The sequence below is a fragment of the Amphiura filiformis genome, chromosome 15, assembly GCF_039555335.1.
Source record: "Amphiura filiformis chromosome 15, Afil_fr2py, whole genome shotgun sequence".
In the NCBI taxonomy this organism is placed as follows: Eukaryota; Metazoa; Echinodermata; class Ophiuroidea; order Amphilepidida; family Amphiuridae; genus Amphiura; species Amphiura filiformis.
In genome coordinates, this window is record NC_092642.1 from 5,920,944 (window position 1) to 6,945,478 (window position 1,024,535).

General features: G+C 36.7%; 10 protein-coding genes, 2 long non-coding RNA genes and 9 other non-coding genes across 24 annotated transcripts; 12 read left to right on the top strand and 9 right to left on the bottom strand.

The window, feature by feature from the left end:
- The first annotated feature begins 21,411 nt into the window (after positions 1 to 21,411).
- On the top strand, positions 21,412 to 74,964 carry LOC140171179 (stress-activated protein kinase JNK-like). 4 transcript variants are annotated; one of them, XM_072194377.1, is made up of 12 exons: positions 21,412 to 21,809; positions 47,572 to 47,617; positions 50,339 to 50,532; positions 53,644 to 53,773; positions 55,108 to 55,305; positions 58,975 to 59,138; positions 60,145 to 60,218; positions 61,153 to 61,344; positions 62,337 to 62,467; positions 63,587 to 63,650; positions 64,531 to 64,617; positions 65,921 to 74,964. In XM_072194377.1, exons 2-12 carry the CDS (start codon positions 47,603 to 47,605, stop codon positions 66,019 to 66,021), a joined length of 1,350 nt encoding a protein of 449 aa, XP_072050478.1. In that variant the 5' UTR covers positions 21,412 to 21,809; positions 47,572 to 47,602; the 3' UTR covers positions 66,022 to 74,964. The 4 variants fall into 4 exon arrangements, with proteins under 4 accessions (XP_072050478.1, XP_072050479.1, XP_072050480.1 ...); XM_072194378.1 differs by having other exon boundaries at positions 62,337 to 62,461; XM_072194379.1 differs by lacking the exon at positions 47,572 to 47,617 and having other exon boundaries at positions 21,412 to 21,810.
- A 15,387-nt stretch (positions 74,965 to 90,351) lies between these two features.
- On the bottom strand, positions 90,352 to 544,458 carry LOC140171181 (zinc finger MIZ domain-containing protein 1-like). Its single transcript, XM_072194381.1, is given in 25 exon segments — positions 90,352 to 97,737; positions 98,487 to 98,842; positions 98,961 to 99,291; positions 100,206 to 100,420; positions 100,829 to 100,972; positions 101,428 to 101,585; positions 102,406 to 102,631; positions 104,136 to 104,241; positions 104,577 to 104,787; positions 105,490 to 105,643; positions 106,243 to 106,341; positions 106,344 to 106,395; positions 109,031 to 109,121; positions 109,123 to 109,298; positions 110,774 to 110,998; positions 111,716 to 111,944; positions 113,665 to 113,815; positions 116,064 to 116,197; positions 119,416 to 119,557; positions 239,782 to 239,887; positions 242,680 to 242,793; positions 261,470 to 261,562; positions 436,452 to 436,677; positions 501,066 to 501,121; positions 544,315 to 544,458. Coding segments are annotated over 22 exon segments (3,603 nt in total). The 5' UTR covers positions 261,542 to 261,562; positions 436,452 to 436,677; positions 501,066 to 501,121; positions 544,315 to 544,458; the 3' UTR covers positions 90,352 to 97,626.
- On the top strand, positions 229,031 to 233,234 carry LOC140172112 (uncharacterized). Its single transcript, XR_011861669.1, has 4 exons — positions 229,031 to 229,093; positions 230,982 to 231,076; positions 232,099 to 232,173; positions 233,058 to 233,234. It is a non-coding gene; the product is annotated as an uncharacterized lncRNA (long non-coding RNA).
- A 4,452-nt stretch (positions 544,459 to 548,910) lies between the features above and the next one.
- Positions 548,911 to 561,680, bottom strand: LOC140172086 (uncharacterized). Its single transcript, XM_072195433.1, has 10 exons — positions 561,441 to 561,680; positions 560,458 to 560,622; positions 559,910 to 560,124; positions 558,288 to 558,428; positions 557,667 to 557,673; positions 556,548 to 556,682; positions 555,948 to 556,124; positions 551,268 to 551,538; positions 550,438 to 550,707; positions 548,911 to 550,092 (listed from the first exon to the last, which is right to left on the bottom strand). Exons 1-10 carry the CDS (start codon positions 561,669 to 561,671, stop codon positions 549,677 to 549,679), a joined length of 2,028 nt encoding a protein of 675 aa, XP_072051534.1. The 5' UTR covers positions 561,672 to 561,680; the 3' UTR covers positions 548,911 to 549,676.
- On the top strand, positions 553,707 to 553,777 carry Trnag-gcc (transfer RNA glycine (anticodon GCC)). Its single transcript has one exon. It is a non-coding gene; the product is annotated as a tRNA-Gly (tRNA).
- Positions 561,681 to 583,064: 21,384 nt separating the features above from the next.
- LOC140171183 (uncharacterized) lies at positions 583,065 to 611,591 on the bottom strand. The gene is made up of 11 exons (XM_072194382.1): positions 611,485 to 611,591; positions 608,670 to 608,778; positions 607,841 to 608,024; positions 607,143 to 607,220; positions 603,289 to 603,959; positions 602,747 to 602,885; positions 601,326 to 601,431; positions 600,586 to 600,664; positions 587,131 to 587,240; positions 584,876 to 585,020; positions 583,065 to 583,704 (listed from the first exon to the last, which is right to left on the bottom strand). The coding sequence occupies exons 1-11, from the start codon at positions 611,556 to 611,558 to the stop codon at positions 583,582 to 583,584; spliced, it is 1,818 nt and encodes a 605-aa protein (XP_072050483.1). The 5' UTR covers positions 611,559 to 611,591; the 3' UTR covers positions 583,065 to 583,581.
- LOC140171182 (uncharacterized) lies at positions 588,435 to 595,058 on the top strand. Its single transcript, XR_011861575.1, has 3 exons — positions 588,435 to 588,579; positions 591,455 to 591,614; positions 593,010 to 595,058. It is a non-coding gene; the product is annotated as an uncharacterized lncRNA (long non-coding RNA).
- A 20,415-nt stretch (positions 611,592 to 632,006) lies between the features above and the next one.
- Trnas-aga (transfer RNA serine (anticodon AGA)) lies at positions 632,007 to 632,088 on the top strand. The gene has a single exon. It is a non-coding gene; the product is annotated as a tRNA-Ser (tRNA).
- A 12,308-nt stretch (positions 632,089 to 644,396) lies between these two features.
- Positions 644,397 to 644,478, top strand: Trnas-aga (transfer RNA serine (anticodon AGA)). The gene has a single exon. It is a non-coding gene; the product is annotated as a tRNA-Ser (tRNA).
- Positions 644,479 to 645,800: 1,322 nt separating this feature from the next.
- Positions 645,801 to 645,882, top strand: Trnas-aga (transfer RNA serine (anticodon AGA)). Its single transcript has one exon. It is a non-coding gene; the product is annotated as a tRNA-Ser (tRNA).
- Positions 645,883 to 712,709: 66,827 nt separating this feature from the next.
- On the top strand, positions 712,710 to 716,924 carry LOC140171184 (zinc finger protein 703-B-like). The gene is made up of 2 exons (XM_072194384.1): positions 712,710 to 713,021; positions 714,080 to 716,924. Exons 1-2 carry the CDS (start codon positions 712,929 to 712,931, stop codon positions 715,424 to 715,426), a joined length of 1,440 nt encoding a protein of 479 aa, XP_072050485.1. The 5' UTR covers positions 712,710 to 712,928; the 3' UTR covers positions 715,427 to 716,924.
- Positions 716,925 to 751,243: 34,319 nt separating this feature from the next.
- LOC140172087 (uncharacterized) lies at positions 751,244 to 752,572 on the top strand. Its single transcript, XM_072195434.1, has one exon. The coding sequence runs from the start codon at positions 751,244 to 751,246 to the stop codon at positions 752,570 to 752,572; it is 1,329 nt and encodes a 442-aa protein (XP_072051535.1).
- A 61,465-nt stretch (positions 752,573 to 814,037) lies between these two features.
- Trnas-aga (transfer RNA serine (anticodon AGA)) lies at positions 814,038 to 814,119 on the top strand. The gene has a single exon. It is a non-coding gene; the product is annotated as a tRNA-Ser (tRNA).
- A 1,718-nt stretch (positions 814,120 to 815,837) lies between these two features.
- On the top strand, positions 815,838 to 815,919 carry Trnas-aga (transfer RNA serine (anticodon AGA)). The gene has a single exon. It is a non-coding gene; the product is annotated as a tRNA-Ser (tRNA).
- A 1,231-nt stretch (positions 815,920 to 817,150) lies between these two features.
- Positions 817,151 to 817,232, bottom strand: Trnas-aga (transfer RNA serine (anticodon AGA)). The gene has a single exon. It is a non-coding gene; the product is annotated as a tRNA-Ser (tRNA).
- A 418-nt stretch (positions 817,233 to 817,650) lies between these two features.
- Positions 817,651 to 817,732, bottom strand: Trnas-aga (transfer RNA serine (anticodon AGA)). The gene has a single exon. It is a non-coding gene; the product is annotated as a tRNA-Ser (tRNA).
- A 1,301-nt stretch (positions 817,733 to 819,033) lies between these two features.
- On the bottom strand, positions 819,034 to 819,115 carry Trnas-aga (transfer RNA serine (anticodon AGA)). The gene has a single exon. It is a non-coding gene; the product is annotated as a tRNA-Ser (tRNA).
- A 90,661-nt stretch (positions 819,116 to 909,776) lies between these two features.
- On the bottom strand, positions 909,777 to 917,729 carry LOC140171185 (uncharacterized). The gene is made up of 3 exons (XM_072194385.1): positions 917,582 to 917,729; positions 914,212 to 914,277; positions 909,777 to 913,503 (listed from the first exon to the last, which is right to left on the bottom strand). Exons 1-3 carry the CDS (start codon positions 917,706 to 917,708, stop codon positions 913,400 to 913,402), a joined length of 297 nt encoding a protein of 98 aa, XP_072050486.1. The 5' UTR covers positions 917,709 to 917,729; the 3' UTR covers positions 909,777 to 913,399.
- A 1,953-nt stretch (positions 917,730 to 919,682) lies between these two features.
- LOC140171191 (uncharacterized) lies at positions 919,683 to 954,702 on the top strand. Its single transcript, XM_072194401.1, has 5 exons — positions 919,683 to 920,312; positions 943,333 to 943,494; positions 944,275 to 944,471; positions 947,121 to 947,202; positions 953,467 to 954,702. The coding sequence occupies exons 1-5, from the start codon at positions 919,937 to 919,939 to the stop codon at positions 954,348 to 954,350; spliced, it is 1,701 nt and encodes a 566-aa protein (XP_072050502.1). The 5' UTR covers positions 919,683 to 919,936; the 3' UTR covers positions 954,351 to 954,702.
- Positions 954,703 to 981,808: 27,106 nt separating this feature from the next.
- On the bottom strand, positions 981,809 to 991,349 carry LOC140171186 (uncharacterized). Its single transcript, XM_072194386.1, is given in 6 exon segments — positions 981,809 to 983,129; positions 984,529 to 984,711; positions 985,997 to 986,123; positions 987,059 to 987,467; positions 987,469 to 987,649; positions 991,128 to 991,349. Coding segments are annotated over 5 exon segments (2,043 nt in total). The 5' UTR covers positions 987,636 to 987,649; positions 991,128 to 991,349; the 3' UTR covers positions 981,809 to 981,972.
- Positions 991,350 to 1,006,392: 15,043 nt separating this feature from the next.
- On the bottom strand, positions 1,006,393 to 1,022,722 carry LOC140171187 (adhesion G-protein coupled receptor G7-like). Its single transcript, XM_072194387.1, has 12 exons — positions 1,022,394 to 1,022,722; positions 1,020,852 to 1,021,550; positions 1,019,640 to 1,019,685; positions 1,018,102 to 1,018,162; positions 1,017,132 to 1,017,278; positions 1,015,119 to 1,015,491; positions 1,014,125 to 1,014,327; positions 1,013,802 to 1,013,972; positions 1,013,009 to 1,013,118; positions 1,011,926 to 1,012,191; positions 1,011,446 to 1,011,512; positions 1,006,393 to 1,008,999 (listed from the first exon to the last, which is right to left on the bottom strand). Exons 1-12 carry the CDS (start codon positions 1,022,536 to 1,022,538, stop codon positions 1,008,492 to 1,008,494), a joined length of 2,796 nt encoding a protein of 931 aa, XP_072050488.1. The 5' UTR covers positions 1,022,539 to 1,022,722; the 3' UTR covers positions 1,006,393 to 1,008,491.
- Between the last annotated feature and the right edge of the window lie 1,813 nt (positions 1,022,723 to 1,024,535).

Sequence of the window (1,024,535 nt, forward strand, 5' to 3'; positions counted from 1 at the left end):
AAAAAAGTTGACGTCATGAAATGAGATGTGCCTACTTTGAGAGAAGGGACTGTAAACGCTCTCAATGCACAGAACGTATACTGTTGCTGTTCTCAGAAAAAATACTCTGAATTCAGTATTACAAATTTAATGGTTTTTAAACATATGGATAAAATCAGCCGCTTCTTTTTTATATATTAGAAAATTGTGATATTACAATTCATAATATCTATATTATGAGAAATATTTGGACTAAACAATAAAAAAATATTTTGAATTTTAGAATTTCAGCGTGATTAATCTATCAGACTAGTATATTCAGGTATACTAGTCTCAGTGATCAATATTGTATTTATTATGCAAATAAATAATTTCAATGAGCTGGCAGCTAACCTTTGTTAACCAATGAAGGCCGCGCATTTATACATGAATCATAGATCATCTAGATGACCTATGCGTGAATGAACATGAAAAGAGCTCTACGCTCATTGTGTTATCGTGAACATAGACATGATAGAGGAACGGCGGGTAATCCCACTCTTGATATTGGTATGGTTTATTCTATCTTACGTTGTTTTAATGTGTAGTAATGGGCTTAAATAAAAAGATGTTGGGGATTACCCCACTCTCCCCTATTAGTGTCCGCTTCATTTACTTACGTCATCAACCTGCTGCCTTGAAAATTAATTTCGCTTCGAACGGGGGAAGGACACGTACGAGCCCGTTTTTCAGGAGAAATACGCATAAAAAAAATTGCAACGAGTGTCAACTTGTAATGTAATTATTATTCTGTTCGAATGGAGATAAACTTGTTTTTGCAATAGATATGCCCTTGACTGCTTGTTGCCATGGAAGCGGAATAGAACTCGCGGGTTGCAAATTTGACAACATAACTAGAGATTTTCTGCTCTCTTCTGAACATTTTGATAGGCAATAAAAAAACGATAACCCTATTCTACCGGCCCGGTTGGTATTTATCCAAATTGCAAAATATTTACAGATTTTGGTGATTTTAGGGGGTTGTTTGCAAAAAATAAAGAATAAAAAAAAGCACGACCGACCGACCGATCGACCGACCGACCCTACTTGAAATGTCCGTCCGCCCGCAGAACAGGGTTTTTTTTCATTGCCTTAAGATAAACATTTTATGGGACTGGCCTCTCTACTGAAAGGGAATCACTCATCTAATCTAAATTGTCTAAACTCAATATTACTTCGAAAGTTTAGCGCAGATTTACACGCCCGCGTCATTGACTTACGTAATCACGGCTACAAACAGAAGGATATTGGTGCCGTTTTAGGAATTACAAAAGGTGCAGTTTCTAAAATTTTGAAGCGACGTCGAGAGATCGGGACTACTACACCTAGGCCAAGGTCAGTTCGGCCCCGAAAGACAACCGCCAGGGAAGACTGATCTCTCCAATGGCCGCACGAAGCCTGCATCTCGACTACGAACTGAATGGCTCGAGGTCCATAAACGCGCCTGTTACCAGGAAACTGGTGAACAATATACTGGTTAGTGCAGATTTTCGCGCAAGACGACCAATAAGAAAGCCGGTACTTCTGCAAAGACATCGGTATGCGCGCTTGCTTTGGTCACAGAGACATAGGAATTTGACAGTAGGCCACTGGCGTAATGTGATCTTCAGTGACGAGGCCCGGTTCTTCCTCTACAGACAAGATGGCCGATTCAATGTCCGAAGACAGGTTGGTCAAGCTCTGCTTGAGGATTGTATCCTGCCTAGAGTGCAGGAAGATGGTTGCGGAATCACAGTATATGGAGCATTTCACAGTAGGTCGAAGTCACACCTCTACATGCTAGAAGGACACATGAACCAGGACCAATACCTACATGTTCTTAATACAGTTATGCTTCCGTTTGCAAGCAGAGACTTCGGGAACATTTTCGTGATGCAAGATGGCAACACCACGGCGCACACCCGGGGGCGCACAGAGCCCTACGCGTAAGGGAACTCCTTGAACACATGGAAAATGAGAATGTAGAACACCTAGACTGGCAGGCTTTGAGCCCGCATAGAGAACTTATGGCAGAAGTATCCCGCGGGTTAGGTAACATTGACAACCAACCAATCACCTGCAGGAACTTACACACGCCCTCATTTCTTGCTGGCAAGATATTCACAAGGAACCTTGGTAAACATAGGTCGTAGGAATGTCACATCACGTACACGTACATGACCTTGAGCTGGCAAGGGGTGGACACACCAAATATTGAATTGTGTTTTTTCAAGCAAAAGATTTATCTGTACATGTCACAGAGTTTTAAGTTTTTCTTTAAACAATAAAATTTACTAGTGTCTTTAATATCATTTCGTGATACAAAGAGACATTTTTATGCGCTTTACAAATGTATTCTACTACATGCCTCGGCCCGGTCCTCTGTTGGACTTACCGATACTTGAGCTCAACATCTTCAGGGCTAGGGTTGTATTTATCGAAAATACTACGAAAAAATGGGATTCAAATCATTATTGCAAGAGACATGAAACGTCACTGCGTGTTGTACTGTTGTATCAATTCCACAAAAAAGAACATCAATTGTGATATTATCACATTATGTTATAATCAGCACTCTTTGACCCAAATAATATTTTTAAATTACAAAGTGTATGGTTTTCAAATGTCGCGCCATTTTGTAATTAAGGCTTGAAATCAAGGTAAACTCTGCTGAAGACCTTGAAATACTAGAAAAAAACAATGGTATTGGTGGGAAAATATTCCTTGCTCCAAAAAGAGTTATGATCGTCTCAAGGTTATGCAAGGGTCAAATTTCAAAATTGAACAGATGATGTTAAAAAGCACCAACTCAAAGTATTCTTCTGATCAAAACGATTCAGAAAAAGTTTAGTTTAACCTACCTGTGACGTATAGTTCTCGAAAAATGTCAAAGGTCATATCCTTCATCTGGTTACCTATGTAACAACAAGACACCCCAGATGATGCGAATTATTTTTTTATTTACATTTGTATAAAATATCATACAATGTTAGGTTTCTGTTTATTACAGTACAGCTAGTTGAAAGAGCAGTTTTGCGCCACCAAGGACCCACTAGTTTATTTTGCTAGACCACTAGATGCGCCACTTGTTGTCACCTGGTGGGGGCGACAGCCATCAGACCACAGGAAACAGCAGCTAGTAGTTGACATGCGAATGTGGCGACATTTTGAGGCCCTACCTTATGTGTACAACAGTGTGACGAAAGATGCGCACATCAGTGTTGTTGGCTTGCAGATACAGACATCTGGTAGCATAATGATCATCGGATTGCACTGTGAATGAACACATGAAGTGATGGACATCTAGATGTAGTTTAATACCACCATATTATTTGTCTCTGGGCATTTTGCAAATACAGACATCTATATTTGGCACTGGGCTTTTTAAGTGACGAAGGAGAACAAGACGGCTGGGACCGAGACTAATTGCGAATAATGTCCTCAATGTGACAACTAATATTTTGCCACACTCAAAATTTGGAATCGTTCAAGTAGATCACAGATCGTATATAATCATATTGAATTTATAAAGAAAGGACATCTGTCTGAAACAAGAGTGAGATACAATGGCTTGCCGATCTCATGGTATAGGCCTACATCTATGGTGGTACATGTACTGCTACGTTTTTGTTTTAACTATACAAGTAGTGTTTGTTCTGAAAGAGGCACCTCGTGTACATCCCACAACCACACCTGTGATTACCTGTTACACTGGAGGTGTAACACACTGGTTTCCTTATGAAAAAGAATTGGTTGCTCTGGATAATGCCACTACTTGCGATATTGCGTGCTTTTTACATTGCGTCTGTATGCTTGGTAATATCTCAGTGATAAATCAATGTAAGGAAGGACTTGTAGAAGAAACGAAGGTACGTTTTCCTCCAGGTGTGACTACTTTGTTCTTAGCGAACCACTCCCTGAATGGCATAAACCACTTTGCGTTTACTAAGTTGGGTGATCGTATGCGTGAGCTGTATTTGAATAACAACAGTATAGTTGATCTTCAACCAGGTGCGTTTGGAGGTCTGAGAAAGTTAGAGTACCTATATTTATACAACAATGAGATCAGATATCTTCTACCAGGAACATTCATAGGACTGGATGCCTTGATGGAGCTTCACCTTGCATCGAATGTATTACAAGAACTTCAGCCTGGTTCATTTCATGGACTACTGCAATTGGAACTTTTAGATTTAAGGTCCAATGATATACAAACCATACCGCTAGGAGTGTTCAAAGAAATGGCGCAAATGGAAAGCTTGAACTTAGACAGGAATAATTTGACAGAACTTCAACCTGGGGTATTTGACGGATTGAAAAGGCTGAAGAGTATTGAGGTGGATCATAATGAACTGACGTTTATACCATCCGAGTTATTCCAAGGATTAGTCAATCTTGAGGTGGTTGATTTAGATCGTAACACAATTCGGAGCTTTCCATTGGACGTTTTCTCCGGATTATCTAAGTTAATTGAATTGGACTTAGATTTTAATGTGATTGAAGACCTGCAAACTGGAATATTTCACGGACTGATTAACCTTGTAGAAATTGAACTAGACCACAACTTACTAAGGTCAATCCCTGTACGTTTATTCGAAGGACTCGTAAACATTCAAAGATTGGCTATTTCGCACAACATATTGTCGGACCTGGACTCGGATATATTCAATGGTTTAGGCAACTTACGTGAACTACATCTCTCACATAATGTTTTTAGCGAGCTGCACCCTTCTCTATTTCGTAGAGTATCTAATATGGTACTTCTTTTCTTAGATCATAATAACCTAATTAATTTAGATGATAACATATTTGATGATTTTTATCATCTTAAAGTGCTACATCTTGCTCAAAATCAACTTAAACATCTACCCCCTACAATTTTTCATGATATGTATGACCTAAAAATTCTAAATATCTCAAGAAACAAATTAAACAGCCTGTCTTTTGAAATCTTTCAAAGTATTAGATTTCTTGTCATCCTTGATTTGACACAAAATCAACTTCTGCAGATACACAGTAAGGTTTTTAACAAATTTTCCATACTTACGACAGTTTACGTTGACCAATTTGCGACCTGTTGTTTCATAGATTCAGCGCGTTGTACCTTCGAGTCCCCACCGTCACCTTTTATTTCATGTAATCGATTATTGCCATATTCGATTCTAAGAGCAGTAACTTGGGTAATAGGTATTTCTACAATAGCAGGAAACCTGTTTGTCCTATTTTCACGGTGTAGACAAAGTCACCGTAATAATTACGTGCAACTTTTGTTGATAACCAACCTATCTATGTCAGACTTGCTTATGGGTGTTTACATGATAATATTAGGTGCTTCTGATCTGAAGTACGCAGATTATTTTCCATCTTATTCCGAATCTTGGCGCCAAAGTATTCTTTGCAAATTGGCTGGGGCTTTGTCTGTATTATCAAGCGAAGCTTCCGTATTCTTTATTACCCTCATCAGCATTGATCGGTTCATGCATATCAAATTCCCATTCTCTGTAATTGAGCTGCGTAAAACCTCATCCAAGGTAGTTGTCAATCTCATGTGGCTGATTGCAGCGTTCATAAGTATCGCTTCAGTTTTAATACCAGGGATTAAGCCTAAACTTTATGACGTGTCAGAAATATGCGTAGGGTTACCAATTTCAAGATTTAATTCTTACGTAATCGAAACAAAGACATTTAATCTTAACCTTAGTTCATTTGAATCAGGTCTTGACATTGGTCGGGCTGTAGAAGCTAATGTAATCGACAGCAAATCCTCCATGTTCTTTTCAATTGCTATATTCACTGTTCTCAACCTTATTTGCTTCATTATCGTTATGTTTTGCTACATGACTATTTTTATCACCGCGAAGAATACGGCGCGCGATGCCGGTCGGACCGAAGCAGTAGATGATGAAATCAGAATGGCAATTAAAATGGCGGGCATCGTTTTCTCTGATTTCGTCTGCTGGAATGTTGTGGTTGTTTTATCTATCTTTGTACAGAGTGGGGCAGTCACAATTGAACCTGTTGTTTATGCCTGGATTGCAACATTTATTTTGCCGATAAATTCCTGTCTCAATCCGTTTCTTTATACTCTGATTACTCTAATTTTAGATAATCTGCCATTATCTGCGAAGCGGCAAAGTGTTACAAATTATGAAGAAAGGACTATACCACTCAATCAAATGTTCAAACATTCCGTGAAATCAGGCTCAGAGCGGTATCAAAAAAGTCGTGAAATAATCATTTAAATAATGTTGATTGAATAATTTGTATTTGTTTTCCGAACCAGTCATAGAATAGTTTCCTAGGATATAAAGACAATATGCACAATATGTCATGAATACATGTATTATGGTAATACACTGGTATATTAGTATGGGCGTTGATATTGTAGCGGAAATGGATTCAGAAGAGAGATGGCGCCCTTCAGTTATTTTGGGTCACGTGATATCAGGGTATATAAACCGGTGCGCCGATCATTCTTGGCGCTCCACGTGGTGTCGGATGGATAACGCTAACTTGGGCTCTGGGGAACAGGCTTGGATGCGGGGAAGTCAAGCTAGCGTAGGATCATGCAAAGTAATTTGACCACGTTTTAGCCCTTCCTCGGCTGACTCAGCCTGGTGTGGCTCTGAAGAGACACCGTTTGGTTTTTACCACGCAGACAGAGGAACAGTCTAGATTTTATTGTACGAGCAGATACAGCAGGAGATATCAACGAGCTAGGCATGAAGAGGATAGAAATGAATAAGATGCAGTGAAGCAGAAAATTACGTATTGTGACTGAATGGAGTTATACAGGTGCAACTTGACAAAGGAGTGAGTACTGGCGCAAATAACCTCAGTAGTTGAAAGCGCCATACAAATCAACCAAAAACAAAAAAACAAAATTCTTGGCGCTTCCGTACCCTGCGACCGTCGAGGCAGGTTGGTCAAGACATACCTCTCTCTCTCTCTCTCTCTCTCCCCCCTCTCTCTCTCTCTCTCTCTCTCTCTCTCTCTCCCTCTCTCTCTCTCTCTCTCTCTCTCTCTCTCTCGCTCTCTCTCTCGCTCTCTCTCTCTCTCCCTCTCTCTCTCTCTCTCTCTCTCATTAGGGGCTGTGCAATAATTATGAGCCCTGGGGAGGGTAAAATTGGGGGGGGCAAGAAATTTTTGGCGAGCCGAAAGGGGGGGCAAGCAATTTTGGCAAGCCGAGAGGGGGGGGCAAGCGATTTTGGCACGCATTCACGGGGCGCCTTTTTAATAAAACCCTCTAAACAAGGCTTAGGAAAACGGTACGGAAACGCTTTATTTGGGATCCCAAAAATTTGGCTTGTTCAAGGGGGGGCAAAGAATTTTGGCGGGCCGAGAGGGGGCAAGCGATTTTGGCAGGCCGAGAGGGGGGGGCAAGCGATTTTTGGCGAGCCGTTCGAAATTTTACCCCGGGGTCTCATAATTATTGTACAGCCCCTTAGTATGACTAGTATTCATAAGACTGTGCGGATTGGCCGCACACCCACGCCACGCCACAAATTGCCTAACACGCTCGTATACCAGATAGTTTCCGCCACATTGGTGATTGATTTGTCATGATGAACTCGGAAGCTCCGGAAATCCGGCGCACAGTAACCGGTTCCGCCACATTGGTGAGCAGCGGTGGGATATAAGTAAGTCTTAACGGAGCAGAACAAGCAGAATAACAAGAAGAAATAATGAGAGCCGAATTAGGAGCCGAGATAGCTTTGCTGGATACTGGACACTGAAGAACTCAAAAAGATCATGTAGTAACCAGTTTGAGAGAAGCGTCGTTCGCCTGCAGGCTACGGAAGTGATCTTGACACAGCATCGGATCAATAATTGATTACATTCGATACGCTACGAGAAACGTAATTTAAAATCACGAGAAATCACCGGACTAATGATAATGAGAACTGTAGCAGAATGAACTTTGTCGCCGGATATGTGCATGTTGATCAGGAAATAGTCCTCCTTCACAAGTAGCCGTTGCCGAGTTAATTAACTTGAAATGAAGAGACTCCCACGGGGAATTTGAGGTGCCGTGGTTGGAAATGATGCAGCAGACTCCCACGAGGAAATTGAGTTGCCGTGGTCGGAGCAGTGATGTAGCAGACTCCCACGAGGAATTTGAGATGCCGTGGTTGGAGCAGAATCCGGAAAAGGAAACCGGACCAGGGATAATTAATTTTGTAGTAGTAGTATTTCGACAGTGGATAAAACGCGAGGAGCGAGGACAGCAGAAACCCGAACGTAGCAGCAATTCGAATTCGACGTAACGTACAGCTATCTGAATCTTGTAGAGCAGACTTGGGAAGTGACAGCGTGTAGACGAATCCCGTGATTATAATGCAGACCTGGAGGTGACAAGGTGCATGCCGGAGTAGGCTTCGGTATTCTTAAGTAGATGAGTACATATACATGATACGATGTACATATATAGCTCTGCACTTTGAGGGTGAGCCGACAACTGCTTTTAATCTGATGATTCTACACACTGAAGGTGAGCTTCCAACACGTGCGAATTATGTGTAGTGTGTAGTGTGAAAAAACAGGAGTGTTATTCAGTTGCTCCGGCGGCAATGATCATTACATCGTGCTCCGGTGGGAATGACTATCGATGATCCGGAGAAGTTGCTCCGGCGTAGAAGTTGAAACAAGCAAGAACTGCGGGGAATTACTGTGGACTAATGTGTGATTGGTAATTTGCATGATCAAAGTAATGATGTGATTCCAGTTGTAAAATGATCTAAATTTCAGATAATTGTCCATTTTCATTTATCCATTACATTTTTCATCTCATTCCATCATCCGTCCATCACAACACATCCCGGTCATAATTCATCCCATCTTCACCTTCCAAACCATAACATTAGTTAATACAATGTTATAATAATTCTTGATTATTGAAACAATTTAATTTAACAATGTCTATTGCTCCAACAAAACTTGGCTCTTTTAAACCTCCGGAATGTCGGTGCAAGTTTAAATATAATTATGTGATTGGTAAAGATCTTGCTGCATAATCTCATGATCTCGTGTACAAAGTGAAATCCTATGAACTTGTACAATTGTTGTGTGAGTTTACACAAGTATTGGTGTTTGGAAGATCAGATTGTTTAGTTTAAACAATACAAATGCATTGATGGTGGTAAATCATTTATTCCGGATTCCGGGAATTGTTTGGATCATCGGTTGTGATCCCTGGTGTCATGTATGGGCATTGGTTGAGGATTGTCAGTCTTCCCATGTCGTTGCATTTCGCTGTATGTGCCCTTCCGCTGCTACGGTGATTCCTGAAAGCATCTAGGAATGGATGGAATGCTACCGTAAGTGAGATGTTGATGTTGCACAATAATTCATATTGATGGATCAATCATTCCGAAATTTTGAATAATCAGTCAAATTACTAAGTAAAATCTGGATAAAGACGTTAAAGACAACATTATATTGTGTAAATTCTGACGAAGAGCAGTTGCAGCGTGTACAGATTTGTTTATGTTGTACTATTTTGTAAAGTACTTATAGGAGCATGGCCATGCATTTTGTCAAAACAATTCATTGCTTTTAAATGATAATAGGAGACATTGCTTGCTCCGGATGGGGATTCGTCGGATCGGATAGGGAGTCTACCGGTGAAGGGTATGTTCACTAACGAGGATCGGTTGCCTCTCATAGATGTTCGATCTATGAAGGTTGTCACAAAGCATGACAACAAGTAATTTTAAAGTTGATGATAATATGTTTTTGATATTATCAAATTGCTTGTTGGAGACATTTTGGAAAATTCAGATAATTCTCCCACATTTTGATAATTATGTTATAAGTGTTGAAGCGTTAATATGGGGAAGATGATTGTTTTTAAGGAACATCATTTACTCCGGATTTTGGACCCGGCGGAGCACCGATTGAATCCGAGAGCAATGTGTATGAGCACCGGTGAGGGTAATGCACGACCATGGCCGATATCGTTCCATGTTCGTATCCTCCCGCATGCTCTTGCGTGTCGTTGTCTGGCTCTTTTGGTGATCCCCGCTCCGAGTAGGCGTAAGTGATCGATCCTTACTGAATCAGACAGATTCAGTTGCGTGTGATTTGATCAGTTCTGAAATACAATCACCGCACACTTTCCCGCCCGGGCTTGACTCTGTACGATCCGGGACGGATCGGTGTGGGGAGTGGGGTGTGTAGCGGAAATGGATTCAGAAGAGAGATGGCGCCCTTCAGTTATTTTGGGTCACGTGATATCAGGGTATATAAACCGGTGCGCCGATCATTCTTGGCTCTTCCGCACCCTGCGACCGTCGAGGCAGGTTGGTCAAGACTTACCTCTCTCTCTCTCTCTCTCTGTCTGCATCAATAACCGCTACTACCGCTCCCAGCCGATCACTTGGATCAGCCCAGAACCCTAATAAATGACGAGAACAATGACATTATATCCGACTCCTTCGTCTGACTCATTAGTGTGACTAGTATTCATAAGACTGTGCGGATTAGCCGCACGCCCACGCCAGGCTACAAATTGCCTAAGACGCTCGTATACGGTCCTGTGTCACAACCTGGGGTACCTTTGTGTTACATAGTAAAAAAATGAAATGGTTCAAACATTTAACCTACACATCTCATTTGAAGTGGTTCATCCTCCTGAGCATTTTGACACCTTTTTTATGAAAATCGGTTAAAAAATAAGAGAGTGCAAGCAAAAAAAATCACAAAGTAGGGAGGATGTAACCCCACCTCTTTTTTTCCATATTTACTATCATTCTGAGCAAGTATTGGTCTTTTAAATGAACTTCTGTATTTATTTACTTGGTTTAGATGTCTGGGAGTCCATTTAGACATTTTTTACTAGATTCAAATTTTTAATGGGGTTTTAAATCAAATTTACGATATGAATCCCTCCCCCTAATCCTCCTCCCCCTAATCCTCAGCCACCCTTGGCACATTTCATGCCAAACGTCATAAGAAAATAATTTAAAAATATTTTAAAACAGGATTAAAACATGAGTAATCTAGAATAAAATAGCCTCAATTTAAGACCTAATTGAATCTTCTAATTGAAGGAATACTCAAGAGACAGTGTTTGGAAATCCAAACTGCACATCAAAATGTAACAAAACCACCTTTTTGGGTATATGACACAGGATCATACCTGATAGATTTCCGCCACAATATATTTAAGCTTCGCTCAAAATATTATTTATTGAACTTAAGGGGCTGTTATTTACTTCGGAATGGGGGGGTCATGAATATAAATGGGTCATAGAATTTGTTGACCAAACATAGGGGGGTTATAATTTTTAATACCCAAATAGGGGGTTGTAGAATTATTAAGGGTTGGTGACTCAAAATTTTCGCACGCTGCGCGCACTTTCTTCCCTCTAAAGTTTTGGCGTGCTCCCGCCTTAGTTCCGGCAATAAATAATTTGTCTTGAGCCTGTGTAGAGAGTAATTGGTGAAAGCAGCAACATTTTAGAAAATGTCATCTGCGCAAGGATTTTATACGCAAAGGATATATAAATTAAAGAGCATAGTGAACTTCGCTGAATAGTGATTTTCGCAGGACAAGTGAATCAGGATTATACATCAGTAACCCGGAACATTGAGTGCAACCGAACTTTGTAATCAACAAGAACACTGCCGGATAAGAAATATTCCTAATCTATGTATTTTGATTGATTATAAAGTGCATGCATTTATGAATCAGCAATCATAATTATATTTTTCATTAAAGATTGAGATTTCGTTAACTTATAGAAACAGTGAGTATTGTTGTGCATACTGAATGAATTTGGGTAAAAGGTGCTTCTGGCCTTGAATCATTAACGACTCGTAACAATATCATGAATATTAAGTGTGAAATTAAGTAAGGGGCTGTGCAATAATTATGAGCCGGGGGACATTTCCAAACGGCCTGCCAAAATTCGCTTGCCCCCACCCTCTCGGGCCACCAAAAATCACCCCTCCTCCCCCCTTGGCCTGCCAAATAAAATCTTTACCCCCCCTTCCTCATGCCAAATTTTTGTGATCTCAATTTGCAAACCTGAAAAATTGGCATATTTATGTGTTTCAGTACAGTTTTTCTAGAGCGTTTCATTTGAAGGCGCTCAATGAATGTGTGCCAAATATTGCTTGCCTCCCCCCCATCTCGGCTTGCCAAAATTGCTTCACCCTCACTTTTTGGCTGTCCAAAAATTTCTTGCCCTCCCCATTTTACCCTCCCCATGGCTCATAACTATTGCACAGCCCCTAAGTACATGAAGTAAGTAATTTGGACAGAATACTCAACTCCTTTGTTCATGTTGTTATTGGTGCATATTTGAGTATTCTGTCCAAATTACTTACTTAGGGGCTGTGCGATAATTATTAGCTCTGGGGAGGGTAAAATGGGGGGGGGGGGGCAAGACATTTTTGGCCAGCCAAATAAAACGCTCTAAAAAGGCTTAGGAAAACAGTACCAAAACACATAAAATGGCCATTTTCAAGGTCGCTGCGCTCGCAATATATCTAGACCATTTAAGCTTAATTATATATGATAACATGAATACAAAACCCACCCAAGTCCATGGGAAGTGATTTTGAGAAAAAAACCTGTGTATCATTTTTATTCCTTCAGTTAGATTTACCTGGTCAATATGGTAAGTTTTACGTGCAAATGAGTGGGTCAAACTGTATTAGGTATGACGATTAGCATTTCAGGGACTTCGTGGGGATCATTTTAAATGCTGGACTTGGGTGGTTTTTTGAATCATATACAAAGACAACAATGTTGGAATGAGATTAGCACTAGTAAGATAATACAAAATAAAGCACACAGGTATGTAATATGTTGATAAGCATACTGCCATGTAATATAAACCACACACTTTCCTTGATCAAACCCATTTTATTTTTCAAAAGTCACTCTCCAGCAATGAATGTGTTACAAGTGGACTTTTATACATACTGGATTTCAATCAATGTGTTACAAGACTCAAATCCTGGATTTTGTGTTTCTTTCATACATGCTATTTTTCACATGCTCAATAGACACAGAGGATGAATTTGAGTTGTTCTTTCATATATATGACAGGCCTATGTATAGCAACAATTTCCCATGCTTAACTCAATTTGGCCAAAGTATGGACTTGGGTGGGTTTTGTATTAATATATTCATATAATAGAATTGAAGAAATCAAAGAGCCCATGGAGTGAAAATTGTAGTGTTATGATTGACAGATATAATTTCAATCAATGACAAATATTAATTTTTGTAATTAAGATCTAAACACAAACGTTTTATATAAATTTTATCGCCCCTTTTTAGGTCAAGACTGTTTTTGCTATTTTCCAGCGAACCCTTGTTGAAGCTATTTCACACACATGTTCAAAAATATCCAGGGAAAGGATTAAAGTTGAAATATCTTATGTTGATTTCGTAAATTTTAATAGACAAATTACAAAAACCCAAAAACAAAACATCAGTGTCTTCATTATTAGAAACCAAACGCTAGTGCTATTTATACGTAAAACGACCATTCCATCTTTACAAAATGTGTTATTTTCATGTAAACAAAAGAAGGCTTATGAGATTTATGTTTCATTATTATACTTCTCCGTTCAACTGCCTCCGTACCCTAGCGGTAAAGACCTGGATTCTTAAACAACAGGTCGCTGGTTCGAGTCCCGTCGAAGCCATGGAAACAATTTTCTTTTCATAATACATGATTGCATTCCGAAATGAGTAAATCATGTATCGGTACACTTATGTAATGTTAGAAGGTTTCATTTAGTAAGTTTTAGCGGGATTGCCATGGGACAAGTTTAAAACTGGCTAGTTTTCGTCAGGAGTAGCTCTGACTTCTTCTACTGGTGGCTCTGAAAAGAGCCGTTTACTGAAGACTTCCCTTGTCAACAGAGAACAAAGTAAGAAAGTAAGAAACATAATAAAACAAAAAGCCATTAATAACCAAGAAAAAATAAGTAATTGCAAGTAAAGCAAAAGAAGTCCCATTCGGCATCCATTTTACCCACAAATTAATGACACTATTAACAAAATCCATTGCCCATAAACCCACCGGTAAAGCCCATTCCATAAATAAAGTTATTTGATAAAGTTATCATCGAGGAATGTTTGATATTCATGCATGGTATGTGTATTCCTTTTCAATCTTTGAATTAGCAAACCTTTTCCGTGAACAGAGTGAAAAACGGGTACGTTTCTTTAAAAGATCATATCTTCAACAGTTGTGAGGCGATTGATATAATTGTTTTGGTTTATTATAGCTAACGAATCAAGGTTTCATTACATACCAAAATAGTTTTGATCAACTTTTCAGAAATGGGAGAAAAAGAGGGCGCAATGAGGGGCCTCTTTTTTTTAGGACACCCTGTAGTTATACTATATCCATATACTAGCGTCATTAGTTATAACTATATAATTGATTTTTAAAAACCCCAATATTTTCGAAAGAAGAAACCCAAAAAATTGTCTTGTCGTGGTATCTGCCATCTGCGGAAATATCCGTGAAGAACTTAACCTAGAAATAAGAAACCTAGTCAATGCATGCAAAAAAACAAAAACAAAAATACAACGGCACTTTTCAGAGCCACTTTAAACTTTAATAATAACAATAACTTGAAAAGAGGGTAGCTCATTAAAGTTGCAATATATCATAATCCCAAACACTTATGGTCTGTACAAGTCGAATATCCCATAATTAAAATAAACAATTATCAAATGACTTGAAGTGGCTTATGGAAATATACAACGGGTCTTTTCAGAGCCACTTAAAACTTTAAAATGGCCAAAACTTGACAGAGGGTAGCAACGTTATACATTAGCGTTGCAATATCATGATATATCATAATTCCAAACACCAAGTATTTTTGTGGGACCTGAGAGCACATCAGACACACCAAATCGCATTCTGAATACGAGGAATGTCCTTCTGATATCAAATATTTTTGATATAATATACACATTGGCAAATTTAAAATTTAAAATTTTTATATTTCACAGTCCTCGAAGTAATGATTTTATATCTTCTAATTCTGTACACATTACTTTCATCCGTACAAGCTGTATAGAATACTATAGATCCCATCTCATTAACCACTGCATTCAGACTTCCATTAGCCATCGCCTACTACATCTACTCTTTCATATACGCAACATTTCTCATATTAGGTGACATATTTCCGGTTTAACAATAGAAAACAATTGTAAAGCATCTAATTTCTCCTATACTCGTGACTATGGTAACACGTTTCTTATTTTTCATATAAGTTTTCCTTCTTTTAAAGGGGCATTTCTTGATCCTCAGCCTCATGCCACTCTTTTCTAAAACAAAGTTGAGATTTTTATACCACTGGAAACCTCTGGCTGACATCAAATTGCATTCTGAATACGAGGAATGTCCCCGGGAATGTCCTTCTTGATATCATATAATTTTGATTTTTTTTGTTTAATTCGCGATATAATACAACATTTATTTCAATATTATTAAAAATTTATATTTTTGATAATTAACAGTCTTCGAAGTAAACTTTATAATATAGTGGTTATGTGCTTAACTTAAAGTGTAAAAAATTGTATGTCTTTTTGGGGGAAAAAATGTATATCTTCAATACAAAAGGTCAAATTTTCAAATGGTGGAGGGCTTTTCCTCCCTGCTACATACACTTTAAATATATATCATTATATTTGAATATAAGTTAACTTCGAGGACTGTTAAATGGCAAAAATGGCAAAAATATAAAATGTTAATAATTTGCCATACAATTTGAATCATATCGCGAATATCAAAGCCAAGGCATTCCTAATGCAATTTGGTGTGTCTGGCGTGCTCTCAGGTTCCACAAAAAAAGGGCTATTCCCACTTGGTCCAATCCCATTTAGTCCAATCCCACTTAGTCCAATCCCATTAAGTCCAATCCCACTTGGTCCATTCCCACTTGGTCCAGTTCCCACTTGGTCCAATCCCATTTGGTCCAATCCCACTTGGTCCAATCCCACTAGGGCCATGTCCCACTTAGGCCATGTCCCACTTAGGCCATGTCCCACTAGGGCCATGTCCCACTTAGGCCATGTCCCACTAGGGCCATGTTCCACTAGGCCATGTCCCACTAGGGCCATGTCCCACTTAGGCCATGTCCCACTAGGGCCCTGTCCCACTTAGGCCATGTCCCACTTAGGCCATGTCCCACTTAGGCCATGTCCCACTTAGGCCATGTCCCACTAGGGCCATGTCCCACTTAGGCCATGTCCCACTAGGGCCATGTCCCACTAGGGCCATGTCCCACTTAGGCCATGTCCCACTTAGGTCATGTCCCACTAGGGCCATGTCCCACTTAGGCCATGTCCCACTAGGGCCATGTCCCACTAGGGCCATGTCCCACTTAGGCCATGTCCCACTAGGGCCAACAAGGCATGGTACTATAGGGAAAGATAAATCTTGATATGGTACCTTTCAGATACAATTCCGTACTAAAATTGGTTGTGCAATTGGTTGACAATTCCTTTTCTTTTTTTTCACTTTGCTCATAAGGCATGCCCAGCTCTCAGACACCTGATGTGTTAATGTTGACTCTGAAATTGAATTTCATTATTGATTTAACATTGATGCAATGTTGGAATCTCTGTCCCATTAGGCCATGTCCCGGCCCACCTAGACCATGTTCCACTAGGAACATGTCTTGGGCCATGTCACATTTGGACCCATAATATATATAGGCCTTATAAATGTACATGAACATGAAAAGATTTAGGTCTGTACAAATGTATGCACAAAAGAGTTAAACAGGGTCTAAATTGAATTCAGTTCCATCAGGACCTATTCCTTTATATTTGCTCAAGATTTGTTGTGTTTTTTAAACATTGCATTAAAATCTTAAGCAATTGCTCGAAAAGAGTAAAGGACCATTCCTGATGGAACTAACTTTAGACCCGGTCTAAACCGACGCTTTTGTGCATACGGACATTAGAATGGATGGACGAAGGGCATCCGGATGAAGACAGAGGAAGGAAGAGAGAAAGAAACAGAGGACAAACAAGACAAAGGTAAGGAGATGGTGATTGAAATAGAAGTGACTGTAGGCCAACATGATGACGGAGAATAAGAATTGAAATGACCCATAAAGGATGATCTTTGTTCCTAATTATGTGTATTATTATTTTGGCCTGTAATTAATTTATTTTAGTTGATTACTTAAAGGAGTATTTTTGTGATGCTAGCATCCTCTTTTTATGACATTTTTTCAGTACAATGCAGATGTCCACGAAAAAAAAACTTAGGCCTATTCCCAAAATTTCAGTTGATTCCGATTTTGCGTTTGCGAGTTATGCATGATTAAGATTTATCTTTCCCTATAGTACTATGCCTTGTTGGCCCTAGTGGGACATGGCCTAACTGGGACATGGCTTAAATGGGACATGGCCTAACTGGGACATGGCCCTAGTGGGTCATGGCCTAAGTGGGACATGGCCTAAGTGGGACATGGCCCTAGTGGGACATGGCCTAAGTGGGACATGGCCCTAGTGGGACATGGCCCTAGTGGGACATGGCCTAAGTGGGACATGGCCTAAGTGGGACATGGCCCTAGTGGGACATGGCCTAAGTGGGACCTGGCCCTAGTGGGACATGGCCCTAGTGGGACATGGCCTAAGTAGGACATGGCCCTAGTGGGACATGGCCTAAGTGGGACATGGCCCTAAGTGGGACATGGCCTAAGTGGGACATGGCCCTAGTGGGACATGGCCTAAGTGGGACATGGCCCTAGTGGGAATGACCTAAGTGGGACATGGCTAAGTGGGACATGGACTAACTGGGACATGGCCTAAGCGGGACATGGACTAAGTGAGACTGGACTTAGTGGGACTGGACCAAGTGGGATTTGGTCCAAATGGGATTGGACTAAGTGGGATTGGACCAAATGGGATTGGACCAAGTGGGAATAATCCCAAAAAAATACTGTGCAAAATCAAAATCACCTGAAATTTTGGGAATAAGCTTTTTCGTGGATATCTACTGACAGATGTCATAAAAGAGGATGCTAGAATCACTCCTTTAAATATCATAATTTTTACTATAACCTCGTCACTCCTGTCTTTATCTTAGTTTTCTTTCTCAGTTTCTTTGTTTCTTGGATCATCTTTTCTTATGTTTATTTCACACTCTGTGTCTCTCCCGGATGTCTCTGTTGTAAATATGACTGATGATAATGCTTCTTTGTTTCAATATGTTTACATCCATTTTATTTCTTCAAACTCCTGTACTAAAAACAATAACCCAGAAAACAACAACAAACAGAAAAAGAAAAAAGAATAACTGCTGGACCAATTTTCTTGTTATGTAAGGTTAATAAGATGCCATTTTGTTAGAAATGTGTGCGGCAATATTTCTTTCAAATTTCCTTCTTTGAACTACCAGAACAGAATTTTTGATTCTCACCAGAAGGCGACGAAAAAAAAACCCTGTTCTACGGGCGGACAGACCTTTCAAGTAGGGTCGTTCGGTCGGGCTTTTTTTTATTTATTTTTTTTTATTTAATTTAATTTTTTTGGAAATGACCCAAACAAATGACCAAAATCTGTAAATATTTGCAATTTGGGGAAATACAAAAAAAATGATGTTCCTGAAATTGTCGAAACTTGGGTCGGTATTCATTTGTAGGCCTACAGGAATTTTTTTCCAATTTGTTCAAAATCTGGGTCGGTCGCCTAAGGGTAATAGTTAGGCATGTTCGATTTAACCACCGTGCCCCCCCCCCCAGTACACCAACTTTTTAGATGCCTTTTAGGGTCCTTAAAACATTCCGGATGTTAACAGTAAGAAAAAAACATGCTGTCGATATATTCATGATGGCCGCCAAGATGGCCGCCAAAAATGGCCAAATTTCAAAAAAGTCACATATGAGCCCAAATATATGATGAAACTTCTTGAAAGACATCAATAAAGTGACTAGATATAGGTTTATGGCCATCAGAAACTCATTTCTGACATTCTTAATTTGCTGATGTACATCAAATTCAAGACTTGGTGTGAACTTTATGTGAACTACTGATGCTTTTAATCATCAGCTAATCTACACCTTTTTGGTGGTGCGCCTGAAATAAAAGGCGGGAATTCCTAAACTGAACTGAACTGAACTGAACTGATGGCGGACAAGGAGGTCAAATTTGACAAATTTCTATATTGTCTTACGTATTTGATAAACGTTCAGGAAGTTACAGACACCTTAATTACAAGGTATATTTTCTTTACTTTTTTACGGGGTAACGCACCCCCTTAAGTGAGTGTTCAGAAATACTTTGGTGTGGGGGGCTGGTAAAAGGGAGGGGGGGGGCCAAAAAGTTTTGGATCTTAAAAGAGGGGGGACCAAAAAGTTTTAGGTGGTAGGAAAGGGGGGCCAAAAAGTTTTCCTCTTCAAAACCCAAAATTTCCGCGCGCTTCGCGCGCATTGAGACCCTCTATATCACTTTTAAAATGGGCAAGTTTTGGTTTTCAGTACTTTTGTTTGAAAAAATGATGGCACTTAGTGTACACATATCTATTAATTAATATAACATTAAAGATGATCAGCAAGATGCAACATCTGGGTTGTTCTAAGAAATACGGACACTTTTTATCATAGAAATTTATATCTCAGACTCTTTAAAGTAGGCTACAAATATGATTATGTACCAATCTGATCAAAATACAACTAAATCAAGAAAATATTGCAAATAAATTGGATTTCTTTGCACGTAAACTGCAGACTTCAGTTTACGATTTCTCATTTACCATACGGCAGAGTGGGCACAGGCCCAGGTACCACGGTCTTTGGGAGCCAAAACTGATACCTGTGTACATTTGCGTGACCAAATTAATCTCATATTTGACCATTTTAGCTTTTTACATATTAAATTTGTTCCAATTTTAACAATATTTGACCATTCAAGTCTCAATATGGCCAATTTTTTTGTGCGGTTCGTGCGCATTTGTACTATCATAATAGCCACGGAACCAATTATGCTGATGTGCCTATATGAACCTCCAAATAAATCCTCTATTTCATTTATCCCTGTAAACTCAGATAAACACCCTGATTTGGGACAAATCTAAATTAAGTATGAAATGAAAATTTCCTTGTGCTTGTATTTCATGCACAATTTTTGTCCCACCGAGAATGTTTCAAACATTTGCCTCCCTCAATGACATGTGACCCAGATAACACACCACTGGAAACAACACTATTAAGTAATAAGTATGTTTGTTATACGATAAGGGGGGGGTCCAAAAGTTTTGTCTGTCAAAGAGGGGGTCAAAAAGTTTAGCGGTCCATCGAGGGGGGGGGGGTCAAAAAAGTTTTCGAGCAAAAAATTTGAGGAAGACCAGCCCCCTACCAAAGTATTAATGAACACTCCCTAACCACCCTTGTCGGTGGCACTGTTAATGTTATAATGTTGTCAGTTTTGTCCACTGAACGAGATAGAGTGATATTTAAGAATAGCCTACTGGGTGCTATCTACTGAAAATTAAGTGCTTTAACTTTATGCAACTAAATTCTACCGGAGTATCCCTTTAAACTTTGATTTAAAAAATAGCATGAACTGACATATGATAAAATTATTCCAAATTTATTTCAACTATGACACCTGTCTCAATTCTAGAATAATTTCACCATTAGGGGCCTACTCCTATAGGTAGAGAAAAAACAGTCCAATGTGTAACTTTTACTTCTGCTTCTGCTTCTGCTTTAGTACTGTACTCATCACCCTGTAGGGTTATCTCGGTACTTCTCACAGGCACACAACACTCACAGATTAATTTAATTATATACTGTTTAGATGAGTGACATTTTCTCACTACGTGTTGAAATTATTTGATAAGAATTATGAAAATCTGTTTAAAACACGAACAAAGCTATAGCTATATAAAATAATGCCAAACAAGTATATTTTGACCGACCAGGTATTTACTAATAATTTCATAATTTCAATAGTTACAACTGTTAATTTCCAGTATCACAGATGTTACCTTTCCTTTTTTTTTTGAATTCCTTCTTCTATAAAGTTAAAATGTCTGCACTTTTAATTATCTTCATCCCATTTTGGGACTTTTGATCCAAATTTACACATTATTTCAGGGTTTGTCCATATAGGCTCAGGCTTTTTGAGTGTCCCGAAGCATGCTAAGTGGATCTCTGCGGAATATGTTAGTAAAGCCGGTAAAATGAATTTACTAGAATTTGGCAATAAATGGCCAACCCTGAATTATATTGATCTATTCATCTCCTTCAATTCTTTTTCTCTGGCTGAATTATATTATTAACCATAAAAATCATCCTGCCACCCCTGATGGGTAAATTTTCGTTTTTTCTGGTATTATAGCGCCCCTTTTGGTAGCTTCTGGTCATTTCTTCCCACTTTTGCTGACGTTTCACACATAATTAACCTATGCGCCGATTGCTTGTAGGGGAATTCCTGTGATATTTTATTCGCAAAAGAAGTTAAAATTTGGCCAGTTTACGCTTCGAAAATTAAATTTAATGAAGAATCTGATATTTGGAATGTATAACTAACCCAAATCGATCGTAAAACTGAGAGAATTGAGACCAGATTAGTTGGAATCCTGTGTAATCTGGTGCCATTCTGCGGGTGAAAAAAACTTGGCAAGTAGCTGCAGCAGCAGTCAACAACACGGGCAAAGTGAGACACTGTTTATCACTCTCTGTGTATGTTTAGTCATCATTCATTCAACGACATATTTTTGACCATTTTGACACATTACGTCATATACTATTCATAGATCGCCATGTCCTCAATTTGACTCTGAAAACTGTCAGTATATTTTTCCAGTTCAGGTAAGTACAATGCGTTTTTAGTCCAATAATTTTACCCTTATTTTTCTAGGTCTGGTTTTTACTGCAGCAGTGATTGTGTGCATGATGTGGCCATGCCCATGTCATGAACAGCCATGGACATGATGATGATGAATTTTGATGATGATGATTGGAATGGTTTATATTATGTAATGGTAAAATAATATGCTGTGTAATAATTTCTTTTAACATGTTTAACTAGGCAAATTTCCCGTAGTAAAGAGCAAAAGCATTTAATGATTTTGTTTAAGTACCGGTACTACACCCCTGCAATGCCTGTGCTGTGGTCCCGGTCCCCGCACTCCGTGCATCCACGGGTATTCATGCTTGTCGGTGAACTTTAAAAACACCCCCTTTTGCATCTCATTTCGCGAAGTTTTTAGGGGAAAAACACCCCTTTTTTTAGCGATTTCGCAAATTATTTGCCCTTCGACAATACCCCTCTTTTCGCTAAAACGTGAACGATAATTCTAATATACTCTTTTCTGGCAGAAACGCGTAGGCTGCGTGATGAAAATACCCTTTTAATTTCGCGAACACATGGTTTGAAAAAACACCCTTTTTTTGTGTGTTTTCCCGAATTGTGTTTCTTCATATATATCTAAAAACACCCCTTATTTCGCGAAATTTTCGACGAGCATGAATACCCGCGGATGCACGGCTGTGGTAAATTTGTGTTTTCGACTATTTTTGCATTTTTCTCAAAAAATAATAACACACTGGTAATCGGGGTAGCGTTAACCCCCGACCGGGGGTGAATGGCCCGGCCCCTAAATTTAAAAAATACTAATTTTTCACCCTCTATATTGGGAATATGTGCAAGCTCGGGGGTGAACTCTGACCCTCTACTTTTGGACCTTACTCCTACCCCTGCCTACACTGCCAAATATTTTTCACCCCCGAGATTTAATTTTCACCCCATGTATTTGGATTTTCTGCAAGCTCAGGAGTGAAAAACACAGGAAAACAACCCCCGACTTTCGGGCCTTAAGGGGGCACTACACCCCTGCCCAATTTTGTGCCTATTTTTGCATTTTTCTCAAAAATTATGGCGCATTGGGGACAAGTAAGATATGTATATTATTGGGGCAAGGACTACAACTACTGCACTGGAAATTTTATTTCAGCACAGCCAACAGTTGTGGAGTTACAGTCAAAAATGAGGGAAAACCAATATTTGATCAATAAATCAATAACTACTTGCTGCCTTTGTGTTGCTGTATTTTCAGTACAGTAGTTGTAGTCCTTGCCCCTATATTATACATATCTTACTTGTCACCAATGTGCTATAATTTTTGAGAAAATTGCAAAAATAGGCGCAAAATTGGACAGGGGTGTAGTACCCCCTTAATGCTACCCCTGCTGGTAATAAAAATTATGTATATTATTGGGGCAAGGAATCCAATTAATTACTACACTGAAATTTCAGTGACTCAAGACAAGCGGTTCAGTTATGATAGGAAACGAGGTACATGTACATGCTAGTGGTACCTTATTTCTTATCATAAATAACAAACCACTTGTCTTGGGTCACTGAAATTCCAGTGTAGTAATTGGATTCCTTGCCCCTATACATAACTTTTGTTACCACTGTGTTATTAGTTTTTGAGAAAAATGCAAAAATAGACACAAATTTATTGAGGGGTGTAGTACCCCCTTAACTTCAGTCTTTTTGGCAATGCAATCCTCGGTTTTTATGTTTTAAACTGTTGCAAGCCAGCAAGGTTCCTTTTATGTGTTAACCATGCATTGCATACAGGAGCGATGTCAAGCATGTGCAATGTGCAATTAATTGTGCATTGGACCATGTGGAAAATAATACGCGCTTGACTGGACGGCTAAAAAATAGCAGTAGCCTATGCTTATGAATTTGTAAAAGGAATTCTGCAAAAAATAATATTTAATTGTGAGTGAATAGAGGCCGTCAGCCTTTTCCGCGGGATCCGCCATCTTGTGGGTACTGCCATTCTGCATGTCATGCGTTAGAAATTACGCCCCCGATTACGCGGAAGTCGCAGTATGTGACGCACCTCTTTAGTCAAGCGTCAACGCGGTACCCTAATTTAGCAATAAGGCACTCCGTACCCACAAGATTGTGGCGTTGACGTCACAATGTCAATGATTACCGTACCTCTATTGCAGCCTGACTTAAGTACATGTTACACATTATGTGTGACATCAGGCTTTGCTGTTTGAAATTTACATGGAGCTTTTAATCGCTCTCCTATGGTGCTCTAGGAGATCACAAGGAACCCTGGAACAAATTACTTGCAGTACACATTAATTTCTCTCTCTATTGTAGTCAAGTAATGATGAAATTGGATGGGCGTTATAAGGCTTTTATAGCCTTCCAAAAGAGTGCCAGCAGAGACGACAGGTAAACAGGTAAATGTAAAAGCTACAATCTGCTGATGATAACAAGCCAAGTTTCCTGTGTGTGCATTATATTTAAAATAATTTGATAAAGCTTACCTGTCCCCCAAAATGGAGGAGAGCGTGGCCTAGCGGTTAAGGCATAGGACTGTGAACCCAAGGGTCAAGGGTTCGAATCCCAGGTCCGGCTCTTTGTGTCCTTGAGCAAGACACTTCACTCTACTTGCTTAGTGCTTCGGAGGGCACTTTAAGCTGTCGGTCCCGTGTACATGCATATTTTCTCACATTAATGTAGTGTGCACGTTAAAGAACGTCACAGGCTATTCGAAAAGAGCAGGGGATCATCCCGGTCATGTTGACTGTACTTCAAAATACACTCATCTACTCTAGGTTCCAGAGTAAAAAATAAGTACAGCTTGTTTGTACGCAGTGCGACAATACTCATAATATGAGGGAGGCACTTAAGGAAGAAGAAGAAGAAATGTCGAGAAACATTGTGCGAAAAACCTCACTTCAATAATGTGGACAACTCCCGATCCAGAGACAACTTGACTCAGTTTGATACAAATTTTTTTGACTATTTCCTTCCATTTTTCTGATGAGATTTTAAAAGGTTTATGTAAATATTTATATTCTCTATAACAAATTATGTGAATGCAAGCTTGCTACTGTACCGTACTATCGTTAAGAAATTTGTGTTTTGAGCTTTAAGTTTTATGTGATTCACACATGAGAATTTGTGAGAATTTCCATTTACAGTCTTGAACCGGAAGTTGTTCGCAAAATTAAGTAGTCTCCACAGCAGCAGTGTTGTAGTCGAGGACCTCATGTCCGAGGCCAAGGCCAAGGACTTGGTGTCCGAGGCCAAGGACATGGTGTCCGAGGCCAAGGACAACCCTCCGAGGCCAAGGACTTTTGTCTCCGAGGCCAAGGACCAAGGACTTTCATAATAATGAACCATACTAAACCACGCCCGATCGGAAGTCATATTGTCGTCAACATAAGGCAATTTTATATGCACTTTAAATAACGCTGCACAGTAAGCCTAAACTTTATAAAATAAACATGCCTCAAATGGACTCTTTATCCTAGTTTCAACCAACAAAACCCAACTTGTTCATTATATCGATTTGTTTCTTAGTCTTAGGGAACAACCCAAACTGGCTGCGTAGAAGACTACAAAGTAAGGTCAATAATGCCAACTTGTTACTGAGTGGTCTATTGCTAATTATGCACAATGAGATTTAGAAATTTTATTTCATTTTCATGGGAAGTATATTGAGTAAGCTTTTAAACTAGCTTGATTGTAGCAGCATGGATTGTGTTTTGAAAAATTTCACTTTTCAACTGCCGATTTTACAACATAAAATGACTATCACGCTTCCACAGATGGATTAAGGTGCGCAATCACGCTTGTGCGCCTCAAACGGTCTGTGACATCCTGACATTCCCGTGCATATTCTGATCATAGTATTTTGTGATTGATACTTTACAAGTACAGTTTGCATCAGTTGGCTTCTGCATTTTTTGTAAGTTTTAGGCCTTTTTGTTTAGTTTTAAAGTACCGGTAATTAATATAGTCGGCACATTACTTCAGCGTTGTCCGTCTGCTCTGTCTGATTAATTATCGCGTACTAGGTCACGCAATGACACCTGGGGCATAATACATACAACCAGTAATGAGTATCGCATTGCATTTTGCTACACAATCTTTTATCTAGCCAAATTGCTATAACATAGTATGTCATTGCAGATGCATTACATCATGACCAATTTTAGTTAGGCCAGAAATTGGCCTACATTGTAACTCTCCATAGAGTCCCGTGTTAAAAATGTTAATTGCAATCCAAAGTCAGTAGTCCACTTGGGAAGCTAACAAACAGAGGGCGTCACGGTGACTGAAAAGATCAGTTGTGAAAATCTATCAATTGTGCACACATTAATTAAATCAGAGTTTTAAGCTTTAAAATGTAATAGCCAGAGTATGCACAATTGGCAAGTGGACTACGGAGAAGTCTCGGCCAAGGCAAGTTTAGTGTGTCGGCCTTCAGTCTTGGGAAAGTTATGACATTGCAGTGCAAGTGCATGCAATGCAATGCATTGATTTGCTGGCTTGCAATTGCATTGTCCTACTACCTCCATGCTCAGATGCACTCAGAACATTACTGACCATCTATATTGTTGTACATAGTTGTGAGCTGGGAAGTCAAAATCAAAAATCTTACTCTAGAAGACTAAATTTCACGCCTAAGTTTAACACCAGGATTTTAAAAAAGATACCGTATAATATTACCGAACTGGGTTCTGGTACGACTTGCTCGACTTGAGTCCAGTCTTTATTTATGGAGTTTAGGGTTGGGGGGTTATGGTTTGGGTAAGGCAGTCTTGTAGAGGTCTCCTAAAACAAATTTATACACCGTTATCAGTTTTCACAAAATCATTCTGGGTAGGGCACTTATTTTTTACCTGGTTTACCTAATTTTTTGTAAGAGCTGTTTAGTTTTTATTAGTGACAAATTTACCTAAGTTGAAGTAGGTAATGGTACCACTTTTATGAATAGCCTGTCGCAACTTCTAATCGGCATCAAACGAACAAAGCATTATATAATCTATTGCGACTCTATTTCTATTAAAAGCTCTTTGATATTAACCCTTACACCCATAAATACCACAGAATACCACAATGAAAAATTCTGCGCATGCATGCATCCCAGGGTCTGCGATAACGCAATCACCCTAAGTGTCAAATGCTCACGGAATTGCTGGCCGGGCAGCAATAACCCATAGCTCCCGGTTCAATCCGGGGATGCCAAGTCAAAATTCTTCTTCTTCTTCACTTTTTCGGATCTTCTGTGACTTCCGATAGCAAAAACCTGGGTCAGTGTTAGGGTTAACAGTAGAGCTGAACCGATGTGGGGGTTTCCCTGCCGATCTAATAGCTGATGTATTCTGGCATCGGTCCGATACAATAGCCAATACGATGTTGAAGAGTGTTTTATGAGCCCATAATATTAAGGAAATATTGGATCACATTACATTGTTAAGTTGTCTGTTGAACGCTTAAAAAATGGTAATGACAAAACAAAAAAAACAAACAAACTAAACTGATACATGGTATAAATCATACTTGCTCCCATTCATAATTTGGTAGCATCGGCGATCATTTACACCAAATAGCAACCAAGAACGAAGGTCATCGTACTAAATCACCACAGCGTAATGATTGACAGTTCATTCAGGAAGCGATCACCACTAAGTAAAAAAAGTAAAAGTAAAGTTACTATTGATATGTTTCATTATATGTGACGTGTCATGTCAAAAGCAGACACTTTTGGGCAGGATCGTAAATGAAGAAATAGCCAAAAATCTGCCCGCGGGTGATTTTTTTCACAATGTGGGTTTGTTGCGAATTTGTGATGTTATTAATGTTAAAAATATTGTCTGATAGTTTCAGACCCGAATTTAACTAGCATCATGTAATTTTTTGGAGACATTTTTCAAGGTAATTCCTACTCTCAACATTGTCAATAATATTTTTAAAGGCCGATATCTCAATTTCCAATTTTATAGTACCATAACTTACAAACTTAATATCTTCGCTTAGGAATGTCCGATTAAATTGGGGAAAATGGCATTGTGGAGCAAAATATCTCTATATTTCAGATGTAAAAACCTCCAAATTGATAACCTGCCCAAAAGTGTCTGTTTTTGACATGACACATCACATATTTGACGTTATTATCAAGCACAATTTATTAAAAGCTGGTCAATTTAATTAACATCAGTAGCTGACATCGACAAAAGTTGTTTTACCGATACGATTTTTGCTGTCAGGGGTACTATCGGCACCGTTACGAATCCATACGATGGCTGATACCGATCATCAGTTCAGCTGTAATTAACAGACATGCCAACTGGTACGGTTTCACTGTATTTAGTACGGTAAAACATGAAAAATATGGTGGTACAGTCAACTCAAAAAAAATATGGTATTCAATAATCATGCCTCAACAAGATAAACAGCTGCAGATCTGATTCTGAACTGACATCGTTTTACCTGTTAAATTGCATGGTAACGTAGCTTTCAATGTCATTTGATTTGTTGTTATCAGTGGCGTAGATTTCTTTTTGGTATATGGGGTTGGGAAAAAATTCTTAAAGTATAGTAAATCCATCACCTTTTTGCGTCAAAGTAAGATCATGGTACAAATGTGTGCAAAAAAATTTTGCCATATTGAAGCTAAACTGATCAAATATGGTGCAAAACTGGAATTAATTTGCGCGAAGCAGAAAAAAATTGCACTTTTGATGCTAAAATGGCTAAATATGAGGTTAATTTGGTCAGAAACCCACATATCTATATAGGCATCAATATTGGGGGGATGATTGTATTGACCATCCCCCCTAGTAAAATATTTTTATCCCCCCATCCCCCCGGATAACACCTATGGTTGTTATTTTGTACACAATGTATCAATTTGGTCTTGTCTTCAAAGTACATCGGCATTGTAGATGTGAACGCTATGCGGGTCTATGCAATGAAGCATAAATTTGTAGTGTTTGTTTAATTGTGTTTGACTTTTTGTTCGTTTGTGACACCAAAAAACGTAAATAATGGCATCCAAAGATGGGAAGAGAGTTAACAAGAATTATTTTAAGTTTTAATTATTGTGACAGCTGCTCCATGTATTCACTAGTTGCCATACTTTGGCCACTTATTTAAGCGCATTACCTAGTGCAGCAAACATTCGTCTTTCCTTGGATCTCGTCCAGATATCTGAGTGATGATGAGCACACATACCATCATGTAGCAATACATATCATCAACATTTATATAGCATGAATTATTTATAGCTACATACATTATGCATCAAGCAATATCATCCATGGTTGATCATGCAAATTATTTTCCTTTATGACCTATAACAGCAAAACCAGGGGGGGCCGGCCAAGATTGACTGAATTTTGACGTCGTCATTGGTTTTACACGTAAACACGAAAATGTCTCAAATAATTCCAAAAGTGTATGCATGTTATCAAGCACTATTTTATCAGTCTAAATCCGTTGAGGTTGAACCTCATTGTAAGTACGGTTTTTTGAATTTTTTGTATGAATAACACACGATATGTTATGATATTTTTATATACTAAAAATTTCACCCCATGTGTATCAATGCCTACGTGGTGTAACGGTTAATGCGTTCGCCTCCCACGCAGAGGGTCCCGAGATCGATTCCCACTCCCGCCCATAAATTTTTTTTTTTCTTCATATATATATTCATTTTGAATCAAAAATTATTTATTTTCATGTGAAAATGTATACATTGCACTGGGAAATATATTTTGTGCATTTTTTTTCTGTAACGGGGCCAATAGAGCTAAAATCTTCGGCATGGGGCGTCCAACGTCCAGGCAGTGTTGCCGTCATATTGTCTGTTTTGTTTACGCTATTGGCTGTTGCCGCATATAAATGACTGTCGGCCACCATCGTCTGATCAAAACATGACAGTTTTGGGAAACCAAAGATTTAAAGCTAGATATGTATGCAAAATTACAGAAAATGATAAGGAATTTTACCCTCTATTTGTCTTCTTCTTTAAGGGGCGCACCATTTGATTTCCAGGGGGGCATGGGAGTTTTTTGAAGAAAAAAAACCTTCGCCCACTAGTGAGACAAAAAAAATTTTTTTGCCTCACTGATGAGTAAAAAAAAAATTTCCTCCACCCAACTCTGTATAAAGGTATACATTAAAATTGAAAAAAAATTAAAGGCGAAAAAAAAATCTGCCTTACCCAAACTCCCATGTCCCCCCTGAGAATCTAATGGTGCGTCCCTAAAGCAAAGTAATTCTTTGTGTTTAGAAGACAGACCATGTTTTGTTGTGAAGGGTTCATATCCACCACACACACATACTTCATATTTGTAACGACTAGGAAACAGGGACCTAGTGGAGAAGACTTTAGACTTTTCCTTAACAACTTTTTACACCTGAAACTCAAACGGAGGACCAGATTGAAGCTTTGCTATCCAACCGTGACCTGACCTAAAAATGTCAAATGAGATATGGTCAATGCATTTTTACGTTGTTTGTACTGTAATGTTGTGGGGGAAAACAAGGACATCCATGAGTCCATGGTTTAATACTGGTGTCAGTGTATCCAGGTGTGTCCTCATTTGATAGTGTTTACAAATGCATATCCACCCACCCACAAGTGTCACAACTCCTCCCCATACTCAGCTTGAATACTCATCCACAGTTTGGGATCTACACACAGATGAACTCAAACAGCAGCTTGAGTCCATTTAAAGAGGGGCTGCAAGCTTTGTAATGAGAGTCTATGTGAGAACCAGTTGTTCCACAAGTATGATGGCAGAATTTGGGTGGGATAGACTCACAAATGCTGCAACATTTACCTGTCAAATGTCACTCCAGAAATCTTCATACAAAAGTCTTCCAAAAACCAGTAGGGAAGAAGGACTGTTGGATGTACTCTTTCCAAACGCTACCAAAGATTGGAACCAGCTTCCACTGAAACCAAAGCATTCAAGAAAGAAGTCCTAAGATGCTACCAGAACACAGCTCAAATAACTCTTCTGATGTACTGCACACAAATACATGTACCTTCTCACCTCATTTCGTATGAAGCGTTGGGAAGTATTTAGCCAGAACCAGAACCACACACACACAACAGTGTTCAACTGCATGTACATGGCAGGGTTCCTGCAGTCCTTGAAAGTCCTTGAATTTGAAAACACCATTTCAAGGCCTTGAAAGTCCTGGAAATTTGCACAAGGTCCTTGCAAAGTCCTTGAAAATTGGAATTTTACCTGTGAAGTATAATTTTGACAAAATTTGGGGAGTGGAGAAGAGCTGTCACTTTCATTAATACGCAGCTTTTTGTGTTTTGGTACGTCCTAAAAAATCATACTTTTGGACCCAGAAAGTCCTTGAAAAGTCTGTAAATTTTTAAGGTTTCAAGGTGCAGGAACCCTGACATGGACATTAATATTACCTGTACATATATCCAATGTTATCCATTGACTTAAAATTTGGCTAGCACAGAACACATCATAATAAATAAATAAATTGTTAAATAAATGTAAAATTCATTTCATGGGATATTTTCTTATTAGGTAAATAACATAAATAAGCGTATTAACTTTGTTTTGCAGCAAGTTATACAAATTTACATGTACCATGTAGTAATGTGTACCATGCATATCTCAATTTTGATTAAAAAACAGTGCGCATCCTATGCATTTAATGATTTAAAAAAAATATTGACAGCTAAAACGCTATCAACGTCAAGCGATGCGATATGGATACAATGTCTTTTCATACGGAAACATGGTAAGCCTCATTTGACCATTTCCAAAATCAAGTAAATTTCACTCCCTTGGTTTGATACAAGAGCCCCATCCCAGCATCTGCAATGAACAGAGTGTCAGACTTTTGACTGTGGGGCAGACACCAGCACTTCTAATATGTGCTAATAATTAAATGAAATCCAATTTTACTTAGATGTTCAACTATGGAGAGTTGGTCTAACACTTTGCACCATTTGACCCCCATTTTCCTGTACTTCTCACCTGGAGTTCAGTTGCCTCGGTGCACAACATGCAGGTGCAAAATAAATTTCATTATAATATCATTTTACAAGCAGAAAAACTAAATTATACAATATCATTTATGGAATACTAACCAATAGAATTCAAATATACTGCGCCAATAAAGTATCCTTACACGTGGAAAAATAATCACCATTTCCAAACTGAACAATATTGAGGTAAATTTGTTTTTTTAATAGATATGCACTATCTAATCCTGCACATTTTGACACCACATTGAATCCAATGTGACTTCAAAAACAAAGTTACAAGCATTTGATTAGACGAAGGTCCAGTTTTAAAAGTGACAAACTGGCCTATTCAAAACTCCACAGACTAACCATCTGGTTTGAGAGTGGTGAATGGCTAATTTATGCGTTTACACATACATACATACATACATAAAGGTGATTTAAGGCGCTTATGCAAAAAATTGATCTAAACGCACAAAACTACATTACCAACAACAAACAATAACCAGCCAGTGGAAAACAAGAAAAGTCAATGTAAAGACAAAATGAAAAATACTAAAAATTGTACAAGTGAGTTTTCAGCAGCTTTTTGAATTGTGTGAGAGAAGAAGCTTCCCGTGCGTTCCGTGGCAGGCTGTTCCAGATGGACGGTCCAGCAGCTGTAAATGACTTATCACCACAGGTTAACTTGCACATGGGAATGTTTAGGAGAGTTCTGTCCAGGGCAGATCTTGTAACAGGGCCACTGGACAGTGTTGGCTTAAGACTAATTGAATCGATGAGGTATCGCGGAGCAGAGTCAGTCAGGCACTTATAAATCAGAAGACAGAGTTTGAATTGGATGCGGTTGCTAATCGGAAGCCAATGAAGATTGTTCATGAGAGGTTTTGGATCAGTACGTCTAGGGACGGAGAAAATTAGCTTGGATGCTTTGTGTTGAAGGGATTGAAGGCGGCGAAGATCTTGAGACTTGAGTCCATAGAGAAGGCTGTTACCATAGTCCAAACGCGAAAGTATAAGGGCCCGGACAACATGATGTTTAGTGTCCGTATCCAAATGATGCTGTATTCTTCTGATGTTGCGAAGCTGGAGGTTGACAGAGGAAACGATGGAGTTCACCTGTTTTGTCATAGACATATGACTGTCAAAAATCACCCCGAGGTTACGCACATTTGGAGATGGTTTTATAATGCTTTGGCCAACTTTGAGTTCAAGATTCGGAAGCTTTTGAAGGCGATAATGGGATCCAGCAATGAAAAATTCTGTTTTGTCACTGTTCAGTTTGAGTTTATTTATATTCATCCAGTTTTGCAGTTCGTGGATACAGGCTTCAAGAGTTTGTAACGCCTTCTCAGCAGCGCCGGGATGTTAGGACAAAAGGAAACATACAATTGAGTATCGTCTGCATATATATGAAATGAGACATTATGTTTACGAATTATGTCCCCCACTGGCAAGGTATAAATAACAAACATCATTGGCCCAATCACAGAACCCTGTGGAACACCAAATACAAGAGGGCTTGAATTGGAAACACAACCATCAATAAATACACGACTACTTCTACAATTAAGATATGTACGAACCCATTGCAATACATTACCAGACAAACCAATTCTATCCTGTAAACATTTGAGCATGATACCATGGTCGATGGTATCGAATGCCGCAGACAGATCTAAAAGTGCAAGAAGGACAACTTCCCTCTGTTCACGGCATTCAACACATCACTTTTCACCTTTAAGAGAGCGGTTTCAGTACTTGTGTTGGCTTTGTAAGTCGATTGATAGATTTCACCTAAATTACAGTCATTGATATGATTTGTTATTTGCTGAGTTACAACCTTTTCAATGAGTTTGGATATAAAAGACACATTTGATACCGGCCTGTAATTTTAAGTTCATCATGATCAAGAGAAGATTTCTTAATGATAGGAGATATAACAGCTTTGCCAAGAGGTTCGGGAAAATACCAGATGAGAGAGACACATTAATGATATGAGTAATTGATGGAATAAAACGCTCAATGTGGTCTTTCATCAACCAAGTAGGGATTGGATCAAGGATACAATTACTGGTGGAGGAAGCATTGACAAGTTTGCAAACATCTTCCTCAGAGACCAACATGAAATCACTGAACACATGTTCAGTGCGGTAGTCAACAAATTGAGATTGGGTACCAGGATGCAAATCAAGACATTCTCTGATCGTGGTGACCTTATCATTGAAGAAAGTGGCAAACTGGTTGCACAAACTCACAGTGGAGTCTGAGGAAGGGAGGATACGCAGTATTTTGGTTCAGAAGGGTTTTTACATTCTGAAACATACCCTTGACATCGCTATTGGCAAATTTGTTTTGATAGAATTTAGCTTTCTCAGAATCAATAAGATTATTAACAGCATTCTTTTGATCAAGATAAGCTCGCTTATCCTCATCAGATCCGGTCTTGCGCCATTTACGTTCTAACTTTCTACGCACTTGCCTTTCTTCTTTGATAGTACTATTATACCATGGAAAGCGGGTTCTTACCGCGCGCATTTTAACAACCTCTGGGGCGTGGTGATCAAGAATATCCCGGACCTTGCTATCAAATAAGATAACCAAGTTGTCAATAGGATCATTAAGTTCAGTAAAGTATTCCAGTTCAGTACTAAGATCACTTCTAAATTTCTCGTTATCAATGAGTTTATAATTCCTTACTCTACTGGGTTTCTTGGTTTGAGATGGCCTTTTCCGATTCAGGTAACAATGAACCATGCTATGGTCCGGCAGGAAAATGCCTTGAGAAAGACAATTGTGAACAAGATTATCTTCAGGTCTTGAAATAATCCAAATCTAAAATGTTACCAGACCTGTGAGTGGGTTGGTTAACGTGTTGGTGAAACCCAGAGACCTCAAGGCATGTCAAAAATCGTCTGACATCAGATTTCCATGGTTTATTAACATGCACATTGAAATCCCGAGTAACACAACCTTATTAGGGAACAAGGCTATCTCACCCATGAAATCCTCAAACTCATTAAGAAAGGTAGATGTTAATAATCCATTCTTTTTTGGAATGAGGGGTCTGTAGATGACAATATATTGAATGCCATAAGCGGGTCAATTACAGAAGCAGATTCAAAGGTGGTAACACTATGTTGAAGCTGAACAGTGTGCAGTTTTAAAGAACTTTTTGAGATAATTGCAATGCCACCATGATCACTTGTACCTCTGGGTACATTAACAAACGAATACCCTGGAGGGCTACATTCACCAATTACAACATTATCATTCTGATTTAACCACGTTTCTGTTATAAACATAATGTCAACATTATCACCAATAAGGCAGTCAGATACAGATGTAGTTTTATGTCTAACTGATGTGGGGTTCCATAAACGAATATTAAGACAGTCTCTTGTGTTGATGGATGTTGTGGGTCTACTTATTCTGGAATCAATATGTTCTGATGTAGGCCTTGATTTGAGTTTTTGCCACCTCTATTTCCACGGTGACGCCATCGTTTTCTCTTGTTAGTCTTTCGGGGTGGTGTAGATTCATGATGATGAGTTAAATATGGCTGCTTTAAGAGATTAAGTGAGTCCAGTTTTTGACAGGTTTCAGTTGTTAGCGGGCAGTTGGTATAATTGGTAGTAGACAATCCACATAAGAAGAAAGCTGTGTATTGAAAACTTAATGTCATATTTGACTGAGATGATTTGGATGAGGGCTGATCACACTCCATATTGAAAATACATTGATTGGTCACTGGTAGTGGAGGATAATCACTTCCACTCGGTACGATGATAAGTGGGTGATCAAGATGATAATAATGATCACCCACTGGTAGTAAGTTGTAGTCAATAAGTTGTTTCCAGGCTGACTTGGTTGAGTAGGCAGATCAATCAACAGGTAACTGCATGATACTCTGTATACTGTCCATGTAGGCTCATAATAATACAGAAATGTTACCCAAAACAGGCACAAAATACAGAAAAATAGCCATCTATTTCTGTCTGTCTTGCCCATAGTGATGTTCTAGAGGTAAAACACTTCCATCAGTAAAAAGTTGATAACATATCATGGCCTGAATCAGCAGTAATGACTATGGTATTAGAGAGATCTGTGAAAGCAGCCTCTCGGCGCTGCAGCAGTATCTCCTCACTTTTGGCTTTAATTTAAAACAAAAGGAACAAAAGAAAACTGAAACAAAAGAACTGACAAATAAAATGAAAGTTATGAAAAGTACAGAGAAGTAAAACTGAAATAAAACTGCTTTAAATAACGCTTCATTGAAGAAACTGTGTTGTCTCTTTGTTTCGCTTGTTGGAATCTTTTTGCGCCTTGTATAGGCCAGTTTGTCACTTTCAAAACGGGACCTTCGTCTATTCAATTGCTCGTAACTTTACTTCTTGAGGTCACATTGGATTCAATGCGGTGTCATAATGTGCAGGATTAGATAGTGCATCTATTAAAAACAACAAATTTACCTCAATATTGTTCAGTTTTGAAATTGTGAATATGTTTCCAAGTGTAAGGATACTTTATTGGCGCAGTATATAAAAATTATAAATATAAATTGTAAGTAGAAGTGCAAAAAATACATGACCAAAATAAGGTTTGTCTCTCAAATATTTTGCAAAAAAAGCTAGTGCTAGCTACATGTATGTTTTTGTCCCGGTGCCATATAGCAGTAATGCAATCTGGTAGAACGTTCCTAGACGAAAATAACTCAAAAAGACAACATTTCAGTGTATGTTTACTATAATAAAGCACTTCTGTTTTAATCCTCAACAATTTTGTGTCCCGTCATAAATGTCCTTAAAGACCTCTAGTCTTCCAGCATTTTTTTTTTAATCTTCAAATGTTGATATCACATCCAGTAATTTGGGTAAAGAATTTGCACACAGTAATGATGGCTGTAGGATATAAACATGTAAACTGTCCGCCCCAGTCTTGAGGTTGTCAAATTTTAAAAAAAATTAAACATGGCTGTATTTATAGGTCTATTTATGCAAATTGTTGATGATACCTAGAGTGTTTGATTATTTTGCACATCTCCCATCAAAACTAAGACTGTCGTTTGTATTCGAGGCAGTAATTTAGTATATGGTCATTTTCACAGTAAAGGGTGTAACTTTTGATTTTTAGGGTCAAAATTTCAAACCACTTAAATATGTTTCTGTTTACTGAAATCATGCATAGAAGCAACTTAAATTCCAGTAAAATAATGTTTCAAGGCTTAAACCTTTTGATTTCTAATAAAAAATTTGACATTTTCATAACATTTTGCTTAAAATCTAAGAAAAATGTATTTTACATAAGCTCAGAAAATTATGACATGAAAGCTGGAATACATGTGAAATTCCATTCCAAAGTAAGTCAACAGATATAAGTTACATTTTATACCATGTTTTGCTATGTTTATAATTGCAGTTTTGAAAAATTTTTACATAAAGTGTCATTTACAATGGAAATTTCCCAACCTTAAACATATTTTTTAAGTTTTAATTGGGTTCCTAAAATAATTTGAATGTCTAACTTCATGTACAAATACTACTTGATAAAAGGAACCTCCCAGCCAAGTTTCACAGAAATTGGAGTTATTTTTTAGAATTGGCAATTCAAGCGATTTGTGTTTCGGAGGCTTCAGTTAACAACACAGGTGATCATAAAAGTAAAATATTTGGCTAACTACTGCAAGTTGACATGAAAAATAGGTAAAGAAAATCATATTTACCAATTTTAATGCTTTGCTTCTAAGTATTGAATTTCAGTTGTGACAAAATTAAATTATCACAGCAAGCCATTTTTTTTTTTTTTTTTTCTTCATGTTAACAATGGTTAAACATTGCAGAAGTAGTTTTTTTTGAAAACAACACTGTTGGGATCATCTAAGCTGTTATTTTCTTGTGTGTATTGAATCAATGATTCTATGCGGCAGATATTGTAGATTTATAACATGTTAACTTTTTACCCATTTGTTAAGTATGGTGTTTTTTGCATGTGAAGCCTCCGAAACAGGCTTTTTGGGTATCAGTATATTTTTCAAACATTAACCATAATATCAACATTGTTTTAAATTTATGACATTCTGCACATATCAAGTAACAATTACAATGCAGATATCAGTATGAAACACCAATTTAGATATGCATATATGATAATTAATCTTATTGTTGTTTCGGAGGCTTCATTTGTTTCGGAGGCTTCAATTGTTAACGGAAAGTTTGTATTGGGTCCCATTTTCAAACGGCGATATATATCTCCACGATTTAAAAACATGTGACTTGAGGATCTACTTTGCTACATTTTGATCAAGCCCTTGGATGAGCTCTTTTATTTATATTTGCACAAGCTTGCTGAACAGTTTGTTTGGAGGCTTCAAAAGTTAACGGAAAAACGGCTCTTTGAAGTCAAGATTTTATAAAAATTTTAAAAGCTTGCAAATCGACTAATTTTTGTTACCAATTTCAAGTTAAGATAACAACTGCTATGAATCAAGAAGAAGTGAAGAAATAACCAAGAATTATGAACCAAAGCTACACCCACAAAGTTTGTTAACAATTGTTAACGGAAAATGAAGCCTCCGAAACGACAAATATCGAAGTCCGGTTCTCAAAAATACAGGGCTGTTCACAATTAAATCTAATGTGGCAGTGTTTACTGAACATATGACTGTACTTTCAGGATAAGAAACATTATCCATGAACTAACTGAAAAACACAGGGTTTTACAAAAATGTTACTGTTTTTATAGTTTTTCAAAATGGCAATATTAGGTACATTTAAGCCTGCTAAAACTGAACGCAGTAACTCCCAAAGCTGATTATGCTACCCAAGGTAGCTGCTAACTAGATGACTTATGTGGCCAAAATCATGTAATTCTGTGGCTTTATTAGAATACTACGGATTAAAATGTTAAAAATTCAAAGTTACACCCTTTACCGTGAAAATGACCATATATAATTTTTTGTTGTATTTCTATTTTATGATGATATACATTTCCAGAAAGGAAATGACACCAGGAACTAGCAGTAGCATAACACTAACAGATATCTGCAAAAATGAGCTGTGTTTGAGAATAATCACAAAATTTGATTTGACTTCACTTCCTAGAGGATCTAGGATATACGGACTATAGTAACAATATAATTTCTAAATATAATGCTTTAACTGCAACACAGTTTGATTTCCCTTTTACTGTTTTTATCTGTCACTTTTATTATTATTTTTTATTACTTTTAATTTTACACTATCAACACTATCATTTCATGTCATTATGCAGTGTGACCTAAATATAAAAGCATCAATGACAAAATACATCTACCCTATACACCTGTGACCTATTTACATGTACATACATGTATGAACAAATTCACCAAAATTCATCTCGGAATACTACACTGCATGCAGTACACATGTATAGGTATGCCTAGATGTGACATGTACGAGCTCGCTGTGCCCTCGTGATGGGCAATAACGTAATGAAGACTTTATTAATCTGCAGCAGCTCCACCAATAGACAGGACAAATACAATGTAACACCCTTTGGCAAAACTGTTTTTAAGGTCAATTATGTTTGGAGATTGATTTTGCCAATTTAATATTGGCAGTGTGATACGTGGGATGAGACGGATTTACTTTGAGTTCATTTGCCAAGATTACACTAAGAATATGGTCTCATTGTTAGGGGCATACATGTAGTTTAATAATAATCTCCATTCACTCATAAATTGACCTCAATTGTTGGGGATGAGTTTTTGTACCCAAACATGGGAAGGTCATTATATTTACATACAAACATATGAGGGTTATAGAACTGTGTGTTTGTAGATGAGCATGTTTGAGTGATAAAATGATGGGTTTGTTAATGAGGCATGTGGATAATCACATAGCACAACCCCAGGGGACATAATTTGTTATTTCCACCTATCTACACACCTGTGAATATTAATGCTTAAATTTAACCTTGGGTATCCATACTCATGTTGCAAAATTATTTTAGGTACTGTAATAGATCATGAATAACAACCATGAACTTTGCTGTAAGGGTTGAGATTGTGATGCACGCAGCATCTTTCTATATTGGGAGGATGGACATCAGGTGGAGTGAAAAACATATGACACACGCACTGACTAAGTACATAGTCATTTTAACGTCATGCAATTCTTTATAGCTCTCTCAGTGTTATCATGCTAAAGCTGCCTTTTATGTATTGCTTTATGTATCTAAGAGTAAAATAGTAGAGGGATTATAAGATGTCATTTTGAGCACCTGTATCAGTTCCTGCTCTTTTTTACCATATTGTGCTCTGTTAATATACTTGTGAGGCATTGGGGTATTACAGTCAGAAATGGGAGTAATCTACACATACTCTATGTGAATATTGAGTGCACAGTGTGTGTGCAGCAGTAGCGAGGGCTGGAGCATGCATGCAAGCGTTTTTAGCTGCAGGCTAAAAATATCTCTAAAAATCAAACATCTTGTGGGTGAAATATTTGCTATTTGAAGCACAAACTGGGTTGTTTTGGTGTGAGATTTGGTATTAGTGTGTCTTTTGTTTTTAGTTCATAGCGGTATTGTGCATCATGATAATATTGGACATTTTTGTTTTGACATTTATTGAATCGTATATTTGACTAGACTAGAAAGACGGGCCTTAGCAGTGCATACATAATGGGCTTCTACATATTAGCCGTGTTCAGACGTAGGGTATTTAACTCGAGTAAAGGGGTATTTACCTCGAGTAAAGTGCCCAGTCGGGGTAAGCTCGTGATAAAGGTCGAGTTTGTGCCCGTCTGGACAGGAGTCGGGGCAGCTTATCCCGACCTTAACCCGACTGATTTACCTCTGAAAAAAGTCAGAGGTAAATCCTTAACCCGACTGGAGCAGTCGAGTTAGATGCACGTGTGGATTGCACTAGAGGTAACAGTCGAGGTAAACATGACCTTTTTGCCAGATTGGACCTTACTACAAATTAACCATCGGCGTTCAATCAGTTCTTGCTCTAAAACTACTAGATGAAGCAATGCATAAAATGCGTTTTTTTCTTCGCTGATATGAGTGTAGGACAGTAAACCCAGCAAACACAAAAATGTTCTTAAAACGTTTATACAAAACTTTTTAATAGCAAAAACATCATGAATACGTTTTTAAAACGTTATATTTGGGCAAACAATTTTGACAAAATATTTTGTCAACTGTTAAATAAAATTCTTTTAGAATGTTTTGCCTCACGTTTTCAAAAGAGCTTCAATTTTACATCCATTTTCCGTTGCGATTTTTACTCAAATGAAATTGGGTTACAATCGGACTGCATATTTTATACTTTTAGAAACTGCACGCAACTTCCGGAAATTATCCCTGGGTACAAAATGGTGGTGGTAAATTCACGTCAGCGAAGTCGTGCTAAAGGTCGGGGTAAGCTACGTATGGACAATCAGTCGAGTTAACGAAAATATTTGTGGTATCTTATCACGGGTTGTAAAAAATTTAACTCGAGTAATAATTCAGGTCTGAACGTGCCTATTGAAGGTCACACACACTCTAGCAAATACTGCTACTTTTTATTCAAGATTAATTATTTTCATGACAATGATAGAAATGATGATATTTATTATGTTTTTGATTTGTTTGAATTACTAAATGTAAGATTTTGCATACAATACACACTGGCACTGTGAGCATATTGTTCACAAGCACAATAACAGCACAAGTATAATTTAATACAATTGTCAAATTTTGAATAGCACTTTAGCAGCATTGTTATTAACTTTTAAATTGTGTGCTGGCCAACTGGTGACATTAAATGGAGTTAATTGTATTTATTATTGCCAAATGAAATCAATATGTAATGAGATTTTGTTTTTGCAACCTGAGAGAAAGATGATGCTAAAGTGTGAAAGCTAATTATGACTATTTGGTCCAGCTATTAATTAATCAATTTCATGTGAGGACTATTTTTTTAGGACCTGCAAAATGAATTAATTTCATGTGAGTACTATTTATAGGACCTCTTTAAATGATAACAACATGAAGGTAATAGACTCGCTGTGGAGGAGGGTTGGCCCTCCAAAAGCAACATTCCACGGTGGAGTCTGGGCCAGTCGTGAATGAAAGCGAGATGGACACTTCGTAAAAAAAAGAAAGGTTCTACTCCTCTCTTTACCTCTTTTTACCTTTAAAATAGGCCTATTATATATACTTTTATTTAATTATTTTAAATACATGAAATGTAATGCACTTTTAGATTTTTATCTGAAACAGGTACCGTAACAAGGAAGTATTGCATACGGTCATTTTCACAGTAAAGGGTGTAACTTTTGATTTTTAGGGTCAAAATTTCAAACCACTTAAATATGTTTCTGTTTACTGTAATCATGCATAGAAGCAACTTAAATTCCAGTAAAATAGTGTTTCAAGGCTTAAACCTTTTGATTTCTGATAAAAAAATTTGACATTTCCATAACATTTTGGTTAAAATCTAAGAAAAAATGTATTTTACATAAGCTCAGAAAATTATGACATGAAAGCTGGAATACATGTGAAATCCCATTCAAAAGTAAGTCAACAGATATAAGTTAAATTTTATACCATGTTTTGCTATGTTTGTAATTGCAATTTTGAAAATTTTTAACATCAAGGGTCATTTGCAATGGAAATTTCCCAACCTTAAACATATTTTTAAAGTTTTAATTGGGTTCCTAAAATAATTTAAATGTCTAACTTCATGTACAAATACTACTTGATGAAAGGAACCTCCCAGCCAAGTTTCACAGAAATTGGAGTTATTTTTTAGAATTGGCAATTCAAGCGATTTGTGTTTCGGAGGCTTCAGTTAACAACACAGGTGATCATAAAAGTAAAATATTTGGCTAACTACTACAAGTTGACATGAAAAATAGGTAAAAATATCACAATTACCAATTTTCATGCTTTGCTTCTAAGTATTGAATTTCAGTTGTGACAAAATTAAATTATCACAGCAAGTCATTTTTTTTGTTTCGTAGGCTTCATGTTTACAATGGTTAAACATGTCAGAAGTAGTTTTTTTGAAAACATCACTGTTGGGATCATCTAAGCTGTTATTTTCTTGTGTGTATTGAATCAATGATTCTATGCGGCAGATATTGCAGATTTATAACATGATAATTTTTCACCCATTTGTTAAGTATGGTGTTATTTGCATGTGAAGCCTCCGAAGCGGGCTTTCTTGGATATCAGTATATTTTTCAAGCATTAACCATAATATCAATTTTTTTTTTAATTTATGACATTCTGCACATATCATGCAACAATTACAATGCAGATATCAATATGGAACATACCAATTTAGATATGCATAGATGATAATTAAGTTTACTGTTGTTTCGGAGGCTTCATTTGTTTCGGAGGCTTCAATTGTTAACGGAAAGTTTGTATTGGGTCCCATTTTCAAACGGTGATATATATCTCTATGATTTAAAAACAAGTGACTTGAGGATCTACTTTGCTACATTTTGATAAATAGATTGGATGAGCTCTTTTATTTATATTTGCCCAAGCTTGCTGAACAGTTTGTTTCGGAGGAATAAAAAAAGTTAACGGAAAATCGGCTCTTTGAAGTCAAGATTTTATAAAAATTTTAAAAGCTTGCAAATCAACTAATTTTTGTTACCCATTTCAAGTTAAGATATCAACTGTTATGAATCAACAAGAAGTGAAGAAATAACCAAGAATTATGAACCAAAGCTATACCCACAAAGTTTGTTAACAATTGTTAACGGAAAATGAAGCCTCGAAACGACAAATATCAAGTCCGGTTCTCAAAAATACAGGGCTGTTCACAATTAAATCTAATGTGGCAGTGTTTACTGAACATATGACCGTACTTTCAGGATAAGAAAAATTATCCATGAACTAACTGAAGAAAACACAGGGTTTTACAAAATGTTACTGTTTTTACAGTTTTTCAAAATGGCAATATTAGGTACATTTAAGCCTGCTAAAACTGAACGCAGTAACTCCCGAAGATGATTATGCTACCCAAGGTAGCTGCTAACTAGATGACTTATGTGGCCAAAAATCATGGAATTCTGTGGCTTTATTAGAAAACTACGGATCAAAATGTTAAAAATCCAAAGTTACACCCTTTACCGTGAAAATGACCATACATGTACATAAAGGCTGGCCCAGTGATATTGGAACCCTTTGAAAGAAGACATGGGATTTTCCAGGTGCTCTTTCATGGGGTTTTCCCAATGTTTATATTTAAGTTAGGTACCAGGGTCAGAATTTTGGCAAGAATCCAAGAATCGATTCGCACAAAGAATCAATGATTCCTGCAAATTTATTTTTGAAAGAATCAAGATTGATCCTCACACTGCAAAACAAAATTCTGACCCTGAGGTACATACATGTATTTAATATAAATTATCTTTGTTAGCTAAATAGGAATTCTCATTTAGAACAAAATGAAATATAGGTTTAATTAAACTTGGAAAATTAGATTTTATGCATAAGATTTTTCCTCTAATTCCAATTTGTTTTGTTTTTTCTTTCTGAAAATTAAAAATAAATAATAATCAGCATGCCCTGGATATTTTGGGTTCAATTTTGTTCCATGAATTCTTGAATAATTTCTAAAAATGGTTTGAGCCTGAAAATTTTCAAAATGCTGCAAATTCTTCATTTTAATAATTTTTTGTACTACAGTTACAACATATCAAAATTAGATTGTTTTTATTGTTATTTTTTGCCTCGCCTACTTATAATACTTGGAAAACCGGACACGGGCACAGAAGCTATATCTAGATGATCAAATACAAACAAATCATTTTATTTTTATCTGTCTGCTGTATTGATTTTGAAGATGAACTCACAGTGCTGAATATTATGCATGTTATAACTTGTGATGCACATATATGTCCTCCTGACTGAGGGATAAACAAGCCTTTCCGTTTTAGCCAGTTTAACCTGCTACTAAGTGTAAGTGCCGTGTTACTGCTATAAATAGTACTCTATTAGTACTGTGAGGTACAAATTCCCTGTTCCAAAAACAAGGCTGTTTTCCACAAAAATGATTAGTAAATTTATTTAGAAGAAAATTTACTTTAAACAAAAAAAAACAAGCTTCTTCTAAAAGCCTGACTGACCCAGATTTTATGTTTCCAGTTCCACCCACCCCACCCCCCCACCCCCCACCCCCGTCTTAAGATCTGCTGTATTCATGTAAATCTAGCATTTGTTTTGGTCAAAAGTAGATAAGTTTGATGAAAATTATATGCTGATATTAAATGTATGTAAAATGTTCTGCACTATAAGTAGATCTATTTGACTAAAAATAATACGAGTGAAACGGGAGGGGGACGAAAAAAAATTACAGTTATTTATTTACAGATTGTAAAAAAAAAGACTGACTGACCAAACCTACTTGAAAAGCCCCTCCGCCTGTTGAACAGGGTTTGTGTTTAAAGACAAATGTGTAATTTAAATATGAGTTAATCTTAGTATTGCTTGCTCATTTTCTAGAGAGTGGTTTGGTGCAAGGATCAAGGTGTATGTGGGGTGTGTGTGTGTGGGGGTATATACAATGAAATGAATGGAAGAACCCAACTTTGATGAGAAAATAGGACTATATCACAATTAGATGAAAATAAGCAATTAATCTACCATTAGTCTACCATATGGCATGATAGAAGTAGTTTGCTATTACTGTATTCATTCCATTAACTGCCTATACCCCTATAAGCACCCACCCAGTGACGTGACTTAACAAGCAAACTGATTATCAACTGTTCATGCAAATTTGGATCATAGTATAAAACATGGCACACTGATGATGATGAATGAATATTTTGGGCCATATACAATACATGCAATAATGTAAACAATATGAAAAATAAGCGCCCATCCAAAATGACTTTGTAAGCGTCCTGGGCGGTTAATGGAAAGAATACAATATATGCAAAAGTAGCAAAGAAACATACAGTTATATTTGAAAGTAGAGGCAGTGACCCCAAATGGCCTATTGCTGTCAGGATGCAAGGGGCCATGCAGCGCAAAATGTAGCACAAAAATTCCCACTTTTACAATAAGAAATTCACTTACATTTATTCATAACACTAGTGCAGGCACACATACAAGTTCAAGCATGGAGGATTATTTATCTTTGCCCTCAAACCGATACATGTATATCACACAGCTGATAGTGAGGCACGTAATATTGCCATGTATAAATATAGAGTGTCGCTATATTCAGTTTTTAGCTAGGATGAGGCTCCCTCTAATACTGTGTCTTAAAAGGTCAGGTTGTCCCGACCGACTCCCGATGGTGCACGGTAAATAGACTAGACGTTTAAAGTACCTGTTTATTAGTAAGAAAACATGAATGTTTCATGGGTTGTATTGACTTTTCTACCTTTGTTGGTCCTTGACAGTGTCAATTTGGTTCTGTATCATATGTACATTTTTTGTACAAGGCTACAAGCTCTTGTCTTGCATCCCTTTGTCTAGCTATTAACAAGGGTTTGCATGACTTGGTCACCTACAGTTGTAGTCGCAAGAATTAGCGTCAGTTGTGATTTAGATAATGACCAGCACCTGGCGGTAGTTGACTATCTAGTCACCAAAAATGGAAAATATATACTAATTTACAGTCATTACTTAACTTTGACATAAATACTTACTACTTAGGAGCCAAATTTTAAAGTGTTTTGTGCTGTAACTGAAAAAGAAAGTTACAATACAATATAGATATTATTTATTGGTTCAGTAAGATTGAACATTTCCTTTGGATTTTTTTACTATAAATGTCATGCTAGTCACAGGGTAGACTGCTGCCCATCATTTGTCAACCGTCTGGATTGACAACTGAGAAAACTATGGAGGAAAAAAAGTGGCGGGCTTTTGCAACCAGATTCTGGTTGCACTTGAACTTTGAACTTGCACTGAGACTGCGCAGTTGTATCCAAATTGACAAGTTTGTTGTTTTTAGAACTTCAGAGCGTGATCTTGTCACAACGGCGCAGTACAGACGGCGCTGCTATAATCAAATTAAGTAATTCTTGGCCAAACTGGAACACTGAATGCTAGTGGCTCCGCGATAAACACACGCGAATATAGCGCGGTACAGAAGAAAGTATACACTTTATTTATTTATTTATTTATTTATAACATTCGGCCGAAGCCAGGCTAAACCCAATAGTGCTCAGAGGCTACTAAATTCAAGGATGCCTCCAGATATGACGGACAGGGATATGGGAAGAGGTCCGATTTTAGAAGCAGGAGGAAAACCGAGCACCGGAGAAAAACCTGCGAGGACGAGCATGGATCGGCAACCAAACTCACATGTGGCACCGCGGGGAATTGAACCCGGGCCACAGTGGTGAGAAGCGAGTGAGAAGACCACTACACTAACCCGCCCTCCGCGCCTTACACTGCGTACACGCTTAGTACACTACATGGACGCAACTCGCATGTTCCAGTTTGGCCAAGAATTACTTAATTTGATTATAGTCAGTCGCGCTATGGCACATAACCAAAGGCGCAATGAAATGTTTTCTCGAGTCTGTCACAATATGAACTGTAAGTTATTCAGTCGTCACTGCGAAACAAATACATGCGCAGTGTAGATGAGTGATGGAGTAGTTTGAGATGTAGCAATGACTATTTTGAGATGTAACAATTTACTACTGAAAGTCTTAGGTTCAAATCCTCAATGGACAGTGAATTGTTCACTGGCTTTCATTTTATTTTTGTGGGGACATGTGTTGAATTCGCAATTTTAAGACTTTTTTGTTTAACATTTTCCTTTTTTTTTTTTTTTGAATTTCATACCATTCACAGGGTAGTTTGAGATGTATCCATCACATGTGAGTTGCGAACTAATCATCTAATCATGCTTGTGATGCAGATCAGTTGTTGAATTTTGTTTCTAGCATCAGATCCGTAGGCTTGTTCTAAATCTGTAGACTTCTTAGTACAGTGTTATTGAAGATGGCATGAGGAATGATCATTGAAAACAGGCTCAGTCTAGCATGGGCATGTGGGATAGGGATAGCTTAGCATGATGTGAGATTCAGGGTATGAATTTGGCATGAATTAGGCAGGCCAATATATATTTTTAAAACATCCAACTTAGCCCTGAACATACACAAAATAGAACAACAGGGTGCACCAAATATCCAGTTGTAGTTTTACTAGTCTAGTTTATGTCTGTGCTTGATTAGTATGGCTTGATGAATGCGTAACATTAATATTCACATAATTTACTTGTACAATGTATTAGTTAACACTGTTATGCAAAGGTTCACAGGCAACCTCTGCTGGCACAGTAAGTTGCAGGAAAATCAATAACATTTGGCATATTTGACATTAAAAAGGGTGATATCTATAGATTATCCCTGCCAGACCTACGCTCGCATCTTAATATTTGTCCCTCTCTAGATTGAAGAATATTGGGAGATGTCACAAAACTATTGAAAAAATTAGCAAAATCATACATGTGTACGTACATTTTATATATTCCAACATCATGATCAGTAGAAGTTATTTTTCATACATTGGTGTTTGTATTCAAGTACATGTAGTAAACTTTCTGCACTAAACTGTCTCTCTTTTCTAAATGTTTGTGACTTTGACATTATTTTGTATTCCATCTAGATGTTATATTTTTAAACAGAAAAAAATGTTATGTTTAATTTTGTACTATGTGTTCTCACCACTTTATGGGTCAGAAAATCATATACCTCACACAAATGTGCATATGATGTCAGGGTTTAACAGGAGTTCTCATTTTTGAATGGTGTTTGAGAGGCTGGGGAAGCAAATTAAAGTGTGGGAACAGGTGACACCAGTGGTGTCACCAAACTGCCCAAAATTTTGGTTGTTAAGGAAATTTAAGCAAAACAAAAGCCAAAAATGTACCATTTTCTTGTAATTTTTGTGGTATTAAATTAATTTCATATCAAGGTGCAAGTTCTGGTCCAAAAATGTGGAGGTTCGGAGGGTAGATCAAAATTGTGTTGAATGGGGAAACCTATCATATAAAACTAGGCTTGCTAATGTGACCGGATCCAATGTTACACACACGCCAGACCGGTGACCAGATCCAAAGTTACACATGTATACACGTCGCCAGACCGGTGTTACATAATGAAACTTAAATACACGTATATGATTGACTGTACATGTATATTTTTTGATACTTGGATAAAATTGCTGTAATGGGCAGTGGCATTACTCACTTATTCCTTTTTTGGAGGTGCACCAACAGCATCTCAGACAAAGTTGGGCTTGCGGTAACTAAGACCTGACATTGTACCCACAGTGTTCAGGGAGTCATTTCATGATAAAATACACAGGTTAATCCTACAAGTAAATCCCCGCAGATCCAGCTTCTTGTCCAGGGCAATATCTTAAGTGGCTCAGTTTTACCACAACCCACATGAACAGAAATATGACATTGTGGGTAGTCAAGTAATACCATCACACACCAGAGTCTAGTGCCTTCTAGTGATTTGAGCTAATTGGACTGCTCATATACTTTTGTATGATGCCCAGTATTTTAGGTCTTATACACCTGAAGTCCTGGGTTGGATCATAGATCCTGGAGCCAAGGTCTATGGTTGGAAGTTGTTAAACTTGTGCAGGATATCAGTACCAAAGTTGTACCTGTACTAAAGGTATTATGATATATCAGCCTAAATGTGATCTTTCAAATGTTTCACCATATGGACCTATTCCTGTGCACATTCCTGAAATGAACTTCCTGCCTTTTCTTCTTGTTTAGGTTATGAAGATAAACTTCACCTCAGAGTTGAAATACAGAGTTAGTCTACTGCATGGAGGAATTGGATGCATTGTGGATACTGTAACAAAATAATGTGATATATAATAATTATGTGTACCCTGGGGAATATGGGGTGTAGGATGAAAGTCATAAAAGGTTCCCCTCATGCACATGACAATTTTGAAGGAATGCAAATTTCAAACTCTAAATTGTCTAGTGATGTGGTGTCAGTGAATGAGCCTGAAATTTTGCATATTTTGGACATTGTTTTTGTTGTAATGATTTGTATGCTTTTTGTAGCTTAATTTTGACAAGGTTGCCCCAAATAGTGTTTCAAAATTGTTTGCTGCCACACTTGTTTAGCTTTACCCAGAGGGTGTACATGATTATTGCATCTAGTGCTTAAAGAAGAACTGATACGTTTATCGTGACTTCTCTCTAGTCCAAAGGGTCGCCAGTCCGAAAATCAAATTAAGTTCGCTGATCCGAAGGTTCTCTATTCCAAATATAGAATTTAATAAGGGTTAGGGTTTGCGAGCCTTTTTCTATATTCGGACTAGAGAACCTTATTTATTATTCGGAATAGCGAAACCTCGGACTAGAGAACCCGATATTCGGGCTAGTGAACCTGTTTCAGAATTCGGACTAGCGAATGGTAAATTTTGTGTTCGGACTAGCAAACCTTCAGACTAAGGAACCTTCGGACTAGGGAACCGTCGGACTAGAGAGTTGTCCCCATCTTTATTTTGAAGTTCCTTGAGGCCCATCTCTTATACCATATGTTTAATTTGTATCTTTACAGAAGTACTCCTCCCAGGGGATGGCTCATCCCAAGCATCCAATGACGAATACTGGAGCTAACAACAACCCCAGCACTATCAACACTAAGTTTGCTAACCAGTTCTACCATGTGGACGTTGGCGACACACAGTTCTACATACTCAGACGCTATCAGAATCTGAGGAGTATCGGAGCTGGGGCACAGGGACATGTTGTGTGAGTGTTTACAGCAAATTATTAGATTTGCATATCAAAGAGTTCAAGAAGCACATGAAGGTTCATGTCAAAAAGTCATTATTTGCAATGGCTGTCTCTTGTTGTTACTTGTATCACTCGTGGCTAGTGGCTCTTGGTATAATGGTAAGGTGAAGAAGGTGCTGACTTGCCTTGTTCAGACCAACCCTAATTTTGAAAAACTGGTATCAGTTTTTAGTGTCCTTAATGCTCAAAATTTGTATTTTCTTCCTTTCAGCATCTCGCTGCTAAACTGGATCAAAAAATAAATGAAGTGGTACAGTAATGAAATGTGGCAATTAGCTTCTTTAATGAAAGGCATTTTTGTTTTGCTAAATATAGAGATTTAAAAAGGTTTTCTGACCGACCGAGCCTAAACTGAGAAAAGGTTGTTTTGGACAAGCTAGCGATTTCTTTCCTTGCCTAATATCCTGGAATATTTCAGTTTACCCTGAGAAACCATCTCAGCACTGAAGTACTTGCCAACAAAAAAGGAAAAACAAGAAACGAAATAAGTAAAAACTTTGTTGCTTTATTCTACCTCCTCAAACAAAACCGAACAGTGAGTCTGTGACTGTGTAAAATTTGTCACACTTCTGGATTCAATTTATGATAATGACAGCCACAGAAATTCAACTTTGATGAACTCCTCTGACAATAAATGTTTGTTACCAGCTATCTGCAAAACACTGTGATTTATATTTGTTGCTTGTGACTGAATAGAGAGCATATAGATGCAAATTGGGAATCAATACATGTAACAAATGGTACACTTCGCAGAATATGCTAACAATTATGCGGGTGTTGATGACTTGTTTCGATATTTCTTTGATGATTCCTGAATGTTGAATCATTAGTATTTTACAATAATTGTTCCTGACAACATGAACTAAAATTTCTCATTTCAATCCAAAGCAATCATAGCTAACGCTGAGAAGAACAATCTTGCATTTATAGCTAGTGATTTTACTACTAGCTGGTGTAATATTACACAAGATATTCAATATGCTGCTACATCTTAGGCCCTTCACAATTAATGCTTAGTTTCCTGTTTCATGGTTGAAAACCAGGGATGAGGCGACTTTTAATTATTAATTATTAATTATCTTTTATTTTCTTTATTTTAAAATAAGTGGTCGCAACCTACATCAAGCCATTTTGACAAGGAGCATGCATTTAATTATTTTACTAATATGTTTGATTTTATACATAAGTAATGGTACAATTAGGTTCTATGTTTATTCAGCATTATAGATGATATGATCAAAGTCAGGCAGTAGCAAATGGTAGTCATTAAAAGTTATTTTTAAAGAGAAAATCCAAAATATAAATAAAATAATTAAATATTTTGCAATTCTCTACTTTGGACGCGGGCGGGAAACAGGAAACTAAGAATCAATTGTAATTGGCCTTATAGTAAATATCTCTAATGCAGATTTAGCAAGCTAGCTGACTGAAATAATACTTTGTGGTTTTCAGTGTTGCCATATAAGTTGACCTAATTATGTGGATACAAGGGTTTCTATCATATCAATTGCCCAGGGGCATAATTGTTCATTCTACCTGAATTTAAGTGCTGCAAAATAATATTGACAATATAATTCTCAGTTTTAAAGTGCATCAACAACAAGACATTTCAATGTAAAAATAGGTTTTGAAATTGCGGGTGAAAATGTTAAGTATCAGGTGTTTATTTTACCTGCACTAGTTAAGAGTTTCATGGAAAATCAGGATTTCTGCGCAGGAGGCTTGCAAATGACAGTCTACAGGGGATCCAGGTTTCCTGCAGGCATCCAAGACTTATTTTTTCTCAAAGTAATATTTTAGGTGTTATAAAATCCTGCATTTCTGGTCTGATCTTAAAATGACTGGCATCCTTGTGCTCCGATGAAATTTTATTTTAAAAATATGAGGTTGTATAGTGAGGATTGATTCTTCAAAAGCTTTGATATACAGCAGATATACCCTTGTGTTTGATAAAGATGCACACAAGTAAGATGTACAGTTCTGTCATTTTCCAAAGCATGTGCACATGAGAGTGGCAGGACCAGGGCAAGTTCGCTGAAGAACCTTGCTGAAAACTATAGATATGCTTGACATTAAATTGGGAAAAAAATTCCACGGAAGGTAGGCATGTTACCCATGGGGGTCAACGATAAGTGGGGGTGTTTTAGCAAACTCGCAAATCCCACCAACATACGCAAAATGAAGTTTTGGCGTAGGAACTGACAAGTCAAGCGCTCTGTGTATGAGCGATGTCGCCAAGTCTGGACACGCTACTGGCGTCAACCAATTTCAAGCACGCTCAGAAGGCTCAGACAGAGAACCTTCCAATCTGGAGTTGAATAATTCTAAGGTTCTATCAGTTTCACTTTCATGCCCTTTGGTTTGTATCAATTGGTAGAATAAAAGGAAGAGGTCCTACAATTTGAGCTCAGGGTTTGGTATAGCATTTGATTTCCACAAGGACGTATTATGTATACCCCACGTATAATAATAATAAATAATAATAACGAACATTTATATAGCGCAATATATCTGCGATCCCAGAGCGCTTTACAATACAAAGCAATGTAACAAAAACTAATATCTACACCCTAAAAATACCTTAAATCTACACAACAATATAAAGCAAAACATGAGTAAAATAGGTGGAACGCGGCAATTTACATGCAACACCTATATAATATCTACACCCTAAAAATACTTTAAATCTACACAACAATATAATGCAAAACATGAGTAAAATAGGTGGAATCGAGGCAATTTACATGCAGCACATTTACATGTATAGTATCATGGCACTAGAAATATATAAGCTAGCTACTATTTTGGGCTCTAACAATACTAGTGTAGCAACACTTTGTGGTTTTGACTATACCAGGGGCTCACAAACAGACATGGACATTACCCCTTTCTGGACTTCTAGGAAAATGCCTGTAGGCATCTCTTACACAGTCCCATAGATTTACCCTTGCCATTGTATTGTATAATTCATATGATGTAGAATATAATCGGGACTTATTTATTAGCGTCTCTTCCCAGTACCTTAGCTGTACATTAACATTTCATGTTGATATTTTCCCTTTGCAGTGCGGCATACGATACAGAGATAAACCAAAAGGTGGCTATCAAGAAATTAAGTCGGCCCTTCCAGAATGTGACACACGCAAAGAGGGCGTACAGAGAATTTCTCCTGATGAAAATGTGCAATCATAAGAATGTAAGTGTAATCGGGCTATTCCAGTTTAAATCCATACACCCCGTATGGAACACATGACCTTATTCTTCCACACAGGGAGTGTGAATTTTAAATGGGGTTACCTGAATGGGTAATTCCATTTGAAATCTACACCGCCTGTGCGAGAGATTATTAAGGTCATGTCAGACATAGGGGGTTTATGGGTTTCAACTGATATAGGTCATTGTTGACCTCATACGGTCCCGCTTCCAAGAAATTGTGCAAATAAGTTTTTCCAAATTAGCTTACAAAGAGTTCAACAAATTGGGAGTCTTGGGTCAAATTAAGGGCCAAATATGTATTTTTACACTTGATTTTCCTATTGTACGAACAATAATAATATAGACTGTATAGTGTGCTTGTATAAGTCAAAAGATTTCAATTTTTCGTAAGAGCAAACTTACATGATGGATAGGATGTGGTGGGGCTCATACAAACCATAAACCAAATCACAGGAGTCAAGGGTGTTACAGATTTCAGCTAAGATGACTGCTGTATTGAGTTAATTTGAGTGCAAATGCAAGTATTGATGTCCTTGTCATTGCAAAATGGTGATGTAGAATCAAGGTTGAAATTTGTTCCGTTGAAGTACACATTATTATAAAGGTCCATTCTGTGATCCCAGCGAAATTGTAAATAAATATTAAAATTGTGGTTTAAAGGAGTATTTCGTGATCCTAGCATCCTCTATTTATGTCATTTTTCATTAGATATCCACGAAAAAAACCTATCCCCAAAATTTCAGTTGATTCCGATTTTATGCGTCATGAGTTATGCATGATTATGTGTATTACACTGCTCCATAGACAATGCGTTGTAATTTCGTTCTGGTGCACCAGAACGAAATTCAAATTTCACGATATCTTTGCTAAACGAATTAATCTGCAAGAAATATTTTGTACATAAACATTATGTAGCCAGAGGTTTCCAGTGATATAAAAATCTCAACTTTTTTGAGAAACGTGGGGGATGAGGCTGTGGATCACGAAATGCCCTTTAATTGCTTAGAATTAAAAGATAATTCATTAAAATTGTCATTAGGTATTTTAGAAATGAAATATTTGGCAAAAAAAAAAGGAAAACAGCAGTATTGACAAAGGTGAAGCCCATTCAAATACATGTAGCTAATTTCTTTACTTAAGTAAAGATATTACAGTTTCATGTGAAATGTCCTTTTTTGTTTTTATTTCACAACTTTTGGCTTTACCACTAGCAGGCTAACAAAGGTGCAACAAAATGAATTTTAATGATTTTCCGAATGAGCAAATCACTGAATAGGCAAGTTGCTAACATTAATTAAATTTTGTCCCCTGTAGATTATTGGACTGTTGAATGTGTTCACTCCACATCGTACATTTGACGAGTTCTGTGATGTGTACCTGGTAATGGAGCTAATGGATGCGAGTTTAATTAATGTGATTAGTATGGACTTAGATCATGAGAGGCTATCCTATTTACTCTATCAGATGTTGTGTGGAATAAAGCATCTTCACTCTGCTGGCATTATTCATAGGGTAAGTATCTACGCACAAGATCCGGTAAGATTTAGTATTGTTCCCTATCAAGTTGTCAGACTTTTTTTTTTATTTTATCATCTTTTCAAATATGAACATGAACTTTAAATGTGAAAGGTATTGAAACCCATTTAAAATCACTCTACTGTGACTGATTATCAATCAATTTTTATGTAACTGGCAGTTGCTTACAATTTAATATTTAATAATCTGTTTAATACTTCCTGCTGTTCTTTATTCAGAAAAATATAGCAGCAAAAGTGACATTTAGGGTCAGAAATTTGGTGAGAATCCATCCTCACAAATATTTTATATACTAGATTGTTAAGGGGGTACTACACCCCTGGCCAATTGTTTGCCTATTTTTTGCATTTTTCTCAAAAATTATAGCACATTGGTGACAAATAAGATATGTATATTATAGGGCAAGGACTACAACTACTGTACTGAAAATTCAGCAATTCAAAGCAAGTAGTTATTGATTTATTGATCAAATATTGGTTTTCCCTCATTTTTGACTGTAACTCCACAACTGTTGTCTGTGCGCTGAAATAAAATTTACAGTGCAGTAGTTGTAGTCCTTGCCCCTATAATATACATATCTTACTTGTCCCCATTGCGCTATAATTTTTGAGAAAAATGCAAAAATAGGCACAAAATTGGGTAGGGTGTAGTACCCCTTAAAGGGGGGTAACCCTATTGGTTTTGGATATGGATTGTCTTTAAAATTACATAATAATATCAAATATCGCCTCCTTTATGCTGCTTTGTGAAAAACGAGAGCATTTTCAGCGTAAATGTGAATAAATAGCCAAATTTGCAATCCAATACCTTGGTATACGTGAATTGCATTCTGGGCAGGCAATGACGAATGCTGACATGCTGTACAATGCCCGCCCGTATTGAACGGAAATTTTTTTTTCGTACCGCTTTCAGAAAAAAAAGGAAACAAAATATATTTCCCTTGCAATATGTACATTTCAAATGAATATAAAAAAGTTTGGGTAAAATGGAGAGGAAAAAAACCCTTCCGAGACCGGGCTTTGAACCGAGGTACCCCTCGGGTAAAAAACAAACGCGCTAGTCAATTGAGCTATTTAGCACACCACGCTTACCGTTGCCGCTTTCATAACTATATACGGCGCACCGCCTTGCGGTGACTGATATTTCGCTCATAATTCCTCCCAGAATTCCAAAGTATTTACCATTGTTTACACACTGGTATACCTGTAAAAACCGCTGTGATTCATGATTTCTCCGAAATACATCGACTTGGAGCGTCAAATTTCAGGATAGTAATGAGAAAAATAGTATCTATTATGTGATACCAAAACCTCATCAACAATGAAAAAAATCGGGGATGATGCTGTCGATCGGGTTACGGACCTTTAAGATCGAAGTAAATTCTTGTAAATATGTTATTGGTATAGGCTAGTATACTTTGTTTCACCCTATCAGTGCTTTTACAAGTATGACTATGTACATTTAGGGTCAGGCACTTGGTAAGAATCCATTCTCCCAAAGATTTTCCCATGTATAGTTTGTCTTGTCTCAAGTTCAGAGTAATGCCATGTTGGATTCAGTAGCAAGTGATTAGAAACTGCTACTGTAAAATCCAACATGGCCTTCTCTCATCTTGAGACAAGACACATAGTATATTGATTTGTAAGAATTTAAGTAGATTCTCATCAAGACGTCAATATATTAGTATAGGCTTTATATATTAGTCACATGGAGAGAATTCAAAGATTCTCATAAAATTCTTTTGCCAGAATGCACATACTGTACCTAAAAAAAAAAAATCACCTTGACATTGACTACAATGTACCTCAAGTTATAAAGTTAGTGGCAAATCTTGCAAGTGCTGTTAATATTAAAGTCACTTAAAAATTGCAGAAAACTACAAGCAATGTCTGGTCTGTATCATTGCAAGTTACTGTGTACAGGATATAATTTACAAGATTAATTAGGTGCAACTATAGTATAGACAAGTCTGACAATTTATTTTTAAAAACCCATATTTAGAATGGTGGATCTAATTGTGTATACCATGGTTGCTACTGAAATAGACAAAGCATTTCACACTGCATGATAATAATACATGCGGCATAAACAAAATAACATCCTTAATCTAAGCACCGGGAAAATGCACAATTTTTTAGACCAAATTTTGCGCATCAGTTTTAGAAAATTCGCGATTTGTCCATAATATTCCCAAAATATGCGCATTTCCCTTCTTTTGTTTTACCCGGCGCAGAGATGAATTCATTAATAATTTAAGGCCTACAGTCTATTTTCTTTACTTTTATTCTGCATGGATTGTATTGCAGATTGCCATGGATTCTTTCAATTTTAGTGAAAACTTGCGTTTTTTGGAAAATGAATACTTTAAAAATTGATAGATCTCGGAAAAATCTTAAAATTTGTGTCCGAACCTAAAATTCGCGATTATACCCAGAATTCGTGAATTTTGTCATTTTTTGCGCATCACAAATTCTCCCGGTGCTTACCTAAATCTTTTAGAGTTTGATTCTCACAACTACTACCTCCTAGCCCCATTTAATGTTTGCCTCAACTGTAAGTATACTACTAATGCCTGTTCCTATCAAATATTTTAGATCATCCAAATTATTTTGATCTGTTTTGTGTTCAAAATTAAGCTAAAGCAGTGTCTGTACAATATGTCTGTCTCTATGAATTATTTTAGATCATCCAAATTATGTTAGCTGTTTTGTATATTAAGCTTAACCGGCTACCGCACTTCGGAAACATATGAGGCCCCCATTCAGAAAATTTTGAGAAATTGTTCCTGTAGGTCACGACCAATTGATGAAATTTCCTTATCAGTTTATTCCACATCCAATTTATCCGCAGCAGGACCGCAAGAACAACACATGACCACAGGGACAACATTCTCTAAGTCTGTCCTTCCCATAGGAGAGTTGTCAACAAGGAAAGATAAACAACTTGGCACCACAACTAATAACAACAACAAATACAAATTATGCATGTGACCAAAACGTCCAAAAGTGTAAATGCAGTAGAGAATATTAAGTGTTGAACCCAAGTGCATTAGATTAACAGGGAAGTCATTTATTAGAGATATAGGAAATTAAACCCCCTCTTCAAGGAAGACTATACTTAGTGGGAAATTTGTGTCTTTATTTTTGATCGTAGCCTAACTCAAATGTATAATGCGATATGTTGTTTACAATTAAGCATTGCATGGATGAGAGATTTGATTTGTAAGAAATAAGAAATTGGTGGTTAGATGCTCAAAATACTCAACCAAGTTAAATAGTTTATTGCTGAAATTATTGCTAAAAGTTTTATTTGAACAGCTAAAGACATTTTAACCTAAATATGGACAGTTTTTTTAGTAGAACTAGAAATTATGTGTTTTTAGATAGCAAATCATGGACTTTCGTTTGAAATGAGGTTAAGAGCTGTAAAATGCTCTTCTGGTCTCCTTAAGTTGAGCTTTAGAAGAGCTGTTTGCACCTGTGGCCATTAAAGTGTAACCTGTTAGCAAGTCATCACTCTTGCAAATGCAGCTTAAGAAGAGCTATTGAGGAGCATCGCTCTCACTCATCTTAAAATACAGTTCCTGGCAAATATTTCTTGTATAATAACTATGAAAATAATTTCTCTATGATATCTTCTTTGCAGGATTTGAAACCAAGCAACATAGTAGTAAAATCAGATTGCTCGTTGAAGATATTAGATTTTGGTCTTGCACGTACAGCCGGTACTAGCTTTATGATGACACCGTATGTGGTGACAAGGTACTACAGAGCACCAGAGGTGATTCTAGGGATGGGATACAAAGAAAATGGTAAGAACAATCAATATTGAATGCTTTTTGTTGATCACGGCGAAGTAGGGTTGGGGTGTTGTTTCTTGTCAGTAAAGTGCCTAAAATCGTCCATTAGATTGTATTACAGTAATTTGTCCAATAGGGTTTGCTCATTCCTTGAAGTCCTCAAATTCAAAATGATCCAAAGTGTGTGTTGGGTAACCCTCTTGCTTTTAAAATATAGTATACATTGGATAAGATAAATGAGGGTTGACTGGTCCTTGAAAATGGGGTTTACACAGTGAGCATAGAGGTGTAACAACCCTTGGTCATGCTTTGTACCTACATATCATCCATTTTGCAAAATGCAAACTTGGGTATTGATTAGTGGAAAAAATTTGAATTTAGCTGGTAGCAGCTATTCATATTTGTTGTTCATATGGATTTGAGCTAATGAACCATGAGAGCAGTGTTCGAAATATGCCTCAAAAAGTTACAGGCCAGCCGGGCTTGACCCTCAAAAGTTACCGGCAGATGCCAGTCAGAAAAGTTACAGGCCAGCCGGGCTTGACCCTCAAAAGTTACCGGCAGATGCCAGTCAGAAAAGTTACAGGCCAGCCGGGCTTGACCCTCAAAAGTTACCGGCAGATGCCAGTCAGAAAAGTTACCGGCCAGGCCAAAAAGTTACAGGCCAATGGCCGGCTGACCGGCCCTATTTCGAACGCTGCATGAGAGAGCTTTGTCCTTTGGTGGGGCATTAGCTATCTGTCCTATGTATAAAGGGTTGCACATAAGTACATTTATCAGAGGGAGTTTCAGAAAAACTTCCAATTCATCTCAGTTGCATCCAAGAAGGCCCATATGGAAAGTAGTGCTCATCATAAATTCATAAGGATGTCCAAAAAACAAACAAACTGTGGAAGGTTTATATAATGTTCAGTACCTTATGTTATATGTTAATTATTTTTGAATGCTATTGATGTTGACATCATTCAACATTGCATGTTGTGATGAACTAAACATCATCTCTTGTGTTTATTTTTTGTTGATATCTGGTCTATTGGTTGCATATTTAGTGAGATGATCAGAGGACACGCCATGTTTCCCGGTACAGATCGTATCCTTTTACTATAGTATTGACTTATGTTGTGTTTGCCACTCTCAAAAGTGTTGTGCAAACACATTGAATTGGGCAAATATGATTACTCTACTTAAAAGCAAGTTGGCAGTGTTGGTAAATTTGGAGGTATGTATTGTAGCCATATTTGAAGGTATGTAGGCCTATAATAAAGCAGGTAATTACCATGATGAAAGTTTATACGCTGGGATCAAAATAAGTCAGGCCCTCAAAACAAATGCACTTAGGGCCCAACTTACCCATGATCATATGGCTTTTTTTTCTGAGCCATGTTACTTTTGTAGTGAGTTAGCGGAGGGGTAGTTCCCTCGCTTTGCACCACTGAGGTCCCCGGTTCAAGCCCCGGCGCGGCCCAAGGACTCGTGTGCACTTGGTTTATCCCGATTCCATGCTCGCTCTCGCAGGTTTTCTCCGGGATCTCTGGTTTCCTCCTGTATCGCAAAAAATCGGTGATTAGTTGTTTGGTTATCAAAAACTTCTTTCACCCAATGGAATTTGGGGAGCTGCACAGATAATTGGTGGATGTTATAATCTAAATGCAGATAGGTGTGCGCCGTTCGGCAGCAACCTAGTTGATGCGATCTGATTGTGATGATTCACCATTGCAGCGAAATTACAGCGCTTTGAGTCCTCTAAGATCTGGATAAAGGCGCTTTATAAATCCAAAATTTATATTATATTATTATTATTGTAGATCCTTAGAAACCCACCCATACCTTCATGTTGTTTGGTTGCAGGTGCCCTGTATGTATCCCACTTATGCCCCACTGAAGGAGAGGCACCCTAGGTGGTATATTTTGTAGTATGCATTGGGTGAGGGTTAGCACAATACTTAACCTACATAGTATGATAGATCTAAACAAAAATGCTAAAAGACTTGCGTGTTGTAGCCTTAACACACCTCATAATTCAGATATTGATCAGTGGAATAAAATTGTAGAGTTACTAGGTACCCCAAGCAGGGAGTTTACGCAACGATTACAACCAATGGTACGCAACTACGTGGAGAGTCGTCCGCGTCACCAACCTCACACGTGGGTAGAGCTCTTCCCAGATGAACTATTCCAAGAAGCCAGAAGCAGTACAGAACCAAACAAATTAAATGGTGAGTACTCTTGCACTGGTCTGTACCCCCCCCCCATATTTTGAGCATATTTTGAGAACCTTACAGCAAATAGGATGGTAGGCACCATATTTTTCCAGTTTTAGCCATTTAACCCAAAAAACTACAGTGTACTTCTTAATATTAATACATTGATCATGAAGGAAATAAGTTGAGGAAGCTAACTTCAATAGCATACATTAAAGAGGCATGGTCCGATTTTTCATGTTCTCTTTTGTATCTAATATTGAAGCCTACCATTAAAACAATATGTTTCCAAATTTTGAGATGTATTGCTCCAATGGTTTCGGTATAAGAAGCAAAACGTGTATAACAATGCCCCATAGGATAGTTCGCACACTTCCGGTGTGGTTGCCACAAATCACTCGGACGATAAATTTCACTTTTAAAATAAAATAATGAGAAAAATGTGAGCTTTCTTCTGACATGAAAATCTCAATTTTGATGAAGAAAAATAAGGGATGAGGCTGTCAATTGAGTCAGTTTTGGTATGAAAGTGATTGTATGAATGAGAAGATTCAGGGACTGCCAGGATTGCTCTCGCTCTCTACTGCTCTCCTTAAATCTGTTATAGGAGTCATTTTAGCTCTCCTTAGTTGACCATTCTCTTCTTGCATTCTATTGTGAATTGCTCTAAACAGCTCTCCTTGAAGGTACCAGTAGAGCTATTTGATGCTCTCTTGCAAATTCCAAAAGACAGTCCCTGAAGATTTCCATTTGTGTATTACCAGTTGACTTACTTGAATGGTACATCAGGTTTAAAATTGTACACAAATACCAAGTACACATCTGACAATCTTATTCCTCCCTCCATCAGCTGAAGAGCTCAACAGTAAGCGCTGAAGAGTTTGGCAGTAAGCGCTCAAGTATACTGGACATCCAACTCTATACACATCTTCAAGCACTTATAGGTTGGTTAGCTCCAGTCATTACAGTAGTTTGTGATTATTATGTTGTTATTTTCTCCTGTCTAGTTTTGCAAGCCAGAGATCTCATATCTAAGATGTTAGTCGTGGATCCAGAGGAGAGGATATCAGTAGATGATGCATTAAGGCATCCATATATAAATGTCTGGTATGATCCGAGTGAAGTGGAAGGGGTAGGTGTGAGTAACTTTCTAGTTTTTCCGTCTCGTTTTGAGTCTGTGTTATTGTTATTTAAAAAAACCAGTGAGGTAAACTTATGGTCCCCTTTCCGCATTCATTGTTGAGACAGAATTGTTGACATTGGGTCCCCGAATGGGTTCTGAGCTCTCTCCATTCTCCTTCCACCAGTCTTTGTTGGGTAATCAATATAACTATAGTATACCCTCTAGCCCTGTGTTTAGGGTTAGGTTTAGGGTTGAAGTTAGAGGTTGAGTTGGGTTAGGGTAAACATTAGGTTAAGGAAAGTATTCATAACTTTATTCCCTTTTACATGGATTGAAAGAAAGGTGTGACAGGAAGAAATAAGGACAACAAGTTGGGTAACTACCAGGATGGGTAGGAAAAAAATCTGCAGGTCTGTAACTGTTGCACTTCAATTTAATGAAAGGGGTGGAAGGAAGGTGGTTAGGGACGATTCTGATTCTTAACAAACAAAGTTATGTGTAGGAGTCACATGTAATAAGTAGCAATGAGGTACATTATATCATGACTGTCAACTAGTTTCTCTTAATTGCAATTTGTTTGCATACTTTTTGATAGTGAATTCAGCTATAAGTTGTAATCTAGGCTGGGGCATATAATTTGAACAATGTGAGACTAAGCAATTGGGATTTGTAAGATTGTCTGAAAAATCAGATGTCATCAGGTGATTATAATCTTATAGAGCAAAAAATATATACAGACAGCTAAAACCCTGCAAAAGGCATTACTTGAAAAGTCTCATTTCCCATGGATATGCTAGTAACTACAACAGATGTAAGCATGCTCCATATCCAAATTATAGTATCAGCAACCTCAATTATTACATCTGGTGTTTCAAGGTTTGGCTTTAATGATGTAGGTGTCATTCGTATTTACAGTGTTTGTCAATAATCTTCTGAGTTATGTGTAGTGCGCTGATTATAATGTGTCACATATCAGTGCTCATTGGCTGATATCAATCACAGCAGCAAGAACAGCCGTGTTCACTGCATTCTGGCAATGCACCACATTAATGATTTCTGGAAGGATTGTGGCAATACCTGTGGATACATGTTACATGTGATTCTAATTGTTGTTAATATTTGTTTTTGTTACAGCCGGCACCTATCCCATATGACCACACATTGGATGAAAGAGAACATACAGTGGAACAGTGGAAAGGTAAGCAACAACACAATAGTTAAAAGATGACTTACTGCATTCCAAAGCCTAATGTTACTACATCTGTAGCAGCTTCAATGATACCTCTCAAGAGGACAGTGAATGGAATTTGTCCACCATGACAGTACAAAGTGTCACCTTAGACAATGTGTGTGCCCTTCATGAATCAAGTTTTGGATGAGCCATCTGAATCACATCAACATCATTATTTCATGATGATACTAAAAGAATTTTGATCAAGTCCTGGACCTGTTTCACTATTGTGTTGGATCATAGACAGTGAAGACATGGACAGTCATATGCAGCATATCCTTTGAAGCTATGCTATGCTAGTCTCATCATAACAAAAAGACAAGATAAGTCTTCAGACATGCCACAGAATTAATTTATTGTACAACAGTGCGAAAACTTAACTCTTGTCCACTCAAGTGCTTCATCAGTTGCAAACCAATGGAATGTTGTGCTCTGAACCTCCATGCAAGCATGATGTTGAGATCAGGGCTTAATGCAGGTTAAACTCATTCATTGTCAGTGTTACAGATATTGCTATCATAACAGTACTTATATTGTATGCCGCTCCCTTCAAACATGCTAATCCAGCAGGTGCGAGCAAGACGTACAAGGTCTCACCATAATGTGAAATTCCTATCGAGTATGATCCAGATGACCGTCCATGTCTTCACAGTCTATGGTTGGCATTTGTGAAAGAGTTCGATCATTTGAGATCCATTAATTTTATAATTAATTAGTAATTCGGCGAAAAAAACAACTCAGTTCTACGGGTGGATGGAACCTCTCAAGAAGGGGCAGCGATTTGCAATTTTTGTTCACACATTTCACTCATGTTTCTCTTTGTATCATATTTGTATCTTTTCAACAGGCCACATCTTCACCGAAGTGATGGCCTTCATGAATCAAAACGGATTGGACCCATCACCAGTTCACAAATCAGTAGAAAACAATCATAGTAAGTGATACACCTTGGGAAACAAACCAAAAGGTTAACGAGCCTCTGTTAACAGTCTGTCTCAGTATTTGTAGCAGCAGTCCACATTTGTATTGCACATGAGTTCTGATCTTGCCCAAGCCCTTCAAATGAGGTCATTTATTTATCAAGTGTTTTTTTTGAGGGGGTGGAGTGTTCCATAAGGGTACTTGCCACAAAATAGCTTTCCATAGACTTTACGTGCAAAATAGGGGTCACGCTTTTAGGCTATAAGTCGAAGTTACGCCTTACTTTGAAATATATATTTGATATCATCTTAATCAGAACAAAATTCTGCATAACATATCTGAAAATGACACCATATTTTAGGTCTACTTTTGAGAAAAATAGCGCTATATAAAAGGCCCGATTTTCCCGTGTTTACATCCGACTGCTAACTGCGTTTTGACCTTGTGTGTTCATGCGCTCATCATCGTAAACATCACTCAAATTTTCGCGTTTTCTGTTCATATTAGTAGAGATCACATTCACAAGTTCTAGCAAAACACGATTCGCAACACTGAAATGGTTAATATTGTACCGATTTTGCACAATTTTTATGCAAAGTTGGGACTATAGTCGTGATAAACTTTTACCGGAAACCGCTTCACAGGCGGATTTAGTGGTATGCACCCATAACCTAGAGCTAAAATGCTAGGATCATTCTTGGTTGACATACAAAAAAGAAAAGTAGGCCCTAGTGTTTTTTATATGCAAAGTTATATGTGTTCATACCATACTCTATTAATGATTTCAAAATGTGCATCCATTTTGTGTGCACATTCATTCTACTACAAGTCAATTATAAACCTTTCAGACTTTTTAAAAAACCTCCAATCTCATCCTACATGCTGTACAAGGTTGCTGTCACTGGTGGAAGTAATCCGATTCTGATATCCATGAATTTGCGAAGGATCGCATGGAAATAAGCCAAGGCTTTCTTGGGTTATCCACTATCCAGGGTTGTATAGTATTCTGCTGTAACCTTTGACAAGATCGTACCTCCGCAATGTTGAGAAGGTGCCTCTGAAGCGTAGTATGTGTGCTTTACTCGTCGTATGTGTTGTAAATTCTGCCGTCATATGTGTTGTGTCATACACGTTGTAAATTCTGCCACCACATGTGTCGTGTCATACATGTTGTGATTTGCGCTTTGTCAACATTGCAAAAGTACGCTCTCATCAAAGGTTTACAGCAATTTACTATAGTACAGCAATCCAAACCAACTAAACAAAAAAGTAGCTTAATTGTAATTGCATTCACACCTGTTTCACCATCCACTTAGGTATGGATCATTCTGGGGCAATGAGTGATGGAGCATCAGCAGCAGCAAACACAAATGCAGCATCAGCAGCGGCCGCAGCAGTGGGCACTGGTAGAAGATAACAAAGACTGAGCAGCAGTCGCCTCATTTCGACTGCCCCACCCCTTCAACAAATAAGTAGTACAGGTACCTGCAAGCCATGGGCAGCAAAGCCAATCGTCTTATTTAAACAAAATGAGAGGGAGGGTGAAAACTCACCGACAAAACCTAGCAGCAGAGTTGGTTTTATCAAAGTACTAATATTGAATCATTTCGGTTGTCAATTCATAAGGTATTTGTACAATATCTGTATAGCATTTTTAAAAGGACCAGAAGTGTCAGGTGAAAAATGTTGAGAAAGACAACCTGCGTGGGATGTGCATGAATACTGCATAACAAAAGTTGTGAATCTTGTGCTATTTATCATGCTGAAAGGGAATTTAAACCACACACAACAATTTCTCGCTGCAAAATCATGCTTATTTTGATGTTGCGTGATATAGCAGGCTGTATTTATGGCAATATTTTGCAAGTTGTTCTCCCTAAAACTGATATATGTCTAATTAACCTGCAGGTTTACATGCAAAAGTCTGAAATTATGTCACAACAATGTACAGCTCACATAATTATGTCCTATTTTGTGTATCACTGCATAAATAATGAAGCAAATTCATGATTGGTCATAAGTCCTGATGTAGTGTAAGCTCTTGAAACAGTATCACATCATGTGATTGTCTGTTTTTATAAGCACACACATTAACAACAATTTTATGATCATTTTTGCAAGTATGAAAAGCACAATATTGTTGGGAATCTTAAGCAAAATTTCACAAAAGTATAAAGTGTTTGCATTAAGTATCCTGAGATATTAAATGACAAAGAATTGTCAAGGACTATTTGTGGCTAAGTGTTGTAGAAAGATGTCAGTGAGTTTTCACTCTCAGTAAAATGAAATAATGACCCGATTCTTCAATGATTAAGATGTAATTTTATTGTTATAGCTATGCTTAAAAAAGTATTTTGGAGATTGAATGTAAATGGTCAAAGGGTGTATAAATTCATTTTTTGCGGCCATGGAGTGTGAATTTAATCAACCTATTACAATGCAATGGCCTTTCAACCTAAGTGTCATAAGTCATTCTTGTTTTAATCCATGATCTGTTTCAATTGGTATTTATTGCAGAGTTGAAAGAGGTCAAAGGTTAGGTTAGATCATTATAAAATACCAAGTTCATAAACATACATGTCTGTTACAGTGGTAATTTTGAAGTTGACCTTTAAGGAGTTTAGTACCCAGGATAGATAACATCAATTCAAGTGTTGATAGCAATTACACAAGTTGATATTTGTCATTGGCATGTGGGGCTATCTAATGTGTATACATCACACATTAAGAATTCTACACGAATACATTGATATACAGTAGACAGAAGTCATTCCCACACAAGTTGAACAAAACATTTCAATTCTGTGAACGACAGCTGCCTCGTTGATTGATCTGTATATCTATGTTGCCATTTGATACAACACATCAGTTTGAATTGACTTAAATGCAATTATGTACAGGGATGCAATTTTGTTGAACTTTGTGTGAATCAAAATGAATTCTCACAAAGTTATCAATCAAGAATCAATTCTCTGATTTTTGCCAAATTTACAGCACTGGTGTTTTATATCAATGGAAGGGATTGATTTCAATTGTTTGGTCTTAAATCATCAATTGGGCTATTCCGCCTGAAATCCACATACACTCTATGAAAAACATGCCCTTAATCTTGCACACAGGGGGTGTGCATGTCAAATGGAGTAGCCCATTCAGGTAACCCCATTTGAAATTCACACTCCCTGTGTGGACGATTAAGGGCATGTATTCGGTGTGTGGATTTCAACTGAATAGTCCATTGATTACAAGAAGGTTGTAAACGTACAAAATAATATTTCATTGAAAAGTACTTCAGAAAGGTTATGAGTTTATAAACTTCCCACAGCACATCTAGGATGTTTGTTAATGTCCAGCATAGAATTGAAGAGAACATTTTGAGTTTATTGTAGCCTTAGATCATTGAAACCTCAATGCCTGTATGTGTCAAAATTATGTGAAACTATGTTGGGTTTCTTTATGTAACTCATTTCTGTTGGATTCAAAGCCATAATATCATGTAAAATCAATATTTAGTCACATGTGTGCATTTGACAATGACTGTATGACCTGCTGTAAACAAGTTACAACTATAATATTGTATCTATTCATAGCAGTAAACGTAAATAGAGAGCAAAATTAAACTTCTACACTTCTCAAATTTGGTACACTCACCGGAGCATTTTCACTGGGTCAACCGGTGTCTTCAGCGGATATTATTACTTGGAAGATTTGTGTTGCTAGTCATGTTGAGATACTCCGATGACGTCGCGTGTGTAGATGACGTATAACAAGTTGTGACATCACTAGCAAAAGATGCCGGTTGACCCGGTGAAAGCGCTCAGGTGAGTCTACCAAATTTGAGTAGCGTAGAAGTATCATTTTGGTTTCTATTCAATGGTTACAAGTGTTTGATTCTCTCCATGTGTTTATGGCAGTTTGAGAACAATTGCAGGGTGTATCTTCCAGTTTTCTCCTCCGCTGAGATGATACCAATGCAAGAATGGTCACTGATTAGGGAATTATGGAATGACAAACCTGTATCTTTGAAACATACTGTGCAAATTTTATTCAATAATAAAGGTGAGTTTTTTTAAATGGCTTTTCTTTCTTTTTGCAGAAAAGTGTTTTATGTATGTTTATGGAGATAGTGGCAGTTGAGGGTGCTATATAACATCAGTTTTAGGCTTCTAGACAAAAAATGCACTTTTTGTTTTCGAATATTTGCACAGCATGTTGGTAGAGTGTTCTGGTATTCAATTCTATTTTTCCTAATCAGTGCTTGTCCTCAAAATATAAAATGTCCTATACCTCAATGGGTAAGGTCCACTGGTTAATAACCAACATGAACATGGTAATGGATTTCTATGTACAGGTGAAAGTATAAAGGAACGGTTGTTCATACGTGTAGTAAAAGGAATAATACACTACATGGAATGGTCTGTGTAAAGCAAATTGCATAAGATTTCTTTTTGGGTACCAGATTGTATGAATGGTACAGCTCATATAATTTTATAAACATTTTGAAGTGGCACGCTGCTTTCGTTGCCTGATGATGTACATGTATTGTATAAAAATCTTTGTATGTATGTAATGTATGTATGTATTGTATGTATGTAATGTTTGTCTTCAAGTAAACAAAACAAAAGTTCAGCATGCAAGAAAAAATGCGAACTTTGTAAATGTGATACTGGTACACAGTTAGGTGGCCATTGGGCTCTCTGAGAGATAATGGACTGTTCTAGGTAGTAACCATACTCCCTCCTGGTCATTCTAGGTAGTAACCATACTCCCTCCTGACCTTTCAAGGTATAGTAATGAATTAATTTCCAAGTAACATTCATAAGACAGGTCATTGGTTACCTAATGGTAAATGTTCAGAATAGCAACTTTGAAAATTTGATTTAACTACAATAGAAATTTCAATTGAATGAACACAGCCTGACATAGTGGTACGATTTTTCCCGTACACTGCGCGATGTACGCCTGCATGTGCATAATCCAGTGAATCCAACCATGCCAACTCACTCATGATTGGTCTAGTATTTCAATTATTGTATCCAAGGTTGTGCGTTCGCGTTGTAGTTTAAAATACGCTATATACTATCACGGTTGGATTGCATACAGCTGTTGAAAGCCGTTTTCATTCAATTGAAATTTCTAGTATATTGAGAAGCCATCATCATCAAATCTGTGAAGAGTAACTACATTGGGATGATGATGAGAGCAACTGCTAAACAAAATGTGCAACTTGTATGACTTAAGTGTCACTTATCATTTCTTATGATACATCAAAAGGTAAAATACACGGAAGTAATCAGATTTGGTTTGCAAACGTAATGTAACTATAAGGAGTGGACTGAGTGTCATAAAGAACTGTACAACTTGCATGTTGTTTTTATTATGTAGACCTTCTGTAGTTTTTTTCTAGTTGCAATCAACCATGGATGAAAGCATTATAGGTCTTGCACACACGATGGTAGGCCTAAAAGTGTTTAGAAAAAAAATACTATTCTGAATATTAGGAATGTTAGCCATGAGGAGTGACCTTTATATTGCCATTATGTTTAGTTTGATTTGGAAAAAAATACAAATTTACCCATATTTGTTTATTAATAATTGTATAATTTTGTTTTGATCCAAAGCAAGATTTTTGTAGCTGAGGGGGAGTGTATATAGTTGGTTAGCTTAGCTTAATTAGTTTCAAACCTCCTTATTTAAGGTGTGTGAATCATGGTGGTCACAGCCACATTATTGTATATGTTTTGTATTTAAGAAGTAACCTTACATGTAGGTTGAATTATTATTACAAATTGTGTTCTTATTCTTATGCTTCCCATTGTTTCTAATTTGTTTTTGTATCTAACACAAAAACAAAGTTGTTGTTTTTTTGTCCAAAGAGACCGTCAAGACTTGGTAAAGCCCTATTATGAAATAATGTAGGATAGTCAACATATTGGATTGTCAGTGTGGGGACCAAAATCGTTTAACCTATCACATTTTTCGAGAGAAGTCTTAAAACGCACGAGAGACAGTGTTTCCGTGCATGAGTACTGCAAAGACTTACGTGTATCACGGATAACTCTAGTATATTTTTGAAATCGACCCAGCTCTTCGGAAGACTCAAAATTATTCCCAATAGATTCCTTGGCAAGAATCTTATTCTTGTACTGTGAGAGAAAATTTACTTCAAGATGTGTTCATGTTTGAATTTGGCTAACTCTATTGGTCCCTGTTATTAGTGTATTAGTTGAGGGACATAATTGATTCACAATGAACATTTGACAGTACATGTATTGAGTTAATACTGTATGCATTAGCTCTTATAATCTATACTGCACCAAAGAAGTATCTGAACACTTAAACAAAAGCCATTTCTTAAAGACACTAAAACTAAATTACAAAATAAAGTAGTCTAGACTTTTTACTCAAAGGATATTGATCACAGCAGAGGGAGCTGTCATCCGATAGGCTTTATTGAACCCATAACAATAGGCAGCAGAAATGACCATTCGTCAGTCAAATGAGTATAGGCTTTGTGGAATAAAATGGCATCATCCCGAAGAAGGTATCAATGTATGCAGAACAAAATTCTCTATCCACCAGTTTATATTGCAATTTAGATTTAGTGTCTTAAAGATATGGCTTTTGTTTTAAGTGTGCCGATACTTTTTTGGTGCAATATATAAGAATCTTTACAAGTGTGAAATAAGATATACATTGTAATCATAGAAAGCTGTATTTTGAATTGTACATGTATTGGCACAGGATAGGCTAAACAACAACTCTGTTATTAAGTGAAAAGGTAAATTTTAAGCAAAATTGGTAAATGAAATGGCACCTTGTAGCTGAGCACTGCTTGTAAACATGTGCCAATTATTGCTGTATTTATTTATAAACCAGCCTAGCATATTGACATAAACAAGGAAGAATACAACTCACTGTTTCAAATGTTTCAAATTTATATTAAACTGTTGTTGATTGTATTAACTGGCAAGGTCCTTTTGCACTCTGCCAATTAGGCGCTGTGTACAAGTGGGGTTCTGATTGGCTAATTGAATCATGCCATTATCACATTGGCACCTCATTTGCCAAACAAGCTGCATAGCATTGTGTGATCCAAGTGTGACCTAGTTCTTTTTATGTGATAATCACGAAAATCTGTCAGGCAGTGCAAAATAACCTTGCCGAATAGTAGGGTATCAGGATAACACAGTTGTTTTAAGATATTAAAACTTGTTTTACTATTTTGCTTCACTATCACTACCTACTTTACAGGTCCATTTTTTGGTGGAAATTGTTGTGGATATACAAAGTTTGAACTTCTGGGAACATATTTGATAGTTAAAGAATGACAAAAATGTTGTATTCATAATTATAGTCATGTGCCTCCATCTTTCATCTGTATCCATACATATTGTGTTATATGTCATTTACATGACATATGTGTACATCATGTGGCTATCACATGAAGTGAATGTGGATATCACATACACACCATGTAGTGATCAAGAGGAGTGTGTTTTTGAGATCATGTTCCATGCATACATGCCATAAATGCAGTATGAGTATCACATTGTATCACCATGTTTGTTCCACATAACTAAACACCAAGTCATGTGGTGTGCATGTGACGATATCATGATGTGCATGTGAGGATGCACATACCTAATATTTAATGCATAATCTTGATTGTTGGGTGTGTATGAATTGACAGCTGTGAGACATCATAATACATATGGATATGTTTATATACATCAATACTACACAATATAGTATTTTTATGCACAAAACGTATTGTTTTTGCTGAATTGACCTTGTCTCTTGACCAGGCCCTTCAATGTAATGTAGTAGAAGGGTCATCACCTATCACACAACAAGCCTGTGTATATCATGCTCTATTGCTCTAAGTATAATGCCACAACATGATGCAGAGATGAAACACTGTACTGCTAGTCATATCATACCAACCAGTCCCTAGTTGCCAAGATATTTTTGATGTCTGCATATGCTTTGTCATGTCAGCATAAGCCTTCAGCATTTTATTATTCTCTCAATCGCCCTGACTTCAGTATGCTAGAATCAAAAGTATGCAACTAGGGCTAGGATCACAAGCTGCACTGCAATATTGCAATCTATTGTTTACCTGTACACTACCATGTCTACTAAATGTTGAACCTCCTATCATTCAGTTTGAAAATTGTCAACCCGTGTAACGTTGGGTTAAGTATATAAACAAGTTGAAGTCCCTAAAAGTGTATTTTATATGTCTTTTAAAAAAGCAAGTCAAAATTTGGAAATGAGCAAAAATGACCATTATTAGGTCGGTGAAATGTGTTGTGATATTTAAAAAAGATAAGAATTTTGCTTCCTTGAGCAGTGCTCATTGAGCATGCTGAAATATAACTGGCTGTATGCAAAAGCTTAAAAACCTATCGTAAATTGTGACTTATGTATCTATAAGCTTATTACTCTTTCTTGTGTGTGTGTGAAGATCATGAGAGATTGATTGATTTATACCTATAAGCACTCTGAAAGTTGATACTATTAAATTGTATATTGGGACAAAAGTAGTGACCATATTTTACAAAAATGTATTTGATGGTTTATTATACGTGCACATTTATCAAGATCTTCATCACAATTACAGGGTGTTCCAAAAATGAGCACTTGGATTTTTTTTTAATTTGAGACACCCTGTATAATCACAACTTTGCCTTTTGTAACATTGCACAATGGAACAAGGAGAATCCCTTTGTTCAAATATGCAAATCATATTATGTAACATTTGTATGTTCCAGAATAAAACTGGGTGATGTCCAGCGTTTAATCTGTGGCGGTGACTCAAGTGAGTCATTGAGTCACTTGCGAGTCGTTGAGTCACAGTGTATTACGCTGGAGGAAGTACTGTATTGCAAGTATGTTTTCCTTGCAGTAATCGACAAAAGTAAAACCTCTCCAATACTCTCTGTACAGTCCATTTCCTATATATGATACTAGTCCAGTTAATTATACTGTTATCGTCTTAAGATTCTATAGTGGTGTGTCAAAATCACAAGTAGTGTTGTTCTTATAATAAATATTACTAAAGTGGTTAAATAATGTTGAATTATAAACTATAAATAATGGTTTGAACATAAAATTGTAAAGGACTCTCCATATCAACGCAGCTATGTATTGTATATGTACAATCATCTTTTTTTATCATTATTTTTGTTAATTTTAAAAAGGATACAGATGTAATTTACAGAGTCTAATGTATCCAAAGTAATATATTATCTCTTTACACATACTTATTTTGTTTTCGACAAAATGGTTCAAATGTCATATGTGTAAAACTAAATAAGTAAATTAACATTCAGCATTTGAGTGTGAATATGCTTTATATTGGATCAGTGGTTATTGAGTTAAACTCTTCTCTTCTGTGGGTATGGTGATGTCAAATACTGAAATCTGTTTATCCCTGTAGTGTACCATGTTTATGATGGTGGTACTATTTGGTTTACCTAACCAAGTTGACATTACCAGGGAGACATACAGAAATCAACAACCCTTCATTATGATCATGTCATCCCAGTCACTCAGTATTTTCTGATAATAAGTGTGTGTCTATTTCCTGTAGCTCTATCAGGAAAGTGACATTGATTATAATTCACTTCTTGCATGGTCATTAAGTTTGAAGGTAGGATCTGGCAGCATGAATGAATGGGAATTGAACAAGTCATTTAACATTGTGTAAAATGACATCATTCTTTCTTTCATGTCTATTACCAGTTTGAGGCTCTACCCAAGTAACCATGCAAGAGGTGAATACTACACCTCATGTTTGGTAGTGATGTAAGTGCTTTTTAGACAGTTGTGCCATAACTGTGCTGACAAACTAAACGCTCTAAGGTAGAATCAATATTAGCATGTCTGATTTGATACTGGAAACAGTGAAATACGCATTTATGTCATTACCAATCTGGAAATAACATTCCCATGCATGGTTTTGTAACTTCATTAATTCTACTACATCACTACCAAACACGAGGTCACTTTCCTGATAGAGCTACTGAAAGAGGTGACTACAGTATTTTGCAAAGACCACTCACACTTCCTGATTTGGTGCAGATTATGATGAAGCAGGAAGTGGGGTTCACTTGAATCACATCATCATCACATTGGCACCTCATTTGCCGAACAAGCTGTATAGCATTGTGTGATGCATGTGTGGCCAGTTTTTTTTAACCCAATTATCAGGACAAGCAGTCAGCCAGTGTGCAAGGTCTTTGTTTAATAGCATAGAGAGTTGATGGTTAATAAGCTACACTGTGGTTCAATAGTAATTTAACTTAACGGTTATGTGCGCTGTTTGATGCTGCGCAGAGAGAGAGAGAAATACACACCTACATCACTGCCAAACTTGAGGCGAACCAAAGTATACTGCGTTATGGATGGTGTAGCAAAAAATATTTGTGCAAGGTACCACATAGGCACTATGTTCTTAGATTAGGTGTCTATTGTAAATCATAATTTAAAGGTAAGAACGTGACTGTGATGTAACCTTATAAAAGAGGTAGGATGTGTAATCTCATTAACCACTGATCTATTATGTTGATATCTATGTATGTTGATGATATCTATATCAAAGCGCAAAAAGTATTATTTAATGAGGTTCAACATGTTGACCTTATTTATCTAGGGTGTTATCTTGTATGTGGTTACCATGGTTACCCATAGAAAGAAAATAAACAAGTCTGTTGAAAAAATGTTCTGTGTATTTGTTTTTCCTTCATATTTAATTGGTATATTGATATATTCATATTATTTCCATACAGGGGCTGACTTTGAATGTAGTTGAGAATGAATATACCTTACTCCAGACATTTCTAATCAACTGATGCTATTCCATCATACATGAACATTGAACAAAAAACAATGATCTGTTGCATGATGTGTTTTGACCTTGATCCTATTTTAGGCAAGGGGTTAACTCGCCATTAATTGCAACAGAATCCTGTTCATTTCTGAAAAAGCATATTAAATAACTTTGGTTTGTTGAATTTTTTCTTTCTCAAAATCCCCCATAATTTCTTGGGCCTATCTGTTATGATAAATTCAACACTGCTTTGATGAGATGGTGTCCGCTGACATCCCAGCAGTGATTTCAGTATTCAGTGTTAATCACTGGCAATTGCAAGAAACTTGACACCAAAAACATTCTAAAAAGTCGCACCTTTTGCTTTGATATGGGTTGAATTGCAGAATGAGCCCAAACGGGTGGAAAATCACGACCTACCTGTTGCTATTCCACATAGGATCAATTTTTGATACAGGAAAAAATGGCTTTAACAAGACTAATGGTGGCGTATGTCATCCACACGGTGATGCAGGGCGGAAAGTATGCCTGCACACAAAAAAGGGCTGTGAATATTAAAACAGCCCTAAATAGTGTTAGGAATTTGGCAGACGGCCGAATTCGGATTCGGCTTTTGGTAAATTCATTTTAACGCATGCATTATTTTTTAATTAACAAGGGATCAATGCTTTACCTATAGGAGACTGCATATCAATCTTTTAACAATCATCGCTGTAGACCATACTCGGGACCATACTGCAATGAACTGTTAACTTACCTTGTATGCCGCCCTCTTTTGATTACTTAATATGATGTTATCATCTGATATTCATCAGGCAAAAATTGATAGGCTGCCCTCTATTATGTAAAGCATTGATCCCTTGTTCTTTATTTAAAAAATAATGCTTGCGTAACATGAATTGACCAAAAGCCGAATCCGGATTTGGCTGTCTGCCGAATTCATAACAATATGTACCTTGCCATCTTCTGAAGATAGCTTATATACAGATATGTTGCTATCTATAGCTAATACAGCTACCATCTTGATATCTCCTGAAGGTAGCTTATAAAATAAAGCTTATAGGCCTATTTGACAACTTGCTATCTTCTGAAGATAGCTTATACAGCTGCCCACCTTGTTATCTATTGAAGATAGCTTATGCTGGCACCTTGTTATCTTCTGAAGATAGCTTATGCATGCACCTTGCTATCAACTGAAGATAGCTTATGCATTAGGGTGGGGCAAAAAACACCTTTTTTTCTCGGATCGACTTGGAACTGTCGGAGAATTTTACTAGGGTACATGCTAGTATTGTGCTGAAATATCAGTAAGATGGACGCATGTTTCACCCAGGCAGTAGATTTTCACAAAATACCTACTTTTTTGCTATTTCTTACAGTATATTTCTTACTTCTATATAGAGAAATGAGTAGAAACAATCTGGGAAAAGTAGGTATTCAGATGCAATCCTAACTTTGGGTAGAACATCACCATTATTTTGGCTAAAGACACATATTTAAGTTAAATATTTAATGATATTTGAGTTGCTATATTAAGGGGTAGGGGTAGCATTATGGAGTATTTCCCCAGTTCTACTCAAATTTACCAAATGTGGTATTATTGCATAGATATGAACTGCAGCATTGCCAAAAATAAATGATATATGATTTTTGGCTATCCATGTTTTGACCAGAGGTCAAAAGGTCACACAGCCTTAAAAATTACTGCAAATCAGGTATCACATGACTCTTTAAGCCCATGTCAAGTCAGAGCTGTTCTAAAATCATATCTCATGTATTGTTTGTACTTTTGAAGTTCATATCTACCCAACAAGACCAAGATTGTGAAATTTGACTCAGTAGAACTGGGGAAATGCTCAATACACACTGTACAGTGCATAACATGTAATCAGGAATAGATAGCAACACACACTATACCAAAGACCTACATACTTTGCTATCAAGTGTAGATACCAATAGAGGTTATCCACTTCACTCATGTGTGACTTCTAAAAAAGGCACTGGTTCCTGTAGTATTCCTCATTCAAGCCAATTCAATGAACGACCTCAGAGTTACCTGTATGACTTTGGCGGGCTATTTTGAAACATTCATGGTTGCACATGCAGGTGCTTCTTTTGAAAGTCCTAAACAAGGTATAGTAGTCGCTGATATGCAGCTTATAGAACACGGATAACCTCTATACACACTGTACAGTGTATACTGTGTTATCAGGGGTAGATAACAACACACACTATAACATACATACATACTGTGCTATCAGGTGTAGATACCAATACACACTGTACAGTGCATACCGTGTTATCAGGGGTAGATAGCAATACACACTATACCATACATAATGTGCTATCAGATGTTGATTCCAATACACATTGTACAGTACTGTGTTATCAGGGGTAGATAACAACACACACTATACCGTACATACTGTGCTATCAGGTGTAGATACCAATACACACTGTACAGTGCATACCGTGTTATCAGGGGTAGATAGCAATACACACTATACCATACATAATGTGCTATGAGGTGTATATACCAATAGGCCTATACACTATACAGTGCATACCATGTTATCAGGGGTAGATAGCAATACACACTATACCATACATACTGTGCTATCAGGTGTAAATGAAGAGCTTATTTCCAAACCGTGTTAAGTCCACAAGGTTCACTTTGAAGAAAATCAGGAATTTTCTTTATGGCAATGAAAAAATGTTTGATTTCTATAAAATTACATTGAAGTGAAGGTGACATATATAGGACCATAAAAATATGTGAAGTTAAAATCTAGAGACTTTTTATTTTTTTTAATGAATTAATTTTTTTTAAAAAAAGCATGTATTTAACACTTTTTGACACAAAACACAATTTCTGGCATGGACTTAACACATTTTGGCACAAAACATAGTATCTGTAACACAGAACTACCCATATTTTTCTCAAACTAGTCTTTATTAAAAAGCTTTAAAAGATAACAAATTTATTAAAAACATACAAAATGTTATTCTCTCTACTATAAAACACAATTTTGCCACAAAAACACCTTGCATCTCGAACCCCCTCCTCCCGCCCATTTTTACCAAAATTCCACGTTTAAAATAGTTCAAAATTCAAAACTTGGTTGTATTTCATTTCTCAGAATTGAATAAACGTCATTTTCACTGACAATAAGTGATGACCTGAAATATCCACTTGTTTTACCACATTATCGAAATTTCCCCCTCCCCCATGCTGCCACCCTAATCTCATATTGACAGTCTTTAAGTCCTAAGTTTTTGTATACCTTTAACTTTTAAATAATACCTTGAATTTTGATAATCATACAAAATAATAATATCAAAAACTAACTCTACCACCATCCTCTAACACTAATTCTACCATCACAACCTCTCCCTCTCCCCATTCCCACCCTGTTCATGTTTTTCTGGAGGTATCTATCAAATATTTAAGAAATCCCATACAAACTAGGCCTACTAATATAAAAAAATAATAAAATAAACAACAACAACATCAACTTTTTATGCAGACCAAATTCAGGTATACTAGTCTCAGGGCCAAACAAGAATGAAGACGCAAAGCAAGGCAGTGTTATCAATCACGCAGAACTTGGGCGATTAACTATTGGAAGCCCTATGCCATGTTACCTGCCTACAAGCTGCCCACAAGGGCAGTGTTCGTGGACTTAACACAGTTTGCTAACAAACTGGATTGGACTTAACACGTTTTGGAAAAAAATCGATACTTTGTGTGTCAATATTTCGAACTTGACTAATTTTGTAAAAAACACAAACATTGCTGGATAGCCCTAGTTACTCACTACCCATTTTCATCAAAATTTCAATTTTGAAGGTGGGTGGACTTAACACGGTTTGGAAATAAGCTCTTCAAATACCAATACACACTGTACAGTGCATACCGTGTTATCAGGGGTAGATAGCAATACACACTATACCATACATACTGTGCTATCAGGTGTAGATACCAATACACACTGTACAGTGCATACCGTGTTATCAGGGGTAGATAGCAACACACACTATACCATACATAATGTGCTATCAGGTGTAGATACCAATGCACACTGTACAGTGCATACTGTGTTATCAGGGGTAGATAGCAATACACACTATACCATACATAATGTGCTATCAGATGTTGATTCCAATACAAACTGTACAGTGTATACTGTGTTATCAGGGTAGATAGCAATACACACTGTACCATACACACTGTGCTATCAGGTGTATATACCAATAGGCCTATACACTATACAGTGCATACCGTATTATCAGGGGTAGATAGCAATACACACTATACCATATATACTGTGCTATCAGGTGTAGATACCAATACACACTGTACAGTGCATACCGTGTTATCAGGGGTAGATAGCAATACACACTATACCATACATACTGTGCTATCAGGTGTAGATACCAATACACACTGTACAGTGCATACCATGTTATCAGGGGTAGATAGCAATACACACTATACCATACATAATGTGCTATCAGATGTTGATTCCAATACAAACTGTACAGTGTATACTGTGTTATCAGGGGTAGATAGCAATACACACTGTACCATACACACTGTGCTATCAGGTGTATATACCAATAGGCCTATACACTATACAGTGCATACCGTATTATCAGGGGTAGATAGCAATACACACTATACCATATACTGTGCTCTCAGGTGTAGATACCAATACACACTATACAGTGCATACCATGTTATCAGGGGTGGGTAGATAGCAATACACACTATACCATACATACTGTGCTATCAGATGTTGATTCCAATACACACTGTACAGTGTATACTGTGTTATCAGGGGTAGATAGCAACACACACTGTACCATACACACTGTGCTATCAGGTGTAGATACCAATAGGCCTATACACTATACAGTGCATACCGTGTTATCAGGGGTAGATAGCAATACACACTATACCATATATACTGTGCTAATCAGATGTTGATTCCAATACGCACTGTACAGTGTATACTGTGTTATCAGGGGTAGATAGCAACACACACTGTACCATACATACTGTGCTATCAGGTGTAGATACCAATACACATTGTACACTGTAGGGTGGGGCGAAAAACACTTTTTTTCTCGGATCGAAGCATGTTTCACCCAGGCAGTAGATTTTCACAAAATCCCTACTTCTTTACTATTTTGTATAACTCTATATAGAGAAATCACATGACCCTTTAAGCCCATGTCAAGTCAGAGCTGCTCTAAAATCATATCTCATGTATTGTTTGTACTTTTGAAGTTCATATCGTTATGAACACGGCAGAGTGCCGAATACGCAAAATTGCTGTTCTGAGAAAACGACGTTTGAAAATCTTGGTACCATTCCATTGGTCCTTCTAAAAATTTAGAACATTCGTGAGCACTCATTTGAAATGTATATGTGACGTGTCATGTCAAAAGGAGACACTTTTGGGCAGGTTATCAGTTTTGAGGTTTTTACATATCTTAAATATAGTGATATTTTGCTCCACAACGCCGTTTTCCCCAATGAAGTCGGACATTCCTAAGCGAAGATGTTGAGTTCGTAAGTTATGGTATTATAAAATTGGAAATTGAGATATCGGCCCTAAAAAATATTACTGACAATGTTGAGAGAAGAAATTACCTTGAAAAATGTCTCAAAATATACAAGATGCCAGTTATATTCCGGTCTGAATCTATCAGACAGTATTTGAAACATTAATAACATCACAAATTCACAACAAACCCAAATTGTGAAAAAATCAACCCCGGTCAGATTTTTGGCTATTTCTCCATTTACGATCCTGCCCAAAAGTGTCTCCTTTTGACATGACACGTCACATATTATAGAAGTGAATGTACACGAATTATAGGCAATACTTGCATGTTCTGAAATAATCGATATATCCCTCAAAACGCGTTTTAACAGCTATTCGGCTTTATGCTGTATCCAAAATGTCTCTACCACTGCGCAGAGAGAGGTCGAATACGCTTTCAACTATGTGTAAACCATAGCACGCATTCTTGATTTGGGGCTTTTGTGTAGAAATTACTGGTTGTCCTGAGGCTATGTAGACTTAACTTGGTATATAAGTTATAAATAGTCATCCATGTAATATTTAGCAAAAACTCGAGGATTTTAAAGCAAAAATAACAATATTGGCCTATATTTTGCGTATGATTTTCCGGGATTTTCCAATTTCACGGGCGCGCACTCACATTATTAAACCACAGCAATATCATGTGGGGAATGTTTGTACTTATTTTGGTATCGCTAGATAGAAGATACCTACAGCTATACGATGGTATCAAATATATTAGTATAGGACATGTAATATAGAAAATTCGGGGTTTCCCGCTATACAATACTATAGATCAACATGGTTTGTACAGCTAAGTATACGATTCGTCTCTCTGCCGAATTCATTAATCGCACTAGGCGTGATTCGTCCAAATCAAAATTTCAATAACTACGTCGGTGAGTAAGATTTACCATTAATTTTTGGTGGAAATAAAAGATAACCTGAAACATAATCATAAGCATATAAAAACTCAATTTGCTCAAAATTCTCGATTCGTCACTCTGCTGAATTCATAACGATATCTACCCAACAAGACCAAGATCGTGAAATTTGACTCAGTAGAACTGGGGAAATGCTCCATAATGCTACCCCTAACTCAAATATCACCAATATTGAACTAAATACATGTCTTTAGCAAAACATAATGGTTATCAATCTGAGACTGCTTGCTACTTGGTGATGTTCTGGAGGGTCTAAACAAACTACCCAAATTGGTTTAATATGGCTATGATGTAATTTCAATACCTGCTTTTCCCAGGTTGTTTCTACTGATTTCATATAGAGTTATACAGTAAGATAGAGTTATACAGTATACAAATATGAACTGTCTATGAGTGATGGTCGAAATATAATCACGAGGTGAAAGATGGATTGTTCCATTCCACGAGCCGGAACGGCGAGTGGAATGGAACAATACATCTTTCACCGAGTGATTATATTTCGACCATTACACAAATTTAAGACAGTTAATATTTGTTTTATATCACTCATGCATAAATTCTAAAGTCTGCACAAAAAGTAACTCAGCTGTTAGAAATATGCCTATAGATTCAGAACAAATAATTGTTTTCACAATATTTCAAAATAGAGAGAAGGATGATTTATTTACACGCATTATGATACCACATTCGTCAAATGTCGTTCAATATTAACAACACAGTAGTGCTTTTACAGAAAAATACCCGAATTTAAAAGTTGCAGTTTACAGCGATCAATGGTTATAATGCCAGCACCGTAAACACGTAAAGCCCGCCATTATCTTCGCGCTTACTTCAAATCAATACAACTTTTAAATTGGGGTATTTTTCTTTCAAAACACTGCTGTATCGTCAATATTGAACAAAAGTGGACAAATGGGGTATCAACATGCATGTAAATAAATCATCCTTCTCTCTATTTTGAAATATTGTGAAAACAATTATTTGTTCTGAATCTATAGGCATATTTCTAACAGCTGAGTTACTTTTTGTGCAGACTTTATTACTAAAATACTATTTACGGTAGGAAATACATTTTTTCATCAACATAACACCATGTTTTGCCGTGATATACTTCACATTTTGGGGTCCACCCCATAACTAAATCGGCGAGTCCAAGAGTCAGCGCACAGCCTGGCGCAGGCGCACTACGGCAGAGCACTATGATGGTAAAGACTATCACACGGAGAGGGTGATGGTAAAAATGATAAATGGCAATCAACCAATGAACTGTCTAGAATTTATGTATGAGTGATATAATAAGAAATAGCAAATAAGTAAAGATTTTGTGAAAATCTACTGCCTGGGCGGAACATGCTCCGATCTTACTGATATTTTAGCACAATAGTAGTATGTACCCTAGTAAAATTCTCTGAGAGTTCCAAGTCGATCCAAGAAAAAAAGTGTTTTTCGCCCCACCCTATTATGCATGCACCTTGCTATCTACTGAAGATAGCTTATGCTGGCACCTTGCTAACTACTGAAGATAGCTTATACAGCTGACTACCTTGTTATCTACTGAAGATAGTTTATGCTGGCACCTTGTTATCTACTGAAGATAGCTTATGCAGCTGACTACCTTGTTATCTACTGAAGATAGTTTATGCAGGCACCTTGTTATCTACTGAAGATAGCTTATGCAGGCACCTTGCTATCTACTGAAGATAGCTTATGCTGGCACCTTGCTAACTACTGAAGATAGCTTATACAGCTGACTACCTTGTTATCTACTGAAGATAGTTTATGCTGGCACCTTGCTATCTACTGAAGATAGCTTATGCTGGCACTTTGCTATCAGGCTACTGAAGGTAGTTTATACAGCTGGCATCTTGATACCTCCTGAAGATATCTTATATACAGCTGGAACCTTGCTATCTCTTGAAGATAGCTTATACATGCAACCTGCTACAGTTTGTTCAGCTTATAATGGGCATAAAAAAATTAGCCTCATAACATTGTGTATTGATATAGAAATTCTATATCAATACACATAGCATGCACGCAGTTGGGCGCAGCACTTACGCTAGTTGTGCGTTTGTAATGCGTTACTGCCGCACGCTTACCTAACTTGGGACTTTATTGACGTGTGCAGTAACAAAAACATCTTCTTTCCTTCCACTTAAGCAAAAAGCAGCGAGGGATTTAGGGTTAAAGATCATTAAATCATACAAAAAGACAAATAACAACCAATATTCAAAGACATTCTGTTCATTTCTTGTACTTTTTATTAGATAAATATTGAATGACACCTTGGTACAAGATGGGCATAACAACCCATATCCCTAGCTACACATGGGCATAATAACCCATATCCCTAGCTACACATTTTGTTATGTACAGGTTACACTGTAGGTAGGTTGGTTGGTTGCTTGGTACATATACAGTGGCGGCACCATGGGGGCCTCTACACTTGGGCTTTTCCACCAGTTGCTCACCTTGAAAACAAGAAAAAATTAAATAGTATTTTTGGCAAAAATTACCAAATTTTAAAACAAATTTTCAGATTTTTGTCCCCCTCCATTCCCCATGGTGCTGCTACTGTATGTATTACACACAAAAAGGATTTGGGTTGGACTGAGCAGAAGGAATACAAATAATTTGCGCTCACAGAGCGCAGACAATCGCAAGGCATGTATTAAACCCTTTAATGACCTTTTGACCTGACCTTTGACCTTAATGTTTCCCGAGGTTTGTTGTCACTGAAATTGAGCCCATACCCCTTACAGAAAGTGAAATTACGGTATAAGATTTGACCTCAGATAACATTTGACCTGACCCCTGCAAAGTGTTCCAACATATTCCCCCTGATCATTAAGTTTGTTGTCACCGAGTTTGGGCCTCGTACCCCTAACAGATGTCCAGAAAATGCATTTCTAGAATTTGACCTCTGCATGACCTTTGACCTGACCCCTAAAAAAATGTTCCCCTGGTCATTAGATTTGTTGTCACTGAGTTTGAGCCCCATACCCCTTACAGATGTCCAGAAAAGGAAATTATAAGATTTGACCTTAGATAACCTTTGACCTGACCCCTGCAAAGTGTTCCAAAATATTCCCCTGGTCATTAAGTTTGTTGTCACAGAGTTTGAGTCCCGCACCCCTTACAGATGTACAGAAAATGCATTTCTAAAATTTGACCTCTGCATGACCTTTGACCTGACCCCTGTAAAATGTTCCTCTGGTCATGAGATTTGTTGTCACCGAGTTTGAGACCCATACCCCTTACGGATGTTAAGATATTGCAATTGTAAGATTTTACCCCCTTAATGACCTTTGACCCCAATTCTTTGTACAACTTTTAGACACTGGCTAAAGGCAATACAGGTATGCAAGTGACGACATTGTGTTATGTAATTTGTGGAAGAAGAAGCATTTTTAGTGAAAATCTCATTTTGGCCATAATGACCTTTGGATGACCTTTGACCCCGAGTTGGTCATGTAACATTTGTGCCCCCACCCAATGGTCCTTGTGACCAAATATGGTCACATTGGCCTAAAGCATATGGCTACGATGGCTCGTTAAAAGTTTGACAGAAGAAAGAAAGAAAGAACTAGAGCAACTGTGCCCTTTGCAAGGGCACGAGGTAAGTTAGGCGGACGATTGTGACGATCTGATCAAGCAGCAATACTGTGCTGGATAGTATTAATTTTAATAAGACTGTTTCATTAATTACCGTTTTAATATACCTTGATCGTGGAAAGCTGGCATTTAAAAACTTGACCTTTGACCTCTGTATGACCCCCTTAATGACCTTAAATGAATTTTGAAAAATATTTAAAACATGTAAAGAATGTCATAAGGACCATTGCATTTAAATTTCAGCTCAATTGAAGCATTTTGAAAACTTGACCTTTGACCCCTTTATTGCCCCTTAATGACCTTAAATGAATTTTAGAATATCTTAAACATGTTTAGAATGTCATAAGAATCATTGGATTTAAATTTCAGCTCAATTAGAGCATTTTGGAACACTTGACCTTTGACCCCTTTATGACCCCTTAATGGCCTTAAATGAATTTTAAAATATTTTTAAAATGTTTAAAATGTCATAAGGATCATTGCATTCAAATTTCAGCTCAATTGGAGCATTTTGAAAAACTTGACCTTTGACCCCTTTATGACCCTTAATGACCTTAAATAAATTTTAAAATGTTTTAAACATCTTTAGAATGTCATAAGGATCATTGCATTTAAATTTCAGCTCAATTGGAGCATTTTCGGTTGTAATTACCTTTTTTGACCCTGTGACCCCTTGGATGACCTCTGACGTTAAACAACCCATAACTTTTGTAGCCAGCTACCCAATACTGCTTGTGACTGAGTTTGGTTGAAATCCGATCAAGGATGTGGAAGTAGTAACAAATTGTGAGAAGAAAGAAGAAAGAAAGAAAGAAATGGCAAGAAAGAAATAAGTTAGGCTGCCCGCCTAACTTAAAGAAAGAAAGAAAGAACTGACCAAAAACAGAACACTCGCAAATTGGAAATTTGCGATTGTAATAAAGGTGATTTCAGGGGATTGGTAGGATGTACTAGGGTAGAAGACAGTATTGCCAACATGTTAGCATTGCTACAAATGATTTTTGTACAACATTGCACCTACTATATCCTTGTGAGTAATTTAAGAGGAACACACACATTAGTATGTGATCATAAGTTGTATGGACGTTACACAATTTGTAACCTTAGATATAATGAGCTTGTGAATTGTGATTTTACATGAGTAACAGGGCTGTAGCGAGCGGGCGGCCTCCCCAACTTGACCATATTTCTTAATAACATAATACCTGATCTTTGGTAGACCTAAGTTAGTATTATACTTGATGGCCACACCAATATTTTACTACAGACCTAATGAGTATGGATACCCGCATGTTTCAGGCTGCGATCACAAAGAAGTATACGGTATTCGCTATACGCTATACGAAATACGCTCATTCGATCAGGCTGAGTTCACATAGGAGTATACTATGTGAACTTAGCCTGATCGAATGAGCGTATTTCGTATAGCGAATACCGTATACTTCTATGTGATCGCAGCCTAATGACTGGCATACACAAAAGGAAGGCAGTATTTCAAGTGGCTAAAACCCAGCACTTTACCCGGCACTTTGCATAGTGCTATCCTTCTGTGTCTGCCATGCCTCATGTCTGTCCAAGCTGTTGGTGTCATCTTGTGTATATTTCAAACAGCGGCGTAGCCCCAGTCGATATGAATATTTAGAAAATCCCTTAAGGAAATTGCCAAAAAATGGCTTGTCCCCCTAATCAGGCCGAGTGGACTCCCCCCAATCAGGCCGAGTGACCCCCAATCATGGTCAGTGCCCCCTATGGGATAACTCACGCTACGCCAATAATTTAAAGTTAATTGCAATGTCTGCAGAAATTCTGCAGCTTATTTCAGTAATATCAAATCCTCTTATAAAGCAAGTGAGTTAAACTGCAGAAATACTGCTACATATGACACATTTTGGTTCAAACTAAGTAATCAAAAACCACTACCATTTTTAAGAGTGCATGCACCCTCAGATTTTCATTTAGTTCAACACAAACTGCTTTCAAATCTGCAGGTGCACCTGTAAACCCAGGGCTGAACAAAGCATTAGCCTTTTCGAAGTATGGCGTACACAAAAGGAGGAGTCTTCCAAGTTGGGTAAAACCAGGCAAATTTAAAAGACTTTACCCACTTTGTGCAGCGCCATCCTATTGTGTCCACCATATCTCAAAAATTGTGATGATGGTATTATAAAAGGCCCTTTATAAATCGCATTGTTTAGGTTTATGTTTATTAAATTTGTGGCATTTCCTTGTCTTGTGAAATCTAGTGATTAATGCTATAACGTATCACTGTGTTAACCTGCATTTTGAAAAAAAAAACACCTTCCTCAGAAGATTTTTTGATACATAATAACTATTATCAAATTGGTATAAAAAGTGTTTTGCAACACAAAAACACAAATTCTGCATATTTGTTAGTATTCCTGAAGTTGTTCGCAGTAATTTTTGTATTAATAAATGTTCATTATGCCCGATGCACATACACAATAGTTCTCAAAATGGTGTCAACTTCTGCACACAATCTTATTCACTGTTTCTTCATTATACTAGAACAATGGTCAACAAAATGTGTTTTTTAACCTCACAGAATATATCAGCTCTTACTGAACAGCAGTAAAAAATGAAAGTGACAAATTTTTTTCCATACATCTAACTAATATCACTGATTTCATAATTATTCTTCTGAAGGCTACCATCTGGTGAAACTTGGAAATTGGACTTGCAGATCCTAAGATACTGGGAACCTTTATTATGCATTATGGGAAAGAAATATGAAATCATGGGTGCAATTTCAATTGCTGGTCTACAATCTCTTTTGACTTTATGCATATAGGTTAGCAGGCATGATGGGATAGGCTCTTAAAGAATAGTTTTGATTTTCACTCATTTTCAATAGTTGTTGCGATCTATGCGAGGTACAACTATACAGCATTATAAATCATATTTGTGAACTTCTGTGACTTCTTTTTGTATTGTGTTGAATATAAAAATATGTCTAAAGCAAAATATGGTATACTTAATGGGGGTATTTCATCTTGTGACCTCATGTTTCATCACGTCTTATGAACTCTCATCCTCCTGACTAATTTCTTATTATCATGCTCTATAACCCTCCAAAATTTATTTATTTATTTATCCTAATTTTTGCTCAATCTCACGTTTACTTGCAGACACTGTTGTGAAAGACTCTTACAGTATAGGAAATGTGACCTCATTTATCTGGATAACATTTCTGAGTGGGAAGGATTTCTAAAAGGAATATGGAGAGATTATACTGTTCAAAACTCTTTGTATTGCCTAACAAATAACTACAAATTGATCAATTGGCATTAATAGGACACACTGATAGCCAGGGACAGGCGATTTTTTCCCGCGCAATTGGCTATTTTTTTCCTATGGGCAGGGATACATGATTTGCACTGAAAAAAAAGTTCCGCGCAATTTGCTATTTTTTTCCGCGCAAATCGCCTGTCCCTGCTGATAGCTCATGCTTGTTCACACAAGCAGTGTGGTAATTCATTCTGTAAGTGTCCTCGTATACCTGTGTTCAGCATGGTTTCTGAATTCTACCGCTTTGCTTGCTCAAATTTGTTTAATATTTAATCAGACATTTTGAGATTTGTCTCTTTTGATACAAAATTGCATTTTCCAACTTAACAGAGGGGAATTTTTTGTAAATGTGTCAAAAATGGTAGGGTGGGAAAAAGTGTTTCCCAAAAATCTCAACAGATCAACATGTTCCTCTTGCCAGTGTCCAAAAGGGTGTGTGGGCATATGCTTTTGTGTGCAAGGTAGGCGGGTGTGTGGGGGTGTGTGTGTTTATTGGAACAGCTATCTGTGAAAATTTATTTATGATCATTTATGCCAAGATGGAAAGAAAAATCTTAACCAACCCAGATTTTGCTTTTAGGATTTTTTTAGTTATTTCAGATATTTGAAAAAAAAAACCACCACTTAACCAACTGACTCAATTTAAAAGGTTTGCCCGCCCAAAGTCTAGAACAGGGTTTTTGCTTTTTTCGTCAGATTCATAATTATGAAAAACAGAGGCAATTGTTTTTAATAGAAAACATTCACTTTCAACTTTTATGGTAAGATTGCTTTCTTTGCAGGAATGTACATGAATGGTCAGTTGAATTCTTTCTATGAGAAATACAAGCATCTCTAATGGGCTAGTCCTGTTGAAATCCATACACCCCATATTGAAGACATGACCTTATTCTTCCACACAGGGAGTGCGAATTTTAAATGGGGTTACCTGAATGGGCAACTCCATTTGATATCTACATCCCCTGTGTGGGAGATTAAGGTAATTAATATCTTCCATAGGGGAATATAGGATATCAACTGCAATGGGATAACAAAATTGTGTGGTATAGATGAGATGACCGCAATGTTTATAAAGATAAGCCAACTGGTCTATCATAAGGGACTGGTCTATCGATATGCTTGAGGGAACAGTATCACTTCACTGTAATACTGTGTGCATACTGGTCAAAAAACATGTCAACTATCTGGTATAATCATCACATCATATCACCTCATCTATAAGTGAGAGGACTGCTGCTAACAAATTGATTAGCTACCACTTATAACTGAATAACAAATGCTTTTTGTTCAGATCTTCACCATCAGCTTTTAGTTTTTGGCAATTATACTGGATGTTGCAAACAATTTCATAGACACCACTAACCACTCATGTAGCACTCAAAAGACCAATAACTTGCTTCAAAGATTTTATTGCTACATTAATTAAAAAAGAATGATACTGTCATATATAAATATTCAATTTAGGATTCATCATTGACATCCTCAATAACATAATTTATTCCAACAAATACAAGAAAATGCCACAACATAATTGCAAAAAAGAAAAAAATAATAACAGACTGAAAGAATAATTAGAATATTCAAGATGTATATACACATGTTACAAAAAAAAACAACTTAGGGTAGGGACTAGGAAAAAGGTGGGGGCGCTATAACGGTTACCATAGTCATGGTCTATCAACACATGACCTATAAACAGCACCCTCTAGAGGTATGACAGGGTGGCACCTAGAAAGACTCAATCGTTACCATGGTGACGGTCTGAAAGGGTCCATGTACTGCATCCTGTACATGTATTATACACATAAAATGACAGTGACATAAGTTACAAGTTTCATAAAATGAAACTTTGTTTTGTATACTTTGTACAATCGGACACTAAGGTCCATCTCATTTTTGCAAACACAACATAATTTATACGCAATTAGGCAATTGTACATTTTTGGCGAAGAATATCCATGTTAGCACATGTGTTACATAATTATTATTTTCAATTGTAAAATGACAATATTAAAAAATAGCTGATCATTATGTAACACAAAGGTGTCACACATTACTGCTGCACAATTAAAAATTGCAAATATTGAAAGTAAAATTTTCCAGTAAAGTTACAGCTATTTAGAAAACAAAAACTGATATAAATCAAAATAGGTGCTTCTTCAAAAATTGCAGCGTGCCTGCCATTTTGGGTTTTTTTCCCATGATTAGCCCTATAACAGGTCTAAATTCCCATAAAAACATGATTCATAATTGCTTATGCAATTTGGGGCAATATCTTGATCAAAAGCTTTGCTGCTGGGCCGACATTTCTATGCAATTGTGGGCAATATCTCGAAAAGGTTAGCCACTGGATTGACATTCCTATGATAAGATACCACATACTCAGTCACTAGTATAATAACCTGTGTAGAGATATTGCCCAAGTTTCTCAATTTAGAATGTCCTTTTATTATAATGGTAACACAGCAAACATGGTGACATTGCTAAAAGTTACGACATAGTTTACCAAATCAAGTGACTTTCATCAGCCAACACTTTGATTTATCACAATTATTATGGATAGAACCTCAAATTTAGAATCATAAAGGCATTGCAAATTGAGTCTTGAAGCATTGAGCTACGTTATGTTTGTTATCATAAGGATTTTCCATCATTAGAGAAAACTGCTCCCTCACTTCATACCCCTATGGTGCACCAGCGGACCTTGCAGAACAAATTGGCATGATCATGATAGTGTCCGTATGTGGTCCGCATCAAAAAGAGACGCAAGTGCACAAATAACTACAGCTGGAACCAAATATTATTATCTTTCAAGCAAATATGTTAACGTTTTTAGGTAAATTAATATTTTCCTTACAATTATGTTTACACTGTATTTCAAATAACTTCTGAATTGTAATAAATATGGCTAATTCAAGACTTGATAAAATTAAATGTTGGTCTAAAATTGACAATTGTTCAATGTGTAACATGATTGATAACTACATCAAATTTTGTACAACAATAACCTATTTTATTGTCAGAATATTATTGTAGTCTTCACAAAGTTCAAAACTATTTTTGCTTTGTATAAATCCTGTGGAATAGTTTTCTGATGATGGAGAATCCTAAAGCTTATGGTCCCATGTTTCACTGTCACAACAAAATGTGAATCCTAAGAAGCGGCTGAAACCTTATCAGAATATAGCCTGTACAACAATATCAGTTTTGTTGCACACAAAATTGTGCCAAAAACAATCAACATGAAATATTCTGACAGTGGATGTTATTAAGAGTTATAACCAATGAATTATAGTGAACCTCTGGAATATTTTCAGCATACACCAAGCAAACATGATTGTAGCATGTGCTTGTTTAATTTGTACTTAACGTAAGTAATCACATTATGCAGAGGTGCAAAAAAACCATGGTAACTTAGAATGTCAATCATCTTTTGATTAAATTGGTTATTGCGGATATGCCAGAGATACTCTATTTTGGTTCCCATGGTTGCCAATCCAATACAATGGGTGCAGCTACATACAGTTTCCCCTATAATGTTTTGGTTTTATTTGACAGGTGCTAATTGATGCAATAAAATTAAAACATCAATTAGCACCTGTCAAATTCTGAGATAACCTTGTCACTGATTAATTTGATAACCAGGCAGGTTTGGTTCACCTCAGAAGAACTGCTCTGACAGGGCTTCCTCTTTAAACTTAAAATTTGGTGTGATTGTCTTTATTTACTTCAGCTTCAGTAATGTGCATAAATAATAATCCAAATAGCAGCTCAGCTTGAGACCCAACTTGTCCACATACGCTCTGCAATTTACGATGACAGGAAAAAAATACCTTTAATGGTATAACATAAAACAATTACATATAACCAAGGCAAACTCTTAGTCAAAGCAACCATTTTGAAATCAATAAAATTATACATAACATATAAAATTCACCCACATAATGGGGTTGAATTGAAATAAAGGCATAGTTCAAAAGGCATTGAATTTGTTTGTGTTTTGATGTACAGGTTGAATTTCATATTGATACATAACTCCATCCATATTGCTAGCGTCCAGAAACACATTAAAATACAAGACTCATTTCATCCAATCATATCAGTTGTTGGAAAATACAAGAACCATTACATCCAATCAGGACAGTTGTTGGAAAATCACATTTTATAAATAAGAAAGAAAATAACTATAAAATATTGAAAAAAATAGTTAGGAATTTGTACATTTGTCACATAAAATCAATATTTTACATCCGACATCAATGTGTGAGGTGTCATTTTAAAGCAAAAACAACCTTAACTTCGTTAAACGCAAAGTAAATGTAGACTTTGGCAGACAACTGTCATGTTTTTATCACATTCAAGATGGAAATTGTAGCCATGGCCAATGGTATCTGAGATGACATGGGTTGGGCTCTTACATTTCAAGTTTTTACCCCCTGTGGAATATTCACCCAAAATAGGCTGCTGGCAAACTAAACTTCAATATGCCTTTTTCCCCTTTTTGTGATAATTCAAACATCAAATGTACCTGGTTGTGAAACTTAATTTTTTTCAAATACAGCAAAATATCAAAATATTTGTGAAATTTAAACTTTGAAATCCTCATTAAAGGAAATATCGCAATGACTAGAATCAAAAGCCTAAAATTAAAATCCCACCTACCAGAGACAGGTGCACTTCCTGCCAGAGCCTGGTAATTTAATACAAGGAGAATACAACTTTAATAGATCGCTGTTCCTCATTGCAAGTATTAGTTTAATAAAGCAGTAGATTTGGTTTTTTATCTACAAAGGGGTTTTATATTCAAGATGTCTAACTTCAATGTATATTGAGAGCATTCTTCATACACTCCATACATGGTGGATTAAAATTAACAGATATCAAATTTGTATACTTAAAAACCTAACCCATGTCATTCTCAAATGCATTTACATAGATACCAGTGGGTTCAAAGGTCAGTAATTACCAAATTGTGTTAAAATTAATTGCATATACTTTCCAACATCTGAAGTTGAATGTAAATAAATTTCCAAACGACACAACTAATTTGACCTTGCATGCCCAAACCAAAGGTATGACCTTCCTTGGTGTATTAGTAAATGCATGTCATACAACTTTGCCATGAAGGTGGAGGCTATATGGATGGAGTATGTTGACCTGAACTAAACTCAGTAGGAAACCCAAGTCATTAGAAGCTTTATAAAAAAAAGAAAAAGCATTTGATATAGCATTAAAAATGTAGCTGGTATTTCTAAAAAATTAAAATAACCAACATTTCCCAAACAGTTTGACGGTAGTATAATACTGAGAATATGGTTGAATTGGATCGATATTGTTTGTGTTTTTTGCAAACGCATGAACAAAAAACTATGTGTTTTGGTCGCAGCACTTATGGTAAATCAGGGACACTAATAGTAAAACTGAAATATACAGAACAGTCTAAAAATATCATTCAAGTATTTCTATGTCTTGGCATTGTCTGCCAGTGTCCAATAGTGATAAAATATATATATTCATATAAACACCATAGCTAGCATTTTATGTGTGTGTGCTCTAAACTAGCAAGCTAGGTATAGGGTCACAGAGTCATCATTGTCAACAGGTTTTTTTTTCTCAAATTTTTTATCTCACAATTTTTTAAGAAAAAAATCTCAAGTTTGCAAGTTTCTATCTAAAACATGTGTTTAATCGTACTCTTGACAAACTTTGGGTTAAAAATATGTACATGCGATACGCACGCTGAGGTAACGATATAAAATTTCACATTAAGATTATCATTGCTACAAGCTGAAAAGCCTTAAATACACGGTGCAGCACTGAAATAGTTTTGCTTTTTATACAATTAATTTGTTTGACAAAAAAACAACAAATTATTCAATTTCTTTTTTGCACAAGTAAAATTCTTGTCAAGAAGATGCATAAATGCTGTTACAATTCATTGAAATTATTTGTACACAACAAATCACAGAATTAGATTCTGCTTCTTGCCAGATGATTATTAAAAACATTCTGGTATACAGCACAGGGTATTCTTACCACATAAATAATCGACAACAAAATTGCCATGAGTGAATATCAACACCCTGGTACCTGTACCAATCAATTCTCATACTTATTGCAGACAATATTCAACAGTGCCTGATTTCTGCGGAAACATCAAAATGGCCGCCATTTCAGCGAAAAAATCAAAATGGCCGCCATTTCTATGGAAACATCAAAATGGCTGCCATGGTTTTGTTTAGTAGCCAACCTATAACAGTGGAAGAACAGATCTGTCCTTGTATTAGGTGACAGGGCATACTCAAGAGTATCAGCATTTGAAGCTTTTTACAGTGCAAATACTTGGTATTGAGGATTTTAATACCAAGAAATTATTTGACTTGCAATCATTTAACCTGCCATACGAAACAAAAATGGGTTGTCAAGTTTGTTGTACCACTGCAATGCAGATTTAAGCTTATGGCAGTCAGCATTGCACAAAGATCCTTATAAAAGTAGTTGCACTTTTCCTGAAATTGTTCATTTTAATAGGACAAATTAGAAAATTTGCTAAAAACTGACATCTGCGTGTGATCTGCACTTTGTTTTAGTAAACAGTAAACAATAGGCTATCCCAGCTGAAATCCATACACCCCTATGAAAGACATGACCTCAATCTCCCACACAGAGTGATTTTCAAATGGAGTCATCCATTCAGATAACCCCATTTGAAATTCACACTCCTTGAGTGGAAGATCAAAGCCATGTCTCCAATAGGAGGTATATGGATTTCAACTGGAATAGTCCAATGCCTTAACACCCCATTATTTCAATGGCTGCTGACAGCGCTATATTATAAATGTATATAACAATAAGCCTTGATCTCCTGTAACTAAATGACTGCAATTAGTTTTGTAAGCCTATATCCTGCCAATAGATGATTTCCAGACACTTGATTATCTCTTACTGTTTAATGGACCCTGGCATAAGTTACTGTAATCAAGGTAAGCAACACACATTACTATGGTTACTGTTAAGAGGAACACCTTGATCCATATAGCAAATATGATTGCAGTAGGAAAATTATCTATTGGCATCAAGCATCACTAGGCAGGTAGCCAGTCGCACATTTGCAGGAAAAACATGTACCAGTCAGAAGGGATTTGGTCAACAACAACATTGTTTTACTTGAATTGTCATCTTTTTTTGCCCAATTTTGCCTGGAAATGTTTTTCCTCAAATACACTATCGCTCCTGCCCAATCCGGCAGCACCCCTTATCATCACACTATATATTCACTCACCAAAATGACATTACTTTTGTAGCAGTGGTTTCTCACAGACAAGGAATGTGGGTTTTAACCCCATGAAAACTACCTGCCGATTGGCCAAAAAGAAGTTTTCATTATCGACTGGACCAATCAGCAACATTGTTAGAATAATTTCACCACACAAAAAAATGGGGTGAATTATTTGCAAAGCTCGATTCTGATTGGTGATATAAGTGAAGATATCAAATAATTGACCAATCAGAGGCAATGTTAGATCGGCAGGTAGTGCATCAGGACAGTACTGGTTTTAGATCTATGTAATCTGAAAATGGTATTACAGATGGGCACTATGATGCTGTGCTGGGCACAATGAACAGAGTGGGCTTGCACAATCAATTGTGCTATCACATTCCAGCTAAGAAAAAGCTCAAGATCACACTTCTTAACTGGCCGTTTTAATTTGTTTCGAGTACGTGCTAATCATGCCCAGTACTGCCCCAATGGGGTCCCAATTTTTCCTTGCGTTTGCTACATTCATTTGTCCGAACACTTAAAAAATTGCAAATAAAAGTCAAAGCATCATTATCAAATACTGATCAGCATTACATTGCTGTGATATACCTATGCCTTGTCATATGGTGGTAAAAATCAATATCTGAAATGTCATGAGCTAGAACTGTGAGCTAACAAGCAAGGTCTTGCACATGTTTCAAATCAGAATGGCAATTTCACACTTATATTATTTTGCTGTTGTATCAACAATCTTATACAGAGCTTTGATTTGCAATCGTTTTGAGGTATATCATTTTCCACAGTATGATATCTAAATTGTGTCAGCAAAGTTGACGATGCACACAAATCATTCTGAAAATATTAGCAACAATAAACTTAAAACAAGAAATTCCAATTGGTTGTTATGCAACAACCTCCATGGCAACCATGTTTGATTTCAACACGGCTCTTGAAGAAGCAAGTTACATGAGCTGTGCAGGGAAGGATTTCAGCAGTCCCGCTGCTAACCAGTCAGTTTTTGTGACAAAGTTGTCTTCATAAAATAAAAATGTTGCTTCCAGAGCACCAACGTCAAAAAAAGAAAAAACAGTGTTTTTCTTCTCGGCACCATTTTGTGCATCCCTCCTCTTCTTATCACTCGCAGGGCGCTGATATGTGCAGCTAAAGACAGCATTGCAATCTGGGTAGACTCGCACCACTAACTATGCACTTTTAAACACACCATAGATTACAAAATAACAGAATTTCCACTCCAACTCCCAACAAACAATAATGGCTCTTCCACAACAAAAAGTCCACATGTCAGTTATAAAAGTCTGCATAAATTCCTTGGCTTTCAAAATGGACCAAGAAAATGCACAGAGTTTGGATCATAGTGGTTCAAAATTCATTTCTTTACAGTGTGTATTCTGGCAATAATAAATATCCAGTGGAGTGATTCTATAAAGACTTCCCAGAATGCTGTTCTCTATGTGTCAAATAGTGAGAGTAATTCATCACTTTCATTATTGTTTGATGTACCATCTGATTGGCCAAGTATTGAGAGGAGATCCACATCTACCATGTCCCCTGGAAGTAACTGTCAAAGGAAAAGATAACATACAAAATGAGAATTAAAAAATGGCTATAATAATTTGCGAAAGCGAACTTCAGTTGTATCATTGCTTAGAGGAAATGCGGAAGATGATATGCTGGGATTAAAAACATTATGAAGAGAACACATATCCAAAAAAAGGAGCCTGAGCAATTACAGTTTAATACAGGCTGTACCAAAATGATTGGTACCCATCAGATGTTTTGCCTAATAAAACACCTGCATCTTCCACATCTAATGTTAGATCCTCTTGAAATGACTACAATTGATTGTTTAATGACCTTTTATGACATAAATCTACAAATAAGGTGGTAGCTGTTCTACTGCATTTTGATGGGGCAGTGGCCATGTTCACTGGATATGGATGGGTATCAATCATTTTGACACACCCTGTACACTACTCATAATATGTAAAGGATCAGAAAATAACTATCCTGATTGTCATTCTTTCCTTTCTGTTCTCATGGTGCTGACAAACATGTTTTTCTGTGTCACGGGACTTCAGTACATTGTAACGCAAGTGTTCTGTTGCCTAAATATTATTGAATGAAATCATACTCATCTAATTAACCACGTTACTGCTGTTTTTGAGAAATGCTAATAATTAGGTCTGATAATTAAATTTTTTGAGCAGTGTATTTCAAGAAAGGAAGGCGACTTGTTTTTTTTTAAATTGCTAGCAATACTAATAGAAGAAAGACGTAGTCCATAATATAAGTTGATTTACTACTTACATCTAATCCTTCTTGTCCCTCACCACCACCTTCTATGACTGCTGCTGGGTCAAAGTTCAAGTCGCTGTGTACGCTTGACGGGTTTTGTGCTACAGTACTGCTGCTATTGTTACTCGGTGAATTACTGTGGTTCAACATTTGCTGCTGTGATGTCGACGATGACGTTTGCGTTGTTGGATGCGATGTCCCTTGCGTCGTTGATGGCATTGATGAGGTTGGTGGCATGTTTGAGTTTGAATTAGTTGGCGTCATGTTCGGAGTAAGGGGCATATTTGGAGTGTGGGGCATACCTGGGGTGCCTGGCATTCCAGGCGTATGGGGTCCCATACCCCCGCCCGGAGTATGAGGTCCCATACCTCCGCCAGGCGTGTGAGGTCCCATTCCCCCCTCCCGGAGTATGGGGTCCCATTCCACCTCCCGGAGTATGAGGTCCCATTCCTCCCCCAGGCGTATGGGGTCCCATTCCACCACCACCGGGCGTATGGGGCATACTTGGTGTGTGTGGCATACCCGGCGTATGCGGCATTCCTCCTCCTGGAGTTGGAGGGTTATTATTACTTGGATGCATTGGTCTTGATGGGGCATTGTTTGGAACAGGTGTAGGAGGGCCATGGTGAGGAGTACTGGGATGTGGGGTGTTCGGATGAGGGATGCCTGGATGTTGTGTACTGGATAGAGGTGTTGAAGGGTGCGGTGTACCAGGATGAGGACTTGAACCAGGATGTGCGCCTGGATGTGAGCCTGGCGGACGAGGACCCATGTGTCTCATGTTGGGGTGCCCTTGTGGATTGCCTGGCACATTCATCTGAAAGAACACAAGAACAAATGATAGATAAGAACAAAATGATATAAGAGTAAAGCTTAATGATTGTTACATATAGAACAGCACTGCAGTAGAAAAGTTAAGGAAGTGTGTTAGTTGTAAGCTCCAAGGTTGATGATTGCTATTTAAGTATCAAATGTCGCACTTCACATCACTGATTTTCTTTAGAATTTTTCTATTCACAAGAATTTACTATAAATTAAGATATTTGGTCAAAAATGTTTGCAACTTGCTTCTACCGCATTGTTAATATTCAAGAATTTACCAAGTGTGCTGATCAGTGTTCGAAATTTTGGTTGTCCGTTCACCCGGGACAACCAAAACATGCACCGGACAACCAAAAATAATGCTCTAGTTGTCCGGCGGACAACCAAAGATCTACAGCCAAAAGTCACTTTTTCAGCATGTTTAGTTTAATTGCTCAAACCTGACACAACTGATGAATTGTTAAATATTTAAGAGTAATTGTTCATAAATTGACTACACTCACTCCACTTTTTTGGTCACATGTAGTTGTTTCAAATTGTGGCAGCTTACGGACAACCAAAAACTTTGACGGACAACCAGAAATTACAATCTGGTTGTCCGTGGGACAACCCCTTTTATTTTCTTAATTCGGACACTGGTGCTGATCATTTGTACCTATGATTAGCCCGTAATAGGTGGGACTCATAACATCATGGATTGATATAGAATGGCGTAGACACAGCTGAGTGCAGCACCTACGCCAACGGTGCATTGCGTATTGCTTGACTGACACATTGTGAACTACATGGGCGTAAGTTTGGACTATATTGACTTGCGCAGAAACAAAAACCCTATTATAATATTATGCACTGGTCATAGTATTCTTTTTACTTTAATTTAAACTTGTGATTCAAGGCACTTGTACTTACATGATGTGCATGGTTGAACTGTTTCTCTACCGGCACCATATCAGACTGGGCAATATTATCTTCCATATGCCTCATTGGGGGCCCTGTATAGCTAGTTGGGGGCATGTTACCCTGGTTGAAATTATTGAAGTTGCCATAGTTTGGTGTGCCTGGACCATTGGGACCTCCTGGCCCCATGCCACCTGGCCCAGGACCGGGACCTGGACCTGGAGGACCTAAGGAAACAGAACAAAAATTATAAATTATAAAAATCAATACTGGAAAGAACTTACAGACTATTTACCTATTTGTTTGATCTATTCTGAATTATTTATATTTGTGAAAGGTGAAACAACAGAAATTGAACACCAAATTTCATGGAGATATACTGCTTAATATGAAATATATCAATCGTATTTGCATCACTTTGTTGTCTGGTGTTGGGAAGTTCAACCACCTCATGTTTAACCACTTAATATTAGTGTAGGCTAAAATGGTACAGACAGCTAGTCACCCAAATCAAGTGACGTCAATTGCTTGCTAGAGAGCTCTGTCATTTAAACAAAACACCAGTCACTAAAGAGGTGTCCGTGCTTCAGTTTAATTGCCAGTTTGTGATGCATCCTAATAAACCGATTACTCACCGTTAAATTCAGGCCCTGAAAGTGGTGGTCCTACCCCTGGATAGGGTGATTGTGGCGGGTTCATATTATCATACGTCTGCATGCCAGGCATTGTCATACTACCCGGTGACATTGCCTTAAATCTCTTGTTGGCGATGCAACCATCTGAAATATCAAAGGGTCAGAGGTTAAATTGGTGATGCAATCATAATTATTCTTATGTTGGTTTCAAAATATATCTGCTGGTAGTTTAAAAAACAAAATGTTGCTCCAATTGCATCTTTCATCAGTCATTTACAGTGCATGCCAATATACAGACCTTATAACAGGAAATTCAACAAGTAGTTACTAAGCAACCACCTTTGAAGTAGCCATATTGAACTTTCAGTTTTGAAGTTTGCTGCAGCACAAATTCCGCTATTGCATTCAAGCTTTACAACACGTATATTAATAAACTACAGTTATTAAAATCATAAAGGGGAAGCCCCACTGTTATACCAAAGTCTAGTGAGATCATTTGAAGATCTAATTTGCTCATAATGGGTAAGGCACGTACAAATTTTATAACTACCATTTTTCCAAGAGGCATATTTTATTTGTAAAATCCTTACAACACTTACCATGCTCATTTTCTTCTTTAATATCACATTTGACAGGTACAGGTTTCCAACTCGCTGTGGCGTCGATGGTCACCTCCTCAAACTCCGCCGACTGCACCGCCGTTAGAATACCCCACATGAACTGGTCCACCTCCAGTCCTTCCAACATAGCCGTTTTGCTGAAAATGGTACAGTGGGCGAAAAAGTGGTATAGAGTACAATGATGATGATCAAACACTACGAGACATAACTGGGTGGTGCAACATGCGAATATCTATAATCGATCCAGTTTTTTAAAGTAATCAATCAAGTGCATCAACATGGTAGGATTACTAAATACTGGACAGAGTATAAGAATCAGGTAATACTCAAAAAGTGACTTTGTGCCTTCTTACATAAAATCAAACATTTATTTACAATTAAAATATTGCAGAAACATTACATGCAATGTGTGATCAATATTTATATATGCTACACAGTCAGAACTTGCCATCTATGGGGCTGTATATCCAAAGGGGTGCTTTATAATTCCATCAACAACAATGCTCATTTATGGAGTTGGGTTGAACCAACCTAAAAATGTGTGACCATTTGGTCATGGGAATAATACTAGCATGGGTACCATGCTACCATGAACGCAAATTTTATGGTAGACCACGAGTACCTCAAGGGTGCACTATGGGTGACTATGTGGTTGTGGTATAGCAAGAACAGAAAAAGAATCTGACTGTGTATTTGCCCTTCCCTATACTTCGTTTGGCTATATTATAACTGTCAAAAATTATTTGGTTTTTGATACTGCGCGAGTCAATAAATCCCAACTTATGCTTGTGTAAAGTCATATCAAGCATACGCCAGTTATGCATTACACAAAGCGTAACAAACATAGGGGCTGCATCCAGCTGCGTGCACACCATTGTAATAATAAGTATCAATCCATGATAAGTCTTCACCAATTATAGGCCAAACAAAGTATACAACAAACCCACTACAACTTACTTGCAAACAGGACACCTCCATGACCCCCTTTCACAGTTGAGCTGTAAGTAGGATTCCAAATCAAAACACTGAATATGCTTGCAGTCGTGACCTCTCGCTGGTAACGTTATCCGCCTAAATGTGATTGGACACTTGAGAGATACCTTGATCGCTGTTTGTTCAACCCCATCCTCACCATTGAGGGCGCCACCGCTTGATGCTGCAACGCTTGTGAAATTTCTCTTAACTGCAAAAGGGGACAAATAGTTAGAAAATATGAGTTCAAAAGTTTTCATTGCATACAGTAATAGGGTTGGAGCAAATAACAATGCCACTGTCATGAAAACCTACTGGACACCATGTTATATATAGCAGTTTCTGTACACAAATGTTGACAAGATGACATTATCTTTTAAAAAAATTATTTTCTTTTTAAATTAAAGCATTAAAACTCCAAAAATAGCAGATTTCCTAAACTTGTTCTTTTTTATCATTTTTTTTAAAGTAAACAAAACATCCCTACCAAAGACACTTATGGGTCCAATGCTTTACTGTTGCTAGGCTTCATGGGAACTAAGTGCCACATATCTTTAATTGAAGACCGATTTTGTATTGACAGGGATAAAGTTTTTGAAATGGGCAAATAACATCAAACACACAAAGTGGAATGGTAATATGTAGCACAGATCAAAACATAACTGAAATAGACCAGACAGATACTAGACAGACATCATTATTCACTCATATCTGAACATCAAATGTAAAAACCAAACATATCTATCATTGAGATATTATACAATGTGCTAGGAAGTGATTGCCAACACTTGTTTTTGTGTATGATTGATGACTTAGAGACAATATCCTTACTTGAATCAAAGATACCACCTGCCCATTGTGTACAGCTAATGCATACACCTCCTTAAATATTTATCAATGTACAATGCAATCAAAAGGACAAACAATTGCAACATGAATTGTCATTATTCATTGTCAGAGTGACGCACTCATGAAATTTAATAGCATTACTGTTATTCTTGCAGCTTGTATGATGTATTCATTGAATTAATAATGTATTCACCTATACAGGGTGACCAAGAAGCGCACACTGTCTGCACACCAGATTGTCACAGTTTTCCTCACTTACTAGCACCCAGTAGGCTACCTTGGTACCACCCATGCAAGCATTCACCAAGTATATTTTTTCCCTACTGGAATATGACGTCACACTATTTCTATGTACTAACAGGTGCAGATTGCCATTTATTCCGTGAAGATCATATTGGATTATAAATAATCACAACCCTGGAAGCTCCTCCCTCACTGGTGTAGTTTTAAGAGATTTTGGAATACAAAGGTCCCAGGTTCGATTCCCAGTCAAGTCCTATCTTAGATTTTGTAAGAATGTAAGTGTGCAGGTTCCTTATACTAACATGCTATAAAGCGCTGTTGATTTACACCTGATGATAGTGTAGAGTGGTATGCCAATCGGCTGGTCTGCAGGTCAGTGGTGTGCCTCTGGATAACTTTGCCAAATGTTTGATATATTCATGTTATTTCAAAGCCAATCAAAGACGGGGTTGTATGTTAACATTGGCAGACGGTTTATGTGCAGTGATTGGAATCAAACTGATTGTGGAGGAGACTAGTTCCATTTCTGCTTTTCATCCGAAAAGTTACATTGTGTTAGTTCCCAAAGCAGATTTCAGAAAGTGTTACTTGTAGGGCAGTGTTATTCCTTTGTTATTACTTACTTTTAGTGATACAATGCTCTGCCGGTAATAATCTCTTTCTGAGTAAACCCTGTAACACAGACCTGACTGTCGGCCGATGGACGAGTTGTAATACGAAGAGATGTGACTGCAAACAACAAGGAGAAACAATACAATGACTTACAACAGGCAATACAGATTGCTGAATTTGCTTTGCTATCTTTTTGTAAGGAGATGCAACAGAGGTTACTGAGACATCTATTTGCTGCTATTAAAAATAAGGCTATTAAACTATGATGTTCGTCATTTTTGGTAATGTCAGCCATTTTGTTGACCTTTATCATTTAACAAACTATACCTCAGCCATAAATTTAAGATATTAGAGCATCAATACTGTAGGAGATTATTAATGTTGACCCTTCTACCACTTTTAAAGCATTCAGTTGAAAAATTAAAGAGTACAGGAAATCTGAGAAAACTTACACAACAGCAAGCTGTGACTGTGATCTGTATTGTATTCCTGCCCGGTTGGCAGACCTCTTTTAAGTATAAAGGTTTATGTGAGGTTTTGTTGTCTCCCCTTTCTATTGATAATGGTGTTGCGTTGACGCTGACTTGTACCGATGCTGGCCAATTCGTATGCATCTGCCTGTCTTCATGGTGATAACATTTGAACTGTAACTCTAAATCAGACCTGAAAAGAACAAAAATTGATAAAAAAAACTTTGTTAGTTATTCAGCTTGGCATCATTTCAACCACATATAGTTTTTAAGCTTAATTATTCAAACATCAATTTTTTTTTGATGAGGCAAAGAATATGCCCAAAAAGAATGATTTGATACAATTTTTCAATTCCTCAGAACTCTCAGAAGGGCAGTTTGCTAAACATGCAACTTGTTGGCCACCCTACTCACTGATAAGTAGTGAAACTGCCAGTCCAAATTTTGAATAAAAGTCCATCATTGCTCGACATATGTGACCTGCTACCACAAAATGAGTGTATAGTTGCAAGATGGTAGATTCGAGATGTCCTGTCTGCAGCTTTGGTGTTCTTTGTTACATAGACACCTGTTCAAGCCAATAGTATGTCTGTATGTCCTTTGTGAATGGGGGCATAAGGGGTCATTCAACAAAGGATATACTACTGGCTTGTACAAGGGTATGCAGCAATCAAAGAACATCAACTCATCAGCCAGGATGTCTCAAAACCATTAACTTACGCTAATTTCACAGTAACAGGTCACATATCAGGATTTCCAAAACTAAGGAAGTGTGAGTTATGTAATATTTATTCCTTTGCTTCATTTTCTATTACTCTCTGACGTTCATGACACATTACATCATCATCATGGTTGGTGTGGTGGAAATGTTCAGATTTCAATGTTCAATTCTTACCTCCACATTAAGGTCTGATGTACTGACTGTCGCAGATGGAAGACATGGTTACTAACAGCCAGGTTATGTTCTAATCTGAACGGTTCTAAGACGACGCCATCTCGCACCGGGAACGTCATGCGCATCTCGTCGCTAATTGCACTAGGTGGCATACCTATAAACACAAAACGTGAGTCAGAAAGTCAGACATTGTTCTTTGTTATCGTTTGTGAGTCTACAATTGCATGAACTAAAATCTTCATAATGTTAATATACATGCATGAATGAAGCAATGGGCAATGCAATTAAATGTACACTGATATCACCAAAAATATGCACAACACTAATTAATTATCACCATTTCTTTGTTGAGCTGAGGTTGACTTGCGTAAAAACACAAGATGGTTAAGATCTAATTGATGTGTATATTTGAGCTATACAGAAATGGTTCAAGATACACTTGGTGAAACTTTATTGCTTATTATGGTAGGAGAAGCAGGACATTATGTGGTCCAAGTAAAACTATCAAAACTGTGTTCAAATTGTCTATCACAACTTTGCACCAAGCTATCAAATCAAGTTTATAATTATAAATGATCACAATAACTATTCTTTTTCTGTAATATTGACTTTTAATTATAAGATCCCATTGTCTAAGCTTAAGCTTAACATTATTGAAGTAAGTGTTTTTAAGTATATAAAAAGCAATACAAGGTGGATGCAGGCAAATAATATCATAATTAATAATTCTAACAAAGAAAGGTTGTCTCATACCAGGCTTCATATCTGGCGGGCCACCGGGGAACGGCTTCATGTCACCACTGGGGGACATGGGCATGTATGGTGGGATGCTTGGTGTAGGTGTCAATGGCGTGTAGGGTTACCGGGTATCCCAGGTGAATGCTGGTAGCTCATCCCCCTGTTAGCCTGTGGGTAGGTGGAAAAAATAGAAATCCCAAAATATATATCAATTTTAAACAAGTATTAAACATAACTTAAAATAAATTTGATTTTGTAAGCGTATCATTTATCTAATTAATATATTTAAGCTTTATATAGCTTTATATATTATCTTAAGCTTTATTGTGAATGCCTGACATAATGACGGAGACACAAACAAAATTTATTGTATTTATCCATAGCAGTCTGCATGAATTAAGATTTGCAAGTATTTAAACATTGCTCTTGCCTATAGGTTGTATAAATTATATCGTTATGAATTCGGCAGAGAGACGAATCGAGAATTTTGAGCAAATTGAGTTTTTGCATGCTTATGATTATGTTTCAGGTTATCTTTTATTTCCACCAAAAATTAATGGTAAATCTTACTCACCGACGTAGTTATTGAAATATTGATTTGGGCGAATCGCGCCTAAGTGCGATAAATGAATTCGGCAGAGAGACGAATCGTACACTTATGTGTACAAATCATGTTGATCTATAGTATTGTATAGCGGGAAACCCCGAAATTTCTATATTACATGTCCTATACTAATTTATATATAGCTGTAGGTATCTTCTATCCAGTGATACCAAAATAAGAACAAACATCCCCCACATGATATTGCTGTGATTTAATAATGTGAGTGCGCGCCCGTGAAATTGGAAAATCCCGGAAAATCATACGCAAAATATAGGCCAATATTGTTATGTTTGCTTTAAAATCCTCGGGTTTTTGCTCAATATTACAGGGATGACTATTTATAACTTATATAGCAAGTTAAGTCTACATAGCCTTAGGACAACCAGTAATTTCTACACAAAAGCCCCAAATCAAGAAGCGTGCTATGGTTTACACGTAGTTGAATGCGTATTCGACCTCTCTCTGCACAGTGTTAGAGACATTTTGGATACAGCATAAAGCCGAATAGCTGTTAAAACGCGTTTTGAGGGATATATCGATTATTTCAGAACATGCAGGTATTGCCAATAATTCGTGTACATTCACTTCTATAATATACATTTCAAATGAGTGCTCACGAATGTTCTAAATTTTTAGAAGGACCAATGGAATGGTACCAAGATTTTCAAACGCCGTTTACTCAGAACAACAATTTTGCGTATTCGGCACTCTGCCGTGTTCATAACGATATGAATCAAACTAAATAATAGCTGTACACTGATGTAAAATTTCCAAACGTGTTCTAGAATATGCTGATAAATAATGTAAAAACTTATTAGTAAACTAAGCAACTAAATAAGAGACACCGTCCCCATTCTAGTTCCACTATAAGTTAATGTATTTATGCATACACATGTGTCTGCAGCCTTGTTTAGGTCAACACATGGAGATGTTGATGAGCAAAGCATGATATGCAACACAAAAATTCCTCATAATTGTAAGGCATCTGAAACTGAAGCAACTACACTAGCAGGCTACGCCCGAGACTACCTAAAACCCTATGAGTGAGCCCAAGACTACCTAAAAACCCTATGAGTGAGCCCATGTTAATGGGTTGAGCATGCAATGGACATAACAAACATAGGGTGCATGTGAACAACCAAAACAGGTCTAAGAGTAGTAGGTCATGCCAATCAAACTTTGTTCATGTGTCGTGAGTGGACAACATGTGTGTGCGGGCGGAGCATCCCAATCGCTGTACGCACTTTAAAGCTTGATATCCCAAAGATTTGCATTAAGTCCCAAGTACGTCATCAATGTTGACTTGCAGCGTCAGAGTTACTCTGGATATTCACAATGTGTTTGGGTGCTTGAGGTGTGGTGCAAATTTTTGCGAAATCAGGCCCAAGTTTGACTGTCATTAGACTGATTTATTAAAATAATTAAAAAAAAAAAAATAATGATGAATGAATAAATATGATCTTATTACATTTAATGATTTAGACATTTAAAAAGCCTGCATTTATTTCATTGAACAACTAATAATCAACTTGTTTAAAATATACAATACAAAGTACTTGGAAAATGAAAAACCTCACTCCAAAAACAAAACATATTTTCTTCAAATTTTAACGTCAACACAGCAACAATTCCGATGTGGCATAAGAGACTTGAACAAAAAGCTTGGCTCACAAAAACAGTCTACAATTATATTGTTAATATATAAAACATAAAAACATTAAAAATACAGGGTTTGGAGGGTAGTATAAAGTATAAGCGCTAGAATAGGCACAACAAATGCGCAATGATCTCAGCTGAATACCAAACCACATGAGATGCATAATTCAACATTTGAAGTGTTAAGGATTGAATAAACTACAAGCCTAGAGTTGTTTTGTTTATAAATATCGGACATGAATGAATGGGGGTGTTGGATGTATGTAAATGAACGAAATGGATAATTTTGCTGCAATTTTTCTGAAGCAGTATGCCTGCAAGCAAGGGCTACATTCTTCCCAACATACATAACCTCTCCTTTTTAGTGCATTATTTTTGTAAACTAAGCTTTTTGCACCAAAACCAGCATCATGTTGCATTGTCAACTACTTCACACCAACTATTTTTCCACTGATCAGTTTCATATTTTTACTTTTAACTCATAAATTTGGTCAATTTCTAAACTTAAAATTGGTGCTACATAATAATAAGTGCAATAAGTACCATCGGCTGTTGCCCATATGGTGTGTTCTGTGGTCCCGAGTTGGGAGGAAAGCTGCCTCGTGCCCCAAGAACTGGTTGCCCTGGGTGGAAAATTGCCTGGCCCTGCAGGCCCTGGTCCCATTGGACCCTTCTGCCTTATATTCACCCCATAGTTAGGTGGTGATGGCATAGGTTGTTGGTTGGGGAATGGCGGTTGTGTCTTCATACCAGGATTTGGACCGGGACTCTGCGGGGGCATGCCTGGCCCATACTGGTTGTTTGGGCCACCCTACAGAAGTGAGGTGAAAAAAAAAGAAAAAAGAAATGAGATGTAGATAGAGGAAAAAATGGAAATATAGTGCAATGTCATGGTAATGGTTCCTTCTGGCTTCACTACATTAGGCCACTATTATTTGCAGTGTTTTTTAAATTGAAGCATCTATTCATTCCAAGGTGCACTGCATTGAAATCGTTTTCGATATGAAATAAACTTGTTGTGGATTGTCTTGATTTCAGGGCCATGTTTAGTGAGGATGGTAAAGGCATGCATGTTAGAGAACGAACTTGAAATGCTAAAAGTATATACATACACATAATACACAAACACATACCAACCTCCACCTAACTCGACTTTCAATAAACCCTATATACAACATTTACTTCTTAAATATGATATAAATTCTTCCAAAATGTCTCATGATATGTACACTGAATTATGTGGTATATTTGCTTGATTCAAGTGAGAGTGAGGGTTTCAAATATCAACAGCCAGATCATGGGAAGATGTCAGTATTGATTCCATATTTATTGATCACACTAATCATTGCATGATATTATACCATAAAATCAATATTTTCCATTCATCTTATTTAGAGCATAAAATCGTATCAAAATACACCTGATATTTGTTGGCACACACATTAGCGCCAATCCTGCTTGAAATGTGGCGGGGGGACAACCCCTGTCCCCCCAGGATTGATGCCCATGGGGACACACTATCATATCTCTGCAAGTTAGTGTGAACGATTCAGTAGCCTAGCTTCATATGAGAGTGAAAATACAGACAAAACTGAAAATTGTTGAAATAATAGTATCTCTTCAATCAGTTAAGAGGATTGTTATATAACTTTTCGGTTACAAAGATTGATTCAACCATCCTCTTGATGTAAGTCATCTTCCCAAAGATAACTGGTGAGATGATATTGAAGCTAATGAGATGATAAAAGCCTGAACATATGAAACCCACAATGGTTGCAATTCATGACATCTAAGTTATAATGACGTAATCACTTTCCCAAAATCAACTAAAAAAAGACAATATCCACATACAATCTATCTGAATACCGCGCTGTAACTACTAAATAAATTGATGTCATCACGTGATGTGACACGCCAGGATAAGTTAGCATCATTAATAGCGCATAGAAGAGGTAAACTGTGCATCCTATATGAGCTGTTCATTAGTGTTTATGACTTGGCATTATTAGACTAGCTCTGTCTAAATTTATTAGTCTCAAGTTAATTATGCGTTGACAGGTTTACTAACACATGATGCAAAACAAAATGCTTAATTATTCTACCTTTACCGTCATTTTACATAAAATAAACAAGATGATGAATAATTTAACACATCAACCACACATCAACCACAATCAATTGTTTCCAAATTGAACCAATATAAGAAAATAACAACCCAAAATGCATGCAATAATTAATCAAAAAGGGGTAATAAAACTGTATAAACCAAGACTGTTATAGACATACCTGCACAGGAAAATTTTGAGGCGGCCCCGGATGACCCGGATACGGTCTCTTCATACCCGGATACTGTTGAGGATGATATTGGCCCGGCGGATTTCTTTGAGGTGGCATTTGGTTGCCGTACATGCCCTGTTTTCCCGGAGGTGGACCTCCCATCATGTTATTCATGAAGGGACCTCCTTGGTTTGGTGGGTATTGGTTGTTGAAACCGGGGTGTTGCGGTCTCATCTGTTTGGAGCAAAGAATATTGTAGTAACATAAATATGAGGAAAATGTTGTCAATTTACAGATGGGGTGCAAGAATGATACAGAAACAAACGATGAATTAGAGGTTAATAACTGCGCATCGGTTATTTGGAGGGCATTGTGAAAAATCTAAAAATTTTGCCTTTGGAACCGAGGAATATTCCGAGGTCCAAAGCAAAATGTTTAGATTTTTCACAATGCCCGACATATAACCGATGCAAAGTTATTAACCTCATTCATAACCGTCCCTTTGATCTTTAAAATTAACAAAATAACACAAAATTTTCCTCAAAAGTTTGTAAAATAAACAATTCTTACATCTTCCCTTTCCCAAAATCGATCAGGCTAAAACAAAACGACCAATAACAAAAGTGCGTATCAGAATCTGTGCAAATATGGTAGCGCGCAATCCAAATACGGCAGCCAGCGCAGCCAAGAGTTCGTTGGACGCACAATCGGCGCACGCAGAAGTCAATTGTGTGCGACATTGGAACAATTACGCATTTTGCGGTCAATTGTGAGATATTAATGACCTCGATTTGCGTTCGCGTTTTCACAAATAATAAAATATGATTGGATCGCACGCATCGCGTTTATTAATGAGGTTATGAATCATCAGTAATCCCTGGACGGAATACAGAAGTTTTGCTTTCATCCCTAGTAGATACTGTGTATTACTTGAGTGACTTGACTACTAACCTGTCCGTAATCATTCATTTGTTGTTGCTGTTGATGTTGTTGCTCTTTTAATGCTGTTACTGTCGCTGTGGCTGTGGCCGTCGCTGTTGCTGCTGCTGCTGCTACAACTGCCGCTGCGGCTGCTGCTGCTGGTTGTGGGAACTCTCCTCCTTGCATGGATACTGCCGGCTGACCAGGACCGCCCGGACCCATATGTTGTGCGTTAGGCCCCGAGTTTGGATAACTGCCACTGAAATGTTGTGGAAATCTACCAGTGTATATATATGGTATAAAACATTGTGAAGAGAGACAAAGAGTAGGAAGAAGACAAAAGAGAAACCACAATGAGGATCCACTGGGTATAACAACATCATATAACCATTGCCATTCCTGCATACTGACCAACGCCAACCGACTATAAACTGTCCCATTCCCATTTTATTATTTTGACTGCAGCAGGCGATGTTACAACATTTTAACAAGTGCAGCCATTTTGCCTCGATTGCTAATCCCATTTGGTAAATCGCATGAAGTACTCCACACGTCAGATGGGGATGATTTATAGTAATATGGGACCTGTTTTCACTAAATGAGCGGAAAGGAAAGTCGCCAGGGAAGAAAATGAAATAGGTCAAGGTTCATTGTATATGAAGAGCTTTGTTGCAAAACCCCTTACATCCACTTGAGCAATTTTGAGAAAACATCAAAAAAGTACTGATATATGGGGTTTGAAACAAAAGCAGTTTTTGGCGGGATGCTTGGGTAGGATATCAGTGATTTGTTTGATGTTTTCTCAAAATTACTCTGGATGCAAGGGGTTTTGCAACAAAGCTCTTCATATGTCAGAAAACAACAGAAAACAAAAGAATACTTCATTGAAATACTGACTTTTGAAGACCAAGTGAGGGAGCAAACGAGTTATATATCATTTTAAAAAGCGAATGATCCTGAGAATAAGAATCTGGACATAGCTCAAAACAATAATTTGCATCTTTCCTCTCATTTGATGGGAACAGGTCTCATATGTTATTTGGCACTATGCAGGAATCCCAATGATATGCATGCAATCTGTACTATTTACAATATATATAGTATTTACAATATTTACAAAGGGTTTTGTTAAAATGATGTGTCCGGTTGAAATATGAAAGTAACAAAATTATATGGGTGCTGTTCTGTAGTGAAACTTGAATTTCTATTTTGGAACAGCATACCAGGGCTTCACTTTTTGATCCACATACAAGTAGAGCACATTCTATTGTTTGTTGTTTTTTCTTTCTTTCATACTTCAACCAAATAAACACTCTCCCAAAACCCTGATTTAAGGGAACATCAAGTCCTTGTATTTTATCCCAAATTACTCCATTTTTCAAGTTTCTTCTCACACATGTTTTGCATTATAGCTTAAATTTGGTAATATGCATTGGGCATTTTATGCAGAGCAATACAATAAAATGCTCTTGACAAATTGATCCCATTTATCTTCAAAAACCATCACTTAACATGTGTGATAACTGTTTCTGACCAAAAGGTGATTAGACATGGAGTGTTGATGCCATCCCTTAATCATTTAGTGCTTTAACAATCAGTATCGTGAGGTGTATCAATGTCACAATCCTGCCACAGTTTTATAAATTCAGCTTTTGAGTGGGTTACCATGACGGTTAGATTTTGATTGGCTGATTAATTTGAACAGTACCCACACCCCAAAGCCCTTAGAATTGACCTTTTCGGTAAATCCCATAACTCCTTGCAGTTTGACCCGAGATGTCGTCATTTGACATCACATCGATGTGCAAATCATTTAGCTAACATCATTACTGTGCATTGCAAGTTGGTGTAACGTCAAATGACGACATCTCGGGTCTAACCGCAAGGAATTATGGGATTTAACGAAAAGGTCAATCATGATGAAAGTGTCAGGAAGTGCTAAAGGATTGTGCAGAGATTTTGCAAGATGTCCTCCCTACCCATTAGGAGGTCCCCTGTAAGGGCCTGGTTCTCTTCTGTATGGCATCCCTTGCATTGGCATAGTATACTTGTTCTGGCTTGCTGCAGCTGCTGTAAATGGATGTTGTTGTTGCCCAAACTGCCCAGAGTTCATGTTCTGAGGCATTGGACCTGGAGGAAACAAACACAAACAAACATTGATTAGAATTCAGTTTCAAATCCAACTGCTTATATAATTGTTTTACTGGATGAGCCTAATAAGCTAACAGAATTGTCACATTTTTGTCACAAGTATATAAAATTAAATACGGTTAGCCAAAAAGCTGCAGCCAAGTCAGAAATTGAAATAGGTTAGCAAAATATTTTGAATTCAACAAATTATTCATATTTGGTAGTCCAGTATGAAAAAATACAAAATATAAACACATAATATTATTCCAACAGCCTTTTCAAAATTAATGACCTTTAAAACCAACATAATTATTCAAATCAACAATGAATGACCTCCACGCCTACATGACAACCAGCTCTCATTGTTGTTATCAAGTGGCTGCCGTTTCAAATCAACATTAATTTAAATTTGATTTGAATTAATTAAAACACCTGCCTATTTCCTCAAATCATACCAACACCATTTAATTGTCACACAAAATCCCTAAATAAACAACTCGATCAAAAGTCACTTGTACCAAACACATTTTTTATCTATAAATGCAATACAATCAAAGCTACGTGTCAACAAACTGCTTTATAATGTGTGAGCATCATTCATTCTCAATTCTACCAAAAGAGGGATTGGTTTGACTAGTCATTACAAATTCTCTCTCTAAATTTCTTTTCTTTGGCAATCCCAGCTGTTGTGATTTTATTGTGTATTTGATGCTCATACTCTGTGGATGTCAAGCGTAAGCTTACTGCTTACAATTATGCACCTATTCTTTCGTTAGTGCCCTCGGGGGAGTTACTAAGGTCACTTGCGTCGAGCTTCGTTCATCATTATCATTACTTTTGGGGTCATTATATATACAATGTATAGTCATATTTTTTACCGCTACAGAAAATTTTCAAACATTCATCAGAAAATTGATATCATATGACCGGAATGGAATTTTTCCAAATAAATATGATTTACTGACTGCTTTCATTCCTATCATGACCCACAAAAGATAGCATGTGCATATGCCACATTGATCAATAACAGTACACAAGCTTATGACAAATTATCAGAGGTTTCTTTATTTATGAAATTTGTCATGCATAATACAATATATTCAATATTTAGCAATGAGTATTCAAGGTGACAGTTGTACATGTATAGGTAAATTAATAGTTTGCTTTCTGATAGAGCAATGTAATTATAATATACAAAGCAAGCTACTATAAGTGTTTTATTACGTTAATAATGGATGTGTAGGCTGAATTAAAGCACTCATTTTCATCACGCTGCATAATTTACACACTGCCTTTTGTTATATTGACAAACTGTTGTTATTGCTGTCATTATTGATACAAAAAAGGATTTGGTTTTTGTTGGGAAAATCATTCTTTTTAAAAAGCTGGCAATTCAGATTTAATGTGTGTTTGTATGTGATTATTTGCTTCTGTAAACTATCAAACAAGGAAACACACTTCTAAAAATTTCAGTGTAAATGCACACAAACAGGAACTGCAGAGTCCATGGTTCCCAGGCATGAGACTGCACTTTCCTAGAAAAAACTAAAAATGTGTGTGAAATTAGGCAAAAATTACAAAAACAGGCTGAAATTAAATAAATCTGTGGAAATTTTGACTAAAAAAATGAATTCAGTTTTAAAACTGAAAATTCTCATGCCTGGGTTCCTGGACAGTGTTTTCAAATTGTAAAATAAGCAATGATTATGGCCACGGTAAGGTGCAAGAAACTCAAATGTGTGTGTCCGCAGTTAGATAATGAACACTCAATAGGATGGGCCAACGTCCATGGTTGCTGGTATCGATACGTTTGTTTGCCAACAGCAGCAAATGAGGACACAAACATGAGAACTCTCTGTGCAACAGTGGACAGTCAGGAATGGTATAACAATTGAAATGGCAGTTTGATTCCACAACCATTCATACCTATCACATATTTTATTGTATTATCATGCAAATTGCCATGTGGAGTGCCATCTATAGATCTAGTCTATACTCAAATAGTAAAAACTTAACCTCATCCACGGTTCAGCCGATAAAAACCCTCAAATATGTGTGTGTTTGTCCATGGTTGGAACTCTTTTTCACATCTTGTTTTTCCTTGGTTACACATAGGGTTGGGGGTGTATGCGCTCATGCAAAAGTAATGCCACCGGTTGATGGGTCATCATGGTCACAAGAATCGGAGCTTTAGAGGGACAGACAGACAGACAGACAGACAGACAGACAGACAGACGCGTATCCTTACCTCCACTGAACTGAGAGTTATGTGTGAGACTGTTGGTATCGCTCGTTTGTGAAACGCCCCATACAGTGGTCACTACACTCAGGGATTGTTGGGTTCCCTGCTGCCCTCCCTGTTGCCAGGCCACTGTGGAATCACTATGGAAACAACAAACAAGCAAAATGCAAGGTAAATAACAAAATATCATTCACCTTTGTAGAGACTTTTTTCCATCCCATCATCATGTTTCTAAATAATTTCAATTATTACATCAGTCGAATTAACTTCATGAGAGCAGCCATTGAATCTAACAAATAAACCCATAAACAAAAACAAACACACAAACAAATTCTTTGGCTGAAAGTCACCTGGGTTCAGACAAAACATTTGATGTACGTTTTACAATTTAATGATCTAGACTGTTTCACAAAATGCTGTTCACGGCACAAGAAGAGTCTTGCATTCCAAAGCACAAATGTACACTTTTCTTGGAAAAAATTCCTTACATAAGAAAATACTGTTTCTGCCAACTTCTTTGGCTTCTTTAAACTCCATTTCATAACTACTGACATTATATGGCGAGATTAGGTTACAAAACAAAATCACAATCAATGCTTATTTATAAACACATGTTGTGTAACTTTTCTGGTCGCAAAAACAGAACAAGCGTGAGCTCCCTCCACCCTCCCCATATACCATTGAGCTAAAATTAAATGAGATTTAGGGTGCGAAAACATGTTTGAAGCCAAGAAATTCAATAATATTTCAACTTTCTGCAAAATTTGCCAACTTCAATGACATCATAATAACAAGAAGGGTAAGCACTAACATGAGCCATGGGGTAAAAAATATGCTGCATTAGAGGTTGTCAAAGGGTCATTTGAACCACCTATTTCCATTGTTTTGGATCCATAATTTCAACAAATTTGACATTTTTGACCACTTGTTTGAAAACCTAACACTACCCTATAATTAGCAGCATCATTGGACTGGGCTCCAGTACAGGTCAGTGCCCAGTCAGTAATATACAAATATTGCACCATTTGGCCAACTTCCTGAAATCGGCTCAAAAATTTCTGACGCACACCGAGAATGATCTGAAGTCACAGTCCTGAGGAAGTCACTAGGCCTATGTCAGCACTACATGTGATCATTACATCAGCTGGGCTATTTTAATGCTAATATTATAGTATAGAGATAGCTCATAAGCTCAATTATCTCAATATTCATCTTTTGATACATTGGATTGCTACATGCACTAAAGATCACAATGGCCTCATCCTAATGGCATAGTTCAATAACCTCAATTAAACAGTCACAGAGCAAAATTTCATCTCAAGTTACAGAGTGTGAGTTTTTGTACCGAAATTTTCAAAGGTCATTCAATGAATGTACAAATGTACTCTGGTTAAAGAACTGTGCCATGATAGATGCACATGTTGTGGATCCTAGATGACATTTTGATTCAGGTGAATGTGCAAAACATAAATCGTTTTAGTTTAAGGGTTTAGGTTAAGCACATCTATATACAAGTTTGCTTATCAAGCCATTGCCTGGTCATCTTCAGAGCATAACATTACATAAGCATATGTAGATCATTATTTATTTACATGTTTGTTGCATTCTTGTAATTATTGGAGGTCACACAAATACACCTGACATTCAAGCTGAATTTATACTCCATCGCCGATAGCAATTGGTTTTTAGCCAATGATGTAGCATGCTTTTTGTTGCATTGGGAAAAGCATGCCGATTGATCAATTTATCATTGCTTGTCGCACAGCGAAGGAGTATAAATTAAGCTTCACATTTCTCTCTCTTTCTATTCCCTTGTCCATCTCTCTTCCAGTAGTGTATCTGGTGGACGGGGGACTGGACAGCCCCACCTACCATGACTAAATCCACCACAATTGCCCTGTGAATCTACCCCCCCCTCCATCGCACCCGATAACCGACCGGGATACGACACTGCTCTCTTTCATCTCTCCCTCTCTGGAACATATTCTTTGGAATAATAGCAAAGTAGTCAAATGAACCCACATAGAAATACACACCCACACACTTCAAACAGATGCCTCATCACACACACCACCCTCCCTTGTACCCAGACAAACACCCCCACACACTATTTATAGACAAAATAGAGAGAATATGCACTCAGATACACACACATGTGCTATAATGAAGTGTAAATTACAACCATTGAGTGAAGTATATACACATGTACACTATACACTGCACCTGTATCCAATACTGTACACTGGATTAAACAAAAGATTAAAGGCCTAGTCAATTTATTTACACACATAAACACACTCACAGTCAGATAATTCAGTCATAGTACAGTTCATAACATGACACTGATCAAACGGCCATTCGAATCATACTCACTTGTATGGTATTTCAAACCCCGTTTCAAACATTATTTCCAGTTAGATAATATACACAACAACATCTGTCCGCTGATCGAGTTCTAAATCACACACTACAATGATAATTTGTTGCCTCTCTGCATAACCATTATGTACACAACACAACAAGTCTGGTATTAATAATCAGTGCGCATAGTCGCTGTGCATGTCCACACAGTGTGACTACTCGGTGTCAATTGACTCAATGATTAGTCTACTGTATCCAAACTCAATGGGATCAAGGCAAGGTCTCTTTAAAAGCCAGCCAATACTAGTCTGACCGATAGCCTTGGCAGTGTTTCTAGATTCTAAACCAGCCTGCAAACAGAAACACTCACCCTGTATATCAATAAATCTGGTATTGCTAATCAATACCAATAGTTACATTGAATTATACACTCACATATTTCTGAGAAGGGATTTGTGAGTCACAAATGAATGGACCTAAAACAAAGGTAACAATGTAAATATGGCTGCTAAATGTTTGATTTTTTTCCTCTGATCCCTAACCGACTCTTGGAATGACATTGCCTGAAGAAGTAGGCTATGTGAAGGTGATCTAGTAATTTCTTCTTAACTCAGTGGTCTGGATATCCTTGGCACAATCCCAAATTCAGCCCAGCTCTCAAGCAAGCAAGCAACCAGTCCATGACACACATTATAAGATGAGTGGGCGATAAGGCATACTGATTTCGACTCTCTACTAGATTCTGGAGATTAGCTGCATAATGATTAAGCAATTATAGAGGAGATACGCGATATAGTTGCAAGTTTGTTTTCTCTTCAAGTTTTGAAAACAAGAGGCTTGAAGGACAAGAAATTACTTTTCATAAGTGGGACACAGAAGACTATTGACATATCATTTCTATTTTGCAATTGAAAACGTTCCAAAATGAAACCTTTTATATAAAAAAAACATTAATTACACAGAACAACAAACATGTTGCCATGGTAACAACCCTCACCTTGGAGGCACAGGTGGGAGGTTCTTCTGCATTTGCTGATGCATTGATCCAGATTTCCCGCCCGCGGATTCTCCGTTGCGATTCTTTTGGTGGCGTAAGAGGAGCAGACGACCAAGATCTTCACACCACAGTGACAGGAGAGCTGTTAACGACAAAAGAGAGAAATAAGAAACAAATCCGAGTTAATCATAATGGATTCACACAAAATTTTGATACACAAATGTCAGTTATCCATTCTTTGGTTCACCTCAAGTTCCGTAGTGACATCAATGCTTTTTCGCGACAAAATGCCATTGTATGCATGTGCGTACACTCTGCATGATTAATTTTATATGCACAATTCGACGGTGTGATCAGTGAAATACGCATTTACAATGTACATCATTACCAATGAATAAAAAAGAAAATATTGATAATAATATTAGTCACAAAATTGCAATTTTTGCTTCTTTTCATATCCGTCACAAACTCGCATTCAAGACTGATTTACATATTGGCCAAAATGTTGTAAGCTTATTTTCACAGCATATGGCCAATTTTCTTCCTTCACATTTTAAATGATCTGTCATTAAAAAGAGTAAATAGGTTTCCTTACGATTAATAAAATCAGATAAAACTGTTTTCAGATTTTCTGTCAGAATCCGTTGACTCTATTGCACTGATAAACACCACTTACAGATTGTATCATCCAGGTCATCATTTAAAATTCATACAAAAATGATATTATTGCATAATAAAGATGACTAAATCCATCTCGACCACATTCCTTTCTTACTCATCCAAATTACTACAGGCAAACTCTATTTCACTAAAACCAAAAACCCTGAAGATGAATCAGAAAGCATGTGTAATTTTACACTATGATAGAATCAATTGATCATTTTGTCCCAGGCGGGCCAGGTAAAAGAAGTTACATGACAGAGGGATGCTATACCCCTGTAGTTGAGTGTCTACTCCTACAGCATCTTGAACAGCCTGGGGAGATTCTCTGCTTAGATATCGGTGACCACTCGGTTGTTGGCCGTTATGCAGTACCAAATACTATTCCTTAACTCCTCCATCATTTTACCTCACATGGGGCCCCAGTTCGCCATTATTAGCCATTTTGAAGTACTACATATATTTAAATATTTTGTTTCACATAGCTAGTAGAGCATCTATCTTCAAGAATTTGTAGATGTTTGTGGCTTAGAGTCAATGCTCTGTGAGCCATTTTGTATTATTTTGGGCATAGAATTTCTTGTTCCATTTTTCATATGGTAGCATCTGCCTGTGTTTGCTGCCTTGCTTGTCATTCCTGTATTATGAAACGTGACCATTTCTTACCTTGAGTTAAAGCTTCTTTGACCTGTTTTAAATATTGCTGGTTATCTCCTCTATTTTGTTCTTGGAAAATGTTCTGTTATTGATAAAGTTGTTTACTGCTTGATATTGGAAACCTTTGTGTCCTAGATTTGATTTCAAATACAGTTATTTTAAAATCAGACTGCTCCCAAATTAAAAATGCAAAATAAAAAGGCAAAAAACTGTGTCTTGATTTGGGAGGGAGATTTAAAAGCAAACAAGTGCAAGAAATTGGTATGTAAATTGCTGTTTAATATGATGGATTTCCAAATACAACAGATTCCGACAAAGGTTTTCGAAAAAGTCAGTGGATGTTACGAGGCATATACCAGGATGTCAAAAAAATAATTAGGACTCCAGACAGTATTGAAAACTCCAACTCCGAGACTTGATAATAGTGATTATAACATGAGCCAATGTCATCACTAAGAGTAATAAGTTTCTTGCATGAAATGTCAGTGTGTATCATGGGGAATTGAAAGACACAATGAGTGATTTGTCATCAAAATTACTCCAAGATAACAATACCTGTGACGCAATGTGGGTAGTGTAATAATAATAGATTTGTTAAGAAGTCAACAGCAATCAATTGATGGGGAGGATAAAAATAAAATACACACCAGCAAAAACATCTTGCTCAAAAACATTTTAAGGGGGTACTACACCCCTGTGGTAAATTTGTTACTATTTTTGCATTTTTCTCAAAAAATAATAACACACTGGTAACAAAGGTTATGTATATTATTGGGGCAAGGAATCCAATTACTACACTGAAATTTCAGTGACACAAGACAAGCGGTTCAGTATATATGATAGGAAATGAGGTACATCCTAGCGGTACCGTATTTCTTATCATAAATAACAAACCGCTTGTCTTGGGTCACTGAAATTCCAGTGTAGTAATTGATTCCTTGCCCCTATAATATACATAACTTTTGTTACCACTGTAATATTAGTTTTTGAGAAAAATGCAAAAATATACTCAAATTTATCGAGGGGTGTAATACTTCTTAAAACATCATAAGCTTTATTTTTTATTTTTACTGTTGAGATAGCTGGCGATTACCGAAGCTGCTCCTTGATAGCTTATATAGGCCTACAGGGATACCTCTCCAAGACGTTTTAGGAGAGGTATTCGTATTAATTACCCATCTGGCTTTTAAAATTTCAACTTACTGATGTGATTAAATTCTATACTGTCCAAACTGCCCATATCAAAAGGATGGTTTTGTGAGAAGCAGTATACTATTGATCACAATTTCTCCAAATAATTACCTCAAGGAAACTAACACAAGCTATGCTCACCTCCCAAGGGCAAAGTTCAGTGACCTAGGCATGGACGAGTGTAAACTTATGACCTGACCTTGCTGTGCTGGGTATCAATATTTTATCAATATTTTTTTTTAAATTGAAACAATTGTCATATTTCTAACATTTTCAAACAATTCACATAGTATACATGATTTTGTTAATTTGTTCTGAAATTCACACTTAATCATTTAGATGCTATTATTTTCAGCAACAAGAAGGCCCAGCTTCAAATTTCATGTCTCAAAATACTTTTCAAATCACGCAAAAACACATCTACTCCAGACTTTCAACTCAATCAGATCATGCATTTGATTTTTTTCTCATTGACCACAAGCTTTTAAACAATTATCGATTGCTTTTCAGAAACATTTATCAACTCACTTATCAATTTATGTTGCCGTCTGGAGTGCTTCTTGTGAGTGCTTCCTTACTTTATCAAAATCATTGAAGAAAAAAAAAAAAACATGGTCAAATAAATGACAAATCAAAATGTATTGGAAACTACATGTATGCCTGCACGGACAAAGCATACAAAATGTATTCATGCCCATATTTGACAGAGAATGCATTTGTTTGAAAGATATATGTATAGTTGTACGCTCTACCTAGTTTACAGTTGACCATCTCTCAAATATAAACAATGTCGGAAGAAATATTATGTTCTCATCTTTCAACTGTTCCATGATTATTGATATCATATTTTGTCACATATTTCATCCACCTGTCTTAAATTGAATCCATTTCTCTCCTCTATAAATCCAGTTCTCTTACTACCCCACTCATTTCTCAATGATCCTCACATTAACTCAAGTGCAGCTTGAATCCACAACATTGACTTTTAAATCACCGCCACACTGTTCACATCAAGCCTAGCTGCTAGCATCAAAATTGACTTGATGAGCTTTGACTTTGTCCTGAACGGATTTCACCATAACTCCCACTGAACTGCCCATACGGCTGGCTTCCACAGATGCCTCAATCAATTCCCATTCTCCGTTTTTAATTGCGTTTGTGTGGAACAGAATGGCAATGATTTGTCCCATGATGAGGGCAGACTAACAATCAAATAAACTCCGGACCGACCCGATTGTGCGACATCAGGAGTGAGCGATTGTTAATTGTAAGAGGGCCTCAGATGTTGTGCATGACTAATGAAGTAAAGCTTGAGTGAGCTTGCTTCTCCAAGTATACTCAGAGGAATAAGGGTTGTGATGCGATCGAGTCAGTCCGGGGGCCAATTCACCAACTACTACGAGTTTCCATGCCTTCTCCGCTATATCAAATTTACACAACTATCAGCTACAATGATTTCTCATCCGTTATGGGGGCAATGAGGAGTTTTTTTCTTACACTGCAATTTGATTGTGAGAGTAATGTCAGAGAATGCTTAAAGCGATGTCATACCAGATTGTTAGCTTTTTGTGGTTACTTTTTAATGCATTTTCCCCCAAAAAAACCCATTTCCACAAATTTGGTTGGTGGTGGAATGATAAACACACATAAAAAGTTGTTTGCATAAGAGTCATGATAGAAGTTGAAAACATGGTGTATCAATTTTGTAAATGGGATGGCGAGCTGGCAGGCAAATGCATTTGATATGTCACAGCATCTTCAGTAGACAGTAACAACATTGGCAGAGGATGATGAGGAGATAGAGAGAGAGAGAGGAATAGAGAGAGAGAGTCTGTCATACAAAGGGTTGATCATCTCAAGAAACTTGGTGTCACATTGCTCCCTCCAAGACAACTCATCTTGTATCCATAGCATCATCATTATGAGGTAGCCAAGCACATCTCCATCTGAAACCAACACATTTTTTTCTGCATCCTTTCCAAGTTGAACAAATCTAATTACACATGCAGAATTTTGAATTTGAAAAAGCATGGGAGTAATCTCCCAAGGGGTCTTGCCAAGGAAGCAAGATGAATACAACACTGACTTGAAAAGTGTGAGTATATGGATACAGTGTTGCCAGTGTCAGTATTTAGCAGCACAATTGGGCTACAAAATGTACCTCAGAATTGTAACTTTCCCATAGACATATCCGGTCATCTGAGCAGCTTTCTTGGTAGGGTCCTTTCGCACTGGCAATTTTAACTGGCCAATGTACTAGTCCTGATTATCATGTTAAAAAGAACCAGTTCGCACCTTGGAGCTAAGCAGATTATCCAGCGAATGAGGTGCGGATATTCGTGACACGATTCAATTAGCCAATCAAATCCTTATATGATAGATACCATTTCTTTTTCATCAAAAACAACATTTCTTTTTATGAGTATCTCTTAACCTGGGCAATATTTGTAAAGTGAGCTATGCTGCCCAATCACTGCCTAGGCTACAAGCCTTGCAATTTATTTGTACCAGCAGTATTTACTATTTTGCGAATTTATTTACTATTCTCAATCATGAAAGTTTACAAAGGTGAATTAAATTTTAGCAGTAAAAATTAACAATGAATATCATAAAAAGTTATGGGAGATTGTAATTATTTTATTCAAATTTGCAAATTACTTTTGATTACAAATTACTTTTCAACAGTGACAAATTCAGCTTAATTTGTTTGACAGCTTCATCCCCCACTTGACTCCATCAAGTGCTTGGAATCTGAATCAAGTTCATATTTTTCTCAAAACCAAAATGTTAAGCCTGAGAACTGTTTCCTTTAGATGTTACGAAGCAAAAAGTAATACCCTTGTCCCCAGGGTGTAAAATGTAGGCCCCCTGTACAGTTGTATGGACCACCCCCTTATCAAAATATTGGGGGATTCACACCCTCCAATCTACGCTATTGTGATCATACCTGTAGTGAGTTTGCTTCTAATATCTAGACCACTGAAGCAACTTGAAGTCAGATTGTTCCTTGATAGGCCTCAATGTAGGAAACACCATATCAGATGAGCAACCTTTAAACAAGGCTTAGTTTAGTCTGATTTGCTGCGCCCTAAGAATATGTGGCAACACTGGATGAGACAGAGAGAGCAAGTAAGCAATTGAGTGAGCCAAGCTAAGGAGGGAAATATTGTATCACTGGGTACAATCAAGTGTTCATTACCTGTGTGTGTTGAGCAATGCAGTACGGTGCTAGCTAGGTATATAATTGAGTTTTGACAACCGCACAGATTAAAATAACGCAATTGGATTATTTCCTGAACAAGGGAATAGGCATTTATTTAACTCGGTGGTAGTCTTTATTTGTTTCTTCCACTGACGAATCAAAACAAACAATTTATGAAGCATAAATTGTTTGAGAGTGAACAAATTAATATTTCAGAGAATTCATACAAATTACTCTTTAGTGATTAATAATAGACAGCAGTTCATCCCGGAGGAAAATGGGTTTGACAGAAATCAATTTGGATGTCTACTCAAAGTACATACAGTACATTGGTTTGAATTACTAAAATCCTATGAAAAACATGCATTTACCCAAATCAAGATCAAATCCCCTGTAATGAAATGAATCGTTAATACATTTTGGGATAATCCACAGCACAAGAGCCTACAAATAAGCAACTCCAATGGAATATTTGTTGAGACAACTGTAAAGCGCCCTCTATAATACAATGCACGTACCTGTTCAACTAAATTCCCTCAAATTCTTAACCTTTCTCTTTATCATGATTTTGACTGTATTTTGAATGTTATGCACATAATTACCAATGTTTTACTTTAATATCATCATTTTAATATATGCCTCTCGATAGTGATCGACGATTTAAATGTAGGTTGGAAATGGCAGATCATAATCGACCAGTCATCTTTCCATGGCTTTCAAAATAGTTCAATACACTAAGTACATCAATTTAGGAGGCAAAATGGAATGTTTTGCTTTCAAATAATGTTCAATTAGCTAACAGGCAGTTACCTACCTATGTTATCCTCACATTATGGAGGTATAAAACACTTACAACATTATTCATTTGTGAAATATGAAAAGGTTTAACAACATCTACAACAATAGGCAGTCTTAAAATGAAAAGCAGGAAAAAAATACATGCCAACATATTTATTTGAGCTGCAATCTCTTGCGATTTAGTAATCCAGTGAAATGAAGTTGTTATTACACAAAGGGAAATGTAGTAGTAGGTGTGACAGTCATTCAATGCAGTAGCAGACTACACTAGTTGATCTGTGACCCTACTCAAGTTCAATTGTACCTCCCTACAGTATATTCAGTATGCAGACATGTCTGACCTTGTAAATTACCCTTCCCAATCTGTTGACAGGGTTGCCAAAAATGTCAGCCAGGAAAGTCAAACATTTAGGAATTTGAATTTTTTATTTATTTCAAAAACCTTTTGACATACAGACATACAGTTTCATCTAAGGAATTGTATATAAAATGCTAGCATGAACCAGGAGTGTGAAAATAGAGTAGCACAAAAATTGATAGTAAAGTTCATGGTTACACACACTAGGGCACCATGCCAACATGACCTTATGAGGTTAACCTCTAGCACCCAAACATGACCTTCCCCTAATTCCTCCCTAGATGTATTTCCCTCATGATGCACTCATACCAGGCACTATCATCCTCCAGGCCACTTGGGCAACATGTTTTGTATCTTGTATATTTTATGTTGAGTTGAACTTCAAACATCTGGAATATCACTTATGGCACACTTATTATGGCATAATAAAATACCATCAAAGTTACATTTGACCACTAGTTCAAAGTTAAGCCCAGTGTATAATTTTACTTTTCTCTGCTGTGATTGGGGTTCATCACTGTCATTTCTCATCAAAAAGATTAGCCAATTGTTTGGTAATTTTTCTTACATACAATATTTCCTGTTCAAGTAGACAGTGGTCATTTTGCTGTATAGCATTGCACGCAAAATCGCCACTATGTACATTAATTTTGTCAAACAAAATGCATACAAAAATGTTGGAGTAGGCCTACATGCTAGAGCTAAGGTAAGGCATACAGTATGAAGCATATTATTAAGGTAATACACTATTTTAAAGTGTTGCGATTTGGTAGTTCACAACATCTTGCGAATGGTAGTGAGCTTTGGCAAAAATTGATTACTCATTTCCTTGCGAGAGTGTAGAAGAATTCAAATTTCACAGAAATACTTTTGTAGGTCCTGTGGTTCTTGAGTTATGTTGTAATGAGGGCTGAAACAACAACACTTTTGTAAAATGTACATAACTCATTTACAACAATAAATTAAGCAAGTTTTCAAAGTATATGATTTGTAGAATAAACTTTTGCAAAACATGAAAGTGTTATTTTTCAATAATATATTGATTTAGACAATAAAAATTGATTTTCGGCTGCTTCGACCAACAATACCGCATCTACCCTTAAGCAGGCCTACATGCTGGATATGAAGCATAATTAAAGCGTATTCTTTGAGCAGATATTTCACAAATAGCATCGACATTTCAATTGGCTGTTTAATCACTGATCAAATGCTGATGATAGTAAATAGTTAGCCATGATAAATGACAACAACAACAGTTGTTTTATGCAAAATGCATGACAGACAGGACAGACCACCTAATACAGGAATTCTCACCACATCAACAAACTATCCTTGAACTTGGACTGTACACACCCATGACTGAGCCAAATTATATCATCTCCAGTGCCATAGTTCATAACCTCCATTCAATAACGATAGTTCCTAAATTGACCCCAACCTTGATGGTTATCAGTTTCTGTGTCCAATGCTGAAGTTCAATATTTGACTGGAGTGAACCAGCATTGAAAATAAAGACCTATTTAAAGAACTGTATTGACGTAGGGAGATAGGGCATGCACATCATATGACTGTATCTCTGTACCAACAAGCACTTCTTTTTCAACTATCTTGAGTCAAGAATTCAAAACATGCAACATACAAACAGCCAGCAAAATATTTGACTTTCCACAATTTATGTAAGGCAGTTGTGAAGTACTATGGTATGTGTTTGATATTCTTCAGCCATACAGTATGATATGATAGCTCAATCATTTGCTTTTAAAATTGATCACTTGCAAATTTAAACTTATGAAATTTTTTAACTTGAACAAATAGTAGGCCTAAGCCTTTTATTATTACTAATACCAGCTATGTGACCTTACATCTTTTTAAATAAGATTTTTTCTCCATTCTTCTGCAAATAACATTCCAATTCAGCATCGAAGTGGTTACGTAATTCTCTTGGTTACCGGATCACGCTTACTTTGGTATGCCTTCGAGTGCCATATACTTTATGTGGTGATCATTTCGATCGTGGTTCATTACTCTAGCGCGTGATCCCGTTGACATAGTAACATTACGTAACCCGATACTGAATAGATACTAATCATATGTTCAGATAATCAAACAATTCTGGAGGATTGGCGTGCTTGAGAATTGTGATTCCTACATGTGTAAGTCCATCCCCGAGTGTGTGTCCACACGACTCAAAAGAGCCTTGCATCCTTTTGCAATACCTAATGATGTCAGCTCTGGATTACAACCGGATGCTTACAGTGATCCATCTAATGTGGCATGCTGAAATCCCCAAATTTTCTTGGGGATAAATTTGGGGGCTAACTTTGCGATTGGTGTCCTTGAGGCAGTTCACATGGCAGATTTTGCTCCAGAACCAAACGCCCTCTGTCTGTGTGGACGTGCCTGCCTATTGTCATTTAGTAACATTATATTTAAATAATACTGAAATGACCATATTACATTCCTTGAATGACTCAATTTTCACTTAGGCCTATGTGTAAAATTAAATACCCAAAACTTCAGAAAAAAATCATCAAAAACTCTGCCACACAAACAAATGACTTGATGAATAAGGACCTACAGACAGGGTAGTAGTAGTACCATGATAGTACATTAGTAGCAAAGACTTCTTCGCCAGTGTGCAAAAATGTTTTCTTCTGATGCTATTTATAAATTTATATTTCCAGAATTATGCCAATTATTTCTGATACATTTTTTCTGTTCAAATTCTTCTTGATTGAGAATAGAGATGTACATGTACATATTTTGTATGTAATAGCAACAAATTAGGCTTGGGCATAGTATAACTTAGGCCTATACACCTGACACATAAAAGAATCAAGAAAATCATAGACCATCTAATGGTCTGTGAGAAAATACTCCCAATGATTTGGAGTAGTAATTTTCAAATTGAATGGAAATAAACTATCAACAATTTTGAGCATAAACAAATCATACTTGTAATTTGGCCCTAACCATCAGGTTAATATTTACACCACCATTCAGATCCACTAGATCAAACATCAACACACAACAAACACACATTCAATACACACAAAACTTAAACTGCATTCAGGCCAACTTGAAAATATGACCTTTGATATTTCCTGTATTTTTTATCAGCCTACTTTACTGGTGATAAGTATATCACAACTTCTAGCAAGACATAATTATTCAAACTCTTGCTTTGCTTTGAATCTGATCTACAAGAGAACAACATAATGTACAATACATGAAACCATCATACAATTGCTGCCTTTTGTCAAATAAGTCACAACTATGCAAGCGCTTTGGGGTTTCATTCCTCATTTTTTAAAAAGCTGCTTTTCAATGACAAGTAATCAAATATTATTAAATCTTCTTTATTACTAACTAAAAACTGAAGCAATGTTTTTCATATTTTAAACATTTACCCTCAAATGTAAATATTTATTTCCACAAAGCAGCTATACATTTTACATCCTGCACTACCTCTATGCCAGAATGGAATGTTAAAGATGCCATGCAGACACGCTAGGGTCACGACCTTAAAGTTCTTTAGCCTCTGACGCCCTATACTTGACACTGACACACAAGCATGCCAGGTCGCCCAGCCTCTGTGTGATGAGAGACCAGATGGAAATCTTCTCAAACTTTCAGCTTGGCACAAGTTTGGTATTTTGGAGGAAGTTTAGAAAATCATGTTATTGATTTTTTATAGGCTGTAGTAGCCAGGGTTGCCAAAAGATTTCAGCCCGAATCGCGGGTCAAATAATCGAAAAGTCGCCCAATTTTTCTCTTAACCATTGGTTTCAATGGGGCAGGAAACTAGCGAAGTCATGGGAGCCAATGTTGAAAAGTCGCCCAATTTTTTGCTTAACCATTGGTTTCTATGGGACAGGAAATTGTCAAAAGCCGCGGAGAAAATCTTCAAAAGTCGCCCAATTGGGCTACCAAATCGCGGGTTTGGCAACCCTGGTAGTAGCTACATGTATATCAAGTCATACACCAAGAGTTCACAAGTATTAACTTTAGATTATGTTACATATTTCCATTGTAGGCCAAACATAAATGGCCTAAAATATTTCTGAAGTTGTTTGTTATAATCATAGAAGATGATATTTTCTCATCTTCTCATCAGGTAGGCCTATAATTTAAAGATACATTTTAAAGCACAAGTATAGCATCATTGTTGAGAATCTATGATTTTATCTACATTACCATACTATGACCTCTTGATTTGAGAAATATTATTCATCACTGCCACCACAATGAAGATGTTCAAACAATAAAAATATTATCTACTTAAAAGTTGAACCTACTTACAACATTTTCTTTGAAAAGTTTTCCAACTGGTCTTCACCTCTCTGGTCTAGCTGTAGCCTTGTGTCTGAAAATCTCTCTTGGAATGGAAGACCTTCAAGCTTGCTTCAGTTCAACATGTAACTCAAATATTGAGTACATGTAGCCAGCTAGCTGACCTGCCTGGCTGCCCACTTGCTTGCTTGCCAAGCCACTTGTGCTAATCTGATAAACTAACAAATTACTACCACCTTACAATGATGGCTTTACAAGTTGATTCCAATGGTAGGATGATCGCTTCTCAAAGTTGAAACAATTCCTGCGCAGAAGTACATCAACAGCAACATCTACAGCAGCATCATCATTTATGAGGTGTCTCATTTACAGCAGCAGTCAAGAAGCTGAGAACTGTTTAACTGCACACTAACTGGACTACAAATGAAAATATGGATTATCTCACCAAAACCAGACACTAACCATTTCAATGATATTGTTACCAGAATCAACACTCTCTCCTCCCCCTACATAACAATAGGATACCGTGGATTACAATAGACCTAACCAACCAAACCTAAGATAGTACTTCCACAATGCCTGCAAATCCCTCACCTCTTGCCCTAGCTTGCATACTAATGCATACACCACATAATGCACAGAGACAAGACATCTTCAAGTATCAGTAACTGAGGCAAAACACAAAATCAATACTACACAAAATATTGGAATGCTGTATGCATAATCAGTGTATAGGCAGCAGTTTAAGTACCTTTCTATACAATTACATTGAATCCATTTGTTTGACTTACCAGGGCTTATTGGTGACATTTATTTACTAGTAATTATTTCGCTTGGTCAGTTTCAGTATAAGTTTCGTATTACCAATATTCAATATGGCCCTTATTTAACAGCAATGACATGGATATTGCAGGATCCTTCTAGCATAATTTTGCCAGGCATCATCTTGTTTTAAGTTAGTCGATTAAATTGAAATCTTATTACTTCACACACACAATTTATTACATTAACTGTCCATTGAGTGTATGTATAGGGCTATTGTGAAAAATCAATACAGTTCAGGGCTTCAAAAGGATAAAGCAATGTTATCAACATAATTATTGATTAGATTGGTCAATTTAGTCCAGCAGTCACAGCATGCTGATGAGGGGGCTATACAAGACAATTCAAATTCATTGCAATATTTTATTTTACTAATTAATTGGCAAAATTGATCATAATTGCAGTTTAGAAAATAATTGAGATATTACTCGCAATCAAATTCAGATTTGATTGTAAACACAATGGTCCCAGAAGAGGTAACAATTTAACATCTTAATAATTCTTGTCAAAAGCATCGCTAAAACATGCAACAGCTTCTTTCATATTAAACCTGTCTACCAATGGATCCTTCACTACATTTCTCATCTATCTCCAGTCTGGACCTCTGCATATTTATTTGGACGGAATCTTTTTGGAAGAAATCCAAACCAATAACATTGTCATATGTTGCACAACAAAGTCCAGAATATCATCAGTGTTGAAATGTTGTTGAAAGGTTTCACAGGAAAACCACAGCCCACTGAAATTTCTTCTCCCTATCACCATCACTGAATCACCTCATATTATCAAATTTTCAAGAAACCAAATTTTGCAAAAATTGAACCATTTTGATGTGGTAACATTTAAAATTGTCAGAGAAAGTGAGCAAGGAAATAATTGCAGCAAATGAGCCAGCCACCCAGGTTAAGGCCATCTGCCCTGACCTTCTGCTTCTGATGTCACACATACTCCCACCATCACCCACACACATTCACATTTCCTTTTATCCCATTCTCTTATTTAAGCTTACATTGCCATGGTAACTAGAAAAGGTCATTTGAGGCCAGCAGCCAGCTATCAAGTACAAATGTAGACCTAGCCTTGTACCTTGAGATCACTGTACTTGGCTGTGTTGCCAAATATTATCCAGGTCAATGAGAGTATTTTGATGGGATAAACATACCTAAAGATCACCGTATAAATTTATTTATTAATATCTACATCCAAATAAAATATTCTAAAAATCATGTTTGATGATGGTAAGATAAATAGTCCCAACTTTTTACATCAACCAATTAAATGACTACAAATCGTACGACACTAAAGTAGTGAAGTTCTTTAAAAGTAGCCCAATTGGCATAACAACTTGACATTCTGGCAACTGTGTAACTAGTTGTCAATGCCAATGTTAACCCTGGAATCACCTCTAGGGTGTTCTCAAAGGAAGTACTTGTTTAACATATTTGACACATGAAGTATGCCATTATTTTCTTGATATTTTTTACACAAATTGGGAAAGGTTAAAAACATTCCAGTCAATGGCTTCACCATCATCATGGCTATTGTTGTTTGCCATTGCCAAGTATTGAGAAAAAAAACCAAGCACAGCAACACTATGTCATGTTCATTGTATCATGATTTATACAACTAGAATGTGATTCCTAGAAAAGAATAAAACAAGCAAAATTGAAATCTATTTTAGGCAACATTACTTGAAATGGAAACTTGGCTACGTGGTCAGAACAGCAAGATAGCAACAGGTTGCTATCATTTGAACAAAACCATGTTCCATAAATTTAGACTTCCAACTTTTAACCTTTTTCAGTAATTTTCCATATAGCTTTATTATAGATGGCACCTATCATCTCCAATTTTGTTTTCCCTGTTCTTAGTTTTTATTTAGCCATACTATTTTATTTACCTATGTTTACTGAATATTGACTAGAACCCATTCTAGGGCAACCAGAACCCCTTGGTGGTGGTTAGGGGGAGGAACCCCTTGAAAGATGTTGTGCCTATGAAACATGCTGATTGAAACTCCTAAAATGTGTGATATTTCCTTCTTCAGGGAAAGACAGCAATTTTGTTATACAAAACTTACGGACCAAAATATATGAAATATTAAAGTATTTGACCCCCCCTCTTTTATTTTATAAAAATCATGAGGGATTTCCCCTCAAATGGGCTGATTTGCATAAATAGCACAAAATAGAACAAGTTCATCCATTGCACCACACCAGTTTGACAATAATATGCAATAAACACATACATTTAATTTAAATCTTCAAATGTTGAATCTTGAATCTTTTACATTGCAACGGCAGAGAGAAAACTTTCAATAGATCTACAGAGGTCCTTTAAAATCCCTTGCTATGGTCTAAAGAAGCCGGCAATAGTTCAATGCTACACAACAAGTGTCATCCGTTATTACAGCAAGGCTATGAGCTTTGAACTATTACTGACTGGAATACCTTCAACTGACCTGTATAAAGTTCTCACACAAAAAAGGCAAATTATTAACAATTGAGTGAGATTAACCTTAAATCTGGTCACTTATATATTTCATCATATGATAATTTGGTACTGGCATTCTTGCAATAATTCTCTTCTGTTCTGATCTTGATCATATCAACAAGGATTTACAAGGGTGTAAAGCAGGGCTCCATAGAATAGCGGCGCATGGCCACTTGTGGCGCGCCGTGGAGCCTCCAGTGGCGCCAGCGCCGCTTAGATTTGTGAAAAAACATTTAAATTATTTAAAAATATTTAAAAAAATAAAATATGTCTCGACCGGCGGCTAAAATGGTACAAAATGTTGCACCAAATGGCGTCATTTGCACCTCAAATTTTAAAAAAATCGATAGCTTCACAGGGGGGACACCCCCCTGACTCCCACCGGCGGTGCTAAAGCATTGAGTGGCGCTTTGCATTTTTCTTTTATTTCATGTGGCGCTTCAACAAATCTATTTGAGGAAGCCTGGTGTAAAGTTTCAACCTAGTTCCTTGTCAATTTGTAAATATTGAAAGTTATTGCTATAGAAGATTTTTATTTTACTATAAACAAGATAAAATATCTAACAATACTATTTCCACATGTAAAATTGATTATTCAATTTGTCACCAATGATTTCTATGATGACAAATTGCCAATTGAATGGTATTCTATTATATCGACTAATTAGGTCTACTACAGTATACCACGTTATTTTCATGGGGTTATTTGTTTGCAATTGTAACTATTGTGCAGAGTTTTGTGGTTTCTAAGTTTTATTCCCAGTTTGAAACAGTTACATATATTGAAGCCTATGAGGTAAAAATATTTTGACAGTATACCCCCCCCCCTCCCAAAAATAACTAAACCCCTAGAAAACCGTTATACAGTATCCTTCCTATTTCAAGATGTATATTTATGGCAAAATGTGCAATTTGGAACAGGTTCAAATTTGTACACAACCAATCAGGTTTTACTCATGAATGCAAATTTTCTATGGAAGTTGGGACTGATTTATTTTGTCCACTCTGTATCAATGCACTCCTTTTACCAAGACCCTGGGAAGGTGAAAACCGGGGGTACTCAGTACAAATGACCATACGGGACGTGCCGCAAATATGGGTAGCATTTTCAGCCTTTTGGTCTATCAATGACCCCTTTTTCAAAGCCTATTTTGGTATATGAATGGGTCCTTTTTTCAAAATTTTCTCAATTTTTTCGAAAATATCCTAATTTTTCCTTGATCTAGCCAAAATTGTTGTAAAAACTAAGACAAATTGGGTCAAATTCGTCCGAAAATTTTGACTTTTGGTATATCAATGGGTCCAAAAATTGGTATATTTATGGGTCCACTTTCAAATTCTCAGCGGCACGTCCCTACCAAAACCAAACTTGAGTACCCCCCCCCCCCCGGTGAAAATCACCAGTTGACAATTTCCTGCAAATGATGTTGTGTTTTCACTACTATGTTTGAATTTATTCACTTGAAATTCATTGATCGATCAATCAAATGGTAGATATTAATGTATCAGCACTGCACTGTCTTTAACATGTGTAAGTCAATCCTATGTAGACCATATGGGCCCATGTGAATGCCACCTGTGTAGAATGATGACACAAGCTACATTACTTTATGTGGACTTTGGAACCATTGGACAAATGTCAATGGAAGAAACACATCCTTCATCTTCTTATACACACTTGCCTATATAATGAGAACTAACAGATTATCAATTGTACCACAACTACATTAACATTGTCATATTAAATACACTGTACAGGTCACTTCTCCATATTTCTAAAGCACTGTTTACATTTCTAAGTTCCAACATACTATCTATGCAAATTGTATATCATCAAATTTAAGTCATTTTAGTTTTCTCAGCAATACCTTACAACTTATAATTAAAACAATTCAACAAGACAGATGGTTTAAAACATTTATGACCCAGTACACTAAAACGAGGACAATGTTGCCAAAGTTGTTTTTGACTTTTATGCTAATTTAGCATTCAAATATTAATGTTTTTCATTATAAATTCAAACTAGCAACCTTTTGAGATAGAACTGGGCCATTTGGGCCAAAAAATTTAAAAAAAATTTGTATGTTAGTAAAAAAAGTCTACACAAAATGCAGGATTTCTTTTTTTTTTAAATTTATTTATTGTGTTTGCAGATCAGTTTTGCAGTAAATTTTCTTAAGGCCCAAAATGGGTTCATTGCATAGGGTTACTTGGCAAGTATAATGTACAAAAGTTAGAGAGACCAACCTTTAACTTGTCTTGGTCTTGTATGTTACAATTTTGGTGTGGAAGTTAGATCAAATTCTTTTTCTCACTAATTTCCAAGTTAAAAATGTATTTAACTTAATTGTGATACCGCAATTTAAGGTATTTTCCAGTATGATGCAGTGTGGCAATGCAACGCAAAGCAATTGTGGCGTAGTACGAATGGACCTTAAGACTTGCTGAAACAATACTTGGAATGTTAGCACTCTTATAGAGAGTTCCCGTGTTTTCAAGCGGAACGGACTACAATAGTGTTTATAACGTGATTCGCACCGCCGTATTCCTCATTCCTTTGATTTGGTCAATGACCCTATTGGTGCTACATTCTACAAAATAACATTTGCTAATTATTGCGCCGAGTGTTGGTATTCTGAAAATTGTAAACGGAGTTTAGGTTTCCCTCCAAGATGGCGGGTAACCCAAAACACGGGAACTCTCTATTGTTCATCTCTAAATTCATTCTGTATGTAGCTTCCAAGCAGAATATGTAATTTCCATCCAACTTGTAAAACAGTTTGTATTGTTTGATATTATTCGGACTTGTTTGTTAATTATTCTTCATTTGTTTTATCTTATAATTAATGATTTTTATTTGACTTGTCAAGTGGACAAAACAAAACACAGGAGATGAAGGGGTTAACAATCGTCCTCATCATTTTCTTATAAATTCAATAGCCTGTATCAAAGTCTGCAAAGCATCTCTATAAACTAGTAATAAGCCTCTCAATATGGCAACACAGAGTTAGTTGGTAAGGACAGAGCTGAATTAATTGGTTTGCCTCCAGGCCTGGTAAGCAATGCCAATCATATATGACCTCATATACCCCTTTATTGCTATTAAGCTTTGCACAAATTATGTTATGCTGATATATCTAACAATTAATCATTCATATTTTATGGTGTTTGACAAATATGAACTGTCCACACTGTTTAGAAAACAGGCTTTCATTTTGAACACCTCATCAAAACAAAAATCTGTTATTTGTAAATTGTCAATTTTCTTAAAATTTGTTTTTAAATTTATTGTTATTTATGTTGTCTCTTCCTCCAATCTTGTTGTCTGAATCGTACTAGGTTTCATGACGCAAATTATTTTGCAAAATAAGCGATAAATACTCTTTTGCAAGATACATCTGTCCTTTGGTTTAATACGGGAACAATATCTTACTTGCGTCTTGCGATAAATGCCTGGATAAATGTTTTAATCTGGCTGCTTGGCCGGTAATATCAAGGGACTGACCACTTCGCAGAATACTTGAATTTTAGGTGAAATGCCATACAAAAAACCTACGATAAATGATTTAATGTGTAGACCTATATTATTCAGAATGTAATATTATGAATCAGTTTATCACTGCGATGAGACCTTGTCAAATATTTTAACAACAAAATCGGGCCGATTAATCTGTGCATATATTTACTGGAGTCATTGTTATTAAGGTTTTTATTAAGGTTTTGTAATTTTACAGCATAAAACAAAAGTAGGCAAATTACAACTCAAGTCTCTTATTATACAATGGCAGTTGTCAATTCCTAACAAGCAAAAAAGTGTAATATTAAATCAGTGACAAATTAAATTAAAATCCTCCAGTGGTAAATTAGTGAAATTAAAATATCTGAAATTAATTTCACAACAATGGCCTATAGATTAACCACCAGTGTCATTACATGCACCACCAACTGAGATCCATGTGGTCCAACACCATGGTAATTAATTATTAATTTGTTAATTGATTATTACTTCTAATTGAATTAATTTACTCTCATTTCATAAGTCTATTAACACTGTTGTTCATGAAGCACTATAGCCTGTATACTATAAAGCAGGTTGTGACATATGGATTGTTAACAATTAAACCTAATTGAAAACAATACATCTGAAATATGATTTTCAGACCAAGTGACGCTTATTCATGTATCAAATTAGAACAAAAATACAATAGACCATAACAAACAATAGATCTAATTTTGCAGAGTATGCAAATACCACAGGTGCTGGTGATACTAACAAATCTAGAAAGAATTTTACAACATTCGAACAGAAATGGCTAAATTCTGAAAAAAAAACCTGATTAATAAATTCATCAGTTTATATTAACCACTGCTTTATTATATGCCATGTTAACAAGCTAAAACAGAAAAAGAAACCACAGCTGAACATCAAATTAACATGAACACAGGAAATGAATAAATCTCCCAGCCTCTTTGATAGAACTCAACAGTTTTGTCAATAATCTAATATTACCAAAATAATATTTATTTTCATTCACCTCACTGCAAATTTAGCTCCTCGTTCACTCTGCACACCTACTGAAAATTTAATCAAAAGAACAGCTCAACCTCATATTTTGAGCATCACTGGTTAATCATCAACGCCTGAGCGATGTGAACAAACGAACAAGTTATCATGGTTATAGCAGACTGTAGGACTAGCAGACGACGATGACATAATTTGTGAATGGTTGATTTTGGGTTGCTTGATAACTTGGCGTTTTATTTGAGTTGATTTCAGAGATGATCACACAGCTGATGAATCATCCTCAATGGTGTAAATTGGTAGCCATGCAACATCATCATCATCTTCATCAACACAGAGAGCACAGGCTCATAACTGGTCTTGGCCTATGAACACAAAGCGTTATTAAATTGGAAATTACATTTGCAGGTAGCTATTACCACATAGCACCACTATTTGTTATGTTTTCACTACAGGATCTGTCATCTGAGTTTTTACGATTGTGTGATAACATGATTATAATGTTGACGCCAATTTGTCAACTTTGATATTATGTTATTTATTTGTCAATAAACGCAGCGTGAAGGACAGATAATTGGATTATGAATATTCTTTCCATTAAAACATAAAGACCTATGTCACATCAACATTAAATAGCATGGGATTATTTTTGTTTAACTACCATGCTGAAGTTCAGGTGTTTTTCATTTCCTTCATTTACTGCACCTTCAATGTAAGGATACAAACTGTAATTCAGTGTCATACTCATTGCACAGAATGACTTGACTGCTCTTAGATTTGAACAAGGGACCACGAGGGGAGGGGGGGGGCAGTACAATTGACCATACATTTGTGTATGCAGATGTACTGCAAACATAATTATGATGCATTCTTGACCATTTGGTATCAATAACCATTTTTTTATGGGTCATTTTTCAAAATGTCCCAATTTTTGCCTTACTGTTGCCAAAATTTTCAAAATTTGCCAAAAATGTTGGGAAAAGTTGATAAAACGCAATCTGCATTCAATTTGGTAGCAAATTTTGCCTTTTGGTATAGCGATGGGTCCAAATTTCTAGGAAAATTGTCATGGATGGCTTCATTTTCAAATTCTCACATCCCTTACCGAAACCAAACTTGAATACCCCCGGCCAGGGACCTCTTTCTTCAAGTTTAATGCTCTTGATTTCAAAGATTTCAGAGATGAGTAAGAAATGCAGAAATTAACAAAAATATCCTTGGGGCATGAACTCAAACCCTAAATCTAACACTTCTGTGGATAAGTTCATGAGCACATAATGTCCCAGGGTCAAATCAGAAGTTAAAAATCGCTAAAAAATGCTAGAAAAGTTCACATACCTGAACTACTTAGTTCCCCTGTTCATAGCAAAATATTTTTCCTAAATTCACTTCAACATGGTACTTAGCAAACCAAAACAAGTTTGGTAAAATTTCATTCAAACAAACCCATGAACCTGCTACTTAAGAATTCATACAATATCTATCTACATTGTAACTATGTTTGCATATCATTGGACCAATCTGTTGAATAATTCATCTCTTTTTCCATAAATCTGAATAACAAAATTGTTTTAAACATCGATACCAATCTCTGAACTCAGACATGGATAACAAGGTCCCAGGTCTCAGGAAGAAGGTCAGACCCTACCCTAGGATCGCAAACATGCTCTTTCATAAAGACACAGTTTTTTAAACCCAATATGCTTGTATATTAAATAATGACCGTTGAACTGTGGTGAGTACAAAACTCATGCCCTGCAACTTTAGGTCAAATTTTGAGCCATAATTGTTAAATGCAGGTCATGCACTATGGCATTTGCTATGAGAGCATTTTAGCTGATGATAGTGATAGCCAAACCAAGTGATCATGTTCTCTACAAATAATGAACTAAATTTCCCTGAAAAAAAGGCACTTCTGGTACTTTCTAAGAATGACAAATATTCTCTTGCACCATAATTATGACTTATGGCCTCAACAGTCACCGGTCGCTGTTTATAAGCAAGAAAAAAAGAAAAGAAATATAGTCCAGCAATAAATAAATTAAAATGAAATAAAAAAAGACAAAGGCCCTTAAATGCATAATTACATTGTCACAAAAAGACAGCTAGTTAAACAAATTCTAATATCTTTCAAGTCTTCACATGTTTAACAAAGTTTGACAAAAAAAATTGAGAGAATATCTAATAAGCTAATTATAAAATATGGGTCAAATGCTACATGTACTTATACCCCTACTTTCCATCCAGCTTTTTGTCACACCATCTGCCACTGAACCAATGGAAAAAAATCTCAACTAGTCCAACTGTACGACCCATGTTTCTCTTCAATCACCCATCAATTACACCTGGTATATACAGGCTGTATCAAAATGATTGTTTTTCACCATTTCTCCATCCATTTTTGGTGGTATTACACTAGGATCCACAACATACTCATCTATCAAGGCACAGGTCTTTAACCCTAATACATTTGCACATTCAATGGATGACCTTTGAAAATTTGGGTACAAAAACTCATACTTTGCAACTTGAGGTCAAATTTTGCACTATGATTGTTGAATTGAGGTTATTGAACTATGCCATTGGGATGAGGCCATTGTGGTCCATGGATTGATTTGAAATGACCAGACTTGGAACAATGAACTATATAAACTCAAGTAGTGATTTCCAATAGTGCGAATTGGAAGAGGCCGCCTTTTTCAGAAACACCAAAAATGGATTAAGAACAATCATTTTGATATGGCCTGTATTACACCACTGCACATCATCACAGAAGGAAAATGGCCAAATCTTGAAACTGCAATATTTGTTATAACAATTCTTCTTCCTTAACTCTGAACAAATCTAAATTAATCCAGAATGTGTCCGATGTGTTCAAAATTTAAATAAGGAAATGAGCTCAGACAAACTGGTGTTCAAAATTTGTTACATTTGAACACAGATGCATTCTGGTGTTTTTATTGTCTTTTTTAAACATTTATCCAGTCATCCGTAGTATTTTCTTTCAAAAAGATGATCTTCAACTCACAAAGACTTAGACAAAGTCAAATAAGATGATATTATTCCTGGGCTTAATCGTGCAATCGCCATCAGAAGATTGACCCCAGGCTTCAGACGAATCCAGAACACATTCGAGGTATTCTGATAAATTTGCAGTATGTGAACAAACCCTAGAGCTGTATTTCAAAATTTCAAAACGTTTTATCTGTTTTTATTAATCAAATCAGGAGAATGTGAGATTTCGGATTGCTGATACTTAGTATTCCGTTCAGTTCTGGCTATGCAAATCATCATTATTTAACCATGAATGGTAATGCTTTTTTGTATGATAATCAATTGTTTCAGCTGCTTGGTGATTTCTAGATATAGACAAATGCAAAGGGGAAATGTAAGCTTACAATCTGGATTGGTCTCATCAAGTACTGTAAAATAAATATTATGGAAATTTTCGTGCTGCGTTTATTTTTGCGCTTTTTGCATTCCAAGCTTCTACCATGAAAATAACAATGCGCGAATATATTCCTTTTGTATATAGGTCAATGTAAGCAAACTTAGAATCGCAAATTTAAAAACAAGAGAACCAGTTCAAAATTGGCAAAGCATGAAAAATAAATCACACAAAAATTTCTGCTTTTACAGCATTACAACTCTATTTTCAACAAAATGTATGCCGATTCTAAGAATGCATAGTTTTTTGATAAGCTTAAAAAATTTATAAGCTTAAAAATATTAACATTAACTGAAAGTATTTGTTATGGAGTCAAAAATATGATTTTTATGGAAAGATGGGTACTGGGATGTACGGCAGGTGTGGGGTATATTTTCATGCCTTTTGGTGAAACTTAAGATCGCAATGTTCAGGAAACTGGTTTGGAGATGGAATAAAAAAAATTTCAAATGGTCTCCAAAAATTTGGAAAAAGGCGCTTCATTGTTTTTTAGCAATAATTTTCAACAATTTTTTCAGAATTTACCATAATGTTGAACAGAAAATAATTGATAAATTAGTATACTTTGGGGTCTTTTATTATCAAATTTGGTGTATTTCTGGGATGTTTTCGGAATCCCACCCCCACACCCTCACCCAATCCAAAATCAAGACCCTGATAGGTTATTATGAATTTATTAATCCACATAATTATATCTGCTTTCAACTCCCAAACAATGAATGACTTAATTAGACTATAAGTATTAGTTCAATATTAATTATAAGCTGATTTGTGATTATCCATGTACTTCCACACCACAAACATACCAAAATACATCCATGTGATATTTACACAGAAATCGTCTGATAAAATTTGCCATTTAAAATCAGTGGAGAATTTCAGCCGTTGAAAAGGTAACTCAATTCAATTAGTGACAAATTATTTATTTCCCTACTACAACTACTTGCTACGCAAACTGTCAAATACAACACACAAAGAAAAGTCAACCATTTCCGTTTGAAAAATAACACAAGAGACATTATTTGAAACCGGGTGCGCGATTATGACTCTGTGTATGCATGTACTACCTTGTGTTTGTTCCCTAATCCATAATGCTTTAATAAATATCCATAACAAGCAAAGAGCTTGAGTCTTTTGTGTGTGACCCACCCTAGTCCAAGAAGCAATAGTCGAGCTCAGCCAAGCATCAAATTTGATGACGACAGATCGTGGGTCTGCGAGCAACGACTGCATATATACGCAGCTAGAGTGGCAATCTTTGTTGCTTAGGGGCCGTGCAAAGCTCACGATTGGCTTACAAAACCACTATATTACACATCTGATTAGGAGCACATCATGCCTCCACTTAACTAAGCCAAATAATAACGATAAAAAAAGGGCTGGCTCAGATTGATGACAATACCACTTTTCAAGATGATAACGCATATTGTCAATAACAACACGCTACTACTTGATTTTGTAATCCATAGATGCATTATTATGATTAAATAGCAGGGGATATCATCATTGCACAGATATGTGCGCACCATTGGGTTAAGTATTAATTCTACCCGATAATTATCTTCCTGCCTTTGATCAAGATAAATGTTTACACCGGAATGTAACAACACACACGGCAATGAGGAGGATAAAGGCGTGCACTGTGGTGGTTGATTTTCAAGGCTCGCTTATTGTCAAAGATTCCAGACAGACTATTCAATAATTGCATGATAGCATAACCTCTAGCGACCATACAACACTTTGTAAATTTGGTTATGGACATGTTTCATTTGCTCAAATCATCATTCATTGACATAAAATCATTTGACTCACCAACCAATTAATATATCAACATTTATTGCAATTTCTATTATAGTAGTGCCAAGTTCACGAGCTGTGCGCGTATTTGTGTAGAAATTCTTTCAAGTGTTATAACTTACAATTCTAATAATGGTCAACATGTACATTACAACTAATACAACCAGTCAAGGACAAGGCTGTGCAGAGACAGTCAAACGAGTTGTTATCGCAAAGTGCACTACGCTTTCACAGATCACCAAACAGGCTTCATAGCTGCGTAACTAGCAATAGCTCGTTGTCGCATTGAACGCAGCTATTATATAGCAAGGTCATGGCCAAGCTGGCATCTGTTTTAATCACAGACTAACGCACCACTACAAAAATGTAAATCGCAGAAACAAGTTTGTCTATAATCTTTAAAGATGTAATCTTTGAATGCAGCAGGTAAAGCTGCGCATTTTGTGAAGGAATTTCAGATTCCGCGAGTCAGATCATGGCCAGATTTATTTCGAAATAGTGTAATTTAATTTCAAACACATGCATAAAATTTGACTGCTTGTGATCAGTTCTTAAATTAATTACAAACACTTTTATTTACCATATTAATAATAATTGTTTACGACTTCTCTCAATTGATTTATTATTAAATAGAAAAATATATTCAGAATCAGTACTATATGTAGATTTTTTTCAATCCAAGAATAACATTGACCAACTTATTAATTTATTAATTATACTAATTTTATTAAATTTATTAAAAATTGCCATTCATATTGTTGTAAAATTTGTGCTATTTTCCCTTACTCTTTTCCATGATATTTACCCAGCATAATTTGTAACCAATTTATAAAAGAGATATTATTATAAATAGCCTTTTCAATATCTCAATGAGATCATTTGAAATTGACCTTGTTCTTCCCTGCGCAAGTTAATTTCATTGATGATAATTAATTTAATGATGATGAGTGTGAATTATGAAGATGAGATATTGATGCTGCTGTTACATTCTAGTCCATTTCAAAAATGCCGCAAGTGTTGGTCACAACGGCTATCTAGCGCCAGCACCTAAATCATAACCATACAATGAACAAAATAAAACTTGAGATTCCGCTTCCCCCTTACCATATATTTTACAGCATTTGTAGAAAGGCAGATTTTGTTTCATTTGTTATTACTCATGTGGGCCTAGAGTAGAGCTCTTCTGGCACTGGTTCAGTACTGGAGGGGTTGACCCCATGAGAACTACCTGCCGATTGGCTCAAAAGAAGTTTTCGTTATCAATTGGACCAATCAGCAACATTGTAGAATAATTTCACTACACAAAAAAATTGGGGTGAATTATTTGCAAAGCTCCAATCTGATTGGTGATTAAAGTGAAGATATCATGTAATTGACCAATCAGAGGCAATGTTAGATCGGCAGGTAGTACTCAGGGGGTTAAGCCAGGGCCCTATTTCACAAATTTTTAAGATCGATCTTGCGATTCATTTACCACACATAAGCCCTCATTAAAGGGGCATTTCGTGATCCACAGCCTCATCCCCCACTTTTCTCAAAAAAGTTGAGATTTTTATATCACTGGAAACCTCTGGCTACATAATGTTTATGTACAAAATATTTCTTGCAGATTAATTCGTTTAGCAAAGATATCGTGAAATTTGAATTTTGTTCTGGTGCACCAGAACGAAATTACAACATATTGTCAATGGAGCAGTGTAATACACATAATCATGCATAACTCGCAAAACGCAATATCGGAATCAACTGAAATTTTGGGAATATGCTTTTTCGTGGATATGTACTGAAAATGTCATAAAAGAGGATGCTAGGATCACGAAATACTCCTTTAAATCAATGGTAAGATCGATTATTCTTCTTTGTGAAATGGGCCCAAAATGGAATAAAACCATCCCTGCTGTCAGACAAACTGAGCTAGCTACAGGCTTCTCAATTCGCCAGCGAAGTTACGTAATGTTACTATGTGAACAGGATCACACGCTTGAGTTATGAACCACGATCGAAACAATCACCACACAAAGTATATGGCACTCGAAGGCATACCAAAATAGCGTGATCCGGTAACAAGAGAATTATGTAACCACTTCGAAGCTGAATTCTTGCTCACAAGCCATGGAGGGCCAAAATCATTTCAAAGACTTGTGTTTGAGGGCCACCTTGGTTTGCTATGTTTACTGTACATTTCACAGCTGTTCAAGGGCCAGCCACAATCTGGCCCACGAGCTGCCTATTGAGAGCCCCTGGCCTAAAGACTTCCAACCCTATTCACTCGGTCGGACATCTGGGAACATTGTCCCCTTCGTCCCCTTTGCACAAGCGCACGCATAGCAACCAGCTCGAGAAAGGGGAACTGCACATGCGCACACTGGTTTTACAAGGCTATTTCCCCTTTGTGACGTCAGCCCGACCAAGAGAATGATTGGAGTTATAAAATATGGTAAGGGGAGGGGAACTTGCAACACATACCTACATGTAGCTTTTGTTAAATACCTATACTATTAATAATGCAAACTTTTGGCTAGAAATCAAGAAAGCGAATATTCACCTTTTCTCATTTCGTCTAGTGCAATAACTTTATGCAAAACTTCATTCATGTAGGCCTATAATAAAAGTCTCACAACCATGAGTTTGGAGTTCAGGGAGTGGGCGCTGCAAAAGCATACCTAACTTTTATTCAATACCAATCCAATTTGTTCAACATTTTGGCTGGCAAATTAATCAGTCTTCATTTTTCTCAGTTCTTCTGATGCAGTAACTATTCACCAGTGAAGTGGTTACATAACTCCTTGGTAACTGGATCATGCATCTTTTTGAATTGGTAGCACATGCCATAGACTTTGTGTTGCGATTATTTCGATCGAGGTGCAGAACTCAAAAGCATGATCCAGTTGACATAGTGATAATCGGATTACACCTCACTGGCGAATAGGTCCCAGGCATATTGAACACTTTGACATCAATCAAAGCATTCTAGGCCATGCACATCATTTTAGCTACAAAACAAAAATAGGTCTACAATCTTGTGGCTACAGTGTCCTTTTGTCATCACTATCATCATCATTTATATTATGCCCATTACCACAGAAAATATTTCATTACAAAGGAAATATCTACATACACATAATAGATAACCAAATGCAGCAAAATATGCAGATTTGTAAACAAATTTGAGAGGTGAATACCGTGAATAGGGTTTTCTATAAATGAAGTCTTATTGTCAAGTTATGTTTACTTCCCTACATCATTTCAAAGTGGGTGGTCTGTTTGTATGGATGCCAATAAATTGTTTTTCTCACTAAAGTCACTCCCTGGGCCTACAGACTCACCTTACTGCTCTAAAATTAACTTGAGTTTGTGGTATTTCCATGTAGGCCTATAAAATATACAGGTAGGCTAGGCTTGCATGTGATTGTCTTCTTTTGTTTCAACTCATCCAGTTCTACGTGCATCTCTATTATTAAAATAAATACTGCCCTCTCTTGATAATTTGAATGGGATGGTCAATGGAGCCAAATGACCCTACTCTTTTTGATATGATCTAGCATTTGCTCTTTGATGTTTTATTGCTTTCAACTTGTTTTGTTATATCGACTGATAATGATATTGGTATCCATAACAAATAGCTTTTATAGAATTTTAATATATTTTGGGTTCTTCTACAAAACATCATGGAGATATCACATGGTATCACAGATAGGTATTGCAGGTATTTGGGTTCTGCTGACAAAACAAATCCCATAAAGGGCAAAACATTTTGTATTCAAGTTGAACATTTCTACAAAGCAGATTGAATGTGCTTACTATGAGTAGTAATTTCTATGAAATTAATTCTTCAAAACTTCTGGTTTTGAAACATTTTCACCTATTTTAAAATTCATTTCAATCAACATAAGCACACACACAATATGTTTCAATGTTCATAAGGTTAAGGGGGTACTACACCCCTGTCCAATTTTGTGCCTATTTTTGCATTTTTCTCAATAATTATAGTGCATTGGTGACAAGTAAGATTTGTATATTATAGGGGCAAGGACTACAACTACTGCATTGGAAATTCAGCAACTCAAGGCAAGTAATTATTGATTTATTGATCAAATACTGGTTTTCCCTCATTTTTGACTGTAACTCCACAACTGTTGTCTGTACTTTAAAATAAAAATTTCCAGTGCAGTAGTTGTAGTCCTTGGCCCTATAATATACATATCTTACTTGTCACCAATGCGCTATGATTTTTGAGAAAAATGCAAAAATAGGCACAAAATTGGACAGGGGTGTAGTATAGTGATGTGGTCGGCACCGTTTTTTATTGTCGACATGTCGATATAATTCAGATACCGGCGTCGACAGTGTGTCGACATAAAAAAATTCTTAAAAAAAATTAAAAAATTGTTTTTTTTTTTTAATTTTCAAAAATATTTTTGGCCAGAAAATCAAGTTATAGGCCCAAACTGACTTGTTATTCAAGGTTGGAAACCAGAGAAATACTGCTACTCAAAAACAAACAAAATGCCAATTTTTTTTTTACAAAGTTGGAAAAAGTTGTACATTTTAATTACTTTTGTTTCTATTGAACAGCTAGCAATGCATACTAATTCAATGTGTCCCTGACTGTTCAATAGAAGCAAAGGTAATCAAAATGTACAAGTTCATCCAACTTTGTAAAAAAAAATGGCATTTTTTTTTTTACCGGGTAGCAGTATTTCTCTGGTTTCCAACCTTGAATAACAAGTCAGTTTGGGCCTATAACTTGCTTTTCTGGCCAAAAATATTTTTTGAAAACTAAAAAAAAAAAAAAAAAAAATTTTTTGTCGACATGATTTTTTGATGTCGACATGTGAGCATACGTACCGACGTCGACATTATGTCGACATAAGGCATGTCGACCACATCACCAGTGTAGTACCCCCTTAAGAAGTGGGCCAATGTGTGAACTTATAAGCTGCATAAAATATCCACTTATTGTGATCTGCATAATTCTATATACTAGTAATAATGAATCATGCTTACCTGTTGGGTTCAGTAACCAAGAGGTGAAATCATCATCATCATCATAGCAACACAACAGGTTGAATACCCAGCACAAATGAGCAGGCAGATGACACCATGCAAGAGAAAAAGAGAGAAGGAAAAACAAGATATTGTTAATTGTCTGTGACAGTGTATAATTCTACTACATGTTTATCGGCATTCACTACAGGAAATCTATGACAATAGCCAATGTGTGTAGGTGGGCAATTACTGCATACATCATTGAGGGAAGGAATACACAAAACAGGATTTTATTTATACATTGCATTGAATTGATGGTGTTATATTTAGTTGATTTCAGAACTGAAAGTGACAAATTAGTATGAAGAGGGACTTCCTGTGGTATTCATATACAAATATATAAAAGCAAGGCAGTGTGATAGATTGACATTTGTATAGAAGTAGATTGGGGCACAAACAAAATTGTTTATTATAAAGTTCTGTGGATAAAAATGTTAGCACAATAGAAATCATGTTTCTATTTTTAATTGCTCCACCACCAGATACACATTTATATAGGCCTATAGTGTGTCTTGTCTCAAGTTGAGAGTAACGCCATGTTGGATTTCGCAGTGGCATATTCAAATCAGTGCATTTATGCGACTGCATCGCCAGCATATTGACAAATTGCCCTTCTACATATATGTATACGCCCGCTGGAATTAGGGTAGTGCACGAGATTTGAATCTGTAACGGCAAAATCCAACCTGGTGTTACTCTCAACTAGAGACGAGACAAACTATAAAACACATTAATTGACTTTTGATAGTTCATTTAAATTGCAAATAAAGTTGAGAAACGTATCCATTTCCCTTTTTTATTATGCAAGCTTATTCTACTTCAAGTTCCTTCAACACCATTTATCAAACTTTCAAAGCATATTAAATTATTGCAAATCACAGTGAACTCCATACAATTCAACACCATTACACCCTAATGTATTTTTTATGTATAATATATTTGTTACGGAGATCAATAAAGTTCAAGTTCATATCTCTTGCTCTAGTGATTGTTCACAAATTTGTTTACATATTCTATCTATCAATCATGATACTGCACCTTTTGAAATACTATCATGTCACACTGCCAAGTTGTCAATCCTGCACTCCTTAGTACCGGTATCAGCTTTGTTAATAACTTGTAGATACTCTTTTTTACTTTGAAAACAGACCGAATCAAATATTTTATACATTTGCCTACATACATTCATAGCCCTTTTTACCTATTCTCAAAGCACTGCTGTTTATAGATTGAGTTCACTACATTAGACATGTCTGTAGTAAGATTGTGGATATTCAAATAGCACTGGGATGGATTGGAACAGTCAAGGGTTATCACCCTACTCTTTTTGAAATAGACTGCAAGATATGAGGATATGGCTCTCTGACCTATGGCTTAAGGTGGTATTGGATGCATTTTCTAGAAATAAGGAAATGCTTTGAGCATGTTTTAAACAGATTAATTGAGTAGGGTAAAAGTACACTGATCAATATGCCTTTTGTTTGAAGCAAATCGGACATACGGTTTCTATACTACATCAAATTATATTTTCTTTGTATCTTATTGTTTTTATCAATAATCAATATAGTTAATGAGCTAAAAGGACTGTAAAGGCTCATTAATATGTAATTTTTGCCAATATTTTGCTAAAAATCAATGCATAAATGTGCATGGTACTTTTATTTTGCATACTTTTGCCATGAAACTTGGTCAAAGTGTTTCTAATATATGTTCTAATGTATTATATAGTGAAGCCGCCCCCCCATTTGCATATTTGCATAATTAATGAGCTAATTTGCATAAATGCTAATTAATTATGCAAATTAGGGCGGCTAGCTCATTAATTATGCATAAATTATCTGGAAGTCATTAGGAACACTTTGACCAAGTTTGAAACCAATATTCTGTTAAATAAAAATGTTATGAACATTTATGCATTGGATTTAGCAAAATATTGGCAAAAATTACATATTAATGAGCACTTTCAAGTCATATTAGCTCATTAACTGTATTGATTATTGATAAAAACAATACAATACAAAGACATTTAAAATGTATGTATTATGAAAACCGTATGTCCGATTAGCTTCAAACAAAAGGCATATGGATCAGTGTTCTTTGCCCTACTCAATTAATATGTTTAAAACATAAAAAGAGCACCCCCCCTCTGCAGGACAGAGTATTCTCAAGGTTCATTCACTCAATTCCAAATGCTTGAAGTGTCTATGTTATTAGTACTTGTAGATACTTCTAATGCTTCAAAACCACCTGACAGTATCTACTTACCTGTTCACTGTTAATTTAGTGAATATACCCAACATTATGGGCACTTTTCGTTACTATGCCCATTTCCTTTTTAAAGGAATTTTTATTTACTTGTGGAGTAAAATTGTACCATATAGTTTATGGTACGCTGCACAAAATTTCACCACCATTTTATGACTTGACAATTCTTTACATTATTCTGTCAATCTACAAAAATAGAAATGTCACAATTTGACTTGGTATACTTTAAACACAGATTTATCAGTGTCAAATTATAGATTTTGTTGTGCATAAAATGATTCTTCTTTCTCCAATAATTTTGCAATTGGATTCACAGATGACTCAGCAGACCTGCTATATTCAATGTTTACCAATCTATGGGTCAAAAGGAATGAATGTGGGCTTGAACATGTAGAATACAATTCAAATGTGGTCAACAAAATACCAAAGGCACAGTTAAGGTGCCAAATTTTGCAGTTAAGGTTATTTCACCCAATAATAATTATATCAGTTGCAAATTCCATGGACTGTCTGGCAAACAAGAAATAAATAAATAAATATATGAATGTTTTTATGAAAATTTGACTGAAAAATGTAAATGATACAGTGATTTTAATATACAAATTACTTTTATAAGTGTTTTTGCTTCTAAGGTCACCAAAAATCTGTGACAGAAAACTTTTGTATTGTATGGAAAATTGATCACATATTAAAACTACAAATTATACCCTTAAAGTTTATGAACTGTTAGATTCTTTACATAAATAGAGTAAACAAGACCTTTTGAACTCTTTGAAAAAGTTTCAGACTGGTGGCATAGCTATTGCATACAAATGTAGAAACTGTGTGGGTGTTTGCAACAAATTTACAAACTAAATACTTTGCATTATGTGACTAAAACAGCCTCATCATATCAACTAAGTTCAATTTACTGCAAACAGTTTGAATTTATCCATCTCTACACACTAAAAACTACGGGGTTATATTTTCCGTGGTCATTTTGAATTGACCACGTTTGGGGTTGTTTTGACCCTTCAAGGGGGTTGTACTGTTTTAATTTGACCACATTCACGAGGTCATTTTAGCCTTGATGAACGTGGTCAAAAACTTAGTGGTCATTTTGCCGATACCGTCGCGCATTGATATCAGTTTCAATCTTCCGCTTTGAAAATCTCAATTCATAAATGAGTTTAAACATGAGCTGCAATTAATGTTTGTTGATTAATAAATAAAACTAATTTTTTGACCGAAGTTACCCAATTTGTCAACTTTATAATGACTTGCATTTGAACTATTTGCACACACGGTGTGCATCGGCTCACGTGGTCACATCAGCGCCATATTTGTTCTGATTGTGCAGCTCAGCGGATTGTCGTGTGTGCTTGTCTGCATGATGGAATATGAAAAGTTAGTTGTAAAGTGAGACTGCAAGGATGTATAGACCCTTGTCTATGCACGCAGATTCATTCCAATTTCATGCTGTCGTGGCTGGTGTCTTGGCTGCAGTTGTTATAAGCTTATATCATGTAAGCTTATAATACGTGAACTGTCATAGGCGATGACTGACTGTGTGTGAGTGTGATACACAGATGCATTTTGCAGTTTGCTGTTTATGTAATGCTTTCTCTGTGCAGAAACACACTTATGTCCTGGTGGGACCAGCATGACCATAGGCCTACTAAAAAATCCAAACAACCCCTAAATGTGGTTATTGAGTAACCCTATAAAACAACCCTTTCAAATGGGTCATTTCATTTGACCCCGAAATGAGGTCATTAAGTAACCCAATAAGGTAACCCTTTTGAAGGGGTCATTTCATTTGACCCGAAATGTGGTAATATTTTGACCCCAATGGGGTTACTATTTGACCCAAATACGTAGTCATTGCAATGACCCGACCAATGGGGTCAAAATGACCCGTTAGTGGTATGGTGTTTAGTTGATAACTATGCTGGGGTCAAAAATGACCCCGTTTGGGTCATTTTTTGACCCCGTAGTTTTAAGTGTGTACCCCATATTGTTGGGTATCGATTTGATACCTATATCTCACAGGATTATAATAAGGAGTGTGTAATACACTTGGAGGGTTAAAGGTTAAAAGAATTGTGTCTGTGGGATAGGGCTATAATGGACTCGAGTAGGCTATATTTAGAAAGCACCATATTGAGTTGGTTTAGTTGTATTCATTCTAAATTTCTATGACAATATACTATACCTTTAATAGTAAATTGTCTTCTTTCTTTGAAACTCTGTAAAAAGTTTATAGTTTATAAACATTGTTACATTGTTAAAAGAAAGTAGCAATTCATTATACTTTATTGGTTGGCAGTACCTTGAGTACCATTTCCCCCAAAAACATTTACCTTTAAATCCCATTTCTCAATAAAATACTACCAGTGGTGACTGAAAACACCAACGATCAACAAAATGGAACAACTTGGTACCCTATTATTCTATATAGTATAAAGCGGGAAAACACACTTCCTCTGTTATTATTATTATGTATATACACTCAAGTGAAATATGTTTTCTAACAAAACAATTAATGTTTTCTTGTTAATTGAGTGTAGTATCTTTGTAGAGAGGCTGATTATACCAAGCACATTAAAGGTTGAGGTTATGTTGAGCGGTACCATTGACCAGGTAAGTCAAGAATGATACTGATATTTAACCATTTCCAAAAATCTTTAAAGAGAATTGCTTAAACTGCCAATCAACTTTATTTTTCTACTATTTATTCACTTAACTGTCAATTAACTTGATTTTTCTACTATTTATTCGCTTAAAACTGTCAATCAACTTTATTTTTCAATCAATTTAGCGAAATAAATCATGTCAGTTATAGAATCGAACTAAAATCCTACAAAACAGTGACACTTCCCTCTCTTTCCTTTACCCATCTCTTCAAATTCTCCTCCATTATTCCTACTCAAGAAATCAGATATGCAGATGTCAGTTAATAATACCTTGCATCAAAAGGAACATGTGCAAGCAAGGCTCACCTACATTATAACGACCTGCTACTATACCCCAACACAATGGTGGCGTTGTTAGACGCTTCCCCTAGCTCGCGACTCCTTCAATTGCCTTGTTCACGCTACTGCTCTTTTACAATGCAAGTGAAAAATGGGTTTTGTGGCGAGCGAACAAAGACGCAAAAGACTAACTGGGGATATTCGTTTAACTCTTGGTGTTGATAGTGATTTGAGTAAACCAAAAAATCACAGTGCACTGGGTTGGATACATTAAGTTCGTTCCGATACTTGAGTTTTTGTATAAAATTTCAACATGTGATCTCACTAAGCAATATTCAAGTTGACACTCACTGTATAAAAGTTGACACACTTCCCAATAAGAAAGGAGCATTTTTCCTACTAATATTACTCTTATCAAAACTCTGCCTTTGTAAAAAAATGTGCTATTGTTTTCTTGATTTGTTTATTTGGTTTGGTACCTGTTTGTAAACCTCACCACCAGTATCCATCACATCTCATTACACAATAGCTCAAAATTGAATTCTATTCATAATCACCCCTGCCAAAATATGATCAAAATCTTGATCCTTGACACAAACTAGCCCCAATTCCCACAACAAGAGAAATATAGACACACAAAATGTAGCCTACAAAGTTTGAAGTTGAATGACCCACAAAACATACCAAATATGATCAATATTACTTTTATTTCACTTATTGTACTTATGTATGTGTGTGTCCTCCAGTTTATTCCCACGCACATTCTTTTCTCCGTTTCTCTCCCCCATTTTTCATGCTTTACTTCAAGTTCTCTTAATTTAAATGAAGCTACAGGAACATTTTCATGTGTGCAGACAAGCATAGCTGCCACTTGCATAATTTCAATTAATCTGCTTTCTTGTGTCCTAAGTAAAAGGTTCATAACAACACCAATATGCAATTTACTTGAAGCAGCAATTGATCTTTACTTGACACAAGTTCTTCTTGTAGTCACACAACTATAAGTTGATGTTCACAGCAAACGGCTACCCTTAGGATATATAGTGGCCTGTAGTAGGCGTGGGTCTTGATATCAAAATGCGCTATTCTGTTGAGAAGCGAACAAAGAAGATATTATTTGAGACTTGTACACTTCATCACAATCAGTTCAATCAGACAGAATTATTATAGCGGTTCAACCATAAACTAGATCTGAAACAGTGTATGCTTCCTACCCAAATAGCAATGTCTTTACATCTCAACTTGACAAACAAGTTGAAGATCGCCAACATCATCATCCACACACAGAACAGGTGGTATAAGATATACTGGTGGATCTACTTATATTGTGGTATAAGGGTTCTTGTCACCCAGATGGAACTCTAGTCTTACCCTTGCACCCTCATAAAGGTTCTTGAAAATAAAAATAAAAATAAAAACATTGGTCAACCATGAAATGTTCTGTAGCTTTTTTCAGAGAACCAATGGTTCTTCAGAGTGTCCAAAGACCCTTCCATGATTCCAGTGAAGAACTAGTGGGTGTATCATCTGACTGAAGGACAAACCCTGGTAGCATTGCATGTATTGAGCATCAATTATTTCTTGAAGAAAAATTAATGTTATATTTTTGCAGCAATGTTTACAATGTTAAATCTGAGGCAGTGATTCTTGTGATGTTTCTCTTTTTTCTGTTAAATATCTGCAAAGATGTATGGTATCTACTCATATTGTGACCGACAAGCAAGAGATGAAAACACTCAAGTTAGTTGTCTAATTCTTGAAATCAAGAGAAAAAAAGAAGATTTTTTTCTCATTGAAATTTATGATTGATTGATTGATTTTATTTGGTACTATAAGAATAACATACAAATTACACTACATATACAGTATTATTATAACAAAATAAAATATATTGCACATCAAAATTGTATAACGAAATTACAAATCAACACAAGTACCAAGGATAGCCCAAAAGCCTTGGGAAAAGCTTATTTCCATTGGGGTCCTTTACAAGCAAAAAGAAATATAGGAACAAACTGCCATACAAAAACAAGAACAGAGACAACGTGCAAAAAGGACGGAAAAAGCAGAAATGTGAGACCAGCTCAAACTCTAAAAATCAAATGGACCCTTGATCAGCTAAAAACTGTTTGACAGATTGTTTGTACAATTTAAAATCATTGATGTTCTTGGTTTCATTTGGCAGTGAGTTCCAATGATGAATTGCACTATTAAAGAAAGTGAGGCTATTTTGGCCCTTGGAGTGAGGAACCTTAAAGTTGAATGGACTACCCCTGGTACTGTAATTATGAAGAGATGATACTCTAGTAAAATGCATTTTCATATATTCAGGACAACAGTTATGGAAAATTTTAAAAACATGACTAAGTTTTAATTGAACTACTCTGTCTTGACTGGATAGCATACCCACCAAATCCAATTCTTTCTGCCCAATATGAGTACGTGGCCCCACATCCAAAATAAAACGAACGATCTTGTTTTGCATAATTTGTAATTTGTTTTTGTAGTTTTAGATAACCCTGTATACCATGAAGAACATGCATAATCGAAATGACAAAGAATTAAAGCTGAACACAGTGTCTTGCGTGTTTTCATGCATAAAAAGTCTGCATGTCTGTACAAGAATTTGAGTCTCCGTTTGCTTTTTTGATAATATTAGAAGCAATTGATTCACGGAAAGAGTGTTATCGAGGGTGACCCTAAATATTTCACAGACAGAGAGGTATTAATTAGCTCTCCATTGCAAGCAACAGTAAAACTATCAACTGAATTTAGCTTCCTTTTGGTACCAAATAAGATGGCCTCAGTTTTACCAAGATGAAGGGAGAGCTTATTATCTATCATCCATTGCCTGCAAGAGTCTAATTCGAGACTCAGTTTATCAGCGATATTTTGGGGATCTTTATCAGAAACAAGCAAGACACTGTCATCAGCGTATAAAAGTGATTTGCAGTCGACACTGGTGGGCATGTCATTCACATAGCAGAGAAAGAGGAGTGGACCAAGGATACTGCCTTGCGGAACTCCACATGAAATATCAAGTGGGGCAGAATCAACCTGGTTGACATTGACGATTTGCCTCCTACCAGTTAAATAAGATTTAAACCACTCAACCGAGGACACTCCCAAGGCCTCTAATTTTTTCAAAAGAATGACATGGTCAACAGTGTCGAAAGCCTTTTGCAGATCAATCAAAACCATACCAGTAAAATTGCCAGAAGCGGTCTGACTATGAATATAGTCAGTAAGGTGAGTCAAACATGTGTCCGTCGAGAAAAGCCCCCTAAATCCAGACTGGAAGCTGTAAAGGATGTTATTCTTTGTTAAGTAGTTCTCAAGCTGGACATAGACGGCCCTCTCAAGGATCTTGGAAGTGACACTAAGAATGCTCACAGGACGATAGTTACCAACTTCTGTTCTTACATTTTTCTTAAAAAGTGGTTTAACACGAGCCATTTTAAATTCGGTTGGAACTGAACTTGAACTGATAGATAAATTGATAATGTGCGTTAAATGATCTTTGATGACCAAGGCTCCATCCCTAAGAAATCTTGCTGGGATACCATCGAGCCCAGTACTTTTAGATGTGTTTAATGAACAGAGTTCTTTAAAAACAAAATCAGAAGTGATGGATGAGAGTCTAAAACTGTTTGGTTTCACATCCTTTTCTTTATAATAATTTTTAAAAACTTCAGACTCAGTCGAAAAAAGACCTTTCGATGGTGGGAGATCTTTCACTAGGTTGCCAGCAACAGTAGTGTAAAAATCATTAAAACAATTGGCAACTTTTTTAGAATTAAAACACTTCTCACCATTCACAGTTAAAACAATTTGAGAATGATCTTTACCTTTGGAGCTGTAGCCAAGAGATTTAAACTGTTTCCAAAGACCTTTAGGATTGTTTTTGTTTTCTTCAATTTTGTTAGAAAAATATGAAGCTTTTGCCTTCTTTATATCCCGTTGAATTTGATTTCTGATTTTACAGAACTTTGTGTAAACCTCAGGATTGTTATCATGTTTAAAATTGTGCAAAAGCTTATCTCTTGTAATGGATGTTATCCAAGATGTCATTATTCATCCATGGTTCGGTTTTATTTTTTATTCGAACCTCTTTGACAGGAGCTATTTTGTCAATGACACTCAACAAGTTCATTTTAAATACATTCCAAGCAGAATCCACATCACTGCAATAAACATGTGACCAGTCAGTATCAGCCAGTGCAACCAGCAGATCATCTTTGCTGTAATTCTTAAGAGAACGCACGTTGACCACGTTGTGTTTATTGAACTTCACCTTCTTTGTCTTTCTAGTGCAATAAATAAGAAACTGATGATCGCTAATGCCTACACCGACTGTACCTGATTGGGTGATATTGTCAAGGTTATTTATCTGTTGAACTATCTGAATTTTAAATGTCAAATGAACTTAAGAAGCCAGTGCAGCAATGAATTTGGCAAATACAATTGCGCACTTGTGGTACGTCACTCGCTGACCTAAATCACGCCATGGCATCTGTTTATGTACAGATACACGTATGCGACATAAGCAATGCGACTTCGTCAAGGTCTTGTTTAAGAGATCTATTATGCGTGCGGTCATTAGCACATACTCGTTGGCTATTACACTGCTGACCAGCCACACTCCATAGTGTACTACTAATTGCGTGTTGAAAATATTGATGACAGATTTGTGACAATTAAATAGCCAATATAAACAGGGAGTCTTAATTGTATGAGGTATCATCATAATGTGCCAATGTTATACCATTGGTATCAAGTGAACATTTACCTAGAGTTTTCTTCGGGACTCAAAATACGTAAGGTTCATTGTAATTTATTAATTAAATTTTTTCAAATTCACGTACCAAATGCCAGAGGCAGCCATATTGGTCAGAAGTCATCAAATTTTCATTTATGTGTCAATTACTGTTTTGACATGTAATATCCGTAATGCTGAAAAGATCACTCAAATTCAAAATACTTGAAGACTCCAAGTGCTCTGTTTAGATAATTAATAAATGCGCGCTATCTGTTTTGAGGTCATTGCAGGAAATCGGATTGGTTTGTTTTGGGCCGAGGTAATTTTTGGAGGTAGTGTGAGCTTCCGAGAAAAAGTACTGAGGCCCAACACAAATCCAGACGATTTCACACAATTACCGTAAAACAAATGGTGCAAGTTATTGTTATTGATTACCGCCATTTTACTAATTTGTGCCGTGAAATAACACAATTTTTGGTCTGAAAATTGCAGCAAGATTCTTGACTTCATATCAGAGTATTGTGGGATATGCCTGTACAGTTGAGTTAAAGCCCCAAAGGTGAGTAAGTAACATACACATGTATAGGCTGGAGCTCTGGCACCAGCAAAGATTTGGCTTGAAATTGCATTCCCATGATTGTTCTGAGAGACTTCACCAAATACCGTAAAATTCCGTCTACAAGCATAACGAGGTTTTTTTGACACAAGAGACAAGAGGCAGACACTCTCAACAAAAATGTTATTTGGAGTTTGAACAACTATATTATTACTGATAAAGGCGGCTGTACAAACATGTATATTTGTAAGACCAATCTATTGCAATGTTTTTGAGAAGGGTATTGGCCTTTCATATCTTTCGTTTAAAAAACCCTCGTTTAGAGGCATATATGCTTCTAGACGGAATTCTACGGTATTTGATGGATCCAAACTCAATGTTGCAACAAGATCAGTATAATAGCAGGTACAACAATGTACTGGTAGGATCAGTTTCTAAAAGATTTCATGAGAGTTTGGAAGGTATGGGAATGTCAAACTTCCATAAACATATGAATTGGCCACAAGGATGGTATTGCAGCAGAACCAGAAAGATCTTCACCATCAACCCACAGATCATCAACCTGACTTGAAGCTCTGTTTACACTATGGACCACAAGAGCCTCATCCCAATGGCATAGTCCAATAACCTCAATTACATAATAATAGTGCAAAATTTGACCTCAAGTTGCAGAGTATGAGTTTTTGTACCCAAATCTTCAAAGGTCATTCAATGAATGTACAAATGTACTGGGGTGTAAGAACTGTTCCCCTGATAGATGAGCATGTTGTGGATCCTAGTGTTAGGACAACAATATTATAGAAAACGCAACAATGACTTATTTAATGTGAAAGGTAGGCGGACAGACAGATAGACAGACACACCTAAAGCACCTGATATACAAGTACATACAAACTACACAACCACAAACAAGTATGTGTAACAGGTTTATCTTCATCAGTAACATGTTCTGGCGATGACCTCTACGACCTCCGGAACTCTGATTGAAGTGTCTTTCAATAGTCCGACATAATCCCTCTAAAATGGGGTGAAAAGGGGAAACAAGATTTCCTGAAAGTAGACATAAGAGTGGCCAGTGATTCATACTTCGAATCCAGGGCTGACTGACTAGGGCAGTTTATAGTTTAGCCAATACTCCTCTCATCATACCTAGTTTTCTAACAAACACACAACTTTCACAGATTGTCATAGTCTTGCCAGAAAGCAAGCACAAATGTTCTAACTTTGCCTAGCATTAATGATTGGATTTTGGAAGGTTCAAATGATGTGAATGTTTTGCAGCAAGAATAAAAACTTGCACATCTTTTCTGTGTCTGCACTTGTACTATTAAACATTGTCTCAAACTTTCACCTGGAAATTCACTAATCAAAATTTACAGAATGGTCAACTGCAGATCCGTCGGATAACGCTTTTTCAATGGGAAATGAACTTTGCTGCTTGGATGATGTCACAATGAGGTTAACATTTATTCCGTATTGTTCCGACGGATCTACACTTGACCGGCCAGCTTCAGGTGGATGTAATGTTACTTATTAACAGGGGCATTCACTCATTGCACAGATCTGCCATATCGGTCAACATTGAACATTGAATGGGAATTGAACTAGTCATATAACATTGTATAAGTTACATAATTCTTCCTTTCATGTCTATTGCCAGTTTGAAGCTCTCCTTGCATATAGTGGAACCATGCAATGGACGAATACCTCAACTAAATGGTATAAAACACCCAACTGTCTTTGGGTGCTTTCGGATTGGGAAGCCAGCCAATGATCTATTAACATGTGGGCTGGCGTGCCTGCCTACCCATGGCCCAACCCCTGCACAAACCAAACCCTAATCTACTTCCTATCTCTACTATTCCTCAGAAGAGTGAAAAGGACAAGGTTCTGTCGTCATGGTAAATCATCATCAGGCAATCATCATCCATGAATCAGTGTCCCCAGTCAGACAAGAACCACCTGTATACCTCTTAGCTCACAGACAATACAGAGTTTCCAGCAATTTGCAGCCCAAATTGCAAGTCAAATCAGCAAAAAGTCGCACAATATTTCTTGTAACTGTTCAGTGCTGGTTTCTGAATGACAGAAAATACCGAAAGTTGCAGGGGTCAATTTTGAAAAGTCTCCCAATTACTTTCATAATCATCAGTAAACATGAAACACAGGAAACTGTCAAAAGTCTCACGAAATATCTTTAAATATCACCCAATTGGGCCCCAACTTTGTCAGTTTGGTAACTCTGCAGACAGACATTACATACAAGTATGTTGAATTCTGACCTACTTCAATGAGCTACCATCAACCATTGCAATGAAATATAAGTCCTCCTTTTCTTTCTTTCCTATCTCAAATTCTTGGGGCAAAAAGAATTGGTTTTCATAAATTGACATATTTAATATGAGCTTGTCTCTCAGTTGTCTGTATTTATGTGCATTACTTTTAAGTGGTAAGTACCGTTTTGGGCCAAGTAATATTTCAGGTAATATTGAAGCTGGAATCTTGTGAATATCATATGCCAAAAGGAGCGAGTGAATATAGTCTTACACTGTAAACCATTCACATCATTTCTGCTCTATTTTTAAGGGCCTGCTTTTAAGGGCATATTTTTTAATCCACCCAGATACTGAAAAGATTCCAATTTCTCTTAACTAACTAATAGGACAAAATAATCTGCAATTTTGTTTGTTATCGTTTGGTAGGAGACCTATAAACATATTGAATTGTGCTGAAGATTACCATCTGGTTCAGGTAAACTTACTTTATCATTCTATAAATTGAATCAATCCCAAACACGACTTTCATCCCATCTGATTAAACACCAGAAATTTCACATCTACATTTTCACACACTGCAGAAATGCTACTTTTAAATTTAAATGAAAACAGGAATATTATTAATACTAATTGCAAACAACATTTTTGATAAAATTTTTATCACACTTTTATGACCAGTAAGCATTTTTACAGATCTGAAAGTAATTTTCTTTCAAGCCTAGAAAATATGTTTATTTTCCTGGAGGAAATCAAATTTCCCACAAAAACAGCAATATTTCCAACATTCCATATAATTCATTACTAGTATTTGTGGAAGCAAGTTTCCCTCTTATGCAAATTTTCCCTGGAAAGAGCTTCCTGCATTCTACATATTTTCCAGGTTATGCTTAAATCCATGACTACATTTTTGCCCCTTCATAATCCATATCTAACCCTCTTTTGAGCCAACTTGCTCAAAATGTGTACATCAAAATACATGTAGTCATAAGTAACGCTCTTGAAAGGCAAATATTCTGGTATCACATAAACTGCTCTAAACTCTTCCTTGGGAATCTTTTTCTTGGACACTTTACTTATCTTACAAGAAACCTTGATGCTTTATTGACCAATTTATAACTTGAACTTAATGATGAATAAAGCTTGTGATTATAAGCCCCAGAAAATCACTTGACTTTTTGTTTGTTTCCTTGCTTCCTCCTCAAATGCTGAAGGGAAAAATCTAGTGATAAATGTCATATAAGTTTCACCCTGAAGATGACAAAGGAGGAAGAACCTGCTTCATCTAGTCTACTGATGAAATCATGCCACAACCTTGAACAGTACCATGACATTTTCACTGAAATCACTGAAACCATATTCAACCATTAACTTAAACCTTTTAAACATGACATTTAAAAAAAAATAAGATAGTGTTCTACATTTAAAAAATATTAAATGTATGAGAATATATCTTGCTGGTGGGCTCTTATCTCTCTCTACTAATGATGATAATAATGTCCATTGAGAGCCATAGAAAGCCTGTTATTCTGTGTTGATTGTTATCATGTCAAAGTGTGACTTAGCTCAACATCAAAAAACACGGTCAAACGTCCTCAAATTAATATCACTACTTCGTGAAAAATATCCCCAAATGAGCTCCAGCATCACACAAGTTGGACAAAAAACTCGTAATCCACAGTGGAACAAAGACTCTTAACAGATTTCCAAAATTCTGTTGTGTTTACCCACGGCGCAGTGGTTACGACGCAGGCAGCAACCTCGCGAGGGGATATCGCGTGGCTCCAAATCAAATTAACTGCTGTATATGGGTCAGGAGATGTGATGAGAGGATGCACAACTTAATGGGGAGACACGCCAATGGATAAATAAGAAATTGACGTAGTAGAGTGCAAGGGAAAGAAAGATACAGCAATATAAAAAGCCTTGTAATATGGGACTATAGCTTTACAACATTGTTACAAAAAGGTTCAAATGTATTATATTTTAACTTTTTTTCCTTTCTAACTGACTTTTCCTTTTAAATTTTATATTTTTGAACAAAAAATGTGCAAGCAGACGATATTTGTGGATTTTCATATTTGAAATTAAACCAGTTTGAACTGAAGTCAACTCCTTCACAACATCTTTGGATTTCTCCTGATGAGGATGTGTGATACATGTCGAAATGTTGAGGTTAGTTCTCAATTAATTTAGTGTTGAATAATGTTTAACCTTTCTTGCAGTTTGGTAATGAATGCAGATTCAAAATTTAGATGAAGATGAAATCAGTTTTTCTGATTCTTTTTTATAGGAAAATTCTAAAATTCCCAAACAACAGTGAGCATGAATGATACAAAAAATTATCATCATACCATATTTACAATGTCAAATTAGATACTGTAACCATTTTAATGCATAATAAAACATCTTCCATATAATATGTCTTGATATGAACTAATAACCTCATAGCCAATCATTAAAATGTCATCATAATCAAACCCTCTCATCCATCCAGTCACAGTCCCAATTTCCTACACACATCAATACATATCACTCTGTAAACAAAACTGCAAATGAGGCTAGCCCCCTCAACCAATGAATGATCACTTGTCAACACCTGGTCTTCTGCCAAATCTTTTCGATCACTGCCATTGATCAATAATAACAAATTGTAATACTGGGAACTCCACAAAAGACTACTTCATACCTGGAAGTCAAACCATGACTGTAAATATTGCAATAAGAATTTCCTCGAAAAATATCTTCCTCCTCCATGTTGAAAACAAAACGTATGTATAAAGACACAGTGTGTGTGGTGTGACAATCATGCTTGATTCTCGTACAAACAAGATGCCACATAAGTAGGTACCGTCAATTGGCGCGGTTATTAATAGCACGATGAGCCATGTTATAAAGGTTGCTCTGGAGTCACTCACGCACATGCACTATGTAACGCTCATTATGCCACCAACCGCCATAACATCAATATTTTAAAACATCGCGACAGTCTGCCATTTTTTTTTTTTTTCAAAGTTGCATATTGAGCAGCTCATAAGAAAACAATTTTGATCTTACTCGAGTGAATTCTAATGAAATGTATGCGTGTTGAATTGGAAATTTGGAAAATTAACAACCATGTGGCGTAGTGTATAAATTGAAGGCCGCTCTGTGCTCAAATTATTAAACGCTCTGATTTTCATCAAAAATACATGATTTGGCCATAATTTCATCATGATTTTTATGGAATTAGAATCAAGGCAATTTGTTTTATTCATGAAGCTGTCACTGTCAGTGAGGATGCGTGTATGTGTCTAGGGCTGTGTCAGGGGTGTGGAGGCATGTTTGTAAAGACCTGCAAAGAGGATATACCTCTGAAAAATTGCTTGATAACCGAGGACACCTAGCAACCGAGGATATCTACGATTCCAAGTCCCTAGCAGTATATTGCAAATAATGTAAAAGTGCATTCATTAAGACCATTTTGTTTGCTAACGTAAATGGTTGGATAGTAAAGAGAGGCTTCTGGTGTGTAAGGTCCTCAGTTAAAGGTCCTCATTTGCAGGTATTACAGTGTATGGGTGGGTGTGAGGTGTGTGTAAGGTTGCCTGTCATATTTAAATAAATCGCACAAATTACCATTAGGGAGCCTCAGCACGGTGGTCAAACTATGTAAGACAGCACGGTGGCCGAGCAGAACGGGTTCCGACTCCTAATCGGAAGGTTGTGGGTTTGAGCCCCGGCGACGCCATCGTGTTGTGCCCTTGAGTAAGGTACTTTAACTCGATTACTCCTCTCCACCCAGGTGTATAAATGGGTACCGGCATTTTTAAATGCTGGGAAGGTAACAGACTCACTATGGAGGAGGTGTAGCGAATCCCCTATAGCAATATTAATTGGAGGAGTCGGGCCCAATCATCAATGAAAGAGAGATGGGGACTCCGATCACTGTTTATTTGCAGGATCTCCTCCTTTACCTTTACTTTACCATGAATGGTCCATGCATCTCATCTTGACATTTTGTCATTCATTAGGCAAAAAAAAAATATTGTTGTGTTGCCCTCAAGTGGGAAAATGGGAAATTTGGGTCGGACGGTCGGATTTTTTTTTTTTTTTTTTTTAACCTTCAGTTTTAAAATTCCCTCAAATATTAAATAATGCTTCTTCAATTAGGGACATTTGTCAATTTTGACTTCTGGATTCCTGTTAGACATCAATTAAAGACTAGTCTTTCAATAAAATATTAATTTTAAGTGAAAAACATTGAGTTTTTGAACAAATCTGTAAAAATCATCATTCAAAAAAAAAAGTTACGACCCTGATTTTTTCAGGATTTAGGGTCGGACGGTTGAGGGCAACACAACAACTTTTTTTTTTTGCCTTATACTGAAGACTTACAGATTCAAGAAATCATTATAGTCTCTAATAGCAATCAACTCTACACGACTATATTATTATGTGAATACATGCAGCTTTAAGGGTGGTCTGAACCCTGGAATTATGAAAACTTTCGGCCCTCATAACTGCTAAATTATTAGTCTAAAGAATATAAAAGTATACATTTTTAGAATGGAAATGACTTGATGAATTCATCTGTGAGGTCCAATTTGGGCCAAAATGCTCATTTTTGGAGAAAATCCAAAAAAACAGGTTTTTGGCCCAAATTTTTTCAGTAACGTAACAAAAAAATTGTTTGGCCAAAAAATTTCTTTTATTAATTTTTAAAAACTAGATAAAAACATCTAGGGACCGTTTTTTCATTTTTTTGAATTTTGACCAACTTCACCAAAAATATTTGAAATTTGGGCGAAAATCAGGCTTTTTTATGATTTTTTGAAAATTTTGCATTTTTTACCATTTTTGGTGCAAATTTCTCAAAGTTGGTCAAAATTCCAAAAAATAAAAAAACGCTCCCTAGATATTTTTATCTAGTTTTTAAAAATAATAAAAAAAATTTTTTTGGCCAAACAATTTTTTGTTACGTTATACAAAAAATTTGGGCCAAAAACCTGCTTTTGGGGGATTTTCTCCAAAAATGAGCATTTTGGCCCAAATTGGACCTCACAGATGAATTCGGCAAGTCATTTCCAGTCTATAAATGTATGCTTTTATATTCTTTAGACTAATAATTTAGCAGTTATGAAGCCCGAAAGTTTCCATAATTCCAGGGTTAAGACCACCCTTAAACTGGTCTATGTTGGTGATTTAATTTCATTGACTCCTCAATTTAAAACAATAATTGAACTCACTTATTGGGTACAACAAGGTTTTTTCAAGCAAACAAGTTTGAAATAACCATTTACATCCAACATCATAATCTTAATGAACATACCTGGCAATCCTGCCATAACACCAAGCCACAATTTTTGAATTTCCCACTTTGGAAAAGTTCCACACCAATGTCAGGATTACCCAATGCACTAGTTCTTTAACATGTTCAAACTAGGTTTACAAGTGTATTACTCATGCAAACTTGGTCAAATTTGGCAGCAAAACGGAATCATAAAAAAGTTGAGTGGAAGTCCCGTAACTATTTCATGACGAGAGTTTTGTGAATGTTTAATGTTGGCCTACCTGTTTTCAGACACCTGCAACTTGAAATGAAACCTCCCAAGTAAAATTTACAACGCAATATTTACCAATATTTGCGAGTCCAAAGTCTTAGAAAGTGTCACGAATGTGGACCAAATTAACATTCAAATTTCAAACCGTTAAATGTGTCAATTTTACATTTTGAGTTTGTGTCTGTAAAAATTGAAGTGAGCCCGTTGATTTTATAAACCCTATAGAATAAACTCAAGCGGGACAGTATAACGATTGAAATGGCAGACATGTTGGTTCTAAGTGACAGAGACAGGTCTCTAGTTGTATTCCACAACCATTCATACGAATCACCTGTTTTATTGTATTATCCTGCGAATTGCCCCATGGTACCTTACGGAGGTCAGAATTTTATTTAAATGAGGACAGATGACGAAGCATTCAATAGGGTCTAATGCCCGGATAGCTCTTGAAAATGTGGATTTGTTTCTAAAAACTGCACACATACTGAACAGTGAGCACACATTTTCCCTGATTTCATTATCATACCAGCATTCCAGTCACCGCGGTTACTGTATCAGGTACATGTGTAAGCTTATATTTAAACACAGCAATCGTATCATCAGAACACCTTGACACACTCCAAACTGTTTCCAGGATGCCCTAAAACAAACATTCAAACTTATAAATACTACATTTTCATTCACAGAGTTGAAAAAGTGACAAAAATAGCCGATCTGATATAGAAGTAGAGGACATTAGGTACACAGCTACTGCTGCATACTGAATTGGCGACCACACCATCAAATTATTACTAATCCCAAAATACATTGCATTATCTTCACATACCTGTACATAATCACATAGCCTATGTTTGAATATCCAAGTGTTTCCTGGGATAGCACAGGTGTATTATGGGATATGCATTTCCCATCTTCTGGTACTGAATCATAACACAGGAAGGTAAAGGCTAAGCTTGACACATCCTGTTTCCACATGTAATGCCCATTGGCTACTACATTATTATAAGCTTACCAACTTACTCCCTCTCCTGATCATCAAAACCTGATATTATTCCCGAGTACTCAAACCGCAATGTGCAAAAGAATGCATGGCTGTAAGATAATTTTCAAATACTGCCGAGGAAGTTAAGACAGTGACTTGGGAAATTAACTTGTGCTAAGTAAAACAATTTTTTTCTTGAATTGTGCTGTAGGGTTGCTATGGTTCCACACATAAATCCTTTCTGTCTTGGATCTGTGTTGTTCACCTCCAATATGTCCTCTTCTTAAAACAAGAGCTCAATAAGCGTCAGAATTTTGTTTTTAATAAAGTGAGTCGTGTACATGCCTACACTCTCCACCTGAAATTGTAACATTTTATAGCTCAGAACAGTCCTGTTTATAGACCACTTGACATCATTATTTATCAACAAAGGCGAGGGACTGGTCTATCGATATGCTTGAACGAACCGCTACACTGTTCAATGGCTTTCTTGTACTATATGAAATGTGGTGGGCGATTTAAAATACACGTGCCCTGAGCAACCTACGAAGCATACGCACACTGCAGAGCAAAGAACAATGGAAATGTGTGCGCATAATGCCAGGCAATGACGTCACATGTCAAGTGGACTATAGAAATTTGTTCTTACAAATTTGTACCACTTCACAAGTCTGTTCCTCATCTTACCTGATAAAGCGCTTGTTCATCTCCAAGATGCCAAAACTATAATGACCTATAATAACAAAGACTGGCTGCTTATAATTTAATAATTTGAGTCCTAGGCCTAATCCACAACTATAAGGACCTGTCCTTACACCCCAAACATACAATCAAAAATCAATCAAGTTATGATATTTGTCCTTCAAAATATGATATTTATGAATGAACCATGACTATTGACTAGGTCACAATGGTAAATTTAGGTGGAGGTCATGACCTTCTGACATAGTGACCTTGTGACATCACAGGATGCATGTACAATAGAGACAAGTACATGATGGGACCGCCCTGTTCAGAATGTTGAATAATATATATTTCTTTGTTTTTGTGAAATTGTACTCTTTTGAAACACAATGGCTTGTCAAAGTTGCTAATTTGTTTAATTGTAATTCAATTTCTGCTTTGAGATATTTATGAATGGTCTTGTCAGTGGTCATGCCATATGGCAGATTCCTTCATAAAATCAGCCTTTATATCCCTCTTTAGTATCCATTAGGCCAAGGAAAGTGGATTTTGAGTTTCCCGTCACCCGCCCTCACTTCATTTTCTGACCCTCACTTGAATTCATTATTGTGATTTTCCAAAAAATACCAATAAAAACTGGTTATATTTGCAAAAAAAATTATGAATATCCCTTTATTTTTTGTGGAAAAATCAAAATCAAAACATACATTTTGCTGTCAACCTTGCAGACTCTTTTTAATATACTAGTACTTTTGAATCTCATTTGGGCTAAACATCCATCTTTCATGTGAGTGAGCGGCAAATAACAACACATTTTACATGCGTGTTGGTCATATAATGAAAGGCAGAAAAATAATGAATAATGAATAATGAAAAAGTTACCTCACTTGTTTTCAGAAATTATATGACGGGAAACTCAAAATTGACTGTTAGTGGCCTTACAAGTACATTATGTAAGATGTAAATGGCATTGCAAGTGTAAGCATATACTGAACAAATAAAGGATCACTTCATTATACAACTCGTCAATGCTACAGTATAGGTTCGGATGTATACAAAAAAGTCAGTTTTTCAAATGATTAGTTATTGGGCCTGTAATGTGACAGGACCTGGAATCACTTCCGATGCATTTAAACTACTCCTGTGATGTATGGCTCATCATATTGGAGTAGATGGTCAGTGCATTACTATGCTACTGCTATTTGTCATAATTACAATAAATATTGACAATATTGTTATGGCTCTGTTAGGAATTGGTGTTAACATGTTGAACCTGCTATTTACTTGCGTACTAGACTGACTGGTAAAATGTCAAATGTACAGCCAGTTTTGTCTCTTTATGTCTGCTTCTTCTGCTTGTTGTCAAAAGAGGCATGGCATTTTGGATATTATAGAGATGATACGTGAATACATGTATCATGCTTGATCAAAACATAAAAATTACATTATTAAGTGATGATCTATTTTGATTTCCTTCATTTTGTTATGCCTTACATCTTTTTATGACCTTGGTGATTTAGAATGATATATGGGCAGGTCTAATTTTTGATATTTGACAAAACTATAATGTATACTATTGTGTTTATAGTGATGTTCAATTGTTTTCAATCATTTGCTAACCTTTTCATTGTTTTGGTGACCTTGGCGATTTTTTAATACCAACATCCAAATTTTACTGTAATAGATCAATAACAACAAACAATTTAGGCGATGTTACAAATAATTTTTTTAAGTGATGTTCTGTTTTCCACGTTTGCAACCCATTACAGTAAAATACTTGCACAATAATCAATATGAGTATATTAATACTGTGATTTATTGCTATATTTAGCATTTAAAATCATTTCAATAATTTTGTTAATTTATGTTAATTTGAACATCTGCTGCCTTGATATTAAACAAACATATTAACCAGTTTGTATTTGAACTGAAACTAAAAATCCTTCACATAGGGCCTATACCCCACACCACCAACCCCACTTACAAAGACCTGCAACCGTCCGTGCACCTTTTTATACCAGAAACACCTGACCAACCATGGATCCCCATGAGCCGAAATTTACCGTCCAACAGAGGACAGCCACCACATACACAAGTTACACCAGACTTATCAAGTGTACATCCCCATCCAAAGAAATGTGGACATTAATTTATAAAAGGCGAATAACACAATGCTTTGCATCATGACTGATTCCAGCAACCGTGGGCATCCTCGGTTGTAGGTGCAATTAGGCAGTAAAATACCATCAAGGTCCACATTTGCTGGTATTTTACAAATGCCAACCACGTACACCCCACACAATATACACACACCTCACACCAAGCTTTTGTTTGACTTGTTACATTCAAACCAACACATAAAATGGCATCATGTAACAAATACCACCAACATTGCGCTCCAATATAATGTAAATATCAGCGTGTTTATACTGAGCGTACGGCTTTTTGACCCGCTATTTTCCGGGCACAAAATACCGATCACAATCCGCCACCGTTACTCCAGCTTGTTTCTACTGAGACCAGAAAGCCGTGTCTCGCATTTATGCACGGCATTTTTTCATGTAAACCGAAGTACGGAAAACAGATTTGACGGTTGTATCTTAAATTTAAATGTCTTCGCATGGCAGCTCATGGCATGACCTACAATCACAATTTAGTGTTTTCGTAAAATACAAATTGCATCAATTTACCAGTGGATCTAGTAATTGGCTATTATGATAATTAATTTACAGCCAAAATATAACCAACTCATTAACTATAAAGAAGTAGGCCTAGACTAAGTAAAGTCATATCCATTTTACTTCATCAAGTTCACGCGAGTCACACATCATGCCAGTGTATATAATATCATAAGAAGGAACCTACTACATTATAGGCCTAGGCTAGACTATGCAAGTAGAATATAAATCGCGTTATTTTTGCAACACGAATGACCTCGACCCGGCAACCGATCACACGGCTCGTTTCTACTGCGCGGATTACACGCTTTGATTCGGCATGATCCACCTCAAGAGGTGGATCACGAAAGGCGAGCACATGGGCCGGCATGACACGGCAACCGATTACCCAGATCGTTTCTACTGGGCTTGTTACCCGGTATGACCCGGCACGGCACGGCATGGCACGGAATTTGGCCCTCAGTAGAAACACGCAGTATGTGTTATAAAGCATTCTCAACATGGATCTGCATTATTATTACATACCTGATTAAACTCACAACCATATAATATTTCCAAATATTTCCTATATTCAATGGCAACATAAGAGCCTATTCACCATGGTCAATATGTGGTCAATAAGCAGAGAGGTCATTATCCAGTATATCTACCAATGGCTGAGGTGTCCATTGCTAGAGTGACCTTTTATTAGGTCCTGATCAATGATCTTTATTCATTGACTGCAAGGTTGTCATGAATGAGGTGCAATCAATCCACGGTCAGTCTTTAAATATTTCGTCCGCAGGCTTTCCATACATCCTCTATTCCCCTTTCCTGGGAGTGTTGTGATTTTTCCAATTATGCCACACAATTATAATACCTTTACAGTAACACTTTCTGACAATATTGTCCACAAAATGCGAACAAAATTGTAACATTATTAACAAAAGTCTTGTTCATGTATGGGCAATTCAGCAATGGGTTTTATTTCCTTGCGGCAAAAAGCTTAAAAGTAACTCAATCTATTGTTTTCAAGAAATGGTATCCAGAGGTCACAGGGAGTTGACCTACATCTAAAACCTCATGCCATGGATTCTTCAAACCATACCATCTTCACATAGCCTAACATTTACATTCACTTCAAAGAACTTCCTTCTACAAAAAGATGCATCTTTGCTTTCAAGAGGAGTGACGACTAGAACTACTTTGTGATGAGAAATTTTCTTCATCTATAGAATCCTGATGAACAAATTTTGCTGTAACTTATATCTCTTTGACATAAAATGGGGTTTAAAACCTTTCTTGGTAAAAGCAATACTAGAAGTTCACATTATTTACAGTGGGAGTTTCATTACTACTGAACTGCACAACTTGTGGTTTCAAGTTTGCAGAATTCAAATTTTCCAGCTCAGTACACTCTTAAAACACTGTGTAATTTTTACCCAACCTTAAGCTTGGGGCAACTGTGAACAACTCAAGTGTCGGGTAGATAAAATACACGCTATTGAAAAATTATACAAAATATTTACTCAACAATTATTGAATTGATCATACATGTTGTTGGACTAAATGTTGTGCACTTAAGATTTACCTAAAATTGTATTGTGTAATAAATTATGTAGCATTTCAGATTTATTTCCTCTTTAACATTATATATTGCAACATAAAGCCTCAAAATGTTCACATCTGCTAACGATCATTTCATCTACTTTAATTAAACCCACCTTATTGTGAAATAAATAACACCTACCTAGGTTGTAGTATTGACATAACCTTCCACTTTAATAATAACTAATAATATTACTCACTGTGAATATTACTCCATCCTATATGTACTCTGCAACTTCTCGTCAAATTAAAATGAATTGATAAAAGAGACTAGCGTGGAGAGAAGGAATTCCCTAACTAACAACTAATTGTTTTGTTTTTAAATCAATTTGACTTTCATATAATCTATATAACGATCTCATTCCCAATGACATAGCACAATTTAACAAGCAAAGCTCAAATATTGACCTCTGGTTATGGAGTATGAGCTTTTGTACCCAAGTCATCCAAAGGTCATTCTTTGAGTGTAGAGTTGTATTGGGGTTAAGGAACTGTGTCCTAGATATTGTAATGTATGCTATTCTATTTCCTGTATACTTCCTGGATGGTGTGAGTTTTTACTATGAGCCAAAATGGTTTCATTCCCAAACTATACATAGCTCAAAACAATTCTAACCTCCAAATTTGACTTGAAATTCACAGTTTTTGAATTTTGAACCAAAAACATTAAAAAGGTTTTTGGGATGATGATGTATTAACATTTGGGGGTTACGTAACAAATTCTGAGTGGATGTATGAACTTGTTCGAGATCCTGTATACAAAAAGAAGCATTTTTAGCCACATATCATGATCTTTCCAGGATCGGTTTCCTGGCCTATACATTTACATTCCTAGCTCTTCACATTTTATTATATAGGGCCTAAATACCAAACATAAATAAGGAATCAATAAATTAAAACGATATTTGATTTATTTAATGGTCTCCCATACACAGAATTTTGAAAAAGAATGGTCAAACATTTTGTATGTGCTGCAGACAAGTGAGCTGATATTGATTTGGTGCCTTCTTTCCATGGTACTTTCTAAGAAAGCTAGCCATACATCTATCTGTACCTGGGGTGGGTAGGATGATGCTATTTGCGTCAATAGTGCCCCACCACCAAAATGTGGATGTAATAGAATTTAAAAGCCAAATTGGTGAGAGATACAGAATTCTAAGAAACCAAATCTATTCATACATTTGTCTCATTTTGTGTAGGTGGGATGGGATATGATGCTGATGAGGATTTTGAGGGGAAAAAGGATCTCAAACCTTTTAGTATTAAAGATGTGATGCAACTAAACAAACACAGAATTGAACTTGAAACTTGTGGTGTAATGTTTAGTGTAAATTATGATTGAAATTTATGGGAATACTGTAGTTTTGAAAATCTTTTACAATTTTTTATCATAATACTGTAAATACAGGTTAAGAAATTGCATATTTAATGTGATTATGCTTAAGTATCTTTTAATCTTTGTCTGCAAATTATTGCGCTGCAATATTTGATTTGAAGTCTTCACTCATGCTCAAAGAACTCTAAACAAGCCCCACAATGTCAATGTGTGACGGCAGGTGAACCCCTCCCTCAGATTGTTCCCCACACATTTACCCCAAAAACGCACACACCCCCTCATGTTACAGTTTTTCATGATAGGCGTACCTTTCAAATCGCACCTGGATACAAAAATAATGAAAATTAACCATTTACAAATTCTAGACCCTCACGCATAGTACATTAATACTATTTTTTAATCCAAAACATTTCTGTCATAAGGTACAGCGAGATTTTATCAATATTAGTTAGTCTCTTCCTTGTTGTGTTTCCTGTTCCCTCAAAACTTCCTCTTTTACCAAACACACTCAAACGTCCCAGATTATTATAGGAAAACATTTTCCACATAAAAGCATGTAGGAGGGATTGAATCATAATTAATAACAAGAGGCCTACCTATATGTTTTTTCTTTCAAAAACCTCAATGGAATTACCGACGCTATAAATAGCGTTCCACGACTGCCTACCTAAAATGAAATAATCCGGTGATAGGCGGGAGTACTTGTCCCGAGCCTAATATGTCAACGATTTCCTTTACACGATAACGTGGTTATTTCAAGCCCAATACAGGGTCCTGTCTATGTAATAATTAGAGTGATCAATGACTGGAGACACCCTTACTTCCCTTTGTTTATCAATTATACCTTTACTATCTCATACATGCTCATCTATCAAGGCAAAGTTCTTTACAACTGATATGTTTGTACATTCATTGAATGACCTTTGAATGTATTAGGTACCAAAACTCATACTCTGCAACTTGAGGTCAACTCATGAGTTATGAGTTTTGAATGAAAATAAAACTAAGTCATTAGGAAGGAGACATTACCTCATAGTGCTAAGCCAAACTTTTTCTTGACTGCACGTGACAATTTGCTGGTTCTTCGGATGCTTTTAGATGTAATTATTCAACTTGAATAAATACCTTTATTCACTGAGTTCTAGAGGGGCATGGTGGCACAGCGGACCAAAAGACTAAAAAATTGTGAGGTTATGAGGTAGCAAATTTGTGCATGGGTTCGAGTCCCCGCAGCATCAACGTGCTGTGCACTAAGGCAAGGCTCTTCAACCCTATTTTCTTTCCCCACCCAGGTGTACAAATGGGTACCGGCTTTATTCAATGCCAGAAAGGTACCGGCATTCTCCGGCCTATGAACACAGGTTTGTCCACTTTTTCTATAAAAGCTGTTAATAAATTATTTTTCACCTAAAGACCCATCAATTAGATCATTATAGGTGTGCTAAAGAGAATCAACCACATTTAGTCTGTTTGATTTTCAGCATCCATGACTACAAAAACTTTCCAGCATTGAAATATATTTATATTTTCATTTTCTACTTTTGTTATTTATATTTTGTAGGTTTTTAAAACTATTCATTACCTGCTCTATGGCCACGTTTTGATCAAGTCTTGAATGACATACACTCTAGATAGGTAACTTTGTTACGGCTGTTACATTTACTTAGCGCAGTGTTCATGGGCATCTACATGTACCACATTGCATTAGACAATCGCTTCATCACATGGAAGGATCTAAAATAATGATTATCTCAGTTCTGAAATAATCTAATCAAATATGTGTGGAATTCCTATTCCACAAGTTTCTAAATAATGCACACACAGAGGCTTATTATATTACAGTCATACCTGTACACTTGACACAGTCAACGAGCACTGTTTTTATGCTGTCCTACAGCTAGGATAGGTGTGAGAGTGTGTATTAGCCAATTTAGGTTAGATCAATTAAGGAAAACTAGGCCAATTGGGGAAGGCATACTGCAAGTAGTATCCTAATACTATTACTAACACCATATTCGACCTAATTAATAGTATGCAGGCGTTTTAACAGAGTGCTTAAATTATATACTATGTTGTGATTTAATTTTCAAAGTGGACATTTTCCATGCAACATAGTGCTTAAATTCAAAATTTTCAGAAAACAATGAAGAATAAATGCTGCTGCTAATGACACTTAATGAATTCAGAGTTCAGACCATATTTCTTGCGAAAATTTAAAGTAAATGGAGATGCTTAAAAAATACTGGTATATAAGTTCTCAAAGGCAAGGGAGTAGCCAGCTTTCTTGGTCAGGTGGGGCAAAATTAAAATTTTGGGGGCAAAGACGAACAAAATTTCTGGTTGCACCATTTTGACCCACTATTATCTGTGGAATCGGGGAAGTGTGGTTGCACTTCCTGGATAAACAGAGACTGATACATAAAACGAAAGTATTTATTGAAATTTGAAATTCCTTTACCACACCACCAAATGAATAGGAGTTGAAAAATATAGCAATTAATTCTAACAAATCCATTAAAAAGCATAAAAGTAGTGCTAAGTACTTATTTACCAAAAGCAGGTATCTACATGTAAAACATATAGATCACCCAGTGCTTGTTTTCAACATTGAAACATTTCACATGAATCATAGAACCTCAACTTGTGGTATCTTTCTGTACTAACTCATTTGGGTGGGGGGGCTTCAAACTCAGGAAACTAAAACTAGGCCCATGTTACATGTATTTTCTTACTTTAATTATGACATACAACCCACAATGTTGTTAGTGTTTTGAGAGCAAAATGATTGGTTTTACATAAAGCGTGGGTACCACAACTATTTGTTTTCATTTTACAACAACCCAGTCATCATCAAGGGGTGAACGAAAATGCACCTACGCAAACTATTCAAATAATTTCCTGTAAACTATTTAAGAATGGTATATTTTTAATAATGAATGTAGCATAGCAGATCAACGCAGTACTGACCGGACCGGTATAGTAAATATGAGCTCACGACACAGCATGGCTGGGAAAACTATTGTGAAGTTTGATGCTCGCTAAGCAAATCCACTGAGGGGTGGAGTACGGCTTTGTTACTCTACACCGTAGTCAGCCATCATTGAGACAAGCAGGGTCAAGTTAAGGCCTTCCTAAATGACATAAAGGGCATACACTAGCTAGTGAAGCCTTCACTGAGTACATCTATAGAGGGATCACTACTAGTGTTGTTGTTGATATGGTAGTGTCATGTCCGATGTATCACTTGGATTGTATCAAGTAGGGTATTCAGTAGGCCTATTACTTTTTAATGACATGTAAAAGGCTGACTTACTACATTGCTTGCCTGTCTGATTGTATCAAAGACATACCCAATGACTGACAACTTATTCCTGCTACTCAAAGCATAAACAGGGACTGCTCCTAGCTGTGGTGTTGTCATAGTTGTTTAACCCACAAATCTAAATGCTACAAAATACTACAAGCTGGATGCTTACTGCTTCAGCGAATGGGTGGGGGCGGCCAACACATAGGGCACCTCCGACCAATCCCCTTTGGTGTGTTAATGGTCTCCATGCGTAGAACTGCGCTCCGCGCTGTCACTAACCTTGATTGTGTGTATCCTAGGCCAACATTTTAGGCCTATAAAGTTTGAATTCTTGGCCCGGGATTCTTGGGTGCTCTTTGAATGATGATATAAAGAGCTCAGATGCATTTTGTTCAATTTGAGATAAAGAAAATAATAACAAAATGTGTGCCACTTTCGATCATAGTTTCAACTTGAGAATTTACTCTGGTAGTTTTAAGGGATCTAAAATGAGCGTTTATTATGCGTTTTGACAGTATTTTTTGTGGGACATGAGAGCACCTCAGACCTATCGAATTGCATTCTGAATCTGAAGCATGTCTTTCTGATATCAAATAATTTACATTTTTTGAAAATCACAATATAATACAAATTTTATGACAAATTATAAAAATTTGATATTTTTCAAATTTTTGATATATAACAGTCCTCCAAGTAAATTATATAAATCTAATGATATATTCTTAAAGCATATGTAGAGAGAGAGAAAAGTCGACGGTCAATTGAAAATTTTGACCTTTCATATTGAAGATATGGATTTTTTTCCCAAAAGACCTAATTTTTTTGGTGTTTTGGGAAAAAATCCATATCTTCAATACGAAAGGTCAAAATTTTCAATTGATCGTCGGCTTTTCATCCCACCTACATACACTTTAAGTATAAATCATCAGATTTATAAAGTTTACTTCAAGTACTGTTAAATATCAAAAATATCAATTTTAATGATTTGCCATAAAATGTGTATTAAATTGCTAATTTCAAAAATCAAAATTATTTGATATCAGAATGACATTCTTCGATTCAGAATGCAATTCGATATGTCTGATGTGCTCTAATGTCCCAAAATAAATACTGTCCGAACGTTCATACCCCAGCCCTTAAAGTAGGGTGTCAATTTAAAGCTTAGAGCTTGTGCAGATACTGCTGGCCTTAACACAAAATGTTAGCAAATGGGTGTTAATGGGCTTTTGCATCTGAACACTTCAATTATATATTTTGTGTCAGTTTACAAAATAGAGTTACCAGCCTGGGTGTTGGCACCAGCCTGTTAGGTAGTTACCAACCTGGGTGTTGGCACTAGCCAGTTTATATGAAGGTAACCATTAGAGTTACCAGCCTGGGTGTTGGCACCACCAGCCAGTTAGGTAGGTAACCATTAGAGTTACTGGAGGTGTTGGCACCAGCCAGTTAGGTAGGTACAACCATTAGAGTTACCAGCCTGGGTGTTGGCACCAGCCTGTTAGGTAGTTACCAGCCTGGGTGTTGGCACTAGCCAGTTTATATGAAGGTAACCATTAGAGTTACCAGCCTGGGTGTTGGCACCACCAGCCAGTTAGGTAGGTAACCATTAGAGTTACTGGAGGTGTTGGCACCAGCCAGTTAGGTAGGTATAACCATTAGAGTTACCAGCCTGGGTGTTGGCACCAGCCTGTTAGGTAGTTACCAGCCTGGGTGTTGGCACCAGCTAGTTAGGTAGGTAACCACTAGAGTTACCAGCCTGGGTGTTGGCACCAGCCTGTTAGGTAGGTAACCATTAGAGTTACCAGCCTGGGTGTTTGACACCAGCTAGTTATGTAGGTAACCATTAGAGTTACCAGCCTGGGTGTTTGGCACCAGCCAGTTAGGTAGGTAACCATTAGAGTTACCAGCCTGGATGTTGGCACCAGTAAGTTAGGTAGGTAACCAATAAGAGTTACCAGCCTGGATGTTGGCACCAGCCAGTTAGGTAGGTAACCATTAGAGTTACCAGCCTGGATGTTGGCACCAGCCAGTTAGGTAGGTAACCATTAGAGTTACCAGCCTGGATGTTGGCACCAGCTAGTTATGTAGGTAACCATTAGAGTTACCAGCCTGGGTGTTGGCACCAGCCAGTTAGGTAGGTAACCATTAGAGTTACCAGCCTGGATGTTGGCACCAGCCAGTTAGGTAGGTAACCATTAGAGTTACCAGCCTGGATGTTGGCACCAGCTAATTATGTAGGTAACCATTAGAGTTACCAGCCTGGGTGTTGGCACCAGCCAGTTAGGTAGGTAACCATTAGAGTTACCAGCCTGGGTGTTTGGCACCAGCCAGTTAGGTAGGTAACCATTAGAGTTACCAGCCTGGATGTTGGCACCAGCTAGTTATGTAGGTAACCATTAGAGTTACCAGCCTGGGTGTTGGCACCAGCCAGTTAGGTAGGTATAACCATTAGAGTTACCAGCCTGGGTGTTGGCACCAGCCTGTTAGGTAGTTACCAGCCTGGGTGTTGACACCAGCTAGTTATGTAGGTAACCATTAGAGTTACCAGCCTGGGTGTTGGGACTAGCCAGTTAGGTAGGTAACCATTAGAGTTACCAGCCTGGGTGTTGGCACCACCAGCCAGTTAGGTAGTTACCAGCCTGGGTGTTGGCACCAGCTAGTTAGGTAGGTAACCATTAGAGTTACCAGCCTGGGTGTTGGGACTAGCCAGTTAGGTAGGTAACCACTAGAGTTACCAGCCTGGGTGTTGGGATAGCCTACCCATTTTATACCGATGTACAAATACCTGAAGTAACCTTGACACACTTTAAGTCTTAAAATTGCAGCAAGGAATGTAACAATGATCATTGCATTCATACCTGGACTGATTGTACATATTACCTCTACATATCAGCAAGTACCTTATGATCTTTAGGAGGGTTGTCTGGTGCTGAATGGTAACTTAGACTGAATGGGTGCAGATTGCCCTGCCAATTGCAGACCTTCTGGAGAAATCTTCATTCTTGCCAAAGTAGACCTACATGTATACCCCTCTGCAATTGATTTTTGGATCCTATTTTTTTATTTTTTTTAAACAAATTTCACAGAAAGTTCATGATTTGGAATATGTTTATCAAAACTTTTGACATTTTTGGCCCTAAATGTTGCTATATTTGACAGACAAAGTAGAGAGTTTGGAGATTTATGTGGTGCATCACCTCCACTACACCCCCTTTGCTTCAGACATGCGCATATCACAAATAATATTTAAGCATATGAATCCACGTTTGCCAGTCAATGGAAGAAATAGTCCTGAATGTCAAAATTCAGCAACTGCGACAATTCCCTCTTTCTGACTTCGCACAGCTTCCACTAGTCTTTGACAAAGACTACTCACGATTGAGGGGGGACGCGGTGAGTTAGCAACCGCGACATCCCCCGAATAGCGAGCAAAGCGAGCAGCGAGTGTAGCTATACTCATACTGTGATAATTATATTGTCAAATATTTACACCAAAAATTATTGAATATTTGACAACATAATTATCACAGCCATACATCACCAAATAGCAGTGGGTGCATGTATGTTTTTGCCTTATTGGAAGATGACATACTCAATCCAGAAGATATAAATTATAATACCAGTATGTATCAATATATTATTGATCAATTATTTGATGATCTGGTGCATGATTACCAGTACTTAATTCATAATATTGACAAGTACATTGATACATGCTATAGTATACTCAGCTCTATAGGAGAAGCTTATCTATTGTAATGTACAATATATCACTTGTGTACCCACAGTGAGTGTGTTGACTGCTCATGAGCTACACATGTATTCACTGTATTATAAAGAGGCCTATGTATAATACATACTACCAACAGACAATCATAAATCCTATAGCATAATATTACAACATAGGCCACCGAGTGACTACCTGAACTGTACCAGACATCATACTAGTATTCCTTAGTGTTTTCACATTACTGCCTATCACACTATGCAATGTGATGTCCCGGCAGGCAGGCTATCAAAGTATCCATGTACTTACCGTGTTTAGCGACGTTCACTCACTACTCTGGACATCATGAGCTGCCAGATTCACTACAGCAGATTCAACGGTGAAAAAAAATTATTTAGGTCACTAGCCGCTATGGTAATCGAAAAAAGAACACTTATTCACTAACACTGTGTATATCAGTATGCATGTGATATGTCAGAGGAATTTATTATCATCAATCAATTCAAGAAGATTGATAATGACGATGGATCCATGGTTGTAGTAGTAGCACGCTGTGTGACTTGTGAATGTGTCAATGTGTATGTGTATATAAGCTCAATAGAGATAGGCTCAATTCAGACCTGAATAATCAACTCTTACAAATCATAGCCTGGCAGTATGACACTTTGTTACTGAGGGAATACACCATTATCACAAATGGGGGTGTGCATTGTTGATGCTTCTATGGCACGTGCATGATGGGCTAAAATTAGTATCATAATAATTGCTTGCACAGGAGTATGTGTACTGCTATCCACACCATTCATGGCTCACAAAATGTGCTATCCTGCAAATTATTTCATTAGTGGGATTTCCTTAAAAGTATAAACAATAAAATATTACATTTGTATTTTTGTAGTGCTGATATAAAATGAAGACAGTGGTAAATATTTTGGTATCAACTGTAAGCTATAGTGCATGCCTTTGACCTCACACAGGCCAAGCTGAAGATTGAATTACCCCAGCTAGCACAGTGTGAACAAAGACACTCATGAATATTAATATAATGAGCGTACTTGTTGTAGCTTTCCAGCAAACCTGACTAGCCAAGCTTGTTGGTGTACGATCTCGTTCACGATCAATGAATGGGATCTTTTTTTTAAAGGCATGAACTGGGAAGTCAAGGGAATCACACCGATTTAACTCCCCACTGTTGTGACAATGTTAAAGTATCGCACGGACAAGCTATGACTCTTATGCCCATCCAGGCTTATGGCGTGCAATTGTCAAAGGGTCAGTCAGCTGAGCCGGCCGCATTCTTGAACACCAACTCTCACCTAGCTTGGTATTTACTAACAATAATTACGGCTAGGAGGTGATGGTGTGAATATATCAACATCAATTCCGTTTCGTAATTAGATTCCAGATTAATCATCTGATTCCGATTTCCATATTTTTTCTCCCAACAAAATCTGCTCTGAGCTACTTACTAGTTGTAGTATGTGTCACTATATAAAACGGTAGAATATCAGGTAATTTATTGATTTATTATTTCATTAAATTTGATCATGGTACTATGCTGGTGGAGTAATATCAAAATAATATATTATTAGCGATTGAAAATTAATATACTACAAGTACGATACTTATTTCAGTTACCATGGTAATTTCTGGTCACTTCTAATTTTTAAATCCAAAAAAAAATTGCACAAGTTTTGTCAAATCAACTTACAAGGAGACACATATTTTATTGATGTCAATTTTATGCACATTCCAAGACAATTATGTTATAAAAAAATAAAAAATAAAATACTTTTACATCAAAGTACACTGAAGCACACTTCCTTTCTTGTGAAATTAAATTGTTGGTAAAAATTATGCAAATATTTGTTCCAACCTGCACTAAAACAGTGAGCAAAGTAAATAAGGTGATTCCGATCTGACCTGGAAAATAAAATCGGATCTGTAAACCACGCACATCAGTAAAGATTTAGTGACGCATTTGATTTTCATTTTCCTAGGCAAGTATTTATTGTTGTATTGTACATATTATTCAATCATGGTTCACTACACTCATCGTGTGATGTGATACCGGCTCTCGTTTATTTTATTCTTCGGTTTAAACATTTTTTTATTCAATAGTCTAACCTACACAATTCTCCTTTACAATCCTTCTCAATTATGACAAAACTAAAGAAGTTTAGGTCAACAATGGAGAAGGTTGTATTGCAATGCAAGTACCCTGAGCTATAATGCCCTTCTAGTGTTTCATGGGTCAGGGTTGTAGCAGTGATTGAATACTTTATAGGAGGTATTTGTACTGAATTATTCAACAAGTTTATTCACCAGGCTATTACTAGTAAATTTACAAGCAAGTATTTTATGTAACTTTTTGATTGAATGTTTCCTTAATTTTTGGTTACAGGAGTTTACTTCACAAATTGTATCAAGAAACAATTGTTTAATTGATGGATTTATGAGACATTTCTGAGACATATTATATTTAGAAAAATTGTTTAAATTCTTAAAATAAATGGAATATTTTAGAATCTTAAGTGGATTTGCAACAAAAGGCAATTGTTTTTACTATTAGTTTTTGTTTGTATTTTGTTTAATTCACTTCAATGAAATAAACTACAAAAAGGGGAAAGTTAGTAAGTGAAATTGAAATAAATAATTTAAAAAAATCAAAAACAAACAAACAAACAATAATAAATAAATAAATAAATAAATAAATAAATAAATAAATAAACAAATAAATAAATAAATAAATAAATAAATAAATAAATTCATTCATTCATTCATCAGAGGTCTCAACAACAAATCTTCAGAGCAATAACATCCAGTGAATAGTCGATTGAGCCTGTGAAAGCGCTCCTGTATTAAGTGTGCCAAATTTGAGTAGCGTAGAAAGTCTAATTTGGCTTTCTATTTACATTTACTGTTACGTATGAATATAATAAATAAATAAATAAATAAAATATCATTATGGCACTGGTCTCATTTCCAATGTCATAAGTGTTATAACCTCCACTCAAAAATCATAGCTTACACCCAACAAAGTATTGGTTACAGGTCAATAGTCCGAAGAATTATTAGTCCGAAAACTTAATTATAACCTTAAACTTAAATAAACATAAGGCAAAAAAAAAAAGGTTTGTCTCAAAGCTCACGTGCGAATTTGTAAAATCGTGAGATTTGGATAAAACAAATGCAGAAATTTTTTTTATTTAAAAAAAAAATTCGCGAAAATCAGATTTTTTCTCCAAATACCATGAAAAAGTCAGGAATAAAAAAAAAAAAAAATCGCATTTCGCATTTGTTTTCAAATCACTCGTGAGCTTTGAGACAAACCATTATTTTTTTTTTGCCTAACCAATAACCTAAGCCCTAATCCTAACCCTACACATAACGCTGTCTCTAAAATTAACTTGGACCCTACCTCTAACACTAATTTACTAATACTAACCTAATCTAAAATGCCCTGAACTCTAACTTTACTCGACTCCCCCTTTTGGACAAATGAATCAACACCAAATAGTCACGACTATGTTGACTACTATTTGAAGGTATCTTAGTGCCCAAAAATGCACAAATAAACAAAAAATGCACTAAAATGGGTGACAGGGATGTGCGCCACATTGACCCCCATTTTCAACTCCCTCTCACCCAATGACCCCTTTTTTGTTTTACTGAACTCCTTCTCATCTAATGACCCCCTTTTTTGTTTTCCTGTCACCAAAAGACTCACTTTTTTCAAAAATTTTGGGAAATTTTTGATAATCTCTCACTGAATGACCCTGTTTTTTCATTATTTTTCTTGAAATTTTTCAAAAATTTTCAAAATTGTTAACAATTTTTTATCAACTTTTATATTTTGACCCAAAATATTTCCCAATCTCACTGAATGACCCCCTTTTTATGGTAAGATTTTCCCCAGTCTCACAGAAAGACCCCTTTTTTTGGCCTTCTCACTGAAAGACCCCCCTTTTTGGTGTCTAGGCTCTCACCGAAAGACCCCTAGTAAACATTCCCCTTATGCTTTCTTGAGGACATAGGACCTTTAGATACAGTTGACTATCACCACCCAGTAATGGTAAAAAGTTGAGACCACAGCTTTAATAATTGCCACTGGTAGATATGCCACCATAATTCATACCATCTTCCTCCCTCCCAGATCACAAAATATGGGTCAGTCATTCATGCAACACACAAGTGTCTTTTACATTCCAATTCTACCAACAACAAAAACTTGATACATAATTATCATAATAATTGAAGAACACGCTGCAACATTGACAAACAATGAAAAAGCAATATTATTGGCACCAACATTTTCATTATTATCATTGTGATGACGATATACAAGCAATCTAACAAATGACAATTCACTCCTAGCAATTGTTTTGTTCTGGGTTGGAGTACGTTATAAAGAGCAAGCAATTTTCACATGATAAATTTTTACAAATAAATAATAAATTTCAACTGTATTAATTTTTAATTGTACAATTATTACAAATGTCCTTCACACATTTTAATACACACAAAAATAAAATATTGTGCTTGTTCATTTTTACACTCGAATGAAACTATAAAAGTGTGCAAAATCGTGAACATTTATGTACCATGAAAATAGACGACTTTTGGCAGTACACAAAAGCTTATAGTAGATATGATTTTTCCCATGGAGCAGAAGTCTCACAACCATGGACAGATGGATAGACATGCGACCCCTTCTGGCTCAGTTCAGCCAGCGAAAAGTAGTCAACTTAGCTAAGCAGTACGTGGCCATAAACAAATCATGCTTTGTTGCATGTATTATACTGAACAATTGTGTGTTGAAAGAGCTTTTAATTGTCAAGTTGATTACATCATCATGGTTGCGATTATAGTGTTCATTCAACGTAAGTTGTGATATGGCTGTCCTACTTCTAAAAAAAGAAGAAAAAAAGCACAGTGATTATAGGGCACTATGCACAGGCACAACGCCTAGACGTTCTTCCACAAGCCTCAGCACACTTTACACTTCTCATTGGCTGTTCACAGAAATCAAGTCCAATTTAGAGTAAGAATAATTGCGTAAAATACTTAAAAGTACAAAACAGAATCACAGAGTATGCCGCACATCTTGCTTGTTGCTAATAGCAGAAATCAAAACAACACTGATATTTTTACGCTAAAATCAAACCTGTCTGGCTGGCTATGTTTGATGACAACAACATAAAAAAATATTTTCCAAAGAAATAAAATCATATGATATTAATAATTATAAGGAATTTGAGTTGTAGTTAAATATGAAAGAAAAGTAATTAAAATAAACAAGCAACAACAACAAAAACAAATAGACACTGAATTATTGCACATTTTGTGTTTTATGATTCTTATTTCTTGCTTGACGAGAGAGGAAGCCTTCACAGAGTACAAAACTTTCATAAATTTTAAATTGATAAGTTATCAAACAAAATGCTTCATCATCAACAAATTATTTCAGATTTTTCCAAAGAGAGAAACCAAGAGTAGTTTTCTACCACTGCAAAGTCAGTAACACAGCTCAGACGTGTCTGGAGGCTGATCCATCATTTGCATGACAAAACAATGACCATGTTAAAGTGACCCAACTGATTGTCAAATTTGCGGGTGAAAATCGGACGGATATTATGGATAGATTAAGTAGAGGAACAGAGTGAGAAATTAAAGAGTTTACACCAGGGAAATGCCCTCATTATTGTAACCATAATAACCGATAAACTAAAGATTCAAAATGACATGATTGACCACTTTAAAATTGGCAAAGCAAACAGGGATTAAAGTAAGGGATATTTAGAGTCAAATTTACCAATACTAAATAGTGATTAAGTTGAATAAATAGATACGTAAACAAACAAACAAACTAATAAATAAATAAATACCTAAATAAATTAATGAATAAATGGTTGAATGAATGAAGGAAGGATGAAAATAATAAATTATAGATTAAACAAAACAATAAATCAAACAATTTGACAAAAGAGGGACATGCCCACTCGGCCAATTACATCAAAGTTTCTCATTTTGGGCAAAAACTGTATTTAAAAGAACGCTTTTATAAATAAAAGTTGATAATAACTAAATTCCTTACAGAGTGTATTGACCATGTTGACAGTGATTGCATTTCATTTATTGAAATTTATACATGAAGTAGTGTCATTAGATTTAGCAAGGAGTACTAACAACTGCCTTGTTCTCTATTGAAATACAGTGACTTTTGGATAATGCCATATTATCAATATTACAAATCAATTCTATACCAAGCTAAATCTCAACCCAAGGTTCTCTGGCAAGGACATGTTACAGTCTAGCGAATAGGAGAAGGACCCTTCACTCATAGCTGCTGGATGCGAGAATTGTTATCTATAAATGCCTATATTTGCCGTCATAAAGTGTGTTTTAGTATTCTCTCGGTCGGTCCGGTTGTTCCATCCATTGCAGAATACACATTTCTCACGTCTGTCAAAGAGGGCAACCTCACAAAATCCGTATTGGTTTGTACAGGGCCTTTCTGTTCCAGTAAATTTTCTCAGCATAGAAAACACTCATTTGCTTTTCCTTTTGTAATTATTCTGAGTTTATTCCCCTGATAAGAAATCAAACTTTTTGAATTATTTCACCAAATTTCGCTTAATATGACATGTTTCTAAATGGTATGTTGGTTTGTTTTGAATTGCGCCCAGTGGTCATGAACAGACCGTATACCTTTCTATTTGCAGCATGTCACTAATGCTTAACTTTCGGCAGGCCCGTACGCAGGATTTGGGGGTGCTGATTTTGAAAAAGTGGACCTTTTTGCAGGGGGGGGCAATTTTGTGAAGAGTGAACTTTCTTCCCCCAAAATCCTGATTTTTTTTTTATCGCTACACTCGCAAATTGTGGTATTTTGGGACTTTTTGTATATTTTTGTAAATTTGGGGGCACACCCCCGCAACCATTACATAAATGTAGCATTAAAATAATGTTCATTCATCAGATCATTCTGGTAGCAGGACAACTTTGCAAGTTGCTTTTAAGGTCCCGGTATAAATCTCATCATTAGTCAAATATAAAAATATTTTTATTTTTTTTACAAAAGTGCTTTTTATAATCTGACAGAATATTATAAGGCAGCTTTCAAAGATTACCAGTCTTGCAATCACATCATGGTATATGCCCTTCATAGGAAGCTACCATAACAAAAGGGAAGATCCTTGTTGTCATCCCACATACAATAAGCTAGGTCAGTGTGCAAGTCTTGTTGTATGGCAACAGAAGCTAATAGAGATTTTCTTTACTGATGAGATTGGTGTCAATGAAATGTACATTGAGATAAACTAACAGAACAATTGACTTTAATTTGTTCCCAAGTGTGGCCATATTGTTTCCCTGAATGGGTGTAAATTGTTGATAGGCTTATGAATAAATGAATGAATGTATGAAACAGTTACGATAATTAAGTGATATGATACATAAATGAAGTACAGCCTATATTGAACCACAGACAAGTCTATCATTGAACACAACAATTGAATTTGTAAACACAATTGTTTTGTTCAACATAAAATACATTCACACATATTGGTTGGAAATTAAAACTATTATTCATATCCTATTTTTGAGAAAATTCAGAAGTTGTTAATCTCCAAGTTGAAGTGGGTGGCCTGAAACTTTCATTCAAAAAAACGATTGAAAGGTTGAAAGTTTGAACCGAAAATTGTGAGTTTTTTCCTTCAACAAAAAGGGCAGATTTTCATCCTTTTTAAAGAAAAAAGTGGGCCTTTTTATTCAGATTGACTCCCCAGCACCCACTGGCAATGGCTTTGAAAGTATTCTAGCCACGCCTTATACCTTAGACCAATTCACATTTGGGCAAAATTGCCCTTAGAAGCACACAATTTGGGCAAATGTGGGTGCTTTTCATGAAATATTTGGTATACTTGATGGGTTGCAAAAACAGTGCCAGAAAGTAGGCATAGAGAAAGTCAGCATCCGAAAGTCTGCATTTCAGAACTGCATTATAACCGAGTTCATTTCTGCAGTGTTGTTTAATTGATGCATTTTTTAGCCATATGGTCACATGTTATGCATGTTTAATAAATCACCAGATCTATTACTATATTTGAATATACATTCATTTTGTTCAACTTTTTGAAACCATGTCAACAAAAAATCAAAATGGGCTGCCAGATTGGGTGTGAATATTAGCTTACTTGTTCTCCTGAAATTACAATCTGCATTTTTGAACTGGGTAGACACTAGTAGCGTTCACATTGTCTAACGTACGCCCGGTGAAACTTGGTTGCCGCAAGTTGCTAGGAGTAGTGGTAAGCTCAGGTGCGCGCAGCCAGGAGTAGTAGCAGTATGAAATGTGAATGATGGTCAGTTTAAGTTCTGCCAGGGGATAAATGCAATGATTTACTCCTGACAAAAGTTAGAGTAGCAAGCTAGGTGTAATTTTTGGTCGGAAGCTACAAAATTACATTTCGTGTGGTTGAAAAAGCTCACAGCGACCCTGGAAATGGTAGCCAATGTTTACGCCGACCAGAAGTAAATGTTTGGTGGAACTGATCAGCGTAGTGCTTGGGCTAAGTGTGGACACATGGTTGGGGTAGGGAAAATATTTGTGGCATTTTTATCGCTTTTAGCCTAATTTTACGCAGGGTGTAACTCAAAATGTGAATATGATGGATCGGAGTCCAGACCACGAGGAAGATAACCCAATCCATCATACTCATCCGGCGCACTCAAGCATTCAGACTATGGCAGGCAGCTGTGTGTTTATTTGTTCCACACCGATTCACTTGTAATTGACCAGCAGATATATTATGATGCTCTTGGTTTTTTCTCCACAAGCACTATAATATCATTCTGTAGTGTATATTACTAGCATCAATTATTCAACATAGTGTAATTGACAAAATGAAAAGCACTTTTTATACTTTTAAAATGTCACCTTTTTGTGCAGGGATGTAATTTTTCCCAATTTTTAAAATCCCTGCCCCCCCCCAATGTTTTAATGCTAAAAAAAAAAAAGAAGTTGCTTTAAAAACATTTAATGGGCAATTTGGTGCTAAAACCCTCACCCTGCCCCCACCGTGAGTTCCGACACTCCAGTTATGTCTCTCCCTGCACTCAAGATTTTTCCATGTTTTCAGGAATTTTTGAAATCCTCATTGACATCCCTGATAGTGTGTTATCAAAATTTCTGAAGACAAAACTACCTCACAATTCTACAGACTAATCCTTCAATTTTAAAATGTTGTTTTTCATCCATACCAGGTTGAGTCAGTCTTTTACACTTGCACAGGTTGTCAGCGCACCTATAGTAACTACCTTTCAGGATCATAACCATTTAATACATAACTACCATAAATACTTTTCAACCATTGTTAACATCATTTAACCATGGTTGTAACAGCATTTAACCACAGTTAACACCATTAAAACATGGTTAATGCTTTTCAAGCAGGCGGGACAATATTGGCTGTAACAGCATTTAACCATGGTTAATACCATTTAACCACGGTTAATGCCTTTCAAGCAGGCGGGACAATATTTCATGATTGCATCAACAGTTAACAAGTAGTTGGATACTTTTGAGTTCCGTCGTCAACAGATTACGGCAGCGTTGCACGCTGGTTTCAAGCTAAAGCGCATTTTGTGGCGATCAAGTTTCATGAAAGAGCCAGTAAAGACATGAGGCATGACAGTTTGGAGTGGTGCTGCTGGATGCCCTGGGTGAGGCAAGGAGAGATGGCACAGAGAGAGAGAGGGAAAAGAGAGAGAATATTGTACATCCTATGTAAAATCAAGATTTGGTGGCAACAAGGAGCATGCGTGACTCACACACAACATAGCTCATCTTACTCAAGCAAACATCTTGGCATGGGTTGCCATATCCGAGGTCCTCTTTAAGTAGGGGGCTTCAAACAGGTTATTAGTGCCACTTGATGCAACAGAAACATTGCCTTCCGATGAAGGTATTACTGGTTAAAAAAAAAAAAACTATACAAGCGTGAGAATGTTACGTCGAGGTAGCGTGGTTTTGATTACAGCAATAGAGAAAAAATGAAGGAAAAGAGAGAGACAGGTAGAAAGACAGAAAAGGCTTGAGAGGAAGATTTCTCAGATCAAAGTAAGAAATGTGATCGGTGTGTTTGCAGGCAGAAGGAAGGTTGACTGAACATTTTATTACGCTAGGAAAGCACAAAGCTGCTAGGCAAATTGAATAATGAATAATGGAGAGCTAGCTCACAACTCACACGTACATACTTATCTATCTACATCCCTATACGCGTGCATACACAGACAGACATGGTTTAATCCTTATGCCTCACTATCAGTGCAAATGTTACATATTGGGATACATAATTAAGCTACAACAATATGTAGTTAATTTTGAAAACATTCAAAGACAATAGGAAGTCTGGAAATACAATAGGAGGAATATGTTGCAGTATGAGAGTAACTTTTCCTTAACTACAAACTAAAATCATTATGTGCAAAGTAATTTGGTACGTTTAACCCTCTATCAGCTGATCTCAAGTGCAGTCAAGAGATTATTAATTTAACAATACTTTTTCAATTTTAGAACATGTCAATGTATGGAAAAGGCTTGAACCAAGTGCAAACATGCCTAGTATTTCCAGATTATAACATTGGCCATGATATGAAATATTAAAATCCTTTGTGTACGACTATATTGAAAATTTATCTGAATGAGTACAAATGTGCCTAGTATTGGTTCAGTGGTTCTTGAACTAGGCATGCGTTAGTGCAGTCAAGTACAAATGCCTAGTATAAGAACGTGCTGATGTATTGAAATGAGTGCAAAATATAGTATTGGTTAAATAGTCTTTGGGATATAGTCAATGTAATATGAGTACAAAGCAAACAGGCTAGTGGTTCTTGAGATAGGTTAGTGTCAATGCATTCAAATGTGTACAAATATACATAGTGGTTCAGTGGTTCTTGAACAACATTTAATTTTCTAAACACCAGTCTGTCCCCAATTTCTAAACATGCACTGTTAGTGTAGTGTTGGTTCAGTGGTTCTTGAGGTAGATGTGTCAATGCATTGAAGCGAGTCCGAAATAGGCCTATACAATTATCCAGAGGTTTCTGAGTAAAGCAACATTAAGACTGATCTTCAGATTTTTGTAAATCTAATGACACTAATTTTGTAATTTTGCTGTTAAAGGTAAAGCCTTTTTTTTTTTTTACTTAACCAGTTTTTTCTGTGTGGAAACACACATTGGTCTTGGTAGGACACTGTACATTGGCACAAGCAAATGAAAGAACGATGACACAGAACATATAGATACAAAGAGCCAAAGAAAAGATGCTAAAATTGCTGCTCTCTCTCAATGATTCAAGTGAACAAGTAACTATCATCCTTTTGAGACAAGAGAAAGGTGAAATACATAATGCAACATGAACCAGCACTGAGGCCTTTGTTAATCATCTTCATTAGTTGGATGGTCTTGCATGTATCCAGCCCACGCAAGCACTTTCCTAAATATGTTTTTAACACTTAAGCCAAGCTTATATACACACAATAAATGTTACCAACTCAGGAAGAAGAAATGTTATCGACGTGACATTTTAGTGTGGTACAACATAGGAGAATGTGAGCTGAATCAAGTCATAATGATGACGATGATGTTGCTGCTATCCGTATCCCATCTATCTTTCAGTTAGTACAATTCCCCTGTGTGAACCAACCCACTCCCTGATCTAGACTATAGTTAACAAGGACCGTCAGTGTTGCTACCATATGTTATATATAGCCACACCGGAGCATATGACTTTTATGTGAAATGCTTTTAGTGTCTCAGTTTTAGTTTTCTTTTATCTGTCATTTTTACCATTCTTGTTTTTCAATTTTTTCTGTTTGTTGGATTTTGATCATATGCATTACTGCTATAGACTATCAGTTTGAAGTCCTTCTTATTTCCTGTTTTGAATCCAAAACCAGTGGCGTGTCCAGGGGGGGAGCTTTGGGTGCTGAAGCCCCCCGCACTTTGTTAAAAATCATGTAAAATCAGCCGTTTTTTGGCGATTTTAGCCATCAAGCCCCCCACATAAATCTGAAAGAGGGGCTGAGCCCCCCGCAGGAAAAGATCCTGGACACGCCGGTGAAAACACATTAAATGTAAACTTTTCAATAGTTCAAACTTTTTCAGCACAAACAGATAGATGTTGAGGGGTGTAGCAAGCTTTCTTGGTAGGGGGGACAAAATCAAAATTTCAGGGGCACAGACAAAAAAAATTACAGTTGCATCATATTGGTGTGGTTTTTAAAGAGACTGTATGTGTCTTTGAGGTTCCCCAAAATGGCTTTGTTGGGAGGATGTGCACGCTACATATTTGACACTATTTTTGCCCATGATTGGGATGAAAATGGTATTATTGTGACAATGTGCACGTAGAGCGCAAATTTTTTTGTATTTTAAACACCATTTTAGCCCATGATCGGGTAAATTTTGGTGGAATAGGGCTCCTTGCCCTTTTCTTTTCCTTTGCCATCCATATTTTCTCTTTCATTTATTGTCAGAAGGGCACTTTTTTCTTTCATTTTTGTCAGAGGGCACTCTACCCCCTTTGGCTACACTACTGCCTATATTGCCTAATACTAAATATTAACATTCATGCAATATCAACTCATCCATAGCCACCTATAGCCACACACCACACCCAAATATAACTATTATGTGGAGCTATGCTATCTACTGTAGATAGCACATTATCATTTACTCACACAGTTCTCAACTTATTGTTCATAATGCTGTGTATCCTCATTGTTCAAAGGTTTATCGCTTCTCAAATCATTATTCAAAGCATAAACATTCCTGTCAACACCACTTCACATTTCAAAAACACAGGAGAAAACATCTTAACTAGCAACATTCCTTCCCCGCCCAACAAATGATGACCCAGCCACCTATGTGGGAGAACAAGACCCACTCTCTAGCTGAAGTAACACCCTTCACGATTATTTAATTGAACAATTGTGATTTCTTACGCTTCCTGTAAGGGGGCACGCCATATGATTTCCAACTGGGGCATGTAAACTTAGTCCATAAGTGGGATGGAAAGAAATGGAAATAAAAAACAATCCGCCAAACCCAAACTTCCAGTGAGCCCCCTAGAAATCTAATGGTGCATCCCTTACTAGCTAATGCTGCGTGGTATATGTCAAAATATCTCACTGTGCCTGATTTTAATCATTTAAACTGGTGTATTCATATAGATTTTAGTCTTGAGGTAAAAAATTGCAACCTCTAATTAGTGGGCTTTGTTATATACAATCTTTCCAAAATAAGCCCATACAACCTATATGTAAGCATGGAAGTAACCGTTTTGTATCAACCTTTACAACCACTCCATCCCATACCCATGCTATTATACCTAGTCAAAAACAAAACATTCCCAGTTATGTTATTGAACCATACTCCCAGCTGGACAAAAACATTCACTTGTGAGGAACACAGATTGGCTTATATCATCACCTCCTCTCTCTCCAGAGGAAGAATGGAAGTAACCCCATTTTTGTATCAACCTCTAGTCCTCTATTATTCACTCCCATACCCATGCTATTATACCTAGTCAAAAACAAAACATTCCCAGTAATGTTATTGAACCTTATTCCCAGCTGGACAAAAACATGCACTTGTGTGGAGCCCAGCTATATCATCTCTCTCTATCAAAGCTTATCAACCGGGTCATCCATCTATGCTACCGGTCAGTCAGCCGGTCATCCAGCCAGCAATCTCTGTATGTTTCCACTCATTCTTCTGTCCATCCAACCCACCTCCAGGCTAGACATTGACCAATTGATTTCATAATAATATGACCGGTCTGTCTGTCTGTGTGCTTTTACAGGCCTCTTGTAAGATGAGCAGCATTATAGTCATTTGGAATAATGCACAAATTATTGATAACAAAATATCAAGTAGTTAATGATTTATGTATTTTTTTGAAAATGTGAAGTACCTATATTATTGCCTTACAGAAAAACGAACTAAAACTGAACTAAACTGAATGTTGTAAAACATCATACTCAGTGTTTTATTTGATTTTAGTTAAAGTTTCAGTTAATATTTTAATATTAATCTTTTTTTATTTGCCCTGACCAGGATTAGTTTCTGATATCCCACTTTTATTAACAACAACATTGCACAGACTTATTTCCTCAAAGGGGAGTGGGATTATATTAATTAGAGGAAAATAAGTGAAATCTAATCGTACCAAACATCAAAAAACCTATTCACAAAGTATCTGCAAGCGTTGGTGTCACATATGATGCGATTGCATCATCATGTGAAAAGTTTTCTCTTCTTTCCTTCCCCCTCGCCAAAATAGGCCTGGGGCATTAGGGACACCTAATTCACATATACATTTATATAAGAAGAAATTATTGCACCATCTGGACATCTCAAAGGCCTTAAATACCAATTCCAAAATGCCCTTACACTAAAAGATGTGTTTGACACCGTTTTGATATTAAACCATATCGAAGAATCACAATAATGATAAATGTTCTGGACCTGCATTATAGAATTTTTCATATTCAATAAAATAGACAACATTCCCTAAATAATAACTTGAACATGTATCTTTCTTCCAACTGAACAAAGTTTCATGTGCATGAAGATTACTATATACATTTGGTTCGCCAAACATAATATTGTTGATCATCAGTGCTATAACAGCGATCTCCAACCATCAATCATACCAGCCTCATCCCCAGGGCTACATCCCACCAAACTGTCATATCATATCATTGTGATATTTGATCACACCTCTGCCGTCTGTGTTATTCCAACATTCAGGAAATATACACATCCTTTGTGTTGTTATTCATTAATTTATTATTTGTTTATTTCATATGAGGATAGAGAATATTTTGTAGGGAGAAAATATAAAAAATTGTAATTTGTTACCTGAACCATAGGCCTTGGCATAAATGCCTGAAATAAAATAAATATGTGGGAGCAGCATATTAACTAACTCTCACAATTAATTGATATTTTCATTGAAAGGCAGCCCACATCCTTTCCCTCTTATAGTCAAATACAAATTAGTTTCATTTTTATAGCTCATGTAATGTGGAATTAGTCATTTCCTTTAAACCTATTTTTTCCTTTTCATAATTAATATTTGTTTTCAATTATGTATTATTTCCTGATTGAGCCAACTGTCTAAAACTACATTCTTTTAAATTACAATCCTGGGTAAAACCCTGAAACATTGCAAATTATTTTAGGAAAAGAAGTTAATATGCTACAAATAGCACACTATAATTTCAATTGCTTGGAATAGAGTCAACCAAGCAAAGAGTCAATACAAATTGTCCCACTTTCTAATAAATCTTCCATATATGACAGTTTATCAAGCAGGGTCGGCAACAAATGACATTGTACGGCAGCAGCGACGACATTTGACATTCAACGGCGCACACGTCTTACTTTATTTTCTCAATATGCATCTATCTATTGCACCATCCATCCATCCATCGTCTTGGTTAAATGGTAATATTTCACCATATTAGTGCAAGGATGGCATGTATCCATAGCTGCCGTTTGTTTAGTCTTATTATATTAATTTTAAATCCGGGGTAGTGGTTCTGAAGATACTTCTTGGTGCAACTAAAGTACCTTACAAATTATCTTAAGAGCCACTGACCCATCAGGACACTTAGAAATATGTAGCATATAAACATATGAGATTAGAAAACAATTCAAATAAAGAGACTGCCAGGCAAATAACACACCAGATATTGAGTTGAAAAATGATCACTTATTGTTTTTTCTTAAATTCCTTATTAAGTCAAACTTGTTAATTGTTCATTATTTTGTCTTCATAATTAGAGCTGAACCAAAATGACCCGACGTTTGTCTAAAGATCCGATATCCGATATGGACGTTCCTAAATGATTGGCCAATATCCGATCTGATAAAAAAACGTTATAGGACCAAAACTACTTTTATTCAAAGTTGGAAAGTGGAGAAATACTGCTACTACCAAAAAATGTTATTTTGAGAGTATTAATGTCAAAGCAGGGTAAAGTTGAAAATTATTATACTTAGTTCTCTGGGTTAATAGGAGGGTAAAGTTGTACATATTATTATTAATTACTTTTGCTTCTATTGAACAGCTAGCAATGCATACTAATTCCCCGACTAATTCAATGTGTTCCCAGCTGGTGAATAGAAGCAACATCAATTTAAATGTACACCTTGATCCAGTTTTGGAAAAAATTACTTTCAAAATAACATTTCTACCAATCCTGTCCGATTATTTACTGATTACACACATATCAGTACCGACACGATAACCGATTATTGGCCAAAAAGTGTGCATATTTTGCTTTTTTTACAATATTAATTTTGTTAAGGGATAATTTTAAAGGGGTGTTTTGAAAATATTTGGTCACATAATGTTACTTGAGTAACAGTACCCCCACCAGTGGATCAAGGACTGCCCCCCCCCCCCCGGTGCTGTAAAGATAGTGACCTAAAGTGGGTGTCCAGGGGGCTGGCCCCTTGTGTGTCCAGGGGGCAGTGCTGGCTTAGGGGAATTTTGCAATTCTAAACTCAATTTGGTGCATACTTTTTCTTTCTTTCTTTCTTTTCTCTCCTTTTTACCCCAGGGTGCTGCAGCCACCAATGCACCCCCTGGATCTGTGCATGGTACCCCCATCTACCATTTTTGAATTCTATGTCATAAATACATTGTACAATAATATCACAATTCAGCACAAGGCAGCTATTCACACACAACCTAGTTATTCAGGCACTTCACTATTTATGGCATACTAGAACTACGTGCTAACCAAGTACTGTTACCAAACTCACGACTTGGTAGCCCAATTGGATAACTTTAACAAATTTTCTCTGCGACTTTCCATCGTTTCATTCTCATAGTAACATTACAAGTAAAATTAGGCGACTTTTCACATTTTTCGACAATACCACCACAATTTTTGGAAAGTATGCTATCCCATAGAAACCAATGGTTCAGAGAGAAATTAGTGAGTTTTCAACATTGATTCCTGTGATTTTCAGTAGTTTTCTGTCCCATAGAAACCAATGGTTAGGCCCCTAACAGTCAATTTTGAGTTTCCCATCACATAATTTCTGAAAACAAGTGAGGTAACTTTTTCATTATTCATTATTTTTCTGCCTTTCATTATATGACCAACACGCATGTAAAATGTGTTGTTATTTGCCGCTCACTCACTTGAAGATGGATGTTTAGCCCAAATGAGATTCAAAAGTATATTAAAAAGAGTCTGCAAGGTTGACAGCAAAATGCATGTTTTGATTTTGATTTTTCCACAAAAATAAAAAGGGATATTCAGATTTTCTTTTGCAAATATACGGTAACCAGTTTTTGTCAGAATTTTTTTGGAAAATCACAATAATGAATTCAAGTGAGGGTCAGAAAATGAAGTGAGGGCGGGTGACGGGAAACTCAAAATCGACTTTCCTTGGCCTAAATAAGAGAAAAATTGGATTTTACCTTCTATTTGGGCTAAAAGTGTTGTCAACCTTGTAAACCCAATTGCTAGCCAGAGATATGCATCATTATCCAAGCCTTATTTAGTGGTTATTTGAAACATGACATTTCAAATCAGGAGCAAAATTTACAAAAGCTCGGGGCTCCCAGGGTCGGATCCAGGAATTTTCAATAGGGGGCTGTAAGCTCGGCGCCCACACAAAGTCAGGCGCCGCTTTGCAAAAAATAGGGGGGGGGCACGCGCCGGGGGACCCCCCCCCCTTAAATACGCCCCTGGCTTAGTCTTTGTCAAAGACCTCGCGATCCTAGGGGGGGCGAGCGGCTCGCCGCGACAGCGAGCAGCGAAGCAAGGCTTCAAAGCTTACCAAGTAGAAATGTTGACTAACATTGAACAAATTATATAGAGCTATTGTTTCGGATTAAGCCTGGGGGTACTCAATACTAATGACCATATGAGGATGCATGGCAACCTTGGGTCATATTTACTGCCTTTTGGTATATCAATGACCCCTTAATTCTTGGCCAATTTTGGTACATGGATGGGTAATTTTTTCAAAACTTTTATTTCTCAATTTTTCAAAAATAACCAAATTTTGGCTTACTATAGCCAAAATTTTCGGAAAATGTCCGAAAATTTTGGAAAAGTTGTTCTATTTGGCTGAAAATGTTGGACTTTTCGGTATATTGATGGGTCCACTTTCAAGTTCTCTGTGGCACACCCCTACCTAAAAGAATTTTTCATATGTTCGGCTTTTCATCCTGGCTAATGTCCATTTTTAATAATTTGCAATAAAATTTGGATTATATCGCAAATTTCAAAAAATCTTAATTATTTGATATCAGAAGGACATCCTCATATTCAATGCAATTTAGTGTATCCGATGTGGTCTCATGTCCCACTAAAATACTGTGCAAAAGCGCTTAAAACAACATGCATAGTAAATATTTGGCAATTAGAATTCACTTAAAGAATTTGTACAAACTTTGTAAATTTCACAATATTTTAAAAATTCAGCTGTTTAATAATTACAAAATGCTGTCTATTACAGCATACTAGTATTGAGTTGCTTTTAGCTTTGCCAATAATATGTATTTTTTGTACATAAATCTTGCTCTCATCAGTTTAATGACTTCACATCCCACCTGGTGAATAGTGGATATTTTAACAAATAAAATAAAATGAAATAAAATTGAAAAGATAATAAAATTAATGGATCATGACATATAACATGGTGGGCTGAAAATATTTTAAAGTAACAAAATTGTTTTCAAATGTACAAATCACAATCATCCAATATAAGATGTCATTCTTTAAATGATTATAATTAATAAACTCTCACAGTGGCCTAAGACATATTGGAATTTTCAGGAGAGCATTACATAGCTCTTCCGTGGAGCCTTCTATGAGAGCTGTTTAGAGCATTTACCATATAATGTAAGGAGAGGATGGTCAACTAAGGAGAGCTAAAATCACTCTTCTTATATTAGATTTAAGGAGAGCAGTAGAGAACAATTGCTCTCGCACTCCTCAAAAGGCAGTCCCTGCATTCAGGGGCTCATCGTCTGTACTCTGTAGTATGTGCTCTGTACCCTAACTTGCCTACATCAACAATAACCTTCACAGCCAGGATGATTTCCCAAGTTCAGATCTGTACAGGTAAACCAAAACAAGTAACAGTATATTCTACATCAGAACTCGCGTTGGCTCAATACATTTCATGAGAGCGTTGTAACGTATGCCAGGAGGGCCTTTGAACATGCATCATTACATAGGTAAGTACTAGAGTCAAGTGTCTTTACAATTAATCCCACTTGAGTGCTAATTAATCAATGGCTACACAACTTTAATTCGGCTTACTTTACGTAACCATGACACAGCACCAACCAGGCATGTTGAATGCTCTTGGTGATTTTGTGTAAGTTGCATCTTTTATCACTTTAAGGCTACACGATCTATTTGTGTAAGTTGCATCTTTTATCACTTTAAGGCTACGCGATCTATTGTTGGTCGAAGCAGACTAAAAATCTATTTTTCATTATCTAAATCAATATGTTATTGAAAAATATCACTTTGATGTTTTGCAAAAGTTCATTCTACAAATCATATATAAACAGGCTTGATTTATCATTGTGGATGAGTTACCGTATGTATGTTTTACAAAAGTGTTGTTGTTTCAGCCCTCTTTACAACATAACTCAAGAACCACAGGATCTACAAAAGTATATCTGTGATATTTTAATTCTTCTACACGCTCGCTATGAATTGAGCAATGCAGTTTTTGCCAAATCTCACTGCCATTCGCAGGATGCTGTGAACTACCAAATCGCAACAGTTTAAAATAGCTTTTCACTACAATATTTTACGACCTACATTTTTCTCTGTAACCAAAATTAATATCACCAACTTAGTTCAGGAACATTATTGCACGCAAAGTGTTCCATTTCATTCGGTCAAATTCTATTTCCGTTTCAGTTTAAGTCTCATCTTTCACAGTTCACAATGGGGCAATTATACAATACACCCACTCAGGCCCTACAGATATCTCAATCCCGGGATCTCAAAGTTGCAAATGAAAACATAACATAAACACTTTTTTCACCCAGATTTTGAATATTAATGAAACAGAATTATGAGAATGAACCATCGTGAAAAAAACCATCCAAAAACATGATGAAACATGTGTGAAAATTGGTATAAAAAAGGGGAAAACCGGCTGAAATAAACAGAAAGTATACATGTAGTCCGTACAAAATCTCATCCAACAGAATGTGAAGTCCATTTCTGGGTTGCCACTATTGAATGGAGATTCTTAAACTGTGTCCTGAAAAGGGGTGTTATTTTGCATCTCATAGTGCTAGATAGCACCCATGGTAGTCAGCAATGACGACACACTTTGATGACCTACATTAAATAGTACATCATAAGCATTTACCAGTTGCGGCACAGTTTAAAGCCTTCTCAATTACTTGCCGCAATGAAATTAATTGGAAGTAAGAGAATTAAACACTATCAATTCAATTGCTTTAAATGGTGGTAAAAAGCCCCCAAGAAATTGGAGACACCTACCATTAGCCTGACACTCAACACTTAAAACAATTTCAAACCAGCTCATTTATACCGCTCACAAATTCGCTAATTTGCAATGTTTTTTAACCATGCGGCAGTGATAAAATGAATGCCAACTGTACTAAAAATTTATTGAGCTGTTCCAGTTCAAATCCATACACCCCATGGAAGACATGACCTTAATCTCCCACACAGGGGGTGTAGATTTCAAATGGAATCACTCCATTTAGGTAACTCCATTTAAAATTCCCACTCCCTGTGTGGAAGATTAAAGTCAAGTCTTCCATAGGGGTGTATGGATTTCAACTGCAATAGCACATTGTGTAGAATCAAATCCGACAGTTTCCGGATAAGTTGTTATTTTCACACAATCAATTTTTCATGATGCGACAATTTCAAATATTTTCCTCTGTATTTTAATGATTATAATATCTTTACAAACCTCAATACCATGAATACTATCAAAATATGTTTCACAAATACCAAATATTGGATTAGATTACAAGGGAGAAAAAACATAAAATTTGTGCATAAAAAAATAACAAATCTCAATTTCTAATTCTAAAGAGTTTGATATATACAAAACTGCTTGATGTTACCCTGTTGTCAGTTGTTGTTGAATATTATTCACAAGGTTGCCAAGAATTTTTGGCATGAATTGCGGGTCAAATCATCGAAAAAGTCTCCCAATGTTTCTCATAACCCTTAGTTTCTATGCGACAAGAAACCCCCGGAAGTTGTGGGCACCAATGTTAAAAGTCACCCAATTTTTTTCTTAACCATTGATTTCTATAGGACAGAAAATTATCATAAGGCCCTTCATAATTGATGTTTAGTTCCCCTCCCACGTCCAAAATTGAAAATTGCAAAATATTTAATAATGATTTTTATTTGACATTTTTAAATGACATTTTAATTACATTAATTTGCTACTTTCTTACGTTGATCATCTTACCTATCATGTTGAACAAACAAATAACAACTCTGCATTAGTATCAATGTATAAAATCAACCATAATCTGCTGGGCCAAAATGTACTGTTGATATTAGGCTGTGACCACTCGTTTGAAAATAAATAAAATAATAAGTAATTAATAATTATTTGCCTTCTTCGAAAGTCACCCAATTGGGCTGCCAAATTGGGGGTTTGGCAACCTTGATTATTCATAAATTTCTGTGATAGTGCAATATGGGATGTATAATTTGACATGGTTCAGTGATGTTGATATATTTTGTCAAAGTGGTGGGTGTCATAAATATCATATAATATTGATGGGTTGGTTGATATATGATAAACTCTTGTATGTTTGTGAATCACAATGAATTTTATTTAAAAAAATTAAAGGTGTGGTTTGGAAAAAATGGGTGGGTGTGAAAGTACATGGGCCTATAGGTTGCTGGTAAGTATTGATCCTACACAGTTAAAATGCTGTGCAGAAAAGAAGCTTTACCAAAGTGCATCAGGTCCACAAACTCACCCATTTTTTTAAAGGCTGCTGATACACTTGGCGATGTTGTCCTAGTCATAGTTGGCAACATTTCATTTGATTTAAAATGAAATATCTCCTCCTAATGCCCCAGCCCTTAATTACCTTACCGGTTCTTTTTTCAGTCATTTCAGGATTGTTCACAAAGTTAAAGACAACAAACGCACAAACAAACAAGCAAATAACAAATAAGCAAACAAACAAACAAACAAACAAAATGACTTCTTTCTCATTTCCCCACTTCTTCTCCCCTCTTCTTCTCCCCTCTTCTTTCCCCTTTTCTACTTCCAGTTTTCATTTTAGATGCTGTTTGTGCTGTTTGATACAGGTCCCTTAGTTGCTAGGTCCTGTCAATTTCCAAACTATTGGATAAACATAAACATGCTCAAACAGCACAAAAAGGTGATTAAAATCATAGATATTATCAATTATCTTTTTCATCAAATATCAAGAAAAGGGGTATTTTTTTCGATTGAAAAATTCTTGAAATCCTGAAAAGGAATATTTTTGTCCTGGTCTATTCATCAGAAAGCATCATAATTAAACCATCTTTGTTTGGAGTAAGGATGGTATATCATTTTCCACCTTGTATTTCCTTTAAAATACAGAGTGAATTTATTGTATGTTTTGTTTAAAATGGGGTACATCAGAAATAAAAGTGAAAGGGGGATAAATTTAGGTCCCCAAAATGTGTGATTACGTGATAAAAACGGGTGACTTTTACACACACAAAATGCGATATGGGGTGTTTTTAATTACTTTGCAAAAGCAAACGTATGCAATAGTTTGCAGAGTGATGGGACCTGGTAGTTGTTCCACCATTACATCCACAAACAGGCACACAAGAAATGCCTTGCTTCCATCATAAGACTCTGGCTGGCTCACAGGCTGGCATTTACAGACTGGCAGACAAATCAGGTATCCAATTTTAATAGCATTAATAGCATCAGGTTCACACAACCAGACAGATAGCAAGTTCATACGCTTTATCAATAGCTTGAAATCTTGGGCATCTCAAGATATAATTTAGATGGTGAACACACTACAAGTTACTTTGTTTCACCTTAAGTCCCACATCTTAAACAATCAAACATACAAAAGAGGGATAATAATAATGGTGACTGAATGGAGACAGTGATATATTTTCAATAACAGTTCATTTCTCAAAATCTTTGCATCCCATAAAATCCAGAAAAACAAAGATTTAGATATCTTAACCCTAACAGGACGGTATACTACAAAATACTACTTGATATATGCGCTGTTCGTGCATGCATCCCACGTGGTGTGATGATGCAATCACCCTTAGTGACATATAGGCACGGTTTCGCTGGCCAGCGAAGCCCAAGACCCGTGGCAAAGTGTCGCCGACCCAGTGCCTGGCATGCGAGGGCCAGGGGTCTCGGGTTCGAATCCCACCCAGAGCAAACAACTTCTTTCCTTCTTTTCTCTCTTTATTCCTTCCTTCTTTCCCTTCCCGTCGCCAAAAAGCCCTTAGGCGGTTAGGGTTAGGTTACCACTATCGAAACTCAATATAGGCTTCCTTAACCCTAACAGGACGGTACTACAAAATACTACTTGATATATGCGCTGTTCGTGCATGCATCCCAAAAAAAAGGCTGTTAGGGTTAACCAAGTTAAAGTTTTTTGCTTCTTAAAAAATAACATCTCACACATTGATGTCAAATATAGAAGATTGCTTCAAGTCACAATTGACAAATATACAACAAAATACTTATTAAATTCTTTATTTCTCATACACATTTCTTTAATATATGTGACCGTCCCACGGCGAATGAGCCGTAAATTCCTCCCCGGTCAATTTTGTTTTATTTCGTGTTTAAAAATAAACATCATAAACTTAAAAATGGTATATCATTTGACTTCAAACGATATTCAGAAGCGGGGTTATGGTTTGATAAACTTTGCTCCTTCAACAAAATTATAGCTTTTAACGTTTTTACATGTGTCTCTTTTTCCACATTGCTGGCAATAAATATCAAACAGTCATAATTGGCGATCATTTCAAATCATCCCCAAGTCAACGAGGTTTAAGAAAGTTCTCTCATTGTTAATTGTTGGTTATGCATACCTGTACAAAATACAATGCCTGGTAACCCACCACTTGAACAGGATTTAGCAAAAGCAAACAAAGACCAGAGCTATTAAAAGTTCTATAGCCATCTAAGGTAGAAGCTTATTATCCACTTCAACAATAGGATTATTGATTAGTTTTTGACTATCAAAATAAGACGGATGTCGGGCCAGCTTAAGTTACCGATGAATATGACCTTCGTACACATTTTACACCATAACTCAGAATACAATTTAGGGAATTTACGGCTCATTTGTGCTGCCGGGTCACATATTACTATGTGTTCCACAACTGGCAACAATATGTTTCAATGTAACGGGTCACAGTTTGATGATGTTAGCTGAAGCTTGGATGTAATCTTTGTGAGTAGTCAGAACAAAACTTGGTGTTTTAATGGATTAAAATCATTTCTCAAAGTCAGTGAAATCTTTAGAGGGTAAGTGCTTGTGTGGATAAGACTAATGCTGAACATGATTAATACCGGGATACAACATTAATTATTAACAAACACTGCAAGAATATGAAAAATGAATTTCCTGTTTGGTCAAGTCTATATGCGGGAGTCTATTATGAGGAGTATACTAGTATACTAATCCATCTGAGAACTTTGTTGAGTCTAAGTTATTTGCTGTGCGGAATTATGAGGCTGTGGTGAAGCGATTTCAACAAGTGGAAAATAGTTAAAGGAATTGATCTTGAAACATGTTTATACTTTTCATCTTCTATCTCCACACTTTTATTTCCTAGTATTTTCAATATGGAACTTTGGTAGATAAGCACTATGGGCTTTGACTCAATATTGTGAAGTTGTGGGTTCGAACCCAAGTAGCATGTATGGCTCTAAAGAATACCTTTCACAAATGTGAAATTTTGAATACTGCGTAACATGTGGCATTGGGACTTGCAGGCTAGCGCTAAGGGCCAGGGTCTGCAAACGGCAACACATCCTATAGCAGAGCAATCACATTCAAATTCAATTTAAATAATGGCCCTATTGCAGATATTTCAAAGAACAACAAATATCTGGACACAGAAAAGACATCTTACCCTTCCCAGAATCCTTTGCAACATTCTGCCGTACCTCATTATAGTACAGGTTTACTTTGTTTTCATCTTGAGAATAGACTGGCTAAACATGGGTCAATAGTCAAGAAATAAACATATTTTGCAAGATCTGGATGTGCTCTGTTCACTGAGGTACTTTTTGTCACTACCGACCATAGCAAATCAGTACAGAAAATTGAAATGGAAGAAATGCATTGTGGGAAGTGTAAGCTATCTTCTCTGATTTGGACACACACTTTACAGGATCTTTTTGAAATCATTCTGACAAAAATGTTTATTACAAAATCTCCTCTAAGTATTTTTTTTTTTCGATTAGAAAAAAATCTTCATATCACTTAACATGGCAATTGCAGCATAAACTAGGTCATGAAGAAGGTATCAATGTAATTCCCATCAATCATCAGGCAGGTTGGATTATAATGCATATTACCATGGCAAATAGAAGCATTTATAAAAACATGTTTGGTCAAATTGAACCATATATATATGCGATGAAAGGTCGAACCACCTTACCAATATTATATTGTAAAATCATTAGTCTCTGGTTTAAAAGGCAGTCAATTACATGTTGAAAATTTAGCTGAAGGCAGAGACAACAAAGCCTTTTATAGATGATATTCAGATGCGTGTAATCATTGGTTCATTTTATATCAATCTTGTTGTTAGCATAGCAAGTAACACAAAACAATGCTCATTATGTCAAAATTCATATTTCCATGGTGACCAAATAGCTTAAGAGTTCCAAAATAATCAAATTTGTTTTGGTTTATAGGACAGTGTTAGATGTAAATTTACATGAAATAAATTCAAAGCTCTTAAAACTACACCAAATGAAAAATTTAAATAAAATGCTAAACAAATTATTTTGGAATAATTCTACTTGACAGCCTCTCAAACTTCTCAAAATGAAATTTTAATTAGTTTCACTTATAATCTTATGAATTAACAGTTTATACACACAAATAACATTTATCTTATATTTTGTATCACTGCCAAATGCCGTCTAGACTATTCTGATATAAAAAAAAAAGAGTAAAATATCACTACATGAAGGCATTTCATGCTTGCATAGTCTTCCCATATTGAACTGAAGCATGGCAAAGAGATGTCAATATCTGCTATCTACTGAAGATAGCAGACACACTAAGATAACAATCTCTCAGACACAGTTCCTTGACTCCAATATGTTATACACTCAAAGAATGACATTTTTGGATGTATTGGGTACAAAAAATCATACTCCACAACTTGAGGTCAGAATATAAGCTTTGCTTGTTTAATGAGGGTCATGTACTATGCCATTGGGGTTGAGGTCATTCTAGCTCATAGTAAGATTTATGTTTAATTGCAGTCATTCAAGGCTATGTTTGGAACACTCACACTTGTATACATACAAAATGTTGAGAGTTAGATGCAAAATGCAATATCACCAAAGGCTGCCATATGTAAATGTTAATGATATTGTTATTTTATAAAATGAGAAACATTCTTGCAATCACTGATTAGGGAAGGCCACTAATTACGATGATTACCACTTAAAAAATTTATGTCCTCTCAAAAGAGAAATATCATGTAAACCAAAATAAGTATCGTAATAATATCGACGGTCACAACATATAGTGGCGTATGTGAAGGACAAAATATGCTTCCGAGAAAAGCATGTTTACTCATAACGTAGTCAATACTCCTCCACTGTTATCTCTCAGTGGCCCGATTCCATTTGAAATTGAAGTTTAAGGTTTAAACTATTAAACTGCATCTTTAGAAGTTAAAAGGAACAACTATCATAGCATACAGCTAGCTCTAATCCTTTATGCCACTAGGCCTAGGTGAAATGGAAAATTTGGAAAAATCACTCTATGCCACTATATGTTGCGACCAACAACATATTATATTAAAAACAAAACACCCAAGGGAGCTATGACGCATATCATGTTTTGTGCCTAAACTCGTCATTAATAAATTGAGATTTGGATTTACCCATCAAGTTTACCTCAAGAGTTTCAAATGTGAAGATTCACCTAGTGTAATCATGGTGATGTCAATAACTAAGAGTCGCTATCAATTTCTATAAACTGGCACTGAGTACATTCAGTTGGTGTAAACTTGGTGTAATCTTTCATGCCGGACTAGCTCTCCTTGGTGTTTGATGGGATTATTACCATATAACACTGAGTTAGTTTAATCTTGAGATGTGATGCTCGTGAGAACACAGCTTAAATTACAAATCAGTTCCACTTGGCTCCACATTATAGCTTTTGAATCAAGACTGCTCTTATTGCAATTTTTGCTCTCTCATATATAACGTGATAATGTCATTCTTGGTTGTCATGGCAACATATTTCTAGTACATTAACTTGAATACAATAGATAACACTGCAATGAATATCGCCGCAGTGGAGCGAGCAATGCGGTTTTAATGTTCATCTTATCTTTGATATAGCCACAAAAATTTTTTTTTTTAAGTTAAATTAGTGCCTTAATTAGGACATGAAGATAAGAATCTGAGCAATTGAAAGCTATTGGCTATGAAAAATTTTAAAATACTGGAAACAGAATTAACAGATCATGTGCTGAACTTTTGTGCTACACACAATACATCTATAATATTTATATCCCCCCCCCCCCATTCTACAGGCGGACATACTTTCAATGTAGGGCCGGTCACACTAAATAACCCTAAAAAACCTTAAAAAATCATAAGAAAAAAACCTGAACAAGTTTTGCAAACATATTTTGAATATATGTTTTGAATATTCAAAATCATCTACTTGGGCCAAAAAATAGCTGTTTTTATTTGCATACAGCTATACAAAAAAAAATCCCCAAAATGCAAAATCTGGGTCAGTCTGCTCAGTAGAACGGTATTTTTTGCCTTATCCTCTAAAATCAAAAGTCTTGTTGTTGGTTGTGAATTAAATCAAATCAACTCTTATCAGTCACTAATTTGGTGATATTAACATAGTATTCTCTGATTTACTCATAACTAAACCTAACAGGTAAAATGTCTATTTGGCTAAATAAAAAAAGCATCCAGGTTTTTGAAAAATAAGGAAGGAGGAGGGCTTTTTTTATTGGAAAAAAATCATTTTGTTTTTCTGGTAGGTTAGGCCCCTCTATGATCACAAAACTTTCCTGAAGTGCTTCTTATACATTTATAAGGCTATAGAAGGCTGTAAAACTTCTCAAACATCTTCAATAAAAAGTTATAACTGAAAGTTTAGATAATAAAAAGAAAATTTAGAATCTTCAAAAAAAAGAAAGCGGGATGTAACGCTAAATATGTTTTTGGTTTTTTACTTGGCCTTAAGGGAAGGGGTATGAGCGTTTGGACAGTATTTATTGTTGTGGGACATTAGAGCACAGCAGACATATCAAATTGCATTCTGAATACAGAGAATGTCCTTCTGATATCAGATAATTTTGAATTTTTGAAATTCGCAATTTGAAATACACATTTTATGGCAAATCATTAAAAATTGATATTTTGATATTTAACAGTACTCGAAGTAAACTTTATAAATCTGATGATTTCTACCTGAAGTATATTTAGGTGGGATGAAAAGCCGACGATCAATTGAAAATTTTGACCTTTCGTATTGAAGATATGGATTTTTTTCCCCAAAACACCCAAAAAATAGGTCTTTTTGGGAAAAAATCCATATCTTCAATATGAAAGGTCAAAATTTTCAATTGATCGTCGGCTTTTCCTCCCAGCTACATACACTTTAAGACTATATCATTAAATTTATAAAATTTACTTCGAGGACTGTTATATCTCCAAAATGTGAAAAATATCAAATTTTAATAATTTGTCATAAAATTTGTATTATATCGTGAATTTCATAAAATGAAAATTATTTGATATCAGAAAGACATTCTTCGTATTCAGAATGCAATTCGATAGGTCTGATGTGCTCTCATGTCCCACAAAAATGCTGTCGGCGCCATAAACGCTCATTCCAGTTCCCTTAATCAGTTCATATTAATACAACCAACAGCCCTCAAATTAAGGATCTGATGGGGCACGGCAACTATTTTAGGGCAAGTTGATAATTGCCTTGGATTTTCACTGAAAAGGCAAGGCAGCACAGCAGTTTGTAATATTTCAAGAGGGCATCATGGCAACTGTTGAAAATTTGAGAAGGGCACCAAGGCAATTTCTTAAAAGTGAAGAAAATACACACAAACATAGATAGATGATTTTATAATGGAAGGGCAGGGCTGGGGCACCAACGGCAACTTCATTAGAGGGCACGGCAGTGACTGCCTTGGGTAAAGGACATATTTTGAGGGCATTACGGCAATGGGGATGGGCACCCACGGCAAAATGCCATGGGTGCCGTGGGTTAATTGAGGGCTGACAACCAAGTTACTGTAAAATGGAGTAACTTCGGTCAGCGGGTAACTTTGGTAGTCAAATATATTTTTGAAATGGTCATATTTTAAGTAAGTCATATTTGGTGTTAATTTGTTAAGAAATGTGTTTGGAAGAAATAATAGTTGCTCATGTCCAATTTCCTTGAAATTTACGAAAAAATCTGGAATTTTGACCAAAAATTAGCATTTTTTTACATTTTTTTCAGAAAACATAAAAATCGATATTTGTGAGCAAGGATGTGTGCTTGATTAATTTTGCAAGGGGTCAAATGTCACAAAAAACAACGACTTGCCCATACAGCGAAGATCAATTTTTTGATTTTTTTTTCCCTTCATGGAATGTAATACTCATGACCAAAGTTGCCCCAAATACGAGGTAACTTTGGTCAGGCTATTTTTAACCCCTAGGGCACCCTTACAAAATTATTAAAAAATCTTTCTCAACTTCAAGGTGTAGAAAGGAACCCTAATGTCATAAAAACGATTTAATTAGAAATATAATTGGTTTTGTTTGGAAGCAGTGGTTTAAAAACTCTGAAAAGTGCCCAAAGTTACCCCATTTTACGGTACCATTTGTAGTAACTTATGATACAAAGAAAATGTCTCTGCAGAATATGTGCACCCAAATAAATTTCATTTCATCTCACATTCAACAACTCTTCCTATACCTTTATACAGGAGCCAACCGTTGTTAATCCGTGATGAACCCACACTTTTATTATAGCGTATCTGCGAACGCGAGCGAGAATACGCGTTCTGCGAGAGCGCGTAAATTCGTCATGTCTGGAACCTCTGTGCGTATGCAAGCTTACAAGTTGAATTCAGTATTTGTCAGGTAGCGGCTAAACATTGTAGTTTTATTCTGTAGTTTTATCCCAGTTTTGTTGCTAATTTTAACAGAGCAATCGTCGACGTTTTTGTAAGGCTGAGTGGCAATGATTAATTGACATTCCTCGTGAAATAATCCGTGAATTATACGATCTTTAGCTTCTTTTCGTTGTTGAAAGGGATTCAATCATATTTCACCGTTGTTCATCACCGTTTAACAACTTCGCGTCCGGTAGCGTCTGCGTGGTTTACTTAACTCGGGCAGCTAAAGCTGCCCTCGCGAAAACCACGCAGACGACGCTCACATCGTTGTTAAACGGTGATGAACAACGATGAAATATGATTGAATCTAATTCATTTTATCATTAATAAAACATTCAATTTTGATATTTATACAAATTTCTAACACGAACACACTAATAATCTAACACGAACACGCTAATAATTTCATAAAGAAGATAAAGAGCCCAATTTCATATCCACACCAAACTCCCTTCCTTTCAACTAATCTCTTTAATTTATATGCAATAACTTGAACTTCACAAAAGAAACATTATGAAACTGCCAGCTAGCTCATTGCCTCTCAAATCTCCTGTATAACAGTTCATGAACTGTTTCAATACTGTCATTCTGCTCCCAATCAATTGCTTCTTTGTGTTGGCTTCATTTTATTTCCCAGGCAATGCAATTTACCCATACCTAACCCTCTGTCAACTTCCATTCCAAACCCTGCAGACAATACAAAATATTTCCCAAAAAATGTCAAAAATTTCACCGCTTTACATTTTCACAACTATATTTAAAATCGCCATCAAACGTACATCTAAATGAGTACAAACATGCCTTGTCTTTGTTAAGTAATTCTTGTGATAGGTATCCAAAGTTGATGATGAAACATAAGATTTAGTGAATTTTGAAACAGTTATAACCCGAATGTAAGGCGTAATAAGCTGATAGAAGCGAGGAGGAGACATTATAAAGTCAGGAATCTATTCACACCAGATTATGTGTTTTCTAAAATGCCTTCAAGCTCTCACCAAAGAAAAAAAAACTGCCACGATGGGCACTGCTGAAATGATGTTGTTTTACAACAGCTTTGGTTGGTTAAAAAGGCCACTGCACTGGACTACATGATCTCTACCATGCTGTAGGGAATTTGCTTGCATTACATATGCATATATGGAGTGTTATTATCAGTCTGTGTAAGAGATGGGGCCTATGGCTGGTCACCAGCTCATCTCCTATCTTGCAGAACAGATTGTCGTTTATTAAATTTGCGACAAAAAGGTTGCCAGTTTGCTGCTAAACACTCGGGTAACACAATTAATTGATAGACGATAATTATTCTTTCAAACGCAAGCATTTAAAATATCATCTCATTTATATTTAAATAAGATGGGTAGATATTTGAGGCATAAACGTTGCACACACGAATGCTTGCACAGAGAAAAGATTACATGATTACTGAAGACTATATTGATCTTTATGACATAATTAGCTAGAAACACTACCACTAATTGACTATAAACTAATTGACTTCACACTGCATACACATACACTGAAAGTCGCAAGCTAAATGCTTCAAATCGGTAGCAGATAAATTTCATGCCACTTTAAAAGCATTTTATATTCACAAATTCAAATCCCGTTACTTAATAAATGCCTCTGATTTCTAACCGCGATCTGGCTCAATATGATGTGTATATTTGACAAATTCATTAACTTTCCTTTTCTTTCCTTGATTCAGTCAACATGGCAACGAGCAGCAAGCCATAGCAACGATGAGATGATGAAGAAGAGAGTAGCAAGTGGTGAGAAAAAGAGCCGAGAGAATAATCGGGCTACCAAGCACTAGCGAGAGAGAGAGCCAGCGTTCATTGCTCTCTCTTTCTTTCTTTCTCTTTCTTCTGCTTGCTATCTAGCTCAACAACAATCAGGGCCTGGGAAAATGCATGATGGTTTCATGAATATTTATGAATTTGTTGGGGTGGGTGGCATGGTAAGAATCCATAAGGACAAGTAGTTGAATATTAGGACAAGATATATGATGGCTGCTATGAGTCATGTGAATTACAAATGGTACTAATATGCCTAGTATTATAAAGGGTCATGAATAAAGGTCATAAATATTCATGAATTTGTTGAGGTGGTGGAATGGTATGCGGATAAGTTGCATAAAAGGACATGATATATGATGATGGCTGCTATACGGGTTAGGTGGATTCAAAAAGGTACTTATATGCCTAGTATCCATTATGAACATATGAATATTCATGAATTTGTTTAGAATCTAGGCATTCTTCGTTTGAACATGAATTCTGTCATTTCATGTTTTATCAAAACATCAAACTTTTATAGCCATTTGGCTGCTTTATGTTAATCATTTGCATCCTGAGATCATTTGTTTGTCAATAACTAAAAAAACACACCAAAACATGCTAATACAACTTCCATTTAAAAATGGTCACTATCCGTATAGTCCTCTAATCTATATCATAACAAAATCAGGCGGTCAGTCGGCCGAGTTGTTCTCGTAATATTTATTTCAAACGGTATATAGTTAAGTGTCCCTCATGGGATTGGACAGCCAGAGACTACGGGCAGGAGGATGGATTTCTTGCTTTGTTTACACTAAGGGAATTCAAATTCAACTGCTGACATTATTGCAGATAAAATTGCACAGTATAACACAAATTGGCGCTAGATCAAATTTTCATCGTCTAATCAATCTGTGCGGTTAGTTTGCATCAAAAGTTTTCTAAGATTCTGAATTTTTTTGAGTGTGAAATTCAGTTCAGTGCAAATGTTTTCTTAAATAATTTGGTTATACAGCTGACAGTCATTACCTCAATAAATACCGAAGTATCAAATTCCTTGAAAATACTATTTTAGAGCAAATTTTGAAGCAAATATTTTCACTTTTTCATCATATTTCAACGATCTTTCAGATTCAAAGATGTTCCTAAAACATTGTGACTTGAAAATAGTGTTTTAGAGCAAGCGTTAATCCTAATTTGAAGCAAATATTTTCACTTTTTCACTGTATTTCAACGATCTTTCAGATTCAAAGATGTTCCTAAAACATCATGACTTGAAAATAGTGTTTTAGAGCAAGCGTTAATCCTAATTTGAAGCAAATATTTTCACTTTTTCACTGTATTTCAACGATCTTTCAGATTCAAAGATGTTCCTAAAACATCATGACTTGAAAATAGTGTTTTAGAGCAAGCATCAATCCTAATTTGAAGCAATTATTTTCACTTTTTCATCATATTTCAAAGATATTTCACATTCAAAGATCTATGAAGATATTCCTAAAACATCGTCACTTGAAAATAGTGTTTTTAGACCAAGTGTCAATCCTAATTTGAAGCAAATATGTTCCCTTTTTCATCATATTTTAAAGTTCTTTCAGATTCAAAGACCTATGAAGATATTCCTGAAACATCTTGACTTGAAAATCATGTTTTTGAGCATAATTTAAAGCCTAATTTTTATCTTTAACATCATTCTGATTTGAAGATGAAGACAGTGCTGAACAATGTGAGAATCTTCAATTTTTAATCTATTGAAACCCTTCATTTTCAAGATGAATTTTATATTTTTGTTTACCTCAGCTACTTTCCCTGAAACCATAAGTGCTATTTTGGTGTTTCTGTTTATTGAAAAAGGCTGTGTGCTACATAGGATTTATTTATATAGCAATTTTGACCCACTGTTGTTTTTAAAACAACAAAATTTCCATGCCTTTTTTCCTGGCAATTATATATTTTTTAATATATTTGTTAAATCACACAAGAGGTCAAAATTAGGCATTAAATAAAACATTAAAAGGCTACTTCAAACACTATGTTCACTAGACATTGAACCCTTTTTCCCCTTGGTCTAATTCACCATTCACAAACACTTGCAATGGGGGGGGGGGCCTGATTTTTTGCGTAGAACATGAGTTTACACTATTTTCTATGGGGTTGATGTACATTTTTCATGGCCAAAGGGAGGGGGGCTTGAAAATAATTTTAAGTCCGAGTAACAAGTATTTGTGAACAGTCGGAAGTTATCATCGGCTGGTAAGATCATATCGTTGTGTGAGTGCAAAAAAGGCATATGTGACTGCCTGCCTCATGTAAGATATTGAAATTGCATTTTGCAGAGGAATCCAAAAACTTGAATGTTTACCTCATGAGGTATTGGGTTATATCATTGTTCATCAGGTGACTATGAAGTTGGTCTTACCTCAAGTCCCATTACTCTAAACCTTAGCACCATAATGCGGCATATTTTAAACTACAGAAGGCAACTATTCAGTGCACATACGACAACTTTCCTGCCCTCACAAGATGATATTTAATCACTTTATATTTTGTCTCAGATGTTAATATTATACTACAGATCAGGTCAGTGTACAGTATGTTATGCTGCCAACAGTTTGTTGACAACTTAATGTAGCAAAGAAAATCTTCTTTTCTTGAGAACACCAAATCAAAAGTTGTAAAGAATCACTCTACCTGTCAAAAATATCTTTTATAGTCTATAGAGAACATAAAACCATAAGTTATACAACAATGACATATCACCATAGAGATCAAGAGCAATGGAGCAGATACAATAGGTATTGGATCTGTCATTGTGTTCCCTACTCAGGTGGATCTCAAATCTAGTAAGCCTGGACTTCGGCTTGGCTGACCATGCCTACCAGATGGTCATTATGCTTACATTGAAAACATGCCAAATGACATATGCACACAGACAGGTATCTGCTCTGTTTTGCATTGTGGTACTCATGTGGATCTCAAATTTTATTCTCTAGACTTTTGCTTGGTTGACCATGCCTTCCAGATGATCATTATGCTCAATAGGGTCATTGACTGATTTGCCTACATGCCTGACACCGATTTGTGTCTTCAGTGTGGTGATATCTTTGCAGCTAGATGAAGCTATACTGGCAGTGTTGTAGTCGAGTCCTCGTCATCCGAGTCCGAGTCCGAGTCCGAGTCCTTGGTGTCCGAGTCCAAGTCCGAGTCCGAGTCCCTGCCAATTTCTGATGTCCGAGTCCGAGTCCGAGTCCGAGTCCTCAATGTTCGAGTCCGAGTCCGAGTCCGAGTCCTTATGTATCAAATTCAAGCCCGGGTTTTCACCAATACTTTATCAACGTGGCCTATACTTAACCAGAATTTTAGTTCTATAATTTTTTCTTGTAAATACATAATTTGCTAGTCCCCCCTAGCATGCCTAGTATTGTTTTGGGACTGTGCAATAATTATGCGGAGCCCGGGGAGGGGTCAAATTGCAAAAAATGCTTATCCCCTCTCGGCCTGCCAAAATCGCCCCCCCCCTCCCGGCCTGCCAAAATCTTTGCACCCCCTCTGCACATGCCATTTTTGGGATCCCAATTTAAATACAAGCGCAGCGAGCAGGGTAATTTGCATATGTAAGCGTTTCCGTACTGTTTTCTATAAGCCTTTTAGAGCATTTTATTTGAAAGGTGCTCCATATGTGCCAAAAATTGTTTGTTCCCCCTCTCGGTTTGCCAAAATTGCTTCCACCCTCCCTTCGATCGGCCAAAAATTCCTTCCCCACCCCAATGCTCATAATTCTTGCTTCTAACGCCCTTAGGTAGCATACCTTGAAACCGGGGGGGGGATTTCAATTTTGAGGACTAATTGTTCAAAAAAGGGGTCATTCAGTGTAGGCTACTGAAAAAAACGGTGTCATTGGGTGTAGGGTTTGCCAAAAATAATGGGGTCATTTCATGGGCACATGACGTTTGTCAATATATGGGAGTGCTCCTCCCCCCGGGCCTTGAAACAGAGTATAATCACAGACTCACAGTAACTTAGGCTTATGTTTTAAAGAGGCAAAAGATGCATATATGACAATCAAAATATGACGTCACTCACCAAACTGCAGGTGCCAAACGAAGGGGTGTTGGATCTGTAGGCCTATGCAGTATTATTCCGGGGTGGGGAGGGTCACTCACATGTAAAGGTGGTAATGGGTATGTGCGGCGGTCAAGGGTCCCTTTTTCAGGCTCTCCGACTGTTCCTTAAGACCCACATTTGCATCATGCTCCAGTTCATTAAGCTGAACCCTCTGAAAATTGTAGCTCTTTAGCTCAAATTTGGAAACATTTTAAATTTGTTAGCTCCAAAGCCTATAATTCGCCCAATTTTTAGTTCACAGACCTCCACAAAAATGTTGAAATTTCAGTTCATTAAGCCCCTATTTTGCTCCCAAATCAGTTCTTAGTTCCCAAAGTTCGGCACCGCACACCCCTACCAAAATTTAACTTTAATGCCCCAGAGTATTATTATTCGTATACATTCTAGACTTGTGTCTAACAAATCAGTCATGTCAAAACAAACGATGATGATTAAAATCCATTTAACCAATTAGAGATGTACTGAAAGCAATCTTGCTTTTTGGTTGTACTTTTATTTACAAACTAAATTTATTTGCATGCAAATCATGTGTTGTGATCATTGATCATCAAGCATAAGAGGAAGTTTTCAATGAACGAAAATAAAAGACCTAAAAGACCCTATTTTGCGGACTTCGAGGAGGACTCGGGCCGAGTCCCGAGTCCTTGGGGTCCGAGTCCAAGTCCGAGTCCGAGTCCTTAGCTCCCGAGTCCAAGTCCGAGTCCGAGTCCTTGAAAAAAGGACTCGAGTCCGGACTCGAGTCCGAGTCCGAGTCCCGAGTCCTCCAACACTGTATACTGGGAGATGAAGTTATACTGGAATAAGGTCCTTCCTTGGGACATAACTTTTGTTGGGGTGTGTGGCAGTTTTGCCAGTATGCTTCATAAAAATTCAGATTCCAAAAGAATTCTTGGCTTGTTTTATATGTTAGTTCAGAGAAGATGAGAATTTTCATCTTTTCTGGTTAGTTCTCCAATGAACTGTTACTTTACTGTTCTTGCAAGATCAGAAAGGGCTTTCTTGATTCTATGCTGTACAACAACAGGTGCTTAGCTTGGTTCTGTGTCCACATTAATATTGAGAAAGTACAGAACCATTCTTCTAGCACCTTTGTCTTTGTTTTAGTCTTGCATGAATACAAAAAGTTTGACAAATAATGGGTAAACATGCAAATAACATCACAGGAACCAAAAGAAAATCAAAGGATGTAGAACAGGAGTGTGGATCTGGAATGTCTACTCTTCCCTAAATGTTGACAACTGTATTTGTTTCTATATGACAATTGTTATTCCCATCCCTTCACAAAAAGCAACAACAATATTTTATAGTCTGCTTGATGGTTGATGTTGATGGTGCTGCTCATGATCAGCCCATTGATACACAGTACAGCATATTTGATGCCAAGCTACTAATGGCACATTACAATGAAATATGTATGATGTGTGCATATGAGAGTTTTATCAAGACCTAATGATGCTAAAATTGCACTGAACCATAACAAAATGGGGGAAATTAGTAAGAACAGTACATTTATTTTTGGTTACATTTCTTGTCATGATTTGTTGCTAAGTGAGTGCAATTGGCATCCAGGGAAGTCTGAAATCCAACCTATGTATACCTGGCTACTCCTGAAAACCATTCACCATTTTCCTACACAAACCACAGGTGGGTTAATGCCACTGAATGTGTTATGTGTTGGGGTGGGGGTTCTTAGTGTGGGGGTGTGTTTGTAAAAACCTGCAACCATGGATCTTGATCTGACTTTTTACTACCTAAATGGGGACACACCTACAACTGAGGATGTCCTCGGTTGCCGGAATCAGATAAAATACAAAAGAGTGTGTAATTTACTGTTTAAATCAATGTCCCTGTTCATTCAGGTAGAGGGTCTACTTTAAAAAGTCTGGTGTGTCTGGCGGTGGGTATCCTCGGTTGAGCGGTTAATTTCGGTCTATGGGAGTCCACGGTAGGTTGGGTATTTTCCCTATTTTCTGGTATAAAATAAAGGTCCACAGTTGTAGATTTTGTGAGTTTCAATGGAGGTAAAATGGTATGTCTAGCAGAACATCTGAAGAATAACTGCCCTTGTGAGAGGAGACACCTCCTGTACTATCATTATATTGCAAAGGCACCACACATACACACCCCTACACACCCCAATGCGTGAAATCTACTCCAAACTTAGACACCGTTTAGGAATATGCAAACGTGGTCATCTGAATCCGTACTCAATTGACATACCGAGGACGTTTTCCGCCAATTTTTTTGTGTATTTTTGTGTGTATTGGAATTTTACCTAGCAACTGTGGACGATATATCTCACATAATTATGATAGAGGACATATTTCGCAAATACACTACTGCAGTCGTATGCAGACCTCCTTGTACCGAGGATGGTCCCCCATTGCACAAAGGTCCACGGTTTGAATGTGAAAAACATGTGTCCTTGTTTACTGGCAAACACCTACGCACCCCAACTAATAAAATGAACATTTTAAGCGCATGCAGAATTAGTATCAGGCATGCAACTACTTTTACAATATCTCTAAGATTATTTTACTTTACATATTAAGGCGTCCAAAGAAGAGAGATTGCAAAATATTTAATTATTTTATTTATATTTTGGATTTTCTCTTTTAAAATAACTTTTAATGACTCCCATTTGCTACTTTCTGACTTTGATCATATCAACTATAATGATGAATAAACAAAGAACATAACTGTACCATTACTTATGTATAAAATCAAACATAGTTGTAAAATAATTAAATGCTTGTTCCTTGTCAAAACGGGTTGATGTAGGTTGCGACCACTTGTTTTAAAATAAAGAAAATAATAGATAATTAATAATTAAAAGTCGCCTCATCCCTTGTTTTCAACCATGAAACAGGAAACTACGAATCAATTGTGAAGGGCCTAAGCAATAAATTCTAAATGTATCCACTATTGGTATCTCAACATTTCAACTTTACATAACCTGTTTAATACCATTATCTTTTTAATTCCATATTGCAACATATAACAATGTAATATAATTATATCCAATATAATATTTATTGTTACATTGAATCAGGTTTATGACCATTGCACATAATCATTTTATTGCTTATTTAAAACTCGGTACAATATCTTCCACTCATAACATTAATTCAATCAGATCAATTAATTTCTTTTTTCTGTAATTTCATTGAATTCAATCAAACGCAAAGAGAATCGGAGAAGTTAAAACGCTGGTAATTAATCCCCTTGCGATCAACTGCAGTCATTTTGGTACAACAGTGGTGTTGTGATAATCCCGTCTCGCAGACTCTCACGTAAGGAATGCAAGCGAATCAACTCCGCCATAAATTATTCATCATACGACCTTTAATTGAAGCTTCTAATAGTCTTTCCGCATAAATAATTCCTACAGTCGAATCCAACAGTTTATGATGAGAAAACCCTTTGTCTTTCATTTGTGTTAATCATGTGTTTTTATTTTGGTGTATGTTGGTACAGGTGTATGCACGCTGGGGTATGTGTCGGGTGTGTATATGTATACAGAGACTAAAATCTCAACCAAAATAATTTATTCTAAATCTTTGAAAAAAATGTCATAAGGCCAAAAAAAAAAAAAAAGTTTGTCTCAAAGCTCACGAGAAATTTAAAAACAAATGCGAAATGCGATTTTGTATTTTTTATTCCAGACTTTTTTCATGGTATTTTGAGAAAAAAGTCTGATTTTCGCCGATTTTTTCTGGAAAAACTTAAAATTTTTTTTTTTTTTTTAAATAAAAATATTTCCGCATTTGTTTTTGTCAAATCGTGGATTTTACAAGCTGCAGCAAGCTTTGAGACTTAACCTTTTTTTTTTGGCCTAACCAACTCATCTTTTTCTTTTCTTTTCCCTTATCAATAATATCATTTCACAGCACATATAAAATTATGTTTTCTGAATACAAACAAACACTTCAAAAAAAAGTGCTGCATTTTTGTCGGCATACCTTTAATGTCTGCTCATCAGACATAATGGGAAATCATTTTCAAGTTGATCATAAAAATTGCCAATATTTTGTTATTATTCCTCGTCTCAAAGCTGCATTGATTTCCTAGTCTTGAGTGAGACACGCGCTTGTCGTGCTTCGATAAATCGCTCGACGAGAACTCAACAATGTTTAATTGATATTACTGCATCGCTTCAATATGCCACCAGCAATTATCTCCACTATCTTACACAATAAGAGCCAGACATTATTCCTATACTGACATTTGTACGTTAGATTTTTACGTCATCTCTGGTCAGAATTACCGTTCAACGATTGCCTTTTTTTTAAATACCGTTGGTTAAGATTATGCTTACAAGTACAGTCATTTATTTCTTGTGTTATATTCAAAGCCTATCACTATTTAAACCCAGTTATCTAATCATTGCGGATAGAAGTCAATATGTTCCAAAAATGCATCTAGGTTACAAAATGGATTGAGCCCCAAAGCTCGTTTCAGCCGACCAGCTAGAGTACCGTTAAAAATCGCATCATAACGTCCTAACGGGATGCCCTAACAGTGAACCGTCCACTTATCCATTAACGCAATCTTCATAGCTCCTTTCTCGGAAGAAAAATAGTGTTTATCTCGATCTACTCCGGTGATGATTCTTCAAAAGGGCAAGAAATATAGGATGCTGGCTTGAATGTCCAATAAATCCATTGGTGAATTGAGCCCGTGATAAGTTACATTTGTCTAAATGACTGTTTTCTTTATGTATTGTGTTGTGCCTTCCAGCCTTTCTACTTGGGTTAGATGAGTGACATCAATTTGTATCATTTGGGTATTTTGGATGTACTAATAAACTGGAAATAGTTCCTGGAATTATAGTTTCTTTAGACAAAATCATAAATATTTGTATGTACTAAAGTACAGCTATAATTTTATGAAATAAGGTGTTTAGTTCAAAATTATTTTTAAAAACTAGCGAAAAGTTCCTGGAATTTCTTTCACTAAATTACAGCTATTATTTTATGAATTATACGGTGTTTAGTTCAAAATTATTCCAAAAATAGTGCAGAGTTCAGATGCAAAAAGAGATATCTATTTTTCTCGATTTGAGATAGGCCCTACATGCAAAATGCTTGTCAAATATGAGAACCAAATAAAAAATCATGTGCCGTTTTTGATCACTTGATTTGATTTGATTTGAAAGTTTAATACACATATTTGGATTTCTAAAAAGTAGGGTGTCAATTTAAAGCTAGCATTATAGGCCAGATGTTGGTGGCCTTAATGCAAAATGTTTTTTCAATAATGTACATTGCATTTTGCATTGAAACTCTTGAATTTAAGTGTGAGGATATATGAAAACTATAACTTAAAAGTCTTAATGTTATGGTTCATAAGGTAAATTTGGAAACAAAAAATAAACAAAACTCCAAGAACCACATGACCTACCCAGTGTAAGGGCAGTAGGCATATTTGAATTCCCTAAAATACTATTAATAATTACAAACATGGAAAACAACAACCGCAACAAAATAACAACACCCAAAGTACAAACAAAATACATTCATCAGGCCAGGTTGGTTGGTTTACTTTGATAACTACCTCCCCCTGATTTTCCCCACAAGGGCAAGGTCATATTAATCAGGGTAATATAATTGCCAAGTAGCTTTCTCTTATGATAAACAAATCTTTGTTTTGAGTGTGTGACAAATGTTTGGATCTATTGACACTACAATGTATACGCCATGTGGATTCCTTGTTCCCAATACACCAAATCATTTGTGTATCATTTATTTTTGCTGATATAATAGCACCCAAGAATCCCGATTCATCAACATGTTCATAAATGTACTTAAATTAGTGACTTGCATTTTTATTCTGCTAAATAATCAATTATCTATGGTGTACAAATTCTGCTTTGAATGAAGCAATTGTGAAATTAATGAGTTGTACGATTACTAAAGTAGCAGATTCGCCGCGGTATGGCGGCGAGGGAGCTAGGGTATGACATATGTACACTCAACACTCCACTGAGCTTAGCACACATGCCACCGTAGACTCGATTCCAGTCTTACTCGTTGCTGTATGTCCAACCAAAGTACCGGACAGATCAATTCAATATTTACACTTGTGCATTAAAATTTCATCCATTTCTCAATCAACTGATGGATTGCTTCAAAGATTGTGTGAACAAAATAATAGCAATCCTACACAATATCACTGCTCTGTGAGCATGTGGCGAGATGTGGAATATTTACGGTATTTGGCGACACAAAAGACTTGTATCAAATCTAGTGTAGTGTTCTCACATCTTTGTCTAAGCAATAAGTATGCCCAGGGACTTGTGTCAGGTCAACCACAGGGAATGAAAAAGCCACCGTTTAGTAAAGGCCTAATTAAATCATGTCACCAATGACAAGAACACACCAATATAGACTATAAAACTTGATAATTAATGCTCTTTAGTTATTGACTGATCATGTCAGTAATTAATGTGCTTTGATAATGATGATACTATATAATACCGGTTTGTGATGATAATGATACGTTAAATCAAATTGTTCCTGGAGTACATCTGAGAGGTAATTTGGTTGACTGGTATGTGAATCCAGGATGTGAATATTGAATGAATTCCAAATATTTTAATATATAAGATTTCTAGTCAAATGGTATTAAGTATGCTTCAGGAATATTTTAAAATATATTCCGATGACATAAGTGTACTGATAAAATATAAAAAGTATCGCATAACCATTTACAACTGACAAAACAAATCATAAAATAATATAGAGTTGCTCAATTGAATTTTTTGCCTCTAATTACACTTGGTATTACATTACCACACACAACCTCAAGCTTCCTTTTACAAATGAATGACTCGGGCTCTGAACCCATGCACCCAAGTTAGTTCTAATTACCATCCAGTCAATCAGAAAAATTTACAGGACTTATAATATTAACATGCATGGTTCCTAGCCAGCGAGCACAAGAGCAATCCGGTTGGCATCATGAGCGCGCATGAGAGAGCTGAGGAGCAATTAGATTCCATCAGCCATTAATCATAGGCCAGCTTCTCTCTCTCTTGCCAAACATTTACAGCCCAAAATCTTCCGTTGTATCAACGAATATATAATTTTTCTCTTAACCAGTAGTTTCTATGGAACAGAAAACTACTGAACAATCATGGAGCTTAATGAATACCAAAAGGTCACCCAATTTATTTTGTAACCATTGGTTTCTATAGGACAGGAAATGGTCGAAAGTTGCGGGTAACATTGTCAAAAGTCACCCAATTGGGCTATCAAATCATGCATTTGGCAACACTGGCTTCTCTCTCTTTCCTCTTTACCTTGTTGCTGCACTGTCTGTAACCAATATTGCATGGATAGATTGAGTTTATAGAGGGCAGCAAACATGAACTCTATGTGGACCTTTTAGTGGCTAGCAAAAGATTAATGTGTACCCGGGAATGTATATAGTTACGCATGTTACTTTGGCTGCCTGGTGGTGTATTTAAATTAACTCTTTAACATGCATGCTTGAAAGCGTAGACCAATTTTAACAATTTATTGGTAAATTTTAAATCTCTGAATACATTTCAATGTAAATACATATGACAAACTGCATTTTATGCAAGAAACGAACACAATGATGGAAGTTGAGAATGATTCCGAGATAAATTGTGTGACTTTTGTTGTGATGAAATCGCAGTCACCTCTGCTGCATGTTTAATACATCAAGCTGTGTAACTAGTGATGTAGCAGTAAATTAGCAAGCTATCGGGAGGCCATAGTGGCAGCTTAATAGTCTGAATAATTTACACTGAATTGAATAGGCAAGGCTAATAGGCGGTATGTATGGAAATGATCCAGACTCTCTGTTATGGAAATAATATTTATAGTGTATCAAGTTTTTCCGGAATCATCTTTTTAGTAAAGATAATCTGGATAAATCCAAATTGCTCATCTTAAATACCATCTGGATGAGTGCAATTTATCGAGTTGTACTTAATATAAAATTCATCAGCAAAATTTTAAATAAATCCTAACCCTAAATTAGCCACCTAAACAAATCTTACCACATTAGTTATTACCTGGCACTTGTTAAACCTTGCGCTGGAGTGTTTTAGGAGTGCTTTCAAAGCTCCATCCAGCAAGACTTTCGTACAAGTAGCTTTTGCACAAGGGTTTGAATCTTATACATCAAAGTCTTCCGATAACTCGAACTATATTGGGTTTTAAGCAACTATAATATACAATTGCAGCTTAAATAAAACTACAACAGCCAGTATCCTTACTTTTGAAACCAAAGAACACCAGCTTAAAAAGAACCCATTCAACATATTAAAATTTTCCCACTAGAAGCTCAACAAAAGTGCAGTTTTCACTGTGAATTACACTACAAGAAATTAAGGAGACTCTTGGTTTCCCTTGACATCTTGCAAAAACAGAATACAGAGGTTCTCTGTGAAATCACACAATTTGCTGCACTTAAATTGGGTCAATTTACAGCCTTATCCTGAAAATCACTCTCAAAACCTTTGAGTATCAGAACTGAATTGCTTCTATCAGTTAGCCTTTAGGAGACACAAAAAAACCTATGTTCACCACTGATATATTCTGGGTTCTATGGGCCTGACCGACTTTTCAGGATGCATGTGAAATCAGCTGTTTTTCTTGGCAAAAAGTGGACTAATTTTGATTAAAATGCATGAGTTAAGTTGGTGAAAAATATAGGCACATTTTTGGCGATTTGTTTTTAGCTTACTTGAGACATTTAAAAAAAACAAATAAAAAAATGCTTTACAGTCCAATCCTACTTCCAGTCAGAACAGGATTTGAATTTCTGTTGCCTTAGTGAAAGTTCAGAAGGTGGTCAATTTGTGAGCAAATTTAGAGAACACACTGGGATGGCAAACATCCTCATCTATCAGGACAAGGTTACTTTAATACTCATGTGTTTGTACACTAATAGGGTGACATTTGAAACTGTAGGGTACAAAATTAATATTCAACATCATAAGGACATCATTATGGCTGATTTTAGAACATATTTTTAATTAAACTGAGTCATTTAAAATATGTTCAGCTTGAGGATGCGTTAAGGCTACTTGAGCTAAAACTCGATTGAAATGTTCTTAAAAATACAAATGCTTTAATTCACAGATACTAAGCGGACAATGACGATTTTATGCGGACATTCTTCAACATCTTCATGTACTCATGATTACACACTTGACCATGAAACAAGATAAAACAAGACAGTACATGTTTTAAGACTCCTCAAACACATGATTATATATCAAGACTTTCCTTTATAAACAAGATTACTGGCTGATGATCATCTGTCGCATTGATTTACTTAACTTTTGTCGTTTAGTTCTTTACACTCTGCCTATATAATGCAAGATTCTATTAAATTACAGGAGATTTCAATGAAACAATTGTAATCAAAGTAACAGATAACACACTTTTTCCATAACTATTAGAAAATATCAATGTAACTCAGCCTTGTGAGTTCCTGGAGGGGGTAACTTTGGGCAGGGTGAATTTGAACAGCGGACCCCTCAATATTTCAAGAAATTACACTGCAAAAACAAGTGTTTTTATTTAAACACCATATTGTGTTTATTAGAGCAACACTTAATAAACACATAATTCATGTTAATGGTCTAACACTAATGTTCATAAATTAACACTTGGTGTTATATTACAAACATTAGTGTTCGTAATATAACACCAAGTGTTAATTTATGAACATTAGTGTTAGAACCATTAACATTAGTGTTAGACCATTAACATGAATTATGTGTTTATTAAGTGTTGCTCTAATAAACACAATATGGTGTTTAAATAAAAACACTTGTTTTTGCAGTGTAGGATATATACCAAAAGTCAACAATTTCAGCCAAATTTATCACAATCATGTCATAAATTTTAACACAAGTTATCTAAGTTTTTAAAACTTTTCTCCCAAATTTTACAGAAATTACCCAAATTTTACAGTGAGGCAAAATTGGGCTATGAAAAACGGACCCATCCATGTACCAAAATTGGCCTAGAAGAGAGGGACACAGAGGGTCATTGATATACCAGAAGGCTGAAAATGCTACCTATGTTTGTGGTACGTCCTGTATGGTCATCTGTAATACCCACCCCCCCACCCCAGGATGAGATCAGGCTAATTGTTGTACTCAATTCTATATAAGTCGCATATCTCTAGATAGAGTTGATTAGCAATAATCTGGCATGGATATACATCTGAAATTACACCCCCTTTGTCTTTATTCAATTAAATGGACTTTGTGTCAATGTATAAACCAGATGGTCAATTAGGGATAGATCATATAGAAGTATAATGGCAATATATGCAATTCTATCTAGACTTAACATACCTATGTTTGTCATCATACACAGAGATTGTTCACTTGTTTGTTTGTGTTATGAAAAAGGTTAAAAACATGTTATTTTCATGCAATTCAAGATAAATACTGCTATGGTTACAAATGTCAGGGACATGTGCTTCATTTATCTGCATCTTAAATAAATAATAAATATGTATTATGTAGAGATTCATCAGGTTTGTTACTGTTCAACTATTACACTAAGATCATTTTTATGAAACCAATAGAAGTGGTAAAATGATGGTAATCTCACCAGCTGACGTTTCATCCATCCAGACCAGTCTGATTTCATAGGCCGGTATTCACAAAAGGAGACTAACTTTAGTCCTGGACTAAATCAGAGGTTTAGTCCAGGACTAAAGTTATTTGGTATTCACAAAAGTGGACTAGGCTTAGTCCTGGACTAAAATGATGCAAAACGGCACCAAATTTAGTCCACTGAGAGGGCAGGTTTAACTTGTGGACTAAGCGGTGACCGGTGGCTGTGAAATAGCAGTTTTGGGCACTTTTTTAAGCATTTTGTTGAATAAAAATACTGTCAGGGGCAAACAAAGTGATCAGAACTTTCAAACTTACTGCGGCTTTGTAAATGTTATGAAAGGTCACCTTGGAACCTACGTAAATAAGTTTATAGGCCGAGTTTCGTTCACCAAACCGGGAATCGGGCCGCGACACTACAAGTAAGGCTGAAATTTCCGGTGAGTATTGTGATTATTTGTTCATTTTTATTTAAAAACGAATTAAAACATTAAAGGACATCATCTGTGACGAAACATCATTAACATGTAAATTAGTAACGCCTACCCATCAACAGTTCCCGGAAGTGCTTTATTAATGCCCGTAATTAATTGGAATTTTGACATGTAGCCATACCTACCGCCACATTACTCGGGTAAAATGCCCAATTTTTCCATCTAAAATGCATTTTGTATATTTTCGTTAGTAAGATGTAACGGAGACTGTGGTCTGCAAAGTAATGAAGCATAGACGTGAATTAGTAGCCAGGTATGCCGTAACCAGAGCTATTTTCAACCTTAAATTTTCATGCCACGTAAGCTTACGCATACATGTACGTATGCCTATGTCACTGTATGTCCTGATGTATTTGCCATACATCATGAAATGCTAGCATACATAATACATGTATAAACAAGTCATGGTGTAAAGGTAAACACTGGATCACGGCGATCAGAAGGACATCATGGTTAGGTTGACATTTTATCTCATCGTGTGATGCCGCAATGTTTTAAAAGCATTCATAGCATCATGCTGCAATGTGTGGTGGAGTCTGAATCGGACTTTAGGGATGTCCTTCTGATCGCCGCGATCCAATGCTTAAAGCCCGATCCTGACTCCACTTCGCGCGCGATGCGATGCTTTTCAAACATCGCAGCATCGCCCGATGAAATTAAAATGTACATTTTATTTTCATTGCGCGATGTTGCGATGTTTTAAAAGCATGTGGGATCTGCATCTTCTTTTAAGGTCATTCTACCGACCTTGATTTTGACCTGCGATATCGCAGCGCGATGCAAAAAGTTGAACATTATTCAACTCCATCAGCGGACCAAAATTTCCACAGCGATAAGAATTTTCACCGCTGAGCTCGTAAACACCTGACTCAGATTACAGTTTTTATAGCATCGCGAGCATCGCATCGCGCCATGCGATGTGGAGTCAGGACGGGCTTAACTGGTATAAAGCCATTAAAGCAGTGCTGGTACAGTAGTGATCACACAGGCTTTAAAGCATTATCCACTGAAGATTCCGCTGGATTTCGTGAGTGGCATATTCAAATTTCTTTAAGTATAGTGAATCTAGCATATTTGGTGGAATAAATTAGCACGAAGCGCGCACAAATTTGCACTTTTGAGGGTTAAAATGGCCAAATATGAGGTTCGTGTGTAATTACGCTCACACACGCTTGTACATACTCGCACCCCGGCGTGCGCACACGAGTGCGTACCCACCATAACTTTGCGCACGCAAGTGTATGCCCACAATAACTTCGAGTGCATACCCACAAGAAATGCATACTGGTGGTACCCCCAAAATAACTTGCACACACATGTGAGTTCACAAACACTTTCACCCGGGATAGCACAACAAGAATGATATGTAACCTAGTGGCTGGCATGCTGGGCCGGGGGCATACCTCATGCAGGGGACTTGTAACATAATGCCCATGGCATTGGTATGCAGGGGATGGGGTGTATATATAAGTGGGTGTACTAAATACATTTAGCAGGGACATGGTTAAAAATTCGTGAATTTAATGTGTTTTCATTTAAGATCCACATGACCCCTGTGGATGTTACAAATATTTTCCACAAGGAGCAGTGGCGGCGCCAGGAATTTTTTTTTCAGGGGAGCATTGGGGGGCAAAGTGAATTTCAGGGGGGCAAAATTGGCCAATTTTGCGCAAAATTGCCGCAAAAAAGTGGGAATTTACGTGATTTTGGTGGTTTTGCCTCAAAAGTGGGGGGCAAGAAAAATATTGGGGGAATTCCCCTTGCCACCTCCCTCCTGTAGCGCCGCCACTGACAAGGAGAGTATGAATTTTAAATAGAATGAACGCATTAGGCAGCTTCATTGAATTCCATACACCATCTGATAAAGATTCAGCATCTGAGGGAGTGTGAGTTTCAATCTTTCAAAATCTTTTTTACAGGGGGAGTGTGGACTTTAAATGGCTTAGCCCAATTACTAATAATTTGGTTTATTTCAACTTTTACAATAACAAAATGTCTCAATTACAAGTTCAATTTCATGAAAAAACAGTATAAAACTTGCTAGTGCTACTAAGTAGGTTTTCATGATAGGACAAATGTTCAAATATTTGAAGATGGTATCTATTTCTGAAATGTTGCCATTTTGTTTTCTGTTGTTTCAGAGGTGTGAGACATTGGTTGTACTGAAAGCTACATTGGTTTGGTTGCACTGAAAACTGGAAATTACGGCCTGAGCCTTAACCTAAATCTACAAATGGTGAGTTTTTTTTAAATGTTTAATACAATGTAAGAACAATGGAAACATGATAAAAGGATCCAATTCTTTAAATTGTGAGAAATCTGGAAATTTGCATGATTTGAAACCAACATAGACTCATGCACAGTCCACTGCTGTCACACTAAGACACACCCCACTCCAAATGCCCACCCCATACCAGCACCGGGGGTACTCAAGTTTGGTTTTGGTAGGGATGTGCATGAGATTTTGGAAGTGGACCCATAAATATACCAATTTTTCAAGAAATTTGGACCCATTGATATACCAAAAGTCAAAATTTTCGCCAAATTTAACCAAAATTGTCTTAGTTTTTAAAATTTTCCCAAAATTTTGGGAAAATCTTAGCTAGATTATGGAAAAATTGGGCTGTTTTCAGAAAAAATTGAGAAAATTTTGAAAAAAGGACCCATTCATACACCAAAATAGGCTTTGAAAAAGGGGTCATTGATATACCAGAAGGCCGAAAATGCTACCCATGTTTATGCACGCCCCCGTATGGTCATTTGTATTGAGTCCCCCCCCCCCCGGGTACCAGCATAGCCACCTTTTCAACATCACCTGTGAGCATGCACACATACACACCCCACCCACAGTAATATTGGGCTATTCCATTTAAAATCCACATTGCCCCTGTGGAAGATGTTACAAATTTTCAAATGGAATGAACACACAATAGGAGAGTGAGTGTCAAATAGTGTTGGTTAATGTGCTAATTCCATTTGAAATTCATACTCCCCCTGTGGAAGATATTTCTAAATCTTCAACAGGTGGTGTGTGGACTTTGCCTAATGGCTTAGCCCAATATTTAAAATTGGGCTTGGTAATACCATGATGATATACTGGTTATTTGGTTAACATTTATAATAACATACGTCTGAATTCCAAGTTAAATTTCATGACAAACTGTTTGAAACTTGGTTTACATCACAGGAAAAATGTTAATTTTGTGTTCAAAATGTTAGATGATATCTATTTCTAAAATGTTGCTATTTTGTTTTCAGTTGTTTCAGATGTGCCGTGAGACATTGGTTGAACAGAAAGCAAGAAATGACAGCCTTAGCCTAAATCTATAAATGGTGAGTTTCTTTTAACATGTTTAATATCAATGTTACTTGTAAGAACCATAAAATCCATAAAATTTTGATATTTTAATGAGATGTAAATTCTTTCAATTTCATAGTAAGTTTTGAGAAAACTGGAATTTTACATGAATTGAAACCTACAATCACATTGTAACATATTGTAATTCCCCAAGACTTGTAACGACTCAACTCGGACTCGACTCATCATTTTGGGATTTGTCACTTACTCAAGTTTTAAATCCCAAATGACTCCAACTTCAGGTTTATTCTCAAAATCCCAAGTGATGACTCACTTTATTTAAAGGGGTGTACATAGCCAGATTGACAGCCTCATTTCCTCTCCCACTTAATCCTATCAAAATAGAGATTTGGTACCAGAAGAAAACTCATATATTTATCATAATGTCAGTGAAATTTTGGGCCTGAAATTTGTCCTGTTTAGATGTTTGAACAAAATAGTAATAGCCTCATCCCCATGGTTAACCATCCTGCACTGTTAACATTATTTTCACCATTGTGAAACAGCTGTTTATATCAAAACCACTAGTATAATCAGTGACGGCGCCCACAGGGGCATGGTGGGAATTGCCATCTCAGTCAGAACTCTTGCCCCCCCCAAAAAAAAAAAAAAAAATTCCACTTTTTGCGGTAATTTTGTGCAAATTTGTTGATTTTGCTCCCCCTGAAATTCACTTTGCCCCCACCCCCCTAAAAAAATTCCTGGCGCCGTCACTGAGTATAATAAATATAAAACATGGTAATCAGATTATTTTGGTACGAAATGAAAACCAAAAAAATCTGACCACCCACAGGAGAAAAAGAAAGAGCCCCAATATTATGAGTTTTTAACTACTCTATTTCTTTCTTTCCTGTTACAGGTATCTTCAAGCATGATGAGTAGTAACATTTGACACCACCAATTGGATGACTAAAGATGTTTGTGCAAGATCTCTTCTGTGAATGTTTTAAAGGAAATCAATGTACAAATGATACATAAAATGTTAAAGAACCACTAGATTTGATATAGATTGCAAAGTTGCAGTGAACAGTTTTCTGGACCATGCCAGTAAATCAGCATAATCATGCCTCTTCATTTCAAGTGCGTGAAAATGTTTGTTATTTAATTATTAATACAATTTGAATTTTTATATTTTAATGCAACTTTCTATGGTGGCAGATTAAAGTTTGAAGTTGTTATTATTGATCTTGTTATTTATTAAGCCAAAGCAGATAACCGTAACCTCTTTTCTTGTTGACATTTGTTTATTATTCTTTAGCTGCCCAAAATGCAGTGTAGTTACTCAGTGAACATTTTGTCTGTTTTCGCCATGGTAGTACAGGGCGCTATTGGGTAATATTTGGGATCTAGTTTTGCTACATTATGATTAGTGGAACCAATGTTTTTTGCATCCTTATGCCTCAACTGATAAGACTAGAATTGGTTCTCCATTTTTTATGCCCCTGTGCTTCCCATGAGGGGTCGAAGGGTCATGGGGCCAAAATTTCAAATTTGTTATATCATGTTGCAATCCATCCCTCAAATTGTTTGTTCCTCTCATTGCTTGGAATAAAAAAAAGTCAACTGTCATTCTGAACTAATGGTTAGTTCAGGAGTTATAGAGTAAAATAGGTCAAAGGTCAAATATCACATGCACAGTCGCCAAATTTTCAAAGTGCACCGATTTAATCACAACTTGTCTCAAAATACTCCTCTGGCAAACAAAATAGTATAGGAAAACAATTCGTTTGAGAAATGTATAACTGCATAAACTCTGAACGGGGACATGACTATGAAAATTTGTACAAAAATTGTGAATTAATGTTTGAGATTTCCTATAATAAGGGTCCGTTCACAAACACTTGTAAGGGGGGGCCTGATGCAAAAAAAAATTATCGCTAAAATTTTTCGGGTCTCCCCTTTACAGACCTCGAAAATTTCAGGGCCCCCCTTTTTTGACATGAAAATTATGGGTCAATCCCATAGAAAAGCATATAACTCAATTTTTCCAGGAAAATTTGTGGTCATTTTTTTCAGGGCCCCCCCTTAGGAGGGTCAAAAAATTTCAGGGCCCCCCTTTTTGCATCAGCCCCCCCCCCCCCTTACAAGTGTTTGTGAACGGTCCCTAAGGGAGTAATTTGTCCTATCTGACCTTATAACTCCTGAACTAAGAAGAATATGACCATTGACTTTTTTATACCCTGTGATGAGTGGAACAATTTGAGATACATAACAACATGATGGGGCTATTTTTTAAGTTTTGGCCCCACAGTGACCTTATATTGATACATTAGGGAACAACCCAAAAGTTCGATGAAGCCCTATAAACGAAAGTCCTTTCGTTAGAAGGCTAACCCCCTCCCCCTCCCCTCTAACGTAAGTTTTCAAATATCGAAAATTCCAACCCCGGATTCCAACCCGGATTCATAGGATACAGGGCCGTCGCTATGGTGGATGGGGATGTGGAGGAGTGCGACAGTGCAATGATATTGATCACGTATATGGAAAAAACCAATATTCTATTTTATTTTAAAATATTTTTCTTCATACCTTTTTGGTCAAAAAAAAAAAAAGTATGACTTGCTGGATTTTCAAATAAAAAAAATGAACTTACAAATTGCAGGTTGCAAGTACTGCACTCTATATCGATTTGAAATTATTTTGAAGCAACCACTGTAAAATGTCAATATCGTATTCAAAAATACTAAAATTTTAAAATTATATTTTAAATGCTTAAAAAAAGATCAACTTTGACCGATGTTTTTAACTACTTTTTTACAAACGTAATCTGACTTTTTGACCCCCTCCCTCCCTAACGAAAGGACTTTCGTTTATAGGGCTTCATCGAACTTTTGGGTTGTTCCCTTATTATCATCAGCAAAATCGATACTTAGAGACATTCCTGTAAAATGTAAGATATTGATGTTCCTGGTAAACATGTTAAAAACAGAGAGAAAAATAATAATAAAAAAATTAAGAGAAAAAATGAAAACCATAATAACTTATGTGTGGGTGTGTGTTTATGGTCATGTGACTTTTGGTAAGTTGGGTAACATAATATTAATTTAATATATTTCACGTTTATGAATATTACCGAGGGTACTAACCAGAAGTCGTTATTTGATGTATGACAAAATTGACAGAAGTGTTCTGTCCCTATATTTCAAAACAACTTTTTTTTGCTGAAATTCTATTTATCAGAAAGTTTTTGAACTCATCATTGCAAAACAAAACATTTATTTTGGACATACGCAGTTATGGTTCTAAGCCGTTGTTTATCATGTATATATGCAATGGTATTATATTACGGGCAATAACCAGGAGCGAATCCACGCCAGTTCCCACGGTCCCTGTACTCCCGTGTATGATTATCTGCCGTTATTAATGCTCGTCGGAAATTTGGTAAAATATGGGATGATTTCTGGGACGCACAAAAAAGTTTCATGTTTCAAAACAAATTCGCAGAATGGTGCAAAAAGGTGTTCTTCGTCTAAATCAAGTAAAATAAATGTGCATAATGTATCCAATTATTTATCATGCACGCAATATTGCTCGAAATGCTTATTTTAACTCGGTTTCGGGACAAGTTGTAGGCCCTACGTGTTCCAGTCCAAAAAAGCATGCGAGGGTTTCGCGAAATCGATTTAAAAAGGTGTTTTGCTCTGAAATGTTCACAAAATAAAAAAAAAGGTGAATGTTTTCACTTTGACCAGGCGATTTTGATAAAACTGTTGCAAAATTGTACAACTCCGATCGATCATATCCCTCGAGCTCATCTCAGAATTGCCAATATAGTCGAATTTGCCGTGAAAATTGGGATGAGGTAAAATTTGTCAAACCTGGATCCGCTCTTTCTGGCAATAACTCCCCTGTTACTGCCCCTCCGCCCTTCACTTTTATATACGCTATATAAAGCCTACTATTACTATCCATGCTACTAAATAGGCACTAGGCCTCACGGTATAAACGCAGGGGCCTACCTTTACTTGTTTAATGTAACTATTTGTTTTGCCAGCCGTTCTTTCAAAATCCCGTTGGCCTACTTTAAATTAAAAAGAAAATAGCATATAAAGAAAGAAAACACATAAATAAATATAAACACATAAATAAATATGTATTAATGTATAACAGTAAACAGGGTGTTTCAAGATTGATTTCTTGTTACATCCTTATCGAGCTACGATAAAAAAAAACCGCGATCGATGATGTGCGGCCTCTGACGACGCTGTTGCGCATGTGCAGTTCAATTAGTCCGTGGATTGACCTTTAGATCTCGCGTTAGTCCAGGTTTAACGCGCAATCTGAAAAGTTAGTCCGCGGATTAACTTTCAGATCGCGAAGTTAGGCCTGGACTTGTTAGTCCAGCTTTTGTGAATACCAATTAGCCCTGGTCCGTGGATCATCCTTAGACCAGGACTAACTAGTCCCGGACTAGCGATAATCCAGGACTAAAGTTAGTCTTCTTTTGTGAATACCGGCCATAGTTCTCACTGTAGCAGAGCTCTGAAGAAATCGGACTGGTCTAGATGGATGCAACATCAGTTGGTGAGTTTTTCAATAATTTCAGAACTATTCTATTGGTTTTGTAAAAAAAATCTTTAATAGTTTCATATTTGGTTAGGTTGACGAGGTGTATATCATGAAAAATATCAATCAGCTAGATAGATAAATCAGATTATATTTCAATGTATATGAAATGGTGATCTTGAGTAAGAGATTTTAAGGTTGCATCTTCAGTTAGGACTCCAAAAGATCAATGGAGTCATATATCTCAACATTTTGTCTATCAGTACATTTTTTTTGCAGCAGAAAAATGCTTGACAGGTAGCGGTAACCGTGGACATCCATGGTTGTGAGGTATTCTTGTTTTTCAGATTATTTTAGGGGTTGAGGGGTCTTGTTTGCTGGTCTTTACAAATGCACACACACAACCCCCACACACATGCAACAGGAATCTACAGTAGTCCTAATCCAATGTACAAATGGTTGATATAGCGAGCTCAAATCAAGAGCCATTGTGAAGAAAAATGCTGCAACACCCTACAAGAAGCAAGTAAATAAGCATTATTCATGCAAGATTGTAGGAAGATAGAGAACAAGTAGATACAATTCAATTATTCATGAACAGCAGATCTTTGTCAACAACAATCCTTGGCATCATGTTTGCCTCTCCAATGCAAGGATGCAATATAGCTTATTATAGGCAGCATTTGCATCCCATATCCATTAGGCCCTTCACAATTGATTCTGTGTTTACTGTTGGAGACTGTAAAAAAATGACAAGGTAACTTAATTATTTTCTTTATTTTGAAATGAGTGGTCACAGTCCAATATCAACAGTACATTCTGGCACTGCGGATTTAATTATATTGCAATTATGGTTGATTTTATACATTGATAATAATGCAGGGTGTTCTTTGTTTGTTCAGCATTATAGTTAAGGTGATCAAAGTAAGAAAGTAGCATATTAATGTAATTAAAATGACAGGTAACCGAAAAAGCACAAATAAAAATCAAATAATTAAATATATTGCAATTCTGGATGCGGGAAGGAAACAGTTAACTCAAAATCAATTGTGAAGGGCCTTATTACACATTGCCTGTTTAGAAATATTGTCAATTTTTAAAGGTTTACGATAACTGTCCATACTACACTTGTGGTTGCCAAAATTTCAGCGACTGATTTTGCTTGATCATATGACATTCAACATGTACTGAACCCCTCGTTTCATATTCCCCTACATTTTTAATCGTTTCACAGACATCTGGGTGATTTCTACTGTCCTGCAAATGCGGACTCACTTCCCACATATTTAGTGGTGAGAGCGGAAGTGCAGAAAAAACTTTTTGTGAACTTCAAGCTGCTTAGTTAAGAAACTCGCTGAATGTCACTCTGACCGTGTGCACATTAGAAAATACTTATGTTCGACAAAGATTCGAGTCGCTGGCAGAGATAAACTTGGAATGTTGCATCTGATGTCACCTGACTTACCTGTCTTGTCGATTTACCCAATATGTCCATTGAGTGCTGAGTGCAGAAACTTGCTATATGCCCCCCAAGGATGATGTCAGAGGCAACATTCTGAGTTTAACTCTGCCGGCGAATATAGTTAGTCTTAATTAATTAAGCTTATGAGTATTCATATTCTTTACTCCGATTAAATGAAGATACAATCTCGTTAACTAAGATCAAAACAAGCGTATGTGCAATCAAGTACTTCAACTGCAAACACACAGCATTTCGCTTCATCAAGTATGCGTTCACATTATAAACTTGCATCGTCTGTTGACGCAATCATAAAATCTCTGTCGAACTAAGAGAACAGTGTTCACATTAGGAAAATGTACCTAAAATCTTTGAGCGTGTTTATACTGAGCACATCGCATTACCGCGCTGTTACCTTCACCCGCATTTGAATCCTCTCACCATTCAACAGGTTGTTTCTACTGCGCTGTACATGCAGGGTAATGATTCACTACTAATGTGTTAGGGAAGGCAGAAGTCCAGAAAATATTTTTCATGACCTTCAAGGTCAGATTTTGAATATTTGCACTGTATTGTAGTAGATTCCTGCATCACCCACCAAATCTTCACCCAAACTGTTTCTACTGAGAATGGTACCGTTTGACCTGTGAGGTTCACTTGCAGCAACTCGCATCTAATGGAGCTATTACTGCATATTCTGTATCACCCTGAATTCACTTTTAATTCAATGGCAACCGTTTGCTCAGTAAAAACATGCCGTTTGTTGATTCTTCATTAAATGAAGCAATTTCCCAACTGTGAACAGGGTCTTCTTCAACCTTTTGAGGAGTTGTTTCTTGCCAAAACTCAATTTTGAGATTAAAATGGCCAAAAGAAATGTTGAACCTATTTTCTCTATCACTGTCGTCTGCAACATGGCAAATATTCATATCTAAGGAGCCGTTAGTCCAATTTTGATGATGTTATGAACTTATCAGCATATTGTAACACATTACATTAAGAAGCGTACTACCATTGAAAATTGAAATGACATGGTAAAACAACCTGTGTAGCTTCATTGCATCACACATTGCACCAAACTTGATTTGATTTGTAACATTTAGGTATCACTGCACTCTGTCAATGCCATTGGGGAATGCAAGAGCATCTTAATCATACTCATACTTGCTATGTTCCCAGGTGAAGATGTACATCTGAATAAGTGGATTATGCCACTGGGATTGAGGTTGACTTTACCTGCAGATAAAGGCATCATCATACCCAAATCTAGCAAATTGGTGTGCTCCCAAGTGTAGATGTATCTGAATAAGTGGATTATGCCATTGGGATTGAGGTTGATTTACCAGCTGATTTGGGTGAAAACTTAGCTGTGAGCAGCACATAGAGCCATTGGGCATCATCACACCCAAAAACAGCGAATTGGTATGTTCCCAGGTGTAGATGAATCTGTATAAGTGGATTATGCCATTGGGATTGAGGTTGACTTACCTGATTTCACTGGTTGTCCCTGTGCGATAAAGGCATCATCATCATACCCAAAAACAGCAAATTTGTATTTTCTTAAGTATAAGTATATCTGAATAAGTGGATTATGCCATTGGGACTGAGGCTGACTTACCTGCTGATTTGGGTGTAAACTTGTCCCTGTGTGCAGCACATACAGCCAGCAAACGGTATCCTAGGTCCAAATCAAATCCAGCTTCCGCTGCTACTTGGCTAACGATCTAGAAAATAAAATCAATTTATAAATTAATCAATCAATCAACCAATCAATTAATCAGTCAATCAATTAATTTATCATTTGATCAACCATGTAAATATGAAAGGTAGAATTTGGCTTTACTTGTTTTAGACCATTAATATTATTCAATCAATCGTCAAATAATTGATCGATCGACTGACATGACACATCAACTAATCAATTGACCCACCAATCAATCAATTGATCAACCAACCAATCAATCAGTACATTAATCAATTTGTCAATTCTTATCCAGCATCAGCAAACAGGTGTTATTCAGCAAAATACTATTAGTATGCATACTTCCATTTAGATTTATTATAAAATGTTACAGGAAAAAAACCCTTAACCAGCAACAAATATTTCACACTTTCAAATAAAACTGTGTCACAGGTCTCCACTCATGTTATATAAAAGACACATGAAATCAAAGTAACCAAGACACATATTAGCAAAGGATGTTAACAAATATTGTATGTATAGCATGGGTAAGCTCAATAGCAGAATATGAACGCCAAGCGCTGAAATTTAATACATTTATACAAATAACGGGTGGGTGGAGGGAGTAGGATTCACTGTAGTATTAACAATATACGGGGGAAATATTGCAAAATATTGCTAAAGAAATAGGAATAACAAGGATTTTTCAAGACAGATTTTCCATTGCATTATGTTATATGCAAAGGTGAGATGATACTTTTGTCAAACAAAATTATTATTCCACATTTAATATTAATGTCCATTTAAAGGAAGGTGACCTGATATATTTGGAAAATCAAATTCTTTCAAACTTATGTATAACATAAACTGTTGTTCCTTTCAAGCATTCATGCAAAAAGATCATGTAAATGTTCATTGTAAATGCGACTAATTCTTCATCAAATTACTGACATTTAATACAGCGTAAAACAGTGTTTTTATTAATGATAATCATCATGATCATGTAATAAATTGATATCAAATGAAAGATCTTATTTTTCTCATTAACATACTGATATTAGGAGTTCCAAATCTGTATATTTCCGAAGATATCATCAAAAAACTGCTGAATTAGTCAAAAATGTGGTATACCACAATTGAGACTAATTCGGCAGTTTTTTGACGATTTCTTCGTTAATATACCGATTTGGAACGCCTAATTTCAATATGTTAATGAGAAAAATATGAGCTTTCACCTGATACCAAAATCTGCATTTTGATAGGGTAAAGTTGGGGATGAGGCTGTCAATCAGGTCACCCACCTTTAACATGGTATACTGAAAGCCATGAATTTGGATTTCCTGATAAGTGGTACAGTCGGGGGTACAAGTAGTCAGGTAATTTTGCTAAAAATGATAAAATACAAATTTGGCCATATGTCATGATCAACTGATTTATTTTAAATTTGATTGTGTAGGTTAGTGTTGGGGTGTGTGCACACAAACACACATTTACATTGGTTTTACTACATGTATACCTCAAAAGCATTTTCATTTTAAAATGTCATCTAAGGATCCAACACATTACCTCAGAAATTATATGTACCTTTAGTGTAAAATTGTGTACAGTGGTGGTCCAGAGAAGATGTAAACTTCCCACAATGCATTTCACCCATTTCAATTATCTGTACTGATTTGCAATCTAGTTCCACATGGGTCAATCGTGAAAAATGGTCCCTCAATGAACAAAGCACATCCAGATCTTGCAAATTATGTTAATTTCATGACTATCGACCCACATTTACAAATAAATAAATACATTTTGAATTTATATAGCGCATTTTCCCATAGGATTCAAAGCGCTGTAATTTTGCTGCAATCATCACAATCAGATTGCATTAACTAGGCCGATTGCAGCACTTAGATTGTAAAATCCACCAATTATCTGTGCAGCTCCCCAAATTCCATTGGGTGAAGGAAGTTTTTTTTTACCAATTTTGAAAGCTGGAGGACACCTAGTACCTGAGATCCTGGAGAAAACCTGCAAGAGCCAGCATGTATCGGGATAAACCAAGTGCACATACAGTCCTTGGGCACAGCTGGGGCTTGTACCCGGGAAGTGTGTAGTGCAAGCCTAGGGAACAACCACTGCACCTGATGATGATAGCTCCCTCTCCCAAGCCGGCCTATTCTTAACTTGGAGTGTCATTTGATGAAATAAGGTTATGTATCATGTTGCAAAGGATTCTGGGAAGTGCAAGATATCTTCTCTTGAGGTGGCCCACCTTTTTGGATCTCAGGGCCATCTGGTAAACTTAGTACGCCTTTTGCTGGCCACACGAGTAAACTAGCCTTACAGTCCGGAATTGAGAACAAGTTTTGATGTAAGTATTATTGGGGATGTGTCCTCCCCTCACACTCACAAGGGTTGACCATCTACAGGCTCACAAGATGAGTTTACAATGCGGAAAAAAAAATGTATATCAGCTATCAAAATGAACCCTCAATAAAATACTGCTATAAACAAAATGTACACACACAATCAACAGGCAAGTTTCTATTCAAATCAAAAATGTTTCCCATTTAGTAAACGTTTGCTCTTCACATTTGGGCCTCATTGATCTCCTTGGCTACTCACGTAACCTTAGGAACCTGTGAGTGTAACACTGCCATAGTTTGTAAACACTCCGCTAACCTGTAAAACCCTTACTTGTCAAGTCGAAACCTAATCATTTACATGCTGGCTAATTTTCTTTATTTTCCTCTTAGTGTCCAGTCAGCCTAGCCAAGCTATCGTTAAACATGTCCTAAGGCTCGGTGCGAGAGCACACCGCTGCTGACCAGGCAGCACACTTACCGTGAGACAAGCAATGAGGCCTTGTTCAAAAGGTCGTTGAAACGCCCTCGGGTCTGCGCACCACTCCAGAAGTTCCCTGGCTGCTGTCTGGAATGTGTTGGGATGTGATAGTTGCTGCGGAAAAACAATAAGACAGGGTTGGAATTAGTGCACCTTAGGCCAAATGGGCTGGCTAATGTCGCAAGTTGAAGTGTTAGTTTTTACACACAATCTGGCGTTTATTACACTTTGGTCAGGTGACTATGGATAAATGTTGACTGGAAATACATACATAAGTAAACCAACTCATCATAGTCTCTTACATTAAATATCAATTAAAAACCATCCATTGGCATTTAATTTAGGATGGCTTTCTATTACCTTTGTGCAACAGGTACTTTTTAGAAAAGAATGCCAACTGAATCATCTTGTTGTCCTTGTTAAAATCTATGCAGACATGTCTCGCATTCATCAAACGTTACGTTAATATTATAACTATCTGCAGATTGATGTCCTTTACTCTCCCCAAAAAAAACTCTACAACTCTGTTTGTACTAAATTGGACAAATACACTTTGTGGTGTCAGGTTCAAATCCAAGTAGTTTAGACAAATTGGTTTGGAAACTTTTGTAAAAGGATTCCACTTTTGGAAGTTAAATAATTCCAGTTTTTGCACACTACTTTTCCCCATTGGCCCATAATTTTGGAAATCTCACCCTGCTAACAAATAAAATCAAATAAATCACATAAATCCTGGCTATGGGGCTGATAGCTACCGATATTTGAGCAGATATGTAACCTAATACATCACTTACCAAACAAATTCCCTGAAAGAAACCCATCATTTAAATCATTCTACATGTTCTATCTGGCATCTCAGCATACTATCCATTTGTAAGCTTAATAGATCACACTGTCAATATCCTAATGGTGTTCTTTAGACTTATAATATAACACCTATCAAGACTGAAAGATAACTTGATTGTTTCATGACTACATAAATTGTAGATTTTACAAGTATTTATTGGCAGAGCTTAAACAAACATGACTGGACGTTTGCTTGCTCAGTTGCTTGATGACCTGCTAAATACTTGCGAGATTGCGCTTGGTTAGCGTTAGCGGTGAGCAGGGTCCAAGGATTTTTGCAGGTCAAATTCCGCAATATCTTCATCTCTCCGCTCAATATTTATTTTAGTCTGTAAAATTGCTTCACAAATTAGGAAATAATTTACCTTCACTTCTTGTCTTTTAAAGAGAATTTTTTTTCCTGAATCCCAAATACTGTCCTCTTTAATATTGCTTGGAAGTATCCTCATTTTAGTATGAGTCTAAATATTGCTTCCCCTTAATCACTGTTTCTTTTTACTAGAAATCAACAGCAGTTTCATGATTTATTTATATTTTCATATAAAATTACATCATGTGCCATATATTCTTATACTAAGAACAAAATTCTTTAGCTTATTCATGAACTGCTTTTAAGGAAGATTCAAATTTTGTTACAAATTAATTTAATTATATCCTCCAATATTTGATTGGATATCTGATCAATGCAATCATGTTCATTTTTGATACCAAACTGATATTAACAATTATACAAAAATAATTTATCAATTTGCAGTATTTGTATAGATTTATTTCATTTTAAAAACACATCCTCATTACTAGCTAAGCCACTACCTTCAAGTATTTGATCAGTTTTGCTGTACAAATTACCATACACATTGGCAATCACTATGAACCATGAACTCATTCCCACTGGTTAAGTTCAATAACCCCCTTTTATCGTACATTCAACAAAATGATTGAAGAGAAAACACACAAGGCACTAGGCAGACTGTTATAGAATGGAGTATGTAAGATGCCATGTCCATAGCTTCGCAGGAGTTTCCGACTAGCAATCAACATGATCAGCACATTCAGAAAAACACAGTTTAAGAGTGAAGATTGTAGTGAGTAACCAGTCCTTTATAAATGTGCTGTCCACTATCTATTATAATATAGTAGGCTGAAACTATACATTGCGAATTAATTAAGTTATTTTAAAATAAAATGTACATGTAAGTTAACTCAAACCGGCAGTGTATATATCGAAAGCAGTGAAATCGGACATTCCTAAGCGAAGATATTGAGTTCGTAAGTTCTGGTATTACAAAATTGGAAATTGAGATATCGTGGGTAAAAAGCTGAAAAGACAAAAAACCCAACGACAACAACAACAACAACAAAACAAACAGACCAGAACAATTTGGAGTACATGTAATGAATTAAAAGAGTTGACATGAGATTAGGAATTAATGTTTTCTGCTGTTTCAGTGTGCATGTTCTCATCGTTGATGGTTTGGTGGACTGTCATGTAGATGTAAGCGTGATCCTAAAAATGCCTTTCACATTGACCAAAACTAATTTCAAGACCTCTTCTACATTGAGGCTGGCTTTCCCTTTTAAAGGGAATTTTTATCTATTATTGTTCAAATCTGACCTCATGTTTTGGAGTATGAGTTTTTGTACCCATCACACTCCCCAGTTATTAATGACTAGTACAAGTATTAACTGCGATTAGATAACTGTGCCATGATAGATGAGAGTGTGTGAGATGCTGGTAAATGGCTGTGAGCATACACTGAAGACATGAGATACTCGGACACAGATCACAAGCTTCATTCTGTAAATATTATGCTACCAAAGGAGAACCTTGTTGAACATCAGACACAAGACAACAAACAGAGGACAGGCCTCTCGGTTAAATCAGAATAACTTAACCTCTACAACTATTTGTTTTCAAACTGGATCTGTATTGGAGAGGTTTAGTGGAGGTGTTTCTAGAAATAATAATCAAAGTGTTCAAATTAACTTGGGATGGAATTTTTATTAGGACATTATGTGCTTTAGGTATAAGGAACCATTCAATATTCACCAGGGGGAGAGTTTAAAGGGGAATTATGCAATTTTGTTTTTTTGAGAGTCTTGATGGAAGAATCTGATTTTTTATTTTAACCATGAGGAGGGGGAATGTTAAGTTTTAAATGGAGAAAAAAAGGGGGAAACAAGCGGGGAATCCAAAATTTTGAGTGTATACGAGGGGGGAACACAATATTTGTTGTCAATTGTTTGGTCACAATTCCCACTCCTCCCTGGTGTAAATATTGAATGGCCCTATAAATGGATCACTATGTCCTAGGAATCTCTGGGTAGTGAACCTGGGAGGGTGAGTTCTTAGTGGAGATATGGGTCAGTCTGGAGTTGGCCAGTAAATTCAGGCAGCATTTTCGGGCTCTTAGGTTTAGATAGAGAAAATTTCAGTTAACTGGTTTAAAGCAGGGATGCTTTTTCAAAATGTTCTAAAAAAATTTGTGGAAAAAAATCCAGAAAAATGTTTGTATGTAAAGGTATCAATATTAAACGTGCTGTCTGCGAAAGTGTGGACAATCCCAGAGTCAATGTTTTATCATCTTTTGCCCTGCAATTGAAATGTTTTAACCTGTATTTGTTTTACAAAGAGTCATTATAAATAGATATCTCGCCTCTACAATGTATACTGCTTACACTTTGTTTCACTACAAATCCATAAATACATACTCCTACTTAGAAACAATAGGAGCAGTTAGTCATTTATCTTGAATCTAATTAATTTGCATGAAAGTCATATACCTCCTACATGATCCCACGTATGATTTAATAATAAATAAAACATCTCTGAATCAATGGAATTATTTCCATGTCTTAATATTGACAAATAACTGCTATTGACAATCAAATAGAATAATTCATCAATTCACAGCTCAGTGCTTTTAAATAATTTCTATTTATTTCATTTTCAAAACACATCGTCATTCCTAGCCCACTAGTCCGTATTTGATCACGCTTGCTTCAAGCGCTGCAAGTTTACCCAATTTGTGCCCTATTCCATGCGGATACTCGGCACAATTCAATATCTTTAAATATTCAAACTATAACTTGAATTGGTTGAATTTCAATATTATTATATTCTCACTAAAATCACAATGATATGTAGGTTCTACAGAGGACTAAACCTATCTAGCATTGTAGTACATCCCTGGAATTCATGGATAATTTTTCAGTTGGGCAACTTGAGTGACTTTTGATAAGGTTAAGTTGTGTCAGTATGCATAGTGTAAAGTCAATAGACACTTTGGACTCATTTCAGGAGGAAGCAACATCACAAGTGTATATTTATTAAAGGCATAATATCCACTGCATAGTTTGATGTTTCTCTGATAATCCGATAAGAGTCAGACAGGTTTCCATGATGGTGCTTTCTATCAAGTCTATCAGCTCAGTTTGAGTTTGGTTATCAAATGTTACTTTTCTGGGTTTTTTGAGGGGAAAATATTGTTTGAGATTTCAAAAGTACTGAAGAGGTTACAAAGTTTTTCATGACTAGGCTATTCCTATGTTCATGCCCCCCCAAATGAAATTCACTTTCCTACAATGAAAAAAAAAAAAAAAAATGCCTGGCACCGCCACTGCTACCATGAAGTACAGCAAGTTTCAATCCTGACTGATATTTATCGACTGCCCAATACAAGCATAATTTGTTTCCTTCCCAGTTAAGCTGTAATCAGCCATTTATCTTTACACATCTTTGCTACAGTATTTATTCACCTCATACTTTCTGATTCAGTGTAATGATATCACTATATAGCACAAGCAGGTATACAGATATGCCAGATTCACTTTCAGATTGCTTTCACTTCCGAACCCTGACCCAGTTCAGATTGCTTCAGTTGCATTTAGAACCAAATTACACTAGCTTCAATAGACTATGCCATAGTCTATTTTTGATGTTAATCATGATGAAAGCATTCAGTTGAACTCGAAATTATACTGATATTAATTACATCAAAATACTAGTATAAAATTGTTATGAAAAAGTTTATATAATTATATAATTGAATATATTATTGAATGCAACATATCATAATGTCATAATTGTATTGGCACTTCAATACTGAACAATTCTGATTTTAGAATCTGCCAGTTTATTAATCGCGAAATTCGGGTTAAAATAGACTATGGACTTTCAATTTTAAACGGGATTTTGAACGGGCAAAGTCCCTAGCACTCACACTGTCAATCATACTTGTTTATCAATCAAATTTAACAGCTAGCAAATACAATACGTGTTCATGCACTTACTGACGCGTTCATGCAATTACACAACACAAAGGCGGGGTCCCGGGGGGGCCACTATAGTGTCAAGAGGGGGTATCAGGCGCGTCCGAGGACTCTCAAAAAGCACCCTAAACAAGTATTTCCGAGACTGAAATTTTCCCCCCTAAACAAGTATAAATTGCACGATTTGCTACCCTAAACAAGTAGTTGTCTTTTCCCCAACCCTAAACAAGTAATTGATGCAATTATTACCCCTAAACAAGTAAACACACAGAACCCAGGCGGCGAGTGGCATGATAGGGCTAGCAATTTGTGGCGAGCCGTCAGAATTTTGAGCCATACAAGTTTACGTGGTGCTAAAGCTTACCTCAAAGTTCATGCAGTACAATGTATGTCCAATATTTTCAAGATTTTTGGGCCAATAATTTCCCCTTTTTGGATCACATGTCCAACCCTTTTTATTGAAATATTGTAGAATTTATTCTTTGTGATTGGGATGTACCCATTTCTCCACATATCCAAGAGAATTTTGAATGCAAGTCCAACGCAAATTACGACCATGGCGATTGCAAACCACACATTGAAGTTGGAAGAAAATGGCAAACACGGCCAGTTTAGCTTGGTTTATTTCCTAATTTCGTCTCGATTTAAAACATCCTAGAGCATTAATTATCATACTGGATTTAGTGGTAAACCCAACCAAAATCTAGTATAGGGATCTGTCATCTCTGACAGCTAAAAGATGGCTTTTAACTGCTTTTGGGGTGTAGGAAGAACGACACTTTCCTTTCATTTTTCATGAATGAAGGAGAAAGCACAAAACCCCAAACTTGGTGAAACTACCCTAAGTACGTAAGAGCTCCAAAAACATACCCTTTTACACCAATTTTACATGAATTTGATACCCTATTCACGTTACGCACGTAACATACCCTAGTCTGAAAAAATACCCTTTTTACGTGAATTTACGGACGCGCCTGATACCCCCCTTCACCATTACAGTGGTCCCCCCGGGGGCGGGGTAGGCCACATACTTGTGTACCATGTAGTTATTAATGGTAATGACAGGTACCCGGAGGATTTAAACCATAACGTGACCGAAGCGACCAATCACAAGCCAGATCCATTTAAAGATGCATTACATCATGGCCAATTTTAGTAGGCCAGATTTCCGACAATCTCATCCATAGAAGCTCATAGAGAGCCGTGTTAAGCATCTCTGACCGCAATCCAAAGTCAGTAGTCCACTTGGGAAGCTAACAAACAGAGGGAGTAGGGTGACTGAAAAGAACAGATGTGAAAATCTATCAATTGTGCACACATTAATTAAATCAGAGTTTTAAGCTTAAATACAATATCCAGAGTATGCACAATGGGCAAGTGGACTACGGGTAGTCTATAGCTTCAAGAGAAGTATGGCAGTCTTTTGCTCTGATTAACGCGAACGCCCTGCTAATGAGCGACATATGTGAGCTTTGTGTTCTCTTCAAGAGCGCTGCAATGCACTGACCAATGTTTTGGCGCATTATCGGCCAATTAGATTATCGATTTGTTGTTATGATTGTTAGACGATTGAATCAGCCAATCAGAACCCACTTCCGCTCTCAAAATGTAAACAAGTGTTGTTCTTCACTGCCAGAAACTGTAGTTATCTTTTGATATCGATGCTTGGTCAATCCTTAATTATTTATGAAATCAATTAATTGACGATTGTTAATTGTGATTAAATAATAAATATTTGCATGTAATGATATTGACTATACAAATTTATCATTAACTTCTGATTAATTAGTGGATAAATGTGCTCAAAATTTGGCCATTTCAAAGTTGAAATGGGCAAATTTGCCTTTAGATTGGAACAAATGTGTGCAAAGCCAATAAAAATTCAGAATTTGTAAGCTACAGTGAGGTTAACTTGTATAAAGTAGGTAATGGGGCTACGCATCCTGCACAAGAACAAATAAACACAATGGGGAATGATTGCTTGCTACAAGAGGAAACTGAATATAATTAAGAAAGAAAGAACAGTTTACCAACCCAAAGTGTTACAATTAAACAAGACAACAAATAAACACAAATCCTGACCGGTACACCTCCAACTTAAAAAAAGTAAGGGAATGTGCCAGCATGGTATTCGAATCCACAACCTTCCGATCTCTAGACGGACGCTCTATCCATTAGGCTACCAGCTCCCACTGATAAACGGTGGTTTAAACTGGGTTAACTTGGTCAAAAACACATTGCACTTGATTAAAGGGAGGGGGAGTGATTGAATGGACCATCCACTTCGCAGAATATTGGTGGGATATATCCCCCTCCCCCACATCCACCCGGGATCTACACCTATTATTAATACCTTGACTAAGTAACTATTGCAGTCAAATGAATTCACCCCATTGAATTAGAATGGAAGCTAGCCTGTCACATTTGTTACATAAATATTCATTTATGCCTTAGCCATCAATTAATATTTGTTTAGTCTACAAGAAGTAGTTCTCTCACACACATTCAGGTTGCTACATACTACATATGGCAAAAAGATGGGATACTCCACTTAAAGCTACAAAATCAGAGTCAGATGGGGTTTTTTTTTTGTTAATTTTTTTATATTTTGCCACAAATATTAAAAATGTAACTTTGTACTCACAAACCAAAATTTCCCGAAAATATGATGGTAAACAATGGTTTATTCAGTTTGTGAGGCTCATTTTCACAATATATCAAACATGTGCAGTATGAATTACAAACAGGAAAAACATTTTGCAAATTTTATACTCAAAATATGAAAATTCATATGAGAAAAAAATGTGACTCTATAGATTTTCATATTTTTGGGTGGTAAGTCACAAATGGGCAATATAACCAAAATCAAGCTTGACCTTTTAAAAGCCAGTTCTTGTTTTGCTCTGATTAAGTGAAACTTCAAAAATTCTTGTCCTATTCTGTGTAAGAATTGCACACACCTAAGTTCCACAAAATTTACCCTCAATAAAAACATGACTAATCATTATAAATCACCCCTAGCGGTGCCCCTAAATGTTGTCTTCCTTTTTTTACTCGCCCAGATGGGAGACAATGCCAGAAATCGGAACCATCTTTCACTTCCACTAGATTGCAGTATGTGACAGGAGAATGCCTCCATGTCATTTACTCTATTCCTGTTCATTCTCATATTTACACTTTCCTTCCCACAAAATATCATTCAAGAAGGTCAAAAGTGTACCTACATTTTGTTGTCTTATTACTTTTCTGGTTATCCAAGAATCACAACACCTGATGAACTGTGTGCAGGGACTCTCTTTCAAAAAAGTGGAAGACGGTACAAGCGCCAACTCATGATCACAAAGTTGCCGGTTCAAATCCCAGAGCCAATGTGTTGTGCACTTTGGTAAGGCTCTTTAATTTTACTGCCTCTCTCCACCCATGTATATATGGGTAATTGCATTTGCTGGGAGGGTAAAACTGACTTGCGCGGGAGGAGTGGTGCATTTTTGTCGTGTTTGGACCAGACACTCAATCTAGTGTCTGGTCCAAACACAACAAAAAGAGATGGTCTGTGAGCATGGCCCTCTCTGACACACCATTTACATCTTACCGTAACTACAAAATTACCCACAAACTGCACAACCTGGGTGTATCTAAGGTAAGGGTACAGTGGGTAACTTGCGGGTAACCTGTACCCAAACCATCCCAGCAGAGTTAGGGTTTATAAAACTTAGTTCTTGAATGTAAAAGCACTGGATATCTTCACTATCCCTCTTTCCCTTCAAATGTCAATACTAAAGATGCTATACTAAATTGCGAGGAAACAATAAGAATAATCATATTCCTTGTCCCTTTTTGACCTTATAGTCAACCATTCAGGAAAATCCTATTTTATATAGGCCACTGATAAGCAACAACCTAGATACTTTATACAGAATTTGTCTGAAAATGTTTCAGCCAGTGATACAGGAAATTAGTCAAGTCAATGCTTTGAGTTAGAAATTTGCCAGTTCCCTGTCTGCCATCTTCCTCTCCTGTGTGTATACACTCACATGCGACCTAAAGGACCTAAAGGATACTTGGTTGCATCCACAGGGTAAGTTCAGTGCCAGTTTATTTTGATTTTTTTTTTATCCAAAAACATTACGGAGAAAAAAAGCACAGTGATTTATACAGTAAAAACCCACAATTCTTTGATATTTTGGTTGATATCTGCCTAGCTATTACGTGATATAACCCACAAGCCTTAGCACACTTTACAAGGATTTGTTGACCAGTGGCGTGTCCAGAAGGTGTTTTGGGGCTGACCCGCACTTTGTTAAAAATCATGTAAAATCAGCCAATTTTTGGCTATTTTAGCGATTTTAATCGCTTAAAAGCCCCCCGCAGGAACAGATCCTGGACACGCCGGTGACTGTGGTTCAACACACACCTTATAAGCCATTTATTCAAGAACAGAATCCTAATTAGCCTACATATACCCATCACAACCGGGATCAGGTTCATTGAGTACAGGTAGATTAATTGGGATAATTAGTTCCTTGACTGGGGGAATTTCCAGCTACCTCAATTATCCACAAGAATAGAAATTACACTGTAGGGGATCAAACTTGTCCCACCAAGCACTCACATCAGAGTCTTGCACCTTACCATGTGTGCTAACTGGACTGCTATAAACTTGCATGCCAGGGGGGTTGTACACATGCATGTATATAAGGTATGTGGGATGTGCTGCTCTAAATTAATGGGCCACTTTTTTGCAAGAAATCCCAAAATATAGGTCCTGAGTTGAAAAAAAATCCCTAAACATGGGTCCTAATTTGAGAAAAAATTTTATCAAAAAACTCCTTAAATATGGTAGGGCTTTCAGAGCCCCCCCCAACTTGCATGAGTATTTTCAAAAGCAATTTAAGTATTTGTACCCATTTTGGCCCGTGATTTTGGTGTTGAACAAATAAGCATTTCAGTATCACCTTAATGTCTATTATAGAAACTCAGTCTAATAAGAATCGAATCTTACTTATTAAACACATATTCCAATTTCCATATTGCAGATAAGCAAGCACTAATCCAACCATAAGTATCATCATTCTGTAAGGAAATATCTGTCCTAACGAATGATTAATTAGTTTATGAGCACTTATGCATACAGAGTTGAATTTTGTTCCACAAGCAGAGCTGATTTATAAGCATGGTTGGTTATGGTCGTCACAGATGAATCCCTGTGACCTATATAAGATAACCTTGTTACCTGGAAAATTTCACACATATTCTGAACTTATGTCAGTTTGTCATATCCATAATTTCATAATCATGCATAATGTTTTACATCCACAATCACAAATAATTATGTATCGAGAAATACATAACAGATATGGAGGAAGCACAATGAAGTTTCGAGTCTGAGAGTTGTTGCACATCTTTCAGATACTAAAGAGTTGGCACACACAAAAGGAAGCACACATTTCAGCAACACAAAACACAGATGATATTGGTGCAACAAGCTTTAGGACAAAATCATTTCAAGTTGAGCTTTATATACCAGGTGTTTAGATCTAGAAGTCTTTTCTTACACATTTTATCACAAGCCTAAAGCCCGATCCTGACTCCACTTCGCAGCGCGATGCGATGCTTTTCAAACATCGCAGCATCGCACGATGTTGCGATGTTTTAAAAGCATGTGGGGTCTGCATCTCCTTTTAAGGTCATTCTACCGACCTTGATTTTCCAGCAGCCAATCAGAAGTGTGTACGGCTGCGATATCGCAGCGCGATGCGAAAATTTTTCGCGGACCAAAATTTTCACCGCTGAGCTCGTAAAAACCTGGCTCAGATTACAGTTTTTATAGCATCGCATCTCGCTGCGATGTGGAGTCAGGATCGGGCTTAGGCCTAAAGCCAGGAGCTCTTGCACAAAATGCCAAATAAAAAACAATGTGTGGGTGGCTAAAATACAAATATGCACCAAAATTGGACTGAAGCTGTAAACATAATAAATTTCTCAAAAACTGGGGCGGCCATGGCCTCCTGCTTGCTTATGGCCCTGTTTTATACACTCCAAAAGTTTGTATGTTCCAAAACAACTTTGACAGTGTGTCTATATATAGCACTACTACAGTGTCATTTTGAACCACCTTTGGTGTCACTTTTAAAGCTGTCACTAAGAGCCAACATTGTCTCATTCTCAATGGCCAAGTTCAATAACTTCCATTTGAAAGCATGGTGCAACATCTTGACCTCAAATTGTTCAGTATGAGTTTTTGTACCCACAACATTCAAAGGTCATTCTATGAATGTACAAAATTATTGTGATAATGAACTGTGTCCTGATAGATGAGAATGTTTGCGATGAGTGCAAGACAACTTCCGATTGTGTGACGTAAATTTGGCAAGACAACAACATGGATATTTGAAGTACTGCCCCAGTTGCTCTATGAAGATGAAAAGATCACTTAAGTATGTGAGAAACCTGTTGCTTTATAATAAAATCATGCCTAACCATACAATAATATTATCACCAACAAAAACTGTCTGAATTATTAAGTAGCACATATGATTGTATGCAATGCATGCTATAACCACCTCTTGTACAGTCTTCACACTTCGCTTTGCACATACATATAAACACTATACACCGAGTGGGGACTCGGTTCGCTTTTGGCGATCACGGTAACACTAGCCACGGTGGCACCATGCTCCACCTGACACGAATACATAATTGCTGTTGCACCTCTTCGTTTTCGTCTTTTTTTAACCTGTTGTGGAATCTTACAAGGCACTTTTAATACTTTTACATACCTGAACATGATAATGTATAGCTCATGCAAACAATTCCGCTACATGCATAAAACATCCCAAAAGCTACCGACCCAATACTAAGCATGTTTGTACTCATTTTAATGCGTTTTCACATAGATGTCAAATATGTTAACAAAAACAAGAAATTCTTAATTTTTTGATAAAGTTTAAAAAAATTTAATATCAAGAGTAGTAAGTATCTTAGCAGAGAGTGTTCAAGCATATATAAAAGCTTGCAGCTATCCCCCAGTGAGGCACTACAAAAAATCATCTGTGGATTGCTAACTAAAACCCATGTTAGCTAGTTCATTTTTAGCAGCAGTTGTGTACCTTCCGAGAATGCCGAAAGACATCACACATTTTGCGTCGACCGTTCGCACCTATTCGTTGGGTGTGTGGCAAAGTTATGACAATTGGAAACAAAATTTGGTTCATAATTCATGAATTCGGATGAAAAGCAAGAAAAAAGTGTATGAAATCTTTGGGGACAAGATCCTGATAAAGTTTTCTTAGTTTAGTATGGGTGCCAACGAACTAGGTAGACCAGAAATGCCTGTCACATGCATTAATTAATAAGCTTTTTTTTTTTGGCAACTATACACACATGTATGAAAATTAGATGTCAACAGACTATAATACATGACACACAGAGATATAAGACAAATTTCAGAGAATTAATGCAATAAACTGAAAAAAAATTTCTGGGAATTAATGTAGTAAACTAAAACTTTATCCATGGCTTTACAAACAAAAATTATCTATCTGTGAAAACTTTCACAAAAAATTGTACCATATGAACAAAACATTAACTTTAAAAAAAAAAGTATCAAACGAAACTGGTATGTGTGATTTGGCTTTAAATGAAACTGTTCGTCTGTGTGTTTTGTCCCACATGATAAAGATTAAAACATAATCATCCCACTTATATACCTCTCACTCTAAAGCAGTATTCAGACTTTTTATTGTACGTAAAATATTGTATGCAACATATCTACGTTGTTTAATCTATTACCATTCTATTTCAGTAATGTTTAAGTTCTGACGAATGTTTGATGATGTAAAATCGATAATATATTTCTACTATAGATATTACATGTAACATATTATCGATTTTTCGTCATCAAACATTCGTTAGAACTTAAACATTACTGGAAATAGAATGGCAATAGATTAAATAACGTAGATATGTTGCATACAATATTGTACGTCTAATACTCGGAGTCTGTGGAGCGCTTTACAACACTAATAACTATCATATATTGTATTATCATATATTGTATGTCATTATTCAATTAGCCAATCAGGACCAATGACCATTATCATCACCCAGCATGTGTGACCATTAAAACATTTTCTGGCAATTTAAACATGTATTGGACCATTCAGTGGACCTGCATTCAACAAGCTTTTAAGAAAGAGCAATTATGCTGTACATGATTGGTGTGAACAATCATACCATACAACACCATCAATATCTTAATCTGACTGGGGGATCCCAAGGTCTGAGGTACCACTGTCTCTCCATGCTCCCTCATACTACCATTGTAGCAGAAACCTGGATAGCATTTATCACACAAGGCAGCCATATGGTCGGACTCAGTTCAAATAGCCTATCAACCGCATTATAGGCTTGATCAACCCGGTGATCATGTCCGCTGTGTATAATACACATTATTGTAGATAATAGTAGGTGATAACAATGCCACTTTGGGAGAGATAGAAAGATGCGGAGTCTGTACAAATATATCCTTACTCCCCTCCAGGGCTGAGATGAGTAGACAACAGCTAAATCCACAGTCAAGTTCACCCATAATGCTGCTTTATGGCTCAAACTATAGGCACGTCCACACTCAAGCAAAAACTTGGGGAAATCCTGCCTTGAGGGTTCCAATCCCTAAGTTTGACCCCAAATTTAGTCCCGAGAATTGTCCCCGAGTGATCATCGAGTGGTCATCGAGCGCTGCTGCCATGTGAACGATACATTATGCGATTCAAAAGTGTTGAGCTTAACCTGTGACCTTGGTTTAATTATATTTACTATACATTCCAGTTACGGTGCATTGGCGTACGGGGAACGGGGAAATGTGCCCCCCATTGATCTGAAATTTTAGAAAAAATCCCATAGGAAAGTTTAAGAGAAATGGCTTGTGCCCCCCTGCAATCAGACCCGGTGCCCCCAAATCATAGTTGGTCCCCCCCCCCCAATGATGAACCATGCTATGCCACTGCTACGGTGACACCTTATGATGCACACTGGACAAATTCCATTCACTGTCAGAGGAGGTTTGTGTGTGTGAATGCATGGAGCAAATAGATCTGCAATCCATACAGCCTTGATTTGCTCTGAAGTAAACAGGGCACCACATATCTCATCAAACCACTTCACCTCTTCAAAAGTGACAAAGGTGTCATCAAAGCTGGAACAGATAATATGGCTAGATTCGGTGCACCAGATGGGTCACAGTAAGCTTCTGGTCGTAACTCATGAGCTGACTTCATCGAACATTTTGAAATTCAAGGATTCCGAACTTCAATAGAGTCTTGTGGACAGACACTCAGGATGGACGTAGGAATCGCAATTCTCGAGTATGCCGATCCTTAAGAATTCTATGGCTTTCTGAACATGACCATGACTACTAAAAAGGCTTTGTGCACAACTTGAGATAGCTTCAGCAATAAATAATCACTCCTTAATATTTTCTTTTTTTAAGAAAAAAAGATACCTACCGGTATATGACTTTCCTGTTTGTCCTCATCTGAATTCATACACTTGATAATTATAATTAACTTGGGTCATAAAATGTGACATTTTGTTATTGATTTGTAGCATTTTAACAACCTGTCGTCTGCGATACGAATTTGCGCATAGTGGGTTAAATGAAAAGGTGGCTCACTTAGGTTGACATTTACTTAAGGGTATGATGAATTTGTTTGAAGAAAATTTATCATTTGATCAACAATTAACTGCAGTAGAGCTATCATAGTCATGTTCATATGTAAGCATGTATCTTCGGCTATTCTCAAGATTCTTTGTTGTATCACTTACACTACTCTTGGGGTTTTAAAACCCTGAGATAACACCTACACAAAACCCATCTACGGCGACAAGAGGGTGACAGGTGGGTGGACTTGCCATGTAGGGTCAGTCGGTCGGGACTTTTTTTTTCTGGAATAGGCTAAACCACCCAATAAAATCACAGAAAGCTTGAAAAATGTCAACAACAAAAAATTATCTGATTCTTTTTCAACAAATTTCAATCAAAATCAACCCACTTTGGCCAAAAAAATCTATTTTTAAATTACATACAGCAAAAATCCCCCAAACACAAAATCTGGGTCAGTCTGGCCCTATATAGAATAGGTGATTTTTTTTTGTTGCCCAAGTGAGAAAACCAACAAGTTAATGATATCTGATGACAAATAGTCACAATGTTTATGAAATGAATTATCATAACACCGTAATTATTTCCAATGGATTAATTATGACCAATAGGTCTACATCCAGTCGAGTAATACTTGAGATTTTGTGCCCAAAGTGAGCATGACATATATCACAGACAAGCATGATCACGTAAGATGCAGAATAATGAACCAGTAACCTTTGATGCTGTCATATTAATTGTTGGCACCACATTTGATAAGCTTTATTGCAGATGGAATAAAACAAAACTTACTTAAAGGTGGGTAACCTGATTGACAATCTCATCCCCCACTTCACCTCATCAAAATGCTGATTTTGGTATCAGATGAAAGCTCATATTCTTCTCATAAACATATTGAAATTTGGCGTTCCAAATCGGTATATTTCGAAGAAATCATCAAAAAACTGCGAATTAGTCTCAAATATGGTATACCATATTTGAGACTAATTCGCAGGTTTTGATGATATCTTCGAAATACACTGAGTTGGAACTTCTAATTTCAATATGCTTATGAGAAAAATATGAGCTTTCACTTGAAATCAATATATTACATGATCATGGTGATTATCATTAGTAAAAACACTGTAGACTACCAATATCACGCTGTATAAATGTTGGTAATTCCATTGGGAATTACTACTTTCCGAATTAGTCACATTTACAAAAAACATTTACATGTTCTTTTTGCACGAGTGCTTGAAAGGAATGACATTTCATGTTATACGTAAGTTTTAAAGAATTTGATTTTCCGAATATATCAGGTCACCTTCCTTTAAGGTGGCAGAAAAACCGGACTTCACATGTCTTTTCGCTGATTTAATCCGTGTAAGAAAATAAACAGGGGTCAATATTACCAAATATGGATTGGCGATGTCATGTTTTCCGCTTCAGACACGTTCGAATAAAACTTGGTTCCTATTCAACTCTGACCTTGTTACTTTGTCCTTTGGTTACCATGGAATGATGAGAAGTGATAGCATACAAAATGCATAGGCGTCAGAAGATCGGGGGCAAATTAACCTCATATGTAGCCATTTTAGGAAAAAAGTGCCCATTTTTGCATTCCTCACAAAAATTTGTTCCACTTTTGCACCATATTTCACCATTATATCTTCAATATGGCTAAATTTTCAACATAGCAAAATTTTTCAAGCGTTTTGTGTGCATTTGTACTATAAACCTCTTCTCTTGCCAAAATGTGCTGATTCACTCTACTTCAAGAAATTTTTTCAACCCCATCCCTACATGTCAAAAAGAAATCTACGCCACTGAGTGTTAGGCCAAAAAAAAAAAAAAAAAATGTTGTGTTGCCCTCAACCGTCCGGTCCTAAATCCTGAAAAATCAGGGTCGCAATTTTTTTTTTTTTTTTTTTTTTTTTGAATGATGATTTGTACAGATTTGTTCAAAAAATCAATGTTTTTCACTTAAAATTAATATTATATTGAAAGACTAGTCTTTAATTGATGTCTAACAGGTATCCAGAAGTCAAAATTGACAAATGTCCCTAATTGAAGAAGCATTATTTAATATTTGAGGGGATTTTTTTAAATCTGAAGGTTTATAAAAAAAAAAAAAAAAAAAAAAAAAAAAATCCGACCGCCTCGACCCAACTTTCCCATTTTTCCACTTGAGGGCAACACAGCAATTTTTTTTTTTTTGGCCTTATAAATGAACACTGATTTTCTCTTACCATTTACAAAGAGGGCAGTAATAGAATCATAATTGTAATGTTATGTTACATAAAGATAATCAAAAATCCATCAAACTATTAATTAATCCCTTGTTAGTTCCTAGTAATACCAATCAATTTATTAAAATAACCATTTTGTCCTAGAAAACCTCTCGCCAATATATTTTACATATCAAAATCATTAGAATGCTGCTACACATCAACTCTGTGCAGCTGTAACCAAAGTACTATATATTTTTATAATATCATAAAACACAGCTGACAAAATGCAGAGCCATTAGAATAAATTGGTTTACAAAATGACATTGGCCTCCTATACCTAATCTGTGAATATTAAAATATATCATAATTTCATAAAACGATAACGATAAAATATTATGCAATCAACCGAAACAAGCATTTTATTGGCATAACCAATATGCTGTGGTTTTTGCAAAATTTTTATATCAATCCCAATTTTAAAAGCCAAAATATTATAATGATTGTCACAGTAAAAGAATAAGCAATGGTGATGTTGCATTGCATTGTGGGAAACAAGCTGTAAAAGTTGCTGCTGTCCATTGCAAACATACCCACAAAAATTACCCATTTTATGATTAAATTTTGTTCAATTTCCCACTCTTTCTTCATAATAAGTGACTAGATGTTTGTACAAAAAGGTAATATGGGATGGGCGTCAACGAAATTGCTTTTAAGATAAAGCCAATAGAAGAGTCCAATATTATGTTGTCCATATTATACCATTCTTCACCCTCATGTGGCAGTGACGTCAGTGCGCATTTCATTGGGCGCAGCTTCAAATCGCTAGTGTTCGCTCAAAGCAATGGCGTACACACACACACACTTAATGACACCACACAGATGTGTGTGTGAAACAGCTGCCTTGGCATGTTGACGTCACTGCCACATCAGGGTGGAAAATGGTATAATTGTTTCCAGATTAGGCCATAGGTCAACTATACCAAAATAAGCTGTTGCACAAGATTTTGTATTCATTTGTACACCAAAATAGGCTTCAAAAAACGATAAGGCATAAAGACAACACTTATTGTTTGTTGGGCCTTTGCCAACAAATGCCAGAGGTACACTTTTTTGGTTCCATGAGTGACAAGCCAATATGGCTGATTTACCTCTTTGGATCTAATATCTTTGCCATATTAAAACTTTTTGCAATCTTGGTGATGGTTTCCTCACAATAATATATAGTTTATTTCCAATGTCCCCCCCCCCCTAAGATATTCTGTCCTTATTGTGAGGTTTCTTAGTTCTTCTTTGACTTGTCACTCAAAATCATATATACTAGAGTTTATTATGCTGAAATTATACTCCAATTGGTATAGGTTGGAACAAGATACTGTCTTTCCTCGAATAGTCACCCCCCCCCTCCAATAAAAGCCCCCACCACTTTTTTTAACCAAGATGTTTCAAAAATGCCGATATTTCCACCATGCTATCTTGTGTAGTAAGCTTACCAAGTTGCACACATGGTCGATAATAGCGTTGATAATCGGCGAAAATCTGGTCGGAAACCGGAAGTGAACTAGAAGTCAGTGTTTCTAGTTCGTCATTTCAGTGTGAGTTTTAAGCTTACCCAATGATTTTAACGGGAATTATCGTTCTAAAAATGATCTCTAATAAATTCCCCCGTTTGGAAAATGCAATGCCCCCGGGGGCGTTTAGTCAAGGAAATACAGTATTCACTTTCAACCAATGAACAGTGTTGTTCCTTCTCAAACTAAAAGTGACCATCCCTCTGATTGGTTAATTCTCATTGTCTTACCTGTTTTATACAGATCAACCTTTCAGTGGTCTGTTGGATATGTCTGTCCATGGACGTTTCTGTCGTCAGCATTTTGGACACACCATGGGGCTACTGCAATAAACAATACAAAGAAAACATAATCAATGTACAAATTAATAATTTTGGGGTCAATATATATGCAAATACCGGGGTAATAGTGTATGCTTCTACCAGCCTATAAGGCAAAAACAGGTTTGTCTCAAAGCTCACGAGTGGTTTGAAAACAAATGTGAAATACGATTTTTTTTTAATGGTATTTTGAGGAAAAAAGTCTGATTTTCGCTGAATTTTTCTGGAAAAAACTAAAAAATCAAATCTTTTATCAAATCGCGCGATTTTACAAATGCGCACACAAGTTTTGAGACAAACCTCTTTTTTTTGCCTAACCAGCCTCTTCTGACCAAAGGAACAAGCAAAATGTAAACCAACAGCTGAAGTGTATGGCTCCACCAGCCTATAACCAGCCCCTTCTGACCAAAGGAACAAGCAAAATGAAAACCTACAGCTGAAGTGTATGGCTCCATCAGCCTATAACCAGCCCCTTCTGACCAAAGGAACAAGCAAAATGAAAACCTACAGCTGAAGTGTATGGCTCCACCAACCTATAACCAGCCCCTTCTGACCAAAGGAACGAGCAAAATGTAAACCAACAGCTGAAGTGTATGGCTCCACCAGCCTATAACCAGCCCCTTCTGACCAAAGGAACAAGCAAAATGAAAACCTACAGCTGAAGTGTATGGCTCCACCAGCCTATAACCAGCCCCTTCTGACCAAAGGAACGAGCAAAATGAAAACCTACAGCTGAATTGTATGGCTCCACCAGCATATAACCAGCCCCTTCTGACCAAAGGAACAAGCAAAATGAAAACCTACAGCTGAAGTGTATGGCTCCACCAGCCTATAACCAGCCCCTTCTGACCAAAGGAACAAACAAAATGAAAACCAACAACTGAAGTGTATGGCTCCACCAGCCTATAACCAGCCCCTTCTGACCAAAGGAACAAGCAAAATGAAAACCTACAGCTGAAGTGTATGGCTCCACCAGCCTATAACCAGCCCCTTCTGACCAAAGGAACAAGCTAAATGAAAACCTACAGCTGAAGTGTATGGCTCCACCAGCCTATAACCAGCCCCTTCTGACCAAAGGAACAAGCTAAATGAAAACCTACAGCTGAAGTGTATGGCTCCATCAGCCTATAACCAGCCCCTTCTGACCAAAGGAACAAGCAAAATGAAAACCTACAGCTGAAGTGTATGGCTCCACCAGCCTATAACCAGCCCCTTCTGACCAAAGGAACGAGCAAAATGAAAACCTACAGCTGAAGTGTATGGCTCCACCAGCCTATAACCAGCCCCTTCTGACCAAAGGAACAAGCTAAATGAAAACCTACAGCTGAAGTGTATGGCTCCATCAGCCTATAACCAGCCCCTTCTGACCAAAGGAACAAGCAAAATGAAAACCTACAGCTGAAGTGTATGGCTCCACCAGCCTATAACCAGCCCCTTCTGACCAAAGGAACAAGCAAAATGAAAACCTACAGCTGAAGTGTATGGCTCCATCAGCCTATAACCAGCCCCTTCTGACCAAAGGAACAAGCAAAATGAAAACCTACAGCTGAAGTGTATGGCTCCATCAGCCTATAACCAGCCCCTTCTGACCAAAGGAACGAGCAAAATGAAAACCTACAGCTGAAGTGTATGGCTCCACCAGCCTATAACCAGCCCCTTCTGACCAAAGGAACGAGCAAAATGAGAACCTACAGCTGAAGTGTATGGCTCCACCAGCCTATAACCAGCCTCTTCTGACCAAAGGAACAAGCAAAATGGAAACCAATTTAACAGCTGAATGGCCAGTGCACTTTCACAGTATGAACAAATTAGTGTGACTTCCCGGTTTTGTGAATTGCTGGTGCATTACAATTCTGCTGAACGCCATGACAGCACACCTGATTGGCATCAAGCACTTGGTTGTTGGCAGCAGGTCTTGTAAGTTGAATTTATCCCTTCTCAATCAAAGTATACCGGAGCAAGATACTTCCATGCAGGAGAGCACTAGAAAGCTCAATGTTTGGTCAAAGAATAATTTAGTTTAACATTTTTGTAACAGTTCTCTTTCATTGCAAGTGTTCACATTTTGTTAGTTGTTCATATACAGGCCCCAAATCCAACTAAACACAAAACACTACTCTCTTCTATGGGTACAATAAGGCAGAGTAAAAAATAAAACATGTTTCTTGTCCCCTCCCGTTTCCTTTTTTGAGGCTGTTTCAAATTTATTCATATTTGAAAAAAATTCAATTGTAACTTTTGAAGACATACATCTAGGATAGGAAGTTGACATGATTTATAAAGCCTTTCTAATATACAAAAAAAACATTTCTGGAAGGTTCTGTAATCATTAAAGGGAGCTTACCTGCCAGAACAATAACATAAAAAAGGCTTCCTCTTTTTATAGGCATTATTCTATATGCTGAATACAGGGCCAAATATGGATATTTAAACCTCGATAAAAAATAAAAAATAAAAAGCCCCTTCTCCTCCTTTTTTTTAAAACCCTAACGAGACACATGTTTTTATTACTCGGCCTAATCACTAAAATCACACTATGAGCAGAGATGACAACTAGTTTAAATGTCACTATTTGTATAATTTTTTAGCACAATTAGTCAATAATAACAATGACATTTTTAACACTACAGTTTTCATTGTTTGATGAGAAGTAACATGTGTTGTACACTTGGCAGAGATTTGTTGTCTGAACTGAGAACATTTTGTGTCTGGTATCAAACAATGAGAAAAATTGAGCGAGAATAAATTATATCAAAAGCCAGGTTGCACACATGACATCAAGAGTTTCAACGCAAAACGCAATATATTCATTTTTACCAATTTGAGATATAATGCAAATTAAGCTAAAATATAAAGAAAAATAATAAGAAAATATGTGAGACTTATGACCATATCTCAAAAAGTACACTTTGGGAGTTTAATAAAAATGAGGTGTCATTTTAAAAGCACCATTTTGTACTGTATGATAGTGATCTTAACTCAAAAATTTCAATAGTTTTTATAGCATTTTGCGATGAAACTCTTCACTTTATTCTGTATTGTCTTTAATATGATTCCCAATGTTTAAACACCACTGAAAATTGGAAGAGAGACAGACAGACAAACATGCAGACACACATACTCGGTATACTTGTGTGTCTTGTGTGACTTTTCTTGTGTGTCTTTTTGACCTGACGGACACGTGACGGACCTCTTATGTGTCTATATCTGTTTTTCCATCTTGTGTGTCTTTTTTGTTGCTCAGACTGGTTGTTGCTTGTGTGCCTTTTTCAATACCTTTAAAAATGACATCTACACCCCCTCTATACCCCCCTGCAAGATCTTTCTTGTGTGCCTAGACACACAAGAAAAAAATTGACACACAAGCTAGTTTTGTACTCAAAAAAGGCACACAAGCATAGCCTCGTGAGAACCCACCCACAGACAGACAATGACAGATAGAGACATGCATACAGAGTGAGACAGAGAGATGGTGAGAACAGAAAAGAAATCAAGATAGTCATGATTGAAATATTACACACATAACAAGTATTTAGTTAAGTACTTCTAGAAATAAGCCTTGAAACAATACAGCCTTTAAATGCAGAATCTTATAGCTGAACTCAATCTGTTCAAATTGGATTTCATACTTGGCCTGATTTTATTATCGGTTAATATCGCACACAAGGTGTCAAAGCTAGGGATGAACACTCCAGTTGCTCCAGTAAGTCTGCTTGATCACATCTCCCCATAGATGTTTGTTTAATTGCATGTGTGATATAATTAGAGCTCATTTTCACCATCAATTCAATTGATCAATGTTTGGGATATGTAAGTCCAAAGGTCAATTGTTATTTTTAACAACCTCCCTTAGATCTGCGGTTGATAGCTGTAGCTGACAGCCGAGTTAATGCGGGCGGAAAACTTGCATGTGTTATCATTTCAGTACCCTTGGGTGAGTACAGAGCAAGTCCAGGAAACGATGGAAACCGGCATCACTGAGTTATATATCTACAATTAATGGGGTCATGGTTCTATGCATGGCTTGGGCTCCTTTTGTATTGCATTAAAGAAAATGGGAACCACCATGACTGATTTATAAAATCACTTCTTATTTCTACATCGGGTCATGGTTCTATGCGCAGCTTGGGCTCCTTTTGTATTGCATCAAAGAAAATGGGAACCACCATGACTAATTTATAATTATTACATGTTAAATCACTTGGTTCTTTGTTGCTTCAATGGCTCATTTCTTTCTTGCACTAATGTTATATATTTATGTGGGTCATAAAAATTAATATTATCTGTTTAGTTTGTAAAATGATTGGAATATAATAACAAAAATATTGACGCTGATAGTAGCAGGGGAAGGGGTTCTTGGAATTGACTTGTTCGCCCTGAAAAGAAATTTTCATATCCTAAGAAATATACCCTTAATGCATTTATATAATATATTGTTGTCATTTGTAACTCATAGACTTCATCAATATCTTTCTATGAGACTGGCCATTATTCGGTTTTGCTCATCAGGAGGGTCGTAATAATCATCAAAATTCAGGTTTTGGTAGGCCATGCCATAGATGTGCTAACATAGCTTGCTAGTGGTTAAGCTGAAAGCCACGTATTGAAGACAATAGTTAAGTAGAGAAATCAGCTACTTGTATTTGAATGGGGCTTCACCTAATGACAATTTCAATATCTTATCCTTCACTTTTAGACAATTTGTAAACAATTTTAATTTTGATACATTTAGGATGGGATCACTGAATGGGCCTAAACAACATCATCTATGATGGGCAAGCTAAACTTGGTGTTTTATATAAAGGTGAGGAAACAAGAATAAAATGATCTGAAATATGGAACAACAGCTATCAAGGAATTTACATGGAATTAGGGAAGTCCCAATGCAAATGAAATTTGTCATATTAGTCACTTTACGCAATATCATTATGTATAAAGCTGTCAAACTCCCTCCATATGACCTTATATATTTGTCATATTAGTCACTTTACGCAATATCATTATGTATAAAGCTGTCAAACACTCTCCGTATGACCTTAAACACTATTGATGCAATTGAGAAACCCTTGACGTCTATAAACTAAATGATTACAAAAATGTTTGAGTGTCAATCCTATACAGACTGTATCTAGCTGCTATTCATTACACAAGCACGCCAGTAGGAGATGCACTTTAACAAGGGTTCATACGGAGAGGAGAAAGTAAAGAAGGCATCTCATTAATATGAGATAACTGACAATCACATCAGTGGCATACCGCGTGAAACCTCAGACAAATATTTCATCCCTCCCATTTGTGTTGCATTACTCAAATCACCTCACAAATATTTACATACGTTATCAACAAGCAAACCTCCTATTTTCATATTTTAGTTGAATATTTAGTTTGATATGAAGAATATATTTGAGCTTCCCATGAAATTACAATATTTGTAAATAAATATGCAAAATTTTGAGTTGAATGCGGCAAGATTTGTTGATTGGTGATCAGTAAAAATAATTGGATGGCAAATTTATAACTCAAGTGTCTAAATATCAAGCGTGTGCGCTGCATGCCCCCTACAATGTGCCCTCCATAGTTTAACACCACCCGTGACCATGCTTCCAAAAAAATTCCACTACATGTAGTGACCACGCACTACAATCTCAAATAACACATCTTCCAGTACTCAGTTCATGAACCCAAATATATTTGTATACTCAAAAAGTCACCTCTGTATGTATTGGGTACACAAACTCATACCTCACACCGTCTGATCAACTTTTAACCTATGATAGTGGAATAGAGGTGATTGAACTCTGCCATTGGCTATTAGTCTATTTTGTTGCATAGTGACGTGTTGGACATGTCTCGCATAGCAGAACCCATCCGACAAAACTCAGAGGAATCTAAAACATGTTGACCAGTCAACATCGCTCCAATCTAAAGTCTATCTCTAATACACAACTTTTTGTTGAACTCACTTATTGGCACAAATTTGCTACAAATAATCAAGTCAAGATAGATTATAAGGGGCAACAAGCCAATCAATGTTTGTTTGTTTATTTGAACATTATTGTCAAATTAAGTATGTTTAGACGACCACAAATTTTTTCTACAAGCGTGACCAGCCCAATAATTGTCAAATTTAAGTATGTTTATAGAAAGCAATTTAATCATGTAAACTATATCAACTAAATGATTTGAATGTTGTAACAAGCTTCTACTTCCCCAACTGTAAGTAACACAGGAAATAATCTATCTATGATATTCAGTTTGATGACCTGCATTTGAAACTGAAAGGTAAAATAATATTGTAGACATTTATAAAAAAAATATGGACGAGTATAAATTGGCATAATTCCAGCAACTATATTGATACATATTTCATATTGTATTTTCTTATCTACCCCACATTGAGGCCCATCACCTGAACATCCTTAATTGAAAGTGTAAGCTACATTGTGTTTTGGATTCTAGATGCAAATAATATTTATGTGTATCCTAGTGGCCCATAGAACAGTACACAACTTCCTGGGTATAATCATCAAACTACCGTGATTTTGCTTATCCTGCCGTAACAGAACATATTGTAGGACTAAAATTTAACAGCGGTTATCAAAAATGGGGGATGAGACTGTCAGTCTGGTCAAGCACCTTTTATATTGGTAGGGAAACAAAATAAGTGATATTTCGCCAGATATGTTTAGAATAAAAATGATCAATGCTATTAAATAAAATCACAACAAATGCATTTGAATTATCACTGGTACTAACATGCCCAGTAATGCTTCAATGATTATTGGTGATACAATTCACAAAGTATCTAAACACCATACACCTGTGCATATGTACAGTATTGGTTAAAATTCAAATAGTCATTTAGTACCAAAATATTTTGAGTAAGTTTAACTTAGTGCCCAAATGTGATGGCATTTGCTAGAATCAAAACTCCACATGAACTCTGCAGAATTTTAATGTCCGCAAACCGATGATGTTTGAAATGATGCTCTCTTGGTGTGTAAAACAGTACATGCATAACATTCCGGCAGTGACGTTTACGAGGTAATATAACAAAAGAAAACAGAGAAATAATCAGCGCATAAAACGCTGACATCCCGCTGTCACCTACTTACCAGGTTGGTGAGCGCTTAAAGAGCACAGTTCATGAAAACCAGTAACTATATTGCATGAGATTAACATGGACATATTGGATATGACTCTATCATTTTCCCAAATGACTTTTTTGTTATTTACAGAGAGCAAGGACTCTTCAAGTTTTGCACAATTCTTTGTCCAATTCAATTTTTTCCCACCATCTTTTTATATAAAAATAACGGTAAAAATATATTTAAATTTGTTGGAAGAATTGTTGACAGTTTTGAGCATCTCGAACTTAATATGACTGAATTTGAGATGGGGAAAGGGGGGAATGCAATCCACAGTGGATTTTGAAACCTTCCCAAAGTTTAAATAGTTATTCAACACAAATATATTGAGATGTTTTCCAATGTATTTCTAAGTGTACATATGTATCCTGATCAGGAGGACTCCCATGATGGAGTTAGATGTCCTTCTGTTAACTTTTGAATTTTTGATGTCCTCTCGGATTTAGGGTATTAAATAATGAAATGTTCATGCTCTAAGCATTTGCATCCCTAAACAGTTTGATACCTTGTTCATGTTATTCTAAGGCTGCGATTACATAGTTATAAGTATATATGTATACAGTATATGGTATTATCAGGCTGAGTTCAATAGTAAACTCATTGATCTCAGGCTGAGTTCAAATGAGTAATATCCTATGTGAACTCAGCCTGATCACCATATACTGTATACAGTATACTTCTATGTAATCGCAGCCTAATGACTTAAAATGACATCTTGATGATTTGAGTGATAATTATTACCCTGCTATCAATTATAGATAGTATCTTAAGGACTAAAGTATTATTATCCTGCCATCTACTGTAAATAGCATGTTGATGATGAAAGTTTTACTACACTGCTATCTACTGTAGATAGCATCTTAACAACTGAAGTATTATTAGCATGTTGATGAGTTAAGTGTCATTATACTGCTATCTACAGTAGATAGCATGTTGGATGATGAAAGTATTATTACAATGTTGTCTACTGTAGATAGCATGTTGGTGACTAAAGTGTTATTACACTTTTATCTACTGTAGATAGCATGTTGATAGCACATCATATTTAAGTGTTATTACACTGAGTCATCTACTGTAGCATGTTGATGATTAAAATGTTATTACACTGCTATCTACTGTAGATAGCATGTTGATGATTAAAGTTTTTTACACTCCTATCTACTGTAGATAGCATATTGATGATGACAGTATTATTACACTGCTGTCTACTGTAGATAGCATATTGATGATTAATGTTTTTTACACTGCTATGTACTGTAGATAGCATGTTGATGAGTAAAGTGTTATTACATTGAGCTATTTACTATAGATAGCATGTTGATGATTAAAGTGTTATTACACTGCTATCTACTGTAGATAGCATGTTGATGACTTAAGTGTTATTACACTGCTATCTACAGTAGATAGCATGTTAATGACTAAAGTGTTATTACACAGCTATCTACTGTAGATAGCATGTTGATGATTAAAGTGTTATTACACTGCTATTATCTACAGTAGATAGCATGTTAATGACGAAAGTGTTATTACCCTGCTATCTACTGTAGATAGCATGTTGATGATTAAAGTGTTATTATACTGCTATCTACTGTAGATAGCATGTTGATGAGTAAAGTGTTATTACACTGCTATCTACTGTAGATAGCATGTTGATGAGTAAAGTGTTATTACACTGCTATCTACTGTAGATAGCATGTTGATGATTAAAGTGTTATTACACTGATATCTACTGTAGAGAGCAAGTTGACGGTTAAAGTGTTATTACACTGCTATCTACTGTAGATAGCATGTTGATGATTAAAGTGTTATTACACTGCTGTCAACTGTAGATAGCAAGTTGACGGTTTAAGTGTTATTACACTGCTATCTACTGTAGATAGCATGTTGATGGTGAAAGTATTATTACACTGCTGTCTACTGTAGATAGCATATTGGTGATTAATGTTTTTACACTGCTATCTACTGTAGATAGCATGTTGATGATTAAAGTGCTATTACATTGAGCTATCTACTGTAGATAGCATATTGATGATTAATGTTTTTTACACTGCTATCTACTGCAGATAGCATGTTGATGAGTAAAGTGTTATTACATTGAGCTATCTACTGTTGATAGCATGTTGATGACTGAAGTGTTATTACCCTATCTAATGTAGATAGCATGTTGATGATTCAAGTGTTATTACACTGCTATCTACTGTAAATAGCATGTTGATGATTAAAGTGCTATTACATTGAGCTATCTACTGTAGATAGCATATTGATGATTAATGTTTTTTACACTGCTATCTACTGTAGATAGCATGTTGATGATTAAAGTGCTATTACATTGAGATATCTACTGTAGATAGCATATTGGTGATTAATGTTTTTTACACTGCTATCTACTGTAAATAGCATGTTGATGATTAAAGTGTTATTACATTGAGCTATCTACTGTAGATAGCATGTAGATGACTGAAGTGTTATTACACTGCTATCTACTGTAGATACCATATTGATGATGGAAGTGTTATTACACTGAGCTATCTACTATAGATAGTATGTTGATGACTCAAGTGTTATTACACTGAACAATCTACTGTAGATAACATGTTGATGATTAAAGTGTTATTACACTGCTATCTACTGTAGATAGCATGTTGATGACTAAAGCGTTATTACACTGCTATCTACTGTAGATAACATATTGATGATGGAATTGTTATTACACTGAGCTATCTACTGTAGATAGTATGTTGATGACTCAAGTGTTATTACACTGAGTTATCTACTGTAGATCACATGTTGATGACTCAAGTATTATGACCACTGCTATCTACTGTAGATAGCATGTTGATGACTAAAGTATTATTACACTGCTATCTACTGTAGATAGCATGTTGATGAGTTAAGTGTTATTACACTGTGCTATCTACTGTAGATAGCATATTGATGACTAAAGTGTTATTACCCTGCTATCTACTGTAGATAGCATGTTGATGATTAAAGTGTTATTACCCTGCTATCTACTGTAGATAGCATGTTGATGAGTAAAGTGTTATTGCACTGCTATCTACTGTAGATAGCATGTTGATGACTAAAGTATTATTGCACTGTTATCTACTGTAGATATCATGTAGATGACTAAAGTGTTATTACACTGCTATCTACTGTAGATAGCATGTTGATGACTGAAGTGTTATTACACTGCTATCTACTGTAGATAACATGTTGATGAGTTAAGTGTTATTACATTGCTATCTACTGTAGATAGCATGTTGATGATTAAAGTGTTATTACACTGCTATCTACTGTGGATAGCATGTTGATGACTAGTGTTATTACACTGCTATCTACTGTAGACAACATGTTGATGACTAAAGTGTTATTACACTGCTATCTACTGTAGATAGCATGTTGATGACTAAAGTGTTATTACCCTGCTATCTACTGTAGATAGCATGTTGATGATTAAAGTGTTATTACCCTGCTATCTACAGTAGATAGCATGTTGATGACTAAAGTGTTATTACACTGCTATCTACTGTAGATAGCATGTTGATGATTAAAGTGTTATTACACTGCTATCTACTATAGATAACATGTTGATGACTAAAGTGTTATTACCCTGCTATCTACTGTAGATAGCATGTTGATTATTAAAGTGTTATTACCCTGCTATCTACAGTAGCTAGTATGTTGATGACTAAGTGTTATTACCCTGCTATCTACTATAGATAGCATGTTGATGACTAAAGTGTTATTACACTGCTATCTACTGTAGATAGCATGTTGATGATTAAAGTGTTATTACACTGCTATCTACTATAGATAACATGTTGATGACTAAAGTGTTATTACACTGCTATCTACTGTAGATAGCATGTTGATGAATAAAGTGTTATTACACTGCTATCTACTGTAGATAGCATGTTGATGACTCAAGTGTTATTGACCTGCTATCTATTGTAGATAGCATGTTGATGTTGAAAGTGTTATTACACTGCTATCTACTGTAGATAGCATTTTGATGGATAAAATGATTTCTTCAGTATATAGCTTGAGGATTTATGTGTCATTATACTGTTTTCTTCTGCAGATAACTCAAGTGTATGATGTGACTATAATAGATTATGCAATACAACTGGTTTTTAGACTCCATAATACAAATATCATTATGCTTCATAAAACCACTTTCAAACTCTAGAATGATACCATTTAACTCTGCAAACAATCCCCACATTACATTAGTGATCCACATGTCTAAGTAAAAAGCTTGCAATCTTGCCGGCCAGATTTAATAAACTGAGACATAGGCTATCCGTCTCACACTAATACATCAGTATTAGTTTCACTATCTCCCACACAAAAGGTAATGTGATAGGGCACTGCATATTAGATGGGGTAATCAGCCACCATACAGGATCAAAACAATGACCTTAACTGGAAATGAATTTGTACATAATTAGTAATCAGGTGGGTCTACCTATCGGCAGCTGTTGAGTGGCTTTCTATTCTCTTTATTTGTTTCTTTGTGGGTTTTTTTTTTTTTTTTTGGTATTATCTTGGAGAATTTCAGGTGTTTTTTTTAAATTTTGAATCTGAATTCTGTCTGAGTGTATAGTAAGACTTTGCATAGCACAAACCAGTTATGTTACGGTATTTTATTTAACTGTCTCAAAAATCAAAATATTAGGTTGAAATGGTATCTTTTATTGTTTTCTGGAAACTACAATATACATTTATCATAATATTTTGTTTATCAATTTACAGTGGTATTATTTTGACAGAAGGGTTTATTTATTCCTTCTTTAATTTTCAAAAGATGTTTACTTTTCCATGAGATTGCATGTTTTCACTTGGGTGAAAAGGTTTTTATTTCTTCTATAACTTAACCCCCCCCAATACAAATTTTGCAAGTAGGCCATACATACTGATTGATAGAAAATGTAAAGTTTCAAAGTTTTGGGAAATATAGATCAGGTTTTGAAGTTTTTGGAAACCTACGATTTAGTTTCATTGCTTCCAAACTACATTAAAGCAAATGATTTGTTGATACATATTTCTCATGTATTTATTTGCACAAAAATATCAATTTCTTTCTTATTCTCTTGAATAAAAATACAACATGATCTACAACTACTCAAGACACAAAATGCACACAGGCTGCAGGACACATATATTATCTAACAATATTATTATGACTAGTAGTAGTAACACACACATCTTGTATTACATATTTCTAGGAACACACATACATTGCACTCAGATTTCAATGTTTCCTGTAGGGTTCAGTATATATGTGGGTTAAATATGGAAATATTTGATTCCAGTGCCATATTGTTTTTCTTTTTTCTTTTTTTTTCTATTTTTTAGAGTAAATGACCGACAAATTTCAAAATTAAAAACTAACTGTTACTAAATCATAACTGAAAAGGCTCGTTAACACACGGATAAATTTATAGCATATAACTTAACATTTTCTAAAAATATATATGCTTTTAACTCTAAAAATGTTTCTATTTTCCAACTAAATCAATGTAGAAGCTACTGGCAAAGTTAGGCAATTTTGTTTTCATACAATTTATGATGATAAATTGACTTTAAACTGCCAGTGAATGGCATACTTGTTATACCATGTCATATTGCACTGTTTGTGCTGTAAGAAAAATATGTGAACAAATGAGACTATAAGTGAACAATGTTGTGAAAGTTGTTTTTGAATTAAAGGTCAATCCTTACAACTTTCACTGTTATTATTATATATGTGTATATTTGGCAGAGTAACTTGCCAATCATAGGTAACATACATTTTGCTGGGTTTTAGACCAAGCTGCTGTCACATAAGATGTTTTACCCTATCAGGACAAAATCGTGATTTCCATCATAATTGTGGGCTTGATTGGGTCATTTTTAGTTGCGCTAAACCTTTTGAGCACATGTTGACCTCTTTTTAAAGGCTTTAAGAAGGAATGTAAACATATTTTTGAAGATGTCATGCTTGCATGAAGGAGAAAGTGCTAAAATGACCCCACACCCCTACACCAATTTTCAAGGATGTGACATCGGAAGTCCAAATGTCCTCTGTTTAACAATGTGTTGTCATATACCAAGGCCTCACAAAGTTTGTCATACCGAACAAGTCCTCACAAGGTGAATAGGACCCTGTTAATGTTGTTTTCAGAGGACTTATGTTTCGAGGACCTGTGTCTAGGTCCTCGTCATACACACGGTCCTTGTTGTTTCAGTGTCTTGTCATGCTAAAGGCCTCAAAAGTAATAGCAATGCACCACAAATGTTCAAAGAATAAACATGTTGAACTGAAAGCACAATTTCATGGTTCAATATATAATATCCATGTCTTGCTTCTTACTTTGACTTAATATAAACATGATATTGATAACGATTTTAATCCCAGCTGTTTGCTGAACATCCCAAATTATTTTTCCTGCAGTGAAACATTAAAGCAAAAGACAGTTGAACAATAAGTGAAAACTACCTACTACTTTAGTATTTTTGACTAACCCAAATATTTAATATTACAGTTAATTTACATGATTTAAAAATGAATCAATAAAAGAGCTTTTCTCATTTTATATCCGCATTCAAATACAAGTTGTGAAAAAGTACTTTCGAGTACCACAGCAAGGGATAAGAGAAAGAAGACCCTGCCTGTATAGCTGCCCTGTGCACATTTAACAATATCAGCATTCTATTTTGTACGTATCTAGCACACTATGACACTTGGCAGCTATTTTAGATGGGGCATTCTTGCACTCAACCCTCAACAGCATTATCTTTTCCAGAAAAAACATCTTGAAATAAATTATACAGCAAAATTATTTGAAATCAAGAATCATCTATCCACAAAACATTATAACATCTAGACTCTTCCTCCAGCTAAGTACCTAATCCTTTAAGGTGATTATTTTTACGCTGGTAATTTTCACACTTCCGATGTTCAATTTCAAATGTTTGTCTGTTCTTAATTTTGATAATTCAAGGTTACATAAACACACTATAATAATATTGTAACCATTTTGTTTTTAATTTCACACTAATAAGAACAAATGTGCACAAACTTGTGAAAATTAAATGTAGCGAAATAAATTTCCACTTACACAGTCATTGTGTCTGATCAAGATATCTCTGAAATGATCAACACAGATTTCTTTCAAACCATCAACTGATCAAGAAATTGATTTGATGCTATCAATGCAGCTACTAAATCATTCAAAACCAAAATTTATAATACGTCCTCTCCAAGATATTCCTAAATATCTCAAGAACCACGGTCCCAATACATGTGTGTTAATCAATTAGTACAATGAAGAATGTATTGGCATGAATTGATCGAACACATCTCAGCAGATGGTGTTATATGATAAAGACTAGCATTATCTTTAGTTCTGAACCATTTAGATGTTGTAACTGATTATTGAGAAAAAGGCACAGAATATTATACACACCGTGTGCTGCCCTGGATAACATCCCAGGTACTGAATTTGTTTGGAAAAAACATTGTTTACCACAAATTTGCACCAGGCGCGTTGCAAGGTGACAAAAAGTGGGGCGCCCAAAGTTACGTGAAGCTGCAAAAAAGTTCAAAACAGTGCAAAAAAGTGCAAAAATTGCACAAAGTGCAAAAAAGTGGGGTGCCCATGGGTGCACCCATGTTTATCTCAATATTATTGGAAAATATTTTATTTGATTAAATAGACAGCCTATTAATGCTTCGCCATAACATACTATATACAATACACATAATTAATAAAGGATGCAATCCCAAGACTCCGTCCAAATTCTGGTTATTCTTTATGTAATTATACACAAAATTATGGTTAGGGTTAGTGTTAAGTTTTCGATTAGGGTTTGAGTTAGGAGGTGAAGGGGTGTAGAGTCATTTTAGCACCTTGTCTTTCATGCGAGAAGCTCCATTGAAGAATAGGAAGCATGGTGGCTGAGCAGATGGGCTCCGGCTCATAATCGGTTGCAGGTTCAAGCCCCTACGACGCCATCATGTTGTGCCCTTCAGTAAGGCACTTTATCTCAATTACTCCTCTCCACCCAGGTGTATCGTACCGGCATTCTTTAATGCTGGGAAGGTAACATACTCGCTGGAGGAGGTGTGGTGATCCCCCCCCCCCACAGTAACACTTCACGGTGGAGTCTGGCCAAATCACTAACAGAAGAGAGATGGGCACTCCTTCCTGTAAAAAAAGGCAGGTTTGACTCCTTTACGTTTAAGGCAGTATTTTAGTCCATCTATTCCTTCATTTTGACCCCTACTATCCATTGGATTCACCATTGCTAAAGGGAAGGTTAAGTAATTCAAGTATCACCAATGGCAGCTTTTGCCCATCTTTTTGCACACACTATTGAAATGACTTGCTGATCAAAATCTGCTTGCTAATGATGCAGTATGTAATACAGCGGTTGTAAATTGACACCAATGACGGTCCCTGCCAATATCTGCCTGCCACAGTATCTTATTATTGTTGAATCGAGATGAAAAAGTGGCTCCGTTTTGTGTGTGGTATTTATTAGTATTGTGTAATAAATGCCTGCATTACACAGCCCTCTGTGTTAGGGATGTAAATATGCTTATACATTTACTAAAATTCAAAAAGTATCTGATAGCTGATTTATTCCTCAACCAAATCATTTACTTAGTTTTTTTATAAGAAAGGTTTTTAACACAAGTCTCCACATACATAAATGACAGCCAGTGAAAAAATTTCACTGTCCATCCAGGATTTGAACCCGGGACCTTCGAATCACCGGACCGATGCTCTACCAACTGAGCTAATAAGTCAGATGGAGAAGAGCAGTGATGCTATTATCTATAGGCCTTCAGTTCAATACCCACCCTCTATCATCTTCTCATCCAAGAAGCTTTAAGAAAGAGGTTTGAAAATCATTCCGAAATCATATTTGAGACGGAGAAATAAAGTTAAACTATGTGGGAAATTAAATATGAGAAAGGTTACTTAGATATTTTTGGTTTGGGCATTAAAATACAAAAAATAAATTATGTTTCCAATGATACAGTTCTTTTACTGGTTCAGTTACCCCACACCGTTTAAGCAACTTTTCTCATTTTCATATTGTTGAAAACAATAAAATGTGACACGATCTGGTCCATGGGGGCCAAAGGAGGCATTTTTGAAAATTGTGTTACTGTAATTATTACATTATACATACAATAGTTTAATCACTCACTGAAAGCACCAAAGGTCTAGCATACTTGGTTCTAAAGTTATGAAGTTTTTTGATGTCTATTTTCTTATGTATTTTATTGTTTTTTTACTGCATATTTTTACCTTTATCTAAGTTTCAAAATTGCCGCCTTTGGCCCCCATGGACCAGATCGTGTCACAAATAAGGTGTTGAACCCTTCTTTAGACTGTATCTGAAAATTGCAGACAACTTCACTTATAACTTGATCACTATGCATTAGTGTTGAGTTTACTGATCACAAAATAGGATTTGTTTGGATGATATTTCTTTTACGTGGGAGTGTGATAACTCACTTTGTTTTGAGAAAACTACACTTCAAAGTATCAAAGTCTTCCAATGACATCATAAGCTATGCTTGTATGTTTAAGGTAAACATGACAGTGGTATAAAAGTTGAGTTAAGCGTGATTATAGTCACTTCCAAGAGTTCAATTCACACAGTTGAAAGACAAATATTTTGTTTACGTACAAAAATACTGCAAAACCAGAAGATCTAAATAACATCACAAAAACAATTTTAAAAGGAAACTGGACTATGACATCACACTCTGCCGATGACATCATTGTATCTTGTAAATGTAAACTTGTCGGCAGAATAAGTGTGAAAATAGGCACACTCAGTTCAGCGCCATCCATTTTAAGGGCTAGTTTGAGTTCAACAAACAGCTGAATAAAAATATTTTGTTTACACTTACAAAGCTTATAAAAGTATCAGAACCAAAGACAACACAAAGAATACTTTTAATTTTACAATACCTGATCAAACTCGGGATCAAACTCTACCAATAATGGCATAGATGTTATGGTAAACTTGATGGGGGTGTAAAATTAAAATCACAGGAAAGTGTGATTACTAGTGACCTGCATTAGTTCACTACAAACAGGTGAAGAAAGAAATTGTTTACTACAAAGCTTACCAGGAGAACCAATGACATCACAAAATAATAATTTTGTTTTAGGAAAACAGGTCTATGACATCAAAGTAACTGCACGAATGACATCATACTGTAACAGTGGAAATTTTCACACAACTTTTATTTTTGTTCCAAGCAGCTGTAATCACAAAAATAACATGTTACCCCTATGAGAACTACCTGCTGATTGGCCGAAATGAATATTGTGTCCAATTTTGAATCAATCAAGGAAGGTATTACTAAGATCATCTGCAAATGCAAGTTTGACCATAATTGGCAATTGAAATGAGCATTTCAAGTTATCAACCAATCAGAAATGATGTTAGATGACCAGTAGTGTCCAGGAGGTTAGTTAATTATATTTCCTTAAGTGTGCAAGATCTATGTAAGGAAGTTTAAAATTGCAATCAGTGAAGCGTAGCAGATAATTTATGCCAAAATTCCACTTTTATGCAGCAAAAAATGAAATTGCAGGAGAATGTGATGACAGTCACTCACCTAAAATCTTTGTGCAGCTGAAAAAGACAAAAATACCTTTATGCTGTTAACCAAACTTGGATATCAAACAGAATTGATGACCTCAGAATGAACAAGTTTGTTATTGAATAAAACAGGATTGATTATGACATGAACTGAACCAATGACATCATAGTGGGGTACTCCACATGGGAGAGGAGATGCGCATTAACATGCATCTATGTGTACTTTTGTATCCTGCATTGCATAATTCCAATTTTATGATTTTTTTTTAAATTAATTAATCTGCAAGAACTTTTTTGTACATAAACATTATGTAGCCAGAGCTTTCCTGTGGTATAAAAATCTCACTTTTTTTGAGAAAAGTGGGGGATGAGGCTGTGGATCACAAAATGCCCCTTTAAAGCAATAATGTGTGATTTGCATAAAGAATAGATTCCTATTTAAATGTTTGTTTTCACTGATCACATTATCGCCTTTTAATTTCGAGTCAAACAAATGAGGTATAACGAAGAAAATTGCGATTTCATTCCAGTGCCTACAATGCGTGTACTACGCTCGCCGATTGTAACATGTAATACTACACGGAGCATCGTGCTCGACGTGTGTACACATGAGCTGACATCCACGGGAGATGCTAGCAAGCAGTCGATCGATGAACTCTGAATAAAACCGGGTCGACCCGGTTTTAATATAAAAAGTTAAATTTTACTGTTATTAAAGCACTTCAGGCTTAGTCTTTTATGTGGTATTTTAGTACACCACTGGGCATTATAATTATGCAAAAAGTAGAAATCCGAGTAAAATTGAGGGCGTTGCTGTGAAGCAAATCACACATTATGGCTTTAAGTTGTATGGCATCAAAGTGAATGAAACAAGTACTATTGAAGAAGTGCGTCCTTGATAATAAAGTGGATAATGACATCACATTGAACCTTGATGATGACATCAAGAAGATAGGTTTTTGACTATTGTCATGTCTATAGCTATGTGTCAAAACAATATTTTATCACAACGACATACTTCTAAATATGATGTCAAAATTAACAATATATATGCCTATACTATTGTAACAAATATTTTGGTTTCTTTCTGTTTGTCCCTATTATTTTATTTTTTAGATCTTTGAAGTGTACATCTGTTTTTAAGGGGTTAGGGCAAGAAGGTTTTAACTGAAATAGCTGCCCTATAGATATTTTCTGCATGCTACACATATGACTCCTGGCAGCTATTGCAGGTGGAGTTTTCTTGCATTTAATCCAAAGATGTGTACCAATAATGTAATCTGTTTCAACAGAGACTGAACTTGAACAAACATTTGTTATCTAACTGTCAAGTAGAGCAGATAGCTAGTTTGAGTGATATCCAATAGAGGAGCTTAAGGTCAACAAAGATATAGAAGACCATTTGGACATTTTGGAAAACTGATAATGAAACTTGGGGAGGGGGGTAGTGAATAATGAATAATGAATTTTTCTTTGAAAATATTACCAAGTTTGTTTTCTGAAAATATGTGGCGGGAAACTTGGAATCCAGTGTGAAGAGCCTAAAGGATGAAATCAAAACTTGACCAACGGTTGACCACAGATTCCATCCAGTTACTATTGTTCTAATGGAACCTGGACAGAACCGTGCGGACCGGTCAACAGCTGGTCGAGTTTTGATTTCATCCCTAACAGTATTTTACAGTCTAAATGTGTAACTTGGCTACAACATTGCATCCATGCCGGTCACATGACAAGGGAAACATGAACGCATGGTTGGCATTATACTACATATCCTGACCACAATAAAACATATCTGTCATGCTCTCAAGTTCACAATTGAGTGATTGATCGATGAAGACGGGACTATCTTAGACGGTGATTTCTCAAAATGATAAAACATGATGTTGTTAATAGAGCTAGCGAATTCCTTCTGACAATATATCTGCTATCGGGTTGATATCTTAAACACTGTGACATACATCATGTACATTACAAATGAGATTTTACACATCGCTAAATGCTTTAGAGTAGCAAATATTTCAAATGTCGGTCACAGTTAAATAATTAACATTCCAAACTGCTCTATGTACATATAATGGCTAATGTGGTAATATTGTTTGAAAATTGTCATAAATTTGAACTACTATAAGCTATCAGCTGTATGACAATAGTGCATGGCAGTAAGAAATAAATAATTATGCTGTGGCACAATGAGTCAGATTTAGGGCGGTGTTGCCAACGCCACGCTTTGGCTGCCCGTATATCGGGCTATTTTGAACCCGGGCTTTGAACTTCTCTGTCTCGGTTCAAAAAATCCTGCCATGACTTGCTCCCGGGACATGTCTAAAATTGAGCTATTTGGGCTAAAAAATCCTGTCATGACTTGCTTTGTCCACAGGATTTGTCTAAAATTGGGCTATTTGGCTGACCATCTGGCAACAGCAGCATTTATACTACATGTATATGTGACCATCCACCACAACTGAGCCCGGATGTCGCCAGTGCCACTATTGAGATATGCTCCATTGAACTTAACAATAAACAATAGGAAACAAAGGATTTATTGACTGTTTTATTGATTTTTCACTACTTAAATGTCAAGTACTATAGACATGATATACATCATTTTAAAGCTAATTTCAAGCAGAATATTTTGGTTGAATATCTCAAAAATGATGATTGGCGACTTCAGGGCTCAGTTGTGCTGGATGGTCACATATGTATAATACTTCATTTAACTGTTGGCCATTCAGCCAGAATATATAGAGGGGTTAGCACAAGAAAGCCCTCTGCAGAAATTGACAAATGTCTGTAGGGCAGCTACTACTGTATATGACTTCCTTATACACTAAAACCTTGAAAGGAATTTTGCACTGATTTCAGAGAAGACAATGATGATTTTATTTGATTATCTACTGCTAAATTTGCTATACTTTGATCAGCTCGTAATCGACAGGAATTATTAGGCTTTTACGACTACGCCGAAAAGTAGACCCACATTAAGAGTGATGTAGTGATCTGCCTGGTCTATATTTTGTGTGCTACAGAAAGTAGACAAAGTATAGGACTTCAATTAATGATTTGTAAAACTTCTGGCAAGATATCACGAGACAATTCTCCAAGTGAAATATATTGATATACCGGTAGCCTAAATCTGGCCCGCCAATTACGAGTTGATCAAACTATAGCTAACTGCTTTTCTGTCAAACTGGGTGATTTCCAAGCAGTTTGCTGCTAAAATGCACCCAGATGTTGATGTTGGCGCACTATAACTGTATCATGAACTTTTAGGCAAATTCTTATGATTCGGCATTGAGAACTGGCAACACTGATATGGGGAAAATGTTATTTTGAGATTGATGGCCGTATCAAGTATATCGTTCTTTGTGTTCCATTGTTCAAAAAACACTCTATAGGTCTCGGCAACACACCATTCATTTGATAATTTTTCAGCTATAAATAACCGAACATTTAGATTTTTACATTATACAGGAAAATAGGTCAATTGAATATGGTTGAAAATCCCACTCATTCTCATCAGAAGCATAAAAAAGCATGTAAACCAACAATAAGATATGAATAATATATGGTATGACGTTCTTGCGATGATTTGTCTTCACCGTATCACAATTAACATTCCAAGCTACATTACATCCATAATGTAGCTTAGGTTATTTTTGCACTAATGCATTTAAATGAAGTGGGTGGAAGAAGACACAATCATATCTAGCATGAGAATGCCGAGCATTTATATCATCTGCATACATACTCCTTATAGATTCTCCGATAACACAAATCTGCTGATACTGACATCCTTATCAAAATTAACATCTAGAAGTGTCAATTTCAAGAACCAATTAAGCAATAGTGGGTATGTTTGTACTTATTCAAAACCATTCATCAAATATATTTCAGATATGTTCATAAAATTTCAAAATTTTGAATTTGAAAGAATTTTGTGACAAGTTTGCCACTACTGTCGTCTGCACACAATGTTTGCAGTATAAGGGTTATTATTTCCCCAACAAGCGATATATGTATACGCTATATGGTAGAGTTAACATCTAAATGGCATTCTTAGTAGCTCTTAGTCGCATATGTTCCTTCATTATTACAGCACGTAAAGCGATAAGACCAGTTCATGGTCGACTGGAATGGTCAGGGAAAGCATCCGACTACAAATAGATTCGGAAGGAATTTAGTGTAAAAATATTGAAGCATAACAATAGTGAATCTGTTACAGTCCATACATAACAATAGTAGTTTTATTGGAGAGGAAATGGATTTATATACACACCACACAAAAAGGAAGTCCACACATGTTTGAGTAGTCATAATTCTTATCAAGATTGATTAAAAACATTGAAATTGATTTGGACGTGCTAAGAACTTTGTTAGTTTGAGTTTGATATCTTACTCAGGTAAAGAGAGTTCCAAATCATCCTGATTTTGACGATTCTGTAAAGTGAGATTTGAAAAGTTGCAAAATAAATCAGATCCTGCAGAGTGAAATTGCATAGCATGAAATGATTTACTCACATGAAGTGAGTTGCCATCAACAAAGCATTAGCCGGTGGGGGTTTGGGGTGGGAGTTGGCGGGAGGGTGCAACAAAGCCTCCGCCCCTCCCCCTATGCCAATCTGAATAAAATGGTCCGCTTTTTACTTTAAAAACACTGAAAATCAGCATATCCCTCGATTCCCAAGGCAAAATGTTTAGATTTTTTCGCCCAATGCCCAACATATTAGCGATATTTACGCTGACGGCGCAGAGGTCCACTGTTGAATATTAGTAACTGCATTCCGCGTTTGCATTTTGTCAAAGAAATAAAAATGATTGGATTGCATTTATCACTTTTAGGTAATGGCCCTACATTTACTGAGGAAAGTAAAGCATGAAACTTTTCAAATCGCACTCATTTTCATAATCTGGACGATCTGGATTTTTTTAAACAAGTGAAACATCAAACTGCAGCCAATAAAAACTTCTTCGCATATTTCCATCAATTTCAATCTTCTTAATCAAGATCCATGTTCTAAATCAATTATAACTACTTCAACTAGTGGGAACTTTCTTTTTGTGTGGTGGTGTTTATGTTGAATACATATGTAACACAAGAAGACTTGTAATATCAGTTGCTCTCAAGAACAAGGGAGAAAAAGAAAATACCAGAGGTCATCAAAAATGAAGAACACAGGAAATACAGCAGACCATCTTGTATAGGTTCAATGCTTGGATCATAGAGAACATTTTATCACTGTATTCAAAGAGTTGAATATTACTAAAGGACATGTTAGTATTTGTAAGAAAGAATTTTATTCTGTTTTTTTGTATGTTTTTTTTTTGGTTGTTTATTTGTTGTTTTTGTTTTTTAGGTCTGGAGTGAAATCCTAACTTCTATCAGCTGCCATCTACAGTCATTACTACCATATGTGGACAATTACATAAATTACTATCATCAACAAATATGATTTACAAAATAAAAATCAATAATATATCCGCAGTTCCTGTTTTTCAAAAGAATATATTAGCTAATGAAGATATTTATACGTGTTGGGAATAGATATCAAAGGTAGATTTAAAACTGGTCAACAGCACTCACTTTTTGAACCAAATGTTAACTTTATAAACAGCAGTACACCACTGATGACGGAGAATAGTTTCTCTAAAACATTCAGTTCAAAAAGTGAGTGTTGTTGACCAGTATTAAATCTACCTTTGAAATGGGCTATTCCATTTAAAATCCATACTACCACTGTGGAAGATTTTGGAAATATCTTCCACATGGGGAGTATGAATTTAAAATGGAATGAACACATTAAGTAGCTCCATTAGAAACTCACCCTCCCTCAGTGGAAGCTTCAAGTTGAATCTTTCTCAGAGGGTATATGGAATTCAAATGGAGCTGCCTAAATATGTCCATTCCATTTGAAATTCATACTCCCCTTGTGGAAGATACATATCAAAACCTTTAGTAACATTTCAGAATCAGTGAATTCACGGCAGACTTGGCCATTCAAAACGCAACAGAAAACTGGCTAAAAATGACCAAATTTTTCTTTAAATCGCCATCAATTTCAACTAGTGAACTCAGAATTCTATACCCACGCTTTATATTACCTTGAGATATTCTTTAACCCTAAAATTATTTTTTTTTTTTTTTTTTTGCTTCCATAAACCCGCCTGAATTTTTATTTATTCCATCTTTTCACTCATTTTGTTCCTTTCCCTCATGAGATCAAGTTTTCTGGGTTTTCCTGTCAAACCTGCCCTGTTCCAACAGTCACTCTACTGAAATAGCGCCACGTTATTAAAAAATGTTCTCGGGTTAATCGACTGTATAGACATTTTCCCTAATGGTCATCTAAAAATGGTTATGATAGACCTGAATTTAGTCTCGCCGCATACAAAAAACTATGGGTACCCCCTAATCAGAAGTCAATTCTAGTCCCTTCGATAACTCGCTGGGTCTGCCAGTCTTAATCACAGCCTATATGGCACAGCATAATTCAGCATTACGTGAAATACGACCAAGCGTGAGACTTTATGTGAGACTATACGATCTATTTTTAGCATGACTCCACACAGCTCGCGTTCATCAAGGTCACTATTGCTTTTCATTGTGTAGTGAATATTATTTTGGGTAAAAAACATGTTACTTTTCACATATGTTTCCAAAATCTTCCACAGGGGTAGTGTGGATTTTAAATGGAATAACCCAGGAATATATACCCACTCACTCTAGGCAGGTCCAAAAACAGGTCCAAAAATACAGATATAGGCCCTGTAGGCATACATGCCAGTAAACAAAATAAGTTTTCTAGACCATTTAAAAATAAATGACTAAAATCTCATCCCCATAATAATCAAAATAATTGTTTACACAATTTTTCAAAGCCAATTTGGGTATAAAAATTAAATTACATTTGCAGCATAAAATATGCTAATTCCCAGTATTATACATAAAAACTGCACATTGACCTAATGATACATGTGCAAACATCTTTGCAATGGTGTTACATTGCCAATGGCTGCTTTGGGTTCATCTGTTGCTCATTGCATAAAATCGGATCATGAAAGTTGTGTCTCAGATACGTCCATCATAATGGGTTTTCCCAAAGATGGCACCATGGGCTTCTGAACTGAAAGTTTCAAAATGTTTCAAGGGATCGAGTGAACTAACATTGGGCCAAGTTATAGGCTGTGGAGCTAAGAAATTCAACATTTTTACAAATTTCAGATAAAGAGCTACAATTGTGGGAATTTTACTCCAGGTGAGGCTAAACTGGAGCATGATCTCTAAGTGATATTCCAGAGTACCTGAAAATGCCACCCTTCCGCACTATACATCCCCATCCCCATCTTCCCACTAGGCCCTCCCTCCTCCACCCTAGCCCACTCCCTGTATTCACTGTCGAAGCGACGTAATAAATAAATCAACTACCATAGCAATGGATGAATACAATTTTGACTATATTACCCTGCACTACAAGCAGGTTGCACTCTCACCTGTGTATGTCTGCAATCATAGATTGAAAATACAATACCGCTCTTTTCACAGATACTTATCTTACAGGTGCGAGTGATCAGAATGATATGGTTCAAGGCACAGGTACCGCGTAAACATTGTAGTGCAAGGCGATATAGTCAAAAATTGTATTCATCTATTGCTATAGTATTTAATTTTATTTTATTACGTCACTTCAACAGCGAATTAGAGTGCACAACTATGCATAGCAAAAAACACAATGCAGCAGCCACTGCACTTGTTCCTCCTACAGGGATGTAATTGTTAATCACCTGATATGATTTTCATATTCCTACCATGCCCTTTCAATACCAAATGGCAACACCTGCTGGAATATGGTGCATTATACATTAGTAAGACTAGTCAAAAATGAATAATAGTAATAACTTATTATCCTGTAAAAACACTTTATTGTATGACATGATACATGTAGTATGTTTTAAAATGTCTACTATAAAGGTAGCAAGTGATTTAGTGACATAAGCTTATAGCTTACAATGTAATAGTATGTTACGGCGATAGTGCAACTTGGTCATGCTTGTTACAACTCTTGAAACAAAAGGTCAGAGACCTTCTTGGAGAAGGAGATTGTAACTAAATATACAAAATAATATGAAAATAATAATATAAATTGCTTTGTTGTCCTCCAGTGGAATTTCTGGGATAGGTAAACAGTCAGTCAGCATTTTTATAGTCAAATATATCTGAATTTTGACCAAATCTGTTCTAGTAAATCAACGAGTGTCCCTTTAAGGTAATTTTACAATATTTCCAATTTTCTCTGGCATTTCAATCACACTAGGCAAACAAAACAATGGCTAGGTGGGCAACAAAATTCAAATCTCTCCCTGTTATTGTTCTTTCATTTCTTCCGGAGATTTCTTCACACTGACCATATCAAATTATGAAATAATAATTCATCATCAAACATATATTTAGCTAATGGCAGACAATAGCCACATCAGTATAATAGCCTTATACCCCCACACTTATATATGACCATTGTTGTCATAATTGTTGAAGACTAAGAATAATTTGCTAAAGGTCAGTTATAAAAGCTGCAGAATTTGGATGGATTGCACATCCCACAATGCATTGCAATCAGAGGTTTGTAAAATCACATTTAACCCTTTGCATAGTTTGCTCAAAATGATGGCCTACCTGCAAACTATGGGGTGTATGTGTGTACACCTCTTATACACATTCTTTAGTTAGCACATATGCTTTGCTGATTCTGGTGTCATTCTGGTGTGTTGCTAGAAAAGTGCGAAAAATAAAAAATGTGCTTTTTGGAAGCAACATGATGGATCTAGTGTGCAAAGGATAAGGGTCAAATTAGCTCTGCCACATATATAATTTTAAATGACTTTCCATTTTTTTGGGGACATCACTTGATTTTAATATCAATATGGATGAAGTAGCTAACTACTGCTGATATAAGTATGGATGAAGTAGCTATCTACTGCTGATATAGGTATGGATGAAGTAGCTTTCTACTGCTGATATAGGTATGGATGAAGTAGCTATCTACTGCTGATATAAGTATGGATGAAGTAGCTACCTACTGATGATATAAGTTAAGTATGGATGAAGTAGCTACCTACTGCTGATATAAGTATGGATGAAGTAGCTACCTACTGCTGATATAAGTATGGATGAAGTAGCTATCTACTGCTGATATAAGTATGGATGAAGTAGCTACCTACTGCTGATATAAGTATGGATGAAGTATAGTAGCTACCTACTGCTGATATAAGTATGGATGAAGTAGCTATCTACTGCTGATATAAGTATGGATGAAGTAGCTACCTACTGCTGATATAAAAATGGATGACGTAGCTATCTACTGCTGATATAAGTATGGATGAAGTAGCTATCTACTGCTGATATATTAATGGATGAAGAAGCTATCTACTGCTGATATAAGTATGGATGAAGTAGCTATCTACTGCTGATATACGTATGGATGAAGTAGCTATCTACTGCTGATATCAGTATGGATGAAGTAGCTATCTACTGCTGATATAAGTATGGATGAAGCAGTTATCTACTGCTGATATAAGTATGGATGAAGTAGCTATCTACTGCTGATATAACTATGGATGAAGTAGCTATCTACTGCTGATATAAGTATGGATGAAGTAGCTACCTACTGCTGATATAAGTATGGATGAAATTGAAATAGCTATCTACTACTGATATAAGTATGGATGAAGTAGCTATCTACTGCTGATATAAGTATGGATGAAGAAGCTATCTACTGCTGATATAAGTATGGATGAAGTAGCTATCTACTGCTTATATAAGTATGGATGAAGTAGCTATCTACTGCTGATATAAGTATGGATGAAGTAGCTATCTACTGCTGATATAAGTATGGATGAAGAAGCTATCTACTGCTGATATAAGTATGGATGAAGTAGCTATCTACTGCTGATATAAGTATGGATGAAGTAGCTATCTACTGCTGATATAAGTATGGATGAAGTAGCTATCTACTGCTTATATAAGTATGGATGAAGTAGCTATCTACTGCTGATATAAGTATGGATGAAGTAGCTATCTACTGCTGATATAAGTATGGATGAAGTAGCTATCTACTGCTGATATAAGTATGGATGAAGTAGCTATCTACTGCTGATATAAGTATGGATGAAGTAGCTATCTACTGCTGATATATTAATGGATGAAGAAGCTATCTACTGCTGATATAAGTATGGATGAAGTAGCTACCTACTGCTGATAAGTATGGATGAAGTAGCTATCTACTGCTGATATAAGTATGGATAAAGTAGCTATCTACTGCTGATAGCGGTGTGGATAAAGCTATCAACACTCTCACAAACCTACATCAAACTGATCTAGATATGGATTAGTAGGTTCATCTGTAGAATCTCAGTTAATGAAAACTTTGTGTGGAACACTAAATTATGTACACACATTTTCAGGCTTTTTGCACTATTCCAGAATTGCACAAAAATGTTCCTTTTGTATGTAAGTCTACAACAAGCATTAAACATTTGAAATTGATTAGCATGAACAAATTATTCGAGTACAAAAGTAATTTTCATGTGGAAAAGGTTCCCCTTTTTAAAAAGATAAAAATGTGTAGATTTGGCACCTTTAGTAAATATTTGCACTGCATTATAGGAAGGAATAATAATTATCAAGTTCTGTTTATCTGTATAATATAAGTGGCTATCCAGGATATCCACATTATGGTACTTAGAGGAACCAGGTTAATCCAGACTAGTCTAATCTGGATTGGACACATTGTGTGATGTATAACTGGACCATTCTGATTTGACACGTAGAACACATTCACATAGCAGCCAGAATCCACTTTGATCCAATCCAATCCGGTCCTGCATGTAGTACATGTGAATCCCTTACCGAGCACATAAATATGCATCAATTTAAATTAGTCTGGATTCACTGTCACTATGTAGAAAGCCTCATTGAATTTATTCTCTCTATATACCACAAAACAACGCTTTTAACTGACACATAACAAAAGGCAATAGCTAGTCATACAGATTCATAATCAATTTCATATACCAAGAGTAATGAAAAATAATACAAAAGCTTTCTTCAATTTGCGCATTTTTTTCTTTAAATTGGACATTTCAATAGTCATTTTGAAGACCTTGGCTGGGTATTATTAATATTTCGTTATATTATTTTGAAACTGGAAGCAGTAGTGACAGTCAATTTAAAAATATTGCAATTAGTTGAAAGTATATTACGCTCATCGTTTTTAACGAGTGTTGATTAATTAGGGATAGAGCCATGAGTGTAATCAGCTGGCATTCTCATACAGGTGTACAATCATTTTTATACACTTTATGATTTCCGCGAATATATACCTTGATGCATTATAGTTCATTCAAACAAATTTGTACACTCCAAGAAATAAAGCTTCTAAAAAGGTTCTAAAGTTGTCCTCTCAGGAGAACCCTTAGAGGTTCTCAACCTCTATCCAAGAACCAAAAATGGTTCCAAAACCATCGCAAAAAGGCCCCCAAAATGTGATACAGAACCGTTTTCGGTTCTTTAAAGGTTTTTCGAAAAAATTAAAGAACCTTTATGAGAGGTTCAAGAGGGAGGGGTCTCCTGAGAGGACAAAAAGGTTCTATTTAGAACCTTTGTTTCTTAGAGTGATATGTACTCTGTTTGAACACAAATATTGACATGAAACCCTCAAGCAGGGGAAAAACTCTCACTCAACACAATGTTGGCCTGTACTGGACTATTCCAAATAATAGGTGCACATACAACCCTAAAGATGAGTAGTAAATTACCAAGGAAAGAAATAACCTTCAGTCACAGGTCTTCCTGAAGATTGTTAACACTGATGCAAACTGCCAATTTCACATACACATTGTTTAGGCAATAGAAACAAATTAGTTCGATCTTTTGATCGACCATCAATGCTTGGTCGATCCTTATCATTTATGAAATCAAATAATTGACTATTGTTAATTGTGATAACATATGAAGCTTTGCATGTATTGATATTGACCAATATAAGTTTAGCATTAATATTGATTAATTAGTTGTTAATTCATTAATGCCAAGCATCGAAGCAACATCGACGGTCAATCCACAGATCGAACAAATTTATTTCAGGTGCCTTATCGTTTTTATTTGCATTTTACATTTTGTTCCTTCTCCTTTCATATTGAAGCGCATTCTGACCTACTTTTGTTTGATTAATTTTTCACTTTGCAAATTTTATACTCTTTCACATTTTTTTTAAAATTCACCATTTTAAGCTTCCTTATATAGGCCTATAAACAAACAAATATATTCACACATTACTATTTTTGTGGTAGCTAGCTGCTGTGTGGAGAGCAGTGGGGAAGTGAATTTCAGGGGGGCAAAAGCAACAGGGGAGGCAAGAGTTCTGACTGGGGGCATTAACCCACCTCCTGTGGCACCACCACTGATGGAGAGCAAAATATCCTACAAATAAATGAAGACCAAAAATGTGCACTTTTCCCGTACATCTTGTGCAAGAATTCAGTTAGTACATGAATTAGCTAGGTCTTTTACATACATGTATTAACACCCGACTCCTATAGCTCTTTAATAACACTGTTAGTGGCGCACTTGACTTTACCCACATTATTATTCACAACAGCATTTAAACTTACTATGTTTCATTGAAATTAGACTTTGTATGTGGGCGGTATGTCACTTTATTTCCTCCTCTTAGCTCCCTCTTTCTCTCTCACTCATTTTTTTCTGATCCAAAATGATAGTTGAAGCTTCTGCCTAGGGAATGTTGAAATAAAATAACTACAGCATTTTTTTTGTCAATGATTCACAAACAAAATGTATATATTTGATTTAAATTTGAATCATGCTTAATTACCAGGTATTGCAATTAAAATCACACTTTTTTTCTATTTATCAATAGAATCTTTCTCTCTCACTTATTTTTTCTGATCCAAAATGACAGTTAAAGCTTCTGCCTAGGGAATGTTGAAATAAAATTACAGCAATTTTTTTTGTCAATGATTCACAAACAAATGTATATATGTGACCGTCCAGGTCGAAACGCTCGTAAAGTTGGCCCCTGGTCAAATTTGTTTTCTTCCGTGTTTAGAAAATAAATATCATAAGCTTTACAATGATATATCATTTGACTTCAAACGATATCCAGAAGCGGAGTTATAACTTGTTAAACTTTGCTCCTTCAGTAAAAGGGTACATTATTATGGCATTACATTATTTCTTTTTTCCACATTGCTGGTATTAAATATCAAATGGTCATAATTGGCGGTCACTTCAAATCATCCCCAACTGAACGAGGTTCAGGAATGTCCTCTCATTGTTAATTGTTGGTTAACCCACCACTTGAACAGGATTTAGCCAAAGCAAACAAAGACTTAAGCTTTTTACTAATGCTATACATAAGTATAAGCTTATTATCCTCTTCAACAATATGATTAAAGATTGATGTTTGACTGGACTAAAATGAGAAACATGTCGTACAAATATTAGGGTCATATGAATACAACCTCTATGCATATTTTGCACTGTAACTCGAAATACAATTTGCCGACTTTTACGAAATGCGGTTTGAGATGGATGGTCACATATTTGATTTAAATTTGAATCATGCTTTTTTCTATTTATCAATAGAATCTTTCTCTCTCACTTATTTTTTTCTGATCCAAAATGATAGTTGAAGCTTCTGCCTAGGGAATGTTGAAATGAAATAGCTACAGCAATTTCTTTTTGTCATGTGATTCACAAACAAATGAATAATTGTTTTTCATGCTTAATTACCAGGTATTGCAATTAAAATCAGACTATTTTCTTCTAATTATTAAGACAATTTTTCTCTCTCACTCAATCTTTTAAAAATTTAAAATGATAGCTGAAGTTTCTGCCTAGGGAATGTTGAAATAAAATAGCCAACTGCACAATTTTAGTCAAATGATTCATAAACAACTGATATATATATTTTGAATTTAAATTTAATTCCTACTTAATCACCGGGTATTGGCATTAGAATCAGGATAATGGTTCCAATTATTTAGCCAATATTTATCTCTCACTCACCTTTTTCTGATCCAATTTGGTAATTGAAGCTTCAGCTTAAGGAACATTGCCACAAAATAGCTAGTCAAATGGTTCACGAACAAACAAATATATTTGATCTAAATATTGTTCATTCTTAATTACCGGGTATTGCAGTTAAAATCAGAAATATGTTTCTTATTTACCCAGAAAATCCCATACATTAAACATATTTGCAGTCAAATTAACTTTCCCTGTCACATCCCGACCACATCTAATCAATCACATATATCATTGTATATTGTAAACTTAGCATTACAAACAAACAGGTCTCTTCCCCATTCTTGCCTATTGTGGAAGCATTATACAGCATCAGCATGTCATTAGTGTTGTGTCACACAACAACTGCGTTAATCATCAGGCATGGAAAAGAACTTGAAAGATAATCACCACAGATTGTGTCACGTGACACTTACTCGTTTCTACTTAAACTAAAAAAAACGAGAGCAAGAAAAGGATGGAGGAGGTAACGGCCAACAACTACTCTAAAACGTCAGCGGTTTGATAATTTCTTTGAGTTGAGACTTACAACACAAGATGAACCTACAGGGTATGACGTCATCATATTCTCCACATATCTCAGGTCTAACCCGAGAACCCCCACCCATCCATCACCTGTGTAGCATCCTGTTACACCTGAATAATATTCATTAATAAAGACTGAAGATTCTCGACCCATGTTTCTTTACCTCCACTGTGGATTCCCTCGATTCACCTATCTCAAAATGACTGGAAGCATTTTGAAATTCACACAAAATATATTAATTCCAACTCTTACTTCATTTTTACACTCTGCTATTAAGCACTGAGGGGGAAGAAAGACATGCATTGCATACGCAATTACCTGCTTTATCTACAGGGCAACTGACAGATGCGACTGATAAACTACTTTATTAAGCTTAAAAATATGTACAAATAAGCGCAATAATATTTTGGCAAAATCTAGATGGAATTGATATCTGGATCAATTTTGAATAAACCATGATAGTTTGTGGGAATTAAATCTTTGCCACTCTCTCGTAACTGTCTTGTTAATTAACTGATCAAACTTTAACAACCTATTTCAAAGATTTCACTTTTAATGTAGGTATTTTAATCAGAATGCTATTTTGCTCCTGTCTATCTCTCGCACATTGTTGTAACATTTGTGTGATAAATGAAGATGCTATTGAACACCAACAGGTAAGGCTGCCATGTTTAACTTGGGGAGGTCAGTGGCGGTGCTACTGAGGGGGGGTGGGGTGGCAAGGCCCCCAAATCACATAAATTTTCACTTTTTATGCAATTTTGCCCCCCCTGAAATTCACTTTTCCCCACCATGCCCCCCCCGGCTATTCCATTTAAAGCCATATTATAACATTGATTTGCTGAGGAGGACACCCTCAATATTTTATTTTTACACAATTATATTGTACTTTATTAAACCAACATACCCTGCAAAAATCAAGACTCTAGGTGCTGTAGTTTTGAATAAAATGCAGGAACCGTTGTTTTATCATTACGATGGAATTATTAGTCGAACGCATACACAATGTTCATAACACACTACATACATGGCGTTCGAGATGGTGATCTACATAACAAAAGATCGTACCATAGCACGGCCGACGGAGTGATACGTATTGGTGACATCGACGCTGATAGTAAATTCCAATTTCCTTTGCTTTGCCTTAGTTGTTTGGCTCAAAAATAAAAGAGGATATATCTGACAGTAAAAGCTAACATATTATTATGGCAAAGAAATGATAATCTATTTTGTATGACAATGTTATAATATGGCTTTAAAATCCACCCACAGAAGATTTTGGAAATATTATCTTCCACAGGGAAGTATGTTTTTCAAATGTAACTGGTCAGGGTTAATCATTTTCAAACCCAAAATCCCCCTGCTTTACCTATATCTTCCACAAATGGAGTAAGTATTTCAAATAGAAGTTACCCAATTGTCTATTCTATTCAAAACTCATACTCCCTCTGTGGAAGATATTTCCAAAATCTTCCACAGGGGTAGTGTGGATTTAAAATGGAATAGACCAAATTTCATTTAGTGGAGCACGTGTGGCCGAGTGGATAAGGCGCCAGACTCATAATACATAGGTTGCGAGTTCGAGCCCCGCTCGTGCCAATGTGTTGTGTCCTTGGGCAAGGCACTTTATCCTCATTGCCTACTGGGGGATTGGGTGGGGTTGGATTGGATGTTTGTATAGTTGTTTGTTTCAATGTTGCAATATTGGCGCTGATTAAGCTGCTGCCTGCAAATTGCATTGTGTCTGTTTAGGTGTGTTTAATGTACAATTCTAGCAATTTGACCTGCGGGTCACCATAATAGAGTTTGAAATAAAAACCTTCCTTTAATTTAATAAAACCAGGGAACATTAAGGTGAACATTTTTTAAATTGAGGTTTTCATATTACACTCTTCAAGATTATTTTGATAAAAGTTGCAGTTGTTTCATGCAGAAAAAGTGATGGGCAACAGATTGATAAATTGATTGATTGATTCATGCAGGTAATAACAATTATATACTTCATTAATATATTCTTGTTCATTGATTGGTTAAAAGTGGATCACATGACCAAAAATATTTCTACCATCAGTACTCCTATCCGTAAATAGTACCTCTAAGCCGTAAATAGTATTTTCAATGTCCCGGATGAGCCGTAAATAGTACCTCCAAGCCGTAAATAGTACTTTTGACCATGCTATCTGTGTTCGCGCGCACTCCATGCGACAGCACACTTCACGCACGCCAAACTGCCATAGCGTGATTTCGGCGCTGCTGTAATTGGTTAGCCTGATTTTAGCCTATTCGATTTTTTTTTTTTTTTTTAAAACACAGCTTAAATTGGTCGTGCTGTTCACCCAGGATAGAAGCTGGAGATTCAAAACGTCAAATAATTTTCTTTTAACCAATCAATGAACAAAGAACATATTAATGAAGTATATAAAACAAATATATACTGCCTTTATTCGAAGTTCTGGTTAAAACTATGGCCCTCGTTGAGATAAATTAATACTATTTTCCTTCGGGGCTGCGCCTCAGGAAAATAGTACTACTGATCTCACCTCGGGCCCATAGTTTTAACCAGAACCTCTCATGGCAGTATATATTTGTATACTATGAACTTGAGATTATAATCAGATCTACTGGAGTACTGGATCTATCTCAAGTTCATAGCAACACCTTATTGCTCAGTTCGAGGACACTGTACAAATTGGCTTTTCTCAGAAACTATTTAATTTCAATGTAATTTTTAGCAAATGTAGGTTTACATAACTATGAAATAAATTGAAATATGGTTGAATTTTGACTAATTTTGCTTGATGATACTTGATTGTTTAAGATATTTAAAAAGCATTTTAACCAACCAGCTTAGATGATTATCGTGGATATTGTTACAAACACACATGTTAAAAATACATCACTAAAATTTCATAGTCAAGAGTTAATAAGCAGCTTTGAAACAAGACAGCTCTCTGAGTCAAGTAGCTTAGGTACTTGTTAGACTAAGTCAGCATTGCAAGCCCTGTGTGTGGTCTAGACTTCATCAAAGACCTGCTCTGGTTGGCCCGCAGAAGTGAGCATGAATTGTTCAAGGCATGTGGAATCCACAAGACCCAAAGCACCCTAGCATGATAAATGTTTACGGAACATCCCTCCTCCTACTAAACCTGCAGGAATCTCGAGTGTTTCTCTGTTAACGTATACACACTTAAAAGGTCTGTAACAAAGACTAGCCTGGTTGGGGTTTATTGTGATCTTCTCAACAGGATTCACCTGTGTTCTACCCAGCTCCGTTTGTTTACTTGTCCCTCATACAGAGAAATTGTCCTTTCTCATCATCATTATCAAATATCATCCAGAGAATTCCACCACCACATCGCTTCGCTGCGTGGCTGTGACGGTATTGCCACTGTGCCGATCCAAAGAAATCAATTTCTCTATCTCTACGAGATTTTCCTATCATAATATTATCATGATCACAGATAGATAATCAGTATACTGTTTAAATAATAAATTAATACCATAAAATAAGCATGTTATAGAAATGAAAAGGTGAAATCCTACCCACACAAGAAAATCATCACAAAAATCTTTCTATTAGAGTTTACGGTTTGCTTGGATGAATGCCAAGAACGAATATAATGGCATTGATAAGATGCAATATTTGCCTCGCCCAAGTGCATAAAAGGCTAACTTTATTCCTTCTCAGTTTAATCAATAATTTACAATTACCCCGTTGTCAATAACTGAAGCAAGCGATGACGACCAATCAGTACGGCTTTGACAGATTCAATCATTTTATAAATCAGTCAAGCAAACGATAAAAGGAGACATTTAGTTACATTTCGGTAAACAAACTGCAGGCTTTAAAGGCTCTAGGAAATCTTGGAATTTTGCACTTGAAAATCAATGATTTTATTGCTTTTTTCATGTTTAGGGTGAGACACCTTTTATTTTTATGAGAAAAGTGCTTTAAGAATGCTGTTACTTGTTTCAGGTTATATCTAGGAGTTAGTGCAATGAGGCTGATTGCTGCCCTATAGACATTTGACAATTTCTGAATTCTATATTGTACACATCTACTGAAATGTTACACTAGGCAGCTATTTGCTTATGGGGGCATTCTTGCATTGAACCCTTGATATGTTACTTGTTTACATATGCTCTTGAAGGATATATTTTCAGCTTTTCGCCAGCCCATTCGGGGCTGGTACCTGTTTCAGGTTTGGGGTCAGTTTACTCAAGAGATTATATTTTAGTGGTATTGGAATGATTTTTTTCTTTTACTTTTTGTGGTTAAATTTTTTTAAATATTTTAATTCGATTTGTTAGGAAGTAAGTATGTTTTGCCGTTTCAACGAACGAAAACGAGTGAGTATTACCAAAGTTATGTTTGAACTAATTAATTATGACTTTAAAAGTTTAAAAGCCTAAATGTAACAATAATAGTTAATATATATAGCATCATATGGTCAGCAGAAGAAAATCTGACATCACCTATGATGTCATATCAGTGTCCTTGACCGGGGGTTCTTACTCCTTGACCACTGAACAGCGTGATATCATGTTGATAACAGATCTATAGAATCAAAATCTTCATCATATCCTCGGATCATATCACAGATTCTCAACAATCTGTGATCATATGGACCATATTGATGTGAAAGTAGTTATCTATCATATCCTGTGTCGTTTTATGGATAAAATGACTCAAAATGTTATTGATGAAATGGTTGCTATCATAAACATCAGTTTTGTCTTTTCAACGGGAAAAATCCGATGCAAAATAAAGTTTTTAGGGCCTAGCTATAATATGGGCATAATTTATGCATATAGTATTGAACAATGTACCCCATTTGACATGCACTTATAGATAAATAAATTGTCTTACTTTATTAATTTAATAACTTCTTTATTATAAATAAAATGACACATAACTATTTGATTCATAAAATTACATTCAACAAAATGATTGAAGAGAAAACACACAAGGCACTAGGCAGACTGTTATAGAATGGAGTATGTAAGATGCCATGTCCATAGCTTCATGAGGAGTTTCCGACTAGCAATCAACATGATCAGCACATTCAGAAAAACACAGTTTAAGAGTGAAGATTGTAGTGAGTAACCAGTCCTTTATAAATGTGCTGGCCACTATCTATTATAATATAGTAGGCTTAAACTATACATTGCAATTAATTAAGTTATTTTAAAATAAAATGTACATGTAAGTTAACTCAAACCGGCAGTGTATATATCGAAAGCAGTGAAATCAGACATTCCTAAGCGAAGATATTGAGTTCGTAAGTTCTGGTATTACAAAATTGGAAATTGAGATATCGTGGGTAAAAAGCTGAAAAGACAAAAAAACCAACGACAACAACAACAACAACAAAACAAACAGACCAGAACAATTTGGAGTACATGTAATGAATTAAAAGAGTTGACATGAGATTAGGAATTAATGTTTTCTGCTGTTTCAGTGTGCATGTTCTCATCGTTGATGGTTTGGTGGACTGTCATGTAGATGTAAGCGTGATCCTAAAAATGCCTTTCACATTGACCAAAACTAATTACAAGACCTCTTCTACATTGAGGCTGGCTTTCCCTTTTAAAGGGAATTTTATCATGCCTGTTTCATGTTTTCTAAGAGAAATAAAAGTGATAAAAAAATGCTGTTTCATTTGAAGCTGAAACACCGCTACAATGTGTCTTGAGTCACCACAACAGCAATGTAACTTATGTTAGAATGGCTAAGCAAAAATAAAAACATGTTCAAACAAACAACAAACAAACAAACTAACACAAATCAGTTAACTTTAAACAAATTGGCCTTGGGTAACTTACACTTCTCAAAACAGACTTTTGGTATTTGTTTACTTAACATTTTCTGTCTTTTTGGTCTTTTAACAAATTATATATTTTTGGGCACATTTAAACAGATGTGCATGAAATCACCATCCCCTGACACAGGCTTGCAGCCAAATCCCATACAATTGTCCTTTACAGTCATGTGCACATGGTGGCAAATTACTTGGTGTAAGTGAAACTACACAAAGGTCCACTCAAGATTTCAAAATACAGAGATTACACCAAATGATGCTATTCAGTATAGTACATGTAGATAAAATTCATAATGAGACTTTGATGATTATCTCCATCACACCAAATCATTTCCACCTGTACGTTAACATGGCTACTTGGTGTAAACTTGGTGTAATCTCTTGTGTGAATATACACCTTTCAATAATCATCATTGCACCAATTCAGTGAAAACCTCACGATATTGTACTATGTGTGAACACAACGTTATGAATGAAAATCAATATCACACCCACCAAGTTATTTACATCTAAAAAGACATCATGCTCGTGTGAACATACTTAAATGTGTGAACACAAAGTTATGAGTGAATATCAATATCACACCAAGTCAGTTACATCTTAAATGATAGTATGCTTGTGTGAACATACTTTAATGTGTGAACACAAAGTTATGAGTAAATATCAATATCACACCAAGTCAGTTACATCTTAAAAGATACCATGCTCGTGTGAACATACTTTAATGTGTGAACACAAAGTTATGAGTGAATATCAATATCATACCCAGTCAGTTACATCTTAAAAGATACCATGCTTGTGTGAACATGCTTTAAGTTGCTTACCTATTAGGTTCAATAACCCAGAGGAGAAGTAGATGTGTCACCACAAATGAGTTGAAAATCCACAAATGAGCACCGTGATGGAGGAGAGAGAACATGAAAGCAAAACAGGAAACAGATAATATTAATTGTCTGTGACGGCGTGAAGTAAAACATTTACGCAAGTATACGTAGCTGTGAAAATTTGAACTTGAGTATAAAGTATTTAATGTGATGCCACATTGCATACTGAGTTTCTTCTTGGGCAAGTTATGTTCACATTTTCTTAATTTAATTATGGCATATTATACAAGCTACACTTTGCAGAAAGCCAAACCAAAATACAATGAAGATTTGTGAAGATTTTATCTGTGACGATTTGAACTTGAGTAGTGTATAGTGTCAGCATTTGAAATTATGCTATGCAACTTTGCATACTGAGCCTCTTTTCTTGGGAAACATTAATATTCACTTGTTCTTATATTTAATTATGGCATATTATACAAGTTACACTGTGCTGAAAACTCAACCAAAATAATTATTCTATTGACAGTCACAGATTTTGTGGGGGTGGTAGAGACTATTTATAACATGTCTTTATTCTGACTTTGGTACATCCCTAAATCAACATGAAATATCAAATGAAAGTTGCAATAATATGTTTATCTTGACTAATCGTATGGTTTGTGACAATTGTCACGTACGATCCCTTTTATTTTAAATTTAAGGTATGTTGGTCTGTGATAGGGATTGGGCTATAAATATGTGAATCAGTGAAGTGGCCAGGACCTTTTCAGGGGGGAGGGGACAAGGGGAGAACGGCAACTTTCAAGGGGACAAAATTTGACACAAATGGTCAAAAATGGGCTAAAAAGTACAAAACAGGCATAAAATATCAGGGCGTTCAGCATTCAGAGGGGGGGCAATAGGGGAAAGACACAGTGATTTATAGTGTGCTACGCACAGGCACAACGCCTAGACATTGATCAACAAGCCTCAGCACACTTGACAGGTTGTCGCTGACCACTACGGCCCCACATCATTCCATAAACCATTAAACAACAACTCGGGATCAACTCCCGAGTTTCGTACGGGTTACAAAGAGACAAATTAGCAGTGAGTTCCTTATCTAGGGGAATTTCAAGCTAACTCGAACCCGCAACCTCTCGCACCATAGTCAAACGCCTTATCGATTGAGCTAACTTGACTGCTGACCCCTTTGCCACCCCATTACTATGCTACTGATGTGAATTGTCTTTCTGATACTACAGAAAAAAATGTAAATTATGTGTGCAATGATCTAATCCAACCAGGCCAAAGATGGCAATTTTGACAATTGAGTCATCATCATCTACCAAGATCACTACTGCTCATATCCCTGTAAACATACTGTAAAAGTCGACATTTTCACAGGATCTTTTTTTGCGATTTACCAAATATGAACTTTCCCCACACATTGTTATTTTTGCATATGCGATCAACAAGTACGCGAGCTTACTCATGGTGATTACACATGCTAAGAAACGATATGCAAACACAGTTATTTATTGGAACAATTACACACTTTGCGGTAAATTGCGAATGACCTACATTTGCATTCGCATGTTTACAAATAATAAAATAAGATTGCATCGTGTATATTCATGAGGTTATGAATTAAGCATTATGCACAATGTGTAAATAAGCAACAAATTTGATGGTGAATTTGTAATTACGAACTAAACAAATCAAATAATCAAGCAAATGTTTTCAAAATTAATTAAGTTTATTATAAATTGTGTTTTTAACAAACATAATTGATCAGGCTATCCTTTGTTAGTAAGCTTATCAATCAAGAAAACAAACAAACAAAGAATATAAATGCTTAAGGGTATACGATGTATTGTTGGTCGAAGCAGCAAAAAAAAAGTAGTTCACAGCATCTTGCAAATGGTAGTGAGCTTTAGCAAAAATTGCATTGCTCAATTCATAGTGAGCGTGTAGAAGAATTCAAATATCACAGATATACTTTTGTAGGTCCTGTGGTTCTTGAGTTATGTAGTAAAGAGGGATGAAACAACAACACTTTTGTAAAACATACATAACTCATTAACAACAATAAATTAAGCAAGTTTTCAAAGTATATGATTTGTAGAATGAACTTTTGCAAAACACCAAAGTGTTATTTTTCAATAATATATTGATTCAGATAATGAAAATCAATTTTTTTTGGCTGCTTCGACCAACAATTATACCTTGTATACCCTTAACATAGTATTTCTCCTTAAACTACTCCTCACAATTAATTGTCACATTATATATTGCTGCCAGGCTTCCAAGGTTGTACCCTTAATACGCACTTAACAGGAAATAGTTAAACAGATAACAAGCATAAAAATAACCCGAAAATTGTCAACATTAGCACAAAAATAGCTCCAAATGTAATCCTTGTTAGTTTATTTCCAAAGTTGTTGTAACACGGGTACTAACTGTGGGCAAGATTTTAAAAATAGTTTTTTGATTTCAACAAATATTTTCTACTATTGGCCTTTTTACAAGTATGCCTTGCACGTCATGTGCGGAGTGTCTTACGTCAGCTGTGTTGTCTGACTGCACAGCGTTCCGCTTTAGCCGAGGATATGCCTCCACACTATCAGGAAATTAAAACTTGTATCACTGCTTACTATGTATCTCTAAAAGCATCCCACTGAACAAACTAGACTCCTAAGATTTTAATACATAATGCAAAGATCTGAAGAACCGCTAGATTGATTTAACAACAATTGTGATTGTTATTATTTCCTGAACTAGTAGTGTAAATTAATTCCATTGTAGTGGATTTTGATTGTATAGAAACTTGAATTTGATAGATTGGATTAAATTCCTCACTGAGTGGTGTGTTAATTCAAGGGTTAATACTAGCTCATCCTCGTTAGCACTGACATTCCCTTGCAACAAGCTATAACACACCAGCTGAGTATAATATCAGCCAGGTAGGGATGGTCATCAATCATTATAGAAACACTCAAATTTGCTTTTTTATTAAAGGAAAATTATTTGATATGCTTGCAATATTTATTCTGGGAATAACGGTCTTCATAGTTATATAACTTAAAGTGAAATAGATCATATAGGGTGTTCAAATAAAAAACGTACTTGCAGAGAATTTGCAAAAATCAATAAATGCAAGGTCCCTTTCTAGAATTTTTAGGTCGATCTTTCTTAATAACAAATTCTACCAATATCATACATAATTTATTTTAGGGTAAATAAAGAAATCATTGTCAAAATTGTGATTCAGGAAAATAAGTTCAAACGATATAATTGAACAGTATATTAATTATCCATTTCATTTTGGTTCACTGACTCACCCTGAACATGTTAAGTTACACCTCTTTATATTATCTTTTGTAATTCAATAGTACGTTTTAGCAGGCAAGTGGGCGATGCGTGCCGAAAAAAATGTCCAAGGTTTTCTGGCCTGCTAGACTATAAAAGTATTTGATTCTCCCACTGATAGATGCAAACAATGCCATTAGCTGTTGTCATGGCAACAGAGCTGACTGATGCACTGTTAACGATGTATAAAAAAGCTTGCTCTAATGCCGTCTTCATTCAATTATTAATTGTCGAGCATCCATCAAGTAACTTTACATCACAAGTATCTTAATTTCTTAGGAACGTGTAGACCGTATCTTTGTAAAGTGTTCGGCTATGCTGGAAGTCACAGAATTCCTATCTATCAATCACGATTAACTATTAACTACCAACTAGATGATGCATAAAATGCATAAAAACTACCTCAAGGAAATCGCATTACACACAGATATGGTTTGCTTCAAAATGGAGCCTATTATGCTAATTCCGCAAAATAAAGCATCAGTGATTTGATATTGCACAATCTTATAGTCACATCAAAATACACAAGATATATGGAAGTGTGCAATTTTTTCAAAAGATGGGTATTTTTATATGCAAATTTTCAATGAAAAAAGCTTACAATCACTAAAGTACAATGCATTCTGGTTCGTTGCCAGGTTCAAATCCAAGAAACGCAAATAGCATATTATCAGCTGTCTTATTCACCAGAATTTCAAATCAAACAATTCTGCTGTCAACCGAATGTCAGCTCCTTAGATTCTTTTTCAGGGAAAAAAACCTCACCCATTTAGCCTTGTCAGGATCGAACCTGTGACACACATAAATATACACGAAACCTTGAATCTACCCTTACATAACAATAGCCGTGTTCACATTATCACACATACGCACAGCGGAACTTGGTCGGCACAGGTTGCCAGGAGTAGCAGTAGGCGCTGCCAGGACTCCATAGTGGCAGTGTGAACGATATCATCAGTGTAAGTTCCGCTAGGTTTGTTTTTCATTTCATGTGATTGAAATAGGTCACAGAAAAACTGGAAGCGGTAGCTGATCTTTACCCCGACCAGAAGTGAATTGTTTGGTGAGAACTGGTGGGCATTGTGCTAGGAGTAGGCTATGTACACAGAACCTAGAGTCTTTTTTCTAGGGTCTGTGGCTAGGTGTGGACACGCAGTAGGAGTAGGGCAAATATTAATGGAATTTTTATCAATGTTAGCGTAAGTTTACGCCGGGTGTAACTCAAAATGTGAACACGACTTCAGTACCCCCCCCACACTCCCTCCTTCAGATTTAATATCACTCACTCACTTAACAGTCTTGACAAAATTGATTGTAATTATGAATTCATAATAAACAACTATTCTATACCTAATATTTTTACGTAAGAAGTGACAATTCAAGATTCAAAAAGCCACAGGATTTCTTAAGTGTAAGTTTATAAATAGCTATTGTTACACTGTCGCCATCGTCATTGTCGTCATCAAGCATGTGACATTTTAATACCTTTGGTGGTTTTAACCACAGATCAGTCCCATATTACTGATAAGCGATTTTATGCTTGGCCTAATCACTTCTGGTGTTAATTAACATCCATCATTAGTAACAGGATCTTCATCCTGTTGTCATAGTCAGTATCTTCACCTTGAAGAATTCTCAAGTTAAAAACTAGTTAAAACAATAAAGACCATTCAATACAATATATTGCAATGAATAGATACTTAATGTTTAAGTGAGACCTTCCCACTCAATCGCTGCACTAGTCTTGATCCAAGCCGACTTGTGATCTTTCATCAATACACAAATCGTCTGATGACATACTCAAAATAGCAATCACTGATTGGATAATGGTTTTCTAATGTGACAAAGCTTTCTGTTAACTCAAAAGTGGAAATAAGAACCCAAAAGTGGAAAATGTACCAAAAAAGGTGGAAAATATACCAAAAAACATAAAGAATCATTTTAGTTTCCAATGAACATAAATATGTATAGTTGGGAACTGGTGATGGAGATGCATTATACAAGTTGGCTGGGACTAAGACTACCATTCTTGCTTCTTGCTATTTTTACATGTTTGTACCTCTACAAGGAGCAAATGTTTTCATGTTTTCGAAACTTTGAAACGGTTCAATTACATCTCAGGAGACGATATTTCTGCATCATACAGTTCCACTTATCCCAATCATACTTATTCATTGATTGGCGGAGCTGTTGAGGAAAAATGGGCTATTCCACTTGAAATCCACACTACCCCTGGGGAAGATTTTGGAAATATCTAGGGGGGGGGTATTTTTTTCAAATGTAATTGGTCAGGGTTCATAATTTTTAAAACCCTTATTCCCCCTGTATTATGGCTTTACCTATATCTTCCACAACTGGAATGAGTATTTCAAATGGAAGCTACCCAATCTATTCTATTCCAAACTTATACTCCCTCTGTGGAAGGGTTTAGCTAAATCTTCCACAAGGGTAGTGTGGATTTTAAATGGAATAGCCCAATATTTGATTTCGTATTGAGCAAATCTGTCCATGATATGTAAAGAAAGCTTTACCATGATCACATTTTTATGAATATTGTTCTAGGAATGTTTGTTTCAGTAGCTTTCCAAGACATGTAGACTGTTGCAAATAGGTAGCAAATGGAAAGAAAACAGCCCTAAAGATTTGTTGCCGGCGGATCTGTTGAGATGGATCATAATTCTATAGCATCAAACATTTTGGCTATATGTGATGAGGGATGTGATGCTTTTAAGTAATACCAAGCAACCATTATACAACTTTGACATCGTCTGCCTATACATTATGATCAAAACAACAATTTTCTGAAAACAACATCAAAATTGAGTTAGCCCTTTATGTGATATGCATATCAAATATATATAAAAAAATATATGTTTATGAAAACAAATATAGCAAATATCCCGCAAATAATCAAATTTCTGAATACCGTATTAAAGCGCCCAGTCTCCATTAAACATCCACCCCAAAAAATGTCTAATATGCAAAGTGATAATTTGTGTTCGTGTCATACTTTATTAATGATTTCAATCTGCGTGTTTCTACTGGGAACGGTTGGCGGGTAATGTGGTTTAGCTTAGAGTGTTACCGGTTAATGTGTTCGGTGGAAACAGATCGGTGCAGAGTGATGCGGTGTGGACACCCGGCACCTCATGAGGTAGACCATGTGGTGTGACACCCGGTATTTCTGTCAGTGAAAACACAACGGTTAACGGTTGCTGGGAGTTGAACTTCTTTTATGTACATTTTATGTATCACATTAAATAAATAAATAAATAAATTTCGGAATTTATATAGCGCTTTTTCCAGAGGATTCAAAGCGCTGTAATTTCGCTGCGTGGTGAATCATCACAATCAGATCGCATCAAGTAGGCTAGTTGCAGCCGAACCCGGCGCAAACCTATCCGCACTTAGATTGTAACATCCACCCATTTTCTGCAGCTCCCCAAATTCCATTGGGTGAAGGAAGTTTTTGATAACGAAACAACTAATCACCGATTTTGAAAGCAGGAGGAAACCGCAGATCCCGGAGAAAACCTGCGAGAAGCGAGCATGGATCGGGATAAACCAAATGCACATGAATCCTTGGGCGGCGCCGGGCTTGAACCCGGACCTCAGTGGTGCAAAGCGAGGGAATTACCGCTGCGCTAACTCGCCCTCCCAAATTGTGACCTTAAAAGCAGCTTGGGGATCAGGAAAATATTTTCAGTACTTCCGGTACACACCACGACCCTTATTTTAAGCATCAGTAGAAACGTGCTGGTTGTTGTCTGAATCTGATTGAGGGTTACCAGGTAATACCGGGTAAAAATACAGAGTGCTCAGTGTAAACATGCAGAATATGAATACAAATTCAATGCTATTGTATATCACCAAGACAGTACTGTACAGTACATTATAAATTAGTCCCCAATAAATGCCTGTGCCCTTCATAAAATGTCACTGTCCATGGGTGCTTATTAGGAACAATATGGTAAAACCTTCTGCTGATCACAGAATTGATGGCTGGTATTGTGGAAACAAATGTTGACCTGGTACACAATGGCCTAGAACTAAGAACTACGATATATCCTGCTCATCAATCTAAGCCAATCACTAAATAAGGTGGTGCTAGATACTGACTTTTTTAAAAATATTTCAGATCTTTTTTCAATATTCACAATAGGCATGTGAAAGGTAAAACATGGTTGTCAATGTACAGGCTTTCAGAAATTCAAAAATCCATTGCAGCAACAGGTCTTGTGGTGTTTTTTTCTGTGAATTTTGTTCATCTTGTCGTTCTTGAGGTGTCAAAATACGGAAACTAATTTCTGCATGTTTTTGGGACTTGGCACATACTATATAGAATACTTTGATAAGAGTAACAGTTTTCTAGGTCTTATCATAAGACCTAGAAAACTGTTATGGAGATGGCAAAGGGAGTCTTGAACCTACCCTTCTCAAGCCCTTCACATTGATTCACTCTTCAAAAATTATTTTTAGCCAAAGATTCACCTTCTGTTTTAAAAAATTAGTTCAAGATTCAGCACAAGAAAAAATTATGAGGTCAAGATTCACCTAATCTGCGAGTGCTGGTTCTATGTAAAAACATGTAACAATCTACAAGAGGGCAAAGATTAGTCAAAGATTCACTTTTGCGATTATTTGTTTGGTTGAAGATTCACTGCATCTGAGAACGCTTTGGGTCAAGGAGATTCATCCCATGGTTTTGTCCAGCAAGGCAAAGATTAGATGCATGTTCACCAATGAAATGTCAAAGTCTTGAGGAGGGCTAAGGGTCAAGATTCCCTTTGACTCCTGCATTAGTGTAATAGGCTATTCCATCTGAAATCTCACCATATACCCCCTGTGGAAGATTTTAAGGAAAGTATCATAGAGGGAGGAGAGACCATTAGGCTATTCCAGTTGAAATCCATACATCCCTGTGGAAGACATGGAACTGGAATAGCCTAATGGTCTCTCCCTCTATGATACTTTCCTTAAAATCTTCCACAGGGGGTATATGGTGAGATTTCAAATGGAAATTTTGTCTCAAAGTGTTCACAGAAATGCAGGTATACCTTTCCCTGTCAAATAATGCTTTCAAATAAAAGATAGATCTTGACAAACATACATTTGCATATTGTTTTATTTGCTCAATTGGATCAAGGTTAGCAACTATTTTAAACTGTTGTGACACAGCATCTTGCGATTGCGAATGTTAGTGAGATTTGGCAAACATTGTATTGATCATTTCATAGGGAGTGCATAGAAGAATTCAAATACCACAGATATACTTTTGTAGCTCCTGTGGTTCTTGAGTTATGTTATAAAGAGTGCTGAAACAACAACACTTTTGTAAAGGGTACATAACTCATTCACAACAATAAAACAAGCAAGTTTTCTAAGTATATGATTGGTAAAATTAAAGGAGTATTTCGTTATCCTAGCATCCTCTATTCATGTCATTTTTCAGTAGATATCCACGAAAAAAACCTATTCCCAAAATTTCAGTTGATTCCGATCTTGCGTTCGCGAGTTATGCATGATTATGTGTATTACACTGCTCCAAAGACAATGCGTTGTAATTTCGCTCTGGTGCACCAGAACGAAATTCAAATTTCACGATATCTTTGCTAAACGAATTAATCTGCAAGAAATATTTTGTACATAAACATTATGTAGCCAGAGGTTTCCAGTGATATAAAAATCTCAACTGTTTTTGAGAAAAGTGGGGGGATGAGGCTGTGGATCAGGAAATGCCCTTTTAACTTTTGCAAAACATCGAAGTATTATTTTTCAATAATATATTGATTTAGATAATGAAAATGTTGTTGTGATATTTGAAGCTGTTTCCAAGAACTGGCTTGGTTTGCAGATTGTGATAGCTTTGAATGCTTAGCTGGGTCTGTTTTACTGATTCTTAAGAACTAGTCATGTCCTTCAATTTCAATCCAGGATTCCTTGAATTTGTCAATTTATCATTTCTTGACAAACAAATACTTCAGCCAAACTGGTCTCTTTCTAACGACACAAAACATCTTCCCCTTTATTATGGCTTTACCTATATCTTCCACAACTGGAGTGAGTATTTCAAATGGAAGTTACCCAATTGGCTAGTCTATTCCAAACTCATACTCCCCCTGTGGAAGACTTTGGCTAAATCTTCCACCGGGGTAGTGTGGATTTTAAATGGAATTGCCCATTGTATTTTCACAAGCATCCACATACACTTCCCAAGTATACATCCTATTCCATTGTATTTGCTTTCATCTGGTTTATCACAGTCAATCAATAATAATTATTTATATTCTCTAATGCCGTTTATCAGGCACATTGTTTTTAATGACTCTACACATTCAGCTTTACCTAGTCTACTTTATAGCCCCTTTTGAAATTCATACTTCAATATCAACTCATCTCGTCATGATTACAAGTTTTGAATGAGCTGTTCCCTTCAGAAAACTGTGATGCCCCAAGAAAAAAGAGTGGTCACTGGGATGTATTGCATTTTATGGAAGGGCATAGCTGGGTGAATTGTTTATCAAAAAGGACTGCAAAGCAGTCTAAGCTTAACGTAGAATAGCACCAACATGTAGTAGCGAACTATATTGGAATGATGCCGACAAGTTTTACATAATCACTCAAAATATCACAACACACACTGGTTAACAGATAACACAGTTATCAACAAAATAATAAATTGTCAATTACTCTTCTATAGGTCATGACCCCATGGTTGCTACGGCGATCATCGGGTGACATTCTAATTCAAATATTGTTTCAGGAAACTTGCGTAAGGCAAACTTTGCAACATGCCAATGTTCATTTAACCAATTTAAACTGTAGGCTTAAGCTTCTCAAACCACAAGCAGGTGCCAGGATTGGTTGGGCTATTCCAGTTGAAATCCATACACCCCCCTATGGAAGACATGCATGACCTCATTTGTAATACATACTCCCTGTGTAGAAGATTAAGGCCATGTCTCCTATATGGGGTGTGCAGATTTCAAATGGAATCGCCCAATAGACATTATCTGATGGGCATCCCTCGTCAGGGTGAAAAAAATGAGTGGTCCTCAACAGGGACAGACTGGGGTCCATGTACAGCCCCAAGTAATATCTGCAAGAAGGGGAATTTCAGAGCTAGTACATCACTTCATGTTTGGTATCAGCCCCGGGCCCCTGTCCCATCTCCAAATTATATAATCCTGTGCACATATCCGCCATTGGGTGGGTAAGATCCTACTAAGGTCCATCCTAAGTGACCCCTCACTCCAAATGGGCACCTGCCATCATTTTTCCTTTTATTTCCCCAATTTGGTTTTCATTTCTTTCATTCTGCCTGGCCCACTTCTTTCCAGTTTCCTTCTTCTTCTTGTGGTATTTTTGAAGCAGCACCAAAAGGTAGGTCTGATAGACCCAATCAAATACTATGTCACTCATCCTCATTTAAATAATATTCTGCCCTTTGTAAGGTACCACAGGGCAATTCGCATGATAACATAATTAATACAATAAAACATGTGACAGGTATGCATGGTCAAGGAATCGAACTAGAGACCATTCCTCTGTCACTTAGAACCAACATGTCTGCCATAAAATTGTTATACCGTTCCGGTTAAGTTTATTCAATAGGGTCTATTGTGCAGATTTTAAGAATTCAAATAGCGGCTCAATAAGGCTCATCTTTTGAGCTCAACAGCTCAAAAAAATCAACTGAAAAGAATTCAAATTCTTTGTTACTTTCACACTTTCTCACAACCCCATGAATGCAAAATTAATCAAAATTGTTAATCAGTATATTATTATCATAGCATTTTTAGAATGTTTTATGACACAAGACATGCACTTTCCCTATGTATAACGGTGCACTCTATATGGAAGCAAAATATTGTATAACGTTATGCCTTTTGCCATACAATCCCAATATAACACAGAATGGAACATGACACAATTCAATTTCCTTCACTCAAAACATCTCACAAAATTAAAATATTTTGGAAAATTAACTACCTTTGTAGTACTAGGAAAAAGATTTGTCTATGTATAGTGACAAAGAAACATCATATAACGTAATCCTCAAAATTGAGAGAAACCACCATTGTCAAACGTGATGTGAACGACCATGATGTCGATGCGCGAGCTATTCCACTGGGACGATACGGATGAAACCCTACATCTAATGTTGAATACAAAATACAAAAATATAAGATGTCGTCAAATTTCAAAAATCTCGTAATTTTAAGTTGCAGTTTTAAAATGGCTAGAAATTACAATTAACCAGATACACATAAATCTTAATTCATTGAAGTGTTTTGAGCAACTAGTGAGCATAGTTTTTGATTGTCACATTTATTGGAACTAAATAATACAATTGATTTTGAGATGCTTTTTGTATAAATTGGAGTACACCTCAAGTTGTATTCATTCAAATAGGTTCACACAAATCTGCCGTTTTAGTTGATGATGGAAATTTTAAATATACTCAGCATAGCCTATCTTTCAGCGTTCAAATTGGAATAAAAAACATAATATTCTGGCTTGCAAATTGAAACATATGTATCCCTAAAGCATAATTCTTTATTTGGCAAAACTGGGAATGAAGGTTAAAATTCAAGTATGTTTTAAGAACCAACAACCTACATTTTGAGTGTTTTTCATGTTCCCCCACACACTCCAATATTAATGCTCAAAGAATTAAAAGGCTTGTAAAATGTACATATTAATTAATTATATTATGGTTTCTGGTAAATGTATTTCATTTATCATTAACTGCATCCCAATTACGATCCACCAAAAAAACGTTGACAACGTAAAGAAAGCAGCAAGTTTAAAAAGCCCCCACCTTGGCTCACTTTTTGAAACTTGGTCCCATTTGTAAAAGATACTGATTTAATCTTTGTCATAATTATCAACTTAAAACATTTCCAGAAGTGTTATGTATCTTTAATGTGCCGATGCGATATTAAGTTGTTAGCATTCTGGAACGATCAGAAAGGTTATTATGTTGTTCTTGGCCAATATCCTATATATGTTTTGTTTTATAATAATTATTAAGTTCATGACCAATGATTGAATTAAACGAATAACAAGTAGGCATGTTAATGGCAATGATGCTATTGTTTAAACGTTAAAAAACACCGATTTGCTGTTGATATTCAAAATGGGACCAAGTTTCAAAAAGTGAGCCGAGGTGGGGGCTTTTTAAACTTGCTGCTTTCTTTACGTTGTCAACGGTTTTTTTTGGTGGATTTTCTTTCTTTTTATGAATGTAGCCAAGCAGCTCTAAGCTTGGAAAGTCATCGGTTTACGAAGTACATAAAACGAATAAAACGAAAAATAGATGTTTGAAATTATGTTATCCTTGATTTATGACAGTAAATAATTTAATAAAACTTTATCAACCGTTTATTTTGAAAACTTACTGGTCGCTGCTACAGCGTGACTGTAATGTTAATAGGATGCATATACATTTTAATATACTTTAATTATTCAAGGCAACTAAGAAAATGTAAATATGAGCAACACATACCCAATGTTGACGATGCCAGCGAGACACAGAGTCAGTCCGATTTACTTCAAATTGAAACTATGTAGCAAGGCTTATACGGAAGCGTCCTAAGTGCCACGACTTAGCAAGATAATTATGTTTTAATGATTGTGTTTTTTAGTAGCCCTCATGGGAATCTAGTTGGATATCCAAATTTCGCGGTTGATAGTTCTTTGTAGCCCTGCGGGGCAATCTAGTTGGATTTCCTTATTAAGCAGCGGTTGTTGGCGGTCTTTCGCGGTTTGTAGTTTTAATTTATCCTCATTCTTCATGCCCTACCCTCTATCAGGAGTTAATTTATAGTTTAAGCTCGTTGGATAACTATACTTACGTGGTGTGTGGTTCTTTGTAGATTGTAGCCCTCTTGGGCAATCTAGTTGGCTATCCAAATTTCACGGTTGATAGTTCTTTGTAGCCCTGCGGGGCAATCTAGTTGGATTTCCTTATTAAGCGGCGGTTGTTGGCGGTCTTTCGCGGTTTGTAGTTTTAATTTATCCTCATTCTTCATGCCCTACCCTCTATCGGGAGTTAATTTATAGTTTAAGCTCGTTGGATAACTATACTTCGCGGTGTGTGGTTCGTTGTAGCCCTGCTGGGCAATCTAGTTGGCTATCCAAATTTCGCGGTTGATAGTTCTTTGTAGCCCTCATGGGCAATCTAGTTGATTTCCTATTAAGCGGCGGTTGTTGGCGGTCTTTCGCGGTTTGTAGTTTTAATTTCTCATTCTTCATGCCCTACCCTCAATCGGGGTTAATTTATAGTTGATATCCCTAGTGAGCGGCGGTTTTTGGCGTTCCTTCAGCGGTTTGTGGTTTTAATTTCTCTACTTGTTCAGGCCCTGGCCTCTATCGGTGGCTAATTTGTCTTTTAAACTGGTTGGATATCCATATTTCGCTGTTTGCGGTTCTTTGTAGCCCTCTTGGGCAATATAGATTGACATCCCTATTGAGCGGCGGTTGTTGGCGGTCTTTCGCGATTTGTGTTTTTAATTTCCCTCATTCTTCAAGCCCTGCTCTCTATCGAGGGTTAATTAAATAGCTTAAGCTTGTTGGCTATCAAAATTTCGCGGCTTGTGGTTCTTCGCAGCCCTGTGGAAAATCTTGTTGCACATTCCTATAAGCTGTGCCAAGTTGTTCTGTGTGTCTGTGGTGGGGACAGTCCTCCTTTCAATAGGCCTTTGTGTATTTTTGCCGCTTTGCTAATTTGTCTTTACGTATGACTTTAATGGCCTTCCATATTTGGTTGTCTCTTTTTGGATACGTTTTTGTCCCTGCTGGCCTTCCATATTAGTGGAACAATTTTTCACACCTATAGAGTGTATGCAACAAACCAACCGGAACGGTATAAAAATTGAAATGAGTCATGTAGGAATACAGTTCTACGATAGCTGAAGACAGGTCTCTAGATCGATTCAACAACCATTCATACATATTACATGTTTTATTGTGCTATTATCATGCGAATCGCCCCGTGGTAGGACAGAACTTTATTTAAATGAGAAAATATTGGTAACCTGATCTAGTTTCTTGTGTTATTCAGATTGTTGTGTTGTTCAGATTTAAATAAATAAAGAAAGTAATAAAGAGATTTCTTTTATTATTTGTTCTGCGATAGCGGCTGCACTATAGGTTTTTTTTTTTAAATAGGCCCTTAATATAATAAATAATAAACCTGAGAATCAAACATCTTGCTTTGATAAAAAAAAATAATATCACAATAGCACTGGATAATTAAAATTGTGTTATCCTTGATTAATGACAATAAAATTATTGTTTACCCCCAAATGAAATAAGGCACATTTTACTCAAAAGTTTTTGCTGGCATATCCGTCAGGAGTATCTCCATTTATTTGTAAACCAGACTTGGATTTAACATCCAATAAAATACGGACCCAAAGGGTACCGCTCCAATACATCAAACTTGGCTTAACTTTTCAAGAGAAAATTTCTCAAGAGAAGTTTACATACATTTATTGAGTCAATCCTTTAATATAAATTCCTTAGAAAAGTGCATATACATTAATCCTACTTTCCTGAAGCCGGAAACATTCAGGAAAGTAATCTGATATTTGACATATTTCGTTCAACTTCTCATGCACTATTTCTCAAATTTATTAGTTACTTAATTATTACTATTTGTAAACACTTATGCAATTATTATGGTGATCCAATTATTTTCATATAATTGGATTCAAGATAAAATTTGTGGCCCTGTCCCTTTTTTACCGCCACAATTTTTGAACTGGATAGTCTTACTTTCCCCGTAAATACAGAGTCTGTTCCCATCTACACACAGTGTCCGCTCACCCGTAAGATACGGGACCCTCCCGGGAATTTCCCGAGCCAATTCCTAAATTACTCACCCGTAAGATACGGGCCTTCCCGTAATTTCGAGCCCATGCCTACATTACTTATCCGTAAAGTACGGAGCCTCTCCGGAACAAAGTGTGGCCCAACTTCTCACAGAGAAGTTAACCCAACTTAATTCCTTGTATAAGATACGGGCCCTCCAGGGAATTTCCCCGGGCCCTTTTGCACACACACCCCGGGCCCTAAATTACTCACCCGTAAGATACGGGGCCTTCCCGGTAATTTCACGAGCCCCTGCCTACATTACTTATCCGTAAAGTACGGAGCCTCTCCGAACAAAGTGTGGCCCAACTTCTCACAGAGCAGTTAACCCAACATAATTCCTTGTATTAGATACCGGCCCCCCCGGGAAATTCCCGGGCCCTTTTGCACACACACACAAGTGTGGCCCAATCTTCTCTTATCATAGAGAAGTTAACCAAAATTAATTCCTTGAAAGTTACATAAATGAATGCAATGAAGAAATGAATGAATGAATGAAAATGAATGAGTTGAATATGAGTTAATTCCTTGTACAATACATAAATGCATGAAAGAAATGAATGAATGAAAATGAATTACTGAATGAATATGGGGCCCTCCAGGGTATTACCCCGAGCCCTTTTGCACACACGCAAGTGTGGCCCCACTCTTGTGTCGCAAAGAAGTTAACACAAATTCCTCGTGAAGATACGGGGCCCTCCCGGAATTTCCTTGGCCCTTTTGCCCACATGCAAGTGTAGCCCAACTTCTCTTTTGCAGAAGTTAACCCAAATTAATTCCTCGTGAAGATACGGGCCCTCCAGGAATTTCCTTGGCCCTTTTGCACACACACACAAGTGTGGCCCAACTCTTCTTCTTGCAGAGAAGTTAACCCAAATTAATTTCTTGTAAGATACAGGGCCCTCCAGGGTATTCTCGAGCCCTCCCAACTTCTTAAAAAGAAGTTAACAGCAATGTATTAACCGGCTAGCTACAGAGCCCTTTTTAAAGGGATTTCCTGAACGCCTAGATCTGTATACCCAAATGCGCCTAACCTCTCCAAGAGAAGTTAAAATGTGCACTTCTTGAATCCTCTCCCTTGGTCAGCTACCGCCCTCTTCCTGGTAATTTGCCCATGCCCAGTAGCTACCATTAAAATGCAGACTGCAATACCCCTTAGGTCTATGTACCTCTATATCCCGTACGATATGGAAGCCTTCCTAGCCAACTACTGCTCCTAAGTAACTGTCCACAAAGGTATTGAATACTGGGATATGACCTAATTTTTTGGGTGTGGTGGGTGGGAAAATTTTCTTCGCATTGGAGACCAAACCTACTCCTTTCCATGACAGATAGCAAATGTGCCTAATCCCTGACCAACTGGGCAGTATCACAAGGCTATTGACCACTTCCCATTGGCTACTTCAAACAATAGTCACTAAACCCATTGGCTCTTGCATAAAGCCATTACTATGCAACCAATCAATAAATCAATCATATTGATTTGTCCAAGCACAAGCTTGGACCAGGGTTAGTCTATTTCACAGGGGGTAAATTTGTTTATTGTATAGATACAATAAACTTTATTACCCCCAAATGAAATAAGGCACATTTTACTCAAAAGTTTTTGCTGGCATATCCGTCAGAGTATCTCCATTTATTTGTAAACCAGACTTGGATTTAACATCCAATAAAATACGGACCCAAAGGGTACCGCCCAATACATCAAACTTGGCTTAACTTTTCAAGAGAAAATTTCTCAAGAGAAGTTTACATACATTTATTGAGTCAATCCTTTAATATAAATTCCTTAGAAAAGTGCATATACATTAATCCTACTTTCCTGAAGCCGAAACATTCAGGAAAGTAATCTGATATTTGACATATTTCGCTCAACTTCTCATGCACTATTTCTCAAATTTATTAGTTACTTAATTATTACTATTTGTAAACACTTATGCAATTACCTATGGTGATCCAATTATTTTCATATAATTGGATTCAAGATAAAATTTGTGGCCCTGTCCCTTTTTTACCGCCAAACAAATTTATGGCACAGAAATTTGCCCAACCCCCCCCCCCCTTTTTTTTTTTTTTTTTTTCAATTGTGATTTATGTACCCTAGCTATCCCTTTTGACAGCTTAATTCCCCAGGCTTATTAACCCCGGTAAAAACCCTTACAGAAATCACTTGAAAATGTGCACCCTTGATGTCATTGACAAACACAAGGATATTTGAGATTTAATGTATCTCAAATTTTACAAGACACCTTTAAACAAGACACCTTTTGTGTATAAGGAAGAGGTACAAGCTGCACACAGTATATATATTGCCGAATAATAGCCAAACCTGTGCCTATTTTTGTTTGTGCCCGAGTTTATCCTCCCCCTATGTACAACATGTACTATACTTGTACATAGGCTTACTTATTAAGGCCTTGGGCCTAAGAAAAACAATCTTGGTAGCAGCGGGCTACGAAAACTCGAAAACTCCTCTATTTAATAGTATTTTGGGAGAAAATTGAGAACGAGGATGACCCCTGGCTTACTACCCCATGGCACCCTGGTGATTGAATTCCTCCTATTATGAAACAACACCCATGCAATTTCCCACCCTTGAACATTGAAACATGCTGGTGACTTAAAGGCTTTACAGCAACAGCTTATCCTAAGCTTCCACTGACGCCTTGACCTGAGCCAGTGCGATCCACTCCTGATGACATAACAAGCAAAATGCTGTTTTGTCAATTCATGAGAAGGCACTCAAATGGATGTATTTTATTCACTAATTAATTAGCTGGGCAAATATTTCCAAATGTGCCCAGTACTACTACTGCCCAGGAAGTGCAGTGAAGTAAATTAACTCCATAACAGAGTGATCGTTGTAAGGGCGTGCTCAATGTATATAATAAACGATAGAAACGGCAAGAACATACTAGCGAGATTGCTACTTGCAGTGCCTAACTCAATAATTAAAAACCAATATGGCAACTTTGCTTTGGCTGCCAACTTCGCCAAGCCAACCCATTTTGCATACCAGTATCTATGCCCAGTACTACTGCCCAGGAAATGAAGTAAAGTAAATTGACTCCATAACAGTGATCGTTGTAAGGGCGTAGAAGCTCAGTAGAGCACTCAATGTATAATAGTCATATAATAAACGATAGAAATGACATGAACATACTAGCGAGTTAGGCTACCTGCGGTGCCTAACTCAATAATTACACACAATATGGCAACTTTGCTTTGGCTGCCAAGCCAATGCATTTTGCATGTACCAGTATCTATATTATTATCTATCATTTGTTCCCAGAGAATGAGATTATCGGCCATTGTAACGATATAATTAATGGCATTCAATGGTCATATATATTGCTCAGACAACATCATATCATTGGCAAGCTAATATTTTGAGAATGAAAATAAGACTTAAAATTTATATTCTGCAAAAAACCCAACTTAAGTGATGAGTTCATTCGAACGAGACAGATTTGACCTAGAAAGAGGTTGACGTCATGAAATGACTGTGCCTGCTTTGCCAAAAGGGACTATAAACATTCTCAATGCACATAATGTATACTGTTGTTCACAGACAAAACCTAGCATATAAATCGTGTTAAGTCCACAAACTCGTGTACCTGATTTCCCTGTGCAATATTGCAATGCTATAGTTATTATAGTTTCAGTTGGATGAAATATTACAAAGCAAACGCATAGTAACAATACTGTGTGAGGCTTTGTTTCCAAAATGAGAACAAAATAGTCTGCATATTATTATGCAGCATTGTTATGGTAAATATTAGTACAACTCATTGTTGCAGCAACCATGTTGCTAATGTCAAACTTAATGTCAAAGTGATTGTGATTGTGTTACACAAGTATTAAATGAGAGCATGATATAGTGTCCGCTTCATTTACTTACGTCGTCAGCCCGGCTACCTTGAAAATTAATTTCGCTTCAAACGGGGGACGAACACGTCGAACTTCACCCCACACAATTTCTCTTTTTCAGGATCGAGAAACATGCATAAAAAGTTGCAACAAGTGTCAACTTGTAATTTAATAATTATTCTCCTCGAATAGAGATGAACTTGTTTTTGCAATAGTCGTGCCCTTAAAATACATAATGTCCGCATTGTACACTGAAAGTGTTCCCGTCCCACTTCGTCTTGTCCTGCCAGAATCTTGCTTCGGATATATCATTAGATGTGGTATAAATGGTCCAAATAATGTCCAGAACGTATTATATCATTCTTTATATCATCCATGTCACATAGCCTCCATTATTAACTCACGAGCATCAATATGTTGATTCAACCTGAAATAAATCAGAAAAAGAAAACAGAAACTGGCAAGCAACTTGCCGGTCAACCTTACCGCTATGCAAAATTCCTATTTCATTTCACTGTTGCTACACAAAATTCCTTATCCTACTAACGAGAGGGACAGGAATTTCCTGATGAAATGCTGATATGCTTCCAACTTCCGAAATCTTGTGAATTCCCGGTGAATTGTTAAGTTTCAATGGGATCATTCTCCAAGCCTCATGAATACCAACACTGAATGACCTCCCATTGATCCCCCAAATGACTACTTCACTTGATGTTACTACCCAAATCCTGTCGCTTTCCCCATTTCCCCTGTCTTACGTTCTGGACTCCGGATGACCATGAGTAAAGCCAACATCTTGAACATTTTTAACCTCCTATGCTACGTGCCTCTTTTTACCAAGCTCCGTAAACACCTGATACTATTATCTATTGCCTGAATCTGCTGGAACCCCTTTTATCGAGTTGCATGACCATCTGACCTTTATACAATGTCTTCAGGTGACCCTGATAAGCCTGACCCAAGAAATTATGACTTTGACTGCTCCTCTATTTCCCCAAGTTCCATGCAAACTCCTTGAGCCTTATATCTTATTTGCTCTCCAATTACCTCAAATTCCAATCCCATATTTTCCAACAATCTGTACCTTCTAACCTACATTATGACCTTGAACTTATGAACCATGAATGCTGAGAAAAGAAATTAGGCTCATCATGCTTCACCCTGACTGAACATAATCATTAGGGAGGAGTGACGCACCACAAGCTTCAAAAGTCATAAAATGAAATACCATGCAATTGTTATCCAGTATTGCACAACTGAAATCCAACAGTTGGATTACCAATATAATCTATTTCATGATCCTGCGACAACCTATGGCGATCTGACCCCGAATAATCCAAAACTAACCCTAACCAAATTTCATGAACCTACAAAATCTATAGGCCCTACCAGTTTGAACCCTGATGAACCCGGATTTACCATGACGCTTTTTGTCCAGTTTCCGTGGTCACCCCCAAATTTCATGAACCACCGACCCTCTACCTCTGACCTCTTTTTGCCCTGTTGGGTGATCGCTCTGCAAATTTATTTTGAATTCATTCAACAAAGGAAAAATATTTCTCCCCTTGAAAAAGGATATTTATATGATCACATGCACCCTGTCAATCTTATAAATGCATATAATTACCTATATATTCACCATAGATTTTAAATACCGGTGCATTAACTAATCTGGTAATGTGGCAGTGGCACCCCTTTTAAATTTTTCCTTGCCCAGTTCTCCAAAACCCTGGCTCCAAGGCACCCCTTTTATTGAAGGCACAAACCTCACCCTAGCCAAAATGTTTGATTACCAAACCAATATAAAATTTTTATTTACTATATATGGTCTGGGTGCCCTCACTTCTTACCTAGTCAAGTACTTCATTGTCTGATATATTCTTTCTACCTGACAGTATGAATTATTCATGGCACAAATAATTTGCCCAATATTTATTTGTACGTTATCCGACTCACATGAGCCCATCCCGGGTTGATTGTCTGACCAATTCTCCCTACCTGACACACACCATGACTTATTCATGCCCCCAATAATTTGTCCATTATTTTATTTGAGATCTCATTCAATTTTTTTGATCCAGTGGATCACATGAGCAACTAATTAATTATTCCTGAATTCTGACAAAACAATTACCGCATCAGCGGTGGCACCTGCACCTTTTTTATTTTTGCCACGCCCATGTTTTCCAAGGCCCCTCCCTAGCCAGTTCGTTTACCCAACCAATTTCCCTACCTAAACCGTCCAATTATACAGGATACTTATCTTCCAATTTTATTTTATTTATTTGTTTATTTTTATTTATTTATTTATTTTTTCCATTCATGATAATTTTTATCTCTCGTACACAAAGTAAAAAGATGTTATGATCACATGACCGCAACTAAATTAATCACTCATGAATTTGAAATTGATCAAGAGTAGAGCCTATTTACTCCAGCAACTTCGCAAGTAGTGGAGTTTCAGAACTCGATAGAGTCCATGTTTATAATTAATTTTAACTTTACTTAAAATTTGCTCACCCGCTTTTGACGTCCATGTCCAAGCAAGTATCCATGTACATAATCACAGTTGTAACCGGTGTTTGCCCAGCTGGCCTTCCCAAATTGCAATACTTGATCCCAACACGCAGATTTCGCCATCATCCGACAGTGATCAACAAATCGATCCCACTCATTGCTGTGACTCGCTGCTAGCTGCTGCATGGATGCTCGACTGGGGTTTCATTTACACCTCCATATAATTCCATTTCTGCTGAAAGATTCAGCATTCGGTAATTAACAGCCTTGATTGCTGCAGATTTTGCTGGATGAGCGATGTCTTGCCTTCCCGATCGGTTCAAAATTCTGCACCCCTAAATTTCAAAAATCCATCAAGGTGCTAAATATTTTGTGTTCCCATGATGGCTGCCATATTCCTATCATCAGTGTTTCTAGATACTAGTTGCTGACATATTTTGCGATTATGCTTCCTTCGTTCAGAATAATTTATAGCTATTTCTAACCACCTCTGATTATATCATTATAAAAGCAAATACTATTTCCTTGAAAAGAATAAGTTTTCCCTTCCATGGAAATAATTCTGTGTTAGAAAAATTTTCTTCGCATTGGAGACCAAACCTACTCCTTTCCATGACAGATAGCAATGTGCCTAATCCCTGACCAACTGGGCAGTATCACAAGGCTATTGACCACTTCCCATTGGCTACTTCAAACAATAGTCACTAAACCCATTGGCTCTTGCATAAAGCCATTACTATGCAACCAATCAATAAATCAATCATATTGATTTGTCCAAGCACAAGCTTGGACCAGGGTTAGTCTATTTCACAGGGGGTAAATTTGTTTATTGTATAGATACAATAAACTTTATTAATACAATATTGAAAAAAACAGTTGGTCATCGGGTTTCGAACTCGGATCCCCGGATGCGGAGTCGAACGCCGAAACCATTGAGCTAACGGGACTCTGCTATAAATTGCTGTGTCGAAATACATTATTTATTATATGAATGGGTGCATCGTCCGGAAAGAACAAAAGAATTGTGAAAAACTTGATTTTTTTGGCGAATGGGGCTCAGAATTTTTATGTAGGGTATCTCAGAAATTGCTAGGGTATAATTGGAAGTAAATCTGAAAAAGTAGTGTGTAGGTGATTGCCCGCTAGTGCTGTAGCCTTGTCCAAAAATTCTGGATCAGCATTATTTTCCACTAATTTTCGCTATGAAATACCGGGTGAAATGAAGCAAAAGTGTTTGTTTATTATTAAACAATGGTTGACTGTAGGATTGATGTCCCTTTTTTAAATAATGAGTTGTCAAGATATTACATTTGGGACTCTAAATAACATTAAACATGGTTTTAGATACACTTTGTACCCAGCGCAAAATATCATAGAACAATAGAAATCAAGTGTTTTAATGTTAGCTGTAAATATAGTCTCGCGGGAGCATCTTATTAGTCTTCTTTAACAGTCTTTTTTTTTTAAAATCTTGCTGGTCACGGCTACCGCGTGACTCTAATGAAGGAGTGAAATCAAGGTGTCTAATGAATGCTTAGACTTAAACAAGTCTTTGAAGTTTAAGTCTTAATCAAGGGTTTGACCCTTTTTTCTCAATACAAAAATTAAACATTCATCCCATGCAACAATTCAACAACATCATTAAGATTTTGCTATTTTATCTGGTGAAACAGAATAATTTTGCTCAGAAATTATCAGGATATCAGTGCTGTATATTTCTTACATCTAAGGGTAGATCACACATCATCACAATACTACAAATGATAGATTCCTCAAAACACTGGATTAAACTTTCTTGGTGTTTATAAATTATTTATTTAATTCTCAAAAAAAAATTGAATAGTGAATAGTAGAGACAATGCCCTTTGGCAAAACGTTTTAATTCAAAACTGTTACTTTTGTTTTTAGAATACTACCGAAGTTTATGATACCAAAAAGCCACATTACGTTTCTATGATTCCTCATACTAGCGCTGGGAAGAAGCATCCAGTATAAATTATCATGATTCTACAAATAATTGAGAGATTGTTAATTTAAAATTCACATTTCATTGTATCATGTTTGCACAGAATCTTGAGATTATGAACAAGTGAAAAATTAAGTATTCATTGTTTTATAATACCGGAATTATGATACTCACTGTTTATAATGATATCAATAATGACAATAGTAATTATTTCCAAAGCAATTTATCTGTTGACTTAGTGCTAATGTACACCTAGGCAGTTTTGAGTTTAAGGAGGTGCAGACCTAGAAAATAAAAATCCAAGAATATTATGCCAGATTTCCTACAAAGAAAGCATCATTTATATACCAACTATTTCTTATGTATTTCTTATATGGAGAAATACAATTTCCCATAAAGGAGGTGCATGCCTGGAAAAAATGCTCCATGTCTCTGGAAGATAAGCATTTTCACACAAAGATGGCATAATTTCCTGCAATTTCTTATCTATTTTTGTTTGGGAAAACGAAGGCCCCCCGAGGAAGAGGTTTTCTGGGTTCCCCACTTTCTCCAAACCCAAGGAAGTGTTCCTGTTTATCCATTCAAAAACAGTGGCATTTTCAAACTGTGTGTTTACACTGAGCACTCTGTATTTTTACCCGCTATTACCTGGTAACCAACAATCCGATTCAAGCAACAACCACCAGGTTTCTACAGGTGCTTAAAATAAGGGTTGTGGTGTGTACCGGAAGTACTGAAAGTATTTTCCTGACCCCAAGCTGCTTTTAAGGTGATGATGTGATACAGAAAATCAACATAAAAGAAGTTCAACACCCAGCAACCATTAACCGCTTGTGTTTCCACTGGTAGAAATACCGGTGTCACACCACATGGTCTACTTCATGAGGTGGATCACGGTTCCCGGGGTCCACACCGCATCACTCTAAACCGATCTGTTTCCACTGGGCACATTAACCGGTAACACTCTACACTAAACCGCATTTATACCCGCCAACCGTTCCCCAGTAGAAACACACAGAATATCTTGCAGTGAATCAACAAAATTGCCGAGGAAACCCATCTACCTGCAATTTTAGTAGGTCTTGTGGTTAGCGCCGCCAGGGGGAGGGGCATGGGGGCATGGGGCGGAAATGCCCCCAGTCAGAACTCTTGCCCCCCTGTTGCCCCCCAGTAAATACCCAAAATCACTTTTTGCAGCAATTTTGTGCAAAATTTTTTGATTTTGCCCCACCCCCTTGAAATTCACTTTGCCCCCTCAATGCCCCCCAGAATAAAATTCCTGGTGCCACTGCTTGTGGTTCTTGTGTTAAGGTCAATGTATATGTTCAAAAAATAAGGTTTAAAATAGTTTAATCCACATTAAGCAATTTATCAAGGGAAATGAATTGAGATTTTTTCCTCAATATAATATTAACTGTAAAGGAAACAAACATCAAAATCCTCAATCCCATGCATGGTTTTCTGAGATACAAATTTTCTGATTCAACAAGAAACAATGTACTTTGGAGATGAGAATAAGAGAATCACTAGCAACTGACTTCAAATGCAAATGCATTGCTGACACAGAAGACAATTAAGTAAAATTGAGTACAAATACTACAATCTTTTGCAATATAATTCGGTACTTTAAAAATAGAATAAAATATAAATAGATTTCATTTGATATCAATATATTACATGATCATGATTATTATCATTAATATAAACACTGTCGACTACCAGTATCACACTGTATAAATGTCAGTAATTCCCATAAGGAATTAGTCAAATTTACAAGAAATATTTTTAAATATGTTCTTTATTTATCAAATTGTTAATACCCTTATTTATTAAAGTGTTCTTTTTGAACGAATGCTTAAAAGGGACAACATTTTATATTACGGTATACGTAAGTTTTAAAGAATTTAATTTTCCAAATATATTGGGTCACCTTCCTTTAAAGGGTCAATCAGAGATCCATTAATCCCAAATTATACTTTTCCTCACTCGAAAAAATTATTAACTAACCCTGATAATGAATAAGCTAAACACAGTGTTTTCATGTCAAGAGGGACAAATCTTAACCCCCTGAGCACTACCTGCCAATCTAACATTGCCTCTGATTGGTCAATTACATGATATCTTCATTTTAATCACCAATCAGAATGGAGCTTTGCAAATAATTCACTCCAGTTGTTTTGTGTGGTGAAATTATTTTAACAACATTGCTGATTGGTCCAATTGATAATGAAAACTTCTTTTTACCCAATAGGCCAGTGGTTCTCATGGGGTTAAGTTCTCTATGCCCAGCATTGCCCGGGGCCCCGGGCATAAGGAATTCTGTGCAAATCGAAAGACGGACATAACCTTTCAGATTTCCTCAAATGTTGTCGACATTTCTGAAAGAAACAAACTGGTTTAAGGGTATTTCCATGATTTATCAACCACTTTAAAAACAACCGCAGAAATTGTTACAGATTTTTGTTGTCATCACCGGATCTTTCTAAGTCCCTTTAACTACAAAGTGCAATTTTTATTGGCCTCCCATCCATAACTTTAGGCTACACACTTATCACAATAATAATACAAATTCAGACAAAATACTTATGACAAAACCAACAAATATGTGCATGAGAATCACCCTAATGTACGTAGCCAAACACCAAGCATTTGAAGTGTTGTTCTTGTTTACATTGGATTGATTAATACAGTATAAACCTTTGAACCCAGCCTTTATTAATATTCCACCAAATGCAAACAATGCGTTCTATCAATCTAGCAGTGCTTTTGCTTCAATAGATATTTATAGATAGAAGCAGATTTCAATTTCAAGATATGGCAATTCTTGTTATAAAATATTGAAACATTATTTGCTTTATTTCAAAATTAGACGAAAACACATACACAAACAAATTATCAACATAACAATATACAATGACTTCCAGAGCTATAGCATGATCAAAGTGTCAACAAGTTGTTGCCTTCAGAAAAGTGTGACTCCTCTAAACTAACCTACTGAAATAAACCACTGTGATAGTGCATACTATTATGCATTAAATTAACACAGTAAAGAACTATACACATTAAAGCACTCTACAACATACCCCAGTAACTACCCTAAACCTCAACCTCCCCGAACACCCCTCCTCCACAACCTCTGCCAGAAACTTGTCATGTTTCTAATACCAGTAATATGCTTACTTACTGGTAGCATATTAGATCTACTTTCTGTATATAAATGTTTGAGACTGCATTATATAACAGAGTAAACTCTTAAAATACTAAGCAAACTGCACACAAAGCACCCTTACAGAGAAAATACACAACTAGGGTGGAAAGTAAGCATTTAATTATACAATAGAAACAATTGGATTTGCTGATGGTTGGTCGTTAAGTTTGTTACTGTTTATAGGAATTCTATTACAATCTGTTTGAAATTGTCATGGTTTAAATCTGTGTTTGTGATCTGATGTAGACTGACCATATTGATTCTACAGTTTATGGCTGACTTGCTGGTACTTGATGGTCAAGTCCATTGGATACAGAATTGGTCCGACATTTTACAACATTCAATCTTGGTGTGCTTTCTCAAGTATATATTCATTCTCCTTGGTATGAATACTACAACTGACCAGTGGCAGTGGCAGTGGCAAAAGGGCATGGGGACTGGGGCAAATCAGAACTCCCCCCCCCCCCAGTAAAACCAAAAAATTATGAAAATCTCCACTTTTTGCTGCAATTTGGAGCAAATTTTGTTGATTTTGACCCCCTGAAATTCACTGTGCCAGACCCCAAAAAACAATTTCCTGCAAATGACTCTCCTTACCACTACGATTATGCAGTGGCATAGGGCCAGGGCAGGGGGGTGACTGCCCCTTGCAAAAAATTTGACATTTGGGCATCCCACTCCTTGCAGTTGTAGAGCTGTTTTTGTGACATTTGCATCTAAAAACTAGGTGTGACTTTTGAGTGTTGGTTCTGATGACTAAGTTGCCAACCCCCCCTTGGACTTGCCCTCCCCTCCACCATATTAATTCAATTATAACAAGTAGTGTGATGATAGTGACCTAGTTAGTTAAGATATGAACTTGATTTAACCACTAAGTTTGGCCTGTAAGCAGGCATTGTGGAAATTACAGGAGATGCTAATTAGATCTGGGGTATATGGTATTTATAGTAAATTGTAAAATGCTCAGCTAGCCAAAATGAAGTACGTAAAGTTAAAAACTATTTCTAGATACAAAATTTAATAATCCTCTACTTTGTCTCACAAAATGGGATTTTTACGGATACATGTATACTGGAAATATTATATTACATCGAGTTTAATTTTATAACTAAATTGGGCACTATGCACAATTTTAGAATTCTTGTGAGCTCAAGAAACTTTTCATCTTCCATAGCTCTCTACAGAAGGGCAATCAAGCAAATCCTAGTTTCGCACAATGTTAAATTATTGTTACTAAAATTACAATTTTAACAATAGGAGTATTATACTCCTATTATAATAATAGGTGTAACTATTAAATTAGGCCGTATAAAATTAATGTTTTGGTTCTCGTCCAGAGGATTTTCATGAATTGATGAGGGAGGGAGGTGTTTTTTTTTGTTTTTGTTTTTTTTTTCAATGTAAAATTAGCATTGTCAGTAGTTTTCGGTCTTCTCCAACAGTGCTCGAGGAAACGATGAGGCCCTTTTTTTTTTTTTTTTTCAAATGTGAGATTCTGAGGATAAACCCCTAGAGTACCACAAAAAGACTTGGAAGTGATGCTTGTTCTCTAATAAACTTATTTATATGTATGAAGATTTCATAAGTCATTCCAAAGTCTAAAAAATTGAAAATCTAAAAAAAAAAAAAAAATCTGACAAATCCCAGAAATTGAGGAGGGAGGAGACGAGAACCAAAATATTAATTTTACACGGCCTTATATTCTTTTTTTCACATGAGGTGTTTTACACATCTCAAGTCTGGAAACTTACAATAGGAATAACAAAATCTGTTAGAAAAACTTCTGAAATGCAATTTTGAAAGATTTGAACCAAGTCAGTACCTTTTGAATCATATTTTTACAAAATGTCCAGATTTAAGGAAAATATAAGAGATCAAATCCAAAAGCACATAAATACCATTTTCAAAATTGTCGAGTTATCACCATAAACATCTGCCCTATAATACTTGAAATCTGAAACTGATATTTCAGTTTTTACATCTAAACTTTTTATATATCAAAAGTTATCTTCTATTATCTTTTGGCACTTTTGCAAAATTCCTTCGCAGTTTATATTTTGGCGCAGTTTATGGCATAAACATGACATCAAGTTCTGATTGGCTAGTTGAAACATGTTATCAAGTCAACACATCAGCACCTCATTCGTCGATCAATCGCGTGACGCAGGCGTGAATTTACGCAAGCGTACCAGGTGGGATAAAAACTTGCAAAATATCTTTGCAAAAGGCTGTAGATACAAGCTAAGACTACTTCCGTTATCTGTTGTTCTCCAAGCCTGCCACAAAGCATTAATTCCCTTATACTTATAATTAATAATTCACAATATGGTATATATATAGTTGCATGCAACACTCAATGCCAACGACAACAACCAAAAAAAATATCAAAAAATGAAAAATGACTTTGTACTTTAGCTAAATCTTCACCTTCTATTGTTCCGATTCTCTGTTTAGGCACTCGTTTTGTTTCCTAACAATGGTTTGATTGAGCTGCGAAATGTCTGAGGCATTACTGGCTGAGTGCACCACAATGTATAGTCGCTACAGGTGGCCATTGTGTCTACCATGTCAAATTTGGATCTCAAAATGATACTACCCCTATTCATTACCAAGCAACAAAAACCTAAACAAAACAGACCAGGCAGGTAAGGTACACAAAACTTTTGCAAGCTAATTGTTTGCTGGTCTGTAATAAATTGTAAAGAATGGAGCATTGTGATCGTTAACATAAACCATTTTTCAAAAAAGAACTGAATGAATGAGGTGATCGGAAAGCTGACAATTATATAGCATTCTATAGGATTCACTTTTCACCTGGAAAGGGGTGCTGTACTTTATGTGGCCCCTGGCATTTTGATGTAGGGCACGTTGAGTGTCATTTGTTGTGTAAGCTTATTTTGCAGGATTCTCAAAAGTCATACAAATATTGGAAAATATTACAGCTAATATATTGTCTGTTTAAAATTCATATTACCGTATTTACTCTATTATACACCCCATCAATTTTCAGCAAAAATAGATCAATTTTGGCTATACAATGCTGACACTTCCATGCTTTCTTGTGTAAGTAAGCTTACCATGGTCCACATATGGACAGTATTTGCCGCCGCAATATGCAGTAAATAACATTGCAAAACCTAGAAGTGAACCAGAACCATGCCGACCCTACTGTCTTGAGATAGCCAAATGAACTATAGGAGTTATACATATGTAGAATGCCCCATGTCTACACAGTATCCGCCCCTTGCCCAAATATAGGTGAGTAGATTGCCACTTCTCTACTTAAGTGATGTGGCTCTGAAAAGAGATTTATAGTAGGTGCTCCTTTCCAATTCAAAATTTGGTGGCTCTGAAAAGAGCTGTTCAAGCAGACCACAGTAGCAGACTGTCCCTTCTCCACTGAAATGAAAATAGTCATTTATAGCAGGTGCCCCTTTCCTATTGAAGAATATCAGGTACCAATCATAAAAGCATGTCAAACAATTTGAATAACCAATCAAATAATTTGAACTTCCTCTGCATCTTTTATTTCCATAAAAAAATTCGATAATCACATTGTTATGTCAATTACATCATTCAAGATTCAAGATATTACATAGACAGAACTATCAAATTAAGACATATGAAACTAGACCATTCCTTTATAACAAGATATCAAAATCAGAATATTGTGACATTAAAACCCACAATTACTATGTTTGAATATCTCCCACAGAAACTTAGTTATGTACAATGCATTAGTCCCACTGTTAGACAACCTTAAACTTGGCAAATAACTGTAGCATAGATTGCACTCATTATTCATATGTAGAAATGTTAATAATATATGATTATCCACTTGATTTTGACTGCCTAGACTAAGATACAATATTGACACTAATACTTCAATTGGTTAACAAAATGTTCTGTCATATTTGTGTCTGTTGAGTGTTGACTAGAAAACATACAGGCGGTATCAAAATCATTGTTACCCATCGGTTTTTGAATGTATTTTCAACAACTCTTCCTATGGCTTTGTACAGGAACCAAGCGTTGTTAATCGGTGGTGAATCCACAGTCCAGTAGCGTATACGAGAACGCAAGGGTAAGCGTACGCGTTACGCGTGATCGCGTAGAATTCATCATGCCTGGAACGTAAACACTCTCTTATGTTGGAGGTAGCAGCTAAACATTACAGCTTTATTCTTTTATTGCTGATATCAACAAAAAAATCACTGATCTTCTTGTAAGGTTGAGTGGCAATGACAAACAGACACATTCCGAATGAAAGAATCATGTGAATTATAGACAGTTTGTTTTCAATGGAAAGCTGCCCTTGCGAAGTAAACCACGCAGACGACGCGGACGCATCATTGTTAGTCGGTGATGAACAACGGTGAAACATGATTGAATCCCTAAGCAAAGCCTGCTCCTTCCAAATTCAATCTTCAATCGTCTAGAAATTAGTCCAGGATTTGTAGCTTTATAATATATTGAAACATTAAATAAACTAGTAGTATCTGGTGTTGCATTTTGATGCCGCAATCTTGCCCATAATCACTATAAACCAATGAGTAACAAACTTTTTGATGCAACCTGTATGGAACAGGAGATTTAAATATGCAACTCTTTTTAAATATACGCCTCCTCAGAGTACAAAATGTTCTCTCTTATTTCCATATATTTAATTTTTGTTCATAAAAAACCACACTGCTTCAACTGAAGGTTGCTGAATTTGGAAACCACATTTGGGAAACAAAAGTATAACAGAGAGACATTATATAAATGCCATGGAATAAATGTGAGCGATTTATAATTGTAAGGGATAATTCATATATTAATTCTTAAATAAGAATGTTAAAAAAGAATGTGAAGAGTTGTTTAAAAATTTTTTTAATAAGAAACACCCAACTGCAAGTGGATTTAGTGCGAATAAAACAAATAATTTTGTTATTTTGAGCCAAATGTTTTTTTAAAAGAAACAAACAACATGATCATGACCATGTTATTGGTCATCCCTATTCCATCAGCATGGCCCCACCCTGCCACTCCCTGACCCCACCCCTGGAACTGCAAACAGTAAAAAAACTGAATGATATGACACATCTGATAACGCTAGATCGATATTAGTAGATAGTCAAATAAAATCAAAATCTAGAACTTTTACAAAAGATATATGGGATCAGAACTCCTAGAATATGCAAACGATGTGCTACAGTACAACTTTCTGATTTTCATGTTTTCGTAATTATGAGCCACTTAATACCATGGCATTTCACATGGCTGAGTGTTTGGTCACATAAGGATTAAAGTTAACCTCCATACAACCCACATATTGCAGCAAGCATAAATAACATACCACCTTTGACAGTACCCATGAATACCCTTCACTGCATGTTTAAGCTTCAACAGCTTTTTAAGTAAGCTTAAAGTATAGGCATTTACCATGTGACAAAATCTGCAAGAATGCTTTATAATAGTTACCCAAGCGACTGTATAAATTGGTTGAAGTGCGCACTGTGCATGCACTAACAGCAACAAGCAAGCAAGCAGTCTATTTAGTAGCGGATCCATTACGCAAACAAGCTTGATCCTAATTCTAATACCTAACACACTTCACTGCATGCTTAGCTAAACCTTATTCACTAACTGCTTCACTTGACTATACAACAATCACACACAGCATTATACTATAAAGACTTAAGTAATATCAATAAATTAGTAATTGATAATTCATGCTTCAACCTGCGTGTCACTTAAATACAATTGGATTCTCGTCATCTGCTTTCAAAACATTTAAAAAATGCACACTCGGTACCTTACCTGTCTACATTCGTGTCTTCTTTGCCGTGTGCTGCTGCAGCCGCGGACGGCAAGGATTCTCACACTAATTGGTCATAGACACTCCAATTGTTTCAACTCGTATAAGCGACCTGAGTGACATGAGGCATGCTAGTAACACAACATCAACACCGTCAACGTTGGAGTCTGTCTACCAATCATGACAGCAATAGTATAAAGGTACTTGTACACACAGCACACTGACTGACATGACACTACTATGCATAACTCGAGTCCTGCTGGCCTCTTTTGTTGACTAAAAGGCAAATAGCTGAGATATGAAAGAGTTAGACTCCTGAGTATGAGACACACGGAGAGAGCAGAAAATCTAGCTCACACTGGGCTAGCGAGCTGCTAGTCATCTTTACATACATACAACCAGCCCTGGAAGGTATGCTAATATTGACTTATCCAGCTCACACATAACTCAACACACAATTATGTCTTAGTTTAACCAATCTACATGCACTGATCAGACCACAGAACTAAAGCCACCATAATATACACAGTTTCCTTATTTTTGTAATATTGCAAGAAAGTAATTGTATAAATGAGTCGTCATGCATTCCTTATATTTTCTTGAAACACTAGTACTAGCGAGCACAACTCATGCCTAGCCAGTCATAAAATTACCGATGAAAATGCCAATGCCCCGGAGGCATTCACAAACACTCTCTACCTTTTTCATCATTTTCAACTCACTATATCTCTGCCTCATTTTGTGATGCATTTGACGTGATCGCCTTTGTTACGTAGTCAGCAGCATCGACACAGCGCTTATGCACAACAAAAGCCGGGAGTTTGATTACCACAACTCATTCAGGTAGGGAAGGACACTCCCAGATTGCGCCAGAGCCTGCATGAAATGTACTAATTCACTCTCAGATTTTCATAATATTGACACACAATGCTAAAATCAAAAAATATGACATTTTGCAAAAATTCTAAATCCTGTTTTTAAGAACCGCTAGTACAGCAACAGATTTGTAAAGTTTGTCATCAAAATGTACAAGAAATGTATTTCAATAAATTTGTTTTTCTTAATGCAAGAAAAGAGGTTACTACTACTAGTAATATTTGACACACAATCCTAAAAGCAGCAAATTTGATGTTTTTCCCAAAAATTCCAAATCCCAACTTAATTTTCCAAATCTCATCTCTAAAATTTGTCTTGTGCGGTTAATTGTCAAAATGAATGTACCAGAAGTGCACGTCACTGTTTGTTTTCAATACAATTACAAGAAATTGATATTTGATACACAATGCTAAAATCAGAAGACCAAGATTTTTCCCAAGAATTCAAAATCCTATCTAAAGAACCTCTTGACCAGCATCAGATATGTACAGCTATCTTAATTCTTAAAGGAGGATTTTGTAATCCTAGCATCCTCTTTTTATGACATTTTTCAGTAGATATCCACGAAAAAAGCTTATTTCCAAAATTTCAGTTGATTCCGATTTTGCGTTTGCGAGTTATGCATGATATGTGTATTACACTGCTCCATAGACAATGTGTTGTAATTTCGCTCTGGGGCACCAGAACGAAATTCAAATTTGCGATATTTTTGCTAAACGAATTAATCTGCAAGAAATATTTGGTACATAAACATTATGTAGCCAGAGGTATCCAGTGGTGTAAAAATCTCAACTTTTTTTCGGAAAAGTGGGGGATGAGGCTGTGGATCACGAAATGCCCCTTTAAAGAAAAAGGTTAATATGTGACACCCAAAGCAAAAATTCCAAATAATAATAATAATAATAATAATAATAATAATAATAATAATAAATAAGCATTTATAATAATAATAATAATAATAATAATAATAATAATAAATAATAATAAATAAGCATTTATAATGCGCCATTTATCTAGAAAATTAAATCTAATCCAAGGCGCAGAAAACAAGATACACGTACAAGTAACATGAAAACAGAGTTTACAAAAAAGTATAGCTGATTAAAACAAATCAGCTATCCAAATTGTTAGCTCAATACAATTTCATACAAAATACATGTACAATCAACATGAAACCAAAGAATCCATAAATACATGTAAAACAAAAATACAGAGCAGTATAAAAGCATGATAAATCAAACACTGACATTATACGCAGCATTGAATAAGAAAGTCTTGAGTCCAGATTTGAACTGATCAACAGAAATTGATTGTCTCAGATTATAGGGAAGCGAGTTCCAAAGTTTTGGTGCAACGGTAGAAAAAGCACGGTCTCCCAGAGAATAATAATGTCTTAAGAAGCACTATACCATCACAAAATTTGTGTTGACTCATTTTAATACAATTTTCATCAAAATGTATTTGATGTTAAATTTCAAACATCATTGAAATTGAAAAGCAAATGCAAAATAGCATCCACAAAATTTAATCTCAACTTGGATTCCAAATCCTGTCACAGTAAGCCACAGGGCCGTAGCAAGCGGGGCGGCCGGGGATGCCATGGCCGCCCCACTTTTTGAGAAATTTATTATGTTTTTCTTTGTATCTTTATTTCAATATGGGCATAGATTTGTAATTTGGCCGCCCCATATTTGTGATGGCCGCCCCACATTTTTCGACCTTGCTACGGCCTTGGTAAGCCACACAACCAAGACCAGAGATGTTTCTACAACAATTTCATACAAGGTGCGTGAATATTCAAGTACCAAAAATCAAAAGTTGGGCAGACTCAAATTTCTATATCAGTGCAATAAGGGAGTGAAATTCCCTACCTGATCAGCTTAAACGCACAAGCAATATTTCAGGATTTAAAAGTGCAATTTGTGGGCCTTGGCTACTCCAAAGAGATCCAAAAGAGTGGGTTTTTTTTGTTGTTAAAATTTGTTTGTTTTTTCCATTTGATTCATTTATTTGTATTTCTTTCCAATATTTGCCTTCAAAAATTCTTTTTGCAAATATTTAAACCTCACTGGAAATAATAAGCCTGTAAGTAACATGACTTTCATGAGTTATCCTGGTTTTTATCAACTTACTTGATAAATGCCCTTTAATAGAAGTGTAAAATGAAGCTTTAAAAGTGTAAAATGTCAATTAAATTGTAAAATGAAGCTTTAAAAGTGTAAAATGTTAATTAAATAACTAATATTGTATATTGACAAGAATTGAATAAAATCAAGCAATCAACATGATCAATCATCAATCAAATTTAAAATCACAACATTGGTGTTTTATAAATTTTGAAGTAGTCAGATATTGTCATTCATCACAAATCCAAGCATCCCATCTTAAAAAATTAGAATAAGCAACTATTTTCAAGGGCCATCCATACCCTTCAGAGTAGACTAGTTATTGTTGGTCGAAGCAGAAAAAAAAATTACCTAAATCAATACATTATTGAAGAACAATACTTTGATGTTTTGCAAAAGCTCATTCTACAAATCACATACTTTGAAAACTTGCTTGAATTATTGCTCTTAATGAGTTATGTACATTTTACAAAAGTGTTGTTGTTTCGGCCTTCTTTACAAATCAGCCTTCTTTACATGTGATTTGTGCTTGATAATTATTCTTCTATCATATAAGGCATAATGTTGTGATTGCCGGAGTCATCTTTAAAGGTCTGAAAATCAATTTCTAAGAGAGCCATTTGGGCTTTTTAGGTCTGAAATCTACTGTACTGGTCTTGTCAATTGTTACAGACTTATGGTCCTTTGCTAACATAGCCTCTAAATTAAACTTTTCCCTATATTGCCTTTTTTAAGTATTTACTTCAAAGGGCATTTCATGATCCACAGCCTCATCCCCCCACTTTTGTCAAAAAAAGTTGAGATTTTGATATCACTGGAAACTTCTGGCTACATAATGTTTATGTACAAAATATTTCTTGCAGATTAATTCGTTTAGCAAAGATATCGTGAAATTTGAATTTCATTCTGGCACATATTGTCTATGGAGCAGTGTAATACACATAATCATGCATAACTCGCAAACGCAATATCGGAATCAACTGAAATTTTGGGAATATGCTTTTTTCGTGGATATGTACTGAAAAATGTCATAAAAAGAGGATGCTAGGATCACGAAATACTCCTAAGAACCACATTGTACAAGTCTTCACATTTTTTTTCATTGAAAAGTTAACCTCACTAAGTTAGCTTCTGAGCCCAGATGAGCCCTCAATAAACGTTATCTTAAACCATGACTTATCCTCTCTGACGTGTTCTGAATCTCAGCTGGATGGCTGTGTTCCTCACTGAACTCTTCTGACTAGACAACATGCACCATGATCAAGAGGCAAGTGATCAGAGGGTTTGTGTCCCATGTCACCCCCCTTTAAGACTTTAGTAATCACTGGACTTGTGTCATCTCATGAGGGCCCTCATAAACCTGACCATCTTCACCTGTCTCATGTACAGATTACATCAATCTATTCATTATGCTCCAGTGGACACTTATAGGGAAATGATTCAATCCCATCATCTTCTTCCTCTTCATCCTAACCTTCCTACCATGATCTGTGACCTTTTAGGACCTGTATGAATTCAAATTGTTTCCCCACCAACCTGACTGTCTTTACCTATATCATTTACAGACAATTAGCATGTTTCTATTGGGGCCATTATCCGGAAAAAAAACCGGCTAAGAGATTAACTGTGCCCAATAGAAACTGACCTTCTCCGCTATTCTCCGGATAATAGCGGCGAGAGTTTTCCGGGGAAATTATCCTACTTTTAGTAGGATAATGGCGGAGAAATTATCCGTATAACGTCAATGTAAACTGACATCGTTCCGACAGACTGCGCTTACAGGAGAGAAACCAGAAATTGACACGGTCACGTGATCGCAACGTGTGTTCTGTTTTGTTTACCATTTCATCAGCTGTGTGTGTTTGGAGCTGAGCTAACGAATACGACGTACAACTTTCGTTCAGAGTAAAAAATATTTTAAACATTGTTAAAAGAGGCATAAATTAAGGTATAGATTATTATTTAATAAATCAGAAATCATGGCTGAATCCTCTTTTCATGTGGCCATAACTGGAGGAATAGGCCTAAGGGCCCGAGAAGGAACAGCATGTTCAGTGATAGCAGCGCGGAGTAGAGTGTGTAGGCCGATAGTATATACAACTTCAATAATACAACGTGTTTTGTAATTTGTAGGCTAGGCTAATCTTTTCTGTGTAGCATGGACGGATTTATCTTCCAAGATTCATTTGAAGGTACCTAGAATCAACATGTTAAAATTCCCATTAAAAGTGAACAAGTTATGATTGCCATCGTCAACCAACAAGACTTGCAATGACCTCAGATATGACCTTTCTCCGGCAAAGTCACGAAGTGTGACGATCGGGCCACGGCTGCTTGCATTTTCCGGATAACAGTCCCCAATAGAAATTAACCGTTAGCCGTCATTCTCCGCTATTACCCGGTTAACAATTTCACTGGAAAAATTCCGGATGATCAATAGAAACACGCTAATTGCAAATCTATTCAGTATGCTCCAGTGGACACTCAGTAGGGAAATGATTCTATCCCCTCATCTTCTTCCTCTTCATCCCAACCTTCCTACCATGATCTGTGACCTGAATTCAAATTGTTTCCCCACCAACCTGATTGTCTTCACCTGTATCATTTACAGACAATGTAAATCTATTCATTATGCTCCAGTGGACACTCAGTAGGGAAATGATTCAATCCCTCATCTTCTTCCTCTTCATCCCAACCTTCCTACCATGATCTGTGACCTTTTAGGACTTGTATGAATTCAAATTGTTTCCCACCAACCTGACTGTCTTCACCTATATCATTTACAGACAATGTAAATCTATTCATTATGCTCCAGTGGACACTTAGTAGGGAAATGATTCCATCCTCTCATCTTCTTCCTCCTCATCCCAACCTTCCTACCATGATCTGTGACCTGTTAGGACCTGTATGAATTCAAATTGTTTCCCCACCAACCTGGTTGCCTTCACCTATATCATGTACAGACAAAGTAAATCTATTCATTATGCTCCAGTAAACATTCAGTAAAGAAATGATTCCATCCCCCTATCTTCTTCCTCTTCATCCCAACCTTCCTACCATGATCTGTGACCTTTTAGGACCTGTATGAATGCAAATTGTTTCCCCACCAACCTGATTGTCTTCACCTATATCATTTACAGACAATGTAAATCTATTCATTATGCTCCAGTGGACACTTAGTAGGGAAATGATTCCATCCCCTCATCTTCTTCCTCTTCATCCTAACCTTCCTACCATGATCTGTGACCCTTTTAGGACCTGTATGAATGCAAATTGTTTCCCCACCAACCTGATTGTCTTCACCTATATCATTTACAGACAATGTAAATCTATTCATTATGCTCCAGTGGACACTTAGTAGGGAAATGATTCCATCCTCTCATCTTCTTCCTCCTCATCCCAACCTTCCTACCATGATCTGTGACCTTTTAGGACCTGTATGAATGCAAATTGTTTCCCCACCAACCTGATTGTCTTCACCTATATCATTTACAGACAATGTAAATCTATTCATTATGCTCCAGTGGACACTCAGTAGGGAAATGATTCCATCCTCTCATCTTTTTCCTCTTCATCCCAACCTTCCTACCATGATCTGCGACCTTTTAGGACCTGTATGAATTCAAATTGTTTCCGTTGGTGGATTTGTAATTGGCACTCTCAAGGCGCAATTACCCAACACTGGATGAAGCTCTGACAGTATAACTTAAATACTTCAAATCAAATATCCAACACCAGAAGTGTTTCTATTCTGAAAACAAGTTATGCAAATAAAGTAAGAAAACACTAGGAAGCAGCTAGCATTTACTAATCTGATATTGTAATTACAAGTGCTCTTAATCTGGATGCCAAGGTTAGCTTGATTGAGCAAGCATTGCAAGTACCGGTAATAATGTTCTTCACACATAAATATGATTAAAATTGCACACAGCTTTTTCCCCCTCAATCAAACAAACCACCACTCAGACATGTGATATTTGCTATCCATGCACCCACGATCATCTTCAGCCAGCTCAGAGCTGTATATTCATGAATATTTAATTAGAACTCATTGCGACGGTTTGTGAGTATTGATTGAAATGCAAGTAAACCCCGGACGGCTAGCCTGCCACAACGGTATGCGCTCACTACGCCATCATCGCACCGCACATCTATTTCCCAACCTTGATGATTTATGGCATATGTCATAATCACCGTGGTAACTAGCCGGGAATTAGCTCGTCGGTGCGACACACAATGGAAAAATTACAGATAATACTAGTGTATAAATCAAACACTAAATTTGCCTGGCTACTAATTAGCATTGCAACCAATTTTGACTTGGACTAATTTTACTCTTCTGGTTAGCCTCCAGAGGGACTATTATATATTTAATATATGCTCTACTAGACAAATTGCAATACATTAGAATAGAATCAGTCTATATGAAATAAATCAGGCTGATCATTTAAAGGGACATTAATAGATCTGTCGACAAATAAAATCTGTAACATTTCTGATGCCGCTATGTTTGAAATCAGAAAAATATTCTTAAGGCGGTACTACACCCCCCTGATCAATTTTGTGACTAATTTTGCATTTTTCTCAAAAAATAACTACACACTGGTAACAAAAGTTATGTATATTTATAGGGGCAAGGAATCCAATTACTTCACCAAAATTTCAGTGATTCAAGACAAGTGGTTCATTATAAGCCTATACATTCTAGCGATACCTCTTTTCTTATCATAAATAATGTACCACTTGTCTTGAATCACTGAAATTTTGGTGAAGTAATTGGATTTGTTGCCCCTATAATATACATAACTTTTGTTACCAGTGTGTAGTTATTTTGTGAGCAAAATGCAAAATTAGTCACAAAATTTATCAGGGGGTGTAGTACCACCTTTACAGAAATAAGAACAAATATGTCTCAGAAAACTGACAGGATACTTGCATTGTTGAGATTGCATTCCCTATTGGATTTGCATGGATATTCCTTATCCTGCATGCTTTTATCAGTTGGCTCCAAACAAGGGATTTGAAGCAGTGTCCTTCTCCGTAATCATGGTGCAGTGCAGTCCATTCAATCAAATGTTGTCATCAACCTATTTGATCGTAATGCATTTGTTATGTGTGTGCGACAAACTGTCGCGGTAGATTGCAATCATGCTTTTGTTGAATGCATTTGAGTAGTCCGCCATGCATATTTACGGTATGATACGTCATATGCACAACCTCTATGCATCAAGATTTGTCTTCCTTGATATAAAATAATGCATTGTCGTGCTTTATTCGTTGTCGAGATATTTTCCTCCATAAGTATATATTCAAAAGTAATTGACAGATTTCTTTAAAAGAGATTTAGGTCACATCAAAAAATTATCTCATAACTGATTCAAAGTTTTACAAATAATTACACATTATCGAGATCTACTCTGACATCTGAATGATAAGATTACTGTATGTCCTCCAATAAATACCCCCAGGGTGTGAAATATTTCAAAGGGGCAAATTTTAATTCAAAAATCGTTAAAATTGCCACAAAAATCGGAAGCATCACTCACTTCCGGTTTGTTTCCGGGTTGAAATCCAAAATGGCGGCACCCTTGACCCATAGAATACTATTATCATGGCAAATACTACGAAATTACATCAGTAAGTGCATAGCAAGAATATGATTACTAACGGAAATTTTACTATAAGTTGGCAATTAACTTGATGAAAGCTTAAGTTAGAATGGGTTTTGTTAATGCAATTTAGCGATTGATCGTAACAGCCAACACTGACATAACTGATACAAGTTTTAAGCTTACTCACAAAATATGCCACAGACATTTTTCCATTTCAGTCACTTTTTGTTGACAAATCTGAGAGGGGCATTTATTAGAGGAGGGGCATTTATTAGAGGAGTACGGTATGTCAGATTCATCTATTCTGATTGAATCATTTGGCTTCTCAAAAACTTGATTACTTGAGTAAATTGAGTTGGATTCTCAATTATGTATTTGTAACAGTTTTGTCTTATATTATTCGCTATGTCACAATTCCCATAGCATAAATGCCATCACGCACGTACATCACTTCCTATCGCCATTATCAACATATTAAGTCTATTCACAAAACGCTTCCATCATAGACAGAAAAAAAAGGGCATGAAAATGATAAACAGCACCGGATTCATTATAGCTCCGAGCTACAATGTAAAGTAACAAATGAACAAATTGTAAAGTAGCTTAGTTAAAGAAAAACACCATCCTTGTCCTCCGGTTTCCTCGTTGACAACGATGTCGCCGCACGCCACCACCAACGCATCTTTCCAATGGCTTGCCCATCTGTGATCGAGGCAAAAGCACCAGTTTCATCATCTTCCTATATTATCAGGGGAAAATATCTATAGATTGAAATTAGAGAGTTTTTTGCAGAGTAGAAGGGAAAATAGGTCATGTATGCACACCACATAGACCAGCTCAGTATTTCCAATTACACACTCTGTATTCTACATGTCCTACATACTGACATATGATGTAGAGCTCATGAGTCCTATTCGCTGGCTCATTCTTTAGCTTCCTAGATAGTCAAGCTCCGCTGAGCTGAGCGAGGAGAAAAAAGCATTGTTGAAATCTGACTCAACTTGATCTTCTTGAAGTCTTGCCATTCTGAATACAATAAGTAGCAAATACGTGTGCAACCTCGTTGTAGAGAAGTAACTATGCTTTAGATTATCACGTAATAGGCCAAAAGTATTTGATTTTGTTTATGTTGGCGGTTAAAGAAGTCTGTGCAACCTGTGCAGTAATAGTACACTCTCAGAACATTGGATAAAAAATTAATGGGCAGAAAACAGTTGGTTAAAAAATGCCCAACAATGGTTAAGATTCTTGAAGTTGGGCAAAATACAGTTTAATACATGGTTGGTCAAACCTGTCAATATGGTATTTACACAATGTTGGTTAAAAGTTAACCAACCTTGGTAAAAAACATCCTTTTCCCGCCAATAAAGTTGGGCAAAGTATGGTTTTGCCCAACCATGGTCACATGGTGTTCCTTTGCGAACTGTGATTGGTCATTGTGTTGGGCAAAATGCATTTCAGAAAACAAGATGGCCGATATAAGTGGCTTGCTGCAAAGCGGTGGATCGGGTCTTCAAGATTGTTGGAGACATTTGAAGGTATGAAATTATATTATAATGTATATCATTTCATCGAATAACATTTGTTTAAGTGTGTATGCGAGGTCGAGACTGTGAGCAAGACTTACGATGCTTTATCGACGACGACTACCACCACAACCGGTGAAGCTTAAGCTTAAGCTTACCGGGTGTGTGGTAGCTGTAGTCGATAAAGCATCGTAAGTCTTGCTCACACTCTGGCCTCGTACACACTTAAACTAAGTGTTATACCCGATAACATGTTTGTAATATAATTTCCTGCCTTCAAATGTCTCCAATTGGTTAAAATATGAACAACGAAATGAACTTCCCATTCATAGTGTTTAACCAACTATTGGTTATATGTTGCCCAACATGCCTTGCCCAACTGGTTGGTTACCGTAATGTTAACCAGTAGTTGGTCAATGTTTTAACCAACCTGTGGTTATATTGTTACTTTCCAACCCAGGTTGGTTAACAATATAACCAACTGTTGGGCTGTTCACCTGTAAATACATGGTTGGTTAAAATTTTAACCAAGTTGGTTAAAATTTTTAACCAATGTTCTGAGAGTGTATGCAGGTCAAAAGAATGTTTCATACTTAGCATTTTTGGACTAGATGCATTTTTTGGATGAAGATGATGTACTTCACTTTTGTCCAAAAATGGATAATGTATTTCTGTATTGCTGCACAATGTGCCACTCTGGTATAAAATTGGATATAACAACTTAAAACAAAAACAAGACTAATTTAAAATTATACTTCAACACTACTTGCTCATTTCTCTTACCGGGAGCGCATTTGAGGAGCATCCTCATCATCAGCCGATGTTGTTTAAACTCAGACGCTTTCTTGGAAACGGCTACCTCAGTTGATCTAATGACAACACACTAGGCGATGTCATCGAAGTTGGTGAATTCTTGCCCTTGGTCTTGCTGGGTTTAGTCTCTAGTCGTTTCCAAGAAAACATCAGAGCTAACAACATCAGAGCTAACATCATCGGTTAGTGACAAGGAAGTTCTTCTAAAGCGCTCTTGGTAAGCGAAATAAACAAGTATATAGTATTGTATTTTACATTATTCTCATTTTACTACTACTATGTAATGTATGAATCTGCAATTCAATGTAAAACAAAAACACTTTTGGGATAATATTTTGATATTTTAAGTTATGATCATTAACTTGATATCAAAACTTATATGCAACTGCAAAAACTTTTATAGAACTGCAAATTAATGTTTTGAACTCCTTGGTTAAAAACCTGATTTTGACCCCTGCAGAAATAATGGTTCGGTCCCAATAGAATATCGATATTGGTTGCTATGCATGTTTTGTTCTGATTATTTACCAGGACACCCATTTGGTGGGCCAATCAGCAATTGCGTTTTGGCAAGGCTCGATCCTGTTGTGCCACCATTACTTTGTCAGAATCCATCCAGACAAGTCATTTTAAAATCAAAGTTTGCTAACATCATTGGTTAAGGTTTTATTGCTCAGTGTTCTAAATCAGTTTGAAGTAAAATAAACCTCTGGTATTTTATCGGGTAATTTTCAGTAAAATACCGTAATTTACCGTAAAATTCGGTAAAATAAAAGACACCAAAGGAAAAGATATTTTTGAGATGTCTTAAAACAAGGTTTCCTTCAGAAAATTCTGTTTTACTTGGAATACATATATGAGATTGATCCCTACTATGATGCATGGTTAATAGTTTGCGATGTGGGAATCGAAATGGTTCAAACCGGTCTCAAAAAGAGAAAGGTCTCAAAAACATGATGCATGATTAAACTAGAGCGATAACCGCACCATAGCTGAACCATGTGGCTTCGGCAGTATATTGTGGTAAATGAATCTTAAAATGTTTTTAAAATGTTTAGAATGTCATAAGGATCATTGCATATAAATTTCAGCTCAATTGGAGCATTTTGAAAAACTTGACATTTGACCCCTTTATGACCCCCTTAATGACCTTAAATGAATTTAAAAATATTTTTAAATGTTTAGAATGTCATAAAGGATCATTGCATTTAAATTTCAGCTCAATTGGAGCATTTTGAGAACCTTGACCTTTGACCCCTTTATGACCCCTTAATGACCTTAAATTAATTTTTAAATGTTTTAAACATGTTTAGAATGTCATAAGGATCATTGCATTTACATTTAAGCTCAATCTGAGCATTTTCGGTTAAAATGACCTTTTTTGACCCCTGTGACCCCTGGATGACCTCTGACGTTTGGAAATATTTTTATTATATTCTTTATATTTTCCTCTTTCATATGACACCACTCATGGGGTCATACCTTCGTGGCATTTAGAGATATGTCCATTTCAGATCAAATGGTCATTCACTCATATAGGCTGATACCATTTCATGGTTCAGCAAAAATCAAAAGGTTTCCTTCAAGGAAAAGGTCTTAACATGTAGCACTTTATTCATCAAGTTTTTACAACAAAAGTATGTAAGTGCATTTTTACATTTAAGGGTGGAATTTGTTTTTAGATAAATTAGAATAGCAATGACTTGACGAATTCATCTGTGAGGTCAAATTTGGGCCAAAATTCCCAGATAATTAGGCAACAGAAACAAATTAGTTTGATCTTTCGATCGACCATCGATGCTTGGTCGATCCTTATTATTTATGAAATCAATTAATTGATTAGTGTTTATTTGTGATAAGATATAAATCTTTATCTGTATTGATATTGACCAATATAAATTTAGCGTTAATTCTGATTAACTAGTTGTTAGTTCATTAATTACAAGTATCGAAGCAGCATCAGCGGTCGATCCAAAGATTGAACAAATTTGTTTCTGGTGCCTTTACCAATGTAAAATACCGGTAATTTATCAATTTAGAACATAGCTGTCATCACTTGCAAAGGTAATATGCTTTGTCAACATAATTATTCAAATCAATATTTTAAAAAAAAAGTGAATCCACCACCCTAACATTATTTGTGAATATTCTTTTAAGAATTAAACAAAATAGGTTTCACACGTAGAAATAGGTTTAACATATCCTCTATATTATGAATTCCACATTCCCAATGGCTCAACAAAGGTTCATTGAGCTCAAAAGAACTTTTAATGTTTGGTTCTTTAATGAACGATTTCAAGGTTTTACGTAACTCTTTTAGATCCTTTAAATGAACCTATTAAATAAGTATGAAACCCTCTCAGAATAGTTTAGAACATACTAAGCTGTTCTATGAGTATGCCGTTGGTCATCACAGCACCAGTGCCCGGGGGGATCACTCGCATACCAAAGTGGTATGCATGCTCGTCCCAGCACCTCAAAAATGGACCCTAAATGGCGTAATCAGTGTGGAAAATTTCACCCCTTATTGGCGTAAGGCTCTGTAAATCTTCCCCCTAAAATATGACGTAATTCGGCGTAAGAAAGGTGGAAAAATCAGCTTCTTGTTGTAGTGTTTAAGTGCCTTCAAGGTTCAGCACCATCTTATTTGAGTTCTCAATTTATTTTTACTGAATGTATGCATACAAAAGGTACTGTAGTCAATCTTCAAAAACTTTAGTTGTTCCACTTTGGAAGAACACTCTGGGTAAACGTACCTTTCACTATAGAGGAACTAAGTTGTGGAATAACCTTCCAGTTGGTGTGCGTTTAGATTATGACTCTTTGAGTCTACACATGTTTAAAAATGCTATTGTTTAAGTAAGATTCATAATCTCATGATTGTTTTTTCAATATGTTGTATGTATTATTTGTAATTTTGTATACTTATTTTGTTAACATTTTGTATGTAACAGTTATCTGGACCTCTTGGGAGACCAGTACATATGTATTGAAAGAGCTATCCAGAATAAAGAAAGATTAAATAAATAAGAAACTAAAATGGACCCCTAAATGGCGTGAATTCTAAAAACAACCCCAATCGAAGTTGAAAAATATACCCTAAACGTCAAACTTTACCTAAAAGCACCCTTTTTTCTAAAAACGCCGACGCCGCCACAAGGCCAAAAATCAACCCTTTTTCGACTTTTTTGGGGACAAGCATGCGTCCCCCTATGGCCCCCCCCCCCCCGGGCACCAGTGCAGGTGGTCCCTGTGTGAGTGGTCCAGCTTTCCTACGATGTGTCTCTGACTTCATCAGGACTGAAGAAAAGATGAAAAGCAGAGAGCCTGTTCTGTTCTTCCATGCATTTTTTTAAAGAGCAGAGAGCATGCTCTCCAACTTTTCTTCAGTCCTGTTGAAGTCAGAGACACATCTGATGAAAGCTCGACTACTCACACAGAGACCAGCAGCACCAGCTACTGCTGTGCTTAATGACAGCGTAATCATAGAAATACAATTACTTAGTCAGTCCAAGAACTCATTGTAGCCAAAAATTTTGATATTTCCCGAAAATTTGTAAAAATATAGACAATTTGTGTTAAATTTGAATTTAGGTATATCGATGGGTCCAAATTTCTTGAAAATTTGGTATGGGTCCACTTTCAAATTCTCAGCAAACTCTTTGCAAACTGTGAAATGAAATAGAGATAAAAGCCCTATAACTGACACAATGTTGCCAATATACACCCAATGTGTCTACAGCTACCTAGCTCTACAACTCCGACAACTCGCTTACAAAAACGCCCGAGACCTGCAAGCCGGAAACTGATTGTTTACTGGTCAGCTCTAAAGTCCACATGGAGCATTGAAAAATCAATGTTAATGGCCCCAAATTTGACTTGTGCGGATAACTTGACTTGACTTCTTTTTTTTTCATACCAGTGTTAGTATTTATGTTTGTTTGTGTGTATTTCCAGTCATTTCTGAGAAAAAAATATGTAAAATGTCAAGTACAATTAGATACCACATGAGAAACAGGACTAACATAAAAAGACACAATGAAAGAAAAAGCAAGCTATCATGAAAATGTCAACATTGTAAAAAAATTATTCTATGAAAATGAAGACATTTGATTTGAGGTGTGGTGCTGGAAATCTAGAATATTTTGACCTTAGAATAGAAAGTGTTTCAAATGTTTAATAGATGTAACTGCTGTATATATCATAGACACCTTAGTTCATTTATTTTATTATTGATAATTTAGGCAGGGGCAGGGATGTAGCCAGGTAGCTGGCGGGGGCCCTCCCCTAATCATCAAAGAACAAAAAGATCCACTTTGCGAGCGTAGTGAGGTCCAAATTTACCTTTAACGAGCGTAACGAGCGTAAAAATTAGGTTCTTTATGCTTTCAGGGTTAAAAAAAAAGTTCTAAAAGTTGGAAAAGGTCTACCCATCCGCTGCGCTCCTGCATTTAGGTATATAGCCTCCTGACATGCTCCTGAAATATCTTTATGTATTATGAGCTATACAAACTTATATTTTTAGCCAAGGAGGGCAGTTGACTCTCCTATATTCACTACACATGTAGTTCAGATTAGAAAGAGAGAGGGCTCAGTGCAACAAAGCCTCATCTCCAATAGCTCCATGGGTAACGTCAATGTCAATGACGGCAGAAGCATTCAAATATGGGGGTGGGGACAGAGTATATTTTTGTCCGTTTTTACTGGGACCAGGCCTGGAAAAAACAGGCAATTTGGCAATCTCCTTGCCGGGAAATTTCAGGGTATTTTGGAGGGAAATTTTGTTTTTCAGGATAAAGAAATGGTGGGAAATCCCAAGTTGGAGAGAAATTGATCTCTCTTGCTGGGAAATAAACATATTTTCTAGGCCTGACTGGGACTTTTTTTGCGCTTGTGAAAAATGTCAATTTCAGACAATTTTAGCCCCAAATGAAGATGCGTGAAAAGTGCGCAAAATTCCGCCTATGAGTAACATTATTCATGAGCACAATTGAATACCTAAATGGAGGAAGGGCCCACCATTTTACAAAAATGAGTTAGACCCAGCATTTCATTGCTAGCAGACAGTTCTTCCTTGTGTGTGAAAGAAGGGTTCAAATCCACACTATCATGGAGTTGGGCCTATAAATGGAGATTGTGTTGGGCCCTTCTTCCATTTAGGTAGGGCCTATTCAATTGTATTTATACACAACATTACCAACTTGTGAGCTAATGAAGATGACTTTTAGATGTGACTTTGTTGCACTGAGCACTCAATATGGGATTTCAATGTAATTAAGCTCCTCCTCTTGTTCTCAAGTGATATGAAGATCTGGATATGTAATAATCAAATGAATATTAAAATGTGTTTACAACATGCAATTCTAAAGTCACAGATTCTTCACTATTTTCTGCCAGTTTGTGCATGTATGTATATTGCTTGTATTTTTTTCAAATTCTCTCTTTATCACCTTCCCTCTTGTCTCGTCTGCTTCTTACTCCAGTTTTGTAGATAAAATTCAAGACAAAATGTTACAAAAAGTAATACTTGATCCACCCCATCCCCTTTGACCTTTGCTATTTAGTGAGTTTCCTGGCTTTCTTTATCCAACCACATCCACCAGGGTAAGCAAGGAGGTAGGCAGCTAGCTAAGCAGGCCTCCCTACCCTGGACCATTTACTAGAAGGGAAGATGTCAAAATGAAAAAGGGAAATCCAAAGTTTTCAAGAAGGAAGTTCACAAGTTTTGACAACAGAGTCATGGAAAGTACAACAAAATGCCAAAGAACTGGCAGATTGGATTGAGACTGACCGATAAGATTTGCTGGTCTGAAAATAAGATTCACTACATGTAGTCCTAAAAATAAGGGATTTGCTAGTAATAAGTTATGGTTAGGGTTAGGGTTAGGTACTTTTGGACTAGCAACAACTAGCAACGTTACACTCTTAGAAAACATGGTTCTAAGTCAAACCTAAAATGGTTCTTGAGCTGTCCTGTATGTGGAACCTTAAATGGCTCTACAAAGAACTGAAAAGAGTTCTGGAGATGCTAGAAAGAACCATTTTAGAGATGAAAAGGGTCTGGAAAGGTCAGGAAGAACCATTTTGGGGTTCTTCCAATTTTTAAGAACACTTTTCTCTTGAGTATTCTACATACAGGACAGCCATGAACCCTTTTTTCTAAGGGTGTTGGACTGGCGAACTTTAATTATGTAGCTGACTTGGACGGATAGGACTGACCAGGGTGTGTGTGATATGTCTCATATCCCTGATATTCCAGAGTACTTGATGCAGGTGAATTGAATGGAGTATCTACATTCAGTGCTCTTTTTTTTTTAAATTTGTTATTTTGTTTGTTAGTCTGTTCATTGATTCATTCACATATTTATCTAAATATATATTTTTCAAAATGTACTATGCCCATCTTTTTATCTACCACACAAGAGAACATTAACAAGAATTCTTGGCAAATTGCAGTTTAATTCTTAAGTGTTTATGTTAAGGGTAGACAGGATATTGTTGGTTAAAGCAACCCAAAAAAAAAAAACATAAATCAATATATTATTGAAAAATAACACTTTGATGTTTTAAGAAAGTTCATTCTACAAATCATATACTTTGAAAACTTACTTGATTTATTGTTGTAAATGAGTTATGTACATTTTACAAAAGTGTTGTTGTTTCAGCCCTCTTTACAACATAACTCAAGAACCACATGACCTACAAAAGTATTATTTGAATTCTTCTACACACTCATTATGAAATGATCAATGCAATTCAAGTTTGCCAAAGCTCACTACAATTTGCAAGATGCTGTGAACTACCAAATCGCAACAGTTTAAAATAGTTGCTAACCTTAAGATCAAAAGCAGAATTGTCTGGTTTTTGATCTATAATTACAGAAATGCTGCAATTAATTATGCCTAAATCATCATCATTCATATTTGTACAAGTTTTACATTTTCCAACACAAGTGCACTGTATGTTGCAGTAATACCTTACTGTTATATGGCCTTCACTTTACTTATACAATCATTAATACTTTCTAAGTGTTATTTTTAAATCAAAAATATCTAGAAGTGCAAAAACGCTAAATGTTAACACACTCTGATATCTTTAGTTCTTGAGCACAATCTGTATGCAGGCAGCTCAAGTGTGATAATCGTGGCTTAAAATCTTATCAATTTTGAGGGCAGTATAATCTTGTATCAACCATGCAGTAAAACAAATTTTGTAAGGTGACACTGACTGGCAACTCAGTTTGTAAAGGTTTTCCCAATGTCGCAATGAGCCAAAATCAGGCCCGTAACCAGGATGGGGGTGAGGCAGGCTCAAAAGTGAACCTTCCATGAATTTTCTCTTCAAAATAGGGCAGATTTTAATGTATTTAAAGAAAAAAAATGGGATCTTTTTATTTTGTGTTTTTGTTTTTAGCTGTATGCAAATAAACCAACCATTTTTTGGACTGAATTTAAAAATCAGATTTCAATGCTTTCTGTGATTTTTTTAGAGTCATTTAACTTCATCCAGGACAAGAGCCTAACTCAAGCCTGGGAAAAGGTGTTCAGCTACTTGGAGAACAAAAAGTTTGAGTGCTTTTTCAAAATCGCTTGTATTCTGGTCTATAACCACTGTAGCGTGTACATGATAAAGCCAAGATCATTGGACATTTCAGAGATTTATATAGTGCTGTCACTTATAAAATTGTGATTGCAGTACAATGTCTGCTCGAAAATATCAGAAATATGCAACTTGGTACATTACGAATTACGATGCTCACAGTCCCGTATTTATGTGACAGCTTTGGAAAAACACTTAACCTTTTTGTGTTCCAAGCAGTCAAATATACTTATCATAAAAGATGCCAGGTTTATTACTGTGTTTTATTTCACAGTTAGCCAAAAAGCTTAACTAGGTCCAGGACAGTATCACTTTAAACTGTACAGCGTTAAATCTAGAACACCCTCACTCACTCATTTCACAAGACATGCGGCTCCCTCGCAAGCCTCCGTGTCCAGTAAGCTCACTCAAATCCAGACCGAGTAATAATTGTTATTCTTGACCAGTCTGCCGCTGCCCTCATCACAGCACGATGATGCGAGAAGAAACCATCACCAATGATTGCTAAGTAAGTCATTGATTTGACTGTGTCAGGTGAATTATTCATGGATGTTATCTAACACAATGCAGGCTGCATGGGTAGCTAGTATTGCTACAACATAAGCAACAACATCAAAATAACGTTGCTAAACCTACATTTCAGCGCAATCAACTTGAGCATTAATTTATAGCAACAAATCCTGGCTGGCTACAATGCATAGAAGATTACATTTACCTACAATGTATTATAGAAAGGAGGATTGCATTTGTCAAAATGACCAGAATTGGGTCACCGGTGATCTTTAACATCAAGCCGGGAGAAACCACCTCTCAGAAACAATTACCCAAACCTAATTTGCCATGCATTTATTGGAGAAGAAGAAGGGAGCTGAGCGATGCAGCGACCCATGCAAATCTTTCTTAACAGTTATGCAGGTTAAGTTTTTCTGCACAATATTAGACACTCCATCAAGAAGTAGGACAGTAATGATGGCTTGCACATTACCATGGTGCTGACTGCAGAGCCAGTGTTGCTAACATTTGCAGCCCAAATTGGGGAGAAATCATTGAAAAGTTGCCCAATGTGTTGCATAAAAATGGATTCATATGGGATAGGAAATTGCTGAAAGTCGCAGAAAATGCACCCAATTTGTTTTAAATAACCATTGGTTTCTATGGGATAGGAAATGGTCAAATATCCTGCGGAAGATATTAGTAGCAATAGAAAATAGCCCATTTGGGCTCCAAATCGCAGGATTGGCAACCCTATGTGCTGCTAGAAATATCACTATTCAAGTCAACGATGAGTTTGGCTCATGGTCTGAATTATTTATTCTTTCAATATTGATACTACACAGCACAGATGAACATCTTTCCTTTTTTTACATCGCACGGTGTACCTGATGTGAATTTACTGTATGTTTGGGAAAAGAAAAGGGAAAAACTCGGACGACAGACAGAGAAAATACATGGACAGCTTGTTTAATCCTCCAGGAGAAATATATTATTAATGACAAAATGCCATAGTTGTCTCCATGCTCAATGATGGGTGCTATTTAGTATTTTAGGCTTCTAAACAGGCACTAATTTCTGTCTAGGGAGAATATTATGGTGATTAATTATTCCTTATTATAAACCTGGATACATTTCATTTACACATTAAAACTTTAGAATAAGAAGTGTCCCCACCCAAGAGAATTATGATAAAGGTTAAGTTTTAGGGTTTGGATTAGAGTAAGGTTTGGATTCAAGTTTGGGGTGGAGGTCATTATACAGTAACCCCGCCCCCACTCACTGCATCCGTGGGTATCCATGCTTGTTGAAAATTTCGCGAAATAAGAGGTGTTTTGAAACAAAGAAACATGATTCACAAAACACAAAAAAGAGGTGTTTTTTCAAACCATGTGTTCACAAAATTGAAAAAAAAGGGTATTTTCATCAAAATATCACTTCTTGCTAATTACCAGAGAAGAGGTAGTAATATTTTATTATATCTTCTGTGGTTTTATGAAAATATCGCAGTTTCAAAATTTTCCGTTCGGCGCATCCGGTGTGCACTCGGCCATGTGATTGAAGTTCATACATTTAGCCATGGGGCCTGTGAGCCAACCCTACGCATTTCTGCCAAAAAGAGGTATATTAAAAATATAGGGGAAAATAGCGAAAATAGGGGTATTGTCGAAGGGCAAATAATTCACAAAATCGCTAAAAAAAGGGTGTTTTTCCCTGAAAACTTCGCAAATGAGATGCAAAAGGGGTGTTTTTAAAGTTCGCATGAATACCCGCGGATGTACGGAGTGCGGGGGCCGGGACTATACCAGAGATGCAAATAATTTGTAGATAAAATATTATAACCCATTGTGATTAGGCCCTATATTAAAACCAGTTATGGAAAATGTTTGGATATTGAACTGGAACTACTCCCACAAGATCTCTAAGACTTTAAAATATCCTATTGAGCAGGCCTGTATGCAGGATTTTTTTGGGGTGAATGGATTTTAAAAAGGTGGACTTTTTTCCAGTGGGGGCAAGTTTGTGAACAGTGGACCTTCTTCCCAAAATTTGAACCTTTTTGACTCAAAAACCAGAATTTTTTTTTTTTTTTGCTACTCGTGCAAATTATGATTTGTGGGGATTTTTTCAATACTTTTGCAAACTGGAGGAGGGGGGGGGGGTTGCAGCTACACCCTGTGTATGAGAACCAGGGAATGGTCTGTGGCATTCAATGGTTATTGTACAGTGCACGATCTTAGAGAAAAATGGGTCCAAGTGGTCGGACTACAATGAACTCTTAATAAGTAAGGCCAGGATCACAAGAGATGTGTTATGATTGTGTCATAATTTGATTATGATATGATTGTAATGAATGACTGACAGATTGACTGACTGACAGTACAAGCATCATAGTCATGTAATAATCATTTCTGGTCACACAAAGGAGCAAGAGTCTCTTCAGAGGCGCCATGCATAACATTGTCATTCAGGACAAATGCCAATCATTGAACCAATGGTAAAATACTAAATGTAAACTTGTGAAGAAATAAGATGAGAATTAAGGTAAATATTTAAGGGTTTTACAAATTTCTAAAGAGGTTTTTCTAAAAGTTTCTACCAGTTGATGATTTTTGAAGAAAAACAAAAATGAAAACAATTTGACACATTTCATTCTAAGAAGCATGTTATTCTGACAATGTGGTTTAGGCCAGGGGTTTAAAATTTTATACGACCATTCAAAGTTATTCCGTTAGAGTATGAGCTCTCACAAACAACATGGCGTCAAAGGCCCTGTGCAAGCACCCCTGTGATTGGTCTACCCAGCCCATTAGTTCAGCCAATGGTAACTAATGACAACATCACACCCATTTCAGTCGCTGGGATAATTTTTTGTTTTCATTTGACCAGCAAATTAAATAATACAAAAAACATTTATATAGCGCAATATATCACAAGAATGATCCCAAAGCGCTTTACAAAGAAACAAACTGCATTCCAGGAAGTTTAAGCTTCAGATTTGAGCCAGAGTAGATCAAAATGAAGGATATTCATAATTTGCCCAATATCTCAAGAAGCCTTAGATGCATAAATTTCATATGTGCAATATTGTGGCAATCCATATCAATGCGGCTTTCGGACAGGGTCGGATTTGCCACAGGACTGTGGGAAACAATCTGGGGGGGGCATAATAACAATAATAATATGAAGAAAAAAAAGGAAATGCAAGTTGAATAAGTAATATGTATCTTCCTTTGTCCCGGTTTTAGGCCACAATTGGATGAATTTCCCCCATTATAGCATTAAAATTGCACATTTCTGTGTGCTTTTGTGCACATTTTTGTCCCAATTAATTAATTTGCGGATACTCAAGCAACTTGAAGCAAGAATTCTTGAAAAAACTCATTACAGTGGTGGGGGAGGGTGTGGAGGGTGTAACACGTCGATCTGAAGAGCCGGGGAGGGGGATAATCATATTGCTATGTCCAGGGGTCAGCAAAAGGTAAATCCATCTATATGGTGCAAATATCACGTAATTGTGCTATCGAGTGCTGTGACATTTCAAAGCAACCGTATTACATAAATGCACATCATGTAATGCATAACAAAAAGATGAATTGCGAGAAGTTGCGCTACGAAAACATTACTTGTCATGCTGCTTCAAGAAATTTTCTGAGGTAAAAGTTAAGAAGGTAAATATGATATCCCTATTATCACCTTAATTGCAATTTATAAAGATAAATTTCTTTTGAAGATGAAACAAATGCAGCTAGGTTTTTATCCCTCTCAATTTTCATCCTGAATGGCTAGTTTTTTTGTTTCTCCTAATAAGCCTGGGTCAAGGATATTAATTTCACTGTAAATTCATATTATTGGTTTTCTGTTGTCTGTAGAGTCAATGTCCTGTATTGTACACTTGTATTGTTAGTGATTAGTAAGTACACCGTGCAATGTAAATTATTACCATATTCATTCCATTTACTGCCCATGCCCCTATAAGCGCTTTTTAACGTTACTACACACCGGGACTACACATGAACCAACATCAGTGTTGGATCCAACTACACAAGTATTGGACTGGTGGATTTTGTAATGTCAGAGAGGGGTTGTTACAAATTGCACACCTTAAAATTTTAGGGGAGCTATCAGGTGTGCTATAAATTGCACTTATGAAGAAGCTAAGGCTCTGGCAGATTTGTAAGGTGAGCTATAAATCGCACTCGGGTAGGGGATTTAAGGTGTGCCCTCAAGGCCCGAAACATGTAACCATCAACACATAAAAATCCATACTTTGGGTCATTTTTACATGCAATTATGTAAACAAGATAATAAATAAGCGCCCACCAAAATTACTGTTAAGCACCCTGGGCATTTAATGCAATGAATTCGGTACATACTTTGATCAGCTCGTAATCGGCGGGAATTATTATTAGGCTTTTATCACTACACCGAAAAGTAGACCCACGTTAAGAAGGACATAATTGATCTGCCTGGTCTATATTTTGCGTGTTAAAGAAATTCAAATAATAATTTGTAATACTTCTGGCGAGATGTCACAATATGAGATTCTGAGGGATAAATCCTCTTGAGTACCACAAAAGACTGGAAAGTGATCCTTGTTCTGTAATAAACTTATTTATAAGCCTGTGTATAAAGTTTTCATAAAGCAGTCCAAAGTCTTAAATATTAGTTTAAAAATCTATTTAAAAAAAAGAAAAATTACAGATATTGAGACAGGAGGGGACAAGAACCAAAACATTCATTTTTTTTGGCCTTAATTGCCCTGACTTTGTCAGACTTGTTTCAATTGCTCAAATCACATCTCTTTAAATTTGTGCAAAGCTCACTTAAATATAGGGTCATAGCAAGTATAACCTCACCAAAATGACACATATCTAAGGATATTAGTGTCAAGCCTGATGTATACTCCACTTCACAACAACGATATCGCATCCGTCATGAAATTATAGCGCCAGATGTTATGACCCCGCTGTGAAAATTCTCATCGCGTGATGGATTTCTGGTCATTGCCATGAGTTAAATTTTGTTCAACTTTGTTGCGATCTCGCACACACTAAAAACAACGGGGTTATATTTTCCGTGGTCATTTTGAATTGACCACGTTTGGGGTTGTTTTGACCCTTCAAGGGGGTTGTACTGTTTTAATTTGACCACATTCACGAGGTCATTTTAGCCACGCATTTAACGTGGTCAAAAACTTAGTGGTCATTTTGCCGATACCGTCGGCGCATTGATATCAGTTTCAATCTTCCGCTTTGAAAATCTCAATTCATAAATGAGTTTAAACATGAGCTGCAATTAATGTTTGTTGATTAATAAATAAAACTAATTTTTTGACCGAAGTTACACAATTTGTCAACTTTATAATGACTTGCATTTCGGAACTATTTGTCGGCTCACGTGGTCACATCAGCGCCATATTTGTTCTGATTGTGCAGCTCAGCGGATTGTCGTGTGTGCTTGTCTGCATGATGGAATATGAAAAGTTAGTTGAAAAGTGAGACTGCAAGGATGCATAGACCCTTGTCTATGCACGCAGATTCATTCCAATTTCATGCTGTCGTGGCTGGTGTCTTGGCTGCAGTTGTTATAAGCTTATATCATGTAAGCTTATAATACGTGAACTGTCATAGGCGATGACTGACTGTGTGTGAGTGTGATACACAGATGCATTTTGCAGTTTAGGCTGTTTATGTAATGCTTTCTCTGTGCAGAAACACACTTATGTCCTGGTGGGACCAGCATGACCATAGGCCTACTAAAAAAATCCAAACAACCCCTAAATGTGGTTATTGAGTAACCCTATAAAACAACCCTTTCAAATGGGTCATTTCATTTGACCCCAAATGAGGTCATTAAGTAACCCAATAAGGCAACCCTTTTGAAGGGGTCATTTCATTTGACCCCGAAATGTGGTAATATTTTGACCCCAATGGGGTTACTATTTGACCCAAATACGTAGTCATTGCAATGACCCGACCAATGGGGTCAAAATGACCCGTTAGTGGTATGGTGTTTAGTTGATAACTATGCTGGGGTCAAAAATGACCCCGTTTGGGTCATTTTTTGACCCCGTAGTTTTAAGTGTGCAGCACTGTGCGCTTCTGATTGGCTGCCAAGAAATCGCGGTCAGTAAAACACCAAAGAAGAATTGCAACAGTAGTTACATCTTCCTGGCAATCGCAATATTGCATGCATGGATGGAGCATTTTGCAATAACATTGCACCATGTTACGTTGGATTTAAGCATCACAGCATCACAAGATACTGCGATAATGGAGTATACATCAGCCTTAACTCAGTCTCAGGACTTTATTTTGAACCCTGTCTGCCTTGATGGCTATTCTGTTTACATAAACTACAAATTGTCGTTTTCATTGTAAGAAGATCTTGTGTATTTCAACTAGTGCATTTAGCATGCAAATGTAGGACACAAATGCATTATGGTGAATTTGCAGCAGTAGGAAGCACCCCCTTTTAAAATATAAATATTGAAATATTATTTTTGGGAAATCGTGTAAATCTAAAGTATGATAATTGTTACTAAAGTGGGGTTTCGTTAAGGATGTGTGGTAGCGGGCGTGTGGGAAAGACCCTGGGGCCATCAGACTCAATAGACAGCTAGCTAGACCTAGCCAAAAATATTGACTGGCATGGCATTTAAAGCTGGTGTGCATGGTAACAACATTTTGTAGTTCAAACAGGGGTTTAAAAACTCATCACTATCCACAAATTAATTGTAATTCTTCCTACCCCAAACTGGTGTGTTGTACCTGTTAAATTGAAGACTTGACATGTTTGTACTCATTTTGAGCCATTGTTGGGCTAAGTTGGTTGTCATCATGGGTATCATCACCGTGATGAGAATTTTTGAGACATTTTTGTAATTCTTCTACCTGAGTGGGGGACATTCGCAAGAGAAGGGTTGTTATGTGTAGGAGCATACTTAAGAGAACACACACACAACATAAGGTGAGACAAGGGCAGCATTCTCTCAGGAGGAATTTAACCTTTGATGGTCTTCCCTTGTCAAATCTTATGTCTGAGTTAAGGAGAATTAGGCTTATAGCTGGTAGGCCAACTTATGGATGACTCTACACTCTATACATTCAATACCTATTCATTTCTTTATTTTACTAGCTTTTTGTTGATTAATTTGTCCAACCTGCTGCATAGAGAATACATACCGTATTGTCTGTAATAAACGCCCTGGGCATTGCATTTTTCCAAAGTGAATTTTCAGTGAAAAAAACTTAAAAATCCGGTTCCATTTCCCGATGGTGCTCCTGTAGAAAGGAAGGATTTACAACTATACTAATACTGATGGCGGCACCCCGAATGGAATCGAGTGGAAAATGACATTTTCGTGGTAAATACAACAAAATTACACCTGTAAGCGCATCATCAAGCAAGAGTCTGATGAAATGAGTGAAATTCTACTATAATTAGGCAATGAAATAGATGTTAGTTCAAGTCATAATAGATTTTGTCCATGCAATTTAGCAATCGTCACTGACATGACTGGTGCAAGTTTTAAGCTTACTCACATAATATGCCATAGAGATGTTTGTATTTCTGTAAATTTTTCATTGAAAAATTGGAGAGGGGGTTATTAGAGGGGGAGCTTTACTTTACATTCTTATCAATGGCAATACCCGGCAATATTTCTGAATGGAGCAAATATGCCAAATCGTTCCTCTTATCTAACCTGCTACCATTACTTGAATGGACACAATTTGTGCACAAACTGTGCACAAATTTGCACTTATAATGCTAAATTGATCCAAAATGAGGATATTTGAGGCCTAACAATGGACATCACAACTTTTGGAGCCAGGACAACCTTCCCCACTGCACTCCATGCACCATTGATGCTTTCACGTGTTGATCAACTTGCTCATTACCCAAGACTGGGACTATATACTGCTGTGTTTCACTTGCCTGCAACATAGTACTTTTTGGGTGGTTTTGAAAGACTTCCAAAATGCAAAAGATCCCTTTGTTGAACAATTTCACTCAAAGAAGTGTACCCAAAAATATTTATCAAATTAAGACCTTTTTGAGCAAATTTCAATACAGGTTCATTGAAAATAATATTGGACCTTTTATTTTGGTAGATGGGGCGCATCTCATCCCTGAGCTATGAGCGTGGCATGATCATTCAAGTTTTGTCTCACTATGATGTCTTTTGATTTTAATGGCTGTGTCCCTCCCCCACTATTATAATGTTTTTGAGGGTTTTTTACCTTATTAATTATTCCCCTTTTCTCAATTTCCCTTTATTACTTTTAGAAAGTAGGGAAATTTAGATTGGAATATTAGGGCTACAATTTGATGCTGTATGCTCTACTTGACAGCAAAGTTAGTAAGAGACGTGGGCTAAAGATTCATGGGTCACATGTTCAAATCCTGTTCACTGAGGACCATCAAGGGAAAGACTGAATATGTTTTGATCACAGATGCTCCATAAAAATAATTTCATGTTTATACTTTCCACTGTAGCTGGCAGCATGCAAGAGACAGACTTATGCTAACATTATATTGTGACATATTGTTCCCTTTAGAAGAAGTACTCAACATTGATTGGTGGGGAAAGGAACTAGATTGAGGATGACATGAATATTAAAACTTCCTTTTATAAGCAAATTATTATGTGGTCGATGGATTCTTGAAAAGAAAACGGAAAGCAAAACTGGAATAAAGCAAGGGTGTTCCGAAATTTGACCGAAATTTCAGATCCGCAATTTTCCTCTCAATTTTAAACTTGATTTTGATGTGACAACACCCATCCCGCTTGATCAAACGCCTCTTATTAAGCCCTTAACTCATAATAACAACACTAAAGTACTTACTCTCCCTAGGGACAGCCATTTGACCCCATGACCTTAACCAATTGATAAAAACTTGTCCTCTGTTATGTCAAATTGTAACATTTCTCATCTGTATAAATCCTAGTCATAATTGAAGGGATCCCATTGAGTTCAAGTAGTCAATTTAAACCATTTATACAGCATCCTGTCTTTGACAGAGCTAGAGCCATCCTAATCCTCCTTCCCTCCCTCCTCTGTTATACTTTGACCGGAAACAAATCATCACAAATTGATCTATTTTGTGTTGATTTTTTAGTTGATGATCTACGTATTGGGAATAAAATTTGAAATTACCTCTTAATCATCTTCCAAACCTCCTTCATTTCTGATTGCACTTTTTTTAAGAAAAATAAAGCTCAGATGATAGGAGAGCAAAATAGTGCACCTCTGCTCTGGATCATTTCACCAGGCCACACTCCAAACTTGGATTCTCTAGTGTGTCCCACCATACTCCAGCATGGCAGATTTCCATGCATTACACAAAGAGTTACACAGAGTATGTACTCTGTTGGTCTAACCTCCTTGGTTTAAGTCTGTGGCCCCATGAGGGAAAATCCCATATGGCAGATTTCCATAAGCATTACACACAGGGGTACATGGACTCTCCTGGTTTAGCCTTTTTGGCTTAAGTCTGTGGCCTCATCAGTGACAATCCAATATGTCAGATTTCCATAAGCATTACACAAAGAGTTACACAGAGTATGTACTCTGCTGGTCTAACCTCCTTGGTGTAAGTCTGTGGCCCCATGAGGGAAAATCCCATACGGCAGATTTCCATAAGCATTACATACAGGGGTACATGGACTCTCCTGGTCTAACCTCTTTGGTTTAAGTCTGTGGCTCCATGAGTTACAATCCAATGTCAGATTTCCATGCATTACACAAAGAGTTACACATATGGCATATTTCCATAAGCATTACACACAGCGGTACAATGGACTCTCCTGGTCTAACCTCTTTGGTTTAAGTCTGTGGCTCCATGAGTGACACTCCAATATGGTTACATGGCGTATGTACTCTGCTGGTCTAACCTCTTTGGTTTGTCAGTCATGGGACAACAGACTTAAGTCTTTGACCCCATGACTGACAATCCAATATGTCAGATTTCCATATTTATACACATAGAGTTACACATTGTATGTACTCTGCTCCTCTAACCTCCTTGGTTTAATTAAGTCTGTGGCCCCATGACTGACAATTCAATATGGCAGATTTCCATAAGCATTACACACACAGCAGCGTTTATAGAGTATGGACTTACGGTCTTAGATTTTGACTCATAATCGTGATGTAGCTTGAAGTTGTGCATTCAATCCCCTCGGTATCAAGGTGTTGTGCACTTGGGCAAGGCTCTTCATTACCCCTATTGCCTCTCCCGAAGTACTTCAAAAGAGAGATGGGCATTCTATACTCTGAACATATCTGTTATAGAAATTGTTCCTTGAACAAACTATATAGCTACTCATTTTAGCGCTTGATGTAGGCCTAACAATCCACAGGCAAATTATATCCTAGTTGTTCCTATAGTTTTCAGCAAGGTTCTTCAGTGGTCGGCTAATCTGGCTCCGTCACAGAAGTGGGGTTCTGATTGGCTACTGATTCTGATCGGCACCTCATTTGCCAATCAAGCTGCATAGCAACGTGTGACCTAGTTTTTTACATGATAATCAGGAAGAGTAGTTAGACACCGCTGAAGGACCTTGACGAATACTATAGAAAAGAGCAATGCGCTTACCTTATCACTGACTCGGTTGAGTTCTTCGGATTCTGATGCCCTCCAAATAAGTCCAATAGGGTAAATCAAGCACATATCAATCGTCATTGGAGTCAGTCCGAGGGTAAAATCACTAACTACCATGACTACCAAAACATTGAGGTGAAATGCAACCTAGCCAAATCTTAAAATGCTATGTTGTGTTAATATTTGCCAATAAAAAGCAAGAAATAAAATATGAGGAAATGTGATTCACTGTTAGTGTAACATTGATATTAATTTGAAGTCAAAAGTTGCCAATTAAACATCAGGGCCATTAGGGGCGGGAGGGAAGACATGATTCAGTGTTTTCTTTACTCAGCCTATCTGACCAAACAAGTTAATTTGTGTGATCCCTTAAGCCCAGTGGCATGTTACAAAGTCAGATTAATTTGTCAATTATAGAAACACTGACTGTTACTTAATGGAAACATCTCTATAGCTACAATGTGACAGGGAGCCAATTGAGATTACAGAGTGTCTTAAATTAAAATCTTGTAGTATCAGACATGCACCATTCCTCTGGATAGATACAATTTTAGAAAGCTTGAGTCATTGCTGCACCTACATATTATACATTGGTACTATATGGTTCAGTTCAAGTCTTTGGTAATTTGCTCCTTTTTTGGTGTTTGTAATATATTGCGTTTTTTGCATTAGCGGATTTGAACCTAATACCTATAGATTTCAATCTTATGCTCTTCTACAGCCTGTCTCAAAAAAAATTGTGCAAGGGAAAAGCGCCCTCTATGGCAATTAGAAAATACTGTTGTGACATGATGCTTACATCAACGCCAGGAGCGCAGTCTTAGCTCTCAAATGCCGTTTGTTTTGTTCAATTTGCTTTTTTAAATCTCGAGATATGTTTAGTTAATGACGAAAGGGTAAAATCACAATTGTGCCACTTTTACTAAGGAAGCGGGCTGCACATGTAAATCAACGATAGCTGATGTTGATGCATCTAATGCACTCCCCTTCGGAGATCGTGCATAAGACGCATCATTTTGATGATAAGATGCATTATTTTGTCTAATTTCTCTCCCAACAAATAATATGTGTTCAATAACCTAGTTTGCGATATTTGTTTGTCTTTTAACATGTCTTGAGTGACAAAGAAAACAGTATTTACCATGATAAAATCATTGACATGCACATGTATTTAATTTTACAGCAGAATGTGAAATATCAATTTCTCTTTTATTCTGTTTTTAGTGGAAAAAGAGAATAATAATAATACCTGTATCATGATAAAACAGTAAAACAGTAAAAACTATTTTTATTGTCGTATAATTGATGCATTCTTTTGATTTCACGAAGGAACTCTTGATACACTTGATGCTATCATTGATTTACATGTACCATCATCTTGATCTTCCTTAGTAAAAGTGGCACAATTGTGATTTTACCCTTTCGTCGTTAACTAAACATATCTCGAGATTAAAACAAGCAAATTGAACAGAACAAATGGCATTTGAGAGCTACGACTACGCTCCTGGCGTTGATGTAAGCATCATGTCACAACGGTATTTTCTAACTGCCATAGAGGGCGCTTTTCACTTGCACAATTATTTTTGAGACAGGCTGTACAGCGTGCATTTGTTGCTCAGTTGGTTAGAATATGCTAGTATAACGATGGTTGCCAGTTCGAATCCGGCCAGATGCACTGTTTTTTGTTTGTTTTTCCAATGTTAATGTGCGCTAACTGCTCTGGGTAAAGATTCAAATGTTTTCATCTGGTGGATGTCTACAGCATGGACCAGATTCTACCATGTATTATACTTGACCAGTGCTGCCCTTCTTCTCTGACTTTGCAGAAGTGTGGCTAGCCTTTGCAATCTGGGGGTGGCAAACACCGTGATGTCAAGTTGGATCACATTTGTTAAAAATAAGATTTTTAGGAGATATTTGCCCAAAAAGTATGAATTTCAATAAATATAAAACATACTTTGTTTGATTTGAAGGATTTATATATCATAACTTGTCAAATGAATATGATATCAATTGCAATGCAGATCAGGTGCATACAAATGAATGAAATCACAGTAATGAAAACGTTATGGAACTGAAATGTGTAAATAAAGTAAAACACTGCTATTTTAAAGGAGTGTTTCGTGATCCTAGCATCATCTTTTTATGACATTTTTCAGTAAATATCTACGAAAAAAGCCTATTCCCAAAATTTCAGTTGATTCCGATTTTATGCGTTATGAGTTATGCATGATTATGTGTATTACACTGCTCCATAGACAATGCGTTGTAATTTCGTTCTGGTGCACCAGAACGAAATTCAAATTTCACGATATCTTTGCAAAACGAATTAATCTGCAAGAAATATTTTGTACATAAACATTATGTAGCCAGAGGTTTCCAGTGATGTAAAAATCTCAACTTTTTTTGAGAAAAGTGGGGGGATGAGGCTGTGGATCACGAAATGCCCCTTTAATGCACAGCACATATCTGATAATCCATTTATAAATTCACCATTGACATTTAGACACAAATTTGATTATCTTCATCTCGCGTTTTTTTGTTATCTTAAAGAAACGTGTTTATTTTAATGTAAACTCCTACATAACGTCAATAATTTCACCACGCCTTTGGATACTTGACATTTCACAGGGAATGAATATCGGCGTTCATGTGCCAGGATGTTGTATCTGTGAGGAATACATACATAGCTGCTATGTGTATCATTAATATCAACTATAGGGTCGACGACTACTTTAGGGTTGATGACTTAGCTATTTATAGTTGAAGTCACAATTGCTGGTGATAGTGAAATATCTATAGTGTCCAGGCGCGCTGTAAGTGGGGGCGACAATGGCCGCCCCACTTTTGAGCAAATTAACCTCTAAATTATCAGCTTAAGGGAAGGGGTATGAACGTTTGGACAGTATTTATTGTGGGACATTAGAGCACATCAGACATATCGAATTGCATTCTGAATACGAAGAATGGCCTTCTGATATCAAATAATTTTGATTTTTGAAATTAGCAATGTAATACACATTTTATGGCAAATCATTAAAATTGATATTTTTGATATTTAACAGTACTCAAGTAAACTTTATAAATCTGATGATTTCTACCTAAAGTGTATGTGTAGGTGGGATGAAAAACCGACGATCAATTGAAAATTTTGACCTTTTCGTATTGAAGATATGGATTTTTTCCCAAAACACCAAAAAAAGTTAGGTCTTTTTGGGAAAAAATCCATATCTTCAATATGAAAGGTCAAAATTTTCAATTGATCGTCGGCTTTTCCTCCCAGCTACATACACTTTAAGACTATATCATTAAATTTATAAAATTTACTTTGAGGACTGATATATCTCCAAAATGTGAAAAATATCAAATTTTAATAATTTGTCATAAAATTTATATTATATCGTGAATTTAATAAAATGAAAATTATTTGATATCAGAAAGACATTCTTCGTATTCAGAATACAATTCGATATGTCTGATGTGCTCTCATGTCCCACAAAAAAATGCTGTCAAACGCTCAAAACGCTCATTCCAGTTCCCTAAAACTTGCCAATTATTGTGTTTTGCTCCTTTGTCGGCCCTATTTTTTTGTTACCTTGCTACGTGTCTGATTGCTGCCCAATAAACAATGTTAAATGAAAAGAAATGTGAAGAAGATTTCATGCAGTTCTCTAAATGCAATTTTGACATTTGTCAAACAACACTTATTACAACTATTAAACTCCTGATCAAGACCCAATGAAAAAATTGGGTGGAAAAAACAAACAAATTGATAATAATACAATTAAGCAGGCAGTTGTGCAGAAAGTGGAATATTTTGGTGGAAATTCCAGTGGAAAATGACTAATTTCGCAGGGATTTACATCAAGTTTAGTTGACAGAAATAGGCCCCCAGATGGTCTACCACAGTTTCAGAACTTAACTAAATTCTACCACTTGGTGTGAGATTTAACAATTGATATAATTCCCCCTTTGTTTCTTTACTACACCTAAAAGCATAGATGGTCAAGAATACAACAACATCTTGCGGAGAAGCTCCTCGGGCCTTGTTTCTTGCTCACTTTTCATCTCATATCTTTTGTGGTTGTTTCTAGGGAGATAAGCAATGTTGTCAGCGTGGTTCACTATCTGTGTACGATGTTCACTAGTTCAAAGGTCTGACGTTTGTCATCATAGGCAACATGATTCGAATACCGTACACCTTAGTAAGCAGCCCACAATGGAACCTTACATACACAAACATGAATTTATTCAAAGCAATGTTGTTATGTGTCTGGTACTTTTGCTGTAAAACATGAAGCAATTTGACACACTGATCGTCTCCCAACAACCTATACAATCATTGACATCTAAACTACAAAGGGGTCAAAATCACCGACCATCAATGATCTCCTCCGATATTCATAGCTTTCAACATTTTGATGAGATCAAGAATATGGTGGAAATATCGATAAATAGTTAAATACAGATCCTATTTTTTCTCTCAAAACTTTATCAAACAAAAATCTTTTTAATCAAAATTTCATTGAGAAAGAGACCAGCCTTACCCTTAAATGGGATGGGGGCAGAGAACTATCCAAAATCTGTGACACTTTGCTTCTAGAAACTCTGACAAAAAGGACACTGCTAATGTCAAGAAGAAGTAAAGTTTACTGTGATTTATAAACAAAGTAATAATGACATAAATGTATAAACGGACTTGAACTACATTCATTTTCTCATCTTGTTGCCTAAAATGCAAGAATAGCTGTGAGAATTGTGATTTAAATAACCTGACGTACAAGCAAGGATCGACTGTAAGCAGGGTGTCTGTTAAACAATCAGTACCTGATTTATACACACCTAGTATCCAGGTATACTTAACAATCTGTTATTCACAAGCTCAATCACATTTTGTTTCCGCTAAATACATGAAAAACTCAAAAAGGTCTATGTTATGAAGAAGAAGCCAAACATTCATCGTTTTATTACCAAGCGCTGCGAATTGCAGGCGAATAAGCCGCCAACCACAAGCCAAGTAGCTCATTAAACAGTCTGACTTTGTGAGTCAACATGGATATGTTGACATATGCAACATTAACTGATTCATATTCATCTTCCTTTTTTCCAAATTGATCTTAATTTACTGCTAGTGTAGTTTTCATGTCAGAGATTAACCCATTTCTTGACTAACTGTTGCACATCAACTGTCCCAATTCACAGAGCAAAACGATTGCCAACCCTCTATTAAAACGCTACAATCACGCCAAATACATAGCAGTGTGTTCAACCCCTAAGGCTCTATGTCCTATTTACGACAACTCACAATCCCTGAACAACTTGTCTTGGAACTGCATGATGACATCATCAAAACTTTGCACCAATCACAGATCATAATCACAGCATGTTGCTAAGGCAACCAGTAGTGATTATAACAAGTGTTAGTTTGAGAGTGTGTAGCAGCAGGAACAAGTGTGGTAAGCTACAGGTGTAGTTCGAGTGCAAACAGCTCCTTCTAAATCACCACCTGGGTAGGGTGCTTGCCCAGGTTGGTTAATACTCTGCGTACGTGCTGGCCATAGGCTTCAACATAAAAAGTCCAAGTTTTGAGATATTTTCTCAAAATATCAAGAGCTATCTTAAGAACCACTCAACTAATACTAGGCTTGTTTATACTCATTTTAATGCATTTTTGATGCTATTTCCAAATATGGTCATGACAATTTACATTTCTGAAATTGTTGAATTTTTAAAACAAAATTTGAAACTTGTCGTCTGCAGTTGACACCCACACGGAGAGGGTTAAGGTGGAAATCTAATTTGTTTATCTGACATAACGAACTTGATGCTTGCTTCTAAATGTGAATACTGTGTAGTAGTTAAGTTAGGAACATCAGATTTGCTTCTGACACTTTCATTTACGAAGTCTTACATTTAAATTATTGCAGGTCAACAACACTTCTTAATCATTTTATATTGTCCACTTCTTTGCAATCTTTAAAACGAAATCCTGGCTGATCACAATAAAATTGGGGGCTTATTGACTTTTCTCTCAAGTTCAGTTGAACAAGAGGGAATGAATATTATTGAAGACTTACTATTATATAAATCTGGCCTTTTTCCCCTTTTCCTGCAATTTTTGAAATAAACTTTACAATTGCAAATTTAAAAACACAATATTTTTTAATCATAAGATGTACTGCATTGTTGTTTGAAATAATGAATTGAACTTAAAGCTATTAAAAACATCAAAATTATGAATATTATGTCACAACTAATACTCCACTCCAGTTGCACTATTCACATATAATTTTCTATAAAATGCCAATTAAAATTATCATTTGAAGTAGTTACAATAAACTTAAATTACTGTTTCTTCTACTTCTAAGAATGTCAAGTACGTCTTGGACAAGCAACTGAAGTGAAGAAATTGTCATGGCGATGAATACATAATTGATACATATAAGTAGGCCTATATTTGAACTAAAATCTGAAGGCCCATTGCCAGGTATTTTATTATTCAATTTTGATAACGTTTCAAATGGATGTAATTCTAATTATATAGAAATAATTAATGAACATTCCAAGGATGGTGGTTTGTAAATTCAGTAAGCATTGCTAACATACAAATGCTTCAAAAGTGGACTTTTTTTCCAAGGAGGGGGCAATTTTGTGAAAAGTGGACTTTCTTCCGCAAAAATTGGTCAAAAAGCTTTAAAAATCTTTTCTTGAACTTTTCTTAAATTTGGGGACTTTTTGTATACTTTTGCAAATTTGGGGTGTGCGTCGCACCCCCACACCCCCTGGCTACGGCTCTGAATAGACATGATCTATAAATGATCCATATGACCTATTTAGGCTTGACGTTGCTCATTGATCATAATTGGCACTAGCAGAGCATTTAATAAGAAAGTATTTCATACAGGAAATCTAGATTTGTAACTTTAATTAGCAGCAAGTGACTTGTGCATGGTTTTATTATGCTATTTCATTTTTTTCAATGTCCTATATATGGCAATGTTATTCACATGTTATTTCATGATATATATCAATATATATGACAACACATCGTTGTAGTTACTGGTATCCATAATTACCAATACACTGCATCATAATATGTATGGCCCTATTTGTCAAATGCGGTCATATTCTCTTTATATTTTGGCAAATGTGGTGTCCTATATGACCTATTTTCAATTTCACATAGACAATTGTAAAATTACACTATGACATCAAATTATACATGTTCAAATCAGTAAATGTGAGGTAATCCCCTCATCAAAATGCCCATACCAAATACCCCCCTCCCGGACCGTATCAAGTGGGTGGCTGGGAAGGCAATGGTCACACACCTTTTGAGATTTTTTTCTTCTTTATAGCTGTATTCCAATTTCAGCATAATTATATTGTATTTTGGATGCCCTGCATTTGGATACCCCACATTTTGATGGCCCCCCTCCCCTCCCCTCCACCCACCCAAAAAAAACCTGTTACCGAGCACCATGGGGCAAGAAAGGCATGTGCCCCAATTGAAGTGAAAATTTGAAAATGGTTGCACTATGGACCACACACCGTTGTTTCCAATGGACATTTTATTGTGAAATGTCATTGTACAAGGAATACATAAAAAAAAATCCACATAGCCCCCGAATGAAAATTATTTAATTATCTTTATAATCACTCAAAAAGCATTTGGTGTGAATTTTACATCCGAACTAGAGGCTATTAAATTTTTACGAGCCTTTTTATTTTACATGTAAAGCCTATGGGGGTGACGATTAGAAATGGACGGCAATATTGAAAAACCCTCATTTTGGGCCATTTTAGACACTAAAATGCCCATAAAAAAGAATAGCCTCTAGTTTGGATGTAAAATTCACACACAATGCTACCTGAGTGAGTACAAACATAATTAAATACATTTCATTCGGGGGCTAAAAAAAAAAAAAAAAATGTCCTATACCCTAATGGTTATGGAACAAAGGTGCACAATGGCCTAATCCCGATGCCATAGTTCAATAACACCAATTTAACACTTGTAGTGCAAAATTTGACCTCAAGTTGCAGAGTATTGGTACCCACATTTTCAAAGGTCATTCAATGAATGTGCAAATGTATTAGGGTTAAAGAACTGTGCCTTAATAGATGAGCATGTTGTGGATCCTAGTGTTGGTGCCCCCTTAACAAACAGCCCTGGTGAGTAACCTCTTCTAGATTTGCCCTATGCCTCTGATAAATTTTCAGCACTTTTCAATCAGAATTTGCTCCAAAAGTAGTGTGTATTGTAAGACAAAATAATACTAGATGTCAAGTTCTGCCTCCTCCAACACTATTGGCCTATTGACATCACAATTTCTACTTTATAAGTAGATATTTTCACACTATATTAATTTTGTACTTTTCATGCAATTCTAAGCTTTCATGTAACTAAAGATGCACAAATAAAATTGTAAAATGTGCAAATAAATCTATCCAGAAAACAAGAAATAAATGATATTAAAAACAATCTCAAATACTGGAATTCTCTGAAGAACGAACACACAGAAAAACTTACATAAAAATGATCACTTTCATAGTATAATACAATCAACAATGGACGAAAAATTCTCCTAGCTCTACGGAAATTTCCAACAGTGTCCCACCTCGGTCACCTCCTACTGACACGCCATAGCTTGTGTGTACCTTCTTTTGTTGCATTGGAGAAATAGACTTCTACAAAACTATTTTGTGAAAGGCCAAATGTTTTCAACTCCCATGAATTACTGTATATTTTTGCATAAAGATACATGTTTGCTATAGTAAAAAGGAGAATTTAGCACTTCCCCAGTTACTCAATCCTGCCACATGATATGTGCAATGCATTATTATACATTTTGTGCATCTTCCCAGCAATGTTTTAAAAACATTTTAAACAGGATATATTTTGGGTTTGGTAAACATTAAATATCAAGTTTGATCAAGGCCAGGAAAACGTTTTAAAACATTTTGTATGAAAACACATATTGTTTATTGTAAATAATTTTTTGCAAACAAATTTTACCAAATATTTTGTCAATTTTAAGATTACACCTAGCTCACTACTGGACTTGTTAGTAGTAAAATCATTGGATTTACACCTGGTAGAACTTACGCTGACGATAGTTCACACTGCCACTACTCCTGGCTGCCCCTACCACTACTCCTAGCAACTTGTTCTAACCAAAGTTCGCTGGGCGTACATCTGACAATATGAACGCACTAATTGTGTGGTAAAGCAGAGGACCTTTACTATACAATAAAGGCCACGTTATAGTCCGACGTCTTGAATATAGATAATCGTATGTTCATAATTTTATTGCTTCTGTTTTATTCTTATCAAGCAAGGAAGGCAGTCAAATTCGGCAAGGTACGACGCCACCAGTAGACACCGAGGGATAGCAATTCATGTTCAGAGCGGGTTTGCAAAAGATATATGTTGTGATAAAATCTGCCTTTATATCATTGCTGATAGTGCAGTTAGACAAATTATTTTCTGCAGAAATTTTTTGCTAAATCCTGTTAAAATGGAGCACCTATCTTCTAGCCCAAATACCTCCTAACTCGTAAAGCACATAAACAACGTATCATTCATGTTCACTCCTCTCCTAGCCTTGGACCAAGGCTAAGAGATCAACTGGAGTACCTGATCGCAATTCTGTTCCCCCTTGGGCATTGAAACGCTCTATTTTGTGCCAAGTTTTCCAAGTATGCAAACAAAGTTTTCTTCTAGTATCACATGATTGGTCGTGACAGATATTTAACACCCCTGGGGGAGTGTCTCGTTGAGGAAGGGAAAAAATGCGAGCAATACCTTACTTTTTGGTACTTGGGTAAAAACCAATGTTTATTCAACCAATGCTATGTTTGAGCTTCTTTTCACTGCTACTTTCAAATAAAATACCACTTAATTCCAATCAATATCATAAGACAAAAACATATCAGGCAACCTCTATTCAGATAGATCAAAACAAGTAAAAATAGATTACAGGAGGGGAAAATGAGCGATGCAAGGTATACAATAAAAGAAACAAGCCAAAACTGGCTTTTCTCGGTTATTTGAGTACTCAAACGGAAGTGAGCACACATGACACAGTGGGCGCTGTATCAACATGACATAGTCAAGGATGTAAGAGGCAGATTCTGTGTCGGTATTATATCCCCGCGGTGTGTATGCACGCACAGGTATGCGATGTAACATCCGAGGTACGTGCATCACGATCATCACGTTAAACATGCAATTCCAAGGATAAGCTGTTGTTAGCTTTTACATTATCTTACATTTTGTTTATTTTGATTTAAGCACCTAGCCTGCCCAATAAGAAGCTTATGTTACAATAGCATCTCATCATCTTCAAATACCGAGTTCAGTGCTCTGTAATGAAACGTGATATTATACTGAACTCATGTTTGGGAGTGTGGGATGTTGAAACTTACACCCTATTTGCAGACAGTACAGACAGTATGAAATACCATTACCAAAAGACTAGAGGCTGTTTTGATCTGAAGGTGTTCAAATCCTAGGTTAGGTTAAAACGACACAAACAATATGGCACTTCGTAGCAACATTTCTAAAGATATATTTTGATAAACAAACTTACAATTGTATTATTTGTTTATTTGTATAATTTGCTTCAATTTATTTACTTTCCACCAATTCATCTAATAATATTATAATTTTGACATCTTTATTTGTTCATACTATTTCTATTTAACTTTGACACAGCACAAACCTGAAAGCCTACTTACAAAACTATTTACATGGGCTCTGTTATCTTTCAAATCTTGCAAAGAGGGCTTACTTCATATAAAATACTAGAACTTCAAATAAAATATTTGGCAAAAGGAAGACATTCTTGTTGAAACCACTACCACCCTTCAGGAGTCTCCCATAAGGTCAAACCAATTGTCAAAGTGTCAAGATTTAGCATTGATCTTGGCCCAGTGTATACAAACAATTGAAACCTGACAATAGGGGCTAGTCACATGGTGCACAAAAACTCAGATTGATGCAGATTCAACTGGACCAATAATTTGTACAATGCATTCACGCATGTGATACAGACACCTGATTTGGGATCTGATGATTATCATGCAGGGTATAAACCACTTGACATGTGATGTCATTGCCCGGCAATATGCATGCAAATTATGGGAATTTCCATTGTTCTTTTCCATGCAATGTGCATACGCATCATAATTTGCTCAGAGCACATGCATTTTAAATCGCCCACCACATTTCCATATAGTACAAGAAAGCCATTGAACAGTGTAGCGGTTCGTTCAAACATATCGATAGACCAGTCCCTGGCTTTTGTTGATAAACAATGATGTTGAGTAGCCTATACTAAACTATGCATGTACACTTGCTTTTCATTCACAGATAGCATAATCTGCCATAGAGTACCTGATCTGATCAAGATTGGTCCTGATTTCAATGTAACACATAGCATAAGTTGGCCCAAACCCTTAAAATGCTGCACTTTGTACCTGGCAAAATGCCAGTTGTTCCCATGTTCGCACATACCCCTTGTTAAATATCACATTCCACACATAAGAGGTTTTTTTGTACAATTAATGTACTAGTTCATAGTCATGTTACTTTACCTTAAAGCCATATTATAACATTTGCTGAGGAAGACGCCCTCACTGAATTTTTAAAATTCCTTTTTTTACACGATTAAATTGTACTTTATTAAACCAATATACCCTGCAAAAATCAAGACTCTAGGTGCTGTAGTTTTGTCAAAATCCGAGATTTTGAATAAAACGCCGGATTCGGCGCTTTATTATTACGATGGAATTATTAGTCGAACGCATACACGATGTTCATAACACACAGTACGTACACTGCGTGCGGGACGGTGATATACACAACAAAGGGTCGTACCACAACATGACTGAAGGAGTGGTACGTATTATGCGACATATGTGCGCTGGTAGTAAATTCCAATTTTCTTTGCTTTGCCGTATTTGTTCGTCCCAAAAATAAAAGGGGTATATCTGACAGTAAATGCTAACATTTTATGGCAAAAAATGCTAATCTATTTTGTTTGAAAATGTTATAATATGGCTTTAAGTTGCAGAACCAAATGGTTCTTGACTTGCTGTTGATGTTGTTAATATTACAGGTGTGTTTTTCACATCAAAACCAAGTTAAATAACATATTTTCAGCTCTTTGCAAATGTACTAACAGTGAAAAAATGTCAACAAGTATTTGGAGAAAAACGTCAACCTGTATGGGGAAAAACTGGCATGATAAAAGGCATTTAAATTGTTTTACATCAGAATTACTTTCTTTTTGAAGAATTTACAATAATTTCAGGAAATTCTAACAATTATGTCTTTTTCATGTGACATATGACACCTGGGCCTTAAATTATTAATCCAAATATTGGGACAGCCACCAAAAACTGGAGCAGCTAAAATATCAATTTTAGACTATGGGCCATGCATCTCCATATTTTTGTGCTATTTTGGCAATTTTTGAGCTAAAAATGTAATTTTTGCATGGGGAAAAAAATAAATATATATTTTATTGATTTCAAAAATATGTCATTATGTCAACCTAGTTATTCTGAACAAAAAAGTTAATGATTGTGAATGTCTGTGACCTATATTTTTTGAGCTATGGCCCTTTCAAATTCACATATGGACTAAAATAGCATGTTTTTGTTCAATTTTTCCAATATTACCCCAAAAATGGTCCTTTATGGCCATTTTAACCAACTCGTTAGTTTTTGGAAAGTGGGAACTTCATTTAATAATATGAACATGTAATTGTACTTTAATGTTAAGCTATTTCAAGATCCACTAGTATGCCCGCTACCAGGTAGCAGCAATTTATCTACTTTCAATGCAGTAAAATGATGACTAAAATGATTTTGCTGCATTGAAAGTAGTAAAATTGACGATATAATTGCTTCTGCCATGGAAACCGAGCTAAAAGTGGATCTACAACTAGCTTAAAATGAAAGTACTATAATATATCCATAATATATGTTATATGTGAAGTTCCCACTTTCCAAACACTGAAAATGTTGTTAAAATTACAAAAAAGTACCATTTTCAGCCTAATATTGGAAAAATTGACAAAAACATGCTATTTTAGTCCATATGTGAATTTGAAAGGGCCATAGATCAAAAACTATAGGTCACAGACATTCAACATCATTAACTTTTTTGTTCAGAATAACTAGGTTGATATGACATATTTTTTAAATCAATAAAATATATATTTATTTTTTTTTCCCATGCAAAATTACATTTTAGGTCAAAATGGCCAAAATAGCACAAAAAATATGGTTTTTGCCATTTTTTATATTTTAGAGTTGTGCTGTGACATTTTTTTTTTTTTTGTTGGAAATCCATATGACATGTAACATCTACAATAGAAATGAAATTTCTACTCAATTTATTTTTAAAGTTACAGCTATTTTAATATTTGACATTTTTGGGCAAAAATGGAAAAAAATCACTTAAAAACTCATTTTTAACCCCAAATAACTCCTAAATGAGTAAAGTAAAAGCGTGGGAACTTTTTGGATATTAATTCAGACATATATTTACTCTTGATTTGTTATGTTTTTATGTTCTGCCCAAGAGTGGACTACGGAAGTGAAAGATAAATGCCCATGTCTCATAGTCTATTTGTGTGGCAAAATTGATTTGATATTTAAGGAAATATAACAAATTACTTCAAAAACACTTGTTATGAGCACTGTGTGCGCCATTAAATTCCTTTGGCTAAATGTCACTAGAACAAGACTAACAATTGTTATTCTTTGTTTTACAGCAAAGCAATACATCCAATCTAGGTTGGTGGTTTATTTAGACAACTAGGCCAGTACTATCCATCTAAGGAAACCATTCATCATGGGAGACTTGGACATGGCACATGGAATAGCTGCTCCAAAGCAAGATTGAAGATGCCTCACTAATTTCTCACTGTCTACACATATGTGTTAAGGGGGTAAGGGGTGGTAGACAGCTCTCTCAGCAAATTATTTTGGGAAAAGAATGTAAAGTAATATTCGATGAGCCCTTTTTGGATCGTGATACCTTCCAACCCAAACAAATTTCTCATTGACCAAGCTATTGCATTCTTAGATTGGTGAGGCTGCCGATGTGCATATCCATGTACTCATCGCAGAAAAGGAGAACAAACCAAAATGGTGATGAAGCCATTAAAAGTAACTAGGTCCCATTTTCACTTTTCAAATTGATTTGTGTAATTTCATATCTAATTTTAGTGATAAATAGGCTTAAATCAGAACATGGCAACCTCACGAAGAACAGAAGAACACGGTTCCTAAGGACACCACATTGTGTCCAGTAGCCATACACTCAGAACTCACTGTGATTGCACTTTTTTGCGTAGTGATTTGGTGTACTGCGCCCTGAAACAAATCACAAGCATTGAAATGCCCAGGCAACGTTTGAAAACTCTGGACACATAGAGCAGCCATTTATTTTCAACCTTGTGGCAGTGACAAGACAAATTGATCTTGTTTCTTGGTCAATAGCCATCAACAAGGCATTGCCCTATGACATTTCATGGGAAAGATAACCAATGGCCAGGGTTGCCAGATGGCTCCCTAACCTGAACCAATTGGGTGACAAAGATATCGTCCTCATTACCAGAGCCGTAGGCAGGGGAATGCAGGGGGTGTGACACACCCCCCAAAATTTGCAAAGTATAAGTCCCAAAATTTTAGAATTTGCAAGCGTAGCGAGCCAAAAAAATCGGATTTCTAAAGTTTTTTTGGTCAAAAAGGTCCAAATTTGGGGAAGAAAGTCCACTTTTCACAAAATTGCACCCCCTCTTTTTCAAAATCAGCACCCCCACAAAAAATCCTGGCTATGGGCCTGCTCATTACTCAATCTTGTTATTACAATGTTCTGCCTGTACAGTAGCGGCACCAGGAATTTATTTTGGGGGGGGCATGGGGGAGGGCAAAGTGAATTTCAGAGGGGTAAAATCCACAAATTTTGTGCAAAATTGCAGCAAAAATTGAAATTTTGGTAATTTGGGGTTTTTACTGGGAGCTGAGAGTTCTGACAAGGTGGCATTTTCCCCCCATGAACCCCACCCCCACCCAACTGCCACTGATCCTGTATGTTTGGGCTACTTTTCAATGCAATCTGTATTCAACAGATAAGTTATACAGGGTTGCCATATTGAGCTCCGTATATTTGGGAAACTTTTTTGATTGTCTGTATGCTACACATATGTGACTAGTTAAGGGCTCGGATAGCAACGTTTGCACAGTATTTTTTGTGGGACATGAGAGCACATCAGACATATCGAATTGCATTCTAAATACAAAGAATGTCCTTCTGATATCAAATACTTTTGTCTGTTAGTAACTGATTGTCTCACAGAAAATAACTTGCCCTGTCCTGAATCCTCTCACCTCAACATAAGAAACAAACAACAACATTACAAACTATGGCCAACTGCCTGCCCACTGATGCACTTTTTCACCTCATAAATTATTCTCATAATTTCATGATTCTGAATACGAAGAATGTCCTTCTGATATCAAATAATTTTGTCTGTTAGTAAAGATTAACTGATTGTCTCAAAGAAAATTTCATGCCCTGTCCTGAATCCTCTCACCTCAACATAAGAAACAAACAACAACATTACAAACCATGGCCAACTGCCTGCCCACTGATGTACTTTTTCACCTCATAAATTATTCTCATAATTTCATGATTTTAGTTAACGTTGATTGATCAGTGCAGTGTTCGTCTGCTGTGTATCCTACTAGCCATATCCTTATTCATTAAATTCACTGAAAACGTAATTAAGATGTTGAACATAATCAAGTTTGTGTAAGTAGGGCAATGTATCATCACTTCTTATGCAGGAAACCATTCACAAAATATTCAATCTCATAAACACATTGATAACTGTATTACAGTGATCTTCAATATCTATGAGCTCTTGTTTTTGTTGAACACCTGATGCATCTTGGGCCTGAACACTTGTGTTCATTTTTTTTTCTCGCACTACGTAGTTTGAAAAATATTTTCATAATCTAAATAATTGGAAAACCAAACAAAAAGTGGCATTTTTTTAAACAAAATATGGGATAAATAACAATTTAGAAATTGTTCCATATGAATACCGGTCACAATATGGGATGCGTTCAAGTGTTTAAAAGTGCACACAGAAAAGGTGTTATTGGATAGAACACTAAAAGTGTTACAGAACACATTTTAGATGCTATTGATCAATGTGAGATTTATTGAACACAAATGATGTTCAAATTGAACAAGAGCACCAATGGCGCTGTGGCTCTGTGCTTTATGGTGACATTGAAAGTCGAATGTGCAACAGGTGAAATCATTTGAGTATATATGACATATTACATTCAATGGGTACATCTGGTCGGTTGGTAGCTATCTCATTTGCAGAGCAGGGGAGAGCGGGAGTGTTCGCCTATTTTTTCTGACCAGCCTAGCGATGTCAATTTTAAGGTTAGGGATGACCTGATTAGCCCATGTGACAGCCCTATGTCTTAGCTATATCGGCCACAATCCCAGAACTATAGGCCTTACAATAGCATCAGGATAGAGCAAACAAAAAAGTTTTGCAAAGTGGCGAACTTGCCCCATATTGGGGCAGGTTCGACCATATGGTGGGGTAAGTTAACCCTAATCACAAAAAAAGGTTTAAACATTGCATAACAATAACATATTCAATGCAAGCATTTAGCAAGAGTATACAGGGCATTCATTCTCTTCTGGGGAGTCACTAAATTTGTTGCAGGGGTCGGGTCAGGGTAAAATGTAGGGGTCCAAAGTGAGCTTAAACGTATCATGTTTACAACTTCGGGGAGAAATGGATTAGGACATAAACAGTGGTATGAGTAATACCGATATCACATAACTTTAAAAAAACATGTTTTCAGTAGTTTTACCTTGTTTAATGGTTTAATTATCAATATTTTGCATTATACGCTGATGGGGCAGGTCCGCCCTCCAGTTTGGGGGTAAGTCCGCCTGGGAAGATATAGGGCGAACATGCCCCATCCTCAAAAGGGCTTAACGAGCCCCTTGTGCACATTTTTTGTATTTTCTTGGGGTATGCAAAACACAAATCGAATAAGGAGTTTATAACTGCATTAAATCTTTGACAAATCCCATATGTTCCCAATACAGATTTCCATTAAAACCATCTATATTTATGTATCAATGATAATACAACATTATTAATGCAAGAAAAAATTATGTTTTGATGTAATTTTTTTGTTTTGGCTGCAGTTCGATGAACACGTCCCTATATGTCGCGTAGCTAATATGAGAAGTTTATAATAACCTATGTCACCTAATTTTGCCATCACCAAATTCCCTGATAGCCGTAGTGCTGAGAAACAAGGGGTGGGCGAACCTGCCCCTAGGGCGAACACTCTCGCTCTCCCCCATACAAAGGTACATCAATCAATTTTGGGAATTACTATTTAGCCACATGGATCGAACGGGTGGAATTGGATGTTAAAGGGTCCAAATGGGTCTAAACTAATCAAAATGTATCAAAATAGGCCTATGTCAAGAATAGTGTTAGTCTGAATAAGAATTTGGCTCTAATTGGTGACTACCCACCAAGTTTCAGACTAAATACAACAGTCAGAGATGTCACAAGCTGACCCAAAAAAATCCTGAACTTGCTAAGCATAGCGAGCGGACCTCTTGCAAAGCACGGCCGGGTGGTCCCCTTAAGGGTCCCCGGTGGGGTCCAGGTGGTTTTTTCACATTTAGCACCACAGGAAAGGCCATTTCAGAGGGTAACAAGGCGGTTCTCGAACCACGAGTCTCGCCTGCTTTTGTGACCCCCTGCTTTTGCGATAACTTTTGGTAGAGAGGTAAATGAATTTGGCGGTAATTGGCTGGGCACAATTATCTGGCTGATGGTAACTGTACCCACCAAGTTTTTTGCCCATGCAACAGTTTTTACTAATATGACCTCAGATGACCCCTGGTGGCCCTGAAATGACCTTCTAAAAATTTGGCTCTAAATGTTGACTGTACCCCCGTGCTAAGTTTCATGCCCATATGACAGTTTTACTAATTTGACCTCAGATGACCCTGGTGGCCCTGAAATGACCTAAAAAATTTGGCTCTAAATGTTGACTGTACCCAGCGTGCTAAGTTTCATGCCCATATGACAGTTTTTACTAATTTGACCTCAGATGACCCCTGGTGGCCTCAAAAATGACCTTCCAAAAATTTGGCTTTAAATGTTGATTGTACCCACCAAGTTTCATGCCCATACGACAGTTTTTACTAATTTGACCTCAGATGACCCCTGGTGACTCCAAAATGACCTTCCAAATATTTGGTTTTAAATGTTGACCGTACCCACCAAGTTTCATGCATATCGACAGTTTTACTAATTTGACCTCAGATGACCCTGGTGACCCCGAAATGACCTTCCAAAATTTGGCTTTAAATGTTGACTATACCCACCAAGTTTCATGCCCATCCGACAGTTTTTACTAATTTGACCTCAGATGACCCCGAAATGACCTTCCAAAAATTTGGCTTGAAATGTTGACTGTACCCACCAAGTTTCATGCCCATACGACAGTTTTTACTAATTTGACCTCAGATGACCCCTGGTGACCCCAAAATGACCTTCCAAAAATTTGGCTTTAAATGGCCGGGGTTCAGGGGCCCACCTTACAAATTTGCAATCAAATTTGGCAATACCAAAGAACTATTTCATCAAAGTAATAAATCAAAACAGAAAGATGCTTCCTTTACGAAAGTTATCACTCATTGAAAGTGCTACTTTGCTATACTTTACATGGAAAGCGACTATCTTAAAGTCGTCATATTTCCTTAATTACATGACCGATCAAGCTGTTATTTGGATAAATTTAATTAATTAATTATTAAAAGATTTAGTGACCTCAGTTGACCTTTGACCTTTTATGTGACCTTTGACCTCACGAAATTGGATAAAATATGTTGCGCTGAAAATCTAATCAGGTCGAGAACCTCTGGCCACGCAACTCCCCACCAAGTTACGTCACTGTACCCCATACGGATCTCCAGATAATCTGTTCACAAGGTATTTTGCTTATTACGCATATATTATGCAAATTAGGCACTTAATTACCATATTTTACGCTCAAAATCTAATCAGGTCGAGAACCTCTGGCCCCGCTACTCCTCACTGTACCCCATACGGATCTCCAGATAAGGTGTTCACAAGGGTTTTTTGCTTGATATTCATCAAATATGCATTTAAAATTATGCAAATTAGGTACTTAATTAGCATATTTTGCGCTGAAAATCTAATCAGGTCGAGAACATCTGGCCACGCTTACTCCCCACCAAGTTACGTCACTGTACCCCATACGGATCTCCAGATAAGCTGTTACGCAAGGTTTTTTTGCTTGATACGCATCAAATACGCATAAATTATGCAAATTAGGTACTTAATTAGCATATTTTGCGCTGATAATCTAATCAGGTCGAGAACATCTGGCCACGCTACTCCCCACCAAGTTACGTCACTGTACCCCATACGGATCTCCAGATAATCTGTTCACAAGGTATTTTGCTTATTACGCATAAATTATGCCAATTAGGTACTTAATTACCATATTTTGCGCTGACTGAACCTACCAAGTTTCATGCCCATATGACAGTTTTTACTAATTTGACCTCAGATGACCCCGAAATGACCTTCCAAAATTTGACTCAATGTCGACTGTATCCACCAAGTTACACGCCCATCCAGTAGTTTTTACTAATTTGACCTCAGATGACCTCTGGTGACCCCGAATTGACCTTCCGAAAATTTGGCTATAAATGTTGACTGTACCTACCAAATTTCATGCCCATAGGCCTACTAGTTGTTATTAGTTTCCGAAAGCAGCCATCGGTTCAAATAATTGATCTTTGTAACTTTTTTCTGATCAGGGAATACAAAAAAAAAAAAAGTGATTTTTCTCCACCCCCTGCTGTCATTGATTGCTTGCCATTCCTTTTGATTTCTCTCAAAATTTAGCTCATGATTAATATTGCACAGCCTATAGTAAAAAATGAAACTTTGCAACTTGCAATCAATGATTTCTGAAACCACTAATTTCAGTCACATTTGAATTCAATTATTATTATTATTATTATTATGTACATTATTATGTTCATTATCCAACATTATTTTGACCTTTTCTATTACTGCCACCCCCCCCTATTGACCTTGTGAATTATTCATTCATAACTGTGACGACCTTGAGACCATCCAATCAGAACAGATCAGAATCGATCAATACGCCATAGGTCATGACCTCCTGATTGTAAACATAAAACAAGCCAAAATCATGGCGAGATCGGGGACCATCGACGTAACATCGATCAAATAAACCTTGGTCTTGAATTTCTTAAGAAGTCCTGGCCTAAAAACCATGTTGTTTTTCAAGAGAAAACATATCAATCTTTGATATTCTGAAGTATCAAATTGTTGTGCAAAGTGGAACATCATTTATTTAGACTGTTTTGGCTTGTGTTTTACAATAGCCGCTTGTGTTTTAGCTATGGAAAAATACGGAAATTGTTCAATATTGCGAAGTGGGGTAAAGTAAAATCTCATTGAAAATATAATTTTCCTCAGAATCATGTCCACAATATGATTAAATTGACTTTTAAAAACTATATTCTAACAAAACTACAATGAGTGTGATGAAATACTTAACATTTTCATGACTTTCGGTCCGTGTTTTGCACAAAAATTGAGGTCACAAAAATATGTGCACTTGCGCAAGGAAAAATAGTCCACTAGGAAATTCATTTACCCGATTCATTAGTTCAGATTTATTCAAGATTCAGACATGTTCTTGACCATTTTTTGACATTCCTCAACTATTTCTTTATTTAAATTGTAAAGAAATAGTTAAGAAAAGTTATGAAATAGTAAATAACTTCTGAATCTGAACTGAATCTTAAGAAATTACCCTCCGTTGGTTTCCGTCACTTTTACGCAACTTAAATTATACAGACCAAAATAATCTCTAGCACACACGGGGTACCACAAAACAACTTGTTCATCGTGGCTTTTTTACCAAAAAATCATATTTTATCGACAGTATTTGAAATCTACCTGGAGTGCAATCGATTAAATAATAAATAAGCAAAATTTAGAAACAAATTTCAAGACCAAATATCAAACAGACAAACATCCTTAGCATAAAAACCAACGCCCGAATTGGCTCTCTAATTGTTGCGATCAGTTAGGCCCTTTTAGCTTCGCTCAGAGCCAAAAATTGAACACAAGAAGTGTTAAAATGGTGTTTCAAACATGAATAGTGGTGTTGAAAGTGGCATTCCAAAAGTGTTACAAAAAGGTTTTTAAAATGTGTGTTCATTCTTTGAACATTAGGTGTCCAAACCTTTTTGAGTGCAGTAAGATAATGCCCTGAACAATCCACTGAATGGCTACATGGGCAATCAATCCTGAGCAGACTGGGGACATGCCCACCCCCACACTTTTTGACAAAATGAGCAATTTTTTGGTCTTTTCAGTAAATTTTTAAAATTTAGGCTAAATGTCCCCAGCCCCTATTTTCCAAGATGAATTGATGCAACTGAATGGCGATTGCAAAGCATTTGAAACTTGAGTCAAACAATTCATTGACAAAACGGGCTGATTTAGAGTTGATTCCGTGAAAGAACTGTGAGAATTTGATAGTTGTCCTTGAATGATAGTCAATGCTTGCATTAGTTTGCTTTTATACTTCTTGGTAAGAAAGAGGTTTTTATAAGAAGTTAAAATCAATCCTGAATAAGGATGTTTGTATAAGGTCAACCTTGTCCCTGATGCGCTGTGTTTTTCAAGAATCATTCTAGAAAGTTAGTTAATGGTGTATATAATAGAAATACGATTTTCAGAAATCGGATAGCAACATTTGCACAATATTTTGTGAGACTTGAGAACAGATCAAATTGCATTCTGAATACAAGGAATGTCCTTCTATCAAGTCATTTTGATTTTTTGAAATTCGCAATATAATACAAATTTTTTACAGTTTTATTTTATTTATTTATTTAACAGTCCTCAAAATAAACTTTATAAATCAAATAATATGTACTTGAAGTGTATGTAGCTGGGAGGAAAAGCCGACCTTGAATTGGAAATTTTGACCTTTCATATTGAAGATATACATTTTTTCCACAAAAAGACCTACATTTTTTGGTGTTTGAGGGAAAAATCTATATTTTCAATACGAAAGGTCAAAATTTTTATCTGATGGACGGCTTTTCATCCCAGCTACATACACTTTAAGTACATATCATTCGATTTATTTACTATGCAGACTGTTAAAATTTCTAGCCATTTGCCATAAAATTTGCATTATATTGCAAATTCCAAAAAATCAAGTTATCTGACATCAGAAGGACATTCCTCGTATTCAAAATACAATTTGATATGTCTGGTGTGCTCTCAGGTCCCACAAAAAATACGTGAAAATATCACTATCCAAGTCCTTTAAAACAAGGTTGAAAACAGTATGAAATTGCCTAAAACAACACAAATTAGTTCAAAAATAAATAAAAACGCATAAATTCAGCTGATCAGCTGCACATCTCATACCTGGAATTAAGGGTTGTTTTCCGAATTCCAAAGGAATTATAAATCCTTACTTAAGTCAGTTTTTAAGGCATATTTATGCACATCCTTCCACGTTTTATATATGAATGAACGCTGGGTTATGAAGCGATATAACTAGATATCAATGTTGGACACAATAAGTGTATCACTATAACACTTGTCTATTCACCTACAGAATCCTGAATGAACAAATCCATAGAGCTATAATATTTTGCAGCAAAACTTTGAAGAGCGTGACTACCGTGATTTTGTAAATTCAGAGCTAACAATGTGTACAACGCACAGTTCATTCATAAATTTCCACTCAGCAACAGCAGATCGCCTCAGCAGCCAATCAGATACAAGTGCGTCCAACGCAGTAAATACGCGACGTATGCTTAAATATGCACTCGTCAAAGGTTTACTGCAATTGATTATAGTATGAAAGAAAACATTGATTAGATCCCACTTTGTATTTAATACTTTTCAAAACAACAAATATTGATTGTCCTTATTAACCTGATCATATGGAAACTCCCTCTCCATGGGGGAAACCCCTCATCACTAATACTAGCCAGCTGCACTTCAAAATCAAAATGGGAAATTCCCTAAAACATGATGAAGCTATTTATGTGTATTTGCAACACTGTATTCTGACAGGTCTATCACACTAGAATATTACCTTGATACGGCCAAGTATCTTCAGCCAAATCTTCCCTGTTCCATCTATGTATCACAGGATATTGAAGTAGAATCATGAGGATATTATTGCAATTTCTGTACCTATGTATCTATCATAATTATTGCTGCTGGTTGCTATGGGAGAAGTTGGGAAATTAGGTTCTACACACTACCTAAAGACTAGGGCCAAAATTGGTAGATGCAGCAAGGGTCATACACATTTACATCAACATACACGTATAATAATCACAATAATCATTAAGACAATGCTAAAGTATTGGTCCATTTTGAAAGTAAGCAATTCTATCACAAAGACACCTCAATGTTCCTCTCACCAATACTATACCACCGAGATGCACTACAATCCATCAAAATAGGGAAATTCCCTTAAACATGATGCACGATGAAGCTATTTACAACACTGAATTCTGACAGGTCTATCACACTAGAATATTACCTTGACCAGACCAAGTATCTTCAGCCAATCTTCCCTGTTCTATCTATGTATCACTCCCATCACAGGATATTGAAGTAGAATCATGAGGATATTATTGGCAAACTCTGCACCCTTGCATCATGTTATGTCTATCATAATTATTGCTACTTTTTCAGTCTATATAGGCTGTTGTCAAATTGGGCCCTACACATCACCTAAAGACTAGAAAACACTTTCGGAGTTAATTTTAAAATTCTTCACATTTGAATCAACATATTATGAAAGAGGAAACCCCACCAGAACAGTTCTTCTGGGGTATACCAAACCTGCCTGTTTATCAAATTAATCAGTGACAAGGTTATCTCTGAATATGACAGGTGCAATAACATTAAAACATCAATTAGCACCTTTCAAATTCAGAGAAAACTTTGTCACTGAGTAATTTGATAACCATGCAGGTTTGGTTCACCCCACAAGAACTGCTCTGGCAAGGTTGCCTCTTTAAGACAATGCTAAAGTGTTGGTATGTTTTAAAATAAGCAATTCTGTCTGGTAGAAATTTAGACAACTCAACTTACCTCATGATGCTGGTATGTATCAAAGAGCAGAGATTGAACAAATGCTTTGATACAGTGTCTATAGGACAAAATCAAATTGTATAGTATGTTGCTATGGGAGATGACCCCATTTGACCTTTGCTGACATATTAATTGACCTACGATTGAGATTGAGTTTACACTTACCTGATTTGCAAGAAGATGTGTTTATAGAAGATGCAAGAAGAGCAGCATGGATCCAAACATGAAAAGAAAATAAGAAATACAATCATTAATTCAAATTCAATTTGAAGTTGTTAAAGAAAATACTAATTAATTTTGTGACATTTCCTGGGTCCTTGAAGTGCTTTTGCAAATAGGTAATTTTTCAAACATTTTGACACTTGTGTAAGCCTGCAACTCAATCGGAACATAATGATTCAAATACTTTGGCACACCTAGTGACAAATCACATGCATACATCATTGACAACATGAACACATTTTAAATAACTACAAAGGAAAACACAGCCTACAGAGATGATCACTTTAAGATGTGGCAAGAATTGTCCAGCCAGTTGTCTCAGTAATTCTAGTAACAAACCCCAACATCCACAACTGGACGGAACTCACCTCATATGCACAGTTTGTAAGATACACCAAGACTCGAACCAAGCACTGTTGCTATGAATACAATCCATTGACTCTCTAGTTACAAACTATTTGCATCGATAACTGCCAAGGAACTCACCTAACACACAGCCAACAAGTAAATTGGAAAGGAAACCGTGGCTCTGATTTGAGATAATCAAAAAGATACAGCTACTGATGATGAAGAAGTAGGGGGTTGAGGAGGAACTTGGGGTCACGGCCCCTCCTCCATTCCCAGGGACGATATGTGTGAGTGAGTGAGGGAACAAGGAAGGCTTCTGATAGTTACTGATTGTATGTGCAAAGTCATGTTGTGACTGCAAGAGATCTGTATCAGATCAATTGGGGTTTTTGTCCCTTGGGGGAGATGCTAAGATGTACCTGGTACCCTTGCATAGTGATCAGGATGTGTTATGGCGGCTTCAGATTTGACTAAGCTGCTGGCATACACTTTGACAGATGTGCTTGTATTGTGGCTTCTGTTCAAAGTTGCCATGATAGTGATGTATCAGCACAATTGGGTGACTTTTTGGAAGTCTAAGTTCTCCGGGAATATAATATATTCATCTGCAATCCTGTGAATTAACTTTGTCTTACTTATAGCACTAATGGGTATAAATATTTTGACTAGACTGCTGCAAGTTTCTGATAACTAATAACATTTTGTCACTAGATTCCACAGAAAATGGGTTCAGGAACGTTAAGGTCTAGATCAGAGGGAAGAAAATCTTCCACTTCTTGGTGTGTGGCTCTCATGATTTCAGCATGCAGAACCTATCACCAGAACTGCACAAATCTGCAAAACTGAGTCTGGAAAATTCAGTTCCTTCAATTTTCTATAGAGAATGTAAAGTTAACATTTATGCTATAGACCATAAAAAACAGTACAGCACAAAGCGACAGCAAGACCAAACATCCCACGTCATCCGATTGTGTAATCATACCATTTTGGCACCAAACCGCTGGCTGGGCCATGGTCACACACATGGCTTACTATGCATGTTCTACTGGTTGGCATCCGATGGGTCGGTGGTTCAATTCCTGAGCGGGAAAACAACTTTTCTCTTTCTTCCTTCCTTCCACTTAGGAAAAGCATATTGGGATTTGGGGTTACAGCAAGAGAAGATACTGATATGAAAGACAGTATATTCATATAACAATTGGGCTGAGGCTGTGCACACCAAGCCTTTGTACAATAAAATGGCAACCCTGTTGCAGTTCTGCTTCGAAAGAACAAATTTCTTTTCCCTCAGAAGTCAAGAACTTGACAAATAAACATCTACTTACAGAGAAATAGTGATGTACATCAGAGGGATTGCTGCTAAGGAGGCAGGCTAATAAACCTGGCAAACTTGATGTGAGTGATGTCGTCAAGTGAGGGGTCCATTGCTGGTGGTTTATTATACTGTAGGCTGTGTCTATACCTGCAGTGCAAATTGTTTAATAGGTGTCTGAATCACAGGTAACAAGTTACAATTATTACCTACTTAACAATAGCTTCAAGACAACTGCAACATAAGTTTGCCAATTTTCGTTGCTGTCTTTTTAAATTGAGTTTTAAAAGGTTCCCTTAATGCTCTGTGTGCTATCCATAGGCTTCAACATAAAAGTCCAAAGTTTAGAGATATTTTCTTCAATTATCAAAAGTTATCTAAGAACCACTGAACCAATACTAGGCTTGTTTGTACTCATTTTAATGTAATTTTCATCTAATTCTAAATATGGTCATGAAAAGAATTCTGAATTTTTTTGAATTCTTAAACAAATTTGAAACTTGTCATCTGCATTCGACACCCAAGTGGAGAGACTAAAGGTTCAATTTTGAAGCCCTTAAAGACAGATGCCTAATCAGGTTAGACAATCTTTTCAAATATATTTTGTTGGTGTATTGTGCATATGGTGTCAAACGAGGACACAAAGGGGCACCTATAATGGGGGACCTTGTTGTTTCAAAGCTACACTGGATTAGATATTGTAAAATGTGTTTGATGCCATGCCTCAACTTGCATGAGATACTGTAAAAGGTCCACAGGTCCGAAGTTTGAACAGCTACTGTGTCCACAGTCACAGTTTGATGAAGTTTGAACAACTGATGTGTCCACAGTTGAGTCCTCACATAGCAGGTGTATTCTGAACATCCAATGTGGTAAGAAAGCACATGTACTGGTGGGGTGTAGAAAAACCTAATGAGGATGTACCCCTGAAAGAAAGATAACTGAGGACACCCAACAACCAAGAACATCCATAGTTTCCTGTCCCTATCAGTATATTAAACATCATAAAAAGTCATAAAAGACCATGTTGCGTTTGTTGATGTAAAGAGCTTTCACTCAGCTTCGGGTGTGCAAGGTCCCCCGGTAGATTGGACCAATTTGGAGGTTCTGGTTTGCAGTAGGGGGTGCATGTGGTATGGGCGTATAAAATATATGCACCCTCACTTGTACACATATATGTTTGATAAAACCTTGATGCAAAGCAACAGTTTGTAAAGCAAAAGCCAAACCCATGTTTGTGAGCAAGAATCAGTCAATATTGCAGTCACAAAAACACCAGCCCACGAAATAGTAGAAAAAATGTTTACCACCACCAGCGTAGGGCATAAAACGGCTATGATACATAATTGGTTACCAAGGCAATGGTAAACAAATACAGGCAGTTACTCATCAGACAAAATAGGCAAGTATTCCTTTCCTGCCAAACATCATTTCTTTTCTCAAGTCACTTGAAGACATATTTTTCATGATCTAGGTTGACTTCATACTACTCTTGGGAGTTGAGACCATGCTTTCACATTTAACAAGTGACTTCTCCTATGACTTAACTTCAGATCATGTTGGCTACTAAGCTAATAAAATGTATTGCTCACCTAGCTAACTACGTGTAGTACTACACAATTGACAAGATGAGTGTTCAACTTCACCCTGTATGGTGTGTGAACTGTTGAACCAATCAAATCAAAGCTACTTTAAACCAATCAAATATTCAGAGAGTGTTGTTCACATTTTTTAACCAATCGGATAAAGGAGTGTTTTTGCCCCCTTTTTTAATCAATCAAAATTATACAAGAAGTGTTTTTACACAATTAAATACACTGAAAGCCTTTCTATATCCAATCGAGAACGGTTTAGTGTAGTGGTCTTCTCGCTTTTCACCACTGTGGCCCGGGTTCAATTCTCTGTGTTACCACATGTGAGTTTGGTTGCCAATCCATGACTGTCCTTGCAGGTTTTTCTCCAGGTGCTCTGGTTTTCCTCTAGCACTACTTTCGGGCTCTATTGCTTTTATGTACTATCCAGAGAGGTTGCGCCAAAGCGCTTCGGTTGAACTGCTGCTAATTTTCCTCCTGCTTCTAAAATTTGACCTCTTCCCATATCCCTGTCCTATCATATTTGGTTGGAATCCCTTTAATTTAGAAGCCTCTACCGACACACTATTGGCTTTGCCTGGCTTCGGTCGAATGTTATAAATAAATAAATAAACAATCAAATTCAAGTACTGTCTTTTTTTAACCAATTAAATTCAAGGACTGTTTTATAACCAATCATAATCAATGAGCATCTTTTTAGAGAATAAAAGATAGGATATCGTAGTGGATACCGGCTGCGCCGGCATCAACTACTCAAAATATTGGCCAGCCCATCCATAATGACACGATATTGGATAGGCAAAAGACAAAATCCTATCTTTTATTCTCATTCTTATTCAGTTTTAATGTAATTTTTGCGAGAAAAACCACCTTTTTTCAGAAAAAAAAGTTACTTTTGTGAGGACATCCCCATTGTTTTAAATGAACGAAACCATCACGAACATCTAAGCCGCCGAATCGTGTTTTAGTTCTCATACGTGTATTACGTGAACGTATTATCGCGATCATTGAGGAGCAACAAAGCAACGGCAGCGCCCCTGACTAATATCACTATCAACTATTGTGAGATATTATACACCAGAAAACCAATCAAATTACGTGAATTCTTTACAAGACGCACCCATTGAATAAGAATAACCAATCCAATTCAAGGAGTGTCTCTTACAAATTTCAGGAGTATATTTTAACCAACCATATTCAAGGAGAGCCTTTCTACCCAATCATATTCAAGGAGTGTCTTTTAACCAATCAAATTCAAAAGAATGCCTTTCATGCAACTGTCAATGCAATTTTTCCCCCAGGACCCTGGCAATAGCGGTGTTGTGTAGCTGGTTGGCCGGTGATGCAACAGCTCAAAGTATCCCCACACTGCTGGGGCATAGCAGGCACTTCAATATACAGTGATGTAAGGCATCTCACCTGGGACAGGATTTACCTGAGAAGTTAGTCAAGTTAGCTCAATCCATTAGGTGCTTCATTATGGTACAAGAGGTTATGAGTTCGAGCCCATGCAGTGTTATAGTGGCTTTCATTTTTTTTTATTCCATCACCTAACTTTTGTTTATTCTTGTAACAACGATGCATCCCTGACTGATGGCAAATGGATTATTCAGTGTATTGGGCCACAATTGTGCCATAAGCTGTGTTCACATTGTTGGACATACGCCCGGCGGAACTTGGTCGGCACAAGTTGCTAGGAGTAGCAATAAGCCCTGCCAGTGCCAGGAGTAGTGGCAGTGTGAATGATGGTCAGCGTAAGTTCCGCCAGGCGTACATCTGACAAATTACTCCTGGCAAAAGGTAGTAGATGTTTACGCCGACCAGAAGTGAATGCTTGGTCAGCGTAGTGCAGACGTAGGCTAGGTGTGGACACCTGGTAGGAGTAGGGAAAATATTTGTTGCATTTTTATCAGTGTTAGCATAAGTTTATGCCAGGTGTAACTCAAAATGTGAACACAACTAAATAAATGTGTGTATTTTCATAATGGTTCTCCAAAGGCATTGCACCCTGGATGTATATCTTACCTGTTTCTTTTACCCAATTTAACAAAACATAAGATGCAAATAATCTATTTGGAAGTCAGTATTACCACCAGATTTAAAAATGATAACAAGTAATTCTCACTAGATTTATAACTGATATTTTAAGACATGGAAATCTTTAGCACACTCTGTCAATTGACTTATCAGGTAAGTATTATATACAAGCTAAATGTCTCTTAAATGTCACAGGTGAACTATTAATATCAACGCATTGTTAGATGAAAGCTTATCATTCCTGTTTTACTCATAAAAACACTTTCATTACATGTATTGAAATCTATTCACTTTTAATATTATTGTCTTGATGTGTTTATTTTCTTAGAAATGGACCGATAAACAAACTACACACATATATTTTCGCTTCTGCACAAATGTTTTGTGTTCTGCCTTCTCTACTACCTTCAAGCTCCAACATAGACAGAAAGAAGCTGTTTACAGCTCAACTGTAAAACGATAGTGATGTGATCAACATGTTGCTTTTTTTGTGTTTTTTTTTTAATTTTGGCCGCAGTATTTTTGGCAGTTAGTAGTAATATAGCTTGTAGAGACGTCGCCACTTCCGGTTTAGGGGTCAAAGGTCAACCGGAAGTGGTCAAAGGTCAACCGGAAATACCGCCATTTTGAAAGGTCAACCGGAAGTGCCGCCATTTTGAAAGGTCAGCGAAATGCCGCCATTTTGACAGGTCAACGAAATACCGCCATTTTGAAATTTTTTTAAAAATTAAAAAAAAAAAATTCCCAAAAATTTTGAAAAAAAAAAAAAAATAAAAAAAAATTTCAACCAAAAAAAAATTCAAAAAATTTTCAAAAAAAAAAAAAAAAAAAAAATCCCAAAATTTTGAAGAAAAAATTTCAAAAAAATTCAAAACAATTTTGAAAAAAAAAATCATGAGGACGCCGCTAATTGCCACAGATGAATATGAATGAGCGAATGTAAATAAAATACCGCCATTTTGAACCGTGAAGTTGATTTTTTTACCAGCGTTCATATTTAGGGACGTATTTAGGGGTGTTAATATTTAGGGACGGTGATATGAGTCAATGAGCATTGAAATGAGCGAATGAGCATTGCAATGAGCGAATGAGCATTGAAATGAGCAAATGAGCAGGAAAATGAGCAAATGAGCATGGAAATGAACAAATGAGCATCGAAATGAGCAGGGAAATGAGCAAATGAGCATCGAAATGAGCAGGGAAATGAGCAAATGAGCATCGAAATGAGCAGGGAAATGAGCAAATGAGCATGGAAATGAGCAAATGAGCGGGAAAATGAGCAAATGAGCAGCGAAATGAGTCAATGAGGAGTGAAATGCGTCAATGAGCATGTCATTGAGTAAATGAGCAAAATGAGCAAATGAGCATCGAAATGAGCATTGAAATGAGCAAATGAGCAGGAAAATGAGCAAATGAGCATGGAAATGAACAAATGAGCATCGAAATGAGCAGGGAAATGAGCAAATGAGCATCGAAATGAGCAGGGAAATGAGCAAATGAGCATGGAAATGAGCAAATGAGCGGGAAAATGAGCAAATGAGCAGCGAAATGAGTCAATGAGGAGTGAAATGCGTCAATGAGCATGTCATTGAGTAAATGAGCATCTAAATGAGTAAATGATCAGGGAAATTAGTCAATGAGCGGTGAAATGAGCGGGGCAATGCTATACATAGAACCGGATATAACCGGTTGGAACCGGTTCTTCTCTCATTTTCCATCACTACCAAATATACAACAAAATGCACAAATGCGTCAAAGCGTAACGAATCGCGTAAAAAAAGCGTCATTTACGCAATGAAATGCGTCAAAGGGTTATAGATTGCGTCAAAATGCGTAAATTGCGTCAAAGCGTTACTAATTGCGTCGATTACGCAACGAAATGCGTCAAAGCGTAATAGATTGCGTCAAAATGCGTAACGCAAAAGCTTATATAAGTCGGTTATTTTGAACCTCTCGGTCATTTTGATCCAAACCTTCAAAGAGTCAGCATGAATATCTTTAAATCTTACCCTTGCTCCCTATGCGGGAAGACGTTCTCGCGCAAGTACGATCTCGAGAGACACGAGCGACACTTGCACCCCGAAGAACGAAAAGAAGAAGAGGAGGAGGAGGGATTCCGGCGATAACGACTCGGAGGTCGAAGAGCGCAAGGTGTCGGACGAAGATAACGACGAACTGGAAGACAACGAGGCTTATCGGGAATGGTACGAGGGAGCTAAAGAAGCTACGGAAGACATGAGGAGGGACAAATACGAAAAGTACATCAAAGACGGCATGGACCCGGAGATGGCTAGGGAAAAGGCCTACCTGAAAACCGTATGGGCCGTCAAACGTGACTTTTTCGACCAGTACAGCACGCTTTCTCTGAAGTCACGCGCGTCTCAAAGACGAAGACGTTTATACGGAGATCACGGTCGATCTTGAGGAGAAAATGGAGAAAGGTGTCGAGGTAGACAAAGCTGTGAAGAGAACGATGGCCAAACATCGGTCTAAATTTGACGGGTTGTTCCAGTACGACGAAGATGATGACGTTGATGTGTCTGCCACGGACGAAGGCGGCGATGATTAACCTGCAAATACTCGCGTACTTTTAAAGCTAATAAAGTAGAGAAACAAAATACAATCGACTCTTTTACTCGTTATTACTCAAATTTTAAACCTCGTCAGCGATCGGCGCAATTTGATACGCATAATTTCGCATTTTGGCGCAATCTATTACGCTTTGGCGCATTTCGTTGCGTAATCGGCGCAATTAGTAACGCTTTGACGCAATTTACGCATTTTGGCGCAATCTATAACCCTTTGGCGCATTTCATTGCGTAAATGACGCATTTTTTCGCGATTCGTTACGCTTTGACGCATTTGTGCATTTTGTTGTATATTTGGTAGTGATGGAAAATGAGAAAGAACCGGTTCCAACCGGTTATATCCGATTCTATGTATAGCATTGCCCGCTCATTTCACCGCTCATTGACTCATTTACTCATTTAGATGCTCATTTACTCAATGACATGCTCATTGACGCATTTCACTCCTCATTGACTCATTTCGCTGCTCATTTGCTCATTTTCCCGCTCATTTGCTCATTTCCATGCTCATTTGCTCATTTCCCTGCTCATTTCGATGCTCATTTGCTCATTTCCCTGTAGTCTCCACAGCAGCCAGTTTGGTTCCGCTCCCTCCACACAAACAGTCTGCCAATGATCACGAACTGGTCCTTTTGATTCGCTAACGGTTTTCTGCCGGCGTCATCCAGCTTGGCGTCAAACAAAGCTTTCAATTGGTCGATCGGCTAGACGGCTACTTTATTATTCATGAGCAATTTTGACCTGCCATCTCGCCAGCTGAGTGAGGTCAATCAAGTTCCCGTATGTACAGCTCGACGGCTACAATCGTGTAGCCAATCAGAAACGGCGTTATAAGTGGCAATTGGCAGACTGTTTGTGTGGAGGGAGCGTAACCAAACTGGCTGCGGAGGAGACTAATTTCCCTGCTCATTTCGATGCTCATTTGTTCATTTCCATGCTCATTTGCTCATTTTCCTGCTCATTTGCTCATTTCAATGCTCATTTCGATGCTCATTTGCTCATTTTGCTCATTTACTCAATGACATGCTCATTGACGCATTTCACTCCTCATTGACTCATTTCGCTGCTCATTTGCTCATTTTCCGCTCATTTCCATGCTCATTTGCTCATTTCCCTGCTCATTTCGATGCTCATTTGCTCATTTCCCTGCTCATTTCGATGCTCATTTGCTCATTTCCCTGCTCATTTCGATGCTCATTTGTTCATTTCCATGCTCATTTGCTCATTTTCCTGCTCATTTGCTCATTTCAATGCTCATTCGCTCATTGCAATGCTCATTCGCTCATTTCAATGCTCATTGACTCATATCACCGTCCCTAAATATTAACACCCCTAAATCGTCCCTAAATATGAGCGCTGGTAAAAAATCAACTTCACGGTTCAAAATGGCGGTATTTTATTTACATTCGCTCATTCATATTCATCTGTGGCAATTAGCGGCGTCCTCATGATTTTTTTTTTCAAAATTGTTTTGAATTTTTTTTGAAATTTTTTCTATTTTTTTTTTTTTTTTTTTTTTTTTTTTTTTTTTTTGTTATTTTTTTTTTTTTTTTTTCTTTTTTTTTATTTCTTTTTTTTTCAAAATTTTTGGGAATTTTTTTTTTTAATTTTAAAAAAATTTCAAAATGGCGGTATTTCCGGTTGACCTGTCAAAATGGCGGCATTTCCGGCTGACCTTTCAAAATGGCGGCACTTCCGGTTGACCTTTCAAAATGGCGGTATTTCCGGTTGACCTTTGACCACTTCCGGTTGACCTTTGACCCCTAAACCGGAAGTGGCGACGTCTCTACAAGCTATATTACTACTGCAGTTTAACATGTTATACAGAATGTTGAAAGTCCAACAAAATTCTACATGTACATACTGTTCCAAAAATATGAAAAATATTTGTTGACACTAACTTTGCAATAACTCAGATGCAAATATTTGATTGCATCACAACGTGTATCCATGGGAAGGCTTGCATGTGTGGGCTATAAAAAGAGGGGGAAACAGAACAAGACTACTAGTTCAGTAGTTGTGTTCAAATTTTGAGTTACTGACCCTGGCGTAAACTTACGCTCACAGTGATAAAAATTCCTCAAGTATTTTCCCTACTCCTACCATGTGTTCACACCTAGCCTACTCCTAGCACTACGCCGACCAGTTGCACCAAGCGTTCACTTCTGGTCAGCGTAAACATCGGTTACCTCTTCAGGTGTTTCCAAGACCTTTTTTAAATGTAATTTTTTAGCTTCCAACTAAAAAGGCCAAACTTACACGGGTGCCAGGTGTAGCTGCGTTCATATTAGTCGTGTTCACATTTTGAGTTACACCCGGTGCAAACTTACGCTAACATTAATTGATCAAAATTCCACAAATATTTTCCCTACTCCTACCGCGTGTCCACACCTAGCCTACTCCTAGCACTACACCGACCAGTTCCACCAAGCATTCACTTCTGGTCGGCGTAAACATTGGCTACCATTTCCTGTGTTTCTGTGACTTTTATCAACCACGCCATATGTAATTTCTTAGTTCCGACCAACTAAAGGTCAAACTTACTCTGGGTGCCAGGCGTAATCTGCGTTTACATTGTAACTTACGCCTGGCGGAGGTTACACCCAGCTCGCTACTCCTGACTTTTGTCAGGAGTAAATCGTCGGACGTATGCCTGGCGGAACTTACGCTGACCATCGTTCACACTGCACCTACTCCTGGCAGCGCCTACCGCTACTCCAAGCAACTTGCGCCGACCAAGTTCCGCCTGGCGTACGTCCGACAATGTGAACACGACTATTGCAAAATACATCTAGCAGAGATTACACCGGGGATTACACCTAGCTCGCTATAATACTCCTGGCTTTTGTCAGGAGTAAATGGTCTGGCGAAACTTACGCTGACGTCTACTGGTATTCCTGCCAACTTGAGCCAACCAAGTTTCGCCATGTGTATGTCCAACAATGTGAACGCAAATATTGACCCCCTATTGGTCCCCCTTATTCAAAAATTTGTTTTTACCCATATATGCCAAGCTTTCCCAGACCCCCTGAAGACTGACCCTCTCCTTCTAGACACAAAATTGTACTTAAGTCTGCTGTGAGCAAGCCCATGTCACTATAAAACAAGTCCCTTCAAAACACTTCCATATATAAACCAAACTAAACAAATTTGTCAACTTTTTCAAACTTTCCTTGCAGGTTCCCATCCAATGCAACTCTATTAACAATACCATGACATTTCCCTGCAGAAACAACAAAGTACATGAAAAATGAAGAAGTTTAATTTTTAAGTTAACTTGCAACCTTAAGGCGTGCAAAGAATGAGCACTGAGCAGTAAGTACTTGAGTAAGTTGTTGAATTTACCCCCATGCAGAAGAGTCTTGCCTTATTAATTAGACCTTGTACATGGGTCTAAATCCTGCCTATCTAATCTAATGAGACTGAGTATGCAAACCAACCATGAAGAGAATGGAGTCCCTGAGTCTACAAGACTTACACTAAATGATCACTTGCAGGAAACTAGCATTTATCGCAGTCCTAGAGGAATTCTCTGAGTTTCCTTCGGGGAATAGTGTGAATTTTCCCCCTTATGAAGGTCAGGTTCAGGGTAGTGAGCCAAGTTGCTGAAGGAGGGGGGATTGGAGAAGGGGGAAGGACAGGTTAGTATAGACGAGATATTATTGGCTCCTTATTGGCAGTGTTAAGGGAAGCTATTTCCTTAGCTCAACTGGGGTGAGTTATTTCTGGCAATGTCCTAAGTGTGAGTAAAACACTGATCTTGATATAACTATATACCCAAGAACTTTATACAAATGTATTATATTTTGACACTTACAGCATCAACTCCTAAGGCATAGGTTCATGACATAGTCATGCTAGTAGTACAGGACAGTGGTGACATTGACTTTTGATTCTGGGGTGTGAAGTACACTTCAATTACAATTTAACATTCATGCAGATCAGTGAATTGTGTCCTCGGAGAGTGTGATACTGTTGTAGAATTTGGTACTGCTGTAGGATTTGGGTGCAGGTGTTAGCCTGGGTGTTAGCAAAGTGTTAAGGGTAATGTATAAGCCATCCCCCATGGTATAACCAGAGGGGGGTAGGGTCATTTCCCCCTCCTCAGTCAGCACCTTTGCCTGCTTCCCCAAATGAGCTGGTAATCTAAGGTGTCTATTAAAGTAAAGTGTAAAGTGTGCTGAGGCTTGTGGATCAACGTCTAGGCGTTGTGCCTGTGCGTACCACACTATAAATCACTGCGCTTTTTTTATTACAAATGTTCCAATGTTACCCCTGACATGGTGTCTGCCTCTTGATGCCCCCTTAATGCTTCCTCCATTGCCCAAGTCTGGGTACACCAATGTAACCTATAGTTCAATACTTCCATAATATTCTGATTGATTCTTTCTTTAAGTCTCCCCAAAACTTGTGACCCATATCCTATTATAGCTCATAGTTCTTACACTTAACTACGATCACTTTCGTATCCCTGTGCAAGCATCCTTTCTGCAAATCTATAAACTTCTTTCTTCCCCTTGGGACACAAAAGAATCTAAAGATGACACACGGGTGACACTTTCTTGCTAAGGCATGCTATGTACGCATACCCATACTGAATTTGGTCGGTGAAGAAATAAAATGGTTATTTTTAGCGTTTGTAAAAAAGAGTAACCCATGTGGATCTGATGCGAAGCCATGTATGACACTAGTGGAGTCCAGTAGCCGCTATGTTTGGGCTCTGCTGTTGTGCAATCGTGATTTTATGTGATGTGGCTGCATACCAACTGCACTGCACACTCCCATCATGTCAATGGGAGTGTCTATCTCCCTCACAAACTATTGCAATGGGATCTGGATACCTTATTATAGAAAAAGTTGAACTGAAACATAATTATTTTGTCTGGAATTGAGCTCTCATCAGACAAAAAAAATGTAGTTAATAAATTGCGGGTCCAACGCCCCATGAAATATCTTAAGGGAACATAGCAAAAGATTAATGAAGTCCTAGAAATGGAATGGATTGGAATTTATTATATTACTAATCTGATCCTTTCCTCTTCCCATTTGTAACTAACCATAAAGGGCTAATCCATTTAAAGATCACACTCCCCCTGTAGAAGATTTTGGAAAGGGAAGGGGAAGGGGGTATGATTTCAAATGGAATGAACACATTAGGCAGCTCCATTTAAATTTCATACACCCTCTGAGAAAGATTCAACCTAAATCTTCCCAGAGGGAGGGTTAGTTACAAATAGAGTTTGCTAAAGCACTAATTCCATTTGAAATTCATATTCCCCCTGTAGAAGATGTTTCGGTAATCTTCCACAGAGGGAGTGTGGACTTACAAATGGATTAGCCAAATAGGCCTAATACCACAAATGGGTAAAAATAGTCCCGGGGGGGGGCACTTCAATATGAAATGGATATAGGTGTAGGGCTGGCACTTTCGCACTAAGGGGCATTCGGTGAGAGCAAACTGTAAAAAATATGGGGTCATTGGGTGAGAGCATGATTTTTGGCATTCGGTGAGAGCAAAATGTAAAAAATATGGGGTCATTGGGTGAGAACATAACCTTTTAAAAATGGAATCTTCGGGTGAGAGCCGAAACAGTGCAACAGAAACCTCGAAAATCAAATTTCTAGTTCTAAATGGCTTCAAATTTCTTTGTTTTTTCCAAATAAGTGACAAAATCAGTAAATGAAAGTTGCTGTTAAAATTGAACAAGTAAGGGTCTTTGGGTGACAGATCAAATGAAAAAATAAGGGGACTTCGGGTGATAGAACATGTGTTCGTAAAAAATATGGGGTCTTTGGGTGACAGCGATGCTGAAAAAGGGGGTCTTAACAGCCCTACATACGCGTCACCTCCAAAGTTGGAGTGCCCCCCCCCCCCAGGAAAATAGCATCAATGTTTTGTAAGAATATAAGACAAATATAATTGACATATCCACCTCTCTCTATTGAACAAAACTAGTTCATTCATAGGGCTTCAATGATCTTTTGGGTTTTCCCCTTAAATGTCAAGAGAACCCATTGCATTCAATGCTGCACTTTTCTGAAACAGGTCGCAATACATTCCTCATGCACAAACTATTAGAATGTGATCAAGACACCTCTAGTTTATTAACACATTTCACAGAGAGTGCGATTTTATCAGTGAAATGTGCCTTCCATAAGACAACAAGTTTCTATGACTTGCTTCGCAAATGGCTCTCACATAAATACTATCAAGGGTGCATTCTAGTGTAGAAATACCTCCAAAACTTTTGCTATGTGATTAAGACACCTTGCACATCAGTTGCATTATGAACGGTTATTCTTGGTTCCACACAAACATCTGTATAATAATTTGATTTCACAATTGCTATGCCAAAGTCACCTGACATCAACAGTATCTTTAAATCTCAAGACAATGCCAAAGCCTTCACAGTGAGCGACATCAAGGGAACAACAGTCTGGAGCAGGCAGCAAAAATATTTACCTCGTGAACTAAAATGGAATGTGATCATGACACCATTTTTAAAGAAACACTATTTATTTGTGTCAGACTTGGCTCATTTGTGGCAAAAGCAAACCTTTAATAATTGATACATTTGCATTTCTTTTCAGCACAAGTTCATGGGATTGAATTTTCGAACCGTGTAGCACTGTCTTATGTGATGACATCACCAATGTGCTTGAAGAGAACACAACCAAGGGTGAATGGAATTATGAAACAGATGGAAACATACCTTGTTACTGCATATGTGCTCAAAAGTATTGAGAGTGAACTTTGGCAAGAAACTTTGCTGTTTATCAAGGACAGGCAAAAGTGAGCTTCTTTACCTTCTCAGCCACGAGAGCACCAGTCCGATACTTTTTAAAGGTCAAGACACTTTATTCAACTGGACTTCAGTGGGAACGCCACCAGGAAAGCATTCTCACAGTTAACAAACTTGTGCATCTCATAAGTTGTTTGAATACAGTGATCAATGCATCCCAATTTTTTCCAAGTCAAAATGTGACTAATAAAAAGTGGCAAGTTCCCCTTGGTTTAAAACACCAAATTCCGTGATTTTCCATAGGTGGTTTTAAATACTAAATTCTGTGATTTTCTGTGATGTAATTTCAATGCCCTTGTGCTAGGTAGGCCTACAGAAGATGTGCACCGCTAAAATCGGGGTAAAAAGAAATTACTTGCATTATATTTTTAGTTGTTTTAAGGTTGATATCTAAGAAGACACAACTTCATTTTCATTATTTTTACCTCACATTCTCATTGTTTTTTATTTTTATCAAGGAAAAACAAGTTTTCCGCGAATCCCGCTGCGAATTTCCATGTTTTCCGTGGATTTTTCTGTTTTTCTGTGCACAGAGAACTTGCCACTTTAGACTATCTAGTGAAAGTTTGGCTTTCATGACAAAAATGTGCTCTATTTTTCTCCTTTCACAATATCTTGTCCAAAGTCAGGGTCATAAAAGGTTCTTTAATATGACACTTCATATACCAAGGTATAGTTTGCATTCAAATTCACAAGAATGTGTATAAACATTTCGTTGGCAAAGTGCAACTATCGTAAGTGCAGTAGAATGTAATAGCTGCCTTTTGTAAAACACCTATTGTTTGCAGCAAAATACCCTCATCATGCTCCTTGTAAAAGTGTTGATGTTCTGCATACTTTCCTGATGGCCACTAAGCTAACCCCAAGATATCACCTTTACATCATGTAGTTGAGTGTTTTTGCTAATGTTATTGGTTAAACGTAAGTACATTTATTGAAGTGTTGCCAGTGGCAGCTATTGCATTCTACTGCACTTACGATAGTGTTGCACTCTGCCGATGATTATAACCTACCTGTTCACCATGACAATAAAATAGGAACTTCACAAAAAATATCAGTTAATATCTCAATATCATGCTCAAATGAGCTCACTCTATGCTAGTTAAAATCAAATTGAAATTCATAACTTCGTGGGCAGTATGCCGTATGTATTATTAATATTATGCACAACTAAGCGCAACTGCAAATATCCATTGTAACGGAAGACTATTTACCTGATCCATTCTGTTAACGACATCTAAATCATATTTATACGGGCTCAATCAATGACCTAGTTATTTCATAATTTAAAGGTACATTCAGGAATATTCTGTAACTTCTATATCTTTTCAATATGATATGTATGTGTGTATGCCCAAATGAGCTTTGCATCTCGTTATGAATGATTCCAATATTCTTACATCCTCTTTGATGGTGATGATTGCCCGGGTAATTGCCACAGAGATCTCAGCACAAAAGGAATTTGGGGGATGTGTCACAAAGTCAATTTGCATATTTTGCATTATTTCAGCTGACGAAAAAGAAGTAGCAAACAATAGTCTTTTGTGTTATAAATTATGACATTGTTTTCTTCAAATCAGATGATAAATCTAGCTTTACTTCTCTGCAGATATAAGAAAGATTAAATGTGACAGCTTCTTAACCCCATGAGAACTACCTGCCGATTGGCCAAAAATGAAGTTTTTGTTATCAATTGGACCAATCTTTAGAATACTTTCACCACACAAAAAAATTGGGGTGAATTATTTTCAAAACTCCATTCTGATTGGTGATTAAAATGAAGATATCATGTAATTGACCAATCAGAGGCAATGTTAGATCGGCAGGTAGTGTTCCGGGGGTTAAGAAAGATAAAATGTGACAGCATCTTAATGCTGCTATCTCCAGTTTGGAATCATTTTCCAAACTGCTTTAACCAGATTGGTTTCATCTTAAGACATGCACAATCACACATACACACAAGTGCTGATTGGCTACTTTGCAACTTCCCTATTATTGTTGTGTTCAGGGTGTAAACCTGGTCTTGCTGGCTTGCATTTACGGCACATATATACCTCATATTATAACAATTTGGATTTTGACTGCATCTTGTATGGCATCTACTTTAACATTGAATTTGGAATTGTTCCTATCCTAGAATCAATCATGTTGAATCCGGAACTGATTGAATTCATCACCATCTGGAATATGCCACTTTCAGGTAATATCTAGATCAGCATCAAGTCCACAAAATTTCCTCTCTGGGAACATTTAGTTCTGGGTATTTCAGTGGAAAATTTCTTTAACCCTAACGCATAGGCCTATATGAAAAATCAAAGGAAAAACCATGTTTTGAGCCTAACACAAAAATGCTTTTGTGAATGGAGGTGTTTGGGAGAAGAAAATAAGATAAAGCGCAAAGTTCTTGTTGTCCTTCCTGCCCAGTTTGAACCACCGACCCCTCAAGTTTGGTGCACCCTGCCCATGATAATGAACCAAGGGGTGGTGACCTGGCCAGCCAACCAATATGTAAAATGTTGTTATCTTCGCATTAGCTGTTAGTAGAGTACAAAGCACAAAATTAAAATAGTGCAACAATTTCCACTTCTACAATACTGCAACATGTTTCAATTCTTCATTGCTCTCAAATCCCACAAAGAAAAATTATTTTAGTACATTTAGCCTGACTCAAGAACCACAACACCTACATATTCAACTTCCTCCCACACTCCCAATAAGATGAAAGATAATTTCAATATTTTTATTTAAAATCTTTCAATTTCTTTAAAATGCTATTCAAATACAGATTGCGCTGTGCACTGCTTTCCAAATTTAATATTTTCCCCAGACTATCGCATCAAATTATCTCCCGTCACAAGCATGTGTAACTATATCTTTACCGATGAAAGGAAAAAATGCTGCAGAACTGAGTAATACTACTTGCAGCTTTTATGCAGCTAAGCGTAGTCACATCCATGTTTAAGACTCCTTAGAAATAGACTGGAAACATAAAAAAGTCTGTATTAATCTGTTGACTCATTTACAACATCTCTGGTCCATAAGTGCTTTCACACAAGCCTTTTACGATAATTAACATTCGCCTGCATACGATTTATTTCGACTGGGGGATTCGTTTTGTCGATAACAAGTAACAAAAGTGAACATTAGATGGCACATTAATATAATCAAAGTGTGCACTCGCTTGAATAATGTTAAATAAAGAATGCGATTTGTACAATAAATCGGGAAATGGGTAATTCATAGGTTAGAGCGCTTTCTGAATAGAACAATAAGGTTTGTATTATTGCATATCTAATTATTTGTTCTATAGTGTATATATGTATTGTTCTCAAGCATACAAATGACTCTTAACGATATGTTGCGATTAAACTGTTTCTGTCAATTTGTCAGTGTCAATTTTTTTAAATGATCTGAATTTTCCACAAAAATTTCAAATGCCCTGCTAATGGTATAAGTTGTATCTTAATATCTTTTATCATTATCATTTTTTGCTTTTAAATTAAGTCACATCATAAGGCTTTATTTGTTTTGTGACACAAAAGGTCAAAATAATAACAAACAAAATATTCCAGGGAAGCACTTTAGTCCCAAGACCTGTTAGAATGTAATATAAATTTAGCCTTTCTTTGTGACATTTTGCTGCAAAGTGCATCTACATCAATTTTCATTAACAAATTCCTTTGTTTCAGAAACACTGACCTATCAAGTGCTAGAGTATGCCAAATAAGGAATAAAATGAGTGCTGCAGATAATGAATGATTTGTTTTAGATAACTAAGTGACCAAGCCACAAAGGTGAGTGAACTCTGGGCTATCCCCCTGCCTCCCCTATTGCTCTGCCTGTTAGCCATAGGCTTCAACATAAAACGGCCCAAGTTTTGGTTTATCCTTAGTGTAAGAGAGCACGAAATACTAATAGGATTAGAGTTAGGGTTAGGGTTAGGGTTAGGATTTAGGGTAAGGGTAAAGGTAGGATTAGGGTTAGGATTAGAGTTGGGATTTGTTTGGTATTCTCTTCAACAAAGAATACACCCAAATTTTGAGATATTTTCTCAAAATTTCAACAGCTATCTTAAAGGGGCATTTTGTGATCCACAGCCTCATCCCCTTTTCTTAAAAAAAATTGAGATTTTTATACCACTGGAAACCTCTCGCTACATAATGTTTATGTACAAAAATATTTCTTGCAGATTAATTAGTTTAGCAAAAATATCGCAACATTTGAATTACATGCCTTAGTAGTTAGAGACTGGAATCAGTTAAACCTTTCTCGTTACCCATAAGGCTAGAGCAAATATTGTACCGTCCAAAAAGGATTGTCAAGATGCAAGTTTTACGAAATGACATTTCCTGAAAGACGTAAAAGTTGGTCGAAATTGGCCTACTTGGGCCAGCTTGGCGTAGACCAGGGGTAGTTTGAGCCGTTAACCCTCTCCTATTATGGGTCGTTGTCGAGTTCCTACGGGAAGATCATTTAAAACAAAACAATCTGTCACATCTGAACATAGTGGCATATGGAGCAGTGTAATACACATAATAATGCACAACTCAACTTGCAAGCACAAAATCGGAATCAACTGAAATTTTGGGAATAAGCTTTTTTCATGGACAGTACTGAAAAAATACTCCTTTAAGAACCACTGAACCAATACTAGGCTTGTTTGTACTCATTTTAATGCATTTTTCATGCCGATTCCAAATATGGTCATGAAAATTTAACATGCTGAAATATCTGGATTAAAAAACAAATTGAAACTTGTCGTCTGCAATCGACACCCACGTGGAGAGTTAACATTTTGTTACCTCACTGCAAATCAACTCAGCCACAGCAAGCAGCTCAATTTCAAATGGAATATCAATATTGATGAGTACAAAGCAACCACAAAATCAGCCTAAAATTGTAAAATGACATTGGAATAATTTGCAGCCACTTCTCCAACAACTCGTCAATGAATAGTTGTGATGAGTACACTGATGACAATATTAATCATGTTGATAGCCCAATTGGGTTTGATGGATAAAACATTGGCAACAGGTAAGCTCAAATGATGCTATGATGGATCCATTTCTTCATTGTATTAATAGTCAAAAATTAACATCAGTGCCAGTGGCCATCACATTAGGTATCAGCATTACATGAGCATGTATGTGATCAGATCTGATTCAGTCAGGCTGAAATCGGCAATAATGATACTGAGATATAGGCAAAAGGTTAGGAGAAAAAAACAATTAAAAAAACCTTAACAAAATTGACATATTTACATTAATTTGCTACTTTCTTACTTTGATCATTTTAACTATAGATGATGAACAAACAATTATCAATGTATACAATCAACCATAATTGCAATATAATTAAATTCACAGTGCCAAAATGTACTGTTGATATTGGGCTGTGACCACTCATTTCAAAATAAAGAAAATAATAAGTAAAAATAATGAGTCAAAGTTACCTCAACCTTTTTTTATAATCTCCAACAGTAAACTCAGGATCAATTGTGCAGGGCCTGAGCAATCCACTTTGCAACAAACAAAACATTGCTATCTAATTGTATTCATCTGACTGCTTTTTTGTTGCATAATTCAAAAATACATCAGAACTTTAAAAAGTACTCCTAAAACTTGAACTGTGAGAAAACCAATTGAAAGCACTGCATGTAATCATGTTTCTTGCGCAGAGGGATGGCGTTATGCTTTGTTATGATCAGGTTAGTACATGAGTGTCAACCTATAAATTATGTGGGAGGAAAAAATCTTGATAACAATCATGCAAAGCTTATCAAAGTTGTAGCAACTTAACACACTATCAGTGATCCCAGAAAAATGAAATTAAACTTGGTACGACTTACTCAAAAGTGATGGATAAGTCAATGCAATTATCATTGGGAATTGGGAAAAAATTAAGAAAATAGAAGTGTTGATACATGTAGTTCCAGCTTGTAGAGCCAAGTGTCTGCTCACCCTTCCCCCTCTAGTGTAACATCTTGCCTCTCTCTCTTGCCCCTCCCGTGGGATACTGTCAGCCATGATCTGTTACATTTTTAGGCCTTTCTAACCATTTTTGACTGTTTTTGACAAATTTTTCTCTCTGAAAGTCTCCTTGACCCCCACTACGCCACTGCAACAGAGCGTTACATTGCCAGGACTAACGATATCGTGACTGATTAATTGCAGGTTGGCATCAAGTTAACCCTCATTTCAGTAGCATAACCTTAATAATCCCACTGGCACTACTGCATTTCTTACAGATCCACTGATTGGTTAATCGCATCATTTAATCATCTGAGTAACCAATCAAAATAGAGCTTTCAGATCTCTTCACAATATTATCCCTTTCAGCCCTATTGTCTATTCTTACCACATATGTGATTGGCTCAATACATGATATAGCCCTCTATGTAACCAATCAAAATAGTCCTTAGAGGCTGATAATTTAGCCGGTAGTGCCCATAGGGTTAACAAAAGGAGATATTCCTATTATTAATCCTACCAAAATATCAACAGACACTGCATTCTCGGATTACTTTATAAAACAAAGTTTACAACGAGTTGGACGGGATAGATAGCGAAGGTGCGAGAGAAATGCGGCAGCTCCTCGAGTTCGCCAACTTACGCCCCAAGTCACTACGAGCTATAAATACTGCAGCCGCGCCAAGTATCAGTTAATGCAGATTGTTTGTGTAGTCTTGCCTATCTTCATATAACTTGCCTGCAGGCAACTGAGGGGGTTGTATGGGATATATGTTAGTGATGATTTGAATGAAAGAAGTGGATACAACATAGAGTTTATTTTCTTCTTTCTAATCATAATTAGCTTTAGGCAATACACGTACATCTTCTGTATCGAGTGTGTTTAGACGATGAATGTCCTCATGAACACACTTTATGATAGTCAATATTTGCACGTTATGATTCTCATCATTACATTGCAAGCAGGGTATGAAAGAATGAAGATGAACTGACGGTAACCCTTGCTGTAGCTGTGATGATTAAAAAATGTTGAGTCATTTACATTACATAGATATCAAGGACGTTTGGTGATGGCTTTGAAGTAGTAATAAAGATTCAAATATATCAAGTAATGGCAAAAAAACATTACTGCAAATGGTTTTTCTTTGACAATTTGCAGTGAACAATCATTGACTGTAATAGTAGAAATTCTCTCAGAACGTTATTTGATGTGCTTTTGGTACTTAACACGGCTAGCGTGAAAATAAAACTGTGAATGTTCTTTTATGTTTTGGTTATGTAAGAAAACTCAAAATGCAAACCCCAAACAATTACATACACAAATGAAAATTTTTCCTTTTACAGAGATGTCACTCAGTTTCACTTGAAAAAATTGAAAATTGAGAAAACCCTGAAAAAGCATGTGAATGCAGGCCAAAAAGCCCCAAAACAGGCTGAAAATATATAAAGCCGCAGGAATTTGGACTGGGAAAAACCTGAATTCAGGTCAAAACCTGCAAAGTGGTATCTCTGCTTTTACAGCAATTAGATGCATCATAGACCTGCTTTGTCAGGCTCTATGGATGTAAGTACCAGATCAAAAGACAAAGAAAACTCACCACAAGGGTCAACAGGGTTTTGAACCACATACGTTCTCATTTAGTATTCTTCAAAAGGAGCGTAAAGAATTGGCTTGTTCTCAGTATGAAATTTTATACAGTGGTGGATCCAGGGGAGCAAAAATGGAACCCCCACAAATCAGCAAAATCATGCAAACTCAACTAAACCTATTTCAACCAATTTTAGCTCAAATTCCAGTGGGGGTTCCTAGTGGCAAGTGGATACAGGGGTGTGTGATAGATTCTGGTACATTTTCCTTGTTTTCAGTCAAATGTGCGAATATTTTTAAGAATTTGGCAAATTTACCTTAATTTTGCATACAAATAATTTAAATGTCCAGAAAATCAGTATACTTTTTGGCCTGGATTTTGGCCTCTTTTTTTGTCAAATTTGTTATATTTTCACGGTAATCCAAGCAACCTTACCTTAGAAAGTTCATCAGGATCCAGTACCTGAATCTAACAGCTCTTCTTGTCAGCAAAATATGCAAAAAAATTTCACAAATAATCATAATTTAATATAAGTTTGGGTCTCATTTTTGTCAAACTTTGCTATAATTTTGAAAATCCCAGCCCTACCAAATAATATGGGGCCTCAGGCCTAATGCCTTAAAGTATAAAAATATGTGAGGGTCTCTAGATTTCTTAAGAGGACCCTCCACTCTTTGCACACAGCACATCTATCAACTTTATAAGAAAGAACTGGATGGCCCTCACAGGGGAGGTGGCCGGAGGTAAGGAGGCAGTCAGAGCCCTCTCCAAATGTGAACTATTTCTTAGGCCGGTGAGTGGATGGGTCAGTCAGAGAGTGAGTACTTCACTCACTCCATCGACTTAAAAGGTTCTATGACCACTGCGATACTTTTAATGTCACTATTTTTAGAGGCTCTCTAAACAAAACAATTTTTAAAATTACATTTTATTTATTTATTCAATTTTCAATCACCACCATAGAGGAACCATAACTCAAACTGCTACCCCCCCCCCAATCAAGTATTTATCTGAGAAACATGATCAACAAGCAATTTGAAACAACAGACAAACAGACAAACACATCACAGCATCAGCAACAATTAATCTATAGCGTATGCCACAACAAAGTAGCCATTTGAGGCAACCAACCACTCAGCCATCCAATGACTTGTAATTTGCCATATCACTCATCCAGACCCTTAACACTTCACTCTCATGATATCCCAATCTCATCTCATCTCATCTCATTGCCTCCCTCCAAGCAATTTGAAACAACAGACAAACAAACAAACACCTCCCAGCATCAACAACAATTAATCTATAGCCTACCACAACCATAGATTATCAAATAATCTATGCCACAACACAGTATCCATTTGAGGCAACCAACCACTCAGATATCCAATGACTTGTAATTTGCCATATCACTCATCCAGACCCTTAACACTTCACTCTCATGATATCCCAATCTCATCTCATCTCATCTTATTCCCTCCCTCCTCCCAGCATCGCATTCCCTCCCTCCTCCCAGCATCAGCAACAATAACTATGCCACAACATAGTAGCCATTTGAGGCAACCAACCACTCAGCCATCCAATGACTTGTAATTTGCCATATCACTCATCCAGACCCTTAACACTTCACTCTCATGATATCCCAATCTCATCTCATCTCATTCCCTCCCTCCTTCCTGCATCTCATTCCCTCCCTCCTCCTAGCATCTCATTCCCTCCCTCCTCCCAGCATCAGCAACAATTAATCTATACCACAACACAGTAGCCATTTGAGGCAACCAACCACTCAGACATCCAATGACTTGTAATTTGCCATATCACTCATCCAGACCCTTAACACTTCACTCTCATGATATCCCAATCTCATCTCATCTCATCTCATTCCCTCCCTCCTCCCTCCTTCTGTCCATACATCTATCTCCTACTGTCCCTCACAATTTACAATCCACATCCTCCCAGTCACGACCCTTGAACATATCATCTCCGATCGACCCACCTATCAATATTATTAACAGCTCTCACATGGAATGCAATTCTAGCGCAGTTTAGCATGGTGTGCCTATACACATACATGTAATGATGTATACAGCGACAGATTGTTAGTATGAGCCATGTCAGGCTGAGCCAACAATACAGCCTATAGGCCTGTAACGCAGCAGACATAACTATAAATATTGCACCATGCCAGGTATCGGCTTGACACACAGTGTTTGTGTAGTTTTGGTTCTTCGCATATTTCGCCACGGGGGAAGGGGGCACAGGAAAGGATGAGCTAATAGCAGTACATCATCAGCGGGCGAGAGGGGCTGGATCTACTAGTACTACACCACGTTTTACCGATCAGATGTCTGGCGTATTTCTAGTCTCTGATTGCTTCAATAGAGTTCGACTTGGGTTCATACTGCTTGTCAACTGCTACTATAAGTTAATTGATTTGATACCATGAGCAGGGGATCCAGTAAGCTCTGATATAACTTTATTGACCACACTTCCAGTGTTGGCAAACTTGAGCCCTGTTGAAAAGTATGTTTTTCCCTTCCCTCTCTGTTTTTCCTTTACATTCAATGTCTATTCAATATCCAGCTAGTTATAATCTATTTATAATATGATGTTTAGGTTGAAACATCAAAACATATTTTTGAGATAATCTTATAATGAATGTTTAATACATTGGCAACTTATGTTTAAAAGTTATACATATATATATACAGGGTGTCCCAGAAAAAAATACCGGGTGAATGAATTTGGACACAACAACTGCTCAGTGCCAGAAGTGCAATAGCTACCATCTGTAGTTGCCATGTGTAGTTGAATACAATATACTATGTGTAAATTGCCAAATGTTCACAAGGGTAGCTAAGCTATTGCACTTACCCACAGTTGGTAAGTCAAGAAATAGGCATCAGAATAAAAAAATTAAAAAAGCAGCACATAGCTCATTTTATTGCGCATCATATACACAAGTTTGTTTCTGATTACATAATGCATGCATCTATGCAATTCATTGCAATGCAAGTTGGATCAACAGGCACTTTTTTCATACTCGCTCACCCCTTCTTAAAGTTTGTGTATCGCATTAAGGCAGCTGTGTACTCTCAGACATGCTTGTAGTAAAAGTGCAATAACTTTGTAATTATTAGCGCAAGACATATAAAAGTATACATTTTTATAAGGGCAAGACATCAATAAATCTTAATATACATACAGATTTGGGGTAAAAACAACAATTATGAAGAAAATCACAAAAAGTGAGTTTTTGGCAATATTTGTTAGGTACATCATAACAAAAAACACTCTTTCCAAAATATTTTATTTTGTTTTTAGCTCAATCTTGAGGTTCCATTCCAAAAACGTTTTTTTATTTTTTTGATATCGGCCTTAGTTTTTGAGATATTGACCATATAAGGCATCAAATTGAACTTTATGAAATTCACAAACGCCTATTTGCACAAAATGATGCCTAAAATCGGAAATAGACCAAAATATAAAAAAAAATGAGAAAACCGTTTCTTGAGTCGATCATGCTTTTTACGATGATCATGTTTGCTTACCTATAGATGCTGTATTTATTGAGTTATCGTGTACCTAAATCATCATTTTACCGAGAAAATGAACATTGAAATAATGGCCGTTGAAGTTTAAAGTGGTCACATTTTGCACTTTCATCGAATCTCGCAGGAGAATGCGGCAGTTTTTGTTTTTCTACCTTATATTACGGGAACATCGGGTTAATCCACAGCCCCTTGAGAAGTTTGAGCGAAATCCATTCATAACTTGATATTTTAATCGGGGGAGAGAACTTGAAAAAACCCACATTTTAACAGCTAAAAGGAGCCATTTGACCACTAGGTTTTTGTGAAATCAGTGCTTCCGTGGTGTTTCCATAAGATGCGCCACAGATGCAGATAAGCGTCGCGTATGCGTAGCGTATTTGTGCGTTAACAAATTTTGCGATACGCAACGTGATGCGTTTTGCACGCGTGTACCCTGCTGGTACAACAAAGATTTTCTTTCCTTTTCAATTTCAAACACGAGTGGAATAGGGAAATAAAATCCTTAAAATATTGCAGTTGGAGTTTACAAATCTGGATTTTTATTCCTTATATTTATAAAAAAACATAACAAAGTACAAACATATCAAAAAAACTCAATTTTGCGAAAGAAACAATGTCTAGAGTACACAGGCGCGTTAAATTTAGTCCTCTTATCTATTTTGTAATCCTACAGTGTTATGCTATTCATTCTTTCACTGAAGGTGAACAACCTGAATATAACTTTTGATTTGCCTTCACTTTATATTGATACACAGTGGTTGAATTATAAGAAACTTAACTCGGATTCCTGAAATTGGCTACCTATAACATATAACACTAACAGTTTCATTCTTTATGCAAAATGTTAAACTTTTCAAAAAAACAAAAAAGACACAATTAAGTGATGAGCTTGTAGCTTTGAAATTTTTGATACTGTTCAATATGTTTAATACTTAGTTTCTTTTTAAGTTAAAACTTTTGTATTCATTATTCATGGCAATATTTGAAGCAACATTTTGTCCGAGAAAACTTTGATTACTTTAATTGGAAGCTTCCCAGCTTTGATCCTTTATGTTGTGCAATATGTTATATTTTATCTTTGCAAAGAACATTTGAGCCAAAAATGACAATGATCAAGTGCTTACAGCTTTATGTGTGATTTTTGATATCATGCAACATTATTCCAAAAACATTAATGTTTGAGGAATCAAAATAAGTACCAACATCTCCAATTTGATGTCTACATTGCAATGTCGTACAAAAAAAATGGAGAATTCTTTCAAAAATATCATTAAAATCAAGCCAACCTTTTAAGTTTTTAAGTTAAATAATTAACATGATATCACCCATTATTCTTCAAATTCTTGCAACAGGTGTAATAATTGCCTGATTCCTCACAAGGTGGTGTGCAAGATTTTATTAAGTCATAAATAAGAGGGAGCGCTATTATTACAACAGATGACCTGCTCCCACAAAATGAGCGTTAAGTCACAAGTTGGGAGACAGTTTCAAAATGTTATTGTTGAGTAGCTGTTTGAAGACACTTGTATCCCGACTTGCATGATCATTTATATTGCTCCCAAGAAATAAGCGTAAAGTCGCAAGTTGGAAGATTCAGATGTTCCAATTGTTGAGTTGCTGTACTTTGTTTGAAGACACCTGTGTCCTTTGTGAATGGGGACAGAATTGAATACTGCCCCCATTTACAAATGACATATCACTGACTATACAGGTGTCTTCAAACAAAGTACAGCAACTCAACAGTTGGAAGTTACATCTTGAATCTTCCAACTTATGCATTTTACGCCATTTCTTGGGAGCAATGTAAGTGGTCATCTTCAGGAACCGGTCAAGGAATCAATAATCCTGTACACACCTTGCTATTGACCCATTGGATGGTCATCTCAAAACGAGGTTCTACCCACAAAGTGCCTGTTGCGAGTGCCTACGCCTGTCAAACATGTGCTTTAATTAACGTGTACGCTTTGCAAAAGCCTTCTGGCCTGTTGCTAGAAAAGCGCAAGAAATAAAAATGCACTTTTTGCGCATGTGCTTGCAGGGAGAACCTAGTTATGGTAGCAAGACGGCGGGTCCGTGCAAATGGCGAATAGTCTCAGGTTCTACAAGTTCATGCCAATGAAGTACACCTGTGTCCTTTGTGAATGGGGACAGAATTGAATACTGCCCCCATTTACAAATGACATATCACTGACTATACAGGTGTCTTCAAACAAAGTACAGCAACTCAACAGTTGGAAGTTACATCTTGAATCTTCCAACTTGCGACTTTACGCTCATTTCTTGGGAGCAATGTAAGTGGTCATCTTCAGGAACCGGTCAAGGAATCAATAATCCTGTACACACCTTGCTATTGACCCATTGGATGGTCATCTCAAAACGAGGTTCTACCCACAAAGTGCCTGTTGCGAGTGCCTACGCCTGTCAAACATGTGCTTTAATTAACGTGTACGCTTTGCAAAAGCCTTCTGGCCTGTTGCTAGAAAAGCGCAAGAAATAAAAATGCACTTTTTGCGTATGCGCTTGCAGGGAGAACCTAGTTATGGTAGCAAGACGGCGGGTCCGTGCAAATGGCGAATAGTCTCAGGTTCTACAAGTTCATGCCAATGAAGTACCCAAATTATTTTTCTATCCATTTCATCATACATGTATAAGAATGACCGTATGACCTGTTCAGCTGAAGTGTGCAATACTTGAATTCTTTAGAGCCCCTATAAAATGCATTTCTTTTTCCAATGCTATTATGGATTTCAGTAAAAGGTCCTATCAACTACTGCCTACACCTTGGCGTCACCTAAATAGGCCATTACTTTCAACGTCATCATCATCAGCCATAAACATGGTATGCAGTTCAAAGGTCGCTATGTTTACAAGATGCTATTAGCCCAAATGAAAAGCAATATGTCTACATGTAGGCCTACCAGTGGTTAGAAAAACACACCTTTTCTACGAATGTCAAGTATTACAACACTTCCACATGTTACTTTTGACATGTAGGCCCCAGGTTGTAGATATTATTCATAGAAAGTCATTACCTATGACTTTGCACCATTGTTTTAGTGAAAGTTTGCTGTGGGCTCAGCTCATTTTTTCCCAAAAATGTCACCACAATGCTAAAGTTAACAATATTTTTTATTGACAAATTTGCAAATCTGTAATATTATGTGAAACATTGCTTTTCAGGGCTGGCTCAGAGCAAAGAAGGTGTATACAATGGCTTGCCAAGCTCAGGCAAGTATCGGTGATCAAAAGATAGTATACAAATAAACACCGCTCTTTATTCAAAAGATGGTGAGAACTGTTTCCCCGAAGTGATCTTCAGACCATGGGTCTACTATTTCCCCTCCACCGTAAATAGTAGACCCATGGTCTCAAGATCACCTCATATACACAAAATTTTATTGCAAGAATCAAGATTGATTCTTAAGTTGAATTCAAACTCGACTTCAAACACAACTTTTGCAGTGTAAAGGAAAATGCAATTAGAAGTCAAGTTCATAATGGTTATTTGAAGCATGCGCAAGTGATGACATCAAATTTGAATTCACAATTTGTTTTAAAGCCGACTACCATGTAAACACCCCGTCAACAAATAATTTATGCTAATCCTTAGTCATAATCTGAATTTGATGTCGCAATCGAAGTCAACTTCTCTTGAAGTCAACCCTCGCTATAATGGATAAATATTTAACTTTCAATCTTAATTTTAAATTATTTATCTATTTATTTCGAGGGCTGTACATGTCTTAGAGATTTAGCCTGAAATTTACCTCCCCATCCCTAAATCACATCATCCCTACCCCCACATCATTCAATCCCCACCCCACATCACTCCATCCCCACCCCCACATCACTCAATCCCCACCCCACATCACCCCATCCCCACCCACATATCCATATTATCTGTTCAATACCTCATTTACTTAGTAACAATTTGCCTTCAGATGCTACAACTCGTGTCAAAATGGATAAAGCAATAAGTGATGCTGGGCATCAATTTGTTGTATTGTACCTGTCTTTGTTGTCGTATGATTAAACTGCACTGATGTACATAATCATGTAAATTGATTGCTCCATGCTTTTAAGTCCGGAACGACGACATACGACAGTATGAAAATTGGGTCTTTGTTACAAAGAGTGACTAGCATTATTACCATCACCGATGCATCTAAAAACTGGTAATTTATTGTTGGCTTCTCTTAGAATGTGAAGTGAACTGAATGATGAATCTTACCAAAAATTGATTTGTCGGGGTTTTTATTGAATGTTGCAAATGTTTTCACGTCAAGACAAAACATGATTGGTGTCTCGTGAATGAACGCTTGGGTTAATTTTTACAAATGTGATTTGTTTGCTCAATAGCACACCAGATTAACACACAGATCATGATCAAGGCCAACATAGTTACCAGATATAATTGTTCAGTGTGTTTTCATTATTATCATCATTCTATATATTTTTGACAATGAAGTACTAAAGTATTCAATTGAATTTTAAACATTCACTGTTGTCTTTTTTGTAACCCATAATCCCTTTTATTTGTAATACTGGCTCCTCAATGCTACAGTGGGTACTATGGAGGGTCGTAGCAACGGGGCGGCCGGGGATACAATGGCCGTTGCACTTTTTGAGAAATTTGTTATGTTTTTCTTTATATCTATATTTTAATTAGGGCAACTATTTGTAATTTAGCCACCCCACATTTGCGATTGCTGCCCCACATTTTTCAACCTTGCTACGGCCCTGGTACTATGATCTTTTTAAATTCTCCTTTGTTGTTTTGCCTTTGGTCTTCTCTATGCAAATGCCCTTAATTAAATCATTTCAAATGATCCTATTGCTTGCAATATATATAGCAATGATGATCCGAGTTCAAGATTCACTTGTTTCAAAAGTTTGTCGATTCAAAGCCAAATTATTTCAGTTTTTAAATGGATGTAAAATGGCTCAAGGATGTCAATACATGAAGGAAAAAATACCGATGTGAAATGATGGATTCACTTTTCACTTTTCCCCATTTTCAGGATGGAACACTGTTTGGGTTGAGTCCGCTATACCTCTGCACATTAAGTCTCAATATCTGAAATGCAGAATAAGCACACATACAGCAAAACAAATTGTAATTGGATAAGGTATCAACCAAAACCAGAGCCAGGGGGTGCAATACACCACCTACGTAATCCAAAAATAAGTTCAATTTTTTCCTGTAAAAAATGTTGAAAATTAGCCCTTTTTTAGCTCCCACAGCCCCGCCTAATAAATCCTGGCTATATACGGGCCTGATCTCAACAAGAAGAATATTCTTCATTCAGGTATACCAACATAATATTAGGAACAATGACATGATGGACAAACAAAGATGCAAAACAGTCATCATCTACTCTCTAAATGTAAAAGAGTGAAAAACTCACTCCCGAAAAGAGTGATTCACTTATAAGACCACTCAAAAAGGAGTTAAATGTGTTTTTTTAAACTTTAAAATCACTCAAAAAGAGTGAAAACCACTCTTTAAGAGTGAATTTTAACTCTTTCAAGGAGTTAAATGAAGGACAACTCTAAAAATGTGTTGTCCTTCATTTAACTCCTTGAACTTCACTCTTTTTTGAGTGGTTTTAAAGTTTAAAAACACATTTCACTCATTTTTGAGTGGTTTTATAAGTGAATCACTCTTTTGGGGAGTGAGTTTTTCACTCTTTTACATTTAGAGAGTACTACTCCTAAGGGCTGCTAGAACTAAGGTTCCAAATTCCTAAGAGTCGCTTGTGTGAAAGTTTGGTAGTACTCCAACCCTAACCCTTAACCTAACTTTCAGACTCAAGTGAATCCTTTATATTTTTCAGACCAGCAAACCTTACTTTTGGACTAACAGTAACAAACCTTAGGACTAGCAGTCACTCCCAGTATAGTCAGCACACCATAGAAAAAATACTGTAAAATATTGTGTAACAAATATGGGATAAAACAAATGAAAGCTAAGATGGTTGGATACACCATAAGGCAATGGGGAAAAATTTCTATGGGCTAGACTGAACCAGATTTTCAGGCTTTTGTTTTGGTAATATGCAAGTAAAAAGCCACAATTTTTGCCAAAAGTGGATTGATTTTGACCCAATTATTGTTTTAAGTTTTACAGTTTTGTTCATTTTAACCCCGCTAAAAACATGATTGACTGACACTAATTTACATCTGTTGGTTTCAACTTTTTGGTTTAATAGCGATTGAAATAAAAGGTGCGTGTTAAACTTAGTAACATGCATGTTATTGTTTGTTATATAACCATAATATTTGTGATTCATTCATTTATAAATGTCTGCAAAATATAGAAACAAAATCATTTTAATGAATTACCAGGAAAATGAAAGACGGAAATCATGCAGTCACATATCCTAATAAATGCCAAACCATGAGTTTTGATCAGGACAGGATATAATTCATTGAAACAAGGCCCAATGGCTTACAACACTTTGTATTACTGTCAAATGCTTTAGTTTCAGCACAATTTTGCTTTGTACTTTTGCAAATTTTGCAAGGATGATTTCAATGGCATAACCAGGGGGTGCACAGGGTGCAAAGTGCAATGGGCTAGGGATTTTAAAAGTCAATTTGGCCTGGAAAGGCAGCGGACAAGGCTGGGCAGCTTGATATATCACTATCAGGCACAAATTGGACCAAAGTGTACATCTCTTTTTGGACTGTTAGGCGACAAAAAAAGAGAACCCTGTTCTACGGGCCCGACCGAGCCAAATTTTACAAAAATTGGGAAACAAATTTTTCCTGTACAAATTAATGCCGACTCAAATTTTGAAAATATCAGGAACAAATTTTCTTTTTTTGTATTTCCCCAAATTGCAAAATATTTACAGATTCGGGATGATTTTTTGGGTCATTTGCAAAAAAAAAACCCGACCGACCCTACTTGAAAGGTCCGCCTGCCCGTAGAACAGCGTTTCTTTTTTTGTCACCTTATAAACCAAAATTAAACTTGATTGTGGGCTAAGAATGCCTAAGTGTAACATTGCCATTTTTTTGCGTCCCTGTAAAATCATTTCTGGAGCAAGTCAGCATTAAGACCTGACCATGTTTGTAGTCTTTCTAAAATCTTGAAAATCAAAATTCAAGATAACCACAAGCTGCCGGAGTGCCGGTCCCATCAGATTCTGAAAATTGGGACACTTCTAAAAAATTGCCAGCCAGAAATAGTATTGATTCAGTCAATGAACAAAAGTAGCTCAATCATCATGTTTCATGGGTCCTTTCGGGTAATCTTCTATTTTTTTACAATTTTCTCTCTGTATTTGGGTCAAGCCAAGGAAACCCTGATGATGTTAAGTTGTTTAACAGCTATCATCTAAAAAACACATGTATCATTACTTTCTCTCGCATAAAAGAGGACACTGAAATAGTCACCATTTTTGGCCCTTGACAAAGACCCTTAGTATGAACACACTGACTGCATAAGATACCTGACCATTTCTAATTAAATTAAATCAAATTCATATGATTTAATTATTTACAGATTTATATCAAAATAGCAAATCTGCAAAAAGACTAAATTGTGAAATTTTGCCAGTTGTATGAAAAGAAAATAACAGAAATAGAGTAATGATTGCACAGCAACATGTTGAGTAAGACCCATGGAATCTGGCAAAAAAACAACAATAACATTTATTGTAGAAAATCTATGCCAAAACAAAGTCATCTAAAAGTTTCAGATGTAAAAGCCAGTACATAAAAAACATGTTTCATGGTCAGCAGAATGATTTTGAAAGTAGGGAGCCATTTGGAGTCCATTCGATTGAGCCAAACAGGGTGCGTCTGTGTTGGCAGGCAATCGTGGACACACACAAGATTTTTCACCCTAAACTGTGGACCTACTTCCAACCGAGGACTGTCCTCGGTCTCAAACTGCTGCAAAAGACCTCAAATGCATGCTAGATGCTTTAAACGCTATTTGCCTGAAACCGAGGACCACACGTGTAAAAAAAAACTACCGTCCAGAGGGTGATGGCTAAAATTCCGCTTTTGTATTATACACACAAAAAATCCGCCATTTTAGTCCACGGTTAGGCGATGAAAACATCATACACACGTCCTCGGTTAGATAGCAAAACACAATGTCCACGTTTGGAGGCAAACACAGACAGGGGTGTGTGTGGGGATGTGTGTGTTACATGTTGCTTGTCACGCTTGTGCAATCATATCAGAGGGTATATGAGGGGGGATACATGCCCTTTCAGAATTTTGATTTTGTTTTTTCTAAATGAAGCCTCAATTTAAGCCACGTGTTGCACCATTTTTACTCTATTATTGGTTACATTATTTAATAGACTAAGGCCTATTTTTACACAGTTATAAGCCATGCATTACGTGAGTTCCAAATAATAACTTCAAATTGTGCACTGCCTAGTTATGTTCATACAAGTATGGGGCAAATAATTTTTGGCCACTCGGCTCAAGAACCACAGAACTTGACTGCGCTGTTTGAATTCCTTAACATAATCTCTCTCATGTGTGCATCATTGCTGTTCTGCCAAAACCACCTAGCAGCTATATTGGAGTTACGAGATTTACATAACAGAAACGATACGCGGCGCAGTGACAAAACTAGGCAAATGCTTTATAGAGAAACACAGCTCGTCCCCCCTTCGGTCCTACAAACTATAACACCTGCAGTGCAGAAAGTGATTTAAACAGTTGAATTGCATGTTTATGACATGTTGACTATATCTCAGCCATTATATAGAACACTGATTTACCAACCTAATAATAGATATAGTATGAATTGCCCCCTTCCCGTATGGAGACAGGTTGGAGACCTTATTTGGTTTTATGAACTAAACATGGCCAGCCATTACTCAGAGAGGAAAAGCCACTTGTATGAGACCTGGTTTAGCTGTCCTGTAGCGAATCTATCTGACATGATAAGGAAATGCCCAAAAATAACGGGGATATGCATAACAAAAGCATATTTGATCTGTTTTTATGTTTGTGTGTGTGTAAGAGAGGAGTGGTTGGGGTTGGGGTGTATGGGTGTGGGCTTGTAACACCGCCCAATGAATGGTGAAATTTTCCGGTCTAAAACCAAAAGGGAACATCTGGGGCTGGGGGGGAGGGTCTAAAACCAAAAGGGAACATCTGGGGCTGGGGGAGGGGCAGGGGCGGATGCCCACCACATCCCAAAATGTCCCATTTTTTTTTACCCAAAAAGTCCCATTTGCAACCGTGCAATTGGGGTTTTGGTCAAAAAAGGTCAACATTTTGGGGAAAAAAATCCACTTTTTCAAAATCCACCCCTAGTCCAAAAAGGTCCAAATTTTGAAAAAAAATCCACTTTTTCAAAATCCACCCCCTAGTCCAAAAATGTCCAAATTTTGAAAAAAATTCCACTTTTTCAAAATCAGCCTCCCCAAAATAAATCCTGGTTATGGGCCTGTTGGATTCTCTTGGTCGGGCTGACGTCAGAAAGGGGAAATAGCCAGTGTTCGAATCAAGGAAAAATAAATGGTTGTCCCACGGACAACCAGGTTACAATTTCTGGTTGTCCGTACTTGGAATATTACCATATCGGCTAAAAGATACACATACAAGGTGAGTTTTGGCTACAGATTTCTGGTTGTCCGGTGGACAACCGAATCAGTATTTTTGGTTGTCGGGTGACATTTTTAGTTGTCCCGGGCGAACGGACAACCAAAATTTCGAACGCTGGAAATAGCCTTGTAAAACCAGTGTGCGCATGTGCAGTTCCCCTTTCTCGAGCTGGTTGCTATGCGCGCGCTTGTGCAAAGGGGACGAAGGGGACAATGTTCCCGGATGTCCGACCGAGTGAATCCTGCATGTATTCCATTGCATTTTGATCAACTAGTCTTGTACATATACAAAATCACTGGAAACTGTTGGATAACACTCATATTGATACGGTCTGTAATTGTTTGAGATCATGAAAAATAAGTAGGAAAATCATATTTTTTATTATCTATATTTTCAATTAATATCAAAATCACAAAATGTTTTGGTATATTTGAACATAGTTCATAGATTTGCAAACATGATCTGTCAATTCTTTTTCTGCACCCCTAATTGACATCAGCAATTTAAAAATGAGCATGAAGTATCATCACAATGATTTTAAGAATAACAAATCAGTTGTTAAAACAAAGTGTTTCAAGATACTAAGTGACAAAATTGAACTGCATGTAATAACATCATCAGCATCTGCAATACTCCGCCATATTATAATTGCCTTTATTATCTATAACCCCTCAGCAGTAAAATCACACCTCAAGTTAACAACAGGTTCTAGCCTACCCAGAAACGCAATACGCTCTCTGCCTCCTACGTAATGCCAAAAACACTGTGCATGATTATGCGCAAAACCACAACACCCAATACTCCCCGAGTTAGGTCGGAGACAAGAGACTAAACAAGAAAAGGTAAAATGCAGAGTTATCTGAATTGATCACCAGCTAGTATTGACACTACCAATGGCGCACTATAGCTACTGAACACTAAATTGCTTCGACTTGCTTCGTAAAATCACAGGCAACCACAAAAATCAATGATGGAGATGTGCATCTGTTAATATACAATATTACTTTTGCTTGAGCGGAAAAAAGCAAGGTAGTGAGACGATGGTTGGACTAACAGCCAATAAAGTTATGATAATTTTAGTGCAACTAAGGGCATAGCCAGGGGGTACAGAGGGATATGATGCACCCCCTTGACATAAAAAGCCCACTTTGCAAGTACAAAATGTAATAAAATTCCCTTTAAAAGGAAAGCCAGCCTCAATGTAGAAGAGGTCTTGTAATTAGTTTTGGTCAATGTGAAAGGCATTTTTAGGATCACGCTTACATCTACATGACAGTCCACCAAACCATCAACGATGAGAACATGCACACTGAAACAGCAGAAAACATTAATTCCTAATCTCATGTCAACTCTTTTAATTCATTACATGTACTCCAAATTGTTCTGGTCTGTTTGTTTTGTTGTTGTTGTTGTTTTTGTTGGTTTTTTTTTGTCTTTTCAGCTTTTTACCCACGATATCTCAATTTCCAATTTTGTAATTCCAGAACTTACGAACTCAATATCTTCGCTTAGGAATGTCCGATTTCACTGCTTTCGATATATACACTGCCGGTTTGAGTTAACTTACATGTACATTTTATTTTAAAATAACTTAATTTATTCGCAATGTATAGTTTAAGCCTACTATATTATAATAGATAGTGGCCAGCACATTTATAAAGGACTGGTTACTCACTACAATCTTCACTCTTAAACTGTGTTTTTCTGAATGTGCTGATCATGTTGATTGCTAGTCGGAAACTCCTGCGAAGCTATGGACATGGCATCTTACATACTCCATTCTATAACAGTCTGCCTAGTGCCTTGTGTGTTTTCTCTTCAATCATTTTGTTGAATGTAATTTTATGAATCAAATAGTTATGTGTCATTTTATTTATAATAAAGAAGTTATTAAATTAATAAAGTAAGACAATTTATTTATCTATAAGTGCATGTCAAATGGGGTACATTGTTCAATACTATATGCATAAATTATGCCCATATTATAGCTAGGCCCTAAAAACTTTATTTTGCATCGGATTTTTCCGTTGAAAAGACAAAACTGATGTTTATGATAGCAACCATTTCATCAATAACATTTTGAGTCATTTTTATCCATAAAACGACACAGGATATGATAGATAACTACTTTCACATCAATATGGTCCATATGATCACAGATTGTTGAGAATCTGTGATATGATCCGGGGCTATCATGAAGATTTTGATTCTATAGATCTGTTATCAACATGATATCACGCTGTTCAGTGGTCAAGGAGTAAGGACCCCGGTCAAGGACACTGATATGACATCATAGGTGATGTCAGATTTTCTTCTGCTGACCATATGATGCTATATATATTAACTATTATTGTTACATTTAGGCCTTTAAACTTTAAAGTCATAATTAATTAGTTCAAACATAACTTTGGTAATACTCACTGTTTTCGCTCGTTGAAACGGCAAAACATACTTACTTTTCCTAACAAATCGAATTAAAATATTTTTAAAAAAAAATTTAACCACAAAAAGTAAAAAAAAAAAAAATCATTCCAATACCACTAAAATATAATCTCTTGAGTAAACTGACCCCAAACCTGAAACAGGTACCAGCCCCGAATGGGCTGGCGAAAATGTACGTCCAAATTATTTTAAAAAATAACAAAGAGCCCACTTTTTCATGTTAGACTGGTCGAATTCACACAGTAAACTCCATTTTGAAGGGGTTCAGTCCATTTTTACCATGCAAGCAACTTTAATATAGAAAAAGGTCCAAAAAGATCCAAAAATCCTGGTTACGCCCCTGGATGCAACAAAGTATACATTTGGATATTACACTGATTGCTTCTTTTGAGGAAAAAAAGGATTTATGTATCTTTCAAGCTGTGGTAAGTGGATGTAAACACTTGAGATTGTTAGGTTTGAATATATAGACATTGGGGTTGAGGCAGCGATGTATTTAAATTGTAGATTTTAACTGCACAAAGTGATCAAACACACACAAATATAACAATGAAAATTATACCATGACAAGACAATATTAACCCCATGAGCATTATCTGCAGATCTAACATTGCCTCTGATTGGTCAATTACATAATATTTTCACTTTAATCACCAATCAGAATGGAGCTTTTTTGTGTGGTGAAATTATTCTTATATGTTGCTGATTGGGCCAACTGATAATGAAAACGTCTTTTTAGCCAATCGGCAGGTATTTCTCATGGGGTTAAAACTTCTCCCTCCTTCTCCCACAAAATGTACTATAATATAAAAAAAACTTATACAACTGTACTTTTTTTAACTCGTAATAAATTATTTGGGTGTTTTTTTATGTTGCGTGTGTCAACAAATTCCAAACTTTCATAAATCAATCACACAATACGCAAATCACACATTTAATTTTAATCTAGGTGCTACGACATTCCTCCCAGCAAAGATACGTGGATTTCTAAAATTTAGTTTGAGGACTGCTAAATATCAAAAATATGAAAAATATCAATTTTAAATATAATTTAAATATGTATTATATCACGAATTTCAAAAAATCAAACTTATTTGATATCAGACGGACATTCCTCATATTCAGAATGCAATTTGGTGTGTCTGATGTGCTAATAGGTCCCACAAAAAATACTGTGCAAACGTTGCTATCCGATTCCTTAAAGTGATGGATAAAATGACGATACTATACAGTATCCATTTAAGTAACTACAAAGTGGGCCATTTTTCTTTCAAGACACGATTTACCCAAGCCAATGTCTTGGGAATACTCTCTGATGTCCTAATTCCAACGTTGACTTCACATCAGCGAAACTTGAGAATAAAAAACAACAATGCTATATAGAAAGAAGGCAAACAAATTAAGGGGACCACATAATGGAAATGCTATTATGTTTCCAATTTAAGACATTTTGGCTCTTGAAAAACAACGGCAGGTAAGCATGGTTTAAGAAACGGTGCACAGAGCTTGAAGTAATGCTAATTTAGGAATCTGAAAGCCACAAATCACTTATTCTGATAAGTCTAAATGTTGTTCCTAGATCAATTGCATGTTTAAGGTTAATCATACAAAAACAAAGTGATAAACATTGGAGACATTTTGGGGGTTTTATAGCATTCGATAAATCTGTCAAAACATGTCTGACTTTGGCAAAACAAAAATTTCTTTAAAATGACTCTCATCTATCATGTCAATACATATGGAAGGGAAGGATGTGAAAATGTGTCTAGATGTTACTCTATACCCACCGTATATCCTTAAACATGGATTCATCATGCAAACCTGAAGTGTCTCATCTATCATACTACAGCTAGTCCAGCCTTCCTATCAAGACTTTTTTATACAATCTCTCTATTATCCAGTCAAAATAGCTTGTAAATATAAATATTATTGTTTTCATTGATTAATACTTAAGTACCATCTTAACACCTCCACACAACCCCCCCACCCCCACCCCCACCCCACCCATATGAAGCGTAATATCTTGTTGACCCCAGTTCAACACTTTGGTCATTCAATGCAGAATTACATTAATTCACTTATCTAGATTTTTCACTTATTTGGCCAGTGCTTGTTTCCATCCTAACTGGATATAGAAAACATTGGTGTTAGACATAAGGTGGGCCCTCAGGTCAAAAGCCTATAAGAATCACTACTGGTGGGTCCTCGGGCCAGAAGCCCATAAGAATCACTACCCTATTATCCCTATTCTGTGGGCTTGCATGAACTCCCTCCTATAACGCATTACCTGTTGTTGATTTGTAAGGACGTCTTGGAAAGTCTCACAAAAGTGGACCAATTTGACATTAACATCTTCAAATTGGTGTTAATAATAGCAATTGAGTTCAGGCCCTTGGGCCTGCAAATATTTTAAGGCCCATTGAAAATGTGGGCCTTTTTCAGGAAAGACTGGCTTGCATGTAAAAAGTGGACTTGAACCCCTCAAAAGTCGTTTGTGTCAGGTGATTTTCCCAAACCACAACAGCTTTCCTGATGCATATCCTCCTGTCATGCATCGCTGTTCCCAGGTCAGATGCTTCAAGTGCAGTGTCCTGTTTGAGTACATCTACTGATAGGGTGTTACACCAGGGTTACTTGTTCCATGTTTGGGGCCTTTGTTGGTACATTTAAGCATATCTGCAAAAGAGTGTCCAATTTAGTTGATTTAGGGGGTTCACATCCCTTGCACCACCTGGCTATTAAAAGGCCTGCCTGATGCGCACTTTGTCAACCCACAATGGTCGCTGATATTTTACCACCTATTGTAGATACCACCTTGTATCCTTAAACTAGGTTTTGCACCATGCTAACCTGAATGGAGTTTGAGAATCACATCAATATAAAGCTGTACAATGAATAACATGTAGATGCCCTAAATAGCCACCAGGTACCCCTTGATTCACCCTGTGACAACTTGAGGATCTCATAGGTGCAGAGGTGGGTAGAGGAAGAAATGAGTCCATAGCTGTGTTCACATTGGTCGGCAGAAGCGGTAAGCACTGTCTGGAGTAGTTTCAGTGTGAATGATGGTCAGAGTAGGTTCCGCCAGGCGTACATCCAATGATTTACTCCTGAAAAAAGTCAGGAACAGCGAACTAGATGAAATCTCTGCCAGGCGTATGTTGCATTGTGAATGCTGCTACGCCCAGCACCCGGTGTAAGTTTGATCATTTTTGGTCAGAACTAAGAAATTACACTTTCGTGTAGTTGAAAAAGATCACAGAAACATCAGAAGTGGTAGCCGGACGTTTAAGCCACGGCGACCAGAAGTGAATGCTTGGTGGAACTGGTTGGCGTAGTGATAGGAGTAAGCTAGGTGTGGTAGGAGTATAGGGAAAATATTTGTGGAATATTAATCAATTTTAGTGCAAGTTTACACCAGGTGTAATTCTTAAATGTGAACACAACTTATAACCACAATCTACCCTTAACCCAGGATTCACCCTATGTCAACCTGAAGGGGTCTTGCCTATCACATCACAATTAGGTTGTACAATGTATACTCATGGTCAAAAATCCTCTTGGAGTAAAATCAACTGCATGGGTGTTTATGTAACTGATGAGCTGTAGTTCAAAATCAGGTGCTTGCCATTTGCAAACATAGTGATGCAAGGGGCATAGCAACTGAACCAGTTCTCTCATAGTACCAAGGTATTTTTTGCACCTCAAACCAAGAACAAAAGATCGCAATAGATTTAGATAGATCTCTAAATGATATTGACAATGTTAATCACAGAAAGATGAGAGAGAGGATGACATGCGCAAATCACTCTTGAGTGAGCTGGGCACAGGGATGGGGATTTTTTTACCATGAGTATATTTGAGCTGAAATGCCATTCTTGATTGTGGGTATCCAGGAGGATGTAACAGTGGAAGGCATATGAGTTGCACATGACTCCGACATGGCTATCATGGGGGATCATGGGTAATAGGCCCTACAAACTCCCCAGCTCCCATAGTTCATCATAATGTTATCTCTATACATCTTATGGAAATCTGAAAACATTTGTCTTCAAACCCTTGCTCTATTTAAAACTAGGAAAATGTCATAGGATAAGGATGGAATGGGAATAATTTTCAGGCCTGTATTACCACACCCAACATGGGAGATGAAGAGGGATGCGGTTTTAGCTACTGTTGATGTTGGTAGATGAAAGGCTAGACATTGTTAACTTTGTTAGTTAGAAAAGCCCAGAAGTCCCTGCCTCATTGCATGGGTGTGTTAGGTTTTGTTCAATCTGACCAAAGCAGATTTCTTTTGGCCTCTTCACCTCCTTATTGTGTTCAGGAAAAAGAAAATAAACCTCCCTTTAGACAAGACTCTGGTATTTCAAAGTTTGTCCGGGTGAAGCAGCTATCCTTTCAATGTTTTGATGATGGTAAGTAAGTTTGACTGTAATATGCTCGAAGGCAGGCCTGAAACCACAGCACATTGAGGTCATGATGAGGTCAGAAATAACTCAGACACCAACAACGAACTATAGACTCAGTCATCCAGATGGCAGCCACACGCTCTAGTCTGTTGCACATCACTTGACATCAAACAGTAAGATATTGTAAGGACATGTTTTTCATAGGGTAGGGTTTCTGTGTATGTTTCAGTACCTGAATTGGAAATGGGAAAGTAGAACACAGGATTTGGTTGCGACCTCACATACTTCTTGCTTGTTTCCTCACTCACCCTAACACCCCCACAATCACCCACACATCCCCCACACAACCAACTACCCACCCGGGGTTCTTCAAAAAACCTACTTTTTGCTGTTTTTGCTACCATCAGTATACCAATTGTCAACAAAAAGCACCCTAAAACCAGGCCCGTACGCAGGATTTTGTTTGGGGGGGTGCTGAATTTGAAAAAGTGGACCTTTTTCCAAAGGGGGGGGACAATTTTGTGAAAAGTGGACTTTCTTTCCAAAATTTGGACATTTTTTGACGAAAAACCCGTAAAAAACCTGATTTTCTTGCTCGCTACGCTCGCAAATTCTAAAATTTTGGGACTTTTTGTACACTTTGGCAAATTTGGCCACCCCCCTGCGTCGGGCCTGCCTAAAACCATGGCACCCCGAATACCTTCAACCAGGAGAGACCCTCCCCGGCTACCCACCCGCCCTTCTGCTGAGGTTTGTTGATTAGCCTGTCCTCCTTTCACAATAAATTTTCTCATCATAATCCTAACTTGGACTAGTATAAAGTAAGTGTTTGATATCTCATTTGGCCAAGTTTTCTCCTTTCATGTAATATCATATACATCAGTCTAAATTTTACATCCTCCAAAATTGGTCCAGTATATTGAAAAATTACCTCAGAAGAATTGAAGATAAAAAAGAGACAAATTAAAGATAAGGGTACGTTTTTAATTTCTCGCTGTGCCATTTTGCTTATGAAACAAATAGAATTTATCAACATTTTTGATATCTTTGTAACTGATCACATTTAGTATCACCAGAACCTCCACCAAATCATGTAACCTCTCCTTCCAGGTCAAAACAAAAATCTCTGTCATGGGAAATCCCACTTTGGGGCAACCATTGCCAAACAAATTGGGTCAAATTTTCTACACCCAAATGTCCCCAAAACAAAATTCTTATGTTGCCACTTAAGGGCTGGGGTATGAACGTTTGGACAGTATTTATTGTGGGACATTAGAGCGCATCAGACACATCGAATTGCATTCTGAATACTGAAGAATGTCCTTCTGATATCAAATAATTTTGATTTTTGAAATTGCAATTTAATACACATTTTATGGCAAATCATTAAAATTGATATTTTTGATATTTAACAGTACTTGAAGTAAACTTTATAAATCTGATGATTTATACTTAAAGTGTATGTAGGTGGGATGAAAAGCCGACGATCAATTGAAAATTTTGACCTTTTCGTATTGAAGATATTGATTTTTTTCCCAAAACACCAAAACAAATTAGGTCTTTTTGGGAAAAAAATCCATATCTTCAATATGAAAGGTCAAAATTTTCAATTGACCGTCGGGCTTTTCCTCCCTGCTACATACACTTTAAGAATATATCATTAGATTTATATAATTTACTTCGAGGACTGCTATATATCAAAATTTGATAAATATCAAATTTTTATAATTTGTCATAAAATTTGTATTATATTGTGATTTTAAAAAAATGAAAATTATTTGATATCAGAAAGACATGCTTCGTGTTCAGAATGCAATTCGATAGGTCTGAGGTGCTCTCATGTCCCACAAAAATACTGTCGAAACGCAATAAACGCCATCATTTTGGATCCCTTAAGCAAATTTCTAGATTTTATGCACCTGAATATCTCCAGGACAAATCTGCTCACACTAATTGTAATTTTATGGTAGATATGTTTTTTGGAATGTGGGAGTAACCAAATACAAATTGTCTAATTCTAATGTCATTCTCGCATTCATGCACTGATTGGTAAATAACTGTCGCATGTGAATCATTCACTTTACTAAAACATCCATGTTATCTTCTAAATCAGTACAAATAGGTACCACTTTGTCTGTTTTATGATCCATGGACTACGTGCAGTATTTTGTGACAAATACCGCGTAACGCTGAACTCTGAATAACCAGGTATGGTAACGCATGGCCTGGAGACAACACCAATGTTCCATGAAGGTGAGCCCGGAACACAATAACGCTATCTTGCTCTGCTACTATTAAGTAATCCTAAATGCACTATAAAATGTCTGTAAACTTGTGGTAATTTCTTTTGTCAATTTGTTTGCCAATTGACATTGGTGTCAAATGACAAATTTTTTTGATGTTTCTGTTGGTGCAGTTTCATACATCATTTACAAAATGTGCAAGGTTTTAGGTTACAAACATAATAGAAAATTGTGCCGAAATTGTGAAATATTGGTAGAATTTAGAACAGAAATTATAATCATTGGTTACCATGACATCTGATGATGAATTCAATGTGCACATTATTCAAGAACAAATAATTCTCATTTTTGGGCCATTCAATATAAATGTCCATTGATATGTTTAATGAGCTGCAGGTACAGTACACTTGGTGATGTACTTGGGTGTACAAAATGCAGTGTACAGCCTGCCCATCTATACACCTGAGTGAACAGAGCCAATAAGGGAGTGTTCATTAATACTAAGCTCGAAACTTTTTTGACCCCCCTCGATGGACCACTAAATTGATTTGATCCCCCTTATTTGACAGACAAAACTTTTTGACCCCCCCATTATTGTAAAATAAACATTATACTAATTAGTGTTGTTTCCATTATTGCCGTATCGAGGGAGGAAAATGTTTCAAACATTCCCGGTGGGACAATTGCACATGGAAATTTGAATTTTATACTATTAATTTAGATATGTCCCGAATCAAGGTGTTTATCTGATTTAAGGTTGGTCTGAACCCTGGAAATATGGAAACTTTCGGGCCTCATAACTTCTAAATTGTTGGTCCAAAGTATATAAAGTATACATATTTAGAATGGCAAAGACTTGATAAGTTCATCTGTGAGGTCAAATTTGGGCCAAAATGGCACTTTGGCTTTCAAATCCCAAAAATAACGGTTTTTGGCCCACTTCTTTTTTGTGCATCATAACAAAAAATTCTTTGGCCAAATCTTTTTTTAATAATTTTTAAAAGTAGATCAAAATATCTAGGACCCGTTTTTCATTTTTTTGAATTTCGACCAACTTTGAGAAATTTGCCAAAAATGGTCAAAAATGCTGATTTTTCAAAAAATCATAAAAAAGCCCGATTTTGGCCCAAATTTCAAATATTTTTGGTGAAATTGGTCGAAATTCAAAAAAATGAAAAAACGTGTCCTAGATATTTTGATCTAGTTTTTAAAAATTAATAAAAAAATAATTTTGGCCCAAGAATTTTTTTGTTATGATGCACAAAAAAGAAGTGGGCCAAAAACCGTTATTTTTAGATTTTAAATAAAAGTGCCATTTTGGCCCAAATTTGACCTCACAGATGAATTTATCAAGTCTTTGCCATTCTAAATATGTATACTTTTATATACTTTAGACCAACAATTTAGAAGTTATGAGGCCCGAAAGTTTCCATAATTCCAGGGTTCAGACCAACCTTAACAGGGATATTCCTGCTATTATGATACTCGTATGGTCATTTGTGTGAAGTGCCTCTCCAACCACCCCTCACCCCCAACCACCACCCCGGATCTTAACATCCAATCTCACCATTATAAAGTTACATCTTCACTAACCTTCATTTAAATTTAAAAGAATGTAATAAAATCAAATCAACTGGCCAAAAGAATGCCATTGACATTATACTGACACAAAATACATACAAAACATTCATTCACCCACAAGTATGTAAGTCAGAGAGAAAACAAAGTGATCATACTGAAATTAATATGATTATCTTTCTGATAATCTTCAACAGAAAGTGAAATATGAAATATATCTGATAATTGAGAATGTTCACCTTCCTCCGTGTATTCAGGCAACAGGATATCCGGAAATATAGCCGACATTTCCACAACATCACATTTACTACTTAATATTCACACATTACTCCCAATATTAATACTCAAAATATTTGTGCTGACACGCTATCCTCTATCGATACAGCTAGTATCAACTGGCAGCTCCTGCATCTATCAGCTCGTTAAGTACACAATTAAATTTTGAACGAGTAATTATGATCACAAGCAACAGTTAATAGTATCTACAGCTGAAATGAGATACAATTGCTCATAGTTAATTAGTAGTTTAATTAATTAATCAGGCAAGCGATAGGCTGCTGCTACTATGTGTCGGTTTACAAATTAAACACTTGTCTTAGTGCTTGTTGTGGTAATCTTTGGTATTAAAGGTCTATTCATCCGGATGATCGTAAAAATCATCAACATTTTGGCACCTTTGTTAGTGTCTTAGATGTGCTAACATAACCTGCTAGTGGTTAAGCTGAAAGCCTTGTATTTCAAGACAAGCCAAATGAATATGTCATTTCTCTACTTTTATTTTAAAACTACAAGTACTCGAATGGGGCTTCAACTTGTCAATACTGCTATTTTTCTTGTTTTTTGCCACATTAAAAAAAAATTGTACACCATTATATTGCTGGAGTCACTGAATATGCCTTTGAATGGTATATTTGTCTGACTTGGCCATACTTAGTTAGAATTTAGGTGCACATGAGAGGTAAAGAGATTCATCTGCTGTTTAAAAAGTTTTGGAATTTCTTTTTTCATATAGAAAAGTGTAAAATGTAGCATATTTGACCTAAAGCCAAGAGAAAATTTATTTTATTGTACAGCCTGGTTTACTCTAATTTTGGGGGAGGAAAACAAATATTTCTAAGAGTAAGGAATAGCTTACAGTTCTGGGTCCATTTTGAGAAATGATCAGCAAATAATCATACATTTTTGGTAGGTCTTTTTAAAAGACCAAATGCACTCTTTTCTGTATAATGTGCAACCTGATGACTTTTATAGAACATTTGTGACCTGCTCTGACGAAACCCGCCATAAGTCGCACTCAGCCATTTCGAGATATGGCCAGTTAAAGTTAGGAAAGGGGTGAAAAACCTTGAAGATTTTGTTTTTCAGTTTTCTTTTTTTTTTGATTCCTTAATATGTTTACTTTAACCTACTATTGAAAACAAAATATTCTTTTACGTCTAAAGCACCCACATGTAGCATTTTCTTAGCCAAGACCAGGGCTTTAACATGTCATTTAACAACTTTAAAGCCACATTTCTTGCATTTGCCATTTCTTTCTGTGTCGCTTCCCCCCTTCCCGTTGAAAGACCGTAGAATGAGGACCAAATATACAAGAAACATCATTTTGGTATCAAAAGAAAGACCTATACTAAATGATGACATTAAAAACTCTATTTTCAAAATTAGTGACTTATGTCTGGTTTTGTGGGAGCGGGTCACATTTGTTTAGCACCCCTTTTAGTATGTTTATTGTAAACTATTTACACCAAAGCTCATATTACGTACTCTTCTTCACTCTCACAAAAATGTGATAGGTTCTTCATCTATCCTGCATGTGGTATAAAGAACTAACAAGGGTTCTGCAAAGCCAAAGGACCATTTTTAGCCTGAAAAAATTGTGTAAAGGCCAGAAAGAACCATTGTCTTATTTGTTAGGAAAATAATTATCAAGCACGAATCACATGGTTTTATTTAAAACAAACTCATATTAAGCATAAAAATGAATAAAAACAGCAATCTCTCAACACGCGATATTCTAAATTCCCGCGCCGAAATTTTGTAGAGCAGTGACGGCATGGTTATTTGTGCTCAAATGTCGCCAGGCTTCATTAAATTATCAGGACGTCATTGCTCTAGACAATTTCAGCGCGGGAATTTTGAATATCAAACTACCAAACTTGAGGTGGACCAAAGAATAGCTGTAGTCTGTGGCCACATACTACTACAGACCAATCGCAACCAGTCAAGGTCCCTGTATTTTGTATGCTGTGAATTCTTGCATTTTCATGAGGGCCGATTGTTCCATCGTGCCGTGTCTAACAATCACGCCAGCATTGCGTGCCTTCGCGTATATGCGGTGCGTGTCTTCGCGGTTACGCGAAAGACCGTAAAACTACACGGTACATGCGTAGCAGTTTCGCCTGTCATATTTCATGGAACAAGCGGCCCTCATTAAAGGGTGATACTGAGACTTGACTGGTTGTGATTGGTCTGTTATCTTTTTCCGGGACCGGGGAGGGGTATTGGACTGAGTGACACATGACCTCTCTGGATATTATACAAAAGCAAACACATTCCAAAAGTAGTGCTATACTTCATACCATGATAGTTTGGGTGACAGGCTGTGTTTAAGACATTCAAGAGCATAAATCACTCCCACAAAATTGATTGACAAAGCAAAATGACTGCAAATTCATCTTCGCAATAATACATAGTCTAGAGAAAATTGATTCAAATTGTCGCAATCATTACTATGCAGCTGAAATGTCATAATTTATTGCCACAATTTTATTCATTTTTTCCCAATTGTACACATGTCACTTACAGTTCATCTATACAAACATAGACACCTCTTGAGACATCTCTTGACATATTGCTATCATAAATGATCATAAAATCAGACAAACGAAAGTAATCGGCAATAAATTATCACAACACCGATACAACAAACAAACAGAGCAATCAGCGTGGCCCATCTGTATACACACACAATACATCATGTGTAATTTAGCTGACAACATTATGTTTATAACACTATAACAAGTTAATATAAGCTCACCTTTGATTGAACACTATCATCACAGGTAGATCACATGGCACAAGCGGAGAATCAATCGAAAATCACAAAACAGAAGGGGGTGCCGATATGGCCTCCAAAAAAGCCTCCCCTGGTTGGTCTTCAAAAATATCTTGACAATCACCGAAGGGTATCCGCTACGGGTCACATTAAGGAGTCATTCTCCGCATGCTTATAGTGCAATGTTTGCTAGCAATGCTCAGTGAATCTGTGTAGGAGATATAAGCACAGAGTTGTTGAGTTGTAGACATGAGAAATTAAATACAAACCAGGGAATCGGATTGCACCATTTGTCAAGGAGGGGTGTTATATGTATGCATGTGTTCGTGTGTATTCCGCCACAAATTGTTTAATCCTTTCCACTTGTCTATAACTATTATGTTTCACACCCAGTTTCACAATGCACTACAATAATTCAACTTGAACTTTTATGAATGCAATTAAGAACCGCTGCTCCATTTACTGCACATGTCTGTGCTTATTTGACCACACGATAAATATGGATTTAAAGTAAAACACAAACAGCTAGAATTTTGATCAATTTTACAGGAAATTTGAGACTATTGAACATCCATGGTAGGGTTAAACATACAGCTATAGCTACAGATATGATGGAATAGTTTTGTATGATGTTCTGGCTGGCAAGCAAGCAAAGGATGAGTGCAAGTGACAATCCAGGCCAGGCAAGCGAGGGCTAGGCTGTAGCCAGCGAGTGAGTTACCGATTATCCCAGTCTGTAACTATTTGTTCTGTTGAAAGAACTGTGTGTGATCAAATTGTAATTGTACATATTACATGATTTATTATTAGGTCATCATTAAGGGAAGGGGTATGAACGTTTGGACAGTATTTATTGTGGGACATTAGAACACATCAGACATATCGAATTGCATTCTGAATATGAAGAATGTCATTCTGATATCAAATAATTTTGATTTTTTGAAATTTGCAATGTAATACACATTTTATGGCAAATCATTAAAATTGATATTTTTGATATTTAACAGTACTCGGTAAACTTTATAAATCTGATGATTTATATTAGCGTGTATGTAGGTGGGATGAAAAGCCGACGATCAATTGAAAATTTTGACCTTTCGTATTGAAGATATGGATTTTTTCCCAAAACACCAAAAAAATTAGGTCTTTTGGGGAAAAAATTCACATCTTCAATATGAAAGGTCAAAATTTTCAATTGATCGTCGGCTTTTCCTCCCAGCTACATACACTTTAAGAATATATCATTAGATTTATAAAATTTACTTCGAGGACTGTTATATATCAAAATTTTAAAATATCAAATTTTTATAATTTGTCATAAAATTTGTATTATATCGTGATTTTCAAAAATGAAAATTATTTGATATCAGAAAGACATGCTTCCTATTCAGAATGCAATTCGATACGTCTGAGGTGCTCTCATGTTCCATAAAAAATACTGTCAAAACGCTCAAAACGCTCATTCCAGATCCCTTAATGTGACTTCAAATTATTACTAGAGTTCATAATAGGACTATGTATTTATATGTGAATAGTTACAGAATGAGGCGGAGTGGTACACTATTTAATTATATTGTCAAGCAGTTTAATTCAATACAGTTTTGTTCAAGTTTTATTTGTTTGTTTATTGTTTGCTATTTTCTATAGTTTAATAAATATGTATCACTTGTTCATAAGGGGGAGTGCACTGGATGCATCAACATTCTGCACAACAAAAGGTCCACTATTTTGTGAACGCCTGCTATGTACTAGTATGCCAAAACTTGCACGTTTCTAGAAATCACAGAGGCCAGTTTTTAATACTTGAAATTCCATTTTGAAGGGTAAAAGTTTACCCCTTTTAATGCAATTTTTTAATGAAAAAAAGGTTAATTAGAAGTCTTGCACTTTCCCAATAAATATCCTTGTTATGTGCCTGCTGAAAACAAAGGAATCGGACCATAATAATCTCAAAATCAACTGTCTCATATGTGACATGATCTGGTCCATGGCGGCCAAAGGAGACATTTTTGAAAATGTAGTTAAAAATTGAGTTACTATAATTATTATCTTAAACAAACATTGGGCTTTCATTTTCTGAAAACACCAAAGGTCTAGCATACTTGATTCTAAAGTTACAAAGTTTTGAGATGTCTGTTTTCTTATGTATTTTATTGTCTTTTACTCCATATTTTTGCCTTTATCTCCATTTCAAGTTTGCCACCTTTGGCCCCAATGGACCAGATCATGTCTCATATATACTTTGTCTGACCTGCAGTTTGTTACTATTAATGCTACATTTTCCTAACACTTTTGAATAACACTATTGTTCTACTTAAAATTTAATTCCTTTTATAATAAAAGTTCCCCCCGGTAACACATTAGGTTTCAGCAGCCACTCTCAAGCAAAATATCTTACAGTTTTAAATAGTATCTGTATAAACCATGACAAAACTTTCTTGGTTACTCCCCCCAAACCATGTGGACCTTCCCTCTGAAACCATGTGGTCCCTCCCGTTGGAACCATGCGAACCTCCCTCTGAAACAATGAATAATTATAGGTTAATGAACGCGTATTACTTGTTGGAAGAGAAATGAGACAAAATAATGCATGCGCGCTGATGTTGATGCGTTTAATGCACGAGCCCCGAAATTTCTCGAGCAACAAGTAATGCAAGTTCATTAACCTATTTCATACACGAGAAGAAAAAACATGTGATATTTGCTGTTTTTATAACAAAATTATCACTAAAAATATTGGAAAATAGAACCAAATATAAATGCGTCAACCCGCCCGAAAAATGAATCATGCCTCACGAGACGCAAACCCTCATGAAAGCACTGCGCGTAATACGCTGGAGTGCAATTAGACACAATCAATGCATGGTTTGGATTTTTCTAACGCTTGCTCTGATTGGTTCTCGCTATCTAAGAGTGTATGAACACTTTTTAAAACTTTTTCCCTCTTTGAATAAGTTCATCAAGACCGATATAATTAAATTAAATATCAGATTCTAATAAAAGAGTTTCTACTTTCTGTCCGTTTTCTTAGAAACAAATTTTTCACTGCTCATCACACTTTTATACTTAAATTACATTATGTCTATGAGCAATTGATTTTTGACCAATTAGAAAACTTAAAAGTACACTTTCACCTTTCTGTACTGAGTATTTGAAAAGCACTCTACTTCATTGGTCAAAAGTCAGTCACTCATCGCTAGCTTGGTGACTGAGTACAAATTCAGGTTTGCTTGCTAGATAAGAGTGGTGCTGTAGCCAGCCAGGGGATGTCATGAAGAAGTGTTGGTGATATTATCACTAAATGGCAGTACCTTATTGTCTTACAACACATACATTATTTATTCTTTCTTTCTATTTATGTGAATTTGACTGGCGTAAGCACATTCTTAGTTTACAATTCCCAAATCCTGTTAGCGCAGTTAGTGCAGTCCTTACATTCATAATCAGTGTTAAACAAGACGATGGTTAGCTTACATCATTTCAATGCAGCAACAGCCATTGTCATAAGCAAAACAGAATGAAATGGCAATACTGCCCAGACGTTGAATGCAATATTTTTCCCAGGTGCGTTTTTGGCTCTTATTCGCACCCTTGCAGTACCGTTTCAGAAAAAGGGCACAAAATATATTTCCCAATCAGGCCACAAATTTTAATTTTGAAGGGAACAAATTTTTCAAGGCCACTGTGCAAAGACAAAGAAGGGCACCAAGGCCAACAAGTGATGAAGAATGCCTTGAAGTTGACAAATGATCAGGGGCACCAAAGACAAAACTGAAAAAAGGGCAGGCGATAGCCTTGGCAGCCTCCCTGAAATTTGAGCCCTGTTCCCACTGCAATTTGTAAATTGTCACATGAAAATAAAACCATTTTGGATTAAAAATGGATTTTTAAAAATCCCCCTACCGGATTCCTGCATGGCAGGCGAAGACCTTACTGCTGGACTATTTGCCCAACGTTGCATGCTATTGAAATTTTAAGTACCGTATTCATCCGAGTATAGTCCCATGCTCGAGTATAATCCCACCCCCATTTTTCAAAAAATTTCAGAAATTGTAAAAAAAAAAAAAAAAATTTTAAGTTTTTTTTTTTTTGGTTTTGGAGTGTCCTGGACCTAACCTAGACCTAGATGCTAGGATCATTCATGGTTGACCTAAAAATAAAAATTAAAAAATTTTTCAAGATATTTTGTATTTTTAATATGAAAATTGATACTTTGTTTTCATGTCATTCTCTATTAATGATTTCAAAATGCATTCAAATTCAATGCATTTTGAAATCATTAATAGAGTATGACATGAAAATAAAGTATCAATTTTCATATTAAAAATACAAAATATCTTGAAATTTTTTTTTTTTGTTTTTTTTTTTAGGTCATCTATGAATGATCCTAGCATCTAGGTCTAAGTCCAGGGACACTCCAAAATTCGAGTATAATCCCACCCCCCAATTGTGAAAAATGTTCACATAAAAAACGGGTGGGACTATACTCGGACCAATACGGTATATATCGTAAAATATTGTAGCCGCACCAGTAAAGAATGAAAAAACATACTAGCAATATAATTGCATCAACTCATCTATATTATAAACATATCAAAAAATGATAGTTTACCCATAGATCCTGGTTCTATGGTTTACCACTAGTTTGAGTGATCGTAACTCTCCCCCACTTAGAACCCTTGCCCCACCTGCCCCCAGTAAAAACACAAAGTTATGAAAATTTCCACTTTTTGCGGTAATTTTGCCAAATTATTTTTGCCCCTGTTGAAATTCACTTTGCCCCCCCCCCCGAAAAAAAAAATTACCGCCACTGTCTGAATCACAACAAACATTATTAAAGAAAAATGTTAATGCCACAAATATTGACACAAAATCCCAAAGTTACACAGTTGCGCATCACCCGTAATCTTAGATTTCCGCATTCCAGATAGATTCAAATAAAAAATCATATAGACATCTCAAAGAAAGAAAAAAGATTCTACTTTGTATTATTCATAACCGACAATGATAAAGCTTCAAGTGGCTGGTTTATAATTTTAACATGGCTATGCGACCGATCGACCCAGTTTATAGTTTCAGGTTACTCCATGAAAACAACAGCACAAGATACTAACACGCACCTTGTTGCTCCACATACTAGTTGCCAAATTACACCTTATGCACCCAATTGGGCCAATTTTACCAGCACAAGATACTATTTACCTTGTTGCTCCACATACTAGTTGCCAAATTACACCTTATGCACCCAATTGGGCCACTTTCAACAGCACAATGCCCCTTGTTGCATCATATACTAGTTGCCAAATTATACCTACAGTCCACCTAATTGGGCCACTTTCAACAGCACAATACACTAACATGCACAAGGGGGGCCCTCAAATTAATTGAAGGCATCATTATTGCCTTGGTGCCCTACATTTTTGTATGTTTTCAAGCCATTGAGAAGCATGTAAATTGCCTTGGTGCCTTTTTCAAGTTTTTTCTAATTGCCTTGGATTGGCTGCCCTTTTAAATTCATAATTTGAGGGCTGGGGCACTCACTAAAAATAGGTGATGGGGGATGTGTGGCCACACTGACCCTCATTTTTCAACTCCCTATCACCCAATAACCCCCGTTTTTGTTTTACTTAATTCCCTCTCACCCAATGACCCCCTTTTTTGTTTTTCTGTCACCAAAAGACCTCTCTTTTCAAGAATTTGAGACAAATTTCTCACCGTTTTTTCATTACCTTTTTCACATTTTCAGCCAGAAGCTTATTTCTTGGTGTTCTTTCATACTGGTTGGCGATTTCTATGCTTGACGGAAAAAATGGCTATATAAGATTTTGGGAGTATTTGACCTGAAAATTGGGCTACTTTTACAGCTGTTTGCCCCGCCTAAATGTAGTCTCACCTTAACCCTCCCCACTACTTTTAGCCTTTATAATTGTGGCAACCTGAGGTATATTATAGATGATACTCACACCTTAGAAATGAACCTGTATTCATCAAGAATAAGGCCATCTATTTTAAACTAAGACAAGAAATAAATGCAGAGACAATTCCAATGGGAAGACTTTAGATCAAATTGTATTTTCATCTTCCAGTTTAGGTCAAATTTTGCCTGTTGCACAACAACATCTTATATTGAGCATATTCTCCAGGTAACACCACATTGATTATCCTCCAAAGGTATTATTCATTTCAACAAGATTTGTTGAAACTCTTCCTCTAAATAAAAAGCAAAATCAATTCTTATTTTTACCCAATTTTCATTGTCATTTTTGACTGTCTGAATTAGCTTTGGTTATCTCTTACTAGGATCCACAACATGCTCATCTATCAGGGGCACAGTTCTTTAACCCCAATACATTTATACATTCATTGAATGACCTTTGAAAATTTGGGTACAAAAACTCATACACTGCAACTTGAGGTCAAATTTTGCACTATGATTGTTTAATTGAGGTTATTGGAGTATGCCATTGGAATGAGGCTATTGTGGTCCACAGTGTCTTGCCAAAATGTTGCATACAACCAAGCAGTTCAGACACCCTGTCCTACATTGTAGGCTAAATGCAACAAATGCCAAGTTATTCTGTTTACGTCAATCCTGGATTGGCACCCAAACTTGTAGCATTAACTAAACACGTTCATTCCATGTAGCAAAGCATTAACTAAACAAGTTCATTCCATGTAGCAAGTACAGATTTGTCGGATTAACTTAACTCGTTGTTTACCAGCAACCCGAACTACTACTGTATATCACGAGATGTCTAACTACTACAATCAAACATGCAACTTGTCTGTCTGACCGCCCAAGTTTGCCCAAGTTCATCTTATATAGCAAGGTAGGCCCTATCATTGAATAAACTTGCAACATGAACTACTACCTCCCAACTAAGTTTGCTACATACATCTGTATGGAAGGAGGCAGGGAGGATCTGTGTCTGAGTTACAACTGTTTCAAGTTGCAGAGTGACAGGATAATCCCGCCTTCTTCATGTGACTTCACAGGAAAAACACAATTGCAACTTGTAGAGACAGGAAGCACACATTTCTAACATAGTAGAAGACCTAGATTGTAATGTCACACACCACCATGCAAGTTTTATCTCAGAATTTTAACCCCCAAAGTTTTGTCACGTTTCTAAAACTTGAAGCCCCACATTGAGAATCATTGTTTCCCAGGAAACAGTAGACAGTACAGACCATATAGAGTATAGACAGTAACATGAGTTGGTTTATTTCACCTTGAAGGCACGGATAAATCTCGCAAACTGGCTACTGGTCAGTTAGTACTCTCATTTCCACATCAGCTTTTCAAAGTGTGCCATGACATGCCCACTGAAAAGAAGGAAAAGTTACAATGCTTGATGACACTTTCCTATGGGAAAAATCAAAACTGGGATTCAGACAGACCTCAGTGCGACCTTGACCACCACCATTAAGTTGAAGTTCCCATAGTGCAGCTATAGCCAACATTTGATATAAAATTGGATCGATTGAGCCCATATTTATTGATCGAGCTATGAGTTTTTAAATATTGGACAAGACGTAGTTGACACCAATATTTTAAAACTCATAGCGAGACCAATAAATATTGGGCGTAAAGCATATTTTGTCATTATTATGTTTTGGATCCAATATTTTCACACATTTGAATTCAGCAGAACATAATAATGTTTGCAACTGGGTTTGAACTGGTCATGTGAGACCAGAATTTTCTTCAGCCCAATTACAGGTTGACCTCTAACGACCTCTGACCTCAGTATGTGACCTTGGCTATAAGCACTACATGAGGGTACCCATAATGCAGCTATGACCCAAATTCGATTGCAATAGGATTTATACTGTGCATATGAGACCAAATTTTAACCAAAAGCCTTACATAATTGACCGACACACGGACACTGACTCCCCGACACACAGACACACGACTCGTGATGTCATAAGGTATTTTCCTTCGGACGACGTAACTGCTCTTTTTGGAGAGAATTTCTAAAATATACAGTCAATAAAATAGGTACTAATGAATTTGGTACCATATTCATTGCCCGGTGGGGTCACTCCCTGGCAGGGGGGACACATAGGACCGTTACCACAAGTACAAATTACCCCCTTTTGCAGTCGATTTCAAGGACAAATCATGAAATTTTACCCCCTTTTTTACTCTAAAACAAGGACAAAATGGTACTCTGAAACACCCCTATTTTTTAGATTCCGAGGATTTTATGAATAGTTTTTTCATCACAAAATTCAAGTACATGTAGTACCCTTCGCATATAAATTGGCTATTGCAAAATTTGGGGTGAGTATGAAGTAGGAAACCAAATTTATTCCTTATTTATCTGGCCAGCTATCCACGTGATCGGGAGAAAACAATAAGAACCCCCTTTTTTTTCAATTTCGTGGACATTTGTGCGATAAAACACCCCTATTTTCCAATTTCACAGACAATTTTGTCCGCGGACAAGTCCTAAAAATGACCCCGTTTTCCGCGATTTTGGTAACGATCGTGCGGTCAGTATTGCAAGTTGAGTGACCCCACCGGGATTCATTGCCCTAGAAGCCCCCATCAAGTGACTTTTTCATCTTGCAAACTTCTTTACTTTCAATCCAATTTTGGGGAATTCTTTCACTCAACATTCAATGGTGGTGTGATATCATAACCTGAACAACAACATTGTTGGAACATACACAAATTTGTCTTTAACTGTCTGGGCAGTTGACTTCCTAGGGTGCACACAAGTGACAAACATTCTTTGCATAACACAACATTTTATAAACAAAGACACTTTTCACCCTGTTCAAATTTCATACATTTTAAATTATTAACCCAGCAATGTGGTTGGAAAACCTTTCTTTTAATTGTAACAATAAATTTAGATTAAAACAAATTTTTTAAAGCGAGCTGTTAATAGAAACTGCTTATCACAACCACTTAATCATAAAATTCTGACGAGAGAATTTAGATATTAGGCTTATTAACCACCCCTCAAACTATGGAAACCATATCACATTCCCTCTCCCCTAGCAATAATTATTTGTAGAAAAATTTTTCACAAAATACAGAAAAACATAAGAAATGTTTCAATTTGCATGAAACATTAGAAATAAGTGGAGTAAAGACTTATCTTAAATTGGTTATATATTTGATATGGATACATCATAATTCTGACTGATATAGTGGCTATTTTCCTGCATGAGCCTAATATCCGATGCTCCTACCTTATATGAGTATAATTTAACTATAATATTGCTGGTTATCTCCAGGTATGAATGCTGGTCGGCCTACTGGAGTACGGTCTGAGTAAAGATGTATGGACACACTTCAGAGGCTGGAAAAACATTTTGCTCCAAGGCATAAGATAGGAGTAAATATCATGACTAATGACGTGTTTACCAAAGACACAGGACTTACTAGTAAACACACACATTGTTTAAGGGTATGTCCTAGTTGTAATATGACTAATGCTATACAGCACAGAGCTATCCTGTTAGACTCCTGCGGGCATCCATACTTGAAAGACATTTGAAATATATGATACGACAATTGCTCCATTGTTGTGATGGATCAAGTTGGCCATGGCCACACCGTTTGTATGGGTAAAGCGGAACTGCAACCGTCATATACATCTTTACACAAAAATTATTATATTAAGTAGGATTTTCTGATTTTAAGATTTTAAATAACCCTTTGTTACACCTGTCATCTTGAAGTGAAGAATCCCTAATTGTCACCAAAACACCATCTCATATTTTAAATAGTTATCTGTCATTGGACCAAAAAAACACTTCTGATCCAACAACCCAGGTAGTTTATGTTCATATGTGATACGATAAAGCAAATTCAGTCTGAAGTCAGATGAAATCAAATTTTACATTCTTATATTTCTTAAAGTAAAATTTTGTTACCCTGCTTTCACTTAAAATCTCATGTTTTTATTATCTATTGTTAGAAAGTTATTCACAGTTATAGTCATCACAAAAACAAAGGAATTACATAAGAAATACTGACATATTTTCCCCTTATCTTTAAACTAGAATTTCCAACTTGCAACTGATTTTGCTTGATCCCATCACAAATGAAAACCACTTTGCCAAGCAAATTGTATAATTTTTTCTTGTGTTTAGAAAGTAGAATGTGACTCTTTCAACTTACGTCATTTTCATTTTCCATTCGACATCAATTTCAATTAGTAATGTTTAGTGGTATAGAAGATAGATGTAAACCATTAAATGCCAACAAATCTAATTAATAGGTTTGGATATGAAACATAATTAGCTTTATTGGGTTATCAATCAACATAAAAAGAGATTCATTTGCATTTACAAGGATACAAATGGCTTGTTCAGACTGATGTTTGTTACTTCTTAAGTAGATATGAAACTGTGGCATCCATTTCAATCTTGGCCCAGATGTGCAATGTTACCAAGACAATGAAGAATTGAAGTGTTCAGATGTAAAAATCAATATCTCAATTTCAGATACAGGCAAATAAAATTATAAAGAAAATATGCAGGCCCGTAACCAGGATTTATTTTGGGGGGCTGATTTTGAAAAACTTTTTTCAAAATTTTGAACTTTTTGGACTAGGGGATGGATTTTGAAAAAAGGACTTTTTAAACAAAATATGGACCTTTTTTGACCAAAAATGCATTAAAAAACCCTATTTCTTCATTCTCTAGGCTCACAAATGGGATTTTTAATGGGATAATTAATTAATATGTCAATAATTTAAAGCTACCATTATACTATATCATGTTTATACAGCATTATGTTGGTGAAGTTTGAAAATGGCGAGCGTTTATCGGCTTATACTTCTGAACTCTTAAATTTTCCTTTGATCTGCACATCATTACACATTTGACAAAAGGATGTATGAAATTAAAAGCATGATGTTTCACATGTGTTTGATGTAGAAATAAAATGAAAAGAAACAGTTTGTAATAAGGCGACGAAAAAAAGAAACTGTTCTACGGGCGGACAGACCTTTCAAGTAGGGTTGGTCGGTCAGCCTGTTTTTGTTTTTGGAAATGACCCAAAAAATCACCAAAATCTGTGAATAATTTGCAATTCGAGAAAATGCAAAAAAATAAATTGTTCCTGAAATTTATGAAGTTTGGGTCGGCATTCATTTGCACAGGAAATTTTTTTTCCCAATTTGTTCAAAATCTGGGTCGGTTGGGCCCGTAGAACATGGTTTTCTTTTTTCGTCGCCTAATAGGTCCTAAGCCACTTACTGAATATTCCTTGAGCCTAGCTTTGGAGAAAACAACCCATAGGTTTGTATAGGCCTAGAGAGGCTTAAATTTTGGCCTTACCAATTTTGGCAACATGGCCTAAATTACAAAAGCATAGGACTCTCTCATTGGATTCAAAATGAGATTTGCCTTGCTAAAGATTTTGATGTTGAATAATGATCGCTTATTTCTGTTTTCACCACAGCCGGCCGTAGTTATGTCATGAATATCCTAATAAAAAGGTCCACTTTTTTCTGTAAAAAACATTGAAAATCAGTCCTTTTTTTGAAAGATAAATTCACAAAAGGTCAACTGTTTTGGTAAAAACATCGAAATTTGCCCTGTTTTGAAGGAAAAAATCACAAAAGGTCCACTTTTGTGAATTAAACTCAAAATAAATGCTGTCTATGGGCTTGGTTTACACTATATGCACTCATTACACTATACACTCACTAATTGTCCTGTAAGGAGCCAAGGAAGCTTAAAATTGGTAATTGATCCTACCCGCCCTTCTTTCTCACCTGCGAAAAAACAACCAAACTGCTTTTTACATTCCATGTATTCTATTCTAAGTCCAAAAAATCAGTGCAAGTACTTATTATAAAATAAAACAATATTAAATCCTCTTATTCATACGTACTTACCAAATGCAAGAATTACACAAAGCTTGTATCTGATATGAAAGGACAGAATGATATAGCTGTAATAATGACCGTGGTAATATCCACAGACAATACAAGTCTATTCTTCTTGTTCATCTTCCTATAATAATACAACAAAAACATACCAACTCCCTGGTGAGTTGCTACATGCAATAGATTTAACCACATGTAGATGGCGCACCTCAGCTGATGCCAGCAACATGATTTTGTTCTCCGTTTTTCCTCGTTTATTTTCGTTTGTCTTGTTTACCAGCCTTGTTTACATCAATCAAGTTGATCTGTATAATAAACTATGTGAGTACCTGACTGTGCAATATATCAAAAATCTTCCAGCTTTTGAAGCTGAAACTCGACATGATACTCATCAATTACGGTGCAAAATTCTGCAGCCTTGCAACAGATTACATGTAGGCTCACATCAGTTAAGCTTACACAATGACATCGGTGAACACTGGCATCAGAATGATATAGGTAGCCTTCACAACACTCAGCTTAAGAATAATACTGATTCAAACTATGATATTATAGCCCCTGTTAACAGTTCTGACTTTGTAATTTCTTACACCCGTGAGGAGTTACTTGCACTTAGAAAGAAAAGCAGACTTCCAAAACAAACTGTTGATAACATTACATCCCTTGGTATTTTACAACGCCAGCGTGGACACCAAGGAGGTAGAAACAGAAGGAGAAAAATTCCCGTTGTGGTAACCAACCGTAGTGATAATGATAACCATGATATTAATGCCGATTCTTGCGACTTCCGCCCAAGAACTCTCACCAACATTTCTCTTGATCCTTGCAATACCACCCACCATAATAATTCATGTGGTACCATGTTGCCAACTTTATTCATGACAAATGCCCGGTCTCTCGTTAACAAACTTGATGAGGCATCAGTGATTTTTGAACTTAATAATGTTGACATTGCAGTAGTTAGTGAATCATGGTTTAAGAGTACCATCCCTGATCATCAAGTGGACTTGGGAGGTTACACCCTATTTTCCAAGAGTCGCGAACACAAACGCGGGGTGGGGTGTAGCTATCTCACGCCAGACAAGACATTCCAACTTCTTATATTGCTGACATTGTGGTCCCTGTCCAACTGGAATGTACATGGGTACTGATGCGTCCTAAACGACTGCCTCGTGGTATTTCTGCCATCGCTGTGTGTGCTGTGTATATTACAACTGACTCGCCGCATCAAGAACTACTGTCTGATCACCTACTACAAAGTGTGGACTTTTTACGCTCAAAATATCCTGAGATTGGTATTATAATAACAGGTGACTTTAATCGCATGAAAGTTTACCCCATCATGAGGGGAAATGATTTGTTTCAAATTGTAAACTTCAATACTCGTGAAAATGCAATTTTAGATCTTGTGATTACGAACAGTAAACTCATTGAACAGTACAGTGATCCTTTTGCTATTTCTCCAATAGGGAGCAGTGATCACAAGGGTGTCTTATGGAATCCGAAAGTGATTTCAAATAGAAATAACTCTGTTAAAATACATGTTGGTCGTCCCATCACTGAGGATGGAATTAATCGCTTTGGTACATGGATTCAGAAACAAGACTGGCATGAAATCCTTGAATGCGAGGGTTCTCAGAGCAAAGTTGATCAGTTTTATGCCATGCTTGATTCTGCTTCTGAAGAGTGTTTCCCAATTAAAAAGAAAAAGATTCACAATAATGATAAACCATGGATCACGCCATATGTTAAGAAGTTGATAAAGAAACGGCAAATGGCTTTTGAGGTTAACCCTGTTGAGTGGCGTAAATTACGTAACAAGGTTCAAAGAGAGATTACTAAAGCTAAGTTAACTTATCATGCTCAGAGAATTAGATCTCTTCAAAAACCGAGCCCGTAAGTGGCACCAGCAGATAAAAATTGTCACAAATAACAACAAATCTGAGCTCAGAGTGAGTGTCCCAGGAGTAGATGATGATGACTCTACAGGTAAGGCTAACACTATTAACAACATGTTCGCTAGTGTGTCAGCCCACATTGAGCCTCTTGTCCTGGCTAAGCTTCCTGCTTATTTACCTGCAAAAAATCCAGTCCCTCATCTCTACCCATGGGATGTTTACTCTGAACTGAAGAAAGTGAATCCATCTAAAGCTGGTGGCCCCGATGGTTTTAAACCTCAATTGGTGCGTGAATTTGCTTATGAACTCAGTATTCCACTTACAGATATTTTAAATTCCTCCTATAAGGAGGGAATTGTGCCCACCCAATGGAAAAAAGCAATAATTGTGCCAGTTCCAAAGACCAGCCCTCCTAATGTTGAAAAACTTAGGCCTGTGTCTCTCACTTCAATTTTCTCCAAAATTGCTGAGGGGTTTATCTGTAAATGGATTTTGGAAGACATTGAGAATTTTATTGACATCAAACAGTTTGGCAATGTTTCTGGAGTTTCTACCAGCCATTATTTAGTTAATCTCATGCATTTTCTCCACCAGGGTGCGGAAAAAAATCACAACGTTGGCACAGTGGTTCTGACAGATTTCTCAAAAGCGTTCGATCTTATCAATCACACCTTGTTAATTGAGAAATGATCGAAGTTGGTGTGAGAAGAACCATTGTGCCATGGATTTGTGATTTTTTGCACAACAGGCAGCAGTGTGTGAAATTCAATGATTCTTTATCTGAGTATGTTACGGTCAAAGGGGGTTCCTCAAGGCACAAAACTGGGTCCTATTGGATTCCAAATTGTTATTAATGATGCTGCCACAGATGCCAAATCACAATACTGGAAATACGTTGATGACATGACCTTTGGTGAGAACCGTCATCGTAATGTTAAAGGCTGTCTTCAAGATGATTTGAATGATTTTACTGAGTGGGCCAAAAACAATTGCCTTAAATTAAACCCATCCAAATGCCAGGCTCTACTTGTTAATTTTGGTAGATCAGAGCCACTACACACAGATTTGAGAATTGGTAATGAGCCTCTTCCTTATGTTGACAAAGCGAAAGTGCTCGGTCTCTGGTTACAAAATGACCTAAAATGGGACGCCCAGGTTAATGACATGCTAACCAGAGCCAATAGGCGTCTTTTTATGCTTCGCACTTTAAAAAAATTTGGCTTCTCTCAAGATGAGCTCACCATTGTTCTTAAAAGTTACCTTAGACCAGTTCTCGAATATGCTGCTGTGGTTTGGCACTCAAGTATTACATCAAAACAATCTGCTGATATTGAAAGAATCCAAAAACGGGCATGTAGGACAATACTTGGTTGGAACTATACATCTTATGATGATGCAATTACTTTGTGCAATCTTTATTTTTTTTAACTAACAGAAGAGAATTACTCTGTCATTCATTTGCTGAAGGGCTATCAACCAATGCTCGTATTAGTCATCTCATTCCCCCACTAGGTTTGAAGCCCATGGTAGAAATCTCCGCAATTCAAGTGCAATATCAAAAATTCCAGTCAGAACATCCAGGTTTGCTAATAGTCCAGTACCATATTTTATTAATTTATTGAATCAGTAGTTATCCTTTTGCACTTGCCATTTTTAGTGATTTTAAACAGTTTTGATGTATTACATGTATGCAGGTGTCATTATTTATATAATTTATATATGATCTCTTTAGTTGTATGTGTGAGTGGGAGCACGAGGGAGTACCAGGTGTTTTTTGGAGTTTGTTTGAGTCCAGTGATATGTGTGGTGTGGCTGTGGTGTGAATTAGGGTTGTGGGGGTGTGTGTGTGAGTAGGGGTGTGCAGGTGTGAGTGGCTGTTTTTCTGTGGTGGTTGGGTGTTGTATGTGTTCAGAGATGAAGGGACCATGAGTGCTGGCATGCCACTGTTCGTGCATCTGCATGCGTGCACTCATGCACCCTTCACCTGTGTACCCTTTTTCCACCCACACCGACTCCCAGAACCGACTCACACCTGCATGCTGATGTTTTAATATGTAGCAATATCCATTTATATACTGTGCAATATTTTTCATCTCTTATCTTGCATTATTTGAATTTAAATTTGTTGTTTATATATTTTGTATTTGTAATTTTGTAATATTTTGATGTCTTTTAATGATTGTAAAAATTGCTCAATTTGGCCTTAGGGCCACGATGCTTTTTCTAATAAAATGAAATGAAATGAAATGTCACTGAAATTCTTAGATTTCAGAAAAATTACAAGATTTTTTTGCAACAAGCATAAAATCTATACTAAGCATGTTTGTGCTCATATTAATTCAATTTTTATGTAACTTTCAAATTAAAGATGCAAATTATTAACTTTTTTTTTCAATTTTCATAATTTTTTTGGTCATGGTATCCACTTACACAAGGTTAAGTGATCTTTTAATACTTTATTGTCTGTGTTCAAATTGTTTCGTTTGTATGTTTGCGTACTCATGCATGTAAATACAGTTTACCTGTGTCAAACCTTAGCCCTGTGAAAGCTGCCTGTTGGTGCGTTTCACTTGTTAAATACTACACTGCAAGTTGGTAGTTGTATCTAAGATTGAACGGATCTAAGTAGACTAGAGTACAACACAAAATGCCTGGGACAAAACACACGCCATTCATGATCAATGAGCCAAACTAATTGTATCTTACTGTTCTTTTGTGTCGCAAACCAGGCACTCCTGACTCTGTGTATTTTTTGTCCTTTTCGTTCTTTTCACCACGCTTGCTAGTTTTCACCACAGACATCGCTATTCAATTTTCAAGAAAGAAAATCACTGTGGTGGGGAAATAGTTCTGTTACACAGTGTTAAACAGATACATTATCTATGTACCTAATGAATGAATCTTAAACATGGCATTAATTTACATAACCGCAAAACGAGTGATACTGAGTTTCCTGTTCAGCATACACATGACGACTTCAGATGCAAAATGTGATAAGGCATGTGCTGCCAAGTGATATTTTTAACAAAATAGTTCTTGATATTTCATAATTTAGTGTACATATGTCTCAGGAATGGAAATGCAGGGTCTGAATTTTAAGGTGTGCGAGTGCGATCGTACACCATCGGAAGCCTAAAATGATTCTGAGAAGTGTGATTAATCGCTAGTATAAATTTTGGTTCAATAAATGTTTCAAATCACATCAACAATCAGGCTAAAAAATAGTCTTACATCGTAAGATTTGCAGTAAGTACTGCTCCTATGACTGCTCCTATCCCGGGGGCTGAAGAAAATTAAATTTTGGCGCCCCTTCCTCAACAGCCCGAAAAGGTTGACCCAATTTTGGTGGTTTGAAAAAGTGAAGAGCAAAAAAAAAAAAAAAGGATTTTAGGCGCTAGCGCCCTAAAAGCAATGTATAGTACCATTTTTCTACTTTTTCAAAATTTTCCGCCTTTTTCTCATTTTTCCCCTGCTTTGACCTGGGGGGCTGGCACCCCCAAAGCCCCCCAAAATATGCGCATGATTTGGATACACAAAGTGCGGGGTGCGGAATTCACCATGTCTGTATTTACTGCCCTAACTTAATACACAAATAATACAAAGGTATCTGTTTACATAAAATAACAATAAAAACACAAAATATACTGTACACACAGCAACCTTTGGATACAATGTATATAAATGTATTATGTTGCATACTATGAACTCCTCAACTGAATATTTCAATGTCACATCAGTATACCTGAATCATGTATCAATGACAAATTCATTCTTAATATTTGATATCCCATTGTGAAATGTTTCAAACTTAATCACAGCATTAGTAAAAGTCAAATATTCATTTGATATTCAATAAACATAGTTTAGGCCAAAAAAATTGTTGTGTTGCCCTCAGCGACCAACCCTAAATCCTAAAATTTCCCCTTGAATAATGATTTTTACAGATATGTTATCCGATGCTTGGATTGCTATCCGAGCCCTTCACTAACAAGTATTCAGTAGTCAAAATTTACAAATGTTCCTAATGGAAGAAGCATTATTTAATATTTGTAGGGAATTTTTTAAACTGAATTAAAAAAAAAAAGAAAGAATCAACCGACCAACCCAACTTTCCCATTTTTCACACTTGAGGGCAACACAACAATTTATATTTTGGGCTTTAATATGCCAGTCCTCTGTGAAGAAAATGCACCTTGCTTTCAATGGTATGGTATGGTATGGTATATACAACCCCTTTTTCATTAATAAGTAAATTTGAAGTGCAGGTTTAAAATCATGAATCCTAGTATAAAACAGGTTTAACACTTACTACTTCACAAACCAGGTTGTTCTCCAGAGAGGATTTTGAAAAGTTTATCCCAAACCTGAAATGAAAGCTGTCTTTGTACCGATTACCAATCAAGAAATGACATGATAAGGTTCCACAGTCACTTACACTAAACTATAGTAACCTAAGGAAAAGTCTCTCACTGGAGAATTTTAAAAATCTAGGTTAAAAACCACTTTTGAATCTTTTTCTAGTCAGAAAAATATACTGCTAAAATCATCACCATGATCTCACACTTGAAAAAAGTGAATTTTGGAAATCCCAGCAGTCAAGTTAGCTCAATCAATAAGGCGTTTGACTATGGTGCTAGTGGTTGCAGGTGCAGGTTCGGACCCTGGCGGTGGTTAGTATATTAGTACGATATTGTGCAAAAATCAAATTAGCTTGAAATTCCCCTGGACAAGAACTTACTGCTAATTGTTTCATTCTAATTCATACAAAACTCGGGGAGCTGATCCTGGCTGTGGCAATCTATAAAGTGTGCTGAGGCTTGTGGATCAACATCTAGGCATTGTGCTTGTGCGTAGCGCACTATAAATCACTGCGCTTTCTTCATTCTTTCTAATCAAAAAGGGCAACAATAGGCCTCATTTTCTGGCACAACTCCAGAACAGTTTACAGATATGAACAATTGACTTATCGTAACACTTGCACTGTACGCTAAGTCACACCTGTATAATACTCTTTTGACTCTGTTAAGAACTAAACTTAAAATCAATACACAATATAAAACACACCTACATGAATTATCTATTATATATATTAAAGGTCCTTGACAGTCTTGACCCCATATTTTTCCATCAAAACTCAGATTTTAGTTTTAGTATCAGAAGAAAGCTCATATTTTTCTGAATACCCTAAGTGAAATTTAACGCCCGAGATATTTTTCGTTTAAATGTTGTGAATGAAAACATAGTGATTTGTGATAACCACACCGGATGTATGTACTATTGTTATACATGTTTTTGCTTCTCATATCAAAACCACTGCAGCAATACAACTCAACATTTGGAAACATGTTTTAAATGTAGGCCTCAAACGAAGACAGAAAACAGACCATGAAAATCTGATCATGCCTCTTTAAATCAAACTCAAGTCAATCCTTGAGTCAAGTCAATCCTCTTGATAAAGTTCATACAATAATTTCTTGATTTCTTTACTTCCATTTGACTCTTTTCCTCAAGTGACTTATTATTCTATCAAAATATCATTAATGTTTTAAATTATTTATTTTACCATTTATCTCAGCATATATTAATATTAGAATACTTTTATAAGTAGTGCACAAGTGATAAGTCATTAAAATTTGCTCAGATTAACTATTTTGCTCTCTTAATCGCATCCTTATAACTAAATATGCCACTTGCATCCTCCCATACCTATACACTTACCTTGTACCTATCACTATTGCTTAGCAGCACAACCTAATTCCCAGGTTAGCTCCTGACTTACTACCCTGGCTAGTCTTTACCACAGCCTCAAAATTGTCTACCTTTATTTTCTCTTACTATTAAACTTAAAGGTGTGTGACCAGATTGAAAGCTTCACCCCCCATTTTCCTCATCAAAACCGATATTTTGCTATCAGAAAGCTCATTTGTCTCCATTCTGAAGTAAAATTTAATGCCCTAGATGTTTCTTTCATGGCGTAAACAAAAACATGGTAAAATGTGGTAACCACAACCGGAAGTAGGCCTATGGGGCATTCTTATATATGTTTTTGCTTCTCTTAGCAAAACTGCTGGAGCATATAAGTCTAAATTTGGAAACGGATTGTTTAACGGCCTCAATTACGATAGAAAATAAAATATGACAAAAATCTAACCACCTACCTTTAAGATCAAAATACTGATGATTTTACATCTCTACAGATCTTACACTTTCATCATCAACTGAGGTAATTCTTAACAAGTATTCTTAATTAATAAGGATGAAGTGATAGAAATTGAAGGATTTTATGGAACAAGTCTTGGAATGAGGCTAGCACTTTTTGAGATTCAATATACCTTAATCATATGGAGGACCTGTGGTACCTGCCGTAAGTGAAATAAGCTGCTTCAAGTTGAACTGTTACAGTTGTGTTTATTCCATTGTGATGGTTGGTTATGTAACACTAACAGTTAATGCTATTCCAAAAGTAAACTGTTCTCAAGGTCTATTAGCATATTTAGCATCCCCTCATCCTCGGTCTATAATGAAACCGGAGGTGGGTCAAAAAATGAACACCGATGTTTTTTATGAGCATAGGAGAAAAGTAATCAGAAAATTTTTAAAATCCCTTATTCCCTCATCAATCTTTTGGATTGTTCCCATAGGTCTGCTATTCAGACATACATAAATGTACAATTCCCCATACCTAAGGGACCACTATTCCGAAATTGAAATAAGTTTTGCTGTTCTGAGTATTCATTTTATAACCAGCGCTTCCGGTATAGAAATTGTGTGTTCAGAATACCAGACCTCTTGGAACAACAGACCTTTGGAATGGTGGACAATCCAAATAGCGGATTTACCCCACTATAACTACTACAAAATAGTATTCTTCCACCACTGACTTATTAGCTTTGGTAGAGCATTGGTCTAGAGACCTGCAGGTCCTGGGTTCAATTCCTGGTTGGGGTGAAAGACACAAATAATTGAATGCACAGGTAGTGATTAAATCTCAAAATAGGGTCAAGAAACGTAAAAAGAGAAAACAAGTTTTTACACTGAAAGACCAAACCATTAAACCCATCAAGCACTAGATGCTACATGGAATTTTCTGCCCACCTTGGCCTGTATGTTGTCAGACCTAAGGGCTAGAATGAACTTGAAATGCTAGCTTATTTCTAACACTGATGCAGCATAATTATACAGTGTTTCATTATTTCACTTAGGCTAGCCAAATTAAACCATACTAACCCCCATTTTGAAACTTCCAAATAGAATGTTTAATATACTAACATACTTTGCAGCAATCACAATCACATCATCTAATGTCATTGACCAAGTTTAATTCCTATATTCAACTTATCCCACACGCGCTCCACTAACTCATTAGAAAAGTTCAATCAGGACATCTCTCTCATTTTTCGTTCCTGATATTACATAATAATTATCAACAGCTTTAAAACAAAGCACTTAGCAGCTGTCATGGTTACAGCTTTCTTCCGCTCATCCCACAATGATCTAACTTCATTTTACTTACAGTACCTTAGCCCCTCTGGTGTATACTCCTCAAATAATACCTGCATGTTAGTGTTGCCACATTTGTCATAATTCCACTCGCTTGATTATCTCTTATTCTATAATTAGTGTAATTGCACTGCAAATGTTGACAGTAGAATTATCAGATCTATAGATGCGTATAATTGATTGAATGATACCGGCTGTTTAATGACTGGGAATGACTTGTTGATTACATCATTCATACAATCTATTGGATGGGAATAATTGATATTCAACTACACTTTCTGCTTCAATATCAGGCTTACAATCAGATAATCAGTGAGTAATAAATATTTATCAATTCCGATCGTAAAATAAATAATCGCTCATTTTTACTGGTATAATTATAAACATTTTAATACCTTTACCCTATCTAAATCAAAAGCAAACATTTTTGACATGTGTATTATGACTTCATTACAATTGACATCAATTGAGCCTCTCTGAGATTTCATTAATCTTTATCTGGGGACATTGATGTCCTGTTCAAAATGGCAACAGTGACTTGTCTTCGTTTTGTAATGCTCATCACATCATCAAAATTGCCCTTTGGCAGACTAGCAAGCTACGCAGCCAGGTAGCTATCTCAACCTCCACCAAGTTTCTCTCTCTCTCTCGTTCTTTATATACATTAAATACGTCTTCCTTTTACACTGTGTGCTATACACGTCAAGCAAATTTAATAAGTAATCATAAATCAATGGTGTCAAGTCTGAGATGATGCTCTCTCGCGCGCAGAGAATGGACTACTCCGCATTTATTAAATTTCCACGGCTAGGATTGTGTGAGCCTGAGTGAGTCGAGACACTAGAAGCCAAAATGGTATCATTGGCAATGGAAAGGTTCAGTGAACTCCATTCTACAATCATAGCATATAATTTGACCTCAACTTATTGGGTATGAGTTTTAATACCCACCATATTCAAAGGTCATTCTGTGAGTGTATAAACATATTGGGTTTAAGGAACTGTGTCTTGATAGATGAGGATGTTTGAGATCCTAGTGAGAGTTTATAGAGTGAGCATGAGAGCAATATTGAGAGCAAGAGAGAGGGAGATGCAGAGCAAGACAGGGGGAGAGACAGACAAAGACAGGAAGACAGACAAATCAAGAGGGAGAAGTGGGAGGGGGAAAGACATAGAGAGAGACAAAGCAAGAGAGGGGAAGAGACAGAGGGAGAGAAGAGCAGTGAGAATGAGCAAGGGAGAGGGGGGAGAGAGATAGACTTAAAGAGCAAGAGTAAAGGATGAGAGAGCGGAGTAAAAGAGAGAGACTGAAAGATAATTTGAGTGTGAAATGAAATGGAGTGAGAAAGAGAGAGGGGGAGATAAAGAGAAAGAGACAGAGTGTGTGTGAGATATTTTATTCAAAATTTCAAGTAATCATACATTTAAGATGATTGCTCACACCTGATCTTTATGATACAGTCATTGATCAGTTTTGGTCAAGAACACAATTACCATCTTCAACACGGAATTGAAAAATAATCGACACGTGTCAACTTGCCCGTTATCGTTTCATCATCGGATATTATTTGATCGTAACAAAACAAGTTGACGCGCAAATAGAATACAAGTGTCATTACAAGTATACAATGCAATTCTCAGGTGACGCTTTCTCATCATATTAAGGCAAATAGTAATGCACTGCCACACATAGTATCACAATGTTAATCAAACCACCGGTAGCAGCCATTTTGTTAACTCCTCCACCGCCCGCCGCTGTTGTCGTTGGCGACCCAAGTTTTGTGAACATGGTTGAGCATTAATAACATGTCATGATGATATGGAGTGGCATTTCAGAGATCAAAATGAAACACAATATTGATAGCCTTACCAGTTACTCACAGAAGATATCTAATCCTTCCCAGAATCCTTTGCAAAATGATACATCACTCAATTAGCGTGTTTCTATTGAGTCCCCTGCATTTTACCGGTAAAACTGTTCGCCGTCAAATAGCGGCGAAAGGCGGATAACGGTCAGTTTCCATTGCACGTTGCTTACCGGTAAACACTCGATGAACCGCGTCAATTGACACACCTTAAAAGTTTGCCGGCGAAAGGTCGTGCACTGTGGTCAATCCCCGGGTCAATCGCAAAGCATTGTGGATTTTAATATTGTAGTATTTTCTTAATTGTTTGGCTAAAAATGAGGTAGCAAACACGAGAAAAGAAGACTGAAGAATAATGTTTTTTATTAGCGTTTTCATTCTTCTCGTACATCAAAGTACGCCATTGGGAAATCCCCCTCAGTGATATCGACGTGAGTACTCAGTATTGTTTCGCGCAAAAAAATAGGTCTTAGAATTTAATCTTTCACAGTTTAATTTCAGTTAATATTCTTTTTAGTGAATAGTAATTTAACATCAACAACATAATATTAAATTCATGAAATCTTTCTAATCTTCTGAAGCACACACCGCCCCGGATCCGAGTTGATTTCTTTCACATGCACAGCTGGATTCATCCGCTGTTGTTGTTGTTGTTTTATTTCATGGCTTTTACTAGGGTCATAAATCATAACTCATGTTAAATATTTAGCATAATATGTATAATGCAGGGATAATGCATTATGAATATTTCTTCCATTTACTTTATTTATAGCAAGTGAATCAAATATTTGTATGTGATTAGGCCTAAGAATTTTTGCGAACGGAATGGTATAATACATAAACAAGCTAGCTCAGCACCTGGCTAACTCATTGATGATGCAGAGGTCAATTTTGCGATTCAACTTCCGCTTTTCTTCCCTGTATGCGCATTCAATCGAACGGAGTGAGTTTCTATTGACGCTATCGGTAAGCGTCCCGCTATTTTCCTTCCTCAAGAAGGAAAACGTTACCGGTAAAAACTCGCCTCTGTTTACCGGTAAATAGCAGGGAAGGTAAGTTTATATTGAGCAGAATTAATCCCTTTACCGGCTTTTTACCGGTAAATGGTCCCAATAGAAACACGCTAAATGATACTTCCATTACTTTGCACAGGTTCCATTGTTTTCAAGCTGAGAATAGACTGCCTAAACATGGGTCGATAGTCAAGAAATAAGCATATTTTGCAAGATTTGGATGTGCTCTGTTCATTGAGGTACTTTTCTTCACTGTCGACCAATGTCACACTAGATAGCAAACCAGTACAGGAAATGGAAGAAATGCATTGTGGGAAATGAAAGATATCTTCTTTGCCAGTTACTGATGGGGAATAAAAAGGGCAATGCCCATTGAGAATCAGGCATCAGACTCACATGATAATTCATCCCTACAAATTATTTTTAATATCCATAGTTGATTATTTAGCCTTAAATGTTTTTACATCATTGTATAATGAAATAAAAATGTATTTTGTAAAAGTTTTCGTAATGGAAATTCACTTTCATTTATAGAATCTAAACATGACATTCTGTGTAATAAAATTGTGCACCAGCAATATGTACACATTCCTTGTTGCTATGACTACTGAATTGTGATGTCAATCAATGACAGTTTCAGTGTATGAATTCTGCAACCATGTTCACATATTCATTTTAATTAGTAAAGAGAAACTGACAACATATAGAAATCAAATCAATTAAAGCTTAAAGTAAAGCTTAATTGCTTTATACTGGTCACAGATGTGACATAAATCTGATGGGGAGGTGGTACTCATGTTTGATTTAGGTAGGGGTATGCACTGAGAATTTGAAAGTAGAATTACCAATATACCACTTGGACCCCTTGCATTTTCATATCTGACCCGATCTCATTCCCATATTGGGGGTTGATATCAATGACCCCTTTTTCTAGGCCAATTTTGGCACATGGATTTGTCCATTTGTTTTTGGAAAATAGACCAATTTTTTCTCAATGTAGCCAAAATTGTTTACATTTTCTCAAAATTTGGGGGACAAGTTGTTAAAACTAAGACAATTTGTGTGGATTTGGCCGAAAATGTGAACTTTTGGTATATTGATGATACGAGGGAGGGAAGGAGGGAGGGAGTGAGGGAGGGGAGATCAAGATCAAGGAGATCAAGATCAAGGAGATCAAGAGCAGTGGTAGCTCCCCGGTGGTTAAGGCAACATGGAGTATGTGCACCTATCATTCTAAATTTTGCGAACAAAGGAGTATTTTTTAGAGCAGATCGCGAACATTTAATGTTTACGATATTGTAAAAAACGGGTATTTTACTCGAAATAAAAAATAGGGTATTCTAGGAATACATCTGGTCAGTAAAATGTAACTATCATGGTTCCCTTTTCACAATTTCCCCAGGTTTGGGGTTTTTCCCGACAGTTTTCATAGGGTTTTCATTAAAGTAATAATGTGTGATTTGCATAAAGAATAGATTCCTTGAACTACGCTCACCGATCGTAACATGTAGTACTGCACTGAGCATCGCGCTTGACGTGTGTACACATAAGCTGACATCCATGGGAGATGTTAGCAAGCAGTCGATCGATGAACTCTGAATCAAACTGGGTCGACCCAGTTTTAATATAAAAAGTTAAATTTTACTTTTATTGAAGCACTTCAGGCTTAGTCTTTTACGTGGTATTTTAGTACACCACTGGGCATTATAATTATGCAAAAAGTAGAAATCCCGAGTAAAATTGAGGGCGTAGCTGTGAAGCAAATCACACATTATGGCTTTAAGTAGCCCGTCAAATTTTACCTGGTACACCCCGTCTGGTGCGAAGCTACGATATGAGAGTGCAGAATATGAAGCACTTACTCAATTAGTCTGTATCCAGTATGCATTTGTATGCAATACACTTGATGTGCTTGTTTTTACTCGGGACTCATGCATTAAAGCAATATTCACCACAGGAAAATTAAGATGTCTACCTGCCAAATGTCATTTTTAATAGTGCTCTTGAAATGCCAAAATTAAGGTTTTGACCCCTGCAGAAATAATGGTTTGGTCCCGATTTGGTTGTTAGTTAGGGGAAAAAGTTCACTTTGGTGACCACTCTCTGGCTAGTAAGGTTTGACGATTGATTCGACTTCTATGGACCATTTAGAAAAAAAAATAGCCACCATGTCCCTCGCGAAAATCCCGGCATTTTTCGCTAGAGGCCAAAATCCAAAATGGCCGCCACCACCATTTTGAAAATTTAAGTTTTGAACCAGAGCACCTATAATCATGCACAAAGACACTTTTTCGGATATGTCGAGTACAAGGATTCCGATTCTGGCATTAGTTTGACATTACGGCATCATTTTCACCCAGAAATCCAAGATGGTGGCCGGCACCATCTTGAAAAATTTAGTTTTGAACAAGAGGACCTTAAATCGTACAAAGACACTTTTTGGATAAGTCGACCACAAGGATTTCAAATTTGACATTACTTTGACATTACGAACTCATATTTACCCAGAAATCCAAGATGGTGGCATGCCCATCTTGAAAAAAAAAAATAAGTTTTGAACCAGATTACCTAAAATCGTGTACAAAGACACTTTTTCCGTAAGTCGACCCCAAGAAATCCGAATCTGACATTAATTTGACGTTACAAAATAATTTTTGCCCAGAAATCCAAGATGGCCCCATTTGGTAGAGCGTAAATGTGATTTTTGAATGAGAGCAGAAGCATAAGTGTGTCATTTCCGCCTTATCTGGGGTTCATGTCTCTTATATGGGGTTTCAACTGCCTTATCATGGGTTTACATCCCTTATCTAGGGATAATGCGCCTTATCTGTGGTTTAGACGGCCTTATCCTGGGTTTACGTTCCTTACCTGTGGCTAAGATGCCTTAACCTTAGCATATCGCAGTCTAAACCCAGATAAGGCATATAAACCCCAGATGATGCGCCAGTAACCCCAGATAAGCGACGAGACCCCAGATAAAGCAGTCTAAACCCCAAATAAGGCGCCTTAACCCTAAATAAGGAACATAAACCCCAGAAAAGGCATCTAAACCCCACATAAGGTGCCTTAACTCTAGATAAGGGTTGTTAACCCCAGATAAAGGTCGTAAACCTCAGATAAGGCATCTAAACCCAAGATAAGGCGCCTTAACCCCAGATAAGAGACGTAAACTCAGATATGGCAGTCTAAACCCCAGATAAGGCGCCGCCTGGGGTTTATATTAGGTTTATGTTCCTTATTTATGGTTAAGGCGCCTTATTTGGGGTTGGGACTGGTTTATCTGAGGTGCACGTCCCTTATCTGGGTTTAAACTGTCATATCTGAGTTTACGACTGTTATCTGGGGTTAAGGCGCCTTATCTTGGGTTTAGATGTCTTATCTGAGGTTTACGACCCTTATCTGGGGTTAACGACCCGTATCTAGAGTTTGGGCACCTTATGTGGGGTTTAGATGCCTTATTACCTAGCTGGGGGGTTTACACCCCCCAGCTAGGTACTGTAATGCTCTCCGATTCTTCTTTCTTTCTTTCTTTACCTAGCCGGGGCTCTCCCGGCTAGGGTTTGTTTTCCTAATCGGTCAACAAATTCTGGCAACAAAATACACATTTTTGGCTCCAGCTCAGACATGCTTCGACCGATTTTGACCTAACTTGGTCACAACCATCATTGACCACGACCATACATGTCATGTGACTTTGAATGGGTTAAAGGTTACAGAGGGGTCAAATAGGCCATAAATGTGATTTGAGCTAAAAGTGCTTTTCCTCCTACATGCAATATCCTATAATGACGTCACTTGCACATAAGCATCTGCTATGTCCACTGTTTATAGGGTGCACACAAAATTGGGGTCAAAGGTCATTAAAGGGGCATTACCGGTATAAAACCAAATACCTGTAAAATGCTTCTTGTGCCACAAATTACATAGTACAATATATTACTTCCACATATAGCATCGGCTATACCCAGTGTCTAAAGGTTTCACACAGAATTGGGGTTAAAGTTCATTAAGGGGTCATTTCCGGTACAAGTCTAAAAAAGCTTCAAAAATTATATCTGCTAATGCAGCATAGTACGTTGATGCCATTTGCACTGATGCGTGGCCCATTGACCAGTGTTTGGGGAGAAATGTTAATTTTTTTAATAGCCACTCGTTAAAGTGCATATTTTAAGTAATTAAGCCATTTTTGCTAACATTTAGACACCTCAGGACACCTTGTAGATATGATGCACAGCTGGCTATTGCTGGAGATCATCCCTGACACCTGTATACTTGGGTAATCACAGCCACAAAGTGCAATTTAAGGTGTGTTCAGACATGGGGTATAGTATTCAACTCCAGCAAATGGGCAGGTCTATTTACCTTGAGTAAAGTGCCCAGTCGGGGTAAGCTTGTGATGAATGTTGAGTTTGTGCATGTCTGGACATATTTAGCGTCCCTTTGCAATTCCAAAGCTGAGTGGGGCAAAATTTGAGGATTTCTTCATGTAGTAGTGTGGACATAGGAATAAGGAATCACAATTCTCAAGGATTCTATCCTGTCTGAACATGATTGGATTGGGTGTCGGGGAGTGGGTAATAATTCATTTCTGGATACACAAGTTTTACATTTTTTGGCCACATTGATATATTTATATGTTTCTTTGGCCAAAAAGATATAATGATCTGTTTCCCATTATAATATGACTACGCGGAAAAATAAAGTCCTTATTCCTGGTGGTGGTGGTGGTGGTGGTGTGGTGCCTGTGGTGGTGGTGGTGGTGGTGGAGGGGGGTGATGATCCCGTTGGGTAGTATGAAGCCATGAAGGTCATCTGAGGTAAAAGGTCAGGTCAAATTCAAGGTTGCTCCAATGGGGCTGTAACTCGGGGGGGGGGGGGAATGAAACATGACACTTCACATGCCCCCTCCATTAGAATGGAACAGTGTTTCCATAAGGCATGTCTATAGTATAGATCTCAATTCTTAGAACATGTAGGCCTATAGTATAATATAATCAATGTTTAATAATACAATATTGATGAACATATCAATAGGCCTGTATTATCAGTGGAAGCAGTCCATAGAGTTAGAGTTCTCAATGTGAGATAGATGTAAATGATCCCTGAAAGGTGTAGTTTGCCATTGAGAGTATTTTTTATTACAAACAGTTAAATATATCTGGAAAGTTAAAGTTCAGCTGTGTTGCCATAGCAACAAGAAATGATCATAACAAACATTTTGTAATATTAATCTTAATAGAGTTCAATAGATCAGGTGGTGCATGTATATAGCTTTGAATTTTGGTCATTGTATACAGGATACAATGCATGGTCACTAGGATCCACAACATGCTCATCTATCAAGGGAACAGTTCTTAAACCCCAATACATTTGTACATTCATTGAATGACCTTTGAAGATTTTGGTCCAAAAACTCATATTCTGCAAACTTGAGGTCAAATTTTGCACTATGATTATGTAATTGAGGTTATTGGAATATGCCATTGGGATGAGGCTCTTGTGACCATAGTGTGTAAAAGAGTTTTGTTAGCAGCATCTTCCACTTGGAGTGAAGGATAATATTATTATGGAATATCACTGGAATATAGTTCATGTGTTGTAATCTCGGATCAACATGTTGCAGAAATTCTTGGACATAAGTAGGCATTGGCAGCTTGTCATTTTTAACAGTGCTCAGCATTATATAGTTCAGGTAAAAGCAGCATAGTTCCTAAACTGGAACGTATAGTAATTTCATCCAAATCTGAGTAAATACACATTATTCAAATGCAATTGCTATTTTAATAGTGGGTCAGTTAACATAAGGAGTTGTGCATAATTATGTGTAGGCATACCCCCGGGGTGGTGAATTCTCAAAGAGGTCTGCCAAAAATTGCTTGCCCCCACCCTTTAGCCGCTCCAAAAATCTTTGCTCCCCTTTTAACATGTCAAAAATCTTTACCCTCCCCTTTCGACGTACCAAATAATCTTTGTCCCCCCTTTACAGTTACACACTAAGATTTAGGGGAACACAAATTTAAAACCTTAAATTGTCTTATAATATAATGCGAGTGCAGCGAGCAGGAAATTTTGCATATTTGAACGTGTTCCTAATGTTTTCCTACGCCTTTTTAGGGCGTAATATAGAAATGGTGCCCAAAACATCTGTGCCAAAAATCGACCTGCCAAAAATCGCTTGACCCCCCTTTTCGACCTGCCAAAATGCTTCCACCCTTTTGGCCTGCCAAAAAATCTCTGCCCCCCATATAATTCACCACCCGGGGGTATACAAAATTGTTGCACCACCCCTAAGTAAAGCCCGATTTACCCTTAGAAAAATTATCAGACTATAATTATAATATTTTATAATTGATCAAGGGAAAATTACATAACTGTATATTTAGTTTACCTAGGCTCAACATACATCATGGCAACCAGTTTTTGGACATGAACTTACATGTATATTAGTAGGGCGTACTGAAGTGGAAGGAATGTGCTCACTGCTGTTAAGGGGTGGGACGGTTATAATTATATGTACTACCGGGGTGGTGAATTATAGGGGGCAAAGATTTTTTGACGATTTTGGCATTTCAAAAAGGGGGAGCAAGCAATTTTGGGCACAGATGTTTTGGGCATCGTTTCTATATTACGCCCTAATAGTAAATAAGGTGCAGGCAAACGTTAGGAACACATTTAGATGAGAAAAAATTTCTGCGCTCCTTGCATTCACATTATATAAATTAAAGGTTTTACATTTGGGTTCCCCAAATTCTTGCATGTGTAAAAGGTGGGGGGGGGGGGGCAAAGTTTTTTTGGCACAAAGGGGTGGGAGGGGCTGCAAATTTTTGGCAGACAATTTTGACAATTCACCACCAGGCCTACACAAAATGATTGCACATTCATGTTACAATCTTCAACATGAACTCCTCAACAAAAGTTTGGAAAGTTTTTAAAAAGTGTCATGTATGGGCATGAAACTTAGTGAACCTCCAAAACACATACGGCCCGGCTAGGTTTGTGGTCTATGACCACCATTTGCCACTAGTTCTTTCTTTCTTCTGGCAACAAAAATTTCAAAATGCTTCTGCTCCTACATGTTACACCCTACAATTACGTAACTTGCACATATGTATCGGCTATATCCAGTGCCCATAGGGTGCAAACAGAATTGGGGTCAAAGGTCATTAAGGGGAATTACCGTATATAACCAAATATCTTCAAAATGCTTCTTCTGCCACATATTACATAGCACAATGATGTCACTTACACATGTGCATCGGCTTTACCCAGTGTTCATACCTTGCACACAGAATTGGGGTCAAAGGTCATTAAGGGGTAAAATCTTACAATTGCCTTATCTCGACATCTGTAAGGGGTGTGGGGCTCAAACTCAGTGACAACAAAACTCATGACCAGGGGAACATTTAACAGGGGTCAGGTCAAAGGTCATGCAGAGGTCAAATTTTAGAAATGCCTTTTCTGGACATCTGTAAGGGGTACAGGGCTCAAACTCCGGGACAACAAACTTAATGACCAGTGGAAAATTTTGGAACACTTTCCAGGGTCATGTCAAAGGTTAACTGGGGTCAAATCTTATAATTTAATTTTCGGGATATGTATGGGGTATGGGGCTCAAACTCAGTGACAACAAATCTCATGTACAGGGAACAGTTTGCAGGGGTCAGGTCAAAGGTCATGCAGAGGTCAAATTTTTGAAATACATTTTCTGGATATCTGTAAGAGGTACAGGGCTCAAACTCTGTGACAACAAACTTACTGACCGGAGGAACACTTTGGAATGCTATGCAGGGGTCAGGTCAAAGGTTACCTGGGTCAAATCTTAGAATTTAATTTTCTGGGCATCTGTAAGGAGTATGGGACTCAAACTCGGTGACAACAAACTTCATGACCAGGGGAACATTTTGCAGGGGTCATATACCTCCAAAACACCAACATGCCCCAGCTAGGTTTGTGGTCTATGACCACCATTTGCCACTAGTCTTAGGTTTATGTTCCTCATTTAGGGTTAAAGCGCCTTATTTGGGGGTTGGACTGCTTTATCGACGGTCTACGTCTTTATCTGGGGTTACGGCGCCTTATCTGGGGTTTAGATGCCTTATCTGGGTTTAGACTGCGATATGCTAAGGTTAAGGCATCTTAGCCACAGGTAAGGAACGTAAACCCAGAATAAGGCCTACTAAACCACAGGTAAGGCGCCTTATCCCTAGATAAGGGATGTAAACCCAAGATAAGGCAGTTTAAACCCCATATAAGGGACATGAACCCCAGATAAGGCGGAAATGACACATTTACGCTCTACCAAATGGGGGCCATCTTGGATTTCTGGGCAAAAGTTATTTTGTAGCGTCAAATTAATGTCAGATTCGGATTTCTTGGGGTCGACTTACCAGAAAAAGTGTCTTTGTACACGATTTTAGGTAATCTGGTTCAAAACTTATTTTTTTTCAAGATGATACCATGGCCACCATCTTGGATTTCTGGGTAAATATGAGTTCGTAATGTCAAAGTAATGTCAAATTTGAAATCCTTGTGGTCGACTTATCCAAAAAAGTGTCTTTGTACACGATTTAAGGTCCTCTTGTTCAAAACTAAATTTTTCAAGATGGTGCCGGCCACCATCTTGGATTTCTGAGTGAAAATGATGCCGTAATGTCAAACTAATGTCAGAATCGGAATCCTTGTACTCGACATATCCGAAAAAGTGTCTTTGTGCATGATTATAGGTGCTCTGGTTCAAAACTTAAATTTTCAAAATGGTGGTGGCCGCCATTTTGGATTTTGGCCTCTAGCGAAAAATGCCGGGATTTTCGCGAGGGACATGGTGGCTATTTTTTTTTCTAAATGGTCCATAGAAGTCGAATCAATCGTCAAACCTTACTAGCCAGAGAGTGGTCACCAAAGTGAACTTTTTCCCCTAACTATGTCATGTGTGCTTTGTTTTCTTGTTATCGGGACCGTTTTGGTGGGCCAATTCGCGGTCGCATTTTTGGCGAGGTTTTGTTTTGTTTATGTTTGGGTCGCCATTAATTTGTGGGAATTCAGACAGACAGGTATTTTCTTAAGTGTGTTCAATCCAAATTCCTAAATTATACTTGTTTTAGTACAAAATAAGGGTAAAATGCTCAAAATGTTCTTGAAATTTGGCCCAATAGGGGTCATTTTGAATTTTCAGAACGATCATGTGTAATGGCTTCAAATATGGAATGGGACATTGGAGGGCAACACCACAGGGGCATTTCCATCCTTCCCACCCCACATACAAAAAACTTGCCCCTTGTCCCCCCCCCCCCCCCACCCAGGTTACTCCCCAGTCAGAACAACCTGAATAGACAAAACACTATATTGGGCAAAAAGTGCCTAATTGTTATCTTACCCACAGATTTCACATTGCCCCCTCCCCCATCCCACAGCACCCACAGAAAATAAATCTTGATTCAGTCAATGATTAACATGATTAAACTATGAAAGGGAGTAGTTGAATGAATGAATGATGTACTTTTGAAAATTTAACACACTCAACTTTGCTTCAGGCAATTAACAGTGAAGTTACCACAACATTCACCCCCCTATTACTTCCCCCCCCCCTCCCAAGATACATTACTGCTGCATGCTGCATACAGCACAGATGGTTTCTGAAAACCTTTTAGATTGGATTTTTTTCTTAAATGTTGGTATCCCTACCTGTAATAAATACCATTTGCAAAGCATTTTGAAATAAAACCCCCTCCATTATAATATGGCAGAGCAACTTCACAATGGATTCTTTTGAAAAGAATGTCACTTTCAGAAAAGAATGTCGCTTTCAGATCATGATAGGTCAAGGTAACTCCTCTAATGGCAATTTTTACTTCCCTTTTCCATACATGTAGAAATCAAACTATTCCACCTGCAGGTATGCAAATCGGGGAGACCAGCACACAAAAATAACGTTTTGCACAAAGCTTGCCAGAAAATGTTTAATGTCAAGTTACATAATCATTATAAAACATGTTTTAATGATATTACAAACATTTTATAGGTGCCACAGACCAAGAATGCAATATCATTAGAAACTCCAAAGGCCAAATGAGTTAGAAAAAATTGACACCCAAAAGCTTGAAAAATCTGAAATATTTGACAACAAATTTTAAAAAACAAAATCAATTAATTTTAGAACTAATCACTTTGCCCGAAACGCGGCTATTTTTCATAACAACTAAACAGCTTTTGTTTCTAAATTTATTATACCGTACTGATTGGAGGACCAACCCATTTTTGGTGAAAAATTATCAAAATTGGGGGGTGAGACAATAAAACAAATTTGATTTTGGAATGTCCCTGGACCTGGAGCTAAATGCTAGGATCATTCATCCTAAATTTAGCATAGGGGTGGGACTTAATTCGAAAGTGGGACTATACTCACATAATTTCTACAACTAGGCCTATCAATTTTTAGTAGGCCCTATCATCTATTCACAAAGTTATGGCAGATCAATGACCACAGTAGGCCTACTGATGACAAAATACAAAGGAGAAACAAGCGAGTAATGGCATAGTAGGAGAATGGCTTGGCACAATGGGTAAGGTCCCCGGTTCCATCCTCAGTGAAAGTAACAAATCATCAGCAATTATCCGCTCTTCATTACTGTACCTGAATTGAGGGGCATGCAATGCATGACAAGGATCTCTAAGCCAGTTCCAATCAGGGTAAAGGCCAATCTGTTTGTAAACCATGATACTGGGTATCATATGACAACAATGTCCAAACACTGACTGATTCATCCACGATCTTGTGCAAAAATGTTGGGTCACTTTGTCCATTTCACGCATCCCCACTCCCCTTAATCAATGTTCAATAATAAATATTGAAAGGTGGTTGCTCTTCAATCTTCATGTCTGCTCCAACATTGTTTTCAGGGGAAGGGAACGGGAGTTAGAAAATACATAACATGAGCTATGAAGCGTATCATGTATTTTCAACCTCCTAAAGTACAATTCATAGGAATTTGATCTTCAAAACAGCAAATGGCCCAATGATTTTCGTACAAGATTGCAAGTTAAACAAGAAAAGAAAAATCTTAGGTGGAATGAACTTCAACGATTTCATGATTTAAAAAAAAATTATTATAATATTAAAACAAAACTTGCCTACCCTTATTGATAGAAACACTTTTATGGATCAAATAGTTCTGATCAACAAATAATTTTTTGTATGTGAAACTTTTCTTTCAGTAACTTCACTTTTATACCTGGCATATATTCTTCTCTAGAGGGCAGCCTACCTGGTTTTGCATCAGCCTGGTGTGATTCTATCTTGTACTGACAAATGGGGGACACCAGCAAACAGAAATAACGTTTTCACAAAAAGGTTGACAGAACATGTTTAAATGTCAAGTTACATAATGGTTATAAAACATTATTTAATGATATTATAAGAACACTTTACAGTTGCCACAGACTACAGTAGCTAGTAATTAAAGCATTGACAATGGATTGCAAAGCAATAATTTTACAATAACATTTGGACATCATTTTAGAATATGTTTTTTGACTCCAAACATTTTAAACCACTGTTCTATTTTGTTGATGTTTTGGGTATCATATAATCATATCATATATCATATTATTTTTCCATTACAATCCTGAAATTTGACTCTCCAAATCGATGTATTTCTGAAGAAATAATGAAAAAACAGTCGTTTACCAATTTTAGCGAAATTTCACACTAAGACTGAATTTCAATGAAAATGGTCTCAAATTGTTTTTAAAAATAGTTTACTTACCCTTAAAGGGCCAATGTGTCAGTCGGTCATTTTCTTTTTTGTTTTTGTTTTTGGGCTTTTTTTTTGCTATTTTCTGATGCTTACATGTTTCAAGTTAACCATGACTTTACATTCAGTTGGTTTTCAACTACTGCCTACCTGTAAAAATTGGTAACAATTTTCTTGTTAAATTAATCAAGCAGAGCTCTCCTTGGAGCAACAAAAAAAACCAAAAGGGCCCCATTCCACATCCGGGGAACCAGGGGCCCTATCATAGTCAGTGGTGGCACCAGCCACCAGGAATTACTTTTTGGGGAGCATAGGGAATTTCAAAATCGACAAGTTTTGTGCAAAATTGCTGCAAAAAGTGGAAATTTTGCACAAAACTTTGGGGGTTTTGTCTCAAAAGTGGGGGGGGGGGGCAAGAAAAATATTGGGGGTCAACCTTAACTAATTCTGTTTATAGACTTCAGCCCTCCGGGATATCGGTTTCAGGGCACGCCCCTGCAGTGTGTGATGTTATAGTTCATTCATTCATTCATAAAAGGTTTATTAAGAAATTGTCATCACAGTATAAAAACCGAATTGCAACAATTTTACATACAAATTCAACAACATAATAATAATCATATGTACACGATACGAGAAAATTACAAAAATATCAAAACAGCATTGACTAGTACATAGGCCCCATACACTCATACAGACCCAATCACACTCCCACCCCCCCGCACATCCCACACACCCCTACATACTCACCCCCTCATCACACACAAACAAATCACACACTGAACACACCCTTAAACGCCCACAGCACTCACTCCAACACTACCCACACGCAACCCACACACACCCCTACACTTTCAAGAATCAAGCCAAAATAAGAAATAGAATCCTGCAACTAGATAGTCCTACATTCATGTAAGTAAGCACCACACAAATTTTATGACCATAACCCTACAACAGTGGCATAACTACGGGGGGTAGGGAGGCAACATGCCACGAGCGCCACCCTTAGGGAGGCGCCAAATTGACCAATTCAGCATTGATTCTGCGCCAAGCGATGAAAGTCAAAATTTTCACACGCATTTCAGCACAAAATCAATTGAAAGAACATTTTAAGACAGTATTCAACTTCTAGTAACCAAAATTAATTAGTGGTAGGCCATATTTGTAATTGTTTCAAGAATGGGGGAGGCATTTAAGATATTCTGGGGGTAGGGGCGCCAATTTTGTTTCTTGCCCCGGGCGCTACAAACCCTAGTTACGCCACTGCCCAACAACCCTAACCTCTAATCCTAACCACACAACCTTATAACCTTTTGGGACATATGACTATCAATAAAGTGGACCAATTGGTGAATTTAAGGGTCCCTTTCCCCCTTTACCAATCCAGATATTAAACGAGGGCATAGTCCACACAACAAGCAGCAGCTTTTGCAGATATAATTTTCTTGCAACAACATGACGAATCTTGCAACTCCCTGATGAGTAGTACAAACCATCCATAGCCCCTAACTACTAACAATATCATGCATAATACAAAACACTAGACGAAAAATATCTATCGCCTTGCCACAGAGGCAAACCAAGAATCTATAATTACAATTATTTTTAGAAGATTTATTAATGCCTTTTCACTCCTCAAACAATCAAAGAGAAGTATAATCTATATAACGGGAGATACACATTTAGGTATAGTCATGCAACCGCTGAACCAAAACGGCACTTGTTGTGCATTCAGCATTAAAGCAATGTGTGATTTGCATAAAGAATAGATTCCTGTTTAAATGTTAGTATTCACTGATCACAATGTCCCCTTTTAATTTCAAGCCAAACAAATGAGGTATAACGAAGAAAATAGCTATTTCATTCCGGTGCCTACAATGCGTTTATTAACTAGTAAATCATATTACATGTATTACAGTATGCACGGAGCATCACGCAGCTGGGACGTTTATTATAAGACGTACAACGAATAGCGATATGCAAACAATTTATACGTCACTGATTCAATGATATGTGTGTAGGGTTGAACTGACATTCTCAAGACGTACTGTTAGCATGCACTCGGTCGGTTTACTCTAAATTTTACTGTAATGAAAGCACTTCAGGCTTAGTCTTTCACATGGTATTTAGGTACACCACTGGACATTACAATCATGCAAAAAGTAGAAATTCAAGAAATAGAGGGCATCGCTGTGGAGCATATCACACATGGCTTTAAGATATATCAAATGACCACACACTAAAAGATCAATTAAAATATTTTCCATGGTCTTGAAGTTCTTGAGTTAAGGGAACAATGTGTGGACTCACTCCAAGTACCGTTTTGGAATTGCATTTGACTTAATTAACACTGGACACTTAAAGGTGCCTCATCTGAAGAGGGTATTACGATTAAGTTTAGAAAGTCAAGGCACATAAATTTTCTTAATTGTTGCAAGAAACCTCTCATAAATATAAACATGACATATTTGTCACAATGTCTTAAATTGAAAATGATCATAGTTAATGTTAACTAATATAAATTTTCTTTTCATGTCAAGCTGTTTATGTGACAATGCAACATCATCAATTCATCATCATCAGTCGGCTGCGGAGCAGGTGACTACAAGTTTTCTCCAACTCTTCAGCATCCCTTCAATGCAACACAAGGTCCATCCAATCACATTCTTACCCCACAATTGTCATAATAAGATAATACTAGCGATAGGCTAATTATGAGAAAAATGTCAGATATCCACTAAAAAAGATTGTGCATCCTTGCTAAGGGTTGGATTTTAATCCACTTATAACTTTGTCCTTGTTAAGGGTATGATTAACAAACCATTATCCTTGTTTTTGAAGATCCTATGGTTGTCATAGACCCTGTTCACATTAGAAAATTTCTTCATTCAACAAAGATAAGTTAATCTTGATTAACTAATTAAGCATGCGAACACATTACGCTGAACGAAGATCGAACAAAGACATTGCACTGTAAATTAACGATGCTCGAAAAAGCTATAACACCCGGCTAATATTAAAGGCGGCGAATGTCACATGTCACATGATCACTTTACTTCGAACGAAGCGAGCGTACACATTACAAAATTAGCTTCGTCGAACAAAGTATTCCTTCGTCGAAAACAACCTTTTTAGCTTCGTTGAATGAAGCAATTTTAATCTTTGTTGAAGGAAGAAAAGTGCTTACACATTAGGAAAAAACGATTTTTAATCTTCGTTCGAGGTTTGTCGAAAGAAGAAAACTTTCTAATGTGAACAGGGTCCTTGTTAAGGGTGCTTTTCTGAAGTGCATTCACACGCATGCTTACAACTTTTATATATGAGTGTCCCCCGGGCATTTTTCATACTGATTCCAAATATGGTCATGTGTCCAAAGAACACTTGAAACTTGTCGTCTGCATCCAACACCCGTGTGGAGCAATATGTTATTTCTTGAAACTCTTACGTCAATATCTATGTATTACTTTTCACACAGCTTCTGTGTATTTCTAAAATAATCCAAAAATTCAAAAAAATGATGCACCCCTTCCATAAGTGGCCTTAACGCATCATCAAATTGCCTGCGTTACTGAATGATGAAGTACCTTGTCCTATTACACACGGTCTGATGGGTTTCAAGGCTAATTAGCTGGGACATCGTTAACATGATTACAACCTAGTCCTAACCTAGTCAAAGGCTTCCCCATTAGATCAAGTTATTAAGGTGGAAAGAGTGTACTGTCAGATAGGTGAAAGTAAAGGGCAAGATCAATATACTGTATAACACATTACAGCCATTTTCGCACAGCTTTAAATATAGCGCTTTTTTATCAAACACCTTGAAAATATTTTAAATCCATAGACTTCAACATGTAGCTGTTTCAAGTTACTGTGAATAAAAGAAACCACAAAACTATACAGTAGATGCATGTAGATAGAGGTAGTTCAGTTCAGTTTAGTTTAGTTCAGTTTAGGCATGATCACACGGGAGCTTACCTCTGTGTTACCGCAATATGGAGGTAGTGCAAGGTCATAACTTAACACGGATACTTGTCCACACGGTCCTTCCTCATGGTCTTTAACTCTAAGCACTCTGTGTTAGCTGCACGGCGCGGGTCTTTGCTTCGTGGTAAAAATAGGAATTTCCTGAAAGTTATAGGTCTGTTCGCTGTACTGCAAATACGCTGCGGAAGCCGATGTTTCTATAGTTTGAGGGCAATTATGTCCTACATGTGTTTTTTTAGCTGTTGTTTTCTTCTCCACTCAATTTCTTCGTCTTTCCAGACACTTATCAGCGCTTCCGTTTCTTCTTTTCGGACCAGTTTACTGGTTTTGTTTTTGTTTTTGTGGTGCTTCTTTCGTCATGCTCATTCTCTCTTGGTGAGAAACAAAGATAATTTATTGTCAATTTATTGCTCAAGAAATTTAAAATACTGCGAAATTGTATGTGTTTTATATCCATAAGGTCACGTTACCACAGATTCTTGATCACACTGGCGCTAACATAGAACGATCGCTTCATGTTAGCGCGCTACCACAGAGATTTCTCTGTGGTAAATCTTCCGTGTTAAGCTTCGTGTTAGTTAACACGACACTTGTTCAGACGGGCGCTTAACACAAACTAAGCCACCTGAACACGGCTTTTATTAGTTCAGTTTATTAGGTAGGAAGAGAGGGTGGGAGCAGATAGTGAGGAAGTAAGAGGGAGAGGGATTGAGGGAGATTTATTTATTCATGTTTACCCCATCAAAAATGAACAACAAAAATACAATATTATAATAAAATACAATATGCTGGAGGAGGTATACAACGATAAGCAGAGCCTGTGAATGTTGCACTCCTACATTAAACTTTTAAGAAGGGTGGGAGGAAAACTGAACAAGAGCACCAGACAGACAAAGAAACAGACCAACACAGAAACAGAAACCAGGAAGGCTCATGGAGAGTAGGAGACAGGACAAGAAAAAGGTAAGGATGCAAGGGAGTATAAGGAAGAAGGGAGGCAGGGTCTGGAGGGGAGGGATGGAAAGAGAAGGATGGAAGAAGAAAGGGAATGAGAGGGATTGAGGGAGAGGGCCTGAGAGGAAGAACAAAGCAATAAACATACCAAGAAACAGGATAACACAGAAATAGAAAAGAAGGACAACAGTATGAGACAGGACAAGAAAAACAAAGGAGACAGGACAAGAAAAACAGAGAAGCCAGGATACAAGAGAGGAGAATAAAATGGATAGAAAAGTTATTTTGTGGTTACTCCATTGTAATGCACTCAATCTGAAGGTATTGTTCCTTTATCAAAATTTTATCCAATGAGAGAAAAAAATCAAACAGTGAGATATTAAAAAATCAAGTTCTTCCTTATCAGCCTAAAACACATCAATGATGTTTGATGTCATTGATTCCGAACAATGGCGGATATCACGTAATGATCGCTCACTATACACAGCATCTCCGCACATACTATAAACTCATATTTATTATTCAAAGCATGCGTTATGTTAGTGAGCTACCTTCCAGGGATATTTAATGACACTTCACATCAAATCCGACGTAATTTCAAACTGTGAAGCCAATATTTATTAACTTTCTTTTAGATTTGGTCGTACAAAACACTCAAAATTTTTAGTGAATATATGCTCACACTCGCGGCAGCGTGATCTCACCACATGTTATGTAAACAAAATACTCATCTATCTTGGCCTGATACAATTTGTCATATGACTGCTAAGTGGATGTATGTACATAGCTGCCATCTGCTACATCAGGTGATTTGCAAGACTGTAGCCAGGGGAGGGGCAAGGGGAGTTGATGTCCCCCATGCACCAAGGTAAATAAAATCCACACAAATCTGCTCAAAATACCCTCCCAAATCCAATCCCAAATCGCCTAAATTGGCCCAAGATCCTCCAAAATAGCCAACAAAATTCACACAGAATTACATCCACCCAATTTTGTGTGGCACATCAAAAAGGCCACCTGTTTTTCAAACATTCACCCAGTAAAAAGGTCCAATTTGTCAAAAATCTGCCTTCATCCAAAATGATTCCTGGCCATGGGCCTGTACTTTCCCAGCCATAAACATCCAGGTATAAAAGGAGTCTATAGTCTAAACCATTTTTCACTGTGATGTGGCAGTAACGTCAACGTATTGAGGCAACTGTTTCACGCACGCATCTATGTGGCATCTTTAAGCGTGTGCCAGATCTTTGAGAGAACAAAAGCGATTTGTAGCTGCACCTAATGAAATGGGTACTGACGTCACTGCCACATCAAGGTGGAAAATGGTAAATCTCGTCTAAAGTTGAGAGTAACGCCATGTTGGATGTCACAGTGGCAGATTCGAATCGCACATGTTAACCTAATCCCACATGGTGTATACACAGGCGTTTTCTGTACGTTGGCAACACAACCTTGTAATCACCTTGATTTGAATCTGCAAAATCCAACATGGTCTCTCAACTTGAGACAAGACACACTATAAAATAGTCCAACTGTGTATTCAGTCTAAATCCATGACAGTCATACACTGCAGTTATACCCCCTCATTAAAACAAACTTAATGTCTGCCCACTTAGGCAATCAAACAATGAATTTTTTTTAAATTTTGGTTTTACTCTAACTCTAATTTTTACCAATTTTGCAATCTCACTTTTATTTGTAAGCCTATTTATACATGTAAGTGTTGTCATTTTTATATACAAATTTTAAAGCTTTTGGAAAATGCACAAGTTTCACATTTTGTAAACTTTTTGTCATATGTATTGTGGCTCCATTACTTATAAAATATAAATATGTATGACATAAATTTTTTGTTATTTTTTGGCATCTGCCTGACAGTAGCGTAGCCAGCGGGGGGGCAGGGGGGGGCAGAGTGCCCCCCCCTGACAAAAAATGAAAGAAAAAAGTGCCCCTCTGACAAAAAAAAAAAATAAAAGGGAAAATCAGGAGGGCAAAGGAAAAGAAAAGGGCAAGGAGCCCTTTTCACCGAAATTCAGCCCGAAAATACACAATTTTTCAGCTACACGCCACAGATATTGCAGAAAGATTAAGCCCTTTCCATCCTGATAAAGGGCGAAAATAGTGTAAAATACCAATTTTTTCAGCGCTTCTGCCGCATTATCGTCCCAATAAAGCCTTTTGTCTCTATGTATTGTATGATGCAACAGTAATTTTTTTCGTCTGTGCCCCAAAATTTTTATTTTGCCCCCATGACCAAAAAAGTTGGCTACGCCCCTGCTGCCTGATCTTACTGTTACAAAGTGCGCGGAAATAACAGCCTCACAAATATAACAATACATTTGACACCATATGGCAGCTATATACATACACCTATCTTACATGTGGTTGATGATGTAATATTGCGCATATTGATGAGATGAGATGAAGACTTGCAGCCAGCTACCTAGCCAAGCTAATCAAATTTTGCAAGAAATTTTAGAAGGCGACTATAAAAGATTGTGTACTGTTCTTAAAGGTCACAGTGTGATCTGCTGCAATGGTGCCCCCAAAATACTCAACATCTACCTCATCCAGGTTGTGTGACGGAACATAAAGGTATATAACTGTTGTCTGTAATATTATCAAAATAATAATATAAATGATGAAGACAAATATTAATAAGTCATTACAATGACAAGCAACAAGATAGTTGATAGTTGTTGAGTCAAAAGCTTATACAAGCAGAATAATATTTTTTTTTGTCTTTTAAAGCTGTGAGGGTCTTTACTTTTTTAACTCACAAAGAAATTACATAAAATTCAAATACAATAATATAATAAAGTAAATACCTCAATATTTCTACTTGCATAAAAAATTAAAAATTAAAACATACAAGTTTACAAAAACCATCAAACAATATACCAAAATTATTACAAACAACTTTTCGTGACATCTTATAAGTATCTCTTTTATTTGCAATTTCCTTTTCAACTTTTTCAATGAAGGAGACCAGTTTTTAAAATCATTAACGATAGGGCTAATTTCTTGATCCCTGCATTTATAAATAAATCTTTTAATTATTAAGAGGATCAAGTTCAAAAAAGTGGCAAATTTGTCATAATAAATATTACCAAAACATACTTTCCAATAAGAAATATTTACATTAATATTTAACTCTCTCAACCACCCACATTGTTGAGACAAATTTACAGAATAATATTTCAATCATAATTGAGAATTGATTGTAAATCAGGATGGGATGCAGGGGTGTGATGCAGACACTCTACTTTCAACAGGCTTGATATTGGACCTTTAAAAAATAGATAAACAGTCAATCACAAGGAATTTATTAATACAAATTGATTAATTCATCTAATGACCATGCGCAGTGCCATAACCAGCCCACTGAGCAATGCTGAGTGATGCACTGCCCCACATTTCCAAGTTTTTGCATTGTCTGCAAAATTACCAATATAGTAACTTTCTCCTGAAATGAATAAGCTTTAAACTGCATTTTATGTTACACAAGATCTTTTTTCTCAATCCAATTGAGAAAATTCAACACAGTGGCCTTATATGGGACCTGAAATATACAGAAATGCTCATAAAATGATAATGAATAGTCAGAATAAACAGGAATATTCAGCATAGGTTTATTTTGTAGTTCTCTGTATAGAAGAAAAAGATGTTTTGATCACTACTGATCTCTGAAAAAGGCTGTAAAATTCATGAGTATGATTTTTTTTAAAGCACATTGTATTTATAATACAATTAAATAAGATTATTTAGAGGTTAATGACTGCGCATCAGTTGTTTTGAGGGTATTGTGAAATATCTAAACATTGTGCTTTGGAACCGAGGAATATCCCGAGGGGCGCAGCCCTGAGGGATATTCCGAGGGGGGGGGCAAGAAAAATATTGGGGAATGCCTAACCATATTAGATTTTACATTTTACTTCTTTTTTTTTAAGTTTCTTTAGATGTATAAAATTAAAAACACTTGTTTTGGCCAAGGTGAATTGATTCCGACAGAAATGCTTTGAAAGAAAATCAGAATTTTTTTTTTAAAACATGTTTTCAAAATATTTTTAGATTTGTAACAAATTTTAACCTTTTTTCGAGTAATTAAGCTTCATTTAGAAAATATATCAATTTTATTTATTTTTATTTAATGACATCTTTAACGAGGGTAAACCCTGATCAGTGCAAGCACTGCTTTCCACAGGGGCCCTCGATCAATCAATCAATCAATCATCAATCAATCAGTCAATCAATTCCTCAATCAATCCTGACCAATGGATCCTACTCGGCAAGTCTGTCCATCGAACAGGGTGATTTTTCTGTTGCCTTGATATCAAACATGTTTACATACTCGCAATCTACTTTGTAGATTTCTATATGCGAGTTTGACATTTTGACTTCCATCACAAAGTAAATAGTATAGTGTTGCAATTACCAATCTACATGTATCAATATGTTGGCTATATACAGGGTACATCTTGCCTATTATCTTTGAACCATTTGTGCTTGTTTTTTAATTTCATCATATTTTTACACTAGTTTCATTTTAGGGAAATTGGGTTAGCAGAATTTATGCACAGCATATGGCGGTGTGCAACATAAAGTTACAATACTGTTTACAAAGCTATCTTCAGTAGATAGTAAATATGCTCTTTCCATCAAAATAATAAAATGACAAAAAGAAATGAAAGCACTCTTGGTTTACAACGCCCCTATACTAAAACATCCCATCAGTGTGCAATTTACTCAAAAGGTTTTAAAATATATGACATTTAACACAAATTCTTCGTGGAATTCTAGCAAACAAAAACACTATAAAACCACAGAAATTAGGTGTGCTTATGAAGTGTTTACAATACTCAACAGCCTCTCCAGTGGTTGCACTAACTCCAGATTTTAACATTTAATTGTGCTACAATAATGTTCAGGTGGATTTGCAGTCTGGACTTTATACTATAGTTGCATGGCATGTTGCAACATCTTATCTTCAGTAGACAGCAATTAGTTAGCCTATATAAGCGGTGTTATAGTTCTTTGCAAGGTCCTTTCACACTGGCAATGACTGGCCGCCCTGATTATCGTGGAACAAGAACCAGTTCACACCTTGGTCATGCAATGCTATGCAGTTTGTTCAGCAAATGAGCTGCCAATATTTCATCATGTGAATAAAATAGCCAATCAGAACCCTATATCTGTGTACCAGGCGGTACACACGCTAAAATTGGCAACAAGTGCAAAAGAAAGCTAAAATAATATAAGCCAGGAATAATTAAACAAGATAGTTGGTCACCAAAATGAATGCACACACATATTTATGTGTAATCCTGTGTTCAATCTATTTTGTTTTTTTATTTTTTTGATTGCAGTGGCGAGGGGGGTGGGGAACAAGGAGGGTAAAGTAACATGGTGGGGGACACTTATTCAGTGAGTAGTAGACTTCTCTGTAGTCCACTTGCCCATTGTGCATACTCTGGCTATTACAGAGTGGCTCCATAACTGGGGGCGGCCCCAATACTTTTGGTGGCTATGGAAAAGTACCATTGGACCCCCCAATAATTTGGGCCAGGCACCATTATCCTCCCCCCCAATATTTAACATCTTCCGGAGCCTCTGTTTACATAAAACTCTGATTTGCAATTGGTAAAGACGTGAGACTAGAGCCTGGCCTTCACACACATTTCTGGCATTTCTTTTGATGCCGAGTGTTGCACAATTTATAGTTCAACATGACCAATTTCCACCATTTTAGTCCTGAACAGATTATAGAGGCCGGTTTTGTATGCAATCAGCATTCTATCAACATTCTTTTGCTAGTCAAAGCATGAAGGAAACCTTGCCTAGGTACCATACATCTAAACACTCAATCAATATTTGAATGCTGTCATAATGTTATAAGACAAGGTTGGTCTATAGCACAAAGAACACATTTATTTAATGTTGAGATGACCTTGAACTTGGTACATGATAATATGTTAAGACCTTGGGGAAAGGTTTTTAATCTGTTTTCTTTTCACATTCATGGAAAAAATGTATTAAAAAAGTAATAAATGCATCATATTTCCATGCAGGCCTTGAAAAAATCAGAAAGCTCCTTCCATCACGTTCCAGAGAAGTCTTGCCATTTAGATTCATTTTGCTTCCCCGTATAACATGCACATATTTTGGGGGCTTTGGGGGCGCCAGCCCCCCCGGGGTCAAAGCAGGGGGCGGCTAAAACAAAGGGGCGGCGGAAGAAGGGGCAGCAAAAACAGGGGCAGCCAAAACGAAGGGGGCGGCAAAACGAATTAGCAAAGAAAAAAGGGCGGAAAAAATAGAAAAAGTATACAAAATTTTGAAAAAATGGTACTATACATCAAAATGTGTTGCTTTTAGAGCGCTAGCGCCTACAATTCCTTTTTTTTTTTTTTTTTTCTTTTCACTTTTTCAAACCACCGAAAAAAAAATTGGGTCAACCTTTTCGGTTGTTGGGGAAGGGCGGCAAAATTGAATTTTCTTCAGCCCCCCGGGATAGGAGCGGCCACGGTACGCCACTGTATAAAGAAATACATAAGATAAGGCATTTAAGCTCATCTTGCATTGGTGGCAAATTTGGCCTGTCTTTCTTGGAAATTAAAATAAAATTCTGCGTCTGCTTATTTTACTGGTTCCACAGAACTTAAAATTAGATTACAGAGTTCTTGAGACATGTTATTATGTTACTATTGGTATTACATCTTTTATTGGAATTAGGCTACAAAAATATAATTCTTCCATGTGGCCTTCCAAAATCCAAAATGCTATACATTGGTTTGCTTCAAGCATTGGCGTACGCAGGGGGGGTGTTACGTGTGTGAAACACCCCCCTTGGATCTGTCAAAAAAATAGGGGAAAAGAACAGACAAAGAAAGAGAGAGAAAGAAAAGAGCCTGAGGGAGGGAGGGAGGGAGGGAGGGAGAGAGAGAGAGAGGGGGGGAAGGGGAGATGAACAAGGCATAGGGGACATAGTATCACAATCATAGGCCTATAGATGCCTTAAAACTCCCATACAAATTATCTCACCCCTATACCCGGTATTATCTCACCCCTATACCCGGTATTGACCGGCAACATACGTAAAGATGTTAACTGTTAATAGGCGTATGTCAACACCCCCACACCCTCCCCACACCATCACACCCCTGGCAACATGTTTTAATTGTTAATGGACATGATGTTTACACCAACACCCACCCCTACACCCTTACCCCAGCAACGTACTTGAAAATTATAATTGTCAACCCCATCATCACACTTCACTTAAAAAATTGCATCTCTTACACCGCATTGCGCCATGTTATCAGCTGAAAACCGTTTGCAATTTTTTTCTGTCAAAACACGGTGTAAGTACGCAAGCATAATGTCATTTCAGAAGTTTTCGGCTTTTTGAAACTAAAATTTTACACACTAATAGTGCCAAAATGTCCAGCAAATCGCTTCAATTAGGTCTTCATTTTGCAAAAGTTTCTTACTTCTCAGACCCCTCTACATATAGGATAAACAACTTACCATTTTCGCTTCTGCTTTCGACATTTACCAATTTGTGTTTAACACAATTTATAGGCCTACAATTAATATGATTAAGGGACGCACCATTAGATTCTCAGGGGGGGAGTTGGGAGTTTGGGTCTTTGGGTCAGGCAGATTTTTTTTTTTCGCCGCCGAAGTATTTTTTTTTTCAATTTTAATGTAAATTTTTATACAAAGTTGGGTGGGGAAATTTTTTTTTTTACTCATCAGTGAGGCAAAATTTATTTTTTCGCCTCACTAGTGGGCAAAGTTTTTTTTTCGCCTCACTAGTGCCCCGAAATCTAATGGTGCGCCTAAAGGGAAAACTTGTTCACGAAAAGCTTCATGGTCCGTCATTTCACAAATTTTCGGCTTTTTCAGACTAAAATTTTACACACTAATAGTGCTAAAATGGTCCACCAAATCTCTTCAATTAGGTATTCATTTTGCAGAAGTTTCTTACTTCTGAGGGGGGGCACATCCCCCTCAGACATCCCCTGGCGTCGCAAGCGTGACGCGATGTTCGCTACGCGCCATTTTTAACATTTTATTTTTTTTATCATCACACCCCCTTGACAAATTCCTCATGCACGCTACTGGCTTCAAGTTCGGTAGTGAAGTAGGTCCATGTTTCGCTGGGCGCAATATGAAATCACGCCGTAAAGGAAACTTTTTAATCTTATTGTTCAAGAACCACAACAGATTCTGTAATGCAAACATCTTCATCTTTCTGTCTCACGTTGCCAGAAGAATAATGGGAAATAAGAAATAAAACATGAGTAGCCAACTAATCAATGTTGTGATAACATTATAAGACATCGTTGGTTATGGTAGAATACACTCATTCCTTATTACATATAAACTTGACCTTCACTGGAAGAGACAGTGCTCTTTCCACTTACAGGGTTGCCACATTTGCAGCCCAAAGTCATGGCAAGCAACTCATCAAGGTGGCGAGTGGCGACAGGAGGTGTGCAAGTAGCCCAATTTCCAATTAAAGGAAACAGCACACAAAATCCTGAAATTTAGGATTTTTTTTATTAATTCTAGCAAAGAATGGTCAATTGGGGTGATAGGCACAGCCAGGATTTTTTGAGGAATTTCCAAAAGTGGACTTCTATTCTAAATAAATTTGTGTGTAATATAAAATAGGGGTGTTTTTTATCCTGAAAACTTGTGCATGACAGACTATCCACCTCTTACACAAGCTCCTGAGCTTACACTGGATCCTCAGTTTTGCGATCGGAGTGGGCCTTTCTTAATTTAGTACTCTCAGCCTATATGTGGCGCAAGCACATAAGACAATATTTTATTCGCATTTAAGCAGTACATATTTAGGGAATAAAGCATTCACAATCACAAATCTTAATTTACTGTCTACTGAAGATATTTTTACCATCAAAAACTATCGCACCTTGAACTTGCACCAGTAACCCAATTTTTGTCAAGGTGGGCCATCACTTTTGAATGTGCAGTACATCTTTTGATTGAGCCCAATTGTACAGGGTAAGCATGTGTGGCATCACTGTGATGGCAATGACATTGACAAATAAACCCAATCAATAAACTGACAGCCAAAATAGCATCAGCCCCAATGGCTAAGTTCAATGAACTTCATTCAACTATCATTGCTGCACGGTAGCCTCCTCCACCGCTGGTTCACGCCACACAAACCGGCTTCCAAATTATAAATTGTCTGCCAACTGATAACACCATTTCTGATTGGATATTGGCTAGATCTAACATGGAATCTGTATTTTTGACTAGTTTAAAATGATCAAAATTTGTTATTTTTTTAAATAAAAAGTTCAAAAATGATAGTTAAGAATTAGATTTGCATCTGTTGTTTTTCGAGTATTGTGAAAAATCTAAACATATTGCTTTAAACCTCAGAATATCTCTTGAGACTGCACCCCTCTGGTATATTCCTCTGTTCAAAATCAAAATGTTTAGATTTTAACAATATCCTCTGAACAATAGATGTGCAGTTATTAACCTCTAATTGATCTTTTGGTTTGTTCACTTAAATGGGCGAGAATGTTCCATGGAAACATCACATTGATTTTTATCCATTAAGGAACTATGCTGCTTGATTGCATCAGAAGGCCATATCTGCAATAGCTGCCAGATGTCACATTGTCAGAAATTGAGCAAGAGCAAGGTATACCAACTTGATGTGGGGAAACAAAATACAGACTAGACGGTATGCAGAGGGGGACAAAAAACAACAAATGTAGGCATGGAAGTAGGTAAAGTTAAAAATATAACAAATGAAAGAAATTGTAAAAAATGAACAAATTCGGCCATGAACAGCAAACAATGGGCCAAAACCGTTGAGTTTTCGCGGGGGTAACCCCCTTAACACAATTTTTTCGTCGTCAACCAAAAGACGCCCCCTCTATCAAAAATTCCTGGATCCGCCCCTGAAAATCACTATGCACATAAGCAGACATGAAGAACCAAACAACCAATGTAGGTACAGGCAAAGTTTGATGGCCAAAAATTGCCAATAGCCCACTAAAGTGTCAGGAAAACAGTACAAAAGTGTACAAGTGATGAAAATCACTGTGCACATTATAAGTAGACCACATGATGTAGTTTAAATACAAATTCTAGTCAAAAACTGAAGGCAAGTTCAAATAAAACTCAGTAGCAAACACAACAACAAGCTCAAAGCAAAATAAGCTGTATCTTTACTCTATGAAAGCAAGTTCACTACCAAGTTCACTACCAATTTTTTAATGCAGAAATTGTCAAATGTCTACAGGGCAGCTATTACAGATAGCACCTTCTGGCACTAAAACCTTCAAATTTTGTTAATGGAAGATGTTCATGTTCACACACATGAATTTGCAGACTTGACCTTGATGTTGAAGACGGCACGTATAATTTGCATACCAGATAATGAACTTGGCCATTTATGGCTCATTATGAACTTCTTGCTGGGATTACTAGAGGTGTTAGTACGTTTTTTCAAACATGGACATAACATATTGAAATTATGTTGTTATGTTATGTTGTTGGGTGTTTTTTTGTTTTTGTTTATTTGTTATTTTTATTCATTTATTTATTTATTTGAATGTTTAGAATCATAAGACCATTCAAGTTTCTTTCCTGTGTGGGTTAATAACACAATACACTAAAATATTTCAAGGATTTATTATTCATTTCAATGGAAATTGCTTGAATCCATAACCTGCACCAGGAATCTAAAGTATGCAAATTTGAATATTTTTTTATTCAAATGTTCTTCGCAGATGAGAATCGGCAATTTTTGAAGTACATTTTTACCTTTTGTCTATATAAGAATGCTAAAGAATATTTGCATTATTAAAAACAAAACAATAAAATTATGAGAATAATTGGAATTGAACCTTCTTAAGGAACTTCCAAAATTGTATAGGACTTTGTAATATAAAATGCCAATGGGAATGTAAATTGCTGTATTACTAATTGACACTTTTACCTCAACCAAATAACAATTATGGGATAGGCTTTTACGATGGGAATTCATAACAAATTGTGTTTTTAGCGGGTTCGCCATCGGACAAGTTTAGAACTGTCAAGCTTTCGTCAGGAGTAGCTCTGACTTCTTCAGGACAAAGTACCTAAGAATGAGACATGTAGGCCGCCCTAATGCCTAGTGATGGCTCTGAAAAGAGCCGTTCACTGAAGACTGCCCCTTGTAAACAGAGAGCAAGCAGATCTCACCAATATGCTAATTTTAAAGGTTTTAAAGGTGGCCTACATGTCTCATTCTTAGGTACTTTGAAGAAGTCAGAGCTACTCCTGACGAAAGCTTGACAGTTCTAAACTTGTCTGACGGCGAACCCACTAAAAACCCACTAATTGTCAAATAACAAATACTTCATATTGATTGATCCATTAATCAATGGATCCATCAATCAATTGACTGCTTGATTGATTGATAAATTTATCGATTGATTGATTTACAATGTGGTATAAAACCACACTGAAACAATCTCATGTCAAACTGAATGATCAACCTTTGAAACTTGCCTAACGAACTAATCTAGACACTCTGCAGCACATTAAGTAGGCCACAAGCCGACTTTCACTAAATCAGCACTGTTTATACATCGTTCAATTAAAAACACCCTAACAACCCCAAACCTAGACAGACAGCCAATCTATTTGTGATAAACACCGAATCAACAAATACACTCAACACCGAGCACACAAGCATAACAAAGATATGCCCGACACTACACCAATCACCCATCCCTATTTTATTTGCATGTCCTAACAAATTGATCACTTAAACCGCACCAATTAATTACAGGTCAAAATTGTTATTAAAAATATTGTTAAATAATCATTTTTTAAACAAAATTGAAACCAGTACACAATTATATTTAAATAAGTACAAATGCACTTAGTCTTCATTGAATCCGTGACTCTTGAGATAGCCTTGGAAACCCATCTTCTAATCAGGCGACTTTCTTGCATCGCTCTTTTTAAACAAGCCATATTGCACAGCACTAACACCTCACTTGATAATAATCGAGTGATGTCGCATGCATTAACTTGAATTTGAATTCCACATCCATAGCACAAAGCCAGCAATCTCGTTTTGCTCCATGACTCTATCATTATCATCATCACTCTACTAGCGGAGGGCTTTTTTTTCCGCTAAAATGCAAGCAAAAAGTCTACCTAGGGCTACTTGTGTTTGAAATGTACCAAGGAATAGTAAAGAAGAAATTTATTTGCATAGAATCACTTTCCTTGGCTGTCTTTCTTTCAAGGCCTTTTATCATTATGCCGTCAGCGAGTAAGCAAGCTATATCTGGTCCTCTTATATCATTACACGAGCGCAAAAGACATTAAATTATCATATTAAGATGCCGTTACAGTGAGCACGTAAGCACTACTCTATTGTGCTCCCTCCTTCCAACAAAAATCTAGCCTTTGATTCAAATTCTTTGTATTATTATGCTTGTTAAATAACACACAGCAGTAGCAACCTTGACAGTGAGTGAGAATAGATTCATTAAAAAGCCTTTTTTTTTCATCATTTTTTTTGGTTGGTTGGAAAATTGCCAAGAGGTTGCTTGGTTTGTAAAAAAATCTTACAAATTGCAAACGTGCAATATTCTTTCAGTTGCATTTTGATAACATCGCGATATTGGAATATCGGAATTGAAATGACTAACTACGCGGTATATTGAAGTGAATTAATTTATCTGACATGTTATATATGGCAAGCTTGAGGAGTAGACAGTGTTAAATGGATTAGTTAGATTTCGTATTGGAAAACACTTGTAATAGGTTGATACCAGGGCAATGCCTCCGCATGTCTTTGTCTGTCTCTTCATCTTTCTGTTTGTCTGTTTGCCTGACATTGCATGTGGTTATGGAGGGGTATTTAAACAGATTATTTAATAAATAAAATAAAATCTTGGATAGCACATTTTTCCAAAAGTGTGGATAGGTTAAGTTACTTAGATTGAAAGATCCACCAATTATCTGTGCAGCTCCCCAAATTCAATTGGGTGAAGGAAGTTTTTGCAAAACCAAACAATTAATCACCAATTTTGAAATCACTTTCAGGGCTGGATTTACCTCTTTTTTTTTCATTTTTTTTTTTTTTTTGCTATCTGGAGTGCATAGCAAGCTCCTTAAGATAGAACAGCCCTTAGCGGTTTCCACAAAAGTTTGCATAAAAAGTATGAAAATATCAAAATAAACTTTCTGTGGTCACGCACCACACATCATCCACCACCACCCCCCCCCACACACACACACACACCAAATTTCCCTTCACACCAAAAAAGACCATTTTGTCAATTTTAATTCAAGAAATTGGAGGAATCCAATTAATGCATATTATTTTGTCTGCTATCTTCAGTAGACAGCAAGAAAGTAAAACAGAAAGTAAACGTTCCTGTTCACCCCCATTTTTGATATATTGAAAAAGACATGTAGCACACAAAGGGATTGGAAAATGAACTTTTCCCTTTTGAACTTTATTCATTTTAGAACAAATAAAATTTTTAATATTTTCATGACATACTGGAAAAAGTTGGTACTAAGTCTGCAATGTACCCCATCCATTTTCCTACCTTTTACCACTCCCCCCCACAAATGTATGAAAATATCAAAAAGGCTATTCTTTGGATCTTGTAGCAGGTTCTGTTCATTCCCGTCCCTTTTTTAATTTTTTTTTTTCCTTCTAATTTTTTGGCACAATGGTAAATCCAGCCCTGATCACTTTCAACGACTAGAACTGGTATTACAGGTTCAACAACTCGAACTCAAACTGGTATTACAGGTTTAGAGGGGCAGTGTCTTGATTCAAATCTTTCATACGGTGACAAAAAGAATCCCTGTTCTACTGGGGGGACGGACTAGCCAAGTAGGGTCTCAGTAAGTTTTTGCCTGGAAGAGGCTAAATTGACCCTAAATATTCATTGAAAGCTTGAAAACATTTTGAAGACATATTTTGGAAACAACTGTTTTTAATTTTATAGAGCTAAAAAAAAGCAAATCCTGGTTCAGTGGGGGCTCAGAAATTTTTTTTTTCCCATCACATTTTCCCATGCATAACAAAAGTTTTTGTAACAGATTTTCTAACTCCAATGTTAGGTTCCAGAATTTCTAGGGCAAAATGAAGTGCTTGGATTTGCACCAAGGGACTCTTCAAATCCACACAAAAATGTTGAAAAGCAAAACAAAGTTAACCATCGAACAGAAAATGACAGCCAAGAATTGAGAATCGAAAAGTTGCCAAGAGGCTGATCCTTCATGTAATTATTTTGTGTAAGCTAATCCTAACCCTAACCCTAATCATAATCATACCCTAATCCTAATCATAACCCTATTCCTAACCCTTATCCTAACCCTAAACTAACCCTAACCTTATCCCTAACCCTAATTTCATGTAAAATTACATGAAGGAATAACCCAAGAATTGGAGACAAGAACCGAAAAAGTTGTGTCTGTCACAATGGAAAAAACACACATAAATACGTGGGACTTATAAGATAAACTAGCCTTGAGTCTGCATCTCTGTGAATTTAAATGTCAGTTATGAATGGAAGGTGGGAAGCATATGCAAAATTGAATCAAATAATTTGATTTCACCTCTGGAAGACTATAATAGGTTTAGAAAAGGGCAATGTCTTGCTACATCTCTGGAAGGCTAGGTGGCTGTCTGGCTGGCTGCTGTGTGTTTAGGTCTTATTTTGTGTCACTGCCAGAAAGTTGCATAAACCAGGATAAAACCAAAATGATAGTGCACAAAACAGAAAGGTTTTAAACTTAAATTTAAAAGTTAATATTTAGTTTGCAAAAAATTTCAATTAATTCATTAATTTGGGAGAAAATTACTCATTTCAGTGTTTTTCAAGAAAGTTGTATATTACCATGTACATACTGTTTGTTGCGAAAGAAACTCTTCAGTACCAATCCACCATATAGCAATAATAAGTGCCAACCTGTATGGTCTGGTTAAGGGAAGTACTGTATATAACCCACATTTTTCAGTGCCTTTTTTCATTACGACAAACGTGGCATATTCGATTCTTCGCTGCAATTTTCAGTTGTTCATTTAGGGATTCAATCATGGTTCACCATTGTTCATCACCGTTTAACAACGATGCGTCTGCACCGTCTCAGTGGTTTACATCGCGAGTGAAGTAAACCACAAAGACGCGCCGGACGCGAGTTGTTAAACGGTGATGAACAACAGTGAAACATGACTGAATCCCAAAACAAGCTAAAGATTGTTTAATTCACATGATTATTTCATGAGGAATATCAGTTAGTCATTGCCACTCAACCTTTAATAGGCCTACAAGAAGATCGGTGATTTCTCTGTTGATATGACTGAGCAATGAAACTACAAATAATACGGCAATGTTTAGCCGCTATCTGTTCAACATATCAGGCATGACGAATTTTACACGCGTAACACGTGCACGCTTTTGTTAACTTGCGTTCGCGTCACATGTGACTGCAAAAGTGTGGATTTATCACCGATTAACAATGTTTGGCTCCTGTACAAAGGTATAGGAAGAGTTGTTGAATTGTGATTTTTACACTCAAATGATGTAGCTTTGTTCTCCTTCTCTACATTCTCAGCAGCGGAAAAGAAATGATACAGCAACAATGGCTGCTACACTTGTCACAACAGCAAAACTCACATAAAAACATGGGACTATATAATAGCCTTTAATGTCGTTGACTTGCATGGGTAGCCAGACAATACTGTTAATTCTATTTATTCTCCAGCGTGCTGTGATATAAATGTTTGATCAGAAACGTGACTTGTATGCTTGCTTATCTATCTAGCTCACATATTCACATATATGTAATTATAAAATATTGTTTTGAAACATGTTACAGATTTGTGAATTGTTGCTATGTACTTAATTATCCAAAACAATTTCTTCAGAATTCCAAAAGGCATTTTCTTCAAATTAGTATTATTTATTTATTTATCTATCTATATTTCATTGTTTAAGGTGAATTTTTACCTTTTAGCTTGTTGCCAAAACTACTTGGAGAATCAGTACAGAGCTGGAAGAAACATGGAATGGGACCCCCCACCCCAGGGCATTCACTAAAAATGGGTGACGGGGATGTGTGGCCACATTGACCCCCATTTTTCAACTACCTCTCACCCAATGACCCCCTTTTTTGTTTGACTGTTACCAAAAGACCCCTTTTTTTCAAGAATTATGGAAAAATTTCTGATAATCTCTCACCGAATGACCCAGGTTTTTTCATTATTTTTCTTCATATTTTCCAAAAAATTTCAAAATTTGATAACTTTTAACTTTTTATACCAACTTTTATATTTTGACCCAAAATTTTACCCCGTCTCAAGGAAAGACCCTCTTTTTTTCGTAAGATTTTCCCCAGTCTCATGTAAGAAAAAAACTTACGTAAGAAAATATTGTTGAAAAAAAATTCAAAATAAAAATTGTGAAAAAATTAGATAATCTTCTAATAACAAATATGCACATTCGACTGTTGCGATTTGGTAGTTCACAGCATGCAGCTTTGGCAAAAATTGCATTGATCATATTTTCATAGTGAGTGTTCCAGAAGAATTACAAATATCACAGATATACTTGTAGGTCCTGTGGTTCTTGTGTTATGTTGTAAAAAGGGCTGAAATAACAACACTTTTGTAAAACGTACATAACTCATTAACAACAATAAATCAAGCAAGTTTTCAAAGTATATGAAAATAGAATGAACTTTTGCAAAACATCAAAGTGTTATTTTTCAATAATATATTGATTTAGATAATGAAAATTGATTTTTCTTCTGCTTCGACCATTCAATACCTAGTCTACCCTTAAGCTAATTTTAACACCCAAGTGATGTGCAAAACATGTTCAACAGAAGTAATAATCAATCATCTTGCTATTGTCTATCAATGTCTTTGTCACATGCTGGTTGGCAATTCAAATTTCAAGATTTTTGTTTTTACATCAAAATTCGATTTTCATTATCTGAATCAATATATTATTGAAAAATTACACTTTGGTGTTTTGTAAAAGTTCATCTACAAATCTTGCTTAATGATGCACTTATGGGTGTAATTTTGTTGTATTTACCATGAAAATGTAATTTTCCACGCTATTCCGTGGGAACTGCCATATTAGTTAGTCGTAAATCCCCCCGATTTTAAAGTTTTTTTCACTAAAAATTCACTTCCAATAAATGCCCCCCCCCTTTGAAAAATGCAACGCCTGGCGCTTATTACAGACAATACGGTACATAGCCCCTGAATGGAGGTCACAAAAGCTAGGAACACTTCGTACTTCATAGACACTCTTTGATAAAGGAGTTGACACTTTTAATGGTGACTGAAAATGCTGCCCTCACTTACTAAAATGTTCAATTTACCAGGACCAAAGCAATAATTTACAAGAGCTGCTGCACACACCACAAATTGCATTAGATGTACATGTAAATTGTTGAACCTAAGAACCACAAGCGCTATACTGAAATAAAAAATGTATGCCTACGTTTTTCATTTTTTAAGCATATTGCAAGCACAATTTTTTCACGTGCAAAATGTTCACAATCGAAAAGAACCATCGTTTTTGCAGTATGGAATTTTTGTAAAATTGATACATTTTCTTTAGATTTATGAGAAATAAATATTTGCGAGCATGAAAAATTTCGTGAATCCATGTCACACAAAATTTTCCTGCACGAAAACATTTCCCACTCTATAGTATTACCTATGCAATGAGCATAACAAATTTCATGGATTTTCTTTTGTTGGGAAGCTTCACCTAGGTTTCATTATCATTGAGGTATAGGACTTTTTATTTTTTCGGAGAAGAGCAGGTAGGGCAACTACATGTACTTGATTATATTTCTACATGTTCATACTACATACTTTGAAAATTTTAGAAAATTTGCACAGGTCCGTTTTTTTTTAATCACATTTTTGTTCCTAAAATGGGGGTTATAGCGCCCTCAACGGGCACTCTCTCCATAGGGCTACATGTAAAGACCAGTTATAGACAAATGGCCTTAAAAAAAACGGACTCATTCATTTTTCCTCAAATTTTGCATATGATGTAGATTTAACATCTGGAATGTAATGCATGTGGTGTCGTTGCTGCTCTTCTAAATTCATTTATAAAATGTCCACCCCAGACCAAGGTGAAGCCAATGGTTTTAATGAACACCCACAATTTCATCAGGAATTTCACACACAAATGTTTTATCTTCTAAGTCCAAATTGTCAATGTTGCTTTTATTCAAATATATAACTTATTTTTGGACTGAGCAATTAGTTCTACAGCCTGTCTCAAAAAAAATTGTGCAAGTGAAAAGCGCCCTCTCTGGCAATTAGAAAATATCGTTGTGACATGATGCTTACATCAACGTCAAGGGCACAGTCTTAGCTCTCAAATACCGTTTGTTCTGTTCAATTTGCTCTTTTTAATCTCGAGATATGTTTAGTTAACAACGAAAGGGTAAAATCACAATTGTGCCACTTTTACTAGGAATAGGGCTGTACATGTAAATCAATGATAGCTGATGTTGATGCGTCTAATGCACTCCCCCTTCGGGGCTCGTGCATTAGACGCATCAACACCAGCGCGCGTGCATTATTTGGTCTAATTTCATTAATTTGTCAAATTTCATGAACTTGTCAAAGTTCATTAACCTATAAGTGTGCAATATTTGTTTGTCTTTTAACATGTCTTGAATGACAGAGAGAACAGTATTTACCATGGTAAAATCATTGACATGCACATGTATTTAATTTTACAGGAGAATGTGAAATATTTATTTATCGTTTAGTTTGTCGTAAGTGGAAAAAGATAATCATTATACCATTATCATGATAAAACATTGAAAACAATTTTGTATTGTTGTGTAATTGATGCATTCGTTTAATTTCACGAAGGAACTCTTGATAAACTTGATGCTATCATTGCTTTACATGTACAGCACTCTTCCCTAGTAAAAGTGGCACAATTGTGATTTTACCCTTACGTTGTTAAGTAAGCATATCTCGAGATTAAAACAAGCAAATTGAACAGACTAAACGGCATTTGAGAGCTAAGACTATGCCTTTGACGCTGATGTAAGCATTATGTCATAACGGTATTTTCTAATTGCCACAGAGGGCGCTTTTCACTTGCACAATTTTTTTTGAGACAGGCTGTATCTTGCTCAGTTCTCTTAGATTGTAATGCATTTAATTGATTCGAGTAAACACAACATTATAGATAGTGTACATGTATGTATAAAAATATGCACCAAATGGGTTCAATTTGGGCTTCATTTGAATAAATGTCCAAATGGCTTCAATTTGGGCTTCATTTTGAATAATTTCAAGGAAGAATAGCCCCAGATACCCCCTACCTCACACAAGTATAAGACTCTCAGGTTGAGGGTTATTCTATTGTAACCAGTTATAGTGTATAAATGATGTGCACCAAATGGCTTCATTTTGAACATGTGGATGCATTGGTATAATATGCATTAAAGGGTGCACCAGGAGATTTTCAGGTGGGCTGGAAGTTTTGTGTTGGGCAGACTTTTTTACCCATTTTAAGTATACCTTTATCCAGAGTTTGGTTTGGGAAGCCATCAGTGGGGCATTATTTTTGTAGCACTGGTGGACAAAGAATGTCATTGGTGGTATTTACCAATAAATACCAATATTTCCTACCAGGTTATTTGTGCCACACACTAAAAATTAGCATTCCAAGTACTTGTCAATGCAAAATGAAACATGATCTTCATCCATGGCATTGTCATTTTTGAAGTCAGTTCTTGTTTCAAGTTTCATTCTATTTGGCCTATCAGAAAGGTACTGTGTTGGTCATCTGGATATGGTACCTGGACATGATCCAGGCCCCTACATAAGTTGTCCTTACAGCAGGTCAACCTAAGGTCACTTCTGTCAATTTAATAATACTACATGTTACAAGTGCCTAAAACAAGGAAGTTATCTTTCAATGTAGCAACAGGTGCAACAAGGCAAACTGGGTTGCTATTTTCACTGCACTGTTAATTTTACAAGTTTCAAACTCTACCCAGTTCTGGCTGATACTCTAAAACTTGGACTTCATGAAGTTTATAATACTAGAAAGTTGAAACAATGAATGTTTAGGATGCATTTTAACATCCCTGTGGATTGTGGAATGGTGGGTTGAGGCATTGCATCAATGATAGTGTTATAAAGGTGTGAGTCCTGAGGGGGATGTCATTTTCTTTGGAAGGGGGTCATGAATATACAGATGGTCATATATTTTTTATCATCAAAATTATTGATGAGGCTTGTAACCATCAAAATTTTGTGGGCTTCGGGCACAATCTTTGCAGTTACAATCAAAATTTGCACACATAAGGTTTTTTTTCCTTCAGCTGACCTAAAAATGACATCTACCTTTTTTCACTACTGAAAGCATGGGTGACTGGAGTGCAATTGGTTAGTACCAGGAAGGACTTGCATGTCAGGGATAGATAGGACCAGATTCAAGGGGCCAACCTCAAGTGGCTTCCTAGTTCCTGACCTCTCACTGGTGTCCTATCTTTATGATTCTAAATAATCTTGGTTCTAGTACCTGGAAAAGAATGGAAAAATTGAAAACTACATACAAGGAGAAAGTATTGACATTTAGAGCAAACTCCAGAGAGCAGCATGTAGACTGATATTGCACTCTGTCATATTGACAATAGCTAAAAAGTTACCTCTCCAGAGTCTGTGTTGAGAAGCAACGTAGCTTGCGACACCATCATTGCATCTTTATTCAGCGTATTGTAATTCTGGATGTTCATGTTAACTGTACAATACATCAGTATAAGGGAAGGTTCACAAACACTTGTTAGGGGGGGCCTGATGCAAAAAGGGGGGCCCTGAAATTTTTTGACCCTCCTAAGGGGACGGGGCCCTAAAAAATGACCACAAATTTTCCTGGAAAAATTGATTTTATATGCTTTTCTATGGGGTTGACCCATAATTTTCATGGCCCTGAAATTTTTGAGGTCTGTAAAGGGGGGGGGCCGAAAAATATTTGCGATGAAATGTTTTTGCATCAGGCCCCCCCCTTACAAGTGTTTGTGAACGTTCCCTAAAGTTATAAATACACAGAAGGAAATAGACCAAGGTCTTATTTAGTTTAGGTCCTTGTTGCTTTTGATAGGGTAATCCCTTGTTCCGTCTTACCCTTCCTATACATAAATGCCACAAAATTATTGTCATCTTGATTTGGATGTAGGACTGGATTTGCACATGTTGAAGGGCTGGACATCAGGCCCTGGGAGGGAAGAATAATGGAATGCACCCCAGGTTTTTTTATTTTGGATTGGGCGAGGGGATGTGTGACTGGGATACTGAAGAATACCCCCAAAAATAAACACAATTTGACCCAAAATATATGAAGTTAAATACTGCACCAATGTTCATGACTATGAAATAATTTCTGTATTACCCCTTACACCCAAAAAAACCACAGAATACCACGATAAAAATTCTGCGCATGCATGCATCCCAGGGTCTGCGATGACGCAATCACCCTAAGTGTCAAATGCCGACGGAATTGCTGGCCGGACAGCAATTACCCGCGTAGCTCCCGGTCCGCGATCGTGCGGTTGGCATGCGGGGGGTCAAAGGTTCGAATCCCGGGGGTGGCAAGTCAAAAATTCTTCTTCTTCTTGACTTTTTCAGATCTTGTGTGACTTCCGATAGCAAAAAACCTGGGTCAGTGTTTGGGTTAGATGAAACTACTTTTTCCATATTTTTTAAGACAAATTTGAAAAAGCAACACTTCTGTAAATCAGTTTCATAAATTTGCATGTCACACATATAGAATAGTTTGTTCAGCTTGTAAATTGGCAAGAAAAATTAGACTAAACATGTGTATTTGGCTAATTCTAAGTTCTAAAGCCAAAGGGCTTTATAATTAGCTTAATAAATAGCTCAAATAGTTGTGAATTGGGATATTTCCCTACTGTATACCACTTCATTCATGTTTTTAAAACAAGTTACAAGTGTGCAGAAACTGTCAAAAATGTTGAAAGAAAAAAAACTTTTTCTGGAATTTCAAAAATTAGGGTCATTTGTACGGTAAAACAAACAAAAAACTATTTTTCAGATTTTCCAGATTAGGGTCGGTCGGTGGTGGAGGACAAGCAAACAATCTTTTTTTTGGCCTAACTGGGGATTATAGGTATTTAGCTCCCAAATTCCTGACAGTAGCCCCCAAAAGTTAAAATACAGAGGCAACTTTTTTCAAAAGTAGCCCCTAAATTAACAAAAAAAGTATTTTAAGGCCTGCACTGTGGTAGTTTTCCATGGTATAATTTCTTTCTGTCATACAGTGATTCTTAAAGAGTATAGATCTATTGTTTAGATTTAGAAAATTTACAAAATTCAACTTCAACTCACACCAACCATTAAAACAAGAATCAATTATCTTGCAACAGATTCATCATTCATAGTTCACTTTCATTCAGATCCAATAAAATGATACTCATGCAGATATATTTCCATTCCTGTCAGGAATCTTCTTCACTCTGGTACTAGTGTTTCTATTCTAGATGTTTTTAGAACCGGCAACACTTCGGTGATGTCATCAAAACCAGACAAAAGTGCTACCAGTTCTAAAAGCATCTTGAAACACCAGTACCAAAGTGAACAAGATTCCTGACAGGAAATGAAATATATCTGTGTGAGTATCATTTTATTGGATCTGAAAAAGAACCTTTCTCAATTAAAAGAATTAGTTAGCTGATTCCTGCTAAATTCTAACACTGAATTGTCACAGGTCTTTGAATTCCCAAAGTGGGGGTCTTCCTTGTTGAAGGTGTGCGGGATGTGCCACGGTTTTGGGATACCTTTTCAGTGAATTTGGTATATTGATGAATGGTTTGCAGGAGACCACTCACGGTGCCCGATTGGGCACATTTGGGCAAAAGTGCCCTTAAAAGCACCCAATTTGGGCAAATTTGAATGCTCTTTGGGTGCTCTTTGTGAAAATGAGTATACTGATGGGTTGCAAAAACAGCAAAAAGTAGGTATAGAGAAAGCGAGCATCTGAAAGTCTGTGTGGCACATCCTCAGATAAATATTTTCAATGAACCCAAAGGCAGCAACTGCTGTAACACTTTTTAGCTTAAAAACACAAAATAAGTTTGTTTAAAAATAGCGAAAAATCACCACCAGCAATTTGGAAAAAACTTCATTTACATGGTTGATCAGTTTACTTACCGTTAGAATTATAGATTCATTTCAGAAATTTTCTGGCTTAAATTTGTAGAAACAATGGTCTATAATTAATATATTTTCAATGCCTCAGGGTAAAACTGACTATCCATCCTCAAGGGTGCCGGGTCACAGTGGGGCCCAACAATTTGTATTTATGATCTTTTCAGAGCCATCAGTAGGCAACGATGACCTACATATCTCATTCTTAGTTACTTTGTCCTGAAGAAGTCAGAGCTACTCCTGACGAAAGCTGGCAGTTCTAAACTTGTTCAACGGCAAACCCACTAAAAACTTAGAAGCCTATCCCACAATTTATGATCTTATTGTTTAAGGCGATATGGAGTCTAAACTTGGGTAGGTTCAAATATTCATTTTTTTATGTAGCCAAAAAAAATAGGATAACAAATCTTAAAAAATAACATGTTTGGAGGATTTGTTCTCCAAAAAAAAAATCAATTTTGGCCTATACCTTTGGTCCATTAGATAATTAATATTTAAATATTCAAAATACACAAAGTTCCACATACCATTCCTACTTTGGTTTCCTTCCCATCTGGGCAACAATTCCAACTCACATCTGGACCTACAGGAAAATAAAGACAACATTAAAGTTTAGCATGGTACTTAACATTTGCCGACACTAGCTAGCATCTTTGCAATATAGTCCTCCAGACATTCACGTATGTGTAAACATGGTTAAATTCATGGTGAATACAAAATCAATCAGGATGTAGGCCAACATGGCAACATGGGGCTACAAAAAGGGTACAGCAAAAGCGCACATTTTTGCGCGATTAATTTTTTGCGATCTGCCAAATATAAACAGTTTCCCATGTTTTTAAATTCACAATTCTAAATTTCATTACATTAACCTATACACAAAAGGAATATATTTTGTATGTTGTTATCTTCGCGTAGAAGCTTAAAATGCAAAAAGCACGAAAATAAGTCTTGCGCGAAAATCTGCACTTTTGCAGTAGATAGTGAGATGATGTGCAGGTAATAATGTATTTAACCACTGGCATCACTTGTATTTCCTTAGACTGATTCTCTGTTCGGTGCTACAAGAAAAAAGACCATGGAATAATTCTTAACACTAAACTATGTTCAGTATGTAAAAGGCAAGATCCACAACATTGTGGTTTGATTACCGAATTCGTTCGAGTATAGTCCCACCTGTTTTTTAGGTGAACATTTTTCAAAATTGGGGGATGGGATTATATACTTCAATTTCAAAAAAAAAGTTATTTATTTTTACGGTTTTGGAGTGTCCCAGGACCTAGACCTAAATGCTAGAATCATTCATGGTTGACATAAAAAAAAATTGCATGATGTTTTGTGTTTTTAATATGAAACTTGATAATTTTTATTCATGTCATACTCTATTAATGATTTCAAAATGAATTCAAATCCAATGGGGGGTGGGACTATACTCGAGCGTGGGACTATACTCGGACGAATACGGTAATATGTGTACATCCATATCAAAACGATGCACATGTCGGCTACTACGTGTGTCTCATTTCACATAATAGCTAGGAATTAATAGTTAATACCAGACTCATCTCAAGTGGACGTCACTTCAAAACATCCCTAGGTCACATAGTTTAGGAATATGTTCCATGTATTCCTAAATCAAGTGACTTCGGTATGATTTGAGGTGACGTCCACTTGAGATGAATCTGGTATCTATTCCTAACTATTATGTAAAATGAGACACATGTAGCAGCCGACAAGTGCATTGTTTTGATATGGATGTACACATATTATATTAATATAAACACATCAAAAATACAAAGTCCCACTAGTTTTTGTGGTCTTAACTTTGAGCATAATTAATTGAAAGCAATAAAATGTATGAACATTTGGAGAATTTTCGGAAATCAGAATGATAGAACAATCAATGATTGATTGAAATTTGGTACGATTGGGAAAGTTGCATCATTTACTGTATAGGCCTAAAAGGGTATGTTCGAATAGGTGTCAACAATGTACATGTACATTGCTCTCCAAATCATACACAAGGTGGGCTCTTATTACAACTGCGCAATCTTAAGTCCGATGTATACTCTACTTTGCCACTTCGCAAGAAGCTGTGATGAAAAAATTAATTCGCAGTTTCGCGCGAAGGCATTCATGTATACTTCATCAAAATATCGCAGAGTATCGCGAAGAATTGTTGCCCGCTCTGTGCTTTCATATAGAAACTTTGCTGGCCTACCCCCAAAAGTTGAACCAAATCCAACTCTCCACGAAGCGAAGAAACCTGCTCCGTGAAGGAAATTGCTTCGCGGAAGTCATACAATTTCAGCTCAAATTACTTCGCGGCCTGTGAAATCGCGGTTGCGAAGTGGAGTATACATTGGACTTCAGTACAACCAGATTCTTCCCCACATAATTTTCTCAGTCATCAACCCAGACGGTTGACGAATGAGGGCAGCACTCTAAAAAGATGTGGCTCATTACATAAAAACATGGCAGTTATCAATATCTTTTTCCCTCCCCCCCCCCTTCAAGTGATACATTCTTTTCATATTTTATCATTTGTTTTATTTAAATTTCATTGGCTTGTTTCCTCGATATGTTGCATGTAGAATTGTCGAAAGGTTCATTCTTAAAATTTTATTTTAAGGATTTTAAGGAAACGTCCTGATTCCATGTTCAGATGGGAATATCTTCTGGCAACCACTTTCAGGAAATCATTTCTGCACATAGCTGAGAAGTCTGTTGAAAGTTCAAAGCAAAATCTTGCACATTGCATAATTCAGTGCGAATGTTAGCTAATTATAGCAGTCAAGTCAGCTCAATCGATAAGGCATTCTGACTATGGTGAAAGAGGTTGCATGTTCGAACCCTGGTGGTGGTTTAGTGCGCTCTTGTGGAAAATTTGAGTTAGCTTGAAATTCCCCTGGACAAGAAACTTACTGCTAATAGTCTTGTTGTAACACATACAAAATTGTATTGTTGTTAAATGGTTTATGGAATGATGTGGGGCTGTAGTGGTCAGCGACAAGAGCGGGGTTGTCAGCGACAATCCTGTACCAAGGCTTGTGGATCATTGTATAGTGCGTTGTGCCTGTGCGTAGCGCACTATAAATCACTGCGCTTTTCATTATTATTAACACTGTATTATTAACTGTAAATCTTTAAGTTATTTTTCATGGAAACAAATTTGGTGAACTTTTATTAATTAGTTCATATCCATATGTACAAAGTACTCATGTTTTTTTGGAGTCTCAATATTTCGAAACCTACTTCTGGTCTGGTTTCTAAGTCATGAGTGTTGATTTGATCCAGAAGCACTGGTGGTATTTCTAGAAATGTAATATTTCTAGAATTGTTCTGGATCAGAGGGTCAATATGTGATTATCACTGAATGCTACACCTACTTGGTTGTTCATTGCTTTGTCTCCTAAGCGGCAAAGATAAAAAATACCCCAGATGGGTATTGAGAATCCATGGATTTGTCACAGAAGAGACAAAGTAATGAACTTTTATTTTATGACCATTTGATCAGATCCAGAAACACTGCACCTTCTAGAAACACCACACTTTCTAGAAACACCACCAGAGTTTCTAGATCAAGTCAACACTCAGGACTAAGAAACCAGACAAGTAGGTTTCAAAACATCAAAACACCTAATTGAACTATCCAAATGAACCCCTTCCAAAAATTTGGTGTATGTCATCAGGGAACTCACTCATCCTGGTGGCATAATGGAATAAACTCTCATCTCTGCTAGATTCTTTTCCAAGATTGTATGTATTTCAAATTTGACCAAATTGACACACAAAGCAGCTATAAAAATACATTGTGTAGTATCTCCATGATGATTATAAACAGTTTGTGAAATAGCAGGTAAATTGGCACGAAAGCCAAATAATATATTTTCATGTTGCCTCTCTCTCCATGAGTCATGGAACTATAAATGTCTGGTTTTGTTGCCTCAAGGCAATCGCAAGTACTGCAAAACTTATCACATTTTGTGCCTCAATCTTCTTCACTTGATATGAACAAACAAAATGAGTAGGATGTTACAAGAACCAATTTTGAGATATTAGCAAAAGTAGTGTTAGATTTCTAACGTATTTCTTTGTTTTCAGAAAAAAGAAAATTACCATATCTCGCAAACTCAAAGTTTAATTTTGCTAAGGTTTTGTGTTTATTATAGCAGTAGTAATATGTAATTTATTAGCATAAAAATACTTAAACTAATTTGTACAACATGTGACTTATTTTTGCTTGATCATGCACACTATGATCCCAAATATGACAATCTAATTCACAAAGACAGAGTTCTTTAACCCCAATACTTGTACAGCAATTGAATAACCTTTCCATGTCTTGTGTACACAGCAACTAGAGGTTAAATTGTGAGCTACAGTTGTAAGATAGGGGTTATTGAACTGCGGCATTAGAGATGATGTTATTTTAGCTGCTAGTGATATTTTATAACATACATATTCTATATAATTTTACCTGGACGTGTTATTCCCAGAGCAGATAATAATGACATCCCATCATGCCTTGTTTTGACTATCCCATAGTCTGTTATTTTGCCTAATTAGATTAGATTAAAAATGAGGTTTGAGGTACTAGTTTCGAGATATATAGCTGACTTTGTTGATTGTCTGATCCCCCAACTTCTTGCAGCCCCCTTCCTACTTGTGGGATGCTAGCCACCAGGCACGTTGCAAGCTGTGGGTGCCTATCTTTTTTGCACTGTTTTGAACTATTTTGCAGTTTTTTGCAGCTTCGCGTAACTTTGGGCGCCTCACTTTTTGTCACCTTGCTACGCGTCTGATAGCCACCACAATATTTTAGATTTTAGACCTTTTATAACCAATTTTGACCATTTTCATCACATTTTGCCCTGCTTCCAAGAGTCACCCTGTCCCCTTTAGCTCCCTCTCTTAAAAAATCCTCCCTCTCTTAAAAAATCCTGGCTATGCTACTGCTGCCAACCATATCAAGTCAAATTAGCCCCCCCCCCCTTCCAAGAGCCACTCTGCCTAGCTCACAATATCCACAACTTAGCTCCATGGCATGGGAAAATTGGTATAATAATGGGGCCACATTCAGATTTTTAGCAGCATATCCCAACCCACACTTACGTTACCCCCCCCATCAAACTTGAGTTACCACCACCCCCTCCCCCATTCTATATCAAGGTGTGATTTAGCTCACAACTGCCTGCACAGCACCATGGGATGTGTTCACTTGCCACTGTTGGTAATTCCTGAGTGAGCCATGATTCACAATATAATTCTATTTACATAGCTGTTGCTTGTTTTCAGTTTTTACATTATTTTCATGCAAAATTTATCGTAAGGATGGGCTTTTCAAAGCCTTCAGGATGCAGTTAAAGGTTAAACTTGTTTGATGACATTTCACTTTTTCCGATAAATATCAAAGAATTTTGTTACAAGAAAGCAGGCATAGAAAATGTTTGGTTTGAAGGTCTTGGAATTGGCTAATTATGAGTTGCAGTGTAAAAAAAGATTGCCCTATTTGATGTTTGGTCAAATACCGACACTCTAGAATTATTGGGCAAAATTGTTTCAAAGTTTTGCTTAAATGTGTTCAACATTGAGTAAAATAACTCTAGTTGCTAGGTATTGGCTTGCTCAAGAATTGTATAGACCATTGACTGTAGAAATTGATTATTTCTAGTCTATGTTTGTTTCCAGAGCCTCTGTTTTTACTCTCTATATTTGACCACATTCCATAATATTTACACAACTTCATTACAGTGTATATCAAATTATCAATTTATACTCCTTTGTAAGATTTTCAGTGATTTTGATATCTTGCAGTAAATTTGATGGTCGACATTGGCTAGTCCTTTGGCCTTTTTCAGAGGGGGAGGGGAAGAGGGGGAAGAGGGGAGGGTCCAAAATGGTCTAAAAAGTACAAAAAGGCATACAAATCTTAAATATCAGGGCACCCATACAGTATCCTACTTGGAATGACAAGGCTGATGATATATGCATGGGAAAGATGGAATTAGTTCCACATAGTTGGCTTCAAAAGACCCAAATTACCAAGTAGGCCTACAAAATCCTGCATTTTGATGTATGAGCCAGTGGCGGCACCAGGGGAGGGCATGGGGGAAAATTCCCCCCAGTCAGAACTGTTGCCTCCTCCAGTAAAAAAATTCCTGGTGCCACCACTGGTATGAACACAGAAATATGAACCCAACTTAACCATTCAGGCAGTTGTTTCATGTGCGTATCTAAGCGGCATCTGTAAATGCATGCGTGCATACGCCAGTGCTTTGAGCGAAAGCTCATGATTTGATGCTGCACCAAATGAAATGCGCAGATTTCACTACCTCGCCACGGTGAAAAACAGTATAGATCAAAATAGCATCAAAGCATCATACCAATTCGGCCTACAAAATCAATCCCGTAGTGATGCATATGTGCCTAGATGAGAAGCATCTGACTGGCCATGATTCAAAACATGAAACCCTGTTCCCTATTAATTACTACTACAATGTGGAAGTCACTTGTCACACAATGTTCACAACACAGATCCTTGCAGGTTTCTATTACCACTATGACTATCATACTGGAAATCAAGATTGATTTATTAGTGTGTAACATTTAGTGGAGTAATGAATCGGTGGCACCAACATGATTATTCTATTTCCTTTGTCTCCTGATGTCACCATTATGTGAGGAGGTTTATGACTACATTACTTGCAACATATAAACTGATTAGCTGTGTTCACATTGTCGGACGTACGCTTGGTGGAACTTGGTCTGCGCAAGTTGCTAGGAGTAGCAGTAGGCAGTACCAGGAGTACTGGCAGTGTGAACAATGGTCAATGTTAGTTCCGCCAGGCGTACATCCGACAATTTACTCCTGACAAAAGTCAGGAGTAGTAAGCTGGGTGTAATCTCCATTCTCCACCAGGTGTATGTTGCAGTGTGAACGCTGCTAAGCCTTGCACCCGGTGTAAGTTTGACATTTTTTGATCATTACATTTTGTGTGGTTTAAAAAGATCACAGACACACCAACCAGCAGCCAATGTTAATGCGACCAGAAGTGAATGCTTGGTGGAACTGGTCCGCTTAGTGCTAGGAGTATACACACGATAGGAGTAGGGAAAATATTTGTGGAATTTTTATCAATGTTAGCGTAAGTTTACGCTGGGTGCAACTCAAAATGTGAACATGACTATTACGGTCTGGTACATAAAATAGGTTTATTACATTTACCACTTGGCATAGGCATCAATCCTGGTGAGACTGGGTTGGAGACCATTTGCCACAATGTTTCCCACAAGCACACACTTTTTGGCAAACTGAGCCACTTCTTGCTCAACTTTTTGGCAATTCGACCAAATGCCCCCTCCTCTTTCAAGAAAGACATAATTTGATGTAGCTATCACTTGGTTCAACTGCCACTTGGTCATGTATTCTTTTCTTTATTTATTTATAATAATTTCAGAAACATACAAACAAGTGTTACACTTCCCTGAGGTTGACTCAAAAGTTAAAAAACACTAACTATCCTTCGCACACATTTGGCCTACTAGCCATGTGACACACCAAACATGCCTGAAAAAATATCATCATTTCCCAGTTCTGACACATCATAATCATTCCCACAATGTGTTTTTGTATGGAATGAAACATTTACTTTCTTGTCAAATATCTTTAAGTTATCTCAGTAATAAACAAGGGGCAGTCTGCAAATCTTTTCACGGCCACAAAACCCAGACACAAAACTTTTACTGGACAAGGGGCATTTCACTTTAATAGCTATTTTGAAGCCACCAACTACAAACGACTCTTTTCAGATCCACCAACCTTTTAGTGCACCAAGGTAGTCCACCTGAATAGCTCTTTTCAGAGCCACCAAATCAGCAGGTAAGGGTCAATCCTGATGAAAGCTTAAAACAGGTTTATACTTGTCTGATAGCAAACCTGTGAAATCCTCAGTAAGTAGTCTGAATACCCATCATGAAAACCTATTGAGCAACCTCTAATGGATATTTAAAAGTGAAATATAATTCACAATATGGTAAGTTTAGATTTGAATTGCTTAAGGTGAGTGGGATGGCAGGAGCCATTTATTTCCAGTTTTAGTCATTTAACTAAAAAACTGCAGTGTACTTCTTAATATTAATGCATTGAACATATAGGAAATGAATCACAGAAGCCAGTAATTACATTACATTTCCATTTATAGGTCTTGCAGTTCTTGAGTTATGGCCAATAATAAAATGTCACTGTTATACCTTGGGATATCCTTTAAAGAACCCATACCGTCAAAATGTGTCCTCTCTGAAAAATTGGACATACAGAAACATGTACATCATATGCACGTTTCAGGCATAACTTAAAAATCTGAACACTTGATACCTAAATATTTTACAGATTTCCTATTTGACCCATCCACAATACAAAAACAAATAAATTAAGGTAAAACTAGACACTTCATTTTTCACCCCAGTGAGACAGACCAGTGTATCCTGATTGTAAAACAACCCGTACCAACTTTTTTGACTCAATGAGTAAAAACATCGCTAGGTCATGCTCCCCTCCATCGCCTTAAATGTAAAAAAATCAAAGCAACACTATTTGACCTTAAAATATAACTCATCTGCACACTATCATCATCATCATCTAATAGAATTCCCTTAAAAACAAGGTCTCCCTTAATAAAGAACTAGGCCACATATTTTCTATAAAAAAAGAACTTGTAATATCCAAATGAGATCAGGCAGGAAAACAGAGGGATTTAGAGTCAGCTGGCGTAGCTACTCCCTGGCAAACTACACAGATTCACTCTGACAGAATACTGGCATAGTTAGCCAAATCACATGTAATCAGTGAGATACATACAGGAAAATGGCTTCTTGATGCAATATTTTTGGTTACTGTGCTGACAACTTGTGTTCAAATGGGAACATACCACGGCATGGACTCATGGTATCCCATCATGCATTACTTCAGCATCGCTATAATTCTGAAAACTCAAGATAATTGCTTTGATATAGGTGAATGATAACAATGGTGACAATATGTATCCAACTATCTGTAATAAACACCCCCTGGCGTGCTCATTTTTTAAAAGAGGGGTATTTATCCTAAGGGCGAAAATTGAAAGTATGATCCACTTTTGTTCAAATCCAATATGGCGGCCACCTTGGTCTGGGGCGGACATTTTAAAAATGAATTTAGGAGAGCAGCAACGGCATCACTTGCATTACATTCCAGATGTTAAATCTACATCATATGCAAAATTTGAGGAAATTCATACGAGTCCGTTTTATTTTAGGGCCATTTGTCTATAACTGGTCTTTACATGTAGCCCTATGGAGAGAGTGCCCGTTGAGGGCGCTATAACCCCCATTTTAGGAACAAAAACGTGATTTTAAAAAAAACGGACTCGTCTGTAATTTTCTAAAATTTTCAGAGTATGTAGTATGAACATGTAGAAATATAATCAAGTAGTTGCCCTATCTGCTCTCCTCCAAAAAAATAAAAAGTCCTATACCTCAATGATAATGAAACCTAGGTGCGCGGCACCCAAGAAACAAGATATTATCGCAGTAAATACTACAAAATTACATCTGTTAAGTGCATTTTAACCAAGAATGTGATGTATTTTGGTAATGAACTTAATGGAAGTTAGTTAAAATAGGATGATCCATACAATTAAAAGCTTATGACAGCCAGCCAGAAAGTTGTTAGCACAATTTCAACAATGCATCATGGGAAGGCATAATTGTGTATTGTGGAATCATCCAAAGATGAACTTGTTAAGCACCAGCACAACCAATCCTAAGATTTAACAATTTCCTCATAGACACTTGTACCTAAGATGGCATGTATACAATGAAGCATAGTGAACAAGGAGAAAGTCAAGTTTAGTCTTATTTCCTAAGTATTAATTCAGGAACCTCAAGTTACTGATGCAAGTCATGGGCATTGACCTTGGCTGGCTCTTGGCAATCCTGGCTATGACTTTAACAACATGATACACAAAATCAGTTTAACCCCAACGTCCTTTCTGCTTTTTCGCTTAAAGGCCTATTCAATGATATGCTCATCCGGAGGATTGTAAAGATCATCAAAATTCAGATTTTGACACCTTGATAGTGTCATAGATGTGCTAACATAGCCTGATAGTGGAAACCTGTGTATTAATTAAAGACAAAATAAGACATTTTACATGAAACTGTAATTTCTCTACATTTAAGGGATCTAGAATGAGCGTTTATGGTGTTTCGACAGTATTTTTTGTGGGACATGAGAGCACCTCAGACGCATTGAATTGCATTCTGAATACGAAGCATGTCTTTCTGATATCAAATAATTTTCATTTTTGAAATTCACGATATAATACAAATTTTATGACAAATTATTAAAATTTGATATTTTTCAAATTTTTGATATATAACAGTCCTCGAAATAAATTTTATAAATCTAATGATATATTCTTAAAGTGTATGTAGCTGGGAGGAAAAGCCGACGATCAATTGAAAATTTTGACCTTTTATATTGAAGATATGGATTTTTTCCCCAAAAGACCTATTTTTGTTGGTGTTTTGGGAAAAAATCCATATCTTCAATAATGAAAGGTCAAAATTTTCAATTGATCGTCGGCTTTTCATCCCACCTACATACAATTTAAGTATAAATCATCAGATTGATAAAGTTTACTTCAAGTACTGTTAAATATCAAAAATATCAATTTTTAATGATTTGCCATAAAATGTGTATTACATTGCGAATTTCCAAAAATCAAAATTATTTGATATCAGAAGGACATTCTTCATATTCAGAATGCAATTCGATATGTCTGATGTGCTCTAATGTCCCACAATAAATACTGTCCAAATGTTCATACCCCTTCCCTTAAGTAGGGAAATTAACTCCATGTATTTGAACAGGACTTCAACTTTCTCAACACAATTCAAAAAATCAAAATTATTTGATGATCAGAAGCGCATTCCTCATATTCAAAATGCAATTTGATGTGTCTGGTGTGCTCTCAGGTCCCATAAAAATATGTGAAAATGTCACTATCTGAGCCCTTAATTTACTTTCACATTTTAAAACTTGTTTGATAACAATAGTTGAATGTCAAGTGTTTGTTGGGAGCACCATGCTTATGCAAAGTATGTGGGGGTGGATGCGAGACTTTGAGTTTGGGTGAGAAATTAAAGGCACTATCAGTCAAAATATATTTTTACAATTCCATGTATTCTCGAATAAACGTCCCTGGTGTGTAACATTTTTGAAAGGGAGCGTTTATTTTATTAAGTGAATTTCCCAGGAATTTTCAATTTTCAAAATAGGACTTCCAATTTGAAACACAACATGGCACTGCCCACACAGGGACACATATTATTGGTAAATACAGTGGCGTAACTAGGGGGAAAGGGGGGGCAAGGTGCCCCGGGAGCTACCACTAGGGGGAACGCCAAATTGGCCTCACTTAAAAAAGATGCCATTCCCACACCCCCGCGTCTAGCCATCTAATACATTCTTTGGTGGGGGTAGTTACGCCACTGGGTAAATACTAAATTTGGGTGCAGCAGCTACGCCAGTTGCACTTTGCGTAAATGTGTGACTGGTGCGTAAGTATGTGAATTTACGTAAGCGAAAGTTGGGACTTTAATGATGCGCAGTATCAGAAACAAAATCAGTTCTGGCATTTACAGGTCAAACAATAGCCTTATTAGTTTGTATTCAATCTTGTCACTTTGAAGTGTATGTAAGCACCCCAGGTAAGCACACCCCTACTCATTACAAAAATCTGACTTTCATTAACTTTTTGGATTTTCTGATTCTGCCAATCCCTGATAGTGTCTTTAAAGCTGCATCAGATTTGAATGCGAGAGACGATGCTTTTATAGCTTCAATGTGTGGCAAAGTTTATTTTTGCTGGATTTTGTAACCACTTGACAGAAATAGATACAAATTCACTTAATTTTAATTTAACAATCTCTGAGAAATTTCCACCCACACACAGGTCAAGCTGATGATGACAATGCCTGATGAAGTGCTATAATGCTATTGCTATAATAATGCTATTTCATACTATTTTGCTTGTTAATCCTTATGACGTTATACCATAATGAAGGCCATTGATCACACAAAAACATCTTAGTGATGCAATTTCAACCATCCCTGTTTAAACACAGATTGCTGCATCCCCTCATGACTGAATGACATTATCTGCAACTTTAAATTGATTTTCTTCAGAAAGTGACTGATATCGGCGATATTGGTATTATTGGATAGTCAATATTTTTATTTTTATCGATACATCAACGGTCGTTATACACTAAGCCAAAAAAGAAACTTATAATTTTTCACAAGCTCATATCTTAAAATCCGCTCCATGAAAATGAACAAAAATTGCACACAGGATTACTTCAATACTCTACTCTAAACATTGGTCAGTAACCAAACAGTTGTCCAACTGACACAACAGCAAAATGCACTGACATGCAACACCTTCCTGGACCACATTCATGGCGCAACAGATTTCTTTGGCTGGGTTCCAATTATTCGCCTGTACATGAACAAAAAATACACACAGTTTTACTACAATACTCTACTCTAAACACATGTCAGTAACCAAGCAGTTGTCCAACTGACACAACAGTAAAATGCACTGACACGGAACAGCTTCCAGGATCACATTCACAGGCGATTAATTGGAACCCAGCCAAAGAAATCTGTTGCGCTGTGAATGTGGTCCAGGAAGTTGTTGCATGTCAGTGCATTTTGCTGTTGTGTCAGTTGGACAACTGCATAGTTAGTGACATGTGTTTAGAGTAGAGTATTGAGGCAATCTTATGTGTAAGTTTGGTTAATTTTGATAGACAGGATTTTAAGATATGACCTTGTGAAAAATTATAAGTTTCTTTTTTGGCTTAGTGTATTTCACCCCCTTATCTTATGAAAACTTGTGTTTTGGTATGACAAAATTCAAAAAGGAATATATCATATTTAGCTCAATAATAGAACCCCAGCAAACACAAGAATGTTTTTAAAACTTTATAAACGTGTGATAAACATGTTTTGGTTTTGGACAAAATGTATTAATAACATGTCGAGTTATATATAACGGTTGTGAAAACATTTTATAAATGTTTTATATGAAAAGAAAAAGCACTGCAACAACATTTTCAAAATATTTTTGTCAACACCACAGAATTAAAGACAGAGAATCAGGACTCAACCACCATCTTGATACAGGCATGGAGCAAAAATTGGGGGTATTCGGTTTCCCTCGGAATGCACTCGAGGCATTCGTTGTCATGCAAGCGCAACATGGATGAAGGGCGCGTTTGAGAGACGCACTTGATGCGACCTGCACACGAGTACCAAGATGCTTCAGCTGAGATGCAGAATTGTATTCGTTCGTCTCCGCGCATCATCGGCAAGGGCCCGAATACCCCAATTTTCTCCCCATAGCTGACGGCGCAATTGTATGTGGCAGTATAGGGATTCCCGGTTCTCCTTCTCTAATTCTGTGGTCAACACTCATAACATTATGTTTTTAAAAATGTTTTCTGAATGTTATTATTACCGTATTTCGTCAAATAGTCACCCCCCCCTCAAATAAACGCCAAGTTGCCCACATGGTTGATAATAGTGTCAATAATTGGCGAAAATCTGGATTGGAAACCCGGAAGTGAACCAGAAGTCAGAGTTTCTAGTTCATAGTTTGTCATTTTAGCGTGTGTTTTTAGTTTTCCTAATGATTTTAACGGGAATTATCATTCTAAAATTGACCTTGAATAAATGCCCCCCCTTGGGAAAATGTAACACCCGGGGCGTTTATTTGACTAAATCGGTATACCCTTTATATAACCTAGTCCTAGTAACTAGGAAGATCGAACACAGACATAATCATTTGGACGTTTAAATGAGCCGGACCTTACGTCGGACATAGCACTATTGGGACGCGAGGTCCGGTAATCACTAGGATCCACTACATGCTCATTTATCATGGCACATTTCTTTAATCCCAATACAGTTTCACATTCATTGAATGACCTTTGAAAATTTGGGTACACAAACTCATACTCTGCAACTTGAGGTCAAATTTTGCTCTATGATTGTTTAATTGAGGTTGTTGGGATAAGGCCATTGTGGTCGACAGTGAATAAGTGACTTATGTTCGACCATTATGGACATAAGTACTGTTTTAAGTAATGATTGACTGATTGACTTTTACTTTGTTGTATCTTTGAATACATCAAGAATATCATCTCTGTCAAGACTGCAAATCTAGATAGCAAAGAGACATTCTAGGGAAAAAACTAGCTTAGTTTATTGTGCTATTCCATTTGAAATCCATACACCTCTATGGAAGACATGACCTTAATCTCCCACACAGGGAGTATGAATTTCAAATGGGGTTACCTGAATGGGTGGCTCCATTTGAAATCAACACCCCCTGTGTGGGAGATTAAGGTCATGTCTTCCATAGGGGGTGTATGGATTTCCACAGGAATAGCCCATTGCAGACTGCCAGTAACATCTTCACTTTTGAAATATGATCCTTACCCAGGGTTTGCAAAATGGAAAGTGCTTGCATCATAAAAGCATAATAAAATTATTTACACACCGCTCAGCTATCGATATCTTGTGAATATGTATAACCCGGATCTGTTTACCAGTTTAGGAAAGAGAAAATGGCTTGGCGTGTTTATCTTACCCATGTTATCAATTTCCATTGCTCCGTATGAATACATGAAGTGAGAATGATGATCAACTAGAACATAATGAAATTAAGCAGCAACTAGAAATTTTGCAGTTCTCAACACAATTTTTTTTTTTTAATTTTTTTTTCAATTTTGAATTACGAACATTGGAATTTGAAGGCTACAAATTGCCACCCTCCACCAAATCACATCACAATACACCTCACCAGAGAAATCATGCTCACAAGCTCTGATGGATGGACAAACAAGCAGGAAACATAATGCCTCCAGTGGCGGTATAAAAATGATGGCCTGATATCTATAAGTAATGAAACATTGGAATCAAGAAATGAGCTATTCCTGTTGAAAGTTATACACCCACTGCAGAAGACATGACTTTAATCTCCCACACAGGGTTGTAGATTTCAAATGGAGTCACTCATTCAGGTAACCCCATTTGAAATTCTCACTGCTTGTGTGGAAGATTAAGGTCGTGTCTTCCATAGAGATGTACAAATTTCATCTGGAATAGCCCAATTACTATATAATATGAAGTGGAATCATCAAGTGTAACTCAAATATTGCACTGTTCACAGGAAGTTGAAATCTAGCATTATTACGTGCAAGACCTACCATCTACAGCAATTGATAACAAAGCATCTTCTTTTACTCTTCCTTTAAAATAGCTCAATCAGCAAGGTGAACTTTTCACTTTCTGGTCAATTGAAAGGGACATTTTCATAATTATAAAAGAAAGACTTCATGATAAAACCTGAGACTTGTGAAAGTACCATGCCTGTGTCATTTGGGTGGATAATGGGTTTTAGGCAAATAGTCAACCAATGGCCATTGTAGGGCAAGTACCTTTTCCAACTTCATTCTCACAAAGCAGTCCCCCTGGCCTCCCCAATCAAAAACTAAAGAACACACAATTTTAGCATCTGCCATAATTCTCAAGATGTCAGTAGGTTTCTATAGTTAAAATTACCTAGGGTTCAGCTTGGCCGAGTAAATTTTCAAGAATCAACACGTTTCCACTAAGATTCATGGATTATTTAGGAAAATCAAAACTAATTCCGCAATTATCTCTTCTCAAGAATCATTATGCAGTCCAGTTTCAAACTCAGTCAGTAAGGCAATATACCAGCTAGCCATCAGTCAACCCGTTATTTTGGAAAGGCAGTTTGCTCCTGGGACAGGCAAAATTGATGGCTTTGACATGCTAAATTCTAAAAATTATGCTTGAATAAGTTCTGTGAACTCAAAACAAGACCAGACTAATAATTGTAGGCTATAGCAATACATGTAGCTACTTGAACTTACTGAATAGCCAGAAGAGGCAGAGATCTAGTTTATGTTTTCAGGGTCAAATTTTGGACAGGCAGTTTTGGTGAAAATGATGGGCACTTGCCAAATCCTAGCTAAGACCCAGTACTAGACTCTGGCATTTGACTGTCAAAATTTGAGCCCCTGCCATGTCTTATTTCTGTTCTTGTAGCTAAATTGAGCTAGCAAGAAATGTTATCAATATTAAAACAATCCAGGAATCTCAATATCAGATAGGTGATACCTAAAATATGTGTCTTACTCCACTGTGGTTAGAATGACATCTTGGTAAAAGTGAAATCCCTCTGATCAATTATAATTCTCTTAGGACAGCAACATTCAATCTGAACAAAAGAGGGCAGTATTTTATGTTCAGACACAAGAGCATAATAACTTAAGATATCAGCATGTATCAAAATTTCAGTATACAAAATCACCTTAATGTTGAACTGAAGGTACAAGCAGGGGCATAAATCCATTTTTGAAAGTGGGGGGGACACAATGAAAATTATTAGTCATTGATACTTCGGCGCGACAGCACCGCACGTCGCGCGTAAGAAAAGTAAGAAACTTTTGCAAAACGATGACCTAATTGAAGCCATTTGGTGGACCATTTTGGCACTATTATTGTGTAAAATTTTAGCTTGAAAAATTGTGAAATGACGGCCTAACTTGTGGATAAGTCTTCACTAAAACAGAAGCTTAAAGCGACCACTTGTTTATGTATATCGCAGGGGGGGGGTGTCTGAGGGGGATGACAACCACCATATTTTACCTCCAAAATTATGATTAATAAATAAAATAAAATAAATAAACTTTGCATGTTTAAATGTCTTTCATATCATCACGAAAGATTTCCCAAACGCCGCTAGCAGTGTTATTTAGCACACCATATGCTGTGATGTCCACTTGTTCAGCATGTTCAGATCTAAATATATTTAATTAACCATTTCACTGAGTTAACCCATGGTGCCAGAGATCAAGATCAGCATGATTAGAATGGCAAATTTGGAAGCTAGCACAGGTTTTCCAGAGCAAAAAACATCAAAAAATAAATTTGTGCACCCAAAAATATCACACATTTTTGGGAGAACTGAAATATTTTGAGGACAAGCAGAATCTATGCTTAAGTTCAGGACACTGACTATACCACATACAAACATTTTAATGATATTAGTGAGGATTAAAGCCTTAATGTACGATTTCTGTCAAAATTTTATTCTGCTATTCTTTATTCAAAATGTTGAAATAATATTAGTAATAACTGACGGGAAGGATTGCTGTCCATTTTAAGTTGAAATAACAAGGTAAAGTGAAAGAAACTCCACTAGTTATTTTGGCCATTTAACATGCAGTTCTATGGGAGGACATATTATCATAATTTTTTAAATTATGATAATATGTCGAACTTTGCTCTGTTGACCTACAAAGACAACAAATTTGGCCGATTCCATTTAGGTGTAAGTTGGGACATGTGTAAACATTACAAATATGCAAAAAAATCAGGTTTGAAAAAAAATTAACCAATTTCATATTATAAGATTGTACATAATGGCTTTAAGATGCTACAACTGCTCAACTATCTCTCCTCTTTGAGCATGTTAGCATCACCCCACACAGGTAGCAAGAAACAAAGTGCACTAGGTATATCACTCACTGCTGTCATATCCAATCATCAGGTTGACTTTATAGCAACAATCTGTCAGAATAACCATGTAGGTACATCTTGACTACTTGCTGCGGAGCAATGTGAACAAGTAATGGAAGGGGACATGTGATATCCGCAAGCATAAAATACCAAATTGCTTGAATTTTTTAACAAAGTGTATGGAAATGTTGTTCGAGTTGAGGAGATTTTCTGAGGATGGCAATACAACATTGCCATCTCAAGCAGATAGCATTGTGACTGTGTAAATTTGCTGTCTTCAGTAGATAGCATGTGAGCATGTGTGACTATTTCTTTGTTGTTCAATGCAATCTTTGAAATGACATATGTACATCAATTATATCTCCAGATGATACAAAATACGAGGGTCATTCAAAAAGTTCTACCTCCACCATCACATCCCTGTTAATCTTTTGTGCCAGGATATTAAAATTACCCATGATTATACTCTTAAATCTTGGCTACAAAATAAAAAGTTATTTGAATAAAATGTGATTTTTGGTTGTTGAGATGTGTTCTTTAAAGTGAATACAGATTCTGGTGCTACCGCAGAATTCTAAGGGTATCTTGGACAGAAAGGACGACAATCGAATGGATCCTAAGAGAGATTGGAACAAAGACCACACTACATGCTGAAATGTTTTCACAAAAGTTGTCCTATTTTGTACATGTTACCAGACACTCATGCCTTGAGAAATCAATTGTGGAAGGGATGGTGGAAGGTATATGGAAGAGAGAAAGAGCAGCAGCAAGCTGGCTAAGATGATATTAAGAAGTTCACTGGCAACCCGAACGAAACTCTGGGAGCTGATCCTGGTTGCGATGGTCATTTGTGGAATGCTCTTGAAGCTGCAAAGTCCCTGTGTTGTTGTTAAATGGTTTATGGAATGATGTGGGCCATAGTGGTCAGCGACAATCTGTAAAGTGTGCTGAGGCTTGTGGATCAACGTCTAGGCGCTGTGCCTGTGCGTAGCGCACTATAAATCACTGCTTAACAAGAAGCAACAATTAAAGGACTGCTGCTAACTGAACTTGATGGCAAGCTCTCATGAGGACCACACCAGCATATGTGTATGCAATGTGACTGAAGAGAGCGAGAGTTGTCATTGCATTTGAACTGTTCATATGAGACAACATTTTTATCAAAAGTCAAACATAAAAGTGTGTACTAAAAATGTTGACACTGACTGACACATTGGGAAGTTGAGCTAATTATCTCCTGGAGACAAAAGATGTGACAGTGACATCACATACAAAACGGCTGACAATATAATGTTAACTCTGCATTCGGGTGTAGTATCAACTGACTTCTCTGAATATTAATATTAATCTCTGAATCCATAATGAATGGCTGCCAATTTCTTGTAAAACAACAGAATTGTGGAAATGGATGACGTCAGTTTCACATCTTTCGTCTATACAAGATGATTAGTATATCCTCTCAACTAACCAACACACACAATAAATCATGCAGACTTAAGGTTATACGATCTATTGTTGGTCGAAGCAGCCAAAAAAATTGATTTTAATTATCAAAATTAATATATCATTGAAAAATAACACTTTGATGTTTTGCAAAAGTTCATTCTACAAATCATATACTCTGAAAACTTGCTTGATTTATTGTTGTGAATAAGTTATGTACGTTTTACAAAAGTGTTGTTTCATCTCTCTTTACAACATAACTCAAGAACCACATGACCTACAAGAGTATATCTGTAATATTTGAATTCTTCTACACACTCCCTATGAAATGATCAATGAAATTTTTGCCAAAGCTCACAACCATGATGCAAGATGCTGTGAACTCACAGCAGTTTAAAATAGTTGCTAACCTTAAGGTGATGACTTAAAAACCTGCCACAAAAATTAGATGTCAAACTTTGTTGTACATCAAAAACCACACTCTTTACTTGGACTAGACAGAAGACTATATAATGTGGTTAGTCCTGACAATCAAGTGACAATGAGTCGTTTAACTAATATTGAGTTTGGCTTTATAGGAACAAACAAAAAATTGATCATGTCCTATATAAACCAAAGTCCTTTTGCTAAGTTGATCTTTCGGGTTGGAATTTTCAACATTTCAAACTTACGTTACAAGGCGGGAGAGCGTGGACAGGAGCTGGTCTCTGAACAAAAGCACTTTATGGTATGTCATCACACTTTTGGTTTGTTCCCTTACAAGCATGGATGTGTAAACCCAAAACAAGTTCAGTCATTTCTCTTAACTCTCTCTATGCGGGTGTCAGCTGCAGACGACAAGTTTCAATTTTTTTTAACAAATTCAAAAATGTCAAAATTGTACATTTTCACGACAATATTTGGAATTAGCATGAAAAATGCATTAAAATGAGTACAAACAAACCTAGTACTGGACTAGTGGTTCTTAAGATAGCTCTTCATATTTTGACAAAATGTCTCAAAACATGGAATTTTTATGTCTATGGCTAGCGTGCAGAGCATTAAGATACTTTTGTGATGAATAGCACAAGTTGCACAGGCATAAACCTCGGAATTTCTTGCTTCAAAAGCTGCTGGTCCCTTGTAGTGGGTGTGAATGCCCTGTGTATACATAGATATGTCATAGTGTGTTACTACAATTGCTCAGTACAGTATATAAATGGACAGGATACAATGACAGTATGCCCAGCTACAAATGTCACACAGTTTGATGATACCTTGTGCTGACATTAAAGGAGATACTTGCGAAAGTTGCAAAATAATCTGACAAATTTGCTTCAGATTCTACAGGACCAATTTTTTAAATGTATTTTGTTGTTACTATTCAGACCCAAAGTTATCAATGAAGAGAAGGTCTCAACTGCATCAGAGTTGAACACTTTTATCAATGACAGTACTTTACGTGTAGACCCCACACAGACATAATGAAACTGTATGTCATAAAACCTTATTCTTGTAAGTTTTCATGAGTGCTTGCTTTTGTTGGTCATAACCATAATATTGGGTGTGAATTGCTATCTTCAGTAGATAGCATGTGTAACTGTTTCCTCATTGTTTGTACATAGAAATGACATGAGTATATTGCTTTCTTCAGTAGATAGCATATAATTGGCTATATTCACCAGACAGAACATGTGTGACTGTTCCTGTGTTGTTCAATACAGTGAGACCACACTGCTATGTTCAGTAGATAGGAAATATGTGACAATAGTCCCTGTAAAAGTGGAAATTTTCACGCTACATTTATTTTCACGTTGCAAGCAGCTACCGTAAAAATAACAACCCGCAAATATATTCCTTTGTGTATAAGTCAATGTAAGGAACCTTAGAATTGCAAATTTAAAATCAATGGTAACAGTTTGAAGTTGGCAAAACAGGAGAAATTAATTGCATTAAAATTTCCACTTTTATACTATCTTCAGTAGATAGCATGTGTAACTATTTCTTTGGGGTTTGTTACAACCATACAAATGACAGGCCTATATTATACAGTAAGCCAAAAAATTAAGGTACCAGTTATGTTCACCCCAGTATATCCCAAACAAAGACAGATATATCATAATTGGAACCAGCAGCCAATAGCTGCATACTTTAGCTCGAATTTAAGACCGCATTCGTTGAAATTGTTCAAGAAATAAAGGCACGGCGATCCCAAAACCCAAGGTAGACAATTTAAAAGTTGCAGTTTGCTGCATTAAATGCCCTATTGATTTGTACACAAGCGTTCGTGAACAAGAGAACTAGCGCTGCGCTTCCATTGATTAGCATGTTAAAGCTAGCGCCGTGCTTTCATTGGTTAGAACACGAAAGTGCAACTTTTGATTTCATTTCTTCATTAGGTTTTTAGATCACCGTGTCTTTAATTCTCAACCAATTTCAACAAATAAGGTCTTAAATCAGAGCTAAAGAATCCAGGTAGTGGCTGTTTGTTTTAATTTTGACATATTTGTCTTTATTTAGGATATACAGGGGTGAACATAACTGGTACCTTAATTCTTTGGCTTACTGTATATTGCCTTCTTCAGAACAATAGCACATATGGGAAAATGGATGGCTATCTTCAGTAGATAGCATGTGCCTGTTTATTTTCTTATTACACAAAAAAATAGGTAAAACTTGATAATCCCCTGGCAAGTTGTGGTTCATAAAAAAAAAAAAAAACCTGAAAAAGAACATCAGCTACTTATTTAGAGCATATTTTGTGCTGAAAATATAATCAAGTTGATTTTTACAAAGAGTATATAACATACCCTGCAAGTACTAAGACTGACATGACCTAAGGGTTAAAAAAAGAAATGTTTGACTGGCGTAACAGGACCGACCCTAAAAGTAGGCCCGACCCTGACAAAGAATAATAATAATAATAATAAATTTAATTTAATTTAAAAAAAAGAGAAAAAAAGTTCCAAAGCCTTTATCAAATGCATTTACAGCTTTAAAAGAAAAAAATCCTTACCTGCCTACCCTAATACATTCAAATTTTAGTCATTTTGGAGTAGTTTGTCCAAACAGACACTTGCAGCAACACACAAATGAATGAAGCTCCGGATTTATCAACACTGCCTCTTTCTCCCATTTGCCAATATTTTTCATATGAAAAAACACCTTACAACAACAATTTTAATGATCTATCCTTCATTATTAAGCTATTCCTAAAAATATTGAACATTTTTCCTCCTTTGCCATGTATGCAGGGATCACCAATAGTGAATTTAATATATATTCAATTTCAATTTTTACCTACAGCAACTTCAAATTCACTCTTAACCCCCAGTATTAAGTTGTCATTGGACCAAAAAGCTTTCACAAAACTTGTTTTCAAAAAATATTCTGAATTTTAAATGGTCATGAAAGAAATGAAATCTACATGTAAAATGCATTAAAATATGTACAATCATGCCTAGTATTGGTTCAGTGGTTGTAGACTCATACCTACAATTTGATGAAGAAAATTCAATTTGGTTGGGTGACTTCATGTCTGTGTGGTTATAAGCATAGCAGAGTGTGAAGCATTAATGCAAAACCATCAAAATATATACATTACCAACATATAATACTCGTTTATTCTAGTCACATTGCAAATGGACTTAAATACCAAAGTTCACACAACATTCTATCGTTATGCCTTAGCGAATCTGATTTGTCAATTTCATCACCACTGAGATATCTGTACTCCAAGCACGATGTAGAGTGAATAAAAAAAGTCAAGAAAAAAAGGAGAAATGTGCAATTGTGCAAATGTCTTGGATAATGCACCTTGCCTCCTCTTCAACCTCATCATTATCATTATATACAGCATTGGGATTGAGTGTTACATGACTTAATGCAGGACTTTATCCTCTTGGGGATACTAATGAAGTTTTAAGGAGTCTTGCGGCCCACTTTAATATCAAATGTTACATATTGAATCGTGGGTACACACTGCATCATGGGTACTAATCAACTTGATTAACTACTAGCCTGATTGCTACATAACTTTGTCACTCCATTCCTCAGTTTTTTATATGACACTCAGATCTCTACTACCTTCATGCTCAGATATCCTTCATGTGAAGCCACAATCTATATTGCAATTTCTTACCCTTTGGCTCTAAGTCTAAGCAACAAAAAGATATTTTCCACTCAAAATATTTTGCCCAAATTGTTTTTGTTTGTTTGTTTGTTTTATTTCTTCTTTAACCTGGGACACTCAATCAGTTGAAAACACAATTAATCATCTATTCTTCCTTGTTCCGCCAAATGATCAACAAGCACATATGGCCGAATCCAACCAAAAGTGTACACGGCATGTTCAGGGCCATAACTTAAAAGTATTAATCAATTGGCATTCGTTTTTGTATTGTGTTTATTCGCTTGATCATACGCCCGCCATATATAATAAGACCCCTTCTGTGAACAACTTAGACACAGAGACCCCAAAACATGCTATTTTTACCCATTTTTCAAAATATTTCTTAAGGTATTTTTAAAAACATCTAAATCAGTTTTGAAAAGAAGTCATTGGATTGAATCTAAATTGATTTCCTGAAAAGTGTGTATTCAAAGATTGCCTGTTCAATTTTTCACATATTTGTACATTATTATGAATTTTTGGTGATAATTTTTTGAGTGGTATTTTTTTACATTACCTACGAATACAATTTTTCATAGCACTAGATATATCTTTAAAAAATGTAAATCACTAATAAATGCACAATTGATACAAGTTTCAATAGCCTGCGTTAAATATTTCTGAGATGTCAACAATAAAAGCAAGTATTCAGAGGTAAATTTCGGTAACCGAATGTTACCTACGAATACAATTTGACATCATGACAGTATTGTGAAACACCGCCATTCATGCCAATGCCCATATATTGGTACATAACGAAGGCCTGTATGTTTGCTATCAAATCATATGTCAATGAAAGTTGCGAATTCACATACATGCCCACCATGCAAAACTGAATACGGCATAATTGTTGAAAAATATGTACTGAAATAGACGACGGTCTGCTCATTTGAAAGAAGAATCAGATTCGAAGAAGATTAGAAGGGGATAAATACTTGGATTTGTCAGCTGTCATGTGTGTTTCATTTTAAACGCTTACCGACCTTCTGGTTTCTGAGTAATTTGTGTCCAAATTGGTTTATTCAAAGGTAACTTTTGACATTTTCGCTAAGTTTACCTACGAATACCATGGACAAAAACGACTTTTCTCATTGTCTCATGATCTAGACAACACAGTGGTGGACCCTAGTATAAAGCTAATTATAGTTGCCCTCAAACGAAAGGTCACAAGACGTAATCTGACTCCAAGATGGACTTCACAAGTCTGCAATAACGGTTTTAAGCGATTTGTGTGCAATTAAGCAAATTAAAGTCACTTTAGTGCCTTTGTTTCTTACTTCAATCCTCTTTCAACCACTGTGAACCGACATTAAATATACATGATAGGGTGTCAAGTATCAATAAACGCACATAAAGAAAATAATACATTCAAAGTGCTTTATAAAATGAAGATTTGATTGCGATATCCACCAAAAAGTCTAATTCTTACCTACAAATACTGAAATGTTACTTACGAATACAGCATAATACATGACATGTGTAATGAAGTGTCCCTACCAATGGAAATTAATTGTCAAAAACTTTAAGCGGTACCCCCGGACAATATTATTACCCATATACGGATTCATTCAACAATTATTTATTATGTAGATTTGCTGTTTAACTACTTGTATATCAAAATGAAGTGTTCAAAATCTTGCTAAAAGCATCAAAAATTTTTGATCTAAGGTAAAAGCACTTATTCATTTGGACGTACCATCTGAAAGAGATCTAAAAACTACCATTTTATTCATTCATTATCATAATAGCAAAATTTGAACCTCTAAACTCAATATAGAAATTGTTAAATCGCTCATGTTACCTACGAATACCCGGGTTTCTTCACCTATCATTTTATAAAGCATTAGGTGTATGCGTATAATTTATAATATTCCTGAAAACAGATATCCCACTCGTTCTTATACAATATGTAAATTTATTCATACTCATTTGATAAATAAAATACAGAAACTGAACTAAACTTCATTTTCAAAAATAAACTAGCATAAATTGACTAAGATCATATTGATCGTGTTATAAAAATAAAAACAAATATTTTCTGGTTAAGCTAGCATTTTCCTGACACCCCGTGGTCTACATTACACGAAAAAAATGTTAATGGGAATATTCCATTTGTTTTAGGTTGATTAGTATTGCGATAGTAAAAGCATCCTAGTGGTATTTGTAGGTAACATTGGGTTTTGATGTCATATTTACTATCACACGTCCTGGATTTATTTTTCAAGATTAGTGATGGCACTTTTGGTTCCTATAAGGCCAACATGCCATCAATCAATGGGCAAAAGGAAAAAATTGTGGAGCCATTTTTATTTTGGACTTTTATTTTTGGCCCGTGGACACTTTTGGTTGGATTCAACCATATATGTCATTATAGATAATATTCAGCTGCCCTCTGTTTGTTTGGCACTCTACTTCTTTGACACTACCTATACCCTAAATATACCCTAACCATAATCCTAACTCTAACTCTACCACCCTAACCCCTAACCCTATTAAAAGTCATCAGTAACCCGTTTTTTTTGTTGATTGCATGTGAGTCAAACAAGTCGAATGCAGAGATGGTAACAAAGTCAATCCAAGTCACTTTGTCTATGAAAATTCCATTTTACTTTTACAGGAAAGCAACATCAGACTTGCATTGGTAACAAGTCATTTTCATCACTCAAGTCCAAGTCATTTTGTCTAAAACATAAGTAAGTCAAGTCAATTTGCAAAAGTTGCAAGTCAAGTCACAAGTCGCAAAAATAGTGAATCGTGACTTGAGTCCAAGTCACACGACTCTATGCATCTATTCATGTATTGCTCATACTTATCTCATGAACTATAGGCATACTTGCAAATAACTTGATTAACAGCCTCACCCCCCCCACTTTACCCCATCAAAATGCTGCTTTTGGTATCAGATGAAAGCTCATATTTTTCTCAGTAACATATTGAAATTAGGCGTTCCAAATCCATATATTTCTGAAGAAATCATCAAAAAAACTGTTGAATTAGTCTTAACTGTGGTATATACCACGTTTGAGACTAATTTGACAAGTTTTTTGATGATATCTTCGGAAATACACCGATTTGGAACTCCTAATTTCAATATGTTAATGGGAAAAATAGGATCTTTCATTTGATATCAATTTATTACATGAATATCATTAATAAAAACACTGTAGATTATATCATACTGTATAAATGTCAGTAATTCCATACGGAATTAGTCCCATTTACAAGAAACATTTACACGTTCTTTTTGCATGAATGTTTGAAAGGGAATTACGGAATTAGTCCCATTTACAAGAAACATTTACACATTCTTTTTTAAAGAATTCCATTTTCCAAATATATCAGGTCACCTTCCTTTAACTCTAACTGATTAATGTTCATCCCCAGTATTGACTGCTCGCATTTGAATGTTCAAAAAGATATTCGAGTGTGATTATAAAAGTCGGTGAATTCATTAATCCTTCATGCTGAATATCAGATACTCACTTTAATAGATTGCTTTCAAGTTTATCATCTGCATGCTGCACATCCAAAAATGCCCAAAACTGCTTTTTGAATGATTTTATAATTCAAGACCGAATTACAAAGACTAGTTCGCGTCTGACATCAGGGCAAAGGCGCGACGTGATTGGTTGCTGACCTGTGCAGTAAAGCATTTTGGTCTGGTTGACAGGACGTCATACGCAAACTAGTCTTTTTAATTCGGTCTTCAATTATAAGGTATTCTAGCTTGTTTAGTAAATCGCCGATTGGCCCTTTCAGTTACTAGGCATTTAGCCACAGGTGCTACAAACTATTGTGTTCAACTAAATTAGAAACAAAAGTTTTGATTGTTTTATTGAAAATGTACTGCTCTAATGTCAGGAAAGAAAAAACAATTTACATCCAAGCATATACTATACAGGAAGAACAAATTTCATGATGTCATTTCTATTCAGTGTCACCCTATTTTAGCTTAACAACAGTTCAGCAACCTATGAAACCACAACAACCAGTGCACCACTTTCTAAGGACCGTCGATGTCTGGATCTTAAAAAAATTGATTATATTGGCCACTCAATACCGATAAAATTCGATAAATCGATTTTCCTCCCAATTTTACTCATATCTTCTACATTTATCTATAAATTTGCTTCGACATATTTAACCCATACCTATCTAACATGATGCATCATGCCATTTGGACTCGCAAATGCACCAGCCACCTTCCAGCAACTTATGGAGCAAAATTAAAGTCCTTTCCAGATTTTTTGATACATATTTTTCATTATCGGCAATTTAGACATATCAAAATTCTTAAGAAAGTGATGTCAGCGATATCAATATCATTTAATAGTTGATTTATTGATTATTATCGATATATTGACGGTCCTTACCACCTTGTTAAGAATATTTTGAATATTAATAAATCTAAACACAAAACATCAATTGGTAGTCATCAAGTTCTACATCTCCCCCTTTGTGATTATATAATTGCAATGATTAAGAAAATTTGAAAATTCTCTCTCTCCCTTTCCTCGATTAAGGTTGGTCTGAACCATGGCATGTTTTAAAAATGCCGAATTCCAGTTTTCTTGAATTCTATATTCATTAGTCTGTGTACTTAAAGTTTGAAATGAAAAATTTCTATCAATTTTTAATTATGACGTTTCACCCTTTTCCATCTGAAATCGTCCACATGGTCAATGGCGGGAAATCTTGCTAATCTCGTTGCTAATGAGCGCAAAAACGCAACAAGCTGTGTGCGTTTCCCCGCGCGCTTCAACCTGACAGTGTATATCTCGCGCGCTGCTCACAACAAAACATGATCGAAAACACGGCCGGGCGGGAATTTCATACGGCTTAACGAACAATTATTACTCTTTTTTATGGAAAATATTCCTTGTATTTTCGTAAAACGTGCGCGGAAGGTGTATCTTAATTATGACTATGAGCTGCGCAATTTCGTACAAGCTAACAGATTCATTATAGAAAATAAAGGTAAGATTTTGGTCTTATCGTGTACAGCTCCTTTTCCTCTAGGAGCCGTTTTTTCATTTTTTTTAATTTCCGTCAAAAACAAATATTTACACCAGTATTGCCTAAATTAGGCTGAAACTGTCAAATTTCAACCATTTTTATCGAATATTTCTAAAAGATGGTCAAAATTCAAAAAATATAAAAAACGGATCCTAGATTTTCATACCTAGTTTTTGAAAATCAATAAGAAAAAAATTTTTACAGAAAAAATAATTAGTTACGGTGTACGTAAAATTTTAGGTCAAAATCACACTTTTTGATGATTTTCTCCAAAAGTAAGCATTTCTACATAAATCTGACGTCACCGTTGGATTTGTCAGGTCATTTCCATTCTAAATATGTATACTTTTACACACTTTAGATCAACAATTTATAAGTTACAAGACCAAAACGTTTTTCATAATTCCATGGTTCAGACCAGCGATCGAATTCGACGGTATCGCATCGCAAAATGCGATGCAATTTCCATCAACTGCTATGCACTTTTCTAAAATGCATAGCTAAAAGTGCTATACTGCTATGCAAACATGTGTTTTGCATAGCACAAACTGCGATGCAAAAAAATTGACTGAATTCGAACCCTGGTTCAGACCAACCTTAATTCTCTCATTTCACCTTCTTATCAGGGAAGTTAAAGTATGGACTCACATTACTACCTTGGTTCTCCTTCCATACCAACTCCCCCCCTCCTCCCACCTCCTTTTCTCTCCCTCCCTCCTCCATCACATCCTCTCCTTCCCTCTATCTCAATATTTTACTCTCTATCATTTCTAATCCCCTTAATTCATCATCAAGTGAGCGTCTAGATATGTGTCAATGCCCAGTGATTCACTGACACCATCTTCATTGCTTTGCTTGCCTGCCTGCCTGCTACAGGGCATTCCATGCAGGGTTGCCATAGCAGTGATTTTGTAGCCCAATTAAGCAACTTTTAACTATATGTATATCACAATTTCTACACTTTTGGGTGACTTCAGTCTTCGGCGCAAGAGTTGAAAAACATATTAATTATAGCCCATTGCCAGTGAATGATACAAAAAACGTTTTTGAAGATGATTTTTAGATAATAACAATTTTAGACCACTTTTGTCTCAAAATGCCCTTTAAAATTGATTATATTTTGATCAACATGCTATGGCATTATTTTGGGTGGATTTTAGTCATTTGGGTTACATTTTAAGTGTCGCTTGCAAAATGAGCTAAAAATTGGTGGCAACCCTGATTGTATGCCAACAACCTGCAGAGACATGATGAATTCTGACAGGTTCAATCCTAATCATTTTTGTCTTTTAAGACTCCTTATAATACAATGTATTAGCTGGCATCATCTTATGTGGTTATACACTACTTGATCCCTCCTACAATGTAAAGAACATTATGACCACATATTTCATAAAATGATTTTTATTTATTCAACTGCGGGTTTAAGAGAGTGGCATCAATTGTAGCGGATAAATAGTTCGTGGTGTATTAGTATTATCGTTCTTAAGCTTTTCTCAATTAGGTATCCCACTTTTCCAGGAACTCAACCAAGTATCTGCAGGCAAAATTTGTTATAGGGGTTAAAAGTGATGAGAATATTTCCCAACATCCAACATTGATTGCACTGCATCAACATCGTTATTTCATCGACATTACAAGATAAGTCCTAAGTTGACACTAAACATTGCGGACCTGTTGTGACTTGTTGATGGTTCAAAAACTGCCCAAATAACGCAATTCTCTTTATGACTGTAAAGAAAGTTGCAGATATAAATACATGCATGTAAACTGCTAATGAATATGCGCGTTTGAAAAAGAAAAAATATAACAGCTTTGATCTGTTTATAAATAAGTAGTTGGGATGTGTGGGTGTTGGTATGCAGTGGCGTACCGTGGCCGCCCCAACCCCGGGGGCTGAAGAAAATTCGATTTTGCCGCCCCTTCCTCAACAGCCCGATAAGGTTGACCCATTTTTTTTCTCGGTCGTTTGAAAAAGTGAAGAGCAAAAAAAAAAAATAAAAAAAAAAAAAGGTTTCAGGCGCTAGCGCCCTAAAAAGCAGCTAATTTTAATGTATAGTACCATTTTTTCAAAATTTTTTATGCTTTATCACATTTTTACGCCCTTTCTTATTTACTAATTCTTTTGGCCGCCCCCTTACTTTTTGCCGCCCCTGTTTTTGCCGCCCCTTCATCTTCCGCCGCCCTTTCATTTTTGCCGCCCCCTGCTTTTACCCCGGGGGGCTGGCGCCCGCAAAGCCCCCCCCAAAATACGCGCATGGTATGTTATATTTTTTTAATATTTTAATAATGCTCAGACCAGTGATTGATGTAAACAGAATATCCACCTTTATACGTGTACAGGCAGAGGCATGAATCATCATATTGGGGGGCATGATTGGGGGGGGGGACATGTGTGATGGGGGGGCACAAACCATTTTTCAGACCGATGGGGGGGCACATGCCCCGTGCCCCTATGACGCTATGCCACTGTGCACAGACAACTTTTCTACATACACAAAGTAGGTGGTAATATAGTTTGTCAAATTTTATGAATTCAATCTTACTGATCATCATTTGGAAGATCATACAAGTTCCTACTTATACATATTTACTAGAAAACATTTAATCTGATGATTCTGGGAACGAAGGTCTGTTTGTAATGTTAAATTGTGTATCTTTGTTTTTTAAAGTTGAATAATAAAGGACCTGTTGTTCTCAATCATGAAAAGGTTCAAACTACGGCATGGAGCTATACACGGTAATCTTTATGCATGCATAGCAAATTTTTGCAATCAAAATCTAGTAGGAAATCTATCATGTAGTCACCTCATTTTGATAAAATATTCAATCTTATTTCTTCCTCTTTCCAAAACGAATTGCCAGCCAAGCCAGCAAACAAGCGAGTCAGTCAGGTATTAAAGTAACCTGATAGTTGATTTACATAAATGCCTCATGACACAATGTGTACACTGGTTATGATGCATAAATGACTCCAGGGGGTGCTCTACCACTCAGGTTGCCAGTCTATTTCTTTTTAAATAAATAAAAATGTTTCGTCACAAATTTGAAGAAATGATAACTAAACTATGACAAATTAAATTTGATTCATACATTATGTAACCAAAATTTCCCATCTTGCAACATAAAAAGTCAATTTTATTGCTCAAGTTTGGTATCATACTGCAGCTTACAAAATTCTCCTAACATTCATATTAATTTAATTGCTTTTAATAATTAATTATGTTCAAAGTTACAAAAACTTCAACAAGTGGGAGCTTTGTTTTAAGATATTTACATTAATAACCAATCTAATGGACCCGTTGTCTCCATGTTCTATTTACAGAAGGCATAAATCTTGCTATGCATTAAACTTAAACTTTAAGGTCAGTATGCACAAAACAAATTAGACCAGGTCTAACTTTAGACCTGATCTAACTTGCTTTGTGCAAATTACTCCAGGTTTTTGTCATCTTTGCTACCCCAACAATCATTGTACCAAGTTTGAAGTTTCATTCTAATCATGCCAATACATGTATGTACACATCATACATTTATGTATGCATGCTATTTGCATTCAGAGTTGTTAAACTAGTATCATATAACAATGTCATTTTGGTCCACTATTGTTGACAGTCAAACAGAATTGAGGGAATTTTGTTTTATGGGCCAGAACCTTGGACCATTACTATGAAAATGTAGGACTGACTCAATGGATGGTACACACAACCGTTATGTAGGGTGTTAAGGTGGTATTGGATGCATTTTCTAGAAATAAGGAAATGCTTTGAGCATGTTTTAAACAGATTAATTGAGTAGGGTAAAGTACACTGATCAATATGCCTTTTGTTTGAAGCAAATCGGACATACGGTTTCTATACTACATCAAATTATATTTTCTTTGTATCTTATTGTTTTTATCAATAATCAATATAGTTAATGAGCTAAAAGGACTGTAAAGGCTCATTAATATGTAATTTTGCCAATATTTTGCTAAAAATCAATGCATAAATGTTCATGGTACTTTTATTTTGCATACTTTTGCCCTGAAACTTGGTCAAAGTGTTTCTAATATGTTCTAATGTATTATATAGTGAAGCCGCCCCTCATTTGCATATTTGCATAATTAATGAGCTAATTTGCATAAATGCTAATTAATTATGCAAATTAGGGTGGCTAGCTCATTAATTATGCATAAATTATCTGGAAGTCATTAGGAACACTTTGACCAAGTTTGAAACCAATATTCTGTTAAATAAAAATGTTATGAACATTTATGCATTGGATTTTAGCAAAATATTGGCAAAATTACATATTAATGAGCACTTTCAAGTCATATTAGCTCATTAACTGTATTGATTATTGATAAAAAACAATACAATACAAAGACATTTAAAATGTATGTATTATGAAAACCGTATGTCCGATTAGCTTCAAACAAAAGGCATATGGATCAGTGTTCTCTGCCCTACTCAATTAATATGTTTAAAACACAAATAGAGCACTTCCAAAATGGGTCCAGAACCACCTTAAATGTCAGCTGGTGAGACCACTTTCCAAACACTGCCATTGTATGGCGACATCCCCCTGTGTCATCGCTAATGTTTTGTTGGTCACTGCATTCACACAATTGACCGGCCTGTCTCCCAACTGATTTTCTGGACCCCACCTGATGGGAAACCAAATAGAGGCAGAAGGCCACTACAATACCCTGATACCACAGCAGCTAAAGGGAGTATCCCATCATGCATTGCCGTCTATCTGCTTGCTCCATAGCAAATGTATACAAAATATAAACAAGAGCCGCTTAGATATTGAGAGCTATACCGTATGGATAGTTTCACAATACTTTAGAGATATTTTTTCAAACAAGAGTCTAAGCTCCCCTGATATTTAAGCGAGTAATTGAAAGTTGAAGTGAGGGATTTTGTGTACACTTTCTATGGCATGTGCAGTTCTACTATGGTACTGCAGAGCATGATGGGATACACCTATCAGCTGCTGTGCTCTGATACCATCAAGAGTGATATTGGCCTACAACCAACAGAGATTCAACAACTGATGAAAAAGAGTTTGGACCCAGCATACTTCTGATGTTTCCTCGACCTCCATTCCGTCCGATCCACAGACAACTGATGATGATGATTTTTTCAGAACATTCACAATACAACAAAACAAATCTGAGACATCCTCTACTGTCACCTTAAATGTACCCCTCCATTTTCCCTTGGTCTAGATGACATACAGTTACAGAGAAGATAACTTACATGTCCCACAATGCAATTTCTTCCCTGTACTAATTTTCTATTCAGTGCAACATGGGTTGAGGCAAAAATACCGTGATAATTTAGGCATTTATTGTCACTATAGACCCATATTTACTGAAGAGCAAATTGGTTCAGGGAACAGGCCCGTAACAAGGCGACAAAAAATGTGGCGGCTAAAGTTACACGAGCTGCAAAAACATGCAAAAAAAGTGCATAAAAGTGCATAAAAGTGCAAAAAGTGTGGTGCCTATGCACCCAGGTGCCCTGTTTGTAACGCGCCTGTCAGGGAAGAAATGCATTGTGGGAAGTGTTAAATATTTTCTCTGTTATAGTCATAGGTGCCATATTGGGGTACACATGAATTCATATTGACTCATTGATAACAACTAATACTCATTGGTCCAACAGATATGTGACACTATTATTGCCAATGTTACATTATAAATATTGGGATATTCATAAATAACAAACAGCATTAAGGGCTATTATTCATTTCCTCTATGTGTGTTGAATTACATGTTATGACACACGCAACAATCATAAGAAATTAAATTGTGAAGGACAAACTGAAGCACCAAGTAACTATTAATACACTATTTTCTTTACAATCTATACTTTAGTTACCTAGATGCATTTTTAAAGGTGCCTGACCTGATTGAGAAAAAAAAGCACAGTGATTTATAGTGCGCTATGCACAGGCACAACGCCTAGACGTTGATCCACAAGCCTCAGCACACTTAACAGGTTGTCGCTGACCACTACATCATTCTACATCATTCTACAAACCATTTAACAACAAATCAGGGACTTTGCTGCTTCAAGAGCGCACACCCTAGACATTCCACAAATAACCTTCGCAACCAGGATCAGCTCCCTGAGTTTTGTATGGGTTACAACGAGACAATTAGCAGTAAGTTCCTTGTCCAGGGAAATTTCAAGCAAACTCAATTTTTCCACGAGAGCGTAATAGGCACCGCCAGGGACAGGGTTCGAACCCGCAACCTCTCTCACCACTCTCGCACTTTAACCCATCAAAACACAGATTTTGGTATCAGCAAAAGCTCACATTTGTCTCCTTTGCCTGGAATATGTTTTGTTTATGCGATATGAAAAAAAACATGGTAGTTTGGTGGTAACCACTGACAGGGCCATAGCAAGCAAGCGGCTGAGGAGGCCATGGCCACCCAATTTTGAGAAATTTATGTTTCTTTTTATAGCTTTATTCCAATTTTGGCGATTATTTGTATTTTAGCCACCCCACATTTTGATAGCCACCCCACATTTTTCAACCTTGCTACGAGTGCCCAGGGTGCCCATAGCCGCCCCACTTTTTTGAACTTTGTGCAATTTTTGCATTTCTTTGCACTGTTTAGAACTCTTTTGGAGCTCAGCGTAACAATCGAGTGTTGAATGAAACCTTAGAGGACTCATGGATATAGACCATTCAATTCAGTCCTTCAATATGGAAATAAGGTCAATGGAACTTTACAAACATTAACTAGTTTTCCTACACCCATCATACCCTCCATCCCTCCTCATCTGTTACAATAACCAGAACTGTTGGAAATATTTTCACATCAACATTTTTTAAGGGGGTACTACACCCCTCAATAAATTTGTGACTATTTTTGCATTTTTCTCAACCGCTTGTCTTGAGTCACTGAAATTTCAGTGTAGTAATTGGATTCCTTGCCCCAATAATATACATAACTTTTGTTACCAGTGTGTTATTAATTTTTGAGAAAAATGCAAAAATAGTCACAAATTTACCACAGGTGTGTAGTACCCCCTTAAGAGAGTACTATAAACCAGTGGTGTAGCATGAGTCATCCTATGGGGGGACACTGACCATGATTGGGGGCACGGGTCTAATTGAGGAAGCACGAGCCGTTTTTTTTGCAATTTTCCTATGGAATTTTCTAAATTTTCAAATCGATTAGGGGGGGGCACATGCCCCCCTTGTGCCTCTATGATGCTATGCCACTGCTATAAACCAGTGGCGTAGCATGAGTCATCCTATGGGGGCACCGACCATGATTGGGGGCACCGGTCTAATTGAGGAAGCACAAGCTGTTTTTTGCAATTTTCCTATGGAATTTTCTAAAATTTCAAATCGATGGAGGGGCAAGAGCTCCCCGTGCCCTTATGATGCTATGACACTGCTATAAACCAGTGGCGTACATGTAGCATGAGTCATCATATGGGGGGCACTGGTCATGATTGGGGTACCGGGTCTAATTGAGGGAGCAAAAGTCAATTTTACCGCAATTTTCCTATGGAATTTTTTTAATTTTCAAATCGATTGGGGTGTGCCCTCTGTGCCCCTATGATGCTATGCCACATTGCATTTTGACTCTCTCTCCATAACTAAATTAGTTTCGTTGATAAGGGCGTAAATGTTCCCTAACCATTCTAACTAGTACAATCTACAATACCCTAGGTGACATGTTAACCTACTTTACTACTTGATACAAACAGTATGACACCCTGAAATACACTCTGGTTGAGGCTACTTACTAATAAACACCTGTCCTACTTAAGTAATTAATAGATTTGTATAGTAAATACATTTGACTGAATCATTAGAATTGATTGGAATTGAACAAGACAATTGGCTGCTTTATAAGTGTACACAGAACAAAGAGCATTGACTTCTGGTCTGAAAATGTGTCAAATATATATTAAAGCACAGATACCTAATTACGTATCTGTGCTACTACAGGGTAGTCCAAAAAGATCTTTACCCAATTTGAAAGGTTAATTCCTCGGAGATTATTGCCAATATTGTTACTCTAAATATATCAGAAGAAAAACCACATGGGCTAATCAGTGGTTCACAGCAGCTTAGGAACAACAAGAATGAAGGGGTAGAGTAAAGCATCAGATACTTGAAATGTAGATGCTTATGCAACATATCTGCTCTTGAAGAATGGTGCGCTGTTGTCAGATATGTCTTCAACTACGGTACTCCACCTCCTAGGCTATTTTAAATGTTAACTGCGGATGAACATCCTGCCAGTAGATATGGTTCTAAAACTGGTACTGAGAGAGCATGGCAAGGCATGAACAAGCTGGAGCGGGTAGCTCTTCTGACTACAAATGGCTGTGGTAGCAGTGCCCTCAGATCTGGTGTGCATTTTGTAGAGTGCTTGGTATTAGCATCAATACAAAATCCTGGTTTAAAGGAACACTCCGGCAATCACATCAATGATCATTATGCCTTACATGTTAGAAAAACAATTATCAATCACAAATCACCGGGTTTTAGGGACCGTTCACAAACACTTGTAAGGGGGGGCCTGATGCAAAAAAAATTCATCGCAAAAAATTTTCGGGGCCCCCCTTTACATACCGCACAAATTCCAGGGCCCCCCTTTTGACATGAAAATTATGGGTCAACCCCATAGAAAAGCATATAAACTCAATTTTTCCAGGAAAATTTGTGGTCATTTTTTTTCAGGGCCCCCCTTAGGAGGGTCCAAAATTTTCAGGGCCCCCCTTTTTGCATCAGGCCCCCCCCTTACAAGTGTTTGTGAACGGTCCCTTATTTAAAACAAACTCATATTGACCATAAAAATGAATAAAAACAGCCGGCTCTCAACACGCGATATTCAAAATTCCCACGCCAAAATTCCCTGTGGCAATAATTGACGTAATGGTTATTTGTGCTCAATTGTCGCCAGCTTTCATTGTGTTGCTGGGTCATCATTGCCACAGGCAATTTCGGTGCCCAGGGAATTTGAATATCGCATGATGTTGTTTTTATTCGTTTTTAAAGTCAATATGTGTTTATTTTAAATAAAACCATGTGATTCGTGCTTGATAATTATTTTTCTAACATATAAGGCATAAAGTTGTGATTGCCGGACTGTTCCTTTAAGGGGGTACTACACCCCTGTGGTAAATTTGTGACTATTATTGCATTTTTCTCAAAAAATAATAACACACTGGTAACAAAAGTTATGTATATTATTGGGGCAAGGAATCCAATTGCTACACTGAAATTTCAGTGACTCAAGACAATCGGTTCAGTATATATGATAGGAAATGAGGTACATCCTTGCGGTACCTCATTTCTTATCATAAATAACGAACCGCTTGTCTTAGGTCACTGAAATTTCAGTGTAATAATTGGATTCCTTGCCCCTATAATATACATAACTTTGTTACCACTGTGTTATTAGTTCTTGAGAAAAATGCAAAAATAGACACACATTTATCGAGGGGTGTAGTACCCCCTTAAGGCCACACGTTTTGAACTCGCCACCCAAAAATGGTGGTTTTGTTACGCTTTTCCAAATTGAGACTCATTCAAATTGTTATATCTCTGCTTAAACAAAAGGTATTGTAGTGTGTTTGGTGTCACTTTGTAGCTAAATGAGTGCCCTAACAGGTCTACCTCCAAAGGAGAATTGTTTATCAGCTAAGATATTGGAGTTATAGTTCTTTGAGTTCAGAATGGCCGAGGTGGTTGTTGAGGCGGTGGCGGTTGAGGCTGTGGCGGTATGTGCAAAGTCTATGGGAAATAAAGATTTTGTGTGTGCGCGTTGAATCAACTGATCATATCTTTGCATCCATATGGGCTACAAACATGGTTAAGAGATCTTTTGAAAGATTATTAATTCTGCTAATTGTTTTTAATCATTTTGAACTCTTTATGATTGGTTTAGTCTATAAAATGCATATTTTACGTACAAAACTACCCGTTTTCATATTAAACACTGTAGTAAGCAATGCGGATGTCTTCAAAATCTAAAAGTTGCTGTAAATTTGTAATTACTTATCCTATCATAGTCAAAGTATACATTTTCTGAGAGGAAATTTGATGAGGAATCTAAATATGGACTTACTTTTTCTGTATGGGTTAGGGATTAAATATTTCAGTTCAAAATATGTTGAATTATACAAAAATTTGAACATATTTTGGGACACCCTGTATTACGCAATTACCAAACAGCTGTGATTTTTTTTCTTCCAAAGTCAGTAGGGCCCCCTACCCTCTAACCAAATCAATGTTGTTTACTTTCAGTTTATAACTGCAAGTTAGTAAGGCCAATGGAACTCGATTATTAGTTTCCGATTGGATGTTTGAAAAAAAGGACGAGGACGCTATTTCATTATTCATTATTCGGTCTCTTTTCATTATCCATTATGTCAACAAAATCAATGATTTTATGAACAGCTTTCTCCAAATTTAGGTACCCCACCAGTACCAAAGTATATATTGTTGATGAAAGACCATTTCAAAACAGGTATTAGTGCTTAGATCATCATTACAGACATTTTGCAACAGATTGAGAAAAGATTTTATTTTTTTAAATTAAAATGAAAAGAAATTTGCAATTTTTGTAATCACCAGAAACATGATGAGGTAATCCGTAAATTTCCATTATTTACCACATCCTCTACCCCTACAACTAAGAAAAACTGCTGATTATGATCAGCAGGGTATGTCAGACATTTTGAGAGTTTCAATTTTGATTAGTTCCATCTCAATTTTCAAATAATTGACTTTTTTATAAAAATAATGAAAGTTTTGGTCAAATTAAAAAGGTGATGCGGGAGGTCAATAGGAAACTAACAATCGAGTTCCATTAGCCTAATAAGCAATGCATAAAGTGACCCATTTTTTATTTGGATTTTTTTATTCCACCCTGTATAACTTCAAGGTCACCCTGTACAATGAGTTGAAATGTGTATATTTAAATTGCTTTTGCCTTCAGCTTTCCAAAAATGTATACTTTTGCTAGTTTAGGGTTGATAGTTGTGGAGATATTCTAATATGAAACTTGATTGGTGTGAAAATTCATAATATTTGTTATGTAACGCTAAAGGTGGCGAGTTCAAAACACATGAGCAAAACACATTAAAAGAAGAAATTCAGCTCTAAATAAGACCAATATGACAGGTTTAAGTATTCATCTTCATTTTGAAAGTAGGGGGCCTATCTTTATCATTTCATTTTTTCAAGAAAAATGTCACGCCACGCCACGATTTAGCATGCATTCACATGTACATAGTCCTGGAGTGGACTTTGCGCTGCTCATAAAAATCGCTCAAAAATCATCTTTTTAAATATTGCTTGGGACAAAAGCTGATGCATAGAATAAGTTTAGCAATCACAGATGACATACACCAGATATTCTAATGCAAACTTGCCAAAATAAAACCCTGGAGGCACCCTACACGGGAGTACCTACAACTTGAGAACAAGTCCTCAAACGTTCGAAATTTGTAGTTACTACAACTACAGGCCCTATAGGTGTCTTGAGTATTAATTGTTTTCATTATAAATGTTGCAAAATATTAATATTTTCACCTCTCCATATATTCATACATTGCTCACCTATGTTTTCATACCATATTTTGTGGTGAAAAATGCTTACAAATGTGAAATTTTCAATCATTTTTTTTTGGAGCAACAATTTCTTCATACCGACGGCTATAAAGTATGTATGTGAATGCACATTATACACATATAAACACATACACAGCACTTGTTGGAACTCCCGGTCGGAGCCGGGAGTTTCAATTATTGGAACTGGAACTATAACATGACATCATGGACATGTCAACACATACATACACATACATGGTCATGATGGACATTGTACACCCATCGAATGTGTGTCATCGGCCCTCATGATTATCTCATGATTATCTCAAGTGGCCTGCTGCAATTGACCAGAGATGAACTGTATGATTTTCCTGTTATTTTGTAATAACAAACCCATGTTTTCCTTGATTTTGGTATGAAAATGAGCAAATATAATTTAATATCTTGTCAATTTGGAGTTATTAAGGGCAACTAAAACTGATATTAGGTAAGTTTTATCTGTTTGGAATAGTATTTCCTGTTCTGATGGAATTAATGCAATGTAAACAAACCCAACCATGGCTGATGTGGAGATTGTGAAGTGCTTTTCAGTACCCTGTTTTCCACGGGTGACTGTAGGAACCCATGGATTCGATCCATGTACAGACATTGCAGATGAATGCTGGACGGTTCGCACCCTTTCAATTTCGGACCCGTGCAATTTCGCCCCCTTTCTATTTCGCACCCGTGCACTTTCGCCCCTTTTTTATACCGCTGGTATTGTGTTGCTGTCATGCTGTTGATTGATGCACGATCGATTGCTTGAACTCCGGCGATGCGGCGTAGTATGTTTATAGTACTGAGGCGTCGGGCATGCACTTATTAAGTCATGATAAACCCGGGAAGGAAGGAAAGAAAGGATATTTTAAAACAAAATAGAGGAACGATTTTTTTTTTCTCAGAATATATTACAGGCCAGATATTTTAGCAGCAGGCTTACCCAAAATAATGAAATAATTAGAATTCAATGATAAAAATAGTAATAATAATAAATAGTAATAATAGTAAATTTATATTTAATTATTAATTATAATATGTATAAAAACAGGGAATTTTGTTCCAACTGACGACAAAAGGATGGATCCAAGTGTCAACAAGCAATGGATAAAATTAAAAACAATGAAAGTATGACACAAAATCCAATGGGGGAGTAACACAAAACATATAAACAAAGTTAATTTAATAATATAATATGATGATAATAATAATATGATAATAATAATAATAATAATAATAATAATAATAATAATAATAATAATAATAATAATAATAATAATAACAACAATGATAATAATATAAACAAAGTTAATTTAAAAATATAATATGATGATAATAATAATATAATAATAATAATTTCCGAACGCATACGCCAAAAATCGCTACCCCCCCCCTCTCTCGGCCTGCCAAAATCGCGCCCCCCCCTCGGCCCGCTAAAAATCTCCCCCCTTACACATGCCAAATTTTTGGGATCCCAATTTTCAAACCTTAAATGGTCTAGATATATATGTTGCGAGCGGAGCGAGCAGGATAATAACGTGTTTTCCTAAGCATTTTTAGAGCGTTTTATTTAAAGGGCGCCACATGAATGTGTGCCCCCCCCCCCCCCCCCCGGCTGGCCAAAAATTGCTTGCCTCCCCTTTCGCCCGGCAAAAATTTTCGTGAAAAAGAAAATGAAAAAAAAAATACAAAGAAATTAAGATGAACTGAACAAATCTAATTTATAGAAATAAATTATTATGTGCAGCAACATCCAAAAACAAGACATGTTTAAAAAGACAAAGCAGCTTTCTCGATAAAAAGAAAAGAAAAAAAAGGCACTATAAAAAGAAAGAAAGAAAGAAAGAAAGTCATCCCCTTTACACGATCTTCTTTATTAATATCTAAGAAATAGATGCTATTACATTATTGACATCTTCGAGTTCAAACTTCCTGCCTTAAAATTGTCGGCATAAAGTATTTAGCGGATTAAGATACCGCGTAAGATATGCCGTGGTGTTAATGAAGCATCGTCATAATGAGTCCGTGATTGACAGGCCGGTAAACAAAATGAATCATCGAACATATAAATGTCAATCATTTACAATGCAGATGGAGAGCATTTTCCCACAAATTTATGTTATTTATTAAAACCATATTTATACAGGGTTACCCTTCAGATAAATCTGCTAAATCTGCCCTGTGTCATGAAAACAATATACATAACAATTTGTAGAATTTGTAGGCCCTATATATGTAAGAATTTTTTAAAAACATAAACATCAAAAAATCATACATCAAATATATCAAAATTCATTAAAAGTATTTCTTTGTCTCATACAATTTACGTAACACTTGTAGAAATATATATATATTAAATTAATTAATTAAGAACACAGACAAAATACATCATTCATTAAAAGACATAAAAGTTAAAACATTTGGTTCATTATTTACATTTCTCATTAAAACGAACAGAAAACTTCCTGATTAATAATATTTTATATTTGGCAAAGAATATGGATGCAATTGTAATATTTCTCAGTGTGCAATCGTAACATATTGTTCGTAAATAAATATCTTTGTATGCATGTATTTCTTGACAAGTCTATACCGCACGGGCCCGGGGCTTGTCAAGCAATCGATCGTGACGTCACTAGGCATATGGCACTTTTGCGTGTCTGTTTACGGTACCATTGATTGAACCCACACCATACCCGGCGCTTTCCGTAAGTCATTCATTACATAATGGGTTGAAGAAGTCCCGGAAGAAGTCACACCTTATGTATACAGTCACGCGGCCGCGTGGCCCGGAGACTTGTCAAGCAATCGATCCGTACGGGTATGTTCTGGGACGAATATATGCGTGCAACTGCCTAGTCACTGCACCGTAGGCTACCATTGCATTGATTGAACCCATGTCACGCCCGGTGCTTTCGCGTACTAGTGGTAGCTAATACTCGTGGTGAAGAAAGGTGGCAAAAGTCAGCACAGCATTATCGCAAAGCTGCTGCCAGGCGTTTGTTTTGCTTGTGAGCATTTGTTTTTGAGAAATTTGCTTAAAATGTTTTTCCATAAAAAAATTATAAATTATAAGCCATCAAATTTTTGGCCATATCAATATTAGGCCCTATATAAATTTTATAGGCCATAAATAATTTAACACTAAATTATAAAGCTATTAATAAAGTACTAATAAGGTAATATAATTCTAATTCTAATAATAATAATAATAATAATAATAATAATAATAATAATGATAATGATAATGATAATGATAATAATAATAATAATAATAATAATAATAATAATAATAGTAATAACACTAATAATAATAATAATATTAATAATAATAATTATTATATAAAAATAATAAATAGGCCTAAAATAAAATAAAATAGAAATGAAAAAATAGGCCTAAGTAAAATAAAATAACAAATCAAAAACATAATGAATACCAATCTTCAGTCGAAGCACATTTAATATATTGTAATAATATAGGCCTATTAAATTCAATCGAACCGGAAAGTCCATCAACATCCCGGGTAAACATACTATTTGCTTTTGTACACGCTGGACTCAGTACCGCGTACCGGTACTGCAAACACAGACAATCAACACTAAACAGTCAACCAATACTATACACATACAACACCCCACTGTACCGCCGGGAGTTGGAGCGATCGATCCTGCATCATCAATCAACAGCAGCACATTACCCGCGGTTTTAAAAGGGGGCGAAAGTACACGGGTGCGAAATTGAAAGGGGGCGAAAAGTGCACGGGTCCGAAATTGAAAGGGTGCGAACCGTCCTGTTTCCTTGCAGATGACAGTCAACTCGGACCGGTGCCAAACTGTTACCGTCAAAATCCACCTTCTGATAAACTAAACAAGTAAATTGACTTACCCAAAGCCTTGCAATCATTAAATCACAACGACTCCTAGCATCTCATGAAAAATATTGGCCAGTAAACTGTTCCACGGAGAGAAAATTCAGATGTAAACACTGCACAAATCAAAAACAAATCACAACTCGAATTGACCTCCAGAGCCAGCTGACCTTTTTAGACATGAGCGGTAACTGATCAACACCAATCAATTATAGACCTGGGCGATAACTGGTGTGCAGTACACGTGGTACCATCGAATCAGGGTATAGTTCACTTTAGGCCACATTGGTACAATTTCCGTCAAATTTGTTTGATTTTGTTATAATACCCAAAATGCTGAAAAAATACACTGACTCTTAGAAAAAACGGTTCTAAGTAGACCTAAAATGGTTCTTGAGCTGTTCTGTAGGCTTATACGGAACCTTAAATTGTTCTACAAAGAACAGAACATGGTTCTGGAAAGGTTAGAAAGAACCATTTAGACCTGAAAGAGCTTGAAAGGTTCCCAGGACAGAAACCATTTTGGGATCGTTCTTTACATTTTCAAGAACCCTTTTCTCTTGAGGGGTCTACAGACAGTCGAGAACCCGTACCAATAACCCCTTTAGTGTATATGCCTATCACGCAGTAATAACTATTACTACATGATGCAGTCATGTCTACAGTAGAATTCATCTCGACCTTTGCAGGACTTAACCCCATTAAAAGCTATTAAACCAAGATAACACTCATTGAAACAGCTCAACTGATTAAATCGGATCTTCTCTGGTTGTGCACAAGTGACTGTTTTCATGTGCGATATCGCAATAAAGCTGGTATTCATAGCTTCAGTTGGGTAACCGATTACAAAGGAAACGAAAGGAAACAATGTTATGTGTGGCTTTGTTCACGAAATCAGACAATGTCGTGCTTTTTGTAAACCAGCATTCTTGAAAATGAGCAACATAATGATTTTTGACTTAACACGGTTTAGAAATAATTTCTTCATATTTTTGGTGTTATCTGTCGTTTACATGTCCTTCCTAAAACACAAAAGTACGACCCTCTCAAACACCTAAATTAGCTAAAATTTAGGACATGTTACAAAACTTTATTTTCTAGAACCTATTTAGAATAATTTAAATGTAGCTTTTACCGGTTTTTTGTGGCATCCTTCAGAAGTGAGCGGTCCGATACCAATATTTTCGGTCAAATCTCCATTCAAATAACACGGGGAGTTGGCTAGCTATGCCTTGCCCTCACTCATATTTTACAAAAGTACGACCATTTCTGAACATCTAACCTAGCTGTAATTTTAGGTCATGTTAGAGAAATATATTTGCTAGAAGTTTTGGAGAATAAATAAAATATTGGCTGGTTATTTTTCACACAGTGATGTTAACTAGGCAAGTGTCCATTCTCCCAACATACATCATTTGTAGGGGTCACGCGTCAATGGTGAGAGCACTGTGTATTGTGTATAGGAAAACGGACAGTAACTGCAGTATGATAGTATTAGGAAAGGTTTCTGTCAATTTTAGCCAAAATAACAAGGGGGGGCACACAGCAGAGACACTTAAATGAATACCCGGGATCGATACCCGGGACTACACGTGAATGTGCTATGCACGATTTGATATTCAGACGATACCGGGAAGAAAATGATGAATATCTCCCGTAATTTATTTAGTCTAAAGAAGCCAGATTTTGTTCCTTGCACTTGAATATATGTGTTGAACGGATATGATAGTCGTTAGCTTGCGTCTTGAGAGAGAAGCTTGCGCCTTGAACTCAAAAACTTACAGAGGCTGATTTTATATGTGCCGAACTATGACCATTGACCTCATCATGGCGTATACATGCTCACTCACACACAGAGAGGTCAATTACCAGGCTATTGTCAGTAGCCATAGTCGGATGTCCCTCGGCTCATTATGCGTCTCAAAGGTCGGAACAAAAAATGGCCATGCGTGCCTGTGGATTCAACCTACCATGGCGATTTCTGCCATGAAGATATCAGGGCGATGACACGGGGGGGCACAAAATATACGGGGAGGGGGGTCATAAATTTTAGGAAAGAAAAATAGGGGAGGTCATAAACTTTTTGATGACCAAAATGTATAGGAGTCATGATGACCACAGACAGTGTGTTGGGGGTAAGATCATAAAATGTTGCTACCGAAATAGGGGGTCGCCAATTTTATTGACGCTGACTTTTTGTAAATTTGGGACATCCCCCCCGTTTCGAAGAAAATGATAACCCCCTAACGTGGACTTCTATGGGGGACTTAATGTCATAGGTCCTAATTGTAACGCATATATAATTACAACGAATAACGACTCATTATGACTTGAGCTGGGTAATTATAAGGCGACCGACTCGAGTTGCGTTAATTCGGTGACTCGACCCAAATGAATTTGTACAGTGACTCGCAGTGGCGGATTTAAGCTGTCAGCAAGTCAGCAGTTGCTGACAAGGCCTCCTGTTATTTTTGCCAATGTGCTTCCCTTTTTTTTTTTCTTTTTTTTTTTTTTTTTTTTTTTGCTTAAATAATTAATTATTATTTTCTGCAAGGTTCAAAGGTGCGGTGGGTAGAACAGTATTGAAAAGTTTATATATTATGCCAGTACATGCAAGAGGATTTATGATTCTTGAGAAGTTTCATTTTGCCCGTTCTGGCCCTAGCAAGAGGTAAAAGGTCAAGGGCCCAGGGGCCCAAATTTAATATAGAATCAGGACTACGAATTGATACCTAGACCATTATACATTCTCTAAATACAAGTAGGTTATCTAGTATGGGCCCAGGGCCCACAATGTTAGATATAAAGGTATCATCAAAGCTGGCTCTAAAACTAGAAAGAACCCCATAAATTATGTGGACCGTGATACACTTAATCCTAAAGGTCTTTCCCCTTAGATATGAATTTTGCCAATTTTGGCCCAGATATTCAAGATCAAGACTTCCCGGGGCCCAAATGTCAATACAAAGGGCCAGTCGTTTCTCAATATATTCATGGGTACATGAGCTCCAAAGATCAAATATTATATAGGCTCAATTGGCCCTTTGTTTTAACATTTGCGGCACTCTGCCTCAGGGCCTAAAATGTTTTTAAAGAGTAATTTAAAGCAAATATAACAGTTCATGGTTCTGAGTTGGTACACCCAGGACTTGGGCGTGTACCTTTCATGGGTACATATGTCAAATATTATGGGATACAGGGCCCAGATGAGCCCAGGCACAGGGGCCCCAAAATGTGCTCCCCTCCAAATTGCCCTGTGCATCTTCCTTTTTAGACCTAAAACACCATGTTTTGCGCCAAAATAGGGTAAAATGTTGCCCGCGCGAAGCGCGCACTGGCCCTGTATATAGCAACATTCCACACGGAGCGACCGTTAAAACAAACAAACAAAGATTCACCTTCATTTTGGGCTAAAAATGTCATAGTAAAATCGAAAACAAAATAGACTCGGCTCCCTCTAAATTGTTGCTTCCGGCGCAATCGTAAGTCAAATTAAACTAAGTCACTTGAGTGCATATGCCTTCCTTAAGTGAGTTTAGGGCCCCCAAAAAGGCAAATCCGGCCCTGACCAGGGGCCCTATAAGGTGCATATGCGCAGATCCGGTGGGGGTGTATGGGGGATTGGGAACAGTTTTGTTTCAAAATGGCAAAAAATTTCGCGCGCTTCGCGCGCATTTGTATCAAACATTTTTTGTCGCCAAAAGGACCTGCATTTAAGAACTTTTTTCAACCCCATCCCCTCTAATGTCAAAATTCACGTGTACTAACGTATTGGCTTCCTATTCCTTGAGGTCAGATGATATTAAATCTGATTCTGGACATTAATCTGGGATTTTGCTTGCTTCTTGACTATCAAGCAAAAACAGAAAAGGAACATTATAGTAGGCCTACCTATTAAACACTCACAAATTTTTTTAACCCTTGATTTGGGTATAGAATCTTGTGAAATTGCAAATTTTCGCGCGCTTCGCGCGAAATTTACCAAATGTTGATCAACTTTTACTTCAAATAGTATGAAATGGAATGAATATTCGCGCACTACGCGCATATATCTCATAAATTGGGCCGAACTAATGCTCACTGGCCAAATTTTTTCTTGCCCTCCTCCCGACAAAAATTCAGGCACGCTCCTGATTTCAACTCTTTACTATTGGGCCTCCGTGATATTTTGCTGACAGGGCCCTTTTCCTTAAATCCGCCTCTGGTGACTCGATCGAGTGACTTGACTTAACTCAAGCTAATGAGGCTATATTACTTGACTCCAGTGGCGTAGTGTTATAGGGGCACGGGGGGGCACGTACCCCGGGCTCGTACCCCCCATCGATGTGAAATTTTTAAAAATCCCATAGAAAAAATGCCGAAGAACGGCTTGTGCCCCCCAATCAGACCCCATCATGGTCAGTGTCTAAGACCCACACTATACGCCACTGCTTGACTCGATCTGAATTTTTGGTGAATCGCAGGACAACTCTGGTATGCCCTCCGCAAAAACCGAAGTTTTCGGATACTAGTACATACCATTGCAAAATCAATAATTTTAAAATATTGCAGACTGACTTCAAAAAGAGTTGAGTCCGTCAAAAACTAACAGACCAATATTTATTATCACAAGAAATAAAAATTGCAAGAAAGCAACAAAATAAAGATGTTTAGTTCAGCAGTATTGCGTACTATCCTGCTCTCCTGGAAGCCCTGAGGGGGAAATGAAATGGGGGCCTTTTCACAGGGACAAAATCTGATGAAAATGGTCAAAACAGCACTGTACAAACCACATGCTATCATCCCTCCCCCTCCCGACCCTGGATAAATCTGGCCACTTGCCCACCAGCAGACTATATAGGAGCTAAATATTAATGACGAAAAATTTGGGGGAATGTGGAAAGGGCCTTTACAAAGCTAAGGAGGAAGAAATTATGCATGAAGAGGGAATTAGGGCGTGAAGAGAAGAGGAGGAAAAGGGGGAAGTCAAGAGGAAAAAGAGGAAAGAGCAAAATGAGAGGGAAAGGCCAAAAACAAAAAGAGAGTGGAGGATCAAACAAATTCTAATTAGCGATCTCCTCCGCGATATATAACATGGGTCTTGCAAGAACATGTCTTAGATTTATAGGAGACATGTCCTGTGAAGCCAGTTTAAGATTTCCCTATACCGTATGTAAATAATATGGCACAAAGTCACGTGTCTGCATGTCATTTGAAGACATGCAGCTATATAGTTTTGAGTCTTGATTTTGTGTCTTAGACATGACACGTCTCACTTGTGTCGGCAGATTTGTGTCTGACTTGTCTAAACACGAGTTTTTATTTTACAAAGTTTCATTGATGCAGACATGTCTATAAGCATGCGTTAAACATGAAAGTTCAGCGTCTTGCACCAAAAGATTAAGTGCTGAAAAGTCCTGAATCCAGTGGTTGTCTCATAAGCCCGATATTAGGTCCAGCATGATTGGTCCTTACACGTAACTCTCGCATTCTACTCCTGTCATCAGCCAATGAAAGCAGCTTTTGTGTGTGAAAGTAAGGAGGAGTGCGCGGTGGGGGAAAGACGCGCGAAAAATAATCCGATCTTCTTGGAGGTGCAACCATCAGCAGCGGATCATTATGACGAACGTGTGAGTGAAGTGCAGGTGGCATCCGAGATGGGAGGAGTGGTCCGTGAGATGACGGGAGAAATGGGAATGGATGGTGAGATGGATGACGTATGTTTTGAGTGACAGATGGACTTGCGCAGAAGAGAGAACAAGGGTATTGACGTTCATTGTCCATGTCTGGAGGAAGAGGTGCTGATTCGTTGAAAGCTGTAAGAAAAACAAAACACAACCAAGACCTTTGTTTTAAGCAATATCATCGGGTTATCTTAAATGAATTATTCCCTTTAACTTTTGTCATATTAGCATTTCATGTTTTTTATTGGGAAGAAAAACGAGGCCTAAGCAAACAAATAGAAACAAAGTAAAGCTATGGAAGTAGACAAACAGGACAAAAGGAAGCACGTTTATAGATCAGAACAATGATTGTGCCAATGTCAAACATTTGCCAAAATTATAAGATTCCAAAAAGACCATAGACCTCCTCCTCAATTTACGCGCCCTATAATCTCAAAGACCCCTTGAACACTTTTCTCATATAAACAATCTCCTCACCACTTGAGAATCTTGTGAATTCAAATCCATCATCAGAAGAGGATCCTTGCTCTACACTGCTCCTCATAATGCTCTCCGTTGACGATGCCAGATTCAAACGTGGCCTCTCAAACCCTTCTTCAGGCAAGATGATATTATTGTTCAGGAAAAGTTGACTTGTCTTGGCTGCAGAATTGCCTCTTGGCAGTTGGTGGCAGAGGCCATCTGGGATAATACCACGTGGGTGATGGGAGGACAGAGGATTGGTTTGTCGTTTAGAGTCCTCAGGATCTGCATGGTTATTGGAAGAAAGAGGAATACTATTAAAATTTTTGACATTTAACATTCCTCGAAGTAAACTTTATAAATCTAATGATATATATATAATGCTTTATATAGCTGGTATGAAAAGCCGACCATCATAATGAAAAGTTTGACCTTTCGTATTGAAGATATATATATGTACGGTATTTAGGCCTAGGTTTCCCAAAAGACCTAAATGTTATGTCTTTTGGGGAAACTTCATGTATAGGCCTATTATCTTCAATACGAAAGGTCAATATTTTCAGATGATGGTCGGCTTTTCATCCCAGCTAGCTACATACACCTTAAGTCTACCTAGTTTACTTCGGGGAATGTTAAATATCAAAGTGTCCATTTTGAATAATTTGCCATAAAATTTGTATTATATCGCGAAATTCAAAAACTCAAATTTATTTGATATCAGAAGGACATCTCGTATTCAGAATGCAATTTGGCCTTTGGGGACGGTGTCTGATGTGCTCTCAGATCCCACTATACTAAGGTGACCGAGCCCTTAAAAGTTCTTTATAGCTTTTACTCATGTTTACCTTCTTCAATCGGCCCTTGTGCTTTCAATGTCTGTACCAATCGCTGCAGTATTTCTCTGAACGATAATCTTTGACTGGAACACTTCAATTTGAAAATTGTCTGCCACTTTTGAATGCCCTCTACAGTAGCATGGTCCTGTTCAGCAGTCTCATCCTCAATAATGTCAGAGTCCCACAATGTTTTTGCGATTGGGAATATTTTAGGTGCGATGAGTTCATGACCCCATAGAGCCCAAAATTGGCGAACCACTGTTGGAACAAAGGCAGGATCCTGAAGGAAACAAAAACAACAAAAATAATTTTAAAAATGTACGAGTAGGCCTACTTTAAAGCCATATTATAACATTTCTGTAAAAATAGATTAGTATTTATTTTCAATAAAATGTTAGCTTTTACTGTCAGATGTGTCCCCTTTTAATTATGAGCCGAACAAGTGAGGTAAAGCATAGAAAATTGAAATTTACTACTTGCGCCCATGCATGTTATACTCCCGCGGTTGTAATACGGTACGTCGTGGTGTGTATGTATGTGTATCCCGCACGCCGTGTACCATGTGTACGTACTGTGCACACGTGTTCGACTAATATTTCCATCGTAATAATAAAACGCCGGTTCCATCATTATATAGTGTCTTTATTGACTAAAAGTAGGCCTATATTACAATCGTGTAAAAACCAGAATTTAAAATGTTTTGAGGGCGTTCTCCTCAGCAAATGTTATAATATGGCTTTAAGCAGAGGGTGCATGTTTCTCTGCCCTCAGAAAAAGAATAGTTTGCATTATCTCCAAGATAGGAGATGAAGGTCAATCAACATCATGCATTGATTTATGGGGGCATATCAATTTGTAAGCGCTCTTAAACAAAGTCATAGTTCATTGAATTTACAGACGTATGACAAAACAGGCGAAAATAGTAACTTTTTGCACAAGATATGCAATTTATAGAAAATTGGCCATTGCTCATTCTAATGACGTTAGTGACAATATAAATGTGCCTTTTCATTTAATGACATAAAATTTGAAAAATATTGTGAGGAACACTTGAGGTTTTGACTTTTAAAACCTATATTTTGGTCAAAAAATGTGCTTGGATAGCTAGTTTTCAACAGATTTACCACATTCGCCTTGCTATAACATTGAATTGTGTTATCTGTTGACCTAATGACGAAAAGTGTTTTAAGTGTTAGCTTTCGTTTGATATGAAACAATTCTGATTGGATGAAGGGAACACTTGAGGTTTCGAAAAAAAAACAATTACAGAGGCCCATTTTCCAGCTAGAAGCTCCACAGCTCCTACAATGCTATGCACTCAACCGTGTAGTGTAATCAAAGATTGTGTCGAGACAATTAATTCACTGCTTGCTTTGAAGCTCTTTAACGAAAATGTGTGCTCAGATGTATCGAGGTGGAAAGTGTGCAATATAATTTATAAGAGAATCGTTTTTGTATAGAAACCTTTCCATATGCTTCCAAGTTCGACTCTTTGTTATAATAATTATACTATAACTATATAGCTAGTGTTAACTATTCTTTTTATTAATCTTTGAAGGTCGAGGATCAATTTATTGCAATCTTCATGAATGATCGGACTAGCAACTTGAAATTTCATGCTGACCCTTATAAGCCTACATGAACTTGATTTGCCTTTGACCCCATAACTCCTTTTAACTATACATGTCAATGTCACTGAAAATTTTTGACATTCTTAGGACCAGAGGAATAATCTATGATTTTGAGTGAAATCGAACTGCATGTTGATTTTTCACCATTGTAGGCCTAGCGGCGGTGAATTCCATTCGGGGGGGGGGGGGCACTTACATTACGTGATGAAAACGTGCCCAAAGTTACCCCATTTTACGGTATTAAATAAATTATTTTCAAATAGGCCTAAATTCGCTCTTCTATCTCTCTCTGTCGTCTCTCGTCAATCTAAAAAAAATACCAACCTTCAGTACGTCACCAGCTGGTAAAAAAAGTCCAGGAAAAAAATGCAATAGCGCCCTCTGTGTTTTGGATTAATCTCTGCTACATGTTACATACTCACACAAAATGAGAGTTTTTAAAAAGAACTTTGTAATTACAAAATTGTGATTTATTTTAATTTCATGAACATGATGAACAGTATGGGCCGGCTGTATATCATTGTAACATGATTCTACGAATCTTTCCCACTTCCCAGTTAATTTTTGCCGGTTTATGTTTAGCGACGGTGAATGACAGAGTAAGAGTCTAAACTAAATATACCTTTGAAATCTGCGCAAGACTGCTCGCAACTTTTATTGATTGTCTTTTTATTACTTTTTATAACGTGAATTTTGTATCGGCGAAATGATAAATTCCTAAATATGCCAATAAATGAACTCTTATTAAAATGCTAATTTAATTTGTTTAAATAATCAATACTATAAGTAAGTAAAATGTACACATTCCTTCATCAAAGCACGGATGGTTCAGTGGTAGAATTCTCGCCTGCCACGCGGGAGGCCCGGGTTCGATTCCCGGTCCGTGCACATTTTTTTTTTCTCCTCCAAATTTGTTTGCTTTCAGCTATTAGTATTGGTAATTCATTTTGAGACCGGAATATTTCATTCTATAATTTTTTTTCCATTAAAATACAAAAAAAGCCTTATAAGGCCAAAAAAAAAACCAGATTAATGCAATTTTTGCAAGCTCACTACCATTGGGAAGCTAGCAAACAGAGGGAGCACTGAAAAGTGAAAAGATCAAATTAATACAAATCAGAGTTTTAAGGATATACGAGGTATTGTTGGTCGAAGCAGCCAGCCAAAATATCGATTTTCATTATCTTAAGGGCTGGGGTATGAACGTTTGGACAGTATTTATTTTGGGACATTAGGGCACATCAGACATATCGAATTGCATTCTGAATACGAAGAATGTCATTCTGATATCAAATAATTTTGAATTTTGGCAAATCATTAAAATTGATATTTTTGATATTTAACAGTACTTGAAGTAAACTTTATAAATCTGATGATTTATACTTAAAGTGTATGGTGGGTTGAAAAGCCGACGATCAATTGAAAATGTTGACCTTTCTTATTGAAGATATGGATTTTTTTCCAAAAACACAAAAAAAATTAGGTCTTTTTGGGAAAAAAATCCATATCTTCAATATGAAAGGTCAAAATTTTCAATTGACCGTCGGCTTTTCCTCCTGCTACATACACTTTTAAGAATATATCATTAGATTTATATAATTTACTCTGAGGACTGTTATATATCAAAATTCGAACAATATCAAATTTTTATAATTTGTCATAAAATTTGTATTATATTGTGATTTTCAAAAAATGAAAATTATTTGATATCAGAAAGACATGCTTCGTATTCAGAATACAATTGATAGGTCTGAGGTGCTCTCATGTGCCACAAAAAATACTGTCGAAACGCAATAAACGCTCATTTTAGATCCCTTAATCAATATATTATTGAAAAATAACACTTTGATGTTTTGTAAAAGTTCATTCTACAATCTTGCTTGTTGTTGGATCTGGAATGAGCGTTTCGACAGTATTTTTTGTGGGACATGAGAGCACATTAGACATATCGAATTGCATTCTGAATACAATTAATCAGCATTTATGCAAATTAGCTCATTAATTATGCAAATATGCAAATTAGAGGGCGGCTTCACTATATAATACATTAGAACATATTAGAAACACTTTGACCAAGTTTCAACACAAAAGTATGCAAAATAAAAGTTCCCTGAACATTTATGCAGTAGCAAAATATTGGCAAAAATTACATATTAATGAGCCTTTACAGTCATTTTAGCTCATTAACTACATTGATTATTGATAAAAACAATAAGATACAAAGAAAATAGGCCTATTAATTGAAATATTATGAAAACCGTATGTCCGATTTGCTTCAAACAAACGGCATATTAGTCAGTGTTCTTTGTCCTACGCTATTAACTTAATTGTTTAAAACATGCTCAGGCCATTTTCTAGTTTCCAGAAAATGCATCCATTACCACCTTAAAATAGTTGCTAACCTTAATACTAATAACCACTGTTATGCACAATGGGCAAGTGGATATACGGTCTGAGAAGTCTAGTTCCTCTCCAAATGAATCAATTAAAGAAGATGTATATGATTTCAATCAAGGTTTAATTTTGTTATTCTTTACTCAAGATGTTGAAATACTATATAGGCCTACTTTAGTATATGTTTTCCCAGAGTATTTCGCACTTATATCATTCATATTCATAAATAGGACAGTTTAAATTCGTCCAATAAATGAAATAATGAATGAATGAATGAATGAATGAATGAACGAACGAACGAACGAACGAACGAACAAACGAACGAACGAACGAACAAACGAACGAACGAAAGAACGAACGAATGAATGAACGAACGAAAAACCACTGAAATGGGTGTTACCTATAGGTCTATATCATCTGAGACTATTATTCAGGTATAATAGTCTCAGATATCATGATGCATAATGATTGCGAGATTTTGTGAGGGTATTAAACAAATCTTGCAGCTGTATTTCTCTGAAGTTTTGAAATTTGTGTGTAGACTGTAGACCAAATGCAATCTGTCGATCAGATGATACGGCCGCATCAATTAAATAATTATTTAAACTTAGTATTCCATATGATATACAGTCATGGGGGATGATACATACAGTATTAGGCCTACCTTTAACAACAGGTCCGTTTTCTTGAGTTCGGGTTCGGAGCATTTATCAGAGAGTAGGTATTGTGCCAAAGCCACAAATCTCTCCGAGTCTTGATCAGGCAGTTTGGAGGTAACGTCCGTAACAGCTAGTCGGAAGGCATACGGACGCGAAATTATGCACGGAAGAATAACATTTTCCTGAAAAAGAAAAGAAAACTCACAATTATTGATCAAATAAAGTCATAAGCAAGAGCCTATGGTCTACACCAATGAAATGTGAACTATTACAAAACACTCAAGTTCAAAACGAACCTGTCTCGTCCATTCCCTCAATCGATTCCATAAAAGTGTTATAAAAGTAGACATTTTGTCATTTTGGGAATAAGTTATACCATATTTTAATTCTTACAAAATGAAATTTCGGGTACTAGTTCTCCCTTAGATCATTCTATGGGCTTCACTATTTCCTATGTTTATTATATACAGAGGAAGTATGTGTTAAAAATACCAGTAACTATTCATTTGGGGCATAATAGACCAGAAGATCATTTATATATTTTGATATTCTTAGGTATTGATTTAGGGTTCTCTTAAATAAGAGAACTGCTCTTTCAATTTTACCTTCAAACCTAAGATGACTTCATTGGGATTCGCCCCCGTTGCTAAGAAGTCTGCAGCTCGAGCACTCATCAAAGTCTCGGCTAATGGTGTCGCTATTTCATCAGGATCACAGTCGTCACTCAGCATAACAAATGTCTGTGGTTTAAAGAGACCAAACATTATGATTCAGTCTTGTCTCATGTCATTATAGCCTATTGAAAAGAGACAGACAGACAGACAGACAGACAGACAGACAGACAGACACATATACTCACGCACCCCTACTTGTGTGTCTGTGTGACTTTTCTTGTGTGTCTTTTTGACCCGACGGACAAATGACGGACGCAGGATGGACCTCTTGTGCATGTTGTGTGTCCTTTTTTCCATCTTGCGTGTCTTTTTTGTTGATGTCACTGATTGTTGCTTGTGTGCCTTTTTTAATACCTTCAAAAATGAGCTCTATACCCACTCTATAAACCCCGTATAAACCCCTTGAGCGTTTTGAGCGTTTCGACAGTATTTTTGTGGGACATGAGAGCACATCAGACATATCGAATTGCATTCTGAATACGAAGAATGTCTTTCTGATATCAAATAATTTTCATTTTTGAAATTCACGATATAATACAAATTTTATGACAAATTATTAAAATTTGTTATTTTTCACATTTTGATATATAACATGAACAGTCCTCGAAGTAAATTTGATAAATCTAATGATATATTCTTAAAGTGCATGTAGCTGGGAGGAAATGCCGACGATCAATTAAAAATTTTGACCTTTCATATTGAAGATATGGATTTTTTTCCCAAAAAGACCTAATTTTTGTTGGTGTTTTGGGAAAAAAAATCCATATCTTCAATACGAAAGGTCAACATTTTCAATTGATCGTCGGCTTTTCATCCCAGCTACATGCACTTTAAGTATAAATCATCAGATTTATAAAGTTTACTTCGAGTACTGTTAAATATCAAAAATGTCAATTTTTAATCATTTGTCATAAAATGTGTATTACATTGCGAATTTCAAAAGATCAAAATTATTTGATATCAGAAGGACATTCTTTGTATTCAGAATGCAATTCGATATGTCTGATGTGCTCTCATGTCCCACAATAAATACTGTCCAAACGTTCATACCCCACCCCTTAAGACACACAAGAAAAAATCGACACACAAGCTTTGTACTAAAAAAAAAAGGCACATAAGCATAGCCTCGCCGAACAGACACCCCGACAAACAGACAGACACATAAACACCCCGACAGACGGAGAGGGGGAGATAGGGAGAGAGAGCGACTGGAGAGACAGACATAAGAGAGACAAACATAGTTCACAGAAAGACATAATACAGAGAGATGTAATGGGAAGGAAATGGGGGAAAATAAGAAAAAATAGAGTATTTGGGGTGAGGAAGGGAAGAAAAAACACAAAATTGTAGGGTCTTTTGGGGAAGAGTGGGTCTTTTGGGAAACAAGACAAATATGGGGTCGGGGAGGCAAACGGGCAAAAAATATGGAGGTCTTCTAGGGCTGTACATAATGCACATCTTAATACCCCTCCCCGCGGACCGGGATCGGAGCAATTGGTGCAGTGGCGTGCGCAAGGGGGGGGGGGGGGCACGTGCCCCCCACTTTTGTTGGTCATTCGGGGAAAAACGTTGCTCCTAATCAGACTCCATTCGGGGAACTGAACAACTTGCCCCCCCCACTTTCAATGTGCTGCGCACGCCACTGAATTGGTGCCCTCATGATCTTCTTACCGGCAATTTGAAGTGATTGGTAACAGGCAAATCTGGGGTAAACTTTCCAGTATAATTTTGAGTAAGCTAGCATAATGCTGTTTTACCCCTTCCTTTGAGTCACTTTTATATATCGTCATGTGCACGACACATACGCAGCATCTGTCAAACAAAATGATACACAGACCAAGCTTTATGTTAGGCAAAAAAAACCAAAACAACAAGTTTGTTTCCTGTAGCGCGCACATTTCATTTTTGACGGCTTTTTTGAGCATTTAGATTTTTTATTTACTTTTGAAAAAAAAAAAAAAAAATCGCAAAAAATAATATAAAACACTACTGGAGTAAACATCAGACATTTTTTAAATACTTTTTTAATCTGCAGGTTGAAAGGGGATCATAAATATTCTTGAATATGAAGAAATGTGATTTTTTTTGTGTCGGAGAGACCCACTGTAAATTTCCATTCCAATTTGCAGCAAAAAAGGTTTTTTTTTTTTTTCATTTGAAGACATGGATTTAAAAAAATAAAAATAAAAAACCGCATTTCGCATTTGACTTTTTAACCTGCTACAGGAAACATACATGGTTTTTTTTTTGCCTTATACACTCCTCTATACCCATCCGGACTTTTACCCACTTGTCACTTACAAATCCGGACCTTTTCCTCTTTTAATGCAACTCCTATAGTCTATACCCTTCCGTATATACAATAATGAAGTTGGAATTCCGCAATTTCAAGATGAAAGTGGTTACTATTTCCGGGATATTTGCATTTGTTACCTTTGGATTTCCGGCTTTTTTTCCTGTGGTTATTCGTGACCGGAAATCCAAACTTTTGTAGAGGGATAAGCTTGGAAATCCGAGGTTTTTCTCTCATTCCCTCCTCTATACAGGGCCGGTGTGCACTTGTTTTCTGGAATAGCCCATTGCCGTTTTGAAAAACTAAATATTAATCGTCTAAAATTAAAAAAAGGTTTAAAATGCTAAAGTATCTTGATATCTTATCTAACCACCATTTTAGTCCCACATTTCTTGACGTTTCTTAAAGAAAATGACTTAAAGAGGGGCCCATTTCACTCAACTTTACGAAGCTTCGTAAGTCTCGAAATCATTCGTAACTTACGACGTAAGTTCCATTTCACTCTGCATTTCACTAAACTTACTTACGAACGGTACCCTTCGTAAGTAATAGGGATTTACTATAGGGACCCTTCGTAAAGTTACGTCTAGTATTGGGTATTCGTAACTTTACGAACAGTTACTTGAGTTACGAAGGGTTAAAAGTTTAGCGAAATGGACCCCAGATTAATTATTTTAATCAAAATTGCTGCAAAAAGTGGAAATTTTCGTAATTTTGGGGTTTTACTGGGGGAAACAGGGGCAAGGATCATGGTAATCCCCCCCACCGCCGTGGCGCCGCTACTGAGTAACATTGCAAATCAGATGAGTGTCATTTCATGGAATGTTCAGGAAACAGAAGACTTGTTCTACCAAGCACATGAAGTCTTTTTACACCAAACATCACTTTTGTGAGCATCGTAAGGACAAGAACGGATGAAAATCAAGATTACCAGTTTCTGATCCTTTAGACATTTTGAGTATATATACGTGGCTCAGTCCGGGATTGATAAATTCCTTACCTTTGAATATCTGCAGTAAGAGTGATCACGACATCAAAACCATCAATTAAATTCAAACTGTGATCGCAAAGCAGCATGGGAGTCATATGATGCAAACCATGTGACTGATGATGCGTAGTGCTCAACTGCGCAGTTTGACGTATGATATTTGTCATGAATGGGAAAGAAAACGTGATGTGTTGTTTCTCGGGTTTGATTGAAAAACTCTTCATTGCCTGCAAATCAATCAATCAATCAATCAATCAATGATCAATCAATCAATTATCAATCAATTAAAGATCTGACAAATTTTACATTCTCAGCTTACAGCTACGGACCTTTAATGCATGAGTGGATACAAAATCTACCATTGAGCGTGTACAATGGTAGATTTTGAATCCACTCTTGTATCAAGGGTCTTTGATATCTAACTTACGATATACCGTAAAGTGTAGCGTTTGAGCCACATTGTTTATCAATCGCACTTAAATTTCGAAAACGTGGATGAAGCAAAAGTTGTAAATTGTATTTTTTCTAAACCCTGTACGGCAAATCTACTTTTAACTTACTCTTTGTACATTATCTGGTAGACATCCCACAATACCCATGGTAAGAGCGTACACTCCCGCACGTATGGTAGAGTCTTCTTTGACATCAATCACGTCAGAATCATCTGTGAAGAATGGTTTGCTGGGATTGGTCGAAGATATTGAATAAATACCATCGGACGTTAGCTGCATGATCAAAACAAAATGCCTATTTATTGTTTAATACCATTTGAATAGGTTTATACAGGTTACATCAAAATGACTGTTACCCATCGGCTTTCAGTAATCATGGTGATTATGAATGTCAAACTGCAACATAAGATCCACCTATATGTAGATTAACGTTATGTCTTAAAACTATAAATTCTGGCCATTTGTATACGATCGAATGTTGTATTTGGAAGAAATACGCTTTGTAATGCATCAACATTGACGAGTATACAATAATTTGAATGCATCACATAAATATGAGCATTAAAGTTATCCTCTGGCCATGGTCTATATGCTCTGGCGCAAACATGCTTTTTAGGGTACACCAATGTGCAAGGTGCCAACTTGAAGACTGTGCTTAGATAAATGGCAAATGTTGATATTTGGACAATTTCAAAATCGTCCGTATAACAAGCGTCCCAGCAAACACAAAACGTTTTCAAGATTATACGCAAAATGTTAGAAAAGGTTGAAAGTGTTTTTGTCAGGTTATATAAAGGGTGTATAAGAATATAAAACGTTTCCATAACGTAATTTTATTTAAGCGTTGACGAAATATTTGCAAAAAGTGTTTGCCAAAAAATTTTTACAATAAAATTTTAACAACATTTTAATAATGTTATTGTAGTGTGTTTTCACACAAAACGTTTTAAAACATTTTCATGACCTCTATTAAACCCGACATTTAATATTATTATAACGTTTTTACCATAACCAAAACCCAAATATACCATGTTTAAAACGTTTTAAAAACATTTTGTGTTTGCTGGGGTATAGCAGAAATGGCTTCGTACCTTTGATATTTGTCCTTCGGCTCTAATATCCTCTGCAACATGGGTCGTAATTCGTTGTTTCGGAGAAGTAAGACTCGGAGTGGTGGCACAATTCGACCAGCCTGGTGGATGAGGGATCGTTGTTGTGGGATTTGCTTCTGGGTCTGTATAATCTTTGACGGGTCTCGGGTGGTCATGGATGCCTAAACTTTCTAAAACAATCGCGTCATTAAAACTATGCCAGCGATGCATTACGGGATTACCGAAAAACCCTTTACACCTGAAAAAGAATAATAACAAAATATTATGAAAAGATGTTAGAAATCAAGACCTGATTGAGAACTTTTATACTGGTTACCGCAACTGGCATGACTGGGATGTCGCTTAGGCGACGAAAAAAAGAAACCCTGTTCTACGGGCGGACGGACCTTTCAAGTAGGGTCGGTCGGTCGGCCTTTTTTTTAAATGACCCAAAAAATCACCAAAATCTGTAAATAATTTGCAATTTGAGAAAATACAAAATAAAATGTTGTTCCTGAAATCAGAAATTTGGGTCGGCATTCATTTGTACAGGAATTTTTTTTCCCAATCTGTTCAAACTCTGGGTCGGTCGGGCTCGTAGAAGAGGTTTTTCTTTTTTCGTCGCCTTATATGACAATTTGTGTCTGATTTTTAGCACCAACAAAATTAGTATTTTCGTTTTTGAATGCCAATATACAGTGAATTCCATTAAAACGTTACCAAAACCGGTCAGGATGACTTAAGAACCAATCAGTCGCAACCCTTAATACACCTTGATGACCTTCCCCTATCAGATGACTCGCGCTAAGCATCTGAACTGAAAACTCCAACTTGCCTGATGTACGCTCCCAACACGATCGATTGGAAACTATTTTACACACTGTTGCTCCGTATATAGATCATAGAGGCATAATTTGGGCAACGGAATTGACAACCGACAGCCCTATACTACCGACGAGGTCTTTTGCACATTAACCTATAACGACTGTGATAATAGAGAGGTTGCGATTTCCAAACGTACGCATCATATACGCCCGTATATCAATTCAAAATCACTCTCATGTGACGGGATGAGTGACGGGATTGAACAGGATTTTGAATAGATGTACGGGCGTACGATACGCAGGGCCTACGTTTGGAAATCGCAACCTCTCTAGTGGCGTAAATAAACTCGCGATCTTCTCTACTCTCTGGCGGGAAGTTTGAACTTGTTACACGTGATATGACGTTTTACATTTTCTTACTTGCTAATTTAGTAGTTAAGTTTGTGCAGCTTACCGCTTATGTACCAGTACGCCGTTGCATTCTTGTTCCGGGCATTGTCTCCCTGATAACCGATAGCGATCCCGTTGTGAAGATGGAGGACGATAAGCTGGTTTCACCCGTCTCTCACTAGTCGTCATCGGTATTCGCTTCAAATAATTCACGTGACATAATGTGCATATCATTACACCTGTACAGACCTTCTCGATGACATTGTCACGAGATGAAATTTGTTGCATGGTCCAACCTTTGTGTGCAAAGGAATAAAATACATGGAATGCAATAAGTGCCAAAGGTTATATCACAAAAACAGCCAAATGTTACTGAAGAGCACTAGGTAGACACGGTGTGATGGCAAGTCGTACACACCCCCATATTCAATATTATACACAAACACACCATTTACCCACCCACCCCACCCCCGTACCGCTCCACACACCCCACATGCCACACATTCACTCGCACCCCCACACGATACATGCACACCCACCCCCTCCCCCCTCCCCATAGCAGTCACAAATTAACAAATAATTTGATACAGGCTTGACATTTAATATGGAATATTTCTTCACAGCATTCAGCTGTGACAAATGCCAATTGCTGACAAAGTTTAGGAAATATCACCTTAAACCCCAATGAACTTGATAATAACAGAACAATGTTGCATGAAGTCCGAAATTGTGTCCCCCACAAAGCTCAACTTCAGTCTCCCTAAACCCGCCATTTTAAGCAAATGCACTACATTATGAGCACCATAATGTAAACTCATGGAAAGCACATTTTCTATCAAAAATTATTTGACACCATCTCCCGACACACCCCAATAAATATTTAACCTGTGCGGTTTGTGCAGACCCCTTTGAGGTGGGTCTTGGCACTTCGTGAAGAAATATCCCATAATTATTAAATGTCAAGTCTGTAATATGTGTAAATTGGTGCTGATGCTAATGTAGGCTTTCCAAACATTGGACCTCCTCGTGACGCGACATTTGATATGTTCACTCGACTCCATGCCACCTCATCACACCCATTCCCCAACATATCACCCACACCGACCCCACACTGCCCCTCGCCCCCTACACCCGTCTTACCCGCTTTTTGTTGTACAGCATTAGGGTTATCTGGTCTATACCTCCGTGTGCCGTTACCCTCTACCCATTTGTCAAAAACGTCAAAGGAAACCTGTAAAAACATGATTACAAAATGGTGTATGATCTTATTAGAATTAGTCCGACGAGGGGACCTGTTTTTTTCTTAGTATAAGCCTACCAACTATACTCTGATTCTGATCGCTCAAGAAAGACAAAAATCCACTAATCGCCCCTCTGGACTTTCGCGATTCGTTTTCTTGCGCCATGTGAGATATAGTGATCATTATATATAGTCTGAACTGAGTATAGTCTGGTAACATATAGAAAAAAGGTCCTACTCGTCGCGTCGGACTAATTAGAATTGGACCTTAGGCCTCGTATCCATAGGCTGTTCCCTTGTGGCTTGTGCCCTTGTTCCGTAGTAGTAAGTTAGCCTGTTAAACCATGATTCGACGTGCACTTGATGCACACAAAATAGACTGTTTAGCTTTGATTTGACGTGCACTTGATGCACAAATGGCGTTCCCTTGATGCAAATTGCACACTGCTACACTGCTGTATCTGTATCACTCACTGAATTGAGCAATTCTGATGTGACACCCAGGCCCAGTCCACCTTAATTAATCGTTCCTCCAAAAGCATTCTCTAGGCCACTAGTATATCATTTGGCGCTATTAATTAACTCCCTTAGTTGTCCACTGCTATACTCTATCTATATCACTCATTGAATCGACCAATTTCGCTATTTCCTCCAAGCATTCATTTGGCCAATAGTATATAATTTGACCCTATTAATTAACTTCCCTAGTTATATTTCATCCAATACTGCATCACAATCTATATCATTCGTTGAATTAGCAATTCCGCCATGACAGTCAGTCCACCTATATTAATTGTTCCTCCAAGATATAAGGGGGGGGTTACTGGATGTCTTGGGAGAATTCTAAGTAGGCCTATATATCTTGGAGGAATAATTAATTAAGGATACGAATATGGAAAAATCCGACTGTATCAGGTATTACCCTGTTTAACTGGATAATTATATTCCACGGACCATTCCACTGACCATTCTATAATATCTTCAAATACGATGCAAAAATATTAGCGATTAGACTAAAATCTAGCCTTCATCATTTAATATTAGACCCTCTTTTGATTCATATCCTCTAAATATCGGTTCAAATGATTTACATCCTACGGTGTTCACCAACTACACCCCAACCGGACGCCCTCCTTTAACCGCTCATCATCAACAACTACATGCCCCACCCCACTCCAGCCGGACGCCCTCCTTTCACCGCTACGCGTGCATTCTTCCCAATCACATAGGAAACAAGATTAATATAACAGATAGAAGACATAGTGCCAGTTATATGTGATATAAGATCCTGTACACAACTATGGACAAATCTACCTGTATCCGGTATACCCTGTTTAACTGGTCATTTTCCACTGACCATCATGGCCCAGAGGGAAGTTATTAATTGGGGAGTGGGGGTACTAGTTGTTTTGGGAGAACTCGAGGTGGGGGAAGATGTCCCATAGGGGAAAGCTTCCGCATTTGTCCCCATCCCGAGTGAGGAGTTAAATGAGCAAATGAGCAGAAAATGCGTTCCGTCGTCGAATGCGTCGTTCCGGCGTCGAATGCGTCGTTACGGCGTCGTTGTTGCGTCGAAAGCGTCGTTGCGGCGTCGAATGCGTCGTTGCGGCGTCGAATGCGTTGATGCGGCGTCGTTGTTGCGTCGTTACGGCGTCGTTGTTGCGTCGAAAGCGTCGTTGAATGCGTCAATCCGGCGTCGAATGCGTCATTGCGGGGTCGAATGCGTCGTTTCGGCGTCGAATGCGTCGTTACTGCGTCATCGTTTGAACCATGAGTTAATATATGCTAACGTCAGTCCATCTTTTCACCATTTGTACACAAATCTTCGAAAGGTCAACATGAATGTTCTTGCTGCTAAGCCTCACCAGTGTTCCCTGTGTGATAGAGGTTTCACTCGCAAATTCGATCTAAGGCGACATGAGAAAATTGTACACCGAGAAGAAGAGTTCGAACAGGAGGAAGGTGATTCAGAAGTAGATGATATGAACTGGAATGACTCACAAGTAAATGACAACCCTGAATCCGAAGCTTCTGAAGTATTTGATTCTGAATCTGAGGAGGAGTCATCGGGTGAAGAAATAAGCGATGAACTGGAAGACAACGCTACGTATCGAGAATGGTACGCACAAGCCATGGAAGCCACTGAAGAGATGAGAGCTGAAAAATATGAAAAGTACATTGCCGAGGGATTGGATCCAGAACAGGCTAAGGAGAAAGCCTACATGAAGACCCTGTGGGCTGTTAAACGTGCCTTTTTCAACCAAATTACGACATTTTTATGTCGTTTTGCGCATTTGAAAGATGATGACCTGTTTCAAGAAATCAGCGATGAACTTGAAGATAAAATGGACTATGACGTGGATATTTACACAGCAATCAAAAGAGTGGTGGCCAAGTATCAAGCCAAATTCGATGGTCTTTTCCTGTACGATGAAGATGCGGATGAAGAAATGGAAGCTGATGATGTTTGAAAAAGGAACCAAAGTTTTACCACCACCATCACTAAACTATACTTAACATTAATACAATAAAATATTTAACAAACAGCATATGATAAAATCTAATATTAATTTGTTACAAAGTATATTTGATGAACATCTTTGAATATCTATAATAAATGAAAAAAGAAAAGAAAAGAAAGATATACATCTTCTTATATTGTACTTTATTTTGTGTTGTTGTTTGGGTCTATTTCATTATATTATAATGTAGGCAATTATAATAGATCTGGTGTACTAGATCATCGAGACAATCAATCCAGTTCAGTAATTGACAGTTCTTCCAATTAATTAGAGCCATTATCCAATACAACTAATTCACCCAATTAATCAATTGCCCCCGGACCTGGTTCGTAAGATGCCTGAATATACAGTCAGTGTTCTTTCTATGGACGTATTATAATTATATATGATCATAGGCCTGTAGATGATATAATTGACTTCTATTTTTTTTATATCTTCAAGTACGATATAAAATATTTTGGATTGGACTAAAAATCTAACCGAGGAGGGATTTGTCTTCTCCATTAATAGACCCTCTTTTGATTCATATCCTCTAAATATCGGTTCAAATGATTTACATCCTACGGTGTCCACCAACTACATCCCCAACTGGACGCCCTCATTTAACCGCTCATCATCACCAATTGCACCCCAACTGGCCGCTCATTATCAACAACTACATACCCCACCCCACCCCAACCGGACGTCCTCCTTTAACCATTACGCACGCATTCTTCCAAATCAAATAGGGAAACAATATTAAATAGAACAGATAGAATGCATAATGCCAATTATATAATGTGATATAAGATCCTGTACACGACTATGGACAAATCTGCCTGCATCAGGTATATCCTGTATAACTGGACATTTCCACTGACCATTATGACCCAGAGGGAAGTTATTAATTGGGGGGGGGGGGGTTTACTGGATGTCTTGGGAGAATTCTAAGTAGGCCTATATATCTTGGAGGAATAATTAATTAAGGATACGAATATGGAAAAATCTGACTGTATCAGGTATTACCCTGTTTAACTGGATAATTATATTCCACGGACCATTCCACTGACCATTCTATAATATCTTCAAATACGATGCAAAAATATTAGCGATTAGACTAAAATCTAGCCTTCATCATTTAATATTAGACCCTCTTTTGATTCATATCCTCTAAATATCGGTTCAAATGATTTACATCCTACGGTGTTCACCAACTACACCCCAACCGGACGCCCTCCTTTAACCGCTCATCATCAACAACTACATGCCCCACCCCACTCCAGCCGGACGCCCTCCTTTCACCGCTACGCGTGCATTCTTCCCAATCACATAGGGAAACAAGATTAATATAACAGATAGAAGACATAGTGCCAGTTATATGTGATATAAGATCCTGTACACAACTATGGACAAATCTACCTGTATCCGGTATACCCTGTTTAACTGGTCATTTTCCACTGACCATCATGGCCCAGAGGGAAGTTATTAATTGGGGAGTGGGGGTACTAGTTGTTTTGGGAGAACTCTAATTCTTATATCTTGGAGGAACAATTAATATAGGTGGACTGACTGTCATGGCGGAATTGCTAATTCAACGAATGATATAGATTGTGATGCAGTATTGGATGAAATATAACTAGGGAAGTTAATTAATAGGGTCAAATTATATACTATTGGCCAAATGAATGCTTGGAGGAAATAGCGAAATTGGTCGATTCAATGAGTGATATAGATAGAGTATAGCAGTGGACAACTAAGGGAGTTAATTAATAGCGCCAAATGATATACTAGTGGCCTAGAGAATGCTTTTGGAGGAACGATTAATTAAGGTGGACTGGGCCTGGGTGTCACATCAGAATTGCTCAATTCAGTGAGTGATACAGATACAGCAGTGTAGCAGTGTGCAATTTGCATCAAGGGAACGCCATTTGTGCATCAAGTGCACGTCAAATCAAAGCTAAACAGTCTATTTTGTGTGCATCAAGTGCACGTCGAATCATGGTTTAACAGGCTAACTTACTACTTTCCGTGTTTACTTTTTCCCATGTGACCTGCCACACAGACAACGAACCTTTGTTTTGCTTAGTGGCCGCTACGGTTCGTTGTCTGTGTGGCAGGTCACACGGGAAAAAGTAAACACGGAACAAGGGCACAAGCCACAAGGGAACAGCCTATGGATACGAGGCCTACGGACCTTATAGTACGGCATACCGGTACTAAAGTAGACTTTCCATGCTTTGGATCTCCTCGCACAATTTGACAACTATTGATGACCATCAACGCGTTGGCCTTTGTTCTGAAAATTTCCTCCCTGTACAAACCCATATAAAAAGTAAGGTTTTATTTCAAACTCTAATGGTGACCCGCAGGTCAAATTGCTAGAATGTACATTAAACACAACTAAACAGGCACAATGCAATTTGCAGGCAGCAGCTTAATCAGCGCCAATATTGCAACATTGAAACAAACAACTATACAAACATCCAATCCAACCCAACCCCATCCCCCAGTAGGCAATGAGGATAAAGTGCCTTGCCCAAGGACACAACACGTTGACACGAGCGGGGCTCGAACTCACAACCTATGTATTATGAGTCGGGCGCCTTATCCACTCGGCCACACGTGCTCCTCTAAGGAGGGACATTGAATGAGACGATATGTTATTAGCCTTTATGGAAAACTAAGACATTGTGGAACAAAAACTTGTTCTCCTAAACTGATTTACGGGTTAAACAAATTTGAATCTTGTGCAGAACTGATTAACTGTTCAGTTACGTACAATCTTCTTGAACAATTTGTTGATCACACAGTTTATAACATGTATGTTTAAAACCCTTTTTTTTTATATAATTTTTTATTCTTGATGTTTTTAATCTGCATGGACAACGTGTATAATATTGTATTTTATTAATCCAAATTATGAAAGCATTGAGCATGTTGAATTTAATTAACCTATTTCTTTAAGAACTTATCAATTAACTAAAACAAAATTTAATTTGACGGTCCAATTTCTTTTCAGTATTTATCGGATGATCGTAAAAATCATCAAAATTAAGATTTTGGTACCTTTGTTATTGTTATAGATACGCTAACATAGCTTGCTAGTGGTTCAGCCGAAAGCTGTGTATTTAAGACAAAATAAGGCAATTTACATGAGTCTGTAACTGTAATTTATATACTGATAGTATATAAATTAGCTTACATGCATTTGAATAGGGCTTCAACTTCGTCAATACTGCTGTTTTCTTCGTTTTTTGCCAAATTGTTCATTTCAAAATACTAAATGACAAGTTTAATGACTTATCCTTTACTTTTAAGCAATTTATAAATAATTTTAATTTTTTACACGTGCGCTGGGATCACTGAATGTGTCTTTAACAAACAAAATCACGGACCCTGAACATTTCTGCTTGACTTACAATATCATAAAAAATAAATAAAACGAAATAAACCCGTTGGTTAATAATTATGACCCGTATAATAAACATTATGAACACATGGTTTATTATTTTTGTGATGTCGCAGTGTGGTGCTCTATCACGGCTGTTAAGTTTTTCTGTCACAGCGATATTAATTTTTGTTTTATTGTTATAAATATTGAAAATAAAAGCTCAAAATTTGCAATGATGACAATAAAAACACTATATTGTTCCACCCAGGACGTTAAAACGGGTTCGTTAAGCACGTTAAAGCTTGCATGACATTTATAGCTAGAAACTCAAATTTATTGGCTTCGAGAATACGCGTTTCCGTTTACACGGTTATATTTTTATTAAATATATAATTTGTAAATAAACTTGCACCTGAATTGTTTGGTCTTGATGTGTTAGACGGGTTCATATTCATATTACTTGGTTCATCTAATCATATCACCCAAAATGTACCTTATCCCCCTAACACATGGCTATAATTAAAATTGGTACCAGATCGGTAGCCCTTTTTGTGCAAGGGGTTAGGCCTAGACGTCCCCGTCGGGTATGAGCTTGCCAGGCGCCTGGAAAATATTTTATTATATTTAAATATAAATGAAGCTGGAACATATCTGGAAAGAGCATCCTATGACAGCTAATAGTAATACTAGAGAATTACCATATTACATGACAAAAAAATTAAAAAACACGTCAGATATAACTTGCTATATATCTTATTAACTCAAAACTTTTTTCCTTGTAATATGCTATCTTCAGTAGATAGCATCCACCAGCTTACTAATTTAATTTGATAAAATTGTAACTTGCTATTTCAGAAGACCGCACAAACCAAGAAAACGATTTTTCTTCATTATACTAGCTTGCTATCATCAGTAGATAGCATACACAGGGGTACTAATTTAATTTTATAAAATTGTAACTTGCTATTTTCAGAAGACTGCACAAACCAAGAAAATGATTTTTCTTCATTATACTAGCTTGCTATCTTCAGTAGATAGCATATACTAATTTAATTTTATAAAATTGTAACTTGTTATTTCCAGAAGGCCGCACAAACCAAGAAAGCGATTTTTCTTCATACTATAGTTTGTTATCTTCAGTAGATAGCTATATTATGATTGACGGACAGGTAGGTGATGATGTAAACATACTATATTCAGCAGACCGTTAATTTTTCTTTAATTTGCTATTTGCAATCTACAATGTTTTATTTACATACCTCCAGGCGCTCCTTCTCAAGATCTTTTAAGCTGGAAAGAAACACACATAATTTGAACTAAATATGATGCAATTATACACACGCATTGTTTTATATAATTAACCATATTTTTTCTAAAAAATCATTGATTTAAATTTAAATCAATGATTTTTTTGAAAAAAAAATTGTGGTTTAAATCAAGCAACCCTGTCCTATATGCGTGTCCAAAGTCACCCCACTGTCCAAAGTCACCCCCGCTTTACGGTAATTCATATTTTCTTCACTTGTAAATGAATTTTTACGGTATTTTTACTCAAAAGAGTAACGACCCTTATATCATATAGGCCTACCTTGAAAAAGGTTTCCACTCTTTTAGGAGTGGTTTTTACTCTCTTACTCAGTTAGGAGTTATTTTCACTCGTTTGAAGTGATTTCCACTCTTCTTACTTTTTTTGAAGATTGAGTTTCTCACTCTATTATATTAAGAAAGTACATGTCCACATTTTGAATTCTATTGTTTTAATGGTAGGCTCACAAAATTAGAATTCTGTGGGCCTCAATGTATAGCAAAATATTGGACCACGCCCCTTTATGATACAAAAACACGACCACCAGTAGCAACCAACATCAACCCCCGGGCATCAAAAACATTAAATCATTATTTCCAAAGACTTTTTATGTCAGTTCAAAGCGATTAGTTCGAATCCATATTCGATTTATAACCATTATTAATTTAGGATTAAAGTCATGACTATAGTTTCATAATTCGCTACAGCTGTGCTGAAAAAGGTTGTTTTAATTGAATTAATTTTGATAAACATGATAAATAATTAATATTAAAGCACTGTTGATTACAAATAAATTCAATTTTTGACAGTTTTCGTCGAATTTGTTTTATCACAAGCGTTGTAAAAGCAGATGTTATTGTTTGGATGATTTAATTCATTTACTAACAAACCTTATTCCTGCAATTTGAAACACAATTTCCATATGAAATACATGATAAGGAATGTTCTGGGAATGTAAAATAATGATTCATATAATAATAATATTTACAAATTCTCTGATGCGTGCCTTAGTATGAATGACCTTATTATGTTCATGCCCAGTAAAAGTCCAAAATGACAAAAATGTCCACTTTTTTGCGGCAATATTTCGCAAAATTTGTTGATTTTATCCCCCCCCCCCCTCAATTCACTTCATATGTAGGCCTACTTAACGTGTATGTAGCTGTGAGGAAATATCAACCATCATTTGATAATTGTGACCTTTCGTATTTAAAATGTACGATTATTCTCCAAAAGACCTAGAAATTTTGATATCAGAAGGACATTCCTCATATTCAGAATGCAAATTTCTATAAGCCTGATGAGCTTTCATTGCCCACAAAAATACTGTGCGAATCCGAGCCCTTAATCTATTGTTTTAAAACAAATCTTACCGTTTATCCATTATGGTGTCCATCGCCGCATTGAAAGTTTGCAAGATACCCACGCTGTCCATCGGTACATTTGAATCTTTCGATAACGTCTGCCTTCCCCGCCTATTCTGTCGTTCCGTACTACTCGGTGACGAAGCTGATCCATTCATCGACGTAAACGCAGTGGAGACTGTTTCAGGACGTTTAGTACGTTTGTGCATCAGACAAGATTCGTCGGTTTTGTGATGGTCAACATTTATTACGGTGAGAGGTGGTGGTTGGGGGCGAGCCGAACCATTTGTCTCTGAATTTGTTATTTGTAAAGTCATTGACAAGTTCGTCATTGTCACAAAACCTATCAATACTTATAGAAAATAAATATCTAAGGTTTGGTTATAAAGAAATACCGTCCTGAAGCTTTCACTTAATGCTCAATGCAAAGTTTCTCACTGTATAAGCTTGCAAGGATGGTACTGGTAAAGACAAACCATAAATTGCTCCTCAAATTATCTTTCAGTTCTGGCTATATCTCGATGTCTCATCAGTATCCTGACAAGTAATCGTTTCAGTCTAGTCTTTAATCAAACTGATGACCCCATTCTGTGGTTATACCAATGATATCAGCAACCAATACGATTGTCAACATCAAACACACGTGGATTCAACATGTTCAATAGGTGAACTATTATGATCAAATAATATCAAATTATATGACTTTCCTGCGTGTTGATTGGATGTTTGTCACATAAAACGCTTCATTGATTACTAACAATAAATACAACTGTGAAATAATAAATGTTATATTAACCTGAACATAAAAATTAAACAATAAATAATGATGATGAATAGTATTTTTTTTATTAAAAATTCAGTCGAGTAATTACCATGGGTCCAAGGTTCACGTGCGTCAATTATTGGGCTATTCAGATGTATTCCGCACCCCCATGGAAGACACTTCCGGAATTCGGGGCTTAATTGACAGCCGGAATTCACATGTCAGGAAAAACCCATGGAAGACACTGCCGGAATTGTGGTAATATGTCTAATATGGCCAGCCGGAATTCACGTAAATGTAAATGTCTTCCATAGGGTTCCAGCTGGAATTAGAAAATTTTTTGTTTCCAGCCAGAATTCAAGTAAATGTCTTTCATTGGTTAATCGAGATGGTGATCATAAGTGAAGATTCTGCTGGAATTGGAGCATTTTTGACCATTTTCCAGCCGGAATATTAAGAAATGTGAATGTCTTCCATAGGCACATCATGGCCTTTTTCGTTTATTTTAGCAGCCGGAATTTCACCTAATCTCAATGTCTTCCATACCCTCCAGCCGGAATCTTTGCTAAAAATGACTGCTGGAATTCTAGATACATCTCAATTCCAGCTGGAATTGTATTTTTTTAAATGTCTTCCATAGGGGGGTGCGAATACATCTGGAATAGCCCATTATGAATTTAAAAGGCTTTTTTGATATTTTTATAATGATCAGTTGACTGGCTTCTTGGCCTTCTATGGTATTTATTCTAAAGTTTTAAAACGAGTTAAGAAGTTTACTTCAGAAGTAAAATTAAATGTAGAGGCATCAAGTTTCTTAACTTCAAGGTTCACTGGTCTTTATAGACTATGCCATAGTCGATATTTGATAAATAAAACATGTTATTAATCATGATGAAAGCATTCAGTTGAACTCGAAATTATACTGATATTTATTACATCAAAATATTAGTATAAAATTAAATTGTTGTGAAAAACGTTATATAATTATATTAGTGACAGTAAAAGTAAAGTATACGTAGGCTTATATTATTGAATGCAACATATCATAATGTCATAATTATACTGGCACTTCAATACTGAACAATAATAATTATTCTGATTTTAGAATTTATCAGTTTATTAATCGCGAAAGTCCGAGTTAAACCCCACTTGGGAAGCTAACAAACAGAGGGAGTACGGTGACTGAAAAGATCAGTTGTGAAAATCTATCAATTGTGCACAAATTAATTAAATCGGAGCTTAATGTCATATCCAGAGTATATGCACAACGGGCAAGTGGACTACGGAGTAGTCTATGGTCTTTAAAACATGTGTTTTTGTTTGTGATTATTGTGTGTTTATAATTATGTATAAAATGCAACGATTATAAATTTATAAATAATAAATGACCGATAAAATTAAAGCTACCGGTATATAATTATACCTGAGGAAAATGAAGTTGTACAGGGTGTTGTATGCAGTATATATCTTCAGTAGATAGCAAATGTTATATAGGCATAATGCCATTCGGATAGCAACGTTTGCACAGTATTTTGTGGGAAACGAGAGCACATGAGACATATTGAATTGCATTCTGAAAACAAGGAATGTCCTTCTGATATCAAATAATGTTGTTGTTTTTTGGGTTTTTTTTCGACATAATACAAATTTTATAGTAAATTATTACAAATTGATTTATTTTAATTTTTCATATTTAACAGTCCTAAAAGTAAAATTTATAAATCTAATGATATGTACTTAAAGTGTACATGTATGTAGCTGGGAGAAAAAAACCGAGGATCATTTGAAAAAAATGAGTTTTCATATTGAAGATACACATTTTTTCTTCAAAAGACCTATATTTAATACGAAAGGTCAAAATTTTCAAATGATCGTCGGCTTTTTCTCCTAGCTACATCATGCACTTTACGTAAATATTATTAGATTTTATAAATTTTACTTCGAGGATTGTTAATGTCAAAAATATAGTTTTATTTTAATAATTTGCCATAAAATTTGTAATATCAACAAAAAAAAAAATCAAAATTATTTGACATCAGGACATTCTTCGTATTCATAATGCAATTCGGTATGTCTGATGTGCTCTCATGTCCCACAAAAATATTGTGCAAACGTTGCTATCCAAGCCCTTAAGCATTGTTAAGGGCAGCTACAGACTTTTTAGTATATAATGAAAATATTCTATATGTAACATATATGTCTAAAGTGCTCTCATGTCCCACAAAAAATATTGTGCAAATGTTGCTATCCGACCCCTTAAAGGCAGCTACAGACTTTTTAGTGGATGTAGTGAGAAAAGTCGATGTAAAAAAATATGCCTTCGTTATTTAATCTATTCCCATTCTATTTCTAGCATAAATGTGTAAGTTCTAAAGGATGTTTGATGACGTAAATTCGATTTCCACCAGACATTATACATAACGTTATCATAGATTTTACGTCATCAAACATTTGTTAGAACTTAAAGGCCCATTCGATGATTTGCTCATCCGAACGATCGTAAAAATCATCAAAATTCAGATTTTGGTACCTTTGTCATTGTCATAGATGTGCTAACATAGCCTGCGAGTGGTTCAGCCGAAAGCCGTGTATTTAAGACAAAATAAGACATTTTACACAAATCTGTAATTTAGATACTGACAGTGTCTAAATTAGCTACATGCATTTGAATGGGGCTTCAACTTCATCAGTACTGCTGTTTTCTTTGTTTTTTTGCCAAATTTGTCATTTCAAAAATACCAAATGACAATTTGAATGACTTATCCTGCACTTAAGCAATTTATAAACAATTGTAAATTTTTTACACTTGCGCTGGGATCACTGAATGGGTCTTTAACTATAGGAATCGGATAGCAACGTTTGCACGTTTTTTTTTCTGTGGGACTTCAGAGCACACCAGACACACCAAATTGCACTCTGAATACGAGGAATGTCCTTCAATCTAATATAAAACAATTTGGATTTTTTTTAAATTCGCGATATAATACAAAATTATTTTTTTCTTTCATATTCCTTTCATATCTTCAATATGAAAAGTCAAAATGTTTTATGATGGACGGCTTTTCCTCCCAGTTACATGCACTTAAGTACACAGTTTTATAAAATTTACTTCCAGGACTGTTAAATATCAAAAACATTTTACTGAAAATAGAATGAGAATAAATAAATGTTGTTTGATTTAACGTGCGCTTCAGCTAGGCATGGCCTAATTATCAGCACACTTCAACAATTATTCCGCTGCCATTAGGATATATCAGAATCATTTCCGCTTCACCAAGTCCGCAACTGATGCGCAGGTACTCTCAGCGACTTAAGATTGTGATTACCCCCAGCAGCTCCCCATTTTACACCTGGGTGGAGTGAAGCAATTGGGAATTAAGCTATCTTGCTCAAGGACGCAACACACTGGCAGTGGTGGGGCTCGAACCCGCAACCTTCCGATCATGAAGTTCGCGCCCTAACCATTGGACCACCGTGCTTCCCACATATACATGTCCATAATATTCTACAATGTACGTAGAATACTCGGTATATTAACAATGATTAACAAGATGGTACATATTCGGGGGGTGTTTTGGAGGGTGATGTGGGATGTGATTGTCTTTAAGTTTTCGCATCGGGGTGGGGGAGTGTGTCTGCACGTGCGTGGAGTACGATGTTTATTGCATGTGCCCCGTAGGTCGTAAGATAAATGAATCATACAAGTTCAATGATGTAAAACAAAATTTATAGTTACATACATTGTTAAAATTACATTATACATATAATCATTAAAACGTATGATGACTTATTGAATCCTTATGGAAAACAAATCATAAAATTTAATTTGATGTTAAAAAAGATTATTTTCAAAGGCCTATGTTGTTTTATTGCATTAGACTCATACATACGAGCAAGTTAATAAGCATGAATGACTAAAATAAATCATAAAATTTCAATTCAGACTTCATATGCATTTGTATATACATTCACATGAATGATTAAAAACAAATCGTAAAATATATATTTATGTTTCGTTTATGAATGTACACATATCAATAAAATAGTACATTGTGTGGTTGACGTTGTGTTGACGTTGTGGTAAACGTAAAACCTGGCGTTCCAAAAATGTTACGTTTTAGGCCTAGTGATGCCTTCTTGTATTTTGTTACATTTAAAATCGAAAATGTCAAAAATTGTTTTATTGGAACAGAGAAGATGAACGGTCCATTGCAAAATAGAATAGGGTGGGCGATTTTTTTTGCTTTTCCACTTCCTGTATTATTATTATTGAATACGCTATATCTAGCAGTCAAATAAATAACAAAATGGCAAAACAACTTTTGTAAACTCTGAAAAGGGCTATATTGTGTGCCTCTGCGTTCTGCGATCACAATTTCAGGTTAGGGCCTAATTTTAGGGTACGGTGTGTTCCCCCACTACGTAGGCTACTGTCTAGTCTGTATTTTACTTGTTCCCCCACATCAAGTTGGTGTACCTTGCTTCGTTTCTTTCCAGTTGTTTATATATTCAAGGTATCCTCTTGTATCATTTATTGATCCTTGATGTGTTTTGTGTCCTCGTCCATTACCCACTTTTTTTAGGGTGTGTTACTCTAATAGAACAAAAAAAAATTGGCCTAAGTCTAATATACAACTTTGGTCAAATTTTAATTTTGATATTCTTTAGCAAAAATTATGAAATATTTAAAATGACTCACATGAAAGTTTTCTGTTCATTTTAAGCTGAAGGAAATAATCATTGTAAAATGCAAGGACATCCACTTAGCGTTAACTATGGTTCTAAGGGGATTTGACGCCTTTAAATACATTAATTTAAAATGGCTTGGTTGTCTTACAAACACGACGAATCGGGCTGATTCCAATTAAGAGAAAGTTGGGACATTACAAATATACTAACAAAAAATAGGTTCGAATGTTTTTTACCATGATTAAAAAAGATTATATACACATAGCTCTAAATGCAAGATGTTCTAAAACGAGCCCAGTTAAAATGTCAGAATTAAATTGACTATTTTTAATAGCATATAGAAGCAAGTCTAATATATTCCTTTTGAGAAATGTAAGCTAATATAAAAATTGAAAATGAAATAAAAAGGGCAATAGTTTAATATAGAGAGATAATGGTTTTCGCAGTATGGGAAATCCCCATCTGTGCGCGCCATAACTTGATAGCGAGCTGACAGATTCACAGAGACGTGTTTACACTGCAACAAAAGCATATATGTAAAATGACTGTTTAAACTTTTTAAAGTTTTAACTTTTTAAAAATACTTGTGTGCTTGTTGGACGTTCATCTGCACAATCTGGTTAAAATTCACACCAATGCATTATAGATTACATTTCGGGTTTTGTATTATCTTAGAATAATTTGCAATACATGTAGGGCCTACGTTTTCAAAAAAACATTTTTGAATGTTATGAAAACGTTTTATATCCTTTATACTCTGACATTTTAAACGTTTTCTGGCAACATTTTCTAACCTTTTGCGAATAATGTCGAAAATGTTTTGTGTTTGCTGTGTCTTGAGTTTACTTTTTGGCAAAAAGGTCAAATTTTGGGTTCCACAATTGAAAATTGCACCGACTTTCTTTCAAACAGCCTTATACAGTCAAAGTGATTCATAATTCACTTCGAAGTTATTCCTGATCATTGTTTTACGATTTTGCGTAAATTCTTTTGTTGTTGATTATTTTGACTTTTTTTTTTAAATCACTGATAGGCCTATTTTATTCACCCAAAGTGGGTTTTAGAAGTTTAACATTCAATTGTATTTAATACAATATTTTACAATATGTTTTTAGAGTGTATCCTTGTAATAATGCATTTTCCCGATAAGCCGGCTCTGAGACTTGCCACTCGAATTTACATTTTGGTTTAAAAAAAACACGAAAAGACTGACAAGACAAGAAATATTGATAGCCGGTTTATCAAATATTCAACTTTACATAAACTGATATCTGTTTTGAAACAAAAACAGCAGGTTTTTGGCGAGTATTGAATTCGCACAGTATATCACTTCGTGTACTGGTAAAATGTCATAATCTATCAAGTTCTGTTATCACCGTCACACGAACTATAATAGGCACATATGCCTATATAAATATAATAAATATTAAACGCCGTCTGTATTCAACATTGTTATTATTTTAAAACAAAATGAATTTTATTTTTTAACTTCAAATATAAACCATTCTGGCATAAAATTCAACATTTCTGAATCACTGCACTACGAACCATATAAAATATGAGATAGCTGTTGGCTTATCATTTATGTAAAATATTGTGAAAAAGAAAAGGAAATTGAGAATTACGCGGTTCGTGATTAAGGCCCCCACACAAAGGTATGTAAATAACAAAGGTTTGTAAATAAAAAATAATATGCAATATGCAAATTAGCTCATATTCATAAATATGCAAATGGCACGACACAAAACTATACAGCACATCAGGGCACCATATCCTATCACCATACTGAGTTTGAAGTTTATTGCGTTGGAGCTGCACAGTGGATTAATGAATTTGCTTCCGCCCGCCCGGACGCGTTATTTCTTTCTGCAACCATAATGGGCCGCAATGCGATAACACATAGTACATACATGTAATTATGGGCCTACGAGGCTAGATATAATAACACGAGTTTATTACCATTATTATTTCCTCTTACTTAATAAAATAAAAAGCAATCGATAGAATTAAAATTCTACAACGGTTTACCTGGGGGTTCGAACCCACAATCTATGTATCCATAGTCTAATGCCTACACGACTGTGCTATGATTCGTTGTGCCAGAAAGGTGTTTGTTTATGATACTTATTGATTACGGAATAAAGTGCATACACACAATATACTATTACTAGTATATTAGTACTAATAAATACGTATATAATCCTAACCCTAACCCTAAACCCTAACCCTAACCCGTACCCTAACCCTAACCATAAGACCCTAACCCTGACAATAATGAACCTTGCCTCGGATATATTGCGGCCCATTATGGTTGCAGAAAGAAATTAAGCCGCCCGGACAGCCAAACAAACAAACAACCAGGTGGACAGGCAAACAAACAACCATTTGGATGATAACACAAGCCCCACACTTGTGTGGGGGCCAAAAACAAACAAAAAACATTTGAATGTTGCAAGAGGTTTAAATTTGTCAAACAAAAACCGAAAACCCCTGACTGGCATACCGGTTTTGTGGCATGTTCAATTAAATATTTTATTTTTTTGACATTTTTCGTATGGTTATTTATACATATAATGTAATTGACAAAATATTACTGTAAATAATTATTTTTGCAGAACATTATGAAAGGACATTAGTTGCATATGGTATGGCAAAATTTTAAAAGGTATCATCAGGACATTCCTCAGATTCAAATGCAATTCGATATGTCTGATCCGGTCCCACAAAAAATTATGTGAAAACGTATATGTTTTATATGCGATTGTTATGTACTTTAGTAAACTAACATACCCTGCACAAATTTAGGTGCTGTATTTTTGTCGAAATGTCGAGATTTTGAATACTATAAACAGCAGGAACCGTCGTTTTATTATTACGATGGAAATATTAGTCGAACGCGTACACGATGTGTATAACACAGTACGTACACGGCGTTCGGGCAGTCGTGACATATCAAAAGAGCCGACACGACTCACGTTCGAATGAGTGGCTCGCATTGGCGACATATGCGCTGGTATTAAATAGCGATTTTCTTTGTATTGCCTCGTCTGTTTGAGCCAAAATTAAAAGAGAACATATCTGACAGTGAAAACTAACATTTTATACCAAAAAAATACAATTCTTATGAAAATGTTATAATTATATAATATGGCTTTAACTTACATATTATAGAAAGTGTACATAGCAGGGACATTTCCACTTTTTTTGTTAGACGTATCCAATGAACATAACAAAAGACAATATATCAGAGATTATAAGTTGTTTATTACAATGTGAATAAATATAATTTTGAAGTACATCAGAGGACTTTCATTACAATAAATACAAGTGATATGACCTACGCAAAATGCCACACAATACAGGTTGGCTGATTAACCATTTGACACAGGGATAGTGTTCAAATGCAGTATATTGAGATATGAGTGAATGTTCTTTGTCATCCAGTAATAGATTTTATTCCAAAACTCTATATTGAGATATCTTCAACATGTAGTGCTCTTGGATCACAATAACTTAACGTCTTGTTTTGTTCGTTTGTTTAGAGGGCCTTCAATATTTATGCAGCGGGAGTGGGAGTTTTGACAAACAAATTGACAGCCAAAAAAATGGATTCCTCCCTTAAAACTCCCACTTCCCCACTGGTGTAAATATTGAACGGTCCTCTACCTAGGTTGGTCGGTCAGGGACACACTCTTGGGTCCATGGAAAATCCATGGTCCAGACCTATGCAAAATGTACCCGCCAGGCTAGTATACTTCAAAGCACAGTTATTCAGTGTAGTAAGGCCCTAGAAACTCAATTGCCTGTTTCTCGTCACTTTTTTCAGTTCATAATGAGGCAGCTTTTTCATTATTTATTATTTTGGCATTTTCCATTTCTCACAACAATTTTAAAACCCCTTTGGGACCCCATAGTTTTCAAATTTGGTAGATTATAGGGTCCACCTGGACCACATTATTTGTGCATCAAGTGGGAACCCTGGTCTGATTGTAACACATTACGTTTTCTACATCACATCAGGGCCCATCATCCAAACATTCTTATTCCAAATTTTGAGTTAAATACTCCAGCATTTTGGATTCTACAAGCAAATATGTGTAACCTAGTGGTCCATAAAACAGTACAGAACTTCCGGAGTGATACCACCAAACTACTTTTTTGTACTACCAAATATTACAGGCCTTAAATAATTCACAGGGGTTATGAGTTTACCCGATACCAAAATCTACATTTTGATGGGGTAGGGATAAGGTCAATCATCTTTAATTATGTGGATCTTATTCTGAAGTGGCAGTCTTGTTCACAATCAGTAGCAACAGTTAGGTGACAATATTTTTGATACAGCTTGTATCAAGCTTGTATCAATTGGCCCTAAACATTGTAGCAAATTAAGAATTTTCAACAGAAAAACTGAGGAATACTTATTAAATCAAATATTAAACAATGTAAATTATATAGAAAAATACCAACAAATTAACAAAACTTTATCCATAAACTTAAAAAAAGTTATGAACACATTAAATGTAAAAATTTAAATTTTAAATAACACCAATTGAAAAACAATAAATACCCATTTGATTGGTGAATGGTGGCCATAATTTGATAAAAGAAAAGAAAACATAAGAAATTAATGACAATTAAAGCGGATTATGGCTCCAATATCACCTTCACCAAAATGATATTTCGGCAATCCAACAGAAATAATGTGGCAGCTTTTGAGACACACTATTAATTCACAGTGGCCTAAGCATCACCTTCAATTCAGCCTGAAGACTAAAGTCTGTATACCTTCCTCGAGTCAGTAAAGTAAAATCAAATCTAGAGATTTTCTCAAAAACTGTTAATTTTTGCACGAATCTGTTATGCTAGCTGGATTCCTTGCATCATTTAATTTCTAAAAATGCATACTTTTATATACTTCTCATCATTACATTTAGAGATACAATTATTAAAAAAAATCTAAATTACTAACTCGAGAAAGGTATACAGACTAAAGTATGTAGTCTGTATACCTTTCTCGAGTCAGTTATACAGACTAAAGTATGTAGTCTGGTGTTTATATGCATATTTCTGTTGCAACTGTTCTCCACTACGATATTTGGTTCTTGGCTGAGACTTTTGCTCAATACCACTACTCTTGTTTCTTTACTCAGTAAGACAGGAAATAGCCCCACAGTGGATCCAGCCTTCTGGCTTTAAGACTCTGCCTTCAGGTAGGGTACAACCCTCTCCAACGACAGCATCACAGTTGAAAAATACATCAAAACATCAAACTATACCCTGGCATCAAGCTTGATTTCGGCAGTCAAAAGTTGCGCATTTCCCATAATTCATTGCATATATGGATTAATGTGTATCCAGCCAATCTTGTAGCTGGTTATTGATTCCCCGTAGCTTACGTCTGGATTGTGATGTGGCCTTAGCCTCTGTTAACAGTGCTCCTAGTAGATATGGATTAATGAGTATCCAGCCAGTCTTGTAACTGATTATTGATTCCTCGTAGCTTACGTCTGGATTGTGATGTGGCCTTAGCCTCTGTTAACAGTGCTCCTAGTAGATATGGATTAATGAGTATCCAGCCAATCTTGTAGCTGATTATTGATTCCCCGTAGCTTACATCTGGATTGTGATGTGGCCTTAGCCTCTGTTAACAGTGCTCCTAGTAGATATGGATTAGTGAATATCCAGCCAGTCTTGTAACTGATTATTGATTCCCTGTAGCTTACGTCTGGATTGTGATGTGGCCTTAGCCTCTGTTAACAGTGCTCCTAGATTGCTGGATGTTCTAACGGATTTCTGTGTGAGAGAGAAGAATTTGTATTATGTCAAAAGTTGCACTGTTAGAATATGTGCTTATCCTACAATCCTGGAAAACAATGTCTTTTGGTATTATCTCTGCCCACTCTCCCACAATTCAATATTTGACAAAGCCATATTGTCAACAGGTCCATGAGACCCTCCAACATTGAAAGATGGGGAGTGGGGCATGGTGAGATACAGGGGGGGGGTCTCTAATTTACATATATCACATGCATGTTTCACTTGGCTCTCCAATTTTGATAGGGCACGCATTTCATTTGTTTAGTACAAATGTGCCAACTATTTTTCCAGGATTGTAGTCTGTTAATACAATCCAAGAGTAGTTGGAACACTTGTGTAAAAGTAGGACGTGCTAAAATGTTGCTTACTTTGGTGTGAAGTCTGAACCCTTTGCTACTACGACCCTACCCATGCGCCATCAATCAATGTTGGGTGTCTTAAGGGGGGCACGCAGGATCACTCAAAGTCAGAAATTTTAGCCATTGTTTTGTCTAAAACAAAACAATGTCTAAAATTTCCCACTTTGAGTGATCCTGCATGCCACCTTAATTGGGCATAACCAAATAAACAAATGGCAACATTGAACAGGGGAATGTGGAATATTTGTCAAAGTGTTCCAACAATTTTGTCAGAGATTGTAGGTGTCTGTTTGTGTTAGCTCATTCATCCTTGGTGCGCCGTCCGAATCTTTGAATAAGTCGCAACTCAAAACAGTTTTTTTGGTAAAATTCCTATGTTATGCCATTTTTTTTAAAACAACATGTTCTTTGTTGGGTGCTTGCTACACTGGCTCCCGAGAAAAACAGCACTCTCTCAGTTGCTTTACACAGTGTAAACACAGAAGTGGGGGTCTGATTGGCTGACTCAATCGACACAGAACCATAACAGACTGGTAATCTGATTTGCCCGTTGACAAGTCAAAGCTGTGTTCGGTGCTCATGAAATAAATATCGCTCGTTAACAGGGCATGTGCATCGGGAGAGTGCCGTCCTTCTCTGGAAGCTAGTGTAGCATAGAAAAGAAGCACCACAAATCATAATACATAAAACTTTCGTTATCGTGGGTGTGTTTTCTCCGCTGTAGATTCGTATCCTATATTTGCAAGAAACTACCAATACTTTGTAAATCTTATAACACACATACTAACCTTATCATCCTGTGGTTTAGTGGCGGCATATTCTTTCTGTAGGTTCTGAAGATTTGTAAGAAAACTACTAATATTATGAAGGGCATTTTTCTTTTCTTGATCACCAGACTGTTGTTTTTTCATTTCGGCTATCTGCATGTCTAATCTGTGAAAGTAACAAAAGAATTGCGGTGTTAGTGCAAGAAAGTTGTTTGAACCACTTTAATCATTTTGCAAGATAAAAGACTTTAAGGATGGCCTGATCAAGAACCTTATCCCTATCCCCTGAGATTTTGGTATCAATGTAAAGCCATACTTTTTCTCATTCACACTGTGAAATACTAGGGCTAAAGGATGTTTTGTTTGCATTTTGTAAACTGTGTTAAAAGTGGGTTAACATGCTAAGACCCACTAACTATTCACACAGTATTCCATGGAATCTTGAAAATCACAAGGCTCTCGTATCAGAAGGGAAAGAATATAGTTGGGATGCAACTGTTAATATCAGTACCGGAATTAAAAAGACTAGTATGCATCTGAAATCACCTTCAATCAAAACTCAGAAACGATTTGTTTGAGATGACCGACATTTCTGGACGAGCAGTAAAACAGTGTGCCCTATGGTTAATGTTGAACCTTCAAACATACAAACCATCTCAAAAGTAAGGTTTTAGTAAAAGGAAACTTTCTTTCCTGAAGGCACCATGTCAACAATGCCTAGAAAAGTTGCTGTTTGCCTAGTAAAACAACCAAAATTTTTCGCCATTTTCTGTCATTCCTTTTCTCCGATGAAGTCACCAGACGCTATTAACCAAACACAGGATGTGGGGGCAGGTCGATCATCAGATACAGTCTCCGAGTATGCATAGGTAGGGAGTAAAAGGTCAAGATCAAACAAGATTGATATAGCTGGTGATGAAATCAATCACACTATTCTCCTTTAAAATCATCAAATAACAAAATAATAAGTACAAAAGTGAAAAGATAAATGTGAATTTGCTATTAAAGACCCATTCAGTGATCCCAGCACAAGTGTAAAAAAATCAAATTGTTTATAAATTGCTTAAAAGTGAAAGATAAGTCATTCAAATTGTCATTTGGTATTTTTGAAATGAAAAAGTTGGCAAAAAACAATGAAAACAGCAGTACTGATGAAGTTGAAGACCCATTCAAATACATGTAGCTAATTTAGATACTGTCAGTATATCAATTACAGATTCATGTAAATGTCTTATTTGTCTTAAATACACAGCTTTCGGCTGAACCACTCACAGGCTACGTTAGCACATCTATGACAATGACAAAGGTACCAAAATTTGAATTTTGATGATTTTTACGATCATCCGGATTCAATTTCTTTATCAATTACCTTGGGAAGAAATATACAAATGCGCTGTTCCAGTTGAAATCCATACACCCCTATGGAAGACATAACCTTAATCTTCCATACAGGAAGTGTGAATTTCAAATGGGGTTAACTGCATGGGTGACCCTAATTGAAATTTACACCCCCTGTGTGGGAGATTAAGGTCATGTCTTCCATAGGGGGTGTATGGATGTCAACTGGAATAGCCCATTATATCCAAGCTGCACACACCTGACATTACAACTTTGTAGCTCCAAGACTCCCTCTGATTTTCAGAGACGTGCAAACAATCAGACACTCTCAATAATCTATGCGAATGAAGGCTTATGCCCGGGGGGCACTGCCATTACAAGGTGGACACCATGCTCGTGTACAAAAAACGCGTAAAAGGGTGATGTACGCCATACAGTGCAAAGGGTGCCAGAATTGCCAAAATCGGGAAAAAGGGTATACTTTTACAACAGCTTGGATGCGTGTAAAGGGTATATATTTTACTATTCGTGAAAATAAAACATTTGAGACATAATCGGGTCGTAATCAATCGTAGCTAATCGTGTTTTGTGCCGGTGACCCGGTTCGGTGACAATCCCCCCGGGGCTTATGCTGGTTTCATACTTTTGTGCCGCTTCATCATGCCGCATGCACTTGTCTGCATGTGAAGTGGCACACCGCTGAGCGGCAGCGACATGTTCACACACGTCAGAGTGGCACCACTCCGAGTTGACTTGAATTAAACTTCCAGCGGTGCTGCCGCCGCAGCAAAGCGGTGGAGTGATTGACCGCTGGTCACTGCTAGCATTTCTGGTGCGACTGCGCAGTGAAGAAAAATGTTCTTCAGAGCCACAAGCGGCAGGAAAGTATGAAACCAGTATTAGAGGGGTGTATTCCAAAACCTGAGTGTGTTACATACCTGACATTGCGTTGTTGTAACTCCAACAATTGCTTCCTTTGTTTCCTTGTGGTATTGTTCATTCTGGACAGAGATGATTTCAAAGTCTTATACTCTTGTGCTAGATCAATCTAAAAGATGACAAGCAAATAATAATAAACTGTCAGTCAGCTTTTTAATACCAATTATTGGTAAAGTGGCAAATGGTATAGTGCATAGTCCTAAAGGGTGTATCACACAAGGCAATCACTAGGAGTGTAGTGTGTTTTTGTGACATATCTTCCATTGCTTATCCAGTGGCATAGACATTGGGGGGATGGAGTTGGAAAACATTTCTTGAAGTATTCTGAATCCAGCACCTTTTGGTGACAGAAGTATATGGTACAAATGTGCGTGAAGCGCATGAAACATTTTGCCATGTTGAAGCTAAACTGATGAAATATGGTGCTAAAGTGGAATAAATTAGCTTGAAGCATGCAAAAATTTGCTCTTTTGGGGCTAAAATGGCCAAATATGAGATTAATTTGGCCAGAAACCCACATACAGGCGCCTACATTGGGGGATGATTGTATGGACCACCCCCGGTATAGCATAATTTAAGACATACTTTTAAAGTATGATGTTTTGCATAGACTCTTCAATCGAGTTTGGTGATAAATAATAAAATATACGTGTTAAGTAACTTTAAAAATATTTGTCAACTTGTGAATCAAATGTGAATTAAGAAATATATTGCATTATATCCGAACAATTTTGATTAACCTTTTGCGTGGTTCGCAAATAATTTGAAGAATTTTTGCATTGTTTTAGGAAATATTCCACCCAGTTATGTATCACCACGTGGTCATTTTAATTCCAGGGCTTGTACCACTAAATCAGACTTCTGCCTAAGTTTATCAGTCATATAGTGCCATCTTTACATACAAAATGTGACAAATTGATACAATATTAGCAATTTTAGTGTTCAAAACCATGTTTGAATAGAATTTCTAAATGTGAATGCCACACAGGTTAAAATAAAACAGGAATATTTGGGCAATATTTACGGCTATCTGCGCATGAATATACAAGGCCAAAATGTAGTTAGCAGTCGGAGTTTTATGTATCGCTAGCTTTCTCAACAAGTAGACGATCAATGTTCATAATATTGAGCCATTCATGCTTTGTTATGAAAAATATTCTTCTCTAAAAAGTCTAAGATGATACAAAATTTATAATTCAAACTGTAAAGAAAAAAAATCTTCTTTTGCATAAGCTATGGAACTTGCGTGGCAAAATCAATGACGCACGATTTTAGTGGTGTGCTAATAGACAGCTTGTCAACCAATATCTCGCACTTTTCGCAATAATGTCCGCCGCTTGTCGCTCAGCTAGGCGAAGCATAGGCGAAGTAGTGTATATTTATTCGATGTGAGAATCTGTGCATCACTGTCAGATAGTTGGTGTGGTTGAATCATTCCTCGTAGCCAGGTAAGTCTTTGCAAATTAGTTATATAAGATGCGACATGTCATTTCAAGACTTCCCACAGGCCTCTCAGGCTCAGTGTTACTACACACGCTACACCCATTTATATCCATGTATCGCATACAGTAGTACAATTGTCATAGATAGATACATGTACATGTATGTCATGTATCAGGTACGGTATGTGAGTTTCGGCTTTTAATATACTGCAGCTCCATACGTTTGATGTATGTATCAGCTAGAAATTTCAACAGCTTTGAGCTTTCAAAGTTAAACACTGCTTGAACAGCTGTACACGTGACGATCCAACCGCGATCAAATTAATTAGGTCCTATCACCATGATCACATAAATTTCAAACTACAACACGAACGAACAACCCTTGTCGTGGATACAATAATTAAAGCCATATTATAACGTCTCTGTAAAAATAGATTAAGTAGATCCTGCACGCCATGTACGTACTGTGCATACGTGTTAGACAAATATTTCCATCGTTTTATTCAAAATCTCGGATTTTGACAAAACTACAGCACCTAAAGTCTTGATTTTTGCAGAGTATCTTTATTGACTAAAGTACATTACAATCGTGTAGAAACCAGAATTAAAAAAAATTGAGGGCGTTCTCCGCAGCAAATGTTATGGCTTTAAGTCTTAATTATAGTACGGTACTAAACTAATCACGAGTGCGATGGCATAACCCATTGGTTGCTTTTGCCAAGATTTGGATGTTCCATCTTGGCCAGGGCTGGAAAAAATGCACAATTTCCCAGGAACATAGTGCTCACTTAACATAGTTAAGATTTCCCCCCATTTCCCACTATTCCTTGTGTATTTCTTTATTTAGAACTCAAACATTTCCCTCCAAATCACAAAATTTTCCTGGAACCAGGTTCCCAAGTTCCCTATTTTTTCCAGGCATGATCTCGGCAAATAAAAAAAAAAAAGGGGACATACACTTGAATTGCTGTTGCAATCAGTGGGTGAAATCACAAAACATGCCATTGCATTGTCCGAAAGTGCATGGGTGGTGCCATAGATCTAAACAGCTTGACCGAGAGAATGTCTGTCAAAGGGGACACCCTCGTGAAATCCCTATTGGTTTGTGCAGGACCTCTTTAGTTCAAGACAATTTCCCCTGTGGTGCAATGGTATGTGTCCCCTTCGTGTCTGAGGGGGTGAGCCAAATGGAATTCAGCCAAATCTCAGCAAAAGCGATTTATCACAAGTGACGTCATGCCAACCGCCAACCGTACATTTCATGATTTAAGTTATGAACTTATGATATTAATTTAACGCTGATCGACCAAAAAAAAAAAAAAAAAAAAAAGCAAAGGACTCTAGCATGGAATTCTTATATCTACATGTGCAAATTTGACGCTAGAGTTAATCTCAAAGTAACTCGGTTCAGGTCACAATTGATGCAAAAATGCATACCGTATGCTACTTTATCTCATTATTGAGCCAAAACTGGCAGCATGCAAAACCACATACATATACTGTAGTATGTGCTGTTAAATTTGTTTACGGTTTACATACCCGTTACTTTTCCAAAAGTATGTGGTTTTGCATACATGCATGTATGCAAAAGTACATACTTTTGCAAAATAATTTTCCCTATGTAGTCAGTCTCCTGTAGCCATTTATGCAATTTGTACGTATACATGTACCGGGTATACATGCAAAAATACATACTTTCATAGCAGTGACAAAACAGAAAATAAAATGAAATGAAATTTATTTTACGCAAAATGGAAATATAATACCCGACTCAAGAGTCAAGAACATTCTCGTCAACAGCAATTTTGGGGTGGCCTGGGCTCACATAGATGTGAGATTAATTTGACAATGTAATTTATGTGTCAAATGCGCATATTTATAGCAATAATTGGCGGTTTAAATGTAAATGACTGATTTCCAATATTTGAATTCTGTAAGTATATGGCGAATATGATTATTTTGGGTTGATTTTGTGCAATTTATGGACTATAAATTTGATGTTAACTACTGTCACATTTTCTTGAATAAAGCGACATACATATGAAAATTAATCAAGAAAAAACAATTTTTGTCAATAATAATATAAACCTGTAAATAAACAAACTGAAATAGAAGCGGTATACCTGATCCACTGAAAAGGCATGCTGTGCGGTTGACTACATTGTTAGCACAATAGCTTGGTGTGTACCTTCTATACAATGTTACATAAATAATTCAATAGATGTTCCATCTGTCTCACTTCCCTGGTTCCTGGGACACATATCGCGCACCATCATACATTGAAACATTCATAATTTACAAACTATAGACCATATTATAGCAAAATTATACATTTTTTGAAGAAAGAAGTCTACTCTTTCCAAAAAAGGGCAAGTCTTAAGCAGTCCAAGCAGTATTCCTGGTGGGACAGGGGGGCAGAGTGCCCCCCCTGACAAAAAAATGAAAGAAAAAGTGCCCCTCTGACAAAAAATGAAAGAGAATATCAGGAGGGCAAAGGAAAAGAAAAGGGCAAGGAGCCCTTTTCTAGCAAAATTCAGGGCCAAAATAGTGTAAAATACAAAATTTTCCACACTACGCATGCACATTGTAACAATAAAGCCCTTTTTTAGCCGGATAATGGGCGAAAATAGTGTAAAATACCATTTTTTTCTCGCGCTACGCGCGCACATCATCCAAATAAGGCCCTTTTCGGGAAGCTTGAAGACGTACAGTCTCTATGTATTGTATGATGCAACTGCAATTTTTGTCGTCTGCGCCCCAAAAATTTTATTTTGCCCCCCGACCAAGAAAGCTGGCTACGCCCCTGCTAAAAACTGTGGATGGTAACATAAATATATTGTTATGAGAAGTTCTTCTTCAACCTATATTTTTTCTTTTCCAGATTTTGCATGTTGAAAGTAGTCGGAGCTGAATATGTGAAACGAGATTTAATACAACAAGAGTGCTGTAACAGTTGCAAAAATACTTTCCTGTTCTCTCTGCTGAACCCTACAAGAGCTGCAATCAGACAATGTTGTACATTTTACAGGTGCTTGAGTTAGGTAAGGTGTATCATGTAGCTCTATGAGCAGGGCTGCAAGCGGCCATATATTTCCTATATTTTTAAGATGTTTCTATTTCCTTAGAAAGGTCTTTTAACGTAAATGCCTCTCTGGACCCCCGACGCCTGGTCAGGCTTATTTGTATACATTTCTATAATTACAGGTTGCATTTTTGCCCTGCAATTTCAGTTAATTCTCTAACTTCTTGGGGCCTTAGCCATGAACCTTTACTAGCCCTTTTCACAGTTCATATTGAGTTTTTGCATATAAAATAGAGATAATCAGTGTGATGTTGTATGCTGCTATCTTGTGGGTGCATGCTGCGATAGTCGTTCGATCTCCATACATGAACAGCTAAACGCACCATCGATGCGTGGCAAGCTGCGACCTCATGCCAGTAGTGTCTAACGCATGAACACACAGATCATTTGTATCCACAAGATGGCTAAATTGGCTGACAGCCCTATTAATCCCAAGATCGTTAAACCTATTTCTTGCAACAATACAGATAATTTGAGACTAGTTTCATCAAAATCAGAGCAAGTTCCATTTTAGCCCCCATCGGGGAAAAATTGGACCTATGACGCCCCAATTTTACTCTTTTGCCCATAACTCCATAACCATACATCATAGATTGGTCAAAGTATACCTTGTTTGAAGTAGTATTACCAGAGAGTCACGATGGTGTGAGTTTTGAACTTTACCCTTTACCCTGTTCTTCCCCGCAAGTAAATAACTGCCCCATATCCCCTTTACTAAATGTTTGTTTAGTTATTTTTAACTTTTTAGGGCAAACTGACCCTACCATATGGGCCATCCTGCCCCGCTCCCTAAATTTGTTTGTCTGCTTTACTCTGTTAGTATTGTAAGGCTTGCAGTCCTGAGATTGGGGTTGTATGTAGCCAAGACACATGGCTCTCATATGGGTCAGTCAGGTCCCTTCTAACCTTAAAATTGACATATAGATACTAGTCGTAAAAAGGGCAAAGACTCCTCGGTCTCCCCTATTGCACTATTTGAAGTTGCTTTGTCTATATAAATCTTATTCCACTTAGCAATTCTGGAAACAATATTATCCAGATACGCAACAGAAATATTCTTATGCATGTCATTTTAAGTGTCCATGTGCCATTTTCAAATTAATGTAATACAAAAGCAACCTGGTCCCAAATGCTTTTGAACTATGTTTATTCAAACAAAAGAAAGGAATTCCACTATTGCTGGAGTGTGGCTAACAGTACGAGTAGATCAGGACATTAAATTAAGTTCCATTAATTATAGAATTTACTGTTCCAAAATGATAATAACACATTCATGAGTATCCACAGTCAATTGTACAAATGTATGTATTTCTTATTATCTTCTCTTTCTCTGACTCTTTTTAATTATCCATAGAATCGTTTGATGCCCTCATTGATGCTACAAGGAACAAGTGACAACCGCGACACAATCATTCATGTTTAGCAGCGGGGAAACTTTCTCAATTGTCAACATCCACAGATGTGTATAAAAATGAATGATACAAGCTGCATAAAATATATACACTTTATCCATTTAAAAATGCAAGGCTTTTAAGACCAGCACATTTACATGGATTTGTTTCGAAGGAAATGTCAGTGACTGGTCATTTCATATTACCAGTGTTAGCAGAACTCATTGTAAAGCTGACAGCATGGCTAAAAATTCAAGTCAAATCCCTACCTTATTAGAATGAGAAGCATGTTATTAAAACATATGGAAACTATATTTGGCAAATAATGTAAACTATAATTAATTGTGAATTATTAGATTTTGTGAATGATTAGCCAAGTCAAGTCCAGTCAAGTCAAGTAATACTTTGTTGTACTATTCAGCAAATTACTTCAGCTGTGTCCTTCTGCTCTTTCTGATTATCACGTAAAAAGAACTACAATCTTAGAAAAAAATTGTTTGAACACTTTTAAGGCCTTATTGGAAATGGTCCCCCTTCTACCCCCCGTACAATATTAGCATGCCCAATATGCGCATCTTCACCATATCTTCTCCCAACATTGTTTGGTGGGGAAAGGGAGGGAGTATGCTTAAGATGAACATTGAGACAACACTACTATAATCCTTAGTTTCCAGTGGATATAGTGTGCACACTATACTAAGAAGAACATGGGAATTACAGTGGATGTTCGAACACATTTTTTTCCGGGATTGTAGGTCACACATTGCTACGCAGTTTGACTAGCGAATGAGGTGCCAATGTGATTCTAGAGTTCAGTCTTTTGATCAAGTATTCTACATGTGTATGCCAATTGAGTTTGTCAACAATCATAGTGCCAAGATATTTATATGAGGACACATGCTCCACTTTACTTAGCCCTACTATAGGGCCTTTTAAACACACTATATCCGAGAACTGCTAAAACCCACTATAATCGCTCCACCCGATTTCTGGGGAATAGCAGTCACAGAGTTTAGCAGTTCTCTGGATATAGCCAGGTTTTATGATATAGCATGGTTTGGGATCACCACAGTCAAAAGGCTTTATACTATAGGGCTAACTTTACTACCCTTCACCACTATAGGGCTTGGAGTTGTACTTGACATCCTGAAATCAATTATCATTTCCTTAGTTTTGGAAACGTCTCAAGCTATGCAATGTTATTTTGTGTATCAAAATAACCAAATTGTTGAGACCACATGTCACATTATCCAATTCATTCCAAGGCATCGGTTTTTTAACATTTAGACGCATCTACTTCTACTTGAGAACATTATTACAGTAGCCCTGAGTAATTCAATTTGAAAATTTTTCTTTGTTTACAATTTAAAGCTACTGCATGAAAGTTAAGAATTCCCTTTACCGTGTAATCACAGTAAACAAAGTCAGGACTATTTATGTACTCACAATTCCCTAGTGTAAAGTAGATATAACATCATTTTGGAAATTCCCCAGGAAGTGAAAGGTTAATGTTTAAAATTAGGCTTGGGAATTTCCAGATTACATCGTATTTTGTGAAAGAGTGAATATGTAAACTGGACATTTATTTATGTTTATGTATCAGAACATTATAAATCATGTTTTACTTTTATTTATTCAAATACTGTTAACTTTTCAAACATTTTTTCTTGTGCATTCTGAAGTGAATTTGGGTGAAAGGTGTGTTTGGCCTTGACGACTCGGTAACAATATTTGACTCACGTTGCTGTTGAATCGCACCTGCTGTCCCAAATCTACAGAGTGTATAAACATTATTCATACATACAGATAATACAACTTCTAAGTTCCCCTGATAAATGTTTGAATAAATTAATGTAGTTTTAGCCGATTTAAAAACAGAAAAAGCATAATATAATAAAAAACATGTTGTGCATCTTCAGTGTTTTAAGGAAATCCATTCAAGCTATTTTAAGTTACTATGAGTAGTTGAACAAAGTTTGACCATGTTTTAAGAAAGCTGGTCTCTGAGAGCAGGTCTCTTATTTAATCCCTTGAAAAGAAAAAAAATTGTCTTTTAAAAACATCGGATTTTAAACTTTGTTTATATGTTTAGTGTTACTGTTACTCCCCCATGGATGTTGTCATATTTCCCCTGTTTTTAATTTCATCCATTGCTAGTGGGTAAGTGTGACACTGATTGTATCCTTTGATTCCCCCGCTGGTCAGTTGGAACAGATTTTCCCAGTTTTTATATCATGTTTTAAAAGTTACAGTAAAGCTCTTGTTAAGGGCTCTGGACTGGTATGAACGTTTGCACAGTATTTTTTGTGTGGCATGAGAGCACAGCAAACAAATCGAATTGCATTCTGAATACGAAGAATGTCCTTCTGATATCATGCCATTGCAACTTTTCATTTCAAATTTTGTTCAATTGCTCAGAAACATGGGAAGCATCATTGCATATTTAACACTGAAGATGCCCAACATGCCATACAATTACATAATCGGTTGAAAAACATTTATGAGTGGAAACTTTTAAAAGTTGTGTTACCTGTATATACAAAGGCGCTAGAAACACACAACAAACGGACGTCACTTCATTACCAAATACAAGGTGAAACAAAGTATTACCTGCAATTTTTTTCACATTTTGTCAACAGTGATTTGGGAAATAAAGGTTATCAAAACATAATGTTATTTGTGAATTGTTTACTTGTGTGATTCAATGAGTAACACTACAGCAGAGCATACCAGTTCCTGGTTATGGTTATTTGAACACTGTTCTACTTGTCAAGTGGAAAAATGCACATAATTTGTGAGAAGTCCAACTACATTATTAGCTCACAGACTTATTTGGTGTTTGTTTAGGCTAAGAAACGGCATTTTTGCCGTAAACATTTTTTTTTGTCAGAAATCATGAAATTCTGACAAATTTGGAAGAAGAGTTACTTGATTCAATACTCACATTGTTTAGGCAAAAAAACAATGAATATTGTACTTCAATTGTGTAAATCAACCACAATTTTATGTTGTGTACTTTTGAGCAGTCGAAAATTTAAAACAAAATATCTTTAAAAAAACCACCTCATTTCAGCATTCGCTTTTTGAAACTGTCGTGGACTTTGAGACATAACAAGCCTTATTTATAGCCTACATGACATATATAACATGCTAAATTTATGTGTACAATATTCAAAATATCAATCCAGAATGTTATTATGAGGCCATTACATATTTTGCAAATGATTTTTAATTGCTGCTTTGTAGAAAGACACTTTCAATTAAAAGTATCTCTTAAGATTTTTCAGGACAAGCATATTAAAGCGTATGCCTACCCTTTCAAGCAATGAACAATCCTGCGTCAATGCAAAACCACATTCGTGCAAATAGTGTCATTTTGCATGATTATGTAAAATACATACTTTTCCAAAAGTATGTGCTTTTGCTGATGCAACTTAGTAACTATATTAATAAACGTATATAAGACCTAATATATAGTAACTTATATTTCTTCCCCTGTTTTTGCCAAAACCACATGCTTTTGCAAAATATGTCATTTTGCATGATTATACAAAATTACATACTTTTCCAAAGGTGTGGTTTTGCTTATACTTTCGGTGGTGGTTTATGCACACCCCCCCCCCTGTTTTTGCCAAAACCACATACTTTTGCAAAGTATGTCATTTTGCATGGTTAGTATGCAAAATTACATACTTTTCCAAAGGTGTGGTTTTGCTTAAGCAGCTTAGTATATACTAGTATGGTTATACACACTTACTTATTCTTTTCCAAAAGTATGTGCTTTTGCTTATTCAACTTAGTATATACTATATTAATAAACGTATATAAGACCTAATGTCTTATAGTACATTATTTCTGGTGGTGGTTTATGCACCCCCTCCCCGTTTTTGCCAAAACCACATACTTTTGCAAGATATGTCATTTTGCATTTTGCCTATGTCATATGAATGACCTATAATGTCTTATAGTACATTACCATTATATGTCATATGAATGACCTAATGTCTTATAGTACATTAAATTCCTGGTGGTGGTTTATGCACCCCCCTTTTTTTCCCGCCAAAAGCACATACTTTTTCAAATTTTGCATAGTTAAGCCTTATGCAACTTAGTATATATTATATTGAGAAACGTATGAGACCTAATGTCTTATAGTACATTATATTTCTGGTGGTGATGATTTATGCACAGCCCCCCGTTTTAGCCAAAAACCACATAGTGTTGCAAAATATGTCATTTTGCATGCTTATGCAAAATTACATACTTTTCTAAAAGTGTGTACATTTGCTTATGCAACTAGCCTATACTATATTAATAAACGATAAGACATAATGTCTTATCGTACATTCTATTTCTGGTGGTGGTTTATTCACCCCCACCCCCTTTTGCTAAATCACATACTTTTGCCAATTATGTAATTTTGCATGGTTATGCAAAATTACATACTTTTCCAAAAGTGTGTGCTTTTGCTTATGCAACTTAGTATAGGTCTATACTATATTAATAAACATATAAGACCTTAATGTCTTATAGTACAATATAATTCTGATGGTGGTGATTTATGCACCCCATCCGTTTTTGCCAAAACCATGCACATACTTTTGCAAAATATATTATTTTGCATGGTTATACAACGTGTGTGCTTTTGTTGATTCAACATAGGCCTACTCAAGCCTATATTAATAAACGTATATGTAAGACCTGATGTCTTATAGTATATTCTGGTGGTGGTTTATGCACCCCCTCCCCCGTTTTTTCCCCAAACCACATACTTTTGCAAAATCATTTTGCATGGTTATACAAAATTAAATACTGCAAAAATGTGTGCTCTTGCTTTAATATGCAACTCATTTAGTCTATACTATAATAATAAAGGTATATAAGACATAATGTCTTATAATAGGCCTACATTACATTTCTGGTGGTGGTTTATGCACCCCCCCTTTATTGCCAAAACCATATACTTTGGCAAAGTATGTCATTTCGCATGGTTATACAAAATTACATACTTTTCCAAAAGTGTGTGCTTTTGCTTATGCAACTTAGTATATACTATAAAGACCCAATGTCTTACAGTACATTATACTTTGGTGTGGTTTATGCACCACCCCCTGTTTTTGTTTTGCCAAAACCACATACATAAATAGGCCTATATCATTTTGCATGGTTATGCAAAATTACATTTTCCAAAAGTGTGTTGCTTATGCAACTTATTATACATTTGTTAATATAGAATATACTAAGACATTATTAAAATTAAAAATTATATTTGCGGTAGTGGTTATGCACCATACCACTTTTACCCCTAATTTACTAATTATGCCAACTTTCATATCAGTGCGTTTGCAAAATATGTCATTTTGCATGATTGGGCCTATGCAAAGTAACATGTTTTTCCAAAAGTATGTGCTTTGCATATGCAACTTGGTAGGCCTATATAGGCATATATAATAATAAACGTATATAAAAGAAATGTCTTAGGCCGATTGTACATCATTACGGTGATTTATGCCACCCCCCACGTCTTGCCCGTAGTTTTTACCCGTATTTCTTTCACACAATGTACTAAATATAATTAGTAAAATTGGAAGTAATGAGCTAAGGATGATAGCCAAATCTCAGTTTGGATGAGGTATAAGCGAGAGTTTATAAGCGAGACTGTTAAAATACCAAATACCTCCAGCTACCGACAAAAAGCTCCGTGGAATGATATGAATGGTACGGCACATTATTAAGTGGTGTGCTCCCGCTTTGGTAGTATGCGCCCTGATTCCCTATAGCCAGCCCGTATGCCTCATCACGTGTTTCTAGCCAAAACATCTATTTTTGTATAGCCCCCTACTTACCGTAAAGTATGATGTTTTGCTTATGCAAAACTCCATGTTTTGCGTAAGTATGTGTTTTTGCATATATGCAAAAGTACATACTTTCATAAAGTATGTAGTTTTGCATATGCAAAACATCATATTTTGCATAAGTATGTGCTTTTGCACGCAGCACCGGGATCTATGCCTATGCGCAAATCAGAAAAATGATTGGCGATATCTGATTGATAAGTGTTTAGCATGACCTAGTGTCAAATCGCAGCCAGTTGACTTAATGGCAACTTGGCCACTCCATCGCTAGCTATGACTTGACACTGGTAGCAATTGTGAAAATGCTACCAGCGTCTGATTACTAGCATGATATGCCCTGTAATTAACAGAGAGCTTTGCACTATGAAATCTGTGCACCTTTGGTACTTGCCCATCAGTAGTAATAACTTTTCCTAACTTGGTTCACCAGATTCCATTTTAGAGGTTATCCGTGTTCTATAAGCTGCACATCCTATCAGCGACTCCTATACCTTGTATATGACTTTCAAAAGTACCTGCCTGTGCAACCATGACTGTTTCAAAATAGCCCGCCAAAGTCATGCAGGTAACTCCGAGGTTGTGCATTGAATTGGTTTGAATGAGGAATACTACGGGAACCAGCATCTTTTGTTAGAAGTCACATACGTGGATAACCTCTATTGCATATGTGGGTTTGGGTGTTCCTAAACATGTAGAGTTTATCTTCTTGAAACATTAGTTGTTTTATCTGTTTATTTGTTCAATTGTTTCCAGTCTTAAGTGAAGTGATTTTGCTGCAAAAGATTTTTTGGGAAACATTTTTGCAAATATTTATGTAATACAATGTTTTCCATAAAGTTTTCAAAAATATTAAAATGTATTATACCGTTTATATACCACAACATTTAAACATTTTCTGTTAAATGTTTTGCAGTTGCTGAGTATTGCTTCAAATATGGTTCATGCTTAGTTAAATGAGTGAATGTTCTTAGTCATCCAGTAGTTTTAACTGAGTTTTGGAAATAAATCTAATACTGGAACTTACTTTTTGCAACTATTGCTGCATTGCGTCTGGAACCACCAGACTTCATCAGGCAACTGACCTGTTGGGCTGGTCACCTGATAGACGACTAGGTATCAAATCCTACGGAATCTCCACTTCCTTCAAACCAGTTAACAAGCTTTGCTGGAAACTTGTGAATGTTAAGGACAAGCAGCTGAAGGATAAACGCTCAAACTTAGTGTACGGGGTTGTGTGTGGTGACACCGATTGCTCAGCGGCTTATGTTGGAGAAACCAAACAGGCGTTAAAAATTCGTATTGGTCAACATAGGAGACCAAGTACCAACGGAGTGCAAAACTCCGCTGTTTACCTCCATTTAAAGGACACTGGACACTCAATTAAAAACGAGGAAGTCATTATTCTTGATCAGGAGGAACAATGGCATAGGAGAGGCATAAAAGAAGCCCTTTTGGAACGCATTGAGCAACCATCAATGAACAAGAAAGGGGGACTCCGCTTTAACTTATCTCATGCATGGGACCGGGCCATCGGGACGATACCTAGCTGTCTATAACGTGACCAGCCCAATGGGTCAGTTGCCTGATGAAGTCTGGTGGTTCCAGATGCAACGTAGCAATAGTTGCAAAAACTAAGTTCCAGTATTAGATTTATTTCCAAAACTCTGTTCATGCTTCGTCTTACCTTATCAGTTAGGTCTTTTTCTATATATTGATAGAACCGACCAACTGCCCTTTTCTGAGTTTTAGAAGTCTGGTTTTGTCTGGGAGAAAAAATATACATAACAACAGGTTATTCAGTAAAAAAAAAAAGCTTTGAAGTCAGAATAAGATGTCCTGCAACGTGTGATGAGTGTAGCAGTACTAGGATCATTGGGTAATTCCAGTTGGAATCCATACACCCCCTATGGAAGACATAACCTTTATCTCCCACAGGGAGTGTGAATTTCAAATGGGGTCACCTGAATGAGTGACTCCATTTGAAATTCACACTCCCTTTGTGGGAGGTTAAGATCATGTCTTCCATAGTGGGTGTATGAATTTTAACTGGAATTGCCCATTAAAGAGTCCGTACTCAGAATAGCCCGTACTCAGAAAAGCCCAGTACGTAACGCATCCACCATATAATAACATTTTGCAGTAAACCATTTATGAGCGGTTTTATCTAGATGCAGTAGCATTGAGCAGGGAAATGTCCACTTTGATGGCACACACTATCCATCTTGGTCAGTACAGACTGACTAGATATCATGTTTCAACATTTTTAAACAGGCACAGTGATCCTGCCCACAAATTGAATGCAGGACCTTTGACCATGGGAGCTTCATGATTAAGCAGGCTGTAAATTTGTTAATTCCTATTGCATTGCTTCAGCTTTAGTTTGTTCCAAGCAGATAGAGTATTATCTGGTCTTTATTAGCTCACCTATATTCTGTTGCCATATCTTCTATTTTGGCTAAGACAATGTCCAGATCAGTGGTGTCCACGGCAGTACGACGACGACCACCTCCAATCCATAGACGTACCTTAGCTGTTGAGACAAATCAATAACAGAAGATGCTGTGATTGCTCAATAGGAACATAAACAAGCATAAAAAAATGTCGGTGATTTAACATGCACTACACCTAAGTACCAGCACACTTCAACAATTATTCTGCTGCCATTAGGATATATCAGAATCATTTCCACTTCCACAAGTCCGCAACTGATACGCAGGTACTCTCAGCTGACTTAGATTGTGATTACCCCCAGCAGCTCCCCATTTTACACCTGGGTGGAGTGAAGCAATTGGGAATTAAGACGTCTTACCCAAGGACGCAACACACTAGCCGCGGTGGGGCTCGAACCCACAACCTTTCGATTATGAAGCTCGCGCCCTAACCATTGGACCACCATGCTTCCCAATTGAACAACTTCCCTCATAATTTGTTCTATTAGGCCGAGGGTTGGCAACCCTGAGTCGCTCAGTTCAGTTTTTGACCATCACTTATGGTCATAAGCCTGGACCATAAGAAATGAAACCGCCCCATAGCGGCAAGCCCGGCGGTATTCATTATTAATATCAGGCTATTTCTGTTACTAAACATTTAAGAATTATAAAGGAACAAGATTCTGACGACTTTGACTGTGTGGTGTAGGACTTGTACCCCACCCTCTGTGGAATTTTTTTATTTTTATTTGTTCTCTACTCTAAAAAAATAGATCGGGTTTGAAATGAAACATATCAAATCAAATATAATATTTCCATTATATATAGTAATGAATAGCTACTCTATGAGGTATATGGTTGAGTTATGGTCCAGGAGCAGGAGTCAGAATCTGCAACATACACACTAAGTCGCATGTCAAAGTTGGACCCAGTTTACCCTTCTTTGGTTCTTTTGCTCCAACATACTAACATGTACAATGCAACATTATACTCAAAAGCCTAGGCACTTTGCTTCAAAGTGATTGCTAACCTGTTCTAGGCTATATACATGTTGTTTTTCTTACATATGACTACTTACAGTTGTGTTTAGCAGTGGCACAGCATAGCGAGAGTCATCCTTTTGGGGAGGCACCAAACATGATTGGGGGCACGGCCTGATTTGGGGGGCACAAGCCATTTTTCAGCAATTTTCTTATGGGAATTTCTAAATTGTCAAATCAATTGGGGGGCATGTTCCGCCCACCATGCCCCTATGATGCTATGCCACTGGTGTTTAGTGACAATCCAATCAGGTCTGCAGTGTCAAAATCAGCATAACATTAATCTTATTGGTTCTGCATCACATTTGATTAAGTTTATACAAACTTCATCATGCCTTTTGTATATCTCCACATATCAATTAAGATTTTGTCCTACCTTTACTCCCTACTACCGTTCGCTTCTGCTGTGTTTTCTTAGCTTGCTTTGCATCTTTCCTGCCAACTGGTGAAGGTCTACGTCTTTTTGCAGGACCACGGTTGACTGGTCCACTCACTGGTGTACGATGTACGATTCTCTGCAGAAAGGAAGTTGAACAGAAAGACTGTTTAACACACCTTAATGACTTATCCTTCACTTTTAAGCTATAGAGGCCATCAGCGTGACGTCATATGCCGCCATCTTGTGGGTACACGCTGTGATGGTCGTTCGATCTCCATGCGTGAACAGCAAAATCACCGTGTTGATGTGTGATAACAGCTGAGTGGCAAGCTGCGCCCTGCGCGTAATGTCCGACGCATGGACATGCAGATCATTTGTACCCACAAGATGGCGAAAGACTGACGGCCTCTATTCCTAAAAAATAAATATTTTTACTCGTTTGCGCGCGCGGGCTACAAATAGTGCTTTTAATAATAAATAAATAATTGACAAATAAATAATCCCTACCCAAATCCCCTCCACAAACATCTTATACATACCAAGGCTTTTTCAGCAGGTGTTTTTGCCGTCACAATATGAACCGATGGAGTTGGTTCAGGTGTAGGATTAGTTTCTTGTCTAGTCACTTCTTGGTCTTCTCTACCATCATCCTCAGACTCCAATTGGTCCTGTCCTCCATCATCTTGGTCCAGGCCTCCATCATCTTTGTCCATTCCACCATCATCTTGGTCATCCTCTGATTCTATGTCACCAGCTCCTTCCACTTGGTCATCTCTTACTACTGACTGTTGGTCATCTCTTGATGCTGACCTATCCTCCTCGTTATCATCATCACCATCCTCCTCCTTCTCATCATCACCATCCTCTTCCTCCTCTGTATCTACTTTTGATTGATCCCGTCTTCTACTTCGATTGACTTGTTTGGTTGAATTGTTATTACTGTTTGTTGCTAATGAGTCATTATTATCTTGCAGGCGACTGCTGCTTCTTGTACCCTTGCGTTGACTAGATCGGACGCTTTTGCTTGATTGCGATTTGGCGCTTGATCTGGGGCGTGATTGTAAGCGTACGCTTGAGTGTGAGGAGGAAGAACTTGACTTTGAATTGGTGCTTGATTGAGAACTTGTTTGGGATCTTGGAGTTCTCTTAGAAGATGGCAGAGACATTGGTGTACGGAAAGTGGTTGAAGAGCCGCCATGAGAAGATGATTCTGTGATGAAACAATGAAGTAACCTATAAGCAATTCACTTTGACACATAATTGTGACCTGTTCTGACAAAACCAGGAACAAGTCGCATTTTTGACATTTCATGATTTGAATAAAAATGTAAGTACGGGACAATAAGCTTCACAATGATACCAAAATCATATACATATAGCATCAATACTTTTCAAGATATGGATAATTTTGTAAATGATACCTTGATATTTTTGCCAAACTGCTAATCTGAGTAATTGGCTAATTAGTTTCCTGCATTAAACAGGATTGAATAGGGATTATCATAGTTCAACTGTCAAATTATTTTATTTTCAACTTTCTTTATACAGGGCAGCTCCTTCAGTGTAAGAGCACTGTTATTCTTGGAGGCCCTGTGACATACAGGGTGTAATTTAATTAAATATTACACAATATTACAAGAAAACATACAAAACCATTATAAAGAAATTACAAGAATCATGAAAATTATATAAAAGTGAAAATCAATGAACAGTGGGGTTTGTGAGAGCTCTTGATTTAAATTCACTTAGGCTCAAGGAAATATAATTATTAAGTGTCAACATCAACAGAACTATTCCACAAATTTGCTGCTCTCACCTGAAACAATCTCTTACCAGAGTTATTGTTAAATTGAGGAACAACAAGTGAATTGGAGGAAGTACCTCTTGTGTTATGATCATGAGTGAATCTGGTAAATGAAAATTTGGAACAAAGATAATCAGGAGCTCTACCAGTAAGGCACTTATATAACATAATAAGAATATGATTATTCCACCTATTATCTAGTTTGAGCCACTTGAGAGAAGACATTGAATCAATATTAGTTCTGATATCAGCAGAAAGAATAATTCTGGCAAGGTTGTTCAAGAGAATTTGTAACTTGCTTGACAGAGTAAGAGAGCAGTGACTGCAATAATCAAAATGAGGCATGACAAGAGAATCAGCAAGTTTTTTGAGAATATAATTTGGAAGATAATATTTAACACGACGAATAACACCACAACGTGTAGAAACATTGGAAGCAATTGAATCAATATGATGTGACCAAGTCATGTGACTATCGAAAATAATACCAAGATATTTGAAATTGTCAACTCTCTCAATAGTCTCATCATCATAAATTAAAGAAATATTTTGGTACTTACTAAGATTTTGTGGGGTACCAAAAAGCATCAATTTTGTTTTGCTGATATTCAGAGTGAGGTGGTTCTTTTTAAACCAACTGGCAATTTTACACATGTTAAGATTGAGGCTGTTTTGAAGACACAAAGGATCTGATGAGCTAACAAGTAATGATGTATCATCAGCATACATTACTGTTTTACATATAACACTATCAGGAAGATCATTTACAAAAATAATAAATAATAAAGGACCTAATATAGACCCTTGTGGAATTCCAATGTTAATTGGTTTTAAATCTGATAAGGAAATACCTACTTTTACTGACTGCATTCTATTTTTGAGATAGGATTTGAACCAGTTGAGTTCAAAGTCCCTGATGCCAAATTTCTTGAGCTTATTAAGAAGAAGACTGTGATTGACAATGACAGTGTCAAAAGCCTTCTTAAGGTCAAGAAATATGGCACCAGTTACCTTTCCCTCATCCATGTTCATAAGAATAAAATCTTAAATTTTAAGATTGATTAAATAAACCTCTGTTTAATAAGTACTTTCAATAAGTCCACTCAGTCCCAAGGTCGAATACTATGAAGTTAATTCCAAAATTAGATTTTTTATGGGAACGTCATCTTTAAAGGTCTATAACTCAAGAACATGCCTGGCGACTTGTTCAGATTTCAGATTCAGATTATTTTATTTTCACATATATCTGCAACATCACATACAAAATATTTATGAAATAACTATAACATGGTTGCACATATTAAATTATTACAATTAATGCACTAATCATCATTATCATAGCATTTATAATAATAATAATACATACTATAAAGATAATAATGAAAAAAATACAAAGGAAAAATATTATAAATTTGTTTATAATAAATACTGAAAATAGTAACAATGACAAAAATTTAAAAATGATATGGATATCACTTAATAATAATAATGCTACCATTGCGGATAGAAATATCACAATCAAAAGTATTTAATGGAGAGCTTGATTCACCAAAACAATGTTAAGTTCACAATTACGTGCTTCTGATTTACCCGTGACCACTGCAATGAGCCGTGATGGACAATGAATTCAGATGAATGAACTATCACAAAGCAATCAGTGGATGGACACATTGATAATACTCTGTGAGGTATTAGGTCCAAATGAGAACAATAGACTGCTTATTGACAAGCGGCATTGATGTGGAAAATAATGGCATGTTGTTGGTACAACACATTAATACAGCTGTCAAACTTGCAATTGCGACCGGATCACACAGTCGAATAAGAAAACACATAGAAGTGGACCCAACACTGATTGAAAAAAAAAAAAAAAAAAAAAGCTCTTTAAATAATAACAACATTTGTTACTACAGGCTGGATAATTTAGGTAAAAAAAAACAGCAACAAGAACTAAATATCATTTGAGCAACGTGAATTGAAAAGTGATGGAGCAAAATATGTGATGGAAAGGCTAAATAAACTCCGAGGAGCTTTTAGACTAGCCCCACCATTGGTTGGATATGAATGTTTATTTTGACTGACGGGGACAGGACAGGACAATACAAACGATACAGGGGTGGGCAGGGGTGGGTGAGTTAGTACTGGTATAAATCAAGTCAAAGTGAGAAATATATTTGCTAGAAGTTCCGGGTTTTGTTGGAGCTGGTCACAATAATTGCACTTACACCCTGACTTCAAATGGTGGGTGTAATTTTATGATACAACTTGTGTAAAGACTTATTTTTGAGGCCGATGTAGAAATATTCAAACAAACGTTTCAAGTCTTTTTATTCTGACATGTCTTTTCTCCTGAAGGATTGCAGCATGCGTATTGAGACTACTATACAAAATAGAATCCTTTCAGAGAATGACCATTCCATTCAGTATATACATCTTTCAGAATTACAGACTTTCTCAGACCAGCGTGATCATATCGTTATGAATTCAGCAGACAGCCGAATCCGAATTTGGCTTTTGGTAAATTCATATTACACAAGCAATATTTTTTAATTAGCGAACAAGGGATCCATGATGCTGATTTTAACTTACCTTTTGCACTTTCTTGTGATGATGACTGAGAGACTGGAGGACTAGAACTAACTTGAGATGACCTAGCGGGTGATGCAACTAGTAAGAAATAATACAAGGTTAGTTAATCATCATGTTTTAATTAATCAATTAATTTAGAAAGGATAGGAGCAAATAGCAAAGTAATTACAACAATGGGCTATTCCATTTAAAATCCTTACTACCCCTGTTCATACACCCTCTGAGAAGGGTGAGTTTCAAATGGAGCTGCTAATGTGTTAATTCCATTTGAAATTCATACTCCCCCTGTGGAAGATATTTCCAAAATCTTCCACACGGATAGTAAGGATTTTAAATGGAATAGCGGTAGTCCAATAGCTGTGCCCAGGCTGGTCAATTTGCCAATCGGATATTTCATCAGCTCAGAAAATTATTTTTGGTCTGTGGCCAACATGAGTTCATGAATACTGAATTCCCAGCACTACTGAACCATTGATAACATGGTATTAAAGGGAACAGTATGGTGAATGAACTTGTATTATGGAACCAAAAGCTGGCAATTTAACCAGGTTTCTGATAACTTTGACAGGCTTTGGCAGTGGCGGTGCCAGGAATTTTTTCCGGGGCAAAGTGACTTTTTTATTGTTGATAAATTTGAAAGCTCTAAACAAAATGCTCTGTGTCTTATATCAGTAATCACTATTCTTCTACATACATACCTTTTTGTTGATTTGCTGCTATTAATCGTGCCCTTGGTGATTGATTTGGAATGATGACTGGACTTGGACTAACTCTAGATAAGGATGCAGGTGATAATGGATTCCTGGATACATCTGATACAGAAGCTGCTGATGATCTTGTTGCTGCTGTTGATATTATTGATGAATTGGCTAATACTGGACCCTGCAAAAAAAAAAAAGCTTTTGTGTCATTAAAGGAGCATTTTGTGATTCTACCATGGTGATTCAATAAATATCCATGAAAAAAAGCTAATTTCCAAAATTTCAATTGATTCGGACATGCAAATTACACATTATTGCATGTATTACACACTTACATTTCTCTATACCACCGAGTTATAATTTCTGGTCATCGAAAGACAGAAAATACACAGTGGATGCTTTTGTTAACCAACCAAATCTGCAAGAAAGGTTATGCACACAAACATGTACCGGTAGTCCTAGAACATGAGGGATCGTGGAATAGGGTACGGGGGTAGTCCCCTCCTGAATGTTTGTTTTAACTCTTTTTTATGGTGAAATAATTATTTGTTATCAAAGCAGGAAATTTGAAAATTCGTTAAAAAACTTACATCCCTGGTGATTTAAAACAAAAATAATGCATTTTTCATTTACGGATTTAGTACTCAAGTAAGTTAAAGTGAATGTTTGCTGGGTTTTTTTTATCTTTCCTTTGTTGTACATGGCAAAAAAAGTGGTGAATCCAGAAAGAAATGTTGGCATTCGGGGATTTTAAAAGATCATGGTTGTGAGATAAGACCATCATCCAAGCTAACTTTGTGAGTCATTTAATAGATTCTTGTTTTACCTTGCTCTTCTTGGTAGCACTTGACAATGCAGAGGCATGGTGAACTTCTAGTGCTGGTGACTGCCAATCCTTCACAAATGTAAATGCTCGAACCGTTGTTTTGCGTTTCCTACAAAATAATGAAATTTTATTTAAATGAAAACATTTTTTTTTATAATCAAATAGGACAATTTGTGATGTGCAAATCCAATGTTTAACTCAATTATCTGAGCTTTTGATGACAGAGTATTTTGCAAAGTCCTTTTACACTGCCGAAATTTCTTCTTACTACTTCTTCCTTATTAGTGCCTCCCTCATAGTATGAGTATTATCGCACTGCGTAGTGCGTACAGACACGCTGTACAGTACCGGGATGATCCCCTGCTCTTTACGAATAGCCTGTGACGTTCTTTAACGTGCACACTGCATATAATCTTAATGTCAGAAATACATGTACACGGGACCGACGGCTTTAAAGTGCCCTCCGAAGCACTTAAGTTAAGCAAGTAGAGTGAAGTGCCTTGCTCAAGGACACAAAGAGCCAGCCGAGCTCAGGCGGACCTCGTATTCAAACCCTCGACCCTTGGATTCACAGTCCAACGCCTTACCGCTAGCCTGAGGCCACGCTCCCCTCTCAATTTGTCCGAAGTTCTGGGAAGAAATAAGAATGAGTCTTTATCTTTCTTGATGAACATGACAAATCTGTGACCCTTTGCATGCACCTGATATTCCATACTGAAGTGAGAAAAATCAATTTGAAGAACTTTGTAAAAAACTAAAAAATATGAAATTATAATATAACTTCATTCCTCAAATTCAATAAGCTTAAGGTAGGAAACTCGGTTCCCACACGTCGGCAAGGAAAAAATTATAAAAAATATTCTGCCTCCTGGTGCACACCTCTTGATTTTTATGAGTAAACTACACATCCCAATGCTTGAAACCACAAAATATTTGAGCTGCTAATTTGCATCAATTAATGAATATCAATTAATTAGTTTAACCTTAATTTTACGACTAATAATTATTGCTAGCAAAAAACTTCAACTCTGATTCCAACTTTTACTATTGGAAAAATTGTAAATAAATATTATCTAAAATCTCTCGCCAGCTTTTTCGCCTAAGTCCATTAATTACGTAATAGCACGTGTTTCTAGTCTGTGAAAATATTGATGTCATTAAAAATTTATTTCTGCTTAAAGAAGCTGAAAAGTAACAAAAGCTGGCAAGAGAATTTAGGTAATCTTGTTATGTTTAACTTTCAATTTTAAAAAAAAGGCTACATTAAGTCAATTTTGTGACAATAATTCTGAAATTCCCCTGTTTTAGGCTTTTTTTTTTTTTTTCACTTTTGCGTGTATAATTGTCCAAATATTATGTAACAGGTGGCAAATTTCATTCATAAAGAAAGATCTATTTATAACAATTAATCTCTGCTACTTTAAAAGTCTCTGACCAAAGTCTAATTCTTTCACTAGGTGGGGAAACATTCAGATAACGCCCTCAAAGTTCTGTAAAACTTTTTTCCGCTAAAACAGGGGAGTCAATAATATTGCCGTAATTTTGCTCGCTGCCGTTTTCTTATTCGTGACTCGCGATGCGTGTTATCGCAATTGGAAAAAAAATTTAGGCGATGCCCGACGCCATGGGCTCCTTTAGTTGTAGTTTATACAGCGCTTCAATGGGACAGGTCTGGCGAAATCATGAAATTACCAGACATGTAAAACCAAATAATAATGGTTCAGTTATAGAAACATGCATATCTCCACTTCATTTATGACTTTGAGGTACGGTATTGGATATTTACCAAATTGACTGGTAAGTTAATTGTGCGCACGTAAACTAGTGAAATTGGGAGCCAAATAGCTCCGTATTTTATACAAGCAGTGTGTGTGTGTGTGAGTATAGGGAATGCTGCACAGCTGAGCTTCGTGACATGACAAGACAAGAGCCGGCCGCTGTACATGAGTGTGTGAATTGTGTCGCTCACTAGAAAGCACTGATAATTTCATATATTCCTACTGTACAACTCATAGCATTAAAAAAAAATTCCCAGAAAAATTTGACAAAAATGTTCAATGAAACTACGGCTACGCTACACAATGTTATTATATTCTATTCATGCATACACGATACTATTGTTATTGTGCAATATCAATGAGACGGCTAAGTTAGTGAAAATTAACATTTCGCTTTTTTATGGATTCAGAATGATTTAAATGATGCCCGATCTGTAATTTGGGGAAGATATTTATTACAGGATAGGGCACAACTAAGGAAATTTTGAGGGGATTCGGTGCATGACACGATAGCCGACTAGACTGCGGAACTCAGTCCTCAATGATAGTCAGTCACTTATCTTTTGGTCGTTATATGACTATCATTTGAGGGACTGAGTTGTTATAATATATCTTCCGAGGTGCAATTTCAGACAATAGCTGGGGATTAGTGGGGCAGAGGTTATCTATTGAATCCTTTCATGACCACTGAAGCATAGTCAAGTCTGCCAAGGACACTCGGCACAAATTGAAAGACCATCACAAAAGAATGCATGCATGTCAGGTCATCGACACCAATTTGGTGTTTGTTATGACACAAATTTGGTGTCTGTTATGCACCTCGAAATATGTACCTTAAAGTCTGTATCTAATAGCCGACGATCCGACTTAAAGGTAAAAGCTTATTGAATTTGAAGTTTAATTTCATATTTCCCGCGTCGATATTCCGAGTGCAACGCGCAATCTACTGATAAACTAACACTGTGTAGGGACAAACATATTCACTCCACAATGTTCTTTTAAAAAATCAAATTAATCAATCAAATTACTATACGTACGCATATCTTTTTTGAACTCTGTTTCGTTTTCTTTCTGGAACAAAAACCGAAATTTCCTTCGAGGACGTCGCCATTTTGTTTACAAGTTGCCAGTTTGTTTTTGTGCACACCGCTGTATTAGCTTTCGGAAATCCCCTTTTCCAGTATGATTTATGGATTTTACTCGAAGAGGGGTAACTGAATATGTAGGAATGAGTGAGCAGTCTCTGTTGGGGTAAAAAAAATTTTAATTGCTCCGATTTGGATAAAATTGTCTCAAATTGTTCCGCTGTAAAATGTGTACAGGGCAAAGGGGCAACGTCAAAGCCCATTGAATGATCCGCCATTTTGTGATGTTACCACATAATTACGTGGTTGTTGCCAAGGTAACAAAACACCTTACAATATTATTGTTTAAAATGTGTTGTTCCAAGTGGAATAATTTGAGACCACTTTGATCAAAATCGGACTGAACATCAAGTTTTGATTTGTTTGCCCCTTTGCCCTTTGGAGCCGAAAGGGAGATGCCTGCAACCCAGAACTGTAGGTAGGCCCTATGTCAAACAATACTTTTCTGAATCTTTCTAATGAGTGGAATTCATTGGTATGGATATCATTCACATTCCCATCAACTGCAAGTTGATTTAGAGCCCTGCATAGCATCAAAAGTTTTGTTTTTCATTTTTCTCCTTTTTTTAAACATAGGCCTATTGTTGGGGACGCCTTTCTGTTTAGGCTTAAAACGTTACGTTGAAATGCTTCATTAGACTTTATTTTTAAATTTTCCACCTCACTCTCCCACTGCACTCACTCGCTCCCCCGCTCGCTCACTATCTCACTCACTATCTCACTATCTCACTCACTCACTCACTATCTCACTCACTATCTGACTCACTCACTACCGTAAAATGGGGTAACTTTGGGCACTTTTCAGAGTTTTTAAATCACTGCTTCCAAACAAAACCAATTATATTTCTAATTAACTCTTTTTTATGACATTAGGGTTCCCTTCTACCCCTTGAAGTTGAAAAAGATTTTTACTAAGGGTGTCCTAGGGGTTCAAAATAGCCTGACCAAAGTTACCCCGCATTTGGTCAGAGTATTAGCCTACATTCCATGAAGAAAAAAAAAATCAAAAAAATTGATTTTCGCTGTATATTGGCAAGTTGTTGTTTTTTATGACATTTGACCCCTTGCAAAATTAATCAACCACACATCCTTGCTCACAAATATCGATTTTTACTTTTTCTGAAAAAATGGTCATTTTTGGTCAGAAATCCCGATTTTTTCGTAAATTTTGAAGAAACTGGTCATGAGCGACTATTTCTTCCAAATATATTTCTTAACAAATTGACACCAAATATGACTAAAAACAATATTGCTGTACGAAAATATGACCATATTAAAAATATATATTTGACCGACCAAAGTTACCCCGCTGACCGAAGTTACCCCATTTTACGGCATCTCACTCACTATCTCACTCACTATCTCACTCACTCACTATCTCACTCACTCACTATCTCACTCACTATATCTCACTCTCTCACTATCTCTCACTCACTCACTCCACTCACTCACTCACTATCTCATTCCATTCACTCACTCACTCACTCACCACTCACTCACTCACCACTCACTCACTCACTCACGCACTCACTCACTCATTCACTATCTCACTCACTATCTCACTCACTATCTCACTCACTCACTCACTCACTCACTCACTCACTCACTCACTCCCACTCACTCACTCACTCACTCACTCACTCATTCACTATCTCACTCACTATCTCACTCACTATCTCACTCACTATCTCACTCACTCACTCACTCACTATCTCACTCCCCCACTCACTCACTCACTATCTCATTCACCATGCTATGCTTACACCCTAGTAAACAACTGCCGGTTGCGATTATACGCCCTCATTTTCTACTTTTTTTTTCTAGAGGGCAAAATTCATTAATTCAAGTCTGCTACTGGAAGCTGCTGGACAAGTGCAGGGCCTGGACAATTGTTAGAAGGGCAGGATTGCATAGTTCCTCCAAAAATATCATGTAAAAAATAAAAACAAACAAAAAACAACAAACTATAGCCAAAATAAACTTCTTTTTTAATTGTTTACTACACTGCAAAAACAGTGTCTAGAGATTAAACACTATTATAGACACCACCTTGTCCTCGATTTGTAAACATGTTTAAATGCTAGACATGTTTAGGAATTTCATCCCTTATGTTTAGATATTTATTATTATTATTATCGGTATTTTATTAGTCACATATCGTGGCCAAATGGCCAAATTACATGTAAAATTACAAAGCAATTATGCATATTTAAACATTAAAAAGGTTGAACACTAAAAGAATTTTAAAAGGCATCAAAAACAAATTGCACACAAAATATTAATTTTTACCAAATATTGCACATGTTTTGGAAAACATCAAAATATACTAAATTTCAAAACAATTATAATAAATATTGACATAAAGAAACAAATATTATAGCAGCTGCACCAGACCATAAAAACAGCATTCATGGCATTGAAGAACAATCCTAAGAGGAGATTACTGATTTAAAAGATCAACAAAATATGGGATAGGACTCAGCCGAAAACGCTCGGTCCTGGCACGGAATTTGGAAAAGTTGTGGGAATTACGCAAATTGCGACCATGGCTCTGAAGTCTGGTAGGAGGGATTAACGACTGTGTTCGTTCATTGTTAGGCAGCCCTTCAGCAAAAACCTACGACAGTGTTGCACCCTCATATCAGACAGGGAGTCAAGTTTACAGCTCCTCCCAGGATTGTTCTACAGGCTCTTTTTTTAATAGACTCATTTAATTGAAATACTAGAATGCCACACAACACTGGCGTACTCGAGAATCGGTCTAACATAACCACTGTAAATGACACTCAGCTCTTCACTATCAAAGCCAAACCTCTTGAGGGACCTTAGCATAAACAACCTCTTATTGGCTTTTCGCCAGCCCATTCGGGGCTGGTACCTGTTTCAGGTTTGGGGTCAGTTTACTCAAGAGATTATATTTTAGTGGTATTGGAATGATTTTTTTTTTTTACTTTTTGTGGTTAAATTTTTTTTTTAATATTTTAATTCGATTTGTTAGGAAAAGTAAGTATGTTTTGCCGTTTCAACGAACGAAAACGAGTGAGTATTACCAAAGTTATGTTTGAACTAATTAATTATGACTTTAAAAGTTTAAAGGCCTAAATGTAACAATAATAGTTATAGCATCATATGGTCAGCAGAAGAAAATCTGACATCACCTATGATGTCATATCAGTGTCCTTGACCGGGGTCCTTACTCCTTGACCACTGAACAGCGTGATATCATGTTGATAACAGATCTATAGAATCAAAATCTTCATCATATCCCCGGATCATATCACAGATTCTCAACAATCTGTGATCATATGGACCATATTGATGTGAAAGTAGTTATCTATCATATCATGTGTCGTTTTATGGATAAAATGACTCAAAATGTTATTGATGAAATGGTTGCTATCATAAACATCAGTTTTGTCTTTTTCAACGGGAAAAATCCGATGCAAAATAAAGTTTTTAGGGCCTAGCTATAATATGGGCATAATTTATGCATATAGTATTGAACAATGTACCCCATTTGACATGCACTTATAGATAAATAAATTGTCTTACTTTATTAATTTAATAACTTCTTTATTATAAATAAAATGACACATAACTATTTGATTCATAAAATTACATTCAACAAAATGATTGAAGAGAAAACACACAAGGCACTAGGCAGACTGTTATAGAATGGAGTATGTAAGATGCCATGTCCATAGCTTCGCAGGAGTTTCCGACTAGCAATCAACATGATCAGCACATTCAGAAAAACACAGTTTAAGAGTGAAGATTGTAGTGAGTAACCAGTCTTTTATAAATGTGCTGGCCACTATCTATTATAATATAGTAGGCTTAAACTATACATTGCGAATTAATTAAGTTATTTTAAAATAAAATGTACATGTAAGTTAACTCAAACCGGCAGTGTATATATCGAAAGCAGTGAAATCGGACATTCCTAAGCGAAGATATTGAGTTCGTAAGTTCTGGTATTACAAAATTGGAAATTGAGATATCGTGGGTAAAAAGCTGAAAAGACAAAAAAACCCAACGACAACAACAACAACAACAAAACAAACAGACCAGAACAATTTGGAGTACATGTAATGAATTAAAAGAGTTGACATGAGATTAGGAATTAATGTTTTCTGCTGTTTCAGTGTGCATGTTCTCATCGTTGATGGTTTGGTGGACTGTCATGTAGATGTAAGCGTGATCCTAAAAATGCCTTTCACATTGACCAAAACTAATTACAAGACCTCTTCTACATTGAGGCTGGCTTTCCTTTTAAAGGGAATTTTTATTTAAGCATGTTATTAACCTGGGTGTCCCACTTGAGGTTGTCCTGAAGATAAATACCAAGGACCTTAGCTTCTGTGACGTATGACAGTGGTTCTGCGCCGATTCTCAAGCCGCCAGCCTGGGGCTTATTTTTACTGAAGCATAGGCCTACTTGGAGGGCCTGACATTTGGAGGGATTTAATTTGAGCAAATTACCCTTGGACCACTCAGTAAACTGATCAAGATCAGATTGTAAAAAGCTGGAGGGTTGCGATCCATTTACATTCTCTGCAAATGTCAGGTCATCCACGTATTTCCAACAACTAGAATTGGAATTTTGAGCAGCATCGTTTATGAGAATCTGAAAACCAATGGGACCGAGTTTCGTGCCCTGAGGTACTCCCCCATGAAGTGGAACATAGTCTGAAAGGGTGTCATTAAAGCGAACACATTGCTGCCTATCATGAAGGAAATCACAAATCCATGGAACGATGGACCCACGGACTCCCAAGCGGATTATCTTATCAACAAGGATGGTATGGTCGACCAAGTCAAACGCTTTGGAAAAATCCGTTAGGACCACCGTTCCAACATTGTGACTTCCTTCTGCGCCTTGATGCAGATGGTGAAGAAGGCTAACAAGGTAATGGGATGTCGAAACACCTTTAACATTGCCAAATTGGCGCTCATCAATTTTATGCTGAATATCATCAAGGACCCACCCCGCAACAAAACCTTCGGCAACTTTAGCAAAAACAGAGGTGAGTGACACTGGTCTCAGTTTTTTCAATAGTGGGGGGTAAACCACTTCGTCAACCATCAGTGACCATGTTGCCTCTGTGTTCACATCGTCACACATGTTGGCTTTGTGTTCCTATCGTCACCCATGTTGGCTTTATGTTCATATCGTCACCCATGTTGGCTTTGTGTTCACATCGGTACCCATGTTTGCTTTGTGTTCATATCGTCACCCATGTTGTCTTTAGCTTTGTGTTCATATCGTCACCCATGTTGACTTTGTGTTCATATCGTCACCCATGTTGGCTTTGTGTTCATATCGTCACACGTGTTGCCTTTGTGTTCATATCGTCACACATGTTGGCTTTGTGTTCATATCGTCACCCATGTTGGCTTTGTGTTCATATCGTCATTTAAGTTGGCTTTGTGTTCATATCATCACCCATGTTGGCTTTGTGTTCAGATCGTCACACATGTTGACTTTGTGTTCATATCGTCACACATGTTGACTTTGTGTTCAGATCGTCACCCATGTTGGCTTTGTGTTCATATCGTCACCCATGTTGGCTTTGTGTTAAGATCGTCACACATGTTGCCTTTGTGTTCATATCGTCACACATGTTGACTTTGTGTTCATATCGTCACCCATGTTGGCTTTGTGTTCATATCGTCATTTATGTTGGCTTTGTGTTCAGTTCATATCGTCACCCATGTTGGCTTTGTGTTCAGATCGTCACACATGTTGACTTTGTGTTCATATCGTCACATATGTTGACTTTATGTTCATATCGTCACACATGTTGACTTTGTGTTCATATCGTCACACATGTTGGCTTTGTGTTCATATCGTCATTTATGTTGGCTTTGTGTTCATATCGTCACCCATGTTGGCTTTGTGTTTGTCATAAATTTTGAATTATATCGCGAATTTCAAGAAATCAAAATTATTTGATATCAGAAAGATATCAAATTATATCATATCATTCAGAATGCAATTTGGTGTGTCTGATGTGCTCTCGGGTCACACAAAATTACTTCGCAAACGTCGCTATCCGAGCCCTTAAGCAAGTATGTTCAAATTTTACCATATCACCGGAATTTCTGGCTACATAATGTTTGTGTGCAAAAACTTTCCCTGCAGATTTATTCGCTTAGCAAAAATATCGTCCAAATTTATATTTACGTTCTGTACAGAGCACAATTAGAGCATGGTGGCCTATCAATGTAACCACGCATAACTCGCAAACGCAAAATCATTTTGACTAACACTCAAACAAACCATAAAGGATGATAGATTCACAAAATATTCCATTTTCTTTAAGTGTTCTTAAAGTTATGACCACTCAAACAAGTAAGAACATATTTTTTTCAGAGAAGATGTAATTATTGGGTTTTATAATACCAGCAGATTGATTGATACAAGCATGACAGGATAACCTTTTTAGCTTTGGGTTTAAGTAATTATGTTCAAATTATAAAAAAAGTATTTTGTGCAACTGTTTCATTATACCGTAACCATTACATTAAAGTCTGAGTGATGGAAAATATCAACTAAATTCGCGTTACAATGGTTACCATGAAACTGTTATAATAACAACCAAACTAAATGCATCAAGTTACCCGACATGCGACACAGAATGTTAATAAATCAAAGCCACACCATGCACACATTATACATATTGAGCATATTGTTTTCAATTTAGAATGATCTAATATCATCATACACGCGTATACGATGATTTGAGCACTCGGTAAAATGCGATAAAATCGCCACGCTCCGAGCAATAATGCTAAAATAGACAAGCAGACAAGTGAGCAACGATTGTAAATTTATTTTCGGTACAAGAAAAAAGACGACAGTGATCTACTGTATCTCTTTAAAGGCAATGTTGAAGAAAAAAATTAGTCGGGTAAAAAAATCCGATGGGCATTAGAACATGGAAGATATTCATCATTCTCATACCCAGAGGGTAATGGACGGGACACCTGCCTCCCGTAATCAACAATGATATTGCTTCAGCAAGCGGCCATTTGTGGCTCACTGGCCAAGCAGATTTATGCCTTGTAGCGCTAAATAACTCGCGACTGACTTAGAAGGTCGGTCGTCAGGCAGGGTTCTTATCTTGTTAAGTGTAAAAAGAAAATGATCATACTCGTGTGTGTAATATGGGGAGGAACACTTCTTGAGTTTTGTAAAGTTGTTATAACCCTCTTTCTTAAGTATAATGGGAAGGTGAAGAGTAAGAGCTTGATAACATAAGCTACCTACGTATAATATTGGTTTAAATATACCAAGAAATCTCTATAATCAGAGATATTCGTGTAGCATTCCTTGTATATTCATGTTATAACATTGTTATCTACCGTAGATAGCATTCTTTGTTGATTTCAGATGACAACATTGCTATCTACCGTAGATAGCATCCTTGGTGTTTTCAGGTTGTAACATTGCTATCTACCGTATAGACATCATTCTTTGATATATTACTAGGGTTATAACATTGCTATCTACCGTAGACAGCATTCCTTGGTAGATTAGGGTTATAACATTGCTATCTACCGTAGATAGCATTTTTTGTTGATTTAAGATGATACATTCCTTGTTATATTCAGATGACAACATTGCTATCTACCGTAGATACCATTCCTTGCAGGGTTCGCAGGTTTTTGCCGCAAATGCAAAAACAGTTTGGCCAGTTTTGGCCGGCAAAAATGGCAACAACTACAAAAAGTGATAAATATTTCCTTTTTTTCTTCTCAAAACTAATTAAAAGTAACAAAAATAATTACCAGAATTATAAGCCAGATTTTGTAATTATAAGCAACATATTTAGAAATTTAAGCTATGTGTTTTCATTGCGCAAAAGTGCACTTAACTGAAATGTGTCATATCAAATTCAAAACTTTCCCATTTAAGGGCTTGATGAGTAAAACAAACACATTGAATGTTTCATTAAAAGTTGTGTATTACTGTTTACATGAGCTTTCTGTGTTGTATATATAGTATTTGACTGACTATGCGTTTTTACCAGTTTTTTGCCGGCAAACCCGAACCCTGATTCCTTGGTATATTCAGATGTCAATATTGCTATCTACCGTAGATAGCATTCCTCTCGTATATTCAGCCGACAACATTACTATCTACCGTATAACATTCCTTGGTATATTCAGATGACAACATTGCTATCTACCGTAGGTATAAACATCCTTCTTATAGTCAGATGACAACATTGCCAACTGATGTAAAAAATCTATTATATTCAGATGATAGTATCGCTAAAGACTATAACATTCGTTGGTTGGTATTATTCATATTATAACATTGCTATCTAATGTGAATATAGCATTCCGTGATATGTGAATATAGCATTCCGTGGTAAATTCAGACGATAACATCTACCATAGTATAGCAATCATTGGTATATTCAGATGACAACATTGCTATCTACATTATATTGCATTCCTTGGTAAATTTGATATTAAACAAGATGTCAGAATTGTACTAATCCTAAACTGGTAAAACTATACATAATGTTCGTATATCCAGTAGAACTGCTTGTTTGGGGTGTCTCATTTATACCTTCAGTACAATAAGGGTAATTATATAAACTAAACTAAACTATAATGCCTACCCAGCAAACACAAAACATTTTCAATATCATTCGCAAAAGGTTAGACAAGGTTGCCAGAAAACGTTTAAATGTCGGGTTATATAAAGGGATAAAACGTTTTCATAACATTTAATAACGTTTTTTGATAACTTACTGCAAATATTCTAACATAATGTTATTTAAGTGTTGAAAAAATATTTGGCAAGAAATGTTTGCAAAATTATTTTACAATAACATTTTGAAAACATTTCAAACATATTTTTGTAGTGTGTTTTCATACAAAATGATTTAAAGCGTTTTCATGACCTTTATATAGCGACATTTAATGTTATTAAAATGATTTTACCAAAACCAAAAATCCAAAATATAACCTGTTAAAAATGTTTTGAAAACGTTTTGTGTTTGCTGGGATACACTCTCAGAAAAAAGGGTAAACCATCGATGATTCTGTAACGAACCAAAAAGATTCTATAAAAAGGCCAAATATTGTTCTGCTAAGGGTTACATAACACTTTTTAAGAACTTTTCAAGGGTTCTTTCAAAAGAACTTTGTTCTTGTGGATTCGAGAACAAAACGGGTTCTTTACGGCCTTTGACAGATTTGACACAAAAGTACACGAGGCAGATGACCGGGCAGCATCATGTGGAAAGTGGAAGCTGTATAGATATAGAGACTTCATCAATAATAATTATTGTTATTTGTTTTGTTATATTGATGAAGTTTGATCTTAAATTATTATATTTCTTGAGTTGGAAAAGGAAATCGGGATCAATCTGAACTAACTTTTGAACCTATCCGAACCAGCGTTCTTACCAATTGGTGTTATAATAAGTTTTTAAAGTTGTTGTTATCATTTAAGCCTTTGCCTTGCATGCTTATGGTATATTTTTAAGACGCTTGTAAAGCGCATTGAGAGCTTTTATGTTATGAAGTACTTCGTATAAAGTGCTTATATTATTGTATTATTATTATTATTATTATCATTATCATCATTATTATTAACTGAAAAAGGGTTCGTATTTGGTTTGGTCAACTCGAGGGAAGATTAATTTACCATAATAGCATTTACCACCGGGTACTTTGTAAGCCGTTATCAAAATGAATTTTATTCACTCAGGCAATAAAGTTCTAGAATGTTCTCATAAAGGCCTCTTCGAAAAAGATTGACATCGTGTAAATAAAAGCCCGGGGGCACTCCCACTTTGGAGGTGACGCGTATGTAGGGCTGTTAAGACCCCCTTTTTCAGCGTCGCTCTCACCCAAAGACCCCATATTTTTTTACGAACACATGTTCTGTCACCCAAAGACCCCTTATTTTTCCATTTGATCTGTCACCCAAAGACCCTTACTTTTCAATTTGAACAGCAACTTTCATTTATCACTGATTTTGTTACCTATTTTTGAAAAAACTAAGAAATTTGAAGCCTTTTTGAACTAAAAATTCGATTTTCGAGGTTTTTTGACGCTGTTTTTTGTCATTTTCTCACCCAATGACCCCATATTTTTTACATTTTGCTCTCACCGAATGCCAAAAATCATGCTCTCACCCAATGACCCCATATTTTTTTACATTTTGCTCTCACCGAATGCCCCTTAGTGCGAAAGTGCCAGCCCTACACCTATATCCATTTCATATTGAAGTGCCCCCCGGGAATAAAAGCAGGTCATTGGGCGATAAGTTCAGTATGAATTTTCATGAGCAAACACAAGATACATACATGTACTTTGATGTTGTATAGGCCTAGTGCTCACTGGGATTAATGTAATTGCTTCGAATAATATTCTTCTCCACCCAGTCCCTTTCTTTTTTCTCCTGATATCTCTCTCATCCACCTCTTCTTACCTTTCTCTCCTCACTCTTTCCCCTTCTCTCTCCAACTCTCTCTTACTCCCCCTCTCCCCCTTTCTGCTTGATCTCTCTAATTTGTTTTTCTGCTTGATCTCTCTAATTTATTTTTTTCTCTTTCGCTCTAATTCATTATCTGCTCTCTTCGCATTCATTCACTATTGTCTCCTCTCATTCGTTTCCTCCCCGTCTTTCTCTCCTCTCTTTCTCGCTCCCTTCCCCCCCATTCCCTTCCTCTTTCTCTCCCGCTCCCTCCCTCTTCCCCCCATCTTTCTCTCTTTCTTTCAAACCTACCATGCACTATGCAGGCTCTATTTCAAACCAGAGTTCAATAACACCATCGTCTTCAAAAAAACATCAACTTTTTCACAATTCACATACCTCGCTTTACGAAAAATATATAATTCCAACATTGCCAAATCATATTTACAACTTTAGTTTCTGTCAAATAAATACAATCTTTTAAAAACAGTGTACTGCTACGGATGATTGAGTGATGATTATAGACATGTATGGCGATAGGGCGGTAATTCTCCGACGCGTTGCAATTTGCGAAGAAAAACAACCATAAAAGAAGAGAGGTGACGAAAACAGACCCTAGGCTACAAACGGTTTGGATTCCGCTAAAGTCGTTATTTTATGAAACTGATGAATTTTGACATTGAATAATATTAGTATATTGGTGAGACACAGGGAGCGATAAAAGAAAAGACAACGAAGACATTTAACTGATGAACGAGGTGGAACAGGCCCGAAAGGAACCTAACAAGCAAAATTGGGTTGACGTGCGCACATATAGGGTGAAGCAAAAACCTGTGATATACAGGGTGCATTTATTGCAAATCGATCTAGTAAAATACTTTTCCCTACCCAATTTTAGATCCAGCAAATCTTATCAGATAGTAATGTATATGCCTATCTACCGTAGATAACATTCCTTGTTATATTTAGATGACATCATTGCTATCTACCGTAGACAGCAGTCCTTGGAAGTTGGTATATCAGATGACAACATTGCTATCTACCGTAGATAGCATTCATTGGTATATCAGATGACAACATTGCTATCTATACCGTAAATAGCATTCATTGATATACCAGATGACAACATTGCTATCTACCGCAGATAATATTCCTTGTTATATTCAGATGACAACATTGCTATCTACCGTAGATAGCATTCCTTGATATTACTATCTACCGTAAATAGTTTTTCTTGGTATATTCAGACGACAACATTGCTATCTACCGTAGATAGCATTTCTTGGTATATTCAGACAACCACATTGCTATCTACCGTAGATAGCTTTCCTTGGTATGTGTTCAGATGACAACATTGCTATATCTATAGGTGAAGCAAAAGCCTGTAATGTACAGGGTGCATTTATTGCATATCGCACAAGTAATTATTACTTTTTCCCTACCCAATTTTTAGGTCAGCAAAGAGAAATGTTAATCGTGAAAAACACAATATTTCTGGAAATGCTTGCGTGATGACTTAATTACTGGAGAAGTGTCTTGGCTTTTACTGGCTTCACTGGACATGTCTGATGTTGCGTCTTGCAGACTTCCATTTTTATGTTTTTTCCGATCTTCATTATATGTCTTAATACAAGACACAACATTTTGTCACGAGTTTGGAAGCGTTATCAATGACCCAGGATGGGTTGGAGAGGGGTGAAACAGCTCCGAATGCAGGCAGGGGCCTTGCAAAACTAACTATATAATGGTGTGAATATGGTAGTCAGTCTCTAAGATTCGCCTGGTTCCAGTGAACAGGTGAATCCCAGGTGAACAGGCCTAAATGTGAACATATCTAGTCGCTAAAAGTAACTATATTTTTCTCGAATCATATATACTCGGGCATTAAGAGCTTGATTTATTGCAGTGACATAGCTGCCTGGATGTAGGGGGCGACCCCTCCCCCACCTCCGTGACGAAAATTTGCATTTTGGTCCCTGTCCCTCCATGCAGTTGTGAAACTGTGTTTTGCGTTTTTTTAAAGAAGAATTTGTTTAAAAAATCATGCAATTCGGTATTGTATTTTTGTTGCCTTTCACTTTTGAGGACTAAGTTGGGCCCGACCTTCAACTCTTGAATTTCGCCACTCCCGAACAAAAACCTCAGCTATATACTCCACTGATTTATTGGTTTGTCTTCCAACTGTTCTAAGTAGGTATAGCGTCAAAAAGACGGAGATAGTGACGAAAAGATGCAAGGGGTGGTGAGCAAAACATGGGGAAGAGGAGTAAGGGTTGGGCGTAAAGCTAATGATCTATGGATGGGTCACATGATGTGCAATAATATTATATGAACCTTAAAATATATGTATACGATTGCATCATGTTTGGTATACTGGATCCAGCTATATAATGCCTTCCATAGTAGACTACAATACCTGCATGCATGCAGGCAAGAAAAGATCTAGGGAGCGACAAAGAGAACTTATTACTAAATAGCATCACGAAATGCACCGAGGAGAATCCAGCGACAAAGTTCAGCCAATGTGATAAGTTCAATCAGGTGGAGCCATACTCATCAATTACATGTAGAATAAGAAGGAGCCTGCAACTATATCTCCATCATTGCATCCCATTAATGTTTCTCACAGTAAACATTTATCTATAATTTGTTCGCACTTTGCGTTGTTTTCACTGTCATAGCTCGTTTTTGCCGACAAAGTCGTTTGCAATGGGGCTCCCGTGTTATACTGTCAGCCGCAATCATTGTTACTAAAAGAGAATGACATTTCGGATATTAAATACATCTATCATGTCTATCTTGCTTTATAAACACCTCCAGCTAAAGGAAGGTGGCTTCTTTAAAGGTCCACATCGTTATTTCTGTCACTGTTTCCACAATAACCTGTATCATGCTTAACTCACGGCTGGCCGGGACTCAACTATATCAAGGTTTGCTGCTCATTTGTTTGTATATACATGCGAAGTTCTTGAGTAATTAAATGTGTATGATCATTATACTAGTTAACTACCCACATTTAGCGCCAATTCGGCTTGAAATGTGGGGCGGGGGGCAATCGGCCTGAATTGTCAAAAAGTGGCAGAAAAGAACAAAACATGGGTCAGTTTGCCGAAATGTTGCCCCCATGACCACATACCTCACTTTACCCAAGACAAAGCATGTTGACGCTGAGCTGAGCTGAGAATAACTAATAGTGCATAATATTGTTCTTTTTTGAACAGCAAACTGTTCTTTTAAGCAAAGAAAATATTATTTTTATGAAATTGCTTATTATAGAATAATTGCTTATTCCACACGCAAAATGAGCAATGAGTAAATGGAAGAATGAATGTGATTGATGTAATTGAAAAGTGATAAAGTGTGTGATTGTGAAGGTAGGGGTGAGTGAGTGAGTGGTTGAGTGAGTGAGTGGTTGAGTGGTTGAGTGAGTGAGTGAGTGAGTGAGTGAATGAGTGAGTGAGTGAGTGGTTGAGTGAGTGAGTGAGTGGGTGGTTGAGTGAGTGAGTGAGTGGTTGAGTGAGTGAGTGGTTGGTTGAGTGAGTGGTTGAGTGAGTGAGTGGTTGAGTGAGTGAGTGAGTGGTTGAGTGAGTGAGTGGTTGAGTGAGTGAGTGAGTGGTTGAGTGAGTGAGTGGTTGAGTGAGTGAGTGAGTGGTTGAGTGAGTGAGTGGTTGAGTGAGTGAGTGAGTGGTTGAGTGAGTGAGTGGTTGAGTGAGTGAGTGGTTGAGTGAGTGAGTGGTTGAGTGAGTGAGTGAGTGGTTGAGTGAGTGAGTGGTTGAGTGAGTGAGTGAGTGGTTGAGTGAGTGAGTGGTTGAGTGAGTGAGTGAGTGGTTGAGTGAGTGAGTGGTTGAGTGAGTGAGTGGTTGAGTGAGTGAGTGGTTGAGTGAGTGAGTGGTTGAGTGAGTGGTTGAGTGAGTGAGTGAGTGGTTGAGTGAGTGGTTGGTTGAGTGAGTGGGTTGGTTGAGTGAGTGGTTGGTTGAGTGAGTGGTTGAGTGAGTGGTTGAGTGAGTGAGTGGTTGAGTGAGTGAGTGGTTGAGTGAGTGAGTGAGTGGTTGAGTGAGTGAGTGGTTGAGTGAGTGAGTGAGTGAGTGGGGGGGGGGGATGATAATACACAACACTGAGTGCTGACACATTTTATCAAGAAAATATGAAAATAAAATGAAAATTTGACAGAAACTTTCCGCTGATAAACCACAGTTGTTTACGTTAACTGAAAGTGAAGGGCGTCGAATGTGTAATTTGATATGGGTTCTGACAAAATGTAGCCATCAATTTCAGGTTTTATTTGTGGCTTATTTTGCAGTATCTTGATGTGGCGTACGGCCTAAATAAGTTACACTTGCATGATCAGGACCTCTTTCAGTTCTGATGATAATATTGATATCTACCGTATAGCATTCCTTGGTATATTCAGACGACACCATCACTATCTACCGAAGATAGCATTAATTGGTGTATTCAGATTGCTATCTACCGTAGATAGTATTCCATGGTATATTCACACGACAATATCACAATCTACCGAAGATAGCATTCATTGGTATATTCATATTATAATAGTGCTATCTACCGTACATAGCATTCCTGGCCTATTCGGAAGATAACATCTCTATCTACAATAGATAGCCCTATTATATTTGTGTCTATTAGGTAGCATTCTCTGGTATATTCAGTGGATAATATCGCTATCTACAGTAGATTAAATTTCCTCATGATGATATGAACTTCCAGTTCTTCTATTGCAAAATCTAATTGAATTAAGAGAGTACACGGGACATCTACAAATATATATAGCAATAGCAAGGAATGCTATCTACAGTAGATAGCGATGTTGTCATCTGAATATACCAAGGAATGCTATCTACGGTAGCAATGTTGTCATCTGAATATACCACGGAATGCTATCTACGGTAGCTAACTATGTTGTCATCTGAATATACCAAGGAATGATATCTACGGTAGATAACAATGTTGTCATCTGAATGTTATACCAAGGAATGCTATCTTCGGTAGATATTAATATTGTCATCTGAATATACCAAGGAATGTTATCTACGGTAGATAGCATTATTGTCTTCTGACTATATATACGAAGAAATTATATTGACGGTAGACACCAGCAAACACAAAACGTTTTAGAAAACACTAAAAAATTAAATGGTTGCCAGAAAAATCGTTTGAATATCGTGCTGCATAAAGGGTATTAAACGTTTTCATAACATTTTTGAAAACTTGTTGCAAAAATAATGTTATTTAAGTCTTGACAAATAATATTTGCAAAAATAGTAATAATTCGACAACATTTTCTTATTCTCTCCTCCTCCAACCTAAGGCTGTCATGTTATGTTGAAGCACCTGTGAGAGATATAATCCAGATTATTATGAAATATTGACGACTACAATGTAGCTGTTCAAAATGCGCTGAACCGAAGTCCGATCTGATCTGGATTTTATTCTAATACACCCTTTGTATAAGAAAAAACATACCCGCATTCAGAATACGAATGTTGGCATCCCGCCCGGGGCTGGCATTTATTTTTTACAACTTACAGAAATTACAGACATTGGACATGTTGGACATTTTATCCGCGAGATATGTCGTCAAAGTCATCCTTATTACCACCGAGTTAATTGACATACGGTACCCCCATTATGTTGTGAACTTCACGCAGTCAATATTTTCAACCAAAATACATCTACGCATGTGATCATGAATCTATGGTAATGTGAACAAGTGAACGACCCCAGTTTCCCTTCCTCGCTGTCTTTATCCCTCTCCCTCCCCATCTCCTTCCATCCCCTCCCTCCCCTCTCTCCCTCCCTCCCTCTCTCTAACTCTCTCCATCTCTTTCCCGACCAACCTCGCTTCATTCGTTCTCTTTTCTATTTCTATCATTTCGTTTTACTTCACTCAATCTCTTTTCTATATCCCCTACTTTATATCTCTTCATGTTCCTCTAGACCTCTTCCTCTCCTTCCCGAAGCCGCGAATATTGAACTGTCGGGAATGGGAATTACATAATACATTACATATTATAGCGCATAGCGAACACTGACTAGGTATCTAGAAAAGACATACCAAAAGTGGAGTAGATGGGATGCTGTCCTTTTGGTTCACCCTTTTGCTGATCCTCCTCTTGTTTCTGTCAGTCTTTCACTTCTTGCATCTTTTCTCTCACATGTCTTGTCTTTCACCCTTCTTGCTTTGATTACAGCTCTTAGTTGATATGTGTCATGTTCACAACACAGATATGTCATTTGTTACTATTAACATGATTGACATGCCAATCCAACGGTCACTTAACAAGATTGTACATGATATATAAAGCTGCTCTCTCATAAACTTTATTAAGCTCTTTGTTGCTACGAGTATTATGTTTTCCTTCTTTTCCCCTTTTCCTACTTTTTCATCTTTCCGATTTCCTACCTCTTTCTTTCTTTCTTTCTTTCTTTCTTTCTTTCTTTCTTTCTTTCTTTCTTTCTTTCTTTCTTTCTTTCTTTCTTTCTTTCTTTCTTTCTTTCTTTCTTTCTTTCTTTCTTTCTTTCTTTCTTTCTTTCTTTCTTTCTTTCTTTCTTTCTTTCTTTCTTTCTTTCTTTCTTTCTTTCTTTCTTTCTTTCTTTCTTTCTTTCTTTCTTTCTTTCTTTCTTTCTTTTTCTTTCTTTCTTTCTTTCTTTCTTTCTTTCCTATTTTATATACTATTACTATATAGCAGTGCTATCTACCGTAGACAGCATTTAATAAGATGATTAGGGTAAATATCAGTTATTTTGACTATAGATAAAGATAAATAACAAATGTAACTCCTTGTTCAAACGCTCTGATATGACACTGCAATAAAAACATTGCATGTATAAATCTAATGGCATAACATGACTAAGATGAGCTTATACACAAATACTACAACACAATCGTAACAATCTCATTATAACTTGATCCTAGCATTAACTGAGGATATAAAGTTATATTATAACTTGTATATTTCTGCAAGGACTCCCATATCATTGCCAATTATTCTACATATGTTTTACATTGTGTAATGCAATAACTACATCTCTTGGTTTAGTTGCCACCGGTGATCCTATAATACTGTTATTATTCAACGCTTGTATAGTGTTGTATAAAAACAATACCAACGGCAGAATTACATGAAAGGCAGTGTAGCATAACATATTTCTTGCAGACAAAAACATCTTGGAAGTTAATGTACGGGGTTATTCAGAATTTATCAAATTTGATTTGGCATCTGTAAAATATCGTGCATGAACGGTTAAGCTTCTATGACAATTGGTAGGAGCATTTCCAGCCAAACCAATGATTGCTTTCCGCTAGTAATACCATAGCCATTATGAAGACCAATTGTCACTTGCCCGTGTTTCAAAACGAGCGATTGAGGACTCGACTGTATACAAAAAGAAGGGATTGAGAGAGAGGGAGAGGGGGGAGAAGGAGATAGTGAGGAGAACGAATGAGACAAAGACAGAGGGAGAGGGAGGAAGAGTGCGAGAGAGAGAGAGAGAGGGAAATAGGGGGAGAGAGAGAGTGAGAGAGAGAATTCTACGGTAGATAGCAATATTGTTATTCGAATACAATCGAATGCTATCTACGGCAGATAGCAAGTTTTTATTCGAAAACAAACGAATGCTATCTACGGTAGATAGCAACTTTGTTATTCGCATACAAACGCATGTTATTTTACGGTGATTACAATGTTGTTATTCGAATACAAACGAATGCTATCTACGGTAGATAGCAAAGTTGTTATTCGAAAACAAACGAATGCTATCTACGGTAAATAGCAGTGTTGTTATTTTTAAATAATAAAAAATACAAACGAATATTATCTACGGTATATAGCAACGTTGTTATTCGAATACAAAAGCATGCTATCTTCGGTAGATAGCAATGCTATTCGAATACAAACGAATGCTATCTACGGTAGATAACAATGTTGTTATTCGAATACAAACGAATATTGTCTATGGTAGGAATGATTTCTATGGTAAACAGCATGTTGTCATCTGAATATACCAAGGAATGCTATCTACGGTAGATAGCAATGTTGTCATCTGAATACACCACGGAGTGATATCTACGATAGATATAATTGTTGTCATCTGAATATACTAAGGAATGCTATCTGCGGTAGAGAGTAAAGTTGTCATCTAATACACCGATATAACAAAGTTGTTATCTGATCACAACATGTAACGCTGTCTACAGATAGTAATGTTATGATCTGAATGATACACCAAAATGATATATATCGATACAGCTTTGTTAAGAATGCTATTTGCAGTAGACAACAATATTTTAACCAAAATATCACATTTTCTTTATTACGGGCATACAGCAAATATGATAAATTTTCCACAATTTTCTGTGAGCAAAATTTTAGCATCTCATTGTTGAAGAGCATTAACAATATGAAAATATTGAAATGAGCATAACCTGTAAGCACATGCATGCACACACCAGCTACAACCAAACGCACCCAATCTAGCTCATCACGACTTATTTGGATCCTTTAAACACACCCGCGGCAGAATCCAATTGTTTTCCGGCACCTCCAGAGCTGTCCATATTGCGTTAGCATTTTGGCGGGAAAAAGATGCGTAGAAATAACATTGAATGGTAGAGCGAGTCAACACCGATCACTTTACTTAATACCAGCAATGGTTTCTTACAAAAACTGAACAGTTTCCCGATGTGGGACACCAGGGATAAATCACGGGCACGTAACATAAACTACCCGGGGGTTTGTTGTGTAATAAAGAGAAAATTCCCCGCATCAAACTCTGTCACACGTGCCAATATTATTCAATGGTCTAATAGCAGAAAACTGGTAATGACAGGTCTGTATTTATCTCTGATACCTCTCACTTCTCTTATTGTTATACTTCTTAAAGATTCGATTTGATCAGAAGTTTGAGAAGAAACTCTTTCTTCCCTTTAGCGGTCTCACCTTTTTACGTCTGTGATACTATTACCATCTCGAGAAATAAATGTTATAATTATAATGAATTGAGTTGAAAGGTTTGTGTTTATGCAGATGATATTATTATTACAACTCCTACAGCATGATAATAAATTAGGTATACACAGCCTATCTAAACTCTGAGCATAAAGCTGCACCTTTTATGTTGAGCATCAGTTAACAATCCCTGAGAAACGATAATGCACACTACAATTAAACTAAACAGACTTTTGATATGCGAAGAAATAAACAAACAAACAATAACAAAACACACAAACAAACCTAAATATAGCATTCCTTATAGACTTAACACTTAGGTCTATTTGTTAAAGCTGAAACACAGTGTATAGCAGCACTAGTAAATAAGTGTATATAGTAAAAACAATTGATATGTAGGCCCTACGTTATAGACATATGTTGTGTTTGCTGAAAATAACACCACAAAATTGAGATTTTTACATTTTTTGACTACTAGTGCATCCTGAGATGCGGGCAATACGTTAAAAAAATAGCACATAGCACATATATAATTAGCTATTAATATTATTCTATATTATATTTCTTGAGACAATAATTGTTACTGCCAAGCAATAGCATTCCTTGATATAATCATGTGAAAGCATAGAGCATTTCTTGATTGTTACCTACTCTATGAATTTAAAAGTTATATTTTTAGTCATGGACTGTCATTAGTGAAAAAAGGCGACGGACTAGAAATCTGTTGGGGTTCCCCCGCGCAGGTTCGAATCCTGCCGACTACGAATTTCACTTTTGTTTTCTTTTTTACTTCGCTGTGCCCCGTACCATCATAGAAGTGTCCTCAGTTCTGTTTTCCTATTTGTTTTTAAATGAATCATATTCGGTTGTGCCTCACCATCTATTCATAGCTTATCATACATCTGGTAGTCTTTACACAACGCTATTTCTACTTACCGCAACCATATTGCCTATGTATGCATTGATGATTAGATAATATGGCCTACTCGTATCATGCAGAGGTAGTCGTGGCCGAGCGGTTAAGGCGACAGACTAGAAATCTGTTGGGGTCTCCCCGCGCAGGTTCGAATCCTGCCGACTACGATGTTTTTATTTTTGCTTCGCTGTGTACGTTTGTCATCAGAGAGGATTTCCCACTAATTCTTGTTTCCTCCTCCTTTCGATCTTTTTTTTTTGTAGTCAAGATCTATCAGCTGATTATGGTAAAGCTGATCATACTGCAGTTACTGTCCGTTTTCCTATACACAATACACAGTGCTCTCACCATTGACGCGTGACCCCTACAAATGATGTATGTTGGGAGAATGGACACTTACCTAGTTAACATCACTGTGTGAAAAATAACCAGCCAATATTTTATTTATTCTCCAAAACTTCTAGCAAATATATTTCTCTAACATGACCTAAAATTACAGCTAGGTTAGATGTTCAGAAATGGTCGTACTTTTGTAAAATATGAGTGAGGGCAAGGCATAGCTAGCCAACTCCCCGTGTTATTTGAATGGAGATTTGACCGAAAATATTGGTATCGGACCGCTCACTTCTGAAGGATGCCACAAAAACCGGTAAAAGCTACATTTAAATTATTCTAAATAGGTTCTAGAAAATAAAGTTTTGTAACATGTCCTAAATTTTTAGCTAATTTAGGTGTTTGGAGAGGGTCGTACTTTTGTGTTTTAGGAAGGACATGTAAACGACAGATAACACCAAAAATATGAAGAAATTATTTCTAAACCGTGTTAAGTCAAAAATCATTATGTTGCTCATTTTCAAGAATGCTGGTTTACAAAAAGCACGACATTGTCTGATTTCGTGAACAAAGCCACACATAACATTGTTTCCTTTCGTTTCCTTTATAATCGGTTACCCAACTGAAGCTATGAATACCAGCTTTATTGCGATATCGCACATGAAAACAGTCACTTGTGCACAACCAGAGAAGATCCGATTTAATCAGTTGAGCTGTTTCAATGAGTGTTATCTTGGTTTAATAGCTTTTAATGGGGTTAAGTCCTGCAAAGGTCGAGATGAATTCTACTGTAGACATGACTGCATCATGTTAACAGTTTACCATAATCAGCTGATCATGAAAAATAATAATACTTCATTTATTTAACCATCCAGAGGTTAGTTTGGGGTTTTCCATTGAGTCCAGTGAGGCCTAACGTTTCGGCTCAAAATTAAAAGAGAACATAATAGTGAAACTAACATTAGTCTGCTGTTAGTCTGCAAACTGTTGTTTTATCAGGTTAGATAGCAATGTTGTCATCTGAATATATAAAGGAATGCTATCTACGGTAGATAGCAATGTTGTTATTCAAAAATACAGATGATGCTATCTACGGTAGATAGTAATGTTGACATCTGAATATACCAAGGAATGCTATCTTCGGTAGATAGCACCGTTGTCATCTGAATATACCAAGGAATGCTATCTACGGTAGATAACCCCACTGCACCCGGTAACACGCTCCACCAAGAATAACCACAGCAAAGCCTTCATACCACCACAACCATCAAGGGACACCTACAAATGATCATTTCTACCAAGGGCTGTCACCGAATGGAACTCACTGCCAGAATCATCAATAGCAATAACTGACCCTATAGCCTTCAAAGCAAATCTACAAGAAATTTACAAAATTAATAGTGATAAAAGAAAGCACACACACCAAAATCCGGTTTATTTTCCCCACCGAATTTGAACTTTAACTTGAACTACAAGCAGATTGTACTCCAACAGGTGCGAGTGATTATCAGCATAATATGCATCCCTGTTCTTTGAAATCTATGGTTCAAATATTATGCATAGGTACCGAGTGAACTTTGTAATGCGGACGATATATTTTTATTGTATTCATCTATTGCTATGGTAGTTACCCCGATTAATTACGTCACTTCTATTGTGAATAGGCCTATATACACATATGCATTAATGATTAAATTAATTATACAAGGTAGTCGTGGCCGAGCGGTTAAGGCGACAGACTACTAGAAAATTTATTTATTTATTTATTTATTTATTTATTTATTTATTTATTTATTTATTTATTTATTTATTTATTTATTTTACGAATTGTTCTGAGAAGGTATAGGCCTATAGGCCTACTATAAAATTACACATTTATTTTCAATTTGTTATTCCGGGTTTTTTTTTTTTATGAGAAGGACATTTGGAAACAAAAGAATTTTTGCATCAGAAAATATTATTTAAAACAATCAGGTTACAGAAAACAATTCTTGTAAAATCACTGTATCTGAAAATGTCAAGCGAAAGCTGATATTCTTGGGAAGGAATGATGGTATTAAACAAAACTCAAGTTACATTGTAAACCAGTTGAAATAAGAACGAAATCCATAATTTTAATGTCATTGTTTAGGAAAAATAATGCTCAGAATAATGTTATGCATAAAACGTAATCGCGCCATAATTATAGTTTCGTGTAACAAAAACCGGTGGACCATCATCACCTATAGAACCTATCCAATAACCGGAACGATATAACAATTGGAATGGCAGGACAGATTGGTGGACAGATTGTTTTGCCAAATTGGATAGGGTCTATGCCCTAAGTTGAGAATGGACCGTCCCACTCGATTTGTAAAAAGGTCGCGAACCCTTATGGTGGACCCAAGTAACTGCCTAAAATGAGGCAAAATTGAAAAGAAATGGGGTTTTAAATTGAACTTTGGAATTTGAAAAGTATAAACCACATTAGGTCTAAGGCTGTGCTAACACTTTTCTTTGATGACTTTGGCCACAATTATTTATTTTTTCAAATATCTTAAAAATTCAAGAATCTAAGCTAATTGAACAGACAGTAGAAATCTGTTGGGGTCTCCCCGCGCAGGTTCGAATCCTGCCGACTACGATATTTTTTCTTATTTTTGCTGTGTTCGTTTGTCATCAGAGAACAGAGAAGTTTCCCCACTAACTCTGTTGGCCTCCTCCTTTTGCTCTTGTTTTTTTTAAAATCAATATCTATCACGGTTTGGGCATTTTGAAGTGTTTCCTTCGCTAATATTAATGGTATAAAATGAGATTAAATGAGATTATGAGGTTGTAAAATTGTCACCCCTGGGCAATTCAAGATTTCTAGAGCACCCCCTGACAAAAAATGAAAGAGAAAAGTGCCCCTCTGACAAAAAAATGAAAGAGAAAATCTAGAGGGCATAGTGAAAGAAAAGGGACAAAGAGCCCGTTTCCGCCTAATTTCACCCCAATCATGGGGCCAAAATAGTGTAAAACACAATTTTTTCCCCAATAAAGCCTTATTTAGAAGCTCGAAGACTTACATGTACATTTTGTACAGTCTCTCTAAAATCTAAAAAAAATGGTATATGTATACCCACTTATAATACCGGATCAACATGATGCAACCAGGACATTTTTGTCGTTAAGTTTGCACCGAATTTTTACCCCCTCCCCCTAAGAAAGCTCCCCCCCAATTTGTATCCACTCTCACCCGACCAAGGAAGCCGACTAAGCCCCTGTAGCAATATTGTTATTCAAATACAAAACGAATGCTATCTACGGTGGATCAATGTTGTCAAAAGTTATCATGATAATTTGGTATCTGAATACGCAAAGGAATGCTTTCTACGGTAGATAGCAGTGTTGCCATCTGAATATACCAAGGAATGCTATCTACGGTAGATAGCAATGTTGTCCTCTGGAGTGACGGAGTGATATCTATATACGGTAGATAGCAATGTTGTCATCTGAATATACCACGGAGTGATATCTACGGTAGATAGCAATGTTGTCATCTGAATATACCATGGAGTGATATCTACGGTATATAGCAATGTTGCCATCTGAATATACCACGAAGTGATATCTACGGTAGATGGCAATGTTGTCATCTGAATATACCACGGAGTGATATCTACGGTAGATAGCAATGTTGTCATCTGAATACACCACGGAGTGATATCTACGGTAGATAGCAATGTTGTTATCTGAACATGCCACGGAGTGATATCTACGGTACATAGCAATGTTGTTATCTGAACATGCCACGGAGTGGTGGTATCTACGGTAGATGGCAATGTTGTCATCTGAATATACCACGGAGTGATATCTATGATAGATAGCAATGTTGTCATCTGAATATACCACGGAGTGATATCTACGGTAGATAGCAATGTTGTCATCTGTATATCCCACGGAGTGATATCTATGGTAGATAGCAATGTTGTCATCTGAATATACCATGGAGTGATATCTATGGTAGATAGCAATGTTGTCATCTGAATACCAATATACCAAGGAATGCTATCTACGGTAGATAGCAATGTTGTCATCTGAATATACCACGGAGTGATATCTACGGTAGATAGCAATGTTGTCATCTGAATATACCACGGAGTGATATCTATGGTAGATAGCAATGTTGTCATCTTATTATACCACGGAGTGATATCTACGGTAGATAGCAATGTTGTCATCTGAATATACCACGGAGTGATATCTATGGTAGATAGCAATGTTGTCATCTGAATATACCACGAAGTGATATCTACGGTAGATAGCAATGTCGTCATCTGAATATACCACGGAGTGATATCTACGGTAGATAGCAATGTTGTCATCTGAATATACCACGGAGTGATATCTACGGTAGATGTCGGGTTATATAAAGGATATAAAAACGTTTCAATAACATTCCAAAAACATTCTTGAAAACTTGATACAAAACATTCTAAACAGAATGTTATTTTGGGGTTGAAAAAATATTTTGCGAAAAATGTTTGCCCAAAATATTTTCAAAAACGTTTTAAAAACGTTTTCATGACCTTTATATAACCCGACATTTAAATGTTATTAAAAGGTTTTGAAAAAACATTTTAAGAACATTTCTGTGTTTGCTGGGTTCAAACATTTTAACATAATGTTATTTAAGTATTGACACAATATTTGGCAAAATGTTTGTAAAAATAGTTTACAATAACATTTTTTGAAAACATTTAAAAATATTGTTGTAGTGTGTTTTCATACAAAACATTTTAAAACGTTATCATGACCTTTATATAACCTGATAGTTTAATGTTATTAAAACGTTTTTACCTAATCCAAAAGCCAAATTATATCTTATTTAAGACGTTTTTAAAACGTTTTTGTGTTTGCTGGGATAGCGATGTTTTCATCTGAATATACCACGGAGGGATATCTGCGGTAGATAGCAACGTTGTCATCTGAATATACCAAGGAATGCTATCTACGGTAGATAGCAAAGTTGTCATCTGAATATACCAAGGAATGCTATCTACGGTAGATAGCAATGTTGTCATCTGAATATACCAATGAATGCTATCTACGGTAGATAGCAACGTTGTCATCTGAATATACCAAGGAATGCTATCTTCGGTAGATAGCAACGTTGTCATCTGAATATACCAAGGAATGCTATCTACGGTAGATAGCAAAGTTGTCATCTGAATATACCAAGGAATGCTATCTTCGGTAAATAGCAAAGTTGTCATCTGAATATACCAAGGAATGCTATCTACGGTAGATAGCAATGTTGTCATCTGAATATACCAAGGAATGCTATATCTACGGTAGATAGCAATGTTGTCATCTGAATATACCAAGGAATGCTATCTACGGTAGATAGCAATGTTGTCATCTGAATATACCAAGGAATGCTATCTACGGTAGATAGCAATGTTGTCATCTGAATATACCAATGAATGCTATCTACGGTAGATAGCAATGTTGTCATCTGAATATACCAAGGAATGCTATCTACGGTAGATAGCAATGTTGTCATCTGAATATACCAATGAATGCTATCTACGGTAGATAGCAACGTTGTCATCTGAATATACCAAGGAATGCTATCTTCGGTAGATAGCAACGTTGTCATCTGAATATACCAAGGAATGCTATCTACGGTAGATAGCAAAGTTGTCATCTGAATATACCAAGGGATGCTATCTTCGGTAAATAGCAAAGTTGTCATCTGAATATACCAAGGAATGCTATCTACGGTAGATAGCAATGTTGTCATCTGAATATACCAAGGAATGCTATATCTACGGTAGATAGCAACGTTGTCATCTGAATATACCAAGGAATGCTATCTACGGTAGATAGCAATGTTGTCATCTGAATATACCAAGGAATACTATCTACGGTAGATAGCAATGTTGTCATCTGTATATACCAAGGAATGCTATCTACGGTAGATAGCAAAGTTGTCATCTGAATATACCAAGGAATACTATCTACGGTAGATAGTAATGTTGTCATCTGTATATACCAAGGAATGCTATCTACGGTAGATAGCAAAGTTGTCATCTGAATATACCAAGGAATGCTATCTTCGGTAGATAGCAATGTTGTCATCTGAATATACCAATGAATGCTATCTACGGTAGATAGCAATGTTGTCATCTGAATATACCACGGAGTGATATCTACGGTAGATAGCAATGTTGTCATCTGAATATACCACGGAGTGATATCTATGGTAGATAGCAATGTTGTCATCTGAATATACCATGGAGTGATATCTATGGTAGATAGCAATGTTGTCATCTGAATATACCAAGGAATGCTATATCTACGGTAGATAGCAACGTTGTCATCTGAATATACCAAGGAATGCTATCTACGGTAGATAGCAATGTTGTCATCTGAATATACCAAGGAATACTATCTACGGTAGATAGCAATGTTGTCATCTGTATATACCAAGGAATGCTATCTACGGTAGATAGCAAAGTTGTCATCTGAATATACCAAGGAATACTATCTACGGTAGATAGTAATGTTGTCATCTGTATATACCAAGGAATGCTATCTACGGTAGATAGCAAAGTTGTCATCTGAATATACCAAGGAATGCTATCTTCGGTAGATAGCAATGTTGTCATCTGAATATACCAATGAATGCTATCTACGGTAGATAGCAATGTTGTCATCTGAATATACCACGGAGTGATATCTACGGTAGATAGCAATGTTGTCATCTGAATATACCACGGAGTGATATCTATGGTAGATAGCAATGTTGTCATCTGAATATACCATGGAGTGATATCTATGGTAGATAGCAATGTTGTCATCTGAATACCAATATACCAAGGAATGCTATCTACGGTAGATAGCAATGTTGTCATCTGAATATACCACGGAGTGATATCTACGGTAGATAGCAATGTTGTCATCTGAATATACCACGGAGTGATATCTATGGTAGATAGCAATGTTGTCATCTTATTATACCACGGAGTGATATCTACGGTAGATAGCAATGTTGTCATCTGAATATACCACGGAGTGATATCTATGGTAGATAGCAATGTTGTCATCTGAATATACCACGAAGTGATATCTACGGTAGATAGCAATGTCGTCATCTGAATATACCACGGAGTGATATCTACGGTAGATAGCAATGTTGTCATCTGAATATACCACGGAGTGATATCTACGGTAGATGTCGGGTTATATAAAGGATATAAAAACGTTTCAATAACATTCCAAAAACATTCTTGAAAACTTGATACAAAACATTCTAAACAGAATGTTATTTTGGGGTTGAAAAAATATTTTGCGAAAAATGTTTGCCCAAAATATTTTCAAAACGTTTTAAAAACGTTTTCATGACCTTTATATAACCCGACATTTAAATGTTATTAAAAGGTTTTGAAAAAACATTTTAAGAACATTTCTGTGTTTGCTGGGTTCAAACATTTTAACATAATGTTATTTAAGTATTGACACAATATTTGGCAAAAATGTTTGTAAAAATAGTTTACAATAACATTTTTTGAAAACATTTAAAAATATTGTTGTAGTGTGTTTTCATACAAAACATTTTAAAACGTTATCATGACCTTTATATAACCCGACATTTTAATGTTATTAAAACGTTTTTACCTAAACCAAAAGCCAAAATATAACTTATTTAAAACGTTTTTAAAACGTTTTTGTGTTTGCTGGGATAGCGATGTTTTCATCTGAATATACCACGGAGGGATATCTGCGGTAGATAGCAACGTTGTCATCTGAATATACCAAGGAATGCTATCTACGGTAGATAGCAAAGTTGTCATCTGAATATACCAAGGAATGCTATCTACGGTAGATAGCAATGTTGTCATCTGAATATACCAATGAATGCTATCTACGGTAGATAGCAACGTTGTCATCTGAATATACCAAGGAATGCTATCTTCGGTAGATAGCAACGTTGTCATCTGAATATACCAAGGAATGCTAACTACGGTAGATAGCAAAGTTGTCATCTGAATATACCAAGGAATGCTATCTTCGGTAAATAGCAAAGTTGTCATCTGAATATACCAAGGAATGCTATCTACGGTAGATAGCAATGTTGTCATCTGAATATACCAAGGAATGCTATATCTACGGTAGATAGCAATGTTGTCATCTGAATATACCAAGGAATGCTATCTACGGTAGATAGCAATGTTGTCATCTGAATATACCAAGGAATGCTATCTACGGTAGATAGCAATGTTGTCATCTGAATATACCAATGAATGCTATCTACGGTAGATAGCAATGTTGTCATCTGAATATACCAAGGAATGCTATCTACGGTAGATAGCAATGTTGTCATCTGAATATACCAATGAATGCTATCTACGGTAGATAGCAACGTTGTCATCTGAATATACCAAGGAATGCTATCTTCGGTAGATAGCAACGTTGTCATCTGAATATACCAAGGAATGCTATCTACGGTAGATAGCAAAGTTGTCATCTGAATATACCAAGGGATGCTATCTTCGGTAAATAGCAAAGTTGTCATCTGAATATACCAAGGAATGCTATCTACGGTAGATAGCAATGTTGTCATCTGAATATACCAAGGAATGCTATATCTACGGTAGATAGCAACGTTGTCATCTGAATATACCAAGGAATGCTATCTACGGTAGATAGCAATGTTGTCATCTGAATATACCAAGGAATACTATCTACGGTAGATAGCAATGTTGTCATCTGTATATACCAAGGAATGCTATCTACGGTAGATAGCAAAGTTGTCATCTGAATATACCAAGGAATACTATCTACGGTAGATAGTAATGTTGTCATCTGTATATACCAAGGAATGCTATCTACGGTAGATAGCAAAGTTGTCATCTGAATATACCAAGGAATGCTATCTTCGGTAGATAGCAATGTTGTCATCTGAATATACCAATGAATGCTATCTACGGTAGATAGCAATGTTGTCATCTGAATATACCAAGGAATGCTATCTTCGGTAGATAGCAATGTTGTCATCTGAATATACCAATGGATGCTATCTACGGTAGATAGCAATGTTGTCATCTGAATATACCAAGGAATGCTATCTACGGTAGATAGCAATGTTGTCATCTGATTATACCAAGGAATGCTATCTTCGGTAGATAGCAATGTTGTCATCTGAATATACCAAGGAATAATATCTACGGTAGATAGCAATGTTGTCATCTGAATATACCAATGAATGCTATCTACGGTAGATAGCAATGTTGTCATCTGAATATACCAAGGAATGCTATCTACGGTAGATAGCAATGTTGTCATCTGAATATACCAAGGAATGCTATCTTCGGTAGATAGCAATGTTGTCATCTGAATATACCAAGGAATACTATCTACGGTAGATAGCAATGTTGTCATCTGTATATACCAAGGAATGCTATCTACGGTAGATAGCAAAGTTGTCATCTGAATATACCAAGGAATACTATCTACGGTAGATAGTAATGTTGTCATCTGTATATACCAAGGAATGCTATCTACGGTAGATAGCAAAGTTGTCATCTGAATATACCAAGGAATGCTATATTCGGTAGATAGCAAAGTTGTCATCTGAATATACCAAGGAATGCTATCTTCGGTAGATAGCAAAGTTGTCATCTGAATATACCATGGAATGCTATCTACGGTAGATAGCAATGTTGTCATCTGAATATACCAAGGAATACTATCTACGGTAGATAGCAATGTTGTCATCTGAATATACCAAGGAATACTATCTACGGTAGATAGCAAAGTTGTCATCTGAATATACCAAAGAATACTATCTACGGTAGATAGAAATGTTGTCATCTGAATATACCACGGAGTGATATCTACGGTAGATAACAATGTTGTCATCTGAATACCGGTATACCAAGGAATGCTCTCTACTGTAGATAGCAATGTTGTCATCTGAATATACCAATAAATGCTATCTACGGTAGATAGCAATGTTGTTATCTGAATATACCAATGAATGATATCTACTGTAGATAGCAATGTTGTCATCTGAATATAACAAGGACTGCTATCTACGGTAGATAGCAAAGTTGTCACCTGAATATACCAAGGAATGCTATCTACGGTAGATAGCAATATTGTCATCTGAATATACCAAGGAATACTATCTACGGTAGATAGCAATGTTGTCATCTGAATATACCAAGGAATAATATCTACGGTAGATTGTAATGTTGTCATCTGAATATACCAAGGAATGCTATCCACGGTAGATAGCAATGTTGTCATCTGAATATACCAAGGAATACTATCTACGGTAGATAGCAATACTGTCATCTGAATATACCAATTACCAAGGAATGCTACATGTATATACGGTAGATAGCAATGTTGTCATCTGAATATACCAAGGAATACTATCTACTGTAGATAGCAATGTGGGTAGATGCATGCGTTCAAATCGATAAGCTATATCGTGCAATGCAGCCGTGGCGGAGCGGTTAAGGCGACGACAGACTAGAAATCTGTTGGGGTCTCCTTACTTTTTGTCCCCTCTCATTCCTATCATTTTCCATATGTTTCTATTTATTTACTTCTATTTATTTATTTCACTTCATTTCTTCCTCTTTCTCTCTTCCTCCAGTCCGCCTACCATTCTCCATATCCCCGCCTTCACCTCTTCCTCCCTCATCCCCTCCCAAGACCTCTCACAGAAGAGCTGCCTCCATGGGTACGCCACTGTTTATGCCAATCTCCTTCTTAAAATGAAATTAAATATCAATTTGTGAAACAACTTTTATATAGGCCTATACCTGTACATATTATATATTACATAATAGACATGTGGACATGGCAGCCTTAATACATTCTGATGTGTAATCGATCAGCAAGCGCATTCAATTGATTTAAATGAAGCACCTAAAGTCAGTGGGTGATAACGAACTGTACATCGACGGCTAATGTGTGCCTTTTGTGCTTACGGATACTCAATCACACCCTTGGGTTGTATGGGAACAAAAGGTACCTCTCGCTCATGTAGGTGCTTTCACGTGACTTTCGTTTGATCACTTATTGACATTAGCCTGCCTATTATAGCGTTAATACGCAGTCTGGTCCGTTACCGATTTAATGGCGGAAGTCCTTTGTCCCGAACAAAAGGTACCTCTCGATGAATAGCGTGTCGGTAAATCAAATCGGCACGAAGGAACAATGCGTTACGTAAACTATTGCCACTCTATGTTTATTAAAAGCTCTTTGGGATTAACTACCACAGCAATGAATACAATTTTTTGAATAGATCACCCTGCACTACAAACTGATTGCACTCAAACAGGTGAGAGTGATTATCATCATAAATTATAGGCCTATATATGCATATATTCTATAGAATTACGATACAGGTCTTTTTCTATCCCTGTTCTTTATGACATCTATGGTTCAAATCTGTAGGTTCAAATATTATGCATAGGTATCGAGTGAACGTTGTAGTGCGGGGCGATAAATTTAAAATTGTATTCATCTATTGCTGTGGTATGGTAGTTAACCCGATTAATTTCGTCACTTCTACTGCGAATAGGCCTATATACATAATTATATGTATTAATGATTACCTCAACAGGGCGATGTGACTTCATAAGGGCAATGTCGGGGATTATAGGACACAATCGATGGGGAGAGATGAGGTCCGACCAGGTCCGACCGAGTCTCCTACACAGGTTACGCTCCCTGTGGAGGGGCGGAACCAAACTGGCTGATGTGGAGACTAAGCCAGTGTGCGTCGGTCTGATACTCGTCTTTGACCATGCGCAGATCTGGCTGGTCAGGAAGATATTTAATATCCCGAATTTATAATATGCCTACCAGTTCCATCTATAACCGATTTGCTAGAGAATATTTGTTACCATGTTTAATAAATTCGTATTAATCGTATAATAAAATGTGGCCAAATGTATATTGTGTACATAGTGTGTGGATCCACTCTTCTACGGACTTGGCTACTAAGCATGTCGGGAAGGATATGGCGGTATGCTGACCTGGGTCAATATGTTCTGGGCAGATGAGGTCCGACCAATTGCCTACGACCTTGTGTGCGATCATGTGTAACAGGCAATTCCCGATAATAATAGAGGTTCCCTGACCTCAATCAGACAAGGTAGTCGTGGCCGAGCGGTTAAGGCGACAGACTAGAAATCTGTTGGGGTCTCCCCGCGCAGGTTCGAATCCTGCCGACTACGATATTTGTATTTTTGCTTCGCTGTGTTCGTTTGTCATCAGAGAAGTTCCCCCACTAATTCTGGTTTCATCCTCCTTTCCATCTTGTTTTTTTGTCAAGATCTTTCATGGTTTTCCAGAATAGTGAACTGCAGATCCGTCGGATAACGCTTTTTCAATGGGAAATGAACTTTGCTGCTTGGATGATGTCACCATGAGGTCGTTAAGTTTGCACCAAATTTTTACCCCCTCCCCCTAAGAAAGCTCCCCCCATTTGTATCCACTCTCACCCGACTAAGGAAGGCGACTAAGCCCCTGTAGCAATATTGTTATTCAAATACAAAACGAATGTTGTCTAAGGTGGATCAATGTTGTCAAATGCTGTCATGATAATTTTGTTATCTGAATACGCAAAGGAATGCTTTCTACGGTAGATAGCAGTGTGGTCATCTGAATATACCACGGAGTGCTATCTACGGTAGACAGCAATGTTGTCATATTATATACCAAGGAATGCTATCTACCGTAGATAGCAATATTGTCATCTGAATATACCAAGGATTGGTAGACAACAATGTTATCATATATACTGCGCCAATAAAGTATCCTTACACTTGGAAAAATAATCACAATTTCAACACTGAACAATATGGGGTAAATTAGTTTTTTTAATAGATGCACTATCTAATCCTACACATTATGACACCACATTGAATCCAATGTGACTTCAAGAAGCAAAGTTACAAGCATTTGATTAGACGAAGGTCCCGTTTTAAAAGTTGCACAAAATTTTCAAAATTGCCTATTCAAAACTCCACAAAATAGACATCTGGTTTGAGAGTGGTGACTGGCTAATTTATGTGTTTGGCTTTAATTTCAAACAAAAGGAACAAAAGAAAACTGAAACAAAAGTACTGACAAATATTAAAATGAAAGTTATGAAAAATACAGAGAAGTAAAAACTGAAATAAAAACTGCTTTAAATAACGTTTCATTGAAGAAACTGTGTTGTCTCTTTGTTGCGCTTGTTAGAATCTTTTTGCGCCTTGTATACGCCAGTTTGTCACTTATAAAACTGGACCTTCGTCTATTCAATTGCTTATAACTTTACTTCTTGAGGTCACATTGGATTCAATGTGGTGTCATAATGTGCAGGATTAGATAGTGCATTTATTAAAAACACAAATTTACACCAATATTGTTACGTTTTTAAATTGTGATTGTTTTTCTAAGTGTAAGGATACTTTATTGGCGCAGTATAATATACCAATGTTATCTACGACGGGAGATAACAATGTATGTATGTAGATACATGCATTCAAATCGATAAACAATATCATGTTATGTAGTCGTGGCCGAGCGGTTAAGGCGACAGACTAGAAATCTGTTGGGGTCTCCCCGCGCAGGTTCGAATCCTGCCGACTACGATATTTTTATTTTTGCTTCGCTGTGTGCGTTTGTCATCAGAGAAGTTTCCGCACTAATTCTTGTTTTCTCCTTCTTTCGATCTTTTTTTTTTTTAGTCAAGACATATCGACGCATTAGGCCTAAAAAATTGTTTTATCGGCGTAACCCGACCGACCCTAAAATTAGGCCAGACCCTGACTTTTTTTCTTTTTTTTTGTGCAAAATAATAATAAATTCAGTTTAAAAAAATAAATTAAAAAAAGAAAAGAAAGAAAGTTCCAAAGCCTTTATCGAACGAAATTTACAGCTTAAAAAGTAAAGTAAACAAAATAAACCTGTGAAATTTAGAAAGTACTCTATATTGCATCTCTATCTAAAGAAGAAAGCATTCATTGGTTGATATTTACCGCAGGTAAGCATGCTTAACATTCAGATTATCTACCTTAGATAGCATTGTATTATGTATTATTGCAATATGTATACTTTAGATAAAGTTTCGTGATTAATATCTATAGATAAAATGATGACTTTTTCATCAATATGAATTTAGTTGCTTATATATCATGGATCATGTCCTTATGTATGTTATGAAAATAACCGAAAGACGGGTTGTCTGTATTTCATTTTCATCCAAATAATTTGTATAAAATAAACAAGAATTAAAATGAGTAATAAAATACTATTTAAACATGCTCACAACATTACGTCCACTTATGTTATAATATACATGTAGAAAACATGATCAGTATTAAGTTAATTTTAAGCTCGTTGACTTGTGATATGTTTTTAGTTAACACTCTCTTGACAAAGAATACAAGAGTATGGCTAGAGGGGAGCAAGCTATATGCCGCTGATGGGTGTTAAATTGCTCCAGGCGGTACACGACGCGACTGCAAAGAACACCGACTCACTACTCTTTCTTTCCTTTCATTTTTGTCGCCTGCAAAAATGTCGATATTCCCCTAAATCATGCTGATAATAAGTGCTTTTTTCGATCGCGGTCAGATCCTTAATGGTTAACAGTGTGAAAAAGTCTTGAATAAGAATATGTTGAGGGAGAGATCATTGAAAACACGCCCAAAGCATAGATTGTGTGAATGCGCGGCGGATGCGCAACAAGCGACGGCGGATGCATTGGCTGCCATTTATACGGTGAACCTTCACTTTGCCGATACCGTGTACAGGGATCTATGAATATTTTATTGATTTATTTCTTCTAAAGTTTTAAAATCTAAGACGATATAGGTTATTTCTTGAATTTAGTATATTAAAATAGAACATTGTAAAAACATGTTTGGTATTGGTTTAGTGCTATTTCAAAGAAACTTAATGTGAAAAAGTCAGAATAGTGATTTTACAAAATGTTTGCACTTGCAAAGCTATACTAAGAGCAATGGTGTTTTAAGTAAGATTCGATGTCATAACGCAGGCATAGCCGAAATAACAAAATTATGATTGATGGATAACTCACGGGGAGGAAGCATATACCGTCTGTTTCTCCTCAAGAAATTTATATCCACAATATATGGAGATCTGTAAAGCAGATTTGTGATTGGGCTGAGAAATTTAAATGGGAGAGAGATGGTATAGAGATTTAAGAAAGAGACGAAGAGATACCGAGACAAACATACTTGAGAGAAAAGGAGAGGGGGAGGGGGGGGGTAGATAGAGGGGGAAGGGATGGAGAGGGAGCGATAAAGGGGTAAAAATGTTGCATGTGTATAAATGATTTAATTAGCCTAATAAAAAAAACCCAGATCTACATCATTACACAACCGCTGAGCGTTAAAAACAAAGTTGCTGAGAATTTCAAGTATCTTTCTGTAATAATGTTCTTTATCGTCATATAAAATAAGACATGACGATGGCAATAATGTATATAACATAAATCAACAAAGGCAGTATGATTGACAGAATGGTTGCACCATGTTATTTAACTTAAATTTATACTTTCCCATGTTACGAACCATTGCTTCGCAGAAAGTGTAGCAGAATAGGGTACTATAAAAGTGAAGCTAATTTCTTTTTGCACGTTAATCCAAGTACAGGAAAGACTATACTTTGCTCACGACTTTACTAATGTTGGCGGCAATGTACATTTTCCGGTATTTGCGTTAGCGAAGCAACAACTTTTAGCACATTAATCCAAGTACGGGAAAGACTACTTTGCTCACGACTTTGCTAAATGTTGGCGGTAATGTACGTTACCGTGAAGCAACAACGTTTTGCACGTTAATCCAAGTACAGGAAAGACTACTTTGCTCACGAGTCACGACTTTGCTAAATGTTGGCGGCAATGTACGTTACCATGAAACACCAACTTTTTGCACGTTAATCCAAGTACAGGAAAGACTACTTTGCTCACGACTATGTTAAATGTTGGCGGCAATGTACATTTTCCGGTATTTGCGTTACCGTGACGCAATAACATTTTGTACGTTAATCCAAGTACGGGTAAGACTACTTTGCTCACGACTTTGCTATTGGTGGCGGCAATGTGCGTGTTCCGGTATCTGTGATACTGTAACTAATGCAATGTTTATATCAAAGTCTTTCAACTTGTTCAATGTAATACAACCACGGATTAAGACCATGGGCGGGGAGGAGAAGGGGGAGGGAGGAAGAGGAGGAAGTAGAGAAAGACTGGTTTGTTGATGTGACAGATACAGAGAAAGTTAACAATGTGTGATCTGACTGATCTTTTTGTCTTGTCTCTTTGTCTTTTCTTGTTCTTTATTTTTTTTCTCCCTTTCCTTTACATTTTAATTCTCAGTATATGAGTGCGGAACTTAAAAGATGACTCTTCCCATCAACACCGTAGTGTCTGTCAGTAATATCTATATGAACAGCGTTGAGGTATAGTTTTCTGAACACCCTTTTTTACAGCTTACAGTGTATTTATGAAATGACGTGGGTTCCTTTAATTCTGTCACCATGTATCATGAATTAATGCTTTCAATCAAATATCTTGAAACATATAAAGTTTTAGTAAAGATTTCTGTTTTGGTTTCTAACTATATATTCATGCTCTGCAGTAGACAATACAGATTGTTTTTGATAAAACTGTCAAAATATTTTGATGTTATAATGCCTTATATGATGTTGACATAGGCATCAGTGTGGATGCACATGTTTCCACGAGGCAAAATATTCGCCAAATTTGTAATGAGTGACAGCAGTTTTACGCGGGTAACCAATCGGCCATGAGGTACACTTAGAGGTATTTTTGTGTAAAATCTTTATATTTCCAGCAGCAAATGACGGTAAAATACCCTATCCGGCCCCGTCAATAAAATCCCCTTGTAATATCAGCATGCAGTTTCCCTTGTTAATGTTGAGCAATTCATTGAGGGAGTAGCAACATGCATTGGTTGGCATGCAAACTCACGTAAAAGCAACAAAATGATGAACACGGAGAAGAAAAAAAAGTTTGGTCCCAAGGCAAAATAGCATCTTTTCCCCGATGACTGTTTACTTTTAATTATGTGACGGACCGCGCTAACCATGGTATCATAACTGGCCCCATGACACTTTGTAATCGTCCTTCGGGTACGGCTGGTTTGTCATCACTGCGCTGCTCTCGGAGCGTTCCAGCGGTACGCACGCGGCTAGTTGTCACTTCTTTACTGTATTATCTCGTCTAATAAAACTGTCCAACTGATCACTTTGGCACAATATATCGTGAGTGTATAGCAACGCCTCAATCTGCTGTTTGCCCTATCCTTTGAACTCGTTTTATCCACACATACATCCGCCTTACAAGATTAGCCTTCTGGACGCGGAACCAGAATACGTTGCGTCCAATTTGTAAAATCTATTTAGGTATGACCACCGTGGTACGACCAAGGTTTGGTCGATACTTGGCCCGTTTGTACTTGCCATCTATATCTTGATATCTTGATATGTAACATTTGAAAATATGGTGGGTGGTATGTGTTGTGGGGTTCGCATGTAGGAGTTACTCTTCTAGTATTTTGGCGTGCATTAGGTGTGGAGTGTGCATGTACAAGTGATGGGACAGCTCGTATCCAGGACTTTTGTAGGGAGGGGGACATGGCAACTTTCAAGGGGGGGGGAGTTGCCAAAATTGGTACAAAAAATGGCTGAAAAGAACAAAAAAAAGGCCAATAAAAAGAGAAATATCAGGGTGAGCAGCATGGAGGGGGGGAGAGGGCATGACTTCTCACGGGGATCGATAATAATTCTATTTCCACCAGGAATTCTACGTAACACATAATCGAGTTTACGTCATCAAACATTCATCAATTACGAAGATATGTTACATCAAATTTTATGCGTCGAATATTTACGTCGAATATTCGGGGTCTGTTTGGCCCTTAAAGGCCCATTCAGTGATTTGCTCATACGGCTTGTCCGGACGATCGTAAAAATCATCAAAATTTAGATTTTGGTACCTTTGTCATTGTCATAGATGTGCTAACATAGCCTGCGAGTGGTTCAGGCGAAAGTTGCATATTAAAAAATTTTACACGAATCTGTAATTAGATACTGACAGTATCTAATTTAGCTACATCATGTATTTGAATGGGGCTTCAACTTCGTTAGTACTGCTGTTTTCTTCGTTTTTTGCCAAATTTGTCATTTCAAAAATACCAAATGACAATTTGAATGACTTATCCTTCACTTTTAAGCAATTTAAAACATTTTTAAACTTGCAATGGGATCACTGAATGGGTCTTTAAATACAAAGTCTTCGCAAAATGATCCATTAATGAGTGTCCCCTTTACAAACGTTTTAGATACATCTGTGGTTCAGTGACCGCGAAAAACCTGTCGGAACTAATTAAGTGTTCATGATATATTGTACCATTGGATACACGTGATTGATGGATTGGGGAATCTCGCGTAGAAAACCACTAAGCGACTTGCTTTTGTTTTAAACTCTAAAGCTGATTAATTGAAAACGGATCATTTCGCCCTGCTATTGCAAAATGGATCAACTATTACATTTTGTTTTCAGATGAAAATTTATCAGTTAAGTACTTAATACTGATATTGGGAACAAAATGAGTTGATATGTTGTCCTTATCTGCTGAATAAACAGTATGGCTGAAAGTATAGACCTATATGTGTCAGTCGCTTGTATAGATGTGGTAGAAAATAAATCGGACGACCCTATGTAACCCACCCAACTGCAGATCAAAGGTCGCAACTTTGGCGATTCCAACTAACAAAAATGTGAGTTTGCTGGTTGATGCAATTAATCACAATTAGATAAGAAAGTACACTTTCTGATGCGTAGTAAGACCGAAAACGTGCACAGCTCAGTATCTTCAGAAGACAACCATATGCATTAGAATAATCTAACATGTATTACACTTATGGTCTGCTATCTTCAGTAGACAGCAATATATCACAATAACCGAATATGTATTAAATTAATGATCTATTTTCTTCAATAGACAGCAGTACATTAAAATTATAATAATCTGACATGTATTAAATATAATATGATCTGCTATCTTCAGAAGACAGTACTTCATTACATTTATGATCTTTTATCTGTAATAGACTGCAATACATATTAATAATCTAACATGTATTAAATATAAATGATTTGCTATATTTAGTAGACAGAAGTACATTAAAAATTAAATATATGATCTGCTATCTTCAGTAGCCAGTAGTAAATTATATTTATGATCTTCTATCTTCAGTAGACAGCAATAAATTGTAATAATGTAACATGTATTAAATATATGATCTGCTATCTTCAGTAGACAGCAATATATTTATGATAATGTAGCATGTATTAAATATATGATCTGCTATCTTCAGTAGAGAGCAATATATTTATTATAAAGTAGCATGTATTAAATATATGATCTGCTATCTTCAGTAGACAGCAATATATTATGATAATGTAGCATGTATTAAATATATGATCAGCTACCTTCAGTAAACAGCAATATAATTATTATAATAATGTAGCATGTATTTAATATATGATCTGCTATCTTCAGTAGACAGCAATATATTATGATAATGTAGCATGTATTAAAAATGATCTGCTATCTTCAGTAGACAGCAATATATGATCAGCTATATTCAGTAACAGCAATATAAATATTAGACAGTAATATATTGTTATAATCTAACATGTATTAAATATAATACATGATCTTCAGTAGACAGCAATATAATAATCTAACATATATTTAATATATATAATCTGCTATCTTCAGTAGACGGCAATATGATAAGGATAATGAACTGAGTGCAATGCATTAGTCAAGATAATCGCACGCGCCGTGGAGTTATTGCATTTAGCTCGAGAGCCGATAGGCTCGAGAGCTAAATGCAATAACTCCATGGCAAGTGCGATTATCTTGACGAATGCATTTGCACGAGTACATTATCCGTCATATACTTTGAGTGTATTAAAACAATAGGCAATATTAATTGCTGTATTCATTATATTAGTTTGAATATTAGGTAAAATATCTTAAATATTAAAAACACTGTCAGGTCATTGACCAGGTAGCATTTACTAGTAACTGGTCAAGAAAATCAATCACTGTATAAGTTAGCTATCAATGGTATCGATTGCGCCATACGTCATACTTTAGTAACTTATTCACGCATAGTTTGTAACCAATTGACTTTATGTTGTGATCATTTAATATCGTGGTTCCGAACACAGAGAGCACTGAAGCAGTTGACCTGGAAACAATCGATTTTGACGTCCCACTACATGTAGTACTACGGTGAATGGAGATGAGAGAATAAACTTATATATCAATATCAACTGGGCTTTATAGTTCTACAATTTGAACTTTAAATCTACTAATATTGTTAAAACACACGGCAGTGGAAATTTTCAATTTGTTCAGTATTATAAAGCATGATCATGATATTATGCGCTAGTGTGTGTTTCCCGGGCGTGTTTATGTTATCTTAGATATAGGCCTACATGTAGTTCATTTGTAAAATGCTGAATATTTTGTAATGGTGTCATCTTGTATAATTATGGTCCACCTGTTTTTAGCCCTTTTTAATTAATAGAAGCTCGATTATTCTCATTTGATATTTGATTTATTTGAGTTCATTAATCATAATTTATGGCAATGATAGTTGCAAAATAGAACAGTTTGTAACCTATGATTTACAAAGTGCGCATGAAAAATACCATACCCTATAACTATTTTAACACCACAGAATGTATATTCGTACTTTTTTGGTGGTATATATATCGAACATAGTTATATAAGTTATATAGTAATGTGAAAGTAGTATTTCTAGTATTTGAGCGTGCACGTATTATCTAAAATCTATTGTTTAGCGTGCGGGTTTTAGATTGTTTAGCGTGCAAGTTTATATAAACCTGCACGCGAAGTAGTTCGCGAAAATAATGCACGGGAGAAGAATACATAACGATGAATAGAAACGGGCACTAGAAGTATATATTATAATAATCTAACATGTTTTAAATAATAAATGGCAGTAGAGACAACAGTACATTACATTTATTATCTGCTATCTTCAGTAGAAAGCTATACATTATATTAACTAACATAATGTGTATTTCAATTTCAGTGGATAGCAAGCCTATAATATATGTACTCACATACAAACACATGCATAAATGCATGGCCATTAAAGAGACCAATGGAATCATTTAAACCAATTATTATAAACGTTTCATTTTGTTTCAAATCCGAAATTTAACAAAGTTTGTGATACTACATTTTTGTATTAAAAAAATAGTGGCCTGTGCATAATAAAGTTAACTTTTTCCTTTTTGATGTACAAAAACATACCAATTTCTTCAAACTTACTTATTAATTTGGCGATTGTTATACGTTAGGAAGATCTGTAGACTGTAGCCATGCACAATAACCGCGGTGACCACAGTTGTCATTAATATATTCATTCACATGAAGCCAGAAAAGAATGGAAATAAGAATATGGTTATATTGTAAAGTATGTGTGTGTATTCAATCTTAATTAACAGGAAAGACCACACATTGCCGATAGATTCCATTTGCAGATGGTCAGTCACATAATTGAAAGAAAATCCACGAAGAAACGAAGTGTAAAGCTTTATTTGCAGACGATATTGCACATAATTGGCGGGAAACAAAAATGCAGCTGATTCATGTCAGTCAATTCTCGCAGGAAATCTAATAAACGTGAAATAAGAGATGTCATGATCTAAATTGTAAGATGTACATGCCACATGAACTTGAAAACATCTGTTGCAGATCATTTTGATGATTCCGCTCATGTTTTTTTATATTTTTTTTCCGCATTCAACAAATTGAAACAATCACAACTTCTCTGGCCAATGTAACATTTTCAGCTGTTGACTACGAGCGATGACCATTCGTTTAAATGGTTTCAAACAATATATTATGTGTTCTTGACAAAGAACTGTAATCTAATGTTGTTATTTCTCCAGGGTGTGATCAGCTATAAAGAAAAGATGAATGAGTTCTAGTGATATGGATGGACATCGCAATCATACCTCTTCATCAAAGAAATGACTCATTCAAATAAATGCTGAGATTTTTACTTTTCAATTGAAGACGTCTGTCCATATCAATAAAGCTAGCCGTGAATGTCACAAATGTCAGAGGGTATATATAAAGGTATAAAAGTAATGATTTTAATTTAGACAAGAACCAGTTAGGCTACATGTAGTAACAGAAAAATAAATGCTTCTTTTTTCAGTTCTGTGTGATGCATCGCAGTTGATTATTATTAACGATGAAAACCTGTGAATTACTTTCCTTTTCCGGCACGGTCTTGCAATTTTATTATATTGTGCCATAATAAAAGACACTTGGAAAACAATTTAATTTTTAAAACTAGACCATATTAATTGTTAGTTAAATTTGTTTTTTAATAGATGCATTGAATCCAATGTGGTTGGAAGTAAAAAGAAAGAAAGAAAGAAACAAACAAAGAAACAAAGAAAGAAAGATTAAATTTTGAATTATATAAATCAATTATTATTTTGTGTACAAAAATGATAACAAAATTGGGCTAATGGCGCCACCGCACCAAGGAAGGTTTTAACCCTAAAAGGTTTAATACCAATAAAAGGGAGGGCGCTTTCATCCGATTTATTTTCCTTTTGTATCAAAATAATTGACTTCACTTTTCGTGATCCACAGCCTCATCCCCCACTTTTCTCAAAAAAGTTGAGATTTTTATATCACTGGAAACCTCTGGCTACATAATGTTTATGTACAAAATATTTCTTGCAGATTAATTCGTTTTGCAAAGATATCGTGAAATTTGAATTTCGTTCTGGTGCAAAATCGGAATCAACTGAAATTTTGGGAATAGGCTTTTTTCGTGGATATGTACTGAAAAATGTCATAAAAAGAGGATGCTAGGATCACGAAACACTCCTTTAATGTACATAAATGAAATAAAAAATATACCTATCCTGACTGAGCGAACGATCACCAAGAAGCTCAGTGCTATATCAGTTTCACAACAGTTGAGTCGTGAGTAAGTCGTGAGTGTACAATAAAGAGTCAAATCTTGACTCTCCAAATTATGCTCTCTCGCGTCATTTCTTTCTATTTTGAGAATGCCCCCACTTCATCTGTTCCATCTGTTTCACCAAAAGAGTCATTTTGCGCAGAAAACTGGTTAAAAGCCTCTCGTTGTCACCAATAACCATTGTCATTCATCACCTTCATTGATAGCCAGGTAGATCTATCGCTCAGTAAATCACTAACCATGCTAACGCTAGCAAGCCTATCTAACCATTTGTATTAAAGCTTAATAACTCGAAACAGACTCGAAACAAAACTGAGCAGGCGACGGTTTTACAAAAAAAAAATGTTCGAAACTGTTGTGTATATTTATACTCTATTTTAAAAATCAGTGATGAGAGAATGACACTAACAACAAACAGTCCTAGTATTGGTTTGGCAATTATTCTTGATTACTATAAATAGCTTTTTCCAGAAACCATTTGAGTTTGATTGGTGCGCGTGTAAAACACTATATTTGCGTGACGGAAGGCCCTGTTTATCGGAATACACTGATAGACACCGAAGGCGGGCGGGGAAGTGTGAGTTTCAACCATAAGATTGATGACTTGCCTGGCATGATGAGAGTTACCATGGTAACCGTGACTGATGGCCTGTCAGCTGGATGAAAGAGATACACTCTTCACCTGGAACATGCAGAAAGCAGGGCTAGTGATAGCTGTGTGATACATGATGGCAATATTTCCGATTTAGTTGTTGAAATGTTGACATTTCTTTTTAAAGATGAGGGCATGCACTTTATTTTTAACCATCTATTCTTAGTACACTAAATCTATTCAATGACTATTTTTATGAGTAAACTTTTGTTGATTCTACGGAAAAACAAAAATAGGTTGCGCCAATGCGAGTCGTTCTGCATGTTCGGTTATTTCGACCACTTTTACTTGTGAGAAAAGGTAAATAATTAGCTAAATAAAAAATAAGACGCGTCAGGCCTGGCCAGATAATCCCAGATTAGAGATGATGTGCAGTGCATAAATGATATTAAAATGTATTATAAATTTGTAATTTCGTTATTGGTTAAAGCCTAATTGCGTTTTCAACAACTCTTCCTATACCTTTATACAGGAGCCAACCGTTGTTAATCCGTGATGAACCCACACTTTTACTGTAGCGTATACGCGATCGCGAGCGAGAATACGCGTTACGTGAGAGCGCGTAAAATTCGTCATGTCTGGAACCTTTGTGCGTATGCAAGCTTACAAGTTGAATTCAGTATTTGTCAGGTAGCGGCTAAACATTGCAGTTTTATTCTGTAGTTTTATCCCAGTTTTGTTGCTAATTTTAACAGAGCAATCGTCGAAGTTTTTGTAAGGCTGAGTGGCAATGATTAATTGACATTCCTCGTGAAATAATCCGTGAATTATACGATCTTTAGCTTCTTTTCGTTGTTGAAAGGATTCAATCATGTTTCACCGGCGTTGTTCATCACCGTTTAACAACTCGCGTCCGGCGCGTCTGCGTCACGGTTTACTTCGCTCGGGCAGCTAAAGCTGCCCTCGCGAAGTAAACCACGCAGACGACGCGGCCGCATCGTTGTTAAACGGTGATGAACAACGGTGAAACATGATTGAATCCCTAAATGACCCTCATGGCTTGCGATAATAATCAAGAAGTTCGATCCTAAACTTAAGGGCGCACGTCACCAAATAGCAGCATACAATACTGATTTGATAGCCCAACGAATATGATATTTGATCTTTCTGCCTAATAACTCAATAACTGGACGTGAGAGGTAGGTCAAACTAGACTGCTGATAGGAATACAATGGTATGATGATTTAAAACCAAATTTGACTTAGAAAATTAAATTATGTTACCTCGATTTTATCATGTTTATTAGCAGACACTTACGTAACTTGCAAGTTGCAACCAAAAAGGATCTTTCTGTTGCAATTACATGTACTAGTACATGTATGTATATGTATGGTCTATACGTCAAACCATAAGTTGACTGGACTATAACATTATAATGTCATATCTCTTCATCGACCGACTGACGGGCGAGCCGGACAGTTTGACATTATGGCGTATTCCAAAACCAATAAAACTGTCACCTTGGTAGATAAAAACAGACAGATCAAAACTGGCACAACGTCGATTTACACGAACTAGATGACATAGAAAAGAAAAAAACTTTAGGCAGGATGATGAAAAAAATGAAAATTGACAAGCATGTACGTGAAAATTGACATTCACATGACCAATACAATTTTCAACTCTCTTCGTTTGCATCAACTCGCAAGTTAACGCGTAGAAATGATAAAGTCAGTTCCGAATAACAGTCTCCGGCTTTTAAAACATTGTAACACCCAAACAAGACTATAGATTGTCTAAACAACACTTCAGCTTCTTCGGATGCACTAAGCGCTGTAAGCAAATTTCACAAATCTAATATAAGGGAATGTAACAGTTACAAGATAGGACCACAAATACCGGGCCTCGGGGATGTAAGAGAAAAGATAGACCTGCAATTTACTCGTACAGCTGTCGTATACAGGGTAGGATAGCACTTACACCATTGACATAACTGACTTAACGAAGGAACAATTTCTTCTATGTCTTGAAGGGATAGATAACTTTGCTAGTATTCAATAGAAGCGATTTAATTAAACATGACACAACGTGTGTCATTATCAAATTGTGTAGAAAATGACATATTCTATATCAGAACGGGTGCCTCGAGATTTAAACTGTGTCAAAAAATAAAGAGCTATATTATTTTAAAATGGCATGCACATTTGATCATTATTGGCATGCTGATTACTCTCTTAAAAGAGTGATTCAAAAGAGTGAGTATTTATGTAGACCTACTCAAAAAAGAGTGAAATTGTGAAATTTTCACTCTTCAAGGAGCATAAAGGACCACTTCAAAAAGAGCTGCCCATACCTTATTAGGGGCGCACCATTAGATTTCCAGGGGGAGGCATGGGAGTTTTTTGAAAAAAGAACTTCGCCCACTAGTGAGACGAAAAAAAACAACTTTGCCCACTAGTGAGACGGAAAAAAAAATTTGCCTCACTGATGAGTAAAAAAAAAATTTCCCCACCCAACTTTGTATAATACGGAAGCATATTAGTGCCAAAAAAAAAAAAAAAAAAAAAATTGAAATATTATTGCGAATATTCGCAATAATTATTGCGAATATTCGCAATGTTATTGCGAATATTCGCAATGTTATTGCGAATATTCGCAATAATTATTGCGAATATTCGCAATGTTATTGCGAATATTCGCAATGTTATGCGAATATTCGCAATAATTATTGCGAATATTCGCAATAATTATTGCGAATATTCGCAATAATTATTGAGTATAAAACTATCGACAGTAGATAGCTGGTGCAAAGTGTGAACATACCACTATCTAGAGTAGATAGTGTGTGAGTAAAACCTTTCTAAAGTAGATAGCAAAGTATGAATAAAACTATCAACAGTAGATATCAGGTTACAAGTATGACAGTAGGCCTATATATAGCAGATATCAGTGTGTGGGAATAAAAGTATCTTCAGTAGATAGTAGGTGTGATTATAAAACTATCTAGAGTAGATAGCAAAGTGTGAGTATAAAAGTATATTCAGAAGATAGCAGGGTATGAATGTAAAACGAGCTAAAGTAGATGGCAGGGTGTGCGTATAAAAGAATCTTAAGTAGATGACAAGGTGTCTGTGTAAATATATCTACAGTAGACAGCAAAGCATGAGTATAAAAATATGTAGAGTAGATAGCAGGGTGTGAGTACAAAACGTTCTAAAGTAGATTTCAAAGAGTGAATAAAACTCCCAACAAGTAAAAATCGGGGTGTGAGTATTTATAGTAGATATTAGAGTTTGAGAATAAAAGTATCTTCAGTAGTTGGCTGTGAGTATAAAAGTATCTTCAGTAGATTAGAGGGCGTAATTATAAAACTATCTAGAGTAGATAGCAAAGTTTGAGTATAAATGTATCTTCAGTAGATAGCAGGGTATGAGTGTAAAACGAGCTAAAGTAGATGACAGGGTATGCGTATTAAAGAATCTGATGTAGATGACATATCTAGAGTAGATATCAGGGTTTGAGAATAAAAGTATCTTCAGTAGATTGCAACATGCAAGTATAAAACTATCTTCAGTAGGTAATAAAGTGTGAGTATCAAACTATCTATAAAGTTATAGAACCGTGACGCCGAAGCATGAAACACCGATTGCATTAATAAGTAGGCCTACATAATCTAACTGGTGGTGTGATTATTGCGAATATTCGCAATAATTATTGCGAATATTCGCAATAATTATTGCGAATATTCGCAATAATTATTGCGAATATTCGCAATGTTATTGCGAATATTCGCAATAATTATTGCGAATATTCGCAATGTTATTGCGAATATTCGCAATGTTATTGCGAATATTCGCAATAATTATGCGAATATTCGCAATAATTATTGCGAATATTCGCAATGTTATTGCGAATATTCGCAATGTTATTGCGAATATTCGCAATAATTATTGCGAATATTCGCAATAATTATTGCGAATATTCGCAATAATTATTGAGTATAAAACTATCGACAGTAGATAGCTGGTGCAAAGTGTGAACATACCACTATCTAGAGTAGATAGTGTGTGAGTAAAAACCTTTCTAAAGTAGATAGCAAAGTATGAATAAAACTATCAACAGTAGATATCAGGTTATAAGTATGACAGTAGGCCTATATATAGCAGATATCAGTGTGTGGGAATAAAAGTATCTTCAGTAGATAGTAGGTGTGATTATAAAACTATCTAGAGTAGATAGCAAAGTGTGAGTATAAAAGTATATTCAGAAGATAGCAGGGTATGAGTGTAAAACGAGCTAAAGTAGATGGCAGGGTGTGCGTATAAAAGAATCTTAAGTAGATGACAAGGTGTCTGTGTAAATATATCTACAGTAGACAGCAAAGCATGAGTATAAAAATATGTAGAGTAGATAGCAGGGCGTGAGTACAAAACGTTCTAAAGTAGATTTCAAAGAGTGAATAAAACTCCCAACAAGTAAAAATCGGGGTGTGAGTATTTATAGTAGATATTAGAGTTTGAGAATAAAAGTATCTTCAGTAGTTGGCTGTGAGTATAAAAGTATCTTCAGTAGATTAGAGGGCGTAATTATAAAACTATCTAGAGTAGATAGCAAAGTTTGAGTATAAATGTATCTTCAGTAGATAGCAGGGTATGAGTGTAAAACGAGCTAAAGTAGATGACAGGGTATGCGTATTAAAGAATCTGATGTAGATGACATATCTAGAGTAGATATCAGGGTTTGAGAATAAAAGTATCTTCAGTAGATTGCAACATGCAAGTATAAAACTATCTTCAGTAGGTAATAAAGTGTGAGTATCAAACTATCTATAAAGTTATAGAACCGTGACGCCGAAGCATGAAACACCGATTGCATTAATAAGTAGGCCTACATAATCAAACTGGTGGTGTGATTATTGCGAATATTCGCAATAATTATTGCGAATATTCGCAATATTATTGCGAATATTCGCAATAATTATTGCGAATATTCGCAATGTTATTGCGAATATTCGCAATAATTATTGCGAATATTCGCAATGTTATTGCGAATATTCGCAATGTTATTGCGAATATTCGCAATAATTATTGCGAATATTCGCAATGTTATTGCAAATATTCGCAATGTTATTGCGAATCTTCGCAATAATTATTGCGAATATTCGCAATATTATTGCGAATATTCGCAATAATTATTGCGAATATTCGCAATGTTATTGCGAATATTCGCAATAATTGCGAATATTCGCAATGTTATTGCGAATATTCGCAATGTTATTGCGAATATTCGCAATAATTATTGCGAATATTCGCAATGTTATTGCGAATATTCGCAATGTTATTGCGAATATTCGCAATGTTATTGCGAATATTCGCAATGTTATTGCGAATATTCGCAATAATTATTGCGAATATTCGCAATGTTATTGCGAATATTCGCAATGTTATTGCGAATATTCGCAATAATTATTGCGAATATTCGCAATAATTAGTGAGTATAAAACTATCGACAGTAGATAGCTGGTGCAAAGTGTGAACATACCACTATCTAGAGTAGATAGTGTGTGAGTAAAAACCTTTCTAAAGTAGATAGCAAAGTATGAATAAAACTATCAACAGTAGATATCAGGTTATAAGTATGACAGTAGGCCTATATATAGCAGATATCAGTGTGTGGGAATAAAAGTATCTTCAGTAGATAGTAGGTGTGATTATAAAACTATCTAGAGTAGATAGCAAAGTGTGAGTATAAAAGTATATTCAGAAGATAGCAGGGTATGAGTGTAAAACGAGCTAAAGTAGATGGCAGGGTGTGCGTATAAAAGAATCTTAAGTAGATGACAAGGTGTCTGTGTAAATATATCTACAGTAGACAGCAAAGCATGAGTATAAAAATATGTAGAGTAGATAGCAGGGTGTGAGTACAAAACGTTCTAAAGTAGATTTCAAAGGGTGAATAAAACTCCCAACAAGTAAAAAAATCGGGGTGTGAGTATTTATAGTAGATATTAGAGTTTGAGAATAAAAGTATCTTGAGTATAAAAGTATCTTCAGTAGATTAGAGGGCGTAATTATAAAACTATCTAGAGTAGATTGCAAAGTATGAGTATAAATGTATCTTCAGTAGATAGCAGGGTATGAGTGTAAAACGAGCTAAAGTAGATGACAGGGTATGCGTATTAAAGAATCTGATGTAGATGACATATCTTGAGTAGATATCAGGGTTTGAGAATAAAAGTATCTTCAGTAGATTGCAACATGCAAGTATAAAACTATCTTCAGTAGGTAATGAAGTGCGAGTATCAAACTATCTATAAAGTTATAGAACCGTGACGCCGAAGCATGAAACACCGATTGCATTAATAAGTAGGCCTACATAATCAAACTGGTGGTGTGATTATTGCGAATATTCGCAATAATTATTGAGTATAAAACTATCGACAGTAGATAGCTGGTGCAAAATGTGAACATAAAACTATCTACAGTAGATAGTGTGTGAGTAAAAACCTTTCTAAAGTAGATAGCAAAGTATGAATAAAACTATCAACAGTAGATATCAGGTTATGAGTATGACAGTAGGCAGATATAGCAGATACCAGTGTGTGGGAATAAAAGTATCTTCAGTAGATAGGATAGTGTGATATAAAACTATCTACAGTAGATAGCAAAGTGTGAGTATAAAAGTATATTCAGAAGATAGTAGGGTATGAGTGTAAAACGAGCTAAAGTAGATGGCAGGGTGTGCGTATAAAAGAATCTTAAGTAGATGATAAGGTGTCAGTGTATATATATCTACAGTAGACAGCAAAGCGTAAGTATAAAAATATGTAGAGTAGATAGCAGGGTGTGAGTACAAAACGTTCCAAAGTAGATTTCAAAGTGTGAATAAAAACTACCAACTAAAAATCGGGGGTGTGAGTATTTATAGTAGATATTAGAGTTTGAGAATAAAAGTATCTTCAGTAGTAGGCTGTGAGTATAAAAGTATCTTCAGTAGATTGGAGGGCGTAATTATAAAACTATCTAGAGTAGATAGCAAAGTTTGAGTATGAATGTATCTTCAGTAGATAGCAGGGTATGAGTGTAAAACGAGCTAAAGTAGATGGCAGGGTATGCGTATCAAAGAATCTGATGTAGATGACAAATCTAGAGTAGATGTCAGGGTTTGAGAATAAAAGTATCTTCAGTAGATTGCAACATGCAAGTATAAAACTATCTTCAGTAGATAACAAAGTGTGAGTATAAAGCTATCTATGAAGTTATAGAAACATTTGCAAAGTATCAATGAGAAGCTCTGTCTTTCTGTCTTTTCAATATATATCTCATGACCATAGCACCTAAAATAAACAAGAAGTGTCTTTCAAAAAGACACAGTTCACGGATCAGGTGTCATAGTAATTTGTTCTAACTTTTCATTTTAATATCTAACCTACTCTGCACTGATCTTACAATAAATTAGTGATTTGACGCATAATGATACCTACATCCTGACTCTAGCTTATATAACTCTCCATCCAGCAAGAAACTCATTGAAATAGAAACTTTCAAATCACTTACACTATCATAGGCCTATTGAAATTCAATAAATATACCATACAGATAATAACCTTGGCCCAATAATTATTAGGGATCCAATTATGATAAGCAAACACCACTGGGTAGATAACAGGAACTAGATTTTGTCAGTTGGAAGGAATTGAGTAAATCGCCTGTATCAAAATAGTAGTGTATTTTTCATGCAGTAATATGCTCAGCCTTATCACAAAATAAACAATAGCATTGACCTTACCCACCAATCAGTAAAGCCTATTATAATCATGTGATGGCTCAATCCAATCGTGAACATGCTTAGAAAAAAGAAAAAAAATAGTCTTGGCTGCCATTGTCTCAATACAAGATAAGATGTGCTAAAAAGTCCTTATCATGTGGGGCAGGATTAGATAAAGCCGGATACAAACCTGGGTATGAGACATTAGGAATTATATCCTAGCCTCTTAACCACAGGGTTGTTGGGCTACAATAGCTATTTAACACACAGTGTATATAAGGGATAAACTGTGCATATGAGCGCCAAAATCCAAAAGTTGGTGACCACCATGTGAGATCCCTTGTTATAAGCTTTTATTGATATAAGTATCATCCTCACAGCAGCTACAATAAAAGAGCGCCCCATTGGGAGCCAAATCAAAAAATGTGATATGATCAAGGTGAATGAGTCACATGTCGGCAATTTTCAATTAGAAGTTTTATTTTTACATCATTTTCTGGCAGTTTATGAATGCTACATTTTGGTGCAAACCCCATCAAAATCAGACATCTGGTTACTGAGTTATGAACAATTTACCAATGGCTGAAAAAATATAAAACAAATGAATTGGAACACTGTTTTTGCCAATATCTCAAAAACAATATTAACGACATCCGACTCATTCACCTTGATTATGTCACAAATTGGTGACCATCATGTCATCTCTTGCCCACCGTGACAACCCTTAACCCACCCTAAGACCCTTAAAGCAACCACACCCCTTGACCCACCATGGCAACCCGTTGATGTTGTCCCGGGATGTTGTCCAGGGAAAGAAAAGCAACTAGATGTCACAGCTGTGTTTGAGCAAACACGAATATATATGCCTGTGGCCCCTATGCTCACAAACGAAAACTTGGTGACCATCATGTAAAAGCCCTTGTTAAAAGCTTTAATTGATATCAGAATCATCCTCATAGCTCTTAGAATAAAAAACGCCAAATTGGGCGCCAATTCCAAAAATTGGTAACCATCATGTGAAAGCCCTTGTTATTAACTTTAATTGATATAAGTATCATCCTCATAGCACCTAAAATTAAAAAGCACCCAATTGGGCGTCAAATCCAACAGTTGGTGACCACCATGTGGAAGCCCTTGTTATAAACTTTATTCGATATAAGTATCATCCTCATAGCACCTAAAATAAAAAAGCGCCCAATTGGGCGCAAAATCCAACAGTTAGTGACCACCATGTGAAAGCCCTTGTTATAAACTTTAATCGATATAAGAATCATCCTCATAGCACCTAAAATAAAAAGCGCCCAATTGGGCGTTAAATCCAACAGTTGGTGACCACCATGTGGAAGCCCTTGTTATAAACTTTAATTGATATAAGTATCATCCTCATAGCACCTAAAATAAAAAGGCGCCCAATTGGGCACCAAATCTAACAATTGGTGACCACCATTTGGAAGCCCTTGTTATAAACTTTAATTGATATAAGTATCATCCTCATAGCACCTAAAAAATTTAAAAGCGCCCAATTGGGCGCCAAAACCTAAAGTTGGTAACCATCATGTTGAAGCCCTTTTTATAAGCTTTAATTGATATAAGTATCATCCTCATAGCACTTAAAATTTTAAAAAGTGCCCAATTGGGCGCCAAATCTAAAAAACTGGTGACCACCCCCTTGCTCACCCCCTTACAAACCTTGACAACCCTTTACCCTCCTAACACCCATTAACCAACCACACCCCATGTCCCACAATGACAACCTTTTGAGGTGGTCCAAGGCACCAATATCAAAATGCCTACACATTCCCTTTTAAGGGAGTTTTTGTCAAGTGATCAATTTCCTTGACGTACGATTCAGGCCGTTATCATTGTAAACCCATGTAGCTAACGAAATGCTACCTATAGCGTTAAACTGTGTTAATAGGTCGTACCTATTTTGCCTTTTAAAGCCTTTGAACTTTGACCTCTGGGGTTGCAGCTACCATATGATACATCTGGGGCCATGGGCCATCATTGTACCAAGTATGAACCCTGAGGGCGCTGTAGTTCTTGAGCTAGAGCTGTTTGAAATTTTACACATATTGGTCCCTGTAGCCCATGACCTTTGACCTCTGGCGTCGGGGCTACCCCAGGAAATTTCTAAGAGTCATGGGCCATCATTATTCCAAGTATGGGCCCTGAGCCTACTTTAGATATTGTGCAAAGTTATTGCGAATATTCGCAATAATTATTGCGAATATTCGCAATAACATTGCGAATATTCGCAATAACATTGCGAATATTCGCAATATTATTGCGAATATTCGCAATAATTATTGCGAATATTCGCAATAATTATTGCGAATATTCGCAATAATGTATGGGTGGCCGATAGCAACAAAACACGTCTAAATTATACGCCAAAAATTTCGCGGCAGACATAAATCGACGAATCACAGTGTCAGAAATCTACTGTAGATAGTTTTATACTCGCACTTTGCTATCTACTGTAGATTCTTTTATACTCCCACCATGCAATCTACTGTAGCTCCTTTTATACTCACACCCCGCTATCTATAATCCTATACTCACACTTTCATATCTACTGAAGTTACTTTTGTAGTAACACTCTGGTATCTACTGAAAATTGTTTTTATACTCACACCTGATATCTACAGTAGATAGTTTTTATTCGCATCCTGCTATCTATTGTAATTTTATACTCACTTAAGTAGAGATTAAAGTGCGACAGGGTCGGAAATCTACTGTAGATAGTTTTATACTCACACTTTGCTATCTACTGTAGATTCTTTTACACTCACACCATGCAATCTACTGTAGCTCCTTTTATACTCACGCAAAATGCCATCTTTTGCACTATACTGTGTTAATAGGTCGAACGTCTTTGCTATTGACGTACGTTCAAATCCGTCATCATTGCAAATACAGGTAGCTACCAAAATGCCATCTTTTACACTACAATGCGTTAATAGGTTCAACGTACGACTCGTATTTGATATTGACGTACGTTCCAATCCGTTATCATTGCAAATACAGGTAGCTAGCCAAATGCCACCTTTTGCACTACACTGTGTAAATAGGTCGAACGTTTTTTGCCTTTTAAAGCCTGTGAACTTTGACCTCTGGGGTTGCAGCTACCATAGGATACATCTGGGGCCATGGGCCAACATTTTACCAAGTATGAACCCTGAGGGCGCTGTGGTTCTTGAGCTAGAGCTGTTTGAAATTTTACACATATTGGTCCCTGTAGCCCATGACCTTTGACCTCTGCCGTCGGGGCTACCCCAGGAAATTTCTAGGAGTCATGGGCCATCATTATACCAAGTATGGGCCCCGAGCCTACTTTAGATATTGTGCAAAGTTATTGCGAATATTCGCAATAACATTGCGAATATTCGCAATAATTATTGCGAATATTCGCAATGTTATGCGAATATTCGCAATAACATTGCGAATATTCGTAATGTTATTATGAATATTCGCAATAATTATTGCGAATATTCGCAATAATTATTGCGAATATTCGCAATAATTATTGAGTATAAAACTATCGACAGTAGATAGCTGGTGCAAAGTGTGAACATAAGACTATCTAGAGTAGATAGTGTGTGAGTAAAAACCTTTCTAAAGTAGATAGCAAAGTGTGAATAAAACTATCAACAGTAGATATCAGGTTATGAGTATGACAGTAGGCCTATATATAGCAGATATCAGTGTGTGGGAATAAAAGTATCTTCAGTAGATAGTAGGTGTGATTATAAAACTATCTAGAGTAGATAGCAAAGTATGAGTATAAAAGTATATTCAGAAGATAGCAGGGTATGAGTGTAAAACGAGCTAAAGTAGATGGCAGGGTGTGCGTATAAAAGAATCTTAAGTAGATGACAAGGTGTCCGTGTAAATATATCTACAGTAGACAGCAAAGCATGAGTATAAAAAATATGTAGAGTAGATAGCAGGGTGTGAGTACAAAACGTTCTAAAGTAGATTTCAAAGGGTGAATAAAACTCCCAACAAGTAAAAATCGGGGTGTGAGTATTTATAGTAGATATTAGAGTTTGAGAATAAAAGTATCTTCAGTAGTAGGCTGTGAGTATAAAAGTATCTTCAGTAGATTAGAGGACGTAATTATAAAACTATCTAGAGTAGATAGCAAAGTTTGAGTATTAATGTATCTTCAGTAGATAGCAGGGTATGAGTGTAAAACGAGCTAAAGTAGATGACAGGGTATGCGTATTAAAGAATCTGATGTAGATGACATATCTAGAGTAGATATCAGGGTTTGAGAATAAAAGTATCTTCAGTAGATTGCAACATGCAAGTATAAAACTATCTTCAGTAGGTAATAAAGTGTGAGTATCAAACTATCTATAAAGTTATAGAACCGTGACGCCGAAGCATGAAACACCGATTGCATTAATAAGTAGGCCTACATAATCAAACTGGTGGTGTGATTATTGCGAATATTCGCAATAATTATTGCGAATATTCGCAATATTATTGCGAATATTCGCAATAATTATTGCGAGTATTCGCAATGTTATTGCGAACATGCGAATATTCGCAATAATTATTGCGAATATTCGCAATGTTATTGCGAATATTCGCAATATTATTGCGAATATTCGCAATAATTATTGCGAATATTCGCAATAATTATTGCGAATATTCGCAATGTTATTGCGAATATTCGCAATGTTATTGCGAATATTCGCAATAATTATTGCGAATATTCGCAATGTTATTGCGAATATTCGCAATAATTATTGCGAATATTCGCAATAATTATTGCGAATATTCGCAATAATTATTGAGTATAAAACTATCGACAGTAGATAGCTGGTGCAAAGTGTGAACATAAAACTATCTAGAGTAGATAATGTGTGAGTAAAAACCTTTCTAAAGTAGATAGCAAAGTGTGAATAAAACTATCAACAGTAGATATCAGGTTATGAGTATGACAGTAGGCCTATATATAGCAGATATCAGTGTGTGGGAATAAAAGTATCTTCAGTAGATAGTAGGTGTGATTATTAAACTATCTAGAGTAGATAGCAAAGTGTGAGTATAAAAGTATATTCAGAAGATAGCAGGGTATGAGTGTAAAACGAGCTAAAGTAGATGGCAGGGTGTGCGAATAAAAGAATCTTAAGTAGATGACAAGGTGTCCGTGTAAATATATCTACAGTAGACAGCAAAGCATGAGTATAAAAATATGTAGAGTAGATAGCAGGGTGTGAGTACAAAACGTTCTAAAGTAGATTGGGTGAATAAAACTCCCAACAAGTAAAAATCGGGGTGTGAGTATTTATAGTAGATATTAGAGTTTGAGAATAAAAGTATCTTCAGTAGTAGGCTGTGAGTATAAAAGTATCTTCAGTAGATTAGAGGACGTAATTATAAAACTATCTAGAGTAGATAGCAAAGTTTGAGTATTAATGTATCTTCAGTAGATAGCAGGGTATGAGTGTAAAACGAGCTAAAGTAGATGACAGGGTATGCGTATTAAAGAATCTGATGTAGATGACATATCTAGAGTAGATATCAGGGTTTGAGAATAAAAGTATCTTCAGTAGATTGCAACATGCAAGTATAAAACTATCTTCAGTAGGTAATAAAGTGTGAGTATCAAACTATCTATAAAGTTATAGAACCGTGACGCCGAAGCATGAAACACCGATTGCATTAATAAGTAGGCCTACATAATCAAACTGGTGGTGTGATTATTGCGAATATTCGCAATAATTATTGCGAATATTCGCAATATTATTGCGAATATTCGCAATGTTATTGCGAATATTCGCAATGTTATTGCGAATATTCGCAATAATTATTGCGAATATTCGCAATGTTATTGCGAATATTCGCAATATTATTGCGAATATTCGCAATATTATTGCGAATATTCGCAATAATTATTGCGAATATTCGCAATAATTATTGAGTATAAAACTATCGACAGTAGATAGCTGGTGCAAAGTGTGAACATAAAACTATCTAGAGTAGATAATGTGTGAGTAAAAACCTTTCTAAAGTAGATAGCAAAGTGTGAATAAAACTATCAACAGTAGATATCAGGTTATGAGTATGACAGTAGGCCTATATATAGCAGATATCAGTGTGTGGGAATAAAAGTATCTTCAGTAGATAGTAGGTGTGATTATTAAACTATCTAGAGTAGATAGCAAAGTGTGAGTATAAAAGTATATTCAGAAGATAGCAGGGTATGAGTGTAAAACGAGCTAAAGTAGATGGCAGGGTGTGCGTATAAAAGAATCTTAAGTAGATGACAAGGTGTCCGTGTAAATATATCTACAGTAGACAGCAAAGCATGAGTATAAAAATATGTAGAGTAGATAGCAGGGTGTGAGTACAAAACGTTCTAAAGTAGATTTCAAAGGGTGAATAAAACTCCCAACAAGTAAAAATCGGGGTGTGAGTATTTATAGTAGATATTAGAGTTTGAGAATAAAAGTATCTTCAGTAGTAGGCTGTGAGTATAAAAGTATCTTCAGTAGATTAGAGGACGTAATTATAAAACTATCTAGAGTAGATAGCAAAGTTTGAGTATAAATGTATCTTCAGTAGATAGCAGGGTATGAGTGTAAAACGAGCTAAAGTAGATGACAGGGTATGCGTATTAAAGAATCTGATGTAGATGACATATCTAGAGTAGATATCAGGGTTTGAGAATAAAAGTATCTTCAGTAGATTGCAACATGCAAGTATAAAACTATCTTCAGTAGGTAATAAAGTGTGAGTATCAAACTATCTATAAAGTTATAGAACCGTGACGCCGAAGCATGAAACACCGATTGCATTAATAAGTAGGCCTACATAATCAAACTGGTGGTGTGATTATTGCGAATATTCGCAATAATTATTGCGAATATTCGCAATGTTATTGCGAATATTCGCAATGTTATTGCGAATATTCGCAATAATTATTGCAAATATTCGCAATGTTATTGCGAATATTCGCAATGTTATTGCGAATATTCGCAATGTTATTACGAATATTCGCAATAATTATTGCGAATATTCGCAATAATTATTGCGAATATTCGCAATAATTATTGAGTATAAAACTATCGACAGTAGATAGCTGGTGCAAAGTGTGAACATAAAACTATCTAGAGTAGATAATGTGTGAGTAAAAACCTTTCTAAAGTAGATAGCAAAGTGTGAATAAAACTATCAACAGTAGATATCAGGTTATGAGTATGACAGTAGGCCTATATATAGCAGATATCAGTGTGTGGGAATAAAAGTATCTTCAGTAGATAGTAGGTGTGATTATTAAACTATCTAGAGTAGATAGCAAAGTGTGAGTATAAAAGTATATTCAGAAGATAGCAGGGTATGAGTGTAAAACGAGCTAAAGTAGATGGGTGTGCGAATAAAAGAATCTTAAGTAGATGACAAGGTGTCCGTGTAAATATATCTACAGTAGACAGCAAAGCATGAGTATAAAAAATATGTAGAGTAGATAGCAGGGTGTGAGTACAAAACGTTCTAAAGTAGATTTCAAAGGGTGAATAAAACTCCCAACAAGTAAAAATCAGGGTGTGAGTATTTATAGTAGATATTAGAGTTTGAGAATAAAAGTATCTTCAGTAGTAGGCTGTGAGTATAAAAGTATCTTCAGTAGATTAGAGGACGTAATTATAAAACTATCTAGAGTAGATAGCAAAGTTTGAGTATTAATGTATCTTCAGTAGATAGCAGGGTATGAGTGTAAAACGAGCTAAAGTAGATGACAGGGTATGCGTATTAAAGAATCTGATGTAGATGACATATCTAGAGTAGATATCAGAGTTTGAGAATAAAAGTATCTTCAGTAGATTGCAACATGCAAGTATAAAACTATCTTCAGTAGGTAATAAAGTGTGAGTATCAAACTATCTATAAAGTTATAGAACCGTGACGCCGAAGCATGAAACACCGATTGCATTAATAAGTAGGCCTACATAATCAAACTGGTGGTGTGATTATTGCGAATATTCGCAATAATTATTGCGAATATTCGCAATGTTATTGCGAATATTCGCAATGTTATTGCGAATATTCGCAATAATTATTGCAAATATTCGCAATGTTATTGCAAATATACGCAATATTATTACGAATATACGCAATGTTAATGCCAATATACTTAATAATTATTGCGTAAATTCGCAATGTTATTGCGAATATTCGCAATAATTATTGCGAATATTCGCAATAATTATTGAGTATAAAACTATCGACAGTAGATAGCTGGTGCAAAGTGTGAACATAAAACTATCTAGAGTAGATAATGTGTGAGTAAAAACCTTTCTAAAGTAGATAGCAAAGTGTGAATAAAACTATCAACAGTAGATATCAGGTTATGAGTATGACAGTAGGCCTATATATAGCAGATATCAGTGTGTGGAATAAAAGTATCTTCAGTAGATAGTAGGTGTGATTATTAAACTATCTAGAGTAGATAGCAAAGTGTGAGTATAAAAGTATATTCAGAAGATAGCAGGGTATGAGTGTAAAACGAGCTAAAGTAGATGGCAGGGTGTGCGAATAAAAGAATCTTAAGTAGATGACAAGGTGTCCGTGTAAATATATCTACAGTAGACAGCAAAGCATGAGTATAAAAATATGTAGAGTAGATAGCAGGGTGTGAGTACAAAACGTTCTAAAGTAGATTTCAAAGGGTGAATAAAACTCCCAACAAGTAAAAATCGGGGTGTGAGTATTTATAGTAGATATTAGAGTTTGAGAATAAAAGTATCTTCAGTAGTAGGCTGTGAGTATAAAAGTATCTTCAGTAGATTAGAGGACGTAATTATAAAACTATCTAGAGTAGATAGCAAAGTTTGAGTATTAATGTATCTTCAGTAGATAGCAGGGTATGAGTGTAAAACGAGCTAAAGTAGATGACAGGGTATGCGTATTAAAGAATCTGATGTAGATGACATATCTAGAGTAGATATCAGGGTTTGAGAATAAAAGTATCTTCAGTAGATTGCAACATGCAAGTATAAAACTATCTTCAGTAGGTAATAAAGTGTGAGTATCAAACTATCTATAAAGTTATAGAACCGTGACGCCGAAGCATGAAACACCGATTGCATTAATAAGTAGGCCTACATAATCAAACTGGTGGTGTGACTATTGCGAATATTCGCAATAATTATTGCGAATATTCGCAATAATTATTGCGAATATTCGCAATATTATTGCGAATATTCGCAATAATTATTGCGAATATTCGCAATGTTATTGCGAATATTCGCAATAACATGCGAATATTCGCAATGTTATTGCGAATATTCGCAATGTTATTGCGAATATTCGCACAATAATATTGCGAATATTCGCATGTTATTGCGAATATTCGCAATGTTATTGCGAATATTCGCACGTTATTATGAATATTCGCAATAATTATTGCGAATATTCGCAATAATTATTGCGAATATTCGCAATAATTATTGAGTATAAAACTATCGACAGTAGATAGCTGGTGCAAAATGTGAACATAAAACTATCTACAGTAGATAGTGTGTGAGTAAAAACCTTTCTAAAGTAGATAGCAAAGTATGAATAAAACTATCAACAGTAGATATCAGGTTATGAGTATGACAGTAGGCCTATATATAGCAGATACCAGTGTGTGGGAATAAAAGTATCTTCAGTAGATAGGAGAGTGTGATATAAAACTATCTACAGTAGATAGCAAAGTGTGAGTATAAAAGTATATTCAGATAGTAGGGTATGAGTGTAAAACGAGCTAAAGTAGATGGCAGGGTGTGCGTATAAAAGAATCTTAAGTAGATGATAAGGTGTCAGTGTATATATATCCACAGTAGACAGCAAAGCATGAGTATAAAAATATGTAGAGTAGATAGCAGGGTGTGAGTACAAAACGTTCCAAAGTAGATTTCAAAGGGTGAATAAAAACTCCCAAGTAAAAATCGGGGTGTGAGTATTTATAGTAGATATTAGAGTTTGAGAATAAAAGTATCTTCAGTAGTAGGCTGTGAGTATAAAAGTATCTTCAGTAGATTGGAGGGCGTAATTATAAAACTATCTAGAGTAGATAGCAACGTTTGAGTATGAATGTATCTTCAGTAGATAGCAGGGTATGAGTGTAAAACGAGCTAAAGTAGATGGCAGGGTATGCGTATCAAAGAATCTGATGTAGATGACATATCTAGAGTAGATATCAGGGTTTGAGAATAAAAGTATCTTCAGTAGATTGCAACATGCAAGTATAAAACTATCTTCAGTAGATAACAAAGTGTGAGTATAAAGCTATCTATGAAGTTATAGAAACATTTGCAAAGTATCAATGAGAAGCTCTGTCTTTCTGTCTTTTCAATATATATCTCATGATCATAGCACCTAAAATAAACAAGAGGAGTCTTTCAAAAGACACAGTTCACGGATCAGGTGTATAGTAATTTGTTCTAACTTTTCATTTTAATATCTAACCTACTCTGCACTGATCTTACAATAAATTAGTGATTTGACGCATAATGATACCTACATCCTGACTCTAGCTTATATAACTCTCCATCCAGCAAGAAACTCATTGAAATAGAAACTTTCAAATCACTTACACTATCATAGGCCTATTGAAATTCAATAAATATACCATACAGATAATAACCTTGGCCCAATAATTATTAGGGATCCAATTATGATAAGCTAACACCACTGGGTAGATAACAGGAACTAGATTTTGTCAGTTGGAAGGAATTGAGTAAATCGCCTGTATCAAAATAGTAGTGTATTTTTCATGCAGTAATATGCTCAGCCTTATCACAAAATAAACAATAGCATTGACCTTACCCACCAATCAGTAAAGCCTATTATAATCATGTGATGGCTCAATCCAATAGTGAACATGCTTAGAAAAAAGCAAAAAATAGTCTTGGCTGCCATTGTCTCAATACAAGATAAGATGTGCTAAAAGTCCTTATCATGTGGGGCAGGATTAGATAAAGCCGGATACAAACCTGGGTATGAGACATTAGGAATTATTTCCTAGCCTCTTAACCACAGGGTTGTTGGGCTACAATAGCTATTTAACACACAGTGTATATAAGGGATAAACTGTGCATATGAGATATGGGTTCAAGTGGGAAAATGTTCACTCCGTGAACAAAAAGCGCCAAATAATTGGGCGCCAAATCCAAAAGTTGGTGACCACCATGTGAGATCCCTTGTTATAAGCTTTTATTGATATAAGTATCATCCTCACAGCAACTACAATAAAAGAGCGCCCCATTGGGAGCCAAATCAAAAAATGTGATATGATCAAGGTGAATGAGTCACATGTCGGCAATTTTCAATTAGAAGTTTTATTTTTACATCATTTTCTGGCAGTTTATGAATGCTACATTTTGGTGCAAACCCCATCAAAATCAGACATCTGGTTACTGAGTTATGAACAATTTACCAATGGCTGAAAAAATATAAAACAAATGAATTGGAACACTGTTTTTTCAATATCTCAAAAACAATATTAACGACATCCGACTCATTCACCTTGATTATGTCACAAATTGGTGACCATCATGTCATCTCTTGCCCACCGTGACAACCCTTAACCCACCCTAAGACCCTTAAAGCAACCACACCCCTTGACCCACCATGGCAACCCGTTGATGTTGTCCCGGATGTTGTCCAGGGAAAGAAAAGCAACTAGATGTCACAGCTGTGTTTGAGCAAACACGAATATATATGCCCGTGGCCCCCTATGCTCACAAACGAAAACTTGGTGACCATCATGTAAAAGCCCTTGTTAAAAGCTTTAATTGATATCAGAATCATCCTCATAGCTCTTAGAATAAAAAAACGCCAAATTGGGCGCCAATTCCAAAAATTGGTAACCATCATGTGAAAGCCCTTGTTATTAACTTTAATTGATATAAGTATCATCCTCATAGCACCTAAAATTAAAAAGCACCCAATTGGGCGTCAAATCCAACAGTTGGTGACCACCATGTGGAAGCCCTTGTTATAAACTTTAATCGATATAAGTATCATCCTCATAGCACCTAAAATAAAAAGCGCCCAATTGGGCGTCAAATCCAACAGTTGGTGACCACCATGTGGAAGCCCTTGTTATAAACTTTAATTGATATAAGTATCATCCTCATAGCACCTAAAAAAAAAGCGCCCAATTGGGCGCAAAATCCAACAGTTAGTGACCACCATGTGAAAGCCCTTGTTATAAACTTTAATCGATATAAGTATCATCCTCATAGCACCTAAAATAAAAAAGCGCCCAATTGGGCGTTAAATCCAACAGTTGGTGACCACCATGTGGAAGCCCCTGTTATAAACTTTAATTGATATAAGTATCATCCTCATAGCACCTAAAATAAAAAGCGCCCAATTGGGCACCAAATCTAACAATTGGTGACCACCATTTGGAAGCCCTTGTTATAAACTTTAATTGATATAAGTATCATCCTCATAGCACCTAAAATTTTAAAAGCGCCCAATTGGGCGCCAAAACCAAAAGTTGGTAACCATCATGTTGAAGCCCTTTTTATAAGCTTTAATTGATATAAGTATCATCCTCATAGCACTTAAAATTTAAAAAAAGTGCCCAATTGGGCGCAAAATCTAAAAAACTGGTGACCACCCCCTTGCTCACCCCCTTACAAACCTTGACAACCCTTTACCCTCCTAACACCCATTAACCAACCACACCCCATGTCCCACAATGACAACCTTTTGAGGTGGTCCAAGGCACCAATATCAAAATGCCTACACATTCCCTTTTAAGGGAGTTTTTGTCAAGTGATCAATTTCCTTGACGTACGATTCAGGCCGTTATCATTGTAAACCCATGTAGCTAACGAAATGCTACCTATTGCGTTACACTGTGTTAATAGGTCGTACCTATTTTGCCTTTTAAAGCCTTTGAACTTTGACCTTTGGGGTTGCAGCTACCATAGGATACATCTGGGGCCATGGGCCATCATTGTACCAAGTATGAACCCTGAGGGCGCTGTAGTTCTTGAGCTAGAGCTGTTTGAAATTTTACACATATTGGTCCCTGTAGCCCATGACCTTTGACCTCTGGCGTCGGGGCTACCCCAGGAAATTTCTAGGGGTCATGGGCCATCATTATTCCAAGTATGGGCCCCGAGCCTACTTTAGATATTGTGCAAAGTTATTGCGAATATTCGCAATAACATTGCGAATATTCGCAATAATTATTGCGAATATTCGCAATAACATTGCGAATATTCGCAATAACATTGCAATATTCGCAATAATTATTGCGAATATTCGCAATAATTATTGCGAATATTCGCAATAATGTATGGGTGGCCGATAGCAACAAAACACGTCTAAATTATACGCCTGATCAAGATGCAATCTTGGACGTCCAAAATTTCGCGGCAGACATAAATCGACGAATCACAGTGTCAGAAATCTACTGTAGATAGTTTTATACTCACACTTTGCTATCTACTGTAAATTCTTTTATACTCCCACCATGCAATCTACTGTAGCTCCTTTTATACTCACGCCCCGCTATCTATAATGTTATACTCACACTTTCCGATCTACTGAAGTTACTTTTGTAGTAACACTCTGGTATCTACTGAAAATTGTTTTTATACTCACACCTGATATCTATAGTAGATAGTTTTTATTCGCATCCTGCTATCTATTGTAATTTTATACTCACTTAAGTAGAGATTAAAGTGCGACAGGGTCGGAAATCTACTGTAGATAGTTTTATACTCACACTTTGCTATCTACTGTAGATTCTTTTATACTCACACCATGCAATCTACTGTAGCTCCTTTTATACTCACGCAAAATGCCATCTTTTGCACTATACTGTGTTAATAGGTCGAACGTCTTTGCTATTGACGTACGTTCAAATCCGTCATCATTGCAAATACAGGTAGCTACCAAAATGCCATCTTTACACTACAATGCGTTAATAGGTTCAACGTACGACTCGTATTTGATATTGACGTACGTTCCAATCCGTTATCATTGCAAATACAGGTAGCTAGCCAAATGCCACCTTTTGCACTACACTGTGTAAATAGGTCGAACGTTTTTTGCCTTTTAAAGCCTTTGAACTTTGACCTCTGGGGTTGCAGCTACCATAGGATACATCTGGGGCCATGGGCCAACATTTTACCAAGTATGAACCCTGAGGGCGCTGTGGTTCTTGAGCTAGAGCTGTTTCAAATTTTACACATATTGGTCCCTGTAGCCCATGACCTTTGACCTCTGCCGTCGGGGCTACCCCAGGAAATTTCTAGGGGTCATGGGCCATCATTATACCAAGTATGGGCCCCGAGCCTACTTTAGATATTGTGCAAAGTTATTGCGAATATTCGCAGAGTTATTGCGTTGCGAATATTTGCAATGTTTTTGGGAATAATCGCAATAATTATGCGCGAATATTCGCAATAATTATTGCGAATATTCGCAATAATGTATGGGTGGCCGATAGCAACAAAACACGTCTAAAATTATACGCCTGATCAAGATGCAATCTTGGACGTCCAAAAATTTCGCGGCAGACATAAATCGACGAATCACAGTGTCAGAAATCTACTGTAGATAGTTTTATACTCACACTTTGCTATCTACTGTAGATTCTTTATACTCCCACCATGCAATCTACTGTAGCTCCTTTTATACTCACCCTCCGCTATCTATAATGTTAATTGTTATACTCACACTTTCCTATCTACTGAAGTTACTTTTGAAGTAACACCCTGGTATCTACTGAAAATTGTTTTTATACTCACACCTGATATCTACAGTAGATAGTTTTTATTCGCATCCTGCTATCTATTGTAATTTATACTCACTTAAGTAGAGATTAAAGTGCGACAGGGTCGGAAATCTACTGTAGATAGTTTTATGCTCACACTTTGCTATCTACTGTAGATTCTTTTATACTCACACCATGCAATCTACTGTAGCTCCTTTTATACTCACGCAAAATGCCGTCTTTTGCACTATACTGTGTTAATAGGTCGAACGTCTTTTGCTATTGACGTACGTTCAAATCCGTCATCATTGCAAATACAGGTAGCTACCAAAATGCCATCTTTTACACTACAGTGCGTTAATAGGTTCAACGTACGACTCGTATTTGCTATTGACGTACGTTCCAATCCGTTATCATTGCAAATACAGGTAGCTAGCCAAATGCCACCTTTTGCACTACATTGTGTAAATAGGTCGAACGTTTTTTGCCTTTTAAAGCCTTTGAACTTTGACCTCTGGGGTTGCAGCTACCATAGGATACATATGGGGCCATGGGCCAACATTTTACCAAGTATGAACCCTGAGGGCGCTGTGGTTCTTGAGCTAGAGCTGTTTGAAATTTTACACATATTGGTCCCTGTAGCCCATGACCTTTGGACTCTGCCGTCGGGGCTACCCCAGGAAATTTCTTGGGGTCATGGGCCATCATTATACCAAGTATGGGCCCCGAGCCTACTTTAGATATTGTGCAAAGTTATTGCGAATATTCGCAATAACATTGCGAATATTCGCAATAATTATTGCGAATATTCGCAATAACATTGCGAATATTCGCAATAACATTGCGAATATTCGCAATAATTATGCGAATATTCGCAATAATTATTGCGAATATTCGCAATAATGTATGGGTGGCCGATAGCAACAAAACACGTCTAAAATTATACGCCTGATCAAGATGCAATCTTGGACGTCCAAAAATTTCGCGGCAGACATAAATCGACGAATCACAGTGTCAGAAATCTACTGTAGATAGTTTTATACTCACACTTTGCTATCTACTGTAGATTCTTTTATACTCCCACCATGCAATCTACTGTAGCTCCTTTTATACTCACACCCCGCTATCTATAATGTTAATTGTTATACTCACACTTTCCTATCTACTGAAGTTACTTTTGAAGTAACACCCTGGTATCTACTGAAAATTGTTTTATACTCACACCTGATATCTACAGTAGATAGTTTTTATTCGCATCCTGCTATCTATTGTAATTTATACTCACTTAAGTAGAGATTAAAGTGCGACAGGGTCGGAAATCTACTGTAGATAGTTTTATGCTCACACTTTGCTATCTACTGTAGATTCTTTTATACTCACACCATGCAATCTACTGTAGCTCCTTTTATACTCACGCAAAATGCCGTCTTTTGCACTATACTGTGTTAATAGGTCGAACGTCTTTGCTATTGACGTACGTTCAAATCCGTCATCATTGCAAATACAGGTAGCTACCAAAATGCCATCTTTTACACTACAGTGCGTTAATAGGTTCAACGTACGACTCGTATTTGCTATTGACGTACGTTCCAATCCGTTATCATTGCAAATACAGGTAGCTAGCCAAATGCCACCTTTTGCACTACATTGTGTAAATAGGTCGAACGTTTTTTGTCTTTTAAAGCCTTTGAACTTTGACCTCTGGGGTTGCAGCTACCATAGGATACATATGGGGCCATGGGCCAACATTTTACCAAGTATGAACCCTGAGGGCGCTGTGGTTCTTGAGCTAGAGCTGTTTGAAATTTTACACATATTGGTCCCTGTAGCCCATGACCTTTGACCTCTGCCGTCGGGGCTACCCCAGGAAATTTCTTGGGGTCATGGGCCATCATTATACCAAGTATGGGCCCTGAGCCTACTTTTAGATATTGTGCAAAGTTATTGCGAATATTCGCAATATATTGCAGTGAAATATTCGCAATAATTATTGCGAATATTCGCAATAATTATTGCGAATATTCGCAATAATGTATGGGCGGCCGATAGCAACAAAACACGTCTAAAATTATACGCCTGATCAAGATGCAATCTTGGACGTCCAAAAATTTCGCGGCAGACATAAATCGACGAATCACAGTGTCAGAAATCTACTGTAGATAGTTTTATACTCACACTTTGCTATCTACTGTAGATTCTTTTATACTCCCACCATGCAATCTACTGTAGCTCCTTTTATACTCACATCCCCGTATCTATAATGTTAATTGTTATACTCACACTTTCCTATCTACTGAAGTTACTTTTGAAGTAACACCCTGGTATCTACTGAAAATTGTTTTTATACTCACACCTGATATCTACAGTAGATAGTTTTTATTCGCATCCTGCTATCTATTGTAATTTATACTCACTTAAGTAGAGATTAAAGTGCGATAGGGTCGGAAATCTACTGTAGATAGTTTTATGCTCACACTTTGCTATCTACTGTAGATTCTTTTATACTCACACCATGCAATCTACTGTAGCTCCTTTTATACTCACGCAAAATGCCGTCTTTTGCACTATACTGTGTTAATAGGTCGAACGTCTTTGCTATTGACGTACGTTCAAATCCGTCATCATTGCAAATACAGGTAGCTACCAAAATGCCATCTTTTACACTACAGTGCGTTAATAGGTTCAACGTACGACTCGTATTTGCTATTGACGTACGTTCCAATCCGTTATCATTGCAAATACAGGTAGCTAGCCAAATGCCACCTTTTGCACTACACTGTGTAAATAGGTCGAACGTTTTTTTGCCTTTTAAAGCCTTTGAACTTTGACCTCTGGGGTTGCAGCTACCATAGGATACATCTGGGGCCATGGGCCAACATTTTACCAAGTATGAACCCTGAGGGCGCTGTGGTTCTTGAGCTAGAGCTGTTTGAAATTTTACACATATTGGTCCCTGTAGCCCATGACCTTTGACCTCTGCCGTCGGGGCTACCCCAGGAAATTTCTAGGGGTCATGGGCCATCATTATACCAAGTATGGGCCCCGAGCCTACTTTAGATATTGTGCAAAGTTATTGCGAATATTCGCAATAACATTGCGAATATTCGCAATAACATTGCGAATATTCGCAATAATTATTGCGAATATTCGCAATAATTATTGCGAATATTCGCAATAATGTATGGGTGGCCGATAGCAACAAAACACGTCTAAAATTATACGCCTGATCAAGATGCAATCTTGGACGTCCAAAAATTTCGCGGCAGACATAAATCGACGAATCACAGTGTCAGAAATCTACTGTAGATAGTTTTATACTCACACTTTGCTATCTACTGTAGATTCTTTTATACTCCCACCATGCAATCTACTGTAGCTCCTTTTATACTCACACCCCGCTATCTATAATGTTAATTGTTATACTCACACTTTCCTATCTACTGAAGTTACGTTTGAAGTAACACCCTGGTATCTACTGAAAATTGTTTTATACTCACACCTGATATCTACAGTAGATAGTTTTTAATCGCATCCTGCTATCTATTGTAGATAGTTTTATACTCACTTAAGTAGAGATTAAAGTGTGAATAAAAACTTCATCAGTAGATATCAGGGTGTGAGTATGAAAGTATCTATAGTTCTATAGTAGATATCAGAGTGCGAAAATAAAAGTATCTTCAGTAGAAAGCAGGATGCGATTATAAAACTATCTGCAGTAGATAGCAGAATGTGAGTATCAAACTTCTAAAGTAGATAGTAAAGTGTGAATAAAAACTATTAACAGTAGATATACGGTTGTGAGTATAAAATTATCTACAACCAGATTTCGCGGTTCTCGGGTTGGGTGGTTCTCGTGACAGGACTATCTCTAATTACCCAACACCCGTTACCCATATAGGCCTACCTACCCTGACCTTTGAAACTACTATGATAATATACGTCTACTGTATGGCTTCTGTACGTGTGCCGTATTGAAATTGGGGAAAATAGGCCTCCGATGAGATGCACCTGCACGGTTAACCACACTGTTTGCAATGTTTGCCGATGCTCGCACTCCGCCCGTCGGTACCCTGCGCTGTAGTTGAAAGCCATCATATATAATATGTGGTTTTCTCTCCTTCATGATCTGCTTTATTCCTGGTTATAAGCCATCTTCCTTGTATGTGCCGCCCCATAAGCCACCTTAGGGCCTTTTATGTAGTGCCGCCCACAAGCCACCCTCCTTCTATGTTTCACGACGTAGGCCCATTACAGTAACACAGCGTGATATACCGTTTTCCACTCCCTCTTTTCTCCTGCTTACAAAACAACGTGCCGCCATTGATATGCGACTGACAAGCGTTTTTCTCTCCTCCTCCCTCTACTTTTGTCCTGGTTACAAGTCGCCCTCCTTGTATGTGCCGCCTCACAGGCCGCCCTTCTTCACCAGCTTTCACCTATATTTATAACGCCTGTTGTATTTTTCCACCGCCCCTTTCTCTTGGTTACAAGCCAACATGTGCGGCCCTATAAATAGGTGGCTGATAAGCTTTTTCTCTTCACCTCTTACTTTTTTCCTTGTTACAAGCCGCCTTCCTTGTACATGTATGTGCCGCCCAAAAGCCCCCATACTTCTGTGTGCTGCCCCACAAGCCACCCTCCTTGTAGTGCAGGCCCATAGTTAAAACGTGTGATCTATATATCTTTTCCTTCCTAGTATGTGCCGCCCGTCACAAGCCGCCCTCCTTGTTATAGGTCACCCTGTAGGCATATTACGGTATAGTTATAACGCTTGTTGTACTTTTCCATTCCCCTCTTTTCGCTTGGTTATAAGTTTACCATGTGCCGCCCTTTATGGGTGACTGACACGCGTTTTTTTTCACAAGCCAGCCTCCTTGTACCGCTCTTCTTGTGAGTGCACACCATGTAAATACAAGTCTCCTACACCCTGGGAGGAAAAATCAGTGTTTCAAACGAGGAATCGTGCCAAAACGACTAAATTAAATACATTAGAAAAGGCTTAAAACCCAACTATTAGGCCCTGATTCATATTTAATCCTCATTTAGGCCTTGACTAAACTTTCAAAATGTGTTACATTTCAGAAACACCAAGCTATTCGTAAGGTGGCGTAGGCTGCATGGGCTATAGGGTGATCTAGTCGGCATTTTTCTGGGAAAAAATGCTGGACTCCATATATAATTTCTACAATGGATGTCTTCATCTGACCTTCAACTTGCAGAAAGGGTAAGTTTTGAAGAACTGAGTCGCTCTGGAGTCAGTGCACCCTTGTATGTCGCCCCATAAGCCGCCCTCCTTGTATGTGCCACCCTGTAGGCCTAATAGTGCTCTCTCTCTCCTATTATTGCCTGATTACACACCACCCTACTTAAATGTGACACCAATATAGGTGATATGCGTAATTTTCTTTCTTCTTTTCTTCAGGGTTCATACTTGATAAAATATTGGCCCATGGCCCTAGATGTATCCTATGGTAGCCGCAACCCCAGAGGTAAAAGTTCACAGGCTTTAAAAGCAAAAAACGTTCGACCTATTTACACAGTGTAGTGCAAAGATGGCAATTGGGTAGTACCTGTATTTGCAATGATAACGGATTGGAACGTACGCCAATAGTAAACACGTTCAACCTATTAACGCAGTGTAGTGCAAAAGATGGCATTTTGGTAGCTACCCTTATTTGCAATGATAACGGATTTGAACGTACGTCAATAACAAATACGTTGAACCTATTAACGCAGTGTAGTGCAAAAGATGGCATTTTGGTAGCTACCTGTATTTGCAATGATAACGGATTTGAACGTACGTCAATAGCAAATAGTTTGATACTCACACTTTTTGATCTACTGTAGATAGTTTTATAATTACGCCCTGCTTTCAACTGAAGATACTTTTATTCTCGCACTCTGATATCTACTATAGAACTATAGATACTATCATACTCACACCCTGATATCTACTGATGAAGTTTTTATTCAATCTCTGCTTAAGTGAGTATAAAACTATCTACAATAGATAGCAGGATGCGAATAAAACTATCTACTGTAGATATCAGGTGTAGATACCAGAGTGTTACTACAAAAGTAACTTCAGTAGATCGGAAAGTGTGAGTATAACATTATAGATAGCGGGTGTGAGTATAAAGGGAGCTACAGTAGATTGCATGGTGTGAGTATAAAAGAATCTACAGTAGATAGCAAAGTGTGAGTATAAAACTATCTACAGTAGATTTCTGACCCCGTGATTCGTCGATTTATGTCTGCCGCGAAATTCTTGGACGTCCAAGATGCAATCTTGGACGTACATGGTTAGGCGTATAATTTTAGGCGTGTTTTGTTACTATCGGCCACCCATACATTATTGCGAATATTCGCAATAATTATTGCGAATATTCGCAATGTTATTGCGAATATTCGCAATAACTTTGCGAATATTCGCAATGATTTTGCAAATATTTCAATAGCTTTTCTCAAGATCTAAAGTAGGCTTGGGGTCCATACGTGGTATAATGATGACCCATGACCCCTAGAAATTTCCTGGGGTAGCCCCGACCCCAGAGGTTAAAGGTCATGGGCTACAGGGACCAATATGGGTAAAATTTCAAACAGCTCTAGCTCAAGAACTACAGCGCCCTCAGGGTTCATACTGGGTAAAATGTTGCCCCATGGCCCCAGATGTATCCTATGGTAGACGCAACCCCAGAGGTCAAAGTTCACAGGCTTTAAAAGGCAAAAACGTTCGACCTATTTACACAGTGTAGTGCAAAAGGTGGCATTTGGCTAGCTACCTGTATGTGCAATGATAACGGATTGGAACGTACGTCATTAGTAAATACGTTCGACCTATGAACGCAGTGTCGGGCGCAGTGTAGTGCAAAAGATGGTATTTTGGTAGCTACCTGTATTTGCAATGATAACGGATTGGAACGTACGTCAATAGCAAATACGTCTGACCTATTAACACAGTGCAGTGCAAAAGATGGCATTTTGGTAGCTACCTTTATTTGCAATGATAACGGATTGGAACGTACGTCAAGAGCAAATACGTTAGACCTATTGACACAGTGTAGTACTGGTAGCTATCTATATTAGCAAAGATAAAGGCTTAGAACGTACGCCTTGATATAAAACTTATATAAAATTCCCTTAAAAGGGGAATGTGTACGCGTTTTGCTTTTCTTTCTTGGCGTCCAATTGGGCGCTTTTTTATTTGAGGTGCTATGACCTTGAGATATAAGAAATGAAAGCTTATAACAAGGGCTTCCACATCGTGGTAATCAAGTTTTTGTTTGAAGGCAGGGCAAGGGGGGGGGGAGATAACGGATATTATATTCGTGTTTGCCTAAACACAACAGTGCTTTCTCGTTATCTTTCTTTTTGTCTTTCACATCCTGCTATCTGATGTAGATAAATTTATAGTTATTACTTTTTATACTTCACCCTGATATCTACTGTAGATTATTTTTATTAACATCCTGCTATCTGATTTACTCAGACCACACTATCTATAATTTTATACTCTCACTTTGCTATCTACTGAAGACATTTTTGTAGTTACACCCTGGTATCTACTGAAAATGGTTTTCATACTCACACCCTGATATCTGCTGTTGATAGTCTTTATTCACTCTTTACTATCTACTTTGGAAGTTTTACTCTCACAAGCCTGCTATCTACTGGAGATAGTTTATACTCACACTTTGCTATCTACTGTAGATAATTGTATTATCATACACTGATATCTACTGAAGATAGCCTAATTTAATCTCACACTCTGATATCTAGGCCTACTATAGATACTTTCATACGGTTGATAGTTTTATTCAAACTTCGCTTATACTCACAGCCTGCTATCTACTGAAGATACTTTTATTTTCAAACTCTAATATCTACTATAAATACTCACACCGATTTTTACTTGTTGGTAGTTTTTATTCGCCCTTTGAAATCTACTTTAGAACGTTTTGTACTCATACCCTGCTATCTACTCTACATATTTTTATACGCACGCTTTGCTGTCTACTGTAGATATATTTACACTAACACCTTGTCATCTACTTAAGATTCTTTTATATACGCACACCCTGCCATGCATCTACTTAAGCTCGTTTTACACTCATACCCTGCTATCTTCTGAATATACTTTTATACTCACACTTTGCTATCTACTCTAGATAATTTTATAATCGCACCCTCATATCTACTGAAGATACTTTTATTCCCACACACTGATATCTGCTATATATAGGCCTACTATCATACTCATAACCTGATATCTACTGTTGATAGTTTTATTCACACTTTGCTATCTACTTTAGAAAGGTTTTTACTCACACACTATCTACTGTATATAGTTTTATGTTCACACTTTTGCACCAGCTATCTACTGTCGATAGTTTTATACTCAATAATTATTGCGAATATTCGCGAATATTCGCAATAATTACATCAGATTCTTTAATACGCATACCCTGTCATCTACTTTAGCTCGTTTTACACTCATACCCTGCTATCTACTGAAGATACATTTATACTCAAACTTTGCTATCTACTCTAGATAGTTTTATAATTACGCCCTCTAATCTACTGAAGATACTTTAATACTCACAAGCAACTACTGAAGATACTTTTATTCTCAAACTCTAATATCTACTATAAATACTCACACCCCGATTTTTACTTGTTGGGAGTTTTATTCACCCTTTGAAATCTACTTTAGAACGTTTTGTACTCACACCCTGCTATCTACTCTACATATTTTTATACTCATGCTTTGCTGTCTACTGTAGATATATTTACACAGACACCTTGTCATCTACTTAAGATTCTTTTATACGCACACCCTGCCATCTACTTTAGCTCGTTTTACACTCATACCCTGCTATCTTCTGAATATACTTTTATACTCACACTTTGCTATCTACTCTAGATAGTTTTATAATCACACCTACTATCTACTGAAGATACTTTTATTCCCACACACTGATATCTGCTATATATAGGCCTACTGTCATACTTATAACCTGATATCTACTGTTGATAGTTTTATTCATACTTTGCTATCTACTTTAGAAAGGTTTTTACTCACACACTATCTACTCTAGATAGTGGTATGTTCACACTTTGCACCAGCTATCTACTGTCGATAGTTTTATACTCAATAATTATTGCGAATATTCGCAATAATTATTGCGAATATTCGCAATAATTATTGCGAATATTCGCAATAACATTGCGAATATTCGCAATAATTATTGCGAATATTCGCAATAATCACACCACCAGTTTGATTATGTAGGCCTACTTATTAATGCAATCGGTGTTTCATGCTTCGGCGTCACGGTTCTATAACTTTATAGATAGTTTGATACTCACACTTTATTACCTACTGAAGATAGTTTTATACTTGCATGTTGCAATCTACTGAAGATACTTTTATTCTCAAACCCTGATATCTACTCTAGATATGTCATCTACATCAGATTCTTTAATACGCATACCCTGTCATCTACTTTAGCTCGTTTTACACTCATACCCTGCTATCTACTGAAGATACATTTATACTCAAACTTTGCTATCTACTCTAGATAGTTTTATAATTACGCCCTCTAATCTACTGAAGATACTTTTATACTCACAGCCAACTACTGAAGATACTTTTATTCTCAAACTCTAATATCTACTATAAATACTCACACCCTGATTTTTACTTGTTGGGAGTTTTATTCACCCTTTGAAATCTACTTTAGAACGTTTTGTACTCACACCCTGCTATCTACTCTACATATTTTTATACTCATGCTTTGCTGTCTACTGTAGATATATTTACACAGACACCTTGTCATCTACTTAAGATTCTTTTATACGCACACCCTGCCATCTACTTTAGCTCGTTTTACTCTCATACCCTGCTATCTTCTGAATATACTTTTATACTCACACTTTGCTATCTACTCTAGATAGTTTTATAATCACACCTACTATCTACTGAAGATACTTTTATTCCCACACACTGATATCTGCTATATATAGGCCTACTGTCATACTTATAACCTGATATCTACTGTTGATAGTTTTATTCATACTTTGCTATCTACTTTAGAAAGGTTTTTACTCACACACTATCTACTCTAGATAGTGGTATGTTCACACTTTGCACCAGCTATCTACTGTCGATAGTTTTATACTCAATAATTATTGCGAATATTCGCAATAATTATTGCGAATATTCGCAATAATATTGCGAATATTCGCAATAATTATTGCGAATATTTGCAATAACATTGCGAATATTCGCAATAACATTGCGAATATTCGCAATAATATTGCGAATATTCGCAATAACATTACGAATATTCGCAATAACATTGCGAATATTCGCAATAACATTGCGAATATTCGCAATAATTATTGCGAATATTCGCAATAATATTGCGAATATTCGCAATAATATTGCGAATATTCGCAATAATATTGCGAATATTCGCAATAATTATTGCGAATATTCGCAATAATTATTGCGAATATTCGCAATAATCACACCACCAGTTTGATTATGTAGGCCTACTTATTAATGCAATCGGTGTTTCATGCTTCGGCGTCACGGTTCTATAACTTTATAGATAGTTTGATACTCACACTTTATTACCTACTGAAGATAGTTTTATACTTGCATGTTGCAATCTACTGAAGATACTTTTATTCTCATACCCTGATATCTACTCTAGATATGTCATCTACATCAGATTCTTTAATACGCATACCCTGTCATCTACTTTAGCTCGTTTTACACTCATACCCTGCTATCTACTGAAGATACATTTATACTCAAACTTTGCTATCTACTCTAGATAGTTTTATAATTACGCCCTCTAATCTACTGAAGATACTTTTATACTCACAACCAACTACTGAAGATACTTTTATTCTCAAACTCTAATATCTACTATAAATACTCACACCCCGATTTTTACTTGTTGGGAGTTTTATTCACCCTTTGAAATCTACTTTAGAACGTTTTGTACTCACACCCTGCTATCTACTCTACTTATTTTTATACTCATGCTTTGCTGTCTACTGTAGATATATTTACACAGACACCTTGTCATCTACTTAAGATTCTTTTATACGCACACCCTGCCATCTACTCTAGCTCGTTTTACACTCATACCCTGCTATCTTCTGAATATACTTTTATACTCACACTTTGCTATCTACTCTAGATAGTTTTATAATCACACCTACTATCTACTGAAGATACTTTTATTCCCACACACTGATATCTGCTATATATAGGCCTACTGTCATACTTATAACCTGATATCTACTGTTGATAGTTTTATTCATACTTTGCTATCTACTTTAGAAAGGTTTTTACTCACACACTATCTACTCTAGATAGTGGTATGTTCACACTTTGCACCAGCTATCTACTGTCGATAGTTTTATACTCAATAATTATTGCGAATATTCGCAATAATTATTGCGAATATTCGCAATAATATTGCGAATATTCGCAATAACATTGCGAATATTCGCAATAACATTGCGAATATTCGCAATAATTATTGCGAATATTCGCAATAATATTGCGAATATTCGCAATAATATTGCGAATATTCGCAATAATATTGCGAATATTCGCAATAATTATTGCGAATATTCGCAATAATTATTGCGAATATTCGCAATAATCACACCACCAGTTTGATTATGTAGGCCTACTTATTAATGCAATCGGTGTTTCATGCTTCGGCGTCACGGTTCTATAACTTTATAGATAGTTTGATACTCACACTTTATTACCTACTGAAGATAGTTTTATACTTGCATGTTGCAATCTACTGAAGATACTTTTATTCTCATACCCTGATATCTACTCTAGATATGTCATCTACATCAGATTCTTTAATACGCATACCCTGTCATCTACTTTAGCTCGTTTTACACTCATACCCTGCTATCTACTGAAGATACATTTATACTCAAACTTTGCTATCTACTCTAGATAGTTTTATAATTACGCCCTCTAATCTACTGAAGATACTTTTATACTCACAACCAACTACTGAAGATACTTTTATTCTCAAACTCTAATATCTACTATAAATACTCACACCCCGATTTTTACTTGTTGGGAGTTTTATTCACCCTTTGAAATCTACTTTAGAACGTTTTGTACTCACACCCTGCTATCTACTCTACTTATTTTTATACTCATGCTTTGCTGTCTACTGTAGATATATTTACACAGACACCTTGTCATCTACTTAAGATTCTTTTATACGCACACCCTGCCATCTACTCTAGCTCGTTTTACACTCATACCCTGCTATCTTCTCTGAATATACTTTTATACTCACACTTTGCTATCTACTCTAGATAGTTTTATAATCACACCTACTATCTACTGAAGATACTTTTATTCCCACACACTGATATCTGCTATATATAGGCCTACTGTCATACTTATAACCTGATATCTACTGTTGATAGTTTTATTCATACTTTGCTATCTACTTTAGAAAGGTTTTTACTCACACACTATCTACTCTAGATAGTGGTATGTTCACACTTTGCACCAGCTATCTACTGTCGATAGTTTTATACTCAATAATTATTGCGAATATTCGCAATAATATTGCGAATATTCGCAATAATTAACGAGCTAAAGTAGATGACAGGGTATGCGTATTAAAGAATCTGATGTAGATGACATATCTAGAGTAGATATCAGGGTATGAGAATAAAAGTATCTTCAGTAGATTGCAACATGCAAGTATAAAACTATCTTCAGTAGATTAATGTTATTGCGAATATTCGCAATAATTATTGCGAATATTCGCAATAACATTGCGAATATTCGCAATAACATTGCGAATATTCGCAATAATATTGCGAATATTCGCAATAATTATTGCGAATATTCGCAATAACATTGCGAATATTCGCAATAACATTGCGAATATTCGCAATAATATTGCGAATATTCGGAATAATATTGCGAATATTCGCAATAATTATTGCGAATATTCGCAATAATTATTGCGAATATTCGCAATAATCACACCACCAGTTTGATTATGTAGGCCTACTTATTAATGCAATCGGTGTTTCATGCTTCGGCGTCACGGTTCTATAACTTTATAGATAGTTTGATACTCACACTTTATTACCTACTGAAGATAGTTTTATACTTGCATGTTGCAATCTACTGAAGATACTTTTATTCTCATACCCTGATATCTACTCTAGATATGTCATCTACATCAGATTCTTTAATACGCATACCCTGTCATCTACTTTAGCTCGTTTTACACTCATACCCTGCTATCTACTGAAGATACATTTATACTCAAACTTTGCTATCTACTCTAGATAGTTTTATAATTACGCCCTCTAATCTACTGAAGATACTTTTATACTCACAGCCAACTACTGAAGATACTTTTATTCTCAAACTCTAATATCTACTATAAATACTCACACCCTGATTTTTACTTGTTGGGAGTTTTATTCACCCTTTGAAATCTACTTTAGAACGTTTTGTACTCACACCCTGCTATCTACTCTACATATTTTTATACTCATGCTTTGCTGTCTACTGTAGATATATTTACACAGACACCTTGTCATCTACTTAAGATTCTTTTATACGCACACCCTGCCATCTACTTTAGCTCGTTTTACACTCATACCCTGCTATCTTCTGAATATACTTTTATACTCACACTTTGCTATCTACTCTAGATAGTTTTATAATCACACCTACTATCTACTGAAGATACTTTTATTCCCACACACTGATATCTGCTATATATAGGCCTACTGTCATACTTATAACCTGATATCTACTGTTGATAGTTTTATTCATACTTTGCTATCTACTTTAGAAAGGTTTTTACTCACACACTATCTACTCTAGATAGTGGTATGTTCACACTTTGCACCAGCTATCTACTGTCGATAGTTTTATACTCAATAATTATTGCGAATATTCGCAATAATTATTGCGAATATTCGCAATAATTATTGCGAATATTCGCAATAACATTGCGAATATTCGCAATAACATTGCGAATATTCGCAATAATTATTGCGAATATTCGCAATAACATTGCGAATATTCGCAATAACATTGCGAATATTCGCAATAATTATTGCGAATATTCGCAATAACATTGCGAATATTCGCAATAACATTGCGAATATTCGCAATAATTATTGCGAATATTCGCAATAATATTTCTAATTTTTTTTTTTTTTTTTTGGCACTAATTTGCTTCCGTAGTATAAAAATTTACATTAAAATTGAAAAAAAAATACTTCGCCGCCGAAGGCGGCGAAAAAATTTGCTGCTCTCGGAGGCGAAAGGAAAAAGGTCCCTTATAGTGGACATTTCGCACTTTTGGAAAGAAAATCACTCCAAAAGAGTGAAGTTCATTCCAACATTGTGGATGTCACTCCACTCTTTTACTAGGAGGAGCAATATATGGGACAACCAATAGACAATTAACCCTTAGAGTGGTCCTCTATGGCTCGTTGAAAGAATGAAATTTTGCTCTTTCGGACGGTGAAAATTTCACTCTTTTGGTTCACTATTTTACATTAACCATTGTTAACGACGAGGAACAAAGACTAGACTAGATGGACATAGTCCCCCGCGATACATATTTTTTTCTCTTATCTTTCTAAACTATAGAGCGAAATGTCACTCTTAAATGGATTACTTTACAGTATACAGTGATCAGTTCCAATGGAGTGAAATTGAACTCTTTTGAGAGTGAATAGCACTCCATCTGCTGCTGCACTCCTTTTACTCCTGATTCCAGAAAAGTACTGCACTAATCTTTTGGAATCTTTTGTTATATTCTTTACTTTCACCTTTTTTGACACCGCTCGGGGGAGGGGGTCATACCATTATGACATTTCAAGATATGAAAAGGACCCAAAATATGAATATTGACCCAGGTCTTATGAGGAGTGTTACCCCCCGGTGAGGAAATTGTTTTTATTATAAATTTCTTTCATTTGACAACACTTGGGTTATACCTTCTTGGCATTTCGAGATATGAAAAGGACCCAAGATATGAATACCGACCCAGGTTTTTCAAAAAATCAGAATTATTTGATATCGTCAGGACATTCCTCGTATTCAGAATGCAATTCGATGTGTCTAATGTGCTCTCAGGTCCCACAAAAAATACTGTGCAACCGTAGACTTCTCCGTAGTCCACTTGCCAATTGTGCACTACTCTGGCTATTACATTTAAGCTTAAAACTCTGATTTAATTAATGAGTGCACAATTGATAGATTTTCACAACTGATCTTTTCAGTCACCGTACGCCCTCTGTTTGTTAGCTTCCCAAGTGGACTACTGACTTTGCCTTGAGAGTTAGGCCAATTTCTGGCCTAACTAAAATTGGTGATGATGTAATGCGTCTTTAAAAATGAATCTGGCTTGTGATTGGTCGCCCAGACCTCGTTATTGTTTAAATCCTCCCGACGCGTACTGGTACCATTATAACTATACATGGTACACAACTATCTAGGGAATGCGGCGCTTTTGTGCTGGTGGATGAACGTATGCATCTAGCGCGTATTGTACCACCATGCTTAGTCTTGTGGTTAGATTTTATTGATAAACAAGTATGATTGACAGTGTGTGAGTCGCGGGGTAAAGTTCTGCTTAAAAGTGAAAGTCCATAGTCGATAATAAACTGGCAGATTCTAAAATTAGAATTGTTCAGTATTGAAGTGTCATTATAATCACAGTTATAATTATGCCATTATGATATGTTGCATTTAATAATATAAGCCTACGTAGGGACTATACTTTACTTTTACTGTCACAAATATAATTATATAGCCTAAACTTTTTCATAACCATTTTATACTAGTATTTTGATGTAGGCCTACTAAATATCAGTATAATTTCGAGTTCAACTGAATGCGTTCATCATGATTAATAACATTTTTATTTATCAAAAATCGACTATGGCATAGTCTAGTGCAACCGTTGCTATCCGAGTCCTTAAAACTTTTTAATACTAGTTAATGGAACTGCTCTCATTGAAATAATTGGTATATTAAACATACATTTTGTTTTGTCAACTATGTAAATCCGTTCACAAATAAAGTTTTACGACATTATTTGACAATTCAATTCATTCAGAAAATGCAACATTGGATCATGGAGGTAGTACTAGCTACTACCTCCATGATTGGATTAAGTAATCCTGCAGTCTTTTTGATTTAATGTGCTTGTAACCATCCTGTTATCTACCCAGCAATGTTTGCTTATCTTAATGGTACAAGACAGAAAAGGCAAACATACAGAAATTTAGAGTTTTAAATTAGAGAGTTGACAGGAAGTTGTAAGAGTTAAATTGTTATGGACATGATCATGATGATTGGTGTAAGCGCGAAAATGTTGAATGTCAGATCAAAGTCATCCGAGGTGAATTAAGTAATGTCGATCACAATTCTGCGCCAAAATTGTTACAGGTCATCTGAGGTGGACTAATATATATACTTGGATTGTCAGAACACCTTCCCCAATCAAACACATTTCTCTTGCATTTGATCATCTTCTACTCTTCCCTAGAAAAATCATTATAATACCAAATCTACATGGAATTCACCATATCACATCCAAGCTCACATTGGGCGCCCCATTCCTTTTTTACAGGAATTTTTATTTAGGCCTATGTAAACTCGACATTTACACCTTTTCTGTCAAACCATGAAAACGTTGTGTGTTTGCTGTGTAGGTCTAATTCTTACTTCTGGTCATTTCCCCAGGGTCATTGCATGAGGACCCAATCATATGTCCCAATGTTGCATTTAACATAGAAGAAGCAGGCTTTTCAATTTTTAGTATCTATGATCAAAACCGATTGGTATAACCAGTGGCGTAGCCAGCATTTTTTTCAGAGGGTGGGGAAAAATGGGCCAAAAGGAGCAACTTTGACGAAAATTGTCAAAATGGACTCAAAGTACAAAAATGATTTCAAATGAGTATGTTCTGGGCTAAACTAATATACTTTCACATGCATATCCCGCAATCCCGGGTAGGCAATAATTATACCAATCTAGGTTCTGCAATTTAACAGATTTAAATATTGCATAAAGTTGGATACAGATCTTTTTGACTCGCCCTGTATATTGGGCCGGTAGATTAGGTATCCCGATTGCTGAAGTACGGCATATGGAAGGGGCATCTGCACTATATTATCCCAATATGGGTTTATCCTCGGGGCTTGTCCCCAATTCGGAACAGATAAACTTTGAAGTTCTTTGAACTTTATCCCTGATAACACAATTGACTAGACAATACAGGAGTGGCTCATAGTGACAAGGAAATTATCGCCACTATTTTTAATCACATCGAGTCAAACATCCAATAAAATAATTACTATAAATAATTGTTTCCTATTTTAAATTCTGTTAAATTGCACTTTATGTGGGTTGCGGCCCTGACAGTATGCCTATCAAACTCCAAAATACCGCTACAAAATGGTAGTGATGAAAGCTCCCCAGCTGGAGTACTCAGCAAGTTGTAAAAGCACAATATTTATCATTGGCTGCCAGAGCGACAACACAGAGTAGGCCGACAAGCACAAACAGCAGGCCAGCTTCACTACGTCTTCAGGGCATATCGCATGGGACACATATTCATATTCCTCAATGCAACATCGGCTGGCCACACAGAGAACACTAGGGATTGCGATGGTGGACCGACTTGCAAACGATGACAAATTGATAACCGATGATAGTTGTTCGACATACTGTCAGACTCTGTCAGGTCTTTTACAAAATAGACATCTCTCAAGCCAGCTCAAGTTCACCTATCATGGTTCATGAGTTGTATCATAAAAGATATTGCTGGCAAACACCGCCGAAACGGACGAACCGACGACCGCTCAGATTTCAATCTTCACTTGCTATTTATACTACTAGGCACAAAATGCATAAAAACCGGGATAAAAACCCACGCGTTAATATTCTTCATTTTTGGCCACAGTTCAGTATAGTATACTGTATAGGCCTGCATGTTAGGTGTATCATCGTTTTCACTTCCAAAACCAGCAACTGTCTTTTGAAATGATAAAACCCCATTCTGAACTTGACTCTCAACAGCGCAATTCAATCGAGCTACAGAGGAGAGGGTCTGACTTCATTCGTGATTATGCAACAACGGGATCCAAAGTTACAAACATAGTGATACACTCTCAAAACTACCTATACACCTATCCGACTTCGCCATTACTGCGGTGTCCCCGATGTAAAACTGCGGTGTCCCGAGGTCGGGGTTCCATCCATTATTTATTGTGTGCTATACAGAATTGTACCCGGGAATTGTACACAATAGTGATATTCAATACACAATCATGAGTATTGAATTACGAATTAAATCTCCCGCTCTGGTACATCTGTGTTGCCGTCAATAGAGGGCCAAATACAGTAAACGCTTCTCGGATTGGTGTATATTCAAAAATGAATAGAATAAGGTTATAGGGTTAGGTTAGGGCCTCGCCCTTTTGTAGGGCTATCGGATAGACCAGGAAAGTTGAGTTTTGTATATGGCATGTGATGGCATGAACATGGAGCTTGCCTCTATGCTCGACAAGAAGTATAGTGCTGTCACTCGAAGTTCTCACACATATCAACAGAAAGCAATTTACCTTGTCCTGACAGATCTTAGTCGAGCCGACATGACTAGCTAGCTTGGGACTGTAAACTATTGCAATAATTGACATCTCAAACGACCGTCTACTAAAAGATGTGATATAAATTATAACTTGTAAATTATGAATTACCCTCACCTCCCCGTAAACAGTGCGGCAAATCTCTCTCAAGTCTGGAATAGACAGCTGACAAGAGCCATCAAAAACGGAACGCGATGACCTGGGAGACCCAATCATTTCTAGACGTGAAGTTTTGGAAATGCCTAATTAGCTGGGAAAATAACTTTCACAAGAAAACCATGGTGTTTATTTGTTACAGTACCACGCCTAGTTTAATGAACATAATTAAACTTGTTTGTTCCAATTAAAATTGATATGTTACTGTTTTGTATTAAATAGTCAACCAAAAACTCGGGATATGGTCTCAAATTAACCATGTTTCGGTAGTTTGCTAAAGGCCTAAACATGTTAAAATTGATGAAAATTCAGATATTTTCCCCCGGTATTTGCCCCAGAAATGTGCTTTTTTGGAAAAAACATCTGAAATTTTTGTCCAGACTATTTGAGCCAAAATGGTGCTGAATTTTGACACGAAACGAAGCGCGTAAAATTGTACAATTTCCAAGTATTTTGACCCAACACGGTGAAAAAGGAATAAATATTCCTTTAATTTTCTTAGGGCCTATTAGGACTTTAGCGGGGACGTCCTCGTGGAAATATTGATAAAAAAATATGCATTTCTAAATGCGCATAGATTTTGTAAATTTCTTAAAGGGGTATTTTCGTGATCCACACTCGACTCCACAGCCTCATCCCCAGTATTCTCATAAAAAGTTTTTATACCACTGGAAACCTCTTACAAAATTAATGTTATGTACAAAAAATTCTTGCAGATGAATTCATTTAGCAAATATATGGTCAAATTTGAATTAGGCCCCCATAATTAATGTTTATGTACAAACAAATTCTTGCAGATGAATTCGTTTAGCAAAAATATGGTCAAATTTGAATTAGGCCTACGTTCTGACACCAGAACGAAATTACAGAAATTTTTCAGGGATATTAGGCCGTATAAAATTAATGTTTTGGTTCTCGTCCAGAGGATTTTCATGAATTGATGAGGGAGGAGGTGTTTTTTTTTTTTTTTTTTTCCCAATGTAAAATTAGCATTGTCAGTAGTTTTCGGTCTTCTCCAACAGTGCTCGAGGAAACGATGAGGCCCTTTTTTTTTTTTTTTCAAATGTGAGATTCTGAGGATAAACCCCTAGAGTACCACAAAAAGACTTGGAAGTGATGCTTGTTCTCTAATAAACTTATTTATATGTATGAAGATTTCATAAATCATTCCAAAGTCTAAAAAATTGAAAATCTAAAAAAAAAAAAAAATCTGACAAATCCCAGAAATTGAGGAGGAGGGACGAGAACCAAAATATTAATTTTACACGGCCTTAAGGGATCCAAAATGAGCGTTTATTGCGTTTCGACAGTATTTTTTGTGGGACATGAGAGCACCTCAGACCTATCGAATTGCATTCTGAATACGAAGTATGTCTTTCTGATATCAAATAATTTTCATTTTTTTTAAATCACAATATAATACAAATTTTCTGACAAATTACAAAAATTTGATATTTTTCAAATTTTTGATATATAACAGTCCTCGAAGTAAATTATATAAAACTAATGATATATTCTTAAAGTGTATGTAGCAGGGAGGAAAAGCCGACGGTCAATTGAAAATTTTGACCTTTCATATTGAAAATATGGATTTTTTCCCAAAAGACCTAATTTTTTTTGGTGTTTTGGGAAAAAAATCCATATCTTTAATACAAAAGGTCAAAATCTTCAATTGATCGTCGGCTTTTCATCCCACCTACATACACTTTAAGTATAAATCAATAGATTTATAAAGTTTACTTCAAGTACTGTTAAATATCAAAAATATCAATTTTAATGATTTGCCATAAAATGTATTACATTGCGAATTTCAAAAATCAAAATTATTTGATATCGGAATGACATTCTTCATATTCAGAATGCAATTCGATATGTCTGATGTGCTCTAATGTCCCAAAATAAATACTGTCCAAACGTTCATACCCCTGCCCTTAATTAAACATGGGAAAGAGTAAAGTGTCCTTCAAATGACTAAAAATGGAACAACAAATTGACAAATGAGGACGAAAATTTGGCTTTGCCGTCACACTAAAATCCTGGTTTGCGCTATACTGGTTATGCCACTGGGCGATTCACACTGTAAAATACCCCCCCTAATTCGTTGTCCCCCAACTAAGCCTATCCCAACAATGTTTGCTCCATGCAACTTTTTTGGTCACATTTATTTCTTGCTTGGCTTGTCAAACTTGATAATATGTTTCATCCTCTCGCCCAAAATAGTGGGCTTTTTGTTCTGAATGGGGAAAAGACCCGTTGAGGACGAGGGGATCCCCCTTTCCCCTGACGCCGAGGCTAGCATTCAGTAACACTTCCCACCAACCATTCATTAGACCCAGAGGATGATTTAAGGAAGCCCCATCATGCAATGCAAATGTGTATCACTAGAGTTTCAACTGCCACTTTACTTTTCTAATCCCATTGAACTCTGTGCAAAAGATGTTGTTTTAGAATTGTGCGTGTGTCATTATTACGTGGTCGATTTCAGAACAAAAGTGATGTGTGTTTAAAGGATAATTCACACCTTCTGTAGATAACATAAAATGTGAAATCGACCAGCATGCATCTTCACAGCGTTTTTTATGTAAATATAACTGTAAAAATTCAAATTAAACCATGCACGTGCAGTACAATGTACGTCTATATGCAGTGGGCGAGTAGTGGCAGACGATGGTGGACTACATTATTCAATGTGGCAACAGCCAAAAGCGTAAACAAGACAGACAATATGACGGCAACACTGCTTGCACGATGGACGCAAATATTTTTTCCCGGAGCCAAGATCCGTTTTTAGCTCTATTGGCCGGGCGGCCCCATTGCAGAAAAAAAATGCACAAAATATATTTCCCAGTGCAATATATAAACATTTTCACATGAAAATAAATAATTTTAAATTCAAAGAAAAAAGAAGAAGAAAAATTTTTAATCATCGCCGGGGATGGGAATCGATCTCGGGACCCTCTGCGTGGGCGGCGAGATCCGTAACCACTGCACCACGTAAACTCATTGATACACATGGTGGAAATTTTCAGTATATATATCGTAACATATCGTGCGTTATTCATACAAAAAACATCAAAAAACAGTACTTACAATGAGGTTCACTGGCGAACCTCAACGGATTTAGACTGATAAAATATTGCTTAATAACATACGTACAGTTTTGGAATAATTTGAGACATTTTTGTGTTTACGTGTAAAACCAATGACAACGTCAAAATTGAGCCAATCTTGGCCGGCCCCCCCTGAGTAGTGGTGTCATGTTCGCTCACACAGCTATGCTAACCGCAAGTAACATAGTGGAATGTTGGGAAGTGCTTATATCATCCTCTGCTTTAGACCATAACATGGGCGGTTTTCTGACTTAAGCTGTTGCGATGTTCATTGACATTGAAATATAAACATTGAAAACATTGTATTGAGAATTTGTGAGCCGCTCTAACCAATGAGCACCAAGTCCACAAAATGACTGTTTGAGATATAATGTAATTGAAATATGTATTTCAAAGCTCAGCTTTAAAACCACTTTTAGCAATGACATAATGTACTATGATTTCCCCGATTTGGTTGTAACTGTCCCCTTTTAATCAAGTTATACAAAGTGTCAGAAAAGTACGATTTAATTCCCTTTTCATGACAAGAACATTCACAATTTGATTATTTCAATGTTGATTGAGAACATTGACAAATCAATGTTGAAAAAAAAATCAAAAAACTTAAAGGCTCTTACCATGCTTACCATGCTTTATAATATCAACATATTGTCAGGTTTTGAATGAACATGATGAATGACCAAGAAAATCCGTGAAATAGCGCCACCCTTGGTTCTATGGACGAGCGATACCAATCGTGATAAATCTATGGCTATATCCAATAAAAATTCCTTTAAAAAAGGAATGGGGCGCCCAATGTGAGCTTGGACGTGATATGGTGAATTCCATGGTGTGTAGATTTGGTATTATAATGATTTTTCTAGGGAAGAGTAGAAGATGATCAAATGCAAGAGAAATGTGTTTGATTGGGGAAGGTGTTCTGACAATCCAAATATAAACTTAGTCCACTTCAAATGACCTGTAACAACTTGTGATTGACATTACTTAATTCCCCTCGGATGACTTTGATCTGACATTCAACATTTTCGCGCTTACACCAATCATATCCATAACAATTTAACTCTTACAACTTCCTGTCAACTCTCTAATTTAAAACTCTAAATTTCTGTCTGTTTGCCTTTTCTGTCTTGTACCATTTAGTACACTACAGTTTGTTACAAGATAAGCAAACATTGCTGGGTAGATAACAGGATTTAGTTATTTACTTAATCCAATCATGGAGGTAGTAGCTAGTACTACCTCCATGATCCAATCATGGCATTAACGTCAATTTTGGTCTTCGGTGTTTTAAAATACAACAATGTAGAACATGTATAATTAGTATGCCGTGTTGTTTGCATACAGTTTGCCGCCCAATTGTGCCACCATATTGCAACTTTGGCAATAACCGCTACATAGATTCTATGGTAATTAGCAAACAAAAGCCATCAGTTTAAGAGGCCTCGTTAATTGATCTTATCACTATGGACCACAAGAGTCTCATCCCAATGGCATAGTCCAATAACCTCAATTACATAATCATAGTGCAAAATTTGACCTCAAGTTGCAGAGTATGAGTTTGTGTACCCAAATTTTCAAAGGATGAATGTACAAATGTATTAGGGTTTAAGAACTGTTCCCATGATAGATGAGCATGTTGTGGATCCTAGTGTATGGTCAAATGTCACCGTCTATCGGGTTCTAAGGCACACGGTAAACGGGTTGAACGCATACAAAGGTCAGGATTTATTTGGTGTTTTTATAAGTCCTAATTTTGTATTTTAAACAAAGAATATACACTCACCATTTTATCCCGTGCATATCAGAAAACAATAATAAAATAAAATCCAAGCAAATTGTGGTTTTATTTCTGAGCTGGGCATAATTTCAGCAAAACAATTGCGAAGTCAATCTAGCAAGAGTGAAATTAGAAGCTTTTCACAATGTCATGCCTATATGGTGGCGCCTCCGTAGAGGGCGCCCCAAAAAGCTGACATGAATGTTTAGATTAATGCTAATAATTTGACAAAAGCTGCACGAACCGAAGTCTTAAAAGACTTTTAAAATATCTTGTCTTTTAAGTCTTTTAAAAAATTAAATTAATATAGGCCTATTATTAGACCTACTATTTATGATTAGGCCGATAGGCATATTTAATATACAAATCTCAACTTGGCATATCATTTTAATGTATACCTTTATACATTGGTTTAGGGCAATTTTTTTTATCATCAGTGGGCGGAATTTCTCACTAGTTTTTTCTCTCACTATAGTGGGCGAAGGTTTTTTTTCAAAAAAAAAACTTCGCATGCCTCCCCTGGAAATCAAATGCGCTCGTAAGTTGTATACTTGGCCTGTGTGCCAAAATCGTTTTCCCCTCCATCCCTTACCTCCCAAAAATTGCTTGCCTCCCCTTGCCACCCCCTCCCCCCCCCTCCCCCCATTTTACCCTCCCTCAGGGCTCATAATTATTAGCAGCTCCATCAGTGATCTTCTGAGTCTAATCATCGCAAATAAAGCTTTGGCGCCATCACAATGGGCTATTCCAGAAAATAGATGCACACCCCCTATAGAGGAGTGCGGATATCCGGACTTTTTGTCCAATCGAGACTGTTGGAAATCCAGACTTTTAAAGTGTTCAAAGGTAAAAATATCCGGCAGAAAAATAGTTCAACATCAGAAATCCTAAATTTAAGAGTTCATTTTGGACATTTCCGTGATTTTTCCTTCATTTAATTGGATTTCCAAGCTTTTTCAAGTAATATTGGCAACTGGAATTCCAGTCGTTTTCAGAAAGCAGACTTGGAAATCCGGACATTTCTTTGATTGAAAATTTACTCCTCTATAGGGGGTGTGCAATTATTTTCTGGAATAGCCCAATACCATCTTTGAACAAGTTCATCTGGATTGTTGTTAAAATGGTTTTGAAGGTTCATTATATCAAATCCAGTAGTAAAAGGCCTTGTTGTGGTCCCTTATGTTGCGGGACTTACAGAACGCGTATCACGTGTTTTTCGGAAACATGGTTTCTCAACAGCCAGCAAACCACATAGAACATTACGCAATATGTTAGTCCACCCAAAGGACAAATTAGACCCCCTTCAAAGAGCTGAAGCAGTTTACGAAATCCCATGTGCGGATTGCCCTAAATCATACATTGGTGAAACGGGACGCTCATTTGGTGTAAGACTCCAGGAACATCAAAAGGAGGTGCAAAAGTTTGAACTTAAGCAATACACCAGGGCGACTCGCAAATCCTCCATCGCGGATCAACACAAATCTGCTATCACCGACCATGTGGTGGGCACCAACCACAACATTGAATGGGATCAGGCAAAAGTTATAGACAGAGAGTCGGACAAAACTACTAGATGGCTTAAGGAAGCTATCTGGATTAGGAGGAGAGGTGACAATATTCTCAATAAAGACGAGGGGGCCTACAAGTTACATAACATCTTTGACCAACTCATCACCACGCCCCCTATGGCGTTCGCCAAAAGGACAGTGAGCAGTGGTATGGGTTGCCAGTCTGAAGAAGATGATAGATTATCATAGAAACGTCACTGAATACGTGAGTAAATATACCATCTTTTACTACTGGATTTGATATAATGAACCTTCAAAACCAGCCCAATACCATGTTAACCTAAAATCTCACAGGCTTTTTCAGCGACCAAAATGTCCCAAAATGCACCCTAAATACTGCAACATTTTGGCATTTTAAAAAGACATTTTAATTAAAACGGGAAGGTTGCTTAGTCCTGACAGAATATATCACGATTTGCTTTGCTTTCAATTAAATTATCCTGTGCTATTGTCATTCGAGTCATATTGTACTCGTAGGCTATACCATAGCCAGGATTTTATTTATTTAATTGGGGTGCGCGTTTGAGTTTTAAAGGCCCTTACAAGTTACAGTGATCTCAGCGAAAGTGCAAAAAATTTTTTTATAAATTGTCTAAAAGTGAAGGATAAGTCATTAAATTTGTCATGAAATGGAAAAAATGGCAAAAATGAGGAAAACAGCAGTAGGCCTACTGACAAAGTTGAAGCCCCCCCCCCATTCAAATACATGTAGCTAATTTATATACTGTCAGTAGGCCTATTACAGATTCATGTACATGCCTTATTTTGTCTTAAATACACGGCTTTCGGGGGGGGGGGGTGAGGGTGTACGTCGCACCCGCATCTATATAATGGCCTATCCTCGGTATCAGCATGATCAGTGCAACTTTCCTAGTTTAAGGGACCGTTCACAAACACTTGTTAGGGGGGCTGACGCAAAATGGGGCCCTTAAAGTGTTGACCCTCCAAAGGGAAAATTGAGTTGTAGACCTATATGCTTTTATGGGGTTGACCCGTCAAAAAGGGGGGCCCGCTTTGAGATCTGAAAAGGGGGTCAAAAAAATGAGTCCCTAAGTGGTAGGCCTACTCATTCTTCGTTATGGTTATTCTGTCCATCTACTATTTGTTCTGTTTCTGAACATGAAGGAACTTGCAAGTGTACAAATACTAGTAACCTGTATTCCACCATTTCCATGATTCAATTACTAGTATATACTAGGCCAATCGATCTTCAAATTCCTGTCAATCTTACGTCATTCTATTCATCATATTTATGATAATATGATTAAATTCAATTAGTTGTCGGTGTAGGGAATATCAATACGCTTTATAATCCAGTACAAAAGACGACCAAATTGAACTTGTTGTTAAGACGGTAATACAGTAATTAGCACTTGAAACTGACCATAGCCTATTTTGATCAATTATTCAATGTCAACGTGGTCATTGGGGTGGTATAATAAAGTTAAATAAGCTTCTTGTGTGAAAGAACTAACACGCCGGCGGAAGCCCACACAAGGAACCCGTCTCACAATGATCATCCCTGTCAAACATTGACAAACACAGGGTATTTATGGTCAGATAAAGTGAGCTAAATAGACAGGGCGGATCCACTAATATTCCTGTGCTGTCCAGCGTTGAGTCCACAACATAACACATTGGCCGTCCGTCGCGGTGTTAGTTGATTTACAAGGCGACTGATGGGGGTTTAATTGCCAAGTGGCGGCGGTTAACTTCAAAGACCTACCCGCTGTAAGCTAGCTGTCGATCCAACAAAACCATTTACCACCCCGTTGAAGCCTTTCATGGACTTCGTTTGAAGGCCCAAATTTGACAGGACCATTCCATTATCACTGTATAGGGGCGAGGTTCACGCGCGACCGGCACATTCCATTGGTCAAATCAGTCCTCACACAATCGCTCCATTGATCAAAACAAACATTGACAAATCTATACCTTGCAATTAATTTTTAATTATTTCAATCAATTGATAGATATACTTGATATGCCACAAAATTAGTGGAACGAAACCGCGTCATTTAATTACTTATGTATTTCACTAAGAGTATAGTTCTATGTACAATTTTAACAACAACACATTTCTTCAACTCGATTGATCAAATAGTTTTTCACCTTCTGTCGAACTTTCTTCGTCAAGTCTGCCGTGTTTTCCTAATAATGTTTTCAACACAGTACCATTACTTTCTGCTTTCTTGTAGTATTCACGCCAGGTATTCATGTATTTATGTGTAGTCTGGTGTTGTACAATATTTCAAATAATACTGATAAAGATCTGGAAAGGAAAGAAACATTTTTGATTTTGATCAAGTGTGGGTTGTTTTATGGTTCATAGATCCAGGTGCAAATCGGTCTTTTATATTAAAAAAAATGTCACCACCAGGTAGGCCTACAGGCTACAGCTAAAGCTGAACTATGAAATACTTAGCCTGCAAATAATGTCCTGTGCCCCTAGACTCCCCATGTATATTAGTATTTGGCCTCTATTAAAACATACATAAGCATGGTACCGGGCACGGTACTACTAGTAAAGTCGAAACACATTCATTTTACAGTATTTTGCTCCTATTTCAGGAATGGACTCTTCTGACAAAAGTTGTTACTGGTTCACATTTACATGGTCAGTTATAGACTTTAATTTGATATCATTATAAATACCAGATGACTAAAAGTTAGATGAGTTTTTACGATTAAAAAACCAAATAAACTATTTTTTTTACGGAAGTAAAGTGGCAAATAATAAGTTTTAATTTCTAAAACATTAACTCGTCTATTTTCAGTATATCTCGCATTTGTGTACACTGAATCAAACTGTTTACAGCGATAGCACAAACAGTATACACAGTAGAAAATATAACTCATGCTAGATGTCTTCCCATGTCTTGAATGCTACAGTATTTTCAACCCCAACCAACATGCATCATTCAATACCCTTCATACCAAAACAACTTCATGTATCAAGTCCATCCATCTCTGGCTAGCGCAACTCAACTCACAAGTTTTGACAGGCGCTCATCACTACACACCACCACCAAATAGTTACCAATCGCCCTAGCATGTCTCGTCCCATAGTCGGCGACCCTTTGAGGCGTGCTGAGTGAATGACTGACATGTTTCACATATTAAGACTTGGTGTATTGCACTCAACGCACATCAGCAGGACACCTACTTTTGCAATCGTTGAATTTTATACTGTTTGTCCATGTCCGGGGTCCATGTGTTCATGGGGTGAAGTTCCTATACAATATTACCACAACACAATGAACATGTACGTTTTTATAGGTAAGTATCCCGGGTAAGTATATTAATAGAAATGGGAAAATAACAAGTTTCAGAAGTTGAAAAAGTTTGTTTTGTGTTTATTAGATGATATTATATTATAGTATCCTTTAGAAATAATGAAAACTTGGCTTCTAAAGCTCATTATCCTGGCCTTATTTTGATCATTATCACACCAAAAACTTAAAGAAGGAAGGAGAAAAATATGACGTGAAATGGTAGCATAAAGCCCCAAGCGAGCCAATTAGAGTAGAAATCTTATCAACAGTCATTTCAGTGTTGTAAATGACTCGTCCATCTGGGCGTTTCAGTCGCACCGCATAACCCCAGCATGATCTAACTGCCGAGAGCGGGGGCAAGCGGTATAACCGTTTGTGGTCGGCGTGGTCCGTCCTTCGACTTCCAAGATCGCCGTATGATGCTTTGGCCCGCCGTGGTAGCAAAGTTGGTCTGCCCTTATAACATGACAAAAAGTGTAATAAAAGCGGAAATTGGGCTCATATTTCTAAATCTATAGGATTATAATTTGATTGTGAATCATTTGAAACAGTTGAAGGCATAACTTCACGTAAACAACTTCGCAGACTAATAAATTGAAAATGCATAAAAACGTCAGTTTGCTGCTGGAATCATGTACATTATGATCAAGATTTGAAAATGAATGAAAATGACTAATTACTTTCGGGAACCATCAAAACAACCCTACAAATAAACTGCTATTAAAAAGAACGACCACTAGTGTATAGTTTGACATAATAACGTCAAAAGCTATAACTATTGTTAATGGTTTTTCACATTTTAACCTATGTGATGGTCTATGGTATAGAGAAGAGAAATAATATTAATAATGACGATCATATTAATTGACAATAACACAAAGCAAAAATGATTGAAGAGTTGACGAAACGAGTGATTGATTGTCGCACGTCAAGGATTTTCCGACTATAGAATGAGATCTATGGTCAGATCAGACCTTGCCTAGGTGGCGCTCAATAGTTATATCAGCTCAGCTCAGGGCAATTTACTATTAAACCATGAGAAAACTCGACGCAGTATATTTATAGGCCTATAAACCTATTAAAGCCTCCATGGAAACTTCAAAAATCACGCGAGGGGGTGGGGTGGTACGTTCATATCTATAGTCTATACTTTCTTGGCAGTTCAAGATATGAAAAGGACCCTGAATATTGACCCAGGTCTTTTGAGGAGTATTACCCCCGATTGGAAAATTATTTTAATTTTCATATTCTTTACTTTTTTGTCTTTCATTTGACACCACTCAGGGGGTCATACCTTCCTGGCATTTCAAGATATAAAAAGGACCCAAAATAGGAATATTGACCCGGGTCTTATGAAGAGTGTGACCCCCGCACAGTGTCGACTTTTGGTTCCTGTGATGCACATTTACCCATTATTAATATTTTGTCAAACTTTTTGTATTCAGCACTCCCCTTAATATAGACAAAGGTGCTAGAAGAATCGTTCTGTACTTTCTCAATATTAATGTACAAACAGAACCAAGCTAAGCACCTGTTGTTGTACAGCATAGAATCAAGAAAGCCCTTTCTGATCTTGCAAGAACAGTTTCAGTTCATTGAAGAACTAACCAGAAAAGATGAGAATTCTCATCTTCTCTGAACTAACATATAAAACAGGCCAAGAACTCTTTTGGAATCTGAATTTTTTATCAAGCATACTCAAAAACTGCCACACACCCCAACCAAAGTTAAGTCCCAACACAGATCCTGGAAACAGGATCTGTGGGGGTCCCAGCCCCGGTGGTGAAATTATTTTTACTATATTCTTTACTTTGTTCTCTTTCATTTGACATCACTCGGGTACATACCTTCTTGGCATTTTGAGATATAAAAAGGACCCATATGAATATTGACCCAGGGCTTATTATGAGTGGCACCCCGGGTGGGAAAATATTTTTATTATATTCTTTATTTTTTTCATTTGACACCACTCTTTCATTTGACACCACTCACGGGGTCATACCGGTACCTTAGTGGCATTTTGAGATATGCCCCGACCAAATAGTTAGTCAGTCTGTATATAAGTAAGTAAGTGTAGGCTGATGATACCACTTCATGGTTTATAAGCAAAAATTACAGAATGCCCTCTGTCCCTGTCGCGTAAGGGGGGAGGTCATCATGGAAATATTGTTGCGCCTGCCGAAATTGGTATAGGACACTGGATTGTGCATTAAAGGCCCATTCAGTGATTTGCTCATCCGGACGATCGTAAAATCATCAAAATTCAGATTTTGGTACCTTTGTAATTGGCATAGATGTGCTAACATAGCCTGCTAGTGGTTCGGTCGAAAGCCGTGTATTTTAGACAAAATAAAGCATTTGCATGATTCTGGACTTTTGATACTGACAGTACAAAAGTCCCGACTCGAGATCGAAAGAAGCTCACTCTCCACGTACCAACACGCGTTGCGTATTGTTTCTACTACTTATTACATCAGTAGCTACTATTTTAAACAAAATACACAATTTTAACTGTTTTTCATATTTGAATTGACCGTTAGTTTGCCTCGGTGACCTTTAATTGCTTATTTTGTTTTCTACTACAAAAATTAAGCGTCTGTTTTAAATCAATTTAGACTCTACTTCCCCGTGTTAGAAACACTGGACTAGGAAGTTTTTCCAGTCGATTGGTGGCGCACTGTACGAAAATCTCGATTTTCTCGAGTCGATCTGAGTTGAAGTAGAAAACCTTTCTAAAACTTCTGTTTTTTGACTAATTTGTCGATGTATTCAAGGGAAAAGTGGTTTAATGAAATTCTGTAGACTTATTCTTTATTTCTAAGCAACTCTGACAAATTTCCATTTTTTTAATGTTCCTGTGAAATCACTGAAAGGGCCTTTAAATGTTGCGGAGACTGGGATGGGGTACTTGTGACCCCCTTTATGGCATAACCTGATGTAAATGAACTGAAGAAGTGTAATGAAAGTTATAAGTAAATAGATGTATAGATGATAAATATAATTACAATTTTCATAATTAACACTTTATGTTAATTAGTTTTAGGGGCCACAATTACCCCATGCATTGGGATAATTGTGAATAAAATAAAGAATTTAAAGGGTATATTGTGAATCCAATTCTTCTTGATAACAATTTAGGCTTATCACATGTTCAATTGTCATTGCAATAATTTCCGGCCATATGAACTGGTTAATTGTCCAGAAAAAGGCATTTTGTACAAAACGTGTTAAAACTATGTAAATTTGTTGCCGCAAAGTGCAAACGGACTTTATTTTGAAGTTACAAACGCATAAAATATCAAATTACGACGTTTTCATGATGTTTTTTTTATGTTTAAAACAGTTTGGAATAATTGGTTAACTAATACTTTTGACCCATATTTTAATTTATTCATGGCGCATGCATATGCAAAAACATAAATTTTGAATTTGTTTAAATGTCGTTACGTCCTTTGGTCCTTTTATTTTAAGTCTATTTCTTTTTCTTATAGAAATAGTTGCCTGCTTATTATCATTTTTTACTTTTGTACTGTTTTTATACCTTTATTTATAATACAATTTTTGGTGAGATTTTTCCACTGAAGTATGTCAGTTAAGTGAGTTAACATGGTATAACATTATTTTTAAATTATGCTAATTTGTGCGTGCCGAAACTACGGCCGAATAGAATGAGGCCGAATCTGACGGCTTATTATACACTTCTGTTTTGAATTTGAAAACATACTAAATAAGGCCTATGTCGTTTTTGTTTCAATAATGACCCCAAATGGCTAATTTGATCAAAATATTTATAAATGACCAAATAGCTTTTCGGGGGGTCAGATGCAAGTAATTTGTATAAGACCGTCATGAACTAGTCTACCCCCAGCCAGTAATGCGAATTTAACCAAATAAACAATTTAAAAGAAATATTGTTACAGTGAGCCAATGGGAACTTGTTTATAGTGTTATGATTACCTTTCATGTTGAACACATTATAAAAGTGTCAGTGATACAAAAATGTACAAACAAACAAAAAGTACCACCGGCCACCGGCTTCTATGATGAATAAAAAGTGGACTTGCCACTTTTTCAAGTCATTTGCGATGTCCAGCTCATCTGCTCATTAGACCCCTCGTAAAAAGTTTAATGATATTTGAATTTTTTCCACAAACAACAGTACAAAGTTAAGTCACCTTGACCAAACCTTGACCACATTTACCCTGGGCCACAATTACCCCAGTCTCCCCTTCATCCTTTTCAATTCGATTCATCAGAAACAGAATATTATTAAATTTTCCGAAGCTTGAAGAGTACACCTCACTGACACCATGACCCCACGCCGACGCGGCCCTGGGTCCCTACTTTTTGCCCCTTTTTTCTGTCTCCAGTAGTCACTTTTTAAACCCATGTATACCGTTTTGGACGGGTTTTGCCACTATCAATATCATATCAGGATCAACCGTATGCTACAATTCAAATTGTACCACTACTACCCCACCCCCAGCTCAATCAACCTAAATATAATTGTTATGAGGGGGCTGTTTGAATGTTTTGACATCACATACCCTAATTATTAATATCGTATCATACTAGGGAGGGGCATATTGAATTAGGGATGGGAGACCGTGCATTTTAATCCTCAGTTTCATGTTATGGTAATATCGCAAATCAATCACTAATAGCCCCATATAATTATGTTTTTCTTACTCATAATAAATGTTTTTGAAATGCAAAACTAATTTGACCGAAGTTTGTGTCGCTCCCTATAAATAATAAGTGTTTTCAAGCTTCCCTATTCATCGCAATTCAACAACATCATTCATTGCTCGGCTGTGTATACTAGATTTGTTTTCGTCCCACTGCCCACACAAGAGATACCAATACAGAGTTCGGCCATTGAGATAACAAGCAACACTTTTTGACTTGCACTTTGAAGGCCGCCGACGAGCACTATTATCTGTCATTGCTGGCTGTCACTCGCAAACTCTGCTTGTCAATCTCAATCTCACTCCGAACACCCCTGCTTGTGTGTCTATTGATTGATTGATAAGATCTAAATATCGCCTTATACAGCGGTACCTTTGAAATGTACCGACCGTCCCATAATACCCAATGCGACCCAGTCCTAACAACCCCCTATATTGCAGAGAAAACATACCCGGCCGTCCTTCGCAATACGTGTCTACTGTGCACCGCCAGCTTCCAACGACGTCAATTGCCCGCATAAGGGTGCACTTGTCATTCAACGCTGAAGCGGGCCTCCTTTGTTGTCACACATTAATTGCGATTATTGGAACGATTTATCTCCTAGAATCATTGCCCTTTTCAAAAGCCGTTTTCAAATTACTCGAGCCATGTTATCAACAACAAAAAGCTGACATAAATCAGACGAAATTGACAAGCCTGACACTAAGTTGATTGATCACAGTCTGGCGCTCACGACTGGCTGTATGCCAAAGAGCATTTACATCGCCAACACTGATTGGCTAACGTTGTTCACATGACACGGTCACGTATCAATCATTCTTATCGACTGACAGCTAGCTGAGTCAATCCACCAATCAACGCGTGAGTAGCCACGAGCACTTCACCACCATTGGTCTGCGGTAAATCCCCTTCATCTCGCGTTGTAAATTCAATGTTTGACTTGAAGTGTTGTCGGCAAATTTGTGTTTTTGTCAGTTGTCTACAGGGGCGGCACACACTGAGGAAAGCTTGTGTGGTTTCAACCAAGCAATCCATTCTCACCAAAGCGCGCTGTGCTGTCGGATTGAGCAAGGAAACCGATCATCAGTTATTCGCTGCCTATAGCTCGCACAAGACGGACATACAACTACGCTCTCTCTACATTTTACTACAAGGAAACGGTTATTTTACATTGCTAAATTGCTATTTACTACTACTCTACTAGTATATGCTGAATACTACAGCCATCATGTTGGCGACTAGATCACAACCACTGATGCACACGGAATATTTACAACCACTGGATCCTTTACCAACTACGGTAAGTGTCATATTCACGTTGCATTTAAAATTGTACGATAAAACCGTATTCAAGAATAGCAGTTCAATTGTACTATTTTCGCTAAATTGCATCGGCTAAGCTATACGGATTATTTTGTGACTGAATTATATCATATGTACATTATATATTAAAAATATGTACTGTTTGTTATATTGACAAAACTGTATTGAGACCAGAAAGTGGTGGTTTCATCATCACCCAAACCAATTCTTAGATAGATCATAATCTTTCGGCTAATGTGATGTTGTTATCAATTTCCGTTCAGAAGCGGATGCTCATTGTGTAGTAATAACTGGTCTTCATGTTTTACTTTACTCCCAAATTGATATTCATCCTGTGTAAAATAAGCTGTATAATATTTACTACATGTGTTAACTTTGTTTCAACATGCAACTGAATAAATGTACAGGCTTGTACTTCCAGTTCATGCACTATTTTTGGTTTAATATGCCTATTGCTATGTTGTAAAATATGGTATGTAAAAGCTTGATTATGTTATCATGGCATGCTACATTTTGCACTCTTAAAGCAATTAAGCAAATCAATTTAGATATATTTTTCATTCTAAATCAACAGAAAGATTGAACAAAATACAATTTGAAATGTCTTACAAACAACATTTTCAATAGAAACCCAATTTATTTAGCGCTGTAATTTTTAAAATTGGCACATTTGTGATGATTATTCTCATTGACAAGGTCTGTTAAAACAAGTCAGCTCATCTCTTGTGTACTAAAATCTACCCGTCTGTCTGTCAGTAGTATTTCAGCTTGTCAATGCCATGATCTGACATTGTTGATTGCAATAGTGAAATGTGGAGATAGCTACTGAGAAGTGATTGATGATGAATACAACTATATTTTAGATATGTCAAAAGATAACTAAATAAAATGAGTTGCTTATATATTTAAAATTGTGATACATTTCATTGATTTGTTCAATTTTTGCACTTATTTATCACTTTACCTTGCTTATTTTGTACTTTGTTGACAAATGTACTAATTTCTGCATTTCTTTTGTGTTTTTGTTCATTACAGCTTGATGCCAAGAAGTCTCCACTGGCTCTGTTGGCTCAGACATGCAGTAGCATTGGTAAACCAGACCCACCCCCACCCAGCAATGACATCAAGCGTGCTTTGACACCACACGACATCCCCAGTGGTAAACTCTCCCCATCAGAGAAAGCTGCCACCGGTTACGACAAACCATCCTTCAAGCCGTACAAGCAACATGAGAAGAAAGATGGCGACGCTACCGTCTTCAAGTTGGGATTGGGTTATCCGCATCCACCAAAGACCGCCAGCCCTCAAACTGGTCTCCCTCCACGCCCATCAAGCCGAGAACATCTCAAGTCTACCAGTGCTCCAACTTCACCAGTAGCTGCCGTGAAACCTAAGACTGAATCTATACCACCCATGGCTCGCACCCCTCCCACTGGTAGTCCTGCAAGTCAGACAAGTCATTGTGGCGATCACAGAATTAGCTCAGTACCAAAACATTCTGCCCCTCTTCCAGCACAGACAGCTCCACATGTTATCTCATCTTTTCCATCATTGAGTGCATCATACAAACAAACTGCTTCATCAGGACATTGTGGATGTTCATCCACCACCCCATCTGGACATGTTCCATACCTCAGTGAGCATCATGCACACAAACATTCGGACAGTAACCCTCAAAGTCCCTACGCAGCTGCATATGCTCGTGTAAAAACAGCGGATGGTGGTACCACACTCATGCCTATCTGCAGGGACCCGTACTGTAACAATTGCCAAAGCGCACAAATCGCAGCCGCTGCATCATCTTGTACTCAGTCCTCTGGATGCACACAATGTAGACATGACAATATCGCACTAAATGCAGGGGGTTTTCCCGTTGCATTACCAGTAGCAGGTGCATTACCATATCTCCCTACTAGTTTGGCATCCGCGGCAATTCCCAATCCATACTTGTACTCGTACTCACACGCGGCTATTCCTGCGACGGCACAGAGTGAGCCAGGACATGTTTGTAATTGGGTCTCTGGGTCAACGAGTTGTGGCAAGCGATTTGCAAGCAGTGAAGAACTTTTGCAACATCTAAGGACACATACCATGTCATCAAGCGAAGTTTCAAACGCTAGTGCTTTAAGTGCAACCCTAAACGCGCAACTCAGTGCCTATTACATGCAGTACCCGACAATGGCAGCTAATCATTTTGGACAATTTGCAAAGTCACCCTTCACATCAGCACTAAGCCCGGGTACCGCCGCGGCCATCAGATATCATCCGTACAAGAGTTCCGTCCCTCCACAAATTACAGCTCTTCCCGGTCTCCCCGCCGGATACTACCCCTACCCACTTCATGATTTGAAAGCACGATTCCCAACCGGAGTACCGCACTGACAGAATCTTCTTGCCTAGCTATACTCACTCAGTGATGATAAATATAGAGAACTATGAACTATGAAGTGAACCATGAACTTGTCACCATAAAATATCTTTTGAGTATTTTCAAAGTTTTGTTATAATTGTTGTTATTTGTCAACTTCTAACAATTGATAGATTCGTACTGTTAACATATATACAATCAGTTTATGTTTTAAAAAGATTTTAAAAAGAAAAACAAGATTTATTATCAATTCATTCCAATGAAGACAAGGTAAATGAACCAGTCAACTAATCAATTTCTTTTGGTGAAAGGAACACATTTATCTATTTTGGTTTTCAAGTTTCATGAAAGAGTGATAAATTTGTTGTCAAAGATTTACTGTTGTCTATAATTCAAACTAGACTGATGAACAATGGTCCATTCACTCTTCAATCAGATTATATCTAGCCGATATGTTGCAAGCATTCAGCATTGTTTGCATGAATAAAAACTGATTGTATACTGTACTATGTAGACATGTAAAAACATGGTCAGTTTATATACTGATGAATGATTGAAATGAGAAAGTTTCACAAGTTTTTTTGGTTTAAAATATCATGAATACTGTGTACCATTTAAAAAAAAACCCCGGATTATTAAAAGTTTCACAAGTTTTTTTGGTTTAAAATATCGTGAATACTGTGTACCATTAAAAAAAACCCGGATTATTAAAAAGTCCTTAAATTGGTTACTAGTATTATATCATTTTAATTGATATATGATGGATATTGCCATTTATAATGCCATGATTTTCATGATTAATTCGTGGCAAGTAATTTGGTCACCACTCTCCATATTTATGTGTCGTTAATATCCAACTTATAACATGCTTTTAAAATCCTCAAATTCACAATCATCATTCATCTAAATCAAGGTTCGATGAGTTGGCTTGAATATCAAAGTTTCTTGAAAACTTAAAATTTCTTGTTAATAAAGACATGAAATTTCAAGACTTGTTAGTTCAAAGGCATACACATTGTAATGTAAACGCTGTTTGAATTAAACTTTTAGTTTACACCTAACAATATTTTATAATTGTGAAACATTCTCTCATACTTTTATCATGGTTAACAATCGCGTTTTTTTACCAGATTCATGTGCAAAATTATATATGAAACGGTAAAACAAACAATTTTGAAATGAAATTTATTTGAAGTTGCTCAAAATTTAATAATATTGAACCTACCTGTTCTGGTGATCACCAAGTTGAAAGTTCTTTAGTACTAAAAGTTGTGTTGTTTATTTGTTTGTTTTCAAAACTATACCAAAGCTTCAAGCTTTTTTTTCTTCTTTTTTTTGTAACTAAAATATATGTGTAAAATTGATGAAAGAGCCGGCAGCTTTAATATGACTGTATACTAATTATTTCCATGATTATGCTGTTGTTATACTTATCTATGTAAATAAGATGATGTGTATATAACATGTGTATGATATTTTAACATTGATAATAAAACAAAATTTGAAAATTTATATCTGATATGACTTCCTGTTTGTCCTTTCCACGTATCTGTGTAAACTAAAATGTAGATAGTATTCATTCCCTTGTTCAGCTTCAAGATGACCTGACTGCGTCATTTGGTAGGACTATTTTCGGAATTCTCTAATATTATAAATTATTTTCAAATACACAAACGAATTCAGCCCAACATCGAGTTAAAATGTAGCATCCAACTTTGGAAATGCGAAACGCCACATGAATGGCGGACCACAAAAAGATTGTGGAGAACCATATTTACGTATATTTAAGTGGATTATAAAGTTTGTCGATACATTAAAATTTAGGGTAAATATATGGCCTAGATACTTCCCCACCATAAAAAGGCATAATTGACAATTGACATATTGATCTGTTTGAGATAATTGATTAAAACGGTGCAGAGTCTGCATAGACTTGGTATTTTAAATAAACCCATCATAATTTTGCTTATTTTGTTATGTGCAAGTGTTTAGATTTTCTGCAACACTTTTAAACAGTTCTAAATATTTACACAGAAAGTATATAGGACAGTTTAACTTGATTAATTAAACACCAAAATAAAACACTGAGTAAACACATTCATGAGAGTATTAAATTATAAATATTGGACTTAAAACAGTAGATGTGAAAACATGTTTACGTTCAAATTAAGAAATATAATAAACAATTTGAAAGTAAACATGGTAATAGAATCTAATAATAACTCTCGTGTGTGTATACCTTTGCATTTACTTAAGTGTTGTTACGCCCAGTGAAACTCCTAAATTTAAACTGTGTAAATGAAGTGTTTGAAAAGTGTTGAAGAAAACCTAAACACTTGAATTAATACATCATAACTATCGACCTGGGGGGGGGGGGGCAACTTCCAATTCTCAAAAATGTGTTACTTTCTACATGATACGGCAGTAGCAAATGACCACGAATGATGCAGCACCCGGCTTGTCCAGGGACTCCATTTTTGTTTATCATTTTAGTGGGAAATAGCGTTTTTGAGTATTTTGGAAAATCGAGGTATGTGTTTTTTTGGTCTTCAAAATCGCGTACTTCTACCAGTCCTATAGTATAGTTACACAATCAGTTTGGTACCTTATGATTTGCACTCCTTGCCCCATTCACGATACGACAAAATGGTTAGGGCATAACTAGTTTGTTACCGAAAGCACAGCAGAAAGACCAAAATTTCATACCCCTAAACATGTATAAAATATATCCCCTTTAAAATCGGTTTGGATGCAGAAGGCGACGCAAACACAATCTGTCCAATAATCTCGAGATAATTATAATTATCTCGAGATGCAGCTCTGTTCTACTATAAAGATTCTACTGAAAGTATTCACGTGAATTTAGGCTAGGGTAGGCCTGCTAAGAATACGCGATTTTGGAGGCCAAAAAACGCACCCCGATTTTCCAAAAAACGCAAAAATCCGCGATTTCCCGCCAAAAACGCAAAATCAAAAAAAAAAAAAAAAAAAAATTTTTGCGATTTTTAATTTTTTTTTCGCGGATTTGGAGAGTCCCTGGGCCTAACATCAAGTGCTACCATCATTAAAAAAAATTTGAAAATTAAAAAAAAAAAAAAAAAATTAAAAAATAAAAAAAAAAAAAATAAAAAAAATAAAAAATAGAATTTAAAAAAAAAATTTTTGCGGATTTAGAGAGTCCCTTGACCTTGAGTGAGGTACTGCAATCATTTGTGGCTGATTTAAAAAAATTGGAAAAAAGATACAAAAAATTACAAGTTTGTATCCAAATGGGACCGATTTGTAACTTGTGTTCACTGCATAGTCTATTGAAGATATAAAATGCATTGGTTTTGTACACAAGTCTGTATCTTAGATAGATTTTGAAGTGAACACAAGTTACAAATTGGTCCCATTTGGATACAAACTTGTAATTTTTTGTATCTTTTTTTTCCAATTTTTTTTTTTTTTTTAATTTTTTTTTTTAATGATGGTAGCACTTGATGTTAGGTCCAGGGACTCTCCAAATCCGCGAAAAAAAATTAAAAATCGCAAAAAAAAAAAAAAAAAAAATTTTTTTTATAGATTTTTTCAAAAATGTCAAAAAACGCAATTGGAGCCAAAATACGCAAATTGCGGCGCAAATAACGCAATTGCGTATTCTTAGCAGCCCTAATTTAGGCTTAAAACCCCAAATGTGGGCTGAAAAATTTTGACTCGCTAAAAATTGAAAAGTGATTATATAATGCAAGTACCAGCAAGTTGTGTCCTTTTTGTCAAATGACCTATTATAGGCCTACATGTATTGCCATATTATTAAGAACTATATTCAGTTTATGTCACTTGATGAATGATGATGCATCAATGGCCATGATTGCCATTATAAACAAATTAAACAACGTAATTCTTTGTTTCATAATAAAATGAAACAAATAACAATTTACATAAATTTGGCAGATGGAAATTTAGCCAGCATTTTTAGTCACGTTGGTATAAATAGATACCTACAGGAGAGATTCCGTCATTTCAACATCATTATCATCTATCAAACATTTTTATCTTAAAGAGCAACAATTGACAAATTTATTTGCTATACATATGTACGCCTATAATTATGTATATTTCGAGATTACAAAGGTTGAAAAATTAGCTTTAATTGTGATCTGGGATGTCTACATAGCCCATCATATATTTTAAGTTAGTTATAAGAAGTGTAAAGAAACTGTTTAAAAACTTTATAGAGTGTAAACTTTACAGAGTGTAAACTTTACAGAGTGTAAACTTTATAGAGTGTAAAACATTAAGATTCACTAATTAATTTCAACAACTGAGTTGGTTCATGGAAATAGCAGATTTCCATTTAGTTGTATTTTTGTATATCCTTCACGAAGGCCCATCCGTGAACTCTTATAACATTTTGGAGATGTTTGATTGAACAGCGCCCACAGCTGGCCAATACTTGCCAATGGTGCAATATACCGGGTCCATTATGTCCATTTGCTGACCAGCAAAAACTCCGTTGGTTAACATCCAAATTTCTACCAGATTGCTTTCATCTTTGTCAATAATGTTCAGTTCAATATGCTCTTGTTCAAATACCTTCCGAAATGCAGAAATATGAATTTTGATGTATTTTACAGGCATGAGAATTTTCCTGCTTTTGCCGGATTTCCTGCTTTTTTATGGTCCAAATTTCCGGACTTTCTTTTAATTTCAGCCCGTTTTTTGCCTTTTTAGCCTCATTTCACGCGCTTTTTCAGGCTTTTTCAAACTTTTAAGGTTTCTTCATGGATTATCATTCTGATGCCTGATTTTAGGTGTGTAATATATTCCCTTTATGCTTTAAACTGATAAATGAGTGAAGCTAAGTTACACAAGTACCAAAATGTTCTCCTTAATTTTGAAAAAAGAAGAAGAAAGGAACCACCACGAGGAACGAAAACTAATTGTAAAAGAAGTTATCATATCTATGTCCCCAACTATGTAATTATTTGATGGATGTTGTCAATTATCGTCTCATTGTTACGTTTTGATTTGTAATGCTATAGGCCTAAGATTTTACATAAATGTACTGGCGTATATGGACAAAAGAATTGTCTCTAAGCTATCAAAGTTGATAAATTGTTCATTATTACTGAATGCGATATGGGCTATAACATCTGATGTATCCTATATTCCATGGTGGTATACAATATTTGCTCTCTCGCCTGATGAAGCTACAGCTTTGGGCACTCGTTTTTAGATCAGCAAAATATTGCAGTATTTTGTAATGATAAAGTGAGCTGGAACAAACCCATAATTGTGAACACAAGTAATGACTCACAGAAATCGCTCACACGTTCAGCCCGGCCGTATGTCAAAACCAGTTTCATCAAATCGTTCATTTTGCCTACCGGAAACATGCACCATTAAAACTCGGAGCTGCCAAATTCTGAAAACCCCTTATAATGTGCGTGCTACGTGTGTATGTCTGAATAGATAATACTAAGAAAAAGACAACCACCTTCTTAAGTCCGTTTTACTTTTTATGAATCCCAGAGCATGGGATTTAAGTGATTCAGGATTAAGATCTAAAATGAGTGTTGACAAGGAGAAGATCTTGGAAAGGATATAGGATTAGTATGTAAGCTTCCCCCTTAACTTTGTTGTTGTCAACTGTTTACAGCAAACTCACTCCTATATGCAATGATATGAACCGTCAGTCCAAGTCACTTTCAATTACCATATACACGGGATGGTAAAGATTTAGCGTTCACAAACAATGGGAGTGGTTCGAGATGACGTATCCATTAGACGCCAAGTTGGTTTGCAATAATAAATTATTGCGAAAGGCAAAAATAATTGATAAAACAATCAGATGAAATAAAAATAATCAAACAAACAATAAATTTAAACAAAAAACATTAATTTTTATTACCGTTAAGATTCGCCTAATGGCGCATAATGTGCTCCTTATAACTGGCATTTTGAAACTAAAAAGCCTTTCCGCAAAAAAAATCCTGCAAATATGGGCACGGCCCATAATTATTGCTGGGATTTTATAGAGGAGGGCCGATCTGTACGTGAATCGTACCCAGCGGCAACTTGCAAAGGATCCAATGCGCGCCATTAGGTGAAACTTTACGGTATTTTGCAGAGTATTTTGATTTAGATTTCTGCACATGAAAAATGCATTCATTCATTCATTCATTCATTCATTCATTCATTCATTCATTCATTCATTCATTCATAGCCTATAGAGTAATGTCCATTCATGAACGTATTATACATGTTATGGAAGTCGAAATGTTAATCTTCGTCTATGTTCCCGGTGCTTTTGTACACTCATTCAACAATTTGTTCAAAAAGTTTTCATTTATTAGGAGTGAAATATCCGGAGAAATATCACTCAATTGCAGTAGGCCTACTTATAATGTAAATTGTGTGTGCTAGAAACATTGGTATGAACTTAAATTTGAAGTTCCTATAACTATAGTATAATTTTACAAGTTCAAATGAAATGCATAGGTGTATATACTTCTGCATGGTCATCTAGCCTTAATTGAGAAATAATTTGGTAGGATTCAAAGCTTATGTAGGTCTGCTACTTGTAATTTATATAGATTTGACTGATGAAAACATGGATATATAAATAACTGATTGCTATCCTGAGATAAGAGTGAAAACACAGCATCTGCGCTGCAGATAATGCTGATATTTACTTAAAGACCGATTCGCTATGCTATTTCGTTGCATATAGATACTGCACTGTACAAATTCCCGGATTACAATATTTATCATACATTAGGCTACACGTAAAGTAAAGGAGGCGTTGCATAGGCCTACTGTATAGGCCTACGGTATATTAAAACTATATATAAGAGCATTTTTCATTAAAGTTGTAAACACACCAAAATGTTTATTACTCTAAATATTACATGGAAATATTAGTCAAAATCATACGCACTGGCATCCGGGACGATCATACACACCAAAGGATCGTACCGTAGCACAACCGACAGAGTGACACGCATTGGCGATATCAGCGCTGGTAGTAAATTCCAATTTTCTTTGCTTGACCTCAGTTGTTCGGCTCAAAATTAAAAGGAGAAATATCTGATAGTAAAAGCTAACATTTTATGGAAAAGAAATACTTACCTATTTTTATAGAAATGTTACAATATGGCTTAACATTTTAGACAGCATCTGAATTTGTATCACTATGCTGTGTTCATAGGACATCCTAATAATGTTGGAAAACATCGGGCAAAAATGTTTGCAAAAAATATTTTACAATAACATTTTGACAGCATTTTAAAAATGTTGTTGCAGTGCGATCTCATACAAAACGCGCATTTAATGTTATTAAAACGTTTTTACCACCGCCAAAACCAAAAATATAATATGTTTAAAACGTTTTGTGTTTGCAATGCCCGGATGCATGATACAAAGTATTATCATGATTATTATCATTCTTTTGAAAAAATATTTTTCCAACTATGTTCATTGTTCATGGCTTACTGAGTTGGTTTATTTATTTTTAAAATCTTTATCCAACTTCAATATATCATAATGTATAAAGTTGATGACACTGTCACAATCATCATTATTAAGGGGGTACTACACCCCTTGATAAATTTGTGAATATTTTTGCATTTTTTTTTGTCAAAAACTAATAAAACACTGGTAACCAAAGTTATGTATATTATAGGGGCAAGGAATCCAGTTACTACACTGGAATTTCAGTGACTCAAGCCCGGACTGAAGACAAGTTGATTTATTGATCAAATATTGGGTTTCCCTCATTTTTGACTGTAACTCCACAACTAGTTGTCTGTGCTGAAATAAAAAAATTTCCAGTGCAGTAGTTGTAGTCCTTGCCCCTATAATATACATATCTTACTTGTCACCAATGCGCTATAATTTTTGAGAAAATTGCAAAAATAGGCACAAAATTGGGCAGGGGTGTTAGTAGTACCCCCTTAAAGATGAATACATGTGAATGCCAGAATTGCTCGATCGCCAGCAATTATGTCATGAGTCAGCGGTTCATTCATTATCCTCATAATTGTTTCACGGTCAGGAGAAACTTGTTAACCCATTTAACATTTCACACGTACACTGCTTAATTCATAATCTGTTTAGATCTACATCTTTTGTCAAAAATATTCGGCACTGATTTTTTAATTAAAATATAATTATATTAGTCTGTTTTGCAAGATTATAAACATATAAATAGCTATAAATTTATAATCCTTAAGGGATCTAAAATGAGCGTTTATTGTGTTTCGACAGTATTTTTTGTGGGACATGAGAGCACCTCAGACCTATCGAATTGCATTCTGAATACGAAGCATGTCTTTCTGATATCAAATAATTTTCATTTTTTGAAAATTACAATATAATACAAATTTTATGACAAATTATAAAAATTTGATATTTGTCAAATTTTGATATATAACAGTCCTCGAAGTAAATTATATAAATCTAATGATATATTCTTAAAGTGTATGTAGCAGGGAGGAAAAGCCGACGGTCAATTGAAAATTTTGACCTTTCATATTGAAGATACGGATTTTTCCCAAAAAGACCTAATTTTTTTGGGTGTTTTGGGAAAAAAATCCATATCTTCAATACGAAAGGTCAACATTTTCAATTGATCGTCGGCTTTTCATCCCACCTACATACACTTTAAGTATAAATCATCAGATTTATAAAGTTTACTTCAAGTACTGTTAAATATCAAAAATATCAATTTTAATGATTTGCCATAAAATGTGTATTAAATTGCGAATTTCAAAAATCAAAATTATTTGATATCAGAATGACATTCTTCGTATTCAGAATGCAATTCGATATGTCTGATGTGCTCTAATGTCCCAAAATAAATACTGTCCAAACGTTCATACCCCAGCCCTTAAGGCTGACTATAAATGGGAACTTCTGTTTTCTTTCAATATATTTGGGTAATTAATGTTAATGAAGAAAAGGACAAAAAAAAAACTCTTGTTTTTGTTTTTGTAAGTCATTACACTCAAAGACTCTATGATGCAAGTATAAACATTCAAAATATTGAATATAAATTGAAATTAAATGCCATACCGTATTTAAAAAAAATGAAACACATTTACCAAAGATATACTGATATAGTCGTGTATAAAAGTGTTTTAGCTAAATTGATAGTTTAAAAAACCCCATAAAATTAAGGTATTTTTGCATTTTCCCCATAAATTGATTATGGATTTCTTTTCTAGATAGGGCAAAATTGATAAGGATTGAGCTATGTTTTATCAAAAACAAAAAATAACAAATTTGTGTTTTTTGCCATGCATCAGTATAGTATGCTGCAAAAGGAGGAGGAGAAGGATGAGGAGAAGAAGAAAGAGAAGAAAACAAAAAGAAGAAGAAAATGAGGAAGATAAGGATGAGGAGGTAAAAGAAACAAACAAAACCAACAACAACAACAGCTTCTTCATTAACAACATCACAATCACAACAAAATCAAACATACAACAGCATATATAGTACAGAAAATTATAACGATTTAAATAGCAAAGGTTCGAACAAATAATATATTAAACACTGGGCAAAAAATATATCACCAATTCTACAACCTTTGTATCACTGCACGTGCTTTTAGAATATTTTCTTCATATATTTTACAATGTACATCCTGATCGGTTGATGAGCATTTTAGTCTAGATAAAACCATGTATATAGATAGAGAATACACGTGCAATGTCAATTGGATGAAAATGAGCAGTAATAAATCATCACGTAATGTAAGAGACACGTGTCACTGAATTTGGCGCCAACTCACGTCGTTATATCGTCTGCTTGTGAGTGAAATAAGGACGCAGAAAATGCTATAGCTGCTTTAGTAAAAATATTGTGGGTTACCAAAAAGATATCATCAAAATTTAAATTGTAGGATAGAAGCTTTGATAATCTCAACATGGGTTCTAAAACCCATTGTCGACATGTCATTTAGAATATGATTAATGATATCTTGGTTTTTTTTAAAACATTATGCGAGGTTTTGTACAAATATTGCATATGGCAGCTATTAGTACTTTCCTTTCAGATTTGTCTATATTGCATTTACAAAACGATAAAGCTTGATGGATGATTATGTATCGAAATGACGCAGCTCACTTTTATTCTGAATTTGTATTGCAAAAGTAGTCCAGTATTAATCTCAAGAACAAATGAATAAATGAATGAAACCAAGACTGGGCATATTTGTATTAATTTTGATCAATTTTGATAAAATTTCACATATTTTCACAAAACTTAACGATTTAGAAAAAAAAAGCGATTAAAGATGATCTAAATTATTGTTATTAGTCGACAGGCATGCAGATGGTTATTATGGTTTGATGTACAGGGCTTTAATTTAGCACTAATGGATGATAACATGAAGATTGATTGTGAAATTATCAACTGACTGTCGATGCATCGATAGCGGAATGGTTTTTACGAGACTGGTGACCCGTTTTCTAAGTGACAGACACATAAAAATGATGAACACATACCGTATGATGATAATGATATGACTATTATGAGTTAAATTGAATTCTTGTACAAGAAATGATACGGTATGTATTTACTGAAGTACTAGCATGTATATATAGTGACGAAGATAAATGGTTTATTGTCGTGAAGACAATGATTTATTATTACCATGGTTTAATATACTTTGGAATTAATTAAGAGTACTAAGTATTTTGTGCAGTGGCAATGTCTAAAATGCTGGAACATATCTGTATAGCCTGAAGATAACATTTCTTTACTGATCCACATATAATATAATGAAAATAACATCATGATTATCTACTGTTTGCTTTTTTCAATTAGTTCAACAATGGTGTTATCTTCAGTAGATAGCATAATTTCTTCTTCTTTGCAGTATTAGAGGATTTAACTGTCAATCTTGCTATCTTCAGTAGATAGCTATATAGTAAAATACGTGGATTAAACATCTTTTGGTAAGTGCTATCTTCAGTAGATAGCAATTGCAAAATGTGTGGATAAACATCTTTTGGTAAGTGCTATCTTCAATAGATAGCATCCTTTCATGAAATTTCATCATCGCTGCATGTATGAAATTATCTTCAGTAGATAGCACTTTTTTACGAGATATATACAAAGCATGAATAGCATTTCATGATTTGTACATGTATCTCTCAAAACAGTGCTATCTACTGAAGATAGTATTTCATACAGCGATGATGCAAATTTCATTAAAGTGATGCTATCTACTGAAGATAGCACTTACCAAAGGATGTTTAATCCACATATTTTGCTATATAGCTATCTACTGAAGATAGCATGAATCGGGGTGTCATACAGAGAGCATGCATGAATACTCTTGTAAAAATGTCATTTCACAATAGAGTCAAACAATTCAGTTACTGAGATTTAGTAAAATCGTGATTTAATGAACTTCTAACTGTGTAACAATGTCAAAGAGTTGACATGAGACTTGTAAACATTAATTGTGGAGAGAGGAGAGAAAGAGTGAGAGGGGGAGGAGAGAGCCGGAGAGAGATATAGCGAGATTGACAATTAAACCCTCTCATACTGTAAAGAAGATAATATACTATCTACTGAAGATAACGCCATTGTTGAACCAATTGAAAAGAAGCAAACTTTATTCGGCAAGTAATGACTGCTATCAATTAATAGTTCGACTAAGGCAAATCAAGTTGAAGTGGAAAATGACACCTAAGACTTCACCGGAGATATCATGTACACGAACCACGCCTTATACATCTCATGTATCAGTAAACTATTGCCTCAACAAATATAATTGAAGTGACACTCTTGGAATTCGATACCCTGTTTTTACGGTATGAAGTGTGGACATGGCGGAGGCAATTGTTCTATCTTTAAAAAAAGTAGTAAAGGTGAACGGGGTGAAATGAACATTTAGCAAAAGGCTATCAGGTGTATGTGTACGGTCAGTGTGACCGCCACAAGACTTAATATTAGACTGTTTAGACATAAAAGGGTAGACTTTTTCCTTATTATATATCACCATTCAGCTGCACACGGATATGCATGGGTAAAATAACGGCGACACTTGCGGGATTTTCGCTTTCTTAAAGCGTCAAGCTGAATATCAAGAGTCCTTCTCTGGCAATGAATTCCTCCTTTAGCCCCGAAGCTTGTTAATAGAACTACTCATGGCGGACGCGCTTATTTCGCGCTCTTGTCGGTTCGCTTCAAATAGGCGACTCACAAGTGAATTGTGAAATTATTTAGCCAGGCGGGATAGGCAAGCTCCGCAATTTCATTGTACATGGTTGCAATCAAAGAAACCGGTACATATAGTCAATATTTTATGAAGCACCTAAAGGTGGAGAACACACTATGAATATGATTGACGTATTTGACTATACGATACATACAATGCTGAAAGTTCATATCATGTAAAGGGCTGTTAAACACTGGTATTGTTAATAAATTGAATCACTCCAATCGAAAAATTGTAAATATGTCGCAGTAAAGTGCCGAAACATAAAAAGAGTGATTTATTTTGCATTTTTATTTGGTATAGTATTTCATTTGTGTGATTCAATCAGAACTGCTCATTGCATTTTTATTAAGGTGTTTGCTGTAATCACTTGCAATTTATCTGCGGGATAGTAATGTAATACATGCCATGCCGCAGTAAGAACATGATAACACTAGCCAAATAGAAAACATTTTTCATTGGTAGTTTTTGAAATGTTGGAAGGAATTTGAAAGTTATACTTTAAGTGGACTGAAATTTTAGAAATTTCATTAACACGTATTCAAAACAAATGATGATGATTCATGGACGTGCTATTATCATTTTATATATCTGTGGATGTTGCAGAGTTTATTGTTTTGAACACTTTTGTCAAAATCAAGTTACTTCCGTAGTTACTCCCCCAAAAAAGGTGTCAATAATTTAGACCAAACTTAACAAATAGAAACACTCAAATAGGCTAATAATTATGCTCAAATGAGACACGCCTTTCAGCAAGTCTGATCAGAAGACACGAAATCTAGACGTGTGTCAAAATAGCTTCAGCTCAGATGAAATGTCTTACATTTTGCGAAAGTGGCTTTCATATAAATTCAGAAAAACACGACTTCGCACCTGAAGCCGCATATCTGCTTTACAGTAGTCTCAAACAGGCTTCAGTATGTGTTTCAGGTTGTATCTTCATGCAAGGCAGTGTTTGTAGCCTGTATATTGTTTAATGCAGGAAAAGGTGATCAATGTTTCAAATGATATAAACCACATCACACATAAAATAGATAAAATACCACAGGTTTAGCTCAGGATATAACTATTTGACTTGTATATGATTTGTGTTTTTCATCTTAACTGTAAGCCTGTGGGTTGTGTCATTAATCCGCATGACTCTCCGAATCCAGATCAATTCAGACCAACGTGTTATTTAATCATACGCAATATAGCCAGGGGCAGCTACACCCCCTGTGGAACAAGTAAGTGACCCCCTTTCAAGAAAACTTCTGGTGCCATCACTGATGGGTCAAGTTTCAGGGCGCAGACCACCAAATAGCATCTCCATTGAAAAGCACGCAAAAATCTACATTTGTGATGTGTCATGTCAAAAGGAGACACTTTTGGGCAGGTTATCAATTTTGAGTTTTTTAGATATCTTAAATAAAGAAATATTTTGCTCCACAACCCTGTTTTTCCCCCAATGAAATCGGATATTCCTAAGCGACTGATATTGAGTTCAGAAGTTATGGTATCATAAAATTGGAAATTACTAGTAATTTCATATCTATAGATTCTATTTGGTGGCCTGCGCCCCAGTAGCGTAGCCAGCGGGGGACAGGGGGGGGGGGGGCAGAGTGCCCCCTGACAAAAAATGAAAGAAAAAGTGCCCCTCTGACAAAAAATGAAAGAGAAAATCAGGAGGGCAAAGGAAAAGAAAAAGGGCAAGGAGCCCCTTTTCTAGCAAAATTCAGGGCCAAAATAGTGTAAAATACAATTTTTTCCGCGCTACGCGCGCACATTATAACAATAAAGCCCTTTTTAGCCGGATAATGGGCAAAAATAGTGTAAAATACCATTTTTTCGCGCTGCGCGCACATCATCCCAATAAGGCCCTTTTCGGGAAGCTCGATGTATTGTATGATGCAACTGCAATTTTTTTCGTCTGTGCCCCCAAAATTTTATTTTGCCCCCCCTGACCAAGAAAGCTGGCTACGCCCCTGCTGCGCCCTGAAACTTAAACCAATGAAACTGCTTAATTCTGCAAGTTCAAAAGTGCGTCCTAAAGAATGCGTCAGTGACGGCACCAGGACTCAAAAAAAAAGGGTTGAGGATGGAGACGTTGAAGACGTTGAGCAACGATCTGAAAATGTGCCGAAAATCCGTGCCGAAAATTTAACATGTTTTGCCTTAAAATTTCTTAATATTTTCCAGGAGTGGGGTAAAACGCCCCATGCTCCCCTGGCGCCGCCACTGGAATGCGTAGGCTATAAATCCGGATCTGATCTGAAGCCTCTAATATGTATATAGATAGTCTACAGATATAAGTCTTCTTCTGATTTAATAGTCATGTCAATCGTCATTTCTGACATAGTAGCCTGGTTAGGGGAAGAAACAAGGAAATGAATTTGACACGAGATAAAACTCTGTTTTTCTGCACTTTGTCCTTCGGGCAATTTTGGATTAATCACCGTGTGGAGAGATTTCACCGTGCGGTTTTACAAAAAGTTTCCGATTTGTAAGATTTTAAAGGTAACGAGTTGCAAAAATATCCCTATTTCAACTTTCAAGGAAGGATTTATAAACGTGTTTTATTTATTCAAACGCAAACGTAAATTAATACCATAAAAGTCCAGATTCTCATGTGAACTGTTACGGAAACACTGTTCAGCTTTATTGAAGTTTTGTTTTTAAATTATTTTTAACGGCTATATGGTGTTCAACTCATGATCAAACTGATGTTGTGGGTTCGTCAGTGCCGAAGTGTTGTGTTGAGCAAGACACTTTATCTCCTTGTTCCACTCCACCCAGGTGTACAATGGGAAGCAGTTGTAGTCATGCCGGCGCCGTTATTGCATTTTGACAGCCACATATGATATCATGGCAACGGAATATAGTAACTATTAAGCGTTTTGAACAAATTGAGAAGACGCTAAATAAATGCCGACAGTTATATGATCTCAGTGTTACCGTTACGTTTTTTTAAAAACATATAGCCTTTAAAAATGATTTGAAATCAAGTTGGTTATGTAAATCAACAAACAAAACCATTAACAGTGATTGTATTTACGGTAAAACAACAAAACATTCACAAAATAAAGGAAAATATGCTTCATGCTGAACTTGAACTTGATTTTCAAACCATTGCTTTTTCTTTCATGAAAAACCTCTTAATTTTGTATTTTTTAATGTATGCATATATAAGTCGTGCTGTCTGTCTGTCTTTTTGAATATTTGTCTTTTTTCACATGTAATTTATACCTACCTTTACACGTACATATAAATGTTAAAAAAAGATCCACTAACATGCTAACCTCTTAATTTGGATATCCAAGTAGATTGCCCCGCAGGGCAATAAAGAACCACTAACCGCGAAATATGTATGCATCCAAGAAGCTTAAACTATAAATTAGCCTTTGATGAAGGGCATGGCTTGAAGAATGAGGTAAATTATGGGGTAAAAGTTTTAAAAAGTGGAATATATATTCTATGGTGTTAAAGTCACCGGGGCTTTCTTGCCCTGCGGGGCCTTCTATATTGGAACTCAATTGGAGTGTTAGTCGTTGTATGGGAGTTTCCGGCCTCGGGCCTCCCGGCCCTGTGGCCTCGATGCTTTTTATTGATACAGGGGGCCCAGTATCAATAAAAAGGCCACAGGGCCGACAGACCCGAGTCCGGAGACTCCCATACGACAACTAAACACTCCAAGTGAGTTCCAATATAGAAGGGACCCGCAGGGCAAGAAAGCCCATGACTTTGACACCATAGAAATGTTAGGACATCAAAATTGTCCTCACATTTTTCACTCTCCTCATATTATGTAGCATATAGATTAATCTCCGCACTTATTGGTTTACAAAAACATACATACACATACGTACTTACATATTTATAGGAGCATGCATAGAACATTACAAATTATGATCACAGAGGAACAAACTATTCATAAACATGATAAACAGCAAAGAGATAAATGTTTAGACCTTTTTTGAAACCAGAAAATGTATTTGATTGGTCATATTCTATGCTAAGCTGAGTAAGCTCTCATAACACATTCACTTAAGTGATAGCTTTAATTTACATCATCAGTAGTGTCCTTAAGCCTAATCACGGTAAGGTAATAATTAAAGTGGCGTCAACTTAAAAACATTAAGCTAAAGAGCTCATCTTCCGACGCCTAGCTTAAAAGAGTTGTTTGTGAATAGATAAAAAGCTAATACATGATGCTTGTCATGACAGTAATTTTGCTATCATATCTTTGACAACAGTTAAGCCTCAATAATTATAAAGATGAACCGTGACATATACTAATCCACCTTTTCATTTTCCCCTCTAATTTTGTTGACAAGTATTTCCGACGTGCATAACGTTATAATTTGGGCGGGACATGTATGACATAATGCAGTACTTTTACCATTCACAAAAGATTGGCGTGCATGTTTATGATCAAATTTTAACGCGGTTGCTAGCTCGCATGCAAACAACAGATATGTATCTATTTTACTTCTAAATCTCATAGATACTGGTTTGATTCATATCCCCATTATACAGTATGTGTTATGCCTAACATTTCAACTTTGATGACGCGATTCATCACTCATCAATCATTAATGATATCTATTTCTTTATCTCTTTCTATTTCCATGTTTACTGATTTATGAACTATAAATAATATTGCTTATACAATACAGCATTTGTCAAACTTCTGCAGGTATGTTGAAATGATCACACTGGACAATAAGAGTGTGATTTATACTTTAAAAAAAGTTATTTTACAGCATTATGTAGATCTATAGAAAGCTAGATAAAAATTCCCTTTAAAAGGAAGGCCAGCCTCAATGCAGAAGAGGTCTTGTAAATAGTTTGGGTCACCGTGAAAGGCATTTTTAGGATCACGCTTACATCCATGTTACATGACAGTTCACCAAACCATCAATGGTGAGAACATGCACACTGAAACAGCAAAAACATTAACTCCTATAACTCCTGTCACTCTTTAATTCATTACTCCAAATTGTTCTGTATTTTTGTCTTTACTGCTTTTTACCCATGCTTATTATTAAAATCAAGAATACACTGCAGTTGTTAGTTAATTCGCTATGTTAACTCAACTTACATGCACATTTTATTTTAAAATAATTTTATATTATTTCGCAATGTATAGTTTACTATAAAGTAGATAGTGGCAAGCACATGATAAAGGACTGATCATTCACTACAATCTTCACTTTTAAACTGTATTTTTTGAATGTGTTGATTGTTAGTCCGAAACTCCTGCAAAGCTATGGACATGGCATATAACCTACTCCATTCTGTAATAGTCTGCATTGTGTGTTTTCTCAGTCTTCAATCATTTTGTTGAATGTAATTTTATGAATCAAATAAAAAAGATAGAAATTGGCCTCACTTTAGTTATGTGTCATTTTACAGTATTTATAATTTATAAAGTAAGACAATAATTTATTTATTTTCTATAAGTGCATGTCAAAATATGGGATATATTGTTCAATATTATAGCTAGCCCTTAAAAACTTTATTTTCAATCGGATTTTTCCCGTTGAAAAGACAAAACTGATGTTAAAGATAGCAATAATATCATCAATAACATTTTGAGTCAATTTTATCCATAAAACGATACAGGATAGGATAGATAATTACTTTGACTTCAATGTGGTCCATATAATGAAGATTTTGATTCTACAACATTATTAGATCTGTTATCAACATATCAATTATGCACTCACAGGCAACCAAACATCATGCTATGCTCAGTAGTCCACTGATATGACCTCGTGATCATTCCCCCGCTTTGACCATGTCATTTTTTTGATATGCTGATTGCTGAACAAGTTTATGTTTATATGTGTAGGCCTAACCTATGATAACGTTTTAAGTCATAATTAATTCAAACATAACTTTGGCAATACTCAATCGTTTTCGTTCGTTGAAACGGCAAAACATACTTTCTTTTCCTTGCAAATCGAATTAGCAGACATCAAAAACATTTCCACCACGAGAAGTAAAAAAATAATTCATACCAATAGAAGAAGGCTATAATCTTAGCTAATCTTTAGTGTACACAAACCCCATCTCAGAATTAGGTACCAGCCCTATGGGCTGGCGAAAAGACCTTTAAAATTGTTTTATAGGAAAGAAAAAACACAACAGCAGCAGCATGCAGTAACAGCAACAGCAACAACGAAATCAATAACGGATGAATGAATGAATGAATGAATGAACATACGCACGAATGATTGATTGAATGAATGAATGAACGAATGAACGAAGGCAAGAAGGAGTGAATGGATGAAGGAAAGATAGGTGGATATAAAGGAAGAAAGAAAGATGGAGGGAGGAAAGAAAGAAAATATGTTGTGCAGTAGAACACCAATGTCCTTTGTATGATTTTATGACGTTTATGTTTGTTAAAGTGTTTGATCATTTATCATTATTGCTTGCACTTTATTTAATTTTTACTTTCAATAAATATATAATATTCCCATCATTCATATTTACTCATTTTCTACGTTCACGGAAAAGGTACATTCATGTGTTGATATGAGGAATAATTCAAATCGACAATCGGAAAATGTAATCCGTCATAACTCATGCGGACTTCCATGTCCTAATGGCATATGGCATTGCACCGGTGGTATGAGTAGGCAACTATATGATTTGCACTATCACTGACTTGTACCTAAAGAAAGCAAATAGTACCTTGAAGTAGGTCAAGATCAACTATATAGAGGGTCAAGTCCCTTTTGACACAAACTCATGTCATATGTAATAAACATGAAAAATGGAATTCAAATAAAGTGCATGTACAGTTTGGACATCACAGGAGATCTGTACACGAGCCCCGAATCCAGATTGATCCGTGTTTGTTGCTCCCAGTGAGTCCAGTGGCGGCGTTCGGATCCTGATAATATAGTAAATTTAACAGAAATTATAATTTGGAGACATGCACAATAACTTTATCTTATTTTGAAATTTGGCCAATGAACTATACGTCTAAATATAGCTTATATTAAGACCTACACAATGAAAGCTTCATGACAGCATAACTTGTAAGTGGGAAAAACAGGAAAGCCTTCGAAGGACGGCTTCTGTATTCAGGCAAGTAAATTAACTAATGCCTTGATTTTGCGCTTGTCATTGCTTTATGAGTGACGCTCCTTAATCACGTATGCCTTGCATACCATAGCCGGCGCATACTGGCCCACTAGCAACATTCCCCTTCAGTTTGGGCTAAAATAATTGAGAATTTTTTGCACTGAAGTGTCCCAGTATCAGTATGGCCAGAACAAAACATGTTCGCCCCCCTCCAAAAATATAACGCTTAATTCCGCTATACGAGTAGGCCAACCCAAGCCAGTCCTTCTTCAAAGTGACATCTAGGCTATACGATAAAAATACATCGTTGTATTATAGGTTCATCTGGAATACTATTTGATAGGAATTCATACGCGTACTATCAAATCCATTTTTTGGTGACATACCTTGTTACAGTTTCATGCTGCTACGCAGCACTTCATCAGACCGGCAACCTTGTTCAGTTCTTCTTCTTTCCTGAAGTTGCTGCCGGTGGCGGCGCTAGAAGCTGGACGAAAATATTCGGCAAGAAATAGTTCCCTTCGTCTCTGTTCATATCAGATCAAGGGATGCCAACAAGAATAAAAGACATGCAGATTAGAGAGGCAATTTGGATCAGGAGACTAGGACGGAAACACCATGAACAGAGACGAATTAAGGGAACTATTTCTTACCGAATATTTTCGACCAGCTCTAGCGCCGCCACCGGCAGCAGCTTCAGGGAAGAAAAAGAAGCAAGGTTGCCAGTCTTATGCGTAGCAGCATAAAACTGTAACAAGGTACGGTATACCATGATACCGTATGTCACTAAAAATGGATTTGATAGTATGAATACCCATCAAATAGTAAAAATACTTATCGGTTTTAAAACGACAGCAAAAATATACCTAAGACATAATACATACACTGGCAGACAAAGCAATTATTAAAAAACGTCTCCATGCCTCATAGTCGAGACGTCAACAAATGTCAAGAGCAGAGTATGAAAAAGCACTCACGAAAAAGGCAAAAGATACATAAAATCAGAACTTTAATGATCAGAAATAATATATTTCTTGACCTCCGATTGCAATCTAATACATAAAAGAAAACAAAAATACTATAATGATCAATTACACTGACAAACAACAGATAAATAAATGTCAAAAGTCTTATGCACGAAAGAGCCATCAAATTAAAGAAAGGCACTAACTTTTTGACGGAAGAAACACACTGAAGCAAAACGGGTGGATGCATATGGAAAGGAGAATGGAAATGCATTATTCAAGAGCATCAAAAGTATCGATGGTACGATACGCGAGGCAATCGTCTGCAAACAATCTGGTATAGTTGATGAAGTCAAAGACGGAAAGTCATTTATGAAGACAACAACAGCAGTGGACCTAAAAATGTGCCCTGTGGGACACCTGATGTGACTGGAAATATATTTTTGTACCGAGCAATTGATTTCCGTGAGGTTGCCTCAGAACTCAGAATTATTATTATTATTCACATTATTGTCTTCATTGCATTTTTTCATCATTAAGCTTATCGACTGTATTTGCCAGTCCCATTCTGATGCTCTTTTTAGTTTTGTCTCCTGAATTATTGCCCATTGAGCTCGGGTGTTCTGGCTGATATAGCACTAGCATTTACTAGTATGGCATTTTCTTTCCTGCTTGATTTGTTGTTTGTATTCCTCTTTATAATTGTCAAATAAACGTTTTTCAAATAAATTAATTTTCATTCAACATGAGCAAAAATCAATTTTTACGTTGTTGTAGGTTTTATTTATTTTTACATTTTCTTTGTCCACAAGGCCACCTAATGGATATCATGGAAATGCGCTTAATTATGACAGTCTATGTTACCATCTGCCTTAATGACATGTCTCCGAGTTATGTTGTTGCTTATATTAAAAGATAATAACCAGACGCTTAATTATAAGTTAATTGATCAAATTAATTGGTAATATTTACTGTATTTTATCATTCACTATAATGTTGCCTTCATCTTAGTTATTTAGAAATTGGAGTCGGAAGCTATTATATATAATGCGACGCCGGTGGCTTAACTGCCATACATGCCAAAACATTATATTTAATAACTAAAGCAAACACACAAACAAACAAACAAATCATGAAGAGAACGAACCAATGAGCCAACGTCGGATACTTCTCAAAGTAAGACTGTGTGCCATGTGCCGAAGGAGATGGTGTGCCAGGTTGTGTCAGAGCTCTGAGGTGTGCGTAAAAAAAGTAACCGATGATACAAGGTCAAGTAGCCGGCCGGCATTTTCGTCGGCTGCCGGCGCTTCTGAACATCTCTGATGAGGTTGTTGTTGTTGCTTATAAACTGCCATACATGCCAAAACATTATATTTAATAACTAAAGCAAACACACAAACAAACAAACAAACAAACAAATCATGAAGAGAACGAACCAACGAAACTTCTCAAAGTAAGACACAATAATGTTAAATGTGCCGAAATGTTTAAGTGTGCCATGTGCCGAAGGAGGTGGCGCATGTACCAGGGGTGCGTCAGAGCATGGAAGTAATGTCTATTACTTCCATGGTCAGAGCTCCCGAGGTGTGCGTAAAAAAAGTAGCCGATGATACAAGGTCAAGTAGCGCGGCCGGCATTTTCGTCGGCTGTCGGCGCTTCTGAACATCTCTGATGGGGTTGTTGTTGTTTATTAAAATGGTTGTCATGGTTGTCCTGTGCGGAGACACACTTGGGTCCTGATGGGACAAAATGCTCAATCCAGGATAAAGACAAAATTATATAAGCATGCTGTGGAAATAAAAGGAGAGAAACATATAAAGATGCAAGGAAAAGAAGGCTACTCCCAACAATCAAGTGAAAAGTTTTGCTGTCAAGAGAAAGGAAACATCTTTGTCCAATCTCAACTGCGGGTCTTCTCTTGTATTGTTCATGTGTAATAACTCAGAAGAACCTAAATATTTTCATGTACGTATGAAGTAAATGGGCCATGGTTCAAAAGTATCAAAGATCGCAAAATGAACTTCAAGCATTTTGCGTTGGCTACTGTAGACACCTACTTTAGTGTTTTTTATCATCATGCAGAATCACTGTTTTGGAGACAGTATTCGGTATCATAGGAGAGGGAAGTATTAAAGGCTTACAAAATCAGAAATTTTGATATATCAAGGTTAAAACACCTATTTTGTTAAATTGTTTTTAACATTATAAACATGTAGCCCTAAATTAAAGGAAATGTGCTAAATTCCTCCATGTTAGTCAATTCACTGCCAATTCTGTCTTCACCATCCAGCAAAACTGATCGAGAAAAATGATTACCTTCTTCTGTCAACACCCCACAGTTACAAATAACCCTATCTCCGCGAAGTCTAGAACGGCTACAAATCAAACCATTTGTAAACAAATTATAAAAATATCAAAAGTGTACATTTTCATGAACAAAAATTAAATTTATAATAAAAATAAATATAAATGAGTTCGGGAAATATACAAACTCGTCAGTTTTGGGTAGTAAACTTAGTAAAAGGAAAAACTCATTTTTATTGGTGTTATTATGGATAATATATGTGTGAAGCAGTGAAGCTGTCACTGCATAGTTGTCGCCTGTGTGACATGTAGAAGCAGGATACGTGGTAATCCATGGGTGGGGTCGGGATATCCTTGTTGATCAATTCAGGATTGCTGGCTAAGATAGGCACCGATGAGACAGCACGCTTGCTAACTGACTTGTTGCTCTATGTCTTAACTATTCTGACTAACCGGCTACCAACATGACACTTTCAGTTGAGCCTAGAATGATCTAGATTGCATGAAATCCGGATCAGGTACACATCTCGGTGGTATACTCTAACCCAGGCTCCGCAAATAGCGGCGCGCGCGCCACTTGTGGCGCGCCGTGGCTTCCCGAGTGGCGCGCAGCGCCGTTTAGATTTGTGAAAAAAAACATTTAAATTATTTAAAAATATTTAAAAAAATAAAATATGTCTCGACCGGCGGCTAAAATGGTACAAAATGTTGCACCAAATGGCGTCATTTGCACCTCAAATTTAAAAAAATCGATAGCTTCACAGGGGGGACACCCCCTCTGACTCCCCCCGCGGTGCTAAAGCATTGAGTGGCGCTTTGCATTTTTCTTTTATTTCATGTGGCGCTTCAACAAATCTATTTGAGGAAGCCTGCCGGGAGTCTAACCTATGACACGCAACTATACGCGACGTGCGCGTAATTACGTAATAGACGGAAATATTCGGTAATTAGGTCAGAAAGATGTCACGTGCGGTACACAAAAACACGTCAACCCCAGGACCTCAACCAATCAACTGGTGACAGCGCGTTCGATGATCGCATGGCGTGTGCGTGGCATTGCTCACACCAATTATAATAACGTTCACGCAGCATATTTGAACGCGGTGATCAATGCGCTTTCATATCGTCAGAAATCGATTGGTTGAATAGTTGGTGTTTTTGTAAAAAAATCCTGATGAAAAGATCAATACCGATACGCATTCTCCCTGCTTTTGGCAAACGGGCATCCGGTCGCAGATTTGCATTCGGTTTTGGTTTTACTGACCAGGAATAGTTCGCATCTTTGAGTTCGCATTATGCGTGTTATGAAAACGCAATCAGCTATGGCGTGGATCGATTTGAATTCAAAACTGAGGTGCACATATCACAGAAAACGTATGTATGCCACTTTTGCGTGTGTAGCGAAGAAGTGAAAATTAGCATACCTTTTTGCACTTGTGAAATGCGATGTAGACTGATGCAAAATGACATTTCGCGTGACTTAATTAGCAGAGTGTTTTAGCTGAACAATTAATAGACAAATTATGGTTAAGTTGGTTCTGACGCACGAGTTTTGATGATTCTTTTTATACTATCAATATGTTTGATCTATTGATATCATGTTTCCAGAAAGAAAACATATCGTCACCCTGCTACGATAATTGTCTAACTCATTTTTTGTAGTTTTAACATGTTTAATGTTTAAAGAGGAAGCCCCAGAGCAATTCTTTTGGGGTGAACCAAACCTGCCTGGTTATCAAATTAATCAGTGACAGGGTTATCTCTGAATTTGACAGGTGCTAATTGATGCAATAACATTAAAACATCAATTAGCACCTGTCAAATTCAGAGATAACCTTGTCACTGATTAATTTGATAACCAGGCAGGTCTTTTACCCCAGAAGAACTGCAAGCTCGGACGATGCTTCCTCTTTTAGAAAAAGTACCAAATATGGTTCAAGTATGCATATAAACATATTTTTCACCAATCGTTTGACAAGAACAAATGATAATGCGACAAATTAAAGGAATTCGAGGGTGATTACATAACTGATACATGTGCATGACTTTCAGTGACTTTGGCCATAGGTTCATCATAGGTTCATTCAAATGTTTTAGCTGTGCCCGGAGCTGTGCATATGAATGAATGAAATTTAAAAGGAACATTTACAAAAAAATCAATATATTGTAAAATGAGATGACACCATTATAAAATACACCACACGGGGGCGCTGCACAAAAACTTTTAACCAGAATTTCCAAATTATGTAACGTCCATGGCTGAATATTCCTTTTAAAGGGGATTTTTGTCTTCCGTCATTCAAAGTATTTTGATTGATTTGTGTCAGTGTGAATCTGGTTCGGCTTGATTTACTTTTAAATCTTTCTTATCGTATCCTTCCGCATGTGTAATTTAATGTCAAAACGATATAATACAGTATTTCCGATGCGGTAATTTCCACTATAGGAAATGGACAGTGTTAAAGATGACACTCTAATCCGTTTAAACTGCACTGATTTACTGCATAACAGGTACTTTTGATTCATCATCGGGTTTAAAAATCCGAATTGATCTGAATTAATTGTAGTAACAAGGCCCCTATTAGCTTGATTCGTGTATTTGATTTAGTTACCTAGCTACACCCCACCAGCTAGGTATTCTAATGCTATCCGATTCTGCCTCTTCTGGCAACAAAACTTCAAAATGCTTATCCTCCTACATGTTACGCCCTACAATTACGTAACTTGCACACAGTCATGTATCGGCTATGTCCAGTACCCATAGGGTGTAAACGAAATTGGGGTCAACGGTCATTAAAGGGGCATTTCCGGTATATAACCAAATACCTTCAAACTACTTCTTCTGCCACATATTTTATAGCGCAATGACATCACTTGCACATACGCATCGGCTATACCCAGTGCCCATAACTTGTTTTCGTTTGCTTCATAAATGAGTAATTCCATTGAATGTGCTTTTCCAGCTTACGTAAGACCTCATCAACCTTTTTGTCTCCTATTCAAAATTACAAAACATTTTGATGACACTTCCGTAAATCATGTCAACCGTCTCTCTTAATCTAATCACCAATTTGTAAAAGACCCACTCTAAACAATAGCCTGGCGTTTTATTCGCGGATGAAAACTTTCACGTAACTAGGGTAGACTGGGGTAAATTGGGACACGGGGTAATTTGGGACAGTGATTTCGGAAATACTTTTATACCTTAAAATAGTTACATTTTGCCTATTTTTGCAACAAAAGAACTTTGATATAATGTCTATTTCTATTTCCAACCAATTAAAAGTACCATTCTTCATTAAAACAGGAACTTCTGATGGCCGAAAGCTTAACACATCAAAATAAATATTACATTTTGTTTTCATGTCTAAGCAGAGGTCACGACTTGAGGCTAAAAAAACTGAATCAATGGCCCGGATTAGTGTTTCTCAAATTAAAAAAAATAACTTCTAAGCTACTTTTTCAATTAATTAAGATAAAAATTGTTACTTTTTTCTTCGAAAATTATAAGAAAAGTTTTCTTGTAAAAATGTGCCAAATTGGGGTAAAATGGGACGCCATTGATTTACTGTGTGCTAACTCGCACTGTCCCATTTTGCCCCTCAGCTGTCCCATTTTACCCCAGCTTCTACACAGCACAAATTTTGCAGTGGGGTAAAATGGGACGCCTTAAAGACTCCTTAATAAAATAATGAAGCTGGAGGCCGACGGGCACCATTTTAGTGTGAAACGTAAGTCTACTAGACTCTTGGTGATGTACATTTTGTTTTGTAGTGGTCACTTGTCGCAAGTTGTCGGGTATTAGTATCATAGCCGAGTAAAATCTGGTGGGGCAAAATAGCACACTAGGTGGACCAATTTGCCCTACTTCCCCCTACCAAAAGCTCATGATAGTAGGGGTTGACTTCCTCGGCGAGTTACAAATTGTAAACCAAATACTTGAATCAAGCTATTGTCATATGTTGTCAATATCCGTACTTCTACGCGAGAAGCTGCGAGAAATGCCGAGATTTAATTCGCTTATGATTGACCAGCATTGATACAGTTTATACTGGTTTAGAGGTACTTCGTGATCAACAGCCTCACCCTCCCAACTTACTTAAAAAACGGTGATTTTATACCTATGATTATAACATAATCAGTCAGATCTATAATGTTCTGGGAAATTACTTAGAATGGCAATATCTATTATTAGATTTGTGAGTTTCCAATATCTATCGACTATTATATGAAAACTGAATGAAAGCAACAGCTCTGTACGAGGAACACACTGTGAAAGTACGGCCAGTGATTAGTGTTCACAGAGTATAGCCATTGACACCAGAGATATAGTGAAAGTACAATATTTCAGTATCTGAGCGAAGTAAGGTAGTGACCGGGGTAGTGACTACACGCCAAAAGTGCGTAGATTCCGAATAGGGATTTGTGCATGTTGGATCTTCTTCGTCAGTTCTGTCGGGTTTATTTTTTCACACAAGGGCAGTAATGAATATAATTATCATGGACATAACGTTTTAAAACTTAAAAAGTTCAATCTGGTTCTAATAATTCTTTGAGTGCATTTTTTTGACCCACACCTTTCGGCCTTCGGTCTTAATCGTAACACTATTCTCTACCCATATTTGTGGAACACCTTTTATTAAAGCGGTTTATTGTGTATTTTGTTCGGATGATATGACAGTATAAAGAAGAAATAAACAAACAAACAAATAACTCCAATCCAAATATTTAAGCATAATCAGTTGTAATACCTTTAAATCAAAACTTTATTTAGAAGCTTATTTTGTTAAAATAATGCAAAATCTACATTGATTACTTTTCATACAAGGATATTTCAAACTGGTTGAAAATGGCTCTGTCACGGGCTCTGTCAATTACGACCTTCTTGTGGTGGTAATAAGTAGTACCCTTTTAAGAATATATATTTTTAAATATTTAAAAATTCTATTAAAACTTTCCATTACAAATGAATATGTGCAGAAATAGATTGTGGGCGCCGGAATAACCGAATAAAGCATCGTGGGGTATGACATGGATATTATCATGATTATACCTATTCGCCGGCTAGACCTACAGGAAAGCCTGCGTAGGTTTTATACTCTACCGTAAAAACCATTTTACTGTGATATAATAATACGGTTTATGCAAAAAATGAATAAAACGGTGTTTGTAATAATAGGCGTGATTGACAGCTTGAGTGGTTTCATGAAACAATACCATTGTAAATCATCTACTATTAATTTATTTTAATATGAATGCGGGAAACATAAAATACAATGAGACAGTCTTATTTTGTTATTTGATTTATGCTGGGAGTTAATGATATTCGTCATGTTACATTGTGTATGAAATTCAATGGAATCGGGATTGGATTTGTAGTCTACCCATAATGCATTGCAGAAAAATAACAGTAACAGCTACCAGTGATGTATCGTTCGAGTCCGGACTCGGACTCGAGTCCGGACTCGAGTCCACTTTTGTTGGACTCGGACTTGGCTCGGACTCGGACACCAAAAGACTCGGCTCGGCTCGGACTCGGACACGAAAGGACTCGGACTCGAAGCCGAGTCCGGTCCGAGTCCAGTCCAATTAAATCCATGTAAAATGTGAAATGATTATCTAAAAATGTCAAAATAGATCTCAAATTTGTTGACTTTACTTATTTGGCCATTTTACAAATTAATTGGGGCTGTCAAATCTGTGATCTGTCATATCCTACATATCAACCAAATTATTTAGATTTATCTGTCACTTAGTAGAATCATATTATTGTTATCATTAATGATATAATTGATAATTAATTGAATGCAAATTTTGTTAAATATTTGGACTACATAAAAATATCTAAGAGTTCTTTCATGGAACTTTCCAATCCAATCTTGAAAGAGAGAAACATGCACACTGGACCATACATCTCAGGTCAGTAAATTGTAATATGGCTGTAGGGTGCACATTTGTGTGGGACAATTTTGAAAAGATGTTTAGAATTAAAGGTGAATTTCTGTTAGTATTATTTTTTATTATGACGATGATGATAACGATGATGATAATGAGAATGATAACGATGATGATGATGATGTTATTTTTCTATAATTTATTTGAATACATTGCAATTCATTTACATGTATGCTGCATGCAGCCTAGTGACACTTCTGAATGTTCAAATTAGAAACAAAATATAAAATTTTGCTCCATTTTTGAGAAATAATGACCCATGTTTTCAAAATGTTATACCAAATGCCCCCTTCTTTCAAAATTGTATGCCCAATTATCCCTTTTTCATTTTGTTATACCCAAATGACCCATTTGTATACAAATAGGCTCCTATTAAGCAATGCCAGTAGGCAGATACCTGTCACATCATAAGTTGAATGAAATCCCCCCCACACACACACCCGGGCATGGACTTTGACCGAGTCCGGACTCGAGCCGGACTCGAGTCCGGACTCGGATCTTATTTTTGTTGGACTCGGACTTGGCTCGGACTCGGCACCCCTGGACTTGGACTCGAGTCCGGACTCGGACACAAAAGGACTCGGACTTGGCTCGGACTCTGATACAAATGGACTCGGCTCGGCTCGGACTCGGACAAGCTGGACTCGGGTACAAGTCTGACAGCTACTACAATGAGGATGACAACTTCTACAACAATAACACCACTACCACCCCACCGCCATCATGCCCATCAACCAACAACAACAACAAGAAGAAATACAGACAACAACAATTAAATCAAGGAGTGGAGACAACTAATATAAAATCAGATGTTTTTGGCAAATGTGCTTATTGAAAGAAATACGTTGATTATTGAAAGCAACACGTTGCTTATTGAAAACAACACGTTGATTATTGAAAACAACACATTGATTATTGAAAACAGTACTTTGCTTAATGAAAGCAACACGTTGATTATTGAAAACAACACATTGATTATTGAAAACAACAAGTTGCTTATTGAAAACAACACGTTGCTTATTGAAAACAACACGTTGCTTATTGAAAGCAACCCAGGGAAAGCAACATGCATTGCTTATGGAAAGCAACACGTTGATTATTGAAAACAACACGTTGTTTATTGAAAACAACACGTTGATTATTGAAAGCAACACGTTGCTTATTGAAAACAACACGTTGGTTATTGAAAACAACACCTTGCTTATTGAAAACAACACGTTAATTATTGAAAACAACACGTTGCTTATTGAAAACAACACGTTGCTTATTGAAAACAACACGTTGCTTATTGAAAACAACACGTTGCTTATTGAAAATAACACGTTGCTTATTGAAAGCAACACGTGGCTTATTGAAAGCAACACGTTGCTTATTGAAAACAACACGTTGCTTATTGAAAACAACACGTTGCTTATTGAAAGCAACACGTTGCTTATTGAAAGCAACACGTGGCTTATTGAAAGCAACACATTGCTTATTGAAAATAGCACGTTGCTTATCGAAAACAACACGTTGCTTATCGAAAACACCACGTTGCTTAATGAAAGCAATACGTTGATTATTGAAAACAAGACGTTGATTATTGAAAGCAACACGTTACTAATGGAAAACAACAGTTGCTTATTGAAAACAACACGTTGATTATTGAAAGCAACACGTTGATTATTGAAAGCAACACGTTACTAATTGAAAACAACACGTTGATTATTGAAAACAACACGTTGATTATTGAAAGCAACACGTTGATTATTGAAAGTAACACGTTACTAATTGAAAACAACACGTTGCTTATTGAAAACAACACGTTGCTTATTGAAAACAACACGTTGCTTATTGAAAACAACACGTTGCTTATTGAAAACAACACGTTGCTTATTGAAAACAACACGTTGCTTATTGAAAACAACACGTTGCTTATTGAAAACAACACGTTGCTTATTGAAAGCAACACGTTGCTTATTGAAAGCAACATGTTGCTTATTGAAAGCAACACCTTGCTTATTGAAAGCAACACGTTGATTATTGAAAGCAACACGTTACTTATTGAAAACAACACGTTGCTTATTGAAAGCAACACGTTGCTTATTGAAAACAATACGTTGAAAACAACACGTTGCTTATTGAAAAAAAACTACACGTTAATTCTTGAAAGCAAAGCATTGATTACTGAAACTGATGCGTTGGTTATAATTTTAAAAAGTCAACGCGAAGCTAAAACTTCAATTTCATGACCCTGATGGCTTGCCATACACATGACTCCCAACAAACATTAGATCTATACAAATCTGGTGGTTCGGTGCATTGCATTGTGGGATATTATTACTTTCCATAGCAATGAAAAACTAGGAAATTGAACTTTGTCGTTGCGTGCCCTAGATTTCATTGGGGATTTCAACTTATCAGTATTTCAAGCAGAATAGCAGCAGGTAACTTCTCGCATACAACATTTGTAAAATTTTGCAAAACTCATGATAAATTGCACCAAGAATCACTATTCCAATACAAGGCATGTTTGTGTGCATGTATTCATTTTAATGCACTTTCTTCCTGCATATTCGTATTGATAACGAATATGCATGGAATTCATTACCAAATTCATTTTTTGAAAGTTTGTAATGTACCTGTCGGCGGCTGTATGTAGGCAGATGGTTAAAGGCAATCTTTACAGTACATTGCACTTTTCCCTTTCATGAACATTGGTGTCATTATTACATTTCATGTATTACTCGACATCGTTATATATGACCTTGGGTTATTGAAAAAAATAAAACAAAGTTTCCGTTCAGATTTTGTTTGCAAGTGACACAAAACAACACAAAGCAAGGTATGCATACTCGTAACTTTGTGATTTGGTAAAGGATAGGAAATAGCATCATTGGTCATGTTGATTCAGTACATGATGGTGTGCTAGGCACATTTTACAGATGTTTTAGGTTCAATTAAACATGTTAAATGCATGCAAATGGAATTATGTTGTCATGGTGTCTCATGTTTTTGGTTTACCTTTTAGTGTTTTATGATTATGTAATTGTTTAAGGCTTTCATTTTGTGATAACATGCATTCGTATTTTGTAATACTGAATGACACGCGGTGCCATTTGAAGTTTGAGTTTCTGACGGGCTTTTTAAATGCTTGGGCGTTTTATCGTTTAAGAATTATGTTAAAATGATTCTCCTAATTTGAAAAATTAACAAAAAATCGGTTTCAGCACTAGAAATCATTGTGAAATCTGAAATAAAATACGCAACCGTGTAATATAAGAAAAAATGCCCCCCCACTACAAAATTAATTAATTAATTAATTAGTTAATTTAAAAAAAAAAAAAAAAAAAGTCATTTTTTCATGAAAACAAATCATAAAAAAGAAAAGTGTGAACTGTACATGATGATAATACAAAAATTTATATAGGGTCGAATAAAAATAAAAATAATGAAATATTTTGTCACAAGAATGATGGGCGTAGTGGTATGACCAAAAAAAAGCACTCGAAGGGAGTGTTGTTTCTGGATGCCGACCATAATGCGTATTGGCTTGCTAATTGTGCTAATTATTCACTTTTACACTGAAAAGGTTCTCGTTTTCTCACATAGATGCATAAAGGGGACGATTTGAACGGTATGTAAGTTTGAAGACAATTCATATCATAAACCGATAGGTTACCCCCCCTTTAATGTTTCATTTGGCAAAACAGGATAATTTTTATCCCAAAAAGTTAATGCTGTATTTTTCTGGAATAGGGAGTTAACTGTTCCCTGTGCATTGCAGATTATAATCCATTTTAAAGGGCATTAAAACACATTTTCAATTAAATTTTACTGTCATGTCGTATTAACCAGACAACATAGGGTCTACATAAATAACAACACAATATGACAAAACGTATAGAAATAACATGTCATTTTGGGTTAATACTATCATCCAGTAGTCCAATTGAATGGATCCAGAATAGCAACAAAAAAGATAATTATTTGCAAATGATCAAAAGCGATACCGAGATCGTTATTAATGGTATCTCTTATTAGTGAATACCTGTACTAAAATATGACACATGTTATGATACTTGCGATAAATCAGTACAAAACAGGAATTACGCCTTTAAATTTGTGCGTCGCGATAGCTCAAATCACAATGCTCCACATTGTGTTGAAAGTTCCAAACATATTATGTTTGTCAAATGGTATGAACATAAATCCACCCCGAAAAGTTCAAAAAGTTCAACCACATTCAGATTTATTGCTTTGAACATTGAACATGGAACATATGAAAGAGTTTGGTTTTATATCATGGCTTAGTTTTTTAATGTATAAGTATATTATTTTGAACACACTATTACGAGTATAGCACATATATCTCAAGAACCACAATACCTGCTGAGGTGATATTTCAATAGTTGAATTCCTAAAACTGCATATGCTTAAACAATAAGCTACACCATCATGTTCATCACTTTGCTGTGAATTCTGAAATTCTCAAAAACTTTTTGAAGATTGACTAATTCCTTTAGCATGTTTAGTGCAATTTAAGGGATCTAGAATGAGCGTTTATGGCGTTTCGACAGTATTTTTTGTGGGACATGAGAGCACCTCAGGCGTATCGAATTGCATTCTGAATACGAAGCATGTCTTTCTGATATCAAATAATTTTCATTTTTTGAAATAAAGTTTAACGATGTGCAACAAGTTAAACTCAATTTGCCCTTGCCGTGAAAGTGGCGATTCCATTTGTTTACCGGGTCAGAGGTCATGTTGTCATGCCAGCGTTGTGGTGATTGACCCGGGAACCAATGAGAGTCGTTGCATGTCGCGGGTTTGGGAAATGATCCTGGTGATCAAATCATTGTTGGTTTGAAATCATACAAGACAACATCTAACAAATTTTCTCTCCGATCATCAACCGCCAGTGTGTTTGACTTATCAATATTATCTCAGAGAAATCATCATTGCCGGTAAGCTTATATTGCTACTATTCTGTGCTTCAAGATACATCGTACCCGTACAACAACACTGAGTGTCGTGGTATAAAAACATTGGACTGAACTGAAAAATCTGAAGCAGAGAAACGTCAAAAAAAAAATGCCGGGACATAGGAAGTCAACACAAAGATTTCGGAGACCAAGCTCGAATTTACGCACTTTGAATCGGGCGGTGCCGGTTGATATGGATAGAAATGAGAGACAGACAAGATCGCAAGCACAAGCTATAAGACGCTTGATTAATATCAACAACGAAGATGGAACTGTACCAAGTCAAAACCGTGGTCGAGGTCGTGGTGGTAGGGGTCGGGGTCGAGGGCGTGGCCGAGGCCGTGGAACACACTCAAATGCACCAGCTGCGCTGGGGGCCCCCCCACCAGAAGGTCAAGATGAACAAGAACATGTACCGATACCAGCGGCCGGCGTGGGTCATGAACCAATACCAGGTGCGCAGGGTGGATTTATACAACAACAAGTACCAGTCATGCAACATGAATATGATCAGGGGCAGCAACCAATACCAGAACTTGATTATGTACAAGGAGATCGTGTAGTGAGAATGGCGAGACAAGAAGAAGTGCCTGGACCAAGATCCATAGCTGACCAGCTTTTACAAGGTACATATGCAAACAATAGTATGTTGAATGTAAATAGATCAATGCCCGTGTTGTCATCGAGTGTTAATAACACGATGAATGTAAATGATGCAAGCACAGTACCATTGAGTATGTCATCAAATAATGCCACAAATAGTAACACAGTGAATACGGCAGGTAGATTGAATGATCGGGTCATTGATATAAATACTTTGAATGGTACGGGTGCGACTACTGTGAGCAATAATGCATCAAATATGCTTAGGTTGAATACTACATGTAATGCAGTACATTCAAATGTCATGGATGTGGGTTCAGGGACTAATCAGGTCATTAATTCGAGTGGTGTAAATCCAATCAATACAGCCTTGACAGGAGTGCATATTCCTAACAATAGCATGTCGAGGGGCGTTAGCTCATCTCAAGCGGGTATAAGTATGGTTGGCCAAAATAGCAATGCTGGTACGGGTATAGTCGGCCAAAATGTCAATATGGGTACAAGTATGGTTGGCCAAAATGTCAATGCTGGTACAAATATGGTTGGCCAAAATGTCAATGCTGGTACAAGTATGGTCGGCCAAAATATCAATGCTAATAATTTCACAGGTACATTGAACAGTATTCCTCGTGCACCAGTATTATCACCATATGTGACCATGGATGATATTAGCCAGCATCAGTTAGGTTTTTCACCATTGGTATCAGTGTGCAGCCCTTTGGGGTGTCGGTACCGCAAAATATAAAAACAAAAATAATCAATGGGGATTATGTTGACTTAGCTATGCTATTGGAAAAAATTAGCGACCCAAGCAAACAATTTGATGATGAGCGTGGCATGGCGCTTTCTGTAAATCAAACCGGTCAAATTGTTTGGAAAAGCAATAAGATAAAACGGGTAATCACAAGCATACACTCATGGACATCAGTTTTTCTGGTATTTAGTGCAGTGTATTTAGAAGCACACCCAGGGCGGGTCCAAGAGATGCTTAAGTACATGGATACAGTCAGGACTGCAGCCTCAAGGTTTGCCGGGTGGGGCTGGCGTACGTACGACCAGCAATTTCGCATGCGGCAGCAATTGCAACCCACACGCTCATGGGCTATAATTGATGGGGAGCTTTGGGCATTATATGTCACTGCACCTAGCATTTCTAACTCCAGTTTGGATAACAGGGGTTTCACTGCCAGCGGGCGCTTGGGGAGGCAAAAAGGCTCATTTAGTGGGCGGTTTCGTCAGCCCTTTCGTGCCAGAGAACCATCACGATTCGGTGTGTCAGGTGGGGTCCCAGGCAAACAGAAAATGTCGGGTGAACTCATGTGCTATGACTTCAACAGGCATTCGTGCGCACGCCTCAATTGCAAATTCAGCCACAAGTGCTTCAGCTGCAAAGACCCTGGTCACGGGCTTATCAACTGCAAAAAAGCAGCAAAGTAATCAAATGGTGAAAAGTTTGAGCAAACCCTGTAGTAATGTATGCTTATGCTGTAAATATCCATCGCCCATTAATTTGGAAACTTTAATACCATTGTTGGAACTATATCCAGATAGAAAATCTGCCACGGTGTTGGGGAAGGATTTCGGTTTGGGTTTAAATTGGGCTTTCAAAGGGAGAGGTATTGGAAGGATGCACCTAATTTAAAGTCAATTGACCTAGATCCAGAAAAGGCAAATGAAAAGTTGATGAAAGAAGTACGGTTGAAACGCCTAGCGGGCCCTTTTTCTAAACAGCCTATTTCAAACTTAATGGTGTCTCCAATTGGATTAGTGCCGAAATCTGAACCTGGTAAAGTAAGACTAATTCACCATCTGTCATACCCTGAGGGAAAATCAATAAATGACGGCATCGACCCAGATGTGTGTATTGTAAAATATGCAAGTTTTGATGTGGCAGTGCAATTGGTGATAAGTACGGGGAAGGGCGCCCTCATGGCCAAGGCTGACATCGAGTCAGCATTTCGTCTTCTGCCTGTCCATCCGGAGGATTTTCAGTTGTTAGGGATGAAGCTTAACAATCAGTTCTTTGTTGATAAAGCATTGCCCATGGGGGCATCATGCTCGCCTGCTCTTTTTGAAAAATTTTCAACTTTCATTGAGTGGGTTGTCAAAAGAGAATCGGGGTCAGATAAGGTCACACACTACGCTGATGACTTCCTCTTTGTTGGCACGAAGGATTTAGGTAATAAGTCATCGTGTAACCGACTTGTAAGAATTTTCGAAGAGGTATGTGGAAACTTGGGCGTTCCCTTAGCGAAAGACAAATCTGTAGGTCCATCATCAAAATTGACCTATTTGGGTCTAGAGATCGATGCAGTAAAGCAAATAATTTCCATCCCCAGAGGTAAACTATCAGACATAAAGAAAAAGGTCCAAAATGCGTTAAAAACATCTCCGATTACGCTAAGAGAGTTGCAATCAGTAATAGGGTCATTGTCCTTTGTTTGTAAGGCAGTTGCTCCCGGCAGGGCATTTTTACGGCGACTGATCAATATCACATGTGGTATTAAGAGACCCTGGTGCAAGTTAAAATTAACTGCCGGGGCAAAAAGGGACTTGGAGATGTGGTTACTTTTTCTTGACAATTTCAATGGAACAACAATTATCCCTGAGCAAGCTTGGTTTGTAGAAAGTGATTTACAATTATTTACAGATTCAAGTGGGAAAATTGGATTCGGCGGATATTTCCAAGGCAAGTGGTTTCAGGGCAAGTGGCCAAATGCAAAATTCAAAAATCGTTCAATTGCATGGCTAGAATTTTTCCCAATCCTGGTGTCAGTGGTTTTATGGGGAGAACAGCTTACGGGGAAGAGGATTATGTTAAGATCGGATAACATGCCCGTAGTCAAAATCATTAACAAACAATCGTCAAAATGCCCACAAATTATGAAATTGGTTAGATTTTTTGTACTCCAATGTTTAAAACTAAATCTAGCATTCTGCGCAAGGCATATACCAGGCAAGGTTAATGATATTGCGGACGCTCTGTCTCGATTTCAGATGAACCGGTTCAGAGCAGTAGCACCACAAGCAGAGCCAGCGGCCACTCCAGTGCCAGAGTTTCTTTGGACGCTCTAGTGAGAGAATCTCAGCGTCTTTTACGGGCTTCATTGGCTCCGGGAACGTGGGCCGTGTATAAAAGGAATGTAGAGAAATTTATAGATTTTAGGAATTGTTATCAATTAGGATCAGAGTGGCCAATATGTCATAACCAAATTGTGTCGTATATCTCATTTTATCAATGGAAAAGTGTGCGCCATCGTCAATTAATTCACATATATCGGCAATTGCTTTTGTGCACAAGATCAATGGATGGGCTGATCCCACAGATTCTTTTCTTATTAAAAAATTAAAGGAAGGATGTAGGCGGTCCAATCCTAGGATAGATTGTAGACTTCCAATTAGCCCCATTATGTTAAGAAATATTGTAGCAAAATTGACATCCACATGCAAGTCTGATTATGAGTTAAAATTGTTTAAGGCAGCTTATTTGCTTGCATATTTTGGGTTTTTAAGAGTAGGGGAATTTACATGCGCAAGCTCGAACGGGGACTCCACACGCATGATATCTGTGGATGACATTGAGATTAGAGAAGCAAATATGTTTGTAAAGATAAGGGTTTCAAAGACTGACCAGAGGGGTGCATCAGCACAACTAAAAATTGACAGTTCGTCGCACATAGATTTGTGTCCTGTAAAGGCAATGTTAGGATATTTAGAAGTAAGGCCAAATGGCAGTGGTCCACTGTTTATTCATTTCAGCGGTAAACCTCTTTCTGCATTCCAATTTTCGCATATGCTGAAAGAAGGGGTTAAATTGTTAGGTTTACCCCCCTCCTCATTTAGTTCACATAGTTTCAGAATCGGAGCAGCTACAGCAGCATCTATGAGCGGGTTTTCAGAGAATATGATAAAAACTATGGGAAGATGGAAATCATCAGCATTTCAGTTATATATAAGACCACAGAGCATGATAAAAAATTAACAAGCAAAAATTGTATTACAGGTTACTGCGCTTGTGATAGGCCTGAGTGGCCACTCATGTCACCTGTATGTACATGTATGTACAGGCTATGTAAATATGATTATGAGATATGATAATATATTATTATGTGATAATGATTTAACAAGAAGCATTGTTAATTTCAGGGAGTTAAGCTTTAAAGAAGGTCATCATCTGAGATGGCCGAGTCGGTGTAATGCAAATGGAATGAAGATTTAATAATTATCACTTTTGTATCTGGAGTTTTAGTTTTCAGAGGAGAGAGGAAGTATTCAACGCCACCTTTTCGGTCATCACCGGCTTGGCTGTTGGTCATCGCTGGCAGAGGCAGTGTTGATAATTCTTTTTAATCTGGTGTTTATGTTAGTCAAGTGGTCGTCCCACAGCAAACACGAATAGTTGCTTGCGTTTTTTCTGTTTATTTTCTGCAGGCTCAACGCGTACATGGGTCATTGGGGACAGCATTGTGTACCGGGCTGGCCAAAGCAACACTCAGCTACATGGTGGTGGTGAAGTCCAATGGTTCGGAAAGCCGGGTGGAAAGTGTAGAGGCCTTGTGAACTGGGTGCTATTTCTCTTGAGAACAAATCCATACCCCACTACATTAATAGTGCATGTCGGCACCAATGATATCTTATCAAGTCCTACGTGGGATATCAGACAGAGGGTATTAGAGAACCTGACCGGGTTGAGAGAGGTGTTGCCAAACACCAGAATTATTTGGTCAGATATCATGCTTCGCTTAGGTTATGCAGAAGAGATAAACAGGGGGGCAGGGAAAAAATGCATGAGAAATGTCAACAAGTACGCACATGGGGTCATTAAGAAAGAGATGGGGGGCAATGCTCACATTGTAGTTCATTCTGGAAATTTTACTTCCAATAGGCGCAATGAGAATGGAAGACCCATTTACCTATATGATTGTGTTCATCCATCACCATTTGGCTTGCTAGTGTTCAAACAAACACTGTCAAACGCATTAGTCCACTTTGACAACAGACCTCAGTCCATAGTCTATCCGCCAGATGCTATTATTATAGACGAGGTGTAGGGATTTTTATGCAAAATAATTAGTGAGCAAACAAATTTAAGGGGGGAGGGGGGGGGGGGGATTGTGTCAAGTTCCATATATAAATAAGTCACTTGTGTGGGATTTGAATTCTCTTTTCTTGAATTATAATAATACTCATGTCGTGTAATAACATATTTTATCCTTTGTAACTTCAGGTGACCACCTGTTGAGTCTTGGGACTCACGCCTGGGAGCATTTGACTTGTATACACCAGTACCCTATTGATTGTTGAAATTCCAGCCATTATATTTTGCTTTAAGGATCCCAGGGTTCAGGGTCAAAACACTCGGAATTCAGTCTTAGGGTGGGGGCACGCCCTAGGGCAAGTGTGGATCACGTGTTGGTTAGCCATGATTTTTTCTAGGTGCAACACCGAGAATTTATGCCAGGGTGGGGGCACACCCTCGCGCAGTTATGATCACGTGGGGTTTTATGGAAAAAATTATTGCGGTAGCGGCCACTGCTATAAACAGAGTCAGTCGCTGGTCACTGACATCTCAATTTTCCTGACCTTCATATACATGGCTTTTTACGGCTGAGATCATAGGGACTTGGTGTTGGTCTAAAAACAAAAGTCAATAAATGGTTGTCTTGTTTGATTGCCAACGAGATTGCATTTTTTGCGTCTTTGTGCTTCTTCAGTTTCTCGGTCTTAGGGTAATTCACGATATACAAATTTTATGACAACTTATTAAAATTTGATATTTTTCAAATTTTTGATATATAACAGTCCTCGAAATAATTTTTATAAATCTAATGATATATTCTTAAAGTGTATGTAGCTGGGAGGAAAAGCCGACGATCAATTGAAAATTTTGACCTTTTATATTGAAGATATGGATTTTTTCCCAAAAAGACCTATTTTTTTTTTGTTTGGTGTTTTGGGAAAAAAAATCCATATCTTCAATACGAAAGGTCAAAATTTTCAATTAATCGTTGGCTTTTCATCCCACCTACATACACTTTAAGTATAAATCATCAGGTTTATAAAGTTTACTTCACGTACTGTTAAATATCAAAAATATAAATTTTTAATGATTTGCCATAAAATGTATATTACATTGCGAATTTCAAAAAATCAAAATTATTTGATATCAGAAGGACATTCTTCGTATTCAGAATGCAATTCGATATGTCTGATGTGCTCTAATGTTCCACAATAAATACTGTCCAAACGTTCATACCCCTTCCCTTAATGTGTTGTATTTCTTTTTTTAGTAATAAGTTTTGGAATATAAAAGTTGCAATTTGTCACCATTATGTATTGTTCACTCCTTTCAGGATTTGATGTTGGAACATAGTATCATTTGAGTGACAACATCGAATTCAAATAAGGTGCATTTTGCTTTATATTTTGTCATACCAGAGAAGATGAGAAAGGCGCTACAAAGTTGGAGATAAAATGCAAATACCCGATGAGATGACAAAACCGATCACTGTAATCACATCACCTTGTAACTGTCACTTAGCAGCAACACACAAGTTTACCCCCTTTTTCTGTTGAGTACCCCCATTTCTCTTTGAATACCTCGACAGTCCATCATCCCTCATCGTACATAATCCCCCATGTTCCTAAGTGCTGTCTTAATCATTTACATATTTCATGACCAACCAAAACAAGGGAGTAAGAGAAGATGGAGCTATTCAGGACATTGACTGCGAATAGGAGGGAAGCTAATGAAGCCGCTGTTTTGAAGCATTAACAGAAAAGATAGGAGCTTAAATGTAAGAAGAAAGTAGCCGTCAAGAGTATCACTGTTTAAATCAGAAGATGGAGTAGGATGAGAACACAAGACTATAGTTGAGAAGGGGTAGCGGGAAATGAAAGAGGAAAGAAAAGAAACCCACTAATGGAGATAACGGGACTGAAAAGTGTCTAGAAAACAAAGCAGGCAATGGCGAAGAGTAAACGCGCCGGAAAATGTCGTCGTAAAATTTCACACAGAATGTATTAAGTGAACATGACGGGTAGACAGTGAACGTAAATGGTAGAAACGAATGCCACTAAGTGAAGTGTGGAAATTGAACAAGAAAGAAACGGAGAGGAAAATTAATGAGGATGTTTTTATTTTCAAAGAGAAACGGTAAGTAAGGATGTGAGAGTGGAAAAGAGCACGGAGGTCTGGGAGGAGAGATGCAGATGTGTCTAGCACTTGGGGAATGGTAGGGATGGAGAAGAAACAACAAGATGTGATGAAATGTTTCCGGAAATAGTAGAAGAAAGTAAAGGAGTAGAGTTCTAATGATAAATGTTTTGGCTAGTTAAGAACATTTTCTAGATGGATTGGTTGGGAGATGAACATGGAGTGAGTTCGTCACATTCTACCCAGCAGCTAGCTCAACATTCTGAGCATCACGGAAGAAAGAGGAGAGCGAAGGAAGATGAAGATGAAAGGGAAATAAAAGAGGAATGTGAGAGTTGAGAAGATTGATAGGGAGGTAGCTTTGGATGCTTTAACAATCAGAAATAAAGGGACAAGTTTAGGGGCAATTTAGGTACCGATGTAGCACCCTAGGCATCCGTAAGCTACATGTAATTGTGTGCGCCCAGAACGTACTGGTATTGGGATTAATGGGGCCACCAGGTTCTAGATGTAATTTGGAGAGACATTTTACTTCCAGGCTTGTTTAGATGGATTCAAAGGCCTTGGCAGCGATATAGACAATTCTAGAAAATGTGTGCATTTTTGTGTTACCGAAACAAAGGCCGAAATGGGAAGACAATGCTTGAAGAAATTAAGCGCCCTGGCCGCTTTGAATTTCTTTCTGCAACCTATGGCCGCAATATACCTGATCTTATAGAGTTAGAGTTAAAGGTTAGGGTTTAGGGTTAGGGTTAGGGTTAGTGTATTGCGGCCCATTATGGTTACAGAAAATAAATATGCGTCCCGGCCAGCATGCCCAGCTAGAGAGAGAACCAGCAAACACAAAAACGTTGTTAAAACGTTTTGAACAGGTTATATCAGTGGGTCATCCGATTGGGGGGGATATTTTACGTTTGGGCTTTGGTAAAAACGTTTTAATGACATTAAATGTCGGGTTTTATAAAGGTCATGAAAACGTTTTAAACGTTTTGTATGAAAACACCTTGCAACAACATTTCGTGTTGCCAAATATTTCGTCAACACATAAATAACATTATGTTAGAATATGTTTAAAAAATATTTTTGTTATGAAAACGTTTTATATACCAATACATTTTATATACCCTTTATATATAAGCCGACATCAACATTTTCTATCCTTTTACGAATAATGTTGAAAATGTTTGGTGTTTCCTGGGAAACTGGTCAAAGATATACTAATATTAATGAGCTTTCAGTATTTTCCCCGGTGTTTATAGTTATTTGGTTAAGAATGGAGCATGCAGAGACATAGCAGCAAATGCCCAATCAATGTAAGCTTACCACTTCTTGCAATACCATTGTCCTTTAACATAAGTTTATATATCCATTCTCATAATTAGCTGGTTTAGAATTCCAGCAGAAACACATGGCTCTCTACCAGTGTCGTGTGAAGAAGTGCTCTCATGATAAAATTGTAATGATTATGAATATTTAAATTACGATAAGCAGCATATAACCTTTTTTCCCATTAACTAGCCATAATGTATCTTGATTTCTAAATACGCCACACGTAAAAATAGCGGACAAGAAATTATTGTCACTAATTATCGGATCATGTACCCTTATGGGTGAAAATACAATCATGGAGTCATCAGCAGCAAATTTATTTTCCTAACATATTGAACTAACAATCCACATACGGGTCAAAACAGTAAATTTCCTGCCATTTTGAAAAACAATTTCTCCAAATGTTCGACTTGTATTATTTAAATACAAGGAATATCATGCAATACCAAATATATTACATGTAACACAGTGAAACGAATCAATCTCCATTTTGTTTCAGACCTATTTTGATGTGTTTTTTTTTATTGGCTCCAAACTGTTCTAGATACTAGTACGTCCGTAAGACAAAAATATGGAAACGTCAAATGATCATCTGACGTCAGTCGATGATCACCAACCTCATAGGCAAGGGTCAGCCTATTTATATTCATTTCATAATCACACAAAGTGGTACGGGGCAACCTACTTTGCTGCAAACTCTCTGAAGTTGCATCAGCAGATAGGCGAGGTCTGCTTGGTTCACTGTTGACAAAGGACAGTCTTCAGTGAACGGCTCTTTTCAGAGCCACCAAACCTTTAAGGATTATAGGCAATGTCTGCTTGCTCACTGTTGATAAGGTGCAGTCTTCAGTGAACGGCTCTTTTCAGAGAACCAAACCCTTTACATTAGCAGATAGGCGAGGATTGCTTGCTCACTGTTGACAAGGGGCAGTCTTCAGTGAAGGGCTCTTTTCAGAGCCGCCAAACATTTTACATCAGCAGATAGGCGAGGTCGGCTTGTTCACTGTTGACAAGTGTCAGTCTTTAAGTGAACGGCTCTTTTCAGAGCCACCAAACCTTTTACATCGGCAGATAGGCGAGGTCGGCTTGTTCATTGTTGACAAGGGGCAGTCTTCAGTGAACGGCTCTTTTCAGAGCCACCAGTAGGCAAGGGGCGGCCAACATGTCTCATTCTTAGGTACTTTATCCTGAAGAAGTCAGAGCTTTATATCAAACATTGGAGGAAATTTTCTGATTTGACAGTGTGGAGCTGAACCCAAGTGTCGACTTTCGACCTTTTCACTAAATAACGATATACATAATTGACCATGATAACGATTAGTGAACTGAATGATTGTGCAGCCAATAAGAATAAATGCACAAAGTATATGTAATGAAGTAATCAGTGGTAATAAAATATATAATATAGCTTGGTCATATCGTATGACATGTACTTACACATGTACCCGAGAAGTTTGACCTGGCATGTTTGACCTGATGGCTTCAGGTCAACATCATGCGTGACCTTATGACCTTTCACCTCTCAAAAATAGTCTCTTGTCAAACATTCTACTGCTATGCAGACAGACTACAGAGCTGTATGGTAAGGCACTGTCAAGTGTCTTGTGTCTTGTAGCGTATTTATTAGCAATGATGAAAGCCCGAAGCAATTCTTGTTGAAGATGAGTTGCCACTTTGCTCTTGACTTTGCATCGATATCCACGTCTGTGTATATGATGTACTTATTATTCATGCCATGTAACAATTATAGGCTGATAGATTACAGTGCTTCTCTTACGCATACTTCGAGGTGTAATGATTAGTATTTAATGATAAACATGATGAAATAATCATTATCTTATTATGTAATTATGTGAAAGAGTCTACTCTCTTAGATCAAAATTCCCATTGTCTTAGTTAATTAATGAGGGTTTACTTAAACTATTATTTCGACGCTCTTATTTCTTCGTCTTTGTATCTCTTGCTCATATCATATATAGTGGCATAAACTTACACGAAAGCCAGCGAAGTGACCAACATAACAAACAAGTTGGACAATGCAAATGCATAAAGTTGGTATGTTAATTTTTTATGTTTAAAGGCATAAATATTAATTAATAACAGTACATCAAACATATACGTGATTCGGTTCATGCTCATGTTCATTTCATTTTTTATAACTTGTAAGTTGTATCTCTAAGAAAGTGTCAAAATCGTGTTTTGAAGAATTTGTTTATGCAAATCGCTTAGTATAGAGTAAATGTCTTCCAGACTACATCAACAGGACATAAGCATGCAGATATCACAGTATTATGTATCTACGCTAGTAAACGAAAGATATCATCACATGAAGTGAATGGAATTTGTCTTTTTTCTTCTGTAGATATAAGATTTCAGCATTTAATGGGTAAGAGCGGACGCATACATAAATATATGGACAGCCAAAGTTGAATTCGCTCACTAGCTGCATCGTTGAGCTCTAGCTCGCTGTATATAAGCACCTCGAGATGAGTGATGATTTGGAGCTAAATAACCGACACGTGAAGATAGATAGCAACTTAGAAATGCATAGATAGATGGATGTGAGAAGAGAAGAAGGCAGGCAGGCTGTACATGAGGCAGGCCGCGGGGCCCGGGTTCTTCAAAGTATACCTATCTCGGTCTCTCATCAGCCTTAGTCACAACAAAACGACTCCTCTGAGCGTGATTGTCGGCAAAACAGGGTTATGTCTGTAGATAGTGATGAAGGGGACCGGGGATCGTTTGGCTCCGAGGAGGGTCCGCCCTTACCCGCGCCGAAAAGGAATTTCGCACCCTGAGAATTAACTATGCATACATATTAGATCACGCAAAATCGGATATGGAGGGCATGAAAAGCGGGATGTTTGCAGACTCCTGAAGTAAAGTAGTTGGTGTGTTTCCTAATTCTCTCACATTGCTTATCATGAGAGAGTTGTGGATCGGGGGGTTTTGTGTCGTGATATGTGTCATCCAAGCCGGGGATTCTTAATATTTTATGCGTGATAAGAAATTGAAGAATATAAAAGTGGTTTCAGAAATTGAAGAATATAAAAGGGAAACTGAATGTAGGGAAATTCTGAAATTAAACAGCAATAATAAAAATTAAAATTAAATGTTAAGAAAACCATGACTGAAATCCCATGATATATTAAATATGATGGGTTAGAAAGGTTCATCTTTGGTTGGATTATCATTATATTCGTCATACCAATATATCACTCAACTCTCAAAGTAATTCTGATATTTTGTCAGACCGCAACGCAAGGGGACAGCTATACATTACTAAATCATTGTCGATAACATGTCACGAAGTAGCAGCAATACCTTAGTCAACCCACTTTCATCAAGTTCCGATTTAACAATTTTGGCTGCTGCCGCTACCGTTGCTGCTATCTTCAGTAGATGACGACAATTGATGAAGTCGGAACTAGAGTGGCTCCATCCACTCACTATACATGGCGTCGTCATCGTATACATCATCAACCCATGTTTATAATCCACCACTGCGGCCAATTTGAGTCGCCGGTATATAACAGTACGTGAGCCCGAGCGGCGGACCGACAGCTGGCATGTGTATTAAGGCATTTTAACTGAGTTTGACATACGATGTATCATTGTATCATGTAATAAATATGAGCATAATTTGACTCCGGGGGGATCGCATCACTCAAACTGTCAACCCACCGTTCCGCTCCGCAAAGCATACTTTATTGATATACAGCGCATGCGTATGGGTTTCCCTCGTGAGGTTTAGATGAGGATGAAAATCGACATTACATCTCATATCAAATATTGTGTTGTCATCAACGTACATTATCCTGCCTATATGTCTCCATTGGTTTCACTTAACTTTGAGGGAGAATGGGAAATATAGGATTGTAATATGTATGAACATATTTTGCATAAAGGTTAATACCGTCTGTTTTTGTGATGTTTAACAATGGTATTACCATATCAATATGATATGATATGTCTACCCTTACAGGGCTGACACAAGAAGTCATTCGGTGATCAGGATCAATATCCAGTGACGAATACATGTCAGCGAATGTCATGTCATGTGACATTGCGATGGTGTCGTAAATCGCTGGAAGAGCAAAAGGACCTCAATCTGAAGAGTTACGATATTGTCAGACACAATGATGATGACTATATAATTGAAGACCGAATTAAAAAAAAGACTATAGTTTGCGTATGACATGTATGACGTCCTGTCAACCAGACCAAACATGCCGTACTGCGCAGGCCAACAACCAATCGCGCCGCGCCTTTGCCCTGACGTCAGACGCAAATTAGTCTTTTTAATTTGGTCTTCAATAAGTAGCTAGTTTTCTATTCATACAAATTAAAATAATTGTCTAGGGGTAGACAGTATAAAGGACATCAGTCAAGAAATGGTGACACCCTTGACATATTCCAACTAAATATTATGCCAATGGCCAGAATATGAAGTTAAAGGAAAAGGGTGGTTGCGGGGTTAACAAAATGTTGATACCGACTCATTTTTAACCATGATACCTTTAATCATATTAATCCAAAGAACTTTTATTCTTGACACTAATCGATTCTACAGAACCAATTCTAACCATTTATCTCACCCAATACATATAACTATATAAATCTTTAGGCTAGTGTACCTCAGTTTTGTACGTTTTATTAATTTATTCATAATTTTTGTCTCTTTTTAAAAATTCATTAACATATATATATATATAGATGAAAACAACAATGTTTTAGGCTTCATTGATACCACAATGTACAACACAAACATCTTGGTTTCTCAGGATTCGAAAATGACAAGGAGCGTCATCTCGTTGTCTTTATATCTCTTTCATCAATATTCACAAAAGATGGATGAACCTGTCATCTCTCTCTGTATAAACTCTCTCTGTATTACAGCACTTTCTATAACATGCGAGAAGTGGTAAAAATGTGTTGTATGTTAACAATCATGTTGGAATTATACTTTTGATTTTGTATTTCTGTCTATAGTCTTTTCCTCTGTGTCTTTTATCTGTAATGATATGTCTTTCTGTCTCTCTCCCCTTTATTGGTCTGTTTGTCTCTCCCTCTATCTTCCCTCTCCTTATTTCTACAACACTGCAGTTAGACAATGCCTGGTAATCCGGTGAGTGGTAAAACTACATTGTTAACAATTTTGTTGCAACTTCAAGCTTTGAATTTTTTTTGTCTTACGAATGTCTATCTGTCTGTCTGTCTGTCTCTGTCTCTGTCTCTCCCCTCCCCATCTTTATTTCTACAACAATGCAGTTATTAGACAATGGGAATCCGAGAAGTGGTAAAACTACATTGTTAACAATTTTGTTACAACTTCTTTGAATTCCGTATTGTTGTGTAATGAATATCTATCGTCTGTATGTTTGTCTGTCTGTCTGCCTGCCTGTCTGTCTGGGTGTCTGCCCAGTCTGTGTGTATGGGTGTCTGTCTGTCTGTCTATTTCTGTCTATTTCTGCACTGAAAACTTAAACTAGACAATTGCAGGCTGGACTATAGCTTTAAACTAGTCAAACTGGTTAGTCAAGCCTGCTTGACTAGCTTAAGCTAGTATTTCAAGCTAGTCAAGCCTGCTGGACTAGTTTTCAGCCAGCTGGACTAGTTTTTGATTAGTCCAGCTGGCTTGACTAATGTGATTTGTCCTGCTCGACTAGTTTTCAGGATTGACTGGCTTAAGTTGGTAAATGAAGATGGACTTGATACCGACTCATTTTTAACCATGATACCTTTAATCATATTAATCCAAAGAACTTTTATTCTTGACACTAATCGATTCTACAGAACCAATTCTAACCATTTATCTCACCCAATACATATAACTATATAAATCTTTAGGCTAGTGTACCTCAGTTTTGTACGTTTTATTAATTTATTCATAATTTTTGTCTCTTTTTTAAAATTCATTAACACATATATATATAGATGAAAACAACAATGTTTTAGGCTTCATTGATACCACAATGTACAACACAAACATCTTGGTTTCTCAGGATTCGAAAATGACAAGGAGCGTCATCTCGTTGTCTTTATATCTCTTTCATCAATATTCACAAAAGATGGATGAACCTGTCATCTCTCTGTGTATAAACTCTCTCTGTATTACAGCACTTTCTATAACATGCGAGAAGTGGTAAAAATGTGTTGTATGTTAACAATCATGTTGGAATTATACTTTTGATTTTGTATTTCTGTCTATAGTCTTTTCCTCTGTGTCTTTTATCTGTAATGGTATGTCTTTCTGTCTCTCTCCCCTTTATTGGTCTGTTTGTCTCTCCCTCTATCTTCCCTCTCCTTATTTCTACAACACTGCAGTTAGACAATGCCTGGTAATCCGGTGAGTGGTAAAACTACATTGTTAACAATTTTGTTGCAACTTCAAGCTTTGAATTTTTTGTCTTACGAATGTCTATCTGTCTGTCTGTCTGTCTCTGTCTCTGTCTCTGTCTCTCCCCCTCCCCATCTTTATTTCTACAACAATGCAGTTATTAGACAATGGGAATCCGAGAAGTGGTAAAACTACATTGTTAACAATTTTGTTACAACTTCTTTGACGTATTGTTGTGTAATGAATATCTATCGCATGTATGTTTGTCTGTCTGTCTGCCTGCCTGTCTGTCTGGGTGTCTGCCCAGTCTGTGTGTATGGGTGTCTGTCTGTCTGTCTGTCTGTCTATTTCTGTCTATGTCTTAATCGCCGCTTTCGCTCTGTTCTTCTCGTTACATCTCTGTACAATGGTAATTCGAGAAGTGGTAAAACTACATTGTTAATAGACTTACTGCAACTATATACTTTGAATACTGTTGTCTATAGTATATCCATGTGTCGTGTCTCTTATATTTGCTGGTTGCAATGCAATGTCTTTCTGTCTATAAAACCATAATAATACTCTGTGAATTGTAATGAGAGATTGAAAACAAAGTGTAATAAACTAATATGAGATACAAAGAAATTTCTGTCTGTCTATCTGCATGTGTCTGTCTGTATGTATGTATCAGTCTGAGAATCACTCTTGCTTCTCTCTTAGTTCCTCTCTCTTCTCTCCCCCTCTCCCTCTCTCTCACCTCCCCATATATCTCTTAAGACGGGTCACTTATGCAAAAATCAATTGTGCATTTTGCAAGCATTTCGCAGAAAGGTATGACAAGCTGAACTTGATCGATCTGCGGAAGTTATAACGAAATACTGATAAATCTGCCTTTGTGATAGACCTTATGATAGTAATTTAGTGGGTTGTTTATAGGAATTCATGACAGGTGAAAAATGCTTGTAAATTTAACCTATTAATAAAAATGAGATTTTGATTTATATCACCGGACAAACTTAATGAAATTTTCTGATTAAAACATTAAAAAGCTGGGAGACCATCACGTCATATTTGAAGTAATTCGTTGTATTCATGGTATTGTTCTTGTTTTGTCATTTGAAATGCGTGTGTTGCATTGTTCATCCAAGTTTCCATGTAGTGTTTAAATTTCATTTATAAATAACAATATTAAGAAGAAATATAATCAATCCGATCCTTCTTCCTTAGATTTCGATCTTAGTTGATATCAAAAAAATATTTATTAATGTCTTATCTGAATATGCTATAAATTGGTTTGATTTATTTATATAAAAGGTCACAAAAATAGGAGTTAATGACAAAAAGAGATTTGATTTTGGTGACTGATTTTGCAATCATACAAGTAGAAATATGTAATGATGTATGAATATACATCATTACACTACAAGTAGAAATTCGAGAAACATTGAGAGTGTCGCTGTGTAGCAAATCACACATTATGACTTAAGTGGCTTTTTACTTTAAATTTTGCTCTAAGGTACTATATAGCTATATAGCCTGTAGTTTTTCTAAATTTGTATAATTATATTATTGAAGTGATTTGTTAATCTGTATATTTAATGTGAGAAAAATCATATGAGAATCAATTATTTTGAACTGAATTTAATTAAAAAATATAATTACTCGATAGGCTTTTCTGTAAGTTGAATGTAATCAATAAAACAAGGATTTAATGTCCATTTGATTTTTGGATGTATCCTCTTAACAAAACTGCATGTCCATCCATGCTAAAATTGTCGATTCACACAAAGACACACAAAGACATATTCTAGCTCTTAACACTTGATTTAAGGTTAGCAACTATTTTAAACTGTTGCGATTTGGTTGTTCACATCATCTTGCGAATGGCAGTGAGCTTTGGTAAAAATTGTATTGATCATTTCATAGCGAGTGTGTAGAAGAATTAAAATATCACAGATATATACTTTTGTAGATCCTGTGGTTCTTGAGTTATGTTGTAAAGAGGGCTGAAACAACAACACTTTTGTAAAACGTACATAACTCATTAACAACAATAAATCAGGCAAGTTTTCAAAGTTTATGATTTGTAGAACTGTTGCAAAACATCAAAGTGTTTTTTTTTCAATAATAATTATATTGATTTAGATAATGAAAATGTTGCTGCTTCGACCAGCAATACTTCATCTACCCTTAATTGAGATTTCGATACCATCAGAAACCTACACATAATGTTTGTGTGCATACAGATTCAGTCGTTTAACAAGGACATCATCCAATTTGTATATTATATCTGTCGGCAGACATACAACACAGTGGTCAACGGGGCAATGTAATGCAATTATGCGTAACTATAAATTCAATGTCCGATTCAACTGAAATTGTGGAAATAAAGCCTTTTTCGTGGATATTTATCGAACCATGCCCTAAAAAGAGGATGCTAAAAGCATTAAATGATCCTTTAATTATGGTTTATTACAATTTACATTTATTGAAAAATGTAAAAATGGTACACACGAGCAGTCAAACGGTCGTGTATCACATCGTTTTAGTTGAAATAATCTTCTATGCTATTTGTAACTATTATGATTGACATATTTCACAATTGTATGAAAATAATATAAACTTGCATTCATGTAGATTATGTTATACATATATATAACATCTGATATCCTTATCTTTTTATTCATTTATTCATCATATCAGTGAATGTATCAGATAAGCTGGTACATGTGTAAAAGGCAAAAAACAAACAATTGTGCTATTTTTAGAGGTTTGTCCTTTTAATTCAGCATCGAAGTGGTTACGTAATTCTCTTGGTTACCGGATCACGCTATTTTGATATCCTTCGAGTACCATATACTTTGTGTGGTGATTGTTTCGATCGTAGTTCATTACTCTGGCGCGTGATCCCGTTGGCATAGTAACATTACGTAACTTCGATACTGAATTGGTGAACGACAAGCTGAATGAGCGAGTCAGTCTGTTGAACATTGAACACGTACGGAAAAAATGGCAATTAAAATGAAGCGCTCAGTGATCTGCAGGTAGCATGCACTATTTGTAAGCATAACAATTAGCTTAACATCAAAAGAGATGAATTGTGACTTGGCGCCATTCAATTTAATGTTGATTCATTTGTATGAAGATGACCAGCAATTCTAGAGTGATTAACATCAACCGTTTAGGTCAAGGTGACAAAAGGAATGAACTAAGCTATCTGTTACCACTAATTATCATGTCTCATTGCATCATCATCATTAAGGCAATTGTCCCATTCCATTTTGATTATCTTAAGGCGTAGGCCTGGCATGCCTGGTGATGTGTTCCTCTGATATAAATGTGTGTGGGGTGTTATTAAGCAATCCAGTTGATCAATAACAGTGGTAGCCTGTGTTACGTGATTGTACGAGTTCGAGGCCCGCAGTCTTGTATTTCTGTTATCCTTGTATAGTATACAAAGCAACGAACCAAACTATTTTTATGAATGCTCCATGGCAACACATTTTGGGCTATTAAGGGTTGACTATAATAGTATTGTTGGTCGACGCGGCCAAAAAGACTGATTTTCATTATCTAAATCAATATATTATTGAAAAATAACACATTGAAGTTCAGCCTACAAATCATACACTTTGAAAACTTGCTTGATCTATTGTTGTTAATGAGTTATGCGGTGATATGGTTTCAACCCTCTTTACAACAGAACTCAAGAATCACAGGACCTACAAAAGAATATCTGTAATAATTATATGAATCCTTCTACATGCTGATTTGTGACGAAGTTCATGCATGCACTACCATTCGCAGGATGCTCAGAATGACCAAATCGCAACAGTTGAACATTAAGACAAATAAGGTATCAAACTTTGGATAACAAAATCGGGGTTCTTTTTGTTATTTCAGATTTAAAATTGAATGCATAGATTTTGAGTTATTATCTCGTTTTGAGCAATAATCGCTTTTTGTGCATGTGATGTGCTAAAGTATAATTGCGTTTATAAATTTAGAATGGTATTTACAGGTGGGCGCACAGTGAGTCCCCTTAATGTTATGAAATGTTATATATAGTGAATGTGTTTATAGTTTGGTTCGTTGCTTTGTTGCTATGTTGTATAGTCTGTATTCTGAACTAAGTGAAAATTGAATCATTATAAAATCAATGTCTCTTCCGTTAACATACCATGTTTCCTATAAATGTGTCATCTTATTGTCACGCGTCACATAATTGCCACGCATAAGTGCGCCATACAGATATGACATTTTACTTTTGTAATATATAGGCAGTGTTATGACATCTTGTATGTCATCACTCGCTGATAGTTGAGCGGACGGACGCATATATGGGTTGATAGATTTATTCATTTTATGTTGCACACATTATTGAGCCGCCTTCATATATGTCGTTTCTGTCTCTAGTGATGACTACAGTGCCAAGATGTATGTGGCAAACTTCCAAGCTCATGCAGTGCGAACATAAAAACATTAGTGGTTTGATGTTTATTTCTGAGCAGTTATTAAAACTTTTTTCCAGAAAAAATATGATGATTTATAACATTTTATGATTTGTGGGTCCACATATTATGAAGTTGACAGGGCATACTTTAGGATCATTGTCACCTGGCGTGAATGCTGTAAGAATTAAAGCACAGATATTCCAATATCTGTGATTAAAGAAGCCAATATTTCCCGATATGATCAAACTCCGTGTCATGTATAGACTGAGAACGTTTTGAGCTTCCAGCGATTTACGACACCATTGTGCACTCATGTATGTCAGGTGATCGCTAAGAGCAGTTGTGTTCTCTTTATGCGCCTGCGCTGCATGCCTACAAGGACAGTTACCCATGGAGGTCAACATGATGTGAGCGAGGTTAATTGTGTAGTTTGAATGACAAGTAAAGTTTTTATATTTTCTTAGACTGAATATACTCTCAGTCATGATTGTTGCAAAAGTCCTTACATCCACTTTTTGACTTTGTGAGAAAAACAGCTTTTTTAATTGCATGTGCAATTATAACTTGTTCGATTTGATTCATTTTGGTTTTGAACAAAGTGTTGATGAATAGAAAAAAGAATAGGTTTGGTACAATTTTCAAGCCTTCCTATTTATCTTATTATTTCTTTTGTATCGCGCCTTTTGTGGATGTAAGGGCTTTTGCAACTAAACAATTTACCCCTGTTCTAGAAAACACCTTTGCAATCAAATTCGAGTCCAGTTTTTGGTTATTCCTTCATGTAATTTTACACGAAATTAGGGTTAGGGTTAGGGTTAGTTTAGGGTTAGGATTAGGGTTAGGATTAGGGTTAGGATTAGGGTTAGGGTTAGGATTAGGGTTATGATTAGGATTAGGCTTAGGGTTAGGGTTAGGATTAGGGTTAGAGTTAGGATTAGATTACACGAAATAATTACATGAAGGATCGACACCGTTTTTGCACTATACTTTATTTAACTTGACTAATGCTTTCAAAACCAAAAAGAAACATTGAAATATCTAATTTACTTTTTTTGGTGGTCAAACAACCACCAAAATGGTTGTTTTACTCACACTACAATGCCATGCCAGTAACTCAATTTCACACAGAGGTGGATGTAAGGGCTTTTGTAGCAAAGCTCTTCATATACCCAAAAAGTGAGTTTTTCTGGTTGACATGGTGTAATTAATCACATTAATAATAGCATACAGTAGATTACAAAACAATTAACATAATGAGTAATTTCAAACGTAATTTCAAACATTTGCAGCTACCAGTATACGCTTTGCATTATACTAATACTGGCCAAGTATAATTGTACTCATATTTGCTTATCCTTACAGATCACGGTAATGTTATTCTTTTCGACTGTGCTCTAAGCACAGGAAAGCAAGTGCATTAAAATGTTGTGTTCAACACAGCCACACAATGCTCGATCTAACTCTTTGCATGTTGATCGCCAACAACTGCTGGGTGCAGAAAATTAATTTCTTTCAAGTTTCATGCAATGATATAGATTTCATTTTGTTTATAATCCGGCAACCGTTGTGAAATATAGCCTACATGAATTTATACAAAGTTGTCGCTTATAACTAAACATACAGTAGGCCTATATTACTTGAGAATTTTTTATTTTGAAATTTGAAATATTTTTTTATTTTGAGCGGGAAACCCAAGTTTGTTTCGAGATCACTAATGGAGATGTGTACAGGAGCTAGCGAACACCGCCAGAAACCGTACTAACATTTGTCATCAATAATGACATTTATCTGTCATACAATGCCGAGTATTCACGATTAAAAAAGACAATTTGATTTATTTTATTTCATAATTGTTGACAGAATTTTGGTAATGTCTCGCATTAGCCATAGGGATATTATAGAGTAGTGAGAACGATGATAATATCTTATGGACATTGACAGATACCTACCGTTGGAACACAACGACCTCGTGACATGAAATCAATGGAGTGAGATTACATCAAAGTGTTTCGTTTGGTTCATCGCGCTTTTCATATTTTGATGATCAACTTGTCATATTTTCATATGTATAGGCGAAAGTTTTGTGAAATTAATTATAAAAGGATCTATATCGTCGGCTGTCTTCATCATTTGGGTCAGACATCCTCGATGAATTTGATGGAGAGCCGAATACCAAAATATTTTACGTATATGAGTTTGATAGTAATGGTCGATAATTCAAATGTAAACTCAACTGATTTAAGGTGGTACTACACCCCTTAACTATTTTTGCATTTTTTTCAAAAAATAATAACACACGGGTAACAAACAAAAGTTATACGTATATTATATAGGGGCAAGGAATCCACTACTACTGGAATTTCAAGACAAGCAGAGCGTTATTTATGATAAGAAAAGAGGTACCGCTATAGAATGTACCTCATTTCTTAACATATATAACGAACCACTTGTCTTGAATATACTGAAATTTCAGTGAAGTATAATTGGATTCCTTGCCCCTATAATAATTAATATACATAACCTTTGTTACCAGTGTGTAGTTATTTTTTGAGAAAAATGCAAAATTAGCCACAAACTTTATCAGGGGGTGTAGTACCACCTTAAAAAATATGCGAATTGAAGAAATAAGAGAGACACTAGAAGATAAAAAGAGAGGGATATGGTGAGAGAGAAGAGAGGAAAAGGAGGAAGAAAAATGGAGATAATTGAGAGGGGGAGCTATAGAGGAGGGATAGAGAGAGAGAGAGAGGAGGGAAGGGGTGCGAGAGGGAGAGAGAGAGAAGAGGAATATAAGCAAAAAAGAAAGGAAGGGAGCGATTTCGCGGAGAGAGATTATAAGACAGACAGACAGACACCCAAACACCCCGACAGACAGACAGTCAGACAGACACCCCGACAGACAGACAGATAGACAGAAAGATACACAGACAGATACATATTTTTACAGTCATACGAGACACGTCATAAAGATACAGCAATACGGAATTCAAAATAGATTTGTTAACATAATGTAGTTTTACCACTTCTCATATTACCATTGTCTAATAACTTTAGTAAGTTTATGGTATTATTATAAGTATACGCTATATAAAGATAATACTGGGTTGAAATTTAATAAATAAAGAAAGCAATGAAATGGAGAGCAACTAAATAGACAATAAATAAATAATAAATAAAATATCTTCAGTAGATAGTAAGTTGTAATGCTCATTGTTTTGTTTATAGATTTGTATCGTGAGATTAATAGATGTACCCGTTCAATGAAAATATAAAATTATAATATAAAAATATCGAAATGATACCCCTATTTTAGAAAACTGATCTGTATGTAGTTTTACCGTTTTTTGCAATGCCATCGTTTAATATTGTATTCTTTCATGTCTGTGATTTCAGAAAACAGATGGCAAAATGGGTGGACCTATAAATATAATCAATAACTGAAGACGTATTGTGTTCTAAAACTATTTGGGAACCGAGCAAACAACAAAACACAAAGGAGTTCTTGAAACTTTGTTAGTAGGCCTACCGTCATGTAGATGATTGATTATGTTGTATGATAGCACAGCCGTGACACCGGACAGGTCTTCAATCTCCTACCGCTATCCCGCATGTTGATGAAGATGCAGCGAAGATCAACCGAAAGCTCCATCACGTATAGCAGCAATTTCTTTGTTGAAATACATCACTTTTACTCATGCACTTTCAAAGTTCTTAACAATCGTTGGTCGTGACTATTATTTTGTAAGTACCTTATTATATCATCATGAAAAATATGAGTTATTGATAAGAATAAAAATAAGCCTTTGACGGTTTGACATTTAAAGAAGACAAAACATTAGTGACCAGGTGATAACTGTGTGTCAAGAAAATAACGGAGTGGTGCTATAATAAGGCGGGATCTATTTCAAACAAATACAGCAAGCTGGCATAATGCTACTTCACTATACCACTTAAATGGCAGGCACGATATTAGCAGACTGACTCCATAATCCCCTTTACATATTGCCTTTCTATCGTCTGAGGCAGGTGATGGGTTTGGGGAAAATAAATGCGAAAAGTTGGATCCTATTTGCACAATTTTGCCTTAATTTAATGATATAGCTAAATGGGAAAGATTAAGTAGTAAGATTGAAGCGTTAGTTTTACTCGTAATGGTTGTGCAGCATGTCTTTAGAGATTTAGCAAGATGGATAAGTGTAGATTGTAAATGCGCGATTGCTCTAAACGCATCATGTATAAAGTCGGGTCGTGTAAGATTTACACTATTTGTCATCCGAACTGAAAACTCCTAAATTAATCTTTCTGACGTTTATGTGTGTTTTGATGGACTAAAAAATAAGACTAAGTGTTTGAATTCGTCAAATTCGACAGTCGCATATCGTCTTTGATGTTCATTGCAGTAATTGATGTGAAAAGCTTGCAGTAAAATGCCATCATTTGAAATGACATATGAAGACTTACAGAGAGGTAGATGCTTTACTATGCGTGTATTGCTTGACCTATCGTCAATCCAACCGACGCTAGCTTCCAGCTGTATCAGTCAAAATCCAAAATATTACATGAGTATGCTTGGTAGATAACTGATTGGCAACCGGACGAGCTCCAAACACGCCTGCCTTGACAAATACTATCATCCTTCGGGTATTAACTTTTTTTTCAGATGACGAGATGCAAAAGAAGAACCGCGTGTTCTTTTAAGGGATCCAAAATGAGCGTTTATTGCGTTTCGACAGTATTTTTTGTAGGACATGAGAGCACCTCAGACCTATCGAATTGCATTCTGAATACGAAGCATGTCTTTCTGATATCAAATAATTTTCATTTAAAAAAAATCACAATATAATACAAATTTTATGACAAATTTTGATATTTTTCAAATTTTTGATATATAACAGTCCTCGAAGTAAATTATATAAATCTAATGATATATTCTTAAAGTGTATGTGGCAGGAGGAAAAGCCGACGGTCAATTGAAAATTTTGACCTTTCATATTGAAGATATGGATTTTTTCCCCAAAAAGACCTAATTTTTTTTTTTTGTTTTGGGAAAAAAATCCATATCTTCAATACGAAAGGTCAAAATTTTCAATTGATCGTCGGCTTTTCATCCTCCTACATATACTTTAAGTATAAATCATCAGATTTATAAAGTTTACTTCAAGTACTGTTAAATATCAAAAATATCAATTTTAATGATTTGCCATAAAATGTGTATTAAATTGCGAATTTCAAAAATCAAAATTATTTGATATCAGAATGACATTCTTCGTATTCAGAATGCAATTCGATATGTCTGATGTGCTCTAATGTCCCAAAATAAATACTGTCCAAACGTTCATACCCCAGCCCTTAAGAAGATTTACATAAATTGTCGAATTGGAAGTACGAGAAAAAAAAGAGTTATTATGAAATGTTTTGTTTCAAAGCAAATGGTTATAACGAGTATAGTGAATCTTTTAATAAATCAATAGTACCACAATCATTTAATATTCATTAAAAAGACAATATGAAGCACGTATGTGTTACAGTGATGAAAGCTTCGGGTCACGATGGTTAAATCAGGTAGTCGGTCAAAATGGACTTCTTTATTACATTGATGAGCGGATGGATGGATGGACGGACGGATGTGCGAAAAAGGCGTGTTCTTGAGTCACACACTACATGCCGCTCTTTTTAAGACTTAGTCTTCATCGCTTTGGTATAGCCGCGGCGTGAGTTTGCGGCGTGACATCTTAAAGAAGATAATTTGCAATGTTCACTTTTTAAGGCTGTTTCTGACAGGCATCTATCGAGATAGTGTGGTCCACGTGTGGACACCTTCGCGTTACTGTTGTGCGAAACCATGAGGTGTGATATCTTCACTTCACATGCCGTCGCCGATTTTGCGCCAAATTTCTCGCCGCAATTCACACACGTCTGTTGAGGTGGCGATTTTCGCGCGATTTTGCATGGCACTGGGCATGCGCTCCGCTACTTTGGCTGTCTCATTTCACCTCCCATAATTAAACGCCCGGGGCCCTACACAGAAAGGATTTCGTTCTTTGCATGCAAAGTATCCCCCCAAAACGTGCTGGAATCTCGGAGTAAATCACCTATTATGATTCGGTCCGCATCACCCAATGTTCAATATTCCTCATTCCTTGGGCATTTTAGCACTCCTTATTAGTATTTATGGTACTGGTTAAATCCGTAGTTACGACCTGGAGGATTCTATATAGAGCGGTAGCAATGAAACAATTCGTGAAATGTGCTCTGTGGATCAGTTAAAGTACGGGGCAATGCTCTATTATGTGGCACCGATCATCAGTCTACATAATACGTAATCCAAGCATGATTACTGGCCTATAGCGTGGATGCATACTCACTATGTACTTGATCTCGTACCATGCATACCATTTGTCTAGAATATATCATCATATAGAATAAATTACTTTGTTTATACCTATTTTGGTTTATGTTTGAAGCATAAATGATGCTATAAATGCAAAAGTCACATCAGGGTAAAGTTATTCATGTTTGGCAAATGTATTACATAATGCTATCTTCAGTAGATAGCAATGTAAAGTAAAGCAGTATTTTATGACAGATGTAACATCAAATATGTTATGGTAGAAAGCAATCAAACTATACATTTGTTATAAATTCACGTGTGTTATCTTCAGTAGATAGCAGAAGTAAAAAAGTATACAAGATGTTTTATAGTTTAGCAATAAAGCTACGCATTATTATATATACACGCTATCTTCAGTAGATAGTAAATTCCGCCATAGTATGAAATATTAATTTTCTTCAGTAATTAATCTTCAGTAGATAGCAGAAGTGTAAAACCATAGACATAACATTAATTAACATTCAGAAGAACAAGGAAGTAAAGCAATGCGATTCAGGGGTAGCGTTATAAGGGGTCTTGGGGTCCAGGACTCCTTGATTTGGCGAGTCCCCGTAATTTTGACCCCTTAATGTTGTACGTATGTGTAGAATTAGATGCCTGGACCTTTAGTTTGTTAGCCAATCTGGACCCCTGGACTCAGCAGGTCACCGCTAACCCTGATGCGATTTACAAGATATTTTTGTTATAAGTGTTATCTACAGTAGATAGCAACAGTTAATTATATATTGATATCGAATTAAACACTCTTTATTTGGGAGCCAATCATAAAGTACTAGGCATACTTTGTAATGACTTGTTTTTAACATTGTATTAGTTTATGTACTTGAAAATTGGTATACTCTATTTAAATTGTGATTTATATGTTTATGCTTTATTATAATACTCATGTATCTGTATGTTTTTTAATGTTATGCAGTGCCCCGTGTAAGAACAGCATTTTAGCTGATCGAGCCACCCTGGGTAAATAACATGCAATAAATAATAAATAAAAGTGGTCAATAAGATTGACACAGGTCCATATATTTATGCTATCTTCAGTAGATAGTAGCAGTATATACACCAAGGCAAAGAAATACTCTCTAATAGACAGTAAAAGATGATTATAATGACATTTGCTATCTTCAGTAGACGGATGGAGGAGAATTATAGCTAAACGTTTAGAAAACAATTAAAATCGGCTGTGTATTTTATATTTGATGTAGTCAAACAATATTTAGTATATTAAACTAGTCACTAGTGTAGTGATCCTTCATCCTCAACTCAACAATCATTATATTAGCTACTGAATGCATGAGTAATTATGATTTATTGTTTTGGAATAACATGAATCCAATTGGTGTCACTCATCACTATTAACTATACTTTTCAACATGAGTATTATAAAAGAGTTCTAATTTGTGATTAGATGTATTGTGGACACAAAATAAAGTTATGAATCTTACGACATCTTTTATATTGTCACTAATTTACTTTATACGTTAATTGTATGTTAATTAATTAATTAATTAATTGCAGCTTGAAAAGATTAATACATTTTGGAACCGAGCAAATTATACAAATCTGAAGTATAATGTAACTAAATAGATGTTATATTGTTTTCCGGTATAAAATAGTTCAAACGAAATTTTAATTTCAAGTTTATTTAAAAATAAGAGAATTGAAAACAAATGCATCATGGGTAAAAAGAAGACAACCGATAAAACGAGCATGATAAATATATTATCCATTGGAGAAAGCATACATAACATGGCACAAAAGCGGTTTTAATCCTATAATTATTGCATAATTCCACATCTTGTTAATGCTATCTTCAGTAGATAGCAATAGCAAGATTGAAGCATAGGCTACATTCAAACAACACGTTGTTATCTTCTGCAGATAACAGAAAATGAACTCGTGTTTTTAGCTTTTAAAGATAAAACAGTGATACCTTCTGCAAATTATTAATCGATTTTATTTCATATCTATTCCAGTAGAGATTTATTCAACAATTGACATTAATATTATAAAAAGATATGACTGAATAATACAATTCACTATAATGACCGTCTTGGCCTTACAGATAATATTCAATCGCTTCTGTTGCTCGTTTAATCGAAAAATAATGCGTCTACGATTTGGTGGTATTACTTTTAGCAAGGTCACAATGGTTTTAAATCCATATGCAACAAATGCGCATCAAAAGAAACCATATTTAGACATAAAATGCCCATTTCAATCAGCTTTGTACCAGCCATAACTAGCCTTTGATGATCTTCACAAGCTATATCAAATATATCGACATGTGATTCAACTTAAAGCATAGATTTACCCCGGCTTTAGTTGATCATCTCCCACGCGGGTTATTCTCAAGAAGCCAAGCCAGTGAGCTCAGGTGAAAACTGGCATTTTACTTCCCCAACCTTGAAATTGACACGTGTAAATGAGTCTAAGCGGAAAATATATACACTATGGGGTGTTTGATGCGGTACACTCACGTCTTGATTCAGATGAACTGCTGTGACATTGGAAGCGTTTTTCAAAACTTCGTGGGGGATTAGTTTGTGATATATTTTTACGCCATGTTTCCACATTTTCTTATTTTCTTTTCTAAGTAACATTATACCCCCGGTAGTCGGTTTCTGGACACGTCTATTTATATATTCTTAACATATATTTTTTGCGTGTACGTAGAATTTTATATCAAATTTACTGTGGAATTAGTTTCCAGAGTGCCCCCCTGACAAAAAATGAAAGAAAATTGTACCCTCTGACAAAAAATGAAAGAGAAAATAAGGAGGGCAAAGGAAAAGAAATACCAAAATTCAGCCAGATCAAGGGCCAAAATAGTGTAAAATACAAAGTTTTCCCGCGCTACTCGCGCACATTGTAAAGATAAAGCCATTTCCATCCTGAAAATGGGATGAAAATAGTGTAAAATAATAAATTTTTGCGCGCTATGCGCGCACATCGTCCCAACAAGGCCTTTTTGTTAGCTCGAAGACATACAGTCTCTATGTATTGTATGCAACTGTAATTTTTTTCGTCTGTGCCCCCGAAATATTTTTTGCCCCCCCCCGACCAAAAAAGCTGGCTACGCCCCTGTGCTTGCGCATTTCAGTTTTATACATGCCGCGTTCGTAGTCAAGCCCAAAATACAAATATCACAAACATGACTAAACCCTATAACCTAAACAAGCGTGTGATTTGATTGCAATAAAGCAAAATCTATTCATATTTGATGACCATAAATTGTCATTTATTTCAAATAAACAACTCTAGCTGTTTTCATTTATACATATTAACTAATTCATATCTTCATTTTCACGTAATATTTCTTTTAATAATCAATTAATTCCCATACATCGTACGATAAACACAATTGTAAAGTCAGACCACATCTTAGCGACTTCTCTCCATCATATCATTTATGATTCATGCAAATTCATCAATATCTTAAAACCTTAATTCGCTTCAGTAAGCCAAATAACCAAACAATCATTTCAACATGTTTACAAATACAATTTCTGAAATCAAATCGTTATGAAAATTTAAAGATGAAAACCCCTGCTAGTTACGTCAGCGTATTACCAAGTGGATTGCAGTTTCTTACTCATCATAACTTTCTTGCGAGCGCGGGAAAAACGTTCCCGCGTAAAAACGTGTAATAGCTGCCTTGGGTAAAATGAATCATTCTCCCATTGGTCACATGAGTATAAGAAAGATCTTTCTTAATAGCTGCCTTATGTTGAATTTATAGACATCAAAACTGTAAAAATACTTGTCGAATTCTTAGATCATGCGTCCCTAACATTTAAAATGATTATTTCTGTTGACTTACCCATTAGAAAGACTTTTAAAACGACAAACTAAACAATAATTGTTTGATATCGTAGATGTAATGATTAATAAAGAAGTTACAAAAGGCAGCTATGGTAGATACAAAATTGTTGTATCTCACTCACCTGACGTGATGGTATTCCTTCATATGTTTCATGCAAAGACTTCAAAATGGGAATATTCATTAATCTAAAATCTTTGCTTGGGCAATACCAGGAAATTCAAGTAACACTCCGTTGAAGGGTTACGGATAATTGTGACTTAATCTACTCGTAGTCGTATAATTTAAAACAAAAACAATGAAATTAAATTTAAAGTCATTTTGACTAATTACTTAGTCATTTTGACTCTCTCTCTCTGCCATATCCTAAGACGTTGGCGATCATGTCGTGCCACAATTCTCTGTTATAAGCCATCTCCAGAAGCTCTGTCGCTTTATGTTCAGCTCCCCTTTCTTTTAGCCAGTCTTTCAGATTTGATAACCACATCACTCTCTTCCTGCCTCTGCTCCTTGTTCCTTCTATTCATTTTGACTAAGAGAGCTAATTACTTAAATTTTAACAAATAGTTATAACAATTTCTTACATTTAATTGGTCTGGAAGATAAGTCTTTTGTGCAATCGGCTGGTGGATAATTGAACCCCGGAATTGAACCTCCAAAGCAAATAGCCTACTTTATGGGCCATTTTCTTGTTATGCACCTATATTCGAATATTCACTGTAGAATGCATCATCAGCATTATAAACATTGTTTTTCAGTGGCTCTCAGTGTAGGTGCTCAAGTGTAGACTCGGTGACAACTCTCTAGTCCGAAGGTTCCCTAGTCCGAAGGCACCTAGTCTCGCTAGTCCGAACACGTAATTTACCATTCGCTAGTCCGAATTCTGAAAAAAAGGTTAGCTAGTCCGAATATCGGGTTTCTGTAGTCTGAGGGTTCGCTAGTCCGAATAATAAATAAGGTTCTCTAGTCCGAATATAGAATAAGGCTCGCTAACCCTAACACTAACCCCAACCCTTATTCTATATTCGGACTAGAGAACCTTCGGATTAGCGAACTTAATTTGGTTTTCGGACTGGCGACCCTTCGGACTAGAGAACCTTCGGAGTAGCGACCCTTCGGACTAGAGAGAAGTCACGCAGTCCCTCCTGGATATTAATTACGTAGGTCTATATAACACATGTAAAGTTATAAATAAATCAATACAATTAAGACTATGGTATAGTCTAGAAAGCAAAAGGCACCACACATGAAATTACGCAAAACGTCTACATTCCTAAGAAGATCTTATAAGTTTTAAGCTAAAATAATATGGGAGCTATTCCTCTCTTATTCAAATACTACCTTCCTGATCTCAAGTATACTGTAACCATAGAAGACCGTCAATTATCTTGTACTTCTACTCATATGAGTTTCATTTGATTCCATAAATATGTGATTGGTATTAATAATAAATAGGGTTAATAAGTAAATTATACCACGATGAGAGAGTGTCTATTCTCCCGGCTTTGCTGTAATCAATACATGAAAACTCTTTGTGTATGGTGGATAAGCAAACTAAACTTTGAAATATTAAAAATAATCAAGTATTTCTTAACTTCAACATGAGTTACGTGTTTTGGCCATATGTATATATTTTAATACACAATGGACTGATAGAAAGGCTTTTAAACAAGTATCGTATGTGTTTAGTGCACTTTTTGATACAAGGAGTTGCTTGAACTAAACATAACATAACATAACATATAAGAGTTCCTTCATTATTTTACTCGTATAGTTAAAATTATACATTTACTGTATCGTATATATTATTGTTAGAAGTATATAAGAAAAAGAAAAAAACAAACAAATTTAAAAAAAGAAGGGGACATATTAATAGAGGCATTTTATTTATAGAAGATACAACCAATATATTTCGTCGGTTAAGTCCTCGAAACCCAAAGAGATTTGAATAGACTATTATAGTCTGTATGATTTTGTTGACAACTTGTATATCAGCGAATAAAGATGTTAAGAGAATCATCCTCCTCACAGTGAAAAGATACAAAGGAACAAATATGCACAGTCTTGAGATACATTCTGCGCGCGAAAAGCGTCAAAACAATTCGAGATTTGTATGTGAAATGAAGCTATTTTTTGTTGTTGCTTAGTTTGGGAGTGACTGAAGCAGGTAACGAGAGAAAAACTGGACTTTATTCCTGAAACAGAGTGGGAAGAGCTGCAAAAGGAGGGTAGAGAGTGAAAGAGAGAGGGGACGGAGAGCGATAAAATACGAAGAGATTGGCCAAGAAGGGAGGGAGAGCGAAAGAATAGAGAACGACAGACTAATTGAGAGGAAATGAGAAGGAGAGAGTAAGACAGACAGACAGACGGATAAAGCGACAAACAGACAGATAGAGAGCGACCAGTTCATTATAATACTCCGTGCACATAAGGAAGATTTATTCAAACTACAAACATGCCTAGTATTGTCATAATTCAATATGAGAAACATTTTTGAATACAATGCTTAACAAAACCCATAGATTTGTTTATAAAAGTAGCTTCTGTCTGCTTATTTTGCCACTCCTCATAGCATGTAAATGGTAACAGAAGCTTGAGGAAAGAGAGGGGACAATTACTCTTTGCAAACGTCCCGTTTCATCACATCACTTTAGATCTAAGATGAGCCGTCTTGTCGGCATTCGTTTTTAATAAATGTTGAAATACATTCTCCGAGACATCATGTTTAATTCACATAGAGCTCTTCAATCTAGCTTTCTTTTCCATTTTCGTTCTAAACGACAATTTTATTTATGCATTATTTGAAAAATAAATGCTTAAAAGCTTACCAAGGTTGGCCTAGTATTCCGCACTAACTGATTTATTATGTATCATGTTGAACATTGGACGTCTTATATTATGGATATAGTGAAACGGATTACATATCCATCTTTCAGTTCATTTTGATATGTCCATTGTTACTTTATTATTAGCACAATCGTGCCCTATGATTATTCGGAGAATATCCACTAATGCAAATAAATAAATTGGTTGTACTTTTTAGATATGGTTATATCATGGTTATTGTGACCTGCGCTAAGTACAAACAATGGATGGTATAATGATACGATGGAATAAAGGCTGTATTTATTTTAATGTACTTTATTACTTGGAGTTCTTATTCGAAGAATGAGACTAAAAGATGACGTGATTGATTTTAGACGATTTGAAAAAAATGGAAAGAAAGAAAGAAGGGGAGTATTAAAGGAGCAAGTTAAAATGAAATATTAAACCATGATAACATAAAGTCGTTCTTGGCCCATTTAATTGTCTTTCTATTAAACACCCCCATACCCGTATACTTGATCTCTAATATTCCCTTAATTTAAGTAGCCTAATATTTGCTACTTCTTCAAAAAGGATCGCTTAAATTTACGCAGGAATGAAGATCCGCTGAATTCAAATCAATAATACATATAGATTGGTAGACTTAACTAATACAAAATTGCACATTTGTCTTTCAGCTAACCAACCAGAAGAACACAGGTATAAACTCAGTTAACTTTACAGTAATATCCCCTTACGTGCGATTGGTTGAAGAGGACTGATCTTCATTTTATTTTCAGTTGTGCAAAAATATATTTATCGAAACATTCCATGAACACATGTGAAACTTACATTGAAAATGCATTAAAAAGAGTACAAACATGCCAAGTATTGGTTTATTAGTTCATGACATGGACCATTCTTGAAATGGCTTTTTAACACAAATTGACATTTACGCGGGAAAAGTCTATAACCGGCTCTCAAAGCATTTTTAACATACACGCCAAAGTGACATGAACAAGCAAGACACGGTATGAATTATTAAGTACGACGCGTGAAAGGCACGTTTTGGATGCCGGCCTGTATGGGGAAGAGGTGTCGTACAAAAAGACAGCATTATCAATCAAATACACGCACCAATCAATTGTATTTACGTGAATACATCGCCTAGTTTCACTGTTATAGCACTGGCAAACCTAGACCCACCTACCTACATGTCGAGTTGTCATAAAGTGCACTCTGACAGTTTTCTAAAACACGGTACTACTTATACATCAATGCAACGAGACGTGCATAGGATAGCTGACTCCATTGCTGGTTACTTTTAAAGTAAAAACTTCATTTTAAAAACGAGAATTCTTACTTGGTATGAACTTTCCTTGTGAATTATCCCTGATGCAATTAAATACACCTTCATTAATAAGAGCGCAGTAACGCTAAAGATCGCATATTGGATGCTTTCTGATCAGTATCTTCCCGAAGTACAATCCCAGTCAACAATTTTACGTTGTTACAACGTCGTATAAAAGTCATTTACGTTATAAATACGTAAATTTGTGAACTCGTATTTGTGTTGTGACAACGTTATTTTCGACGTTGATTTTCGTTGATCTCAAGTTATGAACGTATTTATCATACGTTGTTACAACGTTCATCTGGTTAATAGGGATATTTGAATGATACGTTCACAACTTGACGTCGAAAGAACGTCAATGACGTTGATATCAACGTCCGAAAATCAACGTCGAAAATAACGTTGTCAGAACACGAATACGAGTTCACAAATACGTATTTACAACGTAGATGACAACCTATAAGTACAACGTCAGCGAACGTCGTGAAAACGTAGTGTGTTGGCTGGGATGCAGTATCTATACTATCAACAAGTACTGCCTTATTATATACTTCTTAATAATAATAAGTGAAATAAAGTATTTGAGAGTAATTCAACAAAGTAAATATTGCTTGGGAGGGCGAACTAGTTAGAGCTGAGACAAATATTCCTTCATACATATTTATACATTTATTTGCTATATCGTCAGTATTTAGCCCGTGAGTATACAACAGTCGCGGACAACACTTTAATATGTACATAGCAAATATATAGCATCAAAATACTAGCTATCTTCAGTAGATATAGTAATGTGTAAATTGAAGTATTTATTTGCTATCTTCAGTAGATAGCAGGTGGTATCTTTAGTATATAACACGCTGACAATACTTTACACTTGTACATAGCAAATGTGCTGCATCAAACAGTATGCTATCTTCAGTAGATAGCAAAGTATACATTTACACATTTATTTGTTATCTTCAGTAGATGGCCGGCGACACCTTCCGTATACTGCAGTCGCTGATAATACTTTACAATATACATATCATATGTGCATCTTCAGTAGATAACAATGTGTAAATGTGTACATTTTTATTATTTGCCATCTTCAGTAGATAGCCGGCGTGGCGGTATCTTTCGTATATAACAGTAGCTGATTATACTGTACAATAACACATGCATGTGCTACATCGAAAAACATGCTATCTTCAGTAGATAGCAATGTGTACATTTACATTTATTTGTTATCTTCAGCAGATAGCCGGTCATATATAACATATGTGCATCAAAACGCTATCTTCAGTATTATGACAACGTGTAAGTGTATACATCTATTTGCTATCTTCAGTAGATAGCAGGCGTGGCGGTATCTTCCGTATATGACAGTAGCTGATTGTACCTTCAATGTACAATAGCACGTGTGCTACATCGAAAAACATACTACCTTCAGTAGATAGCAATGTGTACGATTATTCATTTATTAACTATCTGCAGTAGATGGCTGGTGAAGTCTTCCGTATTCAGCAGTCATTGACAATACCGTACGTTACGATATAGCAGATTGTACTGCATCAAATAACTATCTTCAGTAGATAGCAACGTGTAAATTTATACATTTATTTGCTATCTTCAGTAGATGGCCGGTGATATCTTTCAAATACATCAGTTCGTTAACAATACTTTACAATGTAGCAAATTGTACGATATTAAACATTTTACTATCTTGCGCGAGGACAAGCGCTATAACTCTCAAAGCGTAGGGATGTTAGGATTCGAACCACTGGCTGCATAGGACTTATCGCTGAACCATTGGCGGGCCGGGAAAAGAGGCGGTTAATACTGAATACGCGACCAGTGTTACCTTAAGGTAGCACATAACTGTCACAGATAATATGAAATATTATATATGCGCGGCTAAGCGGAATTTTATTATTCGAATTCCGAAGGTGTATAAAAAAGATACAACATCCACCTCCTGGAGAGACAAAGATGTGAAAATGACATCAATTCTGGGAGATCTTGATTTATAGTTAAGTTGGTTTAAAAAAAAGGAAAGGAACTCCATAAATCTTCAGCTTATCAATGTAGGTGTTTCTTAATTTATTTCCTTACATGTTTAAATTTGACCTTTATTTATTGGATTACTCCGACATGCGAATATAATATTGTTAACTTATTTCAAATCCATGTGTTTTTTTTTCTAAACTAAATTAAAAGTTACGAGCGTATAAGTGAATGAATTTAAAGTCTTTTCAACAACGAATTCCTCTCCCTCCCTCCCCTCTCTCCCTGCAGCTCCCCATTTACGCTCACTACCCCTCTCTCTTTCTCTCCCTCTCTTTCCCCTCTCACTACGTCTCGCTCTCTCTATTTGTAAACGACGTGAATAATTATATAGACTTAAGATATTTAGATCTTATCAGTTTTCGCCACTGTATTTTATATGAATAGAATAAGACAATTCAAGATTATAAAATTGGATGCAAATAACTATTATAATAATGACATTTGATGTTATGAAATGCTCAACAGCAGCTAAAAATGCCAACACGTAAAGATGGATACTGAATATACTGATCCATTATTATACTTGTAATACACACTGGTCAAATCCACACGCTGCGTCTGTCAATTGTCTAATCCTACAGATGAAAGACTCAACTCGGACTGTCCAAGTATTACGAACCAATTATCAAAGGATATCATACCACTCAACAATATCATCTTTCTTTTGATTAATTTATATATTCTGTGGCCTTGGTCTGGAATAGCCAAACGATGTTGTAAGAGGAAATATAGCACAAATGCCAAATTTTGATATCAAGTTTAGGCTATTTTCTTGAATAGGAGATCTATGAAGAATTATTACTAATCTAATAATCCGTACATAGGGACTTCTGTTTTACGTTCACGTGACTGCTTATTATCCCAAGAAGGCAGCAAAGACAGAGGATTTTGTATATATAAATGTGGAAGGCCATCTAGCGTTTTATTGTGTGGTATTGGTGCCTTCAGCAGATAGCATTTAGTGGGCATTAGAGTTTTATTTTGCGGTATTGTCAGAATGATATATTTATTTTGCAGTATTGTTTAGTAGATATATGATTTTGGGAGTTATTGTATGGTATTGCTATCTTCGGTAGATAGCATTTAGTAATTAGTATCTTCAGTAGATAGCATTTAGCGAGTATTAGTATCTCCAGTAGATATCATTTAGTGAATATTAGTGTTTTATTCTGCTATCTTCAATAGATATCATTTCATGAGCATCAGTGTTTGAATGTGCAGTTTTGCTATCTTCAGTAGATAACATTTAGAAAGTATCAATATTTGTAATTGCGCAACGATATGTTCGGTAGATAACATTTTAGTGAGTAGCACATAATAGTATTTTATTGTGTAGTATTGCTATTATCAGTATACTGTATATAAATAGCATTAAATAAGCATTTTGTAATGTACATTTCTGCTATCATCAGTAGAGAGTATTTATGAAGCATTATATATTTTGCAGTATTGATATCTTCATTTTAGCAGTATTGTTATCTTCATTTTGCAGTATTGTTATCTTTGGTAGATAGCAGTTAGTGGGTATGAGTGGTGATTGTGCGTTATTGTATTTATCATTTAGTGAGTATTATTTTTTTTATTGTGCAGCATTGCTAGCTTCAGCACATAGCGTTTAGTTAGCATAAGTGTGTTATTCTGCAGTTCTGCTATCTTCGGTAGACATCATTTAGTGGGCATAGTGTGTTATTTATCAGTTCTGCTATCTTCAGAAGATATCATTTAGTGAGCATTGGTGTTTTAATGTGCAGTACGCATCCAGTGAGCATTAGTTTTATCTTGACGTATTGTTATCTTCAGTAGATAGCATTTAATGAGCATCGGTGTTTGAATGTGCAGTTTTAATTTAGTGTTTAGCATTAAATCATCAGTAGATAGCTATCATTTAGTGAGCATTGGTATGTAATTGTGCAGTTTTGCTATCTTCAGTAGATAGCATTTAGAAAGTACCAAAATTTGTAATTGTGCAACGATATCATTTAGTAAGTAACACATATTAGTGTGTTATTGTGTGATATTGCTATCTTCAGTAGATAGCATTTATTGAGCATTGGTAATTTATTGTGTAGCATTAATATAAATCATCAGGATCGTATAGCTATCATTTAGTGAGCATTGGTATGTTATTGTGCAGTTCTGCTATCTTCAGTAGATAGCATTTAGTATTATTCTGTAGTAGATACCATTTAATGAGCATGAGTTTTATTTTGCTTCAGTAGATATCATTTAATTAGCATCAGTGTTTTAATGTGCATGTTTGGTGTCTTCAGCAGTTAGCATTTAGTGAGTTTTTATAGTTCTTTTTTTGAAATATCTGTATTACCATCTTCAGTAGATTGCAGTTGATGAGCATTCGTATTTATTGCGCGACATTGCTATCATCAGTAAAAATCAATTAATGAGTTATATGTGTTTTATGTAGGATTGCTATCTTGAGTAGATAGCATTTATTGGGAATTAGTGTTTTATTGTGCAGTATTGCTATCTTCAGTAGATTGTATTTAGTGAGCATTATAGTGTGTTATGTGCGGTATTGTTATCTTCGTTATCATTTAGGGAGCACGGTGTTACATTGTGTACTAATGTACTAATAGTAGTAATAGTATCTTCAGCAGATAGAATTTAGTGACCACCGTATAGTGCTCTATTTTGCAGTATGCTATCTTCAGTAGATAGCATTTAATGACATTAATGTTTCATTGCTTATTGTTACTGTCTTCAGTAGGTATCATTTAATTAGCATTAGTGTTAGTGCAGTATTGCTATCTTCAGTAGAATTGATATTTTAGTGTTTTATAATAGATAACATTGGTATTAGTAGTTTATTGTGCGGTATTTGTATCTTAGCATTTAGTGAGCATCATTAATTGCTATCGTCAGTAGAGAGCAATGAATGATTATTAGTTTTATTGTCTGGTATTTCTATCTTCGTTTAATGAGTATTAGTGTTTATATGGCGATACTAATGTATCGTTATCTTCAGTAGATAGCATTTAATAAGCATTAGTATTACATTTGGGATTATTGCTATCTTCAGTAGATAACATCAAGTATTAAGTAATTTGCATTGTTTAAGATGCCATGTATTTTAGCTACGATAATGAAAACGAATCGTTTAATTTGAACAGGCGTTTATTGTGCGAATGATGCATATGCTAAAGGTCCTAAACCTACTTGGACGAACTCGCCTTTTTAAAACCAATTGCTGACATTAATCCTGATGAATTATACCGCCGCATGCAGCTGCTACTCTTAGAAAATGGTGCAATTTAATGTTTTCGATGAAGATAAAAATATAGTGATGTGTTTCCTAAGAACCGATGAACCGTTATTCTTAGAACAAAAATTAAAGGTTGTCCTACATGGTATGTACACTCGAGGGAAAAGGATAATTCTTGAAACTTGAAAGAACTCTAAAATGGTTCTTTCTGGCTGCGCTTTTATTCAGAACCCTGTCAGGTCTAAAATGGTTCTTTCTAACATGTCTAACCATTTAAGGTTCTACACACAGGACAGCTTGAAAAACTTTTTAAGTTCTACCACGTAGACCCCTTTTCCTGAGAGTACACACAAGACTTATTTGTACTCCTTGAATGAAGTTTTTGTTCTTAATTTTCGAACGATTTCGAAAATTTCTGAATATTTTCATTGAATAAATGTGTTTTCCACTTGCAACTTGAAAACATGTTCAAATATTTTGATTAAATAAAGTATGTCTTGGTTCAGCGATATTGTTAGTAAATAACAAACAACTTGTGTAGTTTGTTTGGTGTTGTTGTTGGTCCTAGGCGTCAGACGTGTGCTCCCATAGGTGTTATGGCAGTCAAAGGCACCCAGGTTCTGGGTATGCTTCGATTTTGCTTTGATTTTGTTTTCATGATTTTTGTGCCGTTTTTAGTTTGTTATGTTGGTGAGAAGACCATGAAATTAATATAAGATTTTGACTTTCAATTTACAAGATAATTTGCAAAGATGGTTGTAAAACCTTTGTATTAATTCCTTACAAATACAATGCCTATACGTCAACTGCCAGATAGGGATTGAACCAACTTTACCGAAGTCACGTATACCAACCATAAAATAATATAAAATGAAACTTTATTTGATAGAACCATGCACTTAAACACTTCAAAAATAGTATTTCAATTAGTATTTCACAGGAAGGCTCAAGGGTTGGTATTGTAGGGGGCATTTTTCAATATTTTTAGATCGAGTTAAATCATATAGACCATATATATATTCATTATGATTTATGACCATACCCCCAAATTGAACACCTACGAACTCATATAATTTTATAAAGACTAATGTGAATATGTCATACAAGCAAAGGGAGGCTCATCTTATTTTATAGAACCATGCAATTTAACACTTCAAAAATAGCGCAATTCATAGGAAGGCTCACTGCTAGCTATGGTAGGGGGTATTTTACAAGTCGGGTCAAAACTATTTAGTACATCTCCAAGATTTCTTTTTAGATTTAGAGTTCTATGGTCTATGGTAGGGGGTATTTTACAAGTCGGGTCAAAACTATTTAGTACATCTCTATTGTTTTTTACATAGTAGTGTTTTCTTTGTAGATTTAGAGTTAACTCTAAATATAACTTCATTATGATTTATGACTATACCCCCAACTTGAACACCTACGAACACTCATATAATTTTATAAAGATTAATGTGAATATGTATTACAAACGAAAGGAGCCTCATCTTATTTATATCTGTTTAGAACTAAAATAGGAACATCCGCTGAATAAGGCGATAGTGACCATTTCAATACAGTGAATTCAGAACAAAAAGATAAAATCACTGTAAATTCAATTATCTTGGACAAAAATTGTCAAATTTTTGGATTCCCTCATGCCCCGACCAAAAAAATCTGGTACCCCTATCAAGAGACTGAATCAGTCGAAAATGACGTCATGAAACAAGATTCATGACATCAGCTTGATAAAGACATCAATGCGTTTCGAAAGCTCACACGCTATAGGTGATTCATTTGCGTGTTGTACATTGCTAGTAAAATCGTTTTTGTTCGTCCTGATCCTTTCCTTTTTTGTGCAAAATGTTTACAAATCCACCGTGATCCATCTTATCCATTATTTGCTCATGTTACAATTTAATGACTGTGCTTGACCGCCATCTGCTGTTTAGCTACAACAGGGAGAGAGATCCTCTATTTTGAAATAATATGAAATTGCACAGGCAAAGCACGTAAGTTTCTGGTTTTGAATTTGTAATGAATGAGAATTAGCTGTAACATTGAATGATGAACTTTCTATATGCGTTGTAGTTCGTAAGTGTCACTATATCCATCATTCTTGTGGTCGGCAAGGGAGCGTAACAAACGCCTGTAACACCCATAACTTTACCTCATTCCAGCTATTAATAGAACCCACTCAGAAAACGTTTATATAAAGGAGAATTGCGATTGTTCCGTGCTATACAAAGACGACTTAAACTACAAAATATCTCAACATCCACTGAGCCCGTTCTAGAGATGTTTCAATTGTTTATATTTTTTATGAAAATGTCAAACCTGGGAATCAAAAATCATGCAGAAATTTGATTTTCCTATTTTCAAAATTAATGTGTTTGCTCTCCGTCTTGATATAAGGGCTAATGATAGCAGGAACAGTCAGGCGTTAGAAATGCGCGCAACTACGTTGATATTCGCAAAGCGTACACAGAATTGCTGATAAATTAATCGTCATATTTACACTCGAATAGGTTTTGAAGTTGTTGCTTGATTGTATGGCTTTAGCACTGAGATGACGAAGAACATGCCCTCGAGTTTTGACAGCTAGATAGGAGGTTCTTAATGCTTATTTGACTCTATGACCGGAATGGTTAAGCAGTAATGACCATGTGAACTGAAATATGCCTAGAGAACACGCAAATGAGCGCACACGCCTTACACTCACTAAGCTTCTATTATATTATTTGTTTGATTGATTGTGTTTTTATTTTTTGGAAGCAAGACAATATATGGTATTTTAGAGGTATTTTACACGGTGGTCACCGGTCAGTTTTGTCCTGCTAAAAAGGTTTGTAATGTGCCCTGAGTAATTAAATTAAATTATTAAACTTCGTTTACAATTTGAAGCTATTTCATGCGAGAGATGAGACATGGGAACCCCTTTCAAGTAATTATGTAAGAGTTTGTGTATTAAGACATAAATACCCCGTTTTGATCAGAAAAACAAATTCAATCAATTCTTGGAAATTCCCATAAAATGTCTCAATGTGACCATTGTATTGCATGATGAAGGAAAGTCCCCGTGGATGTAATAAGGTGGAATTGACAGAGAGCATTAATTATAGCTTGGGAATGTCCAGTTTTACTACCTTTGTATAAGAGAGAAAAGGGAGAGGTTTCTATTGGCAGATCTGAGTTAGAAAGTGGCTGTTGACTTTCTAATATGTTATAGTCTATGTGAGTAATGTGACTTAAAAAAGGTACCTGTGAGCCAGTCAATTTGCATAGCCAATAATGTCCCATTATTCCAGCAATATATACACTCATAGAAATGACTTGTTCGCCTTGTTGGCGCAATTCAAAAGGAGTAAGTTTGGACAACTCAAAAATAGTGTAAAAGTTGCCAAAACAAATTCATTTTAGTTATCCGAACTTAAAAATGCTGAAAAAGCTCAAAAAGTTCCGTCAACTAATCAACTTTGTTGGCATTACTTAAAAGTTTTTTTAAGTAATGCCAACTTCTAATTCAAGTTCAGGAACTTAGAAAAATAAACAAGGTTCAAAGAACCAATTAGTTGAGTTATTGTAACTCAACATGTAAGTTGATGTAACTCGTTCATATTAAGTTACTGGTACTTATTGTTTTGAGTTATTCCAATTTGGTACTTTGTTACTTAATTCACGTAATTGGATCATTTTCTGCGCAATTAGCAGTATTCAAATATATATTTTTGTAATCAGTGCAAAATTTTGTATACTATAGCACACCTCTAGAAAATTATGCTAACCTAGGCTAGTTTCATTTTCTGAGTTGTAACAACTCAATAAAGTAAGTGCAAATGAGTGCGACCAACATAATGTCGAGTCAGCGTTACGCAAAATTGTACGCGTTGGCATTACTCGGAAAGTTGACGCAACGACTTACATCAACTTACTGAGTAATACCAACAAACAATTTCTATGAGTGTAACGAAGGCGATTTCGAGTGCCATAAAGGGGAAAACTTATGTCGACTTACTGAAGTCTGGGTTATGAAACAATGTATAAAGTGGAACTGTGCAGAAAAAGCCGGAGAAAGTGAGTCATTATTGAAAGCAGCACCATTTTGGAAATTGTCGTCTGTGCGATGATTTTATACGCCAACGATATATAAATTCAAGTCTACAGTGGGCTTCGCTGAACAGTAATCTTCGCAGGACACGTTTGGATCAGGAGTCGTCTGGAACATTGAGTACAAGACAACTTTGTAACCAACAAGTAGAAGACTGCAGGTTAAGGGTATACGATGTATTGTTGGTCGAAGCAGCAGAAAAAAAGTAGTTCACCGCATCTTGCGAATGGTAGTGAGCTTTAGCAAAAATTGAATTGCTCAATTCATAGTAAGCGTGTAGAAGAATTCAAATATCACAGATATACTTTTGTAGGTCCTGTGGTTCTTGAGTTATGTTGTAAAGAGGGTTGAAACAACATTACTTTTCTAAAACGTACATAACTCATTAACAACAATAAATTAAGCACGTTTTCAAAGTATTGTAGAATGAACTTTTGCAAAACATCAAAGTGTTATTTTTCAATAATATATTGATTCAGATAATGAAAATCGATTTTTTTGGCTGCTTCGACCAACAATACCTCGTCTACCCTTATAGTAATTATTGGTGTGATTATTCGTGTATCCATGCATGTATGTTTATGTTTATGTACTAAATCATTATCAATCATAATTTACTTTTCATTAAAGATTTATATTTTGTTAACTTATACAAACAGTGTGTTTTGTTGTGCTTTCTGGAGTGAATTTTTTCTTTTTCGTTATTGAAACTTCGCTATATTGAAAATAAGGTTCGGTTTGTCGAATATGAAATAAGGTTCACTATTTAGCATTCATCATCATCATCATCATCAGTCAGCTGCGGAGCAGGCGACTACAAGCTTTCTCCAACTGTTGCGATCTTGGGCAAGCGAAACAATTTTGTTTGGCTGCAGCATCCCTTCAGTATCTCCCATGAGGTGCTGTACATACTGTAAGTACAGTGTGCGCGGCCGTCCCGGTTTCCTCTAGCCATGTGGTGGAATATAAAGGGCATATTCTTTAACAGGCTCGTCATCTTCAAGACGCAGTATATGGCCGAGAAATTTGAGTTGATGAATCTTGACTCTGGCAACCAGTGGAGTGGTGTTGGTCAGATTGTAGATGGTTTCATTTGGGATCCGATCCACACGCTTGATGTTTAACATGACACTGTATGCAAAGGCATTGATCTTGTTTTCCATGTCCTTGGTGATTACCCATGACTCGAACCCGTACAGAAGGATAGTGACACAAGGTGTCTCAAACAGCTTGATTTAGCATTATGTTAACTCTACTAACGTTAACCCTTATTTCATATTCGACATAGCGAACTTATTTCATTTTCGACATAGAAAACCGCCAACATATTGGTCAGACACCCTCAGACATGCTGGAGCAACAGGACCAACGGAATAGAGGTTATCCACTTTACTCATGTGTGACTTCTAACAAAAGGCGATGGTTCCCGTAGTATTCCTCATTCAAACCAATTCAACGCCGACCTCAGAGTTACCTGCATGACTTTGGCGGGCTATTTTCAAACAGTCATGGTTGCACATGCATACTTCTTTTGGAAGTCTTAAACAAGGTATAGCAGTCGCTGATAGAATATGCAGCTTATAGAACACAGATAACCTCTATCGCAGTTCAGCAGCTTTCAGCATCTGTGCCACTATGATCTGACGAAAGGCCGGTCTGATAACGCATCTACAGATTTTAATGGAGTTACATTATGTATGCTATATAGATCCTATAAACATGATAAAGATCTATGGAGTCCAAATTACCTTAGTCATCTCTTAACAGACAATTTTACTGCAAACTATTTTTATGTCGAGATACGCGAATATCTCTTAAAAACCTACTTGGCAAGTTAGACGAGACAGGCTAAACCCGATTACTTGTCATAGTTGTATGGAAAATGATTATGATTAACCATGTTCCCAGAGACGAAAGGTTTGGGCATTACTGTCATATATGCCGCTGTATATCATGTTGTATATCAGTCTTGTTCACTTAAATGAATAATTGCTTGCCGTTTATGACATTTAATGTTTTATAAGTTTAACTCTCTCATGTCAGAAGCTTCCGAGTTGTTATATTGAGTAGTTCTGGCAGAGCCATTTATGACCACTACTATTGATTTTTAGGAATATCAAGAAAGACACATCGGGCAGGCGATCTACAGCCTCCCGGAGATCGGCGTAATAAGTATGAACATCCTGCCAAAGACATAATGCATTTTACTTTGACCGCATAGGGATGATTTATCGTCATACGTGACTTACACACGATATATACTCCTCTGTCGCTTCCCTGGCTACGTCCAGAGGCTATGCTACGTCGCTTCCCTGATCATACTATTTTTCGCTTCAATGAGACAATTACGTAAGGACCATCGCATACACCAAAGCGTTGACGCTATAAATTGACCTGAGAATGTGTGTGTCAAGATACATACGCGGTAGTCTAACGGTTAGGGTATTCGACTCATCGGACCGCAAGGTTGAGGGTTCGAATCCCGCCAGAGCCAACGTGTGGTGTCATTAGGCAAGACACTTAATCACACTTGTCCCACTCCACCCAGGTGTAAACGGGGAGCTCTTATATATCTGCAGAGGGTAAGGACTTTTTGGCAGATATGGGGCCCGGCTTGGGGAAATTTGGAAGGGCTAGTCTGAGGGGGATGTGGCAAACAAGTTGGCGTCCCGTTTGCAAATTTTACCAGGGGTTTCATAATTATTGCACGGCCCCTGGCCTTAACGGAAACTTCAAATTATTGGTGATATTTGTTATCGCGCATGTCACAACTCACAACTGATCGCATACACCGATATCGAGTATACACTTTTAGTAGTTTAAATCGGGCTGCAAGTAAAATGCTTCATAGCAAATGCGTGCTTTCGATCTATACGCTGTGTTAGTATCCCTAATGAAATTTTGATGGATCGTTCATTACCCCAAATTCATGCCATCGTTTGACGCGAATGCATAGGTCATTAGCCCCCTGCTCCATTAATACACGACGTTAATTGGACTTGTACAATTACAACAAACCGTGTCCCCCTAGTCGTCCATTCCGGGGGTACCCCTACATTAATGCCACTCGTGCGCTCATTATTTGGTAGACCTATGGTCTCAATTTAAAGCGCCAGTACTAAATTATAAAATTATTTTAAAAAAACCAAAAAAACTAAAACATTGACAATATTTGACCGTACACGACGAATTAGCCGTAAATGTCCTAAATTGTATTCTGAGTTACAGTGTAAAATGTGCACATGGAGGCCAAATACATAGGTACCTCAAGTTGGTGCGACATGTATCTCATTTTGATAGCTCTAGTCAAACACCTTTTTAACGAATCAATAATCCTACTGTTGAAGAGGATAATAAGCTTCTACCTATTTCTATAGAATTCTTAAATAGCTCTGGTCTTTGTTTACTTTGGCTAAATCCTGTTCAAGTGGTGGGTTACAAAGCATTGTATTTTGTCTAGGTATGTATAACCAACAATTAACAATGAGAGGACATTCCGGAACCTCGTTGACTTGGGAATTATTTGAAATGACCGCCAATTATGACTGTTTGATATTTATTACCAGCAATGTGGAAAAAGAGACACGCGTAGAACCGAAAAAGGTACCATTTTGTTGAAAGAGCAAAGTTCAACAAACCATAACCCTGCTTCTGGATATCGTTTGAAGTCAAATAATATACCATTTTAAAGCTTATGATATTTTTCTAAACACGAAATAAAACTAAATTGACCAGGCCGAATTTACGGGTCATTCGTGGTGTACGGTCACATATTATACCATCTAGCATTAAAATTGGGATTCATTGATGCAAGACTATACTTTTTTTGTTCTTTGTGTCAAGTTAAATAATTTGAGACCATTTTCACTTCGAGAATTTTGAAAATTCGACCAATGTACAAAAGTCGTTGATTCACTGGTCCGTGTAGATTGGATTTCAGTTTAAAAACACGTTTGTGACGCAAGGCCCTGGACTATACAGTGGCGTATAGTGGTTGGTGTAAAATTCGTGAAGCAGAGTGAACGTCTTTTGCTCCCAGAATAAGTTTTCTGGAGCGCGCAAAAAATTGCCATTTTGAGGCTAAAATCAGGGGTGGGTGCGGGATGGAGGGGTTACCCCCTCGCGCGCAAAGCGCGGAAGCTTTTGAAATGCATACATTTTTACATGAATTGTACCTTACATTTTAAATTATACCCTAAAATTATGAATTTTACCTTAAAATTATGAATCTGACTCTAAAATTATGAATTTTACCCTGAAATTGATGAATTTTACCCGAAAATTGATGAATTTTACCCTAAAATAATGAATTTTACCTCAGATTAATGGGCTGGGCCACCCAGGCCCACCGGTTCCGGAGCCACTGAAAATGATCCAATCTGAGGTTAATAATATGGTCAAAAATCTATTGCATGCAATCGAATATTAATATTGAGACATTAAATCCTCTCCAATCTCGAGATCTAAGCCTATTCGGGATAAGTGTACCAACATGGTCTATTTCTAGTGCATTATGGGACAGTTATTATGCACCTTGTTCACACGGGGATACAAGGCTGACACATATTGTGAACCGTTAAGCCAACCTACTATAAAGAAACGTATAAAGCCTTTAAAATGAAGCACTTATTCAATAGTGATAAATCACTATGATAACTGACGGAAACAGCAGTAAAATTAATGCAGTTATACAGACTATTTTATCCTTTCAGAAATATTATTTCAAGTAAATTCCCTGACTGGTGACAAAATGATCCAGAAAAGACATGTATCATGTATAGTTCGGATATACAAAGAAAATGGATTATTTTGAAGTGATACAGAATTCAGGCTAGTATGGTTTTGCTGATATAATTATAGCTATTGCGTTCTGTGCATGGAAGAGACTGGTATATATACAAAAGGTGTTACGTCCATTTTTTGTTATAAAAATTAGATTTATCAGATTCTTGCTCGTTGTGGATCTAAATGGTTTTAAAAACAAAATAGCAAATGCTTATATCGTGTAGTCATCATTTAATTTTGCTGCAAAATGACTATACATTCATGTAATGGGTGACTTCTTTCTGACCTTTGCAGAACCTGTTTCATGACACATCAAGAACTCTTGTGGATCTATGTTTTCACTAAAACTTCAAACAAGTGGTTTTATAACATATAGAAGCGACACCAGTCTGCTTTGTTGAAGAGGCCATATACTTCGTTCAAATTTGAAGTATATTGCATTGAATAAATCAAAATTAAATGGGTAGTGTGTTTATAGGAAGCGTATAGCCTGCTATAGGAAACTTTAGTTGCTTCCACTTCTCTCGTAAAGACTCAAAAAGGAAATTGTTATAAACACTGCAAAGAAACTTGACAGGCAACATTTATGTCTATAGGCCTATATGCACAATTTCCAACAAAACGTTACATTTTGAACTTTTGCTTTGAGTTCAATGTTCTCCACAACTTTGGTTGAGTAACTTCCCAATTTTTTATGCAATAAGGTGTCCAGTCTTTTTAAACATTTTAAAGGTGTAAACTGAATACCTTTACAAATCTACTTCTATACAGTATAACTAGGATCAGTAACTTTTTACAGAAACTGAAGATAATTGCTGAAGGAATGGACGTAACTTTCAACAACAGCTTACCATTGTACCAGGCTCGTACAAGTGAGCGAAGCTATTGTTGCAATATCTTAGATCATTGATCATGTTGATTACACAGGAATTGGAGTCCCAGCATGTGCTTATGATATTTTACAAATTAGATATTAACACATTAATATGTATAAACACTTCAAGCATCAACTTATGGCATTTTGAATCTTACTTTACCAAGAAATGTTCGGTATATTAAACCAGAATAAATATTACATTTTTAACTTTGCCTTATAAAAAGCCGTGTCAGAAACACAGGTCAACTTCAGTGCAATTTGTTGGAAAACATGTGACACAAATGCTAAACCAGTAAAGCCATTTGAAACTTGCTAAAAAATCACACACAAAAACTCCTTTGATTAATGGCATTTACAGCGACTAGTGACATGATTTAGGCAAAAAGCTCAATTTGACTGAAAAATGAGCAGGGTGATGTTTTTTGTATTAATGAAATATATAAGTTAACTTAATTATGTATTTCCTAATGTTGTATGTATTGTGGCTCTGTTCTTGTCCAAGTTAATGTATCGTCTGGATCTTAAGGTGATGCTCTTTTCATGCAAACTTATCATCTGGTAAAATGTCAAAGTTGCATGGTCAAATTTGGTTAAAATTCATGTTCCACATAGCGAAACTTATTTCATATTCCACATAGCGAACCTTATTTCATATTCGACATCGCGAACCTTATTTCATAATAAACATAGCGAACCTTATTTCATAATAAACATCGCGAACCTTATTTCATAATAAACATAGCGAACCTTATTTCATAATAAACATAGCGAACCTTATTTCATAATAAACATAGCGAACCTTATTTCATATTCGACATAGCAAACCTTATTTCATATTTGACATAGCGAACCTTATTTCATATTCGACATAGCGAACCTTATTTCATATTCGACATAGCAAACCTTATTTCATATTTGACATAGCAACTCTATTTCATATTTGACATAGCAAACCTCATTTCATATTCGACATAGCAAACCTTATTTCATATTCGACATAGCAAACCTTATTTCATTTTCGACATCGCGAACCTTATTTCATAATAAACATAGCAACTCTATTTCATATTTGACATAGCAAACCTTATTTCATATTCGACATAGCGAACCTTATTTCATATTCGACATAGCAACTCTATTTCATATTTGACATAGCAAACCTTATTTCATATTCGACATAGCAAACCTTATTTCATATTCGACATAGCAAACCTTATTTCGTATTCGACATAGCGAACCTTATTTCCTATAATTCGACCTAGCGAACCTTATTTCATATTCAACCTAGCGAACCTTATTTCATATTCGACATCGCGAACCTTATTTCATAATAAACATAGCGAACCTTATTTCATATTCGACATAGCAAACCTTATTTCATATTCGACATAGCGAACCTTATTTCGTATTCGACATAGCGAACCTTATTTCATATTCGACATAGCGAACCTTATTTCATATTCGACATAGCGAACCTTATTTCATATTTGACATAGGGAACTTTATTTCAAATTCGACATAGCGAACCTTATTTCCTATAATTCGACCTAGCGAACCTTATTTCATATTCAACCTAGCGAACCTTATTTCATATTCGGCATAGCGAACCTTATTTCATATTCGACATATAGCGAACCTTATTTCATATTCGACATAGCGAACCTTATTTCATATTCGACGAGCGAACCTTATTTCATATTTGACATAGGGAACTTTATTTCAAATTCGACATAGCGAACCTTATTTCATATTCGACATGGGGAACCTTATTTCATATTCGACATAGCGAACCTTATTCCTATTCGACATAGCGAACCTTATTTCATATTCGACACCATGACATAGCAAACCTTATTTCGTATTCGACTTATTGAACCTTATTTCATATTCGACATAGCGAACCTTATTTCATATTCGACAAAGCGAACCTTATTACATATTCGACATAGCGAACCTTATTTCATATTCGACATAGCGAACCTTATTCCATCTGTTCATGTCCGACATAGCGAACCTTATTTCATATTCGACATAGCGAACCTTATTTCGTATTCGACATAGCAAACCTTATTTCATATTCGACATAGCGAACCTTATTTCATATTCGACATAGCGAACCTTATTACATATTCGACATAGCGAACCTTATTTCATATTCGACATAGCGAACCTTATTCCATCTGTTCATATCCGACATAGCGAACCTTATTTCCTATTCGACATAGTGAACCTTATTTCCTATTCGACATAGCGAACCTTGTTACATATTCGACATAGCGAACCTTATTTCATATTCGACATAGCGAACCTTATTCCATCTGTTCATATCCGACATAGCGAACCTTATTTCATATTCGACATAGCGAACCTTATTTCATATCCGACATAGCGAACCTTATTTCATATTCGACATAGCGAACCTTATTTACGACATAGCAGGTTCGACATAGCGGGCGGACGTAGTTCAACTATAGTGTGCTAAGTTGAAATGAATGTCCCAAATGTGGACGAGAGTTATACAATGCGCATACTAGTACACGATAGGTGAGCATTGTAAGTGGACGGAAAATGTTGATAACACCATCGGCGAACCAGTCAGCGGAAAGATAACATTATGTTAACGCTACATGGTCATGCTGGCGTGGTATTGACACAAAATATGCCGCATGTAAAAAGCATTGCAGTGGCAACTTTTATCAGGGAATTAATATATAGAATATATTCGAATGGTATAACACTATAACAAAATTAAGTGATCCATATTGACACTGTCAATATGGTTTTGACAGAACAATTTGCCGAAAAGTATTCTGATTGCTTGATGTATATATATGTGGCAGATATTTTGAACCTTTTTCCAAAAGTGGGCTAAGCATCTGGACAAAGTATTATATTATTCATGTTTCGTTACCTTGGCTCAATCCTGTCATTGGAATTTTCTGTGAACATGTTATCATATATAAATATGTATAGTGAGAAATAAAGTTTACATGAGTGCTTCATTCTATGTTCAAGATCATTTGGCATAAGGTCTCGAACTTTTAAGGCAACATGACCAAGAATGACAAACCCGATAAAGAGTGCTCCTCACCATCATAATGAGCAATTTCACACGGAAAGGAGATTACCAGTGAAAAAGGTGTTTTTGTATTTTTTGTTTTTTGAATAAAAAAAGGTATAGGTCCCTACATTTAATTACTGTAAACACTTTACTTTTCTTATTGCGTTATTATGTGGAAAAAAAAGGAAAATTATCGAGCCCACAAATTAGAGTTGAAGTCCTTTTCGCCTTTACACAATATATTTCGAAATGTATTAATCTAAAAATAAATATAACCAATCTTATATATCTTTATCTCTATCTTCAATCGGTTAAGATTGAATCACTTTAACATGTGTTTTGTTCAGTTGAATTATAAATTCCATAACAACGGAATTTACATTTAATTGGTAAGTCGAGGTAAACACATTAACATTTAAATAAAAATCATTTTTCATCTATAAACATGTTTACTAAGTGACTTCCAACATGTGTTATGTGAGCATAGTGCGCGTCGGAGCTGTGTTAACTTAACATTTAACTTAAGTCCCGACGAGTTTCTTAATATCCAGCATCCAAATCTTAGAATATAATAAGTTCAAATCTTCAGATCAAAGTCAAGACCGGCGGATGTCGCACTACTCGCGGGGGATATTTGGACCGATTCACGCCTTGTCAACTCGGGTAGATCGACAGGCCTTAACCGCTAGCATGTCGTTTGTAAAGCGGCCTGCGCCGACATATGCCCGGGAGGACTTCTTGAATCGACGTATGGATAACGTTGCACTCACCCTATTTGTCATGGTTCAGGTGACAATATCTTATACAAAAATATCAAATTCTCTCAATTTCAACGCTAATTTTATTTGATAGTTATCACGGTGCATTTCCGAAATTTCCAACAACCTTTTCAATCGAAAACAATAGGTGGTATTACTGGTACATTTCGTCAAAGTCGTGATCAAAATGGTCTGCCCATTTATGACCGTATCAGTGGGATCAAATCAGTTCTGATTCAGCTTAGATAAAACCACTTTCACACAAAACAGCCTATATTAAACTATATTATCTGCATAAAAAACAAGATTGCTTCTGATTACTTTATTACACCAGCTCTCGCTTCTAAGGAAACCGACGTCATTGCTGAACAAAAGTAATGCGGAAACTCATTTAGTCCTGAAGCAATGGAAAAACAGTACATTAAGATGTTGGTAAGCCACCTTGTTGGATGCCATTAAGGAACCACTAAGATGATGGATCGATGTGTTGTACAGTGTTTTCCCACCGTGACTACTCTATGTTGCACTCTTTGACAAATGACCAACTAGAGAAGACCTGTACACTAAACAAGTCTTCTTAATGATAGTAATTACGTTGTGAGTCGTGTCATAGGTATAAAAGAAGTCTCGAATATAATGCTAACATGGTTCAATGCCATACAATCATTATTCATTCTGATTATCATGATTATTATACTGACAATAAAGAATCGGAAGTAACTTGAACTTGATAAAGATCATATCGACAAAGTTTGGGAAAATAATCTGACTAAAATAAAATAAATGGAAAATTCAACTGGACAATCTTCCTGACGAACTGAGCTTAATATGTTTTTTAAAATGCTGATTAAAATGTAATATTCAAATATACATTTGTTGTGTATATATCTAAAATCGCCATCCATAGTAGATTAATATCTTCATTTAGCTACCACTGCAATGCTATCATTGCCACTGACAAACGGAATTATCTAGAATGTCGTCTTTTACTGTGCTGACATATTAACATTGTATTAAACTACTTTTGTAATTCTAAAATTGTCTATATAGTTTGTTAATCCATTATTTATACCATCTTTTGTAAATTGAGAATGGTTGTCAATCCATTATTCATAACATCATAAATCACATCATATATCCATTGAATTGCAATCCCATGCCACCCATTGTAATCTATTGCTAACATATTTCTATACGAAGTACCCATTGATATGCAAGCAACTTGTCTAATGTTATCTTTCCATTTTCTGGATCCGCTATTCATTCATTCATTCATTTCATTTCATTCGGCTGCGAAGCAGGCGACTACAAAGTTTCTCCATGTATTACGATTTGAAGCCAAAGTGGTAATGGCATCTGGCAGCAAAAAGTTGTCGAGTCCCCCATCAGTTTTTGTACACAAGACAAGCAGGATACCCCTATTAATTGTTCTATATAATCTTCAACATCTTTAGTGTCTTTTGAGTCAACATTCGTCATGATGTTGTGTTGTCCTTCCGATGTCTGGATCATCTTTGACACAGAAATTCACTTATCTACCAGTATATCGTTTATCATGAGATTTGTATCGATATTTCAATTTATATAATACATTGTGCGCGTCGTCGATATATGACATCATATGTTGTCTTACCAGAACCTGGTACACCTATCTTTTGTATTCCTATCATCACCTTCCACCTTCCGTCATTTGAACCAATGTCTAGAATTTGATGGTGTCTTTTCGGTGTAACAATAATACATTCTTAACTTCCTTTACACTCTTTGTACCAATGTTTTAGGCTTTCGTGCTGTCTTTTCAGTAACATGACTCACGTAACACTAGCACCTTCTATATCTGCCCTTTACGCTAATGACTACATTAATTGGTGTCTTTTAAGTAACAGAGTTCAAATCATATCTACCGTCCTATTTGTAAAACGAATGTCCAATTCAAAACACTCCCATGACAGTTCTCGATCCTAGACTTTTTCAGGGGTAGGATGAGTAACTCACTGACAATTAATCTTCAAAAGTCAAAGCATGTACAAGTCTTTCAATGTTATCTTTCCATATGCATGATCACATATCACGCTTCTTCACCTTTGTTTGTTCTTTTTACATTTTGTATCACATAAATGATATCGTAGTCGTAGCTGGTTTACTTGAATAGTTTGTCTGTTATACATTTGGACCATGAAAATATGTCAATTATGTGAACGTAACAATCAATCAAACAAACAAACAAACAAAATACAACAACAATCAAACAAACTAAAGGTAATCTGAATCCAATATCGATATCGGTTAAATTGTTCATTATATTCTTGATAGAAGCTTCGAAGGTTTACATACCCCAAACCTAGTTCACCAACATAATGTGCAATCTAATTTAGAAATGGTTTTCACCATTAAAATATTCGAAGCATTTTTCATTTCAAACTTTTATTACGCATAGAAATAATTCCAATATTTCCATTTTCGTCATGTTTATGTATCATGATATATGAATACAAATATGGGATGTGATTGGTATTCGATGGTAATGTGTAATATGTGGTAGCAAAGAGGGCCATTATAACTAAGGAGTTGAGAAGTGAGTGAGTGATTGGGTGAGTGACTGGTAACACGTTCCTAGCTGTCCTTACTAACAAGTCTAAAATGCCCGTAGGCAACCAGCGAGGAAATTACGTACTTTCCATCCATCAAAATCTCGACAAATCATGCGAGAAACGAACAAGAAAACTGTCAGCAAACCATGACGGTTTAAATTGCAACTACCAGTAGAATACTACAATGGATGTGGTGTTATGGTATTGCGCTACTTACGGGGCAAAGGCGGGGTCCTTTGCGCCAATTGTGTCGTTATTTTGGTTAGGGTTTGTTTTGCTTCGTGTTCATAGGAAGCCGACTCTTTTATCTACACGTGGTCATATGTGTAACCCAGCGTAGCTAATGCATTGAATATAATTTATGACTGATTTTGACATTGTCAAAAACTTTTCAGTCAGCTTCATTAAAAAGAAAATAATGGCTGGTTAAAGTATGTGGATAACATCAAGCACTATAGGTTTATAATGGGTTTTTACTAAGCACCGCGCGCAGCAAGAGATGTTTATGTTAGTCAAGACTATGCTATCTACTGAAGACAGCATAGCAGTCATTACGCCACACTAGTAATGTATTCATACATTGATGGTATGTTTACTGAATATGTTTATGCGGAGTCATTAAAATTATGAATACATGTTTGTGAAAGTGCAAGTTCGTTTATATAATACAATGAAAATAGCCAGCCATGATGTATTATGGTTAATGAAACAACAGTTATGTAGCCTACCAGCACAAACTCACACGAATTTAAGAATCGGCATATTTTATTTGTTATTAATAAATTTTGATTTGCACTTCACAATTCTCGTAAACAATACTAGTAAAACTGACAATAAAGTTTAATTTGCATATCTCATTGTTGTGCAAATTGAAATTCATTGTCAGTTTTGACGGACGATATAAACTTTAATTTGCACAACGCAATTCTCTGAAGCTTATATTAAAATAAATGAGGGTATTTCATTGTCAAAAAGAAAGATAAACGTCCGCAAATGGAGATTTGACCTCTAAGATTTATTGTTCATTTATTAATGCATACATTTTACATTGTTCACATTGTGAGTTTGAATGTGCTTTATGGTTTTGTGTAACCAACCATTTTTTGTTTGCTATATATCTTTTGTAATTTGATGTTAATTTTTGTTATTTTTTCTTGTCTTCAAATAATAAAAATCAATAATATTGAAAGACGAAAAAGATTAACCGTCAGTCAGTGTACAATAAAGCACTATACGTATTTTACTTAATACAACTCACCCACCATAGTTTGGTTCATAATTTTGATTCAGCATAACCAAATCGAGCACATTTTGGGCAAATAATTCAATTCGTATGCTGCGGTATAAATAGTAGTTGATTAGGCATTTTTCATATTATACTTGAATCAAAATTTGACCGGAATATTTAAACACTAATAACAACTCATTTCTCATTACTTGATTTCTTTTTGCTTATATAATTTACTAATTAGCTGTTTGAGTTATCGATTTGTCAATTTAAACCAACCTGTTTTTACCCTATTTCAAATAAAACAACCGCCATATATTTGATATTTCTAGCAGTATACTATAATACTCATACTAATTTCTATTTGTGCAAAGATGTATGAGATATATTTATGGACAAAACAGCGCTATTTTTTCTCATTATACGTTTACAATTTGACAGACATGCAAGACTAATTGCTACATAATGAGCTCATTATCCAAATTAGGGACAGGTAACGTATTCATAACGAAACACAAAAGCCAATACGGTGTGATTTTGATTGTTATTTTTCATCCATAAACCAACCGACTAAATTTCAAGTGCACTCGGCCGAAACCTCCGATATGAAAAATCTGACTGTACTTTTCTTTTTCTTCGCCTTGGAGTAACCAATGTCACTAATAGTTAACACAACTAAATGGTTCGCAATCAAAACGCCCTGGGATAATGAAGACAATAGAATAGCCCTTTATGAGCCACCGAAAAGGAAAACCAACCATACAGAAACAAACAATATGACCCAAGAAAAAGCAAATCAATCAACGTGTGGTGGCATATAGACTTCAAAGGCTAGAACTAATATGCAACTACCTATTCACGGGCATCAAACTTCCTGTGATTTTTCTCTCAAGTTTGGCAGTTTATTTGTGATGTCAGCATACATGTGTGTAGTTAAATAATTATTTTCCCGCATTTTATGACGAGCTATGTATGTGTATGTACAAAAGATGGGTTTTTATGGTTGGTGGACTTTCAGATTAAATTGTTCGACGGGTGTCAGTTACGATCTGGCTATGAGAGGCAGGTGGCATGACTGCGTATCGATAAACAAGCGATTTACGGCCCCGTATAATAAGCCAGATATACCTCAACGAATTAAACGCCGAGTTTTTCCTGCTAGAACAACACAATTATCACGGAATAGTGAAGTCCAAACATTGGATGATAAAGTATAGCAAAGAAATAGTCAAAACAGTGATTCAATAAATCCGTGCCGATATGTTTCGTCAGCTGGCTGGGTTTAAGCTATACTTGTCTAATATCAATATTTTCAAAGCGAATTTGGATAATGGCGTGTCATTTATACCCTTGATCAATGACAAATCATGACATTTGCACCGATGCCCGTTTAAGGGATTGTGAATGCCATTGTGGATAAGAAAGATGCGCGATAAAGATATGGAGAGTATTTGCTATCTACCGTAGACGAGCATCACACACAATGGCACAACCGCGCTCTGTGATTGGTGTATGTAGTTGAAGATGTTTAGCTGAAGTATGCAATTGTTAGCTTCATCATTTGAACCTATTTTATTTTCAATGTATCTAATTTTCAATTGCAATTATTTTAGACAATGCATTTGAGGTTTCTTTAGAAAATCATATACTTTCCAACGTAAAAAATGGCAATTTCTCGCTCAATACAAAATCAATTTGAAGTGACTATATAGCAATGCTTTATGGATGATTTAAAAATATTGTTTTAGCGATTGAAATACTTCATTTCAGGTACCGGTATGTCATATTAAATACTATACACTAGTAATACGCATACCAAAAGTTACAATATGATAATTTGCCGATCGATTGGCACACGGGACAACTCGACAGAACTTCAGCCTAATAAAGTACACATATAACAAGTACCTTTACCCATGATATATCCCTAATATATGACTCAATAGCTTAATATCAACAAAGGCAAGACATACTGTAAGCTATGCGGTGCCGAATTGTTATGTTTTCCAACATTTTGCCGCTAAGAATATGACAGTTTTATTTTTCCTACATCACATGCTTCGTTTGGCTTAAAACCCCTGTGTTAAACTGCCCCCAGCGGTCGGCTAGTCACAAATGTTAATAGCTGTTGTGTTTGAGGTTGAGGTTATATTTTTCGGTATTTAGATACTGCCAAAAGCTTGTGTGTACTTGGACTTTTTAAGCTTAAAATTTACTTTGAAAGCCGCCGCGCTTTCTTAAGAAGATGTGCTGAACTGTATTTCGTTTTTAAATCCCCGTAAATAGATAAAATCTCGACTACATGTAGGGTTAATTATGCTTTCCCCTAATACCGTGGTGTGTTGCGTTAGGCAATCCACCCCTTCGGGTACATGGATGCAGGAAAAATGAACAATATGTCTGAAATTCAGCAGCTAATCTGACCGTTATAATTTAAATTATATGAAGGCATTTAGAATTGATGTCTTGGTGAGAAATTTCATAATTTGCAATAATGCATGCAGACGGTATATAAAATGGCGCCTTTTTGAATGTTATAACGGAATTGGGGCAATACGCCTCACGGGCAAATCTTGAGTAACAGTAGGCCTATAATACGTATAACCCTCCTCAAGCGAATGTCATATGCAAATTAAACAAGTCTAAAATTGCATAAAAAGTTCAAAAAACTCAGAATCGTATACATGTCATGTTGAATTTTGAAAGCTTCATGAAAATGGGACTATATATACGAGTATATATACACACATGTATAGGAGCTGAGTGGGTCAGTGGTTCTTAGAATTGTTGCAACATTTTGTGAAGATTTGTCAATGTTGTTGACGCTGTGCACATCAAAATGCCACTTGAAAAGCTTAAGGCGAGACAGTATTAATAATGATAGATAAAAGTCTTCATTAAAAGCTACAAATCCACGGTGTATTGACAGCAAGGCACATTTTCATGTGAAGTGATACGGTACTGATTTATCTGAAAAGAGTATAATTAAAGTTCGATTAATTAAACTATGCTCATTAAGACATTAAAGTTTAGTAAACGGGCGAGTGGGTTAACAATTAATAAACGTTAGGGCTTATTAATGCTATAATTCGAGAATCTTGAATTTAGGAACACGTAAAATAACAATATTTGACATCACAACTTAGTAATTTAAATAAAAGCTCTGTAAAAAAAACCCAAAAAAACAAAAACAAAAAAATACAACAACAACAAACAAACAAATAAAACATGAACGTGTCACGAAACAGCTTACGTCCACTTTTGAAAATGAGTTATTTGCATGAAATTATTACGCTGGTCAAAATACACATTTTGGTGCTTATTTGACTTTCATAGCACCTTCCCTTCTTGAGATATCGCAATTTTCCCTTTCGGGAAATTTCGGGAATTTCCGGAAAATGTCAATTAAAGTGGCTCTAAAATCGAGAGAAAATATTTTTTCTTATTATTTTTTGATGTTTTGTGATAGCATTTAATTCTCATTAACTTTCAACCAAAATAAACTGTTTTTTGATCAATATTTGTAGGAACAAAAGCTGGATTTTTGATTAAATTAAAAAAATCATAACTAAAAAAGTAAATGAGATATATATAAATGAAAAAAGACATTGATCAAGACGCATCAAGTAGACCTCAAAGTTGGAATCAAATTGTTTTTGCAATGGCGGTTTCTAGAGAAGGGGTCATTTCATTGAATTGCAAAACAGCTTATATCCATAAAATCCAAGGAATAAAAGAAATAATAAAATTAAACTGAAAGCTGAAAATTTGCATCAAGCCTATTATTTATAGTCGTTTAAAAACGGGAGTGCAAAATCACAAAACATGTTTTTCTCAAAAAGTCTAAAATGGCTCCTAAAGCTGTTTTGCAATTCATCTCTTCAAATAGGATCTTTCATTTGATATCAAAATCTGCATTTTGATGGGGTACAGTGGGGGATGAGGCTGTCAATTGGGTCACCCACCTTTAAGGATAAAATTAAGAGAGACATGGTGTCTCTTAAACTTGAAGGAGAGAGTCTAGACAATAGCTTAAATTAAATTAAACATATATAGTTTAAGGAACCACTTCCCTATTTAGAAGATTCACTTACATATGCGTCAGGGACTGCCTTTTGAGGAGAGTGAGAGCAAGCGCTCTCTATATTGCTCTCCTTAAACTGCTCTCCTGTTGATGATATCTTCAGAAATACACCAATTTGGAACTCCTAATTTCAATATTATTAATGAGAAAAATAGGATCTTTCATTTAATATCAATTTATTACATAATTATCATTAATAAAATACAGCAGACTACCAGTATAACGCTGTATATATGTCAGTAATTCCATAAGGAATTAGTCACATTAGAACATTTACGAGTTCCTTTTGCATGAAGAAAGGGACTCACATCACTTTATGTTATTTTAGTGGCCCCTATACGTAAGTTTTAAAGAATCCCATTTTCCAAATATATATTGGGTCATCTTCCTTTAAGAAAAATCCTGAATATGGCGACAGGATTGTATGGTGACCAAGATAAAGTTTCAGTTGGTATCTCAAAGATTGTGAATCCAAAATAGTGGTATATGACAACTAACCATCAGCGCGTACCTCACACGTAAATAATATATTCTCTAATCAACAAATTCTTCCACGTTAATTTCATTTGAAAATTAAATTAGTTTATAACTTGGGATATCTTAATTACTAATAGGCGCAGTCAAAATAGTATATGATGCAATTAGATGTGAATTCATCTGATAAATCAATGTTTTAATATAATAAAGGTTGAAATTACCGATAACATAGATATGCAGGTACCGGAATTAGGCTCTTTGGTGTAGAAACAGCTGCCAGGGCGAGAATTCACGCACATTAAAGCATGCCTCAAATATCAAAGGCAGAAAATCGGCTAGGAACATGACATTTGAAGCTTAATGCTATGATATATTTTATACTTCAAGTTGATTTGGATTTATCGAAAAAAAGAGCAAAAATATTCAGTGAAAGAATTGAGCTACTTGCATACATTTTTTAAACACTTTTTGTGCAAAAATGTTCGAGTACACTCTTAGAAAACTATAGCCTATAATTATATGTTTATTTGAGTGTGTGCCTAGAATATGTCTAGTGGCTGTTCCAGCACACCCCGAGAGGGATTTAGGATTTCCGGACTTTTTGACCAGTTGTGATTACAAGAAATCCAGAGTTTCAAAATGTATACGAAGAATTTCAGCAAAAAATAGTTGACAATCAAAATCCTAAATTTGAGGGGCAACAATTCCGGATCTTTTCATACATTTTATTGCATTTTCAAGCTTTTTTCTATAGTAATATTGACAACTGGAATTTCAGGAAAACAAACTATTGGGGTGTGCACTTGTATTCTTGACGTATATAAATAAATGTGTACATAATGTCATGGGTAATGAGCATCAAGTATACAAAAAACAGCAAAAATATCGCGGTGCCCGTAAAGCAATTTTTGCGATGGTAACAAAATATTACATTATTCAACAATATATGCATGTAAAATAAAATCAACAACGCACGTCACACTTAACGCTACGATTAACAGAGAATTGTATTTTTTCTTGACTTTCCCTGTAAAAATAAATAAAAAAATAAATTCACCTAAATTCAATATGAACTGTTAATAATTTGATTGAATTCTTATATCACTGGTTTCATTGGAAAAGTAAATCTTTCAGGGTCTGTGTTTAAAAGCATACGGGTGTAATTATACTATAGGCAACGTAATCATGCTTATCCACTGTGTAACTTGACTAGCAGAAATTATGAAGTACGACGACCCTACAATAACGTGCTCCTGCCTATACATCACCAGTATAAACATTTATTTTATTGGAATGATTACTTCTGTCATAAATATTTGACATTTTTGATATGAATCAGCTGTATATCCGACAAAATACATAATTTATTCCATTATAGATTTCTATTAATCTGATAAATTTTCCGAGATCACCTGAACCATCTCTATACTCTTCTTAAGTTACTCATAATCACTGAAACTTTAAAGAACGTAAGAAAATATCCCATAAAATTGTACTGTGCATACCTTTTAGTATACAGGTTGTCCCTGAAATAACTGTATCGTCGGATACTGATTTTTTTGGTATTTTAAGGCATAAATCAAATTACCAATGTGGTTTTTTGAATTTCGACAATTGACCGCTCCGGGTTTTTTTTAAAAAGAAGTTTACGAAACTATACCTCATTTTCAATCCGTTCCACTGAGTCAAATATCTATCAATGACAATAGACGCATCGTGCGCTGATGATGTGCAGTGACTATCACTCCGAATACAGATCATCGATTGATATTTGAAGGTTTTGAAATGAGGGAGTTTGGAAAAATTCTTATATTTCAAGAATTGTCAAAATTCAAAAAGTACGATAGATGATTATTTCGTCAACCACGTCAGTTATTTAGTTAGGCCTAATTATGTTTAGTTGTGGCGATAGAATACTCAAACAATTAAGTTTCCGACGATACAGTTCTTTCAGGGACACCATGTATGGTACCAAATCCACCACCTCTGTTTAAAATATAATGTCTCTTATTATTTTTTGAAAAAAATGTATTGTGACGGAGACTCGCTGGTCGGCAATCTCCATTTCCCATATTTTAATACTACCATTGTGTTTTCTACTATATGTATTTTAATTGCTATTTAATTTATATTTTTTTGTATGTTAGGAAGTTTCAACATGTACCCCGGGTGTTAGTGAGTGTGGTCTCCACGTCAGGGAATGCGTGCAATCTACGCATGGTTGCTTTTGATCCATACGAACGCCTCATGTGCGTTGATTTATACATGAGGTTATGCCATTTTACCTCAAAATTGTCAAAATGCGTGACTTAAGGGATCTGGAATAAGCGTTTTGAGCGTTTCGACAGTATTTTTTGTGGGACATGAGAGCACATCAGACATATCAAATTGCATTCTGAATACGAAGAATGTCTTTCTGATATCAAATAATTTTCATTTTTGAAATTCACGATATAATACAAATTTTATGACAAATTATTAAAATTTGATATTTTTCACATTTGTGATATATAACAGTCCTCGAAGTAGCTCGAAGTAGATGTAGCTGGGAGGAAAAGCCGACGATCAATTGAAAATTTTGACTTTTCATATTGAAGATATGTATTTTTTCCCCCAAAGACCTAAATTTTTTGGTGTTTTGCGAAAAAAAATCCATATCTTCAATACGAAAGGTCAAAATTTTCAATTGATAGTCGGCTTTTCATACCACCTACATACGCTTAAGTATAAATCATCAGATTTATAAAGCTTACTTCGAGTACTGCTAAATATCAAAATATCAATTTTAATCATTTGCCATAAAATGTGTATTACATTGCGAATTTCAAAAATCAAAATTATTTGATATCAGAAGGACATTCTTCGTATTCAGAATGCAATTCGATATGTCTGATGTGCTCTAATGTCCCACAATAAATAATGTCCAAACGTTCATACCCCACCCCTTAAGTTATGCATCATTTCGAACATACATGCTTGGTAAATTTGATCAAAATGCAGACATGAAGGGATTTTTATGATGATGAAAATAGTCTATAGCATAAAAGTTATAATTGTATAAAATAATAAGAAAACGGGAAGTTCACGTGATAGATTTTGTGAATAATCTACCAGGATAATCTATCATATTGAATTATTGCTGTACGGAAACTTTGAACTCCGTAATAAATCCAAGTGATAGAATCTATTTAAATTGCAAACTCTCACGCCTTCAGGTGCCTTAACATTAATAAAATTATGGCTATTGTTAAAATTCGGTAGGCATACACCATTATATGCACCGCCATATCGAGCTTCACCCTCCACACCCCCCACCCAACCCGCACCCCCCCCCCCCCGTACACACCCAATGGCGCCTGGCAGCGCCAAAAATTTTCGGAAAAGTGAACTTGAAGAGGGCAAAAAGTTTTCCTCACGTAAAGCTGAATTTATACTAATTACTATACATCGCTGAGCAATAGCGATTGGTTTTTAGCCAATGAGGTAGTGCGCTTTTCGTTGCGTTACGAAAAGCGCGAAAAACCCAAAATGCCTCCACCTTTGCATGCTTTTATCACAACTTGCACATTGGTTCCTAGTTTGGGAACTTAGCAGCTGCACTATTACTCAATGACGCTTCCACGTACCTCAACCCACATGTATTATTATGCATTAAAATGATAAAAACAGTTGAATCATGCATATCATCATACAAGGTAGTCGTGGCCGAGCGGTTAAGGCGACAGACTAGAAATCTGTTGGGGTCTCCCCGCGCAGGTTCGAATCCTGCCGACTACGTTATTTTTCTTTTTGCTTCGCTATGTGCGTTTGTCATCAGAGAAGTTCCCCTTCCCCACTAATTCTTGTTTCCTCCTCCTTTTGATCTTTTTTTTTTTTTTATAGTTTTTAGTCAAGATCTATCAAGGCGTTAAGATCTGTTATCTGATGTGTCCCGTGTCATCAGAGAAATTTCCCTCATACTTGTTAGTAATATTCTGTTTCCCTCTTGTTTCAAATTTTGTTGAATGCTGTTCATGAATGACTATTTGTTTTTTAAATAAATCATATTCACCATGCGCCTCATATCTTGCTCGAGAAGTCTAGCCAAGAATTTGCTCACCGATTGCTTCACATTCTATCGTGTGCAAATTCAAAGTAATGATGTTTCCGCTTTACCAACAGGCTATGTATGATTGGCCCTATTGTTTTCATGGTAGTCGTGGCCGAGCGGTTAAGGCGACAGACTAGCGCAGGTTCGAATCCTGCCGACTACGATACTTTCATTTTTGCTTCGCTGTGTTCGTTTGTCATCAGAAAAGTTTCACCACTGATTCTTGTTTCCTCCTCCTTTGATCATCAGAGAAATTTCCCTCATACTTGTTAGTAATATTCTGTTTCTCTCTTGTTTCAAATTTTGTTGAATGCTGTTCATGAATGACTATTTGTTTTTTAAATAAATCATATTCACCATGCGCCTCATACCTTGCTCGAGAAGTCTAGCCAAGAATTTGCTCACCGATAGCTTCACATTCTATCGTCGAAGTAATGATGTTTCCACTTTATATTTGACTCAGTGGAACGGATTGAAAATGAGGTAGTTTCATAAACTTCTTTTATTTTATTTAAATTGACAAAATTTAAAAACATGCATGTGATAGATATATTCCTCAACCACGTACATGTGGTAGTTTGATTTATGCCTTAAAATACCCAAATTTTTTCTTACGCTCTTCAAAGTTTGAGTTGTATATGATTAACATGTTCATGATGTTTAATAGGCCTACTGATAAATATACATCAGATTAACATGATGATATCTATAATGGAATGAATTATGTATACAGCTGATTCATTTAAAATATCATATTTATGACAGTAGTAATCATTCCAATAAAATAAATGTTTATTTTATGTGACTTGTGCGGTACATTGTAGGGTCGTCGTACTTCATAATTTCTGCTAGTCAAGTTACACAGTGGATAAGCATGATTACGTTGCCTATAGTATAATTACACCCGTATGCTTTTATATACTATGTGTACTTTTTCTATAAAACCAGTGATAGAAGAATTCAATCAAATTATTAACAGTTCATTTTGAATTCAGGTGAATTTATTTTTTATTTATTTTTACAGGGAAAGTCAAGAAAAATGCCCTGTTAATCGTAGTGTTAAGTGTGACGTATGTTGTTGATTTTATTCTACATGCATATATTGTTGAATAATGTAATATTTTGTTACCATCGCAAAAATTGCTTTATGGGCACCGCGATATTTTTGCTGTTTTTGTATACTTGATGCTCATTACCCATGACATTTTTGTACACAATATTGCATATTTCTGAAGATATCATCAAAAACAACTGTCGCATTAGTCTCGACAGTTTTTTGATGATATCTTCGGAAATATACCGATTTGGAACACACACCTGTTATGAGAAAATATGAGCTATCACCTGATACCAAAATATGCATTCATAATAATTATGCATAAAAACGACTGATTCGTCGTACAAGGTAGTCGTGGCCGAGCGGTTAAGGCGACAGACTAGAAATCTGTTGGGGTCTCCCCGCGCAGGTTCGAATCCTGCCGACTACGATATTTCGTTTTTACTTTTTTTTCCATCCTCAGAGAGGTTTCACACCAATTCGAGTTTACTTCCCCTTGGTTTTCGCTTTACAGTGTATTTTTTATTTATTTTGGAGGATCATTCTTTTTATCCCGGTAAAAAGTACAATGAGGTTAAATTTTGACCATGATATTATAAAATCAGTCGGTTTATTCACATCAATCACACATTAAAACAAAAAGATATAAATTAAATAGCAATTAAAATACATATATAAAGAAGAAAACACAATGGTAGTATTAAAATCTGGGAAATGGAGATTGCCGACCAGCGAGTCTCCGTCACAATACATTTTTTTTCAAAAAATAATAAGAGACATTATATTTTAAACAGAGGTGGTGGATTTGGAACCATACAGGGTGTCCCTGAAAGAACTCGTCGGAAACTTAATTGTTTGAGTATTCTATCGCCACATCTAAACAAATGCATAAAAATCTTAAATATCAGGGCGGCCAGTATCAAACAGGGGCAAGACTTCTCACGGTGGATATGATATGGTGGCAAGAAGACTTGCTTCGATCACGACGTAATTGCAATTTCAAGTCATTGATTTATATGGAAAGGATACTACATATTATATTTCTAAATGATATATATATATAATCTCCTCTCATACCTCTAATCACATTAAATAAAACATTTACATGTTCACAAAATATAAAAAATTTACAAACCGCGAAAGACTCTGACCGCGCAAGACGGGTGATCGCTAGTTAACTAAATAACTGACGTGGTTGACGAAGTAATCATCTATCGTACTTTTTAAATTTTGACAATTCTTGAAATATAAGAACTTCGAAAATTATAAAATTTCAAAAAATCAAAATTATTTGATATCAGAAGGACATTCTTCGTATTCAGAATGCAATTCGATATGTCTGATGTGATAATGTCCCACAATAAGTACTGTCCAAACGTTCATACCCCATCCCTTAAACGTATTCAAATATCAATCGATGATCTATATTCGGAGTGACTGCACATCATTAGCGCACGATGCGTCTTTTGTCATTGTTAGATATTTGATTCCGTGGAACGGATTGAAAATGAGGTATAGTTTCGTAAACTTCTTTAAAAAATACCGGATCGGTCAATTGTCAAAATTGTCAATTGCGCTAGATCGAAAAGAGAAAGAAACAAGAATTAGTGGGGAAACTTCTCTGATGTCAAACGCACACAGCGAAGCAAAAATAAAAATATCGTAGTCGGCAGGATTCGAACCTGCGCGGGGAGACCCCAACAGATTTCTAGTCTGTCGCCTTAACCGCTCGGCCACGACTACCATGCATGAAAACAATAGGGCCAATCATACATGTATAGCCTGTTGGTAAAGCGGAAACATCATACTTTGAATTTGCACACGATAGAATGTGAAGCTATCGGTGAGCAAATTCTTGGCTAGACTTCTCGAGCAAGATATGAGGCGCATGGTGAATATGATTTATTTAAAAAACAAATAGTCATTCATGAACAGGATTCAACAAAATTTGAAACAAGAGGGAAACAGAATATTACTAACAAGTATGAGGGAAATTTCTCTGATGACACGGGACACATCAGATAACAGATCTTAATGCCTTGATAGATCTTGACTAAAAACTATAAAAAAACAAGATCAAAAGGAGGAGGAAACAAGAATTAGTGGGGAAGGGGAACTTCTCTGATGACAAACGAACACAGCGAAGCAAAAAGAAAAATATCGTAGTCGGCAGGATTCGAACCTGCGCGGGGAGACCCCAACAGATTTCTAGTCTGTCGCCTTAACCGCTCGGCCACGACTACCTTGTATGATGATATGCATGATTCAACTGTTTTTATCATTTTAATGCATAATAATACATGTGGGTTGAGGTATGTGGAAACATCATTGAGTAATAGTGCAGCTGCTAAGTTCCCAAACTAGGAACCAATGTGCAAGTTGTGATAAAAGCATGAGAGTTTCCACATGGTCCAAAGTACATGGTTCAAAGTTCATTTTAAAAGGTGGAGACATTTTGGATTTTGCGTGCTTTTCCCAACGCAACGAAAAGCGCACTACCTCATTGGCTTAAACCCAATCGCTATCGCTAAGCGATGTAGTATAAATTCAGCTTTACGCGAGGAAAACTTTTTTTTGGCCTCTTCAAGTTCACTTTTCCGAAAAAAAATCTGGCGCTGCCAGGTGCCATTGGGTGTGTGCAGTGGGTGTGCGTGTTGAGTGGGGTGGTGTGTGGAGGGTGAAGCTCGATATGGCGGTGCATATAATGGTGTATGCCTAACAATAGCCATCATTTTATTAATGTTAAGGCAACTGAGGGTGTGAGAGTTTGCAATTTAAATAGATTCTATCACTTGGATTTATTACGGAGTTCAAAGTTTCCGTACAGTAATAATTCAATATGAAAGATTATCCTGGTAGATTATTCACAAAACATATTACACGTAAACTTCCCGTTTTCTTATTATTTTATACAATTATAACTTTTACGCTATAGACTATTTTTTATCATCATAAAAATCCCTCCGTGTCTGCATTTTAATCAAAACTTACCAAGCATGTATGCTCGAAATGATGCATAACTTAAGTCACGCATTTTGACAATCTTGAGGTAAAACGGCATAACCTCATGTATAAATCAACGCACATGAGGCGTTCGTATGGATCAAAAGCAACCATGCGTAGATTGCACGCATTCTCTGCCGTTGAGACCACACTCAGTAACACCAGGGGTACATGTTGAAACTTCCCAACATATTTGATTTAAAATTGAATATTGTAAATTTTGACAGAATAGATAAATAAGTAAAAGAAGGCACATTTCCCTGAAGACAGCGCCCAAGAATGTCATTAGAAATATTGCTCATCCTGTTTTAAAATAGGCCTAAGATTAGATTAATTGTACATAGGCACAACACATGACACAATATTAGAGTGTAAGAGTCGATTATAGCTCTGCATGTATGCTACTAAAATATTATTATCTTTCGTGAAACACCTCCTACAAGAAAAACCAAAAAACAGTGAGTAATCAGAACTTGTGTTTGAAGAATATCACAATACACTCTGAGGATAAAAAACAACACATGCAATATCAAAATAATGTCGTAGTCGGCAGGATTCGAACCTGCGCGGGGAGACCCCAACAGATTTCTAGTCTGTCGTCTTAACCGCTCGGCCACGACTACCTTGTATTGATTTATGAGTCATAAACAACTGACATCATATAAGATGTTAATCATTGAGTCGCAGCAGCTATGGGTAGCAATTTTATGGAATATACGAAGTAAGATAAATTATCTACCAAAAAAACGTTGACAACGTAAAGAAATCAGCAAGTTTAAAAACCCACCTCGGCTCACTTTTTGAAACTTGGTCCCATTTGTAAAAGGTATTGATTTAAATTTCATCATATTTATATAAATTTAAAACATTTCCAGAAGTGTAGTAGGCTTGTAATCTTGTAGGAAACGCTGTATTATGTTGAAATAAAATAAAAACACTGATTTGCTGTTGGTATTCAAAATGGGACCAAGTTTCAAAAAGTGAGCCGAGGTGGGTTTTTTAAACTTGCTGATTTCTTTACGTTGTCAACGTTTTTTGGTAGATTTCTTTTCTTTTTATGAATGTAACCAAGCAGCTCCAAGCTTGGAAAGTCATCAGGTTACAAAGTGCACCATAAACCGAAAAATAGATGTTTGAAGTTGCTGTTCATGATTTATGACAATAAATAATTAAACAAAACTTTATCAGTCGTTTATTTTTAAAACTTGCTCGTCACGCGTGACTGAGGCGTACACAATGATCAATATATATTTTAATATACTTTAATTATTCAAGGCAACGTAAATATGTACAGAAAATGTAAATATGAACAACACACACCCAATGTTGACAATGCCACAGAGATACGGATTTACTTCCAAGTTGGAACTGGTAAATGCGCATATATTTAAGCCTATACTACGGAAGCGTCTAAATGCCCCGACTGGGCAAGATAATCGTGTTTGAATGTTTGTGGTTCTTTATAGCCCTGCGGGGCAATCTACTTAGCTATCCAAATTTCGCGGTTTGTGGTTCTTTGTAGCCTGCGGGCCAACCTAGTTGGATATGCCTATTAAGCGGCGGTTATCTGCGATCTTTCGTGGTTTGTGGTTTTAATTTCCCTTATCAAGCACTGCCATCTATCGGGAGCTAATTCATAGTTTAAGCTTGTTGGATATCCATATTTCGTGGTTTGTGGTTCTTTGTAGCCCTGTGGGGCAATCTAGTTGCAAATACAAATTTCGCGGTTTGTGGCTCTTCATTTCATTTCATTTCATTTTATCGCGGTTTGTGGTCTTAATTTGTTGGATATCCATATTTCGCGGTTTGTGGTTCTTTATAATCTATAGGCCTGTGGGCAATCTAGTTGGATATCCAAATTTCGCGGTTTGTGGTTTTTTGTAGCCCTGCAGGCCAACCTAGTTGGATATGCCTAGTAAGCGGCGGTTATCTGCGATCTTTCGTGGTTTGTGGTTTTAATTTCCCTTATCAAGCCTGCCCTCTATCGGGAGCTAATTTATAGTTAAAGTTTGTTGGATATCCATATTTCGTGGTTTGTGGTTCTTTGTAGCCCTGTGGGGCAATCTAGTTGCATATCCAAATTTCGCGGTTTGTGCCTCTTCATTTCATTTCATTTCATTTTATCGCGGTTTGTGGTCTTAATTTGTTGGATATCCATATTTCGCGGTTTTTGGTTCTTTGTAGCCCTGCGGGGGCAATCTAGTTGGATATCCCTATTAAGCGGAGGTTGTCGGCGATCTTTCGCGGTTTGTGATTTTAATTTCCCTTATCAAGCCCTCTATCGGCAGTTAATTTATAGTTTAAGCTTGTTGGATATCCAAATTTCGCGGTTTGTGGTTCTTTATAGCCCTGCGAGGCAATCTAGTTGGATATCCAAATTTAACGGCAGTTGTTGGCGATCTTTCGCGGTTTGCGGTTTGTGGTTCTTTATAATCGATAAGCCTGCGGGCAATCTTGTTGGATGTGCAAATTTCGCGGTTTGTGGTTCTTTGTAGCCCTGCGGGGCAATCTAGTTGGATATCCCTATTAAGCGGCGGTTGTCAGCGATCTTTCGCGGTTTGTGATTTTAATTTCCCTTATCAGGCCCTGCCCTCTATCGGGAGCTAATTTATAGTTTAAGCCTGTTGGATATCCATATTTCGTGGTGTGTGATTCTTTGTAGCCCTGCTGGGCTATCTAGTTGGATATCCAAATGTCGCGGTTTGTGGTTCTTTACAGCCCTGCAGTGAAATCTAGTTGGATATCAATATTCAGCGGCAGTTGTTGGCGATCTTTCGCGGTTTGTGATTTTAATTTGTCACAATTTATAATATTTATTGCAAATATAATTTCAGATTGAACTGTGAACAGAGCCAATGATAAATGTGTTTTAAATGACGAAGATGTCATGATAGTCAGGCATGGTGAAAGCATCTGGATGGTGAAAGTAGGCCTAGGCCTAAATGAGAATAAAAATCAAACATGTTTGTTTGATGAAAAAATAATATCATAATAGCAATGGATGTTCGAGATTGTGTTATTCTTGATTTATGACAATAAATTGGTTAATAAAACAATAAGAAAAAAAAGTGGTGGGAAGTTTCGAACTTGAGCAAAAATTCATAAATGGATTAGACGTCCAGGACCTTAACCGCTTCGCCACGGGGACGACCCGATATAACGACGTGTGAAAGTGGAGTATTTATTAATATGAATGTATGCTGTGGTCCGGAAAGAATAAAAGAATTGCGATAAACTTGATTTTTTGGCGAATGGGATCCAGAATTTGTATGTAGGGTATCCAGGAATATACTAGGGTATATTTGAAAGTGAATCTCAAAAGGTAGTGCGACAGTGACAGCCATACATGGCTGTAGCAGTGACGAAAGATTGTGGATATCAGTATGATTAGCTATGATTTTCCACTAATTTTGGCTATGAAATACCGCGTGAAATAGAGCAAGAATGTTTATTTATTATCAAACAATCGGATTGACTGTATGATTGGTGTAACTTTTTGAATTAATGAGTTATTAAAATATTACACTTTGGATAGTAAAAACGATTTAGCATGGTTTTAGATATATTTTGTACCCAGCGAAAAATATCATAGAACAATAGCGTTTTGTTTCGTGTAAATATAGTCCCGCGGTGCATCTTCTTATTCTTCTTTATCAGTCGGATTTTTTAAAAACTTGCTGGTCATGCTACCGCGTGACTCTAATATAGTCCCGCGGTGCATCTTCTTATTCTTCTTTATCAGTCGTTTTTTTAAAAACTTGCTGGTCATGCTACCGCGTGACTCTAATATACTTTTAGACTAATTGAAATGCAGGGAAAATAAAAATTCCTTTAAAAAAGGAATGGGGCGCCCAAATTATGTGAGCTTGGACGTGATATGGTGAATTCCATGGCATGGTGTTTAGATTTGGTCCCGGGATTTGGTATCATAATGATTTTTTCTAGGGAAGAGTAGAAGATGATCAAATGCAAGACAAATGTGTTTGATTGGGGAAGGTGTATCACAGGACCGTTTTGGATGAAATAAATTGAATTGGAATGAAGCTGTCGTGTCAATTTGCGATTATGTGGGGTGGGGAGTTCAATTTTGGGGCATATTGTAGTGATGATATTGCTTTGGATATTGAATATTGTTGAATTTCGTTATGCAGGGGGTATATGATGGATAGTATAGAAGAGGATCTACCCTATGTTGACCAAAAGAAAAGTTTTTATGAATGTATAACGTCTGTAATCCCGGGTCTGTGATACATATACATCATAACGTCTGTGATACATATACATCATCTACTTGCTAATACACTGAAAATCTAATAGAGATGAAGGATAAAAGACAATTACAGAACATTCATTCTTCAAAAGTAGCTATATGGGTATACAATGTTTACAAGATAAGAACGTTAATGTTTTGTACATGAACGTAACATCTTTGATACATAGTTGTTAACACACTGAAAATCTGACTAGAGATTTACAATTTGATGATATCCAAAAGAATACTTACTAACTTAGCATTGAAGAATTAAAATAATTACAGAACTTTCATTTGTTAACATACACGTAGCAATGATTAACAATGTTGAAAATACAAACGTAACGTTTTGTTCATAAACATAACATCCTCGACACATCTAGGATCCGCATAATTTGTTGATTAATGTCATAAACAGTCACAAAAGATTTATGGTCTGATCATTTTATCATTTTAAGGGGACCCGATATTGCATTTGGAAGAACCAGGCTTTTCAATTACTATCAAAACTGCTGGGTACCAAACTTTTTGATACAGCTTGTATAGTAATTTGTTCTAATTTCCATGCAAAAGGAGCCAGTTGTTTCATCCTTAAAACAAATAGGCTACACCATAATAATATTTCCAATTACCATGCAGATAGATAAGACCTTGGTAAGATAAGCGTGTTAATTGTTATGTCACTATCACTATCTTGATCTTGATAAGATGCCTGACTTTGAAACTTTGGGTACAAAAACTCATACTCTGCAAGTTAGGTCAAATTTTGCACTATGATTGTTTATTTGAGCTTATTGGACTATGCCATTCAGATTAGGCTATTGTAATCCATAGTGTTGGTCACCGTCTATCGGGTTCTAAGAGGCGGTAAACTGGTTACAAAGGTCAAAGTGGTTACAAAGGTCAAAGGTCTCGATTTATTTGGTGTTTTTACAAATCCATTAATTTTGTCTTTTAAACAAAGAATATACGCACACCATTTTATCCTGTGCATAACAGAAAACAATAATAAAATCAAATCCAAGCATATTGTGGATTTATTTCTGAGCAAGGGCATAATTTTAGCAAAATAGCACAACAATTGCGGAGTAAATCTAGTAAGACTGAAATTAGAAGCTACTCACAAGTGCATGCCTATATTGTGGGACGCCTCCGTAGAGGGCGCCCCAAAAACAATTATATCGAGCTTCCCCATGTCAAAAAAAGAAGAAAAAAAAAGAAAACAGTCATGTGCCATAGTCTTGGGGTAAAAAAATGCCAATTTTTTAGGCACCAAGGCCAAACAAGTTTTTAAAATATTTGAACAATATTGTAGCATAGCTACTTTAGTCTACAAATAAAACCATCAACCTATTGTTAAAACAGTTTAAGGTGTGAGATTTACAATTCAAAATTCTACTCACTCTGATTTATTATTTATGGAAATAAGTTCAAAAATTCCATACAACAATAATTCAATTTGATATATTATTTACAAAACCTATTCCACGTGAGCTTTCCGTTTTCTTATTATTTTATACAATTATAACTTTTATGCTATAGACTATTTTTATCATCATAAAAATCCCTTCGTGTCTGCATTTTAATCAAAACTTACCAAGCATGTATGTTCGAAATGATGCATAACTTAAGTCACGCATTTTGACAATCTTGAGGTAAAATGGCATAACCTCATGTATAAATCAACGCACATGAGGCGTTCGTATGGATCAAAACCAACCATGCGTAGATTGCACGCATTCTCTGCCGTTGAGACCACACTCAATAACACCCGGGGTACATGTTGAAACTTCCCAACATATTTAATTTAAAATTGAATATTGTAAATTTTGACAGAATAAATAAATAAGTAAAAGAAGACACATTTCCCTGAAGACAGCGCTCAAGAATGTCATCAGAAATATTCTGCTTTCATAGAAAATTAGTTTTATGAGATACAGGACACATTTGTGTGCATAAGTAAAAGGTGCTATGTAAATGATAACTAAAAATATTTCATTTGTCACACAAATCTTAGGTTATTTTTTACTGTGATTAATCATACCATTGGTTAACATATTTAAAACACCTCAAGTGTGTGTGGGTGTGGGGTGTGTGGGGGTGCGTTTTCGAGATGAAGCAGACCAAAATGATTGGTATAACCTTGCGATCTGTCACATCTATATAAAATGCAACATTGTATCTACTTCTGATCTGAATTTAAAAAAGTCCTTCATCTGTAACTCTTGCTCATCCCAACAGGTTCAGGTGAGTAAATGAACGGGGTAAAGTTATATACATGAAGGCTGTATGAATCAGTTTTTGGTGTTTATTGATAATCCTGCTTCTTCATGCAACATTGGATCCTCTTGAAATGCTCAGGATTTATAGTTTTATAAGCTTTCATAACATTCATCTATAAATAAAGTTGCTCCAATGTTTTATTTTGATGTGGCAGTCTTGTTCATAATCACTGGAAAATGATGGGTTTCAATCATTTTGATACGGCCTGTATAAGCCTTGAGAGATGACTTTTCAATAAACATTACAAAACTAAAGATCCTTTATTTCAAGATATTTGCAAACAAATAATGAGTTGACCAATTTGCGGTGTACCAGTAGGGCCAAAAAAATTGAGCAATTATTTAGAAACAAAATTATGATGATTTTAATACAAACAAAAATTGATCTTACAATTCCATTTTATCAATATTTTTGCAAAAATTATTGAACACAAAATAGGCCACAATTTTGTTAGTATTTTTGTTTTAAGTACTTTTTTTGCCCTGTACCAACCGATCATTTTAATAATATATGACTATCATGTTGTATAGAACTGCAAAGCCTACGCTTTTGATTAATAATAAAAAATCTTTGAAAAGGGAATGGGCGCCCATGGGAGCTTATGTGTTCCAATATATGTAATGCGATGTACTGAAATAGCTTGGAATGTAACCATTTGGATAAAAAAAAAATCTTTAAAACAATTGCAGCATTAGCATAGTAAATAAAGAAAGATTATGAAATGCCGTATGCGTACACGGCGGACATTTGAAATCTGAAATGTGGAGTTTCAGGCTAAAATTCTGAATTAATTGGTCGCTTTAAAGCTTTACAATTAGAAAGGTGCTTCGAGGTTCAGTTTGCAGGCAAAATACGTACAGACTACCTTCTAGCATAATATGGAGTATAAATGACACGAGCAGTTCTGTTTAATTGTATTGATGTGTTCCATAGACACGCTGATAACATGTCATATGTAATTGACTCATTTGTCAATCAGAACAGAATTTGGGCGGAAAATGACTATTTACAATTTCTAGGTCAAAACACAGCTAGTTGCAGTTAAAAGCTTTCGAAATAAATCATACACTTGGTTCACTAATTGTGTCGTCCGATGTCGTCATTTTAATTTATCTTCTATAAATCGAAATTAAAAATCATTTTTAAACCTTGTGCCTTTAAACAATCACGGATAGACTTAAGTTACTATAATCCTCTTGTTTGTAGTGGTGGCACCATGATTTTTTTGAGAGGGGTGACAATGGGGGGTTTGGGCAAAATCGGAAAATTTGTCCAAAAATATGGCAATTTTTGTTTCGTTCTTCCTGTGGGGAAAACTGGGGGCAAAGCCCATTTTTTTTCTTTTTTTTTCTCTCTTCTTTTTTTAATAGGTTTTTGAGCGGTTGTCCCTCATGTTTTATCACTCACTCGTGGCGCTGCCACCTGGTTTAGAAAGTTACTTCTCTTTCTTAGACTTTAAAGCAGTAACGGAAGTTATCAATACAAAACGTCTTTCATATGTTATGTGTAAAATATATGAGAACGTTTAAAGTAGGCTTTACTAATTCATTAAAATTTACATTTAATGAAGAAAATTATGGGTTAGCTTCAAACTAGCTTCAATATTGATGACAATGAAAGCAATAAAGAAACTAAATAAACATACACCATTCCAATAAACAAATAGCCCCCAACAGCAAACACCAAAACAAAACAAAAACAAACAAAAAACAAAAAAACACCAAAAAACTCAACAAACAACTATTATATAATGCCACAACGGACATCCCATTTCAAATTAGGGAATGGATCGGAGGGGAGCACGACCTGGGGGTGTGTTTGCACTCAAACATTGAAGCAAATAAAGCGGACACTCAAGACCAGTGGTATGGGTTGGGAGATCCCAAGGCTTGATAGGGGTGTCATTTCGGCCCCATGTGCATGATTTTTCTAGGAGGGATAAACGCAAAACAAGAAATGTCTTTAAAAAGACAATGCCACGGATGAAGACCATGTTTCATAATTTGCATTGATCATGTTGATAGTCCATGATATGCTGGTAATTTGTTTTATGTGTAAACTAATTACCGGATGAGACATATGGGTATTTATTGGTAAATACCACCAAGGATATAGTAAATACAAATTTACTCTTAAAATATGTGCTAAGTATATTTAATTCAAAATTGTATTACAAAAATCTCCATGCATATCAATCCAAGCAAGCTTCCTGACATTGGCCTCAACTCAAGAACCGCAATACTTTTTTTTAATAGTTAAATGGCTAAAACTGAAAAAATATAGCCCTGTCATCCCAATCGCCTTAAAATTTAAGGTTAAAGGAGGATGTTCATACCTGGTTCCGTTATTGCATCAATTAGCACCTGTCAAATTCAGAGATAACCTTGTCACTGATTAATTTGATAACCAGGCAGGCTTGGTTAACCCAGAAGAACTGCTCTGGTGAGGCTTCCTCTTTAAAGCTGCACAGTTCGTGAGTGTGTCTGGTAATCGACCTTTCATGTTATTAAAAACAAATACACAACCACCAGCAAGTAAACAAATAAATACATAAACACTCAACAAACAAAACAACTGCCAGGCCATTATGGACCACGTGTATGTTTACAGTGTTACAATATCATAACCCTTTTCTACTCGATTGAACAAGAACTGATTTTTTAAACAAGAATTTAACATCTACGAATTGTTTGAAATTTGCATACCATACGACACGACAAATTGGTTGCCAATATATTTCTTTTCTATAATGAATAGCGAAGTTAGCCATGGGTTCTTGAGTAATTTTTCGCTTCTTCTGGCATCGCCCCACTTTTTAACAGCAAATTTTGCCGTCGACTGACTGCTTCTTCGTTCCTATATACCATCGGTTTTTTCTGCTTAACTGAACGCTGTCGGAAACAGGAAACTTCAAATCAACCAAATCGTGAGCGATGGGAGAACGACGGAACATTGTGCGTATAATTGACAGATTCTGTTATTCTGATCCCGACCAGAAGAGATTCACTAATATAATTTCTTAGGTGGTACACGCACGCCAGCTATTACATCTCGCATTTATATAAATATATTTTTTGATGTTTATGCTTTACTTATTCCATCGTTATAAAGATGAGTGGAAAAATGCCGGAAAGGGTTAGCTTTTGGCATTTTCTTCCGGAAATAAGCAATGGTGGCAGGCAATTTTCGGTTCTTGTTCTGCTTTTGGGTAATGACAAAATTTGACGTAGTGGAAGAAAATCGCAATATTCTTACAAGCGTTGATTTCGATTAGTTGAGAAATGCAGAGTGATGAGCGTAGCTTTAATGACGGATATACTTTATGCCATTCTTAATTAGGAACAGCTTTTTTTAAAATAAAAATATGCGAAGTCATAATGCCTTTCGGAGCGTTTTTTTCTGGGGAGAATTAAGAGAATTGGGAAATATAAGATGCGAGGTTAACATGTTTGTATATCACCATAAGGGCTGAATTAGTTACGAATATGAAAGACACATTCTTCGGGATGTTTTATGCTTAATGATGATTGTATGTGACATTAAAGCAATACTGGAGAAGACGAGCGAGTACAGAGTACTAAAGAGGGAAGATAAATAAAGAAAGAATGAGAAAGAACGAGAGGGAGGGAGGGAGGGAGGGATGGAGGGAGGGAGGGATGGAGTAGAGAGAGACATAGAGAGAGACAGGGAGAATGAGAGAGAATAGAAGGGGAGAGGGGAATGTGGGGAGGGAGAGGGAGGGACAAATAAAAAACACAAGATAAGATAAGGAGCGAGAAAGAGAAAATTACCATGATCATGATTACAGAATTGTAACAATAACGCCAGCAACGTAGTTTTACCACTTGTAGCAACCCCGTGCACAGCTCTTATGCTGCATTGTGTGAAATTAGGTTGTCTCAAAACACATTTTCTTTCAAAATAAGTATTACCAAAAATGTTAGCACTATACTGAAAGATGGGGAATTAAGTTTATAATAGTTAATCTAATTTGAGATATATACAATTCGAGGCCGCGTTCATAATAAAGAAAATAATAATTAATTATTAATTAAAATTTACCCCGTGCCTTTTTAAAAATCTTAAACAGTAAACTAAAAATAAATTACAAAGGTCCTAAGAGCGAGAAAGAGAAAATTACCATGATACAGAATTGTAACAATAACGCGAGCAACGTAGTTTTACCACTTTAAGCAACCCCGTGCACAGCTCTTATGCTCTCTGCATTATGTGTGCAAATCAGGTTGTCTCAAAACACATTTTCTTTCAATATAAGTATTACCAAAATGTTGGCACTATATACTGAAAGATGGAGAAGTTAATAATGGTTAATCTAATTTGAGATATATACAGTTCGACGCCGCTCAAACGTTTTGCCAGTTCTGCTCTGTAACAATTAACAGAATTAAATCTAAAACGGTATACAGTATTATGGTGCAAGTATAGTTGATTTCCAATAACATTACCTTGAACACATTAAAACGTGAAAGTAATTATCTTTATTGTCTTCAATTGGGAGTGACTACATAAAGACGCGAGGCATGTTTTTACCATTTGTCTTTCGTCAATTACTTAGACAAGTCCAAGTTGATCAGATTGTTCATTAATAATTGCAATTATTTAGAAATCATTGGCGATGCATCACTTTCCATTATACATTGCATATGGTCAGAGTCAATTACGTCTCATTGTGTGCTTACCCCTTTCCCGCCATAACTCGTGCAGACGACACTCCCGGACAACATACCAATTTTTTGTGAAACTGTCAAATATTTCAAAATTTCGAATTTATAGGGAATGCATTTCGAATCTGGGTGTAACAAATAAGTACGAGTCGTACATCAATTTTACTGGATTCCGTGTTTTTTAGATAGACCACAATTTGTGAAACGGGTCGAGGCATATGTTGCATTTAAGTTAATAACATCATGAATCTGATGAAAGTCGCCTACGGTGCATAAACCTTAGCAGTAAAGCATGTTCATGGTCAGGCGAGCAAACATAGTGCAACGATAATGTCAAATTCGGATGTTCAAAAAGTGAGTATCAAAACGATGCATTTTGAATTCGCGCCAATCTGGATTGTAAAAATCTGATCACGTACTAAATTGATGCCTGATGCGCAATAGGCGTATCGTGATTAAATATGCTGACGCACAATATAGGCCTACATTATCCCATCCGCCCGATGTCCAGAACCGATCCGGATTGGTCCTTAGCGCCACCGGACGCATGAACATTGCACGTCATTATTAATCCAGATTGCTACGGATTTCCCCGAATCCTTTGCCTCATCCAATGAGGATGACTGGGGCCAGTTTACGCTGTTCTTAGCATGTTACGCACTCACAATTAGCAATAATTATTAATCATCATTAACACAAGGAGCCGAATTAATGTTTCAAGGATGATATATTATGCAGCAGTCTTAATGGCTATAAAGCAACTAAGCAAACATGCAGTACATATAAACATGAAAAAAGATGTCGCCGATTTCACATTTATTCAAAACCAACATTATAGTTATAAAATCGTTGGTCTTTTGTGAAACTATATTGTGTTCTTGCACTGTAAAAACAATTTATTTTATCATTGTGGCAGCCATGATACATCGGTAGATTTCTGCGATTACATTTTCCAACTGATTCGTCTCCAGAAATACTAAAAACCCTTTTGCTTACAACTGGTTTGAACACCTTTTCCTCTGCAAGAACTGTCAAGTTGCCGATCACATCTAATGACCCCTGAATGTCCTTTAAATATCCTGGCTTAAAGAGATTGTAGTTAAAAACAATCCATCGTTAGAGGAAGGATCGTGTTTCGATCATCGCACTTTGTGATTTCAAATTAGTGTTTCTGTTACAGACAGTCAACCAGTCTTCATGGTGAATCGCTTTTCACGGCATTACAAAAAGACACTGACCTTCGAATAGCTACAAGGGGCGGTCAAAAAGTTTGTAGAACAAGGTATTCTACTTTGTTGCACGGTAATTGGTCTCATTTGAAAGATTGATCCTTCAAAACATATATTGCAAAAATATTAGATTTTTGCATCACATTAGGAAACAAATTTGGAGAAAACCTTCTGTTAATAAAATACTATGCTGAGCCACCAGCCTGGGTGGCTCACGCTCCGGTAATTTCAGATGATTGAGCTCAGTAATACATCAAAAAATGTCTTCCAATTCATGAAAACAAATAGATAATCAGCTTATCGGATTAAAAGCTTAGAGGGAAGGTCTTGCTGCTCAGCGAGTGTTTGTAATTATCAGAGGACATTGGAGGAAGCTTTAGCTCCTTGAATTCACAAGTACTTCCAGAAATGAACACAGGGTTATGGTTATCATCATGCATGATCATGTGGTTATCATGGGAATTTCTCCCGACGTTGGTGAACGCAAATGAAATTTAACAATGTACAGTTACTGTAAATGGTGATGAAGTCCTTGATATTTAACAGCAATGAAATGGTCCTTAGTTAGAGTTCAAGGATGGAATGAGCGTCCTTGAAGATCATCCTATGTCCAAAAGACTTACTGACGTCACAACTAATGATATACGTGCTGATACAGTGGCATTGATATTGAATAAAGACCGAAACAAGAATGATTAGATAGCCACAAAATATGTCAACTCTTTTTCAGAGAATGTTAATGGATTTATGTTCTTCAACATAAATCCATTAACATTTGGGTATTCCAGGGTGTCTTCTAGATGGGGGTCCCAGAATCTTCATGCACAAAATTGATACCAGTTGACATAATCAGGTCCACACCTTCTATACTATACACTTTCATAGAACATGTAGAATGAGGACTGAGACAAGTTTGATTTATATTTGGCTAAAGATGATACGACTTACAATAATCATTGGAATTATGAGTCCATTCACGTGGAAGCACCTGGATCTCTAAGAAGATCATCGCTCGGTCACCATATGAAAGGTTTTCATCGTTGTTTTCTGAGATTCAGGGAGAGTCTTAAATGCAACAGATCATTTGCCAAATGAAAGTACAAGTGAAGAAGGTAGGAATGGAACCATCCTCGGATTGTGTCCTGTACCCTATTCTCAGTTTGTCAAGCTACTAATACACGACAGAGGGGTCATTTAACTAAAGCAACCATATTGTGGTCCAGGCATGGCTTCCAGTTAGTAAAACCTATTTTAAAATTGTAAGTCCTACCTTCATAATATCAGGTTTGTTGGTGATCAATGCTAGTGAGCCTTACTGAAGTGGCTCGTAGAGCAATCGGAAGACTTCCATTTTGTTAACATGACTATGTAACGGGTACATTTAAGTATGCAGTGACCATGTTCAAGACTGAGAAAGAAATAATTTGGCTAGTACTGTTTCAAGTATATCAGTTAGTACCTTGTTCTACGAACTTATTGACCGCCCCTCGTAACAGCAAATGCAAAACGTTATACATTATCAGGTTGAAAGAAAACGTTTAAATATTGGGTTATAAAACGTTTTATGAACGTTTTCAAAACATTTTCAATTGTAGCCAAAAAAAAAAAAAGTATCACGTTGACAACATTATTGAAATGTTTGGTATCGTTTTTTAGATGCGAAACTTTATAATGACATGTATAACATGTATTAACTCAAGATTAAAATTTAAAAACGTTACACTCTTAGAACACTGGGTAAGAAACCGCTTGGGACTATGAACAACACATGTGGGTTGGGTAAGCTTTTTTACCTAATATTGGGTATAATTTTACCCAATGTTAATTACTATACTGAAAATAACCCAATGTTCGGTAAAATTTACCCCAATGTTAGGTAAAAACCTTGGTTTCTTACCCAGTGTTCTATCAGTGTATGACAAATTTTGAACGTGTCTGTGGTTTTACCAAGTTTATAAGCGTTATTAAGCATCAACATCGTTGTGTTTGCGGGGCTTGTATGGGTAGAGCAGCTAGACCATTCCTATAGTTAACCTTTCCTGCCGTGGTTGAACATATCACGTATAACAAAAACGCGGTAAAGTGTATCAAATAAAAAATACTGAAAGCGAGGTCAAGAAGGGCGTGATATCGCCGATGTTAACCCATCAACGACAGGAAAGAGCCAATTATAGGAATGGTGTATTATCAGCGTGGTCACCCCCGGGACTGTATCCCTACCCCACACGACATCAGATTTCTACAGGTAAAAAGATATGTCGAATGGGGCAAATGCGGCATTATATAAAACATTCTATATCTGCAGTTTGTGAAGTTGATATAAATGTAATAAAGCAAAAGTATTATTTATTGTTTGCTAAATTAAGCTTCCTATTTTTTTTCTTATCAAGATGAAAAATGGGCTGCAAATGAGAATCTGAAAGTAAAGTTGACTTTATCGCGCCGCGGTATGTGCCTTAATTGAGCTGCTTTTAATTTTACTCTCCTTATCTGGAAACCTCCTTCTGCCCAAAAATATATAACTGTTAACTTTCTAAATTGGTCTCAAAGGAAATGCATCCAGGAAGTCAAGTCAAATACAAGCTTCTTAATAACAATTTCGATTTATGATCCTATAAATTAACAAAATAACTTTATTAAAAAACTATAGTGTAAATGAACCATAGTGTGAGGGTGTCAATATGTTGCAAGCTTTGAAATGCTGAATTTGCGATGCATGGTCGAAATGTGATCATTTTAGTGAAAGACGTATTGCTCCATTTTCGAATTATTGCGTCTTTCCTTTGTCAAATGGGTTGGAACTACACGCTATCGCCCAGTTAGTGCATGCGACATACACTACTTACATGATTATAATAATAATAGTATCCACTGATGTCTCAAGAACCACTGACCCAAGACTAGGCAAGACTATCTGTATCCTTTGAATGTGCTTTTCAAGGACATTTCATTATGTTCATGTCTTTGATTATTTAAAAATAAGGGACCGTTCACAAACACTTGTTAGGGGGGCCTGATGCAAAAAAAAGGGGGGGGGCTGAAATTTTTTGACTCGACTAAAAAATGACCACAAATTTTCGTGGGAAAATTGAGTTTATATGCTTTTCTATGGGGTTGACCCATAATTTTCATGTCAAAAAAGGGGGGCCCTGAAAATTTCGAGGTCTGTAAAGGGGGTGGGGGCGAAAAATTTTCGCGTTGAGATTTTTTTGCATCAGGCTCTCCCTAACAAGTGTTTGTGAACGGTCCCTAAAAAATGCTATATTTACTTAATTTTTCGTTTTCGCTCTACTCTTAAGAACCACTTAACCCCCACCCCCACACTCTACACCTGTTTGTACTTACTCGAATGTGCAAATCATTTATACATTTAAAACGCGGCCCCAAATAATGTAAACTCCTTTGATGTCATCTGACATCATACAAAATGCTTCATACCGACTTCGCATTATATTTGCGCATATGTGATGTGTATCTGTCAAAAATAACATGGTAAAAATATTATGGTTTAGGAGATGAACATACCCCTTCATGAAATCTAATCCTTCGCAACCCTTCACGCAGTATTATCATATTATTCAAAATAGTGGATAAAAATTAGATAATAATCTTGAGCACTTTTACAATTATTAGAAATGACTAGTGGTTGTCGTTGATAGATAGACTTACATGTCGGTTTTATCAGAATTACATGTGTTTTCCACTCCCAGAGTGTCTAGTGTGTATTTCATATCGCAAAATAAAACCTACTTCGGGAGCAGTCACACGGTGCATTGGGATTCAGTCTGATACGGTCTGAACTGGTTTGATCTGAATTATGTATATTTCACAGACCCATATTGCACTGTGTATGCCAGGATTTTGTTTTAAAGTGAACCTTTCTCTGATCAAATCTGCTCGCACCTTGCGGTCTAATTGATTTGTATTAGTGTTTCAGCGTAGTCCTCGCGATGAATTTGGACGCATGCACGACGCACATGATACGTAATCCATCGGACAGATTCGGAGCGAGGTGCAGTTGGATTATCTCTCGAGTGAAGATGACGCCGCAATATGACGTCTCCAGTGGCGTAGATTGGCCCAGTCTTCAGTAAACGGCTCTCAGTCAGAGCCACCAAATCATTTACACTAGCAAATAGGCGTGGTCTGCTTGTTCTCTGTTGACAAGGGACAGTCTTCAAACGGCTCTTTTCAGAGCCACCAGTAGGCAAGGGGCGGCCTACATGTCTCATTCTTATACTTTGTCCTGATTTAATTGGAGTCAGAGCTACTCCTGACGAAAGCTTGACAGTTCTAAACTTGTCCGACGACGAACCCGCTAAAAACGTACCAATTGATATTAAAACTATGTTGTCTAAATTGTCTCTTTGACAAAAGATAAAGATATTAATTAAAATACGTTTACGAATGAATATATTAATGTGGAATAGATTTTTGTGTATTTACATGTAGTTCCAATGCTAATGTAAACTAAAGGTCGTAGATAGGGCAAACTATGCCTTTTTTGGATTCCTTATAACCAGGCGAATAATCTGGTATACGTTTTAAAAGAATTGTGATAATTTATAATTTTTAACTCTGTTTGACCTTAATTGACCCCTACCAAAAATGGGTCGATCCTTCATGTAATTATTTCGTGTAAGCTAATCCTAACCCTAATCCTAACCATAATCCTAGCCCTAACCCTAATCCTAACCCTAATCCCAGTGACGTACCGTGACCGCCCCTTCCCCGGGGGGCTGAAGAAAATCCAATTTTGCCGCCCCTTCCTCAACAGCCCGAAATGGTTGCCCCAATTTTACGGTCGTTTGAAAAACTGAAGAGCAAAAAAAAAAAAAAAAAAAGGATTAGGCGCTACCGCCCCATAAGCAACACTTTTTCGTGTAGGCTATAGTAAATTTTTTCACATTTTCCGCCCTTTTTCTTTACTAATTCATTTTGCCGCCCTTCTTCTTCCGCCGCCCCTCTTTTTGCCGCCCTTCTTCTTCCCGCCGCCCTTCGATTTTGCCGCCCCTGCTTTGACCCTGGGGCTGGCGCCCCAAAGCCCCCCAAATACGGCAATGAATCCTAACCCGGTGAACTAACCCTAACCCCAACCCTAATTTCGTGTAAAATTACATGCAGGAATAACCCAAAAATGCCTGACCCTTTGAGGGTATACTCAAGCCAAATTTGTTCACCCTTCAGGCATGCCAAAACACTTTCAAACCTTTGTTCAAACTTGGTCACGGAACATTAATATTCTTCTTTTGCGATGTAAGATTCAACCAGAGAAATTAATATATGACTATAGGTTTTTTCAAACTGGTCTCTTTAGATATGAAATATAATAATTCCAAACGATGTGCTGGTGTCTTTCGCTGCTCGCATACATCACACTAATAGGTTTTCATTCAATTTCATAATGATAATATCTAGGTACTGATTGATGGCACAGTATTAAGTAAATGATCGCAATGGAGCATTTGATAAACGCCCGCATCGTCGTAGAAATGGGAAAAAATAGAGCGGTTACTACACCATAGCTGAACCATGGGGCTTCGGCGGTATATGAAGAGCTTATTTCCAAACCGTGTTAAGTCCACAAACCCATGTTTCTGATTTACCTGTGTAATATTGCAATGGGAGGTATTATACTTTCAGTTGGATGTACCATTACAAAGTAAACAGTGGGTGGACGCACAGTAACAATACGGTGTGAGGATTTGTTTCCCAAATGAGAACAATAGTCTGCATATTGTTATGCACCATTGTTATGGTAAATAATGGCTTGTTGATGGTACAACTCATTGTTGCTAAAGTCAAACTTGTCAAAGTAATTGTGATTGTATCACACAAGTAAATGAGACACACGGGGTTGTGGACTTAACACGGTTTGGAAATAAGCTCTTCATATTGTGGTATACCATTATCACCTGGGTGATGTCATACTTTCTTAGGATTTCAACCCAAAATAGGAATATTGACCCGAGACTTATGAGACTTATACATGAGACTTATATATATATATATATATATATACCCGAGACTTATGAGACTTACTACTGGTATACATGTACCAATAAACATTAATTATTGGTAACACTCCGTCGTCACAATGGGGTTAGACAAGGATGCGTTATCTCCCCTCAAATATTCAGTGTCTTGTTAAATGCAGTAGTATTGGGTTTGTGTTTGGCTTATGCCCTCATGTGACTGTAGCTATGCTGGAAAGGAGACCTCCTCAACCAAATCAACAGTAAAAGTATATACCTATAGATTTCTTGATGTAATGGTCTGGTCGTTGCCTGCGCCATATCAATGAAAGGAAGGCATAATTTGTGATGTAGAATCGTTTACGTGAAGTAATCAAGTAAACATAGTAATAGGAATTTAAGACGCAGAAGCAGAGATAAGAAGAGGAAGAGGAAGAGGAAAAAGAAGAAGAAAGAGGAGAGGAGAAGATGAAAACGAAGACGAAGAAGAGCAAAGCAGGAGGAGAAGAGGTTTTTGTGTGATATGTCAGAAAGCGTTAATAATCTACAATATACATGAATACTGTATAAAATGCAAATTACGGCGAATAAAACTTACGAAGACAAATATAGACAATTGAGATAATTATATCAGACAAATAACCGGATTTGAGAATACAATTAAACATGATCGAGTGTTATATATTATAACGCTTGTCGCTTACATCATCGGCATGGCAGCAAGTGGTTGCCAACATAGCCCCTTTTCATACAGCTTACCCATATTATCGACGGTTTATTTCAAGAAATTGGCATACAAATTCAATCAACTACGACAAAATTGGACCTCGATTGTCATAACGAGTGTTTTGATGAAATGATTTTTGTCAGGAAAATGTCATAAATGTCTATCCTTGCAATATTGGCGTTCAATAATAAATCGGTCTCTGAGATGTTTTCCGTGTCATACATTTATGATCAATTGCTAAGTATGTCAATAACTGTCACATTTTTTTAAACAAAGCATTCTGCTGCGTTATTTGCACGTATTTTACCGACGCGACGATAAAACAGAAGACTTACAACGATAGGACCTTTTGTCAAAACCAAAATAACTTGATCTCGCTATTGTCTGTTGTGCAAAGTTTTTTCTCTCTGCTCTGTAAACTTGTTTGTTTGTCGGTGCATATAGAGAACCAAGAATTACATTATGATTAGAAAAACAAAACAAAACAAAACAACAATAAAAAACACCACAAAGAACAAAGACGTTGTATGTTGGCAATAAGAACTTCGGCTGAATACTATACAGGCTGTATCAAAATGTTTGGTACCCACCAATTTTTGGTGTTTATTGACAAACCTGCTTCTACAATATCACATTGGATTATCTTGAAATGCACATAGTTTTAAGACTCGTCATAACATTCCTCTATAAATGAGGTATAATAGCTCCCCTTTGTTGCATTTTGACGTGGCAGTCTTGTCCATAATCAGTGAAAACTGATGGGCACAATAGTTTTGATACACCCTGTAGTCAAATGGTTTGATGCTTTTGGACCAAAAACCGCGTTTAACCCTAATGCAGGGTTAGTATCATTATATAGTAATTCTTGAATACATTTCTAGCAGTAGAATGCATAAAGAACAACATATACATATATACGAGTAACATTAAATTCACGATACATGTAGGCTACCACCATTTATATATAAACAAGTGTCATTTATCGGGAACAAGCTAGTCCATGTACAACACATAAAATTTGTTGGTTGAACTTGATGTTGGCTTCTATCTTCACCTGCTCTCAGTGAATTGAATACCCAAGCCGGTATTAGATTGATGCTACCGATGATGGGCGATACACAAATCCTCTAATCCGACAGTGGTGTTACATGACATGACGATGATCAGCAAGGGGAAGATACCCCAGATAAAAGACTTGACTATTTCCTGCTCCTGATCAAATATTTTGGTAAGACGAGGAAAAGACACCTGACTAGTTGTAAGATATCTCTTGTTCGATCAAACTTGGCTGCATGAACAAATCCTTTTGTTTGCTTATATTTAAAACAGATATGGAATGATGACAGGGATTAAGATTTACCAGGCTATGTGACTCTTGTGTGGGGCGTGTGGGTTGGTTGAGATTGTGGGGTGTGTGCGTGTAGGGTTGGGTGGACCCGGTCGAGGTGGTTGTGTGGGGTGGGGTGTGCGTTGTGCTGTGAAATTTATATGCATGTATTATATGAGTGGAGGGTGGGGTGTATGTGTGTGGGGGGTGGGGGGGGGGTGGGGGTGTGGGGTGTTTAGGGATAGGGTATCACTTTTTGTAAGCTATAAAAACGCTATATAATAGTAGTAATTATCTTTATATTACCGATTTAGTTTTAACACACATGAAAGCCTATGGTTAGTCTACCTTAAATTGCCTGATTAAGTCATCCATCTTAAAAACTTTTTGACAGCGTCACAAACAATCCACAGTTGGATAATTAAGTCGCTATTACCATGATTACAACATATATTCCACATTTTAACATGCATCTTCTTTTCATGGGTAAAATGATTAAATTTGACGGTATTTTCCGCGCGACAGACAGGCGCGTTGGCACATTTTACATCATTACACGGAAGAGTCACACTCTAATAAATATGTCGATATATATACGTGTAAATTTAATGCTACATAGTTTTTCCTCTCGTTTTCTATTTTCTATATATGGTTCAGGAACCACATGTCAGTGATATGAAACGGTACATTATTATTTACCCTCAAATGCCCACAAAGACATCAGAATTTCACACAATAGAGTGTATGCAATAAACCAACCGGAACGATATAACAATTGAGATGGCAGCCATGTTGGAGGACAGTTCTAAAATAGCTTAAGATGACAGAGGGACAGGTCTCTAGATCGATTCCACATCCATTCATACCTATCACCTGTTTTAATGTATTATCATGCGATTTGCCCCGTGGCACCTTATGGAGGACAGAATTTTATTTAAATGAGGATGACTCTGTCATGAGTGACGTCGTATTGCATACCCTCTATTGTCAATTTTTGTTACAATGTCATCATTTTACATTTCCATAACCATATAAATATTTGAATATCAGGAATGCTTCAAACGAGAACAAACATGCCATTCTTGGTCCAGCCTTAACTGGGATGCATGACTTGAGTCTGAGAACAAAATTAAAATAAATGCGTTACAGACGCCATCAGTATCTTAATCATGCGCATCTGGCACGACGCAGTTCCTTTTAAGAAGTTCGACTATTTTGGTGCATAGTGAGAATTGATGAAAGGATTGTGACTTTTTTGCATGATGCATCATAATTTCGTTGACGATATCACACTGATAGATGTATGGTTCGTAGGATGTAATAAGTTGCCTCGATGACAGCAACATGTTAACAGATAATACTATCAATGACTGCTATACGCAGACAAACAGGCTGTTTGTTATGCCTTTTACATGCATGAAAGTTAAAAACTCAAGTCATTAAACTTGTGTTTCCAATGAATAATGGTCAACAATATGATAAATTGATTTTGCAATATCATTGAACCAAAACTCATCATGCGACTTGACACTCAAATCGCTATTATTTGCGACTTGCGACGCGCAGAATTCATTTGGACAAAATGACTTACAATTTGACTAGAATGCCTATGATTGATCACTTCGATAAATCACACGCAGATTCCTTCTATAGTATCCGCCGGAAAAAATCTTCTGGCATGACACAAACTTGAGTTCAACTCCAACCATGTACATTCTTTATGTAAAAGAGTGAAAACCTCACTCTTCAAAAAGAAAAAGAAAAAGAGTGAAAATCACTCCAAAGAGTGACCACCACTCCTAAGTAAAAGAGTGTAAACCACTCTTCCCATAGTGCAGTTTTGTCCACGGCAAATTCACCGTGACCTTTTCAGCCATAAACCCGCTTAGTGAAGATTAAACCGAAATATGCAGTACTAAACCATTATAGTAATCGATTGTCCAATGCAAATTTCTTACCACGTGACAATATTAATCAATGAGCGATCGAATTGTCCGCTACGGTGGACTAATCCAATCGATAATGACGCTATTGACATGTACGGGCGGAGCTCCACTGACTGAGTTTTGGGGTATTTTTCACTGGTTTGCTATTATTTACTTATCAAGGCGGTCCCCCGTTATTATAAGGACTATGCTAATAATAAACAATACTTGATTGACAGAAAGTACTAAATGTGTACCTATTACGGTTTCGTGGCACCCCTCTTGCAAATGCGACCAAGTCAGGGCGGCCCGGTGAAGCAAAATGTGCATTGGATTAAGACGGGAGTTTGGATAAGATGTTGATTTCCTTTCTCATACAAATGTATGGTCCCCCGTTATTAAAGCTTGTACCGGGTTAAAAATTCAGGTATTTTGAAAAAAAAAGTAATTGAAACATAGAGCAAGTACTAAAATCATAGCTTTTACACTTTTTGATATATGACGCTAACTAGTTCATCTCCTATATCTACAACACAGTGCTACAGTACGGGTCAATTGCCTATTGTGAATGCCCCTGTGTTGTGTGCATACACGTAGTTAACAATAACTGCATGGTGCTATATAGGTATGATATAAGGGACATTACTGAAAATCACTCCTCATGTGCGGAAACCACTCTTCCGGGTACGATATCAGAGACATTACTCTCTTCTATACACTTCTCACTCTTTCGAGAGTGAGTTTTTCACTCTAGAGTTACATTCAATGCTGAATTATACATACACACCACCCACATATTTTTCACCCCTCAACCTCGGGAAGTTTCCCCACTCGACATAATAAAGGTCTAAAACGTCATTACATCATGACCATGACGTGATAAAATATTTGTCGCTTTCGCTCTATTTGCCATTGACCGATTTTTCAAAGCCTTGTGCTTGTCATCCCGCTCTGCTGAGGAAATGGACCAAAAGGGTACATAAATAATTATAAGTTTGACAAGTGAAGATGAGATAAATTATTGCTATTATGGCAGGCACTGACAGTCTTACGGAAACCGGGATGTGGGACATTAGTCTTCATGACAACATTTTGTTTCTGGATATTCATCTTTAAAATAATTATTCAAGCGAAGCACGAAAACTTACTGCATAGGGTGTTCCATAAATTATAACATCAATTTTGTAACATTGTACTAATTACATACCCCATGATTACTGGTGAAATTTGGGGTTGCAATATATAAATGATAAAAATTGTATTTCGGGTAACAATATTTCGGACTTAAATATACATTTTTGTACAATAGAGTACAGATTACTATAGACTGTGAGCAGCACAACTTGCACGAACTATCCCCAAGTTAATAGCTTTAGAGAAAAGAATAATTATTAGAGAGAGCAGCGTGGCCAAGCGGTTAAGGTATTTTCATAGTCTGGTGCAAAAGGTCCCCAGTTCAATTCCCGGTTGAGGCAAATATCAACAGTTTATTATTCGCTCTCACCATTTTACTATACATTCAAATGGCACTCAATTAATCGGAATCGCTATGGAGTACTAGGAGCATATAATATGTGTATAAGGCGCGCGGCCGTGGGTATTGGATTGGATTCAAATTGAGATGTGATTTTACTGATTCGTGTGATTTGAAAAAAAAAAAAAAAATTAAAGCACATCTTCTTTGTACCTTGTGGAAAAGAACAAAAAATGTTACAATTTCAAAACGGAGCGGTCAATTGTCAAAATTCCACAAGTAGGTCATGTCTTACCTGATTTATTTCTTAACAATTAGAGGTATGGCGGACACAATAGGATGGCGCTGCACGAAATGGGTAAAGGCTTTTGTATTTGGCGGGTTTTACCCATATTGAATACTGCCCTCCTATTGTACGAGCCGCCATGCTTCGAAAAGGCTATAAAATGTCAATACTGCTTGATCAAGGCTTATTTTAGTGCTGTTTGGTTTGGGTATATATACCAAAACATGAAAGTTTTTGATGGCTCAAAATTTACTTGATATAGTCATCCGGTAATACGGGGAGTAGTATTCCGCACAAACCTGCTCTAATAAAAAAGTATATTATACAAACATTGCCGCAAAAGGTGTTTTTTTTGTGTGGAATTCATCGGGCCTAGATTGTATATAAGAAGAAATGGTGCAATTTGTAGTTGGTGTAGTGCCATTGTTGTTAACGTGTACCTATTAGTCGTGAAATTGATAACCCTGTCAGTTTGGCTACAATTAGCCGTAAAAGTAGAGCGTTGCCATGTTAATGGACTCGAGCACTTCCCCGTGTTATTAATTGTCATAGGCAGATCCCCATACACGTAAATTTCAATAAAGTCTGTGATTTTCTAACATATACACGTGTGTAAAATATAATCCAAAATCAGTGGAGTAGTTTAAACAATGGCGGTCATTTGTCATGATATGTATTCCTTTTTACTCTGTAGCACACATTGAGTGAATCATCGGTTATCTTATTGTACGACCAGTCAATAGGCTTTTATTGTGATGGTATGTTTTACATATGTCATTATATGTAATTTGTGATATCAACATATATGTAGTGATAATTGATGACGGTATTTCATGTAAAACGTATTACCTCATAGTAATGTCATTTTTACTGTTATTGATCACATATTGTGTAATCGACACATGTTTTCATGTTATGGCAACCACTTGGTAACCAAAACATTTTGTACTCGTTGATTCTTTAAATCATTATACTGACAACATTGCTTTGCCGAAATTTGTGTATTAAAAATGTGAAGTTTCGATGTAGGCTACATGTAGTGTTAACCAGGGTCTATGTATTAAACACAGAGTTAAAACAACATAAACTATAAAACTCGATCCAACTTTTAAAATTCAAGTCACCGAAGAGGTTAGAGATAACATTTAAAACTACCCCGCAGTGTATACGATGTTTTAAAATGAGCCTGGTCCATTTCCCCAACCCTCGATTTCTTCATTACATTATTATGTAAAGTGCCCATTTTTCGCGTGGTTTCGGTCAATAAGTTACTGTGGGTCTGCAACATACCGTGTAAGGTCGACTTTCCAGTTTACGGATGTCCTCACAAAAAGATCGCGTATTCAACATGTCTATTGTTGTTGTTCTGTCATCGCCGTAATTGTTGTCATTATCATCATATCATCATCGTCGCCAATATCTTCATCTTCGAATTTGATTACGGGTACATGTGAATACCAAATAAAATAAAATCTCACTAGATTCTAAACAAAATAATTGACCAGAAATCATTGTCAAATTTGACTAAATCCGTGTCAAATTTGACACTATTCGAGTCAAATTTGACACGATTTATAGTCAAATTTACCTGGAAATTTAGTGAGATCTCATTTTATTGGTAATCTAGTCAAATACAACTAGACTTGTTTTTTTAGAGTGTAGGTCATGTCATCAGATGACCGCTATCCCTCATCTCTGTTGAATCGCGCACGACAACTTTAATATTCTAGCCTCTACACAAATATGTCAAAATAGTCAGCACTCAAAATTTAGTATCCCTGTTATGATGAGGCCATCCATTAATTGTATAATATCTCAAACACTGTCATCAGAAATATTGATGTGATAAATATTGGCAGATCGTAGTGAGTGTGCAATTTTGGCGCATCGTCAGATAGCTGCCCTGTTGTGACAATTTCAATATACTTTATGATAACTGCCGTTCAGGACTTTGTAATACAAAGCGATATGGCGATATTCTCTGTAAGGGAATGCATGTGATTTATGCTATCGAGTATCACAGGAAACATGCAAAGCCACTTTTCAAAAAGCATGAAATTTTAAACATCCGCAAGCGAATAAATTCTTCAAGTAAACTTGAATTGACCGCTGCATGTCAGCAATATTCATATTCTACATTGAAATGGGGCAAAAGAGTCAGATGACGGTATGACAATTAATTATGTGCCAATGTAAATTTATATGTAAAAAGTATTCAAAAAAATAAAACTTGCAAAAAACCTAAATTCGGACAGCGTGGTACAACGAAAAATGTCAAGTCTGTTATAATACAAGATTGGCATAATTTTGTTCATGATCATGATGATCGTTTAGGGGCGCACCATATTTTCAGGGGGCATGAATGTTTTTTGAAAAAACAAATTCACTTCACTGCGGTCCCGGTCCCCGCACTCCGTGCATCCGCGGGTATTCATGCTTGTCGGTGAACTTTAAAAACAACCCCTTTTGCATATCATTTCGCGAAGTTTTCAGGGGAAAAACACCCCTTTTTTTAGCGATTTCGCGAATTATTTGCCCTTCGACAATACCCCTATTTTCGCCGAAACGCGAACAATATTTCTAATATACTCTTTTCTGGCAGAAACGCGTACTAGGGTTTGCTTACAGGCCCATGGCTTAATCATAGCCCTTCTAAATGATACAAAATCACAGGCCTATGGCTAAATGCAGAGGTTAAATGTATAGAACTTTAATCAGTTGGCCGGGTGCACACCGGATGCGCCGAACGGAAAATTGTGAAACCGGTTTTCGTAAAACCACAGAAGATATAATAAAATATTACCGCTTCTCTGGTAAAAGCAAGAGAAGTGATATTTCGATGAAAATACCCTTTTTTTTTCAATTTCGCGAACACGTTGTTTGAAAAAAATACCCCTTTTTCTTGTGTTTCGCGAATCGCGTTTCTTCATCCGAAAACACCCCTTATTTCGCGAATTTTTCGACGAGCATGAATACCCGCGGATGCACGGAGTGCGGGGACCGGGACTGCGGTATAACGTAAAATAATTTCCCCTATCAACTCTTTCCCCACCAAATTGTTGCCGAAAAAACCCATTCGCCACCTTAGGTGGGGAAAAATCCCCCCCCCCACCCACCTAAACTTGTCCTCCCCTGGAATTAAGGAAATCTATGGTGGTCATGGTGCACCTGCAGTAATTTTTGTCATCTCAAAGGCAGTGCTGTATGAAGATATAATTCAAGACCGAATTAAAAAGACTACCCGGTATAGTTTGCGTATGACGTCCTGTCAACTAGACAAAAAATGCCGTACTGCGCAGGTCAACAACCAATCACATTGCGTCTTTGCTCTGACGTCGGACGCAAATTAGTCTTTTTAACATGCAAATTGAGTAACCAACACGAAATAATTAGCAAGCAGCAGCTATTAAGATATCGTTCCCTAAACCCAGATGACATATTGTGTTGGGCAGCTGTCAGTTGCCTTCCTGCCTGACTTATCAAGTTCATGGTGTTTGGTCAATGTCATGCCGCCTATATATCCCGCAAATTGACATTATTTTATTTGTACATATCATATCTAGCAAATTTGATGATTTCTGTTTTTGAAAAATGTCACTTCAAAAGCAACCTGTTAAATTAACAAACGGATCTATCCGTATCGATTATTCTTATATTGTTGATCATAAATGGCTTTCTGAATAACAGGTTGGTTTATTTGGCAATAAAATTATGAAGCATTTTTATGCTGTAGCAACTACACATCATCAATCAGCTATAGTTTAATATGCATACCAAGCCATTAACGAATCAAGTTCATCGATCATATTAGTCAATTTGTAAGTCAAATCCCATGCATTTTAAGTATTTTTTTTAGCAATAGATAAAATATTACATGTATGGTGATAAAAAGCTGAGTCAAATCAGTCATGTTAGTTCTGTGGTGTTTTCGGTACATGGTAAGACCGTATCTGCTTTGTTCCTTACACGCAGATATTGCTTTTTTTTTTTTTAAAGTCTGAATTGAAATGACCACAAAAAAAACTATATTTCTTAGAAAAAAGGCTCTTAATTAATAAAAAATAAAAAAAAAAAAAAAAAAAAAAAAAAAAAAAAAAAGGTTGAGTTGTTTTAGACCTTACTACGAGGAACCGATAAAGGTTCCCAGAAGGAACCATTTTAGACTTGAAAAGCTAGCACTTCCTGAAAAGGGAACTGGAAATATCAGAATGAACCATTTTGGAGTTCTGTCAGTTTCAAAGAATTCCGGGTTCCCTTCTCTTGTCTTGAGGGATCAGTGGACAACAAGAACTATTTTCCTAAGAGTGGTTGGATGAACCAAGAGGTTGGGTTGGTACCCCGGTGGTTACCACTGTATGTGAATATGGGTGTGAAGGGAAAATTGTAGAACCCAAAAACTATAGCCTAACATGCCGAAAAGTAAAAGTGAAATTTGCCGGGGGGAATTGGGCGCTGAGGGGACAAGGCCAATTTTTCGTCCCCATTTATCAATCGTTTGTCCCATTGCAACTGGGGATATCGCGTCCCCCGGGTGCCGTCCCCATTTTATCCCTGAAAAAATCTATCCCCTGGCTAAGCCTATGCTCTGATCAGCAATTTACAAGGATGTGTTGGGAAATGTGTTTGAATTCCCACTGTTTATATCACCTCTAGGTCATTGTACGCAATGGTCAATGATGGTAAACATGACATAAACTTGACATTGACAAAGCTGAAGAGTCACGGTGAAGTAGCAACACCTTCGTTTACTCAGCTAGATACTCGCAGTGAAGAGGAACTTACGAGCGAATGATGTATGAATGATCAACCCTTTTATCACCTTTGTCAACAAGCTTCAACACGGTCAAGCTCAAGGAGCTCGCAGGAATGACCAATGACCACTCGTCATATTTGAGCATCATGCTCACCATCGCCATATCTGTCATTTATGATACAGCGAGGGCGACATTCACGTCAACAGAGAGCTACGAATCCTACTGTCCACCCAGCAAACACAAAACGTTTTCGACATCATTCGCAAAAGGTTATTAAAGGTTGTCAGAAAACGTTTAAATGTCGGGTTATATAAAGGGTATAAAAACGTTTTAATAACATTCCAAAAACATTCTTGAAAACTTGATACAAAACATTCTAAACAGAATGTTATTTTGGGGTTAAAAAATATTTTTCGAAAAATGTTTGCCCAAAATATTTTCAATAACGTTTTAAAAACGTTTTCATGACCTTTATATAACCCGACATTTAAATGTTATTAAAAGGTTTTGAAAAAACATTTTAAGAACATTTCTGTGTTTGCTGGGTTCAAATATTTTAACATAATGTTATTTAAGTATTGACACAATATTTGGCAAAAATGTTTGCAAAAATAGTTTACAATAACATTTTTTGAAAACATGTAAAAATATTGTTGTAGTGTGTTTTGGTACAAAACGTTTTAAAACGTTATCATGACCTTTATATAACCCGACATTTTAATGTTATTAAAACGTTTTTACCTAAACCAAAAGCCAAAATATAACTATTTAAAACGTTTTTAAAACGTTTTTGTGTTTGCTGGGCAGTGCTCATGACTACAATTGCAATACTGAAATTCGCTCGAAACAGGCCCGTAGCCAGGATTTATTGGGGGTGCTGATTTTGAAAAAGTGGCCTTTTTCAAAATTTGGACCTTTTGGACGAGGGGGGGCGGATTTGGACATTGTTGGACCAAAAAGGCATAAAACCCCGGCTCGCAAATGGGACTTTTTGGACAAAAAAGGGGACTTTTTTTGCCTTTGGCATATGGGGGGGGGGTGCGGGCCTGGCTCGAAATTCAGGATAAAAAGTCACATGCATAGGAAAATAATGCCAACAAAACCATTTTGTTAGTGATTATACAGGATTGAAGTTCAAGGAGAAAATCAAACAATGTAGATGATATGACAACAACTTTACGAGCCGTTACGTTGTATCATGGCACATTACATCACATCGCATCCAAAGAGACTACCGGTACGTCACGCCACGTCATGTGACGTAACGTCATACATCACTTTACATTAGGCCTACATCACTTTTATACATCATCATGATCACATTACATCACATCACACACGTAACGTCATACATCACTTTACCTTACATCACTTTTATACATCGTCATGATCACATCACATGATCACATTACATCACATCACATGAGTCGCATCATGTGACGTAACGTCATACATCACTTTACCTTACATCACTTTTATACATCGTCATGATCACATCACATGATCACATTACATCACATGAGTCGCATCATGTGACGTAACGTCATACATCACTTTACCTTACATCACTTTTATACATCACCATGATCACATCACATGATCACATTACATCACATGAGTCGCATCATGTGATGTAACGTCATACATCACTATACCTTACATCACTTTTATACATCATTATGATCACATTACATTATCACATTACATCACATCACATGGGTCACATCATGTGACATAACGTCATACATGACTTTACCTTACATCACTTTTATACATCACCCTGATCACATCACATGATCACATTACATCACATCACATGAGTCACATCATGTGACGTAACGTCATACATGACTTTACCTTACATCACTTTTATACATCACCCTGATCACATCACATGATCACATTACATCACATCACATGAGTCACATCATGTGACGTAACGTCATACATGACTTTACCTTACATCACTTTTATACATCACCATGATCACATCACATGATCACATTACATCACATCACATGAGTCACATCATGTGACGTAACGTCATACATGACTTTACCTTACATCACTTTTATATATCACCCTGATCACATCACATGATCACATTACATCACATCACATGAGTCACATCATGTGACGTAACGTCATACATGACTTTACCTTACATCACTTTTATACATCACCATGATCACATCACATGATCACATTACATCACATCACATGAGTCACATCATGTGACGTAACGTCATACATCACTTTACCTTACATCACTTTTATACATCACCATGATCACATCACATGATCACATTACATCACATGAGTCGCATCATGTGATGTAACGTCATACATCACTATACCTTACATCACTTTTATACATCATTATGATCACATTACATTATCACATTACATCACATCACATGGGTCACATCATGTGACATAACGTCATACATGACTTTACCTTACATCACTTTTATACATCACCCTGATCACATCACATGATCACATTACATCACATCACATGAGTCACATCATGTGACGTAACGTCATACATGACTTTACCTTACATCACTTTTATACATCACCCTGATCACATCACATGATCACATTACATCACATCACATGAGTCACATCATGTGACGTAACGTCATACATCACTATTCCTTACATCACTTTTATACATCACCATGATCACATCACATGATCACATTACATCACATCACATGAGTCGCATCATGTGACGTAACGTCATACATCACTATACCTTACATCACTTTTATACATCACCATGATCACATCACATTGTCACATTACATCACATCACTTCACATATCACATCATGTCATTAATGTCATGTGTTCTAGTGATCATGAATTTGATCAGCAAATTCAGCAAAAAGTGCTCTTCGCTCTCGGATGCAGGAGCTTGGGTGGGATTAGTCTACTGTAGTAGACCATTTTAATTTATCATCCCTCAATCCACCAATGACCTGTTCTGATCCAACAAAAAATTCTCTGACTGGGCAGTCACTGGGGATGTGTTGTGTTTTATGCATGGAATGGTATATGAATTGTTTATCAATAAAAATTCCCTTTAAAAGGGAAAGCCAGCCTCAATGTAGAAGAGGTCTTGTAATTAGTTTTGGTCAATGTGAAAGGCATTTTTAGGATCACGCTTACATCTACATGACAGTCCACCAAACCATCAACGATGAGAACATGCACACTGAAACAGCAGAAAACATTAATTCCTAATCTCATGTCAACTCTTTTAATTCATTACATGTACTCCAAATTGTTCTGGTCTGTTTGTTCTGTTGTTGTTGTTGTTGTTGTTGTCGTTGGGTTTTTTTTGTCTTTTCAGCTTTTTACCCACGATATCTCAATTTCCAATTTTGTAATACCAGAACTTACGAACTCAATATCTTCGCTTAGGAATGTCCGATTTCACTGCTTTCGATATATACACTGCCGGTTTGAGTTAACTTACATGTACATTTTATTTTAAAATAACTTATTATTAATTCGCAATGTATAGTTTAAGCCTACTATATTATAATAGATATATAGTGGCCAGCACATTTATAAAGGACTGGTTACTCACTACAATCTTCACTCTTAAACTGTGTTTTTCTGAATGTGCTGATCATGTTGATTGCTAGTCGGAAACTCCTGCGAAGCTATGGACATGGCATCTTACATACTCCATTCTATAACAGTCTGCCTAGTGCCTTGTGTGTTTTCTCTTCAATCATTTTGTTGAATGTAATTTTATGAATCAAATAGTTATGTGTCATTTTATTTATAATAAAGAAGTTATTAAATTAATAAAGTAAGACAATTTATTTATCTATAAGTGCATGTCAAATGGGGTACATTGTTCAATACTATATGCATAAATTATGCCCATATTATAGCTAGGCCCTAAAAACTTTATTTTTGCATCGGATTTTTCCGTTGAAAAGACAAAACTGATGTTTATGATAGCAACCATTTCATCAATAACATTTTGAGTCATTTTTATCCATAAAACGACACAGGATATGATAGATAACTACTTTCACATCAATATGGTCCATATGATCACAGATTGTTGAGAATCTGTGATATGATCCGGGGATATGATGAAGATTTTGATTCTATAGATCTGTTATCAACATGATATCACGCTGTTCAGTGGTCAAGGAGTAAGGACCCCCGGTCAAGGACACTGATATGACATCATAGGTGATGTCAGATTTTCTTCTGCTGACCATATGATGCTATATATATTAACTATTATTGTTACATTTAGGCCTTTAAACTTTTAAAGTCATAATTAATTAGTTCAAACATAACTTTGGTAATACTCACTCGTTTTCGTTCGTTGAAACGGCAAAACATACTTACTTTTCCTAACAAATCGAATTAAAATATTTAAAAAAAAAATTTAACCACAAAAAGTAAAAAAAAAAAAATCATTCCAATACCACTAAAATATAATCTCTTGAGTAAACTGACCCCAAACCTGAAACAGGTACCAGCCCCGAATGGGCTGGCGAAAAGGGAATGCAGAGCAGTCTAGGGTGGGATGTTGGCATATAGGTTGCTGGACTATGCAATGAAACCTTTGTACCAGCTTCCAACTGTCTTCTAAGAACTGAATTAATTAAAAAGTCTTTTAAGCAACACAGATTCCGAACCCATCCATTTTGGACCTATACCAAAAAGTACCAAATAGTTGAGCCAAGTTGTAGAAATACAGCAGATATTATCATCTTGATATCTTTCAATACTGGAGTGTATATCTCGCACATGCTGTCAATCATACCGATACGGATATTTGGTTATAACATTTTCATGGGCATTATATAAAGTAAAGACTTTTACGAATGAAACTAAAGAAGAACCGATGTCGATTCTTACAGTATTTTACATCGTGTCTTCATGGTGACAGCACGAGTAAAAAGAAAACTACAAATCAATGATTTTGTGTTTGCTAGCTTGGCTTTCTTGTTAAGCCAACTCAACTGTATTTACCAACTCTGTGAGACAAGTAAGCCTTATCATCAGTCAATGTCATACCCAGGCAGATTCAAGATGATATTTCTTTTTATCTCGCAGATAAAAAAGCCAGTTTTTGTCGTCCACAAACTGTAAACACTAAGTCTTCCATTGATGGATGAGCAGGAATTGTGTTGTCGACCGATATTGAACCGAAATATAAAGGTGCTAGTCAATAAATTCAAAACAGAGCATTAAGCTTAAAATCACCGCGATTTCGTTTTGATAAGTGGGAGGGCATGATTTCAATATGGCCATTGAAAATAAGCAATAACACCGACACAGTGTCATTTATAAACCGATTCAGGTTGTCTTTCATCAAAAAGACCGCTAAGTGGTCGTAACAGCATCAATTATTAAAAATCTGACAGCGAGATAAGTCCACTATTTTTAAAGTTAAGTCCTACTTAATATTCAGAAAACTTCTTTTTATAAAATGACTGACATTAATTTTAACCAATATTTACTTTTCTGATATTTGAGTCAATATTTGCGTCACCATGACCACCGATAAGTATTTGACCCAGTTTTCATCATGCCTAATAATGCCTCGTAACATGAAACAATAATAACAGTTAATATATTAACGCATTAATCAAATCTAATGGTTTATTATTTTTGTATACACCTGTGTCCAATTGATTCAATTTAATTCGGAAATTTCATTCATCATAATCATAAATTTTGTTACAAGCTTTGTTACATTTCACGACATACGTGTTCATGTGGTGTCTGCGAAGTGTTGGAACATTTTATGGTCGCAAACAATGTGTGGATATCTGCATATTTTCCTAGAAAATCTAAATCATATAATGTCATAATATGTAAAATTTATTAATCTTTGTTTCGATTCAGCGAAGTTTCTGTCACCACTATAGCCATGTTTATAGTTGTGGGTCGATTCATTTCCTTCAATTTCGTATTTTCGGCTTCCTGGACTCAGTCAGAAAGATAGCTTTACCTTGAGAATGAGGTAACTCTTATCTAATTAACTCTTAACTCTACTCTCATCTCCCACTTCAGATGATGCATTGTGGGATATTTCGAACTCTCGAAACGAATCAGCCCTCCGCGTATATCCCGAAAACCTTGCCAATTTAACCGATAATACGTCACGTCACGTCACATGCACATCGGCACTGCGCGACTCGCGACCAGTCGACTGTCGAACGCACGTTACACACCGACATCGCCTGGCTAATAATTACTTTGTCAGCAGAGATACTAAAATAAATACCCGGGATCGATACACATGAATTTCCTATGCACGAGTTTGATATGAGAAGAAAATCTTTGGATACCGGGGTAGAAAATGATGAATATCTCCCGTAAATGATTTCGTATAAAGAAACCAGATGTGGTCCCTTGCACTTGAATATATATTTTGAACAGATATGATAGTCGTTAGCTTGCGTCTTGAGAAAGAACCGTGCGTCTTGAGTCAAAAACTGACAATAATTCTGATTTATATGTGCCGAATTATATAGCGCAGTGTAGGCCTATAGGCCAATCGTTGAGGTAGTCTAAAAGAATATGACCTATGGAGTACCATGCTCGACCCACACATCAGCGAGGTCAGTAACCGGCTAATCATCGGGGCTATTGTCAGTAGCCTTAGTCAGATGTCCTTCGGCCCATTATACAGGTCGATACAGGTCGATACAAAATGGCCATGCGTGGCGGTGGATTCAACCTACCACATGGCGATTTCTGCCATGAAGATATCGGGGCGACGACACTGTGCGTTATTACTCCAGCGACTTCGGATTCCAATTCAAACATAGTACCGTGTAGATATAGATATTAGAGACCTTGCGGAATGAAGTTACTTTAACTTTAACGTCTAGAGGATTATAGAGGATTATGTATTCAAAACCACTCTGCCATTAAAGCCGCTTGAAGTTAAAGTTAACGCGAGAATCTATAGTGTGCCGTAAATTATGATGAAATACGTCATACTTTAGAACAATAGTTTGCCTATTTCCTCATAGACTACATAATTACCACTTATGTATTATCTAGTTAATAGACCAATTATTGGAAATCTAATTTGGTTTGGGTAAAAAACATGCTACATGTTGCTGAAAATTACTGATTGAATTAAATCAAAATAAATTTTGTTCCAAACGTCACACTTGATATATAATTTTGTGTGTGCTCATGACGTACACCAAATCAGCTTGCGGAACCAAGTTTTTGGCTTGACTTCAACGCCAAGGGATTAAGTTCCCGTAAAATGGTCTGGTTTTACTTGAGCCAGCAGTGTACGATACTTCTGGAAGAGTAAAGCAGGTGCATAACATTTATATATATAACATGTCATAGGTTGTGCCTGGTAAGAGAGAGAGAGAGAGAGAGAGAGAGAGAGAGGGGGGTAGGGAGGAGGAGAGGGAGGGCATTGGGAGTGGACAGGGAGGTGCTTTGCTGGTAGCCAAGGGGGGGGGGCTCCCCGTGGGACATCTTCTCTTCCTTCTTGACCCTTCCCTTTTGGATGCTGGCCGCCGTGATATTTTACGCGTTTAGGCCTTTGTCTGCCATTTTAAGCCCATTTTTGTAAAAACGTTTCCCTTTGAGAATCGGCCCACGCCCTCCTAACAGAAAAACCCTGACAAAATCACTGGGAGGGGGAAACAGGAGTGCGAGTGGGTAATTATAGGAGGGTCAAGTTTGAGAGAGCGAGTACAGATAGAGGGGAGAAGGAGGGGACAATAAGGAGAATGTAGGGAAGGGGAACCAGGAGGGGAAGGGGGAGAGAGATTCAGAAGGAGGGGAAAGAAATAAAGAATATGTATTTCATTAGGCTTTGCGAAGTAAATTGGAATATGGAATTGACAAAGCTGACGAGCCTTTATTAAATAATATTATATATATATAGGCCTATAACTATCGTAAGAATATTAATTGAAACGTATAGGGCCTAGCTAGTTTCAAAATAATATGATAAGGAGATTAACGCTGGGTCCCGACATAATCCATGTTGAGTGGTATCGCGAGTTCATTCATGTTTACTCAAACGAAGCTCTTAAGGTAGAGTCTTTTGTCTTGAAGTGGGACTAATAACCATTTAACTAAACAAAAGAGAGACATTTGGATGTAGTTGGTAACAAGCTCTTACACATGCCCTTCTTTTGAACGCACATTGATACACATGTCCCGAGTTTAAGCAACAAGACGCTGTTGGTACAGAAACCAATCTGACGTTCGCGTTGAAGTGAATTTGAGCAAGAAATCCAATCAATATTTTTGAAGTTGCCGTTAAAGTTCCAGTAACTTCATTCCGCAAACTCTCTATTAAACGAAGTGAGATTTACGTTATCAGAAGAGTCCCCTGTGAAGTGAACTTTTTGGAGCGTGATTTACGTTTTCATCGTCAAATCGTGTAGGGTCATAATTAAAATGTTCGCATTCTATCAGCGACATTTATCAGCGGTATTTATCCGGTGTCATAAATTGTATGACCGATATAGTCAAACCTGTTATACTGCTCGTGAAACATTTTCTCTATATTAACCCTAACACCCTAGCTGCTTTTTGGCAAGGGGGAAGGAAAGAAGAAAGGAAGAAAGAAAGAAGAATAGAAAACTTTTTTCTCGGGTGCGGTTTTGAACCACCGACCCCGGATGCACCAGACTCATGCACGGGCCTGCCTTGCCACGAGGTGTAGCTTTGCCGACCAATCTTTCCGCGACCATAAAATAATGATTATTCGCATGATGACGCAATCACATACCTGCCCGTGCATAATGCTTTGTGAATTGTGTTTTTTTGATAACTTTTGCTGTTTTCAAAGTACATCATTAAAACTACTTTTACAAACATTTAAAACGGAGAACAAAGTTGAATGAGCATTATTCACAGATAGGCATAATATAGATTGTGTTAATATTTTGTATTGCGAAAGAGGACACGGGCTTAACAACTGCTCATTGCCAGAAGTGGGAAGTGCAATAGCTGCCCTGTGTAGATTTCGGGAACATTTGGCAATTTACACACAATATATTATGCACATACATATGGCAGCTACATATGGCAGCTATTGCACTTACCCACTTCTGGCACTGAACAGTCGATAATTCGGTACCATATTCGTGTTAATAGTCTGATTTGCCAAATTTGTCTGAAGTTATAATTTACGATATTTATGAAATGGTACCATTATATTTATGATTGTGTTTACTAAATATGTCCGAGTTTCTAGGTAGAGACCATCTGGCGACAGGTTTGTGTATAATTATGATGTTTTACGATTCATAAAATCTTAAAGCTGTCTGCAATGCCGATTTGATGTTACGGCAGGGTGACATAAAACGATGTCGTATATTACCATCTTTAGACTTCAATGACTCCAATAATTTACGGGTTTTCTTTATTGACTTTCGAGAACGAACAGCGGACATTGCGATTTTATAAATCATGTCAGTCAGAAATTGCGGCAAGAGCGGCATGTTGCTCGTTAATTTCCGCAAAAAAAGTTTTGAAAAGACCAGTGAATCATGCATGGAGATGTGTATCTCGTCAGCGTGGTAAAATCGTGGAAACTGAACATTTAATTTTAGTTCCACTAACCAATATGCCTTATGAATAAAGTACATACACCTAACTGTTTATTACATCAGCACAAGGTACCCTTTATTTTGCTTTCGAAGGCATCTATAAAAATGCATAACATACCATACACCCTCCCACATCCACACACCCATCCAGAAGTTATTTCAACGTGCCTCCTGGCGCTGGCACGTTCGTGCAGTGAGATTAAAAATCTGTGCAGTAAAAAATAAAATCCGTGCTTAAAATATTTCTATGCCATCCGAGTTTCAACACCTTGCTGTGGGGCGGGCCAAAATAAAGTAAAATAGATTCACATCCACACACTCGTTGACCCACCCCTATCTGCATACCCACACACCTATAGCAGGTGTAAAGATAACACATTTTTTGAGGATTCATCTGGGCTCAGAAGACCAGCTAACATACCCCGCGTACGTACACATCAACTCATCTATCACAACCATCGATATAGAATAAAAACTAGATAACTAAAGGACCAATCACAGGACGAGCTAGCTGGCGGAATGGCGACCATATGCTAATTAGGAGATTGTTGTTTATAAATCCGTGACGTCATTTTTCGGCAAAATTTTTGTGCCGAAAAATGACGAACAATTCAGTTTTTTTCATTACTGTTATATTGTGAAAAACCATATAGCTGTGGAGTTAGTCCAATATGTTAGGAAAATATTCAAACCGAGGACCCCATGTTGACACTGGCTAAATAAGCTGTATTTTCACTCGTAAGGGTGACAGTCACTGTTGCAATTTCGTCATTTTATTTTTCACAGACGAAATGAGAAGATTTGACCTTTTGAGGTCATTTAGTAGAACTTTTTACCAGTCGTTTTGATTTTCGTAACAACAGTTCGCCCTTTGAAAAGTGAACTTTGACGTACGTGGTGCGAAACTTTCTTGCCACCACTTGCCAATTTTTCTTACGGTGCTTCCCGAATTTTTTTATCGTGTGGTTGATCAGTGCATGAGCGGTAATGACACACGGCACCAGGGCATTCGCTTAACTGCCTTGATCACAACACACTCACCTTATCACCCCCCACACACCCCTACCCACCCCATGCACTCAGCCCACAACACACCAACAAACAACCCCCGCCAACCACACATTTTATCTGAATTTTAGATTAAAAACTTGTTCGCTTATTTATACAGTTACAAGGAAAAAGGACAAACATAAAGCCGGAGTAAGACATTAGGTTGATTCCAATCCTTTGTTATGGATAATAATCGCTAATTACAATTTCGTAAATGCCTATTCGCCGTAGAAGTGATGATGTAACAGGATTAACCATGTATAGCAATATGTTAAAAACAGGATGCACTCATCACCCGAATACCGATATGTCTGCAATCATAGATTGATTACAATACCGCTCTTTTCAAAGATACTAATCTTACAGGTGCGAGTGATTAGAATGATATGAATATTCTTCTAGAATTACGATCGAGGTCTTTATCCCTGTTCTTTGACATATGCAGAGGTGCCGTGTGAAAGTACACAGTGATATTTAAAAAATAGTTTCACCTTGCTATGGTAATCCTGTTACTTAACTATATACTTTTACGGCGAATTGTCCCGTTACACGCACATTGATTGGCAGCTTGTTGAGTTACTAGGTTTGATTGACAGGCATATTAACAAACCTTGCTATAACGTTTGGTTTTGTATCGTGTCTTTTGTTTGAGTTACTAAAAGTGAGTATCGATACTGATCAGATATGGAAAACTCAGAGGGATAGAATGGATGTTGACAAACAGGTGGAAAAAGATTGGATGAAACACTACGTCATGCTAATTACGAAAATCAAAGTTTTGAACTGAACCATTGGATTTTATGAATCTTCATGAAAAGCAGTGCTTGCCACTTAAAAGTATAGATAAACCTCGATCAAGATTTCACAAAATGCTAGTTATCAAGACCCACCATCACTTGGAACCGGACTGTCGGTCGGTACATTAACAACGACCAGCGCAGTGAATGTATAAAATTCGCCCTACCCTAAGAAAATCTTTGAAGAACCGTTTAAAGAAAGTTCAAATACCCTATTCAGAATTTACGTCTTGATGAACACTGGCAATGAGTTGTGATTACTTGAAAATATCAACGACAAAAACACTAAACTGTGCAGGCATATGGGAGCAGCGAGAGTAAATGAACGCCAATAATGATTAACTCAAACTCTGACAACTCGAGTAATTAACAAAGTGGAATTACAAGGGATTCTCTTTCTACTGATAATTTCAATACTGATGAAATGCATGTCTTCTTATCCATGTTGATAACGTGTACTTAAACTCTCATACTATATTGTGATTTTATAGCACTATCGCTTCAGCGACGCGCGACAACTTTGTAGCCGATAGATTGGCTTGTTTTTACGGTGCGAGAAGTAGAGATTCGTTTCATTGGTTAACATGATCTGTTGCTTATCGATGGCGACATAACTTTTATCTCAGGTTTACAGAATCAGTTTCTGGTTGAGTTCTTCCACAAAGTGACATTGCTCTAAAGTTGATGTCAAAATGCGATAGGTCGACATGCTACACGCAGAAGGTTCTGTTTAAAGCTTTGTATGCGGTCATTGATACAGTACCACACTTCTATAAAATGGTTTGTTCTGCACGAATTTGATATAATTCCGAAAAGTTCATAGTAATAATTTATTACTCCGCTCCACAGGTTTACCATTTCAAAATGCGAAATTGTACCTATTTCGGAATTATGATACATCTCTGTTAATGGAAAATAAAATAACGAATATATGAAACAGTTTCATTATTTTGAAGGTCATACAAAATGTGTTTCGTTTCGTTATTTACAAAATCGGAATGACGAATCTTACCGGGGAATCTTATAAAAGTAAACTTCTCAGAACAGGATTGTTTTATATGCAGCATCCTGTGACAACATCCATTGGGAATAAAATCTTCCAAAAAATGACTGGCCATTGAGATAACAGAATTTCATCAACAGTGTATTTGTGGTATCTATAGATACACTCTTAGACAAAATGGGTTCTAAATTATTTAAAGTCTACACTCATGTACATGTATCAGTAATTACCGAATAGGGTGCAAACATGAAAGATGACACGGCATAGAAGTTTATACGTGTCATATATCCCTTTCAATGAAATTATACCAAAACAGAATGTTGACTTAAAACATGTTAAAATGCCTAATTACATACCATGATACCACCAAGATAATTAATACGTAATGGGCCAAAACGAATCCATCAATGCTGTCATTATATCCAGGTATTAAAGCACCGAAAAAAGGCATACCCTTACATGCTCATTTGAAGTAAATGATCATATATTATTATAGATTTCTTTGAGAATAGTAAAATTGATTAGGATTTCAAGTCAACAATTTTGGTTTGTGATGATTACCGAAAGTCGATCATTTTTCCTATAATTGCATCTTATTTGTGTGGTTTGTTAATTGCACTAGTTGACTCGAGGCATAAAAGAAAGAAAATGTATTGAATAGGTGATTGTATAGTCATACTCAATAAAAGTACGAGTTTTGACAAAATTGCTGGCCCTTGACGACTCATCAGTCATTTAGCTATTGTTGCCGGCATGAGATGTATCACCAAACAGGTGATATCGGGGTGGCTTCTTGTTCATTTTTCATTTATAATCTATTCTCAAAATGAAAATTGACATAATGTCTATCCCCAATATAACACGAAGTAATCAGGGTCGAGTGTACTTAAAATAGCCTGCATGGTGGTTCGTTTTGCCTCGTCCACCGAGTGCACTGTTTTACCAACTATAAGTGTTACAATGTGTTGCCCTTGCTTGTTGAAAATGCTAGCAAAAATTGGTACTGAAATTATTAAAAAGAGTATGCAGTCAGTCATTATTACTAAGTTTTGAATACAATATAGAAATGCAATTTAATAAGTTACTTTCCAAACGAAATTGTAAAACACTGAAGATGTGACGACAAGGTGAATGAATATATAAAATCAATCCAATACAACGCATAGTACCGATTTTTGTTGATAATGATGTTTATCTATACCCATATTCCATTCCATTCCATTCCAATAATTCCAGTAATATAATTGAAAACCAAATTAAAAAGCCTTATTGCGTATGACGACCAAAAATGCGGTACTGCGCAGGTCAGCAACCAATCACGGCGCGCCTTTGCATTGACGTCAGACGCAAACTAGTTTTTTTTTTTAAATTCGGTCTTCAATTATATAGGAGATCCTGTTATTGGAAAGACGACATTAGAAAAATATAGAGACATCATTGACATTGGAAAATCCACGTATTTATATACTTTAAACTAATGTTGACTCTTAGGACTATAGACTGCAGTAGAACGTAAGAGGTTCTTTAACTCCATGACTCTTGTATGTAAAACATTCTTGCCATTTTCAAGAACCCTTTTCTCTTGACATATGTTTGAGGGTTCTATTATACAAGACAGCCAAAGGCAATTTTTCTAAGAATGATAGGGCATAATGTGACGTGATCTGTGAAAACCCTTTCATGCATGGGTGACATTTTTAATTTGTGTAAAAAACGTGGACATTTAGAACTCTTTTGTATACTCATGACTTCAACATCAATTTTAAGTTGAGAAAGAATGATTGAAAAATAATATGTTTATAAATCAAAGTAGGATAATGTTATGTGAAGGGTTTTTTTACAGATCACATCACATAATGCGCTCGTATGTCGTAAAGGGTACATGATTTTAATGGTACAGGAATGAGCAATAAAGAAGTGTTTTTTTTTTATAAAACACATGTCCACAATAGTTCTATATAGCACAAGAAATTGGCGATCCAGTCATTGGAAAAAACGACACCAGAACAAAATTATGGGGACAAAAACTTTGTATGAAATCGGGTGCTTGGGAAAATGTTATGAGCACATACATATGGGTTATAACATGGGAACATATCTTCATTTATATGACTATTGTGTGCAAGAATAAACAATAACATGCGTGATTGAACAAAAACACACAAAAGTGTTTATTTGAGTATACAAGAATGAATGCGATCCGGTTATTGGAAAGACAATATTATAGATTTCATTTTAAAGGATGGAGCTGTTGGAAATGGTAAATTTATGAAAATCTGAAAACATTTCTTAAAACATAGATGATAAAATAGAAGGAGGACATTAATGAATGGTAAATTCAAAATAAACCACTTTCGATTCACGATATAGGCAATCCAGTTATTGGAAAAACAACAATAGAAAATTATGTGTACGTCATTTCAAAGGATGGAGCTGTCAGAAAGTGTTCATATTTGGAATTTAGTACTAAGAAAGATACTATTCCATGTGCCATGTGATTCACATTTCACATGTGTTATTATCATGCAATTAATAGGCGATCCGATAGCAGGAAAGACTGCACTACTATGACTATTGCTATATAATAGGACTATCACACCAGCGCGTATGCATGGTATGTGAATGGATACACGTTGGGGTACGTTCAGAAAAGGTGGTATTTGAATTCTCTCGGAAAGTAAGATTATGGAAAATAAGATTATGGAAAATAAAACGGGCAGTGCAATTTAAAACAAAAAGTGACTGCCAAAGTACAGATACCAATATGAAATAGTGCGGAATAACGGTATATGATCTATAGGGCTATATGTTTTTTAGTGCCGTGATAGCACCATGCTGATGACCAAGGTCTTTGTCAGATAACCAAGGTCATTGTAAGTGCATTGTACTTACAGTTACACAAAAGATAATCATACTATTTATATTTTACGTCCATTTTGATTTCCATGTTACGTTTATAAGAACCGTGGTCTCTAAGAACGATGTTGTTTGTCGGTTTCACGCTCGTCTGGCGCCAAAATCGGAAATCTTTTATGACGACCGTGGCCAGTGATAAAGTATCACCAGCAATAGCACAACTAAATGATGGAGTTGTTTTCATATTGAAAGATGCCACCATTATATCTAGAATGACAAGATTGATAATAATTTTAGTGCATCAATTTGTTTTCTTTGCTGTTTAATACAATGAGGCAGGATGGATGAGGTTTGTACACAAATCAGATAGGTAGACAAGACACTGTTATCGCTAAGCGGCAGCTCCAAAGTACCGCTCTAAAACATCATTTATGGAGCTCTAGTGTCACTGGATAATAAAATTCAATTAGAAAGGGTAGGAGGAGAAAGACTTAATGACATTGCAAAGTATACCCATTTATTTCTATGAGTCACATTGTGTTTATCTCATATTTTGCTGAAATATAACAATACCATTTGTTCATAAAGTGCAAGCGTTGTGCAAGTGTAGTAGGCCCAGTGTACAATGTATACTAATATTTTTTCCAATTTAGTAAAATATTACAGAGGGTGATCGTTCTGTTTTAAGGGTTATAACCAGATCAATTCACACGATCAATTTTTCTCTTAGCACGACCTTCGGTATGATTAATATCTTTGCCTAAGCTTTCAAAGGACACCGGTATATTACACTTCATAGGCAATGCAGTGTTTAGACTTCTAAAGCTTTTTAACCAACTATTTCAAATTGTCTAATCCATTCTTCTACTTTGACGTTTTCGGCTACATTTAATAGTCTCACTTCAGCGGCAAAGCTCATTCCTCATTTAGAAACGTATCTCAAAATGTGACCTTAAGTTATGCAGTATGAGTTTTTGTACCCAGCATAGTCAAAGGTCATATATAAATACACAAACATATCAGGGTGTACGAACTGCGTCCTGATAGATGAGCATGCGTGTATATCTTTTCCATCTACCCACTGTGCTATCTGTCTAGGACTTCGACTTTTTTCTCGGGTGCGGTTTTGAACCACCGACCCCGGATGCACCAGACTCATGCACGGGCCTGCCTTGCCACGAGGTGTAGCTTTGCCGACCAATCTTTCCGCGACCATAAAATAATGATTATTCGCATGATGACGCAATCACATACCTGCCCGTGCATAATGCTTTGTGAATTGTGTTTTTTTGATAACTTTTGCTGTTTTCAAAGTACATCATTAAAACTACTTTTACAAACATTTAAAACGGAGAACAAAGTTGAATGAGCATTATTCACAGATAGGCATAATATAGATTGTGTTAATATTTTGTATTGCGAAAGAGGACACGGGCTTAACAACTGCTCATTGCCAGAAGTGGGAAGTGCAATAGCTGCCCTGTGAAGATTTCGGGAACATTTGGCAATTTACACACAATATATTATGCACATACATATGGCAGCTACATATGGCAGCTATTGCACTTACCCACTTCTGGCACTGAACAGTCGATAATTCGGTACCATATTCGTGTTAATAGTCTGATTTGCCAAATTTGTCTGAAGTTATAATTTACGATATTTATGAAATGGGTACCATTATATTTATGATTGTGTTTACTAAATATGTCCGAGTTTCTAGGTAGAGACCATCTGGCGACAGGTTTGTGTATAATTATGATGTTTTACGATTCATAAAATCTTAAAGCTGTCTGCAATGCCGATTTGATGTTACGGCAGGGTGACATAAAACGATGTCGTATATTACCATCTTTAGACTTCAATGACTCCAATAATTTACGGGTTTTCTTTATTGACTTTCGAGAACGAACAGCGGACATTGCGATTTTATAAATCATGTCAGTCAGAAATTGCGGCAAGAGCGGCATGTTGCTCGTTAATTTCCGCCAAAAAAGTTTTGAAAAGACCAGTGAATCATGCATGGAGATGTGTATCTCGTCAGCGTGGTAAAATCGTGGAAACTGAACATTTAATTTTAGTTCCACTAACCAATATGCCTTATGAATAAAGTACATACACCTAACTGTTTATTACATCAGCACAAGGTACCCTTTATTTTGCTTTCGAAGGCATCTATAAAATGCATAACATACCATACACCCTCCCACATCCACACACCCATCCAGAAGTTATTTCAACGTGCCTCCTGGCGCTGGCACGTTCGTGCAGTGAGATTAAAAATCTGTGCAGTAAAAAATAAAAATCCGTGCTTAAAATATTTCTATGCCATCCGAGTTTCAACACCTTGCTGTGGGGCGGGCCAAAATAAAGTAAAATAGATTCACATCCACACACTCGTTGACCCACCCCTATCTGCATACCCACACACCTATAGCAGGTGTAAAGATAACACATTTTTTGAGGATTCATCTGGGCTCAGAAGACCAGCTAACACACCCCGCGTACGTACCCATCAACTCATCTATCACAACCATCGATATAGAATAAAAACTAGATAACTAAAGGACCAATCACAGGACGAGCTAGCTGGCGGAATGGCGACCATATGCTAATTAGGAGATTGTTGTTTATGTCCGTGACGTCATTTTTCGGCAAAAATTTTTGTGCCGAAAAATGACGAACAATTTCAGTTTTTTTCCATTACTGTTATATTGTGAAAAACCATATAGCTGTGGAGTTAGTCCAATATGTTAGGAAAATATTCAAACCGAGGACCCCATGTTGACACTGGCTAAATAAGCTGTATTTTCACTCGTAAGGGTGACAGTCACTGTTGCAATTTCGTCATTTTATTTTTCACAGACGAAATGAGAAGATTTGACCTTTTGAGGTCATTTAGTAGAACTTTTTACCAGTCGTTTTGATTTTCGTAACAACAGTTCGCCCTTTGAAAAGTGAACTTTGACGTACGTGGTGCGAAACTTTCTTGCCACCACTTGCCAATTTTTCTTACGGTGCTTCCCGAATTTTTTTATCGTGTGGTTGATCAGTGCATGAGCGGTAATGACACACGGCACCAGGGCATTCGCTTAACTGCCTTGATCACAACACACTCACCTTATCACCCCCCACACACCCCTACCCACCCCATGCACTCAGCCCACAACACACCAACAAACAACCCCCGCCAACCACACATTTTATCTGAATTTTAGATTAAAAACTTGTTCGCTTATTTATACAGTTACAAGGAAAAAGGACAAACATAAAGCCGGAGTAAGACATTAGGTTGATTCCAATCCTTTGTTATGGATAATAATCGCTAATTACAATTTCGTAAATGCCTATTCGCCGTAGAAGTGATGATGTAACAGGATTAACCATGTATAGCAATATGTTAAAAACAGGATGCACTCATCACCCGAATACCGATATGTCTGCAATCATAGATTGATTACAATACCGCTCTTTTCAAAGATACTAATCTTACAGGTGCGAGTGATTAGAATGATATGAATATTCTTCTAGAATTACGATCGAGGTCTTTATCCCTGTTCTTTGACATATGCAGAGGTGCCGTGTGAAAGTACACAGTGATATTTAAAAAATAGTTTCACCTTGCTATGGTAATCCTGTTACTTAACTATATACTTTTACGGCGAATTGTCCCGTTACGCACATTGATTGGCAGCTTGTTGAGTTACTAGGTTTGATTGACAGGCATATTAACAAACCTTGCTATAACGTTTGGTTTTGTATCGTGTCTTTTGTTTGAGTTACTAAAAGTGAGTATCGATACTGATCAGATATGGAAAACTCAGAGGGATAGAATGGATGTTGACAAACAGGTGGAAAAAGATTGGATGAAACACTACGTCATGCTAATTACGAAAATCAAAGTTTTGAACTGAACCATTGGATTTTATGAATCTTCATGAAAAGCAGTGCTTGCCACTTAAAAGTATAGATAAACCTCGATCAAGATTTCACAAAATGCTAGTTATCAAGACCCACCATCACTTGGAACCGGACTGTCGGTCGGTACATTAACAACGACCAGCGCAGTGAATGTATAAAATTCGCCCTACCCTAAGAAAATCTTTGAAGAACCGTTTAAAGAAAGTTCAAATACCCTATTCAGAATTTACGTCTTGATGAACACTGGCAATGAGTTGTGATTACTTGAAAATATCAACGACAAAAACACTAAACTGTGCAGGCATATGGGAGCAGCGAGAGTAAATGAACGCCAATAATGATTAACTCAAACTCTGACAACTCGAGTAATTAACAAAGTGGAATTACAAGGGATTCTCTTTCTACTGATAATTTCAATACTGATGAAATGCATGTCTTCTTATCCATGTTGATAACGTGTACTTAAACTCTCATACTATATTGTGATTTTATAGCACTATCGCTTCAGCGACGCGCGACAACTTTGTAGCCGATAGATTGGCTTGTTTTTACGGTGCGAAAGTAGAGATTCGTTTCATTGGTTAACATGATCTGTTGCTTATCGATGGCGACATAACTTTTATCTCAGGTTTACAGAATCAGTTTCTGGTTGAGTTCTTCCACAAAGTGACATTGCTCTAAAGTTGATGTCAAAATGCGATAGGTCGACATGCTACACGCAGAAGGTTCTGTTTAAAGCTTTGTATGCGGTCATTGATACAGTACCACACTTCTATAAAATGGTTTGTTCTGCACGAATTTGATATAATTCCGAAAAGTTCATAGTAATAATTTATTACTCCGCTCCACAGGTTTACCATTTCAAAATGCGAAATTGTACCTATTTCGGAATTATGATACATCTCTGTTAATGGAAAATAAAATAACGAATATATGAAACAGTTTCATTATTTTGAAGGTCATACAAAATGTGTTTCGTTTCGTTATTTACAAAATCGGAATGACGAATCTTACCGGGGAATCTTATAAAAGTAAACTTCTCAGAACAGGATTGTTTTATATGCAGCATCCTGTGACAACATCCATTGGGAATAAAATCTTCCAAAAAATGACTGGCCATTGAGATAACAGAATTTCATCAACAGTGTATTTGTGGTATCTATAGATACACTCTTAGACAAAATGGGTTCTAAATTATTTAAAGTCTACACTCATGTACATGTATCAGTAATTACCGAATAGGGTGCAAACATGAAAGATGACACGGCATAGAAGTTTATACGTGTCATATATCCCTTTCAATGAAATTATACCAAAACAGAATGTTGACTTAAAACATGTTAAAATGCCTAATTACATACCATGATACCACCAAGATAATTAATACGTAATGGGCCAAAACGAATCCATCAATGCTGTCATTATATCCAGGTATTAAAGCACCGAAAAAAGGCATACCCTTACATGCTCATTTGAAGTAAATGATCATATATTATTATAGATTTCTTTGAGAATAGTAAAATTGATTAGGATTTCAAGTCAACAATTTTGGTTTGTGATGATTACCGAAAGTCGATCATTTTTCCTATAATTGCATCTTATTTGTGTGGTTTGTTAATTGCACTAGTTGACTCGAGGCATAAAAGAAAGAAAATGTATTGAATAGGTGATTGTATAGTCATACTCAATAAAAGTACGAGTTTTGACAAAATTGCTGGCCCTTGACGACTCATCAGTCATTTAGCTATTGTTGCCGGCATGAGATGTATCACCAAACAGGTGATATCGGGGGTGGCTTCTTGTTCATTTTTCATTTATAATCTATTCTCAAAAATGAAAATTGACATAATGTCTATCCCCAATATAACACGAAGTAATCAGGGTCGAGTGTACTTAAAATAGCCTGCATGGTGGTTCGTTTTGCCTCGTCCACCGAGTGCACTGTTTTACCAACTATAAGTGTTACAATGTGTTGCCCTTGCTTGTTGAAAATGCTAGCAAAAATTGGTACTGAAATTATTAAAAAGAGTATGCAGTCAGTCATTATTACTAAGTTTTGAATACAATATAGAAATGCAATTTAATAAGTTACTTTCCAAACGAAATTGTAAAACACTGAAGATGTGACGACAAGGTGAATGAATATATAAAATCAATCCAATACAACGCATAGTACCGATTTTTGTTGATAATGATGTTTATCTATACCCATATTCCATTCCATTCCATTCCAATAATTCCAGTAATATAATTGAAAACCAAATTAAAAAGCCTTATTGCGTATGACGACCAAAAATGCGGTACTGCGCAGGTCAGCAACCAATCACGGCGCGCCTTTGCATTGACGTCAGACGCAAACTAGTTTTTTTTTAAATTCGGTCTTCAATTATATAGGAGATCCTGTTATTGGAAAGACGACATTAGAAAAATATAGAGACATCATTGACATTGGAAAATCCACGTATTTATATACTTTAAACTAATGTTGACTCTTAGGACTATAGACTGCAGTAGAACGTAAGAGGTTCTTTAACTCCATGACTCTTGTATGTAAAACATTCTTGCCATTTTCAAGAACCCTTTTCTCTTGACATATGTTTGAGGGTTCTATTATACAAGACAGCCAAAGGCAATTTTCTAAGAATGATAGGGCATAATGTGACGTGATCTGTGAAAACCCTTTCATGCATGGGTGACATTTTTAATTTGTGTAAAAAACGTGGACATTTAGAACTCTTTTGTATACTCATGACTTCAACATCAATTTTAAGTTGAGAAAGAATGATTGAAAAATAATATGTTTATAAATCAAAGTAGGATAATGTTATGTGAAGGGTTTTTTTACAGATCACATCACATAATGCGCTCGTATGTCGTAAAGGGTACATGATTTTAATGGTACAGGAATGAGCAATAAAGAAGTGTTTTTTTTTTATAAAACACATGTCCACAATAGTTCTATATAGCACAAGAAATTGGCGATCCAGTCATTGGAAAAAACGACACCAGAACAAAATTATGGGGACAAAAACTTTGTATGAAATCAGGTGCTTGGGAAAATGTTATGAGCACATACATATGGGTTATAACATGGGAACATATCTTCATTTATATGACTATTGTGTGCAAGAATAAACAATAACATGCGTGATTGAACAAAAACACACAAAAGTGTTTATTTGAGTATACAAGAATGAATGCGATCCGGTTATTGGAAAGACAATATTATAGATTTCATTTTAAAGGATGGAGCTGTTGGAAATGGTAAATTTATGAAAATCTGAAAACATTTCTTAAAACATAGATGATAAAATAGAAGGAGGACATTAATGAATGGTAAATTCAAAATAAACCACTTTCGATTCACGATATAGGCAATCCAGTTATTGGAAAAACAACAATAGAAAATTATGTGTACGTCATTTCAAAGGATGGAGCTGTCAGAAAGTGTTCATATTTGGAATTTAGTACTAAGAAAGATACTATTCCATGTGCCATGTGATTCACATTTCACATGTGTTATTATCATGCAATTAATAGGCGATCCGATAGCAGGAAAGACTGCACTACTATGACTATTGCTATATAATAGGACTATCACACCAGCGCGTATGCATGGTATGTGAATGGATACACGTTGGGGTACGTTCAGAAAAGGTGGTATTTGAATTCTCTCGGAAAGTAAGATTATGGAAAATAAGATTATGGAAAATAAAACGGGCAGTGCAATTTAAAACAAAAAGTGACTGCCAAAGTACAGATACCAATATGAAATAGTGCGGAATAACGGTATATGATCTATAGGGCTATATGTTTTTTAGTGCCGTGATAGCACCATGCTGATGACCAAGGTCTTTGTCAGATAACCAAGGTCATTGTAAGTGCATTGTACTTACAGTTACACAAAAGATAATCATACTATTTATATTTTACGTCCATTTTGATTTCCATGTTACGTTTATAAGAACCGTGGTCTCTAAGAACGATGTTGTTTGTCGGTTTCACGCTCGTCTGGCGCCAAAATCGGAAATCTTTTATGACGACCGTGGCCAGTGATAAAGTATCACCAGCAATAGCACAACTAAATGATGGAGTTGTTTTCATATTGAAAGATGCCACCATTATATCTAGAATGACAAGATTGATAATAATTTTAGTGCATCAATTTGTTTTCTTTGCTGTTTAATACAATGAGGCAGGATGGATGAGGTTTGTACACAAATCAGATAGGTAGACAAGACACTGTTATCGCTAAGCGGCAGCTCCAAAGTACCGCTCTAAAACATCATTTATGGAGCTCTAGTGTCACTGGATAATAAAATTCAATTAGAAAGGGTAGGAGGAGAAAGACTTAATGACATTGCAAAGTATACCCATTTATTTCTATGAGTCACATTGTGTTTATCTCATATTTTGCTGAAATATAACAATACCATTTGTTCATAAAGTGCAAGCGTTGTGCAAGTGTAGTAGGCCCAGTGTACAATGTATACTAATATTTTTCCAATTTAGTAAAATATTACAGAGGGTGATCGTTCTGTTTTAAGGGTTATAACCAGATCAATTCACACGATCAATTTTTTCTCTTAGCACGACCTTCGGTATGATTAATATCTTTGCCTAAGCTTTCAAAGGACACCGGTATATTACACTTCATAGGCAATGCAGTGTTTAGACTTCTAAAGCTTTTTAACCAACTATTTCAAATTGTCTAATCCATTCTTCTACTTTGACGTTTTCGGCTACATTTAATAGTCTCACTTCAGCGGCAAAGCTCATTCCTCATTTAGAAACGTATCTCAAAATGTGACCTTAAGTTATGCAGTATGAGTTTTTGTACCCAGCATAGTCAAAGGTCATATATAAATACACAAACATATCAGGGTGTACGAACTGCGTCCTGATAGATGAGCATGCGTGTATATCTTTTCCATCTACCCACTGTGCTATCTGTCTAGGACTTCGTGTGTCAAGTTCTATTTCGTCACGTCAATTTTAGAGCGGTATTTGTCTATAGGTTTCAAAACTTTAGCGCCAATGATGTTGATAAAGAGGAGAATATTCTGCTTTTCTGTTTATTATTATCTCTCTCTCTCTCTCTTAAATTACCCGATTGAATATCCAATCAAAAAGATTGAATTTTCAATCTTTTGCCGTCCTACTCCTATAGGGTCAAATGGTTTTCGACTGTATATATGGTGCTTTGAATTTTCAACATTTTCGAACAAATACTAGTAACTCTGCTTACTTTAAATCACTGATCAGAGCAGTACATATTCCTGTTAAAGGCTTTTGTATTTCTTATAGAATGTCTTATGTTATTTCCCATATTATCTACAGCAGTGGGCCCTAAGAGCCCAAATCCATTGTCACATCCAATATCAAGTGTTGTAAATTTTTGTTAATAACTTCATCTTGTCAGTATTACTAATTTGGAATTGCATGAATACAGGTCGCTGTCATTTGTGGCAATCATTTGTCACATGTGCAGATTACACTAAAAGTAATTCCGTCAAAAAAGACGACAGGCTGTGCATATCAATAATTCCCGATGTCTTCACGGGTATACACAATATAGTCCATACGGATTTGATACTCAACAGATTGGAGATTGAATCGAGACAGAATTCAGGTTTATAGAAACAATAACACGAATGTGCTGAGGGGTAATCACAAATCCAAGTCGAGTATTTGAAACGACACAGATACACCGAAGGCATCAAGATAAATTCAATTGAAAAAGTTGTTGTCATGACTTTAATTTAACCTGCGTGGACAGTTCAGCTGACCTATATGCCGCAATTCATCCATGTCACTTTGGATGCATGAAAGCTTAACTTGCTGGAAATAAAACGAAATCAAATGTATTACCTTAGTATGTGTACTTATCTATAACATACAAAATTTAACAAGATTTGAGAATGAAGTATCTATGTATCTATGTATCTATCTGTACAAAGATGTAAAAGCGCTTTATACTGAGAACACGGCGCAAGTGGAAATTGAGACATAATGATTTTCAAGTCGAGAATTAGCCGAATGAAAATATTGAAGAAAGAAAGAAAGAAAGAAAGAAAGAAAGAAAGAAAGAAAGAAAGAAAGAAAGAAAGAAAGAAAGAAAGAAAGAAAGAAAGAAAGAAAGAAAGAAAAAGAAAGAAAGAAAGAAAGAAAGAAAGAAAGAAAGAAAGAAAGAAAGAAAGAAAGAAAGAAAGAAAGAAAGAAAGAAAGAAAGAAAGAAAGAAAGAAAGATAGAAGGAAAGAAATAGTAAACAGACTTAAACAAAATGCACTACAAATTAACAAACAACATACTACGGGTATATGCTGTACTCGTTCTTTATCAACATTTTGGTATACATGTTATTTTTATGAAAGGTATACACACCCTCCACCCCCCACACACACAACTCAATACCTATAACCACATGTGCATGATAAGTAAGCCGGTTTCAATGTATTAGCAAGAACATCATCAAGGTAGACTTTCCTGTTTCAGGATGCCCTCGCAAAATGTATCAGTTTTAATTAGATTACTATCACTCCCACCCCACACGCTCACCCCTACTCACACACACCCCCTCACACCCCCCACCAACACACCCCGACAACCAATGCTCAGTTACGAATTAAATTAAATCAATTTCAATGTATTATACAGGGTGTCCCAAAAGTCTCGATACCTTTTTAAACCATTGTATCTTTAAGAAGAAATAGTATACAGAAAATATGAAAACATATTTAGAAAGAGGACATTTGGGCAATTTTTTGGTACCAAACTTGCTAATATTTGCATGTTGTAGTATGAAGATACGAGCAAATGTTTATCATATTGGAAAATCGTTCTTTCAACCGGAGAAACAAAAACACTTAATTAAATGCAAACGAATTGTCAAATTAACACCCTCTTCTGCATTTGCTCACAATCCTAACAAAGTGACTTGGTAAAGTAATTTTCCTTATCTCAAGGATTTTATAATGTTTTGATTGAGTTGATCATTACTGAATTGTCACATTGAAACTCCCCTTTTCATGCTAAGTCAGAAGACATTATGCATGAATATAGCGCATTATGCAAAAATGGTTAATGGGAACAAATCACCAGGAACATTGTCAAATTGAAACACTATTCCCAACAACTTCACATTATTTTTATTTTGTTCTTCCGTAGTTTGGACTTTTTTTTGTTTTGCAAGTAGTCTATTCAGAATATGTTCAAGATGTCCATCATATAAATTCGCACACTCGCGTACTCTGACGGTGAAGTACTGAATGACGCTTCTGCAAGTGTCTCTTTCAACTCTTTCAAGTTTTCTTATCTCACTCTTTATGTTTTCCTTCAAGTCGGGTATGCTGCGAGGTGCTATACACTCGGACTTTGAGATAACCCCACAGAAAAAAATCAGGTTGACTTAAATCCGGAGAATGAGGTGGCCAAGTTTGATCAGTTTTGAGGAACATGATCTTCTCATGGAAACGATTTTCAAGCCACTGGAGAGTCACTTTGGCTGTGTGTGGAGTCGCACCGTCCTGTTGAAACCATTGTTTTGCTCTGCTACCCCCCCATTCCATTCAAGCGCATTCAAGCGGTTTGTTTTTGCACAGGGCTGACATTTTGTATGCACGAATAAGTGATAAATGGCGTTGTATCAACATGACTTACAATATTCAACAACAAATTCACATTCTTTGGTTTTATGCCGAAACGAAATCGGTCAAACTTACTCAAAAGAAGTTCAACGAACATTATCTCATTATCTTATTTGGACATGCTCGAGCACCATCAAAATGCTGCATACAAACATTGTCAACAAATTCTTTAAGACAGGATCAGTATGTGATTTAGTGCGCTATGGACGTAGGAAGACAAGGCGATACACGAAATATTGATAAAGTAAGACGTGCTGTATCAGCAAGCCCAAGAATATCTGTGAATGTTCAGAAAAGGAATGACTGCTGTATGGTACTACGCGTTATGTGCCTATACATTCATCTAACATTATTTTTAAGTAGGAGGCACAAAAGGGGCAAGTTTGGTACCAAAAAATTGCCCAAGTGTCTTCTTTCCAAATATGTTTTCATATTTTTTGTATACCATTTCTTCTTAAAGATACAAAGGTTTAAAAAGGTATCGAGACTTTTGGGACACCCTGTAGCTTAACAAGGACAGCATCAAGGTAGACTTTCCTGTTTGTGGATGCTCTCACAAAATGGATTTAAGTTGATATGTCACTATGGTCATGGTGACACCCCGACCCACTCACCCCATCACGTCTCATATACACCCACATACCCCTACTCACCCAACCAACAACCCCCATATACACCGATCAATAATTAAACGCATAAGTAAACCGGTTTCAATGTACTAGCATGGACAGCATCAAGGTAGACTTTCCTGCTATAGAGGATTCCCTCGCAAAATGCATCAGTGTTAATCAAATTAATTAAATCTCCCCACACACCCATATATCCCACCCACCCACCCACCACATCAATACAATCAACTCAAGACCACAATTAAAGTAAATCAGTTATTTTAAACTTTAAGCATGGACAGCATCAAGGTAGACTTTCCTGTTTCCGGATGCCCTCGCAAAATGCATCAGTGTTAATTAAATCAATTAAATCTCACATACCACTTCCCACACACCCCCATATATCACACACACCCCATCCACCACATCAATACAATCAATACTCAAGACAACAATTAAAGTAAATTAGTTATTTTTCACTCAGTGTATGAGCAAGGACAGCATCAAGGTAGACTTTCCTGTTTTTGGATGCCCTCGCAAAATGGATTTATTTCAATAGGTTACTTTCAGACATACAAGCACCCACCCCAATCACATCCCATGCATCGGGTCAATGGATTATCACTGTGCCACCAGTACTGGGATTGATTGTGTAAACTATAAGTCATACTTTTGAATAATATAGTAAGTCATCTAAATCAAAAGAGAAGCAGTGGTAGTGTTAAACTCTTCATCAGGTGGAAGTGTAGTCAAGAAGGTCATTGACCTTGACCAAAAATGACGAACCATCTTCCTTCACCCTAAAATAATTATAATATTCCAAATATAGCTCGGCCATGCCATCACTATCATAACTATAGACAATATTGGAAGTTATTGCAACCAGGAAAGACGGGCCAGATGAAACACAAGGGCGCTACACTTTCTCATGTTAACACATTACTCTACAATGCCCTCATGTGTGTGGATGCGTGACAACGTTGTCAAAAAGATGACACCACTGAGCACCCTCAATGTCAATACTTATTTCAGTCAACCTATTTAGAGGAGGATGGTATGGTCCAAGTATCAGCACATCTCCATCCTATAAACTCCTCCCTAATTTGTATCTATCAAAATGACAATTTGGCATGAACTTCTCTCTCTATGAGTACCTATGATGAATATGGTGATGAAATTTCGTTACTTTTTCCCGATGCATCGTGGCCATGTAAAACATTACATTAAAAAATGATGCTTCGATCGAAAGTCAAAGTAAACATTTGGCTGTGCAACTAACTTTACTGTAGTTAAATGGGGTTTGTATTAAACACGTTAATAGGTACGTCACTATCTATACCATGTACACACGATCTAAGCTGGGGATCTAAAGACGTCCACAATTCATGCATAGCATAATCTGTAGTTTAAGGTGTGCCAGCGCCTGGAAAACTTTCTATACTACGCTCACATGCACCATCTCTCTTGGCTATTGGCGTACAACTAGTCGATAAGGAAACGATGTTGATAAGATGACGAAGCTAGCCACCAGCCAGCCAGCCACCAGTGGCTTTAGTTCGCTAGATAGCACATGACATAGCTGATAACATCATCCTGGGATATTACAGGTGCTAGTCGATAGGGAGTGTAAATTAACCTGTTACTTGTAATTACTGCGACTTGATGACCAAAAACACGATGAAAGATTCTACACGATGTCTTTTAAATCTGGATCTGGACTAAAACAATCTGGATTAAGTGCAGATTCAGAATGAGATCTATTATGCGTGTTGATAGAGCGGATGCATTATGGACGACACACATCAAGGACTTTGTCACACATAGGCACCCCTACTAGAAACCTTAACTTTGATATGAGGAAACCCGGTAGCAAACTAGCCCTACTAGTAGGGCCTTTTGACCGTGGTGATCCAAAACCATGCTATATCATAAAACCTGGCTATATCCAGGGAACTGCTAAACCCAGTGATTGTTATTCCCCAGAAAAAACGGGTGGAGCGTCGAGCGGTTAGTGGGTTTTAGCGCTTCTCGGATATAGTGTGTTTAAAAGGCCCTATAGTAGGGCTATAGCAAACCGGTTTAATATAAAAAGGGCGTTCTCAAGAACCTCTGAATCAGTGCCAGTTATGTTTGTTACTCACAAGAATAGTATGGAAAATGCTAAACAATATATCTATCAAACTATGTGGGGTTTTGGTTTTGTGTCTCGCCACAACAGATAATCCGTGGTGAAATTGTCTTTACCAATACGTTGTATGATACATCCGCCCAGAGAACAAGTAGACCACTGCAATATGTGACCGTACACGACGAATGAGCCGTAAATATCTTAAATTGTATTCTGAGTTACAGTGTAAAATGTGCATGAATGTCGTTTTCATAGGTACCTCAAGTTGGTGCGACATGTATCTCATTTTGACAATCAATAATGCTATTGTTGAAGAGGATAATAAGCTTCTACCTATTTCTATAAAATTCTTAAATAACTCTGCTCTTTGTTTGCTTTGGCCAAATCCTGTTCAAGTGGTGGGTTACAAAGCATTGTATTTTGTCTAGGTATGTATAAAATAAATAAATAAATGTCGGTGATTTAACGTGCGCTACACCTAAGTACCAGCCCACTTCAACCATTATTCCGCTGCCATTAGGATATAATAGAATCATTTCCGCTTCTACAAGTCCGCAACTGATGCGCAGGTACTCTCAGCTGACTTAGATTGTGATTACCCCCAGCAGCTCCCCATTTTACACCTGGGTGAAGTGAAGCAATTGGGAATTAAGCCGTCTTGCCCAAGGACGCCACACACTGGCCGCGGTGGGGCTCGAACCCAAACCTTTCGGTTATGAAGCTCGCGCCCTAACCATTGGACCACCGTGCTTCCCAACAAAGAGGTTTTAATAAACATAGAGTGGCAATAGATTACGTAACGCATTGTTCCTTTGTGCCGATTTGATTTACCGACACGCTATTCATCGAGAGATACCTTTTGTTCGGGACAAAGGGCTTCCGCCATTAAATCGGTAACTGACCTGGCAGCGTATTAACGCTATAATAGGCAGGCTACTGTCAATAAGTGATCAAACGAAAGTCACGTGAAAGCGCCTACACGAGCGAGAGGTACCTTTTGTTCCCATACAACCCAAGGGTGAAATTAAGTAGCCGTAAGCACAAAAGGCACACATTAGCCGTCGATGTACAGTTCATTATCACCCACTGACTTCATTTAAATCAATTGAATGCGCTTGTTGATCGATTACACATCAGAATGTATTAAGGCTGCCGGCCATGTCCACATGTCTATAGTACTGTATAATGGTGATAGCTACGTATATATATAATAATTAGTACCGGTATAGGCCTATATGAAAGTTGTTTCACAAATTGACATTTAATTTAATTTAAAGAAGGAGATTGGCATAAACAGTGGCGTACCCGGAGGGGGGGGGGCTCTTCTGTGAGAGGTCTTGGGAGGGGATGAGGGAGGAAGAGGTGGATGAGGGGATGTAGAGAATGATAGGGGACTTGAGGAAGAGAGAAAGAGGAAGAAATTAAGAGAAATAAATAAATGGAAGTAAATAAATAGAAAGATAAGGAAAATGATAGGAATGAGAGGGGACAAAAAGTAAGAGGGGATGGAGAAGGGAAGGGAGAAGAGAGGGAGTGATACTTCAGCAAGGAAAGAATAAGTACAGAGAAAGGAAAAGAAAGGAATGATAAATAAATTAATGTAGGCATAATAATTATTATAGAAACTAAACACAGCCTCACATAGGCCTAACACTAACAGGACTAACACTAACAGGACTATAGGCAGCCATTCGATGATGTCAATGCCTTTATGCGTTACGTAATTAAAACGCCCAGTCAGATGTACTTCACATCTTACCAACAAGTTCCCAATTTCGAAAATTAGACGTCAAATGTACACTCTCATGAATATTGATTGGCAACATTTTCCAATATGTCAGAGCTCAAATCGGACACAATAGAAAAATAGACCCTGCAGTGCGTTGTGTACAACCAACAATTAACAATGAGAGAAGGGACATTCCTGAACCTCGTTGACTTGGGAATGATTTGAAATGACCGCCAATTATGACTGTTTGATATTTATTACCAGCAATGTGGAAAAAGAGACACATGTAGAACCGAAAAAAGGTACAATTTTGTTGAAGGAGCAAAGTTCAACAAACCATAACCCCGCTTCTGGATATCGTAGGAAGTCAAATAATATACCATTTTAAAGCTTATGGTATATATTTTCTAAACACGAAATAAAACTAAATTGACCGGGCCGAATTTACGGCTCATTCGTGGTGTACGGTCACATATACGCTTTCACGTGTGACTCAGGACACGTGAAGCAATTCCACCTACATTTACGGCTCATTCGTGGTGTACGGTCACATATACGCTTTCACGTGTGACTCAGGACACGTGAAGTGATTCCACCTATATTTACGGCTCATTCGTGGTGTACGGTCACATATACGCTTTCACGTGTGACTCAGGACACGTGAAGCAATTCCACCTACATTTCTGTGAATGTTTAAATTAAATTAACTTAAACGTGATAAATGACATACTTTCCTCGATAATTTATCTTCTCCGCATGGGTATATTTCTTTGGATCGTAAATAAAAGAACAATGGATTTCGTGTCATTTATTGTGGAAAGTTGACACTAGTGATGAATATGATACTATTTTGAAGAAAAGTGTCTTATAAAACAGCATCGCATGGTTTATTCAGAATTGAGGTGAATTAAATTGGACCATATGAGTGAATTGTGTGAGTTGTTGGTACTTGAATGAATTAATAACAAAAAAGGGCCAAATAAATAAATAAATAAATAAATAAATAAATAAATAAATAAATAAATAAATAAATAAATAAATAAATAAATAAATAAATAAATAAATAAAAGTAAAGAAGTATAAATTCGATCTCAAGGAGTTGCCTCAAATAACATCCGTTTCTGTGACTGGCGTTGGGATGGTCGAGCCCCCCCCCCCCCAGCAAACACAAAACGTTATTTAAAACGTTTTGTATGAAAACAAGCTACCGTATAATAACACTTAAAAATGTTGTCAAAATGATATTATAAAATATTTTTGCCAACATTTTTTGGCCAAATATTTTGTGAACACTTAAATAATATTTTATTAGAATATTTTGCAGTTAGTTTTCAAAAATGTTTTTGAATGTTATGAAAACGTTGTATACCTTTTATTTACCCTTTATACGCGTATAACCCAACACTTAAACGTTTTCTGGCAACCTTTTCTAACCTTTTACGAATAATGTCGGAAACGTTTTGTGTTGTTGCAGCCCTTAATAAAGCCAATAGTTTCAGGACCATTTGCATCGCGGGTAAGTAAAAAAAGTAAAATACGCCAAAAATCATATTTACGTCAGCACCAAGTTAAACTTTTCAGTTTTTGAAGTTTTCGATAAAATCTTCACTGTCAAAATGAGAAGTGAATCGCATCTGCCGATTTATTTGTATGAGCCCTTTTGCTGTGATACCCTATATTTTGAGTTTTGTCTAGCAGTATTTTGAATTTAGAGCACCCGATACACAATATAGACACCAGATATGAGAAACGTTTTTAACACAAGTTAACACATACATAAATGACAGCCAGCCAGCCATAGACACCAGATCTGAAACTGACTTTACCTTAGTTCACCTGACTTTACCCTAATTTTTTCCTTCTTTCACTTCATATTTTGTGTGTTCAAACAGCTTCTCAAATTTACTTCAGTCCTTTATACCTCATCGACTCCAACTACATTTTTTTCTCTATAATTATGATTATGTGAGTTACTGCAACTCTTCTGGTTGACCTTATCTCGAGTAAGCTTCAGCTAATCACAAGTGCAACTAGAAACCACAGTTGTGTTTGACCAAACACGAATATCTATGCCCGTGTCCCACACTCTCTCTAACACCCCACCAGACCCTCATTCTCTCTTATACTCCACCAGACACTCACTCGCTCTAAAACACCACCAGGCTGGCCCTACTCTCTCTAATACCCCACCATGCCTTCACTCTCTCTTATACCCCATCAGACCATCAATCGCTCTAAAACACCACCAGACTGGACCATACTCTCTCTAATACCCCACCAGACCCTCATTCTCTCTTATACTCCACCAGACACTCACTCGCTCTAAAACACCACCAGGCTGGCCCTACTCTCTCTAATACCCCACCAAGCCTTCACTCTCTCTTATACCCCACTATACACTCACTCTCTCTAAAACACCACCAGACTGGCCCACACTACCCTACCAAACCTTCACTCTCTCTTATACCCCAGCAGACCCCCACTCTCTCTTATACTCCACCAGACACTCGCTCTATAAATAAAACTCCACCAGGCTGGCCCCATACTCTCTCTAATACCCCACCAAGCCATCACTCTCTCTTATACTCCATCAGACCCTCATTCTCTCTGAAACACCACCAGACTGGAGAATACCCCTTTAATCCCAAAACATGTTGTCCCTTTAAGCGGTTAACCTCTTAACCCCATTGTACGTCGTGACGTATATTTGAAGCCTTCATCATTGCAAATACAGGTAGCTACCAAAATTCTACCTATTGCGATACACTGTGTTAACCGGTCGTACCTATTTTGCTTTTTAAAGCATATGAACTTTGACCTCTGGGGTTGTGGCTAACATAGCATACTTCTAGGGTCATAGGCCATCATTGTACCAAGTATGAACCCTGAGGGCGCTATAGTTTTTGAGCTAGAGCTGTTTGAAATTTTACACATATTGCCCCCTGTAGCCCATGACCTTTGACCTTTGGGGTCAGGGGTCCCCTAGGATGTATCTAGGGGTCATGGGCCATCATTGTACCAAGTATGGGCCCCGAGGCTTCTTTGGTTCTTGAGCTAGAGGAGTGCAAAGAAGTGATCTTAAGAAGGAGGAGGAGAAGGAGGAGAAGCCGAAGACTAAACACAACAAATACAATATCTATGCCACCGTTCCACGGGCATAGATAATGTGATTTCATTTATTTCAAACGGTGGTTCAGTGCACGTGTTAATGTACGCATAGTTACACAAATCGCAAAAGTTTCGAAAGCCCGTTTCGGTTTTGACGTATTTGTGCGATGTACAAGAACAGAATCGAAGACATGCAAGCAATGTGCATTTTCAGAACACTGACTATAATGTGTAATATCATATTGTGAGATGACATGTTATTATCATTGAATTGAATTGATATTCGTCTTAAAAAAGACCGCAGCATGTAATGTGATTGATGTATATGATAGGTGATCACAATTGCATAGGGACTGCCACGACAGGTAGTGAATGATGCACATAACGCATTGAACATGTAATCAAATTTGGAGTGATTTAATTTCGGGCTATTTATCCTCACAAAATTGCCGTAGTTTGACAAGTTCGGTGTAATACGAGACAGTTATTACTGTCACCGTGATAGAGACTGCAATAAAATAAATTGAAAATCAGACAAATTAGATCAATATTTACTTAACATTGGAGTGACAATTTATCTCTTGGGGCCTTCCATATACCATAATATCAGTCAGTCCACATAGAACTAGCCGCTTCTTGCTGGACTGTTTTTTGTAAGCATACCAATAACGGATATGATAAATTACTGATGCTATGTTGAATTTGTGTGTAAAAAGCTGAAAAATAAACGCAAAGAGATGTACGCTGACATACAATCAATCTTAGCACTAACGGGCTTAAAATGAAAAGGGACATTGGCTTTTTACGGGCGACCGGTCATATGGACGAGGCACTTTACTGTAATAACTTGGCCGGAGATGGTCGGCGTGGAAGAGCAAAGCCGATGACATTGACGTCGATGGCAATAATAATAATTGTCAAGCATTCACTTTAATTGCTTAATTATCAATGGACAACAAATTTATGAGCAATAATTATAATAATATGATTCCTGACATTTTTCAAAAATAATTTTTTTTCATATGCATTTAAGAATCTGATTTAAAAGAGATTCTTAAAAATTGTGGGGGTATATGGAGTGGGATGCGATGTATGCGGGGGTGGGTTGGGTGTGTGAGGTGGTGGGGTGTGATGGGATATATTCATACCAGCATGCTTATGTTATGTGTGTGCGTATCGTGATCTGTTTACTTTATTCCGTTCTGCAAGGGCATCCAGAAACAGGAAAGTCTACCTTGCTGAGTGTGTTAAATTTAACATAGGCTAACCTTGAATTATAGTCTTGAACAATGAGTGTGCCGGAGTGTGACAAGGTGTGTAGAGGGGTGGGTCTGTGTCCGGTGGGGTGGATGTGTAGGAGTGTAGATGTTTATGATACTAAGTGATATACGGTATTAACATAAATCCATTATGCGAGGGCATCTACAAACAGGAAAGTCTACCTTGATGCCATCTTTGCTAAGTAACTGGCTTACAAATATGATGAAGTCAGAGAAACATCTGACGAAAGCTCGACCACTCATACAGGGACCGACTGCATCTATAATAACAGACGGTGTACTCGTACATGCTTATTATATTATGAATTATCGGCGAGAAAGTCTATCTATTTTATTTAATTATGTGCTTGAGTATAGAGCGTGATGTGTGTGATATGAGTGTCAGGTTAGGGGATGTGTGGGTGCGATTGGGGTGTATATAGGGGTAGGGGTGTGTAAGTGATCTATTAACATAAATCCATTTTGCGAGGGCATCCACAAACAGGAAAGTCTACCTTGGTGCTGTCCTTGCAAAGTACAATGAACCCAGTTACTTTAATTATTATGTGTATTGGGTGATGGGGGTGGTGGGTGGGCGTGTGGAAGCGGAGGTGAGGGGTGTTGTGGGTTGGTTGGTGTGTGTGGATGTATAGGGTGTGCCTGGGGTGTGTATTAAGATTTGTGTATAGTGATCTGTTGATATATATTAATTTTGCGAGGGTAAGTCTAATTAGAAGGTGTCCTTGAAACTGTTTACTTTAATTATGTGCTTGAGTATTGAGCGGGGTGGGGGTGGGGATGAAAGATGTTGTTAGTGTGGAGGATGTGGGTGTGATTGGGGTGTAGGGGTGAGGGTGTATTTGAGGTAATGATCTGTTAAAATAAATCCATTTTACGAGGGCATCCATAAACAGGAAAGTCTACCTTGATGCCGTCCTTGCTAAGTACATTGAACTGATTTATGTGCTCGAGTATACGGGGTGTGTGGGATGTGTGTATGTAGGGGTGTGCATGGGAGGGGGCACGTGTATGTAGTGGGTGAATGTGGGGTGTGTGGGCGGGCGTGATTGTGGATGTGGATGCTTGTGTGTCTGAAAGTAATCTATTGAAACAAATCCATTTTGCGAGGGCATCCAGAAACAGGAAAGTCTACCTTGATGCCGTCCTTGCTAAGTACATTGAACTGATTTATGTGCTCGAGTATTGAGTACGGGGTGTGTGGGAGGTGTGTATGTAGGGGTGTGCATGGGAGGGGGCACGGGTATGTTGTGGGTGAATGTGGGGTGTGTGGGCGGGCGTGATTGTGGGGGTGGATGCTTGTGTGTCTGAAAGTAATCTATTGAAGCAAATCCATTTTGCGAGGGCATCCAGAAACAGGAAAGTCTACCTTGATGCTGTCCTTGCTCATGCTCATACACTGAGTTCAACTGATTTACTTTAATTGTGGTCTTGAGTATTGATGTTGTGTGTGGGGTGTATGGGGTGTGCGGCCAGAGCGAGGGAGGGGTGGGGGAGGGGTTTGTGAGAGGTAATTAATTTGATTAACATTGATGTATTTTGCGAGGGAAGTCTATTTTGATGCTGTCCTTGCTAGTACATTGAAACCGGTTTACTTACGTGCTTAAGTATATTGATCGGTACGGTGTATATGGGTTGTGGGGGTGTGTAAGTAGGGGTATGTATGTGGGGTGTGTATGGGATGCCGATTGGGTGAGTGGGTGTGGGATGGCTGCGTGTCTGAGTAGGGGTGTGTATAGTGATATCCCAGCAAACACAAAAACGTTTTAAAAACGTTTTAAATAAGTTATATTTTGGCTTTTGGTTTAGGTAAAAACGTTTTAATGACATTAAAATGTCGGGTTATATAAAGGTCATGATAACGTTTTAAAACGTTTTGTATGAAAACACACTACAACATTAACAATATTTTTAAATGTTTTCAAAAAATGTTATTGTAAACTATTTTTGCAAACATTTTTGCCAAATATTGTGTCAATACTTAAATAACATTGTGTTAAAATATTTGAACCCAGCAAACACAGAAATGTTCTTAAAATGTTTTTTTCAAAACCTTTTAATAACATTTAAATGTCGGGTTATATAAAGGTCATGAAAACGTTTTTAAAACGTTATTGAAAATATTTTGGGCAAACATTTTTCGCAAAATATTTTTTCAACCCCCAAATAACATTCTGTTTAGAATGTTTTCTATCAAGTTTTCAAGAATGTTTTTGGAATGTTATTAAAACGTTTTTATACCCTTTATATAACCCGACATTTAAACGTTTTCTATAAAACATTTTTGTTTACTGAGCAGTAGATTATCAAAAATGTTTTTAAGATTATGAAAACGTTTTATACTCTTAATATACCCTTTATATAACCCGACATTTAAACGTTTTCTGACAACCTTTTATAACCTTTTGCGAATGATGTCGAAAACGTTTTGTGTTTGCTGGGATATTAACATAAATCCATTTTGCGAGGGCATCCAGGAACAGGAAAGTCTACCTTAATGCTACCCTTTGCTAGTACATTGAAACCAGTTTAATTGATCGGTGATCGGTGTATGGGGGTTGTGGGTTGTGGGTTGGTGTAAGTAGACATAGGCCTATGTGTGTGTGTAGGCCCTATGGGACGTGATTGGGGTGAGTGGGTGTAGGGTGGATGCGTGTCTTAGGGGTGTGTATATAGTGATCTGATTAACATAAATCCATTTTGCGAGGACATCCAGGAACAGGAAAGTCTACCTTGATGCTGTCCTTGATGCATGCTGAGGGGAAACACTCAAAAGTCGAAACAGTAGCTTGCAGCGTTGATTGGTAGGCTATTATGGTAGAGCCTATCATGGCACGGCTGCTTACTCACGATTTGTGTAGTGTTTTGTAAAATATGCTAACTGATTATCAAACCGTAACCAATTGGAAGAACAAGCAACTCACACACACTTTTAATTAATGTATGACAGACACGTCGACAGGTTTGAATGTCTATCATATCGCATGCATCGTTGCTTGATAGGCAGTGAAATCAAGCAAGACGGCTGATTCTACACCACGCAAAGGGGACTCGGATCGATCCGGTTTTATGTGGCACTAAGCTGCGCGATTTCCAAGATATGCCCACTCGTATGTATAAAGAGAGTATATTCTGGTAGAGAGAACCTTATTTTGGGGGTCAGATGCTTGGCGTGTCATTTAAATACAATTTCTTTCTTTGCTGATTAGTCTAAAAAGATTCTGGAGTTACCTGAATCTTATTTTGCATGGTCATCCAAGAGCAACAATCAGCAAAAAAATACGATATAGGCCTAATTGGCAAAACCTTCTAACCTGGCTCTGCTGCCAACGAAAAAAAAAAACTAGATATACAACGCGTCACATATTTGCTGCGTATGTGATCTTAATTACGCTGGTCCGTCGTTATCGTCCATTTGCAGAAAGCTATTTAAGCTTCAGTATTATTTGACAGGCGTCAAATTCATAACCTTTGCCAATCTTTAACACCTCTTCGTAAATCCTTGTCAGTTATTTGATAGCTTACAGTTAAATACACCACACACTACGGATTTCAACACGAACACAAATTACAAAAATAGAGCTCCTTTCATCAAAATTTTAAAAAGTTATACATCTAACATGTCTAAGGCAGCATTGTACCAATGCTTGTCATGCTTGTATTTTTATCGAGAAAATTGCAAACATGACATTACAAATAAATCTTTATATAGATTCCATGTAAAGTTGTAAAATGTGTTGGGTATTTTGTTCGAGACTATCGTCTGCTTGTAGTCTCATACATATGGTTAATACGCCAGTGTGCATGTTTTCGCCCGGCTAAGACTCAAAGCGTGTTACCGATGACAGACGAGAGGCGACAATACACCTGATACACTTTTAAAGTACATGTACACCTATCTTCAAATTAACATCGGTATATAGCATGCATAAACTAGGAACGATAGTTGTAGTCTCTTTTTACCAGTTGTAATTATTGGACACGGCTAATTGGACGATGTTGCACAGAATAACATATTGTTTTTCACTATTTGCTCTTTACGGTAGGGATGGGTCATTTTTTGTGAGTAGCCTACCGACTGAGCTCAAGACTCAAACATGTTTCCGCACGTACAGTTTTAAAGCAACGTCCAAGATAGAAGTTACAAGTAAAATACTAAAAACATTAAAGAGCTGCTCTATAGCTGTAACATCTCATGGTGTCAGAATTAGCCCATAATCATTAGCCAGATCATGCGAAGGAAAATACTAATCAAAAGTCACAGGATGATGAGTTTGAAATTGAGAAATGAGCGACGTCGATCGGACGATAGCCTAGGTATGCTATAATGATCTCATTCGTGAAGCAGCACTTAATTCTGGCTGCGGTGGTACATAGCAACCATCTTTAGGAGATAGAAAGGAGAAATTCTAACCACTCGCTCTCTCATCTACTGCTCTTCATTTGCTGTTCGAGATACGTATTATCAGCATCAATGAAATGCCATGCATTGGCGATGAAAGATTCACCACACGAGCCATTATATGGAGGAGAGAGAACTACTTGGGTTAATGACCTGTCTATATTCGGATCGTCACCATTCTATATAGGCACTGCCAGCCAAAATAGTATCGTATCCAGTGCCATAGTTCAGCAACCCTATTTGATAATGATTGCTTAAAACTCGACCTCAAGTTGTGGAGTATGAGTTTTTGTACCCATAGAGCAATCAAAAGTCGTTCTCTGAATGTACAAACATACTGGGCTTAAAGATGAGCATATTTGAAAACCTACAGTGAGGGGAGATATATTTTGTTGGTAGTCAACAAGCCTGATAAACGATGCTATAATATTATAAACAGTAAAATTTTATTCACATTTGGTAATCTCGCCTTCAGAATAGGCTAAAATTTGGGTATAGACAGGCGAGGCAAGTATAATAGGGAGGGAGGGGTGGGCTTGATAAGTTTTGTATGCTTGCCAATCGTTACAATTAATGTTATCCTCACAATTCTTTTGCAATTTATTTTGCCGAGCCTATGGTGCGAGAATCTACATAATGTACTAGCGGGGTCCTATCCAAATTGGATGAAATCATGGATTTATAAAAGCATGATGCGTTTCATTAGCTGTGCGAAGTATACATTGATGCGTATAATACCAGCACCACGCACCTTCAACTGGTCTATCACAACGCGCGCGTCGTGAAATTTGCTAGAATTAAGACGACATTTTTATTTTAAAACCAGTTTTCTTATACTCAAGACATATTTTTGTATATTATGTCTTCATCTGCAGACATTCCCCATTTACCCTAAAACACTTATATAGATCTAACAAGTTTTGCTGATTGACGACACGAGTCATTGATTCGACCCACTTTTAAGTTCAAACTCTCAGCAGCTCTGCGAGAGGAATCAACCGTCTTCGTAACTATCCCTCATGATCTCCTCCAATACCGGATGAACATCCATCTCGCCAACACGTAAGTTGGCAATAGTGTAAGCTTACCACTATCCGCAATTCCGCGCAATATGTCACTCACTTACTCATCTGTGATGATGGTTGGTTTGGTGGTCACCCGGACCAGTCTGTCATCACGACCACTCATCAATTTGTCTATTTTACTAAGGTATAGTAGGAGTGGAGCATCGTGATTTGTGAGTTTTTGTCATATATAGTTTGTGTTACTGAGAGAGATATGACAGCCATTTAGAACTTGTTATATCCCGCTCACATTAACTTATCTTTGTTGGTTGCTATAGTTTGGTAGTCACTCAGACAGCCAAATATGGTTCAATGTGTCGTCACATGGCAATAACTCATCAATTTGTCTACTTACATGTGATTTGATGTAAAGGTACATTAGCGTAATAAAAAGGAGAAAGCCCGGGGGGGGGTGATCTCCGTGGTTGATTCAGGTATATACCCTGTGCACAAGTATAACCATAACCCTAATCCTAACCCCAACCCTAAAAGATAGGGTGCGCAGGACCATAGATTATCAATAAATCTATGGCAGGACAAACTAGAATTGTATTCATGATATTGAAAACACAGGGTAAACCAGAATTGTACCAAAAAAAGTCAGCATCCGGTCTGCGCCGCACATCCCCGTACTAAATTTTTTGAAGACCCCCGGATGGAAGAGGTACGATTTTGTGAGTTGTCAATTTGGTCAGAACAAGCGACACAGCACAGTAATTCAGTATGTATTGTGCCACTATAAAGCAAGAGAACTGCGGGGAGACTATATTCGACGGCATTTCATGGGAGGGGCCGACAAAATTCATGAAAATGTGGGAATACAAAGAAAAAAGAACATAGGGAATAACCCAGCAACCCAACACAAACAACCTAGCTTTTAGCTGTATCTTTTTTTCCGAAAGGCTTTATAGCTCTTTTGGGGCGGCAGTAATTAAACATCATGGTTGTGGCAACACGGAGTGGCAAAATCCCCCAGTATGGCGCCGGCCCTGGCCACCAGCATGGGTATCGCTCTGATTTGATCTTTGGTTCGGTGATGGTCACTCAAGCAATCAAAACCGGTCTTGATATAGGTATCCAGGTTTCACTTCCTTTATCATATCCCCCAGGCCCGTTGCCAGGATTAAATTGAGGGCGGTGCGGGACCTTTTTTGGACCTAATCCCCCTAGCCCTAACCCTCCTACAAAAACCTCATTATTGGCCCACTTTATGACAAAAAGTGGACCTTTTTAGCACTTTTGGCAAATTTGGGTGGGTGCGTCGCACCCCCGTACCCCCCTTGGCTACGGGCCTGATAGAAAGAAAATAAAGAGTATTGATTGTGCGAGTTGTCACTTTAGCTTTGCCATGGGCCGGTGATTCGTTGGGCACGAGGAGTGTAATCAAATCTAGTAAATTTGAGATCAAAGTTTGTGAGTTGGAATTTGAACGAGTTATATAAATAGCAACACATCAGGCCTATGATAAATTCGAAAACAGCAGTGTAGGTTATGTATAACAGATAACGAAAATCATGTTGTATTTTAAGATTTAAGCGTAAAAGCTAACTAAAAGGGCATGCCTACTTCATCATGCTCTAAATTATCAGTGGCGGCGCCAGGAATTTTTTTTCCGGGGAGGGGGGGGATTGAGGGGCAAAGTGAATTTCAGGGGAGGGGATCAACAAATTTTGCACGAAAAGTGGACATTTTCGTAATTTTGTGTTTGTACTGGGGGGAAACAGGGGCAAGAGTTCTGACTGGGGGCATTTGCCCCCTCATGCCGCCCGTGTTGCCGCCACTGTAAATAATTAGAAAGTGCCCATACAGAGATTCAGTTTCAAACTCCATGTATATATATAAACGCCAGCTCTTTATTATAAACTCACCATTATCTCCCCCTCTCCTGTCACATTTTGTGGAGAGGAGCTATGAGGTGTTTCCAAACACACGTTACTGTCACAATATCCACACATATCTGACCAGTCAGGCTGATGTATATCACAGTGGCTCGCTTACCTCATGCATACCCACAACTCATCCGTCTTTTTGGTATACAGTCAGGCATGTACACATGACACATAAGCATCCACAATGATTCGGATTGATGCCGGTGACGGCGGAAACAATGGGGGAGGGGGGGGGGTATATTTTGTTCCAATTATTTTACTGGGACTTCCTTTGCACGCGCGAAGCACGAGAAAAATTTCAATTTTTTTGTCCTCAATAAAGGTGTGTTTTGCTTTTTTTTGCGCGCAAAATTGTGCAATTTTACCCTTTGGGCCAAAAACAGATATACGAGGGCAATTATTGCTTTATTTTTCTTCTATTGTAATTTTAGGGGGTCAGACCCCCACCTAAAAATTTAGGGGTCCTGATCCCACCGCTCAAGTTCTTCGAAAATGATTGATGCAGACTGTGGATTTCCGTAATCATGACATATGCGTTCGCTATATTTTACTCCGACCCCTCTCTCTCTCCCCTCACTCCTTCTTTCACGCTCTTTCTCTCACTCGTAAAATCACACACCTATGTACAAACACTAACGTATTCACAGAGACCTGACGGGGGCGTAGCAAGAGTCTCCGGACCATGGACAAGTCCCCTATTTCATTTTCGCTTTTCCTCGGAGCCCCTGGACTTCGTCCATCCTTTCCACCCGCTTGCTACGCCCCTGCACTGATGAAGGGAGTGAGAAAGATTATTGGTGACTGGAGATTTATAAGTAGACAGGCATGAAGAGACACCCTCACACCCACCCCTAAAATCATACACTCCATATGCATGCAGACACACCGACGTAGCAATGCATGACAGACAGAAAGGCGGACAGAGAGACACAGATACGCATCGTGTGCTACATGTTAACAATTTGAAACAATATGTTTTACCGTTTCTTGAAATACCTCACGGGAATACCGTTGACTTCTCGAGGCACAATGCACACTACACAAACACCCTCACCCCACACCCCTCCCCATATACGCAGACGCGGAATGGCTCATCCAAGACATCACCTGAGGTGATATCAGAGTCAGGGTTAGGTTAGGGATATGTTAACCCTCACCCTAACTCTGATATCACCTCAGGTGATATCAGAGTCAGGGTTAGGTTAGGGATATGTTAACCCTCACCCTAACTCTGATATCACCTGAGGTGATGTTTTGGATGAATCCACGTCTGCGTATGAATACCAATTACCAAAGGTCTTTTTTTCCTGCCATGTTTTCCTATACATTGAGCACATCCCAATAACATGAATGTGAAGCTCCGTTTCCTAAGTAATGTTTTGCTTTATTAAAAGCGATGTTTGTCTCTTCTGTATCTTACATCGCCGTGTCAGCTCTACCTCATCCAAATTACCTGGCCAACAAATTTATAGGTTTGCTGGTGCTGACATACAAGTTGTCATATAACGAACAATTGATGTGCGGCGCTAATGGCACTGGCTGACAGTTGTATCGCCAGGAATGAAAATCACAGGGATACTTATCATGGGCATGACAAATGTGGTCTTCATAAAATATTATATGTTGTCTTGTAACAGCCAGTGATGCACAACATGCGCATGGCAAATTTGGTCTGCAAAATATCAGAAACAATCGGGTGGTTTAGAATAGACAGGTAACTTTGAAATCTGACGAATGACACCTCGATGTTTTTAAAGAGGTTTTTATTTTAATTTTATTTATGACATCTTTATAGAAGGTAGTCATTAACCAGTTGTGCCCTCTTTGTATCCGGGATGGATTCGGAAGGGATTACGGCAAGTTTTGCCTACTCGTCCCCTCCTAAGGACGGAGTAGTCTCAAGGCTCATGTACCCAATTCTTAATGAACCGTGCATGGGGTGAGCAGTCTGAACTGCAATCTAATTAAGTTCAGAATTTTGTCCAAGCTAGTACCCCAGCAACAGCAAGTTGCAACCGCCATGCAGGAATTGTACCCGGGACATCACGCACCATTTTAGGCAAGCATATTGAAGGATCCCATTAACAATTAAAGTGTTAATATCAGGGCTTGTCGGGTTGTGGGGTGTGTATGGGGTGTGTGATGTGCCTTAAGGGACACGATGGGATCAAAGGAGAACTATTCTGCAGGTACAAGGTAGGGCCTATGGACTGAGTCTGTAGAAGACGGGCGAAAAAGGAAACATTTGACCTTGAAGGCAAACTCCATCCGTTATAAAAAATACAGATAACAGAATTTACTATACAGGGTTGTTGGTATAGCATCTGCATTTATGAAAATGGTGCCTAATGCAATGTCATGCAATAATTGGCGAAATGTTATCCGGATTTCATATATCATATAAAATAAATCATGTTTTTGGTAATGTCGTTCATATTTAGGTTAATATATTACATAGACTTCCGTCTATGTTCCTCCGCTCAATACTATCTGCTTAATAAATTACCCGTACTCAGATCATCATTACGGTAAGCTTTCCGAAAGTCGCGGTGAACTTTATAGGAAGCGACTTCAAGATGGAATACTACTTAGAGTAATAGGGCCTATTATAAATATATAGGGAAGCTGTCCTTTACAGACCGTTGAACTTGTCAAATTAAAACCATTTCATTCATCTGTCGATTTAGTCAGTGAGTTGTTAATGTGAAACCAATCCATGTTGTCAAACATACAGATATGGAGCTTGTATCATAGACTCAGATATCAGTATTTTGTTAAATATTATTAAATACACTCGCCAATCTGAAGACAGATATGTTGTAAGCTACAACATATCTACACTTTGAACATAAGCCTTTCATGTAATTAACAAGAAACATAATTAAGAGGTTGTGCTATTCATCTCCTGGAGACGCAAGGCGTGAAACTGTCGTCATCAGTCTATGCGACTCCTTGTTGAAATAAATCAGTTTATTTATCGCGGATTCGAACGTTTAACTTTCATGTACAGATACAAAGCAGACTTGTCTCATAATTGACGGCGTACACGTACTATACGTCACTAGCTTGCTTACCTGCTTAGGTCGACTTGTCTAGTCGGACTCCGCTGATGGCTCTCCACACGACCCTGTTCTGCATGCAGTTCTATAATGTCTTGTCTCTCTAGCCCATTAGTAATCCTCGATTAGTTGCTTAATGTAGTCCTTCCGTGGTTGTCCTCTTGATATTTTACCATGCGTTATAGGCTGCCACTGCAAAACTCTGGAAGCTGATTATAGCACAACCTCCCCAATATGACATCTGGACTGCTTTCTGGATCCATCCATGGACCGTCTGTTTTAGGTCCAGTATACGGAGTGCAAGCATGCAGAATCTGGATTTGTGCTCAAGATGTCGTATACTGATCTTCTGCCCCCAGCTGTATGTTACCAATTCATGCATATTGCATAGCATTTTCGAATTATGCTTAATTGCATATCTTACACTTATTAATCCTAACCCAAAATGTACATCTGATATGAACCCAACTATAAAACACTATATAAACAACCATTCTTCTTGTTCTTTACATTAGGAGAAGCAAAAAAGAAAAAAGTAGAATATCAATATCAGTAAAGTATACCAACATGACCAAGGAGGAGAAGAATGAAGATTAATTAACTGGAGCAAGGGAAGGATAAGTATGAACAAAGAAGAGGAGAAAGGACGAGATGGGAAAAATGTCCTACAATATAAGGAATATGCAAAAGGAAAAACGAAGTTGATGGGGGTGCAGGGGAGTAATAGAGGAGGGGATGGGAGAAGTTATAGTTAGTGCCCATGGTGACAGAGGAGAGAAATCTCGATTCACTCAGTCTGATGTTTTTCTGTCATAGCCTAGCTTAGATTGGTCAGTATAGCTTGCATGTAAGTAACCAAAACGATAGGGTAATGAAGAAGCGTTTCAAACGTAGTTAAACACAAAGCTATATGACAGTTTATTTTGAGAGATCGGACATTGTGACTATAGGCGAGGAGGTTTTGTCAGTTTAAATAACATTCAAACGAAAGGCGGCTTTATTGGTCTGTTGATGCCGTCCGAACAAGGTTTCGTCAACCGAGGCATGACTGATGAAAAAGTGATAAAATAAGACTAATGAATGCTGTTTGCGTACGCACGAATCGACAGAAGGGATCATGTTTAGCCTGTGCAGGTTTTTAGGACTCTTGAAATCACCATGATCAGGATCTCATCTCTGTCATGCCGATTTCAGATGCTTTATTCCTATAACTTGCAATATTCTACCAACCAACGGCATGGATGTGTAACTTGTACGTGTCTAAACAGAAGACCTAATGGGAAGGTGCATGGCAGACTGACTGAAAAAGATCTTTTGACAAAAAAAATGCCATCTTTGATATTTTCTAACATCATGCTAAAATATGTATAAAAATGAGCTACTTAATTAGCACTTAATCAGGTTGAGAACTCCTGGCCCTGCTATCCACTATCAGTTACTGTACCCCAATACGGATCTTGAGATATTGGGCAAAAAGAAAAACGTTATATGCTAAAGTGGAACACACATAGACCCCACCACCCCTATTATACATGTACATACACCCCACACACATACCCCCACAGAAGGAATACACCATCGCATAATATATACCCCGGCCCCTTGGCTAAAGGCATGGGGGAGAAAAGAGGTGGTTTATTGTGCGCTACAGGCCTCAGCACACTTTCAAGAAAATGACAAATTGGTTATCATGGTTATTGCAATCAAAAGTTTTGGTTACTTTGGTTACTACATACAAGATTGGCCCAAGGTAAAATGGTCTTGTAATTAGCCAATTTACATCGCCTTTCTTAAAACAATCGATTTATGATTTACACACCATCCTTTCCGGGTATCTAGGACAGTCGGACAATCTGTAAAGACTAGTTTAAAGTGTATAATTTGTATGCATTATAACTTAAAAGAATTACAGTACCGCGCACCAAACAATATAAAACATTGAACTTCAATTGTGAAATTTGTCAGTCTCTATTATCATATTTGTTAATTGATTCACAAAAAATACTGTGAGGAGTTCAATATTGTGGGAAATGATGCAAGAAAACATATGTATACTTTGTCTTTCATCTTTGTCTATTTTTTATCCCACTTTTATCTAGCGCTTCTTTACCGACGATGATACCATACGGTTTTAGTCTATATTTTTGGTTGGACATTGACGTCAGCAGAGAGATTAGGCAATGATATATTATCAAATTAACCAGCCTTTTACAGATACTAGTGCTTGTTCACAATATTGGTTTTAGATAGCTGCTGAAAATTAATACCGAAACAAACAATGACTGATTACATGGAGCTGTCAATACCATTGTATTTTCATAATTAATGACTATTTCATCCTATTTAAAAAAGGAATAAACAGATTATTACAGTGAACTTATTGTATCGTTTTGCATGTTCCCAACAAAGAATTTTTGTATTTGATTGAAGTTGAATCACTAAAAATAGTTCATTAAAATAGATTATGGCCCTCGTGTCATTTGAAAGTGACGCCGGGTTCGGGTGGACTTGGCATTTTAAACTATTTGTTGATATATACGTTTTTTTAAACCGTAGTATATAGCGATTATAATTGTGTAATGCACGCTTTTTTAGACCAGTGTGTCAGTATACCGTAAAAACTCGATAGTTATCATATGTGCTTATACTATAAAGGCGCTTTTAAAACATCCAACATTGAAGTGCCCCCATCCACCAAATTGTACAGGGTTTTGAGCAAATCATCGATACACATAGTTATACGAACCAGTAAACCTGCAAATTTGTATATCAACCCCATTAGCTCGGAATTGGTATTTAAGTACAATTTCATGTTTTTACGGTATGGCCTATATACTATACATGCAATGCACGCAGACCATGCATTTCAGTACTATCTTCATCAACAGAGAGCATCTATATAATATGCATGCAACAGATAGCATAGGTTATCTTCAGTAGATAGCAGACATAGTGCCTTAGATCTTCAACTGATTGTTTCTTTATCTTCAGATAGCAGACATAGTGTAGTGGTTTTTTTTTAAATGACAGATAGTATAGTTTATCTTCAGTAGTTTGTCTTCAACAGATAGCAAATGTTGTCTTCAGTAGATACCGGTAGCGGATATGCTATTATCATCCGATACAGCATGCTATCTTCAGTAGATAGCAGATGTATATCTTCAACAGATATCATACGTTGTCTTTAGTAGATATCAGATATACATCTTCACCAGCTAGTACAAGTTATCTTCAGTAGAGAGCGGATATGCTACCATCATCCGATACAGCATGCTATCTTCAGTAGATAGCAGATGTATATCTTCAACAGATATCATACGTTGTCTTTAGTAGATAGCAGATATACCTCTTCACCAGCTAGTATAAATTATCTTCAGTAGATAGCGGACATGCTATTATCATTCGATAGATCATGCTATCTTCAGTAGATAGCAGATGTACATCTTCAACAGATATCATACGTTGTATTTAGTAGACTAGATAGCAGATATATACATCTTCAACAGCTAGTATAAATTATCTTCAGTAGATAGCGGACATGCTATTATCATCCGATACATCATGCTATCTTCAGTAGATAGCAGATGTATATCTTCAACAGATATCATACGTTGACGTGACATGTCTATAGCAGATATCTGCACCAGCTGGTATAAGTTATCTTCAGTAGATAGCAAATATACCATTATGCAATCTTCAAAAATTTTGTACAGAGCTAACTCGGCTACAAAAATGTGTAGATTATGTGTAAAAAAGGGGTCATTGCATATGTGGCAGATTTAAAGCGGTCAATGGGTGTAAGCTGATGAAAAAAAGGGGTCATATTGGGTGGCAGATTTGCCTCAAAAAAAGGGGGTCTATTGACAGGCACATGACGCGTACCAATATGGGAGTGGCCCCAGATAGACTGCCATATCAGCTAAAGGCATTTTTTTAAATCAAAATCTAGCAATTACTGCTTAGTGTCCAAGACACAGTGTTAGAGGGAACGAAGTCTGTGTCTGCAGATTCGAAATAATATTTGAAAATATGCAATTATTTTCAAAACTCCCAAAACAAAATTTAACAGTGCTTTCGCCAGGAGGGGTGTGATTTCTTGTAATTTTGCAGATAAATTTCGTGACAGAGTCGCACCCTGGTACACCTGGCTATACGGGCTTGAACAAGTAGGCCTATTTGTGTGTTTGTCTGGAGCAGGGAAGTGAGAGTTACAGAACTATACGTTTGTAACTTGGCAACTTCGAATTGTGTGATAGATTTGACTATTGTGATAACTTAAAATGGATTTGGGGCAGAGTGCGAGTGTATAAATGCCTTATAGGTATAAATGATGATTCATATACCAAAAGGGAATTCTGACAATTGTAAAAGAAAAGACAAATCTATATTCCGATATTTTCTTTAATTACACTCATTAGTCACACTGTTATTAATCTCTGCTGACATATTAAATAATAAATCAGTGTCATACCATACACTGGGTGCGGTTTTAACCGTGGTAACTCATCATCACTCGTCAAATGTATACGTGGATAATTAATGACTTTGCTCAAGCTATATGACATATCAGTTAGTACAGGGTGTAGCGGTCTATATTATCGCAAATTAAACAGACTGACAAGGAGTTGGCTGCCATTGCACAAACAAGACTGGCTAACACAAAGTGAGACCGCTATCTTAGGGATACATTAATTTTGTGATATAGGCGTTTTAGACGTCCGCCTCCGTCCGTGTCCCAGTTCTCATCTTGTCATCATCAGTCATCAAGTTTATAATAGGAGTATATCTTGTCCCATTTGTCTTTGTCAGTTGATTCATTGATGTGGCTCTTGCATGAAAAAAAAGGGGAGGGGGTCCAGCATATGTCCGAATTATAAAAAAATATTTTATTTTATTCTTTTAATCCTTATATCCGCCAACAAAATAAGTAAATTACGAATTGAATAAAGAACTTAGTTCCGTAAATGCCCTGCCATTAAAAACTTTTACTTTAAGAACGGTAGAGGTCCATATTGCCACATTTCTAAATATGTGAATGTGACATGCAAGCTTTCCCTGCATCTGCACATTTTCCTAGACCAGGATGCCCATAAAGGCCAATCGAATTAAGGAAAATCAGGGCTTAACCCAAATGTAGGCCCTACTCATCGTGTAGGCCTACTATACAGGGCCGGGTGTTATCACTTCCCTGGTGTCACTGAAAGAATTGTATCGTATGCCGTTGGGCCGGCGGCCGTCGCTTTGGGGTATTTTATAAATGCCCCAACTAAACAAAGCTAAATGGTTGATAATTACGTGCAGTACACGAATAACCCAATGTATACTCGTAGTCCAAGGGCATCATGGTCTAGGAAAGCGTGCTGTGCATACAGTGCATGGGCATCCTGGTCAAGGAAAGCGTGTAGTTTCACCCCTGCATTTAAAGCGATCATTTTGGATTTATGCAAATTAGGCACTGTTCCACTACTTGGACTTTTGAGGAATTTATATATTTTCTTTAATATACTTTTCTGAAATGAGTGGTGATTTAAATGATTTCTGTTACAATTAGTGGTGGGTGATCATTTAATTTAATTCTCACCCTGTCATCATCAGTCATGAAGTTTATAATAGGAGTATATTTTGTCCTATTTGTCTTTGTCAGTTGATTCACTGATGTGGCTCTTGCATGAAAAAAAAAGGGGGGGGGTATCCAGCATGTCCGAATTACAATATTTGATTCTTTTATCCATATATCCGCGAACAAATTAAGTAAATTACGAATTGAATAAAGAACTTAGTTTCGTAAATGCCATGCCATAGAAATCTTTTACTTTAAGAACGGGAGAGGTCAATATTGCCACATTTCAAAATATGCGAATGTGACATGCAAGCTTTCCCTGCATCTGCACACTTTCCTAGACCAGGATTCCCATGAAGGCCAATCAAATTAAGGAAAATCAGGGCTTAAGGGATCTGGAATGAGCGTTTTGACAGTATTTTTTGTGGGACATGAGAGCATATCAGACATATCGAATTGCATTCTGAATACGAAGAATGTCTTTCTGATATCAAATAATTTTCATTTTTGAAATTCACGATACAAATTTTATGACAAGTTATTAAAATTTGATATTTTTCATATTTTTGATATATCCCAGCAAACACAAAACGTTTTCGACATCATTCGCAAAGGTTATAAAAGGTTGTCAGAAAACGTTTAAATGTCGGGTTATAAAACGTTTTCATAACCTTAAAAAACATTTTATGATAATCTACTGCTCAACAAACAAAAATGTTTAACAGAAAACGTTTAAATGTCGGGTTATATAAAGGGTATAAAAACGTTTTAATAACATTCCAAAAACTTTCTTGATAACTTGATACAAAACATTCTAAACAAAATCTTATTTTGGGGTTGAAAAAATATTTTGCGAAAAATGTTTGCCCAAAATATTTTCAATAACGTTTTAAAAACGTTTTCATGACCTTTATATAACCCGACATTTAAATGTTATTAAAAGGTTTGGAAAAAAACATTTTAAGAACATTTCTGTGTTTGCTGGGTTCAAATATTTTAACATAATGTTATTTAAGTATTGACACAATATTTGGCAAAAATGTTTGCAAAAATAGTTGACAATAACATTTTTGGAAAACATTTAAAAATATTGTTGTAGTGTGTTTTCATACAAAAAGTTTTAAAACGTTATCATGACCTTTATATAACCCGACATTTTAATGTTATTAAAACGTTTTTACCTAAACCAAAAGCCAAAATATAACTTATTTAAAACGTTTTTGTGTTTGCTGGGATAACAGTACTCGAAGTAAATTTGATAAATCTAATGACATATTCTTAAAGTGTATGTAGCTGGGAGGAAAAGCCGACGATCAATTGAAAATTTTGACCTTTCATATTGAAGATATGGATTTTTTTCCCCAAAAGACCTAATTTTTTGGTGTTTTGGGAAAAAAAATCCATATCTTCAATACGAAAGGTCAAAATTTTCAATTGATCGTCGGCTTTTCATCCCACCTACATACACTTTAAGTATAAATCATCAGATTTATAAAGTTTACTTCGAGTACTGTTAAATATCAAAATATCAATTTTCAATCATTTGCCATAAAATGTGTATTACATTGCGAATTTTAAAAAATCAAAATTATTTGATATCAGAAGGACATTCTTCGTATTCAGAATGCAATTCGATATGCCTGATGTGCTCTAATGTCCCACAATAAATACTGTCCAAACGTTCATACCCCACCCCTTCAAACCCAACCTTTCATCGTGTACTACAGGGTCCCTGGTGTCACTGAAAGAATTGTACCGTTGGGCCGTCGCTTTTGGGTATTTTATAAAGCCCCAACTAAATGGTTGATAATTACGTGCAGTACACGTATCATGATGCAGTCATGTCTATAGTAGAATTCACTACGACCTTTGCAGGACTTAAACCCCATTAAAGCTATTAAACCAAGATAACACTCATTGAAAACAGCTCAACTGATTAAATCAGATCTTCTCTGGTTGTGCACATGTGTCTGTTTTACTCTGGTTTTACCTGTGCGGTATCGCAATGAGCTGGTATGATGGTTTCAGTTGGGTAACCGATTATAAAGGAAACGCAAGGTAACAATGGTATGTCGGCCTTTGTTCACGAAATGAGACAATGGTCTGCTTTTTGTTAACCAGCATTCTTGAAAATGAGCAACATAATGATTGTTGACTTAACACGGTTTGGAAATAATTTCTTCATATTTTTTGGTGTTATCTGTCGTTTACATATCCTTCCTAAAACACCAAAGTACGAATATTTCCAAACATCTAAATTAGTTAAAAATTTAGGACATGTTGCAAAACTATATTTTCTAGAATTTAAGAAGAGTACTTTTAATATTGGCCGGTTATTTTTCACACAGCGACGTTAACTAGGCAATGTACTATTACCTATAACATACACTAAAACACCAAAGTACGAATATTTCCAAACATCTAAATTAGCTAAAAATTTAGGACATGTTACAAAACTATATTTTCTAGAATTTTAGAAGAGTACTTTTAATATTGGCCGGTAATTTTCACACAGCGACGTTAACTAGGCAAATCCCCATACTTCTAACGTACGCTATTTGTAGAGGTCACGCGTCAATGGTAAGAGCACTGTGTATTGTGTATAGGAAAACGGACAGTAACTGCAGTATGTAACCCAATGATACTCGTAGTCCAAGGGCATCCTGGCCCAGGAAAGCGTGCAGTTACTGCAGTACATACAGTGCATGGGCATCCTGGTCAAGGAAAGCATGTAGTTTCACCCCTGCATTTAAAGCGCCGCCATTTTGGATTTATGCAAATTAGGCACTGTTCCACTACTTGGACTTTTGGGGACTTTTTATAATTTTCTTTAATATACTTTTCTGAAATGAATGGTGATTTAAATGATTTCTGTTACAATTAGTGGTGGGTGATCATTTAATTTGATTGGTCTAATAAACCACACTGTATCATGTACTCACGAGTGGAATGTAGGCCTACTGCACGCTTTCCTGGACCAGGATGCCCATGCACTGTATGTAGGCCTACTGCACGCTTTCCTTGACCAGGATGCCCATGCACAGCACGCTTAAGACCAGGATGCCCTTGGACTACGAGTATACATTGGGTTATACGTGTACTGCACGTAATTACCAACCATTTAGCTTTGTTTAGTTGGGGCATTTATAAAATATCCAAAAGCGACGGTCCAACGGTACAAAACTTTCAGTGACATCAGGGAAGCGGTGGTGACACCCTGTATAGTACACGATGAGTAGGGCATACAGGGGGGTGTACGGAATCCCCCAATTTGCAGAAGTATACAAAAAGTCTTAAAATTTAAGAATTGTTTAGGCAGGTTCTTCACATTGCTTCAAAATCTTCGTGTCTGCTCGTTCTTCCGTAGCTTATTTGCTATCTTTCTTATATGCCGTATGGAAGCTTAGACTAATTAAAATTGACATCAATAATGAGATAGCGAGAAAAAAAGGACTCAATGAGATCCTGGATCTCGACAAGTTGACTTCTTAAACTAAAGGGACGAGAAATTGAGATGACAAGTTGCTGCATTGATCTCGTCGGACGTCGACTTCTGTAGCCTTTTTCCTATACTTTTTCTCCCTCTCTCCACACACCCTTTCCTCTTTGACTTCGACTATCTCACTTATTGAAGAGAAGTTGATTCATTTTTTGGCTCAGCATTTTAGAAGAACTAATTGGGCCCTAATTGGGGTGCATCTTTTTCTCTCAAATTATTACTTTTCCTTCTTCATGTCCTTAACATTACCATTACTAGACAAAACTCGCCTCACACATCATGCACATACACTCTATAGGTAAGCCTTATTCAGCACAATACAATTACTATTCCCTGTATAATAAATTCGAAAATGTCGGCTGACATCAACAGTCATGTTAGAAATTGAACTTGACGGCAGACCTTCCAATTTTATTTGTCAAAAAGTGCCGACAACTTGTCATTCTCTCTATGTCTGAGACCTCCGTCTTAGACCATTTAATTCCAATTACGCCTCAGAATTTTCATCCAAGTGTAGATCACAGTTGTATCAAAAAAGTATTTAAGATATTGAAAAATTGGAAAACAAGACTCGACGGCTGAGTTTCTGATCGTTAGACCCCCGTGGCCATATCACGACGTGGATTGGATTGCGTACTAATATGGCCGCCACGATCGCTCGCCGTGCGCGTCCACCACATACTGCGCTATGATATTGTGCCTACTGATGTTTTCAACTTGCGTGGTCTGAAAATAATGAATATGTAGCAGGGTACTGGATAGTAAAGGAAAGCATTATGAAGAACGAAGAAGAAAGGGAAAACAATTTCTTATAGAATTGAATGAGGGCGCAATACATAGTTACCAAACAGTGATGGCATCATAATAGTAAAACCTCACCCCAATTCCAAGTTGCTAAGCAAAAAAACGTCGTTGAAGTTATGCATTAAACTCCAGAAAAAACATAGGCCTACTATAAACACACAACTGTCACAACATACTATAAACACCAACCTAAATGTAACCAGGGTGCGACTCTACTCAAAATCCATTTAAAGTTTAGCTGTGCAAAACAACACAAAATCACATCCCTCCTTCCGAAGCACTGCACAATTTTGTTTTGGGAGTCCTGCAAATAATTGCAATGGTGTATATTGACGTCTCTGCATCACGAAGCTTCATGGGTCAGATTTATACTTTCACTGGGATCCACAACATGCTCATCTATCAGGGGAACAGTTCTTAAACCCCAATACATTTGTACATTCATTGAATGACCTTTGAAAATTTGGGTACAAAACTCATACTCTGCAACTTGAGGTCAAATTTTGCACTATGATTATGTAATTGAGGTTATTGGACTATGCCATTGGGATGAGGCTCTTGTGGTCCATAGTGTTTGTACGTTTATTTGTTTGTTTATCAAAAGCACGATTTACTGCTTTAGATGCCTATTTATTATTTGTCAAAACAATGATTTGGATAAAAACGTTAGAAAAATATATCAAAAGGCTAAATTATTGTGTCGGCTGGTTTCCGGAAGGCCTATAAAAATTCATTTCGGAAACTTTCCCAAATCTATAATAATATTGGTCCGATAACAATAATCATAATATTAATAAATGTCATATACTTCAAATAATAGTATAAATATCAATAAAAAAATGTCTTGCTTTATGATTGGAAGTTGGAAGTCAAAGCTGTTCCGGTTGCAACAAAATAATTTGTTTTCCCGTGCGTCCCATTCTAAATTTTGGTTAAAAATGACATCTTAAATAACAGGTCTTATTATATTACTGACACAATCTATATAAATTATCAGCGTCGGTCTATTCGTATATGCAATTTTACAATCAAAACAAAAAGTGTCTATACCACACTACGGTCTAATTGTTAATTAATCATATTTTAATTGAAGTCTTCAGTCGGTAAGCCAAGCTTTGTAGTATTTTACTTGTTAAAAAGTGCAAAACACGGTTCAAGTTGAATTATGTAGAAAACAAATCATTTCAATTGTTAGCGGTCTTTTATATCATATGTCATCGCAGGACAACGAATCCATCGATCACGACTATCGGCATTTTGATCAATTCTCTCCATTCTTGTTCATTTCCTGTGTATTTACCATGTATACCAAAGGTGGCTAGAGCTACAGTGACTTTTGTCATACTTCGACCTCATATCCCTATCTATGCCAAAGTCAAGTACACAGTTAAAATCCCCGGTTAAAATCATTGATTCACATTTAAATAAAAAAGAAAAAAATGCTCAAAAGCGATTTTAATCATTTCTATTAAAATATCACAACGAAAACATTCGAATACTAATGTATTTGACATATCAATATCTTGCACAATTACGCTTACTTTGAAGTTTACTTTTCAAAATGGAGCGAATTTTGAATATAGGCCTAATATTATAAACATCCGTTTTGTGATGACTCTTTTCGTACATTAATAGGATAGAATCTATAAGATATCATGTCCATTGCTATCACTTGTTATTTGATAAACTATATTAATACCCTAAATTAAATCAGGTTTAACTATAGCAAAACGGTAGAGCAAGGACCATACATGTTACATTATGTATATTTTGCTTGAGGCAGAGCGTGACATGACAACATGGTGATTGCATTTCGTGCATGATGTCCCGAGTTCAATCCCCGATGGTGGAAATTTGCTGCGGTATTAATGGTGCGCCCTTAATACTGATGTAAGGCTTCACAACAAGAGTATACAAAATTAATACGCATATCTTCAGAACCAGTAAAATAATCCTATTCACTATATTTTAACATAGAAACAAAAGTGATTTTTGTATGCACATACTCAATTTTCTACATTTCGTTCAATATTGACACTGCAGTATTTTTAATAAAAAAATTCCAAAATTAAAAGTTGTAGTATTAAAAGCCCAAAATTGTACTGATTTGAATTCAGCGCGAAGACATGAGAGGGTTATTTAATATAGCCCAAGATCCAGTTTTAGGCCTATATCACAATGCTTGCATTTGAAGCCATTGATCACTGCAAGTACAATTTTTAAATTCGGGTTTTATAATGAACGAAATTGGTTGCTACTTTTTGTGAAGTCTTTACCTATGTAACTCTTAATATATGGATTAGGAGTTTTGGATTTTTTTAATGAAATCCACGTTCACTGCATGGAAGATTCAATCATACTTCTGATACAAACATAGGCCCTATGACGTGGGCAGGCCCGTAGCCAGGATTTTTTTGGGGGGGGGGGATTTTGAAAAAGTGGACATTTTTCCAAGGGGGGGGGGGGTAATTTTGTGAAAAGCCGTGGACTTTCTTCCCCAAATTTGAACCTCTTTTGACCAAAAAAGCTTTAAAAATCCAATGTTTTGGCTTGCTACGCTCGCAAATTCTTAATTTTTTTGACTTTTTTGTATACTTTTGCAAATGGAGGGGGGTATGCCGTGGGTGTAACGGTATACCCCACATTTTCCGACAAACAGGTGCTGCCTGCTCATAGAGCCGCTGCCCTATGTAGGCTATATACCGAAGATTGATTCAACTTTGAACCATTATGTTGCACATTTGATTAATGTTTTATGACTGCTAATTACACTGTTTTGACAGAAAAAAGTTCAGTCACATTCAAATCTATTATCCTATTGCCCTTTCTTGCCGCAACAAGAGGGGATCTTCTATTTAAACCTTTTCTTTGATACGAACAAAACCAAAAGTGCAATTGTTGATTTCCTTCATAAATTTTAATTTTCTATTGGGCTTTGTCAATGAAAATTGAATACGGGTTGTCACTTCTCACTAACTATTTGTTTGACATGCACGTACAATTTAAACAACCGTCAAGTCCGATTACTGTTCAAGTCTCTGTCCTATTATCCCGGCCTATTATGCACTTTTCACATCATCTTTAATATAAGCAAAGTTTTCCAATTTTGTGACACAATTCATTAATTTATGCGCACAGATCAATCCATATAACAGGTTGACAGTAAACAATGACTTGAAAATTGCAAATTCATACTGGCAATCGTGACTTTGTAAAGGAATGAAAAGGGAAAAATCGAATAACATCAACAAAAAATAAAGGTTAATCATGAATGGGATCCAAAATAAATTACAATTCATAATCATACAAAGCAAAATCAAGTCCAAACCATAAACATGATAAACAACTGCCATACATGGACTCTTAAAACTGAACAACATCAAACAAGCCTAGATAATGAACGGAATGCTAAATATCATACATGTAGTCAAACCAAACATAGTAGCTTCACCGTGCACATACGTTTTATAGTATCGCTAGTATTATTTGTTAATTCTCCTGGTATTAATTCTTAATGATAGAGGCCATTGTACTATCACCGACAAAGATAAAGAGGAAATTATGATTGATATAAACTCACTATATTGTCACAACTGATTAGCATTGCTTTTCTATGTTGCTTGTATTTCTTTCCGTGTTAATATTGCTCTGATGTGATGCTTTATGTGGATATTATCTTCGACAGGTTGATATCACATGCAATGCAAAGTACTTTTTATGACTGACGTGTGACGCTTCTTCAAATCATTATACCGACTGATCTTCATCTCGACTATTAATTCTTTGGATATTTTAAATAGAACAGTACGTAAGCATCATCACCAATTTGATTATATAATTTATCATAATCAGTAACAGAGTCATAATCATCACGATCACCATCTGCATCATCATATCTTATTTAATATTTAGGCCTATATATTTCAAAATGTCACTAATGAATCAAACAAACACGCAAGGTAATAGGTCTGCAACATTCGTTGTTTACATTACGAGGTATAACAATTTCCCCAAAAGATGGCTCATGAGAACGAGAAGTCACGAGGCCTACTATAGACCCGGACTATAGAATTGTGGCCTATGGTTTCCAGTGGCCAGTTATACTGCATCATTGATGGTGCGATTTCTAATAAACAGCCCGATATCAAATTGACGCGCTCTTGCAAGTTTGGGACTCAAGTTCATTTCTGATGCGTGGAGGTCAAAGGGGATGAATGAGGTTTTGCTTTTGCACCATTGGTGCTCCTTTCTCCAGAATCATGGAGTACTAGTATACTTTGAGCTACCGGCCACGCCCTTAATTGGGCAAATACCAAGATAATTGTTTTATTTAATATATGACACTAAATTTGATAATAAAAGTTATGTTTAAAATATACCAGACAGTCAGAAGTAGATTTATAATATCATATGAGGTTTGATAACAACAGAGCTGTCTCTCAATTCATCATCAGTCAAATATACAGACAAGAATAAACAGAACCGTCTCATCTTACTGGTATGTCAAGCCAGCAGAAACTAGGCAAGTGTGTCGTTGAAAAATAAATGTAGTATAGAGAGCAATTTTAATAGCAGATGGTTTTACTGTACGCCTATCAATCTTACCTGATTTATTAGCAATGATAACTTATCGGAACTGGGCACTCAAAGCGGGACAAAAGGCGCCGACTAGTAATAAATAACCATGACAAGTTGGGCAAAGGGCAATATCTAATACAGATTGCGAGTGGTGAGTACTCAATGAATTACAACTCGAGTTTATCTTTCATGACGCCTTATAGCTATAGAGGGCGTTATTCGAAAATTTATTCGATATTGAAAAATGTCTATACGGGTGCAGGACATGATTATTAATTTTTGAATGGGCAAGCTTTGGAATACAAACAGGAAAAATAAAAGCATTGATCTCGTCCATTAAAGAGAAGTCCCACCAGAGCAGTTATTCTGGGGTGAACCAAACCTGCCTGGTTATCATATTAATAAGTAACAAGGTTATCTCTGAATTTGACAGGCGCTAATTGATGCAATAACATTAAACCATCAAAGCTCATCAATTAGCACCTGTCAAATTCAGTGATAACCTTGTTAACATGATAAGGGACGCACCATTAGACTTCAAGGAGGGGGGGGGGGGGGAGGAAGTTGGGGTCGGGCAAATTTTTTTTAAAGGTGGCGAAGTTGTTGTTTTTTTTGGTTTTTTTATTCAGTCAGGTGGGGAAAGTTTTTTTAATTTTTTTTTTTTAGTGTTGGTGGGGAAAGTTTTTTTTTTTGCTCATGTAGTGGGGGAATTTTTTTTTTTCAAAACTTCCTCCCCCCCCTCCCTTGAAGTCTAATGGTGCGTCCCTAACCAGACAGGTTTGGTTCACCCCAGAAGAACTGCTCTGGCGGGGCTTCAACAAAACTGGACAAAGAGAGTAAGATTCAAGGTTTTTGACTTGGAAGAACTTGAAAGCTGGGAGCCAAGTGCACATGGTGCATATTATCCCTAACAGATTGCACTCTCATATAAAAATGTTTTAAATTAAATTTGAATTCGTATGAAGTGTGTCATAATCTTGTCACAAAGATATTGTCAGATATGATCCACATTTTTAATAGATACAATAAAATATGAAATTTTGGTCATTGCCACTTCATCCTCTTTGCACTATTAGATCTTGCCCACTAGCCCAGCTTAAACCCTAAAGTCCGATTCAGACTCCACATCGCACTGTGATATCGCGGACACAATGAAATCTGAGCCAGGTTTTTATGAGCTTGGCGGTGAAACTTCTCATCGCACAGTGGAAATTTCATCGGTGATGAGAGTTGAGCTTTGTTCAACTTTTTCGCATTGCGCTGCAATATCGCGGCCATGCACGCTTGTGATTGGCTGCTGGAAAATCAAGGTTGGCAGAATGATCATGAAAAGGAGACGCATACTCCATATCGCAGCAGAAACTGTATAAGAGGCACTCCCCAGCAAACACAGAAAAGGTTTAAATGTCGGGAAACAGTTTAATAACATTAATAAAACATTTTTGAAAACGTGATGCAAAACTTTTTAACAGAATGTTATTTAACTGTTGTTGATAAAAAAATTGCCCAAGATATTTTACAATAACGTTTTAAAAATGTATTCATGATCTTATATATAACCCGACATTTAAATGTTATTAAAACATTTTGAATAAACGTTTTAAGAACATTTTTGTGTTTGCTGGGTATTTTGCAATCCATTTGCACATAAAACTTTTGCTCTTTGCTGACATACCCTTCACTTTTTAAATTGAAAAACAACTAGTAAACAAAACAGTTTTTGATACCGTACACCACTAGTATCTGACATCCTTTAGATTATTTTAAGAATGGTGCATCACACACAAAATACCTGATTGTATAATCTAGCATTACAAGTTTTTTATTTACATAGTTGGTCACCTAGATTTATAAATACAAATATTTATTTACACAAATATTCCATTTGAAATCCACCCCCAAGTAAGACATGACCCTAATCTCCCACACAGGGGATGTACATTTCAAATGGAGTCACCCACTCAGGTAACCGGTACCATATGAAATTCACATTCCTAAAAGGACATGTCTTCCAATGGGGCCTGTATATTAATTTCAACTGGAATAGATCTATTTGCAGGTCTGGGCAGATCCCGGATTTGAGTTTAATAGGGGCCATATAGTCTTCCTTTCTTATCTTTGTCCTTCATTTCTTTCCTTTTCATTCTCACTTCTCCTAGTTTGGGAAAAGCCAAAACCATAAAATTATTCAAAAGCCCACTGTATCCAGTAGCATTGGACTGGGGTTCCTCACTTTTGTCAGTCAGGGAAAATGCACCCAGTCAGTGTAAAATTAAAGGGTTAGCAATTAGCATTGCAATAACAGCTGGCGAAGCAAGCTGACAATTTTTGAGCAGTTGGGGAATCAAAGACTTGTGGCTCCCCACCTCTTTTGAAAATTTTGCATGCTACTGACTGCAATATTTGCAATTGCACGGTTCCGCCATATGTGGGGAGAGCCTCAACCTGGGAATAGACATGAAAGGAAGCATGACATAACTTTATGCAATGTTATAATTGTGGACATAGATAAAAAGACTAGTTTGCATCTAATGTCATCTGTCAATCAAACTCAGCATGGTTTGTTTACAAGTGTCGTGATGATATGAGTTGCTGAACACGGCGGTAAAACCGGGCACCTTATTGTTATTTTTGCACCTTCGAACATACAAACCATCTCAAAAGTTAGATCTTTATAGTAGAAAACTTTCTTTCGTGAAGGCACCATGTCAACAATGCCTAGAAAAGTTGCTTTTTCCTTGTAAAAGTACGTAATTTTTCGCCATGTTCTGCTATTCCTTTTCTCCGATCGGCACCAGATAAATCGATCTTCCTTTTTACGCGCTTTCAACCAATCAAGGATCGTAGGGAATTTGATTGACAGTGACGTCAGATGCAAACTAGTCTTTTTATCTTTGTCTTTTATTATATATGACTGGTTCGATTTCCATTCAAGCATGTTGCCAGATCAAGGCTCTCCTCGCATATGGTGGAATCATGCAATGGGTGAATTCCACAGCAGCTGAAAGGTATATCCCATTATGCTTTGTGGTACCTAAATAGGACTGCACATGCCATAGAAAATGTACACAAAATCCTTCACGTCAACTTAGGTGCTTCAACAAGGGTAAAAAAAAAACTGTCCATACTCCATATAAAGTGAGTCCCACTTATTTCTTGCATATATTTACTATGGAAGCAGGTACACTGCAATGCATGATGGGATACTCCCTTCAGCTGCTGTGATCTTCTTCATCTCTATACAGACATCATCATGACATATGTTTTTTCTTACGGAGCTACAGCTGTTGAACAAAGGTTGTTCATCGATTGTATAACAATATCGTATTGATTGATTGGTTATTCAGGCGTTTCATTGAAGGATGAAATTCACTTCACGCTTGCGTATTCAGCCTGGACAGATCTGTAAACTTTCAAGATCTTAACAGAACGAGGTTAGATTTTGGTTTTTTTTTTTTTAAGAATGTTTTTCCCAATTTGGAGTTTGTTGGGTAAGTTAATCTAATTTTTCTCTTGGTCTGATAAGTAGGCTTAAGGGTAGGTCTTTATCCTGTAATTAGTACAGCCAGGTCAGACCGGTACGGTTCATTTTCTAGATCTCAACAGAAAGAGGTTTTCGTCTTTTAAGAACGCTTTTTCTCAATTTCGAGTTTGTCTGGTAAGCTAATCTAACTTTCCCCTCGGTCCGGTACGTAGGGCTAAGGATAGGCTTTTAGCACGTTTAACATAATTCAGCACAACACTGTCCGGAGCTGCTGCGGCAAGGCGTCATATCCCATATGAATGTTGTTTTTATGTGTATTTATTATGTTTAGGGAAACAGCGGCAGCGCGTATGAAAATATTTTATTCGCGTTTAAGCGTAGCGAATTTAGCAAATAAGACATCATGTTTTGGGCCAAAATATGGTTAAGTTGCATTGAACCTTCTAATACCAAATTTCACCTTTATTTTGGACTAAGATCTGAATTTTTTGCGCTGCTGCCATTGTCAATCATAGTGAGAAACCAAAACTTAACTGCACATGTCTTCCTCAAGGTTAGTTTGGGGCCTCCAAATTTTGGCCTGACCCAGGGCCCCCAAAAAGGTAAATCAGGCCTTCAACCTCAAACTAAAAACATTTTCAAATTTCAACAGTTTCATTTAACCATCAACATCTTCAATTTCTGTTGCAGAATGTGATTAACTATAGTCCATTTGGCTTCTTAGACCCTGTTTACACACAAAAAAGTCAATTGCGACATCAAATTCAGATTGCAACTAAGGGATTAGCATAAATTATTTGTTGATGCGGTGTTTACACATCAGTCGACTTCAAAACAAATTGTGAATTTGACTTTTATGTCATCACTTACTCATGATTCAAATAACCATTACGAAGTTGACTTCTAATTGGATGCTCGTTTACACTGCATAAGTCGAGTTTGAAGTCAAGTTTGAATTTGACAAATGTTGCTCTGGGTTGACATTAGAAGTCAACCTCTGAAGGTGAATTCAAAGCACAGCGACCCTTTATACCCAAAATTGAAGTTGACTTCAGACTCTGTGTAAACGGGGTCCTAGAGACAGTAGCATCCGCATCATGAGATACTTGTATGATAAAAGGTGGTGTATCTGTAGCGCACATGTCGTATTGCGCAGTGCGCACTACAGTAGGCTTGGGCGACTAAGTCGCCATTAGTCGTGACTATTACTGGTAGTCGCGACTACGACTATTGAAAACCAAAAGTCGACTAACACAACTATATTTTTATGTTAAAAAATCATGTTAAAAGTGCCAGATATCCGCACCAAAACCAACCAAATACTATCATATAAACTGCGAATATTTGATAAAAACTTTATCATTGTCTTACCAATAGTAACACTAATTGACAAATAATCATGTAGTCCATAAATCATTATTAAATTGGTGTTGTTGACTTGTTATCGTAAATTTGCCCCAATCTTTCACCCAATTTTTGGGTCCTATTTTGACCACAGATAGTCGCGACTATAGTCGTAGTCGTGACTATTTGCTGCCGACTAGTCGACTAGGAAAAAAGTGATAGTCGCCCAACTCTACACTACAGATGCACTGCCTTTAATAACTAGTGCATGTATCAAACGCAGATACTACTGTCTTGAGGAAGCCAAGTGGAGCATAGTCTAGAGCGATCAGTTTTTTCTGCAAGAGCAAGCATACTATCGTCTTGACCAATCAGCTTTTCTACTGGACTAACCAATAATTGTTGATCAATCCCAACTTCCTGATATTTCTCCACATTCAGTGTTTTCTGATGAAGCACATCTTGGCATAATTCTTGACCAATCACCTTTTCTGTCTGCTGGTGTTACCACATGATCAATATCAACCAATCAGCAACCACCTTATCACTTAAGGTCCAATCAGCTTCTCTCCTGGAGCAAGCATGTGATCATTACTCTAAACCAATCAATTTCTCTGCTGGAGCATATTTCCAATTTGTATCTTCTAGCCATTTCAGTTTCTTGCGTAATTCTTCAAGGCGCTGTTCATGCAGCTCTGGAAGGAAACACAGGTAGAGGCAAATGTTTATCAAATCCTTGGAAATTGAAAAACACCTTTATTTAATACTTGGAACCAATAATTTAGCAGAGTTTAAAGATTACAATCAAAAGGTATTGGTTTTGAAAATTTGTATTTTGTGGACACCAAGTTATTCCTAGATGTTGAACACTAGAAAGTCTATAAAAATGTGTTTCAAAAGCATTTCTTTTGTTATGTCAAGCATATCAAGGCATTAACAGCTGAAATCTGGGAGATAATGCTGATGAAACCTCCACCAGTCACAAGAGACCTAGTGAAGAGGGTCGCTGAAAATAGCTGGTCTGGGCATTTTTACTGGGAAGGCAAATGTGGTCAACAAGCTGGCATATTACACTGATACTTTATCCTTATACAGAACTGACTGGTAGGTTTTTTATCACAAGTTATCTGCATTTTCCAGATGCGCCACAAGGAGAGAGGATTTGATGTTTTTTTTGTTCTCCAAAGAATTGTGTGATTAATACTATATATTAGTCAAAACATTTCATTACGTGTGTCGGTTCCAAGCATCTGAAGATTATGTTGACTGAGTTTGAGTTGGGAAATAAAAAAAGAACAAAAAAGGAGGATACAAAAGTGCATTTGATTTTTTCTTTTAAATCTTGACAAGTTTTGAGATATATTATTTTTTTCCTTATGGCATATATTGCTACATATTTTCACCTTTCTGTGTGTTCTTGAGGCATGCTTCTGTATCATGTTCCACCTGCAGCTTGTCCAGAAGTGGATCTGCAAATAATCGAAGTAAAATAAAAAATAAAAGATAGAAATAATGTCTATCAACAACAATGACAAAAGCAACAAAATATTTCTGGGCCCACCCATATACACTGTATGAAGGCCATTGACTGCAAGTTATATGTGATACCAGTGGCATGCACAGGATTTTACCTAGGGAGTCAAGCCCTTTGAAGTGACATGGTACCGGTATATAATTAAAGGTTGGCCTAGATTAAAGCCACGATTTCTCTGTGAGTGATACAGAAAAACGGAAAAATTCACGGAATTCAGGGTTTGCTCACGGAAATTTGAAAATGCCACAAAATTAGTGAAAACTGTAGGCCTAAAATGTCAAGTTTTTGTTTTGATTTGCAAAATAAAACAAAGGAAAGTGATTATTTAGCAGTATTAAATCAACCATTGATGATGCTCAATTTTAATGGAGTCTAGAGACTACAGTAAAAAGGTACACGTATAGTATGTACTATGTAAGACAAAGTACACTTTTAAAACATGTTTGTTTTCACTTTTCAGTGCTTTATAGTGGAAAATGGAAAATCACAGAAATTGAACAATTTGTAACACAGATTTTAAATTTTGTAACACAGAGTAATTGGGGCTTTATTTTTATCTTTTTAGATTACGGTTCATGGAATGTTTTACTATAGGCCTAGCTATCACGCAGGCTTATATCATATCATCTAATATCCGTAATATACCATGAATTGGTCTGAACTTATAACAACCATTTTCTTTATAAACATGTATCTCAAAGCATGTATTGCAAGTGTATAGCATCATCATTGCTATACTGAGCTATGAAACGAATATATCAGGCATACTATGCAACCTACGTTGTGGTTGAATAATGTACATGCGTCGCCATGTCGTTTTGGGCCGTCCCTTTTATTCATTTATTCTATAATAGTAGCTTGTTCACGTAGCGGTTCCGTTGTCCCACTGGCCTACTACACCGTAGATTGCATGTAGACTGCGGAACTCAGTCCTCAATGATAGTCAGTCACTTATCTTTTGGTCGTTATATGACTATCATTTGAGGACCGAGTTCTTACCATACATCTTCCGAGGTGCAGTTTCAGACAATATCTTGGGATTATTGGGGCAGAGGTTATCTTTTGAATTCTTTCATGACCACTGAAGCATAGTCAAGCCTGTCAAGGACTTTCCCGGAGATGCTACCATCCTTCAACAAGATTTGGACGCCCTCACTAAATGGGGTTCTGATTGGTTAATGACATTTAATACTGACAAGTCCTATACCATGCACTTCACGACTAAGAAGACTGTGCTTACTTCTGATTACTCGCTTTGTGGAAACAAACTGGTGTCTACTAAGACCCATCCATACCTTGGTCTCCAATTTGCTGACAATCTGAAGTGGAAAGACCACATCCAAAAAGTGACCAGTAATTGCAGAAGAACCATGGGAGTCATCAGAAGGAATTTCCGTGCTTGTTCAACTGATGTCAAGTCTCGCCTGTACCAATCCTTGATTCAGCCGAAGCTAAATTACGGCACAGCTGCCTGGTACCCGTCAACCAAAGAAGAAAAACATCTCCTTGACATGATCCAGAGATCTTCAGCTCGTCTTTGCTTCAACGACTACTCCCGTGATTCAAGTGTGACTCAGATGCTGACCAAACTTGAGTGGACCAGTTTAGAGACCTGCCGACTGATAACCAGACTCTCCATGATGTACCGTATCACCCACAACTTAGTTGACATCGACTGGCAAGACCATCTGACCAAACCAACCAGACCAACTAGACGTCATCACCCTTCAACCTACATGCAAATTCAAGTTACAGCAACCAGCTACGAAAACAGTTTCTTCCCTTGGACAATACCTCACTGAAACAGCCTCCCTCACAGCATACTGGACATTACTGACTTCAAGGCCTTCAAGACTGCCATCTGGACCCATTTTACTTAGTTCTCCATGATTATTTTTTGCACCGCACACCAAGCTTAGGATTCAAAGGTCAAAACCTCTGTTGAGATGCAGGTACCTGCTCATACGGAGTAACCAATCCAGATCCAGATCCAGACACTCGGCGTGAATTGAAAGACCATCACTCGCCACAAAAGAATGTCAAAGGTCACCCGACACCAATTTGGTGTACTTCCGTGCCTCGGAAAATGATGTTTAAGGTTTAGGACTAGATTGCATGGCGATCGGAGTGTTATCGTCAGAGCACCTCGGACTAATTCTATGTTTTAAATTTTCTATGTATGACAATGTCAAAGGTAGGTATGTCCACATTGCTTATTATAGAGGGCGACGTTCAACTAAAAAAGCTCAAAAAGTTGCGACCACAGTAAATGGCTTAACTGTGTAATCCCCATAGGAAAATACAAGTGCTGGTCCTTTATCCTTGATACAGAAGTCAACATGCAGTGATAGTTAGATTTCATAAAATAAAATCGCCTTTGTGTAAAACGGATCATCGTGGTGAAAAATGATGCATTACTGGCTCAGTCTTTTGTACAGTAAGACTGTAAGTCATTCTAGGTATGCTAGGTGAATTCAAATTTGCCATCAAACTGCATCATTTTATATATATCAAATTAAAGCCCTTGAGTAAACAAAGCCAAAATGAAAACCTTTTTTCATAGCACTTTCCGTAGCAAAGTTACATCTTGTCAAAGATGGACGTTCATCAAACAATGTCAAAAAAGATCCAGCTAGCAAAATTCCCCAAAACGGCATTTCGGGGTGTTTCTAGATCTTAGTCTCATGATGATAGCAGCTTTTTTAATGGAACTGCTATCAAAATCCTCTAAAATTCCATGTGCGAGTGACTTATCACCATAAAAAATCATATATTTGGGTCAAGTGAAGTATAGAAAACATATAATGTAGGTTTCTTTCTTCGGCCAGTTGTTTTAAATTTCTATGTAAAAATGCATTGACATTGTCGGCGAATTTGGCTGACTAGCAAATGTGTTTGCCTGGCATACCTAGTCATTCCATTCTAAGGCATAGACTAGTCAATGACGTCAATGTTTGATGGCCGCAAAAAAATGAAAAATTTTAAAAACAGACATTTGCCCATGACTTTGTTGATATTTGAGCTACAGACATGGTTGACCCCTCATTTTAAATGATCACCTTTTTAAACAAAATAATTTCCATGTGAAAAAACCTACTTGAAAATTTTGTGATCATGCCTAGGCTAGCCAGGCTAGGCTATCAACATGATCATTCAGGGCAAGGCAAATAACTTCTGGGTGGCGGAAAGTTTAATAAATTGAACTACATAAATCACAGAGGAAAATAAATTTCACAAACCTATCATTTGCTCTTCATCTAATGCTGTAGGGGATTTAAACAAAGCCTTCTTGGGTGTTGAATCCACTGAATCAAAGCTTCGAAAAGATCGACTTCCACTGCCGATTTCTCCACTGGAGGTCGCCATTTTGAAATATTTATTCAGTGTTGGGCGCTTACTTTAAGGGTTGGGCAGTATCCGAGAGTTAAAGGTTTTGGGTGGGGGATTTGGGACCAGGCCAGGGCCCGGGGGGGCCACTTACATTACGTGATGGACACCATGCTCATGTATGGACTCTTGAAATGCACCCTAAACGAGTATTACTAAGCGCATGCAAAACATACCCTAAACAAGTATTTTGCCATTTTTTTAACACTAAGAAAGTAAAAATTCATGTTGAGGTTCTTGTTAAATATAAGTAGTTTGATGTTTCTTAATGTTTTACCCTAAGATATGTTCTGATAGAAGCCAAACATATCCTATTTCACCCTTTTTTTATTTTGCCATTAAACTTTGGTACCCTAAGCAAGTATTTTGCTTGAAAAGTATACCCTTTTTCCTGATTTTTGGCGTTTTTGACACCCTAAACAGGTACAGCGCTGTACTTGCCCAGTGCTGAAAAACAACCCTTTTTTCTTGTTTTTATACATGAGCATGGTGTCCACCTTGAAATACAAGTGGCCCCCCCGGGGGCCAGGGGCCCCGCCAGGGGCCCAGGGCTTGAAATAACTGGCAGGAGCAAGGGGCAAATTTATAGACTAGCAAATTTACCCAGTGGTGTAACTAGGGGGCGGGGGGGGGGGGCAACGTGCACCGGGCGCCACCCTTAGGGGGGCGCCAAATTGACCAATTCAGCATCGATTCTGCGCCACGGCCGGTTCTGCGCCCCTCAAAGGCGATGAAAGTCCAAATTTTGCCCCTGCTAAAAGGCAAAATGCCCCTGGTTCAGAACTGTGTGTATTTGTATAGACCAGGGCCGGGGCAATATTTACACAAAAAACACCCAAAATTGCTCCTGGATCTGAAATCCTTATTTCAAGCCATGTTTTGGGACCCCGTTTGTGCCTGTCACAGTCAATAGGCCACCCATTCTAATATTCCCGATCACAGGCTCCGGAAGATTTTGAATATTGGTGGGGGGGGGGGGCAAAATGTTTGGCCGTCTCCGAGGCGCGAAACGCTGAAGGGGGTGGGCGCGGAAGCTTTTGAAATGCATATACATTTTTACATGAATTGTAGACGTATACCTATAGGCCTACCTATGAATTATGAACTTAAAATAGTGAATCTGATCCTAAAATTATGAATTTTACCCTAAAATTACGAATTCACTACCTCAGATTATTGGGTGGGGGGCTCTAGGGTAGGCTACTTGGGCCGCTCACCAAAATTATTGAGGGGCCGGGCTCCCCAGGCCCCCCGGTTCCGGAGCCACTGCCGATGCACCAGTTTTTTTTAAAGTCATAGGCCTACACGATGACCTCCTAGAAGGTGCGCAGCCAATGAACCCTTTAGGGAGTGGTCATTATTTACGCGGGCTGGGAGATTAGATGATTTCCATACTTTTTCTCGCTATTTTTACGTTCCCCCTCATGGCTTCGGAGAAAATTTCAGGGTCCTCCCACCAATCAATTAAAAAAATGATGTTTCCCGCTATACTAAAAACTGAGACTAGAAAAACAAATCCTTGTCCTTTTTTTTGTTTCTGAGTTGTTTTTACCGAATGCTTTCGGTTGCTTGTACTTGGTTCTCACCTGACCATAATTTTTACAGCACTAAAACACGATATAACAAGATATACCCCCCGCGGCCCCGGGATATAGGCCTACATTGTACCCCGGAAGCCTATAGCGGAATAATTTTGTCCATCCCCCCAATTTTCTACTTGGTGACCCTTTTTTCCCCAGCCCCCAGCCCATCCCCTGCTGAACTTGAAAGAATGAATGATGTCAAGTTCAATATTAATTACTGTTCCGCATCAATCATCATTCATGAACACGATGAAGAGAAAACAGGTTCAGTGCCCAACCCCTGCTGAAAAGAAATCTTTCTAATACGGCGCCCCCTTTTATATTATCGATTGATGATCAATTTCATCAATCTATTGAAAAAGATCCCTAACCGAGCGAGTCAACAGTCGGAGATTTCGCCTGATTGAAAGCCCAAGGACAAGCTGTGAAATACTATTTGTGTTTTTGCTGATTAATATGATATAGGACATAATAGATTAAGAATTTCTCGGTCAAATCGATAGCTTGTTGTGCTTCGAATGACTATGTACATGAGTGTTAAAACTATCGTAAACAAGGCAAGACTCGCCACACGATCCGGTCACTACACGCGTCGTCTACGCAAAACTTGAGTGGTATGGTAGAATGGCGACTAAAACAGCGCACACACCTCTTCCAACAAATGGGCTTGATATGAACCAAAAATGCCTCACACAACCTGCTAACGTTAGTCTACAAATTATTGAGGACATGGATGATGCGTTAGAACACAGAACTGAAGTCGTCGAAGATCAAGAAGATGACAATTCTCCATGCAGTGCCGACACGACCGATGCGGAAGTGGAAGAGTTGAGCAGTGCTGCCAGCAGTGTTGGTCAGCAACAGCAACCGATGGATAATGATGTCCTTGATCTTGATTCAAGAAATACTGATGTGGTCACTCCTCCCCTTCCTGAAGGGTGTAAACCACTCAGTCATCAAGTTGCTGGGCATATACATGGAAAGGGTAAAACCAAAGCAGGTAAGAATTTAAGGGGGTGCTACACCCCTGTCCAATTTTGTGCCTATTTTTGCATTTTTCTCAAAAATTATAGCACATTGGTGACAAGTAATATATTAGCCTTAATAGGGGCAAGGACTACAACTACTGCACTGGAAATTTTATTTTAGCACAGACAACAGTTGTGGAGTTACAGTCAAAAATGAGGGAAAACCAATATTTGAACAATAAATCAATAACTACTCGCCTTGAGTTGCTGAATTTTTAGTGCAGTAGTTGTAGTCCTTGCCCATATCTTTCTTGTCACCAATGCGCTATAATTTTTGAGAAAAATGCAAAAATAGGCACAAAATTGGCCAGGGGTGTAGTACCCCCTTAACATGCTTAAAGCCATGATATTATAATTTTTATAAAAAAATAGGGTACAATTTATAACACCGAATAGGGTTCAACTTGCTAGACTTGAGTCCAGTCCTCGTTTACGGAGTTTAGGGTTAGGAACTTAGGGTAGGGGTAGGGCAGTCTTGTAATAAGACTAGTAGAGTTGCACCCTATTCGGCAATCGCTCCAAAAATAGAATTGTATTTTTTTGGCATAAAATGTTATAATATATTGTACCGAACTGCTGCCACCAAAATGTAGCGGAATTAGCGAGCACAAACAACAATCCCACTCCTGACACCAATGTAGCGAAAATAAGGCCAGTTCAGTCAGATCAGGCGGGGTCAGGGTCAGGCACAGAAACCTGGCCGGATTCGGAGTGTGAAACATGCGCAAAACACAACAAGGCGCTTAATTTGACACATGAAACATGGGAGGGCGCTTACTTAATAATACAAGAAAATCACACAAGACTCATTTTGCTTTACACCTTGGAAATCATCATATAATTTGGAACACATGAATAAAATACACGGCACTGATTGGTTCCAGCCTAAATAATAATCATTAATCAATAAAATGAAATCACTAGGACACATAATAAAACATTAAACCATACACAATAAATTGGATCCAATACACATGTATTGCAATGACAAGTAAAACGTGTGTGTAAACCCGGGCATATGTTTTATATGGTCACTCTATCTATTAATCATGTTTATGTTCATACGAAGGTGCACCTTGATCATGTTGATTACTTTTTATTGACACTAGATCTAGTGATTTGACTATGTCTATTCACGTACAAGTTACTGCAGAAAGGCCTCTCTTTATATAGTAGATGCCAGCGCTACTTGAAAAATAACCAGTTCCGGGATACCTGCATTGATGAGTTCCAAGTGGAGATCCTCACTGTGCAAACGAAAACTAAGACACAGCTCCTCGGTATAAATCTCCCAGGTATAAATCTCCATCAGGTTTCCAATGTCAAAACAACTCAAGAGGCACTTCACATTCTGTAGAAAATCTCCCTAAATCACCAGGTATTCAATTATCGTTGAATCACATTTGTAGCAGCAGTCCTTGTATTTTAGATCATACATGCATAAATGTTATATTACCAATCATCCTCCGTATTCTGTACAAATCAGTTGAAATCGGTGAAATAATCATCCCAAAATCACGTCACCCCCATGATTGTTTATGATTCCCTCGATTGTGATGGCGCAGCAAAAATATCACATGTTTTAACCGCACAATCCTCCAGGTGAAAAAGTTCAGCGGTATACAAGAACATACGGGCCACAGGCACGCCAGAAATTTTGGTTGTCCGTTCGACAGAGTCTTAGCCAGAAATCAGAAACCACACGTCCAATCAGATACCAAAATTTGACCCTCAAATATAAAACAACTTGTATACACCCATGGAAGGGTCACTGGGGTCAAATATGTCCTGATTTGGCCTTATAACATGTCACTCTGAATTAGTCTCAATTTCATAACCTTTAAAAATCATTTGTTTTAGAGCTATCACATAGAAAATCCATTAAATCTACCCGTCTAAAATTAGATTAGCCCGTCTTAAAGACGGGTGGACGCATGGCTGGCTAAGACCTTGCCGTTCGCCCGGGACAACTAAAACATGCACCGGACAACAGAAAATAATGCTCTAGTTGTCCGGGGGACAACCAAAGATCTAGAGCCAAAAGTCACTTTTTCAGCATGTTAGTTTGCTCAAACCTGACACAACTGATGAATTGTTAAATATTTTAGAGTAATTGTTCATAAATTGACTACACTCACTCCACTTTATTGGTCACATGTAGTTGTTTCAGATTGTGGCAGCTTACGGACAACCAAAAACTTTGGTGGACAACCAGAAATTACAACCTAGTTGTCCGCGGGACAACCCCTTTTATTTTCTTAATTCGGACACTGCACGCCAGAGCCTCGCTGATGCACGATGCTATCCGAGGTCAGATTTCTTAGAAGTGTCTACAAACTCACGCAATCACACAGCCAAAATGAGGGCGCTATGACGGTCTGCCGATCGACGGCAATGCCAGGCGGTGCATTGTGTGCACGGTTGATTAGCACAGGAAATTTTGTTACAATATTTTGCAGTAAACCTTTGACAAGCGCAACTACCGTGATGTTGCAAATTCGGAGCTAACAATATCTTAGAGGGCACTTTCATATTTTTCATTCTTGATTCTACTGTCACATCTTGTGCAATTTGCAGCGCGCAGTTCTCTCTAACGCACAGAAATGTTAATTTCAATACCGGTAATAATAGAGAAGATGCTTTCATTGTGCTTGGGGCATTGCTGTCTTATGTGATTTGTGGTAAACACATTTAATAAAAATTACCATACAAAAGTAAAAAGTATGAAACTACAGTGAAATAAAATTGGGCACGCTTTCGGCCATAGGCCTTTTCATAGCCATGACTATTATACTTGTGAAAAGAAAAGAAAACATCCACAAGGAATGACGTTTATGATAAACGCATGTGCGAGTGGGGGACGAAAGCGTGAGCGGGGAAGCACAAAAAATACGAGCGGGGAAGCACAAAAATAAAAGAGCAAGGATCTGGATCTGGATGCTTGCAGGTTACAGCATTACATCAGCAGTTGACCTATTGACCTCAATTGTTAGAGTGACTGGGCTTATTGCGGGCTATAAGCTGTTTGTCTAAGAATTTCATGAGGTCTGTCAAAACGTGAGCAGGGAAGCACAAAAAAATGCGCGAGCAAGAAAACACAAAGGGCCTAATGACGGAAAGCAGGAAAATCAACATTCATTCCTGAAGGAGTAAGTGTTCCTAAATTGAAAATTATAATCAATTGCAGTAAACCTTTGATATGTATGTTGTACGTCTACAGGTGGGCATACAGGTACTAGTATGTTGTAGGTAGGTGGGTTGATATGTATTTTAAGCATACATCGCGTATTTACTGCGTTGGGCGCACTTGTCTCTGATTGGCTGCTGAGGTGATCTGCTGTTGCTGAGTGGAAATTTATGAATGAACTGTGCGCCGTGCGTTGTTAGCTCGACTTTGCAACATCACGGTAGTCGCGCTTTCGTCAAAGGTTTACTGCAAAATAGTATAGCTGCTGTTCATCTTTGCAGCAACTTGCTGTGTTCTACCGTGGCATTTTTTGAGTCCAGTAATTTGCATGTCTTCCTGGCTGTGTCCGTTCGTTGAAAAACGTTTTGCAACTAGTTTGGTGATGTCCCCTCTGTTGGTATCTCTGAGATGTTCCCGAAAACGTTATGATATATATCATTCGTCCAGTTTCACAGATGTATACTGAAGCGCATAATTTACGACATATAATGGCATATATGCAGTCCTTAGTGGTGCAAGTGAAGTCACCCTTGATGTTAAAGTTATCTTTGGGAGCATTGATTGTACTAATGTAGCAGTGTTATAAACGAACCGACAAGTTTTGCATCGCGGTCTGTTACATGTGGTCATAGAGGCAATATCATGCTTAGGTGTGACAAGGCAGTGGACGAGAGAGTCTCTGAGGTTTTGGTCTTTTCTGTATGCTTGTAGGGGAGGTGATGGGAAGATGGCATGAGTAGCTGGATCTGCGCGAATTAAGTGGAAATTCTTCTGAACGATTTTGGCAACACGTACGTTCAGAGGGTGATATGTGAGAACCAGCGGGACGCGATTGGTGTTGGTCGCAGGTTTAGGTTTGATAGCTTCTTCACGAGATAGTAGTAGTTTTAATTTAAACATTTGGTGCATGTGTGTAAATTTCAGTGGCGTAGATTTCTTTTTGACATTGAGGGGGATGGGTTGGAAAATTTCTTGAAATATAGTGAGTCCGGCACCTTTTGGTGATAGAATAAGTTCATGGTACAAATGCGCGCGAAACGAGCGAAAAATTTTGCCATTTTGAAGGTAAACTGATGAAATATTGTGCAAAAGTGGAATAAATTCGCGCGTAGCGGGAAAAAATTAGGGATTTGTGGGCTAAAATGGCCAAATATGAGGTTAATTTGGTCAGAAGCCCATATACAGGCATCAACATTGGGGGGGGGATGATTGTATGGACCATCCCCCCTGGCAAAATATTGGGGGGATTTATCCCCCCCCCCATCCCCACGGGATCTACGCCTATGCTAAATTTTGAGCACATTTGTGACCATATTCATGGCCATAGGTAGGAACAACTAGGGCCATGATGTTTGGGGCTGGGGTGCAGGGTGAGTTACCTGTGGGGTGGATTACCTACATGGCAAAAAGGTCAAAGGTCACATTTTGGGTTCTACAGGTTGAGGGATCAAAGCCCCAAATTGCTCAGATTTTCATTAAAAATTGTCTCGAATTGTTTATTTTGCAAAAACAATTCAAATTAGAATGGTTTGCACCATCTATGATATCTTGTTCCCTAGGTAACAGGGTGAGGATAAATGCCCATTGAATCTTAAGATTTTTTACTTAAAAGTACCGTATTGACTGCGACCTATTTTGCAATGTAACATAGAAAGAATCACAGAAATCTGAAATTTTTCCAACTTTTTTTGCATGCTCAAAAATATCAAGTTCTGTCACCCACGCATAATGACATGTGTCATCTCCTTCGTTCCTTTTATGATGGTGCACTATACACAGACATGTATAAATAGTCAGTGTGGAGCTGGCTGTTCACCAGTAAACAAATCTACAATGCATGCAGAATGGTGTGGTTAAACATGGAAACTTGGACTTTGGAGTCATACATTGTACCACAGATATTGTACATACCATACTCCCGATTCCAGAAAACAAAGTCTACATGTAAGCACTCAAAATCTTGAGTTTAGGCACAGATCCTGGAAAGTGGTCTAGGCTAAAGTTTGCTCATAATTTGGTCACATACAGTAAGAAAAACACCCTAAAAATGCATGTTTTTGGCTCTTCCAGAATTTGACCAAATATCAAAATTAGACATTTATTGCCAGTATGAACTAACTATAAAGGATTAGAATTTTGCTTTGGCAAAACAAGGTAATATTTTTGTAATCCACAAAATTTAGTGAGCACTGTATTTTTCTTGAATACATGATTAGAACCTCAAGTGCAGTTTCTCTAATCTTGGTTCAGGTATTTGGACCCATCACTTCATCATTTCCCCCCTATAATTTGCAAAAAAAAAAAGGAAAAGGGAAGGGAAAAGAGAAAGAGAAGAAGAAGAGAAAAAGGGAGGGAGAGAAAGAGAGGAATGGGCAAATTTTGACATTTTCTGACTGAAAAAGCATAAAAAACCTTTTGTTTTTTCACTCGCTACGCTCGCAAAGTGGACCTTTTTGGCTTTAGTGATGGAGGGAGTAATGCAACTTATGAGGGGGTATCAAAAAGTTCTAAGCTTCAACAAGAAGGCTTGTTAGTAGACTCATGGTTCCAACATATTCTTTAACATAGATCCCCTTGACCTCAATGCACTTTGTCCAACGGTGTTCCCGCATTCTGAAGCTCTCATGGAAGAAAGCTTCATTTTGGACCTGGTCCAATTAGGACTCCACGGCCTGAATGACATCATTATCTGACTCATAATGGCGTCCACGAATTTCGGATTTGAGTTTTGGTAGAAGGTAGAAGTCAGATGGTGCCAGACCTAGTGAATAAGTTGGGTGAGGCAACAATACAAAGCCACACTTGGCAGCTTCAGCCACTGCAACTTGCGCTCTATGGACAGGGGCATTGTCCAGCAGCAGAAGGACCCCAGTTCGCAATTTTCCTTTGCGTTTTTCTTTAATGGTTTCTTTTAGCTGCTGCAGTTCTGACGCGTAGTACTCTCCAGTGATGGTTTCACCTCTTTGAAGGTAGTCGATCATAATGACACCCTGCTATTCCCCCAAACAGAGGCCATGACCTGTCCAGCAGAAGCCACTTGCTTGAACTTCATTGGAGGTGGAAATCCATCTTGAAAATTTGCTTCCACTGCTTGCTTTGATTTTTTGATTCTGGTTCAAAGTGATGAACCCATATTTCATCCTGGGTGATAATTCTGGAGTAAAAAATATCCGGATCAGTCTGAAAACGCGCCAGAAGTTCCTTCGAAACGTCATGCCTGGCAAGTTTCTGATCCGGAGTCAGCATTCTCGGCACCCATCTTGCGGACAGCTTGCTTTAAATGCCCAAGGTGTCAGTCAAAACACTTTGCACTGAACCATAAATAATACGGGGGATACCCATCTTGTCAGCTATTTGTTGGATAGTCAAGCGTCTGTCCTTCGGCACCATCCGGTGAATGGCGTCCGCTTGGTCTGATGTTGTTGAAGATCTTGGGCTTCCGGACTTTGGATCATCTTCCAAACTCTCCCTTCCTCGCTTGAATTCAGCAGCCCATTTCTTTATGGTGGAATAGCTAGGAGAGGTATCACCAAGTGTTCTGACCATGTTTTCATGGATGGCTTTGGGTGTCATGCCCTTTTTATGAAGATATTTAATCACTGCATGAGCTTCTTGTTTATCCATTTTTGGATCTTTGCTGAATCTGAAGACTTTCAAAGGACCTCACTTGAAAATAATAAATGACAGATATATGAATATTGGTGCATAACCTTATAACTAAATATAAGGCAACATACTTTTTAATTACAATTATATAAATTTGGAGATGCTACTATGCTTTCTAGGTGAGGCTTAGAACTTTTTGATACCCCCTCGTAACATACACCGTGTTGCGATCATAGGTGTAGATCCCAGGGTGTGGGTTTTGGTGGGGTCCATACAATCATTCCCCAGACGCCTGTATGTGGGTTTCTGACCAAATTAACCTCATGTTTGGCCATTTTAGCCTAAAAAGTGCAAATTTTTGCGCGCTTCACGCAACTTTATTTAACATTCCACCTTATTTCACCAATTTAGCTTCAATACCACAAATTTTCGCGCACTTCGTGCACATTTGTACCATGAACTTTAAATACTGTTGCCAAAAGGTGCTGGATACTACGTAATTGAGTAGGTCCATGCCTTAAGCGGGGCCGAAAGTCGGGCCTGTGAATGAAATCCATAAAAATGGCTTCATTTGTGCTTTCATTTTGAAAATTTTCCAAATTCTGAGGTAGCCTTGGTTCGAGGCCTTAGGGCACTAGGATAGTATTTTTTTTTTGCTTCTTGATTTATTTATTTTATTTATTTATTTTTTTTTTTTTTCTTTTTTGCTTCTCGATTTATTTTTATTCTGATCTCTGTAAAGTGTTGTCCACCTACATGTACCTCTGCTCTATACATGCTATAAACTACAGTTTGATCAGCTCGTAATCGGCGGGCCTTAAAACATCGCGGATTAATCTCAATATATTTTATTTGGAGAATTGTCTTGTGACATCTCACCAGAGGTATTACAAATTATCCATTGACGTCCCGTACTTTGTCTACTTTATTTAACACGCAAAATATAAACCAGGCAGGTCAACTATATCACTCTTAACGTGGGTCTACTTTTCGGCGTAGTGATAAAAGCCTAATAATTCCCGCCGATTACGAGCTGATCAAAGTATATATCCAATCGCCAGTGGACCTGCTACAAGTCATGATTTAAACAGACAGGGATGTGACTGCAGGCAGCCAGAAAGATCACTAATGGAGCCTGTAATAGATTGAGAACTTCTTTTAGTTGAGAGCAGTTTAAGTGATGAAAATTGGGATCAGCAAGTTTCTCTATTTATTGTAGTCACATCCCTACCTGACACCTCCCTATCCCAAACCAAATTTGAGAGCCCCTCCTCCCTGGATGTAATTATAGTAATTAGTATGTACCAGTACATATGCAAAATATCTTAATTAGAGTTGGGACTAGTTTTTTACAGCAGAATGAACTCTTCATGATATGTATCGCCAACACAGTTGTAGACTCGAGTCACAACTCAAGTCACTATTTTTGCGACTTGTGACTTGACTTGCAACTTTTGCAAAATGACTTGCCAAAAGTGACTTGTTACCAATGCAAGTCAGAGGTTACTTTCCTGTAAAATGAAATTCATTGATGTACATAGAATTTATGAATATAGTACAATTACATTGATCTGCTGGCAGGCATAACCTGAAGTATAAATAAATAGCGCCCTCAATCAGCAACACAGGTTCGGGCATGAGAAGTTAAAGTGTGTCGAGTTGCATACTCGTGAGTTCCGTACTGATGAACACTAAACAGCTTTGTGCAAAATAAAACTAGCCATAGCTGTGGTCTAAGACAACATACATGTACACAGCCATGGTGTGACCCCTTAATGACCGTTGACCCCAAAATCTCTGAACACCCCATGGACATACATGTAGCTAATGTCAATGCACGTCAATGCTATGTTATTTGTGCCAGAAGAGGCATTTTGAAGGAATTTCATTTCAGACCGGAAGTGACCCCTTAATAATGACCTTTGACCCCAAATAAAAAAATACCACATAAACATTGGGTAACAACTAGTCCCTCAGCTAGCATCGATTTAATCACCCCTCGGGTTCCAAAATTCTGACAGAGTCTATCTTATTCAGAATTTTCCACAGAATTCAAAAATCAATTTCTTACTCGCCAAAGCGCTGGCATGGGGGGGTGAAAATTTCACTTTTTACCAAAACCTCCATTTTAATAGGAAAATCCTCAAAATCAGTATTTTGATTATTTCATTAGTATTTGGTAAGCTTTTGATGTCTTTTTGGTGTCAAATTAAAGCTACGCAACTGTTCCTGACAATCAATTTGAAATCTTTTTCATATAAGGTAATATTAATGTTGAAAAAAGACATAATTTGGGCAAAAATCACGTTTTTTAATCATTTTTAATACTTTTTGGCTTTTCAAATGTTTTGAAATCTCTAATGTGACTTGAAATACAACTCTATATGTTTAGCCTAAGAGGCAATATTCTTCTGATTACAAAAATGTCTTTTTTTCAACAAGATAGTGAATTTAAAGGTAAGAAATGCATTTTTACCAAAAACCTCCATTTTAAAGTAAAATTCTAAAAATAAGTATTTTGACCATTTGCTCAGTATTTGGTGAGCTATTGATGTCTTTTTGGTGTCAAATTAAAGCTACGCAACATTTCTTGACAATTGTTTGTAAACTTTTTCACATAAAGTCATTAAATATTGAAAAGAGACAAAATTTGGGCAAAAATCATGTTTTTTATAATTTTTAATAATTTTTGGTTTTTCAAATGTTTTGAAATATTTATGTCACTTAAAACACAATTCTATATAATAAGGCTATAAGACAATAATTGTTCTGATTACAAAAATGTTTTTCCCCAAAAAATAGTGAATTTAAAGGTAAGAAATGCATTTTTTTACCAAAAACCTCCATTTTAAAGTAAAAATTCTAAAAATCAGTATTTTGACCATTTGCTCAGTATTTGGGGAGCTATTGATGTCTTTTTGGTGTCAAATTAAAGCTACGCAACATTTCTTGACAATTATTTGTAATCTTTTTCACATAAAGTCATTTAATGTTGAAAAAAGACAAAATTTGGGCAAATATCATGTTTTTTTTAAATTTTTATAAATTTTTGGTTTTTCAAATGTTATGAAATATTTATGTCACTTAAAACACAATTCTGTATAATAAGCCTAAAAGACAATATTCTACTGATTACAAAAACATGTTTTTTTTTCATGAATATAGTAAATATAAATGTGCGAATTGGATTTTTTACCAAAAACCCCCATTAAAAAAAATTCTAAAAATCGGTATTGTGTCCATTTTATCAATATTTGGTGAGCTATTGATGTGTTTTTAGTGTCAAGTTAAAGCCATGTAACTGCTCATGACAATCAAATGTAATCTCTTTCACACGAAGTACTTCTTATGTTCAAAAATACCAAAGTTGGGCAAAATCATGGTTAATAACTTTTGTTTCTTTTAATGGTTTTGAAACATTTAATGTGATTTGAAGCATAATTTTGTATGTTTATCGTAAGAGGCATTATACTTTTGATTGCAAACATATCTTTTGTCATGAAAATAGTGAATGCAAAGGTGAGAAATGCATTGTTTTAAACCAAACAAAAATTTAAAAGGAAAATGCCCAATATTGTTATTTTGATCATTTTTAGGCTATGAAGTAAGCTATTGATGTCTCTTGATGTCACATGAAAGCCATATAGTTGTTCCTGGCAATACATTCGTAATATTTTGGATTATGAAGTACTTAATCTAACTACCAAGTTAAAAGTCCATTATACTTTAGAATAATTTGACAAGGGCAAAATAAAAAGTTTACTGTAGAAACCAATTGCGAGCTTCACCAACGCCAACCCCCATAGGTCAACATTGATGGTGGCCATGATGGGTTATCATTTTAAGTATGGATCTACGTTTAGCTTTCAGTTAGTATGCCTGAGATGAAACCATAAGGGGGTTCATTTTAATTGTTAGCCTGCCGATGAATGACACTCATACCGATACACGCAATGTCTGTCCTGTTTTAGTGTGGTACATTTCAAACCAATTCCTCGCTTAGGGTTTTATAATAATGTCTATCCTTGTTAAATTTCAAACTAATTCCTCGCTTAGGGTGTTTTTATTTGAGTAAAATCCTCGTTTAGGGTTAGTTTGACACATTTTCAATATCCTAGCTTAGGGTCATTTTTTAAAGTCAATTTACGCGGATGCTTACAACTTTTAGTGCCCCCCTGGGAACAGTTTGGAACATTCAAATACCGTAACCAGTTTAAAACTACATGATAACTCTACACCAAATTTAAGTTTATACCCATGAAAGTGAATACCGGCAAGAAATGAAAAGCCTGGTTGATTTTGCAGGTGGCTGTGTATAAATTACCAGTTTCATCTGTTTGATGATTGCATCAAGTTCATCCACTTTGTAGGATTCATTCAGGAAGGTGTTCAAGTTCTTCATTCTTCTTGTCCTCATCCCTATCTATTTCAGTTTGATTGTCTTGTCTGAAACCCAGATTAAATGAATGCTTGACAACTACATGTATTCTCTCTGCCACTTGTCGGATTGCGTTTTCAAAGATATCATACCTGCCAGAGATTGTTGATGATGTGTCATCCAAATCCAGGGCTTAGGAATTAGTTTGGCAGCTCCAACTTGAAGCCTCAGAGCAGATTCTTGCAGCTTCATTCAGTTGAACTTGGGTCTTTTGGCAGGCTTCCTTTTGCTAGTTCGCAGACTGGTAAGAAGTATAGGATACTGATGATACATTGGTCGGAATCCAATTATACTGTATTGTAGGAACAACTGTCGCAGAAAAAATTACTCACACTATAACTTGCTGTAAAATAGAATGTGGTCCCATGTGCATCCATCCAGCTGGATGACACCAAGTCCAAAGACAATTTCTGGGCTGGAGAAATCTCATATGGGCAGGTCTAAGGTTGTATTCATGGCACATGTTGACCAGTCGGTCACCATTGTCGGTGTTTCTATGGAAGTGGTTGCGTCGAATGACCAGATGATTAGAAAGATGGTTGTTCAAGCTTCTTATTCCGGCATTGAAATCACCGATTCAAGAATGAGATTGATATTGTGGTTTTTACTTGGTCTAGTACTCCTATTCCTGGGAGCATACTACAGTCGTGATGACTAGTTTTTACACTGGGGGGGGGGGGGTCCTGTGAATGTGTTTAGACTTCTCCTTGCATCTATTCTGTGACTGAGCTGTAGACCAGCACCCAGTTCATGACATCTGATGCACCAGTTTTCTGTCAATCCTTGCACATATTAGCGCAGCTCATTTGGCGGATCTTCCCTTGCTGGTAGAGAGTGTAGATGTCATATGAAGAGATTTGAAGGCAGATAAGTGACACTTACTATCTGTCACGATGTTGTACCAGGGTCCCACTGGCATGTCATAGGGTCCTGAATTAGTAGAACCCCCTTATTGTTTCATCTCAGGCATACTAACTGAATGACCAAAGCTAAACGTAGATCCATACTTAAAATGATAACCCATCATGGCCACCATCAATGTTGACCTATGGGGTTGGTGTTGGTGAAGCTCGCAATTGGTTTCTGCAGTAAACTCCATGATTTTTATTTTGCCCTTGTCAAATTATTCTAAAGTATAATGGACTTTTAACTTGGTAGTTAGATTAAGTACTTCATAATCGAAAATATTACAAATGTATTGCCAGGAACAACTATATGGCTTTCATGTGACACCAAGAGACATCAATAGCTTACTTAATTAAAAATGGTCAAAATAACAATATTGTGGATTTTCCTTTTAAATGAGGGTGTTTGGTTTAAAACAATGCATTTCTCACCTTTGCATTCACTATTTTCATGAAAAAAAGATATGTTTGCAATCAAAAGAATAATGCCTCTTAGGGTAAACATACAAAATTATGCTTCAAATCACATTAAATGTTTCAAAAACTTTAAAAGAAACAAAAGTTATTAACCATGATTTTGCCCAACTTTGGTATTTTTGAACATAAGAAGAACTTTGTGTTAAAGAGATTACATTTGATTGTCATGAGCAGTTACATGGCTTTAACTTGACACCAAAAACACATCAATAGCTCACCAAATATTGATAAAATGGTCACAATACCGATTTTTAGATTTTTTTTTAATGGGGGTTTTTGGTAAAAACTCCAATTCGCACATTTATATTTACTATTTTCATGAAAAAAGACATATTTTTGTAATCAGCAGAATATTAGGCTTGTCTTTTAGGCTTATTATACAGAATTGTGTTTTAAGTGACATAAATATTTCCAAACATTTAAAAAACCAAAAAAAAAAACATGATTTTTGCCCAAATTTTGTCTTTTTTCAACATTAAATGACTTTATGTGAAAAAGATTACAAATAATTGTCAAGAAATGTTGCGTAGCTTTAATTTGACACCAAAAAGACATCAATAGCTCACCAAATACTGAGCAGATGGTCAAAATACTGATTTTTAGAATTTTTACTTTAAAATGGAGGTTTTTGGTTAAAAAATGCATTTCTTACCTTTAAATTCCACTATTTGTTTGGGGAAAAAAGAAATTTTTGTAATCAGAACAATATTGTCTTTTAGGCTTATTATACATAATTGTGTTTTAAGTGACATAAATATTTAAAAACATTTGAAAAAACAAAAATTAATAAAAATTATAAAAAACATGATTTTTGCCCTAATTTTGTCTTTTTTCAACATTAAATGACTTTATGTGAAAAAATATTACAAATAATTGTCAAGAAATGTTGTGTAGCTTTAATTTGAAACCTAAAAGACATCAATAGCTCACCAAATACTGAGCAAATGGTCAAAATACTGATTTTGAGAATTTTACTTTAAAATGGAGGTTTTTGGTAAAAAAAGGCATTTCTTACCTTTAAATTCACTATTTTTTGGGAAAAAAATAGACATTTTTGTAATCAGAAGAACATTGTCTCTTAGGCTAAACATACAGAGTTGTATTTCAAGTCACATTAGAGATTTCAAAACATTTGAAAAGCCAAAAAGTATTAAAAATGATTAAAAAACATGATTTTTGCCCAAATTTTGTCTTGTTTCAACATTTAATGACTTTATGTGAAAAAGATTACAAACAATTGTCAAAAAATGTTGCGTAGCTTTGATTTGACACCAAAAAGACATCAATAGCTCACCAAATACTGAGCAAATAGTCAAAATACTGATTTGTAGAATTTTACTTTAAAATGGAGGTTTTTGGTAAAAAATGCATTTCTTACCTTTAAATTCACTATTTTGTTGAAAAAAAGACATTTTTGTAATCAGAAGAATATTGCCTCTTAGGCTAAACATATAGAGTTGTATTTTAAGTCACATTAGAGATTTCAAAACATTTGAAAAGCCAAAAAGTATTAAAAATGATTAAAAAACGTGATTTTTGCCCAAATTTTGTCTTTTTTCAACATTAATATCACCTTATATGAAAAAGATTTCAAATTGATTGCCAGGGACAGTTGCGTAGCTTTAATTTGACACCAAAAAGACATCAAAAGCTTACCAAATACTGATGAAATAATCAAAATACTGATTTTGAGGATTTTCTTATTAAAATGGAGGTTTTGGTAAAAAGTGAAATTTTCACCCCATGGCCAGCGCTGGTTGGCAGTAAGAAATTGATTTTTGAATTCTGTGGAAAATTCTGCATAAGATAGACTCTGTCAGAATTTTGGAACCCGAGGGGTGATTAAATCGATGCTAGCTGAGGGACTAAACCATTCCTGTTGTTTTTTATATGGTATTTCGTTTTAGACTAGAAGTGATCCCTTTAAAATGAACTTTGACAAATAAAAAAAATACCACATATACACTGGGTATTTAAAAACAACAATTCATGTGTGAACATACATGTACCATCACTGCACTGTGCTATGTTTTTCTTGTTTAAAATAAACATTTTAGAAGCTTTTTTTGTATTACACCAGACCCCTAATATATTTACAATTTACATTGGATAATTGAAAATATGCATGTGTGCAAGTGGCGTAAACTGTACCCAATTTCAAAGGTTGATTTCTCTGAGTTAAAATTCTGTTTCAAATTTTTGTTGCATAAAGACCATTTGATTTATTCTAAAAGTATTTGGTGAAAAATTGACTGCAAAAGAATGTTTACAAATTATAAATGTGGGCGAAGGGTGTCTACGTTTACACGTTTCACGTTTAACCGACCGTAAAATGCAGTATCCGTTTAGGAAAATCACTAACCGTTTAAACGTTTAAAAAAAAAAAATTAATTTTTTTTCAAAGTTTTCGAAAGTTTTTTTCGACTGGACCTACCGTACTGTGTGTAATAAACGCCCCAGAGGCGTTGTATTTTTCCAAAAGGAGCCCATTTTATTGGAAGTGAAAAAACCACTTTAAAATCGGGTTAAATTTCCCGATGGTGCTCCTGTAGAAAGGAGGGATTTACACAAGTACCTAATAATGGCGGCGCCCACAGAACAGCGTGTTAATGATATTTTCGTGGTAAATACAACAAATTTACACCTGTAAGTACATCATCAAGCACTAATCTGGTGAAATTCTACCATAAGGCAATGAAATGGATGGAAGTTTGAGTCGTAGTAGGTTTTGTCCATGCAATTGAATTTAGTGATCGTCAATGACATGACTGATGCAAGTTTTAAGCTTACTCAAAGTCAAACAATATGGCATGGAAATGTTTGCATTTTTGTCAATTTTTCATTGAAAATTGGAGGGAGCGTTTATCAGAGGGGGAGTGTTTACAGACAATACGGTAGGTCCAGTGGTTCTCCAAAGTCGCAGAAAACTTTGAAAAAAAATTATTATTATTTTTTTTTTAAGATTTTTTTTTTTTACATACGTTTACACGGTTAACCGACTGGATTGTGGTCCGTTTAAACGTTAATTTACACCCCTAATGTGGGCACCAGTTTTAAGGTAAAGGGTCAAAATAATGTTTGTCCACGGGATTTGTCATCAGTGGTGCAGTTTTGAACTTGCGTAAATACAAAATGATACTCACAAACATCATTTTACCTTGAATTTATCGTTAAGTGCAGAATTCGCTTATAATACCCGCTAATCATGCCTTCATTATCATGTCTGTATTTTGCCATAAACATGCGTTAGTACATTGTATAATAGGGCCTTAGTATTTTAGAACGTTGTAAAGCATTACATAAATTATGCCCAAAAGATAGGTCTTGTGAATATTAATAGCCTTGATCAAGGCTTCCTCCTTACTTTTTCTCTATTCATGCTCTTCATAGGACCCATGTATAATCAGTGATAGAAGTAGGCCTATCATATACTGGACTCTCTAAAATTTTTAGTCAGGTCACATATTTTGTGTAGGACGAACATGAACTACATTTGTAGGGAGGAAGTGTGCCTTGTGGGGTGGGCGTGGTGGTCACAAAGTTATGATGGTATTAAATTATTATTTCGAAAGAATAACTTTTGAAACTTTTTGGAAGATGTGGCAAAGCTTCCATGAATTTTACATTCACGAACTATGGACGCCAAAGGACTTGAAGCAAGTCTAGAATATTAACAACTTGCAGTGATGCGACAAGTTATATCAGAGGGAATGATGTGTGTTCCTGTCCGCCAATTTGACCCCTAGCTCAATGAGGAGTGTTACATATTGTTGTTTATGTTGCCAATGTGAAATCTTAAGTGCCGAAAAAAATGATGAAGATTTGCACTTTTCTTTCCATTACTGACATATTGTAAAGTACCAAATAGCGTGAAGTACCAAATTTTGAATATCACATGTTAAGAGACGGCTCTATTAAGGTTTTACCGTTGTTACTAAATCTATCGACCAAATTTTTTTAAATTGACATATTTTGTACATTGATATGTGTAGATAATAAATCTGTAAAAAAAACAGGGGGTACCGGACCTCACTTTTGAGCTACAGCCGTTTTAAAAGAGGTGTACATTTCCAAAAATCTCTGTACACTTCAATGGCAAAATCAGCAATTTGTCCAAAATATACCACCTTTTGCGTTGTATAAAAAAATTGTCGAGACAAAATTTTTTTAATTTTATATACATTGTATGTTATGAAAAAGAAAAAGCTCTGTAAAATCGCGCAAAAAAAAATTGGGGGTACCGGACCTAGTTTTCGCGTAAATTGACCAAAATAGGTCAAAAATGCATTTTTTCTGCGACACCATGCGTAGTTAATTTCGTACATGGATATTTTGGTGCGTGCCAACGCGCTGGTATGAAGCGCGATCTGATGCCGGATCAGCGCTCATTTACGCATATGGCCACAAAAAAGGAATTGTCTGTTTACGCAGGAAAGTTTTCACTGTAAAAAAAAGTTACCTAAGATACTTAGGCTAAGAAGTGTCCATAATTAGGAACAATTATAATGATAAATGATTATTAAGGCTAAGAATATAAAAAAATTCTTAGCCTAATTCTAATTTGGTGTATTTTGGTCACAAACGGGTGTAAGAAAGACTCCCATTCTGCAAAGATATTGGGCCAAAGAGTTATCAAGTTACACAAAGTGAGTTATTTTCAGCTTTATGTTCACCTGACTCGAATGACCAAAAGAGGATTTATTAAACATGTTAAAGCGAAGCGTTTGACACCATGGGCGGAAGTGTTTGACTATAATAGGCCTACAATTATTATAGGCATAGGCCTACTTAGCATGCCTAGTGCCGTTAACCGAGAGGAAAACTTTTTGATCACAAAAACTATAGGCCTATACGGAATTATCTCGAGGTGGATTCATATCATATCAGTTGTTGCAGTTAAATTAAAGCAAAGTTAAACGCTGGGTTGCCAATAGCTGTAGAAAAAACGTTTGGCCAATTATGATATCATTTTTGTAAATGTATGACACATTTTTTCTTTGAAACTGAATAGTTTTGATGGTGTTGTCTATATCGCATGCATTATGAATTCAGTGCACGTAGTAGGTCTTTACGGGGGTTACCCAATAACACAAAATGCTTTAAACATTTAAATGGTGGATTATAAACTTTTAAAACATTTTAAAAATAACAATCAAAAACATTGAACATTTGCTGCAAAACATATTCTTAGTTGGAACAATGTTGCCAAAATAATATAAGTCTACAATAACATTTTCACATGTTTTTAATTTTGTTGTAGTGTGTTTCATTATGAAACGTTCTACAAACGTATAACCTTTAATAGGCCTACAATATACCGTAGTGCTTACCCAACATTTAGGCCACAATATTATTAAACCGAATAAACCAATTTAACCAACACTCGTTTAAGCCGAATGTTAAAAACACCTGATTCTGCGTTTGTTTGGTAAGCCTATAACGTCATACCATCTATTGGACCCTACTGTCGTAGGCCTACTTTGGGGAGGTGGTCCAGGTCTGTTATTACTGGAAGCACGCTGGCAAGATTTGGTTTGTACATGTTGTATTTAATATATTAGAAGCGACCACTTTTTTTTTTGCGTTCATCAAACATTGTTTCCTTTATTTTTTGTCCCTAGTTATCGCCGGTGCCCAAAAATAGCATTGACACGCACAACACGCATCGTTCTCTGCGATGTCTGCAACGCAACGCCGAACACGACGCGGCGTACGCACGCCTTGAAAACAGGCGCAACAGTCAAGTCGAATCGGCCGACGACGGTAAAACCTTAATTTGTTTTTATTGTCAATATGAGTTTGTTTCAAATAAAACCATGTGATTCGTGCTTGATAATTAATTTTCTAACATATAAGGCATAAAGGTTGTGATATTGCTGGAGTGTTACTTTATAGACTATTCATACACTCCTAATGTAGATAGTGAGAAGAACCAATCAGAGCAAGCATTAGTAAATTACTAGCCATGCATAAATATTGTATAATTGCACAGGCACACACTCCGCGTAGTACGCGCAGTGCTTTCGGACGCGTTCATATTTCTTGTGGGTGAATGCATTTATATTTGTTTGCATAATTTTCCAACATTATTAGTGACAATTTTGTTATAAAAATTGCAAAAATCACAGGATATTTTAGTCGTAGTATGAAATAGGTTAATAAATGCAGATCACTTGTTGCTCGAGAATTGTACAAAATAATGCACTTGTACTGAGATGCACTTCTATAAATGCACTCCCCCCTTCGGGGCTTTTGCATTAGACGCATCAACATCTCAGTACGTGTGCATTATTTTGTACAATTTCACTCCCAACAAGTGATACACATTTATTAACCTAAAATAGAGGCTGTGCAATGTGAATCCAGGTACAATCCCGGGGGGGCCACTATAGTGTCAAGAGGGGGTATCAGGCGGTCCGAGGACTCTCAAAAGCACCCTAAACAAGTATTTCCGAGACTGAAATTTTCCCCCCTAAACAAGTATAAGTTGCACGATTTGCTACCCTAAACAAGTAGTTGTCTTTTCCCCAACCCTAAACAAGTAATTGATGCAATGATTACCCCTAAACAAGTAAACACACAGAACCCAGGCGGCGAGTGGCATGATAGGGCTAGCAATTTGTGGCAAGCCGTCTGAATTTTGAGCCATATGACAAGTTTACGTGGTGCTAAAGCTTACCTCAAAGTTCATGCAGTATGTCCAATATTTTCAAGATTTTTGGGCCAATAATTTCCCATTTTTGGATCACAGGTCCAACCCTTTTTATTGAAATATTGTAGAATTTATTCTTTGGGATTGGGATGATGTACCCATATTTCTCCACATATCCAAGAGAATTTTGAACTGCACGTCCAACGCAAATTACGACCATGGCGATTGTAAACCACACATTGAAGTTGGAAGAAGACGGCAAACACGGCCAGTTTAGCTTGGTTTATTTCCTAATTTCGTCTCAATTTATATTTATATTTTAAGAAAGCCAAAATAGTTCCAAATTATTCAATCGTTGTGTTTGTAAATACCCCGGTAAAATTTCACACATGTCAAAAGTTCATTGACACAGATTGTTTACAAACCTAGAAGTTCGTGGTTGCTTTGTTGCTCCTTTAGACCATGTTCCGATCAACCAAATTTTCTGGGCTGGAGCCACCAAGACTATGAATATTAATGAGTTTAAAGAGGTTCGCCAATCGAAATCCTCTTATATTTTTCCTCATAATTTATTGACTCCACAGTTAAGAAAAAAGCATGCTGATTGGTTGTATATTCTGAACAAGTTGTGACCTCGTCCGGGCACCTCGTGTTTAGTATGCTAGCTGGGCCAGATAGGGATCTGTCATCTCTGACAGCTAAAAGATGGCTTTTAACTGCTTTTGGGGTGTAGGAAGAAGACACTTTCCTTTCACTTTTCATGAATGAAGGAGAAAGCACAAAATCCCAAACTTGGCTAAACTACCCTAAGTACGTAAGAGCTCCAAAAACATACCCTTTTACACCAATTTTACATGAATTTGATACCTATTCACGTTACGCACGTAACGCACTCCTAGTCTGAAAAAATACCCTTATTACGTGAATTTATGGACGCGCCTGATACCCCCCTTCACCATTACAGTGGCCCCCCCGGGGGTACAATGTATGATGCAAGCAGAAAATGTTGCAATATTTGAACATGTATGTCCTGTTATGTTTCTAAACCTATTTATACGGTAGGTATTTCTTTCATACATTGTATCTGGTACCTGTATCATCTGTATGTGGCTGTAAAAAGTGTTGAAATACAATATACTAGTAACCATGGTAACTGGTTTCTGTAACAAATTTAGATGACCTATTTACATGTGCTAGTATCTGATCAGGAAGTGTGTGAATACTTCCATATAAACCAGCTCAAACATATTTCTTTGATTTAAATAAAATACATCATGTGTGTGGTGTTGTGCTAATTATCTGAATCTCATATAATCTAATTGCCACTGTGGACTTGAGGTCAAGGTTATCACAATGGTTATGTATTGATTGGGAATGCTGTATGGTAGTATTTTGTGTTCCAATATCTGTGGTATTATTTTTTGTGAATAATAGACAGGGCAAGATTTTCCACAAGGCACAGTACAGTGGGTACGTAACCCGGGCCCGAACCCGGGCATGTAACTAGCTGGGCCACGATCTAGGGGGTGCCAAAATTTTAAGAGGAAAATAAATGGTAATAAAAAAATTGAAAAAAAGAGGAAGTTTGAATATATCCCCATTTGAAAAATAAATATACTATCCCAACAGAGAGAAATAGAAAATGATAATTTTTATGTAATATTTAATACTGTTTAATTTCAGAAATTGGCAAATTGTAAACCACTCCCTCTCTCAAAAAGTGTGGGTTCATGATGACACATCAACAAATCCTTTATCTGAAGAGTACACACTGTAGCCAGAGTGTACAGTTCAAATGTCTGCGCTTCATACCAATTGGGTCAGTGTATGTGTAATCTTTGGCAGACCAATTTGTGTACATTAGACATACCAAACGTGATTGATTTTAAAAGCATGGTATCTTTGAAATGTTAACCAGCATTTGGAATAATAAGCTAGACTCATTGCATTGAAAACTGTAGATTTGCATGACCCTGTCCACACAATTATTTTCATTAATATTTTTGTGTCATAATCAGGGTTCGAATTCGGCTGTATCACATGACATAGCAGTTTGCTCCTTATTTTGAAGCAACTGCTGCCCAATTTTGCATTTGTATAGCAATTTTTATAGTGCTTTAGTAATGGAAGTATCCTGATTTAGGCCAATTACAATTGATCCTTAGTTTCCTGTTTCCCTCGCGCGTCCAAAATCAAGAATGGAAAAATATTTAATTATTTTATTTTTATTTAGGTATTTTCATCTTTTAATTGACTTTTTAATTACTTTTATTTGCTAATATCTGTTTTTGATCATCTCAACTTTGATTATGAATATAAAACAAGAACATTGTAGGGTCCCCTACTAATGTTAATGTAAAAAATCAATTATAAAGGTAAAATAATTAAATCCGTAGTCTTAGTCAAAATGACCAAATGGACTGTTGATTAATAGTCATGACCACATTTTCAAAATAAAGAAAGTAATAGATAATTAATAGATAATTAATAATTAATAATTAAAAGTCGCCTCGTCCTTTATTTTCAAACTTGAAACAGGAAACTAAGAATTAATTGTGAAGGGCCTTATGATGAATTAGCCAAAAACTGCTACGCAAATTTTTTAAATGAATTTGAACCCTGGTCATAATGTCCTGATTATTAAAACCTTTCTTGTGATGCCAACATCTCCATATTGATAGGATAAAATGGGGGGAGGATTCTTTTGATCTGGTCAATCACATCCCTTTTAAACAGTGAATATGATTTGGCAGGTATATCATCTGAATTTTCCTTTGGGAAATTGGCTTGGTATATATCATTAAAGCAATTAATTAACCATCGATCCTGCTGTTACAGCGAGCACTGATATTATTGTGATGCATAAAACCATTAATGATATATGGCATCAATATTGCCGCAATAAATCACTTTACATTGCAGGCACCGAATAGAGGTTTTAATTCCAACAATACAGTGGTGATGGTAGCTACATTTAAACACATTTGCGTTATTTGCGGTGCAGATCACATATTTTGTCTCCAAAGGCTCCACGCCTATGTGATGGTTTATAATCATTATTATTTCATAAGGCTTGAGTTACCAAAAATTGTGATGACCTCAATGTTTGTTTGATGTATGTGGACCATTACAGGATCATATATTATATAAGATATAAACAACAGGCAATGATCATTTCATACACTTGTAGTTGTGTTCATCATGTAACATGGAGAGGCAATAGATTATGCAACATGTTGTTCCTTTGATACCAATTTGATTTGCTGACAATCTATTCACAAAAGTGATACCATTGTTTTGAACAAAAGTTTCCACCATTAAATTGGTAACTAACTGGACGGCATATTAACATTTAAACACAGCAGGCAAGTATCAATAAGTGACTACAACAAAGTCCTGTGTAAGCATACCACTTGAGAACAAAACTTTGTAATTCCAAGGTGGCGCCCAAAGTGGTTTGTGCGGTTAATTTGAATAAAATTTGTAACATGGTACACGCTATTATATGACCTGACGATACAGCATTATATGCCTGATGTATGAATACAAACACCTAATGATAAAGTCACCTAAACTAATAGGTAACAATCGCATGACTTCATGAATATTAATTGGTAACATTTTCCAATATATCAGCACCCAAATTGGACACAATAGATGAATAAAAGCTTCAGTTCATTGCTTGTGCTAACTATCTCTGATTACATTCTTTTGTTTGTCCATACAGGATTACTACAAGACTGCGATGGTGCCATTTTGAAACCCATCCAGACCCAATCACGAGGCAAAAAAGAGCAGTCATTTTACGTGAATGTTGGCAAGGCAGATGTACAAACCAACCCAGTACTATGTAGTATACGACCGCTTGTTCCTCGCTTTTGGAACATATGTGGATCCCGCAATCCGGACTGTATCCTTTGTGAATGAATAGATGCAAACAGTGAAGCATCTTTCCAGTGGCGATTATATGGCATCATATTGGGGGGGCAATGACCATGATTGGGGGAAAGGGCACCAGGTCTGGTTGAGCGGGCACAAGCCGTGTTTGCAATTTTCCTATGGGACCGCCCCCCATCCTGGCCTGGAAAATCTGGCTTGAGAACAAGTTGGATATAATACAGCTCAAGCAGGGGGTTAGTAATCATTTGTTATACCTGGAGAATTCTAGAGAGTGCACCCCCAGGAATTTTGAAGAAAAGATTTTCATTTTGTTTCACATCAATCCCATCATTGCCCCCTTCCAAAAAAACAAAAAACAAAACAAAAACAATAAACAAACAGGTCTCTTCTTGTATTAAAATTTTGATCTTTGTATCCCCATTTCACCCGAATATTTTTTCGCATGAGAACTCTGCCCACCCTTGCCCCACTGGTGGTTATGCCCCTAAGGAAAGATGCAGGTTGCCTTGAAAAAAATGAGCGGAGGGTTGGGGTGTGGGACTTTCACACTCTTTCACTGTTTGCCAATTTGAAATGCAACATGTGATTCACCTGATATGACCATATAGTTTACAAGACTTTCCATTAAATGAAGCTACCTATGAGGTCATTTAATGCAGATCAAAGTTGGAAATCACTGGAAAATGATGGGTACCAATCATAATGATACACGTTGCATCAATGAAGGCCTATGGTTGCATTGGTTGAAAATTATTCAATGTTATTCAAGTTTCCTTAATCCGATTTCCAACAGTGGTCTACCTCAAAATTGATGATGTTACTAAAAAATTTCGGAAACCTTGCATCATGGACGTCAAAATTGGACTCCAGAGCTGGGAAGATGGAGCACCCCCGGAGAAAATCAAGATTGCTTTGTTCAAATACCCTTATCTACAGACTGTGGGCTTCCAGATACTTGGCATGCGGGTAGGTGGAGTATCAATTCATACAAATTTGAAAGGTGACATCAACTGAACATGCTGAAGTCAAAATTAAAGTAGTTTCTTTCGGATACCTGGCATGACCTACATTGTAAATACAATTTGTAGTCCTTACTCTATGGCTGTAGAATTGCCATTAGTACCCAACAAACAAACAAACAAACAAATAAATTAAGTAATTAAGTAATTATTAATAAAATAAAATAAAATTGAGCAGGTCTGTAGCCAGGATTTTTACATAAGGAGGGTGCAGAATTTAAAAAATGTACAATGTAGACATTTTTCCAAAATAAATTTATTACATGCAAAAAGTGCCCTAACCCAAAAAATCGACTCTATGAGCTATTTTGAAAAAGTTGACACAATGCCTCCTACACGCCGAAACAGTTCTGGCCTGTGCAACAACTGTGTTTACACACAGTGTAATTTTGCGCTTATGGTGTTTTTATATTGTCTGTCCTTGTTTAGGGGTAAATTTCAAACAAATTCTTCGCTTAGAGTGTTCTTATTTGAGTAAAATCCTTGTTTAGGGTTAGTTTGACAAATTTTCGTCATCCTAGCTTAGGGTCATTTTTGAAAGTCAATTCACACGGATGCTTACAACTTATACATGAGTGGCCCCCCGGGCATCAGTTACATGTTGGCTGTAAAACATTTTGCTTTGGACTTCAAGATATTTGTCAGTTTGCCTTCCAAACAACTGCGTAATCCGTCATTGCATCCCGCACGAAAGGCATTGATGGATATCAATAACCTCAGTGAATGTGTGAATATATCATCTAACAACTTACAAGCACTTTTTGGGATGCACTTGTGGCGTGATACACAGATTCTATGGATGTTATGAATGTTTTTCCCCTCCAAGAAATGTTGGTTATAGACATAAAGCACAATCATCTACCACTTCATTCAGCACTCAACTCAACAAAGGGTGCAGGATATTTGCAGAATGTTACCTACCAGAAGGTGTGTTTAGACGGTAGCCTACTTTTGAATGTAGCTTACAAGCGAGCCAGCAATTAAATTATGCTACAAGCGAGTGTGTGTCCACACGGAACTTACTTGTAAGCCAATTCAAAAGTAAGCATGACCTTCAATGGTAAATTATGTCATGATTTATACACAATCAGAATAGGATTGGGTCATCAAGGACAAGCTTACATACGAGTTTACAAGTCTTGTTCACACTGGCCTTATATTTGAATGTAGCTCGCTACATGTAAGATATCTTACATGTAGCTACATGCGAGTGCGTTTAGATGGGCACTATATGCAAGTTTACATTCGAATGTACTTTAATACAAGCGACTTTACAAGCGATCGTCTGAACAAGCGTAGAGTAACACTTTTGAAGATTGACCTGGAAGCTTGGCAATTAAATAACCATTATTTTATCTACCCATTAAATTAGCCTCAAGGTTTCATTAATTGGCTCTGCTTTTGATTGCGCTTTTGAAGATCAATATTTGCAGGAAATCAGGTCAATCAATACCTATTTGCATTGCAAAAAACAGGTTAAGACAATGCATGTCTAGGTCCAGCTCATTAAATGTCAATTAAATGTGACTGACATGAGACAATGTTGGGTATCATATAGCGGACATACTGTATTTGACGTAATAAACACTTAACTCATTTTAAGGGGGTGATTTACCCGTGTTATGAATTTGAAAGTGGACATTTTGCATGCATCAAACATCACTTCAAAATATTTTTTTTTAAATCTAGGAATTGAAGAATTAATGTTGTGGACAGTGCTACTTGATGCTCAGATTGTCTGCGATTTAATTTAGTTTTGACTGAAGTTAATTTCATGTGAAAAAGTATGGTAAAGTAAAAGGGGCGTTTTTCCAGAAACAGAGCCTCAAGTCACTTTTAAATGTCAAAATGTATCTAAGAAGGTCCAATTTAAAAAGAATGGAACCATGCTCAGTTATTAACCACAAACTAATATTTCCTACTTTGCTCACTGTTCACATGCATTCACCCATTGTATGGATCCGCCATGTGCCAGGAGAGCCTGGCAGCATGCATGAATGTGGAATTGAACCAGTCATATAACATTACGTTAAGGGGTACTACACCCTCGATAAATTTTTGTCTATTTTTGCATTTTTCTCACAAACTAATAACACAGTGGTAACAAAAATGTATATTATAGGGGCAAGGAATCCAATTACTACACTGGAATTTCAGTAACCCAAGACAAGCGGTTTGTTATTTATGATCAGAAATAAGGTACCGCTAGGATGTACCTTGTTTCCTATCATATATACTGAACCACTTGTCTTGAGTCACTGAAATTTCAGTGTAGTAATTGGATTCCTTGCCCCAATAATATACATAACTTTTGTTACCAGTGTGTAATTATTTTTTGAGAAAAATGCGAAAATAGTCACAAATGTACCACATTGGTGTAGTATCCCCTTAAGTTATGTAATTCTTCCTTTCATGTCATGCCAGTACAATGATCTCCTTGCGTTATGACGGAACCGTGCAATAGGCGAATAGTGTCTCAAAAACGTCAAGTGTCCCAAAGCATTTGCACAAGATTGTGGGTGTACGATCTGACTCCTGGGTGGTGCATAAGACACTTTATTAATTTTTGCTCTTGATTCTCCGTTCTCATTGTTAGGTATTTCATCCTGCATCTGGGGAGTATGAGTGTCAAGACAAGTACTATGGTAGATCCTTAGACCAAAGTAAAGTCATTGAAGGTAAGTCAGTTGTAAGGGAATAAACCAAAATATTGATGAGGTTCTATGAAAAATATCAGACTCAGTACACCGGTCGATCTTACCGTTTCCGATGTTGATTAAGATACTTCTTGCATCGATCCCGAGATGCGGAAAAACCAATAGTCATTTTGTCCCACATAAATGAATAAATAACAAAACCCCGATCCCCGGTGGACTCACCCAAAAGGTGACGCCACACCATATGATCGTCCCTTATTCTCCTTGGTCTCCGACTGACACAGACGTGCCTATCGATTGTTCATAGCACTGTGTATCAATTTCTCGACCAAGGCGAGATATACGGTTGTAGTTTCACACCTTAGGTAAAACCAAACCGGTATTGTTCGGCTGAGGATAGTTTTGACGGCATTTTCTGGCGAAAAAGTGACAAAAACGATCCAAAACTTAGCTACATATCGTGCCTCCGTTTGTATCACGGGACACACGAGCAATTCAAAATGGCCGCTCGTTGACGCCATTCATTTTGTTTCCCACGTAAAACAACCATTGCAGCCTGTAAGTTACAATAGATGTTTGTAGCTGATACCGCACCGGTACCGCAGCACCCGCCTTAGTCGCCACAGTCTCTGTGGCAACAAGGGGGGAGGCGGTGCTGGTACTGCAGTACCATGGGGTTACCCTGGTGGCGGATCCTTTCAGGGTCAGCTGCCGGGGGGGCATCCCAGGTCTACCCCGTCGCCGTGTGCTACGCCCTCCGCCTCGCACCGCAGTCAGTGTCGTCCAGCGATGGCCACGCAGTACCAACATCAGCTGTTGACCAGGCCAGCCGGCATGGGGCTAACCCAGATCTTGATCAGGGTAGGCCCCGTGCTGCTAGCGCTAGGACGACGGCTGCGAGAGCATGCGGACCCAGTGGTGCCATGGCGGATACCTCAGGGTCTTGCGGGAGTACTCCCTCTTCTGCTGGCAGGTAGTCGGCGAGCCACACGGTGGTTATGCCTTCTTACCCGCTTTCAGATGCCCGTCCTCAGTTACCGTCATCATCGGAGCATGATACGGATACTGTGGGCGAGGGAAAGGAGTCGGAAGCTGAGTACGGTAGTGACATCACTACAGTCTCCTTCCCCCGCTGCCCCGCGAGGGGAGCAACAGCACTGATCTTCCTCCGGACACCCCTACCGGACTCAGCTTCCGACTCCTTTCAGTAGGATGCTCAGCTGCTGCTTCCTCACAGGGGACGCCTGCACTCTCATTCCCGGCAAACCTCACGGGTAGATATCGTGGGGCTGTCGAGCTCAGTAGAGCTATGACGCCGCGTGCTTGCACGCTTCCTCTGCGTGTAACGCGGAAGGACCACGGGACCTACCTGAGGGGATCCGAGAGGGACCCAGATGTCGTCAAGCGTATCACGCTCAGACAACATCTGAGCTCTTCCGCGAGGTGAGCCTATTAGCGGTGCTAACAGCTAGCCTCAACGAGAGCTCCATGGGCCTAGCCCATAGGGTGTCCACTCAGCACCGGGGGGAGGGGCCTGCCACTCCAATCGCTCAACGCGATGGAAAGGCAGGGTCCTTTTTCTCTTTGGATGCTTCTGCGCTGGGTGGAGGACCGTGCAAAGAAGCTACCAACGGAGCACTCTGAAGAGGTCGGAAACTGCCCTTACCATGGGTAGGAGCTCCGACTTCAGCAGGCCGTGCACCACCAACAGTACCCGAGCCCACTACCTCTGCAGCACCCATTTCTGGGAGGCGCAAGGGCAGCACAGGAACAGCTGGCAAGCCCCGAAGCAGAGCAAGCGCTCTTCCAAGGGAAGCTAGGCAGAGCATTCCTGGGGGCTCAGCGGTTTTTCCACAGGGGATCTCCCAGTGGACGACCGCTTATGGCTTTCACCCAGAGGTGGGAAACCATCTCTTTGAGCGCCTGGGTATGGTCAGTGGTGAGTGGGGGTTACAGACTGGCAACCCAGTCTCCCCACATTCATCTGCACATTTCAGAGGTCCACAGTAGTGCCGTCAGACGGCCCCCAGCGTCGGGCACTACTGACAGGGATCACACAGCTTCTCACGAAGCGGGCGATTGTCCCGGTGCCCCCCCGTTCTACGGGTGATCTTGGAGCCATTGGCTCCAAGGAAGACCGGCGACGGGAGCCCCATCCGAACCGCAGGCTGTTGAACACGTTCTTCAGGCCCAAGAGGTTCAGAATGGGGACTCTCGCCTCGGTGCTAGCCTGCTCCATCAGGGGCATGGGAACAGCATCGCTAGATCTCTCGGACGCCTATCTGCATATGCCAATCGCCTCTCAAGATCGGAGGCATCTGCGCTTCTAGGTACAGGATCAAAATTACCAGTTTTGATACCAGCCATCCGGCCAGTCCAACTCTACCAGTGAGTTTAACACTCATGATCAGAGCGGTGGCAGCGTACCTGAAGCACAGGGGTGTCAACATCAGTTGCTACCTGGACGTTTGGCTCATATCACGGACGCACTCCACTGAAGACTACGGGTCTCATGGGGCTGATAGTCCGTAGGGTGCGGGCCCCTGGATTTTTTTTTTGATCAGCTCAAAAAAGTCCAGCGTGGTCCCGACGCAGACACCACTATTTGTAGGGGCCCAGATCACCCTCACGGAGGGGTTCGCGGTGCTCTCACCCGAGCGGGGGACGAACATGGTGCGGTGTGCCTGACTCTTGGCCGAGTCTCGGGCAAAACCCGCTGTGGCATGGATTAAAGTGGTAGGCCTAATGGCCAGTATGGTAGACCTCGTACTGTACTGCCGCTTTCTCGTTAGGCTTACCCAACTACACCTTCTAGCCTGCTTGCAGGCCCAGTCGTCACCAATATCCCTCGCGGTTCCGTTGTCGGAGATCGCGCGAGAGAACTCTGGTGGTGGACCCATCAGCCCAATTTGACCCAGGGTGTCAGGTTTCCTGCACCCCGGTATGTCACGTAGTGACGACCATAGCGCCAAAAGCGGGGCTGGGGGTCCACATCCACGGAGACTCCGCCTCGGGCCTATGGGGGCCATAGAGACAGAGTTTCACATCAACCTCCTCGCCACGAGGAGGTGATCGTGGAATCACATACCGTGGGGCTGACGGATAACACAACCGTGGTAGCCTACCCCAACAGACAAGGGGACTCCGGGCCACCACGATTGAGCCTGCATGCACGACACCTGATAGGGTGGTGCAAGTTCAGGCAGATTACGATGAGAGCGATACACATCGCGGGCGTCACCAGCATCCTCGCGCACAATCTGTCACGAGGAAGGGTGTCAGGACCAGCAGAATGGTCCCTTGCTCGCAGGTCGCTCAGACGATCTTCAAGGGATGTACCACCCTCGAAAGATCTGTTCGCATCTCATCGCAATCATCCACTGCCGGTGTACTGCTCAAGGGTCGCGGACCCCAAGCATTCACCGTGGGCGCTCTGTCCATAGACTGGGGAGGATGACAGCTTATGCAGTCCTCCGATCTCACTACTCATGAGGGTGGTGGCCAAGATCGGGTGGGAAGACTGCATTGTCATTCTGCTAGCGGCAAGGCCGCTGGCACTCCCAGTACCAGATCTACTCCGGATGCCCGGAGCGGAGGTACCCAGTCTATCACTAGAGCACCTGCAGTTAGCTGCATGGCCCTTACCAGGGAACACGCAGCGGAGGGATACTTTTCATCAGAAGCTGTTTTTCTCATCGCCGGGCTAGACGGAAGTCTACCCTCCGTGCACGTATAGCCAGAGTCTGGCTCCATACTACGCTTGGTGCAATGAGACAAATAGCTCTCCCGCTAGAGCCTCTGTGCTGCTAGTTCCGGAGTTTCTGACAGAAAAGTTCCAAGCAAGACTTCAGCGGGCCACTGGGGCCAACTATAAGTCAGCTGTCCTCTCCATTCACCGAGGTTTCGAGGCGGGTCGACTATCATAGCCGATGGTTACCTTATTAGTCTCGCCTCGACGGTATGTTCAACGAGTGTCTACCAAAAGGAAAGTGATCCTCCTAAGGGATCCCAACACAGTCTTAGATTACTTTAAGGGTCACCCTTTTGACCTTCCGTCCAAAAGCGACGCTTAAATACGTAACTCTCAAGATGGCTTTCCGGTTTGGCGTTGGCTTCGGACGGCGGTGCTGAGTTGCACACGGTCTCGAGGTTAGCTTCCGTGTTCACAAACACTGGAGCGACACTGTTTCGGGCGCTCTGTTCTCGTGACTCACTGAACGGGCGCGGTGCATACCGACATTCGTCCCCTCTCCAATCCCCAGGGTTGGGCAAGGTTCGGCTGAAGCCAAAGATAGGCTGGGGTGTCCGATAAGGCGCTGCAGCACTATTTCTTCCGAACACAAGCCTTGCGAGGACTCACGACCGCATTCATCACCCTTACAGAGCCTTTCGGTCCAGCCGCTGTCGCGATGGCTGGTCCAGGTGTTGGTGGGGTCCGGGGATCGCGAAGGTTTCAAGCGTCCCACGACCCACTCGACACGAGCTATCTCATCATCTTGGGTATACCGTTCGGTTGTCCCTTGAGGAGATCTAGCAGGCGGTGTCCCGAAGCCACCTTCGCCCTTCTCTACGATACTTCCGCTTACGTTAGTAATCAGAGACGGGCGGGAGGTTTACCGGGACATTGTTCGGCGATCATAATACGGTGGTGTACGGGTACCAGGTTTTCAGACTATATAGAATACTCAGCATGGTAAGAACCAGTGTCGCTATTCTTAACCACCAAACTTATTAAGTAAGGAGGTTTATGTCTGTGATCGCGTGGTCTTTTTTGTTTCCCGACCGTTGGGGGAAAATATTTTCTGACCTCGCGAAAACCATCGTTACCCGCTCCCGATCCCTGATCAGATACTGACCAATCTTGTACCTCCATCCGTCGGTTACTTGCTAGATCGATCTTTCAGATGTTGATGCAAGAAGTATCTTAATCAACATCGGAACGGTAAGATCGACCGGTGTACTGAGTCTAGTCCCAAACAAAAATGTTTGGTAGACTCATAACCGGTGCGATCTTACCTTTCCGATGTTGATTATCCCGACCCCGCCACCCCTACAAGTTTGGTCCGAGTAGGGGATCCCAAGTCGGATAAGGGATTTATCATATGGTGTGACGTCACCTTTTGGGTGAGTCCGCCGGGGGATCGGGGGTTTTTGTTATTTATTCATTTATGTGGGACAAAATGACTATTGGTTTTTCCGCATCTCGGGATCGATGCAAGAAGTATCTTAATCAACATCGGAAAGGTAAGATCGCACCGGTTATGAGTCTACCAAACATTTTTGTTTGGGACTAATTATGTTTCTCTTATGCTCTTAAAAAACACTGTTATTTGGAGCTAGCTGCAGTCTGTGGCCCTCACAAACTTACCGAGCGTGGAGTGCTAGGCCAGCCTGAAGGGCTGGACCGAGTGCAGAGAGCCTACCGCAACTTCTCTGGATAGTATACTTTTAAAAGGAGCAGAGTCCAAAAGTACTACTAATTTTGACCCTTTTGGTTTCATTACAGACAGGGTGGGAAGCGTTCATGTATGAAATGAAACTAGATCCATAGGCATACTTATAAAATATATTTGTAATAAATATATATAAATTCATAAAATAGGGCTTCATTGATCTTTTTGGTGGTTACATCATTTTGTTCACACCATTTACACAAAATGTATCTCGGGTGTTAAATTTTACTGGAGTAAGGAGATTTTTTTCCGATACCGATGAGATTTTTTTCCCGATAGTGATGAGATTTTTTTTTCTTTTTCCTATACCAAAATCTCATTTTTGAGAAAAGCATGGGATGAGGCTGTCAATCTGGTTGCACACTTTTAATTTAGTTTAGAAGAGAATAGGTTTGCAATACTTGATTTTTGGTTGTTGTCAAGTACTCAGGACTTCAAGCAGTCTTATATTTCCTATTTTTCCTATATTTTTGAACTCCTTCTATATATTCCTTTTTTGTTGCTGTAATTATTCCAAAAGAAATTAACATGTTTTTTTCAATTGTACTAGTGAGTTTTATCTCAAATTTCTGTGTGCGTCGTGCACAGTTGTCATAAATTTTCAGCAGGTCAACGGATAGATTTTAATAGCTTCTATTGTTTGCCTAGTGTATTACTTATATCGACACCATACCAGCAAAAATTAAAGTTGTTTATTTTGGTAAAAATATTGTCATGGGGTTAGTTTGAGTCTTTGTTTTAGATTTTGTTGACTGAAAATATTTCTGATAGTATGGTACAATGTGAGATCCAGTATTACAATATTTTGTTGTTGTTTTTGTGTTTCTTACAGGATTGGCACGTTACCTCAATGTTGGAGAGAACTTTCGAGTAGATGCGCTAAGAGCACTACTTGACAAACTAGAACAAATTAAGAACTGGTTCGAAGGTCAACAAAAATATCAATTCTATTCCAGCTCACTACTCCTTGTCTACGAGGGCGACGTTCATGCGTTGACTGTAAATGGTGCATCTGGCGATGGTGCAATAACCAATAGTGCCTCCAACACTGATAAGGGTACCGGTGTGGTCAGTTATTCTGCATTAGCTTTGAATGATTCGGAATCCATTTTACAAGCATCAAGGAACCTGACAGAAAGCAGCAATAATGTTAGCAGTATAGCTGAGGTTACGCAGGGTGGCGATTCAAACGGTTACGTGACTCGGCTTCCGAGCTACAAAGAATCCGTTGAGCTGGCGAGGATTGTACAGAATGGTACAATGAATGGTGACGTAACAAATGGTTGCATGTGTCGGGATTTGAAGCCTTCAAATGACGAGTGTAAGTGCCGTAAATTATCTCAGGGAAAATCAAACCAAAGTGGGGGTATTAATGGGGTGAAGGGGTCACAAGGGGGTGGGAGTACAAAGGGGGTTACCGTTGGTCAAATGAGGGAAGTCCAACGGCGACTACAACAACCATACAATAGCCAATTAGGAGCATCCTCATATCAAGGTGCATCATTATCATCATCAAGTGCCTCAAACACCTTGCAACCCAGTATGGAAAATGGCGTTAGCGGTGGAAGTCACGGAAAGAAACCAATATTAGCCGATGTGAAAATGATTGATTTTACACATGTAGTAGATGTTGATTACACAGATGAGAATTATCTGGTTGGTCTTAGGAATCTTATACGACAATTTAGGACATTACTAGAATGTCATAGTGATTAATTATTATATAGGTATATTAATTTATGAATGAATTCTGTACACCTGTACTGTTAAGTACCATGTGTATTAATTAATGTAGCAAGGTTCAATTTGCTCAATAAAATGTGCTGGTCACTATTTCAGTCACTATGGGTATTTTGGACATAATAATCTCACATGCTAACCTATTTTGCTTACCAATTTCCCAGCCAAGAATGCAATGTAATACAAGTAGGACTGTTGTTGACAAGGCTGTTGTCGACAAAGCAATGTTACTGATTATCGACAAGCATGGTCCAAGTGTTGACAAAAACTAGTCAGTAAAAATGTTAGAGATAAGCTTAACATTGACATCATTTACCCTGAAATAACTGCATCAAATGGTGCAGATTATCTTTCCATGACAATCCAATTATTCTGATGCTGCATATATGGGGTAGTAATATTTTGAGGTAAATAAACGATGTATAACGTGGACTCTGAACTTAATATTTTGACTTTGAATTCATTGATGTATTGCTTTGTCGACAATATGTCGAAGTTGGATCTTGAGATTTGATGATTGTTGATAATGAAAGTATTACTCCCCAACAGCCCTTAACATAAGTGATATGATTATAATATTGTTAGTATCTGTCATTTTGAGTATTATTTTGTGTACATGTATGGCTCAAAAGGCGTAAGATGACAAGTTTTCTCACTGTAACAGTGGCCAAAAGATGTTGCAGAACTCATCATGTAGTATTGAATCACAATTATTATACAGATGTATCAGTATGCAGTTGCAGGAATGAATCAAGTATATAGGATAAAACGTTGTATTATATGAGGTTGTAATAGCTGTTTTTCCACAACCTCTGATAATGCAATATGTACTGAGTAAAATTAGTTTATATATTCATCAGGTTATTGATATACAGTAAGAAAAATTTCTTTAGAACAAAACCAAAACTTGCACTCACTTTTGACGGTTTCGCCTATCATGGTCGATAAGCATCATCAGCATAATAGATATTGATTCTTCCAGTTGGACTGTGGAGGGTGTATATACCTAAGTTACAGTGTATTATCCTCTCCTGAAAATATACCCACCTCCACAGTTGGGAAACATCCAAAACGGAAGTACGACCATGATAGACGAAACCATCACATGAGTAAAAGTTTTTGTTTTCTTTAAAAGAAATTTTTCTTACTACTGTGTAAAAGCTGAAGAAAAATTATTTATTTTCTCAAAAATTGTAATTTTCTCTAAAATTGTAATTTTTGTAAAATTATGTGAACATGTTGCTGCAATTTTGATTTAATTTTGGTATTCATGTAAAATTAGGAATGTACCAGATCATGTCACACAATCTTTAAAAGCTTCTTGAATCATGCCACATCATTTCTGTCACAATACATTTATAAGCCAACCTATCAAATAAGTTTACACCCTACACATATGAAATGAAGAAAGTGACTCGGTATTTGCTCCAATCATGGACATATGAGAAGTATTAGCATCAATCCGTCTTGAAATGTAGAGGGGGAACAATCGGCCTGAATTTTTAAAAGTGGCTGAAAAATTTCCCCTGCCCCGCCAGGATGGATGGCCATGATTCAGGCCCATACGCAGGGGGGTGCGGAGGTGCAACCCACCCCCCAAATTTGGAAAAGTATACAAAAAGTCCCAAAGTTTGAGGTGGTTTAGGCTTTTTTTGTCCAAGGAAGCTCCAAATTTTGGGAAGAAAGTCCACTTTTCATAAAATTTCCCCCCCTTGGGAAAAAAATCCACTTTTTCAAAATCAGCACCCCAAAATGAAATCCTGCGTACGGGCCTGCCATGATTACATATATAGGGTACTGAGTCACACCCTTGCACATGTTCATGTGTATGCAAACCCAAGTTTATAAAGACTGCACAAAAAGTAATGAAGCTGTTATAAATATTCCTTTAGCATCAGAACTAATAATTGTGTTCACAATATTTCAACAGTGAAAGAAGGAGAATTATTTACGCGAATTTTGATACCCCATTTTGTTCAGTTTCGTTCAAAATTAACAACACAACAGTGTATTTAAAGAAAAATAGCCGAATTTAAAAGTTGCTGCTATTTGTACTGATTTGAAGTCAGCACGAAGATAAATGGAGGGTGTTATGTGCCACAATGCTTGAGTAATAATCATTGATCGCTGTAAACTGCAACTTTTAAATATTTTTCTTTAAAAGCACTGCTGCGTTGTTAATATTGAACGGCATTTGACAAATGGGGTATAAAAATGTGTGTAAATAAATCATCATCCTTTTTCATGTAGAAATATTGTGGAAACAATTGTTAGTTCTGAAGCTATAGGTGTATTTATAACAGCTGTATTACTTTTTGTTCAGACTTTACATGCACCTATGCAGTACCTCGTTACATTGTATTTATGTACATAATATATTTATCAATGTACTGCCTTAGATAATTCAATTATGTATAAGACTACACATCTGACTGTGTCAGTATGTTAACACAAAGTGCACAATATAGGTGTACATCAACAATGAAATTGTTGCCTTAAGGTGCCAGGGAAGGAAGGGACAGGTGTAATTGTCTGTGTTACCATGACAGTTGTGCTCTTTTGTTATGATAACACAGTCATGATAGTGTAAGGTATATGCATCACACTTCCAGTACAAACCAACTAAGAATCTGGTATAACCCCTTCCCCAATTTTGGGCTAAAACCCTGATAATTGGTCACAATCTTGTATAGATACACCATTTGTGATGTTGACTATGCCAACAAAATTTGTATTGCCTTTTTCTGACCTGCTCAAATTTTGAAAATTGGCAAAAATGTTTTACTGTACAAATAAATACTAACATAATTTTCAGGGATTCTTAAATTTTTCTACTCATATTTTTTGAAGGAAAAAAACAATATTAAAATGCTAAAATACAACCTTATTCCCAAATAGACTAAAACAGTTCAAATCACTGTCTATAGTATTTTTTATAAATTCTATATAGACAAGGGCAGTTATATAACCACACTTACCTTTCAATGTAAGCAGGGCTCTTCAATTCAGAATTTTGATTAGCATTTTTAGAAAATTTTGTAATTTTTTTTAAAATTCAACTAACAATTTCACATTTTGTGTGGCCCACCCCTTTACTACCATAAATGTACTAGGCCATGCAAGGCCATGTATAAGGTAATCATATGTGTACATACACCAAAACATACCGTGTGCGCTGGGTAAAGAAATACAACTCAAGTTCGCTGATGCTTGGAGGGCAAGGACTGTTGTACAATACGAGTGTTCCACTCGCTGCACTCGCATAAAAAATGAAAACATAAACATTGAAACAATTCAAGCGAAAAAAAAAAAGAAATTGTGGAATTTAAACTTTTTGGATGTTTTGAATACCTTGGGCTGCTTCTGGCAAGTATGAAATGATTTTACATATAGGCAGAACATGAAAATACAAGGTTGATGTAGAACATTTCACTAGAATTATTTGCATTGCTATGCATTACAGAAATTTGATTCGCAGAAGTACCAATTTGTGTCTCAAAACCAGGGGTAGTGCTAGGTTGCTTTTTGGGGTCCCGGACCCACCAAAATAGAGTTCGGACCCCTTGCGACCCCGGCTATCACAGGCCCTGAATATAAGTTTTTATAACAGATTATGGTTTTGCAAATAGGCTATTCCATTTAAAATCCACACTACCCCTGTGGAAGATTTTGGAAATATCTTTCACAGAGGGATTATGAATTTCAAATGGAATTAACACATTAGCAGCTCCATTTGAAACTCACTCTCCCTCAGGGAAAGATTCAGGTTGAATCTTGCTCAGGAGGTGTATGAAATTCAAATGGAGCTGCCCAATGTGCTCATTCCATTTGAAATTCATACTCCCCCTGTGGCAGTTATTTCCAAAATAATCTTGTGGATTTTCAATGAAATAGCCCAATAGATGAGTTTTACAGGTGTTTACATTTGGTACCCACTCTGTTGGTAAAAAACAGGGCAGAGATCCTATAGTCTAGGAGGAGGTTGATTTGTTTTTGATTATCTTTGGTTTCAAAACAACTAATACCAACAATGTTATCAAAATTCCTCACAGATAGTACAGGCTACAGTACATAATACAATATTAACACTAATGTTTTGCAAGTTGAGTTTTCAAAACATTTGATGTGGTCTGCCATAGACATGTGTTATTCTGCCTTGCGTGAAACAACAGGGCGCCCTCATGTTAACATATGATGTCGTAGGTCAACTCATGTATACTTTTGATTACTAGAGCATATTGTATTTTGCACCTGAACTTTGACCTTGAGTCATTCTAAAACTATTAGTTCTTCCAGCCAAATAGATGTCTGATGTTTTATTGGACAATAAAGGCATTATGTATTTGACTAATTCATGACTTAGTGTCAAGAAGATTTGATTAATGTTAGACGTATTCAGAGCTGTGATTTGCCTGGATTGAAAAAGAAAGCGTTTCCTTTTTCCCAGACTTCTTTCATTCTTGTAAAGAAGACAAAATGCCAAAATAGGTATAAAAATAGGTGGTTCTCCATAGGCATAATGTTGGGCAGCGTTTCCGGATTTCTTTTGTAAGCCAAATTACAGCCCTGAGTATTTTATACAAGTATTTTGTTTTCATACATGTTATAGCTTATTTATTGGACAATAGAATATAATGTCAGCTAAGGTTTAAATCATTTCTGTTAAAAAATAAGGACTATAAAATTATTAGTGCAACAGATAGATATTGTTCTCATACAAACTAGCAAAACTGAAACAAAACAAACAATGTGTGAATGTGATCTGTGAGTTGGGGTGTGTTTGGAAATAGATACATAATGAAAACATCTGGTGTATTCATATTTTGGAATTTTTTTCTAAATAAGTAAATTTAAAGCAAGATTTCTTTTATATAAGGCCAAATAAAAAAAATAAACATGTTTCACGTCCCCTCCCGCTTCCTTTTTTGAGGTTTCTTCAATTATATTTTTATTTTTTGAAATTCAGTTATAACTTTTCAAAAAATATGTCTAGGAAGTAGAAATGCTTTCTATAGCCTTGCTAATATACAAGAAACACTTTTGGAAGGTTTTATAATTAGAGGGGCCCTATCTCTCAGAACAACAAATAAAAAGAGGCCTCCTTCTTTTTCCAGGCATTATTTTGTACGCTAAAACAGCTCTAATTATGGGTATTTACACCGATGTTTCGATAAAAAATAAAAAATAAAAAGCCCCCTCTTCCTCCTTTTTTCCAAAAACCTGGATGTGAAACATGTTTTTTATTTTACTTGGCCTAATAATTATGTGCACTTAAAGCATGCAGGTCATAATTATGCCATGTTTTGGATTAGCTGATAGATGACAATAGTATTAAGTCCCGCCCAGGTAAATGTTGACAGCTAGTGCATATATTCTTCTAAAAGGATTCATGCTGCTTATTTTAGGATGTTTAGAAGGTCTTATAAATAAGGTACTACAAACTACCCCAAACCAAAAAATATAAATATATGTTTGTAAGTTTTGTAATGTAGCAGATGATGTTTTTGTGTTTGTTTCAGACTTTGTTGTCATGAATACTGCATTTCCTCGAATAGTCTCCCCCCTCAAATAAACGCCCCCACCACTTTTTTCAACCAAGATGTTTAAATAATGCCGATATTTTCATGCTTTCTTGTGTAGTAAGCTTACCAAGTTGCTCACATGGTCGATAATAGCGTCAATAATCAGCGAAAATCATGGTCGGAAACCCGGAAGTGAACCAGAAGTCGATGTTTCTAGTTCATAGTTTGTCATTTCAGCGCAAGTATTAAGCTTACTTAATGATTTTAACGGGAATTATTGTTCTCAAAATTACCTCAAATAAACGGCCCCTGTTTGAAAAATGCAACGCCCACGGGGGCATTTATTCGAGGAAATACGGTATCCTTTGTACAATTTGACACTTTTCCCCCAATCTCTTTGAGTAAGTGGAAAGGATTTTTTTTCTAACATATGACATTCTGGCAATAATGGTATAACAATGAACATCTATTTCATAAGCCAAATCACTTGTGTACATAAACCAAGAAACTGTCCACGTAACTTCTTAATTTATGTCATTTAAAGCTCATTACATTATTTTGTTAAATATGTGTTTAATCAAAATGTATTCAAGGGTTGATTTGCATTGTATTTTTACACCAATTAGCATGACCATTTGATGTCTTGAAAACAAGTTTTGCATTCTTCTCAGGGGTGGCCAACAGGTGGAAGGTTTGTGATGGATCCTGTGGGATTCTCAGTGGAATGGCAGGTATGGGGATGTGTGGCAGCAGATTCAGCAGATTTGGAAGGAGAAGAAAAGTTTTTGGAATCCCAGCTACACATCCCCTCCTAATCCAAAAGACCACACCCCCTTGTAAAGGGCCAACACAATATTTCATCTATCTGTACAATAAAGCAAACTATTTTTTATTATTTTCACATCAACATTTGTATTTGGGAATGCTTTTTACAATAATGTATTGGGGAATAAGGAAATGAAATGCTTTTTATCAATTATACAAGCAGTGTGTTATAAAGGAATGAAGTAGCTTTTCAGAAATTTAAAGCATTCACAAAATGTACCTGGTTACAAAATGGTTTGCATCAGTTATCATTTTGAAATTTTATAGTGTTATGACGTTACTAGGAGGGAACTATTGTGAATAATTTTCAGTAAGTGCCTGTGTTATAAATTGAATCATATATTGCCTTATTGTATTTTTGTTGATATTTTCTTTGTACCATATATGTATATTATCAGATATGAATCCTCTGAGAATCACTGCCTTTCTCACAGAGTTTCTGATTGGTTAAAGTATGGGATATATTCATCTCAGTGACCAATTAAAATACAGCTCCTAGATAGTTAAGTTCAATTCTCTTCAGCACGGCCACCATTCTTATCATGCTGCTGATTGGCTCAATAAATCAGACTAGCCTTTGTGTAACCAATCAGCAGGCATGTGGGTAATGAAAAGGGTATCACTAATATTCAATTACTTTGTAAATTTTGCCCAAAATTAATCAACTGATTGTCCAAGTTAAGGTTTATATTTATTCATTAATTCAGGTCTCAAACCGGTGCTGCTTAGGTATCCACCCTTTATGATGTAGAAGTAGTTACCAGTTTATACCCATCTTATTTGTATGAGATGAACAACAGGTGTAAATACATAGATATGGTCCAATGTCTCCCCAATAAATAAAGTAACATTGGACTCTGAAGAAGAACTGGTTGTTCTTTGTTTTCAGAGTTTTTAAATTTGTGTAAAGACGGCACTCTGAATGCCATGGGTAATCATGTAAAGGCGATAAACGATTTTCAAAGAATATTTTTTCATTCCAAGTTTAAAAGAATTTTGTAAAACAAGGGCATTCCATGGAAAAAAATGTTCTTTCAACTTGTAGGGATTTAACTTAATTGTGTGACTCTAATCATTACAATTCTGATTATTGCAATATTTAGAACATAAATGCCGTATTTGATGTCCAAGTTGCAAAGTGAACTTGTGTGAAGACACACAAGTAAAATAACAATCAATAATACACCATTTAATCTGAAAGACAAATAGTCATTTAAGGATTTCCATTATAAGCTCAATGTGGTTAAGATGAATGTGTATGGATTGTGTAGGTGTATATACACATTCTTGTTGCATGAGTAAGAGATATTCCCCATCAAATGAGCCTTACACTTGATTTGGAATAATACTGGGATTCCCCATTCATACTACCCTAACACAAAGGGTTATTCTTGGTGTAAGATATTCATGAGTTAGACCTAGTGTAATGACTTCATTAATGAATTGAGCAGCTTGTGGAATAAAGCTGTGATAATCCTTCAAGAGAACATTCTGTGTAAGGCTAATTCTGTACAGTTTTACACCAAGGATAATGCCATGGACACACAATAATTGAATGCAATTCTAAATTTGCGTGTGATAGAGTTGTAAGGTATGTTACAATGGCACTTACCTGATCGTATAAATATTGCCACTTGTTCCCAAAGAGTGAGCCTTAGACTGAAACCTTCTTCGTCTGCTACTGCACCTGTTATTCGTGTTATGCTTGAAGTGACGACTGAAAAACTTAGTATCGTGTCGGGCTCATGAAAATATTCCCGGTGCGGCATAGCACAACTTCCTATAGGCACCCTTGTCCTATCAAGCTCAAAATAATTGTGATAGGATCAAGCTCAAAATAGGTGTTCATAACTCTGCAGTTTCAGGCCACAAAAAGTCTGACACTTGTTTTTTAAGTTTCTCAGTTGTCAACTCAGAACATTGACAAATGAGGGCGCCAGTCTAACTGAGCCTTTGTCTGGCTCAGATTGAAAAGCGCTGTCGCTGATACTTCAGTATGTGGTACTATAATTGAAGACCGAATTAATAAGACTAGTTTGCGTATAGATTATGCCATAGTCGATTTTTGATAAATAACAATATGTTGAACCCGAAATTATACTGATATTTATTACATCAAAATACTAGTATAAAATGGTTATGAAAAAGTTTATATAATAATATTTGTGACAGTAAAAGTAAAGTATACGTAGGCTTATATTATTGAATGCAACATCATAATGGCATAACTATAATGGCACTTCAATACTGAACAATCCTAATTTTAGAATCTGCCAGTTTATTACAAGTTAAATATCGACTATGGACTTTCAATTTTAAGCAGAACTTTACCCCGGGACTTCGTTCTCTAAAACACACTGTCAATCATATTTGTTTATCAATCAAATCTAACCACAAGACTAAGCATGGTGGTACAATACACGCTAGATGCGTACGTTCATCCACCAACTTTCGCGCCAGCACAAAAGCGCCGCATTCCATAGATTGATGTGTACCATGTTTAGTTAATGGTAATGGTACGTGCCAGGTGGATTTAAACAATAACGAGATCTGGGCAACCAATCACAAGCCAGATCCATTTAAAGATGCATTACATCATGGCCAATTTTAGTAGGCCAGGAATCTGACAATCTCATCCATAGAAGCTCATAGACAGCCGTGTTAAGCATGTAAACCGCAATCCAAAGTCAGTAGTCCACTTGGGAAGCTAACAAACATAGGGAGTAGGGTGACTGAAAAGATCAGATGTGAAAATCTATCAATTGTGCACAAATAATTGAATCGGAGTTTTAAGCTTAAATGTAATAAGCTGTAATAGCCAGAGTATGCACAATTAGCAAGTGGACTACGGAGAAGTCTAGTCTTTTTAGTTTGGTATCCAATTATAAATGGCATGGAGATATCTCTCACACATTAACTGTCTATTCAATTGTTTTTAACAATATCCAGAACAAGTATGTATTAAGAATCAAAATCTTGTGTAATCTGAATTTTTTAAATATATATCATATAGATGGCATTATTGCATAATATGTTGGCATCTCTAACCTAATCATTGATTATAATAACCTAATATAAGCCGGATGTATTCACAGAATTAAACAAAGTTTTGTACTCCTAACATTGTTACATTTACTGTTTCTGATTCCAGAAAAATACAGAACTAAATTTTTGGATTCAAAAAATATTTTGTTTTGCCAGATGAATCATAGCTCAATCTTAATTCTTAAATTCTACCAAACTGGCAATAAAAGTTAACATTCCATATTCCATCAGAGTCTAGAAAAAAGACCAAAATAATGCACTTGCCTGTTTGTTTTTTTGTTGTACATGCTAGAACAGTCACCCCTAAAGACTTGTATAAAGTTGATAGTTTTCGGCAAGGTTCTTCAGCAGTCTGCGGATTTGGCGCTGTATAAATACAGAATTGGAGCTCTGATTGACGTATATAGAATTTGAGATGAATACATTCGTCTCAGTATAGAATCACATCACATTGGCACCTCAATCTCTGATCAAAAGACAAGTTTTTAGCCTATACACATGATTGTGAATGCTTAAGCTTACTTCAAGCTTGTGAAATGTAAATAAGGGGTTTTGGCCCCCTTTTCATTAGAAATTGATTGAATATATACAGAATTTCAACTTCCTCCCAGTTGGGTGAAACTAAAGGATTATGATTGAGAGCCAAGTTTCATCCAGTGAAATGGAATAATATTTGCTAATTCTGTGAATTATTAAACAAAAGCAAGATCTTCTGGAGTTATTAGTATATTACATCTAACTTACAAAAATTGTATTTTGATTTTTCTTACATAGTGAATATAGGTACACAGTTTACCTTTGCAGGATCAGCCATCCTGCCAAGAAGACAGATAGGTCACAAAACAAAATATGGTATATATGTTTGCCTATCAAGTACTTTGGACCAATCAACTATTATTCAGATCCCGGGGTGCAACATGGGTATATTGGTCAGATAACCAAGCTCCTTCCAAAACAAAAGCACGAAACCAGTCCTGGTCCCAGGACTTTCAAAAAGGGCCATCATATTATAATTTAATTGTACATAGCTTGTTCCTACTGGCTGCACTTAACAGTGAAAGGTGTCGTAACATTGTTTGTTTCACTTTGAGCAATGGGCTATTCCATTTTGAAATCCATATTCCCTCTGTGGAAGACATGCAAAGAGTCTCCCACACAGGGGGGTGTAGATTGCAAATGGAGTCACCCATTCAGGTAACCCTATTTGAAATTCATAATCCCCATGTGGAGGATTAAGGTTGTGTCTTCCATAGGTGTGTAGATTCCTAATTTGCGATCTCAATGAGAGTGGTTTTGCTTAATGGGTATACTGTAGACAGTCAATAAAGTGAAACAAACTGTACAATAATAAAATCATTGTGATAGCCCATTTCGCACGACCGCAGCTCGTCTTACATTTTTTTATGACCTTGGTTACCTGACCAGTATACCAGGTCCCCCATGTATTTCACATATTTATGATTGTGTGTTTGTAATAGATGTATGAATGAAGGTATGTAACATGTACATGTGTATAAAATTGTAATATTTTGCATCATAATTATAGAGATTATTACCAACTATTTTACATTAATACTAGAGCTGAATTATCAAGATCATGAGAAACATTTAGATGATTGTATTGTATAACAACAGCAGTTGTGCCTATCATCAAGTCAGTCATTTAAACAAACAAATATGTACTAATATGCATTCTATTAAATTTGGAAACAAGGTTTTTTTTATTAAAACCTGATTTGCTTGTTAGAAATGGCATGAAAGGAAAATGTGTTTTCACATTCTCTTCAGCAATAACAAGTGTCATTTCTATTAAAGTTTTGGCTTGACAGCAGTTACAAATGAGGCTCAGCAACTTATTTAAATCCATAACAACAGGTGCCCAATGTTGGTGGAGCTTAAATTGAATTGAATAGAGTTTAATATATGTATGCAAATTCTGAATTCTTTTGCCAGAAAACCTGTTCGGTCTAATGATGTGAAAAACTTTCCTTATACAAGATCTTAAAAACATAATCCCATTTTTAGATAGATTGACTGACAGCCTTATCCCCCATTTTTCCTCATCAAAACTGAGATTTTGGTATCAGAAGCAATCTCATATTTTTCTCATTATATCTCAGTAAAATTTAGCGCCTGGGATATGATCAGGGGTAGACATAAGGAGCAATAACCAGCTGGCCTTCGGGCCAGCTTGGAAGGTTTCGGGCTGGCCCAAGGGCAAATCTACTGGTCCAGATTCTATTTCATTGTGTTTCTAATATTGTAACGTGTCATACAATTCTTAATTATGCCAAATCCCCAACTGGCCCATCCAGACAGAAAATCTCCTTACCTGATGATAAAACTACTGGCCAGGGCCAGCAGCTAAATCAACCATTATGTTTAGCTTTAGTAGTCGGAACAAAAATGTGATAAAAAGTGGTAATTACCATCGGAAATGTCTACTATCCTATGGGCCATTGTTATAAACGCTTTGCTTCTCATATCAATACTCCTGAAGCATTACAACTCAAATGTGATTGTTTTAATGGTAGGCCTCAGTGTAAGATGTTTTAATGGAAGGCCTCAGTGTAAGATAGCAAACAAGATAATTATGAAGAAACAAACTGACCACCCACCTTTAAAAACCTTGTGTAAATTCAATTGAATGCATAAATACTGTTGTTAATTTTAATTCTCGGACAAATGTATGAGTGCAGTCACTATGCACATGCGGATGCTCCAATCTTAGCAACATCGTGTGGTGAGATTGGTTTACTATTTTTCAAGTTGTGCATAGTTTACAACATCATAGGTGTGTGGGATGCACTCTGTGCTTTCAAATGTACAGGTCGTGTGTGAGAATTTAATGTAGCAACAGTAGTAGTACAAAACTTTTTACATTGAAGACCTTGTGGTTTGTACATGTATGACAAATATATATCCTTTAGGGGTACTACACCCTTCGATAAATTTGTGTCTATTTTTGCATTTTTCTCAAAAACTAATAACACACTGGTAATATAAGTTATGTATATTATAGGGGCAAGGAATCCAGTTACTACACTGGAATTTCAGTGACCCAAGACAAGCGGTTTGTTATTTATGATAAGAAATAAGGTACCGCTAGCATGTACCTCATTTCCTATCATATATACTGAACCGCTTGTCTTGAGTCACTGATATCTCAGTGTAGTAATTGGATTCCTTGCCCCAATAATATACATAACTTTGGTTACCAGTGTGTTATTATTTTTTGAGAAAAATGCAAAAATAGTCAGAAATTTAACACAGGGGTGTAGTACCCCCTTAAAGGGACAATCAGGGATTGATTTTCTGCACATAAGATTAATATTTTGCCTAATTGCTCCACCAAGTGAATATTGAAGTGATCAACTGGCATACAATTGATCACAGCAGGATACTACGCTTATATCATAAAATATTGCACATACCGTATTGGTCCGAGTATATATTGAATTTTTTTAAATTTTTTTTAGGTCAACCATGAATGATCCTTTTTTTTTTACAATTTCTGGAATTTTTTGAAAAATGGGGGGTGGGACTATACTCGAACGTGGGACTATACTCGGACGAATACGGTAATTAGTTGTGTAACTATAAAATAGCTATCAATTACTTACATTTGTATTTGATGCCAGAGTATGTCATCAAAATTCATCAATGCCAGGTCAACTGGTTCACACTATCTGTGTTCAGAACCACTATCAAAATGATCACAACACAAGTCAATGGGTTGCTAACATGTGTGCAAACCAAGCCTGAATCTGTAACTAATGTATGGTGTATTCAATATGACAGCGGATATAGCCATGGTTCCCTATTAAAAAGCTTCAGGAGAAAATGTTAAATTTTTTTTCTGTATTAGATTGCTTTTCATTTACATTGTTTAGGCGACAAAACACCCTGTTCTCCGAGTAGACCAACTTGCCAAGTAGTGTTGGTTGGTTGGGATTTATTATTTATTATTTTTCTGGAAAAGGCTAAATAATCATAAAAACATCTCTGAAAGATTGCAAATCTGAAAAAAAAAATCAATTTTTTTTTTGCTAACAGTAACATATTTTGAAAATGTTCTGATTTTTTTCTAAAAGCATTATTATACGGATGTTGAATTCCTGATTATACAATTTATAAAATATAGCAGTCTCAAATGTCAACCTTTCCATATCACAAGGCGAATCCGAATGAAATGGAACAGTCAAAACTTGACAGAGTGATATAGCAGGCCATATTTGTTTTATATGACGATGCAAAACAAATTATTTTCCAACCATTGTTTTTCCCCACCAGGGGTTAAATTGTATTGTCCAGAAATTGTACAAAATATTCAATGGCTCAAATCGATGCAATCATGATGTAATTAAAAATTAATCCACTTCCACCAAAAACAACAGCTGTTTTTTAATTTCACCCAGTTAAAAATAAATCCCCAAAATGCAAAATCTGAATCGGTCAGGCCAGTAGAACAGCTTTTTTCTGTTGGCCTTATTTTCACATAATTTGTGTTTGATCCAAAAATGCTATTTTGATGAATTTTGAGGTGTTGTAGCTTATCAAATTGCTGATTGTTCTTTTAATATTGCATTTGCATTCACATTTTAAGACCATGTATGTATAATAACTATTCATGTCAAATCATAGAGTCTATGGTCAAATATATTTCCGTATATCAAGGGCTTCCAATATGTAATGATGCTTCATATATTTTCTTTGGTGGATTCATACATTCTTTGATTCAGTTTTGTACTAAAAAAACAAGACAAATGAAGAGATGATTGTTTTATTATCATTTAAAAAAAAATATTTCTACTTTTTTATTGTCTTATTCCATTTGCCTTAGTTTTGACAATTTGTATTTTACTAGTGTTTCTTTGTAATACTGATTATAGTAAACTGCACATACAGGCCAACCTCATTTATCCATACCACCTTTTATACGGATCTCTGTAATCCGGCTGTGAAATATTCACAGGAAACCATGTATTTCGAATGCCCAGTGCCAGAAGTGGGCAAGCTGCCCTGTGAACATATGGCAATTTACACACAGTATACTGTACTCATCTACACATGGCAGCAATTGCACTTAACCACTTCTGGCATTGGGCAGTCCATTTGATGCTTTGGCACCTATAAATTTCCTGCTCTGAATGCTTAGAATGATGTATCAATATTACATAAAGCACTGGAATCCCACCTTACCCCATGTTGAAACAATGTTTTGTCATCTCTAGTACTTGGGGCAGTCAATGCAGATACTTATAATTCACTTATCCACAAAAGAAGTTGGACTGTAGTATTGTTAATGTAATAATAAGAGGTAATTTCAGGGAAAAATTTGCATTCAATAAGAAGAAATGGATAAATTTGTTCTACGCATTTTGATACCACTTGTCACAACCTTAAATATACATCCATTAATTGACACAGTAGAATTAAAAAAGTGACAATATTTGCATCGACTCAAACTTGCCAGTAGTGAACAACACCTCTAACGCAATGAGCCCATTTCGAACGGAATGAGAATGTTCCGCTTTGGAGGAGCGAATAGTTCAATTGTAATTTTTGAAATCTTACTTTTTTCATGCAATTTGCAGGATCGTTACTTAAAGCCATATTATAACATTTTCAAACAAAATAGATTAGCATTTCTTTGCCATAAAATGTTAGCTTTTACTGTCAGATATATCCCCTTTTATTTTTGAGCCGAACAACTGACGGCAAAGCAAAGAAAATTGAAATTTACTACCAGCGCACATGTCGCCAATACGTACTACTCCTTCGGTCATGTTATAGTACGACCTTTTGTTGTGTATATCACCGTCCCGCACGCCGTGTACGTACTGTGTTTTATGAACATCGTATGGGTTCGACTAATAATTCCATCGTAATAGTAAAGCGCCGGATCCGGCGTTTTATTCAAAATCTCGAATTTTGACAAAACTACAGCACCTAGAGCCTTGATTTTTGCAGGCTATATTGGTTTAATAAAGTACAATTTAATCGTGTAAAAAATGAATTAAAAAAATTCAGTGAGGCGTCCTCCTCAGCAAATGTTATAATATGGCTTTAAATCAAGTTGTATGGTATCAAAAATGCTGAGACCAAATTTCTCCATTTGTAGAACCTGTTAATTTCTTGTAATCCAGAATGGCACCGATGTCCACCTTTTGTGTTCTAAGAAAATGGTGCATCATACTCAGAATAACACGTAAAATTTCAATTATTTTGGGTGTTAATTTCATCAAGATAAATATATTTTCATGCATGTGCAACAATACTTTTTGTGTAGTGTGTTAGATCATAGTGAAAACTACAAATGAAGTAAATGAATCTAAAGATTATATATCCCTATATAGAACATGAAGAGTGCCTAACCAGTATGTGGCAGTCACATGATATGTACCGTTAATGTCCTGATTTTTATGTAAAATTATATGGCCGATTAGTCGGAATGAGTGCTGCAATTTAATTTACCGAATTGCTTTTTCATTTAGTTATTATTTTGACTAATACTAGGAGAATAAATTGATTTTAATTTAAGTGTATTTTTATTATATTTGTTTTGTTCACAACTCATATGTACTACTTGTAGTTGATTTATGAATATAATAAAAGCCTATTTTAGGTTGTGAACATTCAAACAAGGAATTTGTTGCTTTTATTTAACTTATGAGGGTTGGATGTCATGGTTATCTGGATCTCAATTTAATTATTAATTTATTATGCAGGATGTATTAATTATTATACCCTACCCTCCCTCCTCAAGACTTCCCCATTTCAACTTCCTGTTTAAAATGCTGGACAAAACCCTTGCGTCAATCGACCCATGAGTTTTCAGATCCTGCACCAAAAAATAATTGTGAAAGTGAATCTTTGACTAATCTTTGCCCTTATGTAGATCAGTAGATGTTTTTACATAGAACCAGCACTGATAGATAGGTGAATCTTGACCTCATGTTTTTTCTTGTGGTGAATCTTGAACTAATATTTGCCTAAAAAGAATATTTGAAGAGTGAATCAAGGTGTGGGTTGAGAAGGGTTGGTTCAAGACTCTCTTTGACACCTGCATTAATGTACAAATCCAATCTGATTTTCTACTTGGAGATTACAGTTCCAACAGGTGACTTCCTGGGATGGAAGATATGCGAACAAATAAGATGGATCAGAAAAAGGGGTACCAGACTATCAACATAACAATGGAATATTCTTTAAATCACATATTACGATCTGCTTTTCAGAACCAAGCCAGGAAGAAATGAGCATATCACTAAAAACCGGTTGATCATGACATCACATGAGTTGACCTATAATACATGATTACAATTAGAATGCCCTGTTGTTTCACATCAAGCAAAATAATACAGGATAGTCTATGGCAGAACTCCCAAAACCTTTGTTCTAGTTTTGTCAGTGATATCATGTAGCTTTTGTAGCCCTTGTAAGCAAGTTTGATAACAATTTTGGTATTACTTATGTTTAGTTGCTATGCATCTATCATCTCATATTACATGGGCAACACCATTTTTTTGGCGTAAAACAACTCTGCTTCAATTCAATGTTAAAGTAAGAATGTCACCCAGTTATAGACAATAGATGCACAGCAGCGGCTAAAAACAATACCTTGATTCTGTAAATATTGATCATGATACAAACAAAAGAAAGGCAATCATTAAGAATTCAAAATACTTTGTATTCTTTTTTAAAATCCCATTTCACATCTTATCAATATGACTTGGCATACAGACTATATTAAAGCAAATTTGTAAATTCTCTAAAACAATCTACATTCAGATTATCACATTAGCGACTTCGTGTTAACTTTTTTTTTCAATGTCTTCCACCAATTTAGAATCTCTTTACCATAACATAATTCCAGTTTCTTTAATATACTTTGATTTCGGCACATTTTGTGACATGAATTTTGCTATTTGAATGTGCGCGAAGGGCGAAATTTTTACAATTTTGCTGTATTTTGGCCAAAAAACATGCTGTTATTGAGGTTAAAAGAAAGATGCATAGGGCAATTTTGGGGTCCCCAAATTTTGGGACCCTGGACCATCTGGCCCAATGGTAAATCAGGCCCTGTTCTCCATTATCAGCCCTTATTTAATTTTCGGGGCCCATGGACTTCATCCACCCTGCCCCTGCTCCCCCCCCTTGCTACGCCCCCGATGCTTCAGCTTTTGAGCAGCAAATGATGTGTTTTGCTTGATGGTATCACAATTATGCAGGCAATTATGAGTACTGTATAACAGGTCATTTTCACAGGGGCAATTTTTCACTATTTTAACTGTTCTGATCAGTTTCAAAGATTCTTTTATCTGCGGTTTGAAATATGTGTATTGAAGCCTAAGTCTGTATGCACAAAACAAGTCAGACCTGGTCTAACTGTAGAGGTCAGACTTTCCTTTTCCTCCTTTAATCCCAGCAAAGTCCAGCAGTTAAACTGCAGCCACCTAATGTTTTAGAAGCTACATATATTTTAAAAGCTACACACATTTACCCTAAACAGTATCTACAATAGTAACAGAATAAGGTATGTCAATTCCAAAAAGTTCCTTATCCATAGGATTAATATCCGTAGATAGACCAAGTTAGACCTGGTCTAACTTGTTTTTGAAGCAGCGCCCGCAGGCGATGCTTCCCTATTTAATTTCACCGAAATGACTTGCATACGATACGATAATCGAGCTCAAATGAGATCGAAAATTGTAGGTTAAGCACATGCACATTCTGTATTTCTTATGAGTTTGTTTTATATGGCAGTACATGACTGAGAAAGAGATTAAACAGTTGGTCTTTTTAACAGTCATTTGTCATGGGTTTGTTTTACACATAATGTCAGTAACTGACTGAGAAAGAGATTACATGAGAGTAAAAACATAATGCATTGCGAGTCAAGCATACTAGCGACTGATAACAGCTGTTACGTCATCATTTTCATCTGGGTCGTCAATGCAGCATGGTCAGTTGATATAAACAGTCTTATCTCTCACAACTCCCGTATATTGCGTGTGAGTATAGGCCTAGATGTAGTTCACACAGTATTCAGTGGAATAAACGAATTGGAGTTAACAATAATGTGGTCATGAATAGCAATTTAGGAGCCAAATAAACTTGTTCTGCATAAAATGTTGTCAATTAGACCTATAGCAAACAAATGCCTTGGATATCGATTGGCAAAGCATTCTTCAATCTTCGGATGATGATGTACATGTATAGGGGTGCTCATGACGGGGCCAGTTCATGTCATGTCATGATTATACTTTGATAGAGGACGGGAGTAAAAAACTTTGATTAAAAAGTGTTATAAACACAAGGAAAAGCAATGTTGTCGGAAATATTCAATTATTCTCATGATCATACACGATACAAAATATACGTGGGGGGTCTCCCTGGTTGGAGGTATACGGGGATGTGCCACGGTTTTAGGGTACCGTACCTTTCTAGCGATTTTGGTATATAATTATGGGTGGGTTTTAAGTGCATTGGACCAATATTTAAATGATAAATCCTTGGCGCTGCTTAACCCTTTTAAAAGGTTTTTTTTATTAAACTAGTTTTGTGCATATATGTGTTTAGTGTATTAACAGTGGGATTTTAAATTCACGGTTGCCTGTGTAATCACGAAAAGCATGAAAATTAAACCCCACCAAAATGTTCCCATTATAAAGTTCAGTCCAAGAGAACGCCAAATATGGATCAGGAGTATTACATAATAATACCCTGCTATGACAATAGCCGCACTAGGTTAATCGTATAATCTCCTTATGTGGTTAGCATGACTGGGCCAGGAAATCCACAAGGTCAGCCAATGTATGTACATGTATTCGGTACATGTGCCGTATCTTTTACTATGGGTGATAAATTTCTGGTTTGTTTTATTTCAAAAGCGCAACATTCGATATTCTAAAGCTTGGTCCAAATCCAAGAGAAGAACCAACTCTAGTAATTTATGTGGTTTCAAATTATATCAGACGTTGCCTTTTTGATAGAAATGGTGTTTGTTGATGTGCACAGTTTCCCATTAGATCATAACATGCTGTTGTACATCCAAGGTCAAAGGTCTTTTAATCCATATTTGGCGTTGTTCTGGGACTGAAGTTTCTCAATTTATCTTGGGCAATAGAAACAAATTAGTTTGATCTTTGGATCGACCATCAATGCTAGGTCGATCCTCATTATTTAAGAAATCAATTAATTGACCATTATTAATTGTGATAACAGGTAAATCTTTGCATGTATTGATATTAAAAAGTATACATTTAGCATTAATTCTGATTAATTAGTCAATAGTTCATAAATAACATGTATCAAATCAGCATCGATGATCGATCCAAAGATCAAACGCATTTGTTTCTGGTGCCTTATGCTGGTTTCATACTTTCTGCCACTTGCTGCTGGCGGTGTGAAGTTTCATCATGCCGCTTGCACTTTTCTGCAAGTGGAGCGGCACACCGCTGAGCGGCAGCGGCATGACTCTGAAAGCCACACTTGCCGCTCAGCACCACTCCAAATCATATATTTTGTTCTCATACGTCAGAGCAACACTGCTCGGAGTTGACTTGAATTCAACTCCCAGCGGTGCTGCCGCGGCGGCAAAGTGGTGGAGTAACCGATATATCGGCGTGCCGCTGGTGACGGCTAGCGTTTCTAGTGCGACTGCGCAGTGAAGTAAAATCATTTTCAGAGCAGCAAAGCGGCAAGCGGTAGGAAAGTATGAAACCAGCATTCGCCTATTACAATGTTTTAAAGCTAATTTAAATAACAGACAAATCAAGAAAAGATAGTTGAATTGGAAAACAAACCAATTAAACATTTAATTAGGTTCCCACCATCAATTTACTTCATGATCATTTTGATTAAATAAATAATGTGAATTAACAACTACAAGCATGATTTAAAATGAGAAATTAAACCACTAAATGCAATAACTGTAAGACTTACTGGTGAGAATACCATCAATTTGAGGGCTCACAAAATGAGCATAAAGTTGACCAAATAACTGAGAGATATTCCAGATTTGAAATCCGCATTTTACACCCCTTAAAATCACCTTGAGGGCCAATGACGCCACTCTGTGACGTTATTTGGCGAGGTAGAGTTCTGATGGTTCTGTCCAAGGACAAGCACAATGACCCCAAGGACAAGCAACCCAAAGGCAGGCAGAGTGGACTTGTATATGGTATTCAGTGCGCGGAGAGTTTCAACTGTACTGACACTTACATTGGAGAAACATCCCAACCACTTAAGAAACGGCTACAGCAACATCAACATTAACGCTCCAGTTCGGGTCCTGCAGAATCAGCGGTTTACACACACTTAAAAGCCAGCAAACACGAGGTGGACCTACATGTAGAGGACGTCAGAGTCCTTGACCGCGAATTACGGTGAGTTAAAGAAGCCATCTGGGTGCGAGCAGAACCACTGTCCCCAACGGAAACAACCTCTCACACGCCTGGGACAGAACCATCAGAACTCTACCTCGCCAAATGATGTCAAAGGGTGACATCATTGGGACTCAAGGTATTTAACATCACAACCCAGCTGAAGGTCAGTAGTACTGACTGCAACGTTGGTTGCTCCAAGGTATCTTTGGATTAATCTGGTTGAATAGATTGAAATTCTTCTCTCACTATTTTCTATAGTGTCCTGGTGACTTTTATGCTCATTTTGTAGTATCAGATCATTATGAGTTAAGGGTTTCTGGCTCTCAACCCTTGAATTGTTCTTAACATCCTGATATTTACACTAATTGCAATTCACCACATGTGATGAACATTGCTTAAGGGGGTACTACACCCCTGTGGTAAATTTGTGACTATTTTTGCATTTTTCTCAAAAAATAATAACAAACTGGTAACAAAAGTTATGTATATTATTGGGGCAAGGAATGCAATTACTACAGTGAAGTTTCAGTGACTCAAGACATGCGGTTTAGTATATATGATAGGAAATGAGGTACATCCTAGCGGTACCTTATTTCTGGTCATAAATAACAAACCGCTTGTCTTGGGTCACTGAAATTCCAGTGTAGTAATTGGATTCCTTGCCCCTATAATATACATAACTTTTGTTACCACTGTGTTATTAGTTTTGAGAAAAATGCAAAAATGGACACACATTTATCGAGGGGTGTAGTACCCCCTTAACATCCTGATATTTACACTAATTGCAATTCACCATGATGAACATTGCTTAACCCTTATGCAACACTCATTTATACAGAATCTCTTACAGTTATTTCAAAATCTGAGCTACTGGAATAATGATTATGTGGAATGAAAAAGTCAAAACAAAGGTGAAAACTGTACAACCAAGCCTTGAAATAAGTGGACTGAAACCAGGAGCAATTTGTTTTTGAACATTGCTTCTGGTTCACTGGGATTTTACAAGAACCAGGAGCAATTGTTGAAGAAATAGGAGCAATTTTCAAATAGAAATCCTTTTCTATACAATGCAGCATACCAGCGTACTACTGCATCAAGTGCAAAACTGGAACCGGGAGCAATTTTTTTGGAAAATGGGTGGCTTTACGAGAGCAAATTTGAAGACCCGAGCGCAAGAAGACCGTAAGTCTACTTGGCCCTTAACATGTATACACTAAAGTTGCTCCCAGCACCTGCTTATTTCAAGGCTTGTTACAAACCCAGGGTTACAAAAAATGTCATTGCTGAATTCATGCCACAATCCTGCTCATTTTTACCCCCATGATCCAAGCTTGCAACAATTTTCCAGACCTAAGCATGATGAGCACCACACCACATTAGCAGTGTTGACATAGCCCATTTTAGTCAAAACGTCAGGTTCATCACATCGTGACGGATATGAAGAATTTGATTAAATCCATAGTGAGGAATATGTATAATTTGGTACTGACGGATGATGAGATTTCACCGATAACTTTTGCAACCTATTACATAATGAGATTACGGTTTTACAATATAATTTTAGGGTCCATACCTATTTAACACTGTGCGGCATTTCCCAGCCAAGCTGCTGTTTGCTGCAGCTTACTGCAGCCACAATATTTAAGCTCCCATACAATGAGGGATATCTCAGCCAAGCTGGGAAATGTGCACTGATATTTAGGTATGGACCCTTAATATTATGGTATTTCAATTAGACATGTGATAATTTTAATTAATGTAGTAATTTAATGCAGTAATTGTAATAGACTTACTGTGAATTGTTGAACATTAATAGCAAGTTTATAATCTATGTCTAAATACAATTCAACTACTCAACGTTTTTCCCAATGATAATTTCTTGATAAATTTGTGATCAACATCCGTCACTATGCGATACACCCTGATGTTCACATCCATCACTATGCGATACCTGTCGAACAGAAAAAGGCACCCAAAATCTTAAATATTTGTGCGCTTTTACTCAATTAGCAGGGAAATCACTCAATTGAGGTTATAATTCAGCATTAAGTGATTAAAAAATCTGTGTATTCAGCAACTACATTGTACCCACATTATCCATTAAGTTAGATAATAATTTTGTCAACATCACAAAGATTCTAATTTGAAGTAAACTATCCATAATATACTTGCTATTACCAATTCACTACTTGGTAAGATACATTTTAGACTACTCCTAACAAAAAGTCAAAATTAAAATACTCATTTATTTATAAAATCAAATCTATGTGAGATGTGAATTTGGAATATTTTTTTCACTATATCATGTACAAAATATATCACTTGTGTATTTGGGGCTATCAGGAAATCTGATGCATCTGACTGAGCTAATGTACCATACTGATGGAAATCAAATTCATCGTTATAAAAGAATTTCTTTGTTTGATTGTCAGAAAATATGTTTTTGTGAATCTTATTCCATATAAACATTTCGGTAGAAAACAAATCTTCCAGATATTTTTGTTTTTGTATTAATAACCCTAACACCCAAAAATCTTACAAAATCTTACTATGAAAAATTCTGCGCATGCATGAATCCCAGGGTCTCGATGGCGCAATCACCCTAAGTGTTATATGCATGCGGAATTGCTGGCGGGCAGCAATAACCCGATGTAGCTACCGGTCCGTGATCGTGTGGTTGGCATGCGGGGGGCAAAGGTTCGAATCCTAGGGGTGCCAAGTCAAAAATTCTTCTTCTCCTTGACTTTTTCGGATCTTCTTTGACTTCCGATCCCAAAAAGCAGGGTCCAGTGTTAGGGTTAAAGTGTTTTATTCCACAGCAGCTGAAAGGAGTATCCCATCATGCATTGTAGTATATCTGCATGCTCCATAACAAATGTATACAAAAAAATAAACAAGAGCCGTTTAAATATTGAGAGCTATGGATATATAGTTTCACAATACTTCAGGGGTCATATTTTTTCAAACAAATGTCTAAGCTCCCCTGATTTAAGCCAGTAATTGAAAATTGAAGTGAGGGATTTTGTGTACATTTTCTATGACACGTTTAGTTCTATTATTGTACCGCAAAGCATAATGGGATACTCCCTTTAGCTGCTGTGGTTTTAATGCATCAAACACTTGCTTTTGGAAAAGTTTTATCTTCAAGTTTGAGAAAGACTTTTTTTTCTAAGGTCAAGTACATCAAAACTTTTCAAAATTAAATTCCACTGAAAAAAAAAACCATACGCTATCTGAAATGTGCTGTTACTGTGACATACCATGGAAATCTGCAAAAAGTTATATCACTCCACAAATTAAAAAAACAACAACCAGGAAATGCAACCTTTATAACATACCCAAAAGTATGATATAATTATAATACAAAGCATTGTTTAAAAGATGAGGCCACAAAAAAAAGAGGTTGTCTCAGTGGACGGCATGTAAATAGTTTTAATATTTGAATTTTAAGCGCATTTATAGTATTTTTCCCATGTTTCTAGAACATTTCTTTGTAGTTGTCAGGGAAAAATATGAAAATAAGGCGAGTTAAAATGCAATAACAACACCAAAGAATTTGCGCATTATTGTGTAGCCTCAGTTACATGTAGGAAAAACAAAATTACATACCACTTTCCTGTTGTTCATTCTCGTCAGAGACAAACCTTTTTTTTTGCCTAAATAAACACTCCACTGAAATATATCACTGCATGTATAAACCAAGGGTTGTGAATTTAGGATAGCGTGAACTGGGTTCTTTTACTGTTAGACAGAAGATGCTTTTTAGTTTGAGCACTTTCAACATCCACTGGGTCAAATATGTAGTCAGCTCATTCAGCTCAATAAAATGAGTATACAGACCAAGATCTCCCACACTGCACAGGTTTGACTGGTAAAAATGTTAAATTTGTGCAGTTATTTGAACTGCAATTTCACTAAAGGAAATCAAAGGATTCATAGATTGTGCATTATCTTTTTCTTTCATAGATAGTGCAAAGTTTCGTCCATAAGTAAAGCTCTTTTTTTTAAGGACTACATTGTGGCAGTTTCAAAACAATATATTTTCCATCAAATTCAATGGAATTAGCAAGTCACAGCGGCAGTTAAATTGAGCCACGGTGAACACTTTTGTGATGGATTATGAGAAGCGTCATCCTCTAACCATCACCCATGCAATGTGTAAAAACTAGGCTTTAGAGTTCAAAACTTTTGGTACTTCAGTAAGTGACTACACTACAAGAATCCTATTGGGGCTGCCTGCACAGGTACACCATCGGCATGGCTTGTATTGTGCAGTACCAGGGGAGGAGTACCTATGTAGTACCGGTACAGTAACACCACTGGTGGCCCTGTGCAGTAGCAGCATTGGTACAGTGTAGGTAATTTGTGTACATCACCGGTATGTGGTACCACTCAGGTACCTTGGCAACGGTGTTCCTGTGCAGGCGGCCACAAGAGGAATCTTGTAGTGTACATCATTATCGGTGTAATTTATTAGGCAAAAAAATTGTTTTGCTTGTCCTTTCCTGACCTGCACTTTTCTAGACAAATCTGGAAAACTTTTTACTGTAAAAAAGAATTGATTAATTCCAGAAAAGGTGTTTTTTTTTCAGAATTTTTGACATCCTGAAAATATTTTTAAACAGTTTGCTCACACATCCAAACTGTTTTAAAACATGAATGATGTGACACCATAGAGAAATATGATCAAATATCTCAAATCATATCAATTAGGTTTTTTAATTAAGCTAATTAAGCTTGGCTATAAAATTTAGGCGAGTTAGATTGGATACTGGTAGCCGTTGTGAATTGGTCGACTTATGGTATCTTGTGAACAGTAATGACTGTTGGTGAAAACTGTTGTGGTTACTTTGAAGTGGGGTTGGCGAAGAATTCAAATATCACAGTTACACTTTTGTAGATCTTGTGGTTTTTGAGTTATGATGTAAAGAGTGTTGAAACAAAATATCTTCATAAAACAACACATATCTCAAGAACCACAATACATTAAGCAATTTTTGAAAGTGCATGTTTTGCATTATATACCCATTCAAGTCTTGAAGGTGTAACTTTTCATTAATCTCATAATCTAGACCATGAAAATTGAGGTTTTTTTGGAGTTGAAAGACCATGGCTACTTTATCTGGCCTTAAAAAAATTAACAGAACATAAAAACAAACCCACAAAATAGACCTACTCCTCTTGCAGAGCAAAGACATACAAGCAAACAATTTTTTTGCCTTTATTACATTTGAAATTTGATGTTCACTCAAGGAATTTCAGTCTTCCCTTTAAAAACATAACCTTCCTGCATTACAGTATGAGAACTGATTATGGTTAAATTAAGCTATATGAAAAATATATTAACTTCAAACAGATCAACACTGCAACATTTTCATCACACTTTTGCAATTCATGATCAATCAATAGTATAGATAATACCCAAAATCAAACATTAACGGTTTCCCTAATTTCCGTCAGAATCAAAATGGTACCTGTTTGGAACACAAATATGTTACCTGCTTTTTCAGTCACATGTAAACCAGACTACGAGCATTGAAATGCGCAAAGCCAAGGGTATCGGATATTTCTATGGAGCTTAATTTTCTTCCAAGGAGACTAAACATGCACTCTGATCAGGTTTTTGTAAGTAACAGCACAACATTTCTGAAATGTCCAATGCCCTTGGCTTTACACACATTACAATGTCATAGTCAGGGGTCTTAGCTAGGATTTGACAAGTGTCAGTCATTTTCACCAAACTGCCTGTCCAACATCTGACCCTGAAAACAAAAACCAGAGCCCTGCCCCTTCTGGTGATTCAATCAGTTCAAATAGCTATAAAGTTAATTTTTTTAAACTTCCGTGGTCCGAGCTGTGCGCCAAGCGTCTACGAGCGTACACACAGAAAAAATAAGCAATCACGCTGATTGGCTGATCAACGAACTTGACAACAAGTCGGTTGACCCATTGGTTGTCTGTTCGGCGCATAGTAGGCGACCTTGTCACTTTTACGCGATCGCAATTCACCAGCGCGTACCCCGACCACGGAAGTTTAAAGAAACCAACTATAGTCTTGATTTGTTTGACTGGTCTTTGGTTCACAAATCTTATTCAAGCATTATTTTTAGAATTTAGCATATATGTGACATAATCTGGTCCATGGGGGCCAAAGGCGGCAAATTTGAAACTGAGATTTAAAGGTAAAAATATGGATTAAAAAAACAATAAAATACATAAGAAAATAGGCATCAAAAAACTTCGTAAATTTAGAACCAAGTATGCTAGACCTTTGCTGTTTTCAGTAAATGATAACCTATTGTATGTATAATGTAATAATTACAGTAACTCAATTTTCAAAAATGCCTCCTTGAGCCCCCATGGACCAGATCGTGTCACATAAGTCACAGGCATTAATTTTGCCCGTCCTAGACCAAACTGCCTGTCCAAAATGACAGGTGGTTAGCTTACACCCTGGTCATAGTCTAGTGTACAAGTCACTGATTTGATAATACACTTTTACCTTTATATGCTCCAGGTAGTCGCTGTTATCTACTATACAAGACATACCTATCTATGTGCCTATTAAACCTATAATACCCATACGGGTTACCTCCTTGTGTTAAGAATGACCACTCTTATACCTATAAAACCAGTCATGCTTCTTAGGTCTGACACTCTTCTCTCTAGGTCGAGGACTATGATGGGCAGCTACAGCCTGGAGAGGTGACTTGGGTGACAAGCTTGACATAGGCACCAAGGATGGGTTAGGTATCTCTACATGCAGCATCTCACCTATATTGCTATTTGACGTGCCCTGAATTGCTTCTGAGGTTAAACTTGACCCTGGTACAGACAATGAAGTAACATTTTTGAATTTGGCACTTGTATCTGGTCCAGAGTTTGTGATGAAGTTAGTAGGGGTAAACCTTTGGTGAGATTGATATCTCCAGTTTGATTATTTCCACTGAGGATTGTACCTGAGTAGTGTCCGGTACCCCTGGCTGTGAGGCAATCCTCTAAAGTCTTTTCGGAGTCTGAGTAGCTAAGTTTATTGCTTATCTCTGAGGTGGTTGTGGTGTCATCATCATCAGAATGTGTGTTCTTATCTTGCAGCTCTTTTTGAACGCTTTCCGAGTCGGATTTTTCAGCGTCATCTTCAGGCAACTGTTTTTCTGACTTTTCTTTCTCAAATTTATCATCTGCAGCTTTTTCCGATGCATCGACAAAACCATCATTGTCACAATTGTCTAATTTATTATTACCGTCATATTGGCAGCATTGTCGCTTTAAAGCTTCATTCTTGTCCATTTTCTCTTTCGGACTTGGTGATCGACCTTCGACCTCCGTTGTTGCATTCTTCTCTTGAACTAATTCTATGTTTGAAGTATGTTTTTCAGATTTTTCTGCTTCTTCAGCTTCTGATTTCTCACTACCTTCAGAATCGGATTCAATAACGCCCTTTTCTTGTTCTGCGTCTAGTTCATTGAGCTGTTCTTTACTTGATCGCCTTGAATTCAATTCTTGCTGTTCCCACAAAGACAACTTCAGTTCCTTCAAATCTTCGTCAGACTTCTCACTAGTCTCGCTCTCACTTTTCTCTGTGGCATTGTCATAATCTTTCTCAAAATTGGCAAAATCCAATTTTTCTTCTTCATCCGAGTCTAAATCAGAGTTGTCTCTGAGGGAAATTCCTAGAAGTTCTAATTTCAGCCTGTAGTCGTCCGACTCTTCCATTTCTTCAATACTGATGTTGTCACTCAGACTATGATCAACATTTTGCGACCTTGCCTGACTTTCGTTGAATATCATCCTTCTTAGAGTTGGAGGAGACAGGTTGTCTACTTCGCTCTCTATATGAAATGGGTCGTCATGAAGTGGTTCATCTAAGGTACAGGAATAGACTTTGAGGTATGGATGTTGGATGGCATCTTCTGCAGTGATGCGTTGACTGGGGTTGAAGGCCAACATGGCTTCTAACAAATCAATGGCTGTAATACATAATAAAATGAGAATACAAGTGCATGTTATTAACCAGTATAATGTCTGCATCACTGAAAAAAATACATACATTGAACAGATTTAAAGAACAGAATATTTATTAAACAAGGTTCATTTTATCACAACAATATGGAAAAGGAAAACTATAGTTTCCTTGCTAGACGTGCAATTAAGTCATGAAAGTCCAGTCAAAAGTGACTTCTGTAAGGGTTGGCCCAGAGTTGTAGCTGCAACATTTTTAGTGCTGGGTGGCATTTGATGACAATCTTGCATATTTGGAAATTTGTTGTCAAAATTGATCAAATTCTTGACTAATTCAGCAAAATTGTGCAATTTTGGACTCTTGAGCAGTGGGCTCTAATACCAAAATTGCAGCTGAGTGCTGGGCTCCAAAAGTGAGTGGTGGGCTCTGCCGCCCACCACCGCCCACTGTAGCTACAACCCTGGGTTGGCCAGTACATACCGAAGGTGTGTTTCAATAAACTTAACACATTGTAGTGTAAAGCACCAAGTCAAATTTGGTCCTATAGTGCCATCAGTCATGTCGGTGCCCGGTTTATAGGTACCGATGACTATTTCCATCATACCCTATTACCCTGGTGATGTAATAAATTGTATCAAGCATAATAATTAACATTTGCAAATTTGCATATTGTTATCATTTTCATTCAAATAAAAAAACAAAAACACTGCGAATGATCAGGGTACGATAGAAAGAGCAATCGGTACATATCGGGGCACCGATAGTGCTATAGGACCAGTTCAGACGTTGTGCCCATGTATCCAGCCACAAATCTGCAACGACTCTTTACTCATCATAACTTGATGGTGTGTTCCTGTTACAAATCCCTCTTACTTCTTAGTGAAATGGTAGTTACGATATATCATAATTACAATTGATTTTAAGACTTGCGCTGTGTCATACAAGTTAGTGACACACACCCCACTGCAGCAAATATCAAGTGGAAAATTTGGTATTAACCAGCAAAATACTACAAAGATAATATTAGCCAAGTTGGAAATACTGGGAAATACCAAGAAACACTAGTAAACTAGCATTAGAGTTGAAGCACAGATTCTAGAAGGAACTAGAATCTGTGATTGGAGCTTATTTATACCGAGGTGCGAGGCAAAGCCCAAAGGGTTCTGGCTCATGTCTCAGCTGCTATGAAATGGCTTCACAACCCAACCACCTGCTCCCTGAAAGAACTGACTCCCTTTGGCTTGGTTCTTATTGTTCAGAACAGAACGCTGTTAACATGGTTAAGCCGCTGACTCTGCCAGGGTGCTGGTGGTCGACCAGTGATTGGATTTTGGAGTCATCCCAAAGTCAAGATCAAGAGCCAAATTACAGCAATTCTGCTCCTTGCTAATTCAATACAAGCTTACCAAATGGATCAGCATCCGGGATGATCTGGCAAAGAGGGCGTCTTGGTGTTCCCTTGTAGTTCTTCAGCATCTTACTTGGCAAGGAACTCAAGATATCATGGAGATCTGCCTCTTGAAGTGGTATAAACTCTAGAATTAGCATCATGTGTTCCAAGTCATGGTCTGAGGGGAATAGGGGTTTACCTGCAAAAGGCACAGTGTTAAAAAAAGCAATAGAGTAAAATAGGGACAATTTCACAAGGAATGAAACAGTTGTGACTATATGGAGTTTTACAATCCAGGTGCATACTTGCCTTCACACCTGCACCCGTGGTCATTACTTTTAATGCTTTCTTATGCTATTTTGTTTCTAGAAACACTGTCTATGTGGATGTACTCAGTTCCTCTGCATCCCAAGAAATTGAAACTTCAAATGGCCATAACTTGATGTGCTGAGTCAGCCATGACTGTGACAAGAATGTTGTATAACATTGATTTTGAAATTCTGATCAAAATGTTCACTAGCTTATATAAGGGGTGCACCATTTGATTTCCAGGGTAGTATGGGAGTTTTTGGGAAAAAAACTTTGCCCACTAGTGAGATGAAAAAACTGGCCCACTTGTGAGATTATAAAAAAAAAATTAGCCTCGCTGATGTGCAAAAAAATTACCCAATTAACTCTGTATAAAGGTATACATTACAATTGACCAAAAAAAAAAAAAAATCTCTAAAAGGCGGTGAAAAAAAGGTTGCAGCTGAGGGCGGTGAAAAAAATAATTCTGCCTGACCAAAACTCCCATGCCCCCCTGAGAATCAAATGGTGCACAGTGTCTTCGACCCTATATCTTCATGGCAGGAATCGCCATGGTAGGTTAAATCCACAGCCACGATTAGCCATTTGGTTCAAACCTTTAAAGCTCTTTTAAACTAATAATTAGTCGAGGGACATAACTAAGGCTACTCACAATAGCCGGGTAATCGATCTTGGTTGTGCGTGATTAAGCTTGTATACCCCATTGAGGTCAATGGTCATCGACTTTTATACTGCCTACAGTGAGTGCAGCTGTACTACACGCTGCACGCTGTAGTCCATAACAGGACCAACGCAATATAAAATGGTCAAATTTTGAGTTCAAAGCGCACAGCCAATTTTCAAAGCGCATTCTAGCGACTATCATATCTGTTCAACACGTATTTCCAAGTTTATGAGACCAAATCTGGTTTCTTGAGAAAAAACTCATGCCGGGAGAAACTCATCATTTTCTAACCCGGTATCAGAAGATTTTCGCCTGATATCAAAATCGTGCATAGCAATTCACGTGTATCGATCCCGTGTATTCATTTTAGTGTCCCTTCTGCACCAAATAATTATTAGCCAGGCGGTGTCGGTGTGTGGTGCGTCCCTAAAATACCATGATCAAAGTATCTCAAATTATCCTTTCCCTCATTCAGCCTCATGCTGGGTCACATGTTGTACCCCCCTCTTACCTAAAAGCATTTCAGCAAAAACACAGCCAGCAGCCCACACATCTATTGCTTTGGTATAGTTGGATGGATGTAGCATCAACTCTGGTGAACGATACCGTCTTATGCCAACATTCTGAGTTAGATTACCCTGTAAATGCATTTCACATGTTTCATAAATATAATTATGCATTTTTGTAAACATATCATAAAGCACAAACAAAAGGGTAAGATAAATAGTGAATTGTTGATGATTATTCCATGTTTTTACCACAAACTTTGATTTTGTTTATGACATAAAATTATGTTTAGTCACTCCATATTACTGCAAGTAAGAATGCCCTTCACACCCTAACATTAACTCTAAAAACCATAATCCTATGTATACTTCGTTTGGTTTATAATTGAATACCTGAGTGGAAGGGCCCAACTCCATTTTACAAAAATGAGTTTATCATAATTATCTTAAAAGACCTGTACCGTTTCCATTGCAACATCATTTATTTCACATACATGTTATAATGTATGTTTATGTACCAGTACTAAAAGTCCCTCAAGATGAAAACAGTCTGTCTCTTAAAACTTTTCCAAATATTGTGTTTTTTGTTAATATCTCAAAAAGAGTGTTGATGGAGTTGGGCCCTTCTTCCACTCAGGTATGCAATTGGTCATGCCAAGTTTCTTCATTTTTCTCGTGAATTATAATTATCCTTAACCGTATCTTAAATCCTCTCCCAAAATCTTAATCCTTAACCCAAAAACACTTAAATTCTAATATCAATCCTATTTCTAAATACAAACCCTAGCCCTATAATTTGGTTCACCTCATCCAGATCAAGTTCGGTAGTGATGTACGCTCACCACAGTATTTCGCTCACCGCAGTATTGAATCGCGCATAAAGTTTAACGTTCTGAGTGTACACACATGCGTACAGGGACGGTTTGTCGGCACAAAAAGCATTGACATCACTACAACTTGGTGAACCAAATTATAACCATATCCTAATGCTAACTCATCAACCTACTCCTGAAGGATATTCTTTCAATTTTTGCCAAAATGTTCATCTCTAATCTCTTTATGTTCACCTTATGACAATAGTCAGGATCCAGTATCCTTGCCATGCCAAAGTCACCAATCTTGAGCACTAAATCTTCCAAGTTGATCAACAGATTGTCAGGTTTCAAGTCCCTGTGTAAAACATTGGAACTATGCAAATATGCAAGACCTCGCAGCAACTGATACATGAAGAGTCTAGTGTGTTCTTTAGATAGGATACCACTGTCTATAACATGGTGCAAATCAGTGTCTAGTAGTTCTTGTACCAGATATAAGGAATTGGAGTTTATTGATTCATCGTTGTCTTCTTTGAGGTGAGCTTCGTCTGCATCCGGATGTAGAATGTCGTAAATTTTCACAATGTTTTCATGTTGAAGCTTGCGCAAGATACGAACTTCTCTTAATGCCAACTGACATCGCTTCTGGTCACTGAGGATATTTTTTTATAGCCACGCTTTTGTCGCACTTTTCGCTGTCGACAGCAGAGAATACAGTGCCGCCACCACCGAAGCCTAGAGGTCGTAGGTCACAGAAGCGTGATCCAACGATGAAACTTTGATCTTGGTTGGACGGAATGGAATCATGTTTCTCAGCCATTGTACACATAAAAGTTTATAAACCTGGAACAAATCAATAGGAAAAATATGAGTTAAATGTACATTGTAGAGTAATTAACCAGAGGTTCCTTTGGCCCATTTGTTTTTATACATTTCATTGTTTTTTCATGACATGGAAGTTTTGTTGGTTAGCTAATACTACATGTACATGTAGTAATTGTAGTTGATAACATAAAAATTTTGTTTGAAAAAAAAGTTGGTTTATTACACATTATTGGTAATGTCAGAAATGGATCATTAGCCTTACTAGGATGAGTGCTGGCTGATCTGATGATTTTCTGTTTGGACTGTTATTCACGCACCGGTACCATATTATTGTTGATGTGCCCCAGGCCTAGAAATATGTGACAGTGTGCACTGTGCACAAATCCATTTGGATTCTTGCAGGAGAATTTGGCGAGAATGTGCTCAAAATGTACACTGATGCTAGGGCTTCTTAACTAATGGGTAATTATGTACTCGGATACCCGATTGAATTTTCGGGCGGGAATCCGGGTACCCGAAAATCCAAAAAAAAAAAATCTGAAAAAGAAGTTATAAATAAGCCCACCATTAAATTACTTGCTAAAAACAATGCATTTTTTAAAATTCAAAGTTATAAACTTTTGCTTCTATTGAACAGGCAGGGACACATTGAATTAGTATGCATTGCTAGCTGTTCAATAGAAGCAAAAGTAATTAAAATGTTAAATTTTATCCATCTTTGAAAAAACAAAAAATGACCATTTTTTTTTAAGTAGCTCAGTATTTATCTGGTTTCCAATCTTGAATAACAAATAATTTAAGGCCTATAACTTTTTTTTGAGCTAGCTTGTTTATATTTACCATTCCGTTCACAAAAATTCATAGGCCGAATCACATACAAATATTGTCATGCACGGTACAAAAAGGTGACTGGTGCATATATTACGGCATGGCAGCAGACAGGTTGCGCTGTCCTCTGACCCCGACTATTCGTCACGTAGACAGACCGTGACCTGGTTAAACACGTACAAAGCAGGGGATGCGACTGCGAGCCGCCATTTTGACACGTGGTATCTAATCTTCAGAAAAATTACTTTTGTTGACGTTTTATATCAAACAATTTTCGATAACGGATTTCTACTAGGATTTCAATTTTTTTATTATTGAAGGTACATGTAGTTTTGAGGAATAACACGGGATGTTTTGAGTTTTATTTCAACTGGTGGTGTAGGAAAGTGCTCGTGAATGAGGCCGGGGAATGAGGTTTTCTTGTTTCAACGATCCGATAGTAGGATACGAAACGTAGGCTAAAAATGTCTAATGACGTCATTCATTCGCCATGTTGACATGAAAACATTAGCTGCTGCGAGGTCAGTGTCGTTCAATTCGTTACCTAAATAAATTCCTTTCAGGATATTCTGATTTCACTTATTTATAATGTGTACGAACGTGCTCCATACAAACTCAAAATTATGAATGCAAGGTGTTAATTGCTGACAATAGAAACATTGTTGCAACGTCATTAAAAACAGGTATGTACTAGAGACGTTCGCTGAAACGTGATACAGGCTATAGAAAAATTATCAAATTCGTGTACATCGTGGAACATACTCTTTGCGTGGCTGTGCGTCAGTGTCCGATTTACAAATTTTTTCCTACCTGCACTGGTGCATGTAGCCCAAAATTTCTACATGCACAGCAAAAAGTGTGCATGCACCAAAATTAAAGCAAACATAAAATCACATTGAATCACGATCATTGTCAGTTAAGCTTGTAATAATATTCCCGGCTCCACTGTCATTGTCATTTTTATGCCGATCACTCGCCGAATTCTTAGCCAAAACACTGGATGCTGTGGCATCCAATATCAATTTACTGTTCTAGAACTAGTTGCCGACGAGGTGCACGATTTCCAGAATGATGCAAGTGTTTTTTGAGCTATTTCCTTTTTGCTGGACATTATTATGATTATTTTCCGTGACGTAAACAAATATTTCCCACGGTTTAAATTCGGTTCTTTTTTTTTTCAATGAAATGAAAATGACAGCTTCTACATGTGCGGAATTGGTGGATGACGTCACATTACGCTAGCCCTCTAAGGGAAGTCATAGTCTCGGACCAGACTGTATGTGGCTATCTCGAATGTTCGTTAGGATCGACAAGTATCAGACCGACGCAAACTGGCTGTGTAGGAGACTAGGGAAGTCAATGAAAAAAAGTGACAGTTCTCACGTGATAGGGGTATCGGGAATTGTCAATTGTGCGATTTGCGCGAGCCCTTCTAATGAAGTCAGGATATTGCGCTAAAAATAGATTGGGTTTTTCCAAATCAGACTGACTGCTTGTTTACTTTTGTATATTGCCTTGTCATATCGCTAGCGCTAAAATCGTACATGCACGCGTGCAGGCAGGTAGTGAAAAGCTGCATGCACAGAGGGAATGTTACATGCACTGGTGCAGGTATGCAGGTGGTAAATCGAACACTGCTAGACATGTCCACATTCCTTATTATAGAGGGCGACATTCAATCCAAAAAGGGAAATACAAAAATTTGAAATTTGGACACCAGAAACTTGACGACGTAGTCTAAAATGTGCAGTACTTTATCCTTGATACAGAAGTCAGCATGCAGTGAAAGTTAGATTTCATAAAATAAAATCGCCTTTGTGTAAAATGGATCGCCGTGGTGAAAAATGATGCATTAGGCCAAGTAAAAAATAAAACATGTTTCACGTCCGGTTTTCAAAAAAAAGGAGGAAGATCGAGGGGGCTTTTTATTTTCTATTTTTTATCGCAAAATTGGCGTAAATACCCATACTTAGAGCTGTTTTGGCGTATACAATAATGCCTGGAAAAAGGAGGAGGCCCTTTTTATTTGTTGTTCTGAGAGTTACACCCCCTCTAATGATCACAAAACCTTCCTAAAATGTGTCTGGTATCTTAACAAGGCTATAGAAAGCATCCCAACTTCCTAGACATATTTTTTGAAAAGTTATAACTAAATTTCAAAAAATAAAAAGATATTTGAGGAAACCTCAAAAAGGAAGCGGAGGGGCGTGAAACATGTTTATTTTTTTATTTGGCCTTACATGTTTTTTTTTAAAAACAGACATTTGCCCATAACTTCGCTAATTTTTGACCTACAGACATGGTTGACCCCTCATTTTTTAAGTTAAATAATCACCTTTTTAAACAAAATAATTTCCATGTGAAATATCCTACTTGAAAATTTTGTGAACATGCCTAACACTGCTGTGCGTAGTATGCAGTTGTACGCAGATAGCCTCGCTAATATGGACGCGTAGAGCATGTAGAGTAGCGTTGTACAATGTTGTACGCGCGTGTAGTTTAGCATGATTAGTCGCGGAGTAACAAGCGTAGTTGAATGTTCCACGATGTTCACAAATTTAATATTTTTTCTATAGTAAGGCAGTCTGCATCATCATCATGCATGCATGTGATGTTTTTTTTTGTTTAGCATATTTTAGCATGGACTGGTTAATTTATTTAGGCTTACCTCGTACTGTAGAACCTCAGCACTTCGATGGTTATATGGTAAATCAATATGTTAAAACTCAGTATTTACATTCATCGTTAGAAAGATGACCCATCTAATCAAAATTACTAAAAGCTGAACCAATGCAAACCCTGTTTTCTGGTTCTTTTTGTTTGTGTTTGGTGGTGAAATCTCACACAACACCACCAAACACCAATTACATCAGCTGAAACAATTCAATGTTTCCATATTGACAATTTGTGTTTTGAATAATAATTATAAATATTGTAACTCATCTGCTAATATTTTTGTTAAATTCAGTTACGTTACTTTAGAAAAACTACACATGATATAAAAAAATATCAAAATATGCAGTTCAGTGTGTATAAATCATGAAAGTGGAATTTTTTCTCAAACAAATAAAAAAAAAAAATTTCCTGATAAAAACAACGTCTTTCATTTCAAATAGGTGGCGCTATACAGTATTTTTTTTTTGGCTGGCCGGCCCCGGGGGGGGCACAATTTTGTCACACATTTAAGGGATCTGTTTTGAGCGTTTCGACAGTAGGCCTATCTTTTGTGGTAGGCCTACATGAGAGCACATCGAATTGCATTCTGAATACAAAGAATGTCTTTCTGATATCAAATAATTTCATTTTTGAAATTCACGATATAGGGCCTAATACAAATTTTATGACAAGCCTAGTTAAAATTTGATATTTTTCACATTTTTGATAAACAGTCCTCGAAGTAAATTTTATAAACCTAATGAGTCTTAAAGTGTATGTAGCTGGGAGGAAAAGCCGACGATTAATTGAACATTTTGAGCTTTCATATTGGAGATATGGATTTTTTCCCCAAAAGACCTAATTTTTTTGGTGTTTTGGGAAAACAAATCCATATCTTCAATACGAAAGCTCAAAATTTTCAATTGATCGTCGGCTTTTCATCCCACCTACATACACTTTAAGTAATATCATGATATCAAAAAATATAAATTTTTAATCATTTGTCATGATGTGTATTACATTGCGAATTTCAAAAAATCAAAATTATTTTATATCAGAAGGATATTCTTCGTATTCAGAATGCAATTCGATATGTCCGACGATGTGCTCTAATGTCCCACAATAAATACTGTCCAAACGTTCATACCCCATCCCTTAAGGTACATAAAGCCACAGAGCCTTATATAAACTTAGGCTCTGTGGGTAAAGCCCAATGTTTTCCGCTTTATAGCCTAAATGTCAAATTCCGCATTTCTCCGCTTTGTAAATTTTGCGATAATAAAATTTTCACATCACACCCCCCCCACACACTCAAAACCCGTGAAATGATAGTTTAGTGATCTTTATTTCACTTTATTATGTTGAATTTTAATATTTAGTTAATTTAAAATTCTTTTTTTTTTATTATTGATTTCGCTTTTTTAAGCTTTTTTATTTCATTTTTTCTCTTTTTAGCAAAACTGCTTTTTCCGCGTTCCCCAGGGGTCAATATTGGGACCACTTTTGTCCTCTGACTTAATTGATGACCTGTGTGGTGAGTGTGATAATCAACTCTACCTCTACAACTCCCTGGACAGAGGCAACGAAGTGTCCCTGATTGCCCTGGACATCAAAGGAGCATGTGGCAAGGTTTGGAATAATGACATTTGCTCGAAACTCGCGGCAAAGGAGTATCCGACAAACTGCTCACCTGGATTTGGAGCTAACAGACAGATCATTCCATCAAAGTTGTCTTATCTGGCCAGTCATCAAGTACTACTGCATCAATGCACCAGTTCCCCAGGGGTCAATATTAGGACCACTTTTGTCCTCTGACTTAATTGATGACCTGTGTGGTGAGTGTGATAACCAACTCTACCTCTACAACTCCCTGGACAGAGGCAACGAAGTGTTCCTGATTGTCCTGGACATCAAAGGAGCATGTGGCAAGGTTTGGAATAATGACATTTGCTCGAAACTCGCGGCAAAGGAGTATCCGGCAAACTGCTCACCTGGATTAGGAGCTACCTGACAGATCATTCCATCAAAGTTGTCTTATCTGGCCAGTCATCAAGTACTACTTCCTGCAACAATGCACCAGTTCCCCAGGGGTCAATATTAGGACCACTTTTGTCCTCTGACTTAATTGGTGACCTGTGTGGTGAGTGTGATAACCAACTATACCTCTACGCAGCTGATTCCACCTTGCTTTGTCAGATTACATCTAGAGACAACCGTGAAGCTGCAAACTGTTACTGTTAGCGCTAGCCTGAACATATACCTGGAGGAAATGAGGATCTGGGCAGACCTGCAGATGGAAGGTTATCTTCGAGTCATCGAAATGTAAGGTACCAAAAACTGGCTGAGAAGGAGGAGCTCAGTGGAGATTCTGGGAGTCATAATCGACTGCAAGCTGACCGAGAGACGTTTCATCCAGAGCAGGACAGAAGCTGGGCACTCTGAGGAGAGTTGCAAATAAACTTGGAGTCAGAGGCACAGCAACTGTTTACAAGGGTCAATAACATTGGTAATCCACTGATCCGGCGGTGTAAGCTTTGTAAAATCTTCTACGCAGAATTTATAGATGATGTCTAGCTTCATCACCACCCTGGAGTGCTTCAGTGGTAATCACACAGTCCAGTCCAGCAGCTTTGTTTTTTCTTTGATTGAAAGGGTAGGGGATCAGCACAAATAGGTAAGTCCTGATCGGTGGGCTGAGATCAGATATTGGTGGTCCATTGTCATTGTTCAGCAAAGCACAGAAGTAGTCTTTCCACCCAGGAAGTAGTTCTTTGTTACTTGAGGGGACTGTCCTATCTCTCTTCTTCACTTTGGAATTTGATCTCTTCTTCTTCCCGAGATGCCATGGATTATTTTCCACGTGGCGTTATAATTGCCATTTTCATTTGCTACTTGCAGGTCTTCCATCTGCCTGTGTATAGAGGCAAGTTCGTCAGCCCTGTATGACTCGTTGAGCTGGGTGCTGAGCCTTCTCCAAACTTCTTTGACACGACGAGTTCTAACAATTAGTAAGTATGTCTTCTTGGCTGCATCTCTTTCTGATATCAACTTGATCATCAGTTGGTGCTTCATCATCACTATATGACCAGGTCCAACGGTGAAAGTGCTATTTGCATACCCATTGTTATATTGAACATTCTATGAAGAAATGATTTCAACCTATCATTATCAACAGAATAAGATATTTTTTCGTCGAAATTTTTACCAGTAAGGAACTTAAAGGTGAAAAGCGAATAATGTAGCGGTTTAAAATTCAATTTCACAATTCTCAACGAGCATACATTTTTTCTTACCAGTATTGGTATATTGCATTTTAGGTGTTTGGTAGTCATATACCGTGTGAATTTACACTTTACAAAATATTTTGATTTCCCCTCAGCAAATTCTTGTGGAAGATATGACGGTTCAAATGGTAAATACTTTTGGGACACCCTGTAGTTTCTGAACAATAAGGAACCCAAATCCGTGAACTTGAAAAGGTCAAATTTATTTCTTTTAATCAAAATACCTCTCACATCAGCACTCATATTGACCCCAGAAAAACATTTTTTCTTTTTTTTTCTTTTGTTTGGCCGTGTGCACAGTGATTTCCATGCCAGTTGCATTTTATGTGCAAAGTATATTTCCCAATTAAATACACTAACCTTTTTTGCACAACTTCGTGTCAGAGCATCCCGGGGCAAAACATGCAGTTGATCGTATCAATATTCGCCACTTGCACGGTTCCGCCATTATGCACTATGTGCGGGGAGAGCCTCGAACTGGCAGCATACATGAATGGGAATTGAACCAGTCATATAACATTCTGTGTAAGGTTACGTAATTCTTCCTTTCATGTATGCTGCCAGTTCGAGGCTCTCCCGCATATAGTGCATAATGGCGGAACCGTGCAAGTGGCGAATAGGTCAATTTATTGTTTGTGGAAATGTCGAGTGGTGGTTTTGTTTGAATATACTGGGCAAAACATATTTACAAGTATTATAAGCATACTATACACAAATGTGTTTCGACATTTTCCAGTCTTATTCTGACTTTGATTTCTTCTGGTTTTTTTTTGCGTTCTCTTCATAGTCGCCAATTTTTCAAAGATTTGAAAAAGAACTTGATCTCTGTATCGAAGATACCCTGAGACCAGTTTGTTATACAACAAATTACAACGTGGATTTTTCAGGCACTTTCGACAACGCTACAATGGAATCCGAAAAGCAAAGATTGGACATACGCTCATGGCAAACCTTGATTCAATCCCAAATATTGGCAGCTTTTGTGCTAATGTCCACATATTTCTATATTGGTTATTACTACGTACCTATCACCGTACCAGATGACCCAAACATGACTGACCGAATGATTTTTACTTTACGGTGGATACCGATGGAAATTCTACCTACTATTTTCGCTGTACATATTGTTGGTCAAACTAGAGGAAATAATCTGGGGATCGCTGGGGATCCAAGAAAACCTGAACAGTTCAATCCCCCTATAATCGCAGTTCACGTCCGAGTCTTGGCTAACACCATCGAACAAACTCTTATTCATGTTCCTGGATTGTTCGCTTTCGCGTCTTACGTTCAGCCGGAAAATTTGAAGTTAGTGCCTCTCTTTGTCATCTTGTTCTTTGTGGCCAGGATGATATATTGGATCGGCTATACTCGTTATGCCTCACATAGGAGTTTGGGATTCGCATGTACTATGATTCCAAGCTTGGCCATATATGGATACGTCGTATTCTGTCTGTTTTACAGTGGCGCCATCATTGGAATTCAAAAGGACGATTAACACACGTGTTTTTTCGTTATGGTTTTCTGATAACATATTGTGCGAACATCTGTGACTTTGTCGAAACTTTATAAATAACAATGGTTCACATTATAAACAATGTAGGTACTTTAGTATATAATTAACCTTTTAATATTATCAATGAATTAATTCATTAAAATAATTAAACTTATTCCTTCCAATTGGTACAAAGCATGTGTGTGCATGCTAATCTAATGTCTCGGACATGTGATAATGTAATGTCCTTGATCACTGTTGATCGAAAACAATGAAGCAACTGTCGGGATATTCTCAAACTTGTCAGAAACCTTTGACACGATTGATCACAAAATTATGGCTTAATAGGAAATATTAATAATAATATTAAAAATAATAATTATTACTCATAATAATATGTATATAATTTTTGTATTCCTACGTCAAATATATGTGGAGTACCCCAAGGTTCGATTCCAGGCCAAATATGGTAAATACTTCCATCATTCTGAAATTCGTCTTGTTTACCGATAGCACTAAAACGTATCTAAAATTTCTAAAAATCAATGTATCTAAATAATTGTTACAGACTTGACATTTAATGTAGAATATTTTTTGCAAAATTCCAAGACTGGTCTGGAAGGGGCCTGCATAAACCGCACGGGACGGGCTAAATATTAATTAAATGTCAAGTCTGTAGTTAGCTTAAAACCAATAAGTTACTTTACAGATGCAAGATTTCAAGGTATTTTGAAGTTCTTGTTCGGCTCTAACTTTGCACATTAAACATGTTAAAGTCGTATCATCAGCATACAGAACAGTTTTACAATCTACAGAATCAGGTAAACAAAGATAAAATAAACAAACACATACCTAAAACTGACCCTTATTGATTCCAATATTAACATTTTGAAAATGAGAGAGAGTTAATTTCACATAAACAAATTCAAACCATGTCAGCTCTTTATCAATAACACCATTAATATCAATTTATCAATAAGAATATCATGGTTTACCGTATCAATTGCTTTCTTTGAATCTAGAAATATAATACCTGTAACACACCCTTAAGTTATATTATTAGAGAGATTACGATTTCCAAACGTACGTATTGAACGCCCGTGCAATCGTTCAAAATCACTTTCCTTTGACGAGATTTTGAATAGATTATACGGGCGTTCGATACGTAGGTTTGGAAATCACAATCTCTCTAATAATATAACTTAAGGGTATGTTACAGGTATTATATTTCTAGATTCAAAGAAAGCAATTGATACGGTAAACCATGATATTCTTATTGATAAATTGATATTAATGGTGTTATTGATAAAGAGCTGACATGGTTTGAATTTGTTTGAATCGCTATCTCTCTATAAAGTGTATCACGTAGAGTTACGATTTCAAATTACTTGGTATACTTACTTTAAATTATCATGATGCAGTCATGTCTACAGTAGAACTCATCTCGACCTTTGCAGGATTAAACCCCATTAAAAGCTATTAAACCAAGATAACACTCATTGAAGCAGCTCAACTGATTAAATCAGATCTTCTCTGGTTGTGAACAAGTGTCTGTTTTCAATGTGCGACATCGCAATAAAGCTGGTATTTATAGCTTCAGTTGGGTAACCGATTATAAAGGAAACGAAAGGAAACAATGGTATGTGTACTTTTGTTCACGAAATGAGACAAAGACCTGCTTTTTGTTAACCAGCATTCTTCAAAATGAGCAACATAATGATTGTTGACTTAACACGGTTTGGAAATAATTTCTTCATATTTTTGGTGTTATCTGTCGTTTACATATCCTTCCTAAAACACAAAAGTGCGACCCTCTCCAAACATCTAAATTAGCTAAAAATTTAGGACATGTTACAAAACTTTATTTTCTAGAACCTATTTAGAATAATTTAAATGTAGCTTTTACCGTTTTTTTGTGGCATCCTTCAGAAGTGAGCGGTCCGATACCAATATTTTTGGTCAAATCTCCATTCAATTAACACGGGGAGTTGGCTAGCTATGCCTTGCCCTCACTCATATTTTACAAAAGTGCGACCATTTCTGAACATCTAACCTAGCTGTAATTTTAGGTCATGTTAGAGAAATATATTTGCTAGAAGTTTTGGAGAATAAATAAAATATTGACTGGTTATTTTTCACACAGTGATGTTAACTAGGCAAGTGTTCATTCTCCCAACATACATCATTTGTAGGGGTCTCGCGTCAATGGTGAGAGCACTGTGTATTGTGTATAGGAAAACGGACAGTAACTGCAGTATGTTTGGTTTACAAATGAATAGAAAAGTAGCAAATTGTGAGCAAAAGTCAGAAATTTGTGAATGTATGTATGTATGTACAGGACTTTCTGTTTATTAATGAATCCTACCTCTGACAATTCCGAGGTAATAGATATAAACTCTTTGTGTTTGGATGAAGAGTTTTAAACGTTAACCAAGACGTTATGGTGTGTTTCCCCTATTGGAAATATCATTTTGTTTAATAAATTAGCTGCATTCTCTGAAAATGTGTTGTTCTTTTGTGTGTCCAACAGCTTGGTAGTCCCCATGGCAGCACCCATGCCACCTGACAAATTTTTAAATTCAAATCTATAAATTCGGTGTTACATACTCAGTAACCAAAGTTTTTGATATCTGATCCAGAAATTGCACTTACTGTGTGTACCTTTCAGCAACACCATTGCCTTTGTTAACACTTGATGATTAGTGATTCCTACTGGCAACCGACAGATATATCTCCAGCGTAGGTCAAGAAAATCCCCAGATGGAAAATCAACTGGCAACACCAAGACCTACGCTGGAGATACATCTAGCGTCAGTTGCCAGTATAGGAATCACTCATCATTAAGTGTTGACAAAGGCAACAGTGTTGCTGAAACGTACACAAAGTAAGTGCAATTTCTGGATGAGATATCAAAAACTTTGGTTACTGAGTCTACTGAGCCTGATGAATTTATGCAACCAGTGTTACATACTGTTGAACCTCTACTTGAATTTAAGCTTTAAAATGATACTAGCATAATTAAAAGTGTAATTTCATCTAAGTTTCTTATTAATTTAAATTCTACCCCTAACAGGCCTGCATACCCCAAAACACTACAAACAACTTCACTGGATGTGCGTGCATCCCACGGGATGTGATGATGCAATCACCCTTAGTGATAGGTATGCTATCGCTGGCTCGGGTTCGAATTCCACCCAGAGCAAACAACTTCTTTGTTTGTTTTCTCTCTTTATTCCTTCCTTCTTTCCCTTCCAGCCGCCAAAAAGCCCTTCGGGTGTTAGGGTTAATCAACATTATCTAAGAACTATATAGGAACCTTTAATATGAGATATATCACAGTTGATTCTAGCAACAGGAATTTCAGCATTTTTTTAATTTGTGAAAAAATCACACTGCTAATCTGAAGTTTCCTTTCCAATCAAAGTTTTGCAATGTGGTAAACCAATTTTATAATGTTTACAATACATCTTCATTGTAAATTTCCCTCCTTTAAAGTGCGATGGAATCTACTACACTGGCTCGCAGGAAACTCGAACTTGCATACTTCCTCAAATAAGCAAACAATGAAAGCAATTCTTTCCCACACACAGACTAGGCATACATTTATATTTTGAAGCCATAACACCACACACACAAATAACTACTACACAAAAAAGTAACTACAGGGCACCTACCCTTACCTAACTACTACCCCTACCTTGCCACTGACCTGCTATCACCTACCATGGCTTCGGAATTCAAAGCCTCACTTGCATAACAATAAACTACATTATTATATCCTTCCTTCTTTGTTCTCAATTGTCATTCGCGCAGTAAACACCGTAAGTTGGGATGATTATAATAAACACATCACAAGAAATAAGCCCCCTCTCAACATTCCGTGATAACATCGTAATTATCCAATAGTTGTTCATTTAAATTTATACAACACCGCTGAACAGGGCCGTACGCAGGATTCCATGGGGGGTGCTGATTTTGAAAAAGTGGACCTTTTTCCAAGGGGATGGGGTGATTTTGTGAAAAGTGGACTTTCTTCCCAAAATTTGGACCTTTTTTGTCCAAAAAGCGTAACAACCCTGATTTTTTTTTTGGGGGGGTGCGTCGTCTGTTGCTGAACGGGCCTGTTGCTGAACAACTTAAGCTACATGTATAATGTACTGTAACACCTCTTCTGTTCATTATTAAAAATTGGGAATTCAGCCCGGGAGTTCAGGTGCAGCTAAACTTCATAGCGACCATCTAGAATTATGCGTCTTTTCAGTTCCTCTCTAAGCCGTTGCCAGAATATGCCCTGTCTACATTCATCACCTGGCCATTTCAGGCACTGCACGCGATGGAATAATTGCCTTAAAGGTGAACCTCATTGAAAATAAAGTTATATATCAATGGAAAGCTTATGATGTCAGGAAGCAGAAAAGAATATTTTTTATTTGCATAGCGTACCAGGCTAGACATAATCTCCATGCAAAGATTGGATATTGGCACCCCCCCTAAATTACAAAACGAAATCGTTCAAATTGGGCGCTTTCGTTGATGACGTCAGTCCAGGGACACACAGTTACTTCCGGGTTTGATTGTAAACACAATGTCCGTGGTCCGTGTATTACTGTGGCATGCATCGGGCCAATGCACGAATTCAGTCATTGTCAACTTACTTTACATGAAAAATATCTTCAATAAAATAAGAATAACATGAAGGAAATATCATGATCAAATTAAGAATGAAGTTCCTGAATAAAGTGTGTGGATTTAAAAATGGGAAAAGTGCTGGCCTGGGTGATTTGGGATAGGCCAAGCCATCTACGATATGCATAGGGAATATTACAGTAAAGCACGAAGAGCGAAGATTCGCCGAAGAACCGGAATGAAAACAGATTACAAAAAATAACTGCTAGTGCTACCAGTTCAGATCGTCACACCAAGTTGAGATGAACTTATCACAATGAGAAAATGAAGGAATAGAATAAGGTACATGTACAGGATTTTTTAATTATTTCTTAGCTTTACATCCGGTCATGTATGATAGGCGAACTCGTATAGATACATACGGGATGAGCTCAGTGACTGACTGAGTCTCACTACGCCGAGTGTTCAGTATCCGCGACTGTACTGTACTTGCAGACAAAATGACCAATTTGATATTCACATTCTGATAATTCCAACTTATTGCTACTTCATCAGTAAAATGTATTCCTGTAAATGTTCCAAATATAAGGGAACGATTGATCAAATTTGCTGAAACACCCCATGAAACACAGAGGACGAAGCACCGAAGCGAGTCGCTGTGTTTGTGCATATCCGTCCCTGCACTTCAGCAGCAATTTACGCATCGTGTTCGGTAATCCATAAAACATGAATGTTTCACTTTTTCAGTACCGTACACTGATTGTACTATCATTAAAGAATCATGACACAAGCGACAATATTTTAATTTTATTCAGATTTCAGAATTCCATCAAATAACGGTCTACTAAGTCTAAATTGTATTTATTTCATAATAAAGTATCTATTTCTTTCAATCGTGGAAAGAACGTACGTATTACCCGGGGTATTACCGCAATGTACTAAATATGAAAACCTTTATATGGGCTGGATTTGATGAAATCGGCGGTTTTTTATTAATTTTTGGATTACTGCAAGACGATATTTTTTTAATCAGACATTTTACAATGAATCAAGAATATATAGGGAATGTAACAAACAAGTATTTAATTTGTTATTCGATCATGTTTATTCAGTCCATGACATGAACGGTAGCAGCAAGCATTTGCGCATGGGATTGATCCCAGCGCGAAATTCAAACTCAATTATTACCCAGTTATACCCAGCCAGTTATGACTGATTTTGTCAAAATTTACGGAAAATTTATGTGTTGACAATAATTCTATTATTTCTAATATATATAGAAGGAACCAGCAACTTGAAGATTCCTCTAATTTCAAGCTTTATTGTGAAAATCAGACTTGCCGGGCAGCTTGCAAAGTACAGGAAGCAAGTCTTGTTTACACGTTTCCGAGTAAGATCACGTGACTGCGAACCCTGAGCTTACGTCACGAGCATTCTCAAGGTCATAGACGATTGATTTGGGTGCTTTTTGGGCGCCTTAAAAAGACCAAAATTCAATCATTTTTTAATTTTTCAGCTTTATTGGCCATCAAAAAAATCGGAAAAAATAATTTTAATATCCTGACATCATAAGCTTTCCATTGATATATAACTTTATTTTCAATGAGGTTCACCTTTAACATCAGTGTCATCTTGTTGTCTGGAATCTCCTCCAGGAGGATCAGGATCAGGACAGTCTCATTTTCTTCAAGTAATCTCTGATGAGCTAAGGCAAGTTCAAATTTACATTTATTACGGCCTCGATCTTCCATAGAGCGAGGAGATAGAATAACTAAAACTTTACGACTTCGTTTCATGTATAATGATATAGACTCCAAAATAGGTTTGTTAGCTGGGATGTCCCGTCCTCTGATGCAGAGCTTCAGAGGTTCCTCTCCTCCTTCAATTATAGGATCCAATTCATCACATATCCAATCTTCATCTTCATTACAGTACGACACATAAGCATCGTACCTAGGGATACCATTCTCATCCTCATCATCATGGTCATCATCATTAACTAGATAATTTACAGGGTCTCTTCTTCTATTAAACAACAAGAATAGTCTATTCTTGATATTCCAATGATACAGTGCTACTATGAAACCCCCAATTATTAAAAACACTGCACCGATGATGCCTATTGAGATATAGAGCCATAGATATGACTTGCAGTCAAAATCAATCTCTGTTATACTTGATCCCTTTCTCACATCAGGCGAAACACAGCAATAGTTGCATTTAGCATTTTGATCATCAGGGTGCTGAAGATGTACGCTTGTATCTGTCATTATCCAGGTTTTAAAGGGTTCAATATTGCAGTCACATATGAATGGATTGTATGATAGATTTAGTACACGTACATTCATAGACTCAGTAAAGAATGTGCTAGGAATAGAAGTAAATTGATTTCTGCTCAAATCAAATGTCACAATGTTGACAAGGTACTGCATATAGTCAAAAGAAGTCAGTGCATTACTTCCTAAGTTGAGGTGTGTTAGCATGGTTAGATTATCCAATATTGTAGCATCTTCTTTGGTTATAACTGATATCTGGGTAGAACTTAGATCATGGAAGAAAGAGATAAGAAGGAACCACAACGAACGCATTCACTTTGTCCACTCCCTTTACCGACATTTAATTGACATTGTTATTCATGAGGATTTACTTTGATCAATACCCCGCGTTAAATAGGTGATTGGTATTGTACTCCATGTATTTGCATGTCTTCTGGAGCGTGTCTGAAGGATGATTTGAACTAATGACCTTCCGTGCAAGCACCCTATAGGATTTTCTCTGGTGACGTGATCATCGGTCATTGATGGCCTACATCTTTTTCTTCCATTTTGCCCAATTTTCCCGAACTTTGATGACTTTTTTCTCAGAGTTGGCAGTCTTTGGCACTGAAACGAGTTAGCTAGTTACGATTATACACATATAAACTATTAAATTAAACAGGTTTCATGTACCGGACTCAACCGGAACATTGTACATTATTTAAGAACATTTTGCATCTATTTTTCATCGAAAAAATCACCAAAATCTTACCTTATTTGCTAAAGATGAAACTCAGCAAAAAAACGACCGATTTTGATGACCTTTTCGATTTTTTAAAGGACATTTTCTACACAACACGATCAAGAAAACAGTTTGACTGTAGATCCCAAAACAAAGCTACTATACATGTTCAGAGCATCAGTGAAATTCCATAATCTTACTTCTGGGTAGCGTTTGTTTGTTCTTGGATGGGTTTGTTATAATTTTTTTCCAGTAATGATTTCGCCAAGCATCGATCGCGGTAAATGGATCATACATGAAAGTAAGTACCATTGATAGCTTTTCTTTTCATGCGTCAATAGATAAGCGGATTAAAACTTGGCCGATCGAAGTCGTTGTGGTTCCTTCTCATCTCTTTCTTCCATGCTTAGATCAAGATATCTTAGCATAGGTGCATTGAGGCCGTGTAACACATCCATAACCTTTCCATCATATAAATGTACTTCGCTTAGATATAGTTCTTCCAAACATGGCATATCAAAAGATAAAAGTCAGGATGAATGTTGCATTTAGACAAATCAAGAGTCAACAGATGTGGACATCTGATTAGAGGTGATGCCCCAGTAGAAACATCTACTCCACCGATATGTAATTTCTGCAATTTTGGTGCCATGTTGCAGGTCATAAATAAAGAAAATGGAAAAAAAAGAATTTCCCTTCTTTGGGTGTTGTTGCTCCACATCCACAAGTGTTTGCAAGTGAGGGAATTCACAAGGCATGAAGGTTATAATACTGTAGTCAGGGTTGTGTGAGAAATCTAAATACTCAATGGATTGTATCTTACATAGCTTGTCAGCCCAATCTGAGTCCCTGATCTGCATATTATTACTGGCAAGGTTCAATCTTTTGAGAGAAGTCTTCCCATACATGCCATAAAACACATCCAAAGCACCAGATTCAAAAATGTCAATATTCTGAATATTTAAATAAAGTTCTTGTAAACTTTCTAAGCCCATGAAGGTGGATGCAGACGATGTTGCAGCACTCTCTATCACTAGTCTATTTCAATATGAAATTGCTGTGCTCTTATTGTAAGTCCATACAAGGATGCATTCATCATGGCCAGTGGTTCAAATGTAGTGTCATTGAAGTATGGTCGCACAACCGCATACTTTAGATAAATAAGAGTTAAATTTTGAAGTGGAGAATTTAACCCCTGCAATGTCTGCATGCCACCCCCTCCACAGAATGGCATGTCGTAGCATGGGACGAAATAAAGAGTAAGGTCTGTGAGATTATTCAGATTTTTATATGCTTGAGTTATGTTGGATATCCACCCTGAATAGATGTTTAAAGATTTCAATGGTGGTGTTATAGGACATTTATCACCAACACTGAACCCACCTCTATCTAACTGTAAAGTCTGAAGTGCTGGAAGTGAACAAAAATCAATGCATACATCTATACCAGGACCAAAGTCAAGATATTTCAGTTTGGCGAATCCCACCCAATCAGAAGGATGACATCCAAGCTTTACATGATAACCTGTTCCATAAATAGTTAGCGAAACCAGGGATGAAAGTTTGTGTGAGGCATTCCCGATAAAGTCTACGGTTAGATCAGCAAGATCCAGTCCCAATTTCTCCAGATGTTTGAGTCCAGCAAATGATGCATTTCCAAAAGCATTTGTACCTACATAAGTAAATTCAAGACTTTTCAAAAAAAACAAGATCTTGGAATGGAGAACCAGAAACAGTCTTCAGGGGGTTGGAAATCAAGTCAAGAACCTTTAGTTTACCAAGTCCACTGAAGGTATAGCTTCCAATAAAAGATATGGAATTGTACCCCAGGTACAAGCTAAGAAGGTTATGGAACTCACTGAATGAATGGTCTGGCAAAACACTGATAAGATTCTGTTAAAGGTCAAGGAGCTCGACTGATGCAGTGTGTGGTAAATGTGGGATGCAAGTCAAGTCTCTCCAAGCACAATCCACATTGGTTTGGTTCCATGTTTTACAAACAATACTTCCTTTTGGGTAGGTACATGATGGTCGCTCCGTAGGAAGAATTTTTACTGACTCTGTAGGTAGAACAGTGATTGAATCTTGTTCTATAGTCTCAAAGCAAGCCAAGTATTTGGGTTGATGAAGAAACAGCAGCAAGCTGGCTATCATCCACTGAAATAACATGATAGTAAAACTCATCTTAAAGTCGCAAAAATACTAATAACAGTATGGTTTGCCTGTGTTCAGAGCTGGGAGCAAAAGTATATCTAAAATCAGGAAATTGAAACCCAACGCGGTTCCTGATGTCAAAAGGTTATTTATACATTGTTATAAACTGTGTTGACTCAACCAAGAACAAGAACTGTCTTTAAAAAAAAGCAACGTTATTTACCTGGTCAAATAGGGTACATTTTCAACACTATGTACAAGGTGTTCCATTAAAAGGTTACTTATAGAAAATGAACTGTATTTTGCGATGGTACAACAATGTAATTTTTCATGCATCGCTGGGGATCCAAGAAAACCTGAACAGTTCAATCCCCCTATAATCGCAGTTCACGTTCGAGTCTTGGCTAACACCATCGAACAAACTCTTATTCAGGTTCCTGGATTGTTCGCTTTCGCGTCTTACGTTAAGCTGGAAAATTTGAAGTTAGTGCCTCTCTTTGTCATCATGTTCTTTGTGGCCAGGATGGTATATTGGATCGGCTATACTCGTCATGCCTCACATAGGAGTTTGGGATTCGCATGTACTATGATTCCAAGCTTTGCCATATATGGGTACGTCGTATTCTGTCTGTTTTACAGTGGCGCCATCGTTGGAATTCAAAAGGACGATTAACACACGTGTTTTTTCGTTATGGTTTTCTGATAACATATTGTGCGAACATCTGTGACTACAGTGACTTTATCGAAACTTTATAAATAACTTTAACAATGGTTCACATTATAAACAATGTAGGTTCTTTAGTATATAATTAACCTTTTAATATTATCAATGAATTAATTCATTAAAAATACTAACTTGTTCATTCAAATTGGTACAAAGCATGTCTCGGACATGACTTGTGATAATGTAATGTCCTTGATCATTGCTGATCGAAAACAATGAAGTAACTGTCGGGATATTCTCAAACTTGTCAGAAACCTTTGACACGATTGATCACAAAATGTTGCTAATCAAATTGTAAAATTATGGCTTTATAGGAAATATTTATATGATCTTAAAAAGATTTACTTATATAGAATTGTATATAATTCTTGTATTCTCATATCTCAAATATAGGTGGAGTACCCCAAGGTTCGATTCAAATATGGTAAATTTAATGCATGTTAACCGTGTCCAGCTAAGAAGCTAACAATCAGTTAATGCAGGCGAGATAAGTGTCAACATTTAAAGTAAGTTAGCTTTAAACCAATTACTTACTTTACAGAGGCAAGATTTCAAAGTATTTTAAAGTTCTTGTTCGGTTCTAGCTTTGCACATTAAAGTCGTACCGTCAGCTTACAGAACAGTTTTACAATCTACAGCATCAGGTAAACAAAGATTAATTAAACAAATTCACATACCTAAAATTGATCCTCGTGGAATTCCAATATTAACATTTGGAAAATGAGAGAGTTGTTTTCACATAAATAAATAAATAGCCTGAAACCTATTGTTCAAAACTAAGATTCAAACCATGTCAGTTCTTTATCATTAACACTATATATCAATTTATTAATAAGAATATCATGGTTTACCATACGCTGCAAAAACAGTGTTTAGAAATTAAAAACTTTTCTAAACACAATATTGCCTTCACTTTGTAAACATGTTTAGAAGCTAAACACCCGATGATATGTCCAATTTTTGAACATTGGTCAGTGATGGTGTTCAATTTCTAAACATCTGACATCCATATTCTAAACATAACGTTTCTAAACACATTCTTGCCTTCACTTTCTAAACACTGTTTTTGCAGTGTGTCAACTGTTTTCTTTGATTCTAGAAATATAATACACCCCTTATATTATTAGAGAGATTGCGATTTCCAAAGGTAAGTATCGAACGCCCGTGCAATTTTTTCAAAATCCCGTCAAAGGAAAGTGATTTTGAAAACATTGCACGGGCGTTCGATACATACGTTTGGAAATCGGAATCTCTCTATTAAAAGGGCATTTCGTGATCCACAGCCTCATCCCCCCACTTTTCTCAAAAAAAGGTGAGATTTTTATAACACTGAAAACCTCTGGCTACATAATGTTTATGTACAAAATATTTTTTGCAGATTAATTCGTTTAGCAAAGATATTGTGAAATTTGAATTTCGTTCTGGTGCACCAGAACGAAATTACAACGCATTGTCTATGGAGCAGTGTAATACACATAATCATGCATAACTCGCGAACGCAAAATCGGAATAAACTGAAATTTTGGGAATAGGTTTTTTTCGTGGATATCTAATGCAAAATGACATAAATAGAGGATGCTGGGATCACGAAATAATCTTAAACATCACGAGTTACGATTTGAAATTACCAGTACATCTTCAGAGGTATGGCATTCGCTAGAGTTCCGAAAGCTCAGCTCTCTGAAAAGGACTTCTCTAGTGAAAGCTTAAATCCTACTCATCAAGTAGAGTCATAGTGGTTGGCACGGGAAACGGATTGGGATGTGGATAACTAGTCTTCATTAGTATGATTAGTCAAATGCATATACAATTGGTCATGATTTACGGCTCTTCCAATGATTTACAAACAATTGATAATACGGAAATAGGTCTATAATTTCCAACAACATTTTTATCACTAGATTTAAATGTAGGTGCTATATTATCTTTATTCCAGTCATCGAGAAAAGCAGATCGACTCAATGATACGTTACGAGTGTGAAATGAAAGGTACACAAATTTGATACATATTTGATCAAAAACTTTATAATATTAATATGTCATTATTACTGAGAAACCGGGCTGAGAATAATTGCTAATAATAGTTCAAGCTGGTGATTATTTACATTTGAGACGATGCCATGTCAGCTTTAGTAGTCGCGTCACTGTAACTTAAACCCAACACATTTGGTGAAATGTCCTTTGTACCATTGCAACAATAATAGTTGCTCCATATCTTTCGAACTTCTTTGTTAAACACGCAAAACATGGCAAATACGAACAGTCCTTGAAAAGAGTTACAAATACAGAACAGTATTTGGAAAGTAAGAGCTGCATCTTTGTGAATGAGAGACAGGAGTCCAAATACCCACGTCAAGCCGAGAACAGACGATATAGCCAACGCTCTCTGAACTCGCTTCTTTATCTCTTTACGTTTGCGCTCCGTCATCTCTTTACGTTTTTCTTTCGTCATCTCTTTAAGTTTATTGCGTGCTGTGCTGCTCGAGTTGAACCTACCGGATGTAAGACGGTACATTACGTGAACAAAAACGTACGCGTTGCTAGCTATGGTTATGCCCAGAAGTAGCACTTGGGTGAAGTAGAATGCGTAGTCAATGTGCATGAAACAACTGAAAAGAAAAGGAAGGCGCGATTAAACACAATAATCACCAATCTACCAATCTAATGGTGTCCTTTTTAACACTTGATGAGAAGTAACTGCAACCTACGCTAGATAAATTTCCAGCGCTGATCTTAGAGTTGCCAGCTGGAACCACCATGAACAGAGATGAAGGACATTATCAATTAGCTCATATTTTCAATGTGTTCCTGCAACAGGGATCAATAAAATCAATGAAAAACAAAATTGCAAATCTAAGACCAGCCCTGGAAATCCTTGTACTTGCAAGATTTTGTTTGTTATGGCATGTTCTTGGGGAATTCCCTTTCATTCATCAAGTGATCAAAACAAACTGAATCAGAGTTATTAATATCATAGGGGATTTTCCATATTACTCAATATTCAGTGCATACCCAGCAAACACAAAACGTTTTCGACATCATTCGCAAAAGGTTATAAAAGGTTGTCAGAAAATGTTTAAATGTCGGGTTATATAAAGGGTATATTAAGGGTATAAAACCTTTTCATAACATTAAACAACATTTTTGATAATCTACTGCCTTACAAACACAAATTGTTTTACATAAAACGTTTAAATGTATAAAACGTTTTAATGACATTCTAAAACCATTTTTGAAAACTTGGTACAAAACATTCTAAACAGAATGTTATTTTGGGGTTGAAAAAATATTTTGCGACAAATGTTTGCCCAAAATATTTGCAATAACGTTTTAAAAATGTTTTCATGACCTTTAAAATATAACCCGACATTTAAATGTTATGAAAACGTTATGAATAAAGCATTTTAAAAACCTTTCTGTGTTCGCTGAGTGCAAATATATTAACATAATGTTATTTAAGTGTTGACAAAATATTTGGCAAAAAATGTTTGCAAAAATAGTTTACAATAGCATTTTGAAAACATTGTAAAAATATTGTTGTAGTGTAATTTCATATAAAACGTTTTAAAACGTTTTCATGACCTTTATATAACCCGACATTTTAATGTTATTAAAACGTTTTTACCTAAACCAAAAGCCAAAAGTTTTTGTGTTTGCTGGGTAGTTGCACCATCAGGGGAATCCCTGAAAACAGATTGTGAAATAGACATGATTTTGGAAAGTCCCCGGGAAGTAAATGTGACAGAATGGTCTATTAATAGATTGAGGGTATAAAAGCTGGAGGCTTGAGTTTGGACTTTACAGAATGTCATGGGAGAGTGTGAAACTCAACATGTGTGTGATGGTCTTCGTGCTTCAAAAAAGAAGTACATTTTAACCAGTTTACATAGCCAATAATTGAGCTATTTTAATACAGCAACGAAGGAGATTTATGAGTACACGAAAATGCTCTTCCTCATCAAAGAATTAAAGTTCTTCTGTCGAATTGCTGGAGTTTGCTGGGTTTATGAAAACCACACATCTGTCAAATACAGTGGAGCAATGGAGAAAGAGCGATTGGTGAAAGAAACACCATTTTTGGAGAAAGCAGCGCAAGGAGATAAATATTTGGAGAAAGCGGCGCAAGGAGATATATTTTTGGAGAAAGCAGCGCAAGAAGATAAGTGATTGGAGAATGCAGCATCATTTTCGTGTGAGGATTTCATACACAAGGATATTTATAAACGCACGTGTACAATGGACTTCGCTGATTTTCGCTGGACAAGTGAATAATGATATATACATCAGTCGTCCAGAACATTACAAGAACTCTAGGATCACCAACAAGAAGACTGCTGGTTAAATACTGATAGAATAAAACTGTGATTGTATGATTTTATTGTATGCAATTGTTGTTATATGTACCAATCATACTTTGTTTTCGATTAAAGACTTAGATTTGGTTAGCTTAATCAAACAGTGTATTTGTGTTGTGCATTCGTGTGAGTTCGGGTAAAAGGTGATTTTGGCCTTGAGTCAGTACGACTCGTAACAGTGTTAATTTGCAAAATGCAACAGCAGTTGCTGAAACGTACACATGTGCAATTTCAGGATCTGATACAAATTAAAGAACCTTTACTGAATTTACTCTATTGATCCCGATGTGTCTTTTAAACCATAAACAGAGAAGGTTTTTACTTATTTCTTTGAATTATTGAATTAAAGTTTTATTCCCAGTTAGGACTACCCGGATGTATTTGTTATTTTAAATAAAATGTATTCTTGGCTTATTTAGGACATTCATTAGAGAATGAATTTGGAGAAAACCTTCTGATAATTACAAACACTCGCTGAGCATTAAGACCTTCCCTCTTATCTAAGCTTTTAATCCGATAAGCTGATTATCTATTTGTTTTCATGAATTGGAAGACATTCTTTGATGTATTGCTGAGCTCAATCATCTGAAATTACTGGAGCGTGAGCCACCCAGGCTGGTGGCTCAGCATAGTATTTTATTAACAGAAGGTTTTCTTCAAATTCATTTCCTAATGGGTAGGAGGGGTCAGAATTACTTACTGATCCGTATTGCGGTACTGATCAATATCTGCTATGCCTACAACCACAACGATCACAGCAGGTATTCCTGTTGATGAAATGAAAATGGAATTAATTGCCTTAGTTTCGTGTTACTGCTTCTTTGTTAAGATGAGATGTGCTTTAGAACGTCTCATCAGTATCATTTTGTGTTACTGCGATTAATGTGTGCATGAAGCGGGACATGAAGACATAATTTTTCGTTATATGATGGGTATAAAGACACATTTTCGCACACATTAAATTTGTAGCCCAATTTTTTGGTGCATCTTTTTGTCATTTTCACACATTTTCGCTTCTGAAATGCACAACAAATATTTAGTTTACTCATATATCTTGTGTTTCATGAGAACAGGATGGATTCTTTTTCACTCTCTTGGTCAGAAAAGGTTAACTAGGAACACCGACTTCGACTCAATTTTATCATACACTGTACTTTAGGGTAATACTTTTTAGACTCACCCCAAGCTACAAGTGATACCTTTAACATGAGCTTTGATATGTGGATACGGTCCATAACTCTGACAAAGTGGATATACATGGTGAAAGCTTCCACTGCCATCCATAAGATTGTCGATAATGTGAAGTAATGCAACAACACAGACACTGCGATACAACCATTTGGTGACCTTGTTCGCTCAATACCAAAGAGAAATAGTACGTATACTGACAGCAAAGACGTACAGAAACCGATAAATATTTGTAGAGGTGGTTTCATGCGCAAGTCCCTGCAAAAAATCCAAGAAAGTGATAAATAGAAATTGATGAGACAGGTTAATTATTTTTCTTCAATATATTGATCCGCAATTAACATGCCACTTTATCCTGCGAGCATTAATTGCTGTGTTGCAATGACTCGAGTCAATGACTTGACTCGAGGATTAACCGACTTGAGTCCCGATTTGGTATTGACTCGAGTCCGTGAGGGCAAATGACTTGACTCTAGCTACATTCTCAAATTTGTTGAAATGACCCGAGTCAAGTGCCCAAATGACTTGATTCGACTCGAGTCCAAAGCCCATAGACTTAACTTGACCCGAGTCTTGCAAAGATCACAACTCGAATCAAGCGAATCTGATGTTAAAAAAATACTTAACTCCGCCTTCGTTCTCCATCAGCCGGCCCATCTTGGTTTTTATTAGTCATCATGCCGTTTTCTCAATGTACAGACCATGATTTTATTTAACCAATCATTTAAGCCGTTATTAATGGCACTGTTACTGTAGACCAATCACGAATTTCATTAGATATCTCCCTTTCCTCTGATTGGCTTTTGCAAATGAGGTCAAATTTTATTGGATTTTCGGTGAAATTCCGATTCATTAGATTCTGAAATTGAAGGATTTGCTGAGAAAGATACAGGCCAAAATTTGAAGGCCCCAAACTCATCGCGAGGAACAATTTCATGTTTTCAAATGAACTCGATATCGAGTTGTTACGGTATCTTAAAACCTTGTGTCATTAACGTCAGTCATGTCAGTAGAGTTTGGAGATTTCGAAGAGACATGAGCTATTATTTAGGCTACATTATAAATTAGTTCTAACCTGTTTGTAATGTATGTGAAAAGAGTGACCATAAGACAGATGATTGAAATCGCACATCCTACTTTACTGAACACATCCAAAAAGAAAGGGTCGCTTCCGCCGAATCTATCCTGCAAATAAAGAGAAAGTACGCGATTTTAGTCAAACAAGCATCTGTTGTCATTCCTATTCCACAGCAGCAATGTATATAACACTGGCATGTATACCTTGGTCTTTAGAGCTTTAGAATTGCCATGTTTTGTATTTAAATGTGGGTGACTCGATTGGTAGCCTCACCCTTGAATTTGACCACATCCAAATTTTCACTCTCATAATTATTATTTTTCTCATAAACCCAGTAAGCAAGTTTAGGCTTAAAACACGTTTCCTTTAGATTGTATGTATAAAGTGGTATAGTCTTTACACAATCACATATCACTGAATAAAGCAATGTACTAATTTTTTTCTTTTCTGAAAATAAACTGATTTTACAAAAATGATGTACGAAAGAAATAGGCTATCGCGTCTCGTCTAATACGCAACTGCAAATAAAAATGTTCAGGCCCGTACGCAGGATTGTTTTTTAGGAGGGGGGGGGGGTCAGATTGTGATAAAGTGGACCACTTTTCCAGTGGAAGGCGATTTTGTGAAAAAAAAAACAAGAAAAAAGAAAAAAAACATAACAGATTTTTTTGCCTCGCTATGCTTGCAAATTGGAATTTCATGTTTGGGACTTTTTTATACTTTTGCAAATTTGCACCCCACCCCTGCGAACGGGCCTGATAATGTAACATATAATTCATTGAAGTCTTACCACAAGAACAGCAAAGCTTGTTAGATGATAACAGTGACAAATTACTCTGCCATCTGATGATTGGTTGAGTTCACAACCCTCATCTGACCAATCACCGAGCCCGTGACTTGCATTGTTATCCCAGAACACGCACTGGATTTTAGTTAACTTATTTGTTTTGTCAGCACTTTCCTGAATGGATATGATAAGCAGACATAAAATGAGGTGTTATTAGACGGTTTGCGGTAGCTTCTGTAATCTGTGGATTCGATAACTGTCAAAATAATTTCAACGAAGAAGAAGAAGAAGAAGAAGAAGAAGAAGAAAATCAGCAATTATTATACCTGTTCAATTGCAAAATGCAATTCTACGGGATGAGTAGATGGCAAATTGTCAATTGGGAATCCTTCTACAGTGGCTGAGATAATGCGACTTGCAACAACACGCTGGAGACCTTCCTCATTCCTAGATACATCTGCCAAAATTGTTGATGGAAATAACTTGGAGTTCTGGTAGACAACAAAACTGATGGGTATTGTCTGGTTACCTTAAATAAATGAAAATTATATCACATGTTTGATCAAAATCTTAATTAATTATTGTAATATCATGTAATTGTATTTTGAGTTGCTATAAGGATTCAATTCATATTCATATTTATTTCTTTAAATATCCTCACAAAGAAGGGTAAAAAAATATCAAAAATCAGTTTAATGCAAAAAGTAAGCAAAACACATTGTGTTGGAAAAGGCTGGAATTGAAGGCCAAAAGGGCCAGAGAGTTAGAAAGACAATATAGCACACAATTAACTGTAGTTCATGAAGTACAACAAATAATATTTATTGGAAAATAGACTTAGTACTATAGTCCCCGTATTATGCAAGATGCAGTAATATTGTACCGTAAACATGGTAAATGGCCTTTTGTCCTCTGTCTGCCCATAGCAACGAAAGAGAGCGCGGTAGAAACAAGTGAAACCTGTTTTAGTACCCCCCCCAAATATAGCTGTATTTTTCTGGGTTCGCGAGGGATTCTAGCTTGTGCAACTTTTAAACGTTATATTTAGCATCAGCAAACAATGGTGTGAGTGTTGTCTGTATTCATTGTAAAGACTGTTAAATACCGTTCTTACAGCTCATGTGTCAAGTTTTAGAATTTTGCTAACGTAAATTTTCCAAGCATTTCCCCATATACAGGTATTCCATGATTCAGGAAGGTCAAGAAATAAAGTCTGTATATTTCAAATGTTTCCATTTATTTATGCTACCACATTCGAAACAACATTTCTTGAATCAGAGATGGATACACAATCTATGTGGCATTAAAATGATATCATACCTTCAAAATTATCAAGTACATCATGGGGAAGCTGAAACGAGATAGCAGCCTCTGCCTCATTTGGTGCTTCTCCGGTTCGAATGTTGGTGCTATTCGTACCCAGCGTGTTACCATCGTCTGATGAAGAAACTGTTTCAAAGACCAGCCTTCCATCGGTGACAGAATCTAGTGGTACCTTTACGGCACGGACAGCCACATTTGCTTGCTCGATAGTGGTATTCCCAGGTTGTGTTTGCAAAGCGGCAATCTGGCTTTCTAAAGCTCGTTGAATCTGATTGGGTGCTTCGGGAACGGAAGCGGAGACGTCTGCACTTGAATCTCCAACAGTGGAATTTAGGATGTCATCTACGAGCATCACGACAGACTTCGTAACCTGTATGCACATTAGGAAACTGAAAGCTACACATCGAACAAAAGGTCCCAGATATTATCAGCAACCCCGGATAACGGGACATATACCACGGGAATTTTACGTAAGAAGTCAGATTTCTAGATGCAGGTGAAAAACTTAAGTGTCTAAAACTACTAAGAGCCTGAAATAGCGAGTACGAAAGAACGGCAAATGCTCTATATTTAAGAAAATCGAGCCTGGGTTAAAGGGGTTAATGCTGGAAAAGAGATGCGAGTGTTTTACCGCGAATATTTGTTTTGCCCAACACACATACACGTCCTCGTGCGCTGATTATTATCACTTGCTCATGGAAATAAATTACGTTAATTCGTATACAGTATTCAGGTAAATGTTTGTTTGTTTTGCTTTGACTTGTGTTTGAATTCACTATTGTCTGTCCAAATAACTTAGACACCCGGTTTTTAGGATATATTTCGAAAAGTTTTCACTTTGGCAAAAAGTCATGAAAGAAAAGTGGCTAAACACGGTCAGACCTAACAGAAATTATTAGTAAAGCGATAAAAAATATTCTTCCTTGTCTACTTTTATTCAATTTTGACCAATTTACAGCAAGATATCTGGGTCCAGCCGAATATTCCTAATGACTTGAAACTTTTGATGGGATAATCTATTTACAGTAAGGGGTGTTTGAACATTGTAATCATGCATATTGATCAGTGATTCCACCCTTTTTTCGTTGATCCTTTTACTAATTCACAATAATGGTAGTCTACTCAAATGCATTCAACAAAAGCATGTTTGCAATCTGCCGCGAGAGGTCGTCACATGCATAACAAATACACTACGATCAAATAGGTTGATGACAATATTTGATTGAATGGACTACACTGTGCCATGATTTCGGTGAAGGACACCGGTTCAAATCCTTTGTTTGGAGCCAATCAATAATTTCATGCACAACCTCTATAACTCAAAAGATGTCACAGTTGGTGCATTATAACAAATGATAGGGCAAGTTACTATGGTCTGGAGTGTATTGTGAATTATACTCCTCACCAATAACATCAGAACATTCATATTGCATACAATTTGTATTTTCTTAGAATTGTGCCAAGCCAAAAGCATGCACAGAAGAAGATTCAAATACCGCGCCGAATTGTTGTAATTGGTTGAGGGACAGCTGGAATCACTGAGTTAATACACTAAGAGTAAATATATGCCAATTAGAAACACTGTCTGCTTTTATGACCTGAATTATATTTTTCATTTTTATAAAATGTTTTTGGTGAGGAGTATAATTAATTTACTGCTCATCCATTCACTATCCAAAATCACCATACCTACAAATCTGTATAATGAGACCTTCCAAAATAATGGTACCCAACTTCTACCAGATTATTTTTAAAGTGTTGAGAAAAACCTTCCAATTTCAATAGAATTTCTGGTAAACTTTCACTCAATGCATTGGAAACACAAAAATCCCGTTAGGTCTCAGCGAATGTTACATTTTTCTTTCATGACTTTCTTTGAAAGTGTATATTTTTTCAAATAAGTAACAAAAACTGGGTGTCTAAGTTAATTGGACAGACAATAGGTCAGAATTCCCATGCTTGAATCATGTTTGTAATTTACTATTAAAATGATTAAAATGATTTACTCACTTCCTCAGACGGGTCATTGACAGCAACGATATTGGTTAAAACGTCGACGATACTGTCCAAATTTTGATCGTCAAGTTCAGCATCATTGGCAACCAGGTCAGCCAATTCTTCGGCAACAGCTGCGACATTATCACATGTTACGTTTTCCTAAAATTACAAGTGACATCAGAAAAATGTATACAATTATGATAACGAGCGCAGTTTTAAGTTTAGATTTTGAGGCCCGATGTACCCACCTATGAGATGACATTTTGAACATCCCTCTCATTCACATGAACCTACATGACCATTTCGGAAATTCCTTATAAATTATCCAATTCACCGCAGAAGTGGTGATGTAACAGGATTAACTACATATGATGGAATATATCGACCTGCACTACAAGCAGGTTGCACTCATTGCCGTGTGTATGTCTGCAATCATAGATTGAATACAATACCGCTCTTTTCAAAGATTCTACAGGTGCGAGTAATCAGCATGATATGAATATTCTATAGAATAACGATCATTGTCTTTATCTCTGTTCTTTGACATCTATGGTTCAAAAACCACCCCTAGTCTAAAAAGGTCCCAATTTTGAAAAAATGGTCCACTTTTTCAAAAATCCGCCCCCAATAAATCCTGGTTTCGGACCTGCCACAGTGCAGTCGAGTAAGCGTGCGCAGTGACAAATAGTATAAAATCTCAGCTTCATAGCAAGGGATTTATAAAATTACCGAAATCATGGACATATTTTAGTAGAATACATGGGTATATTGAATGAATTGCTAAAGCCCTACAGCACATGTGTGCCACAACACATGTCATACACTCAGGCATCCGCACCCCATCCCATCCCCACACCACGACTAATTAAACCTACACCCCCCCCCACACACACACATCTCTATTTTATAGTGTGATTATTGATGTAGTCAACGGTAGTTTTTACTATATAGAGCAGGTGGAATTTATATACATTATACTTACTGGTAGTTTTTGTAGATCTTGATCTAGTTGATCCATGCTTTCTGTTGGGGTATGGGATGTCCTTAAGGTTACACGAAGAAACGTATAAAAAACGTATAAAAGACGTATAAAGTTGTTCTCTAAAACCGCGTTTTCTCAGCAATCCAATATCACAGTGAGTCAAATGTTGGTGCATGGATGTATCTTTACATTATTTTTGTGTGTTTATAAAAAAATTTAGAATCCGTTTGAAAATCCTTCGTTTAAATCATTTTTACGCACCATGTTCACAAGATCAAAAACACGTTCCATGCAGTTTTTTCAAATGTTCGCTCCGTATAAAACCACGCCGAGTGATTGTTTTCTCCTTTTTGTATTGTACTACAAATCGATTAAAGAAATAATGTTGCCATGGGGAAGAACCAAATACAGTACCGATCAAATTTAAAAAGCCCGTTTTGGGGAACATTTTCGAGAATCTTGTCTGAGAAAAAACTGTTTTGTGAAATTATCGATATCTTGATTACGGGACGTTAATTTAGACATCTGAATACCTACATTATTTCTCAACATTCTGCCAATTGCTATCCCATTTGATTTTCACTCCAAATTGAAGCTAGTATTGCAGAAAACGAGGTTTTTCCTCCATCAGTTCGTTCAAAATTTCAGCGCCGACATGCTTGTTTATTCTAAGAGCCATTGTGCGGACGCGATTGTAATCAAGTAATTGCGTCATATTAAAGTAATATATCCGCTTCGAGAACAAGCAATTGCGTAAGTTGATGTGTGGCCGAGTGGAGAGAGCATTAGACTGGGAATCTGTTGTGAACCTTTTTTGTGGGTTCGAGTCCCCGTGAGGCTGAATTTCCTTTTTTTTCTCTTTTCTCATTTTTACTTTCTTTCTTTCTTCCTTTCATTTTCGTTCTTTTTCTTTCTCTCTCTCTTTCTCTCTCTTTCTTTCTCTTTTTCACTATTTTTTTATTCTTTCTTGCTCCTTTCTTTTTAGTTTTATTTGATTGATTCGCTGACTGCAGTGAATCGTGACTGATTGTTGTTCACTTTATATAATTCAGAAATTTGTAGGCCTGCTAAGTCTGTCTCGTTGTTCTTCCCAAATTCGATTTGCAAATAATTGCTTTTTGATATTGTTGTTGATGTTATTGTTGTACCCTATTACATTGTAATCAGGGGAATAGCAGCATTTATTTATTTCATCAAAGATATCAAGGCTATAAATTCAAAATCAACACATTTTCCAGGGCGTAGCTTGACGAAGTGCCCCAATCAATTTTAAAATTTATAAAATCCTTATGAAAATTGCCAAAAACGGCTTGTGCCCCCCCGGCATGCCGCCCCTCATGACACCCCCCCCCCCCCCCACGACTCACGAGCTCCGGGCACGAGCTAAGCCAAGTTTCATGTCTTGACCGTGGATCGATATTCTATTGTAAGTATAGGCCTACGTCCCAGTGTACACGCTTGTTAATTTTCTGCATGGCTGTTTCTGTTATGAACTTACACCCCTCTGATATCAAGCGCATGAAAAACTCTCGGCTAACCTTAATTCATATGTTATCTCACCAGTCTCGGTTGAAGTACTACTTGCTGCAATGAACGTGACAATTTATATACATGTATTTTGTTACTTCGACTGAAGATGTGTCAAACAAGAATTCGAACCTACACCCACTATAATGACTACTATACATGTATACATAGGCCAATTATACGAGTCTTCTATGCATTCTTGTTGATCACTTGTGGACAATTTGGGGAGAAGAGTCCGTGACCCAGAAGTTTATCTTCTGTCTCATGCAACACCAGATCTTTGTCAACTTCAAGGTATTTTTCTTCACTTGTTGGCCTTGGTGCCCTTCTTTGTCTTTGCCTTGAAAATTCAAGGCCTGGAATAGACTACGTGGCTTCAGTTATAATGGGCACATATACCCCAGACTGACATCCAGGATTTGTTCCTCAGTATGGGAAGACGGGTGACTTGAAAATGGGGGTAATTGCTACCGTGCATCACGTCAGCTTGGCTTGGCTTTGAAATTAGCTTGGCTTTGAAATCTACAGACAAAACTTTTACGGCCCAAAATTTTAATGTTATTTTTTATAACACTGGTCCACATTTGTGACACTTTGTATTCGACTTTAGACTGGCAAATCAACAATAGTATATGGATTGATTTTACTCTTGCTGACTGGCTTTTCTGCGTCTTTGCTAGGACATATGCGCGCAAAAATATTTGAATTTGAGACAATTTTAGCCTAAAATGAAGGCGAATTTTGCTATATAAAGGGCCATTGCAATGTTACCCTATTTTGGTCCAAAACGTGGTGTTTTCGGGCTATAAAGGAACATGCCCAGGGTTTTTGGGTCCCTGGAGCCTGGCCCCGTCTGGCCCAGTAATAAATCCGGTCCTGAATCTGTTAGTGGGCCACAACTGCTGACTACTACTACGTACTGGGGACAAATCCGGGGGAAATGTGCTTGAAGTCCGCGAAATGTGAAATAATGAATCACAGAACAGAGCACGGTTACTTTGGGGCTGAAACCGGCCAAAAGGAAGAAGCACATCGCTAATTTAAGCCAATATCGTGGTATTTAGAGCACTTTCCTGGTCGGTATAAGCCAGCCTCGCTCATTCTACTGACCAGGTTTTTCGATCACTGCTAGCTATTATAAATATAATACGTCCGGTGTAACGACCATTTCTAGTACGACCAGTACGTACCCGCTGTCCCGGGCCCACTGTAAGAACACTCACCTGTTGAGCTGATAGGATATGAACTTGAAGGTATGGTAGTATTGTGACATGTTTGTAGATATGCCCAAAACTCATCGCTATATGGTTTCGGACACACAAACTGTTCATAATCAATCGTAAGATCTCTCCACGAATCTCTAAATACATCGCAATTTGGTCCGTCTAAACATGACAAGAAATTCAGGTAACCTTTGCCATCAGCAGACGCAATATTAGCGGGCCATTGATAATCGGAAAGCCAAAGAGAAACCGTAAGAACACTCGGGCCAAATTGTAGTGGAGGTACAATATCAAAGTAGAAAGTGTTCCTATATATAATTGAATTTTCATATTGTGTCCGGTTCAAAATCGTGATCCATTCTACTGTACCTAATGGCAAAATCTGTACTGATAGTGAAAACAACGCCGATGTTGCGTTAGCAACTTGAAAAACTGGAAGCGTGTCTTGGGTACCATACTCATAACTATCATATAAATTATAATCATTCCCAGCAACTGATGAATTAAGAAGGGTTACATCAAAGGCAAAACTATAGATAGAGCGGGTGCTGTGATCAAATTGATTATCATGACGGAAAGTAGCTTCTGTAGGGTCTCCATTTCTGACGGTTCCTGTTATTGTTTCTCTCTTTAGACATTCTGTGGTCATCGGGTTTTCATCAAGGAACGTTCTTGAAACGTTGGTATAATTTACACAATCTGTCAAGAAAAATAGAAACATAAAATGAAATTTCACCCTCTCCAATCTACAAAAATGTCAGAATTGTAAATTTTCATATATTTGGAATCAGCATGAAAATGCATTAAATGAGTACAAACGAGCCTAGTATTGGTTCAGTGGTTCTTAAGATTGATCTTTATATTTTGAGAAAGTATCTCAAGCCTATTGGTTGGTTGGTTGATTGCAACACATTGTCTATGGAGCAGTGATACAAAATCATGCATAACTCGCAAACGCAAAATCAAAATAAACTGAAATTTTGGGAATAAGCTTTTTTTCGTGGATATCTACTAAAAATTCCATAAAAAGAGGATGCTAGGATCACGAAATACTCCTTTAAGTACAATAACTCGTAGTGATCGATACCTTTTTTACTCTTTTTATTCTAAATAAATAAATACATAATTAAATAATAAATAAATAAATAAATCTTTGACCCAAAATCTGTGAACATCCTATAGACACTGGCTAATGTGTTCAGTGCAATTGGCGTCACTTAGCTAAGTTAGCTATGTTGTTTATGGCAGAAGATAGAATAGCAGGAAGAGTATTACTATTATTTTGGGACAATTTACATCCTAAATCATATATCTTTCTTTGACCTATTTTACAAGATTCAGTCCTCATGGATTCTGTTTTTGTTGAATTTAGCTTCAGACCTGATATAATAGAAAGTTCACGTATACACTATTTTACAAGCCAAAACTTTAATATACATTATAAACAATAGTGAATAAAGGTGACAACTTTGACGTACACCAAAGGGAAAAAAATCTGACACGACACCATTTCGACATCTTTACACAATATTATAAACCTACCTGATTCAACACACTGCACAGGATGCAAATGAAACACACTCATCAAAGTGAAAAATGTTATGATTCGAATAATACGTATTCGACATTTGCCTTGAAGAAGTACTACCATCGTGAAATCACAAAATTGCGAAAATGAAGTTGCCATGTTGGACGACGCAAATGGGTTGTGATCACCTTCTAACCTGAAAACGATATTTTCATGCCGGAAAAGTGACGATAATAATAGTCTGTGGCCTGATGTGGGTAAATACCATTTATACAAAAACCTATCCGAACCAGGATCTGTGGTCAAACCAAGCACTATTTTAGCAATAGCTACCTCGATCGTGATTACCCGTGAACTTACCTTGTTTACATTATATTGTTTTTGAGGTCCACGGGGTCACGGTGCTTTTAGAAAGGAAAGTGTTTCAACTAGAGTGGTTATGGACGCACATTTGATAAGGGGGTGGGCTGGGTAGTTGGGAGCTGTTGGGGTCGTGCCAATTTGTTTGTTCACGGAGTGAACATTTCCCCCACTTGAACCCATATCTCATATGCACAGTTTATCCCTTTAATACATACACTGTTTCTTGAATAGCTATTGTAGCCCATCAACCCTGTGGTTAAGAGGCTAGGAAATAAATTCCTAATGTCTCATAACCAGGTTTGTATCCCTTTAATTTAATTCTGTTTTAAGGACTTTTTAGCACATCTTATCCTGTATTGAGACAATAACAGCCAGGACTATTTTTTTGCCTTTTTTTCTAAGCATGTTTACTATTGGATTGAGCCATCACATCACATGATTATAATAGGCTTTACTGATTGGGTAAGGTCAATGCTATTGTTTATTTTGTGATAAGGCTGAGTATATATGAAAAATACACTTGATATTTTGATACAGGCGATTTACTCAATTAATTCCAACAGACGACATTTTAGTTCCATTTATCTACCCAGTAATGTTTGCTTATCTTAATTGGAACCCTAATAATTATTGGGCCAGGTTATTATCTTGCTGGAGAGTTATATAAGCCAGAGTCAGTTTATTGTAAGATCAGTGCAGACTGAGTAGGTTATATATGAAAATGGAAAGTTGGAACAAATTACTATACACCTGATCCGTGAGCTGTGTCTTTTTGAAAGACTCCGAGTCTTCTTGTTAGCACCTCGCCGTGGCAATTATTTATTTTATTCCTCGGCGAGGCAATTATTTTTTAATCGTAATAAAGTTCTATTTATTTTTAATAATTTGTTTGTAGGTTTTGTGAAACGAATTTTGTTTAATATAAGTCAATATTTTTACCATTTTTACGTTTTCAGTACCTACATTTTGCGTGCTGCGAAAAACATGATTAAAATGAGTTCACATGGCGGGGAAACGTGAAGATTTTCTATCCTTCTTTAAAGGCCCATTCAGTGATTTGCTGATCCCGACGATCGTAAAAATCATCAAAATTCAGATTTTGATACCTTTGTCATTATCATAGATGTGCTAACATAGCTAGACTGCTAGTGGTTCGATCGAAAGCCGTGTATGAATGACAAATAAGACATTTTGCATGAATCTGCAATTTATATACTGACAGTATAAAAATTAGCTACATGTATTTCAAATGGGCTTCAAGTTTGTCAATAATGCTGTTTCCTTGTTTTTTTGCCCAAATTTTTCATTTCAGAAATACCTAATGACAATTTTAACGACTTATCCTTCACTTTCAAGTGATTTATATGCACAATTTTGATTTTTTTGTGCTTTCGCTGGGATCACTGAATGGGACTTTAAGGGTGGTATCCTAATCCTGGAATTATGGAAATTTTTGAGCCCCATAACTGTGCGAAATTATTGGTCTAAAGTATATAAAAGTATACACATTTATAATTGCATAGACTTGATGAATGTGAGGTCAAATTTGGCTAAAATCCCCAAAACGATTTTTTGGCCCAAATTTTTTCGGACGACGAAAAAAAAACTAGATAAAAATATGTAGGACACTTTTTTAAATTTTTTTGGTTAAATTTTGACCAACTTTGAGAAACTTGCACCAATAATGGTTGAAAAAAAGGTCAATTTTCAAATAAAAATCGTAAAAAAACCTGATCTTCGCCCAATTCCCAACCATTTTGGTGCAAATTTCAAAATTGCAATGTGCCCCACTT

Excerpts from the sequence above, each read along its gene's own strand:
- LOC140171179 (XM_072194377.1), top strand. Across the intron at positions 59,139-60,144 it reads GGGATGGGATACAAAGAAAA|TGTTGATATCTGGTCTATTG; the intron begins TGGTAAGAACAA and ends GTGTTTATTTTT. Across the intron at positions 60,219-61,152 it reads CATGTTTCCCGGTACAGATC|ATATTGATCAGTGGAATAAA; the intron begins GTATCCTTTTAC and ends CTCATAATTCAG.
- LOC140172086 (XM_072195433.1), bottom strand. The coding sequence starts at position 561,671 with ATGCATCGCTGGCATAGTTTTAATGACGCGATTGTTTTAGAAAGTTTA. Across the intron at positions 558,429-559,909 it reads CTTACTGCAGATATTCAAAG|ATGCTGCGTATGTGTCGTGC; the intron begins GTAAGGAATTTA and ends TTTGTTTGACAG. Across the intron at positions 551,539-555,947 it reads AAACGGACCTGTTGTTAAAG|GATCCTGCCTTTGTTCCAAC; the intron begins GTAGGCCTAATA and ends TGTTTCCTTCAG.
- LOC140171183 (XM_072194382.1), bottom strand. The coding sequence starts at position 611,558 with ATGGCGACGTCCTCGAAGGAAATTTCGGTTTTTGTTCCAGAAAGAAAA. Across the intron at positions 602,886-603,288 it reads CACCTGCTGAAAAAGCCTTG|AGAATCGTACATCGTACACC; the intron begins GTATGTATAAGA and ends TCCTTTCTGCAG. Across the intron at positions 583,705-584,875 it reads CTAAACCACAGGATGATAAG|AAATCCGTTAGAACATCCAG; the intron begins GTTAGTATGTGT and ends TCTCTCACACAG.
- LOC140171184 (XM_072194384.1), top strand. The coding sequence starts at position 712,929 with ATGCTGAATACTACAGCCATCATGTTGGCGACTAGATCACAACCACTG. Across the intron at positions 713,022-714,079 it reads TGGATCCTTTACCAACTACG|CTTGATGCCAAGAAGTCTCC; the intron begins GTAAGTGTCATA and ends TGTTCATTACAG.
- LOC140172087 (XM_072195434.1), top strand. The coding sequence starts at position 751,244 with ATGGTGTCTCCAATTGGATTAGTGCCGAAATCTGAACCTGGTAAAGTA.
- LOC140171185 (XM_072194385.1), bottom strand. The coding sequence starts at position 917,708 with ATGGCGACCTCCAGTGGAGAAATCGGCAGTGGAAGTCGATCTTTTCGA. Across the intron at positions 914,278-917,581 it reads AGATGAAGAGCAAATGATAG|ATCCACTTCTGGACAAGCTG; the intron begins GTTTGTGAAATT and ends GATTATTTGCAG. Across the intron at positions 913,504-914,211 it reads CCTCAAGAACACACAGAAAG|AGCTGCATGAACAGCGCCTT; the intron begins GTGAAAATATGT and ends GTTTCCTTCCAG.
- LOC140171191 (XM_072194401.1), top strand. The coding sequence starts at position 919,937 with ATGGCGACTAAAACAGCGCACACACCTCTTCCAACAAATGGGCTTGAT. Across the intron at positions 943,495-944,274 it reads TCCTCGCTTTTGGAACATAT|TTTCCTTAATCCGATTTCCA; the intron begins GTGGATCCCGCA and ends ATGTTATTCAAG. Across the intron at positions 944,472-947,120 it reads TCCAGATACTTGGCATGCGG|GTATTTCATCCTGCATCTGG; the intron begins GTAGGTGGAGTA and ends TCTCATTGTTAG.
- LOC140171187 (XM_072194387.1), bottom strand. The coding sequence starts at position 1,022,538 with ATGGCAACTTCATTTTCGCAATTTTGTGATTTCACGATGGTAGTACTT. Across the intron at positions 1,021,551-1,022,393 it reads TGTGCAGTGTGTTGAATCAG|ATTGTGTAAATTATACCAAC; the intron begins GTAGGTTTATAA and ends TTTTCTTGACAG. Across the intron at positions 1,011,513-1,011,925 it reads GGTATCACTTGTAGCTTGGG|GAATACCTGCTGTGATCGTT; the intron begins GTGAGTCTAAAA and ends TTTCATCAACAG.